At 43.5% G+C, this 1,153,433-nt stretch overlaps 4 protein-coding genes across 5 annotated transcripts; 2 read left to right on the forward strand and 2 right to left on the reverse strand.

Annotated features, from left to right (window-relative positions):
- The first annotated feature begins 164,290 nt into the window (after positions 1-164,290).
- Positions 164,291-334,896, forward strand: STT3B (STT3 oligosaccharyltransferase complex catalytic subunit B). The gene is made up of 16 exons (XM_077268964.1): positions 164,291-164,675; positions 230,685-230,793; positions 235,223-235,510; positions 274,386-274,451; positions 279,384-279,483; positions 294,775-294,873; positions 296,646-296,792; positions 298,709-298,757; positions 299,665-299,819; positions 307,142-307,353; positions 314,080-314,267; positions 315,706-315,877; positions 319,067-319,240; positions 320,365-320,478; positions 323,485-323,697; positions 333,281-334,896. The coding sequence occupies exons 1-16, from the start codon at positions 164,425-164,427 to the stop codon at positions 333,359-333,361; spliced, it is 2,418 nt and encodes an 805-aa protein (XP_077125079.1). The 5' UTR covers positions 164,291-164,424; the 3' UTR covers positions 333,362-334,896.
- Positions 334,897-349,123: 14,227 nt separating this feature from the next.
- Positions 349,124-909,558, reverse strand: OSBPL10 (oxysterol binding protein like 10). Of its 2 annotated transcripts, XM_077268965.1 has the most exons (12): positions 909,043-909,558; positions 757,916-758,091; positions 740,542-740,615; positions 644,143-644,334; positions 581,438-581,645; positions 556,510-556,664; positions 485,282-485,419; positions 435,159-435,639; positions 389,557-389,743; positions 384,944-385,126; positions 379,611-379,764; positions 349,124-355,838 (listed from the first exon to the last, which is right to left on the reverse strand). In XM_077268965.1, the coding sequence occupies exons 1-12, from the start codon at positions 909,306-909,308 to the stop codon at positions 355,794-355,796; spliced, it is 2,259 nt and encodes a 752-aa protein (XP_077125080.1). In that variant the 5' UTR covers positions 909,309-909,558; the 3' UTR covers positions 349,124-355,793. The 2 variants fall into 2 exon arrangements, with proteins under 2 accessions (XP_077125080.1, XP_077125081.1); XM_077268966.1 differs by lacking the exon at positions 644,143-644,334.
- On the reverse strand, positions 571,786-574,648 carry LOC143781960 (uncharacterized). The gene is made up of 2 exons (XM_077268968.1): positions 574,137-574,648; positions 571,786-573,349 (listed from the first exon to the last, which is right to left on the reverse strand). Exons 1-2 carry the CDS (start codon positions 574,268-574,270, stop codon positions 572,341-572,343), a joined length of 1,143 nt encoding a protein of 380 aa, XP_077125083.1. The 5' UTR covers positions 574,271-574,648; the 3' UTR covers positions 571,786-572,340.
- A 164,198-nt stretch (positions 909,559-1,073,756) lies between the features above and the next one.
- On the forward strand, positions 1,073,757-1,141,235 carry GPD1L (glycerol-3-phosphate dehydrogenase 1 like). The gene is made up of 8 exons (XM_077268969.1): positions 1,073,757-1,073,975; positions 1,079,672-1,079,849; positions 1,081,356-1,081,496; positions 1,083,683-1,083,821; positions 1,115,034-1,115,146; positions 1,132,380-1,132,613; positions 1,134,201-1,134,307; positions 1,140,188-1,141,235. The coding sequence occupies exons 1-8, from the start codon at positions 1,073,932-1,073,934 to the stop codon at positions 1,140,282-1,140,284; spliced, it is 1,053 nt and encodes a 350-aa protein (XP_077125084.1). The 5' UTR covers positions 1,073,757-1,073,931; the 3' UTR covers positions 1,140,285-1,141,235.
- Positions 1,141,236-1,153,433: the final 12,198 nt, after the last annotated feature.

The raw sequence follows: 1,153,433 nt of genomic DNA on the forward strand, positions 1-1,153,433 counted from the left end.
TGTTAGTGCCTTGTTTTTGCTCATTTTTATTGTATTTGTCTATATTTGCCCCCTTTTCACATGTAAAGTGCCATGGAATAAATGGTGCTATAAAAAATGTATAATAATAATAAAATATTACAACTGGCTCTTGGTAGATATGGGTTGCATTGTTGCAGATTTTGCCTAAGCCCCAAGAGCAAGTTATTTAACATGGGGAACACACTTCAGATTTTGCATTAGGAGGAGTCAGAATGAAGTTGAGCCTCTATGATCAATAAAGCACATACTATTAAATAATGCACAACCACCATTGAATAGCAAATTACTGCAGGTGCGCAGAGTGAAACTTAAAATCGGTTGGGGGCTTAATAAATAGCAGTTGCATTGATTTATCAAAACCTCTGCTCCAAGTAGTGAGTTATGTAACACTAGTAACAACTGAGATACTAATACATTAAGCACAACAGGAGGTGAACTCTTTACGGTTTGCTTGACAGTCATTCAAGTAAATGGTGAGCTATGTTACAAAATGTTATCTGCAGACAAATTAAGGCCTCAAATTTGCAAAGTGGTATCACAACTCTGTAGTCGGGTGTCCCAGGACCAGGATCGCCTTCGCTGTCCCTAATGCTAGGAGCACCCTAGCTAACCCTGATCCCTGGATTACTTCTGATGGTGAAGATGCCAGGGCGACGTACCTTGCCTTAGCTCCTGAATCCTCCCTCAGTCTGTACCCTTCCACCACCCAGGTTAGAAGGGAGTAGTAATTTACCATAATACACTAACCAGAATAAAAAGGTAATATGAACAGGGAAAAAGGACAATACCAATCATAAAAATATACACACATAAAGACGGAGGTAAACACGGTGGAGTGGAGGATGGGGTAAAACCAAAGTAGGAGAAAAAAGGTAATTATCACACACTCAAAACCTAGCAACAGTCACAGATAAATCCACCAAATGCCTTCTCCAATAATTACCCCCAACCATGCAGCATAAGCTTTCTCTGACAACGAGTGCTAGCCAGGACTCAGATTATGTAGGAGTTTGGACTGGCTAACTGTGCACAGATGAGAGTCTAAATGCTCCAGGAGCTCTCAACTGAGATTAACCCCTGCACTGCTAAAAGAAATTTACATTGTTTAATATGTAGGTAAAATGCTCCTAATCAGTGTAGGCGTAGGATAAATAAGACGCTGCGGTCTTCTGGCTCCTCTCTGTCGCGGTAAAACCGTGACAGCTAGGGTCTCAATGGATCAGACTTGTTTGGTCATCAAATCCGAGAAATGTTAGATTGGATTCAGAACTGGTTAATTTTGAGGTCAATTCCATGCATGGAACATTTTGGCCTGGCCTTGAAATTCTTTGCATTGTTGAAAAATGTTTGCAGCATGGCAGGGTGCATTATCTTGTTAAAAGAGGCCACTGCCATTATGGAATACTGTTATCATAAAGGGGTGTAGTTAGTAGGTATATGTAGGTGTGATGTGCTAAAGTGACATTTACATGGATTCCTGGCCCAATGTTTCTCAGCAAAAATTGCATAGTCCATCACACAACCTACTCTCGCCTGCCATATGACCATTTCGGAAAAATTTCAGAAATTTGAGTCATCATGGGAACTGGACCTCTTCCATGTTCAGCAGGCTGCTATGCTGGATGGAACCTTTCTACCATAGCCAGCATTACAGCCTTCATCAATTTTCAGAATGGAAGTGCTAGCTTTTATTCACTATGTGCACCAATGTCCCTTGAGTGCCCATGACCCTCTTGACTTCTTTTTATCAAGAACACACTGCAAGAACAAGTCGGAAGTCCTGCATTTTGAAGATCCCATGTCCAAGTCATTTATCCATCACAATTTTGCCCTTAGGTAAAAGTCACTCAGATCTTTACATGAGCCCGGTTTTCCTGTTTCCAACAAATCAACTTCAAGAACTGACTGTTCACAGGCTGCCTTTCATATCCTACGCCTTGCCATTGTCACCCGATAATCAATGCTAGTCACTTCACCTTTCAGTGGTTTTAATGTTATGGCTGCGCGGTGTAAAAGAAATGGTGAAATGTAATTAGTGAAATACATGGTTACAACTATAAAGATATATTTCTCTGCTGATAAAGCTTTGATTTATGCTGCTTAGTAACATTTTTAATTTGACACAACTCTTTTTACAAAAATGGATTTATTACACATTTTTTCATTTTTGTTACGCATTTTTGTCTGTAATCAAAATTCTTCTCTATTCTTTATCCTTCAGCTGCAACAGCTGGAATGATAATGTTAGTCAATATTTGCATTAAAACTTCATCCATTGTGTGTTGCATTATTTTTGTATTGGAGAGAAAACATGATCAAATGAGTCACTTCAAGGGGACAACATCTGTTCCTTGAATAATTTAACTTGCTACGTTGTTTGTATGTGATGACATTTAGACGAGCCATGGAGTGACATTATACAAACTGATGTCACAGTAATGTAACTGTCCTTATATAGTCACACAATGCCAGATAACACATACTGTACTTCTTTTAGCTCCATACCCTCCATTGATCTTCAACCTGTGAGTCTCTTGACATAAAATGACTTTTCAAATAATTTTCAAATAATGTTTTAAAAAGCAGATATTTGTCACATCAGGGATTTAACAAGTAATCATGGAGCCTGTTTAATGTGGCCATGCTTAATTAAGACATGAATTCATGTATTTTTCTACTACTGGTTGTCATCATCACTAAGGGTATGTGCACACTTTAAGGATTTTTTTTGTAGACATTTCTGTATCAAAAATGTGTCTCTTGGCTGGAAAAAAAACACTGCATAAAACTTCACGTTTTAGAACACTTTTGGGTGCATCTTTTACACTTTTTTCCAGTCATTGGGATGAGTGAAAAACCTTGAAAAAATTTCCAAGAATTGGCATGCTGCTAATTAGAAACTGATACAAATCTGCCAAAAAAAAGCAACATGTGAATGAGATTTCAATAAATCTCATTCATTGTGCTGCCGAATTAAAATCCAGGAGTTTTCAATGAAAACTGACAGCATAAATGCAATGTATTCACATACACTGAGTGTAAATGCCCCCTCGGTTACTGAATCCCATAGCAGTTGCTATGACTGCTACACTGGTAGTTATTCCTCTCTCTTATAAATTGTCCAGTACTCTAAAGTAGATTACAATGGTAGTTTTATTTTAAATTCAGTTTATTTAAAATGTAAATAATTCCACACGATTAAAAAAACAGGATATCCTGAAAAAATAAAACATGAACATTTTGAACCGATATATGTGAACTGTTCTTATTAGTTAATTCATGGCATACTGTCTAATTTCCTGTCTTTTAGGCTGGGTTCACATTGCGTTAACAGCAGCCCGTTCAACACATGCGTTAACAGGTTGCTGTTAATGAAAGTGCCGATATGTCAGCGCGCTAGAGCTAGCAGATGCTCTATCTGCGCTAGCAGTAACGGACCCGGAACCGCTGCAGCCCGCATCCCAGTGTCTGTCACTCAATGATGGCACATCGCTAGCGCACGCCCATTGTGGGCATGCGCTAGCGATGCGTCCGCCATAGGACTTAATGGCGGCGTTAACGGACTGCGTTACACCCCGTTATGCCACGGTGTAACGTAGTCCATCTAATGGACACCAAAGACGCAATGTGAACCCAGCCTTATACACACCCCCATTTAACGCTGAAAAAGTTTCACTGATTGGGAGGTTGCAGTAGCCACATCCACATATAGTTAAAATAATTACTATATATTCACTATCATACAGGTCCTTCTCAAAAAATTAGCATATAGTGTTAAATTTCATTATTTACCATAATGTAATGATTACAATTAAACTTTCGTATATTATAGATTCATTATCCACCAACTGAAATTTGTCAGGTCTTTTATTGTTTTAATACTGATGATTTTGGCCTACAACTCTTGATAACCCAAAAAACCTGTCTCAATAAATTAGCATATCAAGAAAAGGTTCTCTAAATGACCTATTACCCTAATCTTCTGAATCAACTAATTAACTCTAAACACATGCAAAAGATACCTGAGGCTTTTAAAAACTCCCTGCCTGGTTCATTACTCAAAAACCCCATCATGGGTAAGACTAGCGACCTGACAGATGTCAAGAAGGCCATCATTGACACCCTCAAGCAAGAGGGTAAGACCCAGAAAGAAATTTCTCAACAAATAGGCTGTTCCCAGAGTGCTGTATCAAGGCACCTCAATGGTAAGTCTGTTGGAAGGAAACAATGTGGCAGAAAACGCTGTACAACGAGAAGAGGTGACCGGACCCTGAGGAAGATTGTGGAGAAGGACCGATTCCAGACCTTGGGGAACCTGAGGAAGCAGTGGACTGAGTCTGGTGTGGAAAGGCGTGTGCAGGAAATGGGCTACAGGTGCCGCATTCCCCAGGTAAAGCCACTTTTGAACCATAAACAGCGGCAGAAGCGCCTGACCTGGGCTACAGAGAAGCAGCACTGGACTGTTGCTAAGTGGTCCCAAGTACTTTTCTCTGATGAAAGCAAATTTTGCATGTCATTCGGAAATCAAGGTGCCAGAGTCTGGAGGAAGACTGGGGAGAAGGAAATGCCAAAATGCCTGAAGTCCAGTGTCAAGTACCCACAGTCAGTGATGGTGTGGGGTGCCATGTCAGCTGCTGGTGTTGGTCCACTGTGTTTCATCAAGGGCAGGGTCAATGCAGCTAGCTATCAGGAGATTTTGGAGCACTTCCTGCTTCCATCGGCTGAAATGCTTTATGGAGATGAAGATTTCATTTTTCAGCACGACCTGGCACCTGCTCACAGTGCCAAAACCACTGGTAAATGGTTTACTGACCATGGTATTACTGTGCTCAATTGGCCTGCCAACTCTCCTGACCTGAACCCCATAGAGAATCTGTGGGATATTGTGAAGAGAAAGTTGAGAGACGCAAGACCCAACACTCTGGATGAGCTTAAGGCCGCTATTGAAGCATCCTGGGCCTCCATAACATCTCAGCAGTGTCACAGGCTGATTGCCTCCATGCCACGCCGCATTGAAGCAGTCATTTCTGCCAAAGGATTCCCGACAAAGTATTGAGTGCATAACTGAACATTATTATTTGATGGTTTTTTTGTTTGTTATTAAAAAACACTTTTATTTGATTGGACGGGTGAAATATGCTAATTTATTGAGACAGGTTTTTTGGGTTATCAGGAGTTGTAGGCCAAAATCATCAGTATTAAAACAATAAAAGACCTGACAAATTTCAGTTGGTGGATAATGAATCTATAATATATGAAAGTTTAATTGTAATCATTACATTATGGTAAATAATGAAATTTAACACTATATGCTAATTTTTTGAGAAGGACCTGTATATATTTGCCAATACAATACTGTACATGCATAAAACATATATCCTATACCACTGATGCCTGATATTCTATATACACTGTGTTCCAAATTATTATGCACATAGAGTTTAGGAGTGATAAGGTTAGAATTTTTTTGTTTGTCATTTAAACTCATTGATGGTGATGTGTGTCAGGGCTCTTTATATCACTGACAGCAATTGCAGATACCTGTGCAAATTAGTTTGGCAGGTGTGTCCAAATAAAGGCAAGGCTACTTAAGAAGGCTGTTCCACATTATTAAGCAGCCTACATTTTTTGCCAAAATGGGAAAGAAAAAGGATGTGTCGGCTGCTGAGAAGCAACAAATTGTGGAGTATTTAGGTCAAGGCATGACTACAATCAACATTGCCAAGACACTTCATCGTGATCATCGCACAATCAAGAAGTATGTAGCTGATTCCCAGCACACACGTGTGCGTGCTGATAAGGAGAAATTGAGGACTCTTTCCAACAGGCAATTGCGTAAGGTTAAAAGAGCAGCTGCAAAAATGCCTTGTCATAGCAGCAGACAAGTTTTTGAAGCTGCTGGTGCCTCCAACGTCCCCAGAACAACAAGATGCAGAGTCCTTCAGAGGTTTGCAGCTGTGCGTAAGCCATCCTGTCGACCACCTCTATCCACTGCAACAAGCAGTGGGCCAAACGATACATGAAGACTGACTTCCAAACGGTTTTGTTCACCGATGAGTGCCGTGCAACGCTCGATGGTCCAGATGGATGGAGTGGAGGATGGACACCCCATGAAAACACGGCTAAGGCGCCAACAAGGAGGAGGTGGAGTAATGTTTTGGGCTGGAATCATGGGGAGAGAGCTTGTCAGCCCCTTTATGATCCCTGAAAGGGTAAAGATGAACTCCATAATCTATGTGGAGTTTCTAAAACAACACTTCCTGCCATGGTTCAAGAGGAAGAACCGTGCTTTCCGCAGCAAGATCATTTTCATGCATGATAATGCACCGTCTCATGCTGCAAAAAACACATCTGCATCTCTGGCTGCTATGGGCATAAAAAAGAGGACAAACTTATGGTGTGGCCACCATCTTCCCCTGACCTCAACCCCATTGAGAACCTCTGGAGCATCATCAAAAGGAGTGTCTATGATGGCGGGAGGCAGTTCACATCTAAGCAACAGCTATGGGAGGGTATTCTGTCCACATGCAAAGCAATTGAAGCAGAAACCATCCAAAAACTGACAAATTCAATGGACGAGAGAGTTCAGAAGCTTCTTTCGAACAAGGGGTCCTATGTGCAAATGTAACATCACCTAGAATAAAGTTTTCACTTGAAAACTGTTTGATTTCATTTTGTAATAAGCTGATAATGCTTATAACTTCACAATTGACCATTTTTTTGTTCAAAATAAAAAAAAAAAGGTTGAAAACTCTGCTGTGCATAATAATTTGGAACATGCATTTTGAGTGTTTATTTTTTTTAAAAGGTACTGTTTTCATAGGCAGTTTGTTCCAAAGCATTGCAATTATACTAGAATAGTAGATGACTGGAAAATAACAATGACTGCAATTCAGATAGGTAATTTAGAGAAAATATGAGGAAATATTATTTGCATAATAATTTGGAACACAGTGTACATGTTTTGGAACCCTAGGAGTAACTGTTAGTAAATATACATTGTGTGCAGAATTATCATTCAAGTATTTTCCAATATCATAATTTTATGCAGATTTACAACTCAAAGCTGTATAACATTGAATGCTTATTGAATTAACCCCTTAGTGACAGAGCCAAATTTGGTACTTAATGACTAAGCCAATTTTTACAATTCTGACCACTGTCACTTTATGAGGTTATAGCTTTGGAATGCTTCAACGTATCCCACTGATTCTGAGACAATTTTTTGTCACATATTGTACTTCATGATAGTCAGAACATTTCTTCGATATAACTTGCATTTATTTATGAAAAAATGGAAATTTGGCAACATTTTTGTCAATTTTGCAATTTCAAACATTTCATTTTTGAACCCCTTAAGGCTGAGTTCACACGTAGCAGAATTGCCGCAGAAATATCCGTGGCAATTCTGCGCCTCCTGCCGCGGGTATATCGCATGCAGAATTTGCATGCATATACCCGCAGAAAACTAGCGTTTTGCAAGCATAATTAGCTTGCAGAATGCTAGCGTTTTCCAAGCGATCTGTAGCATCGCTTGGAAAACTGTTTGACAGGTTGGTCACACTTGTCAAACATAGTGTTTGACAAGTGTGACCAACTTTTTACTATAGATGCAGCCTATGCAGCATCTATAGTAAAAGATAGAATGTTAAAAATAATTAAAAAAAAAAAGGCTATACTCACCTCAGCGGCGTCCGTTCCTAATGCTGTGTGTTCAGGACCTTCCATTGATGTAGCGGTCACGTGACCGTGGGTCATGTGACCGCGACGTCATCGCAGGTCCTTCACACACACCTCGGAAGCCGCTGAGAAGGTCGGGCCTCCAGAAGGTGAGTATATCGCTATTTTTTATTTTAATTCTTTTTTTTTTTACCACTTATATGGTGCCCAGTCCGTGGAGGAGAGTCTCCTCTCCTCCACCCTGGGTACCAACCGCACTTGATCTGCTTACTTCCCGCATGGTGTGCACAGCCCCGTGCGGGAAGTAAGCAGATCAATGCATTCCTAGGTGTGCAGAATCGCCGCGATTCCGCAATTTTAATGAACATGCTGCGTTTTTTTCTGGATTGCGATTCCGCTCAGGAAAAAAATGCAGCATGTGCACAAAAAATGCGGATTGCATTCTGTTACATAGGATGCTTAATGTTAGAGTTTTTTTCGCAGTTTTATAGCGTTTTTATAGCAAAAAACCGCGAAAAAAACGCAAAAAATCTGCTACGTGTGCACACAGCCTTAATCAGAGAGTGGTGTCACACAAAACAACAAATATAATTTCCAGCATGTCAACTTTACATCAGCACAATTTTGGAAACATTATTTTCCTTTTATATATCAGGAACGCAGTATAATCAGAACAGTTCAGCACAGCTCTATCAGTACTACTCAATTATCAACTGACAAGGCACCAATAAACTCAACTAATATAATTAACTAACCAAAAGCAGAATAAGAGTGATAAAGAAGGAAAGAAACAATAGAACAAACATAGTACAAGTATAGCAGAGCAGAGCAGGAACAAGACAATGTAATTACAATATTTACAGTATCAAAAAACATTGACATAGTTACAAACAGACAGACAGGAACCCTTATTATAGGTACAGACAAAACAAATGATGGAAAATCATCGTACTTCATAATGAAACAAAAACAATTGTTAACAGCACTTAAACAAACACCCGTCAAAACAGACAAGCAAGAGACAACAAATAACAGATACTTTCATTTACCCGACTTACCATTATGTCTTTGGACTGATGGGATAGTCCATGAGACAGAGCGCACATCATGGGGAACAGTGCGCTAGGAAGGCAGTACTAAGGGTACCGTCACACTAAGCGACGCTGCAGCGATACAGACAACGATGCCGATCGCTGCAGCATCGCTGTTTGGTCGCTGGAGAGCTGTCACACAGACCGCTCTCCAGCGACCAACGATGCCGAGGTCCCTGGGTAACCAGGGTAAACATCTGGTTGCTAAGCGCAGGGCCGCGCTTAGTAACCCGATGTTTACCCTGGTTACCAGTGTAAATGGTAAAAAAACAAACACTACATACTCACCTTCGCGTCCCCCGGCGTCCGCTTCCTGCACTGACTGAGTGCCGGCCCTAACAGCAGAGCGGTGACGTCACCGCTGTGCTGTGCTTTCACTTTACGGCCAGCGCTCAGTCAGTGCAGGAAGCGGACGGTGGGGGACGCGAAGGTGAGTATGTACTGTTTGGTTTTTTACCATTTACACTGGTAACCAGGGTAAACATCGGGTCACTAAGGGCGGCCCTGCGCTTAGTAACCCGATATTTACCCTGGTTACCATTGTAAAACATCGCTGGTATCGTTGCTTTTGCTGTCAAACACAACGATACACGGCGATCTGACGACCAAATAAAGTTCTGAACTTTAATCAACGACCAGCAATATCACAGCAGGATCCTGATCGCTGCTGCGTGTCAAACACAACGATATCGCTATCCAGGACGCTGCAACGTCACGGATCGCTAGCGATATCGTTTAGTGTGACGGTACCTTTACTCTCCGCTCTCCTCAGTCCATCTTCTTCCTTCGCACATGAGTGCCTTTGCAATCCTTCTTTTTCGGTGCAGAGGCCTGATGTTGCAGGCTCTGAGGTAGTTGTAGGTCCTTCCCCCCGGACACCTGCACCGTGTATATCTCTTCGGGGAGAGGAAGCAAAGCAGCAGCTTTTGCTGCAATGTCAGATTGGTTATTACATTCAGCTTCTCTAGTGCGCTCTTTAGTGTGAGCTTGCACCTTGACTATAGCAACTTGAAGTTGAGCCACCAAGTCTACATTTTTAATGGGTTTACCAGAAGAACCAATAAACTTTCTGCTCTTCCATATGGGACCGCAATCATGGAAAATGCCGAAAATGCAGTAACTCACTCACATACCGGTGTCCGTCAGGTCCCTTGCCGTCTGCTTCCCGCTCTGACTGACTGCCGGCCAGAATGTAAGAGCAGAGCACAGCGGTGACGTCACCGCTGTGATCTGCTTTCACTTTACGGCGGCACTCAGTCAGAGCGGGAAGCAGACTGCAAGGGACCTGATGGACACCGGCATGTGAGTATGTACGGTTTGTTTTTTTTTACTTTTACGATGGTAACCAGGGTAAACATCGGGTTACTAAGCGCGGCCCTGCGCTTAGTAACCCGATGTTTACCCTGGTTACCCGGGGCCTTCGGCATCGTTGGTCGCTGGAGAGCTGTCTGTGTGACAGCTCTCCAGCGACCACACAACGACTTTCCAACGATCACGGCCAGGTCGTATCGCTGGTCGTGATCGTTGGAAAGTTGCAGAGTGTGACAGTACCCTAAGTAATGAAGCGCATTTGAGAGGGAGAATGTATGTAAAAAGATTTGCAGCTCCCCCACAGGCACAAGCAGCCCCTCCTTCACAGAGTCAGAGAGAACAGATATCGCCCTCTGCCCCTGTAGCGGGGGTTGAGAGCCCTGCCCCCTCCAGCATCAACCCAGCGAACAGTGAGTCTGTGTGCGAGAAAGGAATGTTCTCTAGCTTCTCTGAGTAGGTTTGAAATTCTGTCTCTAACAGCTGCTTTAAGGGGTCCTCTGGGGTGATGTTATGGCAGCTAGATGGTATAACTTTCCACAGGTAAAGTGTATCCCCAGGGCTCTCGGTGTGTAGATGGAAGATGGTGAATGGCGCAGTAAAGAATGAGGACACAGGTTTGCAGTCTCTTTACCTGATTTACTGAAGTCTTCAGGCAGCCACAGTCCACGGTACCAGGTCACAGGGCAGGCCGGGTCCAGCCGGTTTGGAAGCGAATCCAGAGTTCCCTTTACCAGGTGGAGTTAAAAGCCTTCCTCTAGCACGGTGGTGTTGTAGTCCCTTACTGCCTATGGCTTCAGATAAGGTCCTCACAGTTCATCTCTCTGTCCCCCATATAGAATAGGACAATACCCGTATGACAGGTAACTCGAGCCTTTTTACAGGGACTCTATCACACCCCGGGCTCTATGTGTTACTGTGTATTCAGGTGTGTGTGGTGGACAGGTAACTAGCAGTTCAGCTGTCCTGCCAGTCTCTGCTGTTAGTCATAGAGTCCCTTACAACCTCAGTGCTCTTGCTACCGGTTATCTGCGCTTCAGGGAGAGGCAGCTCATTCGCAACTGGTCTCCCCTGATATCACCTCCTGTGCTTCACTCTCCTGCACACTTTCCACAAGCGGTCCTTTCCTTCTTAATTCCCTTTCTTTAGGAGCTGTAGCGACTCTGGCTACACGGTTCCTTCAGTCCTTCCGACACTCTATGTCTGACTGCTCTCTCCTCTGTCCTCTGACAGAATCTAACTAACTTCCCTCCAAACCACAATATATCTGCATATGCAGGGGAGTCACCTAGAAATAGGATCAAAAGCTCCCCCTTGTGGCCTGGAGTGTGAACATGTTGTGTGTATGGTGATTACCTGATAAAAGATATCCTTCATCGCTTGCAAGCATAACATCACCCTCCCTGTGAGGAAAGCAATGTTACTGTGATGACCAGGACCCTGGGGTGCCACAATATGGTCTATCACCATGATCTAAATGAACCAATAGGAAAAATAACCTTATGTTGCCGGGTGCCAGCTAGCAGATCTCAGCAGGAGCACTGCACATGCGCCTGCCATTTTATTCCTGGAAGAAGATACCGATGGCAGGAGGACATCACTGGGGGATGCAGAAGGGTCCAGGGACACACCGGAGGTATGGGGGGTTACGGGGGACCCCATTTCTCTCTCCTCTGATGTGCAATCACATCAGTGGGTAGATAAATTAAATGGGAAATTGCTAAGATATTGGGGCGTGGTCACAGAACCATAAAAAGTTTTTAAAAAAATTGTCAGCAGGGTCATAAAAAAGGTGTTGAAAAAAAAACACATTAACTACCAAAGGTTTAAGAAGTATCAGTTCCATTGGCTCGAGACTGCTGAGCACAGTGACTGTCAACAAAGATCAGGGGCAGTGGGTGAGCGGCAGCACTGGAGCAGCAGAGGATGCCTATAAAATATAAAATTAACTGTCATGGGGACTCTAAGGTATTACATTAGAAAGGTGCATAATTACAGTATTCAGAACAAGCTGAAATCCAAATTATATTTTTAAATATTGGTTTAAGTCCACCTATAAATAAGAATGTGTTTCAATAGAGCAACTTAGAATTGTGGCACATCTGAGATTAAATCCTACGGGAAACCACCCATGTATTTTTTGTTTTGGTCAATTTTATGGATATTATGAAAAAATATGAATGGGTCATTAATCATGTAGAGATACAGTATTTCCACTTTGTGATGAAATGAGAAACTACCTCAATGAAAATACACAGTTGCTTTAGTTACTATCCAAAAGACAATTCTGAATAAGTTAATATTCAATATATACTGTATATATAATATAGAAAAACACAATGGAGCAACCATCAGCTCACCGGGTTGAGAAATTCCTGGAATAGGGGTGCAGTGCACGGAGACTTCAGGCTGGTTTCCTGAGTAAATGATCCGTGAAGAAAAAGGGAAAATCCAGCAACCGCAACAGTCATAAAACTTCACATTTATTAGTAGATTTAAAACATGAAAAGGAAAAATTTTAATGATTAAGAGGTAGTGTAGCTCGAAACGAGGACCTTTAGCATGTTTTTTTAAATATTTTCTTTTAGTGTTTTAAATCTACTAATAAATGTGACGTTTTATGAAATTTGAGGTTGCTGGATTTTCCCATTTTCTTCACGATATATATAATATGTTTATATGTACTATAATTTAACTTATAAATATAAATGCATAATTTAATGAAATTGATATATGATGCAATTATTTCAGTAATATTATTCTAGTAAGGATCTCTATTATTATTATAAAAGGAATATGTCATGCCATTGTTACAGAAATTAATACTAACTATGCCATCACTGTAAACATTATAATATAAATGCAGTGCCATCCCCAGTTAATTATACATTATTTGTACTGTGCATGAATAGTTGTGGTTTTATGTTATGGCAATGTGAGACATGAGAAAGGACACTTTATGAGAACCCAGTTGTAAATTATAACAAATATGTCAAGATAGTTTTAGTAGTCCCCAACTTAACTCCTTATTAATAATTATTAATTAAATATTAATTATAATCCCTTCCCACTTCAGACGATTTTTGCCATAAGAGGGTTTGTTTTTAAAGTGAAAAGTTGCAGTTAAACTATACCATTCATTGCAATTCTGACATTGATTTTTGAACGGCATTTATTGTGCGGCACAAATTAACTGGAAATGTGATTCTTTAGGTAAGTATAGTTAAAATTAAGAAAATACTAACAAATAAAATAAAAAATTTAGAGATCTGTGACATTTTTTTTCCTCCAATGGAGCTGTTTGTGATTTGGATTTTGGCGTGGTAAGCTGCAATTGTTAGTGGTACCATTTTGGCTGCATAAAATCCACATAATCTTTTGGTTCATTTTTACTGCAATTATGAAAGGATGTGCAGAGACTGAAGAAACGTCAATTCTGGCACTTCAGGGTTTTGTTTTGTTTTTTGCTTTATGCTGTTTACTAGGGTTGAGCGACTTTTATTTTCATAGGATCGGGTCAGGTTTCACGAAACCCGACTTTCTCAAAAGTCGGGTCGAGTGAAATCGGCCGATCCTATAAAAAAGTCGGGGTCGGGGTCGGCCGAAACGCGAAACCCAATGCATTGCAATGGGATACTATGGTTCCCAGGGTCTGAAGGAGAGGAAACTCTCCTTCAGGCCCTGGGATCCATATTTACGTGTAAAATAAAGAATTAAAATAAAAAAAATTGATATACTCACCCTCTGACGCACCCTGGTAGTAACCGGCATCTTCCGTTCCTAAAAATGGCGCTTGAAAGACCTTTCGAATGCTTCACGGCTTGTGATTGGTCGCGGCGGCCCACGTGACCGCTGAGCGACCAATCACAAGCCGGTGACGTAATTCTCAGGTCCTGTTCTGGTTCTCAGGTACATGAGAATTACGTCACGGCTTGTGATTGGTCGCTGAGCGGTCACGTGGGCCGCCGTGACCAATCACAAAGCCGTGACATCATCGGAAGGTCCTTCACGCGTTCATTCTTAAGAAGGAAGGCTGCCGGAAAGAAGCAGGGCGCGTACGAGGGTGAGTATATACCTAATAGGAATATACTCACCCTCGGCTTCTTTCCGGCAGCCTTCCTTCTTAAGAATAAACGCGTGAAGGACCTTCCGATGACGTCACGGCTTTGTGATTGGTCGCGGCGGCCCACGTGACCGCTCAGCGACCAATCACAAGCCGTGACGTAATTCTCATGTACCTGAGAACCAGAACAGGACCTGAGAATTACGTCACCGGCTTGTGATTGGTCGCTCAGCGGTCACGTGGGCCGCCGCGACCAATCACAAGCCGTGAAGCATTCGAAAGGTCTTTCAAGCGCCATTTTTAGGAACGGAAGATGCCGGTTACCAGCGGCGATGTCCAGGCTGCGTCGGAGAGGTGAGCATATCAATATTTTTTATTTTAATTCTTTATTTTACACTTAAATGTGGATTCTGATACCGATTTCCGATATCGCAAACATATCGGAACTCGGTATCGGAATCCCGATACCAGATTCAGAAGATCGCCGACCTCATGGCCGACCCCACACAGGGGTCGGGTCGGGTTTCATGAAACCCGACTTTGCCAAAAGTCGGTGACTTCTGAAAATGGTCGACCCGTTTCGCTCAACCCTAGTGTTTACCAAATGGGTTTAATAATTTTCAATAATTTTGAAATAATTAGGTTATATTATTATGGTTAATAATAATTTTAAAAAAATGTGGTTCAATAGATCAGACTTTTGCAAATGTGGAAATTCCAAACATTTGTTTTTTATTTTTACTTTTTCAACCCCTTCATGAACCGGGGTATTTTCACTTTTTCGTTTTCGTTTTTCGCTCTCCTCCTTCCCAGAGCCATCACTTTTTTATTTTTCCATCAATATGGCCATGTGAGGGCTTATTTTTTGTGGGACGAGCTGTACTTTTGAATAACATCATTGGTTTTAGCATGTCGTGTACTACAAAACAAGAATAAAATTCCAAGTGCGGTGAAATTGCAAAAAAAGTGCAATCCCAAACTGGTTTTTTGTATGGCTTTTTTGTTAGGTTCACTAAATGCTAAAACTGGCCTGCCAGTTTGATTCTCCAGGTCATTACGAGTTCATAGACACTAAACATGTCTAGGTTCTTTTTTATTTAAGTGGTGAAAAAAAACTTTGCTAAAAAAAAAAAATTGTGCCATTTCCCTATACCCCTAGCGTCTTCATTTTTCATGATATGGGGTCGGAAGAGGGCTTATTTTTTGCTTAACGAGCTGATGTTTTTAATTATACCATTTTGGTGCAGATATGTTTTTTTGATTGCCCGTTATTGCATTTTAATGCAATGTCGTGGCGACCAAAAAAACCATAAATCTTTTTCTAGCTACGCCGTTTAGCGATCAGGTTGATCCTTTTTTATTGATAGATCGGCCGATATTGAATGCGGTGATACCAAATATGTGCATATTTCATATTTTTTATTGTTTTATTTTGAAAGGGGGTGATTTAAACTTTTTATATATTTTTTATTTTTTTCATATTTTTTAAAACATTTTTTTTTCACTTTTGCCATGCTTCAATAGCTTCCATGGGAGGCTAGAAGCTGGCACAACTCGATCGCCTCTGCTACATAGGAGCGATGCTCAAATCACTCCTATGTAGTAGAATTGTTGTATTGCTATGAGCGCCGACCACTGGGTGGCGCTTACAGCAATCCGGCATCAACAACCATAGAGGTCTTCAATAGACCTCTGGTGGTCATGCCGACTGTTATGATCTGGTGGCCTAAGAGCAGCATGGGACGTACTCTGGAGAAGGTGGTACCTGTACTGACCGCAGACCCTGAACTTAACACCGCAACTAGAAGTAGCCGTGGAATGTACCTAGCGCTCCCTAGACATCTCGACACAGCCGGAGGACTAATTACCCCTAGAGATAGAAAAGGGAAAACTATCTTGCCTCAGAGAAAATCCCCAAAAGAAAGGCAGCCCCCCACAAATATTGACTGTGAGAGGAGAGGGAAATAACATACGCAGACTGAAATCAGATTTTAGCAAAGGAGGCCACTTCTAGCTAAATAGAAAGGATAGGACAGAGTACTATGCGGTCAGTATTAAAACACTAGAAAATATCCACCACAGAAAATACAAAAACTTCACAGCTAACTAAAGATATGGAGGGTATATCTGTATCTCCAGAGATACCAGCTTGGCAAAACAAATCCTTATACAGACCAAGCTGGACAAGACAAAAACATGGAAAAGACTGAACAATAAGGCCAGAACTTATCTTTGTTGAAATGAACAGCAAAGCAGGAGAGACCAGGCAGAGATGTGAATCCTCCAGGAACAATGGACAACTGGCATTGACTAAAGGGACAAGCAAGACTAAATAGCCCAGTCCGAATTGCAAAAAGTGAACACACCTGATAACTGCTGTGATTCAGAGACAGCAGCGCTACCACTTACAACCACCGGAGGGAGCCCAAGAGCAGAATTCACAACAGTACCCCCCCCTTGAAGAGGGGTCACCGAACCCTCACCAGAGCCCCCAGGCCGATCCGGATGAGCCAAATGAAAGGCACGAACCAAATCCTCAGCATGAACATCGGAGGCAACAACCCAAGAATTATCCTCCTGGCCATAACCCTTCCATTTGACAAGATACTGAAGCTTCAGCCTCGAAAAACGAGAATCCAAAATCTTCTCAACCACGTACTCCAACTCCCCATCACCCAACACCGGGGCAGGAGGATCAACAGAGGGAACAACGGGCACCACATATTTCCGCAACAAAGATCTATGAAAAACATTATGGATGGAAAAAGAGGCCGGAAGGGCCAAACGAAAAGACACTGGATTGATAATCTCAGAAATCCTATAAGGGCCAATAAACCGAGGCTTAAACTTAGGGGAAGAAACCTTCATAGGAACATGACGGGAAGACAATCAGACCAAATCCCCAACCCGAAGCCGGGATCCAACACACTGACGACGGTTAGCAAAACGCTGAGCCCCCTCCTGAGACAACACCAAATTGTCAACAACATGAGCCCAAATTTGCTGCAACCTATCAACCACAGAGTCCACCCCAAGACAATCAGAAGGCTCAACCTGCCCCGTAGAAAAACGAGGATGAAAACCAGAGTTACAAAAGAAGGGTGAAACCAAGGTAGCAGAACTAGCCCGATTATTAAGGGCAAACTTGGCCAATGGCAAGAAAGCCACCCAATCATCCTGATCAGCAGACACAAAGCATCTCAAATAAGTTTCCAAAGTCTGATTAGTTCGCTCGGTTTGGCCATTTGTCTGAGGATGAAATGCAGAAGAAAAAGACAAATCAATGCCCAAGCCTAGCGCAAAAGGCCCGCCAAAACCTAGAAACAAACTGGGAACCTCTATCGGACACAATATTCTCCGGAATGCCATGCAAACGAACCACATGCTGAAAAAACAACGGAACCAAATCGGAAGAGGAAGGCAACTTAGGCAAAGGTATCAAATGAACCATCTTAGAAAACCGGTCACAAATCACCCAGATAACAGACATCCTCTGGGAAAACCGGAAGATCCGAAATAAAATCCATAGAAATATGCGTCCAAGGCCTCTCAGGGACCGGCAAAGGCAAAAGCAACCCACTAGCGCGGGAACAGCAAGGCTTGGCCTGCGCACAAGTCCCACAGGACTGCACAAAAGAACGCACATCCCGTGACAAAGAAGGCCACCAAAAGGACCTACCAACCAAATCTCTGGTACCAAAAATCCCAGGATGACCAGCCAACACAGAACAATGAACCTCCGAAATCACTTTACTAGTCCATCTGTCAGGAACAAACAGTTTCCCCACTGGACAGCGGTCAGGTTTATCAGCCTGAAATTCCTGAAGAACCCGTCGTAAATCAGGGGAGATGGCAGAAAGAATCACCCCATCCTTCAGAATACCGACCGGCTCAAGGACCCCAGGAGAATCAGGCAAAAAGCTCCTAGAGAGCCTTAACATTCTTAGAACCCGGAAGATACGAGACCACAAAATCAAAACGGGAGAAAAACAGGGACCATCGGGCCTGTCTAGGATTCAGCCGTTTGGCAGACTCGAGGTAAATCAGATTCTTATGATCGGTCAAGACCACAATACAGTGCTTGGCCCCCTCAAGCCAATGTCGCCACTCCTCAAATGCCCACTTCATAGCCAACAACTCACGATTGCCGACATCATAATTGCGTTCCGCAGGGGAAAACTTTCGAGAAAAGAAGGCACACGGATTCATCAAGGAACCATCAGAATTCCTCTGAGACAAAACGGCCCCTGCCCCAATCTCAGAAGCGTCAACCTCAACCTGAAAAGGAAGAGAAACATCCGGCTGACGCAACACAGGGGCAGAAGTAAATCGGCGTTTAAGCTCCTGAAAGGCAGAAACAGCCGCAGAGGATCAATTCGTCACATCAGCACCCTTCTTCGTCAAATCGGTCAGGGGTTTAACCACACTGGAGAAGTTGGCAATGAAACGGCGATAAAAATTAGCAAAGCCCAAAAATTTCTGAAGGCTCTTCACGGATGTGGGCTGGATCCAATCATGAATGGCCTGAACCTTAACCGGATCCATTTCTATAGATGAGGGAGAAAAAATGAAGCCCAAAAAAGAAATCTTCTGTACTCCAAAGAGGCACTTAGACCCCTTCACAAAGAAGGCATTATCACGAAGGATCTGAAATACCATCCTGACTTGTTTCACATGAGACTCCCAATCATCTGAAAAAATCAAAATATCATCCAAATATACAATCATGAATTTATCAAGATAATTCCGAAATATATCATGCATGAAGGACTGAAACACAGATGGAGCATTAGAGAGTCCGAATGGCATCACAAGGTATTCAAAATGGCCTTCGGGCGTATTAAACGCAGTTTTCCATTCGTCACCCTGCTTAATACGAACAAGATTATATGCCCCTCGAAGGTCAATCTTAGTAAACCAACTAGCCCCCTTAATCCTAGCAAACAGATCAGAAAGCAAAGGCAAAGGGTATTGGAATTTGACCGTGATCTTATTCAAGAGGCGATAATCAATACAGGGTCTCAAGGAGCCATCTTTTTTGGCAACAAAGAAAAAACCTGCTCCCATTGGTGAAGAAGATGGCCGAATATGCCCCTTCTCCAAGGACTCCTTAACATAGCTCCACATGGCGGTATGTTCTGGCACAGACAGGTTGAAAAGTCGGCCTTTAGGGAACTTACCGCCTGGAATCAAGTCAATAGCACAATCACAGTCCCTATGCGGTGGAAGGGAACTGGACTTGGGCTCATTGAATACATCCTGGAAATATGACAAAAACTCAGGAATTTCAGAAGAGGGGGAGGAGGCAATTGACATCAAAGGAACGTCACCATGAACCCCCTGACAACCCCAACTAGTCACAGACATAGATTTCCAATCTAATACCGGATTATGCACCTGCAACCATGGGAAACCCAGCACAATAGCATCATGCAAATTATGCAACACCAGAAAACGACAATCTTCCTGATGGGCTGGTGCCATGCACATGGTCAGCTATGTCCAAAACTGAGGTTTATTTTTAGCCAACGGTGTAGCATCAATGCCCCTCAAAGGAATAGGACTCTGCAAAGGCTGCAAGGGGAAACCACAACGTCTGGCAAATTCTAAGTCCATTAAGTTTAGAGCGGCGCCTGAATCCACAAATGCCATGACAGAAAATGACGATAATGAGCAGATCAGGGTCACAGACAACAGAAATTTAGGTTGTACAGTACTGATAGTAACAGAACTAGCGATTCTCTTGGTACGCTTAGGGCAATCAGAAATAACATGAGCAGAATCGCCGCAGTAAAAACACAACCTATTCTGACGTCTGAATCCTTGTCGTTCAGCTCTAGACACAATCCTATCACACTGCATAGGCTCAGGACTCCGCTCGGAAGACAATGCCATAGTGTGCACAACTCTGCGCTCGCGCAAGCGCCGATCAATCTGAATGGCCAGAGACATAGAATCACTCAGACCAGCAGGCGTGGGGAACCCCACCATAACATCTTTAACGGATTCAGAAAGACCCTTTCTGAAAATTGCCGCCAAGGCATCCTCATTCCATTTAGTCAGTACAGACCATTTTCTAAATTTCTGGCAATATGATTCTGCCGCTTCTTGACCCTGACACAGGGCCAACAAGGTCTTCTCAGCATGATCCACTGAATTAGGTTCATCATACAATAACACAAGCGCCTGAAAAAAGGTGTCAACATTAAGCAACGCCGGATTCCCAGGTTCCAGGGCAAATGCCCAATCCTGGGGGTCACCACGCAGCAGAGATATAACAATTTTAACCTGCTGGATGGGATCACCAGAGGAACGGGGTTTCAGAGCAAAAAACAGTTTACAGTTATTTTTAAAGCTCAAAAATTTGGACCTATCCCCAAAAAACAAATCAGGAGTTGGAATTCTAGGCTCTAAAACCGGAGTCTGAACGATATAATCGGAAATACCCTGTACTCTACCAGCAAGTTGATCCACACGAGAAGCCAATCCCTGAACATCCATACCAGCGCCGAACTCCTGAGCCACCCAGAGGTAAAGAGGGAAGGAAAAAAAAAAACACAACAAACTACAGAAAAAAAAATGGCTCAGCACTTTCCTTCCCTTCTTCTGAGATGCGGTTAACTCATTGTCGGCCAGTTGTACTGTTATGATCTGGTGGCCTAAGAGCAGCATGGGACGTACTCTGGAGAAGGTGGTACCTGTACTGACCGCAGACCCTGAACTTAACACCGCAACTAGAAGTAGCCGTGGAATGTACCTAGCGCTCCCTAGACAGCTCGACACAGCCGGAGGACTAATTACCCCTAGAGATAGAAAAGGGAAAACTATCTTGCCTCAGAGAAAATCCCCAAAAGAAAGACAGCCCCCCACAAATATTGACTGTGAGAGGAGAGGGAAATAACATACGCAGACTGAAATCAGATTTTAGCAAAGGAGGCCACTTCTAGCTAAATAGAAAGGATAGGACAGAGTACTATGCGGTCAGTATTTAAACACTAGAAAATATCCACCACAGAAAATACAAAAACTCCACAGCTAACTAAAGATATGGAGGGTATATCTGTATCTCCAGAGATACCAGCTTGGCTAAACAAATCCTTATACAGATCAAGCTGGACAAGACAAAAACATGGAAAAGACTGAACAATAAGGCCAGAACTTATCTTTGTTGAAATGAACAGCAAAGCAGGAGAGACCAGGCAGAGATGTGAATCCTCCAGGAACAATGGACAACTGGCACTGACTAAAGGGTCAAGCAAGACTAAATAGCCCAGTCCGAATTGCAAAAAGTGAACACACCTGATAACTGCTGTGATTCAGAGACAGCAGCGCTACCACTTACAACCACCGGAGGGAACCCAAGAGCAGAATTCATAATAGCCGACGCATCGCTGACCCCCGATCACGTGACTGGGTAAGCGATGCGCGCATTTCCGGCCGGATGGCCGAAAGCCCTAGTTAAATGCCGTTTTCAGCGTTTGACCACGGCATTTAACTAATTAATAGCGGCAGGGAATTGTGATTCCACCCGCCGCTATTGCATGCACATGTCAGCTGTTCAAAACAGCTGACAGGTCCCGGCTTTGATGTGGGCTTACCGCCGGAGCCTGCATCAAAGCAGGGTATCTGACCTCGGACATACTAAGGCAAAATACATTTTTATTTTTTTATTTTTTTAATCTTTTTTTTTGTCTCCTTAGAAGACTTGAACCTGCTATCACAGTCATAACGAATATTAAAGCCTCCTAAAAAATCCAAATACTAAAGCTGAGGAACAGGACACCTTTGTGACCCAAAGTACATTACTAATTTGCATAACTTAGAAATGTAAACTCATTTGAAGAAGTTTTGCAGGATAGCCCCTTTATTTGTCTTCTCTACTTTAAAGCCACATACACTGCCACACAATCCAGTTACCTTAGCCATATTAAAGTGTCTCCTATTCCCTATAATATGAAACAGTGGCAAAACTTGAAACTCATGGACCCCAAGGCAAAATCTCCAACAGGGTCCCCAATTATCACAGATTTTGAACTGTATTGGTCTTCTCATATGGGCCTGAGGCAGGGCCGTATTTAGAGTTTCTGCTGCCCTGGGCACTTTTAGTGCTGCCTCCCCCTTTGGTGAGTATGACACTATTGGCAGTGACTTTAGCAAGAATCGCTGATGTGAAAGTCGCCTTTTGCAGCAGATCTGGCAGTTTTTCTGCATGTGCCACGTAACGGATCACTTATGGCAACACTGTGTTCGGCCTCATTCATTCCCTATGGTATTTGCGGCACTTGTCATGATCTGGCAAATGTGGTACCATACCTCCCAACTTTTGAAGAAGGGAAGGAGGCACAAAGTGTGCGGCAAATTTTAGGCCACGCCTCTGACCACACCCATTTCACAACTAGTCACCCATATCCACGTCCCAACCACAGCCATTTAGCACTGCTGATCAAACTGTTTTATATACAATAATTATAAACAGAAAAAAAAATGGCCACAGTGCTCCATACTGTATAATGGCCACACATGATGCTCCATACTGTATAATGGCCACACATGATGCTCAATACTGTATAATGCCCACACATGATGCCCAATACTGTATAATGCCCACACATGATGCTCCATACTGTATAATGACCGCACATGATGCTCCATACTGTATAATGGCCACATATGATGCTCAATACTGTATAATGCCCACACATGATGCCCAATACTGTATAATGCCCACACATGATGCTCCATACTGTATAATGACCGCACATGATGCTCCATACTGTATAATGGCCACATATGATGCTCAATACTGTATAATGCCCACACATGATGCTCCATACTGTATAATGACCGCACATGATGCTCCATACTGTATAATGGCCACACAGTTCTCCATACTGTATAATGGCCACACATGATGCTCCATACTGTATAATGGCCACACATGATGCTCCATACTGTATAATGGCCACATATGATGCTCAATACTGTATAATGCCCACACATGATGCTCCATACTGTATAATGACCGCACATGATGCTCCATACTGTATAATGACCGCACATGATGCTCCATACTGTATAATGGCCACACAGTTCTCCATACTGTATAATGGCCACACATGATGCTCAATACTGTACAACGGCCACACATGATGCTCAATACTGTATAATGGCCACACAGTTCTCCATGATACTGTATAATGACCCCCCTGTATGCATGGCTCATATTCACCCCCCCTGTATGCATGGCTCATATTCACCCCCCCCGTATACATGGCTCATATTCACCCCCCCGTATACATGGCTCATATTCACCCCCCCCGTATACATGGCTCATATTCACCCCCCCGTATGCATGGCTCATATACACCCCCCCTGTATGTATGGCTCATATACACCCCCCTGTATGCATGGCTCATATACACCCCCCCTGTATGCATGGTTCATATACACCCCCCCTGTATGCATGGTTCATATACACCCCCCCTGTATGCATGGCTCATATTCACCCCCCCCTGTATGCATGGCTCATATTCACCCCCCCTGTATGCATGGCTCATATTCACCCTTCCCCTGTATGCATGGCTCATAATCACCCCCCCCCCCCCGTATGCATGGCTCATATTCACCCCCCCCTGTATGCATGGCTCATATTCACCCCCCCCCTGTATGCATGGCTCATATTCACCCCCCCCTGTATGCATGGCTCATATTCACCCCCCCTGTATGCATGGCTCATATTCACCCCCCCCCTGTATGCATGGCTCATATTCACCCCCCCTGTATGCATGGCTCATATTCACCCCCTCCCTGTATGCATGGCTCATATTCACCCTTCCCCTGTATGCATGGCTCATATTCACCCCCCCTGTATGCATGGCTCATATTCACCCCCCCCCTGTATGCATGGCTCATATTCACCCCCCCCCTGTATGCATGGCTCATATTCACCCCCCCTGTATGCATGGCTCATATTCACCCCCCCCCTGTATGCATGGCTCATATTCACCCCCCCCTGTATGCATGGCTCATATTCACCCCCCCCTGTATGCATGGCTCATATTCACCCCCCCCTGTATGCATGGCTCATCTCCCCCTCCCTCCCTGTATCCATGGTGGCTCAGGCTCATCTCCCATCCCCCCCTGTATGCGTGGCTCATCTCCCCCTCCCTGTATCCATGGTGGCTCTGGCTCATCTCCCATCCCCCCCTGTATGCATGCATGCATGGTGGCATTGGTGGCTCTGGCTCGTCATTTCCCATCCCCCCCATCATGCGTGGCTCATCGGCTGCCTGCCCCGCCGCTCCCCATCTATCTTGTGGCTGCCGCCTGCCGGGCTCCCCGATCCTCCTCCTTCATCCTCCCCGGCTCCCCCCGTCCCTGGCTGTCATCATACTCACCTGGCTGTCTCCTCACACCGCGCACGGCGCGCAGGAGAACGGGATCCTCCACCTCTGTGCTGTGTCCCGGCGCAGCACCCTTGTCGTCCTGTATGAGCGGTCAGGTGGTACCGCTGATTTAAGGTCATGACCTTAATCAGCGGTACCATGTGACCGCTCACACAGCGAGGGTGCAGTCACTGAGAGCAGACCAGGCGTCGCTGGAGCAGGTGAGGTGAGTATGCATCAATCATACTGTGTATGGGCAAGGAGGCAGCGGCGGGGGGGCGGCGGTGGCGGCGAGGGGGGGGGGCTTAAGCCTTAAGGTGACCCCAGCCGGACCGGACTTGACGGAAAAAAAAAAAAAAAAAGCACACACACCTGCTCAGGTGCCGCCCCCCCGCATGGCCCCGCCCTAGGCACGTGCCCTCAAGTGCCTAGTGGCAAATACGGCCCTGGCCTGAGGGACCTTTGGGGCTCTCCACTCCAGGGCCTAAGTGCAACTGCCACACCTGTACTAACTATAGTTATGTCCCTGCATATGGCCAGTGTGAGAAGCAACAGGACCCAATGTGATACAAGAGTGCTTTTTCCAAAACATTACAGTTCCAGCAAAGTTGCATGGGGTTTAGAGAAATTTCCTGCCCACTGTGTTTTTTTTTTTTTACTAAGAGTAAGGCTTCTTTCACACTTCCGTCGGTAGTCGCCCGTCATGAAGCGTCGGCGCGACGTACCGACGGAAGTGTTTGCTTTCACATTTCTGTCTGCGTTGCCGGGCAGGAAAGAGACAGAGAGAGACATTTCCTGCCGGGCATGCGCAGATGTGAAAACTGGATGCGATGTACAGAAAAACGTTCCCTTTTACGTTTTTCCGAGACGACGGGCCGCCAAACCCCGACGCATCCAGTGCACGACGGACACAACGTGTGGCTATACGTCGCGATCCGTCGGCAATACAAGTCTATGGGAAAAAAATGCATCCTGCGGGCAAATTTTCAGGATGCATTTTTTTCCCAAAACAACGCATTGTGACGGATATAAATAAATGGAAGTGTGAAAGTAGCCTAAACTGACCAGCAGTGTTTGATTCAAATCCGCAGCATGTCAATCTCTCTTGTGGGTACGCTGAGTTTTCTGTGCAGATTTTTCTCATAGACTTGCATTAGATGCAGAAAATTAGCAGGTAAAATACGCATATGCAACAAAAACTCACTAAGAAAACTGCAAGCAACCAAAGTGAAATAATAGGTGCAGAAACAGTGCAATAATTCTGCAGTGTCAAAAACTCACCAAAAGCTCATCTTAGGAATGTAGCCTAAATGTTTTATAATAATGCACTGAAATGACTATGAGCAGTATTTATCTTAGGATACACCTTTACTTTTTTAATGCAGAGTAATTGATTGTGGCAATACACTGGTTAAATTAACTTGATCAAAGTTTTCTCCAATGCTACTTATTTCCATAATCTTATTATAAACTTTGTGAACATTTACAACCAATTAAATTATTTTAATTTATGGAATATGTTTTAATGAAGTCAAGGAAATGAAAATTAAGATATCACCTTATAATTTGCATTTTTAAACAAATTCCAATATAAGTCTAAAGATGCAAATTAGCAAGTAGTTAAAAGGAAGAGGCTACAGACATGAGTGAACTGTTAGACTTGGTTAATTGAAAGAAAACATGGCCCAATAAGAGAGTTTTCAATTGAAACAATCGAAAGTAATGTAAAAAGAATTTAAACTAGAAATTTTGTAACTAAATTCAAATTCTGAATTTAAGGCTTGTTTCTGTTTGTAAATGAAAGTGCGGTCCCACCATTTTGGATATCCGCTATTTTCTTTTAACCCCTTTATGACCAATGACGGACATAGCAAGCCATGAGCAGATGTTAGTATCATGAGGATCTCACGTGACCCTGGAAAACTTGGAGTTAGACGGGTGGTAATGAATTGCACGTCTTATTTAAAGATGGTGTGATTTGTGTGTCCCATATTAAATGGACGTTACCAACCCTTTCTATGCTGGTCAGAAACATACAGCTTCATTGCAGCTGCTTCTGATCTGGTAATTACCTCGTCATTACCTCTTCCTATGCTCTTCCTAGAAACCAGGCAACCCCCACATGTACTCAGCCTGGCTAACAGCTGTAAATCATTCAGTTGCCGTGATGAAAACTAAATCTCCGGACACTAACAAATACTCAGAGGTCACCCGAGCGTGCTCGGAAAAACCCGACCAATGAGTACACTCGCTCATTACTATTAGTATCACAAAAAAAATATTTACATCCAGGTACCTCATAGATGACATTGTCTCTGGAGTCGTTCACCTTCTTTTTTTCTTTATCTTGTCCAGCTCTTCTCTGCAGACTTCCATCTTCTGTGGCCTTCTGCAGCATATCCCCACATGATACCTTTCAGGATAGCAGTTTCATTATAATGCTCCTGATTAAAAATATCTGTCCTATGCTAAATCCCTAACTAAATAATTACCCCTTACAATATTCTCTGCACAAAATATGACCCTCACACTGTCCCTCTTATGGTACATGCCCTCCACACTGCTCTCTCCTTTCCATACTGGGCCATCTCTTCACACTGTCCTCTAACATTCAATCTCCCCTATAGGGCCCAGTCTCTATATTGTGCCCCATTTCACTCCTCCTCCTTGGCATACTGTCTCCTTCTGGCTGTGCCATTACACTGTTCCCCAAACTACTCAGTCTCTATTCTGTACCGACTCACCCTTCCTTCCCCCATACTGTCTCCTCACATTTTTTCTTCCCTCCTCATGTACGTCCCCTCTGCTAACCATACTGTCTCCTCACATATTTACCCATTCACTCTCCATATTTCCTCCCCATACTGTATCCGCACACATCCCATGACCCTTGCTCCGTATAGTGTGTCTGCACACATTTTTCCCCAGCTACTCATACTGTGTCCACACCCATCTCACTACTCACCTCCCTCAGTATAAATCCATCCCCCTCCACACAGAATAAATGCACTCTGCCCCACACACACAGAATAAATGCACCCCACATACACTGAATAAATCACCCTACACACATTGAATAAATCCCCACACACACTGAAAAAATCTCCCCCCACACACTGAATAAATTCCCCACATACACACACTGAATTTATCATCTCACACACACACACACTGAATGAATCCTCCACACCCATACACACACTGAATAAATTTCCCTACACACACACTGAATTAGTCCCCCCACACACAGACTGATTAAACTCCCCACACAGAATGAATAACACACACACACTGAATAAATCAGCACTTGCACACATATACACTGAATACATCTCCTACACACACACACTGAATAAATTACACACACACTGAATAAATCCTCCCACACACACATACTGAAAAAATCCACCACACACACACTGAATAAAACACACACAAACACTGAATAAATCCCGCACACACACACTGAATAAATCCCCCTACACACACTGAATAAATCCCCCACACACACACACTGAATAAATCCCCCCACACACACTGAATAAATCCACACACACACACACTGATTAAATCCTCCCACACACACACATACTGAATAAATCCACCACACACACACACTGAATAAAACACACACAAACACTGAATAAATCCCGCACACACACTGAATAAATCCCCCCACACACTGAATAGATCCACCCCACACACACTGAATAAATCCACCACACACACAGACTGAATGAATCACCAACACCGATACAAACACTGAATAAATCAGTGCTCGCACACATACACACTGAATACATCCCCTACACACACACTGAATAAATCCCACAAGCACACACTGAATAAATTCCACACACACACACTTACACACACACTGAATAAATCCCACACACACACTGAATAAATCCCCCAAACACACATGCTGAATAAATCCCCCCACACACTGAATAAATCCACCACACACACACACACTGAATAAAACACATACATTGAATAAATCCTGCACACACACTGAATAAATCCCCCCACACTGAATAAATCCTCCCCCCCACACACACACTGAATAAATCCCCCCCACACACACACTGACAATGAATAAATCAGTTCGACAATGAGGTTGAACCAAATAGGATGGTTGGGACCTGATCCTCCCTGATCTTCCGAAGAGTCCTTGCCAACATTGGGATTGGCAGAGGCGAAGGCCAACCGAAAGGCATCCACTGCCCTGGCATTGTCCCTGGGATTCAGGGAGAAAAAGGCCTCGACCTGGGTGTTTTGACCTGAAGCAAGTAAGTCGATTTTGGGTAGGCCCCACCTGTTTACCAACATCCTGAAGACCCTTCCGTTCATGCTCCATTCCCCTGGTTGTATGTCTTGTCGGCTCAGGAAATCCGCCAGACAATTTAGATGAACCGCTGTCAGGGACAGGAGGTATTTTTCGCCCTAACTAGATATTCGACCTGAAATGGCCCTAAAGCTGTTGAACCTTGAGTTCCCCTGATGTTCGAGGTGGGTTACCATAGTCATGTTGCCCAAATAAATTCTGACATGACATCTGGACACTAGATCGCTTGCGGCCAGGAAAGCCTCCTCCACTGCTTTCAGTTCCCTGAAGTTGGAGGCTTTGCTGCTTGTTCTCTGATCTCAGAGACCCTGAAAAGGAGCGCAAGACACTATGGCATCCCAGCCTCATTTGCTGGCATCGGATGTCACTGTAACTAGAGGGGATTGTGACCAATTCATAGCTCTGCAAAAGTGTCTGGGGCTCAACCACCATACTAGACAGGCTCTTACATGTCCTGGAGTGTGTCCTCTCTTGTTCAGAGAACTGGGACTTCTTGTGGATGTCCGCCTGGAGAACTCTGGAGTGGGCCTGTGCCCAGGACATGGACTGAATGCAGGCTGTCATGGAGCCTAGTATTGATATGGCTTCCCGAAGAGTAGGGGAACTTTGTTTTCTGAAATCTGACACTTTTGTCATTATAGTCAGGCGATGGTCTTCTGGAAGAAATGACATCTGCTTCCCAGAATCTAACAGAACCCCCAGAAACTTCCTTATTTTGGAGGGCTAAAGTTGGGACTTTTTCAGATTGGGCAGCCACCCCAGTGATCGCAGGATATCAAGAGTTTTTGACACCTGGTTCCTGAGAACCTGAGCAGAGGAACCTACAATTAGTAAATCGTCCAGATAAGGAACTATGCAGACTCTTTGTTTCGGGATATAAGAAATGGCCTCTGCCATTATTTTGGAAAAAACTCTCGGCGCCGAAGAGATGCTAAAGGGGAGCACGTTGAACTGGAAGTGCTTCACCTGCTGAATTTGCTGTACCGCAAACCTCAGTTACTCCCTGTGTCGTGGATGGACTGTAACATGGAAGTAGCATCTTTGAGATCTATGGTTGCCATGAAGAAATATGGGCCTATCAGGGGAATGGACGCCTTCACTGATTCCATCTTTAATCTGCGATAGAAGATTGAGATTTTTTAGGTTTATAATTATGCGTGCCTCCCCTGAGGGTTTCTTTACCAGGAAAAGATGGGAATAATGGCCTGTTCCCCATTGTTCCGGGGGTACTGGGTAGATAGCGTTTGAGGTATGTGCACACGTCATGATTTCTTGCAGAAATTTCCTGAAGAAAACCGGAAATTTTCTGCAAGAAATCCGCTTTTTTTTTTTGCGTAATTAGCTTGCAGAATGCTAAAGTTTTCCAAGCGATCTGTAGCATCGCTTGGAAAACTGATTGACAGGTTGGTCACACTTGTCAAACATAGTGTTTGACAAGTGTGACCAACTTTTTACTATAGATGCTGCCTATGCAGCATCAATAGTAAAAGATAGAATGTTTAAAAATAATAAAAAACAAAAAAAATGGTTATACTCACCTGCAGGCGTCCGTTCCTATAGATGCTGTGTGTGTTCAGGACCTTTGATGACGTCGGGGCTTGTGATTGGTCGCTGAGCGGTCACATGAGCGGTCACGCGACCAATCACAAGGCCGCGACGTCATCGCAGGTCCTGAACACAGACCATCTAAAGGAACGGAAGCGGCAGCATGCCTCCGGGGCCATAGAAGGTGAGTATATCACTATTTTTTATTTTAATTCTTATTTTTTAACAATTATATGGTGCCCAGTCCGTGGAGGAGAGTCTCCTCTCCTCCACCCTGGGTACCAACCGCACATAGTCTGCTTACTTCCCGCATGGTGTGCACAGCCCCGAGTGGGAGGTAAGCAGATCAATGCACTCCTAGGTGTGCGGAATCCCCGCAATTCTGCATTTTTAATGAACATGTTGCTTTTTTTTCCGCGATGCGATTTTTTCGCGGAAAAAAATGCAACATTTGCACAAGAAATGCGGAATACACTGTAAATAATAGGAGGCATATGTAAGCGTTTTTTTCACGTTTTTATAGCAAAAAAACGCGAAAAAAACGCGAAAAATACTGAACGTGTGCACATGGCCTCTAAGATCCAGAAGGCCTGACATCATAATTAGTTGGGCTCCCGAAGATGGAAGGGAAGTGACCCTCAGACCTCGAGGAGGAGAGGACTCGAACTCTATTAGCAGGCCCTCCTTGATGATAATGAGGACCCACTAGGAGTTGGAAATGGCCCGCCAACGGGGAAAAATTTTGCGAACCTCCCCCCACTGGTTCGGAGTCATTGCTTATTCTGTTGGGGCTGCTGCTGGGGAATAAGGATGTTTTTACCCTTCCCCTTTGCATAAGTCCATTTTCCAGTTTTACCCTTTCCTTTTGTCTGGGGGGCCTTGCACTGTGAGGCACGAAAAAAACGCTTCTTGGGAGGTTTTTACTCAGGAATGGCTTTTTTTTGTCAGTGGCCTTCTCTAAGATTTCATCAAGAGCTGGGCCAAAAACATATTAGCCCTTCAAGTGGATTGAGCACAATTTAACTTTTGAGTTGACATCCCCGCTCAACATTTTGAGCCAGAGGGCTCTTCTGACTGAGTTAGATTGAACTAGGGATCTGGAGGCAATCCTGATTGATTCCATAGATGCATCAGCCAGAAAGCCTGTAGCTCTTTGGAGAAAAGGAAGGGAATCCAGTAGTTCTCCCCTTGACGTACTGTGGGATATATGATGTTCCAACTCGCCAAGCCATCGGCAAAGAGCTCTGGTTAAAAAGGTGGAGGCTATATTAGATCTTAAGAGATCTTAATGCAGAGGTGGACGTCTTCCAGGATTTCTACAACAGACTCTCTATTTTTCTATCCATAGGATCTTTCAACTGTGAAGAATCCTCAAAGGAGAGTGAGTTTTTTTAGCTAATCTAGCCACCTGAATGTCCACCTTAGGAATCTCCAAAGCCAAGGAATTATCATCCAGGGGAAACCTATGTTTCAGCTCTGAGGGGGTGGAAAGGCATTTCTCTGGAAGCTCCCATTCCTGAGCTATCAGATCCAGAATGTTTTTATGAACTGGAAAGCCCATATGTTTCCCTGCTTTCAAGCCCCCAAAAATTTCATCCTGAATGGACTGCGCGACTCCTCCTCCAACCCCATAGTAGAACGCACAGCGCTTACCAACTCTTCTACATATTCTGAAGACAAAAAGTATTTCCTAGCTTCCAAAACTCTGGGGGATGAATATTCTTCCCATTTTTCAAGGATAAAAGTGTTTGGACTCAGAGTCAGAGTCCACTGTCTCAATCTTCCATTTTTTAGAGGCAGATGGCCCTGGAAGAAATGGTGGTGCAAAGGAGGGGTAAAGGCGGCTAAGGAGGACTGAACCTCCTGCTTGACCAGTGTACGGATCTCCTCAATGAGAGAGGGCTGTTCCGCCCTGACCAGTTTGTCTGTGCAGGGCTGACAGAGCCTTTTCTCCCATAGCGAAGGAAGCTTCTTATTGCAGATAGCACATTTTGGAGTTTTTTTGGCAGGGGTATAATGGGCAGACTTGTCTCCCTACAAAAAGAGGGAGAGTAGTGTAAGTATAGGGACCTTAAACTACCAAGCCCTAGTCCAGGACCCACCCCACATACAACTTACAGGAGCAGGGGCAGCGCTGGGCTCTGCAGACACAGAGCAGGAAGCACCATCCATACTGGGGATCACTCTTACCTGGAAAGTGTCCTCAGGCAGGTTTAAATAGCTATAAACCCTGCCCCCAGCACATTTGGCATTTCCCCTCCTCCCCCGGGTCCAGGAGCAGGCTTCGGAGAATCTTCACATGCTCGGCACGCTCTTCAGCAGCAGCTTCGGGAGGCCTCCGGTCGGGAATCACCAGCCCGCTTTACCAATATGTAGGGGCGCAGGTGGGCCGGGAAGGTCCTGAGGCCAAAGTTGGCAACGGGAAAAGAATGGAGGAGGGACGAACCCACGACCACCACTGCCCGGCTTGCAAAATTAGAAGGTACGCTGGTCACCGGCCCCTACAGCATAGAAAGTAACCTCTCCATGCCCCATGGGGCACAGGAAAGACACTGGCGAGTAGGAGGTGGGAGGGGCTTTTAACCTCTTGTGCTTCCTGTCCTCCATTAGGGTGTGGAGACAACCTTCTATGCTGTCGTGGAAGGTGACAAGAGAACATCGAAGGCAAGGTTACGTTTCGACCCTTCCCGGGTCTTTGTCAAACCTCACTGCAAAACAAATACATAAAGCATTAATGTGCAGTACATATATACATGTGAAAATATAAAATAGTATGTACAGAATGGTTCATATAAAATTGCTTCTTGTATCATATAGGACAATTCTTAAATATAGTGCATTATAGCAACAAATATACCCTTCAAAGGATCACTTAGAACATTTATGGATTGACCTTGAAAAGCAATAGGGACATATATCATGAGGGTGATGCACTTAATCCAGCAGGGGATGGGGGTTGAAAGCTTTAGACTGACCTCTTACATTGGTGAAAACGGAAAAATGGGGTGCCTACCACCGCCCGTGGTGCTGTGTCTATACATTAGTGGCAGTGTGCTTTAAATACCCTTTGCGGTAATGGTTTCCGAGCATCGGATGTGTATGGGGAGGAGGGGCGACTGCGCACTGTTGAGAGGCCAAAGTGAGGCTTTTAACCCCCATCCCCTGCTGGATTCATTGCATCACTCTCATGATATACAGTGGGGCAAAAAAGTATTTAGTCATTCAGCAATAGTACAAGTTCCACCACTTAAAAAGATGAGAGGTGTCTGTAATTTACATCATAGGTAGACCTCAACTATGGGAGACAAACTGAGAAAAAAAATTCCAGAAAATCACATTGTCTGTTTTTTTATCATTTTATTTGCATATTATGGTGGAAAATAAGTATTTGGTCAGAAACAAACAATCAAGATTTCTGGCTCTCACAGACCTGTAACTTCTTCTTTAAGAGTCTCCTCTTTCCTCCACTCATTACCTGTAGTAATGGCACCTGTTTAAACTTGTTATCAGTATAAAAAGACACCTGTGCACACCCTCAAACAGTCTGACTCCAAACTCCACTATGGTGAAGACCAAAGAGCTGTCAAAGGACACCAGAAACAAAATTGTAGCCTTGCACCAGGCTGGGAAGACTGAATCTGCAATAGCCAACCAGCTTGGAGTGAAGAAATCAACAGTGGGAGCAATAATTAGAAAATGGAAGACATTCAAGACCACTGATAATCTCCCTCGATCTGGGGCTCCACGCAAAATCCCACCCCGTGGGGTCAGAATGATCACAAGAACGGTGAGCAAAAATCCCAGAACCACGCGGGGGGACCTAGTGAATGAACTGCAGAGAGCTGGGACCAATGTAACAAGGCCTACCATAAGTAACACACTACGCCACCATGGACTCAGATCCTGCAATGCCAGACGTGTCCCACTGCTTAAGCCAGTACATGTCCGGGCCCGTCTGAAGTTTGCTAGAGAGCATTTGGATGATCCAGAGGAGTTTTGGGAGAATGTCCTATGGTCTGATGAAACCAAACTGGAACTGTTTGGTAGAAACACAACTTGTTGTGTTTGGAGGAAAAAGAATACTGAGTTGCATCCATCAAACACCATACCTACTGTAAAGCATGGTGGTGGAAACATCATGCTTTGGGGCTGTTTCTCTGCAAAGGGGCCAGGACGACTGATCCGGGTACATGAAAGAATGAATGGGGCCATGTATCGTGAGATTTTGAGTGCAAACCTCCTTCCATCAGCAAGGGCATTGAAGATGAAACGTGGCTGGGTCTTTCAACATGACAATGATCTAAAGCACACCGCCAGGGCAACGAAGGAGTGGCTTCGTAAGAAGCATTTCAAGGTCCTGGAGTGGCCTAGCCAGTCTCCACATCTCAACCCTATAGAAAACCTTGGGAGGGAGTTGAAAGTCCGTGTTGCCAAGCGAAAAGCCAAAAACATCACTGCTGTAGAGGAGATCTGCATGGAGGAATGGGCCAGCATACCAACAACAGTGTGTGGCAACCTTGTGAAGACTTACAGAAAACGTTTGACCTCTGTCATTGCCAACAAAGGATATTTTACAAAGTATTGAGATGAAATTTTGTTTCTGACCAAATACTTATTTTCCACCATGATATGCAAATAAAATGATAAAAAAACAGACAATGTGATTTTCTGGATTTTTTTTTCTCAGTTTGTCTCCCTTAGTTGAGGTCTACCTATGATGTAAATTACAGACGCCTCTCATCTTTTTAAGTGGTGGAACTTGCACTATTGCTGAATGACTAAATACTTTTTTGCCCCACTGTATGTCTTTGCCCACAGCCACAGCGGGGACTTCACTGTAATTATTTCTTCAGCCAAACTTTCTCCGTATTTCAGGTATAAAACCTCAACATTTTCATTTTTCAGCATTTTCACACTGCCCACCATATCCTCTGGGCACCATTTTCCCTCACAGCTAGACAGATTCCCTGACATCTGGTTCCTATTGCTTCTTCCCCAAGAAACAGGGTTCATCAATGATTGCACACAGCACTTGAAATCCTGAGGATAAAAAGCCACACAGCAGAAAAGTTGCTGATGTGTATCAAGAGGCAACTGGCCCACTGGCTGATAACCCATGAACTGCAACTTGGAATTGTTTTGAGCAGCAATGCCCGAAACATTCTACTGCTTCACAGTCAGGAAAAATAATTCGGACTCCATGAATGACAATAGGTCTTATGTGACAAAGTACACCCTTCTAGCATTGCAAAAAAAAAAATAAAAAAAATAAAACAGGCTGCCAGAGCAGCAGCTAGTTTGCGATGTCGCAACTTGCTAGAATTTGACGGCATATATTGCAGCATTTGAATGAACTGCGTAAAGCGGTGACGGACTACATCATGCAGCAATTAAACTGGAGCGTGTGTTACTTTGAGATCCAACATAAGCAGCTAATGAATATCTAACAGAACATAAATATTGAGGGCTCTCCCATAAAAATCAGAAAACCCATAGAGATTCAGGGGTATTAGCCAAAGTAAGTAAAGGGAATTTTTAATGAACAGCTGACAAGACAAAATTTAAAAGAGAAAAAGGGAGAATGTAAAGCAAAGGCATAAGTCACACATGGAACCTCCAAAAATAAACACAGCTGCGGCCTATTTATGCAGAGTATATGTACAAAAAATGAAAACTCATAAGAAAACTGATGAGGTCAATGTAATCAATAGTATCAAAAGGTATGGATCAATCACATTATCATAAATATGCTGGGGAATAAACCCTAAAACGAAAGTGATAATATATAGTCCAAAAATCAAATGATAAAATGTATGATAAAATATATGAACCACACTAAGATATGGCTCAAGAAAATTATGCAAAAATAATGTAAATAGCAAAAAAGTAAGTAGCCCAGTATTAGAATAGTACCAAAGGGAAAGGTACTAATGTGTAAAGTAAGTGTGCAGCATTCACAAGAGCATGACCACTGATTCACAGCTATTTTAGGAATGCAGTGTGAACATAATAGATATACAGACCAAGGGTAAAAAGCCATCTGAATTACTGAGCAAATGCTGAGAGTAATAAGAGAAGACCAAAGTTGCTATGAAATTCACAAAAATAAAATACCGTATATACTCGAGTATAAGCCGAGATTTTCAGCCCAAATTTTTGGGCTGAAAGTGCCCCCTCGGCTTATACTCGAGTCATGATCGGTGGTGGGGTCGGCGGGTGAGCACTGTCATATACTTACCTGCTCCCGGCGTCCCGCTCCTTCCCCCTGCCTGTCTTCGGTGCCGCAGCCTCTTCCCCTGAGCGGTCACGTGGGACCGCTCATTAGAGAAATGAATAGGCTGCTCCACCTCCCATAGGGGCGGAGCCGCATATTCATTTCTCTAATGAAGCGGTGCCGGTGACCGCTGATAGAGAAAGAGGCTGCGGCACCGAAGACAGGCAGGGGGAAGGAGCGGGACGCCGGGAGCAGGTAAGTATCGCATATTCACCTGTCCTCGTTCCACACGCCGGGCGCTGTCTCCATCTTCCCGGCGTCTCTCTGCACTGACTGCAGGCAGAGGGCGCGATGACGCATATAGTGTGCACGCCGCCCTCTGCCTGATCAGTCAGTGCGGAGAGACGCCGGGAAGATGGCGCCGAGGAGCTGCAAGCAACACAGGTGAGTATGTGGTTTTTTTTTTTTCTTATTGCAGCAGCAGCAGCACAGATTTATGTGGAGCATCTATGGGGCAACGGTGCAGAGCACTATATGGCACAGCTATGGGGCAACAGTGCAGAGCACTATATGGCAGAGCTATGGGGCAACAGTGCAGAGCACTATATGGCACAGCTATGGGGCAACAGTGCAGAGCACTATATGGCAGAGCTATGGGGCAACAGTGCAGAGCACTATATGGCACAGCTATGGGGCAACGGTGCAGAGCACTATATGGCAGAGCTATGGGGCAACAGTGCAGAGCACTATATGGCAGAGCTATGGGGCAACAGTGCAGAGCACTATATGGCAGAGCTATGGGGCAACGGTGCAGAGCACTATATGGCAGAGCTATGGGGCAACAGTGCAGAGCACTATATGGCACAGCTATGGGGCAACAGTGCAGAGCACTATATGGCAGAGCTATGGGGCAACAGTGCAGAGCACTATATGGCACAGCTATGGGGCAACGGTGCAGAGCACTATATGGCACAGCTATGGGGCAACGGTGCAGAGCACTATATGGCAGAGCTATGGGGCAACAGTGCAGAGCACTATATGGCACAGCTATGGGGCAACGGTGCAGAGCACTATATGGCACAGCTATGGGGCAACGGTGCAGAGCACTATATGGCACAGCTATGGGGCAACGGTGCAGAGCACTATATGGCACAGCTATGGGGCAACGGTGTAGAGCATTATATATATGGCACAGCTATCTATGGGGCAACGGTGCAGAGCATTGTATATATGGCACAGCTTTATGTGGAGTATCTATGGGGCCATAATGAATGGTATGGAGTATCTATTTCTAATTTTGAAATTCACCGGTACCTGCTGCATTTTCCACCCTAGGCTTATACTCGAGTCAATAAGTTTTCCCAGTTTTTTGTGGCAAAATTAGGGGGGTCGGCTTATACTCGGGTCGGCTTATACTCGAGTATATACGGTACTCAATATTAATAAAGAAGCTATATAAGCACAGATGGAAAGGAAGAGTTAAATGAATGAGTTGTATGAATTGGTGAATGTTGTGTACCAGAAAAAGGATTGAAGAAAGAGAACAAAGTTGGTATAAAAATTAGGCCGGGGTCACACTAGAGAGTTTTATGGACGTATGAGAGGCGCAAAAACTACACATTGCACACGGACCAATGATTCTCTATGGGGCAGCTCCTATCTGCCATATATTTTGCAGCCGTATTTTACGGGCGTAGAAAATTGCAGCATGCTGCGTTTGTCAGCGTATTGTGCAAAAAATCCGCCAATGAAAGTCAATGGGGGCGAGAAAAATACGGATTACACACAGACCATCAACGTGACTTGCGAAAAACATGCAGCGGTGTCCTATAAAAAAGCCAGCAATTCAGCGCGGTGTACAGTAAAACCACACTGCCAAGTTAGAATAGAATAGATCAAATAAATGTCTACACATGGTATAGGTATATATATATATATATATATATATATATATATATCATAGAGACACATATATATATATTTATATTTAATACAGAGCTAGATAGCATAAAAGCCGGTAATTCAATTGTCGGCTTTTGCTATCTCCTTAGCAAACCCGACAGGATATGAGACATGGTTTACATACAGTAAACCATTTCATATCCCTTATTTTATTACATATTCCTCACTACTAATGTTAGAAGTGTCTGTGTGTAAAATTTGGGAGTTCTGGTGTTAAAAAAAAGGACTAAATCATGGAAAAAACTGGTGTGGTCTCCCGTGCAATTTTCTCCGCCAGAGTGGGAAAGCCAGTGACTGAGGCCAGATATTAATAGCCTAGAGAGGGACCATGGTTATTGCTCCCCCGGCTAAAAACATCTTCCCCCAGCCACCCCAGAAAAGGCGCAGCTGTAAGATGTGCCTATTCTGGCACTTGGCCACTCTCTTCCCACTCCCGTGTAGCGGTGGGATATGGGGTAATAAGGGGTTAATGTCACCTTGCTAATGTAAAGAGACATTAAGCCTGGTTAATAATGGAGAGATGTCAATAAGACACCTATCCATTATTAATCCAATAGTAGAAAAGGGTTAATAATACACACACATTATGAATAAAGTATTTTAATGAAATAAATACACACATGGGGTTGTAAAATCTTTAGTGTACGCTTAATCCACCTGAAGAACCTCGTTCTGTAAAAGGAAAAAAAGAAAAAAGCAACAATATCCCATAGCTTTCCAGCGTGCAGTCATGTCCCACGCTGTAAATCCATCTGAAGGGGTTAAATAATTTTACAACCAGGAGCCGGCTAATGCAGCTGTTGCTCCTGGTTGTAAAAACTGGGGAATTAATGGAATGCAGGGGAACGTAGCATCGTAGACTTGCGGTGATGTGCCCCCTGCTGGCATAAACTCATATGAACTCTAGCGTGGGAATTTTTCTGAATATTTTCTCACGCTAAATATCGGCTCTTCTACATAGGAGCGATGCATAGATCGCTCCTATGTAGTAGATTTACTGAATTGCTATGAGCGCCGACCACAGGGTGGCGCTCACAGTAATCCGGCATCAACAACCATAGAGGTCTTCAATAGACCTCTGGTTGTCATACCGACACATCGCTGACCCCCAATTACGTGATGGGGGTCAGCGATGTGCTCATTTCTGGCCCGATGGCCGGAAGCACTAGTTAAATGCTGCTGTCAGCATTTGACAGAGGCATTTAACTAGTTAACAGCGGTGGGTGGATCGCGATTCCACCCGCCGCTATTCCGGGCACATGTCAGCTGTACAAAACAGCTGACATGTTCCGACTTTGATTCGGGCTCATCGTGGGAGCCCGCATCAAAGCAGGGATTCTGACCTCAGACGTACCATCCCGTCCGAGCTCAGAAAGGGGTTAATGTGAGTCTCTGAGAGCCAGAACAAGTTTCCCATAGACTTACATTGAGAGCTTTTGACTGTTCAGCTAGACGTTGAGGTCAGAAGATGGTGGCACAGGACCGGAGCAGCGCCAGAAACAACTGAAGATGGTGGCTGGTAAGCATAAGACTAGATTAGATCTAGATTAGTAGCATCACATTAGCGCTGAAATTTAAAAAAAACAATGCTGGAGAGGCGCTTTAGTGCTCTACTGTGCTGCTCCTGTTGGAGCCAATGCACAACCACACCAACCACACATCTCTAGGCTGCCCTTTGTGCTTTATAGTGATTGACTGTATTGCTGCTACAGAGGCTGCCATTTCTAGCCCTAAGGTGTCAAGCATCTCCTTGCATGGTACATCTTAAAGGAACCTGTCATGTAGAAACTGTATTAACCTGCAGATGTGGGGCTAATCTGTAGGTTAATAGTGTTCCGGTGCTGCCTGTCACCTGCTATAAGTGCCCTGCTGCCATGAGGAAATTAATTTTATTCCTCTCGTCAGCCTAAGGCTTCCAGTCATAGGGTCCATTGGAGTCAATTGAACATGTTTTGAGCTTTATAATGCAAACCCAGACTTTTTAATGTTCAAATTACTTCAACCTATCTCGCTAGGGAAAATGCATGGTAACCAGACAACATATGTAACAACACACTGCAGTATCAGTCTTTTCTAGTTTATCTAAATTGTATGCATGATCTAAAAATTATGCCTCTTGGAGGGGGTGGGGGAGAAGCATGCATTGCTGTTATTTATGGACAGATGGTGTGAGCAGAAGAAGCTGTGGCATTTTGACATGGTTGGGTGCAAAAATATTCCCTGTTTGGAGAGTATAAAGAGCTTTGCACTTTGTTAAACAAAGAAGTAATAGCTTTTTCATAAGCTGCCAAAATGATCCCTTTAATTAGGAAACCAAAACACATACATGGCACTTTTTTGAATTTGAAGAAGTGATTGGGTCTGAGCTAGGAGTGAAATAATTATTCATATTCTGGAGTCTGCAACAACGATTACACAATGGTGCAGCCGCAGCAGCTTCAGTCACCACTCAGTGCATTATGGGCTTGGCTTCAGTCACCATTCAGTGCATAGTGAGTGGCAGCTAAAGCCATGCCCCAGGCACTGACTGACAGCCGGCTCTAATTCTAAGCCGTCTGTCCATCAGTACCAGGGCATGGTTCCCACCACGGCCTTCTATACACTGAGTGGTGACTGAAGCTGCTCCAGCTGTACCCCTATGACTGAAAAGGTATAAGCGGATTCCCAAATAATATAAAATATAACTTTTATTTATTTCTAGTTAAAAAAGTGCAAACATAGTGCTAACACAAAGTGCAAGGTGCATACGTACATCAAAAAGACAAATATAAAAACGCAGAAGCGTATAACCACCAAAAGATAATATCTTGTCCTAAAGTTGGACAAATCGATATCACATACAGCTCCGTAATGCGCCAGGGTCTATATAACCGTTACCCTCATTGTATAGACGCTCTGGATCTGCACGAACATAGTCAGGTGGGGTAGCGTACCGATATTATTTGAGATATGCCTCTAGATACACACTGTATCATTTATGTGCACATTACCAAAAAAAACGGTGCAAACCTATTTTCATGCTCATATACAAGCAGTGAAAATATGGCCGTGTAAATTTCCTTGATATGCAGACATTTCACGCCTGAATTAATATTTGTCACATGCGTATCTTAAATTGTTATACTCATCTGTCTTCTGTCGGTAATTATCTGAACCCGTGACAGTTCTGAGTTATGGTGGCCCGTCCAGGCGGCTTATTGCTCTCGACCGCATCATACTCTCTGGGTCCACATCGCTGAAAAGTGCCTCCCAATGCGTTTCCTAGAATAATAATCATCAGGGGATTGTGTCACCTTTACACGTTCTAAATGAGCATATTTTTTTTCCCTATGACTGAAAACCCAAGACTGTCAGGGAGGAATAAAGTTATTTTTTTGCCGGCAGCGGGGCTCTCAGTACGGGCACCAGGCAGCTTCAGAATGCCATTAACCTGCAGATTAACCCCATATATGCAGGCTAATAGTGTTTTTTACATGACAGGTTCCATTCAACCATCCACCGTGCAGTGCTTGCTGCAGTCACAACACAGCCACATACCTCCTGGCTGCCCGCTGTATTTTGTAGTGCTGGACAGCACTACTGAGGCTGGGAAGCACACTGTTATGTTTTTGTATCCTCGAGAAACAACTCTCAAAACAGGACTAACTTTTTAACCCCTTAGTGACAGAGCCAATTTGGTACTTAATGACCGAGCCAATTTTTACAATTCTGACCAGTGTCACTTTATGAGGTTATAACTCTGGAACGCTTTATCGGATCCCGCTGATTCTGAGATTGTTTTTTCGTGACATGTTGTACTTCAAGTTAGTGGTAACATTTCTTCGATATTACTTGCGATTATTTATGAAAAAAATGGAAATATGGCGAAAATTTTTAAAATTTTGCAATTTTCAAACTTTGTATTTTTATGCCCTTAAATCAGAGAGATATGTCACAAAAAATAGTTAATAAATAACATTTCTCACATGTCTACTTTACATCAGCACAATTTTGGAAACAATTTTTTTTTTTGTTAGGGAGTTATAAGGGTTAAAAGTTGACCAGCCATTTCTCATTTTTACAACACCATGTTTTTTTTAGGGACCACATCACCTTTGAAGTGATTTTGAGGGGTCTATATGATAGAAAATAACCAAGTGTGACACCATTCTAAAAACTGCACCCCTCAAGCTGCTCAAAACCACATTCAAGAAGTTTATTAACCCTTTACGTACTTCACAGGAACTAAAACAATGTGGAAGAAAAAAATGAACATTTTACTTTTTTTTGCAAACATTTTACTTCGGAACCATTTTTTTTAATTTTCACAAGTGTAAAAACAGAAATTTAACCACAAATTTTGTTGTGCAATTTTTCCTGAGTACACCGATACCCCATATGTGGAGGTAAACCACTGTTTGGGCGCACCGCAGAGCTTGGAAGTGAAGGAGCACCGTTTGACTGTTTCAATGCAGAATTGGCTGGAATTGAGATCGGACGCCATGTCGCGTTTGGAGAGCCCCTAATGTGCCTAAACAGTGGAAACCCCCCACAAGTGACACCATTTTGGAAACTAGACCCCCCAAGGAACTTATCTAGATGTGTGGTGAGCACTTTGAACCCCCAAGTGCTTCACAGAAGTTTATAACGTAGAGCCGTGAAAATAAAAAATCGCATTTGTTTTCACAAAAATGATTTTTTCGCCCACAAATTCTTATTTTCACAAGGGTAACAGGAGAAATTAGACCACAAAAGTTGTTGTGCAATTTCTCCTGAGTACATCGATACCCCATATGTGGAGGTAAACCACTGTTTGGGCGCACCGCAGAGCTTGGAAGTGAAGGAGCACCGTTTGACTTTTTCAATGCAGAATTGGCTGGAATTGAGATCGGATGCCATGTCGCGTTTGGAGAGTCCCTGATGTGCCTAAACAGTGGAAACCCCCCACAAGTGATACCATTTTGGAAACTAGACCCCTTAAGGAACTTATCTAGATGTGTGGTGAGCACTTTGAACCCCCAAGTGCTTCACAGAAGTTTATAACGTAGAGCCGTGAAAATAAAAAATCTCATTTTTTCTACAAAAATGATCTTTTTGCCCCCAAATTTTTATTTTCACAAGGGTAACAGGAGAAATTAGGCCACAAAAGTTGTTGTGCAATTTCTCCTGAGTACGTCGATACCCCATATATGGGGGTAAACCACTGTTTGGGCGCACCGCAGAGCTTGGAAGAGAAGGAGTGTCGTTTTACTTTTTCAATGTAGAATTGGCTGGAATTGAGATCGGACGCCATGTCACGTTTGGAGAGCCGCTGATGTGCCTAAACAGTAAAGACCCCCCACATATGACACCATTTTGGAAACTAGACCCCTTAAGGAACTTATCTAGATGTGTGGTGAGCACTTTAAACCCCCAGGTGCTTCACAGAAGTTTATAACGTAGAGCCGTGAAAATAAAAAAATCGCATTTTTTCTACAAAAATGATCTTTTTGCCTCCAAATTTTTATTTTACCAAGGGTAACAGGAGAAAATGGACCCCAGAAGCTGTTGTACAATTTGTCTTGAGTACGCCGACACCCCATATGTGGGGGTAAACCACTGTTTGGGCGCATGGCTGAGCTCGGAAGCAAAGGAGCGCCATTTGACTTTTCAATGCAAAATTGACTGGAATTGAGATCGGACGCCATGTCGCGTTTGGAGAGCCCCTGATGTGCCTAAACAGCAGAAACCCCCCAAAAGTGACCCCATTTTGGAAACTAGACCCCCCATGGAACTTATCTAGATGTGTAGTGAGAACTTTGAATGCCCAAGTGCATCACAGAAGTTTATAATGCAGAGTCGTGAAAATAAAAAATATATATTTTTTAACAATAAAGATTTTTTAGCCCCCAAGTTTTTATTTTCACAAGGGTAACAAGAGAAATTGGACCCCAAAAGTTGTTGTCCAATTTGTCCTGAGTATGCTGGTACCCCATATGTGGGGGTAAACCACTGTTTGGGCGCACGGCAGAGCTCGGAAGGGAAGGAGCGCCATTTTGGAATGCAGACTTTGATAGAATTGTCTGCGGGTGTTATGTTGCGTTTGCAGACCCCTAATGTACCTAAACAGTAGAAACCCCCACAAGTGACCAAATTTTGGAAACTAGACCCCCTAAGGAACTTATCTAGATATGTGGTGAGAACTTTGAAAGCTCAAGTGCTTCACAGAAATTTATAATGCAGAGTAGTGAAAATAAAAAAATATATTTTTTTCCAACAAAAAAGATTTTTAGCCCCCAAGTTTTTATTTTCACAAGGGTAACAAGAGAAATTGGACCCCAAAAGTTGTTGTCCAATTTGTCCTGAGTATGCTGGTACCCCATATGTGGGGGTAAACCACTGTTTGGGCGCACGGCAGAGCTCGGAAGGGAAGGAGCGCCATTTTGGAATGCAGACTTTGATAGAATTGTCTGCGGGCGTTATGTTGCGTTTGCAGACCCCTAATGTACCTAAACAGTAGAAACCCCCACAAGTGACCAAATTTTGGAAACTAGACCCCCTAAGGAACTTATCTAGATATGTGGTGAGAACTTTGAAAGCTCAAGTGCTTCACAGAAATTTATAATGCAGAGTAGTGAAAATAAAAAATATATTTTTTTCCACCAAAAAAGATTTTTAGCCCCCAAGTTTTTATTTTCACAAGGGTAACAAGAGAAATTGGACCCCAAAAGTTGTTGTCCAATTTGTCCTGAGTATGCTGGTACCCCATATGTGGGGGTAAACCACTGTTTGGGCGCACGGCAGAGCTCAGAAGGGAGGGAGTACCATTTGACTTTTTTAGCGCAAAATTGGCTGTCGTGTTTGGAGACCCCCTGATGTACCTAAACAGTGGAAACCCCCCAATTCTAACTCCAACCCTAACCCCAACACAGCCCTAACCCTAATCTCAACCCGATCCATAATCCTAATCACAACCCTAACGATAATCACAACCCTAACCCCAAAACAGCCCTAATCTCAACCCTAACCATAACCCTAATCAAAACCCTAAATCCAACACACCCCTAACCCTAATCCCAACCCTAACCCTAATCCCAACCCTAATCCCAAACGTAACACTAATCCCAACCCTAATCCAAACCCTAACCCTAATCCCAACTCTAACCCTAACTTTAGCCCCAACCCTAACTTTAGCCCCAACCCTAACCATAACTTTAGCCCCCGTCGTCACAAAAAAAGTTCAATGTAACCTTTTTTTTGTACGTCGCGTCCGCCATTTCCGCGGATGCGTGGCCGTAACTCTGCCCCCTCCTCCCCAGGACATAGACTGGGCAGCGGATGCGTTGAAAAACTGCATCCGCTGCCCACGTTGTGCACAATTTTCACAACGTGCGTCGGTACATCGGGCCGACGCATTGCGACCGCCCCGTACCGATGCAAGTGTGAAAGAAGCCTAAGGCTACTTTCACACTAGCGTCGTACTCGGCCCATCGCAGTGTGTCGGGCCGACGTACCGACGCTAGCGTTGTAAGCGCCGCACAACGGGTGCAGCGGATGCTGTTTTTTCAACGCATCCGCTGCCCCATTGTGAGGTGCGGGGAGGCGGGGGCGGAGTTCCGGCCACGCATGCGCGGTCGGAAATGGTGGACACGTCGCACAAAAAAGTTACATGTAGTTTTTTTTGTGTCGACGGTCCGCCGAAGCACGACGCATCCGTCGCACGACGGATGCGACATGTGGCAATCCGTCGCAATGCGTCGCTAATGCAAGCCAATGGAGAAAAAACGCATCCTGCAAGCACTTTTGCAGGATGCGTTTTTTCTCCAACGACGCATTGCGACGGAAGCCAAAAAACGCTAGTGTGAAAGTAGCCTAACCCTAACCCTAGCCCTAACCCTAAATTTAGCCCCAACCCTAACCCTAACTCTAACCCTAACTCTAACCCTAACCCTAACTCTAACCCTAACCCTAACCCTAACTCTAACCCTAACCCTAACTCTAACCCTAACCCTAACTCTAACCCTAACCCTAACCCTAATTTTAGCCCCAACTTGTCTTCTCCTGCCGGCCGGCAGATGGCAGCAGATGGCGGGCGCACTGCGCATGCGCCCGCCATGATGAAAAAGCCGGCTGGCAGGAGAAGACAGCAGAGGACCCAGGGACCCCGGGTGAGTATGATAGGGTCCCCGAATCCCCCTATTTCTCTGTCCTCTGATGTGCGATCACATCAGAGGGCAGAGAAATAACTGATCGCTTTTTTTTTTTTTTTTTTTTGCGGTCGCCGGTAAACTGTTAATTACCGGCGATCGCAAAGCAGGGGTCGGTGCAAACCGACCCCGATCATGTTCTTTGGGGTCTCGGCTACCCCCGGCAGCCGAGACCCCAAAGAACATCCGGGTGCCGGGCGGCGGGCGCACTGCGCGTGCGCCCGCCATTTTTTCCCGGAAGAAAGATGGCGGCGCCCATGGGGAGACACGAGGAGCACCGGGGGAGGTAGGTAAGTATTGGGGGGCTATTGGGGGCCATCGGGGACCACATTTCTCTGTCCTCCGATGTGCGATCACATCGGAGGACAGAGAAATTAAACGGCAAATCGCGTTTTTTTTTTTTTGTTGCGACCGCCGGTAAACGGTTAATTACCGGCGATCGCAACTCGGGGGTCGGTAAAAACCCCCCGAATCATGTTCTCTGGGGTCTCGGCTACCCTCGGCAACCGAGACCCCAGAGAAAATCCGACTCTGGGGGGCGCTATTCACTTTTTCCACAGCGCCGTTAATTAACGGCGCTGTGGATTAAGTACCCTTAGCGGCCGCCGTTAAAAGGCGTATCGGCGGTCGTTAAGGGGTTAAAAGGCTTGATGACAACAAGCCAGAACTTTTTTGCTTTAAAAACAGTGCCACTGTTTGTCTTCATGAAAAGGAGATAACTTGGGGGTAACTTGAAAAAAAGCCTTTGTATTTCTGTAATCATTGTTGCAGGCCCCAATATATGTGTTTTGGCTTCCTATCTAAAGTGATCATTTTGGACAGCTTATGAAAAAGCTATTGCTTCTTCATTTAACAAAGTGCAACGCTCATTATACTCCCCAAACAGGGAAGATTGTCGCACCCAACCACGTGAAGATGCCATGGCTTCTTCTGCTTACTCCACCTGTCCATAAACAACAGCAATGCTTGCATCTCCCATACCCCCTCCAATAGGGATAATTTTTAGACTGTTTATTCAATTTAGGTAGAGTAGAAAAGTCTGTTACTGCAGTGTGTTGTTACATATGTTGTCTGGTTACCATGTGTTTTCCCCTAGCCAGATGCCAGATATGTTGAAGTCATTTCAACCTTAAAAAATCTGTGTTTGCATTACATAGCTCAAAACATGTTCAATTGTCAAATGTAAAGTCAGCATTCTACCCATATTTTTCAGGCAATTCGAGACTTCTTAATTATGCCATTAGTGCAAATTTAATCACCTCAAATCAAATTTTTAGGGGAATTTCAAATATCAGCTAATTCAAATATCAAAATGTCCGCTCATCTCTACCATTGACGATAAGTTATCTAAGGCTAGGTTCACATTGCGTTAGGGCAATCCGTTTAGCGCTAGCGCTTGCGGATTGCGCTAACGCAATGTTTTTGTAGGGGCCGCGTTAGGGGTCGCGCTAACGTCCCCGCTCTCGCAGATCCCCGATCTGCGAGAGCGGGGAACGGACCTCGGGCGCGCCGCGGACGCTGCAAGCAGCGTCCGAGGCGCGCTACAAAAGAACGGCACATCGCTAGCGCGAGCCGAAAAAGGCACGCGCTAGTGATGCGCTACAGGCAAAATTTACATTGCTGTCAATGGGTGCGCTAACGGACCCGTTGCACGGCGTTAATTGCGACATTTTCGCCGTGCAACGCTGTCCGTTAGCGTGCACACATTAACGCAATGTGAACCTAGCCTTACTGAAAACGTTTCCTGAAAGTTCAGGAAGTATACATCTACTATAGCCCCAGTGTTCAGTGGCAAAACAGCAAGATAACTAATTTTGTTTTGTTTTTTTATAAAGATCGTGATATGGCTAAATAAACCATGCCAAAAAATGTAGAAAAAATATATTTAACGTAAAAATATGATTTAAACAATAAACAATTATTCATTTTCTGAAGGTACATTCCCTTTCATAGTTTATTACATCTACTGCCAGTGATGTGTCATCAATGTCTACAAGTTCTTAATAGAATACAATTTAGTGTTGACTGTACTGTTGTTTTCTCTCGTTGTTCAACTTTTACTGTTTCCATTTTATACTCTCCTTGTAGTCTGCCTAATACTGTACTTTTTTTTACTTAAACCATAGGTGATAAATTACCTTTCGTACAGATTCCAGATATTCAATGTATTGTTTAGGGTATATACTTAGATGACAAATGGTGCATATAAAAGGGGAAGCAGAACCAAACAAGTGAACATAATTCAACTTTTTTTGTCTTTATGTTCTGCTCTCACGTTTGAAATCACTGAACTGGTATAACCTGAAAATTAGCACGATTGCATCAGAGAGAAATAACTTTCAAAGCCGCCTTTGACATGGAATTCTACAACAGCTACTGTAACTAATACAACATATTTTGTTTATAATCCATTATCTCAATATAATATTGTGCTTGAGATATCACAGAACACATCAATAGACAATAATGAATATAATAGATATATTCATTTTAAATCAAAGCACACCAAGTATACAGGTATGTAAATTGAAAATAGTATAATCAAAATAATTAGTATCATAATTCTTTCTAAACTTCTTCTACTAATCCCCTACCACATTGCTGATTGACATGGATGTGGATTTAATTATTTAGGCTTTTTTATGGGAATCAGGTTGTATGACAGCAACCTGGTATATTATACTCAGAAATTCTCCTACGTTTAAGAGAAAATGTATTTTGAAGATCCTGCTGGAGATCATAGGAGAGGATAATATACTGTACCTGGCTGCAATTGAGCAGCCGGGCTGTGATTCCTGCTGCCCGCAGTTTGGTCAGCATGAATCACCTAACAAGTTCCCTTTCACCCCTTACCAACATACGACTGGCTCCCTGAGTTTTATGCGGGCTCAGGAAGTGAGCCCGCATTTTTCCCCGGCAGATAATGACTATGATATTCAGCTCCTCCTACGGCTGTTAACCTGTTGAATGCTGCGGCAGTCTCTGAAAGCGGCATTTACAGTACATCAGCAGGGGGGTCATTTTATGCACCCCTGTGACACATGTTGCCATGACAGAAGGGGGTCTGCTGAAGACTTTTGTGCCTGTCATGATGGTACTCCTGTGAATGCCACCTTCTAGCTGTTGTTCATAGGAGACCATGATTTTTGCTATATACAGCAACACTGGTGTATTTCTGCCTATAATAAACCACAAGTAAAGCGAAAAGTAAAAAATACATATGTTTTTAAACATATAAAAAAAAATTAAAAATATAAATCTTCAAATCACCCCACTTTTGCCCCATTACAAAAACAAAATACACATATGTTGTATAGAAACAACTGTAAAAGTCCGATTTATCAAAATATAAAATTAATCAACTGACTCTATAAGCATCGTAATGAGAAAAAAATCTAAACACCAGAATTATGATTTTTTGGGCAGCTGCAACACTGCAAAAAATGCAATAAGAGGCAGTCAAAACATTGTATCTACCCAAAAATTATATCAATGAAAACCTCAGCTCAAGGAGCAAGCAATAAGCCCTCACATAGCCCCATCAACCAAGAATTTCAAACATTACGAATCTCGAAAAATGGCAACACAAGCAAATTTTTTTTTCAAATTTACGACCTTTTTTTGCCATTTAAAAAAAAATTATGGACCTGGAGAATTATGTTGCCAGGTCATTTTAGAATATAGTGAACATGGTAAATAAAGAAAGAAAAGAAACTATTGTGGAATTTAAAATTTCACAGCACTTTGAATTTGTTTCCTGATTTCCAGCGCATCACATGATAAAATGAATATGGATTTTCAAAAGAACAATTTGTCCCGCAAAAAATAAATGCTCATATGGTGATGTCAATGGAAATATTAAAAAGTTCTGGCTTTTTTAAGAAGATGAGAAAAAAAAACCAAATGGAATATAGCCATGTCAGTTAGGGATTCATAAATTCTGTGGCTGGCTTCCAGCTTAATATAAATAATTGTATTGACTTTATTTCAATAATAATTGCTCTTTATTTTTAAAGTTTTTCTATTCCTCCCCAACCTTATAGTACTACTTATATATCTATCTGCAGTCTTTTGTATTCATTTATCCTGCTGAACTGTGCCATAAATATTATACTGAAGTGAACTGATTTGCAGTCTACATGACCTTATGTCTGAAGGACAAGAGAAATTATAGCTAATGAAAAATCTTGCATTATGCTTCAGAATCATTGCAATGAGACTTAACACAATTAAGCAATCTAGGAATAGAAAAATAAGAAGAGTAACTCCAGTTAAATAAAACCATTTTTTTACAACACTCTCAGTCAATTTTTTTCTTCCAAAATTCAATTGTTTTGTGCTGTTCTCCTTCCATAAATTAGACAAAGTGAAGCTGCTAGCTAGCTTTCATTACGCTTACCACTCTTTCCTTCCATAATGCCTATTATATTAAAAAAGAGAGGGACTGCCTAATTAAATCAGTGCCAATGCTGCTGTGATCCCAAGACTAAGTCAATTGCCAAGTAGAGATGAGCGAATTTGCTCGGGTTCCCTCTTATTTAATAATAATAATAATAATCTTTATGTAATATAATAATCATTATTTTTATATAGCGCTAACATATTCCGCAGCGCTTTACAGGTTGCACACACTATCATTGCTGTCCCCGATGGGGCTTGCAATCTAAATTCCCTATCAGTATGTCTTTGGAATGTGGGAGGAAACCGGAGAACCCGGAGGAAACCCACGCAAACACGGGGAGAACATACAAACTTCTTGCAGATGTTGTCCTTGGTGAGATTGGAACCCAGGACTCCAGCGCTGCAAGGCTGCAGTGCTAACCACTGAGCCACCTTGCCGCCCACGGCAAGCTATGGCACTTACCGAGTAAGCTGCAGAGGGAACCTTGTTTCCAGGCTCGCGCCGGCGGATCATCTGATCGGTGCCGCAGTTGCATGTGTCGCAGTTGTGTGAGCAGCAGGACACATGTATGGAGAGCCTGTTTGTTGGGTTCCACGACACATGCAGAACACGGAGCAATCGGCTGGCGCACTCCATGTATCCGGGTTCCCTCTGCAGCTTACTCGGTAAGCGCTATAGCTTGCCGAATAAAAGGGAACCCGAGCAAATTCGCTCATCTCTATTGCCAAGTTCCCTAAGACACATGGGCAGCTTCAGTTTACACAACATATATTTAATATGTTTTAGCATTATCTCAATCCATCTAGATCAGATTTTTCTATAATACATTTTAATCTCCCCTATCTTCTTGTGGTATATTGGCCTTTTTCCAGAGAGGACTATAAAGGACAACATTTTTTTACCAAAATATTGGGTTGTCAATTAGCTCTCGCTCAGCATAGAGTCCTCCGATTGATACACCAATGCACCATTTTGAGAAGTATAAATTAAAAAAAATAATTAAAGAAGTGTATATATTTTTTTATTTTTATTTTGAGGGCGCAGTCAGACGTCCATATAACGGACGACGATAGCATTGCACGGACTGGCCGGCAGCTCTACTGACCCGATGGTAATAAATGCATAGAAGAACATGCAGTCATGCTCTGGTCAGGAAAGCCGACGGCCAGTTGGAGCATTGAGATGCGATTGTTGTCTGTGTGATATGGACGTCTGACTACCTCAATGTGAGCAATAAAAAATGTAAAAATCCCTCTACTACAATTTATTTTCCTTTCCTCATCTCCTCTTTTCCCTTTCCTTACTGAGAGGACCTAAACTAAAAATATATTTTTTTAGCAAAATATTAGGTTGCCAATCATTTCTCACTCAGCATAGAGGGAAGTAATGAACTGCAGTAATTTGAGTTTCCAGTTGTTCTGCCATATATTGGAAGGAATTAAGCATGCAGGCTGTAATAAATGAAGCTAATAAATTCAACCAAATCTGCTGAGCAGTAGAGTAAATTTTGCAAATGCAGCCACACGATCACTGTTTATTTTAACATTAGCCTTATGATCTATTCGGCGGCTTTACGGATTAAATACCTTTCAAAAGTAGTGGATACATAGTAGCTTTATGGATAAACTGATTACCAGTTAAACCCCCACTGGCTGAGGTCTCTGAAATTAACACTTATTTTTGGGATGATAGAAGGAACTGGAATATCTGGAGGAAGCACCATACAATTACAGAGCTGCAAGGCTACAGTACAAACCACTATTATATTGATGTGGTTTTCAGAATTACGTTATTAGCTGTATTGTGCTGCCGAGCAATTACTAATTACTCCATTAATATACAAAAGCTCAAGTGCTTTATGAAGTTCTGCATATCCAGAGCTTGAAATGCACATAATATACTTTGAGTGTTTACTGGATTAAAGCTTTAATAATTGATGTTAATTGCAACTTATATAATGCTTGCTGCAATCATATGCACTTTTTTACTAATAATACAGAAGGTTGGATGAAAGAATGTAATATTTAGTTATTTATTATACAATATGAGATTAACAATAAGAATATCAATTGTATTTCCAGTCCATGTTCTTTTTACATTTTCTCAGTCTACCTTGTACCAATCTATAATCTAAATATGCCATAAAGCTGTCTCACACACACGTTGACACCTCATTCAGTGTCTATCCAACAGTGTTTTCATCATGAGATCTCTCTCCGTTAAAGCTTTATACAAGCGTTTGGGTTTTTTTATTTTATTTTAGCGCTGGATTGATGGCACTAATGATTGTTCCCTGCTCCTAGTGCTATACCTACCAGCCACCATCTTCAGCTGTTCTCAGTGCAGCTCTGGTTGTAGTCCTTCATTTTGTAATCACAACTTTTGACTCACCTGAAGTAAAAAATGAACGGTCACAACAAGCTCTCAATATAAGTCTATAACAACCTCGTTTGGATGCTCATAGATTTACATTGAGAAATGATCTCTAGCTCGCCCAAGAAACACTGGAGCAATCCGGCAGGTCACAAATTGCAGGAGATGACTGGAGTGGCGCTGATAACAGAAGAACATGGCAACTTGTAAGTATGATACTAGGGGAAGGAAACTTACATTAATGACACCACTCCAGGAGTAAGATATTAAAAAAGCAATGCTGGAGTGGTTTATAAAGGCCCCCATACACACTAGATGACCGTCGACTGAACGATGCTTTGGCCGATTGTTCAGCAGACAACAATTTCAGCCAATTCTTCCATGCACAGGAGAACTCACTTCACTGATAACTTCTGTGTTCTTTGAGAAAGCTGCCACTTGTCGACCAATGACTTATCACCAAGAGATCAATGTGATCGGCAGTCTGAAATTGGTCATGCTGACTGACATATCCCTTGACAATCAATTGGACAGCCCCCCAATACACAATAGCTTGTTGGCCCAACCCATTGATATCGACGGGTTTAGCCAACATTCATCTAATGTGTATAGGATAGTCTTAAAAGTAGGAGTTACAAACCACCACGTCTGAACAGAGCTTTATTACAAAAACATTTCCCGATATTATATCAGGATGAAAAATTATCTAAATTATTGGATACAGGTGTCAGATATATGGCCCAAAAAATCACTCTTTGGCCAATATTTTATCCCCAAGCTTGTATTTACAAGATTCCAAACCCAGTAAAATATGGCTATCCTTTAACCCGTTTCTGCCATCAGATGGAATAGTACGTCTGATGGCAGAATCCCTGCTTTGATGTGGGCTCCTGTGGTGAGCCCGCATCGAAGCTGGGTCATGTTAACTGTTTTGAACAGCTGACATGTGCCTGTAATAGGCGCAGGCAGAATCGCGATTCGCCCTCACCTATTCACTAGTTAAATACTCAGACAGTGGCATTTAACTAGCGCTTCCATCCATTGGGCCGGAAATGCGCGCATCGCTGACCCCCGTCACGTGATCGGGGGTCAGTGATGTGTCGGCATGACAACCAGAGGTCTCCTGAAGACCTCTATGGTTGTTGATGTCAGATTGCTGTGAGCGCCACCCTGTTGCTCCTATTTAACAGAGCCGATCAGGCTATGCCAGCTTCTAGCCTCCCTTCTAGGCTATTGAAGCATGGCAAAAGTAAAAAAAAATGTCTAAAAGAATGAAAAAAATAAAAAAAATAAAAGTTGAAATCACCCCCCTTTCACTCCATTCAAAATAAAACAATAAAAAAATCAAACATACACATATTTGGTATCGCCGTGTTCAGAATTGCCTGATCTATCAATAAAAAAAGGATTAACCTGATCGCTAAACGGCATAGCGAGAAAAAAATTAAAAACTCCAGAATTACGTTATTTGAATTAAAATGCAATAACGGGCCATAAAAAGAACTTATTTGCGCCAAAATTGAATCATTATAAACATCAGATCGGCACTCAAAAAATAAGCCATCATCCGACCCGAGATCACGAAAAATGGAGACGCTACGGGTCTCGGAAAATTGATCAATTTTTTTTAGATAAAAAGTAACCTACACATGTTTGGTGTCTATCAACTCATAATGAACTGGAGAATCATAATGGCAGGTCAGTGTTAGCATTCAGTGAACCTAGCAAAAACAAACAAACAAAAAACAAGTGTGGGATTGCACTTTTTTTGCAATTTCACCGCATTTGGAATTTTTTTCCCGTTTTCTAGTACACGACATGGTAAAACCAATGATGTTGTTCTAAAGTACAACTTGTCCCTCAAAAAATAAGCCCTCACATGGCCATATTGACAGAAAAATAAGAAAGTTATGACTCTGGGAAGGAGGGGAGCAAAAAACAAAAACGCAAAACTGAAAAAAGCTACAGGGTTAAGGGGTTAAAGGTTGTTTTTTGTGGTTTACCATGCTGTAGTTTATGCTCCTATATTTTTTTATTTTACAGTGGGTACAGAAAGTATTCATACTCTTTCTAAACTTCTAAACTTTTCACTCTTTGTTTCATTGCAGCCATTTTGGCAAATTCAAAAAAAATTTTCATTTTTTCTCATTAACCCTTCTCTGACCTTAGAAGTACTATCCCGTCGAGGTGACCTGGGGCTATCTGACCCTCGACGGGATAGTACGTCATATGCGATCAGCCGTGCTCAAGGGGGCGCAGCCGATCGCCGCCGGGTGTCAGCTGATTATCACAGCTGACATCCGGCACTATGTGCCAGGAGCGGTCACGTACTGCTCCTGGCACATTAACCCCCGGAACACTGCGATCAAACATGATCGCAGCGTTCCGGCGGCATAGGGAAGCATCGCGCAGGGAGGGAGACCGTCGGAGCACCTTGATCCGAGGGTCTCCTACCTCCTCCTCCCTGCAGGCCCGGATCCAAAATGGCCACGGGGGGCCTTCTGGGTCCTGCAGGGAGGTGGTTTCCAAGCTCATTGCAAAGTGTCAGATCAGCAATCTGTCACTATAATGTGCTGTCCCACCCCTGGGGCAATGTAAAGATGTAAAAATATATATATTTACAAGTGTAAAAAAAAATCCTAAATAAAGAAAAAATAAAGAAAAAAAATATATATACATATTGTTCCAATAAATACATTTCTTTGTCTAAATAAAAAAAACAATAAAAGTACACATATTTAGTATCGCCACGTCCGTAACGACCCGACCTATAAAATTGACCCACTAGTTAACTCCTTCAGTGAAAACAAAATAAAAAAAGAGGCAAAAAACGCTTTATTATCATACCGCCGAACAAAAAGTGGAATAACACGCGATCAAAAAGATGGATATAAATAAACATGGTACCGCTGAAAACATCATCTTGTCCCGCAAAAAACTAGCTGCCATTCAGCATCATCAGCAAAAAAATAAAAAGTTATAGTCCTCAGAATAAAGGGAGGCAAAAATAATTATTTTTTATATAAAATCTATTTTATCGTATAAAAGCGCCAAAACATAAAAACATGATATAAATGAGGTATCGCTGTAATCGTACTGACCCGAAGAATAAAACTGCTTTATCAATTTTATCAAACGTGGAATGGTATAAACACCCCCCAAAAGAAATTCATGAATTGCTGGTTTTTGTTCATTCTGCCTCACAAAAATTCGGAATAAAAAGCGATCAAAAAAGTCACGTGCCCGAAAATGGTACCAAGAAAAACGTCAACTCGTCCCACAAAAAACAAGACCTCACATGACTCTGTGGACCAAAATATGGAAAAATTATAGCTCTCAAAATGTGGAGACGCAAAAACTATATTTTGCAATAAAAAGTGTCTTTTAGTGTGTCAGTTGCCAATCATAAACATTTGCTAAAAAACCACTATAAAAGTAAATCAAACCCCCCTTCATCACCCCCTTAGTTAGGGAAAAATAATAAAATCTAAAAAATGTATTTATTTCTATTTTCCCATTAGGGATAGGGTTGGGGCTAAGGTTAGGGTTAGCATTGGGGCTAAAGTTAGGGTTAGGGTTGAGGCTAAAGTTAGGGTTAGAGTTGGGGCTAAAGTTAGGGTTGGGGCTACAGTTAGGGTTGGGGCTACAGTTAGGGTTAGGGTTGGGGCAACAGTTAGGGTTAGGGTTGGGGCTAAAGTTAGGGTTAGGGTTGGGGCTAAAGTTAGGGTTGGGATTAGGGTTAGTGTTGGGATTAGGGTTGGGGCTACAGTTAGAGTTAGGGTTGGGGCTAAAGTTAAGGTTAGGGCTACAGTTAGGGTTGGGGCTAAAGTTAGGGTTAGGGTTGGGGCTAAAGTTAGGGTTGGGGCTAAAGTTAGGGTTAGGGTTTGGATTACATTTACAGTTGGGATAAGGGTTGGGATTAGGGTTAGGGGTGTGTCAGGGGTGTGGTTAGGGTTATGGTTTGGATTAGAGTTAGGGGTGTGTTGGAGTTAGGGGTGTGGTTGGGATTAGGGTTAGGGGCATGTTCGGGTTAGGGGTGTGGTTAAAGTTATGGTTAAGGTTGGGATTAGGGTTAGGGGTGTGTTTGGGTTAGGATTTCAGTTAGAATTGGAGGGTTTCCACTGTTTAGGCACATCAGGGGCTCTCCAAACATGACATGGCACCCGATCTCAATTCCAGCCAATTCTGCGTTGAAAAAGTAAAACAGTGCTCCTTCCCTTCCGAGCTCTCCTGTGTGCCAAAACAGGGGTTTACCCCAACATATGGGGTATCAGCGTACTCAGGATAAATTGGACAACAACTTTTTGGGTCCAATTTCTCTGGTTACCCTTGGGAAAATAAAAATTTTGGGGGGCTAAAAAATCATTTTTGTGGGAAAAAATGATTTTTTATTTTCACGGCTCTGCGTTATAAACTGTAATGAAACACTTGGGGGTTCAAAGTTCTCACAACACATCTAGATAAGTTCCTTGGGGGGTCTAGTTTCCAATATGGGGTCACTTGTGGGGAGTTACTACTGTTAAGGTACATCAGGGGCTCTGCAAACGCAATGTGACGTCTGCAGACCATTCCATCTAAGTCTGCATTCCAAACGGCGCGCCTTCCCTTCCAAGCTCTTCCATGCGCCCAAACAGTAGTTTTCTCCCACATATGGGGCATCAGCATACTCAGGACAAATTGGACAACAACGCCAAATTCTCCTGTTACCCTTGGGAAAATACAAAACTGGGGGCTAAAAAATAATTTTTGTGGAAAAAAGAATAATTTTTATTTTCACAGCTGTGCGTTATAAACTGTAGTGAAACACTTGGTGGTTAAAGTGCTCACCACACATCTACATAAGTTTCTTAGGGGGTCTACTTTCCAAAATAGTGTCACTTGTGGGGGGTTTCAATGTTTAGGCACATCAGGGGCTCTTCAAACACGACATGGTGTCCTATCTCAATTCCAGTCAATTTTGCATTGAAAAGACAAACAGCGCTCCTTCCCTTCCAAGCTCTGCCATACACCCAAACAGTGGTTTACCCCCACATATGGGGTATCAACGTACTCAGGACAAATTGCAAAACAACTTTTGGGGTCTAATTTCTTCTGTTACCCTTCGGAAAATAAAACATTGGGGGCGAAAAAATCATTTTTTTTTAAATATGATTTATTATTTTTACGGCTCTACATTATAAACTTCTGTGAAGCACTTGGGGGTTCAAAGTGCTCACCACACATCTAGATAAGTTCCTTAGGGGGTCTACTTTCCAAAATGATGTCACTTGTGGGAGGTTTCAATGCTTAGGCACATCAGGGGTTCTCCAAACACGACATGGCATCCCATCTCAATTCCAGTCAATTTTGCATTGGAAAGTCAAACGGCACTCCTTGCTTTCCGAGCTCTGCCATGGGACCAAACAGTGGTTTACCCCCACATATGGGGTATCAGCGTACTCAGGACAAATTGCAAAACAACTTTTGGGGTCTAATTTCTTCTGTTACCCTTGGGAAAATAAAACATTGGGGGCGAAAAAATCATTTTTTTAAAAATATGATTTATTATTTTTACGGCTCTACATTATAAACTTCTGTGAAGCACTTGGGGATTCAAAGTGCTCACCACACATCTAGATAAGTTCCTTAGGGGGTCTACTTTCCAAAATGATGTCACTTGTGGGAGGTTTCAATGCTTAGGCACATCAGGGGTTCTCCAAATGCGACATGGCGTCCCATCTCAATTCCAGTCAATTTTGCATTGGAAAGTCAAACGGCACTCCTTCCTTTCCGAGCTCTGCCATGCGACCAAACAGTGGTTTACCCCCACATATGGGGTATCAGCATACTCAGGACAAATTGCACAACAACTTTTGGGGTCCAATTTCTCCTGTTACCCTTAGTAAAATAAAACAAATTGGAGCTAAAGTAAATTTTTTGTGAAAAAAAGTTAGATGTTCATGTTTTTTTAAAACATTCCAAAAATTCCAGTGAAACACCTGAAGGATTAATAAATTTCTTGAATGTGGTTTTGAGCACCTTGAAGGAAGCAGTTTTTAGAATGGTATCACACTTGGGTATTTTCTATCATATAGACCCCTCAAAGTGACTTTAAATGTGATGTAGTCCCTAAAAAAATGGTGTTGTAAAAATGAGAAATTGCTGATCAACTTTTAACCCTTATACCTCCCTAACAAAAAAATGCTGGTTCCAAAATTGTGCCGATGGAAAGTAGACATGTGGGAAATGTTACTTATTAAGTATTTTGTGTGACATAACTCTGTGATTTAAGGGCATAAAAATTCAAAGTTGGAAAATTGCGAAATTTTCAAAATTTACGCCAAATTTCCGTTTTTTTCACAAATAAACGCAGGTAATATCAAAGAAATTTTACCATTATCATGAAGTACAATATGTCATGAGAAAACAATGTCAAAATCACAGGGATCCGTTGAAGCGTTCCAGAGTTATAACCTCATAAAGAGACAGTGGTCAGAATTGGAATAATTGGCCCGGTCATTAACGCGCAAAGCACCCTTGGGGGTAAAGGAGTTAATGTACACTATGCACCCCATCTTGACTGAAAAAAACAGAAATATAGACATTTTTGCAAATTTATTAAAAAAGAAAAACTGAAATATCACATGGTCATATGTTTTCAGAACCTTTACTCAGTATTGAGTAGAGGCACCCTTTTGAGCTAGTACAGCCTTGAGTCTTCTTGGGAATGATTCAACAAGTTTTTCACACCTGGATTTGGGGATCCTCTGCCATTCTTCCTTGCAGATCCTTTCCAGTTCCGTCATGTTGGATGGTGAATGTTGGTGGACAGCCATTTTCAGGTCTCTCCAGAGATTCTCAATTGGGTTTAGGTCAGGGCTCTGGCTGGGCCAGTCATGAATGGTCACACAGTTGTTCTGAAGCCACTCCTTTGTTAATTTAGCTGTGTGCTTAGGGTCATTGTCTTGTTGGAAGGTGAACCTTCGGCCAAGTCTGAGGTCCAGAGCACTCTGGAACAGGTTTTCATCCAGGATATCTCTGTACTTGGCCGCATTCATGTTTCCGTCAATGACAACCAGTCGTCCTGTCCCTGCAGCTGAAAAACACCTGGTTTTCTCCACACATACCGCTTAGAATTATCACCAAAAAGGTCTATCTTCATGTCATCAGACCAGATAATCTTATTTCTCATAGTCTGGGAGTCTTTAATGTGTTTTTAGCAAACTCTATGTGGGATTTCATATGTCTTTCATATGTCTTGAACTGAGGAGAGGCTTCTGTCGGGCCACTCATAAAGGCCCGACTGGTGGAGGGATGCAGTGATAGTTGACTTTGTGTAACTTTCTCCCAACTCCCTACTGCATCTTTGGCGATCAGCCACAGTGATCTTGGGGTTCTTCTTTACCTCTCTCACCAAGGCTCTTCTACCATGATTGCTCAGTTTGGCTGGACGGCCAGGTCTAAGAAGACTTCTGGTGGTCCCAAACTTCTTCCATTTAAGGATTATGGAGGCCACTGTGCGCTTAGGAACCTTGAGTACTGCAGAAATTCTTTGGTAACCTTGGCCAGATCTGTGACATGCCACAATTCTGTCTCTGAGCTCCTTGGCTAATTCCTGTGACCTCATGATTCTCATTTGGTCTGGCATGCACTGTGAGCTGTGAGGTCTTATATAGACAGGTGTGTGCCTTTCCAAATCAAGTCCTATCAGTTTAATTAAACACAGCTGGACTCCAATGAAGAAGTAGAACCATCTCAAGGAGGATCACAAGGAAATGACAGCATGTGACTTAAATATGAGTGTCTGAGCAAAGGGCCTGAATACTTATGACCATGTGATATTTCAGTTTTTATTTTTTAATAAATTTGCAAAAATTTCTACATTTCTGTTGAAAAAAAATATTTTTTTGAATTTACCAAATGGCTGCATTGAAACAAAGAGTGAAAAAATTAACGGGGTCTGAATACTTCTTTCCGTACTCACTGTATTTTAGAGGGATCAAATAAATATGTTTTGTTTTTTACTTTTTCAACTGTGGATGCTGAAGTTATCTACTTCATGTTATGCACATCCTGGGAACCAGCCCACGCCCTTGTCGGTGAACTGCACCCAACAAGCTAGCATTGTTACCTTGAAGTGGTAAGCTGATGAATTTTGTTTTTCTATTTTGTTCTTTACTTTCATATGCCTTAAAGGGACTGTGACATCAGAAAATAACTTATGCTTTAAATGAATGTTTTTTGTTAAATGTATTAGACTAATATCCTGCTCTTCCATGAAGAGTTTTCAGCAGTCTCAATATAATCACAATGGGATAGTGGAAAAATAGAGGAGATAAGAACACATGCTTCTGAAAAATCCATGAATGTTTCCAGGATAAATAAAACTTTCTTTTATTTTTAATTTTAAGGGATAATAGTGGCTAATCATTTCTGCATTGCACCAATGTCTTCCTTAGCCAGCATATATCATAGGAAATTTATTTAGAGCTACATTGGTGCTTCAAAGTTTGTGATCCATTCAGAATTTTCCATATTTCTGCATAAATTTGACTTAAAACTACATCAGATTTTCATAAAAGATAACAAAAAACAACAAAAAGCCAAAAATATTATGCTTTTCATTTAAATGAAAAAAATCATCCAATGTCACATTTCTATGAGTAGAAAAAATGATGTAAAGTTTTAAGATTAGCAGTTAATTTGAAGGTGAAATTAACTTTTAGTGTTTTCAATCAATGGAATGCTGGCTTGAGTGAGTGGGCAACCTGTTTTATTTAAAAAGTCGGAATCTATCAAAGTTTGAGCTGTACAACACATGCTTGTGGAAGTGTATCATAGCACAAACAAAGAAGATTAATGAGGACCTCGGACGTAGAGTTGTTGATGGTCACCAAGCTGGAAAAGATTAAAAAACTATCTCTAAAGCATTTGGACTCCACTAATCCACAGATAATCAGATTGTGTATACATGGAGGAAATTCAAGGCCATTATAACTATATCCAGGAGTGGTCCACCAACAAAAATTACTTAAAAAGCAAGGTGTATAATAGAACGAGAGGTCACCAAAGGAATGCAAGTTAAATTCTTATCAACTAAAGACCTCTCTCACATTAGCTAATGTTAATATTTATGAGTCCAACATTGGGACATTGGCTGGGAACACTTTAGGACGGTGCGCGCTGTCTCCTTAAGAGAGCGAGCAGACCCTGGGAAGCAAGAGCTGGAAGAAGACGTGTGCACTGAGGGCTGGGGTGGTGAGTAAGTAGGCATCCCTGTCGAAGGGAGGGGAGTATGAGAAGTGTGCAGGGATACAGGTGCTACAGAGAGACCTATCCAGTGACTCTGGAGATTGAAAACGACTTTTCCATACAAAGTATGCCGCATTGGGAACAGCTGATCTGTGATGACCCAGGTACTGACCACGACTGTACAAAGTATGATAATCTGCTAGATGTAGCTGCAAGGCACTACAGTAAAGCTCATGTGAGAAAACAAAAAGACATTAGCCTGCTCTCTGATGCTTCAGCATGAAGAGAAATGGTGCCGGCCAAAGTTTATTTTTTTTCTTGCAGACCAAGAATTGAATATCAAAATATTCATCTTTGGGTAAAACCACGAATTTCAGGAAATTAGTTTTGAACATGATCCTCGGTGGATCTATCCACTCATCTCTATCACCAACATAACAAAGTTGAAGCTGTTTTGTAGGGTAAAATGGGCTAAAATTCCTCCTAGCCTTAGTGCAGGACTAATCAACAATTATCAGAAACGTTTATTTATTGCTGCTCACGGGGATCACACCAGATAAAGATACTGAAAGCAAAGGTTCACACACTTTTGGAACTCAAGGACATTTGATATTGGATAATTTTCCCCATTTAAAAAAATGGGAAAGTCTAATATTTTGGAAGATAAATGGAATGTTTCTCTATATCTTGTTGCCTGCTTCTCCCATATAAATGAAATTCAATGGAGTCTACAAGCCAACAGAAGAGTAAACGTAAATGTCTCAAAACCAACAGAATCATGCAATACAGAAATTCTTTAAAAAATTTATCTTCTTTTATTGAAATCCTTTAAAACACATATTCAAAAGACAGACAGCACAGTAGAGTAGACCTACATGTTTCAAACAGAAATGTTCTTAAACATGGTGTAAGCCTGTCAATGTTACTGTTCACTGCAATTTAAAACTGATTGCGCTGAGGACACTACAAGATCTCGAGAAGGAAGGCACACAAAATATTGCGTTTAGAGCTTCTAATACCACTTTTTATCCGCTACAAGTAGGAACTGATTGGAGAATTTCCAGCACTTGGTGAAGAAAGAATTAAAGCTTTCCATGATCATTACTGAGCCTCAGACTCTGGCCTTTTTAATATTAATTTTATCAGTTAATAATTCTTGAAAATCAAGGAATTAAGAAATAAGAACAATATCAACAATATTATTATTAGAAAGGCTGATAAAGGGGACACAATCACGATCCTAGATGTTGTTCTCTACCATTGGCTGGTTATGAAAGTCTTAAATAATTCAACACATTCGGCAGATGAAATTTAAATCCCAATGATACATGTAAACTTAAATTGAAAAAGGCACTAAAAGATGGGGTTTATTTGGGGGCCCTTACATCTAATGAGTTTATTGATCGTGAGTCCAGTAACACCTATTTTCTATGGATTACCAAAGATTCAGAAGGCAAAATGTCCAGCAGACTTGCAAATAATAGTACCAGGAAAGGAGTCTATAAAGGCCCCTATCCACATTAGACCAAGGTTATGCCAAGTGGACAACTTCCAATCCAAACAAAATTGATTGTTGTTTGGTTCTTTAGATGACAACCGTTTGATTTTAGGGTAACAAACGTTCACAGTAGTCCAAAAAATAGATTGGACATGTCTCATATTTTTATTTGACATGATATAATGTATTTTCGCTCATTGTTCGTTCTTCAAACAATCTCTTATTTCTAGCTCCATCTTTGGGTGTATCAAGCTAAGATTATCAAATGTTTTCCTTTGCTGTATATTGAAAACGTATGGCTTCATAAAGACATTTGTACAATGTAATTGGACATATGTATGGTGCGGTCTTGTAAACAGACTTTTGCATGAATGATCATTCATCATTCATTTGTCATCTCATGCACAAAGGACTTAATTTACAACCTCAGTCATTTACTTCATTATTTATCATCACTTGTTACATGTGTGATAGTGAGGAGGTATTAAAGGCATTTTATGCATTTTGAATTATGTGATGGTTATTCCTTTGCTACATGCAATGTCGTGGGGCTATACTGAATTTAAGGTATAGGGCTAAGCAACAGCACATGTGAAAAAGACTTGGGTATACTAATAGATCACAGACTGAACATGAGTCAACGATGTGATGCAGCAGCAAAAAAGGCAAATACAATTCTGGGATGTATTAACAGAAGCATACAGTCTAGATCACGTGAGGTAATTATTGCCTTCTACTCCTCTTTGGTCAGACCTCATCTGGAATACTTTGTCCAGTTTTGGGCACCACATTTTAAAAAAAGACATCAACAAACTGGAGCAAGTTCAGAGAAGAGCGACCATAAAGGTGACCGGTCTGCAAACCATGTCCTATGAGGAACATTTACAGGATTTGGGAATGTTTAGCTTGCAAAAAAGAAGACTGAGAGGAGACGTAATAGCTGTCTACAAATATCTCAAGGGCTGTCACATTGTAGAGGGATCATCTTTATTCTCACTTGCACAAGGAAAGACTAGAAGCAATGGGATGAAATTGAATGGGAGGAGACACAGATTAGATATTAGAAAAAAACTTTTTTACATTTAGGGTGATCAATGAGTGAACAGGCTGCCAAGAGAGGTGGTGAGTTCTCCTTCAATGGAAATCTTCAAACGGAGGCTGGACAGACATCTGTCTGGGATGATTTAGTGAATCCTGCTTTGAGCAGGGGGTAGGACCAGATGACCCAGGAGGTCCCTTCCAACTCTATCATTCTATGATTCTATACTCATGTATTCTCCACAATATTGCCATTATCGCAGTAAGTCACTATTTAAACAGCTGTTGTACTTACCATGAAGGAATAGAAATATTCATTTTGATAAGTATAAAATATCTCCTTGTTTGTAACTTCTTGTTTTTTGGCATCTACTAGGGCTGGATACTTACAGCAAAAGGTTCCTGTGCAGTATGAATGTCTGGGCAAAAAATAATATCAATATTCACAATACATATACATACATTTATCATGCACGTATATACAGCTCTGGCAAAAATTAAGAGACCACCACATCAAAACCCTGTCATGGGCAGCCCAATCTCCAGACCTGAACCCCATTGAAAACCTCTGGAATGTAATCAAGAGGATGATGGATAGTCACAAGCCATCAAACAAAGAAGAACAGCTTAAATTTTTGCACCAGGAGCAGTGTATAAGACTGGTGGAAAGCATGCCAAGACGCATGAAAGCTGTGATTAAAAATCATGGTTATTCCACAAAATATTGATTTCTGAACTCTTCCTGAGTTAAAACATTAGTATAGTTGTTTCTAAATGATTATGAACATGTTTTCTTTGCATTATTTGAGGTCTAAAAGCACTGAGGTTTTTGTAATTTTGATCATTTCTCCTTTTCAGAAAAAAAATACAAAATTTATTGCTTGGAAATTCGGAGACATGTTGTCAGAAGTTTATAGAATAATAGAAAAATTAACATTTTTCTAAAAAATATAATTATAAAGGGAAAAATCAGACAAACTGAACATTTTGCAGTGGTCTCTTAATATTTGACAGAGCTGTATATATTGTAGAGGTTTGTACTCACTCGGCTGCAGTTGAGGTAGGCACAGAAAGCGGTATTGCTGAAATGTCCGGGCAAGTTTATTTAAACTTCATAAACTGCTCAGGATAGCAAAACAAAAGAACAGCCTTTTCCGGCACAAAGTGAAAACACAAAGTAAAAAGTCCATGCAAGAAATAGCGGGTCCGCCCGCTCAGGATAGTGTCTAGTTCTGTAGGCCTTAGCACAGACCAACACACAGTAGATCCACACATCTACAGATCCAGACACTCAGTCTCCATTTAAACGGCAAACCACGCCCCTGGTGTGGGGATACGTGAGCAGTCATTCCCATCCATCTCTTATGGCTGCTCATAAAAACTGGCTCTGAAATGGCCTAATATCTCTCTCAGAACTATATGCGCTGGAGCATACTTCCAAGCTTACATCACCACAGCTAATAACCGCGATGACACATATCTTCCCTTAAGGTCCCGTTTGGCGGTCATCTTAAAAAATATATACACTACTCAAAAAAATAAAGGGAATACTCAAATAACACATCCTAGATATCACTGAATGAAATATTCCAGTAGTGGAATGCGTTGAGAACAATAAAACATAAAACCTCCCTACAACGCCTGAGCATAGTCCTGATGAGGCAGTGGATGGTCTCCTGAGGGATCTCCTTCCAGACCTGGACTAAAGCTGTTCGGCCCTCCAAAGAAATGCCACCCCACACCATTACTGACCCACTGCCAAACCAGTCATGCTGAAGGATGTTGCAGGCAGCAGATCGCTCTCCATGGCGTCTCCAGACTCTGTCACGTCTGTCACATGTGCTCAGTGTGAACCTGCTTTCATCTGTGAAGAGCACAGGGCACCAGTGGCGAATTTGCCAATCCTGGTGTTCTGTGGCAAATGCCAAGCGTCCTGCACGGTGTTGGGCTGTGAGCACAACCCCCATCTGTGGACATCGGGCACGAAGGCCATCCTCATGGAGTCAGTTTCTAACCATTTGTGCAGACACATGCACATTTGTGGCCTGCTGGAGGTAATTTTGCAGGGCTCTGGTAGTGCTCTTCCTGTTCCTCCTTGCACAAAGACTGAGGTAGCGGTCCTGCTGCTGGGTTGTTGCCCTCCTACGGCCCCCTCCACATCTTCTGGTGTACTGGCATGTCTCCTGGTAGCGCCTCCAGCCTCTGGACACTATGCTAATGGACACAGCAAACCTTCTTGCCACAGCTTGCATTGATGTGCCATCCTGGATGAGCTGTACTACCTGAGCCACTTGTGTGGGTTGTAGAATCCGTCTCATGCTACCACGAGTGCGAAAGCACAACCAACATTCAAAAGTGACCAAAACATCAGCTAGAAAGCATTGGTACTCCTTTACTGAGTGTGTCTTGATAATTGCCAATAATTTCCCTGTATTAACTGTACACTGAAGTGTACTACAGGGATCACCAGTGACATTATACAGAGGAGCTCTTTATAGTATATAGTGTATAGTGTACAGGTAATACATCATAAGACTGCAGCCATAAAGAGTGACTGCAGACTTACCTGTTTTGACCAGAAAACCTCTTTAATACCTTAATCCTTAAACAAAGGCTTAATTTAATTACTGAATTATCAACAAGCATATTTTAGATTGGTATTGTGTATAGAAACTGTGTATTATTTACCAGTAAAAAAAAATCAATCATTTAGAAAGTGATATTTTGCAATATCTGCAAGGAGTTTGTGTGTTCTTCCCCTGTTTGCGTTGGATTCATCCAGGTACTCAAGTTTCCTCCCACACTCCAAAGACATACTCATAGAGAATCTAGATTGTGAGCGCCAATGGGGATAGTGCCGATAATGTCTGTAAAGCGCTGTGGAATTAATCGGGCTGTATAAATAAATAAATACATTTCGATAGTCATCATTTTATTTATCTGGTTCACTGCTTACACTGTGAATTGTATTATATGGGTTGTATGATCGGGAAACTGAAAGATTGTATCTCAAGGCATATTATTGGTAATCAAACAAAAGGCTTCCAGTGCTCTTTCACACGATAGTGATTTTTCTCAAACGGATAATTGCTCCGAGTTTCATCAGTGCTTGTGATCAGTGTCATCAGAGTTTGGTCAGTGTTTTCTTGGGTGAAAAAGAAACTGATGGAGGGTTCTCAAACTGTCTAGTTTTTAAACGGACCTATGGACTTTTGTATGCATGTGAATGATCCAACACTGATCAATGTTGGACAAGTCTTTTGTGTGGACAATTAAGTCCAAATAAAAAAGTGGACATATGAACTATACCATAGACTATCATAGGTACAAGTGTTATCCGTGAAAAAAACATGTAGCATTCATATGAGAAAAACTGGCATGTGAAGGAGTTTTAAGGCATCATATGTAGTTAGCCATTTTGTTACTTTGTACAACAGTGAATTAAAATATGTTTAGTTTTTTGCTACTGAAAGAATTAAGGTTGGCCATTGGTTTTTGGATTGTGTCATTGTTTCAAAGTGCAAGGAACAATAGAATTAACAGGCTTATATCATGATTAAAAAAATTCTGTTCAAAACATGTAGGTCTAGTCCTTGCCACCACTTCTAACGTCTAACTTTCTGTCTATTTTTCTGGGTCGGCCTCCACCGAGGCGGGGCGTAATGGCGGCCAACAGACTCGGTGGTCTCACCGGCAGGCAGACAGTCCTCAACAGAATAAAAAGGGAGAAGTTGGGGAAGGGGAGCAGGATCAGTCCGTCTCAATAAGCAATGTCCAGACCTCAGATGCAATAGAAAAAAATTTGCTTTTACTGGAGCATTTGATGATGATGATGATGATGAATATTACAGCTCTCCACAGTTATTTATTACACGGAGCCAACAGCCCCTCATGGTGTGATGACCCCAGCTCTTCTCCAGCAATGTGTAGCAGCTCCTCACTCCCACTGCATATAGCGCTATATGTGCACTAATACGTCTCTCAACCTGGACATTGGCATCCGCAGCTCCTCAGGCTTACGGGAAAGTACCTCGGCTCTCTTGCCACCGCTGACAACTAAGGATCATGTCTAGACATCTCTCTTCTGATCCCTAACTTATGTCGTCTGGCAGTTAAACACTTCTTGAACCATGCAGGGCACTATGTCCCATGCGGCTCCACAGATTTCACTGGAGTCCCGACAGTGACCACAGCAAAGGCACCGGCTGACCTCCTTGATCTTCACCAGCACCACTCAATCTCCAGGGGAGCAGGGTTGCTTCTCCTGGGCTCGGTAGTTCTGCTGCGGAGGCTACTGCCCACCAGACTTCACAAAAGCCTTTACACTAATTACATGCATGAGTGTAAAAATGGCTGAAGAGCTGGCTCCTCACACCACCAATGTTCTCAGGTATTTGTGAATTATGACTTTGCGATGAGTCACATATTGGATAAGTGTTTTAATAGCATACAATAAAAAAATCTTTTTTTTAAAGAAGTGTGGTATTTCATGACTACATTGGTTTGAAGACATTTGTGTCTAGTATTTTAGAGTCATTTGTACAATGTGATTCTCTTTATGTACCTTAGGGGCTTGTGTAAAAATCTGATGTTTTCCATCATTTAATGTCACCCATAATCTGTAGAAATCCATAAAAAATATACTGAAATAATTTTTGGGGGGTGAGAGGAATAAATATGACAAAACTAAAATAATATAGTTGCATATTTGTGAACACTCTCTAATAGTTGAGGATGTGCTTGTGTCCAGAATTAACCAATCCTATTTACAGGTAATCTCTCAACAGGTTTTTCCTATGTAATCTGAAGACAGTACGCTGCATTGATTAAGGGTATGTGCACACGTCAGGATTTCTTGCAGAAATTTCCTGAAGAAAACCGGAAATTTTCTGCAAGAAATCCGCATTTTTTTTTGCGTTTTTTTCCCGTTTTGTTCGCGTTTTTTTAGCATTTTGCAAGCGTAATTAGCTTGCAGAATGCTAAAGTTTTCCAAGCGATCTGTAGCATCGCTTGGAAAACTGACAGGTTGGTCACACTTGTCAAACATACTGTTTGACAAGTGTGACCAACTTTTTACTATAGATGCTGCTTATGCAGCATCAATAGTAAAAGATAGAATGTTTAAAAATAATAAAAAAAATAAAAAAATAGTTATACTCACCTGCAGACAGCCGATCTCCTCAGCGGCGTCCGTTCCTATAGATGGTGTGTGTGTGCAGGACCTTCCATGACATCGCGGTCACGTGAGCGGTCACATGAGCGGTCATGCGACCAATCACAAGACAGCGACGTCATCGCAGGTCCTTCACACACACCATCTATAGGAACGGAAGAGAGAGCATGCACCGCTGAGAGGCGGGAACACTCCGGGGGCCATTGAAGGTGAGTATATGACTATCTTTTATTTTAATTCTTTTTTTTTTACCAATTATGTGTGATATTAAAGGTGGAAAATATTCTGAAATGATTCTTCTAGGTATGGTGAGTTTTTACATGACAAAAAAACCTTGTAATTTTAACTGGGGTGCATCTACTTTTTATATCTACTGTATGCCGCAAGGCATTAATCCAGTGCAGACACTATTTTCCTTTAATGTTTACAATAAAATAAAGCTTTATACTTGAAACATTTGTGGATTTCTCAGAAGGGCCTGTGGTTATCTCTGCCATTTTTACACTGTTCCATTTTCTAAAATTGCAGATTTCGCTTCCATCCGGATGGAAAGATGGCAGAAGCAGAGATCCTTTGGCTATACCTATACATCTTCAAACTGAGATGTGCCTTTTATAAGCACTTCTCTAATAGATTAGTTGATTACCTAGCAATTACTCTATGTCAAAAAGTCTTTTTTTAGGGTCATCTGCAGTATGGAGTGCTTTTTTCTTTTTTCTGCTACATTACTCACCATAATCACAGATAGGAGGAAAACAATGAAAAGTAAGATAACACTGGCATCTACCATTCACATTAAATTATGTCAAAGCTGTGGATTTTCTGCAAGAACATGATGTATAAGTTTACCATAGCCCTAGTGGCCAGCATGAAAATTGCAAGTGTTATATTTTGCAGATTGCTATGAAATATAAAAAACATTACCAAACATTTTTATAAAATGTATTTAACTTTTCATTGATAAGGATGTATCTCATAAGTCCTTGCATGGTTGTACTTCAGTAGCCAAGGACATATGACATACATCCTGGATTACAGCTACATTAGTGATTCAGGACTTAATTTACAGTTCAAATTCTCAATCGCCACTGTAGTCACCCACAACATGACATATCAAGGGTTAAAGTAATAGCTGCAGGTACATAGTAGTTTGCAGTATAAACACTCTATTTAAACTGTAATATCACTTCTGTAGCTGAAATCTGGGGTTAGATATAGTCTATTAAAGGCTACAGAAAGAGGGAAGTGTGGAAACTGACAGGCTGCAGGGACAGGAGAGAGTTGATGTGTGATCTGTCCTGGGGTAATACTTAGTTTTATGTACCAAAACCAGCAATGTTACAAAACATGTTTGAAAAACATTAAAAAAAAATATGTTAAATATGTAAATAGTCCTTTATTATAGAAAAGAAAACCAACAGCACATAGTTGGCATAATGATATGTATCAAGCCATACTACAAAAATAATTTGTCACTTAGCTCTCCAAGTTAACATTGTAAAAGAAAAAAAACACACAAGTGCTATTTTCTTGGTCATTTCTCCTCAAAGACATTGGATCAAAAATTCACAAGAACAAAAACTATACCAACTGAAATTACAAATGTTACTCATGGCCTTTATATACTCCCTGAAAGATGTTATGTCGCTTATCTATGTTATGTAAATAAAAGCTTATAACCTGATGTTAAATTCATCCATTGGTTGTATAAATTATTCTTTTGAAAGCTGAAACCCTCCAAAATGTGGTTTAGGTTAAGAAAACAAATTGGCATCAATGCAGAAATATTGATCACTAATGGACACAGAATGGTCAGATTTTAGCAAGACAAAAATTTTGTCGTCTGGTCATATAATGCACCCAATCCTAGTTTACATCCTGTGTGTGTATAAAAAGAAACCCAGCACCCCAGACTTTCACTTGAACTGCAACTTGAGCTCTGACAACATGCCAAAAATTCACCCTGCGACCAAAGCCTGGATTATCAAGAGGCTAAAGACTAGATCCACTGCAGAAGTGGCTGGCACCTTTAATGTGTCTCAGCAGCAAGTACAAAGAATTAAAAAAGATTTTAAGAGACTGGAGATGTGTTTGACAAGCCCAGGTCCAGCAGACCCCACAAGACAACTGCTCAGGAGGAACATTTGTTGGTTAGAAAATCCAAAGCAAGCCCCTCTTCCACTGAAGCAGAGTTCAAACAGGCCTGGTCACCTCAAGTCCCTGTGTCAACTAGAACAGTTTGTAGGATTCTGTCTCGAAATGGCCTCCATGGTCAAATCAGTGCCCAGAAGCCAGCACTAAAAAAAGGCAAAAAAAAAACTGTGTGGCATTTGCAAAGTCCCACAGCCTGCTAAACAGATGGACTCTGGAAAAGTGGCAGAAGGTGGATTTTTCTGATGACTGTTGAGTAGAATTACACCACAGCTGCCGCAAATACTGCAGGAGACCTACTGGAGCCCATGTGGATCCAAAATACACCCAGAAAACAGTTAAATTTGGTGGTGGAAAGATCATGGTCTGGGGTTACATTCAGTATGGGGGTGTGCAAAACATTTGCAAGGTGGAAGGCAATATCAATAGCCTAAAATATCAAGAAGTATTAGCTAACTTATATTCCAAATCATAAAAGTGGTCAAATTCTGCAGCAGGATGGTGCTCCATCTCATACATCCATCTCTACAACAAAGTTCCTCCAGGCAAAAAAGATCAAGGTGCTCAAGGACTGGCCAGCCCAGTCACCAGACATGAACATCATTGAGCATGTTTGCGGTAGGATGAAAGAGGAAGCTTGGAAGACAAAACCAAAGAATCTAGATGAACTCTGGGAGGCATGTAAGACTGCATTCTTTGCTATTCCTGATGATTTCATTAATAAATTGTATGAATCATTGTTGAACCGCATGGATGCAGTCCTTCAAGCTCATGGAAATCACACAAAATATTAAATATTACTCTAATAGCACCACAACTTCATTCACCAATGTTATGCAACATATATTTGCATTTTACGTTAATTATTTGTTTGAATATCACATTACTTTCTGTGGGCGACAAAACATTTGTCTTGCCAAAATCTGATCATTCTGTGTCCATTAACTGATCAATATTTCTGCATTGATGACAATTTATTTTCTTAACCTAAACCACATTTCGGAGGGTTTCAGCTTTCAAAAGAATAATTTATACAACCAATGGATGAATTTAACGTCAGGTTATAAGCTTTTATTTACATAACATGGATAAGCGACATAACTTCTGTCAGGGAGTGTAAAGTTTTTTGATCGCTTTCTATTCCAATTTTTGGGAGGCAGAATGAGCAGAAACTAGCAATTTAGGAATTGTTTTTTGTTTTTTATTATGCCATTCTGCGTGTGGTAAAATTGACAAAATCAGCTTTATTCTCCGGGTCGTACAATTAGGGTATGTGTCCACGTTCAGGAAACGCTGCGTTTTTGACGCTGCGTTTTTCCGCAGCGTCAAAAACGCAGCGTCCAGATGTTACAGCATAGTGGAGGGGATTTAATGAAATCCCGTCTCCACTGTGCATTAAAAACGCATGCGGAATTCCTGCAAAAACGCACATGCGGTGCGTTTTTACAGAACGCAGCATGTTGCTACAATGAGCAAAACACGCAGGAACACCGCAGGTGACCTGCCAGTGACCTCAGGTGCATTTTTGGTCAGGATTTTACCTGCATAAAATCCTGACCAAAGCCTGAAGCAAACCTGAACGTGGACACATACCCTTACAGCGATACCACATTTATATAGTTTTTTTTTTTTGACGCTTTTTCACAATAAAAACTATTTTAAAAATAATTATTTTTTGCATCGCTTTATTCTAACAGCTATAACTTTTTTATCTTTTTGGCTGATGGAGCTGTATGGCAGCAATACCTTTTCTATTAACATTCATCTTTTTTATTACGTTTTATTCATCTTTTTGTTTGGTGGTCTGATCAAAAAGCTTCTTTTTTTGCCCATTTTTTTTATTTTTACGGTGTTTATTAACAGGGTTAACTGGGTGGGACAGGTTTTTTGCGGTGGGTCATTCCGGATGCAGCAATATCAAATGTGTACTTTATTTGTTTTGTTTTGCTTTTTACATGAAAATATAAATTTATGGGTACAATACAAATTTTTTTTTATTATTTTGTGGGTTTTTTTTTTTTTTTATATTTTTACAATTCTTTTGACTTTTTCTTTACTTTTTTAATTAGTAGAGGGACTTTCACTTTCTGCAGTCTGATCGTTATAATGCATTGCAATTAGGGTTGAGCGACTTTCATTTTTTTAAGATCGAGTCTGGTTTTGTGAAACCCGATTTAGTCCAGAGTCGAGTCGAGTGAAGTCGGCCGATTATCGCTAAAAGTCGGGGATCGACCGAAACACGAAACCCAATGCAAGTCAATGGGGAAGCATAGCCGGCAGTGAGTGGAGGCCAGGAAAACACCTACAGTGCACATTTTACTGCCAAAAACATCCATTCTTGTTTTCTGAAGCTTGTCAATCTTAATTAACTTTATAATAATAGTTGGGCACTGGAAATTGGGGGTCATTTGGCAAAAGTTGTGGGGGTAGGGCTGGTTCAAGGTTTTAGTGGGCCCAGGAAACATGGACTACGTCATGGCGGTGGAGCAGGGAGAGGTAAGTATTTCAACGTTGCAAGTGCTGTGATCCTGAGCAAGCAGGGGGGGCCCACTCGTTCGCATTGGCACTGGCACAGGGCCCCTCAAAGTACGGCGGTGTGTTTGCATGGCGGGGGCGCCTCCCACCAGCAGCAACACTTTTGCGTACTCTGAGTGGCCCTGTGCCAGTGACGTCGCCAACGAGTATGCCCCCCCACCTGATGAAGGAACCTGCACTTTCATCTGCACCTTCCTCTTTGTCCCTGTGTAAGGTGGTATAATATGCGGGAAGGGGAACCTTACTTTCAGCAGGGTCAGATTCTGGCTGTGTAGAGTACAAGGGGAATGTAGTGGTCTAGGTCAATGTACCAGCAGACTCATCTAGCAGTGGCTGGGCAATGGGCAGGATGATGAGGAAACAGATATAGGGCCAAAGAATAAAGTAGGCTAAATGCAGATCAAAATTGGTAACAGGACTAAACAGGCGGCATTGCTTTGTTCAGTGGAGTAGCAAACCCAAGAGCAGCAGACACTGTTTCAAGGGCCTAACCACACTAGTAGGCCAAATGCAGTTTAATATCTGATAGTATAGGCCGAAAGCCAGAATGTGGAAGCTCAGCTTTGTTCAGTTGAGGACAACACCAGGGAGGGGCAGACACCGTTAGTAGGCCCTAACCACCATTTTGTTTTTTAAAAAACACTTAATGAGAGCCAGAAGGTTGAAGCTCAGCTTTATTCAGTTGAGGGCAACACCAGGGAGGGGCAGACACCGTTAGTAGGCCCTAAACACCATTTTGTTTTTTAAAAAACACTTAATGAGAGCCAGAAGGTTGAAGCTCAGCTTTATTCAGTTGAGGGCAACACCAGGCAGGGGCAGACACCGTTAGTAGGCCGGAACCACCATTTTGTTTTTTAAAAAACACTTAATGAGAGCCAGAAGGTTGAAGCTCAGCTTTATTCAGTTGAGGGCAACACCAGGCAGGGGCAGACACCGTTAGTAGGCCGGAACCAGCAATGTGTTTAAAAACAGCAGTTAATCAGAGCCGGAAGGTAGAAGCTCAGCTTTATTCAGTTGAGGGCAACACCAGGGAGGGGCAGAAGCCGTTAGTAGGCCCTAACCACCATTTTGTTTTTTAAAAAACACTTAATGAGAGCCAGAAGGTTGAAGCTCAGCTTTATTCAGTTGAGGGCAACACCAGGCAGGGGCAGACACCGTTAGTAGGCCGGAACCAGCAATGTGTTTAAAAACAGCAGTTAATCAGAGCCGGAAGGTAGAAGCTCAGCTTTATTCAGTTGAGGGCAACACCAGGGAGGGGCAGAAGCCGTTAGTAGGCCCTAACCACCATTTTGTTTTTTAAAAAACACTTAATGAGAGCCAGAAGGTTGAAGCTCAGCTTTATTCAGTTGAGGGCAACACCAGGCAGGGGCAGACACCGTTAGTAGGCCGGAACCAGCAATGTGTTTAAAAACAGCAGTTAATCAGAGCCGGAAGGTAGAAGCTCAGCTTTATTCAGTTGAGGGCAACACCAGGGAGGGGCAGACACTGTTAGTAGGCCGGAACCACCATTTTGTTTTTTAAAAAACACTTAATGAGAGCCAGAAGGTTGAAGCTCAGCTTTATTCAGTTGAGGGCAACACCAGGCAGGGGCAGACACCGTTAGTAGGCCGGAACCAGCAATGTGTTTAAAAACAGCAGTTAATCAGAGCCGGAAGGTAGAAGCTCAGCTTTATTCAGTTGAGGGCAACACCAGGGAGGGGCAGAAGCCGTTAGTAGGCCCTAACCACCATTTTGTTTTTTAAAAAACACTTAATGAGAGCCAGAAGGTTGAAGCTCAGCTTTATTCAGTTGAGGGCAACACCAGGCAGGGGCAGACACCGTTAGTAGGCCGGAACCAGCAATGTGTTTAAAAACAGCAGTTAATCAGAGCCGGAAGGTAGAAGCTCAGCTTTATTCAGTTGAGGGCAACACCAGGGAGGGGCAGAAGCCGTTAGTAGGCCCTAACCACCATTTTGTTTTTTAAAAAACACTTAATGAGAGCCAGAAGGTTGAAGCTCAGCTTTATTCAGTTGAGGGCAACACCAGGCAGGGGCAGACACCGTTAGTAGGCCGGAACCAGCAATGTGTTTAAAAACAGCAGTTAATCAGAGCCGGAAGGTAGAAGCTCAGCTTTATTCAGTTGAGGGCAACACCAGGGAGGGGCAGAAGCCGTTAGTAGGCCCTAACCACCATTTTGTTTCTTAAAAAACACTTAATGAGAGCCAGAAGGTTGAAGCTCAGCTTTATTCAGTTGAGGGCAACACCAGGCAGGGGCAGACACCGTTAGTAGGCCGGAACCACCATTTTGTTTTTTAAAAAACACTTAATGAGAGCCAGAAGGTTGAAGCTCAGCTTTATTCAGTTGAGGGCAACACCAGGCAGGGGCAGACACCGTTAGTAGGCCGGAACCAGCAATGTGTTTAAAAACAGCAGTTAATCAGAGCCGGAAGGTAGAAGCTCAGCTTTATTCAGTTGAGGGCAACACCAGGGAGGGGCAGAAGCCGTTAGTAGGCCCTAACCACCATTTTGTTTTTTAAAAAACACTTAATGAGAGCCAGAAGGTTGAAGCTCAGCTTTATTCAGTTGAGGGCAACACCAGGCAGGGGCAGACACCGTTAGTAGGCCGGAACCAGCAATGTGTTTAAATACAGCAGTTAATCAGAGCCGGAAGGTAGAAGCTCAGCTTTATTCAGTTGAGGGCAACACCAGGGAGGGGCAGAAGCCGTTAGTAGGCCCTAACCACCATTTTGTTTTTTAAAAAACACTTAATGAGAGCCAGAAGGTTGAAGCTCAGCTTTATTCAGTTGAGGGCAACACCAGGCAGGGGCAGACACCGTTAGTAGGCCGGAACCAGCAATGTGTTTAAAAACAGCAGTTAATCAGAGCCGGAAGGTAGAAGCTCAGCTTTATTCAGTTGAGGGCAACACCAGGGAGGGGCAGAAGCCGTTAGTAGGCCCTAACCACCATTTTGTTTTTTAAAAAACACTTAATGAGAGCCAGAAGGTTGAAGCTCAGCTTTATTCAGTTGAGGGCAACACCAGGCAGGGGCAGACACCGTTAGTAGGCCGGAACCACCATTTTGTTTTTTAAAAAACACTTAATGAGAGCCAGAAGGTTGAAGCTCAGCTTTATTCAGTTGAGGGCAACACCAGGCAGGGGCAGACACCGTTAGTAGGCCGGAACCAGCAATGTGTTTAAAAACAGCAGTTAATCAGAGCCGGAAGGTAGAAGCTCAGCTTTATTCAGTTGAGGGCAACACCAGGGAGGGGCAGAAGCCGTTAGTAGGCCCTAACCACCATTTTGTTTTTTAAAAAACACTTAATGAGAGCCAGAAGGTGGAAGCTCAGCTTTATTCAGTTGAGGACAACTTGAATTAGGGACTGCATACAGACTTAGCAGGCTGTCCCCTGTGTGGACCATGCATCCAATACATTAACCCATTGAGCCACAAAGGACACGTAACCTTCCGTGGCCATGCCTACAGGTCCATGTGTCTGTTGTCAGGTGTACCTTTGTCAGTGTAGGCCTATTGGAAGGAGGGACCGCAGACAGGCTTCGAAGGCCTAACACAATAAAATGGGCTGGCTGTAGGCACTTTAAAATTGGTTCCAGGGGTACACGGGCAGCAGTGGTCTGGTCAGTGGAGGCCTAGTGGAAGGAGGGACCGCAGACAGGCTTCGAAGGCCTAAAATAACAAACAATAGGCTCATGGCAGTTTTACAGCGGTTACATGGATACACGGGCAGGCAGCTTGGTGGTGAGTGGAGGAGTATTTAAAGTAGGGACCGCAGACAGGCTATCAAAGGCCTAAAATAACAAACAATAGGCTCATGGCAGTTTTACAGCGGTTACATGGATACACGGGCAGGCAGCTGGTGATGAGTGGAGGAGTATTTAAAGTAGGGACCGCAGACAGGCTATCAAAGGCCTAAAATAACAAACAATAGGCTCATGGCAGTTTTACAGCGGTTACATGGATACACGGGCAGGCAGCTTGGTGGTGAGTGGAGGAGTATTTAAAGTAGGGACCGCAGACAGGCTATCAAAGGCCTAAAATAACAAACAATAGGCTCATGGCAGTTTTACAGCGGTTACATGGATACACGGGCAGGCAGCTGGTGATGAGTGGAGGAGTATTTAAAGTAGGGACCGCAGACAGGCTATCAAAGGCCTAAAATAACAAACAATAGGCTCATGGCAGTTTTACAGCGGTTACATGGATACACAGGCAGCTTGGTGGTGAGTGGAGGAGTATTTAAAGTAGGGACCGCAGACAGGCTATCAAAGGCCTAAAATAACAAACAATAGGCTCATGGCAGTTTTACAGCGGTTACATGGATACACGGGCAGGCAGCTTGGTGGTGAGTGGAGGAGTATTTAAAGTAGGGACCGCAGACAGGCTATCAAAGGCCTAAAATAACAAACAATAGGCTCATGGCAGTTTTACAGCGGTTACATGGATACACGGGCAGGCAGCTGGTGATGAGTGGAGGAGTATTTAAAGTAGGGACCGCAGACAGGCTATCAAAGGCCTAAAATAACAAACAATAGGCTCATGGCAGTTTTACAGCGGTTACATGGATACACGGGCAGGCAGCTGGTGATGAGTGGAGGAGTATTTAAAGTAGGGACCGCAGACAGGCTATCAAAGGCCTAAAATAACAAACAATAGGCTCATGGCAGTTTTACAGCGGTTACATGGATACACAGGCAGCTTGGTGGTGAGTGGAGGAGTATTTAAAGTAGGGACCGCAGACAGGCTATCAAAGGCCTAAAATAACAAACAATAGGCTCATGGCAGTTTTACAGCGGTTACATGGATACACGGGCAGGCAGCTTGGTGGTGAGTGGAGGAGTATTTAAAGTAGGGACCGCAGACAGGCTATCAAAGGCCTAAAATAACAAACAATAGGCTCATGGCAGTTTTACAGCGGTTACATGGATACACAGGCAGCTTGGTGATGAGTGGAGGAGTATTTAAAGTAGGGACCGCAGACAGGCTATCAAAGGCCTAAAATAACAAACAATAGGCTCATGGCAGTTTTACAGCGGTTACATGGATACACGGGCAGGCAGCTGGTGATGAGTGGAGGAGTATTTAAAGTAGGGACCGCAGACAGGCTATCAAAGGCCTAAAATAACAAACAATAGGCTCATGGCAGTTTTACAGCGGTTACATGGATACACAGGCAGCTTGGTGGTGAGTGGAGGAGTATTTAAAGTAGGGACCGCAGACAGGCTATCAAAGGCCTAAAATAACAAACAATAGGCTCATGGCAGTTTTACAGCGGTTACATGGATACACGGGCAGGCAGCTTGGTGGTGAGTGGAGGAGTATTTAAAGTAGGGACCGCAGACAGGCTATCAAAGGCCTAAAATAACAAACAATAGGCTCATGGCAGCTTTACAGCGGTTACATGGATACACAGGCAGCTTGGTGGTGAGTGGAGGAGTAGTGCAAGGAGTGTCTGTCCCAGTACTCCCAAAATATAAATAGATGTTAATGTCTCGCAAAACAACCAAAACAAAAAAAAAGGTGGCATACTTAGGTACAGGGGTGGGCTCATCTACTGAGTTTCTGACATAGTAATTTGGCAGTAACTATTTAATGGTGCCAATATAGGACACAGACACAGACTACTTTAAGTTGCATCATAGATGTCTACAAATTTGTATTGTCAGTGCCAGACATTGAATGATGTCAGCGAATAGACTAAAGATTGGTGGAGCTGTGCGACATAATTTTGCACGTGGTAGAGCACATTTTGAGCTGGGGTAGGGGGGAACTCTCTTGAGGCCGGCGGGACCGCCCCAGGGCCCCTCATGTTACAACGGTGTGTCTGACGTTGGGTGCGCACCACCACCGTCAGAGACACTACATTGTACTATGAGGGACCCAGTAGCAATGCCGTCAACCAAAAGCGAGCACACCCACCTCTTCAGACAAACAGCAGTCTCACGGGTGCTTGCGCCAAGTCGCGATACCACGGCCCCGTGTGGGGAGTTTTGCCATTTAGGGAGGTGTAAACATGTCGTATGCTGTACAATCAGCTGCAGCAAATTAGACATTAGAAAAGTAATTCACAGGCAAGAGCTTTTCATAGGAAAGCTAGGTGTCGGCCGGGCAAGGTGGGGCAAAAGATTTCGAAATCCAGTTGTGGTTCATTTTAATGAATGTTAGATCGTCAACATTTTGGGTAGCCAGACGAGTCCTTTTTTCGGTTAATATTGAACCTGCAGCACTGAATACTCTTTCTGATAGGACACTTGCTGCCGGGCAAGCAAGCTCCTGCAATGCATATTCTGCCAATTCTGGCCAGGTGTCTAATTTGGAGGCCCAGTAATCAAATGGGAATGACGGTTGAGGGAGAACATCGATAAGGGATGAAAAATAGTTAGTAACCATACTGGACAAATGTTGTCTCCTGTCACTTTCAATTGATGCAGCAGTACCTGTCCTGTCTGCGGTCATAGCAAAATCACTCCACAACCTGGTCAGAAAACCCCTCTGTCCAACGCCACTTCTGATGTGTGCACCCCTAACACTCCTAGTCTGCTGCCCCCTGGAGCTCGTGTGAGAACGATCACGTGCGCTGTGTGCTGGGAATGCCTGAAGCAAACGGTCAACAAGAGTTGATTGTTTGGTTGCTAATATTAGTTCCAAGTTCTCATGTGGCATAATATTTTGCAATTTGCCTTTATAGCGTGGATCAAGGAGGCAGGCCAACCAGTAATCGTCATCGTTCATCATTTTCGTAATGCGTGTGTCCCTTTTTAGGATACGTAAGGCATAATCCGCCATGTGGGCCAAAGTTCCAGTTGTCAAATCTCCGGTTGTGATTGGTTGAGGGGCAGTTGCAGGCAAATCTACGTCACTTGTGTCCCTCAAAAAACCAGAACCCGGCCGTGACACGCAACCAATTTCCTGTGCCCCCGGGAAAGGTTCGGCATTAAAAATATACTCATCCCCATCATCCTCCTCGTCCTCCACCTCCTCTTCGCCCGCTACCTCGTCCTGTACACTGCCCTGACCAGACAATGGCTGACTGTCATCAAGGCTTTCCTCTTCCTCTGGTGCAGATGCCTGCTCCTTTATGTGCGTCAAACTTTGCATCAGCAGATGCATTAGGGGGATGCTCATGCTTATTACGGCGTTGTCTGCACTAACCAGCCGTGTGCATTCCTCAAAACACTGAAGGACTTGACACATGTCTTGTATCTTAGACCACTGCACACCTGACAACTCCATGTCTGCCATCCTACTGCCTGCCCGTGTATCCTCCCACAAATAAATAACAGCACGCCTCTGTTCGCACACTCTCTGAAGCATGTGCAGTGTTGAGTTCCACCTTGTTGCAACGTCTATGATTAGGCGATGCTGGGGAAGGTTCAAAGACCGCTGATAGGTCTGCATACGGCTGGCGTGTACAGGCGAACGTCGGATATGTGAGCAAAGTGCACGCACTTTGAGGAGCAGGTCGGAGAACCCAGGATAAGTTTTCAATAAGCACTGCACCACCAGGTTTAAGGTGTGAGCCAGGCAAGGAATGTGTTTCAGTTGGGAAAGGGAGATGGCAGCCATGAAATTCCTTCCGTTATCACTCACTACCTTGCCTGCCTCAAGATCTACTGTGCCCAGCCACGACTGCGTTTCTTGTTGCAAGAACTCGGACAGAACTTCCGCGGTGTGTCTGTTGTCGCCCAAACACTTCATAGCCAATACAGCCTGCTGACGCTTGGCAGTAGCTGGCCCATAATGGGACAACTGGTGTGCAACAGTGTCATCTGCCGATGGAGTGGTTGGCAGACTGCGTTCTGTGGAAGAGCTGTAGCTTCTGCAGGAGGACGAGGAGGAGGAGGAGGAGGGGGTGCGAACGCCTACAGCCAACTGTTTCCTAGACCGTGGGCTAGGCACAACTGTCCCTAAATTGATGTCGCCTGTGGACCCTGCATCCACCACATTCACCCAGTGTGCCGTGATGGACACATAACGTCCCTGGCCATGCCTACTGGTCCATGCATCTGTAGTCAGGTGCACCTTTGTACTCACAGATTGCCTGAGTGCATGGACGATGCGCTGTTTAACATGCTGGTGCAGGGCTGGGATGGCTTTTCTGGAAAAAAAGTGTCGACTGGGTAGCTCGTATCGTGGTTCAGCGTACTCCATCAGGGCTTTGAAAGCTTCGCTTTCAACTAACCGGTAGGGCATCATCTCTAACGAGATTAGTCTAGCTATGTGGGCGTTAAAACCCTGTGTACGCGGATGCGAGGATAAGTACTTCCTTTTTCTAACCAGAGTCTCATGTAGGGTGAGCTGGACTGGAGAGCTGGAGATCGTGGAACTTTCGGGTGTGCCGGTGTACATGGCAGACTGAGAGACGGTTGGAGACGGTATTGTTTCCGCCGGTGCCCTAGATGCAATATTTCCTCCTACAAAACTGGTGGTTCCCTGACCCTGACTGCTTTTGGCTGGCAAAGAAACCTGCACAGATACTGCCGGTGGTGCGGAAAATGGTGGCCTTACAGTGACGGAAGGGATGTTGCGTTGCTGACTAGCTTCATTGGCCGAGGGTGCTACAACCTTAAGGGACGTTTGGTAGTTAGTCCAGGCTTGAAAATGCATGGTGGTTAAGTGTCTATGCATGCAACTAGTATTTAGACTTTTCAGATTCTGACCTCTGCTTAAGCTAGTTGAACATTTTTGACAGATGACTTTGCGCTGATCAGTTGGATGTTGTTTAAAAAAATGCCAGACTGCACTCTTCCTAGACTCGGATCCCTTTTCAGGGATTGCAGACTGAGCTTTAACCGGATGGCCACTCTGTCCTCCAACAGGTTTTGGCTTTGACACGCGTTTTGGGCCAGATACGGGCCCGGCAGATGGAACCTGTTGCGATGTTGATGCCTGCTGCGGCCCCTCCTCCACCTCCGCTTCTGAACTACTGCCGCCTGCACCCTGTTCCTCCAATGGCTGCCAATCGGGGTCAATAACTGGGTCATCTATTACCTCCTCTTTGAGCTCGTGTGCAACTTCGTCTGTGTCACTGTGTCGGTCGGTGGTATAGCGTTCGTGGCGGGGCAACATAGTCTCATCAGGGTCTGATTGTGGATCTGTACCCTGAGAGGGCAATGTGGTGGTCTGAGTCAAAGGAGCAGCATAGTACTCTGGCTGTGGCTGTGCATCAGTGCACTCCATGTCAGAATCTACTTGTAATGGGCATGGCCTGTTAAATGTTTCACTTTCTAAGCCAGGGACGGTATGTGTAAAGAGCTCCATGGAGTGACCCGTTGTGTCGCCTGCTGCATCCTTCTCTCTTGTTGTAGTTTTTGCTGAGGAGGACAAGGAAGCGACTTGTCCCTGACCGTGAACATCCACAAGCGACGCGCTGCTTTTACATTTACCAGTTTCGGAAGAGGAGGCAAAAGAGCTAGAGGCTGAGTCTGCAATGTAAGCCAAAACTTGCTGTTGCTGCTCCGCCTTTAAAAGCGGTTTTCCTACTCCCAGAAAAGAGAGCGTTCGAGGCCTTGTGTAGCCTGACGACGAAACTGGCTCCACAGCTCCAGACTTAGGTGGAATATTTTTATCCCCACGACCACCTAATGCTCCACTACCACTACCATCATTACCAGCTGACAATGAACGCCCACGACGACCTCTTGCACCAGACTTCCTCATTGTTTTAAAATCTTAACCAAAGTAACTTTATTTGTTGCTGTCAAACAACTTACACGGTGAGCTATAACTTCAGTATGATTTCAATATCCCTTAACAGGTTGGTGAGACCACAAGGAAAATCAGGCACAATGTTACACACTCTGTTTTCTGTGGCACAAAATCACAGAGATGACACACACGCAGGACTGTCACTCAAGCACTAATGTCAATATTAATCTCCCACCTAATTTATTTTTTTTTTTTTCTCAGGGAGACTTTAGAAACCAAATAATATTAAAAAAAAAACAAAAAAAAAAAGGCTTTCTATGGCCCACAATTAGAGAGAGAGAGGTGGCACACCCAGGAGTCAAGACTGGCGCACAAGCTGAAAGGGCAATATTACTCTCCCACTGTTTTTTTATGTTTTTTTTTTTTTTCAGGGAGACTTTAGAAACCAAATAATAAGAAAAAAAAAAAATAAATAAATAGGCTTTCTATAGCCCACTGAATGAGAGATAGCACACACAGCAGTGGCACACAAGCCCTGACTGAGGCCAATATTTTTCTCCCACTGATTGATGTAGTGTTTTTGTGTTGAGGTAGATTTTAGAACACAAATCAAGGAAAAAAAAAATAAATGCTTTCTATGGCCCACTGAATGAGAGAGAGGTGGCACACCCAGGAGTCAAGACTGGCACACAAGCTGAAAGGGCAATATTACTCTCCCACTGTTTTTTTATGTATTTTTTGTTTTTTAAGGGAGACTTTAGAAACCCAATAATATTTAAAAAAAAAAATAAATAGGCTTTCTATGGCCCACTGAATGAGAGGGAGAGAGGTGGCACACCCAGGAGTCAAGACTGGCACACAAGCTGAAAGGGCAATATTACTCTCCCACTGTTTTTTTATGTTTTGTTTTTTTTTCAGGGAGACTTTAGAAGCCAAATAATATTAAAAAAACCAAAAAAATAAATAGCCTTTCTATGGCCCACTGAATGAGAGAGAGAGGTGGCACACCCAGGAGTCAAGACTGGCACACAAGCTGAAAGGGCAATATTACTCTCCCACTGTTTTTTTATGTATTTTTTGTTTTTTAAGGGAGACTTTAGAAACCAAATAATATTAAAAAACAAACAAAAAAAAAAAGGCTTTCTATGGCCCACAATTAGAGAGAGAGAGGTGGCACACCCAGGAGTCAAGACTGGCACACAAGCTGAAAGGGCAATATTACTCTCCCACTGTTTTTTTAAGTTTTTTATTTTCAGGGAGACTTTAGAAACCAAATAATATTAAAAAAACCAAAAAAATAAATAGCCTTTCTATGGCCCACTGAATCAGAGAGAGAGGTGGCACACCCAGGAGTCAAGACTGGCACACAAGCTGAAAGGGCAATATTACTCTCCCACTGTTTTTTTATGTATTTTTTGTTTTTTAAGGGAGACTTTAGAAACCAAATAATATTAAAAAAAAAAAAAAAAAAAAAAAGGCTTTCTATGGCCCACAATTAGAGAGAGAGAGGTGGCACACCCAGGAGTCAAGACTGGCGCACAAGCTGAAAGGGCAATATTACTCTCCCACTGTTTTTTTAAGTTTTTTTTTTTTTATTTTCAGGGAGACTTTAGAAACCAAATAATATTAAAAAAAACAAAAAAATAAATAGCCTTTCTATGGCCCACTGAATGAGAGAGAGAGGTGGCACACCCAGGAGTCAAGACTGGCACACAAGCTGAAAGGGCAATATTACTCTCCCACTGTTTTTTTTATGTATTTTTTGTTTTTTAAGGGAGACTTTAGAAACCAAATAATATTAAAAAAAAAACAAAAAAAAAAGGCTTTCTATGGCCCACAATTAGAGAGAGAGAGGTGGCACACCCAGGAGTCAAGACTGGCGCACAAGCTGAAAGGGCAATATTACTCTCCCACTGTTTTTTTAAGTTTTTTTTTTTTTATTTTCAGGGAGACTTTAGAAACCAAATAATATTAAAAAAAACAAAAAAATAAATAGCCTTTCTATGGCCCACTGAATGAGAGAGAGAGGTGGCACACCCAGGAGTCAAAACTGGCACACAAGCTGAAAGGGCAATATTACTCTCCCACTGTTTTTTTATGTATTTTTTGTTTTTTAAGGGAGACTTTAGAAACCCAATAATATTTAAAAAAAAAAAAAAAAAAGGCTTTCTATGGCCCACAATTAGAGAGAGAGGTGGCACACCCAGGAGTCAAGACTGGCACACAAGCTGAAAGGGCAATATTACTCTCCCACTGTTTTTTTATTTATTTTTTTTTTTTTTCAGGGAGACTTTAGAAACCAAATAATAAGAAAAAAAATAAATAAATAAATAGGCTTTCTATAGCCCACTGAATAAGAGATAGCACACACAGCAGTGGCACACAAGCCCTGACTGAGGCCAATATTTTTCTACCACTGATTGATGTAGTGTTTTTGTGTTGAGGTAGAATTTAGAACACAAATCACGGAAAAAATAAATAGGCTTTCTATGGCCCACTCAGTGAGAGATGGCACACACAGGGATGGCACTGTAGCAGAAATGCCAATCTTAATCTCCCACAAAAAAAAAAAAAAAAAACAGGGACTGTCCTACAATTACTATCTCCCTGCAGTAATCTCAGCCAGGTATGGCAGGCAGCAATAGGAGTGGACTGATGCACAAATTAAATAAAAAGTGTGGACAAACAAAAAAGATAGCTGTGCAGAAAGGAACAAGAGGATATGTGCTTTGAAAAAAGCAGTTGGTTTCCACAGTGGCGTACACACAGCAATACAGCTATCACGGAGCCTTCTAGGGCAGCCCAATGAGCTACAGCGCTGAGGAAAAAAAAAAAAAAAATAGCTTCCACTGTTCCTGCACACCGAAGGTGGTGTTGGACAGTGGAAATCGCTACAGCACAAGCGGTTTGGTGGTTAGTGGACCCTGCCTAACGCTATCCCTGCTTCTGACGAAGCGGCAGCAACTTGTCCCTAAGCTCAGATCAGCAGCAGTAAGATGGCGGTCGGCGGGAACGCCCCTTTATAGCCCCTGTGACGCCGCAGACAGCAAGCCAATCACTGCAATGCCCTTCTCTAAGATGGTGGGGACCAGGATCTATGTCATCACGCTGCCCACACTCTGCGTTCACCTTCATTGGCTGAGAAATGGCGCTTTTCGCGTCATTGAAACGCGACTTTGGCGCGAAAAGTCGCGTACCGCATGGCCGACAAGCACAGGGGTCGGATCGGGTTTCATGAGACGCCGACTTAGCCAAAAGTCGGCGACTTTTGAAAATGATCGACCCGTTTCGCTCAACCCTAATTGCAATACATTATAACTGTCAGTCTGCTCTCACACAAACTTGTTACACCATGTTCTCAGCATGATCTATCAAGCATGCTAGAGCCTAGTGACCCAGATGTCGTCATGATGGCAATGATCGAGCTCCCGCGATAACGTTGCAGGGGTGCTGATCGGATAGCAGACGTACCCAACCTGGAAGTACAGGGTACGTCCAAGGTAATGAAGGGGTTAAGAAATGAATCTTATGCTCCCCTCCTACACCAGCTCCATTCCAGCAATGCTGGTGCCAGGTCTACTGAGGCACGTGTAATTTAATAGATAAACGTGTGCACAGCTTGTAGAGTGTGGTGCCCAGGTAGGTTCCAACACCTTAGTAATATGAAATGAAACCTGGCACTCAACTTGTACGTGAAAGCGGTTTTATTTACCAGCAACAAAAACGTTTTGGTCGTTAATCTGACCTTCATCAGTTACTGTGAGTATAAATAAAGAAAAAGCAAATTGTACAAAGAAACCAAAGTATATATATAAAAAATAAAGTATTTACAAAAAATAGAGCTTTCAACATCAAGATGGCATGGTTACATATAGAGATTAGCATGTAAATGGTATAACGTAACGTACAAAAAATCGTACAGGCGAAATAAAACACTGTATAGAAACAACCAATCCTGGCACAATATAAGGAATAACACAAAATCCCCTTATTTGGTAACAGCACATAAAACTGACCACAATAGAACTAACACAAAAGAACAACCAGTATACTGTGCTATATTAAAAGACAATCTTTATTGAACAAAAACTACAAACACCTGTAGCAATGGTTCCAATACATACTAAATCACAAATACCAACAGGTGTGATATATAACACTACTTGATGAGTATAGGAAAATGCATCAACGCCAGTCTAATCTACCCTTCATGCAAAAAGTGCTAAGTGCTGCTCCCAATGATAACCCCAAGGGGCGTCCTAATAATATAGACACCTTGTCACTATGGGATCAGATAACCACATAATAAGGATCTGGCACTTACATGAAAGGTGAGTTTGTCGGCGTGGTTTTCCAAAACGCCCCAACGCGCGTTTCGTCCCTTCGTCAGGAACCTTATTATGTGGTTATCTGATCCCATAGTGACAAGGTGTCTATATTATTAGGACGCCCCTTGGGGTTATCATTGGGAGCAGCACTTAGCACTTTTTGCATGAAGGGTAGATTAGACTGGCGTTGATGCATTTTCCTATACTCATCAAGTAGTGTTATATATCACACCTGTTGGTATTTGTGATTTAGTATGTATTGGAACCATTGCTACAGGTGTTTGTAGTTTTTGTTCAATAAAGATTGTCTTTTAATATAGCACAGTATACTGGTTGTTGTTTTGTGTTAGTTACAATATAAGGAATGTGGATAGTAGGAAGGTAAATAACATACCGTATAGATAGTGTTGTCTATAGTGAGTGTACGCTCCTGTGAGCGAAGGGCTATGTTTTCTGTAATGGAAGGGTTAACCTAGTTAGGTGGGGGATAAATGGGTGAGTAATGTGCCCCATACGATATAATAGCATACCCCTGTTATGAGAAGAGACCGGATATGTGACCGGTAACCTATAGAAAAAAATAAGTATACTACTGAGTATATTAATACGGCCGCAGCAGGGGAGAATGTGAGGGGAGGTAGTATGTCTTACCGCTGGCTTGTGACGTGACGCGGTGTCCACCGCTGGTCTACTGTCTACTGTGCCCCTGCACATTTTATGTTGTAACAACTCTGCTGGCATCACGGCATGGCCTCGCATTTCTCACACTATCTTACCCACTGCTCCAGGCCATGATGTGGTTTCTGTTTCTTGCCAGCTCCATGTTCTGTGTCTCTGCTCTCTGCATGCTTCATAGTTCTGTGTATAGAGGGGCGGCGCCTGAACTCTCTGGTTCTTATAGGAATCAGGTGCATCTGTCCAATCTGTTCCTGACCAATTGCCAGGAGACCTCCAGTATTTAGTTCAGCTCCACCCAGTGGTCTGGGCCTGTGCAATGTGTTAGCTCAGTTAAGTGTCTTGCTTCTGAGTTTGCCTGGCCTTTCTCTGAGTTACTCCCTCTCTGGAGGATTCTCTGTGTTATTTCCTTGGTCTTGTTGTCCGCCCACCAGGAGGCAGTATATCCTGGTCCCAGTGTCTTTGTCCTTGTGTCTTGTTCCATTGCCTTGTCTGTACTTAAGGTACCTTCACACGAAGCGACGCTGCAGCGATAGCGACAACGATGCCGATCGCTGCAGCGTCGCTGTTTGATCGCTGGAGAGCTGTCACACAGACAGCTCTCCAGCGACCAACCATGCCGAGGTCCCCGGGTAACCAGGGTAAACATCGGGTTGCTAAGCGCAGGGCCGCGCTTAGTAACCCGATGTTTACCCTGGTTACCAGCATAAAAGTAAAAAAAACAAACACTACATGCTCACCTGCGCGTCCCCCAGCGTCTGCTTCCTGACACTGACTGAGCTCCGGCCCTAACAGCAGAGCGGTGACGTCACCGCTGTGCTTTCACTTTCGGGCCGGGCTCAGTCAGTGTCAGGAAGCAGACGCTGGGGGACGCGCAAGGTGAGCATGTACTGTTTGTTTTTTTTACTTTTACGCTGGTAACCAGGGTAAACATCGGGTTACTAAGCGCGGCCCTGCGATTAGCAACCCGATGTTTACCCTGGTTACCAGTGTAAAATATCGCTGGTATCGTTGCTTTTGCTTTCAAACACAACGATACACGGCGATCGGACGACCAAATAAAGTTCTGGACTTTATTCAGCGACCAGCGACATCACAGCAGGATCCTGATCGCTGCTGCGTATCAAACGAAACGATATCGCTAGCCAGGACGCTGCAACGTCACGGATCGCTAGCGATATCGTTTCGTGTGAAGGTACCTTTAGTCTTATCTCTGTCTCCTAGTCTTTGGCTTCCTTCCCTGTTGTCTTTCTTTGTATTCTCAGTCTGCTTTCACTCCGCACTCTTGCAGCACTGCCTGCTCTGAACCTTTGTGACTTTACCTCTGCTCCTCACTTCTGCGTTTCTGCTCCTTTCTACTCAGCTTATCTTCTGCTGTTGCAGTTATCCCTTGCTGCAGCTTCTCTCCACATTCTTTGTGGCTCTGCTCAGCTTTGCTGCAGAGACCCCTCCTGCAGCACCTCTCCGCTCCTTGCGGTTCTACCTGGCTCCGCTCCTTGCGGTTCTACCTGGCTCCGCTCCTTGCGGTTCTACCTGGCTCCGCTCCTTGCGGTTCTACCTGGCTCCGCTCCTTGCGGTTCTACCTGGCTCCGCTCCTTGCGGTTCTACCTGGCTCCGCTCCTTGCGGTTCTACCTGGCTCCGCTCCTTGCGGTTCTACCTGGCTCCGCTCCTTGCGGTTCTACCTGGCTCCGCTCCTTGCGGTTCTACCTGGCTCCGCTCCTTGCGGTTCTACCTGGCTCCGCTCCTTGCGGTTCTACCTGGCTCCGCTCCTTGCGGTTCTACCTGGCTCCGCTCCTTGCGGTTCTACCTGGCTCCGCTCCTTGCGGTTCTACCTGGCTCCGCTCTTTGCGGTTCTACCTGGCTCCGCTCTTTGCGGTTCTACCTGGCTCCGCTCTTTGCGGTTCTACCTGGCTCCGCTCTTTGCGGTTCTACCTGGCTCCGCTCCTTGCGGTTCTACCTGGCTCCGCTCCTTGCGGTTCTACCTGGCTCCGCTCCTTGCGGTTCTACCTGGCTCCGCTCCTTGCGGTTCTACCTGGCTCCGCTCCTTGCGGTTCTACCTGGCTCCGCTCCTTGCGGTTCTACCTGGCTCCGCTCCTTGCGGTTCTACCTGGCTCCGCTCCTTGCGGTTCTACCTGGCTCCGCTCCTTGCGGTTCTACCTGGCTCCGCTCCTTGCGGTTCTACCTGGCTCCGCTCCTTGCGGTTCTACCTGGCTCCGCTCCTTGCGGTTCTACCTGGCTCCGCTCCTTGCGGTTCTACCTGGCTCCGCTCCTTGCGGTTCTACCTGGCTCCGCTCCTTGCGGTTCTACTTCTCCTGCACTTGGCTCCGCCGCCAGCTCTTGGCTCCGCCTCCTGCCTGTCTGCACTTGGCTCCGCCTCCAGCTCTTGGCTCCGCCTCCTGCGGTTTTGCACTTGGCTCCGCCTCCAGCTCTTGGCTCCACCTCCTGCGGTTTTGCACTTGGCTCCGCCTCCTGCTCTTGGCTCCGCCTCCTGCATTTCTGTTCTTGGCTCTAGCTCCTGTGCTTTCGCTCTGCATCCGCTCTTGCGGTCTTTATCTACTTATTCCTAGGTCCTCGTGTCTGAACAGGTTCTTACCCGTTCTACATACCTGCCTGCAGACCGGTCCCTACCGGTTCTTCCAGTGTACCAGTCTTGTCCACCAGTCCTGCCAGAGAGCCAGCCGTGCCCGCCTGCCTACCAGAGAGCCAGCCGTGCCCGCCTGCCTGACAGTGTTCCTGTTGTACCCGTCTGCCTGCCTATGTGCCAGCCGTGCCCGCTTGCTTGTCTATGTTCCGTTCCCCGGTGGGATCAGCAGCCACAACCAGACTCCACCCTGGAGTGGTACCTGGTAGCTTCCTATTGCACAAGTCTGACCTCACCATCAGAGGCTCCAGCGAACACCTAGGAAGCTACTTAGTTACGCCCCTTCCAGGGAGGTTTGGTCTGTGGTCCAGTGGGGCCACTCCCCCGCACGCCCGCGCCAACCAGTCTGGGCGCAAGCATGACATATGTGCTTTGTGAGTGGCAGCAGGAAGTGTTGCTGGCTGGAAGGGGCGTGTCCGGCCAGCAGCAGTGAATGCTGGTAATGACGTATCTCCTGCTGTGTCCAGCAGGACGGTGAATGTGCTCCGTCTCTGTGGGCGTGTGAAGGGGCGGAGTAGTAGAGGTGACGTCACCGCTATGGCAGTGCGGTCCAGGGCTCTTTGTTTGCGTGTCACCTTGTAAGGAAGCCGGCAGGATAGCCTATACATATTGTCTCTATGGGGTGATTAGGTGGGAGGGTGGCACGGCCATTAGCCATCATTCCTCCCCTCCCACCTAATCACCCCATAGGTGATTAGATTCGATTTTTTAGGAGCCTGACCTTGGACCTTATTCTGACCATTCATCTGTTTAACCCCTTCGTTCTGACCCACTATCTTCCTGGTGTTTTGACCTCGTACCGTTACTTGAATACGGATTTGTCTCTTCTCTCTGTTTATTACCCACCCTCCTGGATTTTGACCTCTTACTCCTTGACTATCCCAACTCATGGTTTGCCGGGGAGAACTGACTCAGCATCACACTAATCCTATACAAAACAGTTGCAAGTCAAATTTATGTAGGATATAGCCAAGATGATTGTCTATAAAACGATGGCAGTCTGGCGTTCAAAGCAGTCTTGGATGGTTAGATATAAAGCCTGAAAGTCAAAAGTTTAAAACATTTTTAGTACCTTTTTCTACCCAGTACATATCCCAGGTATTTGGCCTCTTCTTTCCCCATAGCACTTTTCTTTGGGGTTATTGAAAACCCCACCTTCCTTAGAGCATCAAACACCGCCTGGACCTTTTCCCGATGATTCTTCCAGTCCAGGCTGAAAATAACAATATCGTCCAGGTATGCCACAGGGTATTGCTTATGGGGTGCAAGAATTTGATACATAGCTCTTTGGAAGGTCGCAGGGGCCCCCTGCAGTCCAAACGGCATCCGGACATACCAGAATCATCCATCCGCTGTAGAAAACGCATTCTTCTCCTTGGCTCCCTGTGCCACAGGGATCTGCCAATATCCCTTCGTGAAATCCAAGGTGGTTATGTATTTTGTGGGCCCAAGTCTCTCGATCACCTCATCGAAGCGTGGCATGAGATATGCATCGAACTTGGAGACCACATTCAACTTCCGATAGTCATTGCAGAACCTCCATTCACACTCAGGCTTAGGGACCAGGACATTTGGGCTTGACCAACCACTCTTGGATTCCTCAATAATGCCGAGTTTCAACATACACTCCACCTCCTTGGAGATCACTTCTTGACGTGCCTCTGGAATTCGATAGGGTTGCACGTTTAAGCACACGTGATTCCACATCAGAACTTTGTGTTCTATGACCTTTGTGCACCCTGGCAATTCTGAGAACAGGGGTTCTTCTGGAGCAACTCCTGACACTGCTGTTTTGGGGCATTCTACACCATCTTCGCTATGGCAACACCTCCAACCTTGCCTTCTGGCTTGCCCAGCAAGCACGAAGTTTCAACGGGCTCTCTATCTTACCATGGCTAGATGAGGTTGACATGGTAGATCTGATATGGTTTCCATCTTCTGGGTTGATGAATCTTATAGTTTACATCACCAAGCTTCTCCACCACCTCATACGGCCCTTGCCACTGGCCAAGAATTTGCTCCCAACAGTAGGAATTAGCACAAGGACTCAGTCTCCCGGACTAAACTGCCTCATTCTGGCTGACCAGTTCTAGACCCTGGCCTGAGCTTCTTGTGCCTGGAGATGTACTTTTACGAAGGGCATCACCTTCGCATTCCTCTGTTGCATCAGTGCCACGTGCTTCCCAGAACTCCTTGCTTACTCCACAGAAGTTCGAATGACGGGAACCCACTAGAGGAGACAGTCCCATTCTCTACAGTCCTTTTCCATGCTTTTCTATGGCTTTCCTCATCATGCTCTTCAGTGTTTTATTAAACCATTCAACAAGCCCATCTGTCTGAGGATGGTACACTGAAGTCCTCAACTGGGAGATTTTCAGAAACTGTGAGCAGGCTGACAGATGCAGTGACAGACAGGAGGCAGATAATGCCGCCAACAGCCGTCGGCACAACGTGAATCTGGTGTGGTACTGAAGAAGGCAATGATATGATCCCGGCTGAGTCTTTGAAACATCCAATGGAGTCCTCAGTAAGGAGACTGGTGGCCGGCAATGTAAGGGACACAGTCCTGTCAAAATTAAGCGAGGCTTGAAGAATATGCACCGGGGATTCTGGAAGTGGTACCTGATCCACGTCTCAGTCTCTGTCAGGCAGCACATGTGCAGCACTGACCGTTATAGAGTGATTGGCACCTTGATGTCTCGGAGCTAACCTGCATACGGCGGGTTTCTCATCAGCGTCCCTGTCAGGCAGCACACGTGCAGCACTGACCATTATAGAGCGATTGGCACCTCGATGTCTGGGAGCCAACCTGCACACGGCAGGTTTATCGCCAGAGTTTCTGCAGTAGGTTTCTCTCACGGCCGGGCTCGCATCTCCGCTCCTAAGGATCCCTGAAGCCAGAGCTCTCACTCTCCTCAGCCGTGCGCTGCACCTTCCTGCCAACAACTCCTGTTCCCTGGTCACCCTTAGCCATGCCACCTATCAGCCCGTACAAAGATCGATCCGGTTCCCTAAACTTTCCCCTGGACAACAGAGGAGACAACCCCGACAGTTCCAGACCCAACACAAGAAAGGCACCCCCAGCCTGGTTTCTCTTCTTACACTCCCCCTCTCCTTTCGCTCGCCATTCCACGGGCGAGAGTTCTTGTAATAAGCGTTGACATTCTTCAATTTCCTGGATGACTCATTGCCAAATAAATTGATCTTGATTGTATCAGTTGGGGTTATTCTGGCTGTTGCGCATTCAGTGCATCGTAAGTCAGAATGAGTAAAAGACTCTTGGGTGATAGTCAGGTAAAACGGGCAAAGACGGGAATGAGCCCAAATCAAGTGGAACAGCCAATTCAGGAGCTTCAGCCCCCTGTTCTTCTTCTGGGTCAGCACAGGGTAAATCTAGAAATTCTTCTTCATCAGAATCGACAACTACAGGGGGAATCGGTTCAGGGTTATTTGGTGATTCTTCTACTTGGTCAGGGTCCTTTGAAAGGCATGGATGTACCATGTCCCGATGTACCAATCGAGTGGGGGCAATTTCTTTATCTTTAAGCTGAATCTCATAAACAGGACCTTCAGAGCAGATCCTTCGCTTCACCCGGTACGGGGTCTTCTCCCACCGGTACTCCAATTTGCCTCGAGGATGTTAATCTCGGACAAGTACACCATCAGTTCAACTTGAGAGCTGTCCCTTGCAGAGGAGTTATCTCCGAGTGTTCCAGCTCCTGAAACTTGGTCTGCACAAGTCGATGTAGTGTTTGTAAATGGTGATGATGTTCTGGGACCCAGGTACACACCCCCGTCCGTGGGTAGTCCTCCTCTGGGTCCAACTCCAGCTCAGTGATCTCTCGTCCCACTCGGCCGAATAACAGGGTATAGGGTGTGTACCCAGTGGTACGATATACTCGATTATTGTACACCCAAACCATTTTAGCTACAAACTCAGGCTAGCGTACTTTTTTGTCTTCCTTTAACATCCTCAACATCTGGATAAAGGTTCGATTGAACCTTTCGCAAGCTGCATTTCCCTGAGGGTGATAAGGCGTCGTCCAGGATTTTTCAATTTGGTACATGCGATGTAGTTCTTCCTTCACTCACCCCTGAAAGCAGGCACCTTGATCGAAGTGAATTCTCTTAGGACAGCCATAAACTTGGATGAAATCCCTACAAATGGCCTGAGCCACTGATTCAGCTACCTGATCCGAGTTGGAGTTAGCACGGCAAATTTAGTGAAGTAATCCATCATCACCAGACAATGTTCGCATTCACGACGGGCTGGGCTTATAGTTAGATAATCTATCATCAGTACCTCCAGGGGGGGCAGAAGTTAAGATGGTTTGCGTGGGAGCTCTCTGTTTGGGAGGTTTCGCTAACTCACAGCTTCTACACTGCCAACAGGCTTCCTCTACAGCGGCTTTCAATCGAGGATGGTAAACTACCTTTTGTAGCCACTGAAATGTCTTCTCTTGTCCAAAATAAGCCCCTCTTTCATGGGCCTCCGTGGCCAACTTGTGGAGCAACGTTTTGGGGAGCACCACTTGCCAAGTGATCCCCAGCACTCGACTTAGCCAAATCTTTCGATACAACAAGTCATTCTGCAGTCGGAGTCTTTCCCACTGTCAAAGGATCTGCAGAGTTCCTGAAGACAGGGCGTCTCTCTTTTCTTTATGAGGAAGCTGTTTCAGGGCCACCCACTGCCTTATTTGAGCGAGTTCTCCATCTTCCTGTTGGAGTCATACCCATTCATCATGGGATCGCCCCAGGGTGCATTCTCAGAGTGCTGTCTTTATTTGTTCCTGCGTAGCTGCCATCGTCAGAACTCAGGGATTTCTTCAGCCTCCAGTTCTTCATCCCTGTTGGGGCCAGGTCACTCATGTGTCACGCTGGATCAAACGTCTGCATGAGTGTTCTTTTATATCAATATTTCGCCATCTGGGCGCACTAGAACTTTGGACCCAGACAGATATTCAGCAAACTTCTTAGTCATGGCCCACACCAATGCCAGCAATTCTAGTTTAAAGAACTGTAATTGTCCGGAGTTTGTTCAGAGTCATGGAGAGACCGACTCGCGTAAGAGATCACTCACTCTCTTCCTCCCTGTATTTGAGACAGCACAGCTCCTAGTCCTTGTAGACTTCCATCAGTGTGGAGGATAAATGGTTTAGAAAAATCTGCATAGGCTAGTATAGGTGCCTCAGATACCGCCAACTTTACGGCTCGAAATGCCTCCTCCTGACGTTCTCCCCACAGAATGGTCCTATTATTTGCACCCGACGGTATTCCTTTCAACAATTCTAAAAGGGGATTGACAATACGAGTGAAATCTTTGACAAATTGCCGGTAGTATCCTGTGAGCCCTAAAAAAGCCTTAACGTCTTTTACAGTCTTTGGAGTGGGCCAATCCTGTACTGCTGCAATTTTTTCATGGGACGGCCTCACTCCTTCTGTGGAGACGACATGTCCTAGATATTCAATTTGAGTGCAAAAAAGATGACACTTTCGAGGCTTTCACAGTCAGACCATGTTTCTGTAGACGACTCAATACCTGTTCCAGCCTCTGTAGATGTTCTTTGAAAGTAGCTGTGTACACAATGATGTCGTCCAGATATATAAGGGTGGCTGTGAAGTTTAAATCTCCCAGACATCTTTCCATCAATCGTTGGAAGGTCCCAGGGGCATTAGCCAGGCCGAACGGCATCCGATTGAATTCAAACAACCCCATAGGCAATATGAAGGCTGTCTTTGCTCGTTCTTGCTCAGCCATGGAAACTTGCCAGTATCCGCTAGTTAGATCCAACGAGGAGAAGTATTTTGCGTTTCCTAGAGCAGACAAGGATTCTTAAATTTCAGGTAGAGGATACGAATCTCGCACGATACAGGCATTCAATTTCCGATAGTCCACACAGAAACGCAGAGCCCAGTCCTTCTTTCGCACAAATACAATGGGGGCTGCCCATGGGCTTTGACTTTCTTTTATCACTCCACTCTGCAACATTTGTGTCAGCATTGTTGGGGCTCCGGCACAGAAGACACCTTTATGGCTACTGTCCAGGGATCTCCTTGCTTCACCGTCAGCTGTAAGGCCTTTGTTGGTATCAGTTCTACGGGCATGCCCAGGATCTGTACTTCACTTTTGGGTGGAAGCTTGATATTGTTGTCTCCGAGATTAACACAATGCACTGGAACATTTCCGTCCTGGACAGTGGCTAGCATCCATGCAATGAGGAGCCCTGGAGGTAGCTGTTCAATAAAAGCTGTCTATATTTGAACTTCGACCCCTTCCAGGGGGGTACAGCCTCGGATAGGCAGAGTGAGCCTGATTGACCTGGTGGTAAGATAATGTTGGATGCGGCTGGGATGATCACTTTTCCCAAAGATATTCCGTTGCTCAAGGTCTCTTGTGTCATGATCCAGACCGGGTTTTGAGCCCTGTTTTCCCTTTTTCCCGGTCTGATAATGTCAAGAGTTAACTTTTCTCAGCCTCTGTCTGGGTTCAGGTTGGCTATTTATCGCCACTGCTTCCTTCAGGCAATGTCAGTTATAGTTTTTGCCTAGTGCTGCCTCTGACTCTGATTGCTCTGATTTGTCCTGCTGCGTTTGCTGTCTGAACCCATGTCTCTGTTTTCCCCTATTCCTGCCTTGACTACATGTTTCCCTTTAGTGTGCTCATTCCCTGGTTTTGGCTTGGCTTGTATCCTGACCTGCTTCTGTATTTCATCTGGTGTGACACTGAAGAAGGCAATGATACGTTCCTGGCTGGCAACGTTGAGTCTTTGAAACGTCCCATGGAGTCCTCAGTAAGGAGACTCCGGTGGCAGGCAATGTAAAGGCCACAGTCCTATCAAAATTAAGAGAAGCTCGATGAATATGCACCGGGGATTCAGGAAGCAGTACCCGGTCCATGTTTCAGTCTGTCAGGCAGCACATGCGCAGCACTGGAAGCCAACCTGCACATGGCAGGATTCTCATCAGAGTCTCTGCGCTAGGTCTCTCCCACGGCCGGGTGCGCATCTCCGCTCCTAACAGTCCCTGATGTTGTGAATTCTGTTTTTGGGCTCCCTCTGGTGGCTACTGGTGGTACTGGTTGACTTTTGTCTTGTGTTTCCAGTGCACCTGTTTTCATCAGGAAATTGGGAGTTTCCTATTTAGTCTGGCTTCTCAGTCACTCTAGCGCCGGCAATCAATGTTACCAGAGCACCTCTGTTGCTTGCTACCTGCTCCAAGTCTGCAATTCAGCTAAGTTGAATTTTTTGGCATTTTTTGTGTTTGTTTTGTCCAGCATGCATTTGTATTTCTCGTGCTGCTGGAAGCTCTAGTGATCTGAAATTACTACTCCGGTGTCATGAGTTGATAACGGAGTCAAGGTAGTTTCAGGATGGCTGCTTAGGGTTTTTAGGTAACCGCGAAGTACTCTTTTGTATTTTCATCTATCTAGTCAGAGGGCCTCACTTTGCTGAATCTATATTCATACTGCGTTTGTGTTTTCCTCTTGCCTAACCGTTATTATATGTGGGGGGCTACTATAACTTTTGGGGTTTCCCTGGAGGCAAGCCAGGTCTGTGTATTCCTCTTCTAGGGGCAGCTAGATCTCCGGCTGGCGCGAGGTGTCTAGGGATAAAACATAGGCACACCCCCTGGCTACTTTTATTTGCGTGTTAGGTTCAGCATCGCGGTTACCTGAGATACCATCTTCCTAGAGCTAGTCCGTTTTTGCCCGTGTCACTGCCATTGGGAATCATGACAGTATTGCCGGCCACAATGTATTAAGGGTATGTGCACACGTTCAGGATTTCTTGCAGAAATTTCCTGAAGAAAACCGGAAATTTTCTGCAAGAAATCCGCATTTTTTTTTTTTGCGTTTTTTTTCCGTTTTTTTCGCGTTTTTTTAGCATTCTGCAAGCGTAATTAGCTTGCAGAATGCTAAAGTTTTCCAAGCGATCTGTAGCATCGCTTGGAAAACTGACTGACAAGTTGGTCACACTTGTCAAACATACTGTTTGACAAGTGTGACCAACTTTTTACTATAGATGCAGCTTATGCAGCATCTATAGTAAAAGATGGAATGTTTAAAAATAATAAAAAAAATAAAAAAATGCTTATACTCACCCAGACATCTCATAAGCGGCGTCCGTTCGTCTTCCTATAGCTGGTCTGTGCGCACAGGGCCTTCCGTGACGTCACGGTCACGTGAGCGGTCACATGACCGCTCACGACCAATCACAGGACAGTGACGTCATCGGCAAGGTCCTTCACCGCACACCAGCTACAGGAACCGAACGGCAGCGTGCAGCGGTGAGGCGGGAACACTGCGCGGGACATCGAGGGTGAGTGAGTATAGGACTATTTTTTATTTTATTTCTTATTTTTTGACCAGTTATATGGTGCCCAGTGCGTGGAGGAGAGTCTCCTCTCCTCCACCCTGGGTACCAACCGCACATAATCTGCTTACTTCCCGCATGGTGTGCACAGCCCAGAAGTAAGCAGATCAATGGACTCCTAGGTGTGCGGAATCCCTGCAATTCCGCATTTTTAATGAACATGTTGCTTTTTTTTCCGCTATGCGATTTTTTTCGCGGAAAAAATCGCAACATTTGCACAAAAAATGCGGAATACCTTGTAAATAATAGGAGGCATATGTTAGCGTTTTTTTCGCGTTTTTATCACGTTTTTATAGCGAAAAAAACGCGAAAAAAACGCTAAAAATCCTGAACGTGTGCACATGGCCTAAAGGTATTGGCTAAAGAAGGAAAGAAAAAAAAAAAGAGAAGTTTCTGACACTTTTTTTTTTTTTTTACTCAGAAGTTCTGTCTAGCCATAATTGCCATCTGCTGTTTTTTTTTTTTTTCTCCTCTTAACCCCTGAATGGCTCAGATCTCTGCTGTTGAGAAATGGATATCCAGAGTTTAGCTTCAAATCTTAATACTCTTGCCTCTAAGGTTCAAAATATCCAAGACTATGTTATACATGCTCCTATGTCTGAACCCAAGATCCCTATACCTGAGTTCTTTTCTGGAGATAGATCTCGTTTTCTGAATTTTAAGCACAATTGTAAATTGTATCTTTCTCTGAGATCTCGCTCCGCTGGAGACCCCGCTCAGCAGGTTAGAATTGTTATTTCCTTGTTGCGGGGTGACCCCCAGAATTGGGCATTTGCATTGGCACCAGGGGATCCTGCGCTGCTCAATGTGGATGCGTTTTTTCTGGCACTGGGGTTGCTCTATGAGGGACCTAATTTGGAGATTCAGGCTGAAAAGGCCTTGATAGCCCTCTCTCAAGGGCATGATGAAGCTGAAATATATTGTCAAAAATTTCGAAAATGGTCGGTGCTTACTCAGTGGAATGAGTGCGCCCTGGCGGCGAATTTCAGAGAAGGTCTCTCTGACGCCGTTAAAGATGTCATGGTGGGGTTTCCTACGCCCACAGGTCTGAATGAATCCATGACTATGGCTATTCAGATTGATCGGCGTTTACGGGAGCGCAAACCTGTGCACCATTTGGCGGTGTCTTCTGAGCAGACACTGGAGATTATGCAATGTGATAGAATTCTGTCCAGAAGTGAACGGCAGAATTATAGGCGTAAAAATGGGTTGTGCTTCTACTGTGGTGATTCTGCTCATGTTATATCAGCATGCTCTAAACGCACAAAAAAGGTTGATAATTCTTTTGCAATTGGCACTTTACAGTCTAAGTTTATTTTGTCTGTAACTTTGATCTGTTCATTATCAACTATTACTGTGGATGCCTATGTGGATTCTGGCGCTTCCTTGAGTCTTATGGATTGGTCCTTTGCCAGACGTTGTGGGTTTAGCCTAGAGCCTTTGGAAGTTCCTATTCCTCTGAAGGGTATCGACTCCACACCTTTGGCTAGGAATAAACCACAGTTCTGGACACAAGTGACTATGTGTATGACTCCTGACCATCGGGAGGTGATTCGCTTCCTTGTGTTGCATAACTTGCATGATGTCTTAGTGCTTGGATTGCCATGGTTGCAAACTCATAATCCAGTCCTTGACTGGAAAACAATGTCTGTGTTAAGTTGGGGATGTCAGGGGGCTCATGGGGAAGTACCTTTGGTTTCCATTGCTTCATCTACTCCCTCTGAAATTCCGGCATTTTTGTCTGATTATTGTGATGTGTTTGAGGAGCCTAAACTTAGTTCTCTCCCCCCTCACAGGGATTGTGATTGTGCTATAGACTTGATTCCGGGCAGCAAGTTTCCCAAGGGTCGTTTGTTCAATCTATCTGTGCCTGGGCATGCTGCTATGCGAGAGTATATTAAGGAGTCCTTGGAAAAGGGACATATCCGTCCATCCTCATCCCCTTTAGGAGCAGGTTTTTTTTTCGTGGGTAAAAAAGATGGCTCCCTGAGGCCCTGTATTGATTATCGCCTGTTGAATAAGATTACAGTCAAATACCAGTATCCATTGCCACTATTGACTGATTTATTTGCTCGTATTAAAGGGGCAAAGTGGTTCTCTAAGGTTGATCTTCGGGGTGCGTATAATTTGGTGCGGATTAAGCAGGGAGATGAGTGGAAAACTGCATTTAATACGCCCGAGGGCCATTTTGAGTATTTGGTAATGCCTTTTGGTCTTTCTAATGCTCCTTCAGTCTTTCAGTCCTTTATGCACGATATTTTCCGTAAATACCTGGATAAATTTATGATTGTGTATTTGGATGATATTTTGATTTTTTCGGATGACTGGGAGTCGCATGTTCAACAGGTTAGGAAGGTTTTTCAGGTTTTGCGGTCCAATTCTCTGTTTGTAAAGGGTTCAAAGTGTATCTTTGGGGTTCAGAAGATCTCCTTTTTGGGGTATATTTTTTCCCCTTCTTCTGTTGAGATGGATCCTGTCAAGGTTTGGGCTATTTGTGATTGGACGCAGCCTACTTCCCTGAAGAGTCTTCAGAAGTTCTTGGGCTTTGCTAATTTCTATCGTCGATTTATAACTGGGTTTTCAAGTGTTGCTAAACCTCTGACTGATTTGACTAAGAAGGGTGCTGATGTTGCCAATTGGTCCTCTGCGGCTGTGGAGGCCTTTCGGGAGCTTAAGCGCCGCTTTTCTTCTGCCCCTGTGTTGCGCCAGCCTGATGTTTCGCTCCCTTTTCAGGTTGAGGTTGATGCTTCCGAGATTGGAGCGGGGGCGGTTTTGTCGCAGAAAAGTCCCGATTGATCAGTGATGAGACCATGTGCATTCTTCTCTTGAAAATTTTCGCCCGCCGAGCGAAATTATGATGTCGGTAATTGGGAGCTCTTGGCTATGAAGTGGGCATTTGAGGAGTGGCGTCATTGGCTTGAGGGTGCTAGACATCAGGTGGTGGTCTTGACTGATCACAAGAATCTGATTTACCTTGAGTCTGCCAGGCGTCTGAATCCTAGACAGGCGCGCTGGTCATTGTTTTTCTCTCGGTTTAATTTTGTGGTTTCATACTTGCCGGGCTCGAAAAATGTGAAGGCAGATGCTCTTTCTAGGAGTTTTGAGCCTGACTCCTCTGGTGATTCGGAGCCTACGGGTATCCTTAAGGATGGAGTGATTGTGTCTGCTGTCTCCCCAGACTTGCGACGTGCTTTGCAGGAGTTTCAGACTGATAGGCCTGATCGTTGTCCGTCTGGGAGATTGTTTGTTCCAGATGAGTGGACAAGTAGAGTCATCTCAGAGGTTCATTCTTCTGTGTTGGCGGGCCACCCTGGAATTTTTGGTACCAGAGATTTGGTGGCCAGGTCCTTCTGGTGGCCTTCCCTGTCTCGGGATGTGCGTACCTTTGTACAGTCTTGTGATGTTTGCGCTCGGGCCAAGCCTTGCTGTTCTCGGGCTAGTGGATTGTTGTTGTCCCTGTCTATTCCGAAGAGGCCGTGGACGCACATCTCTATGGACTTTATCTCGGATCTCCTGGTTTCTCAGAAAATGTCCGTCATTTGGGTGGTGTGTGACCGTTTTTCTAAGATGGTTCATTTGGTACCCTTGCCCAAATTGCCTTCTTCATCGGAGTTGGTTCCTTTATTTTTTCAGAATGTGGTTCGCTTACATGGTATCCCGGAAAACATCGTGTCTGACAGAGGATCTCAATTTGTGTCTAGGTTCTGGCGAGCGTTCTGTGCCAGGATGGGCATTGATTTGTCTTTTTCATCTGCGTTCCATCCTCAGACTAATGGCCAGACGGAGCGAACTAATCAGACTTTGGAGACTTATTTGAGGTGTTTTGTGTCTGCTGATCAGGATGATTGGGTCACCTTTTTGCCATTGGCAGAGTTTGCCCTCAATAATCGGGCCAGTTCTGCTACTCTGGTTTCTCCTTTCTTTTGCAATTCTGGGTTTCACCTTCGTTTTTCATCTGGTCAGGTGGAATCTTCGGATTGTCCTGGAGTGGATTCTGTGGTGGATAGACTGCACCGGATTTGGAGTCATGTGGTGGACAATTTGAAGTTGTCTCAGGAGAAGACTCAGCAGTTTGCTAATCGTCGTCGTCGTGTGGGTCATCGTCTCCGTGTTGGAGACTTGGTGTGGTTGTCTTCTCGTTTTGTCCCTATGAAGGTCTCTTCTCCTAAGTTCAAACCTCGGTTCATAGGTCCTTATACGATTTTGGAGATTCTTAATCCTGTATCTTTTCATTTGGACCTTCCAGCATCTTTCACCATTCATAATGTCTTCCATAGGTCGTTGTTGCGGAGGTACGAGGTACCGGTTGTTCCTTCTGTTGAGCCTCCTGCTCCTGTGCTGGTGGAGGGTGAATTGGAGTATGTTGTGGAGAAGATTTTGGACTCTCGCATTTCCAGACGGAGACTTCAATATCTGGTTAAATGGAAGGGATACGGTCAGGAGGATAATTCTTGGGTGACTGCCTCTGATGTTCATGCCTCTGATTTGGTTCGCGCCTTTCATAGGGCGCATCCAGATCGCCCTGGTGGTTCTCATGAGGGTTCGGTGCCCCCTCCTTAAGGGGGGGGTACTGTTGTGAATTCTGTTTTTGGGCTCCCTCTGGTGGCTACTGGTGGTACTGGTTGACTTTTGTCTTGTGTTTCCAGTGCACCTGTTTTCATCAGGAAATTGGGAGTTTCCTATTTAGTCTGGCTTCTCAGTCACTCTAGCGCCGGCAATCAATGTTACCAGAGCACCTCTGTTGCTTGCTACCTGCTCCAAGTCGGCAATTCAGCTAAGTTGAATTTTTTGGCATTTTTTGCGTTTGTTTTGTCCAGCATGCATTTGTATTTCTCGTGCTGCTGGAAGCTCTAGTGATCTGAAATTACTACTCCGGTGTCATGAGTTGATAACGGAGTCAAGGTAGTTTCAGGATGGCTCCTTAGGGTTTTGAGGTAACCGCGAAGTCCTCTTTTGTATTTTCATCTGTCTAGTCAGAGGGCCTCACTTTGCTGAATCTATATTCATACTGCGTTTGTGTTTTCCTCTTGCCTAACCGTTATTATATGTGGGGGGCTACTATAACTTTTGGGGTTTCCCTGGAGGCAAGCCAGGTCTGTGTATTCCTCTTCTAGGGGCAGCTAGATCTCCGGCTGGCGCGAGGTGTCTAGGGATAAAACATAGGCACACCCCCTGGCTACTTTTATTTGCGTGTTAGGTTCAGCATCGCGGTTACCTGAGATACCATCTTCCTAGAGCTAGTCCGTTTTTGCCCGTGTCCCTGCCATTGGGAATCATGACACCCTGAAGCCGGAGCTCTCATTCTCCTCAGCTGGGCGCTGCATCTTCCTGCCAACAACTCCTGTTCCTGTGCGCTGCACTCTCTCTGGTCACCCTTAGCCATGCCCCCTGCCAGCCTGTACAAAGATCGATCTGTTTCTCTAAACTTTCCCCTGGACAACAGAGGAGACAGCCCTGACAGTTCTGGACCCAGCACAAGAAAGGCACCCCCAGCCTGGTTTCTCTTGCATAACTCCCTCATCACCTTTCTCATAAAAGCTGTCCCCCGGTTGTTCAGGATCTCCTTCAGCAAACCTGTCCAGGAAAACATATGGACCAATTTGCATGCTATGCTCTTTGTGGAGGAGTTTCTCAGGAAAATTGCTTCGAGATAGCATGTGGCATAGTCCAGGATAACCAATATGTATTGATGCCCACTAGCAGATTTAACCAGGGGACCGACCAAGTCCATAACAATTCTCTCGAACGGCACTTCAATAATGGGCAATGGCATGAGGAGACTTCGAAAGTGAGAGGTGGGCAGGACCTGCAAGAGTTTAATATTTCCTGTGACACCCGGGCCAATAGAACTTCTGCACGAACCGTTCCTGCATTTTTTCCACTCCCAGATCTCCCCCCAAGATGTGTGAATGGGCCATGTTCAACACTTTCTGACTGTAGGCAACCGGCATTATTAACTGTTCCACCAGCTCCTCCCTCACTTTCGTGACACAGTACAACAACAGCCCATTCATCATAAAATAGGGAAACCTTGTGCCAGCCCCCGGCTCCTATGCAACCCCATTTATGACAGTGACATTATTAAAGGCTTCTTTCAGCGTCAGGTCTCTATGTTGGGCAGACCCAAAATTCTCATTGGTCACCCCTAACTCCGGAATGTCAAACACAGGGGACACTACCTCCTCATCCCCCACAAGGATTACCATGAATGCACTGACCGCTGACTTTTCTCCACGGGATCAGTTGGAGAGGAAGGGTGGCCCTCACAAGGGTCACCAGACTCCTAGAGTCTGTCAGTGCCACTACCTCCCGCCCGTTCACCTTCACAGGACACACTTGAGCACCTTCACTGGTTGGACAGTTTACACTGTAGGCCAGATACGCATAACATGAAAAACAGCATCCCATGCTGCAGTCCATCTGCTCAGGGATCAGGGGACAACGGGCGGCTATATGGCCTGGGCCGTGGCAGCTCCAGCAAACAATATCACCCATAAGGACCTTGGGCACCACCTCCCCCACCCCTTTGGACCTTGGACACCCCACTCCATTTGGGCCTCTGCCCCCTGTTGGGACCCCCAGTATGGAGTGGACTGCCTTCCCAAGAAACTTTCAACCCCCTTGTATCTTTCGACCAGTCTGACCAGTTAATCGGCATTCCGGGGATCACCCTGGGCAACCCAAGTCTGCACGGACCTTGGCAAGGAATCCCCAAACTGGTGCATCACCACCCATTCTACCATCTGAGCAGGCATAGAGAACTCTGGCTGCAGCCACTTCTGGACCAGGTGCAACAGGTCAAACATTTGAGAGGGAGGTGGTATGTCCCAGTGATACGCCCAACTGTGAACCCGCTGTGCCCTGATAGTCATTGTCACCCCCAAGTGCACGAGAATCTCAGTTTTTAACTTGTCATACTCTTTGGCGTCCTGCGAAGCTAAATCATAGTGCGCCGTCTGGGGTTCTCCCATCAAGTATGGCGCCAGTACCTCTTCCCACTGCTCTGGCAGAAGTTTCTCCCTCTTAGCGACCCTTTCAAACACCATCAGGAAGGCCTCAACGTCATCCCCGGGGGTCAGTTTCTGCAATGCCTGTCTTACCACTTTCCAGACATGGGCATCATCAGCCAGACTTGGGGTTGGAGCGTTCATTCTGTCCGCTCTGCTGGATCTGCTGTAACAACAGCCTATTGGTTTCCTGCTAGCACTGCTGTGACTGGAGCAGATGTTTCAGCAGGTCCTTCATTTTGTCTGGCGATGCTTGCTGGCTTGCTGCAGACTTAACTCAGGACATGCAGTCCTTCCTGTAGCAGTTGCACATCTCTGCTGGGAACACTACCTGAATGTCTAACACATATTATAGTGGTTTTACTCACTTGGGTGCTATGGGAGGAAAACAGGAGGCTTGTTCCTTTAAAAGTTCTTGTGGGTTTATTGCTTCATTAATCCAGAAGCCAAATAGAAAAACAAACAGCCCTTAGATCATGCAAACAAAGTAACAATGTCCATAGCAGGATTCTGCTCTGCCAGGTCTGTCGGCACACAGGCTGTGTAGCATCCAGTATTCAGGCTTGGTCTGGAGACAAACATACACAAGAGGCCTTCTCCCTCCCAACCTAAAAACCATGTGCCAAACAACCTACATTATATAGGCTGTTAACCACACCCAGAGGTGAGGTATGTGGATAGCTAGACCCACCTATCTCTCACAGCTACCCATAACCCGGTCCCAGGTGCAACAAGCAAACCTCTTAGTGCTTATGTGCACTAGAGAAAATACTCCAGGTTTCATCACAGAGAGCAGCTATCTCTGTGATACATACCTCCCATCGATTACGCAGCCATTAGCCTCCTTACAGTTTCCTAACCTGGTATACAGTATAAGTCCCACTTCATTGGCCCCTTTTTGGTATATAAACTATGACCCCCATCCTGTTATATATGTCACCCATCCTGGTATATTTGTCCCCCATCCTGGGCTCCTTCAACCCCCCCGGCATTTTTAGTGTTTTGCTACCTCACAGATTGGAATTTCACAGTTTTTTTAGGGTTCATGTAGGGCTCATGTAAAGAACGCGCCTACAACTGTGAATTTTTGGTTTACTTCTTATTGTGAAGTAAACAACAATTAGGACAAAGTAACTGAAAACTTCAGTGTGCATAAATATTCACCCGCCTAGAGTACCGTAAGTACTTTTTTGAGCCTCCTTTTGTGACAATTACAGCTACAAGTCACTCTGGATAAGTCTCTATGAACTTTCCACATCTTGCCACTGGGATTACTGCCTATTCATAAAGGCAAAATCATATATCATATCATATATTGAACTGCCAGAAATATTGTGTGCATAATTTGCTTGGTCTTTGCTGTGTAGGCATGCTCTGGTGCAATGTAATGGAATTGACAAATGACAATAATGTAATAGACAGTGACCTCTTTGCACGATAGAATTGCTTAGAGCTAATGGGTTATTTGGGGCCAGAAATACACTGATGGCATTTTATTAGGATATGACATTATTGTGCACTGGGCAGTATTGCGCACTGGGCAGCACGGTGGCGCAGTGGTTAGCACTGCAGCCTTGCCATGCTGGAGTCCTAGGTTCAAATCCCACCAAGGACAACATCTGCAAGGAGTTTGTATGTTCTCCCCGTATTTGCGTGGGTTTCCTCTGGGCACTCTGGTGTCCTCCCACATTCCAAAGACATACTGATAGGGAATTTAGATTGAGAGCCCAATCATTGACAGCAATGATAATGTGTGCAAATTGTAAAGCAATGCTGAATATGTTAGGGCTATATAAAAATAAAGAATATTATTATTGTCTGATCAATGACTGTGCAATCAGTGTGATTCAGTCCATTTGCGTTCAGGCACATGTTTGTTGATCCCGCCGGGGCTTACATCCTATCCCTGCGCAAATCTAGATTCAGACATATGTGCCAACAAGGCCATAGACTATAATTATGCAGACAGAGCAATCGTGCACGCTGTCATTCATAATTTTCGGGCATGTACGCCTACTGGAGGCGAACGCTTAGATGTGGTAGACTGCGTCTGGGAGACTGCCTCCAGTAGGCTGATACGCCCCAAAATAATGCACTGCAGAGCGCACCTTTGATCTACTGGTATCAGTATAGTCTATGGACCTATTGGTACATACACTCAAGTCTCGTTTTGCAGGGGGGTTGTACGTTAGCCCCAACAGGAGCCACTGAACAGGTGCCTAAACAGAGTGTGAAAGCACTTTTAGTAAACACAGTTTAACTTTGCCCTATTAGCTCTCCCCAGGCTTTTTTTCACCAAACAGACACCAAATGGCAGTAATGGACAACATAACAGTGCTGACACTTTGTCCTGGCCATCATTGGGGGCACAGCAGGTGGTCCTAGAATTTGTCAATGCTTGTCCTGAGACAATCACATCAATCATCTTTGAAATTATTAATCTGTGCCCTTTGCAAATTGTGAACCAATTGTTGCACTCTTGTGAACATTAGAACTCTGTCTTTCTGTTTTCCTTAGATCAGTAGTCCACAGCCTTTCTTTTCTTAAGATCCCCATTCAGCACTCATAGATGGTCATGAGCCTCTACCTGACATTGAAATTACCTTGGAGGGTTCAATCATAACTCCCAAGCAGTACACCTGTTGTCTGGGGGTTATATTTGACACAGAACTTTCCTTTATTTCCTAGATCCAATCGCTTACTCACTCATGTCGTCTGCATCTTAAAAACATCTCCAGAATCTGAACTTTTCTCACCTTTGAAACTGCTCTTACTGTTGCTCTTATTCATTCTCGTCTGAACTAATGCAACTCTCTTCTGATCAGTCTCCCTCTAACCAAACTTTCTCCTCTCTAATCCGTCCTGAATGTGGCAACCAAGGACGTGCTTCTGTCCAGACGCTTCACCAATGCCTCTACCTTGAGCCAGTCATTACAATAGTTGCCTATTCTCTACAGAATACAATATAATTTCATGTTTCTCACCCACAAAGCCCTCCACAGTTCTGCACCACCCTATATCTCCTCCTTCATCTCTGTCTATTGCTCTACATGTGTCCTCTGTTCTGAAACTGACCTAAGGCTAACATCCTCCATAATCCCAACCTCACACCTCTGTCTCTGACGCTTTTGGTGACGTAGCAACGATCCCGCTAACGATCTCGTTATGTGTGACAGCGACCAACGATCAGGCCCCTGCTGGGAGATCGTTGGTCGATGGGAATGATCAGGACCATTTTTTGGTCGCTGATCACCCGCTGTCATCGCTGGATCGGCGTGTGTGACGCCGATCCAGCGATGTGTTCACTTGTAACCAGGGTAAATATCGGGTTACTAAGCGCAGGGCTGCGCTTAGTAACCCGATATTTACCCTGGTTACCATTGTAAAAGTTAAAAAAAAAACACTACATACTCACATTCTGCTGTCTGTCATGTCCCCCGCCGGCGTCCACAGGGTTAAAACTGCTTGTTACTGCCGGCGCTGACACATTCAGTGCAGGGAAGCTCTCGGCCACAGTGCGTGCATATTAGCAGAGCTCTTGCCGAAAGCAGTTTTAACCCTGTGGACGCCGGCGGGGGACGTGACAGACATCAGAATGTGAGTATGTAGTGTTTTTTTTTTTTACTTTTACAATGGTAACCAGGGTAAATATCGGGTTACTAAGCGCGGCCCTGCACTTAGTAACCCGATGTTTACCCTGGTTACCTGGGTGCTGCAGGGGTTGATCGTTGGTCGCTGGAGAGAGCTGTCTGTGTGACAGCTCCCCAGCGACCACACAACGACTTACCAACTATCACGGCCAGGTCGTATCGCTGGTCATGATCGTTGGTAAGTCGTTTGGTGTAACTCCAGCTTAAGACTTCTGTACTAGTTCTCTGGAATGCACTACCCCAGATGAGCCGACTGATACCTAGCCCCCACATTTTTAACAAACAGGCATTCCCTGCAAGTGTTGCAGCTGTTCAACAACCACAAGACAATTGCTGGGAGGCACTTAGTACTTAAGGCACCGCCACCTTTTCATAGGAGTCTGAGCAACACTCTCCTTTATTGTTGGTGCAACTAGTAAGTTGCCAGGTCATGTCCTGTTTCTGTCTCTGATCTCTGTACCTGCTTCCCCGGACCAGTGTGGCCCAAACCTGAACGCTGAACCAGTAGCCATATCTGATCTTGCCTGAACCTGTTTACCTGGGTCTGTATGCCCAGGCCTGTAGACTGAACCTATACCTGTGTCTGATCTTGTCTGAACCAGTACCTATCTCTAAACCTCCTGTGCCTGAACCAGTATACTGTATCTCTACATCTGCAGTGCCTGAACAAGTACCTATCTCTATTTTGTTGTCACTGTGCAACATTAGTGATATGTGTGTACACTTGCTACTTCATTGCAAATACCCTGTGTAAATCTGGTTCTGTCTGTCCTATGTATACCTGTCCTTGTGTATGTTCTGTGTGTACCTGACCCTATGTGAACCTGTTCTTGCCTGTCCTGTGGGAATCTGGGGTTCCGTGACTGTCTGCATCTGCGGTTCAGTGCCTTTCCACACCTGAGGTTCTGTACCTACCTGCACCTGTGGTTCCATACCTGTCCACACCTGCCGTTCACAGTTTGTCCTCACCTGCGGACTGGAACCTTTTCTGTCAGTGACCCAGTTCTTCCTGAAGCTATTCCTGTCCGTCCAGTCTGAATTCTGTCCTTCCTCTGCCTGTATATCGGCCATGCCCTCCAGTACCTGCCTGCCAGTTTATCGGTCATGCCCGCCAGGACCTGACTGCCTGTATACCAGCCATGTCTGCCTTTTCCTGCATGCCTGTACATTAGCCATACCCACTAGCACCTCTGTCTGTATTCCAGCCGTTGCTCCCAGTACCTGACTGTCTGTGAATCAGCTGCGTGTGCAACATTTTACAGATGATGTTATGTTTGCATCAATAAATTGATGAGATTTATTTCATTGAATCCATTCTTCCATTGGCTGCAACACAAAACCAAAGCATGATTGAGCCACCTTTATGCTTAATGGTTGGTGAGATGTTCTTTTCCGGCATTCTGTGCTCTTTTTTCTCCACACATAGCTTTGATCATTGTGGTCAAAGAGTTCTATTTTAACTTAATCTGTCCACAGGACTTTTTTCCAAAATGCATCAGGTTTCTTTAGATGTAGGCAGCTGCTAAGAAGAACCCATAGCTGCTGGTCTTTGGCACAAGGTTAGAGGAGGTTGGGTTTTTATAAAGCTGGGAAATTTGCATCATCTGACCTTTCCTAATGATGATAGCAAACAAGCAATAACCCTAACAGGCTAATTATGGTCTGAAACTTTGGTCAAAGTTATCTGAGCATACATCTCCAAGGGTGCCCAAACTTTTACAGTGGCCCATTTTACTTTTTGTAAATTGTTAAAATGTAAAAAAATGAAAACATATATATTTTTTTGCCTATAGAACAAAGAAAATGTGTCATCTTTAACTGTAGGCCTTTTAGAGATCATTTCATCTTCAACTTGTTTAACTGTTCACAATAACAGTAATTTTGACCAGGATTGCCCAAACTTTTACATACCACTGTATGTACATCCATATCTGCTGTTCTGTGCTGGACTATTTAAAAAAGTCACTATCTGGAGACTAGCTCTTTATAGCTATTTGCTAGACCTAGTGCTGACACACAAAGCTAGCACACAACCGTGAGATATACATCATGGGCCTGGGAGCCACAGGTTGGAAACCCTTGCCTTTGACAGTAAGTAATAGTATTTGAACTGGTTGTCTGCTGTTATAGCCCATCCATGATAAGGAATGAATTGTACAATCAGACACATTAGATTGAGCATCAGTGCTGTATTCTGCAGCAATTTGCTTGACAATGCACAACCTGTTCAAAACAATTCTTGACATTTTTCTCTGACCCCTTTTGTCGCTGAGTTAAGTTACCACCAGGATTCCTTTTCACTGGATATTTTTCCTCGATAATTCTCATCATGCTCTCGGCCCTATTGCAAGAGATAACCCCACAAGATCATTCTTAAATGGCTTGGGTTTAATGTGGATTCACAATTAAACTGATCCACAGAAAATGTGCTCTGTTTTTATGTTGCACTTCAGGGTCTATTGTACGCACAACAGAAATTTTGAAATGATTATAAACAAGTATACTATGGTTCCCTGTAGAACCAACAGCAGTATGGTATAATACATGCATAGAAGATGATGAATTTTTGTTAATATTGTAATAATTTATATTTTGTTAATGTTTTTAAACACATACACATGGTTTTGCATCATTTATTAATTTTAACTGCATCATGAAATAAACGCATAAAAGTCTTGTCCTTTTTATGGCGCATAGGGAGAGTATGTTCTTCTCAAAAATTAAGTTTTCTAATTAAAATTGTTTTCTTTGAATGCAGAAGTTAGTAGCAAAAAAATCTACAGTAGAAATGTAATAAATATGTAAATAGTTTGATGTTTGCCTGTTTATTACAGAGTTTACTGTTAATCCTCTAAACAGAATCCTGCTGTGTTTAGTATTCCATGCAGCAGAGGCTTTGCAAAGAGTTTATTGGTATTATTTGAATGTATATAATAAGAATCAATTATATATAAACTACCAGAGAAGGTTACGTGAGGATTTTGAGATAACTTTAAAAAAACAACTCCATTCATATAAACATTCTCTTAACTTTTCATATTCTCATCCACTGGATGTGGCAGTACCCCGTTGTTAATAACATCATAGAAATAGTTGTTGTTCAGATGTCATGATACCCATGACAACTACATTCCAATGTCATAGAAATTCTCAGCACTGTTATCAAGTCCATTTTAAAGAACTGTCATCAAAATTGTTATCCTTTTAATTTATTGCATTCATCCAATTATATAGCACTGTGTACTTACAATTGCTCATTTTGCCTTTCTACCCAATTAATTCATATCTTTTCCATTAGGTCTATAACATTACACGCTTAAAAACAGATTAGCTGAATCCTTCTAAGCTCTATGTAGAAACAGGAAGTCAATTTTCCCTGCATGACTCATAAGACACTGCAAATGTCCTTGCCAGAGCAGAGAAAGGAACAGTTGGGTCAGGAGTTTAAGAGGGGGAGACTCATGAAGGGAAGAGACTTCCTGTTTCTACATGGGGCAGAGAAAAAAAGAAGAATTAACTGGGTAGAAAGGCAAAATGAACAATTGTAAGTACACAGAGCTATATAATTTGATGACTGCCATATATTAAGAGTTTAAAAGCTTTGATGGGAGGAGGAATGCTTCTTTTAAGCGAACCTGTCACCAAGTTTGACTGATATGAGATACGGCCACCACCTTTCAGGCCTGATACACATCATTCCATTATGCTGTATATCTGCCCTCAACCTGACCTTCAAGATAAGAAAAAGAGCTTTTATTATACTCACTTGGGGGCACTCCAGTCCGATGGGTGTTGATGGTATTGGTCCGACGCCTACCTTCTCCTTGTGATACCATCCTCCTTCTTTCTTCATGTGGAAGATGCTTCCCTACGTCATCCACACAGTCTCCCTGTCTCTACATCTTGCAAAGGCATACCTTTGCGCCCAGACTAGGGCAGAATAAAGTACTGCAGTATGCATTCGCTGAGACTCTTTGACCTTTCCCAGCGCCTGCACACTGCAGTACTTTACTCTAACCTTAACAGGGCAGGGAAGTACACCAGCGAAGGAAGGCGATGCCGGGGAGGCTGTGAGGATGATGTAGGGACGCATCATCCCCACAAAGCAAGAAGGAGGATGGCATCCAAGAAGGGAGGCTCCAAACCAAGACCAGCAACACTCATCGAACCGGACCGCCCACAGGTGAGTATAATTAAAGGTCTTTTTCTTATCTTTCAGGTGTGGTTGGGGGCAGATATGCAGTATTAGAGATGGTGGCCATATCTCATATCAGTCAAACCTGAGTTCAGGTTGAAACAATAAACACTGAAGACATGACACATTGTCCACACACTGAAACTTTGTTGTGCCCAGATTTTCAAAATCAAAATACAAAAAATAGTTTTGTAAAACAAATTGTTTTCAAACAAATCTACATTACTCACATGTCTTGGCTACAGTGCAAAGCATTGCATTGCACCCCTCTTTCAGCTGGAATATCTTCTTCACCAAAGCATCAGGTTGCAGTGGCAACCTGGTGTGTTTCGATGATGTCATGCTGGTGAGTCATCTAAAACTGACTTAGCTGACAGAATTCTGCCTGAGTATTCAGATAGTTGGCATTCTTGATTTTTCCTTCACTACTCCAATGTGATTAATCAGTTCTGCTAACTCAAAATATCCTCAGCTAATCCAATTCTCCTACTTTCATTAAATCAGCTCAGCTAAATGTTTGATATACGGTATTACCAAATCATCAACCAGGCTGCACCAATGCCATCTGTTCATGCTGTGTAAGATCTACAAGACCATTTCATATTAATGTTTAATTAAAAAAAATAAAAGACCGTTTTGAAGAAGTAACAGGAATAACCTATGCTCCCTTTAATTATTCAAAATTTAAAAGTTGGTGGCGCAAATTGTCAACGTTATTGTCAATACCTGCTGCAATACCAACAACCCTCCACCTCGGTTTGTAAAAACAAACAATAAATATATATACACACACAAGGTGTGTATGGGTATGCGCTGGTATGAATAACGAAAATACTGATAAAACCTGAAATAATAATACAGAAAACAGAACGTTTAAAACACCTTAAAATAGCACAGATCCCAGAAGAAAGGTCTGACGCCAAAATAGATATTAGTGAAAGCCTGGTGTATTCAATTAGGTCTGTAGATAGAGCACTAAATGCTTTCTAATATAGTTTCTTCCTACCTCCGTTGCAGGCTGGCAGTCTTTAGAACTTGATTCCGTTTCCAAAGGAGTTTTCAATGCACAAAGATGTTGGTTATAGGTGGGTGGCTGCCCCGGCCGGCGGCAGACCACCATCAAAGATCTTCCAGGTGGGAACGGGATCCTGCAGAGCCGCCGCTGTGTGCCGTCGCGGCGGTGAGTTCGAGCGGTGCGCAGGACCTGAGTGACGCGATCGTCACGTGACCGTGCCCCCCGGAGTGATGAGTACGGAGTGCAGCTAGGACCAAACAACCGACGCGTTTCGGAGACGTCTGTCTCCTTCCTCAGGGTTGGTCTGTGCCTCGTACTCATTGGACTAATATAGCTGCTTAATGAGGACTATTTAATTACTTAGAAACCAAACAATTCAACGTTCACATTTAGTCCTCTTGGTGCCAAAGTATCCAAAATGAAGATCCATTTAGTCTCTGCCCGTGACATTGCTTTTATAAAATCGCCACCTCTCCAATGGCGCTGTACCACCGCAATACCTGTTATTTTCATCCCTTGCAATGTCCCACCATGATGTTCCACAAAATGTTGGGAAAGTGGATGACCACTAAATTTCTTTTCAATATTCCGGATATGTTCATTCATTCTTATTTTTAGGGGTCTTTTTGTTCTTCCTACGTAAAGTTTTCCACATGGGCATTCGATAGTATAAATAACCCCTGATGTACAACATGTAATACAGTCCTTAATTTGAATAATCTCATCTCCTTTCTTTATACTTGTGCATTTCTGTGTTGTTGTGAATTTACATGCATTACATTTACGGCATGGAAAAAAGCCCTTTAGTTTGGTAAATGTAAGTGAAGGCTGAATCAGAGGGATTTTTTTCTCTTGGACTGTGGGGGCAATCATGTTTCCCAAACTTTGACCCTTCCTATATACAAAATTTGGCCGGTTATTAATATTTTCTCCCAGCACTTTATCATTCTTTAGAATGTGCCAGTGTCTGCTGACTATTTTACGGAGAAAATGTGAATTTGAATTGTATTTAGTGATAATAGGGATGAATTCCAGAGATGTTTTCTTTTTTGGGGCTGGATCAATAAGTTCCTGCCTAGGTTTACTCATAGCCATTGTTTTTGATTTTTCTAACAGTGTTTCATCATACCCTTTTTCAAGGAATTTTTTAGTTAGCGTTTTTGATTCTGCCTCAAAATCCTGGTGTCTAGAGCAGTTTCGATGAATCCTGGTAAACTGGCTTCCTGGAATGTTAAGCAGCCAGCCGGGTAAATGGCAACTATCCAGAGGGATATAGCTATTCGTGTCCGTCGGTTTAGTGAATGTGCAAGTTTGGATTTTCGAGTTTTCAATAAAAATCTTCAAATCTAAAAAATTAATTTCTGTGGTACTGGTGGTGGAGGTAAAATTTAAAAAATAATGATTTTTATTAATATCTATTAAAAATTGATTTAATGTATCCCAACCACCAGACCAGATAAAAACCACATCATCAATAAAACGACGCCAGAGGACCAGGTTCGCAAGCAGTCCTCCTCCCGGATAGATGAACTGTTCCTCCCAGCTACCCACATATAAATTGGCATAGCTGGGCGCGAACCTGGTCCCCATAGCGGTACCCCACTGCTGGGAGTAGTAGTCCTCCTGATACAAAAAATAATTATGAGTTAAAATAAAATACATAAGTTCACCTAAAAAATCAATTTGTTCAGGAGGAACTTGAGATAACTTATTTAAAAAATACATAGCAGCTTCACAACCTTTCTTATGGTCAATGACCGTGTATAGTGAGGTTATGTCGAGTGTACCAATTATATACCCCTCGCGCCATTCAATTTTTTGAAGGAGAGATAGAATGTGTGTACTATCTTTCAAGTATGATTGGAGCGATGGAACAATAGGTTGTAGATGGGAATCTATCAGTTTAGACATATTGGCCGTTAGGCATTGAATGCCGGATACAATCGGCCTACCAGGTGGATTGGCGGTGTTCTTATGAATTTTTGGCAGGTAATAGAACACTGCCAAACGGGGAGGACCAAAGTTAATGAATTCAAATTCCTTTCTATCAATAAAACCTGAATTTAAGCCCCTTCTTGTTAAAGTTTTCATTTCTTTCATATATTCTTTAGTAGGATCTCCTTTTAATTTTTTATAAGTTTGAGAATCACTTAATAGTCGGAGTGCTTCCTTATGGTAAGATTCATGGTCCAATATGACTATCCCACCCCCCTTATCAGCAGGACGGATAACCAGTGCTTTATTTTGTTGGAGGGAAATGATGGCCTTTCTTTCTTTACTGGTTAAATTGAATTTGAATTTATTGCACTTTTTTTCACTAATTTTTCTTATATCGTCTATTACCATGGTCTGGAATGTATTCATATGTTCGGAATATTCATTTAATGGATTGAATTTCGATTTATTCCTAAGATTGGTGTGAATGAATAGATCCTCTTGGACGGATTCTGCTATAATGCTAGGAGGGTTTTTTATATAGTACCTCTGGATAGCCATTTTGCGCATGAATTTTTTTATACCAATATACGCTTCAAATTTATTAAAGCCTTTGGCTGGAGCATACTTAAGGCCCTTTTGTAGCAAAGATAGTTCGTCCTGCCCAAGACATGTTTTACTTAAGTTAAAGATGGTAAGTGCATTTTTACTCAGATTATTTATTGTTTTTTTCTTTTTGGAGAATTTCCCTCCTCTACAACCCCTTTTCCTGATTTTTTTCTTGCTACACAGAAAAAAAGGGTGCTTAGTGCCATTTTTAATATTATTCTTTGTAGAATTTCTGGTGATTTTATTACCATTTGAATTGGCTTGACCTGTATTTTTTGAACCTCCCCCGTTTTTAGATGTCCTTACTGTATTCAGCGGAGAATTCTGTATATGAACAGCTGGAGATTGGGAAGTATCTCCCAGAATTCGAAAACGGTTATGTGTTGCTGTAGAGGTCGAGGGGGAAATACTTCGGGATTGATGTGACTCTATCTGGTTTTCAATAGGGGGATTTAGAGGGCTAGTGGGACCATAGTCCCCATTGGAGGCAGCCGTACCCCTTGGGGAGGGGGTAGTGAGATGTATAGAGAAATTTTCTGAAATAGAGCAGTCTTCAAGGGTGCTTCCCTCTACCTGATCAATAGTCTCAAAGACTGATTCATTGTGTGAACTGTCTCTGAATATACATACAGGGACTGCATCTCTTCCAAATTTTTTCTTTTTCCTTTCTATGATTTCCTGTTCTTTATTTTTAATTCTCACCCGGATGCTATTAGAGATTTTCTCAATCTCTGGGTGTTTGCTGAAAGGCCTAATAGTATCAAATAATTTGGAAATAGAGTTTTTACTACTCAATAACTGTTTTCTTCTCTTGTCCATGATAAATTCAACACCTTGTTTAGAGAAGGATCTAAACATATTGTTCCATTCTGCTAGTGTCTCTGGGTCCCCAATATCCCCTGAAAGTGTTTTATATACCTTCAAACCCCTGGGTATGCAGTCATAGGAAATATAACGTTCGAGTGTTGCTACTTCCCACATGTCCCTCATTTCTTTTAAAAGTAGTTGCTCCAAAATTTTAAGGGATTCCTTAATGTGAGTAATATCCTCCTTTTCTTGATTCCCATTATTATTGTGTTGAGATAGGTTAAAAAATCTTTGAATATTAGTGATCCTGTCTTTCCTATCGTTCCAAAGATCACCCATTGTCTTGACAATGCTGCCTCCCAAAAAAAGTGGAAAAACTGGAAATTGTATCAAAATTTAAAAGTTGGTGGCGCAAATTGTCAACGTTATTGTCAATACCTGCTGCAATACCAACAGCCCTCCACCTCGGTTTGTAAAAACAAACAATAAATATATATACACACACAAGGTGTGTATGGGTATGCGCTGGTATGAATAACGAAAATACTGATAAAACCTGAAATAATAATACAGAAAACAGAACGTTTAAAACACCTTAAAATAGCACAGATCCCAGAAGAAAGGTCTGACGCCAAAATAGATATTAGTGAAAGCCTGGTGTATTCAATTAGGTCTGTAGATAGAGCACTAAATGCTTTCTAATATAGTTTCTTCCTACCTCCGTTGCAGGCTGGCAGTCTTTAGAACTTGATTCCGTTTCCAAAGGAGTTTTCAATGCACAAAGATGTTGGTTATAGGTGGGTGGCTGCCCCGGCCGGCGGCAGACCACCATCAAAGATCTTCCAGGTGGGAACGGGATCCTGCAGAGCCGCCGCTGTGTGCCGTCGCGGCGGTGAGTTCGAGCGGTGCGCAGGACCTGAGTGACGCGATCGTCACGTGACCGTGCCCCCCGGAGTGATGAGTACGGAGTGCAGCTAGGACCAAACAACCGACGCGTTTCGGAGACGTCTGTCTCCTTCCTCAGGGTTGGTCTGTGCCTCGTACTCATTGGACTAATATAGCTGCTTAATGAGGACTATTTAATTACTTAGAAACCAAACAATTCAACGTTCACATTTAGTCCTCTCGGTGCCAAAGTATCCAAAATGAAGATCCATTTAGTCTCTGCCCGTGACATTGCTTTTATAAAATCGCCACCTCTCCAATGGCGCTGTACCACCGCAATACCTGTTATTTTCATCCCTTGCAATGTCCCACCATGATGTTCCACAAAATGTTGGGAAAGTGGATGACCACTAAATTTCTTTTCAATATTCCGGATATGTTCATTCATTCTTATTTTTAGGGGTCTTTTTGTTCTTCCTACGTAAAGTTTTCCACATGGGCATTCGATAGTATAAATAACCCCTGATGTACAACATGTAATACAGTCCTTAATTTGAATAATCTCATCTCCTTTCTTTATACTTGTGCATTTCTGTGTTGTTGTGAATTTACATGCATTACATTTACGGCATGGAAAAAAGCCCTTTAGTTTGGTAAATGTAAGTGAAGGCTGAATCAGAGGGATTTTTTTCTCTTGGACTGTGGGGGCAATCATGTTTCCCAAACTTTGACCCTTCCTATATACAAAATTTGGCCGGTTATTAATATTTTCTCCCAGCACTTTATCATTCTTTAGAATGTGCCAGTGTCTGCTGACTATTTTACGGAGAAAATGTGAATTTGAATTGTATTTAGTGATAATAGGGATGAATTCCAGAGATGTTTTCTTTTTTGGGGCTGGATCAATAAGTTCCTGCCTAGGTTTACTCATAGCCATTGTTTTTGATTTTTCTAACAGTGTTTCATCATACCCTTTTTCAAGGAATTTTTTAGTTAGCGTTTTTGATTCTGCCTCAAAATCCTGGTGTCTAGAGCAGTTTCGATGAATCCTGGTAAACTGGCTTCCTGGAATGTTAAGCAGCCAGCCGGGTAAATGGCAACTATCCAGAGGGATATAGCTATTCGTGTCCGTCGGTTTAGTGAATGTGCAAGTTTGGATTTTCGAGTTTTCAATAAAAATCTTCAAATCTAAAAAATTAATTTCTGTGGTACTGGTGGTGGAGGTAAAATTTAAAAAATAATGATTTTTATTAATATCTATTAAAAATTGATTTAATGTATCCCAACCACCAGACCAGATAAAAACCACATCATCAATAAAACGACGCCAGAGGACCAGGTTCGCAAGCAGTCCTTCTCCCGGATAGATGAACTGTTCCTCCCAGCTACCCACATATAAATTGGCATAGCTGGGCGCGAACCTGGTCCCCATAGCGGTACCCCACTGCTGGGAGTAGTAGTCCTCCTGATACAAAAAATAATTATGAGTTAAAATAAAATACATAAGTTCACCTAAAAAATCAATTTGTTCAGGAGGAACTTGAGATAACTTATTTAAAAAATACATAGCAGCTTCACAACCTTTCTTATGGTCAATGACCGTGTATAGTGAGGTTATGTCGAGTGTACCAATTATATACCCCTCGCGCCATTCAATTTTTTGAAGGAGAGATAGAATGTGTGTACTATCTTTCAAGTATGATTGGAGCGATGGAACAATAGGTTGTAGATGGGAATCTATCAGTTTAGACATATTGGCCGTTAGGCATTGAATGCCGGATACAATCGGCCTACCAGGTGGATTGGCGGTGTTCTTATGAATTTTTGGCAGGTAATAGAACACTGCCAAACGGGGAGGACCAAAGTTAATGAATTCAAATTCCTTTCTATCAATAAAACCTGAATTTAAGCCCCTTCTTGTTAAAGTTTTAATTTCTTTCATATATTCTTTAGTAGGATCTCCTTTTAATTTTTTATAAGTTTGAGAATCACTTAATAGTCGGAGTGCTTCCTTATGGTAAGATTCATGGTCCAATATGACTATCCCACCCCCCTTATCAGCAGGACAGATAACCAGTGCTTTATTTTGTTGGAGGGAAATGATGGCCTTTCTTTCTTTACTGGTTAAATTGAATTTGAATTTATTGCACTTTTTTTCACTAATTTTTCTTATATCGTCTATTACCATGGTCTGGAATGTATTCATATGTTCGGAATATTCATTTAATGGATTGAATTTCGATTTATTCCTAAGATTGGTGTGAATGAATAGATCCTCTTGGACGGATTCTGTTATAATGCTAGGAGGGTTTTTTATATAGTACCTCTGGATAGCCATTTTGCGCATGAATTTTTTTATACCAATATACACTTCAAATTTATTAAAGCCTTTGGCTGGAGCATACTTAAGGCCCTTTTGTAGCAAAGATAGTTCGTCCTGCCCAAGACATGTTTTACTTAAGTTAAAGATGGTAAGTGCATTTTTACTCAGATTATTTATTGTTTTTTTCTTTTTGGAGAATTTCCCTCCTCTACAACCCCTTTTCCTGATTTTTTTCTTGCTACACAGAAAAAAGGGTGCTTAGTGCCATTTTTAATATTATTCTTTGTAGAATTTCTGGTGATTTTATTACCATTTGAATTGGCTTGACCTGTATTTTTTGAACCTCCCCCGTTTTTAGATGTCCTTACTGTATTCAGCGGAGAATTCTGTATATGAACAGCTGGAGATTGGGAAGTATCTCCCAGAATTCGAAAACGGTTATGTGTTGCTATAGAGGTCGAGGGGGAAATACTTCGGGATTGATGTGACTCTATCTGGTTTTCAATAGGGGGATTTAGAGGGCTAGTGGGACCATAGTCCCCATTGGAGGCAGCCGTACCCCTTGGGGAGGGGGTAGTGAGATGTATAGAGAAATTTTCTGAAATAGAGCAGTCTTCAAGGGTGCTTCCCTCTACCTGATCAATAGTCTCAAAGACTGATTCATTGTGTGAACTGTCTCTGAATATACATACAGGGACTGCATCTCTTCCAAATTTTTTCTTTTTCCTTTCTATGATTTCCTGTTCTTTATTTTTAATTCTCACCCGGATGCTATTAGAGATTTTCTCAATCTCTGGGTGTTTGCTGAAAGGCCTAATAGTATCAAATAATTTGGAAATAGAGTTTTTACTACTCAATAACTGTTTTCTTCTCTTGTCCATGATAAATTCAACAGCTTGTTTAGAGAAGGATCTAAACATATTGTTCCATTCTGCTAGTGTCTCTGGGTCCCCAATATCCCCTGAAAGTGTTTTATATACCTTCAAACCCCTGGGTATGCAGTCATAGGAAATATAACGTTCGAGTGTTGCTACTTCCCACATGTCCCTCATTTCTTTTAAAAGTAGTTGCTCCAAAATTTTAAGGGATTCCTTAATGTGAGTAATATCCTCCTTTTCTTGATTCCCATTATTATTGTGTTGAGATAGGTTAAAAAATCTTTGAATATTAGTGATCCTGTCTTTCCTATCGTTCCAAAGATCACCCATTGTCTTGACAATGCTGCCTCCCAAAAAAAGTGGAAAAACTGGAAATTGTATCAAAATTTAAAAGTTGGTGGCGCAAATTGTCAACGTTATTGTCAATACCTGCTGCAAAATACAGGTCAAGCCAATTCAAATGGTAATAAAATCACCAGAAATTCTACAAAGAATAATATTAAAAATGGCACTAAGCACCCTTTTTTCTGTGTAGCAAGAAAAAAATCAGGAAAAGGGGTTGTAGAGGAGGGAAATTCTCCAAAAAGAAAAAAACAATAAATAATCTGAGTAAAAATGCACTTACCATCTTTAACTTAAGTAAAACATGTCTTGGGCAGGACAAACTATCTTTGCTACAAAAGGGCCTTAAGTATGCTCCAGCCAAAGGCTTTAATAAATTTGAAGCGTATATTGGTATAAAAAAATTCATGCGCAAAATGGCTATCCAGAGGTACTATATAAAAAACCCTCCTAGCATTATAACAGAATCCGTCCAAGAGGATCTATTCATTCACACCAATCTTAGGAATAAATCGAAATTCAATCCATTAAATGAATATTCCGAACATATGAATACATTCCAGACCATGGTAATAGACGATATAAGAAAAATTAGTGAAAAAAAGTGCAATAAATTCAAATTCAATTTAACCAGTAAAGAAAGAAAGGCCATCATTTCCCTCCAACAAAATAAAGCACTGGTTATCCGTCCTGCTGATAAGGGGGGTGGGATAGTCATATTGGACCATGAATCTTACCATAAGGAAGCACTCCGACTATTAAGTGATTCTCAAACTTATAAAAAATTAAAAGGAGATCCTACTAAAGAATATATGAAAGAAATGAAAACTTTAACAAGAAGGGGCTTAAATTCAGGTTTTATTGATAGAAAGGAATTTGAATTCATTAACTTTGGTCCTCCCCGTTTGGCAGTGTTCTATTACCTGCCAAAAATTCATAAGAACACCGCCAATCCACCTGGTAGGCCGATTGTATCCGGCATTCAATGCCTAACGGCCAATATGTCTAAACTGATAGATTCCCATCTACAACCTATTGTTCCATCGCTCCAATCATACTTGAAAGATAGTACACACATTCTATCTCTCCTTCAAAAAATTGAATGGCGCGAGGGGTATATAATTGGTACACTCGACATAACCTCACTATACACGGTCATTGACCATAAGAAAGGTTGTGAAGCTGCTATGTATTTTTTAAATAAGTTATCTCAAGTTCCTCCTGAACAAATTGATTTTTTAGGTGAACTTATGTATTTTATTTTAACTCATAATTATTTTTTGTATCAGGAGGACTACTACTCCCAGCAGTGGGGTACCGCTATGGGGACCAGGTTCGCGCCCAGCTATGCCAATTTATATGTGGGTAGCTGGGAGGAACAGTTCATCTATCCGGGAGGAGGACTGCTTGCGAACCTGGTCCTCTGGCGTCGTTTTATTGATGATGTGGTTTTTATCTGGTCTGGTGGTTGGGATACATTAAATCAATTTTTAATAGATATTAATAAAAATCATTATTTTTTAAATTTTACCTCCACCACCAGTACCACAGAAATTAATTTTTTAGATTTGAAGATTTTTATTGAAAACTCGAAAATCCAAACTTGCACATTCACTAAACCGACGGACACGAATAGCTATATCCCTCTGGATAGTTGCCATTTACCCGGCTGGCTGCTTAACATTCCAGGAAGCCAGTTTACCAGGATTCATCGAAACTGCTCTAGACACCAGGATTTTGAGGCAGAATCAAAAACGCTAACTAAAAAATTCCTTGAAAAAGGGTATGATGAAACACTGTTAGAAAAATCAAAAACAATGGCTATGAGTAAAGCTAGGCAGGAACTTATTGATCCAGCCCCAAAAAAGAAAACATCTCTGGAATTCATCCCTATTATCACTAAATACAATTCAAATTCACATTTTCTCCGTAAAATAGTCAGCAGACACTGGCACATTCTAAAGAATGATAAAGTGCTGGGAGAAAATATTAATAACCGGCCAAATTTTGTATATAGGAAGGGTCAAAGTTTGGGAAACATGATTGCCCCCACAGTCCAAGAGAAAAAAATCCCTCTGATTCAGCCTTCACTTACATTTACCAAACTAAAGGGCTTTTTTCCATGCCGTAAATGTAATGCATGTAAATTCACAACAACACAGAAATGCACAAGTATAAAGAAAGGAGATGAGATTATTCAAATTAAGGACTGTATTACATGTTGTACATCAGGGGTTATTTATACTATCGAATGCCCATGTGGAAAACTTTACGTAGGAAGAACAAAAAGACCCCTAAAAATAAGAATGAATGAACATATCCGGAATATTGAAAAGAAATTTAGTGGTCATCCACTTTCCCAACATTTTGTGGAACATCATGGTGGGACATTGCAAGGGATGAAAATAACAGGTATTGCGGTGGTACAGCGCCATTGGAGAGGTGGCGATTTTATAAAAGCAATGTCACGGGCAGAGACTAAATGGATCTTCATTTTGGATACTTTGGCACCGAGAGGACTAAATGTGAACGTTGAATTGTTTGGTTTCTAAGTAATTAAATAGTCCTCATTAAGCAGCTATATTAGTCCAATGAGTACGAGGCACAGACCAACCCTGAGGAAGGAGACAGACGTCTCCGAAACGCGTCGGTTGTTTGGTCCTAGCTGCACTCCATACTCATCACTCCGGGGGGCACGGTCACGTGACGATCGCGTCACTCAGGTCCTGCGCACCGCTCGAACTCACCGCCGCGACGGCACACAGCGGCGGCTCTGCAGGATCCCGTTCCCACCTGGAAGATCTTTGATGGTGGTCTGCCGCCGGCCGGGGCAGCCACCCACCTATAACCAACATCTTTGTGCATTGAAAACTCCTTTGGAAACGGAATCAAGTTCTAAAGACTGCCAGCCTGCAACGGAGGTAGGAAGAAACTATATTAGAAAGCATTTAGTGCTCTATCTACAGACCTAATTGAATACACCAGGCTTTCTCTAATATCTATTTTGGCGTCAGACCTTTCTTCTGGGATCTGTGCTATTTTAAGGTGTTTTAAACGTTCTGTTTTCTGTATTATTATTTCAGGTTTTATCAGTATTTTCGTTATTCATACCAGCGCATACCCATACACACCTTGTGTGTGTATATATATTTATCCCTTTAATTATTATCTCCCCCTCTTCCTCCTCCTTAGTCACCCCAACTTCACCATGCAAGCTTTAAAACAATAACATAGAGATAGCATGTTAATCAATATTACAAACCCCATCATGTGTGTCACCTATACGGAGTAATTAGTGAATCTCATGGTATAAATATCATGCACCCATAAAGGTCCGATCTGCCACCTGCTCGTCACGATTCCTCTGTTCAGTGTGTCTTGGACGCAAGTGAGTGACAACTCAGTCGTCCACTCTACTGCAGGGGTGTGCTAAGCTGTCAATATTTTGATAGACCACTCAGCCATTCAATCTGAGACTGGGAGGTGTTGAACTTCCTTCACATATTTGCTGTTCTGAGTAGTGTTGAGCATTCCGATACCGCAAGTATCGGGTATCGGCCGATACTTGCGGGTATCGGAATTCCGATACCGAGATCCGATACTTTTGTGGTATCGGGTATCGGTATCGAAACAACATTAATGTGTAAAATACAACATTAATGTGTAAAATAAAGAATTAAAATAAAAAATATTGCTATACTCACCTCTCCGACGCAGCCTGGACCTCACCGAGGGAACCGGCAGCGTTGTTTGCTTAAAATGCGCGTGTTTCCTGCCTCCCGCGACGTCACGGCTTCTGATTGGTCGCGTGCCGCCCATGTGGCCGCGACGCGACCAATCACAGCAAGCCGTGACGTAATTTTCAGGTCCTGGAAGCCTAATTCTAGGCATTCAGGATTTTAAAATTACGTTCCGGCTTGTGATTGGTCGCATCGCGGTCACATGGGCGACGCGACCAATCACAAGCCGTGACGTCACGGGAGGCAGGACACACGCGCATTTTAAAATTACATAGAATATATAATCACTGCACTCATACGATGGAAATACTTGATTCATGTGTATACTTTTTATTTGAGAAAATGTTCGGGTGGAGCGATAAGTACAAAATGTTTCGGCCAACTCGTGGCCTTGATCACTTAATCGCCTTAGGCAGAAATTCTTTTTTAGAATGTAACTGGTGCTGCTAGGGTATCAGCCAAAAAATAGGGGTAGACAAACCTCAATCTTACTAGTGCAGCGGCCGCTGTGGAAAGAGGTCGGTTGCTATATTCATCAAAGGCTGTTAGATCCACACTGACTCCCTCACCCTGCGGGTCTATCGTGCTTAAAGTAACGCACATGAGCTCAGGCTGGTTCACTAAGCAAGAAGCCGAGCAGGTTGTTCCAGACGGGTCCACCCCTTCAAAAGCACCAGGCATTCGCCTTGTTAGGCCTCTCAATCTAACAGCCTTTGATGAATATAGCAACCGACCTCTTTCCACAGCGGCCGCTGCACTAGTAAGATTGAGGTTTGTCTACCCCTATTTTTTGGCTGATACCCTAGCAGCACCAGTTACATTCTAAAAAAGAATTTCTGCCTAAGGCGATTAAGTGATCAAGGCCACGAGTTGGCCGAAACGTTTTGTACTTATCGCTCCACCCGAACATTTTCTCAAATAAAAAGTATACACATGAATCAAGTATTTCCATCGTATGAGTGCAGTGATTATATATTCTATGACTGAGAGGACCATTGGTTCCGTTCACTTGCACCATCACTTTCACGTTTGCCGAGTGCTAGCCTTCTGTACTCTCCATTTTAAAATTACGTCACGGCTTGTGATTGGTTGCGTGCCGCCCATGTGGCCGCGACGCGACCAATCACAGCAAGCCGTGACGTAATTTCAGGTCCTGAATGCAGAAATAGGCATTCAGGACCTGAAATTACGTCACGGCTTGCTGTGATTGGTCGCGTCGTGGCCACATGGGCGGCACGCAACCAATCACAAGCCGTGACGTAATTTTAAAATGCGCGCGTGTCCTGCCTCCCGTGATGTCACAAATTGCTGCTGGACATTAAGCTATCTGGCTAATTAGGGCAGGATATAAGCAGACTGTGGTCAGATTCTAAAAGGTCATAATGAAATATCAGCTGACAGTAATGAGATATGGTATAGAGAAACCTCCAGAATATCCATATTACATCATAGTGAATGATAGCAGTGAGTAAACAGTACACATTATGGCCCTATGTATTCATATAAGGACTGCAATAGCCTGAATCTTCAAAAGCTACCACCCTGACAAGGGCAGTCCACAACTGACACTAATAAGGAGGCCCTGCACTCTCCCTGTGTGCATCCCCACACGTTTAATCCCTCAATGGAGTCTTCAGGGGACCTATAGCACAGGAAGGGTCTCTATGGTAATTAGAGCAGAGTAAAGTGTGTCCTTCCTGTCTCTGTCTAATTCTGTAGGATCCTGGGCCTCCACCTTATGCCAAAGGTTATATACCTTAGTTAGAGCCCCTTTTTCATTTTAGTGACCTAGTAAAACTTAGGTTTCATATAAACTCGCACGTTTTGCTGTATTGTACTTGATATTGAGAAGTCCTATGAATTTTAAGGTGGGCATTTATTCCCACTCCCACTCTATTTCTTTTTCTCGTATGTGGTGCTGTCTATTGTCTAAATGTATACAGTATTTGTATTTCCATTTTTAAGTTTATTATTCTACTGTGTATCTACTGTTTAACCACAAAAATAAAGCAGACACCCTTTCTTTTGGGATGTATCTGCTTTCTTAAATTAAATGTGCTGTTCACTGCTGTATTCCTTAACATTTTTAGCTGCCTGGACTCTTACCCATTGAACCGCAACTATGACTTATATTTGGAGTAAGGTTTATATTTGAAGCCTACTTCAAAAAGGCAGAAAATTCCTTCTAGGGATTTTTTGGGGTAGGGCTTATTTTTGGGGAAACAGGGTATTTGGCCCATCAGCAAATATAATCTATGTTTAGTGTGCACTGTATGCTTCTGTACACTATATGGCTGTGCACACAAATGTGCCAAACCAATTTTATAATTTGTAAGATAGAGTGATAAGTGATTTGTTGGCAGGCTTCCTGATCAGCTCAGCTGTTCTGCACTTAGCTCTATTGCCTTCGACTATGGTCTGCCTCTAGATTGGAGCTTGAAATAATAATTTTGGAAGTACAGCAGACCTGACGTAAGCATAACATAGCTGGCCACAGATTAGTGGAGTGTTGCTGAAAGCTAGCTAACAGTGATGAGCGAATATACTCATTACTCGAGATTTCCTGAGCACGCTCGGGGGTCGTCTGAGTATTTTTTAGTGCTTGGAGATTTAGTTTTTATTGCCGCAGCTGAATGATTTACATCTGTTAGCCAGCATAAGTACATGTGGGGATTCCCTAGCAACCAGGCAACCCCCACATGTACTTATGCTGGCTAACAGATGTAAATCATTCAGCTGCGGCAATAAAAACTTAATCTCCAAGCACTAAAAAATACTCAGAGGACCCCCGAGCGTGCTTGAGAAGTCTCGAGTAACGAGTATATTCGCTCATCACTACTAGCTAACAAATCAGGGATGTAAAGCTGCATATCCACTTCTATTGATGCATATGGCAGAAGTATCAGAAGTATCTGCATTTTCAGCTTTATATAATTTATCTATCGGCATCAGGTATGAAGCACAATTTAGCTCTTATAAATAAATTCAAGAAAAAAGTTATCCGCACCTACTGCAATTAATGGGCCAAGAAGTCACACACAATGACACAGCTGGTGCTTACATATGCCCAAAAGGAAACCGGGTGCTCACTCGTGAATGTAAAAAGTTCATGTCCAAACCAAAGAAAAAGAAAAAATGATGAAGAGCACTCACCGTCCTAAAAATGCCAGTTCTTTATTACAACACACAAGTCATTAGCAGGAAAGCAAGGGAGAACGTGAACTACAAACGACGATGGCCGTTTCGCGCTACCGCGCTTCCACGGGTCCTACACAAAGTAAGTGCTCAGCGTAGAGCGCCAGATAAATGTGATCCCAAACGTTATGTAAAATGTTCCCAATAAAAGCTTCAACTCAATCCACAAAAATAGCAAGTCCTCACTCAGATCCGTTATCTGTTAACTGAAATATAGCGGTCTTCCACATTACTGGCAGTACAAAGGCTCTGAAAAAGTGAGATGGCTCCTCACCCGCCAAAAGAAATTCAGCAAATTCTGTGCTCCCAAATCCAAATGCCCCCCTCCCTTGTGAGCCCCACAGTGTACCTAAACCATATCTAGCGTCCACGTTTGGCATTTCTGAAGTGATGAGAAACCCACCTAACTTACAGGTGCATGCCTCCAGAAGCACGGGCTGGGCATAATGTACTGGTAACTGCAATGTACTGGTCACTACAGCATATTGGTCACTACAGCGGCAGTTTGCAATATCCACTTGGCAACATTCAATGCTGCTTGTTTCTAGACAACACCCATGGAGTCAAAATCAGCACTACAACTGTAGATATACCCCTTTGGGAATTTAATTTCCAAAATGGGGTCACTTGAGGTGGGGATTCTGCTCTTCTAGCAATTAGGGGCTCTGAATATGGAGTCCACAAACTCTTCTAGGAAAACCCATGCTCCAGGAGGCAAATAGCGTTCGGTTCCTCCCGAGTCTCTCCGGATGGCTAAGTAGTACTGTACAGCCACATATGAGGTATTGCCATGTTCAGTAGAAATTGTGGGACAAATTTTGGCACCATTTTTGCCTACTTCTTGGGTGAAAATGTAAAATCTGGAGCTAAAACTAAATTTTGATGGTAAAAATGTTATTTTTTCTTCACTGCTCAATGGTACAAATTTCTGTGACACACCCATGGTGTCAATATAATCACTGCACTCCTAAATGAATTCACTGAGAGGTGTAGTCAGTAAAATGGGGTCACTTATGGGGGGTTCTGCTGTTCTGGCAGCTTATAGGCACTCCCAGTGGGACATGGTACCTTCAAACCATAAGGCTGTGTGCCCACGTTGCGTTTTTAGTGCGTTTCTGCAGCGGTTTTTGCCGCAGCGGTAACGCTTAAAAACACTTAAAAACCGCATTCCCATGCAATTATATAGGATTCCGCAGCTGTGCCTCAAAAATATTTCCCAATTACATGTAGGGTATTGGCGCACTCAGGAAAAAATGGACCTCAGTTTGTTGTAAAAAAAATTCTTATTAGCCCTTACAAAAATTAAAAACAACATTTTTGTGAGGAAAATGTGATTTTATTATTTTCACGGCTCACCATTATAAACTTCTGTGAAGCACCTGGGGGTTCAAGGTGCCTACCATGCATCTAAATACATTCCTTGAAGGGTCTATTTTCACTTGTGGGGGGTTTCCACTGTTTAGACATATCAGGGGGCTCTCCAAATGAGACATGACGTGTGCTAATGATTCCAGGAAATTTTACATTCAAAAAGTCAAATGGCGCTCCTTCCCTTCTGAGCTCTGCCATGCGCCCAAACAGTGGCTTTCTCCCTCATATGAGGTATCGGCGTACTCAGGAGAAATTGCACAACAAATTGCATGGTGCAATTTCTCCTGTAACCCTTAAGAAAATGCAATATTTTGTGCTGAAAACATATTTGTGTGGAAAATTTGATTTTTTTTTTTTACGACTCAACGTTATAAACTTCTGTGAAGCACCTGAGGGTTCAATGTGCTCACCACACATCTAGAACAGTTCCCTGCGGGGTCTAGTCTCCAAAATGGTGTCACTTGTAGGGTATTTTCCCTGTTTAGGCACATCAGAGGCTCTCCAAATGCAACATGGCGTTAGCCAATTATTGCAGCAAATTTTGCATTCAAAAAGCCAAATGGCGCTCCTTCCTTTCCGAGCTCTGCCGTGTGCCCAAACAGTGTTTTTTCTCCCTCATATGGGGTATCAGCGTACTCAGGAGAAAAATCCATTTTGTCCTATTACCCTTGTCAAAATAAACAATTTTTGATCTGAAGTAAATTTTTTGGAGAAAAAAAACGTTTTAAATGTTCATTTTTTTCCCACATTCCAAACATTCCTGTGAAGCAACTGAAGGGTTAATAAACTTCTAGATTGTGGTTTTGAGCACTTTGAGGGGTGCAGTTTTTAGGATGAAGTCACTTTGCGGGGTCTATATGATAGAAGATACCCAAAAGTGACACCAAATGAGATGTGGTCCCTAAAAAAAAAAATGGTGTTGTAAAAATGAGAAATCGCTAGTCAACTTTTAACCCTTATAACTTCCTAAGAAAAAAAAAATGTGGTACCAAATTTGTGCTGATGTAAAGTAGACATGTGGAAAATGTTACTTAAGTATTTTGTGTGACATATCTCTGAAAATTCAAAGTTGGAAAATTGCAAAATTTTCTGCCAAGTTTCAGTTTTCTTCACAAATAAACGCAAGTCATATCAAAGAAATTTTACCACTATCATAAAGGACAATATGTCACAAAAAACAATGTCAGAATCACCGGGATCCGTTGAAGCGTTCCAGAGTTATTACCTCATAAAGGGACAGTGGTCAGAATCGTAAGACTTGGCCTGGTCATTAATGTGCAAACCACCCTTGGGGGTAAAGGGGTTAATGTATATGGCAGAAGATAAAATTGTTATGACAGAGGAGTTTTTAGGATCGATCATATATTTTAAACATATATTACCTTGTTGATGTACCATATTGTATATCCGAACTAGAGGCACATCATAGCCGAGCACAGCCCAGTAGAGATGTACCGAAAGCCGAAGCTAATTTACACATTCATCTTTCGGCTGACTTGCAGCACAGCTGAGTCATCGGAGCTGGGGCTAGTAAGGAGTGCACAGGAGAGCAGAGGAAAGGGTCTGCAGCACTGAGAAGCAGTATGCTGCTGAAGAGGACTGTCTATTCAGCTGTGTGAATCTACGGTATATGCTCGTGGGGGCAGATAGAGATGAAAAAAACCACAAACGTACAAGAAAGAATCTTTATTTCGGGCTTCGACTGTATATTACCCCCTTTGCGAACGGGCAATTTTTTATTTTTCAGTAAACATAGATGTATAAGACATTAGTTTGGTTTTTTTTTATTTAAGTGCTGGAAAAAATTTGGAAACTCATAAAAAATAACCCTTTTGATTGTGTTGCCATTTTCGTAGACCCAATATTTTTTAAATTTTTGGTCGATGCAGCTGTTTGAGAACTTGTTTATGCACCCTGAACTGACGGTTTTCTAGAAACCATTTTGGGGTAGATACAATGTTTTCATTGCCTTTTTTTCAACCATTTGGCATGTTGCAGCTGCTAATAAAATGCATTTCGGGCATTTAGATATTTTTTCTCATTACAGCATTTACCAATTGGGTTAATTCATTTTATATTTTGATAGATCACACTTTTACAGACATGGAAATATCATTTGTATTTTTTTTTATTCATTTACTTTTAATGGGATGTGGTAGGTCGACTGACTCAGTGGCTCACAGAGGTGGACACAGGAAAGTTTCTTCTGCTGGTTTATTTAAATAATGGTATAAACCAGTGCAGGGTTCAACAAAATAAATATGGTCTTTCCGGCAAAACCGGAACACAAAAAGATAACATATAGTACAGTTCATATGCGGGGATCAGCCCACTCAGGGTACAATCAACAGAGTCCAGCACAGTTGCCCATAAACACTTCTCTGGAGCTTCCTGCCTCCAGACTCACAGACAGAGAAAAAAACTCAGTGGCTGGACATTTAACTAGTCGAACCATACCCTTGGGGAGGAGATATGGTGAGTGGATATCCCACCCATCTTTTACAACTACTCACAAAAAAATCCAACTCTGTTTTGGCCGATTAACCCCTCTCAGCACATAACATGCTGGAGAGAAACTTCTAGGTTGTCACATCACAGAAGATAGCACTCTTCGTGATACATATCGCTACTCACATACAGTTGTGCTCAAAAGTTTACATACCCCTGCAGAATTTTTGCTTTCTTGGCCTTTTTTCAGAGAATATGAAAGATAACACCAAAACTTTTTCTCCAGTCATGGTTAGTGGTTGGGTGAAGCCATTTACTGTCAAACTACTGTTTTCTCTTTTTAAATCATAATGACAACCCAAAACATCCAACGTTCCCTGATCAAAAGTTCACATACTCTGGTGATTATGGCCTGATAAGGCTTCTTTCACACTTGCGTCGGGACGCGGCCATTGCTAACCGTCGGTGCAACGTACCGACGGACGTTGTGTAAATTCGGCACAATGTGGGCAGTGGATGCAGTTTTTCAACGCATCCGCTGCCCATTCTAAAGTCCCGGGAAGAAGTTCCGGCTGCGCATGCGCGGTAGGAAATGGCGGACCCGACGTACAAAAAATCGTTCCCTTAAACATTTTTTCGTGATGACGGTCCACCAAAACACGACGCATCCAGTGCACGATGGATGTGACGTATGGCCATACGTCGCGATCCGTCGGCAATACAAGTCTATGGGGAAAAAACGCATCCTGCGGGCACATTTGCAGGATGCGTTTTTTTCCCAAAATGATGCATTGCGATGGACAGCAAACGACGCAAGTGTGAAAGTAACCTAACATGCACAGATGTTGACACAAATGGGTTTGAATGGCTACTAAAGGTAACATCCTCACCTGTGACCTGTTTGCTTGTAATCAGTGTGTGTGCATAAAAGCTGAGTGAGTTTCTGGGATCCAGACAGATTCTTGCATCTTTCATCCAGCCACTGATCTTTCTGGATTGTGAGTCATGGGGATAAAAACACAGCTTCTGGCTCATTAGGTGTTGGGTGTGTCTGCAGATATGAACTCCAGAGCTGTGTGTGAAGATAAAGGAAACTTGGACCTTTTTTTCCCTATGTTTGTTTCTTGAGCTGGCGGATCCCCGCAGCAACATGGACTGTGCTATTTTGCTTGTTTTACTTTCTGTTAGGCCAGAAAGGCCATATTTATGTTGCTAATTCTGCCCTGGTTTATGCTGTACCTAAATAAACCAGTGGAAAATTTAAAGAGACAGCATTCCTGTGTCTACTTCTATGAGCAGCCGAGTGAACTGATCTACCACAACAGAAATGCAACAGTATTGCTGTGAATAGCAAAAATCATGGTCTCCTGTGAACGCCAGCTATGCCTCCTATGAACGTCAGTAGAAAACCCTCAACTGTCATGGCAACCCATCAGCATATCGCAATCATGTGGCAGGGGCGCCGATGGACGGTTGGAACAGTGCATCCCCTGTAGGCTGTTGGAAGCAGATGATGGCTGGATAGTATGGCCATCATCTGCCAGCAAAGAAGAGGAATCTGTTCCTGAGGTAACAAAAAGTATGCATTTACTGTGCTTTGTTAAAAAGAGTGCCATTGTGGGAATAATCCTTTAATGTGTCCAGATCCATGAGACCTTATTCTGGCTTTGTTTTTTCATCCATTATTTTCTTGCTCATTTGAAAAGAATACGAGCAGGCATCCCGACTAGTAGTTATTTTGTCTACTAATAAAACAAAAATCTAAGGGTACTGTCACACATTGAAATTTCCATCGCTACGACGTTACGATTCGTGACGTTCTAGCGATATCGTTACGATATCGCTGTGTCTGACACGCTACTGCGATCAGACACCCTGCTGAGAATCGTACGTCGTAGCAGATCGTTTGGAACTTTCTTTCGTCGCTTGATCACCCGCTGACATCGCTGGATCGTTGTGTGTGACAGCGATCCAGCGATGTCTTCGCTTGTAACCAGGGTAAACATCGGGTAACTAAGCGCAGGGCCGCGCTTAGTAACCCGATGTTTACCCTGGTTACAAGCGTAAACGTAAAAAAACAAACCGTACATGCTCACCCGTCGGTGTCCTTCAGGTCCCTTGCCGTCTGCTTCCTGCTCTGAGTGCCGGCCGGAAAGTGAGAGCAGATCACAGCGGTGCTGCGCTCTGCTCTCACTGTACGGCTGCACTCAGAGCAGGAAGCAGACAGCAAGGGACCTGAAGGACACCGACGGGTGAGTATGTACTGTTTGTTTTTTTACGTTTACGCTGGTAACCAGGGTAAACATCGGGTTACTAAGCGCGGCCCTGCGCTTAGTTACCCGATGTTTACCCTGGTTACCCGGGGACTTCGGCATCGCTCCAGCGCCGTGATTGCAACGTGTGACCGCAGTCTACGACGCTGGAGCGATGATTATACGACGCTGCGACGTCACGAATCGTGCCGTCGCAGCGATGAAAATTTCAATGTGTGACGGTACCCTAACTGAAAGCTCTTCACATGGCACATCAATAATATGATGCAAAGCAAGCTACTCGAATGTGACTCACACAGAGCTGATTACTGAAGTGAGAAGTAAATGAACTCCATCTTAAATACTCCTCACCAACCATAAATGATTTTAATTAGAATCACCTTATAATTAACAGAAGCATGAAGTAGGAATGAAAAATGAACCTCCCAAAGCTGTTTAGTTTAAATAATAGAAATCAATAAATGGCAGAGAGCACTTTGTTTTAGAAGACAATGTGAACAGATACAGATGCAAACACATGAAAATCATTACCAGCTATAAAAATAAAAGAAATCAATAGTTTTTGCACAGCAAGGGGGCTATAAACCATTAATCTATCCTTCCATGGCAAATTGATTTTTCATTTGTCCATTTGTTGTTTACGAAATCAACAATTGTGCTAAATCAGTCTGTAGACTTCAAGGGTTAATGAAGATTCTCCACTATATGAACCACACACACCCCATAGAGAAATGATGTATATCCTGTCATACCCACAGATTTCGATGAGCAAACATATAATAAAGGTTTACCTTTTCTCATACATTTGGCTACGTTCTATCACAGGGGTACACAACCTGCAGACCAGGAGCCACATGCGGCCTGCGATGCCATTCTGTTTGGCTCCCACTCATCTCTGACTCCTCTGTGTTCAGTAACTCTCATAAACTACATGGAAAACTGTGCTCATTGTATGGGCATCTTGACTCTTTTTTTCTGAAATGCTAAATAGAGGAGCTGAGGACCCTCTTGATCTACAACAGAGGAAGTCACAGAAATGGATCCCTCCCTTATTAGATTATGACATATACAGTGGCATGTAAAAGTTTGGGCACCCCTGGTCAAAATTACTGTTATTGTTAACAGTGAACCAAGTTGTAGATGACATGATCTCTAAAAGGGCTAACATTAAAGATGACACATTTCCTTTGTATTTTAGGCAAATATATATATTTAAATTTTTTACATTTTAAAAATTACAAAAAGGAAAATGGGCCCATGCAAAAGTTCTGGCACCCTATATGTTTAGTACCTAGTAGCACCACATTTTGCAAGTTTCACAGCTTGTAAACTCTTTTTGTCGCCAGCTAAGAGTCTTTCAATTCTTGTTTGAGTGATTTTCATCCATTCTTCCTTGGAAAATTCTTCCAGTTCTGTGAGATTCCTCGGTCGTCTTGCATGCACTGCTATTTTGAGGTCTAGCCACAGATTTTCAATGATGTTCAGATCAGGGGACTGTGAGGGCCATTGAACAACCTTCAGTTTGCGCCTTTTGTGGATTTTGACATGTATTTGGGATCATTATCCATTTTTAGAAGCCATCCTCTTATAAACTTTAGCTTTTTTATAGATGGTGTTATGTGTGCATCAAGAATTTGTTGAAACTAAATTGAATACATTCTTCTCTCTACCCATGAAATGGTCCCCATGCCATTGGCTGAAACACAACTCCAAAGCATGATTGATCCACCCCCATGCATATGGTTGACAAGATGTTCTTTTGCTGAAATTATGTGCCCTTTTTTCTCCAAACATACCTTTGATCATTGTGGCAAAATAGTTCTATGGTAACCTCATCGGTCCACAGAACTTGTTTCCAAAATGCATCAGGTGTGTTTAGATGTTGTTTTGCATTCTTCTGATGCTGAATTTTATGGCAAGGATGCAGGAGAGCAGTGGCGTACACACCATGTATGCGACGGGTGCCGCCGCATCCGGGCCCCACGGCCGGGGGGGCCCGGTGCTGCCCGGCCCCATGGTGTGGACAGTGTACGCCACCTATTTTTTTTTTTTTTTTGTGTTAATTTTTTTTTGCTCGGGTCGGGGACCAGTCGTCCCGGGGGGGGGGGCGCGCGCGCGCGCGCGCGAGAGAGCCGACAGGGCTTTGCTGTCGGGCCCTGTCGGAGATGAGCGTGTGGGGAAGCAGGAAGCTTCCCCACGGTGCTGCGCTGCAGTTGGAGGGGGAAGGTCACATAGGGGGCGCGGTGATCTCATTTCCGAGCGACCGGAAGTGACGTCACCGTGCACCCTTTGCGACCGACGGCTGCTCGCTCCTGGCGCCGCCGCGCAATGAATTGCGACAGGGCAGAGCCTGACACAGGAATCCCGGCGATATGGGTAACAGTGCTTCCCAGCCAGCGAGTGGTGCAGGGCAGTATAAAAAAAAGATGTTCAGCTAGGGGTCCTCCTGAATCTACCATCAGACCTACCTAGACCATTCAGTGTATTTATGTTATGCCAGGGAGGAAACGTGAGCAATGCTTTTGCAGTTCAGTAGTGGTTATACTAAGTTGTTCTGCAGCTAGAAGGTCACACTGAGTTACACGGAACTAGAGGTAGTCTGCAAGAACCCCTTGATGGGAGATGTGATGTATTTCCAGGAGACATAGCAATTGATGCCCTACAGTCAGACAGACCAGATCAGGTGTTTAATCTAAAGTTAAGGTTTTACTGAATTTAGCTCTTCAGTTCAAGTGGTTTCCAGGTTATGAAGCTCTGCTGTGGAGGCGGGGATATAAGGTTGAATGTGCTTTGTTTCTACAGAAAAAAGCTTTACCATTATGTCAAGCTACAAGCATCTGAGCGGTGCTCAGAAGCGTAAAAAAAAGAGAGAGGAAAGCCAGAAACATGCCAAAATGCCCAAAATCAGTAGTTTCTTCAATGCCCCTTCTTCTGCAGAGAGCTCTGTTACTATTTCACATACAGAAGATTTAGAAGCAAGGGCTGAAAGTCTTTGCTCCTCAGAGAATTCAATACAGGAACTGGCGCAATCCAGAGATCATCCTGCAGCAAGTACAGTTGAGCAAATGGCACGTGTTACTGAAGCTAGCACGGAAGATATTTGTGAAAAACAGGCAGACCAGCCAGGCACTTCTGGATTGGCTAGCGAAGAATTCGTTATGCCATTTGATAGCAGTACGAGTCCTATCAACCTTGCTTGTGAAAAATACATAACAGACAGAGCAAATTTCCCAGTTACTATAACAGACTCGTCTGTTAAGATGTTTATAATTACGCATGGCCCTTGCAGACCACCAGGACCATTTCCTAGAGATAATGACGACAATAAAAGATGCTTTTCTGCGAAGTATTATGAGAAAATAACGAAAACAGGTCAAAAATTTCCAGTTTCTTGGCTTTGTTACTCGCCAAAATTAAATGCAGCATACTGTGAGCCATGCTGGCTGTTTGGTGATCGAAGAAAATTAGGATTTTCCCCAGCTTGGGCCAGAGGACTTAAAAACTGGAGAGGCTTATCGCACAAAATACAACGCCATGAATGTTCACAATCTCATCTAGAAGCTTGTGTAGTTTATGATCAGTGGCGAAGAAAGGGATCAATTGACCTGCAAACTGAAAATCAGTTAAGAAATCAACATAATTTCTGGAGGCAAATTTTAAAAAGAATAGTGAATGTTACCCTAACAATGGCCATGGCTAACATGCCATTTCGGGGTCACAGAGAAAAAATTGGCAAAATCAATAGTGGTAATTTCCTGGCAATTATAGAGTTACTAGCACTCTATGATCCCCTGCTTAAGGAACTGCTGGAACTGCCAGAGGGCACAGCAAAATACCTTAGTCCCAGAATTCAAAACGAATTAATAGAAATTTTGTCAACCAAAGTAAAATCTGAGATTTTATCTCAAGTGAATGAAGCTCACTTCTATTCGCTGATCATGGATACAACGCAAGATGTATCAAAAACTGATCAGATGAGCCAAGTAATTAGATACGTGTCTGTTGAAAGGAATGCAAATATGAGAGCCACGAAAGTTCGCATCCATGAAGCCTTTCTTGGATTTCAAGCCATTCATGACCAGCGTGCTGCTGGTATAGAGAAAGAGATCCTGGAATGCATTGACAGCAATGGCCTTTCCATTCATAAGTGCCGTGGTCAGGGCTATGATGGAGCTGCCACAATGAGTGGCATCTATTCTGGTGTGCAGGCCCGAATTTTAGAAAAAGAACACAATGCTATGTATGTTCACTGTGCAGCACATAATTTGAATCTTGTTCTTCAAGATGCTGTTTCAGAAATTACAGAAATTTCAAACTTTTCTGATATATTGCAACATGTCTATACATTTTTTGGGGAAAGCATACGACGTTGGGAGCTTTTGTCATCATTTACAAGCAGTTCATCGGTCACACTAAAAAAATTATGTCCCACACGCTGGTCTTCCCGTCATGAGTCGCTGCTTGCCCTAAGATTTCGTTTTTCTGATGTAATGATGGCATTGTCAAAAATCATCCTTATTTCATCCCAAAAAACTGAAATAAATGAGGCAATGGCTCTTAAAAAGAAAATGGATTCATTTCAGTTTGTTTTTTTGGTTGTCCTTCAGACAAAAGTATTACAGACTGTTAATGCACTGTCAACCATGCTGCAGGCAGAAAGCATGGATTTATCTAAGGCAACTAATTTAATAAAGAATGCAGCTGAAGAACTTTCACAATTCAGAAATCATTTTGATGAAGCGAAAGAGAGCGCTATCTTGTTGGCACGCAGCTGGGGCATCTCCCCAGCTTTTGAAAGTAAGCGATTATCAAAAGTTAAAAAGCATTTTGATGAACTGAGTACGGATGAGAGATTGCACATTCCGGAGGACCGATTTAAAGTCACCGTGTTCTATGAGTATTTAGACATCATTGTAGGTCAGCTGTCAAACCGATTTAATGGAATGAATCGGGTTGTGCAGTATTTTAGGATACTTCAGCCTGCAGATCTGGCATCTTCCTCAGATGAGGAATTATATGAGGCTGCATTACAGCTGCAGAAAAAGTACAACCAAGATCTTTCACCAGCATTTCCAGCCCAGCTTCTGAGTTTTAGATGTGCTCTAAAGAATGACATTCAAAAATTGACATCTGTCAAGGACCTTGCACATTTACTGTTAGTCGAAAATAGCCTGCTATCGTCAAATCTACCGGATGTGTGCATAGTCTTACTTTTATTCCTAACCTTGCCAGTAACGGTAGCATCAGCAGAAAGATCCTTCTCAAAATTAAAACAAATTAAAAACTATCTAAGAAGTACAATGTCTGAACACAGACTCTCTGGTCTTGCCATTCTAAGCATTGAAAATGCAAGAGCCAACCAACTTGACATAGATGGCATTGTTGACCAATTTGCTGAAGCAAAAGCACGTAGGCGCCAGTTCTAACCTTCCTAACGTTTGTTATACTCCGTGAGTATGCAAGTTGAAGTTGAAGTTTTATTTTTTTTTTATAGAGATGGGTGGATTTTCCATACTTATTTCCAGATTCCCCTGGAATGTAATTTTTTTCGTAAATGCCAGTTTTGTTAATGTTTTAATCTAGGATTTTAATTGGCTATCAAAACACCTCTTTTTACAATGAGACTTAATCTTCTCTTAAAAAAAAAATTCACCCATCTCTATTTCAGAGTTCTGGTTTCAAAGTTCCATTTGTTGCATCTGCATGAATGCATCAGTTCTTTATGTTGTTTAAAAACGTTTTCTAAGCCTTTTGCAGACCTGTATACAGCTGTATCATACACCATTCACATGTCTTTGCAGGTGTTGTAAGGGGTTAGAAGCTACTTTGCCCTGTCCATATTTTGCAGAGGGCAAGTGGCAACTATTTCCTTTACAGTAGTTAACTGACAATTTTATTGGCCATTTTAATACTGAAAATATATCTACGTCAGTCACTAAAATGTATTTTGCTATATCTGTTTAAATATATACCATTATGGTATATTCTAGTTTAAAAAACAAGCACGTTATGGTGAATGGCAGCTGTATGCACACATGGTAAAAGGCATTCAAAGTCTCACTCAACTAATTTGTGTTATTTACATTATAGGTTGCCACATCTCAATATTTGCGGAATGTTTGGCCACAGTTTTGGTTTTGAGTTCAAGTTTCAGAAGTTTAGAATGTTTCCAAGTTTTTCTGTTATTTTCAAGTTTGGGAGTTTTTGCTGGGAACACCACCATTCTCTGTTGTTCAAAGTTCCAGGTAATGTTTATCATACTAAAGTGAATAAATGTTTAGGATCACACTGTATTGGGGATGGCAAATAATAATAGTTTCACTTTTTTAGGTTGAATTCATTTTATCTATTACTGCAATGCAATGCTGCTTTCTCCTGCAATGCTGCTTTCTGGTAAGTCTATTTTTTATTGCCTTCGCCATATAAATTAGTAATTGGGGGGTGTGGCTGTGGAGAGGGTGTGGCTGTGGAGGGGGTGTGGCTGTGGAGGGGGCGTGGCTTAACATGCAAATTTTCGACGCACTACGCGCGCCACCTATTCCCCTCCTTTCTTCGGGGGGGGGGGGGGGGCCCTTTGCTCAATTTTGCTATGGGGCCCTGTGAAATCTATGTACGCCCCTGCAGGAGAGGTTTTCTTCTGATGACTCTTCCATGAAGGTCATATTTGTGCAGGTGTCTCTGAACAGTAGAAAAATGTACCACAACTCCAGAGCTTGCTACATCTTTCTGAAGGTCTTTTGCAGTGAAGCTGGGGTTCTGGTTTGCCTTTCTAGCAGCTCTCACTGAAATTTTGCTTGATCTTCCAGACCTTATCTTGACCTGCACTGTTCCCGTTAACTGTAATTTCTTAATTGCATTTCAAACTGTGGAAAGTGAAACTTAAACATGCTTTGCCAACTTTTTATAGCCTTCCCCTGCTTATTGGGCCTCCACCATTCTCATTTTCAAAGTGCTAGACAGCTGTTTAGAAGAATGGCCGCTATTTTTGGCAAAAGGTTAGAGGAGGCTGGGTTGTTAAAAAGCTGGGAAATTTGCATCAACTAGCTTTTCCTAATGATGATAGTGAACAAGCCATAACCCTAACAGGCTAATTAAGGTATGAAACCTTGATAAAAAGTTATCTGAGCACACAAATCTCCAAGGGTGCCCAAAGTTTTACATTGCCCCACTTTCCTTGTTGTAATTTTTAAAATATAAAAAATTACTTTCAAAACAGTGTGCTACTAAGTACTAACCATGCAGGGTGCCCAAAGTTTTGCAATGGCCCATTTTCCTTTTTGTTATTTTTAAAATGTAGAATAGAAATATATTTATTTTTTTGCGTAAAATATAAAGGAAATGTGTCATCTTTAACTTTAGCCCTTTTAGAGATCATTTCATCTTCATTTTGTTTAGCTGTTCACAATAACAATATTTTTTACCAGGGGAGCACAACATTTTACATGCCACTGTATAGTACTCTCAATATATATACCTCAGATCAGAATACCTATTAAAATTGTATTTAGTCCTCGAAGGTGGTACAATCTCAAAATTTGGCATTCTATCAGGATCTGAGAGCCCCAACTGCACTGAAGCATACATAGCTTAGCACATAGTACCTAGTTGTCTTATCTTTTCAGTACAAAGTGCACCATGTGGTTGTCACCTCTCAACGATCTTCTCGGAAACTGATGGTTAAACTGTCACTTTGCTATTATGTGAACATAGTGACATAATGGCAATAGATTGTCAGTCCGAGAAGCTAATTTAAAGGTGACAAGGACAACATGTACAGCCGAACTTCCTAATGTCACTTTACTCTTGCAAAAATGGCCACTGAAATAAACCATAAAAATTCCAATATCTTTGTAAGTGAAGCAAACATAATTACTAGGATTGCTCGTCTATCATTCCAACTCCTTAGAATGACAAGTTAAGGCATTTAATTTACCATTTCATAAAACAAGTCTCAAAACTATTTTTTCCAATGGGTAAAATGTCCATGTGAGATTAAGTCTGTCAGTCATAAAGTGACTACTTAATAAAGATAGATAAAGCCTTAATCACATGAGTATACGTTCACAAAAAACTAGAAGTGATTGACAATGCAGTGATTATATCCATTTTTTGTAATCTGCTCATTAAAAACTTTTGTTTACTGATGCGATGCATCTTGGTAACAGACTACAAACAAACTCCATGTAGTCTGATCATGCAGCCTTACTTTCTTCTATCTTTCCCCTATTTTTCGCTAAGTTTTATTTGATATGTTCATGTCACATCCTGGATCTACTCCGTCAACATCTGCTTCAGTCTGAGAAACTGTCTAGCCAGGTATTAGTCTACTGAGAACTGTTGTTCCACTCAGAAAGGCTAAGGTGGGGCTCACATCACATTTTACCCTTACATCAGTGGCTCAATCAGGGCTTACGTCTGAATCTCAGGAAAACAGGATTTGACAGGACATTGAATGTATTGATGCCGACATAGTCATGGTGTGCTCTGTTGGACATAATTTTTTCACCGTATCCACATATTTGAGGCAGGCTCTAAGACGTGGCCTCAAATAGGCAGATATGGAGGAAAATTATTCCCAACTGAGCACACCATGACTGTTTGCATCATCACAGTCATTGGCTCGGCCAGTGCATACACCTGAATCCTGTTTTCCAAAGCTTAAGATGAATCGCCCCCACATAAGGGCAATGGGGTACTCGGCACCGGGTCCTTCGGTTCTCAGCGGGGATGTCACGGTGGCCCGACCCGGTCCGTGGCCCTTCGAGGAGACGTCCAATAAAGAAAGGAGTTTTTATGGTTTTGGGAAAGGTCTTTAAAGGGGAAGTGTTCCTGACGCCACCTGTGGTATTCGGTCAGGGTGACCGACGCTGCTTAGGGGTCCACTGGGGTGATGTTTTGGCAGCTTGATGGTATACCTTCCCACAGGTGAAGTGTATCCCCAGGGCTTCCCAGAGTGTAGATGGTGGATGGTGTGAGACGCAGTGAATAACAAGGACACAAGGTTGCAGTCTCTTTACCTTTTACTGAAGGCTTCAGTGTCCACAGTCCAGGGCATCGGATCACAGGGTAGGCAGAGTCCGGCCGGTCTGAAGGCAAATCCAGAGTCTCCTTATCCAGGTGGAATTCAATAGCCTTCCTATGCGCCCAGTAACACAGTAGGTTCCCACTTGCATAAGCTCTAATGAGGTCCTCACTGTTATTACTCCTCTCACTGTTCCCCGTAGTCGGATAGAACAAAACTCGTATGACTGATGGTCTGAGGCTTGTTTACAGGGACCCTAGAGACACCCCAACCCCAAGTTGCCACCGTGTCTTCCTAGGTATTAAGGTCGGGCAGCCAACTTGGAATTGACTGTCCTGCCGGTCTCTGGAGCAAGGCTTGGAGACAGTTGCTCCCTTAGTATTCCAGCCACCGGATCGCGCACCAGAAGGATGCTGCTTCTCTTCGGTCACTATCCTCTCTTGTATCCACTTGTTGCTATGCCTTCGTTTCTCACTCACTGCAATACACTTCCTTTCAATGTCTCTTTCCTAGGATGCTGCCGCACGTAGGGCAGGCGCAGCTCCGTGGACCCTCGTCCTCCTCAGACCGCAGTCTGGATCTGATTCGACCTTACTCCAGCCAGCTCGGTCTAGAGACCTTTCTCTCTCGGCCTCCAGCCAGGAACTCCCTAACTTTCCCTCCAACTACCAGTTTTACCTAACTGTGAGGAGTGGCCTAGTAGATAGAACCTTTGCTCCCCCTGGTGGCTGGAGTGTGAAGTGTGTTGTGTGTGGTTGTGATACCTGGACAGATCTCCTTTATTGCCTTCAGATGTAATATCACTCCCCCGGTGGAAGAATGACACTACTGCAATGACCAGGACTCTGGGGCGCTGCATATACGTAAGCTCCAACAGAGCCACTGACATGAGGGTAAAACATAATATGAAGTAAATGTGTGACCCGTAGAAGCGCAAGAGCGCGAAACGGCCATCGTCCAGTCGTTCACTCCCCTCTCCTCATCAGCCACCGCAGAAAATGTCTGTAATCTGCTAATCGCAAATAAAGGACAACACTTATACTGCACAGAAGGGTGCATGCCATTTTTTCTTCTCTCATTTACTTCATGGATTTTCTATTTTATAAGTTGTGCACCACCCAGGTCAGTAGCTAACCTCTGAACGTCCTGATCTACAAAGGATCGAGTATACCTTTATATCTCTACGTGAAGTACAGCATTCAGTGCCGTTCACACCCATCTTTCTCTTGAAGCGCTTGGTTAAAACATAATATGCACAGAAAATGTGTGCTGTCCAGCAGATGTAATCACCTCCCTGCTGAGACCAATGGGGCAGTACCACACCCTACTTAAGCTCCCAGCATTCTTTTATGGAAGTTGTCAGATATTGAGCCAGAAATCTCCCTGGGACTCTGGTGTTTTACTTGTCGGATATCCTGTAATTGACTTGGTTAAATCCTGACATTGTCTGTTCTGTGATCCCTCCCGACTTGAACCCTGACCTTTTTGACCTTGACTCTTGTTTGTCCTTCTGACCTCAGCTATTCTACTAAGGTTTAGTTTTATGATTCTGTCCCAGTTTCTGTCTCAGACATTTCACACTTTAGGATTGTTCCTCCAGTCAGCTGTTCCTTTGTAGAAGCAACCTAGGGAGACCCCATTGTATGTCCAGATCCCTATACGGAGGTTTAAAGGGAAGGCCAAGGTTTGTCTGTGATCTGCCGGATGGAATGGCTAGTACCAAGTCTGCCCAAGGAAACTTTTTTTGAGCTAACGGTCTGACAGACTTGAGAGTTAGCAAAAGGTAGTGAACAAATGTAGACGCATATGATTTCATTATCTGTCTACTTAGTGTTAGTTTGTTGTCTGTTACCATGGAGACACTTGGCTTTACATTTGAGCTGCAAAAACAAATCTATAGAAAGTTTTTAATCAAAATAGTTCCGTAAACTTGTTTAAAACCTCAGTGACCATCGATACATGGTTTTGAAGCAGTTGTTAATGAGGGCTGTCATGAAGCAGATGGGCTTGTGCTCTAATGACCAAGATCGATTTGGCTGTTTAACCCTTTCATCATGTCAAGAGAGACTGGAAAAGGGAATCTCCCAATGATCATGGTAATGGGTTTACCACTAATGTAATCAGTGACTGAGGGACCCATGAATATTCAGTTTGGGGGATGAACCTTAAAATTACCCCAGGATGATCTGTTCAATAAGCTTGTTATAGGGGTACACTAAACATGTAAAACATAGGATCAAGAAAAATAACTGCCAAAAATCTGCAACATTTTTTATTCCCTATCCATTAAATACAAGATATATGAAATGCAAATGGTTTAAAAGGAAAACAAAAACACTTCCACATCAAATATTCACAAAAAAAAAAATTGTTTACATAATCGAAGGCAAAAATAAACAGAGCTAAAATGAAGCATAAAAAATTATGGCTGCTGAAATTCAGTGAGACAAAAAATAAAAGCAGTTTGCTGGTTACTAATGGGTCACTGTTTCATTTTGGATACTTTGAAGCAATAAACATAAAAAATGGTTTCAAAGTGAACCTTAAAACAATGTTTAATTATTTAGCATTGTACCAGATAACGCTTTTAGAAATGTGCCTTAGTGTGCACATTTAATGATAGATACATCGCTGCCCTTGATTTCTATGCACAGGTTCTCACTTTAATTAAAGAGCTTTCAATGACCTAACAATCCTGTCTACTAGATGCATGTCTATTCCTTTTAATATTTTTAATTTTTTATTTCTGAAGGACGGATATTGATCAACTCTAGAACTGAATCATTAATTATAATGATGTGTTTATAATTCAAAGTTTACATGTGAACTCCAAAGTAAAATAACATGCAATTCAACACAGTTATATGTAATTACATTTCATAATACTCTCAAGATCATCTGTTTTAAGGCCTTGTTCACATTGATATCAGAACCTCAATCGCAGATTCCAGCATATTAGACAGAAAGAAAAGTTCTGTATAGCCTGTCAAAACGATGAAAAAAAAAAATCACTATTAGGGTATGTGCACACATTGCGGATTTTTCTGGGGATCCGCAGCGGTTTTGACGCTGAGGATTCGAAGCAGTTTTTCCTGAGTTTACAGTACAATGTAAACCTATGGAAAACAAAATCCGCAGTGCAAATGCTGCGGTAAAAAACGGAGCGTTGTTTATTCCGCAGCATGTCAATTCTTGTGCGGATTCCGCAGCGGATTACACCTGCTCCATAATAGGAATCCGTAGGTGTAAAACCGCAGGTGGAATCCGCACAAAATCTGCAAAAACATCGCGGTAAATCCGCGGTAATTCCGCAGGTAATCCGCAGTGCGGTTTACCTGCGGATTTACCAAAATCAGTCCGGAAAAATCCGCACCACTTTCCGCAACGTGTGCACGTGGCCTTATAAGTCAGTATAGGTTTTTCGGGAGTCATTGGTATCCATAGTGCAGTGAATAGTCGATGCACTGTGATGTACATTACTTATGAAATCAATGACAAATGTGAACCGAGCTCAAACCACTACTACCATTATTAATTTTAGAATTACCAAAAGAAGATTTAATAATATTGCCACATGTCCCATAGGTGAATCCACGTCAGCAAAAATTCTGACTTGACTTTGTTATCCAACACATTTAAGCATGAAAGGAGATGAAACCATTGATAAATGAGTATGACTTTAAAGCTCTGCCCACTCATCATAGCACATTGTGGGCTCTCATGAATAGGCAATTTATACATTTAAAGAGAACCTGTCAGCACGGTTTAGGAAAGTAAAGACATGGTTGTTTTTGTGCTGGAATACTGATTAAGGGTGAGTGTATAACACGGCAGAGTGCTATCCGATGTTTTATTGAATAGCCTCCGGCCCAATGTTGTAATATGGGGCAGTGCAGATCTACACTTATTTTCTTATGCCGATTCGGCATTGGCAGCGTATATTAGATGGCACGCACCCATACAAGTCTATGACGCCAGCAATGGAGGAGATGGAGAAATTTCTTTCTCTGACTCCTCTGCACCTGTGTTGCGATTCTCTCATGCGAGAGAATAGGAGCACAGTGCACTGACTCTCCACTCAAACTCGAACAGAATATGAGCCGAGTGTCATTTACATAATCAGCCAGATTCTCTCACATGAGAGAATCGATGGTAGTGTGACCCCGGCCTAAACTGACACCTTTGATGAAGGAATCCGCTTTAAGGTTCTCGTTCAATTAGCGTTTGAAGTTTTCTTCTAAAGAGATTTTGCTGCAGAGGGGCAGTACTATGGGTAGAGTCCTCTATGCTTGCGCCAGGATCAAGCGCACCTCGTGCAGATCAAACATAGCAGATGGAAAAACTCAGCGGGGAAAGTGCTCACCTGAAGGGGTTGTGCAGTTGCAGGCACAACTTTTTAAAGGAGACCAGCAATGAAATTAACCCCTTTATGCCACAGCCCATTTTAATTTTTGCGTTTGTTTTTCACTCCTCTTATTCCCGGAGCCATAACTTTTTTATTTTTCCATCAATATGGGCATGTGAGGGCTTGTTTTTTGCAGGAAGAGTTGTAATTTTGAACCACACCATTGGTTTTAACATATAGTGTGTATATATATATATATATATATATATATATATATATATATATATAACATAAAGGTGACCCGGCAGCGATCACATAGTGTCGCAGCTCGTCGCCGTAGTGGTGGCTCGAGAACCAGCAGTTTAATAAAAATTATTTTTATGGTATTAGTTTTTTTGGTGAGACGTTGTTTACACTAATCCAGCAATATAGGTAATATACTTTTTTTTTTCGTGGCTCGAGAACCAGTCAGAAGAGTGGACTGGACAAGTCTCCAGCCCGTAAGGAGGATCCTTCAGCTGAGAGGCCCCCCGAGGATTACGGTACCATTCTGTTACATGTCACTAGTAAGTGATCTTCGGGAAAGTTCGCTTGATAATGTAGCTCTCCCCTTGTCTCTCCATATTTTCTTAGGGGAAGAAGTGTACCTCTAAGGCCATACACAGGGAATGTGTGGTTTGCGGAGTTACGCTACCAGACCACCATGTGAAAAAGCTATGCCAGCCTTACATCCAGCAGATGGTGACGGAGAATCTGTTACACGTCACTGGTAAGTAATCTTCGGGAAAGTTCACTTGGTGATGTAGCTCTCCCCTTGCCTCTCCATATTTTATTACGGGAAGAAGTGTACCTCTAAGGCCAAACACAGGGAATGTGCGGTTTGCGGAGTTCTGCTACCAGACCACCATGTGAAAAAGCTATGCCAGCCTTGCATTCAGCAGATGGTGGCAGAGGAGACTCCAGACTTTGCTTCCACGTTGAGGGAGATGGTTAGGGCAGATGTTAGGGGTTCTGGGAGATCCCTTTCCCAAGAGATGCCCGGTAAAACCCCTTACTGACATCGGACGGGATAGTACGTCCGATGTCAGCTCCCCTGCTTTGATGCAGGGCTCCGCGGTGAGCCCGCATCAAAGCCGGGACATGTCAGCTGTTTTGAACAGCTGACATGTGCCCGCAATAGCGGCGGGTGAAATCGCGATTTACCCGCCGCTATTAACTAGTTAAATGCCGCTGTCAAACGCAGACAGCGGCATTTAACTACCACATCCGGCCGGGCGGCCGAAAATGACGGCATCGCCGACCCCCATCACATGATCGGAGGTCGGCGATGGTTCTCCATTGTAACCATAGAGGTCCTTGAGACCTCTATGGTTACTGATCGCCGGTAGCTGTGAGCGCCACCCTGTGGTTGGCGCTCACAGCACACCTGATTTTCTACTACATAGCAGCGAACAGCAGATCGCTGCTATGTAGCAGAGCCGATCGTGCTGTGCCTGCTTCTAGCCTCCCATGGAGGCTATTGAAGCATGGCAAAAGTAAAAAAAAAAGTAAAAAAAAGTGTGAAAAAATTAAAAAAACTATAAAAGTTTAAATCACCCCCCTTTCGCCCCAATCAAAATAAATCAATAAATCAAATCTACACATATTTGGTATCGCCACGTTCAGAATCGCCCGATCTATCAATAAAAAAAAAAGCATTAACCTGATCGCTAAAAGGCGTAACGAGAAAAAAAAATAGAAATGCCAGAATTAAGTTTTTTTGGTCGCCGCAACATTGCATTAAAATGCAATAACGGGCGATCAAAAGAACGTATCTGCACCGAATTGGAATCATTAAAAACGCCAGCTCGGCACGCAAAAAATAAGCCCTCAACCGACCCCAGATCATGAAAAATGGAGACGCTATGAGTATCAGAAAATGGCGCAATTTTTTTTTTTTTTTTAGCAAAGTTTGGAATTTTTTTTCACCACTTAGATAAAAAATAACCTAGTCATGTTAGGTGTCTTTGAACTCGTAATGACCTGGAGAATCATAATGGCAGGTCAGTTTTAGTATTTAGTGAACTTAGCAAAAAAGCCAAGCAAAAAACAAGTGTGGGATTGCACTTTTTTTGCAATTTCACCGCACTTGGAGTTTTTTTCCCGTTTTCTAGTACACGACATGGTAAAACCAATGATGTCGTTCAAAAGTACAACTCGTCCCGCAAAAAATAAGCCCTCACATGGCCAAATTGACGGAAAAATAAAAAAGTTATGGCTCTGAGAATGAGGGGAGTGAAAAACGAACACGGAAAAACGAAAAATCACACGGTCATGAAGGGGTTAAAGAGAGAAGACCCAGGTCTCTGGTGTCAAGGTCTGAGAGTGACTAGGGAGAGATTGTCTCTGACTCATCCCCTTCATCCTCCTCATCTTCAGAGGCCCGGTCAGGCCGTTCCTGCCTTCCGCTTGACCAGGTGAACCGGCTAGTAAAGGCGGTTAATAACACAATGGGTACGGTAGAGCCCCGTCCAGAAAAGTCCATGCAGGTTGTAATGTTCAGAGGTTTGGATCGGAAGGTTCTTGGATCCTTCCCACTTAATGATAAGATTTGTGCACTAATTTCTCGGGAATGGAAGAAGCCTGAGAGGAAGGGGTCTCTGCCTCCGGCCTTCAAAAGGAGATACCTGTTTGAGGAATCAGCATCGTCCTTGTGGGATAAGGCCCCAAAGCTGGACACAGTGATTGCTTAAGCATCCAGGAAAGCCTCACCGCCGCTTGAGGACATGGGGGGTTTAAAGAACCCCTGGACAGAAAGGCAGAGGTCTTTCTAAGGGCACCTGGGAAATGTCAGTAGGGTCCCTTAGACCAGCAGTGGCATCCACCTACACTGTGTTCCAAATTATTATGCAAATAATATTTCCTCATATTTTCTCTAAATTACCTATCTGAATTGCAGTCATTGTTATTTTCCAGTCATCTACTATTCTAGTATAATTGCAATGTTTTGGAACAAACTGCCTATGAAAACAGTATCTTTTTTAAAAAAAATAAACACTCAAAATGCATGTTCCAAATTATTATGCACAGCAGAGTTTTCAACCTTTTTTTTTTATTTTGAACAAAAAAATGGTCAATTGTGAAGTTATAACCATTATCAGCTTATTACAAAATGAAATCAAACAGTTTTCAAGTGAAAACTTTATTCTAGGTGATGTTACATTGGCACATAGGACCCCTTGTTCGAAAGAAGCTTCTGAACTCTCTCGTCCATTGAATTGGTCAGTTTTTGGATGGTTTCTGCTTCAATTGTTTTGCATGTGGACAGAATACCCTCCCAGAGCTGTTGCTTAATTGTGAACTGCCTCCCTCCCTCATAGACACTCCTTTTGATGATGCTCCAGAGGTTCTCAATGGGGTTGAGGTCAGGGGAAGATGGTGGCCGCACCATAAGTTTGTCCTCTTTTATGCCCATAGCAGCCAGAGATGCAGATGTTTTTTGCAGCATGAGACGGTGCATTATCATGCATGAAAATGATCTTGCTGCGGAAAGCACGGTTCTTCCTCTTGAACCATGGCAGGAAGTGTTGTTTTAGAAACTCCACATAGATTATGGAGTTCATCTTTACCCCTTCAGGGATCATAAAGGGGCCGACAATCTCTCTCCCCATGATTCCAGCCCAAAACATTACTCCACCTCCTCCTTGTTGGCGCCTTAGCCATGTTTTCATGGGGTGTCCATCAACCAGCCATCCTCCACTCCATGCATCTGGACCATCGAGCGTTGCACGGCACTCATCGGTGAACAAAACAGTTTGGAAGTCAGTCTTCATGTATCGTTTGGCCCACTGGAGCCATTTCTGCTTGTGTGCAATGGATAGAGGTGGTCGACAGGATGGCTTACGCACAGCTGCAAACCTCTGAAGGACCCTACATCTTGTTGTTCTGGGGACATTGGAGGCACCAGCAGCTTTAAAAACTTGTCTGCTGCTATGACAAGGCATTTTTGCAGCTGCTCTGTTAACCTTACGCAATTGCCTATTGGAAAGAGTCCTCAATGTTTCCTTATCAGCACGCACACGTGTGTGCTGGGAATCAGCTACATACTTCTTGATTGTGCGATGATCACGACGAAGTGTCTTGGCAATGTTGATTGTAGTCATGCCTTGACCTAAATACTCCACAATTTGTTGCTTCTCAGCAGCCGACACATCCTTTTTCTTTCCCATTCTGGCAAAAAATGTAAGCTGCTTAATAAAGTGGAACAGCCTTCTTAAGTAGTCTTGCCTTTATTTGGACACACCTGCCAAACTAATTTGCACAGGTATCTGCAATTGCTTTCAGTGATATAAAGCGCCCTGACACACATCACCATCAATGAGTTTAAATGACAAACAACAAAATTCTAACCTTATCACTCCTAAACTCTATGTGCATAATAATTTGGAACACAGTGTATACAGCTAGATCGTTAATGGTCTGGTTGGACCAATTGGAGGAACAGCTTAAGGAAAAAGCTTCAAGAGACAGTATCCTGTCTTCCCTTCCCATAATTCAGCCTTGCTAATGCTGCACGCAGGGCCTTGTGGCTAAAGTGCTGGCCTGGGGATATTCAAGCAAGGTCTAAGTTGTGCAGTATCCCTTGTGAAGGAGGACACCTGTTTGTGGCCTTTCAGGCGGTTAGGAAAGGGCTTAGAGTCTCCAAAAGCACCTTAGCCAGGTTGATTATGGAGGCAATTTCTTTGGCATACACAGCAAGTGGCACTGCTGTTCCGAAGGGCTTAAAGGCGAACTCCACCCGAGCCATGGCAAGATCCTGGGCGGAGGTCAGAAGTGTCGATTGAGGACATATGTAAGGCGGCTACATGGTTTTCTCCATCCACATTCTTCAGACATTATAGACTGAATTTGGGTGGCTCTTTTGATCTCACCTTTGGGAGAAGGGTGCTTGAGGCAGTAGTCCCTTCCTAGTTTCTTTACATCTCTGTAATTCTCTTGTGGTGCTGTCATGGAAGACCGAATAAATGCTTAGCTACTTACCACCAGAGGTGTTTTTCAGAGCCCAAGACAGCACCCTTATATTCCCTCCCTTCACGTGTGGGTGAGCACTCTTTGGGGCTGGAGGCTTGTACACATGTGAAAATTGTATTTAGTTTAAGGATGTTGTATATTTTTGCTACTAACCTGGGAGGTCCTCTCATGCTCTGTAATCCAACTGATGCGGGAGAGAGGCACCGCCCTTTTATGTCTGTAGGTTTCCTGACCCTGAAGGGCAGATCCCCTACTTCGTGGTGCTGTCATGGGCTCTGAAAAACACCGCTACCTGTAAGTAGCTAAGCATTTTACGAGACCCGTAGCATCTTCATTTGTCGTGATCTGGGGCCCGGTGAGGGCTTACTTTTTGCGTGCCGAGCTGACGTTTTTAATGATACCATTTTGGTATGGATACAATCTTTTGATAGCCCGTTATTGCATTTTAATGCAATGTTGCGGCGACAAAAAAGACGTAATTCTGGCGTTTTGACTTCTTTTTTCGCTACACCATTTACCGATCGGATTAATTATTTTTATAGCTTGATAGATTTGGTGAATTCTGAACGCGGCAATGCTATTTTTAATTTTTTCTTAATTGTTTTATTTTGAATGGGGGGGTGATTTGAACTTTTATATATTTTTTTCTTTTTTAATATTTTTAAAAACATTTTTTTTTACTATTTGCATGCTTGAATGGTCTCCATGGGAGACTAGAAGCTGCAGTTGATTGATCGTCTCTGCTACACACAGGCGATGATCAGATCGCCTGTGTGTAGCAGAAATGCTCACTTGCTATGAGCGCCGACCGCTGGGCGGCGCTCATAGCAAACCGGCAATGACAGGAGGCAGGCGAAGGTGCCAAGGCAGGAGGAGAAGACCCAGTGCACACTTCTGCGCCGAAATCTCAATGAGAAGAAAACTTTAAATGCTGATTAAACAAGAACCATAAAGTGGATTTTTTAAGTAAAGGTATCAATTTAGTCCATATAACAGAGCCATTAAGGCCATGTCATTACTTTATAGTGTTAAATCGTGCAGACAGGTTCTCTTTAAGTACCTGCATTTTTATAAATATATTCTATATAGCAGTAATGCATGTATTAAAGGTTTGCATACATCTTAGTGCTACCATTGTTATACAATACTTGTGCTTCACAGGCTATTCACAGAATGAATTCAGGCTCCCGTAAATGGCATCTTCATTCTGCTGAGAGTGGAATTCTGATAATATTATATTAAACATTGCTCATAATACAGCTCCATAATAAAGCTTGTAGAATGCCAACAACATGCTATTCATGAGTCTAGTAAATCTGTGAATCAAACCTAATAGAAATCATATTAATTGTTCCGAACTTCATACCATTGTTGTGCCAGCAATGTCGGCGCAGGGTCTCCACTGGGTCACATTACATTGTCATGCCCTGTGAGCCCTGCAGCCATTTAGCACTCATTATTGGGCTGCTGTGCTCTCATTTCCTTTAGACTATGGCCATGTTCACACATTCAGTATTTGGTCAGTATTATACATCAGTATCTGTAAGCCAAAACCAGGAGTGGGTGATAAATACAGAAGTGGTGAAATATGTTTTCTATTATACTTTTCCTCTGATTGTTCCACTCCTGAGTTGGACTTACAGATACTGAGGAAAAGAAACTCACCAAATACTGAACATGTGAACGTAGCCAAAGGGATTCTCCGAGTAGTGAAATTCCCCTTTAAATTTTAATTAAAATGCTCTTCATGAGTAATAATACATAGCAATAAAGCTGTTATGTGGAAATTATAAAAAACATGCAAAGGTAAAGTACACAAGAATTGCTTTTTTTTTCCTCATTTCTGTTTGTTCAGCCTCTCATTAATATACCTGTCTTCTGCTGTCGATCTACTGGCTCCATCATTACTTTCCCTCTGGCATAAACAAACATTAACATTAAATTCTATGAAGTAAAAAGAGTCAGAAAAGTCTTACAGTAGCGGTGTGCTGTATAGTAGCAACTCGTGCTACGTGCCTGTTTGGATATATTAATGCCATTATTTTAATTATAAATTGCGCTTAACTATTATTCATACAGCTACTACTAATAATAAAATTATTTTAAAGACAACTTGTCATTTGATTGAAGCCACATGAGGTGCAGGCAGAATGAATCACGCTGGCTGAATTACTGCTGCGGAGTTCCAGAGAAAACATGCACTGAAAATCTGGTTGGGGTCTACGCATCTCAGATGATTAATCCAAGAGGTTGGTCCCCCTTTGGGTGCAGAGAGAGACCTGTCAGTCTAACAAAGAGGAGCGATGACAAGCTGCCGTGGACCGGCCTCTCAGTCTAGTCATCCTAGTCACATGGTCCCCAGCCAACATTTCAAAAAATGTTTTCTCTAAAATAAGTCCACAGGACTTGTTTCCAAAATGCATCAGGCTTGTTTAGATGTTCTTTTGCATACTTCTGACGCTGAATTTTATGGTGAGGATGCAGGAGAGGTTTCCTTCTGATGACTCTTCCATGAAGGCCATATTTGTACAGGTGTCTCTGAACAGTAGAACAATGTACCACAACTCCAGTCTGCTTAGTCTTTCTGAAGGTCGTTTGCAGTCAAGCAGGGATTCTGATTTGTCTCTCTAGCAATTCTACGAGCAGCTCTCACTGAATTTTAGCTTGATCTTCCAGACCTTTTCTTGATCTGCACTGTTCCTGTTAACTGTCATTTCTTAATTGCATTTCAAACTGAGGAAAGGGAAACTAGAAAAAGTTTTGCTATCTTCTTATAACCTCTGCATCCTGCTAAGTGCATTGGTAATATCCTATATAAGACAGAAAGCAACAGAGGCGTAGAGGTATAAAAAGCAGAAAATATACTTTATTGAACAGAAAAAAATATACACAATAAAAACATACTAAAAACAGGGAGAAGTGTCAAGCGTACACACAGCATCCAGGTAGCCGGTAATATAACCACACAAATGGTAATATGCAGTAGCAAATGAATCAGACGATCAATAGTAAATAAGAAGCACTCACAAATAAAGTGCTATGTGCATAGTGGCATGGATCTAATCTCAGGGGAACAAACATATCCTGTCGATCACATAGGTGATATGTTAAATTATTAGTAACATTGGGAAAGTTCCCTTAGTGTAGCAGCATGCCACACCATTGCGAACACTAGAGTCCCAGATAAATTCACACTGTCGTGCTATTAGAAAGGTTTTCAATGGTCCCAAAAGGTAGCAGGACTCAGGATAAAGTGATGGATATTACCTCATGCTGGGAGGTGATAGACCCCCAAGGCGCGTTTCGCGAAAGCTTCTTTGTGAGGCGTGTATAGGGATAGTGGCAAAGGCTCCTTAACCCCTTCACCCCCGGAGCTTTTTCCGTTTTTCCATTTTCGTTTTTCGCTACCCTCCTTCCCAGAGCCATAACTTTTTTATTTTTCCGTCAATTTGGCCATGTGAGGGCTTATTTTTTGCGGGACGAGTTGTACTTTTGAACGACATCATTGGTTTTAGCATGTCGTGTACTAGAAAACGGGAAAAAAATTCCAAGTGCAGTGAAATTGCAAAAAAAGTGCAATCCCACACTTGTTTTTTGCTTGCCTATTTTGCTAGGTTCACTAAATGCTAAAACTGACCTGCCATTATGATTCTCCAGGTCACTACGAGTTTATAGACACCTAACATGACTAGGTTATTTTTCACCTAAGTGGTGAAAAAAAATTCCAAACTTTGCAAAAAACAAAACAAAACAAAATTGCGCCATTTTCCGATACTCGTAGCGTCTCCATTTTTCGTGATCTGGGGTCAGGTGAGGGCTTATTTTTTGCGTGCCGAGCTGGCGTTTTTAATGATAGCATTTTGGTGTAGATACGTTCTTTTGATCGCCCGTTATTGCATTTTAATGCAATGTCGTGGCGACCAAAAAAACGTAAATCTGGCGTTTCGAATTTTTTTCTCATTACGCCATTTAGCGATCAGGTTAATGCTTTTTTTTTATTGATAGATCGGGCGATTCTGAACGCGGCGATACCAAATATGTGTAGGTTGGGTTTTTTTTTTATTGATTTATTTTGATTGGGGCGAAAGGGGGGTGATTTAAACTTTTATATTTTTTTTATTTTTTTCACATTTTTAAAAACTTTTTTTTTTTACTTTTGCCATGCTTCTATAGCCTCCATGGGAGGCTAGAAGCAGGCACAACCCGATCGGCTCTGCTATGCAGCAGTGATCATAAGATCGCTGCTACACAGCAGATTTGCAGGTGTGCTGTGAGCGCCGACCACAGGGGGGCGCTCACAGCCACCGGCAATCAGTAACCATAGAGGTCTCAAGGACCTCTATGGTTACCTTCCTGACACATCGCCGACCCCCGATCATGTGACGGGGGTCGGCGATGCGCTCATATCCGGCCGCACGGCCGGATGCGGTAGTTAAATGCCGCTGTCTGAGTTTGACAGCGGCATTTAACTAGTTAATAGCGGCGGGTGATCGCGATTTCACCCGCCGCTATTGCGCGCACATGTCAGCTGTAAAAAACAGCTGACATGTCGCGACTTTGATGTGCGCTCACCGCCGGAGCGCACATCAAAGCGGGGGTCCCGACATGTGACGTACTATACCGTCACATGTCGGGAAGGGGTTAAATACTCACTAAGTGCATTGGTAATCTGACCTGGTGTTGGAAAGGCTGTATCTTCAACTCTGTTAACTGTTCACAATAACAATAATTTTGACCAGGGGTGCACAAACTTTTACATACCACTGTAGCCTTCTATATAATATAATGGCCCCAGGCAGGGTCTCTGGCGTGTCACTTTACTCACCCGCGCTGCGGTCGGCTCCAGCGTCCAGCAGAGCTTCCAGCCGGGCTCCCAGCCATGTCCTTAGGGCACACACGCTGCCGCCCTCTTAAAGGGCCAGCGTGTGCACTTGCCATTTTCGCCCCAGCCAATGGCTGTGGGGCATTATGTATATATTGCTTCCTCCTCACTGTGGAGGTGCCTGAGCAACCTTCCTGTTCTGCAGTCTAAGTTGTGTAAGGTTGCGTACCAGTTCCTGCTGTACTCTGGTGCTGATCTTGCCTGCTACAATCTTGTGCAGATCTTGCCTGCTACAATCTTGTGCAGATCCTGCCTGCTGCACTCTGGTACAGATCCTGCCTGCTGCACTCTGATGCAGATCCTGCCTGCTGCACTCTGATGCAGATCCTGCCTGCTGCACTCTGACACGAACTCAGCCAGCTGCACTGATTCAAGCACTGTCTGCTGCACCATCCATGTAGAAAAGCCGCAGAGACACCATCACGTGTTTCTCAACGCAAGCAATGAATAGCCAGGTCTTTCACCAGGAAGGAACAACCACAGGAAGGGCAGCATCCAATAAAGGAAAACCACCTATGCCAAAACAAGGTATCCATCCACAGACAGCTGTTTCGGGGTATTTGCCCCTCATCAGTGTGGAGTAGGAAACTGGCTATTAGGAGCAGTGCCTAGTGAAAAGGCTATGAACATAAGGATGAATGACCTCGGGGAGATCAAAACATCCAGCACCGCGGAGACACCATCACGTGTTTCTCAACGCAGTGATCCAGAACACTGCCCTCATGATGGGGGCAGTGTTCTGGATCACTGCGTTGAGAACCACGTGATGGTGTCTCCGCGGTGTTGGATGTTTTGATCTCCCCGAGGTCATTCATCCTTATGTTCATAGCCTGCTGCACCATCCAGTCCACAAACCACGTCCGTGACACCCGCTTGTCCGCATTGTAGCGCAGAGACACTCAGATCTCGCATGTGCCGGTTCATGCATGTAGTAATCAAATTATTGCAATTTTGCCTCTACTGAGTCATTTTCTGAAAAGCTGGCAAATAATGTGAATTGGGTCATGCTTTGCAGTCTCAAAAAAGATCCAGGCTAGGCAACCCTTGCCGCCCCTGCAAACTACAGACTCACGACCAGTGATAGCCACAGCCAGAATTGTGGCTGAGGATGCAGTGCTTGTCGTGGTTGCATCACTCCATGTCTGTGCGGCAAGCTGCAAAGTAATCTCATCTTCCTCCTCCTCTGCTGAGCTACTCAGTTGCGTACCTCTGGGTTCACACCAAGTGGGATCTACAACCTCATCGCTAGTATCTGTTCTCCCACTCCTTACCCTGAGAGTCACCCTCCTCCTCTTCCGGCCCTGACACCACAGTACAATCCGCGTATCCGAGTCTCATCAGGATGAGTGGAAGAGGGTCTGGATTCTGCTCGGACCCTACTTTGTCTGTCCCCGGATCCAACTGAAAAAAAATTGGGGCATCGGTGCAGATGCTTTCCTCCTCTAGATTTTGTGAATCTATAGAGCAGACCTCTGATGCTAATGGAATAGAATGCCTGCAGAATGCTGGTTCCCCAGTCAGTTGGGCGGTTTGGAGAGTTGTTACACAGGCGGAAACAAGGGTAATTGGGGTGCCTCCTACGTGGATAGTACCATGTGTGATGTTAAGGGGGAAGAAGAGGAGATGTCACTTGAAGCAGCGCATGCCATCCACTGAATCACATGCTCTTTCTGGCCCTCCTCTACAAGGTGTACCGTTGTGTGGCTGCCAAAGACAGGGAGTCGAGTAGCCCGTCCAGTAACAGGTGTTGTCAGTCGTCTTTGGATAGGACGAGATGGTGTTTGTTCAGTAGAGTTTTCAGTAACATTACCACCTAACCCACGCACACGTCGAACATCAAGCCTATTCCCCCTTCCACCATGACCTCGCTTTTTCCCCACTCATGTTGGTTGTACCCTTCCCCTTTTTTAAGCAGCTGTATCACAACCCTAGGCCCAGACCTGTCAGTCACTAAATTATCAGTATTTATTTGCGGAGATAGTGTGTCTAGCCCACACGGTTATCAGAAAGGATTCAGACACGTGGCTGGTGTCTGGCCCACAGTATCAGCACAAACTATATGTCCGAAATGCGGGCTCTCCCGGCTGCGTCACACTATTAGCACAAACTAGTTAGATGCTGGAAGGTGGATTTCACAGGATCTTATCCAGCTGACTACTTGCAGTGGCCTCTCTGCGCTGTTACACTGACAAAATGGCACAGAAACCACATGTCACTTTTTCACTTGTTCTATGGAGAGGAACACGTGACTTCAACAGCCAATGACAGAAGCCCTTGTGTCTGGACGCTGTGGATGGTTTCTGCGCCCTGATCGTGTGTGGAGATTCCAGCAGCCTAAGTCAATAAAAAAATAATAATTACAGTCCGCAGCTCCTCTGACCTAGACACCCCCCTCCATAAAACACGTCCCCCCCCGCCGCGGCCCATCATACAGCATCACTATCCGTGCCAAACTCCTGACAAGAGCGGAAACTCAATAATTTACAGAACTGTGACCGAAGTTCGCCGACTTTTGAGGAAAATGCCTGAAATCGAATGAGCTACGCCCGTGCCGAATGTGAGATTGGCGAACGCTTCCGAACGGATGAAATAATCTGTACTGGAGACCCCAGTGACCAGGTGCTAGTGACACGGCTATGATCTGGCCGGGTCCTGGGATGCTGAGATGGGGGGTCTCAGGGTCCTGCCCCAGCAATCACACAGGTGCCCCACCAGCCACAATGAGGCGGTGATGGCTGACAGCACAGCCGCGGATGAGCAGACACTGCCCCCATGCGGTGTGACCGCAGAGCAGCACCACCCGGGCAGGCTGCGCCTCACACACACGGGATAACGGCCAGCACACGGGGCGCCATGCAGAGTGCGCACACCCCGCCTCGTCTCCGCCGGGTGCAGCCGCCCCGCGCTCACGTTTCCAGCAATGAATGAGTTGACGGCAGAACCTCACACATTGGAGAGAAATAATTGGATGACGAGGCCCATAAGCCGCGCCCCCAGCCAACGCTCATTTTCCGCAGTCTCCGTAGAGTCCCCGCCCTTCCCGTATGCTTTGCATTGCTATTGGTGGAGACGTCCTGTCAATCACTCACGCTCTTCCTTTCTCCAGTTCATCTGACAGCACGTGCCTTAGGCCCACAGGGAAGTGTCAGGGAGGTCCCGCCTCCGCGTGACGTCATCAGCAGCGGAAAAAGGCGGGTGTTGGCAGTCTATTGTCTGCCACTGGCTCTAGGGTTTCCGTAGCTCCGCCTCCAACGTACCTGTCGCTTGTTTATTGGCGGGGAGTTTAGGTACTGTAAGAGTGGGCGGGGCTTGTCATGACGCCCCTCCCTCCCCTCAGCTCTGACTAGGAAATGTCATTTGAGCTGAGGAGCGCTGAGCGGCTCCGTCCCGCCGGCCTCTCGTCTGGATTACTCCCGGGACTGGGATGAGGACGGCGCGCTCGGACGCTCCGAAGGAATCTCGACTTGTAGTGACACGGAGCTGCGGAGGAAACCGGCGTCCTGCAGCGGACGAGCCCCGTGCCTGCGCATTGTAAAGCTCCCTCCTCATTCCCGAGCAGTCACCGACCGTCCACAGCCCCCTCCCGCCCCCAACACACACCCCCACCCCGGGAGGAGGAGGAGCGGCGGCCAGCGGGGGGGAATCCAACATGGCGGAGCACGCAGCCCTGGATAATAAGCACAAAGCGGCGACCGCCAACTCCGGGGCCTCCTCCCCCGCCCTGAGCCCCGGGCGCTCGGACTCCCCCGGGGGAGGGCTCTCGGGGGGCTTGTCGCAGCCGGCGGGCTGGCAGTCCCTGCTCTCCTTCACCATCCTCTTCCTGGCCTGGCTGGCCGGCTTCAGCTCCAGGCTCTTCGCAGTTATCCGCTTTGAGAGCATCATCCACGAGTTCGACCCCTGGTGAGTGCGCGCCGTGTGCTGGGAGGTGGCACCGGGCAGGGAGGGCCGAGCACGGGAATGGTCAAAGTGCAGGAGGCTGCCTGGTGGCACCATGCTCTGCAGACTGTACTGTACAGACTGTGCCAGGACCGCGCTCTGCAGGCTGTACTGTACAGACTGTGTCAGACCATGCTCTGCATGCTGAGCTGTAAGACTGTGCCAGGACCATGCTCTGCAGGCTGAACTGTAAGACTGTGCCAGGACCATGCTCTGCAGACTGTACTGTACAGACTGTGCCAGGACCGTGCTCTGCAGGCTGTACTGTACAGACTATGCCAGACCATGCTCTGCAGACTGTACTGTACAGACTGTGCCAGACCATGCTCTGCAGACTGTACTGTACAGACTGTGCCAGACCATGCTCTGCAGGCTGTGCTGTACAGACTGTGCAGACCATGCTCTGCAGGCTGAACTGTACAGACTATGCCAGACCATGCTCTGCAGACTGTACTGTACAGACTGTGCCAGACCATGCTCTGCAGGCTGAACTGTAAGACTGTCAGGACCGTGCTCTGCAGGCTGAACTGTAAGACTGTCAGGACCGTGCTCTGCAGGCTGAACTGTACAGACTGTGCCAGGACCGCGCTCTGCAGGCTGAACTGTACAGACTGTGCCAGGACCGTGCTCTGCAGGCTGTGCTGTACAGACTGTGCCAGGACCGCGCTCTGCAGACTGTGCTGTACAGACTGTGCCAGGACCGCGCTCTGCAGACTGTGCCAGGACCGCGCTCTGCAGACTGTGCTGTACAGACTGTGCCAGGACCGCGCTCTGCAGACTGTGCTGTACAGACTGTGCCAGGACCGCGCTCTGCAGACTGTGCTGTACAGACTGTGCCAGGACCGCGCTCTACAGACTGTGCTGTACAGACTGTGCCAGGACCGCGCTCTGCAGACTGTGCCAGGACCGCGCTCTGCAGACTGTGCCAGGACCGCGCTCTGCAGACTGTGCCAGGACCGCGCTCTGCAGACTGTGCTGTACAGACTGTGCCAGGACCGCGCTCTGCAGACTGTGCTGTACAGACTGTGCCAGGACCGCGCTCTGCAGACTGTGCTGTACAGACTGTGCCAGGACCGCGCTCTGCAGACTGTGCTGTACAGACTGTGCCAGGACCGCGCTCTGCAGACTGTGCTGTACAGACTGTGCCAGGACCGCGCTCTGCAGACTGTGCTGTACAGACTGTGCCAGGACCGCGCTCTGCAGACTGTGCTGTACAGACTGTGCCAGGACCGCGCTCTGCAGACTGTGCTGTACAGACTGTGCCAGGACCGCGCTCTGCAGACTGTGCTGTACAGACTGTGCCAGGACCGCGCTCTGCAGACTGTGCTGTACAGACTGTGCCAGGACCGCGCTCTGCAGACTGTGCTGTACAGACTGTGCCAGGACCGCGCTCTGCAGACTGTGCTGTACAGACTGTGCCAGGACCGCGCTCTGCAGACTGTGCTGTACAGACTGTGCCAGGACCGCGCTCTGCAGACTGTGCTGTACAGACTGTGCCAGGACCGCGCTCTGCAGACTGTGCTGTACAGACTGTGCCAGGACCGCGCTCTGCAGACTGTGCTGTACAGACTGTGCCAGGACCGCGCTCTGCAGACTGTGCTGTACAGACTGTGCCAGGACCGCGCTCTGCAGACTGTGCTGTACAGACTGTGCCAGGACCGCGCTCTGCAGACTGTGCTGTACAGACTGTGCCAGGACCGCGCTCTGCAGACTGTGCTGTACAGACTGTGCCAGGACCGCGCTCTGCAGACTGTGCTGTACAGACTGTGCCAGGACCGCGCTCTGCAGACTGTGCTGTACAGACTGTGCCAGGACCGCGCTCTGCAGACTGTGCTGTACAGACTGTGCCAGGACCGCGCTCTGCAGACTGTGCTGTACAGACTGTGCCAGGACCGCGCTCTGCAGACTGTGCTGTACAGACTGTGCCAGGACCGCGCTCTGCAGACTGTGCTGTACAGACTGTGCCAGGACCGCGCTCTGCAGACTGTGCTGTACAGACTGTGCCAGGACCGCGCTCTGCAGACTGTGCTGTACAGACTGTGCCAGGACCGCGCTCTGCAGACTGTGCTGTACAGACTGTGCCAGGACCGCGCTCTGCAGACTGTGCTGTACAGACTGTGCCAGGACCGCGCTCTGCAGACTGTGCTGTACAGACTGTGCCAGGACCGCGCTCTGCAGACTGTGCTGTACAGACTGTGCCAGGACCGCGCTCTGCAGACTGTGCTGTACAGACTGTGCCAGGACCGCGCTCTGCAGACTGTGCTGTACAGACTGTGCCAGGACCGCGCTCTGCAGACTGTGCTGTACAGACTGTGCCAGGACCGCGCTCTGCAGACTGTGCTGTACAGACTGTGCCAGGACCGCGCTCTGCAGACTGTGCTGTACAGACTGTGCCAGGACCGCGCTCTGCAGACTGTGCTGTACAGACTGTGCCAGGACCGCGCTCTGCAGACCGCGCTGTACAGACTGTGCCAGGACCGCGCTCTGCAGACCGCGCTGTACAGACTGTGCCAGGACCGCGCTCTGCAGACCGCGCTGTACAGACTGTGCCAGGACCGCGCTCTGCAGACCGCGCTGTACAGACTGTGCCAGGACCGCGCTCTGCAGACCGCGCTGTACAGACTGTGCCAGGACCGCGCTCTGCAGACCGCGCTGTACAGACTGTGCCAGGACCGCGCTCTGCAGACCGCGCTGTACAGACTGTGCCAGGACCGCGCTCTGCCGACCGCGCTGTACAGACTGTGCCAGGACCGCGCTCTGCCGACCGCGCTGTACAGACTGTGCCAGGACCGCGCTCTGCCGACCGCGCTGTACAGACTGTGCCAGGACCGCGCTCTGCCGACTGTGCCAGGACCGCGCTCTGCCGACTGTGCCAGGCAGGTAGCACCATGCTCTACATACAGACTGTACTGTGCCAGGCAGGTAGCAACATGCTCTACATACAGACTGTACTGTGCCAGGCAGGTAGCAACATGCTCTACATACAGACTGTACTGTGCCAGGCAGGTAGCAACATGCTCTACTTAGACTGTACTGTGCTAGGACCATGTTCTGCAGAATGTGCCAGGACCATGCTCTGCATACAGACTTTACTGTGCGAGGACCATGCTCTACATACAGACTGTGCCAGGCAGGTAGCACCATGCTCTACATGCAGACTGTACTGTGCCCCCGGGCTGTGCCAGACAGGTCCAACCATGCTCTACGAACTGTGCCCCAGAGCCCTGCCTGGCTCAAAGGCTTCTGTGGCCGGCTGGCACTGCTTGCACTTTGCCTTGGGCTGTAGTGATTGACCAGTGTGTATGTTACTGTCTGCCCTGGTACCTGTGCCCAGCTGCCGTCAATCACTGGCCAGGAGGTGCGATGTGTCATGGGCTCAACTTTCTCTGCACTGAAACCTTAAGGTTGAAAATGAGTCTTTGTAGCTTGTCACTTTGTGGCACCTGTTGTGGCAGTGGGCCATCTAGAGCTGGCATGTATTGGTACAGACTGCTGGCCAAGTGTCTGAAGTGATCAGGCCTGGCGTGCAGTGCAGAGGACTGGGGGGCAACCACTGGGCATACACTGGTTTAGTAGCTACTAGTATATACTGTTCTGCAAGGGATTCTTTTATGGTGGTGGATGTTGTTACTGGGGTGATCAGTCGCTCCATGGACTTGGCACTTCCGTACACTGGCACATACTTGGTCACTACACTTTCATATACTGGTATGTACTATGTCCGTGGTATACAGGATTCTTGGGCACTGGCATATTCTGTGTGTGGCTGGCATATTGTGTGTGGCTGGCAAGTACTTAGTTCCTAGACTTTTTCATATGCTGGCTAGTGCCATCTCTGAAGTATATGATGTAGTCAGGCACTGGCATGTACTAGTTCACTGTTCCCCTCTAACTGGCGTGTGCGATGTCCAGCATGCAGGATGATCAGGGATCTGTACATAACTGGTCACTCTGCCCCCTGTGCACTGGCAATGAGCAAAGCAATCAGGGACTGGCACGTACCTGGTCACTGTGCCGCCTCATACACTGGCATGTGCTATGTCTGTAGTGTGCAGTGCAATAAGGGATTGGCACGTACCTGGTCACTGTGCCTCCTCATGTTGGCATGTACTGTTTGTAGTGGCCAGGGTGATCAATCACTGGTTACACTGTGTCTAGAAGATAAATATATGACCATCTCCTGGCACAGTATTGCTTGGCACTAGGTGCTGCATGAAGTACAAGGAGTCATTCATTGCTGTCATATACGGCTTCTCTAGTGCCCTGGTTGGCCAGGCACTGGCATATACTGGTTAGCTGGGGCTGTCATGCTCTGCCCCTTGACAAGATGGTGTAATGTCTTTAATACAGAAGTGTCAAATTTTCCGGTTGTCTTTTGAGCATCCGTCTGATAAGGGGGGTTCTTCATCTCCATGAAATGGATGGTAGATTGTTGCCCGCCAGCTCTTTGATGTACGGTAAAGTGCTGAGCTTCCTGCCCGCTGCCTCCCTTCTTCATGACTCCTACGTCTTCATGTTTGCGGCACATTCCTTGTCCGCAGGAGATGATTTGATTTTTAGGGAGGGAGGGGTGAGGATGAGCTTGATCTCCCACCCTGCCATATGCCCTTCTCTGGTGCACTGTCACATCGCTGTCTGGCAGGAGTGAGCGCAGCGCTGAGATCCAGAGCCGCCTCCTCCGTTAGTGGCTGCTCAGACTAGTGATTATGAGCTTGTGGCTGGGGTTACAGCCCTGCCTTGTGATTACATGCTGCTTACCAGGAATATCCATGTCTTTAGGTTTATAAATCTATAAGGTACAGAATACATACAGTGTAATTCCTTAATCCAGCATTAAGGGGGCATGCCAGTGGTCTGGATTATTAGATGTTTGCAGATAAGCACATAGAACCCCAGGAGGTCAGCCCAAACTAAGATCTGATACTACCGCTGTGTTAATCTGTGTAATCCCCGGAGGCTCAGATTTGGAGTATTTTTTTTTTACCATATTACAGTGCAATTCGGTAATGGACTATTGGATGCCAGATTAAAGGATTATTTTAGAGTACTTATGGCTGTGTGTCTATGTGTTCAAAGGCGTCTTGCAACCAATGATTTGCAGGGTAATGTGGAATTGCAGAAGTGAAAGGAGCAGGAAAAAGTGGAATTTTTTTCTGCTGACCTAATGTGGTAGAAAAAAGGGGGGCTTAGACGTTAGGCCAAGCCACAGTGACCGCACTCAATAACTACCCTGCTCCACTTCCTGCCACCAAGCTTTGCTGCCCCATCTGAGGGCAGCATAATGTAGAGGCAGAGACCCTGACTCCAGAGATGTATCACTCACTGAGCTGCTCGCTCCTTGTTCTAGCTGCTGGAGATCTACCAGTTTTCTGAATAATGAGCTCTGGATAACTCAGCTCACAGCACTGATTGGCAGCTTTCTGCCTATGCACTGTACACAGAAAACAGCTAATCAGTGGTGGGGGCAGGGTTATATAGGGCTCATGACTATGGAGGTGTACTTGGCAGCAGGGTTATTAGTATTCAAGAGAGAATCTTTTCATAAGAGTTTTTTTTATCAAAACTGCTGAAAGCAGACCAGTTACTGATATCGCTGGAATCAGTGTCTCTGCTCCTACATCTTGCTGCTCTCAGATTAGGTGGCAAAAGACCCCGTGATTCCCTTTAAGTTGCAAATGCGGGTTCTTGCATGGTAAAAAGTACAGGTTCTGTTATCCAAATGTTATTTTTGGTCATTTTTTTTTAATTTATAAGGGATTTAAGCTCTTTAGAGCCAACCTATTTTGGAACGTGCGGACGATGCATATACCGTATATCTAGTTTTTTTTTCTCTTTCAAATTATCAATTACGGTATATTAGGCTATTTTCACACTAGCGTCGTACAACGCACGTCGCAATGCGACGTTCCGACGTAAACTGTGAGTTAAAAACACAACGGGGGCAGCGGATGCAGTTTTAAAACGCATCCGCTGCCCCATTGTGATGTCCGGGGAGGTGGGGGCGGAGTTCCGGCGGAAATGGCGGACACGACGCACCAAAAAACGTTACATGTAACTTTTTTTGTGCCGACGCAACCGTCGCATGACGGTTGCGACATGTGGCAATCCGTTGCAATGCGTCGCTAATGCAAGTCTATGGAGATTGCCTGCAGGATGCGTTTTTTTCCCAAAACGACGCATTGCGATGTGCGTCGTACGACGCTAGTGTGAAAGTAGCCTTAGTAACATTATAGTTGGTTTACAGGATGAGTTGTATTTCTCAGATGCACAATATTGACTTATATCTGACTTGTAAAGTTTATTACTTTGGGGGAGGGCAAAACAGTTTTTTTTTCCATTTTTATTTTATGTGGCTTACTGCGAACATAAATGTTTCTTTTGTGTCGATCAGTATGATCAGTCACACCAACAGTATGGTATATAGTATTTGTGTACTTTGTAGTACAGCATTTGTACCATGCAACACTTAGTTTAACCGTTCCATAGATGTAGCCATATATAAGCTTTTTTTATTTATTTCTTTTTGCTAGTGAACTGTACATTTGAAGAAAAAAAGTTGTGTATAATTTGCTGTTTTTTTTATTTTTGAGCAACTAAGCTAGTAACTACAATTCAAACAGTATACATAATCCGCGCACCAAAGCATTACTGCCTGTAGGTCTAGTCTTTGTATCTTCTTGATGGGCCTGAAGACCTTTTTTATTAGGCTCTCACCTGACCTAACCGTCCCGAATCTCCTAATGAGGCTCCCAGGGTTACTGACCCCTGACGAACCCAATTGAAGCCACAAAATCTAGCCTTTTATACAGAATCCTCATCTTCCTCTTAGATCTGCTATAATACTGCAGAGCTTCTCTACTATCTGATCTGTCAGCAGATTTGGTGATGCAAACTGCATAAGTTGTTACATAGATCTTGGACCTGATGATGGTGTACTTACTTTATAAATCCCTATTTTAAATGGCTGTACATTCCTTTTTGGAATTTTAAGCTCCATCTCTACCCAAGTGGCCTGATTGGCAGCTCCTCAGTGTCCCTCCTGCTGCTGAAATCTCGCCCTGCTCCTTACAAGTCAGACAGGCTGGGTGGGCCGAGGATAAATACGCTTTATGCAACCATTAAGACATGCAGTTTCAAAGTAAGTACACCCGGTTTAATAAGCTATACACTTTGCATTGTGAAGCGTGATGGCAGGTCCGCTTAGGAGAAACTGGTGACAACCTTATTCTCTCCATGTAACGTGTTGGACCCCATCAAAGGAGGCTGGGCGTTCGACATGTGAAGCGTGGAGCTATAGGGTTAACGGCACATTTCAGGTATCAATTCCAGGCCCCATAGAGAATTAAAACAGTGTATACTAGCCTCCAGGTGACGTGACATTTTGTCACCTGACTGCTGCAGCCTATTATTTCATCAGTGGATATCCGCTCTGACTAAAGATTGATGAGCTGCAGCTGATCAGTGGCCGCTGATTGGCTGCAGCAGTCACGTATACGTTGTTTTTATTTTCTATGGGGCTCTGAAATGATTAAGCAGTGATAGTTTAGTAGCAGATATCCCTTTTAAGTAGAGTTTCCGTTTTCTGTTGCTGTTTGACTTGATGATGATGATTATTATTATTATTATTCTTTCCTTGGTGTTCACAAGACGATGTTGCAGAAGGAGCCAAACACTCTCCGTAATTATTTGAGTCAACGTTTGTCCGCTTGACATTGAATTAGGGAATGCGCGGCCTTGACACATGCTTTAGATTTAAGGAAGTAAATGCAGCCAAAATGATCATGTAAGAAAGCGGGCATTGAAAGCCTCCAGTCCTGCAGTTCTGAAAGGCCATGCTGAAAGCTGTAAGCATTGTGCTTATCAGGCAAGTAGGTAGATAATAAAGGGTTATTTCCAACAAGTGCACTGGAGCAACGGTGGCTCATTGATTGCAGAGAGGGCTAGATAGCCGGTGTTCTCTGCTTATTAGCTCGATTTTCTCTCTACGGTTTGAGTCTGTTCACAAATCATTTGAGAAAGTAATGAGCCTATAAATATTATATGTAAAAGTATTCTATTGTGTTTGCTGGTGAGCTATGACTGGCATCGTTGGCATGTCACTGTAACCTAATGATTTGTGTTTTCAGTCATGGTATAATATTTTTTTTCCTCCTATTTCTTAGATGTTTTTGCATTTACGCTTCCACGCTTTTAAATTATCCACGGCAAAGCGCACATTCTCTCTGCCATCACCATTATAGTCTGTGACCCCATCGCCGCATATGTCCGAATCCCGTTTTTGGGGGGAGGTTCGGATGTATGCCTCGACGGATCCACATAGCGTGTACTAAACACAGTGTGAAAGCCCCTCAGATTAACCAGTTTCTGTATTGTCCAGGAAAGTTCTGCAGGCAAACGTTGTCGGTCCCTACAATCCCCAAGTAAAATGAATCCTGTTAAATAAGAGCAGATGACTGTACACAGGACCTGGGGATGCATTTTTTTGTCACCTTTATTGGCAGAGCACTATGCCAACAGCGTCCCAGGAGATCAGCCATCCTGCCATTCCTTTTCCGAAATCTTGGAAGAGAAGAAGTCAGCGCTCCATGTGTGATACCGCAAGGACTTGTATGTAAGCTGGCAGATGTTGTGATTCCGCGGTGATCTGTGACCCGGCACAATGAGAGGCTGTTGCTCCAGGCACTGACCTACACCTTGGTGGGGAGGAAGGAAAAGAAACTGGAAGATAAAAAGCGGAAATTCTCAGGCGCTGCCGAGAAGGGTAGGAGACTGGACGTGCCTTTATGGAGAACCTATTCATACAACCCGTTTCGGAGTCGGTATTTCTAGGTACAAGAAGGAGCAAAATTTTCTCTGAAATGCGTTGTATGAATAAATTCTCCATTAACACACATCCCGTCTCCTACCTTTCTTGGCTGTGCCCAGAAATTGCTGCTTTTTTCTCTATTTTTTCTTCCAAATCTAGCAAGCATGCACATTAAATGTACGGTAAGTAGAAAGACAGGCAACAGTTAGATGTGTATGGGGTCTGTGGACTCTAACCCTACAAATTATATTGGGGGGTGACTCGTGGGGCTGTTGGCATTTTTCATGTGTATGACCTGTTTGATAAGAAGGGATGCATTCAGAGATGCTTTTGACTGAATATAACAATATTTGATCTACTGGACAGTTATGATGAATGCCTTCCTATCTGTTCCTGATTTCAGTTTAGTTTTAGTGCTTATATCTAGGTTTTGGCTGTTTAGGTATAGTTCCTTTTAACAATAAAATGTAGCGCAACATGCATCCCTTAAAATATGTTGAGGTTTTCCAGTTTCTGAAATCCCCTCTGCCCTGGCTGCAGTTTGTTTAAAAAAAAAACAAAATCACCCTCACTGAGTCTCCCAGTGCTGCTCCCTGTGTATAATATTGTTTGCAGTGCTGGCATGGATGCCAGGGTTGCTGGTACACACCAGTGAGCTCACTTATTGGGTGCAGTGCTGCAAAACATTTAGGCGCCACAGACTATAGTGGCCACTGGGAGCAGCAGAGATTCTGCGCTGCATCGGCTCAGAATGAGTAGGTAAAGCACGTTGTATTTTGGGGTCTTTTTTTGTTCTCAGTTGCGGATGTGGGACAATTTTCCAAAATTCGAGAAAAACTTCAATAAATAAAACTCCTTTGCAAACTACAATGAAAATAAAGGTCACAGGTTGTTGCTCAAAGTATGAAGCTGACTAGGAGCAGAGCCTTCTTCATTGGCAGTGTTTGCTTTAGGGCTCATACTCACCTGCCAGAAACTCAGATGAGCCTCGCATGTTAATACCCGGCGCTGCACCCGGCACTCAGATCGGATCATTCGGCCGCATAGGAATACATGCAATCGCACGCTCCACTCCTGAGTGCCGGGTGCAATGCCGGGTATTGACGTGCGAGACTCATCCGAGTCTCTCGCAGGTGAGTATGAGCCCTTAACCTCAGCCTTCTCATCTTGCAGATTAACCATTTAAATGCTCTGTCATCACTGACGACAATGGTTAAATAATGTTGGCTGCTGATTAGTGATGAGCGAGTGTACTCGTTGCTCGGGTGACCTCCGAGTATTTGACTGCTCAGAGATTTAGTTTTCATCGCTGAATGATTTAGAGCTACTAGCCAGGCTGAGTACATGTGGGGGTTGCCTGGTTGCTAGGGAATCCCCACATGTAATGAAGCTGAGAAAAAGAGGTTAGATTATACTCACCTGGCGGGGGGCGGTCCGGTCCGATGGGCGCCGCGGTCCGGGGCCTCCCATCTTACGATGATGTCCTCTTGTCTTCACGCTGCGGCTCCAGCGCAGGCGTACTTTGTCTGCCCTGTTAAGGGCAGAGCAAAGTGCAGCAGTGCGCGGGCGCTGAGCCTCTCTGACCTTTCCCTGCAGTACTTTGCTCTGCCCTCAACAGGGCAGACAAAGTGCGCCGGAGCCGCGGCAGGAAGACAAGAAGAGGACGTCATCGTAAGAAGATGGAAGGCGCTGGACCGCAGCGGGACCGCCCCTGGGTGAGTATAATCTCTCGTCTTTTTCTCATCTTTCAGGATACATCGGAGGGCTTATCTACAGCATTCCAGAATGCTGTAGATAAGCCCCTGATGCCGAAGGGCTTAGCTCACCATCGATTTTGGGGGTGACAGGTTCCCTTTAAGGGTATGTGCACACGTCAGGATTTCTTGCAGAAATTTTCCTGACAAAAGCCGGACATTTCTGCCAGAAATCCGCATGCGTTTTTTGTGCGTCTTTTTCCAAATGCATAGAATTGCGGAAAATCCGCAAATTAATGAACTTGCTGCTTTTTTTTACCGCAATGCGTTTTTTTCACGGGAAAAAAATGCACCATGTGCACAAAACATGCAGAATGCATTCTGAATGATAGGATGCATAATGTATGCGTTTTTAATGAGGTTTTTATATAGCGTTTTAACCACGAAAAAACCTGAACGTGTGCACATACCCTAAATGTAGAAGCTTAACTTGCCCCGTTTCCTGCTTAAAAAAAAGTAATTGCGAAATAAACATTTGGTATTGTCGCATTTTATGTTCGACCTTTCATAAACCATATGTTAAATGGCAAAAATGAATGTCATTCCAGGACTGCCATTTTTTGGTCGCTTTGTGTGGTTTTTTTTTTTTTTTTTTTTGAGAAATTAATCAAAATTTCATTTGTACCACAAAAATGCCATCAATAAGTCAAAAGTTAGTTTAAAAAAAAAAAGTCGCAAAGTTTTTTTTTGTTTTTTTTTCTTTCCGTTTGTTTACAAGTTTCATAATTATTTTTTTTTTCACATAAAATAATCATTTGGATATTGAATCATACCGACCTGGAGAATCCTGTTGCCAAGTCTTTTTTGCCACAGTGAGCGCCATAAAAGCAAAATCCAAAAACTGCAACATATTTTTTTTTTTTTTTCTTCCTTCTGCAATGTCACTTAATTAGAAAATTTTCTTTTTCGCGTTGCTAAAGTGAATGGTGTCATTCACAACTCTAAATTGTCCTGCAAAAAATACCAATCCTAGAGCTATGAAAATACAAAAAAATGAAAATTTCCCGGTCCTTATGTCGTTGACGTTTATAACCTCGCATCCTTTTCTCAAAAAAATGCCACCTACAGCACTCAACCAATATTAATGGAAAAATGAAAGACTGAGGACAGAACTGCAAGTAGGTGACCCTATAGGCGTATGTGCTGTAGAGTGGGAGCAGAACAATGCATTGGCTTGTAAGAGGGTCCTCCTATACGATGCCCATGTGCCCATGTGAGGCCTGTAAGCTGAAGTGGTTAGGACAACCTCTTTTGAGTGGTGAAATTATTGGAGGTGGGGGGGCAGGATTTTACGCCTTGGACCACCATAGATTGAGAACATTGATTCTGATTCCTATATTTCGTTGGTCAGAATTGAATTGTGATGTTGGTTTTGGTCACAGAAAAATGTGAACCCACCTTAAATGGTTGCCCACTTCTAGGACAACCCCTTCTTGATCTAAAGGCTTGGCCCCAATAAACAAAAAAGCCTGTGCTCTCCTCCTGCGTCAGCACTCGTGGTCCCTGGGCTCTGTGCTGTTGCTGTTGACCCTGGCCCCCCTGATCAGCACTGCATCCCTGTCCCCGCTTTCCTACGAATTGAACACAAAGAGGAAGTCAGAGATCAGCTGCAGCCCGGACTTCCTCTTCATGTTCAATTTGAGATGGAGACAGTGAGGCCAGTGCTGATCGGGCACTGTCATGCAACCGCATTAGAGCCCCAGGACTGCGAGTGCCAACACTGGGGGAACAGCTTTTTTATTTTATCGGGGGCCAAGCGTGGGGTATAAGGTTTTGTAAGTAGTGGACAACTTCTTTTAAAGGGGTTGCCCACTACTAGGATGACCCCTTTGTAAACTAAATGTTCAGCCCCGATTTAAAATAATAAGACCTATACTCAAGCTGAACATGAAGAGGATATCTGGGCTGCAGCTGATCTCTGGCTTCCTCTTCATGTTCAGTTTGTCCGAAGACAGTGATACCAGTGCTGATTGGTCGCCAGGCATCACGTGTCACAATACCGCATCACAGCCATCGGGAGAGCGAGAGTCGGTAATGGCGCCAGCACTGGAGGCGAGTATTCACTTTAATTTTCTCGGGACATAACATTTAGTATAGACAACCCCTTTAAGTACTTATTCAGATGGCTGTAAATTACACTTGTGGTATTTTTCACGGATACACCATGTACCTATTATAGTCTTTGGTGCTATTCACATGTGTTTTTGCGTCTGTCTGAAAAAAAGGTTCCGGAGACATCTCTGTTTCTGTTTACTAGAAACCTCACTGATGTATAAAAGGCCTAAATCCTCCAACAAGTGCAAGGCATAACATCATCTGATTACATTGGCCCCTATCAAGTGGATACATTGGGCATCAAGTAAATAATCTCTTAAGTCAAATAGGAAGTGTGTGTGTGTATATAATATACTTCTCACTATATTAGAATATCATCAAAAAGTTAATTTATTTTAGTTCTTCAATTCAAAAGTGAAACTTATATACAGTGCCTACAAGTAGTATTCAACCCCCTGCAGATTTAGCAGGTTTACACATTTGGAATTAACTTGGCATTGTGACATTTGGACTGTAGATCAGCCTGGAAGTGTGAAATGCACTTCAGCAAAAAAGAATGTTATTTCTTTATTTTTTTTTTTTAATTGGGAAAAGTTTTTTCAGAGGGTCATTTATTATTCAACCCCTCAACCCACCAGAATTCTGTTTGGTTCCCCTAAAGTATTAAGAAGTAGTTCAGGCACAAAGAACAATGAGCTTCACATGTTTGGATTAATTATCTTTTTCCAGCCTTTTCTGACTATTTAAGACCCTCCCCAAACTTGTGAACAGCACTCATACATGGTCAACATTGGGAAGACAAAGGAGCATTCCAAGGCCATCAGAGACAAGATCGTGGAGGGTCACAAGGCTGGCAAGGGGTACAAAACCCTTTCCAAGGAGTTGGGCCTACCTGTCTCCACTGTTGGGAGCATCATCCGGAAGTGGAAGGCTTATGGAACTACTGTTAGCCTTCCACGGCCTGGACAGCCTTTGAAAGGTTCCTCCCGTGCCGAGGCCAGGCTTGTCCAAAGAGTCAAGGCTAACCCAAGGACAACAAGGAAGGAGCTCTGGGAAGATCTCATGGCAGTGGGGACATTGGTTTCAGTCAATACCATAAGTAACGTACTCCACCGCAATGGTCTCCGTTCCAGACGAGCCCGTAAGGTACCTTTACTTTCAAAGCATCATGTCAAGGCTTGTCTACAGTTTGCTCATGATCACTTGGAGGACTCTGAGACTGACTGGTTCAAGGTTCTCTGGTCTGATGAGACCAAGATCAAGATCTTTGGTGCCAACCACACACATGACGTTTGGAGACTGGATGGCACTGCATACGACCCCAAGAATACCATCCCTACAGTCAAGCATGGTGGTGGCAGCATCATGCTGTGGGGCTGTTTCTCAGCCAAGGGGCCTGGCCATCTGGTCCGCATCCATGGGAAGATGGATAGCACGGCCTACCTAGAGGTTTTGGCCAAGAACCTCCGCTCCTCCATCAAGGATCTTAAGATGGGTCGTCATTTCATCTTCCAACAAGACAATGACCCAAAGCACAGAGCCAAGAAAACCAAGGCCTGGTTCAAGAGGCAAAAAATCAAGGTGTTGCAGTGGCCAAGTCAGTCTCCTGACCTTAACCCAATTGAAAACTTGTGGAAGGAGCTCAAGATTAAAGTCCACATGAGACACCCAAAGAACCTAGATAACTTGGAGAAGATCTGCATGGAGGAGTGGGCCAAGATAACTCCAGAGACCTGTGCCGGCCTGAAAAGGTCTTAAAAAAGACGATTATTAGCTGTAATTGCAAACAAAGGTTATTCCACAAAATAGTAAACCTAGGGGTTGAATAATAATTGACCCACACTTTTATGTTTAAAATTTATAAAAATTTAACTGGGCAACAAAACTTTTTGGTTTGTAAGATTTATGCATCTGTTAATAAATCCTGCTCTTGTTTGAAGTTTGAAGGCTCTAAGGCTACGTTCACATTTGCGTTGTGCGCCGCAGCGTCGGCGCCACAACGCAAACAAAAACGCAGCAAAACGCATGCACAACGTTGCGTTTTGCGCCGCATGCGTCCTTTTTTTGATTGATTTTGGACGCAGCAAAAATGCAACTTGCTGCGTCCTCTGCATGCGCCGCAGGGACGCATGCGGCGCAAAACGCAAGTGCGACGCATGTCCATGCGCCCCCATGTTAAATATAGGGACGCATGCAGCGACGCTGCGGCGCCGACCGCAAATGTGAACGTAGACTTACTTATTTGCATCTTATTAAACCTGCTAAATCTGCAGGGGGTTGAATACTACTTGTAGGCACTGTAGTCATTACAAACAGTGATCTATTTCAAGTGTTTATTTCTGTTGATGATTATGGCTTACAGCCAATGAAAACCCAAGTCATTATCTCAGTAAATTAGAATACTGTATAACACCAGCTTGAAAGATTATTTTAAAATCTGAAATGTTGGCCTACTGAAATGTATGTTCAGTAAATGCACTGAATACTTGGTTGACGCTCCTTTTTGCATCAATTACTGCATCAATGTGGCATGGCATGGAGTCGATCAGCCTGTGGCACTGCTGAGGTGTTATGGAAGCCCAGGTTGCTTTGATAGCGGTTTTCAGCTCGTCTGCATTGTTGGGTCTGATGTCGCTCATCTTCCCCTTGACAATACCCCATAGATTTTCTATGGGGTTAAGGTCAGGCGAGTTTGCTGGCCAATCAAGCACAGTGATACGGTTGTTTTTAAACCAGGTATTGTTTTTTTTGGCAGTGTGAACAGGTGCCAAGTCCTGCTGGAGAATGAAATTCCCGTCCCCAAAAAGCTTTTTGGCAGAGGGAAGCATGAAGTGCTCTAAAATTTTCTGGTGGATGGCTGCACTGACTTTGGTCTTGATAAAACACAGTGGACCTACACCAGCAGATGACATGGCTTCCCAAACCATCACTGTGGAACCTTCACACTAGGTCTCAAGCAGCTTGGATTGTGGCCTCTCCACTCTTCCTCCAGACTCTGGGACCTTGATTTCCAAATGAAATGCAAAATTTACTTTAATCTGAAAACAACACCTTGGACCACAGAGCAACAGTCCAGTTTTTTTTCTCATTGGCCCAGGTAAGACGCTTCTGGCGTTGTCTATTGGTCATGAGTGGCTTGATACAAGGAGTGCGACACTTGTAGCCCATGTCCTGGATACGTCTGTGTGTGGTGGCTCTTGAAGCAATGACTCCAGCAGCAGTCCACTCCTTGTGAATCGCCCCCTAATTTGTGAATGTCTTTTTCTTAACAATCCTTTCAAGGCTGCTGTTATCCTGGTTGCTTGTGCACCTTTTTCTACCACACTTTTTCCTTCCACTCAACTTTCCATTATTAATATGCTTGGATATATCACTCTGTGAACAGCCAGCTTCTTTAGCAATGACCCTTTGTGGCTTACCCTCCTTGTAGAGTGTGTCAATGACTGCGTTCTGGACATCTGTCAAGTCAGCAGTCTTCCCCATGATTGTGGAGCCTACTGAAACCGACTAAGGGACCTTTCTAAATGCTTAAGAAGCCTTTTCAAGTGTTTTTTTGCTAATTATTCTAATTTACTGAGAAAATGTCTTTTGGGTTTTCATTTCATTCATTCTGTTTCATTCATTAACAGAAATAAACCCTTGAAATAGATCACTCTGTCTGTAATGACTTTATATAATGAGTTTCACTTTTTGTATTGGAGAACTGAAATTAACTTTTGATGATATTCTAATTCGGTGCTTAGCACTTGTTTGTTTGTATGTATTTTTTAACCTGTTTTTCGGGCTTTTATAGTGTGTGTGTATGTGTGTGTGTGTGTGTGTGTGTATATATATATATATATATATATATATATATATATATATATATATATATATATTTTTTAAATGTGTTTTTTTTTTTCTCATATCTCTATGGCCATGTTCACACAGTGCGTTTTTTACTGCAGAACCGCAGCGGTTTTGCTGCTGCGGTTCCGCAGCTGTTTTCCATGCAGGGTACATTACAATGTACCCCTATGGAAAACAGGAACCACTGTGCACACGGTCCTGAATTTCCCTTAAAAAGCCGCGATGAATCGGTGCGGGAAAAAAGGAGCATGTCACTTCTTTGTGCAGAACTGCAGCGGTTCTGCACCCATAGACCTCCATTATGAGGTCAAACCCGCAGTAAAACCCGCAGATCAAAAATATATCTGCGGGTTTTATTGCGGTTTGTGGTGCAGAACCGCTGCAGCCGGAAGTGCGGGGAAGCGGCCGGAAGTGCGTGGGCGGAAGTGCTTGGGCGGAGAGACATGGAGGCATACCGTCACATGGGGATCGTGTCGGCCGTTTGATTGATTTGGTATGTGTGTGTGTGTGCGCGTGTGTGTGTGCGTGTCCCCATGCGACGCTAGTGCCACCATTGTGCTAAGTCGCCGTATGGGACTACTACTCCCATCCGGTATTAGGATGGGAGAGTTGTCCCTGTGTCCGGCGACTTAGCACATTTGTAAAGTTACACAAAACACCTACACACAATACACATACATGACACACAGTACAGTACATACAACACATAACACAGAGTATATACTCACCAACAGCACACTTGTAGGCGAAGCCCTCGATCCTCCAGGAAAAAATCACAAAATAAAAAATCAAATTCATACTCCCTGTCCGCAGAATCCATAAAACGAGTGTCCCACGCCGATCGGCTGCTCTCCGGCGATACACTGCCAGGAGCGAAGCTCCTAGCAGTGTATCGCGTACTGTTCCGGAGTTCAATGGCTCCGGCGTCTCGGTTAACGGCAGTACAGCTGCGTTGAACTTTCCCACGCAGCACTGCCGTTAAGCGAGAGTGCCGGGGTCAATGACCGCCGGTAAACTCGCTCGCGCATGCGCAGTGACACCGACAGGAACTATGGCTCCTGTCAGTGTGTTGCTGCAGCCGTGGAGAGCAGACATGTCTCTGGATGTGTCTGTTCTCCATGGAAAACCTTTGTGGGATACGTGGCACTTAAATACGTGGCAATTAAATACGTGGCACTTATACGTGATACGTGTCACTTAAATATGTGGCACGTGGCACTGAAATACGTGATACGTGGCACTGAAGTACGTGGCACTGAAGTACGTGGCACTTAAGTACGTGGCACTGAAATACGTGGCACGTGGCACTGAAATACGTGGCACTGAAATACGTGGCACTGAAATACGTGGCACTGAAATACGTGGCACTGAAATACGTGGCACTGAAATACGTGGCACTGAAATACGTGGCACTGAAATACGTGGCACTGAAATACGTGGCACTGAAATACGTGGCACTGAAATACGTGGCACTGAAATACGTGGCACTGAAATACGTGGCACTGAAATACGTGGCACTGAAATACGTGGCACTGAAATACGTGATACGTGGCACTGAAATACGTGATACGTGGCACTGAAATACGTGGCACTGAAATACGTGGCACGTGGCACTGAAATACGTGGCACTGAAATACGTGGCACTTAGGCTATGTTCACATTTGCGTTGTGCGCCGCAGCGTCGGCGCCGCAACACACAACGCAAACAAAAACGCAGCAAAACGCATGCACAACGCTGCGTTTTGCGCCGCATGCGTCCTTTTTTTGATTGATTTTGGACGCAGCAAAAATGCAACTTGCTGCGACCTCTGCGCCCGGATGCGTGCGCTGCAGTGACGCATGCGGCGCAAAATGCAAGTGCGACGCATGTCCATGCGCCCCCATGTTAAATATAGGGGCGCATGACGCATAGCTGGATAGAGCTGGATCCGCGGGCTGTGATCTGGCCTACGCTCAGCAATCTGCGGAGCGCTGTCATTCAAAACACGTCCACTCATTTTGGTGTTTAGTCCCAAAATGGAGGATGGAAGAAGAAAAGGGTTGGACAAGGAAATGACATCATTTCTTTTTTTTTTTTTTCCCCCACTGCAGTTAAAGCTTTATTTGTGTCAAACACAGACAATCTGCAGAGAAAACTGCATAAAAAACCGCACTAAAAACTGCATCAAAAAACGCACCAAAAACGCACCTGCGTTTTCTGCCAAGAGCTGCGGTTTTTGTCCTGGAAAAAAAAGGATTGAAATCAGGATCGTGTGAACATACCCTATTTGTATTAAATATTAGAAATGTTGCAATTGTCACACTGGCCATTCTAAATTTATGCTCTTCTTTTTCTAGAAATATACATTAACGTGCAAAAGTCACTGTGAAGGGAGGGGTAGGTCAGCTGTGAAATTGCAGACTGTGAATGGTGGATTGTGGTAAACGACGTACAGGTGTGTTCACTGGAATCTTGCCTGTGATTATAATGAGACTGCTTAAAGCTTCCTGGAAGAACAGGAATTATGACCGTGAAAATTGATACATTTTATTATACACGTCCACCACGCAGGGGCCAATCAGTGAGCGCCACGGCTCCGTGTGGGGCATTCTGACTATGCTGGCAGAGCTGCTGAGCTCCGTAATTGACTACCACACTGTCAGCCTGTTGGGCTGCAGCCACGTTCATACATTGGGAGCAGTGGTGGAGCTGGTGTTGGTAAGCAAAGCGCAGTTTGTTTTTTCTAACCATCCAACCACTAGGATTTTCTGAAACAACACAATTCCTTTCAGATAATTTAAAAGTGAGACAAATTGAGAAGTTTAAATGGGTTGTCCAGGCTTTTGGTTCACATCTAGTCATTCTGTAACTGCTGGCTTGTGAGTCCTCTGTGCGCACTGTCAAGATACTATAGTGCGACTATAAGTATGAGATTTGTATACTTTAAGCCGCATGTCTAGCCTCTCTCAATTTACATTTATTTAGCAAGGATGTGCACGCCTAGCTGTCAGGTATGCAAATTACATATTTGCTGTCATGACCCCCCCCCCCCCCCCCCCCCCGCTCCCGTCACTGGATAATCCTGACTGTTTTCAGTGTGCACGCTGTGAGGATCTACAAGTCTGCAGTCACAATAGTGCATCCCCAAGCCTGTACAACCCCTTTCTGAATCTTGGCCAAAACTGCTGGTACTAGATTGCAGCAGTGACTGTACCCTAAACACTGAGCGGAAAAAAACGTAAAAATCCCGCTTTTGAAAAACATGATTTTTAAAGGGAATCTGTCACTCCATTTTTCGCCTATAAGCTAAAGCCACCGCCATCACGTATTTATTAACATCATTCTGTAGTGCTGTAGATAAGCCCCCGATGTAACCTGAAAAATAAGAAAAACAAGTTAGATTATACTCACTCAGGGGCGGTCCGGTCCGGCGCCTCCCATCTTCATACGATGTCGTCCTCTTTGCTTCTTGTCGCGGCTCCTGCGCAGGCATGCTGTAGATAAGCCCCTGATGGCGGTGGCCTTAGCTTACAGGTGAAAAATGGTGTGACAGATTCCCTTTAATTGCAAAGTTGCTGGATTTTAAAAACCTTTAGCATTATTTACAATATTAGAAATGTGAATAACCTGTTAATGGTAATGCTAATTTTCCTTTCACCACGACAGCACCCTACGAGAGAGGGGATCCGCCCACCATCTTGGACAGGAACCTACAGGATTTAAAGGGGCGGTCCCCCTCACCACTCCAGTTTGGGTTCCTGTCCTAGATGGGAACAGACAGGTGCTGAAGCACGAAGCTCTTACCCAGCTCCATCAGCCTCTGCGGGAACGACAGAGACGTGGATACTGGAAGCAGCGTCGGGGGTGTCCTGCTTGCAGACCCCTCCTCGTCTGGCCATGTGGAGACCGTGTCCCAGGGGTCGGGCAGAGCCGCCCTGGGTCGCTTGAGCGCGGCGCCGGCTCGGCGTCTCATCAGTGCTGGAGACCCGGAAGTAGTTGATACACTTCCGGTGGAGGAGGCGCGGCTGCAACATGTCCTCGGTAGGGGACGCAGAGCACCTTCAGGTGGAGGTGCCTGAGCAGCACCTCTAGAGCGGTAGCCGCTCAAGGAGGAGCAGCAGTGTGGTACGGGGGCAACAGCGTGCGAGCGCCCCAGCGTCACGTGTGGATTCACCTCCTCCGAAACCGGTACCTTTGGGGTCAGCCTTTGGTGAGTGTTAAAGTTACACCTAGTGCTGATATGGTCCGTTTTTTCTTGTGCTTTGTTGTAGGTCAAAAAGACATCAAAATCTAAACATAAGCAGTGTGCATTATGCACAGTACCCTTGCCTGATAGCTATAATAAAAGGCTTTGCCAGGCTTGTATTTGTCGGACCTTAGAGGAAGAGGCTCCTCTTCGTTCATCAGACCTCAGGGCGGTCATCAGGGAAGAAATAAATTATTCCCTTAAAGGCAGTCGCTATGAGGGACTTATCACCTGGATCTAGCCCGTCTTTACAGGAGGGCGAATGTTCAGGCTCCTCATCACCATCCTCCTCGGATGAAGAGGGAAGGCTATGTTTTTCGGTGGATAATATGGATGTGTTGGTTAAGGCGGTTCGCACAACCATGGGGGTTTTGGAGAACAAGGAGCCAAAATCCACTCAGGATATAATGTTTGCGGGCTTGTGTCAGAAGAATCGTAGGTCATTTCCGGTAGTAGACACGGTTAAGGACCTTATTAAGCGTGAATGGGATAAGCAGGACAAAGGCCATGTGCACACGTTCAGTATTTTTCGCGTTTTTTCGCTATAAAAACGTGATAAAAACGCGAAAAAAACGCTTACATATGCCTCCTATTATTTTAAGTGTATTCCGCATTTTTTGTGCAAATGTAGCCTTTTTTTCCGCGAAAAAAATCGCATCGCGGAAAAAAAAGCAACATGTTCATTAAAATGCGGAATTGCAGGGGATTCCGCACACCTAGGGGTCCATTGATCTGCTTACTTCCCGCACGGGGCTGTGCACACCATGCGGGAAGTAAGCAGATTATGTGCGGTTGGTACCCAGGGTGGAGGAGAGGAGACTCTCCTCCACGCACTGGGCACCATATAAGTGGTCAAAAAATAAGAATTAAAATAAAAAACAGTCCTATACTCACCCTCGATGTCTTCCCGCCTCCACTGCACGCTGCCGTTCGGTTCCTGTAGCTGGTGTGCGGCGAAAGACCTAGCCGATGACGTCACTGTCCTGTGATTGGTCGTGAGCGGTCATGTGACCGTGACGTCACGGAAGGTCCTGCGCGCACACACCAGCTATAGGAAGACGAACGGACGCCGCTGATGAGATGTCTGGGTGAGTATAACCATTTTTTTTATTTTTTTAATTATTTTTAAACATTCTATCTTTTACTATAGATGCTGCATAAGCTGCATCTATAGTAAAAAGTTGGTCACACTTGTCAAACAGTATGTTTGACAAGTGTGACCAACTTGTCAGTCAGTTTTTCAAGCGATGCTACAGATCGCTTGGAAAACTTTAGCATTCTGCAAGCTAATTACGCTTGCAGAATGCTAAAAAAACGAAAAAAAAACGCAAAAAAAAAATGCAGATTTCTTGCAGAAAATTTCCGGTTTTCTTCAGGAAATTTCTGCAAGAAATCCGCAATGTGTGCACATACCCAAAGGGTTTTTGCCGTCATCTGCAAAGAGAAGATATCCCTTTGATGATAAGGATTTAGCTGAGTGTGTGTGAAGGTCCCTAAAGTGGACGCAGCCGTGGCTTCTACATCTAAGTCAGGTACTTTACCACTAGAGGATGTAGGTCTTCTAAAGGATCCGTCAGATAGAAAAGCGGATATGTTTCTGAAAAAGGTTTGGGAGTCGTCGTCAGGAGCATTCAAACCTGCAATCTCTAGTACTTGCACTGCCAGATCAGTTATGGTCTGGGTAACCTAGCTGGAGGAGCAGCTGAAATCTAAGGTGCCTAGAGACAAATTACTGAACTCCCTGTCTCAGATTCGTGAGGGTTTGGCGTATTTGGCAGATGCGTCGGTGGACTCTCTGAAACTTGCAGCCAGATCAGCGGGACTCTCGAATGCTGCCCAGCGAGCCCTATGGCTTAAGACCTGGAAAGGGGATGCTCAGGCTAGAGCTAAACTGTGTACTATTCCATGCAGGGGTGAGTACTTATTTGGCCCTGTGCTGGATGACATCCTTGCCAAGGCAGAGGATAGGAAGAAGGGATTTCCTAAAGTATTCAATCCTACCTTTAGGAATACCTTCAAGAAACGCATGCCATACCGGAGACCTTATTCAAACCGGGATTGGGAGTCGACGGAACCGAGGAAGAAAGGTTCAGACTTCAATACCTCATTATCCTCTTCAAGGCGTAGACGCAATTACCGATAACTCACAGCTTCCAGTAGGGGGCGGATTAAGATATTTCTATAGTCAATGGGCCAGAATAACTTCCAGCAGCTGGATTCTGGGTATAGTTGCGTCAGGATTAAAATTAGAATTTTGGGAGATACCTCCTGATTACTATGTATTGACTGCCCTCAATTCTTCAGATCAACAGGAGGCCCTGGAAAGAGAGGTTCAGCTGTTGAGACAAAAGGAGGTTATTGTAGAGGTACCGAAAGATCAGGAAGGAGAGGGATTTTATTCCCCTTTATTTTTGATTTCCAAGCCTGATGGGTCCTTTCGAACCATCATAAATTTACGAAAGCTGAACAAATTTCTACAATACCATGCCTTTAAAATGGAATCCATTAAATCAGCGACTAAACTTCTTTTCCCAGGTGTTATATAACAGTCCTGGATCTAAAAGATGCGTACTACCATCTGCCCATTCACAAGGATCACCAGCGGTTCCTCAGAATGGCGGTGCTCTTGAACAATCAGGTCAGACATTTTCAATTTACGGCAATGCCATTTGGATTGTCTATGTCACCGAGGGTGTTTACTAAGATCATTGCGGAAGTAATGCCCTATATCAGAGAACAAGATACATTAGTTATACCCTACTTGGATGACTTCCTGGTAGTGGGAAATTCATTTTTCCAGTGTAAGATTCGCCTAAACTGTATAATATCATCTCTGCAGGACCTGGGTTGGCTGGTCAACCTAAAGAAATTAAAACTAGAGCCATCAACGGGTCAGACTTTCCTCGGTATTCTACTAAATTCAGAGGATCAGCTATGTCTCCTTCCAGAAGAAAAAAAACAGAGGATTATGCACAAAGTCAGGACTGTAAGAAAATATCCTGATCTGACCTTGAGAGATGCAATGTCCCTTCTGGGGTCATTAACATCATGTATACCGGCCGTTCAGTGGGCTCAATTCCACACTCGGGTTTTGCAAACTCAGATCTTAGATGCGGAAAGAAGTCTTCAAGATCGCCTGAACGGAAGACTCAGACTACCCACCGCCACTCTTTATAGTCTGAAATGGTGGCTAAATATGGGACATTTGTCAAAAGGGGTACATTGGGAAATGGTACCAGACAACACGGTCACAACCGATGCAAGCCCGATAGGATGGGGAGCTCACATAGGAGATATTTGGACACAAGGGCAATGGTCTCTCCTAGAAACCCAAAGATCCTCAAATTGGAAGGAGCTTACGGCAGTAAAATATACCCTACTCAGGTGGCTACCGATATTGCGGGATTCACATGTAAGGGTACAGTCAGACAACATGACAGTAGTGGCATATCTCAACCATCAGGGAGGGACAAGGTCAAGATCTCTAATGAACACCACCGCAGACATAATTGGCACAGCCGAAGCTCACTCCCTTCAGGCTCATTGGGATTTCCCTCTAGCATATGCATTTCCCCCAATGTCTGATTCCTCTAGTTCTCAAGAAGATCAGGGAGGAGAGGGCGAGAGTAATCCTAATTGCCCCCTTCTGGCCCAGGAGGACATGGTTCTCCTTACTAAGGGCAATGTCAGTGACCGACCCTTGGGTGTTGCCCTCGAGTCCGGAACTTCTCTCTCGAGGTCCATTTCGTTACCCCAATGTGGAGTCTCTGCATTTGACGGCGTGGAATTTGAGAGGGAGTTGCTAGAGAGAAGGGTTTTTCAAACGCCTTAATATCTACTCTTTTAAGTAGCCGAAAATAAGTTACTACTAAAATTTATTCTAAGGTCTGGAAGAAGTTCCTTGCCTTTCATCAACATCCATTAACAGACAAGGTTCCAATTCCGGCAATTCTGGAGTTTTTAAGGTACCGTCACATTAAGCGACGCTGCAGCGATATAGACAACGATGCCGATCACTGCAGCGTCGCTGTTTCGTCGTCGTGTGGTCGCCGGAGAGCTGTCACACAGACAGCTCTCCAGCGACCAACGATGCCGAAGTCCCCGGGTAACCAGGGTAAACATCGGGTTACTAAGCGCAGGACCGCGCTTAGTAACCCGATGTTTACCCTGGTTACCAGTGTAAATGTAAAAAAAAAAAAAAAAACACTACATACTTACATTCCGGTGTCTGTCTGTCTGTAAGCGCTGGCCCTAAAGCAGAGCGGTGACGTCACCGCTGTGCTCTGCTTTACGGCCGTCCGGCTTTGACACAGTGCAGGGAAGCGGACGCTGGGGGACGCCACAGACACCGGAATGTAAGTATGTAGTGTTTAGTTTTTTTACATTTACAATGGTAACCAGGGTAAATATCGGGTTACTAAGCGCGGCCCTGCGCTTAGTAACCCGATGTTTACCCTGGTTACCAGTCAAGACATCGCTGAATCCGCGTCACACACGCCGATTCAGCGATGTCAGCGGGTGATCCAGCGACGAAATAAGGTGCTGGCCTTCTAGCTCCGACCAACGATGTCACAGCAGGATCCTGATCGCTGCTGCGTGTCAAACACAACGATATCGCTATCCAGGATGCTGCAACGTCACGGATCGCTATCGTTATCGTTGTTAAGTTGTTCAGTGTGAAGGTACCTTTACAGAAAGGCCGAGAATTGAGGTTGGCAATAAAAACCCTTAGAGTTCAGGTATCAGCCCTAGGAGCATTATGTAACAGCAATGTGGCGGGAAAGAGATGGGTATCTAGATTTATAAGCTAATGAACGTAGTAACCTGGTTCATATTGCTAGATTACCGCCATGGGATCTAAATTTGGTTTTGGATGCTTTAACAGAACCCCCCTTTGAGCCGTTAGATTCTGTCTCCATTAAAATTTTAACTTTAAAGATGGTTCTTCTAGTAGCCTTGACTTCTGCTAGAAGAGTGATATGCAAGCGTTGTCAGTAGACCCTCCCTATCTAATGGTCTTTCAGGATAGGATTGTTTTAAAACCAGATCCAGCATATTTACCAAAGGTAGCTTTCAAGTTCCACAGAAGTCAGGAGATATATTTACCATCATTTTGTGACAATCCAGTTTCAGCAGAACAGAAATGTCATATGCTAGATGTTAGAAGAACAGTATTAGAATACTTGCACAAGACAGAACCTTGGAGGAAGGGTAGGGCTCTGTTTGTTTCCTTCCAGAATCCAAGGAAAGGGATGAGTGTAAGGGTACCGTCTCACAGTGGCACTTTTGTCGCTACGACGGTACGATCCGTGACGTTCCAGCGATATCCATACGATATCGCTGTGTCTGACGCAGCAGCGATCAGGGACCCTGCTGAGAATCGTACGTCGTAGCAGATCGTTTGGAACTTTATTTCGTCGCTGGATCTCCCGCTGTCATCGCTGGATCGGTGTGTGTGACACCGATCCAGCGATGCGTTCTCTTGTAACCAGGGTAAACATCGGGTTACTAAGCGCAGGGCCGCGCTTAGTAACCCGATGTTTACTCTGGTTACCATTGTAAATGTAAAAAAAAAACAAAAACGTACATACTCACATTCCGGTGTCCGTCAGGTCCCTAGCCGTCTGCTTCCCGCACTGACTGCCGGCCGGAAAGTAAAAGCACAGCACAGCAAGTTTTTACTGCTTTAACCCCTTAACGACCGCCGATACGCCTTTTAACGGCGGCCGCTAAGGGTACTTAAACCACAGCGCCGTTAATTAACGGCGCTGTGGAAAAAGTAAATAGCGCCCCCCAGAGTCGGATTTTCTGTGGGGTCTCGGTTACCTGGGGTAGCCGAGACCCCAGAGAACATGATTCGGGGGTTTTTTACCGACCCCCGAGTTGCGATCGCCGGTAATTAACCGTTTACCGGCGGTCGCAAAAAAAAAAACAAAAAAACGCGATTTCCCAATTAATTTCTCTGCCCTCCGATGTGATCGCACATCAGAGGACAGAGAAATGGGGTCCCCGATCGCCCCCGATGGCCCCCCGATACTCACCTGTCTCCCCCGATGCTCCTCGTGGCTCCCGATGGGCGCCGCAATCTTCTTCCGGCAAAAAAAATGGCGGGCGCAGTGCGCCCGTCGGCCGGGACCCGGGAGGTCTTTGAGGTCTCGGCTGCTGGGGGTAGCCGAGACCCCAAAGAACATGATCGGGGTCGGTTTTTACCGACCCCTGTTTTGCTATCGCCGGTAATTCATTGTTTACCGGCGACCGCAAAAAAAAAAAAAAAAAAAAAGCGGTGTGTAATTCTCTGTCCTCTGATGTGATCGCACATCAGAGGACAGAGAAATAGGGGGATTCGGGGACCCTATTATACTTACCGGTGTCCCTGGGTCCTCCTGCATCCTCTCCTGCCGGCCGGCTTCTTCCTATGGAAAGAAAATGGCGGGCGCATGCGCTCTCTGCTGCCATCTGCCGGCCGGCAGGAGAGAGGAGTTAGGGTTAGGGCTAGGGTTAGGGTAGGGGCTAAATTTAGGGTTAGGGTTGGGGCTAAATTTAGGGTTGGGGCTAAATTTAGGGTTAGGGTTGGGGCTAAATTTAGGGTTAGGGCTAGGGGTTAGGGTTGGGGCTAAAGTTAGGACTAGGGTTGCGGCTAAAGTTAGGGTTAGAGTTGGGATTAGGGTTTGGATTAGGGTTGGCATTAGGGTTACGTTTGGGATTAGGGTTAGGTTTGGGATTAGGGTTAAGGTTAGGGTTGGGATTAGGGGTGTATTGGGATTAGGGTTAGGTTTGAGGTTAGGGTTGAGATTAGGATTAGGGGTGTGTTGGATTTAGGGTTCTCATTAGGGTTATGGTTGTTTTGGGGTTAGGGTTGCGATTATCCTTAGGGTTGTGATTAGGATTATGGATCGGGTTGGCATTAGGGTTAGGCCTCTTTCACACTTCAGTCTTTTGGCGTCAGTCTGAAACCGCCATTTTCGTCAAATAGCAGATCTGCCATTTTTTTTTTTGCGGATCAGCTTTTTTCCCATAGACATGCGTTAGCGACGGATTGTGGCGGATGGTCGTCCGTTCCATCCGCCATGCGACGGATCCGTCGAGATTTGGCGGACGTCATCTAGACATTGACGGCCATTGTAACGTTTTTTGTCTGCGCCGAAATGGCGGTTCGCGACGGATCCGTCGCGTTCGTCATTCCATAGAATGGGCGACGGATCCGTCGTTACTGTCATTTCGGCGGATCCGTCGCCCCAATCCGCTTTTTCAATTGCGCATGCTCCAAAAAGTAGATACTTTTCCCAGTCAAAAAAACGGATCCATTAGAACCGTTTTCTCAACAATTGTGACGGATCCGTCACTATGTCGGAGCTGACTGACGCCAAACAACTGAAGTGTGAAAGAAGCCTTAGGGGTGTGTTGTGGTTAGGGTTGGCGTTAGATTTGGGGGGTTTCCACTTAGGTACATCAGGGGGTCTCTAAACGCCACAGCCAATTTTGCGCTCAAAAAGTCAAATGGTGCTCCCTCCCTTCCGAGCTCTGCCGTGCACCCAAACAGTGGTTTACCCCCACATATGGGGCATCAGCGTACTCGGGATAAATTGGACAACAACTTTTGGGGTCCAATTTCTCTTGTTACCCTTGTCAAAATAAAAATTTGGGGGCTTAAAAACCTTTTTTGTGGAAAAATTTTTTTTATTTTCACGACTCTGCATTATAAACTTCTGTGAAGCACTTGGGCATTCAAAGTGCTCACCACACATCTAGATAAGTTCCTTAAGTGGTCTAGTTTCCAAAATGGTGTCACTTGTGGGGGGTTTCCACTGTTTAGGCACATCAGGGGCTCTCCAAACGCGACATGGTGTCCGATCTCAATTCCAGCCAATTCTACATTGAAAAAGTAAAACGGCACTCCTTCTCTTCCAAGCTCTGCAGTGCACCCAAACAGTGGTTTACCCCTACATATGGGGTGTTGATGTACTCAGGAGAAATTGCACAACTTTTGTGGTCTAATTTCTCCTGTTACCTTTGTGAAAATAAAAATTTTGGGGCAAAAAGATAATTTTTGTGTAAATGCGATTTTTTATTTTCACGGCTCTACTTTATAAACTTCTGTGAAGCATTGGGGGCTCAAAGTGCTCACCACACATCTAGATAAGTTCCTTAAGGGGTCTAGTTTCCAAAATGGTGTCATTTGTGTGGGGTTTCCACTGTTAGGCACATCAGGGGCTCTCTAAGGCTACGTTCACATTTGCGGTCAGCGCCGCAGCGTCGGGCGCCGCAGCGTCGCCGCATGCGTCATGCGCCCCTATATTTACCATGGGGGCGCATGGACATGCGTTGTGCTGCGTTTTGCGCCGCATGGCCGCAAGCGTTGGACGCAAGAAACGCTTCAAGTTGCATTTTTTTTGCGTCCAACTTTCGGCCAAAAAGGACGCATGCGGCGCAAAACGCAGCGTTTTAGCGTGCGTTTTGCCGCGTTTTTGTTTGCGTTGTGCGCTGCGGCGCCGACGCTGCGGCGCACAACGCAAATGTGAACGTAGCCTAAACGTGACATGGCGTCCGATCTCAATTCCAGCCAATTCTGCATTGAAAAAGTCAAACGGCGCTCCTTCTCTTCCAAGCTCTGCAGTGCGCCCAAACAGTGGTGTACCCCCACATATGGGGTATCGGCGTATTCAGGAGAAATTGCACAACAACATTTATGGTTAAATTTCTGTTTTTACACTTGTGAAAATAAAAAAAAATGGTTCTGAAGTAAAATGTTTGCAAAAAAAAAAGTTAAATGTTAATTTTTGCCTTCCACATTTTCAGTTCCTGTGAAGCACGTAAAGGGTTAATAAACTTCTTGAATGTGGTTTTGAGCACCTTGAGGGGTGTAGTTTTTAGAATGGTGTCACACTTGGTTATTTTCTATCATATAGACCCCTCAAAATGACTTCAAATGTGATGTGGTCCCTAAAAAAAATGGTGTTGTAAAAATGAGAAATTGCTGGTCAACTTTTAACCCTTATAACTCCCTAACAAAAAAAATTGTTTCCAAAATTGTGCTGATGTAAAGTAGACATGTGGGAAATGTTATTTATTAACTATTTTTTTTGTGACATCTCTCTGATTTAAGGGCATAAAAATACAATTTGAAAATTGCAAAACTTTAATTTTTTTTTGCCATATTTCCATTTTTTTCATAAATAAGCACAAGTAATATCGAAGAAATGTTACCACTAACATGAAGTACAATATGTCACGAAAAAACAATCTCAGAATCAGCAGGATCCGTTGAAGCGTTCCATAGTTATAACCTCATAAAGTGACAGTGGTTAGAATTGTAAAAATTGGCCTGGTCATTAAGTACCAAATTGGCTCTGTCACTAAGGGGTTAATTTACTTGTGATTTTGGTTCAGATTTTCCCCCTCTCATTAGGCTATGTTCACACGTTGCATTTTTTTCACAATTTTTCTTAATGCATTTTTTATGCAAATATTCACCTGCATTTTACAGTACCAGCAAAGCTTCAGATTTCAGAAATCTCATGCGCACACACACTGTTTGTTTATTTTTGTCATCAGTATTTTATGCAAAACCTTGGGTTTTGCAGAATGGAGGATGTCACTACTTTCAGCCTTGTTTCCAGTGTTGTTTCCCCCCATTGGGGGGTGACGAAAAAACATAGGTATCAGTTTTTGCTGCATTTTTTTTTTTGTGCCAAAACCTGATGCAGTAGAATCCGATTTGTTTTTTGCACTAAGATTTATCAGCATGCACAAGAGACAAATGTACCATGACAAAAACGCAGCAAAAAAACACACCAACAACTAAGCAAAACCTGTTTTTTTGCAGCAAAAACGCAATGTTTGAACATAGCCTTAGTAAGGGTGAAATCTGCAAAAAGAATTGACATGCTGCAGATTTAAATCTGAAAGTCACAAATAAGAAACGTGTGCATGAGACTTTCCAGATTCTCATTCAGTTTGATGGCATCAAGAAACACTTCAGGTTTTTTTACATCTTTATTGAAAAAACTCACCAGAAACACAACGTGTGCGCACAGCCTAACAGTTGTTTTGTACAATGGCAGCCTGTGGGCGATGGGCGCCTCTATACAGTGACATCCATCACAAGGTATACTTCAGGAAAGCACAGTGCAAAATTGGCTCGTTATCAGCAGGCTTTCAACTTTGTATTTGATTATTAAGAAGTTAGTACTTCAGTCTCCACTACTCCTTAAAAGTCTGCGTAGCTTCCAGCACGGGTTTTATCGCGGCTCACAATGCTGAACGTTATTAGGTCACCTGAATCATCTCTTTTGTCTTTACGGTTGAGACAAGATTGCCTGCAGTAGTCTCTAGTTTGTAGACTAGACTACAGCCACATAAACAAAGACTAGGGAGAAGCCATGATCAGCACATTTAGGATATTACCAGACTTGTACTGCAAAATCCCTTTTAAACATTAGATTTTAGAGTGGTTTGGTCCGCCATAGTAGTTACTGGTCTAGTTCCCAACAATGGGGCACCCTTCAGTGTGACATCATTGCCTAACTTGAACAATGATGAAGGGTGCACTCAAGCTGGATATGACTCCAGGGTGGATAAAAATCAATGTTTTTTTTTAAAAAATCAAAAAAATCGGATTTTTTTGATTTAAATCGGATTTTTTTGATTTAAATCGGATTTTTTTCAATAAACTGCTTTTTGAGGAAAATATTTTACCATCCAAAGGTTCTTCCATCATGAGATAAAGCTGAGTTGTTTAACTCAGTAGAATAAAGGCTGTATATGTGTAACATTCACAATGCCATGCTCTTCCAGAGGTTTCTGTAGGATGCTGACTATCCAACAAGTTTGGGCATGTCAACTGAATGGAAAAAGAAACTAAACCAAAAGTGAAACCAAGCTAGAAGTGTGGAATTAAAGGGGCAGTATGAACAAAATGTGGAGGCTATTAATAGTTTATACAATTAAGACATGCTGCTTTTAAACACCTACCTATTGCCATATAGTAAAACAAAAAAGATTTTTACTTACTTTGGGGTCCCCCCCTCACCCTGGCGTTAGATCGTTGCCCCTAGTTTCGTCCGTGTAACTATGGGCGCACATGCGCACTGCTCTCACTTCTCATTTTAATCGTGATTTATATTAAAAAAAACCTTTTGATTTAAATCAGTGATTTAAATCATGATTAAAATCATGATTTAAATCGATCCGATTTAAATAGAAAAAAATCTTTTGATTTAAATCGTGATTTAAATCATGATTTAAATCGGCGTGATTTAAATCAATCCACCCTGTATGACTCTAAGGTAAGAAGAGGAGGGTGCCGAGCCTAGTCCAATAGTATGAATAATCAAAAACGAAGAAAGCAGATTGGACTATAAAAAGGCCCGCACAACCACATAATATAGAAAATTTGCAAAACGTTTATTAAACACCACAGCAAAACATATAAAAACAAATAAAATACAACCAGTGTAGACATAACACCCCTATTCCAGTATAATAAATCTGCAAAAGGTAGAAAAATACAGTATGACAAGTAGTGAACCGGGCTAGCATTAATGTATACCCCTACAAATGTAAAAAATGCAAAGACAAAAAGTCCCTAATGATGTACATAGAGTCTCTAGATTCCTAATAAATGCGTCAAAAGGACATGATGAGCACATGATAGAGAATATTAATATAAAGCTCACCATATAGTTCGCAAGTGGAGTGTAGATACGATGCAAAGAAAAAGTATATATCTATGCAAAGCAATAACATGCCATGAATGTTCATTTGGCTGAAGAGGGGAGCCGGCAATAGGACAGAATGGGGTGTATGAAAGAAACCCACGCGTATCGCCGCCGCAGTGGCTTCGTCAGGGAAAGTGGGTTCAGTGGTGAGAGACTTACGTTTAAATACAAGCGGTAATCATCTATAATGGAAGCAGCCGCGTAGTCCAAGGGTGGTCAGCATGGACCGGAAGGCGCGCATAAGTAAGTAAAGAGGCAACAGAGCGGAAGTGTGGAAGTTCTCCATGGAGACGGGTGGCACATGCGCAGATGCGCCTCAAAAGTTGAACCGCACTGCGCAAGCATCCGGGAGGGCTAAGGCAAGAAGCATACAAGAACGCTTGAGATAAAAAGTGCACATAACGATAGACACTTATAGAGCATTACCATAGGGCGTATAAGCAACTGAAGAGTATGAGAACACAAATGAAAGGAAAATCTAAGGGAAAAATATGTTGTTAATGCATATAAAATACAACAGTATATGTGCAAATGGCTATCTGCAGGGCCAAAATGATTTATAAATTATATACATATATACAAGAAAAACCAACAAATGGTTCTTGAAGCAAAGAGCAGATAAATTATTCATGGCCCGCGTCCAGAAGTCCATTTGCTGGTGAAATCTGCAGAACATGACCGACATGAAGCAAAGGTGAAGAGGACAAGATGTCAAAAGTATGTGACACATCCAGAAAATCGTCCATCTTCAATCTTCATTTGACCCACTGTGAAGTAGTGGGAGGAAAGACCCGATGCGTGTCAGAGGGTCATATTCCGGAATCCATAGACTTAAGCCAGTAAGCAGTTCATTGCCACACTGTCCAAAAATATGAGCCAGCTGCAGAACATGTGTAAGAAAATAGAACATCCAATGACCAATTTTCTTGTATATAGTCCATAGATGCCAATACAGGTCCAGTTCCAGAATCCACAGACTCAAACCGATCTAAAATCGAACTCTTCAATTTGCATGGAAGTCCCAAATAAGAGGTCAACGGCAGGTCATGTACAGGAGAATAAGACATCCGACATCCGATAACTTGTATAGCCAATGAGTGCTGGGACGTATCCAATCGATCCCAATAGACGGCTAGAGAAAAGAAAACAGTAATAGAAATGTTAAATGTAAAACCACATCCATAAAATGGATCAACTACCCAAAAAGCCCGTGAAAAGAAGTTCTTCATTCAATCCAGAGGGAGCAACCGATTTTAGTTGAAAAATCCATCTGGATTCTATTTGTAAAAGCAATTTACGTCTGTCCCCTCCTCTCTCATTAGGGGTGAGTTTTTGCAAACCCACCACCCTGAGGTTGGTTGAAGAACTGCCATGTTTGAGGAAATGTTCAGCCACTGGGGTGAGAGTCTTTCCTTTCCTCAAATCTGAAGCAGCCAGATGTATCGTGGAAATATGTTTCTGGATTCGTCTCCTAAGCTCTTGCGAGGTCTGCCCAACGTATACCAACTTACACGGGCAGATAAGGGCGTAGATTACGTCCCTGGATTTACAGTTGATGTACATCCTAAGGGGATGTCGACTAAGGAGTGTGGGGTGAGTAAAGAGGTCGCGGGTCGAAACCATGTGGGGACAGATGTTGCAGTCCCCACATGGGAATGAACCCCTCAAGATAATCCCTCTATTCAACCTCACCATAGGTCTTTTAAAATGACTCCGGGTAAGCAAATCTCAGATTTGGCGCCCGTCTAGCTATCATGAGGGACCTGTCGCTCGTGACCTCCATTGTTTGTAGATCAGCTCGAAGAATTGGCCAGTGTTTGGTTAGAATATCACTGACCTGTTTCCAACTATTATTGAAGTCAGTGATGAATCTAATTTGTGTCTCCTGACGCGGTCTCGTGGAGGAGAGAAGTGACCTCTGATTTTGACCTCTCGCTCTTTGGTAGGCCGTAGAGATGACACGTTTCGGGTAGCCCCTTTGGTGAAAACGGTCCGAGAGATCCTGAGCCTGAATCGAGAAATCAGTCACGAGTACAATTACGTCTTATACGTAAGAATTGTCCCGTGGGTATACCCACCTTAGTATGCCAGGGATGGAAGCTTGAGAATTCCAAAAGTGCATTTGTTGCCGTAGGTTTGCGAAATAAATTCGTCGCCAGGTGGTTCTCATATGGAAAGATCTTCAGGTCCAAGAAAGTGACTTCACTATCAGAAAAAAGAATAAGTGAGGTAGACATTAAGAGTATTAGAATTCAAGTTGTTAAAGAATTCAATGCATTCTCCCTCAGTACCCTTCCAAAGAATGAATATGTCATCTATAAAGCGGAACCAGGCGTGTACGTGGGCAGCAAATGATGGTAGGGGGTAGACAAATGTTTCTTCCCACCAGCCCAAAAAGATGTTTGCGTAGGCTGGTGCACATTTTGCGCCCATCGCCACGCCTGATCGCTGGAGATAATAGACCCTGTCAAAGAGAAAAAAAATTGTGATGGAGGACGAAAGTTAGTAAATCAAGCAAGAAGGGGTCATGTCCTCTATCAAGAAATGAGCTACCGCCTCAATCCCTTGTTTGTGGCCGATATTCGAGTAAAGTGACTCGACATCACACGTAACGAGAAGAAAATCACCAGAAAGTTGCCTAACTTGTGAGTAATGTGATATTTGATGTGAGAAGCCAGCTAAAGTGATGAAAATATCTAAATATGTAATTGCTAAATATAAAATGCAGTGAGTCTATAAATGTAGGGAATTCTTTATTAAAGTGAATTGTACAAAAATGTGAAAGTGTGACCAGGCTTAGAACTAAGAAATGCTTCTAGGTTTCTTGCAAAGAAGCCGCATGATATTGGCTAAGAACTCTGTGTTTTACTAGCACCTGAGAGCGCCGAGATGTTGTACTAAAAGTTATACAAATTTGTCTGCGACTTGATATTGGTCTGCGACTTGATATTGGGTTTCTGAAGTTGCCCAGTGGGAGAACAACTTCAGTACACAGACAAATGGCCTGACAAGGCGGAAGAATGTATTGCGGGAAGGCATTCTGTAACTTCTGCTGTAAAAACTTCCATTGCCAAAAATGACAAAAGCATTCTTGGAGCCATACCTTGTATTGGCTAACCAGAAGAATTGTTTACAAGTTTCAGTCTCTCTTGGTCCCCCTCTCTTTTGCCCCCCCCCCTCTTTTGCCCCCCTCTCTCTCTTGGCCCCCTCTTTCTTGGTCCCCCTCTCTCTTGGTCCCCATCTCTCTTGGTCCCCCTCTCTCTCTTGGTCCTCCTCTCTCTCTTGGCCCCCTCCCCCCATGCTGCTAAGAACTCCCTAAAATGGTCAGATGTGTGCTCCTCCTGGTGATGTTCTGTCCCCCATTGTTTATCCCTTCCACATGTTGTGACCTATCCGCTCTGCTTGCAGCTTCTCCTGTTTCGGTCACAATGCAGATTACCGTAATCTTTCTGGATTCCATTGTAAGAAGTGTAACATGCCTATTTATCATAGGTAATCTGTGAGCAGATTTTTTTTTTACTTATTGAGGTAGAGAAATGATTGTGTGGGCATTTATCACATCCTATTTTTTTATTTTTTTTTTGAGAACTGATGTGCGACTCATGAAAATTTGAGTGTAGAAATCATGTGATAATCAAACTGGAAGTGCTCAGGTAGAGTCTCAATGCACTTGGTTGCAAGAAGCCGTTCATATTCATAGACTCAAAGCCCAGTGCATTTCTAGCCTGACTTGTATATGGTTTCTACAGTTGGTATTTTATTTCTGACTTGGTATCTTTTCTCCCCATTACAAAATGGAGCGTCAGGTTGGCACTCGACCTCCAGTCTATTTGATCTCTGTGGGCTGCCAGAGAAGCCAAGCACAGCACTCGGCAGCCCCATAGGGAATGAATGAAGCAGCAGTCAGGTGTGCACAGTGTCATCCTGTTCTGAAGAGGTTAAAAGTTCCCCGTCCTGCCAGTCTGTGGGGGTTCCCGAGAATGGACCCACACCTATCAAGTTATCACTTATCCACACAGTAGGACAAGCTCTTTATCTCTTTATTGCTTTTGAAACGTTGAATTTCACTTGTGCAATTTTTCAAAAAATGTTTAAACCAGAAAAAAAAAATATCTCCCTGTGTAATTAGAGAGAAGTGAGCCGCTTTAGGCGTATATTGGATGCATTGGTTCACCTGCAGAACTATGGAGCAATGTATCTGACGCAGCACTTGAGCTTCCCGCTATGGCAGTTATTGCCATGTAGTGGTTGTATCTGTATCACCAATACAGCGTGGGTTCACTTCCGGGGAGAATAGTCTAGTTGTGGCACATGGTATGTATGTTTTCAACAGCTGGATCACCATGGTCCACATCACCCTGCGTGCAGGCCATAGTGGAAAATGGTTACTGTTGGTGATCAGTATCAGTTTTCTTCCTTACAACTCACTTGGCCTTGAATTCTGAAAAGAGCATGAAATTAGTCTGTGCCCTTCCCTAGGATCTCATTGTCTTCTGCTTAAGTAAACCCCTTACAAGAATATGATATACATCACCGGTCTACAGATAGTGTGCGCTGCGACCATAAGGGATTCTACTTAGTCATGGCTGGCACTTCTGTAAAAGCTCCGAGTAGCTCGTGGAGAAATGGGTTTGGAAATTGTTGGCCTTACACGTTTTCGTTGTGTCCCTGGCCATTAGAGCTCTTATTACTTTTGTACAAGTAATTCATCCTTTTCAAAACCTTTCTGAGCGGCAAGCCAGATTTACAATCCACCACTTGTCACGTTATGGTACAGAACTCACCCTTTGCAGTGCGCTGCTGTGTTTGTGGCGCTTGCTAGGCCGTTTCTTTACTGTCAATGGGAACAGCACTTGTGCTGTTGTGACTTATCGTCGTGTTCTGTAGACACAGTTCTCTGAATTTTTGCAATTGTAGAAAAATGCCTGAATACATTTTGGGATACATGCTACCTTTTTGTTTCCTTTTTTTATTCTGAGATTAACTAAAAAAAACCTCCTGTATAGGATGAATAATTTAGTTTTAGAAATATGACCGACACCAAGGCCATTGTTAGACCTCAGTTTGTAATAGCTACACAACAGCACCCTGTGATCTCGCTGTGGAGGTGTCAGTGGGCTGACAGAGGAAGCAATCTCCTTCTGGTAATTTGTGACTGGCAGCAGCATGTGAGGAATAAGGCCCCTTTCACACATCAGTTTTTTGCCGTCCGTCACAATCCGCTGGCTCGACGGATTAGTCGCAGATTGTGAAAAACTGATGCAACAGATCCGGTTTTTGGACTGATCCAAGTAGCGGACCTGGCTAATTGGATGGGAGCATGCTCAGTTAAAAAACAAACAAACAAAAAAAAAAAACGGAATCTGTCACCGGATTCCGTCATTTGACGGATCTGGCGCCATAGGCTTCCATTCTAGCAAACAACGTACACAAAAAACATTACTTTGTCCTTTTCATTCCATTTTTTTCTTATTGGAATTTAAGCTATATACCCAGTATATAAAGTGTTCTTAGTACCAGGGCCTCAGACCTTCCCCCACCCTACTCCTCACTATTTTGTGTGGCTGCAGCCTCCCCCTTCTGATTGCAATAGGACAAAAAATTAAGTCCTGTCCTCAGCTAAAATGGAAGCGATCAGGAATTTACGGTATACATCTGTGTTCTCTGAATTTCTGCAAGATTCTTTAAGGAACAGTAAGAGAATTCGGAAGGCTAAACGTGTGGGCAAGATGTTTTCCGGTTTACTTTTATCGTTCATTTGTAGGTATGGTGTTTAATTAAGATGTTTCTGGTGTAAACAGTGGATTTTTGTTAGTTTTTATTATTGAGGTCCATTTGGGTTGCATTTTAATATTGAGTAGGAGTATAAATGGGTAAATATGTTGTCATAGAAACGACCTCCATTGCTGCTGTCGACACAATTTCTCAGACATGTGCTCCATGTTTCCTAAGCTTGTGTGTTTTAAACTCGCTCTATGTAATTAAGTGTCTTCTGTTCTGTGAGAGTCTCACAAGTACCACTAAAGAGAGGCGTCTCGCCTATTAGTCATTGTCCAACCCTTTAATGCTTTGCAATGTGACGAGGCATAAATGCCAAACTAGATCCTTGCCTGTTTGCAGGTGTTGCCCCTCATCTTGAGGAGCAGAGGCTGGCTCGCTGCCGCGCTCCAAGCAACATGGAGAAGTACTGACTCTCTGTAACAAGAGCAGCCAAGTATGCTTTCCCTGCAGCACCTCTACAGGGGAAATAAAGTATTACACATAGAAATGGCATTCAGTCTTCACAGCACAGATACATGGTGTGCTGTGTGAAACGGTGCACTCTGTGGATGTCGTCTTATATGCGTGGTGTCAAGGAATTTACATCAACTTTTAGAAAGGAGGAAAAAATTAATATGCCTAAACCTGTTGTGATACCTTTAAACTCATCCTTCAAACCCTTCCTGCTCTTTAATTCGATCAGCGTCCATGAATGATTGCTTGATCAGTTTTCATGTATTTGTTTTCCCCTCTTCCCCGCCGTCTGTGTCCTGTGTGTATTCGCCGCTCTTCTGCATCCGTGAAGTCTTTGTGTAGATTTCCGCGCTGCGAAATGCACGAAGACGCTGACTGCGGAGCGCACAATGCCATGACGGCACATTCAGTGAAAGTATTAAAGAGGCATCCTGTCGGAGAGAGCGCTTTGTCAGTGTGGCACTTTCTGCTCAACAATGCTTATTGTGACTGAAAGTGGAGTTAAAAAGGGATTCATATTCAATTCTGTCAATTGCACTTACCAGCGCTGCCAATGTTCTGCCCTGGGAAAGCTGCGCTTCAGCCCATCGATGTTTTCTGTGCACACTGTCAGGAGAGCTGTTGGTTTTCTTTGTAGCCTCCCAGTGTAGCTTTCCTGCCATCAGTTTCAAATTAATTTCCCAATTTTTCCCTCTTTGTAGTATTTACCGTAGTTTCCTAGTGCATCTGAGCTTTGGACATATGAATCTTGTAAACTCAACTTTGTTTCATCAATTTTCCCTATTTTAGATGTTGCACAAAACAGATTTCCGCTGAGAAAATAATTTCTCTAAGATTAAGTTCCCACGATGAGGTTTTGGCACTGGTTATTGTCCCTGGCCAAAATATGCGACATCTAGGGGCCTGTGCACACATATTTTTTTGCGACTTTTCTATGCAGTTTTGCCACAACCTGAAGGATTTTATAATATTAGCAAGGTGAATTGGATTCGTTAAGTCTCAGGCACGTGTTGATTATTTGTGACTTCCAGCAAACTTAAATCTGCAGCATGTCAATCCTGTCATCGTTTTTGCCACAGATTTCACCCATATTAATGAGTGGAGGAAAATCTGCAACAAAAGCACATGGAAAAACGCAGCAAAAAGTTGGCTTGTTTAAGGCTATGTGCACACGTTGCGGATTAGCCTTAGGAATTTCTGATGCAGATTCTGCCTCTCCTGGCAGAAAACGCACCTGCGGATTTGTCGCGTTTTTTGTGCGGTTCTGCAGCTTTTTTTGTGCGTTTTTGCTGCGGTTTTCTTGCGGATTTGCTGCGGTTTTTACCCCTGCGGTTTTCTATAATAGAATGGGTACAAAAACGCTGCAGATTCACAAAAAAGTGACATGCTACTTCTTTTAAACCGCAGCGTTTCCACAGCGGATTTTCCACAAAGTGTGCACAGCATTTTTTTTTCTCATTGATTTACATTGTACTGTAAATCAATTGCGGATCTGCAGCGTTTCTGCACCTCAAAAAACGCTGCGGATCCGCAACGTGTGCACATAGCTTTACGCCTTCCAAGACATGCGGAAATGGTGCAGTAATTTCTATAGCAAATGTGTGCACATAGCTAGAAAACATGTCTGTTTTTTATTTGTGGCCTTCCCCCATAGAATTGCATTATAAGATTTAGTCAAAGCGAACCACCAGTAAGTTTCCAAAGTAAAACAACTTTATAACTACAACCTATAACTCTGCCCTTCACCTCACCAAACATACCTACTTCACCACCCTGATCTCCCCACTATCCAACAACCCCAAGAAACTTTTTGATACCTTTCACTTCCTCCTCAGCCCAAAAGCACAAGCCCCTATCACAGACACTTGTGCTGAAGACCTGGCCTCTCTCTTTATAGAGAAAATAGACAATATCCATCAGGAAATCCGCTCCCAGCCACCAAGTGCAGTGACTCCAATCCCTCCCTGCATTTTCCCTGGCTCACTCTCCACATTCGATCCCATCACAGAAGAAGTCGTCTCCAGGCTGCTCTCTTCTTTTCGTTTGACTACATGCACTACTGACCCCATTCCCTCTCATCTCTTCCAGTTTCTCTCTCTCCAGTCGTCCCAACTTACCGAACTACAATCTTTAATCTCTCCCTCTCCTCGGGCATTTTCCCATCCTCCTTCAAACATTCTATCATTATTCCATTACTAAAGAAACCCTCTCTCGATTCATCCTGCACAAATAACTACAGACTAGTTTCCAACCTCCCCTTCATCTCTAAACTCTTGAAGTGCCTAGTCTACTCCCGTCTTACCCGTTACCTCTCTACTCACTCACTCCTAGAGACCCTTCACAGTCCGGTTTCCGCCCTCTACATTCAACAGAAACTGCACTCATCAAAGTGACCAATGACCTTCTGACAGCAAAATGTAATGGTGACCACTCTGTTCATTCTTCTCGACCTTTCTGCAGCTTTCGACACTGTTGACCACCCTCTCCTACTCTCTAGGCTCCAGTCACTAGGCATTAAGGACACTGCTCTCTCCCGGTTCTCTTCCTAACTTTCTGATTGCTCCTTCAGTGTTCTGTTCACTGGATCCACTTCATCTCCTCTTCCTCTCCCTGTCGGGGTACCTCAGAGCTCAGTCCTTGACCCCCATCTCTTCTCTCTCTACACGGCCCCAATTGGACAGACCATCAGCAGATTTGGCTTTCAGTGCCATCTTTACGCTGATGACACACAACTATACACGTCATCCCCTGACCTTACTCCCTATATACTACAGAACGCCAGTGACTGTTTGCAGTGTCCAACATAATGTCCACCCTCTATCTGAAACTCAACCTCTCCAAAACTGAACTTCTCCCACCGTCCACTAACATCCCTAAACCTGACATTTCCCTCTCCGTGGGTGGCACCATAATAACACCCCGGTAGCAGGCGCGCTGTCTGGGTGTTAAGCTTGACACCAATCTCTCCTTCCATCCCATATACAATCTCTTGCCCGCTCGTGCTGCTTACACCTAAAGAACATCTCTAGAATCCACCCTTGTCTCACCATGGAAACAACAAAAACCCTCACTGTCGCCCTGATACACTCCAGCCTGGACTACTGAAATGCTTTATTATTGGCCTCCCCCTCACTTTCCCCTCTCCAGTCTATCCTTAATGCAGCAGCCAGGGTTGTCCATCTAGCTAATCTGTATTCAGATGTGTCCGCTTTTCGCCAGTCATTACACTGGCTGCCCATTCATTACAGGATACAATTCAAAGTACTTGTTCTCACCCACAAAGCTCTCCACAGTGCGGCACCCCCTTACATCTCCTCCCTCATTTCTGTCTATTGGCCTAACCGACCGCTGTGCTCTGCAGAATGACTTAGACTAACCTCTGCCCTAATCCGTACCTCCCACTCCCGACTCCAAGACCTCCTGTGCTGCGCCGATCCTCTGGAATGCTCTACACCAAAATATTATATTCCTTCCACAACTTGCAAAGTTTTAGGCTCTCCCTCATAACACATTTATTCAGAGCGGCCTATCACGTTCCCTAATCAGTCATTTTATGTTTGTGTGTAGCCCATTCACTACTTCCATCGATCGCCCACCCCTTGAAGATGCCTGGACCATCATTGTAAATACATCATTGTAAATACACACCTGTACTTTGTATCTCCCCCACCTCATTGTAGATTGTAAGCTCTCGCGAGCAGGGTCGTCTTATGTTGCTTTAATTACATTGTTACTTATGACTGTTGTGTTTGAAACTGTTAAACGATAAAGCGCTGTGGAATATGTTGGTGCTATATAAATAGATTATTATTATTATTTATGTAAAACTAGGCATGCCGAAAAGCCAAGAACCCACAGTGTGAAGATGCATGTAAAAAAATGCACTAAAACAGACAAAAATGCAAGTAACTTGCCAAATAGGTGCAGAAAATCTACAACATCAAAAAGGCACCAAATGCTCCCTGCCACCTGCTGATGCCAAATGTGCCCCCTGACAGGAAGGGAGTGGCTGCTGGGATAATAAATGGGGTGGTGCACTCAGGCTAGTTTCACACTAGCGTTTTGCTGAGCTGCAGACTTCCTCTGTGAAGCCCCGCCCACAGCCGCACCTCCACCGCTCAGCTTCGCCCACGTCCACATGCGGCCTGCGTACCTATCTTTTACATTAGGTACGCAGGTTGTGTGCATGCCTCCACATGCGTCGTTTTGACGATGCAGAGAAAAAAAGAAATTCCAACCAGCCGCGTTTGACGTGGGTCGCCGCATCGTCAAAACGACGCATGCGGAGGCATCCGCATACATCTGCATGACCTGCGTACCTAATGTTAAAGATAGGTACGCAGGCCGCATGCGGACGTAGGCGGAGCTGAGGCGGAGGTGTGGCTGTGGGCGGGGCTTCATGGAGGAAGTCCACAGCCCTCTGCAGCTGAGCAAAACGCTGGTGTGAAACTAGCCTAAGTCAGATGCCCAGCAATGTTGGCGAGTACAAATTAGGCCAAATATTTTATTGTTGTTAAGCTTTTTTTAATGATCTCTTTAGAGCCATTATTGCCTTGTATGGCGAGTATGACATTACGGATTTCATTTAATTAAGAATGCAGTCTATCTCTTAATGATCTATGTCAGGTTACAGGCATCCAGCTGAAAACGCAGCTTGTGTGAAACGCGCTAGAACGGAACTAATTAATATTGCAACAAACCACTTAAACAAGAATTGTGAAGATAAATTTCAGCTACCTAGTAGGTGAACCTGCACTAATAATTTCCTAAAATATGATTACCACAAAAATCTATAAGGAAAGTACAGGTTGCCCGAGGAGCAGCCCATCTGAACTGGTCTATACTACAAGGCTCAAGTGTGTACCTGCCAGCTGATGAGCCACACACCGGCCATGTTATTGCACCCGTGTATGTTCTGGGGCCATGCAGATCGCACACTGATCAGTGTGGTGGGTCACATGTCTCCACAGATGGATGGATGGCCGGTGTGTAGAATCTCAGCATGTACTACTTGGATTCTTATTCTGGATCGTTATAAGTCAATACGTGCGCAAAACTACTGATCACATACAGGATTCAATATATTAAGATGGGAAACTATTTGGCCAGTATTAAATTGTTTGGGGAAAAAATGGATGTGCAAAACATATGCACAAATGGGATAAGGACAAAAATGGTCTCTTTTCTGGATGGAAAACATTATTTTGCAAAAGATCAGGTGAACCTTGCCTTATTCTGAAATGCTGCTGCGTTTGAGATGTCACTTTCACAAGTCGTCTGGGGGTCTCAAGGTTTTCTGTGACTACGTTGAGGCTTCTCCCTGCTCTGCTTCCAATATAAGTCTATGTATAAACACCTGTCAGTGTAGAGGAGCCGGTCAGGGAGAAGCCTCAGACTAGTCTTCTAGAACACATAGAAAAGCTGGCCAGGCATGAAGTAAGATGTACATGGGTGCAATGACTCGGTAAGTTAGCAGGCTGCCCATGGTAGGAATCAGCTGACCGCTCCCTTTTTTAATATGTTGCTCTGTTCACTTCAGGTCTATGACATGATTTATACGTCAGATTGCTTTCTTGGACAGGTGCCAATCACTCACTCAGTATACTATCTTCCAGCATACGTTCCTAGAAGGCCATATAATAGTAGGTTTTGGAATTATACGAATTTTTGCTGTGTGCACACGTTGCTTTTTTTGTTTTTGTTTTTTTTGCTGTATCCCATCCCATCATTTAGAATGAATTCCACAATTTTTGTGCACTTGATGCGTTGTTTTCCACGAAAAAAACACATCGCGGTAAAAAATTCAGCATGTTCATTAATTGTGCGGATTTTTCGCGTTTTTCCTGCTATTTAATGCATTGGGAAGCTCCGGGAAAAAAGAGTCAAAAACGCAAAAATAATGCATGCGGATTTCTTGCAGAAAATGTCTGGTTTTGCTCAGGAAATTTCTGCAAGAAATCCTGAACGTGTGCACATAGCCTTATGGAAATGTTGTACAGTTTATAAAATGAAAGCTGAGCTCTTGTTTCTGTGGTTGACAAAAGTAACTTTTTGACACCATTTTTCTATAATTTCTGCATATGGTCAGTAAATTGGAGCACCCAGAATTTTGGCAGCTCCTTTAAAGGTAATCAGTCAGCGGGATCAACCTTCCTAAGCCGTCTATATGGACATGAAGTTAATGAGAAGCAGACTATAAAATGACACCATGAGATCTTCGATCCGATGTCTTGTTCCAGAGAAATCCACATTTTCCTTATATGTAAATGAACTGTTGAGAACTATGGGCAGGACAGAGATCTGTAGAGAATCTCAGAGAGTCTGCCTCCAGATGTTTTTGTAAATGAAATGAGTTACCAGTGTGAGCCATGTAATGACTGACAGTCTGCTCTCATAATCACACAGCTCTGCAGTGACAACACTGATATCAAGGTATCATGTTGTTCAGCCTACTATGACCTACATGATCATATAGACTGCCTTGGAGAGCGGGTGGGTGGGCTACTGACAGATTCCCTTTCACATAATTTTCAAAATGGGCTTACCAGTTTAGAATTTTATTCTCCTCCATTCCCCTGTCATCTATACCCAATTTTGTAATGAGGAGCTTATAAAGACGTAGTGCACCCCAAAGCTCTCCTTTATACACTATTGCAGTCTAGCAGGAAAAACCATCTATTTTCAGAATATACGGTCAGCTTTAACTATACAATGGGGCTGCAATGATCCAGCTGCTGAACCTCATTCACAGATATTGTGAGGGAATCTACAGCATAGTTCTTTTTACCTGTGGCCATAAGGAGCACAGTTGTCATCTAATTCTGGGACATTGCTACAGGCTACATAATCTAGGCCATGAGATCATGATCTGTGTATACTGAGATACAGCAGAGTCCTTAGGTAAGTTGTATTCTGAATTGAAGGTACAGAAAAATATAGCAATATTAAAGAGTAACTGTCTTTTCATCTTTATTTAACCAATAGTTTACTTTAAAATGATCAACTGTGTAATATACCTTATCTGAGGAATCTGCTTATTTCTCCTAAATTGATCGAACACTCATGGGAAACATTTGTATTTGATGAATGTAGACTCTCATTACCAAGCGATAATGACAGTTGGTGCTTATTAGAATCTATGGAGAGTGGATGGAGTTGGGAGGCGCCAGAGGCAGACAAACATTCTGCTGCAAGTTCTCCTGAAACCGTTGCACTTTTTAAAGGAGTATTCCCATCTCCAAGATCTTATTCTAATATGGACTAGGGGTAGTAATAGGAAATACCTCCAATTACAAGTATAGGATAGTTCTCCCATTTCACTATGCCGCATACCCCATGTGCAGGGAGGTATTTGCTATTATTATTATTATTACTACACATACTGCATGTATGTGGATATAGGATCTTGGAGACTGGTATACCCCTTTTAACGCTCTTGCAGACTGATTTTCTTGTACAAGTGCAATCTGTGGTTTTCACTGACAGCACTTGTACCTATATTGTGGGTCTGATTTATTTATTTATTTTTTTTTGACCAATTTTGATCTGAGTGTCAAATCAAAATTGGTAATGCAAATCTGCTGGTCCGTGAAAAAAAAAAAAAAACAGACTTGGTGCCTCCAGGTTCCATCACTGTTTCGTCCATCTATAACAGATCCATTGTGTAATCAATGGATTAATAAATCTACAGGCAGTCTACTTGCTTCAGTTTTTTTTTTTTTTTTTTTTTAACTGTATGAGCGAAAAACTCAGACAACACAGAGGTCACAAGAGAAGAACTGTCAGTTTTAGGCTGCCGTCACACTAGTAGTATTTGGTCAGTATTTTACATCAGTATTTGTAAGCCAAAACCAGGAGTGGGTGATAATACAGAAGTGGTGCATATGTTTCTATTATACTTTTCCTCTATTTGTTCCACTCCTGGTTTTGGCTTACAAATACTGATGTAAAATACTAACCAAATACTGCTAGTGTGACGGCAGCCCCACACTGATGTGTAAGGCCATGTTCACACAGTGCGTTTTTTACCGCGGAACCGCAGCGGTTTTGCAGCTTTTTTCCATGCAGGGTACAGTACAATGTACCCTATGGAAAACGGGAACCACTGTGCACACGATCCTGAATTTCCAAAAAAAAGCCGCGCTGAATAGCTGCGGGAAAAAAAAAGGAGCATGTCACTTCTTTGTGCAGAACTGCAGCGGTTCTGCACCCATAGACCTCCATTGTGAGGTCAAACCCGCAGTAAAACCCGCAGATCAAAAATATATCTGCGGGTTTTATTGCGGTTTGTGGTGCAGAACCGCTGCAGCAGGAAGTGCGGGGAAGCGGCCGGAAGTGCGTGGGCGGAAGTGCTTGGGCGGAGAGACATGGAGGCGTACCGTCGCATGGGGATCGTGTCGGCCGTTTGATTGATTTGGTGTGTGTGTGTGTGTGTCCCCATGCGACGCTAGTGCCACCATTGTGCTAAGTCGCCGTATGGGACTACTACTCCCATCCGGTATTAGGATGGGAGAGTTGTCCCTGTGTCCGGCGACTTAGCACAATTGTAAAGTTACACAAAACACCTACACACAATACACATACATGACACACAGTACATACAACACATAACACAGAGTATATACTCACCAACAGCACACTTGTAGGCGAAGCCCTCGATCCCCTAGATAAAATCCCAAAATAAAAAATCAAATTCATACTCCCTGTCCGCAGAATCCATAAAACGAGGGTCCCACGCCGATCGGCTGCTCTCCGGCGATACACTGCCAGGAGCGAAGCTCCTAGCAGTGTATCGCGTACTGTTCCGGAGTTCAATGGCTCTGGCGTCTCGGTTAACAGCAGTACAGCTGCGTTGAACTTTCCCACGCAGCACTGCCGTTAAGCGAGAGTGCCGGCGTCAATGACCGCCGGTAAACTCGCTCGCTCATGTGCAGTGACACACCGACAGGAACTATGGCTCCTGTCAGTGTGTTATACGTTATATATATGTGTGATACGTGGCACGTGATACGTGGCACGTGATACGTGGCACGTGATACGTGGCACGTGATACGTGGCACGTGATACGTGGCACGTGATACGTGGCACGTGATACGTGGCACGTGATACGTGGCACGTGATACGTGGCACTTAGGCTATGTTCACATTTGCGTTGTGCGCCGCAGCGTCGGCGCCGCAACACACAACGCAAACAAAAACGCAGCAAAACGCATGCACAGCGCTGCGTTTTGCGCCGCATGCGTCCTTTTTTTGATTGATTTTGGACGCAGCAAAAATGCAACTTGCTGCGTCCTCTGCGCCCGGATGCGTGCGCTGCAGTGACGCATGCGGCACAAAACGCAAGTGCGACGCATGTCCATGCGCCCCCATGTTAAATATAGGGGCGCATGACGCATGCGGCGACGCTGCGGCGCCCGACGCTGCGGCGCAGACCGCAAATGTGAACGTAGACTTAAATAGCTGGATAGAGCTGGATCCGCGGGCTGTGATCTGGCCTACGCTCAGCACTCTGCGAAGCGCTGTCATTCAAAACACGTCCAACTCATTTTGGTGTTTAGTCCCAAAATGGAGGATGGAAGAAGAAAAGGGTTGGACAAGGAAATTACATCATTTCTTTTTTTTTTTTTTTTTCCCCCACTGCAGTTAAAGCTTTATTTGTGTCAAACACAGACAATCTGCAGAGAAAACTGCATTAAAAACCGCATCAAAAACCGCATCCAAAAACGCACCAAAAACGCACCTGCGTTTTCTGCCAAGAGCTGCGGTTTTAGTCCTCAAAAAAAAGGATTGAAATCAGGAACGTGTGAACATACCATAAATGTAGCCTCACACAACAAACGCCTTGCAAGATGTATCAATGCTGAGAAAATGATGACTTTTTTTATGCATTTCTTGTAACTTGAAAACTTGCTTTTGTTTTTTTCCCCCCTCCTTGCTCAATTGTCGAGTTGGCCTCTTCAATATAGTGTCCTTATGGGCACGGTGAAGCCCATGTGATGTTTTGTTTGCTCACTTGGGGCTAGACAATGGGATGCACGTATTGCCTGCTTATGCGTCTGGATGTTGGATAGGGTTGGTATGTTGCACACATTTGTGTAATTCGGGAAGCACAATTTCATATTGGATTGCTCTGATCCTTTCGTACTGGATGTGACTTGAATTCGTAGATAAGCAAAGACCCCTCGTATATTTGTGCATGTACCATTTTCAATCTAAAGCTGCATTTGGACCTTGCATAAGAAGTTTGCCCAACTTTTAAAGAGTTTGTCTAGAACCCTGATTCTGATGCCCTATCTATAGAATAGATCATAAATTTCAGATCGGTGGGGCGTACAGCACCCAGCTGCCTTACTGATCAGCTGTTGGGTCCTATGGCATTCCCCTAAATGCAGTGTGCACAGACAGAGCATCACAGATCTCTACTCTGTGTAGTGTCCATTCTCCAATTTTGAAGTGTGGCAACTGGACTTCAGTACTCAAGAATGGCTACTACACCGTGTACAAAGCTGCGACTATTCCAACTTCAACCCCACCAGTCTGATATCGATGATCTAACTTAAGGTCACATTCACACATTGGTTATTGGTCAGTATTTTACATCAGTATTTGTTAGCCAAAATCGGAAATGAAACAATTATTGGAAAAGCATCGTAGAAACACGTCACCACTTCTGCTTTTTGTTTTGTTTTTCACACACTCCTGGCTTTGGCTTATAAATACTTATGTAAGATACTGAACGTGGCCTAAGGACAGGTTATCATTGTCAAAGTCTAGGATCTTTCACAATTGGCCAATATGTGATGAGGACACTGATAAAGGGGTTGTCAGGCCTGAAGGTACAAGTCTGCAGTCACTCTGGCATACATACCGTCACATGCCGACTAGACATACACTGCCTTGCTCAATGAAAGTTTGTTGTGCACAGCTGGACACTTCTAGCTGGAAATATGCAAATCGAATACTTGCAGTCACATGACCGCCTGCTCTCAAACCAAAGAATTCTCATAGCACGCTGTGGCGATGCACAAGTCTGCAGTCTCATACATTGACTACCAGGGCTGTGGAGTCTGAGTCTGTGTCCATTTTGGTGGAGTCTCTATCAAATAAACAAACTCTGACAATATATAATAAATCACGTTCAGTAGTTCAGTGCAGGATGTGCTGTAAATGTTTTGATAAGAATTTGAGAAAGTTGTGAAATGTCCTATAAATGTCTGTTCTGTTCTAAGGATCTCTGCTTTTAGTTGAGATGAATCTATGCTGCACTTTATGTACGTACTCAGTAGTGAGGCAGTGCTGTGGAGATGAATCTGTGCTGCACTTTATGCGCATGCTCAGTAGTGAGGCAGTGCTGTGGAGATTAATCTGTGCTACACTTCATGTACATGCTCAGTAGTGTGGCAGTGCTGTGGAGATGAATCTGTGCTGCACTTTATGTACGTGCTCAGTAGTGAGGCAGTGCTGTGGAGATTAATCTGTGGGGCACTTTATGTACATGCTCAGTAGTGAGGCAGTGCTGTGGAGATTAATCTGTGGGGCACTTTATGTACATGCTCGGTAGTGAGGTAGTGCTGTGGAGATGAATCTGTGCTGCACTTTATGTACGTGCTCAGTAGTGAGGCAGTGCTGTGGAGATTAATCTGTGCTACACTTCATGTACATGCTCAGTAGTGTGGCAGTGCTGTGGAGATTAATCTGTGGGGCACTTTATGTACATGCTCAGTAGTGAGGTAGTGCTGTGGAGATTAATCTGTGGGGCACTTTATGTACGTGCTCAGTAGTGAGGCAGTGCTGTGGAGATTAATCTGTGCTGCACTTTATGTACGTGCTCAGTAGTGAGGCAGTGCGGTGGAATCGGGAGTCAGTCGGTCTTGGTGGTTTAGCTTACCAACTACACATCCCTGTTGACTACTGACTTCTACTTTAAGGCCAGTCAACACCTTTAAGCATCAGTCTCAGCCTCCCAAGCATTTTAAAGTGATGGACATTTTTTATATGGTATAGAGGTAAATCCATCATTCAGTCCCTCAAATTTGAGATTCAAGCAATAGCAAATTTAACTTATTTCTTTCCTTTTTTGCTGCTTTATTTCACGTTATGAATTACCATAATGCCTTACAATATTAACTGTTGAGCTTTTTTTTTAGTTTTGTTGATGTGATGCATTTTTTATGTTAATTGATCTTGATGTTTTGTGTACCCTCAGGTATGGCTGTTTTGAGGACCATATTTTAACACTTTATTTTATTTATGGTTTAAAGGCAACTTTGCTTTTCCGTGTATTGCACAGTTTATAAAATGTAAAAATATAAAACAAAAAAATACCTTGTATGAATTGTAACAGGGTTATGCTCAAGTTCTTAAATTTCTTTAGCGATCAAGAACATGAATACATTTGCAATTGATATTTTTTTTTTCCTGTCTGCTGTCATTCTCTTGCAATAAGAGCTTTTATTTTGCATAGTGTACAGCTGGTTTCTATGGAGCTTGGCCACTGGTGGCTGTAGGTGTATGCAGTATTTACGTGCTAGGAGAGCAGTTGATGCCTAACATACCTGTCAGCTCTCCAGCCCATTGATTTCTATACAGCAGTTATGTGCTCGTCTTCCAGAGTTCCTATCATTCGTGCATAATCACTGTATGATCTGCCCTCCTAGCACCCAGCAGTGCGGCTCACTGTCCCAAACTGTTCTTGTTTATATGCCCTATCATTTCTGTATGCAAATAATGTGAAAACTGTGTACACAGAACCAACCACAGATGGATTAAGCAACCCAGCAACCAGGATGAAAAGAGACTGCAGAGTTGTTGGCTGCTCAAGAGACAAATTGAGATGAACCCTTTAACCCCTTCACGACCTTGCCCTTTTCCGTTTTTGCGTTCTCGTTTTTCGCTCCCCTCCTTCCCAGAGCCATAACTTTTTTTATATGGCCATGTGAGGGCTTGTTTTTTGCGGGACAAGTTGCACTTTTCAGCACCATCATTGGTTTTAGCATGTCGTGTACTAGAAACTGGGAAAAAAAATTCCAAGTGCGGTGAAATTGTGAAAAAAAAGTGCAATCCCACACTTGTTTTTGTTTGGCTTTTTGCTAGGTTCACTAAATGCTAAAACTGACCTGCCATTTTGATTCTCTAGGTCATTATGAGTTCATAGACACCAAACATGTCTAGGTTACGTTTTATCTAAGTGGTAAAAAAAAATTCCAAACTTTGCTTAAAAAAAAAAAAAAAAAAAATGCTCCATTTTCCGATACCCGTAGCGTCTCCATTTTTCGTGATCTGGGGTCGGGTAATGGCTTTTTTTTTTGCATGCCGAGCTGACGTTTTTAATGATACTATATTGGTGCAGATACGTTCTTTTGATCGCCCGTTATTACATTTCAATGCGATGTCGCGGCGACCAAAAAAACGTAATTTTGGCGTTTCAATTTTTTTTCCCGCTACGCCATTTAGTGATCAGGTTAACAGTTTTTTTTATTAATAGATTGGGCGATTCTGAACGCGGCGATACAAAATATGTGTAGGTTTGATTTTTTTTTTTTTATTATTGTTTTGAATGGGGCGAAAGGAAGTGATTTTAAACGTTTATATTTTTTTTTATTTTTTTCATATTTTTTAAAACTTTTTTGAACTTTTGCCATGCTTCAATAGCCTCCATGAGAGGCTAGAAGCTGGCACAACTGGATCGGCTCAGCTACATAGCAGCGATCATCAGATCGCTGCTATGTAGCTGAATTGCAGGCTTGCTTTGAGCGCCGACCACAGGGTAGCGCTCACAGCAGGCCGGCATCAGTAAGCATAGAGGTCTCAAGCACCTCTATGGTTACCATCCTGACGTATCGCTGACCCCCGATCATGTGACGGGGGTCGGCGATGCGATCATTTCAGCTGTCAGCGGCATTTAACTGGTTAATAGCGGCAATTTCACCCGCCACTATTGCGGGCACATGTCAGCTGTTCAAAACAGCTGACATGTCCCGGCTTTGAGGTGGGCTCCGCGCCGGAGCCCACATCAAAGCAGGGGACCCGACCTCCACAGTTAATAGTACGGCGGAGGTCGGGAAGGGGTTAAAGGAAAATGGTCACCTAAAAAAAAAAAAAAAAATGCTATTGACCTTCCTGCAGTTATGGGTTTAATTTGCAGATTGATATCTTTGTGATGCTGCCCAGCGCCTGCACTCAATTCCCCCCACCCCCCGGTCAGGAGGAAGTTAACTTTATTCCCCCTGGTGGCAGCATCCTGGTTCATGTATAGAGAGCGGCGGCTGTAACTGCACCCCCGCACTGACTGACAGCCAACTCTAATGCTAGGCAGGCTTGCTGTCAGTCAGGGCTTGGGTGGGGGTACAGCCACCATTCTCTATACACAGAGCGGTGACTGAGCCAGTGCCGGCGCCGTGCCTGTTACTGAAACCAGGATTCTGCAAGGGGGGGAATAAAGTAAATTTCCTCCTGGCAGTGTGAGTCTAAATGCCTGCGCCAGGCAGCTTCACAGCGCTTTTTAATGTGCAGATTAACCCCGCATCTGTAGGTTAATAGCATTTTTTATTAGATGACAGGTTCCCTTTAATACTTTTTCCTGGAGAACATATTGCTACACGCAGCTTGGCGTACATACTATATCATGCAAATAATGCATTTGGCCTTTAGTGGGACGTAAGCAAGTTGTGTTGATTTTTTTCGTTTTTCTTCCCTATTTTGCCAATACTTTTGACTTCACACAGAAGTAAAGGTCAGTTGGAGCAATACAAGCTGGAGATGCTTGCTGTAGCTATTATAGCAAATCGAATAGCTGGAAGATGAGTTTTTCTGTAGTTCTGAATGATTTGTGTCATATCTATTATCTTACAAATGAAAAAAAGCAATTAGTATCTTGTGAATGAACTTAATTATCTAAAATGAAGTGAGCCTCAGCCAAAAAAAAAAACAACATCTCTCTATTGTGGTTCTGCCCTTGAAGGATGCACAGGAGCAATCAAATGTTCCTTCCTGGAGCACATTGCCTCCATTTTTCACAAGCTGAGAAATAATGGCTAAGATATGAGCTATATACCCGCGTGTGATGATTGTCATATGCACAGCCTTGGAAATGACATTGGGTTTTACTGACCCTATTGGTATCGTGTAGTTATCTCGTGAGGTGTGTAAACATTGACCGTCTCCTCTGGATTGGGTGTTTTGGATAAAACCAAGGCACACAGTATGAAATATGCCGGGAAACTGGTATGTCCCAAAAAAAAATGTAAGCGTCTATTGTGAAAAGTAGCGCACAGGAGACTGAGGCAGACGCAGCTTGCGTCTAGTTCATTATGGTCTTATGTGGAGGGGCATATGTATATTCTGTACAGTCAAACCTTTGGGACATGAAAGCTGTGAATATTTTTCATTGTGGAGTTTCGGTGCTTTGTTGGGTCTCATACATATTATAGATCAGTATTATGTGTTAATTAAGTAAGCCAAACCTCCGACTCCCAACGCACTGCCTCAATACGAAGCATGGACATAAAGTGCAGCACAGATTCATCTCCACAGCTCTGGTCACTACTGAGCATGTACATAAAGTGCAGCACAGTTTCATCTCCACAGCACTGGTCACTACTCAGCATGTACATAAAGTGCAGCAGAGATTAATCTCAACTAAACGCCTAGATCCTTACACCAGGAACAGAACAGACATTTGATAACTTTCCCAAATTCTTATGAAAATATTTACAGCACATTTTGCTGCACTGTACTAATGTATAAAATTTTATATATATTTTTGGAGTCTGAGTCGGTCAATTTCATACCAACTCCTGACTACACCAAAATGGACACCGACTTCACAGCCCTGCTTGTGCATTACTAGTGCAAAATAAAGTGGGCATCACTGCACTGCAGAATTCTTTAAAGGGAACCTGTCACCAGGTTTGGCCGATATGCACTACGACCACCGCCTTTCAGGGCTTATGTATAGCATTCTATAATGCTGTATATAAGCCCCCGATGCGACCTGCAAACGAAGAAAAATAAGTTTTATTATACTCACCTGTGGGGCGGACTCGGGGTGTCGCTATTCTTGGTCCGGCGCCTCCCATCGTCTTACGATGCCGTCCTCTTTCTTGCTTCATGAGGATAATGTGACCCTGCATCATCCATACGGTCTGCTCGGCATTGTGCTCCTGCGCAGGTGTACTTATCTGCCCTATTGAGGGCAGAGCAAAGTCCTGCAGTACGCAGGCGCTGCGCCTTTCTGACCTTTCCCGATGCCTGCATTGAATATAGTGATAACTTCCAGCCTGTTTTGGTTTTTTTTTTGTCATTATTTTAATATATCTGATCACATTGGGAATGGCAAATTTTAAACTCCTTGAATATGGTGTTTTTGTTTTTTCCCCTCCGTGGGTGATGTAAGCATTTCCTTTTTATAATATTGATTTTTTTTGATAGTGGCATGTGGAGAGACTGTTCCTATTTTGGTGACCCTACCATACGTACACATTGAATTTGTCTTGTCTGAAAACTGGTATTTTTTTAACATTACTTTTTTCTGTCAAGTGAAAAAAAAAAAACGGCATAAAATCCAACCCTTACTACATTGGTTGTGTACAATGTTGTTCCTTGCCCCGGGATAGAACACAGAAAGCCGCTCCTGGCAATCAATCTGTCGTGCGTTAAGATATTTGATTCTAGCACGTCACTCGCGATGTCTGCCTGTGCCCATTCCTGTCGAGCCCTGCACTCACTGAAATGAAAAGTCATGACTGATCTTCAGAAATTGGCTGAAATATCACCAGGCAATGTGGACTCGCCAGCAATTCCCACTCATCCCAATTTTCTTACTTGACAGAGTTATCTGTATCAATTTGAATGAGCACTGTAAGAGTTCAGTTCTTTGTCCAGGAGCTCGATGGAGATTCACGCTCTTGAATTTTATTAAACTCCACTATAAATAAAAGGGTGCTCTTCACTGGAATACTCAGTGTCATGAGTTAAATGACATCTGTTACAGTTTGATCATGTTAATTGTTTATAGCACCAACATATTTTCTAGTGTATCGCTCATCCTAAGCAACGCTCACTTAAATCTTTAACAAAATACTATATATATATATATATATATATATATATATATATATATATATATATATATATATATATATATATATATATATATATATATATATATTATAATATAATATAATATACTCTTTCACAAAAATTGGAACAGCACTCTACCAACAGGTGGGTGCTCGCCTCCCAGACAAAACATCCAAGACTTGCCTCAATCCAGACATGGGAAAAAAATGCAGGCAGCACTCCATAGTATAAGCCTAGGGTGGGAGATGCAGCAGCTACTGGTAAGTTTCAGAAATAAAAATAGATACCAATAAAAGTCAAATTAATTGAGACATCAGTAGGTTAAATGTTTTTGAATATCCATATTGAATCAGGAGCCCCATATAATGCTCCATACAGTTCATGATGGGCCCCATAAGATGCTCCATACAAAATACGCCCGATATAATGCTGCATAAAGGTTAATGATGGCCCCATAAGATGTTCCATAGAATTTTATGCCCCATATAATGCTGAATAAAAGGTTAATTATGGCCATACAAGATGTTCTATAGAATATTATAAATACTGCACAAAGGTTGATGGCCCCATAAGATGCTATGCTAGAATAATATGCCCAATATGCTGCGATTTAAAAAAAAAAAAAAATTGACCTACCCTTTTGTCGCTGGGGGAGAGGTGCCTGTGTCCTGAGCAGGCGGGGACACCAGAGCGCTATGGGAGCCAGGTGCCGCTGTCGCCACTGGCTCAGGACCCCGGCACTTGCGATATTCACCTGTCCCTGTTCCACCGCCGTGCACCGTTGTCTTCCGGGTCTCTGCAATGACTGTTCAAGCAGAGGGCGCGCACTAACCACGTCATTGCGCTCCCTGGCCTGAACGCCACAGCCAGAGGACGCAGAAGACAGAGCCCGGTGGTGGAACGGGGACAGGTAAATATAGCATGGCTCACCCTCCCCCGTCATACTCACCCCCTCCTGGCACGGTCCCTGCTTCTCAGATGGTCCCTGGCACCAGCAGCTTGTTCCTGTGTTCAGCGGTTACATGGTACCGCTCATTAAAGCAATGAATCTGCTCGCCACCCCTATGGGAGTGGAGTTGCGTCCATATTCATTACTTTAATGAGTGGTACCACGTGACCGCTGAACACAGGAAGAGCTGCGGGCACCGGAGACCATCGGAGAAGCAGAGACCGCGCTGGGTGCAGGTGAGTATGTGACAGCTGCCCCTCCCTCCGACGACCCCCTGGGACAAAGACTCAAGTATAAGCCGAGAGGGGCACTTTCAGCCTAAAAAGATGGACTTATAATCTTGGCTTATACGCGAGTATATACGGCGTGTGTGTATATATGTGTATATATGTATGTGTCTGTATGTATGTATATGTGTGTGTGTATGTATGTATGTATGTATGTATGTATGTATGTATGTATGTATGTATATATATATATATATATATATATATATATATATATATATATATATATATATAATTTTATATAAAAAATATATATACAGTGCCTAACAAACAAGCGTGCTCGAATAACACCATACGTACACTCATCACTACGAACTACGCGTGCCAGTGATCCCTGCCAGCTTTTTATGCCGTGCTCACGAATTGTTTAGGGGTCGCGCTTGTAAGCATTGCGCATTTTTACCACTATTATCTAGCAGCCCTAAGAAACTAATCACATACCGTAATTATCAGGGAAACTGGGGGACATGTCATTAGTACTTCACAGAAATGCTTGCCTACACAAGTACTTTCCCGCAATACCTGTAAATGATGATGGAAATAACATGTAAACTGAACTGTTTCTTGTGTCGAGAGCACTATAGTGGTTAGTACATTTGTGGTAGCTCGAGAGGGGTCTCCATGGCACATTGGGTTGAACGATGGTAATACTGAAACAGCTGCACACATTTTAGTTCATGATGCCTCTTATAGTTGCTCATACATGTATGGTGACGTCAGTGATAGAACGCATGATCCTTCTTGGAATGTTCTTCCAGCAAAAGATCATTTATGGATGAAAGACTGATTTTGTTTGAGGGTGGAAGTGGAATTTTGGACAAAAATGATCTTAACCCCCTTAGGGTATGTGCACACGTTGCGGATTCTGCTGCGGATTTTTCCGCAGCGGATTTGGAAAATCCACAGTGCAAAACCACTGCGGTTTTCACTGCGGATTTTCACGCGGTTTCTTCTGCGGATTCCTCTGCGGGTTTTCATCAGCACTTTCCTATTGGTGCTGATTGAAAACCGCTGGGGAATCCGCACAAAGAAGTGACATGCTACTTTTAATCCACAGCGTTTCCGCGCGGATTTTTCTGCAGCATGTGCACTGCGGTTCTTGTTTTCCATAGGTTAACATTGTACTGTACAACGCATGGAAAACTGCTGCGGATCCGCAGCGTCAAAACCGCTGCGGTTCCGCAGCAAAAACCGCAACGTGTGAACATAGCCTTAGAGAGGGGGCCAAATTTTTCAATCTGACCAGTGTCCCTTTATGTGGTAATAACTCTAGAACGCTTCAACAGATCTCATTGATTTTGAGACTTTTTTTGTGACACATTGCACTTCATGTTAATAGTAAATTTATGTCGATATTTTCTGCATTCATCAAAAATTAGCAATTTTTAAACTTTGATTATCCCTTTAGTCCAGATAGTCCTACCACATAAAATAGTCATTAAATAACATTTCCCTCATGCCTGCTTTACATCAGCACCATTGTTAAAATATGCTTTTATTTTGATAGAATGCTAGTAGGATTATAATTGTAGCAGCAATTTTTCATTTTTTCAAGGACTTTTTTAGGAACCTATTCAGTTTTGAAGTGACTTTGGCGGACCTATATGTCGTAAAATCCCCAAATGTGAGACCATTTTAAAAACGGCGCCCCTCAAGGTATTCAAAACTGCTGTCGGATAGTTTATTAACCATTCGGGTGCTTTTCAGGAATTAATACAAAGTGGCATGGCAGGAAGGAAAAATGTTATTTTTACCACATAAATGTCGCTAACTTTTGAGCTGGTCACTACAGCCGACTCTTAAGGCCATTATTTGGCCATGAATTGCCATGGCAGACATCACGACTAGTGATGAGCGAATATACTCTTTACTCGAGATTTCTCGAGCACGCTCGGGGTCCTCCGAGTATTTTTTAGTGCTCGGAGATTGTTTTTCTTGCCGCAGCTGAATGATTTACAGCTACTAGCCAGCATAAGTACATGTGGGGGTTGCTAGGGAATCCCCACATGTACTTATGCTGGCTAACAGATGTAAATCATTCAGCTGCGGCACTAAAAACTAAATGTCCGAGCACTAAAAAATACTTGGAGGACCCACAAGCATGCTCGGGAAATCTCGAGTAACGAGTATATTCGCTCAGAGTCATCACTAATCTCAACCAAACAATGATGATCTCGGGGCACCGATAGGGCTAAAGAGGGGACCCCCCACACTCTGTTAACCATGTACATGCTGTAGTCACTATTGACTGCAGCATCTAAGAGGTTAAAAAGCTATGGTTGGTGGTCACTAAGGGGTTAAACGTGACCAACTTAATTTGAAGCAATGACTGTGATTGGTTGACTAAAACAATTCATGAAAAGTCTTAAAAACTGCTTTGTGTTGAAATTGATAATTTTCCACACGTTTTAATCCTGTGTATATTGAGTTTAGCAGGGGTGGGCGCAGTCTGCAGGTTATACCTTTTTTAATTTTACTGACTCACTACAGAGCCGAGTATCGGGTAATTTAAAGCAAAACATTTAATAGTCAGAGAAGTAACCCGTTCTCCAAAACATATGTCGTTATAGTAATGTTAGCAGTCTATGTAGGAAGGGCACAGCGGGGGAGGAATGAGAAACTTGTGGTTTTCAGTTTTCCAGCAGTACCTGGGCTTATCTGCCTGACTAGCCAATGCAACATAATTGCTTCACAAATAGAGCAGAAAAAATTAATTACCTGTGACTGGAAGGACTGATGAGCGGTCTTATCTCCAAAAGACATTCAATAAAGACCATAAACTCCCTGAAGGCTTTTAGTTTACTCTGGGATAAGTTAACTTGTTTGCACGCTCTTTTTCTGCTTGATTTAAGATTTGGTGTGATGCTATGTGCTGCATATAGTGTGATGGATTAATAGGTTATAACATCTATTGCCTGGTCTTTACCTAGAATATCCTCCATTTCTGGGTGCTAGTAGTCTACGTGTTGTCACCAACATGTCCCATCATCCCTGTGATGCACTGTCCCCCTACATCCTCCACGCTGTATGTGATAGCTGGACAAATCCCAACTTTTGGATTGTTTCCTATTGATCACTAGTAATGCTATTAGATGTAATGCTATTAGGGGAGTATATTCATGCAGCCGATCAGTCAGGCATGAGATGTACCGTAAATAATCTGACAGCTGGAAAGTCTCTGCACATAAGCAGGCTGTCTGCCCGCAATGTTCATGTCCCTAGGGATCCATAGGCACGCCTTATGGAGAGCATGATGCCTGAGTGGTGCACATGTTACTAGGAAATAATTTGGGGTTTTTCTTGGGGGGGGGGGGTTGGGAATCGGACTAGAAATGTGAGGCAGCAAGTGAAGTGTCAGGAGGTTTTGAAGTTCATTTGTTGTAAGGATGCAATTATGGCTAGGCGGTCGCCTCAAGCATTCCCGAAAATGCAGGTCTCGTGGGGGTCATCAATATGGAATCATAGAATGTTAGAGTTGGGAGGATCCTCCAGGGTCATTGTGTCCAACCCCCTGCACCATGCAGGACTCGGTAAACCATCTCAGACAGATGTCTGTCCAGCCTATGTTTGTACACTTCCAATGAAGGAAGAACTCACCACCTCTCTTGGCAGCCTGTTCCACTCATTGATCACCCTCACTGTCCAAATAATGTTTTCTAATATCTAATCTGTACCTGCTCCCGATCAGTTTCACTCCATTGCTTCTCATTTTTTCATGTGCAAATGAGACTGATTATCGCTCTACACTGTGACATCCCTTCAGATATCTGTAGACAGCTATTAAGTCTCCTCTAGGCCTTCTATTTTGCAAGTTAAACATTCCAAGATCCTTTAGCTGTTGCTTGTATTAAATAGTTTGCAGTCTGCTCACTATCCTGGTAGCTCTTCTCTGAACTTGCTCCCATTTTCTAGTTCAAAATGCAGCGGTCCAAGAAATCGGGCAACCAGAGACAAGTTGATGGTGACATGAAAACTGTTTTGACAGTACAAGAGGGAACTAATCAATGCAGATGGTTTTGGTTTACGCTTACATTTTGTGCAGACTGCCACTCCAAATTACTTGGTTTGCTATTTGCATGATTTCTCTTTTCTAAGGTGAATTGGGTGGGGGTCATCTGTCACTCTGGCAGTCTTGGAACAGAATTCTGTTGGAGTTGACTGAAAAATAAGTGTGGTTCCTCTTTGAACTATCCATGTGCCTTTTGAAGTAGATTAGCATAAATTATAAAGGAAATCTATTTAGCGTGCATTTGGCTCTGCCCCTCATGATCCTCATCTTCCTTTTTATAAAATGGAGGCTGGTGCAAAAAATTTTAAAAAGTCACAAATTTATGATTTCCTCCCATCAACTAAGCTCCTGTCAACTTCAATTTTATGGACTGTCTGTAGAAATCCAACTCTGCAGTCATTATTTTCTGGCGAGTGCAAAACCTGTGCTGATTGGTTATCACAATACCAAGATATGTCAATTTTTCTGTCTTGCCCAGACTCTTCTCTCCTGCCAACAGCTTTGTGCGAGAAGCCTTCCAGATTCCGGTGATCCATGCACTGGTCCTCCTGTGCCGCTGCTAGATTTTATACAGGCTTTGACTGATGAAATCTTTTAATGTGCCTGGAATTCTCCATGAATGCTTTCCCTGTAAAGAATCCATCACTCGTACTTAAAGCCCTGCCAACAAAACCATTGTCAGATCCTAATGAAAGACCAGCGGACTTCTTTACTAAAGCGTGAAGAAAGCAGATGCTGAAGGTCACTTTATCCGCTCATGCAAATACTTGTTCTTACAGGAAGTTCATCATTAACTGGAGCACATTGGTTAATGGAGTTGAGCTTCTGTCTTTGGTCTACGTGGAAGCTACAGTAGATTTGACATGAAGAATTGGATTCACACTCTTTGGTTATTGTGCTGCGTGTTCTCATCAAGGGCCTAAACTAAGAATGCATTTACACTTCACGATCCTAGGGGAATGAGTGTTCCTGATAATCACCCGACCAGCAAAATTATTTTTAAGCTTGCTTAAAATTTATCGTCAGAAGCATTGTCCTTTTTGTAAACAGGATATGACAATCTATAAAAGGGGTTATCCAAGAAAAGAAAAAAAAGTAAAATTATTATAAATGAAGTCCTAAATACATTTAACAGATCACACTTGTTTTGTCACATTAATATTAAAATGGCCACCGCTTTGCTTCATTGATGGAGTTCTGTCCTAGACACAGCAGGTGCTTTCCGCTGTGCTCCATGGTTTCCGTAGCTCCAGTAGAACTGACGTTATTTTGTAGTTGACCACTTATGGTCACCGCAGTCAGACGTTCCCTTGATAACCAGCTATATATTTTTTTTAAAGTTCTAGTTAAACTAGTATTGAATTATTTTTTTCTCTGTATGCTAACACATTATATGTGGCGCATCCCAGCAATACGTCATAGAGAATGTTTGTGCCCAGTTGACGTGGTGACCATCCCTTTTTGATCACATGTGGTCAGAGGACTCTGTTCTACTCTGCACAGCTCCACCACCCAGATGGACATTGAGTGGGGCTTTTCTGTTCTATTAGTAAGCAGGGCTGTGGAGTATGTAAGCCAAGCCTCCGGCTCCTCAATTTCCATGACTCTGACTCAAACTCCACCAAAATGGGCTCCGACTCTGACTCCACGACTCCGACTGCACAGCCCTGTTAGTAAGGCTTCCGATCTCAATATTTCACATGTGTTCTTCTTGTGGATTTCAGAGAGAATACTTACCCATTACATTGCCATCCATGTTTCATCCAAGTGCTATCCAATATTTTACTGGTAGGAGAAACTTTTTTTTGTCCCTTTAATGCAAGAATGAACAGGTGGCTTCCACATGGTAAATGGACCAAAATGGATGACAATGAGATGTTGTACAGAAGTGAGAAGCTGTCTCTGAATGAGCCTTTACACTGTCATTTTTAGAACGGGCTTCACAAGCATTGGAGAACATTGCCCGGATTCATAATAATCACTCTTCTGACTGGTTCCCCTTTATGGAAAAAAACTTACCGTAACTCTTTAGCAGCTCACCAAATCAAAGATCTTTTCTTCATCCCTGAAAGTAAAGATGAAAGTTCTCCAAGATTCTCTCCATTTTATCTGCTCCATGTTTTTTTTTTTTTTTTTTTTTAAATATATATATTGATACATACAAAAGGCTGCGATGATGAGTCAGATATGAGTTGTGCTTGTAGCTACACAGGATATATAGAGTGCAAGGTGTCCTATTCTGTCTTTCCTAGAACTCTGATTTCATACTTTTTATAGTTCACTAATATTAGGCCGACTTCTAGTTTTGGGCTTCTTTTTTGTCTGACAGAATGGCTTGCTGATACAATGCATTCCTTGCATTTGAGAGGTTGTTTCACAGATGTATAAGTTCAGACTGTACTTGGTATGAAAGAAATGTAGAATACAGCGACTTTGCCCTGACAGGTCAACGGCAGCGGGCACCAGATTTTAGAAAATGACAGTATTTGTCAAGCTCTGATGACTGTGCGTTCTGCTATATAAATGAAGCATTTACCTTTCAAGCCAAATAATGGTATTCATTCTGCTCCTGAACAGGTAGAAAATGTATTCTCCACTACTCGGGAGGAATACTTATTGGTCCAAGCCAAAAAGGGTTCTGCAAAAAACATGGTTCATCATGTCTCCATATTCTCTTATTTACCGTATTTATTTTTTTTCTCCTTCAAAATTCCTGTTTGCTCCCGGTGTGATGATTAGTTTGAAGTGACGGCCATTTAGGTTGTTCTCTATGGCTCACGCATCACTACAGCTTACTAAAGTAATTATTGAAGTGCAGTGAGTCCACTAATGGGTTTAGATGCCTTGGTTACTGACTACCACTATAGCGCTAACCTGTTCTGTAGCACAGCGCAGAGACGGGCACTGTTCACATTTAGTATCGTCTCTCTAGTTTCCTCTTCGCCCATGTCCACCCTGAATCTAAACTCATTGGAAGCTAGTTAACCCATCAGTGGACTTTATTCAATTTGGTAGGTAGTCTATACAACTGTGTGAAGCACATGCTAACTACATGCAGCTGTCTATGTTCCCTTTACAGAGCCACACTTGATCTGTTTATGCATACTGGGACATTTGTTGCTCATCGTTCTGGGTTTATCATAGTCATGTTCGTATCTGGATGCAGATTTCAGCTGAAGTTTTGAGCAGGTGTTTTTGTGGATTTTTTTTTCTATATTCTTCTTTAGAAACCCCATTTGTTTTTTTTACCTCTTCCTATATATCACATTGAAGTTTTCGGTCCTGCGCTCACATCCTGTTTAGCGGCCTTAGTGACAGCTTGTCGTTTGATGGGCAGAACCTGGGCTGAAGTTTAAAGGGGGTTGTCATACAAACCCTATATATTATAAGCAATATGTCATAGAACAAAACTAAGTTTTATAGTTGGATGGCTAAAAAAACTTTCCTGTGGTGAGATCTTATAAACATACACCTGTTGTGTACTGTGTAATGGCTGTGCCTGACCGTACAGTAACATGGTCTGATCATACCACAGCTCCTGGCCAGAGTAGGAAGAATAAGTGATTTATACAGACCACAAAGCAATGACTTTCAGTTGCTGCTTCCTGTAAGGTAAGACCTTTCACTTCCTGTTTTATCACAGGAGCGAGTGTTTCTACTGTGTTTCCAGTCTACTGGGCTGATCATAAACCAAGTCAGGGAGGTAGGAGCTTCATATGCCGCTGATCTCATGTCACTGATTTGCTTAGATGATCTCTGAGGGCTGAAGACCTAGCAGAAACACTTGATCCTGTGATAAAATAGCCAGGGACATGTGATCCCACTGAACACAGCAGCTTTGAGCCCCTGCTGTCCATTCTGTGTATAGTACTTTACTTTTTGCTTCCCCCTTTCGTCAGGAGACGTGGTATGTGTCTAAATTTCTGCATGGTTAGAAATATCTGTAGTACAATAAATGTGCCCCCCACCTCCATGTACAAGATTTATCTCAGCAGAGGAACTTTTTATTTTTTAACACATTCTGTTGTAAATCTTATTTTTATTCCATGATGTATTCATTAAGATGTTCTTTGTGTGACCACTCCATTAAGAACCTCTGCTCTACTTGTCAGTCAGTTACTTTAGCCTTATTTCTTCTGGCCTGTTTGACTTCTTCTCTAGCGCACCCCCAGATGTTTCAGGCAAGGAAGTCTCTGGTGGTCACTGCAATGTGTTGTAGGAATTTATAAAGGGGGTAGACGAGCTGTTGGCGCTGCCTTTTGAGCGTGATAAGTAGAATCACGGCCCTCCTATATAAAATCCTAGGTATTTTATAACATTTCAATTGATTCTCATCTCGTCAACCGCTACACATAGACTTGCTTATGGCACATAGGTGTTATAGAGGAAGGTCCCAACAAAGTAATTAATACAGCCCTGATTGTTACAGTCCAGTATTTGTTGAGACTCCATTGATCAAATCATAGACTGAACGTTCCTGTCTTGTATGTGAGAAATGTTGTCTATTTTCAATGGAAATGTACGATACCTGTTGGCATATGTGCAAAATGAGGGGGTCTTACATTGCGGCCTACTACAGTGGGTGGGAGCTGTATTATGGTAGTGCTTAGACTGAGGAGGTACAGGGGTGACATACATCTACCGAATGCAGTTTGATATGCATGTAGATATGTGACTGGGAGATGAATGGGCTTCAGAATGGCTGACTGTGGCTACAACTTCTGCTCTGACAAGTGTACAGATGGGAAATGGCTCATGTTGTCTGATCCAGCATTACACACGGGGCCATGTGTTCGCCCTGTGCCGAGTAAGTCATTGCACGCTCAATGTTATAAGAGTATTCTTCCCGTTCTGCAGAATAAAATTAATACCGCCACTCTGCTTTGTATGTGCACATGCCATAGGATGACATTGATTGTTGTCTTTTTAAGCAGATGCCAAGCATGTCATTTATGTGAGAAAGGCTTATTCAGTCGTACAGCTTTAACTCCTCTGTGCTTTTTTACAGGTTCAACTACAGATCAACACATCATCTCGCATCCCACGGGTTTTATGAATTTTTAAATTGGTTTGATGAAAGAGCATGGTATCCACTGGGAAGAATAGTGGGTGGCACGGTAAGTGTCCTGACTATTTGCTCTGTTTGAGGGATTGCTTTATTAGGTATATTTTTAGCATTGATTGACTCCTGTAATTTTCTGTACTGCTGCACCCTTACATAGTGAAAACCGCTGGATTTTGATCGACATTGGCACTAGTCAGCTAATGTAAAATTCCGCAGCTGCTAGATAGATTCGTTAACTTTTTTGCTATTTAAAAATGGGTTATTCCACAATCAAACCACAGCTAAGCACTGTACTTGGCGTTGTCTGTCAGACCCAGGAGGCGTGGTATTTGTCATTGTTTTACGGCATTTACCGTGCAATATAAATGACATGATGAGGATAACACAGTATTATATCAGAGGTTAGTAGCGCTGAGCAAACCTGAAAGTCAATATATTTTTTTTTTTTTTGCAGGTATGTTTAAATCAGGAAGACATTGTGAGATTTTTCAATTCAATTTGAATCTGCCAGAAAGGGGTTTAAAAAATAATACCTCCTCTTCGTTCTCATTCAGATACCTGGCTCCCTGCCCAGTCCTTCTACTGGCTCCTCTTCCTACTCTCCCCGCTGCTGCAGCGGCCATCATTGCTGGCCGGGTCGCACATAGTGACAGGGGTGCGATGCAGGTTAATGTCACATGAGATGTGATGTGTGTCATTAATGTGGGGTATGCCACAAGGCTGGGGCCTAGTTGGTGGAGTCGCCCACCAGTAGACCAGATGGGGACAGAAAATAAGAGTAGCCAGTAAAAGAACTGTGTGGAAAGCGGCACTAGTGGCACAGGTATGTGGAGGGGCCAGGTAGCGGCAAGTAAGACCTCTGCATCAGGCGCTGCAGTATGTTGGCGCTAGACAAACAAGTATAACAAATGATCACTTTCTTTACAGTTGTGACAATAGAACAAAGTGTGTATTATTTTGAAAAAGGAGGAGGGGGGAAGAGGAAGGGTTGAAGCTTGACACGCCGAGACATGCATCTAAGAACTGTTGCAAATAAATGTAACTGATGGGTGCCGTACCTGCCGGTGATTAACAGCTGCTGTAGACGAAGGGAGAAATGGGGATTTCCAGCACATCCATCCAGTTTGAGTAAAATAATCAAAATTTATTTAGAACATTTTAAAAAACAACATTAAAAAGAAAGAGAGAGGAACATCTAGAAGAGAGGACAATAAGCACATCTCACATAGTCCATGCACAGAAGAAGTGGGCTAAGTTGCCTCTAGACACCAATTATCTCTAGAGGAAACAAGTTCTGGCAGGTTAAAGTCTAAGGCCATGTGCACACGTTCAGGATTGTTAGCGTTTTTTTCGCGTTTTTTCGCTATAAAAACGTGATAAAAACGCGAAAAAAAACGCTTACATAAGCCTCCTATTATTTACAGGGTATTCCGCATTTTTGGTGCAAATGTTGCGATTTTTTCCACGAAAAAATCGCATAGCGGAAAAAAAAGCAACATGTTCATTAAAAATGCGGAATTGCAGGGATTCCGCACACCTAGGGGTCCATTGATCTGCTTACTTCCCGCACGGGGCTGTGCACACCATGCGGGAAGTAAGCAGATTATATGCGGTTGGTACCCAGGGTGGAGGAGAGGAGACTCTCCTCCACGCACTGGGCACCATATAAGTGGTCAAAAAATAAGAAATAAAATAATAAACAGTCCTATACTCACCCTCGATGTCTTGCCGCCTCCTCGCACGCTGCCGTTCGGTTTCTGTACCTGGTGTGCGCTGAAGGACCTCGCCGAATGACGTCACTGTCCTGTGATTGGTCGTGAGCGGTCATGTGACCGCTCACGTGACCGTGACGTCACGGGAGGTCCTGTGCGCACAGACCAGCTATACGGAACGGACGCCGGTGAGATGTCTGGGTGAGTATAAGCATTTTTTTATTTTTTTTATTATTTTTAAACATTCTATCTTTTACTATAGATGCTGCATAGGCAGCATCTATAGTAAAAAGTTGGTCACACTTGTCAAACGCTATGTTTGACAAGTGTGACCAACCTGTCAGTCAGTTTTCCAAGCGATGCTACAGATCGCAGGGAAAACTTTAGCATTCTGCAAGCTAATTACGCTTGCAGAATGCTAAAAAAACGCGAAAAAAACGGAAAAAAAAAAATGCGGATTTCTTGCAGAAAATTTCCGGTTTTCTTCAGGAATTTTCTGCAAGAAATCCGCAACGTGTGCACATACCCTAACATGTCCCCAAATTTGACACAGGGGCTTGATTCATTAAAGCTTTTACAGCAAAATCTTGGCACTTTTTGCCAAGCTCCAATAAATTGGGCAGAGCTAGGATGGGGTTTTTGCTATGACACAAATCTTACTCCAGCAAGGACTGGAGTTAGGCTACGTTCACATTTGCGGTCCTCGCCGCAGCGTCGGGCGCCGCAGCGGCGCCGCATGCGTCATGCGCCCCTATATTTAACATGGGGGCGCATGGACATGCGGCGCACTTGCGTTTTGCGCCGCATGCGTCGCTGCGGCGCCTGCGTCCGGGCGCAGAGGACGCAGCAAGTTGCATTTTTGCTGCGTCCAAATTCAATGAAAAAAACGACGCATGCGGCGCAAAACGCAGCGTTGTGCATGCGTTTTGCTGCGTTTTTATTTGCGTTGTGCGTTGCGGCGCCGACGCTGCGGCGCACAACGCAAATGTGAACGTAGCCTAAGATTTATTGCGAGGCGTACTCTACTTATCACACGTTCCTGATTCATTGAAAGGCTCGCACTCCATCACCGTCCGCTCATCAAGACTAGCGGCTTTGATTAATTTGGGCCAAGGGCTAGGCTATTGGGCAGTGTGTGTGTGGTAACCATAAACCCCCAAAAAGGTCACATATGAAAATGCAGTCATCCCCTGTAAACTTCTGCCCCTTGGTAAAATGAAATGACTTTCCCGTGTCCTACCACAAGTCCTGGGCAGCCGCGGAGATGGTGATTTAATCTCTCAATAACAGAAGTGTTTGCACAAGGTCATCATATTTCTCCTTTCTGCTGAATTAACTTGCATGTTTATTCCCCCCCCTGATTTTTTAATGAATATATTAATATATTATTTATTAATAATAAAAAAAAAAGTTGTATTTTTTGCTGATTTCTAAGTCCTGCAGTGTTTTTAATTGGGATGTTTAAAACAAACCCCATTCCGTTTGTAGGAAGGAGAATATTTAGCATTTTAACCTGAGTTCTTAAAATGGTAACTTCGGATGATTAGTAAAATGTCATATGTAGTAATCTGACAGTGTAAATTATAAATGGGATACAAGGTTAGATCTCTCCAGCTTTCCTAATTGGCTCTGGTGTCGTTAGCGTTCTCTTCCAGTTTGTACATTTGGCCTCCTTTCTCAGTAAAATGTTTGCTTTAACTCCATTCTACCGGTTTCATGCAATCCATTCCCTGTAATATGACTAGTCTGTTTCCTTTATGATGTGGAGAAAAGATGCCCATGACATATTAATGGCATGTGGGAACGAGGAGCATGGGAATTGGATAATTATAAAGCCCAATGTATTTCCGACCATTATCCTCTGGATTGGGAATAATAGGTGGATCAGCGGTGGCTCAATCGTGGACTGGAATGGAGGACCCATTTTACCTGCTCCCAAGAATGTGGCTGGAAACAGCTGAACATGGCATTTTATGTTCATTCGGGGATTCTCTGCGATTTCTACATATACCCAAACCCCCGACTTTCATACTTTTAACAGTCCTGCAGCTAAGGGAATAGGGGACCGGACTCATTCATTTTGTTTCTTAAACCTCCACCGATCTAGAATTTTGTAACTTATCCAGGTTATGAACAACAACTGTTTCTGAATGGAAACCCCTTTAACAGATTGATTGATTTTGAAAGTATATAAAGATTGCAAAGCCACATAAAGGAGCTAGAATGCACAAATGCCATTGCGTAGAGTCACGGCCGGCCGTTTAGGGGCAGCTGACAGGTTCCCTATAAATAAAACATAAGTTGGAGCATTTTTACTACTTTATTTCCTGTAGAGCTCTGTAAGGACCAATTCTGCAGCTACTCGCGGGTCTTGTTGACCTAGATGTCTTCAAAGAAGCTGTTTAAATGAAACTCTAATATAATATTTGAGGACTCCCTTCCCCCTTCGCAACCCCATCTCTTAATCCACAGCAATTCGTTCCTATCATTTGGGGATGCGGTCTTTAATCCTACACTTTCCCCGCAGACTATCTTGCCAAGATAGTGTAAAATGACGTGAATGTAATGCGTGGATGCCGGGCTCCGGCTCATAGAAGGCCGATATTATCTGCGGGATCTGAATTTATGTACAGTATTTTGTTTTGTGGTTATTGGTTTTAAACTTGTAATCAGGATGTCTAAAAAAAACAAAAGCTACCATTTCTATATGTACTTGATCAGGAAATAATCCATGTACCTATTTTTACTTTCACTGTTTTTCTTCTGCAGGTGTACCCTGGGCTGATGGTGACAGCCGGACTTATCCATTGGGTTCTAAACATGCTGAACATCACCGTCCACATAAGAGATGTGTGTGTGTTCCTAGCACCCGTTTTCAGCGGCCTTACATCCATTTCCACCTTTTTGCTCACTCGAGAACTGTGGAACCAGGGAGCAGGACTGCTAGCTGCCTGCTTCATTGCTATAGTGCCAGGCTACATATCCCGATCGGTAGCTGGATCCTTTGACAATGAAGGCATTGCCATTTTTGCACTGCAGTTTACATATTATTTGTGGGTAAGTAATTGGATTTTCCTCTTCCCTGTAGCCTTTCTCCACACTCTGGCAAAGAAACAATAACCACCTTTATGAACTGCATAAATTGTCTGAACATTCATCTGCATTTTCCTCACACATCACTGTCTTTTCAACATGCCCCATCACAATTTTAAGGAATGAATAGAAATTCTGCTGGCTTTCCAGTGCCATTCTGTGTAGTCATTGTTACTGTTTTCTCGTCCGTTGAAATCTGCTTCCCCTCCATGCTGGTTTGCCCATGGCTAGCGGGCATTTCCCCTCGTGTTTGTGGCATATGTGGCTTGCTACACGGTCGTTCCTGAGCATGCTTTCCGTATGCAGATTATTCATGCACCGTTACATTTATGACCCAGGCTTCACTGTTTAGTAGGCTCTGGGTGACGCGTACTGGATCATTAATGAAGGTGCCGGCAGTTTATTGTTGGCTGTAACTACCGATCTCTTGTAAATGTTTATTGACTCGCTTAGCACGGTTTTAATATTTTTATGGTCTCTATTAACTACCCACTTGTGTAATAAAGATTCAGGGACTATTGTATTAACGCTTAGGACAGGGCTCCAAATGATGGGCTAATGGTTACAAGACATTATGTGGTTTTAGATTTAGAAGCCAACGGAATTACTGTATGGCTGAGGCCTTTTATCATATTGTGGAGGTTAACAGCTCCAAGGAGTTCTGCAAGCTTGAAAAATTAAAAAATCTTTTAAAGGGATCATCTGAAGTGTTTTCTCTTGAGCAGCTCAGAGCTCTGCAGTCTCCTTACTGCCTTGTTTCTGGCTGGGCAGGCACTCCTCCTTAAATGATGGTTCTGGTGAGCAGAGCTGTAGTATTAGAGCAGAGCTATACGGTTCTGCTAACACAATTAGCCCACAGTGGATTGTTCTGGAGTGTACACTATCTCTGTATTTTCACATAGAGATAGGACATGTTAATGAGCACACAGCTGTGTACCCTGAGAGCCATGATTGGGAGACCTGCTCTGAAAGCTGTTGGGCTGGTGGATTTTACAAGATTTATGACGGCAAATTGTCAGAAGCTGGGAGGGAGGTGAGGAAATGCTCTATAGAAATCAGTGGCCCGGAGATAGGTGGCTGTGCATATTGGGAATTAACTTGTCTCTTGGAATAACTGCTGGGCATTCACTAGTGGCTGAGCTCAATTTAAACCAGCTTTACACTATGAAAGACAAATGTTCTCAATGCAGGAGCATGACATCAGAAAGGAAAATCAAGTCAATTGCAAACTTGCTTATTCTCATGTTAACTAAGTAAGGCAATTTTTAATAACTTAGAATACCCTTAGACAATTTTTAGGAAGTTGGTGTGCAGTTCACAATTCCCTTTCCCCCCCATATCCTGGGTTTGTTAGCACCTTTTAGGCTGTGTGCACACGTAGAATGGTCCACTGCGGATTTGATAAATCTGCAGGGCAAAAACGCTGCGTTTTTGCTGCAGATTTATTGCGGATTTACCACCGTTTTTCTGCGGTTTTCACTGCGGTTTTACAACTGCGGTTTTCTATTGGAGCAGCTGTAAAACCGCTGCGGAATCCGCAGAAAGAATTGACATGCTGCGGAATGTAAACCGCTGCGTTTCCGCGCTTTTTTTTCCCGCAGCATGTGCACAGCGTTTTTTGTTTCCCATAGGTTTACATTGTAATGTAAATTCATGGGAAACTGCTGAGGATCCGCAGCATTTTCCGCATCGTGTGCACATACCCTTATACTTCTTATGCAGGGCATGCCTCCTGTGCATTTGTTGAAAAATACGTTTCCCCAATTTCTTTAGCTTTGATTGTGCATGCGTCAGAACTGTAAATGAAGTAGCTCCAAAGATTATCCCTGACCCATGTGGAGGGCAGCGGGGTACTCAGTACTGGGTCTCTCTGTCTCGGTTCTGGGGATGTCACGGTGGCCCGACCCGGTCCGTGACCCTGCTAAGGGGCGCCCAATCAAAGGAGTAGGTAGAAGTCTGTCAAGTGTTCGTGACGCCACCTGTGGTATTCGGTCAGGGTGACCGACGCTGCTAGGGGTCCGCTGGGGTGATGGAATGGCAGCTAGATGGTGTAACTTCCCACAGGTGAGGTATGTCCCCAGGGCTTCCCAGAGGCATAGATGGTGATGGTGTAGATCGCAGTAAATGATGACGACACAGGGTTGCAGTCTCTTTACCTTTTACTGTAGACTTCGGCATCCACAATCCAGAGCACTGCTAACAGGGCAAGCTGAGACCGGCCGGTCCGAAGGCACATCCAGAGTTCCCTTTGCAGGTGGAAATCAGTAGCCTTCCTACTTGCGCCTGTGTGTTGTAGTACCTCCCTGCTGAGCACCACGGGATAGTCCTCACAACTCTTGTATCTGTTTCTGATGTTCTCTCTCCGTCCCCCAGTTGGTATGGCTAGGACGCACCCGTATGACGGGGTAGGCCTGGAGTTATTTTATAGGGACCCTAGAGACTCCCCTCTCCCACAATTGCCTCCGTTGTCTGCTTAGGTGAAAAGGTGAGACAGCCAACCTAGAGTAAACTGCCCTGCCGTAGTTCAGAGTAATGCGTAGAGTCTATTACTCCCTCGGCGTTCCGGCCACCGGCTACGTGCCTCAGAAGGATGTTGCCGATCTTGGGGCACGACTCCTCCTGGTTCTATCTCCTTTGTGCTGTGATCTCGTTTCTCACTTCTCCACAAAATACTTCGCTTCGTGTCCTATCTTAGGATGCCACCGCAATGAAGTGCCGGCGCGGCTCCGTAACAATCTGTCTCGTGCTAGGCCACTGTCAGGATCCCACCCCTGACAGGGACCTCCCTGAGTCTTCCCAAGCAACGCTCTTCTCTCACTAGATGTTACCTGGGCAAAACCCAGTCAGCTTCTCCCTAACTTCCTATCCGACTCCCAGTTTTACCAGATTGTGAGGAGTGGCCTAATACATAGAACCTTTTGCTCCCCCTGGTGGCCGGAGTGTGAAGTGTAGTGTGTGACTGTGATACCTGGTCAGGTGAACTCCTTTAGTGCCATCAGACGTACCATCACTCCCCCTTGTGGAAGAGCGACGTTACTGCAACGACCAGGACTCTGGGGCGCTGCACTTGTATAATTTACATTGTGTGGTGGGATTCAGTTTATGCTCGCTAAGTATATATTTGGACACAATGTCTTTAGGCGCCAACGTCCCTGCAAAGTTATCCAAGGCAAAAACTCCTCAGGAAAATGTCAGCTGTTTTTCTCTTGAAGCATCTTTTGTGGCTGTTTTGCTGTTGACATCTTTTCTACATTCTGGAAGCCTCCAGAGGAATGAACTGGTCACTTCTCTTAGCCACTTCGTGACTTTTGAAGCCCTAAGGAGTAGTGATGAGCGAGTGTACTCGTTGCTCGGGTGACCTCCGAGTATTTGTGAGTGCTCGGAGATTTAGTTTTCATCGCGGCAGCTGAATGATTTACAGCTATTAGCCAGCTTGATTACATGTGAGGATTCCCTAGCAACCAGGCAACCCCCACATGTACTCAGGCTGGGTAGTAGCTGTAAATCATGCAGCTGCGGTGATGAAAACTAAATCTCCGAGCACTAACAAATACTCGGAGACCACCCGAGCAACGAGTACACTCCGCTCATCACTACTAAGGAGATAAAAAGTGACACAAGACATATGCACAGCACGTTGTTTTGACATTATTGCACATTATGTTCATGATTTGTAACTGTTTTTTAACGCTTTTTAACCCCTTAACGACCGCCGATACGCCTTTTAACGGCGGCCGCTAAGGGTACTTAATCCACAGCGCCGTTAATTAACGGCGCTGTGGAAAAAGTGAATAGCGCCCCCCAGAGTCGGATTTTCTCTGGGGTCTCGGTTGCCGAGGGTAGCCGAGACCCCAGAGAACATGATTCGGGGGGTTTTTACCGACCCCCGAGTTGCGATCGCCGGTAATTAACCGTTTACCGGCGGTCGCAACAAAAAAAAAAAAAAAAACGCGATGTGCCGTTTAATTTCTCTGTCCTCCGATGTGATCGCACATCGGAGGACAGAGAAATAGGGTCCCCGATGGCCCCCGATAGCCCCCCAATACTTACCTACCTCCCCCGGTGCTCCTCGTGTCTCCCCATGGGCGCCGCCATCTTTTTTCCGGGAAAAAATGGCGGGCGCACGCGCAGTGCGCCCGCCGCCCGGCACCCAGATGTTCTTTGGGGTCTCGGCTGCCGGGGGTAGCCGAGACCCCAAAGAACATGATCGGGGTCGGTTTGCACCGACCCCTGCTTTGCGATCGCCGGTAATTAACAGTTTACCGGCGACCGCAAAAAAAAAAAAAAAGCGATCAGTTATTTCTCTGCCCTCTGATGTGATCGCACATCAGAGGACAGAGAAATAGGGGGATTCGGGGACCCTATCATACTCACCCGGGGTCCCTGGGTCCTCTTCTGTCTTCTCCTGCCAGCCGGCTTTTTCATCATGGCGGGCGCATGCGCAGTGCGCCCGCCATCTGCTGCCATCTGCCGGCCGGCAGGAGAAGACAAGTTGGGGCTAAAATTAGGGTTAGGGTTAGAGTTAGGGTTAGGGTTAGGGTTAGAGTTAGGGTTAGGGTTAGGGTTAGGGTTAGGGTTGGGGCTAAATTTAGGGTTAGGGTTATGGCTAGGGTTAGAGTTAGGCTACTTTCACACTAGCGTTTTTTGGCTTCCGTCGCAATGCGTCGTTGGAGAAAAAACGCATCCTGCAAAAGTGCTTGCAGGATGCGTTTTTTCTCCATTGGCTTGCATTAGCGACGGATTGCCACATGTCGCATCCGTCGTGCGACGGATGCGTCGTGCTTCGGCGGACCGTCGACACAAAAAAAACTGCATGTAACTTTTTTGTGCGACGTGTCCGCCATTTCCGACCGCGCATGCGTGGCCGGAACTCCGCCCCCGCCTCCCCGCACCTCACAATGGGGCAGCGGATGCGTTGAAAAAACAGCATCCGCTGCACCCGTTGTGCGGCGCTTACAACGCTAGCGTCGGTACGTCGGCCCGACACACTGCGATGGGCCGAGTACGACGCTAGTGTGAAAGTAGCCTTAGGCTTCTTTCACACTTGCGTCGGTACGGGGCGGTCGCAATGCGTCGGCCCGATGTACCGACGCACGTTGTGAAAATTGTGCACAACGTGGGCAGCGGATGCAGTTTTTCAACGCATCCGCTGCCCAGTCTATGTCCTGGGGAGGAGGGGGCAGCGTTACGGCCACGCATCCGCGGAAATGGCGGACGCGACGTACAAAAAAAAGGTTACATTGAACTTTTTTTGTGACGACGGGGGCTAAAGTTATGGTTAGGGTTGGGGCTAAAGTTAGGGTTGGGGCTAAAGTTAGGGTTAGAGTTGGGATTAGGGTTAGCGTTTGGATTAGGGTTGGGATTAGTGTTACGTTTGGGATTAGGGTTGGGATTAGGGTTAGGGTTGGGATTAGGGTTAGGGGTGTGTTGGATTTAGGGTTTTGATTAGGGTTATGGTTAGGGTTGAGATTAGGGCTGTTTTGGGGTTAGGGTTGTGATTATCGTTAGGGTTGTGATTAGGATTATGGATCGGGTTGAGATTAGGGTTAGGGCTGTGTTGGGGTTAGGGTTGGAGTTAGAATTGGGGGGTTTCCACTGTTTAGGTACATCAGGGGGTCTCCAAACACGACAGCCAATTTTGCGCTAAAAAAGTCAAATGGTACTCCCTCCCTTCTGAGCTCTGCCGTGCGCCCAAACAGTGGTTTACCCCCACATATGGGGCATCAGCGTACTCGGGATAAATTGGACAACAACTTTTGGGGTCCAATTTCTCCTGTTACCCTTGTGAAAATAAAAACTTGGGGGCTAAAAATCTTTTTTGTTGGAAAAAAATATATTTTTTTATTTTCACTACTCTGCATTATAAATTTCTGTGAAGCACTTGAGCTTTCAAAGTTCTCACCACATATCTAGATAAGTTCCTTAGGGGGTCTAGTTTCCAAAATTTGGTCACTTGTGGGGGTTTCTACTGTTTAGGTACATTAGGGGTCTGCAAACGCAACATAACGCCCGCAGACAATTCTATCAAAGTCTGCATTCCAAAATGGCGCTCCTTCCCTTCCGAGCTCTGCCGTGCGCCCAAACAGTGGTTTACCCCCACATATGGGGTACCAGCATACTCAGGACAAATTGGACAACAACTTTTGGGGTCCAATTTCTCTTGTTACCCTTGTGAAAATAAAAATTTGGGGGCTAAAAAAATCTTTTTTGTGGGAAAAAAAATATTTTTTATTTTCACTACTCTGCATTATAAACTTCTGTGAAGCACTTGGGCATTCAAAGTTCTCACCACATATCTAGATAAGTTCCTTGGGGGGTCTATTTTCCAAAATGGGGTCACTTGTTGGGGGTTTCTACTGTTTAGGTACATTAGGGGTCTGCAAACGCAACATAACGCCCGCAGACAATTCTATCAAAGTCTGCATTCCAAAATGGCACTCCTTCCCTTCCGAGCACTGCCGTGCGCCCAAACAGTGGTTTACCCCCACATATGGGGTACCAGCATACTCAGGACAAATTGGACAACAACTTTTGGGGTCCAATTTCTCTTGTTACCCTTGTGAAAATAAAAACTTGGGGGCTAAAAAATCTTTATTGTTAAAAAATATATATTTTTTATTTTCACGACTCTGCATTATAAACTTCTGTGATGCACTTGGGCATTCAAAGTTCTCACTACACATCTAGATAAGTTCCATGGGGGGTCTAGTTTCCAAAATGGGGTCACTTTTGGGGGGTTTCTGCTGTTTAGGCACATCAGGGGCTCTCCAAACGCGACATGGCGTCCGATCTCAATTCCAGTCAATTTTGCATTGAAAAGTCAAATGGCGCTCCTTTGCTTCCGAGCTCAGCCATGCGCCCAAACAGTGGTTTACCCCCACATATAGGGTGTCGGCGTACTCAAGACAAATTGTACAACAGCTTCTGGGGTCCATTTTCTCCTGTTACCCTTGGTAAAATAAAAATTTGGAGGCAAAAAGATCATTTTTGTAGAAAAAATGCGATTTTTTTTATTTTCACGGCTCTACGTTATAAACTTCTGTGAAGCACCTGGGGGTTTAAAGTGCTCACCACACATCTAGATAAGTTCCTTAAGGGGTCTAGTTTCCAAAATGGTGTCATATGTGGGGGGTCTCTACTGTTTAGGCACATCAGCGGCTCTCCAAACGTGACATGGCGTCCGATCTCAATTCCAGCCAATTCTACATTGAAAAAGTAAAACGACACTCCTTCTCTTCCAAGCTCTGCGGTGCGCCCAAACAGTGGTTTACCCCCATATATGGGGTATCGACGTACTCAGGAGAAATTGCACAACAACTTTTGTGGTCTAATTTCTCCTGTTACCCTTGTGAAAATAAAAATTTGGGGGCAAAAAGATCATTTTTGTAGAAAAAATGAGATTTTTTATTTTCACGGCTCTACGTTATAAACTTCTGTGAAGCACTTGGGGGTTCAAAGTGCTCACCACACATCTAGATAAGTTCCTTAAGGGGTCTAGTTTCCAAAATGGTATCACTTGTGGGGGGTTTCCACTGTTTAGGCACATCAGGGACTCTCCAAACGCGACATGGCATCCGATCTCAATTCCAGCCAATTCTGCATTGAAACAGTCAAACGGTGCTCCTTCACTTCCAAGCTCTGCGGTGCGCCCAAACAGTGGTTTACCTCCACATATGGGGTATCGGTGTACTCAGGAAAAATTGCACAACAAAATTTGTGGTTAAATTTCTGTTTTTACACTTGTGAAAATTAAAAAAAAATGGTTCTGAAGTAAAATGTTTGCAAAAAAGTGTAAAATGTTCATTTTTTTCTTCCACATTGTTTTAGTTCCTGTGAAGTACGTAAAGGGTTAATAAACTTCTTGAATGTGGTTTTGAGCAGCTTGAGGGGTGCAGTTTTTAGAATGGTGTCACACTTGGTTATTTTCTATCATATAGACCCCTCAAAATCACTTCAAAGGTGATGTGGTCCCTAAAAAAAACATGGTGTTGTAAAAATGAGAAATTGCTGGTCAACTTTTAACCCTTATAACTCCCTAACAAAAAAAAAAATTGTTTCCAAAATTGTGCTGATGTAAAGTAGACATGTGAGAAATGTTATTTATTAACTATTTTTTGTGACATATCTCTCTGATTTAAGGGCATAAAAATACAAAGTTTGAAAATTGCAAAATTTTAAAAATTTTCGCCATATTTCCATTTTTTTCATAAATAATCGCAAGTAATATCGAAGAAATGTTACCACTAACTTGAAGTACAACATGTCACGAAAAAACAATCTTAGAATCAGCGGGATCCGATAAAGCGTTCCAGAGTTATAACCTCATAAAGTGACACTGGTCAGAATTGTAAAAATTGGCTCGGTCATTAAGTACCAAATTGGCTCTGTCACTAAGGGGTTAAGGTGGGTTCCAGGCGCAATTCACCTGTACAAGACAGGCCATACCAGCTTTAAGAGGTCTGTTCACATAAGCATTGAAACCTAGCCCTCCCCTGTGTACACAGTGATTTTATTCATAACCTGTGACCAATATTTCTGATATCAAAGGAGCATCGCATTGACATGGCCACTTCAGGTATCTAAGAGGAAAACACATTGAGTCACTTAAAAATCAATGCGACCCACCTACTAAAAATGTTCCGCTATCATGGTAAGGATTAGTAAATATACCTGGTACCCCCATTCCATTCATTGTGCCACTTACGCCTGGTCTCAAGACCTCATATATAACACAAAACAGCATTATTATAAACCTTAGCTTACCATGCTAAAAACCAAGCCCTCCTACAGGAATATCCACAGAAATATTTGGGTTTCAAAACACCTGCAACACCACACAAATTTTATTTATTTATTTATTTTAAGCAGTTGAATAAAAATGAATAAAATCATACTGACCTGAAAAATCATGTTAGCAAGTAATTTTTATCACATAATGAACATTGTAAGGAAAAAAAAAAGACAATGTTTGAATAGAGAGAGAAAAACGGAGCCACTGATCGGCTACAAAAGTAGCGGACGATGAAGGCTACATTCACTCTTCCATTATTGCATCCAGCAGGAACAGACGGCTTTTCTGCCATGTGCCATTTGTTTTGCTTCTGATTTTGTTTATAGCAGTCATCATTATTACTTGCAAAGAACCTGACACCGGGTTTGGCCGATGTGAGGTACAGCCATCACTTTTCAGGCCTGATATACAGAATTATAGAATGCTGTATACAGTGAAGAAAAAAAAATTTGATCCCTTAATAATAATAATAAAAATTTTTATTATTATTATTATTTATACAGCGCCTACATATTCCGCAGCGCTTTACAAATTATGATTTTTTTTCAGTTTTCCCACTGACAGACATGAACAGTCTATAATTTTAAGGGTAGGTTAATTTTAATACTGAGAGAATATAAAAAAATAAATTCCAGAAAATCACACTGTATGAATTATATAAATGTATTTGCATTTTGCAGTGAGAAATAAGTACTTGATCCATCTGGCAAACCAGGCTTAATACTTGGTGGCAAAACCCTTGTTGATAAGCACAGCAGTCAGACTTTTTTGTAGTTGATGATGAGGTTTGCGCACATGTCAGGAGAAGTTTTGGCCCACTCCTCTTTGCAGATCATCTCTAAATCATTAAGATTTTGAGGCTTTCTCTTGGCAACTTGGAACTTCATCTCCCCCATAAGTTTCCTATGGGATTAAGATCTGGAGACTGGCTAGGCCACTCCATGACCTTAATGTGCTTCTTTTTGAGCCAATCCTTTGTTGCCTTGGCTGTATGTTTTGGGTTATTGTCTTGCTGGAAGACCTAGCCACGACCCATTTTTAATGTCCTGGCGGAGGGAAGGAGGTTGTCACTCAGGATTTTACGGTACATGGCTCGATCCATTCTCCCATTGATGCGGTGAAGTAGTTCTGTGCCCTTAGCAGAGAAACACCCCCAAAACATAATGTTTCCACCACCATGCTTGACAGTGGGGACGGTGTTCTTTGGGTCATAGGCAGCATTTCTCTTCCTCCCAACACCGTGAGTTGAGTTAATGCCAAAGAGCTCAATTTTTGACTCAACTGACCACAACACCTTCTCCCAATCACTCACAGAATCATCCAAGTGTTCATTGGCAAACTTTTCTAGTTAAAGGCTGATCTCTCACACTCCTCATGATCAAGGATACCCTACAAGGTGAGATTTTGCATGGTGCCCCAGATTGATGTCGATTGACAGTCACTTTGTATTTCTTCCATTTTCTTACTATTGCACCAACAGTTGTCTCCTCACCCAGCGTCTTACGTATGGTTTTGTAGCCCATTCCAGCTTTGTGCAGGTCTATGATCTTGCCCATGTTGTACAGATTAGAGTCTATGGAGTCTGTGGACAGGAGTCTTTTATAAAGGTGACTATGTAAGACATCTGTCTTTAATGCAGGTAACGAGTTGATTAGGAGGGTCTAACTGGTCTGTGGGAGCCAGACCTCTTAATGGTTGGTAGGGGATCAAATACTTATTTCTCACTGCAAAATGCAAATAAATTTATATAATTTATGCAATGTGGTTTTCTCGATTTTTATTTTTGATATTCTGTGTCTCAATGTTAAAAATTGCCCTACTCTTAAAATTAAAGACTGTTCAAGTCTGTGTCAGTGGGCAAACTTACAAAATCGGAAAGGGATCAAATAGTTATTTGCCTCACTGTATCTGCCCCCAACCCGACCTGCAAGCCAAGAAAAAGATCTATTATAAGCGCCTGCGGGGTGGTCTGGTTCAATGGGTGTCACTGGTCTTGGTCCGGCGCCGCCTCCCTTCTTCATGCCATGCTGTCCTCCTTGCTTCGTGTGGACGACGTGTCCCTATTTCAACCACAGTTTCCCTGACATGGCGCTCCTGCACAGACGTACTTCTCTGCCTCGACGAGGGCAAAGCAAAGTACTGCAGTGCGCCAGCAAAGATCATGGAAATCCTGTGCACTGCAATACTTTATTCTGCCCTAGTCAGGGCAGAAAAATACGCCTGCGCAGGAGCGCTATGTGGGGGGGGGGGGTCGCGTCATCCACACGAAGCAGGTGGTGAAGGACAGAATTGCAAGAAGGGAGGCGCCAAGACCAGTGACACCCATCGGACTGGATAAGCCCCACAGCGGAGAAAAGGTATTGTTCTGACCTTTCAGGTCGGGTTGGGGGCCGATATACAGAATTATAGATTGCTCATGTCTCCTATCGGTCAAACCTGGTAACATGTTCGCTTTAAACGGCTAGTCAGCTGTGTACAAGCTGCTTGTTTAATAGCCTGTTGCCGACCTGAATTTTACGCATTTTACAGCTATTGTAAATCTGATCATTTTGAGAGCCTAAAATATCATCGGCAGCACGCGTCCTGCGTACAGAGAGATGTGCACTCGAGCAATTATTTTATTGCCAGTAAGAACTTTCCAATGACTTGATGAACAAGTGTTTTAGTTTGATGATTGCTGGCATGTTTACACAAGGAGACAATGAGCATTTTACCAACTCATTCCCAATTAGCAGCTTGTCTAAATCTGCCTTTAGTCAGATATTCTTTTTTTTTTGGTTGGGGAATAGATTTTTAGACAATATATATATACATATACCCAGTGTCAAAGCCGCAACAATTCCTGATCGTGGGCACATACCTTTACAGGCTAGACAGCAGTGGTGGTCGGTCTCCTAGGCAACATGCTGTAGAGACGTTAATATCTCGAGCAGCTGAAAATTTTAGTAAGCAGTAAATTGCATTTTGTTTTTACAAGCACTATCCAACAATATCAATCTATAAAGATAATTATAAGGCTACGTCCCCTTGGTCAGTATTAGGCAGTGCATTGGACGCAGCACATGTCCACAATGCTGCCAGCTTTTGAACGCAGGTGATTCTGCATGTGTTCATTGAACCATGCGGAGTCACCACTCCCAATACATTGTACGGGGACATTATCTTGCGGAGACTGAGCATCTCCACAAGATAAATTGACATGCTGCGGTCTGGAAAGATGCGCCGCATGTCCTTCTCCACAGGGAAGCCGAGGGTGCCGTTGCACGCATAGTGGGCATAGGATTTCTTGAAATCCCATCCACTATGCTGTAACATCTAGAGGCTGCAGAGTGGACGCTGCGGATGTACGCAGCATCCAACCTGCAGCATTTATTGACCGTGGGAACATACCCTAAGGGGTTTTCTGGTGACATTAATATTGATAGCAAATCTTTTAGTGTAGGTGATCAATATCAATTAGTGGGCAGCTTAATTTGCAATAGTTAATGGGTAAGTATAGGTTTATCTTGTGTTTTTTTTTTTTTGTTTGTTTGTTTGTTTTTTTTTTTGTTCATTTCCAGTTTTGTTTCTGCCTCCTGGTCTTCCTTGTGCTGGCTTCTTGTAGAAGTCATATGCCGTACCACTGCCGTCAGCGCTCAATGATTGGAGCCCAATGGGGACTGTAAAGCGCTGTGGCATTGAATAGTGTTAAATAAGGTAGTAAAATAAATAGTCGTCATTCGACCTTTTGAGGTTGCTGATTGGTTGGAAGCAAAATGTGGTGGCCCACCAGCTTTGCCTCTGCTTGTTGGAAAACACTTTAAACTAGTTTATCTTTTCCATTCTCCTCTATTTCAAGTCTTTAGGGCATGTTTAGCCTATTGATAGTGGGGGCCCATCTACAGCTCTGGCAAAAATTAAGAGACCACTGCAAAATGTCCAGTTTGTCTGATTTTTCCCTTTTATATGTATATTTTTGAGTAAAATGTGAATTGTTCTTTTATTCTATAAACTTCTGACAACTTGTCTCCGAATTTCCAGGCAATCATTTTTGTATTTTTTTCTGACAAAGAAAAATGATCAAAATCCCCCAAACAAACAGTGCTTTCAGACCTCAAATAATGCAAAGAAAACAAGTTCATAATCATTTAGAAACAACAATACTAATGTTTTAACTCAGGAAGAGTTCAGAAATCAATATTTTGTGGAATAACCATGATTTTTAATCACAGCTTTTATGTGTATTGGCATGCTTTCCACCAGTCTTTCACACTGATTCTGGTGCAAAAATGTAAGCAGTTCTTCTTTGTTTGATGGCTTGTGACCATCCGTCATCCTCTTGATTACATTCCAGATGGGGTTCAGGTCTGGAGACTGGGCTGCCCATGACAGGGTTTTGATGTGGTGGTCTCTTAATTTTTGCCAGAGCTGTATGTAAATGGGTATTCAATACAGTCATCCTATTTGTGACATTCCCAGCAGGTAGAACTTCTATAATCTGAATGAGCTGTGCAGGAAAGGATTGAACAAGATATAAGTATTTTTTTTTCTATTTAGGTGGTTTTTATTTCAGGAAAAATCCTAGACCTGTGCATTTGTTGCCGCAGTATTAGAATAAGAGTCTAGTTACAGCTTGTCTCGTATATCTGTGAATACCTTGTTTTATTGTATTGCGCTATTTGCTAGATCTAGCTTTAGAAAAACTATCCATAACTTGACTTCTTTTTTTTTTTTTTTTTTTTCAATGCATTTTTCTTTTATTCTGTCTGTGAGCGATTCAGATTTGACTTGCGGTGCAGGAGGCATTTTGATTACTACCTGGGTAGGACTGCCTGCAGCCATTACAATTATAGGCTGGTTGCCCTGTAAAATTACCAGGTTCTTTGGAGAGAGAACAGAGAGGCCCAGTAGAGACTTATTGAGGTATCAGCAGGCTTTGTCAGTCATTAGAATATTATCACCAGCATGTATATTTTCCCCATTGAACAATGTGGTCTGCAAAGTTCCCGTTCCCTTCTAACTCCAAAGATCTGCTCCTTCTTAAAAACGTTCAAACCGTAAGATAAAAATGCCAGATCAACATGTAAGCCGAAATTGCAGAGACTTGGTGCATCAAAAGCATCAGAAGTTCACATCTGCAATGCAAATGGCAAGAACAGCTTGCTACATAATAAGTGAGCATTATAGTAAGTGGTGGTTGGGAGGAACAAGTCAATTCTTCCAGTGTTTCCTGCTCTTTGTCATCATTTTATTAGGCAGGATAACTTATTATTTTAAGTACATTTATTTCAAGATTGACAAAATTATTAAGGAGACTCTATTGGGATCTCTAAACTGTGCATAGCAGATTTACTGCTCAAAATGCCTTTAGTAAAACCAAAAGCTTTCAGATGGCTGTCTGCTCCAAATACTGCACATTTTGCATCTATTTTCTTTGCAGAAAAAAGTCATCATAAAATGAAAAATCGCCTATACTCCGCTTGCCTGGCTCATCCATGGCTCCTTTGCCTGTCTCTGTACATTCTGTCCTCTTGTGATGACCTGTGTGATAACTGAGACCTGGAAGCCCCAGGGTAGAGGAGTATAGCAATTTGTCATGGGACTGTTCTGCCCCACAGAAAATGTCCATCCTGTGAAATTTGCCTAACCCCTTCCCGACATGTGACGCAGTGTATATGTCTTGAAAGTCGGTGGCAATCCGACCTGTGACGCAGCGTATTTGTCATGGCTGGATCGCGTTCCTTCAGGTTCAGGGGGACTTTGTACTTGAGCCGGGGGGGGTGGCTTTGCCCCCCCCCCCCCCCCCCGTGGCTACAATCGCACTGGTGACGTCTTTGTCACCACCCCCCAGATATGATTGGAGCTAGCGTCCATGTGACGCTATCCCTCCAATCAGATGTGGAGCGGCGGAGTGAAATATGGCTGCCGTCTCTCTCCAGCGTGATCTCTTCAGTGGGAGCTGCAGAGCGATGTCCCTTCTGCTGCCGCCTGGTCACCGCCACCTGATTGCCGCCTGACCGCCGCCGCCTGCCATCCGGTACTCCCCTCAGCTACCCTCCGGTCTCCCCCGCCGTCCGATTCCACCCCCGACCTCCTCACCCTCCCTGCTGCCAGCTGCATCTCCTCAGCCCCCTCCTGCCCACCCGCGCCTGAGACCCCCCCTGCCCCCCGCGGATCACCCCCGCTGTTCGAACGCCCCACTGATCGACGCCCCCTGCCCCGCTAATCATCTCCCCGCCCCAGTTTTCCCATTAGGGTTAGAGTTGGGCTAAAGTTAGGGTTAGGGCTTAAATTAGGGTTGGGGCTTAAACTGGGGTTAAGGTTGGGATTAGGGTTAAGTGTGTGTTGGGGTTAGGGTTGGAGATAGAATTGGGGGGTTTCCACTGTTCAGGCACATCAGGAGCTCTCCAAACGCGACATGATTCCCGCAGACCATTCCGCTCTATTGGGAACTCTAAACTGTGCATAGCAGATTTACTGCTCAAAATGCCTTTAGTAAAACCAAAAGCTTTCAGATGGCTGTCTGCTCCAAATACTGCACATTTTGCATCTATTTTCTTTGCAGAGAAAAGTCAAGTCATAAAAAATCATAAAATGAAAAACCGCCTATACTCCGCTTGCCTGGCTCATCCATGGCTCCTTTGCCTGTCTCTGTACAGTCTGTCCTCTTGTGATGACCTGTGTGATAACTGAGACCTGGAAGCCCCAGGGTAGAGGAGTATAGAGATTTGTCATGGGACTGATCTGCCCCACAGAAAATGTCCATCCTGTGAAATTTACCTAAACCTCATCCAATTGTTGCTACTCTATCCCAGAGTTGATTTTGTGCGCAAAATCCATGGAAATTTTTTATAACCAACATGTCTAAACATCACGTAGGGATCCCAATGTCTTCTGTGTGATAGGAGCAATAGTCCAGATTCGTGACCATCTATTTTCATGGTCTATGGGACAGATGGCAATGGCCGAGAGTTATAGAGCTTCACAACGGGAAAGATGTGGTCACAACATGCGCACTACCACTCCATTTGCACTGTGAACTTTGAGGCTCCCTTTCTTCTGATCCGTGGGGGTCCCAGCAGCATGACTTTCAGACCACGTGCACACGTTGAGTATCTGGTGAGTTTTTTACCTCAGTATTTGTAACCCAAAACCCAGGAGTGGGTGATAAATACAGAAGTGGTGACGTGTTTCTATTCTACTTTTCCACTGATTGTGCCACTCCTGGTTTTGGTTTTCAGATACTGAGGTAGAAAATTCACCAAATAAGGCCATGTGCACACGTTGAGTAACATTACATTTGTCCCCTATCATGTGGCAGTATCCGAATAGCCTTGAAATAGAATACAGCAGACATATTGATGGTGTGAACAGCTGTATAGGAGCGACGGTCCCCTGTAAAGTTGATTATGCAGTGCCCTGTATGGCGTACCCCCCCCCTCTACAGTTACTATTGCGTTGGCGATTTACCTGCCTGGTTGTCATTGAAGTACATGAAAGTGAAGTCCTGATAATGAAAGAGCTGGAGGCAAAATAGATCCATTATAGAAACTGCGTTTTACCTCCATGATAGAATTATTATCAGTGCTGCCTTTTTAGCACGCCTGTTGGCTCTATGACTAGGATGGTGATTTTCAGAAAATGTTAAGGGGGGGAGATGTTACATTTATATAAAAATACAGAAGGTTTCTATTGTAGGCGAGTTGTGAATGGCAGCATAAGCTTTTATGTCTGTAAGGTGGGGCACAATTTAGTAGGATATTTTCCATCCTTTAAAGAGATCGTCTTGTGTAAACAAGTTATTGGTGGTCCGGGCTGTCCTGGTAGCAATGTACCAGTAGTGCACATGCTCCCCTCACACATTTATTCTCTATGGGTCTGATGAGCGCTGAGTTCTGCTGTCTCTTCCAGACCCATAAATAACGAATAGCGTGGCGGTCAAGCATCCGAACTGCCCTTCCATTTTGTATTAGTGATTTTAAGATTCCCCTTTGTGGCAAGCAGTGGGCATCTCAGTAGTGGGATCCCCGCTAATAATCCATAAGTTATTGCCCATCTCGTGTCTAGGTGATAACTATTCACTGGAAAACCCCTTTGAGTAGGTTATCCACGGCTAAACATCAGTAAAGTGAGATTTGCATCTGCATTAGCCTTTCCATTTTTAGGTTTTGTCACAAGAAGAGAAAAACAAGAGGAAAGCAAATTGGTGCAGTGTCTGACCTGTCACAAGATGCCGAAAGTGGACTCCTGCATCTCACGTACTTCATCTGCCCTACCCCTGCGCCATATAACACATTGTGAGGCCATGTCCATGCACCGCTGCGAACCCTGGATTGTTTTATGCACTTTATTATATGCGGTCATTACTGACTGGTGTGCGTCTGATTTGCAATTGAGTTAAAATACTAGTTATTGTCTGGGGCAGAAAACCTCTAATGTGCCCTGTAAAAGCTTCTGGACATCAGGGGGTATCCCTAACCCAGGAAAGCCATTTTGCCATCCCAGTCTATGCTTGCATTACTCAGTTGATCGTTTACGTGAATGGCTGCCTTCTGCTACTGTTTCCTTGCCAAGGGTCAGAGAACCGGACCTCCTACAGTCTCCTTACTTTACGGTCTCGTGCACATGACCGATGTTCTTGTGTGAGCGTGATCTCTGGTTTTCATGGATGGATTTTTTTTTCCATCCCCATTTAACAAAAACTGATGCCACTCTGATCAAATAATAATATTACACTGTTTTTCTCGAGTGTGGAGAAAGGTGTTGTGTGACCCTACCCTAAGGCCATGTGCACATGTTATGTTTTTGCTGTGTGGATTTAACAAAACCTGATGTCAGCAAAGTGAATGAGAAACATGAAGTGTCAGGCACACGTTGCTTATTTTTGACTTGCAGATTTAGTGCAGAAAATAATTTGCAGCATGTCAATTCTGTGTTTTTCCTGCCAAGAGATGCCGAAATGTGTACATCCATTTACTCAACAAGTGCACATAGCCTAACATTGAGTTGTCTTGGAGAAACAGCCATTTTAACATTCATGAAGATTGGTAGAATACCTGAATGGAATCTGTTTTACTTCAATCTCCTTACCAACGTCTTCTGCTTTGCCCATTTTCCGCCAATTTACACGTGCACCATGTAGCTCTGAAGGTTTTTTTTGCTGTTCTTTCTAAAACTACGCTTTAATATTATTATTATTATTCAGAAACTGATGCAAAAATTCTATTTACAGTCTTATATTGGAGTCCCACTGATTGATTTTAAATGCCAGCTGCTTTACACAACTTGCATGCTTCTCAAATGGCTGGGATCAGTGGTGGCACTGAGGCGCGTGCTGTCACTAAATTGCATGCCCACCCCTGATGCGATGGTGGTATTCATGGGACGCGATGTCAGCCGAAAGCCTTTTTTTTTTATTTCACTCCCCCCCCCCCCCCCCCCACGAACAAATGAAATGAAGTTAGACAATTCATATTTGTACCTCCCTTATGGTGTGAGTTAAATGGCTTTTTTTAATAAAAAAAAAAGACCAAAAAATAACACTGCGTCATAAAAGAAGTTTCTAAGCCAGGAAAGTACAGACCTCCGCTATCTTTTTAAATATAACATAACTTTATTGAGCCAGGTGCCCCCATCATCCTGAGGCCCAGAAACTCTTCTTCTAGTCCAGTTAAAGGGAGTCTGTCACCAGGTTCTTGCGATCTCCCAAGACTAGCGTAATGTAGGAAAAGAGACCCTGATTCCAGTGATGGAGTGATCCGTGTACATTGTATAGTAACTTGGGGGCATGGTTTGTCTAGAAGGCACAGTCTGTGCAGTGATATAATCTCCTGGCCGATAAAACATTCATTGTATTGAAACAGCAGCACACAGCCAAATAAGTGACATACGCTGAAATCAGGGTGTCTGTCCCCACCTCATACTGTTTTCAGATAACAACAAGCTGCTGACAGATTCCCTTTTAATTTATTACGTTGGCATTTAATTGTCCGCATGTGATGAGTGCTCTGCGTGAAGGGGGACGGCTGACTGCTCATTTCAAAAGCTAACTCAGCCCCGCTTCTCTTAAATGTCAGCCATTATAATATTCTTAGCCAGCCACCTTCTCCTATAAAGCGCACTTTTTCTCAGTATAAAGTCTCTGCATCAAATGGCACCAGACCCCTCTGAAGATCTCTGTAATGAAAATTTTCTCTCGGTGGAGTAAGTTGCAAATCCATTGTTACTTATTCCTTAAAGGAGATGGCCACGTTCTCTTGTCAGTGCAGCTTTCCTCAGTCTGACAAGTAATTCTGTCCATACAATGGCTGCTGGTGGAGGAGCAGTGACTAGTCAGCCTCCTCCAATAGAAAACACTTCACATGGCTGATGGACGGGACGGGTCTGGCCACTGCTCCTCCACCAGCAGCCATTTCATTGGCAGATGTGTTAATGCAGCTTTCCTCAAACTTGGCAACATGAGAAAGTGGCCGACCCCTTTAATTGCTTAGTTGTTCATTATTTATACCACAGTGCAAAGCTTCATTGACATTTCAGCATGCTTCAGAGCTGAAATCTCCCAGCATTCCCTCAATGAGCGCACATGCAGCAGCAAGGACTCGAGCATGCTGAAAATACTCAATAGTTCACACGCATGCTCGATACCGCCTTATCTGAGCCCGCTCGCTCATCACTGCCGGGCATTTTACTAGTATGTTCACACTTTGATTTTTAAGTAAGGTTTTAACGTGGATCTGTTCAAAAACCCACAACAAAAATCACATCAAATTACGATCCTTGGCATCAAACTGTGTGAACATGCCCTAAATAAAGGAAAACAAGAGAAGCAGTGTGTACAGTGGTCAAGATCACCCACATGATACGCACAAAAACACAATTAATACATTTATTAATTAAAAACACAAATCAGAACATCATGTATGTTTAAAAACAATTAAAAAAGCCACAAAATGATTTAAACATCAAATAAAGAAAAAGAGATTGAGCCTACTAATCCCTACCTAAACCTGCTTAGCATGAACTGCATTAGGCTTGGTTTAGTAAAAATCATGAAAAAAGTATAATAAATATAAAGAAAATACTTACCAATTCAGAAACCAGCTAAAGACATGCAGAGAGAATTGGGAATAACCTTACTGAAGGTTAAAGGCAAAGAAACCCTCATACTAATATAGGCAGGTTTAGATGGGGATTAGTAGGCTCAATCTAAGTTTTTTGATTTGATGATTAAATACTTTTTTTTTTTTTAGCACTTTTTGCATGTTCCATACTTGCTTCATATATATAATGGATTAAGGACACCAGTTGGCAATTGTATCGCTCTTATACATTTTTTTGTCATATAACATAAGGCTTACCATGTCTGCATATAACGTATGTACATGTAACCTGCAGCTAGCACATTGGAGGAGCTGTTATTTGTCCCTATGCAGACCTTTAGTGTTTTTTTTGCATGGCCATATGGCCATATTGTGGCTTTTTTAATTGTTTTTAAACATACATGTTGTTCTGTTTTTGTGTTTTTTATTAATAAATGTATTCTTTGTGTTTATGTGCGTATCATATGTGGGTGATCTTGATCATTGTGTACACACTGCTTCTTGTTTTCCTTCTTGCTATTCATAGTGTATGGTCGGTGATCCCCTAAAGTATTTGTAGTGCCCTCAAGCCCCTTTCACATTTCCAACATCCCCTAAATAGGAATCATTAGCTTTTTATAGTGCAAGAAATTTGTCCGGGCCGTGTCTGTCATCTCAACAAACGTATTCCTCACTTCCATTACTAACAGAATTATGAATTTGCCTTTGGACCATAAAACAGGTTTGTGAAAGGACTTGTCACAGGTCAAAAGGGGCCAGTTTTTTCTCTTTTTATTTGCAGCTAATTTCATGCTCTTTACAAGGCCACATTGCCCCAAATTCTCTGAAGGGATTATCTTTGGATTGCTCTGCATAATTACCCTGTGACCAACACCCTCTTAGTTAAAAAAATATATATATATATATCTTACACTGTAAAGTAACACACTGGCGCTATGATCTTTCAGCTGCAAGCACCTTGGCACGTAGTGTGCAACCCTGCCAACCAATATTAAAATTAGAATACAATCAACAAACAGGTGCTGCGCTAGGAGGAGGAACTGTGACTAGGAATACATCTCAGTCACCTACCTCACTGTTATGAACTGACGTGTCCACTTGGGACAATGGGCTGCTGCAGACCGTCCTCTGCTATCTTGGAAGATCTGTGATTAGAACCTCCGGCACCCTCGAAACGCGTCGGGATTGGCCCCTGTTAGTGTCCGTTATACGGACTGGTGACGTCACCTAGTAGCCACGCCCCCCGCTCACCACGCCACTGCACGGCAGCGCTATCGGCCGCAGCTGCCTGCCGGATACTACAGCGGCGAGACTGGTGGGGTTTTCAGCACTACGGGAGGACGCTCCCCGGATGGTAGTGCATCGCTTGCGTGGCTGCACTGTTCTAATCACAGATCTTCCAAGATAGCAGAGGACGGTCTGCAGCAGCCCATTGTCCCAAGTGGACACGTCAGTTCATAACAGTGAGGTAGGTGACTGAGATGTATTCCTAGTCACAGTTCCTCCTGCTAGCGCAGCACCTGTTTGTTGATTGTATTCTAATTATATATATATCTTATTAAAAGGGCTCATATCTGTAGAACTATCTGGTGAATTTGTAAAAAAGCTAAAGAAAAAACTGATTACTCAGCGGAGGAGCAGGAATAAAGAGGTGCAAAAACTGTCCATGTTTAATCTTAGTGACAGGTGTTTTTCACATTCTGTATCCTGTATGGTTTCCTTTTCATGCCCCTTTCATGTAGTTTGATTAAATAAATGACTGCTATATTCTGCTATACCTGGCACAGGGCCATGATCATCAGTGATGCCTGTGCGTGTGTCATGAGACCACAGAGGCCACTGATTGCCTCCAAACCCCATGAGTACAATTAAAAAGTATTTAAAGTCTCTTACACAGCGGAGTGCTATATTTGGAAATATTCTCATCTAGACGCAATTAAGAAAAAAAATTGTCATAATACAAGAATAGACTTGGGCCTCATTCACTTCTATGGGAGCCCTCTCATGGCCATGTACAAAGCAGTGTATAACACACAAAAATACAAGCACAACCTCCAATACTACTACAATAGAACGCTTTATAAGACGGTTTTCCATCACTTTTTCTTTAAAAACAGGAAAACACAGGATTTTATTTCTGCAGTTTTATTTTAGTTTTCATGTGTTGTCATCTGAGGATTTTCATGTGAGTCACTAAGCTGTCACCATAATAATAGAGCAGGAAACAAAGAAAGAGCAGCACATAAAAAATCACAGAAGGCGACAACTTCCCCACGTTCCACGAAGTGTGTAAAACTTGGCACTAAAGATGCAAATTGTGTCACGTTAGACCAAAAACATTGAACAGCGGCTGTTATTCTCTGCCATCAGCAGTGTGCAAACTGGATTAAATAATGTGTGCTGGTGGCAGGTTCCCTCTTAAAAGATCTTTGCAAAATTGATTTTTTTTTTCCCCCAACAGAGGCTGGTTCTGATTGACTGCCGACCAGATAGTCTCATCTATGGAGGAATCCATGGTCAGACCTTCTACATCGGTCATTGATGCGCTTACATTCTGACATTTATATCTGGGTCCTGATGAGGGCGATCTGTTTTATAAAGTCTGCAGGGGTTTAATAGCGAGGCAAACACTTTGAACCCTTGGACTTTTTTTATATAAATATAGATCTATATAGATAGATTAGATATTCTGAAAGCTGAGTTTAAATGTCCGGTAATCCCTTTGAAACAGATCCAGTAAGCAAGAAAAACAGGTCAATTTCAAAAGGAAGAAAGACATGTGGCTGATTAATGGATCCAATTCCCATAATTTCAACATATGTATATGTGTGTGTGTATATATCTGTATATATGTATACTAGCTATTGAACCCGTTCTACGCCCGGGTAGCGAGCATTTATATTGGAATATGGTCTCCATCCTGGTATGTGCTGCTCCTATCCTGTCATATGCTGCTCCATCCTGCGCCCCCATCCTGTCATGTGCTGCTCCACCGTGTCATGTGCTGCTCCATCCTGCGCCCCCATCCTGTCATGTGCTGCTCCACCGTGTCATGTGCTGCTCCATCCTGCGCCCCCATCCTGTCATGTGCTGCTCCACCGTGTCATGTGCTGCTCCATCCTCATCCCCATCCTGTCATGTGCTCCCATCCTGCGCCCCCATCCTATCACGTGCTGCTCCATCCTGCGCCCCCATCAGTGCGGGCGGCTGTGCTGAGTGCGGGCGGCTGTATGTGGCTGTGCTGAGTGCGGGCGGCTGTATGTGACGTGGCTGTGCTGGGTGCGGGCGGCTGTGCTGGGTGCGGCAGCTGTGGACGGCTGTGCTGGGTGCGGTGGCTGTGCTGGGTGCAGCGGCTGTGCGTGGCTGTAGGCGGCTGTGCGTGGCTGTGGGAGGCTGTGCTGGGTGCGGCGGCTGTGCGTGGCTGTGGGCGGCTGTGCTGGGTGCGGCGGCTGTGCTGGGTGCGGTGGCTGTGCTGGGTGCGGCGGCTGTCCGTGGCTGTAGGCGGCTGTGCGTGGCTGTGCTGGGTGCGGAGGCTGTGCGTGGCTGTGGCGGCTGTGCTGGGTGCGGCGGCTGTGCTGGGTGCGGCGGATGTGCTGGGTGCGGCGGCTGTGCTGGGTGCGGCGGCTGTGGGTGGCTGTGCTGGGTGCAGCGGTTGTGCGTGGCTGTGGGCGGCTGTGCTGGGTGCGGCGGCTGTGGGCGGCTGTGCGTGGCTGTGCTGGGTGCGGCGGCTGTGGGCGGCTGTGCGTGGCTGTGGGCGGCTGTGCTGGGTGCGGCGGCTGTGCTGGGTGCGGCGGCTGTCCGTGGCTGTGGGCGGCTGTGGGAGGCTGTGCGTGGCTGTAGGCGGCTGTGCGTGGCTGTGGCGGCTGTGCATGGCTGTGCTGGGTGCGGCGGATGTGCTGGGTGCGGCGGCTGTGCTGGGTGCGGCGGCTGTGGGTGGCTGTGCTGGGTGCGGCGGCTGTGCGTGGCTGTGGGCTGTGCGTGGCTGTGGGCGGCTGTGCTGGGTGCGGCGGCTGTGGTCGGCTGTGCTGGGTGCGGCGGCTGTGCGTGGCTATGGGTGGCTGTACGTGGCTGTGGGCGGCTGTGCTGGGTGCGGCGGCTGTGCGTGGCTGTGGTCGGCTGTGCTGGGTGCGGCTGTGCGTGGCTGTGGGCGGCTGTGCTGGGTGCGGCGGCTGTGGTCGGCTGTGCTGGGTGCGGCGGCTGTGCGTGGCTGTGGGCGGCTGTGCTGGGTGCGGCGGCTGTGCTGGGTGCGGCGGCTGTCCGTGGCTGTGGGCGGCTGTGCGTGGCTGTGGGAGGCTGTGCGTGGCTGTAGGCGGCTGTGCGTGGCTGTGGCGGCTGTGCATGGCTGTGCTGGGTGCGGCGGATGTGCTGGGTGCGGCGGCTGTGGGTGGCTGTGCTGGGTGCGGCGGCTGTGGGCTGTGCGTGGCTGTGGGCGGCTGTGCTGGGTGCGGCGGCTGTGGTCGGCTGTGCTGGGTGCGGTGGCTATGGGTGGCTGTACGTGGCTGTGGGCGGCTGTGCTGGGTGCGGCGGCTGTGCGTGGCTGTGGTCGGCTGTGCTGGGTGCGGCTGTGCGTGGCTGTGGGTGGCTGTGCTGGGTGCGGCGGCTGTGGGCTGTGCGTGGCTGTGGGCGGCTGTGCTGGGTGCGGCGGCTGTGGTCGGCTGTGCTGGGTGCGGCGGCTGTGCGTGGCTGTGGTCGGCTGTGCTGGGTGCGGCGGCTGTGCGTGGCTATGGGTGGCTGTGCGTGGCTGTGGGCAGCTGTGCTGGGTGCGGCGGCTGTGCGTGGCTGTGGGCGCCTGTGCGTGGCTGTGGGCGGCTATGGTCGGCTGTGCTGGGTGCGGCGGCTGTGCGTTGCTGTGGGCGGCTGTGCGTGGCTGTGCTGGGCGCGGCCATTTTCTTGGTCCTGCTCCCGGAGTCGGCGCCTGCGCAGTCCGCGCTTTCCGGCGCCATTTTCTTGAAGACACTGCAATGTGTCTTCAAGAAAATGGCGCCGGAAAGCGCGGACTGCGCAGGCGCCGATTCCGGGAGCAGGGGGACAGTCACGGCCCGGAAGCGCGTCGGTGGAACGGGTCAGGTAAGTATACTCACCCTCCGCCTCCTGGCTCGTCCCTGCTTGTCCGGTGGAGATCGCGGTGTGCGTTCAGCTCTTACGCATACCGCGATCTCCTGGGAGCGTCGCTCTGTGCGGTCCAGACTGCGCCGGCGCTTGCGCTTGCGCAGTCTATAGAGGCTTCGGACAGAGTGACGCTCCCAGCGTTATATTATAGATGTATATATATATATATATATATATGTCCATATACATTTGGACAGAGACAACATTTTTCTAATTTTGGTTATAGACATTACCAAAATGAATTCTAAACAAAACAATTCAGATGCAGTTGAAATTCAGACTTTCAGCTTTCATTTGAGGGTATCCAGATTAAAATTGGATGAAGGGTTTAGGAGTTTCAGCTCCTTAACATGTGCCACCCTGTTTTTAAAGGGACCAAAAGTAATTGGGCAGATTAAATAATTTTAAATAAAATGTTAATTTCTAGTACTTGGTTGAAAACCCTTTGTTGGCAATGACTGCCTGAAGTCTTGAACTCATGGACATCACCAGACGCTGTGTTACCTCCTTTCTGATGCTCTGCCAGGCCTTCACTGCGGTGGTTTTCAGTTTGTTTGTTTGTGGGCCTTTCTGTCTGAAGTTTAGTCTTTAACAAGTGAAATGCATGCTCAATTGGGTTGAGATCAAGTGACTGACTTGGCCATTCAAGAATATTCCACTTCTTTGCTCCTGGGTTGCTTTGGCATTGTTTTGGGTCATTGTCCATCTGTAGTATGAAATGACGACCAATCAGTTTGGCTGCATTTGGCTGGATCTGAGCACACAGTATGGCTCTGAAGACCTCAGAATTCATTCGGCTGCTTCTGTCCTGTGTCACATCATCAATAAACACTAGTGACCCAGTGCCACTGGCAGCCATGCATGCCCAAGCCATCACACTGCCTCCGCCGTGTTTTACAGATGTTGTGGTATGCTTTGGATCATGAGCTGTACCACGCCTTTGCCATGCTTTCTCTTTCCATCATTCTGGTAGAGGTTGATCTTGGTTTCATCTGTCCCAAGATTGTTCTTCCAGAACTGTGCTGACTTTTATAGATGTTTTTTAGCAAAGTCCAGTCTAGCTAAAGTTTTATTCTTGATGCGTATGAGTGGCTTGCACCATGCAGTGAACCCTCTGTATTTACTTTCATGCAGTCTTCTCTTTATGGTAGAATTGGATATTGATACGCCGACCTCCTGGAGAGTGTTGTTCACTTGGTTGGCTGTTGTGAAGGGGTTTCTCTTCACCATGGAGATTATTCTGCGATCATCCACCACCGTTGTCTTCCGTGGACGCCCAGGTCTTTTTGCATTGATGAGTTCACCAGTGCTTTATTTCTTTCTCAGGATGTACCAAACTGTAGATTTTGCCACTCCTAATATTGTAGCAATTTCACCTGCATGGAGAGCTCCTTTGACCGCATGTTTACTTCACAGCAAATCCTTCCAAATGCAAGCACCACACCTCATATCAACTCCAGGCCATTTATCTGCTTAAATGAGAATGACATAAGGAAGGGATTGCCCACACCTGTCCATGAAATAGCCTCGGAGTCAGTTACATAGTTACATAGTTATTAAAGGGAACCTGTCACCACGTTTTTGGAAGATGGGATAAAAATAGCGTTAAATAGGGGCAGAGGTGGGCATTACATTAGTGTGTGTGTTATGCGTTTATTACCCACCTAAGTTGCCGAAATAACTTTGCAAAGTCTCCGTTTTCGCCTGTCAATCAGGCTGGTCAGGTCACATGGGCGTGGTGTCTTCACCCAGATTTGGCGTAGTTTTCCGTTGGTGGCGTAGTGGTGTGCGCATGCCCAAAGTCCGGAATCCTCTTCCAGGGGATTTAAAATAGCGCGGTGTTCGTTATTGCATTGGTGATCGGTGGGCGCGGCCATCTTCCTTTGGCCGCGCGTGCGCAGAAGCGGCGCTCTGCTGGCCGCGGCTTCAGGAAAATGGCCGCGGGATGCCGCGCGTGCGCAGATGGATATCGCGGCGGCCATTTTCCTGAAGCCGCGGCCAGCAGAGCGCCGCTTCTGCGCACGCGCGGCCAAAGGAAGATGGCCGCGCCCACCGATCACCAATGCAATAACGAACACCGCGCTATTTTAAATCCCCTGGAAGAGGATTCCGGACTTTGGGCATGCGCACACCACTACGCCACCAACGGAAAACTACGCCAAATCTGGGGGAAGACAACGCCCATGCGACCTGACCAGCCTGATTGACAGGCGAAAACGGAGACTTTGCAAAGTTATTTCGGCAACTTAGGTGGGTAATAAACGCATAACACACACACTAATGTAACGCCCACCTCTGCCCCTATTTAACGCTATTTTTATCCCATCTTCCAAAAACGTGGTGACAGGTTCCCTTTAAGGTTGAAGGAAGACTGTAAGTCCATCTAGTTCAACCCATAGCCTGACCTAACATGCCCTAACATGTTGATCCAGAGGAAGGCAAAAAAAACCCATGTGGCAAAGAGTAACTCCACCATGGGGAAAAAAATTCCTTCCCGACTCCACATACGGCAATCAGACTAGTTCCCTGGATCAACGCCTTATCAAGGAATCTAGTGTATATACCCTGTAACATTATACTTTTCAAGAAAGGCATCCAGTCCCCTCTTAAATTTAAGTAATGAATCACTCATTACAACATCATACGGCAGAGAGTTCCATAGTCTCACTGCTCTTACAGTAAAGAATCCGCGTCTGTTATTATGCTTAAACCTTCTTTCCTCCAGACGTAGAGGATGCCCCCTTGTCCCTGTCTCAGGTCTATGATTAAAAAGATCATCAGAAAGGTCTTTGTACTGTCCCCTCATATATTTATACATTAAAATAAGATCACCCCTTAGTCTTCGTTTTTCCAAACTAAATAGCCCCAAGTGTAATAACCTATCTTGGTATGGCAGACCCCCCAGTCCTCTAATAACCTTGGTCGCTCTTCTCTGCACCCGCTCTAGTTCAGCTATGTCTTTCTTATACACCGGAGACCAGAACTGTGCACAGTATTCTAAGTTGTTCAATTACTTTTGGTCCCTTTAAAAACAGGGTGGCACATGTTAAGGAGCTGAAACTCCTAAACCCTTCATCCAATTTTAATGTGGATACCCTCAAATGAAAGCTGAAAGTCTGAACTTCAACTGCATCTGAATTGCTGTGTTTAAAATTCATCGTGGTAATGTCTATAACCAAAACTAGAAAAATGTTGTCTCTATCCAAATATATATGGGCTCAACTGTATGTGTGTGTGCATGTATGTATGTGTATGTATGTGTGTGTGTGTGTGTGTATGTATGTGTATATGTGTGTGTATATATATATATATATATATATATATATATATATATATATATATATATATATATATATATATATATATATATATATATTCCAATTGCAGTCCGTTTTGCCTTCACAACTTTTTTCCCATTTTAAGATAAGTGATTGCTCCTTTACTGTTTTCATACGGATGATTACTAGACATGTGAACTCAGCCTTGATCAGTGTATAGTCAAATCTGTTCTCCTCGCTGCCCCTGTGCGGCTGCCCCTGTGCGGCTGCCCCTGTGCGGCTGCCCCTGTGCGGCTGCCCCTGTGCGGCTGCCCCTGTGCTGGGCTGCCCCTTGTCTTTGGTGACATGGCTGCAGTAGTGACATCAGAACTACAGCATATGCAGCCGATCACTGGGCCACGTGCCCTTGAGCCATCTACATCGGCATGACTGCTGATCTGGCGTTTGGCTGCAGCAGTAGTGTACTGTAGTCATATCACGCATTGGACAGTTGTGTCCCAAAACATGGGAGGTTATAGTGGAGAGGCAGCAATGGTAAGCGGGGTGTAAATTTGGGGTTGACTTTGATATTTTTACACAGACATTTATTATTATTATTATTATTATTATTATTATTGTATATTTTTATAGCGCCATTTATTCTATGGCGCTTTACATGTGAAAAGGGGGCAAATATAGACAAATACAACTAAACATGAACAAAAAATAAGGCACCCAGGCACATAAGGAGGGAGGACCCTGCTGCGAGGGCTCACAGTCTGCACTTAAAATGATTTTCTACCATTAACTTTTATTGTATTGCAAAGAAACCCCAGATGTTCTCTGCCTGCTGTGGGTATATGTAGTACCAAGGAGCAGCTCAGCTTTACAGTGCAGAAAGAGGTTTATGTATAACTAGCTGAAGAGCCCGGCGTTGCCTGGGCATAGTAAATATCTGTGGTTAGTTATAGCACCTCACGTCTCTTATTTTCCCATCACACCTCTCATTTTCCTCCTCACATCTCTCATTTTCTCCCTTACACCTCTCATTTTCCCCCTCACTCCTCTCATTCCCCCCTAACACTTGTCATTTCAACCTCACATCTGTCATTTTCCAATCACTCCACTATTTTCCCTCACTCCTCTCATTTTGCACTCACACCTTTTCATTTTCACCTCACACCTCTCATTTTCCCCTCAGTATATACATGTTTGTCATCTCCCTTATACATAGTATACACCAGTATGTCATCTCCTGTATATAGTATATACCTGTATGTCATCTCCCCTGTAAATATTATATACCTGCTGTATGTCATCTCCTCCTGTATATTGTATATACCTGTATGTCATCTCTTCTGTATATACTATATACCTGTATGTCATCTCCTCCTATATATAGTATATACAGTCATGGCCAAAAGTATTCACACCCCTGCAATTCTGTCAGATAATACTCAGTTTCTTCCTGAAAATGATTGCAACCACAAATTCTTTGGTGGTATTATCTTCATTTAATTTGTCTTAAATGAAAAAACACAAAAGAAAATGAAGCAAAACATTGATCATTTCACACAAAACTCCAAAAATGGGCCAGACAAAAGTATTGGCACCCTCAGCCTAATACTTGGTTGCACAACCTTTGGCCAAAATAACTGCGACCAACCGCTTCCGGTAACCATCAATGAGTTTCTTACAATGCTCTGCTGGAATTTTAGACCATTCTTGTTTGGCAATCTGCTCCAGGTCCCTGATATTTGAAGGGTGCCTTCTCCAAACTGCTATTTTAGATCTCTCCACAGGTCTTCTATGGGATTCAGATCCGGACTCATTGCTGGCCACCTTAGAACTCTCCAGTGCTTTCTCTCAAACCATTTTCTCGTGTTTTTTGAAGTGTGTTTTGGGTCATTGTCCTGCTGGAAGACCCATGACCTCTGAGGGAGAAACAACTTTCTCACACTGGGCCCTACATTATGCTGCAAAATTTGTTGGTAGTCTTCAGACTTCATAATGCCATGCACACGGTCAAGCAGTCCAGTGACAGAGGCAGCAAAGCAACCCCAAAACATCAGGGAACCTCCGCCATGTTTTACTGTAGGGACCGTGTTCCTTTCTTTGAATGCTTCTTTTTTTTATCCTGTAAACTCAATCTTACCCCGAGACATAAAAAAGCCAGGCTGGCGTTTGACAAAACTTACCTGAAAAAGCCTAAAACGTTTTGGAAGAATGTTCTCTGGTCAGATGAGACAAAAGTAGAGATTTTTGGGCAAAGGCATCAACATTGAGTTTACAGGAGAAAGAAAGAGGCATTCAAAGAAGACAACAGTCCCTACAGTCAAACATGGCGGAGGTTCCCTGATGTTTTGGGGTTGCTTTGCTGCCTCTGGCACTGGACTGCTTGACCGTGTGCATGGCATTATGAAGTCTGAAGACTACCAACAAATTTTGCAGCATAATGTAGGGCCCAGTGTGAGAAAGTTGTTTCTCCCTCAGAGGTCATGGGTCTTCCAGCAGGACAATGACCCAAAACACGCTTCAAAAAACACTAGAAAATGGTTTGAGAGAAAGCACTGGAGACTTCTAAGGTGGCCAGCAATGAGTCCAGACCTGAATCCCATAGAACACCTGTGGAGAGATCTAAAAATAGCAGTTTGGACAAGGCACCCTTCAAATATCAGGGACCTGGAGCAGTTTGCCAAAGAAGAATGGTCTAAAATTCCAGCAGAGCATTGTAAGAAACTCATTGATGGTTACCGGAAGCGGTTGGTCGCAGTTATTTTGGCTAAAGGTTGTGCAACCAAGTATTAGGCTGAGGGTGCCAATACTTTTGTCTGGCCCATTTTTTGAGTTTTGTGTGAAATGATCAATGTTTTGCTTCATTTTCTCTTGTGTTTTTTCATTTAAGATAAATTAAATGAAGATAATAATACCAAAGAATTTGTGTTTGCAATCATTTTCAGGAAGAAAATGAGTATTATCTGACAGAATTGCAGGGGTGTGAATACTTTTGGCCATGACTGTATGTGTCATCTCCTCTTATATACCTGTATGTCATCTCCTCCTGTATATAGTATATACGTGTGTCATCTCCTCCAAGATATAGTATATACCTGTAAGTCATCTCCTCCTGTATATAGTATATACCTGTAAGCCATCTCCTCCTGTATATAGTATATAGCTGTCATCTGCTCCTGTATATAGTATATACCGGTCATCTCCTCCTGTATATAATATGTACCTGTATATAGTATGTACCTGTATGTCATCTCCTCTTGTGTATATAGTATATACCTGTCATCTCCCCCTGTATATAGTATATACCTGTATGTCATCTCCTGTATATAGTATGTACCTGTGTATCATCTGCTCCTGTATATAGTATATATCTGTCATCTCCTGTATATAGTATATACGTGTGTCATCTCCCCTGTATATAGTATATACGTGTCATCTCCTCCTGTATATAGTATATATCTGTTTCATCTCCTCCTGTATATAGTATGTACCTGTATGTCATCTCCTCCTGTATATAGTATGTACCTGTATGTCATCTCCTGTATATAGTTTATACCTGTCATCTCCCCTGTATATAGTATGTACCTGTATGTCATCTCCTCCTGTATATAGTTTATACCTGTTTCATCTCCTCCTGTATATAGTATGTACCTGTATGTCATCTCCTCCTGTATATAGTATGTACCTGTATGTCATCTCCTGTATATAGTTTATACCTGTCATCTCCCCTGTATATAGTATGTACCTGTATGTCATCTCCTCCTGTATATAGTATGTACCTGTATGTCATCTCCTCCTGTATATAGTTTATACCTGTGTCATCTCCTCCTGTATATAGTATTGTGATGGTGTGATATGTTATGTGGGTATCATTTTGTGTATATTTCTATTTTACTGATTATCATGGTGTTACTGTATCTTGTAGGATGAGTTATTTGCCATCTGATATTCTCCCCACAGTTATGTATTATCTCTCCACAGGGTCAGTGAATAATGTTGTTTGCTAATATGCTAATGACATATTGAACTAGCTTGTTGAAACAATGACCCCCTGTAGTGCCTTAACCCACCAGGCACCTTTGTCAGGTGGGGGAGGCCTGAAAACCACCCCAACCTGTTTGACTACTCCTGAACATAAGGAGAGGACAGGAGCTGGGGGGAATTCAGATCCTGTGTGGACCCATGAGGTGAAGGCAGCACTTCAGAGAGAGAAAGGAGGGAATATGGAGTGTTATCCTCTGTGCTGGATTGTTGGACTTTTATTTTGTAACTGAACTGCATTCGCGTTCTGGAATATTTAATCCTTTGTGTGATGGATCGTATATATGGACCTTTCGTGTTTTGCCTAAATAAAGGTCTTGGAATTGTTCACTATTCTCTTGCTCTGTTGATTGTGTGGTACCGGAGAAGGAACCTGTGACAAGTATATACCTGTGTCATCTCCCCTGTATATAGTATATACCTGTGTGTCATCTCCCCTGTATATAGTATATACCTGTGTCATCTCCCCTGTATATAGTATGTACCTGTGTCATCTCCCCTGTATATAGTATATACCAGTGTGTCATCTCCTACTGTATATAGTTTATATCTGTCATCTCCCCTGTATATAGTATATGCGTGTCATCTCCTCCTGTATATAGTATATACCTGTATGTCATCTCCTCCTGTATATAGTATATAGCTGTGTCATCTCCCCTGTATATAGTATATATGTGTGTCATCTCCCCTGTATATAGTATATATGTGTGTGTGTCATCTCCCCTGTATATAGTATATACCTGTGTCATCTCCTCCTGTATATATCTGTGTGTCATCTCCTGTATTAGACCTCGTTCACACGTTATTTATTCGGACTCCCATGACAGCACCACGAGAGAGGGGATCCGCCCCTTTAGGAACAGGAAACCCACAGACACAAAAGGGCGGCACCTCTCCCACGCATCAGTTGGTTTCCTGTTCCTAATGGGACGGGATCCTGCAGATTTTACAAAAGGATCCCAGGCCGGCCGACTCAGGTAGCGCGGGGGTCTCCTACCTCGGCCGGTGCGGTGTTCCTGGAAGATGTCGCGATGGTCCTGGCAGGGCTGCATGTCGGCGGCATTCCAGCAGGGAGCGGTCACCAGTGGTGTCTCGTCTCCAAGGCAGCGCTAGGTGAGTATGTCCCCTGGGTCTCCTCCTTCTGGGGTGGCTGGGGTCTCTGTTTGCGGCGGCGCTTGGGGGCGCCACCCGGGGGGTGCTGCGGCTCTGTCCGGCGTCCTCGCCGCTCTGAGCGCTAATGGAAAGCGCTGGGAGCCCGGGTGACGTCGGGGGGAGGAGCCGGCAGTCACTTCCGGGTTTCCGGGGTCCTGCGCATGCGCAGTGCATCCAAGATGGCGGCGCCCACCGGTATAGCGTCGCCGGCGTTCTGAGCCCCAGAGTTTACCACCTGCACCAGGGGGAGGCCTGTAAAAACCATTAGGGGAGCGCTGGGCACAGCTGCTGACCGGAGGAGGGGCTATAAAAATAACTCCGGATCGTGATCCCTTGCTTCTGGCCTCATATTTGGTGAAGATGGAGGACGAGCACGTGCAGGTGCTGGAAGAGGTGTCCCAGAAGCCCAAAGGGAAGGATCGCGACAAAAGGAGTAGTGAGTCTGGCCACAAAAGCTCCTCCAGACAGGGGTCTGGAGCATCAGCCAGAAGAAATCCCCCTCGTATTCCGGGGAAGAAATGTGCCGGGAAGGCGAAACACAGGGAATGTGGTATCTGCGGGGTTCCCCTACCTGATTCGTGCCCTAAAAAGTTATGTGGCCCCTGTATCCAGCAGACGGTGAGGTCTCAGGAAGGGGGAGGGGGTGAGAGCATTATATCTACAGGGATTAGATTGCTTTACTTACCCCCTCAAGTAGCGGAGGAATCCCTTACTATGACCACCAGCTTGAAAGAGATGATCAGAATGGAGGTCAGACAATCCTTAAGGGGTCTTTCTCAAGGAGGAAGTTCTAAATCTAAAGCTCCATTACACTCCGATTCTTCAGTAGAAGAGGATAAGGAGGAAGTTTTCTCCGGTTCTGCTGCATCGTCCTCCTCCTCGGATGAGGACACCGCCCGCTTCTGTCTGCCCCTTGAACGAGTGGATAAGCTGGTTAAAGCGGTCAGAGGAACGATGGGCATAACAGAATCGAGACCCCAACTTTCCAAGGCACTAGATCCCTCCAGAAAGAAATTTTGATTAAGGACAGGATCTTGAGGGGTGTATTGGAGGAAAAGATAACTTTAGAACCAGCGACTCTCGAATCCCTAAATTGGTGGCTGGATAGGGATAATTTGTCGGCAGGTGTTCCCTGGATGATAGATGTATCCCGAGTCGTAACTACGGATGCTAGCTCCTCAGGTTGGGGGGCTCACATGAATGACATTGTAGTTCAAGGCCAATGGGAACTATACTCAACATCTTCATCCAATCAGAGAGAATTATTGGCAATCGAATTGTCAGTTAAAAAACTCCTCATGTATCTGCAGGGCCACCACGTCAGGATCCTCTCGGACAACCGGGTGGCAGTCTCCTATATAAATCATCAAGGAGGTACACGCTCCGAGACTTTGATGCAGATCACAGATCGTCTTCTCCGGATGGCAGAAGAGAATTTACAATCTTTGACTGCGCTACACATCACAGGAAAAGACAATATAAAAGCGGACTTTCTCAGTCGCAACGTTCTAAAGCAAGGAGAATGGTCTCTAAATGGAGACATCTTCGAGCAGATTGTCCGCTTATGGGGTCGACCAGTGGTGGACCTATTTGCCACGAAACAAAACAAAAAAGTAAAAAACTTTTGTTCCCTAAATCCCAGGGAAAATCCACTGGCAGTGGACGCATTCCTCATAAAATGGGATTTTTCTCTGGCCTACGCCTTCCCACCACTGAACCTGTTACCCCTAGTGGTGAGGAAAATCAGAGAGGATCGTGCGAGACTTATTCTGATTGCGCCCTTCTGGCCCAGGAGAACTTGGTTTTCATGGCTCAGGACGATGTCAGTGGGCGATCCCTGGGTGCTTCCAGACATCCCAAATTTACTCTCCCAGGGGCCGATACTCCATCCACAAGTGAAGGGACTTCATTTGACGGCTTGGAGTTTGAGCGGTCATTGTTAGAGAATAAAGGCTTCTCTCCTAAATTAGTTGATACCCTTTTAAAAAGTAGAAAGCCAATAACAACAAGAATCTACTCCAGAACCTGGAGAAAGTTTCTAACTTCCTCAGATTTTAACATTAAGGATGGGGTACCAATACGTCAAATTTTGGAATTTTTGCAAAGGGGGTTAGAGTTAAAACTCTCCACAAGCACATTAAGAGTACAAGTTTCAGCACTTGGGGCCCTGTTCTCATGTAATATTGCGGGCAACTACTGGGTGTCAAGATTTATTAAGGCGGTCGGAAGAATTAGACCGTTATATAGAAACAAAATGGTTCCATGGGATTTAAATCTTGTCCTTTCTTCTTTGACAAAGCCCCCTTTTGAGCCGTTGAATGAAGCCTCAGTCAGGATGTTGTCTCTCAAAACAGCTTTCCTAATAGCTATAACATCAGCTCGCAGAATAGAAGACATCCAGGCGCTCTCTAGACTTCCCCCGTATATGGAATTTCTCCAGGATAGAGTTATCCTTAGACCAGACCCAGCCTACTTACCAAAGGTAGTGTCCCAGTTTCACAGATCGCAGGAGATAGTTTTGCCTTCATTTATCCCTAATCCTTCTAACCCTAAAGAAAGGGAACTCCATACCTTAGATGTCAGGAGATGCCTTCTTCAATATATCTCGGTCACTAATGATTGGAAGAAGGATAATGCACTATTCCTGTCCTTCCAAGGAAAGGGGCTAGAGCATCAAAATACATACTTGCTAAATGGATTAGGGAGGCTATCTCTCTTGCTTACACGACAGGTGGGGGTCCAGCTCCGCAGAATCTGAGGGCACATTCCACCCGAGCCATGGCGTCATCCTGGGCAGAGAGGTCTGGAGTGTCGGTCGACCAGATATGTAAGGCGGCCACATGGTCATCCCCTTCCACCTTTTTTAAACACTATAGGTTGGACTTGGGGTTCTCCTCAGATCTCACCTTCGGGTTAAGGGTGCTACAGGCTGTGGTCCCTCCCTAAAATTGGCTTACATCTCTGTAAATCTCTCGTGGTGCTGTCATGGGAGTCCGAATAAAGCATTAAGCTACTTACGGGTAGCGGCGTTTTTCGGAGGCCCATGACAGCACCCTTAGTTCCCTCCCTTTTCACATGGGGTTGCACATCCTGGGGTTATAAACAACTAAATAATTTAAAGAAGAAATGTTATCTTCTCACGTGTGTTACTTTATTAAAGTCATTGTGTTCAATTGTATGCAATATTGTGTTTGCTTGTCATTAACTGCGGTAGTCCTCTCAGGCTCTGTAATCCAACTGATGCGTGGGAGAGGTGCCGCCCTTTTGTGTCTGTGGGTTTCCTGTTCCTAAAGGGGCGGATCCCCTCTCTCGTGGTGCTGTCATGGGCCTCCGAAAAACGCCGCTACCCGTAAGTAGCTTAATGCTTTGCTCAGTATTTTTACCTCAGTATTTGTAAGCTTAATTGGCAGCCTGATAAATCCCCAGCCAACAGGAAGCCCTCACCCCTGGCAGTATATATTAGCTCACACATACACATAATAGGTCATGTGACTGTCAGCTGCCGTATTTCCTATATGGTACAGTTGTTGCTCTTGTAGTTTGTCTGCTTATTAATCAGATTTTTATTTTTGAAGGATAATACCAGACTTGTGTGTGTTTTAGGGCGAGTTTCATGTGTCAAGTTGTGTGAGTTGAGTTGCGTGTGGCGACATGCATGTAGCGACTTTTGTGAGATGAGTTTTGTGTGGCGACATGCGTGTAGCAACTTTTTGTGTGTCGAGTTGCATGTGACAGGTTAGTGTAGCAAGTTGTTTGCAGCAAGTTTTGCGTATGGCGAGTTTTGCACGTGGCGAGTTTTATGTGTGGTGCGTTTTGTGTGAGGCAACTTTTGCATGTGTTGCAACTTTTGTGCATGTGGCAATTTTTCTGTGTGTGCCAGTTTTGCATGTGACGAGTTTTCCATGAGGTGAGTTTTGCACATGTGGCGAGTTTTGCGTTAGCCTAGTTTTGCATGTGGCGAGTCTTGCGCGTGGCGAGTTTTCAATGAGGTGAGTTTTGAACGTGTGGCGAGTTTTGCGTGAACCTAGTTTTGCATGTGACGAGTTTTGCGCATGGTGAGTTTTGAGCGGCGACTTTTGTGCTTCGACTTTTATGTGGCGAGGTTGGTGTATGTGTGGTGAAATGTGTGCTGAGGGTGATATGTGTTCAAGCACGTGGTAGTGTGTGGCGCATTTTGTGTGTGTTCATATCCCAGTGTGTGGTGAGTATACCATGTTGGGGCCCCACCTTAGCAACTGTAAGGTATATACTCTTTGGCGCCATCACTCTCACTCTTTAAGTCCCCCTTGTTCACATCTGGGAGCTGTCAATTTGCCTCCAACACTTTTCCTTTCACTTTTTCCCCATTATGTAGGGGTTAAAATTTCGCCTCACAACATAGCCTATGACTTTCTCAGGGTCCAGACGTGTGACTGTGCAAAATTTTGTGGCTGTAGCTGCGACGGTGCAGATGCCAATCCTGGACACACACACACACACACACACACACACACACACACACACACACACACACACACACACACACACACACACACACACACACAGCTTTATATATTAGATTGGTGACTGGAAATATGGAACGTACAGCATGTGTTGTATCAGTGGTGTTTTCCCTAAGGCTATGTTCACATTGCGTTAATGTGTGCACGCTAACGGACAGCCGCAACACGGCGAAAATGTCGCAATTAACGCCGTGCAACGGGTCCGTTAGCGCACCCATTGACAGCAATGTGAATGTTCCCTCTAGCGCATCGCAAGCGCGTGCCTTTTTCGGCTCGCGCTAGCGATGTGCCGTTCTTCTGTGGCGCGCCTCGGACGCTGCTTGCAGCGTCCGCGGCGCGCCCGAGGTCCGTTCCCCGCTCTCGCAGATCGGGGACGTTAACGCGACCCCTAGCGCGGCCCCTAAATAAAGATTGCGTTAGGGCAATCCGTTTAGCGCTAGCGGATTGCGCTAACGCAATGTGAACCTAGCCTTAGAAGCAAGGTCTACAAGTCCATAACTACATGGTGGGTTAATAGGCTAAGCTTGATAGACCTGTCTTCCCAACCTAAGCTATAATAGGAGGTCTCCATATGACCAGTGAAATGTTTCTACGTGTCATCCCTCGTTCTTTTTTTGTACTTGACCACTAAAAATGCCGTAGTCTTGAATTTACTCCAGAGCCTGAACAGCAGCAATGCCAATCTACATATCCCGGATTTTAAGAGGCACAAGGTCATGGTGACTGGTCAGGTCATTGTGGCTGTGGTTGTTCCTGAGAAGCCTTTCTGTACAATAGACGAGGCCCAGGTGTAGTGCAGTCTTTACAGATTGTAGCTGTACTTTTTTTGTGTATATATGGCTTGCATAATTTTATGGTAGATTTTTGCTCATTTTACATACTTTTATATTTCAGGTGAAATCTGTGAAAACAGGCTCAGTGTTTTGGACAATATGCTGCTGTTTGTCTTATTTTTACATGGTAAGTATGGCTTCGAGGCGCGTTGATGTGCACTTTCTGATTAGCTTTGTACTTTTGTTTCCAGGCTTTTTTTCTTTTTGGCTGTGTTACTGTAATTTGATTATGTTAACATTTTTCACGGACGCTGGACTTAATTTTCTGGCCAACTAACGAACACAACTCATCCTTGCATAAACTTTTTGCAGATGAAAGTGTAAGCTTTTCTCCGGTATATTCTGGTAATAGTGCCGACATTGGCTTGTGTCTTGGTTCCTGACTTTCAGTTTACCTGCAGAGACTGGCGTATATTCTTAATATTTGGCAGACACTGAGTTTTTCCAAAGTTGTACAATACAGTACTGTTGCCAATCTCCTTTTTGCTGTAGACCTCCTCCATCAGTACCAATACTTGCTAAGTTTGATATACTGTAGGTAGCGATACTCCGATACCCAAACCTAGCGTTGTCATCAACGGTTGGTGGGTTATGACCAATATTTCCCTGATCTCTCATACAGGCATTATTAGAATAAACACACAAATTTACCGCTTGTATATCATATTTGTCCACATCCTTTTCCTACAAACTGTGCCCATTTTAAAAGGCAAAATACCCCATTGTTGGGGTCCAAAATTAATAATGTTTTCAAATCACTATTCATAAATATATATATATATATATATATATATATATATATATATATATATATATATATATATATATAGTCAAAAAAATTAAAAGCAGCCTAAAATAATTGAAAAAAAGTGGACTTTAATGCCTGAACGGCGTGGCAACGTTTCGGATGTGTTAGGCTACTTTCACACTAGCGTTAACTGCAATACGTCGCAAATGCGTCGTTTTGCCGAAAATACGCATCCAGCAAAAGTTCTTGCTGGATACGTTTTTTCGTCATAGACTACCATTAGCGACGCATTTGCGACGCATTGCCAAACGTTGCGTCCGTTTTGCGACGCTTGGGCGTGTGGTAGCGGACCGTCGGGAGAAAAAATTGTTACATGTAACGTTTTTTGCTCCCGACGGTCCGCTTTTTCCGACCGCGCATGCGCGGCCGGAACTCCGCCCCCACCTCCCCGCACTTCCCCGCACCTCACAATGGGGCAGCGGATGCGTGGGAAAAATGCATCCGCTGCCCCCGTTGTGCGGCGGAGACCACGCTAGCATCGGGAACGTCGGCCCGACGCACAGCGACGGGTTGTTCCCGACGCTACTGTGAAAGTAGCCTTCTCCTTTGTCAAGATAACACATCTGAAACGTTGCCACTCCGTTCAGCCATTAAAGTCCACTTTTTTTCAATTATTTTGTGCTGCTTTTCCTCTTTTTGAGTTTATTACTTTTTGACCATTGGATTGCTGGTCGGAAGAGCTCTGCATGCCTTGTAACGTAGTAATTTGATGCTGTTCCAATTTTTTCACTATATATATATATATATATATATATATATATATATATATATATATATATATATATATATATATATATATATATTATTAAACATATATATAATAAATATATAAATATATTTCTTTTTTTATTAATCCTTTCAATTTACACCAGGCTACTGGGTCCAATGACTTGTAACTCCTGTTTCTCTTCAGCACATGGAGTTAGAGGACCTGTCATTTAAAATAAAAAAAACACATCTGGGACATCACGTCTCGCACCATCCACCAACCATGCACCACAAACTGTCTTAGTCCAAGTCTGGGAGGAGATCCCTCAGGAGACCATCCGCCGCCTCATCAGGAGCATGCCCAGGCGTTGTAAGGAGATCATACAGGCACGAGGAGGCCACACACTCTACTGAGCATCATTTCCTTGTCTTGAGGCATTTCCACTGAAGTTGGATCAGTCTGTAACTTCATTTTACACTTTGATTTTGAGCATCATTCCAACTCCAGACATCCGTGGGATACAAGTTAGGATATAAGTTTTGATTCACGTTGATAATTTTTAGGTTTTATTGTTCTCAACACATTCCACTATGTAATGAACAACTGGAATATTTTTTTTCAGCGATATTTAGGATGTGGGATTTTAGTGTTCCCTTTATTTTTTTGAGCAGTGTATATATGTATGTTTCTGTATATATATATATGTACGTATGCATATGTGTTTCTGTATATATGCATGTGTATATATGTCTGTATATGCGTGTGTGTGTGTGTGTGTATATATATTTATATATTTATATATATATTTATATATATATATATATATATATATATATATATATATATATATATATATATATATATATATATAATATATTTATATATTTATATAATTGTCTAAGCGTTTTTCTGTCTGTCTGTCCTGGAAATCCCGCGTCTGATTGGTCGAGGCCGCCTGGGCCTCGACCAATCAGCGACGGGCATTGTCCTCCACTGCTGTCAAGTGCCGCCATTGTGTTGTCTAAGGGTCTAATTGTCTGTCTGTCTCGGAAATCCCGCCTTGCTGATTGGTCGAGGCCAGCCGGCCTCGACCAATCAGCGATGGGCACAGTCTGCCGCGAATTCTGGAATCATCATTGTCCTCCACTGCTGTGAAGTGCCGCCATTGTGTAGGATGTGTGCCTGCGTCTCCCTGTACGGGCGGCATCTCCCTGTGTTTCTATCTTAGAATGGGTTGTAAACGAAAATACGCCAATGAGGATGACAGAAAAGCAGCAGCAGCAAGGAAACGACAACATCGGGAACAGGAGACACCACAACAAACTGCCGCCAGACTAGCCCAGGATGTGGAATCTCACAGACAACGTCGCCAACAGGAGACACCACAACAAACTGTTGTACGACAGGAACAACATGATCGCCAAATTCATAAAAAACGAATGCTCTACCAACTAAGGCACGACCAGGACAATATTCAACAACTTGCACATTACGTAACAGACAATGAAAGTACAATTCATGAACACTACTGTGGGAATATGAATGCAGTTTGCTCTAAATGCGACTCTCTGAATTTCATTGATGAAAAACCATCTGACAATCAGTTTACTCAATGCTGCCAAAAAGGAAAAGTTATGCTACCGAGACCTCACTACTCAGAACTGTTTGAGCAGTTAATGAAAGGAATGCATCAACACAGTAGAAATTTCATGGAAAATATCAGAAGCATCAACAGTTCTCATGCGTTTGCTACATTCGGTGCCAACATTGCACCGCCCCCTGGATTCGGACCGTATTGTTTTAACTCACGGCCAGATCTACCACCGCACTGGAACACTTCACCCAGAAATAGGACAACCACCAATGAAGCATGGAGGAGGAGGTGTGATGGTGTGGGGGTGCTTTGCTGGTGACACTGTTGGGGATTTATTCAAAATTGAAGGCATACCAAACCAGCATGGCTACCACAGCATCTTGCAGCGGCATGCTATTTCATCCGGTTTGCGTGTAGTTGGACCATCATTTATTTTTCAACAGGACAATGACCCCAAACACACCTCCAGGATGTGTAAGGGCTATTTTACCAAGAAGGAGAGTGATGGGGTGCTACACCAGATGACTTGGCCTCCAGAGTCACCTGACCTGAACCCAATCGAGATGGTTTGGGGTGAGCTGGACCGCATAGTGAAGGCAAAAGGGCCAACAAGTGCTAAGCATCTCTGGGATCTCCTTCAAGATTGTTGGAAGACCATTCCCGGTGACTACCTCTTCAAGCTCATCAAGAGAATGCCAAGAGTGTGCAAGGAGTCATCAAAGCAAAAGGTGGCTACTTTGAAGAACCTAGAATATAAGACATATTTTCAGTTGTTTCACACTTTTTTGTTAAGTATATAATTCCACAGGTGTTAATTCAGAGTTTTGATGCCTTCAGTGTGAATGTACAATTTTCATAGTCATGAAAATACAGAAAAATCTTAAAATGAGAAGGTGTCCAAACTTTTGGTCTGTACTGTGTGTGTGTGTGTGTATAAGTATATATATATATATATATATATATATATATATATATATATATATATATATATATATATATATCCATCTCATCTGACATATATAGATATATATAGATAGATATCCATCTCATCTGACATAGATAGATAGATAGATAGATATCCATCTCATCTGACATAGATAGATAGATAGATAGATATAAATATTTTGCCACCCATACTCCGATCTGGGAAAAGGTCTTTGTGGAGAAAGGGTGAGGAGGCGAGCTGTGACATAACATAGAATCTCAGTCATAATAGGTTATCTGCTGTATTTAATGTTATCTTTTCATTAGTCTCATTATCAACACACAGGATTATAATGAGTTATCTATAAAGAGTGGGGAAGTCTGAGTCTGGTATTAGGCCCTAGTGCTCAGTATTTTTTTTTTTTATAAAATATATATTTTTATGACGACTTAAGTGGCTGCTACATAATTTGATTACTGCAGGTTGTGGGTTTGTTGGAAGAGGTCAGTCTTGAGGTTCTTTTTGAAGGTTTCCATGTTTAAATGATGGGTTGCCTGACTCCTAGCTGCCACCCTCTAAGTTTCAAAGCCATTATTTGTCAGTGTGAGAATACACCTTTAAATATTTCACTATGTAGTCATTAACATAGAATTACAGAAAACAAGAACAAATATTACATTTCCTTATACTTGTGTGGTGTATTATTTTGTGATTTGATATAAGCCTGTGATTTCTGCCTAGATTATCTCCTGAAGCTTTGGATATTAAATGCCAATCTTTCTTAACAAGCTAGTCTTTCTAAATAAATTTTATAAAAATTGATAAGTAAGCCCATAATTATAAAGTGTTTTGTGTATATATATTAACATTGGAGCCGATTAGTCATCAGCCGCTCCTGCGTTACCACTGAAGCATTGCTGATTAGGTTGCTTTGCACGGAGGCAGCACGCTCTGCCTCAGAGATCGGAGACGTCGGTACTTCAGCCACATAGACATCATGTTTTCTTCTATCTCTTCTTTTAGGTTTCTGCTTGGGGTGGTTACGTGTTTATCATCAATCTGATTCCACTTCATGTGTTTGTATTGCTACTGATGCAGCGTTACAGCAAGAGAGTCTACATAGGTAAGTAACTCCATGTCCAGATCTGTAGAATGGAGATTTCTGTACCATTCCGATGTCAAAATATTTGCTTTCAAAATGGCAGAATGGTATGGTAACGCATGTCCTTCTTCTGAGCCAACCCACAATTTTTACTAAAGGGTGAGATAATGCTTTGATAAGATTGTAAGATTATCACCTATCTATAGGATGGACAACCAGAGCAATCTACAGACCAGGACTAAAAGATCTCTACTTTTTCTGCTCAAAACTTCACAATAAATGGAAAACTGGATGTTGCCAATCCCCCTTGCCTACTATCAGTATCTGGTAACACCCAGTGGTCACTTTTTCTAGATTTCCGGGAGTAATAACAGAGGAACTGCTCACTACAGAGATCTGAGGAAAGAGGCTTCAGAGTTGAAAAATACAAGGTGGTGGTGCAATAGTTACTAGGCCGCTTAAGTCGGAAGAGGTGGCAGATCCTTTTTGAGATCAGTCACGCTCTTTCAGGACCAAACCTTCAAATGTCAACATTCCCACAACAAAATGTAACATTTTAGAATAATGTATTTTATATGTATTGCACACTTGCTTTTTTTTTTGCAGCTTTAGTTTGGCTTTTATGTGGTGCCAATATCTTAAGTTTTTTAAATAGGGGAAAAGATGTAATACATTTTACCAAAAAAGACTAAGAGCACAACAGTATAATCCTACCACTATATTGTGTGAACTTGGCCCAACATACATTATCCTGTCCCAGAACAAAAGTCCCATATCCATTCCATCTTGTACCTCACCATAAGCTGGTATATAGGATATATAAATGGGCTCAAACTACTTGTGTACAAAACAATTTATTTTTGGTGGTAATTGCAGTCACAGCAGGGACAGATGGTCAAAAATTTGTGATAGTTAAATTCTTGCGTGGATTTGAGGGTAACATGTTTTCTATGATATGGGCACAATTTTACGTAAGCATGGCGCCCACGTAATGGTCATCCATGTTATGGGTGCACTGGCAGGTTAGGAGGGTTTGTATGTATCCAAATGTAGAGGAAACTGCACTCGCAAGATAAAGTAGCTTTAAAGGGAGCCTATCCCCAAACCTTATAAACCGGCAGATATGGGATCAATATGCCAAAGCTGCCAGGCCGCTTGCACTGAAAGCGCGTCTACTGTGTCCTCGACATTTGAACAGTATATCTAACATTAACAGTGGGGATTTTGAGCACCATTTACAGACTTTTTTTTTTTTTTTTTCCCTTCTCCAAAATTGAGGCTCGTAACCTGGTGTACCTGTGCGAAAAGTGAGCACTGGTAGTGCTGACCCAACATCCTGTTTTTATACTGCCTTGTATACTTGGATACCATACTGTTGAAATGTTTTAGACAGATACAAAAAAACTTCTTCACAATAAAATTACTTCCAAAATAGAAGTGTTAATAGCTTCTTATAGTTTTAGCAAAGTGAATGGATAAAAGCGAAATCTAAATGAGATCAATACTAATATTTCGTATACCAGAAAAGCACCGAAATAATTTACTATTTTAAATAATTTGGAGTATTCAAATGTCCTTACTCGTTGCCCTCTTCTTTTTTTTTTCCTTTTTCTTTCTTTTTTTTTTTCTCTCTTCTGTTCTTGCATGTTAAATCAATATTTGATGTCACCACCCTCAAATCAGCATCAGTTCTTCTACACTTGTACAAATTCAGAAAAGGTTAAGTTGTGCATGTCACAAGTCATGCACCCTGGCAAGGCTATGCCCAGCAACAAGACACTAGGTAGATATACTGCATCAGCAAGGTGTCTCCCAGGCAAAGATATCAAATCAAACTGGGGTTTTCCGATTGTGCAATTTAAGATCTTTTGAAGAAGCATCAACAAATGGCAACGTGGAGGATCGTAGACACAGTGGTAGGTCAAGGAAACTTAGTGCATCAGATGAAAGACACCAACGTTTTTCTATTCAGAATCAGAAGATGTTCAGCAGTGCCGTCAGCTCAGAACTGGCAGCAACCAGTGATGCCCAGCTACACCCATCTACAGTTCAGAAACCGTATCAATTGAACAGTACTCATAGTACACTATTAAATATTACTGAAGCTCTATGCCATACAGTTCATGGGCCACACATGTTATGGACACTCCTCTCATCAAACAGTTACAGAAAAAACATGGAGTCAATAGGTCTACTAAAAATATCATAAATTTTATTCAAGCTATCAAAGAACAGGTATACAGACAATTGTAGAACTATAAATAGACAAGGTCAAATAGAAAAAAGCTCAGATGATGCAAAACCTGCTTTTCCACTAGTTAGTGTAAGGGGTAAGGGATTTTTGGCCAAGAAAAATCATAAAAAAAGAGAAGAGAATGTCCAGCTTCACCGGATCCGTAAAAAAGAGTTTTCTTTATTCACAAACTTTAAGCATAGAGGATACAGACTTCAGCACGAGCCATATGGGTAAGAATCTCAAAGTGTTTCTGGAGACTAAGGTCCCTTAATCATGACATGATGTCTTCTTTTTTGGATTCTATACGCCTGGACACAGCGGGTCCGTGCTCCTGAAGATTAGTTTATGTATCACGGGTGAGCTGGTTTATATTCCTTCTTTCCAAGAAAAATCATACATTTTAAAGTGCCAGTGCCTGAACATAGTATTACGTCTTTGTTAGATGCATCATATCTCTCAAATGGAGCTACTGAGAGTTGAGGTATCTGAGTGGAAAAACCCCCATGCCAAACAGTTTCGAAGTAAGCTTAAAGCTGTATGAAACAAAAAGAATCATTATTAACTCTTACCCATATTAACCATGTGGGCAAGCCCCAATGCACATTTCACTTGGGCTTCCTCGGTGGGCTGTAGATATTTGTTAGTGGACCTATTGACTCCATGTTTTTTCTGTAACCCATCTACAATTCGCAGAAGTCTGGCCAGAACTGATCTCCATGGAAGAATTGCTGACAAAAAGCCATACATTCGACATGAAAATAAGACTAACTTAACTATGCAAGAAACAATAGGCAGAGGCTTTGCAATAAGCAGTCAAAATGTGATAAATTTGGCTGTAACAAAATGCGGTTTGTTCTTCAAACGGCTAAAGAGCGGTACAATAACAAGTGTCTGTAGGCAATAGTGAAGCATGATGGAGGTTACTTGCAAGTTTGGGGCTGCATTTCACCACATGGAGTTGAGGATTTGTCAGTATTAATAATAAAAAAAAAAAAAAAAGTTACAGCCCTCAGAATATGGCGACGAAAAAATGATTATTGTAATTTCACCGACCAGAAGAAAAGTCGTCTTATCACTTATACTGCACAGTGAACTGTGTAAAAATAACTATTCTTGTACTGCTGTCTATTTGTTAATTCTGCCTCCCAAAGATCGCAGTAAGGCTCAGCTCACATTTATCCTGCACTCTCCACTGGGCATTTGCATTGGGGTTTCTGTTAATCCCCAAAACCGCAATTGAGACGAACCAATGTTATAAAATTCTGTGATGCACCTGTGGGTTCAAAATACTCAGTATGCCCCCCAAATGAAATCCTCATGCAGTGAAGTTCCCAATATGGTGTCACATGTGGGGGTTTCTGCTGTTCTGGCACTTCGGGGGCTCCGCTCAGGGAACCCACAATCTATTCAAAAGGAATCTGAGTTGTAAAAGCCAAGTAGTGCTCCTTCCCATCCGATCCCTGCCGTGTGCTCAAACCGTAGTGTGCAACCACATATCGGGTATTACCACGTTGTGTAAAAATTTTCTAACAAATTATGGGGTCCAATTTCTCCTATTAGCCCTAGTGGAAATGATAAATTTGGTGCTAAAACAGTATTTTGCTAAATGTTATAATTTTTTTGTGGATCGGGTCACTTTTTGGGGGGTTTCTGCTGTTTTGGCATGTCAGGGGCTTTGCAAATGCGAGATGGCATTCACAATCTATTCCAGATAAATTTATGCTCCAAAAATCAAATGCTGCTCTTTCCTTTCCAAGTGCTGCCATGTGCCCAAGCAGCAGTTGTTGACCACATATGGGGTAACAAATTATGAAGTCCGTTTTCTCCTAGTATGATTGTGAAAATTACAAATTTGGGGCTAAAACAACATTTTAACAGAAAAAAAAATAATTTTTTTTTTCACATCGGTGTTTTTAAAAGGTTCTGTGGAACACCTATGTGGTTGAGCATGCGCAACACAGCCCTAGATGAATTTCGTGATGGGCCTAGTTTACAAATTGGGTCACTTTTGTTGTGTGTTTTTTTTTTTTTTTTGTTTTTTTTTTGTTAAATACTTCAGGGGCTGGAAATAAGACATTGTTTGCAGTCTATTTCAGCGTAATTTTACATTCCAAATACCAAATGTCGCTTCTTCCTTTACGAGCGTCCAATGAGAACCTTTTGACTATACGTGGTATCGACACGCTCGGAACAAAATGGGTAATAAACTTGGCAGTTTGCTTTTTCATCTTACCTCTTCCAAAAGTGAACAATTTGGGGCTAAAGCAAAATTCTGTGTACTACATGCAAGTTTAAAATGTTCATTATACCCCTAGAGATTATCCGTGAGGAGTGTAGTTTACTAAATGGGGTCACTTGTAGTGGGTTTCTTCTGTTTGTGCGCTTTAGGGGACGTGCAAATGCAACATGGCTCCCAAAATCTATTTAAGCCAAATTTGTGTTTCAAAATTCAGTGATGCTTTTTCCCTTCCGAACTATGTACAAATATAGTTCATATCAATGCTATTTTGAAGGCAAACAGCGGTCACACCAAATACTGATTTTAGATTTCTCTTTTGTGCCTTCACTTTCCATGTTATAACTCTCCTACTCTGAAAGCATTCTTCCTTTGCCGCAGTTTTTACACACCTGCCTAAAACAATTGCGTAGCTCTCAAGTGTATATACCGATTAGTCACAGTCAGTGGCCTATAGGCGCTCCTTCTTCCTCCCTATGGGTAGTAAGCACTGGCATGTTTTTTGGTCCTGTATAGGAAAGCCCAGCAGAGTACGCTTTCCTATTCTGTGCGCCAACGGAAAGTATACCCAACAATGCATCTACAGAGAAGAGGTTAAAAGAATAGCTAGAATTAGGCGAGCTGCATCACAGTTTTGTGCTTTTAGATCAAGAAGACATATTTTACAGGCTGCCTGGCTCTTAAGATTGAGCAGTACTATATCATTAGTGGTTTCAGCTACGCTCAGTCACAATAGTCAATATCCCAGAATGCTGAATCTTTATAAAACATGGAGCAGCACATTGTACGGTTTGGTATTCAGCTTTGTTAGTGGGTTGTTTGGTTTGGTTTTTTTTCTAAATGGAAAATAAAGTGGTAAGACTTGGTGTGAAACTGTCAATGCTGAATTTAGGATTTAGCTCAGTCTCCATTATACTTGTGTTTGAGCACCAGAAAAAGGAGTAATTCTAGATGGGTAACAGTGGTATATACAACAGTCAACATATGCAGTGTTTTCAACTGGACTAGAAAAAGGGCTTTATTTGTTTTGTTTTATTGTTTTTTGTCTTGTTGCTTTTGTTGTTTTTTGTGTTTTTCTATGAATATATATATATATATATATATATATATATATATATATATATATATATATATATATATATATATTTATAAGTTTATTTAATTGAGGCCCAATGGCGCTGACTTGTCAGAAATTCTAAAGCATCTCACGATTATAGACAATTCTTTTAAACTGGTGGAGACATTTCAGAAAGGAGTCTAAAATAAAACGGTAACCCAAAGTAAGACTAGGCTCAGATTTTTGCAGTAAAAAAAAAATCAGCCACGTGTGTTACAGCATTCACATGCGTTACATATATACTGCAGATGTCACCTTAAAGGGAATCTGTCACCCCAAAAATCGTATATGAGATAAGGCCACTGGCATCAGGGGCTTATCTACAGCAGAGGTGTCAAACTGCATTCCTCGAGGGCTGCCAACAGGTCATGTTTTCAGGATTTCCTTGTATTGCACAGGTGATAATTTAATCACCTGCACAGAATGATTCCAGCACCTTGTGGAATGCTAAGGAAATCCTGAAAACATGACCTGTTGGCGGCCCTCGAGGAATGCAGTTTGACACCTCTGATCTACAGCATTCTGTAATGCTGGAGATAAGCCCCCGATGTATCCTAAAAGATGAGAAAAAGACGTTAGATTATACTCACCCAGGGGCGGTCCCTCTGTGGTCCGGTCCGATGGGCGTCGCGGTCCGGTCCGGGGCCTCCTTTCTTCATACGATGATGTCCTCTTCTTGCCTTCCTGCCGCGGCTCCGGCGCAGGCGTACTTTGTCTGCCCTGTTGAGGGCAAAGCAAAGTACTGCAGTGCGCAGGCGCCGGGAAAGGTCAGAGCGGCCCAGCGCCTGCGTACTGCAGTACTTTGCACTGCCCTCAACAGGGCAGACAAAGTACGCCTGCGCCGGAGCCGCGGCAGGAAGACAAGAAGAGGACGTCATCCTATGAAGATGGGAGGCCCCGGACCGGACCGCCCCTGGGTGAGTATAATCTAACCTCTTTTCCTTACCTTTCAGGTTACATCGGGGGCTTATCTACAACATTACAGAATGCTGTAGATAAGCCCCTGATGCCAGTGGCCTTATCTCATATACAATTTTTGGGGTGACAGATTCCCTTTTAAAAACTGATGAAAATCCTCTATTTTTAGAACATTTCACATTGATTTCACTGTGTTTTTATATGGGGTTTTGAAAACCTTATTCACGTGAGAGAACATGTGGAGCATAAAACAAGTTTTCTACATCTATAATTTTTATGCATATTCTCAAAAAAAAAATCCAGACAATTGTCTGACTCCAGTCAAATTTGCCAGCCAGGAGGTTGTGACTCAGATTCTGCTTAAAGGGAACCTGTCACCCCCCCCCAGTCGTTTCAAACTAAAAGAGCCACCCTGTGTGTAACTAGAGAAATAATACATTTTTTAATTTGTCAGAAATACCTTTCTTCAGTCCTGGAGGCAGGCGCCACACAGCAGTCACTCAAATCTTCTTGGCGCCGCCGCCTCAGCGCTGTTTTGAAAATAGCCGGCGCCTGCGCTCTTTTCTCCTGCCTGGTGCAGGCGCAGTGAGCGCTGCCCGTCTGTCCTCATATGCAGTCTCGGTGACTGCGCCTGTGCGGCCGCCCTGCTTATGAATCCCAGCCCCGCAATGTGAATAAATCATAAGTCACTGCGGGGCTGGGATTCACAGGCAGGGCGGCAGCACAGGCGCAGTCACCGAGACTGCATATGAGGACTGGCAGCGCTCACTGCGCCAGCACCAGGCAGGAGAAAAGAGCGCAGGCGCCGGCTATTTTCAAAACAGCGCTGAGGAGGCGGCGCCAAGAAGATTTGAGTGACGGCTGTGTGGCGTCTGCTGCAGGAGGGAAACGCCTGCCTCCAGGACTGAAGACCAGGTATTTCTGACAAATTAAAAAATGGATTATTTCTATAGTTACAGCACCAATAACTAAGAGCCACCTTGTCAGAATGCAGCATTACCGCTGCACAAGGTGGCTCTTTTTGTTTGAAACGACTGGGGGGGGGGGGACAGGTTCCCTTTAAAAAGAGATAAATGGTTGGTAGAATGACTTTAGCTGCTCGGGTCACAGTTTCTTCGTTTATTTTGCTTGTAACATTGGCATACTATTATATTTGTAAAACAACGGCAAAAAAGAAAATCAATATTAAAACAAACTAAAGGTGTTGATCTACCTTCAACTGACAGCCATTCCTAACGACTCCAATGCACATGCACACTGTCTGAACGTATGTGTTTCTTACATGGAGAGGGAATAGGCCACTACTGGACCCCTTGGCAGTGACTTACTTACCTATCTACCCCTTCTTTCTCGCAATGTCGCCTTTTGGGAGTTGAAATGCTCCCCTACCTGCCTCTTAAGATTGTTGCCTGGCTTAAAATTTTTTTATGGATTTGACTAAATTTTCAGTGTAGAGGGTCCTTAAAGGGCTGTCCAGAACTTTGATGGCATACTCTTTGGTCATGAATATCAAATGATGATGTCCGGCAGCCCACAGATCATGGGGTCCCAACTCCCGCTTTGGCTGGATGTACATGGCATTCGGAGCCGGAACAGCACAATGCTTTACACACTGCAGTGGCTGTCCTCTATTCAGCACCGATCTGGTATTGATGACCTATCCTATGATAGTGGTCATAATCTACAAGTCTGTAGTCATGCACTGCTCGCTGTAAGGATTCTCTGGTGCCGAGAACAGTGGTCATGTTACTGCAAGTATGATGCATACTCCTGGCACATTCCGACTAGACTGTGTCCAGCCATGCTCATTTCATTTGCATTGAGTGAGACTGCATCCATCTAGTTTGAATGTGGACAGGAGTATGCATTTCATATACTTGCGGTCACATGACCTCTGTTCCCGGCTCTGGCATCGGAAAATTGTCACCACGTGCAGAAGTCTGCAGTCGCATAGTGACTGCAGACTTGTAGTTTGAGCAGACAGCCCCTTTTAAGTCAACCATATGAAATTCCTGGACAGCACCCTTTAAAGAAGGACATGATTGAGCCTTTAGATCAGGGGTTGGGGAACCTCAGGCCCCAGGGCCATTTATGGCCCTTGATGACCTTTTATCAGGCCCTGAGCAGATTCTCAGGGACCGCAATCTTTGGCAGGGACGTGTATTTTGATTGCCACCAGCTCATTCATTTCTTCTTGCTCTGTTAGCGCACACATGCAGTGTTCACTACTGAACACTAAAGGGCATGCAATGAAAGATTACGTCCTGACACCAGTGCCAGGGTCAGGATGTACTTTGTAGGCGGAATTTGTACTGCCCCCAAAGGATGGTATAAATATCCTAATGGCCCTTTGCAGAAAAAATGATTCCCCGCCCCTGCTTTAGATAGAGTAGGGGAAAGCTTCTTGTCTCTAAGGCTGGTTTCACATTTGCGGGCGAGGGCTTTGCGGAGGGCTGCGTAGTTCCTCCTCTAAGCCCTGCCCACTGCCACACCTTCCTTCAGCTCCGCCTACGTCAGCATGCGTCCTGCGTACCCTATCTTTAACATTGGGTAAGTAGGCCATGCGGATGTTTCCGCATGTGTCGTTTTGACGCTGCGCCGACTTGTGTTGAACGCAACATGTTGCATTTTGTTGCGGTCGGTGCAGCGTCAAAACGACGCATGTGGAGGCATCCACATGGCCTGCGTACCCAATGTTAATGATAGGGTAGGCGGATCTGAAGGAAGAGGTGCAGCAGTGGGCGGGGCGTAACTGAGGAACTACGCAGCCCTCCGCAAAGCCCTCGTCTGCAAATGTGAAACTAGCCTAAGCAATTTTTTCCTGGCATGAGCTTGACCTGTGCCTTGCTGAAGAAACTCATTGCCAATATAACCCCTCCCCCTATCTCTAATTTTAAAGTCCCCATGTGCCCATCATAGCCATGAAGCAATACCCTATGGTATTATATGCTGTAATATGTATAGCACTACTAATCACAGCATAATAAGAGCCATTTCTGATGGAACATTTTCTGCATTGACCTCCTCTTGTTGCAATTTCCTTGCTTAGTGGAAACTATTATTTCCAAGTGCTAGCCTTTGATAAGGCCTTTTTATATTACAAAGAAAGCGAAATTAGTGTAACCAATTACTTTTTGTAATTAAGAGCCAGAGTTGTGGAGCATTTCTAACATCTCTAGTTTTTTGTTGCATTTTTTTCTTCAATGAGATGTAATCGTTCAAATCTTTGTTGTGTAAGAAAAAAAAAAGCCATATTTTAATCTTTATTTTAATTACTTTAAGCAAATAAGGTTGATTTAATCCATTCTTTGCTTGCAGAGGCGTCACAGCAGAGAAGTTTGAAAGCAGTATTGAGTGTAAAAGTTACATTTCCAGAGTGGGATTAACCCCTTTTATGAACATTTTTTTTGCAACTTGTAAACCACGAAGATGCCCCACATCTTTTATTGCCCTCTTCCACTTGTGCCAGGCAATGCGATTGCATCTAATGCTACTCCTTCCAAAGAATAGTGTAAACTTCTGTCACAGGCCAGTTTCACAGGCGCACACGACCTTCTATTCAGGCAATTAGACCCACAATCGAGTCGACACGTCGTGGTTCTGCGTTACACCAGGATGAAATTGGCACTAGAGTAAAAACGCTTTTGCAGTTAATTTACCCCATTCCCAAGCGTTCATCTTCCATGGTATGTTCTACAAAATTAACGCACGTGCCATTCTTATTCATAGAATCGTAGAAACATAGAATGGTAGAGTTAGAAGGGACCTCCTGGGTCATCTGGTCCAACCCCCTGCTCAAAGCAGGATTCACTAAATCATCCCAGACAGATGTCTGTCCAGCCTCTGTTTGAAGACTCCCATGGAAGGAGAACTCACCACCTCTCGTTGCAGCCTGTTCCACTCATTGATCCCTCTCATTCCATCCACCCTGGATTTTACCGCTGAAAAATTGCACAAAAATGCATGTGGAAGTCGAGGGATATTGCCGTTGGCGCATGTACGCGTTCATATATAATTTGTATCCTTTAAGAAGAGTCTCTGTCCTATCAGAACTGACAAGAGGAAATGACTTGCCAAGGTCCTGCTAGTCTTTTCCTTTCTCAGCACAGCTAACCACATTTGTTTCCTTGTTAGGATGGGGGTAAAAAGAAACTGTTGGAATCCACATAATGACTAATGACCTTTCTTCCCTTTTTTTTTGTCATACATGGCACATAACTGGTTGTATCTCAGGTCTGCAGCATCGGTACAATCTGCTGCAAATCCACAGTATTCTCCACAGATCTGTACAGGTTATTTTTCAGAAGCTTGTGAATGAGCCTTTGTCCTTAGCCAGTGACACGTTGGAAGCAAGATTCCCCTCAGGTATTCGGGAGCTGAAAGCTGTTAGGTCATGTGCTTCCTCTAACTATGCTAAACAGCTGAGAGCTCATTCTCTGTGTGAAGGCCTTGGCACGCAGAAAAGGTGGCTAAACCTGATGATATCAATAGGATCAGCCATACTTATTAGGTGCATGAATGGCCTCCATATTTTCCTTCATAAAAGAGGGCAGGGATAAGTATTTGCAGGACAAGAGCATTCTCCTGCTCCAAACCCCCCAGGGGAAAGGGGAGATGGCTGTTGGCTGAGCGAGTGTGTGGTTGACCAATATCTACGGTGTCTGGTTCTTCATATGTGGCAGGAGAATGCTAGGCTTATGTGTTGCCCTCAAGGCAAGGTATGAATCCAGCTTTGGTGGTTTTCCTCTTCTCCATGCTTGGATTATTCTGTTGCCCTTTTCCTCGAAAAGGAGGTAACCTGAGAAATAGTTGTTGGTTCCCATAAGACAAGAGTTTAAGTGCAACCTTAATTCATTTCAGTTGTCCGTGAAACACCGTCCTAGTACGGACTGTAACATCTAGGCCCGAGACAGGTCGGTTTGGACCCCTGATCTGGTCTTGAACCATGTCACGGATGCCAATATTCAGTGTGACTATATTTTGAAGACCTGTTATTCCAAAGACATACTGATGGGCAATTTAGATTGTGAGTCCCATTGGGATCAGCGATGATGTATGTGAAGTGCTGCGGAATATGATAGTGCTATATAAGCAAAGCATAATAAATAATAATCCATGATGGTTTGTAGCAATGACAATGTCCCTACTTATGGGTCTCATACAAGAAAAGAGGGAAACTGCCACAAGATGTTATCGATGGGAGTCTGGTTTGGAGACCAGTGGGTGTCTTAAGTACAGCGTTGTACATAATATAAAGCCATACACCCGCGGGCCGGCTGGCAGACTGTGTACGCTCTGCATAGTGTAGAAGCTCGTAATGGGATAAGATCCTTATTCCTGCTCAGCTCAGTGATTCATTATAGTGTTTATCTTCTCGCAGTCATGTCAGACATTTCCACTGACAATTGTATATTGCGGCTGTTTCCACAGGATGGCACTCTTAACAATTATTATATATGACGGCTTTAGGGGAGATGAGGTGACCCAATGTAAGATGCCGTCTTCGTCGCCTGGTTTGTGTGACATGCCTCGAGACTTTGTTCTGTGCTACAAGCCTCTGCAGTGCCCTGAATAATACAGCAGTAAAGGGGCTAAACGAAAGGATTTGTTCTAACACTTCAAACATGATCTTCTCAATGACATTAAACAAAGGGGAGCCTAAGCGTTTCTACAAGACACATGAGGGTAATGCCATGTTTCCTTCTCCTGTGCTTTACTGAGCGACTGCTAGGTTTTAGATCAAGATCCAGACTGCTTATGGGCTTCTGTGAACATGTTATCGGCTGTCTAGCAGATTTACGTAAAGTTTTCCATGGATGGGGCATATATTGTGTTACAGGCATTCTCCTGCAGATAAGCATTCATGCACACGAAGATAACACATTGCATTTTTCTTTTATTTTAAATTAGTTACAAGGGTGTTTTTTTTATTGTTGTTTTTTTTAAATCTAGATATTGTTACATACATAGTTTGGCGCCCCGTCGTATTCTTAGTTTTCTCTCGTATTATCTGTTGTGTTTAGTGCCAGTGGACACACATGCTCAGTTAGTTTAGTCCATCTGGATTTCCTTGCATATGAATGGTTGTCATGCTAGCCAATCAGAAGCGTAAACTAAAAGCAACTTTTTCTTACTGCCAAACTAGGTGGGACTTTCTGAGAGCAGTTAACATACAGTAGGGGATAACCAGTGTGTAATTGCTGTATCCAGACAATGGGAGAAAAATCTAAAAATAAAAATTTCTTCCAAACAGAAGAGGTATTCTCCACATTATGGACCCCAAAAAATGTGATTAAAACACTCATTAAAGTCTAATGTTTTGATGGGAGCAAAGTACCCTCGCATTACGTTCCAACGTTGCTAATAAAGGCTGTGTACACAATGGACTCTCACCATCATCATGGATGTGGAAATGTGATTATACCTCTGTGCCTCTGCCTTCCCCCACATTGCACAGGCAGCTGTCTCTCCTAACACATCCACCTCCTGACCATCAATATTTTCATTATATGGACAGTTGAATCACCACTACATCCATTATTTACACTGAACAATGATGGGCTGTAGTGAGCAGACTTTGGCAAAGTTATTCACACAGCATACTTGTGCTCTTATCCACACAGCATACTTGTGCTCTTATCCACACAGCATACTTGTGCTCTTATCCACACAGCATACTTGTGCTCTTATCCACACAGCATACTTGTGCTCTTATCCACACAGCATACTTGTGCTCTTCCACATGGGCTTGCAATTTAATGCACTGTTCAGTTTACGTCCTGAAAGTGAACCCTTTGTTATCTAATCGAGCACAATCCTCTTAGCAAAAATTAATCCTATTCCAGGGTATTGCTTATGCATCAGTGACAAGCTAATAGTGCAGCTCTGTTTTCTATATCCTAAAATGTCTTGGGTCACAGAGTAGGAAACCGGATTCCTCACGATCACTGCTGCCTGCAGCACTAAAGGCAGAATGCAGTTTCGTATCTCATAAACTTCTCCCTGTGTTTTTCAGAGCAATGATAGAATTCCCCAGTACATTGTATCAGTTCTCCTGAGTTATAGGATCATATTAGGAAATTGTCTTATGCAGGTTCCTAATTCACAAATCAAGGTTGGAAGGTTTTCTTTATTCAGAGGTTCATAGAGCACAAATTAAATGGTGATGAGATAATCTGTGCTATGAGGCTGAGGTCTCGGTATCTTCTGACCCAGGTCTCCTCGTCTGTTGTGTGAATTTCCTGTGGGTACTCGGTATTTCTTCCAGAGACCTGTTATTACACCGTGAGGCTCATTGGGGACGTCGGAGCCTTCCTGCACATTGCGGTGTAATATACCAGCACAGTGTACATTATTGGTGGTGGGGACGCTCATTTTATCACTTCTGTTACCAAGCTGTGCCCTGTGTAGGCCATCCTAGGAGACATAGCCCTGTGGACTGGTGGATCTGTACAGCACACCTTTGTACTGATAGATACATTTCTTGCAGAAAATCCAGCACATGCTTTATCACATAGAAGCAATGCAGCCGTAATCGATAACTTTCTGCTCGTAAGCCAGAAAGGATTATTTTGGTTCATTTAACACCTGGCCAGCCCTGCAGCTCCCACAAGGAGCTGGCTCCCCCGGGCCCACAAAGCTGTTTTTCCTTGGCCTACATAGAGTAGTGTTTCATGAGCTGCCCGTCTTGGCTTCCATTGATTAAATGTCCTTGTTTTCCTGTGTCTGATGCGCTCTTCCGTGTCTGCTTGTATTTTTATTTCTTCGGTGTATAGCCAAGACATTGTCTGATCTCACTGTAGTATTTAGCTGCTAGTGGGGTTTGTAGCAGGAGCGTGTTATACCACTCTGCCACTTTGAATAACTGCATTTATATGATGGGGGAAACCGTGCTGCATGTCATCCTATCAGATGCTCCTCGGAAAAGCGACAGTTTGGGGTCTGTGGCTTACAGACAGAGTAATCATCGTGATGTTAATTTTATCAATAAATCAATAAGTGTAATTGAGAGTCCTCAGTGGTTGATACCTTTTAATATCTAACTGAAAAGATTTTAACAAATTGCAAGCTTTGTTACCATCTTTTCTGTTCGCTATTAAAAGGTATCAACCACTGAGGACTCTCAATTCTAAATATTTTTCTATCTACTGGCTAACATGGTACCAAGATATATATCTTTCCTGTATCAAGTGTAAATGAGAAATTTTGATTGGAAAATCAGATGTATATGATACACAGATGAATGAGATGACAGATGCTGCTCATAAAAAATCTATGGAGGGAGAGGAGAAATGATGAGCTATAGAATCAGGAAGTGACATTGGCTGCAAATTCATCTGAAACTGCCATTAAACATTAAAGGCTAAATTATTTTCTTTTATGAGTTCTGAACAGTGTCCCAGATAGTAAAAGGCTAATGTGACACCAGACACCCCAGTAGTCAGCCGCTGGCAGCTGTCAGTGGCCTGCTGTAAAGTCTATGGACACATCTGTCAGCCTGGTTGGTGGCCGCTGCAAGGTCCTGCAGATCAGCCCCTGTTCATCTGAATAAGAACTGATCTGCCGCACGTGGGAGCGGCCACCAATGAGGCTGGCAGAGATGTTGTGTTCCAGTCTGTAGACTGTTCACAGCCGCCACTTACTGGGCTGCCAGCAGCTGATCACTGAGGTGTTGTAAGCACACCACCGCTCTCAAGGATAGGTCATGAGTGCTAGAAAACTCCTTTAATTGTATTTCAATTCTCTCTTGATAAATAATAATTTTTTGACAACTGCTTCTTATGCTTTCTTCTTTCTCCTTTGCAGCATACAGCACCTTTTTCATTGTGGGGTTAATATTATCCATGCAAATTCCCTTTGTTGGATTTCAACCCATCCGTACAAGCGAGCACATGGCAGCTGCAGGTAAGATCCTGACATAAAGCGGTGGCATGTTTGGATATTCCATACCAGCGGCTGTGCATTCATTTGGCTATAATTTCATTTCTTGCCTGTATTTTCATTAACACTTCTAGTCTCTTAATATTTGTTAGCAATGTCTACATGTATAACTGCTCGTTATTTTTTTATTGGGCCTGGCCATACACAATCAATGCCATTTGTTGGTCAGTCGCTATATCTTTCCCCACCACCGCATAGAGATGAACACGTTATTGTGCTGGGTATGTATGTTCTCTGTATGAGGGAGATGGGTGAACCACAGTGGGACCCCCCTACCACTATCAGGAGCTAAAGTATCCTGTCACGTTGTAACCCATCTGTCCGTTGCTTCTTTCACCAAACCGCTGATGTGTATGGCCAGCTTAAATGCCAGCTGTTTGAAAGTGACCTATCGATTAAATCAGGTTTTTGGGTTAAATTAATCTTTTATGGGGGGGGGGGGGGGAGCGAGAAGACCGATGCAGTGTCCCCCACCCCTATTCCACCATTATTACAATCTCTATTAAAATGAGAAAAAAAAATAGAAATCGTTCAATTTTCACACTGCCTTTTATAAACGCGACCTTCCTTTAGTTTCAGGAAACAACACGTGTCATAGCATAGCTGCAGTGGTCAGATCCCGACCCTAGCCTTTGTATTGAAGCATATAATGAGCGAGTGCAAAGGGTCATTGTGTAGACAGAGGGGCAGTGACCTCACGTATTGTAAATGGTGGATCTTGTGTAATCAGATGTGCATAGAGGTGTTAGCACTCATTGGAATCCTGCCTCTAGTAAGGAAATGGCTGCAAATATCCCAATAGGACAATGTATTAGTATAAAAAGCCCCAGTGGCTAGTGTGAAAACTGCAAGCACACTACTTTTACTCTTCAATAAGGCTCGTGATGTGAAAAAAAAATTAAATTTACCAAAAATTGTAAAAATACATGCAATGCAAACACCTTTAAAAATAAGTAGTTTTCTGATGCTAGCTTCCCATAAAGAGGTTGTCCAGTACTGTTGCATTAATGACCATTAATGTCATCATCAATGTCTGATGAGCCGGGGTCCGACACCGAGCACCCCGCCGATCAGCTGTTATCGGTGTTAGCAGACGCTGGCCGAAAGTACACACTTGCCAAGGTGCTCAGTCTGCCTGTAGTGGCTGCCGCAAGGTACTGCACGTCCGCCCCCTATTGATATGAATAGGAGGTGGATGTGCGGTACAAAGCCCCGGCCACTACGAGTACATGGAGTAGCTCGATAAGTGAGCACTTGCCGCTACCACCAACACAGATAACGGCTGATCGGCGGGGGTGCTGGGTGTTGGACCCCGACAAATCAGCCACTGATGACCTATAGTTCATCAATGCAAAAGTAGTGGACAACCTCTTTAAGTGCATGCATTTTTTTTTAACGAATTGCATATTCATATCCATATTGTCTGCAATATTGGAATTTTCAGCAGATATTCTTTTTGTCATTGATCTGAGTGGGGAAAATCCACAATAAATCATGACTGTTCCACCGCAGTATTTGACATGCTGCAGACTGAATGGTCATTGATTTAATTGACAGCATTGCAGTAGGGAGCGGAAAATTAATACAGCTGTTATGGGCAATAAAGCTTGGTAAAATGACTAAACTGTGATGTGGTTTTTTTTTTTAATTGACAGTTAAATCTCAGGCATTTGGATAATGTGCTGTATCGGAATCCTGCTGCGATGCCATTAGTGATTTGTCCTTGTCTGTTTCAGGAGTGTTTGCGCTGCTGCAGGCATACGCTTTACTACAGTACCTCCGAGACAAGCTGACGAAGCAGGAGTTTCAGACGCTCTTCTTTCTGGGAGTGTCTCTCGCTGCTGGAGTCGTGTTCCTAACCGTTATCTACTTAACCTACACAGGTAGGCTGCCCGGTGTGCCGAGTATAAGCCGTGTGTGCTGTCTGAGGGCTAGTAATGCTGGTCTTTCTCCTGACAAATCTGTTATAGTCAATGTACTATATAGGTAAAATACAGATCGGATCGGGAGGCTTTCTGGAACCATTTGTTCTCGACATAGATATATATATGGATTTCTCTTTTTCCACCTGACATCCTATTTGATGGATATCCCTTCTATGATGCATCTGCCTGCATTACATTTTAAGGGGTTGTACCAAGTACATAAATTACCTCCCACTGACAGGCTGTGGGCCACGATATTGATCGAATGGGTGCCTGACTCTTGGGACCCTTATAATTTTGAGAGTGGGCCTTGGCAGAGCAAACGTGCACCATTTATTGTCTACAGGACTGTAAGGAAAGGCTGAGCCCTGCCATCTCTGGCATTCACATAGAGAATGAACAGAACTTTGGTGCGTGTGCTCGACCTCCGCTCCATCCTGCAGAACCTCTTTCTCAGGAGTCCCAACAGTTGGACCCCACAAGTATCAGGAGCTTATTCCCTATCCTATCAATTAGGGTCAACTTGTATACTTACTAAACCCTCTAAATTGACAGATGGGCAATGTCTACTATCTCTCGCATTTCTGCTGATATTTTGTTATGACCCTGATCAGACTGTTATAAAAATGCTGTATTTCCATTATGGTGGAAGTTTTTACTTAACAATATTACAGAGATGAGTCGGCAGCAGTCACCGACTTCATTTATCTTCTGTTCACCGCAATTAGACAAAGCTTCCGCTGGGGAGGAGAGCTGGGAATATGAAGGTGAAGCACACAAAGCGGCCATCGCCAGCTCCTCTCCCCCCTTGAAAGTTTGCCTAACTGCGGAGAAGATAAATGAACTGTGACTATCACGGCTTTGCCTCGCCGGACAATTGTTAATATTTCCACATTCTAAATGGAGTTCCACAGTGTTTGACTCCCGGAGGACTGTAGACGGAGGTTATTTTGAGAAAAAATCTCCCACTTAAATATTTCCTATCTTATACTTCTGTTGGTAAATGTTACATTCTAAACTATAAGCAATGACATAATTATTGATATTAAAGGAAACCTGTCGCTTGTTTCTTGCTGCCCAACCACAGGCTTGGCTGTATAATTGCAGTCTAGTTTCCCTTTAGAAGGGTCTGGCGTTACAACAAATGCGCAAAAAAAGCGGAGCAAAACCTGTCTTTTTAAGCCTCTTATTTACTGCCAAGAGAGAAGGTTTTGCCTGCAGAAAAAAGCAGCAAAATGCAGCTTGTGAACATGGCCTAAATGTTGATCATTCATGTAGGAAGCTGTCCATTTGTACACCAGCAGAAAATATCTAAGGGGCTAGATACAAGCTTATTGGCTTCTGTCAGATTTCCAATATTGACGTAGGTTCTAACACTTTATTGTGTTAGTATTAACCTAACTATCCCTGTGTGGCCTAATAAAAAAAAAATAAATAAATAACAATCAGGTTCCTCGCATCATGTTCTCATACACTTTATGCAGTTACTAGCCCTCTGTGTCTGTACTGTTACACACTTAGGCAGTTAACTGGTTCATGCAGCTTTACATGAACACCCGGGCCTTACACTATGGCTGGTCCGAATAACTAAAGCAATTGTTACCATCCACCTCTCGTGTCTCCCCTTTTCCTATTGATTGTAAGCTTGCGAGCAGGGCCCTCATTCCTCCTGGTATCTGTTTTGAACTGTGATTTCTGTTATGCTGTAATGTCTATTGTCTGTACAAGTCCCCTCTAAGCTGTAAAGCGCTGCGGAATATGTTGGCGCTATATAAATAAAAATTATTATTATTATTATTATTGTTGAGTTTTTTGTGCATTTTTTTTGTTGTTTCCATTTTTGCCTTGTATTCATGTGGGATTTTATTTTCCAGGGTACATTGCTCCTTGGAGTGGACGATTTTATTCCCTTTGGGATACAGGGTGAGTTCAGCGGAAGCGTCTGAAAATGTATCTTTCATTATTCAAACTGTCTGCCTAAAGGGATTTGTACTCCGAAACGCCATATACTAATAAATCCGGTCAGACTGTAACGGAGCTGTACATTCAGGCATTAACGTCGGGAACACTCAGCGATTCTGTAGAAGGATTTAGACCAGTTTAGAAGTTTTTGGTTTCTTGGTAATAGTTATTAGGGTGTTCTCTCTGCTGTACAGGACATATTAGACTAATAATGAGCACAGAAAATGTAATGTTACTGTTTCAGTAACTATATACGTGGTCTCGTCTGGCTTCTTGGATATGTTGCGTTCCCGGTAGTTGGCTGGAAGCCTTGCGTTTCCCTAGATGATGAAGCCCGGCCAGCTCTACAGCCGGGGACGATCCGGCATCTGGACAGTGAGCTGACCTGTGAGATGGCGAGGCACATCCCTTGTTACATGCAGTTGGTATCCAAGCGTTTGGCAGGTGTTTTCTAAACCTTTTTGGAATGTGTGTGTATACCTCGCATTCCTGCGAAATTACGGGCAGCTTAGTGCTTTAACAATGGCCAAACCGTTTAGTCCGTATTTAGGAGGTCATTATTAACATCGGGTTCAGTGACTCCGGCGTCTGCTTCTTGGCAACTATTATCACATGGAGAAATGTGAATAACAAATTGCTAGTTACACTGCTGGATCCGCTCATGTAATGATATAATCTACACATTCAATTCCTTGTGTAATGGGAAGAAGCTTCTTACTGATGACAGTAAATGTCAGATCACAAGTGCTCATGGGCCAGATGTCGTCCACTTCTCTCCTATATGGTCCGTTCTAATCATTATCAATATTGACAGGCTGAATAGGTCATAACTGTTCTTGTGATTTTTATTTTTTTTCCTTTTTAATAGGTATGCCAAAATTCACATTCCCATTATCGCTTCGGTATCAGAACATCAGCCAACAACTTGGGTTTCCTTCTTCTTTGACCTTCATATATTAGTCTGTACCTTTCCTGCAGGGCTTTGGTTCTGTATAAAGAATATCAATGATGAGCGAGTATTTGGTAGGTACTACACACTACTTTTGTTGTTGTTTTTTGCGGCTCTCCTGTCTCAGCATAGCCCTATGTGCAGAGTCTTCTACAGCAATACATGGAGGGTTCTATAGCTCCTCAGCCCAGAGCAAGACGGCTGCCATGAACTGACAGACCAGCTTTATAGGCCTCGGGCTCTGTGTGGACCACTTCCTCATCATTCTTCTGCATTGTCACATGCACAATTCCTTTTTAAATTCCAAGAAGTTGTGCTATGTTATATTCCTCTTTAAAGCCCCTATCATGGACACAAGTCTGTGTGGAGATCCTCGTACTTCAGACGATGGTGCTGCAGCGGTCGGCAAGGCCTTCCAGCTTCTGTCCTCTGTGCTTACAGACTGCTTGATGTCCAAGTGAGCCTGACTGTAATGCGCTGAAATCGATGAGAATGTGATGCCTGTCAGCTTAACTCATGAGGACCTGCTAGTAGAGCCGAAGAGGCTCCAAGGTGTTTAGAGATGCACAAGCCATGTAGCCCCTCTGTGGTCTCCTCAGAACAATGTCCAGTACTTTTATGTCACTGAGCTTTCACCTGCTTAATATATTGCAGTTTGAGTTGATAACCACTCCATTAGTAATTACCTCGCTTATGGGTTGTTGTTTTTTTTTTTTTTTTTTTAATCGAAAGTAGTGAATGTAATAAAATAAAACCATTTATAATTACCTGAAAATCCACCATCACCACCACTGCAGCTGTCCTGGTTAACTGTGCCGTAGCGAACCTATGCCGACTGTGTGCATGTGACCGCTGCAGCCAGTCGCTGTCTTTAAGTGTAATACCTGCATGTGTGGCATGGGACCCTTTCAGACCGTGATTTGCTGAACAAGTCACACGCACATGAACTGCAGGCAATCAGAGGATCTGTCGCCATGTTTTTGCTACCCTTCTAGGAGCAGAGACCCTGATTCCATCACTTTGTCTTTTACCAGGGCTGCTTGTAACATTGATAAAATCCTGGTTTTTCCTATCGCCACGATAGCACCCACAACGAGAGAGGGGATCCGCCCACCTTCCGGACAGGAACCTACAGGTTAAAAAAGGGCGGTCTCCCCTCGCCCTCCAGTTTGGGTTCCTGTCCGGACGGCGGGAGCCTACAGGTTTTGCTTACCCAGGTTCGGGGGCCTGGAAGCAGCGTCGGGGGAGGTTCTGTTTTCAGCCTCCCCCCTCGTCTGGCAAGGACCGGCTCGGTGGAAAATAGCTGAGCGGTCGTGGTGGCGTTCCCGGGGGAAGGCGCGCCGCCCCGGGTCGACCACGCGCGCAGGACGCCTGAGAGATGTCGGCGCTTATGACCCGGAAGTAGAGGAACGACTTCCGGAGGAGGCCGGGAGGAAGAGCGCGGGACCTTTGAAAAGAAGGCAGCGCTTGGTGAGTAGTGTGCGGCAGCATGTCTTCTACAGGAGACGCCGAACACCGACCGTTAGGTGAGCAGAGGAGCAGCAGCAGATCGCACACTGGAGATGTGGCACGCGGGCAGCAGGACCCTGGCACGTCATGTCGTACCTCACCCCCTCAAAAACCGGTACTTTATTGTTTCATCAGCAGTGGTGAGTTTTATATTTGAACCATTGACTGATACAGATTGTCCCCTGTACTATGTTTTCTTATAGGGAAAAAAGACCTCAAAGTCTAAACATAAGCAGTGTGCGTTATGCACGGAGCCACTACCTGACACCTACCTAAAAAAGTTATGTCAGTTGTGTATATGCCGCACGTTAGAGGAAGAAGCTCCCCTTCGTGTATCAGATTTAAGGGAAGTAATTAGGGAGGAAATAAAATCATCCCTTAAAACCAAGCGGCATGAGAAAAGTAGCATGGAGGTGATATCCGATTCCAGCCCTTCATTGCAAGAGGGTGAGTGCTCGGACACTTCATCATCGGCCTCCTCGGATGAGGAAGGAAGGCCTTGTTTCTCCATGGAAAATATGGACACTTTAATTAAAGCAGTCCGTACAACGATGGGGGTGGCAGAGAGCAAAGAGCCAAAAACCACCCAGGAAATCATGTTTGCAGGACTGAACCAGAGGAATCGTAGAGCTTTTCCCGTAGTTGAGACCATTAAAGATCTGGTCAGACGAGAATGGGACAAACTGGATAAGGGGTTTTTACCTTCGGCCGCAAAAAGAAGGTACCCCTTTGAGGATGACACCTTATCTCAGTGGGTGAAGATCCCGAAAGTGGATGCGGCAGTAGCCTCTACTTCAAAAACTGCCTCACTACCATTAGAGGATGTAGGACTCCTTAAGGATCCCTCAGACAGAAAGGCGGACATGCTCCTTAAGAAAGTGTGGGAAGCATCATCAGGAGCCTTTAAGCCTGCAATTGCAGGCACCTGTACGGCAAGGTCAATCATGGTCTGGGTGACGCAGCTGGAAGAGCAGCTTAAAGCCAAAACACCTAGGGATAAGTTACTAAATTCCCTGTCTCAGGTCAGAGAAGGAGCGGCTTATCTCGCAGATGCCTCAATTGACTCCCTGAAATTAGCTGCAAGATCGGCGGGGCTCTCAAACGCAGCCCGACAGGCGCTTTGGCTAAAGACTTGGAAGGGAGATGCCCAGGCAAAAGCCAAGTTGTGCTCTATTCCGTGTAGGGGTGAGTACCTGTTCGGCCCGGTGCTGGATGACATACTTGCAAAGGCAGAAGATAGAAAGAAGGGATTTCCTAAAGCATTTAATCCCACTTTTAGGAACGCCTTCCGGAGACGCATGCCCTTCAGGAAGTTCCAGTCAGACCAGCAGGCATATAATCGAGATTGGGAGTCGTCGGATCAGAAAAAGAAAGGTGGATACTATAAAAACCCTTCATCTTTCTCAAGACGGAGACGCAGATAAAGCAGGTCTGCCAGTAGGTGGAAGATTAAAGTTCTTCTCAGCAGAATGGCAGAAGATAACATCTAGTGCCTGGATAATGGGGGTAGTCGGGGCAGGTTTAAAATTAGAATTTTTGAAAACTCCCCCAAATCGTTTTATTGTAACATCACTGGATACTCCGGCCCAACAACAGGCCTTAGAGTTAGAGATTCAACAATTACTGACAAAGCGAGTTATTGAAGAAGTACCAAGAGATCAGGAGAAGACTGGCTTTTATTCTCCGCTGTTCTTAATCTCTAAGCCTGATGGGTCCTTTAGGACTATTATAAATTTACGCAGATTGAATGAATATCTTCAGTACCGCGCCTTTAAGATGGAATCCATCAGATCAACAACTAAGCTTTTGTTTCCTAGGTGCTACATGTCAGTGTTGGATCTAAAAGATGCGTATTACCATCTTCCAGTTCACCGGGATCATCGGCAATTCCTCAGGATGGCTGTATGGGTAAACCATCAGATTAAGCATTTCCAGTTCTTAGCAATGCCCTTTGGCCTATCCATGGCTCCTAGAATTTTTACAAAGGTTGTGTCAGAAGCAATGGCCCATGTCAGGGAAAGAGAAACCCTGGTGGTGCCCTATCTAGACGATTTTTTAATAATTGGAAATTCTATCGCTCAGTGTACATCTAGGGTAAATGCCATAATATCATCCCTACAGGGTCTCGGGTGGATAATCAACTGGAAAAAGTCAAGGCTAGAGCCCACAAGACATCAAGCATTCTTAGGAGTTCTCTTAGACTCAGAAAATCAGTCATCCTTCCTACCAGAAGAAAAGAAACAAAGGATCATTCAGAAGATCAGGGCCGTAAGGAAAGCTCCAAACTTAAGTTTAAGAGACGCAATGTCTCTTCTAGGTTCTTTGACGGCATGCATATCGGCGGTGAGATGGGCTCAATCTCACACCCGAATGCTTCAGTACGAGGTGCTTCAAGCAGAGAAAGATCTTCAGGGAGCTCTAAGCAGGAAGTTCAGTATATCGCCTGCCACTCTTCACGATCTCAGATGGTGGCTCAATCCAGTAAATTTGTCAAAAGGAGTCCTCTGGACCATCACCCCGGACAACGTGGTCACGACAGATGCCAGTCCGTTCGGTTGGGGAGCCCATATGGGAGACATTCTAACCCAGGGGCGTTGGTCAAGTCTAGAGTCCCAGAACTCCTCAAATCTAAGAGAGCTGACAGCAGTCAACCAGGCTCTTCTTTCTCTGCTACCTTCCCTGAAGAGTTCGCACGTTCAAATACAGTCAGACAATATGACTGTGGTGTCCTACATCAATCATCAGGGAGGGACAAGGTCACGTTCTCTAATGACCACTGCAGCACAGATATTGTCTCTGGCCGAGGATCACTTACAATCTCTGACAGCGGTTCACATAGAAGGGAAACTCAATATAGAAGCAGACTACCTCAGTCGCCATTCCCTTCGTCAGGGAGAGTGGTCCCTAGACCAGCAGATATTCAATCAGATAGTCAATCTGTGGGGATTACCGACAATAGATTTGTTTGCTACGAGGGAGAACAAGAAGACCAGGAGGTTCGCATCCTTACACAGGGCAGACCAACCTCTCATAGTAGACTCCCTTCGTGTCCGTTGGAACTTCCGACTAGCGTATGCATTCCCTCCTATGTGTCTAATTCCGATAGTTCTCAGGAAGATCCGGGAGGAAGGAGCCAGAATAATCTTAATCGCCCCCTTCTGGCCCAGGAGGCCTTGGTTTTCTCTCCTCAAAGCAATGTCTGTCACCGATCCTTGGGTGTTGCCAGTGGTTCCAGATCTCCTCTCTCAAGGTCCATTCCGTCATCCAGATTTGGAGACTCTTCACTTAACAGCGTGGAACTTGAGAGGGAGCTTCTGAAGGAGAGGGGGTTCTCCGAAGCTTTAGTAAATACCTTATTGAAAAGCAGGAAGGAGGTTACAACAAAAATCTATTCAAAGATTTGGAAAAGATTCCTTATGTTCTACCAGAAACCATTGGGAAATAATGCTCCGATCTCAGCCATTTTAGAATTCCTTCAGAAGGGCTGGGAGTTGGGTCTAGCGGTCAACACTCTAAGGGTTCATGTATCAGCCTTAGGAGCTCTGTACAACAGTGACATAGCTGGTAATAGATGGGTTGCTAGATTTATTAAGGCATGTCAGCGTTCTAACCCAATCCATATTGCCAGGGTACCTCCTTGGGACCTCAACTTGGTGCTTGAGGCGTTGACCGAACCCCCCTTTGAACCATTAGAATCTATTTCGATTAAAAATCTAACATTGAAAACAGCCCTACTCTTAGCGTTAACATCTGCCAGGAGGGTCAGTGATATACATGCTTTGTCAGTAGATCCTCCTTACTTGATAATTCTCCAAGATAAGATTGTCTTGAAACCTGATCCTGCATACTTGCCAAAAGTGGCAACTAAATTTCATAGAAGTCAGGAGATTTATTTACCATCTTTCTATGAAAATCCGGGTTCAGATGAGGAGAAAAAATATCATACCCTAGACGTAAAGAGGACAATATTAGAATACCTGGATAGGACACAAAGCTGGAGACAGAGTAGGGCTCTGTTTATTTCTTTCCAGAATCGGAAAAAAGGTTCCAGTGTCACGAAGAGCTCTATCGCTAGGTGGATTAGAGAAGCGATATGTCTTGCCTACTCTGCCAGGGGAGTAACACCACCCGAAGGCATCAGGGCGCACTCCACTCGGGCCATAGCATCATCCTGGGCGGAGAAGGCAGATGTCCCCATTGAAATGATATGTAAGGCGGCAGTTTGGTCATCACCTTCCACCTTTTATAAACACTATCGCCTTGACCTATCTGCTAATTCCAGCTTGCAGTTTGGCCGTTCAGTACTTAGTGCTGTGGTCCCTCCCAGTTAATAGTCTTTGAAAGTCTCTCATTGTGGGTGCTGTCGTGGCGATAGGAAAACCGGTTTTTACGTACCGGTAATAGGATTTTACAGAGTCCACGACAGCACCCATACATTCCCCCCCGTATTTAGTTGCTTATTCCTGCACTCTGTTGTAAGGTGTGCCTTAGAAATCACTCTTTAGAGGTGGTGGTATTTAGTAATGTTTAAGATAATATTGTCATGTACTGATTCATTGGCGGTATCCCTTGTACTCTGGAACACAAACTGGAGGGCGAGGGGAGACCGCCCTTTTTTAACCTGTAGGTTCCTGTCCGGAAGGTGGGCGGATCCCCTCTCTCGTTGTGGGTGCTGTCGTGGACTCTGTAAAATCCTATTACCGGTACATAAAAACCGGTTTATCTGCTACGGCTCTGCTTGTCCTCTTAGGCTAGGTTCACATTGCGTTAGGGCAATCCGTTTAGCGCTAGCGGATTGCGCTAACGCAATGTTTATTTAGGGGTCGCGTTAACGTCCCTGCTCTCGCAGATCCCCGATCTGCGAGAGCGGGGAACGGACCTCGGGCGCGCCGTGGACGCTGCAAGCAGCGTCCGAGGCGCGCCACAGAAGAACGGCACATCGCTAGCGATGCACTACAGGGAAACTTCACATTGCTGTCAATGGGTGCGCTAACGGACCCGTTGCACGGCGTTAATTGCGACATTTTCGCCTTGCAACGCTGTCCGTTAGCGTGCACACATTAACGCAATGTGAACCTAGCCTTAGTGATGAGCTTTGTGTAACCTCTGAACATGCCACTTATTCCCAGCTTTCTGCCTATGCTGTGCATAGCAAGAAAGCTGCCATTCCTTGGGAGGTGAGGGGTACAGTGCTTAAGAATATTGAGGACTACTTACAGGCGGTCATCACTGAGGGGACAAGCAGAGCAGCTGGAGATAAAATGATGATTTATCAAAGCTGCTGCAGGAAGCTTTGAAACACTGCTGGAATTAGTCTCTGTCCCTGTATTATGCTGGCTCCAGTTTCTCCAGGACCCCTGAGAATAGCTGCACTGGAGCAGTGAGAGATTTCCCAGCCAGTATAGGTTTTGTCATGCTCCCTGCTCTGAGACCATTATTTTATAATCCAATACAACCCCTTTAATGCGTAGATTTACTTCCCAGCCGTCGGTCCTGATGTTTGGTGAGATGGTCCCGCACCTTCCATGCAGTTCAGTATATAGTCCCTAAATAAGGAGTGGATGCAGAGGTTTACGGCCTTTTCTATAGGATTTATTTTAATTCTTTGCTTGTTCTACATAATGTCACCCCTTCTGCCTGTCACATCCGAACGGTCCGTGGACTCCCCCCTCCGCTGGCCTCTGGTGCCAGGACCTCTTATGTGCCATTTGTGTATGCTGGAGATTTATACAGCTATTTTTCTCGTGTAACCCAGTAATGTGGATACAATTCAGATGTTCTTACAATCGGCGAGGGAGCTGCTTCTAGGCAGCGTGTTGTGGCTATTTATCCTGTTATTAGTGACGCAGTTTAATGAACCTTTTTTTCCTCTCTCCTTTCTCCGCAGTTGCCCTGTATGCAATCAGTGCAGTATATTTTGCCGGTGTAATGGTCCGTTTGATGTTAACCCTGACTCCTGTGGTCTGCATGCTTTCTGCTATTGCTTTCTCGAATGTCTTTGAACATTATTTGGGTGATGACATGAAAAGAGAAAATCCACCAATAGAAGACAGCAGTGACGAGGATGATAAAAGAAATTCAGGAAACCTTTATGATAAGGTAATTTGCATCATTTGCAGTAGTTAGATTCTTGTTAGAAGTGCGTTAGTTTTGCTCTCATTTGTATTAACCTCCTCTAGAGTTGGTGTATTTCGGTCCTTAAAGAGGTGGTTGAAGTAAAACCATTTTATTACCTATCCAAAGGATCGATGATTTGGGTGTCCCACCACTAGGACCCGCACTGCTCGGTAGCCTTATAGGATTGGAGCAGAGATCAGTTATGAACACTGCCACTAAATTCTATAATGTTCTGATGATCGGTGTGAGTCCAAGCAGTCAGACCCTCATCAATCAGCATATTATCGCCTACCCCATTGACGGGTGATAACTTCTTTTCCACTGGACTACATCCACGATAGTGAATTAGTGGCCTCTATTGTCTAGGCTGTCCTCTCTACCGCTACTCCACCGACCACATCGATCATTCACCAAGTTTATTCAGCTGCTGTTCTATAATCAGCCTATTTCTAGCTAATGTGCATGACCACCTTTAGTAGCTAATGTGCATGGCCACCTTTTAGGCTCTGCCTAGCTAATGAGCATGGCCACCTTTTAGGCTCCGTTCACATTTGCTTTGGATACTCTTGTTGGGAGTAACATGACATATATGCCTTACTATTATTTCAACCCAAACGATAAAACACCATGACTGAATCAAACAATAGACCATGCAATGTAAGACTCATCTGAAAGAGCCAAGCTTAAACCTTTATGATCAAACCAATACCTTGCTTACATCTCCGAGCAATTAAATGATACCGCATCTGAGTACCCGTGATCGGAAGCTCTGTCATAAAGAACATTTAGCCGCTTTACCCTGCTCTTTAAAATATTTAAAAGATGTAATTTTGCTCCAGACTTATCTGCTTTCCATTGACTCATGGCTTCCTTCCCGATAAGCATGGCTAGCTGTAATTGATTTGAAGTTGCAGACAGTGTTTAATCTCTGCATTGTGTATCCACCACTATAAGAAGTAAGGTAATGAAGTGCAGACAATGGCAATTCACGCTTTTTTCCTACTTTTAATTACTTGACAAAATAAAACTCCCTGGTTAGGCGGTGGATGCGGGGGATAACAATTTGAATATACTATTATCGTTTTGAATGTCACATTATTTTCCATGCTGGTTGCCACTCAGCGGGGTGAGGCTAGATTGCCTGCTGCTGTTAGTGTTACAATCTGAATGCTAGTCTTCCAAAGGCCACCTGGTTATAGCTGTCGCTGTCTGGAAAGGGCAGTACCACGTCTGATGAGTTCAACTTAACCCGTATGCTGCCAAGGCAATAGCGGATGTAGTACATCTGTCCCATGAGTTTGTGTTTATGCATGTTCCCTACTGGTTTATTACAAGACAAGCAGAATAAACATTCCCATCACATTTTATTTATTTTTTTTTTTTTAAACGCCGCCATATCGTTCCAGTTGGCCCTTTTTTATTGCTATATCTTGTGATGGCTGTTAATATTCACCTTCTTCTGCCTGTAATGGCCGCTGGTCGAGCAGGTAACCTGTTAATTGCTGTGGTCAATCTCTGACAGCAGCAATTACTGTACGCCAGCAGGGAGCCGCGTTGTTTTAGGCGCATATTGGCGCCTCAATAATGTGATCGTGGGGCACCAATAGGTTGCCATGATGGTTGAGGTCTGCTGAAGATACCTGTGGCTGTTATTACAACACTCCTGTGAAATCCAGCCCATAGCTGGCGTTCAAAGGAGACCGTGAATTTCACTATACAAAACAGTACTGTGATATTGTGTATAATACAAGTGATCAGATGATCTCACAAACATATTCAGTAGAAAGAGAAGAAAAATGTATGTTTTTGGGTTTTTTTTTTAAAGGGAAACTGTCAGCAGGATTGTGTACAGTAACCTACAAACAGTGTCAGGTTGGGGCCGTTATACTGATTACAATGATACCTTGGTTGATGAAATCCATCTTGTGGTTGTTGTTTTAAACTTTCTTTTCAGTTTTGAGTTAGATATGCTCATGCCCGGAGCGGCCTGTGGGGGTCTTTATGTGGTGCTCTGCTGATAGCAAAAAAAGCTGGTGGTTTCCTGAGGCACACCTGGGAGGCAGCCGCATGGGGTCTGAAGCCGGCAATAGCTGGGACTTGTACTGCTCACTCCCTTATGATCTGACTACACCAAATGGAGGAGCAGCTTAGGGCAAGGTTCCGAGAGACAAGATCTTGGCCTTATGGCTGAAGGGGTGTCCGGGAGACCTGCCTTCAAAAAGTAGACACTGCTCTATTCCCATGTGATGGCCAGTTTCTCTTTGGGCAGAAACTAGAGGACATTTTGGAGAAGGCAGGCGACAAAAAGAAGGGATTCCATTGTTTCCCTGCTGAAGCTAGGAAGCCTTCCTTTCGGAGAAGGAAGTGTAATAGGGACGTCCTCCAGGAGAAAGGTAGAGGTGGGAGTTCAAGGATAAAAAGGAGTCTGGATATATGTTCAGCAGACGCTCTACATGTTCCAAGAAGCCCTCCCAATGACGTCAGGTCAGCGGTAGGGGGAAAGCTCTCGCTCTTTCTCCCTGCCTGGGTGAACATCTCCCCCAGTCGCTGGATCTTCGGTATCATCAAGGACGGTCTGAAGATAGACTTTGTGTCCATCCACCTCACCAGACCTTCGTATTAACACCCCTCAGGAAATCACCAGGAGAACAGCTGGCCCTGGAGGCAGAAATCATGGGAGTCGTACAAAAGCGTGTTCTATGCGAAGTCCCAGTGGAACAGATAGGAAGGGGATTTTATTGACCCCTCTTTTTTATAAGCCGGATGGTTCTCTAAGAACGATTTTCAACTTGAGGAAGCTCAACCGATGGCTTGTGAATTATTCCTCCAAAATGGAGTCGGTGAAATGCGCTATAAAGCTGTTATTCCAGAATCGTTTCATGGCGTTTATCGATTTGAAGGATGCCTATTATCGCATCCCAATCAATTGGGGCCATCGAAAATTCCTGAGGGTGGCTCTGTATGTCCAGGGACGTGTCAGGCATTACCGGTATACGGCCCTTCCATTTAGTCGGAAGGTCAGAAGATTACTGTGCAGAACAGCTGATGGAGGTAATGGTGGCCCTAGAAGAGCTGAACTGGATGGTAAATATCCTCAAATCAAGACTAAAACCAGAAAGGATGCAGTCCTTCCTGGGTTTGGTTTTGGACTCCGAGCACCAGATCTGTCTCCTACCAGAGGATAAAATAGCTGAGATAATGGCCCTGGCGCTGTCAGCAATAGATCAGCCAAGAATGACACTAGAAAATCATTGGCCTTGCTAGAATCCCTAGCGTCTTGTCCCGGCATTAAGGTGGGCCCAATTTCACCTAAGGCAGTTACAGTGGGAGGTCCTGTCTGCACAGAGGTCGTCAAAAGCGATTCCCTGTCTTGGTGGACAGTAAGAAAATGTCATCAGGAGTACAGTGGTTAAGACCAGTAGAGGACGTTGTCACAACAGATGCGAGCAATACTGGATGGGAGGCACATCTAAGGGCTCACTCAGTTCAGGGGATCTGGTCTTCTCTAAAGAGGGGCTAGGGTTCGAACTTGAAAGAGCTGTGGAAAGAGCCTTGTGACACTTTATCCCCTTTCAACAGGGTCGCCATGTCAGTTATATCAGACAATCGAGCAGTTGTGGCTTATATCAACCACCAGGGGGGAACAAGGTCCCATACCCTAATGATGGCAGCAGACCCTCCTACTCCAGCTAGCAGATCAACATCTACTGTCTCCAACGGCACGTCACATAATGGGAATAGACAACACAAGGACTGACTTCAAGAGTCGTGAGAAATTGCGACAGGGAGAATTTTCTCTAATTTACCAGATTTTCCAGCAGATAGTGCGTGCATGGGGGCTGTCGGAGATGGATCTGTTTGCCAGCTTACGCAACAGAAAAGTGAAGAACTTCTGTTCGTTATAACCAAGGGAGAAACCATTTGCAGTGGATGCTCTTTAGATTCCCTGAACAGGTTCCCTTTAAGGCTCACTCCACCAGAGTGGTGACTACCTCCTCGGCAGAAAACTGAAGGAAAATGTGAAGGAAACTGGTTCCTCCCACGTCACCAATCCGTGACGGAACTACACAGGCACAGCTCTCCGGCGCCCCCTTTGTCTCTCAGGTCAGTAAGGGAACTGCACCTAGAGCAAATGGCCGCCGGGGAGACTGCCCTGTTACCCACGCTGGATATTCTAAAATTCACAATCAGAATAAAAGGATCAGCCCAAAATTAATTTATGATTTAATTGCCTTAAGGGCACACTAGGTAATTGCAAGAAATACAGTAAAAATATATGAAGTTACAGTCAGAGTAAAATATAACAATAATCATACAAGGCTTAGAGGTATAAAGCTGGAGGTCAATTTACCATGTTGAAAGTCGCTTGTGGAAGCCGGGGAGCTCTGCGTTCCACAGGTACAAGACTTAGTTGCCGGGCAGCCCCCAAAAAGCAAGTGCTTGCTCCCCTCTGGCTGGCATATGCCCTGTTCCTTATTTCATCGTCATATTATTCTGTTGTGTGTCACACTCTCCAAGTGTCCTCAGCTCTTAAACCTTCTGTGTCCCCCCCCCCCCCCCCCCCGAACCTGGGTGGGCTAGCAATCTCCACCCCTCATCTTCTCTGCAAAATCTGTTCCCAATATCTAATAAATGAAATGGCTTCTCTCAGGATGATCGGATCAGTACACGGGCGGTACCAGCGCATGTGGTTTGTTCTGCCGGTCATACAGGGATCAAACCTGGACCCATTCGGTTGCTGTGGGAGGCTGATCTCTATATCTCAGGTCCCAGAACTCCCACAGACATGGGAGTTGCACTGTAAGATGCGCAATTTCTTTAGGGCTATGAGGATATTTTTATGAGCCTGTACCTTGGACGATGCATCCATAATTCATAATTTAATGTTGGAGACGCAGAAAAGGCTGAGGTCTCAATTAATCTGGTCCTCACCATCTACTTTCTTTAACCCCTTCATGACCTTGGGACTTTCCGTTTTTCCATGTTCGTTTTTCACTCCCCTCCTTCCCAGAGCCATAACTTTTTTTTATTTTTCTTTCAATATGGCCATGTGAGGGCTTATTTTTTGCGGGATGAGTTGTACTTTTGAACGACATCATTGGTTTTACCATGTCGTGTACTAGAAAATGGGAAAAAAAATTCCAAGTGCGGTGAAATTACAAAAAAAGTGCAATCCCATGCGTGTTTTTTGTTTAGCTTTTTTGCTAGGTTCACTAAATGCTAAAACTGTCATTATGATTCTCCAGATCCTTACGAGTTCATAGACACCAAACATGTCTAAGTTATTTTTTATCTAAGTGGTGAAAAAAAATTCCAAACTTTGCTTAAAAAAAAAAAATGGTGCCATTTTCCGATACCGTAGTGTCTCCATTTTTCATGATCTGGGGTCGGGTGAGGGCTTATTTTTTGTGTGCCGAGCTGATGTTTTTAGTGATACCATTTTGGTGCAGATACGTTCTTTTGATCGCCCGTTATTGCATTTTAATGCAATGTCGCAGCGACCAAAAAAACCCCATAATTTTGGTGTTTCAATTTTTTTTTTATCGCTACGCCGTTTAGCTACCAGGTTAATCCTTTTTTTATTGATCGGGCGATTCTGAACGCGGCGATACCAAATATGTGTATATTTGATTTTATTTTTGTTTTATTTTGAATGGGGCTAAAGGGGGGTGATTTAAAGGGAACCTGTCACCCCTTTTTTTCCGTATGAGATAAAAATACTGTTAAATAGGGCCTGAGCTGTGCATTACAATATTGTATTTTGTGGACCCCGATTCCCTACCTATGCTGCCGAAATACGTTACCAAAGTAGCCGTTTTCGCCTGTCAATCAGGCTGGTCTGGTCAGATGGGCGTGGTGTCTTCCCCCAGATCTTGCTTAGTTTTCCGTTGGTGGCGTAGTGGTGTGCGCATGCCCAAGTCCAGAATCCACTGCACAGGGGAGGGAAAAGAGCGCGATCTGCGCTATTCCCCTGGTGATCGGTGGGGGCGGCCATCTTCCTGTGGCCGCGCGTGCGCTGATCAAGTGCTCTACGTTCAATAGCCGGCAGTGCCTTGGATACAGCGGACATGTGCTACGTCCAAAGCGCTGCAGATTACTGACCGTGTGCACATCCCTTAAACTTCCTATTTGTTCATTATCTAATGCATTTCCATTGAATGTATTAAAACACTTTCGTTTAAGTCAGTGTGATTTACAGCTATATTAAAAGTTTAAAATATATGTAAAAGTCTAATATTGGGCTAGTAAAAAAAATTGTAGAATTTTTGATATTGATATAAAAAGAAAAATATAATTTGACAAACTAAACAATAGGTAGTTCTTTTATGACACGTTTCCTGTAATAAAATGATTGTGGTGTTTGCCGCTTGGTGCTCTCTAAGGTCACCTTATAATGGTGAATGTTTTACCTTATTGCAAAATATATATTTTCCATGTATAATCAAAAAAAACTCCATTATTAGCGGCAATAGGCCTTTAGACACAGTGAAAGCTGTAATTTGTGCAATTTATCGGGACTTTCAGAGTGAATTAGAGCTCAGCTTTGTCCCAGTCAGTCAGATGTAAACAGTTGTGACCTGAAAAGACATTGACGTGTTTCACTGGTAATTACTGGCTCTTCAGAACCACTTCCACCATGGCAGCTTGTCAGTTGGCATAGTTACTACCAGGACCTCTGCAGATAATTCTGTCTGTGTCTCTGTTCAGGCTGGAAAAGTGAGAAAACACGTGTCCGAGCAGGAGAAGACCGAAGAAGGCCTGGGGCCTAACATCAAGAGCGTGGTCACCATGTTGATGCTGATGTTGTTGATGATGTTTGCTGTACATTGTACGTGGGTAACCAGCAATGCCTACTCCAGTCCCAGCGTGGTGCTGGCCTCATACAACCATGATGGGTAAGAACCTGATGTGTTTTTTGATCACAGTTGTACGAGTCTGGTGGGTGGGGGGGTTTGGTTCCATTATCCTTCTTCACCCTAATCTTGCTGTGTTCCTAATACTGGGTTCCTAATACTTGCCCCCTTTAAGCAAGGGTTTTCATATCTTTTCACTGAAGATTAATAAACCTGCTAAAGCTGATCAAAAGCTAGAATAAGATGGGTTCATTTTATGTAGACAGACAAATTGTATATAGCAAGTGCGAATTGACCGAGTAGAAAGGTGGTCTATGATGTTTACTTACATTTACCTAATGTCAAATATTGTACTTTCTCTGGGAGCACCCCCTTGTCCTTTGTCATTGCTCTCCAATCTGTTTCTTTGCAAGGCTATATGGCATTGGGTTTGTAGTTGGCCATGAAAGACCCCTTTTGCATGTCTCTGCCCACTATACCAGAATGACGATAAATCTTCCTGTGTGAATATGCTGGCAGTGAGTAAGGAGCCTGTGTGATTTCACTCTTATATGAATGGATTAGTCTTATGCTATTAATGACCTATCCTGCAAGAGAATAACAGCTGATCTGCAGGAGCTGGCAACGGCCTCTACGCATTGACCGGAGCTGTGCAGTACAGGTCCTCTATAGTTTGTCAGATGTTGGATTTTCACTGATCAGATTAGTTATGTCATCCGTACCATTTGACTGGACAAGAACTTTTAATCTTGTTGTGTACCTGGGATAATTTATGAAGGTTATGCCCACTAATAGCCCAAAGACCATTATCTTCATCAATAGGCGTGGTTCCCTTTCAATTTAGTTTCTCCACTGGCTGCAGTTTGCTATTACAGAAAAGAAAACTCACAGACCCCTTTCCCGCGTCCACCGGCAGGTTGTTCAGTGTCTGGCATTGCTTGCAGCGCTGACGTCATGTTGACCGCTCGGTTGCCAATCTGTGAGTGCAATCGTTCATCTACACAGTAATGCCCCATTGCAGCCAATGCCAGGCACCATGAATGGTGACATAGACTTTACGATAAACCTGGAGAGGGTGAGTACAGTGGGGTTTGGTTTGTTTTTAATATTTCTTTGTGTGTTTTTTTTTTTTTTTAAATAGCAAACTGCAGCCAGGGAAAAATGTAATGTATGTCACACTATGCACTTCACTTGCACCCTGTGGCCACTTTCCTACTCCCGCATATCAGTCAGTGTATTTCTACAGTATTTGTAGGCCAAATCCAGGAGTGGGCCAGAAACATGATGTGCACATCTCTACATTAAAGGGGGTTATGTCTGTGGTTTTTTTTTTTGTTTGTTTGTTTTTTTTGCATGGGATTCATTCTTGATTTTGGATTTTAAATTTTGGATCAAAATACTACTAGGAGTGGGTGTCCGTATTAATGCGACTTCTTGAATTTTTTTTTTTAAGGAATAGGCTTAATCATTCTCATTTCAGGACAAGAAACATCTTGGATGACTTCAGAGAAGCGTACTACTGGCTAAGGCAAAATACTGATGAACATGCCCGTGTGATGTCATGGTGGGATTACGGATACCAGATAGCAGGAATGGCTAATCGGACAACGCTGGTAGACAATAACACGTGGAATAATAGTCATATAGCATTGGTAAGCATGCAGAAAAGTCTCTTGACATTAATTGATGTATCAGTAGGCTCCAATATCTACATATTTCAGTAACATGTAAAGGGATGCGATCATTAGAAAATTACCTTTTGTTTAAATCCAGTTTTTGCTTTTTATTTTTGTACTATATCTTTCATGAACATTTAAAAAAAAAAAAAAACATGAGTAATCTTGCAATTTATCCACAAGCCACTTTAAAATCTATCAGGAAGAATTTTCCGCAGACTTCTTATGATCCGAGGCAGGATTACAATGACAGGTAACGCCTGATGACACAGGATCTACCAATGGTAGTAGTTGTTGCCACTGCTGACTCTGCTCCTCTTCCCTTCACAATGATGTTTACACAGACATATTTAATACTTCAATTCAAAAGATAATTTGGGGTGTGACCATCGTGGCTATCTACATGTGTTGTTTGCTGAAACAACAGTAAGTTAGAACCAACAAAAGTCACAGTGGCCTGTGTGGAAATGGCAAGATTGGTATTGTGTAACTTATTAGATTGTAAAAGAGATAAAAAAATAATGTGGAACCGGAAAAACTGGATTTAAACAATAGATTTTCTCCTTCCCTTTAAAACTGAATCATAAATTGTACGATTGAATGGATTTGTAATGGTGAAACTAATCATATCCATTTCTCTTCAATTGTTAGTGTTTTCCCAGCTTAAGTGTAAGGTTAACAGGTTTATGTACTGTGTATATCTATATCTGTCTCACAAAGTGGGTCAGGGCCAGCCCTGGTGATCTCTGGCCTCAATGCAGCTCTGTCGGCTTTACAACTCTTATAAGATCTGCTTAAGCCACTGTCCTTAAGATTTGGAAAGCATCTGAGCTGTGGTGCGAAAGTAATAATTCACTTTTTTAGAAAAGCTGCATTTATATACGGGTGCACAATTTAAGGTTTGCTTCTAGTGCAGGGTTCCCTACTGTCACCAAGGGAAGTGCCAGTAAGTCTGCATGGAAGGCTAGGCTTACTGGGCTTTTGAAATCTCCCTAACATGAACAGGTGTGCAGGGGAATCAGTAAGGGTCAGGATGAGCTTATTCATTATTATTGTGGTGGTAGAACACCATTTCTAGAAATGCATGAAATGTTTCATTATATTGCATTTTTTAGTATATAATACACATTGAGCTATAAAACATCAGTGGCTAATGTCCTGGCTCTGGCTAGAACTCATAGGCATTAATTGTCGTTCTCTGCTTTTTCTTTTGCAAATTTTTTTTTTCTTAAAAAAGGAAGAAAGAGACATGCCAGAAAGGAGAATCGCCTTAAATAACAATATTTATTAATTAAATGAAAAACAAAGACAAATTACACATAGTGTAAAAACAACTAAAAAACAAAAAAGGGGGGAATTGCCAAACCATAAGGCTAGGTTCACATTGCGTTAGGGCAATCCGTTTAGCGCTAGCGGATTGCGCCAACGCAATGTATTTGTAGGGGCCGCGCGAACGGACCTCGGGCGCGCCGCGGACGCTGCGCTACAATAGAACGGCACATCGCTAGCGCGAGCCGAAAAAGGCACGCGCTAGCGATGCGCTGCAGGCGAAATTTATATTGCTGTCAATGGGTGCGCTAACGGACCCGTTGCACGGCGTTAATTGCGACAATTTCGCCGTGCAACGCTGTCCGTTAGCGACCACCCACTAACGCAATGTGAACCTAGCCTAATTCTTGACTTGCTCATGATAAAGATAATGTTTAAAAAAAAAAAAAACTTCAATACCATCAATGGAAAATAGACCACAAGTCCATTAAACCTCTATATAAAATAGTAGATCACTGTAGAAATATATATATAAAATACCAAATATTGTATCACTTCGATCTTGGTGCTAAACCAATGCACATAAATGTGAAAACAAAGACAGCTCAGTGTGGAAACATGATCTGTGTAATAATACAAGATGTGCAGGATATGCATGAACGGAGCACCTAAGAGCTATACTATCAACACCATGTTGGAGAGTGAAAAATCACAGTCCTGGATGTCATTCAAGGATGAGGGTTATCCATGTAAGGTTCAAGCAGGTAGTGGAGGTGGGAAGAAAAGCCCCACTTGTATCGCCAACCGCGTTGTGGTGGATAAAGTGTTGTTGGAAATGCATACTGTGCATGCGCTTTGTACGTCTGAATAAAGTTTAAGCATAAATACCATACGGAGTGGAGGCATACGCATGCCTGGTCAAGAGTCAAAAAGAAAGTTGCGTCTATGCGTCAGGCTCAAGGTATGCTCGCCGAGGGATGTTTATGCGCATAAAGATTTAAACACAGCTGCACACTCGTGACGTTTTAGAGTCAAGGGCGCGTATAAAGATGCAAATTCCGATTATAGATCCAAAGCCAAGACAAAGGTAACTATTAGTGATGAGCGAGTATACTCGTTGCTCTGGTGATCTCCGAGTTTTTGTTAGTGTTCGGAGATTAAGTTTTCATCGCCTCAGCTGAATGATTTACAGCTATTAGCCAGGCTGAGTACATGTGGGGATTCCCTAGCAACCAGGCAACCCCCACATGTACTCACCCTGGCTAGCAGCTGTAAATCATTCAGCAGAGGCGATGAAAACTAAATCTCCGAACACTAACAAATACTCGAAGATCACCCGAGCAACGAGTATACTCGCTCATCACTAATAACTATGCAAATGCGTGAGCACAAGGACATACAGATACAAGTGTAAGGCATGCAAATCCCAAATCTTGAAGTATGGTCATTGGTTTTTGAATACGCAAGAGATCTTCTAAATAAAACATAAAGCACATAAGGCACAGAGTAAAAGATATATGATGGTATAAATCACAGATAAATAAACAGGGGGCGAAGGTAATTGTGGTAAAAGTTGGGAGAACCCATAGATTTTAGCCATAGCTAAAGATGATATTCACACACAATATTATTTGACATTCACTTTATCGTGATCAAGTCAAGAATTATGTTTTGGTGATTCTTCCCCCCCCCCCCCCCCCCTTTAGCTTTTAATTGTTCTTACAGTATGCTCTATCTGTCTTTGTTGTTCATTTAATTAATAAATATTGTTAATTTAAGGTGATCCTTCTTCTCTTTGCATTTTTTATTTAGTTTGACATGCTTCATGGTGAACACTATTATACATTATTTTGTGTCCTCTGTGCTTTTTCCTTGTATCTATACATTTTCTTGTAGGTAGGAAAAGCGATGTCTTCAAATGAGTCGGCAGCTTATGAAATCATGCGCAGCCTGGACGTAGATTATGTGCTAATTATCTTTGGAGGAGTGATTGGATATTCTGGCGATGATATCAACAAGTTTCTGTGGATGGTTAGGATAGCGGAAGGAGAGCATCCGAAGGATATCCGGGTAAGAAAATGGAAATGACAGGCCAGAAAAGCATTTAGAGTCTTGACTGTTAGAAGGACACTTATACCCAAGGATTTCAACGTTTTTGTTTTTTTTCCATAAGTAGGGATTTCAAACTGGTCTAAAGACTGATGGGGACGTCCAATAAAGATTCTGCTTATACAGGGTGGGCCATTTATATGGATACACCTAAATAAAATGGGAATGGTTGGTGATATCAACTTCCTGTTTGTGGCACATTAGTATATGAGAGGGGGAAAACTTTTCAAGATGGGTGGTGACCATGGCGGCCATTTTGAAGTCGGCCATTTTGGATCCAACTTTATTTTTTCCAATGGGAAGAGGAACATGTGACACATCAAACGTATTGAGAATTTCACAAGAAAAACAATGGTGTGCTTGGTTTTGACCTAACTTTATTCTTTCATGAATTATTTACAAGTTTATGACCACTTATAAAATGTGTTCAAAGTGCTGCCCTTTGTGTTGGATTGTCAATGCAACCCTCTTCTCCCACTCTTGACACACTGATAGCAACATCGCAGAAGAAACGCTAGCACAGGCTTCCAGTATCCGTTGTTTCAGATGCTTCACATCTCATATCTTCACAGCATAGTCCACCACATTATGGGTGTCGGGTCCGAGCATTCCTACATGAACAGTTTCCTAGAGATTGGATTGGTCGTCTTGGGCCAGTTGAATGGCCACCAAGGTCTCCTGATCTGACCCCCTTAGACTTTTATCTTTGGGGTCGTCTGAAGGCAATTGTCTATTCCGATTGGAAAAAATAAAGTTGGATCCAAAATGGCTGACTTCAAAATGGCCGCCATGGTCACCACCCATCTTGAAAAGTTTCCCCCTCCCATATACTAATGTGCCACAAACAGGAAGTTGATATCCCCAACCATTCCCATTTTATTTAGGTGTATCCATATAAATGGCCCACCCCGTAGTATCTCCACTTTGGGGCCATCTAGAAACCTTTGTATACAAATATGAGCTTTTGTTTTTTTAGTTTTTACTTTGAGCAATTTTTAGTTTCATGTTTGTAAGTGAAAATTGTTGCTTCACTAAAGAAAGCGTAAAATAATGGTAAATAGCTAACTTTTTTTTCTTTTGATTAGGAAAGTGATTATTTTACACCTCAAGGTGAATTTCGAGTGGACAAAGCCGGTTCTCCAACTCTGCTCAACTGCCTCATGTACAAAATGTCATACTATCGGTTTGGTGAAATGCAGGTAAAGATCTACCACTTCTTTACTACACAAAGTCTTTCTTTTTAAGCTTATGCCGTATATATTCAAGTATAAGCCAAGATTTTCAGCCCATTTTTTGGGCTGAAAGTGCCCCTCTCGGCTTATACTCGAGTCATTGTCGGCGGGGGGGTCGGCGGATGAGGGGGAGTGACAACGGTCACATACTCACCTGCTCCTGGTGCGGTCCCTGCATGTCCCATGGTCTCCAGGCCCGCAGCTCTTCCTCTGTTCAGCGGTCACGTGGTACCGCTCATTAAAGTTATGAATATGGATTCCACTCCCATAGGAGTGGAGCCGCATATTCATTACTGTAATGTACTGTAATGAGCGGTACCACGTGACCGCTGAACAGAGGAAGAAGCTGCGGGCGCTGGAAACCATCTGTCCGGGAGAAGCTGCCAGGAACCCCGCCGGGAGCAGGTGAGTATTTCATAATCACCTTTTCCCGTTCCACCGCAGCTCCGTCATCTGCGTCCTCTGCAGTGACTGTTCAGGTCAGAGGGCGCGATGACGTATTAGTGTGCGCGCCGCCCTCTGCCTGAACAGTCACTGCGGAGAGACTGGACGCTGAGGAGCAGCGAGCAGCAACAAGGCGAGTATGTCATTTTTTTTTTATTATTGTAGCAGCAGCATTATATGTGGCACATTGTTATATGGAGCATCTTATGGAGCCATAATCTGCATTTGTGCAGCATTATATGGGGCAAATGTGTCTATGAAGCATCTTATGGGGCCATAAGCAGCATTTGTGCAGCATTACATGGGGCAAATGTCTGTATGGAGCATCTTATGGGGCCATAATTAGCATTTGTGCAGCATTATATGGGGCAAATGTTTCTATGGAGCATCTTATGGGGCCATAATTAACCTTTGTGCAGCATTATATGGGGCTTATTTTAATATGGAGCATCTTATGGGGCCCATCATGAACTGTATGGAGCATTATATGGGGCTCCTGATTCAATATGGATATTCAAAAACACTTAACCTACTGATGTCTCAATTAATTTTACTTTTATTGGTATCTATTTTTATTTTTGACATTTACCGGCAGCTGCTGCATTTTCCACCCTAGGCTTATACTCGAGTCATTAAGTTTTCCCAGTTTTTTGTTGAAAAATTAGGGGGGTTGGCTTATACTCGAGTATATACGGTAAGTCTTTATTCTGGATTGGAATAATTCTTTGGGAGGAAAGAATATAATCATATGTCTTCAAAAATGTGTTCTTCTGGCCTTTGTCTGGTCGGTGTGCATTTGCATACAGTTTTTACTGTATATGAAAGACCAGCAAATTAGCATAGGTATACAGTATATATAAAAAGTACAAAGTGGACAGATGCCTAGCCCTCTTGCCTATGGCCACTGTTGGGTGCTATCTCCTGAGTGTATATGCTCGACAGTAGGCCTAGTGTGAATCTAATTAATCACTAGACTTTGTTTCAATTTATAATGGCACTTCAGAGACCATGCTAAACACAAAATGCACTCAAACCGCAAAAGTTGAGGGTCGAGTTGAGAAGAGATCCATGATAAAAATTGTATTTTATTTAAACAAAGATTAAAAACATGATTATAAGCAGTAATTTGTAGATTGTGAGCCTTCGCGGGCAGGGTCCTCTCTCCTCCTGTACCAGTTATGACTTGTATTGTTTAAGATTATTGTACTTGTTTTTATTATGTACACCCCTCCTCACATGTAAAGCGCCATGGAATGAATGGCGCTATTATAATTATTAATAATAATAATAATAATAATAATAATGTCATAAAGGGGATAATTTGGGCAAAATGGTAAAGTATGAAGGAAAAATTCACATGAAAATAAGGAAACAAACAGTCTTGATGGTACTATAACTTTCTAAATTTCTCAATATAAATCTAAGCAGAGTAATTGACCGAGACCAAGGGATACACTGTATGCACTATGATGACCAATACAAACTTCTAATAAAGTGTCTTCAAAATATAAGTATGCAAATACCAAAATAAGACAGTATATTTTGGGATTGTGTAGGAACACCACACCCATGGTTATTGTAGGTAATATTACCTTAATATACTGCCAGTGCAGAGTAATGTATTTAACTAAGTCACATATAACTCCACAATCCACAGTAGGATCAAGTCAGAATGACGTGGAGCTTATTGGTAATAAGACTGCAAGAGGAATGAGGTAACAACAAAGTGCTTAGTGCATAAACTACCTTGGAAAGAGTATCGTTTGTTCCTGGTGGAACACCCCGACGCCCGTTTTGCTGCCAGTTTCTTCCGGGGCAGTATATTAAGGTAATATTACCTACAATAACCATAATTACCTACAACTTATTTTGATATTTGCATACTGATATTTTGAAAACACTTTATTAGAAGTTTGTGTTGACCATCATACTGCATACAGTGTATCCCTTGGTCTCTGTCAATTACTCTGCTTATTAAATTTATTATTGATGCGAAGAAATATAGAAAGTCAGAGTACCATCAAAATTGTTTGTTACCTTATTTTCATGGGAATTCTTCCTCCATACTTTACCATTTCGCCCAAACAGAGTCCCGTTATGACATTCCTTCTTATAATCATGTTTTTAGTTTTTAAATAAAATTACATTTTATCATGGATCTCTTCTCAACTCGACTCTCAATTATTGCGGCTTGAGGGCATTTTGCGTTTAGCTAGTGTGAATCTAGCCTCACACATTTGAGTTAGAATATCTACCTACCTTATCTTTAGCGTTTATTCTGTGATCTTTTTACCACATTTGCACATCTTGAGGTGAGATGGAAAATAAGTTGGGCCTCAATTTTTTTTGTTGATATTATTATTCAACCCTTATCCACTTCAAGCATGACATATGATAAATAAAAAAATTAATATTGTGAGACCTAGTTGACAGTGGTGATCTGTACAGTAGTAAGCTGTGTGGACTTTAATACAGATTACTGATTTCCTGATTATTAACATATGTTTTGTTTTTTCCCTCGGCTTGCAGTTAGACTTTAGAACCCCGCCGGGCTTTGACCGTACTCGTAATGCAGAAATTGGGAATAAAGACATCAAATTCAAACACTTGGAAGAAGCTTTCACTTCAGAACACTGGCTTGTCAGAATATACAAAGTCAAACATCTAGAAAACAGAGAGGCCCTTGACCATAAACCAAGAATTACCAACATTGTCCCTAAACAGAAGTATTTATCTAAGAAGGTGAGCTCTCGTGTCTCCATCTTCACATATTCATTGCTGCACTTGTAACTTTCATGAACGCCCCAATTCCTCAAATGTGACCCGATATGGCAGGTCTGGAATCATTGTTGGCTCTTTCCTCTTTGCAGGTAGCGGACGTGTCACTTGAAAAGAAAGTGACGATGGTAATAAATCTAAGGGAATCGCTTTTTAAAAACAATTCCCAAATCTTTAGCTGCCCGGTGTCTTATGTATATTGTGTGGACAGAATTCCGTTTCATGACCACATCATAACTAATAGTACAGGTGGCGTATATCTGTGCGTATTGATACGGATGGGCGTTTGCATTCAGACAGAATTGTATCTACTAGAAGGCAGGTTTGACTGACACCTTCCATGTACCAATGTCATAGGAAAACCAAAAGAAGAAGTGAAGAGGTGGCACTCTGCTTTCCGGTATAAAATCTGGTTTATTCAATTCATCATGATTTAAAATTGTGGAGTGTGTTCAGTGGTGAACGACTGACCCGACTCCCCCGCCGCCACAATTTTAAACCTTGATGAGTTGAATAAACAAGATTTTATACTTTTCCACGCCTGGAAGGCGAGCATTTTTATTGCTACATTTCCGGTGCCATATTTTTTTTTAAAAAAGCTTTGTTTGCGAATTCGCATATACAGTGTCTTCCATAAAATCGCGTTGGATAGCACGGTATGCGCGTGCGCTGACTGCGGCGCCATTTTATTGAATTAATGTAAAACAACGTCAACATAAAAGTGCGCATTTGCCGGCCATAGGATTAATGGACATGCGCACTGCTATGTTGACGTTGTAGTGTATTACCTTAATAAAATGGTGCCAGAGTCGGCACGTGCTCATACCGCACTATTCAGCGCAATTTTATTGAAGGCACAGTATATGCAAATTCATAAACAGTGTCTGAAAGAAATGACACCAGAGATAGAGCGGTATTCACATGTGCTGTCTCCAGCACAATTTTATTGAAGTATTGTACTACAAAATTAAAGGTATCCTGTCATCAGAAATAACAAACTATTAATCTGCACATTTGAGGTTAATCTGCAGGTTAATAGTGTTATTATGCTGCCCAGCACCTGCATGCAGTTGAATGCAGCGGAGAGAAAATTAACTTTTATTCTCCCTGCTAGCATTTGGTTTAAGTCATGGGGGCGCTGCTCTGAGTATACAGAGCGGCCGCTATAACCGTTCCCCTGGCGCTTACTGACGCTGGATCTACATTGAGGCTGGCTGTCAGTCAGGGTCGGGGGCACAGATAGGCCGGCGTCACACTAGCGAGTTTTACGGACATATGAGCGCATAAACTACGTCCCTAAAATACCCATTGCACACGGCCCAATGAATCTCTATGGCCCAGCTCCTATCTGCCGTATATTACGCATCCGTAATATACGGTCTTGTACGGCCGTAGAAAATCGCAGCATGCTGCGTTTGTCACCGTATTGCGCAAAAAAATCGCCAATAAAAGTCTATGGGGGAGAGAAAAATACGGATTACACACGGACCATGCGTGTGACTTGCGAGAAATACGCAGCGGTGTTAGAGAAAAGCCGGTAATTCAATTGCCGGCTTTTCATTTCTCCTTCCCAAACCCGACAGGATATGAGACATGGTTTACATACAGTAAACCATCTCATATCCCTTTTTTTTTGTGGCATATTCCACACTACTAATGTTAGTAGTGTGTATGTGCAAAATTTGGGCGCTGTAGCTTGTAAAATAAAGGGTTAAATATCCCACCACTACAGGGGAGTGGGAAGAGAGTGGCCAAGTGCCAGAATAGGCGCAGCTTCCAGATGTGCCTTTTCTGGGGTGGCTGGGGGCAGATGTTTTAAGCCAGGGGGGCCGATAACCATGGACCCTCTCTAGGCTATTAATATCTGCCCTCAGTCACTGGCTTTACCACTCTGGCGGAGAAAATTGCGCGGGAGCCAACGCCAATTTTTTCCACCATTTAACCCTTTATTTTACAAGCTACAGCGCCCAAATTTTACACATACACACTACTAACATTAGTAGTGTGGAATATGCAAAAAAAAAAAAAAGGGATATGAGATGGTTTACTGTATGTAAACCAAGTCTCATATCATGTCGGGTTTGGGAAGGAGAAAGAAAAAGCCGGCAATTGAATTACCAGCTTTTCACAGATATCGCGCTGAATTAAATATAAATAGTGTGTATGTATATGTATGTGTGTGTGTGTGTGTGTGTATATATATATATATATATATATACTGTATATATGTTTTAACGAACATTTGAGCACATAAATCCATTAGATGTCGATTTTGCGAGCCTGCGAGAAAATATCGCAGTACGGATGCCATGCGGATTACATACGGAGGATGCCATGCGCAAAATACGCTGACACACCCCGCCTACGGATGACATACGGATCACTATTTTTGGAACGTTTCTGCGTATTACGGCCATAAAATACGGACCGTATTTTCATACGCTGAGTGTGACGCCGGCCATACAGTGGCCGCTCTGTATTTTCAGAGCGATGACTAAGCGGCACCGCCCCCGACCCCATGACTGAAACCAAATGCTCCCCCATCCGGGTATACAATCCCGGAATATGCTCCGCCCATCCTGGAATATACTCCCGAATCCTGGTCTTCCTGGAATACGTTCCTCCATCTTGTTCACCCCCCCCATCCTGGTAAATGTTTCTCCATCCTTCCATCCTGGTATATGTTACTCGATCCTTGTCCCCCTTCCTGGTGTATGCTTCCCATCCTGCCTTCACTGCCGTTGATCCATCCATCTAATCATAAACAGATACCGTATATACTTGTGTATAAGCCGAGTTTTTCAGCACTTTTTTTGTGCTGAAAACACCCCCCTCGGCTTATACACGAGTCACGGTCCCAAAAGCCGGGCGCGGGAGGGGGAGTGGCGGGTCAGAGAGGCAAGAGCCAGCGGCTGTGGCTAAAGCCTGTGCCGCTGCTATAATAGCGCACAGTGCCAGTTGCAGCCTTCCAGCACTCCTCACACTCCCCTACCGGCGCGCCCTCGGTTCTGGCACTGTATCTCGTTCCGGCCGCCAGAGCCCGCATCTCTGAAGTTCCTGCCGAGCGATCACATGGCACCGCTCAATAAGGTAATGAATATGCATGCCTCTCCACTCCAGTAGGCGTGGTGCACATATTCATTACTTTTAATGAGAGGAGCCATGTGATCGCTCTGCAGGAAGAGCTGCTTGAAGCCGGAACAAGATGCAGTGCCACCGAGGGAGCGCAGGCAGGTAAATAAGATTTTTTTTTTTTACTATTTTTATATATTTTTTTTTAACAGGAATCATACATGGGGATCGGGATAAGGAGCCATATACACCAGGACAGGGACAGGAGAGCCATGGATACAATGACAGGGACAGGGGAGCCATGCATACAATGACAGGGACTGGGGAGCCATACAGGACAGGGACTGGGGAGCCATACAGGACAGGGACTGGGGAGCCATACAGGACAGGGACTGGGGAGCCATGCATACAATGACAGGGACTGGGGAGCCATGCATACAATGACAGGGACTGGGGAGCCATGCATACAATGACAGGGACTGGGGAGCCATGCATACAATGACAGGGACTGGGGAGCCATGCATACAATGACAGGGACTGGGGAGCCATGCATACAATGACAGGGACTGGGGAGCCATGCATACAATGACAGGGACTGGGGAGCCATGCATACAATGACAGGGACTGGGGAGCCATGCATACAATGACAGGGACTGGGGAGCCATGCATACAATGACAGGGACTGGGGAGCCATGCATACAATGACAGGGACTGGGGAGCCATGCATACAATGACAGGGACTGGGGAGCCATGCATACAATGACAGGGACTGGGGAGCCATGCATACAATGACAGGGACTGGGGAGCCATGCATACAATGACAGGGACTGGGGAGCCATGCATACAATGACAGGGACTGGGGAGCCATGCATACAATGACAGGGACTGGGGAGCCATGCATACAATGACAGGGACTGGGGAGCCATGCATACAATGACAGGGTCTGGGGATCCATGCATACAATGACAGGGACTGGGGAGCCATGCATACAATGACAGGGACTGGGGAGCCATGCATACAATGACAGGGACTGGGGAGCCATGCATACAATGACAGGGACTGGGGAGCCATGCATACAATGACAGGGACTGGGGAGCCATGCATACAATGACAGGGACTGGGGAGCCATGCATACAATGACAGGGACTGGGGAGCCATGCATACAATGACAGGGACTGGGGAGCCATGCATACAATGACAGGGACTGGGGAGCCATGCATACAATGACAGGGACTGGGGAGCCATGCATTCAATGGCAGGTACTGGGGAGCCATGCATGCAATGTCAGGGACTGGGGAGCCATGCATTCAATGGCAGGCACTGGGGAGCCATGCATACCACAATAGAGATGAGGGGACAATGCATACCTGGCTTATACTCGAGTCAATAAGCTTACCCAGTATTTCGTGGCAAAAGTAGGTGCCTCGGCTTTTACTCGGGAGGCTTATACTCGAGTATACACGGTAGATAAATACATACAACACTCCTACTCACCTTTCTCCCCTCTCCCCTGCAGAGCGTAATGTTATTTAAAATGGTGCCAGAATCAGCGTGTGCGCATACAGCGCTATTGGGCGTCATTTTGTTGAAGACACTTTGCAAATTTGTTGTCGCCGATGTGTCAGAGACTGCAGACCATTGCACTGCATCTATCTGCAGAAGGTCTCAGCGATTGGCCTTGCAGACTAGTGGCCACTTCCCCCGGCCTTAATGGTGTGTGTCACCTGGATTGGGGTGTTTAGAACGCCCAACTTTCCTATCTTCCTACTTGGTGTTGCTGGAGGACGTCTGTTTCTCTCGAGTCTTCTCAAGCTAAGTGTTCCCTTGTTTTGTGTACCCTAGCTGTGTGTAGTGGTGATTGACTAGCGCTTATCCTGTCCTTCCCGGTGTAGGGCTTATCGCCAGGGTCAGGCAGGGATTGGGTATCCTGCTCGGCGATGGGTGCGGAACCTATATAGGGACGGTAGGACAGACAAGGTGATGTTAGATTTGTCTAGGGGTCTCCACTCCCCCCTGCCCTAGTGTTTGGTTCCCCTTCCCTTATCCTTTTGTGTTGCACTTAGTCTGTCCTACACTGTGCGTGACATTTGTGTTCAGCAAAATAACACCAGTTATCGCACTATGCACAGGCACTGACTCTGGCACCACACTACTCCATCCTCTTCTGAGTCCACCCACACTGCGCAGACGCAGTCTATATGGGCTTTGGACAGAAGGACGCATCCAGCATTATAGATAGGCTTAAAGTGCAGACTCTCAGCTTTAATTAGAGGGGTGAAGATCTGAGGTTGTGAGCTGTAATAAACACCTAGGCAAGTTAACAGTGTCATTATTTTTTCTTACATCCACGGTCTTACAGAAATTCTGGGTAGATGGTCACAATGCATTGTCCCCAGTCCATAAGATCCCATCCTGGGGCTGATAGTACCAGTGCCCCTGTACCAGGAGATACCCACTGGCTCCCAACTTTTGATTGGCCGACAGCTTTTGTATCTCTTGCCGATATAGTCTGTAGTCACAGTCCATGCTCCTCCGCATTACGGTTATCACGACAGTAGCGCGTGTATCCCACTCCAGCCGGCAACTACAGTCCTTAATATAGTTTATCACATCCAGACGATGGCTATCATGACCAATAGCACATCTGCCCAGCTCCAGCCGACAACAACATATAGAACAGTCCCAACCTGGGTTCTCCATAAGTCTTTTTGGGTTCAGTGATGGGCAGAGGAGCAGACCTGTTTTCCACCAGATGGAGCCATGGTTCCTTGAGCTGATCCTGAAGAATGTCTCTTTGCAGAGGGTGCCAGAGACTTAATAGCCACAGATCCCATTCAGGACATTCCTCCACAGGATTGCACAATGGTTGGGGGAGGGTGATCCCTCATTGTTTGATTGTTCAAATAACCTGCATATTTATCCTAAGTTGTGTAGCTTCATAAACTGCAGTGGGCTGATGCAATACATACTCAGCATGCATTCACAAATTAACATACGAGAGTCAAAGTACAGGTTCATATGAAACAATGGCTCCATTAAGGCCTCCGAGACACTAAACAGAGTTATGGAATGATTGCTTCATGTGATTACCAATCTTGTGTCTAGCCTTACATATACATAAGATCCAGCCTGCATATATTCCAATGCTTACTGTCACTGAATGAAAACATTGATTCCTGAAGCTGAACGCTTTCCAGGTGAAATTAGTGCACTTAAACTGGCGAGCAAACTAATCTCTAATAAAATACAGCAAGCAAATCTCTAATAAAACACAATAAGATGGACGTAAACGGTATTCCGTGCTGGAAAAATTCTGCATCCCTTAGAACCGTGGACTCCGCTCTGCGTGCATTGGTCCAATAGTCTTATCTGTGGCTAGCTCCTCACAAGAGGGTATTCACATCCTAATTGGAGTAAGGCTTTAGGAATTTCAGCTCTTCAATATGTTGCTGACTTTTTTTTAAAGTGACCAAGAGTAACTGGACAATTATCTCAAAAAGGTCTTTAACGAGCTGCATGGACTATTCCCTCATTAATTAAGCAGGTAAAAGTTCTGGAGCTGATTTCAGGTAAGGAGTTTGCATTTGGAAGCTGTAACTGTGAATCCACAACATGCAGTCAAATGAACTCTTTTGGAAGAGAAACAGACCATCAATGGGCTGAAAAAGAAAAATCCATCAGCGAAATGGCAGAAATGATAGGAGCTGCCAAAACAACAGTTTGGAACATTCTGCAGAAAAAAAGCGCACTGCTGAGTTGCGTAACTCCAGAAAACCTGGACATCCACAGAAGACAACAGTGGTGGATGATCACAGAATCCTTTACATGGTGAAGAAAAACCCGTTCACAACATTCACACAAGTGAAGAACACTCTGCAGGAAGTCTGTGTTTCAGTATCTAAGTCTGCCATAAAGAGAAGACGTCATGAGTGCAAATATAAAGAGTGCAAACAATTAATCAGTCTTAAAAATAGAAAGGCAAGATTACTTAGCCGAAAAAACATGTCAAGAAGCCAGCCCAGTTCTGGAAAAACATTAATCTGTACCAGAATTATGGGAACAAGTAAGTATGGAGAAAGCTTGGAATGGTTCAAGATCCAAAGGACATCACATCTTCTGTAAAAGATGGTGGGGCAGTGTGATGGCATAGGCATGAAAGGCTCCCAATGTCACTGGGTCTCTAGTGATTATTGGTGATGTGATTGACTACAGAAATATCCGGATGAATTCTGAAGTGTACAGAGCGATACGATCTGCTCAGATTCAACCAAAAGCAGTAAGGTTGATTTGGATGATGCTTCACAGTCCACTTAGAGAATGACCCAAAACATTCTGCGAAAGCCACACAGTAGTCTAAGGCAAAGTGCAATATTCTGCAATGGCTGAGTCAGTCACCAGATCTCAACCCCACTGAGCATGTATTTCACATGCTTAAGACAAAACTTATGGCAGAAATACCCACAAACGAGCAACAACTGAAGTCAGCTGCCTTAAAGGCCCCTGGCAAAGCATCACAAAGAAGGAAACAGAGCGTTCGGTGACGTCCATGGCTTCCAGACTTCAGGCAGTCATTGCCTGCAAAGAATTCTCTACAAAGTATTAAACATGAACATTTTATTTATGGTAAAGTTAAAATTATCCAATTACTTTTGAGCCCCTGAAATGAGAAGGATTTGTAGAAAAATGGTTGGAAGTCCTAAACGTTTCACAGGATATTTTTGTCCAATCCCTTAAAGTCTGAAAGTCTCCACTTCAATTGCATCTTGGTTGTTTCTTTTCAAATAAAAAAAAAAAGTGGTCTGCAGAGCTGAAATCAAAGATTGGGTCACTGTTTAAATATTTCTAGACCCAACTGTATATTCCCAGAACCTTCGTCAGTGATATATTGATGACTGAAATACAGCGCTTATAGTGGATTGTGACCCTGCTATACAGTGTAACAATGTAACACTGCTAGAATTAAGCTAAACCTTTTAAGTGCAGCTATAGAATGAAATGGCTCACAAGTCTGAGAATATTTACTCTCTGCACACTCAGCCTGACTGCTGCAGCATGTCCTGAGCAGTGTTAGATCTCAACAGCAGGGAGGAGCAACACTGAGGAGCTGGCAGTCAGGCTAGGTGGGCAGAGATGGAGTTCATCTTTCTCTGACGTGGAACTTCAGAGTAGTAACACCAGCCTCATCATGTTTGTTTGCGATCCCTTTAGTAATGTTTGCAGCTTTTATTTGGTGATAGATGCACTTTAATTCATGTTCATGATAGTTTGTTGTTGTCTGAAATTGTGAAATAATGTAGTGGATGTAGCTCATTAGATGCGCTCCTCATGTTAGGGTTTAATAAGTAAACTCATTTATCAAGTTGCTTGGTGATAAATATATCAGAAACTGCAGTCTTGATAGATTGACAATATGCAATGGAAACTAGTTTACTTTTAGAATGAATTTAGACACAAGTGAAACATGGCTAAGGTCCCACTACATTTGGGATCCAGATGAAACATGCTTTTCTGATTTTAAATCTATTTTCAGAATTAAACGTTGTATAAGGATACACATAATGCTGCTCCTTTTATCTTTCATGTTAAGGTGGAGTGATTAGAGCTTTAAAGGGAACCTGTCACCCCCTCAGGCCTTTGCAACTAAAAGAGCCAACTTGTGCAGCACTAATGCTGCATTCTGACAAGGTGGCTCTTTTAATTCGGGTCCCTGGCACTGCTGCAATAATCCATTAAAAGAAAGAAAAAACCATAGTCCTTTATTTCAAGCGAATTGCATGGACAAGGTAATGCAAGCAGGTACAGGGCAGATGGTACAGGCAGAGAAACAGGACGACGGCAGTTTCGCGTTATACACGCTTCCATGGGCCCTGCATTGAGGCCTGTGATTCAGAGACCACCTCACCACACCAGTGAGTAAAGCACGCTACTCAGTGCCGTTCTTTTTTTTTTTTTTTTTTTTTTTCTTCACTGCTGCAATAATCCTGCACTATTTTTTTGGGGGGGGCATGTGCAGTTGTGCTGCCCTTCGAACTTACAGCGCAGGCGCTGGGGACGTTAATGAAGGAAGAGAAGGCGGCGCCCGGCAGGCAGAGGCCATGAGTGACGGCTGTGCTGAGTCTGTGTTATGGAGGAAAGACCCGCCCCCAAGTCTATTTCAAGGTATGAGGGACAAATTTCAAAAAGGATTATTGCAGCAGTGCCAGGGACCCGAACTAAAAGAGCCACCTTGTCAGAATGCAGCATTAGTGCTGCACAAGGTGGCTCTTTTAGTTACAAACGCCTGGGGGGGTGACAGGTTCCCTTTAAGGGGCATTTACACCACGATTTTCATGATTGTGTTTTCCTAGGAATGTTAGCTCAATATAATCATGCGATCTAAACTGGCTAAGGAATAAATAATTTTTTTCAGTCTATTAGACTTAGAACTTGCATGTGTACTGGTATTATATGGCTTTTTTTGCTTTTTTTTTTGTAGACCTCAAAGAGGAAGCGTGGCTATATAAAAAACAAGCTGGCTCTGAAGAAAGGCAAGAAACCGATCAAGAAGACCATTTAAACCATCTGATCTCACAGGAAGGAGTTGTCCTTGAGAAATAACCAGTCTTTGCCTTTAGATGAGCTCATGTTCTTCAGTAGCATGAGAGTACAGAACCATCTGTGGTCCAGAATATTGTACACAATTTTCAGGCAATGTCTGATTACAAAATATATATTTATTGGCTTATTAAGAACAGCTGTTTTAGATTTGTAACGTGAAGCCAGGCAGACAGAGCTGCTGTCCTCTAGTAACAGCAGATGGTTTTTCTTTTGTTTTGTTTTTGATTGAGGGATTTTTTTTATTTAATTTTTTTTTTGGGGGGCAGGGGTAACAAATGATGAAATTGTTGACAATTTGGACTATTTGCACCAAAGAACCCTCTATTTTCATTGCTATACATATGCATACTTGTCAATTTTTTCTTATCACAACAGAGGTATAAATACTTTCTTAAAATACCATGTCCGTTCACAAGTAGGCACATATATAGAGGCAGACCCCACTTGTTCTGCATATTCCTCTTCCCTTTAAGATTTTTTTTATGTTTTATATATCTATATAAATACTGGCTAGGGTGTGGGTGTCTTCTCTGATTTCTGCTGTATTTTTATTGGGATGCTTATATCTCAAACAATCATAAAAGTATCCAAGACAATGTGATCGGTCAGTTCAGCGGTCACCTGTCGACAGTGCAGGTAGCCATGTTTGGTCTCTGCCTTTTCTTTTTGGCCTATCCATTTGCGTGATATTGCCTCAGTCTGAAGTGAGCATCTCCATTATATTGGTTGCTGCTTACCGCTTTTCAGGCATAAACCCAGATACTGAATGTTTGTTTTTGCACAATCCTATAAAATGCATACGGCCAAATAAGTTTTGAGTGTTTGCACGTTTAATACATATAAAAAGTTGACAAGTATACAGACATGTTGCGTGAAATCTGACCTTACATAGAGGGTATCTGAGCGAGACCAGAATTTCTAATTGATTTGTAATTTTGTTTTTCCTCTCAATAAAACAAGTGCAGTAAACTTACTATGGGTTATATTTAACAATCGCTATCAGTTTTTTTTTTGTTTTGTTATTTTGAGAAGACAAAGCTGTCATTGTCATGCACTAAAATGTATATTGGGTTGAACATTTGGGTGGATCTTAGTTTTTTGTTTTGTTTTTTTTTTGCATTGCTTTTGGCATAATGCAGACTTGAACTTTTCTTAGTTTGACAGATGTCAACAATTTGAGTTTTCTTGCTAGTTGTTTTTTTTGTTTTTTTTGTTACTGGATTACCACCACAGTTACTGGATTGCCCTGTTAGGATGTCTTTTTATAATAAAACTAAGAGGTGAGGACCAGTGACATCTCACATAAGGAATATCAACTTTTTTCATTTTGTTTTTCAGGCTTGTGATATTTTTACATACCATGAAACTGCATCGCTGTTAAGCATTTGTATGCGGTTCTGAGGCCACTAAAAAAACAATGCTGGCAATCTTTACTGGATTAAAAACTTTGGAAATTGACAATAGAAAACAAATAAAGATTTAATTAAGGTTTTATGTCAAGTGTCCTGTTTATTGTTTCTAAATAAAAGCATAATATGGCCAATTCCTAAACATGCATGCTGTCACGTGACAGCCAGCGTTGGGGAGAATTAGACTCAATAGCTCTTTGGGATAGATTTTTTTTGGTATAGGTTAAATGAACTTATTTTGAAAATGTTTATTGAAGAATTGATGTGTGAACAGAAATGCAGTAAAAACTTTGAATTTGAAATAAAAAAGGAAAAAAAAAGTTTTTTGTTTATTTGTCATTGTTTTTAATTATTTGGATTGTCAGAGAAACAGAATGGCATTTACGCTGTGGTCATCAGTTTTAATGTAAGAATAGGCAATATTTTGGTTATAATAAAAAAAAAAATTAATGGATGTGGGATGGTAGATGCAGTGTTAATATATTTGTATTCTATGGAAGGACTGCACCTCTAGCAATTAGACTTGGCATTTCTCGACATACTAGTACTCGGCCGTAGTGATGAGCGAGCGTGCTGTGATAAGGTGGTGTTATCTGAGCACGTTCCTGTCCTAATTGAGTATTTTCGGCATGCTCGAGAAATATGCTTAAATTGCCACGGTTGCATTTCTCCTGGCTGTTCGACTGTTGCGTCATGTGCATGGATTGCCTGTTAAAGGGAACCTGTCACCCCCAAAATCGAAGGTGAGCTAAGCCCACTGGCATTAGGGGCTTATCTACAACATTCTGGAGCCGCAGCAGGAAGACAAGAAGAGGACGTCGTCGTAAGAAGATGGGAGGTTCTGGACCGGACCGCAGCGGAAACGCCCCTGGGTGAGTATAATCTAACCTCTCTTTCTCATCTTTCAGGATACATCGGGGGCTTATCTACAGCGATAAGCCCTTGATGCTGGTGGGCTTAGCTCACCTTCGATTTTGGGGGTGACAGGTTCCCTTTAAGCGGCGAGTCACGCAGCCACAGCGAGTCGAGCATAGTATTCGAGCGCTCTGAAATGCTCGATTAGCACTTGAGCATGCTCAGAAAACACCATACCTGAGCACACTCACTCCTCACTACTCAGCAGCTCTTTCAACAAGATTTGGGAGATTAGATTTTACTGTATATATTCATACTGTTTTGGTATGCCATGTTTTCTGCAATCCTTACTGCGTTATCCTTTTTCTCGGTTTTCCGTGAGTGGCATTGTCCCTGGCTATTTTTGTTGACATACCAGGAATTCTAGCAGTAGCACAAATAATATGAATTGTGCCTTCAGACATGCAGGAGTTAAAGGGGTTTATTTTATTTTATTTTTTTCCCATAGCTGACCTTGGCATTAATATTTGGTAAGAGTGCAACACCTGGCAAGCTCACCAATTTTAATTGTTCCCAAACTAGTCAGAAGTGCTCAGTTGATTCATTAGGCTACTTTCACACTAGCATCGGTACGGGCCCGTCGCAGTGCGTCGAGCCAACATACCGACGCATGCTGTGAAATTTCTGCAAGACGTGGGCAGCGGATGCAGTTTTACAACGCATCCGCTGCCCATTGTGAGTTTCGGGGAGGAGGGGGCGGAGTTTCGGACGCGCATGCGCGGTTGAAAATGGCGGACTCGACGCACAAAGAATGTTACATGGAACTTTTTTTGTGTCGATGGTCCGCCAAAACACGACGCAACCGTCGCACGACGGATGCGACGTGTAGCAATGCGTCGCTAATGCAAGTCTATGGAGAAAAAACCGCATCCTGCGGGCAACTTTGCAGGATGCGTTTTTTCTCCAAAGCGACGTGCGTCGAACGACGCTAGTGTGAAAGTAGCCTTAGCGGGCGGATGTGCAGCACCCGGCTGCAGTCACTATACCAGTGACTGAGGTGTGCAGGTCCGCAACTGAGCACTTCCGGGAATATCTGATCGGCAGGGATGATAAATTGATAACCTATACTAAGGCTGCCGTCACACTAGCAGTATTTGGTCAGTATTTTCCATCAGTATTTGTAAGCCAAAACCAGGAGTGGGTGATAATACAGAAGTGGTGCATATGTTTCTATTATACTTTTCCTCTGATTGTTGCACTCCTGGTTTTAGCTTACACATGATGTAAAATGCTGAATGTGTGACCATGGCTTTAGGAGAGAGGCCATACATGTAAAAAGTCCCAGACAACTCCTTCAGGTTATTTGAGTGCTAGCGATAAATCCGGTGGCATAACAATCGTCTTTAGAATTTTTTTTTAAATCTGACAAAGTATGGAAGGTAAAATGGCTGTAATTCATTCAAACTTTTAAGAAAAGAGAACAAAAATGTGTTGCTCGTTTCAACCAATCAGAGCTCAGCTTTAATTTCTTAAACTTCTCTAGTAAAAATGAAATCTGTGCTTTAATTTCTCTATGGGCAGCAGTATCTTCTAAATGGTTGTTCACGCCTTAGTATATGTAGTATTAGTATAGTATGTGTGTGTGTGTGTGTGTGTGTGTATGTATATGTATATAGAACTGCCTGTCTGTAAGCTCTTTGCTCCAAAGAAAAAAAATAAGGAACGTTCCAGATGACTCTTTTATATTTATTTATTTTTAAATCAATGTTCTAAAATGTTAAGGTTGAACAATGCAGTTTTAACCTTTTAACTATTACATACAAGATGTATTGGACATTTATTTTATGCAACAAACAATTGGATCTAGGAATATTTAGACAGTGGCAGAATGATCATTATTTAGCCTGTACACCAGGTCGATGGATTGAATGGATGAAGATGTAATAAATCTACACTTCCTGCTTTAAATCCAAGGAGTTTAACAAAAAAATATTGTTTAAAAATTACAATCTTCTTCTCTAGTAAACAATGAATGTTTGTATCTATGACATGTCAGAAAATCATTTTTGCTGGATTTCCCTTTAATATCACTTGTTAAAGGTTGTCTGCCTTGAGTATGTTTCCAACATTGTAAAAACGTAGAACACTGCCTCTGGGAGACATCAAGGAAATGGATTTTTTTTCTGCAACCTTGTCAGCATATCATAACTATAATCTCTACCATTTTTTTTCTTTTGATCAAAATCCTGTATCCATGTGATTGTGTATAAACATAGTCCAAATATTAAATATTCATCCAGCTGTCCTTTGTCTTCTCACAAGCTGTAATAAGTTCAGTCTGCAGCAATTTAGCCTGTTTAGTGATGGTTTCCATATATAAAAATAGGGACAAGGAATATAAATGAAAACCTGGTCTTTAATTAAAGGTGGCGTGTCTTTGTTATAATGATTAATTTAGCAATTAACATTTTCCATCTAGTATACAATTTAACATGTTTTCTTTTTACCCTTCATTTAATCAACACGTGTGATTTGTAAATGTTTATTAATAAAAGTAGATAATACTGAAAATTAACATCTCACAAAGTGTTACATGAATCATTGATTAATATAGAGCTAGAAAGAATATATTGAATACATAATAAAAATAGGTAACTCCTAAAGAATTGGCGTCTGAGTGCAATACACTTATGGTTTATATAGACGACATGGAAGGATTGAGAATGTACGAGACTGGAAATGAATAATGGAAGGACGGCTCCGGTATCAGTACGGCCTGTGTCAGCCATCTGGTCTCCACTTGTGTGCTAGCCATGATTTTCATAGCTTATAATGGGTTTCTGTTCTATGGGGCTGTTCACATTCCTGAGTGTTTTGGGGTTTTTTTTTCTGTGAGCTGAATGTCCAAAAACAACAAAACTTTTTTTGATCCAAGTCATGGATAAAAGTCACTTATTGAATTCAATGGGAAGAAAAAACTGAAAGCACAACGATTCCGTCTGCATCTTACAAGTATATATTTTTTAAACTGTTTAATAGGTAGAAGTTTGTAAATTTTTTTCTAATGTTTTCTTTTTTCCACCTTAGAAAAACAAATGTCACACTCGTGTTAAAAAGTGTACACATTGAGTAATCTGGATCAGATTTTCATCCAACTTGTTTCTTTTTATGTAAGTCCTCCCATCCAGCCATGTGCTAGGTTTATATATAGTAATGAATTTCTTAACAAGCAATTCACCACTGAAGCCTGCATGTGACAGTGAATGTGACCACAGCTATCTTTCAGCCAAATCATCATTAATTGTAGGATTTTCCAGTATTGCATACAACCATGTAAATAAGGCCTGACTTTATAGGATAGCAGCATTTTTGTACAGTAAGAGGCCGCCCATACGAACAGCAGCGCTAACCACAGTATTGCCGTCACGGTGGAGACCGGACAATCTGCCTATCCACGATCAGGATTAGTAGCATTTTAGAGCATTTTGCAACGTTCCAATCACACTAGTTTGTTAGAACATGCATCTAATGACAATGACTATTGGTCAAAATACGCAGTGGAGTCTCGCTACAGAAATTGACATGCTGCAGCTCAGAGACACGCACCACTAATGAGGTTACGCAGCATTAAAAAGTACAGTGGGCATTGGATTTCTATAAATCTCATCCACTGTGCTCGTGATGTAGAACTCAAATGCGCTGCCTCCAAAACGCTACTATTCCTGATTGTGGGCACGTACCCTAAAATATATAGATTTTTTCATGTACGAGCAATAAAAAACAATGTCAAAGTGAAAAACTATTTCAACAAAGTTATTACTAAATACAAAATCATTTTATATAGAAATATCATCCCATCAAGTCAGTATCCAGAAAATGTAACAGCTATACTTTTTTATAGATTTTCACACATCCGTTGTTTAGAATCAGTCACAATCTGTCATTTTTAGAAAAAAACTGATCCAGCAACTGTTGCTGCTGGATCCGTTTTTTTCCCCATAGACTTGTATTAGCGATGGATTGTGACGGATAGCCTTCCATTTTATCCATCAAACGACGGATCCGTCGTAAAGTCGTCCGTTGGATGGAGACAATGTATATACTGACCTTTTTTGTGTGCGTCAAATACTCTGAGCGATGAATCCTGTGGCGTCCGTCGTTGGCTATAACGGAAGCCTATGGGCGCAGGATCGGTCGCTGTCTGTCAGAAGACGGATTCCGTTTTTTGCAACAGCACCCATTTTTCCTTTCAGGAAAATCTCTCTCTCCAGAATTCTGTTTCTTTAAATTCCGGCTGCAACTACTTCAACGGATCCATCAAAACACGGATCCAGTGCATCAGTTTTTTTACAATCAGCACAGGATCCGTCTTTTCAACACTTTGACGGATTGTGACCGATTCTTAAAAACGGAGGTGTGAAAGAGGCCTTAGTGCTCTCTGTTGCCATCTGGCTGACTCAAAAATTTAGATTTTTCTGTGACACCAAAAAAAATATATATTAGTTAGGTCAGCAGTGAAAATCTGATTGTAAAAAGTACCACAGTGTTTCACATACGCTGAAAAAAAAAAAAGTTTCTCTAGCTTCTAGTAGTCAGTGAAAAATGGACAGCACACGGATGTCATCTGAATGTGAGCTGATTCCCCACAAAATCATAAACTTGCATTGCTGAGTTTGATCCAGAACTCAGATTTAAAAAAATGGACGTTTCTACGTATTTTTGTGTGGATCACTCATTCTGCAAAAATACACTGACATGTGAACAACCCCATACACTATTACAGGTGCGATCTGTATCCATGTAAACCACAGCTGGAACATGTATGTGAAAAACTGAAGTCTGAATGAGCCCTTACTGAAAGATCTAATCACAAGTCCCACTTGTACAAGGGCCTGGAGCAGGTCTTCTTTATTGTAACTGTCTCCTTCACATCCACCCACCGCCCTCTGCAGGATGATTAGATCACTGACTCTGAGCCTCTAGGATAGATGGCTTCCTCCAAAAAGCTGACTTTCCTCATTGTTCGTCCTTATAAATAACCTCACAAAGTTCTTTTATCTTCGTTACAGGTACATGTGCATTACATTTATCTTAGAATTTATTTGCTCACTTGACATCGGTTTTCCTAGGACTACCGTATATACTCGAGTATAAGCCGAGATTTTCAGCCCAAATTTTTGGGCTGAAAGTGCCCCCTCGGCTTATACTCGAGTCACGGTCGGCGGTGGGGTCGGCGGGTGAGGGGGAGAGGGCGCTGATGCATACTCACCTAGTCCCGGCGCTCCTGTCGCTCCCCCTGCCCGTCCCACGGTCTCCGGGTGCAGCAGCCTCTTCCCCTGAGCGGTCACGTGGGACCGCTCATTAGAGAAATGAATAGGCTGCTCCACCTCCCATAGGGGCGGAGCCGCCTATTCATTTCTCTAATGAAGCGGTGCCGGTGACCGCTGATAGAGGAAGAGGCTGCGGCACCGAAGACCAGCTGTCCGGGGGAAGGAGCGGCACGCCGGGAGCAGGTAAGTATCGCATATTCACCTGTCCGCGTTCCACACGCCGGGCGCCGCACCATCTTCCCGGCGTCTCTCTCTCTCCTCACTGACTGTGCAGGTCAGAGGGCGCGATGACGCATATAGTGTGCGCGCCGCCCTCTGCCTGATCAGTCAGTGCAGGGAGACGCCGGGAAGATGGCGCCGAGGAGCTGCAAGAGAGGTGAGTATGTGTTTTATTATTTTTATTGCAGCAGCAGCACAGCTATGGGGCAATAATGGACGGTGCAGAGCACTATATGTCACAGCTATGGGGCAATAATGGTGCAGAGCACTGTATGGCACAGCTATGGGGCAATAATGGTGCAGAGCACTATATGGCACAGCTATGGGGCAATAATGGTGCAGAGCACTATATGGCACAGCTATGGGGCAATAATGGTGCAGAGCACTATATGGCACAGCTATGGGGCAATAATGGTGCAGAGCACTGTATGGCACAGCTATGGGGCAATAATGGACGGTGCAGAGCACTATATGGCACAGCTATGGGGCAATAATGGACGGTGCAGAGCACTATATGGCACAGCTATGGGGCAATAATGGACGGTGCAGAGCACTATATGGCACAGCTATGGGGCAACGGTGCAGAGCACTATATGGCACAGCTATGGGGCAATAATGGTGCAGAGCATATATGGCACAGCTATGGGGCAATAATGGTGCAGAGCACTATATGGCACAGCTATGGGGCAATAATGGTGCAGAGCACTGTATGGCACAGCTATGGGGCAATAATGGACGGTGCAGAGCACTATATGGCACAGCTATGGGGCAATAATGGACGGTGCAGAGCACTATATGGCACAGCTATGGGGCAATAATGGTGCAGAGCATATATGGCACAGCTATGGGGCAATAATGGTGCAGAGCACTATATGGCACAGCTATGGGGCAATAATGGTGCAGAGCACTATATGGCACAGCTATGGGGCAACGGTGCAGAGCACTATATGGCACAGCTATGGGGCAATAATGGTGCAGAGCACTGTATGGCACAGCTATGGGGCAATAATGGTGCAGAGCACTGTATGGCACAGCTATGGGGCAATAATGGTGCAGAGCACTGTATGGCACAGCTATGGGGCAATAATGGACGGTGCAGAGCACTATATGGCACAGCTATGGGGCAATAATGGTGCAGAGCACTGTATGGCACAGCTATGGGGCAATAATGGACGGTGCAGAGCACTATATGGCACAGCTATGGGGCAATAATGGACGGTGCAGAGCACTATATGGCACAGCTATGGGGCAATAATGGTGCAGAGCACTATATGGCACAGCTATGGGGCAATAATGGTGCAGAGCACTATATGGCACAGCTATGGGGCAACGGTGCAGAGCACTATATGGCACAGCTATGGGGCAATAATGGTGCAGAGCACTGTATGGCACAGCTATGGGGCAATAATGGTGCAGAGCACTGTATAGCACAGCTATGGGGCAATAATGGTGCAGAGCACTGTATGGCACAGCTATGGGGCAATAATGGTGCAGAGCACTGTATGGCACAGCTATGGGGCAATAATGGTGCAGAGCACTGTATGGCACAGCTATGGGGCAATAATGGTGCAGAGCACTGTATGGCACAGCTATGGGGCAATAATGGACGGTGCAGAGCACTATATGGCACAGCTATGGGGCAATAATGGTGCAGAGCACTGTATGGCACAGCTATGGGGCAATAATGGACGGTGCGGAGCACTATATGGCACAGCTATGGGGCAATAATGGTGCAGAGCACTGTATGGCACAGCTATGGGACAATAATGGTGCAGAGCACTATATGGCACAGCTATGGGGCAATAATGAACAGTATGGAGCATCTATTTTTATTTTTGAAATTCACCGGTAGCTGCTGCATTTTCCACCCTAGGCTTATACTCGAGTCAATAAGTTTTCCCAGTTTTTTGTGGCAAAATTAGGGGGGTCGGCTTATACTCGGGTCGGCTTATACTCGAGTATATACGGTATGTTGTGCGATTCCTGTTATTTCTCTTGGAACATGTAGAAATTAACTAATTCTGAGCCCTATAGTAACCGCAGAGTATGTAGGAAAGCATTGGATCAACTTGATCAAAGAAACCGGATCATCTAGTTCTCAGTTGATACATTTCCAGAAGGAATAAAAAGGAAATTGCTCTATACAGAGTTTAACATTTATTTATTTTTTAGGAGGTGATGCAGAGGGAAAATAAGTACTTACCACAATGGAAATGGTAAAACAACTCACAGGTCTTCTGTAGACCTTGTTGGCTCCATCTAAGTGACTTCCATGTAACCAGGATGTATGAACTGGCCAAAAAACTGCCTCATAAGAATAGATGATGTTGTGAAGTTTGGGTCACGAGAATCTCAGTCTGTTATATGGAAATCTGAACGGGGCAATTAAAATGCCTTCAATTTAATAATTAGTCACTTTGTAACAATATGTTGTCATTTTGACATTGGGGTACGAGCACGTGGCAGATTCATAGCAGACATTTGTCCATCTAAGGCTGGGGTCACACTTGCGAGTGCAATGCGAGAAATTCACATCAATACCCGGCCCTCTGGATCGGATTATGCGGCTGCACGCTCCAGTCCCAAGTGCCGGTAGCAGTGCCGGGTATTGATGCGCGAGTTTCTCGCATTGCACTCGCAAGTGTGACCCCGGCCTATCAGTTGAAACCGCTTTTGGTCTTGTAAATTTTATTAGCTGCTGTACGGACGACATACAAATTAAAAATTTCCTTTTTTTCTGGTTGAAAATCGATAACATTTTTATATAATTGTATGAATTTAGCCTTACCGTAATGACCATAGCTGTAATATAGAGCAGTTTCCAGGTCAGTTTTCTATCGTCGTAGAAAAAAAATTATTGAAACTTCAGTAAATTTTTAAATGAATTGTAACATTCAAAACTACAACTTTTTCAGAAAAAAACAACAGGCCATCATAAAGCTATGTCGACAGAAAAAAAAATGGAAATGATACGGCTCTTAGAGAGTAAGGAAAAATCAAAAGTGCAAAAATGATAAAGTAGTCCAGGCCTTAAGGTGTCAGAGAACCAGGCGGCATGTATCAGACCCTGGCTGTATGGTTTCAGACATATATGTTTAACTTTGAAATGTTGCGTTTGAGAGGAAAACCGTTTTAAAATCAGCTGGGAACAGAGACGCACAGGAGACTAGTTTTCCCGCCCGCTCCACTGGAGAGAAAGGTCTCTCCCTATATTTTTTCCCTGAAGCACAGCATTTCAGTTAATTTCTGGCTGAAATCCCACAGCCAGCATCTGGTACATGATGCCTGTGGATCGGGCATCATATATCAGCTGTCCGGTTCCCTTTATGATGTTTGGGGTTAAAATTGGTATTTCTAAAATAAAGCTGCAGCATGTGAACCTGCACCAAAGGTTGTTTCTGTGAACCAGTATCAAAAACAAATAATTCCTCAACATTGTTGCACATTTCACATGTCAATGTCCAGGAGGTGAGAGCTTTTATCTGCATTGTCCCATCTCTACTTAAACATCTATTAATTAAGAACAGTGAATTGTTTTCTGTCAATTAGAGCGATTTAGAAAGTAATGAGAACGTAACTGTGAAACACGTGCTGGAAGCAGATGAAACCTCCATTATTTATGTTCAGTGAGAACTGGTTCAATTGTCAGAAGATGCACGTTGGGCATCTGATATGGACACGTGGTGCTAATAAATAATGCACATACCTAATGCCAGAACAGATTACAATTGTACGTCTCCATATGCTACTACTGGAAGTCACCCAATGGAAACCTGTGGCTGAGTGACGAACACACCAGAGGGATACGATGTACATGATTTTTCTTCAGGTTTCTACCTTGCCCAGGTACAGTGATGATCAGAACTGCAGCAGGCCAGGACACAAATGTCACCAGAATAGGCAGTTTACTATGCGTAACTATCTGATGCCCACTACCATAGTGAACTGGCGATACCCAGCTATGACGTCTAAGGATGACGGTTACAGAACAAGCTGTCTGATTATACTTTCTACAAAAATAAGCAAGAATTGGCTATGACATCATTTCTATTATAGCATAAATTGATCTTCTGCAGATTTCATATCGGCAGCGCTACTCCATGTACAATGCAAAAATCTCCTGCTCAGTGCTGTTACTGTAAGAAAATCTGCATGCACTACCTATGTGCACAGACCCTTGAAAGAAAATGTAAAGTTATAAGAGCACCACTCCAGCGTTTTTTATTTAATCGCTGGATTGGTGGCACCAATCTAAGTTCTTATACTCGACAGCTGTTGTGTTCAGCTCTTCCCAGCGCCACTCTGGTCCTGCGCCATCATCTTGTTAATGTAACTTCTGACTGACCAGAAGTCAGAGATTATGGTCACAAGCTCTCAATGTAAGCCTGTAAGATCCTCGTTCTGACTTCTCATGGACTTACTTTGCTGGGTGATGCAGACGTCACAACTCAAACACTGGAGCGATACGGTAGGTCACAAACTCCAGAAGACTGGAACGGCTCAGAGAACGGAAGATGATGGCGGCTGGTGAGTATAATTTTAAAAAAACAAAACACTGGAGTGGTGTTTTAAAGGGAGTCTGCACAGATGACTTAAAACCAAGTACGGGTGCTTGGTGCATCCTTGCATAATAAATAACTGCTTGTTTTCCCTCACTCTCCACCACCCTCCTTTTCTTATTTGACAGCTCTGGCTTTATAGAGGCAGAGATAGAAAACAAGTAGGTGGAAAAGTGCACTTAAATAGAGATTAGCAAACCCCTGGATGTTCAGGTTCGGCAAACAGTTAAAAAAAAAAAAAAAAAGGTATCTTCACTTGAAGCGGGGGCCATAACATTCAGCCGGCCCCAATGTAGAGCCAGTGTCAGTCAGGGCCAGCGGTGCGGTTGCAGAGGCCGAATGCTGGCGGGGAGAATAAAGATCATTTTATCTCCGCTGCATTCAGCTACATGCAGGCGCCGGTCAGCATTTTAACAATGTTAACCTGAAGATTAACCGCATATCTGCAGGTTAACAGCATTATTCCTGGTGACAGGTTCCCTTTAAAGGGACACTGTCAGCACAGAATGACTGTTCAAACACTCAGTGCATCACTGTGGGGCCAATCATTTATATATACCCTCCCGACTGCTTGTTTTCCACCTATCTCCTCTCTTCTCTGGCTCTTTGAAGTCAGAGCTGTCAATCGAAGAGGAGGGCACATATTGAGGGAAAACAAGCAGTTGAGAAGGTGTATATAAATGATTGGACCTGCCGTGAAGCACTGACAAGTGTGACTTAGATTCCGTCAGCACAAAATAACTGTTCAAACTATTTAAATGAAAATATTAGAAAAAACATGGGACTGTTGAGTAGAGATGAGCAAACCCGGACTTTAAAGTTCGTGGTTTAGTGTACGGTGCTGAACTCCAAACATGGACTTCTGGAAGAGAGTGGGATTTTCCAGCCCCAAACTACGGGTTGCCATTGATTTCTATGGGGTTCAGGTTCAACTTCGGGTCAAGTTCTGGTACCTGAACCGAACTTTAGACTAAAGGTAGGACGTACCCGAACTTCCATGGGTCCACTCATCCCTACTCTTGAGCCTTTTTTGACTGAAGAGCAAGTAGACTTAGGCCTAAAGCCAACAACTATGTGCATTTCAGCCCATAATACAAGTGCTTCTCACTAAATTAGAATATCATCAAAAAGTTTATTTAAGTTCTTCAATATAAAAAGTGAAACTACTTCAAGTGTTTTTCTGTTGTGATGATTATGGCTTACAGTCAATGAAAACCAAAAACTCATTAGCTCAGTAAATTAGAATACTTTATAAGATCAGCTTGAAAAATGATTTTGAAATCCAAAATTTTGGCCTATTGAAATGTATGTTCAGTAAATGCAGTTTCAAGAGGAAGATGAGACACCAGACCCAACAATGCAGACGAGCTGAAGGCTTCTACCAAAGCAACCTGGGCTTCCATAACACCTCAGCAGTGCCACAGGCTGATCGCCTCCATGCCACGCCTCATTGATCGATACAAAAGGAGCCCCGAAAAAGTATTGAGAGAATTTACTGAACATACATTTCAGTAGGCCAACATTTCGGAATTTAAAATCATTTTTTCAAGCTGGTGTTTTAAAGTATTCTAATTTACTGAGATAATGACTTTTGGGTTTTCATTGGCTGTAAGCCATAATCATCAACATTAACAGGAATAAACACTTGAAATAGATCACTCTCTTTGTAATGACTCTAAATAATGAGTTTCACTTTTTGTATTGAAGAACTGAAATAAATTAACTTTTTAATTATATTCTAATTTAGTGAGAAGCACCAGTACATTCTCCTTAATGCAGCTCAAAGGGGACACATCAGAGAGTGTTCTGGATCTGTGTGATACACAATAACTATTACACTGTTTTCCCACTGCGGGAAACATTTTTATATTTTCAGTTTTTCGCCCCTTCTTCCAAAAGCGATTACGGTAACAGTTTCTTTTTCCACAGATGTACGCAGGACAGACTATACTTTTCAATAACAGCATCCATTTTACCATACAACTGGAAAACAGGAAAAAAAATTCAAGGTCTTTCAAATTGTGAAAAAAGGGAAAAAAAATGCTTTTTCAACATGGTTTTTAGTTTTTCTTTTTATGGCGTTCATTTTGCAGTAAATGTGACCGGGTATCTTTATCCTCCAGCTCAGTATGATTATGTAGACACCAGACTTGTCCAGTTTCTTTGTGTTATATTACTGATGACAATAATTGGCAATGTGCAAAATGAAAAAAAAAAAACTTGCAAACAATATTTTTTGTATTGCCATTTTCCAAGACCTTAGGCTTATGTTTTTGCACGGCAAAAGGATGTTTTTATTGATAGCTTCTAGGTGCGGCAAGAAAATTTACATAAGCTATCAAAACGTCACATTACAGCAGTAAGTATGCAGTAATATCAAGTTTGTATATTTTTTTAATACATATTTTTAATAAGGGGAAAGGTGGAGTGATTTTAATTTTTATGGTTTTTTTTTAATACTGTATGTTACTTCATTCAGGTGACAAGAACCTGTGATTGCCTGTATACTATTTGCATTATTGCTGAATATAATAAATATAATGGGTCTCCTTTGAAGCCAAGTGAGAGGCAGAACCTGGCTGTGTCCCAGGGTATGGTGCGAGCTCAGCCTCTGAGCCTGCTCTATACATGTACACCCGCTCCCAACCTGCACTGTACATGTACGGGTGATGTCAGGAAAGGGTTAAGGATTTTTAGAATTTCCACACACAGAAGAAAACGTAAAGGGAGTTTTCTACACTAGTGACAAAAATTGGTAAAACTGGACACAAGCAAATCAATTTGCATAACCTTGTTCCAGTGGCCACAGACCAGCAGCCCTGCAACTGCCTCTTCTGATTTGGAGGCCGAGCATGTGATATAATTGTGGCCGCATGACGTTAGTCCAGACCTATTAATCAGGGTGTACCAGCAGGTAGGATGTGGTTCTGCAGGGATCCCCAGCCGGTAGCCTCAGTAGCACTTGAAGACAGTGCATTTTGGTGGTTTTATGACCCATGATACCAGTTTGTTTTGTAATAATTACATAAAACATAACATTAGAAAGATAATTTAATGTAGAATGGAATTCAGCACATATTATGAAAGAATGCATCGTAGTACAGAAGCTATAGACAAAGAAAAAGTGAAACAGGAAAAAAAACAAAATTCAAACTTCTCAATGTTAGCTGGAAAGCCTTTTAGGCTATGTGCACACGTCAGGATTTTGTCAGGTTTTTTCCTCAGGATTTGTAGCCAAAACCAGGAGTGGAACAATTAGAGGAAAAGTATAATAGAAACATATGCACCACTTTTGCATTTATCACCCACTCCTGGTTTTGGCTACCTGATGAAAAAGCCTGACAAAATCCTGACAAAATCCTGACGTGTGCACATAGCCTAAGCCTTAATTAGAGCCTAAATTAGAGCCTTACAACGGCTTCCATGCAGTAAAGCAAGTTCTTTTTTCCCCCAGTTCTTCAGGTGTTACAATGTGAAACCAAAATTGTATTATTGTGTCTATTCATTTTTATTCCTCCATAAATTTTTGATGGGGTTATGATCAGGGCTATTTTAGGGCCATTCTAGCAATGAAGTCGGATTATCCTCAAACCCCTTTTTACAACAAGATGAGCAGCTGAATAACTTTAAATAAAAGGCTTCATTAGGATCCAGTGCAGAAGGCATCAGTTCAGGCTAAAGTCTTTCATTTATGTATTATGAGGTAATTGCTCTACTAGTAATGATAAAAATCTATAACAGCAAAAGGTGTTGGCAGAATTTGTAACACTAAAGACCTAGTCTGTCAAACCTGGTGATCTCCACTGACAGATGATATTGGGGAAGAAAAGGATCCGGTCTACTAAACTTCAGCCACCAATCCTTTTGTCCTCCACGGAGATTAGCTTCTGCCAGAGGAGTGCACAGGAGCTGCGTGTTCCTGTTTATAGGGGAGTCGGCAGAGATACCTGTCAGCCAAAATATTGATTGGCTGACAGCTATCTAATGCATAAAGGGGCCTTAACAGAGTGCCTTTATGGCAGGTATAATGCAATCTGGATACAAACCTCACATTTCTGTTATTACATACTTTATGCTATTACTACCAAATAGAGAGATTCTGGTCTCATCACTCCAGATGATTCTGTCCCATAATTCCTCTCTCCAATTGGGTATAGCCCGCTGTAGTAATTTCAATCTTTGAGCGTTAAACATGGCTTTTTTTTCTTGGAATTAAAGTGTCTAGATTAAAATCGATCAGTCTGGGCTGATCAGTCTTTGCACTCAACTTCAAACCACAATGAGACAGTTCACGTCTATAAACTGAGATAATTTTCTTCTGTTACCTAGACAGTCGTTTACGGTTTTGATCACCACCTGCTGTTGTGTACCTTTACCAATAACACATAATATTAAGGTATTATTTAAAAAAAATGATAATATGAGGGATCCAATGTCAAAAATGCACTTGGTTTTCTTTTCAAAAAGTTTTCCACAATTTGGTCACTACTTTGGACAATTCATGCTTGGTAAAAGTCAATCAGATGTTTTCATGGTGATAGACTCCCCAACAATGAATTGTAATCTTGATCTTGAGAACAAGCATTTTGTTCCTTTCTTTTTTTTACCATCTATTTATTAACCTTTCACAACACACAAATGTTCAGATTGCCGACAGTGCCACCACAGGAGAAATGAAGGATTGCCTAAATTCTCATAGAAATCAATATGCTGTCCATATAATACATGGCTGCGGCAGGTTCCTCAGAGAATTTCCGAATTCAATAATAGGGTATTTGAACAAGGGTTTTCTAAGCCAGAAAATCCAGACAATTCATTAAAACTTCTCCAAAATAGTGATAATAACGCGGAATAAACTAAACAGCTTTAAAATTGTTGATTTTTAATTTGATAACTTTTTCTATTTTTTGTGCCGTAAAGTCTCTTTATTCTATTTTGAAGTGCCTTGCACTTTTACTCTGAGCTTCTCCCATTTAGAAAATCCAGCAGATAAATGAAGCAGACAGGGCAATGGAGACAAAGCACAGAAACTGGCTTTTCTTTATATATAAGGCTGGAACTCGGAAATATCTACAGTGACTTTGATCTGATCTAGCGCTGGGGCTATTTTGTTATTCTATCCATTCTCCAGTACTGTAGAAAGCAAGTTCACCAAATGTCACTTGTTAACATATCGCCTGCGGGACCCGGAGTTAACCTGTCACCACAGGGGCTTATTCTGTACGGACTTTCTCCATAGCATCAGTCCACCTCCTCTCTGTATCAGAACGGAGAGGCTCTACTGTTACAAGAATCTGGCCGTGCGCCTTGAAACTCATGTCAAGGCCATGTAGTGCGATATTAAGAAGGGAACAATGACAGGATTGTAACGTTTTAGCAGGTAGGATACATGACATTCTTCCTTCTCTGAGATGCCTCCTTAGGATATTATTATCCTACGGCAAACTCCACAATAGACGAGCACTATTCTCAGGAGCGATCGGAGGAAGCTCTTATAGTCTCTTTCTGCAGCCAAAAATGACAACACGATGACAATAAAACTTTAGCAGATTTTGAAGTGGATCATTGTAAATAAGGCAACGTACAACTGAGACAAGTCCGCTGTAGCATAAGCCTAAACGGCAAAAAATGGTTATATTTGGCTAATAGACTACTGGACATAAGTCACTGGCAATAGTATTGTCTGGAAACTTGAAGAAACCCGGCACGATCCCACCATGAATGCAGCAGGATAGATTACTACGACATGTATTCTTTAACAGGCTCTATTAAGCAAACTGCACCATATTTTAGTGTGCGTCTTGGACTAATAGAATGGCAGACCTGTCTCTATACTATTCTTTATAGTGCAGTATAGTATGGTAACAAATCCGCCTTAAAGAACCACCATCTTTGTAAGCAGGCAATGCAAGTTCTTAAGTGAATACTTTGCAGCAAACTAAAAAACCGCTCAAGCTACTGTCGTTACATTACTATTGAAACAGGGGGATAGCTATTGGCATAAGTATAAGTGTCTCTAATCGGTTCTGTGCCAAAATATTTGCAATGATTTATAATCACATTTTCACGATGTTCTATCCTTAAAAATAAAGGTTTCTTACCTCCTATAATTGATGTAGCAGGACTTCGATTTCTGCATTTATTGATGATGTTATAGAGTTTAGAATTGACCCTTTAAGTAATCATCTAAATACTGTACATTGCTGATATTACAGTGAGGAAAATAAGTATTTGATACATTGCCGATTTTGCAGGTTTTCCCACCTAAAAAGTATGGAGAGGTTTGTAATTTTTATTGTACGTACACTTCAACTGTGAGAGACAGAATCTAAAAAAAAAAACAACAAAAAAAAAAAACAGAAAATCACATTGTATGATTTTTACATAGTTAAATAGCATTTTATTGCATAAAATAAGTATTTGATACAATAGAAAAACAGAAATTAATATTTGGAACAGAAACCTTAGTTTGCAAATACAGAGCTCAGATGTTTCTTGTAGTTTTTGACCAAGTTTGCACACACTGTAGCAGAGATTTTGGCCCACTCCTCCATACAGATCTTCTCCAGTTCTTTCAAGTTTTGGCACTGTCCCTGGGCAACATTGAGTTTCAGCTCCCTCCCAAAGATTTTCTTTTGGGCTCAGGTCCGGAGACTGGCTAGGCTACTCCAAGACCTTGAAATGCTTCTTACGGAGCCACTCCTTAATTGCCCTGGCTGTGTGTTTCAGGTCATTGTCATACTGGAAGACCCAGCCATAACCCATCTCTGCTCTTACTGAGGGAAGGAAGTTGGCCAAAATCTCACGATACATGACCCCATCCATTCTCCCTTCAATACGGTGCAGTTGTCCTGTCTCCTTTGCAGAAAAGCACCCCCGAAGTATGATGTTTCCAACACCATGCTTCATTCACGGTTGGGATGGTGTTCTGTGGGTTGCATTCATCCTTCTTCCTCCAGACACAGGGGCTTGACTCGACTAGATACCCAAAATTATATTTTGGTCTCATCTGACCACATGACCTTCTCCCGTGCCTCCCCAGGATCATCCAGATGGCCATTGACAAATTTCAAATGGACCTGGACATGTGCTGGCGTGAGCAGGGGAACCTTGCGTGCCCTGCAGGATTTTAATTCATGATGGCGTAGTGTGTTACTAATGGTAATGTTTGAGACTGTGGTAATGTTTGTAGTTCCGGGCTGATTCCTGACCTTTCTCAGAATCATCCTTATGCCACGAGTTGAGATCTTGCATCGAGCACCAGACCGAGGAAGATTGACAGTCATCTTGTGTTGCTTCCATTTTCTAATAATTGTGCCAACAGTTGTTGCCTTCTCACCAAGCTTCCTGTCTATTGTCCTGTAGCCCATCCCAGCCTTGTGCAGGTCTACAATTTTGTCCCTGGTGTCCTCAGACAGCTCTTTGGTCTTGACCATGGTGGAGAGGTGGGAGTGTGATTGATTGAATGCGTGGACAGGTGTCTTTTATACAGGTAACAAGTTCAAACGGGTGCAATTAATACAGATAATGAGTGCAGAGTAGGAGGGATTCTTAAAGAAAAACTAACAGGTCTGCGAGATACAGATTGTTTGCTGGTTGGTAGCTGATCAAATACTTCTCATGCAATGAAATGCAATTTAATTGTGTAAAAATCATACAATGTGATTTTCCTTTTTTGTTTTGTTTTTTTAGATTTTATTTCTCTCAGATTATATTTCAACGATAAAAATTACAGACCTCTCCATTCTTTGTAGGTGGGAAAATCAGCAGTATCAAACACTTATTTTCCCTACTGTATATGTCATTAATATAGGGTAATGTCCATCTTCCTAATGTAAATTATACTGTGCACCATACATTATACAGTGAACTTCCACACAATGACATAGAAAAGTTTCTGTGTTTAATTTTGTCTGTGTTTTTTTTTTTTTTGTTTGTTTGTTTTTTAAGGGTGGTCTGCTGCAACTTGGGTGTGCATTACTGTAGTAGTCTCAATAACCCAAATAACAGTACTAGCCACAATTGTCCACCAGAACCATCTCTCATAAAACCCCCAAACAGTGCAAGACGCAATACCCACCATATTGCGCCAACCACAAATACTACAGAACCATAAAACAGTGTCAACCAGACTGGCACAAATTCCATCATACCCCATGTAGGGCCAGACACAATATCTTCCATACCCAAACAATGGCAACCGTAGAGACCCTTACAGCACCAGCCATAAAAGCCTATAAGCAATATGCTGTGAGATATGTCATTTGGTGCCTGCATGGAAGGAAAATTTTGCGATAAATCGTATGACCTACACTGGCACTATTAGCCTCAGGAGTGATCTGTAAATGGGAGCAAGGAGAATTTTAATGTAATGTCGGCATTTTTTTTATCCAATATGAAGATGTATTGCAATAGGCTCTAGACCAAACTATGGTGGCTGCAAAGTGTCCAAATATTAGTGTCTCCATTATAACTTCATCCCTGGACCTTTGGTGGTTCTACTACATCAAATGTTGATTACTAAAGCATGACTGTGATCAAAGTTCTGCTCAGTAAACCTTTAGTTCTGTGTATTGTGGTAGTAATATGAATTCTAATATTAGGCCACTAGGCACATGGTGGTATCATGGTCTTCAGGATTTCAGATGTGGCCATACAGAGAAAATAAAGCAGTGACATTGCAGCAAAAGTGAATACAGCCTTAGACCTCATGCACATACAGTTGTGCTCAAAACACAAGGCCAAGTCGACCTGTCATTGACTACGGCAGAACAAAGTGAAGGTTCTGGAGTGGCCATCTCCATCTCCTGACCTCAATATCATTGAGCCACTCTGGGGAGATCTCAAGCGCGCAGTTCATGCTAGACAGCCCAGGAATTTAAAGGAACTGGAGGCTTTTTGCCAAGAAGAGTGGGCAGCTTTACCATCTGAGAAAATAAAGAACTTCATCCACAACTACCACAAAAGACTTCAAATTGTCATTGATGTTAGAGGGGGCAATATTAAGAAATGGGGTATGTAAACTGTTGATCAGGGTCATTTGGATGTTTAGGGTTGTCATTATGATTTAAAGAGAGAAAACACAGTAGTTTGACCCAAGCATTAACCATGAGTGGAGAAAAAGTTTTGGTGTTATCATTCATATTCTCAGAAAAAAGGTCAAGCAAGCAAAAATTTTGCCGGGGTATGTAAAATTTTGAGCACAACTGTACGTAGTGGTGTAGGGCCACCCAGAAAGTAGTATATATGGCATTTTGACATAACTTTTTGAACAGTTGATATAATTTGCTTAAAATGGAAAGTTATTTGTCATCAGAATCAAACATTCTATGAATTCAGTACACATTTTATTAGCTATTTAAGGCATTCCCAGACCACCATTTATTGCAGTAATTGATTCCAAATGTCAATTAGTTATTTTATCATTTTATTTATTTCACCCTCTAAATTATGGGTTTTCCTGTCACATTTCAATGGGTCTCGGTTTCACCCATAGTCCCGTTTGCTCTGATTTTTCTGTTACAGTGAATAGAATGGTTGAACTGCAGTAGGCACTGGTACATGGACAGGATAGTATGGAGATGGAGGGTCTCTGTGTTCGGTGCATACCTGAAATATTTTCTGTCTTTTTCAATAACTAAAAGCTATTTGATTTTCTTTCTATGGTTATACTAAAAGCTAATAAAATTTGTCGCATTGAAGTGCATGTAGAAGTGGTCTTTTTACCTGAAGAGTGCAAAATCATTTGGCAACTAAAATAGCAAAAGGGCTTATAAAATCTGGATACTTGGTGTATATACATGTATTTATATGTAAGCATTGATAGAGTTCATCAGTATATATATTTATATATCTACACACTTCGTGAAATAGAATGGCTTTTGACTACACGGATAAGCTAGCAGCTGCAGAATTATGTTAACTGGTTTCTTCGTCCACATGCTTGCCGTCCGTAGCGGGAGCACGTCCTTTCCATATGAAACACTGAAGAGCTGCATGGAAAGCTTGAAATCCTGCAGTTAGTGAGTTTTCCAAAGAGGGTTCATATATACCCAGCCTTCACCCTAGAAAAGAATAAAAAGTGTTTTTCATTAGTAACAGATTTGTCTACGTATACAAGGCGGTTGTGCAGGTTTCAAGTACAGGACCTTGGTGCACCCTTTGTAGTGGCCGAACAGTTCCGTTCTCCTTCCCACCTAATTGTTTTCCATCTATTTTCACCTTTCTCTTCCTCGATTGACAGCCCTGGGCTTCCAGAGGTGGAAAAATGGTTGATTGGAAGGTGTACTGAATTGTTTGGACTCCTAAACGAGGCATGGACTGCCAGTGCTTGGTTAACACTTATTTTGTGCTGCCTATACAGATATCCAGCATGTCAGGGTGAACTACAGAAGTCTTGAAAATCAAGGGTCAACACAGTAAATATTAAGTCTTTTACATAAACTTGATGTATTTGTCATTAAAAGTTAAGAAACTTAAGAAAAGCTGATAATTGTACATCAGTAACTGTAGAAACATCTGACTAAAAGATTGAAAAGCGTTGAAGCAGCAAACCTTGTGAAAACCAAAAATTGTGAAAGCTTCACAAAAATTTTGGCCACAACTGTAAATCTTCACTGTCTCTCTACCCCAGCGAGACATTAGAACATAGAAACAAACAGTATTTTGAAGTCGCTAAGTAAACGGTAGTGCTCTAATATTGTCTCACTGTTCCTCTTAGAAATTCTTTCTCCCAAACACCATTATTATTGTATATTATGCTCTGCTGATCTAGCGCCATCACATTCTGCAGCACTTTACATACATCATCGCTGTCTCCAATGGGGATCACAATCTAAATTCCCTATCAGTATGTCTTTTGGAATGTGAGTTTGTATGCTCTCCCTACAAATATAGGGATAACATACAAACTCCTTTCAGATGTTGTGCTTGGTACCATGCAATAAGTGCCATAGCACGGTGTACATATGGCTACTCATGATCATTAGGCTTAGTAAGACTACAAGACTGAGCCCAACTATCATCAGAGTGCGAATGTTTATTTTGTGCTTCAGAAAAAGGAGTGCGGTTGTGCTGCTGGTAAAGAGATGCAGAAGATTTAATTGCAGTTTATTCCCAATGCGTTTCGAGGTCGAACAGACCTCTTCTTCAGAATATCCACGATCCTAAAATGTAAAAGGTTGGTTGAACCTGGAAATGCGTTGGAATTAAACTGCAATTCTTATAATTTCTTCGCCAGCAGTGCAGCACACCCGCACACTTTATGTGAAGTGTACCGATGTTGAAGTACCCCAACCAGTGGAGCAGCAGCTGGATCATTGTTGTTTTAGGCCTTGTTCACACTATCCTTTTTTTGCTGCGGATTTTTCAGCTGCGGATTTTGAAAAACCGCCGTGCAAAACCGCGGTGGTTTTCACTGCGTTTTTTTGTGCGGTTTCTACTGCGGATTCCACTGCGGGTTTCCAACTGCACTTTCCTATTGGTGCAGGTGGAAAACCGTTGCGGAATCCGCAGAAAGAAGTGACATGCTACTTCTTTTTTTCCGCAGAAAATCTGCGCTGATTTTCAAGCGGAAAAAAGCAAAGTGGGCACAGCGGTTTTTGTTTTCCATAGGGTAACATTGTACTGTACCCTGCATGGAAAACGGCTGCGGATCTGCAGCTGCAAATCCGCTGCGGATCCGCAGCAAAAACCGCAGCGTGTGAACATAGCCTTAGCCCTACAAGTGCTGTGGCTCTCAAGGCGTCACAATGTGAGCGCATAAAAAAGGCATATTATCTGGTTAATACCCTACGTGCGCTTTTGTTAACTTCTAGCTCGTCAATGTTTATTTTGTGATGGTATAAAGGCAATATCTCAACAGTGCCATTAACTTTATCACCTCCTGTGATCTGAATTGGAGAAGAGTGCTAAATAACTTATGATACAGTGAGAAAACGCAATGTGTTTCTATTGTACAAGGATGGCCATACATCTGTAGCAAAAATAACTATCAATAAATACTTGACTATTCAATGCTAATCACAGCGGAGGATTCATAATGGGGGGCACTGCAGAGTCCTTGGCAGCAATGGGTCTACACCGAAATTGGAGCAGCAGCATTTTACAACAGACTTACTTCTTCAATTATAGAAGTACTTGGGAATATTGGCGAGTTACCTCGGTGACTGTAAACAGCTGTTCCGCATAATTTATTAATTTGATCACGATTTTTCTAGTCTTACACTTTCTGGAAATCTGACATTCATACACCAGCTCAAGTGTGTCATTTAGAATGGCTGGCATTCATTTTCATGCTATAGAGAAGTGGAGCTCTCTGCTATACATATGCAAAACATACAATAACCAAATATAATACCCTTTCACATGAATCCTTTAGCATCCCGATATTTCAATATATTGCTGTGATGTATGTGTTAGAAGTCTACAGCAGGTGCTGGTAGTCAGAGACTAATCATTAACTAAAAAAAATACATTAAAAATGTACCCGCCATGCAGAAATCCGCATAAACCGATTACAAGGCTCACAAAGAATAACATGTGACTCTCAGTAAATGCAATATTAAACCTTTTATCATTTGCCTTTTCTTTGCTGCACTATAAAGGAATATTTATAGAGCGCTAGTAAAATGAGCAGAGTAACTCCGGCAGTGACAATCAGCGGTGTTAATTCTTATGCAGAGATATGCAGCCCCTCAAGGTTACAGATGGCCTGCGAACATCTTTTAAGTTAGTATTACCTTATCTTATGCAGTGATCATCAGTATATAGCAGAAGGATGTTGGTTGTTTACTGACTGATGCGCTGGGAAACCACAGGGAAACCTGCCATGTGCAGGGATAGATGCGGGATAGGTGTCAGAGCCCGGATCAAAGATAGGGACACGACATATGTTGCTAAGGGGTCAAAGGAAGAGGAATAGATACCAGAAAAAAAAAGAAAGAGGTTAACTATTTTAGTTAGGTAGTGTCAACTGGGAAGAGAGACTGAAGGAGATGTGAGGGCGTAGCGTCAACGATGCAGTTGTAGATCAAGAAAAACTGAGCAGCCTGGTAACTTCCTCTTCTGTGAAAGGTTCAAAGGTGGAAAGTAAACTTGAGATGTGGTAGAGAAGGAGAGCCAAACTCTGGGGGGATTGGATGAAAATGTCCTCACTGATCTCGTTGATTTTTTCTTGGAAGTAAGTGGCCAGATCATAAGCTCTGAGTTTAGTGACGAGGGTCTGTGTTTTAGGGCTCAGAAGTGAGTAGAAAGTTTCAAAGAGTCATTTTAGATTGTTGGTTAGTGATGTGATGATTGTGGTGAATGAGACTTGTTTGGCCAAAAGGAGAACAGAGTTATAAGTTTTTGAGGATGAACTTATAGTGATTGAAGTATTTTGCTGATAGTGATTTTTTCCACAGGAGAAAACATGTTTGCAACATGTCAGGGTTGTCGTCGTCTGTGTCGGGTCTTTGTGAGTGTGGGGGGCAGTGATTGGGATGATGGGAGGGCAATTCCCAATGCCTTATTATAATGAGACAATGGAAAATTTATTCAATTCAAGCACTTGTGACATAAATTCCCCTTAAAATTCTTAAATATTTTATTAGAGTATATAATAAAAATACCACTTCCCAGTGTAAAACAGAAAAAAGGAAAAATGTTGCAAAAAAGACAAAAAAACTCTACTACTAGGTGCACCTACCCTAATAATATCCCTTCACTCTCCTGCTATCCCTGCCTGGCAGTGGAGGTTGGCACCCTGATAGAGTATTTGGTGCCCCCACTCCGCGGCGGCTGTAACCTGCTGACCCTATTATATATCTAGCCAGCTGCAGGTAAGAAAACAATAAGCAAATAAAAGTGATGAAGAAAGCAGGAGTGAAACAAATTAGGTGCACACTAGGAGAAAAAAAAAAAAGCTAATAATCCTTCATATCAAACAGCCCCACTCAGGACAAGAACACTAAGGATGTAAGGCCAAACTGGCTAATAAACATAAGGTACTAGTCCTCCGCACCATCCAACAAGCACATATAGGCTGGTGTGTACGAAGGTAGTGGGTAAATTGAAGGATAATTAAATATAGTTTAAATGACCTGGTTAGGTCCAAATGGAAAACTGTACATGCCCACGCTAGCTGACATATATTATTTAATACTCCTCAAAGTAATTGCATGTAAAGATAAATAATATTACAGGAGCGCCTGCATTAAAGAACATCAGATAGGTGCAGCAGGCAGTATTAGCAGGTAGTCAGCATCTACGTTTAGACACAGTACAGTGGACCCATACACATAATTGATACACAAGACAACCAAGAAAGGCAAAGATGTTGTCCCCAAAACAGGACACTTAGCTGTCGGTGGAACGCCCCGACGCGTTTCCCCGTCATACGGTTCCTCAGGGGGCAAAGAATGGATACAAAACAACCAGAGGTCAATGATGCAGGTGCCCTGATACCGGGACAGACCTGATTGAATCCCTAGAGAGGGGACTTATATAGTGAAAAACAACTCCCACTCACAAATCACCATAGGTGTTAAAAGTCCCTCCACTCCCCAAGTTTCCGTAAGGCACTAAGTGTGGTACCGCCCATAGATGTGGCCACATGATGTGTGCCAAATGATAGACACATGTCCTATTTAGTCAGGGGGCTCCCACCCCCCCCATATCACAAACGGATCATAAATGACACAAGCAGATGACATACCGTACTAGGCATTAAATGCCGCATGGATACAATTCCACGTGAGACACGCTGGACGCCGCCATTACAGACATCAGGACGCCAGATAGCACATAAGCGCATGCGTGCAATCTCTCTACAGATCCGGGGAAGCGGTATCCCACTAATGATAGAGCAAAAAGGTCAGCGCCGGAATGCAAGCTGGACGCCGCCATGTTTAGTGTGATAGACAACACCGCGCATGCGCCCAGTCTCAGAGGCACTACAGAGAGTCCTGAAACAATATAGAGTAAACCAGTGCGCGTGCGCCATCCGTAAATACAAAAGATCGGCGCAAACACATAGGGATAAAGAAATAAGACCCCACTGGCGGACAGAAAGGAGGATAAATCATATAAATATAAATATAAGGCAAAGATACCTATACGGTAATGGCGATAGGGAGAAGGATTCAATTGGATGTTGGTCCAGATGGACAACTACAGACAAGCTGTAGAAAAATATAGTATAGCGGTTCAGAGTCCGATAGTCCCATGGTTCACACACCATGGGTCACGCGCAGACAAATAAAATTATTAGTGTATGGTGAAATAGAGGGAAGTTGCTGTCCTACAGGAAACACGTATAGGAAAGGGACTCATTCAAGCCTCTCGGTGACATTGACTGCATACGGAAAATCCATTCCGCCTCCCGTTTGAGAAGTGCTTGATCAAAGTTACCTCCTCGAACCCTCGGTTTCAACAATTCAATCATGCATAGAGTGATCCCCTTAGGGATTCCCCCATGTACCTGATTAACATGTCGGGCAAGCGGAGTGTCCCTATTATGTCTAATGTCACCGAGATGCTCCCCAAACCTAATTCTAAGCTCCCTTTTGGTCTTGCCGATATAATCCAGTGGGCAAGGGCAAGTGATCTTATATACTACACCCATGGATCTACAGTTGCCAAAATCTCTTATGTCGAAACATCTGCCATTAGCCGCACTGGTAAAACGTTTGGTCTGTCTGACATATTGGCACTTAGAACATTTACCACACTTAAAAAAGCCCAGCGGTCTCCTTTCAAGCCACGTACCCGCACCCTGCGGTTTCTGATACAGGCTGTGTACTAAGCGGTCCCCAATTGATTTCCCCCTTCTGTATGTAATACTAGGTATGGGGGGAATAAGATTCTCAAGATGGGGATCAGCTAGGAGTACACCCCAGTGCCTTTTGATGATCTGATAGACTCTGTCAGACTGATTGTCAAATGTCCCAATAAGCCTGACCAGGTCTGAGGCCTCCCCAGGTTTCTCCCGAGTTCTCAGTAGGGTTGACCTATCACTGCCAAGCGCTTCTCTATAAGATTTTATGAGAACCTCAGAGGGATACCCTCTCTCCCTGAATCTGCGGTGCAACTCACCAGCTTGGTTTTTAAACGAATCTATCTCGGAGCAGTTCCTGCGAATCCGCAGAAACTGTCCCTTGGGTATACCACGTTTAAGGGGTGTCGGGTGGTGGCTATGCCACTGCAAGAGACTATTTGTTGCGGTCGGTATATAGATACATCAGATACAGAACGGTCAGAACAAGGGGCTGCCTCATTTCATAGATGGCGGTCAACCAAGAATCAATACAGACAAAGGGGAAGAGGGGGGAGGGGCAGGGGCACAAGAGGACCATCGGGGAATCCGGGACCGGTACCCCAGGCGTCCTCCTCCTCATCTTCTGCAACATCGTCTTTTTTAGACAACAGATTTACAGCGAAATACGATCTGAGGAGACGACCCCAGTAGTACAGGGACAGATTATCAATTTGACCTCTTTTTCGAGGGAGGAGTATGCTGTCCTGCAGAGGGGCTTGAATTTTGTCCCCACAAATGCCTACAATTGTTTCAATTGGGTTAAAGACATTAATTTATTCGGCCGTAATCTCAAGTGGAAATTATTTTTTCAAAAAAATGATTGGGAAAAGTGCAGGGAATTGGGCCTTAATGAGGAGGACCTTGAAGGGTATCATGCCCTTGTGGGCCTTCTACAGGAGAACGAGAGAGGGAGAGGGGAAGGACCCTTTACATCTTTGAGGAAGAGGAGCAAGAGAATGCCACCTATAAATGATCTCACCAGTGTGGACATCTTTGTCAAACTTGTTGAGGCAGATCTTTGCAAGATCTCTAATAACCATGGATATGGGGATCAAAATCTATCAACAAATGAGTCCATTGCCTTAAAGAGGCTGGAAAAAAATAATAATTTGATTTTTAAAGCATCTGACAAAGGTGGAAACCTTGTTATTCTTGATCACTCTAAATATCTTCAGATGTGTTATACACTCCTTAATGACCATCAAACCTATGAAATTCTACCGGGTGATCCCACGAAAAACTACTCAGAAGAGCTAATGGCTATACTTGATCGCGCCATGGATAGTAAGTTGATATCCAAAAACGAATACTCTTTCCTTGCTCCTTCTTTCCCAAGTGTCCCGACCTTCTATGCCCTCCCGAAGGTGCACAAGGGCCTTGACCCGCTTAAAGGCCGTCCAATTGTGGCAGGTATCGACTCCATATCTCAGAACATTGGTATTTATATAGACCAGATTCTAAGACCCTTTGTTCAGTCACTTCCCTCATATGTGAGGGATACACTGCACCTACTTGGCTTATTGGAGGATGTTGTTGTAGAACCACACATGATATTGGCCTCCATTGATGTGGAGGCGCTGTATAGCAGCATCCCCCATGACATTGGCATTGAGGCTGTTGATCATTATTTAAGGACACGTGCCATTGAATGTACTGAGCACAATCATTTTGTTCAGCAGCTTCTTCTTTTTACCCTCACCCGGAATTTCTTCATCTTTAATGGTAAGTACTTCCACCAGCTCAGGGGTACAGCAATGGGGAGCCCTTGTGCCCCCACGTATGCTAATCTATTCCTGGGCTGGTGGGAGGAAACCTTTATTTTTCCGGATGAGGATAGGTGGTGGCAGCCCTTTATCGGCCTCTGGGCCAGATACATTGACGATATTTTTGTTCTTTGGTCTGGCCCAGGGGCTGACTTTGAAAGGTTTGTGAGAGAGATAAACATCAACAGGATTGGGATGAGATTCACGTCTGAGCATCACGAGCATACTATTGCTTTCTTGGACCTCAACATCTTAAAGAATAAAGATGGGGGCATAAGCACTAACACCTATCGAAAACCGACCGCAACAAATAGTCTCTTGCAGTGGCATAGCCACCACCCGACACCCCTTAAACGTGGTATACCCAAGGGACAGTTTCTGCGGATTCGCAGGAACTGCTCCGAGATAGATTCGTTTAAAAACCAAGCTGGTGAGTTGCACCGCAGATTCAGGGAGAGAGGGTATCCCTCTGAGGTTCTCATAAAATCTTATAGAGAAGCGCTTGGCAGTGATAGGTCAACCCTACTGAGAACTCGGGAGAAACCTGGGGAGGCCTCAGACCTGGTCAGGCTTATTGGGACATTTGACAATCAGTCTGACAGAGTCTATCAGATCATCAAAAGGCACTGGGGTGTACTCCTAGCTGATCCCCATCTTGAGAATCTTATTCCCCCCATACCTAGTATTACATACAGAAGGGGGAAATCAATTGGGGACCGCTTAGTACACAGCCTGTATCAGAAACCGCAGGGTGCGGGTACGTGGCTTGAAAGGAGACCGCTGGGCTTTTTTAAGTGTGGTAAATGTTCTAAGTGCCAATATGTCAGACAGACCAAACGTTTTACCAGTGCGGCTAATGGCAGATGTTTCGACATAAGAGATTTTGGCAACTGTAGATCCATGGGTGTAGTATATAAGATCACTTGCCCTTGCCCACTGGATTATATCGGCAAGACCAAAAGGGAGCTTAGAATTAGGTTTGGGGAGCATCTCGGTGACATTAGACATAATAGGGACACTCCGCTTGCCCGACATGTTAATCAGGTACATGGGGGAACCCCTAAGGGGATCACTCTATGCATGATTGAATTGTTGAAACCGAGGGTTCGAGGAGGTAACTTTGATCAAGCACTTCTCAAACGGGAGGCGGAATGGATTTTCCGTATGCAGTCAATGTCACCGAGAGGCTTGAATGAGTCCCTTTCCTATACGTGTTTCCTGTAGGACAGCAACTTCCCTCTATTTCACCATACACTAATAATTTTATTTGTCTGCGCGTGACCCATGGTGTGTGAACCATGGGACTATCGGACTCTGAACCGCTATACTATATTTTTCTACAGCTTGTCTGTAGTTGTCCATCTGGACCAACATCCAATTGAATCCTTCTCCCTATCGCCATTACCGTATAGGTATCTTTGCCTTATATTTATATTTATATGATTTATCCTCCTTTCTGTCCGCCAGTGGGGTCTTATTTCTTTATCCCTATGTGTTTGCGCCGATCTTTTGTATTTACGGATGGCGCACGCGCACTGGTTTACTCTATATTGTTTCAGGACTCTCTGTAGTGCCTCTGAGACTGGGCGCATGCGCGGTGTTGTCTATCACACCAAACATGGCGGCGTCCAGCTTGCATTCCGGCGCTGACCTTTTTGCTCTATCATTAGTGGGATACCGCTTCCCCGGATCTGTAGAGAGATTGCACGCATGCGCTTATGTGCTATCTGGCGTCCTGATGTCTGTAATGGCGGCGTCCAGCGTGTCTCACGTGGAATTGTATCCATGCGGCATTTAATGCCTAGTACGGTATGTCATCTGCTTGTGTCATTTATGATCCGTTTGTGATATGGGGGGGGTGGGAGCCCCCTGACTAAATAGGACATGTGTCTATCATTTGGCACACATCATGTGGCCACATCTATGGGCGGTACCACACTTAGTGCCTTACGGAAACTTGGGGAGTGGAGGGACTTTTAACACCTATGGTGATTTGTGAGTGGGAGTTGTTTTTCACTATATAAGTCCCCTCTCTAGGGATTCAATCAGGTCTGTCCCGGTATCAGGGCACCTGCATCATTGACCTCTGGTTGTTTTGTATCCATTCTTTGCCCCCTGAGGAACCGTATGACGGGGAAACGCGTCGGGGCGTTCCACCGACAGCTAAGTGTCCTGTTTTGGGGACAACATCTTTGCCTTTCTTGGTTGTCTTGTGTATCAATTATGTGTATGGGTCCACTGTACTGTGTCTAAACGTAGATGCTGACTACCTGCTAATACTGCCTGCTGCACCTATCTGATGTTCTTTAATGCAGGCGCTCCTGTAATATTATTTATCTTTACATGCAATTACTTTGAGGAGTATTAAATAATATATGTCAGCTAGCGTGGGCATGTACAGTTTTCCATTTGGACCTAACCAGGTCATTTAAACTATATTTAATTATCCTTCAATTTACCCACTACCTTCGTACACACCAGCCTATATGTGCTTGTTGGATGGTGCGGAGGACTAGTACCTTATGTTTATTAGCCAGTTTGGCCTTACATCCTTAGTGTTCTTGTCCTGAGTGGGGCTGTTTGATATGAAGGATTATTAGCTTTTTTTTTTTTTTCTCCTAGTGTGCACCTAATTTGTTTCACTCCTGCTTTCTTCATCACTTTTATTTGCTTATTGTTTTCTTACCTGCAGCTGGCTAGATATATAATAGGGTCAGCAGGTTACAGCCGCCGCGGAGTGGGGGCGCCAAATACTCTATCAGGGTGCCAACCTCCACTGCCAGGCAGGGATAGCAGGAGAGTGAAGGGATATTATTAGGGTAGGTGCACCTAGTAGTAGAGTTTTTTTGAGTCTTTTTTGCAACATTTTTCCTTTTTTCTGTTTTACACTGGGAAGTGGTATTTTTATTATATACTCTAATAAAATATTTAAGAATTTTAAGGGGAATTTATGTCACATGTTCATTTTGATTTCCCTTGTGTATAAAATTGTTTTTCTTTATGCTTTATTCAATTCAAGCACTTCCATCGAAATTTGTATATACACTGTTCAAATAAATAAAGGGAACACTAAAATACCACACCCTAGATATCACTGAATGAATTATTCCAGTTGCAAATCTTTATTCCTTAGATAGTGTAATGCGTGGAGAACAATAAAACATAAAACTGATCAATGTAAATCAAAATTAATATCCCATGGAGGTCTGGTTTTGGAATGATACTCAAAATCAAATCGGAAAAACAAATTAGAGGCTGATCCAACTTCAGTGGAAATGCCTCACAAAAAAAGAAATGAAGCTCAGTAGTGAGTGTTGCCTCCATGTGTCTGTACAACCTCCCTACAACGCCTGGGCATGGTCCTGATGAAGCAGAGGATGTTCTCCTGAGGCATCTCCTCCCAGACATGGATTAAAGCATCAGCCAATTCCTGGAAGTCTGTGTTGCAACGTGGCATTGGTGGATGGAATGAGACATGATGTCCCAGATCATCTCGATTGGATTCAGGTCTGGAGAACACGCAGGCCATTCTATAGCATCAATGCCTTCATCATGCAGGAACTGCTGACACAGTTTAGTCAGATGAGGACTAGCATGGTCATGCATCAGAAGGAACCCAACTGCACCTGCATATGGTCTCACAAAAGGGTCAGAGGATCTCATCCCAGTACCTAATGGTAGTCAGGTTACCTCTGGCTAGCACATGGAGGGCTGTGCAGCCCTCCAAAGAAATGCCTCCCCACACCATTACTGATCCACTACCAAACCGGTCATGCTGAAAGATGTTGCAGGCAGGACATTCTCTATGGCATCTCCAGACTCCATCACATGTGCTCAGTTTAAATCTGCTCTCACCTGTGAAGAGCACAGGGCGCCAATGTCGAATCTGCCAATCTTGGTGTTCTCTGGCAAATGCCAATCGCCCTGTATGGTGTTGGGCTTTATGCACAACACCCACTTGTGGATTTCAAGCCCTCATACTTCATGGAGACTGCTTCTGACAGTTTGAGCAGACACATGGATGTTAGTGGCCTGCTGGAGGTAATTTTGCAGGGCTCTGTCCTTGCCCAAAAGAGGAGGTAGAGGTCCTGCTGCGGCGTTGCTGCTCTCCTACAGCCCCCCTCTACATCTTCTGGTGTACTGGCCTGTCTCCTGGCATCTGCTTCATGCGCAGGACATTGTGCTGACAGACACAGCTACAGTTGCTATCCTGGATGAGCTGCACTACTTGAGCAACTTCTGTGGTTGTAGAAACCACCTCATGCTACTGTACAGTACCTCTAAGGGTGAGAGCGATGACAAAATGCAAAAGTCACCAAAACAGCCAAAAAAGATGAGAACAGAGAAATGGTCTGTGGTCACCCCCCCCCCCCCCCCCTGCAGAACCACTCCTTTATAGAGATTTTCTTGCTGATTGCCTACCATTTGCACCTGTTGTCTGTTCCATTTGCACAACAGCAACAGAAATTGATTAACAATTGGTGTTGCTTCCTACCTGGACAGGTTGATTTTGCAGAAGTGTGTTTGACTTGGAGTTACATTGTGTTGTTTTAGTGTTCCCTTTATCTTTGAGCAGTGTATACTAATATATTGCAGTTACCATATTACATAGCACGGTGTACTTACAATTGATAATTTTGCCCTTCTATACAGTTAATTCTTCTCTTTTCCATTAGGTCTACGACATCACATGATTAAAAACGGACTAGCTGACTCCTTCAAAGTTCTATGTAGCAACAGGAAGTCCCTTTTCCCTGCATGAGTCACTACCAAAAAAGTCCCCGTCAGCGGGAGGAGAGGAGCAGGAGTTGATGAGGAGGATGACTCATACAGGAAAGAGACACATGCATGACCAGAGGAAGATATCTGTCCGATGCCGAACGCGTAGCCCGTATTCTTTTAATAAACTTATGAAGATATTACCTTCCTTTCTGTCACACTCAGCAGCGCTTTTATCCCTCTTTTTTTAAAACATTTCACTGGGTAGAAAGGCGGTGAAATTAGCAATTGTAAGTACACAGTGCCATATAATATGGTGATTGCAATATATTAAGAGGATAAAAACCTTGATCGGAGTGCTTCTTTAAAGAGCTACGCCCATCTTAAGGCATAACTAAAGAATATGCTATACATATAAGTTAGATTTGGGTGCCCCAGGTGGGACCGGTACCTATCTCTAAAACAGTGGCTCCTTAGCGCTATCCTGTAAAACCAAGCGGCTGCTGAAATCAAAGCAGAGATCTATTGGAAAGGTGTCAGCGCCCTTGCCATATTGTGTCTCTCACTATCTCTATTTATTTTTACAAATTGCCATGCAAGTAGACAAACTGACTCCTGCAAAAAAAAACAACAACCTTTTTTTTGTTTTGTTTTATTTTTACAGATTATCCTTGGGTTTTGTCCATCATTACAGGAGTTCTAAAGGCTTTAGGAGGTGGGAGAGCAAGTTGTTTAATTATTGACAAGCAATTTCACCTTTGTCCGGTTACCTAGATAATGAAATACATAATATATTCCCTTTCAGATAAATACAGTAATTAAGAATAGTTTGCCACATCCTGTGAGTTGTAAAAGTTTTTATCCTGGTAAACCCCTACGTAGTCTTGTGCACATTTTAAAAGTTTGGTGTTTCTTAGATTGAGTGTCTTACAACTCAACATGATGTAATAGGTTTTCTTTGACTTTGCACTTTACCTTAAGAAACTTTTTTTTTTCCTCAGGTATTCAATCAATACCGGTGAGAGAACGAAAGACTGTCCGTGCTGAATTCATGAATAAGTCATGAATTGGTATCCTGAGTAATATTTAATTTATGTCTCGCTCACCAAACATCTCAAATGAAAGGAATCTTGCTGCAATGACTTGACAGTGAAAGGATATTACCATTTACAGTTTACCTAGGGCATTCATTGATTTTCTTTTTACAAATCCTGCCGATGGGAGTACAGCAAAATTAATACATATAAAAATGGTCTAAACACATACATTCATAAAGTGCGCATAAAATCTAGGCAAGCTCCATGAGAAATAATAATTGGAAGTGCTAATAAGGATGCCAATTCACCAAGACACTGACTTAAGGTGGAAAACAAATTTAAATATCAAAGCAGTCGTGTTACAATGTTACAGACGGCTTCCAAAGGGAAGTGAATACCAATGAGTACCGGTAAAGAGGATTTTCATTTCCAACTACAAAGAGAAATATGAAAGCAGTCTACTATATACAGTCATGGCCAAAAGTATTCACACCCCTGCAATTCTGTCAGATAATACTCAGTTTCTTCCTGAAAATGATTGCAAACACAAATTATTTGGTATTATTATCTTCATTTAATTTGTCTTAAATGAAAAAACACAAAAGAGACTGAAGCAAAAAGCAAAACATTGATCATTTCACACAAAACTCCAAAAATGGGCCAGACAAAAGTATTGGCACCCTCAGCCTAATACTTGGTTGTACAACCTTTAGCCAAAATAACTGCGACCAACCGCTTCCGGTAACCATCAATGAGTTTCTTACAATGCTCTGCTGGAATTTTAGACCATTCTTGTTTGGCAAACTGCTCCAGCTCCCTAATATTTGAAGGGTGCCTTCTCCAAACTGCCATTTTTAGATCTCTCCACAAGTGTTCTATGGGATTCAGGTCTGGACTCATTGCTGGCCACCTTAGAAGTCTCCAGTGCTTTCTCTCAAACCATTTTCTAGTGCTTTTTGAAGTGTGTTTTGGGTCATTGTCCTGCTGGAAGACCCATGACCTCTGAGGGAGACCCAGCTTTCTCACACTGAGCCCTACATTATGCTGCAAAATTTGTTGGTAGTCTTCAGACTTCATAATGCCATGCACACGGTCAAGCAGTCCAGTGCCAGAGGCAGCAAAGCAACCCCAAAACATCAGGGAACCTCCGCCATGTTTGACTGTAGGGACCGTGTTCTTTTCTTTGAATGCCTCTTTTTTTCTCCTGTAAACTCTATGTTGATGCCTTTGCCCAAAAAGCTCTACTTTTGTCTCATCTGACCAGAGAACATTCTTCGAAAACGTTTTAGGCTTTTTCAAGTAAGTTTTGGCAAACTCCAGCCTGGCTTTTTTATGTCTCGGGGTAAGAAGTGGGGCCTTCCTGGGTCTCCTACCATACAGTCCCTTTTCATTCAGATGCCGACGGATAGTACGGGTTGACACTGTTGTACCCTCGGACTGCAGGGCAGCTTGAACTTGTTTGGATGTTAGTCGAGGTTCTTTATCCAACATCCGCACAATCTTGCGTTGAAATCTCTTGTAAATTTTTCTTTTCCGTCCACATCTAAGGAGGTTAGCCACAGTGCCATGGGCTTTAAACTTCTTGATGACACTGCGCACGGTAGACACAGGAATATTAAGGTCTTTGGAGATGGACTTGTAGCCTTGAGATTGCTCATGCTTCCTCACAATTTGGTTTCTCAAGTCCTCAGACAGTTCTTTGGTCTTCTTTCTTTTCTCCATGCTCAATGTGGTACACACAAGGACACAGGACAGAGGTTGGGTCAACTTTAATCCATGTCAACTGGCTGCAAGTGTGATTTAGTTATTGCCAACACCTGTTAGGTGCCACAGGTAAGTTACAGGTGCTGTTAATTACACAAATTAGAGAAGCATCACATGATTTTTCAAACAGTGCCAATACTTTTGTCCACCCCCTTTTTATGTTTGGTGTGGAATTATATCCAATTTGGCTTTAGGACAATTCTTTTTGTGTTTTTTTCATTTAAGACAAATTAAATGAAGATAATAATAACAAAGAATTTGTGTTTGCAATCATTTTCAGGAAGAAACTGAGTATTATCTGACAGAATTGCAGGGGTGTGAATACTTTTGGCCATGACTGTATCAGGCCAAAGTATAGTGTGAGAATCATGAAGAGGGTCACAGCCAGATCCACATCTGATCCTCCATCATTTTCTTTTATATGGAATTAATACTTATCCTACAGGAATTGGTTATAATCTGCTGGATATATTTCATTATGGCAACATTATTGACTTTATGCTAACACTGAGCACCACTTACTTTCATTAGAAGCTGCATTGACAGATGAATTTTACTGACCTACACTGGCCTCCTAGTGTAGACCCGTCTACTCACTGGTTTCCTTGTGTCGACCTGTATGCTTGCTAGTTTCCTCATGTCGACCTGTCTGCTCACTGGTTTCCTCATGCCGACCTGTCTGCTCACTGGTTTCCTCATGCCGATCTGTCTGCCACTGGTTTCCTAGGGACGATCTGTCTGGTGAATGGTTTCCTCATGCCGACCTTTCTGCTCACAGGTTTCTTTGTGCTGACCTGTCTGGTAACTGGTTTCTTAGTGACGACCTGTCTGGTGTATAGGAAGTGTAGTATGCTATTCTTTCCTTTAAATGGTAGAATTACTCAATGTTCCCCAGATCAACATTTAATATAAAGACATGAGATAAATTTGGCAAATTAACTTCTAAAATGCTATATAAGTACTAAGGGGTAAAGCATAATTTTGGACCCAGAAGGCTTGGGCTATGTTCACATCACGTTTTAGCCCCATATCAGTGATTAAATTGGGGCTTACGTCTGAAACTGTGACAAATGGGGTTGGGGCATACTAAAGATCAGGGGTACTAACTACGGCTTTGAAGAAAGGCGATTCCGGCAGCTAAACAAGAAAGGGTTTTTTACAGTTAGAGCAGTCAAAATGTGGAATACCCGACCACAGGAGGTAGTACTGGCAGACACTATAACAGCTTTTAAAAAAAGGGCTGGATGATATACTCAGTACAAATAATACTGTGAGATATAGTTAAATTAGTGATAAAATGTATAATTGGTTGGGAAAGGTTGAACTTGATGGACCTAGGTCTTTTTCAACCTATGTAATTATGTAACTAAATCTGCCAATGGACCCATTGCCTTTGATGAAGCAGAGGGAGTCATTTTGTTCCCTGTCGGACATAATTTTCGACAGCATCCGCCTATTTGAGGTGGGCACCAAACATGGTTGACTGAAAATTGATACTCACCTCAAATTGGCAGATACCACTGAAAATGATGTTTGACAGAGCTCAAAGTGATTCAGTCTTCTACAATAAAGTAATTGGCTCCATTGGCATATACACTCAGATCACATTTTATCTTTAGATGGAAGCCCCGACATAGTCACTGACATGAGGCTAAAATGTGATGTGAACTTGGCCTTAGGGCAGCAAACAGAATGTTGTGCTAAAATTGTAAAAAGGTAAGGCTGAATAATATGCACTGTCATGATTAAAACACATCCTAAATACCCATTCTTACCACTTTTATAGCCTCTTAAAAAAAAGGTTTCTATAACCCGTCAAAAATATTGTGAAATGGTTAAGTGCAAAGATTTGTGGGTTTTTTGTTCTAATATGGTAGATAAAGGGAAAAAAAGGAACAAACATCAGCATTCAATCTTGTTTTCTTTCCCAAGAGAATCATAAAAGTAATCATAAGGTTGCAAGGGCAAGCATGAATTACTATCTGTGATTAAGCCACAGGCATAATAGACTATTGCAGGCATTATTTGTCTGGGGATAAAAATAGATAAAATGACAAGGAAAAAAGCACTGATTAGAATATGTGAAAGTATTAACAGAATATACATTTCATATTAAGAAGTTCTTTAAATTGTTTAGAGACCAGTGACCATTTCTGAGAAAGACCAGATTTACAGAGTAATACAGCCTCGTATTTGTATCCAAAGTGGCCACATTCGGCTGCATTCACACATCCATGTGACAGGTCCATGACCGGTTATTTTTTTCTCAAACAGCACACTAACTCATAAGGTTTCATTGATCTATACACATTTGCATTCTAAAAACGGATCTGTGCCTCAAGTCAGTGAGACTCAGAGCATTTCCTATTCTCATCCATTTTTCAGATCTGGCTAGGCCATTAACATCTCTCGGGATCCATAAAAAATGTATGAAATATGGAAGACATACTATGTACTTCAGTCTTCTATTGCTGAGAGTAAAAGGGTACAAAAAGTTCAGACAGTCTACCTGTCTCAGTTAAAAAAAAAAATAGATGAGAAAAAAATGGAAGCAACTAGGGTATCACCATAGAAAACAAAACAGTCAATTTCTCTTGGATAGTAATACTCACATGGATGTGTGAATGCAGCCCTAGGCAGATCCAGCATAGCTCTCATTAGTCACATTTATTGATTGTAATGTAGAAACAGTTTTTTAGATTATGATGTCTATTAGAAAAAAAATAAGGTAAAAAAAAAAACATTTTTGCGGGGGGACATCAGTGAGGAAAATACAGCTGATGGTCAGATGTTATTTAGGCCTACAGCATGTGAAATAAGTATTGAATGTATCACCAATTATCTAAGTAAATATATTTCTAAAAGGTGCTACTGACATGTACGTCTCACCAGATGTCGGTAGCAACCCATCCAATCCCCACAGGCAACAAAATCAAACCATAGATGTCCATAAATTAAGCTATGTGTAGTAATGAGAAATGACACAGGAAAAAAGTATAACATATGAAGAAAGAGAGGTGCAAACATCCATGGACAGTTATGACACCAGATGAAATCTATCAGTATTTAGAAAGCAATCCTGCCACTTAGCGAAAAATAATATCAGCTGGTTCAACTGATGGTCCTATTACCACTGTGTCACACAACAAACATAATGGGCAAAACAAGTGACCTGACTCAAGACCTTCACAACCTTTTTGTTGCAAAACATACTGATGACATTGGATACAGAAGAATTTTAAACTACTGAAGGCTCCAGTGAGCACTGTTGGGGCGATAATCTGGAAGTGGAAAAATCATCATTTCACCATAAACCGGCCACAATCCCTTCAAGATTTCAGACAGAGGATTGAAAAGAATAATCAGAAGAATTGTCCAAGAGCCAAGGGCCACCTATGGAGAGCTACAGGAAAAAACAGGAATCAGCAGGTACAACTGTTTAAAAGAAAACATTAAGTAATGCACTCAACCTCCATGACTCCATGTAATAATAGAACAACACGGCACTCGTAGTAGTGTATAGAGTAGGTGCTCAAGTAGGGTATCCAGCCCAACAAATCCAAATCCGAAAAAACTTGGCACTCTAGATGAATAATTATCATATGCAAAAGGTTTATTGATGTGCATCCATAAAGGCAAGTCGAACGTTTTCGGTCCACATCCGGACCTTCATCAGAACAAATATAAGAGATATGGTGCAGGGAGAAACGTTAATCCTGTCTCTATAAATTCCAATATTGGTAGGGTAGCCTGGATGCAGTAAGATGTCCTGTCCACGTAGGCGCACGTGTGATGCGACCGGAGTCACTGGGAAAATGGCGCCATTAGTCATCTATCCCTAGTTTAATGTACAGTATAAGCAGCAATATGATTACTGTGGCCTAGGTGCATTACTCTGCATTTATCAATAATAACTTAATCCCTTCAACCCAAACGCTGTTTGCACCTTCATGACCATTGACCAGGCCAAATTTTAACTTTTTACCCCAGAAAATTTCAACGGATCCCACTGATTCTGAGATTGTTTTTTTTTTTCGTGACATATTGTACATTATGATAGTGGTAAAATTTCTTAGATATGACTTGCATTTCTTAGTGAAAAAGAACTGACATTTGGCCAAAATTATGAAAATTTAGCAATTGTCAAACTTTTAATTTTTATGCCCTTAAATCAGAGAGTTATATTACACAAAATAGTTAATAAATAATATTTCCCACATGTCGACTTAACAGTAGCACAATTTTTTAAACATCTTTTTTTTTTTTAAAGAAGTTATAATGCTTAAAAGTTGACCAGCGATTTCTCATTTTTCCAGCAAAATTTACAAAACCATTTTTTTTAGGGACCACATCACATTTGAAGTGACTGAGGGGTTATATATGGCAAAAAATACACAAAAGTGACACCATTTTAAAAAATTTCCTTTTTACAGAGATGCATAAAACGGTGGTTGACTGCACTTTTATGCATGCCTAATAAAAAGATGGACACCGCCAGATCACAGGCCAGATTGCATCCACAGTGCCTCCATCTGCCTCATTATAGGGAATCTTCTGCTGGGGGTTCTGTCTGAATTACGTGTTTCAGAGATTTACATGGAAACCTCGATGTAAGCACTGAGTTTATGGCGTATAAAGCCTTACTGTGATCTTTGGGAGACAGAACGGAAAAAAAATGAACAGCCTGTGAAGAATTGGTTTTATTTTTTTTTTTACACCGTTCCTTCTGCGGTATAAGTGATTAGATGACTATTTCTTCGGGTCGGTGCGATTACAGCGATACCAAATTTATATCGGGTTTTTATGTTTGGCTGCTGTCACACACTAAAAGGCACTTTTTATTGCGCATCCCCATATTTTGAGAGCTATAATTTTTCCTGATTTCTGAGGACAGGGCCATGTTGACAGCTTGTTTTTTTGAGGGACGAGTTGACATTTTTATTGGTACCATTTTCGGTCTCATAACATTATTTGATTGCTTTCTATTCTGATATTTGGGAGGCAGAATAAACAAAACCCAACAATTCAGGAATTGTTTATTTATACACTTTTTATGCCATTCCGTGTGTGATAAAATTGATAAGGCAGCTTTATTCTTCGGGTCAGTAAGATTGTGGTGATACTGCATTTCTATCTTTTTTAATGTTCTGGTGCATTTGCACAATAAAAAAAATGTATAGAAAAAATAATTATTTTTGCATCGCTTTATTCTTAGAGCTACAACTTTTTAAATTTTTTTATGGCGCTGTATGGTGGCGTGTTTTTTTGCAGGACAAGATGATGTTTTCATCAGTACCATTTATATTTACATTAGTCTGTTTGATCGTGTTTTATTCCACATTTTGTTCGGCAGTATGAGGATAAAGCATGTTTTTTGCCTTTTTTTTTACATTGTTCACTAAAGGCGCTGAATAGTGGGACAGATTTATAGGTCGGGTTGGTCCGGACGCGCAAAATCCCCAGGACGTATCCATACGTCCAAGGTCGGTAAGTACCAGCCGACCTGCACGTTTGGAAACGTATAAGGTCATGAAGGGGTTAATCCACCATGTTTTTTCCCCAATTGGGCAGCTTATCTACATCGCTCTGTAGCATTATACAGTCTAGCTCCATTTTATTTTACCTTACAAAGTTTTGTGTAATCAGCAAAAACTGATACTTTACTCTCAATCCCATCCACAAGGAATTGTCCAAAACCTAAATAGTGAATTTAATGTTTATATCTAATAATTTAAATGTAAATAATGGAAACTTTTCTAATGTACTTCTATTACAAATTTCCTACTGTTCCCTCTCTACTCTTATCTTCCTATCTGTGTTTTTTTTTTCTTAATTCCAATGAAGGTGAGCCTCCCAGAATGAAATGGAGATTCTCAAATGGGATGTAAATCGGGGCACCAGGGCTGCAGTCATCACCCTGAATAGAACATCATCGGGGCACCAGGCTGCAGTCATCACCCTGAATAGAACATTATCGGGGCACCAGGGCTGCAGTCATCATCCTGAATGGAATGTCATCGGCGCACCAGGCTGCAGTCATCACCCTGAATAGAACATCATCGGGGCACCAGGGCTGCAGTCATCACCCTGAATAGAACATTATCGGGGCACCAGGGCTGCAGTCATCACCCTGAATAGAACATCATCGGGGAACCAGGGCTGCAGTCATCACCCTGAATAGAACATCATCGGGGCACCAGGCTGCAGTCATCACCCTGAATCGAATGTCATCGGCGCACCAGGCTGCAGTCATTACCCTGAATGGGACACAACAGGGCTGTAATCATCACCCTGAATGGAACATCATCAGGGCACCAGGGCTTCAGTCATCTCCCTGAATGAATCATCAGGGCACCAAGGCTGTAGTGATCACCCTGAATGGGACGTCATCAGAGCACCAGGGCTGCAGTCATCACCCTGAATGGGACATCATCAGAGCACCAGGGCTACAGTCATCACCCTGATTGGGATGTCATCGGGGCACCAGGGCTGCAGTCATCACCCTGAATAGAACATCATCGGGGCACCAGGGCTGCAGTCATCACCCTGAATCGAATGTCATCGGCACACCAGGCTGCAGTCATCACCCTGAATGGGATGTAATTAGAGCACCATTGCTGCAGTCATTACCCTGAATGGGACGCACCAGGGCTGAAGTCATCATCCTGAATGGGACATTATCGGGGCACCAGGGCTGCAGTCATCACCCTGAATGGGACGTCATCGGGGCGCAAGGACTGAAGTTATCACCTTGAATGGGATGTCATCGGGGCACAAGGGCTGCAGTGCTCACCCTGAATGGACGTCATCGGGGCACCAGGGCTGCAGTGCTCACCCTGAATGGGACGTCATCGGGGCACCAGGGCTGCAGTCCTCACCCTAAATGGAACATCATCGGGGCACTAGGGCTGCAATCATCACCCTGAATGGGATGTCATCGGGGCACAAGGACTAAAGTTATCACCCTGAACGGGACATCATCAGGGCACAATGGCTGCAGTCATCACCCTGAATGGGATGTCATCGGGGCACCAGGGCTATATCATCACCCTAAATGGGACGTCATCGGGGCACAAGGACTGAAGTCACCACCCTGCATGGGACATCATCGGGGCACCAGGGCTGCAGTCATCACTCTAAATGGGACATCATCGGACACCATGGCTGCAGTCATCAACTTGAATGTGATGTCATCAGGGCACCAGAACAGCAGTCATCACCCTGAATGGGACGTCATCGGGGCACAAGGGCTGCAGTCCTCATCCTGAATGGAACATCATTGGGGCACCAGGGCTGCAGTCATCACCCTGAATGGGACGTCATCGGGGCACAAGGACTGAAGTCACCACCCTGCATGGGACGTCATCAGGGCACCAGGGCTGCAGTCATCACTCTGAATGGGACATCATCGGACACCATGGCTGCAGTCATCACCCTGAATGTGATGTCATCAGGGCACCAGAGCAGCAGTCATCACCCTGAATGGGATGTCATTGGGGCACCAGGGCTGCAGTCATCACCCTGCAAGGAACGTCATCATGGATGTCTTTTTCAGGGGATGTGTTAGTCACTGCGCTGGTTGTTAATTCCGCAGCATTGCTCTGTTTGCACACCCTGCTCGCTGCTGTATTACCCACCTGCCAACAATGAAGACAAGTGACGAGCTGGCAAAAATTGTGCCTAACACTGATCCTTGTGTACCCCCACTTCTGACTTCAGCCCATATAGACAATGTACCATTATGAAAGCAGTTTTTGCTTCATCTCATAAAAGCAAACACTTTTCAGCAGTAACTGCCCAACCTGGATGCTTGGAGGTTGGAAGGCACCGTACTATTATTATTATTATATTATCTCATAATTCAGCAGCAGCCTATTATATGGGAAGTAAACTGTTTGGTAGCTTTTTGCTTATACAAATAGAAGAAGGTTACAATGTTTCATGTGGCTTCACACAGCAGCACTTTTATCTCCAAGAGCCATAGCTCTATATACTTGTGAAATAATAGCAGAGGAAGCCTCCGTCCTCCACCTTATTATCCTGTGAATACATCAGAGACAGCAGGTATTACCACTGCACTGGTACAATACACTTCATCTAATAAACCGTAGATTAGTCATACATTTGAATGCATTAAACTATCCAGTGTAGCAATATTATGCTATGCTGTTACACTGTGACGCTGAGTCACTACTCACAGACAAGCCTTGAGACTGGGTAGTCAGGAGGGTGGAGGTCAGAAACCAGGAGGGCTTGTAGTACACAGGGGCAACACAAAGGGATAGTCCAGTGGTTACATTCTAGGAGGGTACGTCAAGATAAAGGGATGAGAAACAGATAGTCTGGGGTCAGGTACCTTAGGTTAGAGAGCGTCAAGAGCGAAAGGGATAATACACAAATCCAAGGTCTAGCAACAAGATCAGGAAATCAGACACTGGGCAAAGCTACAGCTGACAATGGTCTGCTCATAGCTAGTCAGCTAAATAGCTAGCAATTTAAGCAGAATAGGAAAACCTGAAGGAAAGCCAGAATTCTAGGCCAGACTGAGCAGCTGGGCTGTCAATCAAAATGCTGACAGAGCAGCAGACTCCCGATCCTATAGGGCGGCTGAACTGTCACTCACAGCATCCCTAGGCCACAGTGAGTGAAGAAACAGTGTCAGAGATGAGTTTGCCATCGAGTTTACTTCCACAAAGTTAATCAGAAATAAAGATTTCATAAATCACAGATTATACAGACATGTCAGCATAAACTTGCCTCTTTGATAAAATATTTTGGCTTCCATGGTGCGTTAGCAGATGCCCTCTGTCGTGCTTCTGCCCTTTGTTTTTCTTCAAGTTGGTGTTTGTGCTCTGATGCTGCATCAACATTATCTGCTTTTAGGGCATTGGTGACATTTTCCCAAATACGTCTGAAGAGAAAAATTAAAGTAAATTAATTTGTCACTGACTTGCATCGGACAGAATTACAAAAAGTGCAAACTCTTCAAAAATATTTATTTCAGGGAAGTGTTTAAAAGTTAACAAAGAAGTTCTGCAGGAATATTTCAGTATAATGTGGTGCACAAGGCTGTATTACCAGTCTGCCTTTGATTTCACAAGAGACACGCAGAGGTTTAGTATGGATTAATATTTTCTCCATTAGGCCAGGTACACAAATGTTTATATCGGACTGGTGCCATCTGTGGTTTTGACAGATCACACTGGTACCCAAATTATTCCATGTGGCTGTGCACATCTGATTTTGTAAGAATAATTAAAAAAAAAATCAGTGACATGTCTAATATTGATCCAAGTGTCGGATCAAAATAGACAATGCAACTCTATAGGACCGTGGAAAACACGTAGTCCGATTTTCATGAACTTACTGAATGGAGAAGGTGGAGAAAGTTTTCTTTCTTTCCACCTCTGAGAAAAACTGATGCCACTCTGATCTACGTCTGATTAGCATTATCAGACCATTTTTCACGAATAAAGAGAAAATCGGTCATGTGCACCTGCCCTCACAGTGGTATTCCTGGTATGGAGAAATAAAGTGTTGTACAGAGGCAACTTGCCTGTTGCTCCTTACTATAGATCAGTAGGCACCATTTTGCTTGCCACTGTAGGGGGTTCATACATGTAGGTTTGCAATGTGAATGAGACCTAAGTCTATTGGGAAAGTAAATTTGCTAAAACCAGAATACCGTATATACTCGTGTATAAGCTGAGATTTTCAACACATTTTTTTGTGCTGAAAGTGCCCCCCTCGGCTTATACATGAGTTATGGTCCAGAAAGCAGGTAGGGGAGGGGGAGCGGGGGACCGGCGGCTGTAGCACAGTGACAGCTGCAGCCGCCGGCTTCCAGAAGACCTCAATACTCACCCTCTGTCGCTACATATCTGTCTCTGCATCTCTGTACTGGCATGGCAGTTTCTTCCTGTGCTGAGCGGTCACGTGGTACCGCTCATTAAGGTCATGAATATGGACGAGACTCCGCTCTCATAGGCATGGAGCGCATATTCATGACCCTAATGAGCGATACCACGTGACCACTTAGCACAGGAGGAAGCTGACGCGCCGGGACAGAGATGTAGGGACGATCAGCGACGGTGCGAGGAGGGTGAGGAGGATGGAGGAGGGCGGAGGAGGATGGGTGAGGATGGCGGAGGATGGGGAGGAAGGAGGAGGACAGAGGAGGACGGGGGAGCCCAGCCATGCATACAAGATTGGACAGGGGAGCCGAGCCATGCATACAAGATTGGACCGGTGGAGCCATGTATACAACAGGGGGAGCCACACAGAGCAGGACAGGACGGGGGGGAACCACACATACCAGGATAGGAATGAAAGGACAATACATACCCGGCTTATACTCGAGTCAATAAGCCTACCCAGTTTTCCGTGGCAAATTAGGTGCCTCAGCTTATACTCGGGTCGGCTTATACTCGAGTATATACGGTATATGTTTCAAAATGCTAGACATGGTCATGACATCTGGTAATAACGAACAAAAAAAGAGCATATGTGATTTTTAAAAAAAATAAAACTGGTGGTGATTTACAACTTAGTCTTAACTCACGTGTCCCTGGTAAAGATTAGTGATGAGCAAATGGGTTCGGATAAGGTGTTATCCGAGCATGCACGTGTGCTAACTGAGTGTCTTTGGCGTGCGAGTCCCTGCTGCTGTTAGACAGCCACAACACATGCCAGGATTGAATAAAAAACAGGCAATCCCTGCATGTGTTGCGGCTAACAGCTACGAGACATGCAGCCGCAGGAACTCAACCATATTTTTTGAGCACGCCAAACCTAGCACTCGAGCATGCTCGGATAATGCTTTAATCGCGCACGTTCGCTCATCACTAATACATTGTGTTACTTACACTTCTATGAATGTCTATGAGAGTTTGCAATACTGATTTCACCCCTGCCATAACAGATTCAGAGTAGAGCTCTAAAAACAAAAGTCATCTCACCAGCCATACATTTTATTCAGGCATCGCTACGGTCAAGTTTCCATATGGAATGATCCAGCTGTAATGATGTAGCTGTTGTAGATTTTTCCCATTTCCTTTGGATAATGTATCTCATACCACCACTATTCTTTAGAAATGCAGAGCGCTGCTGAGTACGTAAAATACATGCTCGCTTTTTTACAATGTTTACCATTCAACAACTTTGAAGCAATCATTAGCAACTTGTGTTACAAAAGCGCCAACCGCGGCTTCTCCACTGCTCCAAGAAAAGAAGATTACAAAGAGGGGCTTTGATGTTCCCCTTGTTTACTCTTCCATTTCACTTAAATCTCACTATGATAATATGGCTGCTGTTAACTGCCTGCCGACGCTGCTCTATCGCTGGAGGCAGATTTCATTCTATAATGCAAAATGTAAGACCCTTTCGGCCTTTTCATTTTACAAATAAATTCAGAATACTGCGCACAGAAAACATTGCTGGGAATTGGCTTTAATATTGAACGTTTTTCATTTTTTATATAACATGAAAGCTTTGATGTATACACTGACTTTTTTTCATAACAGAGTAAAAATAAAGATAGCTGTGGACAGATAGTCTACATGTATGGTCAGTTTAATGAGAGCTACCTAGTGAATGCAGAAAGTGTCAATGTCACTATCTCTAGTGGATCAAGCGATAAGGTGATCCCTGGGCGCTTCATGACACGGTCTTAGCAGATCACAAAGGTGGCTGCTTTTCCATGTAACTGGGACATATATGCAGCGTCGGACTGGAGCACCTTATGCCCACCAGAGAAAATCATTCTTGTGGCCCACTATGTAGCTACAGTACATAGAAATAAATACAAGACCACCAAATGTGTGGTAAAACACTCTAATATCAGGGTATAATATTAGGTAATACTCGTCTTAATTGTGTAGCAGGGGTTGGGGTAACACCCTCATAGAATATAAAGTAGCCCCCTCATAGAATATAAAGTAACCCCCCTCATAGAATGTAATGTAGCCTCCCTCATTGAATATATTGTAGCCCTCTCAGAGAATATAGTGCAGCCCCTCATAGAATATAGTGCAGCCCACCTCATAGGGTATAATGCACCCCACAAAATATAATGCAAACCCCCTCATAAGGTATAATGGAGCCCCCCCATAGAATATAATGTAACACTCTCATATGGTATAATGCAGTCCCCCTCATAAAGTAGCATGCAGCACCTCCACACAGAATATAATGTAGCCCCCTCAGAGTATAATGCGACCCCCACATAAGGTATAATGAAGCCCCCAAAGAATATACTGTAGCCCCCTCATAGGGCATAATGCAGACCCCTCATATACTATTATGTAGCACCCAGAATATAATGTAGCCCCCTGAGAGAATAATTCAGCCCCCACACAGAATATATTGCAGCCCCCCACAGAATATAATGTAGCCTCCTCAAAGTATAACACAGCTCTCCTCATAGGGTATAATGCAGCCCCCTTCCACCTCCATCATTGTCCTCATCACCACCTCCATCATTGCCTTCTCACCCACAACCCCTATCATTGCCCATTCCACCACCTCCATCATTGCCTCCTCCCTCACCACCATTGTCCTTTCCACAACTACCATCATTGTTCTTTCCACCACCCCCACCCCATCATTGCCCATTCCAACACCTCCATTATTGCCTCCCCCACCACCCATCATTGTCCTTTCCACCACCTCCATCATTGCCTCCACCACCACCCCATCATTGCCCATTCCACCACCACCAACATTGCCTTCTCCCCCACCATTCCCATCACTGCTCTCTCCATCACCCACATCAATTCCAATCTCCAATACACACACACAGCACCGCACCACATACAGTCACGCAGGCAGACAAACAGAGAAACAGCAACACTCACCTATCTGCACGTTGCCCACAGCACAGCCCGGCAGCATCTTCGATGCTGGCAGCTTTCTCTCTGAAACAGCCATAATGACATCATCCAGCCGCGCTGTGTCAGACAGGAAGCTCCAGGAAGTGGACAGGAAGGAGGACGGCATCGGATCCCTGCAGCTCTGCTTCCCTGCCAAGATGCAGAGATTAGCTGCCCTGCAGGGGCCCACCTCTAGGGTCCCAATGCAGCTGCTCTGGATTTACATGCGGGCAGTGTTAGCCTCAGCCTGCTGCTAACACTGCCTGCTATGTGAAATGAATACGCACTCCTCTTCACGCCCATGAGGGCGTGAGGAAGCATGAATATTCATTTTTCTTTAGCAGCGGGGACAGGCTCCTGTCTCCAAGTGCTGCTCAGCTGACACTGGGCGGGCCCCCCTGACTCAGGGGCCCCATAGCTGCTGGGAGTGCAGCTATTAGAGACCCACCACTGACTGGGGGACCCTAGAGCAGTGGGGGACCTAGGCAGCTGCTGGCCAGTATGCCAGCAGGAGTCAGTGCCTGGGCCCACTGGAGAATCCTCCGCTTCTCCGGTGGGCCAGTGCGACCCTGCATGTATGTATGTCACAGCTAAGGAATCTACATGCAGGGATGATAAAATCTCATCAGGGCCCTGCAAAAATCCGTAACATGACAATGTATGCTGTGGATTCCATTGCAGATTTTAGCCTTTGCGCTGCAAATGCGCAGTGCAATTCACAGCACAGAATTGACGTTACAAATTTATAGCTCAGCTACATACACACATGTGCGCATGTATACACAGCTCTCCTATTTACACAGCTCTGCTACATACAGAAAGATCTGTTATATCCACACATAGCTCTGGTGCAGACACTACCACATTTTGAAGTATTTTCCAAGCATGCAAATGATCACATGACCTGAAAGATTCCTCAGCTAGTCAAGCCTTGCAACAACCATGCAGAATTTGGTAGTTTTCTCTCCTGTCCTGCACAGATCAGACTGATCAGTGTGGGGCAGGAGGAGAAAGCAGTTCTCTCAATAACCGGGAAGGATGCAGTGTCAGCGTTCTCCTTGATCATAAGTTTGCTTCTAGACTACACACATTTTAATAAGATTTTTCAGGCTAAAATGTTTGTCTTATGATCCAAAAAATATGTTACTCTTGTTATATTCCTGCATTTTTCATTGAAGGAAAGAAAAGACAGTCTTCCATTAGCCTATACAATAAACATACCTTGATTCGGTAGGTCCTTGTTTTGCCAAGGGTCGAATCTTTTTCCTAATAACTGAGAGCTTTGTTGTATCAATTACTTTGGTTTCTCCACTGTTGTATGTGAATTCTAGAGCTCCATTCCACTCCCCCTGGGCCTTACAAACTATTACACTGGTGGGGTTGTGCTTAACCTCAGCTGTGATTCTGAATACGGAAAAGCAAAATATACGCATATTAATATAGTACGTTTGAGCAAGTAGTGTAAAAAACATAAAAAATTATATATTTCATTTCTTTCAACCTACTGCCCTACAAGGTTTATCCTGATGAAGAAAATGGAAGCCACAATAAGTACAAGACAATATTTCTCAAGCTAAGAAGAACAATTATTTATTGGAAGAATCCAAATGTGTACTATGCAACATCAGTCCTTAGCCTTGCCCTTCAAGAGCTGCTTATTTGAAAGTGGCATCCCTGTAAGGCTGAAATATGTAGAAGCAAGAATAATAGAAGTTTACATAATGAGACAATTAATGCTCTCTACTTGTAGTTCCAAAGAAAACAACATCAGCTCACAAACTGTAACCCACTTTATGGATGAGGTTTGGCCAAAGATCTGACCACTGTACTAAGGCTATGTAGCGCAATTCTAAGCTCAAAGTCATACAGAGAACATTTTCTTACATGATGAATCCTCCAGTATCAAGGACAATTCTGGGTTTCACAAGATGTCAGGAATGCATTATCTATCAGTATGGACATTACCAATTGTAAGTTTGGTGGAGGGGGTAGAGTATTAGTAAGAGAAGGCTTCATTGTTTTGATTCTACTGAAAATAAATCTTGGAGTGGTTTTCTCTTCAAAAACCTTTGAGTAAAGGCTTGACTGGAGAGATTCTGACCACTTGCTACCTCTTGTGCTGGTTAAAAAAAAGTCCTCCCCCCAAAAAAAAAATGCACAATGTGACACACAAAACATATAACAGACCCTTGTGTATCCTGGGTCAGGTATCATAACCAGGTACCAAAGCATAACAGGCAAATAAGGCTTAAGAATCAAACTCTGCATCGTAATTGTAAGCAATTTAAGGTATCATAAAATAAGGTGAGAATTGTGCACCATACAATTAGTCATAAGAATAATCCACTGTAGGTAACCGGAGGCCTTGTAGCCCTTGTACATATATTACTAGAGTGATAAAACGTAAGCTCATAGCTCACAATAAACTCCTCCTCAATTACATGTACAGGAGAGACAGTATCACGATTGCCCGATACAGATTAGTGGTATGTGGCTAACACAAACAGGGTGAATGTCATATATACAATTATAAAATAATGATGTGAAATTCTCCAATTTCTCCCGCTAAACTGTAGGACACCAATCTGAGTAATATTCGTCGCTGCAGGATTTTATCCCACAATAATTTGGCCTCCGCTGTATGCAAAAGAGTAAGAAAAATAATAAAACTAAATGCCTTAAAAAATTAACAAGAACTGAATTTTCAGAAAGAAAATAAAGTGTTTTAACCAATTTATGAGCGTTGTTTAAACAAACATCTCCATGTCATCAAACACTATATGTGTCTATGAAGGCACTGCCAACTCTCTTGGTGGACATGGAATTGCGTTTTTGGAATTAGTGAGGTAGCAAGTGGACAAGATTAGCAAATTAGTCTTTATTGTCAAAAGACCAAAAACTGGACAGAAAAAGACCAGAATCCCAGTTGTGAACAATAGCTATAGCAAAATAGTGAATTTTAAAACATAACTTTCATTGTGCTGGTTAAAAAAAAAAGTTTTTCTTCCAAAAAAAATACAGTGCCTTGCGAAAGTATTGGGCCCCCTGGAACTTTTCAACCTTTTCCCACATATCATGCTTCAAACATAAAGATACCAAATGTAAATTTTTGGTGAAGAATCAACAACAAGTAGAACACAATTGTGAAGTTGAATGAAATTTATTGGTAATTTTAAATTTTTGTGGTAATTCAAAAACTGAAAAGTGGGGTGTGCAATATTATTCGGCCCCTTTACTTTCAGTGCAGCAAACTCACTCCAGAAGTTCATTGTGGATCTCTGAATGATCCAATCTTGTCCTAAATGCCTAATGATGATAAATATAATCCACCTGTGTGTAATCAAGTCTCCGTATAAATGCACCTGCTCTGTGATAGTCTCAGGGTTCTGTTTGAAGCACAAAGAGCATCATAAAGACCAAGGAACACAACAGGCAGGTCCGTGATACTGTTGTGGAGAAGTTTAAAGCCGAATTTGGATACAAACTGATTTCCAAAACTTTAAACATCCCAAGGAGCACTGTGCAAGCGATCATATTGAAATGTAAGGAGTATAATACCACTGCAAATCTTCCAAGACCTGGCCGTCCCTCTAAACTTTCATCTCAAACAAGGACAAGACTGATCAGAGATGCAGCCCATGATCACTCTGGATGAACTGCAGAAATCTACAGCTGAGGTGGGACAGTCTGTCCAAAGGACAACAATCAGTCGTAAACTGCACAAATCTGGCCTTTATGGAAGAGTGGCAAAAAGAAAGCCATTTCTCAAAGATATCCATAAAAAGTGTCGTTTAAAGTTTGCAACAAGCCACCTGGGAGACACACCAAACATGTGGAAGAAGGTGCTCTGGTCAGATGAAACTAAAATCGAACTTTTTGGCAACAATGCCAAACGATATGTTTGGCGTAAAGGCAACATACCCCTGAACACACCATCCCCACTGTCAAACATGGTGGTGGCAGCATCACGGTTTGGGCCTGCTTTTCTTCAGCAGGGACAGGGAAGATGGTTAAAATTGATGGGAAGATGGATGGAGCCAAATACAGGATCAATGCTGAAGAAAACCTGTTGGATTCTGCAAAAGACCTGAGACTGGGACGGAGATTTGTCTTCCAACAAGACAATGATCCCAAACATAAAGCAAAATCTACAATGGAATGGTTCACAAATAAACGTATCCAGGTGTTAGAATGGCCAAGTCAAAGTCCAGACCTCAATCCAATCGAGAATCTGTGGAAAGAGCTGAAAACTGCTGTTCACAAACAATCTCCATCAAACCTCACTGAGCTCGAGCTGTTTGCCAAGGAAGAATGGGCAAGAATTTCAGTCTCTCGATGTACAAAACTGATAGAGACATATCCCAAGCGACTTGCAGCTGTAATTGCAGCAAAATGTGGCGCAACAAAGTATTAAGTTAAAGGGGCCGAAAAATATTGTACGCCCCACTTTTCAGTTTTTAAATTTAAACAAAAATTTAAAATAACCAATAAATTTCGTTCAACTTCACAATTGTGTTCCACTTGTTGTTGATTCTTCACCAAAAATTTACATTTGGTATCTTTATGTTTGAAGCATGATATGTGGGAAAAGGTTGAAAAGTTCCAGGGGGCCGAATACTTTCGCAAGGCACTGTATACATAAGCTTAGTGGTTCTCAAGTCATTCAAATTGCTTAGCACCTGGTCTCACAGTCGGACATTTGCATAATGCCCTACTGTGTCCTCAGTAGATGCTTTAGATGGTTCTTGAAGCTAATGTAGTAAAAGTGAATAAAAAATGATAGCTTAGCAAAGATAAACAATGAAGATTTAATAGGAAAATAGAAAGTTTTTTTTAAGTTAGTAATTAAAAATCATCCTTGTTGCGGTGGGATGGCTTTTAAGAACTTTTGATCAAAATAGTGTCAATGAAGAACCCTATGTTATTTGCACGTACTATTACTATTTACAGTACAGTAGAATACTTACAGTATTCACCTTCTGCAGGGTATTTGCTCATTGGTTTTATTCTATTTTTTACATATTTTAAAAAACTGTAAAAAAAAGTCTTAAAGGAGTATTCTCAAGTTGTATCTTGAGCATCTCAGGGCTATGCAGTTCCTTTACAGCCTCCTAATTTCCTAGTTTCTGGTGGGGCAGGCTTTCCTCCTTGAATCACAGTTCTGGTTAACAGCAGAAATGTAGTACTAGTAGAACTATAAAGCTGAGCTCAAGTTCTGCTGTAACACATTCAGCTATTATTTGTTCTGGAGTGTACACTGCCATAACTATATTTACAAAGAGAGATTAAAGGGCATTTGAGCAAGCACATGGCTCAGGAAAGTCAGTCATGATTTGTAGAACTGTTCGGGGAGAAGATTATACTGTAGGCTGATGATTTTGCAATATTTATGATAGCAGATTATCAGAAGCTGAAAGAGAGGTGAGCAGCTAACTGCTGTATAGAAATCAATGGGCTGGAGAGAAATGACTAGTGTGTTAAGAGTAAAACCTTTTACTGGAATGTAACTGCCGAGCAGTCTGGTCGGGGGTCTGAGCAGGTACTAGTGGCCGAACTCCATGGAAACCAGCTGTATACTATGAAAGATAAAAGCTCTCATTGCAGAAGTATGACAGCCGATAGACAATTCAATTGTAGATTCACTTATATTCATGGTGTCTAACTAATTAAAGCACTTTAATAACTTGAGAACATCCTTTTTACACCATAGACTAGTATTGTTAATCAATGAAAATAAAATAATTTCAAATGTAAAGTTTTCCTCAAAAATTATACGGTAATTACTGTTTTATTACATTAGAAGCTGAGTGTTATTTTACAATATCCTTTCTTACCTGTGCACTTTTCCTCCATAGAAAGGCTTGGTGTGGAACGTAACTGTAGCGGCATATCCTGTCTTGACACAGGTAATATTCACTTTACCTCCTAATTCTACCCAGGGAACAGTGAGTATAGAACGAGCGTAGGCACTGGGAAGAGTAAATACATATTCCTCTCCATACTCCATCAGCTTGAGTACCCCTGAGTGATTAGAAAAGTACATAAAGGATCACATAGTAAGCTGTGCAATACACTTAAAAATGTATTACTGCTATAATAGAATTAAATAAATCAATTGCATAGCGTTAAGTAGGGTTTTTGCAGTACAGGCATTGTGCCGTTTTCTCAAAAGACACCCCATTGTCGGATTACTGTGGACTATATCAGATTTTCTTCTAATCAAGTGAAAAGAAAATAGAGTAGAATACTGTAGCATATAATTACAGCATCACTTTACACTCAAGTAGGAAAGAACACCAACTTTCAAATGAGATAAATTTAGCAAAATAATTTACCAATATCAAATCTTGAGTTGCCAGTTGAGTTCAAGGTAAGGGGTATACATAGAAATCATGAGGTCCTATACCAAAAAGACCAATATTGCACCCCACCCCCAAAAAAATAAATTACAACAGTTACCGCCGAGTCAGCTGTCTACTGTGTAACACAGCAAGCACCTGTCTTGTACAGATGGAGATGCATTTAAGTTATCAGTAGTGATGAGCGAGTATACTCGTTGCTCGGGTGGTCTCCGAGTATTTTGGCGTGCTCGGAGATTTAGTTTTCGTCGCCTCAGCTGCATGATTTGCGACTGCTAGACAGCTTGAATATGTGTGTAGAATGCCTGTTTGTTAGGGAATACCCACATGTGTTCAGCCTGTCCACAAGTCGCAAATCATGCAGCTGAGACGAGGAAAACTAAAACTTTGAGCATGCCAAAATACTCGGAGATCACCCGAGCATGCTCGGGGAGACCCGAGCAACAATGCTACTTACCCATCACTAGTTACCAGTACTTCTGCCATACATACAAAAATTGAAAGGAACGGATGGCACTCACCAGTTAAAAAACTTCTTTATTCCAATACTTTAAAACATCGGCGTCAGGAGGATAGGAGCAGGAGTGGAATGGATTACAGCCGTTTCGCGCTGCAGTGGCGCTTGGTGTGACCAGGAGAAGCGCCACTGCAGCGCGAAATGGCTGTCGTCCATTCCACTCCTGCTCCCATCCTCCCGACTCCGATGTTATAAAGTATTGGAATAAAGAAGTTTTTTAACCGGTGAGTGCCATCCGTTCCTTTCAATTTTTGTATCCATTGTGGCTATTTTCTTTGGAGTGGCACCCCGGCTCACTTACTGCTGTTTACATGCTTGCAGCATCAGTTCATGCAATTACCTGTGCACTGACTGGGCTTCCCCACTGTGCGGATTAACACTTTGTTGGTGCTACTTCTGCCATACATATCAAGCAGAATTCAGAAAGAGCTTAAAATGTAAGCGGTTGATCAGGAACATCCAAAGACTTCGCTGCCAATAAGGAGAGTTTCTCTATGCGTAATGGTCAGCTGTATCTGTTTCTGGCTATTGGTTTGTGGGAATTTTTATGCAACTACTTAACTTATCTATTACCCCAACCCTAATACCCTAAATACCCCCAAGCCTAAACATTTAAAATGTAAATTATATATTAATATAGGTGGTGTTGTGTTTTCTTTGTTATGTTTTTACAGAAGACACTTTAGCAGCATGCACAGTTCTCTGGTTCTTAAGGTTCTATCACCAAATCCCAAGTGAGAGGAGTGGTGGAGAGGACAGCACAAACAGCTTTCTTCCTGTTAACTGGGTTGTTAACTCTCTGATATGTTTATAACATATGACAGCTGTGAAATCCCATCATAGTTTCCTCCATATCCATATGGAGATTTTAGCACTGCTTGCAACGAGATCTTATTCTAGATTGTACTCCAATGCGAACTGAGGCCTCCAATTAACGGGCTCCATAATAGTTTAACCACTTCACAAACTTGAGGTTTTCAGTTTGAGTTTTCCTTTTTTTGCCTCCCCTCTTCCCAGGGCCATAACTGTCATTTTTTAGTCACTATGGCCATGTCAGGGCTTGTTTTTTGAGGGACGAGTTGTACTTTCGAACAACACCATTGATTTATGGGGAAAGAATGCAAAAGCGGTCCATTTTTCGGGATCAAGGACTAAGTGAGGGCTTATTTTTTTGTGCACTGAGTTGATGTTTTTATTGATACCATTTTGGGGTAGATACAATGTTTTGATCGCATGTTATTGCAATGTTGCGGGGACCAAAAAAACGTAATTCTGACTTTTTTTTATCCTTATGCCATTTATTAATTGGATTAATTTAGTTTATATGTTCATAGGATGGGCGTTTCTGAATGCAGTGATACAAAACGTTTATTTTTTTTCTGAACTTTTATATTTTGAAAAATTTTTTCCCACTTTTTACTTGCTTCAATAGTCTTCTAAGAAGACTCAAAGTTGCAATCATCCGATCATTTGTGCTACAACATAGCAGGACTCCAGCACTGCTATGTGTAGCAGAAATTATCATCTCCTATGAGCCCTATGAGGGTAGTCTTTCATAGTACAGCTGTCATGACAACCCATCGATGAGCCACGATCATGTGACGAGGCACCGATGGGCTGGGTTTGGTAAGTGCTTCCAGTAAGCATGAGTTAAATGCCGCTGTTGATTGCAATTCCACCCTCAGCTGTTAGGGAATCAAATCAGCTGTCATGTGCCTGAAAAGATGCAGGCCTGCATCAAAAGGAGGGAGGTGAGCTACGAGGCACCTATATGTCATAGGCCGTAAAGTGGTTAAAGGGTTTCCTTGTGATTAGGTTACCGCTTCAATATCAGGAAGTGCTGTGTTGCTGTCACACTGTGACTGTCTTCGAGAAGGTAGGGGGGGCCTCTAACTGTCCCTGGTACTGGGACCCTAACTACCCTGTCCTGGGGGTACTATTGAAGGTAGAGGCCCAAGTCTCCAACCTTACTATGCCCCAATTAAACCCTGATCTGTCCCCTCTCTTAACCCATGAGGCATGGGACAGAAATGTAAGGTAAACAAGACACAAAGAACAGGTAAAACATAAAACCTGTAAATGAAAAAGTGGCGCAAGGTAGCTAACCTCTATGTTGGTAGGTGGGAAGAGGATACCATATACCCTGAGGACCGGCTGCGTGCGGATTTGGTTCTCTGGCAACGTTTTATTGATGACATCGTTTTTATTTGGTCTGGTGGTTCAGACACTCTTGAAAAGTTTTAATGGATATTAATAAAAATGATTTATTTTTAAAATTTACATTAACCACCAGTACTGTCAGTATCAATTTTTTAGATCGTAATATTTTTATCGAAAACTGCACCATTCAAACAAGCACCTTCAGCAAACCAACTGACATTAATAGTTTTATTCCTCTAGACAGTTGTCATCTTCCAAGCTGGCTGCTGAATGTCCCTAAGAGCCAGTTTATGAGAATTCACCGAAACTGCTCAAGGCCCAAGGATTTCCATATAGAGCCAGATGTACTCACCAAGAAATTTTTGGAAAAAGGGTATAACAAAGAAACCCTTGTGACATCGAAGGAAGCTGTCCGAAAAAAATCCCGCCAAGAGCTGACTAAGGCAACCTCAAAACCAAGGGAATCAAATTATTTTATCCCCATAATAACTCAGTATAATGCCATCTCAAATATCCTTTGCAAAACAGTGAAAAAGTATTGGCATATACTAAAAGATGATAAATTCATAGGGGAACAAATTCCGATTTACCCTCGCTTCGTCTACAAAAAATCCTGCAGCTTTGGGAAATATGGTCGCTCCTACGGTTTAGAATAAGTCTTTATTAAACAACCCACATTTTTTTTAAAACATCCTTAAAGGTTTTTTTCCCTGCAATAAAATAAGTGCTGGATGTGTCAGCAGACTGCAACCTATAAACAAACAAGTATTGATAAGGGGGAAATAGAGTGTCCATGCGAAACACTATATGTGGGGAGCACCAAACGCTCACTTAGGGTGAGAATCAATGAACATATACGTAATATAACGAAAAAGTTTATGGGACATCCACTTTTTAAACACTTTGTAGAACATCATGGCGGATTGGTACAGACTATGGAAGTCTCGGGCATTGCGATTGTACACCCCCACTGGAGAAGAGGCAACTATATTAAATCTATGTCAAGGGTAGAGACCAAATAGATTTTCCTGTTGGATACTGTGCTTCCCAGAGGACTCAACGGTAAAGTGGAGCTCTTTGGCTTCTATTAACCAGCTAATCGCTGGAAAATATATAAGGACTGACAATAGGGTAAGGACCATCCCTGAGGAAGGAAACAGATGTTTCTGAAACGCGTCAGTTTATGGTCCTTACTGCGATTTGTACGTACCCTCCAGTCACACGGGCCACCACCTGATTCCCCACGTCACGCAGGTCCTCCAGACGAGCCGCTTTCACACCACGCGGCGTCTAGTTACAAGGACCCGGAATCCCGTCAGCCACTGGAGTCTACAGATGGAGTAGCTGCCACCGGCCGGGGCAGCTCTCCGGTATCATCTTGCAGAACTTTTCTACTCATCGCACCTCATCTTGGAAAACTTGGAAACTGCCGATCTGAACGGTTATCTTCCCAGCTGTAAGAAATCTATTAACTTTAAGACAACTGAGACTGCTTTATTTCCATTGAATGTGCACGGTATTGGCTGCTGAAAATACCTGCAGGTCATATTTATTTTACCTATCAGAGATCATTGGTGGACTATACCTATGTAATCAGTTCGGTGTTCATTGTGGTCATATTATATGAGCCTGACAAATTTTTAAATCATATTTCCCACCCCATTTGCTTTTTTTTAGCGCGAATATGGTTTTCTTCTAATAACAGAAAACCTCTATCATACAAATGCACTAATCAACAGTAGGGAGGAGGATAGGAATGTAATAACCGAATGGGAATAGGACAAAGAGAGAAAGCATAAATCCAAAAACAGCACGCAACAATCTCCAGTAGCAACAATGATCTCCAATTCAGCACAGTGTCTCCAAGGAGCTAGGAAGCAAAGCTTTCACTGGCAAGGAAGAGACTGTCTGACAACATTTTATAAGGAGAGAAAATGACCATATCAGGAACAGCTGTGAGATAGAGTTGCAAGTTTGTACCCACCATAGAAATGATCATTAACCTCTTCAGCACCAAAGTTGCATAAATCTACCAAAGCTGACAATGTCCTCATACATATTAAACAAAAATTGGGCAATCCGGCCAATATCGGTGATATTAGCAGAAAGCCTCCCAACTCTTCCCTGACAAATAATACCCAAGAAAAGAAGGATCCAGCCATTGAAATTTGGACAACCAATCCTTTTGTTTGGTGGTGAGATGAGGGGAGCCAAGAATGAGTAGGAAGAAAGTTTTTTCACAGTTACTTAAAGTCTATGGGATCCTTATGTCTATCAGTGTCAATACACAGATGTTTGAACATGTTTCAAAGTCTCCTAACGGGCAGTATGACAGGTTCAATAGGCATAAACCACACTGTCTTTAAAGATTCACATACATCATTCAAAAGGGGCTTGATACTGAAAGTTTGTACTCAGAAAATAAGGCCTACATATACTTCATTGTCAAGCTCTTTAGAAACAGGACATAAAGACATATTGGCTGTACATTTTTCTGTGTTGAGAAGTCATCTTCACAGTGTTTGGAAAGTGATCAGTTGCGATTAGACTAATGGAGATCATCTTAACTCAGCAAAACTTTACAGCACACTGAACAAGGTTCTCAGACGTGACAATAAATGTACTATTTTTCTGACAAGGCATGCATAATATTTTAAGCCCAAGGGAAGAAATACATTTAATACTTTGTTCCTTAAATCAACTTGACATTAAAGAAAAATAGTATTCTCTGGTTCAATGTTTTAATATATTTAAGAAACCAAACACGATTTCTCCCCAGTAAATCAAACTAGTAATCTAAAGTCCAAAGGCAAAACATTCCATACTTACTACCAATAATGTGGAAGGTAGAGTACTGCTTTAATATATAGGCTTTTGACATCTACACTTCAAGGCTCTACTCACATTTCCATTACATACCTTGTTTTACAGTAGAGTCATCCTATCTGTCATCGCTCCATTAGGAATGAATGAATGAATGCCATAGTGCTAGTGAGAGGTCATTATATAACGTAATATGTATATACTCATGCACTAACAGTACTAACTAGCCAGTATACAATTGGTCCTTCCCGACACATGACCCCAAAATACAGAATTCAGGTGAGTAATTTTCCATGAATCAGTTTCAGTGCGACTCCACATAAAAATGTGAAAATTGAGGGATTCGAGCAACAGTAAACCCTGCATGGTCATCAGTGCCAAACTAGCCTGGCCAGTATTTCAAAGTACAGCCAAAGTTATGGGGGTTTTCTTGTGCAAATTCATCCATCATTTAGCTTTTTAATTGATATCTTGACGTAATTGGACATCAACGTCCTCAGATTATTTAGCCTTTTGCAACATTTGATATACCTGTACATCATACAGTCATATCATGGTGATTATATGGCACAAGAACTGAACACACAACCACTGTTGGGAGATCAGCTTGTCTGACAGCAGAGCTCTTGCAGCAACAGCCAGTGATGGTGCCAGCATCTTCCCTAGCTGCCTAACCCACTAGATTCTGCAATCAACAGCTATTGTGGCATCTACAACTCCACAGCTTTGTAAGAAGGAGATGTTTCCCACTTTCAATCTGATTTGCCAATGGTCATCATGGAAACCGGAGGTTTACAAATAACAGATGGGTCTGCCAGGTACAGTGGCCTGTTAGGCCCTGCAATAAGCAGGGCCTAACAGACCTCCGGTCAGGGTAACCCTGACAAGGCTAATACCCTGCAATGCAAAAGTGTTGTAGAGCATTAGACCACTGATCAAGCAAAATGTACAAATCCCGTAGAGGGATAAAGTAGAAAAGTAAAAAAAAAGTTAACAGAAATTGTAATCACGGACAAATGTTTTCGGTAATAAATACACTTTTTTATGTAAAAGCAACAACAAAAATTACACATATTTGGCATTGTTGTGTCCAGAATGATCTGATCTATAAACTCATCACAATATTTAACAAAGAAAACATTTTTTTCACTCTAGATTCTTGCCATGGAGGTTTGTTTATATGGCATTCATCATAAATTCCTAGTTCAGCCAAGAAGATCTTGGCCTTCCTGTTGTGAATATATGGACTTTTCCCATGATGAACTTGGAAGAGACTATTCATATTCTTTCCCTTTAAAAGATGGTACAGATACTTTTGAGTGAAGACTAACATCAAATTTCTATTCATGGACGTTCGGGACTGCAATATGGGATAGGAGATCCTGTTCCATCTACCTTGGAAGGCTTTGTCCTTAGCAATTTAGGGGATTAATTATTGGACTTTTGTTCGCAAAATGGCATTTTTACATTTTTGAATCGGAACTACAGGTCCTTCTCAAAAAATTAGCATATAGTGTTAAATTTCATTATTTACCATAATGTAATGATTACAATTAAACTTTCATATATTATAGATTCATTATCCACCAACTGAAATTTGTCAGGTCTTTTATTGTTTTAATACTGATGATTTTGGCATACAACTCCTGATAACCCAAAAAACCTGTCTCAATAAATTAGCATATTTCACCCGTCCAATCAAATAAAAGTGTTTTTTAATAACAAACAAAAAAAACATCAAATAATAATGTTCAGTTATGCACTCAATACTTGGTCGGGAATCCTTTGGCAGAAATGACTGCTTCAATGCGGCGTGGCATGGAGGCAATCAGCCTGTGACACTGCTGAGATGTTATGGAGGCCCAGGATGCTTCAATAGCGGCCTTAAGCTCATCCAGAGTGTTGGGTCTTGCGTCTCTCAACTTTCTCTTCACAATATCCCACAGATTCTCTATGGGGTTCAGGTCAGGAGAGTTGGCAGGCCAATTGAGCACAGTAATACCATGGTCAGTAAACCATTTACCAGTGGTTTTGGCAAAGCATTTCAGCCGATGGAAGCATGAAGTGCTCCAAAATCTCCTGATAGCTAGCTGCTATCGTGCCCTTGATGAAACACAGTGGACCAACACCAGCAGCTGACATGGCACCCCACACCATCACTGACTGTGGGTACTTGACACTGGACTTCAGGCATTTTGGCATTTCCTTCTCCCCAGTCTTCCTCCAGACTCTGGCACCTTGATTTCCGAATGACATGCAAAATTTGCTTTCATCAGAAAAAAGTACTTGGGACCACTTAGCAACAGTCCAGTGCTGCTTCTCTGTAGCCCAGGTCAGGCGCTTCTGCCGCTGTTTATGGTTCAAAAGTGTCTTTACCTGGGGAATGCGGCACCTGTAGCCCATTTCCTGCACACGCCTGTGCACGGTGGCTCTGGATGTTTCCACACCAGACTCAGTCCACTGCTTCCTCAGGTTCCCCAAGGTCTGGAATCGGTCCTTCTCCACAATCTTCCTCAGGGTCCGGTCACCTCTTCTCGTTGTACAGCGTTTTCTGCCACATTGTTTCCTTCCAACAGACTTACCATTGAGGTGCCTTGATACAGCACTCTGGGAACAGCCTATTTGTTGAGAAATTTCTTTCTGGGTCTTACCCTCTTGCTTGAGGGTGTCAATGATGGCCTTCTTGACATCTGTCAGGTCGCTAGTCTTACCCATGATGGGGGTTTTGAGTAATGAACCAGGCAGGGAGTTTTTAAAAGCCTCAGGTATCTTTTGCATGTGTTTAGAGTTAATTAGTTGATTCAGAAGATTAGGGTAATAGGTCGTTTAGAGAACCTTTTCTTGATATGCTAATTTATTGAGACAGGTTTTTTGGGTTATCAGGAGTTGTATGCCAAAATCATCAGTATTAAAACAATAAAAAACCTGACAAATTTCAGTTGGTGGATAATGAATCTATAATATATGAAAGTTTAATTGTAATCATTACATTATGGTAAATAATGAAATTTAACACTATATGCTAATTTTTTGAGAAGGACCTGTATGTTCCTATTGTTCCCTTTTAGTTTTTCACTTGTATGTATTCATGCTCGCAATTTTTTATTTGAATGAGTTTTAGATTCAAGAGGGCTATAGTTTTATAACCCATTTATTTTGCTTATTTTATGTCTGTACACTATTAAATGTTTCTCACCATTACCATCACTGATGGATTGAGATGGTTGAATAGTTGACAAGATGGTCATTATACTATTTGTTTTACTATCTTGACATTCAATCTACCTTTATTACTACATTAAAGCTATGGTATTTCATACTGTTTGCACTTTGGTCCTCGGGTATGGCTCATATTCACATACCAACCTCGTGTATTGCACTCAGCCCTATATGCACCTTTTTCTTTTTTTTTTCTATTGTATATTTCTTCAACTATATTTCCCTTCATATTAATTTATTTTTCCATCACTTTTTCATGTTATTTATCAAACCACTCTTGCTCTATACATCTTTTTTCATATACACCTTTTAATCCAATCTCCATGGTTTTTTTCATCATTCGTTACTTATGTTTTCCAGTATACCCATTTTTGTTTTGCATATTCCCATCTTAGTCCGGGTTCACATTAGCGTATCTGCACGCAGCGTACAGATCCGCATAGATCCGTATGCCTTTTGCATACCTATCTTTAACATTGTGTAAGCAGGGACATGCGTTTGCATCAGTTTGTATGCAGATGCGTCCGTCCGCATGCGTCATTTCGCGGTGTCCGGCAAACGCAACATGTTGCATTTTTTGAGGCGTCAAATATGCGCAGTCCTATGCATGAAGATGAGTGCGTATAAGCAACGCATTACTGTCTATGGGAACGCATTTGGACATGCGTACGTATGCATGCGCTTGCGTACTTCGGACGGCGCATGTCCAGGAACTGATTGAGACACGCCCATTGAGACACGCCCTCTTGGAAATATTGAACGCATGCGCATAAACAATGCAAACTCAGGCAAAAATGCATACAAACGCATGCACACGCAGCTTCTTTTGCGTCATGCGTAAGCTGATGCGGATAAAAATGCAGCGCACAGAGACGCTAATGTTAACTTAGCCTTATACATACTTACTAGCTTCTTTTAATTATCACTCCATGATTATCATGCATTCGTTCATCATTTAATTCACTGTTTAATTAATTTTTTTTTCACTTATTCATTAGGTATTGCTAGTTACTTTATTTTTTAGTTGTGTTACTCAGATTCTTGTAAATGAGCAGCAGCACATGATTCAGCTATCACAGCCATGGTATTGAAATGGGCACCTGTGTCTCACTCTGTATCTTGTCCCGTTTAGTTCATACACATCGCCTCTGATAGTGCGCACGAGCTGCTGTCTGATCCCCTGGACTTCTGGATGTGCACAATCACGTGACAGCAAGTGTCCCACTGCGCACAGACAGGAAGTCACTTTACATAGGGGGATACCGGAGATGCACCACCTCTGGAAGTGTACGAATCACTCCCTTATTGGCAGGTTAGTTGCATATTAGTGCAGTTTCCTCAACCTGACGCCCCCAGAAGAAGCAAGGGTAAACATGTTGGGGAGAAGGGACGCTCTGCCTGGGACTCCACATGCTATAACCCTACCCTATAAGGTAACATTACCTATTGATATTATGTTATATATTTATACTTACTGCAACTGGGTGTTTGGGAATCATTAGGTGATAAAATTAGTTTACCTCTGGGATTGGGGATATCGATCCTTCATTCATTCATGCATATATATGTTTTCTTATTTATATTATGGATTTAGCTGCTTGACCCCCGACAATGCTTTTGGATTTCCAGGCAGTTTATATGTCCTTCTTCATAAGGTATTACCTGTTACTTACCACTTTAATCTTTATTTTTAATAAAAAGAATAACCAGGACGTACAGTACCAGCCAGCGTGGAAAGCGTCCTTAACCCTCTCCTCTCAGCACTGAAGGAAAGGAAATCCATTTAAAATAGGACACAAATCCCACCATCTCGAAAGAGGACAGTAAGTAATTATCCAACATGAACTAATTCCAGATTTTCCGGTGGCATATGACACCCTCTTGGCATCATGAATGAGAGTTTCAATATGTTGAGGAGTGAAGTATTTAACATAGGGTCTTTTTTGGGCATTTTTTCTACCTACAGGCCCTACAACATCAATTCAAAAGTGAAGTGGTCCCTAGAAAATCTTTTTTTTTAAATTTAATTGAAAAAAAAAGAAAAATTGCTGCTAAACGTTAGCCTTTTATCACCTTAAAGCATTTTAAAAGTGATACTGACGTAAAGTAGACATATGGTAAATGTTATTTAGTAACTATTTTGAGGGGTATCACTGTTTTAAGTAAATACAAATTAAAAGTTTGAACATTGCAAATTGCTCTAAATAGCAAATAAAACAAATCTCACAGACACACGCCCCCTGAGGAAGCAGGGCGAAACGCGCGTTGGGGCTCTGGATAGTATTGGGTAAGCTTACTCTCTCTCCAGGTGTATAGGGAACCCCTTTTACACTTGTGCCTATAATATAACCTAGTAATATGTATCTTGTTATATGTCATGTTACTTTGGACTTTGTGATTAGTTACTTTGCAAGTTCTCTATTGCATTTTCTGTGATTTCTCTTCTTTCTGACAATGTACTTAAGGAACACACTGCACTGCAGAATGGGAGGGCTGTTCCTTCATTTGGACGTATATGATCAATTTCATTACTGCTCACTTTAGGATGTATGGGGGATAGTAAGATATTCACGGTTATTATAACACATACCTGGGGGGAATATTACTAACACTCTATTATTCTACACTTCATGAGATTGTAACACTAAAAACCCCATCCATGTGTTGTTATACCAAAGTATATCTGCTGGAATGTATCTTATATATTATGAATTGCTCTATAAATTGTGATATTATAATATCATTATCCCTGTTCATATATTGTTTGGTTTAATTGTTTTCTTTCATTTGCTACCAAACGACACCTAGATTTTTTTAATTCTCTCAAGTATAGGCTTTTTCCTCACTGTTTATCCTTGAGGCAATCTTACTTTTTATCCATGTTTCTTATTTCTGTTTATTACAAACGTCTAAATAAAAAGTGATTTTATTAATTGTGGCATGGTAATTTGCACCGGTCTTTTATCCCTATGACCAAGGTCTGTGCGATCGAATGGGTGCACCCCATACTATTGACATAGATTGATTTAAGGAATATTGGTGGTATAAATTGTTCTGAATGTTCACTAAATTTCTGTTATTTTCATAAGTAAAAGGTAATTTTATTAACCTAATCATTAATAAAATGTACAATTTGTCCAAAGAAATAAATCTCAGAATCTCTGGGATATGTATTGTAGAAGCATAAAATGGCACGTCACACGTTAGCTTTTAAAATTTTTGGTCTCATCAGGAAGGTGAAAATAGGCTTTGAAAGGGATAAAACACAAGGGGAAAAGATAAAACTGTTACCCTCAATAGTGCTTTAATAAGACCGCCAACGTCATTATTGCCCCCAATCAGTGACTATCTGCTGAAGACATTAATGAGACGCTAAGGGAAAGTCCCTAGGATGCTAATATTGTTCATATAATACGGTATCATTTTGATTAATTGGGGCACATATATATCAGTAGGCAGCGCTGAAAGAATAAACTGAGCTACTGATATATAAGTGGGAGCGGCCAATGTGTTAAGCCATCTATATGGGCATGTAGGTCATAGGTAGTAGAATAAAATGATATCTTGATAAGTGAGATCTGATGTTTTAATCCAGAGAAATCCTCGTTTTTCTTAATATGTAGATGAGTTGTTAAGATCTATTGGCCAGACAAAGATCTCCCTAAAACCTGCCTCCAGAGTTTATTTTAAATGAAAGGTCAGATCAGTGTAAGACATGTAGATCAGGAGAGCAGACTGTCAGTCATTACTTGGTTCACACTGGTAACTCCCCTTTTTATTTAGAATAATCTTTGGAGGAAGATTCTTATGGAGATCAGTGTCTGGCCCATAGATCTTAACAGCTCATTTACATATAAGAAAAACAAGGATTTCTCTGTCAAAAGATCACAGATATCACGGTATCAAACTATGACCTACATGCTCATATAGACGTCTTAGGAGTGTTGATCCCACTGTCAGATTCCATTTAAAAACCTAAACAGAGCACAGAAGCAATGTGCTACAATGAGATACTTCTGACCTCCAAACATCAACACGGAAACAGAAAAAAACCCAAAATGTTTTGGCTGTGACAAGCTTTTACAACTAAAATCTTTAAGAATTCATAAAAGGAGGAAAGTAACTACAGGGATCTTATAGCCTTTAGATCCAGAAAATGTGATAAGTGATTTAGGCCACATTGACCAATAAGTGTAACACATGTGACTGCTGCAGCCGATCACTGCGCTCTGTGGCTTGGGCAATGCACATCATCACTGGGCCCACACATTGGCTGCAGCGGTCACGTCCAGGGGTGGTGGCAGGGAAGCAATCCTGGACCTGCAGAGGATAAGTCACTCTCATTTTATTATTCGTAGTGCAAGCTAATGGGCATACATTGTTTTCCTTTTAAATGGAAAACTGCTTTAAAGTCTCTACTTTTACGTGCTTGGCACTGGTAAAAACTACGATTTTCTATTGCTGTATGTTAAGATGCTGGAAGGGGTTAATTTATTTTTACTGCATATGCAGCTCCAAAACCTGGATTATGCATACAGCTCTCGGTGGAGTTGGGGGGATGCGGTTGTATCCCCATGACATATCTACAGTCTTTAGCACTTTTAATATACAGTAAAAGGTTATTTGTCGGTCAGCTCGAACTGCAACACGCACAAAACAACAGAAATCGTCCCTGCTTGGTTTTAGCACAATCCACCCACATCAGCGCATAAGAGGAGAAAGGGGGTCATGTACCAGGGTCCTAAATGAATCATTTCCATACATTTAATAATAGGAGAATGATAAATAACAGATTAAGGAATAATAGAAATATTAAGTATAAAATGAAATTATTCATTTTCTGCCAAAAAGTTAATTTTCTGTTAAATCCAAATCATGCAGGACAGTGGAGATAATACATTGCAGCATTAGATAATGGAAGAGGAGAATTCTGCAGCTAAGTGACATTACTCGGTTTGTGTTGTGTTCGATGCTGCGTATATTCTCCTTTACCTTCTCCTCCTCGAGCCTCACTTGATATAACCGTTTATGACATAGCTGAAGTGACCTAAATTGGTCACAACTAGAAAAAAAAGCCGACTTTCCTAATATTCTTAAAGTGCCCTCTTGTGCGCTTACTTGTGAAAATAAAGCAGTACTTAGGAAAAGTCCACTTACCCGGCTCCAAAACATTTAGCTGGAGAATGTAAGACTGCTGAGTAAACTGGGTTCAGGTGCTTGGCTTTATTGCACTTTCCTTCAGCATAAAACAAACCTTATTGTAAGGGCCGGATCTAGGCTTGAGGGGTCCTCCCAGCACTAAGAATAGAAAGCCTTTGTGGCCTTATAGTGCTTTACTATATAACAAGCAAACACAAGCCCGCCTCGAGAACTCTGCTTTCCTGGAAAACGGAAATCTGTTTGCTCATATTGCGGCCCCTCCAGCAGCAGCTGTTGCCGAAAACTGCCCATGACATGTGAAATATAAGCAGATCTTGTTTATGACCCTTCCTTTCCTTACCTGGCAGGACAGGTTACTTCTGTAATTACTTACTACTGTGATATTGTGGAGGTGACCAAACTTAGTGGCGGAAACAGTCAGGAAAGGGCCCTGTGCAAGAACAATATATGGGCCCTTTTACAGTCCAATAGCTCATCATAATTCACATTTCCACCTGCTTTGGAGGAGAAAATGGGCCCCCTAAGCTCTTGGGCCCTTATGCGGCTGCACAGGTTGCACCAATGACATGTCCACCCTGACCTCCACCATGAGTCCCACAGCAGTTGTTGTATAATTGTAAATTGCAAACATTTCTGCAAAGGTGTCACTCATCTGAATGGGGCTGAAGTCCATTTCCTTGCAGCAAAAATAATCTCATTCAGATATATACACACACTTGGATGGGGGCCTATGTTGTACCCATAGTTACTTTTTTGCAAATCCCTGTATTCACATTCTTGCTCGCTCTCGAGATTTATCTGTGTGTATGTATATATATATATACAGTGGGGCAAAAAAGTATTTAGTCATTCAGCAATAGTGCAAGCTCCACCACTTAAAAAGATGAGAGGCATCTGTAATTTACATCATAGGTAGACCTCAACTATGGGAGACAAACTGAGAAAAAAAAATCCAGAAAATCACATTGTCTGTTTTTTTATCATTTTATTTGCATATTATGGTGGAAAATAAGTATTTGGTCAGAAACAAACAATCAAGAATTCTGGCTCTCACAGACCTGTAACTTCTTCTTTAAGAGTCTCCTCTTTCCTCCACTCATTACCTGTAGTAATGGCACCTGTTTAAACTTGTTATCAGTATAAAAAGACACCTGTGCACACCCTCAAACAGTCTGACTCCAAACTCCACTATGGTGAAGACCAAAGAGCTGTCAAAGGACACCAGAAACAAAATTGTAGCCCTGCACCAGGCTGGGAAGACTGAATCTGCAATAGCCAACCAGCTTGGAGTGAAGAAATCAACAGTGGGAGCAATAATTAGAAACTGGAAGACATTCAAGACCACTGATAATCTCCCTCAATCTGGGGCTCCACGCAAAATCCCACCCCGTGGGGTCAGAATGATCACAAGAACGGTGAGCAAAAATCCCAGCACCACGCGGGGGGACCTAGTGAATGAACTGCAGAGAGCTGGGACCAATGTAACAAGGCCTACCATAAGTAACACACTACGCCACCATGGACTCAGATCCTGCAGTGCCAGACGTGTCCCACTGCTTAAGCCAGTACATGTCCGGGCCCGTCTGAAGTTTGCTAGAGAGCATTTGGATGATCCAGAGGAGTTTTGGGAGAATGTCCTATGGTCTGATGAAACCAAACTGGAACTGTTTGGTAGAAACACAACTTGTCGTGTTTGGAGGAAAAAGAATACTGAGTTGCATCCATCAAACACCATACCTACTGTAAAGCATGGTGGTGGAAACATCATGCTTTGGGGCTGTTTCTCTGCAAAGGGGCCAGGACGACTGATCCGGGTACATGAAAGAATGAATGGGGCCATGTATCGTGAGATTTTGAGTGCAAACCTCCTTCCATCAGCAAGGGCATTGAAGATGAAACGTGGCTGGGTCTTTCAACATGACAATGATCCAAAGCACACCGCCAGGGCAACGAAGGAGTGGCTTCGTAAGAAGCATTTCAAGGTCCTGGAGTGGCCTAGCCAGTCTCCAGATCTCAACCCTATAGAAAACCTTTGGAGGGAGTTGAAAGTCCGTGTTGCCAAGCGAAAAGCCAAAAACATCACTGCTCTAGAGGAGATCTGCATGGAGGAATGGGCCAACATACCAACAACAGTGTGTGGCAACCTTGTGAAGACTTACAGAAAACTTTTGACCTCTGTCATTGCCAACAAAGGATTTATTACAAAGTATTGAAATGAAATTTTGTTTCTGACCAAATACTTATTTTCCACCATAATATGCAAATAAAATGATAAAAAAACAGACAATGTGATTTTCTGGATTTTTTTTGTCTCAGTTTGTCTCCCATAGTTGAGGTCTACCTATGATGTAAATTACAGACGCCTCTCATCTTTTTAAGTGGTGGTACTTGCACTATTGCTGACTGACTAAATACTTTTTTGCCCCACTGTGTATATATATATATATATATATATATATATATATATATATATATATATATATACATATATATATATATATATATATATATATATATATATATACATACACACATATATTGTAAGATTGATACTCACTTGCATGAAGTGGCCAAATTATGTGCTATTCATATTTCATATATTTCGTATTGACGTGCTTTAGCACTACAGAGTGCAACTGTTTTTTGTTTATTGTATATGGAGATGGCTGCTTCCAGTATGCACCTGTTCACACTAGCTTGGAAGTGCCAGTCAGTCCTTTGTCATTTGCTACTCACTCACTGAGCTATCACAGGAACCGTTTCTATTTAAAATCCAGTTGGTTTATTTCATTCCTCATAAACCACATCACAAGAAAACTTACAGCCCTTATCCGGGGGCTGTAAACCATAAAGTAAAGACTTCATACAATAGTGCCCACTTTGGTTACAGTCCAGCTTCTCAGGCCTTTAGCAAAGGCACACAATCCTGGAGGTGTGCACACCTTAACACACAGAACGTGTGAGACAAACCTGACCCAATTTACAATGGGAACTACAAACAGGGGTGCAGATATGGTGAGCAGCTGTCCCGCCCAACTCTGCTCACATTTTAGACCCGGCCCTGTCATGGCTGATTAGCACCTCTTAATACTATGTACTGTATACTAAAGCTTTACGCCAGGTTTACATCACAGAGGGCATCCACCTCTGTGATACATATTCCCATTTACTATGTGTACTGCAACCCACTTACAAAATTATATATACCGTATATACTCGAGTATAAGCCGAGATTTTCAGCCCAAATTTTTGGGCTGAAAGTGCCCCTCTCGGCTTATACTTGAGTCATGATCGGTGGTGGGGTCGGCGGGTGAGCACTGTCATATACTTACCTATCCCGGCGATCCTGGCGCTCCCCCTGCCTGTCACACTGTCTTCGGTGCCGCAGCCTCTTCCCCTGAGCGGTCACGTGGGACCGCTCATTAGAGAAATGAATAGGCGGCTCCACCTCCCATAGGGGCGGAGCCGCCTATTCATTTCTCTAATGAAGCGGTGCCGGTGACCGCTGATAGAGAAAGAGGCTGCGGCACCGAAGACCAGCTGTCCGGGGGAAGGAGCGGGACGCCGGGAGCAGGTAAGTATGACATATTCACCTGTCCTCGTTCCACACGCCGGGCGTCGCGCCATCTTCCCGGCGTCTCTCCGCTCTGACTGTTCAGGCAGAGGGCGCGATGACGCATATAGTGTGCGCGCCGCCCTCTGCCTGATCAGTCAGTGCGGAGAGACGCCGGGAAGATGGCGCCGAGGAGCTGCAAGCAAGAGAGGTGAGTGTTGTGAATTTGGATTCTGGGCTCCCCCGGTGGCCGCTTGTGGAATTGGACTTGTCATCCTCTTTCCTGTTTCACCTGATTCCATCAGTAGTGGGTGTCGCTATTTAAGCTCATTTCTCTGGTGGTTTCTTGCCGGTCAACAATGTTATCTGATGCCTCTCAGTGCTTGTTCCTGCTTCTAGACAACTACTGATAAGTTGGACTTTTGTCCATGTTTTGTTTTGCCTATTTGTTCCAGTTCGCAGCTGAAGTTTTGTTACTGTGTCTGGAAAGCTCTCGTCGATCAGGGATTGCTACTCTGGCGTTATGAGTTAATGCCAGAGTTTAAGGTAATCTCTGGATGGTGTTTTGTTAGTATTTTTCTGCTGACCATGAAAGTATACTATCTGTCTTCTGCTATCTAGTAAGCGGACCTCAAATTTGCTAAGACTATTTTCCTGCTGCGTTTGTTGTTTCATCTGAACTCACCGTCATTATATGTGGGGGGCTACTGTCTTCTTGGGAATATTTCTCTAGAGGTGAGCCAGGTCTTATATTTCCCTCTGCTAGCTATTTAGGTCTTAGGCCAGAGCTGGGCATCTAGCGATTAATAGGAAATGCTACCTGGCTATTTCTAGTTGCGCGGCAGGCTTAGTTCATGGTCAGTATAGTTCCATCTTCCGAGAGCTTGTCCCTCTATAGGCTTGCTATGATCTCTGCCTGCAGAGATCATGATAGTTTGACCGGCCATAAAGTGTTAAAGACCCAGGTTGAGAAAGGAGAGTTATAAGAAGTCTGCTGGAATTTTTTTTTTTTTTTTTTTTTTTTTTTCCTCCAGTCTGCCTTGCTGCAGTCTTTTTTCTCTCTCTCCTCCTAATCTCTGTATGCTCTGTGTGCACCTGACAATAATGGATCTCCAGAGTGTAACTGCGGGTTTGAATAATCTCATCACGAAAGTACAAAATTTACAAGATTTTGTAGTACATGCTCCGGTATCTGAGCCGAGAATTCCTTTGCCGGAGTTCTTCACAGGGAATAGAGCTAGCTTCCAGAATTTCCGAAATAATTGTAAGCTTTATTTGTCCCTGAAGTCTCGTTCAGCTGGAGACCCTGCTCAGCAGGTTAGGATTGTGATTTCCTTGCTCAGGGGTGACCCTCAAGATTGGGCCTTCTCATTGCCAGCAGGGGATCCTGCGTTACGCGATGTGGATGCGTTTTTTCTGGCCTTGGGCTTGCTTTATGAGGAACCTCATTTGGAACTTCAGGCAGAAAAAACTTTGATGGCACTATCTCAGGGGCAAGACGAAGCTGAAGTTTTCTGCCAAAAATTCCGTAAATGGTCTGTGCTTACTCAGTGGAATGAGTGCGCCTTGGCGGCAATTTTCAGAGAAGGTCTCTCTGATGCCGTTAAGGATGTTATGGTGGGGTTCCCTTTGCCTGCAGGTCTGAATGAGTCCATGACAATGGCTATTCAGATTGATAGGCGTCTGCGGGAGCGCAAACCGATGCACCATCTGGCGGTGTCTATGGAAAAGACGCCAGAAAGTATGCAGTGTGATAGAATTCTGTCCAGGAGCGAGCGACAGAATTTTAGACGGAAGAATGGATTGTGTTTCTATTGTGGGGATTCTACTCATGTTATATCGGCATGCTCTAGGCGTACAAAGAAGCTTGATAAGTCTGTTTCCATTGGCACCATTCAGTCTAAGTTTATTTTGTCTGTAACCCTGATTTGCTCTTTGTCATCCATTGCCACGGACGCCTATGTTGACTCTGGCGCCGCTCTGAGTCTTATGGATTGGTCCTTTGCCAATCGTTGTGGTTTTGATTTAGAGCCTTTGGAGACTCTTATTCCTCTGAAGGGGATTGACTCCACCCCATTGGCTAATAATAAACCACAATACTGGACACAAGTAACCATGCGTATCAATCCGGATCACCAGGAGATTATTCGTTTCCTGGTGCTGTATAATTTACATGACGATTTGGTACTGGGATTGCCATGGTTGCAGTCTCACAACCCAGTCTTGGACTGGAGAGCTATGTCTGTGTTGAGCTGGGGATGTAAGGGTATTCATGGGGACGTACCTTTGGTTTCTATTTCGTCGTCCATTCCCTCTGAAGTCCCTGAGTTCCTCTCTGATTATCAAGACGTCTTTGACGAACCCAAGCTTGGGTCGTTACCTCCGCACCGTGAGTGCGATTGTGCCATAGATTTGATACCGGGTTGTAAATATCCAAAGGGTCGTTTGTTTAATTTGTCTGTGCCGGAACATGCTGCTATGCGGGAATATATAAAGGAGTCTTTGGAAAAGGGACATATTCGTCCATCTTCTTCTCCCTTGGGAGCTGGGTTTTTCTTTGTCTCAAAAAAAGACGGCTCTTTGAGACCATGTATTGATTATCGGCTTCTGAATAAGATCACTGTTAAGTATCAATACCCATTGCCATTGCTTACTGATTTGTTTGCTCGTATAGAGGGTGCTAAGTGGTTCTCTAAAATTGATCTTCGTGGGGCGTATAATTTGGTGCGGATCAGGCAGGGGGATGAGTGGAAGACCGCATTTAATACGCCCGAGGGCCACTTTGAGTATTTGGTCATGCCTTTTGGTCTTTCTAATGCCCCTTCAGTTTTCCAGTCTTTTATGCATGATATTTTCCGCGATTTTCTGGATAAATTTATGATAATATATCTGGATGATATTCTGATTTTTTCTGATGACTGGGACTCTCATGTCCAGCAGGTCAGGAGAGTTTTTCAGGTTCTGCGGTCTAATTCTTTATGTGTGAAGGGGTCTAAGTGCGTTTTTGGGGTCCAGAAAATTTCCTTTTTGGGGTATATTTTTTCTCCCTCTTCCATTGAGATGGATCCCGTCAAGGTGCAAGCTATTTGTGACTGGACTCAGCCCTCCTCTCTTAAGGGTCTTCAGAGATTTTTGGGCTTTGCCAACTTTTACCGCCGATTTATTGCTGGTTTTTCGGATGTCGTTAAACCACTGACTGATTTGACCAGACAAGGCGCTGATGTTGCTAATTGGTCCCCTCATGCTGTAGAGGCCTTTCAGGAGCTTAAGCGCCGTTTTGCCTCTGCCCCTGTGTTGCGTCAGCCTGATGTGAATCTGCCTTTTCAGGTTGAGGTTGACGCTTCGGAGATCGGAGCTGGGGCAGTGTTGTCGCAGAAAGGTTCCGACTGCTCCGTCATTAGGCCTTGTGCCTTCTTTTCTCGCAAATTTTCGCCCGCAGAGCGGAATTATGATGTTGGGAATCGGGAGCTTTTGGCCATGAAGTGGGCGTTTGAGGAGTGGCGCCATTGGCTCGAGGGGGCTAGGCATCAGGTGGTGGTATTGACTGACCACAAAAATTTGATTTATCTTGAGACTGCCAGACGCCTGAATCCTAGACAGGCGCGCTGGTCTTTATTTTTTTCTCGCTTTAATTTTGTGGTGTCATACCTACCGGGTTCTAAGAATGTTAAGGCAGATGCCCTTTCTAGGAGTTTTGACCCGGACTCTCCTGGTAATTCTGAACCCACAGGTATCCTTAGGGAGGGAGTAATTTTGTCGGCCGTTTCTCCTGATCTGCGGCGGTCCTTGCAAGAGTTTCAGGCGGATAGACCGGATCGTTGTCCGCCTGATAGACTGTTTGTTCCGGATGATTGGACCAGCAGAGTCATCTCTGAGGTACATTCTTCTGCATTGGCAGGTCATCCCGGAATTTTTGGTACCAGGGATTTGGTGGCAAGATCCTTCTGGTGGCCTTCTCTGTCACGAGATGTGCGAGTCTTTGTGCAGTCATGTGACGTTTGTGCTCGGGCCAAGTCTTGTAGTTCTCGGGCTAGCGGACTGCTGTTGCCCTTGCCTATTCCTAAGAGGCCTTGGACACACATCTCGATGGATTTTATTTCAGATCTGCCTGTTTCCCAGAAGATGTCTGTCATCTGGGTGGTCTGTGACCGTTTCTCTAAAATGGTCCATTTGGTTCCTCTGCCCAAGTTGCCTTCTTCTTCTGAGTTGGTTCCTCTGTTTTTTCAGAATGTTGTCCGATTGCACGGTATTCCTGAGAATATTGTTTCTGACAGAGGTACCCAATTTGTGTCTAGATTTTGGCGGGCATTCTGTGCTAGGATGGGCATAGATTTGTCTTTTTCATCTGCTTTTCACCCTCAGACTAATGGCCAGACCGAGCGGACTAATCAGACCCTTGAGACATATCTGAGGTGTTTTGTCTCTGCTGACCAGGATGATTGGGTTGCTTTTTTGCCATTGGCAGAGTTCGCCCTCAATAATCGGGCCAGTTCTTCCACCTTGGTGTCCCCGTTTTTCTGTAATTCGGGGTTTCACCCTCGATTTTCCTCCGGCCAGGTGGAATCCTCGGATTGTCCTGGAGTGGATGCGGTGGTGGAGAGATTGCATCACATCTGGGGGCAGGTTATGGACAATTTGAAGTTGTCACAGGAGAAGACTCAGCGTTTTGCCAACCGTCATCGTCGTGTTGGTTCTCGGCTTTGTGTTGGAGATTTAGTGTGGCTGTCTTCTCGTTTTGTCCCTATGAGGGTCTCTTCTCCTAAGTTTAAACCTCGGTTCATCGGCCCTTATAGAATATTGGAGATTCTTAATCCTGTTTCTTTCCGTTTGGACCTCCCTGCGTCCTTTTCCATTCATAACGTTTTTCATCGGTCGTTATTGCGCAGGTATGAGGTACCTGTTGTACCTTCTGTTGAGCCTCCTGCTCCGGTGTTGGTTGAGGGTGAGTTGGAGTACGTTGTGGAGAAAATTTTGGACTCTCGTGTTTCCAGACGGAAACTCCAGTATCTGGTCAACTGGAAGGGTTACGGCCAGGAGGATAATTCTTGGGTCAATGCATCTGATGTTCATGCTTCTGATCTTGTTCGTGCCTTCCATAGGGCTCATCCTGGTCGCCCTGGTGGATCTGGTGAGGGTTCGGTGCCCCCTCCTTGAGGGGGGGGTACTGTTGTGAATTTGGATTCTGGGCTCCCCCGGTGGCCGCTTGTGGAATTGGACTTGTCATCCTCTTTCCTGTTTCACCTGATTCCATCAGTAGTGGGTGTCGCTATTTAAGCTCATTTCTCTGGTGGTTTCTTGCCGGTCAACAATGTTATCTGATGCCTCTCAGTGCTTGTTCCTGCTTCTAGACAACTACTGATAAGTTGGACTTTTGTCCATGTTTTGTTTTGCCTATTTGTTCCAGTTCGCAGCTGAAGTTTTGTTACTGTGTCTGGAAAGCTCTCGTCGATCAGGGATTGCTACTCTGGCGTTATGAGTTAATGCCAGAGTTTAAGGTAATCTCTGGATGGTGTTTTGTTAGTATTTTTCTGCTGACCATGAAAGTATACTATCTGTCTTCTGCTATCTAGTAAGCGGACCTCAAATTTGCTAAGACTATTTTCCTGCTGCGTTTGTTGTTTCATCTGAACTCACCGTCATTATATGTGGGGGGCTACTGTCTTCTTGGGAATATTTCTCTAGAGGTGAGCCAGGTCTTATATTTCCCTCTGCTAGCTATTTAGGTCTTAGGCCAGAGCTGGGCATCTAGCGATTAATAGGAAATGCTACCTGGCTATTTCTAGTTGCGCGGCAGGCTTAGTTCATGGTCAGTATAGTTCCATCTTCCGAGAGCTTGTCCCTCTATAGGCTTGCTATGATCTCTGCCTGCAGAGATCATGACAGGTGAGTATGTGTTTTTTTTTTTTTATTGCAGCAGCAGCAACAGCTATGGGGCAATAATGGACGGTGCAGAGCACTATATGGCACAGCTATGGGGCAATGGTGCAGAGCACTATATGGCACAGCTATGGGGCAACGGTGCAGAGCACTATATGGCACAGCTATGGGGCAACGGTGCAGAGCACTATATGGCACAGCTATGGGGCAACGGTGCAGAGCACTATATGGCACAGCTATGGGGCAACGGTGCAGAGCACTATATGGCACAGCTATCTATGGGGCAATGGTGCAGAGCACTATATGGCACAGCTATGGGGCAACGATGCAGAGCACTATATGGCACAGCTATGGGGCAACGGTGCAGAGCACTATATGGCACAGCTATGGGGCAACGGTGCAGAGCACTATATGGCACAGCTATGGGGCAACGGTGCAGAGCACTATATGGCACAGCTGTCTATGGGGCAATGGTGCAGAGCACTATATGGCACAGCTATGGGGCAATGGTGCAGAGCACTATATGGCACAGCTATGGGGCAACGGTGCAGAGCACTATATGGCACAGCTATGGGGCAACGGTGCAGAGCACTATATGGCACAGCTATGGGGCAACGGTGCAGAGCACTATATGGCACAGCTATGGGGCAACGGTGCAGAGCATTGTATATATGGCACAGCTTTATGTGGAGTATCTATGGGGCAATGGTGCAGAGCATTGTATATATGGCACAGCTTTATGTGGAGCATCTATGGGGCCATAATGAACGGTGCAGAGCATTATATGTGGCACAGCTTTATGTGGAGCATCTATGGGGCCATAATGAACGGTATGGAGTATCTATTTTTAATTTTGAAATTCACCGGTACCTGCTGCATTTTCCACCCTAGGCTTATACTCGAGTCAATAAGTTTTCCCAGTTTTTTGTGGCAAAATTAGGGGGGTCGGCTTATACTCGGGTCGGCTTATACTCGAGTATATACGGTATACACAATTAGCAAATAAAATTCGCTTAATGCTTATATTGCAATTGATCCCATCAGTGGCTCTGTTTACGACTAAAGACCTGGAAAGTGGGATTCCGGCGTACGTTTTAACATAGCCATTGACTTTAAGGATGCAGAGGGAGTCATTATGTGCTGTGAAATGGGCAACAAGATGCAGTTGATCATTTTTTTATACTCACCTCAAATAGGCAGACACGGCTGATAATGATATCTGAACACACAGTGATTACGTCTACATCATAACAAATAATAGGCCCATCAGCGCAAAGGTCCAAATTCCATTTTCTAGGGCTTCAGACGCAAACCGACAGAGCCACTGATACAATAATAACATAGGATTTGCAAAAAAACATTTAGGCACCAGTTGCTGGAATCAAGCAATGTTCTCTGCTTCACACCTCAATAAGCCTCCTTAGGATCTCTGTAGGGTGGTGCACTCACATAAGTAACATCAGGGCAAATCCTAAGAAATTGAAAGAATTGGAGCACTCACCCAGATCCTTCTCTATGTGCAATTTTATTCCATGGGGAAACGTGACATCAAATCATATGAAAGTGCGGAGTACAGGTAGCAGCAGAGCCATGCAGATAAGAGAGCCTGATGGACTACGGCCGTTTCGCGCTTGCTTAGTGCTTCTACGGGTCCATTGCTACCTTCACTCCACACTTTCATATGATTTGATGTCACGTTTCCCCATGGAATAAAACTGCACATCAAGAAGGATCTGGGTGAGTGCTCCAATTCTGTCAATTTCTTATGTTTTACAATATGAACATAGTCTTATACAACTAAAATTCTTTCACTAACAGATTACGAAAGTCTAAATGTCAATTTCTTAAGTAGTTAAAAAATAAGGTAGTTAAGGGCAATCTGTCACTGGGTTTTTTGCTACCCCATCTGAAGGGTAGAGAACATGATTCCAGGGATATGTTACTTACTGGGATGCTTGCTGCAATTTTGATAATAATCAATGTTTTCTCTGCTACGATCTAGAAGTGGTTTTTTTTAATGCGGAGATCTTTATAACTCCACCCACATCACTGATTGGCAGCTTCTGTGAACACTGTGCATAAACAGAAAGCTGCTAATCAGTGGAGGGGCGGAGTTATACAGAGCAGGAAGATTACATGGCACAAGGCAACTAGTCCTCTAGCCATAATCTCCTGCTGATTTTATTGAAACTACAACAAGCAGCCCAGTAAGTAACACATCTCTGGAACTGGGGTCTGTGTCCCTACATCATGCTGCTCTCAGAATAAATAGCAAAAACCTGCTGACAGATTCCATTAAACAAGTTGTGGTAAATGTGCATATTTACAAGTCACCTTATTGATTTTACAAAGCAAGGCAAAATATTTATTTTACATAGACACAAAAAAAAAAAACAACTAAGGTACGTGCCCTACAGTTTATGCAGGTACGTGCCCTACAGTTTATGCAGGTACATGCCCTACAGTTTATGCAGGTACATGCCCTACAGTTTATGCAATTTGTGTGATACACAGCAGATCCAAGGGGGCACCTCTGAAGGCTTCAATAAGTTATCTTCCTACAGATAAACACTAGCAATGAACAAAGAAGAGCGGAGCACGATTATTCAGGAGACACATCCAATTTATCATTATGAGGACTGACAGCAGTGAATGTTATAAGGGGGGAGAATAAAACCCTGTTCTACAGCAAACGCAATGGGAGACTCCGGCTTCTTGGAGTTAAGAAAAACCCATCAACATGCATTGGGAAGCAGGATGACAGCACTGTAAGTACTTCAAGGTGCCTACAGGCAAGGAGCTCTGCTTCCGCAGCATGGCAAGCAATGTGAAGAGCAGAAAGATGGGGAGCGCAGGGAGAGGCAAAGTGATCATAAAACAAACTCATTTCCTCATTTAAGCGTGGCTGCTTTCCTACACTCCCGTGTATAGTTTCACAGCAGCTGCTTAAAGATTATGTTCTGTATAAATTATTTTACAAACACTAGAGGTAGGGGACCCTTAAGACTCAAGACTCCGGCGCATAGATGTCAGCCATAACAGGGTATATATTGCGTTCAGGTGCAGAGATTATAATCAATAATTAATCCAATTAATACCGTTGCTCGTGTCCCAGTGTCAGTGTGACATATGTGTCCTTGAAACGTAGAAGTGCAAGCAAACTTCTGGAGACGTGTCTGATCTTGGAGGCACAAGCAGATGGACATAATGAGCAGATCACAGCAGTTTGCTGTCCTAATGTACACCGAGGGATTTTACTATAATGCAACACTTAAGAATGAGTATCTAAATGAGCTGCTACCTGTGGCTGCGAGATCCCGAAATCCACCACCCCATCCCTCTATGTGGGCGGCTAACAGCTGTAGCACTAAGGCACCTCTCCGCACTGCAGAATTAGCCGCATTTGTTTATTATGGCGGGAGCAGCAGTTTATTGGCGCTTGGTGTTTTTTTGGATTGCTGCTGCAAGCACTGAGCTTAATCTCCGTAAAGGCACATAAGAAAGTTTATAGACAGCTGTGCCCGATATAGCTGTATGGATGGCAGGCTCTTATAGGTAAAATATTAATGATGATTTACGCTCCGTTACAACAGCAGTCACATTTGGGGTAAAAGTGGTAGGGCGTCTCTGGGAAAAAAAAATTGCAATAATAATAAAAAAAAAAATCTGAAAAATTGGCCACAAAAGGGTTTTTAGGAAATACCTATATGATAAATCGTGCAAATATTTTACAGTAGAAATCAAAATTATGCAACCTCCACTGCACATCAGGTTTATTAGTAAGATGTACAAATGTTCTGCTGTTTGCAATAAACTAATCAAAGAAGAACAATCTAAATCGCACAATACAAAACAAGTGGTTTCTGCAAATTCTTTACAAAATGTCAGTTCTAATGACGACTGCAGTTTTAATTCTAGTCGACTTAATGCCCCCATACACAGAGCAAAGACGGCTGAACCCGTTAATAATGGCGAGACCATTCTAATGTGTATGGAGGCCTCCTCAATCTCCGCGACATAAGAGGTTGGTGGGAAGAAGAATTCTGCCTGTTGAAATTCAATTTTTGTTCTTCCTCTAGAATCAAAATCTTAGCCAAGCGTTGCTGCATTATGGAGTAGCCTTTAGTACAGTAGGCTGTGGCTATCACAACCTCTTGTAAATGTGACCTATAGCCAGACACCAGTTTCTGGCAGTGCTCCTGAGGAACCTTAGCCATTCTTTATGGGCAATAAGCTGCAATTTGTGGTTACTCTTGAGTTTGCGTTCTGCAAGCATCTTCTTCATGTCCTACCAAGATTTTTTATGAGATTTAAAGGGGTGGTCCGAGGGCAAAGTTATTTTAATTCTAAATCCCTATTTAGTGCCATAATCTAAACTATTTTCCAATATACTTACATTAAACATTCCCTGTCCTTCCTTAACTGTATTATCTAATTACTTTTCTATTTTATCTCCCACTTCCTTTTTGGTGACACATTGTTTGAGAATCCCAGTGCATGCAGGGATACTAAAATGAAGCGTCATCAGGGGGCACTGACCCCTTCCTGAAATGAAGCATCAGTGACACTTGTTTCAGGGGCTGGGCTAGTCCCTGCACATTGTGTCAGCTCAGATCAGCAGTAACGAGCTGGCAACAGAATGATCTCAGAATATCTGGTGTCCAGAAACCACTGACGTCAGCTGTGGGGGCGGTGCTAGCAGTCTCTCCCCCGATAGCATTTCGTATGAGTATCCCAGCATGCAGTTAGATAGTGTACCATTATTAGGGAAGGATTGGGAATATTTAATGCAAGTACATTAGAAAATAGTAAATATTATGGCACTAAATAAAGAGATAGGGATTTAGAATGAAATTACTTTGGCCTTCGTACCAACCCTTTAAGTCAATTGACTGTGGCGGCCCTCCAGAATCTTTCAGGACTTTTACTGAAATTAAACTTGAGTTTATGGGATGTATGGGATCATTGTACTGTAGCAAGATCCAATGATGCCCAAGTTTCAGCTTCATCATAGAAGGCATAATATTTTCTCCTAGGATTTCTGATATTTGATTGAATCCATCTTTCCTTTTACACTCTGAAGGTTTTTTGAACAAGATAACAGCCCCAAAGCATCACAGAGCCACCATTATGCTTCACTGAAGGCAGGATGTTGTTTTCAGTATATGCTTCTGTAAGGGGGAGAAACTAACCAGGTTTGCCTCATCCATAACAGGTCCATAACCGTCAGGTCTGTCATCTAGGATACAGGGGGAGAGTTTGGGGTGTCCCTGTCAGAGAAGATCAGCTGTGAGGCGACGGGGCGGTGCTGACTGGAGCCGGGGAGGTCCCGCTGAGACATCCCCAATCACGCTGTCCTCGCTAACACCACTGTCCCCGCTTACATCGCGGACCGTTAAGAGATTGCGGACTCAGCCGACGATGCTGACAAGACCGCCCCGGCTGGGAGTACTGACCGTGAGAGGCAAGGTCTGTGTACAGGATACAGGCGCTCATCGGTACGGCACAGCAGATCGAACTGGCCATTATAGAGTGTGTCAGGACAGTGTCACAGGGTGCGGCAGTGTAAGGACTCTCACCGCTGAGGGAAGAGACTATTCTTCCTTCCTCCCTTCATCCATTGGGGCCAGTGCCCGTGATAATATCACAGACTATCACCGCCATCACCAGGTTCACTAGAGGACATCGCCACCGCCAGGACCACCAGAGGGCACCGCCATCATCAGGACCACAGGAGGACACCGTTAACGCCAGGGAAGTTTCCCCCATTTTTTTCACAGAACTGTGACAAATCAATTTTTGCCACGTAATCTAAACGTCCACACTCATGGGCAGGAGCACACCAGTGGTTGATGCCCAAAGTGATGAGTGTTATTTGTATTATTCTCCTATGGTCATTAAAAAACCTTCCCCCCCTGTTAGTTCTCTCTGTTTTAGGTATAACCTTGCTCCTTGTGTACATATCTCCCTGCGAGGAGTAACTATTGTTTATTAAACCGCTTGTTAACCCTTTGATCTGCCTCCTGTCCGTCACTGTATCACGCTACCTGCTTATACTTCATTCATTTATTTTCTTGCGGACATACCGCTAATCCATAGGCCTGAAAGTTCCAGTTTTGTTTCTTGTGTCAACTTTTTTTACTTATTTATATGGTTAGAGTATATTGGAGCTACTTATTCTTGTGCTTATAGGTCAATGTTTAGTAAGCACCTTCCTGTGCACACTGAAATCACAGTGCATTCGGACACCAAATTTTGATACAGAATTTTTGCAGTTGAGACTTTTCGCCACTTGCCTCTTCAGGAACCTGGTGGTAGCCCACGATAGCTTCTGCTGTCTGCCACATCCAGGAATAGTAGACAGTGCTACCTTAAAGAGGACCTATCACTATCACATATACTTAGTTATATTTCAGTAAAAAGTCAGCAAATATAACTAAAAATGGAATACATTACCTTTGTATTTCTAATGGATATCAATACAGTCAATATAGCTATGAGAAAAATGAGAGAAGGAAAAGTGGCACTCACCCTTCTGTGCAGTATAAGTGTTGTCCTTTATTTGCGATCAACAGATTACAGACATTTTCTGCGGCGGCTGGTGAGGAGAGGGGGTGCAGGGAGTGAACGACTGGACGACGGCCGTTTCGCGCTCTTGCACTTCTACGGGTCCATGTGTGGCTCACATGGACCCGTAGAAGCGCAAGAGCGCGAAACGGCCATTGTCCAGTCGTTCACTCCCCGCACCCCTCTCCTCACCAGCCGCAGAAATTGTCTGTAATCTGTTGATCGCAAATAAAGGACAACACTTATACTGCACAGAAGGGTGAGTGCCACTTTTTCTTCTCTCATTTACTTCATGGACTTTCTATTTTATAAGTTGTGCACCACCCATGTCAGTAACTAGCCTCTGAACGTCCTGATCTACAAAGGATTGAGTATACTTATACATCTCTACGTAAAGTACAGCATTCGGTGCCGTTCATACCCATCTTTCTATTTAAGCGCATAGCTATGAGAAAGTCATTCTAAATACAGATCATGGGAGCAGCCATCTTGGCAGCTGTTGTGTTTAATTAGGACTAGAGATGAGTGGACAACTGAATGTTCAGGTCTGGCGGGTTCAACCAAACAGTTACAAAAAGTTTGGGTTTAGGTCACAGAACTGTACCCGGACCCAACCTGGACCCCATTCACTTGAATGGGGGGCCCCAAACATCCAGTGTTTGCCACGCTGCCATGTGCAACCAGCCTTATTAAAGCAGATAGCTCGGGGCTGGTATTCTCAGGCTAGTAAGGGGCCATGGATACTGCCCCCAGCCTAAAAATAGCAGCCTGCAGCTGCCCAGAAAAGGCATACCGTATCTATTAGATGTGCCAAATCTGGTGCTTTGTCCGGCTCTTCCCTCTTGCCCTGTAGTGGTGGCAAGTGGGGTTAATATTTGTGGGGTTGACGTCACCTTTGTATTGTCAGGTGACATCAACCCTACGGCTTAGTAATGGAGAGGCATCTATAAGACACCTATCCATTACTAATCCTATAGTTACATGGTAAATAAATAACACAGCCAGAATAAAGTATTTTATTAGAAATAAAACAAAACACACTTTAACTTTATTTAAAAGTAAACACAGTTATACTCACCAAACGCCTATTCCACCGAAGCCCTCGTGTTCTGTAATAAAACAAAAATAAAAAAAACAATATCCCTCAGTCTGTCCCACACTATAATCCATGTCTGGGGATAAACAGTTTTCAACCTGGGCGGTGCCAAAATGTGACCATCCAAGCCGAAAACCACTGGTGAATGAGCTGCTGCGAGTACAGCCTCAGTGACTAGCGGTGACGTTATCAAGGTTACTTCAGGTCACTGAGGCTGCGTTCCCAGCCAGGCTGAACTGCCATGACCTCTGTGAGATTGCCACTAGAACCATGAGAAAAACTCCTGTTAACTTGCTGTTATTAGCGGCAGCAGGTGTCGGATTATGGGAGCAGTAGTCCCATCACCTGACACCAATGACTGGAGGTAAACTTTATACCTCCGATCACAGATGAGCGTTGACACTGTCTTTTGACAGCACAAGAGCTCTGGCTCTCTGACCAGCAGGGATGATTTTACTGCAGATCAGAAGCAGTGTTTGTTGCACTGTCACACACATGACAGCACGACAAACACCTCGAACCTGAACAGTAACATGGACTTCCTGGTGAAGTCAGTGCTCAGTGTTTGGTACAGACACCGAACTTTACTGTTCGGGTTTGCCCATCTCTAATTAGGACATGTCCCCAGATTCCAACCTGTTATCAGAAGTGTCATAGCTCACAGTCTTGTTGCTATTACTATGCCTATGTATCTAATCCCATGATAGCTCAGATAGTAATACTTATCGGTCATAACTAGTGATGAGCGTGCATTAAAATGCTCATTGAGCAAATCGTAATGCTCAATTGCTCGACCTGAGGAATGAGCATAATGGAAGTCAATGGGAAACTCGAGTATTATTTCCAGAGGAACCCCCAAGTTCTGGAGGGGTATAAAAATTACTCAAATCGATGGAAACATCACTGAAGTGGCATGGGAACAGCATTGGGAAGACCCCTGAAAGCATCTCTGAATCCCAAGTTACTGTGGGGAACAATGTCAGAATATTACACCAATTTTATGGACTGACAATAAAACATACAAAACTGAAGATAAAATGGATTTTACAGGAAAAAATGTTACTAAACATTCTTTCCAGGATAATAACTTGTATATAAGGCAAAAGAAGTAGGAGAAAAAAAATGCTTCTTCTGACCTTGGGCTATGTTCACAAGTAGAGTTTTGGCACGTTTGCATTGCTTTCAATGGTCAAAAAAATTAAATTTCCTGGTGAATGTTTTAACATTTTACTATCTTATCTGGCCATGTGGTGTGCGAGACATGATCAGACACACATAGCTCCCAACCGTCCCTCATTGTGCGGGATTGTCCCGGTTTTCAGCCTCTGCCCCGCACTCCCGCACAGGGCACTCTAATCCCGCGGCGCAGACAGCAGGACCGACACGCCCCCTTGTATAGTTAAGCCATGCCCCAGGCCCTTACCCTTCTGTATGGCTGCCTGCTTTCTGCGCACAGGACCTGTGATGAGGTCACAGGAGGGGAGGAGTCAGCGGTCACATGATCGGCAGATCGGGACCTCCGTGGATTGCAGGACTTGCTGGTTGCTGCCACCTTGCCACATGGTCCTGCAGGAGGTAAGTAATGCCTTGTATGGGGTCAGGAGGTGTACAGTGTGGATGTAGCAGAGCCGTGTGTGTACGAGGTGTGCGAAGCTGAGCCGTGTACGAGGTGTGCGGAGCGGAGCCGTGTGTGTACGAGGTGTGCGGAGCGGAGCCGTGTGTGTACGAGGTGTGCGGAGCGGAGCCGTGTGTGTACGAGGTGTGCGGAGCGGAGCCGTGTGTGTACGAGGTGTGCGGAGCGGAGCCGTGTGTGTACGAGGTGTACGGAGCGAAGCCGTGTGTGTACGAGGTGTGCGGAGCGGAGCCGTGTGTGTACGAGGTGTGCGGAGCGGAGCCGAGTGTGTACGTGGTGTGCGGAGCGGAGCCGTGTGTGTACGAGGTGAGCAGAGCTGTGTGTGTATGAGGTGTGCGGAGCCGTGTGTGTACGAGGTGTGCGGAGCGGAGCCGTGTGTGTACGAGGTGTGCGGAGCGGAGCCGTGTGTGTGCGAGGTGTGCGGAGCGGAGCCGTGTGTGCTAGGTGTGCGGAGCGGAGCCGTGTGTGTGCGAGGTGTGCGGAGCGCAGCCGTGTGTGCGCGAGGTGTGCGGATCGGAGCCGTGTGTGCGCGAGGTGTGCGGAGCCGTGTGTGTGCGCGAGGCCGTGTGTGTGCGCGCGAGGTGTGCGGAGCGGAGCCGTGTGTGTACGAGGTGTCTGGAGCGGAGCCACGTGTGTACGAGGTGTATGGAGCGGAGCGCGTGTGTACGGAGCGCAGCCGCGTGTGTAGGAGTAGCTATGTGTGGCCATTATGCGGTACGAAGTATCATGTGCAGCCATTATACAGTATGGAGCATCATGTGCGGCCATTATACAGTATGGAGCATCATATGCGGCCATTATACAGTATGGAGCATCATGTGCGGTCATTATACGGTATGGAGCATCATGTGCGGTCATTATACGGTATGGAGCATGATGTGCGGTCATTATAGAGTATGGAGTATCATGTGCAGCCAATATACAGTATGGAGCATCATGTGCAGCCAATATACAGTATGGAGCATCATGTGCAGTCATTATACAGTATGGGGCATCATGTGCAGTCATTATACAGTATGGGGCATCATGTGTGGTCATTATTCAGTATGGGGCATCATGTGTGGCCATTATACAGTATGGAGCATCATATGTGGCCATTATACAGTATGGAGCATCATGTGCGGTCATTATACAGTATGGAGTATCATGTGCAGCCAGTATACAGTATGGAGCATCATGTGCAGCCAGTATACAGTATGGAGCATCATGTGAGGTCATTATACAGTATGGAGCATCATGTGCAGCCAGTATACAGTATGGAGCATCATGTGTGGCCATTATACAGTATGGAGCATCATGTGTGGCCATTATACATTATGGAGCATCATGTGCGGTCATTATACGGTATGGAGCATCATGTGCAGCTAGTATACAGTATGGAGCATCATGTGCGGTCATTATACAGTATGGAGCATCATGTGAGGTCATTATACGGTATTGAGCATCATGTGCGGTCATTATACAGTATGGAGCATCATGTGCGGTCATTATACGGTATGGAGCATCATGTGCAGCTAGTATACAGTATGGAGCATCATGTGCGGTCATTATACAGTATGGAGCATCATGTGAGGTCATTATACGGTATTGAGCATCATGTGCGGTCATTATACAGTATGGAGCATCATGTGCAGTCAGTATACAGTATGGAGCATCATGTGCAGCCAATATACAGTATGGAGCATCATGTGAGGTCATTATACAGTATGGAGCATCATGTGTGGCCATTATACAGTATGGAGCATCATGTGTGGCCATTATACATTATGGAGCATCATGTGCGGTCATTATACGGTATGGAGCATCATGTGCAGCTAGTATACAGTTTGGAGCATCATGTGCAGCCAGTATACAGTATGGAGCATCATGTGCGGTCATTATACAGTATGGAGTATCATGTGCAGCCAGTATACAGTATGGAGCATCATGTGCAGCCAATATACAGTATAGAGCATCATGTGTGGCCATTATACAGTATGGAGCATCATGTGTGGCCATTATACATTATGGAGCATCATGTGCGGTCATTATACGGTATGGAGCATCATGTGCAGCTAGTATACAGTATGGAGCATCATGTGCGGTCATTATACGGTATGGAGCATCATGTGCGGTCATTATACGGTATGGAGCATCATGTGCGGTCATTATACAGTATGGAGCATCATGTGCAGTCATTATACAGTATGGGGCATCATGTGCGGTCATTATACAGTATGGAGCATCATGTGCGGTCATTATACAGTATGGAGCATCATGTGCAGTCAGTATACAGTATGGAGCATCATGTGCGGTCATTATACAGTATGTAGTATCGTGTGCGGCCAGTATACAGTATGGAGCATCATGTGCAGCCAATATACAGTATGGAGCATCATGTGAGGTCATTATACAGTATGGAGCATCATGTGTGGCCATTATACAGTATGGAGCATCATGTGTGGCCATTATACATTATGGAGCATCATGTGTGGCCATTATACATTATGGAGCATCATGTGTGGTCATTATACAGTATGGAGCATCATGTGCGGTCATTATACGGTATGGAGCATCATGTGCAGCTAGTATACAGTTTGGAGCATCATGTGCAGCCAGTATACAGTATGGAGCATCATGTGCGGTCATTATACAGTATGGAGTATCATGTGCAGCCAGTATACAGTATGGAGCATCATGTGCAGCCAATATACAGTATAGAGCATCATGTGTGGCCATTATACAGTATGGAGCATCATGTGTGGCCATTATACATTATGGAGCATCATGTGCGGTCATTATACGGTATGGAGCATCATGTGCAGCTAGTATACAGTATGGAGCATCATGTGCGGTCATTATACGGTATGGAGCATCATGTGCGGTCATTATACGGTATGGAGCATCATGTGCGGTCATTATACAGTATGGAGCATCATGTGCAGTCATTATACAGTATGGGGCATCATGTGCGGTCATTATACAGTATGGGGCATCATGTGTGGTCATTATACAGTATGGGGCATCATGTGTGGCCATTATACAGTATGGAGCATCATGTGTGGCCATTATACAGTATGGAGCATCATGTGCGGTCATTATACAGTATGTAGTATCGTGTGCGGCCAGTATACAGTATGGAGCATCATGTGCAGCCAATATACAGTATGGAGCATCATGTGAGGTCATTATACAGTATGGAGCATCATGTGTGGCCATTATACAGTATGGAGCATCATGTGTGGCCATTATACATTATGGAGCATCATGTGTGGCCATTATACATTATGGAGCATCATGTGCGGTCATTATACGGTATGGAGCATCATGTGCAGCTAGTATACAGTATGGAGCATCATGTGCGGTCATTATACGGTATGGAGCATCATGTGCGGTCATTATACGGTATGGAGCATCATGTGCGGTCATTATACGGTATGGAGCATCATGTGCGGTCATTATACAGTATGGAGTATCATGTGCAGCCAGTATACAGTATGGAGCATCATGTGCAGCCAATATACAGTATGGAGCATCATGTGAGGTCATTATACAGTATGGAGCATCATGTGTGGCCATTATACAGTATGGAGCATCATGTGTGGCCATTATACATTATGGAGCATCATGTGCGGTCATTATACGGTATGGAGCATCATGTGCAGCTAGTATACAGTATGGAGCATCATGTGCGGTCATTATACGGTATGGCCACACAGTGGTCGGCGCTCATAGCAAGTGACTAAATCTGCTATATAGAGGTGATCTGATCATTGCCTCTATGTAGCAGAGCCGATTGGGTTGAGGCAGCTTCTAGTCTCCCATGGAGACTATTGAAGCATGCCAAAAAGAAAAAAAAAATTAAAATATAAAAAAATTAAAAAAATTAAAAAGTTAAAATCACCCCCCTTTCGCCCCATTCAAGATAAAACAATAAAAATAAAATCAAACATACACATATTTGGTATCGCCACGTTCAGAATCACCCGATCTATCAACACAAAAAAGGAATAACCTGATCGCTAAAAGGCGTAGAGAGAAAAAAAGTCAAAACGCCAGAATTATGTTTTTTTGGTTGCCACCACGTTGCATTAAAATGCAATAACGGGCGATCAAAAGATCGTATCTGCACCAAAATGGTATCATTAAAAACGTCAGCTCGGCTAGCAAAAAATAAGCCCTTACCCAGCCCCAGATCAAGAAAAATGGAGACGCTAAGGGTATCGGAAAATGGCGCAATTTTTTTTTCTTTTTAACAAAGTTTGTAATTTTTTTCACCACTTAGGTAAATAAGAACCTAGCCTGTTTGGTGTCTATGAACTCGGAATGATTTGGAGAATCATAATGACAGGTCAGTTTGAGCATTTAGTGAACTTAGTAAAAAAAAGCCAAACAAAAAACAAGTGTGGGATTGCATTTTGTTTGCAATTTCACCGCACTTGGAATTTTTTTCCCATTTTCTAGTACATGACATGGTAAAACCAATGGAATCGTTCAATAGTACAACTCGTCCCGCAAAAAACATGCACTCACGCGGCCATATTGACGGAAAAATAAAAAAGTTATGGCTCTGATTAGAAGGGGAGCGAAAAACGAAAACGCAAATCTGACAAAAGCTCCGGGGGTTAAGGGGTTAAGGAGAGGGTCTGCTAGACTGGTAAAGTACATGCACTAAGTGCAAGCGATGCCAAACATTAGAAGGAGGCATTCCAATACCCCTTTGAAGAGACGTAGTGGAGGGCTTTAGAAAACATTTTTTTCCCATTATTAAATAGTGGATATCTTAGAATGGCAATGCGCATGCACTAAGTGCATGGGCTTGAAAACAGTTACCCTTGGGGGAGTATACATATATATCAAAGAATGTACGAGATAGGCCTCTCAAATGTACTAATGCGGGCATCAAACACTCATCAAAATTGATAGTGAGGATAGCATGATCACCCTGTTGATGTGGTGGTGGTGGAGGAGGACGACACAAAAATCCTGAAGCGTATACCCATGTTTAGGTTGGAATGGGTGCATAGGAATAGACCAGAAAAAAACCCAAGGCATTAGAACAGCTGATCAGCATCCCCTTTCGAAAAAGCTTGGCGGCGAAACGCGCGTCAAGGGGTTCCTGGTGCGCTGTGGGTGAGCTGTCCGGCACATTTATGGGTAAGCACTTCAGTGGCCATTGTATATGTATGTAGCGACCGAGCATTCATCCCATATGCGTTGTCAGTGGTGAAAGCACGCAATTGGTAAGCGTGTAAGTGATTATATTGATGGCCACATACCATTATTGTTATTCTTACCTACCGGATACATGCTTTGCTCCCCGTGTTCACCTGTACTGCTTCAGTATTTCTCCTTAGTCTTCATCTGTTTGGTGCATATATGTATATTTATTGGTGCATTTGTGTCTTTAATTAATTATTTATAATTGAATTTCTATGTTGTTTGTTATAAAAGAATTTTTTTATATTGTATTAATAAAGTAATTTTTTATTATGAATTTTGGGATTTTTGTACTCCATGTTCTTGCTTTTTTCCACTGGATTTGAGTTTATGTTCCGCTGCAGTCTTTGGTGGTGTTGAGAAGTCTGGGCCAATCTAGCCCTTGATCATTTTAATAAGAGTCAGCCAGTCAGCATTTTCAGGTGACAGCCATATGCACCTATCAATTATAGTACCCCCAGTGGCACTAAAAACCCGCTGTGACAAAATGCTAGCAGCAAGGCAGGCCAGAACTTCCAAAGCGTAGAGTGACAGTACATGTCATGTGTCTAGCTTGGATATCTAATAGTTGTAAGACTCAGAGGAATCACGGAGCATGCTGCTACAGTCGGCAAGGTTCTCCTTCAGCATCTTCCAAAACTTCTCTCCTTGTTAGAGTACCCCACGCAACAGTGCCTGGGCAATGGAAGGGTCTGAGAAAACTGTCCCATACCTTTGATATTGTTCCCTTGCCTTTGCTGCATCTGGTGTGTGTCTCCCTTGTCTCTACAGCTTGGTTGGTCAAGGAACTGTGACCTCTGCCGTCAGCTTTGTCAGATGGGAATTTTTTGAATAATTATTCAACTATGGTCTTTTGGTAGTGTAACATTTTAATAGACCTCTCCACCACAGGAAGGAGATATGGAAAGTTCTACTTGTAGCATGGGTATCGAGGGGTGACTAACCAGTAATTGGTGCTGGCCAAAATGCATACAACACGAAGATCACGAAAGGCAGCAGGACATAAACTCAGCCATGTGTGCCAGACTGCCATCAGCCAAGACTTCCTTGTCCCCACCAAGTGGATGACTGTCCATCTTCTCCTCATCCTCCGGCCATCCACACTGAACAGACGGGATAAAGTTGGTGTGGGTAGTTCTGTCTGTAGCACATGCAACCAGATCCTGTTCCTCCTCATTATCATCCAATCCGCATTGAGAGCATGAGAGGAGGCTGGGCTGTGTAGCATGCCCTGTATAGTTTATATAGTTTATTGCTTTATCTCAACTAGCTCTGCCTGCAAAGTCTTCTTTTTTAATTGTGAGTAGCGAGCATTTCAGTAGAAAGAAAAGTGGGATGGTTACGCGAATTATGGTGTCATCGATGCTTACCATCTTAGTCGAGTTCTCAAAGTTTTAGAGAACCACACAGATGTCTGACATCCATGCTCACTTATCAGCTCCTATGTGCAAAGGCTAACCGGAATTCTGAAGGGCATGGCGTAGCTAGTACTCAACTAATGCCCTCTGCTGCTCACAAAGCCTTGCCAACATATCTAACGTTGAGTTCCAACGCGTAGTGACATCACACACCAGTCGGAGTGCTGGCAGTTGCAAACACTACTGAAGCAATGCCAGGGAGGTGGCAGCTGTAGCTGAGTTTAGAAAATGGGCACACACGTGGCAATCTTTCACATTTAGCTCATGCAGATCTGAGTAGAATTAGAGAAACCGCTGAACCACTAAGTTGAGTATGCGGTCCAGGTATGGTTCGTGTGAGGTTACTGCTATTTTCACACACAACCATGCCTGATTGTAGGTTCAGAGGCAACAGCCACAGATCAGTCTGCACTACTCTGTTGCGGTGTGTGGTTTGTCACCTAAGCAAGTTAGCTTCAGCAGAGCCTGTTGCTGCTTGGCCAAGGCAGTGCTTCCAGCTTGCAACTGATGTTGACATTTCAGAGATGGAGGGTGAGGACGAGGAGGTGCAGAGACTGCTGTAGATGGTGGGGTGAAACAGTGATTGAATTAGGGCCCGCAATCCTCGGTGTTGGTAGCACGTGTTCCATCCCAGGGTCCAACTGGGTCCCAGCTTCCACAATGTGCCATCTGGGAAATGTAACGTCCCTGGCCACAAGCACTTGTCCATGGTTAAGTGGACTTTCCCAGTAACAGAGTTGGTCAGCGCACGGCTGTTATGGGACACATGCTTGTCTGAGGCGGGAATGGCACACTGTGAGAAATAGTGTTGGCTAGGGACTGAGTACCGTGGGACGGCAGCTGCCATGAGGTTGCGGAAAGTTTCCGTTTCCATAAGCCTAAACGGTAACATTTCAAGTGCAAGCAGTGTGGAAAACAACCATTTTGCACTAGAGATTACGTTGCTCCTGGTAGTAGTAGCACAAGTTGTAGTGGAAAATGGCCATCGTTCAGCTCTCTTCACCCTCGCACAGCCCCTGCCAACCGCTCTTCTGGACTCATATGCTGAAATAATGGACTGTTATAACTGTAGCTCGTGGTGAGTGCTACTTCTCATTGTTGTTCTTCCACATTTTAAGCATGCAATTGTGGAGCACCACCAATGTTTGCTGCAAGTGGCCAAGAGGACTAGTTATGCAGATGTAATAGGACTAGTGCCTACACAGCTTCAGTTCTATATTACCGCATATTTGGAGTCACTATCCCAGGGGGTCGGCGGGGGAGGGGGAGCAGCAGGAGTGGCGGCTGTCACATCATACTCACCCTGTCCTGGCGCGGTCTCTGCTTCTCAGATGGTCTCCACTATTTTCATTTCGAATAATTTTCACTGAAAACTTAGAAGATATCGTGCTTGTTTTTTTCCAGATAATAATATTTAGGTGGTAAAGTTACCTCCTATTACCACCTATTGGAAGGTAGCAATCCTACAAGTCAATGTTGACCCTTTAACAAGCCTTGTCACATGACTCAGGATAAAAGCCAAACCAGAATCTCAATTTGCAGACACCGTGTTATGGGGTACTGACCCTCGTCAGTGCTAAGTGGAGATCTGGTTTGGCTGTGTGAGAGGCATCCGACTAATATCCAAGAAGTATCGTTTCTCCTTGTGGAGATTGACCTGCTAAGCATGCCGAGATGAGGAGACTTAAAGCTGCAATGCTCCTCTAGGAAATATGCTAATTATGCAAATTGTCTCTTCAGAGAGGAAGAGAACTAGAACTCTAGTGCCACCTAATGCTTGTTTCATAATAATGCTGCCTAAATGGCAACCGATCACCATGCAAAAGAGCAAAATGCTCGTTCATAAAGTGAAATGATTTTTGGTTTAACCAAAACATCATTGTTCTTGGCAGTGTTTATATTATGGATCAAAATAACCTGTACTGCAGAGAACAATAGCCGTCTATGCACACTCAGTGATATATTACATATCTGGCATATATGTTGGGGTTGGCAGTCGTTTAAAGTTGGACATCATGTAATGTAAATGCATCCTTAGACTAGATCATTGACGTCAGATCATTGTGATTCCGACTCATCAGCTGTTTGAAGGGGCAGTAGCACTCTGCGGAGCACAACTCTGTACATTTGGCACATGTGCCTTGTTTTGCAGGTCAAGGAAGAGGGAATGTGCTATTAATGCTGGGGACTAATTACAATTTTTTAGATCCACATAAAAAAATGTGTCCAACGACAAACATTTTGTCATTGGTCGTTTTACTGCTGTGTTTTAAGAACATTTGATGTGTTGATCACAATCCTGTATAATAAAAACCCTAATCAATAAAGGGATAGGATAGATATTATAAAACATACATGACAGATAGAAGCTGCACTGTTGACAGTTGTTATAGTGTCCTGGACATCGAAGAGTGAGATGTGTGCTAGAGAGTCTCCTGTCAGACTGAAATCAGACAAGCTGTATAGACCAGTTCTTCCTGGGAAATGATTGCTGCAATCATGGGAGCAGTCGGGACAGCCAGGAGCATCTTTATTACCTCAATATAGAAGTGAGAAAGCTACAGCACCACACTCATCCCCCTCCTCCCACCTCACTGCATGAGCAAGGTACAGTTCTGCTTAGGTTAAGACACTGTGTGAAGAGAAGCTATCTGTAAAGAGAAGTTATCTGTGGAGAGACTTTCATATATGCTGATGAACCTAGGGTATGTTTCCATGGTCAGTAAATGCTATGGATTGGATGCTGCGTAGAGCCGCAGTGTTCAATCTGCAGCAGCCAGATGTTACAGCATAGTGGATGGGATTTTATGAAATCTCATCTCCACTATGCGTGCAGGGATGCCTCCGACTTCCCTGCGTAAACAGACATGTGGTGCGTCTTTCCAGACTGCAGCATATCAATTTATCTTGCGGAGACGCTCATTCTCCGCATTATAAATATCACAGTCCAATGTATAGGATGTGGTGATTCTGCATGGTTCAATGAACACATGTGAAATCACCGTGCGTACAAAAGCCAGCAGCGCTTAGGACGGAGCTACATCCAAAGCTCTGCCAATACTGACCGTGGAAACATACCCTTACATAAAGAGAAGTAATTCTGTAAGATGAAAATAAGCTTGAATAAAACCCCTGTGATCATCTTCAGCTCAGAACTGTGTCATATCTGTGTGCCTGTAAACCGTTACCTCCCTTCTACTGTGAAGAAATATAATTTATGGTCGCCCTGAGTAAGATTTCCCCAGGATACCAAAAAGAGCTCATGTTTCCTTTGTATTGCCTTCATATACTGAGTGGCAGACATGCAACACATAGGCCACCAATATCAAGGTCCCAGAAAACCAATTTAAATTATTTTACACAAAAATACTAATTTTGTATTTGCCACAAAGAACTCTACTTCACTTTTATTTCTGATACCTTACATTTATTCAAAAGTTTCTTTCTAATACTGATCAAAGGAAAATTTAGTTACAGTACTAGTTTGATTTGTATTAGCTAGAGGTTTGCACTTGGTAATTTTACATACAACAAAGCAGGAGTTTGCGGTTTACGATGTTTGCAATTACTATTCTCATGGTATATGGCATTCAAAAGTTGTACTACTCTAAAGACCCCCACATTAGACTAACGTTGGCAGAAACCTGCTAATATTAGATTAGTCTTGTCCAATGTATACGGGAGCCTCCCAACTCTCTTCAGACAGATGATGTGGGAGTTGAGAAGGATCTCTCCTGGTGCATTTCAGCAGCCCATACAATTTTCCTCCATGAAGATAAGCCACATATTTGAGTGTTATTGTAATGGGAGTCAGGGGAAATTGAGCACAGCACATTGATAATTCGGCTAACAGCCATCTAATGTTTATGGGGGCCTTAACTGTTGAGAACACTTCATTGCAGTGTTTGGCTAAATCACTCTTCCTTCACTAATACTGAATTCATTACTTTATTACTATTAGCTATCAAGCAGTGAAATCCGTATCAGCTATTGTCATGAGTTGAGACTCACAAATCCCTTAATAATTCAGAAATAATTGAACCAAAGCAGAGTGGTAAAAGGAACATCAAATACCAACCTATGAAGATGCATTTTTTTTCAGCAGCAGATCAGCCTTGTGACCTAACATCAAGACATTCTGGTCTTCAATCTGAGGTTTAAAAATGGCAAATAATCTACTTTATGACCATTACTGTGGTTAATCAATAAGTGATGGTTTTACGAGTAGGTAGAGCCCCATCAATTAGCCATCGGCCATATATTTTCTACATCATCGGCTGAATGACCTGTTTCTTTAGCGGTTTTACAATAATTTTGTTTGCTTGGGTCAAAAATAGGCAAACACAATAGATAATTGCTATGTATCTCCTTAATTGTCCTTGAAAAAAAAAATGGTATTCTGGATCCTCTATAGTGTTTAGGATCTAACAGTCAGTCTAAAATACCTGTATATTCAGCAACTGGATAGTCATTACAGTCAACATTAATAAAGGATGGTCCCTGTAGGAGTTAACTGTTTCTGTACTACCTATTGAGTTAAGCAAAGAATGGAATTGACTCTTTCGCTAGGCCACACATCATCCATACTGCATGTAGTCTATGACTATATTTTCTTTTAAAAGCGAAATTCCATTAAAACTTGCTCAACGTAGAAAATTAAATTTCATGACATTCAGAGTATAAGAGCTGAGAAACTCTTATACTAATAATGTGGGAGAATAAATTGTTTCAAAGTAGACTATAAAAAACACAGTAGGGCGACTGAAATAACAGTTGTACTTTGCATAACGGAGAATTAGTCTAATACATAGAAGCAGATCCTTTAATAGTGAAGCTTCATGTGCATTTCATTTATTTTCAGATATCCAACATAGCAAATCAAAAATATACCGAATTTACAGATGTCAAGAACAAAATATAATGACTATAAAAATACAGTGTGGCATCCCTACATCTGATTTTATCTAGTGACTGAATCATGTACAGTCCTTTAGGATTTATACAATAAGTAAGAGGCCATTCTAAATCTGCATATTGGAGAGAGAGCACAACCATGGACCAGACCTCAATCAGTGAACAATAAAACTTTCACACTCCTTATCTATGAGCTGCTGGAATATTTACTGCCACAAATGTTTTCTCCCCTTCCATACTATCTAAATATGTGACTACAGGTATTGTGTTATACTATGCCTGATGAAAATACCTTCGTAGCCTCGAAAGCTTGCTATTTGCCATCATCTTTTCAGTTAGCCGTTAAAAGGTATCAACCACTGATCACTGTCAATTTTTCCTATATTTTCGCTTTGGACCGAAGGATTTGTCCGTTTCCAGATTTGCAAGGACTGTCCTTTAGAGTTGAGCAAAAAGATTTGCAGAACCCTACATCAGCGTAAATGTTAGAAAGCCATGGACATTGTCAGGGCCCTATGAACCTCCTTCATCTTAGTGGCATACCTAACACCTTTTCTGCTTAAAAGGCCCAAAAAGGCGCTACTGATGTGGCCACATGACAAGGGTCCCATCATGAATACTTTTACTGCGCATTGAAACCTCAGCAGACAGCACTAGAGATGTGAGGAGTGCCACCACATATGTGACCACCACTCTGTTCAATGTCTATGGCACTGATGAAAATGGCCCGAGCACTATACTCAACCATCTCTGTCACTCCCATAGATAGTAAATGAACTGGAGATCATGTGTGTGCACCACTGTGCAATTCACACAGGAAATTCAGGGGGTCCCATTCTCAAATTCAGTAATGGTTTTAGTAGTCAGACCCAGAATATTTAGACTTATTACATATTCACAGAATACACTGCAAACCCCTTTAGGATGATAATGCTACATACCTTCTCCAACCATTGAAACTCCAACAGACATTCCAAGAAATTTACTTTTGGTCCATACATGAGTATTTACACACATCATCTTCTCTTTGCATTCACAATAAAAACAAGATACAGGTGGGTGATGAGATACTTGCTCGGCCACAAAACGCACTTTGTAGGATTCATTTTCAGATCCCTGGGCTGTGTTAGTTTCTTTGGTTTGTACACTAGAATCATGAGTTCTAAAAGGCTTCACTTTATTCTTGGGAACATTCCAACTGCAGTGAAATGTTTCACCTATAATTGGATTATAGGGTTTCTTGGCAACTGCTCCCTTACGACCTTCATGGAAGGCTGTCAAATAATATTCCACAAAGCTGATCATGCGTTCCTCAGGGGTTGTCCCAGCTGCAATGGACAAAAACAGATCTGGATGTGCCATGAAGTTTGCATACATTTCCAGTAGGGATCTTTTCTCCAAAATAAAGGTTGGCAGAACTACCTGTTGTGGAAGCAGTGAAGTAAGAAGCTTTAATAAAATATTACAGAATTATTATAATATAAATAATAAAACATTCCATCTCAAATCTGTGAAAATGACGTTTTCTTATAGGTTAGAAGTTTTGTGTAGTGATATACACACTATCAATTTATATTAATGAAAACAACATTATACCAAGAAGAGGCATACCACGTCATATTAATTGTCATAACAAAGAACAAATATTACATTGAGTCTTAATAATGTAGAACTGGGAAAGCTTGCTTGTTATTGGCAGGTCATATGTTATACATAGAGCTGCTCTACCGACTTCTTACTTTGTCTCCAGGTGCCACCAGAGTCACTCTGCGGCATTGGTGGTGAAGTAGGCAATGTTGCATTCTGCTGGGAGTTGCCAATTTTATTTGGCTTCCTCCAAATGGAGGCCACAGACAGAAAAGCCCAAACAGTATATGGGCCCTTTACAGTCCAATAGTTCTGTCTATGACAGCCGATCATTGCTGTTTTGGAGGTGGTAGTGGGCCCTCTTACCTGTTGGGCCTCTGTGCGCTGCACAGGCTACACTAACTAGATATCCGCCCCTGGGTTTCCCTTTAGTTCTTGTGTGTGCTCTTGTATTATTCTGTTCCTAATCCTAACTTACCTTGTGACCCCAATTTCCCTTTTCTGTGCTTTTCACCCATATCCTGACTTCAGCTAGTTTTGCAGAGATTACAGTATCACTGGCATACTACCTGTATACAGTTATGGTCTTTAACTTTATTATTTGAAAGTCCACAGTTCATTATATTTGACTTTATTTTTACAAATTTAACATGAAAAAGTGTATTTATTACTTCATTTACAGAACAATTTTGAGGTTTTATATCTCTGTTTTAATCTTATTTGCATAATGTCCACAATTAAGAAACATTGTGTTGATTTTTCTAAATCTTGCCATATTAACAAAATGATTTATATCTCTCCACATAGTGGGCTTCATAGTTACTGGAGCAGTGTATTGGTTTCTTGTTAAATGACCTGCCTAGCAAGTAGCAAACTCTCACTTGATTTCTACTTACAGAGAAAAGGACAGATCTGCTCCTGGAAAATTTCATGAAGTAAACGAAAACCACTCTATAGAATCTTTCTAAAATACATATACAGTATAATTAGGAAAACTAAAAAAAAATCCTGTGTATTTTACTGAAAAAAGAACCGGCCCCTTAAGAAAGGGAGACTGATATCAGCTGAAGTGGGGGGGTTCTCCCATGTCTTACTAATTTTGTGGGTTAGTGACACTTCCTGCATCTGAAGAAAAAATATTGCAACGCAGTCTGCAGAGCGCTCAGATGAAAGTCGGAGGGGGCAAGTGGTGAAGAGAATAAAAACCTTTAATCCACAACACGTTCCAACGGCATATCGCCAACTTCATCAGGTGGTATGACAATTAGGAAGGGGAGGGGGGTATTTAAAAACATAGACCAATGGGAACAAAGAAGTTATTAACAAACAATTAGATGCAAATTAACAATAAAATTACACATGGTACAACTAATTGCGGCTGTGAAGCAAAATTTAAAAGGGAGAGCATGGGACAATAAGATTAAAAATTGGATAAAAATAAGCAGCATAATACTAATGTATGTAAATAAGAAAATGTGAATAAAAAAATATAAATATAAGAAAATGTATGTAAAAAATATAAAAATGCATAAAAATACACATAAATAAGAGAAAGGACAACCAAATACAATATGCAGATTATTTATCTACATTTTCTATGGTGAGGTTCAATCCCTCTGGAGCCAATGTGCCCAAATTAAATATCCAATAACTTTCTCTGTTGATTAGACTCCTATAGTGGTCAGGAACATTGTCTGGTATATAGTGATAAGCGAGTGTACTCGTTGCTCGGGTGGTCTCTGAGTATTTATGACTAGGGTTGAGCGAAACGGGTCGGCAATTTTCAGAAGTCGCCGACTTTTGGCAAAGTCGGGTTTCATGAAACCCGACCCCTGTGTGGGGTCGGCCATGAAGTCGGCGATCTTCTGAATCTGGAATCGGAATTCTGATACCGATTCCCGATATGTTTAAGATATCGGGAATTGGTATCGGAATTCAGATTTAAGTGTAAAATAAAGAATTAAAATAAAAAATATCGCTATACTTACCCTCTGACGGGCCCTGGTACTAACCGGGAACCTTCCTTCCTTAGAATCAGCCTTCCAGGACCTTGCGGTGACGTCGCGGTGACGTCGCGGCTTGTGATTGGTCGCGCGGCCGCCCATGTGACCGCTCGCACGACCAATCACAAGCCGCGACGTCACCGTGACGTCACCGAAGGTCCTGGAAGGGCTGATTCTTAGGAAGGAAGGCTGCCGGAACGAAGCCGAGGGTGAGTATATTCCTATTAGGTATATACTCACCCTCGGACACGCCCTGCTTCTTTCCGGCAGCCTTCCTTCCTAAGAATCAGCCCTTCCAGGACCTTCGGTGACGTCACGGTGACGTCGCGGCTTCTGATTGGTCGCGCGAGCGGTCACATGGGCGGCCGCGCAACCAATCACAAGCCGCGACGTCACCGCGACGTCACCGCAAGGTCCTGGAAGGCTGATTCTAAGGAAGGAAGGTTCCCGGTTAGTACCAGGGCCCGTCAGAGGGTAAGTATAGCGATATTTTTTATTTTAATTCTTTATTTTACACTTAAATATGGATCCCAGGGCCTGAAGGAGAGTTTCCGCTCCTTCAGACCCTGGGAACCATTGGAAACCCAATGCACTGCATTGGGTTTCGAGTTTCGGCCGACCCCGACCCCGACTTTTTTATAGGATCGGCCGATTTCACTCGACCCGACTTTTGAAAAAGTCGGGTTTCGTGAAACCCGACCCGATCCTATAAAAGTAAAGGTCGCTCAACCCTATTTATGACTGCTCAGAGATTTAGTTTTCCTTGCCACAGCTAGATGATTTGCGGCTACTTGACAGCTTGATTACATGTGGGGATTCCCTAGCAACCAGGCAACCCCCACATGTACTCAGGCTGGCTAACAGCCATAAATCATCCAGCTGAGACAAGGAAAACTAAATCCCCGAGCAGCCATAAATACTTGGAGATCACCTGAGCATGCTCGGGAAAACCCGAGCAATGAGTATATTCACTCATCACTACTGGTATATGATCGATAATAATGGGAAATCTAGGATCTTTCTGGTGTGCTATAGAAAAATGCTTAGATAAACTGTGTAATAAGAAACAATTATGGATATTTTGGCGGTTTATTTAAGCGGGCATGCATGGTTTGAATGGTGCGTCTAATGTACTGGAGACCACAAGTGGATTGTATTAAATAGATCACAAAAGTGGATTGACAACTCACATGCAGTTAATGTTATAACTGGAGCCTGTCGTATTTGATGTAAATTATTTTGCTCTATGCACAATTGTTGCGCAACAGAGGCATTTTAGGAATTCTGCAGGCAAAACAACCAGGGCTAGAAACGGTATTGGTTGTCAAGGGACAAGAATTCAGGGTGGTGTTGCTAGGGGCAACCAGATTACGAAGGGTATGATTCCTTCTAAAGACCATTCTCGGATTAGCAGGGAGGTGTTTAGAAAGGATCGGGTCACCCTTCAGAATGAACCAGTGTTTTTTAAGTAGATCCTGAATTAATCTGTGGGAGTAATTATAGGTGGTAACAAAATGCCACTTGCCAAGTTCTAAGGTGGTAGTCCCCTTGCCTGCCCTGGTTTTGACTTTATTAATGCAATCTTCCTGAGAGAACAATTTGGCTTTAGAGAAGGCATCAGGAACTAGTTTCTTTCGGATAGCCCTTATGCTGGAAACGTTCCGTAAGCATCTTAGATTCTTCCATAAAATCAGTTTCGTTTGTGCAGTTTTTTCTAATCCTCCAATATTGTCCCTAAGGAATATTTGTGATCCACTTCAGAAGATGGCCACTATTGAAACATAGATAACTGTTTACATCAACGTTTTTGAATTGTGTGGAGGTGGAGAATTTTCCTGCTGAGTCTACGTGCACTACTATGTCAAGAAGCAATATGGCGGTATCAGACATTTGGGTTGAAAAGGACCTGCATGTAACTCCCCTTACCTGCCGACAGATCTATTCCCCAGCGCTCCCCCAGACCGCGCTTCATTTCCTCTCACTTCCTGCATCTTAGCTGGGAGATAACATGGTGAATATTGTGTAGAGGTAGACTGAGTGTAGTGAATATGAAGACAGGGGAGATGTGATGTGTTGTCTTCATGCTGGATGTAGCTATGTAAAAATAGATTTAAGATGGAGCAGCAGGAGGAAGAGGAGGAGAAGCCTAGAAGAAGCAACAAGGGTAAACCTGTCAAAACCATCACCACAGTGTGCTGTGGTTGTCTGTGTGCATCATATAGTGGTAAACTCAGATGAGTCAGCATTCTATATCCCTCTCTCAAAGATTAGCTCACTACAAGCAGCTATATAATCTTCTAGTAGATTGACCCTTTATATGCAGCTGCGTCCTCCTTCTTTATCTGGGCTTTCTTCTTTCATGGCTGATAAATAACAATATCCAGTATATAGTGGTAGATATAGTGGTAGACTAGGATGAATCAGCATTATATATAATCCTTTAAAAGATTAGCCCATGACAAGCAGCTATATACTCTTTTAGTAGATTAACCCTTCATAGGCAGCTGCATCCTCCTCCTTTATCTGGGCCTGCTTTCGTGGCAGATAAATAACAATATCCAGTATATAGTGAATGAATCAGCATTCTAGATCATCCTTTAAAAGATTAGCCCATTACAAGTAGCATTGTACTCTTTTAGTAGATTAACCCTTTATATGCAGCTGCATCCTCCTGCTTTGTCTGGGTCTTCTTATTACATGGCTGATAAATAATAATATTCTGCATGAAGTTCAGACTTTTGTTTGTAGTTGAGGAAAAGTGATGCTTAATACACAGTTTGTTGATGCACTGCCATTGGGATACATTGAGTTAATTCATCAGGTTTGTGATTCTCTTTTATTCTCTTTTACGTAATTTGAAAAATGGGTGAACCAATTCCCCCATTGTATTCTTTGGATTAGTGACTTACCAAGTGATGAAGCAGGCCGAATACTGCCAGATCAAAGCACTTGGTTCTACTTTACCATTCAGATGCTGAAAAGAATCAACTCTCCCCTCTTACAGCTAGTATCTGCTTTTGAGCTCAAGGTGATGAAGTGAAAATAGAAAGGCATTTATGCTAGCCGAATAATGTGAATGAGCGTTCCTAGGAATGCTCAATTTCCAATAATTAGTGAGTGTAAAAAGACTGCCAATCATACGGTGAAAGAGCAAAACACTGGTATAGAAATCATCATTCTTGTATCATCCCGTCCTGTGTAAAGAGGACATGTACTGTGTGCTGCCAGAAACAACAAGCAGGAGAAAGATGATATATCTAATCTCTAATACAATATGCCGCAAAACCAGCTGTCTTGGCAGAAAAAAGCTGCAGGAACAAAGTAGGTTTTGCTTGTTTTTTCTTGCTTTTTTTGCTGTGCTTTTTTTGTGCATTTTTTACTGTGTTTTTGGCATGCTAGATTTGTCCTTTGTGCATGTTGATAAAGTTTAGTGCCATAGTCCTATTCTATAGAATCAAGTTTGAGCACAAAAAATGCAGTAAAACCTGGATCAGCATTTTTTTCCAGCACCCATTCATGTCAATGGGTGAAAAACGCTGAAAAATCCATGAAAGAAGTAACATGCTCAATTGTGTAAAAAAAAATGCAAAGCACATGAGATATCTGAAATCTCAGACATAGCTGGTACTGTAAAACAAAGCAGAAAATTTGCTTTAAAAAAGTTGAAAAAAACGCCAGATGTGAATTTACCCTAAGTCTAACATTATGTGCCAATGTATTAGCTTTACTGTTGTATGGCTCCATTTTTATTAGACAGAGCTCCAAATGTCTTGTGGTGCCATCTAGAGATGAGCGAACTTGTTAGGAAAACGTTGGCCAATCTCAAATTTGGCACAAACGTAGCACATTCGGATTCATGTTTAGATTCTCGAGCATTTTCCTCAAAATCGTCAAAATTTGGACAAAGTTTGGTAAATGATCGAGTTTCTATTAATGCTTTTGTAAGGACTTTGGCTAGGATAGTGGTGCTGTATGATGAACGGGGGGGGGGGTATTTGATGAGGTGAGAGGTGGGGAGAGGTCAGAGGAGTGGCAGACTGTTATTTATTTATTTTTGTAATTGACTTAATGTGCGGAGATTCCAGCAGCCAATCAGGGTGCAGAAACCATCCACAACGTCCAGACACAAGGGCTTGTGTCAGTGGCTGCTGAAGTCACATGTCCCTCTCGATATAAAAAGTGGACATATGGCTTTGGCGCCTTTTTGTGAGTGTAACAGCGCAGAGAGGCTGCTCTGGCAAGTATTCAGATAGTGAGCTAGGCGGTTTATTGTCAGCTAGTTCAGATAGGATCCTGTGTAAAATCGACTTTCCAGCATATAAATCTGGAGTGCTAATTCTATGGTGCAGCCACAAGTCGCCACTTCAGTATATATAAATTCATAGTGCTGCTGACCAGTCAACATTTCGGCATATAAATCCTTTGTGCTAATTGTGTGGTCCCTCCACCAGCCTATCTGTATCTATTTACCTGTTATACATATATATATATTATAGAGAGACAGAAGAATATTTTGTTTGAAAACTGTGTGTAAATGACAGAATTACTCTATGTAGAAGCTCAAGTTAAAATCGCATTGCAACCGAATGTAATTCGCATGTAAATCGGATGTCAATCGGATGGTAGGTGCTTGCTAAAAATTGAATTGCACTTGCAAGTAAATCGCATGACACTTGCCAACTTTCCTGGACCGATATCAGACCATTTTTTTTTTAAGGTGATTGCTATGAGACCTTAAAAGGAAACCCGTCATCAGTTTTGGCCTATATGAAGTAAGGCCACCACCTTGCGGGGCTGATATACAGCACTCTATAATGCTGTATATCGACCCCCAATGCCACCTGTATGAGAAGAAAAAGAACTTTTATCTTACTCACCTGTGAGGCGGTCCAGTCCAATCCGCAGGTCCGGTATCGCAGGTCTTGGTCCGGTGCCTCCCATTTTCTTGTAGCTGTCCTCTTTCTTGGTTCTTGCGGATGATGCGTCCCTGCGTCATCCACAGTGTCTCCTAAGCATCTCGTTCCTGTGCAGGCGTACTTCTCTGCCCTGTTTATGGCAGAGTAAGGTAAGGCAGTACGCATGCGCCCGGGCTCTTTTACCTTTCCCAGCATCAGCACACTACAGTACTTTGCTCTGCCCTCAACAGGTCAGAGAAGTGTGCCTGTGCAGGAGCGTGATGCCGGGGAGATTGTGTGGATGACATAGGGACAAATCATCCACATAAAGCAAGCAGGAGGACGGCCACTGTAAGAAGATGGGAGGCACTGGAAAAGACCTGCGACACCCCTCGGACCGGACAGCCCCACAGGTGAGTATAATAAGTAATTTTTCTTCTCTTACAGGTTAGGTTGGGGGCCGATATACAGCACTACAGAATGCTGTATATCAGCCCCAAAAGGAGGTGGCCTTACTTCATATTGGCCAAAACTGGTGACAGGTTCCCTTTAAAGATAATTTCCAGCCAGTAGCCAGATTCCCAGTTTGGCAGCCGTACAGCTTTAGAACACTATTAACCTGCAGACTAACCCTATAATCCTGCAGATTAACCCCATATCTGCAGGTTAATAGTGTTTTTTTTACATGACCGGTTCTCTGTAAAATATTTTTTTCTTGATAGAAAAAAAATCTCTTATTTCTGCTAATAAGGTTTTGCATTTTTTTTTTATTTATCAAAAAATATATTAAAATAATATAATAGAAACAAATCTAGCAAAGAATAATCCTTATTTTTCATGTCAAAGGTGTAATACTTCTAGGTAGCCTGAGTAGCAAGGTTTGTTGTAAGGTATGATTACTATTAATGCCAGCCACTACTTTAAACCCTCTCTAATCCTCCCACGTACTGTACATCGAAACATAATGATGTTGGTATTAGAACCGTCATTGACAACCAATTGCTAGGCATGTAATCTATATATAATCTTGTAGAAACAACTGTAGAAGCAATAAATTCTACACAAATGCATGGCATGAAAGACTCTGCTATCCATAATGCAAGACATACTCCAGGAGAAAACTGCCTCCATCAATAAACTACAAAGAGCAACAAAGTCGTAGTTTGCTGAAAAATAAGGAACAATCTTCTTATGTTACATGAAAGGACATTATTCTGACATTCTACTTCTAGTCAAACATCTGCTTTTTGAAGTTTTAAGCTGAAGGCATCAAGCTATACAAGAGAATAACCTTTGTTTTTTTTATATTGTAACTCTTGTGTAGTATCAAAGTTATCACCTTGCCACAAGCTTTGCAAAAAATTGCTAATTGCTGGGGGGTCCAACTACTACAAACCTGCGGATAACATGATTGATGACCCAAATATGGCTCCTGAGAGCTAAGCTTGGGTTACCTATACAAGTCATTTTGTTCTCAGAGGACATAAGCTGCAGCCACTATCTGTCAGTGAAACTGTACTTAACTATCCCTCTCATATTTCTATCCAGTCACTGCACCAATGCCACCACCCTGTACCAGTCATTGCACTGGTTGCCCATCTTCTTCAGAATCAATATAAACTTAACACACTCACCAACAAAACTCTGCAGAATGCTGCATCAGCCTACATCAATTATGATAATAGGGGGATTGCCAAAATCTTCATCCAAAATCCCCATAAAAATTATAACTTTTATTAGATATGTAATAAAAATTTCCCTTTAAAAAAAAAAACACAAAAAAAGCTTAAAAAACAGCTAGATCCTTAATTAATAATGCAGTGCAAAGCAGGATAATGAAACAGCTGAAATTGCACCCTAATAATCCCAGTAGGTGGTACTACCTGGCAGTGGAGATTGGCAGCCTAATTGTAAGAGCAAATGGCGCCCCCACTCACTGATGCTTGCCCTGAAAGTGCCCCATAAACGAATAGGATGTAATAAATATATAGGTACAAATAATATAATATAATATAAAAAAAACACCTGGATCAAACAAAGACCAATATGCTGTCAAATGTAAAACATATAGGAATAAAATGTATATATTTAAAGATAGTCTGGTTAAATACACTATAAACAGGGAAAGTAAAATATTTCATAATAACTGTCTGTTTGATGTACTTATCCATCCACATACTGCGTTTCAAAGTGCTGCATCACCATCTCTGTCTATCAACCATTCTGTGCTCTCTATTATGATAATGGGCCAAGACTAACATGATCCATAGAGCATATGTCCTATTCCCTTCTCCAGGACTTCTCATGTGCTGGACCATCCACTACCCTATCAGGTTAATTTCCAGGCAAGCCTATACCATCACATTAATCTAACATAGTAACATAGTCACATAGTAGCATAGTTATTAAGGTTGAATGAAGACTTTAAGTCCATCTAGTTCAACCCACATTGGGGAAAAAAATTCCTTCCCGACTCCACATACGGCAGTCAGACTAGTTCCCTGGATCAACGCCCTATCAAGGAATCTAGTGTATATACCCTGTAACATTATACTTTTCAAGAAAGGCATCCAGTCCCCTCTTAAATTTAAGTAATGAATCACTCATTACAACATCATACGGCAGAGAGTTCCATAGTCTCACTGCTCTTACAGTAAAGAATCCGTGTCTGTTATTATGCTTAACCCCTTCACCCCCGGAGCTTTTTCCGTTTTTCCGTTTTCGTTTTTCGCTCCCCTCCTTCCCAGAGCCATAACTTTTTTATTTTTCCGTCAATTTGGCCATGTGAGGGCTTATTTTTTGCGGGACGAGTTGTACTTTTCAACGACATCATTGGTTTTAGCATGTCGTGTACTAGAAAACGGGAAAAAAATTCCAAGTGCAGTGAAATTGCAAAAAAAGTGCAATCCCACACTTGTTTTTTGCTTGCCTATTTTGCTAGGTTCACTAAATGCTAAAACTGACCTGCCATTATGATTCTCCAGGTCACTACGAGTTCATAGACACCTAACATGACTAGGTTATTTTTCACCTAAGTGGTGAAAAAAAATGCCAAACTTTGCAAAAAAACAAAACAAAACAAAATTGCGCCATTTTCCGATACTCGTAGTGTCTCCATTTTTCGTGATCTGGGGTCAGGTGAGGGCTTATTTTTGCGTGCCGAGCTGGCGTTTTTAATGATAGCATTTTGGTGTAGATACGTTCTTTTGATCGCCCGTTATTGCATTTTAATGCAATGTCGTGGCGACCAAAAAAACGTAAATCTGGCGTTTCGAATTTTTTTCTCATTACGCCATTTAGCGATCAGGTTAATGCTTTTTTTTATTGATAGATCGGGCGATTCTGAACGCGGCGATACCAAACATGTGTAGGTTGGGGTTTTTTTTAATTGATTTATTTTGATTGGGGCGAAAGGGGGGTGATTTAAACTTTTATATTTTTTTATTTTTTTCACATTTTTAAAAACTTTTTTTTTTTACTTTTGCCATGCTTCTATAGCCTCCATGGGAGGCTAGAAGCAGGCACAGCCCGATCGGCTCTGCTACATAACAGCGATCATCAGATCGCTGTTATGTAGGAGAATTGCAGGTGTGCTGTGAGCGCCGACCACAGGGTGGCGCTCACAGCCACCGGCAATCAGTAACCATAGAGGTCTCAAGGACCTCTATGGTTACAATGGAGGAGCATCGCCGACCCCCGATCATGTGACGGGGGTCGGCGATGCGCTCATATCCGGCCGCACGGCCGGATGCGGTAGTTAAATGCCGCTGTCTGCGTTTGACAGCGGCATTTAACTAGTTAATAGCGGCGGGTGATCGCGATTTCACCCGCCGCTATTGCGCGCACATGTCAGCTGTAAAAAACAGCTGACATGTCGCGACTTTGATGTGCGCTCACCGCCGGAGCGCACATCAAAGCGGGGGTCCCGACATGTGACGTACTATTCCGTCACATGTCGGGAAGGGGTTAAACCTTTTTTCCTCCAGACGTAGAGGATGCCCCCTTGTCCCTGTCTCAGGTCTATGATTAAAAAGATCATCAGAAAGGTCTTTGTACTGTCCCCTCATATATTTATATTTCTCAGTTCTTACATTTTTCTTCACAATTAGGTTCCTTCTGTCATGTCTGCCACATTCTCCTTGCTCTCATAGCAGTTTGTATTTGGACATATGCAGATACTGGTGACTGGTTCTTTCAGTTTCACAGGAATATCCTTATTTATTGTTAAAAAAATTGCTAAATTAAGATTTTTTTTCACTTTTCCCTGTAAAAAAAACTTTGCATGCAGATCCCTCATTACCCTTGTTTGGAATGTTGAATTATGTGTTACTCTGTAATGGCTGCTATTGTGTCTACATGTCCCCTTTGCATTGTAAAGTGCTGAAGAATATGTTGGGCATATATAAGTATAAATTATAATCATCTCTGATATATGTGATCACATCCCAATATGTTAGCAATTTCAAGAGTGCTGCATCCCTCTAAGATTTGTAAGAATTATCGGCTGTTTACAGTTCGTTAAATCTTTTTTTTGGTCCATTTTGCTTGAGGAAATAAAGCTGCCTAATAATTCTGCACATCTTAATAAAGTGTGCTGATATACTTAGGCCTGACCCTCCCTCATTACACAAATACGCGTCACCTGATCTACTTCAGACAATATGCATTTAAGGTTATACGGTTTGTGGCTGGAAAATATTCATAAAAATTATCAAAATACTTGTCTTTACAATTCTGTACACAGTATACATGTAAATTCCCCCCACAGTGTTGCTGATAAGCACTACAGACTAACAATGTACCACAATTTAGAAAACCAGCCATTAGAAATCTGATTGTCACCACCAGTGTTTCCCCATAGCATGATTTATGTGCTTGGTCAAGTGTTGAGGAGCAAAGGTCTTTCGCCTGCTCCATTTCCGCCCATTATTAAGCGCATAAAAACTAAACTGACGACATCTTACCTGCAGCAGATAATGCAGCCTTTTTTGTAAGACACTCTAATCGGTTATGTTTATAGTGAGACTTTTTATAGATTTCATTATACAAAGCAGTGAGCCATGATTGAAAAAAAATTTTTTTTTAGGGATTTTTTTTTTTTTTACACAAAAAGAAAACAGTAAAAGCAATTGCTGGTGAACGTCTGCGTTACTGAAATAGGTTTATTATTAATTCTGTGGTTGATTTACATTCACACGGCAGACACTGAGATCTACCTAAATTGTATCTGCTGGATTTAATGACATGCTATGTGAACCAAACCATTTCAAGACTTCTTTTTCCAGGCAATCTAATAGATTTTTCTTTAAAAAAAAACAGTCACTAAATGTAACTTTATCTTTACTTTACATTCTTTACTTTTAAATATCAATTGTTACACACATTATATATACAGTATATATATATATATATATATATATATATATATATATATATATATATATATAAAAAATGAGTTGATTGAGTTGATAAATTCATTCTTTAAAAAGATGCTTTGTCACTGCAGTGTGTCAGGTCCATTGCTCTGCTCCCAAAGGAACAGAATGATTAAAATTGACGATGGACGGGTCTGCTACACGATGTATGCCAACAGCACCTGACGGACCTCATTACCTTTTAATGGGTCCATAGGTTTTCCAACATAATTTCTGACATTTTGTTAGTAAAAAAAAAAATGTGCAGCATGCTGTAATAGAGGCTTCTAAACCAGCCCCCAAGGCAGATCAAAACAGAGCCCTAAAAGCATTAAAAAATTTGGAGAATAAAATACTCTACTACGAGGACCCTTAGCGATCTGTTTGTGTCTTTGTAGAAAGCAGGAAGTGGTTGAATTTCCTACAGTGCCGCCGCAGAAGAATTGACCCATTCCACTGATCTGTTGAAAAGCAAGTAACTGTCCACGTAATAATGTACCTAGACAAGTTCGGACCTCCAAAGTCAGTTGCGTTTTTTTTTGCGTTTTTCTTTTTTTGTCTTGTATTTGTTAATCTTTTCTTGATACACATTCAGCAAAATGGAGCACATGGTTCATGCATTCTGTCCGAAATCAAAGCTGGTCTTGGACTTTAAATTGTTTTGTGGCTTTTTAGCTAAAAAAAAAAAACTTTTGCCAAAGTTTCAGGTGTACATAAAATCACTCATAAATAAATAGTATGGTATCAATATTAGAATCCCATTGCTAGATAATATGTAGAGATAAACAATTACTTAATGAGTAACGTAAAGGGAATTTGCAGCAGGTCTTTGCTATGTAACCTGACAGCCGCACAAGGTGGGGACGGAGACCTTTGTTACCATGATGATATTACCCCAGTTTAACGTGATGACATTACTCTAGTTTACTGGGTCCAGCAGTTATGGTAAAATTACAATTTTCTCTGCTGTAGATCTAGCAGAGCTTAGTTGTTAACCTCACCCATGCCACAGCTTTCGGAATACATTGTATAGTGACTGAGAGCGGTTAATCAGTTTGACGGTGGGTGGGCATTTTTGGACTACCCCGCATGAGGCAGCTTGTCCTCTAAGGATACTCTCCCACTGATAAAACACTGATTGTATCAAGATTGCAAAACACAGCCCAGTAAGTGACACAACCCTGTAATCAGGCTTTCTTCCTCTATATCCCTACATCATGTCCTCAGATTACATATCAAAAACCTGCTGACAAATTCCCTGTAATATAGTTCCTTTGTAATCAGAAATATCAAAATAGTAAAGGCCACTATAGACAGCTCGCTACACAAGATACAGGAGCATTTTACCAACTGGAATAAGTATCAAACGGAGACAAACTAGAGAGTTTGATGACGTAGTATCTGGCAAGAATGTCTACTGTAATTGAGTTGAGTAGCATAAGATAGCACAGTGGCCTCTAAAGGTTGGAATGGAAAGCATGGTTAGGCCTAATATGGATCAGATCCTAATTTAAGGAATATCTATCACGTCTTAGAGATTTTATCCCACAATGTAAAAAATTCCAAATACATATTAACTGCTATTTGACATTACTTTGCACTCCTTCCATGCAAAACTCTATATCCATTTAATCTTTTTTTCCCTTAGCACAACTGCGAGTCTATGCAACTGCTGGGCTATTTTGCTTGACGCATGTCTCTATTTTCTGCGTAAAACTCCCTTAAACCCTTACATGTATGACTTTTACTCCATCCTCCTCTTCATTACCATCACTCACTTTCCTTCCACTCGGTTAGCTGTAAATATAGCCCCCAGTAAGGTCATTCAGAAGTTTCATCTTCTCTCTGGTCACCAGTAGTGATGAGCGAGTGTGCTCGTTGCTCGAGTTTTTCGAGCAAGGTCGGGTGTTCTCCGAGTATTTTGGGCTTGCTCGTAGATTATGTTTGTGTCCCTGCAGCTGCATGATTTGCGGCTGTTAGACAACCTGAACACATGCAGGGATTGCCTGTTTGTTAGTCCTCACATGTATTCAGGCTGTCTAGCAGCCACAAATCATGCAGCTGCAGGGACACAAACAATCTACGAGCACGCCCAAGATACTCGGAGAACACCAAGCAAGGTTCCCATCAGGATAATGAATCTGCCCTCAGGGTCAGAAAATGTGTTGGTGGGTTGGAATGGAAGGCTGTTTTTAATTAGAATAGCCACGCCCCTTGTTTTGCGATCCCAGGTTGAAAGGAAAAATTTTGAATAATGTGCGTCCAGGAATTTGGGATGGGATGAATTGGAAAAATGGGTTTCCTGAATGCAGATTACATCCGGGTTATGCTTCTGATAATCGAGGAAGGCCTTTTTACGTTTAACAGGTGAGTTGAAGCCCCTAACATTATGGGAGAGCACTCTACACATACTTGGTTAAATGTACACTGCTAATAGGAAGCAAACCATCACCCTCCACCCGACCTCGGCCAACAAATTCACCATCACAGCACATCACAGGGGAGGGGGGAATTACGAAGAAGGGGGGTAGGGAGAAGGGTACTAGATAATGCAATAGCAAGTGATTCAACTGTAAATAGACCGAGCATTAACTGCTAGGCAATCAACCTAGGTTCAGAGCAGGGCAAAGTAAACAACTGGCCTCATAAACATAACCTAGAGTTACATGAATTATTTTGGGGATACCAAATCTTGAGTTATGCAAATCAGGTAATCTGAGTGTTTTGACTTCTTGTTCTGGGATGGTTCGTCCATTCCCTTGTTGGCCTGGGTTTTCTTTGCGGGAGCGAGGATGTCTCTGAAGATAGTGGGATACTAGCCTTGATTAAGGCCTGGGTTCCTTCCTCTAGTGACCGACAGGTATAGAGCTGGGACTTGAACGTGAAGATAAGAGCGAATGGAAAGCCCCACTTGTATTTGATCTGAGCCTCTTGTAGGGAGGTCGTAATTGGCCTGAGGGCCCTTCTTCTGGCCAATGTAGTGGGCGCAATGTATGCATAAATGTGCACTGAATCTGGTAGGCCAGGTAAGATAGGTTGGTTTCTAGCCGCCAGCAAGATCTGATCACGGGTCTCCTCATAGTGCATCTTTAGTATTACATCTCTGGGCATATCATTAGATCTTGGCTTGCCCAGTGCCCTGTGTATTCTTGTAATGTGAAGAAGGGCCGGGTCTAGGTCAGGTAGAAGGGCCGCAAAGAGAGCTGCTGTTGTATCTTTAAGGGCAATAACATGCTCGGGGAGTCCTCTAATTCGAATGTTGCTTCTTCTGGACCTATTTTCATAATCTTCACATCTCAATTCCAACTCAGTAATGCGGTCAGTATGCTGCTTGATAGCCTCCTGATCTTCCTCCAGCGCGTCTGAGACAATATCCATTTTTTCCTCCAAGTTGTTTGTGCGCTGTGCCAGGTCTTGCAACTGGGAAGAGATACCCTGCATAGCGGTGGTGAGCTCCTCTCTAAAGGTTTCCTGCAGGGACCTCGTGAGGGCAGCCGTTGAAATCATTGCTTCAGAGTTTGGGGAAATATCATCCCGCTCTGCGCTCCCGTTACCCTGAGTTGCAGAGGCAGATGGAGATTAGTTGCTGCAGCTATTTTGGAAGGGGTGCCGTTCATAAGAAGGTCTGAAATGGTGCGGCCCGCCGGCTGTGTTGCGCCTCCCTTTTTCGGCATTACAGATTGCCCCGCTCTTAGAGATAGGTTGTCCCCGGGAGGGGAATATTTACAATGCTCCGGTCGTTGGAAAGGGCTGAATGGGGTCTGTCGGGTAGCAGAGCTCAGCACAACATGTTTGTCATTGCCGTACTCTGCGCATGCGCCCTGTCAATAAAGTTTTATCTACTTGCTGATTTCACTTAGTTGCGGGGTGAGCCGCATGCAGGGGGAGGTAGTGTGGGCTGGAAGCTATTGTTACGGCTTTTAGTGTGGTCAGTCCCGGATACAACGCCCACTGCTTTCTGCTGAATTAAAGTACCACGTTCTCAGGGCAGCAGTAGGATTCTGGGGGTCTCACACCCTATTTGGTTTGTGACCAAAATAACGGTAACTTCAGAGGGGAGAATAGCGTCACCTCCGCTTATAGCTGTGTCATCAGCGCTCACAGGGACTTATCCCTCCTGAAACCGCTCACCCCTGTAGAGGGGGGTGCCTGGCCAAGCACGGGGATGTGGGATATGGGGCGCAGAAGCTCCGGTGTTACCCGAGTGCTGGTCCCGGGACCTCTTACCTCCGGTGCCTCCGATCGGGTCTGTGGCACCGAGGCGGTGGTTGGTGTAGTCTATGTGCCCTCAGGGAACTTCACCTCCCCCCGTGAGTGACCCCTGCGGGCAGCCGCTCTACCGCGCCCGATCACAGAGCAGGCAGGGAGACTCTTTTCCTTCGCGGCGAAATGCTGTGGAGGAGGGGGGGGAGGGGTGCTTACAGCTGCGTTCGTTCTCTCCGAGTCCCGGCGGCTCCAGAATGGCGAGGGTCTGGCGGTGCTTCCGGCCCTGCTCGGGAATTCCCTTGTCATTCCGATGTGGGCTTCTTCCCGCTGGTCCTGCGGCTTGGTTCCGGCGTAAAGAGGGGAACGTTCAGCAAGATGGCGCCAGCCAGGTAATGGCGCCAAAACCCTCCGGGATCTCTCCACTCGCCCACAGCCGCCTGGTTCTTCCACCGGTTCTGCCGCTGTCCCGGCGGAATCCTGGCAATGTGGGGACACTGCGGAAGGTCTTTTATCCCACCTATGGGGGTAGTAAAAGCGGGTTTTTTCAGGTTGAAAGCGGGAGCTACAACGAACTGCGTCCTCTCTGCTCAGGATCCAGGCCACGCCCCTCTCCACTCACTAACCTTTTTAATTCAATTTAATCTTAATTTTAGAGTATACACATATCTTTGTATTTGAAATCTTAGTATATATATATACACATCTCTTATCTGTTTATTAAAGTATTTTTATTATTTATCACTAAACAAGCCGGATCATGACAGCTTCAGGACTCCAGTCTATTCAAAGCAAGTAGATATAGATATGTTGACATATGGGCTCTTTGGCATGCATAAGCTGGCGGTTCGCAGCTTTAATACTCTGGGGTATACAGTGGCATAAGTATTCGCCCAAAATGAGTGATATACGTAGACATACATACTGTACATATAGGTTTTAATGCATTATATTTAACAAATAAACTTTAGTTTTAAGGACATTTACACATCCACATATAACATTAGACAGTAAGGGGTTAATGAGACACATGTAATCCAGTACTGTGCTTGATATGGCAAACATAAGGGCCAAGTCTTGAGTATGAGGACAATTGCGGTAACGCGCGGTTAATTTAGTATATCCAAATCGTGGGGGGCGGGTTATGGGCGGGTCAGTGGTGGTGTCAAAACGCATATAGGGAGGAGATGGGATGAAGAACTGTAACCCTGATTAAGAAGGCCGCTTGCCTTCGAAACGCGTTGGTTAGGTCACTCTCTCCTTTTTGGCTCCAACGCCGCTCCGTAGCTTTGTGACGTCACAGTAAGGTACGCACGAGTAGGAACCGGCAGCCATCTTCCTCCAGCTGCAACTAGGGACGCCTTCGGCCGGGGCTCCCCTAGCGAAGTGCTAGCTGCCACACGTCTCCCCGCTCCCTCCCCCGTATTACTCCTCTGCGGTCAATAGCGGACTTCAGTGTGTCCCCCCTCCTGTATATTCAGCGCCGATGGGACACACCCCTTAGAGGCACCCGGAGACCAAGAAGGCACGTATGCTACTAGGAGGGTAAGCACCGACCTATATGGTTTCACAGGCTATGTATTTACCATATTAAGGGGAACTTACCAGTCTTTGCTGCTGCTTCCATCCTCGTGGTGCTGGGTCTCTGATCACACTCAGTCCAGCACCATCCAGCATCCTACCCCAAGCGCGGTATCACGTTTTTTTGTGTATAACATTATCTAGATTTATATACAGGATAGGCACAGATCCTGTTTTTGATCCCAGCAGCTAGGGGTATTGTATGTCCCTTATCCTCTCCTGACTCAGGTACTTGTCCGCATTTTGGTGAAGCGCCAGTGTGTTTTATCTTTTTTATTCAAAGAACTATATTTATTTTCATGTACAGAACACAAGGCTTTTTTCTGGTTCAAAATGTCATCTGGAGCATAGGTGCCTATATAAATTATCATTCATAGTGTTTCTGACTGTGGCTTGCAGCTCATTTTTACATTCTGTAAAAAAATATATATTTTCTATTTTTCTTTGTTACTACAGGTGAAGATAACTATACTATTAAACATTCCTCAGATATGGAGGCCCATTCACTTCCTGATTCTATTTAACAATTTTTTTTTTTTTTTCTTCACTAATGGCGCTGGGCCTGTCAACACGTTCACTTCAGAGAACGAGGCCCAGAATTAACACATTTCTTGGTTTACCATCACTTTAATTTAATTAAATCAGCAGAGATGATCTCTTATCTTCTCTGTGCAGGTTTGACAAATGGGTTTATATAATCAAAGGCGGGTACAATTGCTAAACTGTATTATCTCCCTTTACCCACTTCAGCTTAGCCTGTTTTCACCTTCATGACCAGGCCAAATTTTACAATTCTGTCAATTTATGAGGTAATAACTCTGAAACACTTCAACATATCCAGTCATTCTTCGATTGTTTTTAGTGACATATTGTACTTTGTTATTGGAATATGTAACATAGTAACATAGTTAGCAAGGCCGAAAAGACATTTGTCCATCCAGTTCAGCCTATATTCCATCAGAGTAAATCCCCAGATCTACGTCCTTCTAAAGAACCTAATAACTGTAAGATACAATATTGTTACGCTCCAGGAAGACATCCAGGCCTGTCTTGAACCCCTCGACTGAGTTCGCCATCACCACCTCCTCAGTTAAGGAATTCCAGATTCTCTCTGCCCTAACAGTAGAGAATCATCTTCTATGTTGGTGGAAAAACCTTCTCTCCTCCAGATGCAGAGAATGCCCCCTTGTGACCGTCACATTCCTTGGTATAAACAGAGCCTCGGAGAGATATTTGTATTGTCCCCTTATATACTTAAACATGGATATTAGATCGCCCCTCAGTCGCCTTTTTTCTAAACAAAATAATCCTAATTTTACTAATCTTTCTGGGTATTGCAGTTTCCCCATCTCCTGTATTAATTTTGTTGCCCTCCTTTGTACTCGCTCTAGTTCCATTATATTCTTCCTGAGCACTGATGCCCAAAACTGTACACAGTACTCCATGTGAAGTCTAACCAGGGATTTGTACAGAGGTAGTATAATGCTCTCATTCTGTGTATCCAGACCTCTTTTAATGCACCCCATGATCCTGTTTGCCTTGGCAGCCGCTGCCTGGCATTGGCTGCTCCAGGTAAGTTTATCATTAACTAGGATCCCCAAGTCCTTCTCCATGTCAGATTTACCCAGTGCTTTCCCGTTCAGTGTGTAATGGTGATATTGATTCTTTCTTCCCATGTGTATAACCTCTGCCACCTCTCGGCCCAAGTTTCGAAGTTATCCAGATCCATCTGTAGCAGAATACTATCTTCTCTTGTATTGACTGCTTTACATAGTTTTGTATCATCTGCAAATATCGATATTTTACTGTGTAAACCTTCTACGAGATCGGTAATAAATATGTTGAAGAGAAAAGGTCCCAACGTCGACCCCTGGGGTACCCCACTGGTCACAGCGACCCAGTTAGAGAATACACCATTTATAACCACCTTCTGCTTTCTATCACTAAGCCAGTTACTTACCCATTGTAGCATGGCTAAAGGGTGTGTAGTCGACGGGAGATATGTATCGCATAGGTGGCTTGTTGCTGTAATGTAGCCCGGAGTATTTCTTTGTTGCACATAACCATGTATATATATGTGTGTTCCAGGACCTGTGGTGATGTCAGACCACATGGCTAATCATGTGATGGGTTACTGGGTGTGGTTAGCTCTATATAAGACAGGCTAATGCTTAACACAGCAGATATGTGTGGAGGTGAAACCCTCCTGAGTGTGTTAAGGCTACAGGACTGAGCCTGGTGGACTGGACACTTTGTTTTTCTTTTCCTGAACTAAAGGCAATTTGTTTGCTGTTATTTTGCCATGTGGTTTATGAAGTAATAAACCCTGTGAACTTTTAAAGGAACGTGCCTCCTGAGTGTCAGCCGTCGCACCTGAGTGAGTGAAATCCCTACAATTGGTGGAGAATGCGGGCAGCGTTCCCAGTGGAGACGTAAGTCTATTATTGGATGTCCTGGGTCAAGTCTGTTGTAAGCCAGCAAGCATTGCCGGGGAAAATGGAGGACCTGCTGAAACACTTGGTCCAGTTGCAGTCACAGCAGGAGCAACGGCAGCAAGAGACCAACAGGCTGTTGATGCAGCAGATACAACAGAGCCAGCAGCAGATACAACAGAGCCAGCAGGAGCAACGGCAGAGCCAGCAGGAGCAACGGCAGCAGAGGCAACAGAACCAGCAGGAGCAACGGCAGCAGATGCAGCTTCTGGCAACCGCCATCCAGGGCAAGATGAGTGCCCCAACCCCAGGTTTGGCTGATGACACCCACGTCCGGAAGACGGTAAGACTCGCATTGCAGAAAATGACTCCCGGGGATGATGTTGAGGCCTTCCTGACGGTGTTTGAGAGGGTCGCTGAGAGGGAAAAACTCCCGCCAGAGCAGTGGGCAGAGGTACTGGCGCCATACCTGACGGGAGAACCCCAGAAGGCGTACTATGATTTGACCTTGCAGGATATCAAAGAGTATCACAAATTGAAAGTCGAGATTCTCGCACGTTTGGCAGTGATACTGACTGTCACGGCACAGCGAGTTCACAGCTGGGCCTCCTATCACCGGGACAAACCGCCTCGCTCTCAAATGTTTGATTTGTTGCACCTGGTCCAGAAATGGCTGCAGCCAGAGTCATGCACACCTGCACAGATGGTGGAACGAGGGATGATGGATCGGTTTGTGCATTCCCTCCCGAGGTCCATACAGACTTGGGTTGCCCAGGGTGATCCCCAGAATGCTGACGAACTGATCGGACTGGTCGAGAGATACCAAGGGTTAGAAGGCTCCTCCGGGAGACAACCCATGCCGTACTGGGGGTCCCAGAAGGGAGCAGAGTCCCAAAAAGGGGTGGCGCGTCCAAGGTCACAAAGGGCGGGGGAGGTGGTGTCCAAGGTCCCTACGGGTGATATTATTTGTTGGAGGTGCCACAGGCCAGGACATATAGCTGCCCGTTGTTCCCAGATCACTGAGCAGATGGACTGCAGCATGGGACGCCGTTGTTCATACTATGCGTATCCAGCCTGCAGTGTGAACTCTCCACCCAACGAGGGACCTCAAGCGTGTCCCGTAAAGGTGAACGGTCGAGCAGTCACGGCACTGTTAGACTCGGGGAGCCTAGTGACCCTGGTGAGGGCCACTTTTCCTCTCCACCTGCTCCCGGGAAAGAAGGTCAGAGTGCAGTGCATACATGGTGATGCAAAGGACTACCCTTTGGCCAGGGTGGACATTGAAACGGCATGTGGCACTGAGTCTCACATAGTCGGCGTCGTGCAGGACTTGTTGCACCCTATAATTATTGGCCGGGATTTCTGTTTGTTTTGGGACTTGTGGAGAAAAGGGTCTGAGCTCCCTAGCAAGAGTAGGGAACCAATGAACCCTGGAAGAGTGTATCGCCACACCCAGAGACAGACAGGTTTCCTTTTTGTGTTCTGGTTGGGGATGAGGAGGAAGTGTCCCCTGCATCTGACATTATGGAGTTAGAGGTAACCGGTGAAAATTTGGGGACTGCCCAACATAGGGACCCCACTCTGAGGGAAGCCTTTAATAATGTCACAGTTATTGACGGGGTGGTACAGGAGCCGGGGGCAGACACAAGATTTCCTCATTTTCTGATGAGTGGGGAGTTGTTGTACCGGGTCACGAAAATAAGGGAGGAGTTGGTAGAGCAGTTGCTAGTGCCGGGTCCATATAGACGGAAGGTGTTGGACATGGCCCATTCACACATCTTGGGTGGACACCTAGGGGTGGAAAAAACGCAGGAACGGGTTGTGCAGAGGTTCTATTGGCCTGGGTGTCACCGGGAAATAGTGAACTATTGCAGGTCCTGCCCTACATGTCAGCTAACTGCTCCCACTCCTCATTTCCGGAACCCCCTTGTGCCACTGCCCATTATTGAGGTGCCGTTCGAGAGAATTGCCATGGACTTGGTTGGTCCCTTAGTTAAATCAGCCCGGGGCCATCAGTATATATTAGTCATCCTGGACTATGCCACACGCTATCCTGAGGCAATTCCCTTGAGAAATTCTTCCTCAAAGAGTATAGCCCGCGAATTGGTCCATGTCTTTTCCTGGACCGGTTTGCCAAAGGAGATCCTGACTGACCAGGGGACACCTTTCATGAGCAAGGTGATGAGGGAGTTATGCAAAGCCCTGAAAATCTCCCAGTTGAGGACCTCGGTGTACCATCCCGTCAGATGGCCTTGTTGAGAGATTTAACAAGACACTGAAGAGCATGCTGAGAAAAGCTATAGAGAAAGACGGTAGAGACTGGGATTGTCTCTTACCCTATCTGATGTTTTCCATTCGTGAAGTTCCACAGGCCTCCACAGGGTTCTCACCGTTTGAGCTTCTATATGGCCGACATCCGCGAGGACTCCTGGATATAGCCAAGGAAACCTGGGAAGCCGAAGTTACGCCCCACAGAAGCGTCATTGAGCATGTGGCCCTGATGCAGCAGAGGATTGCAAAGGTGATGCCTATCGTGAAAGAACACCTCCTCCAGGCACAAGAAGCTCAGGCCAGAGTCTACAACCGGTCTGCAAGAGTGAGGCAGTTCAATCCGGGAGACCGAGTTCTTGTGTTAGTTCCGACGGTGGAAAGCAAGTTCTTGGCCAAATGGCAAGGGCCATATGAGGTTGTCGAGAAACTTGGTGAAGTAAATTATAAAATTCACCAACCAGGAAGACGGAAACCATTCCAAATATACCATGTCAACCTCATCAAGCCGTGGCAAGATAGAGAGCCGACAGTAACTCCGTCGTTGTTAAGCAACCCAGAAGGTGAGGTTGGAGCGGTTACTATAGTGGAGACGCTATCAAAGACCCAGAAACAGCAGTACCGGGAGTTACTCCAGAAAAACAGGGACCTGTTTTCAGAATTGCCAGGACACACGAAGGTCATAGAGCACGAGGTCCTAACAGAGCCACATGTGCGGGTGAACGTGAAGCCCTATCGTATTCCTGAGGCTCGTCGAGAAGTTATCTCCAAGGAAGTGGAGCGTATGTTGAAGCTTGGAGTAATTGAGGAATCCAAGAGCGGTTGGTCGAGCCCAATTGTCCTGGTCCCAAAACCTGATGGAGAGTGGAGGTTTTGCAATGACTATCGGAAGTTGAATGAGGTCTCCAAGTTTGACGCTTATCCCATGCCCCGCGTTGATGAGCTCATCGAAAGGCTTGGGCACGCCAGATATATATCCACCTTGGATTTGACAAAGGGGTATTGGCAGATCCCCATGGCACAGGAAGCCAAGGAGAAGACGGCCTTTTCGACACCTGATGGATGCTTCCAGTATGTCCGGATGCCGTTTGGCCTACAGGGAGCTCCGGCGACCTTCCAGAGGGCTATGGATAGAGTCCTTGCACCCCATAAGGCATACGCTGCTGCGTACCTGGATGATATCATCATCTTTAGCCTGGACTGGGAGAGTCTTCTGGAGAAAGTCCAAGCGGTGTTTGATGCTCTAAGAGAGGCGGGGTTTACAATAAACCCGAAGAAGTGTGCCTTGGGTAAGGAAGAAGCTAAATACCTAGGCTATATAGTGGGTCGTGGAGAAATAAAGCCCCAAATCAGGAAAGTGGAGGCAATCCAAACATGGCCGAAACCACTCTCCAAAAAGCAAGTTAAAACCTTTCTGGGAATCGTGGGATATTACAGGAGGTTCATCCCGAACTTCGCCACAGTGGCTGCGCCTCTGACTGATCTGCTAAAGGAGACAAAATCGGTGATGGTTAAATGGTCCGAAGAGACAGAGTCAGCCTTCCAAGAGTTGAAAGGGGCTCTATGTAAGCAGCCCGTTCTGATGGCTCCGGACTTCAAGAAAGAATTTATTCTTCAGACAGATGCCTCAGATGTAGGGGTAGGAGCAGTCCTTTCCCAAGAGCTACATGGGGAGGAGCATCCTGTTCTCTATCTGAGTAGAAAGCTGTCCTCATCTGAGAAGAACTACTCAGTCGTAGAAAAAGAGTGTTTGGCCATAAAGTGGGCGGTGGACACATTACGGTACTATCTGCTGGGTCGTAAATTCAGACTAATATCTGACCATGCCCCACTTAGATGGATGAGGGAAACAAAAGGTAGAAATGCTAGGGTCACCCGTTGGTTCTTAGCCCTGCAGGACTTCAGTTTCCATGTGGAACATAGGGCCGGAAAGCTGCACTGTAATGCGGATGCCCGATCAAGAATCCCTTGTTTAGTGGGGGAAAGTGCCAAGCCCCACGGCTTTAGGCAGAGGGGGAGGTATGTAGCATGGCTAAAGGGTGTGTAGTCGACGGGAGATATGTATCGCATAGGTGGCTTGTTGCTGTAATGTAGCCCGGAGTATTTCTTTGTTGCACATAACCATGTATATATATGTGTGTTCCAGGACCTGTGGTGATGTCAGACCACATGGCTAATCATGTGATGGGTTACTGGGTGTGGTTAGCTCTATATAAGACAGGCTAATGCTTAACACAGCAGATATGTGTGGAGGTGAAACCCTCCTGAGTGTGTTAAGGCTACAGGACTGAGCCTGGTGGACTGGACACTTTGTTTTTCTTTTCCTGAACTAAAGGCAATTTGTTTGCTGTTATTTTGCCATGTGGTTTATGAAGTAATAAACCCTGTGAACTTTTAAAGGAACGTGCCTCCTGAGTGTCAGCCGCCGCACCTGAGTGAGTGAAATCCCTACACCATTTACACATATTTTACCTCAGAACCAGCATTCTCATTTTGTGTACCAACCTGTTGTGTGGATATTTTTTGTGTTTATTTGTGAAAATATTGGAATTTGGGGAAAAATTTAGAAAATTTCAATTTCACAACTTTTAACTTATAGGCCATTAAACCAGAGTTACTCATATTTTTCGGACTATAAGACGCAACGGACTATAAGACGCATTTTATTTTCAGAAGGAAAATTAAAAAAAATTAATGTGTCAAATGGGAGTCCGTCTTACAGTACGAATTCAGCTTACCAGGGGTATTCAGCAGCGCTGGTGGAGCGTGGTCACAGGGGGTGTTCAGTGGTCCAGCGATATGACTCCCGTCCCAGACTGGTGCAACAGGTTCTGCGATGCTCATGGTACAGGGGCTCCAACGTCATTTTCTTAAAGCCCGGAGCCCCCGCACATCCATTGCTGTGATGCAGTGACCTCTGGGAACTCCCATCCCAGGCTGGTGTGGCAGGTTCGTGTGCGGAGATCTCGTCTACCAAGATCTTGGAATGAGATCTCTTTGCCGAGATCTCAATCTGAGCATGCGCCGCCCCAGCGGCCATTTTCCTGGAGGTTACCGCATTGCACTAATGGATGTGTGGGGGCTTCAAGCTTTCACAAAATGCCGGCGGAGCCCAATGCACCACAGAGCACTGTTGAACCTGCTGCACCAACCTGGGAAGGGAGTGTGATCATTGCCCTGCAGCGTCGGACCGCCGCAGAATCGCCCGACTCCTGCTGCTGCCATACTACTTGTAAGTATGTTCTGACTATAAGACGCACCCCCATTTTCCAACAAAATTTTAGGGGAAAAAAGTGAGTCTTATAGTACGAAAAATACGGTATGTCACAAAAAATAGTTAATAACATTTGCCACATGTCTACTTTACATCAGCATTATTTTTTAAACTCTTTGTTCGGAAGTTAAAAGGGTTAAAAGTTTCTCAGCAATTTTCCCAACAAAATTTACAAAACAATCTTTTCTTTAGGTACCACGTCACATTTCAAGTGGCTTTGAGGGACCTATATGACAGAAAATACCCAAAAGTGACACAATTTTAAAAACTGCACCCCTCAAAGTGCTCAAAACCATATTATAGAAGTTTATTAACACTTCAGGTGCTTCACAGGAATTAAAGAAATGTAGAAGAAAAAAAAATGGAAATTTTAGTTTTGCCCACAAAAATGTTGCTTGAGCCTCAAAGTTTTTAATTTCACAAAGGTGACAGGGGAAAGTGCATGATTTAATCTGTTCTGCAATTTTTTCTGAGTAATCGAATACCCCACATGTGGTGGAAAACTACTGTTCGGGAGCACAGCAGGACTTGGATGGGTAGGAGCACAACTAGACTTTTGGAATGCAAAATTGGCTGGAATAGTTAGTGGATGCCATGTTGCGCTTGCAGAGCCCCTAATGTGCCTGAACAGTGGAAATCCCCACAAGTGACCCTATTTTGGAAATTACACCCCTCAGGTGCGTCACAGAATTTTTTTTATCACGTTGAGCCATAAATATGAAAATATACAATTCTCCTGCTTAAATGTTTCTTCAGCCTCACATTTTTCATTTTCACAAGGGTAACAGAAGAAAATGAATCATACAATTTGTTGTGCAATTTCGCCCGAGCATAGAGATATCCTATATGTGGTGGAAAACTGTTTAGGCACATGGAACCACCAATTGAATCCAACAATTTTGGCTGGAATAGATTCCGGATGCCAGGTCACATTTGAAAAGTATGGGGAGAAAATGGTTAGAAGGTTGGAGGAGTGTTTAAACTAGGGATTGGGGGGGAGGGTATTCATTTTATAGGAGGGGAAGATAGTGCAGATAGAGAGCTGGGCACAAATAAGGAAGTTGGGGGTGGCGGTGGCATGGGGGGTGGGGTTAGAACAGTTAATAATTTAAGAAAGAATAGAGGTACAGAGAGTAACATCAAGTGCATGTATACTAATGCCAGAAGCCTCGCCAACAAAATGGACGAATTAGAACTAATGTTGTTGCAGCATAATTATGACATGGTGGGGATATCTGAGACGTGGCTGGATGAGAGCCATGACTGGGCTGTTAACTTGCAGGGCTATAGCCTGTTCAGAAATGACCGTACAGATAAGCGAGGGGGAGGGGTGTGTCTATATGTAAAATCTTCCTTAAAACCCATCCTGCGTGATAATATAGGTGAATTTAATGAAAATGTGGAGTCCCTGTGGGTGGAGATAAGGGGAGGGGGAAAAAATAATAAATTACTGATAGGGGTTTGTTATAAATCTCCAAAAATAATGGAAGCAATGGAGAATATCCTCGTAAAGCAAATAGATGAAGCTGCGACTCAAGGAGAAGTCATTATTATGGGGGACTTCAACTACCCTGAAATAGATTGGGGAACAGAAACCTGCAGTTCCAGCAAAGGTAATCGGTTTTTGACAACTATGAGAGACAATTACCTTTCACAGCTGGTTCAGGACCCAACAAGGAGGGGGGCACTGCTAGACCTAATATTAACCAACAGGCCAGACCGCATATCAAATATAAGGGTTGGGGGTCACTTGGGGAATAGTGATCATAAAATAATAAGTTTTCATGTAACCTTTAATAAGATGGGTAGTAGGGGGGTGACAAGGACACTAAACTTCAGGAGGGCAAATTTCCAACGGATGAGAGAGGATCTTGGTGCAATTAACTGGGACGATATCCTGAGACACAAAAATACACAAAGTAAATGGGAGACGTTTATTAGCATCCTGGATAGGACCTGTGCACAGTATATACCGTATGGGAATAAACATACTAGAAATAGGAGGAAACCAATATGGCTAAATAGAGCTGTTAGGGGCGCAATAAGGAACAAAAAGAAAGCATTTAGAGAATTAAAGGAAGAAGGTAGTGATGAGGCATTAAATAAATACAGAAAATTAAATAAATTCTGTAAAAAGCAAATCAAGGCAGCAAAGATTGAGACAGAGAGACTCATTGCCAGAGAGAGTAAAAATAATCCCAAAATATTCTTTAACTATATAAATAGTAAGAAACTAAAAAATGACAGTGTTGGCCCCCTTAAAAATAGTCTGGGTGAAATGGTGGATGAGGATGAGGAAAAAGCCAATCTGCTAAATGACTTTTTTTCATCAGTATTTACAAAAGAAAATCCCATGGCAGCCAATATGACTAGTGATAAAAATTCCCCATTAAATGTCACCTGCTTAACCCAGCAGGAAGTACAGCGGCGTCTAAAAATCACTAAAATTGACAAATCTCCGGGCCCGGATGGGATACACCCCCGAGTACTGCAGGAACTTAGTACAGTCATTGATAGACCATTATTTTTAATCTTTAAAGAGTCCATAATAACAGGGTCTGTACCACAGGACTGGCGTATAGCAAATGTGGTGCCAATATTCAAAAAAGGGGCAAAAACTGAACTCGGTAATTATAGGCCAGTAAGTTTAACCTCTACTGTGGGTAAAATCCTGGAGGGCATTCTAAGGGATGCTATACTGGAGTATCTGAAGAGGAATAACCTCATGACCCAGTATCAGCACGGGTTTACTAGGGACCGCTCATGTCAGACTAATTTGATCAGCTTCTATGAAGAGGTAAGTTCCGGACTGGACCAAGGGTGTTGTGAAATTGGATTTTGGGCTCCCCCGGTGGCCACTGGTGGAATTGAACTTGTGTGCATCATCCCCTCTGTTCACCTGTTCCCATCAGGATGTGGATGTCGCTATTTAACCTTGCTCCTCTGTCACTTCCATGCCGGTCAACATTGTAATCAGAAGCCTTTCTGTGCATGTTCCTGCTTCTAGACAACTCCCAGCTAAGTCGGACTTTTGTCCTTGTTTGTTTTTTGCATTTTGTTCCAGTTCACAGCTGCAGTTTCGTTTCTGTGTCTGGAAAGCTCTTGTGATCTGAAATTGCCACTCTGATGTTATGAGTTAATACTAGAGTCTTAAAGTAATTTCAGGATGGTATTTTGATAGGGTTTTCAGCTGACCATGAAAGTGCCCTTTCTGTCTTCCTGCTATCTAGTAAGCGGACCTCGATTTTGCTAAACCTATTTTCATACTACGTTTGTCATTTTCATCTAAAATCACCGCCAATATATGTGGGGGCCTCTGTCTGCCTTTCGGGGAAATTTCTCTAGAGGTGAGCCAGGACTGTATTTTCCTCTGCCAGGATTAGTTAGTCCTCCGGCTGGCGCTGAGCGTCTAGGGATAAAACGTAGGCACGCTACCCGGCTACTGTTAGTTGTGCGGCAGGTTTAGTTCATGGTCAGTTTAAGTTTCCATCCTTCCAAGAGCTAGTTCATATGTATGCTGGGCTATGTTCTCTTGCCATTGAGAACCATAACAGTTTGACCGGCCTACAAAGGGTTAAATTAATTGGCAGAGAAAGGAGAGAAAAAAGAAGTCTGCTGAAATTTTTTTTTTTTTTTTTTTCCTTCAGTTCTGAGTGTGCTTTCAATTGAATCACTTGCAAGTCTGCCTATATTGCAGCCTTCCTCTCTCTCTCTCTCCTTCTAATCCTGGAATGGCTCTGTGTTCACCTGTTTAAAATGGATATTCAGAGTTTAGCTGCAGGTTTGAATAATCTCACCACGAAAGTTCAAAATTTACAAGATTTTGTTGTTCATGTTCCTATATCTGAACCTAGAATTCCTTTGCCTGAATTTTTCTCGGGGAATAGATCTTGCTTTCAAAATTTCAAAAATAATTGCAAGTTGTTTTTGTCCCTGAAATCTCGCTCTGCTGGAGATCCTGCACAGCAGGTCAGGATTGTGATTTCCTTGCTCCGGGGCGACCCTCAAGATTGGGCTTTTGCATTGGCTCCAGGGGATCCTGCGTTGCTCAATGTGGATGCGTTTTTTCTGGCCTTGGGGTTGCTTTATGAGGAACCTCATTTAGAGCTTCAGGCGGAAAAAGCCTTGATGTCCCTATCTCAGGGGCAAGATGAAGTTGAAATATACTGCCAAAAATTCCGTAAATGGTCTGTGCTTACTCAGTGGAATGAGTGCGCCCTGGCGGCGAATTTCAGAGAGGGTCTCTCTGATGCCATTAAGGATGTTATGGTGGGGTTCCCTGTGCCTGCGGGTCTGAATGAGTCCATGACAATGGCTATCCAGATCGATAGACGTCTGCGGGAGCGCAAACCTGTGCACCATTTGGCGGTGTCTACTGAGAAGACGCCAGAGAATATGCAATGTGATAGAATTCTGTCCAGAAGCGAACGGCAGAATTTTAGACGAAAAAATGGGTTGTGCTTTTATTGTGGTGATTCAACTCATGTTATATCAGCATGCTCTAAGCGCACTAAGAAGCTTGATAAGTCAGTTTCAATTGGCACTTTTCAGTCTAAGTTTATTATATCTGTGACCCTGATTTGTTCTTTATCATCTATTACCGCGGACGCCTATGTCGACTCTGGCGCCGCTTTGAGTCTTATGGATTGGTCCTTTGCCAAACGCTGTGGGTATGATTTAGAGCCTCTTGAAACTCCTATACCTCTGAAGGGGATTGACTCCACCCCATTGGCTAGTAATAAACCACAATACTGGACACAAGTAACTATGCGAATTAATCCGGATCATCAGGAGATTATTCGCTTTCTTGTGCTGTATAATCTACATGATGTGTTGGTGCTTGGATTGCCATGGCTGCAATCTCATAACCCAGTCCTCGACTGGAAAGCTATGTCTGTGTTAAGCTGGGGATGTAAGGGGACGCATGGGGACGTACCTGTGGTTTCCATTTCATCATCTATTCCCTCTGAGATTCCTGAATTCTTGTCTGACTATCGTGACGTTTTTGAAGAACCTAAGCTTGGTTCATTACCTCCGCACCGGGAGTGCGATTGTGCCATAGATTTGATTCCGGGTAGTAAATACCCTAAGGGTCGTTTATTTAATCTGTCTGTGCCTGAACATGCTGCTATGCGAGAATATATAAAGGAGTCCTTGGAAAAGGGACATATTCGTCCTTCGTCATCTCCCTTAGGAGCCGGTTTTTTCTTTGTGTCTAAGAAAGATGGCTCTTTGAGGCCGTGTATTGATTATCGGCTTTTGAATAAAATCACGGTTAAATATCAATATCCGTTGCCACTGCTGACTGATTTGTTTGCTCGCATAAAGGGGGCCAAGTGGTTCTCTAAGATAGATCTCCGTGGGGCGTATAATTTGGTGCGAATTAAGCAGGGGGATGAGTGGAAAACCGCATTTAATACGCCCGAGGGCCACTTTGAGTATTTGGTGATGCCTTTTGGCCTTTCAAATGCCCCTTCAGTCTTTCAGTCCTTTATGCATGACATTTTCCGTGATTATTTGGATAAATTTATGATTTTGTATCTGGATGATATTCTGATTTTTTCGGATGACTGGGACTCTCATGTCCAGCAGGTCAGAAGGGTTTTTCAGGTTTTGCGGTCTAATTCCTTGTGTGTGAAGGGTTCTAAGTGCGTTTTTGGGGTTCAAAAGATTTCCTTCTTGGGATACATTTTTTCCCCCTCTTCCATCGAGATGGATCCTGTCAAGGTTCAGGCTATTTGTGATTGGACGCAACCCTCTTCTCTTAAGAGTCTTCAGAAATTTTTGGGCTTTGCTAACTTTTATCGTCGATTTATTGCTGGTTTTTCTGATGTTGTTAAACCATTGACTGATTTGACTAAGAAGGGTGCTGATGTTGCTGATTGGTCCCCTGCTGCTGTGGAGGCCTTTCGGGAGCTTAAGCGCCGCTTTTCTTCCGCCCCTGTGTTGCGTCAGCCTGATGTTGCTCTTCCTTTTCAGGTTGAGGTCGACGCTTCTGAAATCGGAGCTGGGGCGGTTTTGTCGCAGAGAAGTTCCGACTGCTCTGTGATGAAACCTTGTGCTTTTTTTTCTCGTAAATTTTCGCCCGCCGAGCGGAATTATGATATTGGGAATCGGGAGCTTTTGGCCATGAAGTGGGCTTTTGAGGAGTGGCGTCATTGGCTTGAGGGGGCTAGACATCAGGTGGTGGTATTGACCGACCACAAAAATTTAATTTATCTTGAGTCCGCCAGACGCCTGAATCCTAGACAGGCGCGCTGGTCGTTGTTTTTCTCTCGGTTTAATTTTGTGGTGTCATACCTACCGGGTTCTAAGAATGTTAAGGCGGATGCCCTTTCTAGGAGTTTTGAGCCTGACTCCCCTGGTAATTCTGAACCTACAGGTATCCTTAAGGATGGAGTGATATTGTCTGCCGTTTCTCCAGACCTGCGGCGGGCCTTGCAGGAGTTTCAGGCGGATAGACCTGATCGTTGCCCACCTGGTAGACTGTTTGTTCCTGATGATTGGACCAGTAAAGTCATTTCTGAGGTTCATTCTTCTGCGTTGGCAGGTCATCCTGGAATCTTTGGTACCAGGGATTTGGTGGCAAGGTCCTTCTGGTGGCCTTCCCTGTCACGAGATGTACGAGGCTTTGTGCAGTCTTGTGACGTTTGTGCTCGGGCCAAGCCTTGTTGTTCTCGGGCTAGTGGATTGTTGTTGCCCTTGCCTATCCCGAAGAGGCCTTGGACGCACATCTCGATGGATTTTATTTCGGATCTTCCTGTTTCTCAGAAGATGTCTGTCATCTGGGTGGTGTGTGACCGTTTCTCTAAGATGGTCCATTTGGTTCCCCTGCCTAAGTTGCCTTCTTCTTCCGAGTTGGTTCCTCTGTTTTTTCAAAATGTGGTTCGTTTGCATGGTATTCCGGAGAATATCGTTTCTGACAGAGGAACCCAATTCGTGTCTAGATTTTGGCGGGCATTCTGTGCTAGGATGGGCATAGATTTGTCTTTCTCGTCTGCTTTCCATCCTCAGACTAATGGCCAGACCGAGCGGACGAATCAGACTTTGGAGACATATTTGAGGTGTTTTGTGTCTGCAGATCAGGATGATTGGGTTGCTTTTTTGCCTTTAGCGGAGTTTGCCCTCAATAATCGGGCCAGCTCTGCCACCTTGGTGTCTCCTTTTTTCTGTAATTCGGGGTTTCATCCTCGATTTTCCTCCGGTCAGGTGGAATCTTCGGATTGTCCTGGAGTGGATGCTGTGGTGGAGAGGTTGCATCAGATTTGGGGGCAGGTAGTGGACAATTTGAAGTTGTCCCAGGAGAAGACTCAGCTTTTTGCCAACCGCCGGCGTCGGGTTGGTCCTCGGCTTTGTGTCGGGGACTTGGTGTGGTTGTCTTCTCGTTTTGTCCCTATGAGGGTTTCTTCTCCTAAGTTTAAGCCTCGGTTCATCGGCCCGTACAAGATATTGGAGATTCTTAACCCTGTGTCCTTCCGTTTGGACCTCCCTGCATCTTTTTCTATTCATAATGTTTTTCATCGGTCATTATTGCGCAGGTATGAGGTACCGGTTGTGCCTTCCGTTGAGCCTCCTGCTCCGGTGTTGGTTGAGGGCGAGTTGGAGTACGTTGTGGAAAAAATCTTGGACTCTCGTGTTTCCAGACGGAAACTCCAGTATCTGGTCAAATGGAAGGGATACGGTCAGGAGGATAATTCTTGGGTGACTGCCTCTGATGTTCATGCCTCCGATCTGGTCCGTGCCTTTCATAGGGCTCATCCTGATCGCCCTGGTGGTTCTGGTGAGGGTTCGGTGCCCCCTCCTTGAGGGGGGGGTACTGTTGTGAAATTGGATTTTGGGCTCCCCCGGTGGCCACTGGTGGAATTGAACTTGTGTGCATCATCCCCTCTGTTCACCTGTTCCCATCAGGATGTGGGAGTCGCTATTTAACCTTGCTCCTCTGTCACTTCCATGCCGGTCAACATTGTAATCAGAAGCCTTTCTGTGCATGTTCCTGCTTCTAGACAACTCCCAGCTAAGTCGGACTTTTGTCCTTGTTTGTTTTTTGCATTTTGTTCCAGTTCACAGCTGCAGTTTCGTTTCTGTGTCTGGAAAGCTCTTGTGATCTGAAATTGCCACTCTGATGTTATGAGTTAATACTAGAGTCTTAAAGTAATTTCAGGATGGTATTTTGATAGGGTTTTCAGCTGACCATGAAAGTGCCCTTTCTGTCTTCCTGCTATCTAGTAAGCGGACCTCGATTTTGCTAAACCTATTTTCATACTACGTTTGTCATTTTCATCTAAAATCACCGCCAATATATGTGGGGGCCTCTGTCTGCCTTTCGGGGAAATTTCTCTAGAGGTGAGCCAGGACTGTATTTTCCTCTGCCAGGATTAGTTAGTCCTCCGGCTGGCGCTGAGCGTCTAGGGATAAAACGTAGGCACGCTACCCGGCTACTGTTAGTTGTGCGGCAGGTTTAGTTCATGGTCAGTTTAAGTTTCCATCCTTCCAAGAGCTAGTTCATATGTATGCTGGGCTATGTTCTCTTGCCATTGAGAACCATAACACAAGGGAACCCAGTGGACGTAGTGTATATGGACTTTTCCAAAGCTTTTGATACGGTGCCACACAAAAGGTTGATACATAAAATGAGAGTAATGGGGATAGGGGAAAATATGTGTAAGTGGGTTGAGAGCTGGCTCAGGGATAGGAAACAAAGGGTGGTTATTAATGGAGCACACTCGGACTGGGTCGCGGTTAGCAGTGGGGTACCACAGGGGTCAGTATTGGGCCCTCTTCTTTTTAACATATTTATTAATGACCTTGTAGGGGGCATTCAGAGTAGAATTTCAATATTTGCAGATGACACTAAACTCTGTAGGGTAATCAATACAGAGGAGGACAATTTTATATTACAGGATGATTTATGTAAACTAGAAGCTTGGGCTGATAAATGGCAAATGAGCTTTAATGGGGATAAATGTAAGGTCATGCACTTGGGTAGAAGTAATAAGATGTATAACTATGTGCTTAATTCTAAAACTCTGGGCAAAACCATCAATGAAAAAGACCTGGGTGTATGGGTGGATGACAAACTCATATTCAGTGGCCAGTGTCAGGCAGCTGCTACAAAGGCAAATAAAATAATGGGATGTATTAAAAGAGGCATAGATGCTCATGAGGAGAACATAATTTTACCTCTATACAAGTCACTAGTTCGACCACACTTAGAATACTGTGCACAGTTCTGGTCTCCGGTGTATAAGAAAGACATAGCTGAACTAGAGCGGGTGCAGAGAAGAGCGACCAAGGTTATTAGAGGACTGGGGGGTCTGCAATACCAAGATAGGTTATTACACTTGGGGCTATTTAGTTTGGAAAAACGAAGACTAAGGGGTGATCTTATTTTAATGTATAAATATATGAGGGGACAGTACAAAGACCTTTCTGATGATCTTTTTAATCATAGACCTGAGACAGGGACAAGGGGGCATCCTCTACGTCTGGAGGAAAGAAGGTTTAAGCATAATAACAGACGCGGATTCTTTACTGTAAGAGCAGTGAGACTATGGAACTCTCTGCCGTATGATGTTGTAATGAGTGATTCATTAATTAAATTTAAGAGGGGACTGGATACCTTTCTGGAAAAGTATAATATTACAGGGTATATACACTAGATTCCTTGATAAGGCGTTGATCCAGGGAACTAGTCTGATTGCCGTATGTGGAGTCGGGAAGGAATTTTTTTCCCCATGGTGGAGTTACTCTTTGCCACATGGGTTTTTTTTGCCTTCCTCTGAATCAACATGTTAGGGCATGTTAGGTTAGGCTATGGGTTGAACTAGATGGACTTAAAGTCTTCCTTCAACCTCAATAACTATGTAACTATGTAACTATGTAACTATGACATGTCAAAACAGCAGAAACACCCACACATGAACCCATTTTGGAAACCACACCTCTTGATGAATTGATCTAAGGGTGTAGTGATCATTTTTAACCCTCAAGTGATTAACAGAACTGTGTAACATTGGGCTAAGTAAATGGAAAATTTCAATTTTTCCACTAATATGGTGCTTTGGTTCTAAGTTTTTAATTTTCAAAAAGAATAATAGGAAAAAATGAATGGTAAAATGTATCATTTAATTTCCCCTTAGTATGCCAATATCCCATATATGGTTGAAAACTACATTTTAGGAACAGGGCAAAAGGGAAGAAGCGCCATATTTGAGATCAGATTTTCCTGAAATGGTGTGAGATTGCCATGTCACATTGGCAGAGACCCTGAGGTGCAAGGACAGTGGAACCCCGATAAGTGATTCCATTTTACAAACTACACCCCTAAACTATACTACTACTAATTCATCTTATGATGCAGTGATCATATTGACACCACGGGTGTATCTTAGATTATTATACTATTGGGTAGTGAGGAAAAGATAATTACATTATTGCCACAAAAAGTTTGTTTTATCCCCAGATTTTACATTTTCACATGGGTAAAGGGGTAAAAATGGCATCATAGTGTCACACAATTTCTGCTGAATGTAGCAATACCCCATATGTGGCTGTACAGTACAGCTTAGTTACACAGCGAGACTTAGGAGGGAAGGAGCACTATATGACTCAGAGAAGAAATTATAGTAGAATAGTTTGCAGACTCCATAAGCAAATCCCTTATGTGCTAGAAGAGCAGAATCCTCCCTCAAGTGACCCCATTTGGATATTACACCCCACTGGGAATTTAGCTACAGGTAAAGTGATGATTTTGACTCCATTTGTGTTTTCCAGAAAAAAGCAGCAGTGGATGTTACTAAGTGAAAATTGCAAATCTGCCATTGTAGTACCCAGTACGATGTTGTGCCCAGTGCATTATGCCCAGCTGATGATTCTGGAGACATGCACCCATAAAGTAAGTGGGATCTCATTGCTTTAGAAATGCTAAACATGGATGCTAAATGTGGTTTAGTGTTGTGAATTCCACTCTTGGGCTCCCTCCGGTGGTTGTAAGTAGCACTTTTGTGAATTCTGCTCTTGGGCTCCCTCCTGTGGTTTTGAGTGGTATAGCTGCTTCTTGGATTTAGCATCAGCAGCTGCTCCCACTGATCGTCTTTCTGGCTCGGCTATTTTAGTCTAGCCTTATTCCTCAATCAATGCCAGTTGTCAATTGTTCCTGCTTGGAGCCACTGCTCTTGTGGATTTCTCTGACATTCTGTCCAGTTCAGCAAAGATAAGTCTTTTTGTCCTTTTGCTGTCCACTTGTTGTGGACTTTATTGTTCAGCACATTCTATGTTTTGCTCATTTGTCCAGCTTATCAGTATGGATCTATTCAGCTAAGCTGGAAGCTCTGGGCTGCAGTTTTTGCCCTCCACACCTTTAGTCAGGTGTGGAGAGTTTTGCATATCTCTGCGGTGGACTTTTTCTAGTTTTTATTACTGACCGCACAGTGTTTCTTTCCTTACTGTCTATCTAGCTAGAATTGGCCTCCTTTGCTAAATCTTGTTTCATACTACGTATGTAATTTCCTTCTCCTCTCACAGCCAATATTTGTGGGGGGCTGTCCTATCCTTTGGGGATTTTCTCTGAGGCAAGATAGCTTTCCTGTTTCTACCTTTAGGGGTAGCTAGTTCTCTGGCTGTGACGAGATGTCCAGGGAGTGACAGGAACATTCCACGGCTACTGCTAGTGTTGTGTTAAGATCAGGAACTGCGGTCTGTATAGTTACCACCTGCCCAGAGCTAGTCGCATGTCGCTCCTAAATTACCAGTCCATAACAGTACAACTGGCCCAAAAATGAGTTGAATGCATCTCAAAAGAAGGAAAAGAAAAAGAGTTCTGAGCCATTTTTTTTTTCTTTAGTCTGTTTTGTCTTTTTCCTTCCTCTTAATCTCTGGGTGGATTTGGGCGCGGACATGGATGTTCAGGGTTTGTTTTCTCGTGTGGATCAGCTTGCTGAAAGAGTTCAGAGTATCCAAGATTATGTTATTCAGACTCCAGCCTTAGAACCTAGAATTCCTACTCCAGACTTGTTTTTCGGGGATAGATCTAAGTTTTTGAACTTTAAAAATAACTGCAAATTGTTTTTTGCTCTGAAACCCCGTTCCTCTGGTGACCCCACTCAGCAAGTTAAAATAGTTATTTCTCTGCTGCGTGGTGACCCTCAGGACTGGGCATTCTCCCTTGAGTCAGGGGATCCGGCATTGCTAAATGTAGATGCATTTTTTCAATCGCTCGGATTATTGTATGACGAACCTAACTCTGTGGATCATGCGGAAAAAACCTTGTTGGCTCTGTGCCAGGGTCAGGAAGCGGCAGAGTTATACTGCCAGAAATTTAGAAAATGGTCTGTGCTCACTAAATGGAATGAGGACGCTCTGGCAGCAATTTTCAGAAAGGGTCTTTCTGAAGCCCTTAAAGATGTTATGGTGGGGTTCCCCCACGCCTGTTGGTCTGAGCGAATCTATGTCTCTAGCCATTCAGATCGATCGGCGCCTGCGCGAGCGCAATGTGGTGCACCATATGGCAGCATCCTCTGAACAGAGTCCTGAGCCTATGCAATGTGATAAGATTCTGACTAGAGTGGAACAGAGGGGATACAGACGTCAGAATGGGCTGTGTTTTTACTGTGGTGATTCAGTCCATACTATCTCTGATTGCCCTAAACGTATTAAGAGGGTCGCTAGATCTGTTACCATTAGTACTGTACAGCCTGTTTCTCCTGTCTGTGACCCTGATTTGCTCATTGTCATCTTTCTCTGTCATGGCATTTGTGGATTCAGGCGCTGCCCTGAACTTAATGGACTTAGAATTTGCCAGGCGCTGTGGTTTTTCTTTGCAGCCTTTGCAGAGCCCTATTCCTTTGAGGGGTATTGATGCTACACTGTTGGCCAAGAATAAACCTCAGTAGCTCCAGCACATCAGGAAGATTGTCGTTTTCTGGTATTGCATAATTTACATGATGTTGTTGTACTGGGTTTTCCATGGTTACAAGTACACAATCCAGTGTTGGATTGGAAATCGATGTCTGTGACTAGTTGGGGTTGTCAAGGGGTACATAGTGACGTTCCTTTAATGTCAATTTCCTCTTCCCCCTCTTCTGATGTTCCTGAATTTTTGTCAGATTTCCAAGATGTATTTGATGAGCCCATGTCCATTTCCCTTCCTCCACATAGGGACTGTGATTGTGCTATTGACTTGATTCCAGGCTCTAAGTTCCCTAAGGGCCGACTTTTCAACCTGTCTGTGCCAGAACATACCGCTATGCGGAGCTATGTTAAGGAGTCCTTGGAGAAGGGGCATATTCGGCCGTCTTCGTCACCATTGGGAGCGGGATTCTATTTTGTTGCCAAGAAGGATGGCTCCTTGAGACCCTGTATTGATTATCGCCTTCTTAATAAGATCACGGTCAAATTCCAATACCCTTTACCTTTGCTCTCTGATTTGTTTGCTCGGATTAAGGGGGCTAGTTGGTTTACCAAGATTGACCTTCGTGGGGCATATAATCTTGTTTTTATTAAACAGGGTGACGAATGGAAAACTGCATTTAATACGCCCGAAGGCCATTTTGAATACCTGGTGATGCCTTTCGGGCTTTCTAATGCTCCTTCTGTATTTCAGTCCTTCATGCATGACATTTTCCGCAATTATCTTGATAAATTCTTGATTGTGTATTTGGATGATATTTTGATTTTTTTCAATGATTGGGAGTCTCATGTGAAGCAGGTCAGGATGGTATTCCAGATCCTTCGTGATAATGCTCTATTTGTGAAGGGGTCTAAGTGCCTATTTGGAGTTCAGAAGGTCTCTTTTTTGGGGTTTATTTTTTCTCGTCTATAGAAATGGATCCTGTTAAGGTCCAGGCCATTCATGACTGGATTCAACCCACATCTGTGAAGAGCCTTCAGAAATTTTTGGGCTTTGCTAATTTTTATCGCCGTTTCATTGCCAACTTTTCCAGTGTGGTTAAGCCCCTGACCGATTTGACAAAGAAAGGCACTGATGTGACAAATTGGTCCTCTGAGGCTGTTGAGGCCTTTCAGGAGCTTAAGCGTCGATTTACTTCTGCTCCTGTCTTGCGTCAGCCGGATGTGTCTCTTCCTTTTCAGGTTGAGGTTGACGCTTCTGAGATTGGGGCAGGGGCCGTTTTGTCACAGAGGAATTCTGATGGTTCCTTGATGAAACCATGTGCCTTCTTTTCCCGAAAGTTTTCGCCTGCGGAATGCAATTATGATGTCGGCAATCGGGAGTTGTTGGCTATGAAGTGGGCATTTGAGGAGTGGCGACATTGGCTTGAGGGGGCCAAGCACCGTATTGTGGTCTTGACCGATCATAAGAATCTGATTTACCTCGAGTCGGCCAAGCGGCTGAACCCTAGACAGGCTCGATGGTCCCTGTTTTTCTCCCGTTTCGATTTTGTGGTTTCATATCTTCCGGGATCTAAGAATGTTAAAGCGGATGCCCTCTCTAGGAGTTTTTTGCCTGATTCTCCTGGAGTTCTTGAGCCGGTTGGCATTCTTAGGGAAGGGGTGATTCTTTCTGCCATCTCCCCTGATTTACGGTGGGTGCTTCAGGAATTTCAGGCTGATAAACCTGACCGCTGTCCTGTGGGGAAGCTGTTTGTTCCTGATAGATGGACAAGTAAGGTAATTTCTGAGGTCCATTGTTCGGTGTTGGCCGGTCATCCTGGAATTTTTGGTACCAGAGATTTGGTGGCTAGGTCCTTTTGGTGGCCTTCCTTGTCGCGGGATGTGCATTCTTTTGTGCAGTCCTGTGGGACTTGTGCCCGGGCTAAGCCTTGCTGTTCCCGCGCTAGTGGGTTGCTTTTGCCTTTGCCTGTCCCGGAGAGGCCCTGGACGCATATTTCCATGGATTTTATTTCGGATCTTCCTGTGTCCCAGAGGATGACTGTTATCTGGGTGGTTTGTGACCGGTTTTCTAAAATGGTCCATTTGGTACCTTTGCCTAAATTGCCTTCCTCCTCTGATTTGGTTCCATTGTTTTTTCAGCATGTGGTTCGTTTGCATGGCATTCCGGAAAATATTGTGTCTGACAGAGGTTCCCAGTTTGTTTCCAGGTTTTGGCGTGCCTTTTGTGCTAGGATGGGCATTAATTTGTCTTTTTCTTCGGCGTTCCATCCTCAGACAAATGGCCAAACTGAGCGAACTAATCAAACCTTGGAAACCTATTTGAGATGCTTTGTGTCTGCTGATCAGGATGATTGGGTGGCTTTCTTGCCGTTGGCCGAGTTTGCCCTTAATAATCGGGCCAGTTCAGCTACTTTGGTTTCGCCTTTTTTTTGTAATTTTGGTTTCCATCCTCGTTTTTCTTCAGGGCAGGTTGAGCCTTCTGATTGTCCTGGTGTAGATTCTGTGATGGACAGGTTACAGCAGATTTGGAATCATGTGGTAGACAATTTGACGTTGTCTCAGGAAAAGGCTCAGCGTTTTGCTAACCGCCGTCGGTGTGTTTGTCCTCGGCTTTGTGTGGGGGATTTGGTCTGGTTATCTTCTCGTCATGTTCCTATGAAGGTTTCTTCCCCTAAGTTCAAGCCTCGGTTTATTGGTCCTTATAAGATCTCTGAGATTATCAATCCAGTGTCTTTTCGTTTGGCCCTTCCAGCCTCTTTTGCCATCCACAATGTTTTACATAGATCTTTGTTGCGGAGATATGTGGTACCCGTTGTTCCCTCTGTTGATCCTCCTGCCCCGGTGTAGGTTGAGGGGGAGTTGGAATATGTGGTTGAGAAAATTTAGGATTCTCGTTTTTCGAGGCGGAGGCTTCAGTATCTTGTTAAGTGGAAGGGTTATGGCCAGGAGGATAATTCTTGGGTAGCTCTGGGCTGCAGTTTTTGCCCTCCACACCTTTAGTCAGGTGTGGAGAGTTTTGCATATCTCTGCGGTGGACTTTTTCTAGTTTTTATTACTGACCGCACAGTGTTTCTTTCCTTACTGTCTATCTAGCTAGAATTGGCCTCCTTTGCTAAATCTTGTTTCATACTACGTATGTCATTTCCTTCTCCTCTCACAGCCAATATTTGTGGGGGGCTGTCCTATCCTTTGGGGATTTTCTCTGAGGCAAGATACTTTCCTGTTTCTACCTTTAGGGGTAGCTAGTTCTCCGGCTGTGACGAGATGTCCAGGGAGTGACAGGAACATTCCACGGCTACTGCTAGTGTTGTGTTAAGATCAGGAACTGCGGTCTGTGTAGTTACCACCTGCCCAGAGCTAGTCGCATGTCGCTCCTAAATTACCAGTCCATAACAGTTTAGGCACCTTGGGACATCTGGACTTGACCAAAAGTAGCTATGTTTCTTTTGGGGAGCGATGAGCCGTAGCCCTTTTGTAAAACCAGTAACATGGAAGTCCCCTATATTTCCATTGACCGATGATCGACCTGAGTGGGAGACTTGCTATTTTTGTGGATTGAGTTGAAGCTTTTATTGGGAACATTTTACATAATGTTTTGGATCACATTTATAATGCGCTCTATGCTGAGCACTTACATCGGGGTCTCCATCAAAATTTCTAAATGACGTGATTCAGTTGAAACCACTGAAGGATCCATTCATTATAATGAGGCAGCAGAGTTACTCTGCACTCAGTCTGGCCTTTGTTCAGCGGTGTCATTCCTTTCAGAGGTGCACAAAACTGTGGCCGACAGCACTTTAAAATGCTTAGATTAAAAAGAGGGAAACCGCTGGATCATAGGCCAGATGGTGTCCACAGTGTCTCCATCTGCCTCATTATAGGGAAATTTCCACCAGGGGTGTTCTGGCTGAATCACGTATTTCATAGATTTAAATTGAAATCACAGTGCAAGTGCTCAGTGTAGAGCATAGGATAAATTTGAGCCAAGCCTTACTGTGATTTTTGGGAGGCAGAATGAGACATCAATAGCAGATAAAGAATTGGTTTTGTTTTTGACACCGCTCCTCATGCGGTAAAAGTGATTAGCCGACTTTATTCTTTGGGCTGATGTGATTACAGAGATACCAGATTTATATCGGGTTTTTATGTTTGGCTGCTGTCACACACTAAAAGATGCTTTTTTTCCCCAAAAAAACTAGTTTTTGCATCGCCGTATTTTATAAGCTATAATATTTATATATTTCTGAAAACAGAGTCATGTGACAGCTTGTTTTTTACATTTTTGATTGCTTTCTTTTGCGATTTTTGGGAGACATAATGACTAAAGACCAGCGATTCAGAAATGCCACAGCAACAATTGGGCCCTCATGATGTCAAGGGGGCTGACAATCTGAAGTGAGAGGGAGTCCCCTCCCGATCCCAGTCTTCTAAATGCTTCAATCGTTAATGATCACAGCATTTAAAGGGTTAAATGACAAAGGGCAGTGCTGGTACCGCTCCTGGCTGTGACAGCAGGGTCTTGGCTTTCACTTACGTCAAGCTCCAGGCGACAATCGTGTGGGTAATGCTCCTGTGCCCGACATGACATAAGTTTACATAATGGTCGCAAAGGGGTTCCTGCAAAATGACGTAAACTTACCGTAAGTCAAATGTCATAAAGGGGTTAAGGCCCCCATCTTAGGTCCTATGGGGGCATAAGAATCAGGCGGCTGGAAATCATTTGTCTGGTTATGTCCGGTGGGGACATAAGCCACTGCTAGATGATTTCGGCATTGGCCTTCGAAGAGAACACAGCAATGTTTGAATCAAGTCAAGCTTGCCTGATTCTACGAGGGGGTGAGGTGTGAGGAAAAATAACTGGCAGCAGAACAGTTCAGCCAACAGTTATCTAATGTGTAAATAGCCAGTTTGTCACCCATATAGAGGAGATAGAACAGATTAAGAAACACCCAACTACCAGTAGCATTTACTTTATTCTGCAGGTTTAGTAATGCAGAAACCACTTTCTACCTCAAGCACTTTTGAAAGCAAGATTTAAGCTTAGCCTTACTTAGAAGAGTTCTCCTCCTCTCAAAAATGGACAGCAAAAATCTCCTAGCATATTCCATACCCAGAGACTCATAGTTGCATGCCACACATAGAAACTGAATCAGTCCTGTGAGTCCTTTGGCTTTGCCAACTTGACTTGGCGAGTTCCAACATGCAGTAAGGCAAACCCCCCAACAGTGGGAGCAGAAAACGTCTTGGTAGCTAAGGCTACTTTCACACTAGCTTTAACTGCAATCCGTCACAATGCGTCGTTTTGCAGAAAAAACGCATCCTGCAAAAGTGCTTGCAGGATGCGTTTTTTCTTCATTGACTAACATTAGCGACGCATTGCCACACGTCGCAACCGTCGTGAGACGGTTGCGCCGTGTTGTGGAGGTCCGCCGGGAGCAAAAAACGTTACATATAATGTTTTTTGCTCCCGACGGTCCGCTTTTTCTGACCGCGCATGCGCGGCTGGAACTCCGCCCCCACCTCCCCGCACCTCACAATGGGGCAGCGGATGCGCTGGAAAAATGCATCCGCTGCCCCCATTGTGCGGCGGAGACAACGCTAGAGTCGGTGACCTCAGCCCGAAGCTAGTGTGAAAGTAGCCTAAGAGGTGACTGAAACCAACTGAGAGTTACTTTCACAACAGGCAAGAGAGATGTGAGGGAAGGAGGACAAAGGCCAGTCAGCTGACTCAAGATGCCTGGTGAGTGCAGTAAGAGAAAAAGAAATCCATTCCACCAGCCACAGGGCCATGATAAAAAAGCCTATCGTGGAGGAAGAGAACTCTTATTTAACCTCTTTTTTTCATTCCTATTAAGGTGTGGAGTCAACCTCATGTGGTACTGTCATGGAGTGCAATTTGAGAAAATGTAGAAATTGAGCTGATGCATACCAGTAGCATAAAATAATGAATATACTTTTAATTGACAAAGGAATGCAAAAAATATGGAATACCGTATATACTCGAGTATAAGCCAAGATTTTGAGCCCATTTTTTTGGACTGAAAGTCCCCCTCTCAGCTTGTACTCGAGTCATACCCAGGGGATCGGCAGGGGAGGGGGAGCGGGGGCTGTCTAATCATACTCACGTACTCCTGGCGCGGTCCCTGCAGGTCCCTGGCTTCCCGGCGCTCCAGCTTCTTCCTGTACTGAGCGGTCACATGGGACCACTCATTACAGTAATGAATATGCAGCTCCACCTCCCATAGGGGTGGAGCCGCATATTCATTGCTGTAATGAACGGTAACAGTGACCACTCAGTACAGCAAGAAGCAGCGGCGCCGGGAAGCAGGGACTGCACAGCGCCCGGAGCAGGTGAGTATAACGGGGAGGGGAGCGCTGCGCGATATTCACCTGCTCTTCGTTCTGGGCGCTACTCCATCTTCAGCGTCTTCTGCAGTGACACTCAGGTCAGAGGGCGCGGTGACGTGGTTAGTGCGCGCCCTCTGCCTGAACGTCAGTGCAGAAGACGCTGAAGATGGAGCGGCACCGGAACGAAGTCAGGTGAATATTGAAAGGGCCGGGGGCCTGAGCGACGGAGAGGTGAGTATCTGATTTTTTTTTTTTTATCACAGCAACAGCAAATGGGGCAAGTGTCTGTATGGAGCATCTTATGGGGCCATAACGTTTGTGCAGCACTATATGGGGCAAGTGTCTGTATGGAGCATCTTATGGGGCCATAATCAACATTTGTGCAGCATTATATTGGGCAAATGTGTCTATGGAGCATCTTATGGGGCCATTATTAACCTTTATGCAGGATTATATGGGGCATATTTTAATATGGAGCATCCTATGGGGCCATCATAAACTTTATGGAGCATTATATGGGGCTCCTGATTCAATATGGATATTCAAAAACACTTAACCTACTGATGTCTCAATTAATTTTACTTTTATTGGTACCTATTTTTACTTTTGACATTTACCGGTAGCTGCTGCATTTCCCACCCTAGGCTTATACTCGAGTCGGCTTATACTCGAGTATATACGGTACTTTAAAAATGAAAATGGAAATATTGCACAAATTGGAATATGCTAAAATGTGTTGTTAATCAGCTTATTATGTGGTGAGAAACCAAAGTAATATTAAATTACCACAATATTTTCCCAATATCTGCTAACAACTTTCTCGAATCCCTTCATTTATTATTTCCTGGGATTAAAAGCGCAATCATTACTTTTCCCTGTTGGGTTACATTGCAGCGTGTATCAATTTGTAAGTTGCAAGCAGAGCAATTAAAGTTTGTCTGGTGCTAGAACAACAGTTGCCATGGTAACCATTTACCTGCTTTGCATCGCAGTATCAAAAGCTAAAACCAACCACCATGTGCATCTTTGAAGGTGCTCTCCGGTCTGATAAACTCTGCAGTCACCATGAGACTGACAAATCATGGCAGGGTGCGATGCCCACACGGTCACGATTTGCCTGTATTCCCCGTACAGGTGGGCACTCATTTGACTATATGCACATGATTTGCATACTTCCGAGCACATGTCGACTAGTCTCATCCAGCTTCTCTCAATAGAAGTGAATTGATGGAAGTGCAGGAGTCTAGTCTGCACATGACCACAAGTATGCAAATCACCATCATGATTTGACAGTCTGCAGCCCCAAAGGGTGACTGTGGACTTTTCGTCTTAGACCACACATCCACTATAAAGACAGTAGCACAAAACATACACAGGCAAATAAATAAAGGAACAAAAAAAGGTTCTATGAGGAAACATACGGTATACGCACTACAAACCTAAATTTAAAGTCATTTTCCACTACTTGGACAACTCCTTCTTAAAAACTCAACTCCTCAGTTTAGAATAACAGACACTCATTATCCACATGGGAGACGTTCCAGCAATGTTGGCGCCAAGTCACCCAGGGCTCCCATGTTACGCAGCATGAGTAAGTGGCCGCTAATAGGCGGAAGCCAAAACAACACTAATGGGCTGCAATCAACCAGCAACTGCTAATGTGCTGCAGTTCTCACTCTTCGTTTGGATGTCCGAGGTTTGCCTGAAGAGAGTGTGAACATACCAGTCCACTGCTGCAGTGCCCACGTGAAACCAACATCGCTGGAACATTTTGCACTAGGAAATATAACATTTGAAAAGAGGTTGTCTGAGAAGAGGGCAAACCCCTTTACATTTTTGATAAAGTATGAAAAAGTATGAAAATTCCATATGGGTTTCGATCATGGACCAACAGCCACTCAGTATGGTGCAACATGGGAACTGCCTAAGGCACCATACTCAACAGTATGCACCATGGCATGGGATGAATCAGGTCACCATTTTTAAGCTTATTTACTCTTTACTAATCCATCGTGAAAAAAAAAAAAAAAAAACACAGGCGGCATGTGCTCAGCAGCAGGGGAGTGCAGAGACTGGCAGAGGACCTTGTAGATGAGCATGACTTCTTTTTTTCAGTTTAAGTAATTCGAAGCTTTTTTAGATTTTTTTAATGTCTGGACAACTCAAATGCAAGCAGCTGCCTGTGTACAGGAGACGCTGAACTCCATGTGACTCTAAAGTCCTGACGGTGCAGTGTTATGGAAGCAGCTTGTGTAGAACTGTATCGCTGTGTTAGCTGCTCACTGAACAGTCAGATCATACCCATGGGTGGTAAAATATGGCCTTCAGTGATCAGATAAATCAGATATTTGCACATATTGCACAGTAAATCTGTTCAGTTTCTGATTTGCAAAGATCTTTCCTGTTATGAATAGGAACAGCATTGAGGGAGCGGTTCCATTGCCATTAACCCCTTTCTCTATACACCCGAGCTCAGGGGAAGGAATAGTGGGGGTAATAGCATTATCACTGGAAATATGATGTGGCCCTGAGGCTAGAAATGTGTTTGGGCACAGTGGCACACACAGTGGTTGGGCATGGTGGTCAGTGGTGGGGCATGGTGGTATAGTATCTGTCAATTCCAAATTACAGTACATTTTTTCAGCCTCAGCTACTCATTACTATTGTCCATGGAATCGACTTGTAGGTTTGGTCTAACCTTCACTCTTTATGCATTATCTTTGATTGAAACCAATGTGAACCCACAGGATTAACAATGAAGAGATGAATCAATGGCAGATTCAGGTCTGTCTTTGTAACAGTAGCAAGATCTTTAACTTGTTGAGATCACAATAGCTATGGTAAAAACAAAGTCCCAACTTTAAAGCAATTCAATAATTTGATAATACCGTTTATTAGTTAGCAAGCATGAAAATAAACAAGTTTGCAACTAAAGTGCTTATTTTAGCTGCTTTTATTCTCATGCAATGAGTGCTTTTCTCTTACATAGCTTACAACTATTTCCATGGAGCTCCTTCAATAGTACATGCCAAAACAATGGCTGAGAGTGTGCAGTACTTACATTCCAGGAGTGAAGTTAACTCCTAATATCCTAGCCATCTCTCTCTATCCCATTTATTTTTATGCAGCAGTTATCTGCTCCACTACTTCTCAGATCCTAACCAGCTGCTGTTAAAAATCTTGCAAATTCACCAGCCCACAGCATCAATTTCTCCCATAGTAGTCCTAATCATGAATCTTGGCTATCCCTATCCTATGCTGTGAACTTGTCCAAATGCCCAATTAGCTCTTTATGTAAATATAGTGCTAGCAGTGTAAACTCCAAAACAAATCACTGATCGCTGAATGTGTTACAGCAGATCTTGTGCTGAGCTTTATGGGTCTACTAATATTACAGTTCTTGATGCAGTAAAACAATCATTTCTTTATTCAATGCAAGTAATACATGAATGCAGGGGAGCAGGTGCAGTGGAGGACGACGGACGTTTTGCGTCAATCAGACGCTTCAACGAGTCCATGTCTATAGACAGTTGGGAGCGATAGCGGTCAGCTGAACATTGTCTGCTGTAATGCCTTCTCAGTTTCCTATGACTTAATTTGAATAGTATGGAACTACAACAATATCTACCTATGGCATATGGCTAAAAAATAATTAAAAAAGCCTCCTAAAATATTGTTTTGCTTAGCAATCTATGCCTGAATAATAATACTGCCTTATGTAATATCGACTAATGCTAAACAAGAGACATGCTGGCACTCGTATAAGGAGAACTGCAGATTTTATGAGTTTTTTTTTAACAACTCTCAAACCACAATTTTAGCTTAATGTGTCACTAATTGTATTGAGGCTGCATAACAATTCCTCTCCAAGCTATCGTTTTGCTATTTCTGTTAGTGGATAATAAATAAAAGCAGTATACTGTGTCTTAATATCCTTTTTAATGTATTTTAATAGTAGATATATGTGGTAGTATTACACTTCCTGAGCTATAGAGATATGGGTTATCAGTTGTCATTGTCCAGAACAGTTGAAAACAAATCAGGTTAGCTAAATCTACTTCTCATGTGCCGTAATCGACTATATTTCATATAAGAGTTTGTTAATTCTGTTACAACGAAAAAAATACTAAAATCTAATTACTCAGTTTTAGTTGACGGAGTAAATTGAACCAAGGCATTGAGACAATAAAGAAGAATCCTCTCTGCGTACCTTGGTAAGATCCATTCCAAGCTTGAGCTGTGAGATAAGGTGGAGGATTACACTGCGCTGATCATCCATGACGCCTAAATCTTTTTCCTCATTATCTTCTGTGTCTGTCAGCTCATCCTCAGCCTCCGGAGGACCAGCCTACAAAAATAAGGACGAAAAAGCAAATTGCTCCATTAGAACTTCGAAACTTCAGGAATGTAGCTATTTGTTTTTAATGTCTAGTGCTTTTGTTATACACAAAAGTTTCAACCACGGCTAAAAAAAACAAAAGTGTGCCAAAAGCACAAAATGTATAACAACCACCAACAAATATATATTGTGGAGGAATAATTCTAAAATTTATATTTATTAATATTTATAATTCATTAATCTATTGGTTACAATCCAGACATTTACAAAGACAAGTCATTTGGTTGAATCTGCTATGACCAAATCAACACAGCCATCAAATTGCAAAATAAATAAAACACATTGGATGTTTATTAAGTATAATGAAGGACTGAAATACCCAATGCAACAAACGCATATGCTAAATAGACACTTTAAAGAGGAAAATAATGTCCCCTTGTAACGGAATTCACACAGGCCATGGCGAGGAACAACTAATTGTTTTTTGTTTTTGTTTTTTTTTTAAAGGATTTTTTGTATTTTTGTATTTGCAACCAGGATTTTCTCCATAGAGCTTATACACAGTAGCTAAACAATCCGAAAGGATCCTTAGTCCTTGATGCAAATTTGAACCGAAAGGAGCTTCTGTGTAACAAGGAAAATATTATTTCAGATTCTATCACAGGGATGGAATATTACTGGAATGAATGGTGCAGGATGCAGTTGCCTCCGTAGACCAGGAATACTCACGTGCAAAGAAAAACAGAAAAGCAGGCGCTGAGCTGAATTATATAGCAAAACATGCCACATCTCATTATCAGTCAATGGAAATCATTAGGTCCTGTGGGTTATGGTTCACGCTAATAATGAAAACCATGACAAGGATGTAAACCCAAGACTTATTTGTAAAAAAAATAAATAAATCAGGAGTGCATAAAAAAATGACTAATTAATATGGTTATAACAATTGTTTGTCAAAATGCATAACTGAGAAATATCATGCGCAAAGCCAATTTCTGCTCTTCACATCTAATCAGTGTGTATCCTATTACACTGGCACGAAATACTAACAGCATACTAGCTTACAACTTCCTCAAGAGCCCAAATGGAGTATTATAAATGTCAAATCATAAGACATTGTTTTTCTCATAATTGTCTCCTATTCCAGTTTTGCTGAGCGTGCTACATCTCTACAGATTGTCTACTCGGGTGCCTAACTCAAAACAAATTTCCTACAATTATAACTTTTTGGTAGGTTGCGTTTTACATTTTTTCATTTTACCTTGAACTCTTCGAGATACCAATTAGCAATCTCCTCCACTGCATCAAGGAAGATTTTCTGTTCCTATTTAATTTACAGTAAGCGTTATCCTCCAAATATTCAGCAAACTTCAAAGTGAAAAAAAAAGAAGCATTGAGAAATACTGTAGATAGAAAATCCCTAATGTCTGTGAAAAATGAAAGAAGCCACAGTACAGAAGGTGTTTCTAGTAGAGAGGTGTACCGTATACAGGATGGCCTAGAAATGGTGATAATAGTGTGACGAATGTCAATGTTATCCATGTGCCGGGAGCACAGGTAGGTGAGAAGAATATTTTTTCTTCTTCTTCTTCTGTGAATGTGGTCTAATGCAGGACCAGGACCAGGGGCAATGGGGCAAGCACAAGGAACACGAGGGCCAGCACAATGGATTTGGGGGCCAACAACAGGGACATGGGGGCCCAAGATGGGGTTATATAGGAGCCCAAGATGGGGGACATTATTATCGTAATTAAAGGGGTCAGGTTAAGGGACTTACTGTTTGGAGGCCAAAATAAAGAATCTACATTATTAGTTTATGGTGGCAAACGGACAGACATAATTACTGTGGGGGCCAAATAGGGAACATTACTGCTGTAATATAACTTACTTTTTAGAATACAGTTTTCAATGAGGGGAACAAAAGGGAACGTCCTGTTCCTGTGCAGTGCGGCACTATGTTTTTTCCTTCATTTGGCGTAATGTATAAGTCAGGGAGTAAGTGGGGAATGTGCTCTAGAAGAGATCAGCTATTGATAACTGTGTTTTAATTTCTGCAGGGATGAGTCCTGGCTGGAAGCAGGAATGGCAGTCTGTGCCAGATGACAAGAAAAGCGAAGATTAAGGACTTCAAATAGAGACGTCACTAATAAGTCAATGTGTTACCTGTACACTTACACAATAAATTATATGTTATATACAGAGGTCCTGTGTATATTGTCATTGGTGAGTCACTGTATTACCTGTACGCTTACACTGCACACTGTACACTCCCTGACAGAAGTTATGTCGCTTATCCATGTTATGTAGATAAAAGCTTATAACCTGACGTTAAATTCACTCATTGCATTATTATTTTGAAAGCTGATACCCTCTTAAATGTGATTTAGGTTAAGAAAATAAATTGGCATCAATGCAGAAATATTGATCAGTTAATGGACACAGAATGGTCAGATTTTGGCAATATAAAAGTTTTGTCGCCTGGTCATATAATGCACCTAATCCTAGTTTACATCCTCACCTGTGCTCAGTAAATGATCGATTATTTAGTGTGTGTATATAAAAAGAAACCCAGTACCCCAGACCTTCACTTGAACTGCAACTTGAGCTCTGACAACATGCCAAAAATCCACCCTGCGACCAAAGCCTGGATTATCAAGAGGCTGAAGACCAGATCCACTGCAGAGGTGGCTGGCACCTTTAATGTGTCTCAGCATCAAGTACAAAGAATTAAAAAAAGATTTGAAGAGACTGGAGATGTGTTTGACAAGCCCAGGTCCAGCAGACCCCCCAAGACAACTGCTCAGGAGGAGCGTTTGTTGGTTAGAAAATCCAAAGCAAGCCCCTCTTCCACTGTAGCAGAGCTCCAACAGGCCTGGTCACCTCAAGTCCCTGTGTCAACTAGAACAGTTTATACAATTTTGTCTCAAAATGGCCTCCATGGTCAAATCAGTGCCCAGAAGCCAGCACTAAACAAAAGGCAAATAAAAAACCGTGTGGCATTTGCAAAGTCCCACAGCCTGCTAAACAGATGGACGCTAGAAAAGTGTCAGAAGGTGGATTTCTCTAATGAATCTTCAGTAGAATTACACCACAGCCATCGCAAATACTGCAGGAGACCTACTAGAGCACGTATAGATCCAAAATACACCCAGAAAACAGTTAAATTTGGTGGTGGAAGGATCATATCATGGTCCTGGGTTACATTCAGTATGGGGGTGTGCAAAACATTTGCAAGGTGGAAGGTAATATCAATAGCCTAAAATATCAAGAAGTATTAGCTACCACTTAAATGCCAAATTATAAAAGGGGCAAATTCTGCAGCAGGATGGTGCTCCATCTCATACATCCATCTCTACAACAAAGTTCCTTCAGGCAAAAAAGATCAAGGTGCTCAAGGACTGGCCAGCCCAGTCACCAGACATGAACATCATTGAGCATGTTTGGGGAAGGATGAAAGAGGAAGCTTGGAAGACAAAACCAAAGAATCTAGATGAACTCTGGGAGGCATGTAAGACTGCATTCTTTGCTATCCCTGATGACTTCATTAATAAATTGTATGAATCATTGTTGAACCGCATGGATGCAGTCCTTCAAGCTCATGGAAGTCACACAAAATATTAAACATGACTAATAGCACCACAACGTCATTCACCAATGTTATGCAACATATATTTGTATTTTAAGTTAATTATTTGTTTGAATATCACATTACTTTCTGTTGGCGACAAAACTTTTGTCTTGCCAAAATCTGACCATTCTATATCCATTAACTGATCAATATTTCTGCAATGATGCCAATTTATTTTCTAAATGTAAACCACATTTCGGAGATTTCAGCTATCAAAAGAATCAATGTGAATACTTTTCTGCCAAATGATGACAGAAGTATTCTAGGAGTGATACCTTTATTGGCTAACCAGAAAATAATATGCTTGCAGGTTTTCAGAGCACAAAGGCTCTTTCTTCAGGCAAGATTACAAATAGATTAATAAGAAAAGAGCACAACATTTAAATGATACTACAGTAGGACATTTGTTTAGGGGGGTGGGAGGTGTGATAAGCCAAGGAAATCAAATTAGGCATTCTCTTACAAATGGAGAGGCAGTGGGAATAATGTTCTTAGTTATCTGGAATCCCTCTGGTGGAGGTGTGAATTGTATCCATGTAGTGACTCATAAATCCAGGTGTTAAATTGAGTCCTAATGTTAAAGAATTGAACATCTTCATCAGTTTGAATTCCCAAATTTTTCTTTCCCGGTCATCCTTAAAATGACCTTTTAGTATTAAGACTTTTAAATCTGTCATACTGTGTCCAGGTCCAGAGAAATGTTTTCCCACAGGCGTGGGAAATATTGATATAATAATAATATATAATATAATATAATATAATATAATATAATATAATATAATATATAATATAATAAATATATAATAAATAATATATTATATATATATAATATATAATAAATATAATATAATATATCATATAATATAATAATAATATATAATAATGAAATATTCCTGATTGTGTGTCTGTGTAGATTCATCCTAGTTTGTAGTTTTGCATGGTTTCCCCAATATAAATACTTCCAGGGCACCTCGTACATTGCATCATGTACACCACATTTGAGGATGTACATGAAAAGGAACCCGTGACCTTATAGTCCTGATTTGTGCTTGGCACGTGGACTATATTTGTTGGAAATATGTGGGAACCAGTTTAGCATTTTTTATTGTTACAAGGGAATGTGCCAGTCAGATGGTGATGAGAGTACACTTCTGACCAGGAGATTCCTTAAGTTAGGGGAGAGAAGTGGTAGTTCTGGGAATATGTCTTTCAATTTGTGGTCTCTGTTTAATATGGGTTGGAGATCAGCACCAATTTTCCTTAGGATGCTCATGTGGGGATTATATGTGACCACCAATAAAGGTATCACTTCTAGAATACTTTTGTCATCATTTGGCAGATTTTTCTGGCTAACACGGTACCACAATACTATTTGTTACTGTACATCAGCTATCAAAAGAATAATTTATACAACCAATGGATGAAATTAACATCAGGTTATAAGCTTTTATTTGCATAGCATGGATAAGCGACATAACTTCAGTCAGGGAGTATATATTATAAACATAGCTCCTGTGTATAATGCGCAGGCGTGTACTCCGGAGGACAGAGAATGAACTTCAATCCAACATTGCGGCCAGCATGAAGCCACGGGTATGGAAAGAGTAAATCAAACACCCGAAAACCCCGCCCATATGACCCAAAACTGGTCGCGCCAAATTCAGGTGACAGGTTCCCTTTAATATTTGGTCACTATGTTGTAATATGTGGTCTGGTCATGGTGTGGTGGTATTTGTTTCTTGCATGTGGCATTATCAGGCCACTAAGTGGTGGTAGTATGTGGTCTCGTCACAGTGTGGTGGTATTTCTCCCTTGTACAGTATGTGGTATTTTTCTGTCACTATTGTAGCCCCCTTCACCACCGGGTATAGGATCTGACGGATGATTACTAAGGATTACATTTATATGTGGTGGTAATATGTAGGTATTATTCTGTCCTATGTGGTGGAAGTATGTAGTCCAGTCGTGGTGTTGCGCTATTTCTTCCATGTATGTGGAATTATTTGATTGCTATAGGCTGGTAATATCTGGTCTGGTAATCGCGGTAATTCTCCCTTGTACAGTATATGGTATTACTTTGGCATTCTCTGGTGGTAATATGTGGTCTTGTCACGGTGTGGCAGCAGTTCTCACCGGTGACATCTAATGAGTGCCCAGGCACCGCAGCATTGCCACACTCCTGCCGCTGCTGGCCTCTTGAAGCAGTAACCCTGCCTCCTGTGACTCCACTCCACCGCCCCCCTAGGTAAGCTACCATTAATATGAATTATAAGATGTAACTTTTTCTATAAAACATTTTTTTCCTATTTTCCAGTGCGTCTTATAATTTGCAAAGTACGGTACATAGCTCAACACAACTAATAACATCTGGCTTCTCCAAATTCAACACAAAATCTCACTTTTGTTAAATACTGCAGGCTCAGAATTAATCAAACCCTGTCATGAAAATGTTTGTGATACTTGGTAGAGCACCCTTTGGATGTTATCTGAGGATGAAAAGGAAAAAGTACAGTGTGGATACTGGGAACCAAATACAACTCCTGCTGCATGGTATTCAAGCTGCACTTTTTCCTTTTTAACCAACAATGCACTTCTGAAGGGACTGAATTGCACCTCGGTTTACATCCCATATGGGGTTGTGTCTAAAACACAGCACTACCCCAAAAGGTGAGCAAATTACATTAAAGTGTTAATTCCACATCGGTCAGAGACATACTACCTTAAGGAAGCGATGTTGTCTTTTTTCTTTTTATTCAGCCTACTTTGAATGTTGTGACCTACTGCAAAAGTGATACATAGCCAGAGACCACCTTCTGGCAGGTGATCAAAAATCCTTGAGTCATTGTAAAAAGCCTGCAGCAATATTTTGGAGGCTGCAGGCAATGAGGTTCCAGTTTGCACAGGAAGGTGTATACTAAATGTTAAAGATCTCCATGCCTGAACTCTAAGACATACACCTCTATTGACCCAAAATCACAAGTAACCATATAAGGAGGTCACGGAAGTTTGAGGAATCTGTGCTGTGAAGCAATGAAACAAAACTGGCAATTTTTCAGCCTTTGGATGAGTGGTGTGTCTGGAGGAGGAAGAATGAAGCATAGACTGAAAAAGAGCACTGACTTGTAAAGCATGTTCATGGCTCGGTGATGCTCTGGGGATGCTTTGTGTCTTCTGGCACTTGAAACCTGGCAAGATGGATTCAGTTAAGCATCTGTAAACACTATGAGAAAACATCATGTCTTCTGTGAGGATGCTGAAGCTTGGATGTCACAGGACATTCCAAATTAACAATGATTGGCAGCATATCTCTAAGTCCATCAAGGCTTGGTTTCAGAAAAAGTTCTGGAAGATTTTGGAGTGGCTGTCACAGTCACCTGACTTCAACCTAATAGAAATTCTTTGGTGGGAATAGAAAAAGGAAGTTGTAGAATGTACATTCAAGAATATTAGTGAACCGGAGGCCACTGTCAATGAGGAATGGGCTAAAATTCCTCAGGAAGGATGTCAGAGGCTGGTGTCTGGCTAGACATCATGTTTGCAGCTAATCATAACAGCCAAATTATTCTCTACCAAGTACTAAAGACATTTGTCAAGTAGTGGGTTGAATAATTCTGAGTCTGCAGTATTCAGTAAAAATAGCATTTTGTGATGAATTTGGAGAAACCTCTTATTATATTAGTTGTGTTGAGCTACTGAAATTGCTCGTTTGCTTGATTGGTTTATTGCATAGAGCAGAAAGATCGTAAATTGTACTAACACCAGTAACATTAACACTTTTAAATGGGCTTTGAATAAGACATATTTTTGGCTGAGTTATAGGTCATTACAAATGCTTCCAGATCTCACCTCACAGTGCTGTCAGCTCTGACCCTCTCCCCCACACTGCCTGCCATGAGATGAGATCTGGAAGGGTTTGTAATAATACATAACTCAGCTCTGATGTGTCTCTACATGAGAGAGGAGGGCGTGTTCTTTTTTTTTCTTGAGTGCTGCAGCCGACTTACGATTGGTCAGCATCATGTAGGGGGAGAAGTGCACGCCCCCAGATTAATATTTCTGTTAACACGCAGTTTAACTATTAACATAAAATATAACTTAAACTTTGCAATCTAACATCTCAATAAAGGACAGGAGAATAAAAAAAATAAAAACATTTTTTTACTCAGCTCTGCAGTCACTATTCCATGATGTGGCCAGTTGAACATGCTCCGACTGGTAAAATGTCCTCTATAAATCGAAAAATCTGAAAAAAGCAGATTTCTCTGAAGTTTCTAATTTGCATGTGTACTATTGATTTATGAAATAAAAACTAAAATGACAATTAGTCTTTAAACTTTTTGATTGCTGCTTGTCCACATTTTTCAAAGTATTGGCAGTAAGTATATATCACTCTCCTGCCTCCTCACTTGTTACAGTCTCCTCTCATTTATAGCATAGATTAAATGAATATGGTGATAAATCAGTACTAAAACGCATTAGTTATACTTCTGATTTAGTGATGTCATTAGTGAGCATAATAAAAACCAAGTGAATGGACAACTGCTGCATCTAATGCTCGGGTGAAGGATGGATTTCCCAGTCAGGTGCAGTATTCTTACTTCACAGGTAAAAAGTGGCTCGTAGGAGGACAGCTATATAAAGAAAGCTGCTGATTATTTTCAAAATTTAATATAGAAGGTTAAATAAATCTACAAAGTATGAGTTACCTGATCTACTTTTGAAGAAAATTACACAACTGTGAACCTTTGACTGCGACTTGATGTTTATGAAAAGTATTTCTCGAGCATCTCAGCAAAGAACATGGTTTTGCCTACAGACGGTCTTTTTACTTTAGCTCATTTATTGAAAGTGAATACAAATAATGAATGAGTTAGAATGGTGCCACCGTTTTCACAATTAATAGTGGAGTAGCTTTTATAGGAGTCCCATGGAGAAAGCAACTATAGAACTGTAGGTTATTACAGATAATTGCATTAAAATTATTAGTTTTTCCAGCAAATCAGAAAATTGCAACCAGGTATGGTTTACTCTGAATCGCTATAGAATTTCATGGAAAATATAGTTATATAGTTTGAAACACTAGATGTGACTAGTTTAGCACAAACCCTGGCTGGCTTATCCCAGTTCTGCTCCAGTTGATTAGAAGGTATCTACATAGGGAAAAAAAAGTAAATTACCGTATATGAAGTGGGGCAGAAGAAGACGGCTGGAGACATCAACAGGCTAGTAAAAATTCTCCCTGTATTCACCTGCCAGTATGTCAAATTAAAAGGACCAATTAATCAAAGCTTTTAACCACAATAATGGCATGAAAACTTTGAAAGGTCAAAAAATTTGGCCTTCAGAATTCTATCAAAATTGTGTGACTTTTGTCATTTTCACGCCAGTTTCTCCGACCTCCGCCAAATGGGTCGGAGCCGGGGTGAAGCTGACATAGTGCTTGGCAAGTGCAGGATACCACAGCTTGTTTAAGGCTGGAGTCACACTAGCGTATAATAAAATCGTTCCGATGTTGATCGAGAAAAGTAAGACGAGTGTCATGTGATTACAGTGCGAACTTTAATCCCTGACATTAGTATGCAATGCATTTTATCATCTTAAATATACTGTAATTCTATATGTAATTTAAAGCTAGTTTTCAATACTAATAATAATATCTACAGATATAGATAGGATAGATTGATGTCCGTGAGACATAATTAGTGCCGTGTGTGTGTAGTTTACTGTACATGTATTTAGCTGATTAATAAAAAAATGAAAAAAATGTTATGAGGTCCCCCCTATTTTTAATGAATAAAGATCCCAGCACTCAAATAATTGATTATTTAATCCAGTGCATAGAAACCAAAATAAATAGAGACGTTTCAGCCCATCCTAGGCTTTTGTCAATAATGGAGCAAAGTTACAATGGGGTTTTATATAGGGTAACACCAAGGAAATGACGTCATGCTGATTAACATATGAAAAAAACCTGCAAATAATCAAAATGTGATCATATTTAATTAATAAACTATTTACAAAATATACATAAATATACATACATCACAGCCCCCTGACGAAGCCCACGCGAAACTCGCGTAGGGATACACGTGCAGCGGACATTACAGCTATGGGTAAGAAATACTGATTACACACATTCAAAGTGGAAACCATGGGATAATGTACTTAATTTTATATGTTAGCACATATCACTTTGATGAATTCACATGGCTTCTTTTACCATTAATATGATAGAGTAAAATATACTTGAAGCACTTGCACTTTATTAGGTTTGATTCTATTTTACTCTGCTGCACTGTCTGCCTGCATGTGGTTTGCTGCACCTGAGTCCTCGTTTTTAAGAACTTTTGTCCTGATATGACTATGTTATATTTGTTGTTCTGGTGCCTCATTTGTATGATTTGAATAAAAAAAACCTCTTGTGATTTTACTCTTTGGTGGATATTTACTCCATTTTTTCTTTTTGTCTAAAATACATGACAGGGGAGACAGGACAGAAACTGAGAACAAGAATGAACTCTCATCGCCATACAATAAGAGATGGAAAAAAGAATGGATCTACCTGTGGCAATACATTTCTGTCTCCCCAATCATAGCATTATGGACATGAAATTACTTGTATTAAAAGGTAACTTCAAATCTCAAAGAGACAGAAGAGTTTGGGAATATAAGCTGATGATGATCTTTGACACTCTTAGTGCAGGAATGAATGTGTCGCATGGATTTATGTCTTTTTACATCAACTAAGGAACTAAGGACTTTGCCCCTCAGACCATGTGGGGTCATCACAACAGAACCAGACCCCAATCAGAGTACAATAAAACATTCCTTATCTAAGAACTGGTCCAATATTTATGGACATAACTGTTTATCACGCATGGTAATTCTGCTTCATGTCACCTTTCTTATCTATGATTTTTTTTTATTTTTCTGTGATGTGTTGTGCATAAATGTGATTCTCCAGAACTTCTTTTAGTCTATGCCTGATGAAGAGACCTGAGTAGTCTTGAAAGCTTGCAATTTGTTACCACCTTTTCAGTTAGCCATTAAAAGGTATCAACCACTGAGGACTCTCAATTCTAAATATTTTTCTACATACATGATATAAATCCTATTGCATAAAGATGTTATAATTCTCTCAATGGGTACAAACAAAATTGTAAGCGAAGTGGAATAATTTTGAAATGAAATGGAAAAAAATCTATCAAAAATAATCATGAGGTCAAAGGAAAAGTCAAAAATTGATATCCCAAGACGATCCAGTTTTCTTCGTTCAGTGTATAGAGCCCTGGTCAGAGAACGAAGCTCCATAGACAGGAGCAGCACCCACTGACGGCTGTCACACTGTGCTCCATGAGAACCCAGCTGCTGCGATGAGCAGTGACGTCAGTAAGTTTACCGCAGTTCACAGCTGCTGTGTCTCGCGATGCGCAGCCGGAATGATGAGCGGTGACATCACTGCTCATCATTCCAGATCTTGCGCTGCTCTTTGTGTGAACCGGCAACTGTGAACTGTTGTAACCTTACTGATGTCAGAAGCAAGGACAATAAATCGGGCACAACAAATACGGTAGAAGATTAACCCCAACCATATAAAAGAGACATAAGCGCCATGGAAAAAATGGCGCTATAATAATAAATAATAATAAATAATAACAAGTGAAAACGAAGAAAAGATATGCAGAAATGGGTATCTCTAACAAATGCCTCATTGCACATCAGTGCTGTTCCCCAGCGCCATTATACAGGGACCCTGCTGTGTTACCTTTTCAATGCCCACCTCCAGTTATACACATTGATAGCAGTACCCTGTTCTGAAGAAGGCCTTTTGGGGCCGAAACATCATTTTTTGCTGCATTATGGACACTATGCTAAATAAATTTAATAGCATCACATTTTGAAATGCCAAAATCCTTCATTTAACCCAGGGATTTGTTCAAAAAATATATACATAACCGAAAATAAGGTGCATAATATACAACAATTTAAGGATAGGGTGCAAGTGCATGGTGATTATGTCGACTCATTAGCTGAGTGTCAAATCTACCAAAGTGCAGTGAATAAACCCAATAGTAGCATAAAATACATAGCCCAATATGGCCTTTAAACCATCCTAGAGACAAAGATAAATAGACCCTATGTTCTGGATGATACACAGTGCATATAAGAGTATAGACTTAAGGCTGAGTCACACATAACGATATCGTTAACGATATAGTTGCAACGTCACACTTTTGGTGACGTAAGCAACGATCCCGCTAATGATCTCGTTATGTGTGACAGCGACCAACGATCAGGCCCCTGCTGGGAGATCGTTGGTCGATGGGAATGATCAGGACCTTTTTTTGGTCGCTGATCACCCGCTGTCATCGCTGGATCGGCGTGTGTGACACCGATCCAGCGATGTGTTCACTTGTAACCAGGGTAAATATCAGGTTATTTACCCTGGTTACCATTGTAAAAGTTTAAAAAAAAAACAGTACATGCTCACATTCTGTCTGTCACATCCCCCGGCGTCCACAGGGTTGACTGTGTCAGCGCCGGCCGTAAAGCAGAGCACAGCGGTGACGTCACCGCTGTGCTCTGCTTTACGGCCGGCGCTGACACATTCAGTGCAGGGAAGCTCTCGGCAGCAGCGCGTGCATATTAGCAGCGCTCCTGCCGAAAGCAGTTTTAACCCTGTGGACGCCGGCGGGGGACGTGACAGACATCAGAATGTATGTACTGGTTTTTTTTTAACTTTTACAATGGTAACCAGGGTAAATATCGGGTTACTAAGCGCGGCCCTGCACTTAGTAACCCGATGTTTACCCTGGTTACCCGGGTGCTGCAGGGGGACTTCGGCATCGTTGAAGACAGTTTCAACGATGCCGAAGTCGTTCCCCTGATCGTTGGTCGCTGGAGAGAGCTGTCTGTGTGACAGCTCCCCAGCGACCACACAACGACTTACCAACAATCATGGCCAGGTCGTATCGCTGGTCGTGATCATTGGTAAGTCGTTTAGTGTAACGGTACCTTTAAGCAGGTTCCTATGCAGAATATTTATCTTTGTCTCTGGTTTAAAAGCCAAATTAGGATATATACAGTTGTATGATAAAGTATTTGCCCCCTTCCTGATTTCCTATTCTTTTGCATGTTTGTCACACTTAAATGTTTCAGATCATCAAACAAAATTAAATATTAGACAAAGATAAAACAAGGAAACACAAAATGCAGTTTTTAAATTAAGGTCTTATTATTAAGGGAAAAAGAAATCCAAACCTACTGTGACTGTGTGAAAAAGTAATTGCTCCCTAACCCTAATAACTGGTTGGGCCGCCCTTAGCAGTAACAACTTCAATCAAGCGTTTGAGATAACTGGCAATGTGTCTTCTCTACAGTAGAGAAATTTTGGCCCACTCATCTGCAGCGCCCCAGAGTCCTGGTCATTGCAGTAATGTTACTCTACCACCAGGGGGAGTGATATTACGTCTGATGGCAATAAAGGAGATCTTCCTACCAGGTATCACGAACCGTACACCACACTTCACACTCCAGACCACCAGGGGGAGCCTTGCTCCTATCTACTAGGGCACTCCTCACAGAAGGGTAAAACTGGTGGGCTGGATAGAAAGTTAGAGAGAAGCTGGCTGCGCTTTGCCCAGGCAACACCTGTCAGGCAGACAGGGGGAAAGGAGGAACATCTGAGCTGCAGACAGAGGGTCCCTGACAGGGGTGGGATCCTGTCAGAGGCCTAGATAGCTACAAGGCTACGGAGCTGCGCCGGCCCCACGTGCGGCAGCATCCTAAGAAAGGACACGAAGAGAATTGTGTTGTAGAGGGTGAGAAAGGAAGTCATAGCACAAGGAGATAACACCAGAAGCAGTTCTGCCCTGAAATAGGCTGTCTCCTTCTGAGGCGCATAGCCAGTGGCCGGAACACCGAGGGAGCAACTGTCTCCAAGCCTTGCACCAGAGACCGGCAGGACAGTCAATTCCAAGTTGGCTGCCCGACCTTAATACCTAGGAGACACGGTGGCAACTTGTGGGGGTCGGGGCATCCCTAGGGTCCCTGTAAAAAGCCTCAGGCCATCAGTCATACGGGTTTGTCCTATCCATACCATCTGGGGGACAGAGAGGAAGAAATAACATCTAGAAGATCTACAACAGTTGTGAGGACCTTACCGAGAAGCTCAGCAGGGAGGTAACTACAACACCCAGGCGCTAGAGGAAGGCTACTGATTTCCACCTGGATAGGGGGACTCTGGATTTGCCTTCGGACCGGCCGGACTCTGCCTGCCCTGTGATGTGTGTGATCTGTACCCTGGACTGTGGATGCAGAAGCCTTCAGTAAAGGTAAAGAGACTGCAACCTTGTGTCCTCGTTATTCACTGCGCCTGACATCATTCACCATCTACCCTCTGGGAAGCCCTGGGGATACACTTAACCTGTGGGAAGGTTCACAAGCTAGCTGCCATAACACCATCCCCAGCGGACCCCTAAGCAGCGTCGGTCACCCTGACCAAATACCACAGGTGGCGTCACGAACATTATCCCTTTAAAGACCTTTCCCTTTTAATACGGACGTCCCTAGGGCCACGGACCGGGTCAGCCACCGTGACATCCCCCTTGAGAACCGAAGGGCCCGGCTCCGAGTACCCCACTGCCCTACTGGGGGGCGATCCACATCCTTTGCAGAATTGTTGTAATTCAGCCATATTGGAGGGTTTCCGAGCATGAACCACCTTTGAGATGTGTGCGTAAAAAAATCAGACACTACACGCATGGTCTGCTGTACAATATTTTTCTCACAAACACCGACTTGCATTGGCGAGTGTGATCCAATTCTCGTAGACAATCACAGCATGCTGCGATTTTTTTTCTCAGTCCGATCCGAGCTGAGAAAAACATGCAGATGAGCACGGACTCATTTAATAACTCTGGCAGAGTGCAATCTGATGCTTTTTCGCATTACACTCCTCCATATTATATGCCAGTGTGAGCGAGTCCTAACTCATGAAGAATTGTAGTGTCCCATGTGCAGGAATTCTCACATATATATATATATATATATATATATATATATATATATATATATATATATATATATATACACATATACACAGCATATACACACACATGAATACAAACTCAAAAAAACGAACACTAGGGCACAACAGAGACTTTTGACTGTATAACAATTACAGTAACACATAGGCTCCAGCCCTGATTTTCCACATCAGTGATTCTCTCTGTATTAAAAAGGGTATAGGAAAACATGCGGTCTTGAAGGGGTTGTCCACTACATTTTATAATGCCTCCATTTATTAAAACCTTGAAAATAAGTATTTTTGTAAATACATACTGCTGCCATATTTGCCTTTGAGTGGCACTATCGCTGACCGCTCAGTCCGCATCACTTGACCCCTGGATGCAGTCTCCGCCGATATCCTTTGATGTCACGTCAAGTTCCAGAATCCCTTGCATCACCCAGACGTGACCCAGTCGCAGACACCCTACCTGATTGACCGGGCTGTAGGCAGAGTTTCACCACACGTCACAGTCCAGTATTAGCTCGCTTGTGGCCAATGAAAGCAGAGGACAGAGGGAAAGCATGAACTGGATACTGGGCTGTGACGTGCGGTGAAACACCGCCCACAGCCCAGCCACTCAGGAAGACTGGGTCCCGCCTCTGTGATGACCAGTCAGCTTTCAGTTCCGGAAGTTGCCGTGACATCACCAGACATCAGAGGCAGCTGCAGCTGGGGGTCCCGTAATGGGAATGACTGGACAGCGATAGTGCCACTCACAGGCATATTTGGAAATCCAAGGTATTTGAACAAAGCCTTATTTCCAAGGTTTAAATTGATCTGCCCACTACACATTGTAGTGGACAACCTTTTTAATGACAAAAGTTGACATTATTCCCTAAGAACATGAACAATTTCTCAGGAAGATCATATGTTGTCAAGTTTTGTGTTTGAATCAAGGTGTGTGTGCCAATAGAAGCCACCGTTTCAAGACACAGATGGAAATATTCCTTTTTTTTAATTAAATCTTGAAATGTTGATTCGACTGCATAAGACTTTAGTAATTCTTCACATATATTGGAATCATCACTAATATTTATGGAAAGGTTTGACTTTATAATTTATTAGTAATAGGAGTGGTAACAATGTTAAAATAATTAACTGCTATCCAAAGACCCCAAAAAGTCAAGAAAAAGATTTTAAAAGATCTAGACATGTACATAAAGCCAATAACTCAAGTTAGTCAAGCTGGAGTCACTCATCAACTCCGAATGTTAGGTGTTGTGAATTCCGTTCTTGGCCCCATCCTGTGGTTATGAATGGTATTTTTGGGAGTTCTGCTCTTGGGCTCCCTCTGGTGGTTTTGAGTGGAACTTAGCAGCTGCCTTCACTAATCGGTTCCCTGGCCTTGTTATTTAACTGGGCTCTAGTCTGTAGTCGATGCCAGCTGTCAATGTATTCCTGTTGGATTCAGTCCTCTCCTGGAAGTACTCTGTTGGCCAGTCCATTTCAGCTTAAGATAAGTTCTGCTAGTTCTTGGGTGTATCCCTGCTTTTGACCTTCTGTTCAGGTTTAAGTTATGTCTCTTTTGTCCAGCTTGTCATTGTGAAATATTCAGGCTAGTTGGAAGCTCTGGGGTGCAGATTTGCCCCTCCACACCATGAGTCGGTGTGGAGGTTATTTTTGTAAACTCTGCGTGGATTTTAGTTTTTATACTGACCGCACAGTATCCTTTTCTATCTCTGTCTATTTAGATAGTGTTGGCCTCCTTTGCTGAAATCTATTTTCATTTCTGAGTTTGTCATTTCCCTCTCCACTCACCGTTAATATTTGTGGGGGGCTATCCTTCCTTTTGGGGGTTTCTCTGAGGCGAGATAGTTTTCCGTTTCCATCTTCAGGGGTAGTTAGTTCTTAGGCTGTGTCGAGGCGTCTAGGCAGAGATAGGAACGTCCCACGGCTATTTCTAGTGTTGGTGTTAGGAGTAGGGATTGCGGTCAGTAAAGCTACCACCTCCTCAGAGCTTGTACATTTTACCCACCAGGTCATTTTGTGAAGGAACAAATTATGAAAGGTTCTCCATTTTGTGCTAGATTCTCCATTTTGTGTTTTTGACTCCATTTTCTTGTTGCTTAAAGATAAATTCTGTTATTTAATTAGGTAAAAGGTTACAGCTGCCATGAAGTAACTTTATCTTTTTGTTCACAAGCCTGGTATGCAACTAGGCTATGTTTCATAATTGGTATAAAGACCTTGAGTTTTCTGTCTCGAGCCAGATAATAGATTCGGGGGTGTATCACTATACAAGACTGAGGCATCTGTTAGAAAAACATATACTATGCCAAAAAGACATGACTATATCTGTAGTTTCCATTTTTTCTGTATCCTCATGGGTTAAGTTTTTCCTGCATTCTTATAGGTTAAGAATTGTGAGCGTGTTCTTATGCTGATTGGTTGAAGTATAATTTCTATGACAATGATAAGTCATACAGAATAAACGGGGGCCAGAGATCAGCTCGATCCCCCATACAGAGACACACGTCTCCGTCTGGTCATTTTCAGTTGCCGGCAACACCTTGTATATTAATTTGGAAATCACTGGGTTAACCGTGAAGGATCAATTTAAATCCTCCCTCAACAGTTGGCGCTTAACGTGGGGCTCCAAGCAGGAACGCCTCTGCCGCCCGGAGGACAACAAGACAAAGGACCCTCGGACCGGACACAGGCACTGGAAAATTGGGACTGATCATCCCCCACAACAACCACGGTAAGTTGGCAGTTATACTGTCCAGACTGACCGTTTGGTGTGGTTTTCCTGTGTTTGTTGCTGCAAAGAGGATCTGAGGTTTGTCCCCGGAGGTGGGATGATTTTTGGGTGGAATCATATAGAGGTGTAGTTCCGTTGGAAGCCCAGTGCTCGAACCGTACCTCATAAGGGACGGACACCCCGGATTGACCAGTGATGTAATTCTCTTTATAGTCAAAATATCCTGAATTCCTGATCACTGTTAGAATCAGGCGCGGTGAGGTGATCGAAGATTGGGTAGGATGCGTAACTCAGGAATCATATATTTATGTATTTCCAGGGGTGTCCGGAGGGTTAAGTCTAAGACGCCCTCCTCCTTTCACTGAGTACCGCGTTTTTGGGTTGTCCCAGCGGGGGACAGAGAGAGACCCAGTGGAATAAAACCGTAAGGCCGTCGGTATTATGCACAACTAAGAAGGATATTTAGCTCTAAAGGAGAATCCGTTTTTGTGGAAGGAAAAGAAGTCTTTGAAGTTGTATTATGAATCTGATATTGTTAGCCCAAAAATGGGGAAAATATTCTCAATTATAGGTTTTTCTAAGGTGTTCTGGTATGTGAATTGTGTGATGAAGGTTTCGTAGAAATTAATTAAGTCTAAGAACTGCTATATTTTGTGTCTGTGTTTGTCTTTGGAATATCCGATGGGCGGGGGGAGTCATACAGCTGCGTTATGGCTTTCTTCTGTGCTGAGGAATGCTCTGATTTTTCTTATCTGTTTCTGAAAAGGGAGGGGGCGCGCTTCGCGTAGCTGCGCTCTTGAGTCTCTCTGTGTTTTCTTGGTGTAGATTACGCGCTGATAAATTTGTGTTTTGTTTAAGGCGACAATATTGTTTGAAGTACAAAGAAATATAATCTGGAAAATTGAAAGTGAAATCTAGTGTCTAGTTTTAGAAGGAAATTTGTAAGTGATTGAAAGATTGGTAAAAGCAAGTTGAGTGGTTGATATATAGCAAATTGAGGATCCACAGAGGAAGTGAATTCTGATGAATAATGTGTCAGAAAGACAAACAATTAAAAATGATGATCTGGAACAGGGGGTCTCCCTGCTTGATGATAAGGTCCCTCCCCAGGAAATCAAGCCTCTTCTCCCGACTGTAAGCTCTGTGCCCCTCAATCCCAAAGCACCAATATATACTGGGGGCAGATTTATTATCACAGTTCCGCTCCAGAATACAATTCCAAGATGATGGTCAGATGGTCCTTACGTTATATAACCCCTATGCAGATGAATATAATGAGATCTGTATCCTACATGCCCTTCCCACAGTTATGATGGTCCTGATAGACCCAGATTCTCCCCCAATAATGCCTGTAGAACCAGTAAAAGTGTTTCTCAAACCTGGTGCCCCTTTTTCTAAAGTCCATCAGTACCCTTTGAAACATGATCAGGAGCAGTGCCTCAAGGGGCAAATACAAACGTTACTCAATAATGGTGTCCTGATACCCTGTGTTTCCCCATGGAACACGCCCTTGTTTCCCATTAAGAAAAAGACCCCACCCGGCCAACCCCCTGTGTACCGGCTGGTACAAGGTCTACGGGCAGTTAATGCAGTTACTGTTCCAGAAACTCCGGTGGTGCCTAATCCACATACTCTTTTGTCCCAGATATCTCAGGATGCTGCTTGGTTCACAGTTATTGACCTTGCCAATGCCTTCTTCAGCATTCCATTACACCCAGATTGCCAGTTTCTGTTTGCATTCACTTATCAGGGATGACAATTGACGCGGACAGCTATGCCACAGGGGGCCCAAAAAGAAGTCCCAATCAGTTTGCAAAAAATATGGGAGAGTGTCTTTTGCCCTGGCAATTAGAACACCCCTATGTCACGCTGCTTCAGTATGTGGATAATCTTTTGTTGTGTGCACAGACAGAGCAGGAAGCCATTGTTGCCACTGTTAGTTTTCTCAAGTATCTGGCAGATCTGAACTGTCGGGTTTCGGCCTCGAGATTTCGGTTCTGCCTTGGTCAAGTGATATTTTTGGGTCACTGTCTCCTTCAGGGTGTCAGACACCTCACAAAAAAAAGAAAAATAGCCGTCAGCTCCCTTCCTTTACCAAAAGATGAGACTGAACTCCAGCGTTTTCTTGGACTATGTACTTATTGTTGTCAGTGGATACCGGACGCATCCCGTATAATGCAACCTTTCTACAATGCCCTGAAAGACGGTTCAAGATATGCTGATGATTTTGGCAGATTCCACCCAGATACGCTGTTACTACGGAAGATACTGTAGTGCACGGAGCTGCACTCCCTCCCTCACTGTCAGCACAAGAAGTAGAACTTCAGGCCCTGTCTACTGCATGTGTTCTGGCCAAAGACAGGTGGGCTAATATATACACGGACTCACAGTATGCATTTGGTATTGCTCATGATTTAGGAGCCCTATGGGCCAATCGAGGGTTTATTACCACCGCCGGGACTCCAGTGAAGAATGCTGAAGCCGTTAAAACCCTCATGGACTCAATCAAATTACCCACTGATGGTCCATACCCCACACGATGTATATAGTATCCCTAACCAAGTATAATCTAGCCACATGTCCATGACCAGACAGCTGCGACTTCGGTGTGCTATTCTCATGCCTACTAATGTGACTTTGAAAAGGTGCACTGTCCTAAACCCCGCTACTCTTCTCCTAGTACCTATGGATCCAAAGGGGGGAGGAGTAGGTGACATGAAAAAGGACACTCTTTTTCTTTCTAGAATGGATCCAGAGGAACAAGATTAGGTTTCCAAACCATATGATTGTCTAGAATTGATGTTTCAGGAAACGGCTAGCCTCTAGTGTGCCCATTCTAATGCTGATTTTGAGCTTTTTGTAGATGGATCCCGTCACCAAGATGACCGAGGACGCTACTGTACCAGATATGCTGTGGTCTCAGAACATGAGGTAATCAAGGCAGAGTCAATGCCAGCTCATATGTCTGCACAAGAAGCAGAAGCTCAAGGCGCTTACAGAAGCGTGCAAACTAGCAGAAGGTAAGACTGTAAATATCTACACTGATTCCAGGTATGCTTTTGGCATTGCACACGGTTATGGGCCTATCTGGAGAGCCAGGGCTTTCCTGACAGCAAATGGCCACCCCTTTAAACATGCTGAGGCAGTCCAGCAACTTATGAATGCACTACAGTTTCCCACCTAAGCAGGCATCATAAAGGTAAAGGCACATAGCAAAGGCACTGATGGACGGACAAAAGGGTAACGCACTGGCAGACCAGGCTGCCAAGAAAGCAGCAAGCACTCCTGTGGCTTCTAGAGTACATCACCTAGACACCCCACCATCTCCACTTGTGTTGAAAGACATCTTAGCCCGGTTACAAGAACAGGCAAGTAAGGAGGAGAAAAATAGGTGGCAAAAGATAGGGGCTTGCTCTGATACCGTTACCGGACTATGGGGGAGGGGTGAAAAGGTCTGCCTACCACAGGTACTGTACCCAATGATGGCACAGGTTCTGCACGGGAATGTGCACCACTCGAAGACGGCCATGTGTGACACCCTACAGAAACAATGGATTGCCCCCGAGTTTTCCACCTGCGCAGAAAGGCAGGTACAGAGCTGCATGATATGTGCCACACATAATCAGAGTAGGACAGTGAAAACCCCATCCAAGCACACTCCCCGGCCCTTTAACCAATTCCAGAGACTGCAGATTGATTATATTCAGTTACCCAGGGTAGGGACGTATGAGTATGTGTTGGTCTGCATTGATTTATTTTCAGGTTGGCCAGAAGCCTACCCAGTTGCCAAAGCTACGGCTAAGACAACGGCGAAGAAACTGATGGCTGAGATCATATGCAGGTATGGAGTTCCTGAAGTCATTGAAAGCGATCAGGGTTCCCATTTTACTGGAGAGATCATGTCAGAGGTAATGGCAGCACTGGGGGTAAGTCAAGCATTGCATACTCCATCCGCAGAGTAGTGGAAGAGTGGAGAGACTAAATGGAACTCTTAAGCTTAAAATCCAGAAGGCAATGACAGAGACTGGTAAACCATGGACAGAATGCCTTCCTCTAGCTTTGTTTTCAGTAAGATATACCCCAAACAGGAAGACAGGACTGTCACCGTATGAGATTCTGTTTGGCAGGAGCCCCAATCGTGAATGTTTCTTTCCACAACAGTTGCAGCTCAAGTACCAGGACTTGACTAGCTATGTGCAGGCCTTACATGGACACTTTGCCAAAGTGCATTTAACTGTCTTCAGTTCTCTTCCAGACCCAGACAAGGTTCCTGTGCCAGGAGACCTGGTGTATGTGAAAAAGTTTGTGTGCAGAGATTGTCTCCAGACAAGATTTGAAGGACTCCACACGGTGATCCTGGTCACCCCCCACTGCAGTAAAACTTGAAGGAAAGAGCACCTGGATTCACGCATCACACTGTAAAAGAGACTGAACCAGTGTTTAGTCACAGTAGTGACTGAAGGGAAATGTTGCTGTTGTTTTTGATCCTGGAACTGAGGGCCATCCTTGCCCCTACCTCTTCGGCCCCTATTGTAAATAAGAATTCTGGCCCCACTATTCTCTGGGTAAACCAAACAGCCCCAGTGAATATCTGGCGATTTGATTTCTGTGATGTAGTCAAGTGCCCCGAGACTGAACGGGTGGTAGAGGGAATCATCCAGTTTTATATATGTGTTACCAGAAATGACAACAATAACTGTTATTATTAGACAGATGCTGCCTGGAATACGGGAGATGATTGGGGATATAAATCTAGTGAAGCCATGTTCCCAAGGATGGGACGGGTAGGAGTCTTCGTGAGAGAATGCATCTAACAGCCCTTCTGCAACCACTTAGGGGCTGTAAATGGGGTAAAAGTTGTCACCCCCTTCTCCTAAATCTCGAAAGCCCCCAATCTGCTGACCTGCAGACATTTGTACTGGGAAGGCATTAAAATTATGTATTTAGTAGTGGATACCATGGGAATTTAGGCCATATACAGCTCCAGGATATTAGCTTCAGACCAACCATGACCCCTGTTACCAGTACAGCTAAAGCAGGCCTAGATGAGCGTTTGCGAAATGTAGTTAATGAAGTAATCCCCATGCCAGGTCTCAGTTGGCAAGAAGTTTTCTCCATAGAAACACAAACAGCCCCAAGGAAAAACCTATGGTTAGAATGGGTGAGATACAATGTAAGAGTCCAGAATATCTCTGTAGGATGTATTGCTTGTGCTGCTGCGAATACACATCTCTACACACATGCATTGCTTTTTCCTGATGACAACACCACTGCCTGTGTCATGAATTTGTTGAAAGGTTTGAAGTCCACTGATTGCCCAGATTATGTCCCACTAATTCATAAGGAACCTAGACTAAAGGTCCCAGGAGAAGTAACCGTATTAGCTGACAATTACACCTGCTATAATTCCCACGACACCACAGGTATACCAGTAGGGATCTTCAAGACAAGTTTCTGCAAAGAGAACAGTTCTCTAGATACTGATTTGCTAATTAAACATACACAATATATGTTCACCAAAGATACCTGATGAACCTACCAGAAAGAGGAGAAGTCTCGATCAGCTCCACATGAGTTATGAAGAAGATCCACTAGTATATATATTGATGCCATTGGAGTGCCAAGGGGGGTGCCTGACCAGTTTAAAGCCCAGAACCAGATTTATGCCGGCATTGCTTCTATAATCCCACAGGTGCAGATTAATAAAAATGTTGAATGGATCAAATATATATATTACAGTGAACAAAGATTTGTCAATTATAGCTGTGATGCCTTCCAGGGTATAGTTGAGGATTTGGGCCCTAACACTTGTATGACCCGTGCTGCAACCCGACCTAAGAGAATTACACTGAATCCTGTCCAGACAAGATCACATGTAGTGATATAAGAAGCTGACACAGGATTGTGGTTGGTGGATAGTGGAGACATTAACTTTTGGGAGTAGGCTGACAGTAATCCTTTTGGGAAGGAGCTGTAGACCAGCATGTCATGTCGCCCCCCACCACCAGAGAACCAACCACATCAGGTAGGGCAAGACAGATACAGGAGTATTATCCCTGGAGGCCCTCTGACTAGCTAGCTATGCAAAAACAATTGGCTGACCCTGAGAACCAACCTTTCTCATTTTACAAACAAATAATGACAATATGATAGATGTATAAGTACACCTGGGCAGGCCTAGGTAGTTAGTGAAAGCAATCTCGACTGGCACCTTCCTCAATCAAGAAGTAGACCCACCAGAGTACGATGGTACTGATCCAGGGGAGATCCCTAAGTATGTCCCCCTCAAGAGAGTAGACAGAAACCCCCATTCTCAGATGATGCTAAGAGATTTAGTTTAGGGACAGTGGGAGAACTCCATGTGAGGTTAGTGAAGGGTTCAGCTGCCTGGAGGCCTCTCGCTAGGGGAGAGTTTCTGAGGTGTCTGGATGAAGAAATCCACCTCCCCTTTTCCCATCACATGGACAGTCTCGAAGGATCTTTCTTTAAGGGAAAAAACTTAGTGTTTAGGGGGGATTGTCAAGGTGAAAATATATTTTCTTATATATTTTTTGTACTGCTATATCTTAGACTGTGAAATAATAAGATTTTTCCCTCGCTTGTAGATATTAATGAAACTGTATTTAAAATGGCTGGTAACATGGCACCAGTCATGTGAAGACCAGTACCCCTCGAGCTTAGAGCTCGGGATAGTATCTCTGATGCTGGACATTAATTAACAAAATTTATCTAGGGGGGAATGTGAAGGAACAAATTATGAAAGGTTCTCCATTTTGTGCTAGATTCTCCATTTTGTGTTTTTGACTCCATTTTCTTGTTGCTTAAAGATAAATTCTGTTATTTAATTAGGTAAAAGGTTACAGCTGCCATGAAGTAACTTTATCTTTTTGTTCACAAGCCTGGTATGCAACTAGGCTATGTTTCATAATTGGTATAAAGACCTTGAGTTTTCTGTCTCGAGCCAGATAATAGATTCGGGGGTGTATCACTATACAAGACTGAGGCATCTGTTAGAAAAACATATACTATGCCAAAAAGACATGACTATATCTGTAGTTTCCATTTTTTTCTGTATCCTCATGGGTTAAGTTTTTCCTGCATTCTTATAGGTTAAGAATTGTGAGCGTGTTCTTATGCTGATTGGTTGAAGTATAATTTCTATGACAATGATAAGTCATACAGAATAAACGGGGGCCAGAGATCAGCTCAATCCCCCATACAGAGACACACGTCTCCGTCTGGTCATTTTCAGTTGCCGGCAACACCTTGTATATTAATTTGGAAATCACTGGGTTAACCGTGAAGGATCAATTTAAATCCTCCCTCAACAATTTCTGTGCTGCTCCGTAATCACCAGGTCATAACTGTGATTGTTGTCGGTGGAGCTGCCACCTCCTCGGAGCTTGTCCATGATTGGTTTTACCCACCAGGTCATCTCAGTGCTACTCCGTACCCACCAGGTCATCTCAGTGCTACTCCGTAACCACCAGGTCATAACAGTTAGGTTAGGCATGTAGGTCCTGCACAAAAGTACAAGTCTTAGAACCCCCTTATTTCCAGTCTACTAATATTGCCCACATTTTGGGTCAAGACAGGGCAGTGGAAGATTCAGGCTGACTTTCTCTACTTTACGGTACCAGCCATCTTTTGGTCACATGCACTGATGGTATGCCAACACAACAGGAGAAATAATACTTTATGGGTCACGTGGGCATGTGTAGACACGCCACGAAAGCTTCAAGAACTACAGCACTTCCAGGAACATATGAGATGTTCCAAATAAGGCAGTTGGCACATTAAAGAAATGCATTGGAATATTATTTTTTCATGCTAAATAACCAATAAGTAATCAGGGCTATTTCCTACCAGAATATGGTATATGGTTTATTTTTTATTGAGAATGGAGTAAAAGTACAGCCTTAAACGGAGTGTTTTAGCCATTTAGATTAATGCAGTGCAGACATTACAGCAACCTGGAGGCTTTTAAGACACTATGAAATGAAGAAAATGTAATCAGACATAACCAGAGAAGCAGAGAGCATTAAGAGAGAAGCTTCTTACAAATGCGTACAAGCATGGTTTGAATTCTAAATCTAGGCCTGTAGAAAAACTGTCTTTATACGGTTTTCCTGGCTTTATATACACAAAGTTTCATTATAGTACCATAAAACATTATGCAGCATTCTTGTAAATGCTGTGTCTCAATTACTCACCTAGATTTGTGACTGCTATAATTGAAGAGAAACATTTTGGTGTTGGTCAAGAAGCTGAAAAGCTGCACAGAAACCTGTGTACATAGGCTTATTCACAGTTTTATTGCACAGATTTTGGCATGGAAAATTGCAAAATCCATGTGAAAAAAGCTTACAAGATAAGCTCTATTGTGATCAATACCAAAACCACTTGGTCTTTCCTAAGGCATGTATTTCAATAGTCATCTTTTGGATGCAAATTCCTTGCGAAATCGGCATCTAAAGCACATGGAAGTCAATGGAAGACTGAAAGAATCTCACAAAAACTACAGGGAAAAAACTGAAAATGGCATAAACTGTGACTAAGGCCAATTTCACCTATCTGCCATTCATGGTCTATGTAGATATCGAAATGTCTGGACGGGGTACAGGTTTCCTGATCCAAACTCAACAGTTGTACATGAAGTTGTTGAGTTTGTGTCAGGATAAACATGACCAGTATGGACATAAGGTCCATAATTGGACATTGAATTTCAGGCATTTGAAACTGGCCTAAAAGTGTGGGTTTCTGTATCTAAAATAAATAATTAAAGAATACATTGGGTAATTCATCACGGCTTGTCTGCCTGCTTGCTAGTGCATAAAAGTTGCAAAATTTTGCACAATGTATAGTTGCGACTTTCTGCATTTTTACGCCAGCCTTGTCTCTTTTCGTTAAAGTGGGAGAGGTTCTCCAGATTGACAGATTTCGTAGAGTTTCCCTCTAAAGATAAGCAAAATGGTTTGGAAAATCTTACTTATCAAGATTGGTGCAAGAAACAATCCTGATGATTTATCCGCTGGATATTTTTAGTTTAGGCAATCCTCTATAGAGCAGGAACAGCAAAGTTGAGCAAATTAAGCTCTGCTCACATCTATGTTATAGAATGCATTGCAGATCCAGCAAAAATGTAAAAAAAAAAAGTTTAGCAAAATCAATTTTTCACATGCACATGTGTTAGGCAGACCAGGACACATCAGGAAACTGGAGTTGACTAGGATAAATTGTGTGAGAGACCATGGGAGTATTTATAATATTATTCTAAACTAAATTATAGTACAGTGGGTGTCAATAACTGCAGAAGCGAGGGGCCAAAGATATCGGCAGGAAATTGCAGTTATGGGAGGTTTTGAGACCGTTTGAGATTGAAGGTGTAAGGGTCGGGGGCCAGGGCAGTAGTCATGGCTGATAGTAATCTATGTATCACCCACTGGCCCTGTCCCTTTAAACTACCTCGGTGCTGCTCCTCTACGCCATCAGGGTTTTCTCGGTACGGGACTGTTACCTCTGCAGACGATTCCAAGAATAAAGAGTCACAGTCCAGTTTCATTTCAACATGTTTACTCAGCAACTTGTCATCGAGGGCACACACGGTTACAGCATCTGGCATCAGTATCTCTGACCCTTGCCTGACTATACGGTCCCACAGTGTCCTCAATGTCCAGTATTTCTGCCTTTCGTGGGGACATTCCCCGCCATTTCGCCCCGGTCCTAAGAATGGCGGCCCACGCAAAAAACCTGCCACATCTTGGTGCACTTTCTCCCACTTTGCTCAGCCGCCTTCTGTTCAGCAGCTGCAGTCCCACTATTTCTGCACTGCTGTTTCTGTAGTTGCTGTACTCTCTCTCTCTCTCTCTCTCTGTTCCTAGTTCTGGCCCCCTGGATATTACTGCTGGGTCTACTTCTTCTTAGAAGAACATTATGGGGCACGATGTGTCCTGGGCTAGCCAGCCCTGTATGAGCTGTATGGGTGCCCAGGCCCTAACTGACATAAAACAGGAAACCCTAACTATCTTATCCCCCATCATACCCGTCCTATCCTAGCTATCCCCTAAGCTATACCAAACATCTATAATGCCCCTATCTAGTGGCAAGCTTGGGGTACTACTCCCTTAACACTATACGGGCCCGGGGCACTTACTTTCCCTAACAAACAGTGTATGTGCAAACATGTAAACAGTCATATACATATATATATATCTACACATCACAAGTAATATGCTTTATGCGTAGCAGTACTCAATGTAAACAGTGATAATACATTTACATATGTAGCAGTATCACATAGTACGTGAACACATTACTTAAAGGCGAAGTGCAAACAGGGGTAGGGGAGTAAAAGGGAACAACAATAATACCACCTCCTGTTCAAAGACAAGAAAGGAGAACCTGTATGATGGGACCGAACAACTTCATACAATGTATAGCTGCTGAGAACTGAAGATCAGATCCTAGGAAAGAGACAAGGAGCAGAGGTGCAGTTTTCAGCAGCAGCCACTTCAGACAAAATGGACCTGAGCTGTTCAGGTCCATTCAGTGTTTACATGTGACCACTGCCAGAGACTATAGCTGAATGGTAAGAATGGTGGCTATTGGGACGCCCCCCGACTTATATGGATGACCTCTCCTGAGGATTAGTCTTTATTATATGCTTGGCCAAGTCCTTTAATAATTTGTCCATCTGCATGGTAGGTGTATCTGATCACAATAGAATCAGGTCATTCAGTGCGGTGGAAATTTAGATAGAGAATCTGATTCAGCATCTGGATGTTGGTATTTTCCATTTACGGTATGGAGGTGTTATTCAATAATGCTATAATTTAGTGATCCAGTCACAGTATGATTGTAACCATTCATCATAAGGTGGTATAATGCAAATCAAAAAGACAATTATGCTATCCATTAACGTTAAGTTGACAATATAAAATCATGGTTTGGTGGTGGGCTTAAATAAATGTATGGTGGGGTTACTCAATGACTGTATGGGGTAATGAGCACTCATTGTGTTTACTACTATTTGGGTAGTAGGGCAGATGTATTTCTACAGGTTCCAGATTCTGGGTGCCCATAATTACCCAATAAAATACTTTTGTCTTGGGGTACACTGTTCCAACTCCTAAATACCAGGACCTGGTAGTGCATTTAATTGCAATACCTTGCGTAACTCTCACTTTAAATTCAATTTATTAATCATGACACCAACAACAATTGGTAGGCAATCACAAGTAACCAACTGTAATTTACAATTTAATTTTTTATATTCTCCTTTTTTTTCTTTTGTAACACAGGCCAATTCTCATCGGCGTAAGAAAGTTGATCCAGCCCTTCAAAAATACAACCATAACCAGGTAATCAGGCTATGATTAAGAAGTATCACTTCGAAACGTGTCAATCAGGACTCTGATATTTTCTCTTGGGTCTTTCTCTTCAGATAATACATTTATTCATTTTAAGGAGGTGGATTTTCTCTTGAATTATGTTTTTATTGATGGAACACAAATGGAATAAAATTTTGTATTTTTTAAGCGTTGGATGAACTTTCTTCTTCTCATGGACTGCCTTTCCCTGGATATGGGATCATGTGCACTCATGGATGGGTGAGCTGATTACATATTTTTTTATTACATATTTTTTTAATACCAATTCTTATCACCATTACTCAGAAACAGGTGAATTGTGGTGAAAATAGGCAACTGGAAATTGACCTTTGATCAGGTTATATTCAGGCTCAGCACCTAGGGCTGTAAATATGATGCTGGCTATAGATTCATGATACAACTAACAATGTGGAACTGACCTCTTTTAATCATCCCTTAAGAACAACATATCCTATCGGATCTATATATCCTGAATTCGGCCTATTTAGTCTCGTTTTCAACTGCAAAAGGTATCCATTTATAGGCACACATTGCTCATTGATGAGAACATAAAGCCTGTGCTATAAATGACAGTGTTTTTCTGGACTGGCCTCTCTCTAGCAAATAAAATGAATCAATCATAATTATATGTTCCTTTGTACAGTACATAAAGGAGTACACCAAGATAGTGCTTGAAATAAAGCCCAAGCTGCATGAGATGTAAGGTGATCTATCATACTTTGAAAAAACAATTTGGTGTTAAGATGTTGAAATAGGGTATAAATCTTACAGGAGCATTGCATTTCTATTTGCCAACAACCACGCAATATCTGCAGTTTCAGTAAATGTGGGGACACAACACATAGGTTGCTGCAAGATCTATAAAAAGAGAATCATATACAGATTTTTTATGGTTACTGTGACTTATTCTAGATTTGTGTCTTGGTGAAATGACTACAGTCAAACAGTTCATGTCTCCAGCACAGGCAGTTTGACATATAACAATAAATTATATATCTATAGTAACTGGTGTCTAAAAAACAAGGAAGACTGAATGGTTATAGAAGACAAAAATAGACTGTGCGGCATATTTCTATAATTTGTTATTTCATAAGTCAGGACTCAGGAGAAAATACATACTTGTCATTGGGATGACAAACGCCAATTGCTTTAGTAATAACCCGGTAAGGAAAGCTCCATGTATTTGATATATTTCCAACTTTGGAAATGGGGACCTGGCCTGTACTTCAGCTTAATTCACAGGTAGGATCACATTTGCATTATTTCATATTTTATTTATAACCCAATAAAAGGAATAATTAGGCACTGTGATTTATACTAGTTCAAGGGATTCATTTTTAGATTTACCACCAAGGGCCGCAGTAAGCCTTAAAGAGACCATTCACCCTGGCAATGAGAATTGACCATTCATTTGCTATCAGACTTATCTCTGGTCCTTGTGCCACTGTGGTGGACATCTTGGATACAGAAGAACAGGAACACCAGTCTCAGCAGAGGAGACATCGGGAAGTGGTTGCTTTACATATATAGCAATTCTCATTGCCAGGGTAAAGGGTCTCTTTAAGGTTTACTGGGGCCCTTGAGAGTGGTAAAGCTAAAAATATATATGTATATATGCATACATACATATATACATACATACACTTTAACTTGGTGCCTACCACAACTTCCCGATGTCTCCTCTGCGAAGACTGGTGTTCCAGTTCTTCTGCAACCAAGATGTCCACCACAGTGGCACGAGGACCAGAGATAAGTCTGAAGCATGCCAATATATGACAAGAAAAGCAAGGAGGCATGGTTCAGCCTTATGCTTCCAATGCCTAAACGAAATACATCTTGGATGCAAGAGGACCAGAACAATAGTCTTAGTGGAGAAGGCATTGGGAGGCATATGGAGGGCATAAAAGTCACCTTTCAATGCCAGGGTGGCATTTCACTTTAAGGTAGTAAATCTGATTTTTAACATATCAACACAGCATCCTATAAAGAGAGGGTCATTTTAAATAACTTCCACTTTTGTGGAGATTGGGCATCTGTTGTTTCCCTCTAAATAAAATGCAATAGAACAGGAGCTGCGATAGCTACGTTTAAGCATGGTGAACACTATTACAGTCTACAAGTTCCGAAAATAACCAGTTCTTTCACATCACTCATAAACTATGATGGCAAGAGCCACATTGATACATAACCATCTCCTCCGCTACCGAGGAGAGTCCCAAACATGGCGGTGTTAGAGATGATTGAGGTTGACACTGAAGTAAATAACAGGCAGCAGGTTGTGCACTCTTGTGCTAGTACCATAGATGGAAAAGACAAGTGTTTTCTCAACCCAGTCAGATCTAAAAACAAAACAAAAATCCAGACATTGAAGCCACTTTACACTGGCATAAGGTGCCTTGAACTGCAATAATATGAGCTGTCACTTTCAAAGCATATTCCATTTAGGGGCTACTCCTATCTTATAAAGTGATGGGATATCATTGGGCTATAGTATCACTTGATGATCAGTGTGAACCAGACCTCTTAGAAGACAGTGGGCTACATCGCTCACGGAGTACTGTTCCCCTTTCCAGCACAGTGGCGCTCATGGCTACCCACCTGTGTAGAGAACTAAAGCACAGTGCCATTCACTTCAAGAGGGAAATGTTGCAGATCTCTGAGTAGTGGATAGCTAGGGCATGCTCTGGAGGGTAAACCAGTAAAGGGGATGCAATACTACACAAGTGTTATGTCCTCTTCATTCTCTAGCTAACTATGGGTTCCAGTAATGCGATCCCTACTGATCATAAAAGTGATGGCATATTCTAGAAAATGCAATCATAGATAAAAAATAACCCCTTTAGGGTCTTTTCAGAAACACTGTTATATAAAATAAGGCTGTACAAAGACTTTCTGTTGCATTATCGATTGATTTAGACTGTCAAGTAACAGCTGTACTCCACAAGACAGCATGGAAATCCATGCATTAATGTGATCTTCAGCTATTACTCAATAGGTTAAATCACTAGTGCTACAAAAAGTATGTATGTCCAAGGTTTAATGCTTGTACGCCCTTAAAAGGAAAAATATACACAAGATATCAGTAAGGGAGGCATTTTAATAGAAATCATAAAACCTTCATTAAAAGGAATCCGTCAAACTATATTTATTCCCAACCACCTCCCCCCCCGGACAGAATACATGACTGTGTAGGTCTTTGAAAATGCAAACAAATAAAGACCTGTATGGCTGAATGCATCACTCCAGCGCTGAGAAACCCTGTTCTGAACATATATTCTAATGAGGCTGCGGATGGCGGACTGTGGACTGATGTACATTTGGTCAGTGGAAGGCAGAGCTATCAAAATGAGGAGGGTGGATTTTGGCAAGAATTACTGAAGATGACTTATGCGCTTGCCATACATTGGTGTGCTCTAAATGCATTTTCAACCTCGTCTGTATAAGAAGCTGATTTCTCAACGCTACAGGGGGTCTTCGGGCTTTAAAGGTATACATGTCTTATACTTCAAGACCTACATGGCCATATATTGGGTTGGGAGGTATAAACTTGATGACAGATTCCTACTAAGAAGTGTAAAGCCCAAACAGGAGACACTCCTTATATTGCAGCTAGTCAAAGTCAACCTGATGGACGCTTTTGATATCAATGACCTTCTGAGTTTCTCTACTCAACTAAGCCATATGTTTATTCAATCTCTTGTTGGAAAATATTACTTACAGCAAGATATTATCCCATTAACGATCATTCTAAGCTTTGAAAACTTTTCACTGCACAAGCAATGAGACAACATTGAGTTCTACTTTAAAGCTCCATAGAGTCTACTTTCTATATTCTATACTAATCCCACAGATTTCTCCAGCAATCGCAGATTGCGTGTTTTTCTTTTATTTGAAATCAGAGCCTTTACTTGGCTATTCCTGTTCCAAGTGCTGCTAGACAATTTCACAATGTATAATTACAGAGGAATAATTGGATTTTTCTATTGTACATTTAAAGGCATTGAGGGAAAGCATCTTATGCCTAACAGCTTGATAAAAAAGAACAATTATTATCCTACAATTACCTACCCTGCTATGTCGCACTGTATAATGCTTTTTACTCCATGACTATGCAAACTCAACCTGTTACTGATCAGACAAGTATGACTGTACCGTTTTGTAACTGCACATCTCACATTATTCTAGTAAGTTTAGGTGTGTTTATTACAAATAATATTAGTTGTAGAAATTGGTAAAAAAAAAAAAAATCTGGTGCTTCTCTGAGCAATTAGTCTTTAAGCTATTTTTGTTCTACATAAGAATTCAATTGAAAAATGTACTGAAATCTTTTTGGGTGGAAAAAAGAGAAAAATGAACTAAAATATACAGGTTGCAGAAATATGCTCTCCTATAAACTAATACTTTGTGGAACACAATTTGAATTTATGACAGCATTCAGTCTTAGGTAGGAGTCCACCAGCTTGGCACATCTTTGCTAGTTTACCTTCGCTGCTCAGCTGTGGGATAGATCTGTGCCTGCTTTGTAACCCGTCACCTATATATCCATTAATTGCAATTTTTATCTAATCCCTGGATGTATTTTTATGCCCAGATTTATTACACCAGTACTTTGCATAGTACCTTTTTTGTTCCTCTAACAGTACTCAGTGTAGTTTGGAGGGAGCCTGGAAGAGAAGGAAGGTGCTTATCGGAAATATACCACCCACAGGCATTGTAGTGGAGTCGTCCTAGTCTAATAAGTAATCGTAATTGGTACTGATATGTGTAAATAAAGTTAATGGATACAGATGGATATAGTGAGAATCTATGCAATCCCTAGTGGAATACTCCTAATCCTTATGGGATATATAGTCAAGCGTATTTTATGTATAATAGCTTGTAAAAGTTTTGTAATTAGTTCATAGATTATGGCGTCTTTTATTTTCTGCAGCACTGTAGAGAGATTGTAATAGCTTGTACTACAGTATATAAGATATAAATATATTCTCGTATAAAACATGTAAATGAAGACAACTTTAAAGGGATCCGGTCACCAGAAAAACCTCTATTACCCTGTAGATATGGGGTTAATCTGCAGATAAATAGCATTATTAACCGGCCCGGCGTCCTCTCTTACCAAACACTGTGAGGAGAAAATGAACATTATTCCTCCTGGCAACGTTCCGGGTTCAGTCATGTGAGTTTGGCAGATCGTGTTCAGTCATTGCGCTGAGTATACAGAGCGTCAGCTGTAACTGCTCCCCCGGCCCTGACAGTCAGCCGGTCACAATGCAGAGCCAGTGTCAGTCAGGACCGGGGGCGCAGTTAAGGCCGCCACTCCCTATACTCAGGGGGTGACTGAACCAGCGCCATCCCCGTGACTGAAACCGGGATGTTGCCAAGGAGAATAAAGTTTATTTTCTCCCCAGAGCGTTCGACTATGTAAGGTTGCCGGGCAAGTTAATAACACTATTAATCTGCAGATTCATTTAATCACGTATCTGCAGGCTGATGGCATTTTTTCCGGTGACATGTTTCCCTTTTAAAGATTGCATTAAAAAAATAAATAAATAAACAGCACGTATGGCATGGTTTCTCCTTGATCCCTTTGTATAAATGTCAGTACATTGCTTTCTTTTCTACACAGCAACCATATCGACAGGTTAATAGCTTTTTTTCTGGTGACAGGTTCCCTTTAAATGGCGAATGAGATGCAGTTTGGCAATAAATACATGCCCCGCTTGTAATTTTTTTGCAGCTATTGAAGTGCATAAAAAGGTATAGAATGGAAAGGTATGTGTAACCTGGGAAATTCTCATAGGTTGAACAGTATTTATTTATTTTTTTAATATCTAAGCACTTGGATCTGTATTGAAGGTCGTATGTACAAAAGCTTTATTATATGAAATTACATTACTAGACGGCTAAAATTAATGCTTATAATATTTAGATAAGGACAAATATATATCTTTGTACCAGTATATAGAAAATGTTCCAATTTCCGATTCCTCGGTGTTTGGTACACCACATTACTTAACGTACTAGCCGGACATTTGGTACATATAATTAAATAAAATTGTAATCGGGAATCTTTTTGTAATAAAGGTTGTAGTTTCCGTGCAGCTCCCGTTAGCACCTCCAGATTGTCCTCATATGACCCGGAGCGTGGGAAAAACTTCCCAGGCTGCAGTTCATGAGGACATCCACCAGGGGGCGCATCACCGCGACTGAAGGTAACTATAGGTCATTGACCTACATTTCCTTCATTCTCCGGGGTTTACAGGCACGAGCACAGCTGCATTACAGCAAAGCTCCTGGCTGTAAACTATTTTAACCCCTTCAGATGGATTTACCTCGTGGGACATGACAGTTCATCAGAGGGTATGTATATTGTTGGTTTATTATTTTTCCAAGCGAGGGTCTTCAGGTGGATTGAGAGAGCAATAAAATATAAAAACAACCTGTGTGTTTATTTCGTTAAAATACTTTTTAATCATGTGTGTGTGTGTTTTTTAACCCTTTCATACAATTGGATTAATAATGGATAGGTATCAGAATTGACGCCTCTCCATTATAAATCTGGCTTAATGTCACCTGACAATAGCAAGGTGGCATTAACCCTTCATTACCCCATATCCCACCGCTACACGGGAGTGGGAAGAGAGTGGCCAAGTGCCAGAATAGGCGCATCTTCCAGATGTGCCTTTTCTGGGGTGGCTGGGGGCAGATGTTTTTAGCCAGGGGGGCCAATAACCATGGACCCTCTCCTGGCTATTAATATCTGCCCTCAGTCACTGGCTTTACCACTCTGGCGGAGAAAATTGTGCGGGAGCCCACGCCAATTATTTCCGCAATTTAACCCTTAAATTTAATAGCTACAGCGCCGAAATTTTGCACACACACTACTAACATTAGTAGTGTGGAATATGCAAAAAAAAGGGGGATATGAGATGGTTTACTGTATGTAAACCATGTCTCATATCATGTCGGGTTCAGGCAGGAGAAATGAAAAGCCGGCAATTGAATTACTGGCTTTTCAACATTATCGCGCTGAAGTAAATATATATATATATATATATATATCTAATATATAAAGCTGAATGTGTGTGTGTGTGTATGTATGTATGTATGTATGTATGTCCGGGATTGGCATCTGAACCGTAGCAGCTACAGCCACAAAATTTTGCACAGTCACACGTCTGGACCCCGAGAGCGTCATAGGCTATGTTGTGAGGTGAAATTTTAACCCCGCGCTTTCCAATTCACCAAACAATTTTGCCCCTATCTACATAATGGGGAAAAAGTGAAAGGAAAAGTGTTGGAGGCGTCGCAGCTACAGGCACAAAATTTTGCACAGTCACACGTCTGGACCCTGAGAGCGTCAAAGCTATATTGTGAGGTGAAATTTTAACCCCGCGCTTTCCAAGTCACCAAACAATTTTGCCCCTATCTACATAATGGGGAAAAAATGAAAGGAAAAGTGTTGGAGGCAAATTAACAGCTGCCAGATGTGAACAAGGGGGACTTAAAGAATGACAGCGATGGCACCAAAGAGTATATACTGTACAGTTGCTAAGGTGGGGCCCCAACATGGGATAATCACACCACCACGGGGATATGAACACACACACAAAATGCGCCACACACTACCACGTGCTCGAACACATATACCACCCTCAGTGCACATTTCACCACACATACACCAACCTCGCCACATAAAAGTAGAAACACAAAAGTCGCCGCTCAAAACTCGCCACGCGCAAAACTCTCCACATGCAAAACTCGCCACACGTGCAAAACTCGCCACACGCAAAACTTGCACACGCAGAAAAATTGCCACACGCAGAAAAATTGCCACATGCACAAAAGTTGCAACACATGCAAAAGTTGCCTCACACAAAACTTGCACATACTCAAAAGGCACCACACATAAAACTCGCCACGCGCAAAACTCGCCATGCGCAAAACTTGCTGCACACAACTTGCTACACTAACCTGTCACATGCAACTCGACACACAAAAAGTTGCTACACGCATGTCGCCACACAAAACTCATCTCACAAAAGTCCCTACATGCATGTCGCCACACGCAACTCAACACACACAACTTGACACACGAAACTCGCCCTAAAACACACACAAGTCTGGTATCCTTCAAAAATAAAAATCTGATTAATAAGCAGACAAACTACAAGAGCAACAAATGTACCATATAGGAATCCGGCAGCTGTCAGTCACATGACCAGTCTATTATGTGTATGTGTGAGCTAATATATACTGCCAGGGGGTGGGCTTACTGTTGGCTGGGGATTTATCAGGCTGCCATTTTAGCTTACAAATACTGAGGTAAAAATACTGACCAAATAACGTGTGAACGAGGGCTAATACAGGAGGAGATGGCATACAGCTATATACTATATACAGGAGATGACACACAGGTATATACTATTTACAGGGGAGATGACACACAGGTATATACTATATACAGGAGGAGATGACACACAGATATATACTATATACAGGAGAGATGACACACAGGTATATACTATATAGAGGAGGAGATGACATACAGGTACATACTACATACAGGAGGAGATGACATACAGGTATATACTATATACAGGAGGAGATGACACACAGGTATATACTATATACAGGAGCAGATTACCTACAGGTATATAGTATATACAGGAGGAGATGACACAGGTATATGCTATGTATAGGAGGAGATGACATACAGGTATATACTATATACAGGAGATGACACACAGATATATACTATATATAGGTGAGATGACACACAGGTATATACTATATACAGGAGATTACATACAGGTATATCTAATATATAAAGCTGAATGTGTGTATGTATGTATGTGTGTATGTCCGGGATTGGCATCTGTACCGTCGCAGCTACAGCCACAAAATTTTGCACAGTCACACGTCTGGACCCCGAGAGCGTCATAGGCTATGTTGTGAGGTGAAATTTTAACCCCGCGCGTTCCAATTCACCAAACAATTTTGCTCCTATCTACATAATGGGGAAAAAGTGAAGGGAAAAGTGTTGGAGGAAAATTGACAGCTGCCAGATGTGAACAATGAGGACTTAAAGAATGAGAGCGATGGCGACAAAGAGTATATACCGTACAGTTGCTAAGGTGGGGCCCCGACATGGGATACTCACCACACACGGGGATATGAACACAAACACAAAATGCGCCACACACTACCACGTGCTTGAACACATATACCACCCTCAGCACACATTTCACCACACACACACACCAACCTCGCCACATAAAAGTCGAAACACAAAAGTCACCACTCAAAACTCGCTACATGCAAAACTCGCCATATGCAAAACTAGGCTCACGCAAAACTCGCCACACGTGCAAAACTCACCTCATGGAAAACTCACCTCATGCAAAACTTGCACACACAGAAAAATTGCCACATGTACAAAAGTTGCACCACATGCAAAAGTTGCCTCACACAAAACTTGCACATACTCAAAATGCACCACACATAAAACTCGCCACGCGCAAAACTCGCCATGCACAAATCTTGCTGCACACAACTTGCTACACTAACCTGTCACATGCAACTCAACACACAAAATGTTGCTACACGCATGTCGCCACACAAAACTCATCTCACAAAAGTCGCTACATGCATGTCGCCACACGCAACTCAACACACACAACTTGACACATAAAACTCGCCCTAAAACACACACAAGTCTGGTATTGTCCTTCAAAAATAAAAATCTGATTAATAAGCAAACTACAAGAGCAACAAATGTACCATATAGGAAATACGGCAGCTGTCAGTCACATGACCTGTCTATTATGTGTATGTGTGAGCTAATATATACTGCCAGGGGGGAGGGCTTCCTGTTGGCTGGGGATTTATCAGGCTGCCAATAGCAACCAATCACAGCTCAGCTTCTATTTTGCTACAGTTAATTAACCTGAGCTCTGATTGGTTAATATAGGCAACAAAGACATTCTCAGTATAACAAAGCTAATATATGTTGTGAAATGCTTCTATTTGCTTAGTTTTTGCCTTTTAATAATTACATTTCTATCTATTTGTTTTGTGGTTTTTGTGTGCAGAATAAATTTTTGTTAACACATTCTATTTTGCTAACAGCAGTCATTAACCCGGGCGAAGCCGGGTAGTACAGCTAGTATATATATATATATATATATATATATATATGTTGTAGATGAGATAAAGTAATGAGGGCACTCACCGGTCTTCTGTAAAATCACTTCTTTATTTAGAACGTAACATCCAGAGTAAAGGCAGCGGCCGGGGGAGAGAGAGGGAGCAGGGGTGGACGACGGCCGTTTCGCGCTTGTCCTGCGCTTCTACGGGTCCCGGCCGAAAAGTGCCGATCTGTTTCGCTCAACCCTAATGTAGACGATTCCTTGATATTCTGGTGGCTCTTACAATCTGGTTTTAAATTATTAATGGATGGTAGGCCTGATTCAAAAAGGTCTTTCTGAGGCCACCAAGGTGTTTGTCTCTGTCCATAGGCTTGGAACATATCTGATTGTATCTGATTGCTTGGCTGTAGCAAATAGTTTGTGTTTTGGATGGAAACTGTCCCATGTAAGGTATTGGAGCAAAATTGTAAAAGGACAAGAATAATGCATACATGTATAAATAATGACATATACATACGGTAATTGTGTGACAGGTTAATTTATGTGTTCTATATCTGGATGTGCCTATGGACAATAATAGAAATCACTCGGCTTCAACTAAACAAACCAAAGAAAGCATGCTGAGATGAGGTAAAAAAAAATATTTGGATAAAGAGACAAAAGATTGACTAAAAAATAAAGGCGCTCACAAAAGATACAGAAACTATTTACATAGCATTTAAAATGAATAATAACATCATATGAACCACACAGCATATACATTTTAGAACACCCTAAAGGCCCCGTCTCACTAAGCGATTTACCAACGATCACGACCAGCGATACGACCTGGCCGTGATCGTTGGTAAGTCGCTGTGTGGTCGCTGGGGAGCTGTCACACAGACAGCTCTCTCCAGCGACCAACGATCAGGAGAACGACTTCGGCATCGTTGAAACTGTCTTCAACGATGCCGAAGTCTCCCTGCAGCACCCGGGTAACCAGGGTAAACATCGGGTTACTAAGCGCAGGGCCGCGCTTAGTAACCCGATGTTTACCCTGGTTACCAAAAAAAACAAACAGTACATACTCGCCTTTCGGTGTCCAGGTCCCTTGCCGTCTGCTTCCTGCTCTGACTGAGATCCGGCCGTACAGTGAGAGCAGAGCGCAGCGGTGACGTCACTGCTGTGCTCTCACTTCTCACTGTACGGCCGGGAGTCAGTGAGAGCAGGAAGCAGACGGCAAGGGACCTGACGGACATCAGAAGGCGAGTATGTACTGTTTGTTTTTTTTTACATTTACGCTGGTAACCAGGGTAAACATCGGGTTACTAAGCGCGGCCCTGCGCTTAGTAACCCGATGTTTACCCTGGTTACCAGTGAAGACATCGCTGGATCGGTGTCACACACACCGATTCAGCGATGTCAGCGGGGCCTCAACGACCAAAAAAAGGTCCAGGCCATTCCGACACGACCAGCGATCTCGCAGCAGGGGCCTGATCGCTGGTACGTGTCACACATAGCGAGATCGCTATGGAGGTCGCTGTTGCGTCACAAAACTTGTGACTCAGCAGCGATCTCGCTAGCGATCTCGCTATGTGAGACGGGGCCTTAAAAAGTTCAAAGTGCTAACAGCAAAGAGCAGGCCTATATTTGAACTGTATACAAGAATTAATCGTGCCTCATTAGTTAGAATGATGCGGGTTATCTATCCAGGCAAATATAAAATTATACAAAATCCTGCATCAAACAAAGAATCCATAATGCCCAATAGGCTGAAGTGGTACAAGTTACCTATTCAGATGGAATACAACATTAAATAGAAGGGACGGTATCATGCATCCAGGTAAGGTAACATGATACTGAAAGACAAACCAATGTGGATGATAAACTGTTCCCTTCGCGCCAAACACCGACACGCAAATACAAATAGTTTCTAACATTCGGTGTTGATCTTCTTGTTATACATCCTTTTGATAGATGCGGAGTTTACTTTGTTCAGTGTTATATTCTATCTGGTTAGATAACCTACACCATCAGCATTGATGAATCTTCATGGATTCTTTGGCAAAAATATGCATGGCCTAATTTGGATAATTATTCACTTATGTTCCTATGTATTTATCCCTATATACATCTTTTTGACAGACGTATGGTCCGTTCTATTTAATGATATATTCTATCTGGATAGATAACTTGTACCAATTGAGTCTATTGGGCATTATGGATTCTTTGTTTGATAGATGCAGGATTTTGTAATATGTTGTATTTGCCTGGATAAATAACCCGCATCATCCTAACTAATGAGGCACTATGAATTCTTGGATATAGTTCAAATATAGGCCTGCTCTTTGCTGTTAGCACTTTGAACTTTTTAGGGTGTTCCAAAATGTATATGCCGTGTGGCCTGCATATTTTGTTTCATTGATTTTCTTTTTAGGGTATACCAACCTTTTTACGCCGCATGGTTCATACATGCGGTTTTTATTTCTTTTATATGCTACGTACATATATTCTATATCTTGTGAACGCCCTCTGTGCCACCACATGCCCTATGCTTTGCAATAAAGACAACTTTTTTCTATCTGTTGTCCCTTTATCCAAATATTTTTTACCGCATCTCAGCATGCTTTCTTTGGTTTGCCCATTTAAGATATGTTACATGGTCAATTGGCTTCTGCTACAGGGACGTCTTTATTTCATTGCTCTGTAGCTTACCGTAATGATTGTGTCCAAAAAGTTAATTTCTGAACAGGAGTAGTTGAGTGTAAAGTTGATTTTGGGATGAAATTGATTAAAGTGTTCATGGAACCTCTGTAGCTGTTGATCAGACTCCTTCCAGATGATTAAAACTTAGGAATGTGCTCCTCTGACCATTTGGGGGCATCATAATCATGGACCAAACCTCAATCACAGGACAATAAAACTTTCACACTCCTTATCTATGAACTGTTCCAATATTTACTGCCACAACTGCTTCTCCCTCCCCCATAGTGATAGTTCTGCTTCCCGTCACTTGTCTTATTTACAGAATTATTCCTGTGCCATGTTGTGTACAAATAAGTGACTCTTCAGATTTTGTGTTCTTCTATGCCTGATGAAAAGACCTGAGTAATCTCAAAGGCTCACAATTTGTTAGGCTACCTTCACACATCAGTTTTTTGCCGTCAGGTTCAATCCGGCAAATTTTGAAAAAAAACGGATCCATCGCAAATTGTGAAAAACTGATGTGATGGATCCGTTTTTTCGCCGGATTCGACTAGCTGATCCGGAGCGAGAGAGAGACCCCAGAATGGAAAACGCATGCTTAGTTTAAGAAAACAGAATTTGTCACCGGATTCCATCATTTGACGGATCCGGCGCCATAGGCTTCCACTATAGCAAATGACTATAAAACAAAATGAACACAAAAAACTTTCCTATGTCCGTTTCCTCTGGCCGCCGGAAAACGAATTTTTGACGGATCTGGCAAAAAAAAGATGAAACGTGAGGCCATCTGTCGCTAATACAAGTCTATGAGAAAAAAACGGATCCAGCGGAAACTTTTGCTGGATCCGCTTTTTTCAAAATTCACCGGATTATGAATGATGGCGAAAAACAGATGTGTGAAAGCAGCCTTACCATCTTGTTACCAAGAGAAAGCAAATTTAATCTTTTTCCTTTCAAGCCTGACTATTGTAAAAGACCCAACAGAATTGTTTACATTAATGCAAGAAACATTTAAAAAATATTACTAAATACATAGATTAAATAGTTTGCGATAATGCAAAGGTGACCATATGAATTTCATACGTATTAAAGAAGCAGTACTGCCTAGGTAGAGCTGCAAAACTTATTAATAAAATATTGATGAATGATAATTAGTGTTGAGCATTCCGATGCTGCAAGTATCGGGTATCGGCCGATACTTGCTGTATCGGAATTTCCGATACCGAGATCCGATATTTTTGTGATATCGGGTATCGGTATCGAAACAACATTAATGTAAAAATGTGTAAAAGAAAGAATTAAAATAAAAAATATCGCTATACTCACCTGTCCGACGCAGCCGGGACCTCAGCGAGGGAACCGGCAGCGTTGTTTGTTTAAAATTCGCGCTTTTACTTGGTTACGTGAATTCCCGGCTTGTGATTGGTCAGGGCGGCCATGTTGCCGGGACGCGGACCAATCACAGCAAGCCGTGACGAAATTACGTCACGGCTTGCTGTGATTGGTCCGCGTCCCGGCAACATGGCCGCCATTAACCAATCACAAGCCGTGACGTCACGGGAGGCTGGACTTGCGCGTTTTTTTAAAAAGCGCGCGTGTCCAGCCTCCAGTGACGTCCCGGCTTATGATTGGTCACGGCGCCATGTTGCCGGGACGCGGACCAATCACAGCAAGCCGTGACGAAATTACGTCACGGCTTGCTGTGATTGGTCCGCGTCCCGGCAACATGGCCGCCATTAACCAATCACAAGCCGTGACGTCACGGGAGGCTGGACTTGCGCACTTTTTAAAAAACGCGCGTGTCCAGCCTCCAGTGACGTCCCGGCTTGTGATTGGTCAGGGCGGCCATGTTGCCGGGACGCGGACCAATCACAGCAAGCCGTGACGTAATTTCGTCACGGCTTGCTGTGATTGGTCCGCGTCCCGGCAACATGGCCGCCCTGACCAATCACAAGCCGGGAATTCACGTAACCAAGTAAAAGCGCGAATTTTAAACAAACAACGCTGCCGGTTCCCTCGCTGAGGTCCCGGCTGCGTCGGACAGGTGAGTATAGCGATATTTTTTATTTTAATTCTTTCTTTTACACATTTATATGGTTCCCAGGGCCTGAAGGAGAGTTTCCTCTCCTTCAGACCCTGGGAACCATCAGGAATACCGTCCGATACTTGAGTCCCATTGACTTGTATTGGTATCGGGTATCGGTATCGGATTGGATCCGATACTTTGCCGGTATCGGCCGATACTTTCCGATACCGATACTTTCAAGTATCGGACGGTATCGCTCAACACTAATGATAATCTTCTGCATAATCGTTTTAGTTGATGTGCCTTTATATATATATATATATTTTTATATATATATATATATATATATATATATATTTTTTTTTTTTCATTTTTGCTCTATCTTCTCCTCTGATATGGTTCCTTTAATGCAGCCTACATTTCCAATTATTCCTCTGGCTTTGCACAGACAAAAGTGGTGAAGTCTCATTACACAGCATTTATGTGCTCGGACTCTATCTAAGGGCAACCAAGGCCAATGATTGAAATTCTGTTCCCAGACTCACAGTGCAGTGTTTCATTGTATCTTGTGTGATGCAGCTTCAGTTCCACTTGTCCCCCTACTTGTGATAGGTTTCTTCCTGTCTACACGTGAGAGCAAATACTGGACAAGTGTCAGGCTGCCAATCGCAATACACAATTGAATGGAAGCAGGGTATTTCCCTATATAAAAATTACTATTAGTATATACGATTAAGCTGAACTATTTGCTGATCTATTTAGCTACTAGACACAAGCCTACTTCCTGATTCCCTACTTGCCAGTTCCCTTATCTTTTTAGCTCTTAAGGCCCCGTCTCACATAGCGATTTACCAACGATCACGACCAGCAAGACGACCTGGCCGTGATCGTTGGTAAGTCGTTGTGTGGTCGCTGGGGAGCTGTCACACAGACAGCTCTCTCCAGCGACCAACGATCAGGGGAACGACTTCGGCATCGTTGAAACTGTCTTCAACGATGCCGAAGTCCCCCTGCAGCACCCGGGTAACCAGGGTAAACATCGGGTTACTAAGCGCAGGGCCGCGCTTAGTAACCCGATGTTTACCCTGGTTACCAAAAAAAACAAACAGTACATACTCGCCTTTCGGTGTCCAGGTCCCTTGCCGTCTGCTTCCTGCTCTGACTGAGATCCGGCCGTACAGTGAGAGCAGAGCGCAGCGGTGACGTCACTGCTGTGCTCTCACTTCTCACTGTACGGCCGGGAGTCAGTGAGAGCAGGAAGCAGACGGCAAGGGACCTGACGGACATCAGAAGGCGAGTATGTACTGTTTGTTTTTTTTTACATTTACGCTGGTAACCAGGGTAAACATCGGGTTACTAAGCGCGGCCCTGCGCTTAGTAACCCGATGTTTACCCTGGTTACCAGTGAAGACATCGCTGGATCGGTGTCACACAGCGCAGCATGCGAGAAGTTTTGGAGACGGGAGTGTGAGGTTCCGATTGAGGATGTTATCCTTAGGTCATTAGCAGAAAGGAGAGCACGGGTAGGGTGGTAGACAAACAATGGAGGAGATGTAGGGTGGTGCTGAACTGTGGAACGCTTTGTGGGCAAGAGGGTAAGAGTGATAAAATTATATTTAACTCTGGAGTGGGTGGGTACCAGTGTAATGACAACAATATCCCATATTCTTCATATGTCTGGTGATTGGCATTTGATGCAGGATTGTTAGAGGGGTGCCTTTTATTACAAGGAAAAACATTTAAGTCCAGATATGTCTTGCCAAAACCTACATCAAGCTTGCAAAACCATGTGTGAAAATGTATTCTGGTCTGATAAGACTAAGGTTGAGCTTTTTTGGCCATAATTCCAAAATGAATGTTTGGTGCAAAGCCAACCCTGCATATCATTAACAAGAACACCATATCCAAACTGAAGCAGGGTGGATGCAGTATTTTGCTTTGGTGTTGCTTTCTGTCATCTGCAGCTGGAACGCTAGTCAAGCTGCAGAGAATTCTGAACAGTTCCAAATATCAGTCAATTTTGTAACAAAACCATAAGGGTTCTTTTACATTGCGCTTATGTTCATAGGTCCCATCGGGGTGTGCATCTGAAACCCCCCTCAAATTTAGATTTGGACATATGCGCCAATGGGGCCATAGACTATAATGGTGTCAGTAGAGCAAACGTGTGCTCTGCCCTGCCTCATTTTCAGGCATATATGCCTACTGGAGGCGGACACTCAGATGTAGTAGACTGCCCACAATCATGAAGATAAGCACTATGTGAAAGCACCCATAGGCTTCTGCTAAAAGCTGAAGGTGAATTTTACCTTTTCACTTGACAACGATCCTAAGCATACCTCCAAATCAACAAAAGACATACTGTATACAGGTGATGCCCTCCAAATCTGACAGATTTAAAGAGCTACTGCAAAGAAGAGTGGGCAAAGCTTCTTCTTTTAGATAATTCGTATAAAAGAATAACATGCTTGATATAAAAAGCTAATGAGGGAAGAAACCATGGAAAAGGGCTTATAAACCTACTTATACCTAGTGTATCTTTGAGGGTTGAATTGTTAAGCTGTGTTACTTTACAAAAACAGTTATTTCAGATTTATATTACGATTCAGCAATAGGACTTTTGAAAAAAATAACCTGTAAAATACCAGCCTTGCTGCAGAAAAATTAACTTTTAAAGCGGTAGTAATAATGTACAGAAACATAAGGTATTCATTCATGTAAGTTTGTGCACAAAATACAAGTGCTTCTCACTAAATTAGAATATCATCAAAAAGTGAATTTATTTCAGTTCTTCAATACAAAAAGTGAAACTCATATTATATGGAGTCATTACAGAGTGATCTATTTCAACTGTTTATTTCTGTTAACCCCTTCATGACCAAAGTTTTTTTTCGGTTTTGCGTTTTTGTTTTTTGCTCTCCTTCTTCCCAGAGCCATAACTTTTTTATTTTTCTGTCAATATTGCCATGTGAGGGACGAGTTGTACTTTTAAACGACATCATTGGTTTTACCATGTTCTGAACTAGAAAACGGGAAAAATTTCCAAGTGTGGTGAAATTGCAAAAAAAAGTGCAATCCCACATTTGCTTTTTGTTTAATCTTTTTTTTACTAAGTTCACTAAATGGTCAAACTGACCTGCCATTATGATTCTCCAGGTCATTACGAGTTCTTAGACACCAAACGTCTAGGTTCTTTTTTATCTAAGTGGTGAAAAAAAATTCCAAACTTTGTTAAAAAAAAATTGTGCCATTTTCTGATACCCGTAGCGTCTCCATTTTTTGTGATCTCGGGTTGGGTGAGGGCTTATTTTTTGTGTGCCGAGCTGACGTTTTTAATGATACCATTTGGGTGCAGATATGATCTTTTGATCGCCAGTTATTGCATTTTAATGCAATGTCGCGGCAACCAAAAGAACATAATTCTGGCGTTTTGACTTTCTCGCTATGCTGTTTAGTGATCAGGTTATTGCTTTTTTTTATTGATAGATCGGGTGATTCTGAACACAGCGATACCAAATATATGTATGTTTGATTTTTTTTTTTTAACTGTTTTATTTTGAAATGGGGCAAAAGGGGTGTGATTTAAACTTATATATATACATTTTTTTTTCTTATATATATTTTTACTTTTGGCTTGCTACAATAGTCTCCATGGGAGACTAGAAGCAGCCACAACCCCATCGGGTCTGCTACATAGAGGCGATGATCAGATAGCCTCTATATAGCAGAATTACTCACTTGCTAAGAGCGCCGACCATTGAGTGGCGCTCATAGCAATCCAGCACTGACAACCACAGAGGTCTCCAGGAGACCTCTGGTTGTCATGCCAACGCACTGGTGACCCGAGATCATGTGACGCAGGTCACAGGTGAGCGGATTTCCGGCGTGATTGCTGGAAGCGCTAGATAAAAATGCCGCTGTCAGAGTTTGACAGCGGCATTTAACGGGTTAATAGCCGTGGGTGGATCGTGATTGCACCCATGGTATTTTCAGGCACATGTCAGCTGTTCAAAAAAGCTGACATGTCCCGTGAAAGATGTGTGCTCACTGCCAGAGCCCATGTCAAAGGGAGGTAGTCCGACTTCTGCGTACTATTATGCCTGACATCGGAAAGGGTTTAATCTTGAAGATTATGGCTTACAGCCAATGAAAACCTAAAAGTCATTATCTCAGTAAATTAGAAAACTTTATAACACCAGCTTAAAAAATGATTTTAAAATCCGAAATGTTGGCCTACTGTATATGCACTCAATACTTGGTCGTGGCTCCTTTTGCATTAATGTGGCGTGGCATGGAGATGAGCAGTCTGTGGCACTACTGAGGTGTTATGGAAGCCCAGGTTGCTTTGATAGCAGCTATCAGCTCATCTGCATTGTTGGGTCTGGTGTCTCATCTTCCTCTTGACAATACCCCATAGATAAGGTCAGGCGAGTTTGCTGGCCAATCAAGAACAGTGATACTGTTGTTTTTAAACCGCGTACTGGTACTTTTGGCAGTGTGGACAAGTGCCAAGTCCTGCTGGAGAATGAAATTTCCATCTCAAAAAAGCTTGTTGGCAGAGGGAATCATGAAGTGCTCTAAAATTTCCTGGTAGACGGCGGCGCTGATTTTGATCTTGATAAAACACAGTGGACCTACACCAGCAGATGACATGGCTCCCCAAACCATCATTGATTGTGGAAACTTCACACTAGACCTCAAGCAGCTTGGATTGTGGCCTCTCCACTCTTCCTCCAGACTCTGGGACCTTGATGAAAATGCAAATGAAATGCAAAATTTACTTTCATCTGAAAACAACACCTTGGACCACAGTCCAGCTCTTTTTTTCCTTGGCCCAGGTAAGACTCTTCTGGCGGCACTGTCTATTGGTCATGAGTGGCTTGACACAAGGAATGCGACACTTGTAGCCCATGTCCTGGATACGTCTGTGTTTTGTGGCTCTAGAAGCAATGACTCCAGCAGCAGTCCATTCCTTGTGAATCTCGCTCAAATTTTTGAATGGCCTTTTCTTAAAGGGAACCTGTCAGCAGGATTGTGCACAGTAACTTACACGCAGTGTCATGTCGGCGCCATTATACTGATTAAAATCATACCTTGGATGATGAAATCCGTCTTATGGTTGTTCTGTATCTTTATTTTTAGTTTTGTGTTAATGAGATTCTCATGCCCTAAGGCAGGCTCGCTGAATGTGGTGCTCTAATTAGGTATTCATAATGCTGACAAGTCACTGATCCTTCACTGACCTGCCCTCCCTAGTTTGCATAATAAATATCTGTACATACCTAAAAAAAAACAACGTTCTGTAGGCAGGTGCCAGCCGTGGCACCTGCTCTAAGGCAAAATTACATTTTATTCAAGTTATTCAGCTGGGCACCGATAGCAGCTACTGCACAGGCGCGGCAGGCGCCATTTTCAAATTGAGGGGTTTTTTTTCCCTCTGGTTGAATAACTTGAATTCATGCCCGCAGAAGGGTTTTTTTTATGTATGTACAGATATTCATTATTCAAACTAGGGGGCAGGTCAGTGAGGGTTCAGTGACCTGTCAGCAGTCTGCATTATGAATATCTAATCAGAGTACCACATAGCCCAACCCCACCTTAGGGTACGAGACACAAAACTGAAAATAAAGATTAAAGAACAACCACAAGATGGATTTCATCAACCAAGGTATCATTTTTTTCAGTATAATGGGGCCGACCTGGCACTGTCTGTAGTTTACCGAGCACAATCCTGCTGACAGGTTCCCTTTAACAATCCTTTCAAGGCGGTGGTTATCCCGGTTGCTTGTGCACCTTTTTCTACCACACTTTTTCCTTCCACTCAACTTTCCATTAATATGCTTGGATACAGCACTCTGTGAACAGCCAGCTTCTTTAGCAATGACCTTTTGTGGCTTACCCTCCTTGTGAAGTGTGTCAGTGACTGCCTTCTAGACATCTGTCAAGTCAGCAGTCTTCCCCCATGATTGTGGAGCTACTGAAACAGACTAAGGGACCCTTTTATACACTTAGGAAGCGTTTGCAGGTGTTTTTGTTAATTATTCTAATTTACTGAGATAATGACTTTTGGGCTTTCATTGGCTGTAAAAGCCAGAATCATCAACATTAACAGAAATAAACACTTGAAATAGTGTAGTGACTCTATATAATGTACGAGTTTCACTTTTTGTATTGAAGAACTGAAATAAATTAAAGTTTTGATTATATTCTAATTTTGTGTGAAGCACTTGTATGTGCTTACAAGAAATTCAAGTCTACAGTGGTAAATTATAGTTTGTTATAAAACATTGATTTTCAGATTTTGTCCTTGTATGTGGTAGTTTAGTAAGATACTGTATATGAATTACCGTATATACTCGAGTATAAGCCGAGATTTTCAGCCCAAATTTTTGGGCTGAAAGTGCCCCTCTCGGCTTATACTCGAGTCACAGTCGGCGGCAGGGTCGGCGGGTGAGGGGGAGAGGGCGCTGAGGCATCCTTACCTGCTTCCGGGGCTCCTGGCGCTGTCCCACGGTATCCGGGTGCCGCAGCTCTTCCCCTGTTCAGCAGTCACGTGGGACCGCTCATTAGAGAAATTAATATGGACTCCACTCCCATAGGGGTGGAGCCGCATATTCATTTCTCTAATGAGCGGTAACGGTGACTGCTGATAGAGGAAGAGGCTGCGGCACCGAAGACCAGCTGTCCGGGGGAAGGAGCAGGACGCCGGGAGCAGGTAAGTATTACATATTCACCTGTCTGCGTTCCACACGCCGGGCGCCGCTCCATCTTCCCGGTGTCTCTCCGCACTGACTGTGCAGGTCAGAGGGCGCGATGACGCATATAGTGTGCGCGCCGCCCTCTGCCTGATCAGTCAGTGCAGAGAGACGCCGGGACAGGACGCTGAGGAGCTGCAAGCAAGAGAGGTAAGTATGTCTTTTTTTTTTATTGCAGCAGCAATGGCACAGCTTTCTATGGTACATCTATGGGGCAATAATGAACGGTGCAGAGCACTATATGGCACAGCTATGGGGCAATAATGAACGGTGCAGAGCACTATATGGCACAGCTATGGGGCAATAATGAACGGTGCAGAGCACTATATGGCACAGCTATGGGGCAATAATGAACGGTGCAGAGCACTATATGGCACAGCTTTCTATGGTACAGCTATGGGGCAATAATGAACGGTGCAGAGCACTATATGGCACAGCTTTCTATGGTACAGCTATGGGGCAATAATGAACGGTGCAGAGCACTATATGGCACAGCTATGGGGCCATAATGAACGGAATGGAGCATCTATTTTTATTTTTGAAATTCACCGGTAGCTGCTGCATTTTCCACCCTAGGCTTATACTCGGGTCAATAAGTTTTCCCAGTTTTTTGTGGCAAAATTAGGGGGGTCGGCTTATACTCGGGTCGGCTTATACTCGAGTATATACAGTATCTCATTTCAATTGTTGCTCAAAATTGTCACAATATGTGAAGACTGACATAAAACTACTTTAGTGAAGCAATAAAAATAGTGATTTTAAATTAGCAAATTGCTGTATGTACAGACAATCGACCAAGGCTCTTGAACTTTCCGAAACCATCAGTTAAATAATTTGGCAGTAGTAAAATAAAGTTTTTTTAAATAAAAATATTCCTTTCTGTAGCTGGATACCAGATATGATTAAGCTGTCACATTTCTAAATACAAACATGAGCTCTGCTTTCATAACCTGGAAGGGTAAAATGCCAAAAACATAGAAAATAGTTCAACACATAACATAAAAAATTCCTATGGATTTGTCAATCCTTATAGCACCACAAGCTGTAAAACATTTATAAATCAGAGCTTTTGTAACAAGTCTGCAGAACTATCTAAACCTACGTTATGTGATAGGAAACGTGGCCTACTGCACTCATCACACACATTTACCGCCCCACAGACATAGAAGCCATTACATAATTTACATTTTAATCATTTTTTAAAGATTTTGAATTCAGTAAAAGATTTTCCATATTTAAAAAAGACTAGCTTACATCATAAACCCGAAGTGGGTTATCAATTCCCAACACAATGTCAAGAGAATATTACCAGATATACAGTATGTGGATTAACTCGTTTTTTTCACCTGAAGGTTATGAAATGATCATCTGATATTATATTGGGCTGCTGCTATCTTCTTTCTGGTTCTCCACATTATATTTGTACATTTTTGCCTGTGTATAGCCACGAATGATTCTAATGCTATTGCATGTGCGCATCTGAACAGTGACTGGAACTTGGCATGGATAGCGTCATCTCCAGTCCTGCACAGAGACCATGGCCCTCCCATTCAGCTCTCAGTCTCTGTGTGCTAAGGCAGGAAAACACAGATGTAATTCAGTCTTTAATTCGCAATCTGTTTTGCCACTAGATTTTCCAATTTATTTTTTGTGAGACTAAACACAAAACCTAGGTAATAAATGTAGAAAACTAAAGAAATTCTTTAAAAATGATGTAAGTTTCTAAAAGTCTACTTACCAAAAAGAGGAAGCAGTCCAATTACTTTCTGGTTTCATCAGTTGAGCTAAGGAACTGATAAAATACCTCTGCTAGTTCACCTTTATAAACAGTTCCAAATAAAAAGCAAAAGGGGAAGTTTAACATTTAGGCTACGTTCCCATGATCAGTGTTTGCTGAATTTTTTTTTATGCAGCTGAATTTCCGCATCAATCTATAATTGATATAACCTTTGTTCATTCTTATGGCTTTGTGTGCGTTTTTGTCTCTCTTTGGTATGTGAGATTTAAATAAAGCTATGATATGTTTTGTTAAAGGTAAGCAATCATCAGAAAATGACCTACTGTATAGATCAGATTTTTAAATTAAAACATTAAAAATCTTGCAATTGTCACACTGTATTTTAGACTCATTATTCCGTTTGTTCAGGAAACAACACATGTACACTAGCCACAACAGTTTTATGCCAAACCGATCTTTTGTATTGAGGTGTCTAATGAGCATGTGCAAAGGTCATTGTAAAGGGAGAAGGGTCAGCTGTGACCACATTATTGTGAGTGGTGAACTTCCCAAATATAAAGAAAAAGAGCAGCACCTCCAAAGACTAAATTAATGAAATCTTCTTTATTACAAAATAAAAATAGATACAAAATTTTGCAATAGAAAATATTTAAAAGATGCCCATCAAAGATTGACGTGTTTCCAGGCATAACAATGACACTCTTGCTCAGTCTGAATCAAGGAGTCATGGGAGACTATATAAAACAAAGACAGACTAATCACATGAGTATTTAATAAACATAATTATTTCAAACTATAGTATATATCTGTTATGTAGCTCGGTGCGTTTTATCCAATAGGAAGTCAAGTATGTATTAGCGATTGGATACAATAAAACTTAACCTTTATTAGGTATGATAAAAAAAACTCACAAAAAAATCCAAAACAGAAGTGGGGGGGAAAGAACCCCAGTGTATGATGTGCCCTAATTCCAACACAGAATGGGAAAACAGAATACATACAACAAAAAAACAAATACACACTATTTAAAAACCGACAGTACTAAATGGTCACCGTATTTGTGACCTAACCAACAAGATAGGACTGGAGCCTATGGGGCTACTCTTACAATATAACGCGCACAGTGTGCAGTAGAATATAATAGTGGTGAAAAATTGGATACTAGTTTATGTTGTATATTATAAACACCACTTTTTACGCAAAAAATGGTACAATAGGTAGCAACCACTTTGTACTATAAACCAAGCCTATACAGCATGTGAAGCCCAATACCTCATCAGTCAGATGGTTTCACTGGTTTATCTGTCTGATCTGCCAAACGGCTGGTTCAAATGGTACCTATGCTCCATTGTTTAGCCTACAAGTCCTATAGAAATACATTGCGCCAAATAATTTGTTAGCCGTATACAAATATATTTGGTCACTGTCGGTGCATATAGCAGCATGTCCATATTGTTTATAACAATATAATACAAATCTTATAGTCCACTAGTATACGCGAGTCAGCATGTTACATAAACCCACATATGTGGGTGGATCTCACCACGAGTTGGAGAAGCCCCATTCGGTGTGCCACCTCTATACACTCCAGTGGGGTGAAATAAGGGTGAAGCCTTTGCTGTGGACAGCGTCTCCCGACGCGTTTCAACCTTACGGAATCATCAGGGGAGGTTAGTGGTCTAAGTCTGCCGTATTATATTGTTATAACACCTGCAACAAGGAATCCATCCGGGACGCTCATAATAAATGTATTAGGAGGCATGGTCCTATGAGCATATGGATAAGTGGTTGCGGTCTGGAATATAGACTTGAAGCCTTATGGACATGCTGCTATATGCACCGACAGTGACCAAATATATTTGTATACGGCTAACAAATTATTTGGCGCAATGTATTTCTATAGGACTTGTAGGCTAAACAATGGAGGATAGGTATCATTTGAACCAGCCGTTTGGCAGATCAGACAGATAAACCAGACCGTGAAACCATCTGACTGATGAGGTATTGGGCTTCACATGCTGTATAGGCTTGGTTTATAGTACAAAGTGGTTGCTACCTATTGTACAATTTTTTGCGTAAAAAATGGGGTTTATAATATACAACATAAAATAGTATAACGTTTTTCACCACTATTATATTCTACTGCGCACTGTGCGCGTTATATTGTAAGAGTAGCCCCATAGGCTCCAGTCCTATCTTGTTGGTTAGGTCACAAAGACGGTGACCATTTAGTACTGTCGGTTTTTAAATAGTGTGTATTTGTTTTTTTGTTGTTTGTATTCTGTTTTCCCATTCTGTGTTGGAATTAGGGCACATCATACACTGGGGTTCTTTCCCCCCTACTTCTGTTTTGGAGTTTTTTGTCAGTTTTTTATCATACCTAATAAAGGTTAAGTTTTATTGTATCCAATCGCTAATACATAAAGTATTTATCTGCATGAATATAATCCATTGAGTTAAGCATATTTTGCAATTAAACAAACGGTAATTGTTACATATATGGAGATAACGCAATCAAATCTACATAGATTTTTTTCTCCATACTCCTGGCCAGAGCCCGACTAGTGGGCGCAACCCTCACTCCATACACTTGTATTGAGTGAGGCCGCGTCCCAATTAGGGATGCGGCAATCCAGTGGGTGTGGCTGACTAGTGGGCGTGGCCTCGCTCCATACAAGTGCTATTAATTTACGTGCTATATCTGTAGGTTAGTATTAGTTAATCCCTCAATATAGAATTTTCACTGCAAGGGGATCATAAAACTTAACTTTTAATAATCATATTAATAATACTACAGTAGCTCAAATCCTAAAAACTCAAAAAATGACTGGACTAAAAACAAAAAAATATAATAAATAATAAAAAATAAATGTATTCTTGTTAGTCCAGTCATTTCTTGAATTTTCAGAATTTGCGCTAATTTAGTTCACTATTGTAGTATGTCTGTCATGAGTGTGTCACGTCCTCCTGGGAGATCTGGGGTTAGAAGATCACTACGTATTGTGAATTGAAGATCACTACATATTGTGAATAGTAGATCTTGCATTTAGCCTGTGAGTTTCTGTCCCATATCAAATGGATTTGGTTTCCTTTGGTGTTGAAAAGATTAATGACCATTTCTATGCTGGTCTGAATGCTGGTCTGAAAAAGCAGCTCCATGTCAGCTGATTCTGATCTTGTCATTGCCTCTCCCTATAAAACCTGGCCAGACTTTCTTCTCTTTGCCAGTGAAAGCTTTGCTTCCTAGCTCCTTGGAGATGCTGTGCTGAATAGAAGATCGTGTTTGGTACTGGCTGGAAATTGCTGCGTGCTGTTTTTGGGTGTATGCTTTCCTTAGTGTCCTATTCCCATTTGGTTGGTACATTCCTATCCTTCCCTATTTATCGCTCTACCTTTGGTAAATGTTTGTATGTTTGTTGCTTTCTGTTATCCCAGTATGTCTTACGTATTCATACACAATCATTTCTGTTCCGAGCCTCCTGGGAGAGGGGAAGGGGACAGCGTGACAATGTCGTATGAGTTATATATTAATATGGTTATTAAAAGTTAAGTTTTATTAGCCTTTCCAGTGAAAATTCAATATCTGTAAGTTACTAGAGTTTTTTTTACATTACAGGTTCCCTTTAATCTTCCAACTGAAATGTTATTTTTTTATTTAATGACAGCATCTTCAACTAATTCTTCGTCTAATTCAATCCATCAAATAAAATATGTACTTAAAAAGCAATAGTTTTTTTCCCTCAGAGATTCCAAATGTGAAGAGCTTCAGGATAATAAGTGTCTGTATTTCAATGGTTTTGGGCTACATTTAATCATTAAAATACAGAGGTTTTTATCACAGATTTTTCCTGTAAATGGAGTTGACATATTCTAGGTTTCAAAATATGGCGATGTTATAGCAATTTTTTAAAATATTTTTTTAAAATTGAAAATAAAAGTGGTATAAATTTGGCATCACCATAAATGGTACCCTCACAGTAGTATGAAGATATTTCAGCAAGCTCCCGGCTGCCATGGCGATCTATCTGTACAAAACGGCACGCCCCAGGGATTAAAAGCAGTTATCGAAGATTTACAGTGGCATTAAGGAGTGATCTGAGGCAAGCAACGATCACTGCAGTTAGTGACGGATCCCGGCTGTACAACACAGGCTCAGCTCCAGCACCTGACAGTAATCCATAGTACACGCCTGCGTAAGGCAATATTGCCTTGTGCAGGCATGTACTACGGAGGACAGAGAATGAACTTCAATCCAATATTGCAGCCAGCGGGTAAGGAAAGGGTGAATCAAACACCCGAAAACACCGCCCCTATGGCTGAAAATTGTTTCCTCCAAATTCAGGTGACAGAGTCCCTTTAAGTTTCCAAAGCTAGCGGTCACTTTAATTTTTTTGCCTTGATATATTTAGAATTTATTGTAGCTTAGTTATCTAATTCTTTATCTCATTCAATCTATTAAATACAATACAGAGTTAACCCCTTTCTGACCTCGGACGGGATAGTACGTCCGAGGTCAGATCCCCCGCTTTGATGCAGGGCTCCGGTGGTGAGCCCGCATCAAAGCCGGGACATGTCAGCTGTTTTGAACAGCTGACATGTGCCCGCAATAGCGGCGGGTGAAATCGCAATTCACCCGCCGCTATTAACTAGTTAAATGCCGCTGTCAAACGCTGAAAATGAGCACATCGCTGACCCCCGTCACATGATCAGGGCTCAGCGATGCATCAGAATGGTAACCATAGAGGTCCTTGAGACCTCTATGGTTACTGATCTCGGCTAGCTGTGAGCGCCACCCTGTGGTCGGCGCTCATAGCACACCTGCATTTCTGCTGCATAGCAGCGATCTGATGATCGCTGCTATGCAGCAGAGGCGATCGACTTGTGCCAGCTTCTAGCCTCCTATGAAGGCTATTGAAGCATGGCAAAAGTTAAAAAAAGTTAAAAAAAATGTAAAGAAAAAAAATATATAAAAGTTTAAATCACCCCCCTTTCGCCCCATTCAAAATAAATCAATTAAAAAAAAAACCCTACACATATTTGGTATCGCCGCGTTCAGAATCGCCCGATCTATCAATAAAAAAAAGGCTTAACCTGATCACTAAACGGCGTAGCGAGAAAAAAAAATTGAAATGCTAGAATTACCTTTTTTTGGTCGCCACGACATTGCATTAAAATGCAATAACGGGCGATCAAAAGAACGTATCTGCACCAAAATGGTATAATTTAAAACGCCAGCTCGGCATGCAAAAAATAAGCCCTCAACCGACCCCAGATCATGAAAAATGGAGACGCTACGGGTATCGGAAATTGGAGCAATTTTGTTTTTTTTAGCAAAGTTTTGAATTTTTTTTCACCACTTAGATAAAAGAGAACCTAGTCATGTTAGATGTCTATGAACTCGTAATGACCTGGAGAATCATAATGGCAGGTTAGTTTTAGCATTTAGTGAACCTAGCAAAAAAGCCAAACAAAAAACAAGTGTGGGATTGCACTTTTTTAGCAATTTCACGGCACTTGGAATTTTTTTCCCGTTTCCTAGTACAAGACATGCTAAAACCAATGATGTCATTCAAAAGTACAACTTGTTTTGCAAAAAATAAGCCCTCACATGGCCATATTGATGGAAAGATAAAAAAGTTATGGCTCTGGGAAGGAGGGGAGCGAAAAACGAACACGGAAAAACGGAAAATCCCAAGGTCATAAAGGGGTTAAAAAGAGTACTTTAGTGGTTTTTTTTCATAGTTTCCAGATGTGAGGGGCCTCAGGATAATATGTCTGTATTTCATTGGTTTCATTAATTTACTAAAAAAATTATTTTACTAATTAGCACTTTACCTAGAAAAAAGTCTAGAAATCACAACAGCCTTTTATTCATGTGAATTTTTCCAGCTACTCCAGGGGCACACATAGATGGCAGATGACCCCTGTACCAAAATGGTGCATGGGTGCTAACTACTTACCGTATATGAAAGCAACTGTGTAGAAATATAATGCTGTTTGGTAGAAATGTCCATTGACTAATTCAGGGGGGGGTTTTGCAGCATTTGGGAAGTATTACTTGGTTTACACATCAGTGTGAAGCACACATGCAGCTATTTTTCTGCTCAACACTGGCATTATTTTCTATAAGTTATTCATAGTTTTGACAAACAGACATGTCCGACCCTGGTCCATTTTGCAGACTCAATTCTTTCATACAAATGAATGAGCCAGTGAAAAATAACAGGCAGCAAAAGGACGGCATCTCTGTGTTATCCTTTTTACTGACTAGTTGCAAGAAAACCTCTAAAAGATTTTTTTTGTGTACAAGAAAAATAAATGATGGACACAAAAGACACAGGGTCCAAAAACACGTGAAAAGTGGACTCAGCACACAGAGAAAAAAAATGTTTTGGTTTTTTTTAATTTTGCGGAAAACAACGATATGTGATTAAAGAGAATCTGTCAGTAGAATGTATCCTCCTAAGTTGTCTATATGGGTATGTAGGTCACAGAAAAATGAATAAAATCATACCTTGATTTTTGCGAACCAATGTCTTATTTTGGAAAAATACACTTTTTTCTTACATGTAAAATGAGCTGTTCAGGACCTTGTGTCAAACACTGATTTCTCTGAGAATCTGCCTCCAGAGAATATTAGAAATAAAAGGGGCATTAACAGTGTGATACATGTGACTAACACAGAATAGTCACTGTGCTTTGCCTTTTTACAAACATTTTCTGCAGCTCTCACAACTCTGCTGTATTGTTGCACTGGCTACCTGTGAGATGGAAGCTGAAGCGGAGAGGAACCTGCAGATGTGTCAGTTAGCCTGGAGTCACACATAACGTATAAAAAAAAAAAATCGCGCAAATGTTCCCTGAACAGTGATCCGTATGTCATCCGTGTGCAATGCTAGGATGCGATTTTCTCGCATCTAAGCATCCGTGTATTATTATTATTATAGCGCCACTTACTCCATTGCGAATTACATGTGAGGAAGGGTATACATAATAAAAACAAGTACAATAATCTTAAACAATACGGGTCATAACTGGTACAGAAGGAGAGACGACCCTGCCCGCGAGGGCTCGCAATCTGCAAGGGATGGGTGAGGATACGGTAGGCGAGGGGAGAGCTGATCGTGCAGCGGTTTGGTCGATCGGTGGTTAATGCAGGCTGTAGGCTTGTCGGAAGAGGTAGGTCTTCAGGTACTTTTTGAAGGTTTCGATGGTAGGCGAGAGTCTGATATGTTGTGGTAGAGAGTTCCAGAGTAGGGGTGATGCGCGAGAGATATCTTTTATGCGATTGTGGGAAGAGGAGATAAGAGGGGAATAGAGAAGGAGATCTTGTGAGGATCGGAGGTTGCGTGCAGGAAAGTATCGGGAGACGAGGTCACAGATGTATGGAAGAGACAGGTTGTGGATGGCTTTGTATGTCATGGTTAGGGTTTTGTACTGGAATCTCTGGGAAATGGGGAGCCAGTGAAGCGACTGACAGAGGGGAGAGGCTGGGGAATAGCGGGGGGACAGGTGGATTAGTCGGGCAGCAGAGTTTAGAATAGATTGGAGGGGTGCGAGAGTGCTAGAGGGGAGGCCACAGAGCAGTAGATTACAGTAGTCGAGGCGGGAGATGATGAGGGCATGGACTAGGGTTTTTGCAGATTCTTGGTTGAGGAATGAACGGATTCGTGAAATATTTTTGAGTTGAAGTCGGCAGGAAGTGGAAAGGGCTTGGATATGCGGTTTGAAGGAGATATCAGCGTCAAGGATTACCCCGAGGCAGCGAGCTTGTGGGACTGGGGAGAGTGGGCAGCCATTTACTGTAATGGATAGGTTCGTTGGGGGGTCGCGTGAGATGGGGGAAAGATGATGAATTCTGTTTTGTCTATGTTAAGTTTGAGAAATCTAGCGGAGAAGAAGGATGAAATAGTGGACAGACATTGAGGGATTCTGGTTAGTAGGGAGGTGATATCTGGTCCAGAGATGTAGATCTGTGTGTCATCAGCATATATATATATTTCACACAGAGCTAGAAAGCAGAATAGCCGATAATTCAATTGTCGGGGTCTGTAAAAACATTACCGAATCCGACAGGATATGAGACATGGTTTACATACAGTAAACCATTGCATATCCGTTATATGTTTATTTATCCCTCACTAATAATGTTAGTAGTGTGTGTGTAAAATTTTGCAGCCGTGTTAAATTAAAGGATTAATTCACGGAAAATCTGGCGTGGGCTCCCGCGCAATTTTCTCCGCCAAAGAGGGAAAGCCAGTGACTGAGGACAGATATTAATAGCCCAGAGAGGGACCATGGTTATTGGCCCTCCCTGAATAAAAAAATCTGCCCTCAGCCACCCCAGAAAAGGCGCATCTGTAAGATGCGCCTTTTCCGGCACTTAGCCTCTCTCTTCCCACTGCGTGTAGCGGTAGCATATGGGGTAATAATGGGTTAATGTCACCTTGCTATTGTAAGGTGACATTAAGCCTGGTTAATAATGGAGACGTGTCAATAAGACATCTTTCCATTATTAATCCAATAGTATGAATGGGTTAAAAAAATACACACACATTAAGAATAAAGTCTTTTAATTAAATAATTAAACACACAGGTTTTCCATCTTTATCACACTCTCAATCCAAGCAAAACCCTTGTTCTTCTGTAAAAAAAAATCCAAATCCAAGCAACAATATCCCATACCTGTCTGTCATACAGTCAAGTCCCACGCTGCAATCCATCTCAAGGGGTTAATTAGTTTACAACCAAGAGTGGTGCAATGCTACCGGCCGGGCTGTAAACCACGAAGGAATGAATGAAAAGCTGCCTGCGCAGCCTCCCCGCCTGACCGGACATGAACTCATTAGCGTGGGAAAGTTTCTGAACATTTTCCCAAGTTGTCAAGTTCACCGCCTCAGGTGGGGAGTCTGCACAGCCTAAGTGACGTCAGCAGTAGTATGAAATCACACAGTGATAAAATATACTCTTCTAGATGCTATGATAATAAATGTGGAACAATGTCTAATCTTCCCTTGTAAACAATCAGTTCCATACTTTAAAATCAGTTTTATCACTAGCTTTATAGAAATCCTGGAGTCTCAACAGCAAAAAAATTAGAGACCAAAAAAATACCATCCCTATAGATCACTTTCTATTCATCTATTTATCTATCAATCATTGCACATACACACAGATACACATATACATACATGCATAAATAATGCATATATGCATATAATGCATATATTACAATATATATATATATATATATATATATATATATATATACATATTTCATCCTTCTTCTCCGCTAGATTTCTAAAACTTAACATGGACAAAACAGAATTCATCGTCTTTCCCCCATCTCACACGGCCTCCCCAACGAACCTATCCATTACAGTAAACGGCTGCCCACTCTCCCCAGTCCCACAAGCCCGCTGTCTTGGGGTAATCCTTGACACTGATCTCTCCTTCAAACCACATATCCAAACCATTTCCACTTCCTGCCGCCTCCAACTCAAAAATATTTCACGGATCCGTACATTCCTAAACCAAGAATCTGCAAAAACCCTAGTCCATGCCCTCATCATCTCCCGCCTCGACTACTGTAACCTCCTGCTCTGTGGCCTCCCCTCTAACACTCTCGCACCCCTCCAATCTATTCTAAACTCTGCTGCCCGACTAATCCACCTGTCCCCCCGCTATTCCCCGGCCTCTCCCCCTGTCAATCCCTTCACTGGCTCCCCATTACCCAGAGACTCCAGTACAAAAGCCTAAACATGACATACAAAGCCATCCACAACCTGTCTCCTCCATACATCTGTGACCTCGTCTCCCGGTACTTTCCTGCACGCAACCTCCGATCCTCACAAGATCATCTTCTCTACTCCCCTCTTATCTCCTCTTCACACAATCGCATACAAGATTTCTCTCGTGCATCCCCCCTACTCTGGAACTCTCTACCACAACACATCAGACTCTCGCCTACCATCGAAACCTTCAAAAAGAACCTGAAGACCCACCTCTTCCAACAAGCCTACAACCTGCAGTAACCACCGATCGACCAAACCACTGCACGACCAGCTCTATCCTCACCCATCCCTTGTAGATTGTGAGCCCTCGAGGGCAGGGTCCTCTCTCCTCCTCCTGTACCAGTTGTGACTTGTATTGTTCAAGATTATTGTACGGTAATTGTTTTTATCATGTACACCCCTCCTCACATGTAAAGCGCCATGGAAAACATGGCGCTATAATAATAAATAATAATAATAATAATATATATATATATATATATATATATATATATATATATATATATATATATATATATACTGTATATATATATATATTTTTTTTTTTTTTTTTTTTCAAGCAATCATTATTTTTAAAGAGATCCTTATTGAGCTGCACTTTTTGTTTTGTGAAACTGGAAAATATTCCAAGATATTTAAGAAACCTTGGATTCTTTCAAACCAAATTTCAATACCTGGACAGTTACAGAATGTAGGTTGTTACTGAGAGGTGATTTTACATTCTCTATGTGTTTCTGACTGTTAAGAAAGACTCTGTTCACACAGCTTTGAGATACTCCACTGGCAAATCTGTCGAATTTGAGATTATCAAGAATAGTTCTAAAAAAAATACAATGCCGACAACTACGGGACCCCAGTGGACCCATTTAGAAATCCAGTGGTTTCAGTGAAGTGCCATTGGGATCTGCCATACAATGGATTGCATTGTGGCTTCTGTTAAGAATAAAAGCTATGATACAGATGTTATCCATCCATATGCCATGTAACGCCAATAGGTCTAAAAGCAGGGTACCATTCCCCATAGTTAAGACCTGGTATTGTTGGTTAGGGGGAGAGCATGTTAATTTGATTAACAATAAAACCTTTAGGTTTTCCCTCTAAAACAAAGTCCCTTCACATCCTCTGTCAGTTTACAGATTGCCCATTGATTGATTATTTACATAACAAATGAACATTTTTTGCTATTTTTATACAAAAGCCATACATTATACAGTAATATATACATCACACACACTGCTCAAAAAAAATAAAGCAAACACTAAAATACCACATCCAAGATATCACTAAATGAACAATTCCAGTTGGAAATCTATATTCATTACATAGTGTAATACATTGAGAACAATAAAACATAAAAATGATCAATGTAAATCAAAATTAATATCCCATGGAAGTACGGATTTGGAATGATACTCAAAATCAAAATGGAAAATTAAATTGCAGACTGATCCAAATTCAGTGGAAATGATGCTCAGTAGTGTGTGTGGCCTCCACGGGCCTGTATGATCTCCCTACAACGCCTGGGCATGCTCCTGATGAGGCTGCAGATGTGCTCCTGAGGATTCTCCTCCCAGACCTGGGTTAAAGCATCAGTCAACTCCTGGACAGTCTATGGTGCAACGTGGCGTTGGTGGATGGAATGAGACCTGATGTCCCATATGCGCTCGATTGGATTCAGACCAGGAGAATGAGCAGGCCAGTCCACAGCATCAATGCCTTCATCATGCAGGCACTGCTGACACACTTCAGCCACAGGGGGCCTATCATTGTCATGCATCAGAATGAACCCAGGGCCCACTGAACCTGCAAAAGGTCTCACACTGGGTCTGAGGATCTCATCCTGGTACCTAATGGCAGTCAGAGTACCTCTAGATAGCACATGGAGGGCTGTGTGGCCCTCCAAAGAAATGCCTCCCCACACCATTACTGACCCACTGCCAAAAAGGTCATGCTGGAGGATGTTGCAGGCAGAACGTTCTTCACTGCATCTCCAGACTCTGTCAGGTCTGTCACATGTGTTCAATGTGAACCTGCTCTCGTCCGTGAAGAGCACAGGGCACCAATGGCGAATCTGCCAATCTTTGTGATTGACTTGGAGTTACATTGTGTTGTTTAAATGATCACTTTACTTTTTACGAGCAGCGTGTATATATACTAACTTTTTTGTAAATATTTTAATATATTTTCATTGTTAACAGTGAAGATTTGACACTTTGATACAATTTAAAGTAGTCAGTGTACAGCTTGTATAACAGTGTAATTTGTTGTGCCCCCTAAATAAGTCTACGTTCACATTTGCGGTCTGCGCCGCAGCATCGCCGCATGCGTCCCTATATTTAACATGGGGGCGCATGGACATGTGTCGCACTTGCGTTTTGCGCCGCATGCGTCCCTGCGGCGCCCGCGTCCGGGCGCAGAGGACGCAGCAAGTTGCATTTTTGCTGCGTCCAAAATCAATCAAAAAAAGGACGCATGCGGCGCAAAACGCAGCGTTGTGCATGCGTTTTGCTGCGTTTTTGTTTGCGTTGTGCGTTGCGGCGCCGACGCTGCGGCGCACAACGCAAATGTGAACGTAGCCTAACTCAACACACAACCAATAATGTCTAAACAGCTCACAATGAAAGTGAGTGGCGACAACCAGGTGAGGAGTACAAAGACAAGTGTGTCTTGCCTACAGTCAAGCATAGTGGTGGGAGTGTCGTGGTTTGGGGCTGCATGAGTGCTGCCGACTGAGGAGCTACATTTCATTGAGGGAACCATGAATACCAACATGTACTGTGACAAATTGAAGCAGAGCATGATCCCCTCCCTTTGGATACAGGGCCGTAGGGCAGTAATCCAACATGACAACAACGCCAAACACACCACCAAGGCTACCACTACCTTGCTAAAGAAACTGAAGTTAAAGATGCTGGACTGGTCAAACGTGTCTGCAGACCTAAACCCTATTAACCCCTTCCCAACATGTGCCATACAAGTATTTGTCTGTGGGAGCTGCGCGCCGTGGCGATCGGGTGCAGGTGTCAGCTCTGTGTGAGAGCTGACACTCCACAGCAATGTGCTAGCACCGATTGCAGGCAGTTAACCCCTCTGATACCGCTGTCAGCAGTGACAGTGACATAGAGGAGCATCGCTCAGGGAAGCGACATCTATGTGATAGTGTTGTCGTGATGGTTTCCATGGAGACCCCCAGCCACAAGATGACCGTGGGGTCCTTCAGGGAAGGTGGCTTCGCAAAAAGCAAGACCTGAGATGCCTCCCTCTCTACCTGTCATATGCTGCTCCGATGTTCTGCAGTGCAGATGCATTGCAGAACATCAGATCAGCGATCAGATGGCATTCAGTAATCCTAGGATAATGTAAAAAAAAAATAAATTAAAAAGTGTAAAAAAATTTTTTTTTAAAAAAAAATTCCCAAATAAGGAAAAAAAACATTTTTCCAATAAATACGGTACATTTATTTCTGTAAATAAAACAATAAACAAGAAAAGTACACATATTTGGTATTGCCATGTCCGCAACTACCTGCTCTATATAACTGCCCCACTAGTTTAGGCTACTTTCACACTAGCGTCGGACGACGCATGACGAATTGCGTCGTTGCGATGTACCGACGCTAGCAGTGAATGCGCCGCACAACGGGGGCAGCGGATGCTGTTTTTCAACGCATCCGCTGCCCCATTGTGAGGTGCGGGGAGGCGGGGGCGGAGTTCCGTCCGCGCATGCGCGGTCGTAAAAGACGGGAACGACGCACCAAAAAACGTTACAAGCAACGTTTTTTGGTGGCGACGGTCCGACGCAACCGTCGCACGACAGTTGCGACGTGTGGCAATGCGTCGCACTATGTCGCTAATGCAAGTCAATGGAGAAAAAAACGCATCCTGCAAGCACTTTTGCAGGATGCGTTTTTTCTGCAAAACGACGCATAGCGACGTGCAGTGCACGACGCTAGTGTGAAAGTAGCCTAACCCCTTCAGTAAACACCGTAAAAAAATTAAAAAAACAAGGCAAAAAAGTGGTCTGGTCAGGAAGGTGAAAATAGGCTTCGGGGCGAAGGGGTTCAGCATCTGTGGGTATCCTTAAACGGAAGGTGGAGGAGTGCAAGGTCTCTAACATCCACCTCCTCTGTGATATCGTCACGGAGGTGTGGAAAAGGATTTCAGTGGCAACATGTGACGCTCTAGTGAACTTCATGCTCAAGAGAGTTAAGGCAGTGCTTGAAAATAATGGTGGCCACACAAAATATTGACACTTTTGGCACAATTTAGCAATTTTCACTGAGGGGTGTACTCACCTTTGTTGCGAGTGGCTTATACAAGCTGTACATTGACTAATGTACATTGTATCAAAGTATCAGATCTTCAGTGTTGTCCCTGTCCCAGGTCCTGTTTTAGGCTCTGTGGGATCATATTCACTGGTGACTCCGACAAGGCTGAGCTAGCCCCAGTTCCATCACAGAAAAGAGCTAGCTTTGTCCGTAGCAACCAGTTATAATTGCAGTTTGGTGTACATGGCCTGTGCAGGCTCCTCTGAGAGAGATTCCGGCTGGTCTCTCTCCAGCTCCAACACAACTAACTCTGCTCAGCACTCCTAAATGACTGTCTCCAGCGAACACATGGCCTAGGATTTAACCCCGTCCTAATTGGCATTTTGTGTGTATATATATATATATATATATATATATATATATATATATATATATATATATGTGTGTGTTCAGAATATAGTTGTGAAACTATGAAACTACTGACATATCACAGTCAAAGATTCAATTGGTGCAATTATAAGTGTAACCTTTTTAGCGAACTTTCATTTCTCTGGATGCTTAATCATATAAACTAGAATATGAACACACTAAAATAATCATATCTTAAGAGCGGTAAGTAAATGTGCCCAAAACACTTGATACGGTTAATGATTCTGGATTTGTTTCCCCCTAATTAGAGTTGAATTTCATTACCAACCAAGTGTGATGTTCTAAGGAAGAAAAATCAAAGAGTGTTCATAAAACACTTTTACTGCTGTCTAAAGAACTCTATCAGAAAAATAATTTGCAATATGTATTAGAAGCAGACAGGAGAACAGTATGTCATGAAGTTTGTCCTGTTACATAAGCTAAATAGAGCCGGCGCTGAAATTCTTACTATTGCATCAAACTCTGGTTAATTACTTTTAATCCCTATTCTGTCATGTTGCACTGGTGCTAAGCAACTGCTTGATGTGGAGATTTTCTCCGGTTTTATACACTGATGCAATTTGATATACTCTGTGTTCTCAAGAATAGTGATGAGATTTCCCGAGCACGCTCAGGTGTCCTCCGAGTATTTTTAGTGCTCGGAGATTTAGTTTTTGCTGACGCAGCTGCATGATTTACATCTACTAGCCAGCATAAGTACATGTGGGGGTTGCCTGGTAGCTAGGGAATCCCCACATGTAATCAAACTGGGTAACAGATGTAAATCATTCAGCTGCGGCGAAGAAAACTAAATCTCCGAGCACTAAAAAATACTCGGAGGACACCTGAGCATGCTCGGGAAATCTCGAGTAATGAGTATATTCGCTCATCACTACTCAAGAACAAAGGAAACTTTTAATTTTATACTGTACAGCTAGTTACCAAGGTTACCGACCACCCTGTGATCTCAGAGTGGCCAGCTACCTAGACAAGGAGCATACGACACTTGAAGGCTTCATGCTTTAGACTTTAGAGCTTGCTAGCGCCACTACTCAGAAGGTGACCAGATAGCTGGAGGAGGCCATCTTCAGTGCAGCTGCGCTTCTCCCAGTCTCTGTTGGCAGCCTTTCACCACAACAGGGTCTATTTTGATATTGTGACTATGATTTTGTATTTCTGATTGTTTTCCTTGTATTACCTTGACTATCTTCAGTGGTAGATTACTGGTTTATACTGTTTAGCATCCAATAGAGGGGGCTTCACTACTTAACCTATCCAGCATTAGGTGGGTCATTTGTATTTGTAAGTTTAACCCCACTAGTTTTCATGGTAACTTTCTGTAATTCCGATGTACGCATATAAAATACATAACCTGGGTAGTCAGTAGTTTACATTGTCATTTTTAGTACATGCATTATTAATCCTATATAAGTTTTTAAAAGAAATCTGGCAGAAGGACCAACTCTCCTAAGTTCAAGGGTCATAGAAAGTTGAATAAAACGATGCCTTGACATTTGTGATTCGATGTCTTATTAAAAAAATGTTAATTTCAGTGGAATAAGTAAATGAGCTGTTAAGATCTACGGGTTGAACATAAATCTCTCTGAGAATCTGACTCCAGAGATAATTTTAAATGAAAACCAATGTGATATGCCACGGCTGACAGTCTGTGCTTCTCATGTCACTGTAAAGCTGAGTGTGATTATAACTAACACAGCACAGGAGAACTGAGCTTTAGTTACAGAATTCTCCTACAAATGCTGTCTGCTCTGCTGTACTGTCCCTCCTCCTACACTGACTGCCTGTGAAATGGAAAATGAAGAAGCGCTGGCTGTAATCACACACATCTCTGCAGTGAGATCAGGAAAGTCGGCGCTCCTGTGTGAGACATGTAATGGCAGTCTGCTTTTCCTAACTGAGCTTTGTCTTATTTCAAAACACATTTATTTCTCACCATGCTGTCAGCCCATAAGTATTGCCCCCTTCCCCCATAGTGGATGTGTGAGATAAAAGCTTAAAAGTGCACAGAAACGCACTTCTCAGGGCACTTTGTGATCACACACAGCTCTGCAGTGAGATCAGGAGAGTAGACAGCGGTCATTACACATCACACTGGTAATGCCTCCTTTCATTTAAAATAAGCTCTGGAGGCAGATTCTCGTCCTGCCCATAGACCTCAACAGATTATTTACATATAAAAAAATATGGATTTCTCTGGAATAAGACATCGAGGAGCAGATATCAAGGTATCACTTTCTTCAGCTTCCTTTGACCTACATGTCCATGTAGACAGCTTAAGAGGCTTGATCCTACTGACAAATTCCTCTAAAAGTTTTTTTTGTGTAATTCTCCCAATTTGATGTATTTTATTTTAGGTACAATAATCCGGAATCAAACATGTCAGTCATTGGTTATCTCTCCTATAGGTGCTTGGAAATATATTTTCTTGTGCTCGTAGATATACAACCTGTTATATGCATGTGTTGTGTCTTTGGTAGTTTGAATAGATATACATTGGTTTGGAATCCATATATAGTAAAAAAAAAAAATAAAAAAAAAGCTTTAAGTCGACCTGGAACGGAAATACCGTACCCACATTCTAAACTTGATACAGAACACCACATACCCTCTAGAGCCAGAGAATCAAAGAGGACCACCCAGTTCTTATAACATGCATATTTTAGTAAACAACTGTATTCCTCAAGAAATTCTGAAGAATATTTTCTCCAAATGCTGTGTCCATATACGAAATCCGAAACCTTTATGTCCCAAAGTGTTGCTCCAGGAGTGGAAAATTGTTTTGAAGCTGTAGGAAAATGAACTACGAGCAGTAAGATTGTGGTACTCTCTGCCATATGATGTAATGGTTGATTCACTAAAAAAGGGCAAGTAGATCCTGGAAGCCTTTCTAGAAAGAAATAATATTACAGGCTATGGCTACTAGAATCCGCAATGGGAAGTTCATCCAGGGAACCAGTCTCATTGCCGTATGTGGAGAAGGAAAGGAGTGCCAATAAGCATTCGCTTCATGGAGTTTTAGCCTTCCTCTGGATCAACATGTGAGATTATAGGTTAAATTGGATGGACTTATGTCTATTTTCAACCTTAAAAACTATAAAAACTAAAACCTAAAACCATGAAGCTGAGTTTGCATTATGGGGTGATTATGTTCCTCCAGGGTTTCGGCCAGCCTCTGCATTCCCTAGAACCATCCTCCTTTGGTTGACTGACAGGTTGCTGGTGCTGTGTCTACAGATTGGAAAGCACTGTACAGGCACAATGGAAAGACTGAACAGATCGTGTGAGATTTTCTGCATATAGACATGATGTTTGTCAACCAACTATATAATGGTTTCACTTGGTGGGGAATACAGTGGTGGCGAAGCTTAAACTTTATCAACTTAATATATAAAATTATTCAGAAAAAACTTTGGCAACTATTTGAGAGACCTTCATAAACTCAACTCTTACCGAATGTCAATCCCAATAACAGATGCAAATTTATACACAAAGCACATCAGCAAATGCAAAAGAGTTATAAGTGCTCATTTGCACTACATTCAGTTGCTTTAAAGCGATTTGTGCTATTTAAAATGGAAAGGACATATTGCTATCAGCCAAACATTTTACAAAACAATCTATCCTCCTATGTAATCAGCTTTTCGGAATTCAGAAAGCATGACACTGACTCCAGCAGGTCAATTACCTGAGGTCAGTGTTCACTTCCCTGGTTCCCATTATAAAATACAATGATAATCAAGAAGGCATATATTTTCATAAATATTTGACTGATTCGCTGTGGAGCCATGAAATACATTGGTAGTTCTTTCTGTCTTACGTATCATAGCTAAAAGGAATTAAAGGGATCGCCAAGGATTTGAAAGGTCATCAATATGAAATCGGTGGGGATCTGACCTGCTCCCCACCTATCAGCTGAACTATGCTCTGGCTGGATATAAGTCATGTATGAGGTGAAACACACCAGCTTCACAGAAGACCTTTCACTGGATTTTTACATTTAAACTGCGTACTGTACCTCCGTTCAATTTGCGCTTCTCCAATGATTCTGGAACAGTTTTTGGTATATGCCCAATTGCTTGAAGGGAAAACTTGCATATTTATTTCCAGGGGGCATAACTTTGGAATTGAAAAAAAAACCAATGGAATGGAATTAATTTGATGCGGTACTCAATTTAAATGAAAACAAAATAAAGTCAGAGGTCCTCTTCTTAGTGGCTACAGCCACTAAACAATTCATGATGGTGCCGTGCTTCGCGCCATACTTCAATGACATCTGGCCACTGATGGTGCATATTTCAGTTGAGGGGAAGGGTGTAAAGTGACCTAACATACAGATCGCTCATCAATTGTAGAGTCCTTGACAGCCGCATTATAGATATTGCATTTTGTATACTTATTATGGCTCTATGATTACATATATAGCTGTATAAAGCCCTTTATACATACCAAATTTCATAAGCTTACCTCGATATCTTGATCTAGTATTTGATAGTCTTGAGGCATGCTTGGCAGTATTGGCCATGTGAGGTTGGCAGTAGCAGTTGGCAGAGAGCTAAAGCTTCCATTTTTGAGATTTTCCGTAGAATGTGACTTTGTTCCTTGCCATCCCAAAATGCTTTCTGAAAATTCAAAATCCACAAGTGATACATAGAAATATAAATCACATTTATATCTTGCTACAAATGGACTATGTCCTTAATCTTACAGAGTGCTCTCGAATGTGAAAAAGTGGGTGCTCATGACACAGTTCCAAATAGAATACAATAGACAGTATCCAGGCTTGAGTGAGGCAAATATATCTTATTTTAGCCTGCCATACAAGGTGCAACATTTCTACCAGATACAAGACTTTGTCAAGCATGCTTGACTAAAGGTACCTTCACACGAAACGACTTTACAACGAGAACGACAACGATCCGTGACGTTGCAGCGTCCTGGAAAGCGATATTGTTGTGTTTGACACGCAGCAGCGATCTGGATCCTGCTGTGATATCGCTGGTCGTTGATTAAAGTTCAGAACTTTCTTTGGTCGTCAGATCGGCGTGTATCGTCGTGTTTGACAGCAAAAGCAACGATGCCAGCAATGTTAAACATGGAGCTAACGACCTGTGAGAACGATAAGTGCGTCACCGCTACGTCACAGGATCGCTCCTGCGTCGTTCTGGAGCTGCTGTGTGTGACATCTCTCCAGCGATGTAAACAGCGACGCTGCAGCGATCAGATCGTTGTCGTTCTCGTTGTAAAGTCGTTTCGTGTGAAGGTACCTTAAGACTTGAATCTGGTCGGAACATTGCACCTTGTATGGCACAATAAAAGAAGACTTATTTACCTCTCCCAAGCCTGGGCGCTGTCTATTACTTTTTACTGTGCATTTTTTCAAGTGAGCTCCTTGGAGTTTGTGACAATGGGTCTTCTTGTGGGTATGGATAACAGGGTTGCAAAGGTAAACGTTCCAGCTTCTAAAACAAATTCTTTATTCTTTAACGATTAAAACATGATGATGGGCAGAATCCCCAGTGGATATATATGTGCACACAGCGGGCACTGGCAGTCCAGCGACGCGTTTTGATCTTACAATAGATCTTCGTCACAGCTGCCCATTGAATCATTGAAGAATAAAGAATTTGTTTTAGGAGCTGGAACGTTTACCTTTCCATTTCTGTTGATTCACGTCAAGTCCTGACGAAGTTCCATACACCTGTGTCAGTCAGTGAGATGGCTAGGGTCTACAGCCCATGTTTTTCTTTATATGATGGATAACCAGGTTCCTCTTTGTCCAAAATGAGTGCTGCGGGCAATCTGACAGCTTCAAAAAAGTGAACCTGATACATGCTGCTTGATCCAAGGGCTGCATATATCAGACACTGGCTGCCTGATTTCAGACAGGTACAGTGTTACACTGCAGAGTATCAGAGAAAAATATACATTAAAAGGCGCTGGGGACTGACTGCACGAGAGACTAGTCGGACAGGTTGGTCTCTCCATATACAGTACAGACCAAAAGTTTCGACACACCTCATTCAAAGATTTTTCTGTATTTTCATGACTATGAAAATTGTACTTTCACATTGAAGGCATCAAAACTATGAATTAACACATGTGGAATTATATACTTAACAAAAAAGTGTGAAACAACTGAAAATATGTCTTATATTCTAGGTTCGTCAAAGTAGCCACCTTTTGCTTTGATGACTGCTTTGCACATTCTAGGCATTCTCTTGATGAGCTTCAAGAGGTAGTCACCGGAAATGGTTTTCACTTCACAGGTGTGCCCTGTCAGGTTTAATAAGTGTGATTTCTTGCCTTATAAATGGGGTTGGGACCATCAGTTGTGTTGTGCAGAAGTCTTGTGGATACACAGCTGATAGTCCTACTGAATAGACTGTTAGAATTTGTATTATGGCAAGGAAAAAGCAGCTAAGTAAAGAAAAACGAGTGGCCATCATTACTTTAAGAAATGAAGGTCAGTCAGTCCGAAAAATTGGGAAAACTTTGAAAGTGTCCCCAAGTGCAAAAACCATCAAGCACTACAAAGAAACTGGCTTACATGAAGACCGCCCCAGGAAAGGAAGACCAAGAGTCACCTCTGCTTCTGAGAATAAGTTTATCCGAGTGACCACCCTCAGAAATCGCAGGATAACAGCAGCTCAGACTAGAGACCAGGTCAATGCCACACAGAGTTCTAACAGCAGACACATCTCTACAACAACTGTTAAGAGGAGAATTTGTGCAGCAGGCCTTCATGGTAAAATAGCTGCTAGGAAACCACTGCTAAGGACAGGCAACAAGCAGAAGAGACTTGTTTGGGCTAAAGAACACAAGGAATGGACATTAGACCAGTGGAAATCTGTGCTTTGGTCTGATGAGTCAAAATTTGAGATCTTTAGTTCCAACAACCGTCTTTGTGCAACGCAGAAAAGGTGAACGGATGGACTCTACATGTCTGGTTCCCACCGTGAAGCATGGAGAAGGAGGTGTGATTGTGTGGGGGTGGTTTGCTGGTGACACTGTTGGGGATTTATTCAAAACTGAAGGCATACTGAACCAGCATGGCTACCACAGCATCTTGCAGCGGCATGCTATTCCTTGTGGTTTGCGTTTAGTTGGACCATCATTTATTTTTCAACAGGACAATGACCCCAAACACACCTCCAGGCTGTGTAAGGGCTATTTGACCAAGAAGGAGAGTGATGGGGTGCTATGCCAGACCTGAACCCAATCGAGATGGTTTGGGGTGAGCTGAACTCCAGAGTGAAGGCAAAAGGGCCAGCAAGTGCTAAGCATCTCTGGGAACTCCTTCAAGATTGTTGGAAGACCATTTCCGGTGACTACCTCTAGAAGCTCATCAAGAGAATGCCAATAGTGTGCAAAGCAGTCATCAAAGCAAAAGGTGACTACTTTAAAGAACCTAGAATATAAGACTTATTTTCTTTTGTTTCACACTTTTTTGTTAAGTATATAATTTCACATGTGTTAATTCATAGTTTTGATGCCTTCAGTGTGAATGTACAATTTTCATAGTCATGAAAATACAGAAAAATCTTTAAATGAGAAGGTGTGTCCAAACTTTTGGTCTGTTCTGTATACTTGCATGCAGGGAGAGAGCTGTCACTTAAGAAGAGCGGGTGGGGAGAAGATGCTGTGGACTGGCCTAGTCTCTTTTGAGGGTTGGTTCCTGGTGGCTTTTAAAGCATGAAACTACATTTCTTGAGGAATTTGACTAAGGGTCTCGTGAGTATTTTTACCCCTCAGGCGATTCACAGAATTGTATAGCAGTTGTCTAAGTCATTGGAAAATTAATTTTTTTCCACTAAAATGTTACTTTGGCACAAAGTTTTTAATTTTCAGAAGGGATAACAGGAAAAAGTGGACCATACAATTTGTAACGCAATTTCTCCTGAATACACCAATGCCCCATATCTTGTCAAAAACCACTACTGTGCAAAGCTCAGAAGGGAAGAATCAACATATTGAAGTTCAGATTTTGCTGTAATGGTTTGAGGGTGCCATGTCACATTGGCAGAGCCCCTGAGATGCCAGAACAGTAGAAACCCCCCATAAGAGACCCCATTTAACAAACTCCATCTCTCAATGAATTATTCTAAGCATTCAGTGATCATATTGACACCTTGGGTGTGGCACAGAATTTTATAGCATTGGGTAGTGAAGAAAAAATAATTACATTTTTAAACAAAAAAATTGTTCTAGCACCAGATTTTACATTTTCAAAATTTCTAATCAATGTGGCAACACCTCATATGTGAGTATAAAGTACTAATAGGTCACACGGTGAAACTTGTGAGGAAAGGAGTGCTATTTAACTCTTTGAGAACAAATTATATATCGTAGAATAGCTTGTGGACTCCATATATAGAGCTGCTAAGTGCCAGAAAACCAGAATCCTGCCTCAAGTGCCTCAAGTGACCTCACTTTGGAAATCACACCCCTCAGGGAATTAATTTACAGGTGGAGTGACGATTTTGAATCCTTGCGTCTTTTCCAGAAATTATTTGCCAGCAAGGTAGTAATGGTAATGAATTGGACTAAAATGTAACATTTAATTATATTTAAAACCAATTAAGACAAGAACAAACAAACCAACAAACACTAAAATAGAAAACACCCACTAATAATAATAATAATAACTTTAAATAATAACTAATAACAATAATTAATGGTATATATGGGCGGTAATATTGCTTGATTGAGTACTCTCAATCTCTCAGAAAATAACCTCGTATAATTCAAAGCAATATAAAGACAAGTGCTCTTTTTCCACCACGCGGTTTCTTACTGAACCATATAAATATACCAGATATTCTCAGTAATCTACAACTGTCATTTAGTAGATATATTATTTATATTAAATCTAAGCAAAATTGCTAGATAAATTACCGCATGGTGATATTGTTTTCATACAAAAAGCATCTGTTTTATGAAATGGAACAGTCTCACCCAGGTATCATGCTCGGCAAACCTTCCTGGTCTCGAAGACTGCTCCACACAATTCCTCTGTTGGTCCACAGATGGGGGATGGGCGTACACCAAAAAACCACCAGCTTTCAACCCACCAATTGGATCCTCAACTAAAGGCAATTGTTAACCCCCTGGCCTCCCGACGCGTTTCATTTCATAAAAAAATCATCAGGGGAGGAATAAGGAAAACACCTTCTCCCCGAGTTGGCAGTTTATTTATTCCTCCCCTGATGATTTTTTTATGAAATGAAACGCGTCGGGAGGCCAGGGGGTTAACAATTGCCTTTAGTTGAGGATCCAATTGGTGGGTTGAAAGCTGGTGTTTTTTTGGTGTACGCCCATCCCCCATCTGTGGACCAACAGAGGAATTGTGTGGAGCAGTCTTCGAGACCAGGAAGGTTTGCCGAGCATGATACCTGGGTGAGACTGTTCCATTTCATAAAACAGATGCTTTTTCTATGAAAACAATATCACCATGCGGTAATTTATCTAGCAATTTTGCTTAGATTTAATATAAATAATATATCTACTAAATGACAGTTGTAGATTACTGAGAATATCTGGTATATTTATATGGTTCAGTAAGAAACCGCGTGGTGGAAAAAGAGCACTTGTCTTTATATTGCTTTGAATTATACGAGGTTATTTTCTGAGAGATTGAGAGTACTCAATCAAGCAATATTACCGCCCATATATACCATTAATTATTGGGCTTAGTGGGTGTTTTCTATTTTAGTGTTTGTTGGTTTGTTTGTTCTTGTCTTAATTGGTTTTAAATATAATTAAAAGTTGCATTTTAGTCCAATTCATTACCATTACTACCTTGCTGGCAAATAATTTTTTGGATTGGTAGGAATTTTTTCAAAATAGTCTTTTCCAGAAACAAGCAGCAGTGGATGTTGCTGAGGGAAAAATACAAATCTGCCATTATAGTGCCCAGTACATTGTAGTGTCCAGTATGTTTAAGTGCACACACATTATGCCCAGCTCGTGTATGGGCATGCACCCACAAATGAAGCGGGCTCTCATCGTTACAGAAATGCCAAATGTGGATGCTAAATGTGGTATAGGCACATTGAAGCTCAGAAGGTAGGGGTGCATTTGGATTTGAGAGCGTATAATTCTTGGGATTTCTTTTGAGTGTGAGAAGCCATAGTTCTTTTCCAGAGCCTTTGTTTTACCAGTAACGTGGAAGTGCTCTACATTTCCACTGACAGATTATGGACCTGAGTGGGGGCTTTTTTGTGGATTGGGTTCAAGCTCCTATTGGGAACATTTCACATAATATTTGGGATCACATTTATCCTGTGCCCTACGGTGAGCACTTAAACAGTAATTTCCATCTAAATCTCCGAATGACGTGACTCAGATTAAACTCCTGAGGAGTCCATTCACTAGAATGGGGCAGCAGAGTTACTCTGGAATCCGTCTGGCCCCTGTTTGGCAATTTCTTTTTCAGAGGCGCACAAAACTGTGGACTAGTCACCGCTGAAACATAGCACAGACTGCTTTCATAGTGCCTCCATCTGCCTCATTATATAGAAATTTCTGTCACGGTTTCTGTCTGAATCACGTATTTCAGAGATTTACATGGAAACCTCAATGTAAGTGCTCAGTGCAGAGCGCAGGAAAAATGTGCGCCGAGCTTTACTGCGATCTTTAGGAGACACAATGAACAAATAAGTCAACAGCATGCCCAGAATTGGTTTTATTTATTTTTTACACCATTCCACGTGTAGCATAAGTGATTAGATTACTTTATTTTTTGTGTCAGTGCGATTACAGCGTTACCCGATTTATATAATTTCTTTTAAGTTTTGCTGCTTTTACACAATAAAAAATTTTACAGAAAAGAAAATTGTTTTTGCATCATTATATTCTGAGAACTATAGCTTCTTTAGATATCCGCTGATGAAGCTGCATGCCAGCTTATTTTTTTGCGGGACAAGATGACTTTTTCAACTACCGTATATACGCGAGAATAAGCCGAACCGAGTATAAGTCGAGTCCCCTAATTTTGCCACAAAAAACTTGGAAAACGTATTGACTCGAGTATAAGCCTAGGGTGGGAAATGCAGCAGCTACTGGTAAATTCCCAAAATAAAAATAGATACCAATAAAAGTAAAATTAATTGAGACATCACTAGGTTAAATGTTTTTTAATATCCATATTGAATCAGGAATCAGGAGCCCCATATAATGCTTCATACAGTTCATGATGGGCCCCATAAGATGCTCCATACAAAATACGCCCCATATAATGCTGCACAAAGGTTAATAATGGCCCCATAAGATGCTCCATAGAATATTATGCCCCATTTAATGCTCCATAAAAGTTGATGGCCCCATAAGATGCTCCATAGAATTATATGCCTCATATGCTGCTCCATAAAAGTTGATGGCCCCATAAGATGCTCCATAGAATAATTTTCCCCATATGCTGCTCCATAAAGGTTGATGACCCCATAAGATGCTCCATGGAATAATATGCCCCATATGCTGCTGCAATTAAAAAAAAAAAATGACATACTCCCCTCTCGTCGCTGGGGGCCAGGTGCCGGTGTCCTGAGCAGGCGGGGACACCGGCGCACTATGGGGGCCAGGTGCCGGAGTCGCCGCTGGCTCAGGACTCCGGCACTTGCGATATTCACCTGTCCCCGTTCCACCGCGTGCCGCTGTGTCTTCCGTCTCTCTGCAGTGACTGTTCAGGCAGAGGGCGCGCACTAACCACATCATCACGCCCTCTGACCTGAACGTCACAGCCAGAGAACGCAGAAGACACAGACCAGCGGTGGAACGGGGACAGGTGAATTTTGCATGGCTCACCCTCCCCCGTCATACTCACCCCCTCCTGGCACGGTCTCTGCAAGTCCCTGCTTCTCCGATGGTCTCTGGTGCCGACAGCTTGTTCCTGTGCTCAGCGATCACATGGTATCGCTCATTAAAGTAATGAATATGCGCTCCACGCCTATGGGAGTGGAGTCGCGTCCATATTCATTACTTTAATGAGCGGTACCACATGACCGCTGAACACAGGAAGAGCTGCGGGCACCAGAGACCATCGAAGAAGTAGGGAAGTGCAGAGACCGCGCCAGGAGGGGGTGAGTATGAAGTGACAGCCTCTACTCCTGCCTCTCCCTCTCCCCTCACCGACCTCCTGGGACAATTACTCGAGTATAAGCCGAGAGGGGCACTTTCAGACTAAAAAAATGGGCTGAAAAACTCAGTTTATACTCATGTATATACGGTATATATCATTTTATTTCCTTTCAACTTTTTATTTCACTTTTTGTTCAGCAGCATGATGAAAAAGTTGTGTTTTTTTGTTTTTTTTTAGTGTTCACTGAAGAAGTTAACTAGTGTGACAGTTTAAGGCTATGTGCACACGTTTCGGATTTTGATGTGGACCCGCAGCATTTTTTTGCATCAAATCCGCAGTGTAGTGCACAAGCAATGATAGTCAATGTGAAATTGACATTTGGTGTGCATATGCTGTGGAAAAAATGCACGGAATCACAGCTTTTTATTTTCTGCAGTCTGTCAATTCTTTTTTGTGGATCTGCAGCGTTTCTGCACCCATTGACTTCCATTGAGTCAGGCCAATCCGCAGCAAAACCGCAGGTTTAAAAAAGATCTGCGGATGTGCCTGCGAGAAACGCTGCAGATCAGGAGGGGGAAGAGTGTGTGGGCGGAGTGTGGGTGGATACTGTGTGTGTGTGGAGATGATGTGCGGGGCTGTGTGTGGGTGTTTGTGTGCATCTGTGTGGGTGTGCGGGGCTGTGTGTGTATGCGTGCGGGTCTGTGTGCAGGCAGACATCATCCGATGGGACTACTAGTACCATCCGGCTATGCCTGCTACAGTTACAGGTAGCCGGATAATGGAACAGCAGTAGTCCCATCATCCGGCTACTGTGTTCAAGTGTAAAAAACAAACAAACACATGCACACATATACACATACAGTCCATACATATACACATACAGTACATACAACCAGGCTTGGACCGGCCCAGGCCCGGTGGGCCCAGGCACTGACACCTGCTGGCATACTGGCCAGCAGCTGCCTAGGGCCCCCACTGCTCCAGGGGCCCCTAGCCAGTGGCTATGGGGCCCCCTGAGTCAAGGGGGCCTCCCTATGCCAGCGTAGCGGCAGCTGGAGACCGGATCCTGTCCTCGTTGCTAAAGCAAAATTAATATTCATGCCCTATAAGCGTGGAGAGGCGTGAATACCATTTCTCTTTAAGAGCGGGCAGCGTTAACCGCAGGCTGCAGCTAACACTGCCCGCATGTAAAGCCCCACCACCGCACCACATACGCACATACGCAGGCACACAGACACACAGAGCAGCACATCCCGGAATCCTGCTTCCTGTCTGAGACAGGCAGCCCAGCTGGATGATGTCATCATCCAGCGCGCTGTCTCATACAGAAAGCTGCCAGTGACGAAGAAGCTGCCAGGATGTGCTGCTGCTGTGGGGAGGTGAGCTGTGCGGTGTGCCTGTGTGTGTGTGTATGTGGTGCGCTGACTTGTGTGTGAGTGTGAAAGAGTGATGCAGTGCTGTGTGTGTGTGTGTGTGTGTGTGTGTGTGTGAGAGAGAGAGGGGTGGTGGGGGGAAACAATGATGGCGGTGATGGGCAATGATGGTGGGGGAGGCAGTGATGGGCAATGATGGTGGGGAGGCAATGATGGAGGTGATAGGCAATGATGGAGGTGATAGGCAATGATGATGGGGAGGCAATGATGGTGGTGATGGGCAATGATGGTGGGGGGAGGCAATGATGGAGGTGATGGGCAATGATGGTGGTCGGGGAGGCAATGATGGAGGTGATGGGCAATGATGGTGAGGGGAGGTAATGATGTAAGTGATCGGCAATGATGGTGGGGGAGGCAATGATGGAGGTGATGGGCAATGATGGTGGTGGGGGAGGCAATGATGGAGGTGATGGGCAATGATGGTGAGGGGAGGCAATGATGGAAGTGATGGGTAATGATGGTGGGGGAGGCAATGATGGAGGTGATTGGCAATGATGGTGGGGGAGGCAATGATGGTGGGGGGAGGCAATGATGGAAGTGATGGGCAATGGTGGCGGAGGGAGAAGGCAATGATGGTGGTGGGGGAAGCAATGATGGAGGTGATGAAATGGGCAATGGTGATGGGGGAGGCAATGATGGAGGTGATGAAATGGGCAATGATGGTGGTGGGGAGGAGGCAATGATGGAGGTGGCGGAATGGGCAGTGATGGGGTAGTGGGGGAAAATGACAGGGGTGGTGGGGGAGAAGGCAATGATGGAGGTGGTGATGAGGACAATGATGGGGGTGGAGAGGGGCTGCATTATACTTTATGAGGGGGGCTACATTATATTCTGTGGGGGGACTGCATTATTCTCAGGGGACTACATTTTATTCTGGGGGCTACATCATACTATGAGGGGGCTACAGTATACTCTATGGTGGGGCTGCATTATATTCTGTGGTGGGCAGCATTAAACTATATGAGGGGGGCTGCATTATACCCAATGAGGGTGCTACATTATATTCTATGGTGGGGACTGCGTTATACCTGAGGGGGTTGCATTACATTTTGTTAAGTGCTGAATTATATTCTATGAGAGGGGGCTGCATTATATTTTACGAAGGGGGCTACATTATTTTATGAGGGGGCTACAATATATTCTCTGAGGGGGCTATCCCTCTATGATTCTACCCCAACCCCTGCTACATAATTAAGACATGTACTACCTTATATTATACCCTGATATTAGCGTGTTTTACCACACAATTGGTGGTCTTGTATTTATTTCTATGTAGCTACATAGTGGGCCCCAAGAATGATTTTCTCTGGTGGGCCCACGGTGCTCCAGTCCGACACTGCATACAATATACAGTACATACTCACCATACAGCTAATCCCTGAAGCCCTCGATCCCATGAAAAATTTAAAAATAATAAACCAACAGTATACTCCCCGATCCAATGTAATCCATTTAATAACGAGTGTCCCACAATGATCTCCCGTGGAGAGCTGTCACATTGGCAGATGCAACTGCTCTCCAGGGACTCTGGGACACAATGACGCAAGGTATCCTTCCACACTGTATCCCTTCGCTGCTGTGAGTACAATACAGTTCATACTGTCATTTGTGGCACCGCTGCGTGGGAAAATACTCACGCAGCAGTGCCGCAAAGTGAGAGGCCATTGAACCCACAGTGATAACACTGCAGGAGCCATTGAATCCTGTCAGTGTTTCACTGGAGGCCTATAGAGCTGTCACATCTCCTGATGTGACAGCTCTATAGGTGAGATCGTCGTGGGACACTCGTTATTAAATGGACTGCATCGGACCAGGGAGTATTTGTGTTGGGTTATTATTTTTTCTTTTTTTCCAGGAGATCGAGGGCGTTGCATGGATTGGCAGAACAATAAAGATGGCAAAACTGTGTGGTGTCTTATTTCATTAAAATACTTTATTCTGCATATGTGTGTTTATTTAACCCATTAACAGCTATAGGATTAATAATGGATAGGTGTCTTATTGACGTCTCTCCATTACTAAGCCGGCTTGTTGTCACCTTACAATTCAAAGGTGACATCAACCCCCTATTACCCCATATGCCACCACTACAGGGCAATGGAAAGAGAGAGGCTAAGTGCCGGAATTGGCGCATCTCTCAGATGCGCCATTTCTGGGGCGACTGAGTGCTGGATTTTGTACCTGGGGGGACAATATCCATGGTCCTTTCCTAGGCTATGAATATTAGCCCGCAGCTGTCTGCATAACCGTTTATGGCTGTTAATTATAAGAGGACCCCACGTCATTTTTTGGGGGGTCCCCCAATTTTAATAGCCAGTAAAGGCTAAATATACAGCTGCGGGCTGATATTTATAGCCTGGGAAGATCCATGGGTACTAACCCCCAATTCACTAGCAACCAGGCAACCCCCACATGTACTTACGCTGGCTAACAGATGTAAATCATTCAGCTGTGGCAAGAAAAACTAAATCTCAGAGCAGTAAAAAATACTCGGAGGACCCCCGAGCATGCTCGAGAAATCTCGAGTAACAGGTATATTCGCTCATCACTAATAGATATATCTAAAGCTAGATGGACAGATATATATATAGATATAGATAGATAGATAAATAATAGAGAGAATATAGATCTATTTATAGATCTATAGATCAGATAATCTAGATCTATCTATCTATCTATCTATCTATCTATCTATTGATCTATCTAGCTATGTATCTATTGATCTATTACACAGGTCAACAAAAAAAAATTTTTTTTTCTGGTGTCCAAAATATTTTAATGAATTTGGGGTATTTTTGGGGTGCTGATTCTGAATATGCTATCAGTTTTGCCAGATTGGCTCAAGTTTTTGACATTTTTGGTATCTTATTTATAGCACTTGTTGGTAAATGCGACGCATCATCTCATTGATTTCTTTGGATTAGTACTTGAACTGAGCAGTTCTCAATATAGTTTTGTGTTAATTAGTGTTCTAAAAGTTTGTTCATAGCTTGATTTTTGCACTAACTTTATGTTGTTGTCTGTTTTCCAGTGAAAAGCATGAACTCATCAAGAAGAAGTTGTCTTAACGATCCAGACTCATTCTGTTACATTTGTGGTGAATACACACTGCCAAAACATAGAAGAAACATAACAGACTTCGTAAAAAAAAGTGTATTTTGCCTATTTTGGGGTTATGCTTGGGGACCAAGACAAGTTTTGGGCACCACACATAGTGTGCAAAGCATGTATCGAATTATTACGAAAATGGAGCAAAGGACAAAGAAAAAGCTTCAAATTTGGTGTTCCAATGGTGTGGAGAGAGCCAAAAAATCATCATGATGACTGTTATTTCTGTGCAGTGCAAGTGCAAGGATTCAATAAGCATAAGAAACGAAAATGGGAGTAACATGGAATCTGCAAGAAGGCCTGTCCCTCATTGTGAAGATGTGCCTGTACCTGTGTTTACCATAAATAACAGTCATCATGATGATTTTTTGGCTCTCTCCACACCATTGGAACACCAAATTTGAAGCTTTTTCTTTGTCCTTTGCTCCATTTTCGTAATAATTTGATACATGCTTTGCACACTATGTGTGGTGCCCAAAACTTGTCTTGGTCCCCAAGCATAACCCCAAAATAGGCAAAATACACTTTTTTTACGAAGTCTGTTATGTTTCTTCTATGTTTTGGCAGTGTGTATTCACCACAAATGTAACAGAATGAGTCTGGATCGTTAAGACAACTTCTTCTTGATGAGTTCATGCTTTTCACTGGAAAACAGACAACAACATAAAGTTAGTGCAAAAATCAAGCTATGAACAAACTTTTAGAACACTAATTAAGGCTACGTTCACATTTGCGTTGTGCGCCGCAGCGTCGTCGCCGCAACGCACAACGCAAACAAAAACGCAGCAAAACGCATGCACAACGCTGCGTTTTGCGCCGCATGCTTTCAACGCATGCGGCGCAAAACGCAGCGTTTTTTGTAAACGCAGTTGCGTTTTCAACAAAAAACGCAGCGTTTTGCGCCGCATGCGTTTTTTTGTGCAGTGAGTCATTCTTCATCCCACCCACAAAAAAAAGTGTCTACACAATAGATAAGGACCACCAATGGCTAGAAGAGGGTTGGTGTTTATGTAATTGTGTATATATACCATGGCAGACATGAATTCCTCCCATTTTGCTGGTATTCATGATGGAGCGTCCCATGGACAGTATCGTCATGGATATGGAGATGGAATTTGCCTTGGCTCATGCCTATGCTGTCGCCTGTGCTCATCAAAGAGAAAGAGAAAAACGGAGATGGATTCATCGCCGATTTTGGATACACCCTATCTTGGAAGTCCGGGAGAGCCGTGGAGCATACCATAGCTTGTTTGGCGAACTGAATGAGAACCTGGAGAAATATTTCGAGTACACCAGGATGTCTCAGGACAGCTTCCGCTATCTTCTGCGTCGGGTGGAAGGAGCCATTAGCAGGCAGGACACGCAGCTCCGGAGAGCTATTTCTGCAGAGGAGCGGCTTCTGGTGACTCTACGGTACGTAGCTGTTTGAATGACTGAGATATGTTCGGCTACGTTCACATCTTCCCTTTTTTTTTTTTTTTTCTTAATTTTTTTTGGGGGTGGTATGGTCAATGTACTTTTATAAATTGCAATGTACTTTAATGTAATTTCTTTTTCTTCTTGGCAGTTTCCTGGCTACCGGAGAGACCTTGAGATCCCTTCAATTTCAGTTCCGGATTGGAGTCTCCACTCTCTCCGGAATTCTTGCTGAGACCTGCCGCGCTTTGTGGGATAATCTCCGGGAAGAATTTTTACCCGTCCCTACAAGCGATATCTGGTTGGCCAACGCCCAGAAATTTGACCAAGTGTGTTCATTTCCAAACTGTATTGGCGCGGTGGATGGCAAGCACATTCGGATTACCAAGCCAGGGAAAAGTGGATCCCTTTTCTACAACTATAAAAAATATTTTTCCACTGTGCTGATGGCAATTGCCGGTGCGGACTGCCGTTTTCTCGCAGTCGACATTGGTGCGTTTGGCCGTTCAAATGACTCGCGCACATTCAAAGAGTCGGATATGGGCCAAAAATTATATGGCAACAATTTCAATTTCCCCCAGCCACGACCTCTTCCCCACACCGAAGGCCCTGCGATGCCATTTGTTGTGGTTGGGGATGAGGCATTCCAAATGTCTGCCAACCTATTGAAACCCTACTCCAGTCGGGGCTTGGACCATACGAAAAGGGTGTTCAATTACAGACTGTCCAGGGCCAGAAGGACTGTGGAGTGCGCCTTTGGCATCCTTGTCTCCAAATGGCGGATATTAGGATCCGCCATTAATCTGAAAACTGAGACAGTGGATGAGGTGGTGAAGGCGTGTGTGGTTCTCCACAATTTTATTCTGGCCAAAGAGAGACTGAACGTTGATCTCGATGAAACCATAGCCAACCCATTGCCCGATTTCCATGATCATCCTCTGAGGACAAGTGTGGAAATTGCGCAGATGAGGGATCGTTTTGCGGCCTATTTTGTGTCAGATGTTGGCCGTCTGTCATGGCAAGATACAATGGTGTAGTAAACTGTTGGACTGTATTCTGGTGTGACTATGCTTAAAATAGTTCACCAATGTAATGTGCCTTATCTAAAAAACTTGTAACCCTTTGTTTTTAAAATGTTGTGTTTTAATAAAAAAATTTTCTTAAGTTTTCTACCCTGCTTCAAAAGACAAAATTTATACCATACCATATAACATATTTATTTGTTTGTCAGATCGCCGTGTATCATTGTGTTTGACAGCAAAATCAACGATACCAGCGATGTTTTACAATGGTAATCAGGGTAAATATCGGGTTACTAAGCGTAGGGCGGCGCATAGTAAACTGATATTTACCCTGTTTCCCAGTGTGAAAGTTTACAAAAAAAACAGTACATATACTCATCTTCGCGTCCCCCGGCGTATGCTTCCTGCACGGACTGAGCGCCGGCCGGAAAGTGAATGCACAGCACAGCGGTGATGTGACCGCTCTGCTGTTAGGGCCGTCACTCAGTCAGGGCAGGGAAGCGGACGCCGGGGGACGCAATTCTGAGTGTATGTACTGTTGTTTGATTTACAAAACACTGGTAACCAGGGTAATCATCGGAAGCGCGGCGGCCTGCGCTTAACAACCTGATGTTTACCCTGGTTACCCGGGGACCTCGGCATCATTGGTCGCTGGAGAGCTGTCACACAGACAGCTCTCCAGCGACCAAATAGCGATGCTGCAGTGATCTGCATCATTGTATGTTTCGCTGCAGCATTGTTAAGTGTGAAGGTACCTTTACGGTATGTGTCCACGTTCAGGATTGCATCATGATTTTGTCACGATTTTTCTTCAGTATTTGTAATACAAAACCAGGAGTGGAACAATTAGAGGCAAAGTAGAATAGAAACATCTGCTCCACTTCTGTATTTATCACCCACTCCTGGTTTTGGGTTACAAAATACTGATGAAAAATCGTGACCAAATCCTCATGCAATCCTGAGCGTGGACACATACCCTAGTGATTGAAAACACCTCATACACTTTATTGTTTGTAAACACCTCATACAGCAATGAGAGACACACCAAAAAAGGCAAAATAAAAAAGTTAAAAATAGTGTCTGACATTGCATATATGAGTTGTTTTAAACACATAATATGTGTAGACGGCGCACGGTGTGACTTGCTGAGAAGTATACATGAAAATAAGAACAAATATTGTTGTATTCAAACCAAAATTTTTTATTTGGGGGAAACAGAAAAAAAAAAGGGGAAATAAACTTAGGGGGTATCAACCTGTGCCACAAAGGGGGAATGGTATGTTTCTTTTTGGGAATGGGGAGAGGAAAATGAGGCTGATGAAGACGACGACGAGGAGGAGGATGTTGACCTATAGTCCAGGAGGCTGGATGGCAGGTCTAAACCCTCCACAGGGTATAATGGGGAGGAAACCGCCACCTCTGCAGGGCAGGGAGGAGGCAACACGAGCCTTTGCAAAGTTCTTGGTTGGCTCTGGCTGCTCCTGCTGCGGCTAGAGCCCCGACGTGTACTTGTTTGACCTTGAGCAGCCAGAGCCTCAGTGCGTGACCTTTTGCTTTTTTTTTTCTTGCTCTTCCTTTTCCTTTTTTTTCCAGTATCGGCTCCCCCAGAATGATGGCTGCGGGAGGATGAGGGCCTGGCAGGAGCAGGAGTCAGCGGCACACTGCTATGGTGACTGTGGTGGCGTCGCTCGGCACTTGGACCAGGGTGGGGTGGCTGGAGTGGCTCTGCAGCAGTAGTCGGAGTCATGCTAGCCAGCGACGGTACTACTGGCAGTGTCGCTGACTGCATGCGCCGAGACTGCTGCAGAGCCCTCACGTAGGAATTGTTGCAGTCCTGCATCACCGAAATCTGGAGTTCCGGCGTAAGGTTTTCCACCATGCCTTTAGCAATTGTACTTAAAAAATGCTTTGCCGGATTTGAGAGCTCGGCTTCCAGGATTTCAAGGCGCCGTTCCATACTGGACATTTTATCGCTCAACGCCTTGAAACCGTTCTGGAACACCGTGCCCAAGTGCAAAAATTCGGGCATGACTGACCTGTCCGAGGCCCGCTGGCGCTGTCGGGAATTCCCGAACGAAGGTGCGCCAGAGGCCTCGGGCAGGGGAAAACCTGATGTACCGGCAGCCGGTTCTCCAGATGATGGTGGTGCAAGCCTGCTGTCGCTGTGGGAGGGCTGTGACGGGTCAGATGGCGATCCATGAAGTTCCGCTTCACAGGGGGGAGCTCGCTCGAGGGTGCTGCTGTGTGTCCTGTGAAAAGATAAGGAAAAAATTAGTCTTCAATTAATAACCTATCACATACGCCAACTCCTGTTAAAAAATTAACATTACATGACACATCAATACATTACAATCCCCTGTCTCTCAGTCTGTGTTGCCTATAATAAATTGCTGATTGTTACCGCCAGCTGACCATTAGGGCTGACGATAACAATCATGGACATACCTACGGTAGAAAATGACTGGTCATTCCCGCTGCAAAAGTCAATGCATACCTCTGTCATCGTTTTAAAACATTTTTTAAAAAAAAATCTTTCTTGATGCTGCCTATGCCGCAAAATTAGTAAAAAATTTAAAGTCAAGAAAAACATTTAAAAAAAAACAAAAAAAAAAAAACTTTGCTGATCTGATCGCAGGAACGGCCATGACGTTAGGATCATGTGATCCAGACGTCATCATTATTCATGCGATCAGAACTACCCTGACTCAGAACGTAACCTGTCATGGACTACAATGACTCACGCCTAACCAAAAAATTACTAATGGGCTATATACCATTCCACTAGGGTAAAAGGATGGCCAAAATGCTACAATGACTACATGGATGGCCAATACACTATGTTCCTTTTGAAATATACTATGTGTATATGTAGCTAGAACGTGTACTATGTGGCTGCTATATAGTGGCCTGGCAATCTACTATGTGGATGCACAATGTACGTGGCTGGGCAATGTACTATGTGGCTGTGCAATATGCTATGTGTCTGGGCAATGTACAATGTGGCTGTGCAATATGTTATGTGGCCAAAATACTTACTGTCGGCGGGTAAGGACCGGTCTTAGGAACTGGAGTGCCCTGTTATATTTGTAGGGCACCGACTTGGACGCAGCAGCACCACTCCGAGCTTGCTCCTCCGCAGCACGGATCCCCTTATTGAAACGGTCCTTCATGGATCGCCATCTGGTCCTCAACTTTTTCACTGTGAATGTAAAGACAAAAAAATGGTTACATATTTAGCATTTTAAAAGGATAAAACAACCGTGAGCGATGCAAAGTTTAGGCGTTGATCGCATCACACACGGTTGTGTTTATCCTGGCAAGATGGGTCATAGCAGCGTATCTGCAATACTCACTAAAGTTGCCTTTGGCTTTCGCTGAGGCACTGTCAAAGCCATCCCACAGCGACTTTGCCACCTCTGCCCACAAACGCCTCGACACCACCTGGTCCATGTGCCGAGGGTCACGGCTGTCCCACAACGGGCCACGCTCCTGGATGCTGGAGATCAGGAGGTCCACATCTATTCCACTGTCTCCTTGGTCCCGTTGTGAAACCTAGAAAAATTAGAAAACAAATAGGTTAAAAATATGCAAATAATAACAACCACCAGTACCTGGAATGATAGGTACCTTTGCCCTATCCTTTGCCATTTGATGTATGTATATTGATGTTTTCTACACCTGTGTTTTGGAATGTTTGTGTGCAGGGAGTTCAACTTTATTTTACCTTCCCCCAATACTTGCTGCCCTGAAAATCTATAATGTATAAAGGCCCCGTCTCACATAGCGATTTACCAACGATCACGAATAGCGATACGACCTGGCCGTGATCGTTGGTAAGTCGCTGTGTGGTCGCTGGGGAGCTGTCACACAGACCGCTCTCTCCAGCGACCAACGATCAGGGGACCGAATTCAGCATCGTTGAAACTGTCTTCAACGATGCCGAAGTCCCCCTGCAGCACCCGGGTAACCAGGGTAAACATCGGGTTACTAAGCGCGGCCCTATGCTTAGTAACCCGATGTTTACCCTGGTTACCAGTGAAGACATCGCTGGATCGGTGTCACACACACCGATTCAGCGATGTCAGCGGGACCTCAACGACCAAAAAACGGCCCAGGCCATTCCAACACGACCAGCGATCTCACAGCAGGGGCCTGATCGCTGGTACGTGTCACACATAGCGAGATCGCTACTGAGGTCGCTGTTGCGTCACAAAACTAGTGACTCAGCAGCGATCTCGCTAGCGATCTCGCTATGTGTGACGGGGGCCTAAGCTTAGTAAACATCCCTAGTGAAAGCAGGATGCTCCTCAAATGTAATGTTCCTCACAGCAGGATGCTACTGAAAAAAAAAAAATAAAGAAAAAAAATACTCACTCGCCGGCCTGACGCCACATCTTGGCCCCGATCTCTCTGCTCCCGCTGACCGTCTTCCCCCTCACTTGAAGAAGCCTGGAAAAATTGTATACAAAAATTATTGTCAATGCTACAAATGGCAGCGAATTGTAAGCAACTAGACATAATTACTCACCGCACTCCCCCGCGCCGATTGGCTATGCTCCGAAGAACTTGGCATTCTTGCAAGTTTGTTCTGCAATGAAAAAAATGAGCAAAAAATCACATCCAATGCCACATACAATAAAATAGGCCCAAAACATTAAAACAACCACAATTGACTGTTGACTGATAGGACAATGCAAACTCAAAAAGCGACACCACAACGCCATACATTGCAAGAGAACACAATCGAAGAAACAATACAAGAATAGACCCAAATAAAATTCAGAAAAAATAGACACCTATGTAAAAATTTCTACAGGAAAAAAAAAAGGCACAATGAAATAAGCAAACTAATGAACGCCATAATTTACAATTACAACAAGACATAATCCAAAACAACACCATCTGGTGACATCCACCAAAATACATCAGAAAAAGGCGCTAAATAACATTCTAGATAATAAGCAATAAACAGTACGGGACAACCGCTGTTACAATATACAGCAACCCAAAAGATAAAACATAGTCCAAATGAAAAGAAAACACAATAAATTTTAAAAAAAAAGGCCCCCAACTAAAAAAAAAAAAAAAAAAAAAAAAAGCCATACTACACACTTGTCAATGGAAACATTCAAGAAAGGAGATACATACGGAAGCCATAGGGAAAACGACATAAAACCATCAGTTAAAAAAAAAAAAAGGGAAAATACAATTGAAAATAGAATGGCATAGCAGCACAGAACAATACAATACAAATGAAACATCATAAATGTAGCCCCCCCACCAGCAAGAAAAGACACTCAAGGAAAGAAAAAAAAATGCCAACAGCATAAAACACAGCAAGACATGAGCCAAGAAAATGCCATACGGATACCCCCAACAATAGAAACCAGAAAAAGACATGCACCAGAAATTTAACATAAAAATCTGCCAAATTTAAAGACATTGAACAACCGCATGACACCAGAACAACCCCAAATCCATAAAACCAATCCAAAACCAAGCAAGGCCGGTGACAATAAACGCCAGCATATAACGCCAGAAGTACATCAAAACCAGATTAAAAAACACAATTTTTCACTAACAACCCACAGTGCCATAACCGTACAATAGCACAGACCAAACATTGCACAAATTAAATCCAAATCAAAAAATAAAACACAGAATAAAAAATATGCAAAGAGAAATATATACTTACAGGTTTGGAAAGCAGATTCCCTTCAGTCAGTCTTCTCTGTAGATAGCCTTGTGAAAGACAATGCCAAACCCCTTTTTTTCTCTCTATATATAGTGGGTTTTTTTTGTCTAGACAAAAGTCTAGACAATGTTTTGCATTTTTTATTGAAAAACGCATGCGTCGTACAACGCACCACGACGCAAGTACTTGCGTCGTCTGCGTTGTCAATACAAGTCAATGGGAAAAAAGCCGCATCGACGACGCAAACACGACGCAAACACGACGCATGCGTTTTTTCCAAAGTCTGCGCCGCCCAAAAAATGCAACATGTTGCGTTTGCCGCGCCCTGACAGGTGCGCCCTAACGCCGCATGCGGCGTACAACGCACCAAAACGCATGACAACGCATGTACATGCGGCGCCATGCGGCCCCAATGTTAAAGATAGGGCCGCACGCCGCATGCGTTTTGGTGCGGCGACGACGCTGCGGCGCACACCGCAAATGTGAACGTAGCCTAACACAAAACTATATTGAGAACTGCTCAGTTCAAGTACTAATCCAAAGAAATTAATGAGATGATGCGTCGCATTTACCAACAAGTGCTATAAATAAGATACCAAAAATCTCAAAAACTTGAGCCAATCTGGCGAAACTGATAGCATATTCAGAATCAGCACCCCAAAAATACCCTAAATTCGATGAAATATCTTTGGCACCAAAAATGCTGTTGACCAGTGTTTATCTATCTATCTATCTATCTATCTATCTATCTATCTATCTATCTATCTATCTATCTATCTATCTATCTATCTATCTATCTATCTATCTTTCTGTGTGGGTAAACATTATTCTTCAATGGAGTATGTAAATGAAGAGGTTGGACAAGAAAGGACATCACAATATTTTTTTTGTTCAATAATAGATCTTTATTTAGCTTTCAAAAACACATACAAATCCGCATGAAAATCCGCATGAAAATCCGCATCAAAAACGCATGAAATCCACGCTGATTTTTACCTGCTTTTTCTGCCAAGAGATGCAGAATCTGTGCAGAAAATTCCACAGGCAAATCTGCAACATGTGCACATACCCTTATAGGTTGTGATGTTCCAGGCACGGCGATGTGTACATTTTTATTGTATATTTTTTGTTTTTATATAAATATGCATATTTATTGATATCATATTATTTTCATTTTTTATACTGAGATTTTTTTTTACATTTTTTTTTACTTAGTCTCTCTATGGGACTTTAACTTTTATTAGAGTAATCACTGATATAATGTATTTCAATGCACCAGCATTACAATGTATACCTGTCAGTATTACAGTGACAGAAGCCTCCTAGACCATGCTCTGGGTAAGGTTTAACAGGGTTGCCGTAGCTGGCTTACCCGGAGGTCGTCATGACAACTATTAGGACCTCATGGGGGCGCCGATCAGAAGGGAGAGGAAGCAATCTCCCTCTTCTAGCCTCCGAAATGCTGTGATCGATAAAGACTGTGGCATTTAAGTGGATAAACAACCGAGGGCGGTGCAGACACTACACCTGGCAGTGACAATCAGGGCTTGGCGATCACATATGCAGAGCTCCTGGCAATGGTGAATGCGTGGGGGCGCAACTCCTATGTCCCACACCATTACCATAACATGATGAGCTTTTTTTCTAGAAATCATTGACAACCTCAGCTAATAAATGATATAATAAGTTTTATTAAGTCTAAGTTTAATTATGTAATGCTGTAGATAAGCCCCTGATGTAACCTGAAAGATAAGAAAAACAAGTTAGATTATACTCACCCAGGGGCGGTCCCGGTTTGGTTCGGGTCCGATGGGTGTCGCAGGTCCGGGTTCGGAGCCTCAAATCTTCATACGATGTCGTCATCCTCCTTGCTTCTGTTGCGGCTCCTGAGCAGGCATACTGATTTGCCCTGTTGAGGGCAGAGCAAAGTACTGCAGTGCGCAGGCGCTGGGCCTCTCTGACCTTTCCCGGTGCCTGCGCACTGCAGTACTTTGCTCTGCCCTCAACAGGGCAGATAAAGTATGCCTGCGTCGGAGCCGTGACAGAAGCAAGGAAGACGACGTCATCGTATGAAGATGGGAGGCGCCGGACGCGGACCTGCGATGCCCATCGGACCCGGACCGCACCGGACCACCCCTGGGTGAGTATAATATAACTTGTTTTTCTTATCTTTCAGGTTACAGAATGCTGTAGATAAGCCCCTGATGGCGGTGGCCACAGTTTATAGCAGTAAAATGAGGTGACAGATTCCCTTTAAAAACTGAAGGTACACTTTTTCTCATCAAGATAACCATTGTCTATACACTCATCCAATTTTCATCCAGAAAACTTGGACAATTTTCATTTGTATTGTCATCCTTGTGACCTTCGTGTGTCTGTACTTTATGCCTGTGTGACGTCCGATTTTATACTTCAGCATTTTAAAAAGTCCATGATCAAATACAGTTTCCTATGTTACTAGTGGCAACGTATGCATAGAAATTAGATGTCATATGGATGTTTCATATGGGATCTGCTTTTGCTTTTTTTGGGGATTTCTCAAAGACTTGAATGGTTATGTCTCATCTGATTCTCAGAAGTGAATAGTGCATACTGCGATTATGTTCATGAGGATACTTGGTCCATATGAAAAATGGTCATCTGAAAGGTCCTATTAAATTACACTGGTCCATGGGCCATCTGATTTGTAACCAGCCCCTACATGTCTGTATATCAGGCTCGTCTGAACAAGCCCTCCGGGAATAAAGGACACCATATACATGTGTCCACTTTTATCTTTCTATAGGGACTGCACATTCCCATGAAAATAAATACAATTTCACAACATGTTAGCAAAACCCTAGGCAAGCTGCAAATCCCATTATACCTGAGTGGCCATATGTAGATGCATATATTGCAAATCTTTCCAGGCAGAAAATCGTTAAATCATAGTACTTTAGAATGCTGTCACCCTACATGTCTCGGCATACATTGCACCAACAGCAAAGGATAGGAAGGACATATGAGGTGTCATGACTCTGGATGGGCTGGTTCTGGCTCTGTCCTGGTCACATCTGGGTTAAATTAGTCCGCCACTCTTTAGTTCTGGGGAGGCTATTTAATGCTGATGGTTCCTGGGTTCTGAGTCGGTATACTTCCGTCTACTCAGTTTGAGATAGCTGACCCAGTTTATTCGTCTGTAATCGTTGTGCCTCTGTGCATGTGTGTCTTGCTGTGTATGACCCGGGTTGCCCCCTGACTACTGCCTCTGTTTTCTGCATGGTACTTCTCTGTCTGTCCTGGCTTTCTGACCCCTTGGCTTGTCTCTGACTAATCTGCTGTTTTGCCTTTTGGTACCTCGCTCCCGTCTGGCTCCCGACCCTCAGCTTGTCCTTTGACTGCGTCTCTGTCTTTGTACTATCTGTCCTGCGTCTTTTGCAGACCCTCTGTTCTCGCATGGTAGCTTCGCCCCCATCGTCCCTGTAGTGATCACATGACCAGCCTAGTTCAGGTCCTGTGTGCACTGCATGGCTCATTCCTCCCTCTCCGTGCGCTCCTGTCAGTGCCCCTTAGGCTGCCTCTCTACGACACCACGCAGCATCATTACATGAGGTCCCTTGATCAATACCTACTCTGTGAGCTAGAATGGAAAACAGCTATGTAAATGCTAAACTTCCTGCACAAGAGCAATTTCCATCCAGAGATGAAAACAGCTGATCACTTGAGTTACCAAGTTGGAGCCAATTTATGCAATGAGGGGTTGTCATCATGTGAAAACCCCTTTAAGAATAACTTCAGCATATCTACATAGAATGGGTTATTTATAAATGAAGCAAAATATACTGAACAAAAATACAAATGCAACACTTTTGTTTTTGCTCCCATTTTTCATGAGCCGAACTCAAAGATCGAAGACTTTTACATGTACATGTACTTTTACTATGTACAGAAAAGGCCTTTTTCTCTCAAATATTGTTCACAAATTTGCCTAAATCTGTATTAGTGACCTCTTCTCCTTTGCCAAGATTGTTCACACTTGTGAGGTGGATTATCAAGATGCGGATTAGACACCATGATCGCAGACCACGCGTAATCACCCTAGCGCAGGACCTCAACATCTAGCATTTTCACCTGCAAGATTGTCTGAGACCAACCACCTGGACAACTGCTGCAACAATTGGTCTGTATAACCAAAGAATTTATGGACAAACTGTCAGAAACCATCACAGGGAAGCTCATCTGTATGCTCGTCATCCTCATCGGGGTCTCCACCTGATTGCAGTTAGTTGTCGCAACCAACTTGAGTGGGAAAATGCTCACATCCGATGGCATTTGGAACATTAGAGAGGTGATCTATTCATGGAAGAATCCCAGTTTTCACTGTACAGGGCAAATAGCAGACTGTGCATATGGCATTGTGTGGGTAAGCAGTTTGATGATTTCAACGTTGTGAATAGAGGTGTCTATGGTGGGGTTATGGTATGGGTATGAGAAAAAGGCCTGTTATGTACAGAGAAAAAGTCTTCGAACTTTGAGGTCAGCTGATGAAAAATTGCAGAAAAAACAAGTGTTATGTTTATATTTTTGTTTAGTGTAATTTCTTTTTTTTTTATATATATATATATATATATATATATATATATATATATAAAACAGCTCTCACCTGACGTCACAGGCTTGTTGTTCTGTCCAGCCTGACAGACACTCTGCTGTAGTAAATGGAGGCATTCGCCAAGGCAGCTGAGGGTGGCAGCTGAGGTAGCTTTCAGGAGGAGAAAATCCTGATCCAAGGCAGAAAGTGGGCCAGAGCCTGAAAGGGATTCAATTGCATGTACCAGATTCTTCTGCTGTCCCTCCACCTCGGCCATAACCTACAGAAATGAAAAGAACAGATATATTACAATTAATAATATAAAAAAGTGTAAATTCACAGTAGTAAACTACACAGTTTCCATGAAGTTATCAGCAATATTTTTTTTTATTCTTAAAAAAAAAATTGCCTGCCTAAAAATGTAATCCATAGTTTTTCTGATATGGTACTGGCTCAGTATCACAACGCTACCAGTACACGTAGCAGAACTCTAAGGAAATCCGCATAAATGAGCTCATATTACAAGTTATAAACATAGACAAAAGAAATTATGCAAACACCAAAACATCACATTATAGCGGGCCATTTATATGGATTAACCCCCTTCCCCCACAAATTTTTTCACAAATACATATAATACAAACACTTGATTTAAACAATAGTTCATTTTTTGATAACACAGAACTGCAGGGTGTTAATGGGTTGTTAAGTCAGCTATGGCTTTAAAGGTAGGATAACACTGACTAGTCAATACATTGCATATTGTACAAATGATACATATTTCTTATAGGTCAACGGACGACTGTGAATTTAAAATACAATAAATCTAAAATATTCTATATAACAATGCCTGCAACATACCATAAAACATGTTGTCCTTTATATTTCCCGCACTAGAACACACTGATAACTTGTGGGTGTTGCGTTACGATAATTTTGTAATTGCAATATGCAACTAGACCAATTAAGAAAATATATATTATATATACAGTATATATATATATTATATTATATTGGGAGGATCCCCAGGATGCACACGGTGACGTAGTGAGGCCATGAGCGGGCATTGCAGTCGCAGGTGTAGCTGTGATTACAATGGTGAAGCAGTGACCGATGTCACAGGTAGGGGTCACTGTGTATTCTCCCCAGGTTTTGTACAGAGGCGTATTAAGGTCATAAGAGTGCATGGCAGTCACGGGCGTAGCGGTGACTGCAATGCAAACTGGAAATAATAAAAGTAAGTGTAGTCTTGGACACGCTAGTGTCCAAGGCAGATGTAGGGGAAATCTGCTCTGGGATGTTGTGTTGTGAAAAAGTGTAGGATGGTAGTCGTGCAGTCCGTTTCATTCCAGGCCAGGATTTTCCATGTGGATGAAGGCCACAGGTTTTTTTTGTTAAAAGCCCTGCAGTAAAGGGTTTGGGTGTGTCAGGGCCAGTGTCAGTTTTGGTGTAGGTGAGTGCAGAACAGAGGCTCTACAGAGCTTTGTCTGTGTGAAGAGAGACAGGACAGAGCGGAGCCAATAGGTCTGGCACCCACAGCGTACACAGCGGTCCTGCCATCCACGGTAACTGGTCTCGGAGGTGGACTGTCTTGTGCCCGAAGGTGAACGAGAGGTAGACCATCCTGTGCCCGAAGGAGGATTGGCATGTGTAACGACTGCAAACAGAAGGATATCAAGGATGGTGTACGGCTGTGAGGAAGAAACATTGACACGACGGTGCAGTCGCCAACGGCTATTGGTCAAAGGGAAGGCCAGCGTGTTTAGTGACTGTAAACGGGAAGGATTCCATGTAGTATGTAGTGCAGTGAAATGGACACTAATACTATGCACTGAGATTAGAAGCACTTGTGTGAATTGGGACATTTAATGCTGTGAAGAAACACATTAAAGGAGTTTTGTGTTTGAACTTTGTGGGTCACTGCCTCCTCAATGCATAAGTGTGATACCGTGGCATTACAATATAAATATGTAAATATATATATATATATATATATATATATATACACTCACCGGCCACTTTATTAGGTACACCATGCTAGTAACGGGTTGGACCCCCTTTTGCCTTCAGAACTGCCTCAATTCTTCGTGGCATAGATTCAACAAGGTGCTGGAAGCATTCCTCAGAGATTTTGGTCCATATTGACATGATGGCATCACACAGTTGCCGCAGATTTGTCGGCTGCACATCCCAAAGATGCTCCATACAAGGCAGGATGGATCCATGCTTTCATGTTGTTTACGCCAAATTCTGACCCTACCATCTGAATGTCGCAGCAGAAATCGAGACTCATCAGACCAAGCAACGTTTTTCCAATCTTCTACTGTCCAATTTCGATGAGCTTGTACAAATTGTAGCCTCAGTTTCCTGTTCTTAGCTGAAAGGAGTGGTACCCGGTGTGGTCTTCTGCTGCTGTAGCCCATCTGCCTCAAAGTTCGACGCACTGTGCGTTCAGAGATGCTCTTAGGCCTACCTTGGTTGTAACGGGTGGCGATTTGAGTCACTGTTGCCTTTCTATCAGCTCGAACCAGTCTGCCCATTCTCCTCTGACCTCTGGCATCAACAAGGCATTTCCGCCCACAGAACTGCCGCTCACTGGATTTTTTTTCTTTTTCGGACCATTCTCTGTAAACCCTAGAGATGGTTGTGCATGAAAATCCCAGTAGATCAGCAGTTTCTGAAATACTCAGACCAGCCCTTCTGGCACCAACAACCATGCCACGTTCAAAGGCACTCAAATCACCTTTCTTCCCCATACTGATGCTCGGTTTGAACTGCAGGAGATTGTCTTGACCATGTCTACATGCCTAAATGCACTGAGTTGCCGCCATGTGATTGGCTGATTAGAAATTAAGTGTTAACAAGAAGTTGGACAGGTGTACCTAATAAAGTGGCCAGTGAGTGTATATATATATATATATATATATATATATATATATATATATATATATTTTACAAAACACATGATTTCATGCATATGACAAAAGTGCTATTGTACACCACAGGGATGCTATAATGCTGAATTAATACCATGACTGGCAAAGTAGCATTGATACATCTCAACAAGATGAAAGCTCCCATTAGGTGAATGAGAGAGCTATCATTGCCCTGTCTTGCACCCATTCCCTTTGATCATATACCCATGCAGGCAATGAGATGTGGCAGATGGGGTATGGCAAAGCAAGAGCTGCAAAAGTCTATGATGAAAGGATAGTTCTGATCTGCGTCCTCATTATTACAAGAGCACATTAAGGAAGCAGCTTTTTGCTATGAGCTCCTGTAGAGTAGAACATAATAATGAGAAATCCGTGTATTTCTGGCCAAGGCTCTGCTCGCGTGGACATCAGGCCTGTTCAGCTAATGAACATTTCCTGCTACTTTGCACTTTCATTTGACAGAACAATATCTCATCTGAAGGATTGTATAACAATGCTCTGCAGCTAATAGTGCTCAGGTTAGCAATTTATAAGCTCAGCATAGCCGTTGTAACGCTGCACACTACTAAAATACCACTTGTATCATTGGTTAAGTACAGGTGTTCGGCAAATAACCAGAGGAGTAATCTAGAAGAAGAATCAAAAAGCCTCAGCAATAGATCTTATTCCGGGAAAACCAAATGAACGTACCCGCTAGATAAGAAACTGCTGCTAATGAAGACAGTTCATTAAGTCGACCTTGACGTTACTTATTAAAAGCTTCTAAATATAAAATAATGAACAGGAAGATAGATCAAAATGGAATCGGTCAAATTGTAAAAGAAAGGCTAAAATAAAGGAAGCGCAATTTGCTTGTTAAGTTGTTATACAAAGAGGTCAATAACATTTGACCACAGGCCACAAAGTAATCCTGTCCTCTCCAGAAAGAAAGCCATTTTCAATACATGTTCTTTAGAGAGATTATCACAACAGCATACAATGTAATACCGCAATACGACTGCAACAGAGAATTCATCCTAACAGGTCAGGGATGTCAAAGTCAAAAACACAGAGGGCCAAATTTAAAAGCTTGGACAAAGTCACGGGCCAATCTTGATATTTATTAACAAAAAGTCTACAATTGAGAACATTTTTCCTTATCAAAAAATATAACAATACACTTTTTCATATGGAAACAAACTTAAGAGAGGTTGTCCCACAAGCAAAGTACATTTAATTAATAGATCTGGAATAATATAAAATGTTATGTAAGAGCAGTAAAAAGCATAAGGTCAAATCGCTTAATTTAAATATGTAATAATAACAAAGGATAAGCAAAACCTTGAATAATATGAGTCGCCCACCAGGGCAGTGGGGTACTCAGTACCGGGTCTGGTTGCTTTTAAAGGGGATGTCACGGTGGCTGCGACCCGGTCCGTGGCCCTGTGCGCCCAATTAAAGGGGAACGGTCATTTAAGGGGCATTGTGAAAGTCTATTTTCGTGATGCCACCTGTGGTTCTCGGTCAGAAGGGACCGACGCCTCTTAAAGGGGTCCTCTGGGGTGATGGTATGGCAGCTAGATGGTGATGCTTCCCACAGGTGAAGCGGGGTCCCCAGGGCTCCCAAGGTGTGTGGCAGGAATGAGGTATGCCGATGAATAAGTGGAGGACACAAGTTGTAAAGTCTTTACCTGGTTTACTGGTGGTAGTAGTCCACAGTCCAGGGTACCAGGCACAGGTGGTGATGTGGTCCGGCAGGCTTGGACGCAAAGGTGATCCCTCTCCCAGGTGAGGTCCGTAAGCCTTTCCCACTTGTGCTGATGTGCGAGGTCCCTGCTGCCTGAAGCTTGCTGGCAAAGTACCCCTTCCTTCTCCTGTCCTGGGACAGGTACCTGTATGGCAGGCAGCTTGAGCCATTTTACAGGGTCTCTATCACGACCCAGGCCCCTACGGTGCTGCTTCACCTCCAGGTGTGGTGCGGGCAAATTACATACAGCTCTAAGCACTCCGGTTATGCTATGTGTCTTAGACTCCCACAAAAGCCTCGGGCTCCCGGTACCCGGTTTCTGCGCTTCGGCTCTGAGGGTGCCTGGTCACAGTTCCCCTCTAAGCCCTTTCCCTCTCCTGTGCTCCTTCCCTCAATTGCTTCACTGCACACAACAACCACTCGGGTTCTAGTCCTTTCCTGGAGCTGCAGCTCAGTCCTGGCTGCACAGCTCTGTTTGCACTCTGCTCCAGACTTCCGTTCTCCTCAGTGTCTCTCTCCAACTTCACTCCTTGGTCTCCCTGGACCAACTGTCTCTGTCTGTCTCTCTCAGACTGGCTAACTCCTCTTCCAGGCCAGAACACTTAAAGCTTAGGGAAGCTCCCCTGAATCTGGGTCCTGAGCTCCCCTTCTGGCCTGGATTCAGAATGTGTTGTCTGTAGGTGCTTACCTGGTAAAGAGAATCCTCCCTGCCTCCAAGCATGATATCGCTCTCCCCGAAAGGAAGGCAACATCACTGTAACAGCCGGTTACCTGGGGTGTTACAAATACAGATAATAAAGTATGATGAAAACAAAAGTGCCCCCAAACACAGTATGATACCGCCACAGTGAATTCCTCCACAAGCCCAATATGATGACCTTACTGTATTCCCATCCCTCCATTCCCCCGACAAAGAATGATGACCCCATCACAGTATGATTCTCTAAGTGTAATCCTCACACAGCCCTCCATACATTATAATGGGCCCACATTCCGTTCCATACAGTACAATGGCATCATGCAGTGCTCCAAACAGTATAATGGTCCCAAAATAGTGCTCCATACAGTACAAAGGCATCACAGTGCTCCATTCAGTATAATGGCTCCACATAGTGCTCCATACAGTGTAATGGTCCCACATAGTGCTCCCTATAGTATAATGTGTCACACATAGTTCTCCATACTGTTTTATGGGCCCACATAGTGCTCCATACAGTAAATTAGACACATAAAAAAATACTCAACTCTACTCGTTCCCCTACAGAGTGGTCTCCTCAGTGCGTCTTCTGATCCTCTGCACATCTCTGTACAGCGGGCACATTGTAATGACTTCATCGCGCCTGCTGCGTTGAGACGTCAGATGCAGGGGGGAATGATGGGAAAGGGAGCATGAGCTGATGCTTCCTTCTCCATCATCACTTTCAATTGTTTCGGCATCGAGGATGCCGATATAGTTGAAAGTGCAATGCCGAGAGAAAATGCAATGCCGGACAAGGGACCCGCTTGGTGTCGAAGGCCAAATATACTTGAGGCACCCGCACTGCGTCACGGCCCAAACATACTCACCGTGCGGGCCAGAATTTGACAACCAATGGGAAAAAAAGTATTTTCAACAACTTCTAACTTTATCGTTTTTTTTCGAATGCGTGATGACCATCATTAATGCCCCCTTGAGATTTGTCCACCCAACTTCTCCTTGTCAACCGAAATGTAAAACCTGTTTAACAACATCTCTCTATGCAGAAAGTAATTACTGGATGATAAAATATCAAGGAAAAAAGTGATATTCTGATTAATTTATCACATACCTGAATATTGTTGACCAATGTCTGTAGGCTTGTGTGGCATCAATAGTCAACAGGGTGGCAAAAAATAAGTTGAAAAATAAGCACCTTGACTGTGAAAGATTAGAAAAAAAATCAAAAGCGAAGCGATTAGGAACCATTATCCTCAAGTGCTGTCATATTCCAGAACTGCAACCTCCCTGGCTTGCCCAGAAGTACAAGGTGTTCAGTACTCAGAGACCAAGGTATGGAAGGCTGAAACCAACACTGAACAAGCAAGACACAGAAAAGTAAAAGTCAAGACTGAGCTAAGAAATATCAGATGCGAGTTATACTCGATGAACCAGATGGATGGGCGCGTGGCTGGATCAGTAACAGGCACAGACCTCCACTTTCAGATGCCAGCAAGGTGGAGGTGAATTATTGGCTGGTATTATCAAAGATGAGCTAGTTGTACCTTTATGGATTGAAGATGGACTCAAAATGGAATCTCAAATATACTGACAGTTTTTAGAAAGCACATTCTTCAAGAGGTAGCCCAGGAAAAAGTCTTCATTTTTCAAGTAAACTATGATTTTTATTCAAGTCAATGCTCCGTCGCATGCAAGTAAATCTCCACTGTTTGGCACACCAGGAAAGGCCTTAAACAGCAAAGAATAATGGCATGGCCCCTTCCTCACCTGACATAAACCGTACTGAAAACTTGTGGGCCTTTAATAAAAGGGAGGCTGCACCTCTCTAAACAGTGTGTGAGAGGCTGTGTTTGGTGATGCCCAAAAAGTTGACCTTCAACTGATTAAAGGGGTTGTCCGGTCAAAACTGATAAGTCTGCAGTCACTATGTGTGACTGCAGACTTATGAATCCCCCCAGCGAACACACTGTGCACTTCAGGGATTTGCCGGTTTCAGACCTGGGAACGGAGGGCATGTATGAGTTATACATACCCCTGGCCAGTGGGCACAGCCTCGTGCTCCATACACTTGTATGGAGCGAGGCTGCGCCCTCTAGTTGGACACACCCACTGGCTGGCCACGTCACTAGAAAGGGCAAAGCCTTAGCTCAAAACAAGTGTATGAAGTGAGGCCATGCCCACTAGTTATGGGTATGTATAAGGCCAGGGACACACTTGCGAGTGCCATGCGAGAAACTGGCACGAGTCTCTCGCATCAATACCCGGCACTGCCACCGGCACTCGGGACCAGAGCATGCGGCTGCATGTATTTCTATGCAGCTGAACGCTCCGGTCCCGAGTGCCGGCGGCAGTGCCGGGTATTGATGCATGAGTTTCTCGCATGGCACTTGCAAGTATGACTCGGCCTAACTCATACATACCCTCTCATTCCCGGGTCTGAAACTGCTGATTCCCTGCAGTGCACAGTGCATGCGCTGGGGAATTCATAAGTCTGCAGTTAAACAGAGTGACTGCAGACTTATCAGTTTTGACCAGACAACCCGTTTTAGAAACTGACAGGCTTATGACTGGTATTGAAAAGTAGGGTGGCTATATTGGTCACTGATATTTTTTGTGATAGGTTAAAAATGTATTTTTGTACATTTTGAGCTGTTTGGTTATTCTCACTTCAACAGATGAAAACAAACAATGAAGATGGGAAAAATTACATTTTTCATTTAGTTGCAAAATAGTTCTGCACACTAATAGTTCCCCAATAATTCAATAATTGTATGCACATAGATATTCTCTTTAGACTACGTTTCCACTTTGAGCTTTTGGTGCGTTTTTGATGCGGAGTAGTTTTACTGTGACAAAAATGCAGCATCTTACAGTCCCAGCAAAGTGGATAGGATTTTTAGAAATCACATGCCCACTGTGTTTCTTGTAAGGCTACGTTCACATTTGCGGTCAGCGCCGCAGCGTCGGGCGCCGCAGCGGCGCCGCATGCGTCATGTGCCCCTATATTTAACATGGGGGCGCATGGACATGCGTTGTGCTGCGTTTTGCGCCGCATGGCCGCAAGCGTTGGACGCAAGAAACGCATCAAGTTGCATTTTTTTTGCGTCCAACTTTCGGCCAAAAACGACGCATGCGGCGCAAAACGCAGCGTTTTAGCGTGCGTTTTGCCGCGTTTTTGTTTGCGTTGTGCGCTGCGGTGCCGACGCTGCGGCGCACAACGCAAATGTGAATGTAGCCTAACCTGGTTCATCCGACCTACAGTGCGAGTTTCAAATTTGAAGCATATTAATTTCTCTTGTGGGTCTGCGGAGTTTTCTGTGAGGATTTTCACCATAGATGTGACTTAGGTGCGGAAATTTCTCAGGTAAAAAATGCATGTTAAAAAAAACCACACAATAAAACACTGCAAGTAACCTAATTTAAATAAATAGGTGCAAAAATGGTGCAGAATATTTGCATCATCAAAAACTCAGCAAAAGCTCATCTTGAGAATGTAGCCCAAGAAAGATGACATCTCACTTATACTATCTTACATATTCAGGTTAATTAACTTTTGGATTAACCAACAGCACTGTAGATGTTCAATAATAAAATAAATCAAAACTATAAAATTGTGCATAAAATGTAAGTCTTAATAACTTGAGCCTAGTTTTACCAAACACATTAACTACTACTTGGATGTAACTGCAATACATTCCCTGTAATCCAGACATACAATCCACCTTACAGTTACATCATGTGGATGCTGAGGGCTCAAAAGTAATCTTCTTGCGACAAGGTGCTGATGCACCGTTATGGCAGAAAGGACCTAACAGTGGTCTCGATGGCTGCCTTCTTACTACTTCTGTCAACCCGCATATATTTCTACATAATATAATATTTTGTAAGTAATTCGAATATAGCACGTTTAAATGCCTCAGGAGTCTAAAAAAAAAAAAAAAGAGAGAGAAAAAAATGCTAAAATACTTTACTAAAATGATTAAAAATTTGAAAAATAGAAAAAGAAAATAAAAATCACAAAAACTACCCATTTCACATAAAAATTATTTATGCACCAAATTTAAAATGTCAGCTTCATCAGTATAAAAAAAAGTTAGCACTCAGAGTATGACAACAAAAGAAAATATTTTTTCTGTGCAATAATAGTAAAATATAGAGAAACTGTAAAACAAAGTACACTGCATGGGGAATGCAATAAAAACAAAACCCAACAATCTAAACCCAAACTTAAGCAGAACTGTAGTTGTCTCAAAAAAAAGTCAACATATTATATATACATACTGGAAAATAATTAAAAGATGCCCTTCGTTCTGCAGAAAACAAGCCCTCATAATGCAATGGCTACTGAAATGTAAAAAACATTATGGCTCTCAGGAGGTTGTGATAGCAAAAACATAACGCCCCATCTTAAAGGCCAAAACTGGTTGTGGTAAAGTCAACACACAAACAAAACATCTATTTATACTAGGTGGGGAGTAGATTTTGTGTTTGGTCCCATGCAACGTCCCATGTCAACCATACTATTAGTTGTATGGCCTCCAGCTTTGGACCTGAGATTTTCACGTCTCAAAATAGTAGGATATTACATCCAATATTTTTCTTATTCTTTTTTTAGCAAATCTCCACCGAAATAAGCACTACAAAAATCTTAGAATAAAGAGCAGCGGTCCACTCCGCAATGTATTATCTTAGAAGAAGCCATTCGGTAAAGATGCAGATCTGCCATTTATCCCCTATGATAAGTTAAAGAGAACATGTGATCAGGTTTTCCTTTTATAACCAGTGCTACCTGAGCGATACTCATAACTGGACTGTCTGATAAGCATCTTTGAATGACACCAAGTGACCCCTTTGTGGCTGCCTATGCTGCCCCCTACAACTCTGATTGATGTGGATGACATCTCCTACATAATCCACACAGCTTGTGAAATCTTTAGGCACAGTTTTCCCCTTTCCGGGCAATGGACCGCTCTATCTTGATAAATGCACCAGCATAAGATTTTGGAGGCTGAGTGGATGACCTTATCTACAGTGCCTTGCGAAAAGTATTAGGCTCCCTGGAACTTTTCAACCTTTTCCCACATGAAGAATCAACAACAAGTGTTTGAGATGAAAGTTAGAGGGATGGTCGGGTCTTGGTAGATTTGCAGTGGTATGATACTCCTTCCATTTCAATATGATCGCTTGCACAGTACTCCTTGGGATGTTTAAAGTTTTGGAAATCATTTTGTATCCAAATCCGGCTTTAAACTTCTCCACAACAGTATCACGGACCTGCCTGTTGTGTTCCTTGTTCTTCATGATGCTCTCGGTGCTTCAACCAGAACCCTGAGACTATCACAGAGCAGGTGCAGTTATACGGAGACTTGATTACACACACGTGGATTATATTTATCATCATTAGGCATTTAGGACAACATTGGATCATTCAGAGATCCACAATGAACTTCTGGAGTGAGTTTGCCGCAGTGAAAGTAAAGGGGCCGAATGATATTGCACGCCCTACTTTTCATTTTTTGAACTTCCACAAAAATTTAAAATAACCAATACAATTTGTTCAACTTCACATTTGTGTTCCACTTGTTGTTGATTCTTCACCAAAAATTTACATTTGGTATCTTTAGGTTTGAAGCATGATATGTGGGAAAAGGTTGAAAAGTTCCATTGAGCCGAATACTTTCGCAAGGCACCGTACGTTAAAGGAGGAGGAGTGGGGTAAGCAAGCACAAATGGGATGCTACGAAGAGTCTGGAAATGCCTACAGGACATTGGTGATGACTACACAGGGCAGAACAACCTCAAAGTGTATTTTTACAAGGTATGTGGGGCTGCAGGGCTGTAATAAAGGGTCTGTTAGGATGTTATTACAAATCATTCCATTGAGATGGCACTGGACCTGAAAGAGAAAACCTACCGACAGGTTCCCTTGTACATGGCAGAAGACATAAGTCTTATAAAACACATCACATGTACATAGCAGTATTGTGTGAGGTTAAAGGGAACCTGTGACTGACTTATGCTGCCCAAATAGCAGACAGCATAAATTAGAACCTGACTACTCAATTACAGCCAGGTATATTTTTCTCTAAAACACGCAACCCTCCTTCTCCCCGCACTGCTAGAGGAGACAGACAAGTTTCTTGAATAGCAAGAGACCTATCAATCCCCTGGAACGGTGCGGGAGTCTTAAGGTTTATAATCTCTGAAACGCCAGAGCGCTTTAGAGAAAATATACTTTGCTGCAATACAACCAAAATCTAACTAATACTGCCCATGGTATGCGCAGCATGCATAAGGTGACAGATTACCTTTAAGAATTGCAATGTTCTTGCACAAAATAAATTGCAGTTTGACGGTTATGTCCAAGTTGTTGATCTTACGACTCTTGATCAACGACTCTTAATTCTTTGTTTTGCAGCGGATCTGTCAACAGATTTCACAACACAAGCTACACATATTAAACATCAATGAGACTTGATGGAGCTGGTATACTTACACTGTAAATCTATGTAAGAATGACTGACTTTTCATAAATGTTGAAAACAAGTTGCAGACTCAGTGTGACTTGTGTTCTGTTCAGGTTACAAAGTTTTCTTCTCCTGTCATAGGTCAGTGCGAGGTCGTAAGTATGGTTTAATTAAGATTTATTAAAGGAGTCTGTCTTTCTTTCAATTAAAGGACTTTATTCTGGGTGTTTGTGTTTTCATACAATGTGACTATGGAGTTAATAATGGGGGCGTCTTATTGAAACCTCTCCATTACTACCTCGGGGCTTGATGTCACTTGACAATACAAAGGTGACATCAACACCCCCAACCATCACTCCACTTGCCACCGCTACAGGGCAAGTGGGAAGAGCGAGGTTAAGTGCCAGAATTAGCACATCTTAGAGATGTGCTTTTTTTGGGGTGGCTGAGAGTGAAATGCTTTTAGCCTGGGGGGGCCAGTATCCATGGCCCCTTCCTAGGCTATTAATATCAACCCACAGCTGGCTGAATAACCTTTATTGGTTATTAATTATAGGGGGACCCTACATCATTTTTTTAGGGTCTCCCATTTTAATAGCTAATAAAGGCTAAGTATACTGTTGTGAGTTGATATTAATAGCCTGGGAAGCTCCATGGGTATTACTCCCTTCCCAGGCTAAAAAAAACATCTGCCACCAGCTTTCGCTCTGCTGGTTACAAAAATTACGTGGGAGCCCACGTCATTGTTTTCAGAAAAATAATCTTTTATTCATTAAATACATGTACAGTAAGCTTCACACCTACTATATGTAATGCATCTCTTCTATCCTGTCGGCTCCTGCTGTGATTTGACACTGCCCCAGTTGCTGGCTTTTCATCTTTGTAATATACACTCACCGGCCACTTTATTAGGTACACCATGCTAGTAACGGGTTGGACCCCCTTTTGCCTTCAGAACTGCCTCAATTCTTCGTGGCATAGATTCAACAAGGTGCTGGAAGCATTCCTCAGAGATTTTGGTCCATATTGACATGATGGCATCACACAGTTGCCGCAGATTTGTCGGCTGCACATCCCAAAGATGCTCCATACAAGGCAGGATGGATCCATGCTTTCATGTTGTTTACGCCAAATTCTGACCCTACCATCCGAATGTCGCAGCAGAAATCGAGACTCATCAGACCAAGCAACGTTTTTCCAATCTTCTACTGTCCAATTTCGATGAGCTTGTACAAATTGTAGCCTCAGTTTCCTGTTCTTAGCTGAAAGGAGTGGTACCCGGTGTGGTCTTCTGCTGCTGTAGCCCATCTGCTTCAAAGTTCGACGCACTGTGCGTTCAGAGATGCTCTTAGGCCTACCTTGGTTGTAACGGGTGGCGATTTGAGTCACTGTTGCCTTTCTATCAGCTCGAACCAGTCTGCCCATTCTCCTCTGACCTCTGGCATCAACAAGGCATTTCCGCCCACAGAACTGCCGCTCACTGGATTTTTTTTCTTTTTCGGACCATTCTCTGTAAACCCTAGAGATGGTTGTGCGTGAAAATTCCAGTAGATCAGCAGTTTCTGAAATACTCAGACCAGCCCTTCTGGCACCAACAACCATGCCACATTCAAAGGCACTCAAATCACCTTTCTTCCCCATACTGATGCTCGGTTTGAACTGCAGGAGATTGTCTTGACCATGTCTACATGCCTAAATGCACTGAGTTGCCGCCATGTGATTGGCTGATTAGAAATTAAGTGTTAACAAGAAGTTGGACAGGTGTACCTAATAAAGTGGCCAGTGAGTGTATTTATATATATATATATATATATATATATATATATATATATATATATATATATATATAGTATATATATATATATATATATATATATATATATATAGTATATATATATATGTGTGTGTGTTATGGACATCTATATATCTACCTTTCATATATGTATATATCTATTCTATCTATTCTAACCCCCTGAGGAAGTGTGGATGAAACGCGCGTTGGGGTGTAAGAACGAGGACACGGACATCATACACTATGTAAGTAAGCTATTTTCAATATACAGACAGGAGCTTTGGCTAATTGGTGCCTCTATGTATGAGATATTTACCTACTGATTGCATATGGTTACATAGATATTTTGTTGTAAACAACTCAGCACTATGGCACTTTAATTGGATTTTCGGGCAATGAATTAGTGCATTGCCTTATGCTGAAAGCCTAATGTGTGGTGTGTTTATTGCTTATGATTAAAATGAGTGTTGTTGTTGATAGTCCGTATTATTTGTGTTCCTCACATTGGAGGTCATTTTCTTCTTTTAAAAAATTGTCAGTGTTTTATTATGTGATTATTAATAAAATATTATTGCATGGAATAATTTTGAGCATTGTGTAATATGTCTTTTTTTTTTTGCATATTACTAGCGAATAGTGACAGATTTTTTATTGTGGATGTTTTAATTAAGCCTGAATGGAAACTGACAAACATAAGAGCAACAGCAGAGTGACAAGCCCAAAGACCCACAGTAATTTGTGTCAATTTCTCTGACAGGGGACAGCAAAATAAAGAGAAGGGGGACACCTAGCAGCATTTTGGAGCAATTTTTCAAGTGTAAAAAGGCTACTTTGGGTTAACAAAGTATTTTGGAATTAGATGGTCACCATGGGTATTATCTAAATAATATACTTTCAAAGTGAAAAAACTTTTTTCTCATTTACTTACAGGAATTGTTTGTAAACTTCCCTGTGTGATCACAGCCAAAAAGTATGTGCACAATTAGCACAAATTAAGTGTTTCTATGAAGCCGGCATCCCAGAACAGCATTACTTGCTATACTTTTTGGCCTTCATTGACTTGCAGCAAGTATCTGCTAAGTGGATTCTGAATTATTTTCCAGAGTTATAGATCTGTTCCACCACTTAGGAAATTAATTTATATTGTAACATTCTCTCTTTTATTAAAGTGCAGTTGTGCATCTGGTATAATTGAGATTTACTTCAGTAACAGCTCAACTACCTGGACAATTTTTATTTCCAGAACTGATTTACAAGCCTTGTTTTAGTAATATCCAAAAGCTCTTCTCTGTATGACTACCAGGTCGTATGCAGATCACAGAATGATAACACCTGCTAATTTACTGTAACACGGAGAGCATTTAATTGCAGATTTGCTAATTTAATTTTTTTTTTACTAATGTGAAAATATGAATTAAACAGGCACAATATTTTGCTTTTATGCCAATTTTTTAAATAAAATGTTGTTTTTTTTTATTTTAATCTAGTGGAAATAAAGGATGTCTACTTTCTAAAGCATATAAAAATTAAACATGCAAAGTGTTGTATAAAAAAACTGAAGTTGTATACATTTATTTATTATTCTGAAGCAATTATGCAGGATAATTATTTCTGATGAGCACGGTTAAAGGGATAATCACAAAGCCTGTACTTAAAGGCTTGTCCCACAAGGCACATTTTAATCAATAGGCAATATAATAATAATAATTTCCACAATTGGATGTGTTTAAATAAAGTGTGCCCCTGCTGTATACTGTGTAATGGCCGTGTCTGACCGTGCAGGAACATAGGCAGCACAAACCACAAGTTTTGGCTACCAAGAATTAGGGCCATGTTCACACATTGAGTATTTGGTCAGTATTTTACAACAGTATTTGTAAGCCAAAATCAAGAGTGAATCAATCAGAGAATAAGTTTAATAGAAACATGTCACAACTTCTGCATTTTTGACTCCCTACTAGTTTTAGTTTTTAAATACTGGGGTAAAATACTGCTGTGTGAATATGGCCAAAGTGCGAGTTGTATACAAGAAATACAAAGATACAAGTTGGGAAAACTGAAGTCTGAATGAAGCCCAAGTCCAGATTCACACATTCAGGTTTTGCCATACACTAGTAAGGTGCGAAAAGAACATATACTAATAAAAAAAAAAGAAACATAAATCTGGCATTTGGGCATTTACACCAGTTACTTGGAGCAAATGAGCTAAAACTGTGGTATATTTAGGGTACTAAATCTTACACATTATTTATTTCTACATCTAATTAAACTGAAATTAAACATTTGGATATTTCCTTTAAGATAAAGTATATGACCACCTTCAATATCATTCCACAGGTTATTTACAGTGTGGTAGAGCGGTTCACTCAGCTGGACACAGCTGCATAATGGGAACACTGTCCCTTTAAGAAAATGCTTGCTTTATTGTAGACAGCATAAACCAAGCTTGGGAAAGTAAACATGGCCCTCTGGGAAATACAACAAAACAAAGAAACATAAGAAACACAGTCCTTTTCCTTGCGGGGATCAGCTCGCTAACAGGCAACAATGTCCAACGATTTAGCACACACTTTCCTGGAGTGCTATCCTTCCAGGCCCACAATGAACACTGAAAGCTCTGGCAGTCAGCCATTTAAGCCCAGACCAGGTGACTCCTCCATCATGTGATTGATCACATGATCTTGATGTCACACAGGTCCTGTCAGGACTGAAGGTGGAGATACAGTGGACCCCCTCCCACCCGCTCTATGGAGGTCCACTAAAACCAGCCCATAACATAACTCTCATTTAATCCTCTCAACACGCAGTGTGCTGGAGGAAACCTACTCTGGTTTTACATCACTGATGCCATCATGCGCAGTGACACGTATCTCCCCTCCATCACTTCACCAGTGACTCTGAGGGTGCCAAAAATTTTGTGCAGACCATTTTTGAGGGTTTGTGTGAAATATGTTCAATTTGACTTTTTTATCTGTTTTTTCTTTATGTTGTTTCAAAACACACCATATAAATAAACATGTCTAATTGCAATAATTTTCTGGGAGAAATACTTCATTTTCTGGAACAATTTCAAGGGTGCCAACACATTCGGCCATGACTGTATAGGTGTAATCTGCACATTCCATAGATACAGATATATAAGTATATAATAAAAAAGCAACACACTTTCCAATAGATGCTACACAATGAAATATTCTCACACGCACATTGAAGCCTGCAGATGGAAGGTTGGAGAATGCCTCAAGCAGTTATATTAAAAAATGGTCGATAATTCATCAGAAGCCCAGCTTTGTCCTTATCAAAAGCTAAACGCAGTGGTATAACAAAGGCCAATAAAAACCTACATTACCTTTCTGTTCATGCTAATTTTTTTATGAATGCTTACATTTGATAGAAAAGAATAAAGTCAGTAACATCTCTATTTTCTTAAGATACTCGGCTGTGACCCCCCCCCCCCTAGGGCCGAGCACCCTTATCCACCCATTGTTACCAAACAATGTTTTAATCCCAAGTTATGCCTGGTACCCCTTCACTTCCCCAGTTCAGAGGAGTCTTGGGGAAGATAGGTGCCATCCATTTTTAGGGACACCTTGACGTGGTTGGATTACTTTTGCCATTTTTGATAAAAAATGTCACAGAGTACCTTATGTTTTTATCGCACATAGTAATAGTGGAATTCATAGATTCATCTATTGAAGTGTGCTAACACAAAGTGTTTATATGTTAAAGAAAATGTGTTTCATCACTGGATCTGTCAGTAACCGAGATAATTTAGGTCATCAATACAGTACTTTTTATTTATTCCAATCAAATGTAAGGTGGTGTTAGGGCTAGTGGAGCGCACCAAATAATTAAAAAGATAGAGTAAGGTGCATTCGCAGCCCGGGGTCCACCGTGCAGAGATGGAACCTGCTGCTGAGTAATGACGGATTATATGGTGGTACAATATGGATTCACACACGGGTTAACTTCACCCAGTATGAAGAAAGCGAACCCTGTTGCGTCACAGGGCCGCGGTACCACACAAAGAGCGCAAGCAAGGAGTCACAGAACTCTACCCCTAGACTCGAAATTAGAGTACAACTAGATCTCTTGCGCTCAACACCGCAACTGGGGTGTCAGCGTAACTGAAATAATTTCAATGCACGGGAGTACGTGCAGTGCTGCTCTGGCGGACGCCACTAACCACCCAGGCTTGGGCAAGGAAAGTGCTGTGAAAGCGCACGGCGCCGCACTGGCTGTCACAGCAATTTGAGGCTGTTTTGTGTGTCACGTGCTGATAGCAAGTTGGGCGCTAGATAGCAATCATCCACCTTACATGAGGAGTCATACACAAGGGAGGGGATAATTAATGAGTGACTTTCACACGTCAACACACACACGTTTACAAGTGTACACTAGCACATGGCCGAGCAGCCATGCAAACCTTTTACAGCGGCAGTGCTACAAGTCCTTCCAGATGGTCCAATAGGAGCCGCAACAGGACCTGAGCATGTGACCCACAACCTCCAATGGGAGGTCGTCACATGGGCATGCTCAGTAAGGGAAAAGCAGGACTTAGTCCCAGAAAGACCTGCTCGCTGCTGAACATTGCTGGCTACAAGGACAAAGCCTGGAAGTCCAGTATCAGCCTGAGCTAGACGTTGGGACCGACGTCTCCGCTGTGCAGGCTCCACTGTGGCTGGAGAAGAATGGGAGACCACAGCGGAGATGGTTCGAGATTCCCCCTGTGCAGAGGCGGGAACTCAACACCTAACAGGTGGTTTAACACATAGCACTTTAGGGAAAAATTGTGGCATTTTTTTTCCTGGCCTTTTTTTATGCTTTTTTTTTTATGTGCAGTGGTAACATCTGTAAACAGATAAAATCAATAAAAAAATACAAAACTCACTACAACAGCAAAAAGAGCCACAGCCGCAGGCAGCTCACCACCGTTGTGTGGAATCCTCCCTCTGCACGGACAGGTTGTGAAAACCGCAAAAATATCACAATGAGGCATACAAAAATCCAACATCAATAGTCGGTCTTGATTTAAAAAAATGTAATTTTCTCCTATGCGTTTCTTTGCTTTACTGACTATGCTCCTCCTGCACCTGGCTGCACTATGTATGGTTTCTATTGGATTTTAGTAACCTCACATTTGGAAAATTGATGGCTTAAAATGTCCCCCTCCCTTCTTTTTCTTCCAATAAAATTGATGTTTTATTGAATGTTATAATCGTATTCTATTGTATTAAATATTGATACTGATATTGTCCTGTTTGATCTTTTTAGCAATTGAAAATTATATAATCTTTCAATAAAAATTGAATTTTGAAAAATTAAATAAAAAAATGTAAGGAAATGAAAAAAAAAAATCCCATCTTAACTCGATCAACGGGTATGGGAGAGATATGATCCACTGGGCAGATGAACTACAAGGAAAAAAGATGCAACAAAAAAATTATAAGCTGCCTCATGACAACTACCAACTGGTCGTAAGAAACTGCAATGGGTGACAAGTCAGAGCACAAGGTGCCCCATGTGGCACGGTATCAATGGACGCCCAGAATTAAAGAGAAAATTTGGAAGAAAAAAAAATGTAATTTGTATCAATATTTAACCCAAACATTGTGCACTGAAGAATCATAAAAAAAGACAACTCAAATAAGTGAAGCAAAGGGTTATCGATAGCACATAAAGCAGCATAAAAAACCCAACTTTTAAATGATTTAGATTAAATCTGTCCAATTCTATAGAAAATCAAAAAGTACGATCCAGCTCACTGTGATTGTTTCAGGTAGTGATCTTTGGCACTGATAAAAACCACTCCTGCTTGGTAGGAGACATTGTAGAAAATTGAGAATACAGCAGTTTTCAGATAAAACTATTCAAGAAGCTATATTGCAATTGACATAAATTGAGAAATCTGGTACCAGACAAATGTGAGTAATTCCTACGCATTTCGAACTAGTCCGTACTCATTCATAATCCATGGATAACCATTGAGCAAGGACTAGGTCCGTAACGAGTAGTAACTTCACACATTTTTGTGGTACCAGGTTTGTCTCATGTTATGTCAATTGGAATAAAGCTTTTTGCACACGTTGCTGATTTTGCTGCGGATCCGCAGCGGATCTGCAGCTGCGGGTCCGCAGCAGCTTTCCATGCGTTTACAGTACAATGTAAACCTATGGAAAACGCAATCTGCAGTGCCAATGCTGCGGAAAAAAAGCGCGGAAACGCTGCGTTGTTTATTCCGCAGCATATCAATTCTTTGTGCGGATTCCGCAGCGGTTTACACCTGCTCCTCTATAGGAATCCACAGGTGTAGAACCGCAGGTGGAATCCGCACAAAATCCGCATAAAATCCGCGGTAAATCCGCAGGTAAAACGCAGTGCCTTTCACCTGCGGATTTCTCAAATCTGCTGCGGAAAAATCGGCAGAGCTCAAAACTACGTGTGCACATACCCTTAGGCTGAAGTCACACTAGCGTATAGCATCAGATGCGATATGCTAATAGCCCGCGGTTCCACCTCTGCTGGAGCGATCCGAGTGTCAGTGTCTGTGCTCCCATCCTCTCGCATGACAGGACTGGAACACAGCAGTCGCGGAAGCAGAGAAAGTCATTTTTCCATCTCCTCTGCTGCCGGCGGTGGCAGGAAACGCACTGCACTCGGGTGATATCCGAGTGTAGCGCGATGTTTCATTCGCACCCATACACTTGAAAGGAGTAAACCGAGTCTCAGTGCCAATCGCAGCATGTTGACATTGTTCTCTCAAGCCGAATCATCATGAGAAAATAATCGCAGATCTGAGCTGCCAACTTTTTCAAAAAGCAGTCACAGCTTAGTGCAACCAGACAGTCGTAAATAACACAGGTCTGCAAAAAAAAAATTTTTTCAAGAGCTATTTTGGTTATTCCACGAAATCTTTGTTTTTAAGTGCGCTGAATCCGAAAATGACCTCCGTTTTGTCATAGGACATCATGTTTTCTGACAATTTAAGTAACTATGTTAAATAAGACAATACCTCAAAATAAATGAAAATAGACTCATAAAATTAATTTTTTATCACAAAAGTTTAATGAAAATCATTTTTTAACTGCAATGAGCTCACTAACACACAATAAAATCGATTCTTCTTCCCTGTGAGGCTTCTCTTGGTACTTTTACGCTTGTGAGTAGCATCTGGAATGTCTCTCTGAAGCGTCCAACAGTAGTCTGCCATCATTGTAATGCTCCATCTTCCCTGGTATCTTCTTTCCATCTCTTTAATGTCCTTGTGGGATCGTTCACCTTGCTCTTCACTCACAGCTCCCAAATTTTCAGGAAAGTTGTCAAGGTGGGAATGGAGGAAATGCACTTTCAAGCTCATCAGGCAACCTAAAGCTTGAAATGCTTTCAGCATTCGTCCGACGATTTTTTTGTCGTCAGGGTCTTGTATATCTTCAATGCATTGATGTGAATTAATTAATAGTAATTTTGACTTTCAAAACCCTAAGATAAAAAAATACCCAAAATTTAGAAAAATATACTAAATTTGAAGAGAATTTTGCATTTTGTGGCAAATCCTGACGTCCAGGATTTTTGTCAATATTTTTTTCGTTTTCAGCACACCAAAATACATGGAAATTAGATGAAAATAATCAAAACAGCTTTTTAGTCGCAGACCTGTGTAATTTAGGCAACAAAATGGCGTAAACAATAGCAGGCCATGACTGGAGTCCTTTTTCTGACGCTGATACACGAGCACCTGAAATATACAACACATTAATTAAGAACCTTATGCCCCTAAATTAATTTGGTGCATATTACTCCAGCGGACTCTGGATCAATAAAACACCAGTTTTCATAAATTCCTCCCTATGTGTGAAGAAAATATAAAAAAGATAATTATTTATATCCTATTGAATGACTGCATGCACTGGAAGCCTGATCGATACAGGATTTGTAACATGTCATCCCAATCTCTGTAATATAAAGGCGATTTCACATTGTGAATGGCATTGCAATTATGTACTTATGTTTTCAGTAGGAAACTTGTGACGAAAACCCATATTGCAAAACTGCAGCATTTCACAGTAAGGCTATGTTCACACGTTGCGTTTTTTTTTCTACAGGCAAAACCTGCTTTCTTGGCAGTTAAGGCCTCTTTCACACATCAGTTTTTTGCCACCAGTCGCAATCCGTAGAATTTTGAAAAAATAAAACGGATCCAGCGACTGATGCCGCAGGATCTGTTTTTTTCTCATAGACTTGTTTCAGCGACAGATGGCCTCACGTTTCATCCATCGTTTGCCGGATCCGTTGAAAATTGTTTGTCCGGCGGCCGGAGACAACAGACATAGTAACTTTTTTGTGTCGGTCGAAAAAAAGGACAGTGACAGATCCGTCGTTTGCTAGATTGGAAGCCCATGGCGCCGGATCTGTCAAATGACTGAATCCGGCAACGGATTCCATTTTTTTAACTGAGCATGCTCCAATTCTTTTAGGATCCAATTAGCCGGATCAGCTAGTCGGATCCGGCGAAAAAAAGAGATCCATTGCATCAGTTATTCACAATCTGCGACGGATCCGTTTTTTTCAAAATTCGACGGATTGCGACTGATGGCAAAAAACTGATGTGTGAAAGGGGCTGAAACAGCTACTTACAAAAAGCAGGTTTTGTTGATTTTTTGCTGCTTTTTTTCCCTGCATTTTTTATGTCTCTTGTACATGCTGATAAAGTTTAGTGGCACAAAAAAACATGATTTAAGGGGTATTTCCATCTCCAAGATCCTATCCCAATATGTAGTAGGTGTAATAATAATATTAGCAAATACTTTAAATTAGAAATATGGTATAGTTTTATTCTGATTCGCTCTCTTCTCATGTGCGGGCATTGCAGGACCTTAGTTTTTTTTTCTTGCCCTTCTGTCACTGTGGATGCGGCATGATGCTGAGACCAGGCCTAGAGACCTAGGGGGCACAAACAGGGCCAAGGCCCTATGTCCCTTGGCCCTGACTGTGCATCCTAGGTCCCTTGGCTCTGGCTGTACCCTCTAGGTACATTGGACCTGGCTATGCCCCCTAGACCCCTTGGCACTGGCTGCAATCCCTTGGCTGTGTCCCCTTGGCCTGGCTGTGCCCCCTAGGAACCTTAGCCCTGGCTGTGCCCCCTAGGAATCTTAGCCCTGGATGTTGTCTCTTGGCCCTGACTGTATCCCCTAGGACCCTTGGCCCTGGCTGTGCCCCCTAGGTCCCTTGGCCCTGGCTGTGCCCCCTAAGTCACTTGGCCCTGGCTGTGCCTCCTAGGTCCCTTGACTCAGGCTGTGCTACCCCATGTACATTGACCCTGGCTGTGCCCCCTAGGTCCCTTGGCCCTGGCTGTGGTCCCTTGGCCCTGGCTGTGCCCCCTTGTCTCTGGCTGTGCCTCCTAGATCTCTTGGCACTGGCTGTAGTCCCTTGGCTCTGGCTGTGACTCTCAGGTCCCTTGGCCATAGCTGAGCTTGACACAGCGATACATGGGGAGTTTTACCCTTGCTTCACCATGCTCTGCTATGTTACCTAACTCTCTCCAGCCTGAAGGGGCTCTAGGCTCTATGTGCCAGTAGGTATATTCTATCTTTTCCACAGTCTCCCTTATGCTCTAGGCCCCACTGTGGGATTGAGCTTTTCACCACAGTACATGATCTTATTACCTATTTCTATAGTGGGGCACACATGAATATCGATGTCTTTTCTATACCACTGGACACATACAGTATGTGTTCATGAGGTTTTCATTTGATCAGTAGTATCTTGCGACAATTGTTCATCATTTCAAATATGCTATCTAGGGAGCATATAATTTTACCACTCTTTCTATTATCTTGAGCTCTGCATTTCCTTATGAGTTTTGATATATACTCCATCTCTTACTCTTTGTTACATCCTTGGAATGCTTGGCATAAAACATCTTTTTGATACTATTTTTGGGGGGATTCATTTATCATATATCCGTACTGTGATGGAATTTTTGTATTTTAGTGTCTGCGATACCGGGACTGTACTGTGCAATTGTGGTACATTTTTTTACATTATAATTGTATCATCAGGGTTTATTTGAGCCAATGAGCTGTGGTTTTGGCATGAACTATTTTCAAATGTTTTTAATGTTTATCTATTTTTCCAAGAAAATTTATATGCACATTTTATGAATTTTCAGGCGTGCTCATCGCTATGTAGTGCTTTCTTCCTAATTTTTTATGTAAGATATTGCGCATAATGTGTATAATGTCACTGGTGATCACTGTATTATCTGTACACTGACACTATATACAGAGCTCTTGGGTATGATACCACTGGTGATCACTGTATTACCTGTACCGTGACACTATATACACAGCTCCTGTTTATAATGTCACTGGTGATCTCTGCATTACCTGTATACTGACACTATATACAGAGCTCCTGTGTATAATGTCACTGGTGATCTCTGCATTTCCTGTACAATGACACTATATACACAGCTCCTGTGTATAATGTCACTGGTAATCCCTGTATTAACTGTGCACTGACACTATATAGAGAGCTCCTGTGTATAATGTCAGTGGTAATCCCTGTATTACCTGTACACTGACACTATATAGAGAGCTCCTGTGCATAAGGTCACTGGTGATCTCTGTATTACATGTACACTGACAGTATATACAGAGCTCCTGTGTATAATGTCACTGGTGATCTCTGTATTACCTGTACATTGTATACAGCGCTTCTGTGTATAATGTCACTAGTGATCACTGTTTTACCTGTACACTGACACTATATACAGAGATCCTATGTATAATGTCGGAAGACTCAAAGATGATACCGCGCTTAGGTGTTTAAAATATACTGCCTATAATAACCAGGATACAACACATGAGTGTGTAATAATAAAATCCAGTGATGGTGGGCCCAATACTACCCACAAAAATGCATGTAGGTGATTGCAAGGATGCACTGAACAGCAGGACACCTGTCAGCCGCCCTGTGTGCTGCGGATATCAGCACTGATATCCGCAGCACACAGGGCGGCTGACAGGTGTCCTGATGTTCAGTGCATCCTTGCAATCACCTACAGGCATTTTTGTGGGTAGTATTGGGCCCACCATCACTGGATTTTATTATTACACACTCATGTGTTGTATCCTGGTTATTATAGGCAGTATATTTTAAACACCTAAGCGCGGTATCATCTTTGAGTCTTCCTATTTGGTTTTCCAGAAGTGGCACATATTCTGAAGATACCAGCAGCTGGGTGTTTTTCTAGATTAGTCCCACAGGTATCAGTGGGAAGGAGTGTTGAGCGCCAGTGTATTTGTATTTGCAGTCATTTGTGTTTTTTTTGTGCCTTTTCCACTTGGCGGCCACACCATGGCAATTCATGCGTTGCAGGAGGATAGGGAATACCGTTTCACAGCCATGAAGGAACGTTTTTCCTCTATAACTCCCGCTCTATCGGAGTCAGGCGCGATAACCAGACTCCTTAAGGATTTGGAGAAATTATTATTTATGGAGATGAGGGATATGTGGAAGGTAGCGTCCCTGGAAAGGTATTCACAAGCTGGAGTAATACTGAAAGGTCTGGTAATCCATAAGACGTTGGCAGGGGACTTTGGTGACCCCAAGATTAAAACAGAATGGGATGACATGCTTAGGAGTTTCTCTTTGACAGCATTACAATTCATCATAGATAAACGCCTGGCCAATCTTAAACGGACCAGTCTCCAGATTACGGAGATCTTTGAGAAACTGCAAGCATGCACAACCACAGATGATATAGAAGAATTAGCGGCCAACATCTTACATAGACTAAAAAATAAAGAAAATGAGATCATTGACAAAAAAATTAGGAAATTCAAGAGGGATAATATACCGGAGCATATATATAACATTTATCCTATACGGGACTTTAGAGATTGCGTATCCATTAATGATCAACAGCTGAACTCCAGTCAGCTGGTAGTCCTGGATGAGTACATCTCTGATCAGCAATGCAGCAGAATAGATAGTGTAATTAATCTATCATTATATGCAGATTCTAATTCAACGCAGTATACACCGGTCCGTAGTAGGGGCTATGCCCCGACACCTAATCCCTCAGGCAGGGATGATAACTTGACTAGGTCACCTCCCGAACATACCGATCTAAATAAAACCTTGGAATTTTCAATATATCCTAATACACCTTCGGGGATGGAGATTAGTCCCTTACTGGACCACACTACTCAGACTATTGCCCCTGTACCGGTTTCTAATCGGTTTTCCCCTCTGTCATCATACAGGGAAGAGGACCATGCCGCCGCATCCCCATCAGGGGAGGGATGCTCCAGCATGGCTCAGCCGGAGGTAGTAAGTGGCAAAAAGGGCGCTCATAGATTAGGGAGTACAACTAATCCCCCTATAAAACCCATGACCACAAAATCCAAGATATTAACCGGCAAAGGTTCTAAGCCCAGTACAAAGGGTAAAGGCCCTGCCCCTACGCAAAAAGGATCAAAGGGATCAGGTGGGTACACACCACTTAGTAAGGATTTTTTTCGGGTAAGACCTTTAAAACCAAAAGAGGCAAGAGGGGAGGGAAACTCGCCAAAAAGAAAATAGTGGGAACAAGGGTTAATTCCCAAAAAATATACAACTTAAGCTCTTATCAACTGACTGAAAGTGATGTCTCCCTCTTACAGAAGGGCCTAAAATTCGCCCCATCCTCCTCCGCTAAACCCTTCAATTTGTATATTGGGATGAAAAAGTTTTTACGTAACCTGGCCCTAAAGAAATATTTTTTAAAAAAGGAACGAACGGTCACAACGGACAACATCCAAGAACCACCTAAATTTATACATACCGCACTGTCCAATCCGTCCTCCTTTAACCCCATACAAGAATACTCTAATGCGTTCCATACATTCGATACATTGGTCACTGCGGACATTAGGAAATTACAGAGAGGCAGAAGGATGCACGCATCTAGTAATTTAAATTCTCAGGAAAGAGTCTCCTTAAAAAATCTGCAAACCAATAATGACATCATTGTCCGCCCAGCAGATAAGGGTGGGGGGATAGTCATCTTGGAGAGGATTAAATATCAGGAGGAAGCGGAACGACTCCTTGGGGATACAATCACGTATAGGAAACTATTGGGTGATCCCACCCCGCAGTATGTGAGAAAACTGAATCTTTTAGTTCAGAAGGGGAAAGTACTGGGTATCCTTAATAAAAAAGAGTGGATGTTCATCACCAACTCTAATCCCAGCGTGGCCTTCTTCTACCATATACCCAAGATACATAAAAACTTGGTGAACCCTCCAGGGAGGCCCATTATCTCGGGCATTGGCAGCCTAACGGCTAATTTATCAAAATACCTGGATACCCACCTGCAAAAATGTATGACCCTGATTCCGGCATACTTAAAGGATACGGGTCATACTTTGCAGATTTTGGAAACGATTAAGTGGAACCCTAAATACCGCCTAGTAACCTTGGATATTAAATCCTTGTACACTGTCATCAACCAGGAGATGGGTTGCCAGGCGTCAGGGAATTTTCTCCACAAATTAGGTACATATTCCACTATTCAGATTGAGTATATACAGGAGTGTATTACGTTTATCACCAAACATAATTACTTCATGTATGAGGGCCGTTTCTTCCTACAACAATGGGGCTCGGCAATGGGGACGCGTTTTGCTCCCTCGTTCGCTAACCTATACGTAGCCAAGTGGGAGGAGTCAGCCATTTATGATAGAGGCCAGTTACGTGCGGGAGTGGTGCTGTGGCGTCGGGTTATAGATGACGTCATACTCATTTGGGAGGGCCCCAGATCTGACCTGGATTATTTATTCATGGTTTGAACATTAACAACTTCGGCCTGGAATTCACACCCACTGTGAGTGACAGCACCATCAACTTTCTTGATTTAACTATTTTCGTGGAGGAAGGCCACTTACGTACAAAATGTTACCGGAAAGAGGTGGATTCGAATAGTTACATTCACACCAGCAGTTGCCACCTTCCGGTGTGGCTTACTAATATCCCGAAGGGACAATTTACCAGGATCCGACGCAATTGCACTGACCTTAACGACTTTGATCAAGAATCCGGGCATCTCACACAACAATTCCTGGAGAAGGGGTACCCTTTGCCTCTGGTGGAACAGGCAGCAAAAGAAGTGAGGGCTATACCCAGGAGCACTTTAATACACAAACCTAGACCTGACCCCCAAGGATTAGTGTCGATTTCCGAACAAATTAAACAACTGCCCATCATAACACAATTCCACGCAGGATACAAGCAGTTCCAGGGGATTATTCGGAAACATTGGGCAACCCTGCAGAGGGACAGGATCATAGGGGAATACTTACCGTCATACCCCAGGTTTGTGTACAAAAAAGCTCAGACGCTAAACAATTTGTTGGCCCCTACGGCCAAATTGGCCTATAATAAGCAGGATCCGTTGGGGAATCAGCGATCCAATTCCAACGGGGGTTTCGTGTCATGTGGGGGTTGCTATTGCTGTATTCACACAGGCAGTAAGAGAAGCTGTCAAACTACCTTTAGGAATTCTAGTGGTACAGAGATATTCAATATCCGGGACAAGATAACATGTTTCTCAACAGGCATTATCTATTTGATTCAATGCCCCTGTGGAAAACTGTATGTTGGCAGGACCAAGAGAAAGCTTATGATACGCATAAAAGAACACCTGAGAAACATACAGAAGGGGTTTGAAGGCCACCCCCTATCTCGTCACTTCAGGGAGGTGCACAATAGGAGGGTGAAGGACGTGCACTTTTGCGGAATTCAGAAAGTCCGCCAAAATTTGAGAGGGGGCGATTTCCTGAAACAAATGTCCAAAGCTGAGTCAGAATGGATATTCAGGTTAGATTGCCTCACCCCTAAAGGCTTGAACCACGATTTTGAACTATACGCATGGCACGAATTTAACACTATACGGTCTTATATTAGTTTTTTAGCACAGGTACATGGGGCAGACAGTTGATGTGGAACTACTTTTTCTGCCCTGTTCCATCGTACAGTCCCCATGCATCTATATGTAATTTATGTGGAGACATTAGTATACTGGTCTATAAGCGTTTGAATAGGCTTAGCACACCTTTTTAGGGTAGAGAGTATTTCGTTTATACATTTTTATACATTTTCATATTATTTCCGTGTGTGTATTTTAATAATAAATAATAATTCTTTTAGCACATTTTAGCATGTTTTATCAATAAAAGGTATTGTTATTTATTGTTTAGGATATATATATATTTTTGAATAATTTTTCTATACACAGTATATGGTCATTTGTTGAATTATGGACATTGATCTATGTCCTCAAACAAGGGACATTCTGTATATTATAGGAGGGTGGTTACTGTGTGAGTGGCAGGCATTGCAGCTCACTGACAGTTGAGCTGACTGGGGCGGGTATCTTGTTTCAGAGGGCGTGCACACAGGGGTAGCGAAGGCATATATTGAAGAGGAGCCCTCCTGCAGGCTCCAACCCTGATGAAGAAGGGCGATTACCCTTTGAAACGCGTTGGTTTGCTTTTTGGTCCCAGCAGGGCTCCATTGGCCTGTGACGTCACACGCTGCCTAGCAGCGCTGGCCATCTTTGTTTCTAAGTGCAACCAGGGACGCCTTCGGCCGGGGCGCTCTCTGGCTCTGCACTTACCAGCTACACCCCACGCAGGTCACGCAGGATCAGTACCTGTGTGCCCACCTGTCGCCCGCTACCCGCAGGATTACTCCGTGCACGTGCCCGTCACAACCACTCACGGTAGTCTGCACGCCCCCTTGGATATACACTAGGAAGAGCTCAGCGTGCAATCAGTCACAGTATACAGTAAGGGTTCTTTGAACCAACACTTTTACTTTTTGAGGGGACCTTTGTGCACTGATATCCGCAGCACACAGGGCAGCTGACAGGTGTCCTGCTGTTCAGTGCATCCTTGCAATCACCTACAGGCATTTTTGTGGGTAGTATTGGGCCCACCATCACTGGATTTTATTATTACACACTCATGTGTTGTATCCTGGTTATTATAGGCAGTATATTTTAAACACCTAAGCGCGGTATCATCTTTGAGTCTTCCTATTTGGTTTTCCAGAAGTGGCACATATTCTGAAGATACCAGCAGCTGGGTGTTTTTCTAGATTAGTCCCACAGGTATCAGTGGGAAGGAGTGTTGAGCGCCAGTGTATTTGTATTTGTAGTCATTTGTTTTTTCTATGTATAATGTCACTGGTGAGCACTGTATTATCTGTACACTGACACTATATACAGAGCTCCTGTGTATAATGTCACTGGTGAACACTGTATTATCTGTACACTGACACTATATACAGAGCTCCTGTTTATAATGTCACTGGTGAACACTGTATTATCTGTACACTGACAGTAAATACAGAGCTCCTATACACTATACTGTACACTATACACTTGTGTATAAATGTCACTGGTGTTAGTATTGTGGTTTTTAATTCATGATCAATATTGTAGCATTCGGTAACTATGTGGTGGTAATATATGGTCTGGTCATGGTGTGGTGGTATTTCTCCCTGTATGCAGTATTATTCAGTAATTATGTGGTGGAATATGTAGTCCAATCTTGGTGTGGTGGTATTTCTCTCTTGAATGTGGTATTATTATAACGTTGTTTAACCAAAGAACCCTTTAATGCAAACTACCGTAATTGTACATTCCAGTTATGGTGGCGCACAGTAGATGTCCAGGAGCCACCTGTGTTTTACATTCGATGCTCCACTATAATGGAGATAATGGCTAACAGGTATTTGCATATTGCTGTAAGGTGGGCCCCTAAGGTCAATTCCTCCTATGGGCCCCAGACACCCCAGTCCGACCATGTCTAGAAGACAATATTAACATTAAAATCGTCCATTTTTTCTGGATGAAACTCTGCCGATTATTTATACGCTCTTGTGAACCGAGCCTAAAATGAATTGCATTGATGCTACAAAGGCATTAAGCGCTGTAGAACCTGTGCCAGCATAATTTGCTGCAAACGCTAACCCACTGACTGCCCTAATTGCTGCGCCATGTGCATCTACATGCATAGCTTTACATAGAAGCAAAATAAAATCACAAGTGAAATGGTGATGTCCTTATACGAAAACAATAATCAATGGTACGCTAGGAAAGAAAGTATTTTAATTCAATTGTAGCTTCAGGGGAGCAAATCAATGGGACTTCTGCCTCCCCAAGGAAAGGAAACTGATCAAAGAAAAGCACTAGCCAAGATCAAACATTATCACATTGATTGTAATTAAGAGAAAAGCATGCGGGGAGCGAGCGCACATACCAGGATAAATACATTTCTCTCATCTTGTTTGTTTGCATATGAGTGGCTCAAATGTAATGAAAATGTACACTTTATGTTTATGAACCATTTTATACGATGTATGCAAAATGTGCTTATCGGAAATTAGAACAATAAATGTAAGTCCACGTGCTATCAATCCAGTGTTGCCCAGAGGTTTTGCAGCTTCTCGTCTCACCACACATGCTCCCATAAGGGTAACTTTAATAAGATGGCATCAGGGTACCAAATTAAGATTTGGACAAGGGAAGGCACAGGCAGCATAAGACCCTTTATGCAAGAAGAGTATTTGGAGCCCTGAGTTTTCCAATTGCTCATTATATAACCCCAACCCGGTATGTTAGGGGAAGCAGAGTGGCTCAGTGGTTAGCACTGCAGCCTTGTACCACTGTGGTCCTGGGTTCAAATCCTACCAAGAACAACATCTGCTAGGAGTTTGTATGTTCTCCCTGTGTTTGCGTGGGTTTCCTCCGGGTTCTCCGGTTTCTTCCCACACTCCAAAGACATACTGATAGGGAATTTAGATTGTGAGCCCCAATGGGGACAGCAATAATATCTGTAAAGCGCTGCAGAATAAGATTTCACTATATAAGCAAAGAATAATAATAATTATAACTTTTCTCTTATTCAACCAATAATTGTAAGCTAAGAAATTCAGCAGCTCAGTCCTTTATGTGTAATCTAACAAGCTAAAGGCAGCTTCACATTTGTACAGGTGGGAGTAGACCCCATTACTCGGCTCCAGGGCAGCGCTGGTTGTAATTATGGTGTGATTACCCTTGTTCTTTTCTTTTTAAGGCTACATTATCACTGAGTTTTTGCTGCTGTGTAATTTTGAAAAAAATGAAAGTATCCTATCTTACTTAAAGAGACACTGTCACCTGAATTTGGAGGGAACAATCTTTAGCCATAGGGGTGGGGTTTTCGGGTGTTTGATTCACCCTTTCCTTACCCACTGGCTGCATGCTGGCTGCAATATGGGATTGAAGTTCATTCTCTGTCCTACGTAGTACATGCCTGCACAAGGCAATCTTGCCTTGCGCAGGCGTGTACTATGGAGGACAGAGAATGAACTTCAATCCCATATTGCAGCCAGCATGCAGCCAGTGGGTAAGGAAAGGGTGAATCAAACACCCGAAAACCCCACCCCTATGGCTAAAGATTGTTCCCTCCAAATTCAGGTGACAGTGTCCCTTTAATAGGTGCGAAAATACGCCATAAAATCTGCAACATGAAAAACTCACCAAAAAGCTCCTCTGATTTCCTTCCATGCCATCTGCCTTCAATTCCACTGCAAGTCCTGATTTTACTTTTAAAATGACTATTTACAGAGAAAATATCAAATTACCGTAATTAATGATATACTAGCAATTACGGTAGTGGATCTACAGATAATTGCTTATTGAAAACTACTCAAAAAGAGAGGGACTCATCCATAATTCATATTTCTTAAGATGACGAACGCTCTTCTTACTATATACACCCCCCCAACTGACTTGGAATGGTAGAGAAGTAAGAGCCATCGGGCACTGTTAGGACAGTGGAGCACATTAGGCAAGTCACGCTGGGTTGTTAGAGGGTAAACGGTACAGAAGACCAGCAACATTGTAGTGGCATGGATGACTGATTACCTTTTACTCAGGTACCAGTATACCATGGTAACCTGATCCAAATATTCTCTTTTCTCAAACTCTTCCAAGTGATCCATAAAAGTCTGGTAAATAGCTGGCAGGCGATGGAGATCCAGTGTCTGTAAGGGTACTGTCACACAGTGCAATTTTGATCGCTACGACGGCACGATTCGTGACGTTGCAGCGTCGTATGATTATCGCTCCAGCGTCGTAGACTGCGGTCACACGTTGCAATACACTGCGCTGGAGCGATAATTTCATGACGTATTTGCGATGTAGAAGCCGTTGGTTACTGTGCGCACATCGTATACAACCTGTGTCACACGATGCAATCATGCCGCCACAGCGGGACACTAGACGACGAAAGAAAGTTTCAAACGATCTGCTACGACGTACGATTCTCAGCGGGGATCCGGATCGCAGTAGCGTGTCAGACACAACGATATCGTAACGATATCGCTAGAACGTCACGAATCGTGCCGTCGTAGCGATCAAAATTGCACTGTGTGACAGTACCCTTAGTCCTGCTGTCTTCAGTGAGTAAACATCGCCGTTACATCATGTGCAAATACATTTCTCTAATTACCCTGGGTCTCCTGTTTGTAACTTGCACTGTTCTGAATAGATGCAAAAAGCTAATGACCCTGCGCATAATTGCCATGTGCAAAGAGGAACAAATGCGCTGACTGCAAAAGAGAGAGAATGACCAGCCTGCCATACTGTCTGGCAACAAGGAAAAACTAAAAAAACTACATGTCAATTACCGGTAGTTTAGGTCAAAAATTAATTAAACAATCTGCAAAAACACACAGAGGGAGATTTATTAATCCCAACATGCCCAAAATATATTAACAGTGTGACATTGTTTTCTACCAGTGCAAACGTAGCCTAAAACACCTTACTGACTGTTTTTTTCTAACAAATTTTGAGGGGTTTTGACCCACCTGTTCAATCAATTTAGGACCCTATGGAAAATAAAAACAAAGTATACTTACCTCCTGCACTGATGCCATTCCATTCCAAGGATATCGGCGTTGCTTTTCCCGGAGGATAACATGACATTGCTGCGTCATGTAGCCAATTCGCGTCCACCGATTGGCTGCAGCCATTATTATTTTGCCACAGCAGATGTCTGCTCTGATAGAATATTAATGAGCTTCCCCAATTAGAAGCTGCCGATTGGGAGCAGCAATCACTGTTGGGAAAATAAGCACTGATATCACTGTGGGAGAAGGTTTTCCCATAGATTTTTGTGCAGAAAAACAAACTAAAATCTTCATTATAATCACACCCAAATGAGCAAAAACAGCTTAATATGGTAACAACGGGGATGCTTCATAACTCTTCAGTTTAAGGCCTAGAAATGGCAATATTTTCTCATCCCAATATTGGACATGTATTTTGGAGTAGCAGCATTAGTAAACTAATAGAACAAAACATATTTCACATGTACTCCTGTGTATAAGGCAGTAACTACATCCGACTGTCTAAAAGCCAAGACGTGGTAAACAAGGAGTGCGAAAAAAGAACACAAGCCTCCCATGGCGTGGGACCCATTCTACTTATCGGCTTCTATATTAGAGGAGCAGAGATAACAATTTATGGCTCAATTCTCGGCAGCATTTTTCATCCCAGCGCAGGTAACAGCCACCGCTGTCCAACAAAGACGCGCTTTTTATGTCTTTCCAATGAATTGTGGAGACGCCTGCACATGTATTTCCTCAAGCTGAAAGGATAATAATACAAGACGTTGGGAGCTTGATTTAAAAACTCCTATATTTGATCTCTGCAATGTTCGCTTCTAAATTACCGTCACAGATATCAAGCTAACAAATGGGATGCGTCTCCAGCTCATCAATACGAAATGACATACATAATGCCTCAGGCAGATGATTCTCAGGAAGAGAGGTCAAAATATTATCTCTGCCCTCGTTTTAAATCTAAAATGTAACGTTCTCGACACCACTGATTTATTACACCAATCTGCCTGGTAATGTGGCTGCCAATCCTGGCATGCCGAACCAGGAATGCAGGGCTTTTGAAAACTTATGGCCGTCTGTTAACTCCTGCATACCGCAAGGCAATTGCTCACCGGCTTAAGTTATATCATACATGTATAAATCTAAGCAGTGGTGTAGTTTACAGCTCTCGCAGATTAATCCTCCAGAGTTGGAAGTCTCAGAACAATCTCTCTGTCGGTGACATTTTGTAAATTTGCCCTCCTTAAAGGGAATACGTCATCACTTTATCATGTAAAAATATTATTCAATTCAGTGTCAGCTATGTATTATAACAGTACTTTCGATACCCCTTGACTCCCAACCTTTGATCAATAAATACCGTTTATATTCCTCCGGCGGTGTATGTAAACCTGATCGGTCCTGTCTGATGGGCAGGGCTTATTGTCCGTCTCCACCCCGTCTCCTTGGCATGCAGTATGTATTGGTTTCTGTGAATATCACAGATCGCATAGCTGTACCGCGCGTGTGCAATCAAAAGGCCTTGCGCAGTATGCTTTGCCCAACAGTTGGCAAAGCATAAAATCAGTATTGCACATGTGCCGGGATATGTCATTACGTTCTATGGCCCAGTGTAATGCAAAGCATACTGCGCACACGCGAAAGACTGTTTGAATGCGCACGAGCGGTAACAGTACGCAAACGCAGGAATTACAAGAAAGAAATGCGTAGAGCAAGACAGGAAGGGGGAGAGATGGACAACAAGACCTGCCAATCGGACCGGATCGATTAGATTAACATACACAGCGGGAGGAACATAAACGGTATTTATTGATCCAAGGTGGGGAGTCAAGGGGTATCAAAAGTACTGTTATAATGCATAATTGACACTGAATTGAATTATATTTTTACATGATATGCGAAAAAAGTGGTGACAGATTCCCTTTAAGCTCATTTAAGAAAAGAGATGAAGTCAGATACTTCATATCCTCCTTATTTGTAACAAGTTGATAAAATCTATATCAGACTGCTCAGTTGCTTACACATTTCGTACCAATGAATCCTTCATCAATAGATCCATGCTGTGGTAGGCATGTGCCTTGGGTAGCACAATCCACGTCGCAGTCTGTAAGGACAATTACAGTACAGACCAAAAGTTTGGACACACCTTCCCATTTAAAGATTTATCTGTATTTTCATGACTATGAAAATTGTACATTCACACTGAAGGCATCAAACTATGAATTACACATGTGGAATTATATACATAGCAAAAAAAGTGTGAAACAACTGAAAATATGTCTTATATTCTAGGTTCTTCCAAGTAGCAACCTTTTGCTTTGATTACTGCTTTGCACACTCTTGGCATTCTCTTGATGAGCTTGATGAGTGGATGGAGATTCAGCAGCAGGAAGAAGGGAAGAGGACGAGCTATAAGGCCATGATAAATATTAATTATTGACTATTCTCAATTCTGTACTGAGCACATTGCCTTTTGCTGACACTACATATGTTATTTCTGACTCATAGTAAATGTCAACCCCATATATAGAGACCACGTGCTCTGTGGGACGTATAGATAACATGGCTACAGGAAGAAGGGGGGAGTTCGTCTTCACTCTCTGCGGACTTCACACATTGCATACAAACTTCAGACGAGATGGACAACTGGTATGTAAGTTAATCACCACGTGTTGCTTCTAGAGACGCTTATGACAGAGACAGACCCCATTTACCATTCAGAATCTCAGGAAAGATGGGGAACAAACTTTGATATGGACAAATGGAAAATCTCTTTGTAACTATTTTACCTATTTTATGTTTTGCTGCAATGATGTTTTTTGGTGGACAATCCAATAAACCACTAATTTTTTTTATAAGGAATATCATGACATTTTCTTTAGAGTATCGCATCTGGTAAAGAGTCCTGATTAAATAAATATACAAAATAAGTATTTTTAGCAGGCCAGATGGGTTGAGGTTCAGCAGCAGGAGAAAGGGAAGATGATGAGCTATAAGGCCAGGTGGGTGGAGATTCAGTAGCAAGAAGATGGGAAGATGACAAGCTATAAGGCCAGGTGGGTGAGGATTCAGTAACTGGAAGAAGGGAAGATAACAAGCTACAAGACCAGGTGGGTGGAGATTCAGCAGCAGGAAGAAGGGAAAGTGATGAGCTATAAGGTCAGGAGGGTGGAGATTCAGAAGCAGGAAGAAGGGAAGATGATGAGCTATAAGGCCAGGTGGGTGCAGATTCAGCAGCAGGAAGAAGGGAAAGTGATGAGCTATAAGGCCAGGTGGCTGAAGATTCAGCAGCAGGAGGAAGGGAAGATGACGAGCTATAAGGCCAGGTAGCTGACAATTCAGCAGCAGGAGGAAGGGAAGATGACAAGCTATAAGGCCAGGTGGGTGAGGATTCAGTAACTGGAAGAAGGGAAGATAACAAGCTACAAGACCAGGTGGGTGGAGATTCAGCAGCAGGAAGAAGGGAAAGTGATGAGCTATAAGGTCAGGAGGGTGGAGATTCAGAAGCAGGAAGAAGGGAAGATGATGAGCTATAAGGCCAGGTGGGTGCAGATTCAGCAGCAGGAAGAAGGGAAAGTGATGAGCTATAAGGCCAGGTGGCTGAAGATTCAGCAGCAGGAGGAAGGGAAGATGACAAGCTATAAGGCCAGGTAGCTGACAATTCAGCAGCAGGAGGAAGGGAAGATGACAAGCTGTAAGGCCAGGTGGATAGAGATTCAGCAGCAGGGACAAGAAACCCTATACAGCTGCCAATTAAATTATTTGAGTGAAAATTCAGCAGCAGCAGGGAAGAAAGACCATAAGGAGCTATGACAGTGATGGCGAACCTATGACACGCGTGTCAGTGCTGACACGCGTAGTCATTTTCAGTGACACGCCGGCCGCCGGCCGCGGCCCCATAGAAATTGCTTCTTTCCCAGGGTCTGAAGGAGAGGAAACTCTCCTTCAGGCCCTGGGAACCATATTAATATGTAAAATAAAGAATTAAAATAAAAAATATTGCTATACTCACCTGTCCGACGCAGCCTGGACGTCCGCGAGGGAACCGGCAGCGTTGTTTGCTTAAAAATCGCGGTTTTCCTTCCTTCCTTGAAGTCCCGGCTTGTGATTGGTTGCGTGCCGCCCATGTGACCGAGACGCGACCAATCACAGCAAGCCGTGACGTAATTTTAGGTCCTTCAGGATTTTAAAATTACGTTCCGGCGTTGTGATTGGTTGCGTCGCCCATGTGACCGCACGCAACCAATCACAACGCCGGAACGTAATTTTAAAATCCTGAAGGACCTAAAATTACGTCACGGCTTGCTGTGATTGGTCGCGTCTCGGTCACATGGGCGGCACGCAACCAATCACAAGCCGGGACTTCAAGTAAGGAAGGAAAACCGCGATTTTTAAGCAAACAACGCTGCCGGTTCCCTCGCGGACGTCCAGGCTGCGTCGGACAGGTGAGTATAGCAATATTTTTTATTTTAATTCTTTATTTTACACACATTAATGTTGTTTCGATACCGATACCCGATACCACAAAAGTATCGGATCTCGGTATCGGAATTCCGATACAGCAAATATCGGCCGATACCCGATACTTGCGGTATCGGAATACTAAACAATGGCATCCGATCCGATTTTTTATCGGATCGGATGCCATGCAGGAGGGTCTGTGGGTCCAAACAACAGAGCTCCGGTGCAGAGCGTCTAGGCCTGGGACTTCCGGTAGGCCAGGCGCAGCTCCCGGAAGTCCCAGGCCTCTGCGTCGGATCTGTGTTGTTTGGGCGACATTGCGCTGCTCCCTGCTGCGCCGACCAGAAGTCCCAGGCTGCACCGACCAGAAGTCCCAGGCTGCACTTCTGAGGCCTGAGGAGATAGCTGTCTGGACTCAGGCCCTGTGATAGCTGTCTGGACTCAGGCCCTGTGATAGCTGTCTGGACTCAGGCCCTGTGATTGCTGTCTGGACTCAGGCCCTGTGATAGCTGTCTGGACTCAGGCCCTGTGATAGCTGTCTGGACTCAGGCCCTGTGATAGCTGTCTGGACTCAGGCCCTGTGATAGCTGTCTGGACTCAGGCCCTGTGATAGCTGTCTGGACTCAGGCCCTGTGATTGCTGTCTGGACTCAGGCCCTGTGATAGCTGTCTGGACTCAGGCCCTGTGATAGCTGTCTGGACTCAGGCCCTGTGATAGCTGTCTGGACTCAGGCCCTGTGATAGCTGTCTGGACTCAGGCCCTGTGATAGCTGTCTGGACTCAGGCCCTGTGATAGCTGTCTGGACTCAGGCCCTGTGATTGCTGTCTGGACTCAGGCCCTGTGATTGCTGTCTGGACTCAGGCCCTGTGATTGCTGTCTGGACTCAGGCCCTGTGATTGCTGTCTGGACTCAGGCCCTGTGATTGCTGTCTGGACTCAGGCCCTGTGATTGCTGTCTGGACTCAGGCCCTGTGATTGCTGTCTGGACTCAGGCCCTGTGATTGCTGTCTGGACTCAGGCCCTGTGATTGCTGTCTGGACTCAGGCCCTGTGATAGCTGTCTGGACTCAGGCCCTGTGATTGCTGTCTGGACTCAGGCCCTGTGATTGCTGTCTGGACTCAGGCCCTGTGATAGCTGTCTGGACTCAGGCCCTGTGATTGCTGTCTGGACTCAGGCCCTGTGATTGCTGTCTGGACTCAGGCCCTGTGACTACTACAGCAACCATCATCCAGTGAACTGTGGGGTGTCATTGGCCATTACTGAGATAAGTGAGAGGGAGGCATCAGTGATGGCGAACCTGTGGCAGTCCAGCTGTTGCAAAACTACAATTCCCATCATGGCTGGCCATTCAAAGCAAAGGCTTTGGCTGTAAAGACATGATGGGAATTGTAGTTTTGCAACAGCTGGAGTGCCACAGGTTCGCCATCACTGGAAGAATTCCCCCTCCCCCTCACTTATCTTAGTTCACGGCACCCCACACAAGTTAAATAATAGCAAGACCAACAAAAGAAACCAACTGACAGATGAACAAAGAAGTCACTAAGCAGGTAAGTTAATTCTAATTATACATATTTGTTATTTAAACTATACATGTCGCAAAATTATGTTTTTTTATCAAGGTGACACACCACCCAAGTTATGCTCGGTTTTTTGGCGAATTTTGACACACCGAGCTCAAAAGGTTGCCCATCACTGAGCTATGAGGTCAGGTGGGTGGAGATTCAGCAGCAGGGAGGAAAGACACTGAAGACCTTTTAGGCCAGCTGGCACAAGATTCAGTCGAAGGGAGGAGGGACATTGAGGAGTTGTCAATCAGCATAAACCATAGTCATGCTTCATTTTGTGTGATTGTATCTTGAATCTTGGGCAGCACGGACTCTGAACCACTATATTCCTCATTCATTGAAACAAATCTCCTTGGTGGTCCTGCTGCAGCCTTTTACATGCTTCTAAAGGAGTTGTGACTGTCACAACCCTATCAGGTGAGCATACCTATAATATTTTACACCACTTGGTTATCAGATAAGACCCCGTTTGCACTTTTTTGTCTCAACAGTTTTACTATTTGTTTTCAGTCTGTATTGTGACATTTGATGACAGTTCCACTTTACATTTGCTATTTTTGTAGGAAAACCTAACAGGTATGTGCACGTGTACACACAGATTAAAATGTTACATAGGTTTAGTTACGCCTTCATTGTGGAAATCGCACTGCATCTATCATATGTCACCGGCACCTGACAACTCCCATTTATTCACTTACAATGGTGTTCGACAGCTGAAGGTGCCAAATGAACCCTCTAGCATCAGCGTGAATACAGTTTTAATGCTTGGTGCCTGTACTGTTACTTTTACTGGCATTTTATTTTAAAAATGGTTTCTAGGAGATTTCACAAAACGTTGGGGAAAACTATATATACGAGTGCTTCTCACAGAAGTAGAATATCATCAAAAAATTAATTTATTTCAGTTCTTCAATACAAAAAGTAAACACACATATTATATACAGTAATTACCAACAGAGCGATCTATTTCAAGTGTTTATTTCTGTTAATGTCGATGATTATGGATTACAGCCAAATGAAATCCCAAAAGTCATTATCTCAGTAAATTAGAATAATTAACAAAAAACACCTGCAAAGGCTTCCTAAGTGTTTAAAAAGGTTCCTTAGTCTGTTTCAGTAGGCTCCACAATCATGGGGAAGACTGCTGATTTGACAGATGTCCAGAAGGCAGTCATTGACACACTCCACACAGAGAGTAAACTGCAAAAGGTCATTGCTAAAGAAGCTGACTGTTCACAGAGTGCTGTATCCAAGCATTTTAATGGAAAGTTGAGTGGAAGGAAAAAGTGTGGTAGAAAAAGGTGCACAAGCAACCAGGATAACCACAGCACTGAAAAGATTGTTAAGAAAAGGCCATTCACAAATTAGGGGGAGATTCACAAGGAGTGGACTGCTGCTGGAGTCATTGCTTCAAGAGCCACCACACACAGACGTATCCAGGACATGGGCTACAAATGTCACATTCCTTGTGTCAAGCCACTCATGACCAATAGACAACGCCAGAAGCCTCTTACCTGGGCCAAGGAGAAAAAGAACTGGACTGTCGCTCAGTGGTCCAAGGTGTTGTTTTCAGATGATTGTAAATGTTGCATTTCATTTAGAAATCAAGGTCCCAGAGTCTGGAGGAAGAGTGGAGAGGCAGACAATCCTAGCTGCTTGAGGTCTAGTGTGAAGTTTCCACAATCAGTGATGGTTTGGGGAGCCATGTCATCTGCTGGTGTAGGTCCACTGTGTTTTATCAAGACCAAAGTCAGCGCAGCCTTCAACCAGGAAATTTTACAGCACTCCTTGCTTCCCTCAGCCGACAAGCTTTTTGGAGATGGAAATTTAATTCTCCTGCAGGACTTGTCACATGTCCACACTGCCAAAAGTACCAATACCTAGTTTAAAAACAACAGTATCACTGTGCTTGATTGGCCAGCAAACTCGCCTGACCTTAACCCCATAGAGAATCTATGGGATATTGTCAAGAGGAGGATGAGAGACACCAGACCCAACAATGCAGACGAGCTGAAGGCTGCAATCAAAGCAACCTGGGCTTCCATAACACCTCAGCAGTGCCACAGGCTGATCACCTCCATGCCACGCTGCATTGATGCAGTAATTGATGCAAAAGGAGCCCCGGACCAAGTATTGAGTGCATTTACTGAACATACATTTCAGTAGGCCAACATTTCAGATTTTAAAATCATTTTTTCAAGCTGGTGTTATAAAGTATTCTAACCCAATTGACTTTTGGGTTTTCATTGGCTGTAAGCTGTAATCATCAACATTAACAGAAATAAAAACTTGAAATAGATCACTCTGTTTGTAATGACTCTATATAATATATTTTATGTGTTTCATTTTTTGTATTGAAGAACTGAATTAACATTTTTATGATATTCTAATTTTGTGAGAGGCACCGGTATATCTAAATAAGAAACAACCTATGGTATGTTGTTAAACTAGTGATTTCCCTTTAATATCAGCGCAGTCATTCCGGTGGTCCCAACTGCACATACAATGATGATATATTGTTCATGTGGCCTCAGAGGTCAGGTTTGCAAGTGATTGGCTGCAGTGGTCAAGTGAATAATAGATGAGATGCCACTGTTGCAGGATGGGCAGTTCTTTGAGTAGCATGGAACTCAACTGGGAAACAATGCTATTTATTTTATAACCGTCCAGATTCTTTTCTAGAATCCATTCAATCATATTTTATTGCATTCCACAAAGAAGGAAAGACATTGTTACAATGTTACAGGGATCTACTGCTGAAAGCAAAAAGTAAACTCACCTGTGCCACACATGTACTTGGATCTGAAATGCGTACTTGTAGGGATACCCACATAACAGCCCACACCCCCGCAAATTACAGGAAACAAATACAGAAGAATACACGTTACAGAAATGAGACCCTGGCATCCATCCAACATAAATCTCTACATATATAAGGTTTGTTTGTGGTTTGAGAATCAGAAATGTGTAACTAATGAACTACCTACCAGAACAAAACCCACAGGAGGACAGTATTTCAATACGTGCATATAATGGGCTATTAATACGCATTTTCGCTCCTTACTGGAGAGTGGTAGCATTCGCCATGAGTTAAGCCTGAAAGATTTTTAAGAGGGATTTATAGAGCTGCATTCTTTTGACACAGCTGTTTTTTGGCCGACAGGCATAGCGTGCTCACATTCATATTACTGCAAGACAAATTCCTCGCTGGCATGGCATTAAGTAAATCAATACAAATGAGTCCATTAACACCAGATTAAGAAGCTAATGGCACCAGCTATACATTATGCCAAGCTGCGCAAATAACTGTGGTCTTATGGGATGTTCTACTCAAGCCAAACTACTGCGGCTTAAAACACCAGCGCTACTATAAACCCCCCGACTGAAGCTGGAAGTTAGATTATGCTCTTAGCATAACTTCAATTATTTTAAGAAACGCAAGAAGAGCTCAAGGTTACCCAGATTAAGGAGCCGTTCCTCATCGCTCGCTTCCTCTGTCACTCAAAAAGACTGCTGAGATATTATAAACAAAGCTATTAAAATGCATGAAAATCTGACTAGTAAAATGAACCCAGACACTTTTCTAAAGCCATAAATCCTACTGACATATTGTTCTAGAGATCCAGGAAAATATCACAGTATACATTTGTTACTAGAATTGTTCTTCTACATCAGTGATGGGCAACCTTTTGAGCTTGGTGTGTCAAAATTCGCCAAAAAACCGAGCATAACTTGGGTGGTGTGTCACCTTGATAAAAAACCATAATTTTGTGACATGTATAGTTTAAATAACAAATATGTATAATTATAATTATTTAACTTACCTGCTTAGTGACTTCTTTGTTCATCTGTCAGTTGGTTTCTTTTGTTGGTCTTGCTATTATTTAACTTGTGTGGGGTGCCATGAACTAAGATAAGTGAGGGGGAGGGGGAATTCTTCCAGTGATGGCGAACCTGTGGCACTCCAGCTGTTGCAAAACTACAATTCCCATCATGTCTTCACAGCCAAAGCTTTTGCTTGGAATGGCCAGGCATGATGGGAATTGTAGTTTTGCAACAGCTGGACTGCCACAGGTTCGCCATCACTAAATTTAGTGACTTGCAGATGTTAAATTTGTAGAGCTTTTTACAAATTTAAGGATGGAATTAGATTGGCTCTTATGAAGGTGTAGCTGCCTGGAAATGTATTCCTTCCTTTCATCCTCACTTTTTTCAAGACCTGGGAATGATTAGTTTCAAAATGTCTATTTACATTCCACGTTCTGCTTACTACCGTTTCACTACATAGAACGCAAAATGATCTGCCATTTTTTTCTATAATGCCATACATCTCAGTCCATGTCTCTTGAAAGGGTCGGCTACTGCTACTACTACCACTCCCTTTACTTAACTTTGTTTTTTTATGTTGTGGCTTCTCCATGAGAGAAGATTTATAGTTAGCCCTGCAGGCAATTAGCAGAAATAGGGGTTAATAAGGATGCACCACAAACAGTAATGGTGGTGAAATGGAGTCTGTACTATGCTACAAGATGGCGTTCCTAATGGCGGGAAACGGCACCCATCGCACAGGCCTCTTCCAGCCTCCCCCTCACTTATCTTAGTAATGGCCAGTGACACCCCACAGTTCACTGGATGATGGTTGCTGTAGTAGTCACAGGGCCTGCAGACAGCAATCACAGGGCCTGCAGACAGCAATCACAAGGCCTCCAGACAGCGATCTCCTCAGGCCTCAGAAGTGCAGCCTGGGACTTCTGGCCGGCGCAGCAGGGAGCAGCGCAATGCCACCCAAATAACAGAGCTAGGGCGCAGAGCGGACTCTAGGCATGGGACCGGTAGGTCCGATCTTTCCGGCCGGCGAAGCAGGGAGCAGGGAGCAGGGAGCAGCGCAATGCCGCCCAAACAACACAGCTCCGACGCAGAGGCCTGGGACTTCCGGGAGCTGCGCCTGGCCTACCGGAAGTCCCAGGCCTAGACGCTCTGCACCGGAGTTCTGTTGTTTGGGCCCACAGACCTCCTGCATGGCATCCGACCCGCGCGGAGGCCTGAGACTTCCGGGAGCTGTGCCGGGCCTACCGGAAGTCCCAGGCCTAGACGCTCTGTGCCGGAGCTCTGTTGTTTGGACCCACAGACCTCCTGCATGGCATCCAATCCGATAAAAAATCGGATCGGATGCCATGCAATGTAAAGATGCAATTTCTATGGGGCCGCGGCCGGCGTGTCACTGAAAATGACTACGCGTGTCAGCACTGACACGCGTGTCATAGGTTCGCCATCACTGTTCTACATGGATGTCCCAGTTTTTTCATAATTATCAGATCCAATTCTCACAGTGAATCCATGTAAATTGGTGTTTCAGAATCTGGAATCCGCAATTATACCGTACCTATAGCAATCTACAGAACATTTCCGAGGTCATTTATACCATAGCATGCATTCTGCGCTCTCCTATACATTCTAAGGACTTGCCGAAACAGCTATGGGGCTGATACAATATAATCAATACACAGTATTAATTCTTGCATGAATTCTAATCTACTTTTTGCTCTACACCACATTGTCAAGATTATCTTTTTATTCTCAACGAATGTGAGCATTCATTGGCTGATGACGAATACAGCTATCATATCATACCACGTAACCTTCTGGGAAAAGCGGCTCTTTTTATGGTGGTGTAAGGGGAACTAGAGAATCCTTAGTAGTTAGTTTGTGTTACTGCAAGTCCAAAATCAGATATAATACCTTTCAGCTTTCCATGTCTATTATGCTTATGCTATGAAGTTCAACGGGATGTATAACTAAAAGTTATCCCCTATCCACAGCATAGAGGAGAGTTTGTTAATAGTTAGGACTCCGACCACTGGGGTTCCCAGTGATCCCGAGAACAACGCTCTGCAACCCAGAACATACATTACCTCAACACCATTTATTTTCTATGGGACTTCTGGAAGCCAAGGCATGTCCAAACATGCCTCCATTCCGTTCAAGACCAAGCTCTGAGGAGCACTGCTCTCAAGACTGGTGGAGGTCCCAGTGACTGGACCACCAGTGATTACAAGTTATCCATTACCTGTGATTTTGGGATTTCCCTTTTAAATTTGTAAATTAATCTTTAATTAATAGCAGCAGTCTACAAAAAATATTTATTGTAGTTACAACTAGAGATGAGAGAGGGAGATATTCCAGCTCCAAAGTTCTGGGGTCTTCAGGTTCAAGTTCCAGTACACGAACCAAACTTTGGACTTAAATTCGGTCAGGTACCAGAATCTGAACTTCCGAGGGTCCGCTCATCACTACTGATGACCTTAGAAGACTATGATAGGGTAGTACACCTTATCTCATATTTAAGAGCAACAAGCCTCCCTATGTGTGGAAATTGGGGGCTATTCCACTGGCTATAAAACATAGCATCTAATGTTGAGTGAATGTGCTGGGATGAGGTGTTATCTGAGCATGCTCAGGTGCTAACCAAGTGTCTTCGGGGTCCTCGATAAATATATTCGAGTCCCCAGCTGTGAGACATGCAGGCATGGAAACTCAAACATATTTTCCGAGTACGCCGAAGACACTCGGTTAGCACACGAGCATGATCAGATAACACCTTATCAGAGCACATTCGGTCATCACTATTAGCATCACCTACCAAAGGAATAGTGGTGAAGATGATTGAAATCTGAAACCATGTTTTGTAATCCGCCTGTCGAGAGAGACACTTTCTTTTTTTGGTGTTATTGGTGCATAGAATTGTTTCATAGATTGACCTTCTATCCGGAGTCCAGGTTCTAATGTATTCCCACATTTCTTCAAATAAACTCTACACATATAGTTATAGAGAAAGCTGGCACAAGCTGAACTTTGACCGAGATCAATCAGCCTTGCAGAACCAATGTCCTATTTCTATCAATATAATACAGCAGCTGAACTTTAACATTGCCGCATGGATTCTTCACAAAGCCCAGAAAGTTGAGTACTCGTTAAATTAAAAAGTAAGCTCAATATTTTCCTGGTACTTATCTTAAAGATGATATCGATCACGAAAGTCTGGTACAAATAAACTTATTTCCATTATCTGTAAAAACGGGCAAAAGCCTGAGTTAACCTGTTCAGTGACAAGTCTAACAGCAAACATCATGTATCATCCCAGTGATGGAGATTTCCAACACTTTTCTGAAATTTTCAAAAAGGATCTGTCTGCACTACATACATTGGAATAAAGCCCTCCTAATTACTTCTTATTTATTTGAATATTTAATGAACTAACACTATTTACAATGGAGTAAAGGGTACAAGGATCGCTTATATATACAACCCCCCCTCAAAAAAAGAATCTTTATTAATATTAATTAAAAGAGAAAAGACAAATCCCTGTGACTTGTTGCTTTATACCCATTAGTGGATTAGTTAGTGGGGTGAACTTGTCTTTTCTCTTTTAACGTAAAATTTTATGTAAAATTTGAATATTTAATGACCATCTTGATTATCTTTCCAAACTAAATTACAGGTCTGCAGACACTTCTTTGCACCGTGATTAGTTCTAGCATCCAAGCCAACTCGAGAGCAGCTTTTAAGCCTAAGGGATCGTGTACACAACCGTAAAAATCGGATGAGTGCTATACCTTATTTTGCCAGATAGCACTCATCCCCATGTTATTCTTTGAGGCTGTGAACATGCCCGATTTTTTCCTCAGACTGAGCAGACCAGAGGAAAAAATTGGAGCATGCACAAGCTGCATCGGATTGCACTCGGTATTCAGGTCTATGGGTCCAAGGAAAAATTGGGCTGCAGTTGGATGACATCAGAGTGCGGTCTGTTTTTCACTGGCTGACAGAATGGAGACAAGTTTTTTCTCTTCTCCACATCCGAGAAAATCAGATCACACTCTGATCAAACTCTGATCACAGTGTGATCAGCATGATCGGACCAATTTATCTCAGATGAAAGAAAAATGGCTGTGTGACTCTAGACTTAGTGTTATAGAAGCCCACCTACTCCATCTTTATTCTCATTGTTCCTTCTACTCAATATCCTCCTTGCTATGGGCTGTGCTTGCTTGGAGAAAGTTTGATCTGCCCATGCTCAGATATCCTGGAAGTGATGTCAGCAATGACGTTCAGTACACTGATTTCAAGGAAAGGCTGGTTTACACCACTTGACCCATGCCAAGATCAAGCAACACACAGTTTAATAAATGCAAGTTAATTGAAAAGTGACTGGGATTATCGGCAAAATGACAGTGGACGCTCGATGATTAGTCCTGGAAAACCCCTTTAAGGAAGCAATTACCTTTGACAGTTTCTAATTTGATTTAACCACTCTTCTGATGCATGTGAATAGTTCCTCTGAAATATTCTGACTTATAAATATGAAATTGCTGAACTGTGACCTTCTCTCTTGGAAGATAATACATTTCCGCTGTCATCATTTCTATGACTTATAGCATCGATTTATATGAAGGCTAGTTTATGCTTTAGAAATGTCGGCCTAAAATTATACTACCACTATCACGCAAACAACTCAAGACTTTTAAAGCACGGAAATGCAGATAAATCCTGAGCTGTCAGATTTTCACTTGTGAGCCACGCAGGCAATTATGTAAAAAGACAAATTACGGTCTTTGTCTTTTTATTTAAGCCCATTTAGAACTAGAATGGATTCTTTTCCAGCATTTTTTTATTCAGACATTACGAAAATGTATGGCCAAAATCAATATTTGGAAGAAAAATACTAAGGATTGGAAAGCAGTATGTCTCATTCTGTAAGGCCCATTGCTCAATGTCCAGACAAGCGGGTACACTAGGAAAAGACAAAATACCCATGATTTACGCTTTTATCGAGATATAAAGTCTACAAAAAATCTATTTGCAACATTCCATTTTTAATGCCATTACTCTTACCACGGATAAATCAAATATAACAATGTAGTAATAAATGTGTTTAACCCATTATCAACTGGGCAATTTTTAATGTTTATATTCAATCTGTTTTATTAAGGATTTTTTTTTTACAAATACGAAGAGGCTTAACTTATTTTATTATTCCACTGACAGCCATATGAGAGCTTGAATATTTGGGATGAGTTGTACTTTTCAATGATATCATTCACTTTACCATAGAGTTTACTGGAAAAAATACAAATTTTCAAGTGGAATAAAATTGAGAAGGAAAAAAAAAGGCACGGTTTTGCTTCGACTTTTTAGGGAAGTGTGGTTCCCGAAAAAAAAACACGCAATCCTGACGTTTCTCTTGAAGGTGTTTACTGTACGAATTACGGTAATCAATTGTACATTTTGAATTACCTGATTATTACATTTATTTATTGTTTTTATGTATTTATTTTTAATGTGGAAAAGAGGGGCGCATTTTTAGTTTTTACATTTACTTTTTTATATTTTGTACACTTATTTTTTTAATCCCCCCAGGGAACATCTGATCACTTATACTATATAATGGAATGCTACAGCATTACAGCAGCTCAATGTGTGGATGGCCTTCATAGAAGCACAAAGATGGCAGCATTGGGTCATTCAGCAGGGCCTTGGCTCTCATGTTTACGCATCAGTTCCCCGTGATCATGTTGCAGGGAGCTGATGGAAGCTAGGACGCTAGAGCATTGGTGTGTCCCATTTAAATGTCGTGGTCAGATATTGACAACAGCCGCTAAAACAGTGAACAGCAGTGATTGGAGCTTAGCTCTGTCAATGGCTGTTAGACACCGATACTGGCTGTTTATTTTAGCTGGCATCTGCTGCATGTGGTGCAGGCTCAGCTCCTGAGTCTGCTCCACTTACCACGACCTGCTCAGTAACGGATATGTCTATCATGGGGCATTAAGAGATTAAACTCTCTATAATGCTTCAGGACTTCATTATTCATTATTGTCTTTATGATAGTATAGTTTAGAGCAGTTACAGGTATGTGCAGATGAAGTTTTTAGAGCGGACCTACTCCAAAACTGCCACAAACATCACCTAATGCTTGAAGGACTCTTCCTATTTATTTCAATTTTTTTTTTTAGGCATTCACTGAACATGGCAAATTAGAGCAATATTTAATTTGCTTTTCTGTAGTGTCCATTTTAGGTCATTTGCACAGATTGAATCAACTACGGAAGGATCATATGACTTCAGGAGTGGCCTGGCGGGCTGCCCCATGATGCCTTGCAGCTATTACATCACATGGTATGGCACAGCCAGCCAAGAGGGACTATCAAAGCCTGTATCAATGCAGAAGCAAGAAATACAGTAGCCTTTTGTGGTGAATCTGGATAGTGGGATGCTATGGCCGCTTAGCCATAGAGATAGGGCGCTAAAGCCATAAAACACTGAAGAAACTGTACAGATAGTGTGTGATAGCACAGCAGGGAAATGTTAGTGTGAGAGGAAAAAAAAATAATACTGATTGAATTAATAGGGAGGGAGACATAGGGGAGTCTCTGTGTCTGTGAGGTGGGGCCTGGCAGGGGCACATATCTAGCAGTTGTGACTGCCTCACAAAGTGTGCACTGATTTTTTGCACACCTGATTTATTTGCCTAATTTGACATACGTACACGGCAAACCCATCCTGCTGCCTTCGGCCTTGATGCCGCTGTTATTCTTTTGGTGCTTGCCTAACATTTTATAGATGCTGTTTTTTGGGAAGGGGAAAAAATAGTGTTAACAAAAGAAAGAGTATTAAAATAAAAAAATATAAAAAGATGGACAGCATAGTGTGTGATCAGTCGCTAGGTTTATATAGAAAACATGAAGATGTCGACATAATGTCTGCATCTGACAGGCACATTCAGCTTGGCTTGGCCGTTTTCTTCATAGAGAAGAGAGAAAATGAATAGAAAAAGAAATAGGCAGGAGATAATTAAAAAACAATTAAGGGTGAATATGGCACCTGTGCTCTGTAAAAAGATGTTGAAATTGTTAGAGTGACTATACATTAATAAGATTTTCTTTAAATATTTCGGTGCCCTTATAATTATGAGCAGTTTGGTGGGGGTTTTGGTCTTGAGACCCCCACGAGAGGTTTATGTAAGTACATTTGAATTTTTGTTCTTATAGAACAAACAGAATTGTGGACGAGTTAAAACTATTACTAAGGTTGGAAAAGATTATCGTCCAGAGACCACTGGAAAACATGGAGATCCACTATACTATTCTGTCAAGGCCGATGTATAACCAAGAATATTTCTTTCCACTGGTTTCTCCCATTCACTTAAAAGGAAAAATGAAAATAAAATTACAGAAGCAAAAACTATGCAAGGAAAACCAAGCTTAAGGCTATGTCCACGCAATGCTTTTTTGCTGCAGCCAAAACCAGATCTTTCGGTAGTAAAAAAGCTGCAGATAAACAGAAGGTTTTGCGGGCTTTTTTGCAGCTTTTTTTCAGCTTTTTTTGCTGCATTTTTCAGGATCCCAAAGTTTAGCTTTGCTTCCACCATACAAGCATGAACAATACAAGGTGTTGAGCCTCTATTGCAAGACGTACAATATGTGAAACCACAAAATATTTTTGGAAAAAAGGGAAATTTGACCAAATTATTTAGGAAAAAGATTTTTATGTCTGAAAAAACTGACTATTCTGAACAAAAAAGTTTACAAAAAAATACATACTGTAATTACAAATGGAATGGGAGTTGAACTGGTGTGGTTGGCGGATTGCACTAAATATAAATTAAGATGAAGTGCGATCGCAACCTGGGGTCCACCGTGTGGAGATGAAAAACCGCAGCTAGCAAACTATGGCGGAAGCGTGCGGCAAGCGATCTTGAAAACACATGGGGTTAAATGTCACCCTGTGTGATTAGAAACTGATTACCCAACTCTGTTAGCGTCACAGAGGGGTAGAGACAGAAATACAGCTGTCCCTAGACAGTACGGCGCAGCTAGATGCCACACTAGTGAAAATGGTGCTATGTGAAATCCCCTGTTACTTCACAGGTGAACGCAACCCTCTCAGGGGCAAGGAAACAGGTAGTGGACACAGTCACAGTGTATGCACACACACAAACTCCTCTCCGGAGGTGCCGGAATTCTAAAGGCTATACGACTGCCCTGAGCATACACAAACAAGTCCACACTACCATAGTGTTCCACACACACATATAACATAAATGATGTTAGCGCACTGACGGAGGCGCCAAAGATCCTTTTATAGACTGTGCCAATCAGACAGGACTTTGCTTGCAGGCCAATCCGGAGCCGGCACAGGACCTGAGCAGCTGACGACCGACCACCTATGAGAGGTCGCCACCTTACGAGCATGCTCAGTAGAGCAAATCCAGGACTTAGTCTCAGGAATGACAGCTCACTGCTTTCTATTATTAGTTACCATAGCTGAACCTGGAGATACAGCGGTAACAATGCGCACAGCCAGAGTCTGAGCAAGACGCTGAGATCGACGTCTTTGCTGAGCAGCATCTGCTGTGGTTGAGACCGAATGGGAGGCCGCAGGAGAAGATAAGGCAGAGGGAGAATCCCAGCACCTTACAATTGGCTTGGAATAGTTTACCTAAGACTTAGGTCGGGCACTGTTTACTTTCGCACAATGGTCGGCCCTTGAGTTGGTCGAGTATTGTTCAATCTCACACATTGGTCAGGCATTGTTTACTGTAACACACATCACTATTAACTGCCATTGTCAGGTGAGGAGACTAAAGGTACCTTCACACGAAGCGACGCTGCAGCGATAGCGACAACGATGCCGATCGCTGCAGCGTCGCTGTTTGATCGCTGGAGAGCTGTCACACAGACCGCTCTCCAGCGACCAACGATGCAGAGGTCCCCGGGTAACCAGGGTAAACATCGGGTTGCTAAGCGCAGGGCCGCGCTTAGTAACCCGATGTTTACCCTGGTTACCAGCGTAAAAGTAAAAAAAACAAACAGTACATGCTCACCTGCTCGTCCTCCAGCGTCTGCTTCCTGACACTGACTGAGCTCCGGCCCTAACAGCACAGCGGTGACGTCACCGCTGTGCTTTCACTTTCACTTTAGGGCCAGCGCTCAAGTGTCAGGAAGCAGACGCTGGAGGACGAGCAGGTGAGCATGTACTGTTTGTTTTTTTTACTTTTACGCTGGTAACCAGGGTAAACATCGGGTTACTAAGCGCGGCCCTGCGCTTGGTAACCCAATGTTTACCCTGGTTACCAGTGTAAAACATCGCTGGTATCGTTGCTTTTGCTTTCAAACACAACGATACACAGCGATCGGACGACCAAATAAAGTTCTGGACTTTATTCAGCGACCAGCGACATCACAGCAGGATCCTGATCGCTGCTGCGTGTCAAACGAAACGATATCGCTAGCCAGGACGCTGCAACGTCACGGATCGCTAGCGATGTCGTTTCGTGTGAAGGTACCTTAAGACATTTTGGTTTAAACTTGACAAAATCACAAAAATAAAAGGGTTTCACACCCTGCTCTGCTTTTTTCTTCTTTTTTTTTACTTTTTTTCAAGAAGCAAAAACTGATGGCAACGTTTTTTGCAGTTTTTTTACATTTACTCATTGCTTTCTAAGGCTGCAAAAATGCTTAAAGAAGTGACATGCTGCAGTTATTTCTTGTTACTTAGCTTTGATAAACTTTATTGATATAGCCATGTGTTGTCACTTAATTCATTTTATTTTATCTGGAGATTTTCCTCATCTCATTCAAATTTATGGGGGAAATACCCAAATATGCAGCAAATACTCATTGTGGGAATGTTGCCTAAGAAGCCAGAGCTCTCCTAAAATACGACATTGGCAAAATATTGTAAGCTTTATAAGACATCTTGATATTTTTAGTAGCAAGTAAAACAGCAGTAAACCTCTATATATACAGGGCACGTTTGCTCACTACAGCTCCTTTAATGGTATGATCACACATAACCATTTGGTTCACAGACATTGCTACCACTGAAAATTGGTTCAATACATCTAAATGGGGTTATGTTTTCAGTAGGCTCATAGATTCCATGCAAGCCCTATTCTGATAAATTGTTCAGTCACAGAAATGCCTGCAGCAACCTGATTAGTGTGAATATACCATAAACCTGCAGCACAGTTCATGGTAAAGTCACAGGAAAAACATATGTAACGCAGACGTAACTGCAATGCTTCAGATCTGGAAATAGTGCAGCTTTCTGAGAAAAGACACTTTCTAAAATAATCATTCCTAAACATGAATATACAGTTGAATTCCAACATAACTGATTTTGCAAACAAATATTACAGCTGGAAATGACCACTATGCATCACTGCAGCTATAGGTGAAAGCCTGAAAATATTCAATTACGTCTGACTTTTTAGCACATAGTTATGTTTAGCCGCGTGGTCGGTGTCACCGCCTAAGTCGCTATGTGGCCCCAGCCTACTAGCTGTTTATTCATACTTGCACTAAAATTCAGAAGATCGAGTTGTTGGAGTTTTATGGTTTGTATGAAGAAGGTTTGTTTGCTTAAAATGTAAAAAAAAGGAAAAAAAAAAATTAATGTTACATGCTTACTTTATTGAGTCTGCACTAGGGATGAGCGGAACTGTGGAAGTTCAAGTTCGTCTGATTCGACCAAACTTTAGTCCAAAGTTTGGTTCGAGCACCAGAACTGTATCCGACCTTGAACCTGAACCCCATAGAAATCAATGGGGACCCAAATTTTGGAGATGGACAATTTCTCTCTCTCTGCCAAGGACTCCCGAACTTCTCAGTTGGTCTTCGGAGTTCAGTTGACTTTACGGTTTAGATTTGTTCATCTGTAATCTGCACTGCTCCAGCACTATTAGGCTGCATTCACATGATGAGCTTTTGGTGCGTTTTTGATGTTGCAGAATTTGTTCACCTATTATGTAAATTAGAGTACTTGTGTTTTTTCATTGCACTTCTTATTGCATTTTCAAAGCTGCGTTTTTTTGTCTGTTTTGCTGTGTCATTCTTTAAATAAAGCTGGCTTGTTTTTGAAACTTTCTGATATTTTGATTTCACTGAACTTTATTGGCAAAAGTAGGTGTAGATTATATGCATTTTTTATGCATTTCTACTGCAAAACTATACTAAAAACACGTGCACTATTTACCTGTGGATTTCCCACATCTAATGTAATTCTATGGGGAAAAACCACATGTAAAACTCAGTGCACCCACAAGAGACGTGCTGCGGATTTGAAAAACGCATCGTAGGTGAGTTTACGCAGTGTAAATCGGAAGCTAAGTGGACACAAGATGTCTATATATCCCATCCACTTTGCTGGAACTGTAAGATGCTGCGTTTTTTTACGTGGGGCAAAAACGCAGCATCAAAACGGATAAAAGCTCATTGTAGGAACATAGCCTTAACACTAGCTCATACAAATTATATTTTACCATGTACCAGATGTCTACGGCACAGATCTATGGGGGACACTTGTGGGGGGAGAGCAGAATCTATCATTAAAACAAAAAAAATTGTCATTTATTTATTAAGTATAAAAAGATGTGCAAAGCATCCTGGAAAGTAGAGATTTTAAGCTTTTTCCTGTGTTAATCAACTTTTTATGTTTACATCAACATAGCTGAAAGAGTGGATTTATTTTGTAGCGCATTAGCTACACTTGCCACACGGGCTGTCCGGGTGTTGTCTGGTGCCCATGAGGGACAGCATATGGACCGAAAACAGGCTTTTCTGACAAGCCTTTAGATTTAAAAATTAAACGTCTGGGACTGGAGCTTTCTCTGTCCCAATCTGTAAGGCCTCGCTCGCACTCGCTTATAAATAATCGGTCCCATTTTCATCCCGGAGAGTGGGTCGATTTTTTTCTCACTTGTCTTGTGCTGTCCGTACATAATTCATTTTTTTTACTCAGCAGCTATTATTTTTTTACAGAATCAGTTACAGTTTCCTGGGAAACAGAATTGTAATGTATCCGCAAAAATCAGATCACATACCGATGGCCTATATGGCATGCAATTTTTTTTTATCACACCCATCAGATTTCGGAGGGAAATCATAGCACGCTGCAAATTTTTTCTCGTGACGAATACAGCTGAGAAAAAATACGTAAATCTGCACTGTCTCAATGAATAACAATGGTCCGATAGCAATCAGGTTTTTTTTGTTTGTTTTTTTTTACAAATTATGTCTTGGTGCAGAGACTTCGTCTTGATAGTAAAGTAAATTTCCATTCTGGTTTGCAAATTCATAATAAAATAGACATAACTGTCTAAAATGTAACTATGGGATGTTGTCCTTACAAAGTCAGCTTAATGCATATAAATAGAATGACCATCAGGTCTCAAAAGTACCTAAAACAAGTCCTCCTAGAACATTTTTTTCCCTAAACATGTGTATACATGTGTGTACCATGATGTCAGTGTGCTAATATACTGCCCTTCCGCTGTCTTCTCTCATATCCTGCACCGCTCCAATGCTGCTCTGAGTGATGTCACCGCTCTACGTCTATGTGACACAGAAGTGGGTTTTACAATGTAAGTCTATGGAGTGTCAGATTGAGGGTCCGTAGACTACCGGCTCACATAGAGTGATCCAGAGAGTCTGAATAGCAGTGACGTCACTAAGAAGAGGAGCAGAACAGCGATGGATACGGGAGGTGGTGGTGGTAGAGGAGTAAATTAACCCCTTCATGACCTTGGGATTTTCCGTTTTTCCGTGTTTGTTTTTCGCTCCCCTCCTTCCCAGAGCCATAACTTTTTTATTTTTCCGTCAATTTGGCCATGTGAGGGCTTACTTTTTTGCAGGACTGGTTGTACTTTTGAACATCATTGGTTTTACCATGTCGTGTACTAGAAAACGGGAAAAAAATTCCAAGTGCGGTGAAATTGCAAAAAAAAGTGCAGTCCCACACTTGTTTTTTGCTTGGCTCTTTTGCTAGGTTCACTAGATGCTAAAACTGACCTAAGATTATGATTCTGCAGGTCAGTACGAGTTCATAGACACCTATCATGACTAGGTTATTTTTTAGCTAAGTGGTAAAAAAAATTCCAAACTTTGCTAAAAAAAAATTAAAAATTGCGTCATTTTCCGATACTCACAGCGTCTCCATTTTTCATGATCTGGGGTCGGTTGAGGGCTTATTTTTTGCGTGCCGAGCTGGCGTTTTTAATGATACAATTTTGGTGCAGATAGGTTCTTTTGATCGCCCGATATTGCATTTTAATGCAATGTCGCGGTGACCCAAAAAAACGTAATTCTGGCGTATCGAATTTTTTTCTCGCTATGCTGTTTAGCGATCAGGTTAATGCTTTTTTTTATTGATTGGGCGATTCTGAACGTGGCGATACCAAATATGTGTAGGTTTGATTTTTTTTTTAATTGATTTATTTTGATTGGGGCGAAAGGGGGGTGATTTAACCCCTTCCCGACCTTTGACGCATACGCTGCGTCATGAAAGTCTGTGCCAATCCGACCTATGACGCAGCGTATGCGTCATGGAATGATCGCGTCCCTGCAGATCGGGTGAAAGGGTTAACTCCGATTTTACCCGATCTGCAGAGACAGGGGGAGTGGTGCTTCAGCCCAGGGGGGGTGGCTTCACCCCCCCGTGGCTACGATCGCTCTGATTGGCTGTTGAAAGTGAAACTGCCAATCAGAGCGATTTGTAATATTTCACCTGAAAAACTGGTGAAATATTACAATCCAGCCATGGCCGATGCTGCAATATCATCGGCCATGGCTGGAAATACTCAAGTGACCCCCCCCACACCCACCGATCGCCCCCCCCAGTCCTCCGTTATGGGGTCCGGTCCCCTCCGTCCGCCTGCCGGCTCCCCCGTCCTCCTGTCCGCTCCCTCCTTGCTCAGATCCACCCCCCCTGTGCTCCGATCACCCCCCCTGTGCTCAGATCCACCCCCCCACCACCCCTTCATACTTACCGATCCTCCCGGTGTCCGGCCGTCTCCTCGCTGGGCGCCGCCATCTTGGAAAATGGCGGGCGCATGCTCAGTGCGCCCGCCGAATCTGCCAGTCGGCAGATTCCTTACAAGTACATTTTGATCGCTGTGGTAGGTTCTATCACAGCGATCAAAATAAAAAAAATAATAAATAACCCCCCCCCTTTATCACCCCCATAGGTAGGGACAATAATAAAATAAAGAAAATTTTTTTTTTCTTTTTCCACTAGGGTTAGGGTTAGAACTAGGGTTAGAACTAGGGGTAGGGTTAGGGGTAGAGTTAGGGTTACGGGTAGGGTTAGGGGTAGGGTTATGGCATGTGCACACAGAGCGGATCGGCCGCGGATCCGCAGCGGATCGGCCGCGGATCGGCAGCGGATACGCAGCGGATACGCAGCGGATCGGCAGCGGATCGGCCGCGGATCCGCAGCGGATCGGCCGCGGATCCGCAGCGGATCCGCAGCGGATCGGCAGCGGATCCGCCGCGGATCCGCAGCGGATTGGCCGCGGATCCGCAGCGGATTGGCCGCTGCGAATTCGAAGCAGTTTTCCATCAGGTTTACAGTACCATGTACACCTAAGGAAAACCAAATCCGCTGTGCCCATGGTGCGGAAAATTCCGTGCAGAAACGCTGCGTTGTATTTTCCGCAGCATGTCAATTCTTTGTGCGGATTCCGCAGCGTTTTACACCTGTTCCTCAATAGGAATCCGCAGGTGAAATCCGCACAAAAAAACACTGGAAATCTGCTGTAAATCCGCAGGTAGAACGCAGTGCCTTTTACCTGCAGATTTTTCAAAAATCGTGCGGAAAAATCTCACACAAATCCGCAACGTGGGCACATAGCCTTAGGGTTAGGGTTGGAATTAGAGTTAGGGTTGGAATTAGGGCTAGGGTTTGAAATAGGGTTAAGATTAGGCTTGTGGTTAGGGTTACGGATAGGGTTAGGGGTGTGTTGGGGTTACAGTTGTGGTTAGGGTTGGGATTAGGGTTACGGTTGGGATTAGGGTTAGGATTAGGGTTGGAATTAGGGTTACGGGTGTGTTGCGGTTAGGGTTGTGGTTAGGGGTGTGTTGGGGTTAGGGTTGTGATTAGGGTTATGGCTACAGTTGGGATTAGGATTAGGGGTGTGTTGGGGTTAGTATTGAAGTTAGAATTGAGGGGTTTCCACTGTTTAGGCACATCAGGGGTCTCCAAACGCAACATGGCGCCACCATTGATTCCAGCCAATCTTGCGTTCAAAAAGTCAAATGGTGCTCCCGCCCTTCCAAGCCCCGACGTGCGCCCAAACAGTGGTTTACCCCCACATTTGGGGTACCAGCGTACTCAGGACAAACTGGACAACAACTGTTGGGGTCCAATTTCTCCTGTTACCCTTGCAAAAATAAAAAATTACTTGCTAAAACATAATTTTTGAGGAAAGAACAATTATTTTTTATTTTCACGGCTCTGCGTTATAAACTTCTGTGAAGCACCTGGGGGTTATAAGTGCTCACTATGCATCTAGATAAGTTCCTTGGGGGGGGTCTAGTTTCCAAAATGGGGTCACTTGTAGGGGAGCTCCAATGTTTAGGCACACAGGGGCTCTCCAAATGCGACATGGTGTCCGCTAACGATTGGAGCTAATTTTCCATTCAAAAAGTCAAATGGCACGCCTCCCCTTCCAAGCCTTGCCGTGCACCCAAACAGTGGTTTACCCCCACATATGAGGTATCGGCATACTCAGGAGAAATTGCCCAACAAATTTTAGGATCCATTTTATCCTGTTGCCCATGTGAAAATGAAAGAATTGAGGCTAAAAGAAATTTTGTGTGAAAAAAAAGTACTTTTTCATTTTTGCGGATCAATTTGTGAAGCACCTGGGGGTTTAAAGTGCTCACTATGCCTCTAGATGAGTTCCTTGGGGGGTCTAGTTTCCAAAATGGGGTCACTTGTGGAGGAGCTCCAATGTTTAGGCACACAGGGGCTTTCCAAACGCGACATGGTGTCCGCTAACGATGGAGATAATTTTTCATTCAAAAAGTCAAATGGCGCTCCTTCCCTTCCGAGCCTTACCATGTGCCCAAACAGTGGTTTACCCCCACATGTGAGGTATTGGTGTACTCAGGAGAAATTGCCCAACAAAATTTAGGATCCATTTTATCCTGTTGCCCATGTGAAAATGAAAAAATTGAGGCTAAAATAATTTTTTTGTGAAAAAAAAGTACTTTTTCATTTTTACGGATCAATTTGTGAAGCACCTGGGGGTTTAAAGTGCTCACTATGCTTCTAGATAAGTTCCTTGGGGGGTCTAGTTTCCAAAATGGGGTCACTTGTGGGGGAGCTCCAATGTTTAGGCACACGGGGGCTCTCCAAACGTGACATGGTGTCCGCTAAAGATTGGAGCCAATTTTTCATTCAAAAAGTCAAATGGCGCTCCTTCCCTTCCGAGCCCTGCCGTGCGCCCAAACAGTGGTTTACCCCCACATATGAGGTATCAGCGTACTCAGGACAAATTGGACAACAACGTCCGTGGTCCAGTTTCTCCTTTTACCGCTGGGAAAATAAAAAAAATGTTGCTAAAAGATCATTTTTGTGACTAAAAAGTTAAATGTTCATTTTTTACTTCCATGTTGCTTCTGCTGCTGTGAAACACCTGAAGGGTTAATAAACTTCTTGAATGTGGTTTTGAGCACCTTGAGGGGTGCAGTTTTTAGAATGGTGTCACTTTTGGGTATTTTCAGCCATATAGAACCCTCAAAATGACTTCAAATGTGAGGTGGTCCCTAAAAAAAATGGTTTTGTAAATTTTGTTGTAAAAATGAGAAATCACTGGTCAAATTTTAACCCTTATAACTTCCTAGCAAAAAAATAAATTGTTTCCAAAATTGTGCTGATGTAAAGTAGACATGTGGGAAACGTTATTTATTAACTATTTTGTGTCACATAACTCTCTGGTTTAACAGAATAAAAATTCAAAATGTGAAAATTGCGAAATTTTCAAATTTTTTGCCAAATTTCCGTTTTTTTCACAAATAAACTCAGAAATTATCGACCTAAATTTACCACTAACATGAAGCCCAATATGTCACGAAAAAACAATCTCAGAATCGCTAGGATCCGTTGAAGCGTTCCGGAGTTATTACCTCATAAAGGGACACTGGTCAGAATTGCAAAAAACGGCAAGGTCATTAAGGCCAAAATAGGCTGGGTCATGAAGGGGTTAAACTTTTATATTTTTTTAATTTTTTTCACATTTTTCTTACTTTTTTTTTTACTTTTGCCATGCTTCTATAGCCTCCATGGGAGGCTAGAAGCAGGCACAACGCGATTGCCTCTGCTACATAGCAGCGATCTGATGTTCGCTGCTATGTAGCAGAAATGCAGGTGTGCTGTGAGCGCCGACCACAGGGTGGCGCTCACAGCTATCCGGGATCAGTAAACATAGAGGTCTCAAGGACCTCTATGGTTACAATGTAGAAGCATCGCTGACCCCCGATCATATGACGGGGGTCAGTGATGCGATCATTTCCGGCCGCCCGGCCGGAATCGCCAGTTAAATGCCGCTGTCTGGTGTTTAACAGCGGCTTTTAACTAGTTAATAGGCGTGGGCAGATCGCGATTCTGCCCGCACCTATTACGGGCACATGTCAGCTGTTCAAAACAGCTGACATGTCCCGGCTTTGATGCGGGCTCACCGCCTGAGCCCGCATCAAAGCAGGGCTTCTGAACTCGGACGTACTATCCCGTCCGAGGTCAGAAAGGGGTTAAAACACTGACAATACAGTACATACACAAACAGATTTAAAGGGGGAAAAAGTTTGTATGAGGACTTCTGTAATTAAATAAACGAAAAACACGTAGAAAATAAGAACCATAAATTGATTTCTACTTAAAGGGAATCTGTCCATCTCATCTGAGAGCAGCATGATGTAGGAAAAGAGATCCTGAATCTAATGATGTATCATTTAGTTTATTGGCCGCAGCCATTCTGACACAATCAGAGTTCGTAGATGTAGAATCCAGCAGAGCTGAGAAAGCTAGCCCCGCCCACACCAGGCTAAGTATATACAATGGCTATAGACCCTGAGCTGCTTATCACAGGGGCTGGGGGGCATGGTTGGACTAGAGTAGTCCAGTAATGACAATCACAAGTGATAAAACTTTCACTATAAGTAAACTCCACACATGGTAATAAATGGCACATCACTGTACTCTGTCTCAGCCTATAGCTCCGGCTGTCTTCAGATTACACAGTAAAAACCTGTTGACAGATTCCCTTTATAACAAAATATACTGTATATATTCGTGTATAAGTAGAGTTTTTCAGCACTTTTTTTGTGCAGAAAATGCCCCTCTCGGCTTATACATGAGTCATTGTCCCAGTTTACGGCGGGGAAGGGGGAGAGGCTGGTCACAGGAGGCAGGTGCCGGTGGCTGTAGCTAAAGCCTGTGCCCGCTGCTAAAGGAAAATGAATATTCACTGCACTGGTAATGAATATTCATTTCTCTTATAGCACACACTTACATCCGCAGCCGCCGGCTTCAAGTATATAAAAAAAAAACATCCTACTTACCTTCCCTGCGTGCCCTCGCAGCATCTCGTTCCAGATTCCAGCAGCTCCTGCGGCCAGGCAATGACATGTCACCAGTCAATAAGGTAATGAATATTCATTCCACTCCATGCCTATGGGAGTGGAGAGGTGAATATTCATTATCTTAATGAGTGATGAAACGTGATCGCCCGGCCACAGGAGCTGCTGGAACCCGGAACAAGATGCTGCAAGGGCGCGCATGGAAGGTAAGTAGGATGTTGGGGTTTGTTATGCTTTTCTTATGGGTGCCATACATACAAGGATGGGGGTAAGGAGTCATGCAGACAAGGAAGGGAATAAGGAGCCATGCAGACAAGGATGGGAATATGAAGACATGCAGACAAGGATGGGAATAAGGAGGCATGCAGACAAGGATGGGAATAAGGAGCCATGCATACAGGGATGGGAAGAAGGAGGATAAGGTTACAGCATTTCAAAGCTGCCTTGTTTAAGTTTATGTGGTCTAGAACATTGATTTATTAAATCTGCTCCAAAATCTTTAATAACGACAAACTACAATCCTGAGTAACTACGTTCTGTTGGAGTATCAGCTTTTAATTTTAGAGAGCAAATATTTTTAATTTTTATTTATTTTTCTTATTAGTCTTTGTTTGGATTGTTTGATTCTAATATTGCTAGGTCTTCATTCTAATAACCAGTGTATTTCAAATGACATTACCAAAATAACTCTAAAATATAATCTTATATGGACAACTAGTGATCAGAAGACGTTACACTGACCCTAAAGCCTTAGCTCTTAAAACATAGTATTTCTGACCTCTTTAACTTCATGCAGATGGGCAGGATTCTGGATCTTGGATCTTCGGGCAGCAGCAGGGGACTTGTGATGTGTGATGGTGACAACACTCGGGCCGCCTTGTGTCAGGTGCCTTTGGCTCCCAGGGGATGAGGAATTGGTAGTTCCATGGGGAAGCAATGAAAAGCTTCTGGCTCTCTGAGACAATGAGCTCTACAAGAAGAATAGAGCAATGACATGTTATTATGAAGAATAAATTTGAGAGCTGAGATCAATGGCTTGATGTTTTCAGAGCCCCATGATACGTCAGAATTGACATTCTAGATTGATTCTCACAATTTCCTCCAGTAATTGTACATGGTTTTAAAGAAGACAAATATAATGATGTGACAGTGGGGAACACAAATTTTCTTAGCGCCTGCACATATATTAATCTTTCAGGAGGGAAAGTCATAATAAGTATGAAAGTCAGGTTATATCTTCAATAATTTGATTCAATGATTGTCATATTTTGAAAGTTCAAAATAGAGGAACAGGAGGAGAAAAGTTTTATCTATGAAAAAAAACAAATGCAGAGAAATTTTCGCAACATTTAAAAAAAGCTCAATGTCCTTTTGGTAATTTTCCTTTGTTTTCTCCTGAGGCCTCATTCAAACATGATGTATCTGCAGGACCTGGACCTCCTTGAGGTTCAAGTGAATTAAACTTATCAAATGGTGTAAAGCATTATAGACATCTGAATAACGTTTTATTCTTGGGTCTAGATTAATTTTGAGTAGGGATGGGAGAACCCTAGCTGTAAAGTTCTGGACCCGTACCGAACACATAGTGTTCGGTCACAAGGTCCCGTACACGGGTTTCCATGGGAAACCCGTGTTACAATTCGGGTCCAGTTTGGGTCCAGGGCCTGTAAAAGCATAAAATGAATAATAAACATTATAATTATATTCCCATCAAATACTCCTCCTCCCATCTCGCTGTCTCCCGGCCGCATCTGCTTCCGGGGCTGCTCATTAACTTTCTGCGGTATTCACTGTACTCGGCAGTCTTTGGCTTTTTCCGGCAGTGTTTGTGTGGTGACGTCGGGCCATGAACTGGGGTGAACCCTGTTGTCACCGCACGAACACTGCCGATGCCAGCCGAAAATTGCAGAGCACCAAGCAGTGGAGTGAATAACCCGGAAGTTAGGCTACGTTCACATTAGCGTTAAGCTAATGTGCGTCGGGTTTGCGTCGGCGACGCAGCGGCGACGCATGCGTCATGCGCCCCTATACTTAACATGGGGGACGCATGCGTTTTTTTTTGTTGTGTTGTGCCACACATGCGTCTTTTTTGCCGCAAGCGTCGGACCAAGAAAACGCAACAAGTTGCATTTTTCTTGCGTCCGATTTTCGGCAAAAACTGACGCATGCGTCGCAAAACGCAGCGTTTTTGCGTGCGTTTTGCCGCGTTTTTGCGTGCGTTGTGCGTTGCGTCGCCGACGCAACGGCGCACAACGCTAGTGTGAACGTAGCCTTAATGAGCGGCCCCGGAAGTAGATGTGGCCTGGAGACAGCGAGACGGGAGGACGCTTCGCTGGACCTGTAAGTATAATTATAATGTTTATTATTAATTTTATGCTTTGTTTTACAGCCCCCCTCTTGCCCTATCCCATATCTGTAAAGTCCAAGCTCAGGGTTCGGACGCAAGTTCACGTCATCTTCGGCCCCGAGCTCAAACTTTACAAAAAAAACTTGGGCGAACCCACCGATCCCAATCATCGGGGGGTTCGCCCATCACTAATTTTGAGCTCTTATCTGTTAAGCCAGGGACACGATGAGTGACTTCTGTACAGATATAATGTCCAGTCATAACACAAAATTTATATAGATGTCATAAACCAAACTGCTGTTCCATCTTTGCTTCTTTTCTTTCTTAATGCTTTACAGAGTAACTGTGCTTATTCAGATTGTTGCATACAATCAAAATGTCCTGCAAACTACATCAAAGTAGCTCAATATTTTTACACTATGTATCAGATTCAATAAAGCTACTTCAACAGAATTTTTGAGTAAATTGCTTTGAAAGCTGCAAATTTTTGTCACAACTCAGAGCTGTGTAAACATTTTGTAACTTTTGGAGTTTTCACACCAGTTTCTCCCAGCTCCATCAAAATAGGCTGAGCTTAGGTGGGATAGAGTCTAGGCGAGGCATAATGCCACAGTTCGTCTAATTAACAACAAGCTATGGTGTTCCTTAAACCAGAAATGTTTCTCCCATCAGAGACTGGAGTAAAGTTTCTGGCATGGTGGTGGAGCATGCCACTCTTCAGACACTCCTGATTCACTAAGAGGCATGAGTCTGATTTTATATGCCCCCTCTCATCAACACCGGCGAGAAAATTTACATGACAATTCAAGAAGTAGAAAGCAAGAGAGATAGAAGAGAAAAGAGAAAGGGGGAGAGAAAAATAAAATGTTTGTGCATAAATGTATCCTTGCAAGAGGTCCACCCTAAACCCTCAAAAATGGCTGAGTAGACTTGCAAGTTTGTGCTCCTTTGGCTCACCCTCGTACCGAAGTACAGGGGCACAATAGCTTCTCTTCCAAGTTAAAAGCAATTCATACGAAATATGTCCGAAAATTTAAATCCCCATGTAAATGACACTTTTAAGGCACAAAGACATTTTTGCACATTAATTTTACCCAATATATAACACTAAAAGCCTCATCTATGGATCCAGTGACATTGACTGCTCTATACAGAAGGACCTCTAAATCAATTTCCAGTAGGGACTTACCGGCTACAACATACTGATGCCTGTACCTCACGTTAACATTTTGGAAAGTTGCCTAAATTTATTCTAAAGCAGACATGTCACCAGTTTTTACAATAGAAACTGCATATATTACTATCTAGAACTCTTAGACCTGCTGAAGCAAATGTACTTATTTTGAAATTCACATCAAAACGGTTTTGTAATCATTTTTGAAAAATGTAAAGCTTAATATTAAAATTCTCATTTTAACATCAGGAGGAAAAAAAAGTCTTATAGCAAAAACAGAGAAAGATAATTTAGTCCTGCACTAGGACACAGCTACATTAATTCTGTGTTACAGGACTGCTACATCAGTCCAGTAGGGTAAGGCCACCAGTCTCTTGTGAGTACAACTTAAACATGGTGGGATTTCCAATTTTTCTAGCTATGTTCCTTCATAATTCACAACTTTCTTCACTATTATCATCAGCAACATTAAAAAAAAAACCGTACATTCACAAAATAAGTGAAAACACATACAGAGAAACATTATTATAATCATAAATATATGCAGAATTGTTGGAGCATTACATTAATTTCTAAGCTAGATTATTTATAAATCATTAATTATTTTCTTAAACACAATCCTGAAACAAAAAGAAAATAATAAAACGGTCATGAATCTAATATCATGAGGACTGAAGATTGACAGCAAGGGGATGATGATTACGGAAACTAAAAATGTAAGAAAAATGTAATATATCACTTCAGGTGATGTAAGAGAAGATTATATGTTCAAAAGTCAGGTAAAAACCAATGATGTGACCGCTGTGGGCGTTACGCAATCTCACACAATAAATGTATCAGTATGGCGCTTTGTGCATTTTGATTGACTAAACTTGGAAAAGAGAAGTATAACAAAAGAAAATGTGATAAAAGACGTTCACAAAACATTTATATAACAAAGAATGTAAAATAGTGCAGCATATCTGAACATAGGGATTTTCAATATTGTTACAAAGCTCTCATACTTTAATATTCAAAAGAGAACGTATATTACAAGAATGAATTAAAATTGGAATGCACCTTCTTAAATATTTTGCATGACCTTTCCTTAAAGGTTACTTCAGTGACTGAGTTTTTCTTACTTTCACAGAAGGGTACCAAAAATGTTGTCCATGTGTGTATTAGAGGGGATCCTCTAATCTAGTGATAAGGATCCTGAACTCCTGAACAGAGTGGGAAGTCGTTTCATGGGAGCAATTCTCACATGTCCTATTCTGCATCACCCAGAAAATCCATTCATTTGCTATGTAACATCTACGTCATTTTTCTGTGGTGGCACTGCCTGAAAACCGAACTCTGGTGTCCTCCAAGTTAATACCATAGAGACACTATGATCTTATTGTTGTCAAGTGTGCGTTCTTAATGCCCCATACACATTATATACCTGTCAGCAGAATGCTGCTTTGGCGGACAACTATCTCAGCCATCTCTCCCATACACAGATGTACTTGTTCGACTGAGCACTTTTGTATCCTCTCTGAGAAAGCCGTTGACAGACATCTCTGCAGGCGCTTATCTAAGAATAAACAAAGTGATCGGCAGTCCAAAACAGTACATGCCCAATTAACATCTTCCACGACACTCAGTTGGCTGGTAAAGCCATACATTAACGTGTCGGCTGAACCAATCAATATCAGCTGGTTCGGCCAACATTAGTGTTATGTGTATAGGGGCTGTACAAGTTGGGATTTCCTTCAAGTTCAACACATGTGTAATTTTATTGTCCAGGTAAATGCACTGAACAAAAAAGTTCAAATGCAATGTGAATACATCGTATTCTATGAAGCTGCAATTCATTTAATTAGCTAGTATGCTAAAAACTAATAAGGCTACGTATACTCTGCTGAAGCTACCAGTAGGAAGACAAAATCATTTAATTACATGGTTTAATAGATGTCATTTAGCAGACAAGTCAACTGAGGTTATTGCTGAGTCTACCAACATGGGAAAAATTCTGACGGAACGTTTATTATTCCTCTGTTAATTATAACAGACATTTAAAATACTAACAGTGCTCCTGGCAGTCAAAAACGTTGTCTGAAGAAGACCTAGGATTTTTAATTTAAAAAAAAAAAAGGAAAATCTTGCTAAAACTCTAGTAATAGTTGTAAGAAACATTAAAGTCTCAGAATATTTTAGGACTGAATTATACAGAAAAGCTATATGTAGGATAAAATTAAAGTGTTGTGCACTTGAGTTTCTTGCATTCAATGGAGCATGAACATTACGTATTTAAAACTAGAGATGGGAAAAAATACTCTAAAAATTTAGATTAAAGGGGGCTATCAAAACATAGAATTTTTTGTTGCCGAAAAGTCAATTCCGATCGTTTGCAAAGATTATTTTCCCATTAGAAAGCAGAAAGGACACCCATGACCTTATTGGGCAGATTGTCTGAAAAATGATTGTTCTAACTCAAAAATTTTAGGCTTGTGGAAAAACTTTCACTGCTGTAAAAACTTGTAGTGAATTTGTAGGGCAGTCGTTGCCATGCCCAGTCTCAGTTTCTCCTCAGCTTTTGACAGAGCTAGCTAAAACTCTTGTGAAAATGACAAGAATCACAAAATGTTTGCGCCACTTCATGTTGTGCAAACATTTTGCAACATTTGAAGGTGTTTATGCTAAATATGTGGGAAGAACACCTTGAAGAATTGGGGCCCTAGTCTTCACGACAACACTTTTTGTAATCAGTAAATCACCTATAGACCTCATTCAGATGTCGGATTTTCTCATACACAAAAACACTAACTGTTATTCATTAACTAGCTATTGAACCCGTTCTACGCCCGGGTGGCGAGCATTTATATTGGTATATGGTCTCCATCCTTGTATGTGCTGCTCCCATCTTGCTCTCCCATCCTGTCATGTGCTGCTCCATCCTGCGCCCCCATCCTGTCATGTGCTGCTCCACCGTGTCATGTGCTGCTCCATCCTGCATCCCCATCCTGTCATGTGCTGCTCCACCGTGTCATGTGCTGCTCCATCCTGCGCCCCCATCCTGTCATGTGCTGCTCCACTGTGTCATGTGCTGCTCCATCCTGCATCCCCATCCTGTCATGTGCTCCCATCCTGCGCCCCCATGTGCTGAGTGCGGGCGGCTGTGCTGAGTGGGGGCGGCTGTGCTGAGTGCGGGCGGCTGTGCTGAGTGCGGGCGGCTGTGCTGTGTGCGTGGCTGTGCTGGGTGCGGCAGCTGTGCGTGGCTGTGCGTGGCTGTGGGCAGCGGCTGTGCTGGGTGCAGCAGCTGTGCGTGGCTGTGGTGGGTGCGGCGGCTGTGGGTGGCTGTGCGTGGCTGTGCTGGGTGCGGCGGCTGTGGACGGCTGTGCTGGGTGCAGCGGCTGTGCGTGGCTCTAGGCGGCTGTGCGTGGCTGTGGGCGGCTGTGCGTGGCTGTGGGCGGCTGTGCGTGGCTGTGCTGGGTGCGGCGGCTGTGGACGGCTGTGCTGGGTGCGGTGGCTGTGCTGGGTGCGGCGGCTGTGCGTGGCTGTGGGCGGCTGTGTGTCGCTGTGGGCGGCTGTGCGTGGCTGTGGGCGGCTGTGCTGGGTGCGGCGGCTGTGCTGGGTGTGGCGACTGTGCGTGGCTGTAGGCGGCTGTGCGTGGCTGTGCTGGGTGCGGCGGCTGTGCTGAGTGCGGGCGGCTGTATGTGGCGCGGCTGTGCGTGGCTGTGCTGGGTGCGGGCGGCTGTGGGTGGCTGTGCTGGGTGCGGCGGCTGTGGACGGCTGTGCTGGGTGTGGTGGCTGTGCTGGGTGCAGCGGCTGTGCGTGGCTGTGGGCGGCTGTGGGCAGCGGCTGTGGGCGGCTGTGCTGGGTGCGGCGGCTGTGCTGGGTGCGGCGGCTCTGCGTGGCTGTGCTGGGTGCGGTGGCTGTGGTGGGTGCAGCGGCTGTGCTGGGTGCGGCGGCTGTGGACGGCTGTGCTGGGTGCGGTGGCTGTGCTGGGTGCAGCGGCTGTGCGTGGCTGTAGGCGGCTGTGCGTTGCTGTGGGCGGCTGTGCGTGGCTGTGCTGGGTGCGGCGGCTGTGCTGGGTGCGGCGGCTGTGCGTGGCTGTGAGCGGCTGTGCGTGGCTGTGCTGGGTGCGGCGGCTGTGGACGGCTGTGCTGGTTGCGGTGGCTGTGCTGGGTGCAGCGGCTGTGCGTGGCTGTGGGCGGCTGTGCTGGGTGCGGCGGCTGTGCTGGGTGCGGCGGCTGTGCGTGGCTGTAGGCACCTGTGCATGGCTGTGGGTGGCTGTGCGTGGCTGTGCTGGGTGCAGCGGCTGTGCGTGGCTGTGCTGGGTGCGGCGGCTGTGCTGGGTGCAGCGGCTGTGCGTGGCTGTGCTGGGTGCGGCGGCTGTGCTGGGTGCGGCGGCTGTGGGCGGCTGTGCGTGGCTGTGGGCGGCTGTGCGTGGCTGTGCTGGGTGCGGCGGCTGTGGGCGGCTGTGCTGGGTGCGGCGGCTGTGCGTGGCTGTGCTGGGTGCGGCGGCTGTGGACGTAAGTGGCGTAAGTAACAAATAGCTGTGGCATGAAGTGCCACAGCCTCATGGCACAGCAATTTGTTACTTGCGGTACCTTATTCATTTCCGGCGCCATTTTCTGTGTCCTCCAGGTGCCGGAATCGGCGCCTGCGCAGTCTGCGCTTTCCGGCGCCATTTTCTTGAAGACACACTGCAATGTGTCTTCAAGAAAATGGCGCCGGAAAGCGCGGACTGCGCAGGCGCCGATTCCAGGAGCAGGGGGATATTCATGGCCCGGAATGGCATCGGTGGAACGGGACAGGTAAGTATACTCACCCTCTGCCTCCTGGCTCGTCCCTGTTTCTCCGTTGGAGATCGCGGTGTGCGTTCAGCGCTTACGCATACCGCGATCTCCTGGGAGCGTCGCTCTGTGGGGTCCAGACTGCGCCGGCGCTTGCGCTTGCACAGTCTATAGAGGCTTCGGACAGAGTGACGCTCCCAGCGTTATATTATAGATATTTTATATCAGAGTTTCATCAGTTGTCAGTTTTCATCACCAGTGTTTCACCAGAGATATTCACTTATAAAAAAAATAAACAAATTGTAAATAAAGCTTCTCCTATCAATTACAATGCTAATCTGTAACATCTGGGCTGGCTCCTGTTCCCTCAGCTTCTGCTACTAATCGGCGCTGAGACTTTGTTGCAGGAGACGTGTGACAGTCCTGTTTTATTCCTGGGACTTTTGATGCCGTGGAGTTATCAGGTTAATTGTTTTGTTTACTCCTTTCTAAAAGCCCTGGGAGGGGCCGTCCGCTATTTAAACCTCTGGATATTGGATTTCCACTGCCAGTCAATAAGTCCTGCTTAACTGGCTTGTAGCTCTAGTCCTGGCTTTTGTGGGGTCTTTCTGATTTCTCCAGTATTCTGATGTTGGTTTGAATTTTGACTATCCAATTGCTTTCTGATTTGGTCTCTGACATGACCTATTGTCATTGATCCTGTATGGCGACCCTTCTTGCTCCACTGGTCAGCAGCTACTCTGTGACCACAGCCCAGTGGCCCCTTTGTAAGCTCAGATCCCTGAACAGTATAAGGTCTAATGGGTGAAGGCCAGGGCAACCATTGAGACCTGGAAAACGATTGGCTTGTACCAAGTATGTCCGTGGAAGTTATATTAACAGCTGACAGCTTTCATGAATAGTACAACCGTGATATAAATCACACACAGCACACACAGGATTTTCACAAACCTACTGTATATAATTATTTGGGTAATATTGATCCATGAATTGGACCAAAAATAGACATGTCTCCATGGTTTTTTAGCAGACATGTGCCAAAAATCCCCAGTCATGCAACACATCATTATATCCCCAGTCATGCAACACATCATTATTTTGTCATGGTTTTAGGTTTTATGAAAATCACAGAACAAATATGTGAAAAACAGACATTTCAATGAGGCCTTAGAGTGTTAAGGTTAAGAAAACTGCCACTTTTGTTTACATTTTGAAGCTGCATTACTCATTTATAGTGCTTTCTATAAGTCAACATGCTGCATTTTTTTTCAGTAAGTTTTTCTCATGGGCTTTAGATACGTGTACATACAGTATATCAGATAGGCAATGTCTTTGGCTCCGTTCACATATGTATGCAAAGCTTCGTTCATGATAAAAAAAAAATAGACTGGATTTCAGTGTGCAAGGTTAACTTTTCATCTGTTTAGGTCTGTTTCTTGGCTGACATACAGTTGTGTGAAGAAGTGTTTGCCCACTTCCAGATTTCCTATTCTTTTGCATGTTTGTCACAGTTAAATGTTTCATATCACCAAATTTAAATATTAGACAAAGATACCATAAGGAAACACAAAATGCAGTATATAAATGAAGGTCTTCATTATTAAGAGAAGAAGAAATCCAAACCTACAGTGCCCTGTGAAAAAGGAATTGCCCTTAAACCTAATAACTAGTTGGGCTACCATTAGCAGCAACAACTTCAACCAAGTGTTTGCGTTAACTGGGAAGGAGTCTTTTACAACACTCTGGAGGAATTTTGGCCCACTCATCTTTGCAGAATTGTTGTAATTCAGCCACATTGGAGGGATCTCGAGTATGAACAGTCTTTTTAAGGTTCTGCCACAGCATCTCAATCGGATTAAGGTCAGGACTTTGACTAGGCCACCCCAAAGTCTAAATTTAGTTATATTTTCAGCCAGAGGTGGACTTGCTAGTGTGTTTTGGATCATTGTCCTGCTACATAACCCAAGTGGGCTTCAGCTTGAAGTCACGAACAGATGGCTGGACATTCTCCTTCAGGATTTTTTGGTAGACCACAGAATTCATGGTTCCATTGACCAAAGCAAGTCTTTCAGGTCATGCAGCATCAAAACAACCCCAGACCATCACACTACCACCACTATATTTTACTGTTGCTGTGATGTTCCCTTTCTGAAATGCTGTGATACTTCTACGCCAGATGTAATTGGACATACAGCTTCTAAAACATTTCAACTTTTGTCTCACCAGGGCACACAGTATTCTCCCAAAAGTCTTGGGAATCATCAAGATGTTTTCTGGCAAAACTGAGATGAGCCTTTATGTTCTTATTGCTCAGCACTGGTTTTCATCTTGGAACTCTGCCATGCAGGCTATTTTGGCCCAGTCTTTCTCTTATAGTGGAGTCATGATCTTAACTGAGGCAAGTAAGGCCTGCAGTTCTTTGGATGTTGTAGTGGGGTCTTTTGTGACCTCTTGGATGAGTCGTTGCTGCGCTCTTTGGGTAATTTTGGTCAGCTGGCCACTCCTGGGAAGGTTCACTACTGTTTCATGTTTTCTCAATTTGAGGATAATGGCTCTCACTGTGGCTTGATGGAGTCCCAAAGCTTTAAAAATGGCTTTACAACCTTTTCCAGACTGATAGATCACAACTACTTTGTTTCTCATTTGTTCCAGAATTTCTTTGGATTGTGAAATGATGTCTAACTTTTGAGGATCTTTTGGTCTACTTCACTTTGTCAGGCAGGTCCTACTTAAGTGATTTCTTCATTGAGAACAGGTGTGGCAGTAATCAGGCCTGGGTGAGGCTAGGGAATTTGAACTCAGCTTCGCAAAGATGTGATAAACCACAGTTAATTTATGTTTTAAAGGTGGGAGGTGAGCAATCACTTTTTCACACAGGGCCCTGTAGGTTTGGATTTCTTTTTTCTCTTAATAATAAAAACCTTCATTTAAAAGCTGCATTTTGTGTTTACCTGTGTTATCTTTGTCTAATATTTACATTTGTTTGGTGATCTGAAACATTTAAGTGTGACAAACATGCAAAAGAATAGGAAATCAGAAAGGGGCAAAAACACAACTGTACAGGTGGCATTCTTGTGCTGTTCATTTTTCTCACAGAGTTATTGATGTGATTCATGAGTCGGATCAAAAATAGACATATGAAAATTTTTGTAGACATGTTGCCCTCAAAAAGTATGGCCAAATGAACAGCACAGCAGGACTGTATCATAGTTTCCATTATGAATGGAAGTTATGACTAGAGGTGAGCAAATTTGATCGAGTCAGGGTTTATTCGGCAAGCTACAGCACTTACCGAATAAGCTGCAGAGGGAACCCGGCTTCCTGGATCGCTCCGGCTGATCAGCTGTTTGGCTCCGCAGCTGCATGTGTCGCGGCTGTGTGACAGTCACAACACATGCATGGAGAGCCCAACAAACAGGCTCTCCAAGCATGTGCTGTGACACAGCCGCGACACATGCAGCTGCGGCGCCGATCAGCCAGCGCGCTCCATGTATCCGGGGTCCCTCTGCAGCTTATTCGGTAAGCGCTATAGCTTGCAGAATAAGCTGCAACCCAAAGAAATTCGCTCAACTCTAATCATGATGCTTATGGAAATAAAACTATGTATTGTATCATGATTTCATGCCTTACATCACAAAAGTATGATTCCAGCAAATGACGTACTGTATCAAAAAAACAAAAAAAATTTAAGGTTCGGAGGCAGGAATTGCTCTCTAAGCTGTTAAATTCTTTACATTATATGAAAAAAGAAAGTTTGAACTCATTTGAACAACTTAGGCACCAGGATAGTCACAACTCTATGGAGAGCTTATTGGTATGTGTGAACCCAACATGATGCCTTTTTTTCATGATCTAGTATTGGGAGTTTTTTTTTGTTTGCTTTTTTTAAGAGTTTATATTGTTATATGACTATACCTTATGCTAGGTCCGTACAACCATATTTTTAGTACGAGTTTTGTCCGTGAAAAAAAAGACAGCACTACGACCAATATTATTGAATTGGAGTGATCAGAAGAGCGTTTTTTGTTTTACATGGACCAAATCAGCACTAAAAAAAAAAAAAAGACAAAAATAGCAGCATGCACTAGTTTCTTCTGCATGTTGCACGAGACTCACTTATTACAAATCTGTGTTTCCACAAAAAAAGCGGATCCCATTCAGATTAAGCATATAGCATTTGTTTTAATGTATACACTGCGATTATTAACCTAGGAAACTATTTAATCATGTAAATTTTACAAAGTTCATGTATAAAAATGAATGCCATCAAGGACATCAGCAGGGAGTTTGTGTTTTCTCTCGGTGTTTGCTTGGATTTCCTCCGGTTTCCTTCCACGCGACGAAGACATACTGGGAATATAGATTGTGAGCCCCATTGGGGACAGCAATGATTTGTGTAAATCGCTGAGGAATATGATGGCGTTATTATAAGCAAAAAATAATCATAAATAGATGTTAAAAAAATGGACACCTGGATGGTACATAGAAAGCATACAGATAACAAAATGGGTGAAAATCGTCAATATTTTCTGGATGACTTTTTATTCGCTGCTCTGACCTTAACCTCATGAGGTTTATCCAGCATTTTGTTTTGCAAGCAGTAATAAGTCTGGTAACATCTTTTCAGCAGCTGTTTAGTTATGTGGCAACAAGTGAAGGAAAATAAGTAGATAATAAATAGATTTCAGTGAAGCTGATTTTTCAGTTTGAGACATCGGCATGTTGTTGGTAGTTTTCACATTACAAAGTCTAGCTCTGTGAGACAGCCACTTGGCAAACCCTTTTATCTCAAAAGTAAAAAACAAATCACTGTAACAACTACAACACTAAAAAAACCACATTGACGCTGCTCCCTCCTTGCTGTTTTATAATGTAAGGGATTCAATCACAGGTAGCCAAAACCAGATCTGAATCCCACACGACATCTCTGACCTTCAAATGCTTTGAAAAGATCACCTGTTTTACATTTTTCTGTCTTTTCTTTTCTTTGTTAAATTATTAGTCAAAGTAGTATTAGGCAATACCAGTAGGTGAATAATGTAGCCAGAAAATTTTTTTTTTATATTTTTTATAATATATACACACACATACACACGCGGTATATACAGTAAATTAATATAATATATATTTTTTTTTTTTTTTAAATAATGTTGTTCAACTTTTTCAAGGGGTAAGATTACTCCTTGTGGAGAGTGACATGCCAGGACTGACATGCCAGTATGAGGAGACGTAAACGCCTTGCATGCTCCTCTGGGGAATTGTCTCTCTGAAGAGACAATTAGCATATTTAATTTTCCAGACGAGCATACAAGGCGGTTACGTCTCTTCATACTGGCGTGACAAACCCGGCATGTCACTTTTCGCAAGGAGAAACATTGCCCCCTAGATCTCAGTCTTAGCATCGCACTCACCCAAATCAGATCTCATACTTTGCACTGAAGAGGGGCAATACCCCAAAACACTGTGTCTACAGATTGAGATTCTGATTTGGCTTGTATCTAAAATCATATTTCAAGGCTCGTTAAAGGGTCAATAATGACATGTAGGATTGCTACTTCCAATAGGTAGCACTGGAGTTCAATTCCTCTTCGTCTATGAAGAGACAATTTGCATAATCAACTTTTTCAAAGGATTCACTTTCTTTGCTACTACAGATAACCTGTTATTTTAGAAAAAAACATATTACCCTGTAGCCGTAGTGGTAATCTGCAGGGAAATACTGTTTTAAACATCTTCAATAGCCTAAGGGCTCATGCAGACGTCAGTGCAAATGAATTGATTCTCGGACCGCAATGCACGGATTGGCAGTGGCTCACCCAACCAGAGCATGACAGCCTCATAGACCAGCTTGTGCTTTGAGATCCGAGATCGGATTGATTTGCACAGACGTCTGCATGAGCCGTTACTGGAAATTCTAAATGGAAAAATGCAGAGTACTAAAGGATGTCACCAAGTCCTTTGGTTTTGTTGCCACCAACTTCTCGTTTACATGGCAAAACAATGTAGTACGAATATAACATGTTCAGAAAGTATCTTTTATTTATTTATTTTCAAGTCATTCATGTCATAAATTACAATGTGACTAAAACATATAACATTTGGCGAGAGGCTGGCACCCTCGACATAGTCAAGTTTTGAAAATGTAAAAAAAAAAATCTAATTTCCACGTTTTAGAAAACAATAATAAAGAAGTAGAATAACTAATAGAAAGCTCCTCATTTGCATTATTTTCCATCCTTATTTGGATGGTACTTGCACCAAATCTGATGTATTTTATTCACAATGCTATGTATGACATATGATCTGAAGAAAGCCATACGTTTTCAAAGCGCATTACCCATTATATTTGCTCTTAAAAAATTATTTTGTCCCATGAAATCACGGTTTGGTGACCACTATATCTATAGGACTAGGTTGTGCTACTCAGCAGTTTCCATTTTTATCTACTTATCTGATGCAGCCATCTGATTATCACTGCAGGGTTTACGGAGTAGGAGAAGCCCCTACACACTAGTGTTATGCCCAATCTTAGCCTAACTATTCAAATAAAGCATGCACAACTGTGATATAGTATATTCAGAATTATTTTTATTTTTGTTTGAACCCGCTACTTTAGAGAAGCTCTGCTATGCTGTAGTTTTTCCTATAGAACCACAGCTGGAAGTTCCTCAGTTACGATCTCCCTGGAGGTGCTTGCTTCCAGGCATTGGGACGGTGCTGGGGGGCTCTGAACAGTCAGCGCCCTCTACAAAGTGAGAGCACTGAAATCCAACTCACCGCTCCTTGACTGACATCCGACTCAGCACATACACTGCAGAACAGTTGCCATGGGGCAGGGGGAATTATTACTGCAATCTCACTGTACACAGAGCACAGACTGCTCACAGTGCTGGTGCCGATCCAATGGCTAGAAGAGAACTGCTGCAGGGGAAATATTACCTTTTCTCCCTGTAGCCGAACTTCAAGATAGACTGCTGCACATATTTAAATGTAGAAACAAGAGAATTACTTTGCACATCCCCAGTCCACAGTCCAGGTCAGTGCTCTATGGCCTTAGCAGGAGCTTCATGAGTTTAGTGAGCTTCAGGGATCCCGACATGGCGATTGACCCGCCGGCCTGGCGTGATGTGATCTGTGTGGTATATGGAACAGAGGTGATGTCTCAAGTGAGCAGCTAATCATGAGCCAAGCCTGGGATCCGTGAGGGCAAGGACATTTGCACAGCTCTCGTCTACTGCCTAAGAGCACTGATGTGGACTCTTGTTGGGTGAAGCAATTGGCTCATCTCTGTTAAAGTGGTATTTACATGCAGATTACCACTAAGAAAATACAGTTGGTTTGGTTTTTATTGCGACAGGTTCCCTTTAATAACATACGTAGCTTGTGCTTATCCCATAGATTTGTCACAATTAGTCTCTGGTGCAAAACCACAGCGCAATCTTATTTTACCAACATTGACATTCTTGCCTAATTTGTATGTAAATTTGCAGCTCTCTGTAACATAATCAAGACAACATTTCCTCGTAAATCTGCTTTTGTAAAGAGCTATAATTAGTGCCAACAATGTGAATGTCAGACACAACGAGATGACTCAGAATGATGGCAAGAGTCCATCTCAGAGCGCCAAATAAATTACCCCAACACAACATTTTTATACTCTGTGGATCATGTTGCCAACAATAAGAAATACTGATAGATTGCTACAGAACAACAGTAAAAACAATGTCCTCCATACCAAGAACACTGAATAATTAAAAGTTGCTGTAAACCAAGTAGCGAGACAGTTGTTCGAGTATGTGCACGAGTAATAGCTTTGTACAATACACACACGTTCGTGGATGATAAAAGAAAGAACATGCAGATTAGTTACACTAATAACAATATCAAATAGATGAGCCGAATACTTTATGGAAATTACTAAATAAAACTTAATCAAGTAGTGCGTGTGCGCTCACCTGCTCACGTTTACATTGCCTCTGCGTATAACGTAATTTTAGGATTTAAAAAAAAAAACATTTTGTGAATCGCTTTATGACCACACAACGCTTTGCTTCATTTATTGGGGCACTGATTTTTTAAGTATTGAGACAAAAACATAGCAATTATCTATTTCGACCTCTGCAAAAAAAAAGTTACATTGCATTTTGCCCCTTGACATCTTTAGGCAAGGGCGCAGCATTGGGGTCTACAAAATAACAATTGCACCAGGGTCTTTATACTTGAGAAGGCATAATGGAGGCTCTGCCACATGTCCAATGTCAGTATTACAATTATATTTTATAAACCGGAGTGAATGTATTATAATCACAGAAGTGGGGCTTCACCTGTAATGAATTCTGCAGTGGGGTCAATGAGATCCAAGTTATACCTTTGCCCTTATGGAATCCCACAAATAGGCTGTGTGACCACTAGGAGCTTTGATGGTGCGTATTTCCACTGCATCAAAAATGCGTCATTTTAAAGTTCCAGCAAAGTGGATGGGATTTTTAGAAATCTCATGCCCACTGGGTTTTTTTTTTCAACTCAGCATAAATTGATAAGTGGTGCGAGTTTGAAACCCGCAACATGTCAATTTCTCTTGTGGATATGCTGAGATTTCTGTGCAGATTTCCCCCATACACTTGATTGAGATGCGGAAAATACGTAGGTAAAAAATACAGGTGTGTCTTTAGCGTGTTTCCGAAGCGGAAACAAGAAAAAAAGGAAAGTAATCCGCACACGACTAGCAAAGTTTTGTCAAAGCCAAAAAAACAGGAAATATAAAAAACAGAGCAGCTTTATTTAAAACATGACATACCAACTAGAGACAAAACATGCAATGAAAAAATTGTGATGAAAATGCTTGTAAAAAAATGCACTCAAAAATACAAAGAAAAAAAGCAAAAGCAAGCGGATATGAGAAAATCGCTTTAAAAAATGAACGACTCACTGAAAACAATTCACATTCACCAGATTTTTTATTTCTTTTCACGCAAATCCAGCAAAATCTCAACCAATGACCATTTAATTTGAATGGGGTAAAAAATAGAAATAAATGAAACCCCAATACTAACCCTGACCCTTTCATGTTTTCATCAGTCTAGTCTTCCATGGGCCATCTTTGGCCTCTCTTGTACTGACAAGGCATGTCACACAAACTCACAACACTGCCTCATAGACAGCACAGGAAACACCAAAAATACCTGACACCAAAAACTACTAGTGACCAGGGTGTAGAACCAGAGCAAGGCTTCGAAAATGTTAATTTTGGAAGATTCTCTCATCACTGAAAAGTATGATTTCAAGAAGGGCTGTGGAGTCAGAGTAGTGGAGCTGGAGCCCATTTTGGTGGAGTCGGAGTCAGTGTCATGGAAATTGAGGAGTCGGAGGTTTGGCTTACCGACTTCACAGCTCTGATTTCAAGGAACATTTGTTTCCAATAATTACTACTACAAAATACGTATTTTATAATGTCAATTGTACAAAGTCAAATCACAGAAGTCATTATTCCAATGAAATGCAATAAATGATTCAATGCGACCTCAGTGTGATAATTGCAAAAGTATATAGTTGGTTAATGGCAACTTTTGAAGAGCTTTTCCAACTTACCAGTTATTGTAGTGCTACGTAACGAGCTCTTAAAAATATATATAAATGAATAAAAGAAATTGCAACAGATGAAAAAGAACTTTCACTTGTGTGAATCTCAAGTATGTATTATTAGCAGAAAGTTCTGACTTTTATTCAGTGCATAACCACCAAAATCTAATCTCTTGTGCATTTTAAAGGGCCAATTACTTCTCTCTCATCAGTGTGTCGCTTTTTCCCAGCAGGTCACATCTCTAGTGATTGCCACATAGAAATAAATATTGTCACTCAGATGAACGAAATAGCAAAGTCTTCTTTTATAAAAAATAATATATCAATGCTCAAAAAATCTCGATATTCACTTTAATATACAATGCTAAAATGCTAATGACTTTGTAACATATAGTATAATAAAGTTTAACTATGAAAAATGTTTCAAGCATACTTTCACTGAATATTTCTTGGAGAAATACCCCTTTGGGTGTACTATTTAAACCATAAATGTTTCTTCAGTAAATGCTAAGAGTTTTATTATTTTGTTCCAGAAATTTAAATGAGGATGAGCGACAAGTCCAGACACAACCATAAACCAGATTGGTGATTTTCTGGAAGAATAACAGCAAACCATTTTTACTAATGAAACATTACTGTAGACAAAAAGACTAGGAAGTATAAAGCCGACTGTCACAGCTAACATCTCAGTGTTGGCGTTGGACTTCTTTATGGCAATTGTTTCTGTGTATGTGGGATAGTGCCACCTGGAGTAATGTTGGCTTTGCCTTGTAGTGTGTGCCTAGGTTGTTCCCCCATGTTGGCAAAGTGTCTCTGTAGTGGTGGTCGCCACACGGCAGTAAAAGGCTCGACATGATGTGGCAGTGGGCTTTATACATCCTGACCAGAATGTTAAATAAGAACCTCGTGTTTAGTTTTGTAAATTTTGCTTAGCTCCAATAGATAATTACAGTTAATAATGCCATAATAAATTTTATTTATAGAGGGCCAACATTTTCCGAAGCACTTTACAACTGACAAGGCATGTACAGACAAAGACCATACAAAGTAACATAATTCAACAGTGTTATAAGTAAAATTGCAAATCTTTAAGTCATCTCAGAGTTATCATAGTGAATATTGAAGCAAGGTTAGAAATCTATTAAACTTTACAAGACTCTCAGCTGTGGCTGGGACTCCCTAGCCACCACCTCTGCAAACAGGTAATTAAAGAGGATTAGCTATAGATAACAGACCAGAATTTCATCCTCAACCTGCAGAAGAATGTGGAAGGTGACAAATTTATGACCACTTGTTGGTCGAAACGTTGCTTTTTATGGCTTGAATAAACATCAACTTTTTGATATCTATTCACCTGGTCGGAGCGCTGTTCATCGTTTTTTGATTGTTGGAGTTTATCCAGGAAGGTTCCCTGGACTTGGAACGGGCGCCCCTTGAGTGAGTGCTGTCAGCCCCTCTTTTATATTGGATGCTATTTTTGAACCTGGACTGACGTGCACCCTTTACCCTACAAATGGATGGAACTACTAATCTAGAGGTGGGTGATCTAGATAATGCCATGACTTTTTCCTACACCGATGACGATGCTACACGGATATTGTCTGGCTCTAATATGGACATTACTTTTTTAAGTAAACCGACTGTTGATATGTTGAAAAGAAAGTGGGAAAATGAGAAGAGGAGATTTATTTCTTTTGAGCTTCATATTATGACTCTGACGGAGTACTTCAGGGCCCGTAGGATTCCACGGGGGTTGCGGCCGCATTTGAGGCCAACCCTTTTGCCCGATAATACACAATTTTGTATGAAGTTTGAGTCTATCTCTAATAAGTATGCATTTGACATCATGCTACTGAACATTGAATTTTTGAAAAAGGAGTTGGACTCTATTAAGAGGAATGTTGCTGATTTGGAAGATCAGTTGAAGTTACAGCTGACAGCACAGGATTGGGGCTCCCTTAAAACGAAAATAGATGAAAACCTGATTAAGTTCAGAATGGACATTGAGACCACTAAAAGAACCAAGTGGTTCAGGGATATGGAGGATTACAAGACTGGACGTATTTTTTCTTGGCAAATGGGAACTAACCAATTTTTCAGTAACAGGAGGAATAAGCCCACGACATCGAAGAGACGGAGGAAACCTCAGGAGAGGAAACACTCGAATTTTGGGTTTACCACAGCCGAATCTGATTCTACTGATGATTCTAATATGGGGCCAACTAGAGGAGCCCATTTTTTAGAACAGGAGAGGATGGACAAAACCACCCCAAGAGACGTGGCAGGAGAGGCGGACGGAAACATAAGAGAAAAAGGTCATCCCAGGGAACAACGTCAAATGAGGACAGCCACTATGAAAACGAGGAACACGAGAGACAAGTAGTGGATCAAAGAGAATTGGTGGTAAATATCTCTTCTGTTGTTTTGTCTGAGACTGAATTGAAGTTATTATCTAAAGGATTATCTTTCTGTCCGTCCAATAACCCTGACTGGTTCTCTCTTGAGATTGACTTACAGGCCTTCTATAGGAGGCTGAGACTGGCTTCCTTTTTTTCAGATAAGAATGCTTTGGGGAAGTTGGCTGATAGAGGTCCTGCGTCGGGTTTTTCCCTGCAGGATTTTGGTTTATACAATAAGAGTTCATTTATGCCACCGACTAGGGATCACTTTGTTGAATCCTATATTGAAATTGTACAGAGAGATGTTGACAAGTTGAAAAGTACTTTTAAACCTCCTTTGTATCAGAACTTATCAGCAATGGAAAGGAGGATTATGAATTCATTGGCAGAGAATACTGCATTGACCATCAAACAGGCTGACAAAGGTGGGGCGGTGGTCGTTATGGACAGCTCGACATACAGGGCGGAAATATTGAGACAACTGAATGACCATTTGGTTTATGAGAAGTTATCATGTAATCCCACCTTTCGTTTTCAGAAGGAGTTACAGCTCGTGGTCAGTGACTCCCTGGCTTCGGGACTCATTGACCACAAGCTGTCAGAGTTTTTGATTGTAGATACACCAGTGATACCTGTGCTGTATACATTGCCCAAAATACACAAGAATCTGCTAAATCCTCCTGGCAGAGGCTCTCTGTTCAACAAGACAGCAATTTTTTTGGATCGGGTTTTACGCCCTTTTGCTGTGTCTGCACGCTCTTATGTTAGAGACACTAATGATTTTTTGGTTAAAATTGAAGATGTGCTGGTTTCGGATACTACTGTTCTTGCTTCGTTCAATGTGGTATCTTTATAAACATCGATCGAACATGACAAAGGACTTGAGGCTGTGTCATGTGTGCTGTCGGGCTCTGACGTGGCCCCGGAGTGTGCACAGCTTGTCCTCACATTGCTGGAGCTCATCCTCAGGAGGAATTATTTCCTCTTTGGGGATGAGTTCTATTTGCAATTGAGGGGTACCGCCATGGGGTCCAATATGGCCCCCACTTATGCTAACATCTTTATGGCGGTATTTGAGGACAGGTTTGTGTACAATTCCATCCTTTGGCGCCACGTCAGAGCCTGGTGGCGCTATATTGACGACATTTTTGTGATATGGGAGGGTAGTGTTGATGAATTAGAGGTCTTCCAGCAGGCCCTGAATGCAGTGTACCCAGAGTTGCAGTTTACATTGACACACTCAGCAACCCAGATACAGTTCTTAGACACCATGGTATATAAGGATGGAGTAAGTTTAAAAACAGACATCTTTGTTAAGGACACCGACAGAAATAATTTGCTGCTGTTTGATAGCAACCATCCTAGAAGGATGATGGATTCGTTGCCATGGAGTCAGTTACTCAGGGTTCGCAGGATAGTATCGGATGATAGTCTGATAGATCAACGACTGGATGATATGAGCTCTAAATTTTTGGCTAGGGGTTATCCCAAGGAGGGAGTGGAGAGATTTAGGGCCAAGGCCCGTAACTCTTCACGTGAAAGTATCCGCAAGAAGAGTTCGGGGAAATCCTCTGAACGCATTCCCTTCGTGTCCACTTATAATTCAGCGAGTAACAATGTCGGTAGGATCTTAAGGAAGCATTGGACCTTTTTACAGCGTGGTTTGCCGTCAATTATGGGTTTTAAATCTTATCCTATGATGTAATTCAGGAGGGGACGAAGTTTGGGTGATAGATTAGTCAAATTGGACATTGGTACATCTAAAATCTCCATTCAACAAACTTTGAGCACACCCAGAAACGGAAATTTTCCGTGTCTGGGATGTGCGTGTTGCAATAACATGCTTAAAGGAGAATTCTTTTGCCACCCGTTAACGGGCAAAAAAATCTTTTTGATAGAAAGATACACATGCACATCAAGATTTGTTGTGTATATGATTACATGTCCGTGTGGTCTTGCCTATGTTGGCGAGACCACGATGGAAGTGAAGGCCCGTATCAGCAAACACAAGAGTACCATCAGGACGGGCCTCACTGAGTTACCTGTCCCTAAAAACTTTTTGGAGAAAAAACATTTGGTAAACCAACTAAGGTTTAGAGTTATAGATAGTGTTCCCTCCCTAAAGGTACCTTCACACGAAGCGACGCTGCAGCGATAGCGACAACGATGCCGATCGCTGCAGCGTCGCTGTTTGATCGCTGGGGAGCTGTCACACAGACCGCTCTCCAGCGACCAACGATGCCGAGGTCCCCGGGTAACCAAGGTAAACATCGGGTTGCTAAGCGCAGGGCCGCGCTTAGTAACCCGATGTTTACCCTGGTTACCAGCGTAAAAGTAAAAAAACCAAACAGTACATGCTCACTTGCGCGTCCCCCAGCGTCTGCTTCCTGACACTGACTGAGCTCCAGCCCTAACAGCACAGCTGTGACGTCACCGCTGTGCTTTCACTTTCACTTTAGGGCCGGCGCTCAGTAAGTGTCAGGAAGCAGACGCTGGGGGACGCGCAGGTGAGTATGTACTGTTTGTTTTTTTTACTTTTACGCTGGTAACCAGGGTAAACATCGGGTTACTAAGCGCGGCCATGCGCTTGGTAACCCGATGTTTACCCTGGTTACCAGTGTAAAACATCGCTGGTATCGTTGATTTTGCTTTCAAACACAACGATACACGGCGATCGGACGACCAAATAAAGTTCTGGACTTTATTCAGCGACCAGCGACATCACAGCAGGATCCTGATCGCTGCTGCGTGTCAAACTAAACGATATCGCTAGCGAGGACGCTGCAACGTCACGGATCGCTAGCGATATCGTTACAAAGTCGTTTCGTGTGAAGGTACCTTTAGGAGAGGTGGGGATAGATTACAATTACTTAAGAAAAAAGAGATGAGGTGGATTTATAATCTGTGTTCCCTACAACCTAGGGGCTTAAACTTAGGTTTTAATCTACACTCACTCGCCCCATAATGTGTTGAATCTCCTCTGGGGTAGTGTTGTTATCGGTTATGCTGTTTTTAATACACTTTTTACTTGTGTCTTTGTCTTTTTATACAGGTATTGATGTGACAGTCGGTCGACGGATTGATTGACATCATGACTTGGATTATGATTATTGTGCCATGTTTAGTCACGAGTGCTTTAAAACATTGTAAGATTTAAGTGATGGTCATGATTTCATGGTTTATCTACTGTCTGCCGACTGCCCCATTATATAAGCTTTTTGTTTTCTTGTTCCCTTTGTATATGTTAATTGGGTGGATTTCTACATGTGGGAAGGTTCCGTCTTTGATTATGTTGGAGGTCTTGGTTGTTTACCTATGTCACCTAGGTTACCAGTTTGGGTTGCGATCATGTGGGTTGGTCGTGGTGTCGTGCAGTATGCGCCGGTGCTGGGCGTGGCCTCATTGCGGTCACGTGACGTGGCCTCGCCGGACTGCATCGCTCCTGCATTTGCACACTACGCTTTAACTAATGGTCAGCACCTTGGGGTAGCCTTTTGATTACTATTGTTGCCTGGCCTATTTGTTTACACACGCATTGGGAGTGACCACTGCGGTACGTGGATTGATCGCTCCGAGGTGGGGCGGGGCCTCACGGCGGTCATGTGATGGGATCACGCCTGCTGTGAGTTGCGCCTGCGTCATCCGCTTCTGTCCATTGTGATGAGTCGCAGGATCGTGCCGTGGTGGGCGTGGCCTCGTTGCGATCAGGTGACGGGGTCGCGTCAGGCATGTAGTGCGCATGCGCCTCTTATTATGCGACTATGGGGAGTTTTGGAGAAGACGCACAGCGATGATGCAGGTATAGGTGCTATAAGGGTGCATTGGATTGGCTGGAGGTGTCAGGTAGATGTGCATGCAATGTGTGGATAGGTTGCCCTGATCTTCGGCGTCATGATTACCTTCTATGGAGCCTTCACTTGTCTATGAGAGGTATTCCCCCATTGGCTGGATTTTGTCATGACAACGCCGATACAGGAAGTGGAGCTTCGGAATACAGGATAAACAAAGAGCGGATCCTATGGTTACATCTGAAAATTGGATCTCTTTATATAGCAGATGTATTAGTATGGGTGGCTAGCTAATATCTGTATTTCTGATGTCTATTTTGTGTATTATCTATGTTAATTATTTTAATGGGCTGGTCTTGTGTGGGGATTGGTGCCCTGCGTGGTGTCCACCCTATATAAGCCAGCCACTGGCAATGTCTGTTATGCTTGAAAAAGACCACTTGTTGGTCGAAACGTTGCTTTTTATGGCTTGAATAAACATCAACTTTTTGATATCTATTCACCTGGTCGGAGCGCTGTTCATCATTTTTTGATTGTTGGAGTACATCCAGGAAGGTTCCCTGGACTTGGAACGGGCGCCCCTTGAGTGACTGCTGTCAGCCCCTCTTTTATATTGGATGAGATTTATGGCCTTAGCCACAGCCAGAACTGGCAGGGAAACTACCGGTATATTAACCTTCTGTGTTCCATTCTAGTTATGAAAAATGAGGGTTTTTTTATTAACACAAAGGGTCCTACAGCTATGCAAATCATATTTGCTGCATCATGACGAAGTGGCGAACATAACGCACTGTCTTACGTCACTGTTCAGTGACCATAACACTTTCAAATGAAATATCGGTCTGTTGGATGATGCTACCTATGCCATGTTTCCTAGCTATATACCGGTAGAATCGTGGTAGGAAACGTTAAACATAACCGTAATATCTCCCGCCTGGGACCTCCAGGGAAGAAGATATTGTAGAATGTGGGAATCCCATAATTTGTTAAAGACTAAGCAATATCTCATGACCATCTCTGTTATGAGTCACCGGAGGGGAGATATGTGGGCGTAACTTGTGTTGATAAAGGCATATGCCAAAATATGATCTTTGTTAGTCCTGGGAGATGTAGTTCACTGCAGTTCTGTCCATTGCACCCAAAAAAACAAAAAGCTCCCCTTAATAAAATTCCGAGCCAACCTTGAGACATCAGGTTAAGTACATTTCTGTTTATCCTATGTAATATTTTATACTGTATTGTTTGTCCATTTTGTAACAACTTTTGTATATATTTTTATAAACACTGCCTACTTTTTTCAGATTAAATACATAAAATTGAATAGTTTCATTCTTCTTGACCTATAAACTGCACTCCTAAACCCATACGCTACCTGTTGGCTATCCAATCGGCCTGCATAAATGATTGGTGGAGGCAGCTAGTTTTTTGTGGAATATTGTGAAGCTTGGTGGTGATTGAACTGGAATATTATATATGTATTGCATGCATTGGATGTGTATATACTGTACATTGATTGTGAGCTCCCTAATGTCCGGCCTAGTACTGTAAGGCGCCTCATACATCAATCACCAGCTGATTGCGTAATTGTCTTGATTGGAGGCAGCGGAGTGCTGGTTTATGAGCATCTGGTAAAGGTGGAGAGATATCTGCAGGATCTCCCTGCTGTTCCCTGACAAACAATTGAAGGAGTGAAAGCCGTGCTAACAAGCTTACAATCGATAAGGAAATATTTCATTTTACTAATTTAATCCATCCCTTGAAATGATATCATGAGAATACAATACACTGTAATTCCTCAATATAATTGTATTGTCATAGATACCGTAGTTGCTTTAGCCATGACCATGAGAGTTTTAAAATACCGGTAACCTGAAATGCTGCAAAGTCTGCAAAGGCAGAATTTGATAGTTTTTAATTTTCAAGGTCAAAATGCTGCGACCAAACTGATGGAAAATGCCTAACAGTTTCAGCCTTCCACTGTGTTTTCTGAGACATACTACAGCTTTAAACGTAATCTAAATTCAGACATCAGTAGGAGAATGGTTTTGCCTCAGAGATATATCTGATCGTGGATTATATTTGAGAGAGCATGCTGTCATAAATAAAACATTTCATCATTCACATTAAGACTATATCAGGCTTTCCAAGACTTTTGAACTGAACTTTGTCCCACATCTAATAGCAGTTTTTTATTTTTTAGAAAAACTAGCTACATGCTATTTTGATATAAAGGAAAGAGATACTCTCCCACTTATAACTTACCTCCACGATTAGGAAAAGAAGAACAATACATCTACATTTAGGTGCATTACTCTAAATAATTCTCAGTTGTAAAAAGTTGCATCTCCAGAGATTTGAACATAAAGCATTTACAGTCTGTGTTTCATGGTTTCCTATAAATCTGCTCCACGTGTGTTAGGTATAACTTCAACTTTCCTTTCATTACATATCATCACAAAATGGCAGCAGGACCAATTTTCATAAGGGGCAAATAGGAGTAAAAAAATAAGGATTTTTAATGCAAATGCTGAAAAAAGGTTTCCAGAATTTATTGGTTTTCAAATTATTAAAAAAAAAAAAAATCAATGGCAACATAAGTGTTCTGCCCATTAGGGCAAAAGATGAAGTTAAATTACTGTTATCAATTTAATAAGCTCTAATACTTTGCTAGTGATGTATAATGTGGCAATAGCACCATCTGGTGATGTTTAATTGTATTGCAAGTTGTTTTTTCTGTAAAGCTGTCAATTGCATTGTGGTTGAATCCAATGAATTTTGGGTAAGAAGGTCCTAGTGAAGCATTCATTTTGTAAGAAGCATTCAGGCAGAACAGCTGGGTAAAACTTTCTCCTGCATTTTGTTTCTAAAACTAAATTGCTCAGGATAAAGTATATCTGGTAAGAGAACTTGCTCTGTTCTGTGGTATTCTGTATTCAGAACTGTAAAATTAGACCTTGATCATGTGTTCACATGTACAAGCTCCATCTTGCTGTGTGCTTGCACGGTTAATTGCAAGTGTCATAGTTATATGATATTCTAAGCTCAATACTTATACCAGTTATTTGCATTCTTGTACTTTTATCACATTCATACATTCTGATTCTATAAATTCATCTGTTGTCTAACTTCGTTTATTGGTCTTCAGAGAACGGTCTGCTTATTTTGGAAGGCAGAGAAGGTTTATGCTGTATGTCACATCGCACACTGCATAGTAAGCAATAAATGAATAGATATTACACTGGATATGCTGTATATATGACAATTGTGTGGAATCGTTTCTTTACGTAAAGAATATTTCCAAAACTCCAGTCTTCACAGCCCCTAACACTGATGTAATGTGTATGGATAGCTCCAAAAATTGGAAAAACAGACAAATTAATTTGTACATGCCTTATCCCATGGAAACTAACAGCGCTCTATGCTGGGAGCTTACGCCAGAGTTTGTGTAAATCTCTGAAATATGCGATTCAGACAGAACCTCGGGTGGAAGATTCCCTATAATGAGGCAGATGGAGCGACTATAGACGCATTCTGGCCTATTGTCTTTTTAAGCGTGCAAAAAACTGTGGTTGGCCACAGTTTTGTGCACTTCTGAGAAAAAAGGACACTGCTGAATAGAGGCCAGATGGAGTTCGGAGTATCACTACAGTGAATGGATCCCTCATGGGTTTCATCTGAATCATGTCATTTGGAGATTTAGATGGAAACACCGCTGTAAGTGGCCAGTGTAGAGCACAGGATAAATGTGATCCAAAGTATTATGTAAAATGTTGTCAAAAGAAGCTTCAACTCGATCCACAAAAAAGCCCCCACTAAGGTCCGTCATCTGTCAATGGAAATATAGGGGACTTCTATGTTACTGGTAGCACAAAGGCTCTGGATAAGCGCTATGACTCCTCGCACCCCCAAAGGAAATCCAGCAAATTCTGAGCTTTCAATTCAAAAACAACCCCCTCCTTTCTGAGCCCCAGTGTGCCTAGACTACATTTAGCATCTGCATGCCTTGCCATTACAGTAGTGATGAGAGCCTGCCTAATTTACTGGATCCATGTCTCCAGAAGCACGAGCTGAGCTTAATGTATGGGCAGTAAAATGGCAGATTTGCAATTATCACTTAGCAACATGGACATTGACATGGAGATAAAATGGTCACTGCACCTAAAAACCACAAAATGAGGAAAAAACCTCCGCTATTCTAGAAAAAAACACCAAAAAAAAAGGCAAAGGTGCTTACCTGTCTTGGCTTTGAATCAAATGCACTATCATGGTGCAGCGGGCCAAAGTAAAGATGGCAACTACACAGGTGCGATAATACCAATGAGACAGCCAGCCAACAATCAGGGATTGGCCGTTTGGCACACCAGTGCAAACAAATAATCTGCAGCAGTGTTCACACACAGAATGCAAAGCATCTGGATCATAGCCTATTAATAACGCCCTGTGGCGGGCTGACCAGTGCCAACTGTAATGCGTTGTGTGAATAGAGGCCACAGTCTACAAAGCCATCTGGGCCCAACTACACCTGAAGGTAAATTTCCAGAGTTGTAATTTTCAAAATGGGGATTCTGCTCTTCTGGCACTTAGGGGCTCAGTATATGGAGTCTGCAAACTATTCTACAATAATTCTCCCAGAGTCAAACAGCGCTCCTTCTCTCCCGAGTCATAGTGTACTACCACTTTCAGAAGAAATTGTATGACAAATATTGAGGCAATTTTTACCCATTTCCCCATGCGAAAATGTAAAATCTAGGGCTAAAACGAAATTTTTATGGTAAAAACGTAATTTTTTTTTTCACTGAACCGTGGTGTAAAATTCTGTGAAACACCAGTGGTGTCAATATGATCACTGCACCCTTAGATGAATTAATTAAGAGGGCTCGTTTGTAGAATGGAGTCACTTATGAGGGTGTTTAGCTGTTCTGGCACCTCAGGGGCCCTTCCATTGGTTCAAGGCACCCGCATACCATAACCGCAAAATCTGAACTCCAAAATGGCACGCTCCTTCTCTTCTTAGGCTACTTTCACACTAGCGTTAACTGCATTCCGTCACAATGCGTCGTTTTGCCGAAAAAACGCTTCCTGCAAAAGTGTTTGCAGGATGCATTTTTTCACCATTGATTAACATTAAGCGACGCATTGTGACGGATTGCCACACGTCGCACCCGTCGTGCGACGGATGCGTCATGCAGTGGCGGACCGTCGGGAGCAAAAAATGTTGCTTGCAACGTTTTTTGCTCCGTCGTAAACGTCTTTTCCGACCGCGCATGCGCGGCCGGAACTCCGCCCCCACCTCCCCGCACCTCACAATGGGGCAGCGGATGCGCTGGAAAAATGCATCCGCTGCCCCCGTTGTGCGGCGGAGACAACGCTAGCGTCGTGAACGTCAGCCCGACGCACAGCGACGGGCCGAGCCCGATGCTAGTGTGAAAGTAGCCTTAGATTTGCACTGTGCCTCAAAAGAATTTTTTGACCACATGTGTGGAATTGGCGTACTCAGGAGGAATTGCGTAACAAATTTTATGGTCCATTTTCTCCTATAATCACTTCAGAATTGAAAACTTGGGGCCAAAGCAATATTATAGTGGAAAATAATGATAAATATCTATTGACTCCGTTCAAAGTTAATCAATTCTTTGAATCGCCTGAGGGTTAAAAATGCTCACTACACCCCTAGATGAATTCCTCAAGAGGTGTAGTTTCCAAAATGAGGTCACTTGTTGGGGGAGGCTATCAACCTGTTTTGACATATCACATATCAGACGCTCTTCAAATATGATATGGCATAAGCAATCTATTCCTGTCAAAATTGCTTTTCAAAATTCAATTTTGTGCTACTTCCCTTCCAAGCCCTGCCGTGTGCCCAAACTGTAGTTTTCCACAACATATGAGAAAACTGTGTACTCAGGAGAAAATACACAACAAATTGTAAGTTTCATTTTTCCGTTACCCTTATGCATTATTTTTTTTTATTTTCATGGCTCAATGTTATAAAATTCTGTTAAGTTCCTTTGGGTTCAAGGTGCTCACCACATCTCTAGACAAATTCCCTCAGGGGGTGTAGTTTCCAAAATGAAGTCACTTGTTGAGGCACATCAGGGGATCTGAAAACACGGCAATTATTACAGCCAATTTTGCACTCCAAAACTCAAATGAAATGGTGCTCCTTTCCTTCTGACATTTACCATTTTAAAAACATCTCCCCCCCCAAAAAAAAAATTAAAAAAAATTGGCAAAATGGCATTTATTTACCATTTCATCCTACTTATAATTTTTTTCAATACCTTGTATAACACGGATGGTGTATTAAGAAACAAACCCTTTGTCACACAAAAAACAAACCCCTATAAGACTGTTGACAGAAAAATAAATAAGTTACAGTGCTATAAAGAAGGCAAGGGAAAAAAATGCAAACAGAGGAGCAAAAATTTAACATTGACAGTCCTAAAGTGATTAATTAGAAACTGTATACATTATTAAATAGATACCTTCGACCACACAAGACTTTTGTATATATTTTGAAATTCCAATTTGGACTAGAATGGCTCTATAATTCTGACATTAGGATGAGTCCAGCTGCATAATGAAAAATCTTAGCATGGGACCAATTCAAACGCTATTTTTGAGGTGTATAAGGGGAGTCAGGAGGCAATGTAATCATTTGAGAAATACATAGCAACAGCAAGAAATGGTGGTGGCATTTCTTGTGGGATACTAAAAAACTGGTGACAGGTTCTCTTTATGGGATTCGTGGCAGCTTTGAGTCTGCTGTAATTTAAATGCTGTTGTTTCCTTTTGGTCCAGCAAAAGTTAATGTCAGTCTCTTGCTGGAGGTTGTTTCTGTTCGGATGGTCAGCTCATGTGGGTTGTTAACCATTCCCACCACCCTTTAAATAGTCACATGATTACCTGATCATCAATTATAGAATTCTTCTAGGCAGACCAGCTAGGTGTTTGGAGCTCTCTTGTGATGGTGGTATTTCTGCAGTTTGAATTCCTATTCCTGTTGTCGTTCGCTCTGCCACTGTGGAGCTTAGAAGCAGAGTCAGAGCTGAGTATCTTTCCTTTTTTGTCTATCCCGTGTTTGTCTCTTGCCCTGTGTGTTACCATCTGCAGTGGTGACGCTAGCGTCCTTGCCAGCCAGTGCACTAGACAGGGTACACTAAGGCATTAGGAGAGCTTATGGACAGGCACAGGTTGGTGACAGGTGGGGTCCCTACCTTTAGGGCCTTCCTCTCCCTTTTCCATCCCATCAAACTTATATGCTGAGTCATCCGTCGGATCAATCTGTGTCCGAGCATGACAGGTTCCCTTTAAAGTTTATTTTCCAGTATAAAGTGTGGGGGATCACTGTCTCAGGTAGCCGCTTGTAATACAAAGCCACTGGGTTCTTTATATCACAAATGGAATAATGATTGTGGAGACACGGGTGTTCAGCGGGTGCTCTAGTTCAATTGCTGAAACCGCATGGACCAGGGCTCATTCCACCAAACGCCTGCTCTCCTTTTATCGTGGACAAAATACTATTCAGACAATACAAAGTGAGGATAAAACAGTGTGGCAATAATTTATTGAACCACAAAACAGGCAAATAACACAGAACAGTTCCAGCACAATACCCATGATGGTGCAAAGTTACAGAGTCTCACCCTTCCGCTGAATCGCTGGGATAACAGCAGCTATGACTTTCAAAGCTACCAGGGCTGATTACCCCCATCTGTGGCACGCACACAGAGAGGAGGTAACAACAAGTTTAGGAAGCGGACAGTCCATTGAGGTTTGAGGTGTAAAGCCAGAAGACCAGAGGGTCACATCCTGGCTTCTCCGAACATCTCCATGGAACCAGGTTACCAGTGGGTCCCAAACCTGGCTTTCCCACCTGGGGCTCAGGTGACCAGTGGGTCCAAACGTATCCAAGGTTCTGAGATGGACAATGGAGCAGATCTGTATTCTTTCAGGGGCCATGGTCCCCTAAGCTGGCATCCTGTATAATGTCATGATGAAGCCATGATCTGGCAGCTACTCTGCAGAATGTTCATGGCTGTGGTTTTGTAAAGGGTCTTTGGTTCTTTGGATCTCTGAATCTCTTTGCTGACTTTGATGTATATTGTTAGAGGCATATCCCAGTTATATAGCTTACAACTGTTGTCCTTCAAGCCAGCATCCAGAGGTCAAGAAGAAGATGTGATGAGATTAACTTGCATTGTTTGACTATTTCATCAATTTGTATAGTTTTTACTCCTCTGTTTTGCAACTCAACAAGCCACAGGAAGCACACAATGGTCATTCAAAATATTAATATTTTGCTTTTGCTCTTCAGTTGGTCAAGAACCATACACTATTGTCATGAGTCTTAAATGTTTATTCTTTATATTTTTGAATGGCTAATGTTTGTTTCTTATATCAGCTCCTGCAACTTATTGTCTGCTTTCTTTGCAAGACAGTGATGCAGGGTCATTGAACAATTGATGTGATTTCTTTGGAGCTTTAACACAACTCACTCTGCTCAGCTTCCCCCAGGTGACTGCCTCCATTGAACATATGGCCTTTTATAGTCTTAACTATTCATATGAACCAAATAAGGACTTAAAGTGCTAGGATTTAACCCTAGCCTACCTGGCTTTCCTACAAAAGGTAATCTCAAGAAAGTGGATGTTATGTAGGCATATATCAGACATAACAGACATCATTTCTAGGGACATGCTTGGTGGCATACATCAAACATGAATTCCAAGAGTGTAACATCATACAGACAGAGACACACAGCCATGAAGATAGGGGTAAACAACCTTTTTTGATCCAAGGTCCACATTGTTAACCTATCCGGAGGGTCACACTAAAAATTAAAGGTGTGTTACCTTCTATGACACTTATGGCAAATTCTACTTACAGTATTCTTGCCTCCTCCATTCAGCTGTCATGGTTTTACTGAGACAGAGGAGCCAGAAGACCGCAGCGTCTCATTTATCCTACTTCTGCGCTGTTTAGAAGCACTTCACCTTCATATTAAATGGTGCAGGTTTCTTTTAGCCTTGCAAGGGACAGTCTGTTCAGTTGAGAATTCTGAGAGCTTTCCATTAAGCTCTCAGCTGTTCACTTGTTGGCACTCCCATCTCCTATATAATCTGGTCCCTGGCAAACATTAATTGCCAGAGCCATCTTATGCTTCATGGTTAGGAGATGGTGGTTTGTGGTGGTTGTTTGAGAAGGTGTTTGGAGGATTTATCAGAAACTGTTGCAAGGTTTTAGGTGTGTGCCAATTCCCCTCCTTCTCCTACTTTGGTTTTACCTCACCCTCCACTCCCCGATGTTTACCTCTGTTGTTTGTGTGAGTATATTTGTATGATTGGTATTTTCCTTTATCCCTGTTAGTATTACCTTGTTAGTCTGGTTGATGTATTACGTTACACTACTACTCCTCTCTTACCTGGGGGAAGGGAACAGACTGAGGGCAGATTCAGGAGCTAAGGCAAGGTACGTAGCCCGGCATCTTCACCATGAGAAGGAAGCCCAGGAAACAGGGAAAGCTAGGATGTCCCTAGCATTAGGGACAGAAAAGGAGCCCCTGGTCCCGGGACACCTGACAACAGAGTTTTGATATTAGCTCTGTCCGAAAGTTTTTCAATCCATTATGGATCCTAGCTCTGCTTTGACAGAGCAACTGCAACAACTCAGACTGGAGGTGGCAGATCTACGCACTGTTGTTCTGCAGCACCCTAGCACATCAGATTTGGGGACTGTGACTCCCAGGCAACCCTTAGTGGAGCCCAAGATCACTTTGCTTGATAGGTTATCTGGGGGCGCGTGACAAGTTATTTGTTATCACGGAGGTCCGTAACTTCAGGTTACGTCCTTGTTCCGCAGCGTGATCTCCAAGCATGGGCATTCTCCCATCTGACTCTCAGGCGCTCTGGACAGTGGAGAAATTTTTTCAGACGCTTATCATATATACAACAATCCTGACCACATCTCACTGATTGACTCTGGCAGAGAGACCGGACTGCGGAGGAGTATTGCTCAGATTTTTGGAGGTAGTCCATTGACACTAAGTGGAATGACCCTGCGCTACATAGCCAGTTCTGTCAAGGGCTATCAGTAGGTAGTTTAGCAACCCGTGTGCACTTATCTTCTCCGTGGGTAGGACATAATTTTTCCTGTGTGCTGAAATCCATCTGGGCAAAAATAAGTTGGTCATTTCTGCCTATCTGAACAGTGGGGTGGGGTTTAATTTGATCGATGCCAGGTTCGTCCAGGTCCTCAAACCACATACACTCTCCAGACCTATACCTATAACAGCCATCGACTCTGCATCCTTGAGACAGGGGAATTCTACTCAAGTCGTCCAAGGGTTACATCTATGGGAAGGGATCATGCATGCAGAAGGTATCGTCTGTTATATACTAGAGGGTCTGCCCTCTCCTGTAGATCTTGGACTACCTTGGCTCACTCGGCACAACCCTGTGGTAGATTGACAATACTTACTCCACTTTACTACCTTCCAAGTTTGCCAAAGACACTGCTTGAGCACATAGCTTCTAAGGGTGGATACCCAGTCTGCGCCTAAATACCTGTCTGACTTTGGGGATGTGATTTTGGAGCAGGGTTGCCAAGAACTTCCTCCCCATCGTCCATATGACTGCTCCGCTAATCTTGTCCATGGGGCCAAGCTGCCAAAGAGCAGACTATATAATATCTCTGGTCCACAGGGCAGGTCTTGAAGGACTATATTGTGGAAAGTTTGGTAAAGGGTCATATCAGACCATCCTCATCCCCATTGCTGCAGGGTTTTCCTTTGTAAAGAAATCTCTTTGATCAGATTGCAGGAGCAAAACGGTTTTCTAAACTGTATCTTAGGGAGAGCGTATAATCTCATTCATATTAAAGAGGGGGATAAGTGGAAAACCGCTTTCAATACACCTGAGGGACACTATGAGAAGCTTGTGATGCTATTTTGGTTGACTATTGCTCCAGCCATATTTCAGCACTTTGTAAATGACATCTTTAGTCACCTGGTAGGTTGATTTGTTGTAATCTATCTTGATGACATACTGATTTATTCACCTGACCTTGAGTCACATCAGGTACATGTCAGGTAGGTCTTATAAATACTCAAATAAAATAAATGATTTATTTGTCAAATCAGAGAAATGTATGAGGAGATCCCTTTTCTAGGATATGTTTTATCGTCTAATTTTTGCATGGATCCAGCTAAAGTCTGGGTGGTACTGGATTGGGATCTTCCTGAGGATTTGAAGGCGTAACAAAAGTTTCCTAAGTTCATTAAAAACTTTTCCGTAGTGGCCAAACCTCTGACGGATATGACCAGGGAAAGGACAGATTTTTCCAAATGGTCCAGTCCAGCCAGGGAGGCATTTAATAACTTGGAGTGTTTTGCATCTGCACCAATTCTCATACTGCCTGACGTCACTTAGCAATTTATTGTACACGTTAATGCATCTGAAGTAGGGGTGGGGGTTTGAGCTGTATTGTCGCAGCATGTGTCTCCTGGTAAATATCATCAATGTGCATATCTTTCTGTCGAAGGTGGTGCTGTGGGAACGTGCAAAATGCAGGATTTGTGGGGAAACTAAATCAGCAGGAATATAAAAGCCCCTAAAAAATTTCACTAAGACCCTAAGAGCTCCTCTTCTATGAACCGGTGAAATATTTTATTTAGTAGAGATGAGCAAATACATTTGAATGGAACTGAATACTATTAAAATTTTACAAAACTCCGCATTTGCCAAAATGTGGATTTATAAAATTTGTTTCTGTGCGGATTTAGCTTAATTACCGTATATACTTGAGTATAAGCCGACCTGAGTATAAGCCGAGACTCCTAATTTTGCCACAAAAAAAACGGGAAAACTTATTGACTCGAGTATAAGCCTAGGGTAGGAAATGCAGCAGCTACTGGTAAATTTCAAAAATAAGAATAGATGCCAATAAAAGTAAAATTACCATATATACTCGAGCATAAGCCGAGATTTTCAGCCCCAAAAATGGGCTGAAAGTGCCCCTCTCGGCTTATACTCGAGTCATGGTCGGCGGGGGGGTCGGAGGGTGAGGGGGAGCGATGATGGTCACATACTCACCTGCTCCTGACGCGGTCTCTGCATGTCCCATGGTCTCCGGAGCCGGCAGCTTCTTCCCGTTCAGCGATCACATGAATAAGGACTCCACTTCCATAGGGGTGGAGCCGCATATTCATTACTGTAATGAGCGGTACCAGTGACAGCTGAACAGGGAAAGAAGCTGCCGGCTCCCGGAGACCATCTGTCTATGAGAAGCTGCCAGGGACCGCGCCGGGAGCAGGTGCGTATTTCATATTCACCTTTCCTCGTTCCACCACCGCCTCGTCTTCCGCGTCCTCAGCAGTGACTGTTCATGTAAGATGGCGCGATGACGTATTAGTGTGTGCGCCGCCCTCTGCCTGAACAGTCAGTGCAGAGAGACAGGACGCTGAGGAGCAGTGGGCAGCGACGAGAGGGAGAATGTTTTTTTGTTATTGCAGCAGCATTACATGTGGCACATTGTTATATGGAGCATCTATGGAGCCATAATGAACTGCATGGAGCATTACATGTGGCACATTGCTATATGGAGCATTTATGGGGCCATAATGAACTGCATGGAGCATTACATGTGGCACATTGCTACATGGAGCATCTATGGGGCCATAATGAACTGCATGGAGCATTATATGTGGCACATTGTTATATGGAGCAACTTATGGGGCCATAATGAACTGTATGGAGCATTATATCTAGCACATTGTTATATGGAGCATCTTATGGGGCAATAAAGAACTGTATGGAGCATTATATGTGGCACATTGTTATATGGAGCATCTTATGGGTCCAAAATGAACTGTATGGAGCATTATATGTGGCACATTTTTATATGGAGCATCTTATGGGGCCATAATCAGCATTTGTGCAGCATTATGTGGTGCATATTTTAATATGGAGCATCTTATGGGGCCCATCATAAATTTAATGGAGCATTATATGGGGCGTATTTTGTATGGAGCATCTTATGGGGCCCATCATGAACTGTATGGAGCATTATATGGGGCTCCTGATTCAATATGGATATGCAAAAACACTTAACCTACTGATGTCTCAATTAATTTTACTTTTATTGGTATCTATTTTTATTTTTGACATTTACCGGTAGCTGCTGCATTTTCCACCCTAGGCTTATATTCGAGTCAATAAGTTTTCCCAGTTTTTTGTTTCAAAATTAGGGGGATCGGCTTATACTCGGGTCGGCTTATACTCGAGTATATACAGTAATTGAGACATCAGTAGGTTTAGTGTTTTTGAATATCCATATTGAATCAGGAGCCCCATATAATGCTCCATACAGTTCATGATGGGCTCCATAAGATGCTCCATAAAAAATAAGCCCCATATAATGCTCCATAAAGTTCATGATGGGCCCCATAACATGCTCCATATTAAAATATGCCCCATATAATGCTGCATAAAAGGTTAATGATGGCCCCATAAGATGCTTCATAGAATATTATGCCCCATACAATGCTGCACAAAGGTTGATGGCCCCACAAGATGCTCAATAGAATAATATGCCCCATATGCTGCTCTATAAAGGTTGATGGCCCCATAAGATGCTCCATAGAATAATATGCCCCATATGCTGCTCCATAAAGGTTGATGGCCCCATAAGATGCTCCATACAATATTATGCCCCATATAATGCTGCACAAAGGTTGATGGCCCCATAAGATGCTCCATAGAATAATATGCCCGGTATGCTGCTGCGATTAAAAAAAAATGACATACTCACCTCTCGTCCTGAGCAGGCGGAAACACTGGAGCGCTATGGGGATCTGGTGCCGGTGTCGCTGCTGGCTCAGGGCACCAGCACTTGCGATATTCACCTGACCCCGTTCCACAGCCGCGCGCCACTGTGTCTTCCGGGTCTCTGCAGTGACTGTTCAGGCAGAGTGTGCGCACTAACCATGTCATCGCTCCCTCTGACCTAAATGTCAGAGCCAGGGGACGCGGAAGACAGAGCCCGGTGAAGAACAGTGACAGGTGAATATCGCATGGCTCACCCTCCCCGTCATACTCATACCCCATCCTGGCGCAGTCTCTCTGCAAGTCCCTGCTTCTCCAATGGTCTCCCCCGCGCTCCGGCAGCTTGTTCCTGTGCTCAGCGGTCACATGGTACCGCTCATTAAAGTAATTAATATGCATGCCACGCCTATGGGAGTGGAGTCACGTCCATATTCATTACTTTAATGAGCAGTACCACGTGAACGCTGAACATAGGAAGAGCTGTGGGCGCCGGAGACCATCGGAGAAACAGGGAAGTGCATAGTCCATGCCGGGAACAGGTGAGTATGATGTGACAGCCGCCACTCCTGCCGCTCCCCCTCCCCCATGACCCCTTGGACAATAACTCAAGTATAAGCCAAGAGCGGCACTTTCAGCCTAAAAAAATGGGCCGAAAATCTTGGCTTATACTCGAGTATATACTGTACATTTTATTAACCAACTCCTGCCATTTCTCTTTGCCAAACAACAAAAATAGTAGAAGGGGCAAATGCAAAGCTTCAAACACTACATGATCTGTTTGTAATATACAGGTGCTTCTCACAAAATTAAAATATCATCAAAAAGTGTATTCTATTTTTCAGTTCTTCCATACAAAAAGTGAAATTCATATATTATATAGAGTCATTACAAACAGAGTAATCAATTCCAACTGTTTACTTCTGTTAATGTTGATAATTATGGCTTACAGCCAATGAAAACCCAAAAGTCATGATCTCAGTAAATTAACAAAAAACACCTGCAAAGGGTTCCTAATCATTTGAGAAAGGTCCCTTAGTCTGTTTCAGCAGGCTCCACAATCATGGGGAAGACTGCTGACTTGACAGATGTCCAGAAGGCAGTCATTGACACACTCCACAAGGAGAGTAAGCCACAAGAGGTCATGGTTAAAGAAGCTGGCGGTTCACAAAGTGCTGTATCCAAGCATATTAATGGAAAGTTGAGTGGATGAAAAGTGTGGTAGAAAGGATTGTTAAGAAAAGGCCATTCAAAAATTTGTGGGAGATTCACAAGGAGTGGACTGCTGCTGAAGTCATTGCTTCAAGAGACACCGCACACAGACGTATCCAGGACATGGGCTACAAGTGTCGCATTCCTTGTGTCAAGCCACTCATGACCAATAGACAACGCCAGAAGAGTCTTACCTCGGCCAAGGAGAAAAAGAACTGGACTGTTGCTCAGTAGTCCAATGTGATGTTTTCAGACTAAAGTCAATTTTGCATTTCATTTGGAAATCATGGACCCAGAGTCTGGAGGAAGAGTGGAGAGGCACACAACCCAAGCTGCTTGAGGTCTAGTGTGAAGTTTCCACAATCAGTTGATGGTTTAGGAAGCCAAGTGATCTGCTGGTGTAGGTCCACTGTGTTTTATCAAGACCAACGTCAGCGCAGCAGTCTACGAGGAAATTTTAGAGCACTTCATGCTTCCCTCTGCCAACAAGTTTTTTAGAGATGGAAGTTTCATTCTCCAGCAGGGTTTGGCACTTGTTCACACTGCCAAAAGTACCAATACCTGGTTTAAAAAACAGTATCACTGTGCTTGATTGGCCAGCAAACTCGCCTGACCTTAACTCCATAGGGAATCTATGGAGTATTGTCAATAGCAAGATGAGAGACACCGGACCCAACAATGGAGACAAGCTGAAGGCTGCTATCAAAATAACCTGGGCTTCCATAACACCTCAGCAGTGTCACAGGCTGATCGCCTCCATGCCACGCCGCATTGATGCTGTAATTGATGCAAAATGAGCTCTGACTAAGTATTGAGTGCATTTACTGAACACACATTTCAGTAGGCCAACATTTCGGATTTTAAAATTCTTTTTCAAGCTGGTGTTATAAAGTATTCTAATTTACTGAGATAATGACTTTTGGGTTTTCACTGGCTGTAAGCCATAATCATCAACATTAACAGAAATAAACACTTGAAATAGATCACTCTGTTTGTAATGACTCTATATAATATATGAGTTTCACTTGAAGTGAAATAAACTTTTTGATGATATTCTAATTTTGTGAGAAAGTACCTGTATAATCAAGTCATTCAATTTAAATTCTCCAGAAGCAAAAAAAAAAAAAAAACATTTAAAAGGGAATTTATCACCGCCTAAGCCTTCTACATGGGCATGTAAGCTCATAGAATGTTGAATAAAATGATACATTGATATTTGCGATCTGAGGTCTTACTCTAGAGAAATCCATATTTTTCTTAATATGTAAATTAGCAGTTAACATCTATGTGCCTGACATATATCTCCTTGAGAATCTGTCTCCAGAGACTATTGTAAATGAAAGGGGTGTTACCAGTGTGAGATATGTAATGACTGACAGTCCGCTCTCCTGATCTACATGTTTCTGGAGGCAGATTCTCAGCGAGATCTTTATTTGGCCCATAGATATTAAGAGCAAATTTACATTCTCATTTTAATTTGATACAACTTATTGAAGTTATTGACTGACTACATCTTTACTTTTTTGTATAAATGGAGTAAATCTGCTAAAATGTGTGTAGACATACACATTATTTGTGTATTTTATGATTTTGTACGGTTTTCTAATTTGTCCAGAAGTAATTTGATTTTGAATTCTTGGTACATTTTTTTTAAAGAAAGACAATCTGGTTGGTAATCTTGTTCCAAAGTTGCTGCAATTTTAAATGCAATATTTTTGAAAACTGTATTAACCAGAATTGGTAACTCTGTGTGACCAACTAATCACTACATATAAAACAGCATCAGTAACATGCTAATTTCAATGTCTTACTTATTTATCTCACTAAAGTTACTGTGAATGTGACAAATGTAACCATTTCACAAAAGCCTTAAAAACAGAATTTAGAAGTCAGACATTGTAAGTAGAACCTGAAAGCAGCAGGCGACATCAGTGGTATCAGTGCATAAACTGTTGTTCTCAGAAGACTTATGCAAAACATGAAAGAAATTGAACATGAGTTTTAAAACTAAATCCCACGCAGGTTTGACTTATTCCCACAAACTTCTACATAGTGATATAGAGACAAAGATGGAAAAGAATAATAGCTATGAAAAGTACAGTGTGTGAATGTTCAAACAGGTGTAAAACCCAACTAGATGATGAAGGAGCTGCAGCACTTAGATAAAAAAGCAGACTCTTCAAGCAACTAAATGACACAGATGCTAGGAGTCAGATCTCACACTCAAGGTCAGACTGAACTGGTGGGGTACTGGTGAAATGCAAGATGAGCCCAAGAGGGAGAAGAAAAAGAAAAAGAAGAAAAAAAAATGTTTTTAGGGGCAAGGGCCCTTTAAAAGCACAGGCAGGGGTGAGCGCACATAGGGTCCATTACCCGACTCGCCTGACAACCAGAGACTGGCTTCACCACCTGGCGCACCCTGGGCGAACGGAAGGGGCCCATTTGCCATCGGGAACACAGATGCTATGGGGCCCGCGAGTCAGGGGAGCCCAGTGCCAGTGCCCGCGAGTGGGCCCCCCCACTTGCTCAGGCCCCTGGCATTTGCAATACTTACCCCCGTCAAATACTCACCTCTCAGTTTCCCGCAGCTCCAGTGTCTTCAGAGTCTTGAGACTCTGAGATGTCCCAGGACAGAGGGCGCAATAATGTCACTACATTGTGCCCTCTGTGCTGAGCACTGCAAAGTCAGAAGACGCCGAGACCGGAGCAGCGGGGAACGGGGGAGGCGAGTATCTTTTTTTTATTGTGTGGACTATTATATGGAGCAATATATGGGGTCCATTATACAATGCATGGAACAATTATATACTGTATGTAGCAATATATGGGGCCCATTATACTGTATGGAACAATATATGGGGCCATTATATACTGTATGAAGCAATATATGGGGCCCTTATATACTGCATGAAGCATTATATGGGGCCCATTATACTGTATGGAGCAATATATGGGGCCATTATATACTGTATGGAGCAATATATGGGCCAATTACATACTGCATGGTGCAATATATGGGGACTATTATACTGCATGGATAATTATATGGGGCCCATTATACTGTAAGTAGCAATATATGAGGCCCATGTATTCTGTATGTAGCAATATATGGGGCCCATTATACTGTATGTAGCAATATATGGGGCCTATTATACTGTATGGAGCAATATATGGGGCCCATTATACTGTATGTAGCAATATATGAGACCCATTATACTGTATGGAGCATTATATGGGACCATTATATACTGCATGAAGCAATATATGGGTCCGTTATACTGTATGGGGCACTACGTGAGGTCATTATACTGTATGGAGTAATATATGGGGTCCTGTCATGAATCCCCAATGGCTAGGGATAGCACAGGACAAGCAAAGTATAACAAATATCGGACGAGCTCTAGGGTGATGGAACCTGGGCTGACCGCTGCCCTACGCCTGACAAACGCAACTAGAGATAGCCAGGGAGCGTTCCTACGTTGGTTCTAGACGCCACGCACCAGCCTAAGAGCTAACTAGTACTACAGAGAAAACAAGACCTCACTTGCCTCCAGAGGAATTAACCCCAAAGGTATAGTTGCCCCCCACATGTATTGACGGTGAAATGAGAGGAAGGCACACACATAGAGATGATGTATATAGCTTTAGCAAATAGAGGCCCGCTGAACACTAGAAAGCAGAATGATACAAAAGGGGACTGAGCGGTCAGCAAAAAACCCTAATCAAAAAAACCATCCTGAGATTACAAGAACCCATGTGCCAACTCATGGCACATGGGGAGAACCTCAGTCCACTAGAGCAACCAGCTAGCATAGAGACATTCTAAGCAAGCTGGACCAAAAACCAAACAACTGAAAATCAGCACTTAGCTTATCCTGAAAGATCTGGGAGCAGGTAGGCAGGAACCAAACAGAGCACATCTGAACACATTGATAGCCGGCAAGGGAAATGACAGAAAGGCCAGGTAAAATAGGAAACACCCAGCCTCTGATGGACAGGTGGAAACCAAAGGCCGCAACCCACCAAAGTCACCCAGTACCAGCAGTAACCACCAGAGGGAGCCCACCAACAGAATCCACAACAGGGTCCATTACACTGTATATATCATTATATGGAGCCCATTATACTGTATGGAGCAATATGATGGGTCCATTATACTGTATGGAGCATTATATGGGGCCCATTATACTGTATGGAGCATTATACAGTATACAGTTCCGTGCTAATCCAAATGTCACGCTGTTCTGTCTGTATCTGGTTTTCGGCGTGACAATGCATCTCTTTGTTTTAACCCTTTGCTCCTTTCCCCCTAATTTGAGCTGGGATACTGTTGGCTGCTACCTGTATGGAGCCTTCTCAGTTCCCTGCTCTGCTGCGCAGCCATACATGGGTGGTTAGGTCTTTGCCTTGCTGCATGACCATCCGCATGTGCGGTCCCTGGTTGCCGCTGTGGAAGCTGTCCACGTGTTGCGAGGTCATTTGCAGCTGGTGCATGACTTTTCATGTGTGCCAGTGCGTGCAGTCACAGCCTGGTGCCCTGAGCCTCAGTTCCTGCACTGATTGTGCTGTAATGGTTTCTGTTTGTGCTTAGGGCGTGCGCGGCCACACCTCCCCTGCTGTTATCAGGGTTAGTGTCTGTACTTGAAATGCTGTCCCCAGCCAATTGCTGAGGGGCAGCTCCTATATAAAGTTCCCCTCTGCCCTATGGGCGGGGCTGAGCTATTCACAAAGCTCCTGAACTTTGCTATGTGTGATTGTTCTCCTGCACCTCTCCTGTTTATGTTTTAGTACAAAAGTCCTTGCCTTGATTCCTGTTTTGTCCTGTTCTGGCCCCTGTCCTGGAGGTGGTATATCCAGGCCCGAATCCTTGATCCTGTACCTGTCCTGTACCTGAACCTGTCTGAACGGTGTCTGCTGTGATCATGTTCCTGGAATCCCTTTGCATCGCCTCGCACCCAGTGACTTTGAGTCTCTTGTAACCGGTGTTTCTGCTGAACATCTACTCTGTGCTCTGGATACCATGCAGTGCTAGCTCCTGGCAGGCCCAGCAATCCTGTGGATCTAGCACCATTCCACTTGATTTCCTTCCTAGGTCCGATGCCCGGAGCCTGATGACCACAGTCTGGAACCTGATGACCACTGTTTGGAGTTTAGAGCCTGATGACTTTGGTGGTGCCTGTAGGTCGTGTCGGATGTCCGGTACCGAACGACTCCTGTCAGATGACTGCCGATGACCCTGGGTCCAGATGTTCTGATGTCCTGTCTGTACCCTGATGTCCTGCCTGCGTCCTGATGACCTCATGGACCCTGATGTCCTCGTGTGTCCTAATGTCTTACCAGAGTCCTGATGACCTCGTGTTCCCTGATGTCCTGATGTCCTTCCTGTGTCCGATGCCCTGATGTAACTGATGCCCTGGGCTGCCACGCCAGTGTCCCAGCCGACGACCTGGGCTGCAACGTCAGTGTCCCAGATGTCTATGCGGTATTCCTGATGTCCTGATGCCCTGCCTGTATACTGATGTCCTTCCTGTATCCTGATGTCTTGCCTGCATCCTGATGACCTTGTGTACCCTGATGTCCTGCCTGTGTCCTGATGTCCCGCCTATGTGTGCCTTGGTGATCCGTTGGTGCCTTGGGGTCCACTGGGTGGTACCCTTCTGGGAGGTGTGGTATTGGGAGCCTGACATCATTATGTTTTGCTTATGTACTGTGTGACTTTACTTTAGTAAACTTTACTTTCTCTATACCTGAAGTTGTGTGGTACAATCAAGTCCTACGTGTCTCTTTCCTTGTCCACATGTTCAGCTGCCACAGAACCCCGGTCTCAGCCCTCCCCCAGTTCGGGTAGGCCTGGGTCCCCCTCTGCGGTATAAAGGGTCCGTATTGCGTCCCTGGGGGATGCGCGCCCCACGCCTTCTGAGGTCGGTTATAAATAAACACCGTGTGCACTGCTATGTATTGGTGCAGAGACTAGGTTCCCAAGCCGTATAGTAAATTATAAAAAAGTCTCGCACTCAACTTAAATCTGATAGATTTATTGGTACTAAGGTAGCACTGGAAACGTTTCAGCTCTTATCGAGCTTTCATCAGTCACGTGCTGTGCCTTATAGTGTATCAGACGTAACAAAAGCCAGAATCATAATTATATCATAAGTATAGTATTGCAGAGGGTATACACTTATACATTCTCGCTCGATACATTGCGTGATTAATAGAGAAAACACACATACCGTGCTGTGCCTTATAGTGTGTCAGACGTGTCCTTATTTAGAATGCAGATCATGCATGATGCCTAGTGTAGCATAGAGAGAAGATAAAGTTTTATAGTTGTATAATAAGGGTCTCTGATGTTATGACTAAGACTAAATGGGGTTATACTCACAGTCAATGACTGCTACTAACGATTGCAGAGGTGATTCAATATATGAGGCAAGATGCTTCAGAGCTGTGGGATAATAGCGGCAGGGGAGGAAAAGGTATATATAAATACCCATTTTTGTGGTTATCACAGGTTGTCATATTAGGGTAACCCCCTTCTGTAGTAATTACCTTATATGCGTCATAGGTATAGTAGACCCAGTGTTAGACAGTTTCTTACATAGGCACTAGAGGAGAATGCACCAGTAGCTTGTGAGTGCATATAGTGCTATTTGCATATATTGTGTCAGAGCTTAAAAGGTCATACCTGGGGAAGGGAAGCCGCCTGGATATATATATATTTATAGGGGCTAGAGAGAGTGCAAAAAGGAGATCGTCAGAGTGTTACCAGTTATTAGCATATATTGTGCCTGGGTGTAGCATGTCATACCTGATAAAGGAGCCGCCAGGGTGCGTGTATCCACCTCTCGGACGCGGTGTCCACCGCTTGTCTGAGGTGTATCAGGGGACCGCGCTTTTTATCATGCAGCTCACAAGCTGCACTGAAGTGCCGAAACCGGAAGTGATGTCAGACGCTGCAGTCAGGGCGGAAGTACCTGGCTGTGTGTGGTAAACTGAGGGCAAATGTTTAACTACAGAAGCGCTGCAGTAATACTGTATAAAAACGGGACGCTGTGTCAGCAGGCGGTTACAAAATGAAGTATTAGCTGTGGGGATCTCTTTTTCAAGCTTGTATGTTAACGGTGTGACTACCCCATGTTGGAGGTGGGAGGGAGGTAGAGAAGGGGAGGGGAGAAAAAGGGGAAGATAGTACATATGCCTGTGAGTATGGTGGTAGTGATAACCTATGGGATCTATGGGCTCTATCCAGAGAACTAGTGGTAATCTGTGTCTTACTACCTGCATATTACTCCACGCGGTGTGTGCGTTCAGTGCAGTACCTGGTGGTGTACATAGGTGAACTATAGAAAAGAAGAATTATTCGTGCTAAGAGTGCCGTCCATATGGGATCACATATCCGTGGTGAATGGTGGCGCAAAAAGTGGTGCTTGATCAGGTGGTATTTCATGATGTGCCAGCCGTTAATATAGACGGTTCTAAAAGACAAAGATCACAGTCAGTATATAAATACATCTTCCAACAGGTTTTTACATCATCAGTACACAGAGATAACCGGAGTAATAAACATTGTCATCACACAAATGCAGATAGCTCATATTCTCTATTTAGTCCTTTGGGTGATAATGTATCCAACATATGGATCCAGTAAGCCTCGCGTCTCTTAAGCATGAGTATTCTATTAGGCTACGTTCACACGATCCGGATTTTGATCCGGATCCGTAGCGGATTTTCAGCTGCGGATCCGGATCAGTTTTCCATGTTGGTTACAGTACAATGTAACCCAATGGAAAACCAAAACCGCTGTGCTAACGATCCGTTTTTCCGCTGGAAAATCCGCGCGGATTTTCCAGCGGAAAAAAGAAGTAGCATGTCAATTCTTTCAGCGGATTCCGCACCGGTTTTCCAGCAGCTCCAATAGGAAACTGCTATTGGAAACCCGCAGTGGAAAACGCTGAAGAAAAAGGATCAGAAAACGCAGCTCAAATTCACTGCGGAATTTAGCTGCCGTTTTCCAAAAACGGGCAGGAAAAAAAAAGGATGGAAATCCTGATCGTGTGAACGTAGCCTTACCCCCCCTGCGTTGTTTGGGAACTTGCTCTAGGACCTGAAACCTCAATTGTGCAATATTGTGCTTTAATGCGTGAAAATGGTGGGGTAATGGAAGTAGGAGATTATTGCAACGAATAGTAGATTTGTGCTTGGACACACGGTCCTTGATCGGTTGTGACGTCTCCCCCACATATAGTAGGCCGCAAGGGCATTTTATTACATACACCACATAAGTGGAATCGCACGTAAAGTATCCACGAATTTTGAACTCTTTTCCAGAATGTGGGTGTCTGACTACGTTGCCTCTTTGAACATTATTGCATTGGACGCAATGCAAGCAAGGGAAAGTACCTTCCCTAGGTGTACCCAGGAAACTTTGCCGTGTGATAGAATTAGTGCCAACATCAGCTTTGACCAAGTTATCCCGCAGACTGGGGGCTCTTTTAAAACATGGGAGGAAAGGATTTTGAAATTCCTGAACATTCGGATAAGCATTTGAAAGGATGGACCAATTGCTACGTATAGCCCTGTGTAATCTGTACATGAAGGGATGAAAAGCGTGTACAAATGGGATACGTGAGGTAGTGTCTGCCCTGGGTCTGTTGGTGGTGGTTCTGGATTTTTCCAGGAGGGATGAGGGATAGCCTCTAGCTCTGAATTTCTGAGTCATCTCTTGTGTGCGTTTATCCCTAATGTCAGTATTTGACACAATGCGTTGTACCCTTTGGTATTGGGTCTTGGGTATAGATCTTTTAGTTGATGGAGGATGGAGACTCTGAAAGTGTAGGAGAATATTGCGGTCTGTGCTTTTGGAGTAAAGATCCGTACTCAGTCGACCGCTATCAGTATCAGTACTCAGTCAGCGGTCGACTGAGTACGGATCTTTACTCCAAAAGCACAGACCGCAATAGTCTCCTACACTTTCAGAGTCTCCATCCTCCATCAACTAAAAGATCTATACCCAAGACCCAATACCAAAGGGTACAACGCATTGTGTCAAATACTGACATTAGGGATAAACGCACACAAGAGATGACTCAGAAATTCAGAGCTAGAGGCTATCCCTCATCCCTCCTGGAAAAATCCAGAACCACCACCAACAGACCCAGGGCAGACACTACCTCACGTATCCCATTTGTACACGCTTTTCATCCCTTCATGTACAGATTACACAGGGCTATACGTAGCAATTGGTCCATCCTTTCAAATGCTTATCCGAATGTTCAGGAATTTCAAAATCCTTTCCTCCCATGTTTTAAAAGAGCCCCCAGTCTGCGGGATAACTTGGTCAAAGCTGATGTTGGCACTAATTCTATCACACGGCAAAGTTTCCTGGGTACACCTAGGGAAGGTACTTTCCCTTGCTTGCATTGCGTCCAATGCAATAATGTTCAAAGAGGCAACGTAGTCAGACACCCACATTCTGGAAAAGAGTTCAAAATTCGTGGATACTTTACGTGCGATTCCACTTATGTGGTGTATGTAATAAAATGCCCTTGCGGCCTACTATATGTGGGGGAGACGTCACAACCGATCAAGGACCGTGTGTCCAAGCACAAATCTACTATTCGTTGCAATAATCTCCTACTTCCATTACCCCACCATTTTCACGCATTAAAGCACAATATTGCACAATTGAGGTTTCAGGTCCTAGAGCAAGTTCCCAAACAACGCAGGGGGGGTAATAGAATACTCATGCTTAAGAGACGCGAGGCTTACTGGATCCATATGTTGGATACATTATCACCCAAAGGACTAAATAGAGAATATGAGCTATCTGCATTTGTGTGATGACAATGTTTATTACTCCGGTTATCTCTGTGTACTGATGATGTAAAAACCTGTTGGAAGATGTATTTATATACTGACTGTGATCTTTGTCTTTTAGAATCGTCTATATTAACGGCTGGCACATCATGAAATACCACCTGATCAAGCACCACTTTTTGTGCCACCATTCACCACGGATATGTGATCCCATATGGACGGCACTCTTAGCACGAATAATTCTTCTTTTCTATAGTTCACCTATGTACACCACCAGGTACTGCACTGAACGCACACACCGCGTGGAGTAATATGCAGGTAGTAAGACACAGATTACCACTAGTTCTCTGGATAGAGCCCATAGATCCCATAGGTTATCACTACCACCATACTCACAGGCATATGTACTATCTTCCCCTTTTTCTCCCCTCCCCTTCTCTACCTCCCTCCCACCTCCAACATGGGGTAGTCACACCGTTAACATACAAGCTTGAAAAAGAGATCCCCACAGCTAATACTTCATTTTGTAACCGCCTGCTGACACAGAGTCCCGTTTTTATACAGTATTACTGCAGCGCTTCTGTAGTTAAACATTTGCCCTCAGTTTACCACACACAGCCAGGTACTTCCGCCCTGACTGCAGCGTCTGACATCACTTCCGGTTTCGGCACTTCAGTGCAGCTTGTGAGCTGCATGATAAAAAGCGCGGTCCCCTGATACACCTCAGACAAGCGGTGGACACCGCGTCCGAGAGGTGGATACACGCACCCTGGCGGCTCCTTTATCAGGTATGACATTCTACACCCAGGCACAATATATGCTAATAACTGGTAACGCTCTGACGATCTCCTTTTTGCACTCTCTCTAGCCCCTATAAATATATATATATCCAGGCGGCTTCCCTTCCCCAGGTATGACCTTTTAAGCTCTGACACAATATATGCAAATAGCACTATATGCACTCACAAGCTACTGGTGCATTCTCCTCTAGTGCCTATGTAAGAAACTGTCTAACACTGGGTCTACTATACCTATGACGCATATAAGGTAATTACTACAGAAGGGGGTTACCCTAATATGACAACCTGTGATAACCACAAAAATGGGTATTTATATATACCTTTTCCTCCCCTGCCGCTATTATCCCACAGCTCTGAAGCATCTTGCCTCATATATTGAATCACCTCTGCAATCGTTAGTAGCAGTCATTGACTGTGAGTATAACCCCATTTAGTCTTAGTCATAACATCAGAGACCCTTATTATACAACTATAAAACTTTATCTTCTCTCTATGCTACACTAGGCATCATGCATGATCTGCATTCTAAATAAGGACACGTCTGACACACTATAAGGCACAGCACGGTATGTGTGTTTTCTCTATTAATCACGCAATGTATCGAGCGAGAATGTATAAGTGTATACCCTCTGCAATACTATACTTATGATATAATTATGATTCTGGCTTTTGTTACGTCTGACACACTATAAGGCACAGCACGTGACTGATGAAAGCTCGATAAGAGCTGAAACGTTTCCAGTGCTACCTTAGTACCAATAAATCTATCAGATTTAAGTTGAGTGCGAGACTTTTTTATAATTTTCTGAGGTCGGTTGGCTTGGGGGCGTCTATGGGCTGGGCCGCATCAGCGGCTGCAGCTGACCGTGACACCAAATACTTGCACCTATGTTATTGCTGATGTCTCCTCATTGGGTTTCCTGTTGGTTACCACCCTGAGTTCCTGATTGACTCATCCCGATTGCACACCCTATTTAAACTTGGCCTTGCTCTCAGTTCCTTGTGTAATTATTGAGCTACCTGCCTTTAGTCAAGGTATTTCCACCTGCTATTCCCTCAAATGTTACAGCTGCTCCTGATAGATGACCTCTGGCTTCCTTGACTACGATTCCTGTTAATTCCTTCAAACAACACTGCTGCTCCTGGTAAACAACCTCTGGTTTCCTTGACTATGATTCCTGCTTATTCCTTTAAACTAAAAAAAGGGTTCGGTATATCATTAATCTCCTGACTGAGGAGGCTCTCGCATGGGCCTCACCTTATGTGGAGAACTCTGTTATCCTAAATGACTTAGTGTCTTTCATCACTGTTACGGACCAAGTGTTTGATGACCTAAATCGTTGTGCTACAGATGAAACCAAATTGCATAACCTATGCCAAGGGCAGTGCTCTGTAGCTGAATATACCTCCGAGTTCCGCTGCTGGGTAGCAGCAGACACCACATAGAATTTGGCTGCCCAGAGGAGTCAATTTCTCCGAGGATTATCAGAGCTAATAAAAGATGAACTTGCAAGGGTTGAGACCCCTGATAATTTGGAGGACTTTATTCAGTTATGCATCCGAATTGGTCAGAGACTCACTGAACGAAGAAAGGAAGGACTGCGAGTGTTTGGAAACACCTCTAACCATTCTTTTACTTAATCAGCATTAAAATGCCAACAGGAAAAGGAAAGTGTTCCTGAACCTATGCAAATTGATGTAATCCGTAAACCTCTCTCTGCAGTAGAGAAGGAGGCGCAGCGTACAGAGAATCTATGTCTCTATTGTGGGGGCATTGGACATTTTGCCATCAACTGTCCTAATAAAAGGACCATAGCCTTCACAAATGCCATAACTGAAAGAAATTTAGACTTCTTTGAACGGCCAGATCCAGTTCTGAAGACCATCTCGTCCGTAATGCAAGATAAAGGCAAAGGCCAATCACCATCATCTCATTTTGTTGTTCCCATACATGTCATAATTGGGAGCAACAAAATACAATGCTCTGCCATGTTAGATTCTGCAGCAGGAGGGAATTTCATGGACATACAATTCACACTTGACAATAACATAGTAAGTAGGACATAATCCATTCCCATCGATATGGAAACTGTGGATGGATCACCTCTATCATCTGGACCTGTTACTCACGAGACAATTGAACTGGAAATCTGTATTGTGCCGAATCATCATGAAGCGGTTAGTTTTCATCTCCAAAATTTCCAGTCATTCTAGGAATTCCCTGGTTTTCAATTCATAACCCATCTATCAACTGGACATTAAGGACCATTACCTTTCCCTCTGAGTACTGTATGAACAATTGCCATGCTAATGTGTCTGTTTCCAAACAAATTCAAATTTCCAAGATTTCTCGCCAGAATGTTGATAAACTACCACCTCAGTACCAGCAGTTCAGTGAGGTCTGCAGTAAGAAGAAAGCCGATCAACTGTCTCCTTATAGTCCTTATGACTGTCCCATTGAATTGCTTCCATTCCATTTGGGAGAATTTATAATCTTTCGGAGCCAGAATTAAAAGTAGACAAAAATTTAGAGAAAGGCTTTTTTCAATCTTCTTCACTGACTGGAGCACCCTTATTTTTTGTAGAACAGAAGGACTCAACCCTGCGGCCATGTATTGATTATAGAGAAATCAATAAAATGACCATTAAGAATTGCTACCCACTCCCCTTAATCTCCGAGTTGCTGGAAACACTAAGTTCTGCCAGACTTTTTACCAAGCTCAATCTAAAAGGGGCTTATAATCTCATACGAATCTGCCTGGGAGAAGAGTGGAAAACTGCCTTCAGAACTAAATATGGACACTTTTATATACCTGGTTATACCTTTGGGCCTTAGCAACGTCCCTGCCACCTTCCAGCACTTCATCAATTATGCTTTTCGAGACTTTTTGCATCAATTTGTTGTTTATCTTGAAGACATTCTTATATTTTCAGATACCCTGGAGGAACATCACAGACATGTCCAGTTAGTCCTGGAACGTCTACTAGAAAACTCTCTCTATATCAAACTCGAAAAATGTGAATTCGAACAAACGAGAACTTAATTTCTGGGATATGTTATCTCCCCAGAAGGTCTAAGCATGGATCCCAGTAAAATCAGAGCAGTAGTTGACTGGCCTACCACAAGAAATTTAAAAGACGTTCAGCGCGTTAGAGGATTCGCAAATTTCTATAGAAGATTCATTAAAAAGAAAACCAGAGTGTTTATTTTTAGTCTCCAGAGGCACAAATGGCGTTTGACAAACTAAAGACACTTTTTTCCTCCGCACCATTACTTGTCCATCCAAACCCTGAACTGCCCGTTTGTTGTAGAAGGAGACGCCTCAGACTCTGCGATGGGAGACATTTTATCACAGCAAGATGGAGACAAAACGCAGCTTCATTCATGTGCATTTATTTCTCATACCATGTCAGCTGCAGAAAAGAACTATGACATTTGGAATAAGGAACTGAAAGTTATTAAAGTTGCCTTCTCCGAATGGAGACATCTTTTGGAAGGGGACAATCTTCCAGTGACTGTTCTTACTGACACAAAAATTTAGAATTTATTCGTACTACTAAGAGGTTGTCTGCAAGACCACCACGTTGGGCATTATTTTTCTCTAGGTTTAATTTTATAATTTCTTATCGGCCTGGTTCAAGAAAATAGCAAGGCTGATGCTCTGTCTAGGATTTTTGTAGAACCCAGACCTCAGGAGAGGTCTAGCACTCACTGTACCATTCTTCATCCAAAACATTTTTTGGGAATATTGGACTCCAAAGAATTTTTGACAAAAAAATTAAAGAGGGATACCGAACTGACTTCTTTCGTTACCATCCTTCTAAAGACATTGATCTTTCCTTTAAGGAGGGATTTTGGATGCAGAACCACCAAATATATGTGCTCGAATCTGCTCGACTTGAAGTACTCAAACGTGTCCATGATTCTAAACTTGTAGGACACCCTGGAGTAATGAAAACGCAAGAACTCCTACTTCATGCTTGAAGCCTAATTGTAGGAAGGATGTTAGAAAATATGTTTCTTCCTGTTTAACATGTGCTCGGAACAAGACACCACAATCTTCTCCTCTCCTTCATCCTCTTCCAGTTCCATCTAGGCCATGGGGATCTCAATGGATTTTATTGTGGACCTTCCTCTCTCTAAAGAAATGACATCCTTGTTGTGGTGGATCGGCTCACAAAGATGGCCCATTTTATTCAGACTAAAGGAATTCCCAACGCTGTAAAAACCGCAGAATTAGTGGTCAAAGAGGTATTTAGGTTTCATGGAATTCCTGACCATGTCGTTTCTGATAGAGGTGTTCAGTTTACATCAAGATTTTAGAAAACATTCTGTATAGTGTTAGGAGTTACTGTCAAGTTGTCTACTGCCTTCCACCCAAAATCCAATGGGCAGACTGAAAGAACTAACCAAACCCTTGAACAATACCTGCACTGTTTTATTGCTTACCTACAGGATGACTGGGTGGATTATCTACCAACAGCAGAATTTGCCTATAATAACTCCAAACACAGTTCTACACCTCAAAGCTCATTTTTTGCTAACTATGGCTTGCATCTGTCATTTATTCCTAATCTTCCATTCAATACCTTGGCTCCTGCTGTTACAAACAGACTTACAGAATTGCGGAAAACTAAAAAAGAACTGAGATGTAACAAAAGGCCCAAAAAGATTATAAAGAAACAGCAGATAAGCTTTAGAAAGCCCCTCCTACCCTTCAGGTTGGTGACTAGGTTTGGCTTTCTACCAAAAATCTGAAGACAAGCATACCATCTTCTAAATTGGGTCAGAAATTCATAGGACCTTTTCTAATTTTTGCACAAATTAACCCTGTTGCTTTCCGTTTAAAACTACCGAGCAGCCTGAAAATTCACCCTGTGTTCCATGTGTCCTTGCTCAAGCTATTCAATGACAACCCTTTTCCAGGAAGAACTCAGCCACCTCCTCCACCAGAAAAAGTCCATGGTGAAGAAGAGTACATTGTTGATGAAATTCTGGACTCTAGAAAAATTTAGAGGGAGACTACAATATTTGGTACAATGGAGGAGTTACGGACCAAAAGATAATTCATGGGAGCCAGAGGGCAACATCCATGCGCCCAGGCTTACAAGAGCTTTTCAGGTATTATACCAAGAGCGCTGCCCCTCCTCTAAACCTGCGGCTGATATATCTACAGTATCACCTAGCTGTAGCGATATAGGAAATCTAATTAGTAAAGTAAAAGAATATCTGCGCTGGGAACATCGAATGAGAAGACCGTATAAAAGACAATAGTTATGCTGTGATCAGAGAAATGATAATTAGCTCACAAAAAATGCTAATCTGAAACTGGAACCATACAAAACGGTATTCCTCACCCTCTGTATCCTATGATCTGTTGGTCCGTCCGTGTGATCCAGGTAAATATGATAGTCCGGTTTGAGCTTGTGAAATTCTTCCGGGGTATGCGCTCCAGTACCTGTCCCGGCCGGTGACAGGACCTCTGCGCTCTATACCCACGTGCAGGCTCTGTACGCTTCTCAGCTTTAGTAGGTACTCTGCTTGCGGCAGGACCTAACGTGACGTCACGTCCACGTGATTGCTCACGTGACAGCCTATGGATAGCAAGAAGGACCAATTCCTACGCGTTTCGGAGCTAAGCGAGCTCCTTCCTCAGGGATGGTCCTATTCAGCCTATGCGTACTATTTATAGCCTGCAGATGGAAAAGTGACTATACTAGGTATTAAATGCAAAAAGTTCTATTTCGCTATTCAGACCCCTTGGGACCAGAGTGTCACAAGGGCACCTAATTGAATAAATGAGGATTTCATAACCTGTGACACCAAAGGGGTTATTTATTCAATTAGGTGCCCTTGTGATAAATTATATATTGGGAGAACAAAACGGGCCCTTCATATTAGGATAAGTGAACATATGAGGAATATCGATAAAAAGTATGAAGGGCACCCGCTTTCAAAGCACTTTCTGATCCACCATAATGGATCAGCATGTGGCACCATTATTACAGGTCTTAAAATTGTGCGTGAATGTTCTAGAGGTGGTGATTACATCAGACATATGTCAAGGGAGGAAACTAAAATGATTTTCAGGTTAGACACTCTGGTCCCAAGGGGTCTGAATAGCGAAATAGAACTTTTTGCATTTAATACCTAGTATAGTCACTTTTCCATCTGCAGGCTATAAATAGTACGCATAGGCTGAATAGGACCATCCCTGAGGAAGGAGCTCGCTTAGCTCCGAAACGCGTAGGAATTGGTCCTTCTTGCTATCCATAGGCTGTCACGTGAGCAATCACGTGGACGTGACGTCACGTTAGGTCCTGCCGCAAGCAGAGTACCTACTAAAGCTGAGAAGCGTACAGAGCCTGCACGTGGGTATAGAGCGCAGAGGTCCTGTCACCGGTCGGGACAGGTACTGGAGCGCATACCCCGGAAGAATTTCACAAGCTCAAACCGGACTATCATATTTACCTGGATCACACGGACGGACCAACAGATCATAGGATACAGAGGGTGAGGAATACCGTTTTGTATGGTTCCAGTTTCAGATTAGCATTTTTTGTGAGCTAATTATCATTTCTCTGATCACAGCATAACTATTGTCTTTTATACGTTCTTCTCATTCGATGTTCCCAGCGCAGATATTCTTTTACTTTACAAGAGCTTTTCATCTGAGACATCCAGAGAAGCCAGCACCTGAGATGTCCAGAGGCCATCCTGGAAGGAGGTGAGTACTGTCAGGATTCAAATCTAGCAGCTCCTGTGCACCAGACAGCAGCTCTTCCTTCTGAGCTACTCGGCTCGCTGCACAGTTCCGTGCTAATCCAAATACTTGTACATATGTTATTGCTGATGTCTCCTCGCTGAGTTTCGAGTTGGTTACCACCCCGATTTCCTGATTGGCTCATCCTGATTGCACACCCTAATTAAACCTGGCCTTGCTCTCAATTCCTTGTGTAATTATTGAGCTACCTGCCTTTAGTCAAGCTCCTTTCCACCTGCTATTCCCTCAAACGTTACAGCTGCTCCTGGTAAATGACCTCTGCCTTCCTTGACTACGATTCCTGTTAATTCCTTCAAACGACACTGCTGTTCCTGGTAACCCTCTGGCTTCCTTGACAATTCCTGCTTATTCCTTCAAACTACATTGCTGTTCCTGTGTAATGAATCCTTGGCTATTCTAGACTACGCTACCTGCCGGTGCTGCCCCTAGTGGTTGCAATATCCATACTCCATCCAGGTCAGTCCATGACACAGTGCCTCCAGTGGCCACATGCCACTACTTGATGAAAGAGGTAGTAAGCAGAACTGCAGGAGACCTGGAAGGGGTTGATGGATGAGAGTGCTTCATTATTTTATTTTAATACCATGATGAACCACTTTTGGACAAAAAAAAGGTGCAACCCTTTAAGCAACTTTTTTGCAGTTTTTACTTTAAAGCTAGAACTTGATCTAAACATTTAGAGCTTGCTGATGTTCTTCTGCGCAGAGCTTGGCTCTCTTACTTAAGTCTTCAGATATGATACAGCCTTGAGAATATTCAGGTCAGGGTTCTTAGGGTCCTACTTTCTGATGTAGAATTCCTTGTTCTTCTGTTCACTGAAAATAGTTCTTTAAGACCTACAGTAAATTTTTGGCAGTCATTGCAGAATAAAGTCAGGATTGATCAGACACTTCTATCCTAGTATTTCCTAGTATTCTGAGATTGAGGTGAATGTGTTTGATCATAATTTTTAGAATCCTCTATATTAAGTACAAACACAGTGCCAAATCTGCAGGGAACATTCAACATGTAGCACTTTCCAGAACTTCTGACTAAGACCTTCTGTTTAAGCTAAAAATGGTAATACCCATCAGTTCAGAGCATTTGTTGCCATTGTTCAGCACACCAGTCCTTGCCTGTTAACATGCCTGGACACCCGTGGAGAAAGAACTTCTACTTGGTAGAGGTATTATTGATACTGAATGACCACCTAATCTCTTGTTGCTCTGCCACTTCTTGCTGTTGCGTAATAATTGATGATTTGAACCTTAAAAGAAAGTTGTCCTTGTTGAACAAAATGCATTGTTAGGAGTCCTTTAAGTTACCGTGAGATTTCAGGTTGTCTTGTGGCCAAATGCCACTGTAATCCGTAAACAACTTGTCACAAAGTGGTCAGTGTAGGCATTTGACGAGTCTGCCAAGGCTACTTTCCCTACTAGAGGACCTGAAAAAAGATTTCTGTACCAGATAACCATATTTGCCATGATTCCACCAAGTCTGAGATTAACTTAGCAGATTGGTGACTCCATTTCCATTTTTTTTTAAGATCCTGACCTTCACCAATGTCTCACAGTTGGTAACCTGACCTGCTGTTCAATTAGTGATACTTGCCAATCTTCAGGTGCTGTACAGTTTTCCTACAAAATCTCTTTTAAATATGTCATTTAGAAGTAAAACCTAATTTTTGCTTTCTAAAAGTTCATAATTTATATTTTTATCGCTTTATGTTTCCATATATCATGAAAAAAAGCTTCAGTCCAGACGGGAATATTTAAACATTACCAATGTAAGGCAATAATTTTAATCTTCAGTACAGCAATAACTGCGCCATGTGGATTAATAAAACTATTGTTCTTCTAATTTATACAGAGCAATTTACTGTAGTCAAATCAATCTCATTGGGGTCTGTCTACCTAGAAAACATATTGGTCTGAGTTTACAAAGTGAGGAAAAAAAAGATTTTTTTTCTTTATAATGCTCAGTTGCAACAGTGATTAGCTTTGGAAACAGCCATAATGGTAAGAAGCTAAAAACAGTAAATATTTCCCATTAGTTATACTAGATCAGTCTTCCTAAAAAATAATTCTTAAAAGTATTAAGGTACATTCAGAAGAGCTGAAGAAAAAAAACACTAGTTCCTGATTACCAGCCCATGGAAACAAACAGGTGGCCTGTCTTAAAGGAGTCGTCCGGTGACTGCAAGTTATCACCTATGTATAAGATAGATCGGTGGGGATCTGACCACTGGGACCCACACCGATCAGCATTTTTACCCGGATAGAATGGAGCAGCAGTGCGCAGCCTCACCCACTGCTCCATTCATTCCCTGTGGGGCTGCTGGAAAAAGCCAAGTGCAGTGCTCGACAGCCCCATAGGTAATAAAGGGAGCAGGTTTTGCCAATTGGTGCAGGTCTCAGAGGTCAGTAAGTTATCAAAACACACATACAACCCCTTTTAAAGGTCATATCCCAAAAATGCTATTAATCTGCAGATGTGGGGCCATTCTGCAGGTCAATAGAGTCCTAAAGCCATGCAGCCACTAGAGTGAAAGCCCCGCTGCCAGGAAGAAATTAAATGGATTTCTCCCAAGAGCCACAATCTTTCAATCATAGAGGTGTGGCCAGCGAGGCTTCAGTCACTGCTATAAGTCATTTGTAGTCAGAGAAGGGGTCTGGCTTAGCTATTGGAATGGGCAAGTCAAACAGCCCTATTTACACCCAGCTCATTTACGTTACATAAACAGGGAGATCTGCTTTGTAGAACTCCAACTGGAAGTGGAAATGCCAGGATCTAGGATATGCTCAGGTCTGAACTTTAGGACATCTTTCGTCATACAACAAAATAATATATTTTAGGGCTATGTTCACTGCATTTTTTATGCCAAGTTTAAGCTGCTTAGAAAAAGCATGTTTTGCTTAGTTTTTGCTGTTTTTTGCTTAGGGTTTGCTGTGTTTTTGGCTCTTTTTTACTGCATTTTTCTCAGGATACATTTGTCTATTGCACATGCTGATAAAATTTAGTGCTTTAAAAAATCTCATTCAACTTCATTAGATTTTGGCACCAAAACCTCATACCTCATCGACGGGTGAAAATAGCCAATTTTGTAATTTTTAACACTCCTCTCCCCCAAGTACATCGAAAGGAGAAATGTAATCATGAGAATCCCCATTAAGCCACACTATTATAACCCTACGTTCTTGCTTTAATTATGTTACATTGCAGTGAAACCTATTTGACTAATTTAATTACGGTATATGTCAATCTTTATTTGATAACGGTTTCATACTAATCAATACATACAATGCTATTAATGCAATCCAGTAGTATAGTTTTGCAGATTTGTATTATTATTTCAAACTAGTTATGTTCAGAATCTGTAACCATGACAAGAGTACTTATTAAATACCCCAATAAGTGTACACAAATGGGTGCACTACCACCTCCTGAGGTTTGCTTGTTTGTTCGTGAATACCCACTTGCTGATTATCAGATCCTATGGGTTATTTCATGATTATTATTATTATTATTTATTTACATAGCACCATTAATTCCATGGTGCTGTACATGAGAAGGGATTACATCAAAATACAAATATCACTTACAGTAAACAAACTAACAATGACAGACTGGTACAGAGGGAAGAGGACCCTGCCCTTGCGGGCTTACATTCTACAGGATGATGGGGAAGGAGACAGTAGGTCGGGGGTTGCAGTAGCTTAGATGGTGTTGAGGTGGCCGTGTGGTCATTACAGGTTGTAAGCTTTCTTGAAGAGATGGGTTTTCAGGTTTCTTTTGAAGGATCCAAATGTGGTGGATAACCGGACGTGTTGGGGCACAGAATTCCAGAGGATGGGGGATATTCAGGAGAAGTCTTGGAGGCAATTGGGTGAGGAGCGAATAAGCGTGGAGGAGAGAAGGAGGTCTTGGGAGGACCGGAGATTACGTGAGGGAAGCTATTGAGAAATTAGTTTGGAAATATACGGAGGAGATTGGTTATGGATGGCTTTGTAGGTCAGTGTTAAGGCCCCGTCTCACATAGCGAGATCGCTAGCGAGATCGCTGCTGAGTCACAAGTTTTGTGACGCAACAGCGACCTCCATAGCGATCTCGCTATGTGTGACACGTACCAGCGATCAGGCCCCTGCTGCGAGATCGCTGGTCGTGTCGGAATGGCCTGGACCTTTTTTGGTCGTTGAGGCCCCGCTGACATCGCTGAATCGGTGTGTGTGACACCGATCCAGCGATGTCTTCACTGGTAACCAGGGTAAACATCGGGTTACTAAGCGCAGGGCCGCGCTTAGTAACCCGATGTTTACCCTGGTTACAAAAAAAAAAAAACAGTACATACTCGCCTTTCGGTGTCCAGGTCCCTTGCCGTCTGCTTCCTGCTCTCACTGACTGCCGTACAGTGAGAAGTGAGAGCAGCAGTGACGTCACCGCTGCGCTCTGCTCTCGCTGTACGGCGGCTCAGTCAGAGCAGGAAGCAGACGGCAAGGGACCTGGACACCGAAAGGCGAGTATGTACTGTTTGTTTTTTTTGGTAACCAGGGTAAACATCGGGTTACTAAGCGCGGCCCTGCGCTTAGTAACCCGATGTTTACCCTGGTTACCCGGGTGCTGCAGGGGGACTTCGGCATCGTTGAAGACAGTTTCAACGATGCCAAAGTCGTTCCCCTGATCGTTGGTCGCTGGAGAGAGCTGTCTGTGTGACAGCTCCCCAGCGACCACACAACGACTTACCAACGATCACGGCCAGGTCGTATCGCTGGTCGTGATCGTTGGTAAATCGCTTAGTGAGACGGGGCCTTTAGTAGTTTAAATGGGATATGCTGGGAAATTGGGAGCCAGTGAAGGGATTTGCAAAGAGGGGAAGCAGGAGTGTAGCGAGGAGAGAGATTAATTAGTCGGGCAGCAGAGTTAAGGATGGACTGGAGGGGTGCGAGAGTGTTAGAAGGTAGGCCACAGAGGAGGATGTTGCAGTAGTCGAGACAGGAGATAATTAGGGCATGCACAAGTATTTTGGTAGAGTGAGGGTTGAGGAAAAGACAGATTCTGGAAATATTTTTGAGCTGGAGGCGACAGAAGGTGGCGAGAGCTTGGATGTGCGGTTTGAAGGACAGGGCAGAGTCAAGGGTTACTCCGAAGCAGCAGATTTTGGGGACAGGGGAAAGTGTGATTTCATTTATTTTGATAGATAGATCAGGTAGAGAAGATATGCGAGATGGAGGAAAGATAATTAGTTCAGATTTGCCCACATTGAGCTTGAGGAAGCGAGAGGAAAAGAAGGAGGATATGGCTGATAGACACTCTGGGATTCTGGAGAGCAGAGAGGTGACATCTGGGCCAGAGAGGTAGATCTGAGTGTCATCAGCATATAGATGGTACTGGAAGTCATAGGACCTTATGTGTTGTCCCAGGACGAGTGTATAGATTGAGAAGAGTAAGGGTACCGTCTCACAGTGGCACTTTTGTCGCTACGACGGTACGATCCGTGACGTTCCAGCGATATCCATACGATATCGCTGTGTCTGACACGCAGCAGCGATCAGGGACCCTGCTGAGAATCGTACGTCGTAGCAGATTGTTTGGAACTTTCTTTCGTCGCTGGATCTCCCACTGTCATCGTTGGATCGGTGTGTGTGACACCGATCCAACGATGCGTTCGCTTGTAACCCGATGTTTACCCTGGTTACCGTCGTAAATGTAAAAAAAAACAAACAGTACATACTCACATTCCGGTGTCCGTCAGGTCCCTTGCCGTCTGCTTCCCGCACTGACTGACTCCCGGCCGTAAAGTGAAAGCAGAGCACAGCGGTGACATCACCGCTGTGATCTGCTTTCACTTTACGGCCGGGAGTCAGTCAGTGCGGGAAGCAGACGGCAAGGAACCTGACGGACACCAGAATGTGAGTATGTACTGTTTGGTTTTTTTACATTTACGACGGTAACCAGGGTAAACATCGGGTTACTAAGCGCGGCCCTGCGCTTAGTAACCCGATGTTTACCCTGGTTACCCGGGGACCTCAGCATCGTTGGTCGCTGGAGAGCTGTCTGTGTGACAGCTCCCCAGCGACCACACAACGACTTACCAACGATCACGGCCAGGTCGTATCGCTGGTCGTGATCGTTGGTAAATCGTTTTGTGAGACGGTACCCTAAGGGTCCTAGGACAGAGCCTTGAGGGACACCAACAGAGAGTGGGCGAGATGAAGAGGTAGTGTGGGATTAGGAAACGCTTAGGCTAAATTCAGATTGCGTTAGTGCAATCCGTTTAGCGCGAGCGCTAGCGGATTGCGCTAACGCAATGTCTTTTTCGGGGCCGCGTTCAGGGGTCGCGTTAACGTCCCCGCTCTCGCAGATCCCCGATCTGCGAGAGCGGGGAACGGACCTCTGGCGCGCCGCGGACGCTGCAAGCAGCATCCGAGGCGCGCTACAAAAGACCGGCACATCGCTAGCACGTGCCGAAAATGACACGCGCTAGCAATGCGCTCTAACATTGCCGGCAATGGGAGCGCTAACGGACGCGGTGCACGGCGTTAATTTCGCCGTGCAACGCTGTCCGTTAGCGCTATCCCATTAACGCAATGGGAACCTAGCCTTAATGTGCGGTTGGTAAGGTATGAGGAGATCCAAGACAGGGCAAGGTGTTTGACACCAAAGGAAGAGAGGATCTGTAGTAGGAGGCAGTGGTCATTTGTGTCGAAGGCAGAGGACAGGTCAAGAAGGAGGAGTATAGAGAATTTTCTGTTAGCTTTGGCTGCAAGTAAGTTGTTCGTAATTTTGGTCAGGACAGTCTCAGTGGAATGGTGGGGACGGAAGCCAGATTATAGGTTGTCGAAGAGAGAGTTTGATGCACAGTGAGAAGAAAAATCAGCATGGAAGTGCTGCTCAAGGAGTTTGGAAGCAAATGGGAGCAAAGATATAGGGCGATAGCTGGACATAGCGCTTGGGTCAAGGGATGGCTTTTTGAGGATAGGTGTGATTGTGGCATGTTTGAAAACAGAGGGGAAGGTACCAGAAGTTAGTGATAGGTTGAAAAGATGGGTTAGGGATGGGATTAGGGTGGTGGTGAGGTTGGGGAGGAGGTGGGATGGGGTCAAGCGCACAAGTGGTGAGGTGTGATTTAGAGAGAAGATGAGCAAGCTCCCCTTCAGTGATTTTGGAGAGGGACGTTATGGGGTTAAGGCATTGGTCTGGTATACAAAGGGGTTGTGGTGGTTTGACAACAAAGACTTGCCTTGTTTCGTCTATCTTATTTTTGAAGTGTGTGGCAAAGTCCTCGGCAACGATTAGGGAACTTGGATGGGCAATGGTGGGCGGACGAGGGCATTAAAAGGGTTGAACAACTGTTTGGGATTGTGGGATAAAGAAAATATGAGGGATGTAAAATAGGCCTGTTTATCAGAGGTGAGAGCTGATTTGAATGCGAGTGTTGCTTGTTTGAGTTCAGTGAAATCATCTTGCGAATGCGTTTTCTTCCAACGCCGTTCTGCAATTCTGGATACATGCCGAAGCTTTTTAGTGATGTTATTGTGCCAGGGTTGTCTATTGGTTTGTTGCACTCTGCTATGCATGACAGGGGCGACTGTGTCAATAGCTGATGTGAGAGTGGCATTGTAGAAAGCAGTGTAATTCAGGAGCAAACTGCTCCCCTGCCCCCCAGCTTTCCTACTTGCTGCTGGGCAGTGCGCACCTGAATGACTTAGTCTACGTTCACATTTGCGGTCGGCGCCGCAGCGTCGGGCGCCGCAGCGTCGCCACATGCGTCATGTGCCCCTATATTTAACATGGGGGCGCATGGACATGCGTCGCACTTGCGTTTTGCGCCGCATGCGTCCCTGCGGCACCCGCGTCCGGGCACAGAGGACGCAGCAAGTTGCATTTTTGCTGCGTCCAAAATCAATGAAAAAAAGGACGCATGCGGCGCAAAACGCAGCGTTGTGCATGCGTTTTTGTTTGCGTTGTGCATTGCGGCGCCGACGCTGCGGCGCACAACGCAAATGTGAACGTAGCCTTACAGTTCTAACAAGTGGCATGGTTGCTAGCCCAAACTGTGCAGTCTATGATCATGGAAGCAGAGGCAATGTTACCTCTGCAGCATCAGAGGTGTGCGGGGGCACTTACAGGGAATCTGTTAGCAGGATTGGACGGATTAACCTACAGAGTGTCAGGTCGGCCCCGTTATACTGATTAAAATGATACCTTGCTTGATGAAATCCGTCTTGTGGTTGTTGTTTAATCTTTATTCTCAGTTTTGAGTTAATGATATGCTCGTGCCCCAGGGCAGCCTGTAGGGGGTCTTCATGTGGTGCTCTGATTAGGTATTCATACTGATGGCTTCTGACAGGTCACTAATCCCTCACTGGCCTTGCCCCCTACTTTACATCATGAATATATATATATACAGGGGTTGGATAAAATAATGGAAACACCTAACGTTTTGGCATCATAATCTTCGAACATGTGATACACATGCAAACCGTGACATATGGTAATGTTTTGTAGTGGATTATTTGTGTTATGTTATATGTGTATGTAAATTAACTGTTTGTTTTGCATAATTGTAAGAACATTGATGAGAAACTGATACCAATGGCAGACCTCTCGGATTTTCAAAGAGGCCAAATTGTTGTTGCTCCTATGGCAGGCGCTAGTGTAACAGAAAGTGCCCGAATGCTTGGTGTGTCAAGAGGTACTGTCTCCAAAGTAATGACTGCGTTTGAAAGAGAAAAAAAAACGTCTGCAGCAAAGCACAGGTTTAGTCGAAAGTCAAACTTGACTGAAAGAGACCGTCGGACTCTAAAGCGAATTGTGAGAGAGGATCGCAAGCCCACGGCTCCGCAATTCACTGCTGAGCTCAATGAACACCTACAGAACCCAGTTTCCACGAAAACTGTTTGTCGGGAGCTGCACAAATCTGGATTCCACGGAGGAGCTGCAATTAGAAAAACGCTGCTCTCAATGACAAATGTTTCCAAGCGTTTAGAGTGGTGCAGAAACCTCCAGAATTGGTCCCTCGAGCAGTGGAAACATGTGATATTCTCAGACGAATCATCGTTTACCCTATTTCCGACCTCCGGCCGAGTGTACGCTTGGAGACAGCCGAAAGAAGCATTCCATCCAGACTGCCTTCTCCCAACCGTAAAACATGGCGGAGGTTCTGTGATGATCTGGGGTGCTATTTCGTGGAGATCCGCCGGGCCAAAGATATCCCTTCATGGAAGAATTAACAGCCGAGATTATTTAGGAATTTTGAGCGACCAAGTGCATCCAATGGCTCAAGCACTGTTCCCAGAGGGGAACGCCATCTTTCAGGATGATAATGCACCAATTCATACAGCTAGAATCGTTAAAGCATGGCACGAGGAACATTCTAATGAAGTTGAGCATCTCATCTGGCCCCCACATTCCCCAGACCTCAACATTATTGAGCATTTATGGTCGATTTTACAAATTCAAGTTAGACGTCGATTTCCACCGCCATCGTCGCTCAAAGAACTGGAGGGTGTTTTAACTGCAGAATGGGCTAAAATTCCTTTGGAAACAATTCACACCTTGTATGAATCCATACCTCGGAGAATTGAGGCTGTAATCGCCGCAAAAGGTGGACCTACACCATATTAAACTAACTTTTGTTGATGTTTCCAGGTGTTTCCATTATTTTGTCCAACCCCTGTATATATATTTATATATAATCACCTGCAGCAGCCACACGAGGCTATCAAGTGATACATTGCACACAGACGACCCTGATCACAGACGATAAGTTTTACCCTCATGTAAATAGCTCCTAGTAGAATCCATTAAATTCTGATCTCTCATGCCCTACTTCCTACTCTTGGATACACCTGATTTGGCAACATTATTCTGTAAGATCAAACACCAGTATTTTGCTCTTCTTAAAGTCTTCTGAAGACACACTGAGCACTCGTATTGCGCCTTAATGAATCTTTCATTGGATACAAAATGTTTATCCATACTAAAATAAGCCGTCTCCCACTTCTTTTTTGACCATAAAAAGAAACCCCTATTCAATGGAAAGCTTTGAAATGTGTATTGAAGAATATCCCAATAAAACATGGTGCCTGACTGAAGAGGGAATCTGCACTCTGGCTACAAAAATGTTCTAACTTAGGCTACTTTCACACTAGCGTTAACTGCATTCCGTCACAATGCGTCGTTTTGCCGAAAAAACGCATCCTGCAAAAGGGTTTGCAGGATGCGTTTTTTCACCATTGATTAACATGAAGCGACGCATTGTGACGGATTGCCACACGTCGCACCCGTCCTGCGACGGATGCGTCGTGCAGTGGCGGACCGTCGGGAGCAAAAAACGCTACATGTAACGTTTTTTGCTCACGACGGTCCGCTTTTTCCGACCGCGCATGCGCGGCCGGAACTCCGCCAGAACTCCGCCCCCACCTCCCCGCACTTCCCCGCACATCACACTGGGGCAGCGGATGCGCTGGAAAAATGCATCCGCTGCCCCCGTTGTGCGGCGGAGACCACGCTAGCGTCGGGAACGTCGGCCCGACGCACAGCGACGGGCCGAGCCCGACGCTAGTGTGAAAGAAGCCTTACAAACAATAGAGTCCCTCCAAAAGAAACCACTTAGGAAACTGATACAAATAAGACACAAGTTTTGACGCCTTATCAAATCAAAATATTAAAAGTACCACCAAGAATAAAAAGTACTACAAACTCTATTCTCACTCCTTTTTAGGAGTTTGGTGCCTTGGAGTGCTATTACCTCTTAGTTGTTCTTATTACCTTGAGAGAGGCGAGGGACAACACCCTTAAAGGGAAACTGTCACCCCCAAAATCGAAGGTGAGCTAAGCCCACCATCATCAGGGGCTTATCTACAGCATTCTGTAATGCTGTAGATAAGCCCCCGATGTATCTTGAAAGATGAGAAAAAGAGGTTAGATTATACTCACCCAGGGGCGGTCCCGGTCCGATGGGCGTCACGGTCCGGTTCAAGGCCTCCCATCATCTTACAATGATGTCCTCTTCTTGTCTTCACGCTGCGGCTCCGGCGCAGGCGTACTTTGTCTGCCCTGTTGAGGGCAGAACAAAGTACTGCAATGCGCAGGCGAAAGGTCAGAGAGGCCCGGTGCCTGCGCACTGCAGTACTTTGCTCTGCCCTCAACAGGGCAGACAAAGTACGCTTGTGCCAGAGCCGCAACGTGAAGACAAGAAGAGGACGTCATCGTAAGAAGATGGGAGACCCCGGACCGGACCGTGACGCCCATCGGACCGGACCGCAGTGGGACTGCCCCTGGGTGAGTATAATCTAACCTTTTTCTCATCTTTCAGGTTACAACGGGGGCTTATCTACAGCATTACAGAATCCTGTAGATAAGCTCCTGATGCTGGTGGGCTTAGCTCGCCTTCGATTTTGGGGCTGACAGGTTCCCTTTAAGGGTAAGTTCACACAGGGCGCTTTTGTTGCTTTTTTTTCAACTTTTTATGTTAATTTTCAGCTGCTTTTTACAGCACCAGCAAAGCCTATGAGATTTCAGAAATCTCATTCACACACATTGTTTTTTTGTGTCATCAGGATTTTGTGCTTTGCTGCCTTTTTTGGACATAGAGCATGTCACTTCTTTCAGCATTTTATACCCATTGACTTGAATGGATGGTGAAAAAACGTTGCAAATACGCAGGTTGACTTTTCTTGCAGTGTATTTACTGCAGAAAATTCAAGGACAGCTTGATGCGACCTCACATTCGGCTCTGCTACCTCTAGAATGCAGGCTGCATGATGCCTCCATGCAGCCTGCCATCCAGCAGAGTGGACCCGAGCCCCATTCACTTGAATGGGGGGCCCGACATTACAGTGTTTGACATGCTGTTATATGCATGACAGCGCGGCAAACACCTCTTCTGATCGGCCTGGAAATCCTCCCCGACTGTCAGAGAGCCGCAGTTCCCACGCTGTCAGAAGACAGAGGGATCACTCAGCTGTGATCGGAGGTATAAACTTTACCTCCGATCACTGGTGTCAGCTCATGGGACTACTGATCCAATCATCTGACACCTACAGCCGCTAATTACAGTGAGAGCAGGAGCGGCGGATGGGAGTTTTCATCTGCCGCTCCTGCGCTATAAATATATTTATTTTTTTTTAAACAGCGTGGGTTACCCCCTATTTTTGATAACCAGCCAGACAAAACTCTCAGCTGGTGGCTGCAACCCCCAGCTGTCAGCTTCAGCAAGGCTAGTTATCAAGAATAGAGGGGTCCTCACACTTTTTTTTATAATTTAAATAAATAATTTAAAAAAACAGCGTGGAGTCCCCCCATTTTTGACAACCAGCCTTGCTAAAGCTCACAGCAGGGGGCTGGTATTTTCAGGTTGGTAAGGGGCCATTGATATAGGCCCCCCCCAGCCTAAAAATAGCAGCCCGCAGCTGCCCAGAAAAGGCCATCTATTAGATGCACCAATTCTGGCACTTTGCCCGACTCTTCCCACTTGCCCTGTAGATTTGGCAAGCGAAGTAATATTTGTGGGGTTAATGACACTACTGACATTAAGCCCACGGCTTAGTAATGGAGAGGCATCTATAAGACACCTATCCATTACTAATCCTATAGTTGTTACATGTAAATAAAGACACAGCCAGAATAAACTCCTTTAATGAAATAAAACACCACATAGTTTTACCATTTTATTATTCAGGTAAGGCCCCTTTCACACATCCGTTTTTTGCCGTCAAGCACAATCGGGCAAATTTTCAAAAAAATGGATCGTTTTTTTCCCATAGACTTGTATTAGCGCCGGATTGCCTTCCGTTTTGTCCGTTTTTCGCCAGATCTGGCAAAAATAGTGGATCCGGCGGCCGGACAAGATGGACAGATGAACGGTTTTTGTGTCCAGCGAAAAACCGGACAACCTCATCTGTCAATGATGGATTCTGGCAACGGATTCCGTTTTTTTAAACTGCACATGCCTAGAAATGGTATTTTTCTATTCTGGTCTCTCTCTCTCTCTGGAACAGGAAGTTCAAACTCTATCCCTGGGTTTAAAAAAAACAAACAAACAAAACAGATCCAGCAAAAAAACGGATCCGTCGCATGAGTTTTTCACAATTTGAAACGGTACCGTTTTTTCAAAAATTCACCGGATCCTGCCTGACGGCAAAAAACTGATGTGTGTGAAAGTAGCCTAATCCAAGTAAGACCGGCGTGACACTAGCGAGTTTTACGGACGTATGAGCGCATAAACAACACCCGTAAAATACGCATTACACACGGCCCAATGAATCTCTATGGCCCAGCTCCTATCTGCTGTATATTACGCATCCATAATATACGGTCTTGTACGGCCGTAGAAAATCGCAGCATGCTGCATTTGTCACCATATTGAGCAAAAAAAATCGCCAATGAAAGTCTATGGGGGCAAGAAAAATACGGATTCCACACGGACCAGCAGTGTGACTTGCGAGAAATACACAGTGGTGTTAGTGAAAAGCCGGTAATTCAATTGCCGGCTTTTCATTTCTCCTTCCCAAACCCGACAGGATATGAGAAATGGTTTACATACAGTAAACCATCTCATATCCCTTTTTTTTTTGCATATTCCACACTACTAATGTTAGTAGTGTGTATGTGCAAAATTTGGCCACTGTAGCTTGTAAAATAAAGGGTTAAATCGCGGAAAAAATTGGCGTGGGCTCCCGCGCAATTTTCTCCGCCAGAGTGGTAAAGCCAGTGACTGAGAGCACATATTAATAGCCTAGAGAGGGTCCATGGTTATTGGCCCCCCCCTGGCTAAAAACATCTGCCCCAGCCACCCCAGAAAAGGCACATCTGGAAGATGCGCCTATTCTTGCACTTGGCCACTCTCTTCCCATTCCTGTGTAGCGGTGGGATATGGGGTAATGAAGGGTTAATGTCACCTTGCTATTGTAAGGTGACTAAGCCAGATTAATAATGGAGAGGCGTCAATTATGACACCTATGCATTATTATTCCAATAGTACTAAATGGTTAATAAAACACACACACAATATGTGTGTGTGTTTTATTAACTATTTCGAACAATTGGAATAATAATGGATGGGTGTCATAATTGACGCTTCTCCATTATTAACCTGGCTTAATGTCACCTTACAATAGCAAGGTGACATTAACCCTTCATTCCCCCTTATCCCACCGCTACACGGGAGTGGGAAGAGAGAGGCCAAGTGCCAGAATAGGCACATCTTCCAGATGTGCCTTTTCTGGGGTGGCTGGGGGCAGATGTTTGTAGCCAGGGGGGGGGCAATAACCATGGACCCTCTCCTGGCTATTAATATCTGCCCTCAGTCACTGGCTTTACCACTCTGGCGGAGAAAATTGCGCTGGAGCCCACGCCATTTTTTTCCGCGATTTAACCCTTTATTTTCCAAGCTACAGCGCCCAAATTTTGCACATACACACTACTAACATTAGTAGTGTGGAATATGCAAAAAAAAAAAAAGGATATGAGATGGTTTACTGTATGTAAACCATGTCTCATATCATATCGGGTTTGTGAAGGAGAAATGAAAAGCCGGCAATTGAATTACTGGATTTTCACATACATCGCGCTGAATTAAATCTAAATACAGAATATATATATATGTCTCAATGACATTATATATATATATATATATATATATATATATATATATATATATATATATATATATATATATATATATATATATATATATATATATATATACTGTATATATATTTTAACGAACATTTGAGCACATAAATCCATTAGATGTCGGTTTTGCAAGCCTGCGAGAAAATATCGCAGTACGGATGCCATACGGATTACATACGGAGGATGCCATGCGCAAAATACGCTGACACACCCTGCCTACGGATGACATACGGATCACTATTTTGGGGACTTTTCTGTGTATTACGGCCGTAAAAAAAGGACCATATTTACATACGCTGAGTGTGACGCCGGCCTAAAGCAATCAACTTCCTGTAATAAAAATAAAAATAATAAACCAACACAAATACTCCCTGGTCTGATGCAGTCCAATATAACGAGTTTCCCCATGCAGTAATCCATATCTGGGGGAGATAAAATTTACAACCGGGAGCGCTGCTAATGCGACCCATCCCGGCTGTAAACTACTGGGGAATGAATGATACGCAGCGGGGGCAGGCTCAGTAACTAGCATTGACGTCACTGAGCCTGCACTCCCTCACAGCCTCACCTGAGGTAACCTCTGGACCGTGGGAAAATGCCAGTGAAGAGGTTAATGCATCTAATCTACCTATCTATTCTATCTATTAATTCTATCTATTCGTTCTATCTATAGGAGGTTTTTTTTTTGTCTCTGGGGGCACTCAAGTAAACACGCCAATAAGCATGCGCAAAGAGAAAAAAAAAGCATGAAAAAAACCGCACCAAAAAAAGGACTAAAAAAGGCACCTAAACCTGTGTTTTTGATGCAGCTTCTTTCCTGCCAAGATCAGGTTTTACTGCAGAAAAAAAAGCAGCAAAAACGTCCTGTGTGAACTTACCCTAAGACATTTTCTGCCATTCATTATGCAAGAAAATAACTTCTCTCCTTGCTATTATCTGAAAAGGCTTTCAATCGGGCGAACAGAGGCTTTATGGAGGCACCACATTAACCCCTTAATCCCATATGATGTACTATCCCATCAAGGTGACCTGGGACTTAATTCCCAGTGACGGGACAGTACGTCATATGTGATCGGCAGCGCTCACGGAGGGAGCGCGGCCAAATGTCAGCTGACTATCGCAGCTGACATCCGGCACTATGTGCTAGGAGCGGTCACGGACCGCTCCTGACACATTAACCCCCGACACACTGCGATCAAAGATGATCACAGTGTTCCGGTGGTATAGGAAAGCATCACGCAGGGAGGGGGCACCCTGTGTGCTTCCCTGAGACCCCCGGAGCAACGTGATGTGATCGCGTTGCTCCGAGGGTCTCCTACCTCCTCCTCCCTGCAGGCCCCGGATCCAATATGGCCGCGGGGCTGCTTCCGGGTCCTGCAGGGAGGTGGCTTGCAAGTCCCTGCTCAGAGCAAGCGCTTGCAAGCATCCCTGCACTGCCTGTCAGATCGCTGATCTGACACAGTGCCCTGCAAAGTGTCAGATCAGCAATCTGTCACTGTAACATGATGTCCCCCCCTGGGGCAATGTTATAAAGTAAAAAAAAAAATATTCACACATGTAAAAAAATAAAATAATAAATAATAAAAAAAATCCTAAATAAAGAAAAAAAATATTGCTCCCATAAATACATTTCTTTATCTAAAAAACCCCACAATAAAAGTATACATATTTAGTATCGCTGCGTCCATAATGATCTGACCTATAAAACTGTCCCACTAGTTAACCCCTTCAATGATCTGCATAAAAAAAATTAAAAAAAACCGAGGCAAAAAACAACGCTGTCACTTGTGGGGGGTTTCAATGTTTAGGCACATCAGGGACTCTCCAAACGCAACATGGTGTCCCATCTCAATTCCAGTCAATTTTGCATTGAAAAGTCAAACAGCGCTCCTTCCCTTCCAAGCTTTGCCATGCGCCCAAACAGTGGTTTACCCCCACATATGGGGTATCGGCGTACTCAGGACAAATTGTACAACAACTTTTGGGGTCCACCCTTGGTAAAATAAAACAAATTGGAGTTAAAGAAAATTTTTTGTGAAAAAAAGTTCAATGTTCGGTTTTTTTTTTAAACATTCCAAAAATTCCTGTGAAACACCTGAAGGGTTAATAAACTTCTTGAATGTGGTTTTGAGCACCTTGAGGGGTGCAGTTTTTAGAATGGTGTCACACTTGGCTATTTTCTATCATATAGACCCCTCAAAATGACTTCAAATGTGATGTGGTTCCTAAAAAAAATGGTGTTGTAAAAATGAGAAATTGCTGGTCAACTTTTAACCCTTAATACTCCCTAATTGAGCTGATGTAAAGTAGACATGTGGGAAATGTTACTTATTAAGTATTTTGTGTGACATATCTCTGTGATTTAAGGTCATAAAAATTCAAAGTTGGAAAATTGCGAAATGTTCAAAATTTTCGCCAAATTTCCGTTTTTTCACAAATAAACTCAGGTGAAATCAAATAAATTTTACCACTGTCATGAAGTAAAATATGTCATGAGAAAACAAAGTCAGAATCATCAGGATCCGTTGAAGCGTTCCAGAGTTATAACCTCATAAAGGGACAGTGGTCAGAATTGTAAAAATTGGCCCGGTCATTAATGTGCAAACCACCCTTGGGGGTTAAAATCCTTCAAAACTATGAACTCTTCACAGAGACCCCATAGTATGGTAAATGGCAGTCTACACAACTCATACATATACACAATGCCACTAGGCAGGGTTGTCCCCATCACAATTACTCTATGTAATTGCGACAGAACATTTACCAATATCTGTAAGAAAGAGCTCTGATGTGTCGGGCCTAATAGTATGGGACCATCTAAAATGTTCAGCTTTTGCAGATGACCTTATGTTTTTTTCAATCTTATTACCATCCTTCATGTCTAAGATATGTGAATTCCGTTTTTTTATTAAATTACAAAATCAACCTATTGAAAAAAGTGTTCTCTCAACATAACTATGGAATTACGGACTGTCCATTCCATACACCGCAATTACACCTACAGCAGGTAAACTAGAGCTTTCAAGTACTTAGGAGTGCAGATTTCAGCAGACCGAGCAGACACATTTTGCTTAAATTATGCTTCTCTCATTTCTACTATCAATTCAGGCATTTTTAAATTGGAACGCAAAGACTTTTCTTTGTTCAGGAAAATCAATATATTAAAAGTGAACATTCTTTCATGTTGCCTCCATTTATTTCAAACAATTCCAAATGTCCCAATTATGCAATTTACTACATTCATGTGGGAATCAACACCTCAAAAAGTTGCCAAAAGAGCCCCCCCAAAAAATTAAATACAAATAAAAATAAATAAAATAAAAATGGAGGCCTAGCCTACCCAGGTCCCTTAGTCTACTTTATGCCAGGCAGTGCAGACTAGTTCCACCAACAAAACTTAAAAACACGTGTCAAGATAGAACAGTTACGAAATACTCTGCCCTTAAAATTCTGTTTAGGTTGATCGGTCCTGAGTGGGTCCTGCTCATCGATACTTCCTTACATGGCCGACATCACTGTACACGGAAGTCAATTATATCTTTTCAAGTCAAAACGTTTTTCACCTGACAATCATAGAATCATAGAATCCAGTAATAGATAGACAGTTGGGGGAAACTCTAGACTATCTTCCAACCCGACATTCCAGAGAATTCTGAAGCTTGCTCACTGAACCCTACTCAGAATTGGAGCCAGAGTTTGACCGCTCCACGGTCAGACTCTTAGAGAAGCTTCATTTAAAACACTTTTAGGAGATGAACAAAGTGTGACTTTCTGTCCACAGAGAGCTGACCCCTTCTGAGAAACTAGAACGACTCCAGTGAAGGCGATCTCATTTATTTATAATTTATCCCTAGATACTTCAACCGAGGCTTCGCTGACCTTTCTAGTAATCTGTGGAAAAAATACACAATTGCACCCTCAGCTCTACAGAGTGGGCTAATGATTTCACTCTGTCACAAGTAGAAGAAAAGAACTATAAAATCAGCTGAGCGATGGGCATCCAGCAAATTTATTAGGCATCAGATCTCCTATGCTTGTTTTACTTCTTCCCTGGTTTAGCGCACATTGTGCTTCTTTTTCGTTTGCCCTCCCTTTCTTTTTTTGTTTAAAATGCCTAAAGACCTAAAGAGAGAAAATGTATAGAAAATTACAGCAGTTTGTGCTATTTCTTTGCAAGCTCATTTCTTTCAGAGTGAAAGTAAAGATAACTAAGAAGCCTAAAGTACTTGATTAATATGATTTATATGGGATTGTTATAGATCTTTCAAGCTCTTTAGATGCATTTACACTGCAAGCTCATGGCCACACAAGGCCCATTCATACTAAAAAATTACACACGACAAACAATATGTGGGAAAAAATGGCCGTGTCATTTACTTTAGAGTTACTCAAAATTTCCATAACATACATATTGATCTTAAAATTTAACTCTTAAAATAACCAGAAGTTTTAACCTTTATCATAACCAATCCACCCCTAAGGGCGATTTTCCTCACAAATTAAATTAACACGACGGGGGGGGGGGGGGGGGGGGGGGTAATACCGGACAGAGGGTGGGAGGGCGGGATCTTCAATTTCTTCAGTTCACCGACGACTGAGGTAAAATTCAAATTTCAGGGCTTTTTATAGCTCTGGAAAAAACCGCCAAAGCCCGAATTGACCAATGAGGAGCTCATATTTGAGCGCCAATACACAGTTAAGAACCAGTTTAAACTGCTTCTGGCAAAACCGCCAAAGCTTACCTTAGTCACTAATAATAACCAAAAACAGCATTGAAGTCACTCACAGCTTTCCTTCAGGGCCTGTGAGGCCATGAGACCCCCCCTATAATTTTGATATTATTGACGGGGGAGGGCTAACATTGGAAAAGAGCATTCATTGGAAAGCTCGTTTCACTACAAAATGCAGTGAAAACAGACTGACAAATCCCCAGAAAAAAAAATAGCAAAATGCTTGTTCGTCAGGTGAAATGATTTTAAAGCAGGCTTAGAAACCATCCTTCTCATCAGTGCAATGTCCTGTGTAAACAAGACTTGTGCTGCCGAGAACAGTAGCAGCATATGCGTATTGAACAATCTATTACAGGTCGTTTAGTGAACGCTGTTCAGCACGGACTGCCTGTGGAAAAAGGCATTAAACCATTGGTGGTCAGTAATAATTTACCGAGCGACAGTCCTTTAGTGACACCGCTCAATTCTTACAAACAAATCCTTATTGTCTATGTCATGTTGATTTATTTTGAAACCTCAACAAAACTTGAATTAAAAAACAAAACAAACAAACTTATAATAATAAATTATTGTGGAGATGGAAACAGGCAGTCAGTGATTGGAAGAACGGCTCTATAAACTGCCGATGCTGGAAAATTGTGAATATGCAGGACTAATAAGGGAGGGAGGTAAGTAGATAGCTGCTGTCTGGAAATCAGTTGGCTAGATACTGCAGACTGGGATGTCAGGGCGATGATGGAAGATAGCAAAAGCAAGCCAAATTGCAAATGCACCTATTCACGTTGTCTAAGTAACTAAAGCAACTTTATAAAATGAGAACAACCCTTTAATGAACTTAAATGTAATCCTTTAATGTAGGAGTGGGTAACCTATTTTCTATCAAGGGCCATTTTGAATATTTACACCATAGTTCATAGTATACACAAAAATATCAGCCATAGGGTTCGCTCACACGAGAGTATAACACGGCCGAGTGCTATCCCATATTTTATCGGGTAGCACTCGGCCCGATGATATACTACGGGGCAGTGCAGATCTATGATTATTTTCTCATGCTGATTTGGAATCGAGAACAATTGCAGTATGGGGCGAGTGTATATGTTACACAAACTAGGTAATAAACAACATTTCCCACATGTCTACTTTACATCAGCACAATTTTGGAACCCAAATTATTTTTTTGTTAGGGAGTTATAAGGGATAAAAGTAGACCAGCGATTTCTCATTCTTCCAACCAAGTTTACAAAACCATTTTTTTTAGGGACCACATCACATTTGAAGTCACTTTGAGGGGCCTATATGAAAGAAGATACCCAAGTATGACACCATTCTAAAAACAGCACCCTCAAAACCACATTCAAGAAGTTTATTAACCCTTCAGGTGCTTCACAGGAATTTTTTGTAAAAAAAAAAAAATAACATTTATCTTTTTTCCCACAAAAAAATTGATTTAAGGTCTAATTTTGTATATTTTAACAGGAAAAAACTGACCCCAAAATTTGTTGTGTAATTTCTCCTAAGCATGCTGCTACCCTATATGAGGGAGAAAACCACTGTTTGGGAGCACGAGAGAGCTAGGAAGGGAAGGAGCGCCATTTGACTTTTGAATGCAAAATTTGCTGCAACAATTGGCGGACGCCATGTTGCATTTGGAGACTGCCTAAAATCCCCCACAAGTGACACCATTTTGGAAACTAGATCCCGCAGGGAAATTATCTAGATGTGTGGTGAGCACATTGAAACCTCAGGTGCTTCACAGAAGTTTATAACGTTGAGCCGTAAAAATAAAAAATCTAATTTTCCCCACAAATATGTTTTCAGCACAAAATATTGCATTTTCATAAGGGTAACAGTAGAAATTGCACCAATTTGTTGTGCAATTTCTCTCGAGTACGCAGATACCCCATATGTGGGGGAATACTACTTTTGAGGCACAGGGGAAAGCTCAGAAGGGAAGAGGCGCCATACTGGAGTTCAGATTTTGCTGGTATGGTTTGAAGCTGCCATGTCTCATTGGCAGAGCTCCTGACAGGTACGGACTAGGGATGAAATTCACACCTGGCATTTGAAATCACACAGGCCCATGCTGTACCCGTCCCCATGAACCAGATGGGATATATTACTAATATTACCCTGGATGGAGGAAATGAAGATTTACTACACGACTAATATTTCTAATGATTCCCGTACCCTGCTGGGGTAAGCGACTTGTGCTCCGTCACAACTCTTAACAGTATGGGTGTCTTAACAAGACAGATTCTGCTAACAATGTAGCAGACAAGGCAGCCCACAACCAGACAGGCCCTTCTGGCATTTGCCAGAATTGCCAGATTGCCAGTCTGGCCCTGGCTCCTGAGGTGCCAGAACAGCAGAAACCTCCTATATGGGAACTCATTTTACAAACTACACTCCCCAATGAACTCATCTAGGGGTGCAGTGATCATATTAACACCACATGTGCCTCACAGAATTTTATACCACTGAGCGGTGAAGAAAGAATAAATTACATTTTCACCACTAAAATGTTTTAGCCCTAAGTTTTTAATTTTTTCTAAGGGCTAATAGGAACTTTGGTTTTTTTCTACAACAAACGGAGGTGCATTTTTTCCCTGAGAGTGCCAATACCCTACATGTAATCTGGAAATATATTTCAGGCAAAGTGCAAAGCTCAGAAGGGAAGGAGCGCCAGATTTTACAGTTATGGTTTGCAGGTGCCATGACCCACTGGGAGAGCCCATGAGGTGCAAAAAAACAGCAGAACCCCACATAAGTGACCCCATTTTACAAACTAGACCTCTCAATGAATTCATCTAGGGGTGCAGTGATCATATTGACACCACAGGTGGGTCACAGAATTTTATACCACTGGGCAGTGAAGAAAAAATAACTACATTTTTACCACCAAAATTTAGTTTTAGCCCCAAATTTTACATTTTCACACAAGAAGTGGGTAAAAAGGCACCAAAATTTGTCCCCACAATTTCTACTGAATGCGGCAATACTCTATATGTGGCTGTACTGTACTACTTAGCCATACAGAGAGACTCTGGAGGGACGGAGCGCTATTTGCTTCCTGGAGTGCAGATTTTCCTTGAACAGTTTCCGGACTCTATATACAAAGCCACTCATTGATAGAAGACCAGAACCCCCCCCCTAGAGTGACCCGATTTGGGAAACTATATCCCTTGAGGAATTTATCTACAGGTGTAGTGATATTTTGACTCCATGGGTAATTTCCATAAACAAGCAGCAGTGAATGTTGCAGAGTAAAATTTGCAAACTGCCGTTGAAGTGATCTGTATGCTGTAGTGCTTTGCAGTCACCAGTACGTTATGCCCAGTCCGTGCTTCTGGAGGCATGCACCCGTAAGTTAGACGGGCTCTCATCGTTTAAAAAATGCCAAACGTGGATGCATTATGTGGTTTAGGTACACTGTGGGGCTCAGAAGGGAGAGGGGGGCATTTGGGTTTGGGAGCGGAGAATTTGCTGAATTTCTTTTGGCGGGTGAGGAGCCATTTTGTTTTTCCAAAGCCTTTGTGCTATCAATAACGTGGAAGCCCCCTAGGTTTCCGTTAACATGACACACCTGAGCCAGAGCTTGCTTTTTTAAGGATTGAGTTGAAGATTTTATTGGGAACATTTTACATAATGTTTGGGATCACATTTATCCGGCTCTCAACGCTGAGCACTTACTTTGGGGTTTCCATCTAAATCTCTAAGTGACATGATTCAGATGAAACCCCCGAGGGAGCCATTCACTATAATGAGGGAGCAGAGTTACCCTGGACTGCGTCTGGCCTCTGTTCAGCGGTGTCCTTCTTTTCAGATGTGCACAAAACTGTGGCCGACGGCACTTTTTTGCAATCCTAAAAAGAAGGACAACATCGGATCACAGGTCACACTGCATCCACACTGCCTCCATCTGCCTCATTATAGGGAATCTTCTGCCAGAAGTTTCATCTGAATCACATATTTCAGAGATTTACATGGAAACCCCAGTGTAAGCGCTCAGTGCAGAGCACAGGATAAATGTGCGCCGAACCTTACTGCAATCTTTGAGAGGTTGAGTGAAAAAAATCAACAGCAGGTGAAGAAATGGTTTTATTTACTTTTTACGCCGTTCCTCATGTGGTATAAGTGATTAGACAACTTTATTCTTTGGGTCGGTGCAATTACAGTGATACCAGTTGTATATCGGGTTTCTATGTTTGGCTGCTGTCACGCACTAAAAGACGCTTTTTATTGCAAAAAAATAGTTTTTGCACCACCACATTTAGAGACCTATCATTTCTCCATATTTTGGCCCACGGAGTCATATGAGGTCTTGTTTTTTGCGGGATGAGTTGATGTTTTTAATGGTGCCATTTTCAGGCACATGAAGTGTTTTGATCGCCTTCTATTCTGATTTTTGTGAAGCAGGGGGGAAGGGGGGTTATGCCATTCCGTGTGTGGTAAAATGAATAAGGCAGTTTAAATAAGCGATACATCATTTATATTTTCTTTATGTTTTGGTGCTTATATACTATAAGAACTATTTTATAGAAAAAATAATTATTTTTGCATCGCTTTATTCTGAGAGCTGTAACTTTTTTATTTTTCCACCGACTGAGCTGTATGGCAGCTTGGTTTTTGCGGAACAAAATGACATTTTCAGCGGTACCATGTTTATTTATATCCGTCTTTGTGATTGCGTTTTATTCCACTTTCTTGTTTGGCAGTATGATGATAAAGCATTGTTTTTTGCCTTGTTTTTTATTTATTTTTTATGGTGTTCACTAAAGGGATTACTAGTGGGACAGTTTTATAGGTCGGGTTGTTGCGGACGCAGGATGCCAAATATGTACACTTTTATTGTTTTTTTGCTTTTTTTTCATTCAAATATTTTTTCTGAAATACAATATCTTTTGATTTTTGTTTTTATTATTATTATTTATTTATTTTTAATATTTTCACAATTATTTTAAAACATTTTTTTTACTTTTTTCAAACTTTTTTACTTTGTCCCATAATAGGACAATCATTTTTTGCAGGCTGACCGCTTCTGTGGAATGGAGGTGAAGCAGCATCTCCATGCTGCAGAAACTGTTAGCTCTGAACTGACAGAGACTTGCTGATCATGCACTGCACATGATCAGCAAATTTCCTAGCTCTGGTGACCTGGATGGCATCATGACGACATCCGGTCACTATGGCAACGATCAGGACCCCACTTCACACCGCGGGGTCTCCGATCGAAAGGCAGAGGGGCTGTCAGCCCTCTGCCTGCTTCCAAAATGCTGCGATCGTGTTCGATCACAGCATTTCATGGGTTAAAGTGCCGGGAGTGGTCTGTGACTGTGTAACGTGGGCCAGAGCTGTAGTCGTGGCTTTCAATGGTGGCTGCTTCAGCGCACCCTGGCCCTCCATCACATGCACACAATGTCCCAGCGGTAGTGTACCTTTCTGCCCGCATTTCCGTCCATCCGGATTCTCTCTGGTCCGCTGGGAGTCTCCCTCTTGAGGTTCCACACAAAGAGAGAGAGTCAGGTTCCAATTTAAAACAAACAATTTTACTCAGTTCCTTTATCAGCTCGTCCAGTTCACATTTAGGTACAGCACCAGATACTTCATAAGATATGACATTTTCTTCCCCTGTGCTGTCCCTCACTTGTTAAGGACTATCGCAGGATCGTACCATTGTCCCTGGTACCGCAGCATTTTGTCTGACAAGTCTGACTATCTTTAGGAGTTCCCGATCTGTTTCGCACCAGACACGAAGGCATCTTCCTATATAGCTGTCTGCCACCATGACGAAGCTGACCTGCATTCCTTTTCTTCACTGGCAATGGTTACTCCTGGGCCCTGGTCGAGCTGAGCTTCTTTTCTTAAAACAGCGTTGCGTGGCTCAACTGCCCTGTACGGGGTCTGAGGCCCTACTGCCTAAAGTGTGGGAAACTCACTGACTTACCCACAGTTGGCCCCTCTTATATTAACTAATTCCTATCTTATTCTTACTGCTATTCCTACAATAGTGGGCTAAATCAATCACTACGCTTTCCCTATATCTGTACAGTACAGAAACAAAGTACATTAGTAGCATTATGATACAAGGCATTATGAGACGGAATATATATATATATATATATATATATATATATATATATATATATATATATATATATATATATATATATACAGTCATATGAAAAAGTTTGGGCACCCCTATTAATCTTAAGCTTAATGTTTTATAAAAATGTTTTTTTTTGCAACAGCTATTTCAGTTTCATATATCTAATAACTGTTGGACACAGTAATGTTTCTGCCTTGAAATGAGGTTTATTGTACTAACAGAAAATGTGCAATCTGCATTCAAACAAAATTTGACAGATGCATAAGTATGGGCACCCTTATCATTTTCTTGTTTTAAATACTCCTACCTACTTTTTACTGACTTACTAAAGCACTTTTTTTGGTTTTGTAACCTCATTGAGCTTTGAACTTCATAGCCAGGTGTATGCAATCATGAGAAAAGCTACTTAAAGTGGCCACTTGCAAGTTGTTCTCCTGTTTGAATCTCCTCTGAAGAGTGGCATCATGGGCTCCTCAAAACAACTGTCAAATGATCTGAAAACAAAGATTATTCAACATAGTGGTTCAGGGGAAGGATACAAAAAGCTGTCTCAGAGATTTAACCTGCCAATTTCCACTGTGAGGAACATAGTAAGGAAATGGAAGAACACAGGTACAGTTCTTGTTAAGGCCAGAAGTGGCAGGCCAAGAAAAATATCAGAAAGGCAGAGAAGAAGAATGGTGAGATCAGTCAAGGACAATCCTCAGACCACCTCCAGAGATCTGCAGCATCAACTTGCTGCAGATGATGTCACTGTGCATTGGTCAACTATACAACGCACTTTGCACAAGGAGAAGCTGTATGGGAGAGTGATGCGAAAGAAGCCGTTTCTGCAAGCACGCCACAAACAGAGTCGGCTGAGGTATGCAAAAGCACATTTGGAGAAGCCAATTTCTTTTTGGAAGAAGGTCCTGTGGACTCATGAAACCAAGATTGAGTTGTTTGGTAATACAAAAAGGCGTTATGAATGGCGGCAAAAAAAACACAGTGCGTTGTATAGTTGACCGATGCACAGTGACACCATCTGCAGCAAGTTGATGCTGCAGATCTCTGGAGATGGTCTGAGGATTGTCCTTGACTGATCTCACCATTCTTCTTCTCTGCCTTTCTGATGTTTTTCTTGGCCTGCCACTTCTGGCCTTAACAAGAACTGTACCTGTGTTCTTCCATTTCCTTACTATGTTCCTCACAGTGGAAATTGACAGGTTAAATCTCTGAGACAGCTTTTTGTATCCTTCCCCTGAACCACTATGTTGAATAATCTTTGTTTTCAGATCATTTGACAGTTGTTTTGAGGAGCCCATGATGCCACTCTTCAGAGGAGATTCAAACAGGAGAACAACTTGCAAGTGGCCACTTTAAGTAGCTTTTCTCATGATTGCATACACCTGGCTATGAAGTTCAAAGCTCAATGAGGTTACAAAACCAAAAAAAGTGCTTTAGTAAGTCAGTAAAAAGTAGGTAGGAGTATTTAAAACAAGAAAATGATAAGGGTGCCCATACTTATGCACCTGTCAAATTTTGTTTGAATGCAGATTGCACATTTTCTGTTAGTACAAGAAACCTCATTTCAAGGCAGAAACATTACTGTGTCCAACAGTTATTAGATATATGAAACTGAAATAGCTGTTGCAAAAAAAAACATTTTTATAAAACATTAAGCATAAGATTAATAGGGGTGCCCAAACTTTTTCATATGACTGTATATATATATATATATATATATATATATATATATATATAGTAAGAGTAAAAAAAGGAAAACAGCACAAAACACAAAAAAAGTGAAAATAGTGGACTTTATTGCCTATATATATATATATATATATATATATATATATATATATATATATATATATCTCGTAATATACCAAACGTATAAGATGTACCAGCATAGAAGCAGGGGCATAGAAGCAGGTGCAGGGTACAAGCTGTCCCCTGTAACCCCTTACAACCACTTCTGGCACCTAGTGCCGGGTGTCAGCTGTCAGAATCAGCTGACACCCAGCAACGATCGCCCGCACACCCCCCCGAGTGCGCGGGTGATCGCTCAGACGTAATATTCCGTCCATGGTTAAATAGGCCCAGGTCACATGGACGGAATATTATGTCTGATGTCAGAAAGGGGTTAACAAGGGAGCAAAGGTAATTGGACAATTATCTCAAAATATCTTTAATGGGCTGGATGCTCTTTTCCTTCATTAATACATCATCAATTAAGGAGCTAAAAGGTCTGGAGTTGATTCCAGGTGTGGCATTCACAATTGGAAGCTGTTGCTGTGAATCCACAACATGCGTTCAAAGAAAAAAAATAAGAAATCCATCAGAGTGACAGCAGAAATGTTAGTAGTGGCCAAATCAACAGTTTGGTCCATTCTGCAAAGAAAAAAAAACACTTGGTAACTTAAAAAGGCCTGAAAGTCCATGGAAGACAACAGTGGTGGATGAACGCAGAATACTTTTCATGGTGAAGAATTACCACTTCACAACAACCAGACCACGGGCTGGAGATTCTCCACCCCTTCTTCAATGCAGTCACACTAATCAGATATTTCCCATTTCCTCTAATCTAATTATTTGTAGATGGCGTTTAAGTTAATGATAGATAATCTACAGACAACATAGATAGATATCAATCAAAGAATAGGGGACGCTCACCATTATTGTGAGGTGCTCAGAAGTAAAAAAAAAATCTATATATATATCAACAAATTGTCAACTTCGGCACTCAAAATATATATTTTGTTATGATATTTAGCGGAGAGAAAGAAAAAATCAGATCCAAAAGAATACAGATAGAAATAATTTCAACGCTCCAGCCTATTTATGGCTTCCTCAGGAAGTTTCTGTATGGTGGGGGATCACAGGAATTCGTGCTGCTGCATGATGGTCACCATCTCTCTGCTAAATATCATAAATATGATTCTTCAGTGCTGAAATTGACAATTTGTTAACATACAGTAGATATGGAAGGATAATAACACACACACACATATACATACACACGTGTAATACGGCCTTCCCCAAGAAAGCTTTTCAAAATAAGAAATTGACATTTTTAAAAACATGAATGAACACACACATTATTTCTTGTTTGCAGACTTGCCTAAAACAAAAATTGAATGTATAAGTCAATCCATTTTATAGTCCTGAATGTTTGCTTCCTACTAATATGACCATCAAAATGTGTAATAATTCAGAATAATATAAAATGAAATAAGTGAGTTAGCGCGTGCGTGTGTACTCTATAAAATGAAGGGCCATATCTAACACATTTTTGTAATGCATGAACATTTAATTGGAAAATAGATGAAAACATTGCATTCGGCATCACATTAATCTTTGTTCCGTCCTGTGCATTGAAGAATGAAGAAAGCCTTTACTTGGTATTTAATCAATCACTTGTCAGCTGGGCATTCATTTACAGGGAGTACTTGTCTAGAAACCATCTAGTGTCAGCTACAATCTGAAGAAAATATCTAAGGAGAAATCTTAAAATAGCGGAAAAGTTTCTCATTTGTGTAGACGGAATTTATAATACAGATATAATGACAGTAGTTTTAGATTCACCACCACAGGTGCAGCTATAATCACGGGCCCAGACAAGTGAGTACAAAAAGGAAGCCGCACTTACCTGATGACTTCCACCAGACTACTAACAGTCAGTGCATTAGACCTGCACAGTTACTTTTGCAGTGAATGAATCAGCCCAATTAAAAAGGTATACTCTAGAGCAGACCTGGGCATGATGATTTTAAACGGCCCGCCAGCTAGCTGTCACTTCTGAGAGCCGCCCCCGGCACCGCTCGGCCAGCCAGCAGACGCTTCAGAGGAGTACCGCTGGCGGCTGGAGTGAAGGTCCCGAGCTCATACGCATCATACGTACGTTACGTGCAATGTGAGCAGCAGAGCCGGGTTGAATATCGGTGGCAGCGGCTATCTGCCCGAGGCAGCGCGTGCGCAGATGGAGTGCTCTGCTTCACGGGGCTTCAGGAGAATGGCCGCGGGAGGCCGCACGTGCGCAGATGGAGATCGCGGAGGCCATTTTCCTGAAGCTGAGTTTGCAGATTTAGATCTCGGCTTCAGGAAAATGGAGGCCGCGATCTCCATCTGCGCACGCGCGGCCTCCCGCGGCCATTTTCCTGAAGCCCCGTGAAGCAGAGCACTCCATCTGCACACGCGCGGCCTTGGGAAGATGGCCGCCGCCACCGATATTCAACCCGGCGCCACCGATATTCAACCCGGCTCTGCTGCTCACATTGCATTCCGGGCCGCTGCGTCACCTCACCGGTGGAAGGGACCCTGCGCACGCCATGCCGCACCTCTGCCGTCGCCACACCAATGCTGCAACCCCCCCATGGACACCAGGCCGTGGCGTCTCCCACCTAAGCAGGATGGGACCCTGCTCAAGTGCACGCCACACCGCATCACCCCACCTCTGCCGACACCATGCCTCCTGTGACCCTGCTCTGCCACCGCCAGCCTTCAGGTAAGATACTGTAAATTCGGACAATAAGACGGACCCCTATCTTATAAAAAATCTTTTTTTCTGCAATTTTCACCCCAAATTTGGGGTGCGCGTTATGGTCCAGTGCGTCTTATAGTCCGAAAAATACGGTAATTATATTAGTCCGGCCGTCTAAAACCATCCCAATTTCTCATGCGGCCCCATGGCAAAATTAATTGCCCACCCCTGCTCTAGAGAGATCAAGAACTATTCTATTGTTCATGCCTTCATATACAATAAAGTTAACATGAACAGTGCCATTTCCCATTCTCTCAGTGCCTGCAATTCAGTGTGACTCTGGTACTGCTCCCTCTCCCTTCTGGGATGTTATGTCTGCTCCTGGCTTCTAGTAGCAGGCAGCCCCCTGATAATGTCTCTTTCCCTGCAGGGCTAGTAGCAGGGAACAAGACTCGTCCCCTCATCGCAGACTGCAGACAGTGAGACATTATCAGGGGGCTGATAGGGGGCGAAATTGTCGCAATTAACGCAGTGCAACGGGTCCATTAGCGCACCCATTGACAGCAATGTGATTTGTCTCTGTAGCGCATCGCTAGCGCATGCCATTTTCGGCACGCGCTAGCGATGTGCCATTCTTTTGTGACGGACCTCGGACGCTGCTTGCAGCGTCCGAGGTCCGGTCCTCGCTAGCGCAGATCGGGGATCTGCGCTAGCGGGAACGATGAACGCGAACCCTAAAAAAAATTGCGTTAGTGCAATCCGCTAGCGCTATGCGCTTAACGGATTGCCCTAACGCAACGTGAACCTAGCCTTATAAAGGTCTTGACTTTTTGCAGGACAAGTTTTGAATGACACCATTCATTTAACAATACAATGTTTTGAAAAAGTAGAAAAAAAATCCAATATGGGTGAAATTGTGAAAAAATGCAATTTCACAATTATTCTTTTGGTTTGGTTGAGATGGTATTCAGTGTAAGGTAAAAGTTGACTTGGAATATGAGTTTCAAGGTCAGTATAATTACAGCGATACCAAACCTGAATAGATTTTTTCCCCCAAAGTTTGTAAAAAATACAAATTTTGCTTTATTCCTATCAATTTGATGTACATATGTCAAAATGATCTTTTTGTAATGTCTTTTTTTTCTTTATTTTTAAGAGAAGTATGGTGACAGAAAAACCACAATTCAGTAGTTTTAATAATTTTTTTTCCATTCATGGCATTTACCAAATTGATTAATTCATTTTATATTTTAATGGACTAGGCATTTTGCATAATTGCTGTATATAATGAAAATCACTGCACAGGAGTATCAAGATGGCAGCAACCCTCAGCAGACCCCCAGCTGTCATAGTAATCCATCGGTGCCCTGGGATCGTATCACAGAGGACCAATGAGAACCATGCACGGTAGACCGCTCCATTAAGTGGTCAGTGCTCAACTGGTGCCTACGATTTCGGCTGCAGAAGTGCTGCCATGAAGTACCACACTGGATGTTGGTCCAGGGCAGTCTTCACTTTGTGACCGACATCCTAAGCACCATTTGCATTTACTAGGCCCCACGATGAGCAAAATAATGTTGTGTACGGTTTAGTAACTAGGCAATGTCATGATGTGGCAGGACCTAGTAAGCACAAATGGCACTCAACTGCCCCCAGAAGAGAAGACTCCTCTAGTCAGGCGATCAAGGCTCAGCTATCATCTTTTTTCTGAACTCTATTGAACTTATCATTCATTACAATGAACCAAACATGAACATTAAAAGCGACTCTCTAGTTTGACATATAACATTACCTGGGGAATGCTTAGAAACCTTACCTACTGGCTTCCTTTTGCATACTTCTGCTCACGACCCATAGAATCCTGGACCCCTCTTATTTAACCCAACACGTCAGCTACACTTTTTCATATTATCTAATTCACATTGATGATCAAAAGAGCAGCTGGCTAATGCAAGAGCAGGAGGAGTGTCCTAGACTACTGCTACACAGTGTGCATTTAGTCTGAGAAGCAATAAGGCAGTGTAATGGGAAACAGTCTGCCAGTCAATCTCAAGCAGTCACATAGACAGAGAGTGGTGGAATGCATGCTCCATCCTAAGGTTTCATTCAGACGTCAGTTTTCTTGAATAAGTTCTGTCCTTGGTTTTGATGGCTAGTTCTTGTACCCATTATAATCTATGAACTGTTCACATGTCCATGGATTTTTGCGGACTGAATGGTCTTCACAAATCTCAGAAACATCCGGTTTTGACCCGAGTCTAGAATAAGTCTCAACAATGCAAGACTAGGGGTCCATAAAATAAATAAATACATCGGAAAGTACTCAAATGCTATCCTTGAGCTGTAGGTTTTTCACATACTGTTTAAAATGAGAAGGATGAGGAAAAAAAAGCTCATGAAACTTTTTTGCATGCAAGAAAAATCACTGACGTCTCAATAAGGCCTTACAGCAGGAGAATTTCAGAGCCCTATTCTCGACAATTGTGGGGGTCCTAACACATGGAATTCTGCAATCAGACCCTTACTTTCTGAGAAATGACAATCCTCTAAAAGTACATACTGTACAACTAGAGAACTATCATCAAAACTAGTATGAAGAAAAAGGAGCTGCCAAGAACAACCAGATTTCTTCATTATTTTTGGAAAAAAATCCTATGAGAAATAAGAAATGGAACCTGACTGGCTGTTTGGATAACTACTCAAGGCATTGATGGAAGGAAGTATTTAGTTTCCTGTAAGGAATATATCAGACAATTATTTCTGTTTTATTTGCTAAACATTAGCAGTTATCTAAATCACATACAATTGACATTTCACGTATAATCCGATAAGAAAGAATAATCCCTGTTAATCTCTGTAGAAAAGGATGCTTTATAATAATGAGGCATAATAACAGGTTTATCTATATCTCTCTATAATCAGTCTAAAAAAATCACCTGGAATTTTACTATTTAATGCATTTTGAATATTGTGAGAAAAAGTTTTAGTTTTTAAGAGATTAATCTGACCCTAAAGGCAATCATATACAGTGCTCAACATAAATGAGTACACCCCCCCCTTTTTAAAGTAAGATTTGAATCAATATCTCACTAAATACAAGAACAATTTGCAACATTTTGACCAGACCGTCTCATAGAACATTTCTTAACCCGTAACATGAACTGTAAGTAATATAACTTTCATTACAAAATCTTCAACTAATTTGAGTAAAACTGATAAAAAAATGAATATACCCCACATCAAAAACTACGACATCTAGTATTTTGTATTCTCTCCATGACTTTAAAGGACAGCACCAAGTCTTCTAGGCATGGAATAAACAAGTTAGCGACATATTGCAACATCTATCTTTTCCATTCTTAAAGAACAACCTCCTTTAGAGCCTGGATGCTGGATGGATTGATGCTCAACTTGTCTCTTCAGAATTCCCCATAAGTGTTCCCCAAGAAACGTACAGTGGCTTGCGAAAATATTCACAACCACCCCCAAGGCATTTTTGTTTTTTGCTACCTCACAACCTGGAATTTCACTGTTTATTTGAGAGTTTGCATCAGTGCATGTAAAGAACATGCCTACAACTGTGAACATTTACTTTTATTTATTTATTTTTTTTAAACTTTGTTTTTATTGAATTCAAAAACTTTGTTATACCTACATACAGTAATACAGACATTACTTGAAGCATATATATCAATACCTCTATATTGGAGGTTGTAGTGGTACACAGGACAGGAGGACAAAAAAAATACAAAACCGGGGATAAGGGAAAAGGGGAGGGGAAGGAAGGGAGAGGGATGTATGACAGAAACAGGTACAGTTTTTATCCATTAGACACTCAGCATATGTGCCCAACGTCAAGCTCAGGAGTCAGGACCCACCAAACACCAAAGTACATCCCCAACACCTAGCAGCGTCTCTCCTTAGCGGACCGCCTAAGGACATCGCTATATAGGTGTCTCTCCCAATAATAGCAGCTCCTGATACCAGATCGTCGTCCAGAAACAAGTCTGAATGTCACTCCGGATGTGTTGTGGGAGCATAGAGATATAGCTTTCCCAAGTTTCAAAAAGGCCTGTACCCTTCCCTCCTTATGCAAAGAGGTCTCGACACAGTCCATCTGAAGCAAAAACAACAGTTTCTCTAAGAAGATTTTGAAGGGAAGAGCATGGTCATGAATCCACGTCAGCAAAATGGCCTTAGTACCAGCCGCCGCCACCAAGTGCAATAGTTTACGGGCCCGTGGAGAGCAGATATATATGTGTCTGGATTTAAGTATCCAAATATGGCCTATAAGGGTTCGTTAGGAGCCAAATTTGTCAGATGTGTAGTGTTAAATTGCCGTATTCTCTCCCAAAATGGCCTAATGACTGGGCATGGCCACAAACAATAAAACAGGTTGGCTTCGGGGGCATGGCATTTAAATTTAGTTTTACTTTTATTGTGAAGGAAACAGCAAATATGACAAAATAACAAAAATTATTCACCCCCTAAAGTCAGTACTTTGTAGAGCCTACTTTTGTGGCAATTACAGTTGCAAGTCGCTTTGGATAAGTCTCTGTGAGCCCTTTACATTTTGCCAAATGGGATTGTTGCCCGTTCCTTAAGGCAAAACTTGTTCCAGGTCCTTCAAGTTATATGGTTTCCTCTGGAGAACAGCAATGTTCAAGTCTGACGACAGATTCTCAATTGGATTAAAGGCCTGGGCTATGACTAGGCCACTACAAAACATTTACACCTTTCCCCTTAAACCACTCGAGTGTTGCTTTAGCATAGCAGTATGCTTTGGGTCATTGACTTGTTGGAAGGTGAAGTCTCAAATCACTGATAGACAAGCAAGTTTTGCTCAAGAATATCTCTGTATTTCGCACCATCCATCTTCCCCTTGACTTAGACCATTTTCCCTGTCCCTGCTGCCGAAAAACATCTCTCCCATGTGGTTATATCCTGAGGAAGAAATGTGTCAACTTCAAAACTATAACTAATAAAACCGCATTATTTACAGTCTGTGTATCCTGGATCTTATTAGCCAACAGCAGAGTGGAAAATCTGCAAATTTTCTCTGTATCCATTGAACCAGTCAGACGATCTGTGGATCTACAGAAGCTGCATACCTCTATCTTCCAACTGTTGGGTACACACCGCCTTATCGGGCTAGCAGAACCTTTTAAGACCCTATTGTGCTTTTTTGCTCTCTAGCTCCTATACTATATTGAAACAGAAGATGCTACCATCACTTCATGCCTTTGGTAGACGTGCACTTTTCCAACAAGACAATAATCCAAAACCCACATCTATGGCCGTGATTTCAATTCTGAAGAACAGGGTGAAAGTGATTCAGTGGCTAAGTATTTCTCTTCAACTTAAAACAAAAAACACAATCGGGGAAGTCTGAAGAGACAAGTTGAGCATCACTCTCAATCCAGATTCTAAAAAAGGTTGTTCATGAAGAATTGAAAAAGATAGATGTTACAATATGGAGACAACTGGTTAATCCCATGCCTAGAAGACTTGGTGCTGTCCTTAAAAATCATGGAGGTCATACAAAATAATAGATGCAGTTTTTGTTGTGTGGTGTATTCATTTTTGCATGCATTTTTTGAGTACAACTGAAGATTTTGCAAAGAAAGTAATATTGACCTTACTGTCACGATATTGGTTAAAAAAATGTTCTGTGAATCTCAGTTTTGACAAAATTTTGGAAATTGTTCTTGTGTTCAGTGAGATATTGATTACAATATGACCTGTCAAAGGGGTGTACTCATTTATGCTGAGCAATTTATATGAGAGAAGGTGATGTCAAACACTCTTTCATCCAACGGCTCTCTCCTTACGTCACCATAAACTTGCCAACTCCTCAAGGCACAAATTTATTGTAACAGAGAGAGGGAAGGAGTTGCTTATGTACTATGTTAAAGATGGATTGAGCATGATGAAATCATACTTTTTTCCCTTGACATTAGCAGTAATGGGACAATAAAAGGCAACAACAAAAATCAGATGCAATAATGCAGTAAGCTCCACCAACTCCTTCACTTCATAGGCAATTTTTCATTTTTGTGCTTCCGTTTTCTCCTCCCCTTCTTTCAAGAGCCATCATGGTTTTATTTTACCATTGACACAGTCATATGAGGGCTTGTTTTTTTGCAAAACAAGTAGTAGTTTCAAATAACACCATTCACTTTACAATGTAATGCACAGAAAATTGGGTTAAAATTGGTATGAAATAGTGCAAAAAATGGAATTCCGCTATTATGTTTTGGGTTTCATTTTTACAGCATTCATTGTGCTTTAAAAATAACTCAGCAATGTGATTAATACCGAAATCGTACAGGTTTTTTCCATTATTTTAGTGGTTATAAAAACTTCAGAACAAACTAATACTATTATGGGGTACATAAAGCATTTTCATAGCTTTTCATTGCATTTTTAGAAAGAAGTGTGGCAAGTAATAAACAGTAATTCTGGCGGTTCAATTTTTTCTCTTTGCATAGCTTACCATAAGAGTTAAATATTTTTATATTTAGAGAGATCAGCAATTCCTGATATGTTTATTTTTTCTTATTTCCACCTAACATTTGAAGTGAGTTTGGGGGGTCAATATAACAGAAAATTCCCAAAAGTGACACCATTATAAAAACTGCACCCCTCAAGGTGCGCAAAACCATATTCAAGAAGTTTAAAAACTAGGAAGGAAAAAATTAACTTTTTTTTTTTTTCCACACAAAAAAAAAATATTTTGGAACCAAACTTTTATTTTTACAAGGGTTTCAGGGGAAAATGGACCACAAAACTTGTTGTACAATTTCTCCTGAGTACGTCAATACCCCATATATGGGGGAAATCCACTGTTTGGGTGCATGGGACGACTCAGTAGGGAGGGAGCACAGTTTAACATTTTGAAAACAAAATTGGTTAAAATCAATGGCGGGCGCCATGTCACGTTTGGAGACCCCCTGACGTACCTAAACAGTGGAAACCCCCCAATTCTAACTCCAACCCTAACACAGCCTTAACCCCAACACAACCCTAACCCAACACAACCCTATCCCTAGCTCTAACACTAGCCCCAACCCTAGCTGCAACCCCAACTTTAGCCGCAACCCCCAACCTTACACCCCAACCCCACCCTAACCCTAGCCCAACCCTAGCCCCAACCCTAAACCTAGCCCAACACTAGCCCCAACCCCAGCCCCACCCTAACCCTAGCTCTAACCCTAACCCTAATCTTTGCCCCAATCTCAACCCTAACCCCAACCTTAACCCTAGCCCCAACTCTAACCCTAGCTTTAACCCCAACTCTAACCCTAATGGAAAAATGGAAATAAGGGAAATAGGGTCTATCACAGTGATCAAAATGAAAAAATAGGAGAAATCTCCTATTGTTTCTGGGTGCCAACCAGGAGTTCTCTGCGAGTGCACTGCGCATGCGCCCGCCATTTTATTCCTGGAAGAAGACGCTGAGGGCAGGGGGATATCACCAGGTGATGCAGAAGATGCTGAAGGTACCGGGGGGCTTGGGGGACCCCAGTTCTCTCTCCTCTGATGTGCCAGATCATATCAGAGGAGAGAGAAATAAATAGGAAATTGTACTTTTTTTTTGCGGTCGCCATTATAAAGCAACATTGGGGACGGTAAAAACTGACGCAAATCATATTCTCCGGGGTCTCAGCTACACCCTGTAGCCGAGAACCCTAAAGAATTTCCGAAGCTGGAGGGGCGCTATAACCTTATTTCTCGACGCCGTTAAAAAGCGGCACTGAAGAATAAGTACCCTTAACTGCCACCATTAAAAAGTGTATTGGCATTTGTTAAGGGGTTAATACAGTATTATTGCAGTAGATAGTGTAAATAATGGTCTTCTCAGGAGTACCAAGGTCGCAGAAGTGGAAGCAATCAGCAGGTCCCCGACTGCCATTGTAACACAATCGATTCTTCAGAATCATATCGCAGGGGGCCAATAGCATATTGGCATTCACTCCATTTACATGCTGCTGTCAGTGATTTATCTAAATGGCTAAACAGCAGCGATCAGAGCTTCTTCCAGTTGCTACTGTAACAGGCAGATGCTGGCTATGTAACACAGCTGATATTTACCATGTGTGTAGTAGCTCAGCTCCTAAGCCCGCTCCATACATGTGGACCCAGCTCCTGAGCCCGCTCCATACATGTGAACCCAGCTCCTGAGCCTGCTCCATACATGTGGACCCAGCTCCTGAGCCTGCTCCATACATGTGGACCCAGCTCCTGAGCCTGCTCCATACATGTGGACCCAGCTCCTGAGCCCGCTCCATACATGAGGACCCAGCACCTGCGCCCGCTCCATACATGAGGACCCAGTTCCTATGCCCGCTCCATACATGTAGACCCAGCTCCTACGCACGCTCCATACATGTGGACCCAGATCCTGAGCCCACTCCATACAAGTGGACCCAGCTTCTGAGACCGCTCCATACATGTGGACCCAGCTCCTGTGCCCACTCCATACATGTGGACCCAGCTCCTGAGCCCGCTCCATACATGTGGACCCAGCTCCTGAGCCCGCTCCATACATGTGGACCCCGATGCTCACATGCAGTTATATCTATATGTGCCAATGTGTTAAAGGGGTGTCCCAGGACATTATTAGGACATAAATATAAGGTCAGTGTGGAACCAAATCTCAGCGCCCCAACATATCAGCTGACTGAAGGGGCTGTGCACATTATTTCTGCACATATACAACCCCTGTCAAAAATTATGGAATCACCGGCCTTGGAGGATGTTCATTCAGTTGTTTAAATTTTGTAGAAAAGAAGGAGACAGACATGGCACAAAACGAAATTCATTTTAAATGGCAACTTTCTGGCTTTAAGAAACACTAAAAGAAATCAAGAAAAAAAATGTGGTAGTCAGTAATGGTTACTTTTTTTAACCAAGCATAGGGCGAAAATTATGGAATCACTCAATTCTGAGGAAAAAAATATGGAATCACCCTGTTAATATTCATACCCAAAAATAAAACCTGCATCAAATTAGATCTGCTCATTAGTCTGCATCTAAAAAGGAGTGATCACACCTTGGAGAACTGTTGCACCAAGTAAACTGACATGAATCATGGCTCCAACACGAGAGATGTCAATTGAAACAAAGGAGAGGATTATCAAACTCTTAAAAGATGGTAAATCATCACGCAATGTTGCAAAAGATGTTGGTTGTTCAGTCAGCTGTGTCTAAAATCGGGACCAAATACAAACAACATGGGAAGGTTGTTAAAGGCAAACATACTGGTAAACCAAGGAAGACATAAAAGCACCAAGACCAGAAACTTAAAGCAATATGTCTCCAAAACAGGAAATACACAACAAAACAAATGAGGAACAAATGGGTGGAAACTGGAGTCAACGTCTGTGACCGAACTGTAAGAAACCACTTAAAGAAAATAGGATTTACATACAGATAAGCTAAACAAAAGCCATCATTAACACATAAACAGAAAAAAAAAAAAAAAAAAAAAAAGGTTACAATGGGCTAAGGAAAAGCAATCGTGGACTGTGGATGACTGGATGAAAGTCATATTCAGTGATGAATTGCGAAACTGCATTGGGCAAGGTGATGATGCTGGAACTTTTGTTTGGTGCCGTTCCAATGAGATTTATAAAGATGACTGCCTGAAGAGAACATGCAAATTTCCACAGTCATTGATGATATGGGGCTGCATGTCAGGTAAAGGCACTGGGGAAATGGCTGTCAATACATCTTCAATAAATGCACAAGTTTATGTTGATATTTTGGACACTTTTTTTATCCCATCATTTGAAAGGATGTTTGGGGATGATGAAATCATTTTTCAAGATGATAATGCATCCTGCCATAGAGCAAAAACTGTGAAAACACACCTTGAAAAAAGACACATAAGGTCAATGTTATGGCCTACAAATAGTCCAGATCTAAATCCAATTGAAAATCTTTGGTGGAAGTTGAAGAAAATGGTCCATGACAAGGCTCCAACCTGCAAAGCTGCTCTGGCAACAGCAATCAGAGAAAGATGGAGCCAGATTGATGAAGAGTACTGTTTGACACTCATTAAGTCCATGCCTCAGAGACTACAAGCTGTTATAAAAGCCAGAGGTGGTGCAACAAAATACTAGTGATGTTTTGGAGTGTTTTTTTTTTGTTTGTTTGTTTTTCATGATTCCATAATTTTTTCCTCAGAATTGAGTGATTTCATAATTTTTCCCCTATGCTTGGTTAAAAAAAGTATCGATTACTGACTATCTCATTTTTTGTTCTTGATTTCTTTTAGTGTTTCGTAAAGCAGGAAAGTTGCCATTTGAAATGACTTTAGTTTTGTGCCATGTCTGTGATCTGCTTTTTTTTCTACAAAATTAAACAACTGAATCAACATCCTCCAAGGCCGGTAATTCCATAATTTTTGCCAGGGGTTGTCATAGTGGCTGTATCTAGTACTGTAACTCACTGCAGTTCAATTGAAATTAATGGATCTGAGCTACAATACCAGGCAAATGCAATGTAAAAATTACAGATTGATAAGGCATGGCTTCCTGCATTAAACAAACTGTCATTAGTTTAGATAAAGCTCTACAACATTTGCAAATGTTTGAATTCAATTAAACAGCGAAATACAAATTTATTTAGAACGTTATCTCTAGAATTATAAGCTTCCAGACGTCAATTAGTGAAACATTAATCAAATATCTTGCTTAAAAGCATCTAACAAAGCTTTAGTGCATACTAGCATATATAGCTATATTAAGATTATTGAATAAAGGCTACTTACCGTGGACTCTGAATGGTGCTTGGCACATGCTTGAAGCTGAGTCAACCAGATTTGGCGTTCCTTGGAATCAGCAGCTGCAACATTAATTTAAAATAATATATCATAATTACCTTTTCATGAAACCAGATCCTTTTTTCTAAAGCTGCTGACTGATATAATTTGATCAACTGAAAAACGCTGAGGTGTACAAACCACAGGGCATATAATACTAAGAATATAAATGGGTCAGAAGGACAAAAACATAGAGCTAACAGGACAGCTAATAAATGGGGAGGCATGAAGATGAATCCTAAAAAGGCCTAATTGTCCAAGAAATCAAAATGGAATCTTGTAGTCATTTTATAATTGTCAATGCATTATTTAGATAGAGAAGCCAAAAAGGGGAATGGTTTTGCACTTTTACATGAATGGTCATAAATAGTAAAGGATGGGCTAAAGAGCAAACTTTTTTGAAAGGGCCTCTCCTTATTGGGCATGCACAGACTGAATTTTTTACAAAAATCAGTTTTTTTTGGAAATAGGGATTGCGGTATATCATGTATGCCAGTGTAAAACTCACAAACATCCATATTGTACATGGCAAGCCTCGAGGCTACTGTTAGGTCTAAAGTTGCCATTTAGTTGAGCGTTTTTTGACAAACATTACAAAGCGCCACCCCGATGACTGAAAGAGAAGGTCTATGATGCTTTCACCTAATGACAAAGTGTTGGGTTTTTTTTTTTAGATATATACTGCGACCTTTTCTTTGAGGACACCATGTTGCTGATGCACATTGAATCACTAACAAGACATTGGGGGCAGTTTAATACAGAAAAATGACATGACAGGTTCCCTTTAAATGGTATATCTGATTAAAGTTGTATGGCTATATGACTGGTGTAGTCAATCACTGGAGGCAGTGGTGATGAATTGTCCACATAATGTTTCCTTTGAAGAAGTGATGGAGCCCAGCGGGTGATCCTTAACGGGAATCGGTCGCCAGGTTTTTGCCACCTCATCTGAGAGAAGCATAATATAGGAAAAAGAGACCCCAAATCCAATAATGTGTCACTTATTTACTGGGTGCAGCCGTTCTGACACAATCAGAGCTTTTAGATATAGCAATGCAGCAAAGCTGAGAAAGCTAGCCCCGCCCACACCAGGCTCTGAATATACAATGTCTATAGACATTAAGCTGTTTATCACAGGAGGCGTGGTCGGGCTAGTGTAATCTGGCAATGCTAATCACAAGTGATAAAACCTTCACTAGAAGGAAACAACACATAATAAATGACACATCCTTGAACTCTGTGTCTGTCTTTTCAGCAGTCTTGAGCATACTTCATGCAAGCCAGGACAGGCATGCATAGCCCCTAGCAGCCATAGTGGTAGTTATGCCCTTCTTTAGGTGCAGTAATATTTTTATTCGATAAAAATAAAACATTGCTCACAGAGCCGTAACGGCACTACCTGCTCTCAAGTCTTTCACACCCAAAAGGTAATGGACTATTCATCAAGACTGGCATTTTGTACACCAATCTTGATGCAAAGTCTGCTGGAGCAAGACAAGCCAAATCCTTAATGAATTTGGCTCCATTTTCAGCTCCAGACTCAGCATCATTAACAGGATTACATTTCTGCAATGATTTACAGTACACCTCTTTTCTGGCATAAATTATAATGAATTTGTCCGGCGACACTAAGCCTTTCTCCCTTTCGGTACACTCCACCCACTTTCTAAAAATTTAGTAAAGCTGATGTAAAAATGAGAAAGCGCCAACGTTTTGTACATCTAGATATTGCGCAAAAGTTTTGCAACAGTTTCAAGACAGTTTTCTATCACAAATGGTTTGATGAATCTGGCTCATAGATCCTAGAGTGTAGGATTCTGTGCAGTCATAAATGTTGTTTTTAAACAGAAAAAATATACTTAAAAAAGTCAACAAATATCAACTTCCTAAAATTAAGGCTTCGACTCATCAAGATCAGGTTTTTCGCACCGAATTGATGAGAGGTTGGGACGGAGTATGAGATGTCTGATTAAGAAGTGCATGCTATTCAATGAATCAAGCGAGGTGTAAAGTGGCGTCAAGCGCACCACAAGTCTTACTCCAGTGAAAGACTGGAGTAGGATTAGTGGCGTAAGGGATACCACTGGTTATAATGAATTAAACAACTGAAGGTCGCCATGTCCTGTCACGCCCCAGTTCTGCTAACTGCCAAAAATGGCTTGAAAACCTCGAAAGTTGCAAACATTTTGCCCAGCTTCAAGTGTGCACAATTTAGCGACTTTTCAAGCCAGAAATTGGTGTAAAAGATTAAATTAAACAGGACCAAAATGGATGGCTGAATGTGACACTTAGCCCCCAGTATAACTTTAGTAATGACAGAGCTCAGGATGGTTATAGTTTGCATTCAGAAAAATTATTTGTAGGATCTTGGTCCAGTTGTCCACATCAGTAGTACATGACTGTCGAACCACAGCCCTGTGAACTTTCACCTACCTCCCAGTCACCTTGGCCCCTTGCCGAATTACAGCTTAAAACGCACACATGACGTTGCATCAGGCCAACTAATCACAAAAAGATCCAGGATGCCAACAGATAGATGGGAGAGGTTTGCAGGGCTGTAACACAGAGGTCACGAACTACCAAAGTGGTGCTGTACCTTTGCCCTGAAAATCTATTTCCTCATCTCTAGTTTTCACAGATCCAATGGGTTTCAGTTTATTACACTAAGGCCACATTCACATGTTCAGTATTTTACATCAGTGCTTGTAAGCCAAAACAAGGATAGGGTGAAAAATGCAGAAGTGGTGCACGTGTTTCTATTCTACATTTCCTTTAATTTATCAGTATTTTACATCACTATTTGCAAGCCAAAATCAAAAGTGGAACAAATACTGAACATGTGAAGCCAAACAGTGGAAACCAAAGTTTAAATATAAGTTAACAATAGCTACTGGATGCCTGCAACCCAAAGCACCAGATAATCATGCCCAATCATGTTTCCATTAATAGTATTCTGGCACCATAACTAAGCTGCAAGTGTAGGACACCGAGACACTGTTTTTAGGCTGCCTCTTTCAACTGTTACTCACACCGAGATGTCCTCAGCTTAAACCCGATTGTAGGAGGTGCGTATGAAGATTCCAGAAGAAGATAGACTTTCCAGCTGAATTCTTGTAGATGTGCACAAATAACAGTAGGTAAAAAAAGACTTTACTGACCAGAGATGCAAACACATGGACTTTTAAGATGGCTGATAGACAGTAAATGAGGAAGAAAATGAGGAAGAAGGGAGGGATTACTAACATCAGAGGGAGACAGAGGAAGGACAAAATGTACTTGCCAATCATTGTGCCTGCTGCACTGCAATTTAGTTCTCCACGCTCGGACATCCTCATGAGCCAGTGCTGGGAGTGTGCTTACACATAGCAGCCATTCTGAAGTTACAGTGGATGGGACATAACAGGTAGAACCAACAATAAAAGGCGTATCTTAGACTGCCTCAGACTCCCCGCAGGCAATGTAGCTAAACTGAAGTCACAAATAACAGCTTTGCTTTATTGGAGCCTATCTAAAAAGAGGCTTTGTTAACGCAAGAAAAAATCTAAATACTAAAAGCTGTGCTACAATTATATCACAGCAGACACTCTTAAGTTATAAAGCTGCAGTGCGTAGATGTAAAGGTGACCTGTTCGTGGAAGTCTTGCTGCTCTTAATGGGGCTAACTTTGTGCTAGTTACTCCCCTTTGCCGATCCCAGAGGTACACTGGCCTTCACTATTTAACCCTTTATGGGGATCTGAACTTACACAAGTACACTGAGAAGAAGCTAGCCGGTGGAGTGAACTGGCAGAGAAAAGTTGACTAGCTAAGTCTAAATCAGAGATGGGAGGTACTAGAGAAAAAAATAATAATCGGGAAGCAAGGACAGTGTTAGGAGGATAGCTGGGATCACAAACAGGAGGCAGGCAAATGGAGGGTTAAGTTGGTACAGGGTCAGCAATGGGTATCAAATACGCTGCTCAGATAGCAAGGTAACATAGCGAAACAAACCAGGGTCCGTATAACTGAAAACTCCCATCAATATGCTGGGGTGGTACTGCCACATTTACCATGACAGGGAGGTTATTAATCCAGCTGGGCTGCTGGACAGCACACACAGATATTCGCTCTGACTGGGTGGAATCGCAGGTCCTAGCCACACCAGTATTTCTCTCAGGAAAGTCCTTGTGCCGTCCAGAGCTATTGGACATGACATCTTCCACAGCATTAGCCCCACCTGAAGAATGAACATGGCAGCACCTGTGACAGAAGCAGATGTAATCAGTAGTGATGAGCGAATATACTCATTGCTCGGGTTTTCCCGAGCACGCTCGGGTGACCTCCGAGTATTTGTTAGTGTTCGGAGATTAAGTTTTCATTGAGGCAGCTGAATGATTTACAGCTATTAGCCAGGCTGAGTACATGTGGGGGTTGCCTGGTTGCTAGGGAATCCCCACATGTAATCAATCTGGCTAATAGCTGTAAATCATTAAGCTGCGGTGAAGAAAACTAAATCTCTGAACACTAACAAATACTCGGAGGTCACCCGAGTGTGCCCGGGAAAACCCAAGAAACGAGTACACTCGCTCATCACTAGTCATCAGTCCAGATAGAGATCAGACATAGGACAGTGGGGCCATGCAGCAGCCAGAGCCAATAATGAGAAAGGAGGTGTATCTCAGACTACTTCAGACTCTAAGATATCCTGTAAAGTGTGTGTGCGAGAAGAGGTGACAATAATAAACTTTACAATATACCGTATATACTCGAGTATAAGCCGAGATTTTCAGCCCATATTATGTGGCTAAAAGTCCCCCTCTCGGCTTATACTCGAGTCATACCCAGCGGTCGGCAGGGGAGGGGGAGCGGGGGCTGTGTAATTATACTTACCTGCTCCTGGCGCGGTCCCTGCACGTCCCTGCTTCCAGCGCTGCATCTTCTTCCTGTACTGAGCGGTCACATGGTACCGCACATTACGGTAATGAATATGCGGCTCCACCTCCCACAGGGAGGCTGTTCTTAGTCCACCAACTGGATTACCAACCAATTACATTACTTCAGGAGGTAAAATAATACATGATAAATATATGGTAGTCCATTTATTCTTTTGATGTCTTCAGTCATCCAGTGCAAGAGGTGCTATTTGTTAGCAGCTCTCCATTCTGGCTCTTAGCGTGGGGTCCCCTCTATGATGTCCTTATGCCCTAATAGGCCAATGGAACAACCTTTGTAATTATTACAATATAGAAAAAAAATTAAGAACATTTAATCTGGCTATGTGTAGTGGCAGCTGGGTGATGTATGGTGTTTTCTGCAGATGTGTCATAAATGTAGGAGTTCGAACAACCCTTTTTGCTAAAAGTAATGGAAAGTTTCTTTACAAGAGAATAAATATTTGCACTGACCACAAAATCACTCTAATGAAGCTTGCTGTACGGTTTTCTCCATCTCAATACGCTTCTAAAATAAAATTATGATTTCAATTACCAGCCTCTTACAGTGGCTTAGTTTACATATGATAAAAAGCCAATCTCAACTCCCAAGAGAAGCCAGTTCTGCCACAGTCCTACAGTTAACATGCGAAGTGTTAACTAGAAGCTTGATGTGATATTTCATCTTGAGGAGATTGTAGTCGTTTGTTACTGTTGGTACTAGTAAGATATAAAGTAGGATCCAATGGGATAACTGCAGTAAGCACAGCTTATCTCAAAGCCATCTCCTCATTATTGATATATGCATCCTTAAACAAAGTGCCTTCACTAAGCGCTTATGTTGTACTTGTGTAGCACAACCAAGATAATGTCTGGCTGCACTGCTCCTATACTCTCTCAGTTCTACATCAATGTCTGAGTTACATGCTCTAATGCACATTTTATCAAGGTGTACTAAAGAGAAGCTCTATAAATTCATATGCTTTACTATCTTGTTTAAACATGTTAAATTTACTTTATGAAGCATGCAATCCTCACAGGTCCAATGAACAGCGAGTTTTCTAGCTACAAACATCAAAGTATTCAAATTCCTGAATAAAGCTTGGATCTCCAACTATTAATATTCACATTCAGAAATTATACATTAGTGGTGTGTAAACCTTTTAGGCAGATGTGGAGAAAACACAACAAAGTTAGAATGCTGTCAAAAGTAACAGGACTAATAGTTTGCTTTTATCGATTAACAAAATGCAAAGTTAGCAAATTAAAGATCAGTCTAAATCAAATCAATATTTGGTGTGACAGCCCTTTACTTTCAAAACCGCATCAAACCATCAATTTTTCTAGGCACACTTGCACAGATTTTCTGAAGGAACTCAGCAAGTAGGCTGTTCGAAACATCTTACTAACCACAGATCTTTTATGCATGAAGGCTTGGGGGGCATATCAAAATTTCCTGGACTCCTTGTTATGATCCATCATGTAATCCCATCGGGGAGGTATCAGATTGACTCCAAACCTATCCTGCAGCAGGACAAGGACCCCTAACATACAACCAAAAGTAATTAAGGACCATCTTCAGCCTAAAGAAGAACAATGAGTCCTGGAAATAATGATATGGCCCACAAAGAGCCCTGATCTCAGCATCATCTGACTGGGATTACACAAAGAGACAAAATATTTATGCAAGCCTACATCCAGACGATATGTGATTAGTCCACCAAAATGTTTGAAAAAACCTCCCTGCAGAGTTCTTCAAAAGTTTGTGCAAATATACCTACATGTGTTGATGCTTGATATAGCTTTGAAGGCAAAAAGAGTATTCACACGAAATATCGACTCAATTTAGATTTCTGTTTTGTTTATTCACTTTCCATTTTGTGATGGTTGAAAGTGAGGTCAATTTTTGTACGATTTACATTTTGTTGATTTAACTTTGGTGATTTTATGAAAAAATAAAATATAAATTGTCATTAGGAGTACAGTTCTATATACCTTTAAGTAGTATATCATATTTTTTTGTCTAGCGAGGTAATAGTATATTACATGTGGGGATTCCCTAGCAACCAGGCAACCCCCACATGTACTTATGCTGGCTAACAGATGTAAATCATTCAGCTGCGGCAATGAAAACTAAATCTCCGAACACTAAAAAAATACTTGGAGGACCCCCGAGCATGCTCGAGAAATCTCGAGTAACGAGTATATTCGCTCATCACTAATAATGACATCTTGATTTTTTTCTATTCCCAGAGACTCCCCTATTATGTCAACCAATGCAGGAAGAAACATTCAGATTTGAAACCGATTGTTACCCTCAAAAGTTTTATTCGCAACTCCCTGGTCATTATGGAGATCTGAAACTAAACTGATTATTTAGCCACTTTTTTGTATATTACAGGGTGGGCCATTTATATGGATACACATAAATAAAATGCAACCCTCTTCTTTTACTCTTGACACACTGATAGCAACACCGCAGAAGAAATGCTAGCACAGGCTTCCAGTATCCGTTGTTTCAGATGCTGCACATCTTGTATCGTACGGCAATTGTCTATGCTGTGAAGATACGAGATGTGCAGCATCTGAAACAACGGATACTGGAAGCCTGTGCTAGCATTTCTTCTGCGGTGTTACTATCAGTGTGTCAAGAGTGGGAGAAGAGGGTTGCACTGACAATCCAACACAATGGGCAGCACTTTGAACACATTTTATAAGTGGTCATAAACTTGTAAATAACTCATGAAAGAATAAAATTACATTAAAACTAAGCACACCGTTGGTTTTCTTGTGAAATTCTCAATAAGATTGATGTGTCACATGACCCTCTTCCCATTGGAAAAAATAGAGCTGGATCCAAAATGGCTGACTTAAAAATGGCCGCCATGGTCACCACCCATCTTGAAAAGTTTCTCCCCTACTATATACTAATGTTCCACAAAGAGGAAGTTGATATCAACAACCATTCCCATTTTATTTAGGTGTATCCATATAAATGACCTACCCTGTAGAAACTTATGAAGACAATATTCTGCGAGAAAACTACCGTATTTATTTAGAGTTATTTTTTTAAGGCTATTGTATAATATGATATTGGAAGATGAAAAACGCTTTGTGTTTTATCATCCCAGATGGAAGAATCCCCAAATAGTTTCTTACAAAGTATTTTTCACATAGGAACATAATGGTTTTACAACTTCTGACTTTTTAAATAATTACAGCCTGTTTCATAGAGGATTTTGCATATATCAGATGATAAACGCTCATCTTTTTGTTATACACACTGTAGGGATTCATGTTCTCTGGTAGGCAATAAGTAGCATTCACACAGGCACTGAATTATTCGGTCAAAACAACGTGACATTTAAACTGGTTGCACAGTACCAAAGCCAAACCCATAAACAAAATTCCCAGCCTCGTCCTAGCGTTACCTAAGCTAAATGGCTGAGCTAGTAACAATTAGGTCAAACCAAACAGCTATTGGTCATAGCAACCACTGATACGGGCCGTTTGGTGCAGATGGCCTGTGAAGTCTCCTCTCTGGCTTCTCTCTCTATCTCCAATAGAATTCACTGCTAAGCTCCTTTCAGATGACCGCCTCAAGTGAACACCTAGCCTGGTTATATGCAGAGCCAGACAGGCACAAACAATCAGAGCCTGTTGAACTAGGATGTAACCCCAGCCTACCTGTCAAGAACTTAAACTTTTAGAACAAGGAATATGAGGCATTTCATGAAAATGCAGATTTGTAAAATGTTTGCATTATCTCACGCCATAATACTGGAGTAGTACGTTAACAATTGTGTTTGTTTTTTAATCTCCCGATCTGTTATCGATCAGTAATGTATGTTCACTGCACTGAAATACTCACCGGTCGCTGTCTTCCACCATTTCTAGCAGTGCTGCAGTCCTCTCCTGGACCATGTGACCGCAGCTGTTTGACGGCTCTCACAACTGACCTTTACTTCCTTTCTTAATATAGGTCTACGAGAGTCTCGTTCCGAAACTGAAATTCTTAAAGGGAACCTGCCACATGAAAAAACTTTATTAATCTTCAGATGTGGGGTTAATCTGAAAGTTAACAGAATTCTGAACCTGCCTAGTGCCAGCACTTTGAGCCCTACTGCCGCTAGGAAATTAACTTTATTCCCCCGGCAGCATTCGGTTATGGGGGTGGCACCGGCGCAGGTTCAGTCTCCACTCTGTGTATAGAGAACAGCAGCTGTAACTGAGCCCCCAGCACTGACTGATAGCAGCTCATCATTAGGGCCAGCTGTCAGTGCCGGGGGTGCGGTTACAACCACAGCTCTCTAGACGGAAAGCAGTGACTGAACCCGCACCGCACCTGTGACTGGATACTGAACACTGCCGGGGGGTAAATAAAGATAAATTTCCTCCCGGCAGCGGAGCTCAAAGTGCGGGCACTGGGCAGGTTCAGAACGTAATTAACCTGCACACTAAACCCGTATCTGCAGGTTAATAGCGTTTTTCAAGTGACAGGTTCCCTTTAAACTGAGAACGTGATCTAAGCATTGATGGATTTTAAAACAAAAATGCAAATGTGACTTATTTTACAAAGTACAACATATAGCTCCACATATCTCATTTCTTGCTAGGTGATGTGATTTGTGTTCCGCTTCAGAACACTTAATTTCCAAATGTCATTTGCCCTGCATGGTCTCCTTTTTGTGATTTCATAAATGACTGTTACTGTCACAATATAGAGGAATGTTTAGCCAGCCACACACTAGCACATTTTGAGCTTGCCTGTTACTCGGGGCCAAACATTATTTAATTTGATGCTCAATAATAACCATAAAAGCTTCAGGTGTAAAGTTGGACAGGCCAAGCTGTTCCAAAGTGCAAACAGCACTAATTCTAATTTTCAGCTTCTTTTTAGGACACTTTATTCTGGAAGTTATTGCAGCACGGAGGCAATTTGAGATATTTAAATCAGACGGGTGATACATAAAGATTTTGCTAGTTTTTTTTAACCCTTCATACTTGGTCAATTTTAATAATTAGGAAGCAATGTGTATTGCCTAGCAAACCCAAGTATTGCTAGACAGGAAAACGAAATGCTCTATCAATTTGTCATATATACTCTACAAATGTAATTACTTTCAATTTTCGTCTTTGATTGTAATAATAAATTAATTCAAACTCACATATGCTCTAAATATCAATACTATTGAAATACATTTTGTAAAGAAATATGATTAAAAATATTTTAGATTTATAATTACTTCTCTGTTACACAGGATATAGCATTGTATCTTGCTTTACGCAATTCACTGGAAAATAAATGGTTTTCACATTGGAGTGGATACTCAGTGGTAAGTACATATTTCAATAGGTACTTTTTGGGTAGGGGTGTAACTACAGTTTAGAAGGGGGAAAAGTAGCAGTAGTATTCTGACTCTGGTGCCAGAAGAAGCTCAATGGTCATCCTTCCACATAAGAAGACACCTGTATTAAAAAATGGCAGAGATGGCAGAGTTTTGCATTGGGATCAAGGACTATTAAATTACAGCTCTGATTCATGCGAACCTGCACATGAAATATAGTAAAGATACTACATATTAACATGTTCAACACATTGGACCACCATGTGCAGTGGAATAACTAGAGCATGATGGGCCCCTGTGCAAGATTTGGACTCCCCCATCCGGAATAAAATATTATGCATATACACACCCTCCATCCTGGCATATACAGTATGTCCCTTATTTTAGTATATATGTCCCTCATTCTTGCCCCATCCTGGCATATTGGCATATTTAGTGCCTTGCGAAAGTATTCGGCCCCCTGGAACTTTTCAACCTTTTCCCACATATCATGCTTCAAACATAAAGATACCAAATGTAAATTTTTGGTGAAGAATCAACAACAAGTGGAACACAATTGTGAAGTTGAACGAAATGTATTGGTTATTTTAAATTTTTGTGGAAATTCAAAAACTGAAAAGTGGGGCGTGCAATATTATTACAAATTTTGCTTTTCACACAGCTTTCTGCATTTGTTTTATGTTTGCATCTTGCATTAAATCTAGATTTTTATGCAGAGTAATCATATAAATTTGCAAAATTATTTCTTATCAGGAAGATTAGCTTAAATCACAAAATCTCAATTTCACTGCCACAAAATGACTTGCTTTGATAATTTCAGTGATATTATTGTTGACTCAGGAGAGAGCATTAACTATGACAAAGGCAATGATATCACTCTATCATGCTGATTGAATTATAAGAACAGTCTGGTTGCTTTAAAATGGTGGTACTTGAAATCATAGTCTTCTTGTGTTAACCAAGGAAACATGTATAGTAATGATTGCTTTGGAACAAAAGAGCTTTACAGGCAAGGATATTGCTTCTTGTAAGATTGCCACTAAATCAATCTTCTATTGCAGCATTAAAAAGTTCAATTGCTGTGACGAAAGCTTCAGGGTGACAAGTCAGCTCCATGTGCCGCTGCATAAAGAGAATTCAGTGAATAACTATCAGAGCAGAGCTTGCCCAGCAATGGCAGCAGGCAGGTATCTGTGCATCTGCATGCACAGTGAGCTGAAGGCCTTAGAACTCTGGCCTGATGTCAAGAAAGGCAGTAAAGAAGCTACTACTCTCCAAGAAAATCATCACGGACATTCTGACATTCTGCAGGAAGTACAGGGCCTGGACTGAAGAGGACAGGGGCAGAATTATTATCATTGATGAAACCCTCTTTAAGACTCTGGGACACCTGGAAGAATGACTGTCTGGAGAAGAAAAGGTGAGCCCTGCCATGAGTTTTGTGTCATGCGAAAAATAAATCATCTTGGGACCATTCATGTGCTGAGTTGCTTTTCATCCAGGAGAGTGGGCTCACTCACAATTTTGCCTAAGAAAACTGCCATGAATAAAGAATGGCATCTAAACAAGTTCCAACATCCAGGAACAGTTTGGTGATGACCAATTTTTTTTCCAGCGTGATGGAGCGCCATGTCAGAAAAAAGAGATAACCAAAAGACTTGGTGATTAAAACAATTAAATTTTGAGTCTATGGCCAGGAATCTCAGCAGATCTTAATCTCATTAAGTCCCTGTGGTCAATCCTCAAAAGAGGAGGGACAAAACAAAAACACAGAAATGATGAAACTCAAGGCACTGGTTAGGCAAGAATGGGTTATCATCAGGATTTGGCCCAGAAGCTGACATCCAGCATGTCAGGGCAAATTGCAGAAGTCTTCAAAAATAAAGGACAACACTGTAAATATTGAGTCAAACTTGATATATTTGTGAAAAGTTGAAAAACTTGTGAAATGCTTATAATTGTATTCTGGTAACTATAAAAACATCTCACTAAAAGATCTGAAAACAAAAACACAAAACGTAATAAAAACAAAAAATTGTGTTGGTACCAAAACTATGATGTCACAAAATTATTCACCTTGACAATGCATTATTCCAAAACACATTATACCCTGTGATCTTAAAGTGTTAATATATGTGCATTTTTTTTTCCAAATTATATAAATTGATGAAAAAAATAAAGAGTTTATAGAAAAAATTGAGAACAGTTATACCAAATACAAACATAAAAAATGTCATTTTACATTTATTTTGCCGTAAAATGCTAAAATGCAAGCATACTTCCCAAAGCATCAGAATTTCCTTGGAAAAAAAATAAACTTTTTTTTACTTTGGTTTCTTAATAACTTTCTATCATTTGCTTGACAGTGGGATCACTTCCAGAAGTTAATGGAGACTAGAGAGAAGAAATATACAGCTCTATCTACCATGGACATATGACAGCCTGGACTGTGCCAGGCAAAATTACATCTCACCGGGGAGCCGTAAAGATACATTGCGATGCATATCTAAACCTAACAGTGGTGGAATCAAGTAAGTGGAGAGAAAACAAAATCTATCATGATAAAGATGAGAGCAAAAAGGTCCCGAGAATAAAAATAGGCCAATATCCAGTGCAGCAAAATTACCCTCTCTAAACATTTAAGTGCTGAAATTTTCACTTACCAGAAATAATGTAATTTCCAATTAGTGTGCAATATTTAGAGACTTGCCGGGAGTCACAAAATTAAGACACAGCTATGAGTTGTGCCTAAATTTTATGACTCTTCAAAGCTTTTACGCCAGAATTCTAACGTTAAAGCTTTGAAGCATCAGGCCCAAATGTTAAAATCCATATAGTATATTTTGTATTGCACTATTCCTGGTAACCAGGGGTGGGATTCAAATTTTTAACAACAGGTCCTCTAAGTCGCGGCGGCCGGAATTTTGGCCACGCCCATTTTCAATAACCCCGCCCATACTAATAAGCCACGCCCAGTGGCACGATTCATATTTTTTGAAGCAGTTTGTCTCCCTTAATGACAAGAATACGTTGTGACATACGGTATTAAAGTCATTCAAAGAAACAAACGACTAAAGCAAATGTACTGCACAGGACAATTCACTCGTATATCAGCTGAGAATCGCCAATGCAAGTCAATGGGTGCAAAGAAAAAAAATCCTACAGCACTCGCACCATGCGAGTGCTGTCCGATTTTTATGCACCGGCGTCCTTTGAAAAGCCGGTAATTCATGTCCGGTGTACAGTAAGATCACACGGCCTCATTCATTCCCTATGGGACTTGCGGACATGTGCGGCACTTGCAGCAATGGAAAAAAAACACTGCTGCACATGTTGGCTAGTAGCCATCACTACCTGTCCCTAGTGAATCAACCACAGGGCATGCTGGGATTTGCAGTCCCTACAGTACCAACCACAGGGCATGCTGGGGATTTGCAGTTTCTACAGTACCAACCACAGGGCATGCTGGGATTTGCAGTCCCTACAGTACCAACCACAGGGCATGCTGGGATTTGCAGTCCTACATCTCCATAATTAGAACGACAGGACATGTAACCTAAACCTGTAGTTATTCTGCAGCTACAGAATAAAAAAGTCAGGGCGTGAAGGTACAAGTCCCCCTTACACAAAGGCTGGGAATGCTGGAATTTATGGTTCTACAGCAGCTCCAGAATAATAAAAACAAGCCTTGCTGGAAGGTGTACATGGGGCAGGGTGGCCACATACTGCAGAGGCCCCCTAATTGAAGCAGGACATTAACCATGTCCTGATCACTGTGATGTTCCTCTCAGCACCTCCCCCTCTGTTCACAGCCTCATGTCAGCAGCAGGGCACAGGCAGCAGCAGAGGGAATCACAGCGTGAGGCTCCGTGTGATGCTCCTTCCCTCACCGCAGACGGCAGCATCAACAAGAACAGGGCCCCTGCTGTCAGCATAATCTTGTGCAGTCTGTAGCTGAGCGGGCCGGCCTCTCCTGCTAGCGCTGAAGCTGTCGGATATGCTGGGACCAGCAGTTACACACCAAGCACCGGACAACTGACCTGGACACAACAATCCTCACACCATCCTCCCCCGCAGCTGGTGCTCAGGCAGGAACCAACTGAACTTGGCGCCACAGCGAGGAGGGGGCGGGGCCTGCAGTGTGACGTATTTCTCCTCCAGCTCCCGGCCTCCACTGCAGCATATGTGATAGCGCAGCGCAGGGGCCAGAAGAGGGAGATGGGGAAGAGAGAGGGAAGAGATAGGGAAGAGAGAGATAGGGAGGGCGGGTGGGTTTGGATGGGCGCTACCCCGCATTATTAAAAAAAAAAAAAACACACCTTGCTCAGGCGCCGCCCCCCCGCATCCTCCCGCCCCTAGGCACGTGGGAAATACGGCCCTGATTACCGGAACGCTGGCAGCTAGAAATTTTAGTAAACGGCTGCCCCGTACCGGGTCGTACCGGCTGAATCCCACCCCTGCTGGTAACTATCTCTACTCCAGAGAGAAGAACGCAATATTTCTAGCGCAAACTTCAAGTAGCTAACCTGTAAGCTAATTTAATCCTACCCACTTTACACCCTTGAAACATTACTAGGAATAATCGGCCAAACGAGAACTTCTGAACGATTGGCTAGCATGAAGTGGGGGATTGCAATGGAGCAGCAGGGGGTCAGTAAGGCTCATATTTACAGTTACCGTATATGAAAAAGTTTGGGCACCCCTATTAATCTTAAGCTTAATGTTTTATAAAAATTGTTTTTTTTGCAACAGCTATTTCAGTTTCATATATCTAATAACTGTTGGACACAGTAATGTTTCTACCTTGAAATGAGGTTCAGAAAATGTGCAATCTGCATTCAAACACAATTTGACAGGTGCATAAGTATGGGCACCCTTATCATTTTCTTGTTTTAAATACTCCTACCTACTTTTTACTGACTTACTAAAGCACTTTTTTTGGTTTTGTAACCTCATTGAGCTTTGAACTTCATAGCCAGGTGTATGCAATCATGAGAAAAGCTACTTAAAGTGGCCACTTGCAAGTTGTTCTCCTGTTTGAATCTCCTCTGAAGAGTGGCATCATGGGCTCCTCAAAACAACTGTCAAATGATCTGAAAACAAAGATTATTCAACATAGTTGTTGAGGGGAAGGATACAAAAAGCTGTCTCAGAGATTTAACCTGTCAATTTCCACTGTGAGGAACATAGTAAGGAAATGGAAGAACACAGGTACAGTTCTTGTTAAGGCCAGAAGTGGCAGGCCAAGAAAAACATCAGAAAGGCAGAGAAGAATGGTGAGATCAGTCAAGGACAATCCTCAGACCACCTCCAGAGAGCTACAGTATCAACTTGCTGCAGATGGTGTCACTGTGCATCAGTCAACTATACAACGCACTTTGCACAAGGAGAAGCTGTATGGGAGAGTGATGCGAAAGAAGCCGTTTCTGCAAGCACGCCACAAACAGAGTCGGCTGAGGTATGCAAAAGCACATTTGGAGAAGCCAATTTCTTTTTGGAAGAAGGTCCTGTGGACTGATGAAACCAAGATTGAGTTGTTTGGTCATACAAAAAGGCGTTATGCATGGCGGCCAAAAAACACAGCATTCCAAGAAAAACACTTGCTACCCACAGTAAAATTTGGTGGAGCTTCCATCATGCTTTGGGGCTGTTTGGCCAATGCCGGCACCGGGAATCTTGTTAAAGTTGAGGGACGCATGGATTCTTCTCATTATCAGCAGATTCTTGACAATAATGTTCATGAATCAGTGACAAAGTTGAAGTTACGTAGGGGATGGATCTTTCAGCAAGACAATGATCCAAAACACCGCTCCAAATCTACTCAGGCATTCATGCAGAAGAACAATTACACTGTTCTGGAATGGCCATCCCAGTCCCCAGACCTGAATATTATTGAACATCTGTGGGATCATTTGAAGAGGGCTGTCCATGCTCGGCGACCATCAAACTTAACTGATCTGGAATTGTTTTGTAAAGAGGAATGGTCAAAAATACCTTCATCCAGGATCCAGGAACTCATTAAAAGCTACAGGAAGCGACTAGAGGCTGTTATTTTTGCAAAAGGAGGATCTAGTAAATATTAATGTCACTTTTCTGGTGAGGTGCCCATACTTATGCACCTGTCAAATTTTGTTTGAATGCAGATTGCACATTTTCTGTTAGTACAATAAACCTCATTTCAAAGCAGAAACATTACTGTGTCCAACAGTTATTAGATATATGAAACTGAAATAGCTGTTGCAAAAAAAAATTTTTTTTAGAAAACATTAAAGCTTAAGATTAATAGGGGTGCCCAAACTTTTTCATATAACTGTATATAAAGCAAACCAAGGAAGGAAAAAATAAGCCTGGGAAACCCCTTAAAAGATACTGCTAACATGACTAAGGATATCAGCCAAGCCAGAGACACCCATCTGTAGACTGCTGTTTCAGAGTTATTGCTCCTCATCAGTACAGCGCACGGTATTTTTTGTCTAGGTGTGGCGCTGTACTAGTCTTGCAACGTCTAGTCCTTGATGACTGAATAAAATAAATAGAACAATCTCCAATGTTTTTTTTTCTTACTGACAGAAATTAAAAGTGACCCATCTTTCAGAGTGACTGCACGGACCTTCTTTTCTTCAGAAATCTTAGTTGAAGAAAAATTATGAGTGTAGCAACGATTATTGCATGTGAGAAAACGGTTACGTAACAGTAGATTATCACTTTGGCTTAATACGCTCATATGAGCATACCTGACAAATTATATTATTTATGTGGATCCCGACTATACGTGCTGTAGGTCCCTGCCTCTCACCTGTAGGTACCTTCGCTGAATTACAAGGAGCAATGACACTATTCTAGTGAGACCACCGGTGAGATCACAGTGCCCTGGAAGGTCATATAATGCATGTGAACAAAAGGGAAGCACTGGCAAAAGCATTGAATGAAATACATAATATACGAGACATCATCATCCAAGGGTTTCATTATATAGCCTACTCCTTATTCATTTTTGCAGCTGAATAGCTCCTAAGAGCATGAGAATATCTCACATTTTATAGTATGGCGTATTTCAATGTCTCACCTCTGAGTTTATAGACTTCTCCACTGGCAGAAGATAGAACTATCATGTAGGGGGCCTCATCGCTCATTGAAATCACGGACCCAGCAAGAGACAAAAATCCTCGTGGCTTCTGAGTTTTGCTTGCCTCAGTGACAAAATATTGCAGAATTCCAGAGTCAAAGTCCAATATAAAGTATCTGTAAAACCAGAATATTAGAAAGAACATTATACTATATCAGTAATATATTAGTAATGTTGAAACATGTGAAAGCACATTATATTATGACTGTAGAATCCCAAAGAGACCCTTCAGTCAAAATTGAATATTTGTCTATGTATGACAAAATATTATTGGGCTGATACATCAATGCTTTTATGCCACAAAAGTGGTGTAAATACTTTAAAGAGTCACAACATTTTTGCACAAAGCAGAATTGCGCAAAAAATTGTGACTTTTGGTGCTTTCGTGCCGCTTTTGATCAGATCTGTCAAAATGGAAAAGGTGTGGAGGAGCCTGGATGGGACAGGCAGTAGCCACACCTGCCCGGCCAAGTCATCAAATCTGCCAGCATTTTCTACTCCAGTTAATGACCAAAGTAGCATTTCTAATAGTAAAATATGGTAGGCACACAACATCCCATAGAAGATGGGTGCTCAATGGTAAATAATATCATAGATGTAGAGAGAGAACAAAGCACTCCAATTCTAATTTCTTATGTTATAGTTACGTAGGTTCAATTAAGACCTAGGTCCATCAAGTTCAACCTTTCTGCACCAAATGTACATTTAGTCACTAAATCGTCCAGCCCTTTTTGGTCCTTGGAAGGAACAAGCCATGTGCCAGTGTTCTGTACTGGCCACACATTTATACATGGAAATGAGATCCCCTCTGAGTCGTCTTTTTTCTAAGCTAAACAAGGCCAACTTTTCCAACCTCTTCTCATATGAGAGGCCTTCCATCCCTTGGAATAATCTAGTTGCCCGTCGGTGAACTGATTCTAACTTCTGAATATCCTTTTTAAAATGTGGCGCCCAAAACTGGATCCCATATTCTAGATGTGGCCTCACCAATGATTTATAAAGGGATAATCATACACTGGGATCGCGTGATTTTATCTCTTTTCATACATACTAAAATATTGTTTGCTTTTGAAGCTGCTGCTTGACATTGAGTACTGCTGCTCAGCTTACTTGTAACCAGATTACCCAAGTCCTTCTCTTCACCTGCAGTCCCGAGTATACACCCATTTAATGTATATGCAGCAATAGGATTACTTTGTCCTAGGTGCATTACTTTATGTATTATTTTATTCTGATATACATATGTACATAAATATTTTAAGGCAGTGATTAAGATCATGTGACAAACATTGGCCCATAATTCTGCTAATATGAAATAAATATCTGGTTCTCGCTCCACCTCTCTAGATTAGCATTTCTGGCACAGAGCACAGAGGTGCATGACACTTATTAAGTCTTTGAATTTATTAAGTGGCGTGTGCTTCTTGATGAATTTGGTGCCGTGTACTCTGTCAAGACTGGCACAGTACAAGCCAGTCTTAATGAAACGGCCCCTTGAATCCTAAACATGCCTGGTGCCCTCCATGAATATTGATGAAAAAGGGGTATCAGTGTAGCAGTGGTAGGGGCTAAACGTTTCATGTATTTGTTGTTTATGTATGTTATACAAGGTTGATACCCACTGGGGCTGCAGTTAGCTTAGACAAGGTTAACTGTAATGGCCGGCCAAGTATGCGAGGGGGAATTGAGTTAAGTAGTGTTAAGGACAGGAAGGGAGTGAGTCCGGTTTCACATTTGCGTCTGTGCGCGCAGTGTTTGATCCGCATACATCTGCATGCGTTATGCGTACATATATTTAACATGGTGTACGCAGGACATGCGTTTGCGTGCAGTGTTTGAGCTGCATACATCCGCATGCGTCATGCGTACATATATTTAACATGGTGTATGCATGGACATGCTTTTGCATGCGTTCACATGCTTTTGCATACGCATGCGTCTTCACAGTTTTCGGCGAACGCAACATGTTGCATTTTTGGAGGCGTCAAAAATCCATCAAATATGCTGGTTAAAAAACGCATCACTGTCTATGGGAACGCATGCGTGCACATGTCCTTGCGTACAATGCGCTTGCGTACTTTGGACTGCCATGTCCAGGAACTGAATGAGACATGCCCATTGAGACACACCCTCCTGGAAATATCGAACGCATGCGCATAAACGCAAATGCAGGCAAAAAAACCCATACAAACGCATGCATATGCAGCTTTTTTTGCTGTCATGCGTGTTGTGAATTCCGTTCTCGAACTCCCTCCTGTGGTCATGAATGGTACTTCGGTGAGTTCTGTCCGTGGACTCCCTCTGGTGGCTGTGAGTGGAGCTGCTGGTTCTGAGATTCCTTCCCCACCTGCCCTCGTTTAGGGCTAGGCTGGATTCTCTATTTAACTCCACTCAGATCATTACTCCATGCCAGCTGTCAATGTTCTAGTACTGGTTCAGATCTCTCCTGGATCTTTCTGAGGACCTGACTACTCCAGCAAAAGCTAAGTTCCGGCTTGTTCATTTGTTACGTATGGTTTTTCTTGCCAAGTTCTAGTCCAGCTTGCTATCATGAAACTGCCTGGCTAGCTGGAAGCTCTGGGGGTGCAGAGTGGCACCACCGCACCGTGAGTCGGTGCGGGGGTATTTTTTGCACACTCTGCGTGATTTTTTGTAGTTTGTTGTGTTGACCGTAAAGATCCCTTTTCTATCGTCAATCTGTTTAGTTAGACTGGCCTCTCTTTGCTAAAGCCTATTTCATCCTGTGTTTGTGATTTCCTCTTAACTCACAGTCAATACTTGTGGGGGGCTGCTTTTACCTTTGGGGAAATTTCTCTGAGGCAAGTGAGGCTTTGTTTCCTTTCTTTAGGGGTAGTTAGCTCTTAGGCTGTGAAGAGGCGTCTAGGCAGAGTCAGGCACGCTCCACGGCTATTTCTAGTTGTGTTGATAGGAGTAGGGTTTGCGGTCAGCAGAGTTCCCATTTCCCCAGAGCTCGTCCCGATTCCGTGTTTAACTATCAGGTCATTCCTGGTGCACCTAACCACCAGGTCCATAACACATGCGTAAGCTGAAGCGGATAAATAAATGCAGCGTAAACATGTGTTTTGGCATGCGTTTGTGTATGCAGATGATACGCTGCACACATATACGCAAATGTAAACTTAGCTTTAATCAGTGTGTGTGGACAGCAGTGTGTGAAGCATCAGACCTAAGTCAGAGGTTGCTAGGGACAGCGTGGGCCTAATACTCAAGGCAGTGGATTGGTTAAATACCCTTCCGTGTGATTCTGGTTAACAGCCTGGGGCACATTCAACCTGTGAAGCTACAAGGAAAGATGGACTCAGAATACATGGGGCAGAAGGTATTGCAATCCGAATATACTGCTTAGTGGTGGAGATGATTCTCTAGAGCTAGAGAAGCCAGTGAGAGCGACACTCTACCTATACCGAGAACCAAGGCTGAAGTTGTATCCAGTACCTGTGGGAAAGATGACAATCCATTGGGCCTGATCCTCTATATCTGCCTGTAAATGCTGCTATTCACGCAGTAAAAGTTTGGTTGTTTTTATGAACCTCTTGTCTCCTGGATTAATTGCTGCCCTGGTTCCAGAAGAAGGATTCCTGGAGTCAGAAGAAGAGGCCTGCAGCCCTAAGTTAAGTGCGATGCCCCTCACACACTGCAGTACACCAGGACTGGGACACAAGAGGTCTGTAGGACGCCAAAGCGAGTGGGAACAAAGCTCGTTACCTCGCTTGGGCATCTTACATCAGACTGCACAGTAAGTGGTGGAAACCCTGTTGAGGGTATCAGGTATGTTGTCTAGACACTTGTCAATTTGGACTGGAGAGGTTGTCCCACAATCAAAATGTATTATATCAACAGGGTAAAGTGATAAAAGTCTGGACGATAAGGGTGAGAGGTCACTGTTACCCGCAATGGTCATGAGAATGGGGTTCTGACTCCCAGTTGCAAAAGTCATGCATGTGCTCAACTATCATTATCAATCTATGGGCGAAGCCAGATGGCCATATAACAAGGATGATAATCGCATCGCAATGCTTGGACAGGTGGGTGGCGCTCCTGACTCAAGCGTGACAATAAGTATTTCTATGCAGTAGTCACACTCGGGTCAAGAGAGCAGTCAGCCAGTCCGAGCATTGCGATGCAATTGTCGTCCTTCTTATATGGACGTCTGACTGCACCATAAGCATACAACGCTTGGCTATATTCATCCGTCCTACATACCTTGAATGGACAGGCACCACTCATGCAGGACCACCTGTGGATAGTTTTCAGAATTGTGAACCAATCCCTTTAAAAGTTTTGCCTTTAAAAGCTTTTCCACCACTACCATTTACAGGATGCTGATAAAATATGCCACAAAATGTATGGTAAGTACAGGTCCAACCACTGCGGTCCTTCCAAGACATCCACTGATTAGTGTTGATATTAATGAGCTACTATTCCAGCTCCAACTAATTTTCAATTTCCATTTATTTTATTTTTGTTAAAAACTTGTTTTCTCAATGGGAGAACAATTCAGGAGCATCATTCTTAACAACTTTGCAATGCCCAGGTCCATCTAAATATATTTGAATAAATTGATCATTGGGTTGTCATCATTCCCATTATCAGAGAGTCATGTCGCAAACTTACTGATAGATTCACAATTAACTTATCCTGCAGCAAGAAATATTTAGCGAAACAGAGCCTAATGCAAAATGTGCAAAAAGTTTAATAAAACCAAAATGTAAAAATTATTTTTAGCCTAAAATACATATTTAAATACGTACGGCATGTCCTACGTCATCCATATATATGTACCAATTCAGTAGCTTCCTTAAATAGCATTTATTGGTGTAACAGAACCATCAAAGATAGTGCTGTCCCAGCCATGGCAATCTGCTTACCAAACTGTTGTGAAATTGGATTTTGGGCTCCCCCGGTGGCCACTGGTGGAATTGAACTGGTGTGCATCATCCTCTCTGTTCACCTGTTTCCATCAGAATGTGGGAGTCGCTATTTAGCCTTGCTCCTCTGTCACTTCCATGCCGGTCAACATTGTAATCAGAAGCCTTTCTGTGCATGTTCCTGCTGCTAGACAACTCCCAGCTAAGTTGGACTTAGTCCTTGTTTGTTTTTGCATTTTGTTCCAGTTCACAGCTGTAGTTTCGTTTCTGTGTCTGGAAAGCTCTTGTGATCTGAAATTGCCACTCTGATGTTATGAGTTAATACTAGAGTCTTAAAGTAATTTCAGGATGATATTTTGATAGGGTTTTCAGCTGACCATGAAAGTGCCCTTTCTGTCTTCCTGCTATCTAGTAAGCGGACCTCAATTTTGCTAAACCTATTTTCATACTACGTTTGTCATTTCATCTAAAATCACCGCCAATATTTGTGGGGGCCTCTGTCTGCCTTTCGGGGAAATTTCTCTAGAGGTGAGCCAGGACTATATTTTCCTCTGCCAGGATTAGTTAGTCCTCCGGCCGGCGCTGGGCGTCTAGGGATAAAACGCAGGCTACGCTACCCGGCTACTGTTAGTTGTGCGGCAGGTTTAGTTCATGGTCAGTTTAGTTTCCATCCTTCCAAGAGCTAGTTCGTATGTTTGCTGGGCTATGTTCTCTTGCCATTGAGAACCATAACAGTTTGACCGGCCTAAAGGGTTAAATTAATTGACAGAGAAAGGAGAGAAAAGAGAAGTCTGCTGAAGATTTTTTTTTTTTTTTTCTCAGTTCTGAGTGTGCTTGTAATTGAATCTCTTGCAAGTCTGCCTATATTGCAGCCTTTCTCTCTCTCTCTCCTTCTAATCCTGGAATGGCTCTGTGTTCACCTGTTTAAAATGGATATTCAGAGTTTAGCTGCAGGTTTGAATAATCTCACCACGAAAGTTCAAAACTTACAAGATTTTGTTGTTCATGTTCCTATATCTGAACCTAGAATTCCTTTGCCTGAATTTTTCTCGGGGAATAGATCTTGCTTTCAAAATTTCAAAAATAATTGCAAGTTGTTTTTGTCCCTGAAATCTCGCTCTGCTGGAGATCCTGCTCAGCAGGTCAGGATTGTGATTTCTTTGCTCCGGGGCGACCCTCAGGATTGGGCTTTTGCATTGGCTCCAGGGGATCCTGCGTTGCTCAATGTGGATGCGTTTTTTCTGGCCTTGGGGTTGCTTTATGAGGAACCTCAGTTAGAACTTCAGGCGGAAAAGGCCTTGATGTCCCTATCTCAGGGGCAAGACGAAGCTGAAATATACTGCCAGAAATTCCGTAAATGGGCTGTGCTTAGTGGAATGAGTGCGCCCTGGCGGCGAATTTCAGAGAGGGTCTCTCTGATGCCATTAAGGATGTTATGGTGGGGTTCCCTGTGCCTGCGGGTCTGAATGAGTCCATGACAATGGCTATCCAGATCGATAGGCGTCTGCGGGAGCGCAAACCTGTGCACCATTTGGCGGTGTCTACTGAGAAGACGCCAGAGAATATGCAATGTGATAGAATTCTGTCCAGAAGTGAACGGCAGAATTTTAGACGAAAAAATGGGTTGTGCTTCTATTGCGGTGATTCAACTCATGTTATATCAGCATGCTCTAAGCGTACTAAGAAGCTTGATAAGTCTGTTTCAATTGGCACTTTACAGTCTAAGTTTATTCTATCTGTGACCCTGATTTGTTCTTTATCATCTATTACCGCGGATGCCTATGTCGACTCTGGCGCCGCTTTGAGTCTTATGGATTGGTCCTTTGCCAAACGCTGTGGGTATGATTTGGAGCCTCTTGAAACTCCTATACCCCTGAAGGGGATTGACTCCACCCCATTGGCTAGCAATAAACCACAATACTGGACACAAGTAACTATGCGGATTAATCCGGATCACCAGGAGATTATTCGCTTTCTTGTGCTGTATAACCTACATGATGTGTTGGTGCTTGGATTGCCATGGCTGCAATCTCATAACCCAGTCCTTGACTGGAAAGCTATGTCTGTGTTAAGCTGGGGATGTAAGGGGACGCATGGGGACGTACCTGTGGTTTCCATTTCATCATCTATTCCCTCTGAGATTCCTGAATTCTTGACTGAATATCGTGACGTTTTTGAAGAACCTAAGCTTGGTTCATTACCTCCGCACCGGGAGTGCGATTGTGCCATAGATTTGATTCCGGGTAGTAAATACCCTAAGGGTCGTTTATTTAATCTGTCTGTGCCTGAACATGCTGCTATGCGAGAATGTATAAAGGAGTCCTTGGAAAAGGGACATATTCGTCCTTCGTCATCTCCCTTAGGAGCCGGTTTTTTCTTTGTGGCTAAGAAAGATGGCTCTTTGAGGCCGTGCATTGATTATCGGCTTTTGAATAAAATCACGGTTAAATATCAATATCCGTTGCCACTGCTGACTGATTTGTTTGCTCGCATAAAGGGGGCCAAGTGGTTCTCTAAGATAGATCTTCGTGGGGCGTATAATTTGGTGCGAATTAAGCAGGGGGATGAGTGGAAAACCGCATTTAATACGCCCGAGGGCCACTTTGAGTATTTGGTGATGCCTTTTGGTCTTTCAAATGCCCCTTCAGTCTTTCAGTCCTTTATGCATGACATTTTCCGTGATTATTTGGATAAATTTATGATTGTGTATCTGGATGATATTTTGATTTTTTCGGATGACTGGGACTCTCATGTCCAGCAGGTCAGGAGGGTTTTTCAGGTTTTGCGGTCTAATTCCTTGTGTGTGAAGGGTTCTAAGTGCGTTTTTGGGGTTCAAAAGATTTCCTTTTTGGGATATATTTTTTCCCCCTCTTCCATCGAGATGGATCCTGTCAAGGTTCAGGCTATTTGTGATTGGACGCAACCCTCTTCTCTTAAGAGTCTTCAGAAATTTTTGGGCTTTGCTAACTTTTATCGTCGATTTATTGCTGGTTTTTCTGATGTTGTTAAACCATTGACTGATTTGACTAAGAAGGGTGCTGATGTTGCTGATTGGTCCCCTGCTGCTGTGGAGGCCTTTCGGGAGCTTAAGCGCCGCTTTTCTTCCGCCCCTGTGTTGCGTCAGCCTGATGTTGCTCTTCCTTTTCAGGTTGAGGTCGACGCTTCTGAAATCGGAGCTGGGGCGGTTTTGTCGCAGAGAAGTTCCGATTGCTCCGTGATGAGACCTTGTGCTTTTTTCTCGCGTAAATTTTCGCCCGCCGAGCGGAATTATGATGTTGGGAATCGGGAGCTTTTGGCCATGAAGTGGGCTTTTGAGGAGTGGCGTCATTGGCTTGAGGGGGCTAGACATCAGGTGGTGGTATTGACTGACCACAAAAATCTAATTTATCTTGAGTCCGCCAGACGCCTGAATCCTAGACAGGCGCGCTGGTCGTTGTTTTTCTCTCGGTTTAATTTTGTGGTGTCCTACCTGCCGGGTTCTAAGAATGTTAAGGCGGATGCCCTTTCTAGGAGTTTTGAGCCTGACTCCCCTGGTAATTCTGAACCTACAGGTATCCTTAAGGATGGAGTGATATTGTCTGCTGTTTCTCCAGACCTGCGGCGGGCCTTGCAGGAGTTTCAGGCGGATAGACCTGATCGTTGCCCACCTGGTAGACTGTTTGTTCCTGATGATTGGACCAGTAAAGTCATTTCTGAGGTTCATTCTTCTGCGTTGGAAGGTCATCCTGGAATCTTTGGTGCCAGGGATTTGGTGGCAAGGTCCTTCTGGTGGCCTTCCCTGTCTCGAGATGTGCGAGGCTTCGTGCAGTCTTGTGACGTTTGTGCTCGGGCCAAGCCTTGTTGTTCTCGGGCTAGTGGATTGTTGTTGCCCTTGCCTATCCCGAAGAGGCCCTGGACGCACATCTCGATGGATTTTATTTCGGATCTTCCTGTTTCTCAGAAGATGTCTGTCATCTGGGTGGTGTGTGATTGTTTCTCTAAGATGGTCCATTTGGTTCCCCTGCCTAAGTTGCCTTCTTCTTCCGAGTTGGTTCCTCTGTTTTTTCAAAATGTGGTCCGTTTGCATGGTATTCCGGAGAATATCGTTTCTGACAGAGGTACCCAATTCGTGTCTAGATTTTGGCGAGCATTCTGTGCTAGGATGGGCATAGATTTGTCTTTCTCGTCTGCTTTCCATCCTCAGACTAATGGCCAGACCGAGCGGACGAATCAGACCTTGGAGACATATTTGAGGTGTTTTGTGTCTGCAGATCAGGATGATTGGGTTGCTTTTTTGCCTTTAGCGGAGTTTGCCCTCAATAATCGGGCCAGTTCTGCCACCTTGGTGTCTCCCTTTTTCTGATATTCGGGGTTTCATCCTCGATTTTCTTCTGGTCAGGTGGAATCTTCGGATTGTCCTGGAGTGGATGCTGTGGTGGAGAGGTTGCATCAGATTTGGGGGCAGGTAGTGGACAATTTGAAGTTGTCCCAGGAGAAGACTCAGCTTTTTGCCAACCGCCGGCGTCGGGTTGGTCCTCGGCTTTGTGTTGGGGACTTGGTGTGGTTGTCTTCTCGTTTTGTCCCTATGAGGGTTTCTTCTCCCAAGTTTAAGCCTCGGTTCATCGGCCCGTACAAGATATTGGAGATTCTTAACCCTGTGTCCTTCCGTTTGGACCTCCCTGCATCTTTTTCTATTCATAATGTTTTTCATCGGTCATTATTGCGCAGGTATGAGGTACCGGTTGTGCCTTCCGTTGAGCCTCCTGCTCCGGTGTTGGTTGAGGGCGAGTTGGAGTACGTTGTGGAAAAAATCTTGGACTCCCGTGTTTCCAGACGGAAACTCCAGTATCTGGTCAAATGGAAGGGATACGGTCAGGAGGATAATTCTTGGGTGACTGCCTCTGATGTTCATGCCTCCGATTTGGTCCGTGCCTTTCATAGGGCTCATCCTGATCGCCCTGGTGGTTCTGGTGAGGGTTCGGTGCCCCCTCCTTGAGGGGGGGGTACTGTTGTGAAATTGGATTTTGGGCTCCCCCGGTGGCCACTGGTGGAATTGAACTGGTGTGCATCATCCTCTCTGTTCACCTGTTTCCATCAGGATGTGGGAGTCGCTATTTAGCCTTGCTCCTCTGTCACTTCCATGCCGGTCAACATTGTAATCAGAAGCCTTTCTGTGCATGTTCCTGCTGCTAGACAACTCCCAGCTAAGTTGGACTTAGTCCTTGTTTGTTTTTGCATTTTGTTCCAGTTCACAGCTGTAGTTTCGTTTCTGTGTCTGGAAAGCTCTTGTGATCTGAAATTGCCACTCTGATGTTATGAGTTAATACTAGAGTCTTAAAGTAATTTCAGGATGGTATTTTGATAGGGTTTTCAGCTGACCATGAAAGTGCCCTTTCTGTCTTCCTGCTATCTAGTAAGCGGGCCTCAATTTTGCTAAACCTATTTTCATACTACGTTTGTCATTTCATCTAAAATCACCGCCAATATTTGTGGGGGCCTCTGTCTGCCTTTCGGGGAAATTTCTCTAGAGGTGAGCCAGGACTATATTTTCCTCTGCCAGGATTAGTTAGTCCTCCGGCCGGCGCTGGGCGTCTAGGGATAAAACGCAGGCTACGCTACCCGGCTACTGTTAGTTGTGCGGCAGGTTTAGTTCATGGTCAGTTTAGTTTCCATCCTTCCAAGAGCTAGTTCGTATGTTTGCTGGGCTATGTTCTCTTGCCATTGAGAACCATAACACCAAACCTACTGCATTCGCAGCTTATGTTCGTTGCACAATGATTCCTGATTGTTGATTTTTCTATTTTTGCATTTTTGTTTTTTTCTTCCTCCCCTTCTTTCACGAGTCATAACTTTTTACTTCTCCATTATTTTGTGGGAAAAGAATGCCGCTGCATTTTTAAGCGCAGAATCAAAGTTTTTCTGTGGTATTAAAAAAAGTTAAAAACTCTGCTTCATAAAGTTTACTTTATTTTTGTACATTTCAGTTTATTTTTACTGTATATCTATAAAGTGATATAAAGCGTTTATAATACCCAAAATTGATATTGAAGCAAAATAAAGCTTTATAGAGAATGATTAAATATAAAAATATTATATGGTATGTTATGTTACATATCGGCAAAAATGCCTATAAAAATGAGTCATGTTTTGTTACGAAAACCAAAATATTGGAATGTACTTTTTCTGTACTTTTTCTATATCTTTAAAACGATATGAAGCGTTTGATACACTTAAAATTGTTAATGAAACAATACAAAGTCTTATAGACACCCATTATATGTCAAATGTCTATTATAATATGGAATATTATATGTTATATGTTACCTAATGACAAACTTGAATCTTGTTATGTTGCTAAAATGAAAATAAAATAAAAACATTGGGAAAAAAAAACTCTGCTTCATATCTGCACCAAAATCACATCAAATAAGCAAACATGTAATATAATCGAAGATTGTTATTGCGTTGTGTGGTTCGGACACCTGCAGAAAAAAAGCAGCAGAAAGAAGGCAGCATTTGTGCTATGTGTGAACACGGACTCAGCATTATAGTTTTATTACTTTTTTATGAATTTAATAGAGAAATATCAATCACGCCATTTTTTTTTTATGTCATTTACCAACCCCATAAATAATCTTATTGCTGTATTGTGCAAGTCATTATGATTACAGGGACACCAAATATGTCCATTTTATTTGCAGATTTGTGATGTTTATTATTTTGAAAAAAACGCAGTAAAAATTACTATAGTTTATTCATTATCAAGTGTTTTTGATAATATACAAAAATAGATAAAATTAAATTGTGTAATTGCTGCTAATCATTTTTACTTATTTTTTTAGCAACAAAAATAATAAGTAAATCTTTCTTCACCTTTCAGAGAAATATATGGTTATATAGGCAATGCATTTTTATGGACATGTATAATCTGCTCCTGGGTTCACTGTCTGCAATAGAGGTCAGATTATCAAATTCTGCTGTCTAAATCATTATAAGCTGCGGCTCATTGGTAGATCTGCAGCTGACAAATATCGAGACGCGAGCGAGTCTCGGTGAGACCTGATCACAGGAGAAGATGCAGTGATTATATAATTTAATATAGGCACTGAACAGAGATGCAGCCCCATCCCCGAGGAGGAGCTACAGAGTGATGAAGATGTCAGAGAGTGGCAAATATCAGAAGCCGGGACAAAAGATCTGCGTGACAGGAAGCAGGACTGAGCACTCCATTCAGGACAGTCCAGCTAAATCCGGGACGGTTGGGAGCTAAGCTGTTAGTGACATAGTTATTTAGCCTCTATCTGCTGGGAAAGATGAAGTCTCATCCACGGCTTCAAAAGTTGGGGCCTGACATATTATGTACCAGTGTGTCATATATAAGTATGAAGTTAAAGGGGACCTGTCACCCCCAAAATGGAAGTTGAGCTAAGCCCATTGGCATCAGGGGCTTATCTACAGCATTCTGAAATGCTGTAGATAAGCCCCTAATGTATCCTGAAAGACGAGAAAAATATAGTTCTTACCGATAACGGTATTTCTCTGAGCCCATGACGGCACCACGGAGAGAGGGGATCCGCCCACCAAGGACAGGAAACCTACAGATAAAAAGGGCGGTACCACTCTCCCGCATCAGTTGTTTACTAGAGAACAATGGGAGACTATGGAACAGCTTATTAGTTTCAATATTACTTAACTTAATTGAGATACCGCGTGACCTATCATAAAATAAACTATGGCACTATATTAACGTGCACACCCATGAGTGAAGGGAGGGAATGTACGGGTGCCGTCATGGGCTCAGAGAAATACCGTTATCGGTAAGAACTATATTTTTCTCTGTCGCCCATGACGGCACCACGGAGAGATTTCATAGATTTTTACATTCAGGGAGGGACCACCGCTTCCAGAACCCTTTACCGAAAGTAAGGTCCGAAGAGGAGATAAGGTCCAATCTATAGTGCCTATAGAATGTGGAAGGTGATGACCAAGTAGCAGCTCTACATATCTGGTCAATCGAAGCTCCGGCCTTCTCGCCCAAGAAGCTGCCACTGCTCTCGTTGAGTGAGCCTTGACCTCCCCGGAAATAGACATTCCACTCGATGAGTATGATAGGCTGATAGCATCTGTGATGCATCTCACCAGAGTAGCTTTGGAGGCTTTTTTCCCCTTCCAGGGATCCTGAAAGCACACAAAAAGAGAGGCATCCTCCCTACTCTCTCTGGTGGCTTCTAAGTACTACGTGAAGCATCTCCTGACATCTAGTGTATGCAATGATTCCTCCTCCCTATTTTTAGGGTTAAGACAAAAGGAGGGAAGAGATATCTCTTGAGTTCTGTGGAACCGGGATGCCACCTTCGGGAGGTATGCAGGATCTATTTTGAGAGTAACCCTATTCTCTAAAAACCATGTATGAGGAGGGTTAGAAGATAGTGCCTGTATGTCGCTTATTCTACGAGCAGATGAGAGGGCGACGAGCAGGGATGTTTTGAGGGATAGGAGTTTTAATGGGATATCCTCTAAGGGTTTGAAGGGCGGTTTAGACAGGGTTTTAAGGACCAAAAATAAATCCCACTGAAGGGAACTTTTACTGGAAGTGGCCTCGAACTACCTGCTGCCCTGATAAACCTGGGAACCCACCGATTCATAAAGTGTTGTTTTAAGGGACAGATTCCCAGAGAAGCCTCTGACCGGGGTTCAAAACGAGGTTTGGATAGGGATATAAGATCCAAGTTTAAATTCCAAGGAGGAGATGCCCAGAGAAGTCTGGGTGACCAGCCTTTTGACCACTTCCACATATTAGGGCTCAGAGTACCGGCCCCCGACCACCTGCTCTATATTTCCACGAGGAGGGGACTTGGAGAAGCAACATGTGCCTGTTCAGACTGGATTACCCAGTCATGCACCGCGGCGTCTGCTTGCGTCATAAGGGCGCGCTCTCACCCCGCGCGTGTCACTAGCCTCCGGTCCTGGACTGCGGGAAGATCAAACCAATAACAGTTAGTACATGGATAATGGAAGAGCATTAGGATGTACACACATTACTCATCCAGGAGATCACGTCTATTCCGAATCCTTAGGTGTCTAAACCCCAAACAAGGGTTGGATATTATTGCAACTAAGGAATACACAATCCGGCAGGTAATATTTCCTAACATTACCAGAGTTGGCCTCTCATTAGAAACGCTGAAAGGGAAACGTGGATCATCGCTCCTATTTTACAGACATTACACACATATACATATCCTAAAAGGCAAGCTTGTCAGTGTTATCAGCCATGGAGGGAGTAGCCATACTCTATGGCTAGAGAAAAACAGGATTCTTCCCACCAGAGAGGTGCTGATTCGCCACAAGGTGCCAAAGGCAGACATGCCGTCCCTGGTAACCATAGTACAATAGACTTATGGGACGAGAATCTGTCTACTGGATGTTAATCAAGGAAACCAGCCTGATTGTCACATGTGGAATTGGTAAGGATTTTTTCCTTCCACCTCTTGGTATTTTCTGCTCCCAGGACAGTAGTATGTCCCTTTATAGGTTGAGAAAAACTGTTCCATACGGAAGAACTGCTAATTTACTCAGCCAATTCAAGCAAAGCTCAGCTAAGCCCTGTTGTAAAGAATAAATCAACAGAAGTTGGAACTGGGTACAAAACCACTAGGACTCTATAAGCCAGAGTTGGGGCCCAAGACAAAAATGTGAAATGGTAGATCCACGATATACCTTGTGCGTGGCTGCATAACCTAAATCAGAAGGTCTAACCCAGAGCCAAAAAAGAAAATACCAAGCCCGAAGTACTAGGAAGCACAGAGGTACTATGATACTAATGATACCCCCTAAGGCACAGGGGCACTGAAGCAATAAGATGCCCGTAAGCACACATTTTGATGCATGGAGGGGCTATTGATGCAATGTGAAGCAAAAAAGCACAATGAAGCACCAAGATGCAATATAATGCAATACAATGCATAAAGGCAATATGAAGCACTAAGATGCGACATGATGCAATACGATGCAACATGATGCACAGAGGCACTGTGAACTATGATGCACAGAGGCAATATGAAACACTATAATACAACATGAAGCACAGAGGCACTATGATGCAATATGATACACAGAGGCACTCGATATGATGCATAGAGGCACTAAGATGCAACATGATGCACAGAGGCATTCAATATGATGCATAAAAGCACAATGATGCAATATGAAGCAGAGGTACTCAATACGATGCATAAAGGCACTACAATGCAACATGCTGCACAGCGGCACTCAATATGATGCATAAAAGCACAATGATGCAATATGAAGCAGAGGTACTCAATACGATGCATAAAGGCACTATAATGCAACATGCTGCACAGCGGCACTCAATATGATGCATAGAGGCACTGATGCAATATGAAGCACAGATGCACTCAATATGATGCATAAAGGCACTATGATGCAACATGATGCACAGAGGCTCTCAATATGATACGTAGAGGCACAATAATGCAATATGAAGCCCAGAGGCACTCAGTATGATGCATAGATGCACCATGATGCAATACAACGCGCAGAGGCACTCAATACGATGCCTAGAGTTACTATGATGCAAAATGATACATAGAGGCATGTAATATAATGCATAAAAGCACTATGATACACAGAGACATGCCATATAATGCATAGAGGCACCATGATGCCATATGACGCACAGAGGCACTCAGTAAGATGCATAGAGGCACTATGCCGCAATATGATGCACAGAGGCACGCAATATAAGGCATAGAGGCACCATGATGTAATATGATATGTAGAGGCATGTAATATAATGCATAGAAGCACTATGATGCGACATGATACAGGGACACACGACATAATGCATAGAAGCAATATGATACACAGACACGCAATATAATGCAAAGAGGCACCATGACATGCAGGGGCACTCGATAAGATCCATAGAGGCTCCAAGATGCAATATGACACACAGAGGCACTCAATACAATGCATAGAGGAAACATGATGCAACGTGTTGCACTCAATATAATGCATAAAAGTATCATAATGCCGTATGATATGGGGAGCACGGTGGCTTAGTGGCCAGCCCTGCAGCGCTGGAGTCCCGGGTCCAAATCCCATCCAGGACAACATCTGCAAAGAGCCCGCATGCTCTCTCCGTGTCTGCGTGGGTCCCCTCCAGGCACTCCGGCCTCCTCCCACACCCCAAAGACACACCGATAGGGAATTCAGACTGTGAGCCCCACCGGGGACAGCGATGCCAAGGTCCGCAAAGCGTACTACTACTACTGCTGCTGCTAAGGTCCGCAAAGCGTACTACTACTGCTGCTACTGCTACTACATGATGTTCAGCCACACACAATATAAAGCATAGAGCTACAGTCATGCTTGAAAATTGGCACATAGTTACAAGCAAAAGAGCAATCTCTCAGAGATACGGATAAGCCTCCACTCTGAATAGTACATCTCATTTGTCAGACTGACCCCACCCAAAGGAGCTAATGAGTCACAGCTGAAGGGCAGTCTTCATGGAGGCAAAGTGCTCCATTAACACTATATGTCCTCCCAAGGCATAGAGTAGTTAAGTTGCAAAGAAAAGTGAGACACCTGTTTATCAGACCCCCCTCACAAAAAAAAGTGAAAACCATGCTTCCAAAGGTCACTTTGAAGTCTAATCATAAGGCTCTGCGCAGACAAGACATGCAACTAACTTAAGGCAAATCATGAGATGTAGCCTGGACATATGGCCTTATTATAGCCTAGAGGTCCAAGGTCTGGCTGTGTATATGTGAAAACATACCTCACATGTGAAGCTCTAGCACAGCTTTGCACAAAGGCATGAGCTATCAACAGAACATTCCACCATGCACTTACCTGTGCTGGCTCCATACCTGCTAAAAAACAGGGGGAGCTGGTGACGCCGAGAGCCCATCATAAGGGGAAGCGGCGTCCCATCAGGAGTGCTGCATTGCTGTCAATGATTTTCTCTCCCCCATGAGGTCCAGGCCTGGCAACTCAAGTAGGCTCAGCTCAGGTGTTTCCCTGGAGAAGATTCTGGGAGAGGCAGCATGCGGCTTTTTTTTTTTTTATTTCCTTGCACACCGGGGGCCCCGGCTTTTGCAGATTGCAGGCTTACGCTTCAGGGGGGAGAGCGCCACTCTCCCCGTAACCACAGAGGGACCCCCCTGTGTTTATCGCTGCTGTGACATTTTTTTTTTTTTTTTTGTGGCTAGTGCTGCGGTTTGCGCTGCGGCCTGTGCCGCTGCTCGTGCTGCGGTTCCTTTACCGACGGATTACTGAAGCAGCCTCTTTTTATGCAGCGGCGATTCCCACCGCTTGATTCAATTATGCGCCTGCGTAGAAGCGCCTCTTTCGGCGCCTGCGGAGTGTGCCATTATCGCTCTTTCCAACATGCAGTTTCAAGATGGTGCCGCACATGACCCGCTGCCCACCGGAGCTCCCGGTCTTTTTGCAGCCTGCAGCCTGCCCTAACGCGCGGTCCCTGCACGCCGGTCGGCTATGCAGTGTGCAGGCTGACGCTTCCAAAGGGAGAGCCGCGCTGCTCCTCCCGCAACCACAGAGGGACCCCCCTGGATGTTGCCGCTGCTGCATCATACCTAGGGAGGTGACCGCGAACTCCATGTCACCTCCCCCGCACACCCTAGAGGCCCACTAGCCCCAGCGGTGGCGCTTCGGGTGACCACACCAGCCGAGGCAGAGGGACCCCAGCTGCCTGAGTCGGACTGATTGGCCCCGGAATCCCACGGCGATCTTCCTTCTGGTAAGTCTGTAGGTCTCCCATCAAGGACAGGAAACCAACTGATGCGGGAGAGTGGTACCGCCCTTTTTATCTGTAGGTTTCCTGTCCTTGGTGGGCGGATCCCCTCTCTCCGTGGTGCCGTCATGGGCGACAGAGAAAAAGAGGTTAGATTATACTCACCCAGGGGCGCAGGCGCTGGGCCTCTCTGACATTTCCCGGTGCCTGCGCACTGCAGTACTTTGCTCTGCCCTCAACAGGGCAGACAAAGTACGCCTGCGCCAGAGCCACAGTGTGAAGACAAGAAGAGAACGTCATCGTAATTAGATGGGAGGCCCCGGACCGGACCGCGACGCCCATCGGATCGGACCGCCTGCCCAGGTGAGTATAATCTAACCTCTTTTTCCCATCTTTCAGGATACATCGGGGGCTTATCTACAGCATTGCAGAATGCTGTAGATAAGCCCCTGATGGCGGTGGGCTTGGCTCAACTTCCATTTTGGGTGTGACAGGTTCCCTTTAATATGTGTTTGCTGACATCTACTAGTCATTATATTAGGTTTTGTATGTTACTTGCAGTAATAAGATCATAATGACTTTCTTCCTTTCAGTCTTCCCATATCGTTAGCTTGTCTTCTGCATTGCCTTCTTGTTTATTAGAAATGTACAGGGCTGGAGAGAAGATTTTACTTTGACTGTTATGTAATTTCTCAAGATCCAAAAGAAGAAAATGTCCAGCTTCACCGAATCCGTGAAAAAAAGTTTCCTTTATTCACAAACTTAAACATGGAGGATACAAACTTCAGCACAAACCATATGGGTAAAAATCTCAATGCGTTTCTGGAGACTAAGCTCCCTTGTCATGATTAAGGGAGCTTAGTCTTCAGAAACGCGTCGAGATTCTTACCCATATGGTTTGTGCTGAAGTTTGCATCCTCCATGTTTAAGTTTGTGAATAAAGGAAACTTTTTTCATGGATTCGGTAAAGCTGGACATTTTCGTCTTTTGGATTCTACACGCCTGGACACAGCGGGTCCGTGCTCCTGAAATTTGGCTTATGCATCACGGGTGAGCTGGTTTATATTCCATCTTTCAAAATATCTCAAGATGCATCTTCTGCACTGGATTGTCTACATGCAAGCCTAGCTAAAGAAGTGAGAATAGGGAGTTAGGTGTTGTGAAATTGGATTTTGGGCTCCCCCGGTGGCCACTGGTGGAATTGAACTGGTGTGCATCATCCTCTCTGTTCACCTGTTTCCATCAGGATGTGGGAGTCGCTATTTAGCCTTGCTCCTCTGTCACTTCCATGCCGGTCAACATTGTAATCAGAAGCCTTTCTGTGCATGTTCCTGCTGCTAGACAACTCCCAGCTAAGTTGGACTTAGTCCTTGTTTGTTTTTGCATTTTGTTCCAGTTCACAGCTGTAGTTTCGTTTCTGTGTCTGGAAAGCTCTTGTGATCTGAAATTGCCACTCTGATGTTATGAGTTAATACTAGAGTCTTAAAGTAATTTCAGGATTGTATTTTGATAGGGTTTTCAGCTGACCATGAAAGTGCCCTTTCTGTCTTCCTGCTATCTAGTAAGCGGACCTCAATTTTGCTAAACCTATTTTCATACTACGTTTGTCATTTCATCTAAAATCACCGCCAATATTTGTGGGGGCCTCTGTCTGCCTTTCGGGGAAATTTCTCTAGAGGTGAGCCAGGACTATATTTTCCTCTGCCAGGATTAGTTAGTCCTCCGGCCGGCGCTGGGCGTCTAGGGATAAAACGCAGGCTACGCTACCCGGCTACTGTTAGTTGTGCGGCAGGTTTAGTTCATGGTCAGTTTAGTTTCCATCCTTCCAAGAGCTAGTTCTTATGTTTGCTGGGCTATGTTCTCTTGCCATTGAGAACCATAACAGTTTGACCGGCCAAAAAGGGTTAAATTAATTGACAGAGAAAGGAGAGAAAAGAGAAGTCTGCTGAAGATTTTTTTTTTTTTTTTTTTTTCAGTTCTGAGTGTGCTTGTAATTGAATCTCTTGCAAGTCTGCCTATATTGCAGCCTTTCTCTCTCTCTCTCCTTCTAATCCTGGAATGGCTCTGTGTTCACCTGTTTAAAATGGATATTCAGAGTTTAGCTGCAGGTTTGAATAATCTCACCACGAAAGTTCAAAACTTACAAGATTTTGTTGTTCATGTTCCTATATCTGAACCTAGAATTCCTTTGCCTGAATTTTTCTCGGGGAATAGATCTTGCTTTCAAAATTTCAAAAATAATTGCAAGTTGTTTTTGTCCCTGAAATCTCGCTCTGCTGGAGATCCTGCTCAGCAGGTCAGGATTGTGATTTCTTTGCTCCGGGGCGACCCTCAGGATTGGGCTTTTGCATTGGCTCCAGGGGATCCTGCGTTGCTCAATGTGGATGCGTTTTTTCTGGCCTTGGGGTTGCTTTATGAGGAACCTCAGTTAGAACTTCAGGCGGAAAAGGCCTTGATGTCCCTATCTCAGGGGCAAGACGAAGCTGAAATATACTGCCAGAAATTCCGTAAATGGGCTGTGCTTACTCAGTGGAATGAGTGCGCCCTGGCGGCGAATTTCAGAGAGGGTCTCTCTGATGCCATTAAGGATGTTATGGTGGGGTTCCCTGTGCCTGCGGGTCTGAATGAGTCCATGACAATGGCTATCCAGATCGATAGGCGTCTGCGGGAGCGCAAACCTGTGCACCATTTGGCGGTGTCTACTGAGAAGACGCCAGAGAATATGCAATGTGATAGAATTCTGTCCAGAAGTGAACGGCAGAATTTTAGACGAAAAAATGGGTTGTGCTTCTATTGCGGTGATTCAACTCATGTTATATCAGCATGCTCTAAGCGTACTAAGAAGCTTGATAAGTCTGTTTCAATTGGCACTTTACAGTCTAAGTTTATTCTATCTGTGACCCTGATTTGTTCTTTATCATCTATTACCGCGGATGCCTATGTCGACTCTGGCGCCGCTTTGAGTCTTATGGATTGGTCCTTTGCCAAACGCTGTGGGTATGATTTGGAGCCTCTTGAAACTCCTATACCCCTGAAGGGGATTGACTCCACCCCATTGGCTAGCAATAAACCACAATACTGGACACAAGTAACTATGCGGATTAATCCGGATCACCAGGAGATTATTCGCTTTCTTGTGCTGTATAACCTACATGATGTGTTGGTGCTTGGATTGCCATGGCTGCAATCTCATAACCCAGTCCTTGACTGGAAAGCTATGTCTGTGTTAAGCTGGGGATGTAAGGGGACGCATGGGGACGTACCTGTGGTTTCCATTTCATCATCTATTCCCTCTGAGATTCCTGAATTCTTGACTGAATATCGTGACGTTTTTGAAGAACCTAAGCTTGGTTCATTACCTCCGCACCGGGAGTGCGATTGTGCCATAGATTTGATTCCGGGTAGTAAATACCCTAAGGGTCGTTTATTTAATCTGTCTGTGCCTGAACATGCTGCTATGCGAGAATATATAAAGGAGTCCTTGGAAAAGGGACATATTCGTCCTTCGTCATCTCCCTTAGGAGCCGGTTTTTTCTTTGTGGCTAAGAAAGATGGCTCTTTGAGGCCGTGCATTGATTATCGGCTTTTGAATAAAATCACGGTTAAATATCAATATCCGTTGCCACTGCTGACTGATTTGTTTGCTCGCATAAAGGGGGCCAAGTGGTTCTCTAAGATAGATCTTCGTGGGGCGTATAATTTGGTGCGAATTAAGCAGGGGGATGAGTGGAAAACCGCATTTAATACGCCCGAGGGCCACTTTGAGTATTTGGTGATGCCTTTTGGTCTTTCAAATGCCCCTTCAGTCTTTCAGTCCTTTATGCATGACATTTTCCGTGATTATTTGGATAAATTTATGATTGTGTATCTGGATGATATTTTGATTTTTTCGGATGACTGGGACTCTCATGTCCAGCAGGTCAGGAGGGTTTTTCAGGTTTTGCGGTCTAATTCCTTGTGTGTGAAGGGTTCTAAGTGCGTTTTTGGGGTTCAAAAGATTTCCTTTTTGGGATATATTTTTTCCCCCTCTTCCATCGAGATGGATCCTGTCAAGGTTCAGGCTATTTGTGATTGGACGCAACCCTCTTCTCTTAAGAGTCTTCAGAAATTTTTGGGCTTTGCTAACTTTTATCGTCGATTTATTGCTGGTTTTTCTGATGTTGTTAAACCATTGACTGATTTGACTAAGAAGGGTGCTGATGTTGCTGATTGGTCCCCTGCTGCTGTGGAGGCCTTTCGGGAGCTTAAGCGCCGCTTTTCTTCCGCCCCTGTGTTGCGTCAGCCTGATGTTGCTCTTCCTTTTCAGGTTGAGGTCGACGCTTCTGAAATCGGAGCTGGGGCGGTTTTATCGCAGAGAAGTTCCGATTGCTCCGTGATGAGACCTTGTGCTTTTTTCTCGCGTAAATTTTCGCCCGCCGAGCGGAATTATGATGTTGGGAATCGGGAGCTTTTGGCCATGAAGTGGGCTTTTGAGGAGTGGCGTCATTGGCTTGAGGGGGCTAGACATCAGGTGGTGGTATTGACTGACCACAAAAATCTAATTTATCTTGAGTCCGCCAGACGCCTGAATCCTAGACAGGCGCGCTGGTCGTTGTTTTTCTCTCGGTTTAATTTTGTGGTGTCCTACCTGCCGGGTTCTAAGAATGTTAAGGCGGATGCCCTTTCTAGGAGTTTTGAGCCTGACTCCCCTGGTAATTCTGAACCTACAGGTATCCTTAAGGATGGAGTGATATTGTCTGCCGTTTCTCCAGACCTGCGGCGGGCCTTGCAGGAGTTTCAGGCGGATAGACCTGATCGTTGCCCACCTGGTAGACTGTTTGTTCCTGATGATTGGACCAGTAAAGTCATTTCTGAGGTTCATTCTTCTGCGTTGGCAGGTCATCCTGGAATCTTTGGTACCAGGGATTTGGTGGCAAGGTCCTTCTGGTGGCCTTCCCTGTCTCGAGATGTGCGAGGCTTCGTGCAGTCTTGTGACGTTTGTGCTCGGGCCAAGCCTTGTTGTTCTCGGGCTAGTGGATTGTTGTTGCCCTTGCCTATCCCGAAGAGGCCCTGGACGCACATCTCGATGGATTTTATTTCGGATCTTCCTGTTTCTCAGAAGATGTCTGTCATCTGGGTGGTGTGTGATCGTTTCTCTAAGATGGTCCATTTGGTTCCCCTGCCTAAGTTGCCTTCTTCTTCCGAGTTGGTTCCTCTGTTTTTTCAAAATGTGGTCCGTTTGCATGGTATTCCGGAGAATATCGTTTCTGACAGAGGTACCCAATTCGTGTCTAGATTTTGGCGAGCATTCTGTGCTAGGATGGGCATAGATTTGTCTTTCTCGTCTGCTTTCCATCCTCAGACTAATGGCCAGACCGAGCGGACGAATCAGACCTTGGAGACATATTTGAGGTGTTTTGTGTCTGCAGATCAGGATGATTGGGTTGCTTTTTTGCCTTTAGCGGAGTTTGCCCTCAATAATCGGGCCAGCTCTGCCACCTTGGTGTCTCCCTTTTTCTGTAATTCGGGGTTTCATCCTCGATTTTCTTCTGGTCAGGTGGAATCTTCGGATTGTCCTGGAGTGGATGCTGTGGTGGAGAGGTTGCATCAGATTTGGGGGCAGGTAGTGGACAATTTGAAGTTGTCCCAGGAGAAGACTCAGCTTTTTGCCAACCGCCGGCGTCGGGTTGGTCCTCGGCTTTGTGTTGGGGACTTGGTGTGGTTGTCTTCTCGTTTTGTCCCTATGAGGGTTTCTTCTCCCAAGTTTAAGCCTCGGTTCATCGGCCCGTACAAGATATTGGAGATTCTTAACCCTGTGTCCTTCCGTTTGGACCTCCCTGCATCTTTTTCTATTCATAATGTTTTTCATCGGTCATTATTGCGCAGGTATGAGGTACCGGTTGTGCCTTCCGTTGAGCCTCCTGCTCCGGTGTTGGTTGAGGGCGAGTTGGAGTACGTTGTGGAAAAAATCTTGGACTCCCGTGTTTCCAGACGGAAACTCCAGTATCTGGTCAAATGGAAGGGATACGGTCAGGAGGATAATTCTTGGGTGACTGCCTCTGATGTTCATGCCTCCGATTTGGTCCGTGCCTTTCATAGGGCTCATCCTGATCGCCCTGGTGGTTCTGGTGAGGGTTCGGTGCCCCCTCCTTGAGGGGGGGGTACTGTTGTGAAATTGGATTTTGGGCTCCCCCGGTGGCCACTGGTGGAATTGAACTGGTGTGCATCATCCTCTCTGTTCACCTGTTTCCATCAGGATGTGGGAGTCGCTATTTAGCCTTGCTCCTCTGTCACTTCCATGCCGGTCAACATTGTAATCAGAAGCCTTTCTGTGCATGTTCCTGCTGCTAGACAACTCCCAGCTAAGTTGGACTTAGTCCTTGTTTGTTTTTGCATTTTGTTCCAGTTCACAGCTGTAGTTTCATTTCTGTGTCTGGAAAGCTCTTGTGATCTGAAATTGCCACTCTGATGTTATGAGTTAATACTAGAGTCTTAAAGTAATTTCAGGATGGTATTTTGATAGGGTTTTCAGCTGACCATGAAAGTGCCCTTTCTGTCTTCCTGCTATCTAGTAAGCGGACCTCAATTTTGCTAAACCTATTTTCATACTACGTTTGTCATTTCATCTAAAATCACCGCCAATATTTGTGGGGGCCTCTGTCTGCCTTTCGGGGAAATTTCTCTAGAGGTGAGCCAGGACTATATTTTCCTCTGCCAGGATTAGTTAGTCCTCCGGCCGGCGCTGGGCGTCTAGGGATAAAACGCAGGCTACGCTACCCGGCTACTGTTAGTTGTGCGGCAGGTTTAGTTCATGGTCAGTTTAGTTTCCATCCTTCCAAGAGCTAGTTCTTATGTTTGCTGGGCTATGTTCTCTTGCCATTGAGAACCATAACAGTTAGGTATCTTCCACTGCTTGTACATGAGATTGTTGCTCACATCCCTCTGATAAATCTCTGACATATGAGTACATCAGTGGCATTGTCTAGTTAAGGATACAAAAACCACGAAAAGGGACCAAATTCTCCACAACATGGTCCATTTGGTTTATGTTCAGAAGGCCATTCATTCTATCATAAAAAAGTGTAGTTTCTGAATAACACCTGCTCACTAGGGTTGAGCGAAACGGTTCGTTCATTTTCAAAAGTCGCCGACTTTTGGCAAAGTCGGGTTTCGTGAAACCCGACCCGACTCCAGCGTGGGATCGGCCACGTGGTCGGCGATCTTGGTGCCAAAGTCGCGTTTTGTATGATGCCTTCCCCGCCACTTTTTCAGCCAATGAAGGAGTGTGGGCAGCGTGATGACATAGGTTCCGGCCTGGTTTCTGCGGCGTCATAGAGCCATATTACCGTTTGGGCTGCAGTGATTTCCGCAGTCAAACACAACACATGCTTTGCACGGAGGGGAGAGAGAGAGAGAGAGAGAGAGAGAGAGAGAGAGAAAAAAAAAAAATAATCCACATTGACTTGCATTGGGTCTCGTGTTCCGGTCCGGAACCCGACTTTACAGCAGAATCGGCCGATTTCACGCGATCCGACTTTCGAGAGGGTCGGGTTTCACAAAACCCAGCTCGACCCTAAAAAAGCTAAAGTCGCTCAACCCTACTGCTCACCTTTCTTTTTGTGTTTTTTTTATACTGTTATTATGGGCAGGGTTTGGAGGTTTCAGCATGTACACCAGGACCGGATTTTTTGGTGCAAATTTTGTTACATGTTAACTGAACATGTTACTTTTTGTACTAAGAAGTTGCAAAAACAAAGACAAAGACTTTGCGCAAAATTCAAGAACCACCTACGCCATTCTGAAGAAAACTTCAACAAACATCATACATAGTTACATAGTTATTAAGGTTGAAGGAAGACTTTAAGTCCATATAGTTCAACCCATAGCCTAACCTTACATGCCCTAACATGCTGATCCAGAGGAAGGCAAAAAAAAACCATGTGGCAAAGAGTAAGCTCCACATTGGGGAAAAAATTCCTTCCCTACTCCACATACGGCAATCAGACTAGATCCCTGTATCAACGCCCTATCAAGGAATCTAGTGTATATACCCTGTAACATTATACTTTTCAAGAAAAGCATCCAGTTCCCTCTTAAATTTAAGTAATGAATCACTCATTACAACATCATACAGCAGAGAGTTCCATAGTCTCACTGCTCTTACAGTAAAGAATCCGAGTCTGTGATTATGCTTAAACCTTCTTTCCTCCAGACGTAGAGGATGCCCCCTTGTCCCTGTCTCAGGTCTATGATTAAAAAGATCATCAGAAAGGTCTTTGTACTGTCCCCTCATATATTTATACATTAAAATATGATCACCCCTTAGTCTTCGTTTTTCCAAACTAAATAGCCCCAAGTGTAATAACCTATCTTGGTATGGCAGACCCCCCAGTCCTCTAACAACCTTGGTCACTCTTCTCTGCACCCGCTCCAGTTCAGCTATGTCTTTCTTATACACCGGAGACCAGAACTGTGCACAGTATTCTAAGTGTGGTCGAACTAGTGACTTGTATAGAGGTAAAATTATGTTCTCCTCATGAGCATCTATGCCTCTTTTAATACATCCCATTATTTTATTTGCCTTTGTAGCAGCTGCCTGACACTGGCCACTGAATGAGTTTGTCATCCACCCATACACCCAGGTCTTTTTCATTGACGGTTTTGCCCAGAGTTTTAGAATTAAGCACATAGTTATACATCTTATTACTTCTACCCAAGTGCATGACCTTACATTTATCCCCATTAAAGCTCATTTGCCATTTATCAGCCCAAGCTTCTAGTTTACATAATTCATCCTGTAATATAAAATTGTCCTCCTCTGTATTGATTACCCTGCAGAGTTTAGTGTCATCTGCAAATATTAAAATTCTACTCTGAATGCCCCCTACAAGGTCATTAATAAATATGTTAAAAAGAAGAGGGCCCAATACTGACCCCTGTGGTACCCCACTGCTAACCGCGACCCAGTCCGAGTGTGCTCCATTAATAACCACCCTTTGTTTCCTATCCCTGAGCCAGCTCTTAACCCACTTACACATATTTTCCCCTATCCCCATTATCCTCCTTTATCATAAGACAAAAAAGTGACTTACAAAAATGCAGAATGATGAGTGGTTTAAATATTTAGGCACGGATTCATCAAACCGTTTTCACCAATAGTGTTGCGGAAAATTGTGTAAAATGTCTAAAAATTTCTGTCCAATTCATAGTTGTGCAAAAATTATTTTTGTCATTTTTTACTTCAGCTCCAACAGGGTATGACAACACATTGAAATGTGGGCAGAGTTTACTCTGGAGAGGGAATGGCTAAGTGCAGTCAACAAATTCATCATAATTTAAGCCACAAATGTGAAGTGAATTCTGTGGAAATGTACTCTACTGCCTAAAAGGAGAATATTTATTATGGCAGATGAAAAATACACCAAACTCATTAAGAGACACAAGTCTTGTAATGACAAACAGTCACTAGGTTTTTGCTACCCCTCAGAGCACCATGATGTAAGGGTAGATAGCCAGACTCCAGCAATGTGTCACTTACTGGGCTGTTTGCTGCAGTTTTTTATATAATCTTCTGCAGATCTAGCAGTTTTCTGAATGCAGACCTCTGTATAACCCCGCCCACTCTGATGATTGGCAACTTTCAGTTTACTCTGTGCATAGGCAGAAAACTGCCAAATCAGTGGTGAAGGTGTGGTAATACAGAGCTCATGAATATGGAAGACCAAATTGCAGAAGGTTTACCAGTCATCAGTGATAATCTTTTGCTGATCAAATTGTGGATAATCTCAAAACTAAAGCAAGCAGCCCAGTAAGTGACACATTGCTGGAATCAGAGTCTCTGCCTCTTCATTATGCGTCTCTCTTAGTCAGTAAAAACCTGGTAACAAATTCCCTTTAATAAACTTGGTGCATCTTATTCCAGAGCACCCTTCAACAACTCTGGTATGCAAAATGCAAACTCTTGATGAATCTTGAAGACTTTGAGAAAATCATTTTTAAAAGATCAAAAAATAAGTAATAATACATAGTACATTTTATTAAATATAGGTCCCGTAACATAAATGATATAAACCCATTTGACAACATTAGGACCGTAACAATGCATGCTACAAATAAATTGGAAACACATTATTCCGTCAAAAGGAAGAAAAAAATGAAAAAGAAAAAAGAAAAAAAAACAACAACAAAGCTTCTTACAGCCAAGTCACACATCTTTATTTTTTTTATTTTTTTAAATGTATGACTACTGGAAGGCAAAAAAATGAATTTCCAAATTGGACTGGTCCTCAGGGGGATCAAATCCGAGTACGGTAACTACGGTATATCTCTCACACATTTTCTTTTCATATGCCGATTTCATTGTCTTTTACCTGCGCTTGTATTATCTGTGCAGTATGTTGGATGTAAGAAAAGCAAGCCCGTCATATCTGTATCAGGTTTTATTTTTACTTTTGACAAACCATTAAAACTTTAGAATTATTCTCTAAAGCTGCCTGAGGTATGTCGAGATGTTCTCACACAAATGGCCTTTTTCCTCGTACTTTAGATTTGGAATAATTGTAAAAATGGTCTTGACAAGGCTCTCGCCTTCACACTCTGGTGAATGAAAGCCTATCATGAGCATTACCTTGTCATGGTTAGTTGAACAAGCAAAGCAAATGTACCTTCACAATATCGATTGTACCATCAGGCGAAAAAAGCAGGCAATCACAAAGGAGAGCCCTGGTTGTAATGTTAATTCTGGGTCTATGCAGGTAATCAGACATGTATTCAAGAAGAACAAAAGCGAAAATGGAGGGATGAAAGCCTCTTACGGAATCGCTGGGATCGTTTCATATTGTTACATCCCGCTGCTCCTGTGAACCGGTAGAGATTACACTTGAAATATGAGCCGCTATCACTCCGGCACCCACGGGGCAGTCAACATTTGTAGACTTTCCTAATGTCAAATGTAGATGCAAGTCAATCCCCCATTTTCCAATAACCGAGCAAGATTTTCCAGCTGTAACTCTAGTTTATTAACTCTCCACCATTCAGTGAGGGCTGCAGTCCACAAGACTGCATACAACTCAATGGAATCAGTTGGACTGCAGCCGTCACTCAATAAAATCTCTCAGCAGTCCCAGAAAACGCCAAAGGCTATGTGCACATGTAGGAAAAGAGGTGCAGAATTTTCTGCACAAAATCCGCATCTGCTGGCAGAATCCGCAGCCGCAGATTTGCCGCGGATTTTGTGCGGTTTTTATGCGGAATTGCTGCAAATTTTGCCACTGCAGAATTTTAACACGCCACCTGAGGAAGGTTTCAATCCAAAACGCGCGTCGGGGTCAGCTGTGGACGGCGTGGTGGCTGGTGTGCACGTCTCGGTATGTCTTTAGTCTTTTCTTTTCCCTGTGCTATGTCTGCTCTGCTATGCATAGATTGTTATCTTGGTACTTTGCTATGGGAATGTAGTTGTCATTGGCTGAGCTATGCACCAGCCGCACTATGGCTATTTATGATGGAATTTATTGTTTATACATATGATTGATTTGCTGTCCACTGCTTTCACTGGGCACTTTCGTGCCGCATTGCTGCATGTTCTCCTGTGTTCCCCCTGAATCTGTCTAAATATTTTATTATAATAAAGCAATTTTGATACTTTGGACTAAAAAAACTGTTGTCGGTGCTTCTGATGTTTTCTTATAGAATTTTAACATGGAGGGGTTAAAATTCTGCACAAATCCGCACAAAAGAAGTTACATGCACTTCTTTGAAATCCGCAGCAATTCCGCACTGATTTTTCCGCACCGTCTGCACATCTTTTTTTTTTTCCCATTAAATAACATTGTACTGTACATCACAGTGCGGTTCTGCAGCGTTTCTGCACAGAAAAATCCGCTGCGGATCCGCAGCAAATCCGCATTGTGTGCACATAGCCTAAAGGCTCGTGCGCACGACTGTAACAATCAGACGTGTGCTATCCGTAGTAGAATCTGTAGTTGGAATCAGTAAATGATGTGAATGATATTTTTTCTCTATTAAACCCATAAAAAATGTAATAGGACTGTAATGTTGAGGCCGTGTTCACACATGGCGTAAATGCTGCCTTCTTTCTGCTGCATTTTTCTGCAGGTGTCCGACCCACACAACGTAAAACAATCCTCTCTGATTATTGCATGTTTGCTGTGTTTCTTTTATGCGTTTTCCTCCTTACTTGATGCGATTTTGGGGGCAGATATGAAGCCATGTTTTTAATGTTTTGGGTTTTTTTAATAGTGCAGAAAAGCTTAGATTCTGTGCTTAAAAATAGAACAGCATTTTTTTCTTCATACCTTTCTTTCAGAAGAAGCCTATAGAGAAAAAGTGCACCAAAAACCGCAGAGTTCAGCAGCGTCTTCAGACCACAGAGGACGGAGACTTCATGGAATTACAACCACTTTGCTTTAAAATTTAGACAGTGTGCACATGCAGCGTAAATGCTCCGTATTTTCAGTTTTTTTGCAGAAAAATTCTGCTGTGTTTAACTGTTCAAGGAAAGTGGATGTGATTTCATGAAAACTGTGTCCGCTATTAGAATTCAACACAGTATTTTACATTATGCAAAAGTTACTATTTATCTATATGCTTGTCTCTCCATATTCTTCCTTTCCATTTTCTTTCATTGACTTTCCCATTTCTTTTCTTCCCTTCCCACTTCTTATATGTTTAATATATAAAGGTATCTTATATCTGTATCATAACCCCATTCCCTTGCCTATCATGTACATACCAATATTTTTAATTTCCTTCTATCCTTTTTATTATTTTTCAGATTTTCCTTAATAAACCATATTTTTCATTCCCTCCTCATCCTTAACCCTTTATTTTACCTACCTTTCATCCCATGAAATTAAGCTTTTTTGCTTTTAGGTGTTCTTGTCTGTGTCTATATTACTGTGTATTTATAATATCTCTTCCCCCTTTTTCTTTACCCCATTTATGTAAAAGATCCTTACTAAAAACTCCTTTAACAAAAAAAAGGCGCCTGCTGTGTGCCCAAGGACGGTGATGAACTGTGTTGTTTGGTGCTTTTTTTCTCTCGTCTTCTATGTGGAGCCTAAAAAACACACATGTAAAAAACTGCAGTTATTGTATTAAGTGCGGAATCAAAGCTTTCTTAAAGGGAACCTGTCACCCCGTTTTTTCCGTATGAGATAAAAATACTGTTAAATAGGGCCTGAGCTGTGCATTGCAATAGTGTATTTTGTGGACCCCGATTCCCCACCTATGCTGCCGAAATACGTTACCAAAGTAGTCGTTTTCGCCTGTCAATCAGGCTGGTCTGGTCAGAAGGGCGTGGTGTCTTCCCCCAGATCTTGCGTAGTTTTCCGTTGGTGGCGTAGTGGTGTGCGCATGCCCAAGGTCCCGAATCCACTGCACAGGGGAGTGAAAAGATCGCGATGTGCGGTATTTCATTGGTGATCGGTGGGCGCGGCCATCTTCCTTTGGCCGCGCGTGCGCAGAAGCGGCGCTCTGCTGGCCGCGGCTTCAGGAAAATGGCCACGGGATGCCGCGCATGCGCAGATGGAGATCGCGGCGGCCATTTTCCTGAAGTCGAGATGCGAACTTTACTTCAGGAAACTGGCCGCCGCGATCTTCATCTGCGCACGCGCGGCATCCCGCGGCCATTTTCCTGAAGCCGCGGCCAGCAGAGCGATGCTTCTGCGCACGCGCGGCCAAAGGAAGATGGCCGCGCCCACCGATCACCAATGAAATACCGCACATCGCAATCTTTTCACTCCCCTGTGCAGTGGATTCGGGACCTTGGGCATGCGCACACCACTACGCCACCAACGGAAAACTAAGCAAGATCTGGGGGAAGACACCACGCCCATCTGACCAGACCAGCCTGATTGACAGGCGAAAACGGCTACTTTGGTAACGTATTTCGGCAGCATAGGTGGGGAATCAGGGTCCACAAAATACACTATTGCAATGCACAGCTCAGGCCCTATTTAACAGTATTTTTATCTCATACGGAAAAAACGGGGTGACAGGTTCCCTTTAAGGTACCTTCACACTCAGCAACTTTACAACGAGAACGACAACGATCCGTGACGTTGCAGCGTCCTGGTTAGTAATCTCGTTGTGTTTGACAAGCAGCAGCGATCTGGATCCCGCTGTGATATCGCTGGTCGGAGCTAGAAGTCCAGAACTTTATTTGGTCGTCAGATCGGCGTGTATCGTCGTGTTTGACAGCAAAAGCAACGATACCAGCAATGTTTTACATGGAGCTAAAGACCTGTGAGAATGAGAAGTGAGTCGCCGTTACGTCACAGGATCGCTCCTGCATCGTTCTGGAGCTGCTGTGTTTGACGTCTCTACAGCGGCCTAAACAGCGACACTGCAGTGATCGGCTCGTTGTCTATATCGCTGCAGCGTCGCTGAGTGTGATGGTACCTTTATACACATTATGCACATTAAAAACGCGGCTTCACATCTGCACCAAAAAAAACATCAAATAAGGGGGCAGAAGATCGTTATTGTGTAGTTTGGTGCAGATCCTGCAAAAAACACAGTATTTATGCAACGTGTGAACACAGGCTTACAGACACAAAAAAGCCAGATGTCATATAGTGAAGCTACATAAAGATAACAAAGTTCTGGTGGCTCGGACTGTGAATGAAGGAACAAAAAATAAATCCACAGATCACAACTAGAGATGAGCAGAACGCAAGGATGATATCACACCAGACCTGGATAATCAAAAGCCTCACCGGAGATGAGTAAGGGTTAGAGATTCGCGGCCTCCTGCCCATCCGCCAGGTACCACTGCCCTGGACGCTGGACCTGAGACCCATGAGTTGATCTGCTCATCTCTAGGCCTAACTCCTCCAGATACAGAGGACCTTTCTGAATTTGGGTCTACGCCCTGCAGTCTCAGGCATCTGCTGAATTTTTCTCATTACCACCGCCCCTCTGACATCTCCTCCAGCTGGGGTAGAAAGAAATGGTAAATGGGCGTGGATTGAGGTGTGGCCAGAGGCGTTGCCAAAATTAGCCACATGATCTATCCCTCTTACTATTTTTCAAAAGTTGTGAGGTATGATATAACACTGGAATTTTACATTATTTGTTGGCTCTTTAAGTGTATGTTCAAGCTGCATCTTTTACTATCAAGTTATAAAGCAAAAGACGCTTCAGGAATCGTTCTCTTTTCTCAGGCATTTTGAAAATTTAGGCCCCAAATCATCAAAGTGAAGACAGTCATCTAGCCAGAAATCTAGTGTAAAACACTTTGAAAAATCACAACATTTTGCAGCTCTTTGGCGTTTTCACAACAGTTTTGCCCACCTCTGCCAAAATAGGTGGAGCTGGGGCGAGACGGGTGTGGCGACATCCTCGCTCCTAATTCATGACGAGCGATGATGTATCATACACCACAAATCTTAGTAAAGTCTCTGGCTGGACTAAGATTTACCCTCTGAAATGGAAAGTGCTGAGGAATATGTTGGCACTATAGAAATAAGAATTATTACTACAGGGTGGAGCGCGGTAATTAGCTTTTTTGCACTGCATGCTGTGGCGGCACTGTCGGTCGAAGAGAGGGGAGAGTGGGTGTGGCTTACAGTGGCTGATGGGAGATTTGTATTCCTCCGCCTTTCAGTTGCCATCATGCAGTGGACACGTGAGGAGAGGTCATTTTGTGTTGAAGCGTATTTTTCAAATGCCCACTCGATCATTGCAGTGCAGCGTGCTTTTCGTTTACAATTCGCTGTTCCTCCACGCGGACGTGTTCCTGGTCGGCAATCAATTGTAAATTGGGTGAATGCATTCAGAAAAGCAGGGAATGTGTCATGTGTACGAAGGGGACCTGAGAGAAGGATTACAACACCACAAAACATCGAGAGAGTTAGAGCAGCAGTACTGCAATCTCCGAAACGCTCTGCTCGGAAGCAATCATTTGCTCTTGGCATTTCAAGACGTTCTCTCCACCGGATTCTTCATGATGAACTGAATTTTCACCCGTATAAAATGTGCGTGGTCCAACAATTGTCAGCACGGGACTATTTGACACGGCGGACCTCTTGTGAAGACATGTTAGCAACGATACCCCGTGACGCAATTGTGTTTTTTTCTGATGAGGCACATTTTCACCTCAGTGGGTGTGTAAACAAACAAAATATGCGTTACTGGAGTGAAACAAACCCCAGAGAAGTTCACGAGAGACCTCTGCATTCGGACCGCGTCACTGTGTGGTGCGCCATATCACGAGTAGGCATCATTGGTCTTTACTTTTTTCAGGATAACGGTCGTGCCATAACTGTGAACTCCGAACGGTACTTGTCTATGATACAGGATTATTTTCAGCCGGCTCTTGAGGCAATGGAACTAGAGGATACATGGTTCCAACAGGATGGTGCCACTGCACACACAGCGAGGGTTACCATGAATTGTTTGAGGCAAATGTTTCCTGGACGGCTTATCTCTTTGAGGGGAGATGTGAACTGGCCAGCACGCTCACCAGATTTAGAACCACATGCGATTTTTTCCTTTGGGGTTACCTGACGTCTAAGGTGTATATCAACCGTCCCAACACCTTGGAAGACCTAAGGAACAATATTGAAGCTGAAATTGGCAGAATACCAGTGGACATGCTTGTTAGAGTTCATGAAAACTTCAGAAAACGTATGCAGCAGTGTGTGGATAGCGAAGGTCGACATTTGCCAGATACACTATTTAAAACCATGTAATTTAAAAATTCCATTACTGTTCAGTATAATTAAAATATAAAATAAATTTTTCTAATGATCATAATTTTTTTATTTCATTCCCAAATCAGCAAATTACCGCGCTCCACCCTGTATTATATCTGGCTCGTCACATGACACTTAAGACGGGCCTCCTAATAAATCAGGGACTGTGATGTGAACAACACCGATCTTGATGAATTGAGGCCTTGAATCATCTTTTTTTGCATTTCTTGGAGGATTCCTGAGATTTCTTTTTTTGCTGGCTTTTTTATTTAGCATTCCCATTGATTTTTACTATAAAGTACTGAACGTCTTCCAAGCAAATTATGCCTGAAGAATGGACATGTTACTTCTTTTCAACTCTTGGCCCTTTTTGAAAGCCTGAGTGTTTAAAAGAGGCCCAAAGGCTTGAACATATAGTTTCATAGTTTTCAAGGTGGAGGTTTAGTTAAATGGGTATAATCATCTCCAACATCCCAACCCAATATGTAGTAGGTTTAATAATAAAAAAATAAATAATATTAGCAAATACCTCCAAAAAGAAATGCAGTATAGTTCTTTTGATTCACTATGTGTCAGGACTCTGAACATTTTTTATTACCTTTTTGTGCATTACTGCCCTTTTCCAAGATGGCGTCTTTGGTCTCATGTGCACTGTGTCTTCCTGCTATAAAACTCCACCCCAGCCTTCAGTCTGTGCTAGAGTATTCTGCCTTGCATCCAGCTCCTGACCTCTGGTGACTCCCTGGCTATATACCTGCTCCTGTCAACCTGTGGGGTTATCCTGCTACTCTGCTCTGAGTTCCTGCTGCATACACCAGTTCCAGTAATCCTCCATCTGCTGCTCGTGTTTACTTCCATCTGCATTTGATGGACATGTAAGCTGTTTCTGCTCTGCAAGAACCTGAGACTATTACCCAGACCTCCCTGGTTGAGCTAAGATATTATTTGAACTGCCTTATAAGCATATCTATCTGTGTTTTGGACTAAGCAAGGACTTATTCGTGTCAAGTATCCTCAAGAACAATTGTGCTTCATAGACTTTCTGCGTGATTGAATTTTCCTCTGAAGTTTCCTATAGACTGCTGAGCTGCATTTGATATTTGCACCAAGTGTTGTGGATTTGAGTTTCTCTCTGTACCTGTTTGAATCACCGTGTGATAATATAGACTTTACCACTTATAAAACTGTGTCTTGTAGCTGTCTTGTTCCACGCAAAGAGTCTCCCAAGTTATCCCCTATAATTATTACAGGATACTCTAGCCTAAAAAAAAAAGGAGACTGCTGGAACAATGACTGCAGAAAGCAGACTAGAGCAGGTGTTTTCCATAATTAGATCACTGCAGAAAGATGTGGAAGGTCTGCAAAAGAAGTTTGGAAGCATTGAACACAATCAACAAGTGTTTGGACAGACTTTGCAGGACTTAAGTACCCGCATGGCAGCCCAGGAAAAAACTTGCTGGCATAGAGTCCCAGTATGGACGGGCTTTTCAGGACATAAGCACGCAAATAGCTGCACAAGCGACTTTTCCCTCTGGGCAACCGCCACCAACTAGCCCACCTAAGTTGCCCCCATTCAGATTTATTGGTGATCGCGACAAATTTCGTGGCTTTGTGAATCAATGTATGCTATATTTTGATGTGCATGCTGACCGTTTTCCTAATGATAGATCCAAAGTATTGTGTGTAATAATGCTGCTGACCGCACGAGCGCTCGCCTGGGCGAATCCGATGATTGAGTCTCGTGAACCACGGTTAAATAACTTGGATGATTTCTTGGCCGCTATGGCATTAATGTTTGATGATCCTAATCGCCGTGCAACCGCTGAATCTGCTTTATTGTCTTTACGCCAGGCAAAACGTTCTGTTATTGAGTATGCTACTGAATTCAGGAGATTAGCGGTAGATACCAATTGGGACAGTTATGCACAATTGCCTATTTTTAAAAGGGGTCTGTCTAGTATTGTAAAAGATGAACTACCTCGCTCTGAGTCACCACAAGAGCTAGAGACATTTATACAGCATTGTGTGCGCATTGACATTCGCCTTACTGAGCGTAGGCAGGAGAAGTTTGCTACATATAACCGTATTTCTAACTTTTCCCTTCCTTCCAAAGAGCCTGCAGGTAAAACATCTCGGGAGGTGGAGGAGGTGCCCATGCAAATTGATTCCGTTCAGAGGCGCGAGCTCAATGAGCGTCGGGAGCATCGCCTTCGTGAAAGTCTATGTTTCTACTGCGGCCAGTCTGACCACTTCTTGATCAATTGTCCTAAGTGTCCTAGACGGCCTAACAAGGTGCTAGCAGCAGTAGGGGAGTATGACAACTGTGATGATGAATCTGACATCTCTGAATGTAGCCTGCCTTTAAACGCTGTATTCCATTCACTTTCTATGACTTCACCCCCCAAGGAGCTTAAGGAAAAGAACTCTCACTGTTCTATCCCTATTAAGATCCTGTGTTCAGGACAGTGGATTTCCAGTGCAGCTATGATTGACTCTGGTGCAGGTGGCAATTTCATGGATATCGCATTTGCCAAGGAACATGGTATTGAAATTCAGCAAAGAGCCTCTCCAATTACCATGGAAACAGTGGATGGGTCACCTTTAATCTCTGGGCCTGTGGATCAGGAGACCGTACCCCTTGAAATTTTGTTGGAGCCTAATCATCAGGAGCAACTTTCTTTCTTGCTAATTTCTTCTCCTCATTTTCCTGTGATTTTAGGAATTCCTTGGTTGCGTTCTCAGAACCTAATTATCAACTGGGAGACCAAGGAGATTATCTTTCCAAGAAGGAGCAACTCAGCGTTAACAGAAGCTGTCCCTGAGTCCACGGCTACGGAACCACATGTACAGGTATTTTCTTTACCTCCAGCATATAAAGAGTTCTCTGACATCTGTGACAAAAAGAATGCAGATCAGCTTCCTCCACACAGGCATTATGACTGTCCCATTGAGTTGCTTCCTGGGGCAGCTATTCCTTTTGGTAACGTATACCCTTTGGCGGCACCTGAGCTTCAAGCCTTAAAGGAGTATATTGATGAAAATCTGGCCAAAGGCTTCATACGTCCTTCTTCCTCACCAGCAGGGGCACCTATCTTTTTTGTAAGGAAGAAGGATGGGACCCTGAGACCCTGTGTTGACTATCGGGAACTCAATGAGGTAACCGTACGAAACCGTTACCCTTTGCCTGTGATTCCAAAATTACTGGAAAGAGTCCGCCATGCTAAGGTGTTCTCTAAACTGGATCTTCGTGGGGCTTATAACTTGGTGCGTATTCGTCCAGGGGATGAGTGGAAGACAGCATTCAGATGCCGGTATGGACACTTTGAATCTCTTGTGATGCCCTTCGGGCTTTGTAACGCCCCTGCAACTTTTCAACACCTTGCTAATGACATTTTCAGAGATTTGTTGGACCAGTTTGTAGTGATCTATTTGGACGATATACTAATCTTTTCTGACTCTCTACAGGAACATGAAGAACATGTCAAAACTGTTTTAAGACGTCTGAAAGAGAACCATCTGTATATTAAGCCGGAGAAATGCGAGTTCCATCGTTCTGAGATACAGTTCTTAGGTTATATCATCTCTCCCCAGGGGCTGAACATGGAATGTGGTAAGATTCAGGCTATCCTTGACTGGCCGGTACCCAAGAACATTAAGGAGGTCCAACGTTTTATTGGTTTTGCAAATTTCTACAGACGCTTCATTCGAAATTTTTCTGATATTGTCCGTCCCATTACTTCCTTGACAAAGAAGGAAAAGCCCTTTAAGTGGTCATCACAGGCTCAAGAAGCTTTTGATCGGCTTAAGATCTGTTTCACATCAGCACCGCTGTTGATACACCCAGATCCAACACTTTCATTCATTGTGGAGGTGGACGCTTCTGATAATGCTTTAGGGGCTATTCTCTCCCAAAGAACTGGAGAGAAGGGTCTGCTACATCCTTGTGCTTTCTTTTCCCGTAGACTAACCTCAGCAGAGAAAAATTACGACGTGGGAGACAAGGAATTGCTGGCTATTGTTGCGGCTTTCAAAGAATGAAGGCATCATCTGCAAGGAGCTGCACAACAGATCATAGTGCTAACTGACCATCGCAATTTAGAGTTCCTTAGATCCGCTAGATGTCTTTCTCCTCATCAGGCTTGTTGGAACTTATTTTTAAATCAATTTAACTTTGTTATCTCATACCGTCCAGGTTCTCGTAATGGGAAGGCTGATGCTTTATCCCGAATCCATGCTGCGGATTCCGTACCTGGAGCCCCGTCCAAGACCATTCTATCTGATGCCAATTTCATTAGAGTTATCCACGATCAGGACTTGTGGAAGGAGTGCAGAGAGGCCTATGACGGTGATGTATTTCTGGCCAACCCACCTGTGGATATTAATGTTGTCTTTAAGGGTGGCATGTGGTTCAGAGATCGACGTATCTACATCCCTGAGGTCGTCCGTCTGCAGATCCTCAAGTTGGTACATGACTCCAAGTTGGCTGGTCACAGGGGGGTACAGAAGACACAAGAGATCCTGAGCCAATTCTTCTGGTGGCCAACTTGCCTGAAGGATACCAAGGACTATGTTCTCTCTTGCGAGGTATGTGCTCCTTACAAGACTCCTCATGTGGCACCTAGGGGTGTTCTACAACCATTACCTGTTCCGTCCCGCCCTTGGGGGTCTACATCAATGGACTTTATTGTGGAGCTGCCTACATCGGGGGGCATGAATACAATCATGGTGGTAGTTGATCGCCTGACTAAAGCTGCTCATTTTGTTCCGTGCACCGGCCTCCCCTGAGCTACAGATACAGTGAACTTGGTTATATAGAATGTCTTTCGGTTGGATGGGGTTCCGGATGAGATCATCTCTGACCGTGGAGTGCAGTTCACTTCAAGATTCTGGAAGGGGTTTTGCTCTGCACTCAATATTAATGTCTGTCTCTCTTCCGCTTACCATCCCCAGACAAATGGTCAGACTGAGCGTACCAACCAGACGCTGGAACAATATCTAAGATGCTATGTCAGCCATCTCCAGGATGATTGGAGTTGCTGCTGTTAGCCGAATTTTCATATAACAATTCTCAGAGCGCCTCCACTAAATTTACACCTTTCTTTGCCAATCTGGGTTATCATCCGTGTATCTTACCTAGGTCTCCAATTAATTCTCCGGTTCCGGCAGTGGAGGAAAGGCTGACTGCAATGAGGCAAAATCTGGAGGTTCTGAAGGAATCCCTGACCACAGCTCAAGAACGTTATAAGAGATCGGCTGATAGATTCCGTAAACCTGCACCCATGTTCAAGGTAGGAGATTCCGTGTGGTTAGCAACTAAGAATCTGAAGTTAAATGTTCCTTCACAAAAACTTAGACAGAAATTCATTGGCCCTTTCAAGATCAACGGTATTGTGGGCTCTGTGGCCTGCCGGCTGAAGCTGCCTAGGACTATGAAGGTACACCCAGTTTTTCATGTATCTTTACTAAAGCCTGTATCTCCTAATCCAGGGACGTGTTGTGCCACCTCCGCAGCCTGTGGTGATTGATGGGCAAGAACAGTTTGTGGTGGAGGAAATTGTTGATTTCAGGATTCGCAGGAATCGGCTCCAATATCTGATAAGATGGCAGGGATATCCCCCTGAGGAAGACTCTTGGGAACCTGTGGAAAACATCAATGCCCAACAGAAGATTTCTCGTTTTCATCAGAGATTCCCTGAGAAACCAGGTCCAGGATCGTCCTGAGGCCGCTTCTAAGGAGGGAGTAATGTCAGGACTCTGAACATTTTTTATTACCTTTTGTGCATTACTGCCCTTTTCCAAGATGGCGTCTTTGGTCTCATGTGCACTGTGTCTTCCTGCTATAAAACTCCACCCCAGCCTTCAGTCTGTGCTAGAGTATTCTGCCTTGCATCCAGCTCCTGACCTCTGGTGACTCCCTGGCTATATACCTGCTCCTGTGAACCTGTGTGGTGATCCTGCTACTCTGCTCTGAGTTCCTGCTGCATACACCAGTTCCAGTAATCCTCCTTCATCTGCTGCTCGTGTTTACTTCCATCTGCATTGATGGACATGTAAGCTGTTTCTGCTCTGCAAGAACCTGAGACTATTACCCAGACCTCCCTGGTTGAGCTAAGATATTTGAACTGCCTTATAAGCATATCTATCTGTGTTTTGGACTAAGCAAGGACTTATTCGTGTCAAGTATCCTCAAGAATAATTGTGCTTCATAGACTTTCTGCGTGATTGCATTTTCCTCTGAAGTTTCCTATAGACTGCTGAGCTGCATTTGATATTTGCACCAAGTGTTGTGGACTTGAGTTTCTCTCTGCACCTGTTTGAATCACCGTGTGATAATATAGACTTTACCACTTATAAAACTGTGTCCTGTAGTTGTCTTGTTCCACGCAAAGAGTCTCCTGAGTTATCCCCTATAATTATTACACTATGTCTCTTTCCTCATGTGCAGGCATTGCAGGACCTTAGATATCCTTAGTTAGGATAAGGGATGAGAGAACCTTTCAAGGATCGGTTTGGCGAACGTCCCAGTGTTCGTCGAATATACCTGAACCCCATTAAATTCAATGGTAGGCAAAACTATATGCAAACACCACCTTAGGAGGAGCCAAAATGCTTCTCAAACAGCTGAAATTAGGGTAGACACAAGGAAATGTGGAATCATTTGACCCAGAGTATCTTAATATATGCTTACCTTGTAATGTCTTCACATCCTGTTCCATCCAGATGTGTCCGGATCCCAGAATTCCAAGCAGCAGAAGTTCACCGACCTCAATATTGGGACACTCAAGTGATGGGTGTCTCTATATGGCAACTGCTGGCAGTACCAGCTTATTGAGCTTTACCACCAGCAGAACACCGTCGCACCACACACACTGTATATGCTTTACGCACCACACACACACACTGTATACTCCGTACGCACCACACACACAAACACACACTGTATATGCTATACGCACCACACACACACACTGTATATGTGACGCCCCAGGGTCCTGGTCGTCACAGTAGCATTGCTTTCCTCACGGGGAGAGTGATGTTACATTTGCAGGCAAGAAGGGATAACTGTCACCAGGTAAACACAAGCATGGAACACATTCACACCCCAGGCCACCAGGGGGAGCTTTTGATCCTATTTACTAGGTGACTCCCCATATATAAATGGTAGTTTTGGAGGGAAAGGTCAGAACAGTTCTTGCCAGGAAACAGACTGGATCAGTCTGAGGCAGAGGAGGGTTTATGGAGCTGTGTAGCCACAGTGCTGCAGTTCCTGGCTGTTGTATTTACTACGTGGGCCGTGTTATATACTACTTGGGCTGTGTTATATAATATGTGGCTGTGCTATATACTATATGGGTTGTTATATGCTACGTGGCTGTGTTATATGCGATCATGAATCGTGGTATGTGTTAAAGGGGGGGCCCACTGAGACTCTTTCGCCCAGGGCCCTCAAAAACCTGGAGCCGGCCCTGAGGACTACTGCTCCCATCAGTCGATGCCTGCTGCAGCTAATAGCAGCGAGAGCAGGAGCAGCTGATGGGTGCATTCATCAGCTGGCACCTGCGCTGTAAATAAATAATTTAAAAAAAAAAACAGTGTGGGTTTCCTTGTATTTTTGATAACCAGCCAGGCAAAACTGTCACTATATCAGTGGTCGTAACTATGGATACCTAAGGTCCTGCAATGCCTGCCCATGAGGAAAGAGACATAGTGAATCAGAAAAACTATACTACATTTCTAATTGGAGGAATCTGCTATTATTATTAATATTATTATTACACCTACAACATATATTGGGATAGAATCTTGGAGATGGGAATACCCCTTTAAGGTCATCAAGTTCAACCTATAGTCTAACATTTATTGAAAACTTCAATTTACACTTTAAAATTTCATCATATATAGTATAATGACAGTAACAAGTGACTATATATCAAAGTGCATCTAGTGCTACAGGCTCACAGAACGGGATAAATGTGAATCATATATTGCGGTCATGAATGTTACCAGTCTCCACGCATGTGCAGTAAAGATGGATGCATACCAGCTAACAATAAGTATTGCGATAGTACAACCGCACTAACCATGTGGTGCATCATAGACAAACACCCCGCAATATGTACAAGATAAAGTGCAAAAAGTGAAAGGGTTAATTACCCATGAATATCCAAGATGACCCGCCTGGAGCCCGGAATGCTACCCCAACGCGCGTTTCGCGTCTTGTGTCTTCACCGCTTCCTCAGGGGCTTATAATTTACTGACGTTCATTTCTATCTATAGTCTAACATGTTGATACAGAAGAAGGCAAACCACCCATGGGTATTAATAGCTTTAATAGCTTCATATTAAGGGAAAAGTGCCTTCCCAACTCCACATATGGTAAGATTTTTCACAGAAATGAATAGGTCCATTCTTTTTAGCACTTTGTCAGTGCTAAAGATGGAAAAGGACAGTGTGTGCATACACTAAGTATACCCAGAGAACTAATATTAGGCAGGAGTCATAATACCGTATAACACAGCCGAATACTATACTAGGCCCAATACTATACTATGGGGCAGCTCAGATCTGTGATTCGGTACAAGTCTATGGGTGCAAGTGAAACATTGGACTGCACTCGGATATCATCTAAACGCCAGCAGCAGAGAAGATGGAGAAATCACCATACTTTCTCTGTCTCCTCCACAGCTGTGAGAGGATGGGAGCACAGAGCACGGACACTCGGATCACGCCTGCAGCAGAGCAGGAACCGAGTGTCATTAGCAGATCGCATTGGATGCTATACACTGGTGTGACCCCGGCCTTAGGAAGAGCAGCACATCTCTGGATTGTCAGTCTGGAGGTAGAAATGATAAGGGATTGTATAATGCTATTTAAACTGCTGCAGGATGTCTTCATTCTCATTGAAATGTCAAGGGCCTGCACCACTGCTTTCTGCATATTTAAGACCATTCCTACAGATGAAATGTAAAAGCTGTTGCAAATTCAGACAGGAAATGGCAGGAAATGTCTTTGTCAATCATTGTGCCTTATGAGATGTTCTGCTGTGAATACACTGCTTCAATACCGGGCCGTAAATATATACAGTATATGGCTGCTTATGATGGGAGCTTATTTATTTCTGCTGTAAGCAATGGAATACATTGAGCAATAGACGTTCAAATGTCTCCTCACATATGAGAAAGGCTATAGCTGACAATTGTATTAGGGGTCCACAAAGAGGGTCTGAATGACATGGAAAATGGAGGCTTTATTTTTTAATCTAATACAGAAGTGATGCAGCAGATACGATCCAAGATCTGTGTGAATAATGAGATTCTGACTAGTCTGGTGGGTATACTGATATAACGCTTGTGTGTTCAAGCCATATAGTGCACACGGCTGAGCATTGCCAGGTTTTACTTTACCACCCACTGGTAAAGGCTTTGTAAATCAGCTGTACTGGAAACACACCTAGTTTATATGGACATTTTACAAAAAGCTGTGAATGTAAAAGAAAAAAAAATAGTTGCAAGGTAACCTGAGAAATAAGCATTCACGCTGAACCCATAAAACTGCAGTCATTGATTTAATAAATCAGATTGTTTCCAATCCGAGGTTCTCCAACTGATCTACACCGACATCTGGTTCTATTGACTTTTTAATTACTCTTCCATTGGCCTCAATGTCAAGAAGATCAAGCAGAAAAAAACCTCAATCATGACAGAACTAGTAACAATTAAGATCTGTTGGCGGAGCCATGGACATCTTTGAAGTTTAAAGCCCACCATACACATGAGATGGCTGTCAGGAGAATGATGTGGCCAAGCACTCCTGTGTGTTCTATGATAGAGCCACCAATAAACTCCAGGAAAACACAGATCGGCAGTCCGGAATCATACAAGCTGGATTGATGTCTCCCCCGACATTAAATTAGGCCAGAGCTACACCTTCCCCCCATAAACATTAGACCGTCGGACGAACTTGTCAATATTGGTGGGTTTATTCCAATGTACATGGGGGGCTTAAGGGTGCCTGTGGCACCCCAGGAGTTCGGGGACCACAGAAGTGCTGCCTTCCTCTCGGGGAGCGTAGTGCTATGCCTGGAAACAAGGGAGATCTCTTTGGCAGGTAACCTCACACACAACACTTTCTGAATCCACGCCAGGAGGGAGAGCTCAAAACCCAGTTTTAGGGCAGCTTCCCTGGATAAACATCCTGGTCTGGAGGAGGAGTCAGACAGTCGGTCCAGAGAGACCAGAGGGAGCAGACGTCTAGTAGAGACAGGAAAGGAGCAGAGGAGAGATTAGGAGCTCAGGGAGGCTGCGAGTGGGCCTCCTATGAGCCAGAGCGCAGAGACCAGGTACCGGGAGCCCGAGGCTGTGAGGAGCTGCAAGCCCCGTAGCAGAAAAGGAGGTCATAGGACTATACGTATACTGCCCGTATTAAGCCTGTGGTACAGCAGCATTCTGGAGCCTGGAGTCACCATGCAGAGACCCCAGAAAGAACGGCTTAAGCTGCCTATCATACAGGCACTGTCCCAGGACAGAAAAAGGACCAGGACCTTGTTAGGACACTTCAGGCAGCAAGGGACTAATAGTGAGCGCAGAGTGAAAGGCTCCCAACCTGACTTGCCAAAGGGATTTCACTTGTTTCCGGGCTGCCTAGACTCCTTATGTACCTGTTGCTGGTACCCTGGACTGAGGCCTGTTACAACTTCAGTAAACCAGGTAAAGACCGCAATGCTGTGTCCTTTACTCATTCACTTGCATACACCATCATCGCCAAACACCTTAGGAGCCCTGAAGACCCCGCTTCACCTGTGTGAAGAGTCACCATCAGCCACCATACCATCACCCCAGAGGACCCCTTTAAGCGGCGTCTGTCCTTACTGACCAAAAACCACAGGTTGCGTCACGAATAGACTTTAATACCAAATTCCCTAAAAGACCGTTCCCCTTTAATTGGCGCCCAGGGCCAAGGACCGGGTCGCAGCCACCGTGACATGCCCTTTACGACCAGACCCGGTATCGAGTACCCCAGGCCCTGGCGGGCGACTCATGCCCATACACATTAGAGAAGAGTCAGCCAAACCCGTGACCAGCTGACTATTTCATGTGTATAGTGGCCTCCTGACTCCCCTGACAAATTAGGTCAAGAAAAAGAAGGAGTGGACATGATGAACGTCAACACCGGGTCATGTTGTCCTGAATGAAGATAAGCCGCCAACACTGCCCCTACTGGGATTCTGCATGCTACCTGTGAGCATTGCATCTAGTCATAATCTTTATTATTATATTTTTCTTTTATTATAGTTCTATATACACTGATTATCACTATTGCCTGTAACATAACTGCTGATTCTCCAAAGGCAAGAGAAAAACATGATTAAACAAAGTGCTTCCAAACATTTACAAAGAACCACATAAAACCGTGAACCCACGGCAAATCTCTAGAAACAATTGCTAGGATGAAAACCATTTTAATCCCACATTTTGCTCAACGGAAAGTGTATTTCGGTCCATTAAATAGTCCATTAAATATGGGCACAGTCTTAGCAATTGTTTTAGCCAATGATATGAAATAATAGCTATGTTCAGAATAAGCAAGACCAAAAAAAAAAAAAAAAGATACTGCTTTTTGAAATAGATGGAGAACTGCCTGGAACACACATCCGGAACGTGTAAATTGAATAAAAATATATTTAGTCATCGCACAGGTGGAAGCAATCACACGCAATTTCATTCTCTTATTTTAGGTTGTTGACTGCTTAAACGATCGTCTGCAGCAAATCTGCTCTTTCCATAAAGAGAAAAGATGATTTTAATAACTCTGTCATTTTTAATATTTAAATGAAGTTGAAATGCTCCACATCATTACAATAAACACCTGGGGATAGCAGATGGTCTTATAAAACTAATCAGCCATGTAAAATCACAATACCCGCTGCATTCACTTGAAAAATTACATTCATTTCCGCGGCATTTTTTTACCATAATAATTTACTTTTTAAGAGTACGGCTGGAGCCTCCCAAATCTATGCGCCTCTCATTAGCCCACGTCCGGTGGGCTCCATATCAATATCAACACATTCATCAAACTACATGAATCGGGAAGATTATCTCAAGCATCAAAGCAGTTTATGACTACTTTTAGTTCCTCCTACGAATGTGCCACCTGCGGAGACCAATGATGCCACTGTGCTACCCACAATGCAGATATTAAAAGAGAAGATGAAAATTCTCCTAGTCATGTACTGCCTTTCTAATATTTTAGGGATTATTTTATACATTAAAGTTTAACAAGCAGTCTGATCTGTCAGCGACATGTTAGTGTTTTCAGCTCCTCCTGCTCTAGTATCGAGTTTTGTATTTTATTCTTTTAAATCCCAGCACTTCTTGGCCCAGAGTTCGAGTGTTCAACGTCAATCACATACTGAGCACTATCTATGTACGTACTCTACCCCGTACTCCGTCCTCTGGACCGATCAACTAAAAATGGACAGGGGTTTAAATTAATAAAATGCAAGTTATACTGAACCTTTTTCCCAGAACACTACACAAACTGCTCAACTCTATTCTGAAACACAAAGCCAGAGGACTAGATGTCATTTCATTGTGACCGATTCCATCAAACTTTTGCACAGTATTATCCTCTCCAAAGGATATGACCTGAATGCTCTAATCAGCAGGGCGCTTACTGTAGAAACCACTCACCGACAATAACACAAAGGGATTAGCGCGAGTTTCCAACTAAAAGAACAAAAAAGAAAATGGAGTCCAAGACACTAAGTTACTGATTAGAAGTAGAAAATACCAAAATCTTATTTCAGTTTGCAAATGAGATCATTAATTAACCTTAAAGGGAACCTGTCACCCCCCTCAGGCGTTTGTTACTAAAAGAGCCACCTTGTGCAGCACTAATGCTGCATTCTGACAAGGTGGCTCTTTTAGTTATGCTCCCTGCACACGCTGAAATAATCACTTATATAATGTGCCCCCTCATACCGTGAAATCATCCCGGGGCGGGTCTTTCCCCCTAATCAGATGCAGCACAGCCGTCACTCCGGGCCTGTGCGCGCCGGGCGCCGCCTCCTCTTGCTTCATTAGCGTCGCTGGCACCTGCGCTGTAAGTATTTTTTTCCGGGCATGCGCAGTTGCGCTGGCCTTCGAACTTACAGTGCAGGTGCCGGGGACGCTAATGCAGAAAGAGGAGGCGGCGCCCGACGCGCACAGGCCCGAAGTGACGGCTGTGCTGCGTCTGATTAGGGGGAAAGACCCGCCTCCGGGATGATTTCACGGTATGAGGGGGCCCATTATATAAGTGATTATTTCAGCGTGTGCAGGGAGCATAACTAAAAGAGCCACCTTGTGAGAATGCAGCATTTGTGCTGCACAAGATGGCTCTTTTAGTTACAAACGCCTGAGGGGGGTGACAGGTTCCCTTTAAGGCTGCTTTCATGATTTTCGTAAAAAGCAAAAGCCTGCAATGTGACCGCAAAGTGTGAATGCAGTCTTTAGGCAGATTTATTAATATAATAAAAAAAAATGAAATGCAAAATTGGCTCTACCTGTGGTATACCAGCAACTACACAGTTTACGTGCAGCAACCAGTAGTACTACGCTGACAGTAATTTAGTTTTACTCACTCAGTCCATTCTCACAGCTGCTACTTAGGGATCTGATTTCCATGTTTTGTCCTGCAGTTGAGTGCAGAGTGCCATGGACATATTCTTGCTGTAAAACTTACTAATAACTATAACATCAGCTTTTAGCATGCAGCTTTAGCTTTTTAAATTGCGTCCAATTAGCTACACTAAATATTACTTCTACTAATCTTCTGAAATGCCCTGGAATACTCCACTAGGGGTAATTACTCCACTTGTGGTAATTAGTACCCCACTAGGGGCAATTAGTACCCGACTAGGGGCATTTAGTACCCCACTAGGGGTAGTTAGTACCCTACTATGGGTAATTAGTACCCTACTATGGGTAATTAGTACCCGACTAGGGGTATTTAGTACTCCGCTAGGGGTAATTAGTACTCCATTAGCGGTAATTAGTATTTCACTAGGGGTAATTAGTACCCCACTAGCGGTAGTTAGTACTCAACTAGGGCTAATTAGTACTCTACTAGGGGGTAATTAGTACTCCACTAGGGGTAATTAGTACTCCACTAGGGGTAGTTAGTACCCTACTATGGGTAATTAGTACCCTACTATGGGTAATTAGTACCCGACTAGGGGTATTTAGTACTCCGCTAGGGGTAATTAGTACTCCATTAGCGGTAATTAGTATTTCACTAGGGGTAATTAGTACCCCACTAGCGGTAGTTAGTACTCAACTAGGGCTAATTAGTACTCTACTAGGGGGTAATTAGTACTCCACTAGGGGTAATTAGTACTCCACTAGGGGTAGTTAGTACCCCACTAGCGGTAGTTAGTACTCCACTAGGGCTAATTAGTACTGTACTAGGGGGTAGTTAGTACTCCACTAGGGCTAATTAGTACTGTACTAGGGGGTAGTTAGTACTCCACTAGGGGTATTTAGTACCCCACTAGGGGATAATTAGTACTCCACTAGGGGTAATTTCCAGTAGTTCAAGTCACACAAAGAAAACTAATATAATAATATTGAAGACATCCAAGAGTCATTTGTCAAGCTGTAGTTCAATGATGAAGAGGGACTGTAGTTGCCTGTAGTAGCCATTAGTGTGGTGTCCTTCTGAATAACTGTATTCCTTTCTTTATGACTTTAGTTTTGAGTGCATTGCCTGTTCTTATACCAGGCAGACCCATTGCAAGTCTCTCAAATTCATTTTTTAATGGAATCCTGACAGTCAATTTGCGATGCCCAAACCAGCGGAAGGATGAATCATATTCCACCTCCATTATTGCAGCCATATATGTTTTACTCTGAAATGTGGAGTTTCTGCTTTTAAAAGCCGTCTGGGGACTATAACTAAGAGGACTAGTCCAAGAGGCAAGTCCCAGGTGGTTTCTCCCTGCCTACTATAATAATAGATCTCTGCCTATGTGTGAGCACTGGGAGAGGCCCGTCAGTCCAGAGAAGCTGCCAGAGACCTGCCTCCTGGACTATGTGTTCTAGATTGAAATGCGGCATTTCAGGGAAAACATGCTTTTAGAGACGACAAGAAAAAAGTAAAACATAACTACAATGATGGAGATGGGCTCTGATTCAGGCTGCCTATATGTGTGCACTTTACTTTAAAACCAAGCTACCATGGCATTGCTTCATAGGCCAGATCAGAAATCCTGTTCTCAGTGTCCTGCCTCAGTTGTGTTGATTTAATGGTGTATTTTCAGCATTTTTCTATGGACACCAATGCGGAGATTATAAAACTGTACATGGGGCCGATCTCCTGTAGCAGACCTGCCGTGAACCTCCTGTGGCATAGCTAGACCAGTGATATCAGCAGTGACGTTTAACCTGATCATCGTGAAAATTTTGCAGGAGACCCAAACATTTCACCCTTTGCAGGGAACAAATGGACATGCTGCGAATCTCAAATCTGCATCTCATATCAAGTTCTGAAGGTCTTCAAATGGACCCAGAAACAGCAGAAGACAAGGCTACATGTTTTTCAAACAGTCATTTTCAAAGCTGTTTGTCTACAAAAATGGCCTTGTCAGATACACCCGTGCATCATATTTATCAAACTCTAGACATTTGTCCTACAAAACGTGCAGGAAAGACAAGATTACGCCAAGAATTTGTGTTTGCTTTATACCAGTTTGCTGCAATAGAAACAGATCATGAGCAGAGTTAGGCTTCATTCAAACATCAACATCAAGTTGCTGCATGCTGCGATTGTCACCTTATTATGCCCGCAATACGCCAATGCACGTCTATGGGTGTGAGAAAAATATGGATTGCACACGGACCATACGTGTGACTTGTGAGAAATATGTAAGACTTCTCCAGGTGACAAGAAATTGAATCCTACATTATCAGGAAGCTTTGACATGCTAATTAGCTTAGAAAGCGCTCCAAACATCCCGGAAGAACACCGAAACGGAGTCCAGTATGGCAACATCTATATATATAAGAGGCATCGTGATTACTCGCTAATCCCGCCCCCTGCACAGTAGCTCCACCCCCAACCACACACAATCCCGCCCCCCACATCACACTCGCTTATCCAGCCTCCTGCACAGTAGCTCCACCCCCACCACATTACCACACACAATCCCGCCCCCACCACATTACCACACATAATCCCACCCCCCACCACATTACCACACACAATCCCGCCCCCCACCACATTACCACACATAATCCCGCCCCACACCACATTACCACACATAATCCCGCCCACCACATTACCACACATAATCCCACCCCCCCACCACATTACCACACAATCCCACCCCCCACCACATTACCACACATAATCCCGCCCCCCCAACACATTACCACACACAATCCCGCCCCACCACATCACACTCACTAATCCCGCCCCCTGCATAGTAGCTCCACCCCCACCACACACAATCCCGCCCCCACATTACCACACACAATCCCGCCCCCACCACATTACCACACACAATCCCGCCCCCCCACCACATTACCAAACATAATCCCGCCCCCCACCACATTACCACACACAATCCCGGCCCCCACCACATTACCACACATAATCCCGCCCCCCACATTACCACACATAATCCCGCCCCACCACATTACCACACATAATCCCACCCCCCACCACTCGCTAATCCTGCCCCCTGTACAGTAGCTCCACCCCCCACCACACACAATCCCGCCCCCACTACATTACCGCACACAATTCCGCCCCACCACATCACACTCGCTAATCCCGCCCCCTGCATAGTAGCTCCACCCCACCACACACAATCCCGCCCCCACATTACCACACACAATCCCGCCCCCCACATTACCACACACAATCCCACCCCCCACCACATCACCACACATAATCCCGCCCCCCCAACACATTACCACACACAATCCCGCCCCACCACATCACACTCACTAATCCCGCCCCCTGCATAGTAGCTCCACCCCCACCACACACAATCCCGCCCCCACATTACCACACACAATCCCGCCCCCACCACATTACCACACACAATCCCGCCCCCCCACCACATTACCACACACAATCCCGGCCCCCACCACATTACCACACATAATCCCGCCCCCCACATTACCACACATAATCCCGCCCCACCACATTACCACACAATCCCGCCCCCACCACATTACCACACATAATCCCACCCCCCACCACTCGCTAATCCTGCCCCCTGTACAGTAGCTCCACCCCCCACCACACACAATCCCGCCCCCACTACATTACCGCACACAATTCCACCCCACCACATCACACTCGCTAATCCCGCCCCCTGCATAGTAGCTCCACCCCACCACACACAATCCCGCCCCCACCACATTACCACACACAATCCCGCCCCCCACATTACCACACACAATCCCACCCCCCACCACATTACCACACACAATCCCGCCCCCCACATGACTTTCTAATCCCACCCCCTGCACAGTAGCTCCACCCCCCACCACACACAATCCCGCCCCCACCACATTGCCACACACAATCCCGCCCCCCACCACATTGCCACACACAATCCCACCCCCCACCACATTGCCACACAATACCGCCCCCCCACCACATTGCCACACACATTCCCGCCCCCCCACCACATTGCCACACAATCCCGCCCCCCCACCACATTGTCACACACAATCCCGCCCTCCCACCACATTGCCACACATAATCCCGCCCCCCCAAACATTACCACACATAATCCCGCCCCCCACCATATTACCAAACATAATCCCGCCCCACCACATTACCACACATAATCCCGCCCCCCCACCACATTACCACACATAATCCCGTCCCCACACATTACCACACGAGGCTCTGTCCCCACACATTACCACACGAGGCTCCGTCCCCACACATTACCACACGAGGCTCCGTCCCCACACATTACCACACGAGGCTCTGTCCCCACACATTACCACACGAGGCTCCGTCCCCACACATTACCACACGAGGCTCCGTCCCCACACATTACCATACGAGGCTCCATCCTCACACATTACCACACGAGGCTCCGTCCCCACACATTTCCACACGAGGCTCCATCCCCACACAAGGCTCTGTCCCCACACATTACCACACGAGGCTCCGTCCTCACACATTAACACACGAGGCTTCGTCACCACACATTACCACACGAGGCTCCGTCTCCACACATTACCACACGAGGCTGCGTCCCCACACATTACCACATGCAGCACTTCCTTGCTATGTAATTCAACCACTTCAGCCAAGGTAAACGTACATTTAATTGCATCGGCATTCTCCCAAACAAAATGAGCCAAGAAGAGTCGCCAAGTCCATCTCAGGCCGCAGGAAAATCTGGACAACGATGCAGTAGCTGATCGACAACAACAATATCGACTAAATGGTAGGATTGGTTATCAACAACGAACACCTGAGCAGATGATAAGGACAGAGAGAGATATCACAAGGTTTATATCAACCGAGTGACAGAAAGAAGGGAAGCTGATATATATAACCACCATCAACGAAGAAGGAATTTGACACCTGTGGAAGTTGAAAACAACAATGCCCGTCAACGTAAACTGCCACCACCTTCGAGGTATGCAGCAAGAAATCCAGAAAATATACCCAGTGAACACCACGTGGGAAAGCGACACGTTACGTGTAGTGATTGCGATGCATCTCACTTTTGGAAAGAAAAATTACACAGTGCAAAGTTTGCGTCGTGCAGCGGAAGTGGTACTATACACTTACGTGAAGTAAATGAATATCGTCAGCAATTTCAAGCATGGTTATCTGAAGATACGAACGAGGCAAAACATTTTAAAAAGAACATCAGAAAGTACAACAGTGCTTTTGCCTTTGCATCCTTTGGATTTCAGTCAATACAATTTTCTGGTGGCCCACCTGTTTTAGTCATTCATGGACAAGTGTACCACTGTACTTCAACTTCTCTAAGGTTAAAGACCTGAATACAATTAAATGTACGTTTTTAATTCATTCCTACTCTTTTTTAATTATTAAAAATATATTTGTGCTTTCTTTAGATCTGATACTCCTTCGTGTTTACAGAGAAATTTTAACTTAATTTATGTTTCGTTATGAAATTTGTTTAGATGCTGGAATGAATAAAAAACGCACATCTTACTGAATCCAGTTTGTTTTTTATTTTACACTGTGAATAAAATGTATTATTAGTATTATTCATATTTTTAATGATTATTATTGTTATTAACGGCATTTTAAGTTAATTTACCACCTGTGAAAGCGCTATTGAATGTTGTCATTATTTACTTTAGTTTAATCACTAGCAGCGTTAATTAGATAGCAATGAGCATGCCGAGCGTTAGCTGGCTGGAAACACCTAGTTATACATAAATGTGGAGTTGCTGCTAGTTCTGGTCCAAGAGAGGCCAGAACTGTGGGATCCGAGGGACGTCCATTATGCTAACCGTGCCCGAAAAGAGGCGGCATGGAGGAGGATATGTGCCCAGATGTTCCATGACTTTGAGGACAGACCACGTGAGGGCCAGCAACAAACTAGTAAAAACTAGTAAGCACTCTTCTTTCTTAATATTATTGAGCAAACTAACACGTGTTTCCATTACACCATAAAATCATAATATGTTAATGATTCTTACCAATATGTATAATATTTCTTATGTCTAAATTTAACATTATCTGGCCACATGACAGTGTTAAATATATGTTACATCTTTAAAAAATAAATTTGAATGTAATAATTAATTATTATGTTATGTTACAGTGGATGATGTTATGAGACGCTGGCGCAGCATTAGGGATCAGTAGCAGCGGGAATGTCAGCAGAAGGCCAGGAGTGGTGATGCAGCACCGACTAAAAGGAAATATATATATTATGATCGCCTATCTTTTCTGGCTCCCATTCTGAATCTCAGACCGTAAGTACATACATCACACCACATTTTACATATGCTGTTCGGGTCATATTTTCATTTTTTTTTTACCCTATAAAAAACAGCACTCAGTCTAACCTCACAGAGAGAAACATGCTCTGACTCAGAGGCCCCTATTGACCAAGTCGGGGGAGAAGAGGAGGCTGGCCCATCTTCTGCACCTTCCAGCTGCATCCCACCACCACCACCACTAGCACCAGCAGTACCATTAGGAAGACAGGAGGAACAGCAACAGGAGGACCAGGGAAACAACAGCAGCCCTACCATGCCTCTGGAGACCTCACCACAGGCTGCGGTCATCCCCCGCCGTGGCCGACGCCAAAGAAATAATACAGCCTCTGACACAAGGAAGCATGTAGATACAGGGGTGTTAAATTATTTGTTCAGGGTTGCACACGGTGAGGATGAAGAAGCCTATGCCCACAGCCTGGCCAGGTACCTCCGTCCACTACAACGGGAGGTCAGACTGCGTGTGCGAGGATCTATTCAAATACTGATTGATGTCTGCACACCACCCAATAACCCAGCTTTTTGAATTTATTGAACGGTGGCAGCTGTCCCAAAATAACCAGCTCATAATGGGCCCAATACCAGAAGTGCAGGCCCAATCAGTATCTGAGCCACCTCCTCCCCGAGTGCCTACACCATAGCCAAATCCCCCACCAACCCAACATTGGCCTATACAGGCACAATTGCCAGACTACAATCCACTATCCCAATATGGCCACTTGATCAGACCAACTGTTGGAGGCTGGTCCCAACATGGGTATGGTCAATATGGCCATATTGGGGGTTATGAAACACGTGGAGACACAAATACCCAGCTGTATCCACAACAATATCCATCATCCCACTTCTTTCCTCACCAACAAGATCCTGGACACATCACCCATCCTGGTGCTGAATCTGTCCACACACAGGGTGAGGTCCAGGTTGTGCCTCAAACACAGCAACCAACTCAAGCTGGTCTCCTGCCATCCCCAACACCAGGCAAAGTTATTTCTCTGTTTGTATTTATTTATTTTTTTTAATAATCTAAAAGATTTGTTGCCTAAATTTATTTGGGCCCAAAAGCCATATGCAAGTAATATGGTTTATTGTTTGCCAAAGTTATTTTTGGACTTTATAAAGAATGACAACGAAATGAATAGTGTCTTGTTTTTAATTCGAATATTGATAAGCTTAATATTTATACATTTTAAACAATGTCATGGAAACAGAAAACACACTTCAATACCAAACATGCTTTGATGAATCCAAAAAAATTACAACATAGATATAGCATTCTCTTGCCATGGAATAGCTCCCTCAGGGGAAAACAAAATAATTAGTGAACACATCCCGAACTTTGAGGCCAGAGGGCGGACGACGGGGAGGTGTCACATGTGGAATAGGCATCACAACATTTCCCAACGCAACTTCTGCATCATTACATGATGAGCAATCATGTATTCTGGAGAAGTTGTGTAGGATCACACATGCTTTTACTACCTCATTTACATTAGCTTCACTCAGCTGAATGGCTGACTGAAGTACTCGCCATTTGGCACAAAGAATGCCAAAGGCACACTCCACCAGTCGGCGTGCGCTGGATAGGTGCAAGTTAAAGATTTGTCACCAGTGGTCCAGCTTTTGACGGGGATATGGCCTCATGACATGACGGATTAGTTGAAAGGCCTCATCTGCAACAAGCCAAAAGGCACAGGTTCCATATTGTAGCCTGGAAGCTGATGTGGTGGGGGTAGGTCCAACTGATTATTTCACCGCCGTCAACCCATAATGGATGAATTGAAGACTCTGGAGTCTCCAGTTCGTCCATAGGCCCCAATATCTACAATTATAAACCTGTAGTGACTGTCAACCAGGGCCAACAACACTACAGAAAAATATTGTTTATAATTATAGAATTGGGACCCTGAGTTCGGCGGCTTATGCACCCGGATGTGTTTGCCATCTAGGGCTCCAATACAATTTGGAAACTGGCAGGTCTCCTCAAAACCATGTGCTATCCGCACCCAGTCTTCCATTTTTGGCTCAGGCATGACCACTTGATAAAGTCGTGACCAGATTTCAGAACAGGTAGAGCGCACTATGCCTGATATTGTTGATTTTCCTATTAAAAATTCACGATGCAGTGCCACATATGAAAGACAGGTTGTGAGGAAAGTAAAAAATAAAATGAAAAATAAAATAATAAGATAACATTTTACATCTAGAAATAATTTAACATTTAAGTCATTTTGGAGTCTGTTCGGAACAAGCCATGCCATAAAAAAAATAGATTCTTAACACTGGCAATGTTATTTGTAAATGAGCAAAACAATATGAATAATTACAGGTATTTTTTGTTAAAATGCAAAAATTACAATAAGTATTATGTTCAGAATTAAACCAAAAATGTATAAACATCATCAACATAGAGGAGGAGGAACACATACCATAACGTAAGGATAAGGCGCTCCTCAGCAGAAATACACTGGCGCATCCTGGTGTCCCTAAAGGTTATCCCAGGGCGCACGTTCTCCAACAAAACATCAAAGGTGGCAAGGCTCATGTGACAATATTGGTAAAACTTGTCGGGATGTGTCCGCAGAGATGCATAGGGACGGTGAAAATGGACTTTAGTGAGGCGTTGCCTCAAAAGCGGATGGACTCACATTAGTCTCCTCCTCCTCGGATCCACAATCACTGGGTATGTCTGCCCAAAGCGTTGTGACAAAACCCAGTTGTAAAGCGCCCACTGATTGCGGATTATGTTTTAAATTATTTTCAGGCCTAAAAACCATTAAATGTCCATTTTGCAAGGGTGCGAGGAAAAACCGCTATACGGAGGTCATACGGATGCCATACGGATGACACACGGATATTTTTTGGAGAGAAAAAAAATCGCATCCTCGCATTGAATATGGATGACATCCGTAAAAAACGGACCATATTTTTATGTGTTAGGTGTGACAACAGCCTTACCCATGAAAACCACAGATAGAACTCATACAAGAATATCAGGCATCTGCATGAGGCCTTACAATTTGATGCATTTGATAAATGTGTAGCTAATATTACCAAAAATTATAACATTATTTACAGACAGTGCCAAACAGTTCATCAATGTCCATGGAACACAACAAGCACCAACAGTGTGTTCCACTGGCAGATACTTCTCTGCCGTTATGATAGCCCCCTTCCCGGGTGTTACCTTTCTGGAGCTCCTGCTCCACACGCTGACCTCCTGTCAGTCCTCTCTCCTCCAGGGAAACTGCCGAGCTGGAATCACCAACTTGCCTGGCAGGCATACATCAGTTAGTCCAGATCCTCAGACGGGCAGTAGCTCCCCCAATGCAGTGCCATTGCAGACTCTGCAGACACTCCTTCCCATGTGCTCTTCAGGAATCCTACTCCCAGGATCTCCAACATAGGCACTGCGTGTGCTGTTCAGGATGTCCGTCCCCAGCTGGGACTGTTCAACACACAAGTCTCTCAGTGCGCTTTATCAGGGATCCGATCCTACTCCCAGGATCTCTCAACACATAGACCTTTCAGTGCACTATTCAGGGATCCGATCCTACTCCCAGGATCTCCCAACACATCAGTCTTCCAGATCCACGGCCTCAGTGCGCTACTCAGGGATCAAGTCCACACACAGGACCGCCCAACACACAAGCCGTCCAGGATCTCACACTCTCCATTACAGAGAACATTCAGGTCCATACACAGGAACCATGTGACCACACCATGGTCACATTATGTAGTTATAACCACTCCCATAGATGGGAGGTGTGTGTGTCTAGTTCGACCCACCCAGCTCTCATAACTAGCCCTGTAAGCCTCCCTTCACAATTATACAAACACTTGAGGGACTACATGTCCCATAACAACAACATTACTTCAGGCTTACATCGCAGACTCCCTCTGGGACACATATCGGCCATTTACAACTCTGCCAGTCACTGTTTCACCATCATTATAACCACAGATACGCCTCCATGCATATCCTGAGGAGCACACGCAGCGCCCCTTAGCTGTAACAGGGGTCACTGCATCACACAAGTGACAGGTCATCTTTAAGTGTATAACAGAACAAGAACGCCATTGTCAGGTTTACACATTTCTTAATATTCTGTATAATTGCAAAAACTATAAAGACACAATAAATGAAAGCAGAAGCCTCACAAGCTTGTGTCAGTCGGTGAGCCTGACATGTAACCTCTCATTCTGATGGAAGGTGTGTACCTGACAGAAATTAACATTTTCATGTATAAATATTGTCAACCGTGCATCAGCGAGATGAAAGATCTGTAAGCAATGCAACATATCCATTCTGCCCACGCAACGCCTTCTCTGCTGCGATGAATAAAAATAAACTGGAATATATTAGAACCGTTTAGTGCACTGAAGTTATTGGTACTCTAATTTTGAGCAATAAAAAGCACAAACACTCAAAAAGAACCCATCCTAAACAATAGAGGTCTACTAAAAATGTCTAATGGGAAAAAATCTGAAAATGACCCTTTCTATATATCAAGCTTTTGGTGGCAATTTTTTTTTTTTTACCATTTTTTTGTCACAATCTGTATTAAAAAACATAGAAATCTTGCAAATTTCACAATGGCCACTGGAGATTTTTTTTATACTCACATTCTGTGATGTCAGGAAATGCACGTGTACATTAGCTGCAACGAACAGACTCTGACCCTACACTCTGACTGAAGCATCTAATGATCCTGTGCAAAGATCATTGTGAAGGGAGGTGGAGGAGGACCATAGTCCATCATGATTGGTGGACCCTGTGTTATCAGCTTTAGAGGTGTTACCCGTCATTGTCATCCTACATTTGATAATATGGATCCTCGCTGACAGAACGGGAACCACATTTCTAAAAAAAAAACCTCAGTGACCAATGTGAAAATTGCAAAATTACTAATTTAGGTTTTTTTTGTTTTGTTTTTAACACAAATCATGATCTGAAGAGTACGTCATAAGCGCTGAGCTCGCATGTTTTCCCTAACAGCTGATGGAAAAATCGCGATGCACCCACTCTCTTACATCAGTATTTAAAATGCTTGCGCTGGAAACACGTCACAAACCCCGGCCATTGGCGCCCATGTCACATGACCACGGTTCACCGATGGGTTTGCATGACAACCCAGGGTATGCAGGAGACCCCTGTGGTTGTCATTGCCGGATTGCCATTAGCGCCACCTGGTGGCTTCAGTCCTGCTATGTATAGCACAAGCGATCGGATGATCACAGCTTCTAGTCTCCCATTGTAGCCAGTGAAAAGTAAAAAAATGTTTTAAAAAAAATTAAAATCTAAAGTTCAAATCACCCCAGGCATCTGGGGTGTGGAAACACTCCTCCTGACATACGTGGTGGTTCCTTTCTCCTTACTCTTTTTTACAGGTAATCTCTTGTTATTAGATGCATCTCCTCCACACAGTTGGATCTTTGAAATAAGGATATGTATTCACTATATTTGAGCAAATGAGGATTAGGTTCTCACTGCTACAGTGGTTCGTGTAATAACAGAGACAGACAACAGCCAAACGATCTATACAGCTGAGGAGCGGTGTTTGAGCTGGTGAGATGGAAGATTTATATTCTTTTATGTTTTCACAATCTATGAATCTATTGTACAGGTCACTGATATATTACCGTAGTAGATATTGGAAATGGAAATTAAGTACAGATGCCTATTGTGTCTCTTTGTACTTTATATATTAATTTATTTTGATTGATGACTGATTCATCAGCCTGTAACATGAAATTGAAATTCTATACCTGGATTGGACGCTGTTCTTATTTACCTTGACAGATGCTACAGACAGTCACTCTGCCTCTGGCTGCAGAAGATCTCTGCGTTTGGCATTGCCGATGACTTCTTAATCCCTCTGACTTTTGGACCCAGTGGCAAACTCTCTCCGGCTCTAATTGACACACCTGGACCTGAGTGTTTATAGACTCCCAGTCTTGCTGCAGAGAGTCTCTGGTTATATTCACATTTTCCCCTTGTGAAGGCTTGGAGCTATAGCAGTCGGCTTACATCCTCTCTGGTGCCGTCGGAGGACATTTATGGTTACCTCTCTATGTCTGCTCAAGTTGCTTGCCCTTTTTTACCTCCCTTCTTCTTTTGTGAACAGTGGGGACTGACCAGTGCTCATCTCACCCTTCCCTATTCAGGGCCTAGCACTAGGGATATACAGGGCTTAGGTTCCTGCTCGGCGATTGCTGTGGAACCAATATAGGGATGGTAGGGGAGACAGAGTGCCATTAGATCTATCTAGGAGTCATCACTCCCCTTTTCCCTAGAGTTTGGGCTACCATCCCCTCTTTACCTCGTGTTGCACTTAGTCTTCCCACACTGTGTTACACCAGTGCTCCTGTGCACTGTGCACAGATGTCAACAGGATCAATACAATCATGGATACGGCCATCTTATATAATTAATGTGACTGGTGCACAAAATTGAGCTTATGTACCATGTCACAGGTGAACAGGTGGATTAGCATTTATGCATTACTTTATTAGTATTAAAAACCTTAGGGATAGTTCCTCAAGCTTACTTTATCATTGTTTTATAATGGTTGCATCTGTTGAACTCTTTTGCCAGATTCAACATTTGCGATTTATTAAAATCACTTTTATTTCATTGTATTGCGTATTCATTTACATTTTTTTAGCCAAATTATTCAAAATGGTGCACGTGATTCATGTATTTAAACAGAAAATTAAAAATGCTCTTTATTTCTGTCTTTTAGCTACTTCTTCGAGCAAAAAGTTACAGATCCTGTAAATAGTTGCACGATTGCTTAAAAAATTAAAATCTTCACTGGAAAACTACTCCAGGCAGGGACTGCAGTGAGATTCATTAAAAAAAAATAGTCAAAGTTGGTACAAGTCACATCTCATAAGCTAAAGCGTCTAGGTAAGCAAAGTTGTTGGCGACACATTAAAAAAAAAAAAAAACATTTTAGAGAGAATGAGGCGCAAATACTAAAATAACTAAAAAAGACCAAAGTACCCCAGAAAACTAGAGAAACCCCAATGGTGAATCAGGGCCTTTATGTTTATTTGGTACTGTTTCTGAGAATTTTTTAAAGGGGATGTCCACTACTAGGAAAACACCTTCTTGATCTGAATTTTTGCCCAGTGATAATAATAAAAAAATAAAACCTTGTATGGAGGCCAACCACAGTTCTCTGACTCCTCCTGATTACGTGTACGTTTGAATGCGGGGATAGTGGCACCAGTGCCGACTGGGAGAAGGGCTCATATGTCTTAACAACTGCACGTAGGATAGCTGCGGAGACACCATCACGTGTTTCTCAACGCAAGCAGTGAATAGCCAGACCTTTCACCGGGAAGGAACAACCACGGGAAGGGCAGCATCCAATAAAGGAAACATCCAATACAGGAAAACCACCTATGCCAAGCATGGTATCCATCCACAGACAGCTGTTTCGGGGAAAGGCCTGGCTATTCACTGCTTGCGTTGAGAAACACGTGATGGTGTCTCCGCAGCTATCCTACATGTGTTTGCATATTTCCCATAAGGGATGGGGGCAGTGTTCTGGATCACTGCGTTGAGAAACACGTGATGGTGTCTCCACGGTGTTGGATGTTTTGGTCTCCCCGAGGCCAATCATCTGTGCCTTAACAACTGCACGTGACCTTGGGAAAGCACTTATTATTAAGTGTCAACACCGCTGGCAGGGCTGCACGGGATGAGAGTATAAGTGTTTTTACTTTAACAGGAACAAACATTCAGATCGAGAAGGGGTTGTCCTAGTAATGGACAACCCCTGTAATGAACAGAAATAACATTGAAACTTTTCATACAACTGATAATTGGCTGGCATATTAATGCCCTATTTTTTTTGGCCGTGTTACAATAATGACAGGTTAGAACTAATAAACGAAAATATGCAAATATTTTAAGACTATTTTCATCAAAATGACACATTGATTCCCTGGGAATTAGGAACTTGGCAAATCGTAAAAAGAAGAATGACTAATAGAATCACCAGCATTTGTCATAAAGCTTGATTGGGACCTGATTTTAGAAATTGCAAGACTGAAATAATATTTTCTCATGGGAAAGTGATGTGAAAGAATCCAACTAGCGATAAGGAAATGGTGTGGCGTCAAAGAAGCCTCAGTCAAGTCAAAATTACAGTCAGTGTGTGTGTACAGTGAGGTGATGGCCAGTTAAACATACACTACTGAATCCCCTTAGTGACCGAGCCAAATTACCGTATTTAAATCTGACCAGTGTCACTCTATGTGGTAATAACTCTGGAACGCTTTAACAAATCCCAGTGATTTTGAGATTGTTTTTTCATGGCACATTATAATTCTTGATATTGGTAAATTTAGGTCGAAATGTTTTGTGTTTATTTATAAAAAATATCAAAAAATTTTCAAAATGTTTTTTTTTTTAAAATGTACAATTTTCGAACTTTGAAGGATCATCCCTTTAATCCAGAGAGTCAAACCACAGAAAAACATTAATAAATAACATTTCCCTCTTGTCTGCTTTACATCAGCACCATTTGTAAAATGTTATTTTATTTTGTTAGCCTTTCAGGAGGTTTAAAAATGTAGCAGTAATTTTTCTTTTTTTTTCAAGGAAATTTGCAACATTTATTTTTTTAGGGACCTATCCAGGTTTGAAGTGACTTTGAGGTTCCTATATATTGGAATACCCCCAAAAGTGATACCATTTTAAAAACTGCACCCCTCGACATAATGAAAACTCCTTTCAGGTAGTTTATTAACCCTTCAAGCCAGAAGACTCTAAGGCCGCTATTTTGCATGAATTGACATGGCAAACATCAGGACCCCACGATCAAGATCTCTGGGTGCTGATGGGGTTAAATAGGAAGCCCCCATCCTGTTAACCATCTGTATGATGTAGACTCTTGACAGCAGCATCTAAGGGGTTAAACAGATATGGACGGTGCCAACACGGATTGTGGCCAATACAGTAAGTTGTCAGCTATAGTGAACAGCCGACAGCTGCTGGATTGTCACCCGTCGGGGATGCTAGTCTCTTACATCTCAGGTCAGTAAAAATATGTATTGGTGGTCATTAAGGGGTTAATAAACCTGCTGAATTTGGGAAACTAAAATTGAAATTTGACTTCAATTAATTATCTTAACACAGTAAAAATTATAGGTAGCCAATAACTAGATTTGGGACAACTAAACCCACCAGTATGTCAGTATGTTGCTGGGGTTCAGCGTTTCTAAACGTGTTAAAATCTGTAAATTCAGCACTAAGTCCAGCAGCAGCAGGCACAATGCAAAAAAAATGCAAGGTAGTACATCTTGCATCTAATTCATGACACGCTAGTGATTTGATAGCCCCAAACCCAGACATAGGTTCCCATAAAATATTGATGACAAACCTGACCCATGTATATTGGGCACTAGTTTCTTATTCATACTCCCTCTAAGACAAGCTCCATTAGAAACTATGTACACTCTTAAAAAGAACCTGTCAGCACAATTTTATAATATCATGTAAAGACATGACTGTAATACTTATTACATAGACACTTTTGGTGAAAAAATCCATTTTGTGGATCTTCTGTAAACAACATTTGAAGTTTTCTACTAACTAGGTCTTCTCCTGTCTGCGATTCACCAAAAAATCCCTCCACCACCGGTCTGATTCCACGACCCCTAACCCTGCCTTCGATCTATGAATGACAGGTGATTGGTGAATTTTCCCACAGAGGAAGAAGACCATTCGTAGGCAGCAGAGGGGTCGGGAGGAGAAGACCCCATGTACAGTCCTACTACTGTGAACCAAAATCTAATTTGAAGAAAACTTCAAAGGGTGATTAAAGAAGAACCACAAAGGGGATTACTTCACCAAAAGTATCTAGGTAATCAGTATTGCAGCACCATTTCAGCCATGTCTTTACAAAATTGTGCAGACGGGTTCTCTTTAAAGGGCTTGTCCTGGCTTGGGACAAAAGTCTGCAGTCACTCTGTGATTCCCCGGTATTGTCAGTGAAAGCATGGGGTCATGTGACCCATGTATGCAATTTGTATACTTGCAATCACATGCCGACTAGAATTGCTTGTCTTCTGTTCCATAGAAGTGAATTGAGAGAAACTGGACACATCTAGTTGGCACATGGCAAGTTTACAAATTGTGACCACCTGCCCGCGCTGGCAATACTAGAGAATTGTGACAGCGTGCACACAGCATGCGCTCACGACTTGCCAGTCTAAAGTCACAGAGTGACTGCTGACTTTTGTCCCAAGCATGGATAACCCCTTTAATATCATAGTATAAAAATAGGGCTGTTCAACATAGGACAAACTAATGCTTAAGGGCATTACATCAATAAAAGTCATGGGAAGCTGAAGCATATGTTATCTCCACTCCATCCTGAATAATATGGTCGATGCAGAACTAATCATAGTTTTTGTTGTTAGCAAAGCTTTTAAGCTAATGTACCATGTCACATTATATAAACTGCTGGCTGCCATTTATACCCAGTTAGCTGGACGGCCACAGTGTCCAAAGGAGAAAACACAAATACACGTGTCCAAATGCTGGTACGGTGCCAAGCAAATTAATGAAAATACATTAGAGGACTTTCTTCATAAAGGAGACAGATACCTTGCGTAAGCTGATGCACAATCCTATTAGCCGATCTTGGCTCCAATACTCTTCAAAGATTTTATAAAAAGCATAGTATTTTATTCTCAGGTTAGTTACTGTGACAAATGCAAAGCTGGCAGATCAATGAAGAAATAAACAGACTAATTAGTAAATGCAAAACCAATGACAAATGCTAATCCAACAACACTTGTGCTTAAATTTAGCAGCGTTATCTAAAAAGCATTTAAATCACAGCAAAATAGCTAAAGAAGATGTCAGATTAGTAATCTGCTCGTGTCCTGAATGGTCGTACACTATAATAAGAAAAGGTTATTGAAAAGAACAGTCTAGAGCAGAGTTCGGCAACCGTCGGCAAAAGGTTACTGATCCCTACTCTAGAGTACAGCGGCACTTTTTCAATAACTTTAGCAATATATAACAAGCAAATGTAGGTCAAGAAAACATTCATTATTAGTATCTGGAATTCACTAGATGCTTGTGAAGGAGATCATTCTTTTCTTGTGTCTTTATAGAGTGTTTAAAGGGGCTGTCTCAGGATAAATCTTCCGCACCCGTTCCCCAGTTACCCGAATTGCGGGGGCCGTGTGCTCCTTAAGACTAACAGTTCAGATGAGCTGTATGGTCATGCCATGTGTCAGAAATTGTGAGTAAGTGGGAAACCCCTAAGAAAAATACCAGGACAATGGACATTTATATAGTTGCATGAAGCCAAAATCAGGTGATCCAGGCAAAAAGACTATGGACAGGTAGGGGAGAGAAGACAGTCACAAGTCAAGCAAAACCACAGGAACTGATGGAAAACCTTTGTCATATATCACAGGAATCATAAAAGACCAGTATTTCAATATGGTGCAAACCAATGTTGGGGTTCTTAATAGGTTATAGGCATTGGTTTCATCCTGTCTCGGACCAATATCGTTGTTGTAGTAAATGTAGCTAGAACGAAGTGACTATGCAAGTGATCGCCGAGTGAAGATAGCAATTTTTGTTAACCTGTCCATGTCAGGGCTAAGTGGAAAATAAACAAATTAAAAGGTGTTGTCTGGGACAGATATATTGATCATTTAATTTTAGCAGGGGTCATCAATATGAGATCGGTGGAGATCCTAAACCTCGCACTCCCACCAATGAAAGTGGCCAGAACTAAGTATTGCACAGGCTGACCAAAGCAACTCCATGCCCCGATTAGTGGCTGCTGCCGAGTACTGCAATTCATCGTACATTCAAGTGAATTATAGTAATAAAGGGCCAATCCGGTACATTTATATTGATCGCCTATCCTTAGGAAAGGTTGTCCATATAAAATTGGTGGGCGTGCAACATCAGGCACCTCCTCAGATCAGATGCTACTGAATTTGAATGAATAGGGGTAGATCTGCAGCATCCTGTTGATGGAGCTGTTCTGTTCCGCAACTCATATCTGGTTGGCGACGGCATCGGGAACATCTGACTGGAGGGAGTGCCACGTGTTACACCCCAATGATCTCATATTAATGGCCTATCCTAAGGAGAGGCAATCAATATAAAGCACCGGACAACCACTTTAAGTTGCATACACATATACTAGATAAGTCTGAGGAGCCTTTTCTATTTAGGGAGAACCAGCCAATGATATAACATGAATGAAGGCCTCCAAACACTCACCCATAAGATTGTTATGGAGGAAAATAGATCATGCCTGTTGAATTTTAACATGCACGATCCTTTTCAGAAGAGATTTCTATCAGTTACTTATTCTCGTCTCCCCACTGAGAATACTATTGACGGTGTATGGTACTGTTTAGATAACACAAGTTATAATCTATCATGGCAGCAAAGTTCTTACTTTAATGATAATTATTTCCACATGTAAAATGCAATGAAAAACTTGTAATCTAAATAATTATCTATATTATGGTCAGGAGAGCGGAATTTTATTTTCAGACAGGAAACGAACTACGGTAATGGTAAGGATTAATAAGGTACTTTTCCTTCAAGGCTTCCAATTTCACTATGGAATATGTGTTGATCTTCGGAGAGTAGTTTTTTAAAGGCTCAGTTATAAATTCTCCAACAATAAAAAGTTATTTTCAAAACTGGTGCAGAATGAAATTATGGAAGAATCCAATTTGTATTTAAAATCACAGATTCCAGCAAAGTGGTGAAAATGTAAAGTAATAGAGAGAATAATGTAACTACTTTTACAAGTCCTCATGGCAATGTAACTCATGGCAATATTAATTACGGTAGGTCAATGTGTGAATAATGGAAGTTGACACCTGAGTGAAGTGATAGGGCCAGCTACTTGACATGCTGAAAACGTCTCCATTAAATGATGCTTAAACCTTGACAAATGGGAAATCTAAATTAACGTCAATTTAAATGAGACAGTGATCTGTGACTTTCTTTCCAAGTCAGGTTGAAAATTATGTGGTATGACAATTTTCATGTCCAGGAAACTTGTAAGATTAAAATGAAATATAATAATGTAATTATTTAATACTTATATTATAAATCAGCAGTCAGTCATATATTGCAAGAACTCAGCAATGGAACAGAGTGTATTAATTACATGTGGAACAAAGGGACTTCTATGAGTACGGGAAAGGGTTCTTCACAGTTAGGGTACGTGCACACGTTGTGGATTTCCTGCGGATTCGCAGCGTTTTTTTCCGCGCAGATTCGCAAGTGATTTACAGTACAATGTAAATCAATGGGAAAAAAATGCTGTGCTAATGGTGCGGAAAAATCCGCACGGAAAACACAGCAGATTAAAAAAAGGAGCATGTCAGTTCTTTTTGCGGATCTGCAGTGTTTCTGCACCGATTCCATAATAGAAATCCGCAGGGGTAAAAACGTTTGAAATCTGCACATAATCCGCAGCAAATCCAAAAAAAAAAACCCGCACAAAATCCGCAAAAAAAATGAGCAGATTTTGACCTGTGTTTTCTGCCAAGAAATGCAGAATCTGCACAGAAAATTCCACAGTCTAACCTGCAACGTGTGCATTTAGCCTTAGAGTAGCCAACTTTGGAATTTACTACTGAAAATGTAAAAAAACAAACAAACGTGACAATCTAAAAATGGTCTAACATTCAACCAGAAGTTTTATGTTCCTTGAAAGCAAACAGATGGCTCTGAGAAAGGATAAAGAGGTTGTCTACTCTCATCTTTTTTTCTCATTCAAATATTTTATTGTGTTTTATCAATATGATAAAGTGTGAAATCTGCCATACAACTAAGGGATGTGGAAAGTGAGGCACATGAAAAATGAGAATAAAGAGAGCAGGAGTCGATGCTGATATCATGCAGTCTGGTATATAATTGACCAAAAGGACAGGCTGGCACTTGACAAATGTGAATGGACATGTGCTATCCATGGGTCCCAGAATTTGAAGAATTTGGCCCAAGTGTAGTTCAAGACACTTGTTGGTCATGAAGTAAACCTATACAAGCTAAAAATTCTGGGCATAAGTTGAAAGTTTCTTCCAACCTTGGGCCATTATTTACTTTGTTGCTAGACATAGAAAAATAAGTTTACACTCAGACCAAATGAACGTTTAAGATTTAGGGTACAACAAAGCTTCCCAGGGATCACTAGTGAGGGAGTTATGGAATATCGTTCGGGCCAAATACTCGAGACCAGAAGAGAGAACCACAGACAAGTGCACCCAAACTAGCAGCATATCACCTTTGGAAGCAAACTCCATGAAAACAATAATTAGCAAGAAAATCAGGAGCCATGTGTTCCGTTCCCACAGAGACCATGTCTCAGTGCATGAGGGCTTTGTAAGCAGATTGCTTCTCATTGGTGTTTATGGAGCAGGAAGAAACCACCACGACCCATGCATTACTCCAGCAAGATCTGTCACGTGTCCATTAAGTCCATCTCCCATCGGCATACACAGCGGAGTAAGGTACAATGAAGAACACTATTCAATAAGTAGATAATGGAAATCAGATCTCTGGAGTGTGGAGACGATTGGCAAATATGTTCAAATGATGTAAATGTACATATAGGATCAAAACCAAGCAAATAGCTCGGCAACCAATGTTTTTTTTGCAAATATCTCAAATGTTCTGAAGAAAATTAGTATTTCTCTCATAACATAAAAGGAAACAAGGCCAGAAGAGCAGAAAAATTGATCGCCCACCATCAGAAGGACGTGTAGTTGTCCTAGAAAAAAATGAAGATCTACAAGACCTCTCCGTAGAGGGGACATATCTCACTCACGTAAAACATATGGGATTAATTATAGCTGGGGAAGAGAGACACTAATTATAACCAGGGCTGTGGAGTCAGAGTTGGACTCCGTATAAAATGGACCGACTCTTTAAATATATAATAAATTGGGCACAATAGTTCAATGCAGTATATGCTGTAAATGTTTTCATAATAATTTGGGAAAGTTATAAAATGTCCAATAAATGTGTTCTATTCCTGATCTAAGGCTTTTAGTTGAGTTGAATCTGTTTTGCATTTTATGTACATGCTCAGTAGTGAGGCAGTGCTGTGGATTCAGAGTCGTGGAGTCGGAAGTCAGGAAAATTGAGTTGTCAGAGATTTGGCTTACTGACTCTACAGCGCCGATTATAACTGGGAAAGTGAGAGATAGCTGACAGGTCAACCTTCATTGAAGTAGGGACATCTTGCAGTGACCAGGTAATTAAAACATAGCTCATTCACTCACATCACCGAAAGGCTATTCTAACCCCTTCAACTTTGCGGTCCAATGACTGATGTTATCCAGACCATGTTTTATCTCTATATAGAAATAATGTAAAATCGCAATATTAAAACATAACGACAATATCTACCGCCTGGGACCTCCAGATGCAAAGAGATGCTGTAAGTTAGGGATCTCATAAATTCCAAAAGACCCATCACGTACCACAACCAGCCCCCTCATGAGCTCACCAATGGGAGGTATTTGGGCGTAACCTTGATCTATTAAAAAGCAGATTTGGGTTTGGTCGTTTGTCAGTCCTGGATGGAAATGCTTGCTGTGGGTTCTGTCTATTTCCCTACGGAGTACCTCCCTCCACTTAGCTCTGAGCCATTTCCATGACGCAGTGCAGCCCGAAAACCTGAAAGATCTTGAGATGATCTACATGAAGGAGTGGGCCAAAATCCCTGCTGAAGTTTGTGAAACCTTGGTCAAAACCTACAGGAAAAAACTGATCTCAGAAATTGCAAACAAAGATTTCTGTACCAAATATTAAGTTCTTATTTTCTATTGTATCAAATACTTATTTCATGCAATAAAATGCAATTTATTTCAAAATCATACAATGTGATTTTGTGATTTTATTTTTTTTATTTTTAGATTCTGCCTTTTACAGTTGATATATACCTACGATAAAAATTATAGACCTCTCCATTCTTTGTAGGTAGTAGAACTTGCAAAATGAGCAATCAAATACTTATTTTCCCCACTGTATATTAGAGCTGTGGGCGTATGTAAATGTGCATATATAATAGAGCCATGTGTGTGTTTAAATGTGCATATTTAGCATAGCACTGTGTATATGTAGCAGAGCTGCGGGTATATGTGTAAGAATGAGTGTGCATATACTGTCAATGCAGCATTACTGTGAATACCGTATATGTGCACTGTAGTGTTCATTAATGCACATGCTGTGAAGCTTTATGTGTATAATGCAAAAGGTGCAGAGAAGCACTAACAATAGATTATTACTTACCTTCTCTAACTTAGTGCATTAAAATTAGGGATAAATTAGTGATAATGACAAGTGATGAGCGAATATACTTGTTACTCGAGATTTCTCGGGCATGCTCGGGGGTCCTCCGAGTATTCTATAGTGCTCGGAGATTTAGTTTTTCTTGCCGCAGCTGAATGATTTACATCTGTTAGCCAGCATAAGTACATGTGGGGATTCCCTAGGAACCAGGCAACCCCCACATGTACTTATGCTGGCTAACAGATGTAAATCATTCAGCTGCGGCAAGAAAAACTAAATCTCCGAGCACTAAAACATACTCGGAGGACCCCCAAGCGTGCTCGGGAAATCTCGAGTAACGAGTATATTCACTCATCACTAATAATGACCCCTCCACTTTATGGAGTGTGAACCAGTGAGTTCGGTACTAGAGATCACATAAAAGGCAGCCACCAGCCACTCTCTGAAGAATAGATGTAAAGGACGGAAATGTGAACCTGGCCTTGGCATCTGATGGCTGACACTTCAAAACCACATAAGGAAGTGAAGAAACATAGTGAGCAGCGACCAGTTCAACATGAAATAAGAGGGCTACTGCCCAGAAAATTAAAAACTACAAGTATACTTCTCTTACCAATTCTCAACACTGGTCAGATCCCGCCGTCAGTCTCCATGCTACTACTTTCTAGCTGGATACTCAGTGACCTCTACGGCCAATCACAGCAGTGAACAATGTGTCAACGCTTTAGCAGTCATAGGATCATAAGGCTAAAGGATGTAGTAGAAGGAGTAGTCACTGAATCACAAGTCACACTTACCGCCATTCGCACTTACGCTCAGGTCACACTCGCTAAGCTGAAGATTTAAAGATTTTTTTTGTTCTTTTTCCCCTCAGCAGCAATCCACCTTGCTGTTCAATGCACTTGCAAAAAGTGTTGATTAAATTTAACTTTAAGATTCTTGGAATATATTACTTTTCTATAAACTGATTCACTAATGCCTATAAGACTTAAAAACAAAAAAAATAGTATTTATATATCATTTGCGATTTTTTTAAGCTACCTTTTTTTGTCTTGTAGTATCTGCTGATTTTTTTTTTTGTACCAAATAAATAAAAATAGCACAAGTGGTTCATGAATTTTGTGCAAATTATTATTTTTTTTTAAATGCTCGTTATGTTTTACTTTACCTTTTGGCTTTTTGTTAACGTATAAAAAGTTGCTTGCTCTGCTAAAAGGGCACAAAGTTTACACCAAAACAGCTGTCTTACGTAAAATCACTCCTGGAGGAACTGGAGCACATTCGTGTCAAATAGTACAATTTTTTAAAATGTCTCAATTGTTGAATCACTAAAAAAAAAAAATTATAATAATACATATAAATCAGACTTCAGAAATCAGAGCAAAAGAAAAAAACATGAAAAACACCAAAAACTAGTAAAAAAAATATACAGAAATGCAGTAACAAATTGACCCGAAAAGTTTCTGACTGATTATACTAGTAGTAGTAGTAGTAGTACATCAATACTTTTTCTCATTCTTTTTGTTTGATCTTCGTTCATTTTTTATACTTCTACTTGAAATGTTGAGATTGAAAATGGAGCATTTAGGACTGTACAATAACTAAGGTATAACCTGTGTGCTTCGAGATTGCAAAAGCAATTTTTTTCCCACATTTCTGTCAAAACCTTCACAAACTCTTAAAAGCTGCCAACTTTTCTAACAGTCTAATGGCTGAGGTAATCTTCTCTTAGAGTCCAGTCAGGGGTCGGCAGCAACAAGCTTCATTGTAAATGCCGGGTAATGCAGGTTCATGCCCGCTATAGTTTGGACAAAACATTCAACAAGTCGGAGCTTTCTTCCCTTACTCAGAGATATCAGAAATACACATTTTGCTGCACTTGGACAAATGTTCCAACTGAATAACAAGGACTAGAAATGTTGGCATTCTGGCCATGCAGCCGGGCTTTTTCTTCATGTGTTTCTAGTGTGAATAATTACTGTTAATTGGGCAAAAATATTTTTAATCACTAAACTAAGAAGAGGTTAATTGCATATTGTTATTCTTTCTGTATATGTCCATAATTATTGTGATGATAGTCTAGAAATTAAATTTTTCAATCATTATTGGACTCATGTGAATGAGCCTTTAGAAATGACAGACTGCCCAGTTCTCCATCATCCTGAACCTACCTCTCAGTAAGGCTTCATTCAGACCTCCACGATTCACTTTAAAACACCACTCTATGGTTTTGTTTTATTTTTTTAATTGCAGCATTGGAGTGGTGCTAATAATGTAAGGCCCCTGCACTTTGTCTTAGGGTATGTGTCCACGTTCAGGATTGCATCAAGATTTGGTCAGGATTTTTCATCAGTATTTGTAAGCCAAAACCAGGAGTGGGTGATAAATACAGAAGTGGAGCATATGTTTCTGTAATACTTTTCCTCTAATTGTTCCAGTCCTGGTTTTGGCGGACTAGACGCACAAAAAAAGTTACATGTAACTTTTTTTGTAGCGGCGGTGCGCCAAAACACGACGCAACCGTCGCAATGCGTCGGTAATATAGGTCTATGGGGAAAAAACGCATCCTGCAGACAACTTTGCAGGATGCGTTTTTTCTCCTAAACGACGCATTGCGACCTCCGCCGAAAAACGCTAGTGTGAAAGTAGCCTTAGTCAGGCCAGAACTAAAACCTAGTAGCTGGACAGGAGACACTGCTGAAAGAATGCTGCTTGGACACATGGCAGGTCTCGGCAAGGAAAGAGCACGATTTTATTTTTAGAGTGCAAATTTGTCTGGAATCGATTGTGAATGCTATGTCACATTTGCAGAGTCCCTGACATGGCAAAACAGCAGAAACCCTCCAACACTGACCCCATTTTGGAAACTAAACCCCTAAAGGAATTCATCTAGGGGTGTAGTGAGCATTTTTAACCTACATGTGAATCACAAAATGTTATAATATTGGGATGGTAAAATATAACATTTTAATGGTAAAAATGTCATTTTTTTTATTTGCTGCAAATTGTCATTTACACAAGAGTTAATAGGTGAAACAAATTCCTGGATTTTATTGCGCAATTTCTCCCAAATGCAGTCATGCACCATATGTCATTGGAAACTATTGTCCAGGCACACATTAGGCTGATAAGAGAGCCATTTGGCTTTTGTAGCATAGATTTTACTGGAATAGTTTGCGAGCGACATTTGCAGAACCCCTAAGGTGACAGAACAGCAGTAAAATCCAGAAAGTGACCCCATTGTAGAAATTGTGCCTCTCAATTAATTCATCTACAGCTGCAATGACTATTTTGTAACGTCCACATCATGCTTTAGTCTGGTGAATTGCAAGACCGCCAGTTTAGCGCCCATAAATTGTGCCCTCATACAGCGTAGAGCCCCCTATATATTTTAGCACCCCCCATACATTGCGCCCAGCTTGTGCTTCTAGAGACACGCACCCTGTGAATTTTTAATTGGGCTCTCCTCATTAAAATAATGCCAGACATGTGGCCACTTACTGTGGTTTAGACACAGTGGGGCTCAGAAGGAGGGGGGCATTTGCATTTGGTGGTGTAGATTACACTGGATTTGATTTCAGGGAGAGGGAGCAGTGTCGCTTTTCCAGAGTCTTTATTCTATCAGTAACGTAGGAACCCCCTATATTTACAGTGACAGATGATGAACTTGAGTGGGGGCTGGTTTTATGCTGGATAAATTAGGGTTTTTATTGGTAACATTTTGGGGTACATAATTTTTTTTTAATTGGTTTCAAAATAAGGCTGGGATTACACTCTTGTGTTCTATACTGAGCACTTACCTCAGGGTTTCGTGTAAATCCCACAAAAATGCGATTCAGATGAAACCCCTGATGGATTGACTCACTCCATGAGGCAGATGGAGACACTTTGGACGCAGTCTGCCCTCTATTCCTGTGGTATCCATCTTTTTAGGCGTGCACAGAAATGTGGTCGAAAAACACTTGTGCACTAAAAAGACAACGAAAATTATAGGACATCACCAGAGCAGAGATCAAAATCCATAGTGTCTCCATGTGCCTCATAAGTGTGTGGTTTTGTCTGAATATTTTGGAGGATTTACATAGACACCATGATGTAAGTGTTAGGGTCAGACAGGGTGGTAGCTGTGGCTGAGGTAAGTGTCCCTTGCACACCCTGACCTCCCCTCACATACACTCAACGTCTTTCAGTCAGCATACCTGCTGCTCCTCTACTTCTGGGGCTTCCTATAAAGATCTGCATGTTTTCCTCAGCCGAAGCAGAATAAACTGAGTCACAGTCCCATTGAACGCTTGAACATTAAACTTTACTAAAGACGGGCACATAACGGTTCTCTTCAGCATATAGAGCAGGCTTTACATTAAACAGTTTCCTTGCTGTCCCTGTCTTTTCTCTGACCTTGTCAGCATTTACCTCAGGCTTTGCACTACACAGCTTCTCCCCTTTCTCTGCCTGTCCTTCATCTTTACTAAGCTCGCTTCCGGAACGGACCGTGCTCACCAGTCCTCCAGCGTCCTCCGTGCCCAGTCTTACTTTAGTAGGGAGTCCTCTGAACCATTTTGCCCTGGTCCAGAGTACATCCATCCACTTAGCAAGCTGCCACATTCTGAGTGATCTGTCCATACTGCTTAGTTCTTTTCTCCCTGTCAGCCACAGTCCCACTTATACTGCACTGTCAGTGACTCTTTCAATGCTCTTAGTGTAGCCTTCCTGGCCCTGATGCTGCCTGACTGGACCTTGGACTTCTGCAGAGCTGACTGCCCTGACAGGGCGCTCCCGCCCAACTGATTCAAATTCTTAGCTGTTCTGAACCCTAACTGTCACTAGCTCCTCCCACATTAACCATCTACAGGCTAAGTCTTTCTATCCCCATCTAGTGGGCAAACTAGGGAACTACGTTCTCCCTAATATTTGGAAACAATACACCATTTAAGAGTATAAATAAACATTATACATAACATGTCCATGGCAACCCCCTTACATAAGCACTCAGTGGAGAGTACAGGATAAATGTGAGTCAAGCCATGTTCCGATTTTTGGAAGGCAGAATGAACAAATAGGGTATATTTCCACGTTCAGGATTGCATCATGATTTGATCAGGATTTGACGCAGGTAAAATATGCACCAAATCTGCACCTGAGGTCACTGGCAGGTCACCTGTGTCTTTCATAAGGTTTTTGATGCTTTTTTGATGTGCTTTTTTATGCGTTTTTCATGCGTTTTTTTTTCATGCGGATTTGTGTGTTTTTGTAAGCTCAATAAAGATATACAAAAAAAAGAATTGTGATGTCATTTCTTGTCCAACCTCTTCATTTACATACTCCATTGAAGAATATACACACACAGCTAGATAGATAGATAGATAGATACATTAGATGGATACAATAGATAAATACGATACATATCTATCGTATATGTCTATCTATCGCATCTATCTATCTATCATATCTATCTATGGATCTATCTATCATATGTATCTATCTATCGATACATCTATTTATTATCTACCGATATATCTATCTATAAATATATCTATCTATAGATATATTGATAGATAATAAATAGATACGATAGAAAAATAAGATAGATAGGTGGATACGATAGACACGATAGAAATCTGTCTATCATATCTATCTATTGTATCCATCCATTGTATCTATCATATCTATCTATCTATTGTATCCATCTATCGTATCTATCGATATATCTATCTATAAATATATCTCTCTATAGATAGATATATCGATAGATAGATAATAGATAAATAGATAATAGATAGATAGATATGACAATAGTATAAAAATGGAACAGCACAAATCCTTTACTTATCTTCGGGTGCAAGGCCCCCAAACAACCCGTCCACTGGTTGTTCTTAGTCCATATACTTCACAAAAATAGGCAGCACTCCATATTCTTTAAGACAATGCAGGAATTTATTTAACCCACATCTCCATGCAACGTTTCGGCTCTGAATGAGCCTTTCTCAAGCTTGAGGTAATAGTCTTAGGCGAACTGAAGACCGCGCACACGAGGTAGATTTAAGGTGGTTTATTGAAGCCTACGCGTTTCAAGAGCTATCTTGCTCTCTTCTTCAGGGACATTGATATGCCCTGAAGAAGAGAGCAAGATAGCTCTTGAAACGCGTAGGCTTCAATAAACCACCTTAAATCTACCTCGTGTGCGCGGTCTTCAGTTCGCCTAAGACTATTACCTCCAGCATCCCTTTGGATTCTTGTGGAGACCTGCTGCTACGATTATGCCTTCTTGGGAGTTGTGACCCAGTTTCACAACTCCAATAGGTGAGCACATTCCCTACAAAGGACTGTATGTGTGTTTGTTAAACAGTGTGACACATTGGGGGCGCCTTGTCTTTTCTCTTTTCTCAAGCTTGAGAAAGGCTCTTTCAGAGCCGAAACGTTGCATGGAGATGTGGGTTAAATAAATTCCTGCACATTGTCTTAAAGAATATGGAGTGCTGCCTATTTTTGTGAAGTAGATAGATACGATAGATAGATAACAGATAAACAGATGATAGATACGATAAATAGATGGATACGATAGATAGATATGATAGATGGATCACACAAGCGAGAAACTTGGATGAGTTTCGCATCTTAATACCCGAGTGCCGGCGCCAGTGTCGGGTATTAAGATGCGAAACTCGTCCGAGTTTCTCGTATGTGTGATCCCGGCCTTAAATAAAGACACACAAAATCTGTGTTAGGCCGGGGTCACACTCGCGAGAAACTCACACAAGTTTCTCGTTTCAATACCCGGCACTGCCACCGGCACTCGGGAGCGGAGCGTGCGGCTGCATGTATTTCTATGCAGCTGAACGCTCCAGTCCCGAGTGCTCGCGGCAGTGCCGGGTATTGACGCCGGCCTTAACCGCAATATGTTTAATTTAAAAAAAAAAATTTGAAAAAACAAAATGGCGTGGGTTCCTGCGCAATTTTCTGCGCCAGAGAGGAAAAGACAGCGCCTTGGGGACTGATGTTTGTAGCCTGGGAAGGGGTTAATACCCATGGAGCTTCCCAGGCTATGAATATCAGCCCGCAGCTGTCTGCGTAGCCTTTAATGACTATAAAAAAAGGGGACCCCCCAAAAAAAATGACGTAAGGTCCCCCCTATATTTTATAGCCAGAAAGGCTACGCAGACAGCTGCGGGCTGATATTCATAGCCTAGAGAGGGGCCATGGATATTGCCCCCCCCCCCCGGCTACAAATACCAGCCCGCAGCCGCCCCAGAAATGGCACATCTGTAAGATGCGCCAATTCCAGCACTTAGCCCCTCTCTTCACACTCCCCTGTAGAGGTGGGATATGGGGTAATAAGGGGTTAATGTCACCTTGCTAATATAAGGTGACATTAAGCCCAGTTGATAATGGAGAGGCATCAATAAGACGCCTATCCATTACTAATCCTATTGTAGTGAAAGTGTAAAAAAAAAAATAAAGACACAGCCAGAAAAAAAGTATTTTATTATTCTTAATTTCACCATACTTACCATACTTGAGCGCCTGCAAAAAAAGTAAAAATAATAAACCAACCGTATACTTACTTTCCGCCGTAGTCCAATTAATAACGAATGTCCCACGACAAACAATCTCCCCTATAGAACAATGACATAGGGTGATGTCACCGCTCTATAGGCCCTCCAGTGGCACACTGACAGGAGACAATGGCTCCTGCAGTGTATCACTGAGGTTACCTTAGTTCAGAGTCTCACTTTATGGCAAAGCTGTGTGGGAATTTTCCCACACAGCAGTGCCACAAGTGAGACTAGGGACTATTTTCTCACAGGGGCGGAGGAATACATTGTGGGGAATACATTGTGGAGGGATACCTTCCATCACTGTATTCCTGGAGCCCCTAGAGAACGGTCACATCAGCTGATGTGGCTGCTCTCCACGGGAGATCGTCGTTGGACACTCGCTTTAATTGGATATCTGCGGATCAGGGAGTATATTGTTTGATTATTATTTTATTATTTGTTACAGGTGACAATGGCTTCAGGGATCAAGGTGACAAGGTGATGGTTAGTATGTACTCTATGTTTAATGTACTGTATGTCTATATTTATGTATTGTATGTACTGTATGCATGTACTGTATGTATGTTATGAATGTTGCATGTTCTGTATGTATGTACAGTATGTTGCATGTGGTATGCCGCATGTTGCATGTCGTATGTCGCATGACGCATTTGACATGTTGCATGTCGTATGTTGCACGTCACATGTCGCACGTCACATGTCGTATGTTGCATGTCACATGTTGTATGTCGCATGTTGTAGGTCGCATGTCCCATGTTGTATGTCGTATGTTGTATGTCGCATGGTGTATGTTGTATGGTGTATGTTGTATGTTGTGTTTTATGTGCACACAGTCTAGATGAGTCCAGCTCTGCTACATCTGGATGCCTGACATCCAAATGTAGCAGAGCCTGTATATGATCGCCGGAGATAACTCTCCAGCGATCACCTACACTACAGCGTTCTCACGATCAGCTGATCAGCTGTTTGCGAGAACCAGACTAGTGACCGGAGATAACTCCCAGTCACGTGCACGGCAGTTCTCGCGATAAGATAAGCTATCGCGAGAACTGCAGTGGACAAGGGACTTCCGGCGGCGGGACAGGTGAGCCGGCAGACATGCGTAGTAAGCTGCAGTTACGCAGTTTCTACGCATGTGACTAATCATTAGATGCGGTTTTACCATCTCTAATGATAGTCTATGGTAAATTTACAGCGCGGCGACGGAGCGTTGCCGCATTGTAAACAGACATGCTGCGTTCTGAAAAGACACGCCGCATGTCCGTTTACACGGGTCAGCTGCCTGCGTGTTTTACCGCATAGTGGAGACGGGATTTCATGAAATCCCCTCCACTATGCTGTAACATCTGGACGCTGCGTGTTTGACGCTGCGGCTCTACGCAGCGTCAAACATGCAGCGTTTCCTGACCGTGGAAACATACCCATAGAGAACAGGACAAGAACAGTTCTTATTTTTATTTTTGCATTGCTCACCGTACGGTACAAGTGATGAGGAGGCTTTATTCTTCAGGTCAGTGACATTACAGCAATATCGGACATATAGCTTATTTTAGGGTTTACTGCTATCACACAGTAAAAATGCTTTTCTATTATAACAAAAAAAAGTTATTTCACCACCATATTCTGAGAGCTGTAATTTTTACTTTTTTGCTAACAGTGCCATTTTAATGTACATAGCTTTTTTTTTTGTTATCGCTTTTTATTCTGATTTTTTTAGGTACAGAATGAACAAAAACTAGCATTTCGATTTTTGTTTTTAGTAGGTTTTTTTTGCACAGTTCACCATGCGGTAAATGTGATACGACCGATTTATACTTCAGGACAGCATGGTCGCAGTGATATTAAATTTAGATTTTTTTTATGCTTTGCTACTTTTACAGACTAAAAATAATATTTTACAAAAATAATTTATTTTTTCAGCACCATACTCTTAGAGCTGTAACTTTTTTTTTGCCAATTGAGCCATATTTTTTGCTGAATGAGCTGTTACGGGATGGTTTGGGGCTTTCATTTATACCATTTATTTGTAAGTTCAATTTTTATAAATGCTTTTTATTCTTTTTTTGTGTTTAAGTATGATGAAAAAGTGACATTTTTGTAGAGTTTTTTTTATGGTGTTCGCCATACAAAATAAATAATGTGACTGTTGTGACAGTTTTATAGATCAGCTGGTTCCAGATGCGGCAATAACAATTATGTGCACTTTTTCTGTTTATTTTCCCAGCAGCTGACCTGAACCGCTGAGACGGCTGCCCCAATAAGCGTTTCCTACCCACCTGTGCCCACTACAGCAAAAAAAAAGGGACTGCAGAGATTTTCTCGAGTGTTACACTACAGTTGAATTTCCTTCAAATGCATTCAAGTCCTGTCATCCACTATACTTGTCAGTACAAATCCCAGCTGCATGTCACTCCACTGAGTATATACTGCTGCCTCGGCATATTTTGTCATTTTACCACTAATGCCTGGGGGATTTCATTTTCATTTACTCTGAATGTACACAATTGTTCATTTCAGCAAGGCAGCTTTTATGTTATTTTCCTCTCAGCAAACCTATTGCATATTTTACTATATGCTTCATGGTTTCTACTTCTAGGAACACAACTGAGCATCAAGGAAGTTAGTTCAACATGACTATCCTAAAGTGATGGGAAGCTCATTGAACCGATACATCTGCACAAACATGCTTATTTCTACTGATATGTTAAAGAACACCCTCGCCTCCACTTACTGCTAGTATTAAGGGGCTAAGGCACTAATCCTTGGTTGGTGCTCCTTCAGATCAAAGATTTCTGTATTTTAAAAGGCTCTTAGGTCATCAATAATATACCCTATCAATAGTATAGGTCAGAAATGCTAGATCAGTGGAGGCCTATTCTGGGATGAATTCACACATCAAATTGAGCAAAAGAGTAGGCAGAAAGGACAAATAAAAAGTAGGCAGACAGGATGAAAAAAGTAGGCGGCAGACAGGACAAAAAAAAGTAGGCAGACAGGACAACTAAAGTGTAGGCAGACAGGACAACTAAAGACTAGGCAGACAGGACAACTAAAGACTAGGCAGACAGGACAACTAAAGACTAGGCAGACAGGACAACTAAAGACTAGGCAGACAGGACAACTAAAGACTAGGCAGACAGGACAACTAAAGACTAGGCAGACTGGACAACTAAAGAGTAGGCAGAGAGGACAAATAATAAGGAGTAGGCAGAGAGGACAAATAATAAGGAGTAGGCAAAGAGGACAAATAATAAAGAGTAGGCAGACAGGACAAATAATAAAGAGTAGGCAGACAGGACAACTAAATAGTAGGCAGACAGGACAACTAAAGAGTAGGCAGACAGGACAACTAAAGAGTAGGCAGACAGGACAACTAAAGAGTAGGCAGACAGGACAACTAAAGAGTAGGCAGACAGGACAACTAAAGAGTAGGCAGACAGGATGAAAAGAGTAGGCAGACAAGACAACTAAAAAGTAGGCAGACAGGACAACTAAAAAGGCAGACAGGACAACTAATGAGTAGGCATACAGGACAACTAAAGAGTAGGCAGACAGGACAACTAAAGAGTAGGCAGACAGGACAACTAAAGAGTAGGCAGACAGGACAACTAAAGAGTAGGCAGACAGGACAACTAAAGAGTAGGCAGACAGAACAAATAAAAGAGTAAGCAGACAGGACAAATAAAAGAGTAGGCAGACAGGACAAATAAAAGCGTAGGCAGACAGGACAAATATAAGCGAACCCAGCCTAAGGGCTCATTCAGATGTGCATATTACATAGAGGTGTACTGTCCATGTATGCTAAAGACTGCACATGTAGAGCACACACCCATTATAGGCAATATGATACAATTGTATTAAAAAAAGTCACAATATGTACAACTTTGGCCTGGTTTCCAGCCCAGACTAGCTAGCGCATGCAAATAACTGGCAACTCCAGCACTCATTTGCTATGTTGACAAGCACATGGATCTGCACACTGAGCAATTTGCAAACAAATTATGTGTACTCAGCCTAAGGGCTCATTTGGAGCTTCACTTTACTAACTGAATATTAAACTCTCTACTATATAATACTGTATTCCTAAAGATCCAACCATCTGAAAGATATTTGCTTTCAGAGAGTGAAAAGCTATGCTATTAACAGCAGCTACGCTCTCTTTGACATTAATATGCTTAAACAAGGCATATGGAAAGAGGTGATCCACATGAGGCAATATCTTTAAGGCCGGTTTCACACATCCAGATATTTCCTGTTCTGGAAAAATCGGTACCAGAGATATCCGTGTCTGTGTGTCAGTGTGCTCACGTGGTATATCCGTGTGGGATCCGTGTGATGTCCGTATGTCAGTGTTTAGCATCCGTATGCTGTCTGTGTGCTGTCCGTGTGTCTGTGTCCGTGTATTGATACAATTTTTTTTTTAATTTTAACCCTATGACTTAAAAAAAAGCACACAGACAGCACACGGACGGCATCCGTGTGCGGTACGTGTTTACACGGACCCATTGAATTGAATGGGTCCGTGTGATCCGTGCAGCTGCACAAAAACGGACATGTCAGCATATTTTGCATATGGACACACGGTCAATGAAAACATGCTGACATCTGCATAGACCTGTTCATTTGAATGGGTCTACGTGTGTCAGTGTCTCTGGTACGCGAGAAAACTGTCACTACACGTACCGGAGGCACTGACGTGTGAAACCAGCCTAAAAGGGGGTGACACTTCCTTGCAAAATATCCAAATAAAACAAACAGTTGAGTATTGTCACAGAGAACTGTACAATCCTTCACTCCTTACCCCAGTCGTTCACGTCAAAGCCCCCTACTGCTCATGGACTGAATGTATACATAATGGATGTGGCAGTCTCTGTGTCTATAGGACTCAAGTTGGTGGCAGCCACAATTAGGGTATGTGTCCACGATCAGGATGGCTGGCGGTATCGTCGGAGCGGCAAGCCCCGCCCCCTTCTGGGACGCGATGATGCCGGATGTGTTCATTACACACATCCGGCATCATCGCACCCCACGCATAGGGCCGTGTTATTCCTTGCGGAGACGCAGCGTCGCCACAAGGAACACGGACATGCTGCGATCTTAAAAGACGCGCAGCATGTCCGGAGTCGCAGGGTCGACAGATGCGTGTTACCACGCTTAGTGGACACGGGATTTCATAAAATCCCCTCCACTATGCTGGAACATCTGGACGCTGCGTGTTTGACGCTGTGGCCCCACGCAGCGTCAAACACGCAGCGTTTCCTGAACGTGGACACGTACCCTTATAGTTATAGCCACAGCTGGCAGAGGATGGTGGTCAAAAGTCCAGAAATTACTTGGCAGTCCGTAAAAATAGGGCACTTTCCCCTGTCCATAAAAACAATTTGGAGGTGTATGATTTATTTGAAGCTGAAGAAATACACAATATTTTGTCTGTAATTATTTTACAGTGAATGCAGCAGATTTTATATCAAAATGATGGGCTGTAGGCAAGTATCACTTAGGCTATGTGCACACGTTGCGAATTCTCTGCGGATCCGCAGCGTTTTTTGGGGTGCAGAAACGATGCAGATCTGCAATTGATTTACAGTACAATGTAAATAAATGAGAAAAAAAAAAAAGCTGTGCACATGTTGCGGAAAATCCGCTGCGGAAACGCTGTGGTTTAAAAGAAGTAGCATGTCACTTATTTTATGCGGATCTGCAGTGTTTTTGTACCCATTCCATGATAGAAATCCGCAGGGGTTAAAAACACAGCAAATCCGCCAAAAAAATGCAGCAAAAACGCACAAAAAATGCTGCGGGTCCGCACAAAAAACGCGACAAACCCGCAGCTGCGTTATCTGCCAGGAGAGGCAGAATCCGCACCAGAAATTCCTAAGGCTAATCTGCAACGTGTGCACATAGTCTAATAATAAAAAGGATTTATTATGGTTTCCGAAAGCGCCCATAAAAAATATTGTCTGTGATTTTTTGATAAGGCGCCTAAAAAAAATGATTAAGTCAAGTTGGCAACAGTTCTATGGAATTAGCCAGAGAAGTGCTCATGGGACAAAGACCACCACATCCTTTGTTCCCGCATGCTATCTGTGAAAGGAGGGGACCTACCTATAACGGTTTATAGAATTTTAAAATCTTTACCAGATAGTGGACAACCCATTTAAGTTACTACAGTGGAAATTTTTTTTGTCATCTGATAGAACCATCTTAAACATAGGCTTTATGACAACTAATGGCTTGCTCATAGTCTACGCATGTGATCATTAATATGACTCCATATAAGTTCCAATACAAATACATGATATGGAAAACAGGCCTTGGGTGGGCACCTAACTATGACACGTTTATGAACTTGTTGAACATCATATTCCAAAACATGATGGAGTTGGGTTCCTATTTGAATATAATAATAATAATAATCTTTATTTTTATATAGCGCAGCACTTTACAGTTTTGCACACATTATTTGAAGCTATATCATCTTTTATTCTTCTGTTAATGTACGTGATTTTTGCACTTAAAAGTAAAAAAAGACCTTCCGATGTTGGACGGGAAGGACTAAAGTAAAAAAAGGCATTGGTGATATTAAACACCGATGTTGGACAGGAAGGTCTGTAGGTTGGCATTCCAATTTGCCACAAAGGTGCTCAATGGTGAAAAAGGCAGGACTATGAGCGCACAAATATGGCCTTTTGGACCTTGGTTTGAGCACCAGAGAACACTCATGCGCTATGAGTAAAGCGCCTTGCTTGAACTACTGAAATAAACTTAAAACATTTTGCATCCTTTTAGAAAGTAATATGCTTCCATGATTAACATTATTCTTCACTGATCGTAAGGGGCAGAGTGCAAACAATGAAAAACAGCCAATTTCACCTTCACCTGTCCAAAGTTTAAAGAAGTATGTATTCTGGTAATTACTGTTCCCAAGACAGTTGTCAAAGCCAGATCAAACAGGCAGATAGAGTCACAGGATTTCCCATTGCAGAGAACATATTTCCACGGCTTTATTGTCCAGTGGCATTTTGCTTTAGACCACTTCAGCTAAGGCACATGGTGGACTTATGCTTGTGTGCAGTTGCTTGGCCATAGAAACTCATATCCTGAAGCTCCTGATGCACAGGGTTCGTGACTATGTTATTTCCAGAGGCAATACTACTCCAGAAAGCCAAGCAAGAAGGCTTTTTCCAATTCTCATGCCTTCAGCCCTTTCCCACAGAGCTATTCTTATTCTAAGATGCTTCCACTTCACAATAAGGAGTGTGGTTGAAGCTCACAAAAATAGGATTGCTGCTGTACTATAGATTTACACAACACATCAGTAGAATTTGTATAGCACCAACCCATTTTGTGTCTTTAAAAATTCAGAGGACACAGTCGTAAAAGGAGAGTGTGCATGTGTCTTGCAAGATACACCCCAATTTTTTTTATTTTTAGATGGCTTGACAAAGACTCAGGAGGAGCCGAAACGTTGCCCAGGATGAGTGGGGCAGAATAAAGTTTTTTCACTTTTTTCTACGTGAAACAATTGGAGTGCTTGCTGACTTCATTTTTTTTCTTTTTTTCTTATATTCAGTACAGACCAAAAGTTTGCACACACCTTCTTATTTAAAGATTTTTCTGTATTTTCATGACAATGAAAATTGTACATTCACACTGAAGGCATCAAAACTATGAATTAACACATGTGGAATTATATACCGTATATACTTGAGTATAAGCCGACCCGAGTATAAGCCGAGCCCCCTAATTTTGCCACAAAAAACTGGGAAAACTTATTGACTCGAGTATAAGCCTAGGGGGGAAAAATGCAGCAGCTACCGGTAAATGTCAAAAGTAATAATAGATACCAATAAAAGTAAAACTAATTGAGACATCAGTAGGTTAAGTGTCTTTGAATATCCATATTGAATCAGGAGCCCCATATAATGCTCCATAAAGTTCATGATGGGCCCCATAAGATGCTCCATACTGTTCATTATGGCCCCATAAGATGTTCCATATTAAAATATGCCCCATATAATCCTGCATAAAGGTTAATAAAGGCCCCATAAGATGCTCCATAGACACATTTGCCCAATATAATGCTGCACAAATGCTGATTATGGCCCCATAAGATGCTCTATAAAGATATTTGCCCCTTATAGTGCTGCACAAACGTTATGGCCCTATAAGATGCTCCATACAGACACTTGCCCCATATGCCGTAGTGCCCTACAAACGTTAATTATGGCCCCATACAGACACTTGCCCCATATAGTGCTGCACAAACATTATGCCCCTATATAGTGCTGCAGAAACGTTATGGCCCCATATAGTGCTGCAGAAACGTTATGGCCCCATATAGTGCTGCAGAAACGTTATGGCCCCATATAGTGCTGCAGGAATGTTATGGCCCCATATAGTGCTGCAGGAATGTTATGGCCCCATATAGTGCTGCAGGAATGTTATGGCCCCATATAGTGCTGCAGGAATGTTATGGCCCCATATAGTGCTGCAGGAATGTTATGGCCCCCATATAGTGTCGCAGGAATGTTATGGCCCCATATAGTGCCGCAGGAATGTTATGGCCCCATATAGTGCCGCAGGAATGTTATGGCCCCATATAGTGCCGCAGGAATGTTATGGCCCCATATAGTGCCGCAGGAATGTTATGGCCCCATATAGTGCCGCAGGAATGTTATGGCCCCATATAGTGCTGCAGGAATGTTATGGCCCCATATAGTGCCGCAGGAATGTTATGGCCCCATATAGTGCTGCAGGAATGTTATGGCCCCATATAGTGCTCCAGGAATGTTATGGCCCCATATAGTGCTGCAGGAACGTTATGGCCCCATAGATGCTCCATACAGACACTTGCCCCATTTGCTGCGATAAAAAAAATAAATCACATACTCACCTCTCGGTCGCTCAGGCCCCCGCACTTTCAATAGTCACCTGCTCCTCGTTCCGGGCGCCGATCTGTCTCCAGCACTGACGTTCAGCAGAGGGCACGCACTGACCACGTCACCGCGCCCTCTGACCTCAGCGTCACTGCTGGAGACAGATCGGCGCCCGGAACGAGGAGCAGGTGACTATCGCGCAGCGCTGCGCTCCCCTCCCCGTATACTCACCTGGTCCTGCCGCTATGTAGATCCTGCTTCCCCGATGCCGCAACGCTTCATCCTGTACTCAGCGGTCACATGGTACCGCTGATTACAGTAATGACTATGCGGCTCCACCCCTATGGGAGGTGGAGCCGAATATTCATTTACTGTAATGAGCGGGACCAGGTGACCGCTCAGTGCAGGAAGACGCTGAAGCTGCTGCTGCCGGCGCCGGGGAAGCAGGGACCGCGCCTGGACTAGGTGAGTATTTTTAGACAGCCCCCGCTCCCCCTCCCCTGCCGACCCCCGGTATGACTCGAGTATAAGCCGAGAGGGGCAATTTCAGCCCAAAAAAGTGGGCTGAAAATCTCGGCTTATACTCGAGTATATACGGTACTTAACAAAAAAGTGTGAAACAACTGAAAATATGTCTTATTTTCTAGGTTCTTCAAAGTGGCCACCTTTTGCTTTGATGACTGCTTTGCACACTTTTGGCATTCTCTTGATGAGCTTCAAGAGGTAGTCACCGGAAATGGTTTTCACTTCACAGGTGTGCCCTGTCAGGCTTAATAAGTGGGATTTCTTGCCTTATAAATGGGGTTGGGACCATCAGTTTTGTTGTGCAGAAGTCTGTTGGATACACAGCTGATAGTCCTACTGAATAGACTGTTAGAATTTGTATTATGGCAAGAAAAAATCAGCTAAGTAAAGAAAAACAAGTGGCCATCATTACTTTAAGAAATGAAGGTCAGTCAGTCAGAAAAATTGGGAAAACTTTGAAAGTGTCCCCAAGTGCAGTTGCAAAACCCATCAAGTGCTACAAAGAAACTGGCTCACATGAGGACCGCCCCAGGAAAGGAAGACCAAGAGTCACCTCTGCTTCTGAGGATAAATTTATCCGAGTCACCAACCTCAGGAATCGCAGGTTAAGAGCAGCTCAGATGAAAGACCAGGTCAATGCCACACAGACACATCAGCAGCAGACACATCTCTACAACAACTGTTAAGAGGAGACTTTGCGCAGCAGGCCTTCATGGTAAAATAGCTGCTAGGAAACCACTGCTAAGGACAGGCAACAAGCAGAAGAGACTTGCTTTGGCTAAAGCACACAAGGAATGGACATTAGACCTGTGGAAATCTGTGTTTTGGTCTGATGAGTCCAAATTTGAGATCTTTGGCTCCAACCACCGTGTCTTTGTGCGACGCAGAAAAGGTGAACGGATGAACTCTACATGCCTGGTTCCCACCATGAAGCATGGAGGAGGAGGTGTGATGGTGTGGGGGTGCTTTGCTGGTGACACTGTTGGGGATTTATTCAAAATTGAAGGAACACTGAACCAGCATGGCTACCACAGCATCTTGCAGTGGCATGCTATTCCATCTGGTTTGCGTTTAGTTGCACCATCATTTATTTTTCAACAGGACAATGACCCCAAACCCACCTCCAGGCTGTGTAAGGGCTATCTGACCAAGAAGGAGAGTGATGGGGTGCTACACCAGATGACCTGGCCTCCACAGTCATCAGACCTGAACCCAATCGAGATGGTTTGGGGTGAGCTGGACCGCAGAGTGAAGGCAAAAGGGCCAACAAGTGCTAAGCATCTCTGGGAACTCCTTCAAGATTGTTAGAAGACCATTCCTGGAGACTATCTCTTGAAGCTCATCAAGAGAATGCCAAGAGTGTGCAAAGAAGTCATCAAAGCAAAAGGTGGCTACTTTGAAGAACCTAGAATATAAGACATAATTTCAGTTGTTTCACACTTTTTTGTTAAAGGAACTCTGTCACCTCAAATTGGCGGGATATTTAAATGACTTTTTACCTGTCCGATGGACAGCGTTTCATCTTCATTTCTCCACCTCGTCCGTCCCAGTTGTCCGCAATAGGTTAGTGAATTAGAGTACTTGTGCTCCATAGTTGGCGCAAGCGCAATGCAATCTTCAGTCGTGCATGCGCATTAATGCTTTTCCGCTTTGCCCACAGTTGGGCAAAGCATACTGCGTGTGCGCGACCGAAGATTGCATTGCGCACACGCCAACTATGGAGCACAAGTGCTCTAATTCACTAACATATTGCGAACAACAGGGACGGAGGGGGTGGAGAAATGAAGATGAAACGCCGCCCATTGGACAGGTAAAAAGTCATTTAAATATCCCGCCAATTTGAGATGACAGAGTCCCTTCTACTATATAATTGTCTAAGGGTCACTTCCGTCTGTCTGTCTGTCTGTCACGGATATTCATTGGTCGCGGCCTGTCTGTCATGGAAATCCAAGTCGCTGATTGGTCGTGGCAAAACGCCCACAACCATTGCCACGACCAATCAGCGACGGGCACAGTCCGGCGGCAACATGGCCGCTCCTTCCTCCCCGCAGTCAGTGCCCGCTCCATACTCCCCTCTAGTCAGCGCTTACACAGGGTTAATGCCAGCGTTAATGGACCGCGGTGTAACGCACTCCATTAACGCAGCTATTAACCCTGTGTGACCAACTTTTTACTATTGATGCTGCCTATGCAGCATCAATAGTAAAAAGATATGTTACAAATAATAATAATAAAAAAAAAGGTTATTCTCACCCTCCGACGTGGCGCGGTGTCCTCGGAAGTGCAAGCGACAGGTTACGGTGCCAAGGATGATATGGGAGGACCTGCCATGACGTCACGGTCATGCGACCGCGACATCATCACAGGTCCTGCGCGCCTGCACGAGAAGGACCTGCCATGACGTCACGGTCATGTGACCGTGACGTCATCACAGGTCCTGCGCTCATACCAACCCTGGGACCGGAAGCTGCCGCATGCACCATACACAGGCGCCAGGACTTCAGGACTTCAACGGCACTTCAGAAGGTGAGTATATGTTTATTTTTTATTTTACGTCACTGGGCAATATACTACGTTACTGGGCAATATACTATGTGGCTGACCAATATACTACGTGGCTGGGCAATATACTACGCCGCTGGGCAATATACTACATGGCTGGGCAATATACTACGTGGCTGGGCAATATACTACGTGGGCTGTGCAATATACTACGTGACTGGACAAGATACTACGTGGGCTGGGCAATATACTACGTTGCTGGGCAATATACTATGTGGCTGGGCAATATACTAGGTGACTGGGCAATATACTACGTGGCTGGGCAATATACTACATGGCTGGGCAATATACTACGTCACTGGGCAATATACTACGTCGCTGGGCAAAATACTACGTGGCTGGGCAATATACGACGTGACTGGGCAATATACTTCTGACTGGGCAAAATACTACGTCACTGGGCAATATACTACGTGGCTGGGCAATATACTACGTCATTGGGCAATATACTACATGGCTGGGCAATATACTACGTGGACATGCATATTAGAATACCCGATGCGTTAGAATCGGGCCAACATCTAGTTAAGTATATAACTCCACATGTGTTAATTCATAGTTTTGATGCCTTCAGTGTGAAAGTACAATTTTCATAGCCATGAAAATACAGAAAAATCTTTAGATGAGAAGGTGTGTCCAAACTTTTGGTCTGTACTGTATATATATATATATATATATATATATATATATATATATATATATGTATATATATATACTGGTAAGTTTTGCAGTATGCCAAGGTAGGGGGGAAAACGGATGAAATGTCTGCATTTCAAGCTAGCCGAGGCTTTCAAGATGCACCTTTACAATGTATTTGATGAGTCCATCTGGAAGTTTAATGTCTGAATATTTCAGCTGTGTTTCCATGTATCGCTGCATCCTACAAAAGCTATTATTTCCTAACGAAGCCTGGCACGCTAAGGGGATGGATCTTAACCACAGCTATATTTATTGATGTGCTTTACAGTAGCATTCTACCTACATTAGTACAGAAAAGAAAGGTTTGCCTCTAGGACATAACTTTTACCTTGAAATATCATCACTATCTAGAATCATCAGCCGGTTAAGAACCTTAATTTCATTTCTTTATTGCCTTTTCTGATTTAAGTCTAGTTTAAAGTCAGAAATATGAAATACAGGGGTGCTGTCACCATGATACTATGACCCCAACGATCTGTCACGGGGTTACCGTGACAGTGTGGAGCCAGAAGAACGCAGAATCTGATTGCTCCTTCTCCGACGCTGAGAAGAAGTATTTCTCCTTCATTTTAAATGTGTTTATTCCTACCTGGCAGAACAGGGTTTAATCGGCCATGTTGGAAATCCCTGTGCTCACAGCCAAGCTCTGTTAGCCACTTCTTTCCACTTTATAATCTGGGCTCTGATACAAATCCTTGTCAGAGTAGCTTTATTGCTGGATGGCTAACGGTGGGAGAGGAGTACAGATGAGGGAGAGTTGAAGGAGTTAATAGTGACTGTTGCTTGGTTTGTATACATGGTAAATCTTTATCCTTCTCTATTTTGGTTTATTTCTCTACCTTCACACCCCGATGCATTCCTCTGTTATATGTGAGTGAATATTTTGAATGCTTGGAGTTTTCGGTTAACCTTTGTTTGCGCAGTAGCGCCCCTGGGTGGGGGAAGAGAACAGACAAAGGACTAACGTAAGAGATAAGCCAAGAATGGTGGCACCAGCATCTTCACCTTTGGAAGTATCCCGGAAAGTAGGACGAGCTAGGGCGCCCCCTAGTGTTTGGGAAAGGGAAGGAATCCCTGGTCCCGGGTCACCCGACAGATGTGTTGTGACACAATCTAAGAATAGATCCCCAATATGTTTGTCCCAGAAGACCTTTAAGGATCATGACAGTTGTCAAATGATCAAACATACAAAGTTATGAGAGTACATTCCCATGGGTCACTTCCATGACAGACCTCCCGCACTGGTAATGCCACAGCAAAATACAGTTGCATAAATAGTTCATTAACGATAACAATCACAATTGGACAAATTTGCAGCAATTGTCAATCTACGCCATGGATATTTCCACAACTCATGCAAAAAATTCATAAAATCTCTTTACACCTTGCCTCTACTGGAAAACAGCAGATTTTTCACCTTCTGCATCTTAGGGGAATTTACCGTTAGATATTTGTAAAAAACTGTCTGACATTTTACAGGCCAGATTAAGATACTAAGACACTAACAAAATACTACATATTCCACAGATTTGTACACAAAACATAGTGACTTACATCACTGGACTCGTAAATCATTGTGACAATACTTATTCGGTCTCTTTTTTCATTCTTGGCTATCACAGCATAATACATTGTTTTTGCTCACATCATCTAAATCCCATGGATATGTTTGCTGCAGAAACAACAAGGGATCTCACTCGTAATATATCATGATAAATGACATACAAACAGTACACTGCAAAAGTAGATCATCCACATCATGCATCACAATTTATGCCGTCACATACCCTGAAACACTGTGCAAAGGTATTGTCAGGAAAGTGTAGCCGGCATCAATCACATTGTATGAGACAAATGCTGGAGTGAAGGAACAGGGATAATCAGTGCCGTTATATGATTGCAACATATCTTTTGGAAATGAAAATCAAAGAAAAGCGATGTAAAATCTGCCTCTCAGCCCGTCAGTCTCGTCTCATTACTCACTTTTTGCAACTGGCATATGCTGAACTTTCTGTGAACCTGGATACTTTTTACAGTGCTGGCAGCAAATTAGAGTACTTTTGTCCTATCATTTGAGGTTTTCCTCATATATGTAGTTACCTACATCACGGATGTCATATGAGGAGAAAAAAAAAAAGGTCCATTAGGCATTTTGTGGCCATACATATGGCACAGATGTTATCCACCTTACGGTACACTCATGGAATCGTTGTGCATGCACACGGAATTTCTGCACCAACATCCATAATTAAACTTGAATAATAGTTTCCACTGTGTTACAGAAGTGCAAGCACATTAAAATACTCAAAATCTATATATTTCTCTTTTTTTTTTATCAAGGTGACTATTATACAACTGAAGGCATTTCACTTACATAAAAACTAGCACTACTCCGAATGTAAATAAAAAAGGAGAAAAAAAGCTATCAACACCTCAACTGCCTGTGATGTAATATTACGCCATAGTAAGCATTTATGTAAAAATTGGTAATAGCATGTCATGATAATGGCATGGGCACAGGAGCAGGGTATAGTAAAAAGCCAAGTTTCTACTGCAAAGACAGTCATTTAACCACTTTTATACCAAGGTCAGAAAAAAGGGGTTGCCTCTGTCACGCCATCAGTGATCAATGGCAGCCAGTCCTGACCATGGCCCACCGGTCTGCCATTGAGAGAGAGACAATCCCAGGATTGACCAGCATAAAACAAGTGAGTGTAGTTTTTTTTTTATACAAAAGTAATACAAATGTAAAACTCTTTTTTTTTAAAGCCAACAAACAAACCCAAGAAGAGTGCACTATTGCTTGTTTTCTGCAATCACAATTCCAAAAACAGTAGGGACACTAAAATGTCAAGAAAACAAAAATACAATCAATCATTTGGAAATCTTATACATATACTTTATTCACAACCGAATACAGAACACACATCAGAAGGAAAGTTAGACATGTTTCCATTTCAATTGAAAAAAAATTTACATTTAGGAATTGATGGCAGCAACAATCTCAAAAAAAGTTTGGACAAGGTTAACAAAAGACTGAATAAGTGGTACTAATGAAAAACAGCTGAAGGAGCAATTTGCACATGACCATATTTAAAAAGATCATGTAACGGCTCAGTCAGATGGCCGTATAAGACGACGATCGCATCGCAATGCTCGGACTGGTCGGCGGCTCTCCTGCATAGAAATACATACTGTCACACTCAGGTCAGGAGAGCCGCCAGCCAGTCCAAACACCGAGATGTGATCGTCGTCCGTGTTATATGGCCATCTGACTGCACCTTTAGAAATACAGAGTCTCTCAGAATTAAAGATGGTCCGAGGTTCACCAAACTGGAAATAACGGAGTCTAAAAACTTGTGGAACAATTTCAGAAAAGTGTTGATCAACATAAAATTACAAATACTTTGAATCCATCTACAGCACATAATATCAAAAGATTCAGACATTCTGGAGAAAGCTATGTGAAAGGGACAAGGATGACGATCAATAATGGATGCTCGTGATCTACAAGCTCTCAGGCGGCACTGCATTAAAGGGTCTGTCAGCACAGAATGGCTGTTCAAACCACGTACAGGCGCTTGGTGCATCACGGCGGGGCCAATCATTCATGTGCATCTTCCCACCTGCTCGTTTTCCCTCAATATCCACCTCCTCTTTGATGGACAGCTTTGACTTCACAGAGCCAGAGAAGGAAGGAGATAGATGGAAACCAAGCAGGTGGTAAGGTGAACATGAATGACTGGCCCCACCATGAACCACTGAGTGCCTGTACTTGATTTGAACAGTCATTCTGTGCCGACAATCGTGCAATCCACAAATGCAAGTTAAAGCTCTATCATGCAAAGAAGACGTCAAATTAATGCAATCCAGAAACCATGCTGTTTTCTTTGGGTCAAAGTTCATTTAAAACAGAATGAAGAAAAACTGGAAAACTATCCTGGTCAGATGAATCAAAATGTGAAATTCTTTATTAAAATCATGGACGCCATGCCCTCCAGACTCTAGAGGAGAAGGACCATCCAAGCTTGTTATTAGCACAAAAGCCTGCACCTCTGAAGGTATGGAGATGCACTATTATTATTTATTATTATAGCGCCATTTATTCCATGGCGCTTTACATGTGAGGAGGGGTATACATAATAAAGAACAAGTACAATAATCTTAATCAATACAAGTCACGACTGGTACAGGAGGAGAGAGGACCCTGCCCGCGAGGGCTCACAATCTACAAGATAGTGTATATTACATATCTTGAAATGCACAATCAATGCTGAGCATTAGGCTGCGGTCACACTATCAGTATTTGGTCAGTATTTTACATCAGTATTTGTAAGCCAAAACCAGGAGTGGGTGATAAATGCAGAAGTGGTGATGTGTTTCTGTTATACTTAAATTTGTTCCACTCCTGGTGTTAGCTTACAAATACTGATGTAGAATACTGACCAAATACTGAGAGTGTGACTGTAGTCTTAGGCCGGCATCACACTAGAGTTTTACGGTCGTATGAGAGGCGCAAAAACTACGCATTGCACACGGACCAATGATTCTCTATGGGGCAGCTCCTATCTGCCGTATATTTCACAGCCGTATTTTATGGGCGTAGAAAATCGCAGCATGCTACGTTTGTCAGCGTATTGCGCAAAAAATCCGCCAATGAAAGTCTATGAGTGCGCAAAAAATACGGATTACACACGGACCAGCAGTGTGCCTTGCGAAAAATACGCCAGACATCTCTAGGTGACAGGAAATGTGCCAAGCCCTCAATCAGGAAGCTTAGACATGCTAATTAGCTGAAAAAGCCAGACAGACATCCCGGAAGTCTGCCGCACGCCTCCACGGAGTTGCAAGCAGCATGGCAAACATGATCAATGTTGATCTGGACCTGGTCCAAGAATGGCCCGAAATTTGGGACCGACGTGATTTCAACTATGCTAACCGGGCAAGGAAAGAGGCTGTTTGGAGGAGCATCTGTGGGATCCCAGCCACGTAGTACATTGCCCAGCCACGTAGTATATTGCCCAGCCACGTAGTATATTGCCCAGCCACGTAGTATATTGCCCAGCCACGTAGTATATTGCCCAGCCATGTAGTATATTGCCCAGTTACGTAGTATATTGCACAGCGACGTAGTATACAGCACAGAGCCACGTAGTATATTGCCCAGCCACGTATGTCACAGGTTAAAAAATAAAAAGTAAACATATACTCACCTTCCGAGGGCCCCCTGTAGTCCTGTCGCCTGTGTGCGGTGCACACGGAAGCTTCCGGTCCCAGGGTTGGTATGAGCGCAAGACCTGTGATGACGTCGCGGTCACATGATCGTGACGTCATGGCAGGTCCTTCTCGCATAGCATCCTTAGCACCGGAAACTGCAGGCGCGAGCGCATCGTCGGACTACGGAAGGTGAGAATACCAGGTTTTTTGTTTTTTTATTATTTTTAACATTAGATCTTTTTACTATTGATGCTGCATAGGCAGCAACAATAGTAAAAACTTGGTCACACCGGGTTAATAGCGGCAGTAACGGAGTGCGTAACCCGTGGCATAACGCGGTCCGTTACCGCTGGCATTAACCCTGTGTGAGCGGTGACTGACTGACTGGAGGGAAGTATGCAGGTGCCGGGCACTGACTGCAGGGGAGTAGGGAGGGACTAATCAGACTGTGCCCGTTGCTGATTGGTCGCGACAGCCATGACAGGCAGCTGGCAAGACCAATCAGCGACGCGGGATTTCCTTGACGGAAGTTGCCGACAGAAAGACGGAAGTACTCCTTAGACAATTATATATATAGATTGTAAACTACAGTAAGAGCATGAGAAAGGGGTTATGTACAGCGTTTATAGATGTCGCTTACAGTAAGCCAATTTACAATGACAGACTGGTATAGAGGGGAGAGGACCCTGTCCTTGTGTACTTACATTCTATGGTGTTACCCTTTTATGGTATTGTGGTATTTTGTGTGCCAAATTAGATTACTGACGATATTTATTTAGAAATGCAGCTTACTAGGGCATATTACAATCTGTAAAATCACTGACACCTTGTGTTACCAATGTGCACAATGTTCTTATACATTATTTTCTTCTCTGTCATTACAGTGGAAGATGTTATGAGACATTGGCATAGCATTCGGGACCAGTGCCGGAGAGATAGGCAGTAGCGGTCCAGAAGTGGCTCATCTCCTCCGCCAAAAGAAAATATATATATTTTGACCGGCTGTCCTTTCTGGATCCCAGTGTGGATCTCAGACCGTAAGTACAAACCTCACACCACATTACTCATATGTTTGGAATGCTCATAGATGATTTTTAGATTTTTCAATTTTTCTATTTTCATAACAGAACACAATCCAACCTCACTGAGAGGGAGACAACAGGGTCCAAATCGGAGCCATTGATTGATCCTGTTGGGGAAGGAGAAGAGGTGGCTGGACCATCTACGGCTCCTACCATGTACATCCCTCCGGATCCATCTTCGGCTGCCCCTCATGTTCAACATCCACCTGGGACAGAAGATGCAGCCCCACAGACAGATGCACCAGCTTCAGGGATGCCTGAAGATCCTGGCCACAGCAGCAGCCCCACTGTTCCGCTGGAGGCCTCCCCACAGCCTGCTGTGACCTCACATGCCGTGGCCGCAGAAGGAGAGAGCTCATGGAAACACAAAGGAATGTGGACACTGGTGTCTTAAATTATTTGGCCAGGGCTGCTCAGGATGATGGTGAGGAGGCATTTTCTCGACGCATGGCCCAGTATCTCCTTACCATACCCCGTGAGGTGAGGCTACGTGTGAGAGGGTGCTTTCAAATCCTTCTTGATGCATGCACCCTCCCAAATAGCCCTTATGATTTGTTTCAGTACATTGAGGGGTGGCAGCTGTCACCATGTAATGTCCTGCGTATGCCAACAAATCTATCAGTGCATGCTTAAGAGGGATCTGAAGCACCTCCTCCACGTATGCCTACACTTCAACCCTTTCCCCAACATAACCCACCAATGCCTACACCGTACCAAATGGCACCCTTCCAGCAACCTTACCAATATGGCCACTTGTCTAGACCCAGTGTTGGAGGCCGGCCTCAACCTGGGTTTCGACGACATGGCCATATTGGTGGAGGTTATGACTCACATGAGGTGCACTATCGTCATGATGCCCATAGTATCCACCCTTATGGCCAGTACTCATCTGGGCAATCTGAGCATGGGCAGATTTTGGAGCAGGCCCAACAGAGAAGTCACCAACAGGGTGAAGGACAATTGGCCCAACAAAGGCCACAAGAGCAGCAACCCGAACTGCCATCATCTCCACCAACGTATCAGAATCTTTAAAAAAATTATCTGTTCTTGATAATTTTGTGTTATCTACCAAAATTATTTAATCTGCTGTGATAGCAATGATTTTTGTTTAATTTTGTACACTTTGGCCAAGTTTAAATGGCCACAAAAGCCATATGATGTAAATATGGTGATACAAAAAAAAGGATGGCTTATGATATCATTTATAAACAAACAATAACAAGTCAATTTCTTTGTGTTTGCAAAATCATTATTACACCATACACAATTCAATCATTTTGAAACATATCAAATGTAAATTATACAACAATTTTTTTAGATGCGCCTTTTCTGGGTGGCTGCGGGCTGCTATTTTTAGGCTGGGGGGGCAGTATCCATGGCCCCTTACCAGCCTGAGAATACCAGTCCCCAGCTGTCTGCTATAGCTTGACTGGTTGTCAAAAATGGGGGGGACCCCCCCAAGCAGTTTTTTTACTTATTTATTTAAATTATTAAAACATACTGCTTGAGGACCCCTCTATTCTTGATAACCAGTCTTGCTGAAGCCGAGAGCTGAGGGTTGTGAGTTTTGCCTGGCTGGTTATCAAAAATACAGGGAAACCCACACCTTATTTTTTTAATTATTATTTATTTACAGTACAGGCGCCGGCTGATGAATACTAGCTGACACCAGTGACCGGAGGTAAACTTTATACCTCCGATCACAGCTGCTTTTAAATGTGGTAAATCAGTCACGGGTTGTGCTAGAATCCGATTTTTCAAGACCTGATGGAGCAACTGACGTGTGGCAAAAACACAATATAAACAATAACCTTAATATGATAGGTCCACGCTGCTTTTATGCCAAAATGGCACAAATAATATTAACGCGCTGTTGGTTAATTGGGCCATTAAAGGGGTTATCTGGGATTTTTATATTTTTTTTCTTAAGGGGCTAAGACGTTACAGGCAAGTAGTTACACACTATCAGCCTGTTCTGCACGGCTCAGAGTGGTCAGGGACCGCCGCAGAATCACTTCATTTAACCTCACTGTCGAGAGAGAGGAGAGTGTCACGCTTCTCATGATTTCAGCAGAAATGCACAACAATAAGATGACTGTATTCTCTAATTGCGCCTATTAACCAAGAGCACAATATTTTTATCTGTCATGTAATGTGCAGCTTTTACATAGTGCAGACTTACGTGAGAGATCTGCTTTAAAATAGCATTTTGTAGTTTAAAATATGCTTATTTAAAAACAACAACTAAGCTGGAATTTATACTTTAATTTATTACTTGTTGGAAATATTTTTTTTTTGTTTTTGATTATGGTTCATAAAACAATTTGATTGGCAATGCTGAATGGGTGTGGTTAGGGGAGTGGGCTAAAAATTTGCAGCAGGGTGCTACGCACGCCACAGACTTTGTCTCTCTTTCCTTTGCAGAAATGTTGAGAAGTATGGATTTATGACCCCACACACCACATCAAAGGCCAGCAGAACTTTAATGAGATCACAGAGCAGCTGAGAGGAGTTAAAAATAAGACAGACTGGGTCCACAGTCCATCTACAGGAGGTACTGCTCAGGGCAATAACTAAGGAAGCACGGTTTTAATTGCAAAAGAAAAATGCCAAATTAAAGAAGTAATTTAGTTCTCTCATTTCTGGCTATGAGCTTTCAATATCCATTTATACAATGCCTGTATGTGCAAGGTAATGAACTCTTCTCTTAATGTTTTGGACCACTCTTTTTACAACCTTATTAGTGAAATGGAGGCTATTCTTCATTTGGTATTCCTAAAACACTGCCAAAAGCTGGTGTATCGCTATGCATTATGTTTACAGCAAGTGGTAACAACCAAAGGGGCTCTACTAAGCACTAAAGATGCTACTCATGAAGGGACTAAGTAATTCTGAGACTGCAGTGGGCATTAAAAGTGGCATTTTGTGTAGAGCTTGGGAAACCACTTGTTATATTTGTTGTAGTGACTTATTTAAATTGTTCTTATTTGGTTGATTGCAAACAGCAGAAAGTTTGTAAATTTTGCTAAGGGCTCATTTCCACATGCGAGGCACACGTCCGTATCTCGCATGTGGAAACCAAGCTCTGGCGCCGGCACTTTGGAGCGGAGCTGTGCAGCTCCATGTGTTCCTATGCGGCCGCACGCTCCGCTCTGGAGTGCCGGCTCCACAGCTTGGTTTCCACATGCGAGATACGGACGTGTGCCTCGCATGTGGAAATGAGCCCTTACAAACATAATTTGCAATGGGGGTTGAATAATTGCAACTGAACTGCAACAAAGTTGAACTAAAAGATTGACAGGACCCTGATCCAGCAGAGATATCAGTAACCTGTGGCCCCCGTAGCAGAGCACTGCAAACCTACTGCTACTTCCCTAGAGTGATGGGTTGTTCGCGACTGACAGAACCGGCTCCTTGGGGTGAAGGATCAGCACCCTGATGTGAGCTCCGAATGGCTCTCACTGGGGGTAAAATGTTGGCGTTCGGACCGCTCATCGATTTCATTATATGGCGTTTTGGCATGGGTGGGCAAGTTTTTGGCTGCATTAATTTAATCTTCAAAGTGTGTTCACCTGGGTTGAACACATTTAATAGGGATCCATTTAGGAAGCAAATCACCAGATTCTATTTTTGGCGAGCCAAGTGATCCAGATCACCAAAAAGAGCCCAACACTACCCGGAGCCTCTTCTGATCAGTAGGCGGTTGTGACATCATTACAGGGCTGCGCGATATGCATGACCATGTGGTGGCCTACCAATCAGAAGAGACAACCACAGACTACCGATGTAGCTGCTGGTCCAGGGTCCTGAAAATTTTTCCAATCATCTCTGCATAGTACACCAAGGGAGATTCTATTGCTTCTTGGGGGCAGGGCCAGGCTCAATTTCAGAACCCCCCTCCCCCCCAAATAAAATAAAATTAAAAATACAGGTCCAATGGCTGCAAGATTGGCTTTACTCTGCTAAAATGCTAGATTGCATGCTGTGATATATGGCACGGTTGGATCATACTCTACACTATTACAATGCATCCATTTGTGCGAAGCACTGCAGAATATGATAGTAGTATATAAATAACTTATAATAAATAATATATTTTTCTGTTTGCTTTGCTGAATTACAGGAACACAAATAAATAAATGACTAACGGAGAAAGCTTATTTTCCACTCTGCTGAATTGAAGCAGTTAATGCACACACATCCTCAAAGTGGTATGAAATGCCAAAATCAGCACCGGGAAACAATAAAGACTCCGTTCTGTGTGGATTTGAAGTTAGAACTGTTACACTTTAGCAAATGGATTTCAACAAAATATTCAACAAAATCCATGGGAAATCTGTTTTGTGCATAAACTTACTCTTAAGCAATGGCGTTACATATTTGCCTGCACTTTCCAATATATTTTTCATCAGACCTTAACGGCAAAATGTATATTCTCGAATGCGATTGCCTTTTGTGAATGGCCCGATATGTGTATGTGTTCTGCTTTATTTACTCAGCATCCTAAAGAGTTCTAGAAGTCAAAAATGTGGAGCAGACAAAATTCTGTTATTCCTGGAAAAGAAAGCAGGAAAACAATCTGATAGAAAACCAAGGCAGGAAAAAACAGGAGTGGACGACATCGACCGGCTATGTACTTTGAACCTCAGTGTTGGTCACACTCACTTGTACAGAGCTGATAACAAAAGGAAAGAAATGTGAGATTATCCGATTTGTTCTATGAATAAAAGCAAACACTGCAAAGCCAGTCACACTGGCAGTATTAATCTGATGTGATATTCCACAGCTATGAGGAGTCGCGTGGCTGCAGACAATATAAGTCACTCATAGGAAATCTGAACAAGGGTCTGGCCTTAGGCTACAAGGCTGCAGTCACTCAATGTGACTGCAGACTTGTGAATCCTCCCATAGTGCCCTCTGTGCACTGTGAGGCCATGTGCACACGCTGCGGATTCCATTGTGGAATTTTCCACAGCAGTTTTGATAAATCTGCAGTGCAAAACCGCTGCGGTTTTTACTGCGGATTTATCGCGGTTTTTATTGCGGTTTCCGCTGCGGGTTTGCACCTGCAGTTTCCTATTGGAGCAGGTGAAAAACCGCTGCGGATTCCGCACAAAGAATTGACATGCTGCGGAAAATAAACCGCTGCGTTTTCATGCGTTTTTTTCTGCAGCATGTGCACTGCGGATTTTATTTCCCATAGCTTTACATGGTACTGTAAATGCATGGGAAACCGCTGCGGATCAGCAGCTGCGGAAACGCCGCGGATCCGCAGCGTGTGCACATACCCTGAAGGTTCTCCGGTGCCAAGAGTGGCGTGCGTGTGACCGCAAGTATGTAATTTGCATACATTTGGTCATGTGCCAACTAGACGTGTGTGCCTTGGTCAATGCAAGTGTATTCAGGGAGGCCAGACACGCCTAGTGGACATGTAGGAAGAATGCAAAACACATACTTGTAGTCACGTGATCGCCACTACCGGCGTCGGAGAATCCTCACAGCGAGCATGATGTTAGAATTCACAAGTTTGAAGTCACAGAGTTACTGCTGACATGTAGGCTGTAGGCTAAGGCCGAACAACCCCTTTAAAAGCATGCTTTCACATATAGATGTAGTGGCATAGCTATAAAGATGCTTGTCCCACAAAAATATTTTTTTTCTACAGATCTGATGTGCCAACATGAGTGATCTAATGAACAAGCCTAATACAAATCAGGCTTGAAGTGAACTAGAAGTGCGTCAAGAAGCGGTTGAAGTGCATTGACACCACCTGGGCACAATCAGCAGGATTTATTGGCGGACAAGCTATACCACTACTTCCATATGTAAAAATTAGATGATAGGTTCCCTTTTAGCTGTTTTGTGTGTATTCACCCCTTCACGCCATGGCCACTTTCAGTTTTATTTTTTTTATTTTTTATTTTTTCCATAGGCTTACATTAAGAAAAAAAACCCTTCCAGGTCACACAAAGCGCAGTGTGATCCGGATAGTCTGAATTGTCATCACGTGACTCAAAAGAAGACCAGAGCAGCGCTGCGTACTGGAGTGGACGGCGAGAGGCGAGTACATTAACACACAGACACTGCAATCATACATAGGTTTAAAGCGAACTTGTCAGCAGGATTTTGCAAAGTAAACTACAGGCCATGTCAGGTTGATGTTGATAAATTGATTAAAATGATACCTGGGGTGAAGAAATCTGTCTTGTGGTTCTTGTGTAATCAGTGTTAGAAGTGTTCAGTTAATGATATGCTCATGCTCCAGGGCGGGACTGTGGGCAGAGTCTTATCTTCCTGCTCTAAGCCAGAGAAACCAAGAAAAGACCCGACCATAGGCCGCCCTGAAGCACAAACATGTTCCTCATCAAGAGACAGAGAGATAGACAGACTGTGCTTTGGGGCGGCCTGTGGTCAGATCTTTCCTTGGTTTCTCTGGCTTAGAGCAGGAAGATAAGACTCTGCCCACAGTTCTGCCTACAGTCCCGCCACGACATAGAGGCATATCATTAACTGAAAACTTCTAACACAGATTAAACAGGAACCACAAGACGGATTTCTTCACCCCAGGTATAATTTTAAATCAGTTTAACAGCACCAACCTGAGAATGCCTGCAGGTTACTTAGCAAAATCCTGCAGACAGGTTCGCTTTAAAGGAAATAACTTAATGCTACTGCTTCTTTAAGAAGGCATTTACCGACTGTCTGTTCTCCCCATTCATTCCTAGCTTCAGGGTCCCTTTATTGCTATACAACATTAAATACCCAGAATACCAATTACAGAGGCAAAGTTTATTTACATTCTCTCCAATCTTATCAAATATAACACCAGATTCTTCCTTTATAAGGCAAAAGCCTACAATATTTATAGAGACTCAGTGAAGCATAGATCATTGATACATTATTCAGACATTTTGGGCTCTGTGCTAGCAGGGTAGTTTCTCTGCTCATAAAAACACATGTGCAGATTTATGGTCGCCTACTTGGGTTTGCTATAATAACGTCACATCCAAGACAAACTCCGAGGAAGGAGGATGCCAGTGCTGTGCATACGTTTACTGCTGGTATGACTGAAAGATTGCACCATCATGGAAAATAAACCACACAAAGAGACATATTAAGTGCAAACAAACAAGAAGACCCTTCATTGTGCATCTAGGTCAAGGTTGCATAATAAATCGCTAAATCTCAACTATGACCTAAACTGCACATCCTTTACCAGTGAGCAGCATATAAAAATAAAGCACACTCCTACATACATTCTGCATTAACACTTCATCTTCTGGACACTTTTTTCCACTGTGACCTTATTGTGAGTATATTTTTTTTTTTCTTTCAAATTAAAAAGGGGCAATCTAGTTTGAAAAGTAAAACAAAACATATCTTACAAAATGTGTAAAACGATGAGATGTATAACTTACTCAAAAACTCCTATTAACAAAGATGCCTTGATCTCCTGGAATCAGCACCAATCCCGACAGCTCCACACAGGTGGTTAGTTCCTGTGTCGGTACATGATCGGTGCGGTGCTGACTGGCCTATTTCAACAGATAGAGCTACCCCATAGAAGGTGGTTGGTAGAACTATCGAAGTGAGACACTCATGTAGCCCACTTTACACACAGCACTGGTCACGTACCGATGCAGAAATCGATCAGAAAGCTTGCAATTTGTTACCATCTTTTCAGTTAGCCATTAAAAGGTATCAACCACTGAGGACTCTCAATTCTAAATATTTTTTCTAGACAGGTTAATGATGCAACAATTTTTTATTTCTTACATCCATGGTTTTACAACAAATCCAGATAGATGCCCAAAATACATTTCCCCTATCCACAAGGTCCCCTCTCCAGGACAGATAGTCCCACTGCACCCGTACCAGGCGATACTCACTGTCTCCCAACTTTTGGTAGGCCCATAGATTTTGTATCTCCCGCCGGTATAGTCTGTAGTCACAGTCCAGGTTCCTCCAGATGACAAATAACACAACCGATGTCTGTGTATCCAGGAGAAGCAATTCTTAAGAAAGTTTGTGAAATCCAGATGACCGATCCCTCAACCGATCTGCAAAACTCTATAGATCATCAATACATGGCTCTAGGGCCTCAGCATAGATCCTCTCCCCTCAAACTCACTCCACAACCCCCTGACTAAACATATGGCTTCCTTTTTTCCCTCCCCCTTAAACATTTGCTTTCAGCTCAAAGAATAAAGAATATTTCAGAAGGCCATCACTTGGAACTGCATGTGAGACCCCCTGTAGTGATGGCTCAATTGGGTCTACAATCCCCATCTACACAATGGGACTATTGGCTGGAAGAACATTGGAATGATAGCGTTCTTTGATAACTAATCTTGGGTTTGGCCTTATGTATGCATAACATCTACTCTGCATGTCTTCCTCTGCTTACTAAAGGTACCTTCACACTAAACGACTTTGCAACGATAACGATAGCGATCCGTGACGTTGCAGCGTCCTGGATAGCGATATCGTTGTGTTTGACACGCAGCAGCGATCTGGATCCTGCTGTGATATCGCTGGTCGTTGCTGAAAGTCCAGAACTTTATTTGGTCGTCAGATCGGCGTGTATCGTCGTGTTTGACAGCAAAAGCAACGATACCAGCAATGTTTTACAATGGTAACCAGGGTAAATATCGCAGGGCCGCGCTTAGTAACCCGATGTTTACCCTGGTTACCATTGTAAATGTAAAAAAAAAAACCAGTACATACTCACCTTCTGATGTCCGTCCGGCCGTAAAGCACAGCACAGCGGTGACGTCACCGCTGTGCTCTGCTTTTACTTTACGGCCGGCCGGAGCTCACAGTCAGTGCAGGAAGCAGACGGCCAGGGACCTGACGGACATCAGAAGGTGAGTATGTACTGTTTTTTTTTACATTTACAATGGTAACCAGGGTAAACATCGGGTTACTAAGCGCGGCCCTGCGCTTTGTAACCCGATGTTTACCCTGGTTACCCGGGGACTTCGGCATCGTTGGTCGCTGGAGAGCTGTCTGTGTAACAGCTCTCCAGCGACCACACAGCGACGCTGCAGCGATCGGCATAGTTGTCGATATCGCTGCAGCGTCACTTAATGTGACGGTACCTTAACACTAAATGGAAACACTGATTCCTGAGGCTGAACTGACAAGCAAGAAAATCTCTAATAAAACACAGCAAGCAAATTTCTAATAAAACACAACAATATTAACGCAACTGGTGCTCCGTCCTGGAAAAAGTTGTGGACTCCGCTATATGTGCATTTGTCCAATAGCCCTTAGTAAGTGGCCAGCTCCTCACATTCTCAGTTCTGTCAGTCCACAGAAATTGGACTGCATTCAGATGTCATCCCAACGCAGTCTGATGGTTTCCACGGAGTCATTGACTTGGAAAAAAAAAGAAAATGAAAAAAAAAAAATCTGACTGGCACAGCCCCATAGAATAACATTTCTCTAAGTGTGATTCTGTGTTTAGTAAGTTGCACTTGGGCTAAACATGCAGCCATATGCATGAGCCCTTAACGATATTTTTTCATATTGGATAGCCCCAGTTTAGATCTATAAAAGATTCTGCTGTGCATAGGCAGGTATTGTCACATCAAAGGGCCTGAAATTGTAAAAACGGCCCTGGAAAAAAAAGGCACATGCCCAAGGGAATATATATGTTGAAATATTGAAAACTATTCACCTCCTTATATGTTTATGCGCTAAGTACTTACAGTACAGTGTCACTTGCTCTACTACCAGACCCCCCACACATTGATGTAGATATAACTTTATATTGGTATTGGCAATTTTTCATTATAGCTTTTGTCCCCACGCCTGCACCCCTTCCTCACTCTCCCTCCTTCTTTCATGAGCCACAACTTTTTTAATTTTTTGGTCACCATAGTTATTTTTGTGAAATGAGTTGTAAATTTGAATGAACCCATTTAATTTACCATAAAATGTACTGAAAAACAGGGAAAAAAATTACAAGTGGGATGGAGTGAAGTTTCAAGGATCAAACACGCATCCAAAATACACCATGGTGCTGATCACAAATTTTTTTTTTTAAACTAGTTTCACCACAATAAAATCAAGGTGATATGTCTCTTCTTGATCAGTCACAGAACAAAATTAATCTGTGTGTAGTCCGTGATTAACATTGTAACGTATAGGTGAAGCTTTGTAATTTATTTCTTTATTCATGTGTGTAAATCACTGATCAAACACTGATGGTAAAAAAAAGGTCTCACTGACCAAATACTAATGAAACTCAGACTTTTTTGCATATGTGAAAACTCGTAGATGACTGAATGATGCCTTATTCAAGGATTGAGCAATATTTTATTTCTTACATTTATATTTTCAGTGACCATAAATTTTTCTTAAACACATTCCAGTAATTTGGATTTTTAGTTCCTAAATAAGTTTAAGGCTATGTGCACACGTTCAGGAGTATTCACCTTTTTTCAGCTGTTTTCCGTGAAAAAAAAAAAGTTTAAAACAAGCTTACATTAAGCATCCCATCATTTTAATGCAGTCCGCAAGTTTTTTGCACATGCTGCGAATTTTTTCTGCGAAAAAAACGCATCGCGGTAAAAAAGCAGCATGTTCATTAATTTTGCAGATTTTTTGCATTTGTGCAGCTATATTATTGCACTGGGAAGCTCCGGTAAAAAACTCGAAAAATCTGCAAAAAAACAGGCAAAAACGCGATAAAAATGTGATAATAACGCGAGCGGATTTCCTGCAGAAAAAGTCCGGTTTTGTTCAGGAAAATTCTGCTGACATTCCTGAACATGTGCACATAGCCTAAAACCATTGTGCATGCTTAAGTGGTAGGAAAAGTGTGTGCTACTACTGAAAGGAAAGTGCAACACAACATGCCGAGAAAGCTGACCTCGCCGTACTGACCATCAATCATGATATTACAGTATATACTGTGTAAGCAGAACAGGCTATGTTTCCTGATGGGAAGTCAATACACTAAAACAGAAAAGACCTGCTGACACAATCACCAATAAAATAAAATAATCACAGACTCCCTGCTTGGACACAACAAAAGCTATTGGACAATCTGCATGTCTAGTCTTGGTCACGTTGCATGAGTTGACGGCTTCACAACATATGGCACGTGTAATCCCAGACATACAACGCCTTGAAAAAGTGTTCATACCCTGTGAATGTTTCCACATTTTTCGTATTACACCCACACATTGAAATGTATTTTATTTGGATTTTATGTGCTATACCAACCCAAAGTAGCAAATATTTGTGATGTGTAAAGGAAATGATACATGGTTTTCTAATTATTTTAAAAATATAAATCTGAAAATTGTGAAGTTTATTTGTATTCAGCCTTCTGTAGTCTGGTACCCCTAAGTAAAATCTGTCTGAGATGGTTTAGTGAATCCTGCACTGAGCGGGGGGGTTGGACACAATGACTGTTGACGTCCCTTCCAACGCTTACATTCTATACATACTTAGTAAATTGAGTTCACCTGTGTGTAATTTATTTACAGTATAACTCCAGCTGTTCTGTAAATGTCTCAGAGGTTTGTTTGAGAACATTAAGGATAAAACAGCATGAAAACCAAGGAACACACCAGACAGGTTAGGAATAAAGTTGTGGAGAAGAGCAAGGCTATGATCACATGTTGTGTCTTTGCAGTGTTTTTTTTTTAGCTGCTTTTTCAATGCAAATTTTAAGCTGCGTTTTACAGTACCAGCAAAGTCTATCAGATTTGAGAAATCTCATGCACACATATTGGTTTTATTTTCCTTACTGATTTGGACAACAGCGGAGTTTTTTTTACAAACTGCAGCATGTCACTTCTTTCAGTGTTTTTTAACCATAAGAAACAATGGGTAAATGTATACTTGCTATTTTTGTTGGTACAGTTATATGAAAAAGTTTGGGCACCCCTATTAATCTTAAGCTTAATGTTTTATAAAAATTGTTTTTTTTGCAACAGCTATTTCAGTTTCATATATCTAATAACTGTTGGACACAGTAATGTTTCTGCCTTGAAATGAGGTTTATTGCACTAACAGAAAATGTGCAATCTGCATTCAAACAAATTTTGACAGGTGAAAAATAAGGAGAAAAATACGGAGCATCGATGAAAAGTAGGTAACACATTTTATTTTTATTATAATTAATCCATGTAAAAGTTAAAATAATTGTACCACAAAATAACGCACTCACAAGACGACGCCAGTCAAAATGCTGAGAAACCACCCAAAACACCCCAGTAATGTCAAGGTGACTGAAAATCTACACCAGATAAGCCAGCACAACAGAAAGTAATAACCACAGATTTCCTAAGAGAGTTAAATGTCACTAAAATATCATAACAAGTACCAGAAATCTGTTGTAAGTGAGTAGTGCTTACCCGTAAAGGGGGCATGATGGGGAGGTAGCAAGATGATGGACCCCGACGCGCATTTCGTGGCAGCACCGTGCCGTGCGTCGGGTTCCATCATCCGGCTGCCCCCCCATTATTTTAACTTTTACATGGATTAATTAAAATAAAAATAAAATGCGTTACCTATTTTTCATCGATGCTCCGTATTTTTCTCCTTATTTACATGACTTTTTTGGAGCGGATTGAGTTGGTCTGGGGGTGGGCGTTATCATTTGCCACATTCTCGACTTTATAATATGTATTTGGGATTTGTTATCAATTATCAACATGATGCAGTATGTACAGTACCAACCAAAAGTTTGGACACACCTTCTCATTTAAAGATTTTTCTGCATTTTCATGACTATGAAAATTGTACATTGACACTGAAGGCATCAAAACTATGAATTAACACATGTGGAATTATATACTTAACAAAAAAGTGTGAAACAACTTAAAGTAATGATAGCCACTCTTTTTTTCTTTACTTAGCTGCTTTTTTCTTGCCATAATACAAACAGTCTATTCAGTAGGACTATCAGCTGTGTATCCACCAGACTTCTGCACAACACAACTGATGGTCCCAACAACATTTATAAGGCAAGAAATCCCACTTATTAAATCTGACAGGGCACACCTGTGAGGTGAAAACCATTCCCAGTGACTACCTCTTGAAGCTCATCAAGAGAATGCCAAGAGTGTGCAAAGAGGTCATCAAAGCAAAAGGTGGCTACTTTGAAGAACCTAGAATATAAGACATAATTTCAGTTGTTTCACACTTTTTTGTTAAGTATATAATTCCACATGTGTTAATTCATAGTTTTGATGCCTTCAATGTGAATGTACAATTTTCATAGTCATGAAAATACAGAAAAATCTTTAAATGACAAAGTGTGTCCAAACTTTTGGTCTGTACTGTACCTCAAAGAATGGAAAGAGATAAGCAATGACTGTTCATGTGTTTCCAGTGTCAGTTCAGAACTACAACCATGTAGTTTTGAATATTTTAAGAGGTTTCTTATTGTAGAGAAAAAATTAAAATCCATAAAAACATCTCCAGACAGGGAGCATATCACCCTCACATTAAACACATTGGATTAATTATAACTGGGTGAGTGAGAGAGACCGTGGACACTTAAACCTCCATTGAAGTAAGACCTCCTGCCAGGACCAGGTAATTACATCAGGAGATCTGCTCTGGGAACTAGCCACTAAGACTGGGATTCGTTTAAGTGGCGGTGAAGTACACGTGCAAGAGTTTCCGCTGTGCAAAGGGCTTGTCTGAGACAGTTTAGAGCCAGCGGTCAATGATGAATATTGGGGTTTGCATCGATTCAATGTTTATGGGAGATATATTCTCGGCGTCATACATATCGCATTCACTCACATCACAGTAAGGCAATTCTAACCCCTCCAACTGTATTTCGGCCAACAGACAGGGCCAACCCCCCCATGAGCTCACCAAGGAGAGATGTGGGTGGAACCTTGATCTAATAAAAAGCAGAATTTGGGTTTTTGTATTTTGTCAGCTTGGTGTAATTCTGTCCATTTTCCTAAGGAGTATCTCGCTCCGCTAAGCTCTGAGCCATTCCCGTGACATCAGGTTTAGCAGTCTTCTTTTCTTATCACTTTTATTTTATGTAATTGTATAAACAGTATTGTTTTGTTCCCATTTTGTATTATCTTTTTATATTCTTAAAAAAAAAAAAACATAGCCTGCCTTCCTGGATTAAAGATATAAAATTGAATTGCTCTATTCCTCCTGCTCTGTAAACGGCACCCCTGAAGCCATACGCTACCTGTCACGGGTGTCCAATCGGCTTGTTAAAAACGATTGGTGGTGGCAGCAGCTAGCAGTTTCCCTTTTGTTATTGTAGAGTTGGCAGGGTATATACAGTGGGGGAAAAAAAGCATTTAATCCATTGCTGATTTTGTAAGTTTGTCCACTGACAAAGACATGAACAGCTTATAATTTTAAGGGTAGGTTAATTGTAACATTGAGAGATAGAATATCAAAAATAAAATCCAGAAAATCACATTGTATAAATTATATAAATTTATTTGCATTTTGTAGTGAGAAATAATAATAATAATCTTTATTTTTATATAGCGCTAACATATTCCACAGCGCTTTACAGTTTGCACACATTATCATAGCAGTCCCCATTGGGGCTCACAATCTAGAATCCCTATCAGTATGTTTTTGGAATGTGGGAGGAAACCGGAGAACCCGGAGGAAACCCACGCAAACACAGGGAGAACAAACTCCTTGCAGTTGTTGTCCTTGGTGGGATTTGAACCCCAGCGCTGCAAGGCTGCAGTGCTAACCACTGAGCCACCGTGCTGCCCATAGAAATAAGTATTTGATTCCCGACCAACCATTAAGAGTTCTGGCTCCTTCAGACCAGTTAGATGCTTCTAATCAACTTGTTACCTGCATTAAAGACAGATGTCTTACATAGTCACCTTTATAAAAAGACTCCTGTCCACATACTCAATTAATCAGTCAGACTCTAACCTCCACAACCTGGGCAAGACCAAAGCGCTTTAAAGGATGTCAGTGTCAAGACCTGCACAAAGCTGGAATGGGCTACAAAACCATAAGAAGGACGCTGGGTGAGAAGGAGACAACTGTTGATGCAATAGTAAGAAAATGGAAAAAATACAAAATGACTCAATTGACATTGATCTGGGGCACCTTGCAAAATCTCACCTCGTGGGGTATGCTTGATCATGAGGAAAGTGAGTGATCAGCCTAAAACTACATGGGGGGGACTTGTTAATGATCTTCAGGCAGCTGGGACCATAGTCACCAAGAAAACCATTGCTAACACAGTAAACTCTAAAGGTTTGAAATCCAGCAGTGCCTGCAAGGTTCCCCTGCTTAAGGCGGCACATGTGCAAGCCTGTCTGAAGTTTGTCAATGAACACCTGGATGATTCTGTGAGTTATTGGGAAAAGGTGTTGTGGTCAGATGAGACAAAAATTGAGGTCTTTGGCAGTAACTCAACTCGCCGTGTTTGGAGAAAGAGAAATGCTGCCTATGGCCCAAAGAACGCCATCCCCACTGTCAAGCATGGAGGTGGAAACATTATGTTTTGAGGGTGTTTTTCTGCTAAGGGCACAGGACTACTTCACCGCATCAATGGGAGAATGGATGGAGCCATGTACCGTAAAATCCTGAGTGACAATCTCCTTCCCTCCGCCAGGACATTAAAAATGGGTCGTGGCTGGGTCTTCCAGCAAGACAATGACCCAAAACATACAGCCAAGGCAACATAGGAGTGGCTCAAAAACAAGCACATTAAGGTCATGGAGTGGCCTAGCCAGTCTCCAGACCTTAATCCCATAGAAAACTTATGGAGGGAGTTGAAGCTCCGAGTTGCCAAGCGACAGCCTAAAAAAATCTTAATGATTTATTGAGATGATTTGCAAAGAGGAGTGGACCAAAATTGCTCCTGACATGTGCGCAAACCTCATCATCAACTACAAAAACGTCTGACTGCTTTTGCTTACCAACAAGGGTTTTGCCATCAAATATTAAGTCGTTTGCCAGAGGGAGGAAATACTTCTCACTGCAAAATGCAAATAAATTTATATAATTTATATAATGTGATTTTCTGGATTTTATTTTTGACATTCTCTCTCTCATTGTTAAAATTAACCTACCCTTAAACTTATATGCTGTTCATATTTTTGTCAGTAGGCAAACTTACAAAATCAACAAGGGATCAAACACTTAAAGGGAACCTGTAACCTCGTTTTTTCGATATGAGATAAAAATATGGTTCAATAGGGCCTGAGCTCAGCTTTACATCAGTACCTTTCATATCCCGATTCCCCACCTTTGCTGCCAAAATACCTTAATAAGCTCTCCGTTTTCGTATGTCAATCACCCCGGTCCAGTCCGATGGGCAGGGCCTAATCGCCAATTCTCCCCACCTCCGGCTTTGCTCTACAAATCTTCTTTCCTGCTGTTGCGTAGTTTTCTGCGCCTGCTCATTCCAGTGGCGTCTCGCGCGTGTGCGGTATGTTTTGCCCAACAGTGGGCAAAGCATTCAACTTATTATTGCGCATGCGCTGGCATTTTCCTTGATGTTCTGTGCCCCGGAAGTCTTTCTATGCTTCCGGGGCACAGAGCATAGGGTCAAAAGCCGGCGCATGCGCAATAATGATTTAATGCTTTGCCTACAGTTGGTCAAAGCATACTGCGCAGGCGCTAGAGGCTAATTGAATGCGCAACCGCAGAAACTGACCGGGAACTGTGGTATTCACAGATCTAGTTAGGTCTGACACGCCGAAGAGCGGGGGGGGGGGGGGACGGAGAGACAGCGATTAGGCCCCACCCATCGGACCGGGGTGACCGACATACGAAAACGGAGAGATTACTAAGGTATTTTGGAAGCAAAGGTGGGGAAACGGGGGATATGAAAGGTACTGATGTAAAGCTGAGCTCAGACCCTATTGAACCATATTTTTATCTTATATCGAAAATACGGAGTGACAGGTTCCCTTTAATTCCCCCACTGTATGTATATAATCCACAAGTTGGAAAAGGAGGTGTATATACAAAATGTACCCCGAGTTCCCCAATAACTGGCCTAGTAGTGGAAGCAGCCACCACCATCACCAGTCACTCAATCGTGTAATTGTCCTGACGATTGGAGGCAGCGGAGGTGAGTCTCCTTGACAAACTGGTGATGGCGGTGGGATCTGCGTGAACTCCGCTGCTGCGTTCATTGGCAAACTACTGGCAGCAGTGGGATCTGCGTGATTTTCCCGATGTTATTCTTGACATTTCGCTTGAACATCCTTTTGATCATTTTGAAAAGTAAGCATTATATACAAGAGAACCAACCCTGAAGGTGTCTTTATAACAAAAGCTTCCACTCCAAACTTTTCCATTGCATAAAAAGCATGACCAGTCTGAAGATCCTGGAAACTATTGTGTCCTTCGGGGGTTTTGAACGCCATCTGCTACTCTATTTGTTTAACATTGAGTAAACAAGTTTCAACTTTCCTTTGGTGCGCAAAATAAATATTCTTGCAGAGCTGAAGTCAAATCTGTATATTTTCATTATGTCCTGTAAACAAACTAAAGATCCATTCACACTGCATGTTGCCCAGTGCTTCAGATGTGCACTGGACAATCAGTAATAGATTGTGCTCATAAGCAACTTTCTATAATTACTTGATAAAAAAGGGGGCCAATAACATTTTTATAGTTTAATTTCTAAAAGTTCTTAAAATTCCTCTAAAGGTAAAAACACAACATGCAATGCGGTTTACAAAATAGATAATATTTTTACTTTGAAGCTAGAGTTGATCTATACATATCTACTGACTCTACCACCACCCAACACTGATTCCACAGCCCAGATTACAATGAACACAACCAACATACATTTTTTAAGTCCGGCCTGATATTTACTAACATACAACCGTCTTAACATTTTCTCTTCTATTCCAATTTCGGAGAAGAAACCATTTGGTCTATTGAGTATAACATTTTCAGAAATCACCTAAAACAAATGCTGCTCAGATTTTTTTATGTTTCCAGGCTTCTCCTAACAGCTGTAATTTGAACCATTATGGAAGTCTTCGCACCGTGGTACATGCAGTTTTTATTTCAGCAGGCGCAGTGGAAAATGGAATCAATTCCTTATGTTTCCAGGAAAAAAAAAATCATGCTGAACCAAAATAGAAAAGCAAAATGCACAGTAAAGTGAGCGCTGTATTTTTAGAGCCAAGTTTGCTCAATTATGAACGGATGGATGAAATGTTGAATTTAGAGTTATTTAGATTAATCTGTTTTTTTCTTGTGGTGCAGCAACAATTAAGACAGAAAAAAATATTAAAATAAAAAAGGAACAAAGAATAATTCATAAAGATTATTACAGCTTTCTACTCCATTTACAGTGGGTACGGAAAGTATTCAGACCACTTTACATTTTTCACTCTTTGTTTCATTGCAGCCATTTGGTAAATTCAAAAAAGTTCATTATTTTTCGCATTAATGTACACTCTGCACCCCATCTTGATGGAAAAAAATTCAGAAATGTAGTATTTTATGCAAATTTATTAAAAAAGAAAAACTGAAATATCACATGGTCATAAGTATTCAGACCCTTTGCTCAGTACTGAGTAGAAGCACCTTTTTGAACTAGGACAGCCATGAGTCAGTGACGTCACTGCTGTGATCTGCTCTCACTGTACGGCGGCTCAGTCAGAGCAGGAAGCAGACGGCAAGGGACACCGAAAGGCGAGTATGTACTGTTTGGTTTTTTTGGTAACCAGGGTAAACATCGGGTTACTAAGCGCGGCCCTGCGCTTAGTAACCCGATGTTTACCCTGGTTACCCGGGTGCTGCAGGGGGACTTCAGCATCGTTGAAGACAGTTTCAACGATGCCGAAGTCGTTCCCCTGATCGTTGGTCGCTGGAGAGAGCGGTCTGTGTGACAGCTCCCCAGCGACCACACAACGACTTACCAACGATCACGGCCAGGTCGTATCGCTGGTCGTGATCGTTGGTAAATCGCTATGTGAGACGAGGCCCTTAGTGTGCAGCAGAGCGGAGAAAGCTAACCCCGCTCACACCAGGCTATAACAGTGAGCTGCTTATCACAGGAGGGGGTAGGAGTAATACCAGGAGTCGCACACTACTGTAGTCTGGACAATGATAATTACCAGCTGATTAAACCTTCTGTGTAAATAAGCAACACCACAGGGCTTGACATGTGACATTGTTGAATTCTGTGAACTAGCCCCTACCTCATGCTGTCCTCAGATTACATTGCAAAACTTGCTGAGAGATTAATGTAGCCTGCTGGAGGGGAGAATAAAGATAACCCCTCTATTCGTCTGTGTGCAGGCACTGGACACCATAACGCTGTTAACATGCAGATTAACTCCATATTTGCAGGTTAACATCGTTATTCCTGGTGAAGATCAGATAAAATTTTTGTTCAATCAGCTATTTCCTATATATGTGACCTAACTGGTGATGAACTTACAGGTGACAGAACAAATATTAGTAAGTGAATCATTACAGCGATCAACAACATGCTGATCCTGCAGTAAGAAGAGCTCCGCACAGAGAGGTATGTTACTGCTAACAAAAAAGCATGTGAACGGGATACTATAAAGACAGTAAACAGCCATTCTCCCACACACTCCTGTAAAGCAGGAAATCCACAGAAAAATACCTGGATATGATACAAACTTCAGGCAGACGTTATACTTTCCACTATCCAATATAATCTGACTCATGAAATAGCTACACTACATTTTTTTGCTTACACCTTGGATTTTTTGGGTTTTAATTACCAAAACAATGAAATGAGTCTTTTCTGGATACAAGGCTGAATATTAGGCCGGGGTCACACTAGACCGTAATACGGACGAGTGCTATGCGATAAAAAATCGCATAGCACTCGGCCCAATGTTAATCTATGGTTCAGCTCCCATCATCCGATATTTTCTCCACCATATTTCGGATCCGAGGGAACTCGCAGCAGGCTGCGATTGTCAGCGTATCTCGGCCGAGACTCGCCAATGCAAGTCTATGGGTGCGAGAAAAACTCGGATTACACACGGACCATGCGTGTGCATTGCGAGAAATACGCAGCGCTGCTCTATAGAAAAGCCGGTAATTCAATTGCCGGCTTTGCATTTCTCCTTCACAAACCCGACAGGATATGAGACATGGTTTACATACAGTAAACCATCACATATCCCCCTTTTTTTTGCATATTCCACACTACTAATGTTAGTAGTGTGTATGTGCAAAATTTGGCCGCTGTAGCTGCTAAAATAAAGGGTTAAATGGCGGAAAAAATTGGCGTGGGCTCCCGCGCAATTTTCTCCGCCAGAATGGTAAAGCCAGTGACTGAGGGCAGATATTAATAGCCAGGAGAGGGTCCATGGTTATTGGCCCCCCCCCGTGGCTAAAAACATCTGCCCCCAGCCACCCCAGAAAAGGCACATCTGGAATATGCGCCTATTCTGGCACTTGGCCACTCTCTTCCCACTCCCGTGTAGCGGTGGGATATGGGGTAATGAAGGGTTAATGCCACCTTGCTATTGTAAGGTGACATTAAGCCAGATTAATAATGGAGAGGCGTCAATTATGACACCTATCCATTATTAATCCAATTGTTTGAAAGGGTTAAAAAACACACACACACATGATTTAAAAGTATTTTAATGAAATAAACACAGCGGTTGTTTTAATAATTTATTGCTCTCTCAATCCATTTTCAGACCCTCGCTTGGCAAAACAATAAACACACAATATACATACCTTCTCTGATGTCCTATCACGTCCCACGAGGTAATCCATCTGGAGGGGTTAACTAATATTACAGGCACGAGCTGCGATAAACCACTCGCTCGTGCCTGTAATCCCCGGGTGCTGAAAGGAAAGCAGTGATCTGTACTTACATTCAGTTGCGGTGATGCGCCCCTGCTGGATGTTCTCATGAACTGCAGCCTGGGAACTTTTTCCCACGCTCCAGGTCATATGAGGACATCCACCAGGGGGCGCATCACCGCGACTGAAGGAAATGTAGGTCAATGACCTACATTTCATTCATTCGCCGGGGATTATAGGCACGGAGCACAGCTGCATTTGCAGGGCTCCTGCCTGTAAAATAATTAACCCCTTCAGATGGATTACTTCGTGGGACGTGACGGTTCAGCTGAGGGTATGTATCTTGTGCGTTTATTATTTTGCCAAGCGAGGGCCTGGAAATGGATTGAGAGAGCAATAAATTATTACAACAACCGCTGTGTTTATTTCATTAAAATACTTTTAAATCGTGTGTGTGTGTTTTTTTAACCCTTTCAAACAATTGGATTAATAATGGATAGGTGTCATAATTGACGCCTGTCCATTATTAATCTGGCTTAATGTCACCTTACAATAGCAAGGTGGCATTAACCCTTCATTACCCCATATCCCACCGCTACAGGGAGTGGGAAGAGAGTGGCCAAGTGCCAGAATAGGCGCATCTTCCAGATGTGCCTTTTCTGGGGTGGCTGGGGGCAGATGTTTTTAGCCACGGGGGGGCCAATAACCATGGACCCTCTCCTGGCTATTAATATCTGCCCTCAGTCACTGGCTTTACCATTCTGGCGGAGAAAATTGCGCGGGAGCCCACGCCAATTTTTTCCGCAATTTAACCCTTTATTTTAGCAGCTACAGCGCCCAAATTTTGCACATACACACTACTAACATTAGTAGTGTGGAATATGCAAAAAAAAAAGGGGATATGAGATGGTTTACTGTATGTAAACCATGTCTCATATCCTGTCGGGTTTGTGAAGGAGAAATGAGAAGCCGGCAATTGAATTACCGGCTTTTCACAGATATCGCGCTGAATGAAATATAAATACAGAATATATATATATGTGTCTCAATGACATTATATATATATATATATATATATATATATATATATATATATATATATATATATATATATATATATATATATATATATATATATATATATATATATATATATATACTGTATATATGTTTTCCCGAACATTTGAGCACATAAATCCATTAGATGTCGGTTTTGCAAGCTTGCGAGAAAATCTCGGCATACGGATGCCATACGGAAGTCACACGGATGTCACACGGATCATTTGATGCGAGGAAATCGCATCCTCGCACTGCACACGGATCACTGTTTTTGAAACATTTGTGCGATTCTCGGCCGTGAAAAACGGACCGTTTTTTTATACGTTAAGTGTGTCCCCGGCCTTAAGCTGACACTTCTTGTTCTGTAGAAAACACTTTTCAGTATGTACATCGTTATCATCACAGTCAGGATTACAATGAGAGGTAACGCTTAAAGGGAACATGTAAACATTACAATGTAACTACAAGTCAATCATACTTCTGTGAAATCAACCCATCGAGTTATGACGCAACACTGATTGTGAACCAATTTCCCCTGCTGTTGTGCAAGTGTAACAGACAACAGTTAGAAATGATAGGCAATTAGCAAGACAACCCCTATAAAGGAGTGGTTTTACAGGGGGTGACCACAGACCATTTCTTTGTTCTTATCCTTTTTTGGCTGTTTTTGTCATTTTTGCATTTTGTCATTGCTCTCACCCCTAGATGTCCTGTACAGTAACATGAGGCATTGTCTACAACCCACAGAAGTTGCTCAGGTAGTGCAGCTCATCCAGGATGGCACATCAATGCAAGCTGTTGTGAATTTGGATTCTGGGCTCCCCCGGTGGCTACTGGTGGAATTGAACTGGTGTCTTCATCTTCTCTGTTCACCTGTTCCCATCAAGATGTGGGAGTCGCTATATAACCTTGCTGCTCTGTTAGTTGCTTGCCGGTCAACAATGTTATCAGAAGCCTCTCTGTGCTTGTTCCTGCTCCTAGACAACTACTAGATAAGTTGGACTCTTGTCCATGTTTGTTTTTGCATTTTGTTCCAGTTCACAGCTGTAGTTTCGTTACTGTGTCTGGAAAGCTCTTGTGAACGGGAATTGCCACTCTGGTGTTATGAGTTAATGCCAGAGTTTTAAAGTAATTTCTGGATGGTGTTTTTTGATAGGGTTTTCAGCTGACCATGAAAGTGTCCTTTCTGTCTTCTGCTATGTAGTAAGTGGACCTCAAATTTGCTAAACCTATTTTCATACTACGTTTGTTATTTCATCTCAACTCACCGCCAATACATGTGGGGGGCCTCTGTCTCCTTTCGGGGTATTTCTCTAGAGGTGAGCTAGGACTAATATTTTCCTCTGCTAGCTTTATTTAGTCCTCCGGCTGGGCTGGGCATCTAGAATCAACGTAGGCATGCTACCCGGCCACTGCTAGTTGTGCGTTAGGTTTAGTTCATGGTCAGCTCAGTTCCCATCTTCCAAGAGCTAGTTCCTATATATGCTTATGCTATGTTCTCTTGCCATTGAGATCATGACAGTTTGACCGGCCAGCAAAGTGTTAATTGTTTGGGCTGAAGCAGGAGAAAAAGAAGTGTTGAAGGGAAATTTATTTTTTTTTTTCCCCTCAGAGTTTGGCTGCCTAGCCCTTAATTGCTGTCTAGCTGCTTCTTACCTCCTCTTAACCCTTGAATGGCTCTGTGTCCACCTGTTTGTAATGGATCTTCAGAGTGTAACTGCAGGTTTGAATAATCTCGCCACGAAGGTACAAAATTTGCAAGATTTTGTTTGTCATGCACCTGTATCTGAGCCGAGAATTCCTTTGCCGGAATTTTTCTCGGGGAATAGATCCGGGTTTCAGAATTTTCGAAATAATTGCAAATTATTTTTGTCTCTGAAATCTCGCTCTGCCGGAGACCCTGCACAGCAGGTCAGGATTGTGATTTCCTTGCTCCGGGGCGACCCTCAAGACTGGGCTTTTTCATTGACACCAGGGGATCCTGCGTTGCTCAATGTGGATGCGTTTTTTCTGGCCTTGGGGTTGCTTTATGACGAACCTCATTTGGAGCTTCAGGCAGAAAAAACTTTGATGTCCCTATCTCAGGGGCAAGATGAAGCGGAAATTTACTGCCAAAGATTCCGTAAATGGTCTGTGCTTACTCAGTGGAATGAGTGCGCCCTGGCGGCGACTTTCAGAGAGGGTCTCTCTGATGCCATTAAGGATGTTATGGTGGGGTTCCCTGTGCCTGCGGGTCTGAATGAGTCCATGACAATGGCTATTCAGATCGATAGGCGTTTGCGGGAGCGCAAACCAGTGCACCATCTGGCGGTGTCCACTGAGAAGTCGCCAGAGAGTATGCAGTGTGATAGAATTCTGTCCCGAAGCGAGCGGCAGAATTTTAGACGGAAAAATGGGTTGTGTTTCTATTGTGGTGATTCTACTCATGTTATATCAGCATGCTCTAAGCGCACTAAAAAGCTTGGTAAATCTGTTTCCATTTGCACCTTACCGTCTAAATTTATTCTATCTGTGACCCTGATTTGCTCTTTGTCATCTATTACCACGGACGCCTATGTCGACTCTGGCGCCGCTTTGAGTCTTATGGATTGGTCCTTTGCCAAACGCTGTGGGTATGATTTAGAGCCTTTGGAGACTTCTATTCCTCTGAAGGGGATTGACTCCACCCCATTGGCTAATAATAAACCACAATACTGGACACAAGTAACTATGCGTATTAATCCGGATCACCAGGAGATTATTCGCTTTCTGGTGCTGTATAATCTACATGATGATTTGGTGCTAGGATTGCCTTGGCTGCAATCTCACAACCCAGTCCTCGACTGGAGAGCTATGTCTGTGTTGAGCTGGGGATGTAAGGGGGCTCATGGGGATGTACCTGTGGTTTCCATTTCATCATCCATTCCCTCTGAAATTCCTGAGTTCCTGTCTGACTATCGTGACGTCTTTGAAGAATCCAAGCTTGGTTCGTTCCCTCCGCACCGAGAGTGCGATTGTGCCATAGATTTAATCCCGGGTAGTAAATACCCAAAGGGTCGTTTATTTAATCTGTCTGTGCCTGAACATGCTGCTATGCGAGAATATATAAAGGAGTCCTTGGAAAAGGGACATATTCGTCCATCGTCATCTCCCTTAGGAGCCGGTTTTTTCTTTGTGTCAAAGAAAGACGGCTCTTTGAGACCATGTATTGATTATCGGCTTTTGAATAAAATCACTGTTAAATATCAATACCCATTGCCGTTGCTGACTGATTTGTTTGCTCGCATAAAGGGGGCCAAGTGGTTCTCTAAGATTGACCTTCGTGGGGCGTATAATTTGGTGCGAATCAGGCAGGGGGATGAGTGGAAAACCGCATTTAATACGCCCGAGGGCCACTTTGAGTATTTAGTGATGCCTTTTGGTCTTTCTAATGCTCCGTCAGTTTTCCAGTCCTTTATGCATGATATTTTTCGCGATTATTTGGATAAATTTATGATTGTGTATCTGGATGATATTCTGATTTTTTCGGATGACTGGGACTCTCATGTCCAGCAAGTCAGGAGGGTTTTTCAGGTTTTGCGGTCTAATTCTTTGTGTGTGAAGGGTTCTAAGTGTGTTTTTGGGGTACAGAGGATTTCCTTTTTGGGATATATTTTTTCCCCCTCTTCCATTGAAATGGATCCTGTCAAGGTTCAAGCTATTTGTGATTGGACGCAGCCCTCTTCTCTTAAGAGTCTTCAGAAATTTTTGGGCTTTGCTAACTTTTATCGTCGATTTATTGCTGGTTTTTTGGATATTGCTAAGCCATTGACCGATTTGACTAAGAAGGGTGCTGATGTTGCTGATTGGTCCCCTGATGCTGTAAAGGCCTTTCGGGAGCTTAAGCGCCGTTTTTCCTCTGCCCCTGTGTTGCGTCAGCCTGATGTTGCTCTGCCTTTTCAGGTTGAGGTCGACGCTTCTGAGATCGGAGCTGGGGCAGTGTTGTCGCAGAAAAGTTCTGACTGCTCCGTGATGAGGCCTTGTGCCTTCTTTTCCCGTAAATTTTCGCCCGCTGAGCGGAATTATGATGTTGGGAATCGGGAGCTTTTGGCCATGAAGTGGGCTTTTGAGGAGTGGCGCCATTGGCTCGAGGGGGCCAGACATCAGGTGGTGGTATTGACTGACCACAAAAATTTGATTTATCTTGAGACCGCCAGGCGCCTGAATCCTAGACAGGCGCGCTGGTCATTATTTTTCTCTCGGTTTAATTTTGTGGTGTCATACCTACCGGGTTCTAAGAATGTTAAGGCGGATGCCCTTTCTAGGAGTTTTGAGCCTGACTCGCCTGGTAACTCTGAGCCCACAGGTATCCTTAAGGATGGAGTGGTATTGTCAGCCGTTTCTCCAGACCTGCGGCGGGCCTTGCAGGAGTTTCAGGCGGAGAGACCTGATCGTTGCCCACCTGATAAACTGTTTGTTCCTGATGATTGGACCAGTAGAGTCATCTCTGAGGTTCATTCTTCTGCGTTGGCAGGTCATCCTGGCATTTTTGGTACCAGGGATTTGGTGGCAAGGTCCTTCTGGTGGCCTTCCCTGTCACGAGATGTGCGAGCCTTTGTGCAGTCTTGTGACGTTTGTGCTCGGGCCAAGCCTTGTTGTTCTCGGGCTAGTGGATTATTGTTGCCCTTGCCTATTCCTAAGAGGCCTTGGACGCACATCTCGATGGATTTTATTTCAGATCTGCCTGTTTCTCAGAAGATGTCTGTCATCTGGGTGGTGTGTGACCGTTTTTCTAAGATGGTCCATTTGGTTCCTCTGCCCAAGTTGCCTTCTTCTTCCGAGTTGGTTCCTCTGTTTTTTCAGAGTGTTGTTCGTTTGCATGGTATTCCTGAGAATATCGTTTCTGACAGAGGGACCCAATTCGTGTCTAGATTTTGGCGGGCATTCTGTGCTAGGATGGGCATAGATTTATCTTTTTCGTCCGCTTTCCATCCTCAGACGAATGGCCAGACCGAGCGGATTAATCAGACCCTGGAGACATATCTGAGGTGTTTTGTGTCTGCTGACCAGGATGATTGGGTTGCTTTTTTGCCATTGGCGGAGTTCGCTCTCAATAATCGGGCCAGCTCTGCCACTTTGGTGTCCCCGTTTTTCTGTAATTCGGGGTTTCATCCTCGATTTTCCTCTGGTCAGGTGGAATCTTCGGATTGTCCTGGAGTGGATGCTCTGGTGGAGAGATTGCATCAGATCTGGGGGCAGGTGGTGGACAATTTGAGGTTGTCCCAGGAGAAGACTCAGCTTTTTGCCAACCGCCACCGTCGTGTTGGTCCTCGGCTTTCTGTTGGGGATTTGGTGTGGTTGTCTTCTCGTTTTGTCCCTATGAGGGTCTCTTCTCCTAAGTTTAAGCCTCGGTTTATCGGCCCGTATAAGATATTGGAGATTCTTAACCCTGTTTCCTTCCGTTTGGACCTCCCTGCATCCTTTTCTATTCATAACGTTTTTCATCGGTCATTATTGCGCAGGTATGAGGTACCGGTTGTGCCTTCCGTTGAGCCTCCTGCTCCGGTGTTGGTTGAGGGTGAGTTGGAGTACGTTGTGGAGAAAATCTTGGACTCTCGTGTTTCCAGACGGAGACTCCAGTATCTGGTCAAGTGGAAGGGATACGGCCAGGAGGATAATTCTTGGGTGAATGCATCTGATGTTCATGCCTCCGATCTGGTTCGTGCCTTTCATAGGGCCCATCCTGATCGCCCTGGTGGTTCTGGTGAGGGTTCGGTGCCCCCTCCTTGAGGGGGGGGTACTGTTGTGAATTTGGATTCTGGGCTCCCCCGGTGGCTACTGGTGGAATTGAACTGGTGTCTTCATCTTCTCTGTTCACCTGTTCCCATCAAGATGTGGGAGTCGCTATATAACCTTGCTGCTCTGTTAGTTGCTTGCCGGTCAACAATGTTATCAGAAGCCTCTCTGTGCTTGTTCCTGCTCCTAGACAACTACTAGATAAGTTGGACTCTTGTCCATGTTTGTTTTTGCATTTTGTTCCAGTTCACAGCTGTAGTTTCGTTACTGTGTCTGGAAAGCTCTTGTGAACGGGAATTGCCACTCTGGTGTTATGAGTTAATGCCAGAGTTTTAAAGTAATTTCTGGATGGTGTTTTTTGATAGGGTTTTCAGCTGACCATGAAAGTGTCCTTTCTGTCTTCTGCTATGTAGTAAGTGGACCTCAAATTTGCTAAACCTATTTTCATACTACGTTTGTTATTTCATCTCAACTCACCGCCAATACATGTGGGGGGCCTCTGTCTCCTTTCGGGGTATTTCTCTAGAGGTGAGCTAGGACTAATATTTTCCTCTGCTAGCTTTATTTAGTCCTCCGGCTGGGCTGGGCATCTAGAATCAACGTAGGCATGCTACCCGGCCACTGCTAGTTGTGCGTTAGGTTTAGTTCATGGTCAGCTCAGTTCCCATCTTCCAAGAGCTAGTTCCTATATATGCTTATGCTATGTTCTCTTGCCATTGAGATCATGACAGCAAGCTGGGTAGAGGTGTCGGTCACCACAGTGTCCAGAGCATTGAGCAGATATCAGGAGACAGGCCAGTCCACCAGGAGACATTGAGGGGGCCTAGGAGGGCAACAACCCAGCAGCAGGACTGCTACCTTCTCCTTTTTGCAAGGAGGAACAGGAGGAGCAGTGCCAGAGCCCTGCAAAATGACCTCCAGCAGGCCACTAACACCCATGTGTCTGCTCAAACTGTCAGAAACAGACTCCATCAAGGTGTTATGAAGGCCTGACATCCACAAGTGGGTGTTGGGCTTACAGCCCAACACCATGCAGGGCGATTGACATTTGCCAGAGAACACCAAGATTGGCAGATTCGACACTGGTGCCCTGTGGTCTTCACAGATGAGAGCAGGTTCACACTGAGCACATGTGACAGATGTGACAGAGTCTGGAGATGCCGCAGAGAGTATTCTGCTGCCTGCAACATCCTTCAGCAAGACCGGTTTGGCAGTGAGTCAAGAATGGTGTGGGGAGGCTTTTTTTTGGAGAGACGCACAGCCCTCCATGTGCTAGCCTGACATACCCTGACTACCAGTAGGTAAAAGGATAAGATCCTCAGACCCATTGTGAGACCATATGCAGGTGCAGTGGGCCCTGGGTTCCTTCTGATGCATGACAAAGCTGGGCCTCATGTGGCTGAAGTGTGTCAGCAGTTCCTGCATGATGAAGGCATTGATGCTATGGACTGGCCTTCCCGTTCCCCAGCACTGAATCCAATCGAGCACATCTTGGACATCATTGTCTCATTCCATCCAACAATGCCGCATTGCACCACATACTGTCCAGGAGTTGACCAATGTCTTAATCCAGGTCTGGGAGGAGATCCCTCAGGATAACATCCACCGCCTTATCAGGACAATGCCCAGGCATTGTAGGGAGGTCATAGAGGCAAATCGGGCAGCACGGTGGCGCAGTGGTTAGCACAGCAGCCTTGCAGCGCTGGAGTCCTGGGTTCAAGCCCCACTAAGGACAACATCTGCAAAGAGTTTGTATGTTCTCTCCGTGTTTGCGTGGGTTTCCTCCGGGTACTCCGGTTTCCTCCGGGTACTCCGGTTTCCTCCCACATTCCAAAGACATACTGATAGGGAATTTAGATTGTGAGCCCCAACGGGGACAGTGACGAAGTGTGTGCAACCTGTAAAGCGCTGCGGAATATGTTAGCGCTATATAAAAATAAAGATTATTATTATTATTATGAAGGCCACACACACTACTGGGCATCATTTCCTTGTCTTGAGGCATTTCCACTGAACTTGGATCAGCCAGCAATTTGATTTTCCACTTTGATTTTGAGCATCATTCCAACTCCAGACCTCCATGGGATATTAGTTGTGATTTACATTCATCATTTTTAGGTTTTATTTTTCTTAACGCATTCCACTATGTAATGAATAAAGATTTGCAACCGGAGTATTTCATTCAGTGATATCTAGAATGCGGGATTTTGGTGTTCCCTTTATTTTTTCGAGCAGTGTAGATAACGAAAGATCACAGTAGTTACAGCTCACCTCTCCCCCCTCCCTGCATAATGACCTCTGCCCAGATTACAGAGCATGCCTAGAAAAGGGTCCCTAAATGTCGCACATCACCTCCAGATTATAGTATCCTATGTCTGTGCAGTGTGAGGCCAAAACTGGTGTGATTTGCGAGGGTCACTGTGTCCCCCAGGATGTGCTCAGAAGCGTGTTAGATCTGCTGGAGTGCCTTGTGGTCACAGCAGGATGCCTGTGAGTCCCAAGACAGAATAAAAGTAAGCTTTAAGGCCCCTTTCACACATCAGGTTTTTGCTGTCAGGCACTATCCGGCAAAATGTGAAAAAAACAGATCCAGCAAAAGTAGCTGCCGGATCCGTTTTTTTCTCATAGAGTTGTATTAACGCCGGATTGTGCCGGATGGCCTCACATTTCATCCGTTTTTTTTGCCGGATCTGTCGAAAATTTGTTTTCCGGCGGCCAGAGAAAGCATACAGAGGAACTTTTATGTGTGCTGCAAAAAAACGCACAGCGATGGATCCGACGAAAAACTGATGAAACGGGAGGTGAAATGATGAATCCAGCGACCGATTCCGGTTTTCTTCAAAAATCTTGCATTTTCCATTCTGGAAACAGTCTTTCTCTCTAAAATGGGGACCCTGTGCCGTTTTTTTAAATTTATTTTAAAAAAAACTGCATTCTTGATAACCAACCTTGCTTCAGATAACAGCTGAGGGCTGCAGCCCCCAGCTGTCAGTTTTGCCTGTCTGGTTATCAAAAATACAGGGGAACTCATGCCGTTTTTTTTTTTATTATTATTATTTATTTACAGCGCAGGTGTCGGCTGATGAATACTCAAATCAGTCGCTCCTGCTCTCAAGGTTATTAGCGGCAACAGGCATAGACTGATGGGAGCAGTAGTCCCATTAGCTATCAGTGACTGGAGGTCAACTTTATACCTTTAATCATAGCTGCAGGCTCTCGCTGTCTTGACAGCGTGGGAACCGTGGCTGTCTGACCTGCGGTGATTAATTTACCGCCAATGAAAAGCGGTGTTTGCCGCCCTGCACATGAGAGCACGGCCAACACCAGATGTTCGGTCCCCCATTCAAGTGAATGGGATTCGGGATTGGGTTCGAGTCCGGGTACCGTTCTGGTACCTGAACTTTTTGTAACTGTTCAGTGGAACCCAAACCTCCAGGTGTCTGCCCATCACTAATTGACATTTTTCTTACTGGAAATTTGAATGCAAATGAGCAAATAACATTGGACATGTTTCTATTCAAAGCAGGAGCAGGACCTAAAATGTTCTTCAATATGAGATTTAAATGTTGACCTGAATATTGAAATGCCCTAAAGCTGGAGTATTGCAGAGCATACTACATGTACCATGCTCTCTTTCAGACAACTAGTCAAAGATCCAGAAAACCCTTTTAGGCTACGTTCACATTAGCGTTGTGCGACGCAGCGTCGGGCGCCGCTGCGGCGACGCATGCGTCATGCACCCCTATATTTAACATGGGGGCGCATGGACATGCGTTGCACTTGCGTTTTGTGACGCATGCGTCACTGCGGCGCACGCGTCAGGGCGCACAGGACGCAGCAAGTTGCATTTTTTGTGCATCCAAAATCAAGCAAAAAAAGGACGCATGCGTCACAAAATGCTGCGTTGTGCATGCGTTTACATTTGCGTTGTGCGTTGCGTCGCCGACGCTGCGGCGCACAACGCAAATGTGAACGTAGCCTAAATTCATATCAAAACTTTTTTTGGCTGATCATTCTACTTCTAGCTCCCCTGATATCATCAAATCTTCTCAATAGGTAAAAGGAAAGAAAACTAATTTTAACACCAGTCCTTCCTTTTCTTTTTTTCTTTCCTGCAACAATTCATCATATTTTTTTACTCTGTCAAACTAAAGAAATCACAGAGAAGAAGTAATGTCTTTGTTCATACCTTGTGAGTAAACATTTCTGAGCACCCACAAATAATTTATTGTACTATTACAAGTGTCAGTGTTTGGTGGCACCATTTGTTTCCCGCTGTATATAAGTCTTCTTCCCATGGGAGTGGACAAAGGTGAGTATTCATTTCTCTTAAGTAGCAGAGACATGTGACCGCCGGCGTCTGCGACTGACACTGTGCACGCTACTAAACAGGAATGAATACTCACTGCCCTCCACGCACATAGTTCTGGCGTGGGGAGCGGTGAGTATTCCAGCAGTCGTGCTCTGCTTGTAAGCAGCACATGACGTCCCTGCCATGCGCTGCTTACAAGCATAAGGGCTCTTTTCCACTTGCGAGATAAACATCCGTGTCTCGCATGTGAAAACCAAGCTCTGGCGCCGGCAATTGGGAGTGGAGCGTGCGGCTGCATGTATTGCTATGCAGCCGCACTCTCCGCTCTGGAGTGCCGGTGCCACAGCTTGGTTTTCACATGCGAGACACGGACGTTTATCTCGCAAGTGGAAAGGAGCCCTAAAGCAGCTGCTGGCACCGGAACAAGACGCTGCGACGGAGCGCAGGAAGGTAAGTAGAATGGTTTATTTTTTATGTTTTTTGATGGAGGCCATGCATTGGGATGGGGGCCAATCATACAAGGATAGGGATGAAGAGCCATGCGCAGACCAGGACAGGGATGAAGAGCCATGCCTAGACCAGGACAGGGATGAAGAGCCATGCGCAGACCAAGAACAGGGATGAAGAGCCATGCGCAGATCAGGACAGGGATGAAGAGCCATGCGCAGACCAGGACAGGGATGAAGAGCTATGCAGACCAGGACAGGGATGAAGAGTTATGCAGACCAGGACATTGATGATGAGCCATGCAGACCAGGACATTGATGATGAGCCATGCAGACCAGGACAGGGATAAGGAAACATGCAGACCAAGACAGGGATGAAGAACTATGCAGACCAGGATAGGGATGAGGAGTCATTCATACCAGGATAGAGATGAGGGGACAATGCATACCCGGCTTATACTGGAGTGAATAAGTTTTCCCAGTTTTTTGTGGTAAAATTAGGTTCCTCTGCATATACTTGGGTTGGCTTATACTCGAGTATATACAGTACGTGAAATGATCTTTTGTTCAGCACAAAAGTTCATCTTTCTCAGCAGCACATCATCCTGTGTAAAAAGGAATTTTGCTGCAAAAAAAAATAAAAAAATGGCAGTCTATGTGCAATGAGGAATCTATTACTGATCGTTCTGTGAGCAGCTGAAGCTCAGACTGCCGGTATGAACTGGACACTAAATGACAGCAAACAAGTAACTGATTAGCTGTCACTTAGTGCCATACACAGAGTAATGTAAATGGATTTTTAGGCCCATTACAATTTCCACATTTATCTTCCCTACTAACAGAATCCTACCAGTAATTTAGAAGAAGAATATGAATGACAAAAAGCTGAAAAATTGTCCATTGTTCATAGAACAATGCAGTTATTATCGCTTTCCAGTTTTCAAAGCACTTTTTCAAGGCATTCTTTTCCCCAAGGCCATTGAGCGGTCTATATATTTGCACCATTGTGCCTTTTGTATTCTCACAGCCATATACAAAAATTGACTAAATAATTTTCTTCCATCCTTAATACCTCTTTTTTTATATTGTGAAATAATTGTGTGTCTTACTTCAAATATTCAACAATATATACGAGATAATGGTGTAAAGCAAAAATACCTATGCTAACATAAAGTATGCAATTCTTATGCATAAGTATAATACAACAATATCTTATGTATGTTTCATACTCCCAGAAAAGCGCTTAAAAGCTGGGAGATGTGCTGGGATATGTGGAAGAAAAGGTTCTTAAGAAGCAAAAAAAAAAAAAAAAAAAAAGCTGAATATCTATCTTTAGAAAATAAAAAGGTGACAGCAGCGTAAATTTCCCCTAGGCTATCATCAGATGCGGTAAAACTGTGTAAATGCAGCTTTCGACGCATGTCTACTAATTTAAATAATCTCTTACCTGTCACACCGCCGGAAGTCTGCGTCCACTGCAGTTCTCGCCATAACTTAGCTTACCGTGAGAACTGCCGTGCACGTGACCTGGGGTTATCTCAGGTCACCCTAGGCTAGTTCTCACGGTCAGCTGACCACGAGAGCTAGAGTGTAGGTGATCGCCGGAGATCTCCGGTGGTCATCTACAAGCTCTGATATGTCTGGATGTCAGGCATCCAGATGTTGCAGAGCTGGATTCATCGTGGGACACTCATTATTAAGGACTGCGTCAGACACAGAGAGTATACTGTTTTTTTTTTTGCTTTTTTTTCAGGAGAACGATGGCTTCGCATGGATTACCAGTATAATAAATATGGGAAAAACGTGTGGTGTTTTATTTCATTAAAATACTTTATTCTGCATGTGTGCGTTTTATTAACACTTTACTAACTGTAGGATTAGTAATGGTAGGTATCTTATTGACGCCTCTCCATTACTAAGCCAGCTTAATGTCCCCTTACAAAGGTGACATTAACCCCTTATTACCCCATATGCCAACGCTACAGGACAGTGGGAAGAGAGAGGCTAATTGCCGGAATTGGTGCATCTTTCAGATGTGCCTTTTCTGGGGTCAGATGTTTTTAGCCGGGTGGGTGGGGCAATATCCATGGTCCTCTTGGACTTAATTACCCTTATGCTACATCACTCGCTTGAGAACTGAAACTGAATGCATTTCGCAGCATGCTCCTGGCCTGGTGCATGCATGGTACCCTTCCTCCTGTGGGCAACGACTTCACTGTTCCATTGTGTTGCAAGGTAGACTGGCCAAACCAAACTAGAAAGCTGTAATGTTGGCCATAGCAGTGGTCATCTAGCTTTCTTATAATCATATACACCTAGTCTGATATTCTACTGTATACTGTAAAATATAAACTGGATACCGACGTGCCCCATTTATTAGTCAATGAGATCCATCAGAATCCATTGAAATCCTTTAGATAAAGGATTTTAATAGTCATTCTTCATGTCGCTCATACTAGAAGATATCATGCTTCCAGCGTGAACAGAACCTGGATATGGCTAACTATACATTTATTTTTGATATTGGTAATTGCCCTTTAAGACCGATCCTTCACTGCATGTTTTGCTGGTTCCTCCTCCTCTCACCTTCCCCTTACTGTTCGGGTTCCTCAAGGATCAGTCCTAGGCCCCCTCCTCTTCTCTTTGTATACTGCCCCTATTGGACAAACAATCAGTAGATTTGGTTTCCAGTACCATCTCTATGCTGACGACACCCAATTATACACCTCTTCTCCTGCTTTCACTCCGACCTTCTTAGAAAACACCAGTGATTGTCTTACCGCTGTCTCTAACATCATGTCCTCCCTCTATCTGAAACTGAACCTGTCAAAAACTGAACTCCTCGTGTTCTCTCCATCTACTAACCTACCTTTGCCTGACATTGCCATCTCCGTGTGTGGTTCCACCATTACTCCAAAGCAACATGCCCGCTGCCTTGGGGTCATCCTTGATTCCGAGCTTTCATTCACCCCCCACATGCGATCACTGGCTCGCTCTTCTTATTTGCATCTCAAAAACATTTCTAGAATTCGCCCTTTTCTTACTTTCGACTCTGCAAAAACTCTTACTGTTTCTCTTATTCATTCCCGTCTGGACTATTGCAACTCTCTACTAATTGTCCTCCCTCTTACCAAACTCTCCCCGCTCCAATCTGTCCTGAATGCTGCTGCCAGGATCATATTCCTCACCAACCGTTACACCGATGCCTCTACCTTGTGCCAGTCATTACACTGGCTACCCATCCACTCCAGAATCCAGTACAAAACTACTAACCTCATCCACAAAGCACTCCATGGCTCAGCACCACCCTACATCTCCTCTCTGGTCTCAGTCTACCACCCTACCCGTGCCCTCAGCTCCGCTAATGACCTCAGGTTAGCATCCTCAATAATCAGAACCTCCCACTCCCGTCTCCAAGACTTTACACGTGCTGCGCCGATTCTTTGGAATGCACTACCTAGGTTAATACGATTAATCCCCAATCCCCACAGTTTTAAGCGTGCCCTAAAAACGCAGTTGTTCAGACTGGCCTACCGCCTCAACGCATTAACCTAACTATCCCTGTGTGGCCTATTAAAAATAGAAAAACAAAACACATAATCAGGTTCCTCTCATCATGTTCTCATACACTTTATGCAGTTAATAGCACTCTGTGTCTGTACTGCTACATACTTAGGCTGTTAACTGGTTCATGCAGCTTTACATGAACACCCGAGCCTTACACTATGGCTGGTCCAAATAACTAAAGCAATTGTTACCATCCACCTCTCGTGTCTCCCCTTTTCCTCATAGTTTGTAAGCTTGCGAGCAGGGCCCTCATTCCTCCTGGTATCTATTTTGAACTGTGATTTCTGTTATGCTGTAATGTCTATTGTCTGTACAAGTCCCCTCTATAAGTTGTAAAGCGCTGCGGAATATGTTGGCGCTATATAAATAAAAATTATTATTATTATTATTTAAGTGTATGTAATTAAAATATGGGTCTTATTTTGACACTTTCTATAATTTTGTAATACATGTAGAGTGATATGAATTAACGGATGGCACTATTTTACAACATTATAATAAAAATAGGAATATGATAATGCAAATCAGACACAAAATAGTCTCAATTGATTGCATGCACCAAGTGATGAGCACGTTCTGTACTTGCAGCAGAAAAATCTGCAAATATTAGTGTTGACAGGAAAAATGCTGTGTAAAATATGTGCTTTTTTGCGTACGTTTTTGATGCATTTTTTTCCTCTCATTCATTTGAATGGGTGAAAAATGCTGAAACAACCGACATGCCGCACACATGAAACTACTTCAAATCTGCAAGGAAGAAATAAGAAGCACGTGCATGAGAATTCAGAAATCTCATTCATTTTGCATTCAAAGAGGTTTTTCACAAAAATTGCCATGTGAATATTTATTAATTTGTCAATCTAACTCCTTTTTAAATCTTCCCCCATCTTAAACAAATCATCCCACAAGGGATGCCCCACCGGGCTCTATTTATCCTCAGTAGCCATTGGAACCATTCTGCTATGGTTTCAGTGCTCCTGGTCGATCGTGCACAGTGCAGAGTTGCTCAGCTGGCTTCCTGCGCTAACCACTCTAGGACTATGCACTGTCTGCTGCTGTATAGCATCTTGCCTGCCCAATTTTACCTTCATATCATCTATATCAATACAGCTACCTATGTGTTTTTACATCATTGTTAGCTGGTTTCTAGCAGAGCTCAGCTCTCCTGCGGTTCTCCACAACAAAGCTTGTAAGTATTGGTACTAGGCAGTGGAGAGCACAGCAGAGCTGTGTTTGTTGCCCGCTGCTGACCGATCTGTGATGTGGGACTTCAAATGATGCATATATCAGAAGACTTCTCTGTGACATGCTCCCTCACTCGCGATATGGGGCAGTACGGCTGTGAGGGCATTCAAAAGCCTCACTATAGCTATGCTCATGTGCCGCTCTCAGGAATGATGCCGGTTGTGTGAAATCTCGGGTGGGGAAGCGTAGGAGCTATAATTGTGGGTTAAGACCTTGCACTTGTGGCTCATTTGCATAAAAATTTGCAGATTAATTTCTATAAAATGGAGATGCGGCCTTATAAAACTAAAGGTATGGATGTAATCAACATTACAGGGACTTTACTGTACATAGCTGATGTTAGTTTCGGGTCTAAGAACCTGCTGACAGGTTCCCTTTAATATGATGCTACTGTCCCTCACACAAAAAAAAACAATCCATATATTTTGTGATTTTGTCAGAAAAGTGATGAAGCCTAGATGTCTGGATACTTTCCTGTTTCTTTCTTACTCAGATATACGTTCAACTCTATAGCCAAAGATGAATTGAGACATAAAAATAGACATGGTATGCAATCGTTATAACACTAATGGATAACAACCCGAATATTAATTTGTTCTAAGGCAGAAACTACAGCTAGAATTAGATCACACAACTCAAATTTCCAGAGCTTATGAGAAGGAAATGTGACTGTCATAGATATTTCATCAGAGGAAACTTCATGGCATAACACCAAGGTCCATGCTAAACGGACACTTATTTACGCCAGAAAGCAGCGGCACAGTAATTAGTGGGGGATGATGTTGGGCAGGATCTCCGTGGGATTCTTCTGGACGAATGCACAACTTCATTTGATTGATTTGTAATACCTGCAAAGTATTCATAAAATAAAACCAATACCATCAGGGTAACCGTGTTCTAACCAGAAAAGATAATACAAAATGGCCACGTTAATTTATACAGGAAGGTCACTCACTCATGTGCCACTGCTTACAGGGACTGTCCATTTTATGTTCATGTAACAAATACTACAACTGAAAAAGGCAGCCACTGCCAGATTTTGGGTAAACCATTCAACCTGGCAGAGGTATAGGGCACTATAGTATTCACACCTTTACCTCAGTACGGGAATTTGGCCTATGCACAGAGGTTGCATCGAGTATTTGCTGCTGGTTGGCGGGGCGAGTTAAGGGACAAGATGTCAGTTACCCTGTCAGAACCAGAGAGTTGGAGTCAATGGTAAAAAAATAGCACAAGATAAACTTGTCCAGAGGAATAGCAGGTTTAATCCCAAGTTTTCCAACAGGGAAGTAGGATATATGAGTAAGCAAGTCAAGGAGCGAAGACAATTCCCCTACAAAAGGAGCCAATAATAAATTTCGCCAAGGCCAGTAATAATGTCACAGAGCCGCGTTGCCTCACATCGGTGCTAGCCAGAGTTGGATTCTGGAAAGTGAAGTTTGATTTTAACAAATGTGTTGGAGATATATAGTAGTTTTATGAAACAATTTATAGGTATAACAGGTACAAAAGGTAATCTTCTCTTTGTGAAGCATTGCTGCCTGTTAAAGCAGCCATCTTCACGGACTGCAAGTTGCTCCAGTACTCACCATGGCTGCTAATACAGGTCTGGTCGTAAGACCCACAATCTACCACTATGGTTTGAATAGGGATACTATGCAGTCCATTAAAAGGCTACACTTTAAACCCATAAACACGAATGTCAGCCAAACCCAACGATATCGACAGATTCGGCCAACAGTCTAATGTGTAGTGGATCCCCGGAAAGGACTGAAGCCCTGCTATGTGTAGCGCAAGCAATCGGATGATCACAGCAAAAAGCTGATCACCCCCACTTCGCCAAATTCAAAATAAAAAACCCAAAACAAATATTTGGTATCTTTTAGAAAAGCCCGATCAAAATATGAAAATAATCTGATCGGTAAACGGCGCAATGAGAATAAAAAATAAAAAAACTAGAATTACGCTACGGGACTCTGAAAATGGCGTTTTTTTTGTTTGTTTTTTTTTAACAAACGTAAAGAACCAAGATATGTTTGCTATATGCAAACTCGTAGGCTATGTGCACACGTTGCGGATTTTGATGTGGATCCGCAGCGCTTTTGGACGCGTGGAATTGCATCACATCCGCAGTGTAGTGCACAAGCTATGTTAGTCACTGTGAAATTGACACTTGGTGTACACATGTGGCGGAAAAAAAACGCACAGGATCGTAGCTTTTTTTCCCCCAGCATGTCAATTCTTTTTGCAGATCTGCAGCGTTTCTGCATCCATTGACCTCCATTGTGTCAGGCCAATCCGCAGCAAAACCGCAGGATTAAAAAAGATCTGCAGATTTGCTGTGGATGTGTCTGTGAGAAATGCTGCAGATCGGGAGGGGGACAAGTGTGTGGGCGGAGACTATGTGTGTGGGCGGAGACTGTGTGCAGAAAAGACGAGCGGGGCTGTGTGTGTGTGTGTGTGTAGGCAGGCATTGTCCGATGGGACTACAGTGACAGCTAGTCAGAGTATTGGACAAAAGTAGTCCCATCATCCGGCTACTGTGTTCAAGTGTGAAAAAAAAAAACAAAACCCACATATACATACAGTACATACATATACACATACAGTACATACAACATACAGTACATACTCACCATACAGCTAATCCCCGAAGCCCTCGATCACCTGTAAAATAATAAACCAACAGTATACTCCCTGATCCGATGTAATCCATTTAATAACAAGTGTCCCAAGATGATCTCCCGTCGAGAGCTGTCACATCGGCAGACTAGCGGTGGATTCCGTGTCTGGAGGCTGTGCCCTTCACCTCACTTACCGGCTTTAACAGCCTGTGGGTGCTCTATCCGGGATTGTGGCCATCGCCCCACCACATTAGCACTCTATCTAAGCTCTAACTACATCTACCATTTTTGCCCCAAGGTGTGGCGGCGCTTTTGCACATTCCCTGTAACCCTTTCTTCCCCATGAACTCTGCCCTACTGGATAGGATTGGCACGTGACTGATGAAAGTCCCTATGGACTGAAGCGTTTCAAGTGCTACAAATAAATGTACGGTAATCTTTCGCTGCTGAAGTTGAGTGCTAGACTTCTTTTTACTTAAATTGACGGTTTGGGAACCTAGTCTAGGCACCACATTGTAGCTATGCACACGGTATTTTCTCTCACATCGGCAGATGCGACTGCTCTCCAGGGGCTCCGGGATACAGTGACGGAAGGTATCCTTCCGCACTGTATCGCTCTGCCGCTGTGAGTACAGTATAGTTCATACTGACATTTGTGGCACCGCTGCGTGGGAAAATTCTCATGCAGCAGTGCCGTAAAGTGAGAGGCCATTTACCTTTCAGTGATAACACTGCAGGAGCCATTGTCTCCCATCAGTGTGTCACTGGAGGCCTATAGAGCAGTCACATCTCCTGATGTGACAGCTCTATAGGGGAGATCGTCGTGGGACACTCATTATTAAATAGACTGTGTCGGACCAGGGAGTATTTGTGTTGGTTTATTATTTATTTATTTTTTTTGCAGGAGATCAAGGGTGTCGCATGGATTGGCAGAAAAATAAAGATGGCAAAACTCGGAGGTGTTTTATTTCATTAAAATACTTTATTCTGCATGTGTGTGTTTATTTAACCCATTAACAACTATAGGATTAGTAATGGATAGGTGTCTTATTGATGCCTCTCCATTACTAAGTCGGCTTGATGTCACCTTACAATTCAAAAGGTGACATTAACCCCCTATCACCGCATATGCCACCACTACAGGGCAGTGGGAAGAGAGAGGCTAAGTGCCGGAGTTGCCGCATCTTACAGATGCACCATTTCTGGGGCGGCTGAGTGCTGGTGTTTATAGCCGAGGGAGGGGCAATATCCATGGTCCCTTCCTCGGCTATCAATATCAGCCCGCAGCTGTCTGCATAGCCTTTTCTGGCTATTAACTATAGGAGGACCCCACATTGTTTTTTGGAGGTTCTTCCTATTTTAATAGCCAGTAAAGGCTAAATATACAGCTGCAGGCTGATATTCATAGCCTGGGAAGAGCCATGGGTATTAAACCCTTCCCAGGCTATAAACATCGACCCCTAGTCGCTGGCTTTCCCTCTCTAGTGCAGAAAACTGTGTGGGAGCCCACGCCATTTTTTTTTATAAATTAAACAGATATTGCGTTTAAGGCCGGGGTCACACTTCTGAAAAACTCACACGAGTCTCTTTCATCAATACCCGCCACTGCCGCCGACACTCGGGACCGGAGCGAGTGGCTGCATGTATTTCTATGTAGCCGAACGCTCCGGTCCCAAGTGCCAGCAGCAGTGCCGGGTATTGATAATGAAATAATAATCTTTATTTTTAAATAGCACTAACATATTACGCAGCGCTTTACAGGCATTATCATCACTGTCCCTGATGGGGCTCACAATCTACATTATATTGATGCGAGACTCGTGCAAGTTCCTCGCAAGTGTGACCCAGGCCTAACGCAGATTTTGTGTGTGTGTGTGTCTTTAATTAACTCTTTATGTACCATTTTATCTATTGATAGATATATCTATCGTTAGATATATCTATAGCTAGATGGATAGATTTATCTATAGATCTATCTATTATCTATCAATCATCTATCTATCTATAGATTTATCCATCATCTATCTTTCTGTGTGTGTAAACATTATTCTTCAATGGGGTATGTAAATATAGAAGTTGGACAAGAAAAGACATCACAATTCTTTTTTTTGTTCAATAACAGATTTTTATTTAGCTTTCAAAAATGCATACAAATCTGCATGAAACCCCGCATCAAATCTGCACGGATTTTTACCTGCGTTTTCTGCCAAGAGATGGAGAATCTGCGCAGAAAATTCCACAGGCAAATCTGCCACGTTTGCACATACCCTTAATGACCTGGAGAATCATAATGGCAGGTCAGTTTTAGCATTTGTGAACCTACCGTATATACTCGAGTATAAGCCGAGATTTTCAGCCTATTTTTTTGGGCTGAAAGTCCCCCTCTCGGCTTATACTCGAGTCATACCCGGGGGTCGGCAGGGGAGGGGGGGCTATCTAATTATACTCACCTACTGCTGGCACGGTCCCTGCTCGTCCCTGCTTCTTCCAGCGCTGCATATTCTTCCTGTACTGAGCGGTCACATGGTCCCGCTCATTACCGTAATGAATATGCGGCTCCACCTCCCATAGAGGTGGAGCCGCATATTCATTTTGGTAATGAGTGGTAACTGTGACAGCTCAATACAGGAAGAAGATGCAGCGCTGGAAGAAGCAGGGACGCGCAGGGCCTGAGCCAGCAGTAGGTGAGTATACAGCGCTGCGCGATATTTACCGCTCCTCGTTCCGGTGCGGCTCCGTCAACAGCGTCCTCTGGCTGTGACGCTCAGGTCAGAGGGAGCGGTGACGTAGTCAGTGCGCGCCCTCTGCTGAACTTCAGTGCTAAAGACGGAGCCGCATGAGGAGCAGGTAAATATTGAAAGTGCCGGGGGTCCTGAGTGGGGCCATAACGATTGTGCAGCACTATAAGGGGCAGTGACTGTACGGAGCATCTTATGGGGCCATAACGCTTGTGCAGCATTATAATGGGGCAAGTGATTGCACGGAGCATCTTATGGGGCCATAACGCTTGTGCAGCACTATAAGGGGCAGTGACTGTATGGAGCATCTTATGGGGCCATAACGATTGTCCAGCACTTTAAGGGGCAGTGACTGTACGGAGCATCTGTATGGGGCCATAACGATTGTGCAGCACTATAAGGGGCAGTGACTGTACGGAGCATCTGTATGGGGCCATAACGTTTGTGCAGCATTATATGGGGCAAGTGACTGTACGGAGCATCTTATGGGGCCATAACGATTGTGCAGCACTATAAGGGGCAGTGACTGTACGGAGCATCTTATGGGGCCATAACACTTGTGCAGCACTATATGGGGCAAGTGACTGTATGGATGATCTTATGGGGCCATAACGTTTGTGCAGCATTATATGGGGCAAGTGTCTGTATGGAGCATCTTATGGGGCCATAACTTTTGTGCAGCACTATATAGGGCAAATATCTCTATGGAGCATCGGTGCCCTTATTACCCTTTATGCAGGATTATATGGGGCATATTTTAATATGGAGCATCTAATGGGGCCCATCAAACTTTATGGAGCATTATATGGGGCTCCTGATTCAATATGGATATTCAAAAACACTTAACCTACTGATGTCTCAATTAATTTTACTTTTATTGGTATCTATTTTTACTTTTTAAATTTACCGATAGCTGCTGCATTTTCCACCCTAGGCTTATACTCGAGTCATTAAGTTTTCCCAGTTTTTTGTGGCAAAATTAGGGGGGTCGGCTTATACTCGGGTCGGCTTATACTCGAGTATATAAGTAGTTTTAAAAAAAAAAACTGTAGAATTGCACTTTTTTTGTAATTTCACCGCACTTGGAATATTTTTCGGATTCTACAGTACACTATATGGTAAAATCAATGGTGTTGTTCAAAAATACAACTCTTCCCACAAAAAACAAGGCCAGAAAATGGCCATATTAATGGAAAAATAAAAAAGTTATGGCTCTGGGAAGAAAGCAGCAAAAACCAATAATGCAGAAATGGTAAATCCTAAGGTTGTGAAGGAGTTCAAGTACTCTGAAAATATGGAATAATATACTTGGTAACAACCATGCAACCAGTATAAGATTCATATTCTGCAGTTTCAGCAGCCTTAATCGTCCGACAGGTTCCCTTTAAGGGCAGCCTGCTCTTTCTTGTAGTTACTGTTTGCAGGCCCTGAGTGGGTTGTAGAGCCCACTATATACATATAGTTACATAGTTATTAAGGTTGAAGGAAGACTGTAAGTCCATCTAGTTCAACCCATAGCCTAACCTAACATGCCCTAACATGTTGATCCAGAGGAAGGCAAAAAAAACCCATGTGGCAAAGAGTAACTCCACCATGGGGAAAAAAATTCCTTCCCGACTCCACATACGGCAATCAGACTAGTTCCCTGGATCGACGCCTTATCAAGGAATCTAGTGTATATACCCTGTAACATTATACTTTTCCAGAAAGGTATCCAGTCCCCTCTTAAATTTAATTAATGAATCACTCATTACAACATCATACGGCAGAGAGTTCCATAGTCTCACTGCTCTTACAGTAAAGAATCCGCGTCTGTTATTATGCTTAAACCTTCTTTCCTCCAGACGTAGAGGATGCCCCCTTGTCCCTGTCTCAGGTCTATGATTAAAAAGATCATCAGAAAGGTCTTTGTACTGTCCCCTCATATATTAATACATTAAAATAAGATCACCCCTTAGTCTTCGTTTTTCCAAACTAAATAGCCCCAAGTGTAATAACCTATCTTGGTATTGCAGACCCCCCAGTCCTCTAATAACCTTGGTCGCTCTTCTCTGCACCCGCTCCAGTTCAGCTACGTCTTTCTTATACACCGGAGACCAGAACTGTGCACAGTATTCTAAGTGTGGTCGAACTAGTGACTTGTATAGAGGTAAAATTATGTTCTCCTCATGAGCATCTATGCCTCTTTTAATACATCCCATTATTTTATTTGCCTTTGTAGCAGCTGTCTGACACTGGCCACTGAATATGAGTTTGTCATCCACCCATATACCCAGGTCTTTTTCATTGATGGTTTTGCCCAGAGTTTTAGAATTAGAGTAGGTAATGAAGGACCACAGAGAGGGACAACTTGTGGGGAATAGATTGTGTGCAAGAAATCTCTGCTCACTTTAGAGAACTTAAGCGATCTCGAAGTAAGGATTATTTATTAAGTGCAAGTTTTAGGGTTTAGGAATATAAAATATTGTCAAGATGTTGTTCTTGCTCCCCAAACCCACCTAAAAGTTCCCTTTAACAAAAAAAGAATAATGGGCATAAGTGTATCAGGGTATTGGCGAGGGGTACAGCTCTAAAATGGCAACTATATACCTGATACATCAGTAAATAATACAGATTCAGAGCCCAGTGAGTTTCAAGTTTATTTCTTCATCCAAGATCTTCAGGTCACTTCTTGGTGATGGTTATTAACTTTGATAAATGTGAAAAGAATTCAAGTATCACAAATAATACAATCTGCAGAACGACATGTTCACCGTTTTATGGAGCGAGGGTGTCCAGATTTGAACCAGTATCTAAAATAGGGTTCATGGGTGCGCCCTAATACATTATTTACCATCCCATTATGTCTGTTAAATGATTAACAAGCTGCTTCGAATAGAAATACATTCACAAAATAATAATCAATTATGCATGGGGAACCAATAAAGGAGTCCTGTCCCTGTGTAGCAAGCAGCCAGTGCTACAGATGGAGATTTGGCCTCATTGCCAAAGGTAGCCAGTCATATAGCTATAGTGCACTCTGTGTAGGCCCTGTTCACATCTCAGATTTGACATGGGCTTCATCACGGATTCCGAACTAGAAATCTGCGCCAATCCCACAGTCAATTGGATAATTACCTTTGTGTTGAGTGACAGCTGAGCTCCAGTTGTATCAGTCAGGTAGGAACCACTAGCTAAACCTTAAGATGTGGAAGCATCTAGCGACCATGTCATCTAAGGAGTGTAAGCCACACACATGACTCCAACGGGTTACAATGGCATCAGGGTGTAATAGTTATAGGGGATAACTCAGGAGACTCTTTGCGTGGAACAAGACAACTACAGGACACAGTTTTATAAGTGGTAAAGTCTATATTATCACACGGTGATTCAAACAGGTGCAGAGAGAAACTCAAGTCCACAACACTTGGTGCAAATAATAAACGCAGCTTAGCAGACTTCAGAGAAAAATGCAATCAAGCAGAAAGTCTATGAAGCACAGTTATTCTTGAGGATACTTGACACGAATAAATCCTTGTCTTAGTCCAGGCACAGATAGATATGCTTATTAGGCAGTTCAAATCATATCTTAGCTCAACCAGGGAGGTCTGGTTAATAGACTCAGGTTATAGCAAAGCAGCAGCAGCTTACATGTCCAGCAAATGCAGATGAAGTAAACAGGAGCAGCAGATGAAGGAGGATTACTGGAAACTTGTGTATGCAGCAGGAACTCAGAGCCGACTAGCAGGATCACCACACAGGTTCACAGGAGCAGGTATATAGCCAGGGAGTAATCAGAAGTCAGGAGCTGGATGCAAGGCAGAATACTCTAGCACACACTGAAGGCTGGGGTGGAGTTTTATAGCAGGAAGACACATGAGAAGACACATTATAGCAGGAAGTGCACATGAGACCAAAGACGCCATCTTGGAAGAGGGCAGTAATGCACAAAAGGTAAAAAACGTTCAGAGTCCTGACACAGGGATCTAATCAGGCCCCCAGCTCTGCCTATAGTACCTGCATGCTTAGAGTACTCCTTGATTTGTGCCAGTACAATTGAAACTGGATGGTCAGTCCACAAGGAAAATCATTCATGTTCACTGGCACACTGCCCACACGGGCAGAACAGCGACTGAAATTAGATCGCCTAGGGCTAAGGTCCTGACCTACCGTATGCTGCCCAGTGCAACTTTATTGCACTTTGACTCATATTCCTGTTTTCACCTCAAAAACTCAATATAAAAGGTATAATATTACAAAACTGCATTAGCAAGGGTATAACTAAAAGGGGGCAGAGATTGAAGTCGCCCGTGGGCCCTGGAGTCCCAAAAGTCCCCTTGGCCCATATGAAAAGATTGATACTTTCAAAGTCAGGTGATAGTTAGGAGGCCACTGGTTATTTTGCAGATGGCAATTTTGGAGGCCATGATCTTCAAGTTACATTGCTGCAATATTAGTAAAAAAAAAAATTCCATCGTGACCTGTCCAAAGCTGCTCCCTAGCCGTGCAAAAACGTCTACACTCCATGTCCAAAGTGTTTGCACAGCTACATCAGGTTGTGTCACCGGCTTTCTAGATCTCTAGTGTAATCTCTGCGCAGCCCTTACCTCGAGGGTCCTGGCCACAATAACCTGCTATTCCTTTAATTGACTGCCAAATGTCTGACGTGACAAATACATTTTAGATCCTGGTTTTAGCTGCATTGCCAGTAAAGCGCAGAAACTGCTTGGTTATCATGGAAAGTTTATTTCTTCATGTAAGTTTTCTGCCTCTGGACTGTAAACCTTTTAACATCTCACACAATCTAAAAGTCTTCTGAGTGATTTTATAAAACCACACGCATTTCCCAACAAACATATTTTATCTAATTTTCCTGCAAAGGTAAAATACTGACTGCAATATCCTCATACATAATTAATAATGAAATCTGACTGTCCAGCAGGTTGCTCAGGGCCTTTCCCCTCTTCTCACTGATCTCTTAAAGAGGTTGTCCATGACTAACGTATTGACTAGCATCCAGCACTTATATGTGAGATGATCTCTGTACCCAGACGCGACACAGCCACTTAACTGTGTACGGGACTGCTGCGTTCCTCCATGTACAATGCTTACACCTGATCACTGCCAGATGCGGATGACAGATGATCAGTGAGAATCTCGTGCGTTGAACCCCCCACTGATTTCTATAGGCTAGGTCACTGATATGTTTGTCCCAGACAACCCCTTTAATAAGTACCACCCCCTAATTTTAAACCTACCAGACTTCATTCACAAATAGTATAGTGTAATGTGAAGAGAAATTCAGGAGGAAATCCCCATATTTTACATGTAGAGTTTACCCCAAGATAGTGAAATCTGCAGTGAAAATCCACAATAGAAATGAACAAGACTTCAAATTTAAAACTTGCGTTATAGGTAACGTTTTGTTAAAGAGAATCTGTCACCTCATATTTCGTATATAAACTGTGGTCACCGCCATCAGGGGCTTATCTACAGCATTACATAATGCTGTAGATAAGCCCCCGATGTAATCTCCAAAATAAGAAAAACAAGTTAGATTATACTCACCAAGGTCCGGCGACTACTATCTTCATACGATGATGTCCTCTTCTTTGCTTCCTGCCGCAGCTCCTGCGCAGGCGTACTTTATCGGGCCTGTTGAGGGCAGAGCAAAGTACTGCAGTGTGTAGGCGCCAGGCCTCTCTGACCTTTCCCTCCGCACTGCAGTACTTTGCTCTGCCCTCAACAGGGCAGATAAAGTACGCCTGCGCAGGAGCTGCGGCAGGAAGCAAAGAAGAGGACGTCATCGTATGAAGATGGGAGGCATTGGACCCAGACTTCGACGCCAATCGGACCAGAACAAAACCGGGACCGCCCCCCCAGGTGAGTATAATATAACTTGTTTTTCTTATCTTTCAGGCTACATCAGGGGGCTTATATACAGCATTACAGAACGCTGTACATAAGCCCCAAATGGCGGTGGCCGAAGCTTAGATACGAAATATGAGGTGACAGATTCCTTTTAATTTATGTCCAACAGCGTGTGGATGAGATCTGGTAAAATCTGCTTGAAAAAGGTTCACATCTACCAGAACAGAAACTTTGCTGAGATGGGCTAATAAAAGAAGCTCCTGCTTTTTCCACTACTATTGGGGTGCTGCCTCCTTTTTTTGGATTCACCCACACCATAGATTTTCAGCTTCCAAATTGACATGGAATAATCTGCAGCATATCCAGTATATGGGAAAATATAATTAAAGGGGTTCTATTATTAACTTTTTCTATGAGCCTTGGTGCTAAAATAATAGAAGATATATTCACCCTGCGCAGGACACTATGTTGAATGCGGCTCCACAGTTTTCGATGGAGTCCCGACAGCGACCACAGCAAAGGCAGCGGCTGACTTCCTTGATCTCCACTAGCACAACTCAATCTCCAGGGGTGCAGAGTTGCTTCTCCTGGGCTCGGTAGTTCTCCTGCAGGGGCTGCTACCCATCAGACTTCCAAAAAGCCCTTACACTAATTACATGGGTGTGTGTAAAAGTGGCTGAAAAGCTGGCTCCTCACACCATCAGAGTTCAAAAATAGATTAAAGCTACTTTCACACATCAGTTTTTTGCCGTCAGGCACAATCCGGCGAATTTTGAAAAAAACGGATCCGGCAAAAGTGTCCACTCTACTCCTAGAGAGTCTCCAGTGATCCCAAAATTATGTAGAGTAATGCAGGGACTTTCCTTCATGTTATCATCCCCCTTACCTATGAGGGAGTTGATCTCTAACTTAGGCCGGGATCACACATGCGAGAAATATGTCCGAGTCTCGCATGGTAATACCCAGCATTGCCACTCTCTGGAGCGGAGCGTGCGGCTGCATGTATTGCTATGCGGCTGCACTGCCCGCTCCTGAGTGACGGCGGCAATGCCGGGTATTACCATGCGAGACTCGGACATATTTCTCGCATGTGTGATCCCGGCCTTAGGGATGGCTTTTTTCCCCTACTAAAAGCTGAGGAGATGAGTTGTAGCATATGCCATCATCCACTGCACCTAATCAGCTCTGTAACGCAAGTTTGTAATCTATAGTTCCAGAATCCCAGAGATTTGTGTCCTGGTGAACAGGTAAAATTACGGTAAATGCACAAAGATGCAGGAGTCACATATAAACTTTGTTTGAAGTTTATGATTAGATGCAAAATTGCACTGAAAGTGTGAAGTTCTGTGTGAAAATATATGAATAATAGGACTTTTTTTTTTGCTTGAATGGCAGCCAGAATCACAGGCAGAGAGCATTACGGTACTTTTATGCAGATAGTATAAATAAGGCCTTGCTACAGGACACAACAGACTGTCCATAATACCCCCTGCACGATCTTGGATTTTCCCTTGTTTGCATTTTTGTTTTTTGCTTTCCTTCTTTCCAGAGCCATTTTTTATTTTTCAGTCAATACGACCATGCGAGGTCTAGGAGGACAAGTTGTACTTTTGAACAACACCATTGATTTTACCTCATAGTGTATAAGAAAATGGTAAAAAAAAAAACAAAACAAAAAAAAAACATCCAAGCGCTGTGAAATTGCAAAAAAAGTGCAATTTCACAATTATTATTATATTTTTACCATGTTTATTAAATGTTAAAACTGACCTGCCTTTATGATTCTCCAGGTGACTACGAGTTTGCAGACACCAAACATGTACGGGTTCTTTGTTATTCAAGTGGTGAAAAAAAATCTAAAGTTTGGGAAAAAATGGCGCCATTTTCCGAGACCCGTAGAATTTCCATTTTTTTGGCTCTGGGGCTGGGTGAGGGCTTACTTTTTGTGTGCTGAGCTGACGTTTTTATTGATACCATTTTGGGGTAGATACGATGTTTTGATCGCTCGTTATTGCAATGTTGAGGGACAAACAAAAAAATATTTCTGCCATTTTGATTTTTTTTTTCTCGTTACACCATTTCCCATTATATTATTTCTTTTTAGGTTTTGATAGATTGGGCGTTGTCATACCAACCCATCGGCACCCCGTTATCATGCGACAGGGGGCACCTATGTGTGGAGCTAGTTATGCACATCCGGTTTGTACAAGTTAAATGATGCTGAGATTGACAGCCGCTAGTGGATCACAATTACACCCGCGGATGTTAGGGGCATATAATCAGATCAGAAGTCATGTGCCTGAAAACATGTGGGCTTAGCGCCAAAGCATGCATCAAAGTGAAAGAGATGACCTATGATGTACCTATACATCATAGGTCGTGAAGGGATTAAAGGGAAATACCCATCTCCCAGATCCTATCTTAAGATGTAGTATTTGTACTCTTAATAATAGTAGCAAATACCTCCAATGAGAAACTTAGTATAGTTCTTCAGATTCACTATGTTGATCACCTCATATGCAAGGCATTGCCGTAGTTTAGGTATCAATGGTTATGACCAATCATATGGTGACAGTTAGACAACTCTTAGTGGTCATCATAACTATGGACACCTAAGCTACTGCATGATGTGACAGGAAATCTGAAGAACTATCTATATTTCTAATTGGAGGTATTTGCTTCTATTATTATTACACCTACTACATATTGGTATAGGATCTTGGAGATGGGAATACCCTTTAAAACCAATTGAAGTGTAAACTTGGGGGGGCAAATCTGCAAGGGGATTGTTACATCCATATATCCAGGGTGGCTCAGTGGTTAGCCCTGTTGCTTTGCAGTACTGGGGTCCTGGTTCAAATCCCACCAAGGACATTGTCAAGGAGTTTGTATGTTCTCCCCGTGCTTGCGTCAGTTTCCTCTTTCATTCCAAAGACATACTGATAGGTAAGTTAGATTGTGAGCCCCAATGGGGACAGTGATGATACTGTGTGTAAAGCGCTGCGGAATATCATAGCGCTATATAAGCGAAGCATAATGAACATATCCACTAATCTGGTGATGTAACATGTAGATTGCCTTTATATATACTCCATGTTCACACATACGGCTGTTAGCACATCCAAAACCTGCAGTCACAGTCTTGGTAATTGATATATTTGGGGTCTGTATATAAAACGACACTTGTAGCCACCAGAAATATTGACTTTTATATGTGAATAATATATATATTTTTTTTTATTTATTATACACACATACAGCCTCTCTCCCCCATGATGAGTATTCAGGGCACATTTGATGCTCTCCCAATTAAACTAACATTACTTGTGTGTTTTGGTTTCTATTTCCTTTTTTATCATGTTTTCTTCCGTTGAGGATTTTATTTGGTTTGCCATGGTTAAATAAGACCTTGTTTTGGAAACTACCTAATACTTAGCTGTAATAAAACTTTTTTGATAAAGTAACGAATGGATTACATGTGCTTTTACTGTGTTTCTACTATGGAAATTCAATCAAAACATATAGGCTTTTTTTTTTTTTAATCTGCAGCTTTTCCACATTTATTTTAACTCTGCGGGGAAAATTTCAAATAAAACGTATATTTACCGCAAGACAAAAGACTTGTTGTGGATTTGTAAATTGTTCTGCACGTGTTTTTCCGCGGCTTGAAAAATAAAAAAAACAGCACAGTTGGCGTAAAACTGATAGAAATCCCATCCATTTTGCTATAACCGGAAGACACTACGTTTATTTGAGCAGAAAAATGCACCTGATCCTCATGGTGGGAGATAAGCCTTGTGGTATAAAAGTTAGCGGCGTGCTTGGAAAATGTTCTTTATACATGATCCCATAATGGTAGTGAGCCGCTTTAAAGTGGTTGTCAGGTTAAAGAGATAACTTGTTAATCGGTGGGGGTCTGACCACGGGGGTCTGTGCCGATCAGGAGAAAAGGACACTTATATCCCTGTTACAATGGTGGCAGTAACCGTGTGCAACTGCAGCACCCCAGGTAGCCGGTTGCTGCAGTGATGTTGCCTTCCCTTCGGGGAGGGTGATGTCACGCTTGGAGGCAAGGGAGATTCTTTCTATCAGGTATGGCACTTACATTCAACACATCTGAATCTAGGTCAGGAGGGGGAGCTCAGGACCCGGATTCAGGGGAGCTTCCTTGGACTTTATGTTTCCTGGACTGGAGGAGTCAGCCAGTTATAGAGGAGTGAGGTAAGGAGGAGAAGGACGTCTGGAGCAGACGTAGAGGCCCAGCAGCCACGAGGGAGCTGCAGCCTCTGGAAAGAGAGATAACGAGAGGAGTTGAATTGTGAAGGAGCTTAGAGGGAAGAAACACAGTGGAGGAAAGGGCTCAGGAGGGGAACAGCGGAAGGACACCCTGGGAGCCAGAGTGCAGAAGCCGGGTACCGGGAGCCCGAGGTCGTGTTGTTCTCCAGGACGCACGACAGAACCGGAGGGCACAGTACTATATGTCAATTGCCCGCATCAAGTCTGAGGTGAAGCAGTGATCTTAAGAGCCGGGTCATCTAAGAGATCCTATAAACAGGCTCAAACTGCCTATCGTACAGACATCTGTCTTAGGACAGGAGAGAGAGGACCCTGTCAGCAAGCTTTAAGCCGCAGGGACCTCGCCATCTGGTGCAAGTAGGAAAGGCTTACGGACCTCACCTGAAGTGGGATCCCTTACTGCCTCCAAGCCGACCAGACTACAGCTACCCTACACCTGGTACCCTGGACAGAGGACTGCTACCATCAGTAAACCAGGTAAAGGACTGCAAACTCTGTGTCCTCCAATTATTCGTCGGCATACACCACCTTTGCCACACACCGTGGGAGCCCTGGGGACATACTTCCTTACCTGTGGGAAGTTATACCATCTAGCTGCCACACCATCACCCCAGAGGACCCCTTTAAGCAGCGTCGGTCCCACTGACCGAATACCACAGGTGACGTCACGAACAATAGACTTTATTCATAAAACCCCAAAAGACTTTCCCTTTAATTGGGCTCCCAGGGCCACGGACAGGGTCGCAGCCACCGTGACATCCCCTTTAAGACCGGACCCGGTACCGAGTACCCCACGGCCCTGGCGGGCGCTCCACAACCTCCGCTCCATAAAGAATGAAAGGAACGGCGTTCTGCGGCACAACAATCTGCGCCAACTTGTAACGAGGCTATACGTTCACTGATCTGCTAATTGGTGCCAGTCCCACTCCGATCTGCTAGTAATCACCTATCCTGCGGATAGGGGATAACTTCTTACTGGACAACCCCTTTAATGCTCTGAATTATTCCAGAAAGTTTCCTAAATACGCCGCCATATAGTGCCTGAGTGCACAGCTGTTATTATACTGTGGCTGCAAAATGTGAACTTTCCCAACAGAAGCAAACATAATGCCATAGACTGAGGTAACCTCCATGATGCCTTGGAAAAGGCCACATCCAAAGGTACTGTGATCATGCCCATTGCCAGAGGTTTCTCTATGCCCCCACATGGGCACTATGCAGACTCGTGCGGTGCCAGTTACCTGTTCTGCCAGCCCTGGATGAGGTTGGTGTACTTGCTCAGCACCCCCTCGAGGACTTGTTTCTGTTGCTGGTCCCTTCTTCCTCCATCCAGCTTCCCGGCCGCTGTCAGTGCCACAGCCTGCTGCTGGCTGAGTCTCCCGGGTCCTGCCAGCAGCCCCCGGGCACCAGATGAGGGCGAGGAGCCTGCAGAGGTGGCCCTGCTGCTGCTCCGGCTGCTGCTGTTGCTGCTGCCCCCTCCGCTGTGCTGCTGAGCCGCCTTGTCCATGGCCCCGCAGTGTGCAGGCACAGTTCCTGGCTGTCTCCTATTTCATGCAGCTTCCTGCTGAGCTCCCGGCTCCGGGCTCTGCGTCCATGACAGGAGATACACCCGTCTGTCTGTCAGCTGCCGCACACAACCGCTACATGTGTGCCTGTCAGTTCCTGGTCGTGAATGAGCTGTGCCCGCCCTCCCTGGAGAAGAAGCATGGAAGCCTCGTCATTCAAGTCTCACAGCTGACTTTGCTACTGTGTGTATGGAGGAAAACCCATCCCACCCCTGCCCTCAGCGGCTGCCAGCACCACCCCCGGTGCCACACCTCCCTCCATCGTGCGTGCGTGCCATGCACCTCCGTCCGTCCCTCCATCGTGCAAACGCCATACATTACATCCCGTCCCTCCATTGTGCAAACTCCATCATGCAGATTCCATCTGTCCCTGCACCGTGCGCCTCCATTTGTCCCGTCCCTGCACAGTTCTCCATTTATCTCTTCCCTCCACAGTGCCCCTTGACCCATCTTTCCACAGTACACCTTCATCCGTCCCTCCACAGTGCGCCTCCGTCCGTCCCGTCCCTCCACAGTGCGCCTCCGTCCGTCCCGTCCCTCCACAGTGTGCCTCCGTCCTTCCCGTCCCTCCACAGTGCGCCTCCGTCCGTCTCGTCCCTCCAAAGTGCCCCTCCATACATCCCGTCCCTCCACAGTGCGCCTCCGTCCGTCCCGTCCCTCCACAGTGCGCCTTCGTCCATCCCGTCCCTCCACAGTGCGCCTCCATCCGTCCCGTCCCTCCACAGTGCGCCTTCGTCCGTCCCGTCCCTCCACAGTGCGCCTCCGTCCGTCCCATCCCTCCACAGTGCACCTCCTCCGTCCCTCCACAGTGCGCCTTCGTCCGTCCTGTCCCGTCCCTCCACAGTGCGCCTCCGTCCGTCCCGTCCCTCCACAGTGCACCTCCATCCGTCCTCTCCCTCCACAGTGCACCTCCCTCCGTCCTGTCACAGTGCACCTCCATCTGTCCCGTCCCTGCACAGTGTGCCTCCGTCCGTCCCGCCACAGTGTGCCTCCCTCCATCCGTACCTCCACAGTGCACCTCCCTCCGTCCCGTCACAGTGCACCTCCATCCGTCCCATCCCTCCACAGTGTGCCTCCCTCCGTCCCATCCTTCCACAGTGCACCTCCATCCTTCCCGTCCCTCCACAGTGCACCTCCATCCGTCCCGTCCCTCCACAGTGCGCCTCCCTCCGTCCCGTCCCTCCACAGTGCGCCTTCCTCTGTCCCGTCCCTCCACAGTTCTCCATTTTTCTCTTCCCTCCACAGTGCACCTCCTTCCGTCCCGTCACAGTGCACCTCCATCCGTCCCGTCCCTCCACAGTGTGCCTCTCTCTGTCCCGTCCCTCCATAGTGCTCCTCCATCCATCCAGTCCCTCCACAGTGCGCCTTCGTCCGTCCCGTCCCTCCACAGTGCGCCTCCATCCGTCCCGTCCCTCCACAGTGCGCCTCCGTCCGTCCCGTCCCTCCACAGTGCACCTCCGTCCGTCCCATCCCTCCACAGTGCACCTCCATCCGTCCGGTCCCTCCACAGTGCACCTCCCTCCGTCCCGTCACAGTGCACCTCCATCTGTCCCGTCCCTGCACAGTGTGCCTCCGTCCGTCCCGCCACAGTGTGCCTCCCTCCATCCGTACCACCACAGTGCACCTCCCTCCGTCCCGTCACAGTGCACCTCCATCCGTCCCATCCCTCCACAGTGTGCCTCCCTCCGTCCCGTCCCTCCACAGTGCACCTCCATCCGTCCCGTCCCTCCACAGTGCACCTCCATCCGTCCCGTCCCTCCACAGTGCGCCTCCCTCCGTCCCGTCCCTCCACAGTGCGCCTCCCTCTGTCCCGTCCCTCCACAGTTCTCCATTTTTCTCATCCCTCCACAGTGCACCTCCCTCCGTCCCGTCACAGTGCACCTCCATCCGTCCCGTCCCTCCACAGTGTGCCTCCCTCTGTCCCGTCCCTCCATAGTGCTCCTCCATCCGTCCCGTCCCTCCACAGTGCGCCTCCCTCCGTCCCGTCCCTCCACAGTGCACCTCCATCCGTCCCGTCCCTCCACAGTGTGCCTCCCTCCGTCCCGTCCCTCCACAGTGCGCCTCCCTCTGTCTCGTCCCTCCACAGTTCTCCATTTTTCTCTTCCCTCCACAGTGCCTCTTGGCCCATCTTTCCACAGTACACCTTCATCCATCCTGTCCCTCCACAGTGCGCCTCCATCTGTCCCGTCCATCCACAGTGTGCCTCCCTCCGTCCCGTCCCTCCACAGTGCACCTCCATCCGTCCCGTCCCTCCACAGTGCGCCTCCCTCTGTCCCGTCCCTCCACAGTTCTCCATTTTTCCCTTCCCTCCACAGTGCCCCTTGGCCCATCTTTCCACAGTACACCTTCATCCGTCCTGTCCCTCCACAGTGTGCCTCCATCCGTCCCATCCTTCCACAGTGCACCTCCATCCTTCCCGTCCCTCCACAGTGCACCTCCATCCGTCCCGTCCCGCCACAGTGTGCCTCCCTCCATCCGTACCACCACAGTGCACCTCCCTCCGTCCCGTCACAGTGCACCTCCATCTGTCCCATCCCTCCACAGTGTGCCTCCCTCCGTCCCGTCCCTCCACAGTGCACCTCCATCCGTCCCGTCCCTCCACAGTGCACCTCCATCCGTCCCGTCCCTCCACAGTGCGCCTCCCTCCGTCCCTCCACAGTGCGCCTCCCTCTGTCCCGTCCCTCCACAGTTCTCCATTTTTCTCATCCCTCCACAGTGCACCTCCCTCCGTCCCGTCACAGTGCACCTCCATCCGTCCCGTCCCTCCACAGTGTGCCTCCCTCTGTCCCGTCCCTCCATAGTGCTCCTCCATCCGTCCCGTCCCTCCACAGTGCGCCTCCCTCCGTCCCGTCCCTCCACAGTGCACCTCCATCCGTCCCGTCCCTCCACAGTGTGCCTCCCTCCGTCCCGTCCCTCCACAGTGCGCCTCCCTCTGTCTCGTCCCTCCACAGTTCTCCATTTTTCTCTTCCCTCCACAGTGCCTCTTGGCCCATCTTTCCACAGTACACCTTCATCCATCCTGTCCCTCCACAGTGCGCCTCCATCTGTCCCGTCCATCCACAGTGTGCCTCCCTCCGTCCCTCCACAGTGCACCTCCATCCGTCCCGTCCCTCCACAGTGCGCCTCCCTCTGTCCCGTCCCTCCACAGTTCTCCATTTTTCCCTTCCCTCCACAGTGCCCCTTGGCCCATCTTTCCACAGTACACCTTCATCCGTCCTGTCCCTCCACAGTGTGCCTCCATCCGTCCTGTCCCTCCACAGTGCGCCTCCATCCGTCCCATCCCTCCACAGTGTGCCTACCTCTGTCCCGTCCCTCCACAGTGTGCTTCCATCCGTCCCTCCACAGTGCGCCTGCATCCATCCCGTCCATCCACAGTGAGCCTCCATCCGTCCCGTCCCTCCACAGTGAGCCTGCATCTGTCCTGTCCCTCCACAGTGCACCTCCATCCGTCCCTCCACAGTGCGCTTCCATCCGTCCCTCCACAGTGCGCTTCCATCCGTCCCTCCACAGTGGGCCTACATCCGTCCTTCCACAGTGAGCCTCCATCCGTCCCGTCCCTCCACAGTGCGCCTCCATTTATCCCGTCCCGTTGTACATTTGAACAACACCATTTATTTTACCAGATAGTGTACTAGAAAACGGGAAATAAAATTCCAAGTGCGGTGAAATTGCAAAAAAAAATGAAATTCCACAATTGTTTTTTTGTTTTTTTTCCCACCATATTCTCTAAATGCTAAAAATGACCTGCTATTACCATTCTGCAGGTCATTACGGGTTCGCAGATATCAAACATGTATAGATTATTTTTTATTTGTGAGCCCTCGCAGGCAGGGTCCTCTCTTCTGTACCAGTCATGACTTCTATTGTTTAACCCCTTAGTGACTGAGCCAATTGCGACCTTAATGACCAAGCCAATTTTTACAATTCTGACCAAGGTATCTTTGTGAGGTTATAGCTCTGGAACACTTCAATGGATTCCATTGATTCTGAGATTTTTTTTCGTGACATATTGTACTTCATGACAGTGGTAACATTTCTTCGATATGACTTGGTTTATTTATGAAAGAAACAGAAATTTGGCAAAAATTTAGAAAATGTTGCAATGTTCAACCTTTTAATTTTTGTGCCCTTAAATCAAAGAGTCATGTCACACAAAATAGTTAATAAATAATATTTCCCACATGTCAGCTTTACATCAGCACAATTTTGGAAACATAATTTTTATTTGTTAGGATGTTATAAGGGTTAAAAAATTGACCTGTGATTTCTCATTTTTCCAACAAAATTTACAAAACAAAACCATTTTTTTAAGGGCCACCTCACATTTTAAGTGACTTTGGGGGGTCAATATGAGGGAAAATACCCACAACTGACACTATTCTAAAAACTGCACCTTTCAAGGTGCGCAAAACCACATTCAAGAAGTGTATTAACCCTTCAGGTGCTTCACGACAACTAAAGCAATAGGGAAGAAAAAAATTAACATTTAACTTTTTTCACCAAAAATTTACTTTTGATCTAAACTTTTTTATTTTCATAAGGGTATCTGGAGAAAATGAACCACAAAATTGATTGTGCAATTTCTCCTGAGTATGCTGATACCCCGTATGTGGGGGCAAGCCAATTTTTGTGCGCATAGCAGGGCTCAGAAGGGAGGGAGCACCGTTTCACTTTTTGAACGCAAAATTGGCTGGAATCGATGGCAGGCACCATGTCACATTTGGAGACCCCCAGATGTGCCTAAACAATGGAAACCCCCCAATTCTAACTCCAACCCTAACATAGCCCTAACCGCAACACACCCCTAACCCTAATCCCAACCCTAACCACAATATAAACGAGATAGACAAATGTCTATCACCAGTTCCTGAAGTAATCCAATGGTTCAAGTTCCAGTGCAATCTGAAGAATATCCAAAACAGTCTGAAAGTTCCTTGTGAAAAACATGCTGCTGCACATTATGTATCACAAACAGTTCACTCAGAGTAATGTCTTCTGCAGAGAGAGGCTTATGACAGATGTGCCAACCTCGACAATCAGCGTTACTGTCCTTATTGCAATAGCATTGTGCGATGTGGACTAATCTGGCAATGGTGAGAACGAGCCTTGTCCATCTGGAGAAGCGATCAAATCGCTGACAGTCTAAACCGACCTTCTCCTTGGATTTGGTGATGAGGGTGTTGACATCAGGACGAATCTCTGTGTCAATGTCCAGATCCTGAAGGCTGAAGCTGACTTCAATGGCAGTCTCTCCACACTGGTCGCGAAGGAACTCTGGTCCTGTTAACCAAGAAGAGTTTGTGAAAGTGCCAACAGACACAGGCCTAGTAGCAAGGTCAGCAGGGTTAAGATGGGATGGAACATACTGCCATTGCTCAGGTTTGGAAGATTTCCTGATCCTTTCAACGCGGTTACTGACATAGAAGAGTTTAGTCTGGTTGTATATGTAGCCCAGAACAACCTTGCTGTCTGTGTAGAATCTTGTGTCATCCATATGAATCGCTAGTTCGCTCTGTATGAAATCTGCAATCTCTATGGCTGGCACAGCTCCACAGAGTTCAAGTCCGGGTATGGTGTGTTCGGGTTTTTTATAAGCCAATTTAGCCTTTCCAAGAGGCATGAGAGAATATATGGATCTCTCCTTTGACTCGTAGCAAGGGATGCTGTAGTGTAACAATGTGGTATGTGGATCTTATCTAAGGCACAAAGAGATTCCCTCCATGACTTCCACTTCAGTTGTTTGTGAGCAGGGAGTAGTACATCCCAGTCCTTAATAGACTCTGAGAGTTGTCTTAATAGAAGCTTGTCTTGTATAGTCAATGGTGCAACGAACCCGAGTGGATCGTATAGACTGTTCACCACTGACAGAACCCCACACTTAGTAAATGACTTTTCTGCACCACTAACCTGAAAGCTGAAGGAGTCCTTTTAACAAGTTCCATCTCAAGCCCAGACATCTCTGTACTGGTGGATTGTCTGAGCCTCGATCAATGTCCCTGAATTCTGCGGCATGATCAGTAGGGTGAAAGGTAGTGTTGAGCATTCCGATACCGCAAGTATCGGGTATCGGCCGATACTTGCGGGTATCGGAATTCCGATACCGAGGTCCGATACTTTTGTGGTATCGGGTATCGGTATCGAAACAACATTAATGTAATAATGTGTAAAAGAAAGAATTAAAATAAAAAATATTGCTATACTCACCTCTCCGACGCAGCCTGGACCTCACCGAGGGAACCGGCAGCGTTCTTTGCTTAAAATTCGCGCGTTTACTTCCTTACGTGAAGTCCCGGCTTGTGATTGGTCGCGTGCCGCCCATGTGGCCGCGACGCGACCAATCACAGCAAGCCGTGACGTAATTTCAGGTCCTTCAGGATTTTAAAATTACGTTCTGGCTTGTGATTGGTCGCGTCGCGGTCACATGGGCGGCACGCGACCAATCACAAGCCGGGACTTCACGTAAGGAAGTAAACGCGCGAATTTTAAGCAAAGAACGCTGCCTGTTCCCTCGGTGAGGTCCAGGCTGCGTCGGAGAGGTGAGTATAGCAATATTTTTTATTTTAATTCTTTCTTTTACACATTAATATGGATCCCAGGGCCTGAAGGAGAGTTTCCTCTCCTTCAGACCCTGGGAACCATCAGGGATACCGTCCGATACTTGAGTCCCATTGACTTGTATTGGTATCGGGTATCGGTATCGGATTGGATCCGATACTTTGCCGGTATCGGCCGATACTTTCCGATACCGATACTTTCAAGTATCGGACGGTATCGCTCAACACTAGTGAAAGGCCTTCATGACAGCAGCACTATTGGAGGCAATTTTATGCAATCTTAAATGAGCTTTATAAAGCATACCTTGTGTTCCTTTGAGGAGATCTATGGCTTTTTCCAGTGTGGGCAGGGATTTGAGACCGTCGTCCACATAGAAGTCCTTTTCAGTGAACTGTTGGGCATTCTTCCCAAACTCTGTTTCACCATCAGAAGCAGTCCTACGTAGGCCATATGTAGCAACTGCAGGAGAAGGACTGTTTCCGAACATGAGCACCTTCATGCGGTATTCAACCATTTCCTTGTTGGGGTTGTTGTCTCGGTGCCATAGAAAACGGAGATAATTTCTGTGGTCTTGCCGAACGATGAAACAATGAAATATTTGTTTAATGTCAGCAGTAATAGCGACTGGTTCTTTTCTGAATCTCATGAGTACTCCCACCAGGTTATTAGGTTGGGACCAGTGAGGAGAACTTCGTTCAGAGATACACCTTGATGCTTGGCGCTTGAATCGAACACCACTCTGATTTGTTTAGGTTTTCTCGGATGATAAACTCCAAAACAAGGTAGATACCAGCATTCTTCATTCTCTTGCAAGGGTGGAGCTGGCTCTGCATGGTCATTGTGAAATATCTTATCCATAAAGGCTACAAAATGGTCCTTCATTTCAGGCTTGTTTCTTAATGTTCTCTGCAATGAGGTGAACCTGGATAAAGCCTGTTCTCAGTTGTTAGGAAGCTTGGGCCTTGTAACCTTGAAGGGTAAGGGAGCAACTCAGCTGTCAGATTCATTCTTGAAGAATCCACTGACCATTATTTTAATAAATTCCTTGTCTTCTATGGATAAGGCAATTTTGTTGTCCTCTTGTGTTGTGTGAAACACTGTTCGTCCTAAGTCTTCATCATAGGGAGTAGGAATGATGTCAGGCTCTTGGATGACCGCAAATAGATGAACAGCGCTCCAACCAGGTGTAGTAATATCAAAATAAAGTATTCAGCCATGGTACAGCTGTACCATGGCTGAATAAATACTTTATTTTGATATTACTACACCTGGTTAGAGCGCTGTTCATCTATTTGCGGACTGTTTGGAGTATCCAGGATGGTGCCCTGGACATGGAACGGGCGCCCCATTGAGTGAGTGCTGTCAGCCCCTCTCTTTTTTCTCTTTTAGGCTCTTGGATGACGTCTGTGAACATTTCTTTCACTTCGTAGTGATGAGAGCATGGTTTGAAGTGAGTTCTGCGACCATTTTGGAGTACATACGTTTTAAAGGAGTTCACTTCAGATGCCTTGTGACTCTTATCCAGACATACATCACCCACGATTACCCAGCCTAGATCGAGTCTTTGGGCATATGGAGCATGATCTGGACCGTTGCATTGTTGGCACACCTTGTGGACGGTCAGAATTTCTCTCCCGAGTAGGATTAGAATATCAGCATTCGTGTCCAGAGGAGGAATCTGGTTAGCTAGGTGCCTCAAGTGGGGATGATGAAGCACGGCTTCCAGAGTGGGAATATCTTCCGTTATCAGGTATCTGGTCACATTCAATTAAAGTTGGCAGGGGTATGTGCATGTTCCCTTTAATTGAAGAGACAATGTACCCAGAGGCTCTTCTGTCAGAAGTCTCAATACGACCAAAGCAGGTGTTGAGGGTGTATGGAGTTGTTTGTCCCTTTATATTGAAGATCTCAAAGAGTTTTGGCTTCGCTACAGACTCTGCTCATCTATTATGGAATACATTCTGGAGGCCTTGTCGGGTTGTCCTTCTGGATAGACATCGACCAAACAGACCTTTGCACAGCATTTAAGACCAGTTCCCTCTCCACATACTTCAATACATTAGGAGGAAACAGCAGTTGCATTAGGATCAGGAACTTATGGCTCCCCCGCCATGCTTTTGAGCAGGCTTGGATGCTGCTGAAGGTTGTGCAGTGTGTGGAGCTGGTGTGGGATGCATAGATGTAACGTGTTTGTCACTACTGCATTCAGTGCATTTAATGACGGCCTTAGGCTACTTTCACACTTCCGTCTTTCAGCTCCCGTCATAATCCGTCGATTTTTGAGAATGCAGGATCCTGCAAAAAAATTTGCAGGATCCTGCATTTTCCCATAGACTTGTATTAGCGACGGATCACGACGGATGGCCACACGTCGCATCTGTCGTCCGATGGATCCGTCGTGTTTTGGCGGACCGTCGTCTGGAAAAAACGCTCAATATAACGTTTTTTGTCTGCGTCGGGAAAATTTGTAGCGACGGATCCTGCGTCATACGTCGTTCACTAGAATGGAAGCCTATGGACGCAGGATCCGTCGCACACTGGAATCCAGCGACGGATCCAGTGTTTCTCCTCTGAGCGTGCCCGGAAGGATTTTCAAGTCCGGGAAAAAAAAAAATTAATCTCTCTCTCTCTCTCGTCCCCAGACATTTATTTTCCCAGAATTTGTGGACAACGCATCCATCATTACATTGGATGCGTCGCACACGTTTTTCACTACTTTCATGACATCCGTCGATCCGTCATTTTGCTGCACTACGACGGACACAAAAAACGGAAGTGTGAAAGTAACCTTACAGTCCTTAGCAAGGTGGTCTGAGGAGGCGCAACACTTATAACATATCCCAAGCTCTTTGAGAGTATCTGCGCTCTTGCAAGGTCTTTGCCCTGAGTCCACAACATTCCTTAAGTGGGGGAGGTCTTTTGTGGATAGGGCACATACGGTTACTGTCCATAACCTTAGGAGCAACAGCATTTTGTTTTAGTGAAGGCGGGTGCTATAAGTGGAACATCAGTCTTTCTCACGGATACTGTGCCCCTTAACGCTCTACATTTGGTGGTAGTGTTATCATACCTTGTAGATGATGATGATTAAACTGGTTTAGTAGATTCAGTGAAATCGAAGCTGGGATAATTCTTCAGAGCTTGGTCACTGACATATCTGGAAAAATGTGAAAAGGGAGGAAAATACACATTATGCTGCCTTTTATATCATGAGCCATAGTCTGCCCATTTATCCTGCATGCTGTATGGTAACTCGGACACTACTGGATTCACACCATGAGCAGTATCAAGGCAACTCAATCCTGAAAGACGTGGGTCTAATTTTGCCAATTCTAACTCCTTTAGCAGGTTGGTCAGGTCTTGAAGTTTTTGGTTGTCTGTGTTAGTTATCATTGGGAAGGTTTGCAGTCTCTTAAATAAGGCACACTCTATGACTTCTGAGCTGCCGTAGGTTTGCTCCAGTCTCTCCCATGCTGCAATATGACCTGCATCTGAATGGTCCATGTGAACTGCCCTTATTGTCTTAATACGCTCCGCTGATTCAGGGCCTAACCAGTTAACAAGCAAATCTAGTTGTTCCTTGGCAATGAGGTTAAGGTCTTGAATTACTGCTTGAAAGGTCGACTTCCAGGCTCTAATAATTTTCAGCACGATCATCAAACTTTGAGAGACTGATGTTTATTAACTCCCTACAAATCATGTATCTGGCGAAGTCAGACATGTCCAATCTCCCGGTCATAGTTGCAGGATTAACTTGTGATATCCCTGGGGAATGTAAGTTCTCTGGCTTATATGACTGTGACAAATCATAGTTACATAGTTAGTTACATAGTTATTGAGGTTGAAGGAAGACTGTAAGTCCATCTAGTTCAACCCATAGCCTAACCTAACATGCCCTAACATGTTGATCCAGAGGAAGGCAAAAAAAACCCATGTGGCAAAGAGTAACTCCACCATGGGGAAAAAAATTCCTTCCCGACTCCACATACGGCAATCAGACTAGTTCCCTGGATCAACGCCTTATCAAGGAATCTAGTGTATATACCCTGTAATATTATACTTTTCCAGAAAGGTATCCAGTCCCCTCTTAAATTTAATTAATGAATCACTCATTACAACATCATACGGCAGAGAGTTCCATAGTCTCACTGCTCTTACAGTAAAGAATCCGCGTCTGTTATTATGCTTAAACCTTCTTTCCTCCAGACGTAGAGGATGCCCCCTTGTCCCTGTCTCAGGTCTATGATTAAAAAGATCATCAGAAAGGTCTTTGTACTGTCCCCTCATATATTTATACATTAAAATAAGATCACCCCTTAGTCTTCGTTTTTCCAAACTAAATAGCCCCAAGTGTAATAACCTATCTTGGTATTGCAGACCCCCCAGTCCTCTAATAACCTTGGTCGCTCTTCTCTGCACCCGCTCTAGTTCAGCTATGTCTTTCTTATACACCGGAGACCAGAACTGTGCACAGTATTCTAAGTGTGGTCGAACTAGTGACTTGTATAGAGGTAAAATTATGTTCTCCTCATGAGCATCTATGCCTCTTTTAATACATCCCATTATTTTATTTGCCTTTGTAGCAGCTGCCTGACACTGGCCACTGAATATGAGTCTGTCATCCACCCATACACCCAGGTCTTTTTCATTGATGGTTTTGCCCAGAGTTTTAGAATTAAGCACATAGTTATACATCTTATTACTTCTACCCAAGTGCATGACCTTACATTTATCCCCATTAAAGCTCATTTGCCATTTATCAGCCCAAGCTTCTAGTTTACTTAAATCATCCTGTAATATAAAATTGTCCTCCCCTGTATTGATTACCCTACAGAGTTTAGTGTCATCTGCAAATATTGAAATTCTACTCTGAATGCCCTCTACAAGGTCATTAATAAATATGTTAAAAAGAAGAGGGCCCAATACTGACCCCTGTGGTACCCCACTGCTAACCGCGACCCAGTCCGAGTGTGCTCCATTAATAACCACCCTTTGTTTCCTATCCCTGAGCCAGCTCTCAACCCACTTACACATATTTTCCCCTATCCCCATTACTCTAATTTTATGTATCAACCTTTTGTGTGGCACCGTATCAAAAGCTTTGGAAAAGTCCATATACACTACGTCCACTGGGTTCCCTTGGTCCAGTCCGGAACTTACCTCTTCATAGAAGCTGATCAAATTAGTCTGACATGAGCGGTCCCTAGTAAACCCGTGCTGATACTGGGTCATGAGGTTATTCCTCTTCAGATACTCCAGTATAGCATCCCTTAGAATGCCCTCCAGGATTTTACCCACAGTAGAGGTTAAACTTACTGGCCTATAATTACCGAGTTCAGTTTTTGCCCCTTTTTTTAATATTGGCACCACATTTGCTATACGCCAGTCCTGTGGTACAGACCCTGTTATTATGGACTCTTTAAAGATTAAAAATAATGGTCTATCAATGACTGTACTTAGTTCCTGCAGTACTCGGGGGTGTATCCCATCCGGGCTCGGAGATTTGTCAATTTTAGTGATTTTTAGACGCCGCTGTACTTCCTGCTGGGTTAAGCAGGTGACATTTAATGGGGAATTTTTATCACTAGTCATATTGGCTGCCATGGGATTTTCTTTTGTAAATACTGATGAAAAAAAGTCATTTAGCAGATTGGCTTTTTCCTCATCCTCATCCACCATTTCCCCCAGATTATTTTTAAGGGGGCCAACACTGTCATTTTTTAGTTTCTTACTATTTATATAGTTAAAGAATATTTTGGGATTATTTTTACTCTCTCTGGCAATGAGTCTCTCTGTCTCAATCTTTGCTGCCTTGATTTGCTTTTTACAGAATTTATTTAATTTTCTGTATTTATTTAATGCCTCATCACTACCTACTTCCTTTAATTCTCTAAATGCTTTCTTTTTGTTCCTTATTGCGCCCCTAACAGCTCTATTTAGCCATATTGGTTTCCTCCTATTTCTAGTATGTTTATTCCCATACGGTATATACTGTGCACAGGTCCTATCCAGGATGCTAATGAACGTCTCCCATTTTCTTTGTGTATTTTTGTGTCTCAGGATATCGTCCCAGTTAATTGCACCAAGATCCTCTCTCATCCGTTGGAAATTTGCCCTCCTGAAGTTTAGTGTCCTTGTCACCCCCCTACTACCCATCTTATTAAAGGTTACATGAAAACTTATTATTTTATGATCACTATTCCCCAAGTGACCCCCCACCCTTATATTTGATATGCGGTCTGGCCTGTTGGTTAATATTAGGTCTAGCAGTGCCCCCCTCCTTGTTGGGTCCTGAACCAGCTGTGAAAGGTAATTGTCTCTCATAGTTGTCAAAAACCGATTACCTTTGCTGGAACTGCAGGTTTCTGTTCCCCAATCTATTTCAGGGTAGTTGAAGTCCCCCATAATAATGACTTCTCCTTGAGTCGCAGCTTCATCTATTTGCTTTACGAGGATATTCTCCATTGCTTCCATTATTTTTGGAGATTTATAACAAACCCCTATCAGTAATTTATTATTATTATTTTTTTTTTTTTTTTTTTTTAAATCAGGACGAAATGACATGGCAAGAGGATTAAGCTGTGGTTTAGTTTCTATAGGGTCTGGTGGCCGCAGCCTAAATTGTGAGTTAGTGCTTGAAGTTACCTTGTCGGCAGTAGGTGGTGACATCTCTAGGCTTGCGGGTGCGTCCATGTGGGAGAAAGTAGGTGGCACTGGTACAGGTATTAAATGTCTTAGCACGTAGTCAGTAGTGCGATCAGCTGGGTCCTTCACCTCTCCTGGAACAAGGCAGTTGATATCAGCATCTTGACCTAGTGCTTGTTCAAGGATCTTCAGTTTAGCAAGGGCTGTTGCTTCTTACCTTTCTTCTTGGAGTATTTTCAATTGGACCTCCATCTCGTTTCTTTGGGTTTCTGTCTCAGCCTCCTTCCTTTTTAATTGGGCCTCCATCCCGTTTCTTTGAGCTTCTATCTCAGCCTCCTTCCTTTTCAATTGGACCTCCATCTCATTTCTTTGGGCTTCTGTCTCAGCCTCCTTCCTTTTTAATTGGGCCTCCATCTCATTTCTTTAGGCTTCTATCTCAGCCTCCTTCCCAATATAGGAACTTCTGACTCTAGTTTCCTCTGCAGATGCACGGATTTCCAGTGGCTTGTCAGACAATGTTGACTTCCTGAAGTGCGATGATCTGGAAGATCGAGATGTGATTTTGCTTGACGTTGTGCGATGTGACCTATCCTCTTGGAGGTGTGCAGTGTGGAGTTCTATCTTATTCTGGGCATCATGCACTAATGAGGTATTATCTTGGAGAAGAGTTTCCCTTTCAGCTAGCTCTGTTGGGGCATCTTCCATGTCACAGTTACTCAGAAATGTGATGTACTCTGCAGTCTCTGGTAGCGATCATAGGTGGCAGATAAACAATTCAATGTGGTGGTTAAATCTGCTGAGTCATTGTTAGAGCGTGGAAGAGCTGCTAAATAATGATCAACCATGCCCCATAAATGATCTAGGTTATCATGGAACTCATCTCTTGTTGTCTCAAAGTTCTCTCTGACCTTTTGTGTCTGCTTGGTTACACGTTTGGGTCGAACGTCCTGCTCTGCAGTAAGTGTGGACTCTGCTCCTGGAGCATCTGTGGTGTCAGGGACATGATGTGATTCTTTCACAGAGGGATCCACGGTGCTTTTTGTGGACATGCGTAGCTAAGATGGCGGACGGTCATAGACTTGCTAGCAGACAATACATATGCACACAGACACTGCAGACTTAGGTCTCTTGTTACTATTCTGCCACCGATGTACGTGGATGAGATGTGTCTGAGGGATGTGAACACAGTTCTCTGTATAAGCGATAACAGATAGTGTTAACTCACTAACTCCTGCGTGTCTACTATTCCTGATGAGCTGCACATGATTAGTCCGGTAGGATGATGCATTGATGAATTCAGCAGGCTTTATTCACAGTACCTTGATGAGGTGAGATATCAGAGATGATGAAGGGATGAAGATGAGGTAGAAGTTAGTACTGCTGTTGAGGAGAGCCATAAGATCAAATAATTAATCCAAGATGATCAAAGTGTGACACTAAAGATGGCTGCCATTTCCTGTTTCACCACACCATGTGCTGATATCCAAGATGACGCCCACCCTGATGACCTCATGGATCCGCCCATTGTGACGCCCACCCTGATGACCTCATGGATCAACCGACCCCGATGACCTCATGGATCCGCCCACGGACTAGCTCATTGCCCAACCCACTAACCATTGGAATACATCCGATCACTCCCATTTTAGAGCTAACCAAGCCCCCTTACCGGGGTTATATAAACCGATGTTCTGATTAAATAATGTCCTTGGAGCTGAGCCATAGATTGATCAAGGAGAGTTTACATCCGACTGTGTGTTGTCTGATGTATTTCTTTAGTGCGCACCTGATCAATATCCATTAGGCCAGGAGTAGGCAACTAGAGTGAACATTTCTTATTGTTCAACTTAACACTGCAAGTTAGAAGCACGCAGTTAGAGGTAACACGAGAATCCTTTCTCTAGTCCTGTAGCATGTGTTATCCAAGATGGCACTGACAAAGAAGAAGGAAGTGAGATACAGATAGGAGGAGTTGAAAAAAGAAAGGTATTATGGGTAAACAGAGTAATAATGCAGGAAGAACATAATATACAACAGCCAGTAGATGGCAGCAAAGTACAACAAATACAATAGACAGAATTCAACCATATGCATCGGATGATCTCCTATAATGGCTGAAAGTTATGCAAAAGATTAGCTAACAGCACAGGATCTATCACAGTGATCAAAATGAACCCATAGGAAAAATCTATTGTTGCTGGGTACCGATTGGCAGATCTCGGTGGGCGCATGAGCCCACCATTTTCTTCCAGGGAGATGACGCGTAGGGCCGGGGCATGGAGCAGGAGGGTCCGGGAATGGTGGAAGTGCTAGGGAGGGGGGAGAGTCTCAATGGACCGCATTTATCTCTCATCTCATATGCTAGATCATAAAGCGGCTTTAAAAAGCAGCGCTGAGGAATAAGTACTCTTAACTGCCGCTGTTAAAAAATGTACCGGCAGTCGTTAAGGGGTTAAGATTACTGTACTCATTTTTGTTATGTATACCTCTTTTCACATGTAAAGCGCCATGGAATAAATGGCGCTGGAATAATAAAATATAATAATTTAAGTGGTGAAAAAAATTCCCTTTTTTTTTTTTTATAAAAAGGTGCCATATTCTGAGACCCATAGAGTTTCCATTTTTCGGGATCTGAGGCTGGATGAGAGCTCATTTTATGCTCACCAAGCTGTCATTTTTTATAGCATTTTGGAGAAGTGTGAGGCAATGACCTCTGTTACTGCTAGGGGGCGCTGTATTTTCCCCTCAGAATACGCATGGAGGCGTATTGGCGTATTGAGGACATGGGAGTGCATGGCAGTCGCAGGCATAACTGTGATGTGAGACAGTGAGACACTGTGACCAGCATTATTGTAAATGGCCGGCATGTGTCGCAGAGGGGGCTTACAGGGTTAGTCGGAGAGCTGGGCGGGACTGACTGACCACACACACCTCACACCTATGGGGGTGGCTACGGTGATATAATGTGACTGAGGTCTGGTCACATGGTCGGTGTGTAAGGTCCTGGATGGCCTGTGTGTTGGAATGTCCTGGGAGTAGGACTGGATTCCTGAATAGCACATGGAGAGGCCATGGACCTGAAGGCCTGTGCGAAGGGCAGTCCTATGAGTGGACGGACATCCTGAATAGCACACGGAGAGGCTGTGGACCTGAATGGCCTCTGTGTTGGAAGGTCCTGGGAGTACGACTGGATTCCTGGAAAGCATGGGGAGAGGCCATGGTCCTGCAGAGCCTGTGACGGCTACTGTGTTGGGGAAGCTACCATCCTGATGTGGTTCTGGAACTGTTGGGTGGCCTGGTGAGCAAGGCATGGTCCAGGACGGTGATCCCAGTTAGGTAGTTTCCCGGGGAGAGAGGACTGATGAGGAGTCAGCATGTGGAGCAGGAGCTCCTGTAAGATAACTCCAGATAAAGGGGGTTATGGGTAGACGAGTATCTGCCAGTGGAACAGACTGTTAGTGCCTATGATGTTCCATGGAATTTAATGAACTGTGTGGTCTTCCACGGTAACTGGACAAAATGAGGACTGGCGTGTTTAGAGACTGCAACTTAATGTCGTGCTATGTGAGTAGAAACATTGATACGGCGCATGGACACCCCTAGGAACTAGTCAGAGGAGGACTGGCGCGTGTAGTGTCTGAAAAGTGATTGAAGCCGTGTACTATGAACTATATGTGTGTGATGTGTAACATGGCGGTTTATGATGCCTAAATAAACCGCCTTAATAAACCGCCTTGACTGTTTAATGGAGAAAATTGTGCCTGTGTGACTGAATCCCATTGCTATGCGAGTGTCCCCTAACACATGCAGTAAGTGCTATCTTACAGTAGATACGATATTTTAATCGCCTGTTATTGCATTTTATTGCAATGTTGCAGCGACTAAAAAAACGCAATTCTGGTGTTTTGATTTTTTTTTCTCTTTGATCAGATCAGCTGTTATGTGCCTGAAAACTTGCGGGCTCAGCGCCGGTGCCCACATCAAAGGGAGGGAGATGTGTGGTGATTTTTTAGCTCTGCGTATTTAAAAAAAAATTCAAGTAACCTATTTTACCTAATGGGTGCAGAAAATCTGCAACATCAAAAACTCATTGTGGGAACATAGCCTGCATTACCAGCTGTTCCACTACTTCGTCCCAGATTTTGTCAATCCAACATAGCGACTCCTGATTGACCACCATACATGAAAAAACTGCCTCTGCACCAAGTTGCTGAGCCACAACATTTATCTATATCACCCTTTCCAGTGCCCGGGCCAGTGTGGGATCCTGGAGCTGAGCCATCCCAAAATACTCCAGGGATACTTCGAGCTCCATAACTGATGTGGTCTCCTCAACCTCTCCTGCCAACACCTCTAGGGTAAACTATAGGATTTACACTCCTTCCCTATGAGGGTGACCCCTACGGCAGGTATCATCGACTAGTGATCTTCGGGTTCTGCACCCGAGCAGACCTTTACCCTGGGAGGGTTAATTTTTTTCTCGCACAGTCTCTTCCCAAAACAGTCCCTTAAGGAAGGGTCTTTATTATTTCTACCGTGCATACAAATTACCTCAATTTTTCCCCCAGTGGGTTTTAACTCAGAGATCAATGACCCATGAACGAGTTGCACTAGGCTCCCTGAGTTAAAGAGATCCTCCACCTGGTTTCCGTTGATGCGCACCTGGCACAAATGGGGTTCATCAGCTGGTGCAATAGCGTCCACGGTGTATATGGTCTGGGCATACATCGACACCCGGCGAGTAAACCCACAGTCCATTGGTTCAGCAGTTAGGGGCCATTTGGCAGCCACATTTTCTAGCCCTTGGCACAGCCAGCATCTGATAGCGGCAGCTTCACTAGTCCACAAGTCCAGTTTAGAGGAAACTGGTCTCCCTGATGAGATCAAAATAGACCCCCTGGGCTTCTCCCATCAGGAACGGGGCCACAACTTTAGCCGACTGGGAGCTTTGCAAACTCTCCCGCTCCGCGGTTCTTTCAAACACTCTGAGGAAAGCTTCTATGTCGTCCTCCGGACTCATCTTCCTCAGTGCTGATCTGATCTTGTCCCAGGCCTCAGGATGGACCAGGGTCGGTGGTGGGAGCATGTCTCTCAGGACCTCAGTTTATTGTAGAATCAGGTTGTTAGTCTGCTGCTGCTGTTGACATTAGCGTATCTGTGCGCAGCTTATCATCTGCATGCGCAAACGCATTCAAACGCATCGTTACGCTGCATTTTTTTATCCGCATCAGCTTACGCATGATGCCCAAAAAAAGCTGTGTGTGCATGCGTTTTTGCCTGCGTTTGCGTTGTCGATATTTCCAGGAGGACGTGTCTCAATGGGCGTGTCTTAAGCGGTTCCTGGACATGCGCAGTCCGAAGTACGCAAGTGCATTGAACGCATGCGTACGCATGCCCTTGCGTACCAATGCGCTTCCATAGACAGTAATGTATTGTTGATACGCACTCATCCGCATGCATATGCTTGCGCATATTTGACGCCTCAATAAATGCAACATGTCGCATTCGCCAGACACCGCAAAACAACGCATACGTACGCATCCGCATGCGAACTGATGCAAGCACGTGTCCCTGCGTACACAATGTTAAACATAGGTACGCAAGACGCATGCGGATCGGTACGCAGGTATACGCTGCGCACATATACGCTAATGTGAACTCGGTCCTACACCATCTTTATATAAAAAAAACTCCTGACATAGGTACCTTTTAAAGCATACCTGTCAGCAGCGAAACTACAGACAGGTTGACGCTGTTATACTAATTAGGCCGGGGTCACACTAGCGTATTGCATCCAATGCGAGAGCATCGGATGCAATATGCTAATGACCCTCGGCTCCTGCCCTGCGAGTAGGAGCCGAGTGTCATGCGTCTGTGCTCCAAGCCTCTCGCACAGAGCAGATCGGAGCACAGCTGCGGAGGAGGTGGAGAAACTAATTTCTCCATCTCCTCCATTGCCGGGGTCCGCATTTAGCGCACAGCACTCGGATGATATCCAAGTGATGTGCGCTGTCTCACTCGCACCCATAGGCTTATATGGGTGCGAGTGAGCCGAGAGTCGGCCGAGTGTCCGTGACAATCGCAGCATGCTACGATTGTCTCTGACCGAGGAAAACGGCTGACAAAAAAAATCGGCTGCTGGGAGCTGCCCCATAGTGTAACATTGGTCCGAGTGCAATGCGATTTTTTATCACATTGCACTCGTCCGTTTAAGTCACCAGTGCGACGTCGGCCTTAAAATGATACCTGGGTTGATGAAATCCGTCTTGTGGTTGTTGTTTAACCCCTTCACCCCGAAACCTGTTTTCACCTTAATGACCAGGCCAATTTTTACAATTCTGGCCATTGTCACTTTATAAGGTCATAACTCTAGAACGCTTCAACGGATCCCGGTGATTCTGAGAGTGTTTTCTTGTCACATAATGTACTTCATGTTAGTGGTAAAATTTCTTTGATATCACTTGCGTTTATTTGTTAAAAAAGTGGAAATTTGGAAAACAAATTTGCAATTTTGAAAGTTTTAATTTTTATGCCCTTAAATCAGAGATATGTCACAAAATAGTTAATAAATAACATTTCCCACATGTCTACTTTACATCAGCAAAATTTTGGAAACATATTTTTTTTTTGTTAGGAAGTTTTATGAGTTAAAAGTTGACCAGTAATTTCTCAAAATTGCAAAACCTTTTTTTTTTTAGGGACCACATCACATTTTAAGTGACTTTGAGGGGCCTATATGACAGAAAGTACCCAAAAATGAAACCATTCTAAAAACTTCACCCCTCAAGGTACTCAAAACCACATTCAAGAAGTGTATTAACTCTTTAGGTGCTTCGCAGGAATTTTTGGAATGTGGAAGGAAAAAATAACATTTACTTTTCTTTCACAAAAAAAATTCCTTTAGACCTAATTTCTTCCTCATTTTCTTTCACAAGGGTTACAGGAGAAAATGGACCATACATTTTGTTGTGCAATTTCTCCTGAATGCGCACATACCCAACATGTGGGGGCAATCTACTGTTTGGGCGCACGGCAGGGCTCGGCAGGGAAGGAGCGGCATTTGACTTTTTGAATGTAAAATATGCTGGCTTAATTAGCGGTTGCCATGTTGTGTTTGGAGAGCCCCTGTGTGCCTAAACAGTGGAAACCCCCCACACGTGACACCATTTTGGAAACTAGACCCATTAGGGAACTTATCTAGGTGTGTATTGAGCACCTTGAACCCCCAGGTGCTTCACAGAAGTTTATAACGTTAAGCCGTGAAAATAAAAAAAATCACATTTTTCTCACATGAATCTTTTTTAACTCCAAATTTTGCATTTTCATAAGGGTAACAAGAGAAATTGCTCCATAAAATTTGTTGTGCAATTTCTCCTGAGTGCAGAGATACTCCATATGTGGGGGAATACTACTGTTTGGGCGCACTGCAGGACTTGGAAGGGAAGGAGCGCTATTTGACATTTTGACTAGCCAACCTGACATTACGTCATGACGCACATGAGACATTGTGCCAGGCAGCGCAATCAAAAGAAGAGCTTCAGATGCCGTCAGATAGAAAGCGGTTCTCAGGGCTCCTGTCAAGCTTCTACCGATTACTGATTTGTGCCAATGGACCAGGTCCTGACACCATCTCTAGTCATTAGTACTTAGAAGTTCACCTGTCACGGGTTTACCATGACAGAGAGGAGCCAGAAGACCGCAGCGTCTGATTTTCTCATACTCCTGCACTGATAAGAAGCACTTCACCTTCATATTAAATGGTGCAGATTTCTTTTAGCAGTGCAGAGTTTAATCTGCTCAGTTGAGAGCTCTTGGAGGCTTTCCTGCATTAAGGCTCTCAGCTGTTCACTGTTGGCCACTCCCCTCTCCTACATGTTCTGGGCCCTGGCAAGCACTCCTTGCCAGTGATAGCTTCATGCTGCATGGTTAGGAGATGGGGATCAGCACCTCTGGCAGTTATGACCTATTGCAATCATTATACATTGCCAGACATCAGTTCTGGCAGCGTTTATGAGGAATCTTAGCCCTTTCTTCATGAACTAAAATAGCCTCCAGTTCACTAATATATTTGGTTTGTCAAGAGAGGGGTCCAAAAATTGAATTAATTTAATTTAAGAGATCATTTGCTTTGCTTAAACAAGGAAAAGTATTCATAAAGAGAACAAAGGCATTGAATATTCCCAGAGATACAGTTGAAATCAGTTTATAAGTTAAAACTTAACTCCTTCCTGATGTGATCGCTGCTTTCCTGATGTGATCGCTGCTTTTAACCCTTTAAGTGCTATTGTCAATCTGACATGAAGCCATGTAATCCAGATGGCACGCTGTTTCAAGCACACAGACTACAGAGCAGTGCAATCATGGGGTGTTGATGGTTAAACACGGCAATCGGGGCCTGCTAAAAATCCTCATTTTCACCATCTTGGTACTATTGTGAATAGGAGACCATCATTTACTCTATATCCTGCAATACAAATGCAATATATTGCAGTATATAGAACAAACTATCACAGTCTAAAGTCCACTAAGGAAACTACAAAAATACAGTGAAAATAATAAAAATATTTTTAAAATATAAAACTTTGAATCACCCCATTTCTCAGTTTTAAAAAAATAAAATGAATAGAATTTATTATTGCCACTTCCATAAAAGTCTTGCCTATCAAAATATAAATTTAATTAACCTACACAGTAAATGCAATAAAGAGTGAAAAAAAATCGCAATGCCAGAATTGCATTTTTTTGTTTGTCACATTTTCATAAAAAAGGTGATTAAAATGCCCTATATACGCCAAAATGGTATCCAGATAAATGTCAGTTTGCCACGCAAAGAACAAGCCTTCATAGAAGTCCAACTACAGAAAAATAACAATTCTTTAGATCTGAGGAAATGGTGATACAAACAAAATTTTGTATAAATACAGGTATAAAAAGTATTTTCAAAATCTACAAATGTTTGGTATCCTGTAATTGTGCTAACCTGAAGAACCGTGTTGCCAGCTCATGTTTACTGCACAATTATTGACATAAAAACAAAACACCAAAACAATGCTGCAAATGTTTTTTTTTCATTAGTTCACCCTACTTGAATTTTTTCCCCCAGTTTTTCAGTACATTACATGGTAAAGTGATTGGTGTCCTTATCCCGCAAGAAAACAAGCCCTCATATGGCGATGTAAATAGAAAAATAGAAAAGTTATGGCTCACAGAAAACAGAGAGGAGAAAACAAAAGGGCAAAAACTAAGAATTGCCCAGTGGGGAAGAGTTTTGAGGAAAGATACAACCTGGACATGTTTGAAACATCAGGCTATTACCATCCTAATGATCACGGGGCAATAAATACATTCAGTTCTGCCCAACAGAAACTTACCTATTTGTATATTCCGAATTTCCAATGAACATTATGATCAAACAAACAATTACTGTTTTGGGAGAAAAACATCTGTGCATAATTGTCATGGGTATGTCAGAAGCTTCAGACAGTTGCACTGCATCTAGCTGCGGAAGGTCTCTGCATTTGGCTTTGCAGAGACCTTCTTAACCTTTCTGACTCTTTGACCCAGTGGCAACTTTTCTCTTGCTCTAATTGATTCACCTAGACCTGGGGGGTTTATAGACTCCCAGCCTGCAGCTGGGAGTTGCCGGTGATATTTCCATTTTCCCCTGAGGAGGCTTGGAGTTATAGCAGTTGTCTATCTTTCTCTTTGGTGTTGCTGGAGAACGTCTGTGTTACATCTCAAGATTAGAGATGAGCGAATTTCATTTGGTCCCTTCTTAGGCCGGTTTCACACGTCAGTGGCTCCGGTATGTGAGGTGACAGTTTCCTCACGTACCGGAGACACTGACACACGTAGACCCATTAAAATCAATGCATCTGTGCAGATGTCATTGATTTTTTGCGGACCGTGTCTCCGTGTGCCAAACACGGAGACATGTCAGTGTTCGTGGGAGCGCACGTATTACACGGACCCATTAAAGTCAATGGGTCCGTGGTAGTATGTGGGGACGTTTAGGGCAGCCAGAGTGACTTTAGATCTGCCTAGGGGTCTCCACTCCCCTTCCCTAGTGCTGGGCTCCTTTTCGCTCATCCCTTCATCTTGCACATAGTCTTTCCTACACTGTGCTTGACAACTATGGGGTGCATTATATATATATATATATATATATATATATATATATATATATATATATGGTATCGTGATTACTCGCTAATCCCGCCCCCTGCACAGTAGCTCCGCCCCACCACATCACCACACATAATCCTGCCCCCCACCCCATTATCACACACAATCCCACCCCCACCACATCACCACACATAATCCTGCCCCCCACCCCATTATCACACACAATCCCACCCCCACCACATCACCACACATAATCCTGCCCCCCACCCCATTATCACACACAATCCCACCCCCACCACATCACCACACATAATCCTGCCCCCCACCCCATTATCACACACAATCCCACCCCCACCACATTACCACACATAATCCTGGCCCCCACCACATTACCACACATAATCCCACCCCCCAACACATCACCACAGATAATCCCGCCCCTCACCACATTACCACAGATAATCCCGCCCCCCACCACTTTACCACACATAATCCTGCCCCCCACATTACCACACACAATCCGCACCACATCACCACACACAATCCTGCCCCCCACAAATCCCGCCTCATCACCACATAATCCCGCCCCTCCACCACATCACCACACATAATCCCGCCCCATCAACAAATCACCACACATAATCCCGCCCCCCAACACATCACCACACAATCCCGCCCCCCAACACATCACCACACATAATCTCGCCCCCACCACCCCATTAGCACACATAATCCCACCCCCCACCACATTACCACACATAATCCCGCCCCCCACCACATTACCACACATAATCCCGCCCCCACCACATTACCACAGATAATCCCACCCCCACCACATTACCACAGATAATCCCACCCCCACCACATCACCACACATAAAACCGCCCCCCCACCCCATCACCACACATAATCCCGCCACCACATCACCAAACATAATCCCGCACCCCACCACATCACCACACATAATCCAGGCCCCCATCACATCACCACATATAATCCCACCCCCACCACATCACCACACATAATCCCGCCCCCCACCACATTACCACATATAATCCCACCCCCACCACATCACTACACATAATATCATCACCACACATAATGCCACACATAATCCCGCACCCCACCACATCACCACACATAATCCCGCACCCCACCACATCACCACACATAATCCAGGCCCCCATCACATCACCACACATAATTCCGCCCCCCCCACCACATTACCACACATAATCCCGCCCCCCACCACATTACCACAGATAATCCCGCCCCCCACCCCATCACCACACATAATCCCGCCCCCCACCCCATCACCACACATAACGCCCCCCCACCCCATCACCACACATAATCCCAAACCCCCACCCCATCACCACAGATAATCCCGCCCCCCACCCCATCACCACACATAATCCCGCCCCCCCACCCCATCACCACACATAATCCCGCCCCCCCACCCCATCACCACACATAATCCCGCCCCCCACCCCATCACCACACATAATCCCGCCCCCCACATCACCACACATTATCCAGGCCCCCATCACATCACCGCACATAATCCCACCCCCCACCACATTACCACACATAATCCCGCCCTCCCACCACATTACCACACATAATCCCGCCCTCCCACCACATTACCACACATAATCCAGCCCCCCACCACATTACCACACATAATCCCGCCCCCCACCACATCACCACACATAATCCAGGCTCCCACCACATTACCACATATAATCCAGGCCCCCCACCACATTACCACTCATAATCCCGCCCTCCCACCACATAACCACACATAATCCCGCCCCCACCACATTACCACACATAATCCCGCCCCCACCACATCACCACACATAATCCCGCCCCCCACCACATCACCACACATAATCCCGCCACCACATCACCACACATAATCCCACCACCACATCACCACACATAATCCCGCTCCCCCAACACATCACAACACATAATCCCACACCCCCACCACATCACCACACATAATCCCGCCCCCCACCACATCACACACTAAATCCCGCCCCCCCACCACATTACTACAGATAATCCCGCCCCATCACATTACCACACATAATCCCGCTCCCCACCACATTACCACAGATAATCCCGCCCCCACCACATTACCACACATAATCCCGCCCCCACCACATTACCACAGATAATCCCACCCCCCACCACATCACCACACATAATCCCGCCCCCACCACATTACCACAGATAATCCCACCCCCCACCACATCACCACACATAATCACGCCCCCCACCACATTACCACAAATAATCCCACCCCATCACATTACCACACAATCCCGCCCCCCCACATTACCACAGATATTCCCGCCCCCACCACATTACCACAGATATTCCCGCGTCCCCACCACATTACTACAGATAATCCCGCCCCCCCACCACATTACCACACATAATCCAGCCCCCCCCACAAAATTACCACACATAATCCTGCCACCACATCACCACACATAATCCCGCCACCACATCACCACACATAATCCCACGCCCCCAACACATCACCACACATAATCCCACGCCCCCACCACTTCACCACACATAATCCCGCCCCCACCACATCACACTAAATCCCGCCCCCCACCCCATTACCACACATAATCCCGCCCCCCACCCCATTACCACACATAATCCCGCCCCCCCACCCCATTACCACACATAATCCTGCCCCCCCACCCCATTACCACACATAATCCTGCCCCCAACACATCACCACACTATTGTTATTAACTTCATTTTAAGTTAATTTACCACCTGCGTAAGTGCTGTTGAATGTTGTCATTATTTACTTTTGTTTAATCACCAGCAGCGTTAATTAGATAGCAATGAGCGTGCCGAGTTTTAGCTGGAAACATCTAGTACTACTATATATGACTATGGCGTGCATTATATTACTATATACAGTATGACTATGTTGTGCATTATACTACTATATATGACTATGGGGTGCATTATATTACTATGTGTAAATATGAGGTGCATTTTACTGTTATGTATGACTATAAGGTGCATTATACTACTATACAGTGGGTACGGAAAGTATTTAGACCCCTTTAAATTTTTCACTCTTTGATTCATTGCAGCAATTTGGTAAATTCAAAAAAGTTCATTTTTTTCTCATTAATGTACACTGCACCCCATCTTGACTGAAAAAAACTGAAATGTGGTAATTTTTGCAAATTTATTAAAAAAAGAAAAACTGAAATATCAGAGTACAGGTGCTAATTAATTTATATATTAGGTGGGGAAAGTGGCTATGTATAATTAGTAGGGGCACAGTTGTGGATTATAATTTATATTTGGGATGGTGGATTAACGGTGGGTGCATATCTTTATTCAGATGTGTAGTGCAGAAGAAAGGGAAAAAATGGGGAATATGCTTTGGAAGCAGTGCTCTAGGTAACTACTGTATGTTTTATTTTACGTAGAGACGAGTCCTGGCTGGAAGACGTAATGTCAGTCTGCACTGGATGAATAAGAGAAGCAAAGATGAAGGACTTCAACTAGAGATGTCACTGGTGAGTCAGTGTGTTACCTGCACACTGACACTATACACTGTATACTATATACAGAGGTCCTGTGTATAATGTCACTGATAATCACTATATTACCTGTACACTATACACTTTATACAGATCTCGTGTGTAAAATGTCACTGGTGATCACTGTATTACCTGTACAAGGACAGTAAATACAGAGCTCATGTGTATAATGGCACTTAGTATTGTGTTTTTTTTTTATTATTAATGATCAGTATTGTAGTATTCAGTCACTATGTGGTGATAATATGTGATCTGGTCTTGGTGTAGCAGTATTTGTTCCTTGTATGTGGTGTTAATCGGTAATTATGTGTTGGTAATATATGGTCTGGTCATGGTGTGACAGTATTTGTTCCTTGTATGTGGTATTATTTAGTCACTATGTGATGGTAATATGTGAGCTAGTCGTGGTGTGGCTGTTTATCACCCATTACCCATTTCTTCCTACCCTGGCCTGGAAAGATGTCAGATGGGCAAAGGTAGTGAGGAAAATTCCTCAGACTCCAAGTACAGCAGGGCATAGATGTTACTCACTATTCATGCCTTGCTTCCATCTCCCTATTCTGCTAGACTCATCAGCCCGGTCCTATATAAGGCTTACTGAGACACACCCTTGTGTCTTGGTATTCCATTAAAGGGAACCTGTCACCTGAATTTGGGGGACCAGTTTTGGGTCATATGGGCGGGGTTTTCGGGTGTTTGATTCACCCTTTCCTTACCCGCTGGCTGCATGCTGGCCGCAATATTTGATTGAAGTTCATTCTCTGTCCTCAGGAGTACACGCCTCCTTGCGCAGGCGTGTACTCCGGAGGACAGAGAATGAACTTCAATCCAATACTGCGGCCAGCATGCAGCCAGCGGGTAAGGAAAGGGTAAATCAAACACCCGAAAACCCCGCCCATATGACCCAAAACTGGTCCCGCCAAATTCAGGTGACAGGTTCCCGTTAAGACTTCTGTTTAACTGGACCTTTGCTTGCTACACACCTGTGACGTCCTCGGCCTGCCTGTGCTTTCCTGATGAGCTACACGTGACTGCGGTTTCCTGACATCCTCCGCCTGCCTGCGGTTTTGTAACATCCTCTGCCTGTGGTTTCCTGATGTCCTCGGCCTGCCTGCAGTTTCCTGACATTCTACTGCTGACTGCCATTTCATGACGTTCTCCATCTGCCTGCGGTTTCCTGAGGCCGGCGTCACACCTAACGTATCAAAATACGGTCCGTTTTTTACGGCCGAGATACGCAGAAAATTTCCTAAACAGTCATCTGTATTCAATGCGAGGATACGATTTTTTCTCCAAAAATTATCCGTGTGTCATCCGTACGGCGAGATTTTCTCGCCGGCTTGCAAAATGGACATAGAATGGATCCATGGGCTCAAATATTCGTGAAAGCATATATACAGTATATATATATATATATATATATATATATATATATATATATATATATATATATATATACACAGTATATATATATATATATATATATATATATATATATATATATATATATATATATATATATATATATACATACACAGTACAGGCCAAAAGTTTTTTGGACACCTGATTTAAAGATTTTTCTGTATTTTCATGACTATGAAAATTGTACATTTACACTGAAGGCATCAAAACTATGAAGTAACACATGTGGAATTATATACTTAACAAAATAGTGTGAAACAACTGAAATTATGTCTTATATTCTAGGTTCTTCAAAGTAGCCACCTTTTACTTTGATGGCTGCTTTGCACACTCTTGGCATTCTCTTGATGAGCTTCAAGAGGTAGTCACCGGGTATGGTCTTCCAATAATCTTGAAGGAGTTCCCAGAGATGCTTAGCACTTGTTGGCTCTTTTGCCTTCACTCTGCGGTTCAGCTCACCCCAAACCATCTCGATTGGTTTCAGGTCTAGTAACTGTGGAGGCCAGGTCATCTGGCGTAGCACCCCATCACTCTCCTTCTTGGTCAAATAGCCCTTACATAGCCTGGAGGTGTGTTTGGGGTCATTGTCCTGTTGAAAAATAAATGATGGTCCAACTAAACGCAAACCGGATGGAATAGCATGCCACTGCAAGATGCTGTGGTAGCCATGCTGGTTCAGTATGCCTTCAATTTTGAATAAATCCCCAACAGTGTCACCAGCAAAGCACCCTCACACCTCCTCCATGCATCACGGTGGGAATCAGACATGTAGAGTCCATCCGTTCACCTTTTCAGCTTCGCACAAAGACACGGTGGTTGAAACCAGAGATCTCAAATTTGGACTCCTCAGACCAAAGCACAGATTTCCACTGGTCTAATGTCCATTCCTTGGGATCTTTAGCCCAAACAAGTCTCTTCTCCTTGTTGCCTGTCCTTAGCAGTGGTTTCCTAGCAGCTATTTTACCATGAAGGCCTGCTGCACAAAGTCTCCTCTTAACAGTTGTTGTAGAGATGTGTCTGCTGCTATAACTCTGTGTGGCATTGACCTGGTCTCTAATCTGAGCTGCTGTTAACCTGCGATTTCTGAGACTGGTGACTCGGATAAACTTATCTTCAGAAGCAGAGGTGACTCTTGGTCTTCCTTTCCTGGGGCGGTCCTCATGTGAGCCAGTTTCTTTGTAGCGCTTGATGGTTTTTGCCACTGCACTTGGGAACACTTTCAAAGTTTTCCCAATTTTTTGGACTGACTGACCTTCATTTCTTAAACCAACGATGGCCACTCGTTTTTCTTTACTTAGCTGCTTTTTTTCTTGCCATAATACAAATTCTAACAGTCTATTCAGTAGGACTATCAGCTGTGTATCCACCAGACTTCTGAACAACACAACTGATGGTCCCAACCCCATTTATAAGGCAAGAAATCCCACTTATTAAACCTGACAGGGCACACCTGTGAAGTGAAAACCATTCCCGGTGACTACCTCTTGAAGCTCATCAAGAGAATGCCAAGAGTGTGCAAAGCAGTCATCAAAGCAAAAGGTGGCTACTTTGAAGAATCTGGAATATAAGACATAATTTCAGTTGTTTCACACTTTTTTGTTAAGTACCGTATTTTTCGGCGTATAAGACGACCCCCAACTTTTCGGGGGTCATCCTATACACCGGGTGTCGTCTTATACGGCATGTGCAGGGAGCGGTCCCGGATGGTTCCCAGGGACTGGAGGAGAGGAGACTCTCCTTCAGGCCCTGGGATCCATATTTGTATAAAAAAAAGAATAAAAATAGAAAATATGGATATACTTACCTTCCGATGGCCCCCAGAGTTCCCTCGGCTCTCCGCGATGCATGCGGCTGCTTCCGTTCCCAAGGATGCATTGCGCGGTCACGCGACCGTGACGTCACAAAGGTCCTTCGCGAAAGTTCTTGACGCCACCTGTGGTTCTCGGTCAGAGATGACCGACACTGCTTAAAGGGATCCTCTGGAGGCGATGGTGCTGCAGCAAAGATGGTGTGGTTTCCCACAGGTGAAGCAGTGTCCCCAGGGCTCCCAGTGTTTTTGGCAGGGATGGTTAATGCCGCAAATAATTGGAGGACGCAGGGTTGCAGTCTTTACCTGGTTTACTGAGATGGTATTCAGCCTCAGTCCAGGGTACCGGTAACAGGTGTAGCAGGAGTCCAGGCAGCCTGAAGACAGGTGGAGATCCCCTTGACAGGTCAGTTTGGGAGCCTTCTGTCACGGGAGACCTAGGCAGGAAAGAGCTAATAACCCGGGCCCCTGCGATTTCCCTCAGACTAGGGAAACCCTGACTGACCCTCTCCCAGAGTTTACACTGATGGTGTGCATGTCTGGGCCTCCACCCTCGCCCTATCTCCTGTTTCAACCCTAGGCTGAAACCACCACCCACCACCCAGTGAAGAATCCACACTCCAATACCCACAGTTAGCACAGACAAGGATAACGGAAAAATAAGCACCACGCCGCAGTCACTCAGGAATACACTAAAAATGCAAAGGGCAAAACAAATACAAATATAGGAAGGAGCAAATAAGACAAAGGGAAATACACCACCAGCAACGATACTCCAACTACTAGCTCACCACTCCAGACCGAGATAACCACGCACAAGACAGAAGCTATAATCGGTGACGCCCAATGTTCAGGAGAACTATTTAAAGGCAGTGGGCATGGCCCAGCTTCCAATCCGAGCACCAGGTAAATTAAACCCGGACCAGCTAGATAAAATCTAGCCGACGCCAATGAGCGCATAGTGGTCAAAAGCGGAATTACCGCTGTCTGTCGAACGACCTGGTCTGAACAGCGTCCGACATGACACCTTCCACTATGCGCTGGTCTGTGGTCCCTTGCTGCCTGTAGCTCTCTAACAAGGCCCTCTTTCTTCCCTGTCCAGGGACAGTGCCTGCACGGTAGGCAACTTGAGCTGTCTCTTTTGTGTCTCTGTTCACGGTGACTCTGTGCTGCTGTACCTCAGGTATTATGTGGGCAAGTCCCTTTTAGTTTCCTGCCCTCCGTTTCTGCCGTGGGGCTTGCAGTCCCCCTCAGCCTCGGGCTCTCGGTACTTGGTTTCTGCTTAGAGAGGCCCAGTAGCAGTCTTTCTCTAGCTCCTAAGTACCTCTGTGCTCCTTCACTGTCTGCTACCAACTGTCAACTCTCTATCTGCCTAGCAACTGCCTAGCAACTGACTCATCCTCCCGACCAGAGAGAGCAGCCCCCCTAAAGTCGGGTGTAGAGCTCCCCCTTCTGGCCTGGAGTCAGAATGTCCTGCATGTAAGGTTACCTGCCAAAGGGATTCCCCGTCTCCAGGCATGGCTTTACCCTCCCCTAGAGAAAGGCAATACCACTGTGGTACCTGAACTCCTGGGGTGCCACATCCTTGGGAACGGAAGCCGCCGCATGCATCGCGGAGAGCAGGGGGAATTCCAGGGCCGTCGGAAGGTAAGCATATCAATATTTTTTTTTTTTATTCTTCTTTTTTATACACAAATATGGATCCCAGGGCCTGAAGGAGAGTCTCCTCTCCTCCAGACCCTGGGGACCATCCGGGACCGCTCCCTGCACCATATGCGGCAACTTCAGAGCTCCGTACCCGGCGTATAAGACGACCTCCGACTTTTGAGAAGATTTTCAAGGGTTACAAAGACGTCTTATACGCCGGAAAATACGGTATAAAATTCCACATGTGTTAATTCATAGTTTTGATGCCTTCAGTGTGAATGTACAATTTTCATAGTCATAAAAATACAGAAAAATCTTTAAATGAGAAAGTGTGTCCAAACTTTTGGTCTGTACTATATATATATATATATATATATATATATACTATATAATTGTCTAAGGGTCACTTCCGTCTTTCTGTCTGTCCTTCTGTCTGTCTATCTTTCTGTCACGGATATTCATTGGTCGCGGCCTCTGTCTGTCATGGACTCCAAGTCGCTGATTGGTCTCGCCAGCTCCCAATCAGCGACGGCCACAGTCCGATTAATCGCTCCCTACTCCCCTGCAGTCAGTGCCTGGCGCCCGCTCCATACTCCCCACAGTAACGGCTCACACAGGGTTAATGCCAGCGGTAACGGACCGCGTTATGCCGTGGGTAACTCACTCCGTTACCGCCGCTATTAACCCTGTGTGACCAAGTTTTTACTATTGATGCTGCCTATGCAGGTTCCAGGCATTCTAGGTTCCTTTTTATCTAAGTAGTGAAAAAAAAAAATCAAAATTTTGTTAAAAAAAAATATTCCGATACCTGTAGCGTCTCCATTTTTCGTGATCTCGGGTCGGGTGATGGCTTATTTTTTGCGTGCCAAGTTGATGTTTTTAATTATATCATTTTGGTGCAGATACGATCTTTTGATCGCCCATTATTGCATTCCATTGCAATGTTGCGGCGGCCAAGAAAACGTAATTCTGGTGTTTTGACTTTTTTCTCGTTACGCCGTTAAGCAATCGGGTTAATTATTTTTTTTATATTGACGGATCGGGCGATTCTGAGCACAGCGATACCAAATATGTGTATGTTTTTATATTTTTTTATTATTTTATTTTTTGAATGGGGCAAAAGGGGGGTGATTTGAACTTTAATTTTTTTATATTTTTAACCCCTTCACCCCAAAAAAACACCAGAACACAGGCATGCTTACCTGTTCAAGGCCTCCAACAATTGCACTACCCAGGGTGCACCAGGCCCAAGTAAAGATAGCAAACAACACAGGTGCAAATAATACCGATGCAGCCAACCTACAATCAGGAATTGGCTGCTTGGAGCACCCATGCAAAAAAATAGTCTGTATGTGGCATGTTCACACAGGACTGCAAAGTATATGGTGAAAAGCCTATTAATGACGCCATAAATATAGCGGGCTAACCATGATGCATCCTGTGTGAACAGAGGCCACAGTGTACAGAGCCATTTATGGCGTCATTAATAGGCTTTTCACCATATACTTTGCAGTCCTGTGTGAACATGCCACATACAGACTATTTTTTTGCATGGGTGCTCCAAGCAGCCAATTCCTGATTGTAGGTTGGCTGCATCGGTATTATTTGCACCTGTGTTGTTTGCTATCTTTACTTGGGCCTGGTGCACCCTGGGTAGTGCAATTGTTGGAGGCCTTGAACAGGTAAGCATGCCTGTGTTCTGGTGTTTTTTTGTTTAGTATAGTGGAGGTTTTTCCTCTAATGGTGTTTTTTTAGATTAGGACTGCCAAGATACAAGGACCCTTGACGTGGGTTGGCAGCTTCAATATTGTGGCCATAATATCAACCAATACCTTGCATACATTGTTATGTTTTTGGTGCACTGTACATTTTTCCAGGGTGCGCCTGGGCCCTAGATGGCTCTGTACACTGTGGCCTCTGTTCACACAGGATGCATCATGGTTAGCCCGCTATATTTATGGCGTCATTAATAGGCTTTTCACCATATACTTTGCAGTCCTGTGTGAACATGCCACATACAGACTATTTTTTTGCATGGGTGCTCCAAGCAGCCAATTCCTGATTGTAGGTTGGCTGCATCGGTATTATTTGCACCTGTGTTGTTTGCTATCTTTACTTGGGCCTGGTGCACCCTGGGTAGTGCAATTGTTGGAGGCCTTGAACAGGTAAGCATGCCTGTGTTCTGGTGTTTTTTTGTTTAGTATAGTGGAGGTTTTTCCTCTAATGGTGTTTTTTTAACCCCTTCACCCCCAAGGGTGGTTTGCACGTTAATGACCGGGCCAATTTTTACAATTCTGACCACTGTCCATTTATGAGGTTATAACTCTGGAACGTTTCAACGGATCTTGGCGATTCTGACATTGTTTTCTCGTGACATATTGTACTTCATGATAGTGGTAAAATTTCTTCGATACAACTTGCGTTTATTTGTGAAAAAAACGAATATTTGGCGAAAATTTTGAAAATTTCGCAATTTTCCAACTTTGAATTTTTATGCCCTTAAATCACAGACATATGTCACGCAAAATACTTAATAAGTAACATTTCCCACATGTCTACTTTACATCAGCACAATTTTGGAACCAAAATTTTTTTTTGTGACGGAGTTATAAGGGTTAAAAGTTGACCAGCAATTTCTCATTTTTACAACACCATTTTTTTTTTAGGGACCACATCTCATTTGAAGTCATTTTGAGGGGTCTATATGATAGAAAATACCCAAGTGTGACACCATTCTAAAAACTGCACCCCTCAAGGTACTCAAAACCACTTTCAAGAAGTTTATTAACCCTTCAGATGTTTCACAGGAATGTTTGGAATGTTTAAATAAAAATAAACATTTAACTTTTTTTCACACAAAATTTATTTCATCTCCAATTTGTTTTATTTTACCAAGGGTAACAGGAGAAAATAGACCCCAAAATTTGTTGTGCAATTTGTCCTGAGTACGCTGATACCCCATATGTGGGTTGACTGGAATTGAGATGTGACGCCATGTTGCGTTTGGGGAGCCCCTGATGTGCCTAAACATTGAAACCCCCCACAAGTGACACCATTTTGGAAAGTAGACCCTCTAAGGAACTTATCTAGAGGTGTGGTGAGCACTTTGACCCACCAAGTGCTTCACAGAAGTTTATAATGCAGAACCGTAAAAATAAAAAATCATATTTTTTCACAAAAATTATCTTTTCACCCCCAATTTTTTATTTTCCCAAGGGTAAGAGAAGAAATTGGACCCCAAAAGTTGTTGTACAATTTGTCCTGAGTACGCTGATACCCCATATGTGGGGGTAAACCACTGTTTGGGCGCATGGCAGAGCTCGGAAGGAAAGGAGCGCCATTTAACTTTTCAATGCAAAATTGACTGGAATTGAGATGGGACGCCATGTTGCATTTGGAGAGCCCCTGATGTGCTTAAACATTGAAACCCCCCACAAGTGACACCATTTTGGAAAGTAGACCCCCTAAGGATCTTATCTAGATGTGTGGTGAGCACTTTGACCCAACAAGTGCTTCACAGAAGTTTATAATGCAGAGCCGTAAAAATAAAAAATCATATTTTTTCACAAAAATGATCTTTTCGCCCCCAATTTTTTATTTTCCCAAGGGTAAGAGAAGAAATTGGACCCCAAAAATTGTTGTGCAATTTGTCCTGAGTACGCTGATACCCCATATGTGGGTGTAAACCATTGTTTGGGCGCAGGGCAGAGCTCGGAAGGGAAGGAGCGCCATTTGACTTTTCAATGCAAAATTGACTGGAATTGAGATGGGACGCCATGTTGCATTTGGAGAGCCCCTGATGTGCCTAAACATTGAAACCCCCCACAAGTGACACCATTTTGGAAAGTAGACCCCCTAAGGAACTTATCTAGATGTGTGGTGAGCACTTTGACCCAACAAGTGCTTCACAGAAGTTTATAATGCAGAGCCGTAAAAATAAAAAATCATATTTTTTCACAAAAATGATCTTTTCGCCCCCAATTTTTTATTTTCCCAAGGGTAAGAGAAGAAATTGGACCCCAAAAATTGTTGTGCAATTTGTCCTGAGTACGCTGATACCCCATATGTGGGTGTAAACCATTGTTTGGGCACAGGGCAGAGCTCGGAAGGGAAGGAGCGCCATTTGACTTTTCAATGCAAAATTGACTGGAATTGAGATGGCATGCCATGTTGTGTTTGGAGAGCCCCTGATGTGCCTAAACATTGAAACCCCCCACAAGTGACACCATTTTGGAAAGTAGACCCCTTATGGAACTTATCTAGATGTGTGGTGAGCACTTTGACCCAACAAGTGCTTCACAGAAGTTTATAATGCAGAGCCGTAAAAATACAAAATCATATTTTTTCACAAAAATGATCTTTTCGCCCCCATTTTTTTTATTTCCCCAAGGGTAAGAGAAGAAATTAGACCACAAAAGTTGTTGTGCAATTTGTCCTGAGTACGACGATACCCCATATGTGGGGGTAAACCACTGTTTGGGCGCATGGCAGAGCTCGGAAGGAAAGGAGCGCCATTTAACTTTTCAATGCAAAATTGACTGGAATTGAGATGGGATGCCATGTTGCGTTTGGAGAGCCCCTGATGTGCCTAAACATTAAAAACCCCCACAAGTGACACCATTTTGGAAAGTAGACCCCCTAGGGAACTTATCTAGATGTGTTTTGAGAGCTTTGAACCCCCAAGTGTTTCACTACAGTTTATAACGCAGAGCCGTGAAAATAAAACATTTTTTTTTTCACAAAAATGATTTTTTTAGCCCCCAGTTTTGTATTTTCACAAGGGTATCAGGATAAATTGGACCCCAAACGTTGTTTTCCAATTTGTCCTGAGTACGTTGATACCCCATATGTGGGGGGAACCACTATTTGGGAGCATGACAGAGCTCGGAAGGGAAGGAGCACCATTGGGAATGCAGACTTAAATGGATTGGTGTTGTGAATTTGCTTTTTGCTCCCTCTAGTGGTTACTAGTTTTTTGACTCTGGTTTTTCTGTCATTCCTTTTATCCGCACCTGGGTCGTTAGTTAGGGGTGTTGCTATATTAGCTCCCTGGACCTTCAGTTCAATGCCTGGCAACGTAGTTATCAGAGCTAGTCTGCTGTGCTCTTGTCTACTGATCCTGGTTCCAGTTATATCAGCTAAGTCTGCCTTTTGCTTTTTGCTATTTGTTTTGGTTTTGTATTTTTGTCCAGCTTGTTCCAAATCTACATCCTGACCTTTGCTGGAAGCTCTAGGGGGCTGGTGTTCTCCCCCCGGACCGTTAGACGGTTCGGGGGTTCTTGAATTTCCAGTGTGGATTTTGATAGGGTTTTTGTTGACCATATAAGTTACCTTTCTTTATTCTGCTATCAGTAAGTGGGCCTCTCTGTGCTAAACCTGGTTCATTTCTGTGTTTGTCATTTCCTCTTACCTCACCGTCATTATTTGTGGGGGGCTTCTATCCAGCTTTGGGGTCCCCTTCTCTGGAGGCAAGAAAGGTCTTTGTTTTCCTCTACTAGGGGTAGCTAGATTCTCCGGCTGGCGCGTGTCATCTAGAATCAACGTAGGAATGATCCCCGGCTACTTCTAGTGTTGGCGTTAGGAGTAGATATATGGTCAACCCAGTTACCACTGCCCTATGAGCTGGATTTTTGTACTCTGCAGACTTCCACGTTCCTCTGAGACCCTCGCCATTGGGGTCATAACAGATTGGTCTGCAGGTGTCACGTTGCATTTGCAGAGCCCCTGATGTACCCAAACAGTACAAACCCCCCACAAGTGACCCCATATTGGAAACTAGACCCCCCAAGGAACTTATCTAGATGTGTTGTGAGAACTTTGAACCCCCAAGTGTTTCACTACAGTTTATAACCCAGAGCCGTGAAAATAAAAATTCTTTTTTTTTTCACAAAAAATGATTTTTTTAGCCCCCAGTTTTGTATTTTCACAAGGGTATCAGGATAAATTGGACCCCAAAAGATGATGTCCAATTTGTCCTGAGTACGCTGATACCCCATATGTTGGGGTAAACCCCTGTTTGGGCACACGGGAGAGCTCTGAAGGGAAGGAGCACTGTTTTCCTTTTTCAACGCAGAATTGGCTGGAATTCAGATCGGATGCCATGTCCTGTTTGGAGAGCCCCTGATGAGCCTAAACAGTGGAAACCCCCCAATTATAACTGAAACCCTAATCCAAACACACCCCTTACCCTAATCCCAACAGTAACCCTAACCACTCCTCTAACCCAGACACACCCAACCCTATTCCCAACCGTAAATGTAATCCAAACCCTAACCCTATCTTTAGCCCCAACCCTAACTGTAGCCCCAACCCTAGCCCCAAACCTAACCCTAGCCCTAACCCTAGCAATAACCCTAGCCCTAACACTAGCCCTAACACTAGCCGTAACACTAGCCCTAACCCTAGCCCTAACCCTAGCCCCAACTCTAACTCTAACCCTAACCCTAGCCCCAACCCTAACCCTAGCCCCAACCCTAGCCCTAACCCTAGCCCTAACCCTAGCCCTAACCCTAGTCCTAACCCTTGCCCTAACCCTAACCCTAGCCCTAACTCTAGTCCTAACTCTAGCCCTAACCCTAACCCTAATGTGAAAATGGAAATAAATACATTTTTTAATTTTTTTATTTTTCCAAAACTAAGGGGGTGATGAAGGGGGGGTTGATTTACTTTTATAGCGGGTTTTTTAGCGGATTTTTATGATTGGCAGCCGTCACACACTGAAAGACGCTTTTCATTGCGCATTACCACATTTTGAGAGCTGTAATTTTTCCATATTTGAGTCCACAGAGTCATGTGAGATCTTGTTTTTTGCGGGACGAGTTGACGTTTTTATTGGTAACATTTTCGGACACGTGGCATTTTTTGATCGCTTTTTATTCCGATTTTTGTGAGGCAGAGTGATCAAAAACCAGCTATTCATGAATTTCTTTTGGGGGAGGCGTTTATACCGTTCCGCGTTTGGTAAAATTGATAAAGCAGTTTTATTCGTCGGGTCAGTACGATTACAGCGATATCTCATTTATATCATTTTTTTTATGTTTTGGCGCTTTTATACGATAAAAACTATTTTATAGAAAAAATAATTATTTTGGTATCGCTTTATTCTCAGGACTATAACTTTTTTATTTTTTTGCTGATGATGCTGTATGGCGGCTTGTTTTTTGCGGGACAAGATGACGTTTTCAGCGGTACCATGGTTATTTATGTCAGTCTTTTTGATCGCGTGTTATTCCACTTTTTGTTTGGCGGTATGATAATAAAGCGTTGTTTTTTGCCTCATTTTTTTTTTTTCTTACGGTGTTTACTGAAGGGGTTAACTAGTGGGGCAGTTTTATAGGTTGGGTCGTTACGGACGCAGCGATACTAAATATGTGTACTTTTATTGTTTTTTTATTTTATTTAGCTAAAGAAATGTATTTATGGGAATAATATATATATATTTTTTCTTTATTTAGGATATTTTTTTTTTTTTTTTTTTTACACACATGTGGGGAATTTTTTTTTAACTTTTTTACTTTGTCCCAGGGGGGGACATTACAGATCATTGATCTGACAGTGTGCACAGCACTCTGTCAGATCGACGATCTGCTGTGCAGGGCTGCAGGCTTACCAAGTGTCTGCTCTGAGCAGGCACTCGGTAAGCCACCTCCCTCCCTGCAGGACCCGGATGCCGCGGCCATCTTGGATCTGGGACCTGCGGCGAGGAGGGAGGTAGGAGACCCTCGGAGCAACGCGATCACATCGCGTTGCTCCGGGGGTCTCAGGGAAGCCCGCAGGGAGCCCCCTCCCTGCGCGATGCTTCCCTATACCGCCGGTACACCGCGATCATGTTTGATCGCGGTGTGCCGGGGGTTAATGTGCCGGGGGCGGTCCGTGACCGCTCCTGGCACATAGTGCCGGATGTCAGCTGCGATATGCAGCTGACACCCGGCCGCGATCGGCCGCGCTCCCCCCGTGAGCGCGGCCGATCGCGTATGACGTACTATCCCGTCGGTGGTCATACGGGCCCACCGCACCTCGACGGGATAGTACGTCTGATGTCAGAAAGGGGTTAAAAACTTTTTTTTTTTTTTACTTTTGGCATGCTTCAATAGTCTTCATGGGACACTAGAAGCTGCCATTACCCGATCGTCTCTGCTACATACAAGTGATAAATAAAGAAGAAGAGTTGTGGTCTTAATGGAGTGCTTAGGGTAGAGATGAAAAAGGTATATGCCGGTCCGGCACGCACATAGCAAAATGGCCGCCGACCTAGCAGAGGCCGGCGGTGAATGTGTGCATCCGTCGCATGCGATTTATGACACTGATGTCATACACTAGTGACGACGGGCGCACACTCTTCTGTATTGATCGGGACGTGCGCAGCGACGGTTCAGGTAATGACCACTGCGTGCGCACACCCCTGCACATACGCTGCCTGCGCTTAGGGCCGACGCCCCTAAAACCTACAGACTTTATTTATTTTTTCTTCTTATTCTTCTCCTCCTCTCCTTCCCACAGCCAAGGGCCCACCGGGGATTTCCCCGATACCCCGCCAGGCCAGTCCGACCCTGCCTTCTTATATTTCTATCATTTTAACAACCGCACCACTTGGGATATGAAGCAGCAAGAGGACGCAGCATGGTGCTAGAGCGCAGGAAGGTAGGAAGAATCTTTTTAACATAGGGGCTCTAGACAAGGAACGTAGGGGTCCAGGACAGAAAAAAAGGGCCCAGGGAGAGGAACATAGGGGTTCAGGAGGGGGAAATCAGGACTTTTCTGATGTCTTCTCCAAGCAGAGGGCCGATACACTACTGCCTTATTGGCTGTATGACTGAGCCATTATTCTTCTTCCAGGTAGGAAAAAACAGCCTGAGGCCTGTCCCACACGTCCAGATAATTCCGGTACCGGAAAAAATCGGTACCGGAGTTATCCATGTCCGTGTGTCCGTGAGCTCACGTAGGCCATCCGTGTGGCACACGTGCGGCAGCATATTCATCACTGTAATGGGCGGCACCACGTGACCGCTCATACAGGAGAAGCTGCGGGGCGGAGAGCAAGCGTCGAGGGAGGCGGGTGAGTATTTTAATGCCGGCGGCCGGGCGTACAGGGGGTGGGAGAGGGTAGGATGCCCTAAAGTTTATTTTAAACACATAAAAACAAACAAAAAAAGATTTTTCATCCCTTCTCCCCAGCGAGCGCTGGAGAGAACGGATGAATGGCGGCTTCAGCACCATGCTGGGGGGACAGCGCTTACTGTAAGCGCTGTCTCCCGCACGGCACACGGACTGCACACGGAAAACATCCGTGTGCGTTACGTGTTTTACACGGACCCATTGACTTTAATGGGCCCGTGTAATACGTGCGTTCCCACGAACACTGACATGTCTCCGTGTTTGGCACACGGAGACACGGTCCGCAAAAAATCAATGACATCTGCACAGATGCATTGATTTTAATGTGTCTACGTGTGTCAGTGGCTCCGGTACGTGAGGAAACTGTCACCTCACGTACCGGAGCCACTGACGTGTGAAACCGGCCTGAGAGGGAGTTTATCCTCTATCTTTTCCAGACACTGCAGCACAGTCAGCCTAAATGAAAGAAAATGTGAAGATGGGGTTTATTCAAAAATCTTCATCCCCAATCTGTGCAGTTTTTTTCTTTGCAAAGTAGAAAAATGGCTCTCTAAAAACATGCATAGACTATCAGAGCTTGAATAAAATCATTCTGAAAGACCGTTATCCATTGCCTCTCATCTCTGAGTTGTTGAACACAAACACTCAAGCACCCATGTAAGGCTGCGGTCACACTAGCAGTATTTGGTCAGTATTTTACATCAGTATTTGTAAGCCAAAACCAGCAGTGGGTGATATATGCAGAAGTGGTGCATATGTTTCTATTATACTTTTCCTCTATTTGTTCCACTCCTGGTTTTGGCTTACAAATACAGATGTAAAATACTGACCAAATACTGCTAGTGTGACGGCAGCCTAAGGGTAAGTTCACACAGGGCGTTTTGCGGCGTTTTTTTTCAGTATTTTTATGCTAATTTTCAGCTGCTTTTTCCATTACCTGCAAAGCCTATGAGATTTCAGAAACCTCATGCACACACATTGGTTTTTTGTGTCCTCAGTATTTTGTGCTTTGCTGCGTTTTTTCGACATAGAGCATGTCACTTCTTTCAGCGTTTTTGCTGCCCATTGCCCATTTTTCACCCATTGGCTTGAATGGTTGTTGGAAAAAACTCTGCAAAAATACAGGTATCATTACTTGCTGCTTTTTTGTGCAGAAAAGTCATGGCCAGCAGGAAGTGACCTCACAGCCAAGAGCTTTGGGGCATGGTTAGTGAGGTGTCCATAGTGACAGTGAGCTATTGTGACGTAGTGTCAGGTAGTGAGGTGTCCTGATAGTGATCTGTTGTGAGGGAGTGTCTGGTAGTAGTGAGGTGTTAGCCATGTCTTGGTATAGGAGGATGAGCATTAATATTTCCCAACTAATCATATGGGTGGTTCTACAGGAAGCAGTTATTTTTTTTTCCTCTGGGGCACTCAACTTTATTAGCATGCATAAAGAGACAAAAAACGCATGTGAAAAACGCACCAAACAATGCATCTAAACCTGCGTTTTTGACGCAGCTTCTTATCTGGCAAGAACTCAGGTTTTGCTGCAGAAAAAAAAAAGCATCAAAAAAGCCCTGTGTGAACTTACCCTAACTTGACTGCTTTGTTGGCTTCTAAACCTGCAAAAAGACTGGCTTCAAATGAACTATTCAATACCCCTGCTAAATTAGCTATGAGACGAGTCAATAAATCAAAGAATACTGCAAGATACACGAAAGGGCCAGCCATGTGCATTGCGTTATCTTTTTATAATAATTTTCCTCTAATTACCTCTAACTGTTCCTGAACAGATTTTAAGTTGCCAGACAAACGCAAACCCACCGAAAGTTGGAAAGTAATTCAAAAGCCCACTGAAAATCCTTCAGTTCTTGCTTCTTCCTTGCTTCCTCTTTCCTGGGGTATACCTTTAACCAGTGTGACATCGTGACTGAAGCTTTTTTACACTGTCTAGCTCTTCTAAAACACTAGAATTCTGAGTGATTCCACCTATATGGAATACTCATGATGGAATTTACAAGTCATCATGAAGAACTGATAATGTTCCTCGTTGAAGAGTCAACAGGCTCCTGTAGGACGTGGTGTGACCACAAGAGCTGATGATGCTCCTGTGTCAGCTCTGAAAGAAGGGCGTAGGGGTTGTGGCACCATTGCTCTTTACAGGTAAACCATCATCATATTACTTGCAGCACTACATGCCACGTTAGCTAACACCTTGTCCTTTTTGTCCACTGTGGTAGCCTTATGCACTATGCACTTTACAAGCAATTTTGTTTAAACAGGCCCACTGTTGGTCATTACATTTTGGCATATTTATGTACAATTTTATCTACTGCTATAGTACTATATATAAAAATAGTTTTAGTGCTAAATCTTTAGGTGATGCTATAACATTGAAAACAATGTTAAAGGGGTGCGCTCATCTTTTTTTTGCAGGAGTGATGATTGACAGTCCCTGACAGCAGCATTTCTGAGCTACTAGCATGAACTGTGCACTCTCAAATGCTTCTAGCATTTGCAGTTTTGTCGTAGAATCAGAGGAGAGCAGAGACTGGGATTAGCTGGATCCAGCCACATACAGGTCCTTCTCAAAAAATTAGCATATAGTGTTAAATTTCATTATTTACCATAATGTAAGGATTACAATTAAACTTTCATATATTATAGATTCATTATCCACCAACTGAAATTTGTCAGGTCTTTTATTGTTTTAATACTGATGATTTTGGCCTACAACTCCTGATAACCCAAAAAACCTGTCTCAATAAATTAGCATATTTCAACCGTCCAATCAAATAAAAGTGTTTTTTAATAACAAACAAAAAAAACATCAAATAATAATGTTCAGTTATGCACTCAATACTTGGTCGGGAATCCTTTGGCAGAAATGACTGCTTCAATGCGGCGTGGCATGGAGGCAATCAGCCTGTGACACTGCTGAGATGTTATGGAGGCCCAGGATGCTTCAATAGCGGCCTTAAGCTCATCCAGAGTGTTGGGTCTTGCGTCTCTCAACTTTCTCTTCACAATATCCCACAGATTCTCTATGGGGTTCAGGTCAGGAGAGTTGGCAGGCCAATTGAGCACAGTAATACCATGGTCAGTAAACCATTTACCAGTGGTTTTGGCACTGTGAGCAGGTGCCAGGAAGCATGAAGTGCTCCAAAATCTCCTGATAGCTAGCTGCATTGACCCTGCCCTTGATGAAACACAGTGGACCAACACCAGCAGCTGACATGGCACCCCACACCATCACTGACTGGGTACTTGACACTGGACTTCAGGCATTTTGGCATTTCCTTCTCCCCAGTCTTCCTCCAGACTCTGGCACCTTGATTTCCGAATGACATGCAAAATTTGCTTTCATCAGAAAAAAGTACTTGGGACCACTTAGCAACAGTCCAGTGCTGCTTCTCTGTAGCCCAGGTCAGGCGCTTCTGCCGCTGTTTATGGTTCAAAAGTGGCTTTACCTGGGGAATGCGGCACCTGTAGCCCATTTCCTGCACACGCCTGTGCACGGTGGCTCTGGATGTTTCCACACCAGACTCAGTCCACTGCTTCCTCAGGTTCCCCAAGGTCTGGAATCGGTCCTTCTCCACAATCTTCCTCAGGGTCCGGTCACCTCTTCTCGTTGTACAGCGTTTTCTGCCACATTGTTTCCTTCCAACAGACTTACCATTGAGGTGCCTTGATACAGCACTCTGGGAACAGCCTATTTGTTGAGAAATTTCTTTCTGGGTCTTACCCTCTTGCTTGAGGGTGTCAATGATGGCCTTCTTGACATCTGTCAGGTCGCTAGTCTTACCCATGATGGGGGTTTTGAGTAATGAACCAGGCAGGGAGTTTTTAAAAGCCTCAGGTATCTTTTGCATGTGTTTAGAGTTAATTAGTTGATTCAGAAGATTAGGGTAATAGGTCGTTTAGAGAACCTTTTCTTGATATGCTAATTTATTGAGACAGGTTTTTTGGGTTATCAGGAGTTGTAGGCCAAAATCATCAGTATTAAAACAATAAAAGACCTGACAAATTTCAGTTGGTGGATAATGAATCTATAATATATGAAAGTTAAATTGTAATCATTACATTATGGTAAATAATGAAATTTAACACTATATGCTAATTTTTTGAGAAGGACCTGTATATAGCAATAGACTTTGCAAGAGTGTGCTCCTGTCCATCTCTATGGTGGCTAGTAACCTTGGTAATGTGCTACAATGGAAATGAGATGGAAATAAATATCCCTCCATTTTCGAGGGAGGATTTTTTTTATGAGTAATAAATTGAAAAGTTGCTTGTTTGTAGAGTTTTTTTTGCATTTAATAAGATGGTTTTTTTTTTTCAAATAAATATTAGATGCAAAGACCAAACACATTCTATCCATATATTATCCTGTTACCAAGAATAGGACAGATCATAAATATCGATGCAGCTCTGTTCTCCTTTCACCAGAATAAGTCACTTCACCTTTGATCACTTTTTTTTATACATTAATTAATCTACCTTAAAAGTTCAGTCACTTTGTAATTACTTTTATTACATGTATTACTTGTCTTGCACTTACAATGATTTACAGCCTTTTTTATTGTTCCAAACGGCTTATTCTTTTGCATTCTGAGCTGTAGTCTCCTAGTATTTGATGGCTCAATGTTGGCACAGAGCTGACTGTTGTGATCTCAATTACAAGAAGTTTGACGTACAAGAGGTCCGATGTAGGAAATACAACTGTCCTATTGTACTATTGGATATTAGGATCCATTTACATGGACCAACTGGCGGCACAATATAACCACCAATAAGTAAACCTTTCTTGATCATTGGTCATTTGAATATGTATTTATACAGGCAGACCAAAGTAAACAATGCACAAAGGTCGATCTGCTCAGCGTACATAGGCCGTAATGGTAATGGAGGCTCTCTGTAAGAGAATGCAGATGAAGCGTCTGGTATCGAGTGCGTATCACAGACCAATGGGTTGTGTAAGCACTTCAATGGTACCCTCAAACAGATGCTACGCATGCTGGTTGAGACCCAAGGACGCGACTGGGAGCGGTACCTCCCACACCTGCTATTCGCTTACCGAGAGGTTCCGCGAGCCTCGATGGGGTTCTCCCCCCTTCGAGCTCCTGTACGGCAGGCGAATCCAGGGACCCCTTGGGTAGATAAGGGAATCCTGGGAATAGGAGCCAAACCCTTCTGAAGTGTCCATAGTGGAGTATGTCATGCGCTTCCATGACAAAATGCAGACCTTGACGCAGTTGGTGCATGACAAGGCTCAGACTCAGACTGATCAAAAGCACTGGTACGACCAAAACGCCCAGGAGCGGACCTACCACGTGGGTCAAAAGATGTGGGTGCTGGTCCCCATACCAAAGGATAAGCTTCAGGCAGCCTGGGAAGGCCAACAGCTCAACCAGATCACCTATGTGGTCACACTTGACCACGCTCGGGGTAGGCGAAAGGCCTTTCATGTCAACATGATGAAGGCTCATCACGAACGTGAACCTTACGTCCTACCGGTCTGCAGCCTGCCTGAAGACTGGGAGGAAGACCCACTCCTGGACATGCTGGCCCAAGACAAGGCTGGTGGGTCCATCGAGGATGTGGAGGTAAGCGCCTTGCTAACCGAACCCCAGCGGTCACAGTTGCGGACCACGCTGGAACCCTTACGAGCCGTGTTCTCCAACCGACCTGGAAGGACTGTGTTAGCGGCCCACGAGGTGGACACCGGGAATCATGCCCCACTACGGCGAACACCCTATTGGATATCCGACAAGGTGCAGCAGGTTATGCTCCAGGAGATCGATGAGATGTTACAGCTGGGGGTGATTCAATGGTCAAAGAGTGCTTGGGCCTCACCTGTAGTTCTCGTGCTAAAGAAGGATCGGACCATTCGGTTCTATGTGGACTACATGGGGCTCAATGCCATCACAGCCTCTGATGCGCACCCAATGCCGCGCATCAAGGAGCTGCTTGAGTGGTTAACTGGCGCAAAATATCTAACCATAATGGATCTGAGTCGAGGATACTGGCAGATTCCCCTGAACCCCGAGGCGCAGGAGAAGTCCACCTTTATCACACCCTTTGGACTGTACAAGTCCACGGTCATGAAGAATGCCCCTGCCACTTTCCAGCGGATGGTCAATCACCTGCTTCAGGGACTGGAGGAGTATGCAGTGATGAACTTGGATGACATTGCCATCTTCAGTTCCTCCTGGGATGAACACCTACAGCATCTTGAGGAGGTGCTCAGGCGAATTCACCGAGCTGGTCTGACTATCAAGCCGGGAAAGTGCCAGATGGGCATGAGAGAGGTCCACTACCTGGGGCACAGGGTAGACGGGGGCTCCATGAAGCAAGAGCATGGCAATGCAGATGGGTTATCCCACCTGGGTGAACCTGCTGAGGTGCGCTTGGAGGAGTACCGAGAGGTTCTGCCTTAGTAGCGCAGTCCAAAAGGGGGAGATGTCACGATAATGTGAATATGCCATGTTTGAGTCTCTACCTAACTTTACTCACACGCTGCAGCTTTGACCCCCCTTCTCCCCTCTGCATTCGCTCATACAACAAACAAAGTCCTATGGCAGATACTCTGTGCAACTTGATACCAATGTGTGAGCAGTTTATGGCTGTAGCTGCAGATACCAGTCTTTGTGAAAACCACTCATTCCCCACTCCCATCTAATACTAGTTGGAACTGGTGTAAAGCCGAGTTTCTTTGTTCGATTAAAGTTATATATAGCGGCACCAATTTGGGCTAGATAGATAAGGATTATAAATTCCGGATGTCCATCGGTAGATCTATCACTCACTGAAAGCGCTAGCAGCTAGACGCAACGAGTGCAAAGTGCGGATTTCTTGGTAAGCGGTTCACGTAATTGCTCTGTGTTCACACCTAAAGGAAAGTCCCTGACTTGGGGAACATCATGAGCATGGTGTCGTACTTATGCGAGGTTCACACAGCAAGTTATGCATAAAAAAATAGCTTTCATATCCTAAGTAAAGGGGAGGTGTCAGCCTCTAAGTGATGTCACCATAAGGGGAGTGCCTGGGTTTTGGGTTAAGAATATCTTAGTTATCTTAGTGAGACAGCATTCCTGCAGCGTCTTGTGTTCAGGGTCCAGCTGCTCTCTACATATGTGCTATTCATCTAGATATTTTTATCCTCCTAAGCCACAGGCAAGACAAGATGATACCATGACATAATGACCTGTAAGTGTTCTTTTCAAGTTTAATAATATTTTATTTGTAATTTGTATTGCACACATGATTTTGTCTTCTTTATAATATCTTTTATACTTTGTAAACAATGTCTACCTTTTTATGGAGTAAAATATATCATTTACTAGCTTGTCTCTCCCTGCTCTATAAACAAACTGTCGCTTCCTCTGAAGTAAATTACAATACTGATTTGGGTTGGCTCCAGACCCTTTAATCCTTAGGAAATCGGAGCTGGTGGCAGCATACTTTATGTGCGACTGGGGAGGCTTTGATAATTATTGTTCCCGCCTGTGTGGGAGTAGTTATATTGCCCTCGCTGCAGCATGCCCAATAGCCAGTACATAGCAGGCAGCCTTTCTGGCGACTAATTCCCCCAGGTGCAGTACCTGATCTGACCTGAAGGTAAAGGGGGTGCCAGAGAGCTGCAAGTTCCAAACCGAAACTGGGAAGTGGGATATAGATATATCCCCTTCAGAAGGAACCAGGGGCAAGCAAACAACCCCAGTTTGTGACAAATTGGTGTGAGTAGAGGGGACGGTAAATGTATCCTCCCCGGGATCTCTGACATATTGTTGGGATCTGTGACATATTGTTGGCAGCACGATGTGAACCGTAACAGGGGTATCAGAGGCCTCTAATGGCAACAGGTGTTCAAAGAGATAGTTGACATCTCAAGGAGGGTGAAACGCCCTGTGATAATAGTGTTACACGTGGGTGGCAATGATCTCGGCAAGTGAAAGGTCGCTGATCTTTATAAATGGATAACAACAGACATTGAACGTTTCAGTTTCAGCTGTTTATTCGCGAATATGGCACTGGTGTGGTCAGAGATGATACCACAGACAGTCTGTCATGGCGCAAGGGATAAAAAAGCCATAGAGCGCACAAGGAAGAAATTCAATGCTTGGATGAGAAAATTTGTTAGAGGAAAATGCGGTATCGTAGTTCATCACCACCAGCTGGAAGGGGATAACACAGCATTATTAAGACCGGACGGAGTTCACCTTACAGACATCGGCCTCGATTTTTTTTTTTGCTGGCTTACAGGATGGAGTTGAACAGGCCCTAATGTTGATGGTTGGAGGTCGGAGTCCCGTGTAGGTCATACATGGGATCCTCCGTGGCAGAAGAAACGGAGGGCAAAGGTTCGTAACCGCTCGTTGGCCAACTCGCCTGTCTATTGTGGACAGGATCTTGGCTATGAGCTACCGTTACAAAATGTAATTGCCTTTTCTCTGCTTATGTAATTAATAAACTGTGACCGACCTGTTCAACCCACCTAGGCATGTCAGTGTTTTCATTACGGGATTGATAGGAAGGGGGAAGGCACTGTTGACGACACACAGGTCTCCACAGTCTGGCAGGCATGGTACTGCATAAGGAGCATGCCTCTGACTGTGGAGCCCATATAACAAAAGCCAATAAAATACTGCCAGTGCCCAGTTCCCCCCTCGCACCACTCCTCTTGGTGAAGCACTAATTGGGATGCCCAGTGTCCAATGATTCTTAAAGGGGAAGGCTCTTACGGCCACACCTACAGGGGTTAAATGCAGGTGTCCGGGCCAGTGACTTCCTCTTTCCGTCAGCAGACACCTGCAAGCTTTTGTCCCACCCTCCCTCCCTTATAAATGTCAATGGGGTGCGAATTGCAATACTAACTGGCAGATAGATATAAACGTGTATAAAAAAAAATAGACTTAATGATTATGTATATATAACTAACCATTGTTAACGATACTAAGTCACAGCGGAAGAAGCGGAGGAAGGCAAAGGTTCTTAAATGCTTGTTGGCCAACTGGACAGGATTTTGGCTATGAGCCGCCCATTACGAAATGTAATTGCCTTTTCTCTGCTTATGTAATTAATAAACTGTGACTGGCCTGTTTAACCCACATAGGCCTGTGAGTTTTTTCATTATGGGATTGGTTGGAGGGGGGAACGCACTGTTGACGACACACAGGTCTCCACAGTCTCACCGCTAGCAGGGGGTGGATGTTCACGTTCCACTGCAGACGTGGCATCTGTTACTGGAGCCAACGGGTCTACAGTCTCTGCTGCTTCAGATGCAGTAGGCTGGGGAAAGATCAAGACAGGTACTATGATGGCTTGATTCACCTGCGTCCAAGACTGGGGAAAGTCTCCAAGAATGGTATGGATCTTCTTTTCCACCTCTTCTATGGGGTTGAGGGGCATCTTGGTCTTTCTGAGGCATACTTTCAGATGCTCCCTCGACACTGTTGCTGAGGTTTCTCCTCTATCCTAAAGCCCCCGTCACACTAAGCGAGGTCGCTAGCGAGATCGCTGCTGAGGCACAAGTTTTGTGACGCAACAGCGACCTCAGTAGCGATCTCGCTATGTTTGACACGTAGCAGCGACCAGGCCCCTGCTGTGAGATCGCTGGTCGTGTCGGAATGGCCTGGACCTTTTTTTGATCGTTGAGGTCCTGCTGGGTAGCACACATCGCTGTGTTTGACACCTTACCAACGACCTCGTTGACTACAACGTCACACAGGACGTCCCTCATCGAGGTCTGAATCGTCATAATAGCTGCCATGTGACAGGGTCACAACGACCAACGACATCGTTGTACAGGTCGCTACAGGTCCCCGCATCGCTGCTGCGTCGTTGGGAAGATCTCACTGTTTGACATCTCACCAGCGACCTAATAGCGACGCAGCAACGATCCCTGACAGGTCGTATCGTTGTTGGGATCGCTTTAGCGTCGCTAAGTGTGACTGGGCGTTTACTGTTGAGGCACGCCTTGGTGTTATCAAAGTTTGAAGGCATGAAGGTGTATGGTTCAGCCTCCCACTAGTTCATCTAGTTTGTGAACTCGTCTCTTTTGAGGACCTGTTCTCCCTTTACTAAAGGAGTAGCCGGAGCTTGTTGGTTGTAGCTCTTTTCCTGTCTCTGCCTGGCTTGGGAAAAACTTAGTTACACGCATTCTTGCACTTTGCGGTATTGCTGCTATATCCCAGTCTGCATCTGGTGATGTCATTTCAGGTATTAGAACTCCCATGTCCAAGTCAATGGGTAACTTGCCAGGTCTAGCTCTCATCAGGTAGGCTGGAGTGCAGTTGATAGAATTTACTGGGATAAGGTTGTATAGATCTACCAAGTCTGGCAACTTCTCTGGCCACATGTTTCGCTCTTCGAGGGGCTAGGTCAACAGGTCAATTACCACCTGGTTCATTTTCGTGCACATGCCATTTGTCTGTGGATGGTATGGCGTCACCCTGATTTTCTTGCAGCCATACAGGTTGCAGAACTCCTGGAACACTTCTGCCTCAAAGGCTGGGCCTTGGTCGGTGAGCACTTGTTCAGGGTAACCGTGCGGTCGACAAAAATGTTCTTGAAACGCTTTGGCTGCCGTCTTTGCTGTTTGGTCTTTGACAGGCATGACTACCGGGAACCTTGAGTAATGGTCCACTATGGTCAGAGCGTAGGTGTAGCCAGTCCTACTCAGAGTCAACTTCATGTGATCCAAAGCTACCAGTTCAAGCGGCTGCTTTGTGCTGATCAGCTGTAATGGGGCTCGCTGGCTGTTATGGCCTTTCCTGCTCAGGTTGCATGACCCATATTCTCGGCACCACCTCTCAACGGCGTTCCTCATGCCAATCCAGCAAAATCTCTCACGAAGTAGGATCTCCAGCTTCTTCCTCCCGAAGTGTCCTGCTCCATCATGGTACACCTCTAAGACCATTGGCACATCCTGCTTCTGGACTACCACTTGCCAGACCAGTTCATGTGTGGGCGAGTTGATGTTCCTCCGACACAGCTTACCCTCCTAGATGAACATCTTGCCCTTCTCCTTCCACAACTGTTGCGTTTCCTTTTAAGCATCTGGGCCAGGGTGTGAGTCAGCTTGTGTCAGCAACTCCTTTACTAGGCGGACTGCCGGGTCACTATCCTGCGTCTCTGCCCATCCATGGTGGGGCAATGGGTTAAACATGGCCTCTTGCACAACATAGCGCTTGTTCCTCACGCAATGGGAGCACTGGGCTGCTTTGTGGCGGTGAAAGGCTGATAATTCAATTTCATCTAGGTCTTTTTTCCTGTCTGGTAAATTGGGCATCCTGGACAGCAGATCAGCATTAGAGTTCTTATGCCCCGCTCGGTACTTGATGGTAAACTCGTAGTTGGACAGCCGGGCCATCCATCGCAGTAACAATGCACCTAGCCTTGCTGTTTCCAAGTGAGTCAGCGGATTATTGTCCCTGAAGATGGTAAACTCCGCTGAAGCCAGGTAGTGTTTGAATCGCTTGGTCACAGCCCAGACAATGGTGAGAAACTCCAACTTGAAGGAACTATAGTTGTCGGGGTTCCTTTCAGTGGGACGAAGCTTCCTGCTGGCATAGGCAATCACTCTCTCTCTGCCTTTCTGCACTTGTGACAGCACTGCTCCCAATCCCACGTTACTGGCGTCAGTGTAAAGTATGAATGGTTGGTCATAGTCAGGATAAGCCAGGACTTCATCTCCCGTGAGAGCCAACTTCAACCAGGTGAAGGATTCTTCTATCCTGTTGTTCCACTCAAACGGAGGACTCTTGTTCTTGACCTTCTTGGCTTGGGCCATTAGTAGGTCTTGCAGGGGTGCGGCTATCTTGGTGAAGCCCTTGATGAATCTCTGGTAGTAGCTTACCAACCCGAGGAACTGCCATACTTCATGAATGGTGTTGGATTTTGGCCAGTCTCTGATAACGGTGACTTTGTCAGGGTCTGGTGCCACGCCTTCTTGCTTACTACGTGGCCTAGGTACTGCACCTTGGGCTTCAACAGGTGGCACTTGGACGGCTTCACTTTCAGGCCAAAGTTGGACAGGGCATCGAACACCTCGGCCAGGTGCTTCAAGTGGTCTTCATAGGTTTTGGAGAAGACAATGACATCATCAAGGTACAACAGAACAGTTTGAAAGTTTTTATGTCCTGGGCAGCATTACAATAACCACTGGAAGGTTCCCGGTGCATTGCAGAGCCCAAATGGCATGCAGCTGAACTCGCAGAGGCCCATAGGTGTCGTAAACACTGTCTTCTCTGTATCCACCTCTGCCACGGGAACCTGCCAATACCCACTGGTGAGATCTAAGGAGGAGAAATAGTTAGCGGATTCCTCAATTCTGGGTAACAGGTAGGCGTCCTTACTTGTAATGCGTTTAATCTGCCTGTAGTCAACACACATCCTTATTGTACCATCTTTCTTTCTAATGAGGACTAACGGAGCTGCCCAGGGGCTACAACTGTCTCTGATCACCCCAGCCTCCTTCATCTCCCATAACATACCCTTGGCACATTGATGGTGAGCTGGAGGTACAGGCCGGTACCGCTCTTTAATGGGCGGATGATCTCTGGTGGGGATATGGTGTTGGACCCCTTTTACCTGCCCAAAGTCTAGAGGGTGTTTGCTAAAGACCCTCTCATATTCTTGGACCACCCGGTAAGCCCCATGCTTTTGGTGCAAAGGGTTGGAGTCAATGCCTATGTACAGCTTCTGACTTCAATCTTCCAGCTGTTCTGCAGAGCCATTGTCCTCCGCCTGGTCGGACGGGACCAAGGGTTCTACTGCCTGCGTTGTTGCTGACAGTGAACAGCTTATCATGGGTGGCGTATCGGGGTAGTTTGACATCTTTCTCCCTACAATTTAAGATGCATACAGGTACCCTTCCCTTGCAGACATCTATTACCCTTCTAGCTGTCAGGATAGTGGGCCGACTATCAGAGTACACGGGTTCTAGCAGGGCCTGGTAGTCTTGAACCGAGACCTATTGCTGCTTAACAACAGACTAACATTTCACTCCTAGGGGGTATTGCAATGGGGATTGGGTCACTCACTCTGACACTGCCGACTTTTCCACCAGACAGCTCTACCTGTTGTCTTTGCATCAGGGCTTTGATCTCTTTTTGCAGGACACGCTGCTGACTGGAACTGGAGATCTCGGCTACCTGTTGCAATAAAACAATAGCCTCGCCAAGACAATTTTTTATCACATTGGTCCCTAGGGTCATCATTGGGTTACATTCTCACCGGTCAATAGCTACAATTATCAGACCTTGGGCTTTCAACTCTACTCGCCCCACCTTAATGACTACCTCCTTATACCCCACTTGTGGCAAAGGCTGACCATTGCTTGCAACTATTGTCAGATCATTATCTGGGTAATTTCAGAGTCAGCCCAGTACCGTTTGTAAAGAATATATAGCATAGTCGTCACCTGGGAGCCGGTGTCCAATAAAGCATTCATCGGGATGCCATCAATCATGACGGGCAGAACCAGACATCCTCCCACGTACTTGTCTCGCCAGCTTTGTGGGCCTGGTCACCTTACTCCCGGGGGTTGGCCCTCTGCCCCTGGGGTTGCTTGTTTAAATTGCAGAATCTTGCAATGTTCCCCGCCTTGTTGCAGCAGCAACAGATGGGCTGTCTGTCCTCGTCGTAGCGATCGCTGTCTCTCACTCTGGTCGGTGGGATTCTCTTCTGTCGTCGCCACGGGATGTCATCTGGGCTGGAGGCCAGCTGAATCTTCTCCTTTGTGGACACTTGCATGGACAGCATGGTTTTGGTTAGTGCAGCAACACTTTTGGTCAGCTCCTGGACTTGGACACGAAGGTCTGCAGAGGAGTTATTATCTAGGGTCTGCGTGTCTGCTTCAACGAGGGTCTGGGGAAAGGATGCCGCCTCCTGTTGGTAGGTAATTGCTGGGTGCCTAATTGGCACGATGCCACTAGAATTTGGTTCACGCAGCACCCGCATGGCTCTATTCTTTAAAGCGCAAAGTCCAGGTCAGGGTTTTGTAGGGCCATGATGCGCAGCTGTGTCCTGTGAGTGTTGGACAGGAGTCCCTCAATAAAATGCTCTTTTAGAAATCTATCCTCATCTTGCACACTGTCGGGGTCAACCTGCTTAATGGCCCGCAGTGCCTCCTGAAGATTTAGGGCATAGTCCCGTATTCTGTCCTGCACCCTTTTTTACACCCAAAGAATCTCATCTTTTGTCTCTGTTGCAGTGTGGATGTCAAAGATGTCCTTAAGCCTGGCCAAGATTTACTTGACAGTTCATTTATCAGTGTCCTGCCAGGACAATACCTCCCTCTGAGCCGCACCAGTTAACTGGCTAGTAAGGTTGCTGACTTTTTGACTCTCAGACAGAGGGTACACTTCAAACAAACTACATAGTCTCTCCTTAAAATCACTCAGGGTGTGCGACTCGCCTGAGTACTGTGGTAACCAGGCCGCTCCTGGTATAAACGGCCGGCCGCCGCTGGATCTCCACCCTTGTTGGACATTTTCCTCCCCCCTAGTGAACGTCAGCCAGGCTCTGGGTATCATTACCATAGTAAGCGGCTGTTCCACAGGTGGGAATGATTGAGCTCCTGAGGGTATCCAAGTTGGGGGATCCTGCTCTCCACCGGCTCAAATCCGAGCATGCCACGCGGTGTGATAATGGCGGTTCCCAAACAGTTCAATAAAGTTTACAGCTCACAGGATCCGGTGGCACCGGGTTATGAAATCCTGTTTGTGACTCTAAAATGGAGCATCCGCTAGGGCTGTGGGGTACTCGGGCCGGGTCTGATGGTTCTTAAGGGGGTGGTCACTGCAGCAGTAACCCGGTCCGTGGCCCTGGGCATCCAATAAAATTAATTAAATGAAGGGGAAATAGAGTCTATAGGGAGTTAGTTTGTGACGCCACCTGTGGTGTTTGGCCGACGCTGCTTAAGGGGACCACTGGGGCCAATGGTGACGCAGCTGGGATGGTTCTGCTCCCCACAGGTGGAGCGGGGCCACAGGGCTACCGGTATAGTTGGTAAGGGATCGTAGATTATGGGGTGCATGACTGAGGGTGCAGGAAATGACTGAAGGACACAAGGATGGCAGTTTCCTTTACCTTTACTTGTCAGTTGCAGGTGCAGTCCGGGGCACGGATAACAGATGATGATCGGGTCCGGGCAGCCTGGAAGCAACTTTGGATCCACCTAGCCAGGTGGGTTCGGAGGCTTCCTTCTGCGCTATACTCTAGGTCCTTGCTGCTTTAAGCTCTGTTCACTCCTCTCCTGCATGTTGCTTCTAACCTGTATGACAGACAGCGTGAGCCTATCACGGGCACTGCCTTTCCACTGGAAGCCCCAGCTCTTGTTCGCCTGCGGTGCTTCTAGGTTTTCAGTGAGGCCAGGGAGCTTGCAGTTCCCTACCCTCCAGATTCGGCTGTCGGTGCGTACTGCACCCACACAGCAAAGGACTCTGGCGTTCTCTTTGTCAGCGCTCTGTTCTGTGGTGAGCCTGGCCACAGCTCCTCTCCCTGGGTTCTCCTCGGCTTCCCTCCTCTCACTCTCAGACTACAGACTAGACTGACTAACTCCGCCTCCAGGCCAGAACTTATAGGGAAGCTCCCCTGAAACCGGGTGTTAGAGCTCCCCCTTCTTGTCTGGAGTAGGAAAGGTGTTGGATGCTGGTGTTACCTGGTAAGGGAACCCCTCCTTGCTTCCAGGCATGACATCACCCCCTGTGAGGGAGGCAATGCCATTGTGGCAACCGGACTCCTGGGGTGCCACAGAAGCTCCGTCTTGCAAATGCTTCCCCTCGGCTGCAAAAGAAGGTCCACCTCCTTAAAGCTTCCCCCGGGAAAAGAGAATGCAGCCTTTTTAGTTCCGGACCTGGCATGCAGGTACCCACGGTCCGGTCCACCTCCTTACATTCCACCTGTCTTAACCCCTTAAACCCATATGACGTACTATCCTGTCGAGGTGACCTGGGACTTAACTCCCAGGGACGGGATAGTACGTCATAGGCGATCGGCCACGCTCACGGGGGAGCGCAGCCGATCGCCGCCGTGTGTGAACTGATTATTACAGCTGACATCCGGCACTATGTGCCAGGAGTGGTCAAGGACCGCTCCCGGCACATTAACCCCCGGTACACTGCGAAAAAACATGATCGCAGCATTCCGGAGGCATGAGGAAGCATCGCGCAGGGAGGGGGCTTTCCTGAGACCTCGGAAAAACGTGATGTGATCGCGTTGTTCAGAGGGTCTCCTACGTCCTCCTCTCTGCAGGCCCCGGATCCAAAATGGCCACGGGGCTCCTTCCGGGTCTTGCAGGGAGGTGGCTTGCCAGCGCCTGCTCAGAGCAGGCACCAGCAAGCCTCCCTGCAGTGCCTGTCAGATCGCTGATCTGATACAGTGCATTGCAAAGTGTCAGATCAGCGATCTGACACTATAATGTGATGTCCCCCCCTGGGCCAATGTTATTAAGTAAAAAAAAAATATTTACATGTGTAAAAAAAATAAAAAATAAAAAAATTCCTAAATAAAGAAAAAAAATTGTTCCAATAAATACATTTCTTTATCTAAATAAAAAAAAAAAACAATAAAAGTACACATATTTAGTATCGCCGCGTCCATAACGACCCGACCTATAAAACTGTCCCGCTAGTTAACCCCTTCAGTAAACACCATAAAAAAAAACGAGGCAAAAAACAATGCTTTATTATCATACCGCGATCAAAAAGACGGATATAAATAACCATGGTACCGCTGAAAACATCATCTTGTCCCGCAAAAAATGAGCCACCATACAGCATCACCAGTGAAAAAATAAAAAAGTTATAGTCCTCAGAATAAAGCGATGCAAAAATAATTTTTTATATAAAATTGTTTTTATCGTATAAAAGCGCTAAAACATAAAAAATTATATAAATGAGGTATCGCTGTAATCGTACTGACCCGAAGAATAAAAGTGCTTTATCAATTTTACCAAACTTGGAACGGTATAAACGCCCCACCCCCCAAAAGAAATTCATGAATAGCTGAATTCATGAATAGGTCATTCTGCCTCACAAAAATCAGAATAAAAAGCGATCAAACAATGTCACGTGCCCGAAAAAGGTACCAATAAAAACATCAACTCGTCCCGCAAAAAAAATCAACTCGTCTGTGGACCAAAATATAGAAAAATTATAGCTCTCAAAATGTGGAGAATCAAAAACTATTTTTTGCAATAAAAAGCGTCTTTTAGTGTGTGACAGCTGCCAATCATAAAAATCCGCTAAAAAACCCGCTATAAAAGTAAATCAAAGCCCCCTTCATCACCCCCTTAGTTAGGGAAAAATAATAAAATTAAAAAAAGTATTTATTTCCATTTTCCGGTTAGGGTTAGGGTTGGGTCTAAAGCTAGGGTTAAGGCTACAGTTAGGGTTGGGGCTAAAGTTAGGGTTAGGGCTGGGGCTAAAGTTAGTGTTTGGATTACATTTATGGTTGGGATTAGGGTTAGAGGTGTAGTTAGGGTTATGGTTGGGATTAGGGTTAGGGGTATGTTGGGGTTAAAGGTGTGGTTGGGATTAGGGTTAGGGGCATGTTCGGGTTACGGGTGTGGTTAGGGTTATGGTTAGGGTTGGGATTAGGGTTAGGGGTGTGTTTGGGTTAGGGTTTGTTAGAATTGGGGGGTTTCCACTGTTTAGGCACATCAGGGGCTCTCCAAACGCGACATGGAGTCCAATCTCAATTCCAGCCAATTCTGCGTTGAAAAAGTAAAACAGTGCTCCTTCCTTTCCGAGCTCTCCCGTGCGCCCAAACAGGGGTTTACCCCAACATATGGGGTATCAGCGTACTCAGGACAAATTGGACAACAACTTTTGTGGTCCAATTTCTCCTGTTACCCTTGGGAAAATACAAAACCGGGGGCTAAAAATAATTTTTGTGGAAAAAAAAAGATTTTTTATTTTCACGGTTCTGCGTTATAAACTGTAGTGAAACACTTGGGGGTTCAAAGTTCTCACAACACATCTAGATAAGTTGCTTGGGGGGTCTAGTTTCCAATATGGGGTCACTTGTGAGGGGTTTCTACTGTTTAGGTACATCAGGGGCTCTACAAATGCAACGTGACACCTGCAGACCAATCCATCTAAGTCTGCATTCCAAATGGCGCTCCTTCCCTTCCGAGCTCTTCCATGCGCCCAAACGGCGGTTCCCCCCACATATGAGGTATCGGCGTACTTAGGACAAATTGGAAAACAACTTTTGGGGTCTACTTTCACCTGGTACCCTTGGAAAAATACAAAACTGGAGGCTAAAAAATCTTTTTTTTCCACAAAAATTAATTTTTATTTTCACGGCTCTGCGTTATAAACTGTAGTGAAACACTTGGGGGTTCAAAGTTCTCACCACACATCTAGATAAGTTCCTTAGGGGGTCTACTTTCCAAAAGGGTGTCACTTATGGGGGGTTTCAAAGTTTAGGCACATCAGGGGCTCTCCAAACGCGACATGGCATCCCATCTCAATTCCAGTCAATTTTGCATTGAAAAGTCAAACGGCACTCCTTCCTTTCTACAATTTCTCCTGTTACCCTTGGTAACATAAAACAAATTGGAGCTGAAGTAAATTTTTTGTGAAAAAAAAGTTAAATATTCATTTTTGTTTAAACATTCCAAAAATTCCTGTGAAACACCTGAAGGGTTAATAAACTTTTTGAATGTGGTTTTGAGCACCTTGAGGGGTGCAGTTTTTAGAATGGTGTCACACTTGGGTATTTTCTATCATATAGACCCATTAAAGTGACTTCAAATGTGATGTGGTCCCTAAAAAAAATGGTGTTGTAAAAATGAGAAATTGCTGGTCAACTATTAACCCTTAACTCCCTAACAAAAAAAAAATTTGGTTCCAAAATTGTGCTGATGTAAAGTAGACATGTGGGAAATGTTACTTGCTAAGTATTTTTTGTGACATATCTCTGTGATTTAAGGGCATAAAAATTCAAAGTTGGAAAAGTGCAAAGTTTTTTTCACAAATAAATGCAGGTAATATCAAAGAAATTTTACCACTATCATGAAGTACAATAGGTCTCGAGAAAACAGTGTCAGAATCATCAGGATCCGTTGAAGCGTTCCAGAGTTATAACCTCATAAAGGGACCGTGGTCAGAATTGTAAAAATTGGCCGGTCATTAACGTGCAAACCACCCTTGGGGGTTTAGGGGTTAAAGCTCAGTTGCCCATAATTTTCGCAACTCCTCCTGCCTCTCTGGCTCCATCTTCTTCCAGTAAGGCTGGTTGAAGGTACTCCAAACTTTGGGTGGAGTGGTGGAGAACGGGGGTTCATCCAGGTCCCCTGGAGCAGCAATCTCCAAGGCCTGTTCCTTTTCTGGATCAGCATAAGTCCGGTCGAGAGATTCTCCATCTTCATCCACAATGGCTGCAGAAGATTCTTTGGACAAACTTTGCTCTGAAACATCGGGTTATTGCACTGCATCCATTGTCTTCTTCTTCTTAGCTCTGCTGCTAGCAGACATTTGAGCAGACAGTTCGCCCTTTTCTTTATCTTCAGCGGAAACCGCAGGGACTTCTTGCTCTGGCTCCTCAGTCTGTGGACTCGGTTCTGGTAATTTTTCTCCATAGCTCCCCTTCTTTGACAGGCACATTCCCATCAGAACTGGGAACGGATGACTTGAAACCATTCAGACTGGACCCTTCATCATCCGTGCTGTAGTCAGCAAGATCTTGTAGACTGACTGTCAAACTTTCCAGGGGACGATACTAGCGGCTCTTCCTTCTCATTGATGAGAACCGTAGGAGTGGGCATCTTGGGAACACTTGTCACCTTCTCTCCTTTGTCGGGAGCTTGTGGCGAGCATGGTGGCGATTTACTCCGATGGACCACTCGGGCAGTCATCCCTTCTTCCTCTTCGGGTTGAATCTCACCGTCGGGACTTCCCGACTCAGGTTGGAGTACTGTCAGACTCGACTCTACACGTCAGGACAGCGCAGACATCTTACCGTGGACAGTTGACACCTCTTTCCCTTCCCGGCGTCCGACGTCATGACACGGTCTTGTTCTGAGTAGGGCTCTTCTTCTCCCGCCATACCATTCCCTCCAGGGGTGATGTTCCCTCCAAATAGCAGGACCTTCGGAGGGGTGAGTGGATCTTTGCCGGTGGTTTTCTCGGGTAGGGCAATTTCTGGACAGATGTCCCATTCTTCCGCACGCCAGGGGCTGGCTGGCAATTTTCAGCCTGGGGGGCAATCACAAGGCAGTGGCCCTCGAGTTGCGGTGGCCCTCCTTTTCCCTGCTTATATCTGGCCACTGCATTAGGGTATGTGCACACGTCAGGATTTCTTGCAGAAATTTCCTGAAGAAAACTGGAAATTTTCTGCAAGAAATCCGCATTTTTTTTGCGTTGTTTTCCCGTTTTTTTCGCGTCTTTTTTAGCATTTTGCAAGCGTAATTAGCTTGCAGAATGCCAAAGTTTTCCAAGCGATCTGTAGCATCGCTTGGAAAACTGACTGACAGGTTGGTCACACTTGTCAAACATAGTGTTTTGACAAGTGTGACCAACTTTTTACTATAGATGCAGCATCTATAGTAAAAGATAGAATGTTTAAAAATAATAAAAAAAATAAAAAAATGGTTATACTCACCCTCTGCAGACAGCCGATATCCTCAGCGGTGTCCGTTCCTAGATGGTGTGGTTCAGGACCTTCGATGACGTCGCGGTCACGTGAGCGGTCACATGACCGGTCTCGCGACCAATCACAAGACAGTGACGTCATCGCAGGTCCTGAACCACACCATCTATAGGACCCAAAGCGGCAGCATGCAGCGGTGAGAGGCGGGAACACTCCGGGGGCCATCGAAGGTGAGTATATGACTATTTTTTATTTTAATTCTTTTTTTTTGACCAATTATATGGTGCCCAGTCCGAGGAGGAGAGCCTCCTCTCCTCCACCCTGGGTACCAACCGCACGTAATCTGCTTACTTCCCGCATGGTGTGCACAGCCCCGTGCGGGAAGTAAGCAGATCAATGCACTCCTAGGTGTGCGGAATCCCCGCAATTCCACATTTTTAATGAACATGTTGCTTTTTTTTCCGCAATGCGATTTTTTTCGCGGAAAAAAATGCAACATTTGCACAAAAAATGCGGAATACACTGTAAATAATAGGAGGCATATGTTAGCGTTTTTTTCGCGTTTTTATCACGTTTTTATAGCGAAAAAACGAGAAAAAACGTGAAAAATACTGAACGTGTGCACATGGCCTTAAAGTAGCAGAGATAACAGGCTTTAAAAACAAGCTGGTACACAGATATGGAAACTGAACAGAGCTTGCTGCATAGATATAGGAGCAGAATCGAGCTTACTCCAGAGATATGGGAACAGAACAGAGGTTACTACAGAGATATGTGAGCAGAACAGAGCTTACTACAGAGATATGGGAGCAGAACAGAGCTTACTATAGAGATATGGGAGCAGGACCGAACTTACTAGATTCAGAGATATGGGAGCCGAACCGAGCTTACTACAGAGATATGGGAGCAGAACCGAGCTTACTGCAAGGATATGGGAGCAGAACCGAGCTTACTGCAGAGATATGGGAGCAGAACAATGCTTACTACAGAGATATGGCAGCAGAAATGAGCTTACTACAGAGATAAGGGAGCAGAACCAAGCTTACTACAGAGACAGGGGAACAGGACCGAGCTTACTACAGAGATATGGGAGCAGAACCTAGCTTACTGCAAAGATATGGGAGCAGAACCAAGCTTACTACAGAGATATGGGAGCAGAACCGAGCTTAGTGCAGAGAAATGGGAGCAGAACCGAGCTTGCTGCAGAGATATGGGAACAGAATCGAGCTTACTATAGAGATATGGGAGCAGAACCAAACTTACTACAGAGATATGGGAGCAGAACCTAGCATACTACAGAGATAAGTGAGCAGAACCGAGCTTACTAGAGAGATAAGGGATCAGAACCGAGCTTGCTACAGAGATATGGGAGCAGAACCGAGCTTACTGCAGAGATATGGGAGCAGAACCAAGCTTACTACAGAGATAAGGGAGCAGAACCGAGCTTAATATGTCTACTACATGGAACCAAGTCTGCTACATAGAAACTGGAGCAGAACTGAGATTACGACATACATACAGTACCATAATCTAGATTACTACATTGATAGAGTACCAGAACCAAGCTTACTGCTTAGATATGGTGCCATAACGGAGCTTACTTACAAACATACACACAATACAGCTACACAGTGCCTAGTACTATCACCACTACACAGAGAATACATAATATTATAATATCACCATTACCTCTACATGAAACTACACTCTATACAAAGACCAATGATGCCATACACCATGCACTACCTGACACAAGTTATGTAGCTTATTCATGTTATGTAAATAAAAGCTTATAACCTGACGTTAAATTCATCCGTTGGTTGTATAAGTTATTCTTTTGAAAGCTGAAACCCTCCAAAATGTGGTTTAGGTTAAGAAAATAAATTGTTATTAAAGCAGAAATATTGATCAGTTAATGGACACAGAATGGTCAGATTTTGGCAAGACAAAATTTTTGTTGCCCACAGACAAATAATTAACTTAACATACAAATATATGTTGCATAACATTGGTGAATGAAGTTGTGGTGCTCCTCTAGATTCTTTGGTTTTGTCTTCCAAGCTTCCTCTTTCATCCTACCCCAAACATGCCTAATGATGTTCATGTCTGGTGACTGGGCTGGCCAGTCCTTGAACACCTTGATCTTTTTTGCCTGGAGGAACTTTGTTGTAGAGATGGATGTATGAGATGGAGCACCATCCTGCTGCAGAATGACCTCTTTTATGATTTGGAATATAAGAGGTAGCTAATACTTCTTGATATTTTAGGCTATTGATATTGCCTTCCACCTTGCAAATGTTTCGCACACCCCTATACGGAATGTAACCCCAGACCATGATCTTTCCACCACCAAATTTAACTGTCTTCTGGGTGTATTTTGGATCCATACGGGCTCCAGTAGGTCTCCTGCAGTGTTTGTGGCAGCTGTGGTGTAATTCTACTGAATAGAAATCCACCTTCTGCCACTTTTCCAGTGTCCATCTATTTAGCAGGCTGTGGGAGTTTGTAGATGCCACATGGTTTTTTATTTGCCTTTTGTTTAGTGCTGGCTTCTGGGCACTGATTCGACCATGGAGGCCATTTTGAGACAGAATCCTAGAAACTGTTCTAGTTGACACAGGGACTTGAGGTGACCAGACCTGTTGGAGCTGTGCTGCTGTGGAAGAGGGGCTTGCTTTGGATTTTCTAACCAACAAACGTTCCTCCTGAGCAGTTGTCTTGCGGGGTCTGCTGGACCTGGGCTAGTCAAACACATCTCCACTCCAGTCTCTTCAAATCTTTTTTTTTAATTCTTTGTACTTGACGCTGAGACACATTAAAGGTGCCCGCCACCTCTGCAGTGGATCTGGTCTTCAGCCTCTTGATAATCCAGGCTTTGGTCGCAGGGTGGATTTTTGGCATGTTGTCAGAGCTTAAGTTGCAGTTCAAGTGAAGGTCTGGGGAGCGGGGTTTCTTTTTATACACATACACTAAATAACCGATCATTTACTGAGCATAGGTGAGGATGTAAACTAGGATTGGGTGCATTATATGACCAGGCGACAACACTTTTGTCTTGCTAAAATCTGACCATTCTGTGTCCATTAACTAATCAATATTTCTGCACTGATGTCAATTTATTTTCTTAACCTAAACCACATTTTGGAAGGTTTCAGCTTTCAAAAGAATAATTTATACAACCAATGGATGAATTTAACATCAGGTTATAAGCTTTTATTTACATAACATGGATAAGCGACGTTACTTCTGTCAGGGAGTGTACACCTTTCACTACTTGTATACTACAATACTGATCATTAATTTAAAAAAAGCACAATACTAAGTGCCATTGTATACAGGAACTCTGTATTTACGGTCAGTGTAAAGATACTACAGTGATCACTGGTGACATTATACACAGGAGATCTGTATAAGGTGTCAGTGTACAGGTAATACAGTGATCACCACTGCCAGTGACATTATACACAGGAGCTTTGTATATAGTATACAGTGTATAGTGTCAGTGTACAGGTAATACACTGACTCACTAGTGACGTCTCTAGCTGAAGTCCTTCATCTTTGCTTTTCATTTTCATCCAGCACAGACTGCCGTCACTTCTCCCAGCCAGGACTCATCTCTGCATAAAATAACACAGTTACCTAGGCCTCCAGACCACATTCCCCACTTTTTCCCTTTCTTCTACACCATGTTCCAACTTATTATGCAAATTATATTTTTCTCGGATTTTCCTAAATGGTCGGTGCAAATGACAGTCAGTCTAATAAAAGTCATCACCCGTTAGATTATACATCAAATTTTATTGAAGAAACCTCCCAATGATAACAGTATAATCTCCAAAATGAATAAAAACTCAAAATGCACTGTTCCAAATTATTAGGCACAGTAGAATTTCTAAACATTTGATCTGTTTTAAAGAACTGAAAATGCTCATTTGTGGAATTTGCAGCATTAGGAGGTCACATTCACTGAACAAAAAAGCTATTTAATGCCAAAACATCCTAACAGGCCAAGTCACATGTTACCATAGGAACCCTTCTTTGTTATCACCTTCACAGTTCTCGCCTCCATTGAACTTGTGAGTATTTGGAGAGTTTCTGCTTGTATTTCTTTGCATGAAGTCAGAATAGCCTCACAGAGCTGCTGTTTTGATGTGAACTGCCTCCCACCCTCATAGATCTTTTGCTTGATGATACTCCAAAGGTTCTGTATAGGGTTGAGGTCAGGGGAAGATGGTGGCAATACCATGAGTTTATCTCCCTTTTATGCCCATAGCAGCCAATGACTCAGAGATATTCTTTGCAGCATGAGATGGTGCATTGACATGCATGAAGATGATTTTGCTCCTGAAGGCACAATTCTGATTTTTATACCATGGAAGAAAGTTGTGAGTCAGAAACTCTATATACTTTGCCGAGGTCATTTTCACACCTTCGGGAACCTTAAAGGGCCCTACAAGCTGTTTCCCCATGATTCTGGCCCAAACATGACTCCTCCATCTCCTTGCTGACGTTGCAGCCTTGTTGGGACATGGTGGCCATCCACCAACCATCCACTACTCCATCCATCTGGACCACCCAGGGTTGCTCAACACTCATCAGTAAACAAGACTGTTTGGAAATCAGTCTTCATGTGTGTCTGGGCCCACTGCAACCGTTTCTGCTTGTGAACACTGTTTAGGGGTGGCCGAATAGTAGGCTTATGCACCACAGCAAGCCTTTGAAGGATCCTACACCTTGAGGTTCGAGGGACTCCAGAGGCACCAGCAGCTTCAAATAACTGTTTGCTGCTTTGTAATGGTATTTTGGCAGCTGCTCTCTTTATCCAATGAATTTGTCTGGCAGAAACCTTCCTCATTATGCCTTTATCTGCATGAACTCTGTCTGTGCTCTGTTTCAGTCACAAATCTCTTCACAGTATGATGATCACTCTTAAGTTTTCATGAAATATCTAATGTTTTCATACCTTGACCAAGGCATTGCACTATTTAATGCTTTTCAGCAGCAGAGAGATCCTTTTTATTTCCCATATTGCTTGAAACCTGTGGCCTGCTTAATAATGTGGAACATCATTTTTAAGTAGTTTTCCTTTAATTAGAATCACCTGGAAAACTAATGATCACATGTGTTTAAGATTGATTTTAGTGATCCATTGAGCCCTGAGACACAATACCATCCACGAGTTTATTTGAAAAACAAAACAATTAAATCTTTATGACACTTAAATCCAATTTGCATAATAATTTGGAACATGGTGTACACTAGACATCTGAATACAGAGGTGCACCCACAAACAATATATAATTGGTTATTATGCAACCTCATAGATTGTAAGCTTGCGAGCAGGGCCCTCATTCCTTTTGGTATCTGTTGATCTATGTGTTTATTGTTATGCTTAATGTCCATTGTCTGTACAAGTCCCCTCTAAAATGTAAAGTGTTGGCACTATAGAAATAAAATTATTATAATCCAGTGGTATCCACCACTGTGCACCCACTAACTATAAATAGCCACTTTCCCCATTTAAGATATAAATTAATTAGCACCTGTACTCTTTCCCCCAATTCATTACCAGTCACTTCATCCTCAACGCCCCCCACTATGTACCTACCATTCTAACCCTAACTCCGATTCATTATAGTTACATGCCCCTCCCGCCCCAATTCATTGTCATGTCTTTCTCTCTCACCCTCTATTCATTATCAACTGCTCTACCCCACATTCAATACATCATTTACTCCCCCACCCTTAAAATTAATTATTTGTTCTTCCCCTAGATCATCATTTGCTCTCCCCACCCCCTCTTCAATTGATCATTTGCTCTCCCCACCCCCACCTTCAATTAAATTGCTGTCCCCTGTACCTCACACTGAATTTATCATTTTGCAGTCCCCCCACTTTAATTTGAAGTCCCCTTCATTCATTGCAGTCCCCTATCACCCCCTCACTTCATCTGCAGTGCCCCTTCATCATTTGCAGCCCCCTATCCCCCTTCCATTTCATCATGAGCAGTCCCACATCAGACACACTTCATCATGTGCAGTCCTGCAGTCCCGTTCTCCCACTTCATCATGTGCAGTCCCCTTACCCCCCACTTCATCATGTGCAGTCACCCTTACCCCCCACTTCATGTGCAGTCCATCTTACACTACACTTTATCATGTGCAGTCCCCATTACCCCCCACTTCATGTGCAGATCACCTTACCCCCCACTTCATCATGTGCAGTCCCCTTTAACCCCCACTTCATCATGTGCAGTCCCCCTTACCCCCCACTTCATGTGCAGCCCCACTCCCCCTTCATCATGCGCAATCCCCCTTACCCCCACATCATGTGCAGCCCCATTCTATCATGTACAACCCCACTCTCCCCACTTCATCATGTGCAGTCTCCTTTATCCACTAAACTATCATGTGCAGCCCCACTCCCCCTTCATCATGTGCAGCCCCACTCCATCATGTACAGCCCCACTCAACCTTCATCATGTGCAGCCCCACTTACCCCCTCACTCCATCATGTGCAGTCTCCTTTAACCCACAAATTCCATCATGTGCAGTCTCCTTACACCTCCCACTTCATCACTTGCAGTTACCCACCATTAAATTTATTTTATAAAGAAAACAAAAAAGTTCTTCATACTTACCTCACCAGTCGCTCCCCTGCAGTGCCTCTCTGCTTCAAGCATTCGGGTCATGTCGGCGTGTGCGTGAGGATGCCATCGCGCATGCCCAACACCTAACCTGGAAGTATAGAGAACATGAAGGGAGCAGTAGCTGTGCAGCCGTCAAGGTGACAGCCAAGCATAGCTCCTGGCCCCAGCGCAGACGTGTGCGCTGACTGTGATGCGGCTGTGTCTGCACAGTACAGCAGACATGGCTGTGCACAATTTGCTGTGTGGCTGTAGCCACCACCAGGCAGCCGGCCCTGAACAGCAGCTGGAGGAGCGGCCCGGGGGGCATTTGCCTCTTTGCCACCTGGGCCAGTCAGCCCCTGCCGCACGCCCAACACCCGCATCTGCGTATGTCTGGTGGACACTTTCTTCTGGATCTTCAGCCTCTGTGGGAAGCGTATCCCATCTGCGAACGCTCTTTACTCCAAGACCTGGAAGCAAATTTTGGAGCAATCGCTGGGATACCTCTGATGCTCCGCACCTCCCCTCTAACTTCTTCTGTTATTCGCCGTGAAGTACCTTGGGATATGACACTGGGCTTCAGGACAGCAGCAAGGGCTTACTTAATGCTTTCGACTTCTTGCCATATTTTTTTGCATTCCCAGCCGTAAATCGTGGGACCACGTCGGCTCTTCTTGTTCAAGTTGGGTACACCGCAACTCTGGACCTTCCCTGTCAAGGCTGCAATCCCCTGCTCCTGCTCGCCCCTATTTCAGAGAAAGTCATGCTTTTCTTACTCGCAAGCGTTCCCTCAGAGCCTGCTTCAGCAGCACATCATGTAGGCCCGTCCCTAGCTGGTCTCGCAGCACTAAATCAGTGGACCCTACGCCTACTCCGTCTTTGCAAGCAATGGCAGTATGGAGTTCCTGCAGCGCATTCATAAATTGTGTCACCGTCTCCCCCTCTCTTTGAATACGCCTGAACAGACACATACGTAACTCCCCTACATCCGTAGGGTCCCCATGCATCTCCTCAAGTACTAACAACACTTTTCCCAGGGTGTCTCTCATCAGAGGGGGTCGCAACATGACACAGTCCCTCGCCTCCCCGTCCAAAGCCATCACTGCTACTTCTGCTTCCAGGGCCAGGGTCATGGGATGCATCCTTAACATCCTCCTTAAGCGCTCAGTCCAACTCCGCAGCATAGCATTACTCCCATTGAACTTCGGGATGATATTTAACAAGGCTCCCATGGAAATGCTGGACCTAGGGCCCCCTCTAACTGCTTGATCTGCCTCCTCCGCGCTATTGTGCGACATCCTGCCGACTACACCAAGTGTAGAACTTGCAGGAATGCGGGATGTCACCACGGACAGGAGACAGATCAAGAGTTAGGCCGGAGTCACACTACAGCGAGATACGGCCGAGCCTCGCAGGTTAAAAACAAGCTCTGGCACCGGCACTCCAGAGCGGAGCGTGCAGCTCCATGTATTGCTATGCGGCCGCATAGTGCCCATGCCAGAGCTTGGTTTTAACCTGCGAGACTCGGCCGTATCTCGCTGTGTGTGATCCCGGCCTTAAAGTATTTATTTAACAATAAATGCATTCCACGCAGGGAGTAGTGGGTTGCAGGGTAGTGATAGGAAATGGGGCAGAACTGTGAGAGTGGCAGGGTAGGACAGGGACGAACAATAGTTCAGAATTAAAGGGGTGAAACTTATCAGACTGTAGTCTTCTTCTGTGCGGCGTCTCTGGGTTTCAACGGCGCCACCGACAACAGCGGCATGTGATGTCTCAGCACAGTCTCTGGGAGCAAGTGGATTTCCCATACTTAAATGTGTCTAGCATGGTACAGGGCTCGGGTCTAGTAACCTGCCTCTCTCGGCATCGCACACCTGATACAGTCCCCAATGTCAAGTCTGCATCTCCTCCAGTCGTGGAGGATGGCGGGGGTCTGTTGCCTAGTAGTTCGTCAGCGGTGGGCCTATGTGAAGGAGTACTGTCGGGTCAGCTATATGCACGGCACACTGCACCCAACTCACCACTCGGCTTTCCTGCCCCGGCTCAGCTCTGTGCTCATAGCTCTGCAAGGCTCCGCTGGCACACTAATCCCCCCAGCAGTACAGCTCCTTTCCTCCTGGACGGCAGCAGCTCTCAGGTGGGAGAAGGGGCAGCCCAGCGTGCCGCTCACTACTCTCCTCCGCGCTGGCGTCTGACTAACTGGATTCGAGTGTTTTTTCCCTTTTAGTCCCCGATGCTGCGTGCTCTCCAATGGCTCTCCCTGCCCCCTCCTGTTCTGTTCAGCAGGAAGCTCTGTCTTGCAAGTGCTTCCCCTCAGCTGCAGACAAAGGTCCACCTCCTTAAAGGGAATCTGTCAACCCCAAATGGAAGGGAAGCTAAGCCCACCGGCATCAGGGACTTATCTACAGCATTCTGTAATGCTGTAGATAAGCCCCCGATGTATCCTGAAAGATAAGAAAAAGAGGTTAGATTATAATCACCCAGGGGCGGTCCCGTTGCGGTCCGGTCCTATGGGTGTCACGGTCCGGTCCGATGGGTGTCGCGGTCCAGTCCGGGGCCTCCTATCTTCATCAGATGACGTCCTCTTGTCTTCACACTGCGGCTCCGGCGCAGGCGTACTTTGTCTGCCCTGTTGAGGGCAGAGCAAAGTACTGCAGTGTGCAGGCGCCGGGCTTCTGACCTTTCCTGGCGCCTGCGCACTGCAGTACTTTGCTCTGCCCTCAACAGGGCAGACAAAGTACACCTGCGCCGGAGCTGCAGCGTGAAGACAAGAAGAGGGCGTGATCATCAGAAGATGGGAGGCCCCGGACCGGACCGCGACGCCCACCGCAGTGGGACCACCCCTGGGTAAGTATAATCTAACCTCTTTTTCTTATCTTTCAGGATACATCAGGGACTTATCTACAGCATTCCAGAATGCTGTAGATAAGCCCCTGATGCTGGTGGGCTTAGCTCACCTTCCATTTTGGGGGTGACAGGTTCCCTTTAAAGCTTCCCCCCAGGAACAGAGGATGCAGCCTTTTTAGTTCTGGACCCGGCCTGCAGTTACCCACAGTCCGTTCCACCTTCTTACACATATGCTGATTGGTCACTGACACTTTAAATACCTAGTCCACAGTCCCACAAACCACCCCTGATGAAGCATTTGTGAAACGCGCATCGGGTGTTTTGGTAGGCACTTTGCGCTTTATATTATGTGACTTATATAAATCATACATCTGTACAGGCCCTCCATTTGTTATGCCACAAAAGTATTGGGGCCTTTGTACTATTGGGGCTCCTTCACTACCTTATCCACCAATTTGTCCTTTTGTCTGTATTGTCACCTGTTTTTTTAATAAATATTCATCATAGTCCTGACACACATTTGTCTAATAACAGCATGATTTAGGGGCTGAGAGTCTGATTCTAACAATGTATCATTTTCTGACATGTGAGTTGTAGTTTCAATAAAGTCACTGTATTATCAGCACGAGAATATCACTATAGAGAGGACTAGTTGTCTCATTTATATTTTTCTCTGAAATGCTCCAGTGCTGAAGGCAGAACTGGACTAGTCTCATCTCTGGCTATGTTCCCAAACTAGATCATCGAACTGCAAAAAAAATATACTATTGTGCATGTGGCATATCCACCTATATATATACTGTATCTATGCTAACTACCGTATTTTTCAAATTATAAGACGCTCCGGATTATAAGATGCACCCCAAATTTTGAGAAGTCAAGATCTCGGGAGATGAGATCTCAGGGCTGAAATCTCATCTCCGGAGATCTTGGTGCCAAGATCTCCATCTGCGCATGCGCCGCCCCCCAGTGGCCATTTTCCCAGAGTCCACCGCACAGGAGGAAACCACAGAAATGCGGGGGGCTCTGGCCTTTCATGAAATGTCGGCGGAGGACACCCAAGGCAGCAGCAGCGGCAGCGGACACCCCGGGCAGCAGCGGCGGCTGGGACCCCCACATCCCAGCCTGCAGCAACAGTACCGGTAAGGTATATGTAACACCCCAGGTTACTGGTTGTTACAGTGGCATTGCTTTCCTCACGGGGAGAGTGATGTCACGCTTGGAAGAGAGGAAGGATCTATTTATCAGGGATCACAAACATGCAACATGTTCATACTCCAGGTCAGAAGGGGGAGCTCTGATCCAGCTTGTGGGTGGCTCCCCTATATTTATTCTGGCTGGAGGGAAAGTAGTGAGTCAGTCTGAGAGACAGAGGAAAGAGGGGCCGCGCAGCCACGTGAGGTGCTGCAGCTCCTGAAATGAAAAGAAGGAAAGGAAAGCAGAATAAGTTGTAGAGAGTGTGAAGGAAGACAAGAAGCAAAGGCGAAGTGAAGAGCCGGGGAGAAGCTGCAGATGCGGTTGATGGGACGGCCGCTGGTTGGCAAGGTCGCTAGTCCGAATTTTTGCGAAGTGAGATTCCCAGAGTAAGGCATCTTGATCGCTCATGTGCCGATTCATGCATGAAGTAGTCAAATTATTGCAATTTTTGCCTCTACTGAGTTGTTTTTTGCAAAATTGGCAGATAACGTGAGTTGGGTCTTCCTTTGCAGTCTCAAAAAAGGCCAAGGCTAGGTAACCTTTGCTTCCCCTGTAAACTGAAAACTTGTGACCGCTACTGGCCACAGCCAGAGTTGTGGCTAAGGATGCAGTGCTTGTCGTGGTTGCATCACTCTGTGTTTGTGTGGCAAGCCGCAACGAAACCTCCTCCTCTTCTGCTGACCTACTCCGCTGCATGATTCTGGGTTCACACCAACTGGGATCCTTATTGTCATCCTTTCTGTTCTACAACTTGTCACCCCATAAGTAACGCTCCTCCTATTCCTGCTCTGACAGCACAATATAGTCTGTGTGCGCCTCACATATCTGAGTCTTATAAAGATCACCTCCACCCTGGTGGTTAACGTCTGATGATGACGGTCTGGATTCTGTTCTGACACTACTTCCATCCCCGGATCCAACTGGAAAAAAATTTGGGCAGTGGTGCAGATGCTTTCCTCCTCTGGATTCTGTGTATTTTTCGAGTAGACCTCCGATGCCTATCGAATAGAATGTGTGAACAGCTCTGCAGACTCCTCCATCTGTGGCTTACCACAGTCTTTTGGCCGGTTGGAGAGTTGTTACATAGGGGGAAACAAGAGTAACGGTGGCTGCGACCCGGTCTGTGGCCCTGGGGCTCAACGTTAAAGTGGAAAGGTCTTTAAAGGGGAAAATATTCAAAGTCTGTTGTGACGCCACCTGTTGTGTTCGCTCAGTAGTGGGACCGATGCTGCGTTGAAGGGGTCCCCTGGGGGATGTTGTGGCAGCATTTGTGTTACACTTCCCACAGGTGAAGCGGGGTCCCCAGGGGTCCTATGGTGTAAGGCGTGGATGTTATGTGCCGGTGAATAAATAGAGGAGACAAGTTGTAAGTCTTTACCTGGTTTACTGGAGTTTACTGGCCACAGTCCAGGGCACCAGGCACGGGTGATGGTGGTCCAGCCAGCTCAGAGGCAACGAAGAGTTCTCTTGATCCAGTAGAGGTCCGTGAGCCTTTCCAAATAGTGCTGTTAAAGGTGAGGTCCCTGCTGCCTGAAGCTTCCTGCAGAGTCCTCTATTCCCCCTGTCCTAAGACAGGTACCTGCATGACGGGCAGCTTGAGCCTTTTTACAGGGACTCTATCATGCCCCGGGCTCCTCAGGTGCTGCTGCGTCTCAGGCGTGGTGCGGGCAGTTAACGTGTAGTGTCGTGCCCTCCGGTTCTGCTCTGTGTCCTAGAGTCCCACAAAAGCCTCAGGCTCCCGGTCCTGCGCTTCAGCTCTGAGGGTGCCCTGCCACAGTTCCCCTCTGAGCTCTGTTCCTATCCTGTGCTCCTTCCCTTCCGGCTGCTCCACATTCAACCCTTCCAGGTTATCTGTCCTTCCTGATGCTGCAGCTCCCTCGTGGCTGCCAGGCCTCTCTGTCTGCAGTCAGTCTAGACTTCTTGTACTTCAGTGTCTCTGAACAACTAACTAGCTCCTCCTCCAGGTCAGGATACATAAAGCCTAGGGAAGCTCCCCTGAACCCGGGTCCTGAGCTCCCCCTCCTGGCCTGGATTCAGAATGTGTTGCATGTGTGTGCCTTACCTGGTGAAGAGAACTCCATTGCTTCTGAGCATGACATTACCCTCCCCGAAGGAAAAGCAATATCACTGCAGCAACTGTTCACCTGGGGTGCTGCATTCCTCTCCCGTTAACACCAGTATTCCCGGACTGGGAAAAGAAAAACAGGCTTTACAGGTTAAGACAATTTTTGGAAATGCATTTCAACAGGTAAAACAGGTTAACTTAAGCATCCCTTTATGGGAGATACAATTCTTGAATGTTGCATAACATAACAATAAACATTAGTGCACACACGTTAAGTGCAAACATTGTAGTAAGCAAGGCACATTGACCAGTCCTGGTCTCTTCTGTGCCATGCGGTCCTGCTCCTGAAAAGCAAAACAGGTATTCACATACAGTTCTGCTCACACTACCAGCACGCGGCAACATCTAAGCAAAGGGGCACCAGAACAGGTGCCAGACTATTCAGAAAACAGTTTCCAGAGAACGTCTTTTCCATAAGTACTGCAAAAGAAAAGCATCAAAACAACATATTTACAGTTGTTCTTTCACTCAGGTGAATGTCTTTCACTTCTGCTTTTTCCAGGGCAGGTCCTGGCATGTACAGCTTCCTGACTGGGGAAGTTCATTAACACAGGGGTCAGCAGGTGACCGCTTAGAAGAATGTTCAAGTTCCAAAGTTTGTGTAGCCCGGGTTTGCTGTTCACTCACAGTGACTACATGGTCATAGGTATGTTGGATTGGGCACCTTTTTACGTGTAGGGCGTAATATCCCCGTTCTCTGTGGTGTCGGGTATAAGCGACTTTGTCACCAGGGTACAAATCGCAGTCAGGGTGTCCTCTTAACAAGTGTGATTCCACATCCCTGCGGTTAACAAACAGTTCTCTTTGTCCAATTTGCTCCCTTATGAATCCCCAACCTCTCTCCAAGTTAAAGGAAACTACAATTCCAGTTCTAATGGGTCCTCTACTGGCAGGTTTAATGGTGCGGGATTGAGCTTTGGCTAACAAGTTCTTTTGCTCCATGGCCTCCCATTTAGTTTGGCGTTGCCTTTCTTCAGCTGCTAACGTAAGGATCTGCTGTTTACAATAGTCCTCCTTGTCACTTAGTTGTACACCATTAGCTGCTGATAGGGCCTCCATTGGGAATCCCATAAGGTCTGTGCTGAGATGTTTCCAGTGTACTGTCTTTGGGCCTGCATGCCTTTAGGGGAGATGACACTGGGGTCATTGGTTCAGTCAATGTGTCACATACATCAGTTATACGGTTTCAGGTTACGGCCGTAGTTATTTGTCTAAGCATCAGCGTTGGTGGGAGTGCTAGTGGTCCCACTAAGGTGTCTTCAGCTACCGGGGCAGTTAACATACCTGTCTCACCGGTGCTGGTGTCTTGTTTTGCCTCCTCCGCTGGGGTCAGAATGTCTGGTTGCCGCTCCTGGTCCGCGGGCTGCAAGGCCTGGTGCTGCGGTGTGGTCAACTGTGTTTGACGGTGCAGGTTCCGCCGCGGCTGGGAATGCGGCTGGTAAGTGCTAGCTTGGCGGCTGGGCGGTCTTCATTCTCTGGACCAGGGAATCTTTCCAGGCGGCCACTGATGTCATCTGGGTCTTCATGAGTTGCTAGGCCAGCTCCTTCATCTCTGCAGCGAGGAGTTCCGGGTCCAGGGTAGGTTGCAGTTCCAAGGTTTCTTGCCGCTGCGGACCGGGGACATCTTTCAGGGTATCTTAGTCCTGGCAGAGCTTCTCCGCTGTCCACTGGGGTCTTGACCAGGTAGCGTGCAGCCATCCCGCTGCCACACTGTTCCACGTGCTTCTCCATCACATGTCCAAAGCGTTCTTTCTTTCTGTGCCTCACGCACTTTCCCACCAGCCATCTCTGGGGGCAGACCCATCCTGGTGACGGACATCTTTGTTTAGCATTAGAGTCTCTGAAGGGGGTGGATCCAGCTTTCGCGCCGGTGCTTGAACTTCATCCATGGCAACACATCTTCTTCCTGCTTTATCCACCTCGTGGTGCAGCAATGGCGGCCATATTTCAATCTCACACAGTATAACACAGTCTATTGTAATCCATGGCACACAGTACCCAGCGATGCCAGGGCACAAAAAGTTGAGTCGCCCAGCCAGGGCAGTGGGGTACTTGGTATCGGGTCCGGTCTGCAGGGGGGATGTCACGGTGGCTGTGACCCGGTCCGTGGCCCTGGGGCTCAACAATAAAGGGGAACGGTCTTTAAAGGGGAAAACGTTCAAAGTCTGTCGTGACGCCACCTGTGGTGTTCGGTCAGTAGTGGGACCGACACTGCGTTGAAGGGGTCCCCTGGGGGATGTTGTGGCAGCACAGGTGTTACACTTCCCACAGGTGAAGCGGGGTCCCCAGGGGTCCTATGGTGTATGTTATGTGCCGGTGAATAAATAGAGGAGACAAGTTGTAAGTCTTTACCTGGTTTACTGGAGTTTAGTGGCCACAGTCAGAGGACTAGGCACGGGTGATGGTGGTCCGGCCATGTCAGAGGCAATGGAGAGTTCCCTTGTTCCAGTAGAGGTCCGTGAGCCTTTCCAACTAGCGCCGTTAAAGGTGAGGTCCCTGCTGCCACTAAGTGTTCCCAGCAAAGTCCTAACTCGTTCCTCTGTCCTAAGACAGGTACCTGCATGACGGGCAGCTTGAGCCTTTTTACAGGGACTCTATCATGCCCCGGGCTCCTCAGGTGCTGCTGCGTCTCAGGCGTGGTGCGGGCAGTTAACGTGTAGTGTCGTGCCCTCCGGTTCTGCTCTGTGTCCTAGAGTCCCACAAAAGCCTCAGGCTCCCGGTCCTGCGCTTCAGCTCTGAGGGTGCCCGGCCACAGTTCCCCTTTGAGCTCTGTTCCTCTCCTGTGCTCCTTCCCTTCCGGCTGCTCCACATTCAACCCTTCCAGGTTATCTGTCCTTCCTGATGCTGCAGCTCCCTCGTGGCTGCCAGGCCTCTCTGTCTGCACTCAGTCCAGACTTCCTTCTACTTCAGTGTCTCTGAACAACTAACTAGCTCCTCCTCCAGGTCAGGATACATAAAGCCTAGGGAAGCTCCCCTGAATCCGGGTCCTGAGCTCCCCCTCCTGGCCTGGATTTAGAATGCGTTGCATGTGTGTGCCTTACCTGGTGAAAATAACTCCATTGCCTCTGAGCATGACATTACCCTCCCCGAAGGAAAAGCAACATCACTGCAGCAACCGGTCACCTGGGGTGCTGCACTTGCACAACAATATTAACCCAAATGATTTTCATTAGGAAATGGGGCCTGGTACCTGCACAACAATATTAGCCCAAATGATTTAGATTTTGAAATGAGGACTCCTGCCTGCCCCCCCTCCCCCAATATTATCTCAAACAATTTTAAATAGGAAATGGGGCCTGGTACCTGCACAATAATATTAGCACGAACTATTTTGATTATAAAATTTTGCCTGGTGCCTACACAACAATGTTCGCCCAAACGATTTTGATTAGGAAATGGGGCCTGGTGCCTGCACAACATTAGCCCAAAAAATTTTGATTAGGAAGTGGGGCCTGGTACCTTCACAACAATATTAGCCCCCAACGATTTTAATCAGGAAATGGGGATTCCTGCCTGTTCCCCAATATTATCCCAAACAATTTTGAATAGGAAATGTGGCCTGGTACCTGCATAACAATATTAGCCCAAATGATTTCAATTAGGAAATGGGACATGGTACCTGCACAACAGTATTATTCCAAACTACAAAAATATTAGCCCAAATGATTTTGATTATGAAATTTTGCCTGGTGCCTATGTGGCGACATCACATTTAATCTGAATTATTCAGACATATTTCAGTAGGCCCAGGGACATGAGCTAAAGTTTATGTGAGAATGGCTGTTTGCCCATATTGTCCCTGAATTATTGTTCACTGGCTGCATTTGTAGACTGGCTGCTGATTAGCTATTGTATTGTAATCATAGTATTGTTCTACTATCTTTGGGAAACAAAGGCATACTGTTTGAATGTTTGATAACATGTTGATGACCCATTTGTGTTCTGCAATATGAAGGACAATCTATGCATGTTGTTTGAACACTCCAGTAGTGACGGATGGCCTCCTTCCACCTTCCCCCAAGCCTGTGGAGAAATGACTGAATGACAAGTTGTGATCTATAAAAAGGAGAATCTGCCTGTGTTCAGAGAAAGTCTACATTACAGAAGTCATTGCATCATTACTCCAACTGAAGAAATACAGAGCAGCCTCATTGACCATCACTGAGCCCTCAAAAACGTTTAGAGAATCCAGGTTGGGAAAATCAAGTCTCCTGGCCTCATACATCAATGGACTGTCAGCTTGCTAAGCTTGTCGTTATGTCCTCACTGTGGGGACTTGTCAAAAGCAGGGAGCCACTGGTGGGAGTATTTGGCATTGGAAGCCGCTCTAATCCTGGCAAGTCAGCAGAAGGGTGAGACTCTGTAATTTGCACTATTTTGGGTATTTGCTGGGACTGTTTTGTATGCCTATTGAGTGTTGGTGGATCAATAAATTATTGCCACACTGTTTTACCTCACCCTGTGTTGTCTGAGTAATGTTCTGCCCACAGGGAGAGAGAGCGGGCGTTCATTGGTATGAGTCCTGGTCCATGCAGTCTTTCTAAAGACAGACACAACAATATTCGCCCAAACAATTTTTATTAGGAAATGGGGCCTAGTACCTGCACAACAACATTATTAGCCCAAACTATTTTGATTAGGAAATGGGGATTTCTGCTTGCACTCAAATATTAGCCCACACAATTTTGATTATGAAATTTTGCCTGGTCTCTGCACAGCAATATTAACCCAAATGAGTTTGATTAGAAAATGGTGCCTTGTACTTGCACAACAATATTAACCCAAACAATGTTGATTGGGAAATGGGCATTCTGCCTATACACCAATATTATTCCAAACAATGTTTATTAAGAAATGGGGACTCCTGCCTGCACCCCAATAGTAGCCCAAACGATTTTTACTAGGAAATGGGGCCTATTGCCTGCACAACAATATTGGCCCAATCGATTTTGATTAGGAAATGGGGCCTGGTACATGCAACTCCAATGTTAGCCCAAACTATTTGGATTAGGAAATGTGACCTCCTGACTGTAAGACAGTATTAGACCAAACAATTTTGATCAGGATATGGGGCCTGGTGCCTGCACAGCAATATTAGCACAAACGATTTTGATAATAACATTTTGCCTGGTGCCTACATAATATTCACCCGAACGATTTTCAATAGGATATGGGTCCTAGTGCCTTCACAAGAATATTAGCCCAAACGATTTTGATTAGGAAATGGGGCCTGATACCTGCACAACATTAGCCCAAACAACTTTGATTAGGTAATGGGGCCTGGACCCTGCACAACAATATTAACCAAAAGATTATTTTAGTTAGGAAATGTGACCTCCTGACTGTAAGACAGTATTAGCCCAAACGATTTTGATTAGGAAATGGGGCCTGGGGCCTGCACCCCAATATTATCCAAAGCATTTGTGATTAAGAAATGGGACCTGGTGCCTGCACCCCAATATTAGCGCAAACGATTTTGATCAGGAAATGGGGCCTGTTACATGCAACCCCAATATTAGCCCAAACAATCCAAACAGAGCAAGGAAGCATAGGCCAAAGGAATAAAGTTAAATCATTTTTATTAACACAATATATCTAAAATTAAACAATAAAAAATGAAGACAAATACAAAAAAAGGCACTGCCTGCCATGGTAGTATACCAATGCCTAATACAGATTTTGTCTTCACACAAAGGGCATAAATGCCATAGACTATCAGGGGTTAATCATGAATACAGGACCCTACACAAAGGGTTCAAAAAACAGCCAGGAGGTAAAGTTGTTTAGAGAATATACTGTCACAAATCTGTTGTGAATTCTGCTCTTGGGCTCCCTCCGGTGGTTATAAGTGGTAGTGCTGCTGTCTCTGGATCGCAGCATTCATCAGGTGTGTCAAGTTTTTGCAATCCTGACTGGGCTATTTAGCCTTGCTTGACCCTTTAGTCAGTGCCAGTTGTCCATTGTTCCTGGAGGATTCACATCCTTGCCTGCTCTCTCCTGCTTTGCTGTTCCTTTCAACAAAGATAAGTTCTGGCCTTGATTTTTTGCTGTCCACATGCTGTGGCCTTATTGTTCAGTTCTTTTCCATGTTTTTGTCTTGTCCAGCTTGGTCTGAATAAGGATTTGTTTAGCCAAGCTGGTATCTCTGGAGATGCAGATATACCCTCCATATCTTTAGTTAGCTGTGGAGATTTTTGTATTTTCTGTGGTGGATATTTTCTAGTGTTTTAATACTGACCGCATAGTACTCTGTCCTATCCTTTCTATTTAGCTAGAAGTGGCCTCCTTTGCTAAATTCTGATTTCAGTCTGTGTATGTTTTTTCCCTCTCCTCTACAGTCAATATTTGTGGGGGGCTGGCTATCCTTGGGAATTTTCTCTGAGGCAAGATAGTTTTCCCTTTTCTATCTCTAGGGGTAATTAGTCCTCCGGCTGTGTCGAGATGTCTACGGAGTGATAGGTACATTCCACGGCTACTTCTAGTTGCGGTGTTAAGTTCAGGGTCTGCGGTCAGTACAGGTACCACCTTCTCCAGAGTATGTCTCATGCTGCTCTTAGGCCACCAGATCATAACAGTACAACTGGCCAACAATGAGTTAACCGCATCTCAGAAGAAGGGAAGGAAAGTGCTGAGCCATTTTTTTTTTCTGTAGTCTGTTGTGTTTTTTTTTTCCCTCTTTACCTCTGGGTGGCTCAGGAGTTCGGCGCTGGTATGGATGTTCAGGGATTGGCTTCTCGTGTGGATCAACTTGCTGCTAGAGAACAGGGTATTTCCGATTATATCGTTCAGACTCCGGTTTTAGAGCCTAGAATTCCAACTCCTGATTTGTTTATTGGGGACAGGACCAAATTTTTGAGCTTCAAAAATAACTGTAAACTGTTTTTTGCTCTGAAACCCCGTTCCTCTGGTGATCCCATCCAGCAGGTTAAAATTGTTATATCTCTGCTGTGTGGTGACCCCCAGGATTGGGCATTTGCCCTGGAACCTGGGAATCCGGCGTTGCTTAATGTAGACACCTTTTTTCAGGCGCTTGGGTTATTGTATGATGAACCTAATTCAGTGGATCATGCTGAGAAGACCTTGTTGGCCCTGTGTCAGGGTCAAGAAGCGGCAGAATCATATTGCCAGAAATTTAGAAAATGGTCTGTACTGACCACGCCTGCTGGTCTGAGTGATTCTATGTCTCTGGCCATTCAGATTGATTGACGCTTGCACGAGCGCAGAGTTGTGCACACTATGGCATTGTCTTCCGAGCGGAGTCCTGAGCCTATGCAGTGTGATAGGATTGTGTCTAGAGCTGAACGACAAGGATTCAGACGTCAGAATAGGTTGTGTTTTTACTGCGGCGATTCTGCTCATGTTATTTCTGATTGCCCTAAGCGTACCAAGAGAATCGCTAGTTCTGTTACCATCAGTACTGTACAACCTAAATTTCTGTTATCTGTGACCCTGATCTGCTCATTATCGTCATTTTCTGTCATGGCATTTGTGGATTCAGGCGCCGCTCTAAACTTAATGGACTTAGAATTTGCCAGACGTTGTGGTTTCCCCTTGCAGCCTTTGCAGAGTCCTATTCCTTTGAGGGGCATTGATGCTACACCGTTGGCTAAAAATAAACCTCAGTTTTGGACACAGCTGACCATGTGCTTGGCGCCAGCCCATCAGGAAGATTGTCGTTTTCTGGTGTTGCATAATTTGCATGATGCTATTGTGCTGGGTTTCCCATGGTTACAGGTGCATAATCCGGTGTTAGATTGGAAATCTATGTCTGTGACTAGTTGGGTGTTGTGAATTAGACTTTTTGGCTCCCTCTTGTGGTCACTAGTGATATGACTCTGGGATTGTCTTTCTTCACTTTGGCACTCACCTGGGCCGTTAGTCCAGGGGTGTTGCTATATTAACTTCCTGGATCCTTAGTCCAGTGCCTGGCATCAATGTAATCAGATCCTTCTGTTTGCTCCTGTCCGCTGGTCCTGGTTTTTGCAAAATTAAGCTAAGTCTTGCTTTTTGGTTATTTGGGTTATTTGCTTTGCTTCTATTTTTGTCCAGCTTGTACTAAATGTGATTTCTGACCTCGCTGGAAGCTCTAGGGGTGCTGGTGTTCTCCCCCCGGCCGTTAGACGGTTCGGGGGTTCTTGAATATCCAGCATGGATATTTTAATAGGGTTTTTTCTGACCATATAAGTCATCTTACTATATTCTGCTATTAGCTAGTGGGCCTCTCTTTGCTAAATACCTAGTTCATTCTTATGTTTGTCTTTTCCTCTTACCTCACCGTTATTATTTGTTGGGGGCTTGTATCCAACTTTTTGGGGTCTTATCTCTGGAGGCAAGAAAGGTCTTTCTTTTCCCTTCTAGGGTTAGTTAGTTCTCCGGCTGGCGCGAGACGTCTAGAACCAACGTAGGCACGTTCCCCGGCTACTTCTATTTGTGGTGCTAGGATTAGATATATGGTCAGCCCAGTTACCACTGCCCTATGAGCTGGTTTTTTTGTGTTTGCAGACTTGGTTATTATTTCTGAGACCCTCTGCCATTGGGGTCATAACAGTATGCCAGGCCAACATTGAATGTTTAATGCATTGCAGAAGTGGGATTATAAAAAAGGAAATTCTTGAGTTTTTTTTTTTTTTTCCTCTCTTCCTCCCCTTTACCTCGGAGTGGCTTGTGCTTGCTGCAGACATGAATGTCCAGACCTTGATTACAAGTGTAGACCAGCTTGCTGCTCGTGTGCAAGGCATACAAGATTTTGTTACCAGGAGTCCTTTGTCTGAACCTAAAATACCTATTCCTGAACTGTTTTCTGGAGACCGATTTAAGTTTAGGAATTTCAGGAATAATTGTAAATTGTTTCTATCTCTGAGACCCCGTTCATCTGGAGACTCAGCTCAGCAAGTTAAAATTGTTATCTCTTTTTTACGGGGCGACCCTCAGGATTGGGCCTTCTCGCTAGCGCCAGGAGATCCGGCATTGGCAAATATTGATGCGTTTTTTCTGGCGCTTGGATTGCTTTACGAGGAACCCAATCTTGAGGTTCAGGCAGAAAAAGCCTTGCTGGCTATTTCTCAGGGCCAGGATGAAGCTGAAGTGTATTGCCAAAAATTTCGGAAATGGTCCGTGCTTACTCAGTGGAATGAGTGCGCTCTGGCCGCAAATTTCAGAAATGGCCTTTCTGAAGCCATTAAGAATGTGATGGTGGGTTTCCCCATTCCTACAAGTCTGAATGATTCCATGGCGCTGGCTATTCAAATTGACTGGCGTTTGCGGGAGCGCAAAACCGCTAATCCTCTGGTGGTGTTGTCTGAACAAGCACCTGATTTGATGCAATGTGATAGAATTCAGACCAGAAATGAGCGGAAAAATCATAGACGTCAGAATGGGTTGTGTTTTTACTGTGGTGATTCTACACATGTTATATCAGCATGCTCTAAACGCCTAACAAGGGTTGTTAGTCCTGTCGCCATTGGTAACTTGCAACCTAAATGTATTTTGTCTGTAACTTTAATTTGCTCATTGTCCTCTTACCCTGTTATGGCGTTTGTGGATTCAGGTGCTGCCCTGAGTCTTATGGATCTGTCATTCGCCAAGCGCTGTGGTTTTGTTCTTGAGCCGTTGGTAAATCCTATCCCTCTTAGAGGTATTGATGCTACGCCATTGGCGGAAAATAAACCGCAGTTTTGGACACAGGTAACCATGTGCATGACTCCTGAACATCGGGAGGTGATTCGTTTTCTTGTTCTGCATAAAATGCATGATTTGGTCGTTTTGGGTCTGCCATGGTTACAGACTCATAATCCAGTCTTGGATTGGAAGGCAATGTCTGTGTCAAGTTGGGGCTGTCAGGGTATTCATGGTGATTCCCCGCCGGTGTCTATTGCTTCCTCTACTCCTTCGGAAGTTCCTGAGTATTTGTCTGATTATCAGGATGTGTTCAGCGAGTCCAGGTCCAGTGCTCTGCCCCCTCATAGGGACTGTGACTGTGCCATAGATTTGATTCCAGGTAGCAAATTTCCTAAGGGTAGACTATTTAATCTGTCTGTACCTGAGCATACCGCAATGCGTTCGTATATCAAGGAATCTCTGGAGAAGGGGCATATCCGTCCATCCTCTTCCCCTCTTGGTGCGGGATTCTTTTTTGTGGCCAAGAAGGACGGATCTTTGAGACCTTGTATTGACTATCGGCTTTTGAATAAAATCACTGTTAAATTTCAGTATCCTTTGCCTCTGTTGTCAGACTTGTTTGCCCGAATTAAAGGTGCCAAGTGGTTCACCAAGATAGATCTTTGTGGTGCGTACAACCTTGTGCGCATTAAGCGAGGAGATGAATGGAAAACCGCGTTTAATACGCCCGAAGGTCATTTTGAGTACTTGGTGATGCCTTTTGGGCTCTCTAATGCTCCTTCAGTGTTTCAGTCCTTTATGCATGATATTTTCCGGAAGTATCTGGATAAATTTATGATCGTTTATCTGGATGATATTCTGTTTTTTTCTGATGACTGGGACTCGCATGTGGAGCAGGTCAGGATGATGTTTCAGGTTTTGCACGAGAATGCGTTGTTTGTCAAGGGCTCAAAGTGTCTCTTTGGAGTACAGAAGGTTCCCTTTTTGGGGTTTATTTTTTCCCCTTCTGCGGTGGAGATGGACCCAGTCAAGGTCCGAGCTATTCATGATTGGACTCAGCCCACGTCAGTTAAGAGTCTTCAGAAGTTCTTGGGTTTTGCTAACTTCTACCGTCGTTTTATTGCTAATTTTTCTAGCATTGTTAAACCTTTGACGGATATGACCAAGAAAGGTTCTGATGTTGCTAACTGGGCTCCTGCAGCCATGGAGGCTTTCCAGGAGTTGAAGCGCCGGTTTACTTCGGCGCCTGTTTTGTGCCAGCCTGATGTCTCACTTCCCTTTCAGGTTGAAGTGGATGCTTCTGAGATTGGGGCAGGGGCCGTTTTGTCGCAGAGAGGCCCTGGTTGCTCTGTGATGAGACCTTGTGCCTTTTTCTCTAGGAAGTTTTCGCCTGCTGAGCGGAATTATGATGTTGGCAATCGGGAGTTGTTGGCCATGAAGTGGGCATTTGAGGAGTGGCGTCATTGGCTCGAGGGTGCTAAGCATCGTGTGGTGGTCTTGACTGATCACAAAAATCTGATGTATCTCGAGTCTGCTAAACGCCTGAATCCTAGACAGGCCCGCTGGTCATTGTTTTTCTCCCGTTTTGACTTTGTGGTCTCGTATTTACCAGGTTCAAAGAATGTGAAGGCTGATGCTCTTTCAAGGAGCTTTGTGCCTGACTCTCCGGGAGTCGCAGAACCAGTTGGTATTCTTAAAGAGGGAGTTATCTTGTCAGCCATTTCTCCGGATTTGCGACGTGTGTTGCAGAGATTTCAGGCTGGGAGACCTGATTCTTGTCCACCTGACAGACTGTTTGTTCCTGATAAGTGGACCAGCAGAGTCATTTCCGAGGTTCATTCCTCGGTGTTGGCAGGGCATCCGGGAATTTTTGGCACCAGAGATCTGGTGGCTAGGTCCTTTTGGTGGCCTTCCTTGTCTCGGGATGTGCGGTCGTTTGTGCAGTCCTGTGGGACTTGTGCTCGGGCTAAACCTTGCTGTTCTCGTGCCAGCGGGTTGCTCTTGCCCTTGCCTGTCCCGAAGAGGCCTTGGACACACATTTCCATGGATTTCATTTCAGATCTTCCGGTTTCTCAGGGCATGTCTGTCATCTGGGTGGTATGTGATCGCTTTTCTAAGATGGTCCATTTGGTACCTTTGTCTAAGCTGCCTTCCTCTTCCGATCTGGTTCCTGTGTTCTTTCAGAATGTGGTTCGTTTACACGGCATTCCTGAGAATATTGTGTCTGACAAGAGGATCCCAGTTTGTTTCCAGGTTCTGGCGATCCTTTTGTGTTAGGATGGGCATTGATTTGTCGTTTTCGTCTGCCTTTCATCCTCAGACTAATGGACAAACGGAGCGAACTAATCAGACTCTGGAGGCTTATTTGAGGTGTTTTGTTTCTGCGGATCAGGATGATTGGGTGACCTTCTTGCCGTTGGCTGAGTTTGCCCTTAATAATCGGGCTAGTTCCGCTACTTTGGTTTCGCCATTTTTCTGCAACTCTGGTTTCCATCCTCGTTTTTCCTCAGGACATGTGGAGCCTTCTGACTGTCCTGGGGTAGATTCTGTGGTGGATAGGTTGCAGCAGATTTGGAATCATGTGGTGGACAACTTAAAGTTGTCACAGGAGAAGGCTCAGCGTTTTGCCAACCGCCGCCGCGGTGTGGGTCCCCGACTTCGTGTTGGGGATTTGGTATGGCTGTCTTCTCGATTTGTTCCTATGAAGGTCTCCTCTCCTAAATTTAAGCCTCGCTTCATCGGTCCTTACAAGATATTGGAAATCCTTAATCCGGTGTCCTTTCGCTTGGATCTTCCGGTGTCGTTTGCCATTCACAACGTGTTCCATAGGTCTTTGTTGCGGCGGTACTTTGTGCCTGTGGTTCCTTCTGTTGAGCCTCCTGCTCCGGTGTTGGTTGAGGGCGAGTTGGAGTACGTGGTGGAAAAGATCTTGGATTCTCGTCTCTCCAGGCGGAGGCTTCAGTATCTGGTCAAGTGGAAGGGCTATGGTCAGGAGGATAATTCATGGGTGGTTGCCTCTGATGTGCATGCGGCCGATTTAATTCGTGCCTTTCACGCTGCTCATCCTGATCGCCCTGGTGGTCTTGGTGAGGGTTCGGTGACCCCTCCTTAAGGGGGGGTACTGTTGTGAATTAGACTTTTTGGCTCCCTCTTGTGGTCACTAGTGATATGACTCTGGGATTGTATTTCTTCACTTTGGCACTCACCTGGGCCGTTAGTCCAGGGGTGTTGCTATATTAACTTCCTGGATCCTTAGTCCAGTGCCTGGCATCGTTGTAATCAGATCCTTCTGTTTGCTCTTGTCCGCTGGTCCTGGTTTTTGCAAAATTAAGCTAAGTCTTGCTTTTTGGTTATTTGGGTTATTTGCTTTGCTTCTATTTTTGTCCAGCTTGTACTAAATGTGATTTCTGACCTCGCTGGAAGCTCTAGGGGTGCTGGTGTTCTCCCCCCGGCCGTTAGACGGTTCGGGGGTTCTTGAATATCCAGCATGGATATTTTAATAGGGTTTTTTCTGACCATATAAGTCATCTTACTATATTCTGCTATTAGCTAGTGGGCCTCTCTTTGCTAAATACCTAGTTCATTCTTATGTTTGTCTTTTCCTCTTACCTCACCGTTATTATTTGTTGGGGGCTTGTATCCAACTTTTTGGGGTCTTATCTCTGGAGGCAAGAAAGGTCTTTCTTTTCCCTTCTAGGGTTAGTTAGTTCTCCGGCTGGCGCGAGACGTCTAGAACCAACGTAGGCACGTTCCCCGGCTACTTCTATTTGTGGTGCTAGGATTAGATATATGGTCAGCCCAGTTACCACTGCCCTATGAGCTGGTTTTTTTGTGTTTGCAGACTTGGTTATTATTTCTGAGACCCTCTGCCATTGGGGTCATAACAGTTGGGGTTGTCAGGGGGTTCATGGTGATGTTCCTTTGATGTCAATTGCCTCCTCCCCCTCTCCTGAAATTCCTGAGTTTTTGTCAGATTTCCAGGATGTATTCAATGAGCCCAAGTCCAGTTCCCTTCCACCGCATAGGGACTGTGATTGTGCTATTGACTTGATTCCAGGCTGTAAGTTCCCTAAGGGCCGACTTTTCAACCTGTCTGTGCCAGAACATACCGCCATGCGGAGCTATGTTAAGGAGTCCTTGGAGAAGGGGCATATTCGGCCATCTTCTTCACCATTGGGAGCAGGTTTTTTTTTGTTGCCAAAAAAGATGGCTCCTTGAGACCCTGTATTGATTATTGCCTCTTGAATAAGATCACGGTCAAATTCCAATACCCTTTGCCTTTGCTTTCTGATCTGTTTGCTAGGATTAAGGGGGCTAGTTGGTTTACTAAGATTGACCTTCGAGGGGCATATAATCTTGTTCGTATTAAGCAGGGTGACGAATGGAAAACTGCGTTTAATACGCCCGAAGGTCATTTTGAATACCTTGTGATGCCATTCGGACTCTCTAATGCTCCATCTGTGTTTCAGTCCTTCATGCATGATATATTTCGGAATTATCTTGATAAATTCATGATTGTATATTTGGATGATATTTTGATTTTTTCAGATGATTGGGAGTCTCATGTGAAACAAGTCAGGATGGTATTTCAGATCCTTCGTGATAATGCCTTGTTGTGAAGGGGTCTAAGTGCCTCTTTGGAGTACAGAAGATTTCTTTTTTGGGCTTCATTTTTTCTCCCTCATCTATAGAAATGGATCCGGTTAAGGTTCAGGCCATTCATGATTGGATCCAGCCCACATCCGTGAAGAGCCTTCAGAAATTTTTGGGCTTTACTAATTTTTATCGCCGTTTCATTGCCAACTTCTCCAGTGTGGTTAAACCCCTGACCGATTTGACGAAGAAAGGCGCTGATGTGACGAATTGGCCCTCTGCGGCCGTTTCTGCCTTTCAGGAGCTTAAACGCCGATTTACTTCTGCCCCTGTGTTGCGTCAGCCGGATGTCCCTCTTCCTTTTCAGGTTGAGGTTGACGCTTCTGAGATTGGGGCAGGGGCCGTTTTGTCTCAGAGGAATTCTGATGGTTCCTTGATGAAACCGTGTGCCTTCTTTTCTCGAAAGTTTTCGCCTGCGGAACGCAATTATGATGTCGGCAATCGTGAGTTGTTGGCTATGAAGTGGGCATTTGAGGAGTGGCGACATTGGCTTGAGGGGGCCAAGCACCGTATTGTGGTCTTGACCGATCATAAGAATCTGATTTACCTCGAGTCTGCCAAACGGCTGAATCCTAGACAGGCCCGATGGTCCCTGTTTTTCTCCCGTTTTGATTTTGTGGTCTCGTATCTTCCGGGTTCTAAGAATGTTAAGGCTGATGCCCTCTCTAGGAGCTTTTTGCCTGATTCTCCTGGGGTCCTTGAGCCGGTCGGCATTCTGAAGGAAGGGGTGATTCTTTCTGCCATCTCCCCTGATTTACGACGGGTTCTTCAGGAATTTCAGGCTGATAAACCTGACCGCTGTCCAGTGGGGAAACTGTTTGTTCCTGACAGATGGACTAGTAAAGTGATTTCGGATGTTCATTGTTCTGTGTTTCCTGGTCATCCTGGGATTTTTGGTACCAGAGATTTGGTTGGTAGGTCCTTTTGGTGGCCTTCTTTGTCACGGGATGTGCATTCTTTTGTGCAGTCCTGTGGGACTTGTGCGCGGGCCAAGCCTTGCTGTTCCCGCGCTAGTGGGTTGCTTTTGCCTTTGCCGGTCCCTGAGAGGCCTTGGACGCATGTTTCTATGGATTTTATTTCGGATCTTCCGGTTTCCCAGAGGATGTCGGTTATCTGGGTGGTTTGTGACCGGTTTTCTAAGATGGTTCATTTGGTACCTTTGCCTAAGTTGCCTTCCTCTTCTGATTTGGTTCCGTTGTTTTTTCAGCATGTGGTTCGTTTGCATGGCATTCCGGAGAATATTGTGTCCGATAGAGGTTCCCAGTTTGTTTCTAGGTTTTGGCGGGCCTTTTGTGTTAGGCTGGGCATTGATTTATCTTTTTCTTCCGCGTTTCATCCTCAGACAAATGGCCAAACCGAGCGAACTAATCAGACTTTGGAAACTTATTTGAGATGCTTTGTGTCTGCTGATCAGGATGATTAGGTGGCTTTCTTGCCATTGGCCGAGTTTGCCCTTAATAATCGGGCTAGTTCTGCTACCTTGGTTTCACCCTTCTTTTGTAACTCTGGTTTTCATCCTCGTTTTTCTTCGGGGCAGGTTGAGCCTTCTGATTGTCCTGGGGTGGACTCTGTGGTTGACAGGTTGCAGCAAATTTGGGCTCATGTTGTTGACAATTTGGTGTTGTCTCAGGAGGGGGCTCAGCGTTTTGCTAACCGTCGTCGGTGTGTTGGTTCCCGGCTTTGGGTTGGGGATTTGGTCTGGTTGTCTTCCCGTCATGTTCCTATGAAGGTTTCTTCCCCTAAGTTTAAGCCTCGGTTTATTGGCCCTTATAGGATTTCTGAGATTATCAATCCAGTGTCTTTTCGTTTGGCCCTTCCAGCCTCTTTTTCCATCCATAATGTTTTTCATAGATCTTTGTTGCGGAAATATGTGATGCCCGTTGTTCCCTCTGTTGATCCTCCTGCCCCGGTGTTGATTGATGGGGAGTTGGAGTATGTGGTTGAGAAGATTTTGGATTCTCGTTTTTCGAGGCGGAAGCTTCAGTATCTTGTCAAATGGAAGGGTTATGGCCAGGAGGATAATTCTTGGGTTGTTGCCTCCGATGTTCATGCTGAGGATTTGGTTCGTGCCTTTCATTTGGCTCGTCCGGATCGGCCTGGGGGCTCTGGTGAGGGTTCGGTGACCCCTCCTCAAGGGGGGGTACTGTTGTGAATTCTGCTCTTGGGCTCCCTCCGGTGGTTATAAGTGGTAGTGCTGCTGTCTCTGGATCGCAGCATTCATCAGGTGTGTCAAGTTTTTGCAATCCTGACTGGGCTATTTAGCCTTGCTTGACCCTTTAGTCAGTGCCAGTTGTCCATTGTTCCTGGAGGATTCACATCCTTGCCTGCTCTCTCCTGCTTTGCTGTTCCTTTCAACAAAGATAAGTTCTGGCCTTGATTTTTTGCTGTCCACATGCTGTGGCCTTATTGTTCAGTTCTTTTCCATGTTTTTGTCTTGTCCAGCTTGGTCTGAATAAGGATTTGTTTAGCCAAGCTGGTATCTCTGGAGATGCAGATATACCCTCCATATCTTTAGTTAGCTGTGGAGATTTTTGTATTTTCTGTGGTGGATATTTTCTAGTGTTTTAATACTGACCGCATAGTACTCTGTCCTATCCTTTCTATTTAGCTAGAAGTGGCCTCCTTTGCTAAATTCTGATTTCAGTCTGTGTATGTTTTTTCCCTCTCCTCTCACAGTCAATATTTGTGGGGGGCTGGCTATCCTTGGGAATTTTCTCTGAGGCAAGATAGTTTTCCCTTTTCTATCTCTAGGGGTAATTAGTCCTCCGGCTGTGTCGAGATGTCTAGGGAGTGATAAGTACATTCCACAGCTACTTCTAGTTGCGGTGTTAAGTTCAGGGTCTGCGGTCAGTACAGGTACCACCTTCTCCAGAGTATGTCTCATGCTGCTCTTAGGCCACCAGATCATAACAGTACAACTGGCCAACAATGAGTTAACCGCATCTCAGAAGAAGGGAAGGAAAGTGCTGAGCCATTTTTTTTTCTGTAGTCTGTTGTGCTTTTTTTTTTCCCTCTTTACCTCTGGGTGGCTCAGGAGTTCGGCGCTGGTATGGATGTACAGGGATTGGCTTCTCGTGTGGATCAACTTGCTGCTAGCGTACAGGGTATTTCCGATTATATCATTCAGACTCCGGTTTTAGAGCCTAGAATTCCAACTCCTGATTTGTTTATTGGGGACAGGTCCAAATTTTTGAGCTTTAAAAATAACTGTAAACTGTTTTTTGCTCTGAAACCCCGTTCCTCTGGTGATCCCATCCAGCAGGTTAAAATTGTTATATCTCTGCTGCGTGGTGACCCCCAGGATTGGGCATTTGCCCTGGAACCTGGGAATCCGGCGTTGCTTAATGTAGACACCTTTTTTCAGGCGCTTGGGTTATTGTATGATGAACCTAATTCAGTGGATCATGCTGAGAAGACCTTGTTGGCCCTGTGTCAGGGTCAAGAAGCGGCAGAATCATATTGCCAGAAATTTAGAAAATGGTCTGTACTGACTAAATGAAATGAGGATGCCTTGGCGGCAATTTTCAGAAAGTGTCTTTCTGAATCCGTCAAAGATGTTATGGTGGGGTTCCCCACGCCTGCTGGTCTGAGTGATTCTATGTCTCTGGCCATTCAGATTGATCGACGCTTGCGCTAGCGCAGAGTTGTGCACACTATGGCATTGTCTTCCGAGCGGAGTCCTGAGCCTATGCAGTGTGATAGGATTGTGTCTAGAGCTGAACGACAAGGATTCAGACGTCAGAATAGGTTGTGTTTTTACTGCGGCGATTCTGCTCATGTTATTTCTGATTGCCCTAAGCGTACCAAGAGAATCGCTAGTTCTGTTACCATCAGTACTGTACAACCTAAATTTCTGTTATCTGTGACCCTGATCTGCTCATTATCATCATTTTCTGTCATGGCATTTGTGGATTCAGGCGCCGCTCTAAACTTAATGGACTTAGAATTTGCCAGACGTTGTGGTTTCCCCTTGCAGCCTTTGCAGAGTCCTATTCCTTTGAGGGGCATTGATGCTACACCGTTGGCTAAAAATAAACCTCGGTTTTGGACACAGCTGACCATGTGCTTGGCGCCAGCCCATCAGGAAGATTGTCGTTTTCTGGTGTTGCATAATTTGCATGATGCTATTGTGCTGGGTTTCCCATGGTTACAGGTGCATAATCCGGTGTTAGATTGGAAATCTATGTCTGTGACTAGTTGGGGTTGTCAGGGGGTTCATGGTGACGTTCCTTTGATGTCAATTGCCTCCTCCCCCTCTTCTGAAATTCCTGAGTTTTTGTCAGATTTCCAGGATGTATTCAATGAGCCCAAGTCCAGTTCCCTTCCACCGCATAGGGACTGTGATTGTGCTATTGACTTGATTCCAGGCTGTAAGTTCCCTAAGGGCCGACTTTTCAACCTGTCTGTGCCAGAACATACCGCCATGCGGAGCTATGTTAAGGAGTCCTTGGAGAAGGGGCATATTCGGCCATCTTCTTCACCATTGGGAGCAGGTTTTTTTTTTGTTGCCAAAAAAGATGGCTCCTTGAGACCCTGTATTGATTATCGCCTCTTGAATAAGATCACGGTCAAATTCCAATACCCTTTGCCTTTGCTTTCTGATCTGTTTGCTAGGATTAAGGGGGCTAGTTGGTTTACTAAGATTGACCTTCGAGGGGCATATAATCTTGTTCGTATTAAGCAGGGTGACGAATGGAAAACTGCGTTTAATACGCCCGAAGGTCATTTTGAATTCGGACTCTCTAATGCTCCATCTGTGTTTCAGTCCTTCATGCATGATATATTTCGGAATTATCTTGATAAATTCATGATTGTATATTTGGATGATATTTTGATTTTTTCAGATGATTGGGAGTCTCATGTGAAACAAGTCAGGATGGTATTTCAGATCCTTCGTGATAATGCCTTGTTTGTGAAGGGGTCTAAGTGCCTCTTTGGAGTACAGAAGATTTCTTTTTTGGGCTTCATTTTTTCTCCCTCATCTATAGAAATGGATCCGGTTAAGGTTCAGGCCATTCATGATTGGATCCAGCCCACATCCGTGAAGAGCCTTCAGAAATTTTTGGGCTTTGCTAATTTTTATCGCCGTTTCATTGCCAACTTCTCCAGTGTGGTTAAACCCCTGACCGATTTGACGAAGAAAGGCGCTGATGTGACGAATTGGCCCTCTGCGGCCGTTTCTGCCTTTCAGGAGCTTAAACGCCGATTTACTTCTGCCCCTGTGTTGCGTCAGCCGGATGTCTCTCTTCCTTTTCAGGTTGAGGTTGACGCTTCTGAGATTGGGGCAGGGGCCGTTTTGTCTCAGAGGAATTCTGATGGTTCCTTGATGAAACCGTGTGCCTTCTTTTCTCGAAAGTTTTCGCCTGCGGAACGCAATTATGATGTCGGCAATCGTGAGTTGTTGGCTATGAAGTGGGCATTTGAGGAGTGGCGACATTGGCTTGAGGGGGCCAAGCACCGTATTGTGGTCTTGACCGATCATAAGAATCTGATTTACCTCGAGTCTGCCAAACGGCTGAATCCTAGACAGGCCCGATGGTCCCTGTTTTTCTCCCGTTTTGATTTTAAGAATGTTAAGGCTGATGCCCTCTCTAGGAGCTTTTTGCCTGATTCTCCTGGGGTCCTTGAGCCGGTCGGCATTCTGAAGGAAGGGGTGATTCTTTCTGCCATCTCCCCTGATTTACGACGGGTTCTTCAGGAATTTCAGGCTGATAAACCTGACCGCTGTCCAGTGGGGAAACTGTTTGTTCCTGACAGATGGACTAGTAAAGTGATTTCGGATGTTCATTGTTCTGTGTTTCCTGGTCATCCTGGGATTTTTGGTACCAGAGATTTGGTTGGTAGGTCCTTTTGGTGGCCTTCTTTGTCACGGGATGTGCGTTCTTTTGTGCAGTCCTGTGGGACTTGTGCGCGGGCCAAGCCTTGCTGTTCCCGCGCTAGTGGGTTGCTTTTGCCTTTGCCGGTCCCTGAGAGGCCTTGGACGCACATTTCTATGGATTTTATTTCGGATCTTCCGGTTTCCCAGAGGATGTCGGTTATCTGGGTGGTTTGTGACCGGTTTTCTAAGATGGTTCATTTGGTACCTTTGCCTAAGTTGCCTTCCTCTTCTGATTTGGTTCCGTTGTTTTTTCAGCATGTGGTTCGTTTGCATGGCATTCCGGAGAATATTGTGTCCGATAGAGGTTCCCAGTTTGTTTCTAGGTTTTGGCGGGCCTTTTGTGTTAGGCTGGGCATTGATTTGTCTTTTTCTTCCGCGTTTCATCCTCAGACAAATGGCCAAACCGAGCGAACTAATCAGACTTTGGAAACTTATTTGAGATGCTTTGTGTCTGCTGATCAGGATGATTAGGTGGCTTTCTTGCCATTGGCCGAGTTTGCCCTTAATAATCGGGCTAGTTCTGCTACCTTGGTTTCACCCTTCTTTTGTAACTCTGGTTTTCATCCTCGTTTTTCTTCGGGGCAGGTTGAGCCTTCTGATTGTCCTGGGGTGGACTCTGTGGTTGACAGGTTGCAGCAAATTTGGGCTCATGTTGTTGACAATTTGGTGTTGTCTCAGGAGGGGGCTCAGCGTTTTGCTAACCGTCGTCGGTGTGTTGGTTCCCGGCTTTGGGTTGGGGATTTGGTCTGGTTGTCTTCCCGTCATGTTCCTATGAAGGTTTCTTCCCCTAAGTTTAAGCCTCGGTTTATTGGCCCTCATAGGATTTCTGAGATTATCAATCCAGTGTCTTTTCGTTTGGCCCTTCCAGCCTCTTTTTCCATCCATAATGTTTTTCATAGATCTTTGTTGCGGAAATATGTGATGCCCGTTGTTCCCTCTGTTGATCCTCCTGCCCCGGTGTTGATTGATGGGGAGTTGGAGTATGTGGTTGAGAAGATTTTGGATTCTCGTTTTTCGAGGCGGAAGCTTCAGTATCTTGTCAAATGGAAGGGTTATGGCCAGGAGGATAATTCTTGGGTTGTTGCCTCCGATGTTCATGCTGAGGATTTGGTTCGTGCCTTTCATTTGGCTTGTCCGGATCGGCCTGGGGGCTCTGGTGAGGGTTCGGTGACCCCTCCTCAAGGGGGGGTACTGTTGTGAATTCTGCTCTTGGGCTCCCTCCGGTGGTTATAAGTGGTAGTGCTGCTGTCTCTGGATCGCAGCATTCATCAGGTGTGTCAAGTTTTTGCAATACTGACTGGGCTATTTAGCCTTGCTTGACCCTTTAGTCAGTGCCAGTTGTCCATTGTTCCTGGAGGATTCACATCTTTGCCTGCTCTCTCCTGCTTTGCTGTTCCTTTCAACAAGATAAGTTCTCTTAGGCCACCAGATCATAACACAAATCCAGGTGGCTGACTATGTATAAAAGTAATACATCGATGTTACCAATCTACCTGACAGCATGCAAAAAGTGAATATTCAGGCAACACATTTAGGTCTACTTACTAATCCCAGTTATGCTGTAGACAGGAGCTGCTTGACATGCAAATGAATATGCGCATCTCAATACATAGACTGCATAAGGTGCATAGTGCTAGGAAGTAGAGTGTCTCCAAGGACTACCACAATGTCATCAACTGCTTGACATGCTAATGAATTTATATATCACAGTACATAAATGAAATAAAGTGCACTATGTTGGCAAATAAGATTTCTTCTAAAGACTACAACAGTACCATCAATGACCATTTACATGTAAATCTACAGGGCAAAACGCCTCATATAGAGATATACACTCACCGGCCACTTTATTAGGTACACCATGCTAGTAACGGGTTGGACCCCCTTTTGCCTTCAGAACTGCCTCAATTCTTCGTGGCATAGATTCAACAAGGTGCTGGAAGCATTCCTCAGAGATTTTGGTCCATATTGACATGATGGCATCACACAGTTGCCGCAGATTTGTCGGCTGCACATCCCAAAGATGCTCCATACAAGGCAGGATGGATCCATGCTTTCATGTTGTTTACGCCAAATTCTGACCCTACCATCCGAATGTCGCAGCAGAAATCGAGACTCATCAGACCAAGCAACGTTTTTCCAATCTTCTACTGTCCAATTTCGATGAGCTTGTACAAATTGTAGCCTCAGTTTCCTGTTCTTAGCTGAAAGGATTGGTACCCGGTGTGGTCTTCTGCTGCTGTAGCCCATCTGCCTCAAAGTTCGACGCACTGTGCGTTCAGAGATGCTCTTAGGCCTACCTTGGTTGTAACGGGTGGCGATTTGAGTCACTGTTGCCTTTCTATCAGCTCGAACCAGTCTGCCCATTCTCCTCTGACCTCTGGCATCAACAAGGCATTTCCGCCCACAGAACTGCCGCTCACTGGATTTTTTTTCTTTTTCGGACCATTCTCTGTAAACCCTAGAGATGGTTGTGCGTGAAAATCCCAGTAGATCAGCAGTTTCTGAAATACTCAGACCAGCCCTTCTGGCACCAACAACCATGCCACGTTCAAAGGCACTCAAATCACCTTTCTTCCCCATACTGATGCTCGGTTTGAACTGCAGGAGATTGTCTTGACCATGTCTACATGCCTAAATGCACTGAGTTGCCGCCATGTGATTGGCTGATTAGAAATTCAGTGTTAACAAGAAGTTGGACAGGTGTACCTAATAAAGTGGCCGGTGAGTGTATAGCAGCATGGAGGTTAAAGCAGCACAGGATTAAATGAGTGACATGTGTGCAAAGGCATAAAGAAAGGGTTTACGACCTACCTAGGCAGTGCAGATCCCCGACGCACGTTTCATGTGTAGCTTCTTCCTGGGGGGGTTCACAGAGGTGGTGAGTTCTCTTATAATAGAATTTTGCAAACAGAGGCTGAAGAGACATCTGTCTGAGATGGTTTAGTGAATCCTGCATTGAGCAGGGGGTTGGACACGATGACCCTAGAGGTCCCTTCTAACTCTAACATTCTATGATATCATTCGAGTGCAGTCTGATGTTTTCCTTGCACCCATAGACTTGACAATGGAGAGCCAGCTGTCAATCAGTATGATGTTGGCAGTGACCCGTCATTGACAGAACAGACCGGAAGAGGCAGAGCGCTTAAACGAAGCACCAGAATCACTGGCAGGCACTGTGACTGCTCTGAGCTGGCAGAGATCGTTGTTGGCAGAATAGGCAAGTAGTTAGCAACTACCTTCCTGTAAGTTATTAGCTCCATCAAAAAATATTCATAAGGCCTGGAAAACCCCATTAAACATATTTTTTTCTTTTAATTTTTGGCAACTTTTTTATTTTAAATAGCACAACTTGTAATAAAAATAAAAATGTGAAATCTTGCAATTTTTATATTGTTAACTGGGGCTTTTTTTAGATTCAAACTTCCTTTTGTTTCAGAAAATAACACATGTACATAACCACAAAGGTCAGATTATGACCAAATCTAAATGGAATCAATATAAATAGCAGTGAACAAACTAACATTGACAGACTGATACAGAAGGGAAAGGGCCCTGCGCTTGCGCTTCCATTCTATAGGATAATCGGGAAGGAGCCATTAGGTTAGGGAGTTACGGAAGCTTCGGTGGTGTTGAGGTGAGTCATTGCAGGCTGTAAGCTTTCTTGAAGGGATGGGTTTTCAAGTTCCGTCTGAAAGTTCCGCTTGTTGCGGATATTCAGATGTGTTGTGGCACAGAATTCCAGAGGATTGGAGAAGTGCGGATACTCGGGAGTAATCTTGGAGGTGATTGGGTAAGGAACATAGGAGCGTGGACCGAAGGTAGCGTGTTTGAAGATATCGTTAGTGTTCTGTCTGCAACATCTTATTTGTTACCTCTGATTATCTGTTTGCATAATTTTGCAGTTATTCATTAGTATGAGTATGGAGAGACTCGCATATTCATAATCTTTATTTGTCTGTAATGTTTTGGCTCCCTCTAGTGGTCAGAGTCATGTTCACGGTCCTATTTTCTGTTTTTTCTATGTCTGATTCTCCTCCCCTCTTTTTGCAATGCATTATGGTAGCTCAGCCTCCATCTCCCTCCATTTTCCTTCATCCTGTATCAGGAAGGAGCTCATCCATTGCTGTCCCCTTGCGATTGCATTGCCGGTATGTATTAATGCTTTTTATAGGCAATTTCTGCTCTAATATTAGCCTAGCTTAGTCAATTGTATCCCTAGTTCAGTTATGAGCTCTGTAAATGTTCACGCACAATGTATAACGTGTGATATGTATTTCTGCTCTACCATGCACTGATTGTATGTATTCTGATGGTTCCCAGTTTCACCACGCCATATACTGTCATGTTCAATAAAAGCACAGATTCAACCACAGTCTCCTTATTGGACTCTGGTATAGCGGTTTAGCTGCCTGTAAAGCTACATGAGCCTGCCTCATTTAGTGAGGACATAACAGTTAGATTAGTTACGAGATATTCGAAAAGAGACATGTAATGGATAGCTTTTAGGTCAGTGCTAGTTGTTTAAACTGGATACATTAAGGAATTAGGAGCCAATGAAGGGATCTGCAGAAGTGAGAAGCAGAGGAGTAGTGAGGAGAGAGGTGGATTAGTCGGGCAGCAGAGTTAAGGAGGATGGACTGTAGAGGTGAGAGAGTGTTAACAGAGAGGCCACAGAGAAGGATATTGCTGCAGGCAAGGAGGCAGATTAAATCTATGGGCCTGCCTGTTTGCAGTCTGTGCTGTCTGTGATTATCATTTTGATGGATATAAGCTTTGTATTTTTTTTCCCCATGTATGAAAAATTACTGCTGAAACACTGCTGGTCAAAACTGAAACATGGGCCAAACACCAATGAAACTTAGATCCAAAACACTGATAAACAACGGTCATTGTTTTTACATATGAGAATAATCACCAACATCTGAATTAGGCCTTAGACTGTGTTTACACTTATGGCAAAAAATGCATTGTTTCACCATGATTTTCAAAAATTGTGGCAAAAACATTGTAGTTTTACCAGCAAAAACATGCACAGCCGCAGCAACGTGTGTACAGAACTCTAGCGTATAGTTTGCCCAGGTAGAAGAACTATGGTTTCATGAGTAATCAATGGCAATGCAATATATATTAAAAAGATACAGACACCCATTACAATCTTAGAAAAAGATGTTAAAATTTAGAGTTGAGCAAATTTGATTGGGTTCCCTCTTATTCAGCAAGCTATAGCGCTTACCGAATAAGCTGCAGAGGGAACACGGCTTCCTGGATCGTGCCAGGTGATCAGCTGATCGGTGCTGCAGCTGCATGTGCCGCGGCTGTGTCACTGTTACAGCACATGCGACAGTGACACAGCCGCGACACATGCAGCTGCGGCGCCGATCAGCTGATCAGCCGGTACACTCCATGTATCCGGGTTCCCTCTGCAGCTTATTCGGTAAGCACTATAGCTTGCCAAATAACCGGGGACCCGAAGAAATTCGCTCATCTCTAGTTAACAGCAGCGGGTGATTCTACCCACGGATGTTAGGTGCGCATGTCAGCTGATAAAATCAGCTGACATGTGCTTGAAAAGTTGCTGGCTTTTCATCGAAGCCCGCAGCAAACGGGGAGGGGACGTTGGATGTACGTATACATCCAAGGTTGTAAAGGGGTTAAATAAATAATTTTTAAAAAACGGTGTGCGGTCCCCCCAATTTTGACAACCAGCCGAGCTAAAGCTGAGAGCTCTACAGATGGTATTCTCAGGCTGGAAGGGGTCATGGATATTGCCCCCCCTGCCTAAAAAAATAGCAGCCCGCAGCCGCCTCAAAAAAGGTGCATCTATTAGATGTGCCAGTTCTGGCGCTTTGCCTGGCTCTTCCCACTTTCCCTATGGTGGTGGCAAGTGGGGTTCATATTTGTGGGGTTGATGTCACCTTTGTATTTATTGTCACGGCTTAGTAATGAAGAGGCATCTATAAGACACCTATTTATTACTAATCCTATAGTTATATTGTGAATAAACACAGCCAGAATAAAGTTCTTTAATTGAAAGAAGGACAGACTTCTTTAATTAATTTAAATTAAACCATACTCACATCATCACCCATTCCACTGAAGCCATGGTCTCCTGTAATAAAACAAAAATAAAAAACAACAATATCCCTCACCTGTACGTCGTTCTGTCACACGCCATAATAAATGTCTATAGATAAACAGTTTTCAACCTGGATGGAGGCAAGATGCGACCGTCCAGGCTGAGAACCAGTGAGGAATGAGCAGAATCACTGACTAATGGTGACATCATCGAGGTCACCTCAGGCACTGAGTCTGCGTTCCCAGCTGGGCCGCGGTGAGCTTAGCGCTGCACCATGAGACTTTCTCTCACTGTGCTAGCGCAGCGCGAGCAGAGGACAGTGATGTGAGCTGTCTTCACTTCAGCACCCGGTGCCATGGAACAGCGCAAACAGTACCACTGATTCCTAGGTCCTGCTACATGTCACACTGATGACACATGGGTGTCATCTGTGTGTCATTAGTGTACATATGCGGGATGTTTTGCGGCCCATGCTGCAACCGAAAACACTGACGTCTGAAAGAGCCCTTAGTGAACTGAGTCATTTACCAAACTTTGGTCAACTTTTGCGTATTTTCATGAAAAAAGCTCTGGAATCCGAACACGACTCCAAATGTGCAACATTTGTGCTGAATTTGAGATTGTCGAAGTTTGCTCATCTCTACTGAAGATTCCATCGTGAAAAATTCCACCATGTCTGAAGGTCGCTATTTTACTTTTTAGTGTATGTGTGCACAATGTCTTTTTCAGGTGGACACTTCCTGGAACCCACCTGAAAAAGTACCACAAAAAACATCACAAAAATGAACATAATGCTTAGTCATGTAAAAATGACATGGCTGTGCACATATTCAGTCTTTTGATACTTTTTTTTTTTTTCTTAAACACTTCAGAGTTTAGAAACTGGAAAGCAGATAAAAAAAGTGGCATACTTTTTGGTCGGGCGGATTCTGCTAGGAAGCTGCCTACTAAATATAGTTTAAATTACAGAAAAAAAGATGTCACAAAAATCATAGCAAAACCGTCATTGAAGTAGCTTCAGGTAAAGGTACCGTCACATTTAGCGACGCTGCAGCGATCTAGACAACGATCCCGATCGCTGCAGCGTCGCTGTGTGGTCGCTGGAGAGCTGTCACACAGACAGCTCTCCAGCGACCAACTATGCGAAGTCCCCTGGTAACCAGGGTAAACATCGGGTTACTAAGCGCAGGGCCGTGCTTAGTAACCCGATGTTTACCCTGGTTACCAGCGTAAACGTAAAAAAAACAAACACTACATACTTACATTCCGGTGTCTGTCCCCCGGCGCTGTGCTTCTCTGCACTGTGTAAGCGCCAGCCGGAAAGCACAGCGGTGACGTCACCGCTGTGCTCTGCTTTCCGGCCGGCGCTTACACAGTGCAGGGAAGCACAGCGCCGGGGGACAGACACCGGAATGTAAGTATGTAGTGTTTGTTTTTTTTACGTTTACGCTGGTAACCAGGGTAAACATCAGGTTACTAAGCGCGGCCCTGCGCTTAGTAACCAGATGTTTACCCTGGTTACCAGTGAAGACATCGCTGAATCCGCGTCACACACGCCGACTCAGCGATGTCTGCGGGAGATCCAGCGACGAAATAAAGTTCTGGCCTTTCTGCTCCGACCAACGATGTCACAGCAGGATCCTGATCGCTGCTGCCTGTCAAACTCAACGATATCGCTAGCCAGGACGCTGCAACGTCACGGATCGCTAGCGATATTGTTCAGTGTGAAGGTACCCTAAAAGACCGCTGGCTTTTTCTGGAAATGGTTTTGCTTAGGCAACATCAGCGGGTGTGCTGGAATCTTAAAGACATTGTTTGATCAGTGTCTTTATAAATACACAGAATAATTTTTATCTAGCCTGCTAGAATTGCTCTTTAACTGAGAGATGTTGTATAAGAAGCGCACAATTTCATATGTGATTATGTTGGGGATTTATTTAAATACAAGTAAATTAAATCTAAACACTAGAAACCTGCAGAAAAATACTCAAACGTATAACTGCACAACATAATACTGCTCTGTCTCGACTATATAATTGGACATTGTCATAATAAATATATGCTTTTACTACAAAAATAGCTAATGAAGTATTTGTTTGTATGTATATAGTTCTGTATACATCTTACTGCTGAGAAAATGAAAATCTCTTAAGTGTTAATAGAGAACAATAGCACAGGGGCTGCATAATTCATTGTTGATTCCACATGGGAGCCCAAGCACTTCTTGTTAATAAACTGGAAAATGAAAAGCGGCAAATGCTTATTTATATGATAAAGAACATTTATAGCTTTTGGTAAAAAAAGGAAAGAATATACTGAAATGAAATAATAAAAGCAGCAATGAGTGAAGATATGTTTTATTGAGAACTGTAATGATTCTAAATAAAAAGCAAAATATATAATACTGGTCATAAAATTGAGCAAAAATAGTAAGCAGAAAAACTAACATTCAAAAAGATAAAAAAAAGAATGCATCCTGAGAAAGCAGTTCCCTTATTTAGAAATCAAGTACCCTGTAGTATAGGAATTCTCTGTATGGTCCATGGATCAGGGGCCTTTGGTGCCCACATTTCGGTTTTCTTGTTAGTTGTGAGCAGACCTCCCAACCGTCCCGGATCCAGCGGGACAGTCCCGATTTTTAGACTCTGTCCCGGCCGGGATCTTACTTTTCCCGCACTGCACTGAGGTTGTACCAGCCTCAGGACAGAGGCAGCGCATGAACACATGGGTCACATGACTGCGATTAGTCAGAACTTGTCTAGTCAGGAACCTGATCCCTGCCCCTCTAGTGACGTCACTCACCTATTTCCGCCTCATCCGGAAGCTGCAGGAGTTTGGAGTCACTGATGAGGAGTCTTCACACGGTGCCCAATCTGCCCGTCCTGTGGCGTCTGTCTCTGTTACTGGGGGTGCTGTGTAGTTACCAGAGCCACTCCTGACGCTCTCCCTCCTGAAATGAAGAAGCTTACAACCTGGAGTGAGGTGTGTACGCGTGTGTCCGGGGTCACGTGGTGTAAACATCAGTGTCGTTTTACTACAAATTACTAGCACAGCATGCAGTGTCAGTAATCTGTACTACCATTCCCAGCATGCAGTGTCAGTAATCTGTGGTAAAACTACTACTCCCAGCATGCAGTGTCAGTAATCTGTGGTAAAACTACTACTTCCAGCATGCAGTGTCAGTAATCTGTGGTAAAACTACTACTCCCAGCATGCTGTGCCTGTAATCCATGATAAAATTACTACTCCTAGCATGGTGAAACTACTACTCAGTAGTTTTTACCATGCTGGGAGTAGTAGTTTTATCATGTACAGTCATGGCCAAAAGTATTGACACCCCTGCAATTCTGTCAGATAATACTCAGTTTCTTCCTGAAAATGATTGCAATCACAAATTCTTTAGTATTATTATCTTCATTTAATTTGTCTTAAATGAAAAAACACAAAAGAGAATGAAGCAAAACATTGATCATTTCACACAAAACTCCAAAAATGGGCCAGACAAAAGTATTGGCACCTTCAGCCTAATAATTGGTTGCACAACCTTTAGCCAAAATAACTGCGACCAACCGCTTCCGGTAACCATCAATGAGTTTCTTACAATGCTCTGCTGGAATTTTAGACCATTCTTCTTTGGCAAACTGCTCCAGGTCCCTGATATTTGAAGGGCGCCTTCTCCAAACTGCCTTTTTTAGATCTCTCCACAGGTGTTCTATGGGATTCAGGTCTGGACTCATTGCTGGCCCCCTTAGAAGTCTCCAGTGCTTTCTCTCAAACCATTTTCTAGTGTTTTTTGAAGTGTGTTTTGGGTCAATGTCCTGCTGGAAGACCCATGACCTCTGAGGGAGACCCAGCTTTCTCACACTGGGCCCTACATTATGCTGCAAAATTTGTTGGTAGTCTTCAGACTTCATAATGCCATGCACACAGTCAAGCAGTCCAGTGCCAGAGGCAGCAAAGCAACCCCAAAACATCAGGGAACCTCCGCCATGTTTGACTGTAGGGACCGTGTTCTTTTCTTTGAATGCCTCTTTTTTTCTCCTGTAAACTCTATGTTGATGCCTTTGCCCAAAAAGCTCTACTTTTGTCTCATCTGACAGAGAACATTCTTCCAAAACGTTTTAGACTTTTTCAGGTAAGTTTTGGCAAACTCCAGCCTGGCTTTTTTATGTCTCGGGGTAAGAAGTGGGGTCTTCCTGGGTCTCCTACCATACAATGCCTTTTCATTCAGATGCCGACGGATAGTACGGGTTGACACTGTTGTACCCTCGGACTGCAGGGCAGCTTGAACTTGTTTGGATGTTAGTCGAGGTTCTTTATCCAACATCCGCACAATCTTTCATTGAAATCTCTTGTCAATTTTTCTTTTCCGTCCACATCTAAGGAGGACAGTGCCATGGACTTTAAACTTCTTGATGACACTGCGCACAGTAGACACAGGAACATTCAGGTCTTTGGAGATGGACTTGTAACCTTGAGATTGCTCATGCTTCCTCACAATTTGGTTTCTCAAGTCCTCAGACAGTTCTTTGGTCTTCTTTCTTTTCTCCATGCTCAACGTAGTACACACAAGGACACAGGACAGAGGTTGAGTCAACTTTAATCCATGTCAACTGGCTGCAAGTGTGATTTAGTTATTGCCAACACCTGTTAGGTGCCACAAGTAAGTTACAGGTGCTGTTAATTACACAAATTAGAGAAGCATCATATGATTTTTCGAACAGTGCCAATACTTTTGTCCACCCCCTTTTTATGTTTGGTGTGGAATTATATCCAATTTGGCTTTAGGACAATTCTTTTTGTGTTTTTTCATTTAAGACAAATTAAATGAAGGTAATAATAACAAAGAATTTGTGTTTTCAATAATTTTCAGGAAGAAACTAGGTATTATCTGACAGAATTGCAGGGGTGTCAATACTTTTGGCCATGACTGTATCAGTGACACAGCATGCTAGGAGCAGTAGATTTATCACAGATTACTGAAACTGCCTGCTGGGAGTAGTAGTTTTATCATGGATTACAAGCACAGCATGCTGGGAGTAGTAGCTTTACCAAAGATTACTGACCTAGCATGCTAGGAGTAGTAGTTTTATATATAGTGTACAGGGCATATGTACAGAGGGAGGGGAATAGTGTGAGGAGACAGTATGGGGGAGAAAAGTGAGTGGGCACAGAATAGAAATCTAAGTAGTGGGGATGTAGCATGTACTTTAATTCATTACTTGTAAATACATTTTTTTTTCTGTTTAGAATTATTGTTTATGAAAGTGTGATCAGCAGTGCTAAATGGGTGTGGTTGGGGCATGGATATGGGTGTGACTAGTTGTGAAATGGGTGTGGTCAGGGGGCGTGGCCTAAAATTTGCTGCAACCTTTATCCCGCTTTCCCTTCTTCAAAAGTTGGGAGGTATGGTTGTGAGTCTTTCCAGAAATAGAGTATAGGTGATTCATGTTAAAGCATATTCTTCCCAGACAAATTATGTAATGTGACTCCTCTTAGAAGCTGCACTTGAGCTATGGAGATTTCATTAATTTTTAGGAAACTGATTTATTTCCAATCTTATCATAGCCATTGTACATTTATACATAAACAAGAATCCATTTATAATACTATACCCCAACACAGAAGGACCAAATATTATCCCTGGCCAAACCATGGCCAAATATTTCTACTGCAGTTACCAAATATTACCAAGTTCTGACAAATTAATATACCATAGGATACTTTGACATGAACATATATTCTGTTCAAGTACTGTAAAAACTGACTTCATACAGATAGCCCCAGGACTAATGTTATTCAATTGGGATGGATTTTCACAAGGACCAAATGTCTGTGTGATAAAGATCTCGGCATGCACCAGTCTCTTCCATATTTTGGATCAGACATTTTATTCATTTTATTATGGGATCCATTTATAATATTTGATTTTTTTAGATAAATTGTAATTCCTAACATTGGAAGCTGTATTTAGTCTTAAAAAAAAAAGTGCCATGCTCATTTTCGGGTTGCTTCTGATAGGAAGTCTCCCACGCGCTATATTGAAGAACAAAGAGTGAAAGCCACTACACGAACAACTGCAAAGTTGTGAGCAAAGCGTATAACATTGGATGCTAATGACCCTTGGCCCCTGCTGTCCTGTGAGCATGAGCCGAATGTCATGCTACTGTGCTCCGATCCTCTCACATGAGTCATTTCAACATCTCCTCCATGGCCTGGCACGGAGTATATCGGACTGCACTGGGATGAACCTAATGGTTCACTCGCACCCATAGACTTGTATGGGTGCAAGTGGGCTGAGTCCCACTGCCAACCGCATGCTGCCGAATCGGCATGAGAAAATAATCGCAGATCTGATCAGCCCCATAGAATAACATTGAGCCCGATGCTATGCAATTTTTTATCACATAGCCCTCGGCCGTGGTATACGGTAGTGTTACTCCAGCCTAAAGCTGCTTCACCTGGGAAAACTCATCAGCTGCACCTGGGTCCAAATTACGCCAAGTGCACATTCCATTCCCTTATATGGTTGTGCATTCATTTTTCAGAAGTTTCCCTTCATCTACTATTGTTGTAATGTTAAAACCGCCAGACGAATAAATCAAATCCTGCCTGCACATTATCAGCCAAGTATATATCTGTCACAAAGTGATTGTCCAAGCGTGACACGACCCAACAGGTAGTCGGTCATAAAGCGGCGAGACAATAACTGTGGGCCCTGCGATAGGGAACGGGAAATGGACACCTCCTGCACTCTCCTAAGGATTTGCCCTAAACTTCCTGACGTCCCTGTATAGGTTCTTTCAACCTGTCGCCGAGCTGGATACCTTATCCCTCACTCGCCCTGCACCTATCCCTGGGTAGGGAATTGGCGAGTGAGAACACTGGTCTCACCGCTGCACTAATAAACACAAAGGGAAAGAAAGACAAACAAACAAGGTATCAGCAAAAAACACTTAGCTTTCATCTGCTGCAATGCACCGCACAGCAGAGTAAGGCACCAGGAATAACTATTCAGCTGAAGAACCACAGCACTCAGCAAACTCCTTCTCCAGCTAGGCTGATCACAAGTAGGACTTGTACAACCAACAGTCAGCTGATGCATCAGGTGACTTTATGAAGGAAGGTGGCAGTGGTCACCACCAACATCAGCTGACCCAGCAGCAATGCAATTCAATAACACAACCCCCTCCCACGGGGGGGGGGGGGTATTGCATTAACCCCCGATGACCAGAATGGGGAAAAAAGGTTTTAATCAGAGGGAAACCAGATCTGCCACAGATCCAAACATGGATCGTGACAATATCTGTCTAAAACGCTCGGTCGTTTCAAAGAATATGTACTTGAAAAGCCCAGCTGGGGACCATTGGGGAGATGAGATTGGTCCGTCTCCGCTCCCATCTGGCTTCTCCCAGTCCCCCTGCAGGTGATTGACAAGTGTCTCACTATGGGATAGGCCTGTCAATCATCTTTAGCAGTGCTGTGTAAAGCCAGTTGGATATTTAAGCAATAGTTTCTCTGACATGTCTGAGCATTTAATAGCGTGGAAAGCGTGAACAGGGGTGGATTAAGGGTAGCCAGGGCCCCGGGCTGTTCAGACACTGTGGGCCCCCCCCGGTCATGTGACGGGGGTCATGTGATGGGGGTCATGTGACGGGGGTCATGTGACGGGGGTCATGTTATACCCAAACCAGATTATTCCAGAAAAATGGCCGGGCCCTACTCTACTGTAACCTATTAAATATTTGTTAAAATCTGCAATACAATTTAGGTATATTTTGACCAATAATATCACATACAAGGAACAAATACCACCGCGCCATGACCAGACCACAAATTACAAAAACAGTGATCGAATAATATCACATACAAGGAACAAATACCACTGCACCATGTCAAGACCACATATTACCACCACTTGGTGACCAAATAGCACATTCAAGGGACAAATACCACAACACCATTTCCAGACCACATATTACCACCACATAGTGACTGAATACTACAATACTGATTAGTAATAAAAAACAAAACAAAAACACAATACTATCACCATAAGTGCCAGTATTCACAGGAGATCTGTACTTAGTATGCAGTGTCTGTGTAGAGGTAATACAGAGATCACTGGTGGTATTATACACAGGAGCTCTGTATATAATGTATAGGTAATACAGTGATCACTGGTGACATTGTACACAGGACCTCTGTATATAGTATACAGTGTATAGTGTCAGTGTATAGGTAACTGTAACAACTCTGCTGGCATCATGGCATGGCCTCTCATCTCTCACACTATCTTACCCACTGCTCCAGGTCATGTTGTGGTTTCTGCTTCTTGCCAGCACCATGTTCTATGTCTCTGCTCTCTGCATGCTTCATGGCTGTGTGTGTATAGGGGGCCAGCGCCTGAACTCTCTGGTTCTTATAGGAATCAGGTGCATCTGTCTAATCCGTTCCTGACCAATTACCAAGAGGCCTCCAGTATATAGTGCAGCTCCACCCAGTGTTCTGGGCCTGTGCAATGTGTTTGCTCAGTTAGTGTCTAGCTGCTGAGTTTGCCAGGCCTTGCTCTGTTACTTCCTTGCTGGAGGCTCTACTCTGTATTCTTGCCTTGTTCTTGTTGTCCGCCCTCCAGGAGGCAGAATATCCTGGTCCCTGTGTCTTTGTCCTTGTGTCTTGTTCCATGGCCTTGTCTGTACTTAGTCTTATCTCCGTCTCCTTGTCTGTGGCTTCCTTCCATGCTGTGTCTTTCCTTGTGTTCTCAGTCTGCTTATGCTCTGCACTCTTGCAGCTCTGCCTGCTCTGTACCTTTGTGGCTTTTATCTCTGCTCTGCTCCCGTTGCTGTAAGAATCTCTTTCTGCAGCTCCTTTCCGCATTCCTTGCGGTTCTGCTCCGTTCATCCCTGCTCCGCTCCCGTTGCTGTAAGAATCTCTTTCTGTAGCTCCTCTCTGCATTCCTTTCGGTTCTGCTCCATTCATCTCTGCTCCGCTCCCGTAAGAATCTTTCTGCAGCTCCTCTCCGCATTCCTTGCGGTTCTGCTCCGTTCATCTCTGCTCCGCTCCCGTTGCTGTAAGAATCTCTTGCTGCAGCTCTTCTCCACATTCCTTGTGGTTCTGCTCTGCTTTGCTTTTATTGCTGTGCTATCTCTTGCTGCTCTACTGCTCCTATCCGCAGCCTTGCGGTTCTCTTCCAGTGTGAACCGGCCCCAACCTGTTTCTCCATACTACATATCCGTTCCTGCACCTCCAGTGTTATCAGGTCCCTACCTGTTCCTTCATACACCACATCAACCTGTCCTGTGTTCTCTGCAGTGCCTTCCAATCCAGTGTTCCTGCCAGTCCTGCCGTACCTTCCATTCCTGTGTTTCCTGCCGTACCTTCCAGTCCTGTGTTTCCTGCCGTCCCTGCCAGTCCTGTGTTTCCTGCCATCCCTGCCAGTCCTGTGTTCCTGCAAGCCCGGTGTTCTCTGCCGTGTCTCTGCCAGCCCGGTGTTCTCTGCCGTGTCTCTGCCAGCCCTGTGTCTCAGCCGTGCCAGCCTACTGTGTCTCAGCCGTGCTCTTCTGCCAGTCCTGCCTGATGCCCGCACCAATCCTGGTGTCCCTGTCTCTCAAGTGGGATCAGCAGCCACAGCCAGACACCACCCTGGAGTAGCACCTGGCAGCTGCCTGCTGCACAAGCCTGACCTCACCATCAGAGGCTCCAGTGAAAACCCAGGCAGCTGTCATAGTCACACCCCTTCCAGGGTAGTCTGGTTTGTGGCACAGTGGGGCCACAAACCCTCCGAGCTCACGCCTACCAGTCAGGGCGTGAGCGTGACAGTAACACTGACTCACCAGTGACGTCTCTAGGTGAAGTCCTTCATCTTTCATCCAGCACAGACCGCCATCATTTCTTCCAGCCAGGACTCGTTTCTGCAGGAAATAACAGTTATCTCAAGCTCTGCTTGCAGAACACATTACTTAATTTTTCACAACTTCTACATTACACCACATGGAGAAAAAAAGGCGATATAGTGTCACTTTGCACAGTAACAGGACCGCCCCCCCATTTAAAACAGTGTCCTCAAAAAATAAAATACATCACTGCAGTAATAATATCCCTTAATTAGCCCCTATGGTAATAATATTCCCCACCCTGGCCCCGTGTGTCTCATCCCTGGCTCCAGCCATATGTTCTCCCATCCTGCACTCATCAGTATCCATTCTACCCCATGTGATCTCCCCATCCTGCCCCATATGATCTCCCCATCCTGCCCCATCTGTCTCCATCGTATCCATCCTGCCCCATGATCCAATCCTGCCCCGTCTTTCATTCTGCCCCGTGTCTCCAATCATGCCCCGTGTCTACATTCTGCCCATGCCTCCATTCCTGCCCCCAGTGTGTCCAGCATATTTCCCCCCAGTGTGTCCAGCATATTGCCCCGGTATGTCCAGCAATCTGCCCCAGTGTCTGACTCCAGCATATTGCCCCCAGACAGTGTGTCCAGCATTGCCCCCAGACAGTGTGTCCAGCAATCTGCCCCAGTATGTCCAGCATTGCCCCAGTGTGTCCAGCATATTACCACCAGTGTGTCCAGCAATCTGCCCCAGTATGTCCAATTGTCCAGCATTGCCCACAGTGTGTCCATCATTGCCCCAATGTATCCAGCATTGCCCCCAGACAGTGTGTTCAACAATCTGCCCCAGTATGTCCAGCATATTGCCCCAGAGTATCCAGCAATCTGCCCCAGTGTCTCCAGCATATTACCCCCAGTGTGTCCAGCAATCTGCGCCAGTATGTCCAGCATTGCCGTCAGTCTGTCCAGCAATCTGCCCCAGTGTCTCCAGCATTGCCCCAGTGTCTCCAGCAATCATCTGCCCTAGTGTGTCCAGCAGTCTGCTCCAGTGTCCTCCAGCATTGCCCCAGTGTGTCCTCCAGCATTGCCCCAGTGTGTCCTCCAGCATTGCCCCAGTGTGTCCAGCAGTCTGCCCCAGTGTGTCCAGCAGTCTGCCCCAGTGTGTCCAGCAGTCTGCCCCAGTGTGTCCAGCAGTCTGCCCCACTGTCTCCAGCATTGCCCCCAGTGTGTCCAGCAATCTGCCCCAGTGTCTTCAGCATTGCCCCCAGTGTGTCCAGCATTGCCCCAGTGTCTCCAGCAATCATCTGCCCCAGTGTGTCCTCCAGCATTGCCCCCAGTGTGTCCAGCATTGCCCCCAGTGTCTCCAGCAATCTGCCCCAGTGTCTCCAGCATATTGCCCCGGGCCCTCCGGATTGCCGTTCGCAAAAAAAACAAAACGAGTTCTCCTCACCTGACCTGTGCGCTCCAGCGGCGAGCTCCCTCCAGCAGCGAGCTCCCTCCAGCAGCGCACACTCGCCGGCGACTGACAATGACGTCTGACGCCGGAGACGTGTGCGCTGCTGCGCCTGCGGCCGACTTCAGCTGCCAGTCTCCAATTGGCTGGTGGCTGTTAACTATTGACGTGCGGGCGCGCGCCTGCACGTCAATAGCAAACCGCTGCAGCGCCGGAAGGGGCCCGGTGAGCAGATGAGAAGGGGCCTGATGCGGGCCCCCTCTCTCTGCCCACCGGGTCCGGGGGCACATAAATGCGGCGGCGGGCATTCACAGTACTCGGGCGGATTATCAGAGGGTCAATCTGTGCGGTAGCCCAGGGCCCCCCCACACCACTGGGCCCTGGGCTACTGCCCATATTGACCCTCTGATAATCCACCCCTGAGTGTGAAATATATACCTCTGAATCTTGCTGCTCGCGGATCCGCCAGCATGAATCAGGCGACAGATTCCCTTTAAGAAAATAAATGTAACTATTAACATCAAGCCTTGATTGACGTCCTACAATATAAATTATTACAGGTTGGCTTTAATAGCATCTGCCACATGTGCAGTGCGCAAATGATGTCAAGGCCAGTACTGGTCATTTTCATGTCATACATGCTACGTATGTTCAAACTTTTTTAGATAATGCAACAACTATTAATAGATAAAAAGAAATGTTAAAAAATGCATACCTTACAGTATATGACCTTTGGTGGCTTTTTAGCAATGAAACTAGCACTGACAGGTTACCTTTAAAATGAAACTACAAGAAATAGATCACTTAATAATTGTTATTAATCTTACTTAAAGGGAACCTGTCACCCCCCTCAGGCGTTTGTAACTAAAAGAGCGACCTTGCTGCATTCTGACAAGGTGGCTTTTTAGTTACAAATGCCTGCACACGCTGAAATAAACACTTATAAAATGTGCCCCCTCATACCCTGAAAGCGTCCCGGGGGCGGGACTTTCCTTCCTAATTAGACGCAGCACAGCCGTCACTCGGAGCTGTGGGCGCCGCCTCCTCTTGCTGTATTATCGTCCCCGGCGCCTGCGCTGTAAGTTTTTTTTTTTTTCCGGGCATGCGCATTTGCGCTGCCCTTCGTACTTACAGCGCTACAACGATAATGCAGCAAGGGGAGGTGGTGCAGTGTTTATTTCAGCGTGTGCAGGCGTTTGTAACTAAAAAGCCACCTTGTCAGAATGCAGCATTAGTGCTGCACAAGTTGGCTCTTTTAGTTACAAACCCTGAGGGGGTGACAGGTTCCCTTTAAAGGGGTTGTCCACTGCTCGGGAACCCCTTCTTAATGGCTCAAGTGCCCCACATAAAAGGAAAAAAAACATATTTAACTCACAGACTGGCACTGCTCTTTTCATGTTGGAATGGTCACATTGATCAGCTGAAGAATTTCAGTGTTCCTTTGGAGCAGACATCAGTGCCAACATTGTAGGTGCCATGCCGGTCTGGAAGGAAAGTATATACCATATTTTTTCATTTATTATGGAATTAAGTAGTTGTCCTGTAGCAGACAATCCCTTTATATCCTCCTGCAAGGACCTGAAACAAACTTCTTTTTTTTTAGCAACTCAACTCCATAAAGTTTCCTTCAAAATGACAATGAAAAGCAACCAATTGTAGGGATGTTTTTTCTTATTAGAACTTGCTCTCTTACTTCTAGCTTGATGTGCTAACCCTCCCTAAATAGGTTTCAATACAGCATGCTGCACATATATTTCACATGAAAAACAGATGGATAATATGTTCACATCCATAGTCTTAGGGTACCGTCTCACAGTGGCACTTTTGTCGCTACAACGGTACGATCCGTGACGTTCCAGCGATATCCATACGATATCGCTGTGTCTGACACGCAGCAGCGATCAGGGACCCTGCTGAGAATCGTACGTCGTAGCAGATCGTTTGGAACTTTATTTCGTCGCTGGATCTCCCGCTGTCATCGCTGGATCGGTGTGTGTGACACTGATCCAGCGATGCGTTCGCTTGTAACCAGGGTAAACATCGGGTTACTAAGCGCAGGGCCTCGCTTAGTAACCCGATGTTTACCCTGTTTACCATCATAAATGTAAAATACAACAAACCGTACATACTCACATTCCGCTGTCCGTCAGGTCCCTAGCCGTCTGCTTCCCGCACTGACTGACTGCCGGCCGTAAAGTAATAGCAGAGCACAGCGGTGACGTCACCGCTGTGCTCTGCTTTCACTTTACGGCCGGCACTCAGTCAGTGCGGGAAGCAGACGGCGATGGACCTGACGGACACCGGAATGTGAGTATGTACGTTTTTTGGTTTTTTTTACATTCACGATGGTAACCAGGGTAAACATCGGGTTACTAAGCGCGGCCCTGCGCTTAGTAACCCGATGTTTACCCTGGTTACCCGGGGACTTCGGCATCGTTGGTCGCTGGAGAGCTGTCTGTGTGACAGCTCCCCAGCGACCACACAACGACTTACCAACGATCACGGCCAGGTCGTATCGCTGGTCGTGATCGTTGGTAAATCGTTTTGTGTAACAGTACCCTTAAGCTTCAAATTAACCTTACACATAGATAAGAAAGCTTCAGGCTCAGCAGCTTTTTCCTAAATTTTACTTGATGCTGTCTTCCTTGTGGCTGGTGTTGGAACAGAATGGACTCCAGAAATAGACGTGTTCGTGTTTGCCTGGCCTTCGGACCATCTGTCTTTGCATTAATTGTGCTATGATTTGGATGCTGCCTGTGGTGGATAAATAGGTTAGCTGTCTTAAAGGGGAATTCCCATCTCCAAGATCCTGTCCCAATATGTAGAAGGTGTAGTAATATTAGTAATATTATTATTTTTATTATTATTATTATTATTAATAGCAAAAACCTACAATTAGAAATCTAGTATAGTTTTTCTGATTCGCAATGTGTCTTTCCTCATGTGCAGGCATTGCTGGATCTTAGGTATTAGTAATTTAGTGCGAAGCACTTGTATGTGTTGTTGGGAAAATAAAACTTATGACTCTTAGAAGGCGGGAAAGAAGGAAAATAATAAAATCACAAATAAGAAAAATTGGCTGCATTCTTCAGGGGTTAATGGATACTTGACATTAAGGAAATTCTTTTTGCAAGAAAGCTGCAGCACGTTGACGGTCAATAAGTACAAAACAAACGAAGAGCAATCAAGTATGAAATTGCACACAAGAAAAACAAGGGCATACTATTGTGTCATTATCATAATGCCGAGCATGGAAAATGAAACTGTCTTCTGACTATCATTCTCAAGAAACTATTTACAAACCACCAATTACCATTGGCAAAATAAATTTCTATAAAACATTCTATATGACTGCATTGGATTACACTTTGCATCATACTTTGACAGAACTTTACATCTCTAATCTGCAAGGGTTTAACTGGATTTGCACACAGTATATACTTTTCATAAGTAACTATGGCTCTAGATCAGGGCTATGCAATCTGCGGACCATGAACCACATGCGCCCTGCGATGCCATTCTGTTTGGCTCCCAATCATCTCTGACTCCTCTATGTTCAGTAACTCTTATAAACTATGGGGAAAGCTGCACTCCTTTTTATTGGCGTGCTAAATATGAGAGCAGAGGACCCTTTTCATGTACAATAGTGGATGTCCCAGGAATGGATCATGCCTCCCTTATCAGATTATAATTAATGATAAGCGAACATGCTCGAATAAGGTATTATCCGAGCATGCTTATCTAGCTAAAGGAGATCTTCGGCGGGCTTGAAAAATATGTTCAAGTCCCTGCGGCTGTATGTCTCATGGCTGTTCAACAGCCGCAACACATGCATAGATTGTCTCTATGCTATGCAATCCCTGCAGGTGTAGCAGCTGTCAAACAGTTATGGGGACTCAAACATATTTTTCGAGTATGTTGAAGACAGGCAGTTAACACACAAGTATGCTCTGATAATGCCTGATCCGAGCACGTTCACTCATCACTAAATATGACATACCATATATAGTACTGTCAACAGGGGCGGATTATCAGAGGGTCGATATGGGCGGTAGCCCAGGGCCCAGTGGTGTGGGGGGGCCCTGGGCTACCGCACAGATTGACCCTCTGATAATCCGCCCGAGTACTGTGAATGCCCGCCGCCGCATTTATGTGCCCCCGGACTCGGTGGGCAGAGAGAGGGGGCCCGCATCGGGCCCCTTCTCATCTGCTCTCCGGGCCCCTTCCGGCGCTGCAGCGGCTTCCTATTGACGTGCAGGCGCGCGCCCGCACGTCGATAGTTAACAACAGCCGCCAGCCAATTGGAGGCTGGCAGCTGAAGTCGGCCGCAGGCGCAGCAGCGCACACGTCGCCGGCGTCTGACGTCATTGTCAGTCGCCGGCGAGTGTGCGCTGCTGGAGGAAGCTCGCCGCTGGAGCACACAGGTCAGGTGAGGAGAACTCGTTTTTTGGGTTTTTTTTGCGAACGGCAATCCGGGGGGCCCGAGGCAATATGCTGGAGACCCTGGACAGATTGCTGGACACACTGGGGCAGATTGCTGGAGACACTGGGGCAGATTGCTGGACACACTAGGGCAGAATGCTGGACACACTGGGGGCAATGCTGGAGACACTGGGGCAGATTGCTGGAGACACTGGGGCAGATTGCTGGACACACTGGGGGCAATGCTGGAGGACACACTGGGGCAGACTGCTGGACACTGGGGCAGATGATTGCTGGACACACTGGGGGCAATGCTGGACACACTGGGGGCAATGCTGGAGACACTGGGGCAGATTGCTGGATACACTGGGGGCAATGCTGGAGACACTGGGGCAGATTGCTGGAGACACTGGGGCAATGCTGGAGACAGTGGGGCAGATTGCTGGAGACACTGGGGCAATGCTGGAGACACTGGGGCAGATTGCTAGAGACACTGGGGCAGATTGCTGGACACACTGGGGGCAATGGAGACACTGGGGCAGATTGCTGGACACACTGGGGCAATGCTGGAGGACACACTGGGGCAGATTGCTGGAGACACTGGGGCAGATTGCTGGAGACACTGGGGCAGATTGCTGGACACACTGGGGCAATGCTGGAGACACTGGGGCAGACTGCTGGACACACTGGGGCAATGCTGGAGGATACACTGGAGCAGACTGCTGGAGACACTGGGGCAATGCTGGAGACACTGGGGCAGATTGCTGGACAGACTGACGGCAATGCTGGACATACTGGCGCAGATTGCTGGACACACTGGGGGTAATATGCTGGAGACACTGGGGCAGATTGCTGGATACTCTGGGGCAATATGCTGGACATACTGGGGCAGATTGTTGAACACACTGTCTGGGGGCAATGCTGGATACACTGGGGCAATGATGCACACACTGTGGGCAATGCTGGACAATTGGACATACTGGGGCAGATTGCTGGACACACTGGTGGTAATATGCTGGACACACTGGGGCAGATTGCTGGACACACTGTCTGGGGGCAATGCTGGACACACTGGGGGCAATATGCTGGAGTCAGACACTGGGGCAGATTGCTGGACATACCGGGGCAATATGCTGGACATACTGGGGCAGATTGCTGGACACACTTGGGGTAATATGCTGGACACACTGGGGCAGATTGCTGGACACACTGGGGGCAGGACTGGAGGCATGGGCAGAATGTAGACACGGGGCATGATTGGAGACACGGGGCAGAATGAAAGACATGGGGCAGGATTGGATCATGGGGCAGGATGGATACGATGGAGACAGATGGGGCAGGATGGGGAGATCATATGGGGCAGGATGGGGAGATCACATGGGGTAGAATGGATACTCATGAGTGCAGGATGGCAGAACATATGGCTGGAGCCAGGGATGAGACACACGGGGCCAGGGTGGGGAATATTGTTACCATAGGGGCTAATTAAGGGATATTACTGCAGTGATGTATTTTATTTTTTGAGGACACTGTTTTAAATGGGGGGGGGCGGTCCTGTTACTGTGCAAAGTGACACTATATTGCCTTTTTTTCTCCATGTGGTGTAATGTAGAAGTTGTGAAAAATTAAGTAATGTGTTCTGCAAGCAGAGGTCGAGATAACTGTGTTATTTCCTGCAGAAACGAGTCCTGGCTGGAAGAAATGATGGCGGTCTGTGCTGGATGAAAGATGAAGGACTTCACCTAGAGACGTCACTGGTGAGTCAGTGTTACCTATAGGCCGGAATCACGCATACGCGAGATACGGCCGAGTCTCGCAGGTGAAATCCCTCCTCTGGCGCCAGCACTCCGGAACGGAGCGTGCAGCCGCACAGCAATACATGGAGCTGCACGCTCCGTTCCCAAGTGCCGGTGCCAGAGGAGGGATTTCACCTGCGAGACTTGGCCGTATCTCGTGTATGTGTGATCCCGACCATACACTGACACTATACACTGTATACTATATACAGAGGTCCTGTGTACAATGTCACCAGTGATCACTGTATTACCTATACATTATATACAGAGCTCCTGTGTATAATACCACCAGTGATCTCTGTATTACCTCTACACAGACACTGCATACTAAGTACAGATCTCCTGTTAATACTGGCACTTATGGTGATAGTATTGTGTTTTTGTTTTTTTTTTAATTACTGATCAGTATTGTAGTATTCAGTCACTATGTGGTGGTAATATGTGGTCTGGAAATGGTGTTGTGGTATTTGTCCCTTGAATGTGCTATTTGGTCACCAAGTGGTGGTAACATGTGGTCTTGACATGGTGCAGTGGTATTTGTTCCTTGTATGTGATATTATTCGATCACTGTGGTTGTAATTTGTGGTCTGGTGATGGCGCGGTGGTATTTGTTCCTTGTATGTGATATTATTGGTCAAAATATACCTAAATTGTATTGCAGATTTTAACAAATATTTAATAGGCTACAGTAGAGATTGGGGCCCGGCCATTTTTCTGGAATAATCTGGTTTGGGTATAACATGACCCCCGTCACATGACCCCCGTCACATGACCCCCGTCACATGACCCCCGTCACATGACCCCCGTCACATGACCCCCGTCACATGACCGGGGGGGGGCACAGTGTCTGAACAGCCCGGGGCCCTGGCTACCCTTAATCCACCCCTGACTGTCAATATACCACAGATCAGAATATCACTTAAAAAAAATATTTCAGCCCTTGGGAGTGGTACAATTACAAAATTTGGCACTTGGAAGAAAACAGGTTGTGTATCTCTGCTCTAGAGCAATGGATTATTAGATAATGTGAGAAAACTTTATTGCACCTTACATTTTCTTTAGAACCATGACTCTTACACTAGGAATGTGTATACCTGTTCTGCCGGTTATTTCGTAACTGCAAGCTATTTTTTTTCTAAGCCACACCTTAAGGTTGGCAAATAACAGACAGAAAGTCTTTGATTTAACATATATATCAGATTTTCATTAAATCCCTGAATATCTGCAGCAGCACTAAAATCCTATATTCATACACTGCAGATTCTCCACTCACCCTCGATTAAATGCCTATACCTTGATAAAGAAGAAAGGTATTAATCAGCTGTGGGTTTGGGAGAGAACAGCAGGACATGAATACCGGCATAGCATGATGGGTACAGAATCGAGGGGACTCCTGTGGTGTGGCCGAAAACCTGGGATTTCATGAACACGGCTGTAAGAAAATAAAAAGTAATATACTGCTGGAACCAGGGTCTCTCCATCTCTACCAGATGAGTAGTGCAACATGCAGCAGGCGATAGATTCCCTCTTTTGACCAAAATTGTAAAAGAAAGTGCTTGGACAGTTTAATTCTGAGCTTTTTAGGCTGTGCATTACAACGCTTAACAGGACTTTCCCAATTAATAAAATTGTCTACAAACTAACAGAAATTCTTTGAAAAATATACTTTGTAGGTTACATCTAATAAAAATTCAGAAATATTTAAGACATTTTTGGCCTGTTTAACGTAGAACCAGAAGTTCTCTAGTTTATTCAATCTTGACTGAGAAGACAACAGATCTTGTGTTGAGATGTCACAGAAGCATGTGAACTAGCCCCTATAGGTCTTTGCCCACCCTAGCCAGTACTCTTCGCTAAGGCAAGTTTCACACGATGCGGAAAAAAAAATGCTACAGGCTGCGTCCTACGCTGGTCGCCGCATCGTCAAAACGACGCATGCGGAAGCATCCGCATACAGCCGCACGACCTGCATACCTAATGTTAAAGATAGGTACGGAGGTCGCATGCAGGCCGCATGCAGAAGTAGGCGGAGGTGCGGCCGAGGGCAGGGCTTCACGGAGGAAGTCCGCAGCCTGCCGCAGATCAGGTAAACGCTAGTGTGAAACTAGCCTAAGTGGTCCTTACAGGGGCCGACTCGCATGCTACTGTGACGTATTGGAACAGGATCTGCTTTCTCTTGTTTTGAGCTGGAGAAAGTAGGTCATTTTTCATCCTCGGCCAAACAGATAGAAAGTACTAAAAGGCTCCAGAACTTTTAATGGGGGGAGATTGTAAAGAAAAATAATTGCTGTCAGTTTTTAAAAGTTTTCCTCAATTTGAAAATCCCTTTTACACAAACATTTCACCATCTCTACCAAGCTGCAACATACTTTGAAAAACTGTATCAAATTGAAATCTGAAAAAGCCACTAACGCTGCTATGGGGATTTGTACATTACCTCCCAGCACCACACAAACCTACAAAGTCTACAAAGCAGCATATTATAGCAAGCTGCCCTCTGTTAGTGAATTCCACCCCAGTCAGACTTTACTCATGGGTCGGTCATCAATTGATATATTGCATAATGCTAGCTTTAAAGAGGAGCTGTCACCAAGTCAAATGTGGTCAATGTTCACTCTTATTTTATCCCTGCTACTCCCCTAAGTAATCTATTTTTTTTTTTATATAATCCACCATATGATTCTAGAGATATGGGCCTTTTACTTAGTGCTAATTGTGATGCACACTCCCCCCGCTGTCAGCACACTCCCCGCCCGCATTCAACTATACCGGTAAGTTGAATGCAATGATGGAGGAGAGAGCGTCTGCTGTCGCTCCCTCTCTCATCATTCCCCGCTCTGCCTCTGCGGATGCGCGATGACGTCATATCATCGCGTGCCTGCTGTGTCGGGCGAGCAGACTGCAGCCGCTGAGACCGGAGCCGGGAGCAGCGCGAGGCACGAGGAGAGGTGAGGAGAGTGTTTTTTGTTTAATATATCAATGAGTGATAACTGGCTTGTGGGGCTATTGAGGGGGCTGTATTACATTCTATGGGGGCTGGCTGCATTACTTTCTATGGGGGCTGGCTGCATTACATTCTACGGGGTCTGGCTGCATTACATTCTATGGAGGCTGGCTGCATTACATTCTGTGGGGAAGGGCTGTATTACATTCTATGGGGGCTTGCTGCATTACATTCTATGGGGGCTGTGCTGTATTACATTCTATGAGGGCTGTGCTGTATTACATTCTATGAGGGCTGTGCTGTATTACATTCTATGAGGGCTGGCTCTATTACATTCTAAGGGCGCTGTGCTGTATTACATTCTATGGGGGCTCTGCTGTATTACATTCTATGGGGGCTGGCTGCATTATATTGTATGGGGGCTGGCTGCATTACATTCTATGGGGGCTGGCTGCATTACATTCTATGGGGAAGTGCTGTATTACATTCTATGGGGGCTGTGCTGTATTACATTCTATGGGGCTGTGTTGTATTATATTCTATGAGGGATGTGCTGCATTACATTCTATGGGGGCTGGCTGCATTACATTCTATGTGGGCTGTGCTGTATTACATTCTATGGGGGCTGTGCTGTATTACATTCTATGGGGGCTGGCTGCATTACATTCTATGGTGCCTGGCTGCATTAAATTCTATGGGGGCTGGCTGCATTACATTCTTTGGGGGCTGGCTGCATTACATTCTATGGGAGCTGGCAGCATTACATTCTGTGGGGAAGTGCTGTATTACATTCTATGGGGGCTGTGCTGTATTACATTCTATGGGGGGCTGTCTTGAATTCTATGGGGGAGGGCTGTATTACATTCTATGATTCTATGAGGGGGCAGTGGGCTGTATTACATTCTATGGGGAGGGCTGTATTACATTCTATGGGGGCTGTATTACATTTTCTGGGGGCTACATTATATTCTATGGGGGCTGTATTATATTCTATGGGGAGGTGGGCTGTATTATATTCTATGGGGGGCTGTATTACATTCTATGGGGTGCTGTATTATATTCTATGGGGGACTGTATTACATTCTCTGGGGGCTACATTATATTCTATGGGGGACTGTATTATATTCTATGAGGGGTGATTGCATCATACTCTATGAGGTGGCTACATTATATTCTATGGGGAGCTGCATTATACTATATGAGGAGGGCTGCATTGTATTCTATGGAGGGGCTACATTCTATGGGTGGCTGCATTATGCTCTATGAGGGGGCTACCATATATTATATATGCAGGGGCTGCATTATACTATATGAGGGGGCTGCATTATATTCTCTGGGTGGTTACATTATACTCAGGGGGCTACAATATATTCTGTGAGGTGGCTGCATTATACTCTGGGGTCGCATCATTATACTATATGTGGGCTGTGTTATACTGTATTGAGGACTATGGGGAATACATTATACTATATGAAGAACTATGGGGTGCATTATACTATGGGAAGTGAATTGTACTACATGAATGACAATGGCAGGGCATTATACTATATGGAGCACTATGAGGAATGTATTATACTATTTGGAAGACTGAGGAGTGTGTTATACTATATGGAGGACTGTGGCAGTACATTATACTATATGGAGGATTGAGGAGTGTATTATACTATATGGAGGAATTGCAGTGTATTTTAATATATGGAGGACTATGAGGAGTGTATTATACTATATGGAGGAATTGCAGAGTATTTTAATATATGGAGGACTATGAGGAGTGTATTATACTACATGGAGGACTGAGGAGTGTATTATACTATATGGAGGATTGAGGTGCACATTATAATATATGGAGGACTATGAGGTGTATTATACTAAACAAGCAAAATGTTGCCTATTCATGGAGTGATTGGATTGTTTATGTGGGAACAGAAATCCTTGTTCTCAGCAGCACATCGCCGGTGTAAACTGTAGTTGTGCTGCTGATAACATGATACTCTATGGGGACAGATTGATCTAACTGTGAAATTGTGATTGTCCTGTCCCCAGTATTCTTTCTCAGTTGGTGTAAAGAGGCCGGGAAACAAGCAAACAACTTCAGTATTGTCGATCACACTCGTTTAGCGGCCTGAGATCAGCGCATGTAAATACAGCAGAAATGCTTCGCAGGGAGACCAGGCAAGGATGATGACAGCTGTAGTTAGCACCCGGCGCCTGGGAATAGCGCTAACTCTACTGCTTTTCCCAGCCGCCAAAGTATTTAATTCTGGTATGTGTAATTATTTTTAGGGCTGATGTCAGCTGCGTAATGCCAGCTGTTATCAATCCCTGGTGTAAGTAATAGAGAGGTGTCTATCAGACACCCCCACTACTAGCCCAGACCTGGAGAGACCAAGCGACTCTGAAGAGCGGTGACGGTAGTAACAATACCGTTCTTCACAGTCGCCGAGCTCAGTGCAAGACCCAGAATATCTGAAGAGTGGTGACGTTACTGAGATACTGATGTCGCCACTCTTCAGAGTCACAGAGTCTCGTGCTGCGCAGTGGAACAAAAAGTGGCTGTAGGCAAAGTATATGGAGCATCAGACTGAGGTTCCATAGCCTTTGGTCGTCTCAATCCCTTCATTATCTACGAGATCCAGATTGCTTGGTCCACTCCCGTCTTACCCGCTATTTCTCAGATAACTCTCTTCTCGACCCTCTTCAATCTGGTTTCCGCTCTTTACACTCTACTGAAACTGCCCTCACTAAAGTTTCTAATGACCTACTAACAGCTAAATCTAATGGTCACTACTCCATGCTAATTCTCTTGGATCTCTCCGCAGCATTCGATACTGTGGATCATCAGCTCCTGATCAATATGCTCCGCTCCATCGGCCTCAAGGACACCGTTCTCTCCTGGTTCTCCTCCTATCTCTCTGACCGATCCTTCACTGTATGTTTTGCTGGTTCCTCCTCCTCTCATCTTCCCCTTACTGTTCGGGTTCCTCAAGGATCAGTCCTAGGCCCCCTCCTATTCTCTTTGTATACTGCCCCTATTGGACAATCAGTAGATTTGGTTTCCAGTACCATCTCTATGCTGACGACACCCAATTATACACCTCTTCTCCTGTTATCACGCCGACCTTTTTAGAGAACACCAGTGATTGTCTTACCGCTGTCTCTAACATCATGTCCTCCCTCTATCTGAAACTGAACCTGTCAAAAACGGAACTCCTCGTGTTCTCTCCCTCTATTAACCTACCTTTGCCTGACATTGCCATCTCCGTGTGCGGTTCCACCATTACTCCAAAGCAACATGCCCGCTGCCTTGGGGTCATCCTTGAGTCCGAGCTTTCATTCATGCCCCACATCCAATCACTGGCTCGCTCTTCTTATCTGCATCTCAAAAACATTTCTAGAATTCGCCCTTTTCTTACTTTCGACTCTGCAAAAACTCTTACTGTTTCACTTATTCATTCTCGTCTGGACTATTGTAACTCTCTACTAATCGGCCTCCCTCTTACCAAACTCTCCCCACTCCAATCTGTCCTGGATGCTGCAGCCAGGATCATATTCCTCACCAACCGTTACACCGATGCCTCTACCCTGTGCTAGTCATTACATTGGCTACCCATCCACTCCAGAATCCAGTACAAAACTACTACCCTCATCCACAAAGCACTCCATGGCTCAGCACTACCCTACATCTCCTCTCTGGTCTCAATCTACCACAATACCCATGCCCTCCGCTTGTCAGGACTCTGAACATTTTTTACCTTTTGTGCATTACTGCCCTTTTCCAAGATGGCGTCTTTGATCTCATGTGCACTGTCTTCCTGCTATAAAACTCCACCCCAGCCTTCAGTCTGTGCTAGAGTATTCTGCCTTGCATCCAGCTCCTGACCTCTGATTACTCCCTGGCTATACACCTGCTCCTGTTAACCTGTTTGGTGATCCTGCTACCCTGCTCTGAGTTCCTGCTGCATACACAAGTTTCCAGTAATCCTCCTTCATCTGCTGCTCGTGTTTACTTCCATGTGCATTTGCTGGACATGTAAGCTGTTGCTGCTTTGCAATAACCTGAGACTGTTAACCAGGCCTCCCTGGTTGAGCTAAGATATGATTTGAACTGCCTAATAAGCATATCTATCTGTGTCTGGACTAAGACAAGAATTTATTCGTGTCAAGTATCCTCAAGAATAACTGTGCTTCATAGACTTTCTGCTTGATTCCTCTGAAGTTTCCTATAGACTGCTAAGCTGCGTTTATTATTTGCACCAAGTGTTGTGGACTTGAGTTTCTCTCTGCACCTGTTTGAATCACCGTGTGATAATATAGACTTTACCACTTATAAAACTGTGTCCTGTAGTTGTCTTGTTCCACGCAAAGAGTCTCCTGAGTTAGCCCCTATAATTATTACACCGCTCCGCTAATGACCTCAGGTTAGCATCCTCAATAATCTGAACCTCCCACTCCCGTCTTCAAGACTTTACACGTGCTGCGCCGATTCTTCGGAATGCACTACCTAGGTTAATACGATTAATCCCCAATCCCCACAGTTTTAAGCGTGCCCTAAAAACTAATTTGTTCAGATTGGCTTACCGCCTCAATGCATTAACCTAACGATCCCTGTGTGGCCTATCATTTAAAAAAAAACAAAAAAAAAACAAACATAATCAGGTTCCTCGTATCATGTTCTCATACACTTTATGCAGTTAATAGCCTCTGTGTCTGTATTGCTACATACTTAGGCAGTCAACTGGTTCATGCAGCTTTACATGAACACCCGAGCCTTACACTATGGCTGGTCCAAATAACTAAAGCAATTGTTACCATCCACCTCTCGTGTCTCCCCTTTTCCTCATAGTTTGTAAGCTTGCGAGCAGGGCCCTCATTCCTCCTGGTATCTGTTTTGAACTGTGATTTCTGTTATGCTGTAATGTCTATTGTCTGTACCAGTGCCCTCTATAATTTGTAAAGCGCTGCGGAATATGTTGGCGCTATATAAATAAAAATATTATTATTTATTATTAATGCAACTAAAAGCAATAAATTGGACTGAGCTGTAATGCTGGATACAGCTGTAATTATGTTATATAGTCGTGTTACACTCCCCTCACTTCTTGTAACCTACAAGTGTACAAAGATATTATACAGTCACCATGTGACAAGTGGGCCTGTGTAACTTCAAATGCCAGGGCTGAATTTTAGTCCCAGTCCAGCCCTGGTCTTTCCCAAGGAGGTGTTGCTCTTGGGATCCTCTAGGGCCATTCTGCATTGTTACCCTATGCATAACACTCCCCTGAAAAGACCATAAAACTAAGCACTAAATAAAATGGTCAATATCTCTGGAACAGTGTATGGATTTTTAAGTAGAAAAAAAGCTAAATCGTCAGGGAGCAGTGGGAATGAAATAAGAGCAAAAACTTGTACCTTTGACTTTGTTGAATGGTCTTCTTTAAAGCCTCTAATGTATCTAACCATACAATATTGATAAATGTAATCTTATGGAAACTTACTGTTCTAAATGCACAATGTTAGTTTCATCTACAGCAATTTTCCCCTTTTCTTATTACGTTCTTTTATCACTCCTCCCAGGTTTTAGTCCCGCTACATCGGGTTGATCTTTCAAGTTGATCTATAGCTCCACACTCGTTATTCGCTTTCACAAATTTTCATCTCCTGTCACCTGGGTTTGAGGCACGACTTTCTCCATACTTCTTCCCGCATATCTTTTCATCTTAACATCTTTCTTTTTTTCTCACACATGTATTTCTTTCTTTCTTTTTTCTATTTCCACTTGTAAAAACATTCCCTTTTTTTTCCCCTTCCTTTCCTTTCATATGATATGGATTTGCTTCCCCTGCCTCACTTCTCTTCCATTCCCCAGTTTCCTCCCCATCTTTTAAATTCTCCTGTGGGCAGTACAAGGCATTCTTGGCACCCATTTTAGGCTTTTTAAGCCACATTGTCTTACTGTGTCATGTCTTATTTATTTTTCCCGTGAAAAAGACCCCGGTTCGTCTTTGAAATACATTTTGGCATAAAAACCTTCTATTCAATCATTAGAAAAGTATACTGGTTTCAATATTTGCTGGATGATTTTATCCCTCAGCCACGAGGCAGTAACAACTGGCAATACGCTTATTAAGGAATTGTACTTTGCAAGTTGCAACCTAATGCTTTTATATTCTTCTCCATTAGGGTATGGCTCTATGTTTTGTTTCCTACATAACTTTATACACGCACATAAGCAGAGACCTGTCAATCCAGGGCAGAGGGTGGGGAGAGGCTGCAGAAGACTCGCCGGTCTGAACAGATTAGATTATAGTGTGGCTCGGTCCCCCTGGCTTTTAAAGTATGTTTTTCTCTGGAACACCACAGCATGTCAGAGTCAAACATTCCTGGTTCATACAGCCAGTGCCTGATAAATGCTGCCTGTGGATCGGGCAGCTTGTATCAGCTGTCAGGTTCTCTTTAACCATTGTCAATTCCATGGAGGTTTTGATTTTTCTGCTTCAATGAAAGATCAAATATTTCATTTAAAGGGGACTTAAGTGTTATTAAATTACTGCCAGCATGCTACAGGGATGATGAACACATTTCTAGATGTCTCCATATTCAAGTTGCTTCTTAAATAGGAAGGGAAACACCGAACTTATAAAGTCACCACACACTGCTTTCACTAATTATCGGGGTGTTGCTTCTGCAGTATGTAGTTCTGCCTTGATTGACGTCCAGTTCGACACAGTAAGGGCAGACTTTAAAAAGCTTACATGCAAGGTGGAACTTAATCCAGGCAGAGTAGCAGTACTGACAGCAGGGAGACTGCAACTAGTCCCCTCTGCAGTAATGTCCAGATGACTGGTCAGAATGGCATGTGGAGGTTTTAACCGTTTCATTTCTCCCTTTTGATAAAGTTAAAATATTATACTTTAAAAAATTTAGAAAAACGTTAGCATGTTCTGACCCAAAAATGATCACGAGTAATCTCCTTTACGTAAATAGTTGAATTTTCATAGTAAACAGTGTGAATTGCTATTTGCTAAAATGTAATTTTTTTTCATGACCCATGAAAATTTGTAAAATGCATTTCTATAATCAGAAACATGCACAAGTATACTATCCAAAATATGCATCTGAACATCATTTTGGCAGTGTGTTCAGCATTTGGGCCTATTTCTGGGTTAATCCAATAGGTAATCCAGCTCAGGCAGTCTCTTAAAAACTTTCAAATGTTATTAGAAAAATTCTTTAACCCCTTCACCCCCAAGGGTGGTTTGCACGTTAATGACCGGGCCAATTTTTACAATTCTGACCACTGTCCCTTTATGAGGCTATAACTCTGGAACGCTTTGACGGATCTTGGCGATTCTGACATTGTTTTCTCGTGACATATTGTACTTCATGTTAGTGGTAAAATTTATTCGATATAACTTGCATTTATTTGTGAAAAAAACGAATATTTGGCGAAAATTTTGAAAATTTCGCAATTTTCCAACTTTGAATTTTTATGCCCTTAAATCACAGACATATGTCACACAAAATACTTAATAAGTAACATTTCCCACATGTCTACTTTACATCAGTACAATTTTGGAACCAAAATTTTTTTTTGTGACGGAGTTATAAGGGTTAAAAGTTGACCAGCAATTTCTCATTTTTACAACACCATTTTTTTTTAGGGACCACATCTCATTTGAAGTCATTTTGAGGGGTCTATATGATAGAAAATACCCAAGTGTGACACCATTCTAAAAACTGCACCCCTCAAGGTGCTCAAAACCACATTCAAGAAGTTTATTAACCCTTCAGGTGTTTCACAGGAATTTTTTGAATGTTTAAATAAAAATGAGCATTTAACTTTTTTTCACACACAATTTATTTCAGCTCCAATTTGTTTTATTTTACCAAGGGTAACAGGAGAAAATGGACCCCCAAAGTTGTTGTACAATTTGTCCTGAGTACGCTGATACCCCATATGTGAGGGTAAACCACTGTTTGGGCGTATGGCAGAGCTCGGAAGGAAAGGAGCGCCATTTGACTTTTCAATGCAAAATTGACTGGAATTGAGATGGGACGCCATGTTGCGTTTGGAGAGCCCCTGATGTGCCTAAACACTGAAACCCCCTACAAGTGACACCATTTTGGAAAGTAGACCCCCTAAGGAACTTATCTTGATGTGTGGTGAGCACTTTGACCCACCAAGTGCTTCACAGAAGTTTATAATGCAGAGCCGTAAAAATAAAAAATCATATTTTTTCACAAAAATGATCTTTTTGCCCCCAATTTTTTATTTTCCCAAGGGTAAGAGAAGAAATTGGACCCCAAAAAATGTTGTGCAATTTGTCCTGAGTACGCTGATACCCCATATGTGGGTGTAAACCATTGTTTGGGCGCATGGCAGAGCTTGGAAGGGAAGGAGCGCCATTTGACTTTTCAATGCAAAATTGACTGGAATTGAGATGGGACGCCATGTTGCGTTTGGAGAGCCCCTGATGTGCCTAAACATTGAAACTCCCTACAAGTGACACCATTTTGGAAAGTAGACCCCCTAAGGAACTTATCTAGATGTGTTTTGAGAGCTTTGAACCCCCAAGTGTTTCACTACAGATTATAACGCAGAGCCGTGAAAATAATTTTTATTTTTTTTCTCAAAAATGATTTTTTAGCACCCAGCTTTGTATTTTTACAAGGGTAACAGAATAAATTGGACCCCAAAATTTGTTTTCCAATTTGTCCTGAGTACGCTGATACCCCATATGTGGGGGGGAACCACTGTTTAGGCGCATGACAGAGCTCGGAAGGGAAGGAGCGCCATTTGGAATGCAGACTTAAATGGATTGGTCAGCAGCCGTCACGTTGCATTTGCAGAGCCCCTGATGTACCCAAACAGTACAAACCCCCCACAAGTGACCCCATATTGGAAACTAGACCTCCCAAAGAACTTATCTAGATGTGTTTTGAGAACTTTGAACCCCCAAGTGTTTCACTAAAGTTTATAGCGCAAAGCCGTGAAAATAAAAATTCTTTTTTTTTTTCACAAAAATGATTTTTTAGCCCCCAGTTTTGTATTTTCACAAGGGTAACAGGATAAATTAGACCCCAAAAGTTGTTGTCCAATTTGTCCTGAGTACGCTGATACCCCATATGTGGGGGGGAACCACTGTTTGGGTGCATGACAGAGCTCGGAAGGGAAGGAGCGCCATTTGGAATGCAGCCTTAAATGGATTGGTCTGCAGGTGTCACGTTGCATTTGCAGAGCCCCTGATGTACCCAAACAGTACAAACCCCCCACAAGTGACCCCATATTGGAAACTAGACCTCCCAAGGAACTTATCTAGATGTGTTGTGAGAACTTTGAACCCCCAAGTGTTTCACTACAGTTTATAACGCAGAGCCGTGAAAATAAAACATCTTTTTTTCCCACAAAAATGATTTTTAGCCCCCCAAATTTTTATTTTCCTAAGGATAACAAGAGAACTTGGACCCCAGAAGTTGTTGTTCAATTTGTCCCGAGTACGCTGATAACACATATGTTGGGGTAAACCCCTTTTTGGGCGCACGGGAGAGCTCGGAAGGGAAGGAGCACTGTTTTACTTTTTCAACGCAGAATTGGCTGGAATTGAGATTGGACGCCATGTCGCGCTTGTAGAGCCCCTGATGTGCCTGGACAGTGGAAACTCCCCAATTCTACCTGAAACCCTAACCCAAACACACCCCTAACCCTAATCCCAACGGTAACCCTAACCACACCCCTAGCCCTGACACACCCATAATTCTAATCCCAACCCTAATCCAAACGTAAATGTAATCCAAACCCTAACCCTAACTTTAGCCCCAACCCTAACTTTAGCCCCAACCCTAACTTTACCTCCAACCCTAGCCCTAACCCTACCCCTAACCCTAACCCTAAACGTGACTGAAATACGTGGCACTGAAATACGTGGCACTGAAATACGTGGCACTGAAATACGTGGCACTGAAATACGTGGCACTGAAATACGTGATACGTGGCACTTAAATACGTGGCACTGAAACACGTGGCACTGAAATACGTGACACGTGGCACTGAAATACGTGGCACTGAAATACGTGGCACTGAAATACGTGGCACTGAAATACGTGGCACTGAAATACGTGGCACTGAAATACGTGGCACTGAAATACGTGGCACTGAAATACGTGGCACTGAAATACGTGGCACTGAAATACGTGGCACTGAAATACGTGGCACTGAAATACGTGATACGTGGCACTGAAATACGTGGCACTGAAATACGTGGCACTGAAATACGTGGCACTGAAATACGTGATACGTGGCACTTAAATACGTGGCACTGAAACACGTGGCACTGAAATACGTGATACGTGGCACTGAAATACGTGGCACTGAAATACGTGGCACTGAAATACGTGGCACTGAAATACGTGGCACTGAAATACGTGATACGTGGCACTGAAATACGTGGCACTGAAATACGTGGCACTGAAATACGTGGCACTGAAATACGTGGCACTGAAATACGTGGCACTGAAATACGTGGCACTGAAATACGTGGTACTAAAATATGTGGCACTGAAATACGTGATACGTGGCACTGAAATACGTGATACGTGGCACTGAAATATGTGATACGTGGCACTGAAATACGTGGCACTGAAACACGTGGCACTGAAATACGTGGCACTGAAATACGTGGCACTGAAATACGTGGCACTATGACTGTCAGAAAATGTTCATTAAACGGTTAGGGGTGAGGTTAGGGGTAGAGTTAGGGTTAGGGTTTGGATCCCTTTATCACCTTGATGGTGGTGGGTGGCTTTTCAGTGTGTTTAAATGCATGCGTTTTTAACGCAAACAAATGCATGTGCTTAAAAACGCAAGAAAATACTGCAGGTTGTATTTCTGAAAATGAACGCATGCAGAAAAAAAACGCATGCGTTTGAAAACGCGACCAAACGCGTACAAAAAAACCGCATGCGTTTTCAATGTTAAATATAGGGAAAAAACGCATGCGTTTTTTTGTGCAAAAAACGCTGCAGACAAAAACGCAAGTGTGAAACCAGCGACGCTTTTTATAGCAAAAAAGTTTTTGCGTCTCCACATTTTGAGACCTATAATTTTTCCACATTTTGCTCCACAGAGTCATGTGAGGTCTTGTTTTTTGCGGGACGAGTTGACGTTTTTATTGGTAACATTTTCGGACACGTGACCGTTTTTGATCGCTTTTTATTTTGATTTTTGTGAGGCAGAATGACCAAAAACCAGCTATTCATGAATTTCTTTTGGGGGAGGCGTTTATACCGTTCCGCGTTTGGTAAAATTGATAAAGCAGTTTTATTCTTCGGGTCAGTACGATTACAGCGATACCTCATTTATATCATTTTTTTATGTTTTGGCGCTTTTATACGATAAAAACTAAAATATAGAAAAAATAATTATTTTCGTATCGCTTTATTCTCAGGACTATAACTTTTTTATTTTTTTGCTGATAATGTTGTGTGGCGGCTTGTTTTTTGCGGGACAAGATGACGTTTTCAGCGGTACCATGGATATTTATATCAGTCTTTTTGATCGCGTGTTATTTCACTTTTTGTTCGGCGGTATGGTAATAAAGCGTTGTTTTTTGCCTCGTTTTTTTTTTTTTTTTCTTACGGTGTTTACTGAAGGGGTTAACTAGTGGGGCAGTTTTATAGGTTGGGTCGTTACGGACGCGGCGATACTAAATATGTGTACTTTTATTGTTTTGTTTTTTTTATTTAGATAAAGAAATGTATTTATGGGAATAATATATATTTTTTTTTTATTATTTATTTAGGATTTTTTTTTTTTTTTTTTTTTACACATGTGGAAAAATTTTTTTTTAACTTTTTTACTTTGTCCCAGGGGGGGACATCACAGATCATTGATCTGGCAGTGTGCACAGCACTCTGCCAGATCGACGATCTGCTGTGCAGGGCTGCAGGCTTACCAAGTGTCTGCTCTGAGCAGACACTCGGTAAGCCACCTCCTTCCCTGCAGGACCCGGATGCCGCGGCCATCTTGGATCCGGGACCTGCAGCCAGGAAGGAGGTAGGAGACCCTCGCAGCAACGCGATCACATCGCGTTGCTCCGGGGGTCTCAGGGAAGCCCGCAGGGAGCCCCCTCCCTGCGCGATGCTTCCCTATACCGCCGGTACACTGCGATCATGTTTGATCGCGGTGTGCCGGGGGTTAATGTGCCGGGGGCGGTCCGTGACCGCTCCTGGCACATAGTGCCGGATGTCAGCTGCGATATGCAGCTGACACCCGGCCGCGATCGGCCGCGCTCCCCCCGTGAGCGCCGCTGATCGGTGATGACGTACTATCCCGTCGGCGGTCATACGGGCCCACCCCACCTCGACGGGATAGTACGTCAAATGTCGGGAAGGGGTTAAAATAAGTAATCCATCTACTATATAATTGTCTAAGGGGTACTTCCGTCTTTCTGTCACGGATATTCATTGATCGCGGCCTCTGTCTGTCATGGAATCCAAGTCGCTGATTGGTCTCGCCAGCTGCCTGTCATGGCTGCCGCAACCACTTAGCGACGTCCACAGTCCGAATAGTCCCTCCCTACTCCCCTGCAATCAGTGCCCGCCGCCCGCGCCATACTCCCCGCAGTCACCGCTCACAGAGGGTTAATGCCAGCGGACCACGTTATGCTGCGGGTAACTCACCCCGTTACCGCCGCTATTAACCCTGTGTGACCAAGTTTTTACTATTGATGCTGCCTATGCAGCGTCAATAGTAAAAACATCTGTTAAAAATAATAAAAAATCATTATATACTCACCATCCGCCGCCTTTCCCGAATCCTCACAACGCTCCGGTGACCGCTCCATGCAAGCGGCAGGTTCCAGTGGCAAGGATTGTATGCAAGAAGGACCTGCCATGACGTCACGGTCATGTGACCGCAAAGTCATCACAGGTCCTGCGCGCCTGCGTGAGAAGGACCTGCGATGACGTCACGGTCATGTGACCGCGACGTCATCACACCCTGGGACCGGAAGCTGCCGCCTGCACGACACACAGGCGACAGAACTACAAGGGGCCCCTCGGAAGGTGAGTATATGTTTATTTTAAATTTTTTAACCTGTGACATACGTGGCTGGGCAATATACTACGTAGCTGGGCAATATACTACGTGGCTCTGTGCTGTATACTACGTCGCTGTGCAATATACTACGTGGCTCTGTGCTGTATACTACGTTGCTGTGCAATATACTACGTGGCTCGGTGCTGTATACTAAGTCACTGGGCAATATACTACGTAACTGGGCAATATACTACGTGGCTGGGCAATATACTACGTGGCTCTGTGCTGTATACTATGTGGCTCTGTGCTGTATACTACGTGGCTGGGCAATATTCTACGTCACTGGGCAATATACTACATGGCTGGGCAATATACTACGTCACTGGGCAATATAGTAAGTGGCTGGGCAATATACTACATCACTGGGCAATATACTACGTGGTTCTGTGCTGTATACTACGTCGCTGTGCAATATACTACGTGGCTCTGTGCTGTATACTACGTGACTGGGCAATATACTAAGTGGCTGGGCAATATACTACGTAGCTGGGCAATATACTACGTGGCTCTGTGCTGTATACTACGTCGCTGTGCAATATACTACGTGGCTCTGTGCTGTATACTACGTGACTGGGCAATATACTACGTGGCTGGGCAATATACTACGTCACTGGGCAATATACTACGTGGCTCTGTGCTGTATACTACGTTGCTGAGCAATATACTACATGGCTCTGTGCTGTATACTACGTCACTGTGCAATATACTACGTGGCTCTGTGCTGTATATTACGTGGCTGGGCAATATACTATGTGGCTCTGTGCTGTATACTACGTGGCTGGGCAATATACTATGTGGGTCTGTGCTGTATACTACATGGCTGGGCAATATACTACGTCACTGGGCAATATACTACGTGGCTGGCCAATATACTACGTGGCTGGGCAATATACTACGTCACTGGGCAATATACTATGTGGCTGGGCAATATACTACGTGGCTGTGCTGTATACTACGTCGCTGTGCAATATACTACGTGGCTCTGTGCTGTATACTACGTAACTGGGCAATATACTACGTGGCTGAGCAATATACTACGTGGCTGGGCAATATACTACGTCACTGGGCAATATACTATGTGGCTGGGCAATATACTACGTGGACATGCATATTCTAGAATACTTGATGCGTTAGAATCGGGCCACCATCTAGTTAAGCATAGAAGTCACAAGCCCCCATTGTGGGAAGAGTTCTATGGGCACACACGTTTCGAACATACCGGTTCTTAATCCTTGCGCTTTAAATAAATGTTGGGCTGGCCACTGTAGTCCCCTGAACCCTGAAGCACAGCCCCAGTCCCCTGCGCACCGTACGTTTACACTGGAAGTTACAGCTCACAACAACATCCCTCTTCTGCTCCCTTTGCCATGGCTCTGTGCACTTGGCTCAGGTCTTCCAGCTCTGGTCTTTGATCTTTGGTTCTGGTCACTTGGCTCTGGATTTGGTAATCAGTTCCTCACTCGAAACTAGTTACTGTCACTAATGTGTCACGTCCTCCTGGGAGATCTGGGGTTAGAAGATCACTGCGTAGTGTGAATTACAGATCATCTTTTTAGCCTGTGTGTTTGTGCCCCATATTAAATGGATTTGGTTTCTTTTGGAGCTGAAGAGATTAATGACCCTTTCTATGCTGGTCATAAACTTGCAGCTCTATTTTCAGCTGCTTCTGATCTGGTCATTACCTTTCCCTATAACACCTGGCCCAGACCCTCTCTGACTTGCAAGTGTCATGATCCAGACCAGGTTTTGGGTCTTCTCTCCTTTCCCCGTCTGGTCATGTCAGGGGTTAACTTTCTCTGCCTCGTTTCAGTGTTTGGTCTGCTATTTAGCTGCGCTGCATCCTGCAGGCAGTGTCAGTTATATTTCCTGCCTACGGCGTGTGAAACCCTGATTTGTCCTGCTGCATTTAGCTGACTTTGCCCGTGTGTTTGTACCTCTCTTCCCGCCCCTGACTGTTTGTCCTTGTGTGTTTGGATTCCTTGGTACTCGACCCTGCTTTGGCTCTGAACTACTTCTGTCTCTTCCTTCTGATACTTCTGCTACAGACCGGTACTGACCTTCTGGCGCTCCTTTGACTCTGTGTTTGGAATTTCCCATTGTACTACGCTACTCTCTGGTATCTACCCGGCTTATCTGACCATTCTGCTGCTGCCTGGAGGTAGCCTCGCTGCAGTTCTGCTGGTCTGCTCTGAGCAGGATTTCAGCCCTCTCTCCACTCTGCTGCCATCTATTGGAGTCTGCACCTACCTGCAGAGCTGCAGCATGACAGACAGCTTTTCTTCCTAGCTCCTTGCAGACAGTTGTGCTGAATAGGAGATCGTTGTTGCTACTGGAGCTTGCTGTGTGCTGTTTTTAGGTGCATGCTTTCCTCATTGTTCTTTTCCCATTTGGTTGGTTCATTCCTATCCTTCCCTATTTATCTCTTTTCCTTTGGTGAGTGTTTGTATGTTTGTTTCTTTCTGTGTCTCCTCCAATCTCTTTCTCTCAGGAACCATGTACTTTATCCTACAGTTCCTGTTCATGCAGTTCTTGCTACATTCTCTTGTCTTGCAAAATTTGATGAGCAGATTGCAGTGCCTGCTTTCTGACACACTTGTTCATCTCCTTACAATGATAAAAAAGATTGTGATAGACTTGTGTTTAACATAGCAGTCAATCTGAGAAGGCATAACTGCAGAGAGGATGGAGATAGCAGCTGCCTTAACCAGTGATGAGACGGGGGGTCTCGGACTACTGCAGACTCCCTGTAGACACAGTAGCTAAGGCTACGTTCACACTTGCGTACCGGGGTTTTGCGGATGGCTGTGTACATCCTCCCTGAAGCTCCACCCACTTCTGCACTTCTTCTGTTTAGGTCCGCCTACTTCTACATGCATCCTGCATGTACCCATGCTGTTATCTTTAACATTGGGTATGCAGGACATGCGCATGCATCGTTTTGACGCGCCCACCGACTGTACAGGAACGCAACTTGTTTTGTCCCCGTGCAGTCGGCGGGCACATCAAAACAACGAATCCAAATACATCTGCATGTCCTGTGTACCCAAAGTTAAAGATAGGTAAGCAGGACACATGCAGAAGTAGGCGGACCTAAATGGAAGACGAGCGGAAGTGGGCGGAGCTTCAGGGAGGAAGTATGCAGCCATCCGCAAAGCCCCGGTACGCAAGTGTGAACATAGCCTAAACTGTAGTCACAGCTCTGCCTAATGGAAACAAGCTAAAAAGCAGCTGAGTAAAAAAGTGCAAGAGGACAAATTTGTACTAATTTATCTATAATTATTAAGCTTCCAAGTGATACAGGTTTTAAATGCAACCTATGAGATTGAACATACAGTCCAATCTGAAGATAGCTTTTTATATGGTAGCACGGTGGCTTAGTGGTTAGCACTGCAGCCTTGCAGTGCTGGAGTCCTGGGTTCAAATCCCACCAAGGACAACATCTGCAAAGAGTTTGTATGTTCTCTCAGTGTTTGTGTGGGTTTCCTCCGGGCACTCCGGTTTCCTCCCACATTCCAAAGACATACTGATAGGGAATTTAGATTGTGAGCCTCATTGGGGACAGCGATGATAATGTCTGTAAAGCGCTGCGGAATATGTTAGCGCTATATAAAAATAAAGATTATTATTATAAAACAGGTGGTCCCTCAAGTTGGCATATAGCACCTTGGAACAAATTTTCCTGTTAAAATGGTTTTCCAGGATCACAAATTGATGGCCTGTACTATTGATGATCAGCAGTTTGAGGGTGGCAGAGAGGTCATGTGAGTGTAGTGGTCTCTTCAATGTTTCCACTGTGTACTGAGCAGCTGCTGTGCTTGGTATTGCAGTGCTATCCAATTGATTATACAAAATGGAACTTGCAACAGAGATGCAATAACTTGATTGCAGAATTTGTAAGTGTGAACAAAGCTATCTGAACAGCCAGAGAGCACATGACTGCCCCCGACAGCTTTAAAAGGTCTTGGGTGATGTCAGAGGTTTTTGCCAAGTTACCACAGTAAGCTTGCATGGTCTAGTACAGAGGAAGTCGGCCAAATGAGAAGGAAAGAAGGCCCGACCCCTGAGCCAGGACACGGAAGAAACAGTAACCGCAACAGTAATCACAGCATCATCACAAACTGTCCAATCGCCACCAGGTGGCCATTACTTCTGGACACACTGCAGCCACATTGTAGGACCCTACCCTGAAAACAGAAAGTCACGTGATTTCTTCTGAACATTGTGCAGTGGCTGTGCTTCACTAGGTCCTCTCATATGCTGGTTTGCCATCTGCAGTGCAGTTTGTATGAATGTATTTACATTTTACACAGCTCTTTATATAATAGACTTTTCATGTTCCTGTGTAATGCATTATATTTTAATAAGCAGTGATGGAGGACTTAAGCGTTGTGGCATCGTGCATACATGAACGTTTACTCAAGTAAGCAGCGTGTGCAAATTTGTTATAGAAAGACTGCAACCCAAAATCCAAACAAGCCAGGAGAGAACATAATGTTGTTCTGCAGTGGAGAAACAGCACATCAGGTTGCACCATGGTTGTCCAAAACCATGTGTTTGAGGTACATTGGACATCTGCTCTCCATACAGGTCAGTATCCACTACAATAATAACATTATGTTCCTGTGGTCCTCTCTGCATACAAAATAGGACAAAGCAGAGGCAAGACCCTGATGCACGCTAAATGCAAATCAGTACATGGCCTAACCTCACTATTTAACCCAATCATGACCATTAGTATGCCTATTTTCATTAGTCAATAAAGAGCTTAATTTCTGCTCATTTTTAATGTGCTGCAGAACTACAGTGTCAGGGAATGCATGACTTTCAATCCTAGATGCTTAAAGAGTAACTACACGTTTAGTTTCTTCCATAAATTAAGAGAGCAAATGAAGATAAAATACTTTGTATCTGGCTTATTTTTCCCCTGCATCCCTCAGTTTTTCTCTCTTGCACTGATCAGTCTAAAAAGCTGCTCAAATCTGTCTACAGTTTTGTCTTCAGTGAGGGATGAAATTGCAGCTGCTTATAGAAGTATATGGAGATGAGACTTAGGAGATGGTAGATGGAGAAAATGCAGAACACACAATGAAACTGCTGGGACTTCTAGTAATTAGAACATGCATAGGAGAACACTACTGTAATGTAGATTACAAGTTATATAATGTCCGTAACTAGCATATAATGTGCAGAACGCCTCATGTACACAGGCACTGCTTATTCTGAAAAGTTATTTGATAGTATAGTTACTTAGCTGACATCTTGTTATTTAAAAGAAGGGGTTATTTCTTCATACCTTATCGTCCACCTCTGATTGCTTGGCGCTGATAGGCAGCCATAGCAGCCTGGAGCATAACAATGGCTCACTGGTCTGCCATCTATTTAGACTTTCTGAAATAAAATATTGTACCAGGTTTGAACATACCATTGGTGCTACCTGTGCAGCCACAAATGGGGCCTGAGAGGTAAAGGAGCCCAATTTCACCTCAAAAGCAGCAATCCACATCAACATCTTACTGGAGAGGTATCCACACACACCTGGATAGATAAAAAAAAATGAAGCGGCACCAGCTAAAAAAAAAGTTTTAAAGCCTTCCATGCAATTACCATTCCTCCAATATAGAATTAAAAAATGTAGGCAGCACACCAATTAGAATCATAGAAAAGTTACTGATTTAATAGCCCATACCCTTCTCAAGACATCACGGCTCTTCAGAGTCGCAGGGTAATAATATCCAGAGCTGCATGACCCAGAAGTGATTGTTTGCAAAGCCTATGGTGCATCAGAACGAGGCTCCGTAAGCTTTGTACTGTGGATTTGCGGGACTTCGACAGATTTGCTGGATTCAGTGGACTACGTCGGACCTGTGTAGGATTTTTTTTCTTTTTTAAATAAAGTGGCGGACCAGGAAAAGTCTCGGGGAGTTTATTTCAATAAGGTATTATTTTTGTGTGTTTTTGGACACTTCACAGCTAACATCAACCCCAAGCACCATTACCCAGATTGCCACTGCTCCAGGGCATCAGGAAGAATCAAGGCAAAGCACCAGAATTGGTGCATCTAGTGTGATGTGCCACTTCTGGGGCGGCTGTGGGCTGGTACTTTTAGGCTGGCAAGGGCCCAATAACCATAGACCTTCCAAGCCTGATAATATTAGCTGTCAGCTGTCTGCTTTACCTTCAAAAAATGGGGGGGACCCCACATCGTTTTTTTTTATTCATTTATTAGGTTAATACAGTGTTTCCCAAACTCCAGTCCTCACGGACCCCACGGGTCATGTTTTCAGGATTTCCTTAGTATTGCGCAAGTAGTGGAAGGATCATCAAGGCATCAGGAATTGTCTCACCTGTGCAACACATTGGAAATCCTGAAAACATGACCCGTGGGGTCCGTGAGGACTGGAGTTTGGGAAATACTGGGTTAATACATGTACAATAAGCTACGCATGCAAGGCACTATTATCTTTGCATGTCTTTAACAAGTAAAAAAATAAGGAATTTCTTGAATGCATTTTATTCTGGTGACAACGGAAGGTATAAGGATGGCACACAGATGGTATACACGGATGGCACACGGATGGAACACTCACACACGGATGGCCAACAGAAAACCACATGGATAGTAAAAACGGACGGTCTCATTTGTACATTTTTTACGCGGACATGTGAAGGGAGCCTAAGCAATAGAATCATCTCATGGTTGGTCCTGTTAAAATAAAAACACTTACCTTCCGTGTTAGCGCCGTTCCAACGGTGTCGGCAGTTGCATTCCTGAGGCTCACGTGAGCCCTGTACCCAATCGCTGTCATCACTGTCTCCGCCTTCGGACAAATCGAATATCAGGAGGAAGTCAGAGAGCAGCTGCAGCTCTGGCTTCCTGTTGGTGTTCAAAACAACCAAAGGTGAGAAGAGTGATGCCAGCGGTGATTGGGCACAGGGCTCATGTGACGTATCAACCTCAAAACTGCTGGAATGAAGCTGGCACCGGGAGTGAGTATAGGTGTTTTTATTTTAATGGGTCCAAACATGAGGAATAAGAAGAGGTTGTCCAAGTAGTGGGTCAACTCTCCAACTAGAATGTGTTCTATACATCCTAAACTGAGTTTATCTTTTTGTTTTATTTATTTATTTTACTCACTGGTATAGTGCCATGAATTCCACAGCACTTTACAGACATTATTGAGAGTTATAATTTGCCAAAGGCAAAAAATCCCTAACTAAGGACTATACTAATACATCACTTTTATTGAACTAATAGGACAATTAAAAACGCAAAGTTAGCGTGTGTTAACCACCGTGTTATTTGGGATACAACTCAGTATTAGGAGACCATCTGATCAATTGCATTATCTGTCTAATATCCCCGATATAGTATTAATTTGATCTATGGGAAAGGTGCGGCCGCTACCTATATCCCTATTCACACTATTATGCACACCTAACTTGCTAATAAAAAACACTCCTATGCCTCCCCAACATGTTTCACCAGCTTAACTGACTTCATCAGGGTATGAGGCTAGACATACAGACATTATCGGCACTGCCCCTATTGGGGCTCACAATGTACATCCCTTATCAGTATGTCTTTGGAATGTGGGAGGAAACCGGAGAACCTGGAGGAAACCCACGCAAACACAAGGAGAACATACAAACCCCTTGCAGATGTTGTCCTTGGCGGGAATTAAACCCAGGACCCCAGTGCTGCATGGCTGCAGTGCTAACCACTGATCCACCCATATTTTTCCTCATGTTGGCCACTGACTTTCGCACTATGCACATTATTAGGGCCATTGCTATATTCGGGTTATGTATCACATGAATTATATATATATATTTTTTTCTTTATTGCTTATACTACATGGGTTGCTTTTCTTTTTTACATGCTTAGGCCTCCTTCATACGTAATGGAGATTTCTGTACAGGAAAAAGCAGTACCGGTGCGATCCCTGGTCCGTGTCCATGTGCCATTTGTATGTATGTGACATTTTGTATGTATGTGACATCCATCCATCCACTTGTTTACTGTAAACGATATCTATAACTCTGTATGTAACCCCTTTCTCATGTACAGCACCATGGAATTAATGGTGCTATATAAATAAATAAATAAATAATAATAATAATCCATGTATCCGTTTGCTGCCCATGGTCCATGTGTCAGTTTCACATATTTTACATGAACCGACGCTTGGGAATAGCAGTACAGTTTGTGCTTTTCCAAGGTGCCGGTGGCTGAAAGGAGCTCTCATCATTTTCTCAAGATCGAGCTGAGATCAGCGCAACCAGGAGACAATGATGGGAGTTGTATTCAGCAGCAGCTGTGTAACTCCTGTGTAAATGAAAGAATTAATTTAAAAAAATGTTATAGGCAATTTTCATAACCAGCAGAGGTAAAGCCCACGGCTAGGGGCTGATGTTACTAATCTGGGACAAGGGACAATACCCCATAGGGTTCCAAGGTTAATAATAACAGCTCACGGCTGTTTGCTTAGCCTTTCTTGTTGAATTTACAGTGGGCCCCACAAAAAAAAATCTTGTAGGAACTTGCAATAGAATAAGATCTAGCGACTGCAGGTATTTTTTCCCCGCCAATTTTTACCAAGTACACCACATTTCCTCCCTTGCCTTTATGTCCACAGGTTGAAATCTTCACAAAATTGGCGACAGAAGATTTAACCCCTTCACCCCCGGAGCTTTTTCCGTTTTTGGTTTTTGCTCCCCTCCTTCTCAGAGCCATAACTTTTTTATTTTTCCGTCAATATGGCCATGTGAGGGCTTATTTTTTGCGGGACGAGATGTACTTTTGAATGATACCATTGGTTTTACCATGCCGTGTAACAGAAAACGGGAAAAAAATTCCAAGTGTGATGAAATTGCAAAAAAAGTGCAATCTCACACTTGTTTTTTGTTTGGCTTTTTTGCTAGGTTCACCAAATGCTAAAACTGACCGGCCATTATGATTCTCCAGGTCATTATGAGTTCATAGACACCTAACATGTCTAGGTTATTTTTTATTTAAGTGGTGAAAAAAAATTCCAAACTTTGCTAAAAAAAAAAAAAAAATTGCGCGATTTTCCGATACCCGTAGCGTCTCCATATTTCGTGATCTGGGGTCAGGTGAGGGCTTATTTTTTGCGTGCCAGGCTGGCGTTTTTATTGATACCATTTTGGTGCAGATAGGTTTTTTTGATCTCCCGTTATTACATTTTAATGCAATGTCGTGGCGACCAAAAAAACGTAATTTTGGCGTTTTGATTTTTTTTCTCGCTACGCCATTTAGCGATCAGGTTAATCCTTTGTTTTTATTGATAGATCGGGCGATTCTGAACGCGGCAATACAAAGTATGTGTAGGTTTGATTTTTTTTTTATTGTTTTATTTTGATTGGGGCGAAAGGGGGGTGATTTGAACTTTTATATTTTTTTATATTTTTAAACACTTTTTTTTTAAATTTTGGCATGCTTTAATAGCCTCCATAGGAGGCTAGAAGCATGCACTACACGATCGCCTCTGCTACATAGAGGTGAAGTACAGATCACCTCTATGTAGTAGAAATGGTGGTGTACTTTGAGCGCCGACCACAGGGTGGCGCTCAAAGCAATCGGCCATCAACAACCATAGAGGTCTCAAGGAGACCTCTGGTTGTTATGGCAATGCACCGCTGACCCCCGATCATGTGACGGGGTCAGCAGTGCGAGCACTTCCGGCCGCGCTAGTTAAATGCCGCTGTCAGCGCTTGACGGCGGCATTTAACTAGTTAATGGGCGCGGGCGTATCGCGATTCCGCTCGCGCTCATTGCGCGCACATGTCAGCTGTACAAAACAGCTGACATGTCGTGGCTTTGAGGTGGGCTCACCGCCGGAGCACACCTCAAAGCGGGGGATCTGCCAGCTGACGTACTATTCCGTCAGCTGGCAGAAAGGGGTTAAAAACAATTACCGTATATACTCGAGTATGAGCCGACTAGAGTATAAGCCGAGGCACGTAATTTTGCCACGGAAAACTGGGTAAGCTTATTGACTCGAGTATAAGCAGGGTATGCATTGCCCCCTTATCCCTGTCCTGCTATGCGTGGCTCCCTCCATCCTGTCCTGGTATGCATGGCTCCCCCTGTCCTGCTATGTGTGGCTCCACCCGTCCTGTCCTGGTATGCGTGGCTCCCCCCATCCTGTCCTGGTATGCATGGCTCCCCTTGTCCTGTCCTGCTACGTGTGGCTCCCCCCGTCCTGTCCTGGTGTATGCGTGGCTCCCATCCGTCCTGTCCTGGTATGCATGGCTTTCCTCATCCTGTCCTGCTATGAGTGGCTCATCCCATCCTGTCCTGCTATGTGTGGCTCCCCCCATCCTGTCCTGCTATGTGTGGCTCCCCCTGTTGTATGCATGGCTCCCCGGTCCTGCATGGCTCCCCCGGTCCCGCATGGCTCGGCTCCCCCTGTCGCACATGGCTCGGCTCGGCTCCCCCTGGTCCTGCATGGCTCACACCCCGCTCGTCCTACTCAACCTCCTCACGCCGTCACTGCATCTCTATTGTCCCGTACCGGTAGCTCTTCCAGTGCTCAGCAGTCACGTGGTACCGCTCATTAAGGTGATGAATATGCGCTCCATGCCTATGGGAGTGGAGACGCATGCATATTCATTACCTTAATGAACGGTACCACGTGACCGCTCAGCACAGGGGAAGAGCTGCCGGCGCAGGGAGATGCATCGACGGCGCGAGGAGGGTAAGTATGATGTCTTCTTGAAGCCGGCGGTAGTAACTGTAGAAAGAGAGTATAACCTCACTAATCAATAGCGACTGGCCCTGGATCAATTAAAAGCATTAGATGGTGTTCTAATTAAACCTGCTGATAAGGGGAGGAATGTGGTGATTTGACCTATGGAGAAATATGTGAGTGAGACCTTCAGGCAATTGCGTAGTAGGGACACTTATGCGCCTCTCCCTTAAAATCCTCTCCCCACCATCAAAGAGAAACTTAGCAATATTTTGGAAATCGCATTTGAGAGGGGTATTATTTCCAAAAAAGTAGATGAAGGATTGACCACTAAATTTCCAGTTATCTCGACCTTCTACCTTCTCAAGTTCCACAAAGATCCGGTTAATTCACCAGGGCGTCCGATTGTCTCTGGCATAGGAGGACTATGCAACCCAGTTTGCAAATTTCTAGAACACTATTTACGACCACAGGTCGAGATGCTGTCCTCCTATGTCAGGGAAACTGCAGACATTGTGAGACGCCTGAATAGTCTACATATAGAAGCGGACATGCTCCTTGTAACATCTGATGTCGAATCACTTTACAAGAGTATTCAGCATGAGTATGGCCTGGAAGTGGCTCAGTTTTATTCTGGAGTCTAGCAATCTGGATGCAGATGTATGGGGCCTGGTGTTGGAGTTGTTGTGGTTCATCCTGACACAATTTTTTTTTACATTTAAGGATCTTTTTTTCTACAGTGTAGAGGTACAGCAATGAGGGAGGCGTGCGCACCATCGTATGCTACTTTATTTTTTGGGCTATTGGGATAGGAACATCTTCCCCAATGATGCGCTTGCTACCCCCCCAGATCCTTGGAAGGTATAGATATATAGATGATATTCTGTTCATTAGGCAGGGCAATGATTTGAAGAATATACTTCCATCATCAGGAGATCTCCTTCCTTGATATCGCAATTAAAAAACAAACCGATGGATTACTGTATACTGATGTGTACAGAAAGGAGACCTCAGTCAATGCATTGTTTCATACGGAATCAGCTTATCTTGACTCCATTATTAAGGCAGTCCCTACAGGTTAATTCCTCCGTATGAGAATATGCGCATCAGATCAACTATTTGAGGCAGTGGACCTTGGGGAGAGATTCTTGAGTCATGGATATAGTAAGAGGTGTATTAGGAGGGGCTATCTCAGGGCCAAAAGAACCTCTAGGAACGAACTTCTTTCACCTAAAAATAAAAAACCGGGGGATACTGCTATACGATTTACACTCACCGGCCACTTTATTAGGTACACCTGTCCAACTTCTTGTTAACACTTAATTTCTAATCAGCCAATCACATGGCGGCAACTCAGTGCATTTAGGCATGTAGACATGGTCAAGACAATCTCCTGCAGTTCAAACCGAGCATCAGTATGGGGAAGAAAGGTGATTTGAGTGCCTTTGAACGTGGCATGGTTGTTGGTGCCAGAAGGGCTGGTCTGAGTATTTCAGAAACTGCTGATCTACTGGGATTTTCACGCACAACCATCTCTAGGGTTTACAGAGAATGGTCCGAAAAAGAAAAAAAATCCAGTGAGCGGCAGTTCTGTGGGCGGAAATGCCTTGTTGATGCCAGAGGTCAGAGGAGAATGGGCAGACTGGTTCGAGCTGATAGAAAGGCAACAGTGACTCAAATCGCCACCCGTTACAACCAAGGTAGGCCTAAGAGCATCTCTGAACGCACAGTGCGTCGAACTTTGAGGCAGATGGGCTACAGCAGCAGAAGACCACACCGGGTACCACTCCTTTCAGCTAAGAACAGGAAACTGAGGCTACAATTTGTACAAGCTCATCGAAATTGGACAGTAGAAGATTGGAAAAACGTTGCTTGGTCTGATGAGTCTTGATTTCTGCTGCGACATTCGGATGGTAGGGTCAGAATTTGGCGTAAACAACATGAAAGCATGGATCCATCCTGCCTTGTATGGAGCATCTTTGGGATGTGCAGCCGACAAATCTGCGGCAACTGTGTGATGCCATCATGTCAATATGGACCAAAATCTCTGAGGAATGCTTCCAGCACCTTGTTGAATCTATGCCACGAAGAATTGAGGCAGTTCTGAAGGCAAAAGGGGGTCCAACCCGTTACTAGCATGGTGTACCTAATAAAGTGGCCGGTGAGTGTATATCCACATACAACCATCAGTGGGAGATGACAACGAAGATCTTCCAAAGGCACTCGCCCATGTTGAAAACTGAACCAGTGCTTTCCAAATTCATCTCTAACTCACCCCTTATGACAGCAAAGAAGAGTAAAAACTTAAAAGATATCCTTGTCAATAGCCACTATGTATTTAAACCCCAGGATCCGTTCAAAGCAAGGAGACAAAAATGGTAATGTTACCCATGTGGTGACTGTCTAGCATGCAAAAATTTGGTTCGTACCACATCGTTCACGTCTACATATGGGCAAAGGGAATGCAAAATCAAGGTCTATATCACTTGTAGCACAACACATGTTGTATATTATGCCAGATGTTCTTGTGGACTGATTTATATTGGTCTCACTTTGCGTGAGCTGAGAGTCAGGAGGACACATGAAGATATTAGGGACATCATGGCTGCCAAAAACGTGGACAATGTGAGTACTTTGAAAACGATTCCTAGGCATTTTAGGATTCACCATGGTTGTAACCCTGATGAATTACAAATTTGGGGGATTGACACAATACATATGGACATAAGGGGTGGTGATGCTATACGTTTGCTGGCAGTGTGTGAGTGTCGATGGATTACAATATTGGGGACTATGGCACTGGCAAGTTTTCGTTCCTTTTTTATAAACTCAGTCTCTGAATTTACTTTGTGTGTTCTGTTTTGTTTTTTTTTTGTAGTTGTTTTAAACTCTTCATGATTAAGGACCGTTCTCTGGGACTCCTTTTCGGCACTCAATAAGAGCTACTACCCAGCAACAGGAGACCTCATTGGGCTTAAATGGACTTCTAGTTCGTGGTATCTCAGTGTCATAGTAAATTGACTTGCTTGTCTTTCTCGATCATATTTATAAAGGCATGCATAATTGTTTAATAAGAATTTTGTTTCCTAGATAAACGGCTGTCCTGTATTATATTACATACATATGTAGCGTGAGGCAGAGACCCCTGTTACAGATAGGGGTCGCTATGTATTCTCCCCAGGATATGCACGGAGTTGTATGAAGGCCATAGGTGTGCATGGCAGTCACGGGCGTAACTGTGACTGTAACGCAGACTAATAATAAAAATAAGTGTTAGTCTTGGACATGCTATTGTCCAAGACAGAGGTAGGGAAAACCGGCTATTGAATGTGTGTTTTGAAACTGACTGCAGTATGTTAGTGGTGCAGTCCTTTTTATTTCCAGCCCAGGTTTTTCATGTGGCTGAAGGCCGCAGGTTTCTGTGTTAAAAAGCCCTGTAGTATAAATTCAGGTGTGTCAGGGTCAGAGTAAGTGTCCGGCTGGTGTTTGGAGGAGAGCAAGAGGCTCTGCGGAGCTTTGTCGGTGTGTGGTGACACAGGACAGAGTGGAGCCAAGCAGCCATGGGAGCTGAGACGCCTGGCATCCACAGCTAACACAGCACTGCCACCACCCACAGGAACTGGTCAGAGGAGGACCAGTGTGTTTAGTGGCCCCAAACCTATTGAAAAGTTGTGAGTAAAGCTGAGTGAAAGAGACATTGACACAGCGTGCGGTTGCCCACAGTTACTGGACAAGGAGAGGTCCCACGTGTTTAGGGGCTGCAAACTACTGAAGTGAAGCTGTGAGTAGAGACTGTGATAGAGAGGTGCAGGGCACCCACAGGAACTAGTCAGAGGAGGACTGGCATGTGTAGTGCCTGCGACATGTAATGTTGTGTGAACAGAGACTTTGATACGGTGCAGAGACACCCACGGGAACAAGTCAGAGTAGGACTGGCGTGTGTAGTGTCTGTACAAAGGAAGGAAGCCATATAATATGTGATTGCAACTAATTAAGTGAAGCTGTGTATAAGAGACTTTGTCACTGCATGCAGTCACGGAAACTGGACACAGGGAAGTCCGGCATGTTTAGGGACTGTGATTTAAAGCCGTTTACTGTGTAGTGCTATGAACTGGTGTGAACTGAGCACTAATGATATGCACTTGTGGGAAGTTTGGACATTTATTGTGTGAAGTAAACACATTAAAGAGACTTTTGCTTTGAATTTTGTGGGTCACTGCTTCATCACTGCATAAGGGTGCTACCACTGCACTACAGTAGGTTCAGCTGTAATGTTTGGTCATCCCTTGGAAACTGTTATTCTGGGTGAGGTAGATTTAAGTGCATTTTGGGTCCTGTATTTTTCTTGTCACTTTATTTTAATTAGAAAGAATTGGTGACAGCTTGTACTGTCATCCTTTTTAGCATAATAGTTTACGGTTTTATACTCCTTAATTGTTGGGTTCACGTGAGTCCCTGCCATATTATTGGGCTGGGAATCATGTTGCCCTTATCATCTTGAATTTGGTAATGAATTGATATATTTGGGTCTTGCTTTAATGTTGGGAGTGAGTCATGTGCCCCTAATTGATCTTAGTTCACATGTACTACTGCACTTTTTTTTATAAGTGTTAGGATTACTCATTAGTCCTTTTGCACTGTCATTTTATCTAGTTTGATTATATTTTCACTGTCACTTTAAAAAAATAAAAATAAAATTAATTAATAATTATTTGTCTCACTATACCAACCTGGCATAGACACACTCTTAGGGTGCGTGTACACGGTCCGGATTGTTGGCATTTTGGGCGGAGCGGACACGCGCCGCATGTCCGTAAACGCAGGGCCACCGGGTGCGTGTTCACACGCATAGTGGAGACGGGATTTCATAAAATCCTCTCCACTATGCTGTAACCTCTGGGCGCTGTGGGTTGAATGCTGCGGTTGTACGCAGCGTTCAATCCGCAGCTAATCCGGATGTTAATCCGGCCCATGGACACATACCCTTCTAGTGTTCCTCCAATTTTAGATGCTTCCAATTATTGGATATAAGGGGTTACTTACATATTGCCCATACCTAAAATGTCTCCTGTGGCTTCAGCCCTTACATAAAATGGTATCGTGCTAGTGCGCAAGCTTGTGACGCGATGCCTTAAGGGGCATCACCGGCGGCCTCTTCTTTCCTTGATGCGAGCAGGGAAGTGAAGTCCCCGGGAATTTCCCCCAACCTGAGGTATCAAGGATGAGGCCAGAAGTGATGCCAACACCGTGGCGTAAGCCATCACGCATGCGCTGACTTAATAGCAGCTGTTAGGAGTCCCATATAAAGATGACGGCACACAGTGAGTTACAGCCCCCTGAGGAAGCCCACGCGAAACGCGCATTGGCGACATACTGTTCTATATGGGAACTATGGGTAAGATTTAGTGGAGCAACATTGCTTTTGAAAATTATGTTCTCTTAAAGAGGTATACACACCTTTAATTATGATAGGCCACTTTGATTTTGAAATGTAATTTGCCTCAATGATTTGATTACAAATAAATGGAGTGATGTGCATTTAGTGGTCAAACTAGATAGAGACATGTAACATTGGGTAATTACCCAATCTAAGCACTGGCACTTTATATAATCTGTTGCTATCCAATAATCTTCCCACCCACAACAGACTTTTTTTGTGGACAGTATGATTTTTATACCCGCGTCCAACTATCTTCTTTGTCAGTATTATGTATTTTGATGTTGCTTAGTTTGTTTTGTACATACTTAAATAAACTGTGTTATATTTGATCTTGGACTGTATTGCTCCATGTTTTTTTTGTGGCTAAAGGTAGAAATGATAGGCAATTATCAAGACACCCCCTATAAAGGAATGGTTTTGCAGGTGGTGACCACACATCATTTCTATGTTCTCATCCTTTCTGTCTGTTCTTTTGGTAACTTTTGCATTTGGTCATTCACCCCTAGAGGCGGAGTCTTACAACCCACAGAAGTTGCTCAGGTAGTACAGCTCATCCAGGATGGCACATCAATGTGAGCTGTGACAAGAAGGGTAGCTGTGTCTGTCAGCACAGTGTCCAGAGCATGGAGCAGATACCAAGAGGCAGGCCAGTACACCAGGAGGCGTGGAGGGGGCTGTAGGAGGGCAACAACCCAGCAGCAGGACAGCTACATTCTCCTTTGTCCAAGGAGGAAAAAGAGGAGCAGTGCCAGAGCCCTGCAAAATGACTTGCAGCAGGCCACTAACATCCATGTGTCTGCTCAAACTGTCAGAAACAGACTCCATGAGGATGGTATGAGGGCCCGATGTTACAGCCCAACACCATGCAGGGTGATTGGCATTTGCCAGAGAAAACCAAGATTGGAATATTTGACATTGATGCTCTATGCTCCTCACGGATGAGAGCAGGTTCACACTGAACCCATGTAACAGACGTGACAGAGTCTGGAAACCCCGTGGAGAACATTCTGCTGCCTGCAACATCCTCCAGCATGACCAGTTTGGCAGTGAGTCAGTAATGGTGTGGGGAGTAGTGTTGAGCGAGTATACTTGTTACTCGGGTGGTCTCCGAGTATTTGTGACTGCTCGGAGATTTAGTTTTACTTCCCGCAGCTGCATGATTTGCGGCTACTAGACAGCTTGATTACATGTGGGGATTCCCTAGCAACCAGGCAACCCCCATATGTATTCAGGCTGGCTAGTAGCTATAAATCATGCAGCTGTGTCAACAAAAACTTAATCTCCGAGCAGCAACAAATACTCAGAGACCACCCGAGCGTGCTCGGGAAAACTCGAGCAACGAGTATACTCGCTCATCACTAGTGGGGAGGCATTTCTTTGGAGGGCCACACAGCCTTACATGTGCTAGCCAGTGTTACCCTGGCTGCCATTAGGTACTGGGATGAGATCCTCAGACCCATTGTCAGACCATATGCAGGTACCCTGGGTTCTTTCTGAGGCATGACAATGGTATGCCTCTTGTGGCTGAAGTGTGTCAGCAGCTCATGCATGATGAAGGTATTGATGCTATGGACTGACCTGACCATTCCACAGACTTGAATCCAATCGAGCCAGTAGCATAGCTACCAGTGGGACTGAGTGGGCCATCGCCCTGGGCCCCGTGCACTGAGGGAGCCCACACGGAGCTACAGTACTGTAACTGAGCAGACGGGGGGGCCCGGTGCCAGCGGTAGGCCCCCGCCCGTCATCGTAGGTTCAACTGTATTGGCTAGATGCCGATACAGCCGACGGCATTGATGAGAGGAGCGTTACGCTCCCTCTCCCATCATCCCCCTGTCAGCGTCTGATGTCACCGATACTGACAGCAGGCGTGATGACGTCACTACCCGGCACCCAGTGTCAGGAGATGAGCGGGAGCTTGGAGCAACGCAGGAACCAGGAGGAAGAGAGGGGTGTATTGGATTTTTTTTATTGAGGTGCATCATACTATAGATAATATGAGGGCTGCCTTATATAAGAGTCTGCCTGGGGGTGCATTATATTAAGGTCTGCCTGGGGGGTGCATTATGTTAAAGTCTGCCTGTGGGGGGGCTGCATTATATTAGAGTTTTCCTATGGGGGACTGCATTATTTTATAGTTTGCCTGGGGGGTGCATTATATTAAAGTCTGCCTATTGGGGGCTGCATTATATTACAGTATGCCTATGGGGGCTGTATTATATTAGAGTCTGCCTGGGGGGTGCATTATACTATATTGAGGTCTATCTGGTGCATTATACATTATAGAGGCTATCTAGGGGGCCATCATACAGTGTGGAGATTACAATGACAGGGCCATCATACAGTGTTGGAGCCATCAAACAGTTTGGGGGATACTAAGGGGTCAGTATACAGTGGGGCAAAAAAGTATTTAGTCAGTCAGCAATAGTGCAAGTTCCACCACTTAAAAAGATGAGAGGCGTCTGTAATTTACATCATAGGTAGACCTCAACTATGGGAGACAAACTGAGGAAAAAAAATCCAGAAAATCACATTGTCTGGTTTTTTTATCATTTTATTAGCATATTATGGTGGCAAATAAGTATTTGGTCAGAAACAAACAATCAAGATTTCTGTCTCTCACAGACCTGTAACTTCTTCTTTAAGAGTCTCCTCTTTCCTCCACTCATTACCTGTAGTAATGGCACCTGTTTAAACTTGTTATCAGTATAAAAAGACACCTGTGCACACCCTCAAACAGTCTGACTCCAAACTCCACTATGGTGAAGACCAAAGAGCTGTCAAAGGACACCAGAAACAAAATTGTAGCCCTGCACCAGGCTGGAAAGACTGAATCTGCAATAGCCAACCAGCTTGGAGTGAAGAAATCAACAGTGGGAGCAATAATTAGAAAATGGAAGACATTCAAGACCACTGATAATCTCCCTCGATCTGGGGCTCCACGCAAAATCCCACCCCGTGGGGTCAGAATGATCACAAGAACGGTGAGCAAAAATCCCAGAACCACGCGGGGGGACCTAGTGAATGAACTGCAGAGAGCTGGGACCAATGTAACAAGGCCTACCATAAGTAACACACTACGCCACCATGGACTCAGATCCTGCAGTGCCAGACGCGTCCCACTGCTTAAGCCAGTACATGTCCGGGCCCGTCTGAAGTTTGCTAGAGAGCATTTGGATGATCCAGAGGAGTTTTGGGAGAATGTCCTATGGTCTGATGAAACCAAACTGGAACTGTTTGGTAGAAACACAACTTGTCGTGTTTGGAGGAAAAAGAATACTGAGTTGCATCCATCCAACACCATACCTACTGTAAAGCATGGTGGTGGAAACATCATGCTTTGGGGCTGTTTCTCTGCAAAGGGGCCAGGACGACTGATCCGGGTACATGAAAGAATGAATGGGGCCATGTATCGTGAGATTTTGAGTGCAAACCTCCTTCCATCAGCAAGGGCATTGAAGATGAAACGTGGCTGGGTCTTTCAACATGACAATGATCCAAAGCACACCGCCAGGGCAACGAAGGAGTGGCTTCGTAAGAAGCATTTCAAGGTCCTGGAGTGGCCTAGCCAGTCTCCAGATCTCAACCCTATAGAAAACCTTTGGAGGGAGTTGAAAGTCCGTGTTGCCAAGCGAAAAGCCAAAAACATCACTGCTCTAGAGGAGATCTGCATGGAGGAATGGGCCAACATACCAACAACAGTGTGTGGCAACCTTGTGAAGACTTACAGAAAACGTTTGACCTCTGTCATTGCCAACAAAGGATATATTACAAAGTATTGAGATGAAATTTTGTTTCTGACCAAATAATTATTTGCCACCATAATATGCAAATAAAATGATTAAAAAAACAGACAATGTGATTTTCTGGATTTTTTTTTCTCAGTTTGTCTCCCATAGTTGAGGTCTACCTATGATGTAAATTACAGACGCCTCTAATCTTTTTAGGTGGTGGAACTTGCACTATTGCTGACTGACTAAATACTTTTTTGCCCCACTGTATATGCAGTGAGGGGGAATTATACTGTGTATAAGAGAGCATCATACGGTGTACAGGGGGGGACTCGGGACATTATTAAAGAGAAAGTGGGCACTTATTGTTATAGGGGAACTCAGGTTACGGTGACTGTCAAAGGGGGCATACAGGGCAATATTGCTTTCTAGGGTACAAAATGTGGGCATTGATTTCAAGGGCACTTGCACCTGGTATTACTATAAAGAGTTGCTTTAGAATTTAAAGGGCACACAGTACCACACAATAGGTGCAGTAATAGGGACACTTATGGCAGCAGTGGCTCAGTATTGGGGTATCAGCAGGATGAGGAGTTTGTGCAGTTTTGGAATAGATGGTGATGGCTGAAAATACGAGATGTGAAATGTGTCTTTCTTGTAATCTCTGCAGCAGAGTCCTGGCTGGAAGAAGTTGTCATGTTGGTCTGGGCCAGATGGAAAAGACGTGAAAAGTGAACGATTCCATCAGAAAGAACATCAGCGGTAAGTCACCATCTATAAATCTGCAGTAATCACTTATATGATTTGTAGGACTGGTATTTACCACTGACCATATGGCGGTAATATCTATGTTGGTCTTTATATAGAGATTATTTTCAGTAACAGCACAGTCATCTCCTACATCCACTATTAGGGTGCATCACCGAGTTGTAATCAAGGTTATCTGGTTAGGGGCCCACTCAGAAGTTTCGCCTCCCCGGACCAAAATCCTAGCTACGCCTCTGAATCGAGCACACCTGGGACATTGCAACACTTTAAGAAGGTAATCCTAGGGTGGACCCTCAGGGCCGGGGTACCGAACCTCCCCAGGATGAGCTAACCCTAGTGAACCAACCCCTATACAGGGACAGGCCCAGGGGTTTCAAACACCACGACTGCTGGTGCCGAGAGGGCGACTCATAGGGACAGAGGAGCGGTGAATGGAAGCACGAGGAAAATAGGAGGATAGGGGACTGATGGAACACGGGGACCGGGAGCAGGGTAAAGCAGACAAAGGAGAGAAACTGGAGGACAAGGAAAGGGAGATACGAGGTGAACTAGACAACAGAGGAGTAGACTGAGGAAGTGACAGGGAACCTGGCAGGGTAAAAGGAGCACTAGGAGCGAGAGTCGGGAGAAGACAAGCTGAGACCAGGGACCACCAGGAGCACAGACGACAGGAGGCACTGCAGGGAAGACAAGGGCTAGGTAGGGTTAATCAGGTAAGGAAATGTACACAGGGAGAGACTACGGAGGCCTGAGCTAGCGCGAGCTAACGTGATAATCAGGCATAGCCCAAAGGAAGCAGTGGGAAGAAATACCCCATACATACCCATTATTGGCGGGGAGGTATGTACTTCCAGGTCAGCACGCGACGGGACCCCTAGAACACAGATGTCACGCGCCCCCGCAACCTCAGACGACCAGAGAGTGCGTTCGCACAACAGAACCCAGCAGCAGGCCGGGAGACAGGAAGTAGCAGAGAAGAGCAGGAACGCCCCTGACCCGCAGTGCACCGGGATGCCGAAGCAGGCGACGGACTGTGAGTATCAGAAGACCGACGAGCACCCCCGGCCCTAACAGATATTATGTCTCGTTCCATCCACCAACGCTATGTTGCACCACAGACTGTCCAGGAGTTGACTTATGCTTTAATAGAGGTCTGGGAGGAGGTCCCTCAGGAGAACATCCGCCGCCTCATCAGGAGCATGCCCATGCATTGTAGGCAGGTCATACACACATGGTGGCCACACATTATTGAGCATCATTTCTTTGCCTTGAGGCATTTCCACTGAAGTTGGATCAGTCTGTAATTTGATTTTCCACTTTGATTTTGAGTGTCATTCCAAATACAGACCTCCATGGGATATTAATTTTGATTTACATTAATCATTTTTATGTTTTATTGTTCTCAATGCATTCTACTATGTAATATGTAATGATAATAATTTTAGTTCTATAGCGCTAACATATTCCGTAGCACTTCACATTTTAGTGGGTACTTGTACAGACAATACAAGACATTACAGAATAACAATAATCACATAAATCAGCAGATACCAAGAGGAGAGAGGGCCCTGCTTGAAAGCTTACAATCTATGAGGAAATAGGGGGACATGAAAGGTGGATGGTAACAATTGCTTTCATTGTACGATCCAGCCATCAATGTAATAAATCGGGTATTCACGTAATGCTGCATGAACCGGTCATCAACCAGTATGTGTAAAAGTACAGACACGGAGGGCTATTAGATGCATAAAGGGTGTGAGGACAGATAATACGAGGGTCCTGGTTTTATGTGGGCAATACAGGAATAGTTAGATAAGTGAGGAGGGGCGATAGGTTAGTCTGAAGAAACACGTTTTTTGGGCACGGTTAAAACTGTCCTGGGTAGTGCATTCCAAAGAATTGGCGCAGCATGTGAGAAGTCTTGGAGACGGGAGTGGGAGGTTCGGATTACTGAGGTTGTTAGTTTTAGATCATTAGCAGAACGGAGGGCAGGGGAAGGGTGTTAGACTGGGACGAGGTAGGGGATGTAGAGGGCGCTGAACTGTGGAGCGCTTTGTGGGTGAAAGGGATGAGTTTATACTGAACTCTGATGTAATGAATAAAGATTTGCAACTGGAATATTTCATGCAGTGATATTTAGGATGCAGTGTTTTAGTGTTCCCTTTATTTTTTTGAGCAGCTTATATAAGTTTGTAGATTTTCTGTGTGTGAATAACATCTACATTTTTTTAGTAAATTTACGTATTTACCGAACATCGTCCCTGAGAGCCCAAAGAAAGCTGGAGCCGGCTCCGACTGTAAGGGTATGTGCACACATTGCGGATTCGTGTGCCGATTTTTCGGCGCAGATTCTGAAAAACCCACAGGTAAAACGCCCTGCGGATTTACCACAGTGTTTGTAAGGATTTCACATGCGTTTTTACACCTGTGGATTCCAATTATGGAGCAGTTGTAAAATGCTGCGGAATCTGCACAAAGAATTGACATGCTGCGGAAAATCCACCACGGCGTTTCCGTGCGGTATTTTCCGCAGCATGTGCACTGCGGATGTGGTTTTCCATACGTTTACATGGTACTGTACAACGCATGGAAAACTGCTGCGCATAAACAGCATCAAATCCGCAACGTGTGCAAGACATGTTTTTTTGGGGGACACCTCAGTATTGAATATTGTAATTAAGAGTCCTATCAAAATCTACGCTGACCATCGTGCCCTGCGCCACGACTTTCACATAACCATGATGGTTCATTAGGTCCCTACGGTCACATTCTCCGAACACCACTGACCACGCGTGTATATCACATAATACACAGGCACCAGCGCTAACTGCACACTGACCACGCGCGTATATCACATAATACACAGGCACCAGCGCTAACTGCACACTGACCAGGCGCGTATATCACATAATACACAGGCACCAGCGCTAACTGCACACTGACCACGGGTGTAAAGCACATAATACACGGGCACCAGCGCTAACTGCACACTTACCACGCGTGTATAGCACATAATACACGGGCGCCAGCGCTAACTGCACACTTACCACGCGTGTATATCACATAATACACAGGCACCAGTGCTAACTGCACACTGACCACGCGCGTATATCACATAATACACAGGCACCAGCGCTAACTGCACACTGACCAGGCGCGTATATCACATAATACACAGGCACCAGCGCTAACTGCACACTGACCACGGGTGTATAGCACATAATACACGGGCACCAGCGCTAACTGCACACTTACCACGCGTGTATAGCACATAATACACGGGCGCCAGCGCTAACTGCACACTTACCACGCGTGTATAGCACATAATACACGGGCGCCAGCGCTAACTGCACACTGACCACGGGTGTATAGCACATAATACACGGGCACCAGCGCTAACTGCACACAGACCACGGGTGTATAGCACATAATACACGGGCACCAGCGCTAACTGCACACTGACCACGGGTGTATAGCACATAATACACGGGCACCAGCGCTAACTGCACACTGACCACGGGTGTATAGCACATAATACACGGGCACCAGCGCTAACTGCACACTGACCACGGGTGTATAGCACAAAATACACGGGCACCAGCGCTAACTGCACACTGACCACGCGTGTATATCACATAATACTCGGGCACCAGCGCTAACTGCACACTGACCACACGTGTATAGCACATAATACACGGGCACCAGCGCTAACTGCACACTGACCACGGGTGTATAGCACATAATACACGGGCACCAGTGCTAACTGTACACTGACCACGGGTGTATATCACATAATACACGGGCACCAGTGCTAACTGCACACTGACCACGGGTATATAGCACAAAATACACGGGCACCAGCGCTAACTGCACACTGACCACGGGTGTATAGCACATAATACACGGGCACCAGCGCTAACTGCACACTGACCACGGGTGTATAGCACATAATACACGGGCACCAGCGCTAACTGCACACTGACCACGCGTGTATATCACATAATACACGGGCACCAGTGCTAACTGCACACTGACCAGGCGTGTATATCACATAATACACGGGCGCCAGCGCTAACTGCACACTGACCACGCGTGTATATCACATAATACTCGGGCACCAGTGCTAACTGCACACTGACCACGGGTGTATAGCACAAAATACACGGGCACCAGCGCTAACTGCACACTGACCACGGGTGTATAGCACATAATACACGGGCACCAGCGCTAACTGCACACTGACCACGAGTGTATATCACATACTACACGGGCACCAGCGCTAACTGCACACTGACCACGCGTGTATATCACATAATACACGGGCACCAGCGCTAACTGCACACTGACCACGCGTGTATAGCACAAAATACACGGGCACCAGCGCTAACTGCACACTGACCACGCGTGTATAGCACATACTACACGGGCACCAGCGCTAACTGCACACTGACCATGCGTGTATATCACATAATACACGGGCGCCAGCGCTAACTGCACACTGACCACACGTGTATATCACATAATACACGGGCGCCAGCGCTAACTGCACACTGACCACGGGTGTATATCACATAATACACGGGCACCAGTGCTAACTGCACACTGACCACGGGTGTATAGCACATACTACACGGGCACCAGTGCTAACTGCACACTGACCACGCGTGTATAGCACATACTACACGGGCACCAGTGCTAACTGCACACTGACCACGGGTGTATAGCACATACTACACGGGCACCAGTGCTAACTGCACACTGACCACGGGTGTATAGCACATAATGCATGGGCACCAGCGCGAACTGCACACTGACCACGGGTGTATAGCACATAATACACGGGCACCAGCGCGAACTGCACACTGACCACGCGTGTATAGCACATAATACATGGGCACCAGCGCTAACTGCACACTGACCACGGGTGTATGGCACATAATACACGGGCACCAGCGCTAACTGCACACTGACCACGGGTGTATATCACATAATACACGGGCACCAGTGCTAACTGCACACTGACCACGGGTGTATAGCACATAATACACGGGCACCAGCGCTAACTGCACACTGACCACGGGTGTATAGCACATACTACACGGGCACCAGCGCTAACTGCACACTGACCACGCGTGTATATCACATAATACACGGGCACCAGCGCTAACTGCACACTGACCACGGGTGTATAGCACATAATACACGGGCACCAGCGCTAACTGCACACTGACCACGGGTGTATATCACATAATACACGGGCACCAGTGCTAACTGCACACTGACCACGGGTGTATAGCACATAATACACGGGCACCAGTGCTAACTGCACACTGACCACGGGTGTATATCACATAATACACGGGCACCAGTGCTAACTGCACACTGACCACGGGTGTATAGCACATAATACACGGGCACCAGCGCTAACTGCACACTGACCACGGGTGTATAGCACATACTACACGGGCACCAGCGCTAACTGCACACTGACCACGCGTGTATATCACATAATACACAGGCACCAGCGCTAACTGCACACTGACCACGGGTGTATAGCACATAATACACGGGCACCAGCGCTAACTGCACACTGACCACGGGTGTATAGCACATAATACACGGGCACCAGCGCTAACTGCACACTGACCACGGGTGTATATCACATAATACACGGGCACCAGTGCTAACTGCACACTGACCACGGGTGTATAGCACATAATACACGGGCACCAGTGCTAACTGCACACTGACCACGGGTGTATAGCACATAATACACGGGCACCAGTGCTAACTGCACACTGACCACGGGTGTATAGCACATAATACACGGGCACCAGCGCTAACTGCACACTGACCACGCGTGTATATCACATAATACACGGGCACCAGCGCTAACTGCACACTGACCACGCGTGTATAGCACATAATACACGGGCACCAGCGCTAACTGCACACTGACCACGCGTGTATATCACATAATACACGGGCACCAGCGCTAACTGCACACTGACCACGGGTGTATAGGCACACTGACCACGGGTGTATAGCACATAATACACGGGCACCAGCACTAACTGCACACTGACCACACGTGTATAGCACATAATACACGGGCACCAGCGCTAACTGCACACTGACCACGGGTGTATATCACATAATACACGGGCACCAGCGCTAACTGCACACTGACCACGCGTGTATATCACATAATACACGGGCACCAGCGCTAACTGCACACTGACCACGGGTGTATATCACATAATACACGGGCACCAGTGCTAACTGCACACTGACCACGGGTGTATAGCACATACTACACGGGCACCAGTGCTAACTGCACACTTACCACGCGTGTATAGCACATACTACACGGGCACCAGCGCTAACTGCACACTGACCACGGGTGTATAGCACATAATACACGGGCACCAGTGCTAACTGCACACTGACCACACGTGTATATCACATAATACACGGGCACCAGCGCTAACTGCACACTGACCACGCGTGTATATCACATAATACACGGGCACCAGCGCTAACTGCACACTGACCACGGGTGTATATCACATAATACACGGGCACCAGTGCTAACTGCACACTGACCACGCGTGTATAGCACATAATACACGGGCACCAGCGCTAACTGCACACTGACCACACGTGTATATCACATAATACACGGGCACCAGCGCTAACTGCACACTGACCACGCGTGTATATCACATAATACACGGGCACCAGCGCTAACTGCACACTGACCACGGGTGTATATCACATAATACACGGGCACCAGTGCTAACTGCACACTGACCACACGTGTATATCACATAATACATGGGCACCAGCGCTAACTGCACACTGACCACGCGTGTATAGCACATAATACACGGGCACCAGCGCTAACTGCACACTGACCACGGGTGTATAGCACATAATACACGGGCACCAGTGCTAACTGCACACTGACCACACGTGTATATCACATAATACACGGGCGCCAGCGCTAACTGCACACTGACCACACGTGTATATCACATAATACACGGGCACCAGCGCTAACTGCACACTGACCACGCGTGTATATCACATAATACACGGGCACCAGCGCTAACTGCACACTGACCACGGGTGTATAGCACATAATACACGGGCACCAGTGCTAACTGCACACTGACCACGCGTATATAGCACATAATACACGGGCACCAGCGCTAACTGCACACTGACCACGGGTGTATAGCACATAATACACGGGCACCAGTGCTAACTGCACACTGACCACGGGTGTATAGCACATAATACACGGGCACCAGCGCTAACTGCACACTGACCACGGGTGTATAGCACATAATACACGGGCACCAGTGCTAACTGCACACTGACCACGGGTGTATATCACATAATACACGGGCACCAGCGCTAACTGCACACTGACCACGGGTGTATATCACATAATACACGGGCACCAGCGCTAACTGCACACTGACCACAGGTGTATAGCACATAATACACGGGCACCAGTGCTAACTGCACACTGACCACGCGTGTATAGCACATAATACACGGGCACCAGCGCTAACTGCACACTGACCACGCGTGTATATCACATAATACACGGGCACCAGCGCTAACTGCACACTGACCACACGTGTATATCACATAATACACGGGCACCAGCGCTAACTGCACACTGACCACGCGTGTATATCACATAATACACGGGCACCAGCGCTAACTGCACACTGACCACACGTGTATATCACATAATACACGGGCACCAGCGCTAACTGCACACTGACCACGGGTGTATAGCACATAATACACGGGCACCAGCGCTAACTGCACACTGACCACGGGTGTATAGCACATAATACACGGGCACCAGTGCTAACTGCACACTGACCACGGGTGTATAGCACATAATACATGGGCACCAGCGCTAACTGCACACTGACCACACGTGTATATCACATAATACACGGGCACCAGCGCTAACTGCACACTGACCACGGGTGTATAGCACATAATACACGGGCACCAGTGCTAACTGCACACTGACCACGGGTGTATAGCACATAATACATGGGCACCAGCGCTAACTGCACACTGACCAGGCGTGTATAGCACATAATACACGGGCACCAGTGCTAACTGCACACTGACCACGGGTGTATATCACATAATACACGGGCACCAGCGCTAACTGCACACTGACCACACGTGTATATCACATAATACACGGGCACCAGCGCTAACTGCACACTGACCACGGGTGTATAGCACATAATACACGGGCACCAGCGCTAACTGCACACTGACCACGGGTGTATAGCACATAATACACGGGCACCAGTGCTAACTGCACACTGACCACGGGTGTATAGCACATAATACATGGGCACCAGCGCTAACTGCACACTGACCACACGTGTATATCACATAATACACGGGCACCAGCGCTAACTGCACACTGACCACGGGTGTATAGCACATAATACACGGGCACCAGTGCTAACTGCACACTGACCACGGGTGTATAGCACATAATACATGGGCACCAGCGCTAACTGCACACTGACCAGGCGTGTATAGCACATAATACACGGGCACCAGTGCTAACTGCACACTGACCACACGTGTATATCACATAATACACGGGCACCAGCGCTAACTGCACACTGACCACGCGTGTATAGCACATAATACACGGGCACCAGCGCTAACTGCACACTGACCACGCGTGTATAGCACATAATACACGGGCACCAGCGCTAACTGCACACTGACCACGGGTGTATAGCACATAATACACGGGCACCAGCGCTAACTGCACACTGACCACGGGTGTATAGCACAATACACGGGCACCAGCGCTAACTGCACACAGACCACGGGTGTATAGCACATAATACACGGGCACCAGCGCTAACTGCACACTGACCACGGGTGTATAGCACATAATACACGGGCACCAGCGCTAACTGCACACTGACCACGCGTGTATATCACATAATACACGGGCACCAGCGCTAACTGCACACTGACCACGGGTGTATAGCACATAATACACGGGCACCAGTGCTAACTGCACACTGACCACGGGTGTATAGCACATAATACACGGGCACCAGCGCTAACTGCACACTGACCACGGGTGTATAGCACATAATACACGGGCACCAGTGCTAACTGCACACTGACCACACGTGTATATCACATAATACACGGGCACCAGCGCTAACTGCACACTGACCACGCGTGTATAGCACATAATACACGGGCACCAGCGCTAACTGCACACTGACCACGCGTGTATAGCACATAATACACGGGCACCAGCGCTAACTGCACACTGACCACGGGTGTATAGCACATAATACACGGGCACCAGCGCTAACTGCACACTGACCACGGGTGTATAGCACATAATACACGGGCACCAGCGCTAACTGCACACTGACCACGCGTGTATATCACATAATACACGGGCACCAGCGCTAACTGCACACTGACCACGGGTGTATAGCACATAATACACGGGCACCAGCGCTAACTGCACACAGACCACGGGTGTATAGCACATAATACACAGGCACCAGCGCTAACTGCACACTGACCACGCAGTGCACGTTACGTCACCCCTAGTTATTGCCTTGCTTGCAATGCCTCAACCTGAACCGCTCTCCAGCCAACAGGTTCTTGTGACAGGGAGGCGCCAAAACTACAACCCCCATGATGCAGTGCGGCCGCGGTCGCGGAGCAGTGACATATGTTGGCCTGCAGGCGGTTACTTTGCAAAACAAGAACGGGACACGGGGATAATAAGGACGAAGCCTCCAGCAAGAAGCCATGGCCGGTCCCCTCAGAGTGTGCATCGTGGGCTCCGGGAACTGGTGAGTGCAGCGCAGCTCCCTCATACCGGAGCTGCCACCACGCGTGTCCTGTGCGGTAATGCATCGTGGGCTGCGTGTACAGCTGTGTCTGTGGCAGTTCCTCAGGAAGCCTGGTAGCCATAGTGTCCTGGGCACTTTCCTTGCTCATGTGACAGCTAGAAAACGGCAGACAGTTGTGACTGTGTGCGACCCCATAACCATACCTCCCAACTTTTGAAGATGGGAAAGAGGGACAAAGTATGCGGCGCGCAACGCGCGTCGCGGCAAATTTTAGGCCGCGCCTCTGACCACACCCATTCATAATTAGTCACACCCATTTCCACGTCCCAACCACACCCATTTAGCACTGCTGATCACACTGTTTAATATACAATAATTATAAACAAAAAAATATGGCCACACAGTGCTCCATACTGTATAATGGCCACACATGATGCTCCATACTGTATAATGGCCGCACATGATGCTCCATACTGTATAATGGCCGCACATGATGCTCCATACTGTATAATGGCCACACATGATGCTCCATACTGTATAATGGCCACATGATGCTCCATACTGTATAATGGCCACACATGATGCTCCATACTGTATAATGGCCACACATGATGCTCCATACTGTATAATGGCCGCACATGATGCTCCATACTGTATAATGGCCACACATGATGCTCCATACTGTATAATGGCCGCACATGATGCTCCATACTGTATAATGGCCGCACATGATGCTCCATACTGTATAATGGCCGCACATGATGCTCCATACTGTATAATGGCCGCACATGATGCTCCATACTGTATAATGGCCGCACATGATGCTCCATACTGTATAATGGCCGCACATGATGCTCCATACTGTATAATGGCCGCACATGATGCTCCATACTGTATAATGGCCGCACATGATGCTCCATACTGTATAATGGCCGCACATGATGCTCCATACTGTATAATGGCCGCACATGATGCTCCATACAGTATAATGGCCGCACATGATGCTCCATACTGTATAATGGCCGCACATGATGCTCCATACTGTATAATGGCCGCACATGATGCTCCATACTGTATAATGGCCGCACATGATGCTCCATACTGTATAATGGCCGCACATGATGCTCCATACTGTATAATGGCCGCACATGATGCTCCATACTGTATAATGGCCGCACATGATGCTCCATACTGTATAATGGCCGCACATGATGCTCCATACTGTATAATGGCCGCACATGATGCTCCATACTGTATAATGGCCGCACATGATACTGTATAATGGCCGCACATGATGCTCCATACTGTATATTAGCCGCACATGATACTTCGTACCGTATAATGGCCACACATAGCTACTCCTACACGCGCGGCTGCGCTCCATACACTTTGCACACACGGCTCCGCTCCATACACCTCGTACACATTCCGCTCCGCTCCATACACCTCGTACACATTCCGCTCCATACACCTCGTACACATTCAGCTACACTCCATACACCACCTACATACACGGCTCCGCTCCATACACCTCATACACACACAGCTCTGCTCCATACACCTCATACACACACACACAGCTCCGCCCCATACACCTCGTACACACACGGCTCCTCTCCATACACCTTGTACACACACGGCTCCGCTCCGTACACCTTGTACACACACGGCTCCGCTCCGTACACCTTGTACACACACGGCTCCGCTCCGTTCACCTTGTACACACACGGCTCCGCTCCGTACACCTCGTACACACACGGCTCCGCTCCGTACACCTCATACACATTCAGCTCCGCTCCATACACTTCATACACATTCAGCTCCACTCCGTATACCTTGTACACATTCAGCTCCGCTCCATACACGTCTTACAGACACGGCTCCGCTCGATACACCTCGCACACACATGGCTCCACTCTATACACCTTGTACACACACGGCTCCGCTCCATACACCTTGTACACACACGGCTCCGCTCCATACACCTCGTACACACACGGCTCCGCTCCATACACCTCGTACACACACGGCTCCGCTCCATACACCTCGTACACACACGGCTCTGCTACATTCACACTGTAAACACCTCCTGACCCCACACACAAGGCAGCTTACTTACCTCATCCAGCAGCACCATGGCAAGTTGGCAACCAGCACTGCCGAGTCCTGCAATCCATGGAGGTCCTGATCATGTGACCCCTGATTCCTCCCCTCCTGTGACCTCATCACAGGTCCTGTGCGCACAAAGCAGGCAGCCAATATGGTGTAAGGCTCTGTGGGTGCAGGGATGACCGGCTGATACGTACTGCACTGCATACGGAAGGGTAAGGGGCATGGCTTAACACAAAGGGGCGTGTTGGCTGCCTCTCCTGCTGTCTGCGGGAAGCAGAGTGTCCCGTGCTGGACAGCGGGGCAAAGCATCAAAACCGGGACAGTCCCGCAGAATGAGGGACGGTTGGGATCTATGCCATAACTGCATGGCTGTAGTGTAGGCAGTCACTGCCATTAGTGCCACCATTGTTGTGTGGTCCCAGCCTATAGAACACCTCCGGTCGCCTGTCCCTTCTTAGTGTGCACGGTGCCCTAAGCAGGGGCTACACACAGATGGGGTCACTCCTGTGCATGTTGTGTAACTTCATGTGCTGCCTATGAAATTTGCCCTTAGGCCCTGTTCACACGTTCAGTGTTTGTAAGCCAAAATACCCAACTGGTGTTTTTCCATTGTACTTTTCCTCTGATTCTCCCACTCCTGGTTTTGACTGAGGTAAAAAACTGAACGTGTGAAAATAGGCTTAAAGGTACCTTCACACGAAGCGACGCTGCAGCGATAGCGACAACGATGCCGATCGCTGCAGCGTCGCTGTTTGATCGCTGGGGAGCTGTCACACAGACCGCTCTCCAGCGACCAATGATGCCGAGGTCCCCGGGTAACCAGGGTAAACATCAGGTTGCTAAGCGCAGGGCCGCGCTTAGTAACCCGATGTTTACCCTGGTTACCTGCGTAAAAGTAAAAAAAACAGTACATGCTCACCTGCGCGTCCCCCAGCGTCTGCTTCCTGACACTGACTGAGCTCCGACGTCACCGCTGTGCTTTCACTTTCACTTTAGGGCCAGCGCTCAGTAAGTGTCAGGAAGCAGACGCTGGGGGACGCGCAGGTGAGTATGTACTGTTTGTTTTTTTTACTTTTACGCTGGTAACCAGGGTAAACATCGGGTTACTAAGCGCGGCCCTGCGCTTGGTAACCCGATGTTTACCCTGGTTACCAGTGTAAAACATCGCTGGTATCGTTGCTTTTGCTTTCAAACACAACGATACACAGCGATTGGACGACCAAATAAAGTTCTGGACTTTATTCAGCGACCAGCGATATCACAGCAGGATCCTGATCGCTGCTGCGTGTCAAACTAAATGATATCGCTAGCGAGGACGCTGTAACGTCACGGATCGCTAGCGATATCGTTACAAAGTCGTTTCGTGTGAAGGTACCTTTACACCTGGGTGCTATCATCAGAAAATCTACAGTTAATCAGTTTTGTACAGCCTCATTCAGACCTCCAAGAACCAAATCCGGTGCCGACTGGGCACAGGTTTGCCAATCTGACACCTCCAGCCTCGTATCTGCAAAGTCGCTGTGAGGGTCCGGTCGGGGGGCTGCATGTGGTCTGTACTTACTCTGTTTCTCGGATTTATGAATGAGGCTTTACATGTTGTTTCATATTTTGATCTATTTAAAAAAATGCAATTTTCTCACTGGGACTTTCTAAACAACTAAGCTAGTGACATTTTAAAGCCTTACCTTCTGGCACATGTGTGTTCACCTTCATTCTGCCACTTCATACTCTTTTAAGGGGCAAACTTGACAAGGTTTTCAGGTAGAAACTTTCAGGAAACACTGGGTTTTTTGTTTCCTTTTCCTTTAGTGCTTTTACATTTTTACCCAGTTTTACTATTCTTAGTGCTTTTCTAGCATTTTGGGGGATCTTTGTGTGATGGCATTTTCCAGACTTTTGTTTATCTCCATATGAAAACTAAGAAACTTTTAACATTTTTTTTTTTTTAAAGCAAAACGTTAGGGTGTTGTTTTTTGAGCCTTTCCATTGACTTGTATCGTTTGTAAGTATGGAATGGTTTCATAGCTGAAATCCTTTGCGGAGTGGTCCGCTCACTGCTTTTTGGCAAATGAGAAGCTGTTAAGTCCCAAAACCCTGGACATATACTGTGCCGGCAAAAAAAAAAAAATCTTTACATGTAAAATCTGCATCATGGTTTATCTTCTTAAAAATGCGCACAATGGGGGAGATAATCAAAAAGTGTCTAATAGCAAAACTGGCTTAGTAAAATATAAATACTAATTGATACAAATTAATGATGAAATTCTGATTGTAAAGAAATATCCACAATAAAACACTTGTTAAGATTTTGTGGTTTCGTTGAACTTGTAAAGATTTTTTTTTTTTGCCGGCACTGTCTGTGCAAAACAAGTGGGGTATTTTTTGTTTGTTTTTTACATTGAAATGAATGTTTATTATTTTAAACATTTCTCTGTACATATTTTCATGTTGTTTTTGGAGCGGACCCACTCCAAAACCACCAGATAAAATGTCGTGTGAACATACCCTTAGGCTCACTGACAAGGCCATGGGTGCAGCACTGAGCAAATACTAGCAGTAGTTATAGTTGCCTCATTCATAAAACTACAAGAAATTGGTTATTTCACCATAGGTAAGTGTTTGTGGCCAGGATAAGTGGACATTGCACATGGTTTCCTAGAAATAACACTATGTCCTTCAGACAGGGTAAAGGACAGTAAGGCCATGTTCACACTTCGCGGTTTTTACCGCGGATCCGCGGCGATTTTGATGCTGCGGGTCCGCAGCAGTTTCCATAGCGTTTCCATTAACATGTAAACCCTATGGAAACCGCAAACCGCTGTGCACATGCTGCGGGAAAAACCGCGCAGAAACGCAGCGGTTTAAAACCCGCAGCATGTCACTTCTTTGTGCAGAATCGCTGGGAATGCATTGAACCGCTTACTTCCCGCATGGGGCTGTGCCCACGTTGCGGGAAGTAAGCGGATAATGCGCGGTTGCTACCCGGGGTGGAGGAGAGGAGACTCTCCTCCAGGCCCTGGGAAGCATGAATAGTGTAAAAAAAAAAGAATTAAAATAAAAAATGATGCTATACTCACCTCTCAGCGCTGCCCGCGGCCGTCCGGTCTTCGGTTTGCTGTGCGAGCAGGACCTGTGGTGACGTCACGGTCACATGACCGTGATGACGCCGCGGTCACATGACCGTGACGTCACGAAGGTCCTTCTCGGCACAGCAGCTTTGGAATCGGAGCGCCGAGTGCAGCGCCGAGGAGATCCGGACATCAGAGGGTGAGTATAACCAATTTTTATTATTTTTATCATTACTATTGATGCTGCATATTGCTGCATATGCAGCATCAATAGTACAGGAGTAATCCCGCAGCGGAAACCGCGGAACAAACCGCGATAAATCTGCAGGGATAACCGCAGCGGTTTTGCCCTGCAGATTTATCAATTCCGCTGCGGGGTAAACCCGCAGAGCACGCCGCAAAGTGTGAACATAGCCTAAGACGACAGATGTCTCCGCAGCCTTAGCTGTTTTGAATGTTCTTCCGAATTATTGTTACGGTATATTGACTTAATGTTTTTCTCTTGTATCTATTCAGGGGCTCGGCTGTAGCAAAAATAATAGGAAACAATGTGAAAAGACTACAAAAATTTGCACCCACAGTCAATATGTGGGTGTTTGAAGAGATCATTAATGGAAGAAAGCTCACTGACATCATAAACACAGATCATGAGAACGTGAAATATCTTCCTGGTCATAAGCTGCCCGAGAACGTGGTAAGAACTTATTTTATTAAATCCGATCGAAATCTACATCTTAGTTAGACGCATAAAGGGCCTTTGGAGTGTTGTTTTATCCTGTAGGTATAGAAAGCTAGTACTGTCCATAGCATGAGCCCAGTATTTGCACCATGCTGACAATGTCTTTATATACTTCAGTTCTGCATACCAGATGTACAAGTTTAGTGTTTCAAGGTGTGGTCATAACTGGCATGTTCACCATGTTCATTTACTATTCACGATTAGTTTTTTCCTTGCTGTAGGATATTACGGAACGCCGAGCATGTTTTTTTTAAAAAAATGCAAGGGTTATCTTTATATTGCTGGATTTCACACATTTGTAATTGTACGTAAAAACCAATAGGGGCTGCAAATAGTAATGCAAACTCCACACTGACTGGACGGCTTTGGCACAAGCACCACAGACCCTTCAGGCAGCTGATACTTGGTAGTGTTTGTGCTGGGTGTTATGGAACAATGCTGGACAATATTACTAAGCAGGGCTGTGGAGTTGGTAAGCCAAACCTCTGATGGTATGTGCTCACGGTCAGTAATCGGCTTCGCTTTGGACGTAGCACATGTCTGCTGCATCCAAAGCTCTGCCGGCTTTTGAACGCGGGTGATTCCCCATGTGTTCACTGAACAGTGCGGAGTCACTGCGTCCAATAAATTGTATGGGTAAGATTTATCTTGCGGAGGCTCGCGTCTGCGCAAGATAAATCAACATGCTGAGGTCTGGAAAGACGCACCGCATACCTGTCTCCGCATGTAATCCGTGGGACTCAGTGCACGTTTTGTGGACATGGGATTTCGTGAAATCTCACCCACTATGCTGTAACATCTGGACGCTGCTGATGTACACAGCGTCCAACTGGCAGCGTTTACTGACCATGGGAACGTGCTCTATCTCCCCAATTTCCCTGACTCCACAGCACTGCCTAACTACTAAGCATGTTCTTAAAGTGCAGCACAGATTTGTCTCAACCAAAAGCCGAGATCCTTACATCAGGAACAGGACAGACATTTATAGGACATTTCATAACTTTCCCAAATTCTTATGAAAACATTTACAGTAAATAAAGCATTGTACTACTGTACCAATGTATTATATATTTTAGAAGTCTGTCCATTTTATACCGACTCCACCAAAATGAACACCTACTCCACAACCCTGCTAAGTATACAGTACGCAGGTATACCGAGCAGCGCCAACATTGAACAGGATGGGTCTATCAAACTGGCAGGTTTGCTGTGAATGTTTCCCAAATCATATCAACAAATTTTTAGCAACATGTAGATGGGATTTGTCAGACTCTTCTTACCTACTTAGTTTGTATTTTTTTTGCGCTGCATATTTTTTGCCCATAAATCATGTGAAAATTGTGCAACGTGCAGATATGAACGTACCCTTATGACGTCTACCCACAGCTTGTAGCCTAGGAGGGATATGCTCCTGCCTTATGTGCAACTGTTTTATGTCTGGTTTCTGCTAATGCTACATAGGTTGCCATTCCAAACCTGAGTGATGCCGTGAAAGGTGCCGACCTCCTTGTGTTCGTCATTCCTCATCAGTTCATACATAAAATCTGCCAGGAAATCTCTGGAAAGGTCAACTCCACAGCTCTCGGCATAACACTTATCAAGGTAACATATTTACATTATTTAGGCCACCAAAGAAAGAAAATGTCTTCTATGAAACTTCTTTCCTGGAGGTGCTTGCTACTTTGTTGGGTTATGTGCACACAAGCAGTAAACGCTGTAGGTTGGACGCTGCGTACTTGTGCCAGATGTTGCAGCATAGTGGATGGGATTTCAAGAAATCCCATGCCCACTATGCGTCTACAGTTGCCCACGGCTCACCCACGGAGACGGACATGCTGCTCGTCTCTCCAGACCGCAGCATGTCAAATTCTCTTTCACCAATAGAATGTATTGGATGTGGTTCAGTGAATTCATGCGGATTCACATGCGTTCAATAGAAGGCAGTGCTTTCAACCCGGCAAACATGCACTGCGTCTAAAGTGCTACTACTTCCGGATTGTGTGTACCCGGCCTCAGGCTTCCTGCAGTTTTACACAATTACATGCTGATTATGTGATGTATTTGATACACTTTTTTTTTATAGACTTATTTATATTTAATATAAACAATAAATAATGGTTGATTCATTCAGTCATATATAACAATGATCAACCTTGCATTGAGATATAACATAAGCAGGTAAATAAAATCTAGATATGTCGCTTGGTATCGTACACAATGTAAGCATATGGATTGTATGCAAGGTTAAATTACACATAGTTCCATCTCAAACAGAAACCTAAAGCATACTACTTACACTTGCTAAATAACACATTTGTACTGCATCCGCGTGCTGTCTGTATTTTACATTGCAAAGGATAGGAGACGCTTTGTAATTTGTTTTTCCATCCGTGAAAAACAGACACACAGACCAAACACTGATTACACGCTGAGGCAAAACATTGACACCGGTGCCATTTTTCTTCTGTATGTGTTTTACCTATTACCGGCATATGGCATACTGGTACGTCATATGCTGGCTCTCTGACTTTGAAGCGGGCTCTCGAGCAGACCCGTGGGGCGAAAAAAGTTTAAAAAAAATATCACCCTCCTTTTACCGCATTGTAAATGAAGAAATAATTTAAAATAAATACACATATTAGTATTGCTGTTTTTGTAAATTCTGATGTATTAAAATATAAAATAAACCAATCAGTAAATGGTGTAGCAAGAAATAAAGTCAAAACTCCAGAAATATGGTTTTTATTTCTTCACAACAACACATAACATGGTATGAGGTGATTAGAACATTATGTTTATCCCAAAGTGATATCAATACAAACGTCTGATTGGGGTGCAAAACACAAGCCCTCACAGAGCTCCATATCCCGAAAATTAAAAGCATTGCAGCTCTTGGAAAACATAGCGACAAAAGCAAATTTTTATTTTTTAATTTCTGAATTTTTTTGCACATCTTAAACAAAACAAAATATATGCATGTTTGGTATCTCTGCAATTGTACTATCCTGGAGAATCCTATTGCCAGGTAATTTTTATCATAAAATAAATGCTGTGAATGAGAGAACCTAAAAACAATAATTGCAGACTTGTGCCAGATGGTGTAATTTAAAAGTACAACTTATATTGGTATGTTGATTGGAAAATAAAAAAGTTACGGCTTTTGGAATAAGGGGAGGAAAAAATAAAAGCCCCAAAAAATCTGAAAATCACCCTATCGGCAAAGGGTTAAACACAGACATGTGAACGAGGCCTAAATAGTTGTAAATTACACTAGACATGTACTCCAATCCCTGACTGGAGTAACATTTCTGACAGTTGAAGATGCACCAAATTCATGAAGAGGTGCTCGAATCTTAAAGGGCTTGTCCACTACTAGGACAACGTCGTCCTCGATCAGAATATTTTCCCCGATGAAAATTAAAACCGCTCATACTTGCCTCCTGTGCCGTTCCAGTGATGTTGGCGTGATGTTCGCGTTCTCAGGGATCACATGTGGTTCTTGTGATATGTGAGCCCTGCGCCCAATCAGTGCTGGCGTCGCTGTCCCCACCATCTTGCATATACGTAATCAAGGGGAGGTGAGCGGCCAGCCGCGCTCTTGCTTCCTTTTTCTCAGCACAAACCTGTAGTGGTATATAGGTATATTACCTTGCAGCACCCAGGGTGCAGTGCTTTCAGTGAATACTGTCCTGATTATTTCTCCTTCATAGTAGAGAATACAGAAGCTGACAGTGGCTGTAGATCCTCCTGCCTCTGTATGATCTAACAATGGCTCTGGTTGTCTTCAGGGTATAGATGAAGGCCCTCAGGGTCTGAAGTTAATTTCTGACATTATTCGTGAGAAAATGGACATTGATATCAGCGTGTTGATGGGAGCCAACATTGCAAACGAAGTGGCAGCGGAAAAGTTCTGTGAGACCACAATAGGTAATGTATATATGGAAACTGGCCTAATTTCTACATCCTATTTATAGCTTTGTCTATAACATGTTAATCTATCAAATGCCATTAATAATATAATGCGGGTTACATGTCTTAAATTGTAGTATCATTGTACGCAGTGAAGAGGCAGTGATCCACAAAGTTCAAACACAAAAGTCTCTTTTAGGCTATGTGCACACGTTCAGGATTTTCTGCAGAATTTTCCTAAACAAAACCGGACTTTTTCTGCAGGAAATCCGCAGGCGTTTTTGACGCGTTTTGTGCATTTTTTTGCGCGTTTTTTTTCTGGAGCTTCCCAATGCATTAAATAGCGGGAAAACGTAAAAAATCCGCAAAATTAATGAACATGCTGCGTTTTTTACCGCGATGCTTTTTTTTCGCGGGACAAAACGGATCATGTGCACACAAATTGCAGAATGCATTAAAAATGATGAGATGCTTAATGTATGCATTTTTTAAGCGAAAAAAACATGAATAATCCTGAACGTGTGTGCACACAGCCTTAATGTGTTTCCTCACAACATTAAAGTCCAGTTCACATAAATGCACATAACTTCAGTGTATATTATCAGTATTCAGTTCACACCAGTTCATAGCAATACAAATCATATGGCTTTAGATTGTGGTCCCTAAACAGGCCAGACCTCCCTTATCCAGTTTCCCTGGGCGACCGCACGCCATATTACAGTCTCCATACGTCTCCATACACACAGCCTCATATGGAAACGCAAAAAAATTCCTTTCGAATCATATACAATACATATCTCCAGCTCTACAAAACTGATAACACAAAGAAAAAATGACCTCTAGGTATGAAGAGACCCAATCCAGAGTATCTTATAGAGAGTAATAATTTTATTAAACAATTAAAATACAATTATCCATAGCAGAGTATAGCTAACCAAGCAGGATAGGAGAGGTACACATTCACCACATGAATGATAGTAATTTATACGCACTATAAAATACTTATGTGCGTTGCCAGATAAATAATTTAAAGTATAAGCTCACTATTAGAAGCCATATCAAAATATTGCAGTAGTATAACAATTAGTCAATCTATAAGTAGTCTAAAACATATTAAGACTTATTGCATAATTTATTCCATACAAGTATTTAAAGTGCCTCTGCATGAAAGTATAAACTGTGCAGGAGGTGTGGGTTAAGGGCTTGTTTCCACTTGCGAGATAAACGTCCGTGTCTCACATGTGAAAACCAAGCTCTGGCGCCGGCACTTGGGAGCGGAGCGTGCGGCTGTATGTATTGCTATGCAGCCGCACGCTCCGCTCTGGAGTGCCGATGCCACAGCTTGGTTTTCACATGCGAGACACGGACGTGTTTCTCGCAAGTGGAAAGGAGCCCTAAATCCGCATGTTGTGTGTGGAATTTCCTGAAGAAGAGGTCGCACTGACCTTGAAACGCGTTGAATAAACCACCTTTTAAATTTATTATCCTTGGAACTTCATCATTAAGGCAGCGCGGATTTAACCCACACCTCCTGCACAGTTTATATTGTCATACGGCCGTTGATCGGCTTGTGGATCTGCAGCAGCCGAAATCGCTACATGCTCTTCATTCAACAAAATCAGGTGAGCAATTCTAAGAAAGCTCTCTTGGTTATCTAAAGGATAAGACCCTATTTTGCGCTTTGTGTCTCCATTATTTATTTATTTTTTTTCCTATATCTGCATGAAAGTAGTATACAGCACAGCTTTTAGCAGCCAACAGGTAACCTCATATAGCCAATATAAAAAGTTACTGCATAAGATGTCCACAAAATCAAAAGCAAAGTGCAAAAAAAAGTACAGGGCAGAGGAAAATGGAGGGTGCAAAGCTGCATTGTTTAACCCCTTTCTGCCAGCTGATGGAATAGTACGTCAGCTGGCAGATCCCCCGCTTTGAGGTGGGCTCCGGCGGTGAACCCACCTCAAAGCCGCGACATGTCAGCTGTTTTGTACAGCTGACATGTGCGCACAATGAGCTCGAGCGGAATCGCGATCCGCCCGCGCCCATTAACTAGTTAAATGCCGCCGTCAAGCGCTGACAGCGGCATTTAACTAGCGCTTCCGGCCACGCGGCCGGAGGTACTAGCACCGCTGACCCCCGTCACATGATCGGGGGTTAGCGGTGCGTTGCCATAACAACCAGAGGTCTCCTTGAGACCTCTATGGTTGTTGATGGCCGATTGCTTTGAGCGCCACCCTGTGGTCGGCGTTCAAAGTACACCACCATTTCTACTACATAGAGGTGATCTGTGCTTCACCTCTATGTAGCAGAGGCGATCGTGTAGTGCATGCTTCTAGCCTCCTATGGAGGCTATTGAAGCATGCCAAAATTAAAAAAAAAAAGTGTTTAAAAATATAAAAAAATAAAAAAAATATAAAAGTTCAAATCACCCCCCTTTCGCCCCAATCAAAATAAAACAATAAAAAAAAATCAAACCTACACATATTTGGTATCGCCGCGTTCAGAATCGCCCGATCTATCAATAAAAACAAAGGATTAACCTGACCGCTAAATGGCGTAGCGAGAAAAAAAATCAAAACGCCAAAATTACGTTTTTTTGGTCGCCGCGACATTGCATTAAAATGCAATAACGGGCGATCAAAAGAATGTATCTACACCAAAATGGTATCATTAAAAACGCCAGCTCGGCACGCAAAAAATAAGCCCTCACCCGACCCCAGATCACGAAAATTGGACACGCTACGGGTATCGGAAAATCGCGCAATTTATTTATTTTATTTTTTTTTTTAGCAAAGTTTGGAATTTTTTTTCACCACTTAGATAAAAAATAACCCTGACATGTTAGGTGTCTATGAACTCGTAATGACCTGGAGAATCATAATGGCAGGTCAGTTTTAGCATTTGGTGAACCTAGCAAAAAAGCCAAACAAAAAACAAGTGTGAGATTGCACTTTTTTTGCAATTTCATCACACTTGGAATTTTTTTCCTGTTTTCTGTTACACGGCATGGTAAAACCAATGGTATCGTTCAAAAGTACAACTTGTCCCGCAAAAAATAAGCCCTCACATGGCCATATTGACAGAAAAATAAAAAAGTTATGGCTCTGGGAAGGAGGGGAGCAAAAACCGAAAACGAAAAACGGAAAAAACTCCAGGGGTGAAGGGGTTAAGTAAAGTTAAATGTTAGATCACCTTGGAGCAATATAAAAGATGGAGAAAATATTTAAAAAAAAATAAATAAATAAAAAAAAATAGATAGATAGATAGATAATAGTGATTGCTAGGGTTGAGCGAAACGGGTCGTGCATTTTCATAAGTCGCCGACTTTTGGCAAAGTCGGCGTCTCATGAAACCCGACCCGATCCCTGTGCGTGGTCGGCCATGCGGTACGCGATCTTGGCGCTAAAGTCACGTTTCGTATGACGCGTTTAGCGCCATTTTTTCAGCCAATGAATGAGCGTGGGCAGAGTGATGACATAGGGGTTAGGGGAGTGAACGCCTATCGTCATGTTATCGCTTGTGCGCAGTAGGGATTTGGAATGTGCAATACGAAATTTTCTGTGCTGGGGGGAGGGGAGAGAGAGAGAGAGAGAAGAAAAAAATAAATAAATAAAAATATAAATAAATTCCTTCATTGGGTTTCGTGTTTCGGCCGAAACCCGACTTTTCACGGTGGTCGGCCGATTTCACTCGACTCGACTTTTAAGACAGTCGGGTTTCACAAAACCCGACTCGACCCAAAAAAACTAAAGGTCGCTCAACCCTAGTGATTGCCCTTGGTGTTAAAACAAAGAAAATAAGTGAAAACCACTCATAACCAGAAACAACCCGAACACCAATATTATGGATACACCAGGGAGACCAGACTGGATCATAAAATTCAGAATATCTTTATTAACTAGTAGTGGCAATACAGAAAAGTATAAAAATTAAATTACTAAACAGAATGTGTGCGAATCAGGACAGTATGTATGATAAAAATAGACCCATAAACACTATTTATATAGGTGCCACCAATGGGCATGTGCAAGGTAATGAATCCCCCTTAGAGAATATGGACAATTCCCTAAACTATTCTAAAAACTGAAAGACAATATAATCCAATACTACAAATATATAATAAATAAAATAAAAGGCAATATTTAAACAACGTATATAATAATGAATGAAGATCACACAGAAGCTGTGCAAATTTGCAAAAAGTAAAAATAAAGTGCTTAAGTGCAGAAATAGATTCAGGGAGGATTCCTCATATGTGCATAGGGAAATCCCCTGGGAGCTGTGCAATGCTGTAAGATAACAAGGTGCGATGTGCTAAAAAAGTAACTCGGGAAAATCCAGGGGAAGATACTAATGGAACATTACCTTAGGGTGCCTCACTGTCCTGTAAATGCGCACACACACCCGACGCGCGTTTCGGAAATCACTTCCTTCGTCAGGGGGTGGCGTTCAGGCAGGCTTACTGTGTTTATATAATGTACGTCGCTAATGATGATAGCCGAGACGTAAACGGCGCGTGCGCAGCCAAGAGGACCCAGGAGCTCCCGCCCACACACCACGTGACCGGACGCACAGGAATTAGTTACCTGGCGTTTCCAAGGTACCCGCGATGCGAGAAGCTGGAGTGTCCGAGCGCAAGCCGCGCATGCGCACCAGTCTGGCAATACATCATGGGCAGCAAAAAAGTGTGTGGGCGCTATTGACTCTACTAATAGAGAAGGGGAAGGGGCATATTTGCAATGCACCAAAAAATTCATGAAAAATTCATTTGAAATCAGAGAATGGTCTGATGTGGTTGTGAGGAATGCAGATAAGGGCGGCAATGTAGTTTTATTACCAAAAGAGCAGTATTTGGCGGAGGCCATGAGACAGTTGTCTGATACGTCTACCTATTTAAGATTGACACAAGATCCTACAACTAGGTTCGAGAATGAATTACTAACCTTTTTGCGTAAAAATGTAGAATTGGGTGTTTTGTCCAGAAAAAAGGCTCAGAAGCTGCTGCCGGAGTTCCCACGCCGCCCTCACTGGTATTATATTCCAAAAGTTCATAAGTCCCTCACTACCCCGCCCGGACGCCCCATTGTGTCAGGGATTGGATCCCTTACAGAGCCATTATCACAGTACATGGATTGGCTGTTGCGTCCTTTGCTGCATGACATTCCCTCCTATATTAAGGATACTGGTGAGTTTTTAGGGGTCCTTAGGAGTATTACTTAGCAGGCAGGCTTTTCCTTGGTCTCAGTAGCCTAGCTACCAGGGGGGCAGAGGGTGCGATCTCCCCGGGCCCGGTGCTCAGAGGGGCCCCCCTAGAGCTAAGCTACTCTTAACTATAATTGCCTGCTGTGCACGCCAATATAGTTAACCTCTGCGGTAGAGCAGGGAGACAATCTCCCTGCTCTACCACGGTCTGTTCTGTAGAGGAGCATGTGTGGGACGCTGGGTGCTGGCAGTGTACCTGCTGCCTTCAGCATTCTGCAGACACGCACACATTGCCGGCTGTGTAGTGTCTGCTGAAGAGACTTCAGGACGCTGCTTCTTCCCTGAGCCCTGCACAGAGGAGCAGGGCTGGAGATAGGGCGGAGTAGGCGCTCAGGCTGCAGGTGGCTGTATCCGGGCTGGTGGTGACTGCACTGTGCAGTGAGGAGGAGGCAGGACACTGCTCCCTTCCTGACAAGTCCTAAGATTCTTGCATCCGTTTTGCTCTCTGTCTCGCTCTCTGTCTCTGTCAGTCTCTGTCTCTCACAGTCTCTCTGTCAGTGTTTCTGTCTCTCAGTCTCTATCTCTCAGTCTCTGTCTCTCTCAATCTCTGTCAGTCTCTGTCTCTCTCACAGTCTCTCTCAGTATCTGTCTGTGTCTCTCAGTCTGTCTCTCTGTCTCTGTCAGTCTCTCTCTGTCTCTCTCAGACTGTCAGTCTCTCTTTCTCTCTCAGTCGCGCTCTGTCTCACGCTCTCTCTGTCTCGCTCCCTCTGTCTGTCAGTCTCTCTGTCTCCGTTGCACCCTCTCAGTCTCGCTCTGTCTCGCTCTGTCTCGCTCTGTCTCGCTCTGTCTTGCTCTGTCTTGCTCTGTCTTGCTCTGTCTTGCTCTGTCTCGCTCTGTCTCACTCTGTCTCGCTCTGTCTTGCTCTGTCTCTTTCAGTCACGCCCGCTCTGTCTCTCAGTGTCTGTCAGTCTCTGTGAGTCTCTCTGTCTCTGTCAGTTGTGCTTTCTCTGTCTCGCTCTGTCTGTGTCTGTCTCTCAGTCGCTCTGTCTTGCTCTGTCAGTCCCTCTCTGTCTCGCTCTCTTTGTCTGTCTCTATCTGTGTCTCAGTCTGTCTCTCTCTGTGTCTCTCAGTCTGTCTCTCTATCTCACTGTCTCTCTGTGTCTCTCTATCTCTGTCTGTCTCTCAGTCTGTGTCTGTGTCTCACTCTGTCTCTCTCTGTCTCTCAGTCTGTCTCTGTGTCTCTCTGTCTCTCTCAGCCTGTCTGTCTCGAGCTCTCTATGTCTTTCTCTCTGTCTCTCTCAGCATCTCTGTCTCTCTATCTCTTGCAATGTCGTCCTGTAGCCAGGGTCAGGGTCCTATCAGTCCAGTGTCTGTGTCCTCTCATATCAGTACATACAAGGTGACAAATCTGAACATGCCATTTGTATAAACAATAAAAATCCCCATAAAGTTGAGGATAAATATATATATATGATAAAGAGCCAAATAGAATAAAAATGGGTACAGCCAGTAGGTGCGTATAGACAATCACCTTTAGCTGCATATGTATACTCAGTCTGAATAACATGGCCCGCAAAGGGGGAGAAGGGAAAAAAAGAAGAGATGATGTACAGGGGGGAGCAATTTCTTCTTTACATGTGTGTTATTTTACCTCCCCCTCTTTCTTCTGCTTCGCTCTTTCTTTCTATTCCCCTCTTTAGGGTCTTGTCCAGACAAGAGTATTCCTATTGGGGTTACCTGGATGCATTCAGGGACCTATTCCCATATGATAGACTCTATATGCACTTACTGGCTGTTTTATTTTCTGGAATTTGCAGCCCACAGAAAGGGACAGAGACCTGAATCCAAGGGAGATAAAGTGTGAGCCATTACGCCACATGGGAGCTAATTTGGGGCCCATTATACAACGTGGGGGCTAATGCGGGGGCCATTATACATTTCCAATTACAGCAGGATCATCTGCTGCAGTTCCCCTATACCCATGATTAAAGGGAATCTGTTACCCTCAAAATCGACGATGAGCTAAGCCCACCAGCATCAGGGGCTTATCTACAGCATTCTGTAATGCTGTAGATAAGCCCCCGATGTATCCTGAAAGATGAGAAAAAGAGGTTAGATTATACTCACCCAGGGGCCGTCCGATCTGATGGGCCCCGCGGTCCGGGGCCTCCCATCTTCTTACGATGACGTCCTCTTCTTGTTTTCATGCTCCGGCGCAGGCGTACTTTGTCTGCCCTGTTGAGGGCAGAGCAAAGTACTGCAGTGCGCAGGCGCCGGGAAAGGTCAGAGAGGACGTCATCGTAAGAAGATGGGAGGCCCCGGACCGCGACGCCCATCAGACCGGACCGCAGCGGGACCGCCTCTGGGTGAGTATAATATAACCTCTTTTTCTCATCTTTCAGGATACATCGGGGGCTTATCTGCAGCATTCCAGAATGCTGTAGATAAGCCCCTGATGCCGGTGGGCATAGCTCATCGTCGATTTTGGGTGTGACAGGTTCCCTTTTAAAGTGTGCCACCATAGTTGTAATCAAGGGTTATGGGCCCACTTAGATGGTTCACCCCCCTGAGCTGAACCCCTAGCTACGCCTCTGCTTGGTCTCTATTGACTTGGAAAGCCTGTACACAAGGATCCCCCAGGATTTGGGTGTAGCAGCTTTGAGGAACATTTTGGGGTCATTAAAAAGAAGTGATGGTTTTGTCAACTTTGTGTGTGAGGGCATGGATTTCATATTAAAACACAATTTGTTCAAATTTATGGATTCCTGGTTCTTGCAATGCACTGGGACCGCGATGGGAACTCCGGTAGCGTGCACGTTTGCGAACCTTTTTCTGGCTTTGTTGGAGGATTATGTGTACGATATTGGAAATAATTTTTTGAGGCACATCAAACTTTATGTTCGCTATGTGGACGACATTTTCATGATATGGGACGGACCTCGTGAATCATTTGATGATTTTGTCCAGTATCTCAATGAGTCTAATGAAATGAATGTCGTTCACATTGAGATATGGAGGCCTTGATTTGGATTTTTTAGACGTACAAATTAACGTTGTGGATGGTGTGATCTGTACCAGAGTGTTTCGAAAACCGTCTGCTACGAACTCTGTCCAACATTTTCATAGTTTCCATCCGGCTCATGTAAAACGCTCCCTCCATTATAGCCAATTATTAAGATTGAAGTGGATTAATAATACTCAGGAGAGCTGCACTCAGCAGGCAGAAGAGTTGTGCGATAGGTTCCGTTGTAGGGGTTATCCCAATGAACTTTTGAATGAGGCTAACAATAGGGTTAATCAGGCAAGAGACAATAATTGTGGTTCTACACACAAACGCGATAAAAGATTTGTTTTTTGTTTTAAATTTGGCCCTATGGACGGTATTATACGGTCTGCTATTCGCAGGAATTGGCACATTCTAGAACGTGATAAAGATATTGCGGAGGTGGCAGCAAGGGGTCGCATTATTTCTAATAGACGCAGTACCACTCTGGGTGACATAATAGTGAAAAAACGGATGGTGAAGCAACAAGGTAATTGGTTAAGTAAAAGTGTTCCTCATGGTAATTTTAAGTGTGGACATTGTCCTTTTTATAATTACCATGATGTAAGTCAAACACTTTGCACTGGAGGTGTGTCTCATACTGTCAAGATTTCATCACGTGCAAAACAACCCATGTGGTTTATGTGGTTTTATGTCGTTGTAAGGCTACGTTCACATTTGCGGTCAGTGCCGCAGCGTCGGGCGCCGCAGCGGCGCCGCATGCGTCATGCGCCCCTATACTTAACATGGGGGCGCATGGACATGCGTTGTGCTGCGTTTTGCGCCGCATGGCCGCAAGCGTTGGACGCAAGAAACGCTTCAAGTTGCATTTTTTTTGCGTCCAACTTGCGGGCAAAAACGACGCATGCGGCGCAAAACGCAGCGTTTTAGCGTGCGTTTTGCCGCGTTTTTGTTTGCGTTGTGCGCTGCGGCGCCGACGCTGCGGCGCACAACGCAAATGTGAACGTAGCCTAAGTCCTTCTATATTGGCAAGACCATTCGCCCCCTCTATGTGAGGTTCAGAGAGCATTACAACTCGATCGGTTCAGGCAAGGGGGTTCCACGTTTGATCAAACATGTTAGGGAATTCCATGGAGGAAACCCAGAGGTGCTTTCTTTTGCTGGCCTTGAAAGGGTGTCTCTTCCAGTGCAAGGAGGAGATCTGCCCAAGCTTCTACTAAAAAGAGAGGCCATATGGATTATGCGCACTCGAGCGCCAGAATCCGCTGGTTTGAATGAAAGATTTGATATGTCCATTTTCCTGTAATAAGCCGGTTTAATTGTGTTTTTGTATTGTTTTCATCTGTTTTCCAAATGCATTTTAATTGTTATGTATAGCTGCTGTACATGTGTTCAAGCACCGGGGGTGGGGTTTAGCTGCCTCCCTCTGTTAAGAGGTGATGTCAGTCTCACTTACCTGTGTGACCAGTAGAAGCGCCACTGCAGGGCGAAACTGCTGTCGTCCATTCCACTCCTGCTCCCATCTTCCCGACGCCGATGTTTTAAAGTATCGGAGTAAGGCTACGTTCACATTTGCGTTGTGCGCCGCAGCGTCGGCAACGCACAACGCAAACAAAAACGCATGCACAACGCTGCGTTTTGTGCCGCATGCGTCCTTTTTTTCATTGATTTTGGACGCAGCAAAAATGCAACTTGCTGCGTCCTCTGCGCCCGGACACGGGCGCCGCAGGGACGCATGCGGCGCAAAACGCAAGTGCGACGCATGTCCATGCGCCCCCATGTTAAATATAGGGGCACATGACGCATGCGGTGACGCATGCGGCGACGCTGCGGCACAGACCGCAAATGTGAACGTAGCCTAAAGAAGTTTTTTTAACCGGTGAGTGCCATCCGCTCCTTTCAATTTTTGTTACAAACATAAGGTTAGCCCCTTTCTGACCTCGGACGGGATAGTACGTCTCCGATGTCAGATCCCCTGCTTTGATGTGGGCTCCGGCGGTAAGCCCGCATCAAAGCCGAGACACGTCAGCTGTTTTGTACAGCTGACATGTGCACGCAATAGCGGCGGTTGGAATCGCGATTCACCCGCCGCTATTAACTAGTTAAATGCCGCTGTCAAACTCTGGCAGCGGCATTTAACTAGCGCTTCCGGCCATCGGGCCGGAACTGCACGCATCGCTGACCCCCGTCACATGATCAGGGGTTAGCGATGCATCGGCATAACAACCAGAGGTCTCCTTGAGACCTCTATGGCTGTTAATGCCGAATTGCTGTGAGCGCCACCCTGTGGACGGCGCTCATAGCAAGTCTGTAATTCTACTACATAGGAGCTATCTGAGCTTCGCTCCTATGTAGCAGAGGCAGTCGAGTTGTGCCAGCTTCTATTGAAGCATGGCAAACGTAAAAAAAAAAAAAGTTTTAAAAAATATGAAAAAATAAAATATAAAGGTTGTAAATCACCCCCTTTTGCCCCATTCAAAATAAAACAATAAAAAAATCAAACCTACACATATTTGGTATAGCTGCGTTCAGAATAGCCCGATCTATAAAAAAAAAGGATTAAACTGATCGCTAAACGGCGTAGCGAGAAAAAAAATTGAACCGCCAGAATTACTTTATTTGGTCGCCGCAACATTGCATTAAAATGCAATAACGGGAGATCAAAAGAAAGTATCTGCACCAAAATGGTATCATAAAAATGTGTTTTTTAGCAAGCTTTGGAATTTTTTTTTCACCACTTAGATAAAAAAAAAAAACCTAGACATGTTAGGTGTCTATGAACTCGTAATGACCAGGAGAATCATAATGGCAAGTCAGCTTTAGCATTTAGTGAACCTAGCAAAAAAATCCAAACAAAAACAAGTGTGGGATTGCACTTTTTTTGCAATTTCACCGCACTTGGAATTTTTTTCCCGTTTTCTAGTTCATGACATGCTAAAACCAATAATGTCGTTCAAAAGTACAGCTCGTCCCGCAAAAAAATAAGCCCTTACATGGCGATATTGACGGAAAAATAAAGTTATGGCTCTGGGAAGGAAGGGAGCGAAAAATGAAAATACCCCGGGTCATGAAGAGGGTATAAGGTTCATTACAAAATCTTCAGTTTTACACAAATTAGTTGAGGCAAAAATGAGTACACCCCACGTAAAAAAATAATTACTACATCTAGTATTTTGTGTGAACTCCATTATTTTTAAGGAATTGACAATCTGGCAACATTCTTCAAGAACGACCTTTTAGAGCCTGGTTGTGGGATGGAGAGTGATGCTCAGCTTGTCTCTTCAGAATTCCCCATAGTTGTTCAGTTATGTTTAGATCAGGAGACATACTTGTCACTTTCACCCTATCTTTCTTCAGAAATACAGCAAATATGTGTTTTGGGTCATTGTTCTGTTGGAAAAGTGCACATCTACCATGGGTAAGGAGTGATGATTGCATCTTCTAATTCCATATAGAGCAGTACATCTGTGAATTCATGATAACATCAATGAAATGTAGCTCCCTGACACCAGCAGCACTTGGGTAGCCCCACATAAGGACACTGCCACCACCATGTTTTACTGTAGGCACCATGCACTTAAAGAAAAAAGAAAAATCCATTGTGCGTATAGTGAAACATGATGGTGGCAGTCAATGTGGGGCTACCAGAGTACTGCATTCGCGGAAGGGCACTACATATCCACCTCCTAATTATTTGAATAGTGGCTGCAGCTGGGTACTACAGATCCGCCTACTATCAGAAGACTGCGCAGCTCCGCAATCGACTTTGGAACAGCTGATTGGCAGAAGTGCCTGGTGTTGGACCTTGACTCATCAGACATTGATGACCTATTCTGAGGATAGGTCGTCAATGAAAAAGTAGTGGACAACTTCTTTAAGTTCCTTATACTTTTCAAAAAGATGATGAAACAGGCGTTATGACTAGCAAGAGAATGCCAAGTTGCAAAATTTTTCACAAATAAGAGTTGCACTAAAAAATTTGTGACATTTTACAACAGAATGCTGGCAAACTAATTGGGACGAAAGTGGTGAGCATTCTCACTTTGCTGCATATGATAAAACTAAAAAGTAAAAAAAACAAAACAGAAAATGTATAACAAAAAACAATCCACCACTTCCTTTTAATTTCCTTCCGTCCATTTATTTCTATTTTCTATTTTCCTCACATTACAAATGATAAATATTTAACTAAATCTTCTGTTCGTCTCCGCTTTATCCTACTGTAAGCTTCACCCCTATACTTCTCTGCAGGATTTCTATCAAACTGTTTGTCAGTCTGCAAGATCGTGAAACGGTGTTAGCAGCCATATGCTTACTTTTATCATTTATTTCTAGGTTTAGTTTTCTTTATCAGATTCTATTATGTGAAATAAAAGTAGTAACCTTGTCTTGGCAGTCCCACTCCTGTTCCAAAACTGCCAAGTCCCACTGGTCCGTGTACTTCCTGCTGTTGTCTAGACACATGTGAATGCTGCTGCCAATTTTTTGGTTTGCAGCGGCCACACGTCAACCAAGGGGGAACAGAGAATGGTGGGGATCTGGAAGAGTTGGAATAGTAGCGTTTGGGGATCAGTATTCACAACATTGCACAACCTTTTTTTCATTGGAGTTGAGAAAAAAGAAATGCAGAACCCGTGTCCAGAGGCCACATTAGTAATCCGCGGCTGCTGGATCAGAGCCTTGCAAACCTTCTGCTTCCTGCCGGCATCCTCTGTCTCTTTCAAACCACCCCATACTAATTAGAAGCGCTGTTGATGCCCGCAGGTAGGAGATTTGCAAGGCTTTGCTTTCTGCAGACTACCGATTTGACCTCAGTAGGGTCCAGCGATACTTTTTGCTAAACCTTTCTTTTTAATGTTCTTTTTGCCTACAGTTCTCACTTACTCATGGCCGATTCCATGCGGCAATGAGTTTGATTCTCTTGCAGATACGGATATCTCATAGCAAAGATAAAATGTTCCCACTATAAAAGAGACAGACAGACCTGGTACTGGTCATGCTTCTCTTCAAGACTACACAGCTGTGTTTTATTCTGTACAATTTCTGTAGGTATCATAAAAAATAAAATAAAGAAATGTCCTATAAAACATTTAACTATATAATTCAGCAGACAGAATACAAAGCTATTTATATCTAATCAGATAATATATTCCACATCATCAGACACAGGGTCTTCTTTTGGCAATGCATAATTTCGTTATATCTCTTTCTAATGTATCGAAAGGCGACAAATCCGAGACATAATGTTCTAGCTATCCAATTTCATGCTTCGGAGATCAGGTAATAATGTGACACCCATAAAATCTACTTGGGTTTATTAATATATATATATTATGATGGTCATTAAGAGCTGTTCTGAGTAGTTGATATATCTCAAAGCTTGGGCTCTTATCTCTTTGCTGCATGTTCGATCCATATCCTAATTGTGTCCTTCCTCTCTGATAAGTGTTAAGTGAATATTCTGTGGATTATAAGATAAGATCGTCTTGTGGCTCAGAGAAAAGTAACCAAAAGAAGCGAATTAATACCTGTATAAGTGATAGTGGAAGAATAGATACAAAATTGAGACTTTGGCTCTTAAGATTTTATACACCTATGGGTGCAGAAGACCTTGTCTGAAGGGGCATTGAGTTTGTGTCTCACCTTTAGTAGGAAGCAGTGATTTATAAATTCAGTTGTTCACATATTCACCTTTTAAAGTTTTGCTCAGATTTCTGCTTAGAAGACATAATTGTAGCAATTGTTGTTAGCGTGTCAGCGGTCTAAGATTGTTCTTGTGTTATTTTTAAGAAGGAATTTTAAGTGGATCTGCTCCAACATCCACTGTAAGGCTTTGCGCACACAATTTTTCAAGGAGTATTTTGAAAACGGAAGATAAGCAGAAGCTCTCCAAATCTTCCTGAAAAACACACAACTCCTCAAATTCAGTAAAAAGATTCTGTGTCTACATAGCCCAAGGGTATGTGGATAAGACTTCATTTTCAGGCAGATTCCACCTGAAAAAGCTATCAGAAAATGCTTAACCCCTTCCCGACCTTTGACGCAGCGTATGCGTCATGAAAACCTGTGCCAATCCGACCTGTGACGCAGCATATTCATCATGGTCGGATCGCGTCCCTGCAGGCCGGGAGAAAGGGTTAACTCCAATTTCACCCGTCATGCAGGGACAGGGGGAGTGGTACTACAGCCCAGGAGGGGGGGGTTCGCCCCCCCCCCATGGCTACGATCGCTCTGATTGGCTGTTGAAAGTGAAACAGCCATTCATAGCAATCTGTAATATTTCACCTATGAAAATTGGTGAAATATTACAGTCCAGCCATGGCCGATGCTGCAATAGCATCGGCCATGGCTGGAGACCCCGATCTGGCCACCCCACCGACTGACGGCGGTGATCTGCAGCCGCCGCCAGTGTTCCGCACCCCTCCGTCCTGTCCTAAGCGCCCTCCTCTCCGCCCCCCCTCCCCCCGCTGTCAGATCGCACCCCCCCATACTTACCTAGTCCCGGTGTCCCTCCCGGTGTCCTCGGTCTTCTTGCATGGGCGCTGCCATCTTGGAAAATGGCGGGCGCAGTGCGCCCGCCGGCTCTGCCGGCCGGCAGATTCGTTCCCTGTACATTTTGGTCGCTGTGATAGAACCGATCAAAATGAAAAAATAGTAAATAAACCCCCCCCCCTTTATCACCCCCATAGGTAGGGACAATAATAAAATACAGAAAATATATTTATTTTTGTTTTTCCGTTAGGGGTAGGGTTAGGGTTGCACTTAGGGTTAGGGTTGCACTTAGGGTTAGGGTTGCGGCTAGGGTTGCACTTAGGGCTAGGGTTGCACTTAGGGCTAGGGTTGGAATTCGGGTTAGAATTAGGCTATGTGCACACGGTGCGGATTTGGCTGCGGATCCGCAGCGGATTGGTCGCTGCGGATTCGTAGCAGTTTTCCATCACGTTTACAGTACCACGTAAACCTATGGAAAACCAAATCCGCTGTGCCCATGGTGCGGAAAATACAGCGCGGAAACGCTGCATTGTATTTTCCACAGCATGTCAATTCTTTGTGCGGATTCCGCAGCGTTTTACACCTGCTCCATAATAGGAATCTGCAGGTGAAATCCACACAAAAAACACTGGAAATCCGCGGAAAATCCGCAGGTAATGCGCAGTGCGTTTTACCTGCAGATTTTTCAAAAACGGTGAGGAAAAATCCGCACACAAATCCGCAACGTGGGCACATAGCCTTAGGGTTAGGGTTGGAATTAGGGTTAGGGGTGTGTTGGGGTGAGAATTGAGGGGTTTCCACTGTTTAGGCACATCAGGGGGTCTCCAAACGCGACATGGCGCCACCATTGATTTCAGCCAATCTTTCGTTGAAAAAGTCAAATGCCCAAACAGTGGTTTACCCCCACATATGGGATATCAGCGTACTCAGAAGAAGCTGGACAACAACTCTTGGGGTCAAATTTCTCCTGTTACCCTTGGGAAAATAAAAAATTCTGGGCTAAAAAATTATTTTTGAGGAAAGAAAACGTATTTACTATTTTCACGGCTCTGCGTTATAAACTTCTGTGAAGCACTTGGGGGTTCAAAGTGCTCACCACACATCTAGATTAGTTCCTTGGGAGGTCTAGTTCCAAAATGGGGTCACTTGTGGGGGGTTTCTACTGTTTAGGCACATCAGGGGCTCTGCAAACGCAACGTGACGCCAGCAGAGCATTCCATCAAAGTCTGCATTTCAAAACGTCACTACTTCTCTTTCGAGCCCCGGCATGTGCCCAAACAGTGGTTTACCCCCACATATGGGGTATCGGCGTACTCAGGAGAAATTTGACCCCAAAAGTTGTCCAGTTTCTCCTGTTACCCTTGGGAAAATAAAAAATTGCGGGCTAAAAAAATCATTTTTGAGAAAAGAAAAGAAAATTTTTTTTTTTTTCATGGCTCTGCGTTATAAACTTCTGTGAAGCACTTGGGGGTTCAAAGTGCTCACCACACATCTAGATTAGTTCCTTGGGAGGTCTAGTTTCCAAAATGGGGTCACTTGTGGGGGAGCTCCAATGTTTAGGCACACAGGGGCTCTCCAAACGCGACATGGTGTCCGCTAACGATGGAGATAATGTTTAATTCAAAAAGTCAAATGGCGCTCCTTCCCTTCCGAGCCTTACCATGTGCCCAAACAGTGGTTTACCCCCACATGTGAGGTATCGGTGTACTCAGGAGAAACTGCCCAACAAATTTTAGGATCCATTTTATCCAGTTGCCCATGTGAAAATGAAAAAATTGAGGCTAAAAGAATTTTTTGTGAAAAAAAAAAAAAAAAAGTACTTTTTCATTTTTACGGATCAATTTGTGAAGCACCTGCGGGTTTAAAGTGCTCACTATGCATCTACATAAGTTTCTTGGGGCGTCTAGTTTCCAAAATGGGGTCACTTGTGTGGGAGCTCCAATGTTTAGGCACACGGGGGCTCTCCAAACGCGACATGGTGTCCGCTAAAGATTGGAGCCAATTTTTAATTCAAAAAGTCAAATGGCGCTCCTTCCCTTCCGAGCCCTGCCATGCACCCAAACAGTGGTTTACCCCCACATATGAGGTATCAGCGTACTCAGGACAAATTGGACAACAACTTTCGTGGTCCAGTTTCTCCTTTTACCCTTGGGAAAATAAAAAAATTGTTGCTAAAAGATCATTTTTGTGACTAAAAAGTTAAATGTTCATTTTTTCCTTCCATGTTGCTTCTGCTGCTGTGAAATACCTGAAGGGTTAATAAACTTCTTGAATGTGGTTTTGAGCAACTTGAGGGGTGCAGTTTTTAGAATGGTGTCACTTTTGGGTATTTTCAGCCATATAGACCTCTCAAACTGACTTCAGATGTGAGGTGGTCCCTAAAAAAATGGTTTTGTAAATTTTGTTGTAAAAATGAGAAATCACTGGTCAAATTTTAACCCTTATAACTTCCTTGGAAAAAAAAATTGTTTCCAAAATTGTGCTGATGTAAAGTAGACATGTGGGAAATGTTATTTATTAACTATTTTGTATCACATAACTCTCTGGTTTGACAGAATAAAAATTCAAAATGTGAAAATTGCGAAATTTTCAAAATTTTCGCCAAATTTCCGTTTTTTTCACAAATAAACGCAGAAATTATCGACCTAAATTTACCACTGACATGAAGCCCAATATGTCACGAAAAAACATTCTCAGAATCGCTAGGATCCGTTGAAGCGTTCCTGAGTTATTACCTCATGAAGGGACACTGGTCAGAATTGCAAAAAATGGCCAGGTCATTAAGGTCAAAATAGGCTGGGTCATGAAGGGGTTAAAGGGAAGGTGCCACCAGTTTTCTTGTAGTTTGTTTTTTTGTGAAATTTAAGCTTAAAATAGGAATTAAAATGTATTAAGGCAGTGTTTGCACTGTTTGCAAACCTTTCTATATGAAAAATATATATTTTCTTACAAATATATATATTTACCACTGGGGGAGCATTTTCCGTTTTACACCTCAAGCAGCTATAGTAAGACTTACCAGCTTTACTGTTAGCAGCAAAATTGGGGCAGTAACTGCTGGCATCACCATTTCCCTCCCCTTTTGGGTGGTCTAGTATCCCTGGGGCAGAATGAAGAGTAGCATCACAGGGCAGCGCCATTTTGTGGGAGACTGCCCTGTGATCTGCAATCACCAGCAGTTACTGTTTTTCTCTCTCCCATCAGTCTCTCTCACCCAGATGACATGATTCTCTCACCCCCCTCCACAACGCCTGGCCATTCACTGCAGCTCCTTATCTTAGGAATGGTTGAATCACAACTCCTGCAGAGCAGCTGATGGCTCCTGCTACTATAGTGCTAATGGTACACTGTTCCTCTTTGATGTATCTGCTATTCTGCCTGCGCTTTTCTCCTGCATTTTACTACTGTCAGCCCTCAATCTAGGATCTGTTCTATTGGAAGCAGTACTGCTTATGTTTAGTTAGCAGATCTGAGGGCTGCATGAATATGGCAGCAGAACACTCCCACTACTGTGAATTGTGCAGCCCACAGAGGCATGCCCAGTTTACTGCTAATGCGGCTGCAATGTTAGAGAGAGGGTCAGCAGCAGTCTGTTATCTCCTATGACCATGGGGTGCCGTACTAGGACACTGATAGTGTCGTGCTGCTGCTGTGAAAACAAGATGTCAGCCCCCAGTGCCTTCTTTAAACTCCTATAACACGTGAAATATGTTTCAAATGCATTCAAAACTTGGTTATAACAGCATGTTATGCTACATTACATTGATTTATTAATGATCTACAAATACGGTAACTTCCCTTTTAAAGGAATGAACCTCTGTAATGTTTCTATATAAAAACCGCTTGCTGTATGTTTGGTCAGGCTTTTGAACATCTCTTAACCACTTCGTGTCTAAAAACACCAAGCAATTAAAACAAGTGACCTGTCTGTTCTTCTGGCGTTTTTTGCTCAGAAGACAATCTGTCGTTTCCAAAGTAAGTCAATTTAAAAGATATCCGGATAACTTTTAGATAATTAGTTTTGCTTAAAGGGACACTGTCACCCCCTCCAGCCGTTAGAAACTAAAAGAGCCACCTTGTGCAGCAGTAATGCTGCATTGTGACAAGGTGGCTCTTTTAGTTATTGGTGCAGTCAAAGCCGAAATAAAGCGTTTTATAATTTCGCAAAAATACCTGTCTTTAGCCCTGGAGGCAGGTCTTAACCCCCCTGCTGCACACGCCACACTGCCGTCACTCAAGGCTTCTTCGGCGCCGGGCGCCGCCCCCTCCGCGCTGTTTTCAAATCAAATCCGGCGCCTGCGCTGTTTTGTTCTGCCTGGGGCAGGCGCAGTGAGTGCTGCCCATCTGACCTGAGATGCAGTCTCGCAGACTGCGCCTGTGCGGCAACCCAGCTTGTGAATCCCAGCCCCGCACTGTGTTATGCATTATGCACAGTGAGGGGCTGGGATTCACAAGCTGAGTTGCCGCACAGGCGCAGTCTGCGAGACTGCATCTGAGGTCAGACGGGCAGCAAACACTGCGCCTGCCCCAGGCAAAACAAAACAGCGCAGGCGCCGGATTTGATTTGAAAACAGCGCGGAGGGGGAGGCGCCCGGCGCCGAAGAAGCCCTGAGTGACGGCAGTGTGGCGTGTGCAGCAAGGGGGTTAAGACCTGCCTCCAGGGCTAAAGACAGGTATTTTTGCGAAATTATAAAACGCTTTATTTCTGCTTTGACTGCACCAATAACTAAAAGAGCCACCTTGTCACAATGCAGCATTACTGCTGCACAAGGTGGCTCTTTTAGTTGCTAACGGCTGGAGGGGGTGACAGTGTCCCTTTAAAAAAAAATCGAGTGGAAAATGGCAGTACAAATGACATAACAAAAACTGGGGGAAACCTATAAGGCTGTGTGCACACGTAGCAGATTTTTTGCGTTTTTTTCGCGGTTTTTCGCTATAAAAACGCTATAAAACCGCGAAAAAAACGCTAACATTAAGCATCCTATGTAACAGATTGCAATCCGCATTTTTTGTGCACATGCTGCATCTTTTTCCTGAGCGGAATCAAAATCCAGAAAAAAACGAAGCATGTTCATTAAAATTGCGGAATCGCGGCGATTCTGCACACATAGGAGTGCATTGATCTGCTTACTTCCCGCACGGGGCTGTGCACACCATGCGGGAAGTAAGCAGATCTAGTGCGGTTGGTACCCAGGGTGGAGGAGAGGAGACTCTCCTCCACGGACTGGGCACCATATAAGTGGTAAAAAAAAAAAGAATTAAAATAAAAAATAGCGATATACTCACCTTCTGGCGGCCCGACCTTCTCAGAGGCTTCCGAGGTGTGGGTGAAGGACCTGCGATGATGTCACGTGACCGCTACGTCAGTGGAAGGTCCTGAACACACAGCATTAGGATCGGACGCCGCTGAGGTGAGTATAACCTTTTTTTTTCTTTTTTTTATTATTTTTAACATTCTATCTTTTACTATAGATGCTGCATCTATAGTAAAAAGTTGGTCACACTTGTCAAACACTATGTTTGACAAGTGTGACCAACCTGTCAAACAGTTTTCCAAGCGATGCTACAGATCGCTTGGAAAACGCTAGCACTCTGCAAGCTAATTATGCTTGCAAAACGCTAGTTTTCTGCGGGTATATGCATGCAAATTCTGCATGCGATATACCCGCGGCAGGAGGCGCAGAATTGCCGCGGAAATTTCCGCGGCAATTCTGCTACGTGTGAACTCAGCCTAAGGGTCAGTCTTATAAACACTGCTCTGCTCTAATCGGTGTGAGATTGCACAGAGCAGTGCAACAGTAGTGCACACTGAAACACAGCGGAGCGCATGTGGTACCTGTCCTAAGAGAGAATTTATGGCCCCACAGTAGTGAAGAGAGGGTGACGCTACTGTGGGGTCTAAAGTTACACTTTATTTAGGAGAGGTATCACTGGCGCTCTTCTGAGTTTCACTGTGTAATATTGTTGAACTGCTCTGCTCTTAACCATGTGATCTCACGTTGATTAGTGCAGAGCAGTATTTATAAATTGAACAATTATGCAGGGTGACGCCCAGCGAGCAGCATTGACACCGGTCCTAAGGAAGTGAATCTGTGGCCTCCACATTAGCGCAATAATTCACCACCATTTCCCGTACTCTTCTCAAAATCCTGTTGTGCGGATCAGAAAGCAGTGTACGGACATTGATGCAGAGGGATCACTGAGAAGCTTTGCCTTCCACAATGGTTATATAAAAAGACGGGGTTTCTCAGTCGCCCATGACAGCACACCAGAGAGAGGGGATCCGCCCTTCAGGGACAGGAAACCTACAGGATAAAAGGGCGGTACCTCTCCCCTGCATCAGTTTGGTTTCCTGTCCCTGACGGGGAACCTTCTGGACGGTACCTGAGAAGCCTGGAATCCGGAGCCGGCCAGTCCGAGTCCTGGCAGCGGGGAGGCCCCTGCCACGGCTGGTGCGGTGTCCGAAGCCGCCACGGCTGCGACCGATGGGCCGTCAGCGTGAGCGGGGGGAAGTGTAGCTGCCAGTCCGGATAGGAGGCTGGAGCTCCCGACACTCTGCCACACTCAGGACGCCGGCGTTTCCAAAATGGCGCCGCACCGGAGGTAATGTGATGGCTTCCGGTTCGGGGGCAGCGCTGTAACTAAGGTATACCAAGATGGCGCTGCCCCGGAACTGGATTGCTTCATTTCCGGGTCCCTGACGGCGCGCGCATGCGCAGTAGCATGTCGGAAAAAAAAAAAAAAAAGGGACGCTTCCTCCTTCACGCAGCCACAGAGGAGGGGCTATTAAGAGCGCTCTGCTTAAAAGATGGTGCACATAGGAGACTCCTTGCTGCATGCCGTCCCAAGGTAATTGAGCCATGGAAGACAGCGATCAGCAGCTCCAGCCGCCGCCACCGCAGCAGCAGCAGCGCCACCATCAACGACCGAAACCGGACGCACAAAAGAAGCGAACCGCTACGGGCACCCGGAGTTCTCGGTCTGGTAGCCATTCCACGCAACGTAGCAAGAGTTCCAGCGTGGCGAATCAGCTACCATCTACGGATCTCTCACTTCAAGATCCTACCCCTCCTCCAGAACCGGTACCTGTGGCTGCGTCTGATTGGTGAGTGATCTTCGTGAAAGCTCATTTGTAATTGGGGTCCCTCTTCTCCTTTATCCTAGGCAAGGAAGAGAACGGCAAAAACAAAGCACAGAACCTGCCCATTATGCGATATAGAGTTACCGCAATCTTGGGATAAAAAGTTATGTGATTCGTGTATTGGTCAAGTCCTCTGCGAGGAGACTCCAAACTTTGCCTCTGAGTTACGGTCCGTAATCAAAACAGAGGTGGAATCTGTGTTTAAAACCCTCAAAGGAGGGAAGAAAGTCAGTAAGGAAAAACCTAATCCCTATAGGAACTCCGATTCCTCCAGCTCTGATGTCGTAAACTCAGATACACAGGACTCCTCTTTCTCTTCTTCAGATGACGAAAGGGGAGGTCGTCATTGTTTTCCCTTAGATGAGGTTGACGGCCTTGTTAAAGCAGTGAGGTCGACAATGGGTGTATTGGACCCTCGTCCTGACAAAACCGTTCAGGATGTCATGTTCGGAGGACTATGCCAAAAAAAGCGAAAAGTTTTTCCCTTAAATGAAAATATACAAACCTTACTCAAAAGAGAGTGGGAAAAACCAGAGAGGAAAAATGCATCAGTTCCCTCTATTAAAAGGAAATATCCATTTGAAGAGGAAACTTCCTCTTCATGGGATAAGGCTCCCAAACTCGACGTGGCGGTAGCTAAAGCCTCAAAAAGATACGCGTTACCATTTGAAGATATGGGAACCCTAAAAGATCCTCTTGACAAGAGAGCCGACACCTTTCTCAAAGGTGCCTGGGAGTCGGCGGGGGGATGCCTGAGACCGGCCATAGCAGCGGCTTGCACGTCACGCTCCCTTATGATCTGGATTGACAACTTAGAGAAACAACTGAGGGATGGGGTACCCAGAAATAAGGTGTTAGACTCTATTCCCATGATTAGAGGTGCCACGGCATTTCTAGCCGATTCGTCTGCCGATTCGATTAAATTAACGTCTAAATCTGCAGCCCTCTCGAATGCCGCACGCAGAACTCTGTGGCTCAAAAGCTGGCCAGGAGATTTACAAACTAAACACAAACTGTGTTCTATTCCGTGTGAGGGCAAGTTTCTCTTTGGAGAGACTCTAGACGACATCCTGCAAAAAGCAGGTGATAAAAAGAAGGGGTTCCCCATCCTACCTCAAACGTTCAATAAACGGCCCTTTCGGAGTAGGAAATTCTTTAGAAGAAGACCGCCAAGAGAACAAAACCGATGGGATGATGGGAAAAGAAGAGAAAGAGGTTTCCTCTTCGGTAGTTCCCCACGAGATAAGAAACCCCCCCCTAAGTGACATCTCCCCCAGGGTGGGAGGGAGGTTGTCTCAATTCCTCCCGGCCTGGGAAAAAATCACTACCAGCTCCTGGATACTAAATCTGATAAACGCGGGACTTCAAATAGAATTTTTTTCCCTACCCCCCCCCCGACATTATGTAGTAACTCCACTGAGGTCTTCTCCCCAACAACAAGAAGCTCTAGAACTCGAAATCCAAAAACTATTGGACAAAAATGTCATCCTGGAAGTTCCCCCTCTGGAGAGAAAGAAAGGTTTCTACTCCCCATTATTTCTGGTTCCCAAACCAGACGGGTCTTTCCGGACCATAATAAACTTACGGAAATTAAACACTTACGTAAAGAACAAACGATTCAAAATGGAATCAATAAAGTCGACAATAAAAAACCTGTTTCCGAACTGTTTTATGATAGTTCTAGATCTCAGCGACGCGTATTATCACGTCCCCATCCACAAGAATTCTCAAAAATTCCTCAGACTGGCAGTGGTCATGAAAGGGCAGATAAGGGAATACCAATACAGAGCTCTTCCCTTTGGCATATCAATCGCACCTCGCATCTTCACCAAATTGGTAGCAGAGATGATGGCACATCTAAGAGAAGAGGACATTTTAATCGTTCCATATTTGGACGACTTTTTGATTGTAAGCAGCTCGGCCCAACTCTGCAGTCAGCATTGCCAAAGAGTGATAGACATTTTGAAAAAACTAGGCTGGTTGGTGAACCTTCAAAAATCAAAACTGGAACCAACCAGGGTTCAGGAATTTTTGGGTCTTACTTTGGACTCAAGTTCCCAAGAATGTCGCCTCCCAGTGCAGAAAAGACAAAAGATATTACATCTAGTGTCGGAAGCTTGTTCAAAACCATCCATGTCTCTCAGGAAGGCGATGTCGTTACTGGGGTCCCTCTCTGCTTGCCTTCCAGCAGTTCAGTGGGCACAACTCCACACGAGACCCCTCCAGTGGGACATTTTAAAAAACCAGAGTTTGCTAAGAGGTCGATTAGAGGGTCGCATGACTCTAAGTTCGCCTGTTATTCATTCCCTAACCTGGTGGTTAAATCCCACCAATCTATCAAAAGGGATTCCATGGGTGATAGAGAACCCTCAGATAGTAACAACAGACGCAAGTCCCACAGGGTGGGGGGCTCACCTGAACAACAAAGTCGCTCAGGGGGTATGGTCGAGTCAGGAACTCGAGACTTCCTCAAACCAAAAAGAGCTGAGAGCGGTAAATTATGCACTACGTTTTTTCCTAAGAGAATTACAGGGGCATCACGTCCGAATTTTTTCGGACAACAAAGTAGTTGTAGCTTACTTGAACCACCAGGGGGGTACCAGGTCTCAAACATTAATGGAAACTACCTCCGAAATTCTCAGCCTAGTACAGAACAGTTTTCTATCCATATCAGCCCTACATATAAAAGGGGTGGAGAACCAGGAAGCGGACTTTCTAAGTCGTACCCAACTAAAACAAGGGGAATGGTCCTTGAATCAGGGAATCTTCAAAAAAATCACAGACTTGTGGGGCGTCCCTGTAATAGACCTCTTTGCGAACATGCACAACAAGAAGGTGAAAACCTTTTGCTCCTTAGATCCCAGAGGGAATCCTCAGGCAGTAGATGCATTTACGATTCCCTGGACACAAACTCTTGCATACGCATTTCCTCCCATCATCCTCATTCCAGCAGTTCTGCGGAAAATCAGGCAGGACAAATCCAGACTTATCCTAATAGCCCCCTTTTGGCCCAAAAGGGCCTGGTTCTCCTGGCTGAGGATGCTATCGATCACAGATCCCTGGGTCCTTCCGGATCTTCCGGACCTTCTGTCTCAGGGACCGGTGTTCCACCCCCAGTCTGAGAGTCTCCACTTAACAGCGTGGAATTTGAGAGGTCACTATTGAGGGATAGAGGTTTTTCTAACAAACTAGTTTCTACACTAATGAAAAGTAGAAAACCAGTGACCACAAAAATATATGGTAAAACTTGGCAAAAATGTTTATCCTCCTCCGGGGTCAGGTTACAAGACGGGGTTCCAGTGACTGAAATACTAGAATTTCTACAAAAGGGGTTAGACCTGGGCCTTTCAATAAGTACCTTAAAAGTACAAATATCAGCTCTGGGAGCACTGTACTGCGAAAACATAGCAGCAAACCCTTGGGTGATGCGGTTTATCAGAGCAGCCGCAAGGTCTAAACCTGTAACAGTAAAAATATTACCAACTTGGGACTTGAACCTGGTCTTGTCAGCCCTGACAGAACCCCCGTTTGAACCTATAGAGTCAATACCTCTTAGGATTCTATCACTCAAAACTGCCCTCCTGATAGCCCTGACATCGGCCCGCAGAATAAGTGATCTCCAAGCCCTGTCCGCAAACCCTCCCTTTACACAAATCCTGGATGATAAGGTTGTACTAAAAACAGACCCTGCCTATCTACCCAAAGTAGCATCAATTTTTCATAGGTCCCAGGAAATAATCCTTCCTTCCTTCTGTCCAGACCCTAAAAATAGGAAAGAAGAAAAATTCCACACACTAGATGTGAGAAGGTGTCTAATCCAATATATTAAATCCACCCAACAGTGTAGGAAGGAAGGGTCTCTTTTTATCTGTTTCCAGGGGCCTAGGAAAGGACTCAAAGCTTCTAAGGGCACTATTGCTCGATGGGTGACAGACGCAATAGCCTTGGCCTACTCATCCACCGGGAACGCCGTTCCACAGGGACTGAAGGCCCACTCTACAAGGGCTATGGCGACCTCCTGGGCCGAAAGGTCAGAGGTACCATTAGATCAAATCTGTAAGGCGGCCACCTGGTCATCACCTTCAACCTTTTTCAGACACTATCGCCTAGACCTAGCCTCCTCGTCTGACCTAACCTTCGGAAGAAGGGTTCTGCAGGCTGTGGTCCCTCCCTAACCAATATATCTCTGCAATTCTCTCTGGTGTGCTGTCATGGGCGACTGAGAAAGTCATAGTTACTCACCGATAACGGTGTTTCTCAGAGCCCATGACAGCACCTACTTATTCCCCCCCTCATCACGTGTGCGGTGAGCACATTATTTTGTGTGAAGTGCCTTTTCATATAGACACGGTGTTTACCTGTTAAGCAATATGATAAAATTGTACATTTTTTGTTGTTGTAACTAACCTGGAGGACCTCCGATGCTCTGTAAACAAAACTGATGCAGGGGAGAGGTACCGCCCTTTTATCCTGTAGGTTTCCTGTCCCTGAAGGGCGGATCCCCTCTCTCTGGTGTGCTGTCATGGGCTCTGAGAAACACCGTTATCGGTGAGTAACTATGACTTTTTAATGCAATCTTAAGGGTATGTGCACACGTCAGGATTTCTTGCAGAAATTTCCTGAAGAAAACCGGAAATTTTCTGCAAGAAATCCGCATTTTTTTTTTTTGCGTTTTTTTCGCCTTTTTTTTTAGCATTTTGCAAGCGAAATTAGCTTGCAGACTGCTAAAGTTTTCCAAGCGATCTGTAGCATCGCTTGGAAAACTGACTGACAGGTTGGTCACACTTGTCAAACATAGTGTTTGACAAGTGTGACCAACTTTTTACTATAGATGCTGCTTATGCAGCATCAATAGTAAAAAGATATGTTAAAAATAATAAAAAAAATTAAAAAATGGTTATACTCACCCTCTGATGGCCCCCGATCTCCTCAGCGGCCGTCCGTTCCTATAGATGGTGTGTGCAGGACCTTCGATGACGTCACGGTCACGTGACCGCGACATCATCGCAGGTCCTTCACCACACCATCTATAGGAACGTAAGCATGCACCGCTGAGAGGCGGGAAGACTCCGAGGGCCATCGAAGGTGAGTATATGACTATTTTTTATTTTAATTATTATTTTTTTTTTACCAATTATATGGTGCCCAGTCTGTAGAGGAGAGTCTCCTCTCCTCCACCCTGGGTACCAACCGCACATGATCTGCTTACTTCCCGCATGGTGGGCACAGCCCCGTGCAGGAAGTAAGCAGATCCATGCACTCCTAGGTGTGCGGAATCCCCGCAATTCCGCAAATTTAATGAACATGTTGTTTTTTTTTCCGCGATGCGATTTTTTTGCGGAAAAAAATGCAACATTTGCACAAGAAATGCGGAATACACTTAAAATAATGGGAGGCATATGTAAGCGTTTTTTTTTCGCGTTTTTATAGCGAAAAAAACATGAAAAATACTCAACGTGTGCACATGGCCTTAAAGCCAATAGGCGATTAACCCCTTTGTGACGGGCTAATTTTATTAAAAATCTGACCAGTGTCACTTTGTGTTAATAACTCTGGAATGCTTCAACAAATCCCAGTGATTTTTGAGTTTTTTTTATTTTTCCTCTGGACATTATAGTTTGTGAATAGTAAATTTAGATCTATATGTTTTGTTTATTTACAAAAAAAATCAGAATTTTGACAAAAAAGTTAATCTTTGAAAGTTTGAAAATAGCTAATTTTGTATCTCTTTAATCCAGAAAGTCATACCATATAAAAACATTAATAAATAACCTTTCCCATATGCTTTACATCAACACCATTTGTAAAGTGTTATTTTATTTTGTTAGCCTTTTAGAAGGTTTAAAAATGCAGCAGTAATTTTTTCATTTTTTTTTTTTTTTTTTTTTCAGTAAATTTAAATTTATTTTTTCTAGGGACCTATCCAGGTTTGAAGTGCCTGTGGGGGTCCTATATATTGGAAAATCTCCAAAAGTGATATTTTAAAAACAGCACCCCTCAACATATTGAAAACTGCTGTCAGGTAGTTTATTTACCCTTCAGGTGGTTTCCAGCAATTAATGCAAAGTGGCATGACAGGAATGGAAAAAGTGTGTTTTTACCACCTAAATGTCGCTAACTTTTGAACAGGCCACTATAGCCGGCAGACTCTGAGGACGCTATTGGGCCATGAACTTACATGGCAAACATCAGGACCACACAGTTATGATCTCAGGGTGTCGATGGGGATGTAGTCACTATTGACAGCAGCATCTAAGGGGTTAAATGGATATGGACGGTGCAAACACTGATCGTGGCTAATGCTGCAAGTTGTCAGCTATAGTGTACAGCCGACAGCTGCTGGACTGTCAACGGTACAGGAATGCTATTCTCTTATATCGCAGGTCAGTAAAAAGACGTATTGGTGGTTATTAAGGGGTTAAATTCCCATTCTGCATTCACACATCTATGTAAGGCCGCATTCATATGTCCTTGTTATATGTACGTCTTGTATTCCTTTAGTTTACGGATACCTAACGTACCTATAACTTATGGTCCAATTTAAATGTCCATTTTGATCACTGACTGTGTGTCCATGCTAAACACATGGAGACATGTCCGGTCTTATTTTCTGGTAGCACGAAAATAAAAAGACGAATACAAGTCTATGGGCCTGTGAAAAAAAACATGCATAATCAATGGAGCAGGTAGGCTGCGGAATATGTTGGCGCTATTGAAATAAATTATTATTAGGCTGTCTAAACTTTTCACTCTTAGCAATGGATTAATTAAAAACAGATGTGACATTGATGAAACCTGGAAGTACTGAGTCTGTCTTCCTAGTTTTGACTCCCCATAGATTTTAATCACCATCATTTTCCTGGACACATGGATCTATTTCTAAAACTGATGTGAGTGTGGATCAATGAAACAATGAGTCCGTGTACAGTCAGGGAAAAAAAAAGATGTGCCACGTGGGTGTGTGAATGCAACCTAAAAACTTACCATATATACTTGTGTATAAGCCGACCCGAGTATAAGCCGAGGCACCTAATCTTGCTTAGAAGAACTGGTTAAACGTATTGACTCGAGTATAAGCCAGGTTTGCATTGTCCCCTAATCCATATTCTGGTATGCATGGATCCTTATCCCCATCCTTGTTTGCATGACTCCTTATTCCCATCCTTGCTTGCATGGTTCCTCATCCCCATCCTTTGTATGTATGGCCCCCATAAAAAAAACAAAAAAAACATCCTACTTGCCTTCCCTGTACGCCCTTGCAGCATCTCGCTCTGGTGCCAGTAGCTGCCGCCGAGCGATCACGTGTCCCCACTCATTAAGGTAATGAATATTCACCTCTCTGCACGCCTATGGGAGTGGAGAGAGGTGAATATTCAATATCTTAATGAGCGGGCACCCGCTGTTTTGAAGCCGGCAACTGCTGCTGACACTGCGCACACTATGAGAGAAATTAATGTTCACTTCTTTTTATGAAGGATCTTATAAGCTTGTGGGGTGGTTTAGTATGTGCTGCGTGACGGGCCATGGTCCTTTTTAGTTGCAAGTCCCATAATTCCCATTGGATAGGACTGTAAATACACATTCATAAGATAATCAGCACAAAATTCTCAACATCCGCTATTTTTCAAGTACTCCTTCGTAATTGCCCACCTTGTCTGCTGTTTTGCTTCATCATTTGTAGTAATTTATTATTCATGGTCCTTAGAAAAACTTCAGTAATCCCTTGTAAACCTTGCCCTTGTTACTAGTGTGTATATATAAATATATAAATAAATATATATATATATAGCGCATCGTGATTACTCGCTAGTCCCGCCCCCTGCACAGTAGCTCCGCCCCCACACATTACCCTACACAATCCCGCCCCTCCACCACATTACCACACGCAATCCCGCCCCCCCACCACCACATCACCACACACAATCCCGCCCCCCACCACATTACCACACATAATCCTTGCCCCCCACCACACTACCACACACAATCCCGCCCCCCCACCACATTACCACACATAATCCTGCCCCCCACCACGTTACCACATATAATCCCGCCCCCCACCACGTTACCACACATAATCCCACCCCCCACCACATTACCACACATAATCCCGCCCCCACCACATTACCACACATAATCCCACCCCCCACCACATTACCACACACAATCCCGCCCCCCACCACATGACCACACATAATCCCGCCCCCCACCACATTACCACGCATAATCCCGCCCCCCACCACATTACCACGCATAATCCCGCCCCCTCACCACATTACCACACATAATCCCGCAACCCCACCACATTACCACACGCAATCCCGCCCCCCCACCACATTACCACACAAAATCCCGCCCCCCCACCACACATAATACTACTCCCACTACACATAATCCCGCCCTCACCGCATTACCCACATAATCCCGCCCCCACCGCATCACCACACATAATCCCGCCCCCACCACATTACCACACAATCCCGCCCCCCATCACATTACCACACATAATCCCGCCCCCCACCACATTACCACGCATAATCCCGCCCCCCCACCACATTACCACGCATAATTCCGCCCCCCCACCACAATACCACACATAATCCCGCCCCCCACCACATTACCACGCATAATCCGGCCCCCCCACCACATTACCACACATAATCCCGCAACCCCACCACATTACCACACATAATCCCGCCCCCACCACATTACCACACATAATCCCGCCCCCACACATTACCACACGAGGCTCCGTCACCACACATTACCACACGAGGCTCCGTCCCCACACATTACCTCACGAGGCTCCGTCCCCCCACATTACCTCACGAGGCTCCGTCCCCCCACATTACCACACGAGGCTCCGTCCTCACACATTACAATACGAGGCTCTGTCCTCACACATTACCACACGAGGCTCTGTCCCCACACATTACCACACGAGGCTCTGTCCCCACACATTACCACACGAGGCTCTGTCCCCACACATTACCACACAAATCCAGTTTGCTTTTGATTTTACACTGTGAATAAAATGTATTAGTATTATTCTGATTTTTAATTATTATTATTATTAACTTCATTTTAAGTTAGTTTACCACCTGCGTAAGTGCTATTGAATGTTGTCATTATTTTCTTTAGTTTAATCACTAGCAGCGTAATTAGATAGCAATGAGCATGCCGAGCGTTAGCTGGCTGGAAACAGCTAGTATTTCATATTGGCGTTATAAATTTATCATACAATGTTGGTGAATTGGGTGACTAGGCATAGACCTGGTGTCTCATGATAAATGGGCATAACATAAAATAATCAAACATATGGTACATTATGCAATTAAGAATTGCTGAACCGATTTATTTTTTTTTAATAAACATATTTTCTTTATTTGTTCAGGAAGTAAAGTAATTGAACATGGCCTTTTGTTCAAAGAACTTTTACAGACCCCAAATTTCCGTATTACTGTAGTGGACGATGCTGATACTGTGGAACTGTGTGGTGCCTTAAAGGTAATGTCTACAGAGACAAAGTGTTATTCTATGTTTGTAGTCATTTACTCAGTAAAAAATGTTGGTCTTTCAAGTGTAATGGGCACAATATTATGAAAACTGTTGGATCAAAATAGCGCAATAGGGTTTTATCAGAGACTAGCTGAAGAGCCCGGCGTTGCCTGGGCATAGTAAATATCTGTGGTTAGTGAGCCCGACGTTGCCTGGGCATAGTAAATATCTGTGGTTGGTTATAGCACCTCACTTCTCTTATTTTCCCATCATGCCTCTCATTTTCCCCCTCACATCTCTCATTTTGTCCCTCACACCTCTCATTTTACCCCTCACTCCTCTCATTCCCCCCTAACACTTGTCATTTCGACCTCACATCTGTCATTTTCTGATCACTCCACTATTTTCTCGCACTCCTCTCATTTTGCACTCACACCTTTTCATTTTCACCTCACACCTCTCATTTTCCCCTCAGTTTATACATGTTTGTCATCTCCCTTATATATAGTATATACCTGTGTGTCATCTCGTGTATATAGTATATACCTGTATGTCATCTCTTCTGTATATACTATATACCTGCTGTATGTCATCTCCTCCTCTATATACCTATATACCTATGTGTCTTCTCCTCTTTTATATAGTATATACCTGTATGTCATCTCCTCCTGTATATAGTATATACGTGTGTCATCTGCTCCTGTATATAGTATATACCTGTGTCATCGCCTCCTGTATATAGTATGTACCTGTATGTCATCTCCTGTATATAGTATATACCTGTGTCATCTCCTTCTGTACATAGTATATACCTGTGTCATCTCCTGTATATACGTGTCATCTGCTCCTGTATATAGTATATACCAGTGTCATCTCCTCCTGTATATAGTATATATCTGTGTGTCATTTCCCCTGTATATAGTATGTACCTGTGTAATCTCCCCTGTATATAGTATATACCTGTGTCATCTCCCTTGTATATAGTATATACCTGTGTCATCTCCTCCTGTATATAGTATATACCTGTGTCATCTCCCCTGTATGTCATCTCCTCCTGTATATAGTATATACGTGTGTCATCTCCCCTGTATATAGTATGTACCTGTATGTCATCTCCCTTGTATATAGTATATACGTGTTATCCCCCTGTATATAGTATGTACCTGTATGTCATCTCCCCTGTATATAGTATATACCTGTGTCATCTCCCCTGTATATGTCGTCATCTCCTGTATATAGTATATACCTGTGTGTCATCTCCTCCTGTATATATATGTGTGTGTGTCGTCATCTCCTGTATATAGTATATACCTGTGTCATCTCTCCTGTATATAGTATATATGTGTGTGTGTCATCTCCTCCTGTATATAGTATATATCTGTGTCATCTCCCCTGTATATAGTATATATCTGTATGTCATCTCCTCCTGTATTAGACCGCGTTACACGTTGTTTGGTCAGTATTTTTACTTCAGTATTTGTAAGCTAAATTGGCAGCCTGATGAATCCCGAGCTAACAGGAAGCCCTCCCCCCTAGCAGCATATATTAGCTCACACATACACATAACAGACAGTTCCTATATGGTACATTTGTTGCTCTTGTAGTTTGTCTGCTTATTAATCAGATTTTTATTTTTGAAGGATAATACCAGACTTGTGTGTGTGTTTTAGGGCGAGTTTCATGTGTCAAGTTGTGTGTTGAGTTGCATGTGGCTACGTGCGACTTTTGTGAGATGAGTTTTGTGTGGCGACTTTGTTGCGTGTAGCAACTTTTTGTGTGTCGAGTTGCATGTGACAGGTTAGTGTAGCAAGTTGTATGCAGCAAGTTTTGCGCATGGCGAGTTTTGAGCGGCGACTTTTGTGTTTCGACTTTTATGTGGCGAGGTTGGTGTATGTGTGGTGAAATGTGTGCTGAGGGTGATATGTGTTCAAGCACGTGGTAGTGTGTGGCGCATTTTGTGTGTGTTCATATCCCCGTGTGTGGTGAGTATCCCATGTCAGGGCCCCACCTTAGCAACTGTACAGTATATACTCTTTGGCGCCATCACTCTCACTCTTTAAGTCCCTCTTGTTCACATCTGGCAGCTGTCAATTTGCCTCCAACACTTTTCCTTTCACTTTTTCCCCATTATGTAGATAGGGGCAAAATTGTTTGGTGAATTGGAACGCTTGGTGTTAAAATTTTGCCTCACAACATAGCCTATGACGCTCTCGGGGTCCAGACGTGTGACTGTGCAAAATTTTGTGGCTGTAGCTGCGACGGTGCAGATGCCAATCCCGGACACACACACACACACACACACACACACACACACACACACACACACACACACACACACACACACACACACACACACACACACACACACACACACACACATTCAGCTTTATATATTCGATTAAGCAGTCAATGCTAGGTAAAAGCATTCACCAGACGTAGCTTAAGACAAGCATTGGCAAGATTCGCTGCTGCAGATCTACGGATCCACGAGGTACCGGCCGTTGAGAATACAATGTAGGAGATCGTAGTCAAATTCTGTGCTGCTGAATCATGTAGTCCAAAGGTATTATTAAAAAGTGGTCTTTATTCAATGCGTTTCTGAGTTTCAAAGAACTTTCCTGATGAAGGATAATCATAATAAACATTTATCGGCAGAAACTAGACCCGGTTTACATCAGCAGAGCTGCTGAGTAGTGATGAGCGAGTATACTTGTTGCTCGAGATTTCCTGAGCATGCTCGGGGGTCTCTGAGTATTTGTAAGTGCTCAGAGATTTAGTTTTTGTTGACGCAGCTGCATCATTTACAGCTGCTAGCCAGCATAAGTACATGTGGGGGTTGCCTGGTTGCTAGGGAATCCCCACATGTAATCAAGCTGGCTAACAGATGTAAATCATTCAGCTGCAGCGATGAAAACTAAATCTCCGAGCACTTACAAATACTTGGAGGACACCCGAGCTTGCTCGGGAAATCTCGAGTAACGAGTATGCTCGCTCATCACTACTGCTGAGTGATGGCGTCTTATCAGGCACACATGACTACTGTAGCAAATTGGCAACGGAGAGACTATGCTGGGGCTTTTGAGTAACGGCCCCATTTATTTTGTACATCTACAAGCCTTTGGATAACTAAGTTTATCCCAAACAACCAACTTTTGTGTGATTTGAGAAATACTTTGGTTAGATAAACTGAAGCGTTTCTAGTGATGAGCGAGTGTGCTCGTTACTCGAGTTTTCTGAGCATGCTCTGGTGTTGTCCGAGTATCTTGGGATCTTGGGCGTGCTCATAGATTATATTTGAGTCCCCGCAGCTGCATGATTTGCGGCTGCTAGACAGCCTGAATACATGTGGGGATTCCCTAACAAGCAGACAATCCCTGCATGTGTTCAGGTTGTCTAAAAGCTGAAAATCATGCAGCTGCGGGAACTCTGACATAATCTATGAGCACGCCCCAAATATTCTGAGAACACCTGAGCATGCTCTGAAAACTCGAGTAACGAGCACACTCGCTCATCACTAGTTTCTAGTAAATATTGTACGGCGTAAATCCATTAGCCATACCTTTTTTAGAAAAGGAAATCTTGGGCATTAGCTCTCCGCAGAACATGGCTCCTGGCGGAGAGATGCTGGGACTCCTGTCTGTAGTACATGGTTCAGATCTAGTTTGTTTTCCATCTAGAAATCTCTGTGCCCTGGCCGGACCCTGTCTGCTTGTGTTGATTTCCTGCAATGAGACGTGACTCATCCACATCATTATGTCCATACTCCCTCAGTGTCTTGCCAGTGAAAGTGTTAGGACAGGTTCAAATTAGATCTATTTTTATTTTTGACTAAAGTTCATGAACCTGTTCCAGTGTACCATTTTTTTTTTTGTATGCTATGCATCTATCTGATCGTTCTGCTAGCCGACTGCCTAATTTGTTTAATTGCCTTCAACATTGCAGTTTACATGTTCATATAGTCTGCGTTATAAATATGAGCAACTTTGTGCACAAAGCAATGTATTCACAGAGCCTAAGGCCATGTTCACACGCTGCGGGTTCCTCTGCGGGTTAATCCCGCAGCGGAATTGAAAATCTGCAGGGCAAAACCGCTGTGGTTATCCCTGCAGATTTATCGCGGTTTGTTCCGCGGTTTCCGCTGCGGGATTACTGCTGTACTATTGATGCTGCATATGCAGCAATATGCAGCATCAATAGTAATGTAAAAAATAATAAAAATTGGCTATACTCACCCTCTGACGTCGCGATCTCCCCGGCGCTGCAAGCGGCTGTGCCGACAAGGACCTTCGTGACGTCACGGTCATGTGACCGCGGCGTCATCACGGTCATGTGACCGCGACGTCACCACAGGTCCTGTTCGGCACAGCAACTGAGACCGGACGGCCGCGGGCAGCGCTGAGAGGTGAGTATAGCTTCATTTTTTATTTTAATTCTTTTTTTTACACTATTTTATGGTTCCCAGGGCCTGGAGGAGAGTCTCCTCTCCTCCACCCCGGGTACCACCCGCACATTATCCGCTTACTTCCCGCAACGTGGGCACAGCCCCATGCGGGAAGTAAGCGGTTCAATGCATTCCTATGGGTGCAGAATCGCAGCGATTCTGCACAAAGAAGTGACATGCTGCGGGTTGTAAACCGCTGCGTTTCTGCGCGGTTTTTCCCGCAGCATGTGCACTGCGGTTTGCGGTTTCCATAGGGTTTACATGTTAATGTAAACGCTATGGAAACTGCTGCGGACCCGCAGCATCAAAATCGCGGCGGTTCCGCGGTAAAAACCGCAGCGTGTGAACATGGCCTAAGGCTGGCCACGCACATTAGATGGCTGTTTTCTGAACGATACTTTCCCCATACACAGGAGTGCACTTTCAGCCGAGCGCTCCTGTGAGAAAGCTGACGGTTTGACATGCTGCCCAGCAACTTTTTTCCGGGTGAGCAATGTGATCAGCAGTTCTATATGAGACGTGTGATCAACATCTCTCTCCACCATCAGTCGGATGGTGCCCCATACACATTACACAATCGCTAAACCCATCAACAGTGCAGGAATTTAGATTGTGAGCCCCATCGGAGATAGCGGTGATGTGTGCAAACTGTAAAGCGCTGCAGAATATGTTAGCTCTATATAAAAATATAGATTATTATTAACAGTGCTATCAGTAGGAATAGAGGAGTAATCCATCTCTAGCTGAAATTTATCTACTGGAGAGCAAATGGCAGCATCAAAAAAGCACTAAAAGCTTAACCTTACTGTCATGTACAAACTTCTCAGCACATGACCTGGTTTGTGACTTCAATTCACTCAACACCTGTTAGGCTATAGTTAATCGCACCCCAACAGGGTCCACACACCGCAGCTACACAACACTCTGCCATCACTCATCAATCACACAGGTTGATGAGTCCCCAAAATGTTACTGCCTGACAATCAAAATAAAGTCCACACACTCTCTAAAATGCTGTGCGTGCGTGTTTAATGGAGGAAAATGGGTTAATTTTAATTTTTTTCTTTTTTTTTTCTTTACTGTATTAGTCATCTTAGGTGACTTAAACCTGTGATTTGTCTGATCGCTTGTACGACAAACAGCAATACTGCATTCACTTGTGGTAGGTTGTGCTCACACATTGCAGTTTTGCTGCGTTTTTAATGCAAATTAAAATCTGCTTTTTACTGTACCAGCAAAAGAGATGAGATTTTGGAAATCTCATGCACATTCTTGTTTTTTTTTTTTTTTTTTCCTGACTGAATTGGAAAACTACTACTTTTTTTAAACTGCAACATGTCAATTCTAGTGTTTTTGCAGTTTTGTTTGCCCACAGAAAGCAATGAGAGCATGCAAAAAAAGCATCGTCAACATTACCTTCAGTTTTTGCAGTATTTTTAGTGAAAAAAAAGCATGTTCAGCAGTATGTGAAACCTACTGCCGGCGCTGACACGTTCAGTGCAGGGAAGCTCTCGGCAGCAGCGCGTGCATTAGCAGCGCTCCTGCCGAAAGCAGTTTTAACCCTGTGGACGCCGGCGAGGGACGTGACAGACATCAGAATGTGAGTATGTACTGTTTTTTTTTTTTTTTACTTTTACAATGGTAACCAGGGTAAATATCGGGTTACTAAGCGCGGCCCTGCACTTAGTAACCCGATGTTTACCCTGGTTACCCGGGTGCTGCATGGGGACTTTGGCATCGTTGAAGACAGTTTCAACGATGCCGAAGTCGTTCCCCTGATCGTTGGTCGCTGGAGAGAGCTGTCTGTGTGACAGCTCCCCAGCGACCACACAACGACTTACCAACGATCACGGCCAGGTCGTATCGCTGGTCGTGATCGTTGGTAAGTCGTTTAGTGTAACGGTACCTTTAGGCCATGTGCACGCGTTCAGTATTTTTCGCGTCTTTTTCGCGTTTTTTCGCTATAAAAACGTGATAAAAACGCGAAAAAAACACTTACATATGCCTCCTATTATTTACAGTGTATTCCGCATTTCTTGTGCAAATGTTGCATTTTTTTCCGCGAAAAAATCGCATCCCGGAAAAAAAAGCAACATGTTCATTAAATTTGCGGAATTGCGGGGATTCCGCACAACTAGGAATGCATTGATTTGCTTACTTTCCGCATGTGGCTGTGCCCACCATGCGGGAAGTAAGCAGATCATGTGCCTTTGGTACACAGGGTGGAGGAGAGGAGACTCTCCTCCACGGACTGGGCACCATATAATTGGTAAAAAAAAAAGAATTAAAATAAAAAAGTCATATACTCACCCTCTGATGGCCCCGGAGTCTTCCCGCCTCTCATCGGTGCACGCTGCCGCTTCCGATCCTATAGATGGTGTGTGTGAAGGACCTGCGATGACGTCGCGGTCTTGTGATTGGTCGCGTGACCGCGACGTCATCGAAAGTCCTGCACACACACACACCATCTATAGGAATGGACGCCGCTGAGGAGATCGGCTGTCTGCAGGAGAGTATAACCATTTTTTTAAATTTTTTTTATTATTTTTAAACATTCTATCTTTTACTATTGATGCTGCATAGGCAGCATCTATAGTAAAAAGTTGGTCACACTTGTCAAACACTATGTTTGACAAGTGTGACCAACCTGTCAGTCAGTTTTCCAAGCGATGCTATAGATCGCTTGGAAAACTTTAGCATTCTGCAAGCTAATTTCGCTTGCAAAATGCTAAAAAAAAAAACGCGAAAAAAACGGGAAAAAAACGCAAAAAAAAAAACGGATTTCTTGCAGAAAATTTCCGGTTTTCTTCAGGAAATTTCTGCAAGAAATCCTGACGTGTGCACATACCCATACCCCCTCCTCCCCGCACCTCACAATGGGACAGCAGATGTGTTGAAAAACAGCATCCGCTGCCCCCGTTGTGCGACGCTTTCACTGCTTGCGTCGGTACGTCGCAACGACGCAATTCGTCGTGCGTTGCTAGTGTGAAAGTAGCTTTAGGAGTTTATTCACTCATCACTAGTCAACATGTTAGCTCATAACAAGGTCTTTCAGTTCTGGTGCAACAAACACGGCAGTGGAAATGGCTTGTATGCTTCGTAATAGTTAGATCACTGACAGCCATGCAAGCATCGTGCGCAGCACGTTACAGAAGTGTGGAATGGTTGTCCCAAAGAAGGTGAAGAAGCCTCGACTTTAATATCGTTATAAGAAGAATTGGATCAAGTTTGCAAAAAAGTGCGAGAAGTGGACAGTAGAAGATTGGAAATGGGTGATTTGGATCAATGAGAGCAACTCTGATGGGTGCAAATGGGTCTCCCCCTCTCTCCCCCCGATGGTGACTTATAAGGCAATTACCCGCTTGCAGGAGGCTGTGCGCTGGTACGGGTGTCAGCTGATTCTGGCAGTTTAACCCACTAAATGCTGCGATCAATATCGATCACAAATTTTTATAAGGCAGACGGCGGGAACCCCTTCTGCCCTCCAATCGGCGCCCCGCGACATCATTGCAAGGGGGCGATTGTTGCTATGGTGATGCGATGTCCTCCTGACGACATCCGGGGCAACAGAGCTAGCAAACTTGTTACACCATGTTCCAAGCATGAAGTATCAAGTTTGTGTCAGTGCAGCACAGACCGTTTATAAAGCATAGCAATGCTCCTCCATTGTTTGCTTATAAGCTATCATAAGCAATCGGAGTTAAAAAAAAAAAAAAAAAAAAGAAAGAAAAAGTGAAGTCCCATAGAGGGACTAAGTAATGTTTGCAAAAAATTGTAAACATGTTAAAAATAACAAAGCAAATAAAAATATATTGTACATATAATTGTACTTTTTTTTTTTTTTCATAAAATCATTCACTTTTGGTATCTGTGTCCGGAATGACCCGACCTATAAAGCTGTCTGACTAGTTAACCCTTCAGTGGACACTGTAAAAAAAATAAAATAAATAATAAGAGGCAAAAAAACAATTCTTTGTCACCATGGTATAGCGGAAAATTTCATGCTTTTCGCAAATAACAAGCCGCCATACAGTTCCATCAGCGGACAAATAAAAAAAAGTTATGGCTCTAAGAAAAAAAACGATGCAAAAATTTTTTTTTCTAGAAAATAGTTTTTATTTGTGTAAAAAGCGCCAATTCATAGAATAAAATATATATGATATATGTGGTGTCGAAACATGTCGTCCATAAGGGATTGAATGTATGCAGTATTGTAACTGAAGAAATCTGGAACTTTTTAATGGATAAATAAAAGGTACCGTATATTTTACTCTACCATTGGACTGATCGCTGGAGAAACAAAAAGATTTTTCTTTACATGTGTGGATTTGTCCCAATCCTTTTTCCGTGCGAACTGTAACCACAGGTTGGATGTATTCCGGTTTCTTCAAAGCGACAAGCTGGCTTTGCCCAAAAAAAAAAATATATATATATATATATATATATAATCTCCGAAGGGAAGCTGCTTTATCAATTTTACCATGTGTGCAGCAGCATAAATAAAAAAAAATTCCTGAATTGCTGGATTTTGTTAATTCTGACTCCCAAAAACGTAATAGAAAGCAATCAAAAAATGTCATGTGACTGAAAATGGTACCAATAAAAAATTCAACTCGTCCTGCAAAAAACAAGCCCTCACATGACAACTATGTCAGCTGAAATGATACCTATCAAAATATGGGGATGCGTTTTTGCAATAAAAACATCTTTTAGTGTGTGACCGCAGCCAAACCTAAAAAAAACTGTATAAATCTGATATCGCTTCGACCCGAAGAATAAAATAGTCTAATCGCTTATACCGCATGATGAACTCATCAGTAGTAGGTCAAGAATTTGTTCTAATACTTTTTTTCATTCTTTCTCCCAAAGATCACAGTAAGGCTCGGCTCACACTTATCCTGCGCTAAGCACTTACACCGGAGTTTCCGTGTAAATCTCTAAAATACGTGTTTCTGACAGCACAGTGGAAGATTCCCTATAATGAGGCAGATGGAGGCACTGTGAATACCATCTGGCCTATGATCCGGCAGTGTCCATCTTTTTAGGTTTGATCAGTGCGCTTCTAAAAAGGATAACAATAAACACAAGCCAGAATGCGTCCAGAGTAACTCTGCTGCCTCATTGTAGTGAATGGATCCCTCTGGGGTTTCATCTGAATCGCGTAACTTGTAGATTTAGATGGATACCCAAATATAAGTGCTCAGCGTAGAGAGCCGAATAAATGTGATCCCAAATTTTATGTAAAACTTTCCCAATAAAAGTTTCAACTAAATCCACAAAAAATGCAAGTCCCCACTCGGGTCCATCATTTTGTTAACGGAAATATAGGGGGCTTCCACGTTTCTGGTAGCACAAAAGCTGTGAAAAAGCAAAATGGCTCCTCGCACCCCAAAAGCAATCAAGCAACTTATGCGCTCCCAAATCAAAATGCCCTCCTCCCTTCTGAACCCCACGTGCGTAAACCACATTTATCGTCCACGTTTGGCATTTCTGTAGTGCTGAGAGCCCGCCTAATTTACGGGTGCATCTCTGCAGAAGCACGAGCTGGACACTACAATGTCAGTTTGCAATTTTCACTCAGCAACTTCCACTGCTGCTTGTTTCTCAAACTCCTTTGTTGTCAAAATTAGTATTTGTTAGTGCTCACAGATTTAGTTTTTGTCCATGCAGATGCATGATTTACGGCTGCTAGACAGGCTGAATACATGTGAGGATTTCCTGGCAACCCCCACATGTATTCAGGCTGTCCAGCAGCCGTAAATCATGCAGCTGAGGCGACGAAAACTAAATCTCCGAGCACTAACAAGTACTCGGAGACCACCCGAGCGTGCTCTGAAAAACCCGAGCAACGAGTACACTCGCTCATCACTAGTTAAGACTAAAAATGCAGAATTAATGTGCCTTTATAGTTGTGAATAGATGACCTCCATATACTGCAATACTTTTTCAGAGGTAGAAAATAAATGTGTTGAAGATACAAGTGCAATGTTCCAGCCTCTGTATTCCTTATTACACCTCTACAGTATTCCGCTGCACTTATCTGATCCTAGCATTACACATCCCTACACAATATTGTGGCCCTATTATTCCTGCGCTCGCTGTGTTCAGCTCACATTTTTCAGCCCTCTATTGCACTGACGCTTGGCAAGCGTTATATTATTTCTAAGCCTTGCTTTTCCATTTAAATCCATAAACATCGAACGCTCTTATTACCTTTTAAAACATTAAATTGCCCATTACCTAATGTGGCCTGATGTTCACTTTCTGTGATTTTCCGATGTGGTGTCCTTTCCTTGCTATGGACATGCATTACTTAAAAGAGCATTTATACTACGCTGACTTGTAGCTCCGCTGAACAGCAGAATTGCTTTTGCTTCATTTAAATGCAGCTTGTGTGTCTAGGAGCATGAAGACCAGATATAAATAGTTGGTGTTTTTTAATTTTTTTATTTAAAAAAAAAAAAAGTCATTTATTTAAGGAAATATGTCAGTAGGATCAGCCCTCCTAAGCAGTCTATATGGGCATGTAGGTCATAGAAAAGTGAATAATATGATACATTGCGGTTCGATATTTTAATCCAGAGTAATACATTTTTATTAATACGGTATGTAAATGAGCTGGTAACATCTATGGGATGGGCAGAAACCTCCCTGAGAATCTGCCTTCAGAGCTTATATTAAATGAAAGGTGGCATCACCAGTGTGAGACATGAAATAACCGAGGGCACCACCACTATGATTCTGATCAGCCAAACGCATACTTAAAAGATGAATGACATACTCAGAAAAGAAGTATGCAAATAAGTTGGGGGAACAACATAAAAACATTTAAAAGCCACTAGGTGATAAATGCACTACTATCGTGTCCAAATCAGGAGCAACACCTATCCCCAACTGCCAGACAATATGAATACACAGGAAATCTAATAATGGCTATGAACATGCATGGTCCAAAAAATACAGTAGTGTATGAAACCTAATAAACTTGCCAAAAAGTAGTAATAATAATAATCTTTATTTATATAGCGCCAACATATTCCGCAGCACTTTACAATTCAGCGGGGACATATACAGACAAATTCAATACAAGTTAAGACAATGCAGCACAATATTTCAACAAAATACAAGTAATATACAAAACACCAATGTCTGTGAGATCTATGCCACCAGAACCAGAATTAAATTAAGATGAAGACAAAAGAGGACAAATTTAAGTGGTCACAGCAATCGAGGATGGAACCAAGGTCTCAAAATAAACCACTTCAGTAAAATAACAGAATATGAAGAAGGGAGCATGAGAATAAACCTGTATAGTCTAACTGAAAAATAAGTGAGGGAGAAGCCCCGCGCATATCGCCACCACTGTGTAGCTTCTTCAGGGGTGATAATGAGGCTCAAGTGCAATAAATGAGATGAGTTAACAATAATTACCAGGTGTGGAGTGCGTTGTGATAAAACTTTCAGGAGATGTAAGTTGTGATTGCACAAACAAATGTTTTTATTAATAGCTGTTAGAGGATCTGAGCACATGATGTGAGACAAAGGTATAAATAGTTATTTGGGGAAAACGAGCTCAAGACATAAATAAATTGGAAAATATAGTATGCATGTGTGAATGCCAAGCATTCAAAGTTGTATGAAAACCATATATGCACAAGCGCTGATAAGGATCACACATTGATCCAACCGGTTCCTCTGTTGCACCTGCGCAAACCTAATAATGGAAACAAATCAGTACGCCTGCGCAAATGATAGTAAAAGTGAAACCAAGGGCTTGTGCAATTGGATAAGAAATGGCGATCGAACACAATGCATTATACCTGTGCAGACGGTCGCTTATTTTAGCTCACTTTAAATAAAAGATGGTGTAAACATGTAGATCAGGAGAACAGGCTGTGCCATAGACCTTAACATTTAATGACAAGATTGCCTTAAATAAAAATAAAGCACAGTGACATGTTGTACTATCTTAAGTCACTTTCATTGTCATTTCATAGATATTATGATGATTGTATATGTTCTGTTCTGAATATGTGCCAACCATATATGTCTTAATTCTGTTGTTGTTTAATAAACGAATTTAAATAAATAAATAAAGTACAGTGGCTTGCAAAAGTACTCACTCCCTACCCCCACTCCCCATGTTAAATTTCTTACCTATTATGTTACATTACACAAATATTTAAGCTCAGGTTGTAACCTAATGGTGTGTGATGCATCGGCACTGAATAGGCCAAGTTAGTGAAGTGAGGAAAAATATAAGTCTACATTAAATTTATGGGATCAAATATCTAAAAATTGATATGTGCACTCGTATTCACCCTTTTGCTATCGTGCCCTAAAAATTTCTGGTGCAAGCAGTTTCCTTCATAAGTCACATGTTTATTGAGAGGAAGGTCCACCTGTGTGCAATCTACCTGAAAACAGACAGGGTGGGGGTGTTGGTTTGCTCCTTTCATCACAATGTGCTTTCCAGGTCATCCCCCCCGGTTCCCTCACTTACATTTCCTTCCTTTGAAGTCCACGCCGTCAGAATCTTTAAGCCCTTCTCCTTGCGAGTGGCGGTTGTTTATCGCCCTCCAGGCTCCTCCCGCCTGTTTCTAGACCACTTTGCCACCTGGCTTACTCACTTTCTATCCTGTGACATCCCCACCCTCATCATGGGAGACTTTAACATCCCCATCAATGATCCCCTCTCCCAATCTGCCTCTCATCTTCTTTCTCTAACTTCTTCATTCGGCCTCTCACAGTTTACTAATTCTCCTGCGCATGAGGACGGGAATACTCTGGACCTGGTTTCTCCCGTCCCGGATCGCTGCACGACTTTACTAACTCCCCTCTCCCGCTTTCGGACCACAACCTTCTTTCCTTCTCTGTCAAGAATTGTCTCCTCACTCGGGACACCCCCACTTACCACAATTATCGGAATACACGTTCCATTAATACCCAGCAGCTTATGGACAATCTCCACACATCTTTAGCCCCTATCTCCTCCCTCTCGTGTCCAGACTTAGCATTGTCACACTTCAATAATACACTGAAGAATGCCCTAGATGAAGCAGCACCTTCTACACGCAGAAAGACCCAACACAGACAACGGCAGCCCTGGCACACTATGCAAACACGCTTTCTTCAGCGTTGTTCAAGGTGTGCAGAGCGGCAGTGGAGAAAATCTCTCTTAGCAGAAGACTTCATCCACTATAAGTTCATGCTCAAAACCTATAACTCTGCCCTTTATCTGGCCAAACAATCCTACTTCACCACCCTCATCACCTCACTATCCAACAGCCCAAAACTACTTTTTGAAACCTTAAACTCCCTCCTGAAACCTAAAGTACAGGCCCCCATCACCAACCTCAGTGGTGAGGATCTGGCCACTTACTTCCTAGAAAAAATCAACCACATCCATCAAGATATCTCAGCTCAATCTCCTCAGTGCCTGGATCCCCTTCCCTGCCGCACCTCAAGCTCACTAGACATCTTTGAGCCTGTCTCAGAAGAAGAAGTTTCCAAGCTCCTCACTTCTGCTCGGCCTACAACCTGCAACAGTGACCCCATTCCTTCACCTCTCCTGCAGTCTCTCTCACCAGTGGTCACCACTCACCTGACTAAAATATTTAACCTCTCTCTTTCTTCAGGTATCTTTCCCTCCTCATTTAAACATGCCATCATAACCCCTTTACTTAAAGGGAACCTGTCACCCCGTTTTTTGAAGATGAGCTAAAAATAGCGTTAAATAGGGGCAGAGCTGGGCGTTACATTAGTGTCTTTTGTGTGCCTTTATTACCCACCTATGCTGCTGAAATACCTTTGTAAAGTTGCCGTTTTCTGCTGTCACTCACGCTGGTCTGGTCCGATGGGCGTGGTGACAGCGCTGTTTCTCCCCCAGATCAGGCTCATCATTCCGTTGGTGGCGTAGTGGTGTGCGCATGTCCAACAGAGAATATCCACTGCCCAGGAGATGAAAAATAGCGCGATCTGCGCCATTCAGCCGTTTACCGGTGGGCGCGGCCATCTTTCCTGTGGCCGCGCGTGCGCAGATGGAGCGCTCTGCTGCCCGGGGCTTCAGGAAAATGGCAGCGGGATTCCGCGCGTGCGCAGATGGAGATGGCGGCGGCCATTTTCCTGAAGCCCCGGGCAGCAGAGCGATCCATCAGCGCACGCGCGGCCAGAGAAAGATGGCTGCGCCCACCGGTAAAAGGCTGAATAGCGCATGTAAAGTTTATATTGGCAGATGACCGTACTGGAAATCAAATTTGAGATCAAAGAAAGCATAAAAAATGATCCCTTCTAAATATTATTGCCATGGGTGTATGAAACCGCTTAGCTGCTGTTTTTTGCCTTTGACTGTAGTTAATCAAGGTTCTCTACCCAGCATGTCCTCATTAAATGTGCTTGTTAATACAGTTTTATGATTACAGAAATGCCTTGCATGCACCTTCATAAGATAAAACCAATCTGCTTATGGTCTACAACTATTTTATTAATGGATAGTACGTTATGTGTATGATTCGAACAAAAACTTCTTTATTTACATTACTAAAATAATTCAGGCTATACTTCCCTTTTGGCTAATAGTGGCTGTAGATGCATATTTGCAGTAATATAACTTACCAGTTGTACTTTTATTTTACTGACACTCATATGCTATGCACTGCCTTACAAGTTTCATTGTGCAGGAGAGTTGAGCTTCGCTGGAAACAATCTAACAATTACGGTATATAAAACCACAGGGGCAGCTGTACTGTAGATGGCAGAAGCTAAAATCTGCAAGGCAGGGTACTGTACAGGAGTAGAGTGCACAGAAGCACAATATGAATTCTAAATTTACATTACCTTTATGATAACTCTGGGAAGTGCGGCTATTCACATAATCACAATAAGTATGTGTTTACTATACTTTGAAAAATGTGTGTGAAAAATCTTTTAATATTGGAGACGGCTAAGCTCATTGACACTTGGATATGCAAAATTTTGAATAGTCTGTATACCTAATGCATGGTGTCAATTTTTTCTATGTGATGAGCAACTTCTGTAGCGTTCCTCTTTTCCCTTTTCCTCTCTTTTTTGTCTGTCTTGACTAATGCCATAAAAATGTAATTTATATTTATTTACACATCTATACCAAGATCTTGGTACTAAGTTTCGTTTCGTGGAAAATTTAAAATGATGCAAATATTAAATAATTTACAACATGTCATAAAGATTGCAAGTAATCTCTATCTAGCTGCATCCTTCCTGACCTGATCTGTTATAGTCATGCTCAAGAGAGGCCAGTCTGTAGCTTAGGTTCCCCGCTGAAGGGGTCGTTCACAGATGCAGGTTGATTAATTAAGTATGGTCTCTATTGAATAGATGAATTTCATTAATACTATGCACACATGTAACTTGGCATACTCAATGTGCAGTTATATATGTATGCTATTTGTACCCATACATTAATTTTATTTAGACAAGATTTGCTGATCTGTTTTATATATATATTCAGATATGTATCTTGTGAAGCAAAAAAAACAGACTATTTTATCTAAAATGCAAAGTTTTTGTCATGTGAAAAATCAGTTGAGAACATTTTCCATCTTTATTGTGAAACCTGATATGTACAAGTCAATTGAAAAACGAAATAAATTTCAATCTTGTAAGTGGAAAAATACAGAACTAAAATGATGTGGTTGCATAAATATGCACATCCTTAAACTAATACTTTTATGGAAGTGTTCTGAATTTGAGAGCATTCAGTCTTTTTGGGTAGGAGTCTATCTGCATGGCACATTTACTAGAATTGGCAATCTTTGCACTCTCTGCCTTGCAAGAGCGATCCAAACCTGTCAATGCAAGGGCATCTCCTGTGTACAGCCCTCTTCCACCCAACACAGGCTTTCAATGGATATTGGGTTCAGGTCCGGGCTCTGGCTGGGCCATTCCAAAACTTAGATCTTCTGCTGGCCGAGCCATTCGTTTGGTGATTATGCTTAGTCGTTGTCCTACTGAAAGGTGAAATTCATTTTCAGCTTTTAGCAGAGGCCTGAAGGTTTTGAAAGAAATGAACTAGGATTCAAACTGGTGTGCATGAAGCATATAAGAACACGTTCACACTAGCCACTGAACAGAAAAAAAACAAAGACCAAAACATAATGATTAAATACCCTGCAGTAAATAAAATAAACAGCAATCGTGCATGGAAATAATAAAGGGTACATGCTGCATGCACACCAGTTTGTATTCCAGTTCATTTCTTTTTTTTTTTTTAAAGTTTTTGCACCATGTGCATATTAAGGTGTTTCCTGCCTTTTCTTTGAGCTAGACATTATATCGATGTGGTTGTGTGTCCACTAGCTGGCCCCAGTCCCTCTCCGCCCTTATCAACATGCATGTCACTTGGCAAACCATAAGGTTTTTAATATTCTAGTTAGGACTGTCCCAATTAGGGTTACTGTGAAGTGGTGGGATGGCTTTTGCATTTTTTTTCATCAAAATTATGTTAACTAGGTACCCTTTATTATTTTAATGCACTATTGCTGTTTATTTACTTCAGGGTATTTACTTATGTTTCTGTCGCTGTTTTTTTTTTTTGTTTGTTTGTTTTTAAAACAAATACTGAATGTGGCCTGTATGTGATTGTTTTATTTGTTTGGTTCTCAGTGGAATAGTACAGCTTACGAGTGACATTAAAGGTGGAAATGATTCTTTGGAAATTATTCTTCTCAGTGTGTTTTTTTTTTTTGTTTGTTTTTTTTTCATGACCAAGTGTGATGTGTATATTGACTGCAGAATCCTGTTTTCTTTCCCTCTTTTACACAGAATATTGTGGCTGTAGGTGCTGGCTTTTGTGATGGTCTCAAGTGTGGTGATAACACAAAAGCTGCTGTTATCCGTCTCGGACTCATGGAAATGATTGCATTTGCTAAGATCTTCTGTAAAGGTCAAGTTTCCACTTCTACATTTTTGGAGAGCTGTGGAGTTGCCGACCTCATTACCACTTGCTATGGAGGGCGCAATCGAAAAGTGGCCGAGGCATTTGTTAACACTCGCAAGGTATTGAATTGTGTGTCCTCCCCCATTAAAGTTAGCAGTGTGTAAAAATCAATAATAAAATAAGTTTTATGAGCAGCAAGGTGAGTTTCCTATGTATTTCAACCTCACAATTCTAATGTAGCCTACATCAATTATGATGTGGTGTAATTGAGCACTCTTGGACTTTTTCAGGAGAACCCTTCTTGTGCATTCTTGGTCTGTTGTCTGAGATACAGTGGTGGAGGATCAAGGTTAAGCATTTGAGGTGCAATTGTTTAGATGGCAATAAAACCAATGACAGCTTGGTTTTGTTGCTATCTAAACAATTGAATTCTGTTTAGAGAATCAGTCAGTTTTTATTTCTTTGATGCCTCTGTTCCTTTGTGTCTCAAGACTTCATTTTGCTTGAGACCACAGGTTTGGCATTTAAAGTGTTGTCGGGGACTTTGCCTCTATAACTACCATACTATCACTGTACCTGTTACTGTTGCAGTGCCTGAGAAAATAACTTAGAATTCATATGCAAATGAGATTTCAGTGCCCTCTGGGAGTGACCAAGAGTTTGATGCACCATTATGCCTCCTCATTAACATATTGGGACTTTTTCTGAGTTCTGATTGACGGTGCTTGCTTTCCAGAGCAAGCGCTGTCTAAATGCCTCCACCGTGCGTGTCCCCACGAACATCATCTTCTGTCCCTTTTTTTCCTGATGCCATTCACTGCACTTCTTGGTGTATGCATGTATATATGGCTACACTTACGCCTGCAGCGTTCAGACAGTGCTTGTTCTGGGAAGGGAGCACTGTAAATCTGAAGCCCTTTAAGGAGCCCAGGATGCAAATGAGGCGGCATAATGGTGCCCCAAACTCTTGGCCATAACAATGGTGCACTGAAGCCTCCTCATTGCATATGAATGAAGTTATTCTCTCACGCATGGAATCAGTAACAGATATTGTGCTAGTATGGCTGTTATAGGGTCTAGGTCCCCTACAACACTCTGTAGCCCATTTAAAATCTATTTTTGGGGTAGCAGAATCTTTTAATGTGGTTTTAAAATGACTACAGTTGCTACAATTTCACAGCGTTTGGATTTTTATTATGCCATGTAGACATAACTTTATGTAGTAACATTTGCCACCAAATATCCATGCGCTGTAAAAGTTTTGTGTTTATAAATAAAGCCTTCTGAATGTTGCCGCTAAGCCCACCTACGCTTGGTGTTGGTAATCTCACAGCTTGCCTTGTATAATCAGTGCATATCTCTGCATGGGTTTCTAGACTTTTAAGTACAGAAGAGATTCATTTCATCTCTGTGCTGAAGCTGCATTTTCCCCCTGTGATCATACATTTCTGTTAGTTTGAGTCTTATCAAAGCTTCCCAGCTGTGAGACTGCTTGGGAACAAATGGTGAAGCCCTTGGATCTAGCACCACATTTTGCATGTCGCGAAACAAATATCCATACTTCTCCAAAAGTAAAGTTTAGTCAGTATGCCGGTCGTTACATCTCCATGTAACCTGCAATTTTGTTTTTCATTACAGGTATTGATGTAATAAACCCGCATTGAGCGCCTTACAGAGTAAACTAGAATTGTGTTTTTGTTCTGTAGAGTATAGAGGAACTTGAAAAGGAGATGCTGAATGGCCAAAAACTACAAGGACCTCAGACCTCTGCAGAAGTGTACCGTATCCTGCAGCAGAAGGGCTTGGTAGATAAGTAAGTGACAAGACCCTCTTTCTAGCACTATCACTGTTTACAAGCAGACACAATCTTTTAAAATTGTGAGATGTAAGAAATTATAATTTGTCAGTTTGTATTTGCTTCTCCACAGTATGGCAGGCAATCCGAAAATGGCTTACTTTCTCTAAAGGGCTGACAGGGTAGCTGCAGGGGGTTAGAATTTCCTGTAGCTTTTCTACTTTTTATGTAGGAATGTCCTAGTCCTAAAAGGAATTAAGCTAGCCATAAACGCTAAGATTTCTGTAGACAACAGATCAGGCAAATATTTGTCTGCAAAGAAAAGCTAGTACACGTCAGACTGCTGGTGACTTGGTCGGGTGACCCAACTTATTTTATCTAATCTGGCTAAGGCTACTTTCACACTAGCGTCGTGCACTGCACATCGCAATGCGACGTTGCGGCGCACCGACGCAAACTGTGAAAGCGCCGCACAACAGTGGCAGCGGATGCAGTTTAACAACCATCCGCTGCCCCATTGTGATGTGCAGGGAGGAGGGGGCGGAGTTCCGGCCGCGCATGCGCAGTCGGAAAAGACGGTCACGACCCACAAAAAAACGTTACATGTAACTTTTTTTTGTGCCGACGGTCCGACGCAACCGTCGCACGACGGTCCGACGCAACCGTCGCACGACGGTTGCGACGTGTGGCAATGCGTCGCTAATAAGTCTATGGAGAAAAAACGCATCCTGCAAGCAATTTTGCAGGATGCGTTTTTTCTGCAAAACGACGCATAGCGACATGCAGTGCACGACGCTAGTGTGAAAGAGGCCTAATCCACCAAAATTTGCTGGTTTACAATTTAACTAAAGTGGCTATGTAATGCGGCCATGCATATCTATTTACCGTATTTTTCGCTTTGTAAGACGCTTCGGATTCTAAGACGCACCCCAAATTTTGAGGAGTAAAATAGGAAAAAAACTTTTTGAAATAAATTGATGGTGCTTCTTACAATCCATGCGTCTTATTGCTTATGCGGGGTCCCAGGGTCGCTGCTGGAGGAGGCAGGAGTGGAGCGTTGGTGCAGGCTGGGATGAGAGGGTGTGCAGGTGTCCTGTGCTGCAGGGGGGTTCCTGTGCTGCATGGAGGCTCCTGTGATGCTGGCGTAGGGGGGCTCTGCCGACATTTTGTGAAAGGCCAGAGCCCCCTGGCAGTTGTCCATGCTTTCCTGTGCGGTGTACTTCGGGAAATTGGCCGCCGGGACCAAGGTCTCGAGAGATGAGATCTCAGCGCTGAAATCTCTTCTCCCGAGAACTTGGTGCCCGGCAGCTATTTTCCTGAAGTCCGTCGCACAGGAAAGCATGGACGAACTGCCGGGTGGCTCTGGCCTTTCACAAAACGTTGGCAGAGCCCCCCGCTGCACCAGAGACGCCAGCATCACCCTCGGCAGCGGCGGACACCCACAGCAGCGGACACCCCCTCATCCCAGCCTGCAACGGTACCGGTAAGCTGTATATCCGCTTTGTAAGACGCACCCCCATATCCCCCACAAATTTGGGGGACATAAAGTGCGTCTTACAAAGCGAAAAATATGGTAATTGTCAGCTGAATTCCAGATCCTAGTATAGTTTACATCTTACAACACTAATCGATGTCGATTGTGATGGTAACACTGTCAGTTGGTACATGTCATAGTCACCAAGGTTCTCCTTTATACACAGGCAGAGGAGTCCTGCCAGTAGCATCACAGAGCTGTACTTTGATCATACCTGTTAGGCACATACCTGTACCATAGACTTTCCATAAAACATGCTTTTATTCATATTGGACTGACATTTAAGTTATGGTAGTACATTCTACACTCTTCAACATTCAAATTGCAACACCAAGAAGGAAAAATAGTGGAATTATGAAAATCACAGTATGCATAGACCTGTTAATGATATGCAAATTATGAAAAAATGCAACAAAGTTTTCAAAGCAACTTGATAATAGAATGGTATTTAGCAGAGAGGAAATTCAAGATTCTACATCTGGGCAAAAAAAATTTTTTAACATCTACAGAATGCGAGAAATAGAACTAAGCAACAGCACATGTGAAAGACTTGGGTATACTAATAGATCACAGACTGCACATGAGTCAACAGTGTGATGCAGCAGCAAAAAAGGCAAACACAATTCTATGATGTATTAAGAGAAGCATAAAGTCTACATCACATGAAATTATCCTCCTTGGTCAGCCTTCATCTGGAATACTGTGTCCAGTTCTGGGGACCACATTTTAAAAAATTAATTGAAGAACTGGAGCAAGTTCAGAGAAGAGCTAACAGGATGGAGTGCGGACAGCAAAGTATGTCCCACCAAGAACGGTTAAAGGATCTGGGAATATTTAGCTTGCCAAAAAGAAGGCTATGAGGAGACTCAATAGCTGTCTACATCTGAAGAGATGTCACACTAATGTAGAGAGATCATCCTTTATTCTCATTTGCACATGCAAATACGAGAAGCAATGGAATTAAACTGAAAGAGACAAGATACAGATTAGATATTAGAAAAATACATTTTGACCGTGAGGGTGATGGAGTGGAACTGGCTGCCCCGAGAAGTGGCGAGTTCTCTTTCAATGGAAGACTTCAAACCGAGGCTGGAAAGAAATGGTTTAGTGAGTCCTTCATTTAGCAGGGGGTTGGACATGATGGCCGTGGAGGTCTCATCCAACTCTAACATTCTATGATTAATTCAGTATAGAATGAGTAATAAGGAATATAAACCAGCTCACCCGTGATGCATAAGCTGAGTTTCGGGAGCACGGACCTGCTGAGTCCAGGCGTGTAGAATCCAAAAGAAAAAATGTCCAGCTTCACCGTTTGTATCCTCCATGTTTAAGTTTGTGAATAAAGAAAACTTTTTTTCACGGATTTGGTGAAGCTGGACATTTTTTTTTCTTTTGGATAGAATATGAGTACATGCATGCCTAGGCATCATATCAATAAGATTAGTAATGGTAGCCTGAGGAATGTTCTGTTGTGGTGAATGCACTTGGATACGCAAATGTGTAAGATCCGTTGCTGGCAGGTCACTTTGTGATTGCCAACCAATGACGTCCCAGATGTGCCTGATGTGAGACAAGTCTGGTGATGCTGCAAGTCATGGTAGCACGTTTAGGCCACACTGCTCACAGTAACATGAACAACATGCAGATTGGCATTGTTGGTTCCTGGGACACTCGTGTTTTCTTTTAAAGGCCTCTTCATGGCATTGCCCACGTGGTCTTCAGACCAATTTCCAGCTATCACTGTATGAAGGCAAGAGGGACACATCGATAAAGGATAGACTTCCATGCCAGCCTCCATTGTCGTCTTGCTTTGAAACATGATGGCCTTCAGGCATTCATGATGGAACATCTCATCAGTCCTAGTCCTGGGATTATAGTGCAGGGAGGCATAATTTTATAATAGCCAAACCCTTCTAGTCTTCATCCCAGGTACACTAACAGCTTGCCATTACGTTGATTTACTTGTGTAACTGGTGTTACTGCCATTTCTCCAAAGCGTCCCAGGAGCTGTTTTTCAACAGCATCAGGCCTCCTGTTGCTTGTTTGTGCTACTTTAAGCGGCTTACATGGCCTAAACATGCTACCATGGCCTGCAGCATCTCTGGACTTGTCTCCAATTGAACACCTCTGGGACATCATTAATCTGCATATCAAGCTGCCATGAGTGTATCTTGATGATTTCCTTACCCAAGTGCATTCGGTGGGGCAGAATGTTCCTGGGACAACCATTAGTACTCTCTTTGATAACATGCTAAGTCATGCAAATGCAAGTATTTTTTGCAAATAGCATTCATGCTGAATACTGAATAGTTGTTTACAAATTTGTTTCCATTTTTTTATTATTTGCATATCATTAACATCAATCAAAATTTCTCGACTCTTCTTTCTTGGTGATGCAATTTCAATATGGAACACAATATCTCAAATACAGCTATCATAGTATGATACCAAAAATTAGTCCCAGAAAACTTATTATATACCAGGACCACACTAGATGGTATCCTATGGAGCTCCCTCAAAGTATCCTAACACCAGAAATTGGAGCAAAAAACCACAAAAAATGTATATCATAAAATAGTAAATTTTACTTTAGACATCAAGTATATCATATAAAGGTAAGTATCACAGAATAGGTAATCAGAACAGAGCAAAAGATTAGGTTAAGGGTGCACCTCAAGTAATGGCACCCCAAGGACAAAGGCATGGAAATGTAGCTATCTCATGTAGCCCAAACAGGGATCAGATTAAAATAAAGTGCCAGTGCATATAGTTTTATCCATAGCCTAAATGGTCACATAAGTCTCAAGAAGTAAGGTCCCATTATATCAATTAGCAGCCATATGGCTGGTATAGCCTAAACAGTGAAAGACATGAGACCACCCGTAGATCTTACCCATATCCTTGTCCATAGGATACCCACGCACGTGGAAAATACAAAATTGTCTGGGTGGCCCTAAACTTTGGAACCATAGTGTATATGACAATTTTCAGTTATTTGGTTCCATAAATTGAATGTATGCCTATATTGTTCTCACTTCATTTCACCAACTTAGACTATTTAGTGCTGATGCATCACGCACACATCTGATTACAAAAATATTTATACACCGGTTGCAATGTACCGTATTTTCCGGCGTATAAGACGACTTTTTAACCCCCGAAAATCTTCTTAAAAGTCGGGGGTCGTCTTATACGCCGGGAATCGTCGTGTACGCCGGTGTATATGGTGGGTGGGGAGGGGGAGTGATCCTGATGACGAGGGGGCGTCTCACAGGAAAGTGAGTAATCCCCATTACCTTATCCTAGCGGTGCAGCGTGGGGGTGTCAGTGCTGGGAGCGGCGGCGGCTGCTGTGTTCTGGTGCGGCGGCTCCTCTTCTGTGTGGGGCCTCTGTGCTGTGAGGTGGCGGCGGCAGCGGCGTATCTTTATCCAGTTGGGGCTCCTCCGGCATCTCCTTAGCCCTGGAGGCCCCGCCGCAACTCCATCGGTGCAATGTGGTGGCCTCCGGGAAAATGGCCGCTGCTCAGATTCAGATCTCGTGTCCCGAGATTTCGGGACGAGATCTGAATCTGAGCAGCGGCCATTTTCCCGGAGGCCACCGCATCGCACCTATTGAGCTGCCTCCGGGAAAATGGCCGCTGCATTGCACCGATGGAGTTGCGGCGGGGCCTCCAGGGCTAAGGAGATGCCGGAGGAGCCCCAACTGGATAAAGATATGCCGCCGCCACCGCCACCTCACAGCACAGAGGCCCCACACAGAAGAGGAGCCGCCGCACCAGAGCACAGCAGCCGCCGCACCAGAGCACAGCAGCCGCCGCCGCCACTCCCAGCACTGAGACCCCCACGCTGCACCGCTACGATAAGGTAATGGGGGATACTCACTTTCCTGTGAGACGCCCCCTCGGCATCAGGATCACTCCCCCCCCCCCAAAAGGCACATATTCACCGGCCCTATAAGACGACATAGGGTGTATAAGAAGACCCCCGACTTTTAAGAAGATTTTATATTTTAACTGGTAAAGTTGGGGGGTCGTCTTATACGCCCAGTCGTCTTATACGCCGGAAAATACGGTAACAAAAATAGTTAAAACGCGAAGGGGGTGTATACTTTTTGCAAGTCACTGTATACTGAGGGAAATCATCTGATATGCGAATAACATGTATTTGAGAAAGGATGTAAAATGTCATCTGTCACTTATGTTTTCATATTGAGCCTTTTTTACCATTTACTAGCATTATTCCTTCAGTAGGATTGCATGGACCAGAAATGCATCACTGTACACCTTTCCCTGCAGCCCCACTCTTCTCCTATATAGTACGACAAAATAAACTAAACAAGCATTTCTAACTCTCTTTGCATTATAGATTTCCACTTTTTACTGCCGTGTATCGAATCTGCTATGAAGGTAAACCGGTAGAAGAAGTGATTTCCTGCCTGCAGAGCCATCCTGAGCATATGTAGTGCGGATTATATGTCTATTTTAAAAAAATATATATATATTTCTTTATGCTGCAAATTTTGGAGCCCAGCCTCCTCTAACGCACAAAATTAAGAATATGTAAAATCTGAATTGTGGAATCATTGCTTAAGTATTGGCACTAAAGAACCATTTTCTTGCACATATCATGAGAGAAAATTGACTGCAAGGTTATATTCACACATAATAAATTCCCATTGCAGAAGATTTCAGCCTACACATCTGAATAGCATTTATAAAAATGGCTACAGTAGGAAAAAAAACATTCAGACATAAACTGCAACTGTACGACTTTTCTTAAGAATTTCTGCTGCATTTATTTTCATAGCTTATACATTTTCCACCATATATACATATCCTTAAAAAAATCATAGTGTTAATGGCAAGTCACTAAAACCAGAAGCCATATTTTGGATGTATACGATCCTTTCCATAGCTGTAGATGGAAACCTCATTCTTTTAGTCTACAAAGTATTCCATACTGTAACTGCTTGTTACCTCTATACAATATGAGCTCTTGCTTCTCTTACAATTGCACTGGTTACATTGCATTTCTGTGATTATCCCTTTATTTTTTGCTCTTGAACAATACAAAATAATGGTTTAGTTTTATACAATATTTTATTAATGTAACAATTATTGTGATATCTTTGATTAGATTTTATTGTTCTGTAGTTGAATAAGGAAACTTGTTCTCATTTTAGGGCAAATTATCTGAGGGACTATATTTCATGTCTGGGCATCTTTTTAACATGTATTGTATGTTTTCTGGATACTAAATCTTACAATACATGCATATTTTACAAGGGCATTTGGTCTGTTACATTATGACTTTCCTTTGTTTTGTTTTTTTTGCTATGGCAGAATGTACCATTCCTAACCTAAACTGTGCAACATGTTAACGCTATTGCACTATTAAACCCATGTGGAAGAAATTGTATGTGTTTGTGTGATTTATTTTACCTGCATTAATCCTATGCACTTAAAAATGGCCAGATTCTTGCAAGTTTTGCTTAGTCGTGGGCCTGTAGTTACTTCAATTACATTTTTTAAATCTTCCACTTTTATATCTAGTATGTGTCCTGTACCGCCACCCTTTTTTTTAAAAAAAAAATATTAAGCTTTGCATTTTAAACTTTGCTAAAGACTTGAAAGTAAAACAAAAAAAAAATGCTACAGAAAAGGTGCATAAATCCAGCCTAAGGCCTCCATTCACACATCAGCGTTTTTTGTTTTGTTATACAATTAAAAAAAAAAACAGAACATCTTTCATTAGAGCAAACTTTCATCCTTCTTCTGTTAGATTATGCCTTGTATTTAAATCTGCATTACACTCTATAAAAATAATACTGAGATTGCAGGCTTAACCCTTTTATGACATTAGACGTATCCATATGTCCAGATCGCCTGGTACTTGCCAACCTTGGACGTTTGCATACATCATGGTGATTTTGCGCACACAGGGGCTGTGTGTGCTCAATCACCCACGGGTGTTAGCTAATTCTGACAGCTGACACCCAGCACTCGGTGGACGCACTTTAACCCCTTAAATACTGCAATCGATATCATTAAAAAACCAATGCTTTATCATCTTACCGCCGAACAAAAAGTGGAATAAAACACGATCAAAAGACAAATGTAAAAAAGGATAGAATCTCTGAAAACATCATCTTCTCTCTCAAAAAACAAGCTGCCATACAGCTCAGTCAGCAGAAAAATAAAGTTAAAGCAATGCAAAAATATTTTTTTTCTATAAAATAGTTTGTGTAAAAGCGCCAGAACACAAAAAAATATAAATGTGGTATCGCTGTAATCGCAATGACTCGAAGAAAAAAAGCTGCCTTATCAATTTTATCACATGAGGAACATAAAAAAAATCCTGAATTGCTAAATTTTGTTCATTTTTCCTCTCAAAAATCGGAATAGAAAGCAATCAAAAAATGTAATGTGTCCTAAAACGCTACCAATGGAAACCTCAACTCGTCCCGCAAGAAAAGACCCTCACATGACTGTCAGCCGAAATATGGAAAAATTATAGCTCTCAAAATATGACGATGCGTAAAAAGATGCGTCTATTAGTGTGTGACAGCAGCCAAACATAAAAACATATACAGTGGGTACGGAAAGTATTCAGACCCATTTTTAAATTTTTCATTGCAGCCATTTGGTATATTCAAAAAATTTTTTTCTCATTAATGTACACTCTGCACCCCATCTTGACTAAAAAAAAAAAAAAAAAAGTAGAAATTTTTGCAAATTTATTAAAAAAGAAAAGCTGAAATATCACATGGTCATAAGTATTCAGACCCTTTGCTCAGTATTGAGTAGAAGCACCCTTTTGAGCTAGTACAGCCATGAGTCTTCTTGGGAATGGTGCAACAAGTTTTTCACACCTGGATTTGGGGATACTCTGCCATTCTTCCTTGCAGATCCTCTCCAGTTCTGTCAGGTTGGATGGTGAACATTGGTGGATGGCCAGGTCTTTCCAGAGATGCTCAATTGGGTTTAGGTCAGGGCTCTGGCTGGGCCAGTCAAGAATGGTCACAGAGTTGTTCTGAAGCCACTCCTTTGCTTTTTAGCTGTGTGAAAGGTGAACCTTTGGCCAAGTTTGAGGTCCATATCACTCCTGAAGAGGTTTTCATCCAGGATAGCGCATTCATATTTCCTTCAATGGCAACCAGTTGTCCTGTCCCTCCAGCTGAAAAACACCCCTATAGTATGATGCTGCCACCACCATGTTTCACTGTTGGGATTGTATTGAGCAGGTGATGAGCAGTTCCTGATTTTCTCCACACATACCGCTTAGAATTATCACCAAAAATGTCTATCTTAACTTCATCAGACCAGAGAATCTTATTTCTCAGACCAGAGAATCTTATTTCTCAGACCAGAGAATCTTATTTCTCATAGTCTGGGAGTTCATGTGTTTTTTAGCAAACTGTATGCGGGCTTTCATATGTCTTGCACTGAGGAAAAGGCCTGACTGGTGGAGGGCTGCAGTGATAGTTGACTTTGTGAAACTTTCTCCCATCTCCCTACTGCATCTCAGGAGCTCAGCCACAGTGATCTTGGGGTTCTTCTTTACCTCTCACCAAGGTTCTTCTCCCATGATTGCTCAGTTTTGCTGGACGGCCAGGTCTAGAAAGACTTCTGGTGGTCCCAAACTTCTTCCATGTAAGTATTATGGAGGCCACTGTGCTCTTAGGAGCCTTGAGTACTGCAGAAATTCTTCTGTAACCTTGGCCAGATCTGTGCCTTGCCACAATTCTGTCTGAGCTCCTTGGCCAGTTCCTTTGACCTCATGATTCTCATTTGGCCTGACATGCACTGTGAGCTGTGAGGTCTTATATAGACAGGTGTGTGCCTTTCCAAATCAAATCTTAGCAGTTTAATTAAACACAGTTGGACTCCAATGAAGGAGTAGAACCATCTCAAGGAGGATCAAAAGGAAATGGACAGCATGTGACTTAAATATGAGTGTCTGAACAAAGGGTCTGAATACTTATGACCATGTGATATTTCAGTTTTTCTTATTTTCAAAATTTGCAAAAATTTCTACATTTGTTTTTTTTCAGTCAAGATAGGGTGCAAAGTGTACATTAATGAGAAAAAATTAACTTTTTTTAAATTGCCAAATGGCTGCAATGAAAAATGAAGGGTGAAAAATTTAAAGGGTGCTGAAAACTTTCCATGCCTACTGTAAATCAGGTATCGCTGTAATAGCACTGACACGAAAAATAAAGTCGTCTAATCACTTTATATTTCACGTGGAACTAGGTTAAAAAAATAAAGAAAATCAATTCTTCACCTGCTGTTGATTTGTTCATTCTGCATCCCAAAGATCGCAGTAAGGCTCGGCTCACATTTATCCTGCACTCTGCGCTGAGCATTTACTGTGTAAATCTCTGAAATATGTGATTCAGACTGAACCCCCGGCGGAAGATTCCCTATAATGAGGAAGATGGAGACACTGTGCGCCGGATAAATGTGAACCCAAAACTGTATGGAAAATGTTCCCAATAAAAGCTTCAACTCAAACCACAACAAAAGTCCCCACTCAGGTCTGTCAATGGAAATATAGGGGACCTCCATGTTACTGGTAGCACAACGATTCTGGAAAAGCAAGATGGCTCCTTGCCCCCCCCCACCCCCCTTCCTCCAAAAAGAAAAGAAATTCAGCAAATTCTAGACTCCGAAATGCCCCCCTTGCTTCTGAGCCCCAGTGTGCCTAAACTACATTTAGCATCCACATGTTTAGCATTTCTGTAGCGATGAGAGCCCACCTAATTTACGGGTGCCTCTCCATAATCATTATCTGGGCATAACGTACTGTTCACTGAAACAGCAGTTTTGCCATTTTCACTCTGCAACTTCCACTGCTGCTTGTTTCTGGAAAATGCCCATAGTTAAAATCATTACTACACCTGTAGATAAATTCCCAAAGGGGTCACTTAAGGGGAGTTTCTGCTCTTCTACCACTTAGGGGCTCTGTATATAGAGTCCGCAAACTATTCTAGGCAAATAGTGCTCCATCCCTCACGCTTCTCGCCGTGTAGCTAAACAGTGCAGTACGGCCATATATGGGGTATTTCTACATTCAGCAGAAATTGTGGGACAAATATTGGTGCCATTTTTATTCATTTTCCAAAAAGAAAATGTAAAATATAGGATAACACCAAAGTTTGGTGGAAAAAATGTCATTTTTATCTTTTTACTTCACTGCCCAATAGTATAAAATTCTGTGATCCACCTGTGGTGTCAATATGATCACTGCACCCGTAGATGAATTCATTGAAATGCATAGTTTGTAAAATGGGGTCTCTTATTGGGGGTTCTACTGTTCTGGCACATCAGGGGCTCTCAAACACGAAATGGCATCCGCTAATTATTCCAGCAAACTTTACATTCAAAATGTGCTCAAACACTGTTTTTCCCCCACATATGGGGTATTGGCATGCTCAGGAGAAATTGCACAACAAAGTTTGGTTTCCTTTTTCTGCTGTTGACCTTGTGAAAATAAAAAATGGGTATAATAAAAAAAATATATAAAATCTTTCCCACAAATAACACAGAATAACATTTTTGTGAGAAAAATTGGATATACACTGCTCAAAAAAAGGGAACACTAAAATCCCACATCCTAGATATCACTGAATGAAATATTCCAGTTGGAAATCTTTATTCATTACATAGTGGAATGTGTTGAGAACAATAAAACCTAAAAATGATCAACGTAAATCACAACGAATATCCCACGGAGGTCTGGAGTTGGAATGATGCCCAAATCAAAATGTAAAATGAAGTTACAGGCTGATCCAACTTCAGTGGAAATATGCCTCAAGACAAGAAATTGGTGCTTAGTAGTGTGTGTGGCCTCCACGTGCCTGTATGACTTCCCTACAACGCCTGGGCATGCTCCTGATGAGGCGGCGGATGGTCTCCTGAGGGATCTCCTCCCAGAGCTAGATTAAAGCATCCACCAACTCCTGGACAATCTGTGGTGCAACGTGACGTCTCCTGGTGTATTGGCCTGTCTCCTGGTAGCGCCTCCAGCCTCTGGACACTACGCTGACAGAACTAGCAAACCTTCATGCCACAACTCGCATTGATGTGCCATCCTGGATGAGCTGCACTACCTGAGCCACTTATGTGGGTTGTAGAGTCCGTCTCATGCTACCACGAGTGTGAAAGTACAACCAACATTCAAAAGTAACCAAAATATCAGCCAGAAAGCATTGGTACCACAGACCGCATCTCAGTACTAATGCTTTCTGGCTGAAGTTTTGGTCACTTTTGAATGCTGGTTGTGCTTCCACACTCATGGTAGCATGAGACGGACTCTACAACCCACACAAGTGGCTCAGGTAGTGCAGCTCATCCAGGAAGGCACATCAATGCGAGCTTTGGCAAGGTGGTTTGCTGTGTCGGTCAGCGTAGTGTTGTGAATTTACCTTTTGGCTCCCTCTAGTGGCTACTAGTGATTTGAGTCTGGGTATGTCATTCATCCCTTGTATGCTCACCTGGGTCGTTAGGTCAGGGGTGTTGCTATATAAGCTCCCTGGACCTTCAGTTCAATGCCTGGCAACGTTGATATCAGAGCTAATCTGTAGTGCTCTTGTCTACTGATCCTGGTTTCCTGCGTGATTAAGCTAAGTCTGCTTTCTTGCTTTTTGCTATTTGTTTTTGTTTGCATTTTTGTCCAGCTTGTATATAATCTGTATCCTGACCTTGCTGGAAGCTCTAGGGTGGCTGGTGTTCTCCCCCCGGGCCGTTAGACGGTTCGGGGGTTCTTGTTGTGAATTTGGAATTTGGGCTCCCCCGGTGGCTACTGGTGGAATTGAACTGGTGTCTTCATCTTCTCTGTTCACCTGTTCCCATCAAGATGTGGGAGTCGCTATATAACCTTGCTGCTCTGTTAGTTGCTTGCCGGTCAACAATGTTATCAGAAGCCTCTCTGTGCTTGTTCCTGCTCCTAGACAACTACTAGATAAGTTGGACTCTTGTCCATGTTTTGTTTTTGCATTTTGTTCCAGTTCACAGCTGTAGTTTCGTTACTGTGTCTGGAAAGCTCTTGTGAACGGGAATTGCCACTCTGGTGTTATGAGTTAATGCCAGAGTTTTAAAGTAATTTCTGGATGGTGTTTTTGATAGGGTTTTCAGCTGACCATGAAAGTGTCCTTTCTGTCTTCTGCTATGTAGTAAGTGGACCTCAAATTTGCTAAACCTATTTTCATACTACGTTTGTTATTTCATCTCAACTCACCGCCAATACATGTGGGGGGCCTCTGTCTCCTTTCGGGGTATTTCTCTAGAGGTGAGCTAGGACTAATATTTTCCTCTGCTAGCTTTATTTAGTCCTCCGGCTGGGCTGGGCATCTAGAATCAACGTAGGCATGCTACCCGGCCACTGCTAGTTGTGCGTTAGGTTTAGTTCATGGTCAGCTCAGTTCCCATCTTCCAAGAGCTAGTTCCTATATATGCTTATGCTATGTTCTCTTGCCATTGAGATCATGACAGGTTCTTGAATCTCCAGCGTGGATTTTTGATAGGGTTTTTGTTGACCATATAAGTTATCTTACTACATTCTGCTATTAGTAAGTGGGCCTCTCTTTGCTAAACCTAGTTCATCTCTGTGTTTGTCATTTCCTCTTACCTCACCGTTATTATTTGTGGGGGGCTTGTATCCTACTTTTGGGGTCCTTTCTCTGGAGGCAAGAGAGGTCTTTGTTTTCCTCTTCTAGGGGTAGTTAGCTCTCCGGCTGGCGCGAGACATCTAGCGACCAACGTAGGCATGTTCCCCGGCTACTTCTAGTGTTGGCGTTAGGAGTAGATATATGGTCAACCCAGTTACCACTGCCCTATGAGCTGGATTTTTGTACTTCGCAGACTGGCTGATATCTCTGAGACCCTCGCCATTGGGGTCATAACAGCGTAGTGTCCAGAGGCTGGAGGTGCTACCAGGAGACAGAACAGTGCACCAGGAGACGTGGAGGGGGCCGAAGGAGGGCAACAACCCAGCAGCAGGACCCCTCAGCCTTTGTGCAAGGAGGACCAGGAGGAGCACTGCCAGAGCCCTGCAAAATGACCTCCAGCAGGCCACAAATGTGCATGTGTCTGCACAAACAGTTAGAAACCGACTCCATGAGGATGGTCTGAGTGCCCGATGTCCACAGATGGGGGTTGTGCTCACAGCATGCTCAGTGTGCTCAACACCGTGCAGGACACTTGCCATTTGCCACAGAACACCAAGATTGGCAAATTCGCCACTGGCGTCCTGTGCTCTTCACAGATGAAAGCAGGTTCACACTGAGCACTGTAACAGAGTCTGGAGACGCCGTTGAGAGCGATCTGCCTGCAACATGCTTCAGCATGACCGATTTGGCAGTGGGTCAGTAATGGTATCGGGTGGCATTTCTTAGGAGTGCCGCACAGCCCTCCATGTGCTCGCCAGAGGTAGCCTAACTGCCATTAGGTACCGACATGAGATCCTCAGACCCCTTGTGAGACCATATGCTGGTGTGGTTGGCCCTGGGTTCCTCCTAATGCAGAAGAAAGCCAGACCTCATGTGACTGGAGTGTGTCGGCAGTTCCTGCAAGATGAAGGCATTGAAGCTATGGACTGGGCCCGCCTGTTCCCCAGACCTGAATCCGACTGAACACATCTGGGACATCACGTCTTGCACTATCCACCGACGTCACGATGCACCACAGACTGTCCAGGAGTTGGTGGATGCTTTAGTCCAGGTCTGGGAGGAGATCCCTCAGGAGCCCATCTGCTGCCTCAGCAGGAGCATGCCCCGGGCGTTGTAGGGAGGTCATACAGGCACTTGAGGTCACACACACTACTGAGCATCATTTCCTTGTCTTGAGGCATTTCCACTGAAGTTGGATCAACCTGTAACTTCATTTTCCACTTTGATTTTGAGCATCATTCCAACTCCAGACCTCCGTGGGATATTAGTTGCGATTTACGTTGATCATTTTTAGGTTTTATTGTTCTCAACACATTCCACTATGTAATGAATAAAGATGTGGGATTTTAGTGTTCCCTTTATTTTTTTGAGACATATATATATATATATATATATATATATATATATATATATATATATATATATATATATATATATATATATATATATATATATATATATATATATATATATATGTGTGTGTGTATGTGTGTGTGTATGTATGTATATATATATATATATATATATATATATATATATATATATATATATATAATGTGTGTATATATATATATATATATATTTATATATATATTGTACGTATTATTAGATGCGCCTTTTCTGGGCGGCTGCAGTCTATTTTTAGGCTTGGGGGCCAATATCCATGGCCCCTTACCAGCCGGAGACTACCAGCCATCTGCTTTAGCTTGGCTGATTGTCCAAAATGGGGGTGAGACTCCATGTCAGTTTTTTAAATTATTTAAATAATTTTAAAAATTGGAGTGGGGACCCCTCTCTTCTTGACATTTAACCTTGCTGAAGCTGACAGCTGAGGGTTGCAGCCCCCAAGCTGAGAGTTTTGCCTGGCTGGTTATCAATCATTCAGGGGAAGCCATACCGTATTTTTTAATTATTTACAGTGCGGGTGCTGGCTGCTGAATACTCCCATCAGCCACTCCTGCTCTCTCTGTTGTTAGCGGCAGCAGGCGACGGCTAATGGGAGCAGCAGTCTCATCAGTCGACACCAGTGACCGGAGGCAAACTTTATACCTCCAATCACAGCTGCGGGCCTGTGAACTGCTGTCTAACCGGCAGTTATGATTTTGCCGCCTACCAGAAGCAGTGTTTGCCGCGCTGTCATACACATGACAGCGTGACAAACACTCGGTGTACGGGGGCCAAACCAGAACAGTAACACTGACTTCCTGGTGAAGTCCGTGTTCGGTGTCCGAGCCAAAATAGTAGACGTTTGGTACGGACACCGAACTTTACTTTTGGGGTTTGCCCATCTCAAAATACAAGTAAACACAAAATTTAGTTTTTAAATGAAGGTTTTTTATTAAGGGAAAAATTAATCCAAACCGACCGGGCCCTATGTGAAAAAGTGATTGCCCCCTGAACCTAAAAACTGGTTGAACAACCGTTAGCAGCAACAACTGCAATCATGCATTTGCAATAACTGGCAATGATTCTTTTATCATGCTCTGGAGGAATTTTTAAACTCGTGTGACTCCAGGGGTGACTAAAGGGGTTGTCTGGCTTTGTGCTACAAGTCTGAAGTCACTTTATGTGACTGCAGACTTGTGAATACTCGCATGACATTCAGGCCGGGGTCACACTAGAGAGGAATACGGACGTATGAGAGGCGCAAAAAAAAGCATTGCACACTGACCAATGTTTCTCTATGGGGCAGCTCCTATCTGGCGTATATTTCTCGGACGTATTTTACGGGCTGAGAAAATTGAAACATGCTGCGTTTGTCAGCGTATTGCGCAAAAAATCCACCAATGAAAGCCTACGGGGGCGAGAAAAATACGGATTACACACGGACCATGCGTGTGACTTGCGAGAAATGCACACTGGTGTTCTATAGAAAAGCCGGTAATTCAGTGCGATGTACAGTAAAATCACACTGACAGGTTAGAATAGATAAAATAAATGTCCACACATAGTGTGTGTGTGTGTGTGTGTATGTGTGTATATATATATATATATATATATATATATACACAGTACAGACCAAAAGTTTGGACACACCTCATTTAAAGATTTTTCTGTATTTTCATGACTATGAAAATTGTACATTCACACTGAAGGCATCAAAACTATGAATTAACACATGTGGAATTATATACTTAACAAAAAAGTGTGAAACAACTGAAATTATGTCTTATATTCTAGGTTCTTCAAAGTAGCCACCTTTTGCTTTGATGACTGCTTTGCACACTCTTGGCATTCTCTTGATGAGCTTCAAGAGGTAGTCGCCGGGAATGGTCTTCCAACAATCTTGAAGGAGTTCCCAGAGATGCTTAGCACTTGTTGCCCCTTTTGCCTTCACTCTGCGGTCCAGCTCACCCCAAACCATTGGGTTTGGGTCTGGTGACTGTGGAGGCCAGGTCATATGGCGTAGCACCCCATCACTCTCCTTCTTGGTCAAATAGCCCTTACACAGCCTGGAGGTGTGTTTGAGGTCATTGTCCTGTTGAAAAATAAATGATAGTCCAACTAAATGCAAACCGGATGGAATAGCATGCAGCTGCAAGATGCTGTGGTAGCCATGCTGGTTCAGTATGCCTTAAATTTTTAATAAATCCCCAACAGTGTCACCAGCAAAGCACCCCCACACCATCACACCTCCTCCTCCATGCTTCGCATTGGGAACCAGGCATGTAGAGCCCATCCGTTCACCTTTTCTGTGTCGCACAAAGACACGGTGGTTTGAACCAAAGATCTGAAATTTGGACTCTTCAGACCAAAGCACAGATTTCCACTGGTCTAATGTCCATTCCTTGTGTTGTTTAGCCAAAACAAATCTCCTGCTTGTTGCCTGTCCTTAGCAGTGGTTTCCTAGCACCTATTATACCATTAAGGCCTGCTGTACAAAGTCTCCTCTTAACAGTTGTTGTAGAGATGTGTCTGCTGCTAGAACTCTGTGTGGCATTGACCTGGTCTCTAATCTGAGCTGCTGTTAACCTGCGATTTCTGAGGCTGGTGACTCGGATACACTTATCCTCAGAAGCAGAGGTGACTCTGGGGCGGTCCTCATGTGAGCCAGTTTCTTTGTAGTGCTTGATGGTTTTTGCCACTACACTTGGGGGACACTTTCAAAGATTTCTCAATTTTTCGGACTGATTGACCCTAATTTCTTAAAGGGAACCTGTCATCCCCAAAAATCGAGGGTGAGCCAAGCCTACCGGCATCATGGGCTTATCTACAGCATTCTGTAATGCTGTAGATAAGCCCCCGATGTATCCTAAAAAATGAGAAAAAGAGGTTAGATTATATTCACCTGGGCGGGGCGGACTGTCCGGTCCGGGGCCTCCCATCTTCATAGGATGACATCCTCTTCTGGTCTTCACGCTGCGGCTCCAGCGCAGGCGTACTTTGTCTGCCATGTTGAGGGCAGAGAAAAGTACTGCAGTGCGCAGGCGCCGGAAAAGGTCAGAGAAGCCCGGCGCCTGTGCACTGCAGTACTTTGCTCTGCCCTCAACAGGGCAGACAAAGTACGCCTGCGCCGGAGCCGCAGCGTGAAGACCAGAAGAGGACGTCATCTGATGACGTCACGCTGTGGCTCTGGCGTACTTTGTCTGCCTTGTTGAGGGCAGAGCAAAGTACTGCAGTGCGCAGGGCCTCTCTGACCATTCCCTGTGCCTGCGCACTGCAGTACTTTGCTCTGCCCTCAACAGGGCAAAGTACGCCTGCGCCGGAGCCGCAGCGTGAAGACAAGAAGACGTCATCGTAAGAAAATGGGAGGCGCCGGACAGGACCGCGACACCCATCGGACCAGACCGCAGCGGGGACCGCCCCTGGGTGAGTATAATATAACCTCTTTTTCTTATCTTTTAGGATACATCGGGGGCTTATCTACAGCATTACAGAATGCTGTAGATAAGCCCCTGATGCTGGTGGGCTTACCTCACCCTCGATTTTGGGGGTGACAGGTTCCCTTTAAAGTAATGATGGCCACTCATTTTCCTTTACTTAGCTGCTTTTTTCTTGCCATAATACAAATTCTAACAGTCTAATCAGTAGGACTATCAGCTGTCTATCCACCAGACTTCTGCACCACACATCTGATGGTCCCAACCCCATTTATAAGGCAAGAAATCCCACTTATTAAACCTGACAGGGCACACCTGTGAAGTGAAAACCGTTCCCGGTGACTACCTCTTGAAGCTCATCAAGTGAATGCCAAGAGTGTGCAAAGCAGCCATCAAAGCAAAAGGTGGCTACTTTGAAGAACCTAGAATATAAGACATAATTTCAGTTGTTTCACACTTTTTTGTTAAGTATATAATTCCACGTGTTAATTCATAGTTTTGATGCCTTCAGTGTGAATGTACAATTTTCATAGTCATGAAAATACAGAAAAATCTTTAAATGAAAAGGTGTGTCCAAACTTTTCGTCTGTACTATATATATCTATATATATGTATATATATATATATAGCAGAAAAGCTGGAGATCGCGGCGGCCATTTTCCTGAAGCCGAGATCTAAATCTGCAAACTCGGCTTCAGGAAAATGGCCGCCGCGATCTCCATCTGCTCACGCGTGGCCTCCCGCGGCCATTTTCCTGAAGCCCTGGGAAGCAGAGCACTCCATCTGCGCACGCACGGCCTCAGGAAGATGGCCGCCACCACCGAGAAACCGATGATTAACCCGGCTCTGCTGCTCACATTGGATACCGGGCCACTGCGTCACCTCACCTGTGGAAGGGACCCTGCTCACGCCATACCGCTCATCATCCCCGCACCTCTGCCGCCGCCACCATACCACTGCCGGTAAGCCTGCATTACGACTATAAGACGCACCCCCATTTTGCTCACATTTTTGGGGGGGGAAAAGTGCGTGTTATAGTCAGAAAAATACGGTACATGACCGGGAAACAGCATCAAAATCAGATATGGTGGCCACAGCAGAGAAGCCTCAAGAACAATCA

Source organism: Ranitomeya variabilis, chromosome 6 (genome assembly GCF_051348905.1).
Source record: "Ranitomeya variabilis isolate aRanVar5 chromosome 6, aRanVar5.hap1, whole genome shotgun sequence".
Lineage (NCBI taxonomy): Eukaryota > Metazoa > Chordata > Amphibia > Anura > Dendrobatidae > Ranitomeya > Ranitomeya variabilis.

Bases quoted from the DNA above. Each gene is read 5' to 3' on its own strand.
- STT3B (XM_077268964.1), top strand. From the start codon at position 164,425: ATGGCGGAGCACGCAGCCCTGGATAATAAGCACAAAGCGGCGACCGCC. The intron at 164,676-230,684 runs GTGAGTGCGCGC...GCTTTTTTACAG, and splicing joins ATCCACGAGTTCGACCCCTG to GTTCAACTACAGATCAACAC. The intron at 315,878-319,066 runs GTAAGCATGCAG...ATTTTCTTGTAG, and splicing joins ATAATAGTCATATAGCATTG to GTAGGAAAAGCGATGTCTTC.
- LOC143781960 (XM_077268968.1), bottom strand. From the start codon at position 574,270: ATGAAGGACCGTTTCAATAAGGGGATCCGTGCTGCGGAGGAGCAAGCT. The intron at 573,350-574,136 runs GTAAGTATTTTG...ATCTTTTCACAG, and splicing joins CCGGTCCTTACCCGCCGACA to GACACACAGCAGCACCCTCG.
- OSBPL10 (XM_077268965.1), bottom strand. From the start codon at position 909,308: ATGGACAAGGCGGCTCAGCAGCACAGCGGAGGGGGCAGCAGCAACAGC. The intron at 556,665-581,437 runs GTGAGAGCTGTT...TTGAATTTTCAG, and splicing joins CAACAAGCCTGTGACGTCAG to AAAGCATTTTGGGATGGCAA. The intron at 379,765-384,943 runs GTATGTTTATTG...TTTTCTCTTCAG, and splicing joins CAAGGACCTACCGAATCAAG to ACGTATTTGGGAAAATGTCA.
- GPD1L (XM_077268969.1), top strand. From the start codon at position 1,073,932: ATGGCCGGTCCCCTCAGAGTGTGCATCGTGGGCTCCGGGAACTG. The intron at 1,073,976-1,079,671 runs GTGAGTGCAGCG...GTATCTATTCAG, and splicing joins ATCGTGGGCTCCGGGAACTG to GGGCTCGGCTGTAGCAAAAA. The intron at 1,083,822-1,115,033 runs GTAATGTATATA...TTATTTGTTCAG, and splicing joins GTTCTGTGAGACCACAATAG to GAAGTAAAGTAATTGAACAT.